We start from the raw sequence: 1,153,433 nt of genomic DNA on the forward strand, positions 1-1,153,433 counted from the left end.
AGAATTTTTCAAAACATGACAGGAAGTGAGAGAATAAAAGGTGGTTACCCTCCTGGAAATTGTGCCCTTAGCAAGGGTATGAGGACTAGATTTCTTTGCTTGAATGTTGGTGATAGTAAATGTGGAATGGGTTGTCAAAGGCAGTTGTGACTGCTTTGTCAGTGAATGAATCACTTTCACTGACAGTGAAAGTGACTCATTCATCTTTCTTTTTAACCATCCATGTTTCTGAACCATATAACAGAGAGCAGGAGTGACCATTAATTTGTAAAATTTTAGTTGTTTCTCATCTTGTTTTTTTATTTAGTGTCCTTTTAATTGTTCTACAGATTTTCTGAAATTTCTTTATTTTTTATTATTTTATTTCCTATAACTATTTGAAATGACTAGAAATGGAGCTGCTGCTGCAGATGGAGATCTTAAAGCAGCAGCAGGCAGAACTTGATGGTGTTGTTTCTGACATTGCACAGGATTGGAGGTGAACACCACTTGTTCTTAAATGTGGTGTCACCCAGAGCCTCCCTTTCAAGATGTAAAAACCTTAAGGAACTGTAGAACATGTAGAGAACGATCTGAGAGAGAGAGATCCAACAGATTGAGAGGATTAGTAGGATTAGAAAATTTCTTTCTTACCTTCCAGATGTGGTACTTAGTTCATTAATTATAAATACCACTAACTTCTGCTTGTTGTTTAGCTGGGGGAGGGAACTGCAGGAAGATGACTTGTTCCTGCAGCAGGAGGGGGATGCAGAGCAAGTCGCTTAGCCTCCTCCAGACAAAGATGTAAATGGGACACCAGTAGAAGGTGTGCTCTACGGTGTCCATGCTCCTGCAGAAGTCACAAAAGGGGTTCTTGGTGTTGTGGAACTGCCAGATGTTGATGTTGACCGGAAGGTGTCCTTGTGCAATCCTACATGCCAGGTCCTTTCTTGACGGGTAGCCTCGATGTTTGGAGAGGTGGCCGAAGAGGATCTCGTTGTTGTTGATCCCCAGATCCGGAACATCGGTACAAAGGATGTTGAAGAAATGTTCGTACCATGCATAGATGTTACGGATCCTGGCAATGTTCACACCCGATGAGCGGAGTTGTTGCATAAGCTGGCACAGTCTGTTGTAATCTTCTGGAACAATGTCTGCCTTGGGACCCTGGTGGACTTTGATCCCAAAAAAGGGGAAGCTTGAAATCTAAGAAATACCGCACAGGATAGCTGCAGTGATGTGTGGTCTGCAGTACTGTTTAGATGGAATACGGTATTGCTTAGGTATCTGATGTTAAGGGAAGGGAGGCCGCGAAGGCCCCCCACCCCGCTTCTCCGAAGTTGAAGGATCTTAATATCAACCTCGTGGCGTAGACTGCCCCAGAAGAACTTCAGGGGCTTCATGTAAAGCCGGATTTCCTGATCCTTGCTGATGTTGGTAATGTTCAGGACGTGCTGAAGCACAGGGCATGTGATGGTCTTGATGACAGAGGCCCTGGAGGAGAGTGACAGCTGTCTATTTTTCCAGTCCTTGAGACTCTCAAGGACTGGTGAGGGAGTTGGCAGTAGGAATGAGACCTGCAGGGATGTTGTGCAGGTCCCAGACTCCATACGTCTTGATCTTGGTTTTGTCAGGATTAGATGTTAACCCTGACACTTTGAACTTGTCAAGGATGTTGTAAATGTTCAGTATGGATTGTTGTCCAATTCCAAGATGATTCCACTTTGGAATCATCCGTGGTGAGAGGAAGCGGGATTCCTCTAGGAAAGGGAGGCTGTTTTGTTTTCCTCTTTTTCTCACAACAATATGGAGTGGTGAAAACACTATACAACAAGGCTAAACTAATCTGTTCTAATGACATGGCCCTAAACACTGAACTAAATCACATCCTCAACACTCTCTCAGCCAATGGCTACCCTCCCAAAAAAATCCAAAAAATATTAAAACCTACAAACCACAGCCCCCCCCCCTCCACAAGGATTATTCTAAATCCATCACCATTCCCTACATCCGAGGCACCTCGGAAAAAATTACCAAAATCTTAAAAAAAAAAAAAAAAACATGACCTGATCTCCTGTTACAGGCCTTACAGAAAATTGGCATCCCTTATCCCCTCCACTAAAGACCAACCACTTCCCCTAGGCCTACCTGGTGTATACCAGGTCCCTTGCAGTTGTAAACTGTCTTACTTTGGCCAAACAGGCAGGACAGCAAATATCAGAATTTCTGAACACAAGGACTACATCCGTTTTCACAAGTACAGCCATTCTGGTCTTGCAGACCATGCTCTGGATACACGCCACAGAATACGGTGGAAGAAAGCTGCAGTAATACACCATAGCAAATACAAATTCGAAAGACTATTTATGGAATCAGCCTCAGCCCTAAGAAACTCTCCAATCAACAAATTTGGTTGTATGCGACTGCCCCAAATTTGGGAGGCTTACATCAGCAGACCTTCAGCCCAGCGGCTAAGAACACCTACTTAGCCTGCTAGAGGGCACCATCAGGACTTTTAGGAGAACAATAGCTTCATCTCTTCATTCTCAGTTACTGTGTTGTATTGCCTACGTGCATATGCCTTTTTTTTTTTTGCAAGTTCCTTTTGAAGATGTCAATGTGACGTTGCCGAAATATCGGAAATATTTATTAAAGTGTAATTTAATTTATATTCGTATCTACGTTGTTCAATTCCTTAAGTGATTTAATAATACTATTGAACTAATTCTTATCAGTCCATCTATAACATATTTCCTAGATTATAAAAGGAAATGTACAAAAAAAAATATAGAACAAACTTACAGAGGCTCTGTATCACACACATTCAATCAAAAGGCTTGCACTAAAGTCTCTATGGCTTTTCTTTCATCTTGGGTCATTGGCTTCCTTCAGGAGTGTCTTGTATCAGCAGTATCTTATCAGGAATTGGCAGGCTGTGGACTGCAACCTGCGGTACTCGAATAGCTCCAGTAAGAGGTTGATCTCCTATGGCAAAAAGACTTCCGAGTGGAACTGTTTCGGGTATTTACATCTACTGTTCTCTCATCATTCCCAATTTTCTCCTCTGGCGTGGGCTCGCCGTAACATCTGGTCCTCTGGATCTTATCCCCAATATTTTTCTGCCTCTAACTGCCACCGACTGGCTCTATGTTCGGCTCAGTCCCTTTTTATTTCAAGTTCTCCAGGACCCTGCACGAAAGGTTGTAACCCCTGAAGAATTCAGCATGACTCATTGATCTTCTTTTAAGACCGACCCATTCTTTCTTCTCCTCTGTGCATTCCTTTTGATTGTATCTTGTCGGGCAGCGGAAACTTGTCTGAACCTTTCAGATCTCAGGCACTGACTTCGAAGGTGTTTATGTGCAGAGCTCGTAAGCAACTTTCTCATACACTAAAATCGTAAACAATTTTCTTATGCCCTCATACAGAGCTATTATACAAAGTTCCAGTGGCAAAGCATTGCCTTTGTTTTTGACATTCTAAAATATTCTTGTTAAAGGAGTAAATACAGTTAATTCCCATAGGATTATTTATAATAATATTTAGCATAAAACATATAGAGACAAGGTTATTTTTGTAACATTCTCATGGGACTCGACCTCTGTAAAAATCGATGTAAAGCACTTTGCTATTTCCAAGCTACATCAAGTTTTACAGTAGCATGTTTGAGGACTAAAAAGATTTGACTGTAAATTAAAATTAAATTAAATATATCTGATCATTTTATTTTATACATTTGAGGATAATAATTTCCCAGACCTTTGGGATAGTGAGACAGTCATTATGGTTAAGAGTGGACCTGTGACGTAAGGCTTCAGCACTTTCTTTATATAAATGCTCATGTTTATGTAAGGATCTATGTGTCAACTTGGCATTTTCCATTGGATTCTGTGGTTAGGGTTTTTCAACTCCATGTTGAGTGAGGCCAGATTTCTGCAGTTTGATCAGACAAATCTGGCCTTGCTCAGACAAATCATTATGACCAATGTGAAGCTATTGGTTATAATGTATTTTTGTATTCTGTAAAATTTGTTGATTGACAAAAAAGTTAAGTTAATGGGAGGAGGAACCCTCCACCTTCATATGAGACTAGCTAAATAAAATATCAAAATTATATATTGCAATAATATATATATATATTGCTCCTTGATGCAATTTAATAAAAGTTTTGGAAGTTTTGATTTTAGCATTTTAATTGGCAAAATTATTTGAACTGATATTGATAAATCTGTACTGACTAGGTGGAATTTCATGAATTTTTGGTGTTTAGAAACTAATTGAAAATTTGTCATTCCAGTTTTTGTTTTAATTTGAACCATTTATAGTGACAAAATTATGCAAAACAAACATGCATCAAAGTGCAGTGAAATACATTATTTTACAAAAATTCATTTTTGTTATGTTTACAAAAATATCATTACTTAAAAGTAATGTAAATAACTTAAATCAAAGTAATGTAATTTTTGCAAACATAACATAAAAGTTGTTTACAAAAATATCATTACTTAAGAGTTCTTTGAATTATAACTTGACACATCATGATAGTTTTCTAGGGAAAACCTAAGTGATAGTTGAAAAACCATCTATGAACACTGTATTACATTTAAAACAATTGGAGGATGCCATCATTGTTTTTTCTGATTAAGTATGCTTTGGAATGGGGTAATTCTCATGATTAACTAATTCTAGTTCATTGTAGATGATGGGAAAAAATTGTCCAATTGCTATGAGCAAAGCTAATTTGAATCTGGTGTAATAAAGGCATGATAAAGATTCCAAGATCTCATTAATGTCAGTCGAATATTTTTATCTGGTAGATTCCATTGTTCTTTGTGAGACTACTTTGCTTATTGGAGGCTTGAAGCAGTTTGAAAAATTCCCGTTTTTGAACTGACTTAAAAACAACCAGTTCCCTGATTATCTGATCCTTAGCCTTTCTAAATTAATTGTGTGCTATGGTGGTTTGCCAGCTTAATCTTTAGTGATATTAACAGTTTCCTCAGTTCCCTTGCGATTAGATTTGATTCTAATCACCTCAAAAAAAAAAAAAAAAAAAAAAAACTTGCACTAACATTGTTAAACAGTCTTTTTGGTGTGTAAACTGTGCCTTTTTTTTTTTACCTCCTCCATAATGCATAATGGTCATTCAGAAATGTGTATAGAAAAACAAGGTATGTCCAGAAATTAAGTTATGATTAGGTAAATAAATAATATTTTCAATATTATTTTATAAATATACATATGCTGTCAGCCACTTCTCTTCATATTTCATTCCTAAATTAAGCCATTTGCCATCAGGGTGCAAATTTCTGTATATTGTCAAAATAGTCTGCTGCCAGTGTTTTGACTCAATCCTTCATTGCTATTGAATTGTTGAGCTGCTAAAAATCTCTTCAAGTGAAGAAAAGATGGAAGCCGCTGGTTACAAAGATTGGGACTATAGGGCAGGTGTGAAGACTTCTATTTAAATTGCTCGAGCAATTGGCATGTTTGAGCAATATTATAGGATTGTGCATTGTTGTAAATGAAAGCAACTAAAGAGCTGAGGAGGCCTCATCTTTGTTTTGAATAGACTGCCACAGTTTGTTTAGTCTCATATTAGTAAACATCTTTTGTTGTACCTTGAAGCATGAAGTCAGTGAGTAAAACACTGCATCCATCTCAAAATATGGTACATGCTTTTCCTAGAGGAAAGCATCTGTTTGAATTTCTTTGGCTTTGGAAATCCAGTATGGGACAGTTGATTGCTGCTTACTCTGTGGTATCATGTGAGAAATTGAGGTTCCATCTCCTGTCACAGTGTGGTTCAAAAATTTGTCACTTTCATTGTGATGCTGCTCTGAAAAGTTCAGTGTCACCACCATGTGTTTTGTGATCATCACTGAGCATTTTTGGTACCTATCTTGTATACAATTTGTGATACTATGGTGTTCTTTGGTGATGTTTCAGAAATGATGAATCTACTGTTTTCTCAAATCTTCTCATTCAGCTGGTCAAGCAGATGCAGTGATTAATGGCAATGACCATTGGAACAAAATTATTCAGCTCAGCTATCCTTAAATTCATTTTATACTCTTATGACTTCTGTGAGTTGCATTGTGTTGTGGAAATGAGAGTGGAATTTATCTAATCAGTTTATATTAGATACGCCACCTAACTTTATATTAAAAATTGATTCCCCCCCCCCCTTCCTTATGAAACATTTGTATTACTTCAGATTTCGTTTGATTTACTGATCTCCATATTGTCACAAATATTAATTCATTACAAGAATAGAAAAGCAGAAACTTATGGAAAAAAACATGTCAAAAATAATAAAATCAAAATAATATGATTGTGAAATCCAAAATTTTTTTGAACAGTTCTTCGTGGGGAATTCACACATTTTCCTGCTATTTGTTGTGCACTGCCAGTGAAACAAGCCCCAGTACAAACGTTTAGTAGCAAGTTACCTTTGCCACCTCTTTTACTTCCTCCACCAGCTCCTCCACCCAGTATATCTGCATCATTAGATCAAGACAATTCTGAAAAGGTCTGTCAAAACTTTATGTAACTTCATAATCTTAATTACTTTTCTTATGAACATATTTGCTTAAGAATTTGTAGTTGAGTTTTAATGTCCTAGTATGAAATCTTATTGTAGTTCTTATGAGATTCCAGCACTTATTAAAAATTAATTATTTTTGTATATAGGCATTGATTTGTGGTAAAGAAAATGAAACATTTTGTGCACAATTAACAAATAAAAAAAAAAAAAAATTTTCCCTTCTGGAACAAAAAGTCCCTAAAAATAAAGTTTTAGTATAGCTTTTGAAAGGTAGCATAAGCTGTTTTATGACTCCCATCCACAAAAAGTTGTAAAGTGTATCAGTATTATGGACAAGCTAAGAATTTTTTAACATACTTTTTGTATTTTTACTTATATTTTTTATATACTCTGGAAATTCGTTTTTTAGAGACCAAACATGGAACTTTTTCAGGCCACTTCAGGGATCCAATAAGCATTGCAGTGGTCTCACTCTGAGCAATTAAATTCATCTCCCACCTAAAGACAATTGCAAAGATCTGTGCCCATGGTAGGATTCAGACCTGCAACTTGTTAATTGGAGAGAAAATATGCTAACTGCTCTGTCAACCATGCTGGCCAGTGTGTTGTCATCACAGCCGCAAATAAGAAATTACATGTTTGAAGTCTCAACAAATGTTCAAAAGACTTAAGTAGATATAATAGTAGTTCATAAATGAATAAATAAATAGTAAGCCAGTATGATTTTTTATGTAGGCCTATGTTTGGGTAGCTCCAAAAGCTAAGTTTAGTTTTTTTTGAAAAAATAGCAATATTAGTTTTAAAAAAAATGTGCTAGAATTAGATTGTATTTTGGTGATAATTAGATTTAAGTTTTGTTTTCAATATAGTGTTTCAGTACAGTGAGTCGCGTTGCTTAGCGTAGCACATGACACCGATGTGAAGCAAAACAATGGCATTCAAGGCATCACTGTTTAAAGAATTCAACCAAAGGTACTTTGTACAGTGCAATGTCTACAAGATGTACACATAACCAAAGGCAAATGGAATTTGGTTTGAAAGTGATACTGGTGGCAAAGTGTGCTGAAAATGCTATGAAAGCGAAGGTCAAAAGTGCAGGTTATCTCGAGATTGAAGTGATGGGCGAAACAGAATACGTGTGAAAATGTCTGGATGGTGTAACAGCAGATAGGGTTAAAAGTCACACAATTGAGAGAAAGAGCAGAAGTGTTGATCAGAAGAATAGTAGTATGACAGATGTAAAGAACAAAGAGTTGGCTGTAATGAGGGAGATAGCTCTGTTACATTGAGTGATACACAAGATGAAGTGGGAACTGCAATGAATGTAGAAACGTCTAGCAAGTGGGTCAGCTGATATCAGAAAGAAAGAAGTGGGAGATAAAAGAGAAATGAATGCTTGAGTAAGAGAGAAGAAAAAATCAAGGAGTGCATCTTGTACAGCGATTCTATAATAGGTGTGATTGGTGAGAGATTGACAAAATCTTGCTTCCTGGGTGCAAAAAATTAATGTTTGTGAAGCTATTATAGTGCAAAAGGGTAAAGTGAAAGAGTTGATCATTTTGGCTAGAGTGAATGATTTGAAAACTATGGCATGAGCGAGACATGAAATACTGCAAGTAGCAAAAGAAAAGAGTGAAAAATTAAGATGGTAGTGAGTGTTGCCATGGTATGACAGTAGCGTTGAGGAGGAGGAGGAGGGTCATAATAGCAAATGACTCAATGCATAGTTATGCAGGAATGATGTGGAGTTTGTGGATGTACAGAGTGATTTTGATGGGCAAAAGGACTTATACAAGAAGGATGGTTTGCATCTGAATAGATTTGGAGTTCAGAGTCTGGAAAAAGCATTAAATGAAGTGAAAGTGGATGTGCAAAATCAGGGAGAAAAGTGCTTTTTTTTGGGGGGGGGGAACAGTTGAGTGTAAGAATGTGCATAAAATGCCTGAGTTAGCACCACTAATAACTAAACAGAATATGATAGTTAATATAAAGCATTAGCATGTTGGCAGGTTTAAGGGGCTTTTACACTTTATGTATACTAATGCCAGGAGCATTTGGAACAAGAGGGAAGAGTTTTTGGCATTGGTTAGTTCATCCTGTCCAAAGGCTATTGGCATTAGAGAGACATGACTGACAGAAGATGATATAGATAGTGGAATGTGAAGAGAATGTGTTCTGGGAGTATAGAGAGAAAATAATGGGAGAGGAGTGTTATTGATGTTAGCCAATGAATTGCAACCAATGAAAGAAGTTAAACTTCAAATTCCTGACATGTACTCTCAAGGGATTTTTAGGATATGATAACACTACATGAAAAACTTACATCATTACTCACTTTTTATCTACAATTTTTCTCCAAATCAATTTGTTACCTGTTAAGACTAACATTATCAGATCTTATATTTGTATTCTAAGGCACCTTTTACTGTATCAATCCACCTATATCTTGGTCTTCCTCTGGGTCTGTTTCCTGCCAACCTAGCAGAGACCACTTGTTTTGCTAATCTTTCCTCTCCTGTTCAGTTTAAGTGACCATACCACATGAGATTGCATCCAGGAATGTGCTAGCAGAGCTAGCACATTCCTGGATGCAATTTCATGTGGTCAAGGATGTACATTAGGGATAATGTACATCCTTGTCTGATACCAGATTTAATATCAAACCATCTTCCTGTGCTTTCTTCATTTCTAACTGCTGACTTACAACTCAGACTAAATATTGCTTGATATAATGCCCTATTGACACCTTATAACTGTAGCGTTTTTCTTGGCACCTTGTCATATGCATTTTGCAGGTCTACAAAACTTAAATACAGATCTTTGTTATATTCCCACAATTTCTCAACTATTTGTTGTAAAGTGAAAATCTGATCCTGACAGCCTCTGTTTGGCATGAATCCAGCTTGTTCTTCACCAAGCTTACTTTCTGCAATCCTTCTGAACCATTTCCCAAGTACTTGCATAAATCTTACCAGGAACACCCAGTAGGGAAACACCTCTGTAATTCTCACATTCAGTTTTATTTCCCTTTTTATATATTACTATGAGAGCTATACTCCAATTATCTGGAATTTGTCCCTTTGTCCAGGCCTTCTGAACTATGCAGTGCAGCTACTATAAGACTTTTATACCTCCATACTTGAGCATTTCTGGTTGAATATCATCTACTCCAGCTGCCTTTCCACATTTCAGGCCTTTGATGGCTTTTTCTACTTGTATGGATATGTATTCCTGATTGTATGCCTGTTGAGTGTTTTTTATCACTGTGCTGTCACTGATTGTTTCATTTAGCAATTTTTTATTATTATTCTGGCCTCCATGGAGTCGAGAGACTCATCGTGGGAGGTGTTTCTTAGGAAACAGTATCATACCACTCCTTGAACTCATTGACTGTTCTTGCTCTAACCTCTCTCAGGCAATGCATTCCACGGTTCAACCACACTCCACGCAAAGAAACCACTCCTCACCCTGTTGCTCACAGCTTCCTTTCGTAACTTCCAGGGATGGCCCCTTGTCATCGCTCCTTCCTGCTGTTCAACCAAGCGAAAGAACTCCCCAGTGTCAGCCCTCCTGTAACTGCCTCTCAACAGTTTAAAAGTCTCGATCATATCACTTCTTCTTCTATCCACCAAACTCTGCAGTCCACATTCCCTCAGTCGATCTTCGTAACTGACATTGTACAGTCCTGAAACAATCTTTATCTGCCTTTGTACCCTTTCATTCCCTTCAAATCCTGGGGACCAAATTTGAAAACAATAGTCTTAAGTGTATTTGATCAGGGTTACATCAGACTACACTTAACAGCAGAATAATACTTCCACTTAAGTGTAGATAACACTTACCAGTGTTATCTTAACTACGTTAACATACGGAATATTATGTTATTCCGTGTGTTATATGGAATAACATAATATTATTCTGTATAACATACGGAATAACTCTTATCTCTGCAGATCAGCATCCTTCTCAGTATTGCAGCAATCCTCTGGGTTACATTCACCACCTTTGCAATATGCTCCCTGAATTTGTTTTCTATCAATCATCACCCCCCCCCCCAGATCTCGTGTCTCCCCTACTTCCTCCAGTATAGCTCCTCCAATCGAGTATGCATCCTCCCCTCAATGGATCCCAAACTTCAAGACTACATTTTGCTGCATTAAACCGACATACCATTCATTTGCCCATCTGCATAGTTTATTCTAATCCTCTTGCTGGGCTGCCACATCTGTGCTGTTACTGATAACCCTTCTCAGCTTCACATTATTTGCATATAACTGAATGTCCACTTGCAGTCCATTGACAATGTCATTGATATAAAGGTTGAATACAGTTCCCAGTACTGAGCCCTGTGGAACCCCACTTGTAACCTTCTGCTTCCTTGATATTGCCCCACCATACACAACTCTGATACCTATCAGACAGCCAATCCTGAATCCATTTGACTAACCCAACATTTAAACCCATGTGCTGCAACTTAAATATCAGCTTATCATGTGGCACCCTGTCAAACGCCTTTGCAAAATCAGAAAAAATGGCAGTATATGCCTTTCCTCATCAACTGCTCTTGTCACTTTATTATAAAAGACAAGTACAACTAAATTGAATCAAAATACTAAAACTTCTAAATCTCTTGCTAAGATAGATAAACAATTCTAAATTAATCAAATTCACCTAGACAGATCAAAATATTAATCATACAAAACACAATGGAAAGCAATGACAATATCACACTAAATTATGATCCTCTCATGCATGCTATTCATAAAGTACATATTATACAACTTGTTGCTTTCTCAATTAAGGTTTTTCTACTAAACAAAATACACTTATCATTTCAGTCACATTCAGTTAGAGATTCATTCCTGACAATTCCTTATCCAACAGAACTAGCTGTTTCAAATACGAAATCTTATCAAAGTTCTCTAAAGGATTGTCCACATTACTTAATCAAAACACAAGTTTCTATCTTCTATCACTTCCGTAACATATAACAAAGATCTCTACATTACCCAGTTCCTTCCGAAGGTCTATTAACTACCATGTGTTGTTCTGGTCATCCTTCGATTGGCTATCTCAGCACCTGGCTTTGTGGCTACGTTGTCCTTTCTACTGCTGCCGAACACGAATTAGTTTCTGCCATGACTAAGGGCTATCTCCGCTCCTTACAATGGGACGTCCAGCGACTGGCACGATTCTGGATAAGCTGATGATTCAGGTATGGCTCCATGTTGAACCATACCTGAAAGCCGTTTTCCTGATTATCTCCAGTATAATCAGAAAAACGGCCTGCTGTCTGACATCATTGCACCCTGGCTTGTCTTTTCTCCGATCACTGGTCAAGAATCCTCGAGATGAAATCCGGAAAAAAGCCTTGCAATATGGCACACGTTGCCTTATATTCTGTGTTCGCGCACCCTCTTTTTGCTGTATCCTTTTCTGCACGACCTTTTACTTTTAATGCCCTTAAGTTGATCCTTTACTCTTCCTTTTGCTGTTAGGTGCTGTCTTCGAGGAAAGTGCGCGTACGTTCCTTTCCGTGTAAGCTGTAGCCTCCGGCATTATGATCGATACGTGTTGTTCAGGCACGACCTTTGAACTGTTACTGATTACCTATCTGGTGACTTACGTTATTTTAGATAGCTTAATGGGACACAAATTTAAGCTAATATTTCTTTTACGTAGAATCACTAATTTGACATAATTCTCTAATTTAGTCTTCTGTTTGACAACAAATATTTCTAATACATTACACATATTAATGCACATTCTCATATACAATAAACAAGGTCTTTCTTACTTTCTGCTGGTGTGCAGGTATTATCTTAAATTAGTTAAATTACCCTTGTTAGATTCTAAATGAACTTCTTAGAAAATCCTCCATTCAGGATCTAACACTGCTAACAAATATTCCATCACAGTTTCCCAAGCACTAATGATATCCTGGCCTTATAATTCTGCCCTCCATGGAACTGCCCCTAGTTGATACCTAAGACTATTATAATCACCTACCTTATAGTTCCACATACGTTCCCTTTTCTTTGATACTCTTGCATGTCTATTCATCTTCCAAGTCAAAATCACATGGTCACTCTCTCTCTCTCCAACTGGTGGGAGAGATGTCATCTCACTTATCAGCTCTTCTGATGCTATGACCAAATCCAAAACTCCTGAACCTCTTGTTCCCTCTATTACATGTTGCCTAAGGCATTTGTCCCTGAAGAATTCTAGAAATTCCATCCACTTATTACTACATGCTTTTTCCTCTTCCCAGCTTATACTGCTGTAGTTAAAATCTCCCATAACAATCATTCTTCTTGCACTTGCCAAGCTCAACTGCCTAAACATTTCCTTCTCCCCACTCTGTGTGCTTTTTGGTTTGTAGTAACACCCCACTAAATATCCTGTCTTGGCCACTTCTACCTCACACATTTGCTTTCAAAATCATTAGTGTCACTGCCTTCCAAAACCTCCACTCTTGGAGGACATGAGTCATCACTTATCATAAGCAGTACTCTACCACCACGTTTTCCTTTCCTTTCCAAAAAATGCTGTACCCTGCTACTTCAATTCCTGTTATTATATCATCCTCTATCAACCGCGTCTCAGAGATCCCAATAATCTTTGCCCAGGATGATGCTATTAGTGCCATCAATTTATCTCTTTATTTTGCATACTCCTGGCATTAGTATAAAGCATAAAAATGTCACTGCTTCTATACCTATCATTATCCCCTCTCACCCGCACTGGACTTAGTGTGACCTGATGTCGTCCCCCTTCCCCCAAGCACCCACAACAGGCCACCCCTGCTACCATCCACCCTGGGAATTCGTTTCCCTGAATTGACACACTCATTCGTTCAGAAAACAGCAATTTCTCCAGATGCCTTCATCCTTCCTCATTCAAATGCAAGTGGTCTCTTGCATTTGAATGAGGAAGGATGTCCTCATTCAAATGCAAATTTGAATGAGGACATCCTTCAAATGTCCTCAAATGCCCTCCAGGTATCCACATATTCCAATCCTGTCTTCTGACACATTGTGGCTATTATGCTATTCAGTATTACTCTTCTTCTGCTCAGCTGGTCACTATCATACCCAGGCAACACACACAATCTTTCCTCTCTGTGTTTTCTTTTGCTGCACAACCTCAAGCAAGAATCTCAGATCTCTCACTTCCCGATTTACATTGCCTCTCAAATCATTTGTGCCCATCATCACAATCATTTCCTCCAGCCTTTCGCCTCTCTAAATTGCCATAGCCACACTTTCTATCGTCCCTCCAGGCAAACACTCCTCTGGCATCCTATCTTGCACACCATGGATCATTGAGTCTCCATACATCATACATCTTACCACTCTGTTCCTTGATTGCTCATCTACATCCCTCACTCTCTCTCTCCTCTGCCCTTCCTCTCTGTGTTCCCCTATTTACCTGCTGTCCTGGCATCACTCTATCCCTGGTTCCAGCACTCCCTTGCATTCTTCTCATTTCCTCTCTGTTTCCATTCTCCCCTCTTCTATCATTCCCATAATACTCTCACTCCCTCTCTTCTGCTGTTTCTATTCTCTCCTCTATCATTCCCAAAACTCTCTCTCACTCCTACTCTGATACACCTTGCATTTATCTCTTCCATTCTCCCAATCTCATCTTTCATACTTATCTTGTTCACAAGACATTCCACCTCCTCTTTCAGCTCATCTATCTCTCTCTCTGCAAGTTAATCACTCTTACTCACCATTCATTCTCCTAATCAAGACCAGCTCCGAAAACTTCACAGTCATTCAAGCCTTCCACACTTCCGACTGTTATTTTCTCATTCATATTTTGCTCATCATTCTCTCCTATCACACTACTCATCTCCTGGCATTCATTTCTTGTCCCTGATGCAACTAGGTCAATTATTGAAATATCTAATTCATTGAATTCCTCTATTGCCTACATTTTGCACATATACGTACTCCCCCCCCCCTTCTCTCACCCGCCACATATTCAACTCTCAGGACACATGCATGTCGCAAGCACTGCATGCTACAAAGTCCTTTATTATGTTATGTATAATAATCCTTAAATGGCAGAGGACTTGGTGACGTGCCATTTGTGATTTCAGCTGCCATCATTCCTTACTGCCGAGGAACTACTAAACTAAATGCTAAATATATATAAACACTGTATTATATATACACTCATGAGCAGTTGAATTAGAGATACCTGCCTAGTAGCGGGTAGCATTACCTTGATGACAGCGGCAATGCGGCGTGGCATGGACTCCACAAGGCACTGGAAGCATTGGGGAGCCAAACTGATCCATGACCGCTGCACAGACACCCACAATGCACAGAGATTGGTCGGAGCAGGGCATATATATCTCTCTTGACAGCATCCCAGATGTGTTCAATAGGATTGAGGTCAGGGGACCTCGTGGGGCATCCAAGCATCCTCATGTCCATGGAGTGTTCATCCACCCACTCGGCCACAATTCAGGAGCGGTGGGCCGGTGCATTGTCTTGCTGTAGGTCTCCTGCAGGGTGCTGTAGGCACAGAAATGGGTGCACATGATCTGACAACAGGTCCCTGTATCGTTCGCCGATGAGGGACAATGGTAGATGTACCCATTTCATCCCACATAAACAGTCCTCCATATGAGGATACCACCACCACGGGCCTGAACTGTACCCTGCTGGCACGAGGAATCCATCACTTCATGTTCTTGGCGATGCACTCGTACCCTGCCATCGTTGTGTACCAACGTGTACCTCGACTCATCAGTCCAGGCAACCTTTTTCCATGTGTTGAAGGTCCAATGGTGGTGTTCCTGCACCCATGCTAATCGTTGTGCCTTGTGATGTGCAGTGAGCAGAGGTACTAGTCGGGTGGTGGCTTCTGTACCCCATAGCGAGGAGATGGTTCTGGATGGTGTGGCTGCTCACATGTCGTTGTTGTCTAGCATTGAATTGGCAAGTGATCTGTGGCACTGTGGCCCATCTATCCACTGTTAACATCCGAGCTAGCCAATGGCATCCCCTGTCATCACCACAGTAGTTTTACCTGGTAGCTGTGGTTTTACCTGATTCCATGTATTCACGGTACGCTCTTGACACAGTGGCCCGTGAAAAGCCCGGTGCCTGCACAACTTCGGAGATGGAGTGCCCCATACGTCTGGCTCTGACTATCTGGCCGTGATCGGATTCGCTGAGATCTCAAGTCTTCCCCCATTCTGTGCTCGACCATTACTCAGACGGTCAGTATACAAGGTCTGACAACATCCCCCATCATGCACCAGGGGCACTATTCCATTCACCGGGGCGACCACAGTACCATTTCGCCAACATGGCAGGTATCTCTAATTCAACTGCTCATGCGTGTGTGTGTATGTGTGTGTATAAATGCTATATTCAACTATACTAAATAGCGAAAACTTATCTTCTCTTCCACCACAGGTGCTGCTGACTGTGACCTTGCCTTCTCAGTAAATTAACACAATATATAACAGTGAAACTCCAAAAGCAGAACCACTAAAGAACTTGTGTTATCGAGAAAAAAAAATCTAGCACGATTCACAAAAGAATTCACACTATATACCATTTAAAAAATACTTTTTTTTTCTACCACAGCTTAAATCCACTGCCACGTGCTTCAGCTACCCTAGGGCCCTCCAAATTACTTTTCAAAGTAATTACTCCGTACATCAAGGATATCTTTTTCTCTAGAAAAGACCTTTATCATCTCTAATTCCTTTTACAATGCTCTTTCCTCCATTTCTGAGCTTTTTCAACAGCCTCCAGAATATTTTGCTACTTCCTTGATATTTATTTTTTGTTCTTACCAAAGTCTTCCCATGACTTTTGTTTGTTTAGTTTAACACAGTGTTTAGCTTTCTTACATTTGTCTGTATTCTCTGTAAGAGCAGAAGCTGACTTATTTGCCAGGAACTTTTAATACGCTTTTTTCTTTTCCTTCACTGCCTCTTTAACTTCCTTTGCACACTATGGAGTTCTGATTTTTATCTCCTTGCACACAACCTCACTACGTGCCTCTCTGGCTGAATCAATCAATGTTTTCATCAGGATTTACCAGTGAATCTCCAAAGTTTGGTTCCTGTTCTCAAACGCTTTTTTTTTTTTTAATAATGTTTGTGCATTTTAGTTTACATTTCACATCTGAGAGTTGCTCAACTTTTTATTCATTCATTTTTATTCACTTTAAAATTTTCTTACATGTTCTTCTTTTGAACTTTAGGCCAGTGAAAATAGCACATTTGAGGTTATCTGGTGTGAGACAGTGGCCAGCAGAACAAAATATACAATTGAATGCTTCTACAGACTGGAGGATGGAAAAGATGAGGGGGATAGTATACATCGGTAAATATGCTCAATGAATAGAGGGCAGGTAATTATTATGGGGATTTCAACTATGGGAACATTGATTGGAAGGAGGAGAGAACAGGAAAGGGAATTTATGCATTTACTAAGGAATAATTACATGAGACAGCATGTGATGGAATATACTAGGGGTTTGAGAGCTAGATTTAGTAATTGCATCAGAGAATTTGTCTATAATCAATATGACTATGTTGCTGCCAATTGGAGAGTGACCGTATGGTCTCGACCTGGGATGCGGGCTAAATGTGTGGAATTTTCAGTTAAGAAGGGATATATGTGGAATTACAGGGCTGGTAAGTATGACAAGCTTAGGAGATTGCTTGGATCAGTGCCATGGCATGTGAAATTGCAAAGGCTGGAATGTATGGGATAATGTATGTATGTATGAGAAGTAGTAAAGGAGTGTTTGAAGGAAGTAATGGCAGACTGCATACCTGGAGTCAGGAGAATAAATCAAGTGAGAATTCCATGGATGAATACAACCATTCAGCTGGAGCTACAAAAATAGAAAAAAAAATTGAGGGAATTCGAAGAGAAAAGGACATATGATCAAGCAGTACAAAGCACAGGCTAACCAGTATGGAAGGAAATTAACAGTGCAGTCCAAAGATAATCCTAAACAATTCTTTCGATATGTTGCAAGTAAAAGGAAGAATGTTTATGGCAGAAGATTTTAACGAATGCCGATAGTAGGGAGGTAGTAACTGATATGGTTGAAATAGCACACTTACAAGGTGAATATTTTGCAAAAGTATATCATCCCGGTAGAGAGATCGTAGTAATGAGAGAGGCAAAGACTTGTATGGGAACTGAGGTGAGGTAAATGAAATGGAGGTGCATAGCATATTACAGAACCTTGATGTGAATACAGCAATGGAATTAGATGGCATACCAGCTTGAGTTTTATATGAAGGTGCCAGGGAACTGTCAGCGCCTTTTACCACATTGTTTAATCTGTCTCGGCTCTGGGTTAGTTCCAAGGGAATACAAAGAGGCGGGGTGGAATAGTCCATTGCACGAGGGAGGCTCTGAGAACTGATGCAGCAAATTACTCACCAGTCAGCATATTAGGAGTTGTTGTCAAGGTACTGGGAAAGGTTGGTCAAGAACAAAATATAGGCATGGATAGAAATGAAATGGGATACTGTATGGGGACAACATGGTTTTGTGAAGGTAGGTCATGCTTCAGTAACTTCCTCACGCTTTATAATACAGTGACAGCTCAACTGGATAAAGGTAATGGGTTTACAGTGATACTGCTGGACTTTGCAAAAGTCTTTGACAGGATACCACATGGAATTCTAATTAATAAACTGCAGCATATGGGGATAGATATAGGATTGATGGAGAGATATCAGTGAGTAGTTTATTCAGGTGTAGAATCTAAAAGAATGTTTGTGACTAGTGGTGTGCCACAGAGTGTTCTTGGGTTGCTGCTGTTTAATTTGTACATTAATGATATAGGAAAGGATCTGAGAAGAACTGCTCAGTTGTCTGCCAATAATGTAAAATTGGGTAGAACAATAGTTAATACAGATGTTAAAATTTGCAGAGTGATTTGGATAGACTTGACAGTCTGGGCAAAGGAGAATGGATGTCAGTTTAATGTGTAAAGTTATGCATTTTGGGGTGAAAAGATTACCAGCTGTATCAAGTATACCTTGATGAAGCTAGAGATTTGGGAGTATTGGTGGATAGGGAGTTCAGAGTGCACATAGCAAAAGTGGCTAAAGCAGCTCATCAGATTACTTGGTTACGGAAGAATACTTGACCAAGAAGAGACATGCAGGTTATTATACCTCTTTATTGAGCCTTCATAAGACCCCATCTTGACTGCTGCAAGCAGATCTGGTTACCTAGGTTTCTTGGCAATGAGGAAGTGGAGAGGATCCAAATTCGAGTGACCAAGATTGTAGCAGGTCTTTGGAATGAACCTTACAAGAACAGGTTGAAGATTTGTGGGTTACAGAAACTAAGAAAAGGGGTGATATGATTGAAACATACTGAGGGGATTTTACAAGATTAATTCAGAGGAAATTTTTCAGAACAGGTCTTGTGGTGGAAGAACTAGGGCCATCCATGGAAACTGAGTAAGAGTGTAGTTAACAAGGGTGTTAGAACTAGATTTTTTGCTTGGATAGTGGTGAATGAGTAGAATAGGCTGTCAATCTGTTGTGGGTGCCATGACTGAATGAGTTCAAGGCAAAGTATCATAGATACTGTGCAAATGTTTTATAGTGCTTGCAGTGATGTTAGGTCCTCCCTCAGTGAGTCTAAGGCCTTCATGGAGTATCCTGTAATTATAATAATAATTTATTAAAATAATTATCCTTGTATAGCTGAGATCTGGTTTTGGTAATTTTTCTTATCCTTCCTTTTTTTTTTGTTGGTAATATGCTTTGTAGGTAGTGCAACTCTTGAATTCACTTTATCTGCTTTGGGTCTCCAATAAGCAAGGTAATGTCACTCACATATGGCTAAAAATAATTTACCTCCCTAAACATCTGTCTTCACAGTTAAGGCATTCATTGCCCTCCCCAGCTGGATTTTCTATCTGCCTTGGATGGCTCAGTAAAGGTCACTGTTTCTTTATTGCAAAAGCTTTGGTTCAAATCCTACAAAAGACAGAAATGTTTGTAAAGTTAACTCCTTGAGTATATGAGGCCTTTTTTATTGCAAGCTCATTGTTTGTCACTTTCATATGGAGTTTTATATTTTAAAAGATAACATTAACCTGTTTACTGTCCACTCCTTCTGTTATTACTTTCTTTTATATAAGATGATTAGCTTTTCAAAAATTATTCTATTTTGATTGCCACATTAATTTTTTTTTTCAGCTGTATGCATGTTATTTATTGTTAGTATGTTTATCTTATGTAACCAGGTCATCACATCAACAATATTTCACGCGTTTTGTCTTTTCAAAAACTTAAATTCTTTTGGAGAAACGTGTGCTACAGATAAGGTGGAATATTGTTAATTTTTTTCAGATACTGCATTATAAAAATTGTTCATATATAAAATTATGACCTTATGAAATCCATCCATGAGTTCTATAATTTCAGAATTTTTTTTTTTTTTTAATCTACTGATTTGTTCTGCCAGTTTTCCAGCATGAGTTTCTATAAAAGTTAACGCTTGAGATGCTCATAACTCCATACTGGTCAGTTAGTTTAGTTTTTTGTAATTTGCCTGAAAAAGTAATCAGTCAAGTCAAAAAGGGGAAAAAAAAAAAAAAATTTTTTTTATTTTTTTTTTATTTTAGATATCATTCATTGGTTTGTTGAAATGGTGGTCGTGATCATAATTATTAGAGAAATGTAAAATACACAATAATTCAAATTTATCACAGATTGACATTCAGCCATAATAGTAAATCATATATCTATTTTTATTTTTCAGGCATTTTTCTAGGCCTAAATATAATACAATTATTTGTATATACTCTTTACTTAAAAAAACAAAGCGAGTTCATTTATTTAACAGTATTGATTCATGTGCTAGAATTCCTACCTAAAAAGTAATCAGTTAAGTCAAAAAGGAGGAAAAAAACTTTTTTTTGACTGTAGATATCATTCATCAGTTTGTTTGATCATGATTATCCTAATTATTAGAGAAATGTAAAAGACAATAATACACAACAAATTACACAATAACCATAGTAATTAACTTTAATGAAAGTACAGATGTTTCATATTAAAAATAACGGAACATCATCAATATGTTGAAACAAGCAAATCAATGAACAGGAATACAAGGTAATCAATTTCCTGATGTGTACCCCCAAGGGGTGTTCAGGTAGCTATGACAACACTACATGATTAAGTTTGCATTATTATTAATCTATCAAATTTCCTCAATCAATCTATTACTGTTGAGCATTCCAATATTGTCATATATCTAACATTTCATGCTTCTAAGACACTTCTGACTGATTCAATCCATCTAGAACTTGGTCTTCTTCTTCTTCTGGGTCTCTTTCCTGCCATCTTGGCATCGAATATCTTTTCTGCTAACCTTTCCTTACCCATTAGTTGGCCATTCCACCTTAGACTAGCTCTGCTGGCACATTCTTGAATGCTAATAATGTCAAGTTCCTTTCTAATATTGTCATTTTAATATGATTCTGCCATTGATGCCATTTGTTCACTCCTAATCTTTCTCAGGATTATATCTGTAGTCTCTGGTCTTTGATCAAGTGCTTAAAACTGGTTTAAACACTGTCTTGCATAGGGCTAGTTTAGTGTTTTAGCCAATTTCTCTCTTATTCCATATAAAATTATTCAGCTGGTTGCCTACAGTACCAATTTTGCTTGTTCTCATTGTCTATTTCCCAATTTAATATGCTATTTTCTCTAAACTGTTACTAAATAAATAGCTGAAACGTTGCTTTATCACTAAATATCCATCTCTGAAGATTATTTTCATCAGCTTTGAATTTTGACAAAATGCCTTGGGCAAATTGGAAACGGTAGGATTTATCGAACTGTAAAGTCTGCACAATCTGCAGTTTGTAGGCATGGAGTTAAAGGCAGTTATGAACAACCCTCGAAGCAGTCATTTGTGATATGCTTAACTGCAAAGAAGCTCGTCTAGTTGATTTTTGTGGTCTTTGATAAAATGCTTCCTGAATTTGATCAACATTTTCCTGCAAAGTGCTCAGTCTTCCTGCTCCTTTTTGGTGTTGAACACTACCAGTCTCTCGAAATTGCTTTAACCAACGTCTAATAGCATTATCTCAAGGTGGATGTTTCCAATACTGAATTCTGTAATGATGTTGCATTGTGATAACAGACTTTGTTTCGGAAAACCAAAGTACACACATTGCTTTCTCTTGAACAGTTGCCATTTTGAAGTATGACATCATGTTATCTTCCAGACATCAGTGCAGCAAGTACAGCATTGCCAAATAAAACTTTTTGAGTGACACTTTCATATTCTGTAAGCAGCTTTATTTTGTTGTTTCCGGTTTGAAAATTATAGGGCCATGGAAACCCCGACGATAATTTAGAATCACCATTTATAATACTGAATGTATAAAAAATGTGCCCACCCAAAGCAGACGAAACATGGTGCAAGGTCAGGTGAACTACCACCAGTTAACACTTGCAAAACAAAATCTGCAAGAATGTGTTAATGTAAAATAATTAGGAGCATGGAATATTTAGTAATAGATTCTTTGCTAAGTCACATGTTGCACACACATGGAGAATTTCTTTGATATCTGTCTAAAATCATGACCTTGACATTGTCTTGCACTTATGCTACTCTGTGCATCTGATAGCTAGTAAATAATTTTGCTGCCACTGCTGACCTGGAAACCTACTAAAGCATTAGTATTAGATTCAGTCTGGTCATCATTTGTTAATTATAAAATTTATTTTCTCAGCTTGAACATTATTTTTCAAGGAGAAAAAATTATTTTGTACAATGATTACTTCTGAAACTTGGAGTATTTATCCTTCAGAACAAGCAAACTTCAGAGAACTTGCAAATACCATGTAATATACTGGCTTCATAACTTTAATTGCTTCAGATTTTCCAACAGTTCATCTCCCAGTAGCTGGAAGTTGGATTGTTGAAATTCGACTATCCCAAGGATGAGTATTAGATAGCAAGCAAAAAAAATAAAAAAATAAAAAAATGGGGTGGGAAGAGATGACCAGTTAATGTATATGAATTCTTTGATTAGAACAAGAGCCTTTATATATAAAGATTATATTCTATTATAAAGAATATACATATATAGAACAAGGATCCATATGTAAAGAGTATATCAACTGTATTTTTCTGCAAAGAGCTTTGAAATGTTAAATTATATGGCATTTATTATTATTTTATTTATTTATTTTTGTTAGACTGTTGCAGTAAATCCGAATAGAATGTCAGATGCAGAGCAGTCTAGTGTACCATCTTCATTAACTGAAATATCAACTACAACAGGACCACGCATTGTTTTAGAGCCAGATATTCAACAGATGTTAGAAAAACAGGAAATAAGTCGGCCTCGAGCCCCACTTGTCCATACAGTTAGTATAGTAATAGAACCTGTAGACATAGATGAGACAGAATCTGCTAAAGTTAAGGATAATCTGGAAGATATGGAAGATACAGATAAAAAAAGTAAGAGGCAAGACATCATATATTTGCATTTTTAAATATTTGTATATGTTTTATGTTAAAGATACCAAGCAATTTTATAAGCTGGGTTTTTTAATCCTTTTTCCCAAGTAAGCAAACAAACAAGCAAGTCAAGTTTGCAGCTGCATGTAGTGCAACTCGTGGTAAAGTGGAGCAAGCTCTGTTCACTTTCCTTAGAATTTTCCCCTAATGCAAAGCACATTTCCTTGCATTAGGGGAATATTCTAAGGAAAGTGATCAGAGCTTGCTCCACCTTTACCACGAGTTGCCTTGTGTTGCACTACGTGCAGCCGCAAACTTGACTGACTTGTCTGTTTGCTTACTTGGGAAAAATGATTAAAAAACCCAGCTTATAAAATTGCTTGGTATCTTTAACATTATATATACCCAAGGTATAAAACTTTCTATCTGTATATGTTTTTGACAGAGATATTTTTATGATTCTGTTATTAGATGATATTTTCATCTTTACTTTTAGCTTTGCAAATTTTAATTTTATTCAGTTTAAACTGTTTCATATTAAAAAAAGTGTAAGTTCAGTTTTTATAACATGCAGTATTTAAGCAGTCATAATTACATAAGTCATTTCATCACTAGGCTGCTTAGGAGTTACTTCAGTAAGATTACTGAATATTACTGAGATTATTAATAAGATTACTGAGAGGAGACCTCCACATAGCCTTTAAAGGAATGCGGAGAACCGACCAGGGCTTCTGACCTAATGTCCAATCCTCACCTTCTCATGGTGCACCCTGTTGGGTATCTACTTTGATACTGAACGAACGAGGATGGGCTGGCAATTTGGGATTTAGCCGACCAAATTGTATTCTTATTGGTTAAACCAAAATAAAAAAATGATGGTACAACATGACAAAATTTCATGCCGGCTGGGGCGTCGCCCGGTTAAACAAGGCCCCCTTTATTCTCGCCAGGGAACCAGGGCGAACAGCGAAAAGTCAGCTACTGGAACAAATCTGAAAACAAACCCCAACTCAACATCACCAGAGTTAAAGATCGGTACTATCAACGTAAGATGCCTGAATGGCAAAGAAATGGAGCTAGCTGAGGAATTAGATAAGTACCAGATCAACATAATAGGGGTGACTGAAACAAAAAAGGCAAAAACTGGTGAGATCTTTCTGATCAATAAATACAAAATGTTACATTCAGGCAATGACAATCAAGGAAAAGGAGTAGACATAGTATTCAACACAGAATACGAGGCTAATCTTCTTGAATAGCAGTCAGTCTCAAGTAGAGTAATGTGGCCAAATATGAGAATGGGGAACTGGATAATGAGACTTATTTGTGCCTATGGTCCCACAGAAGGTTCTACTAAGGTAGAAGTGGAGGAATTTTTTGACACTTTAGAAAAAGCAACTGACACAATGAAAAAGGAAAAGTTGGTCCTTGTTGGGGATCTAAATAGCAGAGTAGGAAATGATTGTGAGACATACAAAAATATTTTTGGAAAATTTGGAGAAAAGAGCAAAGCTAATAATAATGGCAAATATCTGTTGGATTTCTGCTCAGGACATGGACTGGTTATTACTAACACCATGTTCCAACATAAAAATGTGCACAAATTCACATGGAGAGAAGAGGCTAGGAATAAGAAGAGTCTCATTGACTATGTTATTGTTGATAGTGATGTTTTCTCCCTGGTGCAGGACACCAGAGTGTACAGAGGATTTGAAATTGGAAGTGATCACTATTTTGTCTTGAGCAGGATAAAATTGAATTTCATATTGAAAAGAATAACATGTAAGAAAGTTTTAAAGCGAATAAAAGTTGAGCAGCTCTCAGATGTGAACTGTAGACTAAAATACAGAAAGATTATTGAAGAAAAAATGAAAGAGTTTGAGAACAGGAATCAAACCTTGGAGATTCAGTGGCAAACTCTGAAGAAAACATTGATTGATTCTGCCAGAGAGGCATGTGGTGAGGGTGTGTCCAAGGATAAAAAAAATCAGAACTCCCTGGTGGACACAGGAAGTTAAAGAGGCAGTGAAGGAAAAGAAGAAAGCATATCAAAAGTTCCTTGCAAATAAGTCAGCTTTTACTCTTACAGAATACACAGACAAATGTAAGAAAGCTAAACAGTGTGTAAAACTAGCTAAACAAAAGTCATGGGAGGACTTTGGCAAGAATATAGAAAATAAATATCAAGAAGGTGGCAAAATATTCTGGAGGTTGTTGAAGAAGCTTAGGAATGGAGGAAAGAGTGCTGTAAAAGGAATTAGAGATGATAAAGGTGACATGAAAACGGGAGAAAAAGATATCCTTGAAGTATGGAGTAATTACTTTGAAAAACTGCTAAATGAAAGAAGCAGTGATGACAGCACAGTGATAAAAAACACTGACCAGGCATGCAGTCAGGAATACATATCCATACTTGAAGTAGAAAAAGCCATCAAAGGCTTGAAATGTGGAAAGGCAGCAGGAGTAGATGATATTCGACCAGAAATGCTGAAGTATGGTGGTATAAGAGTCTTACAGTGGCTGCACTGCATAGTTCAGAAAGCCTGGACAGAGGGACGAATTCCCGATGATTGGAGTAGAGCTCTCATAGTACCCATATATAAAAAGGGAAATAAAACTGAATGTGAGAATTACAGAGGTATTTCCCTACTGAGTGTTCCTGGCAAGATCTATGCAAGTATACTTGAGAAACGGTTGAGAAGAATTGTGGAAGAAAAGCTTGGTGAAGAACAAGCTGGATTCAGGCCAAATAGAGGCTGTCAGGATCAGATCTTCACTTTACGACAAATAGTCGAGAAAGCATGGGAATATAACAAAGATCTGTATTTAAGTTTTGTCGATTTGGAAAAGGCATATGACAAGGTTCCAAGAGAGAAGCTATTCAATACGCTGCAGTTATATGGTGTCAATTGGGCATTATATCAAGCAATACTTAGTCTTTATTTGAGTTGTAAGTCAGCAGTTAGAATTGAAGGAAGTACAGGAAGATGGTTTAATGTTAAATCTGGTGTGAGACAAGGATGTACATTATCCCCTCTGTTATTCATTATCTATATGGATCATATTATGAAGGAATGTGGTATTAAACCTGATATCAAAATTGGAGATGTTAATGTCAGCTCTTTGCTTTATGCGGATGATGTTATACTTCTAAATAAATCCGCTACTAGTCTCTAAGATTCTCTGACTAAATTGAATAGCTGTTGTAATAGATATGGTATGAAGGTCAGCAATAAAAAGTCAAAGACAATGAAAATAGGAAGAATCATTGAAAATGTCAACTGTGTTGTGAATGGAGAACCTGTGGAATAAGTAAAACATTTCAGCTACTTAGGCTCGATTTTTACTGAAGATGGTAAATTAAATATAGAAATAGACAACAGAATCAACAAAGCTAGTATGGTGGGAAGTCAATTGAATAAATTCATATGGAATAAGAAAGAAATTAGTTTGAACACTAAATTAGCTGTATAGGTTCAAACCAGTTTTAACTTATGGATCTGAGAGCTGGGTCAGAAGTAAAACTCTTGACCAAAGACTAGAGACTGCAGATATGAGAGTCCTGAGAAAGATTAGAGGCGTGAACAGATGGCATCAATGGCAATATCATATTAAAAATGAGGATATTAGGAAAGAACTTGACATTGTCAGCATCCAGGAATGCGTTAGCAGAGCTAATCTCAGGTGGTATGGTCACTTAAATAGAATGGGAGAGGAAAGATTAGCAAAACAAGTGTTCTCTGCCAGGTTGGCAGGAAAACGACCCAGAGGAAGACCAAGATATAGGTGGATTGATACGGTACAAAGTGCCTTAGACGATAGAAATATAAGATCTGATAATGTTTGAGTCTTGACAAGTAACAGACTGATTTGGAGGAAAATTATAGATAGGAAGTTGGTAATGATGTAATTTTTTTCATGTAGTACTGCCATATCCTGTACACCCCTTGAGGGTACATGGCAGGAATTTGATGATGATGTTCAAGTGTTATCATCTTGTGTTATTCTTTATATCTTTGCATACTGAATGAGGAAGTAAAGTACTGAGTAACATTTGACAATTTTCTAGAGACTTAAGCTCTCATTAACATTATAAAGAAGGCACATCACATCTTAATTCTTGAATCTAACAGACAACATTCTATTATGACAAAATACTTATGAATTTATTAAATCTGTATGTTTCAGTGGATTCAAACCTACATCCTCAGAACAAAAAGCATTTACCAGAAATGTTTACGCTTAAACCAAGTATCTAGTGTAAACATTTCAAAATTGTAATGGAAAAAGTGAGAACTGAAGTTGCAGCAAAGCATACTCACTGAAGCTAGAGATAGAAGTGGTTTATAGCAATTTAGTTAAACAATTGGTCTCACTGGTGAAAAACCCTGTCACCTTGATGTTTGAGACCCTTGGCTCTGTGTTAATAATTAAGGATACCATGCTGTTGGGCAGGGTGTAGGGTGATTTGTGTATGTAAATATCTTCAGTATGTGTAGGCTGATAGCTATTTGGATAATACAGTCTTGTCGTAAATACTGTTACAACTTGTGCACCCCACCATGCTGCCCACAAATTGCATGAGCCTGGTTCTGTTAGTGGTGCTGTGTGCAGCCAACATTCACATGATTATCAGTAGAGTTGTCTAGCTGTAATAGCACTTCACAAAGTTGGAATGCAGCCACCTGTTATTTCAACATGCTTAAAACACTCGGGATCAGATAAACAATAAATTACACGATAACCACAGTAATTAACTTTAATGAAAATACTTAATGAAAGTACAGATATTTCGTACTGAAAATAACAGTACACCATAAATACAGTATCCAGTGGGATGAAGCTTGTCTTCTCCATAGAAGCCGGTTTAAAATGAACGCCGTTTCAAAGAAAATTTACATCGGCCAAATCTAAATCGGAGCAGTTGTTCTCTCTCTCCCAAAAGTTTGAAAGACTCTTATATTATGTAACCATCAAAAATAGTTTTTAATAATTTTAATTTTATTTATTAACATTAATTTCTAGCATGCGCCAACAGATTTTAATTGATAAACCACTGACTGCTGTATGTACCTTGTATTCCCCTTCCTTTGATTTGCTTGTTGCTACACACTGATGATGTACTGTTATTTTCAGTATGAAATGTCTGTACTTTCATTTCATTAAAGTTAATTACTGTGGTTATCGTGTAATTTATTGTTTATAGTCATGCCACAGGTACCTTTAAAGATTAGACCTAGGATCAGTAGGATGTTTGTGTATCAGAATATTAACCATTATAATGATACAGAAGATGTATATGACTGCCAAAGAACAGCTTGTTAGGACACAACAGCTTGTGAGTGGTGTGAAGGCCAAAGAACATTTCAAACTTTGTGTGCTGCTATATGCAATGTGTGGTTTGTATGTGGTGAAAGCACTGTGAATGATTTACTAATAGATTAAAGATTACCATGCTGTTCAAGTTGTAACAGTATTTATGGCTAGACGAGATATGTTTTGTCTAGGAAATACAAACAGCTGTTTTAATTCTTGTTCGCTAGTGAAGTGTATCCTTTGGATATTAGCTGTTGAAATATAATTTAAAAAATAAAAATTTAAATACCTGACTTTCTAGTTTGTTTTTTTTTAATTCCCACTATGTCCACCTTGAACATTAAATTGAAAGAATTCAAAAAAAAAAATCCCTTAAGATGTAATTAGTCTCTTAGTGGTACATTTGTAAAAGGAGAAGTATTGTCATTTATAATTAAAAGAAACACACGTGTTAACCACAGTGAAAATTATTTAATTGTAAATATTTCATCCTAAGTATCTTAGGACATCATCAGTACAGTAGTTTAAACAAAAATAGGAATAACATACAGTTAGGGCACATGATTACAATAGAATCTCATTAAACGTGCGTAACGTGTTACAGAAGTAAAATAAAAATAAAAAAATTAATAATTATTTTACACAATTTTGTATGACAATTTCCCATACTTTAGGAATAGTAAGAACATCATTGCGGTTTAAATTTGGTCTGTGTAGTAGGGCTTCAGAACTTTCTTTATATAAACGTTCATGTTTATATAAGGATCTATGTAAAAGTTTAGAAGAATTAGAAGTAATAAAAATAACCAAGAATTAGAAGTAATAAAAATAACCAAGAATTAGAAGTAATCAAAAATACAGCCATCCTAAATGGATATAATCCTAAAACAACTCAAAAAATCATCAGTCACTTTCCCACACATCAAACCAGACAAGAAGTCCATAGGATTCCCATACCTTACGTCAAAAGGCATCTCCGAACGTCTTTCTAAAATTATGAAGAAATATAATTTTGCCACTACTTACAAACCTATCAACCAAATTTACAACTTGTTACCTTCTCCTAAGGACAAACTCTCACCTTTGTTGCCTGGCGTTTGAGATTCTATGCTTGTGCAAATTGTCTTACTTTGGACAGACAGGTAGGTCTGTTCAGAAACGCATCTCGGAACATCAAGACCACATTCGTTCTTTTTAAACCGCAGAAATCTGGCCTCTCTCAACACGGAATTGAAAATCCAAGCCGTAGGATCCATTGGGAAAAGTTTAAACTTTTACATAGATTATTAATATAATTAACGGCTATTTTAGCCTGTTTTTGTTTAGGAGTGTCCCTTATATTTAATACATTGGCTAACATAACTCAACAGGGGGTATATATATATAATTTAGGACATTACGGGCGAGTATAGAAGGCAATTATGGCAGAATAAAAAATGTTGAAAAATTATGTACATACCTTGATTTTGGTTTAAAGATGCCTTCTAAATCCAAGCTCTTGTGGAGGGGGGGGGAAGAGAGGGAAAGAACATGGAGATGTACTTGGGACACGGGAAATAAGTTTGGGAACCCGGGTTTCTATTAATAATATATATACAGGGTGTTCGGGATAAATTTGACAGTTTCGTAAGGAAAAAGAAAATCTTCTTTGTATCTATTAAATTTAATGAATTGACAAAAAAACATTACAGGCAGAGTTAATTACAATACTATCAACAAGATTTACTCAAAATAACCACCATTAGCATCGATCACAGCTTCAATTCTGCTTCGGAACCTCGAACAAGCTGATGCTACAGTCTCCCTGGGAAGGGCCGCAAAAACTGTTTTAATTTTATCCATTAACTGGGCTTTTGTATTACTGGAAGTGCGATTGGTGTCTTTTTCAACTGCGCCCCATACAAAATAATCCATGGGGTTAAGGTCTGGGGAGTTTGGAGGCCAAACATTTGGACTGGTGAAGTCGTAGAAATTTTCAGACAACCATTTTTGACTTTTCCCAGAGGTGTGGCAAGGGGCCGAATCCTGCTGCCATTCATACGGCCTACCATTGGCTACCCTTGTTATCCAGGGCTTGACTACAGTTAGCAACTCCACGAACAAAGCCCGAATTCCAATGCCAGGGTTCTTCAACACCTGTTCCTGCAGATTTGCGAGGAATTCTGCTGTACGAACGCAATCAGATCGTCTGCTAGGGATCTTTCTTCTTGCTACATCCTCGTAGTCACCATTGCAAGTCTCTAGTTCATGCCTGATTGTTTTTACTGTATTCAGGGAGCATTGGGCAGCAGTCGTAATATCCTTATTTTGATGGCGGGCACGAATCATCATGATACAAGTTATTCTCTTCCATGATTCAGGTGGGTTCCAGCTATCCATCCTTTCTGACATCTTGTATATGAATGAAGAAGGGTCCAAACTTTTAAATGAAGAGAAGTGTGTGTTAATACATGTAACTTACGGAAAAATATAATTAATTATAAATATGTCAAATTTATCCCGAACACCCTGTATATTATTTTGTTGTGGGGAGAGGGGGGAAAAGAAGGGGAAGGGTATCCTTATGTGGAAACTGGGGCAAGGGTTTACAGGGTGTGGACCATTTCGGTCATCTTCTGACCATCGTTTGAACTTTGTGGGAATGACTGTAGGGCTATGTCAAGGCTGCAAGATGTGTCTGCCAAATTTGGGCATTTGTTGTCGCTAAATGGCTGGAGGCGTGGCTTAATTTGTAAGTTTTGGATCGTCCAACATTCGGAAATTAGGTAGGGGCGGTGGACGTTGATAGAATTACCATCACATTTTATGGCAATAGTTTCGGATATTCTAAGCATCGTTTCGTTTTCTTGTTTGTCAATGATTATGGCTTTGTCAATTTGGGGAATGTGTTTTAGTTCAAGGGCGTGAGCTGCAATTTCAGTCTTCCCTGTATTCTGTGAAGCCCTATTACACAGACCAAATTTAAAGACCAACCTTATTCCTAAGGTATGGGAAATTGTCATAGAAGACTGAAATTGCAGCTCACGTTGTTGTTTATGAATTGAAGCCCAAACTGTGATTCCTAAAAAAAAAAAAAAAAAAAAAAAAAAAAAAAAAAAAAAAAATTACGGACATGTGGGCCCTGTAAGGCCCACATATGTCTGTAAATTGTATATTTTTCTGACCTGTTTGCCTGTCTTGCAAAATGAAAAACTAGTGTTTCCAGGAGATAAAAAGGCACTCCCACCTCTGTATAAGAGTGGTCATGTCTTATATGATTCCTTTCCAGTGAAAGGGAATTGATACCAGCTGAGCTGCAGAAGCTAAAAAAAGATTAAAAAGTAATATCTGAAGATGAGAATTTTCTGAACTAGTTTTGAAATGAATTATATTAAAGAGAGGTATGGATTGAGGTCATGTGTATCTAGGGTGGTTTTGCATAGAAAACTTATGCTTGTTTGATTTCTAGAAATAACTTCTTCTAGTGATCTTTTCTCTTTTGTATATCAATGGGTTCATCACCTATGACAATACTATTATCCTTTAAAACCTTTGTTTTGTATAATCGAATTCATTTATGACACACTATTCTCTTATTTACCATAGTGATGAATTTTTATGAGCTGCTATTTTGCTTTGAAGAATATTGACTTGAAGGTTTAGCTCATAAAGATTTTAGCCATATTTAAATGAAGGTTGGCAATGTTCTCCATTCTGTAGTTCAGTATTACAAGAGAATAGACTATAGATTCTATGTTCAATGTTAACAATAATTTCTAATTTAGGTATTTTGTTTGAGTGCAGCGACAAAAGTTATGACTGAATAAAGGCATTGTCCACTACTTCTGTTCTCTTAATAAACAGCACTAATAATTCACTACCTTGCTTTTGGAGGATTTTGAATTTTTAAATACAGCAGCTTTTAAAGTTGTCAATTTGTTGTCGTCTTTGAAGATGTTAAACTATAATTCTGTTTTTAAAATTTGTGACTGTTAATCATTAAGAATGTTAATGATGATATTTATAAAGAGGGCTCTAAACATTTGGCACTGGTTTTATCTTGCTAGTTCTAAACTAGTCAATTTATGTTTCAAGGGCTTTTGCTAGTGTAAACTTGATTTTCATAGGATTTGTTCAAATTTGAAGGCCTGTGTAGCTCAGTGGAAGTGGCATTTGCATCCTCTACACTAGGTCACCTGAAGATATACTTAAGTTCTAGTAACCAACTAGAGGAACTAAGCCTTTCTTCAACTGGTTCCTGAGTCAGTTGCTCTCTAGTATGGGCAAATGAATTTTTTCTCCCAAAAACTTGGGTATTTCTTCCCATGAACCGAAGAAAATCGACTGTAGAACTCATACTAATTTTAGACAATAACATATCTTGTTAATGTTAGGGGCCACTTGTTTGCCAGTCTCTTCATCAGTTGCCACTTATAATTAGTAATAGTTTTGGGGCAGCTATCTGATTGGCTACCGAACTGAACTACCTACTCAGTCTCCAAAAGTCAGATAGGGCTAAATGGCCTAGCAAACTCCGTATAAGGCAGAGCTTCCCAAACTGTGTGTCGTGACACATTAGTGTGTCGGTTGCAGTGTGAAGGTGTGTTGCACGAACATAAAGCGTTAAACAGAATAATCGCTGAAAATTTCCACAGCAGAATCCATTTCGCAAAGTATCGGTACGACTTTTAGTTAGCGTTGTTAAAGAAGATATTTGGTCAACCGCTCGGAATCCCCTCCCTGAGTCTATACCGACTTGCATGCAACCATCACCATCAATTTCGTTTTCATTGGGGTTTTCTATAGTTCATTCAAGTATGAGTGACAGTAAATGTAAACAGAAGCTAAATTGTGCAGAGCCGCACTAAGGAGTCCCAAAAATACTTTACTTTAAATAGAATGTAATTGCAAGTTGTTTTATGTTGTAGAATTTAAATTTCACTTTCAAAATTATATATACAAACTATCTTTTAATTAATTTTAACCTTTAGGAATATTTCATATCAATATATTTTGATAAATAATGGAGAATAAATTCAGCCAAATTCATCCCTGTGGTTTTATCACATAGTAGTCACTCAGTTTTATTATTGTTCGACCAATAAAAATAAAGCGCCCCGCTTATTTATACAAATGTTATTATTGATGTTTATTCTAACTGCAACATGAATAAACGAAGAGCTGGTGATTTTATTTTATGTTTAGTTACTGTTAAAGCTTTACAATAAATTTGCACAGTTTTATTTATCAAAATGGTGTTGAATTACCCATAAAATGGATAAGTTTCTAATTAATAAAAGAAAAGCTGAAGGTGATGTTTGTAATGAACAAAATGTATTGACTATAGAGGAAACTATGCAAGAATCAACTGTTGAGTGGTTTGCTCAAGAGAGTATAGTCTAACTATATCACGCAACCTTTAAAGGAGTTATATGATATTTGATCTTATCAAATATCAAAAGGAGTTGCTTGTTATAGTAATGATGGGATGAGTTTTAAAAGGAGTAAGTGATTAATCACTTACTTTAAATAGTGAATTTTTATTAACCCGGTATCAGATGAACAGGAGGAGATATTTTTAAATAAACCTTCTAAACGTTATACAAAATATAATTGTAAAAGCATATACTTAAACTACATCTGATCTGGCCACGTGACTCATGAGAGGCACATCAGACTGAATTACTGTGCCGCAAAATTGTTTGTCTAAAAAGTGTCACCAACATGAAAAGTTTGGAAAGCACTGGTATAAGGGAATAAAAGATGTTAGCTGATTTTTTAATTCATGGCATCTTTTTAAGAAAACTGATTAAGATGACATGCCAGTTTCAGTTAACATTTACACAGATTTGGTAAGTGTTAACTGAAACATCTAATATCATCCTGGTTTAGATTAGATCCAGAGCTTTGTAAGACTTTTTCTTGCATTTTCCATTGTAATTTTATATTGTTTCTACTAATATATATGTGAAAGAGTTATTTGAAGAAGCAAAACAAGAAGAATGAGAGGGTGAAGTTTGTAAGCATGCTGCCCCTACTGTGATAGAAGTGAACTGAGAAAGAGGGCAATGATACCTAATGAATTAACGTGCAGGTTGTGCAGAAGGAATGATCCTATAACCAGATTTGTGGACTATTGCCTGAGTTTGATGGACATAAAGATTTGAATCCATTTTAGTGCAGTGTGATGGACTGCACTGAAATGGGTTCAAAGTTAGGTGTGTAGAGAGTTGTTTGTTTGCTGAGAGTGTGAAAGTGTGAATTCAAAAAAAACCAATGAAATTAAGATGGATGCAATCAAATATGTGTAAAGGCATTCACAAAGCAAATAAGTGCATGAATGAACAAAAAAAAAAGGCAGAATCTAGTCTCTTAGGTAGCAATATCAAATGGGATAATTAATTCAAGACATAAAGATGGGGACCTAAGGGCATGCTACAGTTTCTATATACTAATGCTTGAAGTATCAGAAATAAGTTTTTAGCATTGGTTAGTGCAACCTTTCCAGAGTTATAATATTAGTAAAGCTTGGCTAACAGCAGATGATATAGTTACAGAAATAGAATGTGAGGGATTTAGTATTTTCATGGAGTATAAAGTAGACAGGATGAGATGAGATTAGGACAGGGCAGGGAGTTCTTTTGAGTCAATCTCATGTGAGATTGAGGCCAACAGGAAAAATATAAAATTAGTTGCTCCTATAGGCCAGGGTGTGCCAGGGATGATAATGATGTGGAAGAAATGGATCAACAGGTTAGCACAATGAATGCAAATCAAGTAATTATTATGGGAGACTTTCAACTTTAGAGACAGATTGGAAGTAGGAAAGATCACATGGCAGAAAGGAAATGGAATTTATACACTTACTGAGAGATTTGATATGTTTTTTTTTTTTTTTTTTATGATGCAAAGACATCAAAAGTCATACTGCACCAGGACACAGGTCACAACAGTACATATGGTAATTGGTGAGCAGAACAATCACAAGCATCCATGCCCTTGGTGTGATTCGAACCCACATCCTCTTTGTTGGAGAGCAGATACGCTAGCCACTTGGCCAACCAGGGCTGGCTTTTAGTGAGAGAGAATTACTTGAAGCAGAATGTGATGAAGAGGACTAGATGTGAGAAAGTTGGATCTGGTTATAGGATCAGAAGACTTGTCCATAATTAAGGTGGCTATATTGCTTACAATTAGGGAAAGTGATCATGTTGTCTTAACTTGAGAGGTAGTAAAATATGTGGAAATTCCAGTTAAGGAGTATATGTGGAATAATGGCAGGTGATTATGATACACTGAGGAGGAGCTTGAAATAGTATCATGGCATAAAGATGATAAACACAGCCATGGTTTTAGATGGCATATCGGCCCATGTTTTATGTAAATGTGCAAAGTAATTATCAGCTCCTTTAACTGATCTGTTTAATTTAAGCTTCAGTATTGGGAAGATGCTAATGGAGTGGAAAGAGGGCAAAATTAGCTTATGATTGCTACTTCTATCGTGAACCCTCCTTTGCGTAAAGGAGGGTCCAAGATAGAAGTAGGAAATCATAAGCCAATCAGCATCTTTGGGAGTGGTGGTTAAGGTATTGGAGAAATTGGTGAAAGACAGAATTCAGGACTGGGAGATAGGAATATGATGCTCTAAGAACATGATTTTGTGAAGGGTAGCTCTTGCCTTAGTAATTTGCTTACATTTTGTAATCAAGTAACAATGGAGTTGGATAAGGGAAATGTTACTCAGTGATATTGATAGGCTTTGCAAAGACAATTGACAAGATACAGCATAAAACTCTATTGTATAAATTGGGGCAAATGGGGATGGATATGAATCTGGTGATTTGGATTTAGAGAGAGATTGATGGATAGATAGATATCAGAGTGATTTATGAAGGAGTTGAGTCCAGGAGAAGGCAAGTGACCAGTGATGTAGTATAGTGCTTGGTCCTCTGTTGTTTAATTTGGATTTCAATGATACAGAAAATGATTTGAAGGAAATATTCAGTTGTTAACTGTGCTAAACTGAGAGGAGCAATGGTAAATAAGGTGAAACAGAGATCCTGTAGGATGACTTAAACAGACTAGAGATATGGGCAGAGTAAATGGCTGTCACTTTATGGCCAAGTGTATGGTGATGCACTTTAGGAAGAGATCAGAAGCTGTGTACTATATAATGATGAAACTGATGAGGCCACAGACTTGGGTGCAATTGTGAACAGGGATTTGAAGTTTAGAGGGCATATTGTGAAGGTAACCAAAACAGCACATTGATTACAAGGTTGTTGAAGAAAATTAACAAGCAGGGATAAAGGTTATTGTTTCTCTATATAAGGCTTTAATAAGGCTGCATCTGGAGTACTGTGCACAGATTTGGACTCCCCGATTCCATGGTGATGAAGTTATGAAGAGGATCCAGAGGCAAATGATAAAGATTGTGGGTTGATAGAAAGCTCCCTATGAGAATAGATTGACAGTCTATAGGCTACAAAAAATTAGCTGATAAACAAAAAAGAAGAGAAATGATAAAGTATTATTAAAAGGGTTTGTTGGTAAGTGGTTAGCAAGAATGTTAGGACTAGGTTTCATGCTTGGTGAATGGGTTGCCAGAGGTGGTCGTGGATGTTTCATCAGTGAATGAGTTTAGAAGTATGATAGGTATTGTGTGAATAAATGGATCTCCCATGAATCTGACTTCATGGATATGCCTGTATAATAATAATGTTTGATACAATTTCAAGTTGTTTCTGAATCCACCTGTAGTCTCACTCAGCTTGCATAAAAGGCTCCATGCTTTTCTACTTGAGTGGTTGAAATCGAGGCTTTCTACAATCTCCAACCATCTTTGTCTTCTTTAAGTGTCCATACTGTGCAGAAGGTCTGCAGCAATCCCAGAATCCCCACTCATAAAGAAATCAATATACAGTAAGCTGCTTTTTCATTCCAGTCAGGGATATGAAGTTTATAAGGCATATTGTTGAAGGTAATGAAAACAACACATCAGATTACATGATTGTTGAAGAAAACAAACAGGGATAGAGAGGCTATTGTTCCCCTAAATAAGGCCACATCTAGGCTACTGCATAATTTCTGAACTGCCAGGTTCATTCCATGGTGAATTTGTGGACAGGATCCAGAGGCAAGTGATAATAAAATTGTGTGATATAATCCTTTTGATGTCCTCCACAAGAAAGAACATATCTTAAAACCCTTTAATCCCCATGTTTCATCAAATTGTAATAATTTGTTCTTTTTCTTTTAGAATATATGACATGTCAGAGGTTTTGAGGAAATTCAGAGACATAGAGGTGCAGTCGGTCATCAAGTTTCGTGCTGTAAGAAAAGTCAACTGAGAGTCACCAAAACTTTGTGTGAAACTTTAGGGGACTGCTCCAGCATATCTAACAGTTGCCAGATGGATGGCCAAGTTTAAAACTGGGCATCCTGAGACAACAGATGCCCTACCCCCAGGTCAGGAAGGGTATATCATATCCAAGTGAAGATATTGTTTTGGCAGAGGTTACAGGGACTGATGAAAACAGATGTTGATGAATTGGAGGTAATTATGTATTGCAGAATCAGAATGTAAATACATCTGTGGGATTGGATGGGTTATCGACTCACATTTTGAGAGATTGTGCAAGGGAACTAGTGAGGATTTTGACTAGACTGTTTCTCAGCTTTGGCAAAGTCTCAAGAGTGGAAGGAGGGTAAAATAGCTCCTTGGCATAAAGGGGAGGATCTATAGTAGCAAATTATGGACCAATCAGTATTTCAGGAGTGGTGATAAAAGTACTGAAAAAGTTGGTTTTCAGTACTTTGAGAAGAAGCATGACTTTTTGAAGGTGCCAGTCATGCGTTAGTAATCTGTTAACTATTTATAATAGACAGCTAAGTTGGATAAAGGGAATGACTACACAATGATACTGATGGATTTTGAAAAGGCATTTGACAGGATACCACAGCAGTATCAGTTTACTGTTATGCAGACAACAAATGAGGATGGATTTGAAACTGTTGATGTGGATAAAATGGTGGTTGATGGACAGATAGCAAAAAGTGTATATGAAGGAGCAGAATCCAGTGGTCTGACACAGGGCTCTATACATGGACTACTGTTGTTTAATTTGTACATAAATGATATGGTATGTTTGAAGGAAGATATTCTGTTTGCTGATGATGGAAAGTTGGGTAAGTTCATAGTTAATCAAGGTGATGTAGAGAGCTTGCAGGATGATTTGAATATGGGCAAAACATAATGGATGTCAATTTAATGTGGAAAAGAGTTAAGTTATGGATTTTGGGATACAAAGATTACAAGTTGTATACCACATTAAGGAAACTGTGCTCCAGGAAATTGAAGCCATGGATCTGGAAGTAGTAGTAGTTAGTTGTTTAGAGGGCATATTGCTAAGATAGCCATAGGAGTTCACAGGATTACTTGGCCATTGAAGAAGACACAAGCAGAGATAATAATATCACCTTATTACTAAAATACTCTGGATATAAAAGTAGCCCAGTTGTGATGTTACTTCACATGCAGTTATACGTAGATAAAGGATTAAACCAAGAATATAATTTCTTGGCATGTTTATTTTAAGGAAAAGAGACGAAAGCATATCAAAAGTTTTACCAGCAGGTAAGTCAGCTTGTGCTCTGAGAGAATACAGAGAAAAATGTAAGAAAGCACTGTAAAACTGTTTGAACAAAATTTCATGGGAAGATCTTGGTAAGAACAGAAAATATCATAAAAATGACAAAATATTCTATAGGCTATTGAAAAAACTTAGAAATGAAAGAAAGAGTACTATAAAAGAAATCAGAGATAATAAAGGTGACAAGAAATCTGAAGAGGGAGAGATTCTAGATATCTGGAGTGATAACTTTGAAAAATTGCTAAATGCAACAAGCAGGGACAGCATGATCATAGAAAATACCAAGAGGAATGTACTCAGGAGTACATGTCAATACTTGAGGTATCGACTTTTCTGGTTGAATTATATTCAACCAGAAAGAACTATCAAATATGGTGGTATAAAAGTTTTAAATTGACTACGCTGCATAATTCAGAAGTGCTAGTTAGAGGTTGGAATTCTAGATAAGTGGAGTTGACTCTCATAGTACTCATTTATAACAAAAAAAAAAAGGGGGGGGGGAAATAAAACTGAGGAATTGCAGAAGAATTTACCTGCTGAGTGTTCTTGATAAGATTTATGCAAGTATACTTGAAAAAAATTAAGAAAAATTGTGGAAGGATAACTTGGAGAAGAACATTCTCTGTACAAGCCAAATTGCTTACACTTGGATAAAAGATTAAACCAAATATATAATCTGTGTTTAAGTTTTTTACATCTGGCAAAGGCTTATGAAAAGATGCCCAGAAAAAAAAGCAGTTCAAAATGTTACACTTATATTGTGTGAATGGGACATTATATCAAACAATATATTTGAGATGTAAATCAGTGGTTTAAAATTAGAGGCACAGGAAGAGATTGATGTTAAATCAGGTGTGACAAGGGTGCACATTATCTCCACTGTTATTCATCTGTATAAATCGAATTATAAAGAAAAGTGATGTCAAACCCAATATCAAATTGTAGATGTTAATCTCAGATCTTTATGCAAAATGTTGTATTAGATTTATTTAGCAGTATAAGTCTGCAGGATTCTCTGACTAAATTGCTGTAATAAATTTGGTATGCAGTATATTATGACTGAAAAGTAACTAAACATAATTTTAGTCAGACTTGCTTTTTTCATCTGTTTTGTTCATTCATAGATTTGATGTGACATAGATTACATTCAGTATTAAGATTATTAAGTTCCTATCTCCCTCCCTCTCTCCCATTTTTAGTTATGAAGCCTGAAGCCAAGGAAAATATTGTCAAGTCATTAATGGTATGTATAGCTTTTTAGTTATTCTGTAATTCAACAGATAAATGCAAATTACAGTAAATAGTTTTGCATTATTCATGAGATTGTACTGAAGTTAACGCAGAGTTAAACCTACATACACAAATAAGGTACAAATAGATTGTTCATAGAAACAAGACTACTAATTTTTTTCATAGATTCCCACATCTGCTGATCTTGACTTAAGTGGATAGCTCCACTGTTCAACTAATAGGCTGTGGCTTCAAATGTACTGTGACATGGATGTTTGTGGAATTCTTTAGGCAGTAGATAATTTTCCTTTCTCATTGTGAGACCACCAGCCCATTTATTGGAGGCTTCAAATCGTTTAAAGTTCCATGAACAGTCTCTAAAGTAGTGTTTCTGGATTATTTAATCCTTACCTGCCCATGTTGCTGAATCTGCTAAAGGTCATCAACCTTTCATGGGTGGAATTAACATAAAAAAAAGTTACTTTTTATTTTTTTTTAATGCAAGTCCTGCCCATGAAAAGTTATTTGAAGTACATGGGTGGTCAAGTTTGCTAGGCCTAAGAGCAACATAAAATGTTTTCATAGAGGTTTTTGAGCTATAAGATATTTTTAAAATTTTTAATTATTAAAAATAAATATATATCATCATCATCAAATTCCTGCCATGTACCCTCAAGGGGTGTACAGGATATGATAGTACTACATGAAAAAAATTACATCATTACTAACTTCCCGTCTACAATTTTCCTCCAAATTAGTCTGTTACTTGTCAAGACTCCAACATTATCAGATCTTATATTTCTATCGTCTAAGGCACTTTGTACCGTATCAATCCACCTATATATAGTCTTCCTCTGGGTCGTTTTGCTGCCAACCTGGCAGAGAACACTTGTTTTGCTAATCTTTCCTCGCCCATTCTGTTTAAGTGACCATACCACCTGAGATTAGCTCTGCTAACGCATTCCTGGATGCTGACAATGTCAAGTTCTTTCCTAATATCCTCATTTTTAATATGATATTGCCATTGATGCCATCTGTTCACACCTATAATCTTTCTCAGGACTCTCATATCTGTGTTCTCTAGTCTTTGGTCAAGTGTTTTACTTCTGACCCAGCCTCAGATCCATAAGTTAAAACTGGTTTGAACACTGTTTTGTATACAGCTAATTTAGTGTTCTGACTAATTTCTCTCTTATTCCATATGAATTTATTCAATTGACTTCCCACCATACCAGCTTTGCTGATTCTGTTGTCTATTTCTATATTTAATTTACCATCATCATCATCATCAAATTCCTGCCATGTACCCTCAACGGGTGTACAGGATATGATAGTACCACATGAAAAAAAATTACATCATTACTAACTTCCTATCTACAATTTTCCTCCAAATCAGTCTGTTACTTGTCAAGACTCCAACATTATCAGATCTCATATTTCTATCGTCTAAGGCACTTTGTACCGTATCAATCCACTTATATCTGGGTCGTTTTGCTGCCAACCTGGCAGAGAACACTTGTTTTGCTAATCTTTCCTCGCCCATTCTGTTTAGGTGACCATACCACCTGAGATTAGTTCTACTAACGCATTCCTGGATGCTCACAATGTCAAGTTCTTTCCTAATAGCCTCGTTTTTAATATGATATTGCCATTGATGCCATCTGTTCACGCCTATAATCATTCTCAGGACTCTCATATCTGCAGTCTCTAGTGTTTGGTCAGGTGTTTTACTTCTGACCCAGCTCTCGGATCCATAAGTTAAAACTGGTTTGAACACTGTCTTGTATACAGCTAATTTAGTGTTCCAACTAATTTCTCTCTTATTCTTTCTCTCTAATTTCTCTCTTATTGAATAAATTCATATTTCATTATGAATTTATTCAATTGACTTCCCACCATACCAGCTTTGCTGATTCTGTTGTCTATTTCTATATTTAATTTACCATCTTCAGTAAAAATCGTACCTAATTAGCTGAAATTATTATTATTATTATTATTACGGGCAACTCCAGGGAGTCATTTGACTCATCGAGGGAGGCCCCAAATCATTTTCATCACAACTATTCGACATTCATACAGTATCTATCATACCTCGCCTTAAACTCATTCACTGTCACAGCATCCACCACAGACTCAGGGAGCGCATTCCACTCATTCACTACTCTAAAAGTAAAGAACCCAGCTCTAACACCTTTACTAACCACACTTTTGCCCAGTTTCCATGGATGTCCCCTAGTCCTCTTACAACCAGCCCTGTTCTCAAAAATATCTTCTGAATTAATTTTATAGAAACCCTTCAGTAATTTGAATGTCTCAATCATATCTCCCCTCCTCCGCCTATCAACCAATTTCTGCAACCCACAAATCCTCAACCTGTTCTCATACGGTTCATTCCACAGACCTGCTATCATCTTGGTCACTCGCCTCTGGATCCTCTCCACCTCCTCCCCATCAAGAAGAAACCTAGGTGACCAAATCTGAGCACAGTAGTCGAGATGAGGTCTTATCAAGGCTCGATACAGAGGAACAATAACCTGCTTGTCTCTGCTTGTCAACGTATTCTTCAGCAACCAAGTGATTTGATGAGCTGTTTTGGTCACTTTTGCAATGTGTCCCCTAAATTTCAATTCCTTATCCACCAACACTCCTAAATCTCGTGCCTCATCAATTTCCTGGAGTAGGTTCCACCAATGCAGTAAACTGCCTCCCATCTTTTCATCCCAAAATGCATAACCTTACATTTTGCCACATTAAATTGACATCCATTCTCCCTAGCCCAGACCTCCAATCTATCCAAATCATCCTGCAAAATTTTGACGTCATCTGCATTCACTATTGCCCTACCCAACTTCGCATCATCCGCAAACAAATGAACTGTTCCTCTCAGATCCTTTCCTATATCATTTATGAACAAATTAAACAGCAGTGGTCCAAGAACAGATTCTTGTGGTACACCACTAGTCACAGGCCGTCTTGTGGACTCTACTCCTGAGTAAACCACTCTCTGATATCTCTCCGTCAACCACCCTCCTATCCATCTCACCAACCCTATGTCCATTCCCATATGCTGCAATTTACTGATTAGAATTCCATGTGGTATCCTGTCAAAGGCCTTAGCAAGGTCCAGCAGAATCACTGTAAACCCATTACCCTTATCCAGTTCAGCCGTCACTGTGTTATAATACGTGAGCAAGTTACTGAGGCATGACCTACCCTTCACAAAACCATGCTGTCCCCGATACAGTATCCCATTTTCTTCTATCCAATCTTGTATTTTCCTCTTGACTATTTTCTCTAAGACCTTGATAATGATTCCTGTTATGCTGATTGGCCGGTAATTTTCAACAGCAGCCTTGGAACCACCTTTGTGCAGTGGAACTATTTTCCCCTCTTTCCACCCCCTTGGGACTGACCCAGTCCTGAGGCTCAAATTAAACATAATGGTCAAGGGCACTGACAATTCTTTGGCCGCTTCACGTACGACACGAGCTGGTATACCATCCAATCCCACAGATGTATTGACATTGAGGTTCTGTAATAGACTAGTTACCTCTACCTCATTCATCACAATTCCAGTATAAGCTGTTGGTTCCTCCATTTCCGCAAAGCCACCACCTGGATGATATACTCTTGCAAAGTGCTCGCTCAGTAATTCCACAACATCGACTGATTCAGTTACCTCCCTACCCTCAGCATTTTTTAAGATCATTCTACCATGAGCATTTTTCCTTTTACTTGCAACATATTGAAAAAACTGTTTGGGATTCTCTTTAGCCTGCATGGCCAATTTCCTTTGGTAATCTGCTTTTGCTTTTCTTACCACCCTTGTTACCATCCTGGCCTGAGCTTTATACTGTTCATGCACCTGATGGTCACCCTTCTCCTTAAATTCCCTCCACAATTGTTTCTTTTTTTGCAGCTCAAGCTTAATAGTGTTATTCATCCATTTAACCCCTACCTGATTTATTATTCGGACTCTTGGTATACAGTCAACCATTGCCTCCTGCAAACAGTTCTTAACCACCTCCCATGCACCATCAACATCCAGCCCTTGCAGTTTTACATGCCATGGCATTGAGCCAAGCACACACCTAAGCTTGTCATACTTACCAGCCCGGTAATTCCACATATACCCTGTCTTAATTGTAAATTCGACTCCTTTAGCCACCTCCCAAGTCATGACCTTATGGTCACTCTCACCAATTGGTGGCAACATGGTCATGTTCGTTACAGCTACATTCTCAGTTGCAATTACTAGGTCCAGCACTCTCTGCCCCCTGGTATTTTCCAATACATGTTGCCGTAGATAGTTGTCCCTTAATAACTGCATAAAATCCAATTCCTTCCTCCCATGTGCCCTCTCCTCTTTCCAGTCAATGTTACCATAATTGAAATCACCCATAATAATTACCCTCCTTCCATTCATTTCTTCTGTTTGCTTATGCATACTATTCCCACCATCCGCTCCATCACCCGGTCTATAGCAGCACCCAATTGTATATTTTGTTCTGCTAGATTGTATCTCACACCAAACAGCCTCAGATGTGCTTTTTTCCCCATCCTGCAGTTCAACTTCTATACTCCTTGGCTGAAGCTCATCAGCTATCATCAATAACACTCCTCCCCCCTTTTTATTCACCCTGTCACTCCTGAACACGCTATACCCATCGCATTCAATCCCACTAGCTTTATCATCTTCTGTCAGCCATGTTTCACTAATACCGACAACCTGTGGCCTGGAAGTGCCAACCATGGCCAAAAACTCTTCCTTCTTGTTCCTAATACTCCTGGCATTAGTGTACATGAATCGCAGAAGCCCATTTGTCCCATCCCTACTTTGATTCCTTATACTAATTATCCCATTCTGATTTGTTGTCCGTCGTACTCGCCCGGGCATAATATACTCATTCATACACTTAACTGCCCCCCCTAAAGTCTGCATATCTACTCCCCCCCCTCTTAATAAATCTAGTTTCCCTGAGTCTGTACATCCACTTCCACATCATTCATCAACACTCTTTCAAGTCTCCGTACACCAACTCCATTCAAATGTAACCCATCCATCTTATATAAGTCCTTTCGCCCATCGAACTCAATCCACACATCCACAAATTCCACACCACTCTCCATGCATAACCCACGCATAAAGTCATTGGCAATTATGGCCCTCCTTCTAAACACTTCGCTGTCATACCGCGGTAAGATACTCACCATCCTAACTCTCTCACTCTTCTCTTTTGCTACCTCAAACAACTCCCTCACATCCTCTATCATTTCCATTTTGTCCTCTTTCAAATCATTCGTTCCTGCCACTATTATCATCTCTTTCACCTTCTGTTTTTGCAGTCGAATAGATTCGCTGATGTCCTTTATGTTCGCACCCGGCTGGTACGACTTCGTTAAACTCTCAATTATTACCCCTCTTAATAGCGAATCCCCATACAGCACTCACTCCTTCATTTTATTGACGTTTACGTACAATCTATTATTTGCCGTCACCGACTTCCGCCAGTTATTTGTCGGTACGTTCAACACACATTTTTGCATACGCTCCAATTGTCGTTTGGCTCTGTGTATCGCGCCATTTAAACGGGCAATTTCGCTACTCGCATTTATCTCACCATTTTCATTATCGATCAAATCATCCATTCCTTCGGTGTTTCTACCTTCATTTACACTTTCAGCGACGCTCTCACACATATCTGGCACTACCACGCAATTCTCTAGTACACTGCCATTTTCTACATTCTGACTACCGTTAACGATATCAGTCTCGATACACGAAACACGCTTGAAATCCTCATTCTCTTTACACTTTCTACACATATTAACTCCACTATCACTTTCTAACCAGACTCCTACCGCTCTTCGCAAGGCATACATCTCACAGACACCACATTGCATAAATTCTTTTACATCAAAACTCTTAAGCAAGCATGGCGACCTGGCCGCCATTTTTTTTTTTATCGGTGCCATGTGTACGCTATCTTTTCTTAAAACTAATAATTAAAATAACAGAAAACACGCAAAAATTGCACAGACACACCAAGAAACAAAAAGCAAACAATACTACTTAAAATTCTGGTAAAATATCTAATGTTAACACAAAATAATACTGATCTTTTCAGGAGCTCTCGACAAGCTGACGATCTAATCCGTGCGACACCAAGCGACCTGTGAAACAAGTGAAATGTTTTACTTATTCCACAGGTTCTCCATTCACAACACAGTTGACATTTTCAATGATTCTGCCTATTTTCATTGTCTTTGTCTTTTTATTGCTGACCTTCATACCATATCTATTACAACAGTTATTCAATTTAGTCAGAGAATCTTGCAGACTTGTAACTGATTTATTTAAAAGTATAACATCTGCATAAAGCAAAGAGCTGACATTAACATCTCCAATTTTGATATCATGTTTAATACCACTTTCCTTCATAATGTGATCCATATAGATAATGAATAACAGAGGGGATAATGTACATCCTTGTCTCACACCAGATTTAACATTAAACCATCTTCCTGTACTCACAATTCTAACTGCTGACTTACAGCTCAAATAAAGACTGAGTATTGTTTGATATAATGTCCCATTGACACCGTATAACTGCAACGTATTGAATAGCTTCTCTCTTGGCACCTTGTCATATGCCTTTTCCAAATCGACAAAACTTAAATACGGATCTTTGCTATATTCCCATGCTTTCTCGACTATTTGTCGTAAAGTGAAGATCTGATCCTGACAGCCTCTATTTGGCCTGAATCCAGCTTGTTCTTCACCAAGCTTTTCTTCCACAATTCTTCTCAACCGTTTCTCAAGTATACTTTCATAGATCTTGCCAGGAACACTCAGTAGGGAAATACCTCTGTAATTCTCACATTCAGTTTTATTTCCTTTTTATATATGGGTACTATGAGAGCTCTACTCCAATCATCGGGAATTCATCCTTCTGTCCATGCTTTCTGAACTATGCAGTGCAGCCACTGTAAGACTCTTATACCACCATACTTCAGCATTTCTGGTCGAATATCATCTACTCCTGCTGCCTTTCCACGTTTCAAGCCTTTGATGGCTTTTTCTACTTCAAATATGGATATGTATTCCTGACTGCATGCCTGGTCAGTGTTTTTTATCACTGTGCTGTCATCACTGCTTGTTTCATTTAGCAGTTTTTCAAAGTAATTACTCCATACTTCAAGAATATCTTTTTTTCCTGTTTTCATGTCACCTTTATCATCTCTGACTCCTTTTACAGCACTCTTTCCTCCATTCCTAAGCTTCTTCAACAACCTCCAGAATATTTTGCCACCTTCTTGATATTTATTTTCTATATTCTTGCCAAAGTCCTCCCATGATTTTTGCTTAGCTATTTTTACACAGTGTTTAGCATTCTTACATTTGTCTCTGTATTCTCTAAGAGCACCAGCTGACTTATTTGACAGGAACTTATGATATGCTTTCTTCTTTTCCTTCACTGCCTCTTTAACTTCCTGTGTCCACCAGGGAGTTCTGATTTTTTTATCCTTGCAGACAACCTCACCACATGCCTCTCTGGCAGAATCAATGTTTTCTTCAGAGTTTGCCACTGAATCTCCAAGGTTTGGTTCCTGTTCTCAAACTCTTTCATTTTTTCTTTAATAATCTTTGTGTATTTTAGTCTACAGTTCACATCTGAGAGCTGCTCAACTTTTATTCGCTTTAAAACTTTCTTACATGTTATTCTTTTCAATATGAAATTCACTTTTATCCTGCTCAAGACTAAATAGTGATCACTTCCAATTTCAAATCCTTTGTACACTCTGGTGTCCTGCACCAGGGAGAAAACATCACTATCAACAATAACATAGTCAATGAGACTTTCTTATTCCTAGCCTCTTCTCTCCATGTGAATTTGTGCATATTTTTATGTTGGAACATGGTGTTAGTAATAACCAGTCCATGGTCCTGAGCAGAAATCCAACAGATATTTGCCATTATTATTAGCTTTGCTCTTTTCTCGAAATTTTCCAAAAATATTTTTGTATGTCTCGCAATCATTTCCTACTCTGCTATTTAGATCCCCAACAAGGACCAACGTTTCCTTTTTCATTGTGTCAGTTGTTTTTTCTAAAGCCTCAAAAAATTTCTCCACTTCTACCTTAGTAGAACCTTCTGTGGGACCATAGGCACAAATAAGTCTCATTGTCCAGTTCCCCATTCTCATATTTGCCCACATTACTCTACTTGAGACTGCCTGCCATTCAAGAAGATTAGCCTTGTATTTTGTGTTGAATACTATGCCTACTCCTTCTTTTCCTTGATTGTCATTGCCTGAATATAACATTTTGTATTTATTGATCAGAAAGATCTCACCAGTTTTTGTCTTTTTTGTTTCAGTCACCCCTATTATGTCGATCTGGTACTTATCTAATTCCTCAGCTAGCTCCATTTCTTTGCCATTCAGGCTCTTTACGTTGATAGTGCCAATCTTTAACTCTGGTGATGTTGAATTGGGGAGCGTTTTCAGATTTGTTCCAGTAGCTGACTTTTCGCTGTTCGCCCTGGTTCCCTGGCGAAAACAATGGGGGCCTTGTTTAACTGGGCGACGCCCCAGCCGGCATGAAATTTTGTCATGTCATACAATCATTTTTTATTTTGGTTTAACCAATAAGAATACAATTTGGTCGGCTAAATCCCAAATTGCCAGCCCATCCTCGTTCGTTTAGTATCGAGGTAGATACCCAACAGGGTGCACCACGAGAAGGTGAGGATTGGACATTAGGTCAGAAGCCCTGGTCAGTTCTCCGCATACCTTTAAAGGCTATGTGCAGGTCTCCTCTCAGTTATACAGCTTTGACCCTTAAGCACCCCAATATATATATATATATATATTTAATAAATATATATAGTTAAACCCTAATAAATATATATTTAAACATTAAATGTGTGTGTGTGTGTGTGTGTGTGTGTATATATATATATATATATATATATAGAGATACATATTTTTCACAGAAATACATGTATCATGAATTTTTTGTATTTTACGATAAGGATTAATAAAAATCCCAAAATTGCCTGCACTTTGTACATTAGTATAGTATAACGTATTAGTATAGTACTATGGATGGAATGAGAATTTTTATTTTAATTCTTACATAATCCAGAAATCCCAATCTACCAAAAATGGAACATTTTGAAGTCGCTTCAGTCCTCTAATAAGTGTGGCAGTTCTCTCACATCAAGCATCGAAATTCATCTCCCACCTAAAGACAGTCGCATGCATCCTTGCTCATTGTTGTGGTTTGAACCTGCATCCTGTTAGAGGGAGAGTAGGTATGTTAACCAGTTAGCCAGCTAGGCTGCAATTGCTATTGTTGCTACTTCTGCTTCTCCATATGTCTGTTTACCAGCCTTACCCTGGTCTAAAAAAATTTGGGTCCCTTACCTAGATGTTTAAACACTAGTGTAGAAAATTATCTCTTATTTAATAAGCATTGTTTTAATGACTTATCGTTTATCATGAATGTGTATTTGTTGCACAAGCATATGTTTGAGAGAAACAAACACTGAGTGGAGAAGTTGATTTTCTGCTGATTGTAATGTTCTATTTTTATTATAGGACCTTGCTGAAATGCGCAAAGAACAGTTTGCTCGTCTTCTTGAAGAACATGCACAGCTTGTGAGAGAAATAAATAAAGCAGAAACAGATCTTATTTAACATTTTTTTTTTTGTCACAAACCATGGCCATCACATAAGTGACATCTCAAAGCATTTTGATGCTGTTTTTGTTGGAATTAAGTAAAGGACATCAAAGTATGAGGTATTTAGTGAGAGCTTGTTTGCAGCCACTTATTGCCAATAGCAATAAATTTTAACATGCTGGATAATATTCTTTGTTATTTGTCAGTGGCTATATGTCTGTGCCTTTGGCATAATTAATCATTGTCATTATCTAATAAGTTCATTACTTGTGTATTCATTTACAGTTAAATTTCCAGTAATGGTACTGCAAATGAGATCTTACAGTCCCTCATTAATACTGAGCTTTATACACCAAGCACCATATAGGTGCCATTTATAATTTCTGAGCTTAATCTGTGCCTATTAGTGGTCCTGCCACGTTACATTCTCCAGCTGTTAATTTGCTGGTAAGAATATCCATAATATCCTAGTCTTTAAATCATGATTTTTTTTTTTTTTTTTAAATAATGGGAGCAAATCATGTGAGAAATGTCATAAGTAATGGTGTTCTAGTAGGAGGGCTTCCACTTACGCTGTGCTTTTTAAATGAAAAAAATGTATTTTTTTTATTGTAGTTATAAATTTCATATTTCCATTGTATGTATTATTATGCTGAATATAAATAATTTATTTTTTTCCATTTGTAGAATGTTTGTTATATAACATTGTACATAGTCATGTATTTTTATTTGTCCCATTTTATTGGTTAACAACTTCTATTTAAATCTAGTTTCATTCTATTAAGAATGCAATTGTAGATTCTGTTCTTAATAGAAAAATGAAATCAACATTCAAAATATTTAATATTTTGAAGAATTTTTTTTTTTTTTCAATTAAAAAACTAACTTATTTAATTTCTTATAAAAATGAATTGCTGTAAGTTTGAAATCTAAGTTTGCTGAAAGCCTATTTATATGTAATCCAAGAAAATCACTATATAATGCATGCTTTTTTAGGGAAGGGGAGGGGCAGGTGAGGGAATTAAAGCAAGGATTAATGTGAAAATTATTCAGCTTAGCTATACGAAGTCATAATACTTTATCCCCCCTCCTCCCCTCCCCTCCCCCCCAAAAAAACATGCACTGAATTTTATCATCTGTTAGTAGATATCTCTGTCTGTTAATGAATTTAGATATCTCAATTATTAAAATATTAGATTAAGCTGAGTGTTACATGACTTTGTCCAGTAATAGAAATTCAGCCTCAAATGACAGTCAATTACACATATCATAATTATGTATTTTGTTATGGGTTTATATGGAAACAACTCATTACAAAATAGCTGTCTTGCCAAATAGCTGCACACACTGTCATATTTAAGCTTAAAATTGGTTATGCATTAACTATATATATATATATATATATATATATATATATTTTTTTTTTTTTTTTTTTTTTTTTTTTTTTTTTTTTTTTTTTTTTTTTTTCAGGTAACTTGGTTATTTGATTCCCTGTGAAGTAAAACATTGTTCACAGAGCTAAGAAGTAAAATATATAGTATAATAATTTTGTAAAATATATATATAGATTTTATATGATAAAAAGATTATCATAAAAGACATCTCAATAACATAGTTCTTAATCTATTTACATGTGCTTTTGGGGGGGGGGGAGGTCATCGGTAAGAATTTTTTAAGTGTGTATGCTCAATTAGACTTGCCCACAAGAAAAGCAAATTTTCTCAGTTGATTTTTTTTGTTCTAGCAGATCTGTTTTTTTTTTTTTTTAAATTATAAAATTGGTATTAATAATTAATAATTAAAATACATAGTAAAACTGGTCCATTCCAATCTCTAAATGATGTTTTATCCCATCTTTTTTTTTACTGTGTTTGTTAATGAGTTTAGAACATGCAGTAAAAAAAATTAGAGTATGCATCGCAGATATGTAATTTTTAAAAAAAAATGTCATTTTTCTGCTTATTCTGTGAACCTGTTTTGATATTTTACTGTATTATACAATACCTTACATTCACTTACAGAAAGATTACTTCATGAAATTTAATTTGTTTTTGAAGCTTCACTTTCTGCATCTCACTAATATATATCATATATATGATAAATCCCGGGAATCACTTTTTGCAGCATTTTTCTGTTGTCTGATGAATCAGTCTTGAAGTCTTGCTTATCAAACTGTGCCACATGTTTTGAATATTTTTCATTTATTTTCAAATTTTAATTTCCATTTAATCACAAATCTTGGTCATTCTTAAGCATTGCATCACATTCATAATTAAAGTACAATTTATATATAATTAAAGCTAGGGGATATTGCAAGTCTTTGCCATGAAAATTCCATGCAATAAATAAGAAAACAACGATAAACAATGTGATCTTAAAATTTCACTGTATGTTCTAAATCTTGAAAGTGGAATATCTCAGATGTGCAGAACAGCAGATTATCATAAAATCTTTAGATAATATAGTTATCTAATGAGCTGTTTGAAATTATTTGTGACATGTTTTCTATTATATAAAATACTTTCTACATGCTTCTTTACTCTTCTCCTAGTGGCAATGGCAATTTTCATTGTTTTTATACAACAAAGCCCTCTTTGTAAATACATAAATAATTTGACTTTAGAATTTATAAGTCCATCACTTATATAATTAAAAAGAGAGTGCACCTGAACTCTAAAGTTATATCTGATTTTCTTAGGTTTTTTTTTTAATTACAAAACGTAATGTTTTGTAATTTTATATTTGATCTCGAATGGAAGAAGAAATTTGCAGTACATGCGTGTGTATCCTCCCACACACACACAAAGAGAATGCTGATATGAAAGCTGCACTGAAAAATGTTAAAAGGCCATCAGTTATCCAGTTTATTTATGATTATAGTAGATTTAATATGAACATTTGTCTTAAATCTCTTTTGTTCATATGAAATCAGTTGGAGTGCTTTGATTATATGTGAAATTTGTTATCCATTTGAAATCTGCAAGGGGGAAAAAGTTTATTTAATCAAATGAATGTTTGTGCTGAAAAGCAGGTCGGTGGTGGTGGTGGTAGAATAGTGTATCTTTCTGTAAGTAGTCTCAGTACAGTCAACTCGTTATAGCATACTCATAAGGACAAATGAAATAGTGTTATGTGAATAGCTTGCCATAGAGAATTCTCACAGTATTGATGCCATTCTTTTAGCATGGTATTGATTCTGTGTGACTGGGATATTTGTTAGTTTATTATAGTAAACACTGCTGTATATGTATATATAGTAATTTTTACTATAGTGAGAGTTGATTGTATATAACATGTACTTGAAAAATTGCATTTTTGTCTTTTAGTATAGTTTAAACTTTCACTGACAGACTTTATATCAGGTCTTATTAGAGCTACAAGTTGATTGGATCACAGTATTCATTATAGCAATTTTTGCTACCTTTTCTAAGAAAGGGTGGCCTGTTATTTTACTATATATCTTTTGTATCTGCCATATTTGGTAATGTTATAAAGTTTGTCAGAAATGTTTCCTCCACTTTATAAAAAATACAAAATATTTCACATCATATTAATTCAAAGTTTATATTTTACTAATCAAATCTGACTACATTTATCAGAGAGGCATGCATAAAATTGAAATATATTAAGCATAAAAACATAAAGAAACAGTCAAATAGTATTGATTCTTTATTATTCAGCACTGATTATTCAGTAATCAAATGTGATTACTGAATAAATGTAAGAAAACAATAGTTTGGGGTTGAATATATTATAACATGAATATTTCATCAGTTTCCTGATATGTATACCCTCAAGGAGTATAGAGGCAACTATGACATTACCAAATGATTTAAGTATACATTATTACTAATGCAACAGTTTTCCTCTAATTTAGTTTATTATTTGTCAGCACTCCAGTATTATCATATCTTACATTTCAGTCCTCTAAAGCATTTCTGACTACACCAATCTACTTAGATCATCAATATTACCTAGATCTTGGCCTTGTGATTTTTTTAACATCTTGGCATCAAACATGTTTTGCTAACTTTTCCTCTCCTATTCTGTTTGTGACCACACTACCTTAGATTAGCCCTACTCACACATTCTTAAATGCTAACAGTGTCAACTTCCTTCTTAATATCTTCATTTTTAATATGATTCTACCATTGCTCAGGTCACTAATTTTTCTCAGAACTCATTTGTTGTCTCTGATCTTTGGTTAAGTGCTTTAATTCTAACGAAACTCTCAGATCCATAACTTAAAATTGATTTGAACACTGTCTTGTATATATTGCTAGTTGGTATTTTGTCTGATTTCTCTTGTATTCCATGTAAATTTATTCATCTGGCTCCCCGCAGTACCAGCTTTGCTTATTCTGTTTACTTCCAAATTTAATTTGTCATTTTTATTAAATGGCCGAAATATTTTACTTGTTAAGCTGAAGTTTTTCTATGTTCCTTCCTATTTCATAGTTTTGGTCTTTTGATTGCTGATTTTCTTTCAGTTTAGTTAGAGAATCCTGGAGACTTGCACTAGATGAGTTTAGGAGTACATCATGATCTGCATAAAGCAGATTTAAGTTTGATACCTCAAATTTTGATATCAGGCTTAATGCCAGTTTCTCTCATAATGCAATCCATATAAATGATGAATAAGTATGAAGATAAGGTGCACCTTGTCTTACACCTGATTTTACATCAAACCATCTATCTGTATTTCCTTTAATTCTAACTGTGCTGACTTTACAACTTAAATACAGACTATATATTGCTCTGTATAATTTTCAATTTATTCCATATAATTGTAGCTTTTTTAAAAGCTTTTCCCTGAGCACCTTGTCGAGATCTGGAAGAGTTAGAGATCTTTGTTATACTTGTGATTTCTTAACTATTTGTCTTAATAAAGTGAAAATTAATCCTGATGGCCTCGGTTTGTCATGAACCCAGCTTGTTCAAGTTTCTTTTACATAGTTTTTCTCAGCCTTTTCTCAAGTATGCTTTCATAAATCTCCTGGACTATTTAATAGAGAAATTCCTCTAATTCTCACATTCAACTTCATTCTCCTTTTTATAGATGGGAACAATGGGAGCTCTACTCTAATTATCTGGAATTTGACCTTCTGACCAAGCCTTCTGAATTATGCAGTGTAGAATGTACCACATTTTAATAATTCTGGTTGAATATCATTTACTCCAGCTGCCTTTCCACATTTCAACTTTTTGATGGCTTTTTCTACCTGAAGTATTTGCATGTATCCCTGTTTTGAAAATTTTCTACAACTGGGTCTTTCACTGTTTGTTTTGTTTGTCTTTAAAAGCAATTACTCCAAAGCATCTAGTAATATCCTACACTTTCATGCCATTTATCTCTGATTCCTTTTAGTACTCTAAAAGGAATCAGAGATAGCAGTACTCTTCTATTTCTAAGCTTTTTCCAATAGCTTCCATAACATTTTGCCAGCCACCTTCCTGATATTTATTTTTTACATTCTTATCGAAGTATTTCCATGACTTTTGTTTAGCTAATAACTTAGCTCTTACATTTTTATGTATTCTTTTAGGACATCTGCCAACTTATTGCTAGTAACTTTCAGTATGCTTTCTTCTTTTCCAGGACTGCTTCTGTCTTTTTTTGTCTTGCCAGAGAACTTCACCACATGCCTACTTAACTGAATCAATGTGTTCTTCAGTGTTTGCCACTGAGACTCCATGGTTTGGTTCTTGGTTTTTTGATGTGTTTCATATTTTCTTGAATATATTTGTTTATATATTTGAGTCTACAGTTTACCTTTAAAAGCTGTTCAACCTTAAAATTATTTTTTAAACTTTCTTGCATATTGTTTTTTCAATGGGAGATTCATTTTTGTTCTATTTAAAACTAAGTGATGACCACTTCCAGTTTCAGATCCTGTGTATACTCTTGTATCCTGAATCAACATGAAGATAACACCTTCCTTTCTTTGTTAATTTTACCTGAATATAAGTAGAATCTCACCTGTTTTTGTCTTTTGTCTCAGTAACAACCAGTTATGTCCACTTGGTACTTTCCCATTCTTCTGAAAGCTTGATTTCCTCTTCATTAATACTCCTTATGTTGATGGTTCCTATCTTCAGTTTTTCTGATATCGAGTTTGTTCTTCTTCCTCTAGGTATTGAGTTGGAGATAGTTCCAATAGCTGATTTTTCACTGTTCATCCTAGTTCCCTGATAGTGCTGAGTATTGTTGAACTAGGCAATCCTCCCCCTCTCCCCCCAAGCCACCCGTGAAATCTCATATTGTTCCAATCATGTTAATTTCTGGTTTAAGCTAATAGAGAGTACAATTTGGTCAGCTAAGTCCTAGATTGCCAGCCCATTCTTGTTCATTCGGTACCCACTGGATACCTACTAATGAGGTGCACCATGCAAAAGTGAGGATTGAACATTGGTCAGAAGCCTCAGTCAGTTCTGTGCATTCCTTAAAAGTGATGTGGAAGTCTCCTTTCAGTTTTCTGGCTTTGACCCTTAAGTGATCTGAATGAATATTTTTACCTTTTACATTATAAAGTAGCACTCGTCCAACTTCTGTGTTGGTAATACATATTAACAAGACTTTGATAGCTTACTATCAACATAAGTAAAAAACGTTAGTATGTTGATCCAATATTTTGCCTTCAGTTAGTTGGGCATTTTTAAGGATAAAGATAACAAAGGTAAATAGATTAAATCAGAATACAGAATTTCAATCAAGTATTCCAATATTTTAACTTTGCCTTCTGTATACAGTTCAAGGTGGATAGTTTATTGTTGAAATAAAAAATGACAATCTCCCAGGAGGGTTTTTTTTTTTTTGCCAAAATTTGTTTACGTTAGGAATGCTTTCTGTAGTGCATAAGCAGATCTCCAATTACTTGTTATATTTGAAGCAGTCTTTTTAGATTAAGTTTTTCTCCATCTAACTGCATGTAAATGTTGAGCACATGGTCCATTAATTCCTTTTTTCCATACTGCAGATCTAATACTGTGATAAGGGAGGAGTTACATTGGAGTGTATCCTATACACTCCCAGCACTGATAGCCCTATGTACAATTTAGCACAAACATTAACATTCAAACACAGATATCATAGAACACACACACGTGTCAAATTGAAACTAAGTAATTCTGACCTCCTAATGAGTTTTGATGCTACATCTCTTTACAAATATCACCCACTTTAAGACCTTAAAAAACCTTAGAAAAAACATTCCATGTGATACCACCGTACTTTTATAATACAATCAGGATATCTTCTATGGCACAAAAAAAAAAAAAAAAAAAAAATTATTTCTAAATTAAGGCATGGCTATGTGCCTTCATCATATTAAATTTTTAATAGGAATCTAAATAGAGGGCACATATATGTTCTTATTAATCTTTTTTGTGCATTTATGTTTTGCAGCCTAAACTGTACTGTTTCATTTTGGTCTCTAAAACAGAGTTTCTGGATTATGTAAAAATAAATAAAAACACTCATGGAACTTTGTACAATGTTTATGCACTTTATGGGTGGGAGTCACAGAGGAAAAATCGAAGAACATTTGTGTTTTAAAAATAAAAACAGTAACAAAATAGTGGATACTGTTAAACCATTGTTGCTAATCAGTGATTTACAGATAAATGCATGAATGTCATTTGAAAATAAATCGCTGATGTGAGTAGGAAGCAATATCTATGGTAGTTTGTGTGTGTACATACATACATATATATATACAACATTCTAATTTTTAGAAATATATAACACTTTCTCCTATATCTTAATCATCCATTAAAATTTCTTGGCAGACTAAAAGGATGATACACAGTTGATGTGCATTTGTATGCTGCATGCTTAAAAACCATGCTTATTTTGTTTGGGCTAATGAAAAAAAAAAAAGTGCAAGTTCTTGAATTCTTCACAGTAGTTAAAAAAAAATGCTGGTGAATAGCAACTACATCATGTTTTTAATAATGCAGCTTAAAAGTAAGCTTCAAAATTGTTATCAGGTTTAATGAAATGAATACAGTACATAAAATAATTAAACACAAGTTTAATTGATCCTATATTTTGTCTGTCACGGAGACAGGAAACAGTATTAAAATTGTAAAAACACAAATGGACAAAACAATGTGAAGAAGAAAAAAATTACTGAAAGCCTAAATTCCTATGAGCAGGTGCCCTCTATGGGTGCTGTTGGCTAGCCTTAGCTGTTAGGTAGGGAGACCTAAGAATTTTCATAGACCATATTTATTGATATTTGGTTTGTTTTTTAAATCTGCTGCTGATTCAAAAAAAAAAAGTCTTTTTGTTGTGGCAAGGGATAGTGGTTTTTTTTCTCATTTGATACTGTGCAAGGTATCCAAGGCATGGTCAGCTAGACCTGACTGACCGTAATTATGGTAGCAGATGTTAGCATATCTCCCAGTTGAATCCTAATATAAATTGCAAGAACAAGGAACTTTGTCAACACCTGGAACAGAGAAAGGGGGTAGAGGATCCTTGGGAGAGAAGATGAGGGTAGCCAACTTCAGATAAGGTTTGAATGCAGTGCAGAAACATTATATATAGAGTTCTGGCTATTTTTTCTGAGGTGCCCCAGATGTAAGGCCAATGGTGGTGGTATTATAGTCTGCATATTGAGAGGGATGTGAGGAACAGTTAATCGTAGATATTTTTGCATTGTAACTATTAAATTAGGTTTGACCAATAAAGGAGAGTTTGGCTGTAAGGGAAGCCTGGGTAGAACAGAGTGGAGGCCCTGTTGACAAGGATTTTGATACAACCATATTGTTGAGTGTGGGGGTGGGGGAGGATGGGAAAGTTTATGCATGTACCTGTGTGGATGGGTTTCTATAAACTGAGAAAGAAAGGGTGCCATTTGGTGAAACATGTGACTAGAGTATCTAGAAAAGGCAGGTATTATTTCCTTTTCTATATATGGAACTGAATTCTGGTGTGCTGGCTGTTGAGATGGAGGAGGAAGGGATCTAATGTGTCTGAACCATATGACCAAATAGGAAACACATCAATGTATCTTAGCCAGATAGGTTTGAGAATAGCAGTATTATCAAGAACATGTTTTTCAAAATGTTCCATATAATTGCCTAAAGGATTGGTGTACTCTGTTTTTAAATGATATCTTTCTAAGTGACATAGTCAGAATGGATGGAAAAATTGAAAAAAAAAATCACTATCAGGACATAAAACATTATTTTTAGTAAATTTAAAGTGTCAGAAAGAGGGATATTGGTAAAAAGAGAGGCAATATCAAAACTCATCAAGATGTTATTTTTTAAAATTAAATTTTGGATTAAAAATTTGAAATGAGTAAAATTTTTTTATATAACAGTGGGGGTTAAGGATTTAGCTAACTGTTAAAAGGGGGAGGAGTCAGTAGCATCTGCTATCCTATGGAGAGGATTATTAGGTTTATGAATGTTTGGCAATACATAAGTCTAAATAGTCGATAAGCTTCAAAACTCATCAAACATGGCAAGGTATCCAAGGCATGGTCAGCTAGACCTGCTTGAAAAGTCAGTTGGGAAAACTTATGCAAAACTGGTCTCATAGTCATAATTCCAACCAAACCAAAAATAGAAAGTATTAAAAATTGTATTTAAAACAGCCAATGATTGACATGCAGGAAATGAGTCCTTAGTGTCTTTTGATGGTTTTCTTTTTTTAATTAGAAAATCTGGACATATATCATGGGATTTTTAAAAATAGAACATTGAATATATTTGTTTCTTATAATTTATTCATTTAATTTTTCATGTGGTGAAGAAGATAATAGTGATTTCTCTTATTTTTTTATGATTAAATAACCTATAATTAAGTTCCTGAACACACACACACACACACACAAAATCATGCTTTGCTATTTACAAAATATTGGATCTACATTAAGGGGACATCATTATCCTTTATTGCTCTTTGATTGTAGGGCCAGCAGTTGTATGATCAATTTTTTTTTTAAGCTCATTTTCTGGCCAGGGCTGTCAGTGACATTTCTTTTATTATATAAATCTGTGTTCTTGGGGCTGTTGTTGAAAAAAGAAAAATCAATTTCTGGGAGAAGAAACTTACTGCTTTTGCCAAGACTTGACTAACTTGTTCTTGACATAAAGGACTACATAGTTAGCTCTCACTGTAGCAAATATATGGAGCAAAGAATAGTTATGATGGATAATTTGTTAGCACAATACTGATGAGGATTTTAGCCATGTCTTGTAATTTGTTATGAGTGAGTTTGCTATAGCAGTGTCAGCCATTGTGAGAGTTGACCATAAAATTCCCACTTTTCTCACATGTAATTTATACAAGTTATAACTCAAAACAGTTACAGAAGCATCTGAGATTTAATTATACAGTTGGCCCTTGAACAACTTGGAGGTTAGGGCGCCGACTCCCTGCATTGTTCGAAAATCCACGTGTAACTTTTGACTCTCCAAAAATGTAACTAATATCTTACTATTGACCAGAAGTCTTACCAATAACATAAACATTTGATTAATACATATTTTGTATGGTGTATATATATATATATATATATATGTATGTATTATATACCATATTCTTACAATAAAGTAAACTAGAGAAAAAATCTTAAGAAAATAAGAGAAAATAAATTTACAGTACTTTATTTATCGATAACGTAAGTTTATGTCTGTTTACGAGATGAATTGTATGTCTGTCAGTATCGACATCAGTATTGTCTTATATGATACAAGACATTGTAGGTATTAGTAATACTATAATAGACATCAAAAATGAAAAGATAATCTGGAAAATCAATTCATATTTATTTACAGGTATAACAATTCATGCATTGATAACGAAGCAGCAGTATGATTGCTTCATGGTAACCTAGTGCAATCGATACAATTGCTTTCATGGTAGCCTAGCCTATATACTAATGAAAGAATCGTTATAAAATTTTTATTTTATGCTAATTTTATGCAGTTATGATTTAATACTGCATATTTACATTTGTTTACATTTCTCTCATCTGCAAATGGCCACGTACAGTCAAGTGTTTGTGTGCGTAAGTTTTTTGATAAATTTAAATGATAGTATTTACATATATTTTATGCATTCATGACATACCTAACTTTTTCTTAATTTTTTCGATATTTTAGGCTATCTACGTAGTTCATCTGCAATTTTTTTTTAAATTGTTGCAAATCTCAAAAAAAATTTCAAATATTTTTATTAAAAAAAAAACTGCATATAAGTGGAACAGTTCAAACCCATGTTCTTCAAGGGTCAACTGTATATGTATTTTTATATATAAAATTTTGAGGTGGCTTATTTGTGAAAAGGAATTTGTAGCTGAAAAACACTTGATATTGCTACTTCAATAAAATAACTCAGCATTATATGTAAGAACCTCGTCTGTTTGATCCCTCAGTTTGTAAATTCTTGTCTTAGGTTATTCTCTTTATAAAATTTAATCCTTTTGCAGTTTAGTTTATGCCTTGCCCTTTTATGTTGAACTAACAACACAGTTTTTGTCTTGGCTAAAGAAAAGCAAAACTTTTTTGCCTTTTGGCATTTAAAGCTAGTTTCATTGATCCACTCCAGCTAAACAGTGCATGCCATATGACAGAACTTTTTATAAAAACAATATGGATTGACAGGTTTATATTTGAAGAATTGAGAACTGCAGATTTTTTTTTTTTTTTTTGATATTAGATGCCTCATTTAAGTCATTCAGTACTGTATTATAATCTCTATATTTGGAAAGAGAGAAATGGCATTTCTGCCACTGTCTAGTTTGTCGGTATAATTAATATTATGTATAAATGGATGAGTTTGTTCTGTAACTTACCATTTTAGACATGTAAATTAATTATTAAAAATAAAAATTATTCTGGCAAGTGATGTAAAGTGAAAGTTATTTTTACTAAGGCAAGTGATGTGGAGCTTTGTCCACCTTTGCTATGAGTTGTCCCAGTCCTGAAGATACTTCAGGTGCAAATCCTTTATCCAAGTTACACTTGGATAAAGGATTAAACTAAATATATAATTTATAGTCTAACCAAGCAGAAAAAAAAACTTCCAACATCTTTCTCTAATCTAAAGTAATTCAATAATAAGGTGTGACCTTTTGGCAATTCGTATAGGTAAACATGACTTCTGCATTGCTTCAACCTTGGTATCACCTCTGGGTCTGGCTCCCACTGAAGAGACCTCAATAAAGGTCGAAACAGGTCTGAATAGTGACCCTCTATAATGCATAGCATTATACATGTCTGCAAGGAGATGTGGTTTGCATTATGGGACACCAAGGCAAGTGATGTGAATTGTCCACCTTTGCTATGAGTTGCCCCAGTCCTGAAGATACTTCAGGTGCAAACTTTGTTTGCTTACACTTGGATAAAGGATCAAACTAAATATATAATTTATAATAAAAATTATTTGTTGGTAGTTCAGTGCTAGATTGGTGGAGTGCATGTGAAGAGAAAAAAAATTTAAACATTGTATTTTAAGATAAATAATACAGAATTAATGCTATAAGCTTATTAAACTGTTTTAAAATAACCCTTAAAAAATATACATTATATTCAGTGTAAAAAAAAAAAAAAAAAAAAAAAGTGCATTGCTCAGGATTAAAAAGTGAAATTGACTAAAGTCATGTGATTTGGTGGATATAGTACTATAAATAAATTTAAGTGCTCTTAAATGTGCTTCCAAAGTTACCCATCTGATAATTTTCCAGTAAAATCTATTGTCAGGTAAATCATGGTTTCAGAAGGGCTACCTAGTGAGAATAAATTAAAAAAAAAAAAAATATATATATATATATATATATACACACATATCAGCAGTTTAATTCAAAATGGTAAGAGTTAAGAAAAAATGTATGAATATATTTTTGAATTCACTTGAATGTCAAGTGAATGCTGTATATGTGTTTCTGGATAGTTAACTATTTAAAAAAAGCCTCAAAACAGGGTTCAGAACTAGGCCTTGTAAGCAGTAATCCAAGAGCTGTCATGCCAAAGCCTAGATTATATAATTCTAGTTTTGTAATGTAGGAAAATAGATTTGGAATATTTAAACTCTGGAGAAAAGTATAATGTTTCCAGTTACAAGTGAGAGACCCAAATTATCAACACAATATCCGTCGTACCTCTCCTTGAAAACGTTAACAGACAAGGCAGTCACAACTGACTCTGGCAATCCATTCCATTCATTCCCCACTCTCCAAGCAAAAAAAAAATTAGTAATCATATCTCTACCCAACTTCTAGGTATGACCTCTTGTTCTGTCCCCTCTAGCCAACTGCTAAAATATTTACTTTGTATTAATCCTATAAAATCCTTCAAATAACTTAAGTGCTTCTATCATGTCCTCCCATTTCTGGCTATCAACCATCATTTGCAACCCAGAAACTCTAAATCATAGGGAGCTTACCATCTTGGTAAGCTCCCTTTCACTTCTTTATTCCCAAGAAACCCATCTGCATTACTGTGACCAGACCTGAGCACAGTAATGTAGATGTGGTTGTATCAAGGTTTAATAAAGTGAAATGATAACTCCTTGATCTCTGCTGTATGTCTTCTTCAATGACCAAACAATCCTCTGATGGCTACCTTAGCAATATGCCTGTTAAATTACTACCCTGAAATCTCTAGTTACATCAGTTTCCTAGAGTATAGTTCTCTCAATGTGGTACACAGATCCAACACCCTCGACCCCAAGTTCTCTCCATCACATTCTGCTTCGAGTAATTATCTCTCAGTAAGTATATAAATCCCATTTTCTTCCTTCCATGTGATCTTTCAAATCTGTCTTCAAAGTTGAAGACCCTCCCTTCCCATAATAATTTGACTTGCACTCATTGTACTGATCTGCTGATGTATGTCTTCTGCATCATCCCTGACCTATACAGCAACCAGTTTTATATTTTAGTCCTATTGGCTTCAATCTCACACCAGATTGACTCTATAAATAATTTGCATTTGTCCTATTGACTCCTACTCTTGTTGGTTGTAATTCACCTATCATCAGCAGTCTCATCCCTATCCTGTCTGCTGTATTCTCCCTGAAAATGCTAAATCTATCGCATTCTGTCCCCGTGACCTCATCATCCAACTCTCCCTAATGCATATAACTTTTCTGTTGATTGAGAAACTAGATTCTGCATTTTTTTTGTTTGTTGACTGATTTGCTTCATAGGTGCCTTCACATATACTTACCTGCATCTGCCCTAATTTTTTTTAGTTTTTCTGACTTGACATTTCCACACTCTCAGTGAACAAAGCTCTCTAGATACCTAACTCCAAATCCATTTAAGTGCAAGTTATCAGCATTATACAAATCCTTCCATCCAAACTCGAACCATAGGTCTATGAACTTTATATTATTCCTTCTGCATGACCTACATATTGATTCATTAGTTATCATCGCCTCTTTTTTCACTTCCACTAATTTTTTCATATCCTCCCTCATTGGTTCTAACCAAAACAATCAGTTCTTTTGCCTTCCCTTTCAGCTTTCTGACAGCATCACTAATATTATTAGTTTTTATAATAAAAATTATTTGTTGGTAGTTCAGTGTATAATTTGTTCTCTCTGCACTCACTCTCAAACCATTTATTACACACACCAGTATCTCTTTAATTTTGCGTGACAAATACATCTTATAAATTCTACACTGCAAAATCACGCATTGGTGGAGTGCAAGTGAAGAGAAGAAAAAAAATAAACGTATTTTAAGATAACGAATACAGAATTAATGCTATAAACTTTAAACTTTTTTTTAAATAACCCTTAAAAATATACATATTCAGTGGGGGGAAAAAAATGAAACGAGAATTTGAAGCCCTTTTGTGAAATACTCACTGCATCAGAGAATTGCCATAAAAAATCACCTCGTGTCTTTCGTCTTGTTTATTCTTACAATTTTTTTTTGCTTCAGATGACTTGCTTTTTTTCTGTTCTCAGTTTGACTAACCTCTTGATATTTCTTCAGCCTTTCACTCTCGCATTTTGTGCTGTGAAGGACCACATGCAAGCACACCATTTCCTTATTCAGGTCTTCTATGTTCTCCTGAACTTCTTCCACTGCACTTTCACTATTATCAATGATATTTACATTTTTTGATCATCTGTCAGTACTCTCTTCCATCATATAATTTGTTCTCTCTGCACTCACTCTCAAAACATTTATTACACATACTCACCAGTTTCTCTTTAATTTTTCGTGATAAATATATCTTATAAATTCTACGGTGTGCAAAATGACACAAATTTAACTCGTATATGGGGTATATGTTCTAAGACCTCCAGTGGATACCCGAAACTGGATAGTACCAAATCCTATATATATATATATATATATAGTATGCTTTATCCTATACATACATACTATGATAAAGTTTAATTTATAAATTGGGCACAGTAAGAGATTAACAACATAATAAGATAGGACAATTATAACAATATATTGTAATAAAAGTTATGCGAATGGAATTTTAGCAACTTCAGCATATGTCCCTGCCCCTTATGAAAGTCAAGAACTATCATCACCTTTTCACTTAAAGGATGCACTTTATGGTTTCTATTTGGCATATCCAAATTGCATCACTACTCTTACACTTTGGGGCCATTATTAAGTAAAATAAGGATTAATTGAACACGAGCACTGCAACAGTCGATCTTAATAACTAAGGTGCTACTAATTGGCCAACGTTGAGGGTAGCATGCACAGTACAGCATGGATGCACTGGACAAAGAGATGATTCGCATCTCCAGCAGGATGGTGAGAGATTTCATCACACTACTGAGAACTGCGTGCAATTTGAAACTTATGTATTATTTATTTCTGGAATTTTCCATTTAATTTAATATTTTTGGACCAGGGGTAACCGAAACTACAGATAGGAGGCAGCTACTGTTATATGTTAAGGAAATATACATATATTTTGTCTAAATAATCCAGTCTATCACACACACTTATAAAACAAAGTAAGTTAGCTTGGTGTTATTGCAAAAATTTGAAAAAAAAAAATGTTGCTTATCTTTCCACAATGTTATGAATTGACAGTGTTCACCAAATATCTTCCACCCCAGATCTTGGAGCCACTTGAAGTAAGAAGTTAAATTCTTTCAAAATACATTTTGTAAGGCATAAGGCTGTTTTATTATTTAGTGAGCAATGTGATGTTTATGTGCACTTTTTTTTAATAAAATATTAAAATGCTTATAGAAGAAAAGTTCATTTTTTAACATTACATGAAATTTTAAACTAATTTATGCCAGATATAATCAGCAGCAATGTTTGATTTATCCAATACTTGAGAACAAATTACTTGTATGTTTTAATTTTAAGAATGTTTTGTTTTCCAAAAAAAAAAATTGACATGTTTGAGACCCAGAAAAAAAGATACTGCAATGATTATTGATATATCCATGTACACAAACTCAGAAAAAAATCATTACTATGATATTGATATCATAAGTGATCTTTACTTTTTCTTTAATGTGAAAAAAACAGTGACTTTTTGAGAATAAGTGTCTTTTATGCTCAATAAAAATAAAGGACCTTTATTGAGGTTTCATCAGTGAGAGCTTTATCTGCATAGCAAACTTTCCCATAATACATACCAAAGGGATGCATGCTGTGCATTAATTGGCTAAGGCAATTTATGTGACGTCATCAGTCTATATACAAGTAGCTTAGTCATGAAGATAATGTGCAAACATTTGCTCATATTTGGATAAAGGATTAATTAAGAATATAATTTCTTGGTAAGATTTAATTCCCTCCATGTATCAGCATTGAAAAAAAATCACTAATCCTTAAATTTTCAAAATACAACTTGCCCAGTTCATGTTAGTTAAATTCAAAGTATTTCTGATTTAAGGATATTTTAAGATGCCATAACTGTCCTCACATCCAGAAATCAGGACTCCTTCCCTTCTCCACACTTCCAAACATCTTGAATTTTGAACTCAAAATTTGTGGGAGTTCAAAATATTAGATGGGTTTAGTTCTGAGTTATTATTTAGGAATAGTTATGTAAATTATTCAGACATATTACATTATTGCCAATGTAAAGAGATGATTTACATTGAGAAATTGAATTTTTTAACATGCATCCAATAAGCAGATTCATCAATGATGTATTTACAGAAGAAGAGAGTAGTATTTTTACCAAGTATAACATTCCTATTTTAAATGACAAAACATGGTTATTAAATTTTATTTGTTTAGAATAGTCTATTTATTGAACATTATGGAGATCTGTTATATTTTTGATTACCAAATGTAGTCAGTGATAAGTTTACTTCCTGTTTGCTTCATGATATGATTTGTCGGCAGTGAAATGTTAAATGTATTAAAATATTTAACTTCCAAAAAATGAAAATGTATCATGATTCTTTTCACATTTCCCATATATCATTTTGGAGTAGGTGTGTTGGGGGGGGGGGGGTATCTAAATACCTACTTGAATTCTGATAAAGATATTGTAGCTTAATAAATAAAATGTCTGTCTAGTGATAAGCAGAAACTTAAAAAAAAAAAAAAGTGAATTCCCTGATAGCTTACCTTTATACATATGCAGGAAGGCACTATACCAAAGTTCTAGTCTGCATCTTTGCAGACATAGTAAGGTGATCTTACTCACCATATAAAGTGATCATGAGTATTGCAGGACCTGAGGTGGTAGTCATGAGATCAACTGAAAGAATATCAGTATCTCCTAAGTTGGCTTTACAGTTTAAAAAAAAAAAACTTATTTCCAAGCTGGTATAATTTCTTTAATTGTATATGAGATGGATGGCATGATATGTATTATCAGATATCATGTCTGATAGCAGTTCTTCCAAGGCTGACCAAACATGTATAAAATGAATTCTCTAATTGCTTTGCATTAAAAAAAAAGTTATTAGGGATTATTAAAAAAGTTAATAAAATTCAGGTGGAAGCATTCTTATATATTAGATTGACCAGTATTCACTATTAGTATAAAGGTTCGTAGTTTTAATTTGTAATTATCACTGAACAAACTATGGTGACATTTTAATAAAGAATATTTTTACAAATTACTAAGTCCAACGAAATTTAGCTGGGTACCACTAGTGTGTGTTTTATCATTTTTATATTAAAGTACTTTGTAGTCTGTATATTCCTGACTGCTTATTATAAAGAACTACATGTATTTTTGTGCTCAAATCATATTTTGAGATTAACATACTGAATTGTTAAGAGAATGTCCAGTATTACATGTACATTAGTTGTGAAATATTTATATAAGATTGTTAAGATTAGCAATGTAACAGGTTTCAGAATGCTTATATTATTGTAATTTCTTAATAGTGCAGTTTAATTTTTTTTTTTATTTAAATAATGCTCAGCATCCACATAGGTGCACTTTTCATTTAGTTACAGTACTTTTCTGTAAGTTTTATTTTCTCACTATTATAAATAGCAAAGTAACTTTATAAAATATTTAATTTTGACAATATTTCTTCAGTTCTATACATTGTGTGATTAATAATTGTATGTATATGAATGGAAACACCTTGATGTGAGGAAAGATGTGTGTCTGGAACAAATTCATTCCATTGTCTTCCGAGTGCAGCTGTTGAGCTTTTATTTAAGCATTTTTGTGTACTTAATATATTTATTTTCACCATTAACTTCAGCTTTTTCGTTTTAATGTAAAATCAGATGTTATTTCACATGTATCATTAATATTAACTGTAATAACTGAAGTGTGTAAATACTCCAGCCATGTTTTGATAATTTTGCGTAAATATTTATGTATTTATTGTAGTATTCTATTTATAACATTAGAATCCACTCTTAAGGAGTAAAATGTTTGTGCAGTTACAAAAAAAAAAAACCATTTAGAGAATTTATAATGAAAAACAGAATGAACAATATTCTTATAGTAAACTGTAACATGTGACAATCAGTGTGCTTGTAGAGTGTCTAATAAAATCATATAAAACTTTCTATATATTTTCTAACTGGTGTGAATATAACTATTGATGGAAACCACTAATATTAAGTTGCATATGTTCACTTATTTGGTTAATGTAACTATTATATTTACCTTAGCACTTTTTTTTTTAACCACCTGTAGTTGTACAGAAAGATGTAAATACATTTTCACCCTAAATCCTCATCTTGAAATCTATACTTATGACTTTCTTTAAAGAGGATCCGTTTCATTCTCACTTAAAATACTAAAGAGAAGCCTGTTTTAGCCTCATATTTTGCAACATTTCTGGAACTGTATTACCCTTTCAAGGGATAATGGATAATTTCCTTACTGGGAATTATTCTGGGGTAAAGTTATGTGCAATACATCTCCAAGAAGAGTCGCATCCTTCCAGAGATGCCCCCATTTTCACATAACAGTGCAGATCTACACTGGAAAGTTGAAAAATATTCCAGAGGAAGGCAATGGCAAACCATCTCTGTACTTTGCCAAGAATATTCTATGAACATGCCAAAAATGAGAAAGTACGATATGGTGCTGGACGGTAAAACCCCTGGGCCTGAAGGCATCCAACCTGCAACTGGGGAAGAACAGAGGGCTTCCACAAGTAGAACTAGTTATGTGTCCAGGTCAAACCCGGAAGGAAGCTTGTTCATGGACGTTACTTGAAATGTTAGCAGTATGAACCAAGGTAAGATGGAAATGGAGCACAAGAAGTTGGATATATTGAGAATAAATGAACAGACCGTTTTCAGTCAGAGGATTATATGGTGTATTACTCAGGACATGAGATAAATTGTAAAAATGGAGTATCTTTCTTACTCAGGAAAAAGATGGCTAGGTATGTATTAGGGTTATAATCCAGTGAGTGACAGAATCATTTCTCTCAGTCAGTGGGCATCCAATGAATATGACCATCATACAGGTTTATGTACCCACTACAGAGGCAACAGAAGAAGACATAGAAGAATTTTATGGCAAGTTACAAGAAGTGATAGATGCAACACCAAAGCGAGATTTATGGCTGCTTATCAGAGATTGGAATGCAAAAGTGGGAAAAACCGAGAAACAAGCAATAACAGGTCATTTTGGTTTAGGTAATTCATAACACTGCAGGGAAGAGACTAGTTGAGTTTTGTGCAGAGAATTCTTTGTTGCTAGCACCTATTTTAAACAGCACAAACAGAGATTGTACACGTGGATATCACCTGATTGACAATACAGAAATCAAATTGACTATATACTTAGACAAAGAAGATGGAGAAGTGCAATTCAGTCAAGATTTTTCCAGGTGCAGACTTTGGAACAGATCATGAATTATTATTGGCTACGATACATGTGAAATTAAGGAAACTGAAAACAACACAAATGTCAATCAGATATGATCTTGGAAATACCGGCTGAATACAATATTAGTATACAGAGAGAGGTATGAACAGCAGTTGGCTAATGAAGCCAAAAAGAATCCTAAGGAGTTCTTTTGATATGTAGCCAGCAAAAGAAAGAATAATTATGGAAGGATGACATTTATTGGAGAAAATGGTATAAAGACAGCTGATGCAGAATGTGTGGTGGAGATACTTAATGAGCAGTTCATAAAGATCTTTCAATCTTGTGAATGTGACTTCATGGAGGGATTGAGAGCAGTTGATGGGGAGGAGAGACTAACTGTAGGTGAGCAAGAGGTGTATGGGGAGTTGAGTAAACTAGACCTTAATAAGGCCGTGGCACTTAATAATATATCACCACATATTCTGAAGGAATGTGCAGGGAGTTGATGCTGGCCTTGACATATTTTTTTAATACGAGTCTTGCACTCTGTCAAGTTCCTAAGGAGAGCAAGATTGTGCCACTTCATAAAGGAGGTGATCGAACTCAAGCATCAAACTATAGGCCTATATGTGTGTCAGGTGTTGTGGTTAAGTTGGAGAAGCTTGTGGGAACTAGGATCCAGAGTTGGGTTGATAATAATGGTATTATCTTTGATGGACAGCATGGATTTGCTAAAGGGAGGTCATGTTTTAGTAATCTACTTATTACAATAAAGTGAATGCTTCCTTGGACAGAGGGAAAGGATACACAGTAATATACTTGGATTTCGCAAAGGCTTTTGATAGAGTACCTCATGATACGTTGACATCAAACTAGAGCAGATAGGGCTGGATATTAGTTTGGTGCATTAGATTGGAGACTGGCTATCTGATAGGTATGAAGTTGTGTATGGGGGGAAACAATATCCAGGAAAAGGAAAGTCACTAGTGGAGTGCCTCAGGGGTCTGTTTTAGGTCCATTGCTGCTTAACTTGTATATTAATGATATAGGTGAAGATTTGAATGGATATATTCAGTTGTTTGCAGATGATGCGAAGTGAAGATGTTGTGGCTTTACAGGAAGACTTGAATAGATTGAGTGATTGAGCATGGAAATGGGGATGTAAGTTCAGTGTTGCAAAATGTAAGGTTTAAAATTTGGAAAACAAAGATGGGATGCAGAATATATGCTTGGTGAGAATATATTGTGGAGGTAGAGGAAATAAGAGATGTGGAGGTGATAGTGGATAAGAATCTAAAATTTAGGGGACACATAGCCAAAATTGTGAAGACAACATAAAGGCTTCTGAGAATGATGCGGAGGACACTGACGTGTAGAAGTAGGGAGATTCTTGTTCCGTTGTATAAGGCTTTGGTTAGGCCACACATGGACTATTGTGGCCAGATTTGGTCACCGGGTTTTCAGAAGGATGAAGAGATGTTGGAAAGGGTCCAAAGGAGACTAAGTTAGTTTCTGACCTCTGGGATGTCGAGTATGAGGAAAGATTGAAAAGATGTAATTTGCAGTCTGGTGGACAGGAGAAAGAGGGGAGATATGATAGAGACCTACAAGTTGGTAAGGGGTTGTTATAGGATTAATGCTGGAGAAGTTTTACAGAGAATAGTGGGAGATCAGGGGAGAACCAGAGGTCATCCCTGGAAACTGTATAAAGAGGGTGTTAGTAGGGGAGTAAGAGGCAGGTTTTTTTCATGCAGAGTTGTGAATGATTGGAATGCCTTGCCTGAGAATGTGTTTAAAAACACAGTATGATGAGCTGTGTGTGTGATAAAAGGACCTCCCAGATGAGTCTTTGACTCCATGAGGTCTTGAAGTGGTGATGATAATAATAATACAGAACAGATTCAACACACTCAGTTTGTGTGAAAGAGAACCAGATGAACTATGGGAAAAAATTAAAGATATAATTAAAACAAGCAAAGAAGAATATTCCAACAGTTTGTAAGAAGTTTAAATGGCTGTCAGAAGATGCCATCAAAACTGCTCAGGAAAGGAGGAAAATGAAGGTCACAGGAAATTTGCAGGAAGTACAGCATTTGAATGCAAAGTTTCAAGAAACCAAAAGAGACGAGGAAAAATACTTTATCCAGGAATGCCAACAAATAGAAGACCAAAACAAGAGATTTTTTCAAAAAGATCAGGAACCGACAGGGAAGTTAAGTGCCAAGGTGACAATATTGAAAAGTAAACACGAACGATATCTTACAGAAGCTCCAGACATCAAAGAATGGAAAGAGTATACAGAGTCCTTTACAGAAAGGACTCCAAAATTACTGAGAAATTTGAAGAGTAGGATTATACACAGGAGCCAGTACCACTGGAGAGTGAAGTGAGGTGGGCATTGCAACAGCTATCCAGTAAGAAAGAAACCATGAGATGAGGGGATGGAATACCTATTGAGCTGCTCAAAACCCTGGGAGAAGAGGCAGTTAAAATTTTAACAGATCTAGGAAATGGAAAAAATCAGTTTATTTATATACATTTATTGAAGAAAGGTGATGCAAGAGAGTGTGAAAATTACAGAACTATAGCACTGATTTCTCATGCAAGTAAAGTCTTGCATGAGAAAAGACTTGAACCATTCATAAAGAGAGAAATGTCATATAGGCAGGATTTCGAAAAGGTAGAGGAATAAGAGATCAGATTGCCAATGTGAGGTGGATAATAGAAAGAGCAGGAATATCAAAAGAAGGGCTTTGTTTTCTTGACTATAGATCAGGCGTGGCCAACTTCATTCTCTACGAGGGCCAATATATGATGAGTGATAGCATTACGGGCCACACACTTTTAGACAAAACTTAAATAAAAATAAACTGCATTTTTTCAAGGCAATTAGTTATATGTATTGAATTACTATAGTTGTTAAATCATTTTACTACCTGGAGAACAACATAAAATATTGATTGATTTAAATATAAGTTATATTAAATTTAATTACATATTTCTGGTTTTTTTTACATGTAACCCAACTTTATGAGAACACTGTGGGCGTTCATGTGCGGCAACAAGTTCAAAGTTGATTTTCAATGATGTTATTCATAACAAATCTTGAAGGTGGTCATTGGTCAGTCGGCTTCTTTGTGACGATTTAACCGCCCTCATAGTTGAGAAAGTGCATTCACATATATATATGCTTCCAAACATAGATGCAATTCTCAAGCTGAAATCATTCAATGCAGGATATTTTCCCTTGGTACCAGTTTCCAAAAGTCAATGCCTATCTCCACCCCTGACTGAAAAAAGGGGGTCACTTTGAAGGTCACACAACAGCAATTGAATAGTGTCGTGCTGCTCTGAATTGTCGGATTTCGTTGAGTTGTTAAATAATGTTAGTTGTGGCCGCATGTCACCGAAGTCAGAAAATCACTCACTGAATTGCCCCAAAAGTTGGTCTAGCATTGGCACAGAAAACGTGAAGTCAATGTCATGGCTCTCCTCCATCAACTCCCAGCAGGAAGGGGCAATGTACCAAGTTTCCTCTAACTAGGGTGAATTTAAAAACCTTCAGTCGACTTATGAACCCATCTATGTATCCAATTAAATCTGAGATTGTTTGGTTATGTCCCTGTAACTTCACGGTGAGTTCATTTATGTGGCGTGTGATGTCTGTTAGAAAGGCAAGTAAGCTGTTAAAATGAGGATCATATAGTTTTGTGATTAATTCGTTTGTCTTCTCGTGTTCCTCTAAAAACTTTTATTTCCTTTCTCAAAGCAAAAATCCGTTTCAAACAGTTCTCTCTGCTTAGCCAATGTATTTCTATGTACAACACTAAATCGTCATATTCTGCCTCCATTTCTGTTAGAAAAGAAAGAAAGAAACATGCAGTGGGTCAATGCCCAATTTCCGCCCTTAATTAGATTTGCACATTAGTTTTCATAACATCCTCTATCTCCAGAATTTTACCACACAGAGCCTCCTTATGTACAATGCTGTGCAATTGATTCCAGGCTTCCTTAATATAAGCCAACTAAGCATGTTTGAGTATCACACATTGATTTGACACCATCTGTCACAATAGCTGTGAGATTGTTGATGTCACCAGTACCATTTACAACCTTCATAACTGCTTCATAAATGTCTTGACCTTTGGCTGTGTTATGCAATGACTCTAGTGCTAGTAACTCTTCATTAATAACAGTCTTTGGAAATGGTTCGAAAGAAAATTAGAATCTGAGCTGTATCTGTTATGCCAGTTGATTCATCCAGAGCCAATGAGAAGTGAGCTGAATCTGTAATAACACTTTTTAATTTATTTAATATGTTAGAACCTATTTCCTCGACTCTTTTTGTTACAGTTTGTTTTGATAGTGGGACGCTTTCAAACTCGCAGGCAATTTTATCTTCCCCAAATGCACATGCTATTTTCACAGAAGTGTTTTACAAATTCACCAGCAGATAATGATTTTTTTGCTTTTGCTATCTCAGCGCTTACAACAAACTATGCCAAGAGTGAGCTTTTTTGTATTGATGTTGGTTTAGTAAAAATAGAATAGATTTCTAAGCACTAACCTTTCTCTTCAAATTACATATAATTTTAGTGTACTTAGTCCAACGTATTCTTGGTATTTAGTGGCATGGTGCTGTATGTAGTGTTGTTTGAAGTTATATATTCCTTGTGCACAGACAATACTTGCAAACACACAATGCACTGTGGTTTGTTGTTGTTATTGTTTATAAACAGAAATTCATTTTCCCATTTCTCCTGAAATGACCTGTTTCCTTCACAGATCTTACGTTTCTTACTTATAGTACACAAAGGCTGAAGTAACTGACCAGGGGACACAAACTGCAACAATAACACTGTTAACTGTGAAACTGAGTCTCTGAAACTGATCACTGTAACCAGAGCAGAGCAAGTGACTTTCAATGATGTGTTACTCTGGAGCGCATAGAAATTTACCACTCCCACTACTACAACTCGTACAGAGAAGCAATAGATTTTATAAATTAAGTAATCTTTTTAAAGCAATGTTGATTCCGTGTTGAGAATAGAAATCGTTTGTCATCAGAAATAATGAATGTACAACTAGAATATCAATCAGAAAACCTGTGGTAGAAACTAGTAGCTAAATTGATAATACATCGAATTTAATAGTTTTTATCCTGCTGCAAGCTGCACAAAATCACGTTACGGGCCGCATGCGGCCCTCCTGTTGGCCACCTATGCCGTAGATCATTTGAAACTGGAATGTGTTAAGAACAACAGGAGTACCAGGGCATTTCATTATCCTTATGAGGAATCTTTATTATGAACAAGAAGCATCTTTGTGAGTATTTCACAATAGGTAAAGGAATGCGACAAGAATATTTTATCTCCATACCTATTTAACTTGTATAGTGAATATACTTTAAGAATGTCATGGCTGGAGGAGTCTTCAGTTGGAATTAAAATCAGTGGAAATAAATAGTAATAATTTGAGGTATGCAAAGATTTGGAGGAACTTATTATGAAAGTTAAAGAAGAAAGTGCTAAATATGGCCTTAAATTTAACCTCAAAAAGACAAAAGTTATGGCAACATATGAAGGGGAGAAAATGGAAGCAGTTAACAAAATTGTGCTCTTAGGATCCTGAATTGATCAAGATGGCTATTGTACTGAAGAAGATTATTACCCAGAAAGAAAGCAATGACAAATTTAAGCAAAGATAAAGATATTAGCCTCGTAACAAAAATCAGAATCGTGAAAGCAATGGTATTCTCTGTGGTAGTGTATGGATGTGAAAGAGTGAAAAGAAGAAGATAGATGTATTTGAATTATGGGTTGGGAGACGCTTATTAAGAATACCATGGAATGCAAAGCAAACCAATAAATCAGTGATAGACAGAATAAAGTCACATTGCTCCCTCGCAGCTATGATCATCGAGCAAAAATTGTCATACTTCGGACATATTATGCGAGTAAATGACAGTCCGAAGAAGATGATGCTTGCTAAAGTTGGAAGCAGGAGAAGAGGAAGACCAAGAATTAGATGGAGTTAAAGAAGCAACTGGAATGTGCTTGGAAATTCTGAAATATATGGCCAGGGACAGATCTGAATGGAGAATGTATGTTCATAGAATCACCAAAAGTCGAAAACGATTCGATGAAATTAAATTCCTTTGCGCAGGCAGACGAAATACTTTTTGGTATCTTGCATGCTAACACAATTTCAATGAAAAAAGGGTTCTTGATAAATTGTTGTAAATTCACAATTTGTATAGTCCGGTAGTTAAATAGGCCGATGGAACATAACACACACCACACCGGACCCTTTCACAGGTAACTAAAAAGGAAACAGAAGGAATCTTTTTAAAGGGGCTTTGCCATTTGAATGTAAGTGGATCTCCTATGGAAGTAGGAGGGTTTTATCACACTTACAAAGGCAAAGCAGCCAGAGTACACATGCAATTGAATGACAATACTGTACAGGGTGGTAGATTGGTGTAATGTGTAGGATTGATTAGGGTACACAGTAGATGGTGTAGTATGAAGTGCCCTCCCACACTGAACCTTGGAGGAATTAAATAATAGTAAATTCTGTTTGCTGTGCTGATGGTTTCATTTGATGTGGAAATGTAGTGATAGTCTTCTTCAGTAGCATTTTTCAAAAGTGTAGGAAGCTTTTTTATTGGGTTGCATAAGTATTACAACAATTTGTAAAGTGATTTAAAGGATTTATAAAATATAATATACTTTATAAACAAGTAGAAAAAATTTTCTACAACTTTCTCTAAATTCAGAAGATTAATAATATAGTGATAGGCCATTTTACAATTTATATATAGGGAAAACACAACTTCTGCATTGATTCAACCTTGGTATCTTCATGGGTCTGGCTTCCACTGATGAGACCTTAATAACGGTTTAAACTTCTCTGGATAGTGACCCTTCCCATAATACTCAGCAATATACAGCTTTGCATTATAGGATACTGAGGCAATTGATGTGAAGTCAATAGCCTCTGTTGTGAAGATACTTAACATGCAAGCTTTGTTTGCTTACATTTAGATAAGAATTAAAATGAATATGATTTGTCAAATATGATGCCTTCCAGGGCAGCTGGAGGGAGAGGGCATAGTTTTCCAGGCAGCTGTGTCTTATGCTTGCAAATCTGCTGCCACAAATAATGCTTTATAACAGTACCAAGTTGAATGGTCAGATTTCGGACAAAGCACCAACATATACTTAAGTATATATTGTATTGTAAATAAAACCACTTAACTTGGCTCCTCCCTCTTACACACACATATATATTATATAAAATAACTCCTAATATTCCCAAAGAGAGTAGGAGGTCCTTTAGCCTTAGTTAACAAAGGAATTACTTTATATAATGTATATGAGAGGGGAGCTAAGTGCAAGCCTAGTTATGTAGAAAAAAAATTTAATTTTTTTTCTACATAACTAGGTTTTGTCTCTTAGCTCTCATCACATTAGTCAAGGATTTTGTAACTAGGATTAAAAAAAAAAAAAAAAAAGGTGGATTTGGGGGTATCGAATTTAAAAATGAACCTTTTGTTATCAAAATATTAGTCTGAATTGATAATTTCACATTACTTTCACTGAGTTGCACATTTCAGTCTGTTGAGATGTTACTGCAATGAATCTTCATACAATCTTCATTATCTCTGGCTGCCTCTTCACATCACTTGGAACAGCCATATTACTGTCTCTGATTTTTTCATATCTAAAGTGGTCGTTGTGTATTTCAGACTTCGTCTAATGTTATATAGTAATGTGGATAAAATGCTTTGTTATATTTCATTATTTTCTACCATATTTTAGATATATTAAGTAGTATATTTCCTTGTTGAACACTGTTAAGGAGTAAATAATATATAAGTACCGACAGAGCGATTCCTCAAGGGAGAATGCATTTGTAGATCATGCAACACCAACACATTTTATACCTCTCCTTGAAAGCATTCGCTAAAGATGCACTTATGGTCACTGGCATGAAATAACCGAAGCTTTTATGAATATGTAGATCCATATTCATTAAAGCTTTGCTTATTTCATAATTAAATCCAAGGGAACTACATGAACCACTAATTCAGATATACTATGCAGTTCACCGGTACCTTTTTCATTATCTCAATACATGGCATTAGAAGAATCTACACCTCATATGATATTCCTAACTACACTTTTACTCAGCTTCCAGGGATGACCTAGAGTTCTCCATCTGCAACCAGTTATGCCATATCTGGTGATTGTGGTTTGGCCACACAGTTCTTGGATATGTTCAGTTCACTATACTCCTCCATCACTTCTGCTCTATGAAAAAAATCTTGTTTAACCAAAGTCAGATGCATAGTTATGGTATCCTTATCAAAAACAAGAGGGGTATGGCTGTTGATCATTATTTCTCCACAGATATGGTATCCTTATCAAAAACAAGAAGAGGGGTATGGCTGTTGATCATTATTTCTCCACAGATAAGAACACCGCCTCTGCAGTAAGTGTCCCTTTCTCTGATGGAGGGAAGGTACTACATTCCCCATTCTCTCCAGACCAAACCAATGCTGTCAAGAATCTGTAGTCTAAAAGGGAACTTATCAGGTGAAAATGAAACAAACCCCCATTTGTCAGGACTCCAAGTCACATCTTCATAGCACTAGTTTTGACAAGCTTGGTGGTGGTTTGTGGTTAATAGGATATAAACCACTGGCTTCCTTGCATAATCTACTTGAAGGAGTCTTAACACAGTCCAGTTAAAAGTGTTTTCACCTCTGGCCTCACCAATCTCAAGGGACCAATAGGATATCATAGGATCTTTGGTTAGCATAGCTCTTCTTGTAATGGCTCCTGAAACTGCATCCATAGTGCCAAGAGAGGCCATTGGATGACCTGAAACCAGCAGCCATATTGGCTGCTGGTTTCAGGTCATCCAATGGCCTCTCAAAGTATAATCGAAACCAGCAGTTCTTTCTCAATATGCCTTTACTCTTAAAAATTGAGGATCCCTTCAATGTACTTTTGTTCATATGTCAGTATTTACTACATTAGAAATAAAATATTTATTACTTCATTTAAAATTTCGTTGCATGTTAACATTTTTTTATGAAAAACCTTTTTCAAAACAAAAAACAGTGCATTGTTTTACATTTTTGCAAATCGTCTTATATAATTTTGACCGTGCAAATCCTCTAAAAGGATTCCAGGGACCACAGAAAACTGCTGATCTAAACAATCATGGTCTGCTATTCTTTAAGTACTAGAGATGTGGTGAAAGAGTAAAAGATCACAACACCAGCTTATTGAAAATGAAAGAGGCAAGAGCAACCTGGAAGATACTAAGAGAGGGAGGAATAGACTTCAGATCATAGTTCTAATCTTTCTAGCCTACTGTTATCAAATATCTCTTCACCAGCCACAGAGGGTTTGCAAAATGGAAAGGACCATGGAAGCAAACAGCATCCAGTTGAGCTTCATTGTCTAGGGTTCTTCTGAATTACTTTCCCAGAAGTACAGCAAAGGATAATTTGCTGCACTTTTAGTACTGGTGAATGATTGGTGGTATTGATATAATTCTTTCTAGATTAGGTATTTCAATTTACTGATGGTGAAAATAAGGATTCTTTGCCTGTTTTAGCTAGTTGTGGGAACTGAAGGTGGATGATTTATTCCCATAAGAAGTGAATGCAGACTACATTTCGCAATCTCACTGTCAGAGGTGTTACACATTATAAAAAGCATGTGGAGTATTCTTCACAAAGATCTGGAAGATGCTTGTGTAAAAATCACAATTGTTTTACTTTTTTTTTTTTTTTTTTTTTTAAGTGTTATGTGTGTTGAGTGAAATTTCATTAATGTGAAGTTCTTGTTATATAAGATAATCTAAAAACGTGTTTGCCCTTCCAAGGAGGAATTTTGAAGGACAGTATAATGTATCATGCCTTCATAGATTAGTGAGAATATTTTGCACGTAATGAAAAGCAAGTAAGTTCTTTTTATTGGAAGCGCATTTGGAACTGTTCATTTAATGCGTTTCTATTGCCCGAATGACTATTCTTCATGCCTGCTTCATAGAAATGAAAGATGTGTTTAAGGAAACTTGCTTCCTTATGGGTGGGGGCTTTTAACTTTTATTGTATTTTAAGGAATGTGAGAGATAAGGCAGAATGAAAAAGTAAAAATAAATGCTGCAAAGGGAGTTTTCATATGGACAAGTGAAACTACAGAACTGTCAGCTGAATGCTATGTTCAGTTTGTTTTAATCTTTCAGAATGATATTTAACTGAGTCAGAGTAAAAGATATATATTTTAAACTTGTACTGTCTGTTTCCTGGAATGGATTAAAAAGTTAGATATATAGAATAGAAGAAATTAATTTACTAATTGTAATTCTATAGAAAAAAGAATTATCAGCTGATATGAGAGAGAAAGTGAATTATCTAATATAGAGAATTGTATTGTATATATTTGTTTACAGTAAATATTTAAAATTTAAGCCTCGTTCTTTAGAATTCACATGCTGATTTTGAAGTCAATGCACCATCACAGATTAGAATCAGAAACATTCTAATCATATAAATAATGAATATGACCGACTTTTGTCAGAGAATAACATACTTGAGCAATCAAGCTCCACACCAGTTTTGTTCTAAAGAAGTAATCTCCATACTTAAATTACAGAACAAGATGTTAGTTCCATGCTGCTAAGATGAGCAGTTTGCAGTATCTTGTTTAGAATTTAGATGGCGTCACTGAGATAGCATATGCTAGCTTAAAAACACTGGTGGGAGGCCAAAGCCTCCAAGCTCATCTGAAGTTGAAGGATCTTAATATTAGCTTCTTTCATCAATTTTCCCAGAAAAAACTTGAGGGGTTTCCTATACAGCCAGTTCTCTTGATCTTTGGAGATGTTGATGACAAACCGATAGGATGGGCAGGTGATTGTTCTGATAATTCCTACCTTGAGGGAAGTACCAGTTGTCTGTTTACTTAGTCCTTGTGAACATCAATAGTATTAAGTTAGAGATATTAAGTCAGGGTGGCCCTTCTCAGCAGAGCCTAAGAGGTAAGTTGGGGGGAATCTTACTGACTAGATCCATAGGGATGACTGGGTCCCAGTCTCCATGAACCTGGAGTTTTGTCATGACATTGAATTTTCCCAAGATATTGAAGAGCACTGGATGGAGCTATTTTGGATTCCTTCATGTTAAGTGGTAGTAGAATCCATATGGCACAAATTAATTGCCTGTATAAAACAGCTCAATGACCAGTGCCAAAAAACTTGGATGTTAATTGGGTCTGAAAGCATTATTCTAATCAAGAGACAAGTGGAACTAGTGTTGTAGCTGCCTTGACTTCATAAAGATATCAATGAGAAATGAATGACACTGTCAAATGATCAGTTCAAGTCTGTGGAGAGAAAATATTTCTTAATGTTCACCAGGTGGAGCAGATCACTTATGAGTAACAAGTTAAATTCTATTTAGCATATGAATGGCATTCACGTATACTTTGGATGACAGCTGGGTGTTGACCACAATGGCTAGAATCTTGTAGTTGAGAGGCTGGTCTCCAGTTCATGATAGAAGAAATTCTTTGTGAATTAGAATGTAGTGCCAAAAATGTTTTGTCATGACATTGAATTTTCCCAAGTTATGGAAGAGCACTCATGGAGCTATTTTGGATTCCTTCACATGACATTGAATTTTCCCAAGTTATGGAAGAGCACTTATGGAGCTATTTTGGATTCCTTCATGGTAAGTGGTAGTGGAATCCTTATGGCACAAACTAATTGCCTGTATAAAAATTGTGTAAAAAGTTTTTTTTTCCTTCTCCCCTCTTCAGTAGTATTGAATTGTGGAAGAATAAAGATGTTTACATATTGGCACTAAACAACATAACCAAAAAAAAAAAAGAAAATAGAAACATTAAAGCATTGCTTTAAATGGTTCATTATACAAAGAAGTGCTGGATTCTTTATAGACAATTCAATCATGAAGGCTCAAGCAGAGAAATTTGCTAAACAAATTCAATGCATGATTTTGTATATGCTTTCCCACTCAGTTATGGACAAATCAGCTGATGGCATAATAATAAAGCCATTAACATTTCTTTAACCACTGATATTTAGATGATTACAATTAATTCTCCATTTCTGATTATTAAAGGCCACCAGCTTTCAAATGAGTTTGAACAATACAGAGCTATCGTAAAAGTCCTTCCATTTTTATGGTCATCATACAGGATATCATTAGAGTTGAACATGCATTAGAAGAATATAAGCTCCCAAAAAAAAGCCTGCCTTGTATTACGAGATTCTAGAGCAAATATATTTAATAATGGTGTCACTGACAGTGGTCTACGGTCCCAATCATGTTTCAATAAGTGGCTCCATATCTGCCCAGCAATATATGTATAAAAAAATCATGGAAGAAATGAACAACCAATAATAGAATATAACCACAACTATAGATGGAAATGCAAACAGCACAATAGTAGAATCACTAAACAAATCCTTAATATAAAAGATGGAAACCATCGTAACAGGCCCTAAGGCCTAATACAAGATAGGAAGATGATGAGATTAACGAATTAACGGAAATGTAGCAGTTAAATTTAAAGAGGTAAATTAATTCAAGATGTATCCACTCACTGAAATTTATTACATGCAGAGAATAACATAGCACAATGAAAAGCCTTTGCAACATATGCTGTGGATGACAATATTCCAATGTTAAGTTCACACAAATGGGGCCTTTCCAGAAAAGTTATCAAACTTGTAACTCTATATTTGAAGAGGTCACTAATGAAGCTAATAAAAAACAATATCACTTCAATGATAATTTCTGTTTAATCTGTTCAAAAAATGACAAGTTTAGTGGAATTCTTACTGCAGTTAAATAGTTTAAATCGTCAGTTGAAAAAAGATTTTCTGCAAATATGGACAGAAGTGTGCAATTATCTGCTTTTTTTTTTTTTTTTTTAACCTAGATCTAAGACATTTCATTGAATTGATAGGAAATGCAAAATAAAGGAACCCAACTTTTAAAGCTCTGGAGCAATGTCAAATGAAGATAAAATGGGACTCTTTTGATATTTCATTTTTTTTTTTTTTTGACCAGTTCTACTGAAGATCAAGATACAACAGGATTTACCATGACTAATGCTGCCTTAGCAGAAAAACTTGACTTTTTCAAGTATGTCTGAGTTAGTTTCTGCTAAGACACAGTGTTCAAAGAGAAGGAACAAAAGAAATGTCACCCTGTGTAAGCTCAAAAAAAAAAGCCATCCTTTAATAAACATTTAATTTTCCACTTGAGAATAGAACCAATTTATAATTACTGCCTAGAAATAATAGCCCATTTTTAGGATGGAAAAACACATGGGTTAAACTTCGGAGTAAACTGGCCTTGAAATATGTAAGTGCACCAGCTTCATCAGTTGAAAGTGAAAGAATATTTAGCACCTGTGATCTGTAGTTAGTTTAAGAGTTTTAATTTTGATTACTTTCATAAAACTATATTTTGTTTGCTTTTTTCTTCCATACCGTATCAAAAACGTGATAAATCTGAATAAAATACAGGTTAAGTTCTATTCATTTCTAATGTATTCTTTGTATCAAATCAAAATAAATTAACTATAACAGTAAACAAATTCAGAAAATATTTCCTTACCTGTTTCAGTGCATCAAAGCGAAAGACGACTGTTAGTATACATTAAATTTAACAAGCAATGACTAGGCTAATTCTCTAAGAAAAGTTGTGCAAGCTAGACCGAGAATAAATCTTCCAATTATTAGGAAAACATATATTCTCTACATTTTATACTACCCAATTTCTTTCCAGCTTTTTGAAAAATTGTGTGTATATATATATATATATATATATAAAAGAATACCTCAAAGCCAATACTAAAGCATGTAGCAAGAAATGTTCATCATGTAAAAATAATTAAAAACTACCAGAGGAGAAGTTAAAACATCTTTGTGACTCTACTCATTTATAAATTTTATGTGAATAAGTTTGTATCTCTTTAAAAGGACACACCTGATGGTCACTTGTGAGATTTTATGATCAGCAGGAATAACATTTTAATATTAAAAAGCTTAATCATTGCCGATACTTCACAATCTTTTCAACCCATTTAGAAAAATATATATATATAAAATTGGAATCATGATGCCTCTATTGGTCATTTGTAGACCTAACATTTGATTTACAAGATTTAAGTTTTAAATCTAGTAATAACATGCAGTAGAAGTATACATCATTTTAAAGATTGTGCCTCAATCAGTGTACACATTGTCATTATTAATAGCTATCATTTCGAAAGTCACATAAGTGCTAAGTACCTCTTGTGTTTGTGTTGAAATGGAACGAACAGCCAATAAAAGTTTGGTTTAATCTGGTAAAAATACCAGAGAAATGTTGGAGATAATGAAGAAAGTTTAATATAACTGTCTCTCACGTTCTTCTTTAATGTTATCTTGTGGAAAGAATCGCAAGATAACATATCAGCCATCAACAGTTTACACCACAATTTATATAAAAAAAAATCTGGATATGGAAATAGCCATCCTGACTTGTGGTGATGATGATAGTTGCACTTCGTTGTAGTTAGTGGATTGTGAGTGGTGGACAGACAGGTTGTAGAGTAGGTGCCCTCCCTCGATGAGCCATTGGGCTCCCTGGAGGTGTCATGTAATAATAATAAAATCATGACAAGTATGCAACTATTATTTTAGATTGATTTTAGATCTTGGCATTAATAAGAAAATGACTCATCAAATAATTATTTAAAACACTGAGGATAACTTGTTGGTGCTGCTGAAGGAAATAAACATCATGAATTTGATCATTATAGGTGATGAGATGTGTTTTCAGTACAGTCTTTCTAAAACTAAGTGACAAAGTGTAAAAATTCAAACAAAACAATGCTGATCACTAGCAAAGTAATTGTGCACAAAGGGTTTAAATGGCAAATGGCCAATTTCCAAATGGCAAAACTTTACAAATTAAAAATTACACGTGTCTGCAAGGAGATGTGCTTTGCATTATGGGAGATACTGAGACAAGCAGTGATGAGCGCTTGGTCCACCTTTATTACGAGTTGCCTCAGTCCTGAAGATATTTCAGGCGCAAACTTTATTTGCCTATATCAGACAAAATTATATGGTGCATTTGTAATCACGTTCTTGCATTATCAAATTATATGATTTGAAATTTTTATCAAAAATTTAGTGTTATTTCCATGCCTCCATGGTATCACCTTGCCTTGAACACATCCAGTATTGGAGCACTTAACACTCTGGCAAAGTATTTCACTCATTCACCTCCTTACATGAACTATGGGATAATAGGACAATCTGTCATTATTCCATTACCCCATGCAATAATTCTCTTGCATTTATTTTATAGGTTCCTCTTATGGCTCAATTATCTTTACAGACCACATTCTTTCAATCTATCTTCATACTCACCATTTCAGTCCTAAACAGTCTTAGGTCTCTGCACTCTTCATTCTTTTCTTTATGGAATATCTGCCACACTTGGCTAGCCTCCAAAGAACGCTGATCTCAACCCTATTAAACGTGGAATGAACTGGTGTCAGGTGAGGTCAAGGGATGTCTACTCCACAACAGTCCAGGAACTCACTACATGCAGAATGATTCAAAATTCCCATGGATTGATATCGTACACTTGTGGATAGTATGCTCTGTAAGACTGCTGCAGTGACGGCAAATGAAAGGAGGTCCTACATATTAAGATGAGAGCCATGGCTATTTGTTCCTAACACTGTCATGTTCATTGTTTTCTTTCCAAGCAGTATATATGTAAATTGAGACAGGAAATGAGATATTTGTATAACAGATCCAGAAGGTTTTGGATAGTATGCCTTTTCTACATGCAATCTGTTTCACTTTTATATCATCATCAAATTCCTGACATGTACCCTCAAGGGGTGTACAGGATATGATCGTACTACATGAAAAAAATTATATATCATTACTAACTTCCTAACTACAATTTTCCTCCAAATCAGTCTGTTACTTGTCAAGACTCCAACATTATCAGTTCTTATATTTCTATTGTCTAAAACACTTTGTACCGTATCAATCCACCTATATCTTGGTCTTCCTCTGGATCGTTTTCCTGCCAACCTGGCAGAGAACATTTGTTTTGCTAATCTTTCCTCGCCAATTCTGTTTAAGTGACCATACCACCTGATATTAGCTCTGCTAACACATTCCTGGATGCTGACAATGTCAAGCTCTTTCCTAATATCCTCGTTTTTAATATGATATTGCCAGTGATGCCATCTGTTCATGATGCTTTGTCTTTTTAATGCTCACCTTCATGCCATATCTACTACAACAGCAATTGAATTTAGTCAGAGAATCTTGCAGACTTGTAGCGGATTTATTTAGATAGTATAACATCTGCATAAAGCAAAGAGCTGACATTAACATCGCCAATTTTGATATCAGGTTTAATCTTTCTCAGGACTCTCATATCTGTGGTCTCTAGTCTTTGGTCAAGTGTTTTACTTCTGATCCAGCTCTCAGATCAATAAGTTAAAACTGGTTTGAACACTGTCTTGTATACAGCTAATTTACTGCTCTAACTAATTTCTCTCTTATTCCATATGAATTTATTCAACTGACTTCCTACCATACCAGCTTTGTTGATTCTGTTGTCTATTTCCATATTTAATTTACCATCTTCAGTAAAAATCGTGCCTAAGTAGCCAAAAAGTTTTACTTGTTCCACAGGATCCCAGTTTACAACACAGTTGACATTTTCAACAATTCTACCTATTTTCATTGTCTTTGTCTTTTTAATGCTCACCTTCATACCATATCTATTACAACAGCAATTGAATTTAGTCAGAGAATCTTGCAGACTTGTAGCGGATTTATTTAGAAGTATAACATCCGCATAAAGCAAAGAGCTGACATTAACATCTCCAATTTTGATATCAGGTTTAATACCACTTTCCTTCATAATGTGATCCATATAGATAATGAATAACAGAGTGGATAATGTACATCCTTGTCTCACACCAGGTTTAACATTAAACCATCTTCCTGTACTTCCTTCAATTCTAACTGCTGACTTACAACTCAAATAAAGACTAAGTATTGCTTGATATAATGCCCCACTGACACCATATAACTGTAGCATATTGAATAGCTTCTCTCTCTTGGCACCTTGTCATATGCCTTTTCCAGATCGACAAAACTTAAATACAGATCTTTGTTATATTGCCATGCTTTCTCAATTATTTGTCGTAAAGTGAAGATCTGATCCTGACAGCCTCTATTTGGCCTGAATCCAGCTTGTTCTTCACCAAGCTTTTCTTCCACAATTCTTCTCAACTGTTTCTCAAGTATACTTGCATAGATCTTGCCAGGAACACTCAGTAGAGAAATACCTCTGTAATTCTCACATTCAGTTTTATTTCCATTTTTATATAAGGGTACTATCAGAGCTCAACTCCAATCATTGGTAATTCGTCCCTCTGTCCAGGCTTTCTAAACTATGCAGTGCAGCCACTGTAAGACTTTTATACCACCATACTTCAGCATTTCTGGTCGAATATCATCTACTTCTGCTGCCTTTTCACATTTCAAGCCTTTGATAGCTTATTCTACTTCAAGTATGGATATGTATTCCAGACTGTATGCCTGTTGAGTGTTTTTTACCACTGTGCTATCACTGCTTGTTTCATTTAGCAATTTTTCGAAGTAATTACTCCATACTTCAAGGATATCTTTTTCTCCTGTTTTCATGTCACCTTTATCATCTCTAACTCCTTTTACCGCACTCTTTCCTAAGCTTCTTCAACAACCTCCAGAATATCTTGCCACCTTCTTGATATTTATTTTCCATTTTCTTGCCAAAGCCCTCCCATGACTTTTGTTTAGCTAGTTTTACAGTGTTTTGCTTTCATACATTTGTCTCTGTATTCTCTAAGAGCAAAAGCTGACTTATTTGCCAGGAACTTTTGATATGATTTCTTCTTTTCCTGCACTGCCTCTTTAACTTCCTGTGTCCACCAGGGAGTTCTGATTTTTCTATCCTTGCAAACAACCTCACCACATGCCTCTCTGGCTGAATCAATCAGGGTTTTCTTCAAGGCTTCCCACTGAATCTCTAAGGTTTGGTTCCTGTTCTCAAATGCTTTCATTTTTTCTTCAATAATCTTTGTGTATTTTAGTCTACAGTTCACATCTGAGAGCTGCTGAAATTTTATTCGCTTTAAAACTTTCTTGAAACTGGAGATATGCGAAATATATAGTAATCCATTCTCTGCTAAATTAAACACAAAGAAAATGAAAAAAGTATCAACTTTTTTACATTTTGAATTATTGTGTATTTAAAACACATTAACAGTATCATGTTGATGAAATTCTTGCAGGTATAAAATTGTACAAAACCAGTCACTGAAAATGGGACATGATTCTTGGCCAAAGATAGGGTTCCAGGTTTTGTAACTTACTGTGTACTGGAATCTATAAGAGAAAAGTAATTCTTTGAAACATCCAAAAAAATGCATTACATAACAAACCTAATTATATAATAAATTTAGTTTAATCCTTTATCCAAGTGTGATCAAACAAAGTTTGCGCCTGAAAGTATCTTCAGGACTGGGGTAAGGTGGTACAACACCAGGGCAACTCATTACAAAGGTGGAGCAAGCTACCAACACTCCTGCCTCAGTATCTCCTATAATGCAAAACACATCTCCTTGTGGATATGTTTAATGTTATGCATTAAGGGAAGGGCCACTACCATATCCGCAAGGAGATGTGTTTGCATTATAGGAGATACTGAGACAGGAGTGTTGGTAGCTTGCTCCACCTTTGCAATGAGTTGCCCTGATGTTGTACCACCTTACCCCTGTCCTGAAGATACTTTCAGGCGCAAACTTTGTTTGCTCACACTTGGATAAAGGATTAAACTAAATTTATTATACTCTAACCAAGTGAAAAATAAACTTTCAAAACCTAATTATTATATAATGTCAGTAAGTAGCATTCCAGGCCCTTAAGCTCTGAAATTAAATTTTGTACATTTAAGCAGTTTATAAAATCCATGCATTGATCTTTTTTGAAAGTGGTGTAATGCAGAGATTTAATTTTTTTCTTCAAGAAATTCACATTACTGGCCATTGTATAATATTACGCTTTTCACTTAACTTCCAGTACTGAGATTAAATTTGTACGTGATTTTTCATAATGTGGAATGAAAATGGCTGAATGAATTGGCTGTTATTTCTTTACAAAACCATTACTGCGAGTCATCGCAAAAAATATTACAAACTAAGCATACACACTGCATGACAAGTGAAAATTTCAATAAGGAAACAATTTTTATTATTTTTCAAGACAAAAGAACATTTATTTTTGTGTGTATTCAAGTATGAAAAATAAATTATGGTTACTTAGTCCCATAGGAATGTCACAAGACTACCATGAGGATATATTGTTTCAGTAAATGCATGAAACAGAAATCAAGTTATATAGAAAACAGTAGAGCTGCAGGTACTCAGATGTGCAATTTAGTATGTACTGTATATTACTTATTAAATTAAATCTTTGAATTAACAATTTTCCATTGCTAGTCAAATATTAACATTTTTTGAATAAAACTTGTATATACAAGACCTCTTTAGTCCACCCAAGTCTTGGTTTCTTCAATGCTATTAATAAAACTGACTATGTGCATGTGTATATCTGCTTCAACTATAGAGGATTTAGTTTTTTGCTGTTCAGTAATCACTACTCTTGCATTTTGGGGTTATTAAGTAAAATAAGGGTTACTTGAACACAAATACTGCAACAGTCAATCTGATAACCAAGAACTACTCAGAACAATGTGCAATTTAAAACTTATGAAATGTCTATTACTAAAAGAAAGAGCCATACAGCTCCATTGTAGAAATGCAAAATTACATATACAAAGTGGATATTAGATCCAACATTATTTCAAAGCTGAATGTTTGTAGAAACTATGGAAGTTTCGTAAGTTGACCTGAGAGCTTACAATAATACAATCCTCAGTATCCCAGCGTTACCTTAGCTACTTAAGTCAAATAGTGTAAGCTAAGGCAACTTGGGGATGCCGAAGATTGTATTCTTGTAAGCTCTCAGGTCAACTTATGAAACTTTCATAGTTTGTACAAACATTCGGCTTTCACAAAATGTTGGATTTAAAAATCCACTTTGCCGATGTAATTATAAATTCTTTATTTCTGGAATTTTCAATTTAATATTTTCAGAGCGAGGTTGATTGTGGATAAGGGAGGACTATGGTAATTGTTAATATGATGCAAGTCTTATGAAATTCAGGTTTTAATTGCTTCATTTTTTAATACTCTTTATTTATATCATATAACGTGGTTTCAATACAGAAAACTTCCCACAGGAATTTACTATCTTTTGTTGTACGAGGGCAGTCTGAAAAGTTCTCGGCCTAACAATGAAAAAAATTTATAATTTCAAAATTATTTTTATTTCTCAACACAATCTGCCTTAAGACCTAATACATTTATTCTAGCGATGCTCCAGCGCCATTATCAGGTCCCTGTAGTGGTTCTCGGTAAGATCTGCAAAATACCCCTCTGTAGAGGAGTATTTTGCAGATCACAAGACATTCAAGTTTGCAATATTATTCCTTCACAAAAAGAGCTTGCTTCCTTCAGTCACCTCTTCATTCGAAGAAAAACGCTGACCAGCGAGGAAGAGTTTTAGTTTTGGGAAGAGATAGAAGTCAAATCTGGGAAATAGGGTGGGTATTCCAACAATTCATAGTGCAGATTTCTTAATTTTTTTTTGCCAAAACATCTTTGTGGGCAGGTGCATTGTCCTAATGAAAGATGATTTTTTTCCCTGCAAACAGGGTCTTTTCTCATGAATTTTTTCGCCTGGCCTGGTTAAAATATCGGAATAATATTCCCCAGTTATTGTTTTACCCTTTTCAAGATAATTAATAAATAAAATGCCTTTAGCATCCTAAAACACCGAAGCCATGACCTTGTTTTCTTTAGTGCTGAACAACCAGCTTCTGTCCACTGTTTTAACTGCTGTTTGGATTCTAGTGAATCCAAGTCTCATCCATAGTAATAAATTGACGCACAAAATCAGTTTTATTCTTGTTAAAACGCTCCAAGCACTGTTCAGATTTTCATATGAGTGCATTTTTGATCTGCACAGCATCCATCTTGAACAAAGCTTTTTCATTTGCAATTCTTCATGAAAAATGTATCCTACACATTCTTTTGAAATGCCTATAGTCTGCAATTTCACACACTTTGACTCGCTGATCATCCAATACCATATCGTGCACTGATCAATGATTTCTGGTGTTGCTATACTTTTTGGACGTCCTTCACGTGGATCATCTTCAAGGATTGTACGGCCACATTTAAACCCGGCAATCCATTTCTTAATTGTCGAAAACAAAGGAGAAGAGTGCCCATAAACTTTTATGAATTTCGAATGAATTTCTTCTGGCATTAAACCTTCTTTTACAAAGAATTTTATAACCACACGATACTCAATTTTATCCATTTCAAGGGATACAGAACACTTTTCCTTCAGACAGCTGTATAAAACAAACTACCTGATAGAATGACTTGCAATTTCACATGGAAGCTTATGATAGATGTACTGACAAAAAAAAAAAAAAAAAAAAAAAAAAAAAAAAAAAAATCTTGGCAATGGTGTTGCCATCTATGGTCAAGGCTGAGAACTTTTCACATCACCCTCATAAAACTAATCAACTGAGAAATGAACCTGTAAGTTCGAAACAAGAAGGGATCTTCAGGTTCACCAGTTAATTTATATTTGTTGTTGTTTGACATCCAGTCATTTTCAACTCTTGGTGATCCTGTGAACAAAGGCTCTGCATCCCACTTGGCCTCTTGTCTTGCCATTTATGGTTGAGACCAAGAACTTTTCAGACCACCCATGTATATATTAAAAGAGCATCAATTTTTTTTTTTTTTTTGCAACTACTAAAAATCAATCCAAAATTTTATTACTAAAAACCACCTTTTTAATAGAAAACTGAAAGCTGCAATGAACAAAGCATTATTTAATCATCCAACAACCAAATTAATTTCTCAATCTGACTGATAACCGTGAGATTACTGTGTGCACTATTTCTTAACAAGTAAAGAAATATTTTATTTCTAGTTAGTCTTGAAATCAAGTACACAGGCGTCCAAAAGCTAAGGATGAACTACATTTTTAACTGTGTATATGAAAAAAAAAATTTCATAACTACAGCCAAATGTAGACAAATTTATTGCCAGCATACTAATAAATTATATTACATTACACAAAAAAGTTACAATTTCCTAAGGACATGGTAAGGAATTAATGCACAGTGCTTACAGGAAATGTGAAAGACATTTCAGTATGGGATACATCCACCCTGAACTGCTATGCAGCTCTCATAATGTCATGCCATACTTAGCACCAAGTGATTCGCTCATTCTTGATGCAAACTGGCCCACTCCTCTTTCAGAGCAAGCATAAGGCCTTGTTTTTTGGAGGGATGAACACTACTCCAGTCACTGGAAAACCTGAATTATGCTAAGTCTAAAGACCATACTTGGGTATTTCTAATTAACTATCTACTCTAGCTGTTTTTTTTTTCCACATTTCAGGTTTCTAACAGCTTTTTTACCTTGCTCTATAGTTGTTTATCATTTCCTGATATATATAGGACCTTATAATACACTGGTGTCCAAAAAATAATGACAAACTACATTTTTATATATAAAAAAAATTTCCATGACTACAACCAGGTGGTAGATGTCTTTCGTCACCTGGTGAAATACCACCACATTGCTTATTTAGCAACCTGAAGTGGTTACAGCCATGTTTGGTCACAAAAGAAGAGTTCCGGTTTGTCCCTCCCTCCCACATTCTTTCCACATGTAGTGAGTGACATATAACATACCAATCTCACTGTAGTGTACCCTGTACCATTCCCCCATTTGAGGATATAGCAGTGAAATGATTCTGTAGGCCAGCCTCTGGTTAGTACACGGGACGAACTAGTAAGTAACAAATCTGGAGGCTTCCTGATCAGCTAGCTTCAAATCCTGCAACTACATATTTTGCCAATTCGTGACTGGAGGGAGATCAAATACTGTGGCTGAAGGGGGAGAACTGTAGATTGAGGAAACAACAGAAATCCAACCAAACAACCCATGAATACTAATTCTTACCCTAAAAAAAAAGTTTCAACATATGCGGCCTGAACAGCAATATAAATTATGTGCACCACCACGTAGTCATCTAAACAAGAATCAACCTACAGCATCCAATCATTGCTCTTCTAATATTATCAGATCTACAATATCTTCTTTACTTGCAGTTCTTGCTTAAGTGCTGTTCATTTGTTTAACACCCATATAATTAATTCTAACTCTTGGGAATACAGCCAGATAGAACATCCATTTAATTCCCATTCTATGCAATTTCTCATACTTGCAGTTCTTGCTTAAGTGCTGTACATTTGTTTAATACCCATATAATTAATTCTAACTCTTGGGAATACAGCCAGATAGAACATCCATTTAATTCTCATTCTATGCAATTTCTCATACCAAGGTACTGACTAAGCTGTGTTCTCAGTGTATTATCGCCTTATAGTCCTATGCCCCTTTTGTAAAAGCCCTTCTTATATATATATATAGTTACCTCCCAAATCAAAACTGCATGAATATGCCAATTAGAGACATAATGGTCAACTTATCTATAGACAGATACATAATGTTCATACCATAAGTGTCCCATTACCTGCTTAAGGAAGTTATAGTTATCCCTGAGTAATTCTATAAATTCATCTTCCTTGCATTATTCCTCCCATAATCACCCATCATGAAGTTTAAATCACCTATATCCTTTGTAAGATTTATAAACTGTATAATCACTAGTCTTCTGCTCTGTGTATTTTGTCATGCTAACCTCTTTCCTAGACTAAAAAGAAAAATTTTCTGTATTACTGATGCTACCATCATGGACACTCGAGGTTCCTGTTCTTTGGAATTAATTCCTCTGCTCTTGTCTATCTTCTCAAAATATCTGAACCTATTACACTATTGTCACAGTATCATCCTGTAACAATTGTCAGCTTGATTTATCATACTTTCATACGTGTTCCTTTTTTTTTTTCACATAATCATTTTACTTCTAAACCTAAGGTGAATGAATGATCTGGTGCTATGAGGATTCTTGACCAATCAATATGCTGTTGATTAAAAAAAAAACCCTATCAAATTTAGAATATAACATGTAGGAGCCCATCCATGAAAGGTTTAATTACTGCCATATACATCTGTTTCTAGTCTATGATAATGAAAGTTCATAATCAGAAAAAATTTCGTGAATATTCATTATAGCCAATTAAAATTTCTTAGAATCAAATAGTAAATTTATTTCATATACAGCAGTACTTTTAAAGTACACAGCATGTTTACAATTAATTCACAAAAGAAAGGCATTCTTGCAAGAATTTATATTTTGTTTCAATATTCACAGTAGATATTCAAAGTAGGCATCTATGTTGTGGGGGGGGGGGGAGAACAGTCGGATCCAGCTGAACAGGTAATTCACTGCGGAAAATGACTGTCAAACACAGCAGCACGGGGTGAACATCAGAAATAATTCTTTGTGTGTGTGAGGAAAGTACCGAGTACCTACAAATGACTGCCGCATTGGCAAATAAAGCAAAGTGCTCTTTATATAATTAAAATAATGAAACTGATCTCATAAAAATAGAAGTTTCTTCTTACAAAAGTTTTGACAAATATAAAAATGACATGTTTTATAAAACAAAATGTAGTCTTGTAATAATAAACAGTCAGTAAACTTATTAACAATGGTTATCTTTTCTGTATTAAATTATCCAATTTACTTCCTGTATGCTTCAGTCTTTTTCAGCAATAGCAACCAAATGTGTATCAACTTGTGGTTCAGTTAAAATTCTGAAAAATTAAATCATATAGATTATTCTCAAGAAACACTTTCTGACAGAATGAAATAGTTATAAAACATGTAATCAACTTTTAATTTAGAACCATCTAAATTACAATCAACTCTCACTATAAACAACATTTACAGACAGCTCATTCATTGCAAACTGCCAAATCTCTCTAATCAATGATATTTTTAAAGCAAATTCACCATAAACTATTTTCTCTAGCTCCTCTGGGTTTGTTATAGTGAGACTTGACTATATCTATGCTTTTTTTTAGTGTAGTGTTTTAACAAGAATTCTTTCAATGTAATTATTAAAATATTTTGATCACATTACTTATTAGCAGAAATTTTATTCTTCATAACTGAAATTTCTTGAATTCATCAAAAACAGTAAATGTATTAATGCCATCAATAATACACCATTTTAAGGACTCAACACAACAATTACTTCTATTTTTCAATTTTTTATCATCTTGCCTCTCATGCTATCTCCTTTGTAATGTTTCTTATTGCTACAATTCTTATCACTTATCATCTTGCCTCTCATGCTGTCTCCTTTCTAATGTTTCTTATTGCTACAATTCTTGTCACTTAATTTAGCAAGTTTGTGTACACCTTTATGCCCTATTGTGGATAGTATAAACAGCCCCACATACAAACTTGCTAAACTATTAGCCACTCTCACAATCAATTCTCCCTCCTTTGTTAAAAATTCTGTATACCTAAAAGTATTTTAAAAAACTATACCTTAAAAAAGTTCAGACATAATGGTGAATTTCGATATCACTTCACTATTAACAAATGTACCGTTAATTGAAACACCTGATTTTACTAGTCACACTTTCCCTGATATATTTGAACTACAGTCATCCATTGACTTACTTATGTCTGTTTGAAGATACGTCCGTGATCCCATAAGAAAATAAATAACATTTTCGACTATACTTTCGAACAAGATGCAAGCTAGTGTAAAGTAAAAAGGTTTCTATTTAGCAACAAAGCATCATCGCATTCGGTGGCAACCTTGGCAGTCAGCACGTGTCTTCAACAGTTCCTCTGTTGATTTTCTATTTGAGAAATAGGTTATTTGTGTATTTATTGTTAAATATTTCACGATATTTTGTGTAACATGGACCTACACACTCAATCAAATAGCATAGTGAAGAATCACAGATAAAGAGGCAAGCAATTGATCTTGAAACGACGTTACAAGTTATAAAGCAACACGAAGCTGGTAAACCCATCAATGTGATTGCACATGACTTCGGATGGTCTCATTCTACAGTGACAACCATTTCGAAAAATAAGGATAAAATCGTAGAGGCTGTAAAAGGATCTGCTTCCATTAAATCGACAATAGTGACGAAGCAACAAGAAGGTCCTATCGGTGATGTGGAAAAGCTACTTGCATCATGGATAGAGGACCTGAACCAAAAGCGTATACCCCTTAGTAGCAGGACCATAACTGCTAAGGCTTAGTGTCTTCAACATATTGAAGAAGAAAGCAGGGCCCAATTATGACTACAAATTCAATGTTTCTTCTGGTTAGTTCAATAGATTTAAGCAGCGTTTTGCGCTGCATAATGTGAAAATGTATGGTGAATCTGCAAGTGCTGATGTGAAGGTTGCCAAGGAGTTTATGGAAAAATTGGATAAAATTATTAGAGTAAAATTATTTGCCACAGCAAATATTTAATATGGATGAGACCTTCCTGTTTTGGAAAGTGTCCGAGCAGACATTCATCCACAAAAATCTATGCCTGGTTTCAAAGCTCTTAAAGACTGTTATTACAATTCTGTTAGGAGTAATGTGGCTGGATATAAACTGAAATCATTTGCGATATGGCACAGTGAGAATCCATGTGCCTTTCAAAAAAGTTAGGAAGCATAATCTTCAGTTCATTATTGGAGCAATAAGAAGTCGTGGTTTGCGGATGCCATTGTGTGAAATAAAATGTAGAATTTAAAATTTAATTACTCTAAATAATGCTCTAGGTCATCCATCTTATATCGGTCATCTTCACTAAGTTCAAGGTCATGTTTCTCTCTCCAAATACTACTTCATTGTCCAAGCAATGGATCAGGGAGTTCTTGCAGTGTTTAAGAACTTATTTAGCTTAAGGCTACACTAATCATCACACATCTTCATAGCAAATGAAGGAAATGACCAGACTCTCATGCAATTTTGGAAAGCATTCAATATTTATCATGCTATTAAAAATACTGCTGTAATTTGGGACGAAGTGATCTCTCAATGTATGGGTGGTATATTGATAAAGACATTAAAAAGGTTTGTGCATGATTTTGGAAGTTTTGAAAAAAATAAAGTCCTTTGAAAATTGAGTGAAGAAATAGTGGACCTAGCAAACAATCTGAATCTCGAAGTGAACGATGATGACATAATTCAACTCAGAGAAAGTGCCCCTGAAAAGTTGACAAACGAAGAATTGGTTGAACTGGAGGAACAACATGTGGCAAAAAAAGGAAAAAAACAAAGAGGGAAAAGAGAAACAGGAAGTGGTACTTAAACGATTCACATTGAAGGGTCTTGTAGAAATGTTCTCTGCAGTCGGTGATGATCTCAAAATGGCTGAAGACACGAATCCCAGTGTTGAACGCTACTTATCAGTAGAAGGGAAAGTACATGATGCATTTGCTTGCTGCAAATAAATTTATGACAAAAAGAAGAGGAATAAGCAAAGCATGCTGGACATTTTCATCAACAAAAAAAAAAAGTTACACTATGTTCCCTATGTTGAAGAGCCACAGGTCCTTCAACATAAGGAAAGGCAATGAAAATGTGATTGTGGAAAAATATTTGAGTGATTATTCTCCTGTTTTATAATGGCAGTAATACACAGTACAGTTTTATAATATTTAAAATTTTTTAAATAAAATGAAATATTATGGTTAAGTCCCTAACCGCTATAACTCTGTTGATTTAATGTACTGACTTACGTTCAACCGACTTGCATCCTGCTGAATGGAACGGAACCTCAACATAGGTCGAGGGATAACTGTACTTAAATTGACATTAAATGCAGGTTATTTTACATGGAAAGGGAAAATGTACAAACATGGGATAGCAATGAGCTTCCTCACCCCTTAGCCAATTTCTACATAGAACACTTGGAAAAACCAGCTAAAAATACAGTGCTTTGGCTATGATGTGTTTGCTATTTGGCCACATGGTCCAGACACACTGGATACATTCTTAGTGCATTTAAATAGCCGACGCCCAAAAATCCACTTTACAATGGAACTGGACAGCTAATGACTGTCTGCCCTTCCTGGATACACTAATCACACATCTTCCAGATGGTTCCTTATCTTTTTCAGTTTATAGAAAACCCACACATACAGGGAGATATTTGCACAAACAGTCACACCATCACCCATCTCAACAATATGGTATCCTAAAAACACTCACTCGCAGAGCTAGAGCGATTTGTTCCAATGACAATGCTCTCACTGCTGAACTCACTCACTTACATCACACCATCTTAGCCAACAGCTATAATCCTCATAGGATGGAAAAATACTAAATGCTCCACAGAAATCCTCCCCACAGTCTACCACAGAAGACTACAGCAAAACTATCACCATTCCATACATTCAAGGGACATCTGAAAAGATATCTAGTAGAGAGTGCTTAATAATCAGCTATGCACTTTATTTAAACCTTATGTCAAATTGGCAACTCTCATCCATTCACCCAAGGACAGAATTTTTCCTTTATCACATCCAAAAGTCTATAAGTGTCCTGTTCAGGTGATCAAGCTTACTATGGACTGAAATGAACAGAAAAAATACATCCAGCACTATCAATATGGCAAGTCAGGTGTAGCAAACTGTGCTTTAGGTATCCCTTCACAAAGGATCAATTGAAAAAAAAAAAAAGTGCTACACAGAAGTCATAAGTCAGAGATTGTTTTTGGAGTCAACAGAAGCCTTGAAACATACTCCAAACCTCAACAAGTATGGCTGTATAAATTTACCAAAAATTTGGGAGACAGTTATCTTAAGGCATAATTAATGCTTGCTTTCTGTTTTTTTCTTTCCCTTCTCAACATAGATAGCACCTAATTAGGACTTCAGTCTTTGTGTTGTCTGTTGCAATTGTTTAATCTAGTCCCATTGTTATATCACACCATCTTAGCCATACCAGATTGTTGTTATGCATACTATGATCAACTATTTTTTGTGCTCTAAAGATGCTGGATAATATCAGCAAATAAGTTAATAGTATTATTTTCTTATCAGTCTGTGTTCTCATCAATACCATTAAAAATAAATTAACATGTATGACAAACACATAAGCCTATCCATGAATTTGCCTTATTAATCTTATATTAACTATGAAGCCAAAAATAAAGCAAAGTGGTGTAATACCACCACTTCACTTCTTGGAAGCTTGAAACAGTCAATCATGTTTGGATTCCAATGCAAATACCTAGTTTACTTTATTTCCCATTTCTTCCAGTGCGACATAAGTAATGTTCCCTCAAGTTTCCAGAATTATGTCACACATTAAGAAGAACTAACATTTCTTCTTTTTTGGGAGTGGGGCAGGAATTTTCAAACTGTTTGTTATTCCACAGACTGACCAATAGTAGTATACCATAGCTAAGCATGACCTAGAATTTTCTTAGCACTTTTAAGAAGCTTCCAGGCCAACTAGCAAATAATCTTGTTCCCATTATTCTGTGACGTATTCCTGAACGAAATCCAGCAGCAATATATCTATGAAGCACAATTCGCTAGTGAAGTCTAGTTAGTTTCAGTAACCAAATAATCTGTGTAGGGCTTAGTAAGGAATACTGACCGTGTATTCCATATCCCTTGCACTTTCAACTCCAACAACAATTCAAAATTCAAGCAAACACACACACACATGGATAGATGCAAACCTACACATTCACTTCACAAATATATATGCAGCCTTAGTTCCAACTCAGTGTTCATTTTCATCTGCAGCATCTACAAAAACTGCAACTACTTTTCCTAAATTCAAATTTCAATGTTGTCAAGCACTACACATCTTTAATATCCCTCTCAAACATCTTGCATATGTGTAATATGTCAGAAAATTTCCAGTTTAGAATTTTTTTTCTTATTTGGCTAGAAAATCAACACCTTTCTTTAAAAATTCATCTACTCTCTATTGTTCTCCTGACACCATGATCATACTGAACTTTCTTGATATCCTTTCTTTTAAAAACTAATCAAATTAATTACTAATTATATGAAGAGCCAAAGGCTTCAATTTGGCGACGTGAAATTATTTAAGTGTTAAGGGATATTACATCCCATATTGTTTCATAGCCGAATAAGAAACTCAAAGAGTTTTTCATGCCGAATATAGAAACTATATAAAGTTCGGCGAGTCCAAGCGTAAGCAAATACCTGGATAGTGCAACACCAGGGCAACTCACAGTCCACCTGGTAGTGCAACACTGGGGCAACTCATAGTAAGGGTGGAGCATGCTCCGATCACTGTTCTTGATATTTACCCATAATGTGAAACCCAGCTCCTAGGCTGTATTACTGTTTAAGTTTCTTATTCGGATATGAAACAATATGGGATGTAATATCCCATAACATAAATAATTACACATCGCCGAACTGAAGCCTTTGGCACTTCATATAATTAGTAATTTATTAGGACACCTTCTTGGCAATTCTTATAGTAGGGTATGTAAGTTCTGTTCGCTACAAACGTGGTATTATATAGGTCTACCTACTCACTGATGAGACCTCAAAGGTTGAAACCGGTCTGGTGACCTTCTCTCATAATGTAGAACAGTAATACAGCTCCTAGGAGCTGGGTTTCACATTATGGGTAAATACCAAGAACAGTGATCGGAGCTTGCTCCACCCTTACTATGAGTTGTCCTGGTGTTGCACTATCCAGGTATTTGCTTATGCTTGGACTCGCCAAACTTTATATAGTTTCTACATTCAGCATGAAACTCTGAGTTTCTTATTCAGCTATGAAACAATATGGGATGTAATGTCCCTTAACTTAAATAATTTCACATCACTGAATTGAAGCCTTTGGCCCTTCATATAATTAGGACACCTTCTCGGCAATTCTTATAGTAGGTATGCAAGTTCGGTTTGCTACAAACTTGTTTTATAGCAAACAGAACATTTTATCATTTTAACATTAGGTGAACCTAGGCAATCGCCTAGGTTCGCCTAATGATAAAATGGGCACCAGATTTTGCTATAGTTTGGGAAAAAAATTACAACCTTCAAAAAAAATTAGTAAAACCTTGATTAATAAAAAACTGAAATAAGTCAAGCCGTCCTGGTGCTTGCTGATGATCCTACTTTATTTTTGCCTTTCTCTATTTCTTCCACTCCCTTGCTCTTTGTATACTTAAACCTCAAGTGCAGAGATTTTTCTTCCTCCTGGAATCTGCCTCAAGATTAATTTTTCATAATTTTTGTATTTAAAATGTAATAATTTTCTTGCTATACAGATATTAGGAGTAATCATATATGTATAGAAATGTATTGGTTTTGATTAATAAATATTTTCATATATATCCATAATGATATTATTTTTATATATATCCACGTGTAGGTGTATGTGTGCTTGTGTGAGTATGACAAAATATATATAGAGAGAGACAATGTCTAGGGGTGCCTAAATTTTCTTTGCCTAGGGGCATCAGATACTCTCAAACTGGCCCTGCAAACTTGGTATTATATAGGTCTACCTACTCATTGATGAGACCTCAATAAAGGTTGAAACTGGTCGGTAGCGACCTTCTCTCATAATGTAGAACAGTAATACAGCTTCTAGGAGCTGGGTTTCAAATTATGGATAAAAACAAGAACAGTGATCAGAGCCTGCCCCAGTGTTGCACTACCAGGTGGACTATGAGTTGCCCTGGTGTTGCACTATCCAGGTATTTGCTTACACTTGGACTCGCCAAACTTTATATAGTTTCTATATTTGGCATGAAACTCTTTGAGTTTCTTATTAGGCTATGAAACAATATAGGATGTAATATCCCTTAACTTAAATAATCAAATTAATCTGTTACATGTCAAGTTTCCAACATTATCAGATCTTAGATTTTTCTCTTCTGAGGCACTTTTTACTGTATCAATCCACCTATATCTTGGTCTTCCTCTGGGTCTTTTTTCTGTCAACCTGGCAGAGAACACTTGTTTTGCTAATCTTTCCTCTCCCATTCCGTTTAAGTGACCACCTGAGATTAGCTCTGCTAACACATTCCCGGATACTAACAATGTGTAGGCTTTCCTAATATCCTCATTTTTAATATCATATTGCCACTGATGCCATCTGTTCATGCCTGTAATCTTTTTCAGGACTCTAATAACTGTGGTCTCTAGTCTTCAGTCAAGTGTCTTTTTTCTAACTCAAATCGCAGATCCATCATAATCAAATTCCTGACATGCACCCTCAAGGGGTGTACAGGATATGATAGTACTACATGAAATATTTACACCATTACTAACTTCCTATCTACAATTTTCCTCAATTGTCAAGACTCCAATATTATCATTATGAGATCTTATATTTCTATCGTCTAAGGCACTTTGTACCGTATCAATCCACCTATATCTGGGTCTTCCTCTGAGTCGTTTTCCTGCCAACCTGGCAGAAAACACTTGTTTTGCTAATCTTTCTTCGCCCATTCTGTTTAAGTGACCATACCACCTCAGATTAGCTCTCCTAACGCATTCCTGGATGCCGACAATGTCAAGTTCTTTCCTAATATCCTCGTTTTTAATATGATACTGCCATTGATGCCATCTGTTCACACCTCTAATCTTTCTCAGGACTCTCATATCTGCTGTCTCTAGTCTTTGGTCAAATGTTTTACTTATGACCCAGCTCTCAGATCCATAAGTTAAAACTGTTTTGAACACTGTCTTGTATACAGCTAATTTAGTGTTCCAACTAATCTCTCTCTTATTCCATATCAATTTCAATTGACTTCCTACTATACTAGCTTTGTTGATTCTGTTGTCGATTTCCATATTTAATTTCCCATCTTCACTAAAAATCATGCCCAAGTAGCTGAAATGTTTTACTTGTTCCACAGCTTCCTCGTTCACAACACAGTTGACATTTTCAACAATTTTACCTATTTTCTTTGTCTTTTTAATGCTGACCTTCATACCATACCTATTACAACAATTATTCAATTTAGTCAGGGAATCTTGCAAACTTGTAGCAGATTTATTCAGAAGTATAACATCATCCGCATAAAGCAAAGAGCTGACATTAACATCTCCAATTCTGATATGTTTAATACCACTTTCCTTCATAATGTAATCCATGTAGATAATGAATAACAGAGGGGATAATGTACAACCTTGTCTCACACCAGATTTAACAATAAACCATCTTCCTGTAGATTCTTCAATTCTAACTGCGGACTTACAACTCAAATACAGACTAAGTATTGGTTGATATAATGATCCATTCACACCATATAACTGTGCATATTGAATAGCTACTCTCTTGGCAACTTTTCATATACCCTTTTCAGATCAACAAAACTTAAATACAGATCTTTGTTATATTCCCATGCTTTCTCGATTATTTGTTGTAAAGTGAAGATCTGATCCTAACAGCCTCTATTTGGCCTGAATCCAGCTTGTTCTTCACCAAGCTTTTCTTCCACAATTCTTCTGAACCGTTTCTGAAGTATACTTGCAGAAATCTTGCTAGGAACACTCATTACCTCTGTAATTCTCACATTCAGTTTTATTTACCTTTTTATATATGGGCACTATTAGATCTCTACTCCAATCATTGGAAATTTGACCCTCTGTCCGGGCTTTCTGAAGTATGCAGTGCAGCCACTGTAAGCCTTTTATACTACGATACTTCTGGACGAATATCATCTACTCATGCTGCCTTTTCACATTTCAAGCCTTTGATGGCTTTTTCTACTTCATGTATGGATATGTATTCCTAACTGTATGCCTGTTGAGTGTTTTTTTACCATTGTGCTATCACTGCTTGTTTCATTTAGCAATTTTTCGAAGCAATGACTCCATACTTGAGGGATATCTTTTTCTCCTGTTTTCATGTCACCTTTATCATTTCTAACTCCTTTTACAGCACTCTTTCCTCTATTTCTAAGCTTCTTCAACAAACTCCAGAATATCTTACCACCTTCTTGATATTTATTTTCCATTTTCTTGCCAAAGTTCTCCCATGACTTTTGTTTAGCTAGTTTTACACAGTGTTTTGCTTTCTTACATTTGTCTCTGTATTCTCTAAGAGCAAAAGCTGACTTATTTGCCAGGAACTTTTGATATCATTTCTTCTTTTCCTTCACTGCCTCTTTAACTTCCTGTGTCCATCATGGAGTCCTGATTTTTCTATCCTTGCAGACAACTTCACCACATGCCTCTCTGGCTGAATCAATCAGGGTTTTTTCTTCAAGGCTTGACCCTGAATCTCCAAGGTTTGGTTTCTGTTCTCAAACTCTTTCATTTTTTCTTCAATAATCTTTGGATATTTTAGTCTACAGTTCGCATTTGAGAGCTGCTCAACTTTTAGTCGCTTTAGAACTTTCTTACATGTTATATTTTTCAATATGAAATTCAATTTTATCCTGCTCAAGACTAAATAGTGATCGCGTCCAATTTCAAATCCTCTGTACACTCTGGTGTCCTGCACCAGGAAGAAAACATCACTATCAACAATAACATAGTCAATGAGACTTTTCTTATTTCTAGCCTCTTCTCTCCATGTGAATTTGTGCACATTTTTATGTTGGAACATGGTGTTAGTAATAACCAGTCCATGTCCTGAGCAGAAATCCAACAGGTATTTGCCATTATTATTAACTGTGCTCTTTTCTCCAAATTTTCCCAAAATATTTTTGTATGTCTGACAATCATTTCCTACTCTGCTATTCAGATCCCCAACAAGGACCAACTTTTCCTTTTTCATTGTGTCAGTTGCTTTTTCTAAAGCCTCAAAAAATTTCTCGACTTCTACCTTAGTAGAACCTTATGTGGGACCATAGGCACAAGTAAGTCTCATTGTCCAGTTCACCATTCTCATATTTACCCATATCACTCTACTTGAGACTGCCGGCCATTCAAGAAGATTAGCCTCGTATTTTGTGTTGAATACTATGACAACTCCTTCTTTTCCTTGATTGTCATTGCCTGAATATAACATTTTGTATTTATTGATCAGAAAGATCTCACCAGTTTTTGTCTTTTTTGTTTCAGGCACCCCTATTATGTCGATCTGGAACTTATCTAATTCCTCAGCTAGTTCCATTTCTTTGCCATTCAGGCTTCTTATGTTGATAGTACCGATCTTTAACTCTGGTGGTGTTGAGTTGGGGTATGCTTTCAGATTTGTTCCAGTAGCTGACTTTTCGCCCTATTTCCCTGGCAAAAACAACGGGGAGGGGGCCTTGTTTAACCGGGCGACGCCCCAGCCGGCATGAAATTTTGTCATGTTTGTACCACCATTTTTTATTTAGGTTTAACCAATAAGAATACCATTTGGTTGGCTAAATCCCAAACTGGCAGCCCATCCTCGTTCGTTCAGTATCGAGGTAGATACCCAACAGGGTGCACCACGAGAAGGTGAGGATTGGACATTAGGTCAGAAGCCCCGGTCGGTTCTCCGGATTCCTTTAAAGGCTTTGTGGAGGTTTCCTTCTCAGATCCATAAGTTAAAATTGGTCTGAATACAATTAATTTAGTGTTTTTTGACAAATTTCTCTCTTATTCCATTTGAATTTATTCAGTTGACTTCCTACTATACTGGCTTTATTGATTTTGTTGTCTATTTCCATATTTAACTTACTGTCTTCACTAAAAATTGTGCCTAAGTAGCTGAAATGTTTTTTTTGTTCTATAAGTTCTATCGGGATGCAGTTGATATTTTCAATGTTTCTGTCTACTTTGTCTTTATCTTGTTATTGCTGATTTTCATACCAAATCTATTACAACAGTTTATTCAATTTAGTCTGGCAATCTTGCAGACTTTTACTGCATTTATTTAAAAGTATAAAATCATCTACATAAAGTAAAGTGCTGTGATTAACATCTCTAATTTCGATATCAGGTTTAATACCACTTTCCTTCATAATGTGATCCATATAGATAATGAATAACAGAGGGGATAATGTACAACCGTGTCTGACACCAGATTTAGCATAAAACCATCTTCCTATACTTCCTTCAATTCTAACTGCTGACTTACAACTGAAATAAAGACTATTGCATGATATAATGCCCCATTGACACCATATAACTGTAGCATATTGAATAGCTTCTCTCTTGGCACCTTGTCACATGCCTTTTCGAGATTGACAAAACTTAAATACAGATCTTTGTTATATTCCCATGATTTCTCAACTATTTGCAGTAAAGTGAAATAAAGTAAAAATCTGATCCTGACTCCATCTTTAACAAGCTTCCCTTCCACAATCCTTCTCAACTGTTTCTCAAGTATACTAGCATAAATCTTACCAGGAATACTCAGTAGTGAAATACCTCTGTAATTCTTACATTCGGTTTTATTTCCTTTTTGTATATATGGGTAATATGAGAGGTCTACTCCAATCATCTGGAATTCGTCTCTCTGTCCAGACCTTCTGAACTATTCAGTGCAGCCACTATAAGACTTTTATACTTCCATACTTGAGCATTTCTGGTCGAATATAATCTATATTATAACCTACTGCCTTTCAACATTTCAGCTTTTGATGGCTTTGTCTATTTCAAGTATGGATATGTATTCCTGATTGCATGCCTGTTGAGTGTTTTTTACTACTGTGACTGATTGTTTAATTTAGCAATTTGTTGTTTTAAGGATACTTGCGACATAAGACTGAATGATATAATCACGTAATCACAAGAAAGATATTTATTTAACCAAATATTTCGGTCTGGAAATAGCAGACCATCGTCGGTGGTATTACAAGAACAGTTTAAAAAAAAAATATACAAGCTAGAATACTAACAATAGATCGTTGAAATTAGAACATGTCGCGTGATGTTATATCACTAAGTATGAAACGAAATATTTTGAAGTAGAAACATGATTGAATTTGCTATAAAAAAAAAAAAAAAAAAAAAAAAAAAAAAAAAAAAAAAAAAAAAAAAAATTAATGAGTAATCTTGATTAGGCTTTCCCAGATTTTTGATATAGATATGCAGTCATTACGATTCAGGTTGGGATGATGGAGCAAGGCCTCCACGCTTTCCTTGAACAAACGTTCGAAGTAATACCACCGACGATGGTCTGCTATTTCCAGACCGAAATATTTGGTTAAATAAATATCTTTCTTGTGATTACGTGATTATATCATTAATTTAGCAATTTTTCAAAGTACTTACTTCATACCTCGAGGATATCTTTTTCACCAATTTTCATCACCTTTATCATCTCTAATTCCTTTTAGATGGGCAAATATGAGAATGGGGAACTGGACAATGAGACTTATTTGTGCCTATGGTCCCACAGAAGGTTCTACTAAGGTAGAAGTGGAGGAATTTTTTGATGCTTTAGAAAAAGCAACTGACACAATGAAAAAAGAAAAAGTTGGTCCTTGTTGGGGATCTAAATAGTAGAGTAGGAAATGATTGTGAAACATACAAAAATATTTTGGGAAAATTTGGAGAAAAGAGCAAAGCTAATAATAATGGCAAATATCTGTTGGATTTCTGCTCAGGACATGGACTGGTTATTACTAACACCATGTTACAACATAAAAATGTGCACAAATTCACATGGAGAGAAGAGGCTAGGAATAAGAAAAGTCTCATTGACTATGTTATTGTTGATAGTGATGTTTTCTCCCTGGTGCAGGACACCAGAGTGTACAGAGGATTTGAAATTGGAAGTGATCACTATTTAGTCTTGAGCAGGATAAAATTGAATTTCATATTGAAAAGAATAACATGTAAGAAAGTTTTAAAACGAATAAAAGTTGAGCAGCTCTCAGATGTGAACTGTAGACTAAAATACAGAAATATTATTGAAAAGAAAATGAAAGAGTTTGAGAACAGGAATCAAACCTTGGAGATTCAGTGGCAAACTCTGAAGGAAACATTGATTGATTCTGCCAGAGAGGCATGTGGTGAGGTTGTGTGCAAGGATAAAAAAATCAGAACTCCCTGGTGGACACAAGAAGTTAAAGAGGCAGTGAAGGAAAAGAAGAAAGCATATCAAAAGTTCCTGGCAAATAAGTCAGCTTTTACTCTTACAGAATACAGAGACAAATGTAAGAAAGCTAAACAGTGTGTAAAACTAGCTAAACAAAAGTCATGGGAGGACTTTGGCAAGAATATAGAAAATAAATATCAAGAAGGTGGCAAAATATTCTGGAGGTTGTTGAAGAAGCTTAGGAATGGAGGAAAGAGTGCTGTAAAAGGAATTAGAGATGATAAAGGTGAAATGAAAACAGGAGAAAAAGATATCCTTGAAGTATGGAGTAATTACTTTGAAAAACTGCTAAATGAAACAAGCAGTGATGACAGCACAGTGATAAAAAACACTGACCAGGCATGCAGTCAGGAATACATATCCATACTTGAAGTAGAAAAAGCCATCAAAGGCTTGAAATGTGGAAAGGCAGCAGGAGTAGATGATATTCGACCAGAAATGCTGAAGTATGGTGGTATAAGAGTCTTACAGTGGCTGCACTGCATAGTTCAGAAAGCCTGGACAGGGGGACGAATTCCCGATGATTGGAGTAGAGCGCTCATAGTACCCATATATAAAAATGGAAATAAAACTGAATGTGAGAATTACAGAGGTATTTCCCTACTGAGTGTTCCTGGCAAGATCTATGCAAGTATACTTGAGAAACGGTTGAGAAGAATTGTGGAAGAAAAGCTTGGTGAAGAACAAGCTGGATTCAGGCCAAATAGAGGCTGTCAGGATCAGATCTTCACTTTACGACAAATAGTCGAGAAAGCATGGGAATATAACAAAGATCTGTATTTAAGTTTTGTCGATTTGGAAAAGGCATATGACAAGGTGCCAAGAGAGAAGCTATTCAATACGCTGCAGTTATATGGTGTCAATGGGGCATTATATCAAGCAATACTTAGTCTTTATTTGAGTTGTGAGTCAGCATTAGAATTGAAGGAAGTACAGGAAGATGGTTTAATGTTAAATCTGGTGTGAGACAAGGATGTATATTATCCCCTCTGTTATTCATTATCTATATGGATCACATTATGAAGGAATGTGGTATTATACCTGATATCAAAATTGGAGATGTTAATGTCAGCTCTTTGCTTTATGCGGATGATGTTATACTTCTAAATAAATCCGCTACAAGTCTGCAAGATTCTCTGACTAAACTGAATAGCTGTTATAATAGATATGGTATGAAGGTCAGCAATAAAAAGACAAAGACAATGAAAATAGGCAGAATCATTGAAAATGTCAACTGTGTTGTGAATGGAGAACCTGTGGAACAAGTAAAACATTTCAGCTACTTAGGCACAATTTTTACTGAAGATGGTAAACTAAATATAGAAATAGACAACAGAATCAGCAAAGCTGGTATGGTGGGAAGTCAATTGAATAAATTCATATGGAATAAGAAAGAAATTAGTCGGAACACTAAATTAGCTGTATACAAGACTGTGTTCAAACCAATTTTAACTTATGGATCTGAAAGCTGGGTCAGAAGTAAAACACTTGACCAAAGACTAGAGACCACAGATATGAGAGTCCTGAGAAAGATTAGAGGCGTGAACAGATCGCATCAATGGCAATATCATATTAAAAAGGAGGATATTAGGAAAGAACTTGACATTGTCAGCATCTAGGAATGCGTTAGTAGAGCTAATCTCAGATGGTATGGTCACTTAAATAGAATGGGAGAGGAAAGATTGGCAAAACAAGTGTTCTCTGCCAGGTTGGCAGAAAAACGACCCAGAGGAAGGCCAAGATATAGGTGGATTGATATGGTACAAAGTGCCTTAGACGATAGAAATATAAGATCTGATAATGTTGGAGTCTTGACAAATAACAGACTGATTTGGAGGAAAATTGTAGATAGGAGGTTAGTAATGATGTAATTTTTTCATGTAGTACTGTCATATCCTGTACACCCCTTGAGGGTACATGGCAGGAATTTGATGATGATGATGAATTCCTTTTAGAGTACTCTTTCCTCCATTTCTATGAGTGCAGACTTTTAAAGAAATCAGATTTAAGAACATTTGAACATTTTAATTACAATTACCTATGGTTTATATTATCTTCATTGTGTTTTAAATATACATATATATATATATATATATATATATAAAAATGCAGTAAGTAATTTAAATACCTAAATTTAGAACTCTCTTGAGTTACAACTCCTACTTCAATTTCTGATGGTTTGAAATCAGCAGATAACACTGTGGAAAGTGCAGAAATTGCAAGCTGGAAAAGGGGGGAAAAGTATTTCAAGGTTGTATTTACATAATTCAACTAAAAAAGTAAGAAACAAGTTTGTTTTTTTTTTATATAAATACCACATTCACCCATGTACAATATGAATCTGTAATTTGAAAGGTGAATCACAGGGGAAAAAATAAGTTTTAAAGTGGTGCCAGCTTAGTTATTCAGTGTATTGTGTAAAATCAAGACAGACCCAGTGTTTATTTTTGTTTTGTTTATTTTACATAAAAATTTTAAACTGTTTCAATAAAATCTAAAAACTAATATTTAGATATTAAAGCTTACTTACCATTTAGATATTAAAAGAGCATTTATTGTTTACAAAGTTCTTCAAATCTCTGGTTGTTGGTAAAACTTGAAGCTTTTCTTTTTATTCCGAGTGGTGCTGACTATCGCGCTTATCCCCTGACCTTGTTGACAGTGCTGATCTGGAAGAGGTCATAATTGTTCTTGTTGTTTGATGATATACTATTGGAAACTGATCATCTTCATAATCTTTGATTATGTTCGATTCCTTGAATATTCATTTACTGGTAACAATGCCTTAGATTGCAATCCACTTGGCAAGACTTTTTTCCTTATGTTTGGATAATGAGCTGCTTTTCCCCTGTTGGCCTATTGTGGTCTGCACAGCTCCTTCAGGCAATCTGTTTTTTCCAGAGACAAATGTAGCATCAGTGATTGTCAACTTACTAAGCTACTGTCCTGTTGCAATTTGTTTCTTGTCTTATGATACTTCTAGTTTACCATATGTTCACTAGGTGGTAATTCCTGTGATTGAGTAACATCCCTTGGAGATAGTTGAAAATGGACATTTATTTACTTCTGGTGTGTTTTAAATGCAATTTTTGCCTTTTGCTTGAAAATTTTAATATATATATATATATATATATATATATATATATATATATATATATATATGAATACTACTACTACTATTAACTCGGAGTTGGGATGTGTTAATTTTAATATAAACTGACTAAAAATCCGAGAATTATAACAAATTGAGATTTATTTGAAAAAGCAAAATGTTTCGTCGAGATTGACTTCATCAGGCGTTAAGAACATAGAAAGCTATTAAAAGACACTGAAAAAAAATTGAGTTATTATTATTATAAACTTGAGCTATAGTCTGTGTTAAAGTTCTATTGTTGTACACTTGTGCATGTGTGGAACCACGCGATCTCCAGTATCTGATAGTAGAGCTGAAAGAGTCAGGCATATATATATATATATATATATATATATATATATATATATATATATATATATATATATATATATATATATATATATATTTGCAATTATAAAGCTATAATATTCGACTGTAAATTACAGTTATTATGAACTTGAGCTATGGTCCGTGTTAAACTTCTATTGTTGTACACTTGTGCATGTGCAACATATATATATATATAGAAAGTATTTTACCTTGGGTATAATAAATGTTAAAGATACCAAGCTATTTTAAACCTGGTTTTACTCCATTTCCCAAGTAAGCAAACAGACAAACAAGTCAAGTTTGAGGCTGCAAGCGTTGCAAGTCTAGCTGATCCTACACGTAGTGCAAGACCAAGGCAACTCATGGTAAAAGTAGAATAAGCTCTGATCACTAATCTTAATATTTACCCTTAATGCAAAGCACATCTCCTGGAGGAGATGTATGATGTTTTGTATTAAAGGCAAGGGGGGGGGCACTACCCAGACCGGATTCGACCTTTATTGATCAGATTAGTGATCAGAGCTTATTCTACTTTTACCATGAGTTGCCTTATTCTTGCACTACGTGTAGGATCAGCTAGACTTCTAAATTTATATCTCCTCCTGAGATTTCTATTTAATAAGGTTAAAACACCTTATGGTAACTTGTTCTGTTAAAATTCTTATAAGCTCTGTATTACTAAAATCTTGGTATTTCTAGCCTGGCTCCCGATGAGACCTCAATAAAGGTCGAAACTGGTCTGGGTAGTGGCCCCCTTGCCTTTAATACAAAACATCATACATCTCCTCCAGGAGATGTGCTTTGCATTAAGGGTAAATATTAAGATTAGTGATCAGAGCTTATTCTACTTTTACCATGAGTTGCCTTGGTCTTGCACTATGTGTAGGATCAGCTAGACTTGCAACACTTGCAGGTGCAAACTTGACTTGTTTGTCTGTTTGCTTACTTGGGAAATGGAGTAAAACCAGGTTTAAAATAGCTTGGTATCTTTAACATATATATATGAGAGCCTGTGTAGCTCAGTGGATGTGGCATTTGCACACCATGGTGCTTGACCGCACGAAGGAAGACTTCTTGGTTTCGAATCTAATTGAAATTTTTCTAAGCCTTTTTTCGACCGGTTCTTGAGTTAGTCTATCTCTGGCACGGGCAAGCGGCTTTTTTCTCCAAGAAACTCGGGTTTTTCATCCTGTAAATTCAAGAAAATCGACCATAGAACCCAGGGATTACGAGATGGCGGCTTGTTGAACCGTCTCTCTTCACTGCATGCTGCTTAATTAGTGATAGCCCTGGGCCAGCTATCTCTGATAGGTACCAGTGGAGATTGAACTGCCCACTCAGTCTCCAAAAGTTAGATAGGGCTAAAAAAAAAACGACCTCACCTACTCCCTATATATGGGAATAAAAAGGCGTTAGCTGATTTGATTTATATATACATATTCAATATATGTGCATTTCATTTTGGAACTTATCCTAGTGGCATTATAAGTGAAGACAGTACATCCTTTCTGTATTAAGCACCATTCTCAGTATTTTAAAGCTAATAACATTAAAAGCAGCCTGTTTAAATAAAAAAAAATGAAGGCTACATTCATATTTACTAGTTGTGCTCCAATCTAATGACAGAATTTATAAGATTTGTTCTTCCTATCTTGACATGGTTTCTCAGTGTATCCTTATTTTAACTTTGAATAGGGAAACATTTCTATTTAGATGGGTATATAGAAGGCTTTCGATTTCCTTTTTTACCTTTTACTTGATGCATACCAGGTTCTTGCTAACTCAATTTGAATCCCTCTTTCAAAAGATCAATGAATACATTTCTAACTGACTGTAAATGCAGTAAACAGACTGGACACACTCACACAGAAGAAAATATAAAATGGTGCATGTCCAAATGATGTCCAACAATAAGTACTTAATATATGGACTAAGTATATTAGATATACACACACACCTCAAAACATTGTGTCTTCTGAAGAAAGAAAGAAAATGTAGTAGCCACTATCTAGTCACCTTTCTTTATCAACACAAAAACCAGTCTTCAAAACCTATTTATACCATTCCAAGTGGATCTCATCTATATTATTGCCCCTGAATTTCTTTTGCATAGTAGCATAGAAACTTGGATTCAGAAACCAAAAATATTGCATCACGAATAAGGGAAGAAAAGTCTCACATTCACACATTCTTAAATGCTAACAATGTGAAAAGTGCCACTACCATCACTGGAAGGTTCTCTCCATGCAAAAGGTTCCCTACATGGATGAGACAAAGTGATCACTGTCTGCAGTGGAGAAAATCTTCATCATAGTAGAGGACGTTTTCATTTTCCTCTTTAATTATATTTTTCTTCTCATTCTTCACTCAACTTCTCCAGGATCCAATCAATGCCTTGCCTCTGCATTTGTAATGCAGTACATAACAAATGTAATATCAAGTGGCAGATCATGGGCAAAAACAATATTTATAGAATGGAATGCTAAGGGATGTTCCTTGCTTCACCCTCATCAAAACTTGTTCACTCAAAAGTTGATTATAGGTCATAAGTGTGTTCATGAAAGGGGAAAATACTCTTTGATGGTTGGATCCCATCTCCATTATTAAAGTATACGAATAGCTACTGGTGCATTTTACACACCTTTTTAGAGGCTTCATGATGAATTAAACGAATGTGCACGCTCACTTTTGACAGATGCCACTTAACTAAGCCCTAAAAATAGTCTTTGTCTAAGCATCCTACATGGATTATCCTACTTTGGGAATTTTGATATTACACACATACATCAGACTGCCATTCATTCATTCATCCATTTGGTATGTATGTGAAAGATTATAAGCACATACATACCAAATGATTATAAGTACATACATCTCACTCATATTGATAGCACATAAGCTATCAATATTAGTGAGACATCACCTACACTGAACATGATAGTATCCCCCAATGGAAGGTATGTGCTTATCAATCTATCTGTAGCTGTTTAATGCACACAGAGTACTCTGCTGGATGTGCTGTGCACTATCCAGCTCGAGCTTGAACATATAAAAACTACCACTGACAATTATACTGAATTGCAGTTTACAAGATATCCTTCTTTTGTGTGCAAATGCATCTAGTGTTCTATAGTATGAACTTTGCATTGGATCATAAATGTGTTATGTGTATATTTTGGATTCATTAATTTTTTAAAATGTGTTTTCTTGTATATAAGATTTGCTTATTAGCTCCACCCCCCCCCCTCCTTATGTACTGCTATAACCACTGTAATGGAATATGACTTTTGCTGTCATTACACCCATAATCCAAACCAACCAACCAACTAAACTTGGGCATGTTTCATGAAATTTATCACTGTTAATAGCGATTCTGCCAGACATGTACGTTTTACAGCTGCATTCTTCTTCTTGGATGTTTTTTCTACTCCTATTTCATATCCAAAGCTACTTCACTGAATCATCATTATCAATTTCCTGATATGTACCCTCAACGAGTGTAGCTACAATGTCAGTACTAAATAATTACTAATCTTTTATCAACAATTTTCCTCTAAATCAGTCTATTACTTGTAAGCACTCCAGTATTATCATATCTAATAATTTGGTCTTATTCTTGTTTTTTTTCTTGCTATCTTAACATTATTACTAAATAGCTTAAGGAAATTACAACGTACAATAGAATATACATTAAATAAATTTTAATACACTTCCAATATTTCGGCAACGTCATGTTGCCATTATCACAGGAACTTAAATACAAGACAAGTGCACGCAAGCGCAACACAGTAAATGAGGAACGAAGCAGGAAGTTGTTCTTTCTCCTAAAAGTCCTGATGGTGCCTCCTAGCAGGCAATGTTGGTATTCTTGGCCGATTGGGCTGAAGGTCTTCTGATGTAGGTTTCCCAAATTTGGGGCAGTCTCATGCAACCAAATTTGTTGAGGTTTGGAGATTGTTTCTTAGGGCTGAGGCTGATTACATGAATAGCCTTTCATATTTGAATTTACTTCGGTATGCTTTCTTCCACCTTATTCTATGGCGGGTATCCAGCGCATGGTCTGCAAGACCAGAGTGGCTGTATTGGTGAAAACAGATTTAGTCCTTGTGTTCTGAAATTCTGATATTAGCTGTTCTGCCTGTTTGGCCAAAGTAGGACAGCTTACAACTGCAAGGGACTTGGTATACACCAGGTAGGTCTGGGGGGGGGAGGTTGGTCTTTAGTGGAGCAGATAAGGGATGCCAATATTTTATAAGGTCCGTAACAAGAAGTTAAGTCATATTTTTTTAGGATTTTTGTAATTTTTTCCGAGGTGCCTCGGATATAGGGAATGGTGATGGATTTAGAGTAAAACAACTAACACCCCAGAATCAAGTTCACCCTAGAAGAAGAAAAAAAAAAAATTGACTTCCTTTCTTAGATACACTAGTCACCCACCAGCCTGATGGAACCTTGGCTTTCTCAGTTTATCGAAAACCCACCCATACGGGCATCAGATACGTTCACCAACAATTTCCCCCCCCCCCCTCACAACAATATGGAGTCACTAAGACACTACACAACAGGGCTAAACTTATCTGTTCCAATGACAATCCCCTAACCACAGAATTAAACCACATTCTCAACACTTTCTTAGCCAATGGCTACCCCTGCAAAAAAAATCCAAAAAAAAAAAATATATATATATCGAAACCAATAAACCACAACCTCCCTCTTCCCCTTAACAACAAGGATTACTCTAAATCCATCATCATTCCCTATATCCGAGGCACCTCGGAAAAATTACAAAAATCATAAAAAAACATGACTTAACTTCTTGTTACAGACCTTATAAAAAAATTGGCATCCCTTATCCGCTCCACTAAAGACCAACCTCCCCCCCCTCCCCCTAGACCTACCTGGTGTATACCAAGTCCCTTGCAGTTGTAAGCTGTCATACTTTGGCCAAACAGGCAGGACAGCTAATATCATAATATTTCAGAACACAAGGACTACATCCGTTTTCACCAATACAGCCACTCTGGTCTTGCAGACCATGCGCTGGATACCCACAATAGAATAAGGTATCCATGAAGATACCTGAAGTATCTTCATATTCTTCATATACATGAAGAATATGAAGAAAGCCATGATAATACACTGTAGTAAATTCAAATACAAAAGGCTATTCATGGAATCAGCCTCAGCCCTAAGAAACAATCCAAACCTCAACAAATTTGGTTGCATGAGACTGCCCCAAATTTGGGAAACCCATATCAGAAGACCTTCAGCCCAATCGGCCAAGAATACCAACATTGCTCGCTTGGGGGGCACCATCAGGACTTTTAGGAGAAAGAATAGCTTCCTGCTTTATTCCTCATTTACTGTGTTGTGCTTGCGTGCACGTGTCTTGTATTTAAGTTCCTGTGATAATGGCAACGTGACGTTGCCAAAATATTGGAAGTGTATTCAAATTTATTTTAATGTATATTCTATTGTAAGTTGTCATTTCCTTAAGGTATTTAATAAGAATGTATAACCAACTTCTAAGCCTTTCCATGAGAATTATCTTAACATTAAACACATATTTTGCTAACCTTTTCTCCCCCATTTTGTTTAAATGAATATATCACCATAGATTAGCTCCAGTCACACATGCTTAAATGTAACAATGTGAAGTGCCCTTTCTAATATCTTCATTTTTAATATGATTCTGCCACTGATGTTATCTGTTCACTCCTCTAAATTTTGCTTAGAACTCTCATATCTATGGTCTCTAGTCATAGTCAAGTGCTTTATTTCTATTCCAGCTCTTAGATTCATAATTTAAAACTAGCTTAAACATCATCTTATATACTGTTAGTTGTGTGTTTTGGCTATTTTCTCTCTCTTATTCTATTTATTCAACTCACTTCCCACTAGACCAGCTTTGCTTATTCTGTTGTCCATTTTCAAATTTAATTTGCCATCTTCACAAAAACTAAATAGCTGAAAGATTTTATTTCTTCTATATGTTCTCCATTTAGAATGCAGCTAAAGTTTGTTCTTCTCCTTATTTTCATAGTTTTTTCTTTTTCATAATCTTACTTTCATGCCAAATTTCTTACAGGTGTTATTCAATTTAGTTAGAGAACTCGAGACTTACATAAAACAAAGAAATAAGTTCAATATCTTTAATTCTAATTCAGGTTTAATGCCACTTTTTTTTCATCATTCAATGTGTGTGTGTTTGTGTGTGTACACCTGATTTGACATCGAACCATTTTTCTATAACTCCTTCAATTCTAACTGCTGACTTACAACTTAAATATGGCCTATGTATTGCTCTGTATAATGTTCCTTTTATCGCATATGCCATGTTTGCTACTATACAAAATGCACTTTTTTCTAAAAAAATTTGTCTCAAAACCGTGCATCTTATATGCCGAAGGTTGAAATTTCAGTTAGAATTTTGATTAGGCAAAATTTGTTATTTTATGCTTCTGTTCTTGCCCATTTGTCATGTGATTTTGAGTTAAATATGTAAGAAATTTAAAATATAGATAACTAATTAAAGAAGAAAACGAATATATGTTCCATATAGTGAAATGGAATTTAATACATCCAGTTTCATTTCATTTAAGGGGTGCTTAAGGGTCAAAGCCGTATAACTGAGAGGAGACCTCCAAATAGCCTTTAAAGGAATGCAGAGAACCGACCAGGGCTTCTGACCTAATGTCCAATCCTCACCTTCTCGTGGTGCACCCTGTTGGGTATCTACCTCGATACTGAACGAACGAGGATGGGCTGCCAATTTGGGATTTAGCCGAACAAATTGTATTCTTATTGGTTAAACCAAAATGAAAAATGATGGTGCAAACATGACAAAATTTCATGCCAGCTGGGGCGTCGCTCGGTTAAACAAGGCCCCGTTGTTTTTGCCAGGGAACCAGGGCGAACAGCAAAAAGTCAGCTACTGGAACAAACCTGAAAACACACCCCAACTCAACATCACCAGAGCTAAAGATCGGTACTATCAACATAAGAAGCCTGAATGGCAAAGAAATGGAGCTAGCTGAGGAATCAGATAAGTACCAGATCGACATAATAGGGGTGACTGAAACAAAAAAGACAAAAACTGGTGAGATCTTTCTGATCAATAAATACAAAATGTTATATTCAGGCAATGACAATCAAGGAAAAGAAGGAGTAGCCATAGCATTCAACACAAAATACGAGGCTAATCTTCTTAAATGGTAGGCAGTCTCAAGTAGAGTGATGTGGGTAAATATGAGAATGGGGAACTGGACAATGAGACTTATTTGTGCCTATAGTCCCACAGAAGGCTCTACTAAGGTAGAAGCGGAGGAATTTTTTGATGCTTTAGAAAAAGCAACTGACACAATGAAAAAGAAAAAGTTGGTCCTTGTTGGGGATCTGAATAGCAGAGTAGGAAATGATTGTCAGACAAAAAAAATATTTTGGGGAAAATTTGGAGAAAAGAGCAAAGGTAATAATAATGGCAAATACCTGCTGGATTTCTGCTCAGAACATGGACTGGTTATTACTAACACCATGTTCCAACATAAAAATGTGCACAAATTCACATGGAGAGAAGAGGCAAGGAATAAGAAAAGTCTCATTCACTATGTTATTGTTGATAGTGATATTTTCTCCCTGGTGCAGGACACCAGAGTGTACAGAGGATTTGAAATTGGAAGCGATCACTATTTAGTCTTGAGCAGGATAAAATTGAATTTTATATTGAAAAGAATAACATGTAAGAAAGTTTTAAAGCAAATAAAAGTTGAGTAGCTCTCAAATGCGAACTGTAGACTAACATACAAAAAGATTATTGAAGAAAAAATGAAAGCGTTTGGGAACAGGAACCAAACCTTGGAGATTCAGTGGCAAGCCTTGAAGAAAACCCTGATTGATTAAGCCAGAGAGGTTGTCTGCAAGGATAGAAAAATCAGGACTCCATGGTGGACACAGGAAGTTAAAGAAAAGAAGAAAGCATATCAAAAGTTCCTGGCAAATAAGTCAGCTTGTGCTCTTAGAGAATACAGAGACAAATGCAAGAATGCTAAACACTGTGTAAGACTAGCTAAACAAAAGTCATGGGAGGACTTTGGCAAGAATATAGAAAATAAATATCAAGAAGGTGGCAAAATATTCTGGAGTTGTTTAAGAAGCTTAGAAATGGAGGAAAGAGTGCTGTAAAAGGAATTAGAGATGATAAAGGTGACATGAAAACAGGAGAAAAATATATCCTTGAAGTATGGAGTAATTATAATAAATTTAGTTTAATCCTTTATCCCAGTGAGAGCAAACAAAGTTTGCGCCTGAAAATATCCTCAGGACTGAATATAGTGTTGTACTATCTTACTTTGGTAAGTAGTAAAACACTATATACACGAAGTAAAGGTGGCCTTTGCCTATCACCTTTGCTACAAGGTAAGATAGTACAACACTATATTCAGTCCTGAAGATATATTCAGGTGCATACTTTGTTTGCTCTCACTGGGATAAAGGATTAAACTAAATTTATTATATTCTCACCTAGTGAAAAATAAACTTTCAACATCTTTGAAAAACTGCTAAATGAAACATGTAGTGATGACAGCACAGTGGTAAAAAACACTGACCAGGCATGCAGTCAGAATACATGTCCATACTTGAAGTAGAAAAAGCCATCAAAGGCTTGAAATGTGGAAAGGCAGCAGGAGTAGATGATATTCGACCAGAAATGCTGAAGTATGGTGGTATAAGAGTCTTATAGTGGCTTCACTACATAGTTCAGAAAGCTTGAACAGATGGACGAAAATGTCAACTGTGTTGTGAATGGAGAACTTGTGGAACAAGTAAAACATTTCAGCTACTTAGGCACGATTTTTTGTGAAGATGGTAAATTAAATATAGAAATAGGCAACAGAATTAGCAAAGCTGGTATGGTGGGAAGTCAACTGAATAAATTCATATAGAATAAGAGAGAAATTAGTCGGAACACTAAATTAGCTGTATACAAGACAGTGTTCAAACCAGTTTTAACTTATGGATCTGAGAGCTGGGTCAGAACTAAAACACTTGACCAAAGACTAGAGACAGCAGATATGAGAGTCCTGAGAAAGATTAGAAGCATGAACAGATGGCATCAATGGCAATATCATATTAAAAACGAGGATATTAGGAAAGAACTTGACATTGCATCCAGGAATGCGTTAGGAGAGCTAATCTCAGGTGGTATGGTCACTTAAACAGAATGGGCTAAGAAAGATTAGCAAAACAAGTGTTCTTTGCCAGGTTGGCAGAAAAATGACCCAGAGGTAGACCAAGATATAGGTGGATTGATACGGTACAAAGTGCCTTAGAAGATAGAAATATAAGATCTAATAATGGTGGAGTCTTAACAAGTAACAGACTGATTTGGAGGAAAACTGTAGATAGGAAGTTAGTAATGATGTAATTTTTTTCATGTAGTACTATCATATCCTGTACACCCCTTGAGGGTACATGGCAGATATTTGATGATGACGAGTTTCATTTAAAACACACCACACGGCACTTGAAAGCTAGCACTTAAGCAGTTTCATAATGTGTAACTTGACAAGTCATGTATCCAACGGTCTGTCAAGTGCAATAGAATTAGTGATATGCTATTGTTTAAGATTAGAATTAAAAATGTAGGTATTAGACAATCCACAAAAATGATTATTCACCTATTAATACGAATAGCAACAGGCAGATGTATTGCTGAACTTACAGGTTCAACATCATGGTGCTATAGGCTCATGAAAAGAAATAACCTACATATGTGAACAAAAGCATCACAAAAGATGCCAGTTAAATATGAAAATAAAGTTATTGACTGGAGTTAATTGAAGGTGATATATTCATTTAAACAGAATGGGAGGGGGAAGGTTAGCAGAAGATTAATGCCATGAAACAAGAACTCTGAACTATCACAAATAGGAAATATGGATGAGTTACCAATGATATTTTATGTGCCTTCAAACTAAACAATATGTCAAAGGTACTAAAATTATTGTTAAAACTTGTGGCCACGAAAAAAACTGAAGATGACTTACAGTTTGAAGAAAGCAATGACTATTTCAGATATGGAAGAAATTTTGTTGTGTCCCATTTTATGATTATTATTCTATCTAGTGAAATTCTGCTTATCTATGTTCAACTGTTATCTATGCACGAGATATCACCCAAAAATACAAATATTTAAGCTATTTCTCCCCTTAGTGTCCCTAATATATATATTATACTGTGCCTTTTGGGACATTTAGTTTGAGATATAAAATACAAAAAAAAGGAGCAATTACTAAAATATGTCTGAATGTGAAACAATATTGCAGTCGTCACACATTATCTCGTTTTTTTTTTTTTTTCATTAATTTCCCACATGATTAGGTTCGTACGTTTTTCAAGTGGTGCATTGGGCAGCAATTTCAGACAACTGTTTTATCAATGAACAAAGGTTTATTAAACTCATTAGTATGGTACAATTCAATTTCTAATATAATTCAATTCAATACTAAGAAAACATTTACAAAATAACATTAGCTAATCACAAGTATTTGGCTGAGATCCTATATGGGTATTACGATCATGCGGCCATAACAAATTCAACTCATACAATCATATGTATAATCCCATATCTAATTAACACATTAGTTAACCCTATATTAGTCTGAATATATGCTATATGCTGTAGCACCTGGACATATGTGATCAACTCACTCTATTTAACTATTTAAAACTATGTAGATTAACTTATCCTTTCACTGTACTAACACAACTTTGACATTTAAACTTTCCTATATTACAATACACATGCATAATTCTCAAGACACATGAATTACTTACATAATATTAATATCAGCAAGCATACTTTCATTATAATCAGTCATGTACTAAAGTCCTAGTATAAATTTCCTTAGTCTCTTCAGTTCAGTAATAGAATAATGATTACAATTACAGACCATTTTCAGTTAACACGAGATTTTTACAGTACCTTATTCTCTTGAGTTTGCTATAGTGGCCTCTACCTTTTTCCAATTGAACTATCCTGGTATGATCTCTCCTATAATCGGTCACTCCTAAGTTCTTTTGGCATTAAACTGTGCTTATGCGAGCTTTACTTTTCGTACTTGAATTAAGAACACACTTTAGAATCATCTATACCATGGCTGTGAAACTCACCACGTGGACACCGACTTCTTTACAGATTTCCTTTTTTCGTAGTTGTCACTGGATGACAAAACACATAGAATATACTTTCTTTCCTTTGGCTAAATGGCATTCCTTGTTTCTTACATAGGAAATACGGAAGCGAAATCCTGCTCACTTTTGTTTCCTTGTTGTGACGATGGAGATAACTCCAATCCCGCCACTCAGGAAAACTACGTGAAACCTCTACGAAGGAGCTCGTGAAGAAACTATCCGGGAAAAAGCCCTTGTGTGTGTGTGGGGGGGGGGGGGGTTCTAACCTTTTTATACCTTGACCCCTAACAGCACCTTCTTTAATTTCTTTTCTCCGCCCTTACTTGATTCGACTTCACCGTTTCTGCCAAACATTCTTTGGTCGGCAAGCCCGTGACGTCTCAATTCGGGAATAGACCCTGAGTGATAGTCTGTTGTTTTTCTTTAGCTAGCCTCTAAATTAACCCCCCTTCCAAATTTTTAAGAATTTACTTAATATTTTAATCTCTAGCCTCTCACATACAATTTCTTATGACTAATCCTTTCTGTCTTATTTAGCTAAAAAAAAATTTTTTTTTATCACAACACTAATATATTCCTTCTTTTATTAGTTAGTTCAACAAACACCTTTTTTTTGTTGTATATTTTACTTGGATGCAAGAATATTTTTCTTTCTTTTAAATAATTCATCTATTAGCTTTTATACAGGGGTTTTATTTTATTTTCTCTTCATGTTACACCATGATAACTGGGAATTCTATATTCTTAAGGTATCAGGGTGTAACAATTTCAAAAGATAATTTGTCTAGCTCTAAACATGAAGATAAAGATTATAACCGTTATCACAATCCTACATTTTTTCCTCGATACATAATTGTTTTACACCAAAATTCTCTGAAATTGTTTTTAATCAATGTATGATAAGATGCTATATTTTTTTACCAAAAATGTATATATTTTTTTTTCAATAAAATAATTTTTTTCCCCAGAAAATGCCTCTGAAAAACAGGTGCATCTTATATGGTAGCAAATACAGTAATTGTAGCATTCTGAAAAGTTTTTCTCCATTCGCATGCATTTTCGAGATCTACTAAACTTACAATAGAGATCATTATATTCCAATGATTTCAATGATTTCTATTTATCATAAAGTGAAAACCTGATTTTGACAACCTGTTTGGTCTGAACCCAACTTCTTGTTCTCCAAGTTTCTCTTTCACATTTTTGTTAACATCTTCCAAATATGTTTGCATAAATCTTACTTGGAACACTCAGTAGAGAAATTCCTGTGTAATTCTCACATTAAGTTTTTTCCCCATTTTAATGGATGGGTACTATGAATGCTCTACTCCAGTTCATCTGGAATTTGACCTCTTAACCAAGGCTTTTAAATTATGCAAGTGTTGCCTGCAATGTCTTTAGACCTACATATTTGAGCATTCTGGTTAAATATCTACTCCAGCTGCTTTTCCATACTTCAGGTTTTTGAAAACTATTTCTACTTATATTGATAGATACTCCTGTTTGTATTCCTCTTGAATATTTTCTACTACTGTGTCACTGCCCATTGCATTTAACAGTTTTTCAAAGTGATTAATCACTTGTTAGCTACTTTTGCATATAGATAACCTCTCTTAAATTTTGTTTTGTATTCTGGGCATCTGTTGACTTATGTTCTACAAACTTTGGGCATGATTACTTCTATTTGAAAATGGCTATTTTAATTTCTTGTGTCCAACATGGGGTTCTTATTTTCCTATCCTTGCAAAAAATTTCACCACATGCTTCCCTAGCTGAATCGACGTTATCTTCAGAGTTTGCACTAAGACTCCAAGGTTTGTTCTTGTTTTCAAACTGTTTCATTTTTTCTAAAATAATGTTTGTATAGTTGAGTCTACAAGTTTACTTGTAAACTGAACTAATTCTTAAATTAATTCACACATTGTTCTTTTCAATGTGATAACCATTTTTATCCTACTTAAAACTAAATGTTTTAGAAAAGACAACTGACACAATGGGGAAAAAAAAAAAAAAAAACTGTCCTTGTTGAGGTAACTATTTGATTGTGATAACTATTTAGTCTTAAACAGGATAAAATTGCATTTCATATTGAAAAGAATGACATGTAGGAAAGTTTTAAAGCGAATAAAAGTTGAGCAGCTTCAGATGTAAACTGTATACTAAAATATACAAGCAGCATTGAATAAAAAAAAAAAATAAAAAAAAAGAGTTTGAGAACAGGAACCAAACCTTGGAGATTCAGTGGCAAATCCTGAAGAAAACTTTGATTCAGCCAGAGAGGCATGTGGTGAGGTTGTCTGGAAGGATAGAAAAATCAGAATTCCATGATGGACACTGTAAGTTAAAGTGGTAATGAATGAAAAGAAGAAAGCACATCAAAGTTCCTGGTAAATAAGTCAGCTTGTGCTCTTAGAGAATAGATAGACAAATGTAAGAAAGCTAAACACTGTGTAAAACTAGCTAAACAAAAGTCATGGGAAGACTTCAGTAAGAACATAGAAAATAAATATCAGGAAGATGGCAAAATATTCTGGAGGCTATTGAAAAAGCTCATAAATGGAGGAAAGAATACTGTAAAAGGAATTAGAGTAATAAAGGTGACATGAAAACTGGAAGAAAAAATATCCTTGATATATTGAGTAATTACTTTGAAAAATTGCTAAATGAAACAAGCAGTGACAGCACAGGGATAAAAAACACTCAACAGGCATGCAATCAGGAATACATATCCATACTTGAAGTAGAAAAAGCTATCAAATACCTGAAATGTGGAAAGGCAACAGCAGTAGATGATATTCAACCAGAAATGCTCAAGTACGAAGGTATAAAAGTCTTGCAGTAGCTGCACTGCATAGTTCAGAAGGCTTGGAGAGAGGGATGAACTCCAGATGATTGGAGTAGAGCTCTCATATCACCCATATATAAAAAGGGAAATAAAACTGAATGTGAGAATTAGAGAGGTATTTCCCTACTGAGTGTTCCTGGCAGGGGTACCCCAGCTATATGTGCAATGTGTCACAGGTGAAAGGATAGTAAAGGCGCCAAAGAGGAGGGAAAAAAAAAAAAAGTTTTTTTAAGTGATTTTTTTTTATTGGAGATGGGGGGGGGATAGGGGTGCCAACTAAAGTTTTGCACACAGGCGCACACACACTACTTTTTTTTGCACACACACTACTGGCATGCCCTTGGTTCCTGGTAAGATTTATGCAAGTATACTTGAGAAACAGTTAAGAAGGATTGTGGAAGGGAAGCTTGGTAGAGAGAGTGTCAGGAGCAAATTTTCACTTTATAACAAAAAATAAGGCCAATTAGAGGGTATCATGATCAGATTTTCACTTTACAAGAAATAGTTGAGAAATCATGGGAATATAACAAAGATCTGTATTTATGTTTTGTAGACCTGCAAAAGGCATATGACAAGGTGCCAAGAGAAAAGTTATTCAAAATGCTGCAACTGAAGGAAGTAGAGGAAGATAGCTTGATATTAAATCTATATCAGACAAGGATGTACATTATCTCCTCTGTTATTTGTTATCTATACAGATCACAGCTACTTAGGAATGATTTTTAGTGAAGGTGGTAAATTAAATATGGAAATAGAGAACAGAATCAACAAACCTGGTATGGTAGAAAGTCAAATGAATAAATTTATATGGAATAAGAGAGAAATTTGCCAAAACACTAAATTAGCTATATACAAGACAGTGTTCAAACCAGTTTTAACTCATGGATCTGAGAGCTGGGTCAGAAATAAAACACTTGACTAAAGACTAGAGACCACAGTTATGAAAGTCATGAGAAACATTAGGGGCGTGAACAAATGGCATCAATGGCAATATCATATTAAAAACAAGGATATTAGGAAAGAACTTGACATTGTCAGCATCCAAGAATGCATTAGCAGAGCTAATCTCAGGTGGTATGGTCCCTTAAATAGAATGGGCAAAGAAAGATCAGCAAAACAAGTGTTCTTTGCCAGGTTGGCAAGAAAACAACCCAGAGGAAGACCAAGATATAGGTGGATTGATACAGTAAAAAGTGCCTCAAAAGACAGAAATATAAGATCTGATAATGTTCATCCCCATCCTGCATGAACATGACTGTTCATGCAAGATGGGGTGCCACTTCATATCGCATCTCTTATGAAGCAATTTCTCATCAGCACATTTGGTGAAGAATGTCTCATCGGACATAATTGCAACTCTGCACGGTCCCCTCCATCTCCCCCCCCCAACTAGACACCAGTTGATTATTGGTTATGGGACAATTTAAGGTCCCGAGTATATCTGAGAAGCCCATCTTCCTTAGCTGATTTAAAAGATGCCATTCGTCGTAAAGCTGTTTGTATCCACCCGGATATGCTCCGCGATTATGTAAATGGTATTCTCACCTGTTTCCTGAATGTAATTGCTTGTGTCGGGAAAACAAGTTGAACAATTACTGTAGTGATATGTAATGGGTTTCCTGCATGTTTTCAAAAGCTATTCTGATTGTCATCACTGCCTTTGTCCTCTATCAATGAAAATTTGAATTACATTTTTTCTTCACACCAAAAAAATCTCCCTCCTTGCAATTCACTTTTGTGCAAACTGCACTCTAATATACCAATTTTTCTGATTTTTATGAATTATTGAAATATTTCAGGATTCATGGGACAGCACACCTTGTTTATGCACCACAAGATAGAAACTTAGACATCTGCATGTCTTAGCTGACCTCCTCCAAGAATAATTACAATTACAGCAAGTCAGAGTGGAAGGTTAATAAAACATTTTACTCTTTTTCTGAGTTTATAAACTAGTCATTAACAGGGATAATGACTAGTTTATAAACTTTGAGCCTAGTTTATAAACAAGGGTCAAAGCTGTATAACTGAGAGGAGACCTCCACATAGCCTTTAAAGGAATGCAGAGAACCGACCAGGGCTTCTGACCTAATGTCCAATCCTCACCTTCTCGTGGTGCACCATGTTGGGTATCTACCTCGATAATGAACGAGCGAGGATGGGTTGGCAATTTGGGATTTAGCCATCCAAATTGTATTCTTATTGGTTAAACCAAAATAAAAAATGATGGTACAACATGACAAAATTTCATGCTGGCCGAGGCGTCGCCTGGTTAAACAAGGCCCCGTTGTTTTCACCAGGGAACCAGGGCGAACAGCGAAAAGTCAGCTACTGGAACAAATCTGAAAACAAACCCCAACTCAACATCACTAGAGTTAAAGATCGGTACTATCAATGTAAGAAGCCTGAATGGCAAAGAAATGGAGCTAGCTGAGGAATTAGATAAGTTCCAGATCGACATAATAGGGGTGACTGAAACAAAAAAGACCAAAACTGGTGAGATCTTTCTGATCAATAAATACAAAATGTTATATTCAGGCAATGACAATCAAGGAAAAGAAGGAGTAGCCATAGTATTCAACACAAAATACGAGGCTAATCTTCTTGAATGGCAGTCAGTCTCAAGTAGAGTAATGTGGGCAAATATGAGAATGGGGAACTGGACAATGAAACTTATTTGTGCCTATGGTCCCACAGAAGGTTCTACTAAGGTAGAAGTGGAGGAATTTTTTGAGGCTTTAGAAAAAGAAACTGACACAATGAAAAAGGAAAAGTTGGTCCTTGTTGGGGATCTAAATAGCAGAGTAGGAAATGATTGTGAGACATACAAAAATATTTTGGGAAAATTTGGAGAAAAGAGCAAAGCTAATAATAATGGCAAATATCTGTTGGATTTCTGCTCAGGACATGGACTGGTTATTACTAATACCATGTTCCAACATAAAAATTTGCACAAATTCACATGGAGAGAAGAGGCTAGAAATAAGAAAAGTCTCATTGACTATGTTATTGTTGATAGAGATGTTTTTCCCTTGGTGCAGGACACCAGAGTGTACAGTGGATTTGAAATTGGAAGTGATCACTATTTAGTCTTGAGCAGGATAAAATTGAATTTCATATTCAAAAGAATAGCATGTAAGAAAGTTTTAAAGCGAATAAAAGTTGAGCAGCTCTCAGATGTGAACCGTAGACTAAAATACAGAAAGATTATTGAAAAGAAAATGAAAGAGTTTGAGAACAGGAATCAAACCTTTGAGATTCAGTGGCAAACTCTGAAGAAAACATTGATTCTGCCTGAGAGGCATGTGGTGAGGTTGTGTGCAAGGATAAAAAAATCGGAACTCCCTGGTGGACACAGGAAGTTAAAGATGCAGTGAAGGAAAAGAAGAAAGCATATCAAAAGTTCCTGTCAAATAAGTCAGCTTGTGCTCTTATAGAGAATATAGAGACAAATGCAAGATTGCTAAACACTGTGTAAAACTAGCTAAATAAAAGTCATGGGTGGACTTTGGCAAGAATATAGAAAATAAATATCAAGAAGGTGGCAAAATATTCTGGAGGTAGTTGAAGAAGCTTAGGAATGGAGGAAAGAATGCTGTAAAAGGAGTTAGAGATGATAAAGGTGACATGAAAACGGGAGAAAAAGATATCCTTGAAGTATGGAGTAATTACTTTGAAAAACTGCTAAATGAAACAAGCAGTGATGAAAGCACAGTTTTAAAAAACACTGACCAGGCATGCAGCCAGGAATACATATAGATACTGGAAGTAGAAAAAGCCATCAAAGGCTTGAAATGTGGAAAGGCAGCAGGAGTAGATGATATTCGACCAGAAATGCTGAAGTATGGTGGTATAAGACTCTTACAGTGGCTGCACTGCATAGTTCAGAAAGCCTGGACAGAGGGATGAATTCCCAATGATTGGAGTAGAGCTCTCATTGTACCCATATATAAAAAGGGAAATAAAACTGAATGTGAGAATTACAGAGGTATTTCCCTACTGAGTGTTCCTGGCAAGATCTATGCAAGTATACTTGAGAAACGGTTGAGAAGAATTGCGGAAGAAAAGCTTGGTGAAGAACAAGCTGGATTCAGGCCAAATAGAGGCTGTCAGGATCAGATCTTCACTTTACGACAAATAGTCGAGAAAGCATGGGAATATAACAAAGATCTGTATTTAAGTTATGTCGATTTGGAAAAGGCATATGACAAGGTGCCAAGAGAGAAGCTATTCAATGTGCTGCAGTTATATGGTGTCAATGGGGCATTGTATCAAGCAATACTTAGTCTTTATTTGAGTTGTAAATCAGCAGCTAGAATTGAAGGAAGTACAGGAAGATGGTTTAATGTTAAATTTGGTGTGAGACAAGGATGTACATTATCCCATCTGTTATTCATTATCTATATGGATCACATTATGAAGGAAAGTGGTATTAAACATGATATCAAAATTGGAGATGTTAATGTCAGCTCTTTGCTTTATGCGGATGATGTTATACTTCTAAATAAATCTGCTACAAGTCTGCAAGATTCTCTGACTAAATTGAATAGTTGTTGTAATAGATTATGGTATGAAGGTCAGCAATAAAAAGACAAAGACAATGTAAATAGGCAGAATCATTGAAAATGTCAACTGTATTGTGAATGGAGAACCTGTGGAACATGTATAACATTTCAGCTACTTAGGCTTGATTTTTACTGAAGATGGTAAATTAAATATAGAAATAGACAACAGAATCAGCAAAGCTGGTATGGTGGGAAGTCAATTGAATAAATTCATATGGAATAAGAGAGAAATTAGTGGGAACACTAAATTAGCTGTATACAAGACAGTGTTCAAAACAGTTTTAACTTATGGATCTGAGAGCTGGGTCAGAAGTAAAACACTTGACCAAAGACTAGAGACCGCAGATATGAGAGTCCTGAGAAAGATTAGAGGCATGAACAGATGGCATCAATGGCAATATCATATTAAAAATGAGGATATTAGGAAAGAACTTGACATTGTCAGCATCCAGGAATACGTTAGCAGAGCTAATCTCAGGTGGTATGGTCACTTATACAGAATGGGCGAGGAAAGATTAGCAAAGCAAGTGTTTTCTGCCAGGTTGGCAGCAAAACGATCCAGAGGAAGACCAAGATATAGGTGGATTGATACGGTACAAAGTGCCTTAGACGATAGAAATATAAGATCTGATAATGTTGGAGTCTTGACAAGTAACAGACTGATTTGGAGGAAAATTATAGATAGGAAGTTAGTAATGATGCAATTTTTTTCATGTAGTACTGTCATATCCTGTACACCCCTTGAGGGTACATGGCAGGAATTTGATGATGATGATGATGATGATTGACTCTTACTACAGCAAATTTATAAGGACCACGAAAATAGTTTATTATAATGTGTGAACCAGTTGATAAACTGACAATGGCTATAAAGTGTACAGCGGCAGGCCTTCGAATTCACAGTGGCTAGTGGCATATGGATGATAAGCTTGTATGGGATACGGGGAGATGAATCTAACAAGGTTATTACTCTAAGAAGTTGCCCAGGTAAATTTAAGCAAATGAATTAAGTGACTTTTAGCATATATGAGGTGCTATCCAAAAATTTGGTTAATATGACTATCTAAAGATGTTTGCGCTAAATATCCTCCCTTAGCCACTACAAAATTTCCAGTTTGACCACGAGGAAAATTTTTTGTGGATAATGCCTTCAATGTCAAAAAATCAATATTGACTTGACATTGCTGCAAATTTAGTGACTTTCATTATGAAAACTGCTGCTTTGTCTCAGAGCCATAACTGTAAACCCATGATTCAGAGATTATGACCTTAGAGATGAAGTTGGGGTCATCTCTGGTTTGATTCTAGAATGCCAGTGTAGTTTAAAACCAAAAAGAGTATACAGGTAAGCTTGCATCCTTCCCTCGAGATCATTCTACCTTTCCTCTAAACAATGATCCCATCAATGCACAGATCAGAACATTTCAAATGCTCCTTAAAAAAGGTCACCACTTGACCTGTGGAAGTCACCAATAAACTAAAACCATATAACTCTAGCTTCCCCTGTATATGGGCTACCAAAAATCCATAAACAAAATGTGCCATATGTCCCATTATGGATGGCATTGATTAATCCACATACAAATTAGTCATTTAGCCAAAGTGCTCTCACAATATACTGACAACACTTATTCACACATAAAGCCCACTTTAAAGCCAGTATCAAAAACCTCGCACTCCAACACACTGACATAATGGTTAGTTTTGATGTTTCCTCTCTATTCACTAATGTCCCACTTTAAGATTACAGACCTTATCCAAGCTACATTTCCTCCTGATATCTCAGTTCTGTTTTAGTTCACCATTAACTCTGGCTATTTCGTTTGGTAAAAGAAAATTTGACAAACAGATAGATACAGGGGACAGCCATGGGTTCCCTGCTTTCTCCATCCCTGGCCAACTACTTCTTGGAGACCTTCGAAGAGAAAGTCTTAAACTCTGTCCCGCATAAACCTGTTGTTTGGCAACGCTAAGCTACACACGTTCTCCATTTGGCCACATGGTCTGGATAGATATGCTCAACATTTTCTTAAAACATCTAAACAATTAATGTCTCAGGATCCCATTCGACTTTGAAAAGGAAAACAATGAGTCTCCCTTTCCTAGACATTCTGATCATACTCTGTGCCTGACGGATGTCTGGCTTTCTCTGCTTACAGAAAATCCACATATACCAGCAGATATATTCACCAACAGCCATACTACCCACCCTCCCTCCCAACAATATGGGATTATAAAAACCATATATAACAGGGCAAAATTAATCAGTTATGATAGCAGTGCCTTAACTACCAAACTTGACCACATTCTCAATATTTACATAGCCAATGACCACACAAATATGGGAGGCACAAAAAAAAAAAAGAAAGAAAGAAAAAAAAAACATAACCACAAACCCCCTCCCCCAATTCAGAATAGAGATTACACAAGATCTATCACTATTCCATATATCTGGGGCACGTCCAAAAAAATTAACAAAAATCCTACAGAAATACAACCTTACAACCACATAAATTGCCATCCCTTATCTGCTCCACCAGAGACCAGCCTAATTCCTCAGACCTACTAGAATCTCTGCAGTTGCAAACTGTTCTACTACAGTCAAACAGGCAGGATAGCCAATGTCAAAATTTCTGAGCACATGGACTACATCTGGTTCCGCCATTACTGCCACTCTGAACTTGCTGCTGCCCATGCTTTGCTTCTTCCAGTATATCTGCAGGATATGCTGGAAGAAGGTACTCTATTGCACCATAGCAAATACAAATATGAGAGGCTATTCCTTGTTCTGCATTATCTGAGAAACGTTCCAAACTTCAAAAATTTGGATACATGAAACAGCCCCAAATTTGGAAAGCATTCCTCAGATCTTCAGCACAACAGCCAAAGCCACCCAATTTAGTCCACTAAAGAGGTGCAATTTTTGTTGACCTGTAAATGAGGTTAGCCTCATTTACAGGTCAACAACAAAGTGACAGGACCCCTTGTTTAGAGTTCTCTTCTTAACACAAACAAACAAACAAAAAAGTTGTTACTCCTTGGGCAGAAGAGGGCAAATAATTTATGCTCTTAATTTATGACATGAAGTTAGCTGTCTTTTCCAGTGGCAATAACTCACATATTCGAGAAGCAGTAGTATTGTTGTTTATTTGGATTCTTACTGTTAAGAAAGAAATTTTTTAGAAATCATCGAATTAATATTATACAACAAATTAATATTATATAAAGAAATAAGAGATACAAACCTGAACTGCTTCATCAAGGGTATAGTCTTGTTTCTTTTTAAATTTCTTTTCAAGATAACTATTAGCTTCTGTTTGTTTAACACCTACACTTGTTGCACGGTAACCACAATAATAACCAGCAGGGTCAGTTTTATATAATTCAGGTTTTCCCTTTGTGTCATCATAAGCAATTAGCATCATACCTATGCATATATGATTATAATATTAGAATTTTCTCTTTAAATGCAATTATAGCAACAAAAAAAAAAAAAATTTATGTACATTGTCTCTAATAAGGAAACAGTTACTTTTAATGAATTTCTAATAAACACTAGCAATTTAGATAAAAGTACATTTTGGAATTCAACTCAGACCCAGGCCATAACTGTGAAAGCAACACATGCAGGGTCTGGGATTCACAGGATCATCTTTGGCAAAAATTCTAATATCTGCTCTCAGTAACACTGAATATAATGGTTATTCAGGAGTAAAGGAAGTAAAGAGGAAGTAAAGGTGGTTAGGAACCTAGAGGGATGGTGCAGTTTCTACATACTGATACCAGAAGTATCAGGAACAAGATGAGGAGTTTTTGGCATTGGCTGGTACAACCTACCAAAAATTACAGGCATTAATGAGACTTGGCTTAACAGCAGATGATGTAGTTACAGGGATAGAATGTGAAGGTATTTTCAGGGAAGACAGGATGGATGGAGGGATACTGCTGATGATAGCAGATGAATTGCAGCCAAAAAGAATAGGAGATACGCAGCAGGGTGGTTGTTCACTTGAAGCAGTCTGGTGTGAGGTCAAGACCAATAAAACAATCTAACAGATAAGCTTAGGCGTTGCTGGTTATTCATGACTTATTTTTCACGGTATTAACAACACCACAAACACTTTTATCAACAAGGATGTTTTATTACTGAACTCCAGTACCTGCACCATACGTTCTTAGCCAACGGCTACAATCCCTACAAAATAGAAAAAATACTACATAGGCCCATTACTCTGCCCCCCCCCCCCAATACACAAGAATACAACATAGCCAAAGTATTGTTGAAACATGGCCTTCGCACCACCTTCAAGCCTCATGTCAAGCTGGCAACTCTGATCCGCTCACCAAAGGATAAACTTCACCCTTTAGCACACCCAGGAGTGTATGAAGTTCCATGTGACTGTGACTTGGCCTATTATGGGCAAAAAGGAAGATCAGTGAACATCCGCCTGGAAGAACATGAAAGATACATTCGCTACTATTACTATGGCAAGTCGGGACTGGCAGACCACGCTTTGGACACTCCTTCACACAGGATTAGATGGAGGAAAACGAATGTGCTATTTAAGAGTCGATATAGATCTGAAAGACTATTTTTTGAGTCAGCAATGGCTTTGAAGAATTCTCCCAACCTTAACAAATATGGTTGCATTAATTTGCCAAAAATTTGGGAGACGGTTATCCTAAGAAAAACTCCTGGATAACTGCTGCCTTTTTTTTTTTTTTTCTTCTTCTCGTTAGAGGGCGGCAAAAATAGGACTTTAGATCTTTTGTCTTTCTGCAATTATATTGTTTCACTCACTCACTGTCGCGTTTACATGTGTGTTGTGCTCTGATGATGCTAAGTTGAAAATCAGCGAAATATTAGCGTTAATAAAACATCCTTGTTGATAAAAGTGTTTGTGGTGTTGTTAATACCGTGAAAAATAAGTCATGAATAACCAGCAACGCCTAAGCTTATCTGTTAGATTAATGATTCTGCACGGAGAAGATATTGTTTACAAAGCGCGACGGTTCAGTAAGTTGAAAGTGAAATTGTCCAGAAAATTGAACCGGTTAGCCTTCCTTAAATGATGCCGCGACAACGATATTATTCCATCTTTTCTGAAATTCAAAGAAAAGTTGCAATCGGCAAAGACACATCGTATTTATCGACGGCCGAGTTTAGCGCTTCTTCGAGAACAAATAGTCGCTACTCGCATAGAGCTTAATAAGCTAAACAGCTCTATCACAGCTCTACAACAAGAACTAACTAACGTGTTAAATCTTGAAATATGGACTGTCCTACAGCAGATCTCCGAAGTTGCAGCAAAAAAAGAATTCACAAAAGTTAAAAGCAAGCACCTAAAAAAATTTGAACTACTACAACAGCGCCAACATACGAAGTCCAGACCGCAACTTCGACGAGACCACGTGGTCGTAAACCTATCTTCGGAAACACTCACTGAAGAAGCCAAGAACGCCCTCAGTTTAGGACATAACTTTGCCGTCGCACCCAAACAAATTCCTAAACTCGAAATTATGATGAAAGTAGAACGGGGTATCCACGATCTTCCGCCAGCAATGGCCAATAACGTGCGACTAGACATAGCAAGTATTATAAACAAAGCTAAGCCTCCAAAAAGTAATATACCACATAAGCAAATAACTGCCCTAAAAAAGTTATACAATAATAAAAATATTATTATTACAAAAGCCGATAAAGGAAATGCAACAGTTATCATGAATAAAGAAGAGTATAACAAAAAAATGCAAGATCTCATATGTGACAGTTCTACGTATCAAATTATACATCGAGACCCTACAATGTCGCAAAAAAAAAAAAAAAGTCCGAAAATTACTAAAAAAAGTGACATCATGGCCCAAAGAAATCATCAGGAAAATAAAACCAATTCATGTTAAAACACCCCGTATTTATGGATTACCAAAAATCCACAAAACTAATGTTCCCCTACGCCCCATAGTTGATAGCATAGATAGTCCCACATATAAACTGGCCCAGCATTTAGCTAAGTCGCTTGCCCCTCTTACTGGCAACTCCTCTACTTTTGTAAAAAATTCTATCCATTTCAAAACACTGGTTAAAAATCTAACCCTAAAAAATTCAGACATAATGGTTAGTTTCGATGTCACCTCCCTATTTACCAATGTACCACTTATAGACACTCTTGAATTAATCAAGTCTAAATTTCCCCCAGATATTTTTGAATTATTTCAATTTACCATGAATGCAGGTTACTTTACATGGGGGGGGGGGATTCTACAAACAGATTAATGGTACTGCTATGGGTTCCCCCCTCTCCCCCCCGTTAGCAAATTTTTACATGGAACACTTTGAAAACAAAGTACTTACCACAGCTACATACAAGCCACTAGTGTGGTTGCGCTATGTAGATGATGTGTTTGCCATCTGGCCCCATGGACAAGACACATTGGATGCTTTTGTCACCTACCTAAACAGCCAACACCCCAAAATTCACTTCACAGTAGAAAAAGAATCAAATAACTGTTTACCATTTCTTGACACATTAGTCACCCGCCTTTCAGATGGATCACTATCTTTTTCTATTTACAGGAAGCCTACACACACACAGGAAGATACCTACATAAACGATCACATCATCATCCAGTCCAACAGTACGGCATTTTAAAAATACTTACACACAGAGCCAGAGCCATTTGTTCTAACGATACAGCTCTGACCACTGAACTCCAGTACCTGCGCCATACGTTCTTAGCCAACGGCTACAATCCCTACAAAATAGAAAAATACTACATAGGCCCATTACTCTGCCCCCCCCCCCTAATACACAAGAATACAACATGACCATTTCTATTCCCTATATCAGAGGTACATCGGAAAAGATAGCCAAAGTATTGTTGAAACGTTGCCTTCGCACCACCTTCAAGCCTCATGTCAAGCTGGCAACTCTGATCCACTCACCAAAGGATAAACTTCACCCTTTAGCACACCCAGGAGTGTATGAAGTTCCATGTGACTGACTTGGCCTATTATGGGCAAAAAGGAAGATCAGTGAACATCCGCCTGGAAGAACATGAAAGATACATTCGCTACTATTACTATGGCAAGTCGGGACTGGCAGACCACGCTTTGGACACTCCTTCACACAGGATTAGATGGAGGAAAACGAATGTGCTATTTAAGAGTCGATATAGATCTGAAAGACTATTTTTTGAGTCAGCAATGGCTTTGAAGAATTCTCCCAACCTTAACAAATATGGTTGCATTAATTTGCCAAAAATTTGGGAGACGGTTATCCTAAGAAAAACTCCTGGATAACTGCTGCCTTTTTTTTTTTTTTTTTTCTCGTTAGAGGGCGCCAAAAATAGGACTTTAGATCTTTTGTCTTTCTGCAATTATATTGTTTCACTCACTCACTGTCGCGTTTACATGTGTGTTGTGCTCTGATGATGCTGAGTTGAAAATCAGCGAAATATTAGCGTTAATAAAACATCCTTGTTGATAAAAGTGTTTGTGGTGTTGTTAATACCGTGAAAAATAAGTCACCAATAAAACAAAATATACAGTTGGTTGCTGGGGGAGGGGTTCCAGAGATGATCTAAAAGACATGCATCAACAAATTAGTACAACGAGTTAAGTTGAATGATTATTATGGGGCTTCAACTATGGAAATATAGACTGAAAGGAAGAAAAGATCACAGTGCAGAAAGGGAATGGAATTTACACTGAGAGATAATTACTTGAGGCAGCATGTGATGGCAGGGACTCTGGGTGCAAGAGTACTGTTCTAGTCAGGATCAGAAGAGCTATCCATAACCAAGGTGGTCACATTGTTTCTGATTGGGGAAAGTGACCATGTGGTCTTGACTTAAGAGATTATACAAACATGAGAGATCATATTATAAGAAAAAACTAACCAAATAGGCCAAAGGAAATCCCAAAGAGTTCTTTGTTATGTGACTAGTAAGATGAATAATGTTAATGAGTGCTGATGGTCATGAGGTGACAGAAGCTGATAAAATAGTTGTTACTGAGTGACTACTTTGCAAGGGTATATCATCCAAGTGAGGTTAATGCTGTGACATGTGACAGACTTATGTAGAAACAGAGGTGGATGGAAGTTCTTAGAATTTTGCAGAATCTCAATGTAAATACAGCTGTGGGATTAGATAGGATATCAGCTTGCATTTGCAGGAATGCAATGGAACTAGCAACGCCTCTAACTAGACTCTTTAGTTTTAAGTCTCAGCTCTGGTAGAGTTCCAAGGGAGTGAAAAGAGTGCAAAATAATTCCCTTGCATAAGGGAGGTTCTAAGACTGCAGTAGCAAATTACAGATTAATCAGTATCACATGAGTGGTGGTAAAAGTACTGGTAAAGTTGGTCAAATAGAGAATACAATAATGGGTGGATAAGAATATGATACTCTATGAGAGACAACATGCTTTGCTGAATTAAGGAAATGGCTACAATAATTCTACTGGAATTTGCAAAGTTATTCAAAGAATATGAAATGGAATTCGGTTACTTATATTAGAACAAATGGGGATGGATATGACACTAGTTATGTGGATGGCTGCTTGACAGGTAAGTGGTATATGGAGGAACAGAATCTAGGCAAAAACAGGTGACTAGAAGTGTTCTGCAAGATGCAGTGTGCTAGGGCTGTTTATAATTTGTACATATATGATATAGGAAATGGCCTGAAAAGAAATATTCAGTTGTTGGTTGATGATGCAAGTTTAGATAGAGGAATAGTAAATCAAGGCAATGTGGAGAGTTTGCAAGATGATTTAAATATGCTATCAGCATGGATAAAAGATAATGGATGTCAGTTTAATGTGGAGAAATGTAGTTATGGATTTTGGAATAAATAGATAAGCTGAAGATGGGGATTTAGGAGTGGTAGTAGACAGATTTGAAGCTTAGAGGCATATTGCTAAAGTAGTTCGTAAGATCACTTAGCTATCAAAGCATACACTAACAATTAGAGATAAGTGAGTTTTTATTCCTTTTTATAAGGTCTTGATATGTCCACATCTGAATTACTGTGATCAGGTCTGATCACCAGGGTATTTTGGGGATCAAGTGGTGGAGAGGATTCAGAGACGAGTGACGAAGATGGTGAGTGATCTGTGGAATGTTCTCTATGAGGATAGATTGAGAATATGTGAATTGCAGAAGTTGGGTGATGGGTGAAAAAGAGGGAATATGATAGAAATATTTTAAGTTAGTTAAAGGGTTTTATAGGATTGATGCAGGGGAAATATTTGAGCACTTGGCTATAGGGGGAAGAATAAGAGGTCATTCCTGGAAGTTGAATAAAGGTGTGGTTTGCGAGGACTAGATCTTTTGCTTAGAGAGTTGTGAATGAATGAATGGCTTGCCAGAGTCTGTTGTGCATGCTTTGTCTATTAATGGGTTCAATGAGAGGTGTGAGAGTTCATAGTTTGTCTCTCCTGCAATGAATCTTTGGACTCCATCCATGGAGGTGCCCATATAATAATAATAAATATATTATATAAAGGGTATGTTCTCATTGATCTTAAACCCTATTCACAGTATGGTCCACTTATATTATTCAAGTGATAAACCTTGTAATGTTCAATCTTCATTGCATCTTACAATGGAATAATAACAAACTCTAGTCACTTTCGGTGCTTCTAAAACAGTTTTGCTTGTTTTCACTCACACACACACACACACACACACACACACACACACACACACACACACACACACACACACACACACACACACACACACACACACACAAAAAACTAATTCTTTTCCACTTTTTGATGATGCTCAACTTAGACCAGATCTCTCTTCTTCTCAGACTCTTTCCCTGAGTCTTAGACCTCTCTAAAAATTCTCTATGCAGCTCAGAAGAGCGATTCAGTTGAATGATGACCCCCCCCCACCCTAGAATTTTCAGCCGCTATCTCATAGAGGTCAGTTTCCACACTGCATCTTTTCTATAGATACTTCCTTGGCTACTATTCAACAGAATTAGAATCCATTATTTCCCCCACCCCATTTATGTTAAACCCTATAGGAACACGTATAGCAGCTGCCTAATATCCTTTTATTGTTGAATAATTGCAGGCTCACCAAAACTGTTACTTGCAGTTATTCCATGTTCTTCAGCTATGTAGACGAGCCTTCTCCATGAAGTATTTCCCAAGGACTACAACCTTCAGTAATTTAAGAATAACATCAGATTTGCCTCTTAAATCCAGTCCACATACAGTATCTCTATTGGCCTTGTGGTCTCTCATATAGGCATGATATATATATATATATATATATATATATATATATATATATATATATAGAAAGTATTTTACCTTGGGTATAATAATTTGCACTATGTGCAGGATCAGCTAGACTTGCAACACTTGCAGGCACAAACTTGACTTGTTTGTCTGTTTGCTTACTTGGGAAACAGAGTAAAACCAGCTTGGTATCTTTAACACACACACATATATATATAAATTATTGCAGTGTCAGATATTATTACAAGGACATCTTCGTGGAGTCTGCAGATTCATCAACAAAAGCCATATACATTTCAAGTACTAACCATCATTCACACAATACCTGTCATACTTCATTTGAACTCATTCATTGACAAAACACTGATAATTGACTGGGTATGGTTAGCAAGCATATTATTATTAAGAGGACTCCAGGGAGTCAGGGACTCTTCAAGGACAGCCACATTCTACACACCCAAGTTATCATTCTTGAATTAATTCATACTGCTTGCACTCACAATATCCAATGGCAATCCATTCCAATCACACACACACCACCCTATGAGAGAAAATTCTAGCCCTCACACCCTTTTTAGCAGCATTCATTCTCAGCTTCCAAGGATGCACTCTTGTCCTTTCCCCACCCTCCACAAATTGAAAAATTCCATCAACTGAAATCCTGTACGATCCTTTCAGAAGTTTGTAAGTTTCAATTATATCACCCCTCTTTCATCTGTTTGCTGGTGTCTGCAGTCTACAAATTCTCAATCTGTCTTCATAATCTATCTTCACAATGTCTTCATATGATGTCCAGGTTCACCTTGTGTATAGAATGAGTTCCCATTAGATGCTACAAGTGCATTTTTGAACATGTTCAAGGAGACATAATAGGCATTTAAGTATCATCATCATCATCAAATTCCTGCCATGTACCCTCAAGGGGTGTACAGGATATGACAGTACTACATGAAAAAATTACATCATTACTAACTTCCTATCTACAATTTTCCTCCAAATCAGTCTGTTACTTGTCAAGACTCCAACATTATCAGATCTTATATTTCTATCGTCTAAGGCACTTTGTACTGTATCAATCCACCTATATCTTGGTCTTCCTCTGGGTCGTTTTCCTGCCAACCTGGCAGAGAACACTTGTTTTGCTCATCTTTCCTCTCCCATTCTATTTAAGTGACCATACCATCTGAGATTAGATCTGCTAACGCATTCCTGGATGCTGACAATGTCAAGTTCTTTAAGTCAATGTCAAGCATTTAAGTATTAATAATTAAAAAAGGCAACATTCCCTCAATTTGTTATTATACTCAATGAAGGAATCTACATTGTGGTAATAATAACAACACTAAAATGCGCAATTTAGACTTCATGACCATCATAACATTCTCAAAATATCAATGCTTAGATATAAATAACATGCACTGGATCAGATTACTATTGCATGTGTACCTGTAAGTTCATCGACAAGAAGGGATCTTCAGGTTCACAAGTTAACTTATTGTTATTATGTGACACTTCCAGGGAGTCCAAGACTCATCAAGGGAGGGCTTACTCCACAACACTGTCTCTACCACTCAATCCACCACCAACAACAACAACTGGAACTACACCAACGGCATCTACCGCCCACCACCACCACTGGTATTTCCACAGAAAATCACAAACATTCATGCCCACGGCGGGATTCGAACCCGCAGCCTTTTGGATGGAGAGCGGATATGCTAACCACTAAGCCGGCAATTAACTTATATTTGTTGTTGTTTAACAGAGTCATTTTCGACTCTTGGTGATCCTGTGAACAAAGGCTCTCCATCCCACTCAGCCTCTTGTCCTTTCTTTCAGTATTTGTAAGTTCAAATTGGTAAGTTCTTTTATGTTGTCCATCCAACTCTTTTATGGTCTTCCTCCTCCTCTTCTCATTCCCTCAATCTTCCCCAACAGAATTGCCTTTTCCAATGATTCATCAGCTTGCATAACATGTCCCAAGTACATCAACTTCTGTTTAGCAATCATTGCCTCCAAGGTCTCTCTTTATATTCTCTAAAACTTTCTTATTGGTCATTCTCGTAGTACATGAGATTCTTAATAGTCTCCTCCACACCCATAATTCAAAGGAATCAATTCGCTTTCTATCTTTCTTCTTAATAATCCAGCTTTTACATCCATAAATCACTAATGGAAATACCATTGTTTTGACAATTCTAACTTTACTTTCTTGGCTTACTCACACCTCTATCTTTCATAATTTTTGTCAGGTTTAACATCGCTTTTTTCCCCATGACTATCCTTCTTTTAATTTCATCTTCACATAATTTCTGATTCTGGACCCCAGTAAATCATAACTTCCAACATTTCTATTTTATCTCCCTCTATTATAAATTAATTTAAATTGCCAAAAGCCATCACTTTTGTTTTGCTGATGTTTGACTTATACAGTAAAACCCCTTTTTTTATACTTTTCAGTGGGACTGATGGAAAAAAGTGTAAATAGCAGGAAATGTAAAAAAAAACATTAAAAAAAAGGCTAAAAGATGACTTACTGCTAGTATGTGAGTCTATTTACTAGATTACAAAATTTAATAACTGAAAATAAATGAATTTACAATTACTTACATTTATCTATTTAATAAATCTTTAATTGTTGATTGTTTAAAAAATCTATTTAATCATCATCATCATCAAATTCCTGCCATGTATCCTCAAGGGTGTACAGGATATGACAGTACTACATGAAAAAATTACATCACTACTAACTTCCTATCTACAATTTTCCTCCATATCAGTCTGTTACTTGTCAAGACTCCAACATTATCAGATCTTATATTTCTATCTTCTAAGGCACTTTGTACCGTATCAATCCACCTATATCTGGGGCATTTTGCTGCCAACCTGGCAGACAACACTTGTTTTGCTAATCTTTCCTCTCCCATTCTATTTAAGTGACCATACCACCTGAGATTAGCTCTGCTAACACATTCCTGGATGCTGACAATGTCAAGTTCTTTCCTAATATCCTCATTTTTAATATGATATTGCCATTGATGCCATCTGTTCATGCCTCTAATCTTTCTCAGGACTCTCATATCTGTGATCTCTAGTCTTTGGTCAAGTGTTTTACTTCTGACCCAGCTCTCAGATCCATAAGTTAAAACTGGTTTGAACACTGTCTTGTATACAGCTAATTTAGTGTTCTGACTAATTTCTCTCTTATTCAATATGAATTTATTCAGTTGACTTCCCACCATACCAGCTTTATGATTCTGTTGTCTATTTCTATATTTAATTTACCATCTTCAGTAAAAATCATGCCTAAGTAGCTGAAATGTTTTACTTGTTCCACAGGTTCTACATTCACAACACAGTTGACATTTTCAATGATTCTGCCTATTTACATTGTCTTTGTCTTTTTATTGCTGACCTTCATACCATATCTATTACAACAACTATTCAATTTAGTCAGAGAATCTTGCAGACTTGTAGCAGATTATTTAGAAGTATAACATCATCTGCATAAAGCAAAGAGCTGACATTAACATCTCCAATTTTGATATCATGTTTAATACCACTTTCCTTCATAATGTGATCCATATAGATAATGAATAACAGATGGGATAATGTACATCCTTGTCTCACACCAAATTTAACATTAAACCATCTTCCTGTACTTCCTTCAATTCTAACTGCTGATTTACAACTCAAATAAAGACTAAGTATTGCTTGATACAATGCCCCATTGACACCATATAACTGCAGCGCATTGAATAGCTTCTCTCTTGGCACCTTGTCATATGCCTTTTCCAAATCGACAAAACTTAAATACAGATCTTTGTCATATTCCCATGCTTTCTCGACTATTTGTCGTAAAGTGAAGATCTGATCCTGACAGCCTCTATTTGGCCTGAATCCAGCTTGTTCTTCACCAAGCTTTTCTTCCACAATTCTTCTCAACCGTTTCTCAAGTATACTTGCATAGATCTTGCCAAGAACACTCAGTAGGGAAATACCTCTGTAATTCTCACATTCAGTTTTATTTCCCTTTTTATATATGGGTACTATGAGAGCTTTACTCCAATCATCGGGAATTCGTCCCTCTGTACAGGCTTTCTGAACTATGCAGTATAGTCACTGTAAGACTTTTATACCACCATACTTCAGCATTTCTGGTCGAATATCATCTACTCCTGCTGCCTTTCCACATTTCAAGCCTTTGATGGCTTTTTCTACTTCCAGTATCTATATATATTCCTAGCTGCATGCCTGGTCAGTGTTTTTTTAAAACTGTGCTTTCATCACTGCTTGTTTCATTTAGCAGTTTTTCAAAGTAATTACTCCATACTTCAAGGATATCTTTTTCTCCCGTTTTCATGTCACCTTTATCATCTCTAACTCCTTTTACAGCATTCTTTCCTCCATTCCTAAGCTTCTTCAACTACCTCCAGAATATTTTGCCACCTTATTGATATTTATTTTCTATATTCATGCCAAAGTCCTCCCATGACTTTTGTTTAGCTAGTTTTACACACTGTTTAGCATTCTTGCATTTGTCTCTATATTCTCTAAGAGCACAAGCTGACTTATTTGCCAGGAACTTTTATATGCTTTCTTCTTTTCCTTCACTGCCTCTTTAACTTCCTGTGTCCACCAGGGAGTTCTGATTTTTTTATCCTTGCACACAACCTCACCACATGCCTCTCTGGCAGAATCAATCAATGTTTTCTTCAGAGTTTGCCACTGAATCTCCAAGGTTTGATTCCTGTTCTCAAACTCTTTCATTTTCTTTTCAATAATCTTTCTGTATTTTAGTCTACAGTTCACATCTGAGAGCTGCTCAACTTTTATTCACTTTAAAACTTTCTTACATGTTATTCTTTTCATTTTGAAATTCAATTTTATCCTGCTCAAGATTAAATAGTGATCACTTCCAATTTCAAATCCTCAGTACACTCTGGTGTCCTGCACCAGGGAGAAAATATCACTATCAACAATAGCATAGTCAATGCCTAGCCTCTTCTCTCCATGTGAATTTGTGCACATTTTTATGTTGGAACATAGTGTTAGTAATAACCAGTCCATGTCCTGAGCAGAAATCCAACAGATATTTGCTATTATTATTACCTTTGCTCTTTTTCCAAATTTTCCCAAAATATTTTTTTATGTCTCACAATCATTTCCTACTCTGCTATTTAGATCCCCAACAAGGACCAACTTTTCCTTTTTCATTGTGTCAGTTGCTTTTTCTAAAGCGTCAAAAAATTCCTCCACTTCTACCTTAGTAGAACCTTCTGTGGGACCATAGGCACAAATAAGTCTCATTGTCCAGTTCCCCATTCTCATATTTGCCCCATTACTCTACTTGAGACTGACTGCCATTCAAGAAGATTAGCCTCGTATTTTGTGTTGAATACTATGGCTACTCCTTCTTTTCCTTGATTGTCATTGCCTGAATATAACATTTTGTATTTATTGCTCAGAAAGATCTCACCAGTTTTTGTCTTTTTTTGTTTCCGTCGCCCCTATTATGTCGATCTGGTACTTATCTAATTCCTCAGCTAGCTCCATTTCTTTGCCATTCAGGCTTCTTACGTTGATAGTACCGATCTTTAACTCTGGTGATGTTGAGTTTGGGTTTGTTTTCATATTTTTTCCCGTAGCTGACTTTTCGCTGTTCGCCCTGGTTCCCTGGCGTAAACAACGGGGGCCTTGTTTAACCGGGCGACGCCCCTGCCGGCATGAAATTTTAAATCTTTAATTGTTGATTGTTTTTGCTTTTAGTTTTTTTTTTTTGACATAGCGTCAGATTGCTTTGCATTGAGTTCAATGCGTGACCTTTTTTTTACTATCATGTTCAAAGTGGACACGGAGAGTCCAAAGATCATTCGCTTAACCTCCCAACCGGCTACGACGTCTATAGACGTGCAGCAAAATCTGGATATGATGCATGCTATCTGTTGAAAGAACATGGATAAAAGTGCAATTCAGCCAGCATGTCCATTAGAAGGTGATTAGATGATAATCCCTCATGCTGAAGAGAGCACTTAATCAGATTATCTCAGGCTCATGGCTGTGACTCAGTTACCCATAACAAGAAATGCAGTTCCTTGATCTATGCTGGGCAACTGAATTTTAGTTATATTGGATAAACTAAAAATATAGAAATTATTTTTATTTTCTCTTTTTATTGTACAATACAATTTTAATGCTTGGACAAAATAAAGATCCTTGCCAAATTTCTTCACTTAAATATTGCGTTACCTTCCAGAACCAATTTAATTTTTAATTTTTTTGCTAAATTTTTCTAATCACTTACTCCACAAAACATTTTCTTTGTTCTCGAAGAAATTAATTCACGATAATTATTTGAAATATTATTTAAAAAAACCGGCTGCCGACGTTCGAGATTATGTTATATTTTTGTTCAAAATCATGATTCGAAGAATACTTCGCAGATTTCCTGAAGAACCTGCTTGAGCGACTTTGCTTTATAGAGAATAATGAAATTCTTTAAACATATCACTAAATTTTTTTCTTTATATTGTAATCTACTGTTCTTTCCACTTTCACCTTCTTGGTTTCCCTGTATAATTGGTCATTACAAAAAATAAAATTAACAATTATGATTTAAACTGATATGTATATATTTTCTGCTAGTTCAGATATTATGCTCCAATTTTATAATAAGCAATACTTTTGCTTATATACATATATATATACATATATATATATATAAATTACAAAGTTTTGTATTAAAAATTTCCACTACAAAAGTTCGACGTTTTAAACAGAATGGGTGAGGAAAGATTAGCAAAACAAGTGTTCTCTGCCAGGTTGGCAGCAAAATGACCCAGAGGAAGACCAAGATATAGGTGGATTGATACGGTACAAAGTGCCTTAGACTATAGAAATATAAGATCTGATAATGTTGGAGTCTTGACAAGTAACAGACTGATTTGGAGGAAAATTGTAGATAGGAAATTAATAATGATGTAATTTTTTTCATGTAGTGCTATCATATCCTGTACACCCCTTGAGGGTACATGGCAGGAATTTGATGATGATGAAGTTCGACAGAATCAACAATATTATTGTCATATTTCTTTTTCTCGTGTGGGATTAAAACAGTAAAATGCCACGCTTGTAATTGTATCAGATGTTATAATCGCAAAAATACTAAGAAAAAAAATTCATTTATACTTTCTTTTCAAATCACAAAGAGAGAACATTGTAAATTCACCCAATGAAAAAGAAAAATACTTCATATTTTTCTTGTGTTATCTGATTTTTTTTCTTGTAGTACAAAGAAGAAATCATTGCGCATAAGATGGTAGAATAGAAGAGGGCAAAAATCTGTAGATTGATTACATTCTAGCTGATAGAGAATTCATGCCAGAAAAATTATTTATGTAAGAGTTCTAACATCAGCAGATATAACGACATTTTCTTCTAGTTTAGATACGTGGCATTATTGAAGTAGCTAAACCTTTGCTACTATTTACACTAAAATGAATGGGCATGTTCCCCAAGTGATTTACCTTCATAACAGTTGTCTTGCGAACGATTTATAAAAGAAATTCTCTGAAATATCGGCAAATTGAATAAGTCTTCAATATAACCTTCCTTCCCTCCCCAAAAAATAAGATTATGTGAAGTATATGCTCCTTTTCTTTAAAAATAATTCAAGTCCTCTTTTTCAAGATAATTATATGAAATAATTTATATTTTTTCAATAAAAAAATGAAACTGATCATTATAAATTAAGAACTTATTTCAGCATAAATACTGTATCAGCCTGTAAAAGAAATGTCTGTATTTTTTCCTATGTTAGGATGTCTCCTAATCAACAGTTGAAAACGAAACACGACATTCCTGATGTATCTCGCACTATACCCTGAGGCACTTTAGTGTCCCTTCTAGCTAAACTTTCTCAATTTTCTTCCTCAATAGCACTGGGAGTAATCTAAGCCTTTACCTTTCCCTCCAACTAAGAGGATTACTACAAGTATTTCTAAGACGTAGATTACTTCAGAAATAGCAACCAGAAGCATAAGTAGAAATAAAAGTATTTAGATTTTAAGAAAAAGAAACTAAAATAATACTACTGAACTTTTTGTGTGTGGTATGCATATAAACAATTTTATGTGGTGAAAATATAGCATAGTATTTCTAAAATTTCAAATCATTTCAGCAGACAGTAGAACAGCTTTTTTTGATTGCAAAGAAATAGTACAGAATTAGAAGTTTCAGGGTACAACAATATTATTGTCTTATTTCTTTTGTCAAAACGTTAAAATGAAGTAATATATTTTGAATACTGTCTGGAAACGTTTTCGAACCTGTAGAAATTTAGAGTGGTAGAGTGGTTATGTAATTGAATTCCAGGAGAGGATAAGGATTGGGGAAGGGGATAAGCATTAGAAAATCTTCAAAATGAGCATGAATTTTGAATTATTCTGTATACGATAGCCTTCATATTATATTTTTAACATATCTACAAAAAAAAAAAAAAAAAGGCGAAGAATCCCTGCTAAAACATCATTAGATATAAATTTTCGATACTAAAAAGATTCACAATCGGAAACAGAGTTATGCAATATAACATCGTTTGTTGTTCATAAAACAAAAAAAAAATTCGTTTCTAGAACTGAAATGTGATAATCCATATAACGGTATTTTGCTAGGAAAGAAAGCAAAAGGTCATATTTATTTCAATAAATATTATTTAAAAATATAAATATGTGACATAATATGTTCAATGCAAACATCTGAAAATTTGCAAAAAAAGTTGTTTCTATATTGGAACAACCAATGCAACTGTTCCGTTGCAGTGATTTGAAGAATAAATTTATAATACAGCAAATTTGCTACTACTAAATAAATTCACTGCAAAGGCTGATCGATGGTCATTTCAAGATTGATTATTTTCGCACATGGGAAATTCGTTTCAATTTTTGGGAAGAAACACAATAAATCATTGACTAACACAAACTGTTAGTCAGGCACTAACAGTTAATCCACGAATGGCTTTAAATAGCCATAAAGGGATTAATGGTGGAGGGAGGTAATGGCATGATGAAAGGTACAATGCCAATGAAGTTTTGATCCATGCAGAATGCTATGCTGGGCTGGATATTTCATCCACCTCAGCCAGTAGGAAGGTTAATGCTCAAGTGTTCCGACATGCCAATTTACACATCGAAGAATTGCCATCTTTTCTTCTACAACAGAAATACATTTGTCTTTTTTCTCCATGTTACTAACATGGATAATCCACCACCGCAACTTGAAAGCAACTTTCACACGATAAATTAAGTAGCAGAAATTCTACGATATCAATTCGTACTGTGATTGAAAAATCATGGTATCGCTCATCACTACATTAATGCTGCAAGCGTGCAAGTCACAGTGATAGCGGAAACGAAACTACAGCTGAAAGCAATGCTCTGGGAACAGAAATGCGCAGATTTCCACAGAAATCGATTCGAAAATCAGTATTGTCACCCGAGAAAAAAACGCAAATCACAGGAAATAACGTCCACATCAGGTTGTTAATGGCGGGAAAACAATATATTGTAAGAATAGGTCTTAAGATGGGACCAACGGAAAGTGACGTAAATCACAAGAAAACGTAAATTGCGGGAACGAGGTCTTACTCTATTTACAATCCTGTAAATTTTTTTTTTTATTTTTTTATCCCGTGGTATTATTACACCAGATCATAGAGGTCAAATTCATATATATTATACAGCACCTTTTCTGGGATGTTATAAAGTTCACATTTGGAAATAATCATACAATTTAGTAAATGCATTGCCGATGCTTCCTCGATGTTACAGATTTTGCAGATGGAAGACTTTTATGCCATTGCTAAACTTGATTGGTCTTGTGTGGCCAGTCTTGAAGCAAGAGAGGTAGTGTAGCACAACGATTAAACTTGGAGTTGATGCTAGCTCCTGGTTCTGCTGAATACTAGGTGATTCATGTCCTGGAGAATCATTCTTTTTATGTTTTCTTTTTGAGTGATTTTAAAAAGCTTGAAATCTGTAGTATCATTGGATGATGCGGCTACTTTATCTACAGTTTAATTTCCCTTTAATCCCACATGGGATGGGATCTGTTGGGAAATTATTTTGGAATCCTTATATAGTTTGTTTTTTTACTATGTCTCTAAGTATTTCTTGATGGCTAGTGTAGCAGTTCTTAATAGCTTGAAAGGCTGCTAAGGAATCTGTGAAAAATAAACTCCTTTGGTTTTGTTTATCCAAATGTTGCAGTGCTGTGTTAATGGCTATTACTTCTGCATGGTATGAGTTGCATCCAATACTGTTAGTTGTTTTTAGTTCTATATTTTAAGAGCCATAGATGAGTACGCCACTCCCAGAATTGCCATTTGGATTTTTGGAGCCATCTGTGTAGATCTTTATTGAGTCAGGTCCATATTCCATTATTTTTGAAAGAGCTAATGATCTCAAGATTTCAGTGTTTTCTAGGCTTTTTTTCTCGTGTTTCCCTATTTCAAAGTTGATAACTATATTTTTCCTGTCTTGATTTGGAGGAAATGGTGGGTAGTTGACTATTTTATTTGGACAATCCAAGAGAATTTTATTTTCCATGATTTCATGCATTGTTGATTTTTTCTTTATTCTGTTTGGTTGCCAATTTTTAAAAAGTTCACTTGTTCTATGATGTGCAAGGTTGGCTCTTTTTCTACAAATTTAGTAAGGTTTTCTTGCCACCTAATTTTTAAAGGAACAAGGTTGGATTCGAATTCTGTTATTTTTCCAGGAGTTGTATTCCTTAGTCCACATATGATTCTAGCTGCATTTTTCTTAATTTTTATAAGCCTGTCTAAACTGGTTTGTGATGTTTGCATCCAGATAGGCGAAGCATATTCCATTGATGGATTGGATAATAGAGGTGTATGTAACTTTTAAGGTTTCAGCATCAACTCCCCACTCTTTACCTGAGATACTTTTCATGATATTTAGTCTTCTTTTTGCTCTGACTGCAACATTGTTGATATGTTTATTGAAGCTTAGTGATGGATCCAGAGTAACTCCAAGGTATTTGGTGTTTTCATTAAAAGTAATTAGTTGACTGTTTAGCTTAATCTTTGGTCTCCACTTTCTGAGGTGGTTATTAATGATAAATACACAAATTTCTGATTTAGTAGGGTTAATTTTGATTTTTTGGTTTTCACAGTATGTAGATAAACTTTCAATGGCTTTAAGCGACCTGCTGTTTCTAGGTGGTTGTGAGCTGAGAATAGGACCAAATCATTAGCAAGCATAGCTATCTTTGTTTCTTTATTTATATTTTATCTAAGTCGTTTAAGTAGATGGAAAAAAGGAGTGGGCTCAAAATGCTGCCTTGAGAGAGTCTCTGTCTTATTTTCACTTTCTGAAAAAGTATTATTTATTCTAACTCGAATTGTTCTATTTCTTAGAAAGCCATAAATCCAGTTTAGAACTTTCCCTTCCATTCCAATATGACAAAGGTTGGAAAAGAGTTTCTGCCTCCACACTTGTCAAAGGCATTGCTTAAATCTATAAAAGCTGCAATGATGGATTTGGTAGGTTTGGTCTGGAAGTTATCTTGAATTGTCTGGGTTAAGTAGAAAAGTTGATCAGTTGAGTGATTTCTTCTAAACGCAGCCTGAAAATGTGGTAGTATACTATTTTTGTTTAGATAGTAATTCAAACGTTGGAGTATCATTTTTTCCATCAATTTTCCTGGAATTGCAGTCAATGAATTTGGTCTATAACTTCCTGGTTGGTCTTGAGGTTTGTTAGGCTTTAAGATTGGGAAACTTATGGCTGTCTTCCAGTCTTTTGGAGCTTTTCCTTGTTTTAGGCTATTGTTGTATAGGTGCAGTAGCCAATCTAGGGCTAGGGAAGGAAAATGTTTGATCATAATTCCTTGTATGTTATCTGGTCCACATGATTTTTTTATATCTAGTCTTTCCAAGGCATCTCTCAATTCAGAGATTGTAAATGGATTCCAGAATAATTTGTTTTTATATTTTGGGGAATTTGTAGCGTTTTTTCCCTGTCGAGCGTGTTTTGATATTTGATGGTCTTTCCTAGTATTCATCTCTAGTTTGCTTATATTTTGAAAATGTATTCTCCCTGTCTCCTATTTTGATATTTCCATCTGGATCTTTTAGCGTGTTAGTCTCACTTGCCTTTGGTAGGTCTCTTTGTAAATTAGCAGTCAGTTTCCAAAGTTTGGGTATCTGAAGTGTTTGGATTTAAGCTGTGGCAAAATTCTTGCCACCTAGTTCTTTGTAAAATATTATATTTTGGTTTAATTTCAGCATTTATCTTGTTGTACTCGATCCTGGTTTCTGGAGAGCTTCCAATTTTTAAGATGTTAAATAATTCATTTCGTTTAATTATTTTACTGGCAAGTTCCTGGTGAACCTTTGTGTAGTTTGAAATAACTTTTCTCCTGTAGCCCTTTGGGATACTTTTCTTTGCTGCATTTGGGATAGTATTCTTCCAAGTTATGTAGTCTTTGTCTAAGTCATCATGGTATGTGTGATCTTTCAGCATTTTACTTACTTCATCCTTGTATTTGTCCCAATTTGCCTTCTGGAAGGAAGTTCCAACGGTATTTTCTTTTTTGGGTGGGTCTAGTCATTTTGGGGTTCAGATTGATTAATACTGGGGTATGGTCACTTCCTACTGGTTCCAAAACAGACCAAATAGCTTTGTCGTGAAGATCTGGAGACACTGCAGTAATACCTAAGGCATCTTTTGTACCATAAGAATGAGACAGGTAAGTGAATTCTCCACTGTTGAGAGTTATTAGTCCTGTTTCATTTAAGAAATTACTCAGGTTTTCTCCTCTTGGGTTTATTTCCTCAGAACCCCATAACAGGTGTTTGCTATTCATGTCTCCTAAGATAATGGAGTTTTCTTCAATGAGATGGGATAGGCTGAAAAGATTTGGTCCAGGTTTGTCAGGAGGATAACAATTGAATATGTTTAATGGCTTTTTACTTGGTTCTGTTGGATTCTAAATATATAGAGATTTGAGTAATTAATATCTGCTTCAGAATCCAACATGATCTTCCATTACATAAGCTAAACTTGTAATTATTTAATGTAAATTATTTGTTTATAAATTAATATTCATATAACTACCTTTAACTTTATTTGATATTTAATTATTTAATCAAGGATATGTATTATTAGCGAAAAGACTCTGTATTAAAATATTAAGTTTATTTTATTTATTGCTATGTTAATATTATAAGAATATTATAAGAATGCTGAAAAAATGATTCATTCGGATGGAATCGGAGGAGAAGCATTCGGGGAATCAGAGTGCGATAATAGCGAGTCGGCGAGTCACTCAAGTAGCTAATTAAAGTCTTCCAGTCGAGGAGTGGTTGGCTAGTAAGTTGCAGAACAACGAATAAAGCAACGGAAGTTAGCACAGTAACAACCGGATGACTAGCGATAATTTTGTTGAGATTTAATTCCAGGCCGACCTTTCAGGGACACACAGAAACTAGAAGCGTAGCACAGAGTAACTAAGAGAATAAGTAGAGGCAGTAAAGTTGAATTTAAACGATAGCTGTGTTAAAAAATATAGTTCCTAAAAGATTAATTAAATGCAGGAAATATGGGCAACTGTGCGTAAAAACTTCAAATTAAAGAATTACAGTGTGTTACCTTAGTTCAAGAGTTATTAGTAGAATACTGAATTGATCAAGTGATGTCAAAGATAGTACAAGTGTTTTGATCTGAGCAAGAACGTTTAACTATGTGAATTGCGACCATTAATTTATTCAGTTACTACTAAGAAGATTTGTTTTAATGAGTGATATTAATTGTTTTATGTGTATACAGTTATAAGAAATGTTCGTATATAAGTAGATGAACAAGGAAGATTACCGGTAAGAATTATCCAACTATTGATATTCCTATGCGGAGATATGTGTGTTTCTTCCTAGAATATCCCTATATTAACAGTAACTATTGCGGAGATTAGCTGGAGTGTGGAATTAAGAGTGTATACTTGTGAAGAAGTGTTACTGCCCTTTAATTGTATTTGAAACTTAAGTAACTATGAGATATTAGTGTAATTGATCACTAAGGAACTTTATGACATTGAACTTTATTAAATAGTTAAATGAACCTTGTGAAGACTGTATTCCAGACAACAGATTAACCATTGCCTGAGATTGTATGACTGTATTACCAGGAAGAGTATTATGGAGGGATGTGGACATAAGAAACAGATGGAAAATATACTCTGAGGGACTTTTGAATGAGGAAAATGCAAGGACTCACAGAGGAGATGGGCAGCCTTCTGAGGGGATGGTGCAGAACATCAGTAGAATGGAAGTGACAGAGGCCATGAAGAGGATGAGGAATGGAAAAGTGGTGGGCCCCGACAGAATTCCAGTGGAGGCATGGAAGGCACTAGGGGAAGAGGGAATTGACCTGCTGTGGGACCTGTTCATGAAAGTTTGCCAACAGGAAAATATACCTGAGGATTGGAGGGAAGAGTACTCTTGTTCCCATCTACAAGGGTAAAGGGGATGCACAAGACTGTAAAAATTACAGAGGAATAAAGTTGATGTCCCACACAATGAAGATCCTAGAAAGGGTTCTTGATGGTAGATTGAGGGAGGAGGTGGAGATTGCAAGGAAACAATTTGGCTTCGTGCCTGGTAGATCAACAACAGATGCTATCTTTGGGTTACGACAGATGATGGAAAAATATCGAGAGAAACAAAGGGAGCTACAGCTGGTATTTATTGATCTGGAGAAAGCATATGATAGAGTGCCAAGGCAAGAAGTCTGGAGGTGTCTGAGGTAGAAGAAGGTGCCGGAGAAATATGTCAGGTTGGTGCGGGAAATGTACAGAAATGTGAAGACAAGTGTTCGGACATGTTTGGGACAGAAAGTTTTCAAGTAACAGTTGGCTTGCAACAAGGGTCAGCATTAAGTCTGTTTCTGTTTAATATTGTGATGGAGGTGGTAACAGAGGAGGTGAGAGAAGATGCATCTTGGACAATGTTGTATGCAGATGACATCTTGCTGTGTGTAGATTCAAGAGAAGAAGCAGAAACTAAACTGGAAAGATGGAGAAAAGTACTGGAAGAGAGAGGTATGAGACTGAGCAGAAGTAAGACAGAGTATATGTGTTGCGCAGTGGGCGGTGGCCAGGAGACAGATCTGGAGCTGGAAGGAAATGTCATCAGGAAGGTGAGAGACTTTAGATACTTAGGTTCAACAGTGGAAGAAGATGGAGGAGAAGCTGAGAAGGAAGTGGGATGCAGGATACAATCGGGTTGGAGGAACTGGAGGGAGATGGCTGGAGTGTTATGCGATAAGAGGGTGCTGATCAATCTGAAAGGCAAAATTTATAGGACAGTAGTGAGGCCAGCTATGACATATGCTATAGAAACTGTGGCCCTGAGGAAAAATAACATCAGCAGGATGGAAGTAGCAGAGATGAGAATGCTTAGGTGGATGTGCGGTGTGACCAGAAAGGATCGTCTGAGAAATGACTATGTCGGGAACAGTGAAAGTTACGAACTTAGGAGCAAAAATACAGGAGGCAAGGTTGAGATGGTTTGGTCATGTGATGAGGAGGGAGGACGAATATGTGGGAAGAAGGGTCATGCAGATGGATGTGCAAGGAAGGCGGAAGCATGGGGTGGCCAAAGAAGAGATGGAGGGAGCTGGTAAAAGAGAACTTGAAGATGAAGAACTTGGATGTGGTGACAGCCCAAGACAGGAAGGTGTGGAGGAGACTCATAACCAACAGTGACTCCACTTAAGTGGGAGAAGCTGTAGAAGAAGAAGATTACCAGATGAGCTAAAAAGTTTATAATACCTTATTCAGTGATTTAAATTAAAGTGTATAAATTGTAAGCCTAAATTAAATGTTTGTTTGTTGATCTAAAGTTGTATTTTGCCTGAATCTCTTTTATTGCACCATTCATAAAATATTCGGACCAAAGCAGGTGAATTAAATAAGTTAAATAAACTCGGCCAGTATATTTAATAATAACACATAAAAGAGAAATAGTTGAGAGCTGATTTTACTTAATCTAGATATAGAGTGGCGCAGTCAATAAATATAAATTTTCTCTATATTTAGATTAGGAATCAACTAGCAACTTATTTTTTGTTTAAGAACATCGTAGTGATAAGCATGTCGGATCTAAATATGGGTTAAGACGAAATAAGATCCAACAGTTCCAGTATTTGGATTCCTTGTATTTCAGTCCCGTCTGCTACTATGTCTAGCTCAACAACTTTATATGACAGGTTTCAGATTAGTGTCAGAAGCCCTCCTCCATTTTGGTCAGTAGGCCTATCTTGTCATATGATATTATAGTTTTTAATGTTTTTACACACTACACAAAACAAAAATTTAGCAAAGACAAGTCCAAACATGCACTTAAATGGCTCTGTCATCCACATACATAATACAAGGGCAATCTGTGATTTTGTCAGACTTTGTATTGTACAAATATTAATATATACATAATTATGCCTTACAATGTGTGTTGGGGGGGGGGGGGGGAGTAGAAGAATTCTAGAGAATTACTGTTATTTAATAAAGGGTGAAAAAATGGAGTTTCTGATTTGTCAAATTTCTTGGCTGATCTTTAAGTTTAACAAAATCATAACCTGTTTAAATAAACACTACATGCCATTATTCATGCTTAAAATACAGAAACTCATTGTGAATTTATAGGAACAAAAAAGTTCATTGTAGTGCAAGTTTTGATTTACTGATGTGAGAGAAAAGGTAATTTATTATAATGGTGTCTGCAATAGCATGAGTTGAATAGAATAAATTTCACTAAGTTTTAAACATTTTGAAAAAAAAAACATAGCAAGCTTCTAGTTCAATAGTTTATCATTTAACTAAAAAAACTTTAATTGTTCAGAATGAACTGCCTACTAAAATATAGAACAGAGATTGACAAAATTAATTGTACTTGCAATATCAATCAACTGCAGGAAAAATTATGAATTAAGAAAGCATATTTTAGTTGTTAAAAGAAGAAACCAAAAAAAAATATATATATTTATAATGCAACACTGCTTCAACCTATACCAGAATGTTTTTTGATAATACCCACTCTACATGTGGAGCATCACTATTTATTTTGTTGTTACACCATGGTATGTGAAGCTAAAGGAGGTTGGTTGTTTCATATGGTATATCAAGCAAAGTATAAGTTACTCAAATGGAAAAAGGTTGCTGACCCTTGCTATAGGAATACTGTTTTCATTTAAGTTCTGATAAATTCCTAATACAGGGTGATTCAAAAAGATGGACTCAATTTTGTAAGTCTATATATCAAACACAGAACTAGTGATGTAAAGTATATTTGATTATACTCACAATAAAGTTTGTGAGTATAATCTATGCTCAAAAGTCTGTTGAATTCATCTTACGTTCTCCTTCAATATACGCAGTCTGCTCGAGCTTTTTCCCTTACATAGACAACCTATTTGCTCAAATTGATAATTCCAACAACAAACGCTCTTCCTCATTGGAGGTTTAATGTTGAAACAACAATGAAATGTTGCACTGCAGTTGCTGACTTGGTTTTAATGAGCTCACGAATGAAAAAATTTTGTTCTGCATAATAGCCCTTTTGCTCACAACCGATGCTGCTGCATGGCTGTGCACTAGGCAGGTGCTCCAGCAGTAGTATTTCAAACTGTAGGACCTCCTCTTTCAAATGTTTTGTAGATCATTCACATATGATGTATAGTTCAGGAAATATAGCTGTACGAAACTGAGTGCATCTTTTTTCAGTCACCCTGTATAATATACATCATGCACACAAAAGAACAGCATGTCAGACAACATCTTTTTATACAATGATTATCAATAACCTAACTAATACTAAATGGCCTTGATTAAAATTAGGAACTGGAAAGAAAATTTTATGTGAAGATAAAATTCACTAAAAATCAACAAGAATGTTCTTAATATTTTAAAACAGATTGTTACAGCAAAATGACACTAATTAAAATAGTATTTGGAAACCAAAAAACTGTGTTTATGTAAGAGATTAAGTACTTAGTATAACAAGGAATATTTCTGAAAGTAACACTAACTGCATCCAAGCGGCCTCATTTCTGCATTTTGAGTATAAACTTGAGAGATGTCAGCTATTCGCTTGCAAAGCATATCCACTGGAATATCATAACCATATTTATATTTCCAATTAGCTGCTTCGTATCTTGCTCGTTGTACTTGAGAATGACCATCACCTGTTTAACAATAACATTAAATTTAGTATCTTCATAGAACAGCATATATTAAGAAAAATACCTTTATCACCTTAAAAGAAAAATGAGATGCTTAAGGGTCAAAGCTGTATAACTGAGAGGAGACCTCCACATAACCTTTAGAGGAATGCAGAGAACCAACCAGGACTTCTGACCTAATGTCCAATCCTCATCTTCTCATGGTGCACCCTGTTTGGATACTGAATGAGTGAGGGTGGACTGGCAATTTGGGATTTAGCCGACCAAATTGTATTATTATTGTCTTAAACCAAATGATGGTACAACATGACAGAATTTCATGCCGGCTGGGGTGTTACCCAGTTCAACAAGGTTCCCATTGTTTTCGCCAGGGAACCAGGGCAAACAGTGAAAGGTCAGCTACTGGAACAAATCTTAAAACACACTCCAACTCAACATCACCAGAGTTCAAGAAGATTGTTACTGTCAATATAAGAAGCATGAATGGCAAAGAAATGGAGCTAGCTGAGGAATTAGATAAATACCAGATCGACATAATAGGAGAGACTGAAAGAAAAAAAGACAAAAACTGGTGAGATCTTTCTGAGCAAATAAATATAAAATGTTATATTCAGGCAATGACAATCAAGGAAAAGAAGGAGTAGCCATAATATTCGACACTAAATATGAGGATAATCTTTCTGAATATCAGGCAGTCTCAAGTAGAGTGATGTGGGCAAATATCAGAATGAGGAAATGGACAATGAGACTTATTTGTGCCTATGATCCCATAGAAGGTTCTACTAAGGTAGAAGTGGAGGAATTTTTTTGAGGCTATAGAGAAAGCAACTTACACAATGAAAAAGGAAAGGTTGGTCCTTGTTGGGGATCTAAATAGAGGAGTAGGAAATGATTGTCAGACTTATCAAAATATTTTGGAAAAATTTGGAGAAAAGAGCAAAGATAATAATAATGGCAAATACCTGTTGGATTTCTGCTCTGGACATGGACTGGTTATTACTAACACAATGTTCCAACATAAAAATGTGCACAAATTCACATGGAGAGAAGAGGCAAGAAATAAGAAAAGTCTGATTGACTATGTTATTGTTGATAGCAATGTTTTCTCCCTGGTGCAGGACACCACAGTGTACAGAGGATTTGAAATTGCAAGGGATCACTATTTAGTCTTGAGCATGATAAAATTGAATTTCATATTGAAAAGAAGAACATGTAAGAAAGTTTTAAAGAAGCGAATAAAAGTTGAGCAGCTCTCAAATGTGAACTGTAGTCTAAAATACACCAATATTATTTAACAAAAAATGACAGAGTTTGAGAACAGAGAGAAGCATCACATGCTTCTCTGACTGATTGATTCAGCCAGAGAAGCATGTGATGAGGTTGTCTGCAAGGATAGAAAAATCAGAACTTCATGGTGGGCACAGAAAGTTTAAAGAGGCAGTGAATGAAAAGAAAAAAGCATATCAGAAGTTCCTAGCAAATAAGTCAGCTTGTGGTCTTGGAGAATACAAAGACAAACGTAAGAAAGCTAAACACTGTGCAAAACTGGCTAAGCAAAAGTCATGGGAGGAGTAAGAACACAGAAAATAAACATCAAGAAGGTGGCAAGATATTCTGGAGTTTGTTGAAGAAGCTCAGAAATGAAGGAAAGAGTGCTGTAAAAGGAATTAGAGATGATAAAGGGTGGCATGAAAACTGAAGAAAAAGATATCCGTGAAGTATGGAGTAACTACTTCGATAAATTACTAAATGAAATTCTAACAAGCAGTAATGAGAGCACAGTGGTAAAAAACACTGATCAGGCATGCAATCAGGAATGCATATCCATTCTTGAAGTAGGAAAAGCCATCAAAGGCCAGAAATGAGGAAAGGCAGCAAGAGTAGATGATATTCAATCAGAAATGCTCAAGTACAGAGATATAAAAGTCTTACAGTGGCTGCACTGCATAGTTCAGAAGGCCTGGATAGAGGGACGAATTCCAGGTGATTGGAGTAGAGCTCTCATAGTACCTAATATATAAAAAGGGAAATAAAACTAATGTAGGAATTAGAGGTATTTCTCTACTGAGTGTTCCTGGTAAGATTTATGCAAGTATACTTGAGAAATGGTTGAAAATGGTTGTAGAATTGAAGCTTGGTGAAGAACAAGATGAATTCAGGCCAAATAGAGGCTGTCAGGATCAGATCTCCACTTTACGACAATATAGTTGAGAAATCATGGGAATATAACAAAGATCTGTATTTAAGTTTTGTAGATCTGGAAATGTCATATAACAAGATGCCAAGAGAGAAGCTCTTCAAAGCACTGTGTCAAGGGAGCATTATATCAAGCAATACTATGCGAGTTGTAAGTCAGCAGTTAGAATTGAAGGAAGTACAGGAAGATGATTTAATGTTAAATCAGTGTCAGACAAGGATGTACATTACCCCGCCCTCTGTTATTCATTATCTATATGGATCACATTATCATTAGCATCCAAGAATATATGAAGCAACCTGAGGTGATATGATTACTTAAGCAGAGACCAGCTTTTCTAGATAAACTGATAGCTACATGTCTAAGAAGACTGAAATATTAAATATGAGAATAATTAAGACCTAACAAAAAAGATTAATATGCTAGAAAGATGCAAACATATGTAGTATGTTTATAAAGCAATCAGTATCCAATACACCTCTTGAGAGTACATAAAATCAATGGGATTTAATTTACTATAACATGCTACAAGAATATTATTGCATATATTTTGTGTTCTAACATAGTTCTTGGATGCTAAAAAAAAATTCTTTGTTGCATAATACCATCTGTCATTATAGGGATCAGTTTGCCATTTTTCTTTAGAATAGCACTGTGCCAGTAGAGTTTAATTTGGGACCTTTTTAGATGTCTGTTATAATGCGTTTACTATAGTCAAGGTCAGCTGTATTAATGAGGTAGATTCCACATTTTATTGGCATGCAACTATCTACTGGCAAAGGCAGTAATCTGATGATTGAAGCATAGATAATTATTCCATTTAGAAAATTACTTGGAAATTATTGAAGCAACATTAAACCTCTAACACATGGAAAGTCCAGTGAAGAAAAAAGTAGCACATGTAATGCTTATGTTTTGCTTTATAAAGATTTGTGAATTCTGAGCCCTTTAATTTGCAACTTAAAATCATTTCACTTCCATTAATGTTCTCAAGAATTTTAAAAACCCATGCTAAGTGAATTATTTATGATGTAGAAATTTTCTTAGCATCCTTAACCAATACTTTAACCTGCAAGACCAAAATTAAAGAATAACGTGACAAAATGACTTAATGAGTTTTACTAACTCATTTTGTAAGCACTTAGTTGTTTGAATTGTTATTCACAGTGATACAACCAATGTTATATCACTATGAAAAAACAGAATGTCTCCCAAATAAGCTGTGAGAACAATTTAATGAAACTTACAGATAAAAATATTAATTGGATATCATATTCTTAAATTTTAATGTGATTCACAGAATATTATGGGTAGTGGGTGAGAGAGGTTTGATATTTCAATAAGTCATCATCAATATTTATAATTTTACAATTATAAATAGGGAAAATCAAAACAAATAAGTAGTCTGTGTACACTACGATAGGACTTGGAAGTTCTTATGATGTGAAGGAAAACCAGGCTTCTCTGTCATATGCTAATTGACTTGATCTCTGATGCAGAGAGAACATTGCTGATGTATTTCCAATATTGAGTTTGGGATTTGCCTCTTTTTCCATCTGTAGGGGCATAGAGGACCAGAGCATCAAAAGGTGAAGAGGGTGGATGTCTGAACCATTTTATTAGGTTTATTTGAACAGTGCTGATTAGAGGAACTTGCTGGGTTTCATCTAATATAGTAAAGTTGGGAATGTGGTCTTGCCAGGGGTAATCCAGGATATTTCTTAGAAGTAGTTCCTTTTGGAACAAGTAGTTCCAAAGCTATTTATAATAATATTATTATTATCCGAGGCCTCCAGGGAGTCAAGGACTCATCATGGGAGGCTGTAAATTACCAACCCAGCTATAATACCTTCCCTTAAATTCATTTATACTAGATGCACTCACTGCCCCTAAGGGCAAATTATTCCACTCACTCATTGCTCTCTAAGAGAAAAACCTAGATTTTACCCCTTTCTTGACTGAGAACAACCTTAACTTCCATGGATGCCCCTGTGTTCTTTCCCCGCCCTCTATATAACGAAAAATTTCATCATTTGAAATGCTACAACACCCATTCAAAAGTTTATAGACCTCTATCATATCACCCCCCCCTCTTTCTCCTGTTAACCGGTCTGCAATCCACATACTCGCAATCTGTCCTTATAATCCGGATATAATCTAAGTAACTTTTTTTTGCACCTTTTCCACAGCTTCTTTATCCCCTTGGAACCTAGGAGACCAAATCTGCACACAGTAATCCAGGTGTGGTCTTATCAAAGCCTTATAAAGAGGCAAAATCACTTCCATTTCCTTACATGTAAAGGTTCACTTCAACATAGCAATTATCCTCTGAGTTGTATTTGTAACTTTTGCTATGTGACCTTTGAACTTTAAATTCTTATCCATCAATACCAAGATCCCTTGCCTCTTCAGTTTCTTGCAGCATAACCCTGCTAATATAATATGCCACTGGAAATCTAACCATGCCAAAATGCATAACTTTACACTTACTAACATTAAACTGACAGCCATTTTCATTTGCTCAGATTTCCAGTCTATTCAAATCATTTTGAAATTGCTGAAAATCAGTAGCATCCCTGATTGCCCTGTCTATCTTTGCATCATCAGCAAACAATTGCACTTCTGATGATAGACCCTGCTTGATGTCATTAATGTATAGATTGAACAATAATGGCCCAAGGACTGAATCCTGAGGTACACCACTAAATCTGGCAGATTCACACCCGCTGTATACCACTCTTTGATATCTGTCCATCAACCATCCTCTGATCCAAGTCAATAGATTATATTCCAATCCCATATTCTCCAGTTTACGCAACAGCCTGTCGTGTGGTATCCTATCAAATGCCTTAGAAAAATTCAACATTATCATAATGTAATCCATTCCCTTTATCCAATTTGGCCGTAACATTGTTATAAAATATGAGCAAATTGCTAAAACATGACCTTCTTTTAGTAAACCCATGCTGTTCCCTGCAGAGTATAGAATGCTTGTCTACCCATTTCTGTATGCGAGATCTTACCAACTTTTCTAAAATTTTCACTACCACACCAGAGATACTAATAGGTCGGTAGTTAGAGACATCAGTTTTTTCACCACCCTTGTGCAATGGAACTATCATACATTCCTTCCATTCCTGTGGTATCATTCCTGAGCTGAGTCTCAAGTTATACTAATGTCTCAAGTTATACTAATGTGTGAAAGACCTAGCCGATTCAGCTGAACATTCCTTTAGCAGATGGGCTGATATTCCATCTGTCCCTATTGACAAATTCTTATCCAGGTTATGCAAGAGCTCTTCAACCTCATTTTCATGAACCTCTAACTCTTCATCCAACGTAGCAGAAGCACTGTGCACCATGCTACATACACCTGGTTGATATAATCTTAGCAAAGTGAGAACTCATTAGCTGAACAATCTCCTTAGCTTCCAACAGTCATGTACCATCTGCATTCAATAAAGTCATTCTTCCACATTCATTCTTTCTTTTGCTTGCTGCATAACGATAATTCGTTTGGATTGATTTTAGCTTGCATGGCCAATTTCTTTTCATACTCTGTTTTAGCTTTTCTCACAATACTCGTTACTTTTTTGGTCTGAGCTTTATATATTTCTAACTCCTCTCACTCTTATTCTCACAATATTCTTTCCACATCATCATCTTCTTGTGGATCTCTAGCTTAATAAGGCTGCACATCCATTTCACTCCCAACCTATTTATTCTTCGAACACTAGGGATACATTCAAATACCACCTCATTCAAGTACTTTTTCAAAGATTCCAGTACATTGCTGACATCTTTTCCATTCAGTATCTGATACCAATACCATGGGACCAAAGATAGTATTCTTCTAAGTTGATCATAATTCCCTTTTTGTAGTTCAAGCATGTAGCCTGTTTTAATCAGAGCTTCAATACAAGCAGATACTTCCCAAGGTTGTTGGGTTGATATTGGTTGTTGTTTTTGAGATATTCAAAGTATGGGAGCCATACAGAAAGAGACTGACTGGTGCACTTGTAAAGATGAATCTTCATCTCCTTTGAGATGAGGCTTGACTTCCATACTTGATTAAGACTTCGGTGGAACTGGAGTGCTTTCTGTTTTCTTGTCTTAATGCCTGTTAAGGAATCAGATGTGTGATCATAGGTATACAAAGTCCTCTGTTTTGTCAAGGTGATCACATTTTGATTTATATAGATGTGCCCATGTATCTGATTTTTTAATATCTTTGTTTTTTGGGAGTTTATTTTTAGTCCAAGTATTTCTGCAGTTCTCCTAAGGCTGTTGAAGGGGTTTTGGGCATCTGTAATGTTGGAGTCAATGAGGACTATATCACCTGCAAAACTCAGGTCTTCAAGGTGCATCTGTATATATGGACCTTTGATGAGGATTCCGGATTTAACTTGAATCAATTTAAAAATATAGTCAATCACCATGATGAATAGATATGGGACCAGAATATCTCCCTGTAGGACTCCTGTGGTGATGAGAAAACTGTTTTGTCTCCATTAACTAGTACTGTGGCTGGCTTGATATCCCTGATAATTTTAGGTGGAATGCCATAAAGTTTGTGTTTTCCCATAGTTCTTGTCCTTTGAACCTTCTATTAGTCTTCAGATGCAATGAATGTGTTCTAGAGTACCACTTTTTTGAGGAATCCAGCCTGGTTTGTACAAAGTAATGGAGTCATATGTGATTCAATTCTATTTAATATCATTGTATTGTAGATTTTTAGTGGAGTAGAAAGGAGTACAATTCCTCTGTAGTTTACAGGTTTGTTCAGGTTACCCTTTTTTGGAATTGATATTATTTAGACCTTTCCACTGTTCAGGAACTTTCCCAGAGGAAAGTGCAAAGTTATATATATATGTAGGAATTTTTTTCTTTGATGTCTGTAGAGCAACTTTAAAGCCTCAACTGTGATACCATTTGCTCCTGGTGATTTTCCTGCTTTTTGTTGTTGAAGGACCATTGTGAACTCCTGCATGATGAAATCAGTGCAGTTGATGCTAAGCGTTTCCGGTACTATGGTTGAGATGAAATCAATGTTTGGGGTTGGTGTGCTTAGAAGATTTTGAAGTGTGCCTTCCATTCATCAAGTTCTTTGGTCTTGTTTTCAAATGAGATTCCATCTTTTTTCTTGATTCTCAATACTCTGGGCTTTCTTTCTGCTGTGCTCAGGGACTTGGCTATTTTGTAAGTTTCTCTTGTGTTGTGCAATTTTTGAGTTTTCTAGCTCTTGGCAGAAATTCTGGATGTAGGCTTTATCTTTTGAGAGAACTTCATATACCTGTGTTTAATTGCTTTAGTTCATTTTTATATTGAAAGGAATCTTGGGTTTTTACTTTGCTTTGTATTTCATTGTGCTTGTCAATCAAAGTTTGTTTCTTTGGTTACCTGGCCTTTATCTACACTTTTTGTGTTTGATTGAAGAAATGTTTGGGAGGCTACTTGATGAATGACACTAGCTATTGCTTTAAATATATTGTCTGTGTTATCATTCAGTACTGCTTGTGGGTGGTTGTTCTTTGTGAGTTGTTGAAATTGATTTGCCTTGCTAGTCACATTTAATTCTTCCCAATTGTATTTGAGGTGTTTTTTCTGTGATTTGAATGCTCTTAGTCGATTTGAATGCTTAGTCATAGCTTTAATCGTGCACTTACAATTCTGCGATCAGAGTTTAATTCTATGCTGTTGTATGCTCTACAGTTTTGGGCTGACCTTATATCCATTTGCCATTTATTAAGATATGATCAATTTGAGTCTTAGTTCCATTGGGATGTTGCCAGGTCCATTTTCTTTCTAATTTGTTTGGGAATTTTGATTGAAGAGATAAAGTTCTGAGAGTTGCAAAAGTCCACAAGAAGATCACTATTTTCATTGGTAGTCATATTATTATTATTATTATTCGTGACACCTCCAAGGAGTCTGAAGACTCATCGCGGGAGGATACCAACAACTGTCTCAACCACTACACCGAACCTCTGCTACGAATCATCTCCATCAACGCCATCTACCGCCCACCTCCACCACTACCACAGCTAGTATTTTTTTGTCTGTAAATTGCGTGTGTTCTGAAGGGCCGATTTGTCTATATGCGGGATGAAAAACCCGAGTTTCCGGGAGAAAAAACCCTGCTACCTCCATAGGAGATCGGCTAACTCACCCTCGATTGAAATCGTCCAAATAAAGATTCCTCCCGTCGCGATGAGAATCGAACTTAGGCCTCTTCCATCGAAGGGCGCAACGTACCGTCATTCTTCCAATTGCGCTACGGAGGCCCTATGTTTTTTGTGTTTCCAGCTACATCTTTTCCAGATTTGTGCATTGAAATCCCCTCCAACTATGTGCACATTGTGTGAAGGTATTTTAGTAATATAATCGACTAGGTTTTGATAGTGTAGATCTGCAAATGTAATTGTTATTTTTGCGCTTGCATTTATTGTAATAGCTATTATTCTTTTTGAAACACTTTCTATTGATAGAATATTTTTGTCGACTGTTGTTTACCAGGATTCTGACTCCACAATTTCTAGATTGATCTGCAGATGAGTACATAAAGGTCCATTTATGATTATGGGACCTAATTTCATTGAATGCCAGGTGGGTTTTCCATCAGTGTTCCTGTATGCAGATTGCATCTACAAATTCTGCCTCTGCTCAGTTCATAAAATTTTCCACATTTTAGGAGGGTGCGAACATTATATGTTGAGATGATTATGGGTTTCTTCCAGAAATAGTGTTCAGAGCACTTCTTTCCTTCATCAGGCTGATGGCTTCCCTGTGGGCTTTGATCTTCAGCCACAATAGGGAAAGGATAAGTAATATTAAGAAAGATATGTATGTATGTAAAAAATTAACATTGATACTGGTGTTTAGAATAATCACCTCTCAGAACTGCTGAAGCTACACACAGCTTAGTTATTCCACTAAGATAGTTTTAGTGGAGTTAAGTTTTTTTGATATTGAAATATGTTTGGCAGACATGGCATACTGATCGAGACTCAACCACTTAGACTCAAGATTATCTGGTGTGACCTTGGTACATCCAATCAAACAGATGCTAACCTATCTAACTTAAGTAAGAGAAGCTACATAAATAAGGTACAGTAACACCTCCACAACAACTAGGCTACAGGTTAATGCAAGATGGGAAATAAATAGGGTGAAAATAGGAAAGTTTTCAAAACACGTGCCTCGATATGTTCTTTAAGGGATGGACAAAATAAATAGAAATTGTACACATCTTCTTGAAGTAAGAATGGTGATTAGTGTCTCATTAATTTCTCATTGTATAAGATGGTTATCATATCCATGAGAATAAAATGTAGATTTGAAACTTCTGCAAAAAAAAAAAAAGAAAAAAAAAAAGGAAATGTCTATGGGTTGTTCGTCTATCTCACATACTTTTGCCAAATACTGTATGCAATACTTCAAGTAAAACATTAATTCCACTGTTAAAAATTCAAAAAGTCAGTTTACTTGGATTTTGAAGAAGGTAAAGATATTTGCCTGCAGAACAGCTCAACTGATGTTGATAACCTTGGTTATCAATATCAGTTGAGCTGTTCTGTTCTTTTATAACTATAATACAAGCAGACAACAACTTACAAAAGGGTTATGTTCCACAAACTTATATAACACACATTTTAAGTACCCCATGTTGCCCATTATCCACACATTCTACTGCTTACATCTTTATCCAGTATGTGTATACAGCAGTACATTAATATGTTTTAAAATATTTTTATTAGTTTCATTCACAGGATGCACATAAATTAGATTTAAATATGTAATGTTGCTGGCTGATAATGTATCTGCTCTTCAGTCAACAGAATGTGGGTCAAATCCCACCATGGGCATGGATGTTCTGTAATTGTTATACTAATTCTGTAGAAGTGTTGGAGTTGCAACCCCAACACTTCTCGCAGACTTCTTTGCTCCCAAAACCTTATGAGGTATAGGAGTGAACATAGTGTCCAAACAGAATGCAATAAGATTAAAAAAAAAAAAAAAAGATTCAATTACGTATGTAAAGTAAAAATGGAAAAAAAAATTTTTTCATTTGGCAGTTTGACCTACCTTATGAAATTACCAAGAGACAACTGAATAGTTCACCACCATTACTTGCCTCAAAGAATTGAGAATGGTATGAATCATCATTAAGCTTAGGGGAATGAACTTTTGGATTTGGTCTTCAATCCACATAGTTAGCAATTATTCCAATAGCAGCAGAAGTTTTTTTGTTTTCACTTGTCCCCACTTCTATTTCTTTTTATCCAACAAGAATGTACTCTACCACAATATACCCCAGCACTAAAATTTGTTAACGTGTATGCATTTTAAAATTAAATTACACAAACAAACACTATCTGTTTAACAGTGCAAAAATCTGGTTGTTTAATTATATTTTCTTATTAAACCTTGCCGTCTGCGCCTTTGTACAACTTATGTTTTTATATTATCGTTTTCAAAACTTATTCTTAACTTATAGCTCTTTAATCTTAACAGTCGTATTCCAAGTATATAATCTCTTGCTTGATTTAATCTCTTAACTTTTAATCCTCTTGCTCGACTTATTTCACCTTTTGTCTCTAGGCCGCAAATATTGTTCTCGTGCACAAAACTTTCAAAACTAAGAAATTGTCTTTGGCTGGAGCCAATCTCTTTGTCTGAACAACTGGTGTTTTTCTAATTTGAATTTTGGAAAATTTGATTTCTAGCTGTGCCACTGAAATTCATGGATAGGAGATACATATCCCTCCGAAGAAAAACACTTAATCATGGAACTTTTCTCTCTTACTTAATACTAAATCCAGCAACGTAAAACTTCTATTCTGCAGTCATGGCAAATTCAACTTTAGGACACACAGATTTGAATTTTATGAGCAGCGCAGTTGGTAACAGGAATCAGGCAAATTATTTAACCAAGAAAACAATTTATTCATTATCAAAAAAATGCACAAAAGGTGAATACTAAGGATTCAAGTAAATCAGGTTATATACTTCAATGGCAATTCAAAAATACAATTACTCCGTTTATGAAACAATTCTTTCTGACCACGTGTCTATGATCCTACTTCAGCCAACAAACATTCACACTCAGAGCAATCTCACCTAAATAAATGCAGGCTTAACCAATAGCAACAATATTAAGCACTTTATATATCACTTTAAATTCGGCTACGATTTCTCTCGCATATAACCGAACAAGACAAGTCAAAGGTTAGCTAACTGCCTTCTATTCCTCAAGTATCATTACAAAACAAAACCTTACACAAATCACCATCACAATTTTGTCTCTAGCTAAAACAACAGAAAAATCTTACTTTCAAACAGTTGTCTGGTCCTCTCTGATTGATCCTCGAAATCACTTCCTTCTATTACCTTCTGACCTAGGCAACGCAAAGGGGTATCTTCTCCGGGATTTGTGAGATCTCTTCTTACTATTTGCGAACGTCAGGAACTTGGAGGCATGAAAATCTGGTATCTACTTTCTTCTAAAAACAAATTAGTTGTCTCGCACTTCTGGCATCTAATGGCCGGAACGCAGGTCCCATTGGCGATTATGAATCATCTCCCATGATGTTTAGCAAAAACCCCGTTGCAACGCTCTGACTTGTGACTTCTGTTCCTATAATTCACGTTGTAAACATCTTGTAACTTCTAGCCTCACCGATTCCGTCACTTCTCCATCCCGGGACCTTGTCGAATTCTGGAATCCGTAACTGCTTGACCCTTGCTGACCTCGTCGCCTTCTGGAACCCTAACTTTCCGTAACCCGTAGTTGACTAAAAGCCGCTTGTTGCCATAGCAAATCCCCTTTTATATGGCTCTGATGACCTTGGGTTCTGCTACGTTTTTTCCCTCAGTATTTTGTGGTTCTGCACCCCACCTTTTTCAGACGTTGCACTAAGACGGGGAAACCCCCGTACATATTTGACATTCGTGACTGCAATTGCCGTAGGTCAATAAGATAATCCATCTGGAATTATCTTTATCTAGCAGTTTCTTTAGACACATTATTTCACATTTAAACTTCTTTGTTCTTTTACAAAAACTTTGGGCAGTTACATTACTTAGTAATTCACAAAATTTTTTTTTATTTCCATATAATTAAATATAACAAATTTTGTTAATTAATTACAAGTATTTTGATTGAATTTCATTTACCAGTAAAATTGGTATATAAGGTATTTTTGTATAAAAATCCTTCAATACACGATTTTACAACAGTAAACAAAACAAAACTTAGAAAGGTGCACGAATGAACTGCATGAGCTGTCTTCCTTGAGGACGACTGCTGTTGGATAGCACTGAAATAATGTAGGCATGTTAAGTAAATTTTTTTAATGTTCAACATTTTCCCATGGCAGTTTCATTTTAATTTGCTAAGTCTCTGAATTTACATGAGTAGGAGTTTGTCTGCATTTAAATTTTTTTAGTCTGAATTAGAGAAAATTGTCATTTATCAAATTTCTTTTTATATTGCAACTCTCGTCTTATTTCTAAGAATAAGAAGTGACTACTGTGAGTAAATGAATCGATGAAGACCTTTCCAACTAAAGTAATTCTTCTTGACAAAATTACAGAGGCAATTACCATATCAAGCATAATTAAGTTCCTGAAGTTTTGACCTTCAGATTAAGGTCTTCTGGAGTATCCACCTTGGAGTATACCATATCAATGCACCTAACTGGCATTATATGTAGGTGAAGCTGGATGCACAATTCCTATCCAGAAAAAGGAACATAAACGACATATTAAATTTAACAACTATGATAAATATGGCCTTTCTGATCATCACCATTATCAAATTCCTGATATATACCCTCTAAGAGTGTACAGCATATAATAGCACTACATGAAAAATTTATATCATTACTAACTTCCTATCTACAATTTTTCTCCAAATCAGGCAACCTATCAAGACTCCAATATTATAAGGTCTTATATTTCTGTCTTCTAAGGCATTTTTTACTGTATCAATCCAACGATACATCTTGGTCTTCCTCTGGGTCTTTTACCTGCCAACCTGGCAGAGAACACTTGTTTTGCTACTCTTTCCTTTCCCACCATACCACCTGAGATTAGCTCTGCTAATGCATTCCTGGATGACAGCAATGTCAAGTTCTTTCCTAATATCCTCAATTTTAATATGATATTGCCATTGGTGCCATCTGTTCATGCCCTTAATCTTTCTCAGTACTCTCATATCTGCAGTCTCTAGTCTTTGCTCGAGTGTCTTACTTCTAACTCTGGTGCCTACAGTGCCCCCCCCCCCCCCGAGTTCCGGACTGGTAGGCCGGTTCTTGAATTTTGAAGACTCGAAAGGCGGTTCTCCGCCCCCCCCCTTGCGCCTACACCACCCAACTCCGAGTTCCTGAGTGGCAGGTCAGTTCTCCTTGAATTCTGATCTCCTTAAACTCCATGGTCCTCCCCCCCCCCCCCCCCCCCGACACCCAACCCCAGAGTTCCGGAGTGGTAGGCCAGTTCTCCTTAAATTCTGATGACTCTAAAGGGTTTCCACCCGACTGGTGGGTGCCTAGGTTAGCCCCTGAGTGCCGAGTCTTCAAAGCCACCCCCCACCCCTACAACACCCAACCCTGCGAGTTCCGGACTGGTAGGCCAGTTCTCCTTGAATTCTGATGACTCAACACTCATAGCACCCAGAGTTTCAAAACCTTTCAAAAAAAAAAAAAAACATACGAACGTGACATAAAAAAGCTTTTCATTTTATATATATATAGGGTAGATTTATTCAGTTGACTTCCTACCATACCAGCTTTATGATTCTGTTGTCTATTTCTATATTTAATTTACCATCTTCAGTAAAAATCATGCCTAAGTAGCTAAAATGTTTTGCTTGTTCTATAGATTCTCCGCAGTTGATATTTTCACTGTTTCTGCCTATTTTCATTGTCTTTGTCTTTTTAGTGCTGACCTTCATACCATATCTATTACAACAGTTATTCAATTTAGTCACAGAATCTTGCAGACTTGCAGTGGATTTATTTAGAAGTATAACATCATCCACATAAAACAAAGACCTGACATTAACATAACCAATTTTGATATCAGGTTTAATACCACTTTCCTTCATAACGTGATCCATATAGATAATGAATAACAGAGGGGATAATGTACATCCTTGTCTGTAGCGCTTTGAATAGCTTCATTCACCAAATAAAGGCTGTCAGGATCAGATCTACAGAACTTAAATACAAATCGTTATATTCCCATGATTTCTCAACTATCTATTATAAGGCAAAAATCTGATCCTGACAGCCTTTATTTGGTGAATCCAGGTTATTCTTCACAAGCTTCTCAACCGTTTCTTAAGTACACTTGAATATATCTTACCAGGCACACTCAGTAATGAAACACCTCTGTAATTCTCACATTCAGTTTTATTTCCCTTTTTTATGTATGGGTGCTATGAGAGTTCTACTCCAATCATCTGGAATTTGTCCCTCTGTCCAGGATTTCTGAACTATGCAGTGTAACCACTGTAAGACTTCTATACCTCCATACTTGAGCATTTCTTTTCTCATCGAAAATCATCTACTCCTGCTGCCTTATAACATTTCAGGCTTTTGATGGATTTTTCTACTTCAAGTATGGATAAGTATTCCTAACTGCATGCCTGGTCAGCGATATCTTTTTCTCCAGGTTTCATGTCACCTTTATCATCTAATTCCTTTTATAGGTTCTTGATATTTATTTGCTATGTTCTTACTCCTCCCATGACTTTTGCTTAGCCAGTTTAACACAGTGTTTAGCTTTCTTACATTTGTCTTTCTATTCTCCAAGAGTACAAGCTGATTTATTTGCCAGGAACTTTTAATATGCTTTCTTCTTTTCCTTCACTGCCTAACTTCTTGTGTCCACCATGGAGTTCTGATTTTTCTATTCTTGCAGACAACCTCACCACATGCTTCTCTGGCTGAATCAACCAGTGTTTTCTTCAGGGCTTGCCACAATCTCCAAGGTTTGGTTCCTGTTCTCAAACTCTTTCATTTTTTCTTATATAATATTGGCGTATTTTAGTCAAGAGTTCACATTTGAGAGGTGCTCAACTTTTATTCGCTCTTCTTTAAAACTTTCTTAAATGTTCTTCTTTTCAATAATATGAAATTCAATTTTATCCTGCTCAAGACTAAATGGTGATTGCTTCCAATTTCGAATCCTCTGTACACTCTGGTGTCCTGCACCAGGGAGAAAACATCACTATCAACAATAATATAGTCAATGAAACTTTTCTTATTCCTTGCCTCTTCTCTCCAAGTGAATTTGTGCACATTTTTATGTTGGAACATTGTGTTAATAACTAGTCCATGTCCACAGCATAAATCCACAGGTATTTGCCATTATTATCTTTGCTCTTTTCTCCAAATTTTCCCAAAATATTTTGGTAAGTCTGACAATCATTTACTACTCTTCTATTTAGATCCCCAACAAGGACCAACTTTCCTTTTTCATTATGTCAGTTGCTTTCTCTAAAGCCTCAAAAAATTCCTCACTTCTACTTTAGTAGAACCTTCTGTGGGACCATAGGCACAAATAAGTCTCATTGTCCAGTTCCCCATTCTCATATTTGCCCACATCACTCTACTCAAAACTGCCTGCAATTCAAGAAAAAATAGCATCATATTTTGTGTTGAATACTATGGTTACTCCTTTTCCTTGATTGTCATTGCCTGAATATAACATTTTGTATTGCTCAGTAAGATCTCACCAGTTTTTGTCTTTTTTTGTTTCAGTCACCCCTATTATGTTAATCTGGAACTTATCTAATTTTTCAGCTAGCTCCATTTCTTTGCCATTCAGGCTTCTTATGTTGATAGTACCGATCTTTAACTCTGGTGATGTTGAGTTGGGGTACGCTTTCAGATTTGTTCCAGTAGCTTACTTTTTGCTGTTTGTCCTGATTCCCTGCCGAAAACAATGGGGCCTTGCGTAACTTGGCGATGTCCCAGCCGGCATGAAATTCTGTCATGTTATACCATCATTTGAAATTTTGGTTTAAGCCAATAATACAATTTGGTCGGCTAAATCTCAAATTGCTAGCCCACCCTCACTCGTTCAGTATCCAGGTAGATACCTAACAGGGTACACCAAGAGAAGGTGAGGATTTGACAACAGATCAGAAGCTCGTTTCTTAAAGGTTCCACATTCTTAAAGGCTATGTGGAGGTATCCTCTCAGTTATATAGCTTTGACCCTTAAGTACCCTGCCTTTCTGATCATGCCCTGAATATTCTACACAGAAGCAACTGAAAAGGCATCTATTTATTATATCATGCCCAAGCTTGTATGAACACAAATTTAAGGAAGTCTGTGAAATTCTAATCAGCCACCTCAATCTCAACAATAATGATGGTCTAAAAATCTAAAGCCTGTGTAGCTCAGTGGAAGTGGCACTTGCATCTTCTGTGACAGGCCGCCCAAAGGTAGACTTAAGTTCAAGTTTAGTCGCTGACCTGAGGAACTTTTTCTAAGCATATCTTGACCAGTTCCCAGGTTAGTTGATCTCTGGCACAGGCAAGTGGTTTTTTCTCCTGGAAACTTGAGTTTTTCATCCCATAAGCTCAAGATCAAGAAACTCTACCGTAGAACCCACATTATTTCAGACAGTAACATATTCTGTTAGGGTTAGGTACCAACAGATGACAGCACTTGTTTGCCTGTCTCTTCATCAGTGGCAGCGTATAATTACTGATAGTCATAGACAGCTATCTCTGATTGGTTACCGGTGGAGATTGAACTGTCCACTATCTCCAAAAAAAGCCAGATAGGATTAAAAATCCTCACCTACTCCCTATAAGGGAATAAAATAAAAAAATAAAAGGTAATAAAATCTCATTATAATTAAGACTGCAGTAATCCAGGTTCTTAGCCTTAATATAACAAACACTTATGTTAATTTATTAATTAGAATATGAATTTTTTTTTCTCAGTAGAGATCAAGCTAGTAAAATAACATTGGTTGATTAAATTAGTCACTTTGACATGCTGCTTGAATTGTAATGTAAGTTGCCTGTGTGTGTACTGCATGATGACCTTAATATAAAGGTCGAAATGTCAGGAATTTAAGTAATTATTCCTAACACAGTAGTAGTCTCCATAATTTTACCAAAATGAATGCTGTTCACAGTATAACTTTAAAAGAAAGAAATTCTTTAAAATTAATTGAAGTTGAATTGAATTTTAGAATCTCCAAAAAAAAAAAAAAAAAAAAAAAAAAAAAAAAAAAAAAAAAATTTACTTCCAGAAAAGAAGTAGAGACATCAACTAGACATTCTCCTTTTATCAAAAAGTATCAAGAGTTACATTAAAAGATATTTCATTGTTTTTAAATATAGTGATTCCTTGATTAAATATTTGAATACAATGGAAAATCAAACTGTTAACTGAAGGTGCAGTTTTTAATTTCAGTTTCACATGAATGCAAAAAGTCATAATTTACAATAATGAATCTTTTTACAACTATTTTTGTGCACTCTTACGGTTAATTCTTGTAGAAAAGCTTATACACTGGTTAAACGTGATAACTAAATACTTAAGGAACTGACAGCGTACACTAGAAATATAAATTAAATCAACATTAATATATACTCTCCATATTTCAGCAACGTCATGTTGCAATCTTCACGGGAACTTAAGATAAAGACACGTGCACACAAGTACTACATAACAGCAAATGAGAAACGAAGCAAGGAAGGTACCGTTTTCCTAAAGTCTTGATGGTGCCCCCTGGCTGTATTAGGTGTGCTTGGCCTTTGGGCTGAAGTTCTTCTGATATATCTTTCCCAAATTTGGGGCAGTCTCATGCATCCAAATTTGTTGAGGTTTGGCATGTTCCTAAGGGCTGAGGCTCCTTAAGAAAGTCACTTCTTGGCCTGTGAAGATTATGGAGTTTTCTAATTTGTGAGTTGGTGGGATTTGTTAGATCCTAAATGAAGGAATCTTGGAAAGAAATCATTCATTTAGGGTCTAACATATAAAAATTTGCAACCATAGAGAAATACCAGCACATCAGTTGTAATTAAAAGTGAAACTTCCTCACTTTATGTAAAAATTTGTATTCTTTATTTAAGCACTTTATATTTAAGCTATTGTGATTAATTTGAGATTTCATTTTGTATGGCTTAAAAAAGAGGGATAATGTGAATTAAATTTAAGCCTTACTTAAGCTATGTAAAATCTATTGTGAGTCATCATAAAGCTGTTAAGTATTAATTCCTGGAAGGCCTAAAGCTACACGCGTTCAGCGTAACACTGGCTAGTATAGCTTATTCGGAAAATCACGTAACCACGTATTCCATGAATCTGAGTATATCAGCGTCATAGAAACGAAGGATTAAGCCAAAGGGTGAAATTAGTAAGGATCGTGTGCAAAAAAGGGGCTGAAAAAGAGGGCACTCTATAGGAATATAAAAGGGGATTGAGCCTGGAACACAGGGCATTCTCTTGGTCTCTTGTCATATCGTTTTCCTGTTGGGTGGTTAGGAAGTTGGGGCAGTTTCGTGTAAGGGGGGAGTGAAGTCTGTGATGTCGGGCAGCAAGCGTTCGTAAAGAAATGAAGCTGGATTCTATGCAAAGCTGAAGGTAAAAATTCCAGTCCTAACAGAATCAGGCCGTTGCTGAACAGCCCCATCAAGTTGTTCCTGAAACGCAAATATTTTGAGTCTGTTTCCAGCAGAAAGAATGAAGATAGCGTAACTTCTACGTTGGCGTATAGACAGCCAAAATAGATGAGAAATATCTAGAAAAACCCGTGGTGCAGAACGACGCGGAAAAAAGTCGGTAAGGTGCTATTGCTCTAATTTTGTGTGAATGTTCATTAGAAGAAAGAAGATTGTTTACGATTGTGAAATTAAGAACTTTATAGTAAGGAACTCTGTGGACAGTCACTATTTAGAAGGTTAACTTCGTTTGTGAGTAAGAAGAATTGTTTAGGAGAGATCTTTTGTAACTTGTATGTGATAGGATTAACTTGATGCGATATGAAAGGTAGAATTTAGTGTCTCAGTAACATTAGAATGGTTGATAGTTTGTTCTTACGAGTAATACTGTTAGAAGGAATTTAGCTTAACTTATTATCATTTGATTTATTTCCCAATGTGTAATTACTATGTTTAGCATGCCTTATAAGTTTTAATTAGTTCGAATGTGTTAATCTCTTAGTTCGAGTTTATTTAGTATTGAACATAATTAAGTGTATGAGTTTGTATTGTGTTTAAGATATTCCAATAAACATGTCATATTTTCCTAAACCTGAGTCATGCCTGATTACGATTCCAAATTACCACTTATAAAAATAGAACCTATTTTGGCGGGAAGGATTTAGAGAGTGAACATAAAATATAGATTTAGGTCACGACTGCAATAATCTAGATCTATACGGCAGTAAAGTAAGATTTTGGGTAAGAAAGCTAAGAATCTAGTATTGTATTCCTGAGCAAGGGTCTTTTCTGCTAACGGAGACTGGCTGGCGCAGCTAAATATAAATTTGCCAGTATCCGAAGAAGAAACAATCCTAGATATAAAAATAAGATTAAAGTAGAGAAGAAAGAATAAATAACGAAAGATAAATTTTAACAATAGAGCAGCCAGTAGGATTTTGATCGTATAAGGTTTTAGGTAAGTAAGAATAAGATTTACGAATTAAGGTAAACTACAAATTGAGTATAAAGATATAATTAAGTATAGAAACATCAATATAAAAAGTAGAGAAACATCGATATAACAACTTTTTAACAGATTGTATTCAATGGGGAGGTAAGTACCTTGATCTAATAGTAAAGCCTTAAGCTAACCTATGTAGTCATTATGATTGAGTACCACAGTGCCGTTCCCCTTATCTGCTTTGGTCATAACTATTTCTTTGTTTTTCTTCAATTCCTGTAGAGACTTGTATTCACTAATGGATATGTTGGTTTTGCTTTTGTGAGAAAAAAGACAATAATAGAAAAAATTAGAAAACAACAACTGAGATGGATTGGACACACCGTACGCATGGATGCAGACAGACTTCCTAACGTCCTAATCAATACTTTTCCAAATGAAAAAAGAAGACCTGGAAGACCAAGAATTACCTGGCTGAAATGAATAAAGAACATCTCAGGATGCAGAACATATAAGGAACTTTTTCGAACAGCAAGGAATAGAGAAGACTGGAAGATCCTGCTCAAGAGAAGACTCAAACCATCTTAGACGGAAGAGAAGAAGAAGAGAACACAGGCTACATCCAATCTAATATTGTTGGTGATGTGGTTTGGAAGGTGACGAATCCCGCATTCAATCTGGATCATTAATTCCTCGGCCAGTAATTTCCTAGGAGCAATGGCGAAGTTGTGACCATGACAGCGTCGAGTGCTTCAGGCTTCAAGAGAACTGAAGAAAGGTTATGTAGTACTTGCATTATGTAGAACTTAAGATAAAGACACATGCGTGCATGTGTCTTTATTTTAAGTTCCCATGAAGATAGCAACGTGACGTTGCCGAAATATCGGAAAGTATATATTAAAGTTGATTTCATTTATATTTCTAGTGTACGCTATTAATTCCTTAATAATAATCAGTTATCATGTTTAACTAGCGTATAAGCCTTTCTACAGAATTACTATCATCCACGGAGATTCCATCGCACACAAGGCCCACCATTACGGCAAACTGAAGCTGAAGTTATCTAGACAACTGAATCGTCTGACCTTCCTAAAACACTGCCGGGATAATCAGGTAATCCTAAATTGCGCAAAATTTAAGCGCCATTTCGTTTCACAGAAAGCTCTCCATATCTACAACCAGGCGAGCCAGGCTTTACTTCGGGAGCAAATTAACGCTACACGCAGTTCCCTAACCGATGTAAACAGAGCTATTTTAACGCTAGAGAATGGGCTTTCAAATACGCTAAATCACGAACTTTGGTCAATTCTACGACTTCTCATGCACTGCGGCAAATAAAGAATTCGAACGAATACAGAGTCGACATGTCGACAAGTTTGATAAATTAAAAAAGAACTCGGCATCCAAACCAAAACTACAAATTAACATTGTAGAAAACCATTCTTTGGTTATCTTGAAGCCTAAAGCACCCAACTCTCTGTCACATGGTCGCAACTTCACCATTGCTCCTAGGAAATTACCAGCTGAGGAATTAATGATCCCGATTGAACGTGGGATTCACCACCTTCCAAACCACATCGCCAACAATATTAGATTGGATGTAGCCTGTGTTCTCACAAAAGCAAAACCAACATATCCATTAGTGAATACAAGTCTCTACAGGAATTGAAGAAAAACAAAGAAATAGTTATCACCAAAGTGGATAAGAGGAACGCCACTGTGGTACTCAATCATAATGACTACACAAGTAAGCTTAAGACTTTACTATTAGATCGAGCCTTACCTCCCCACTGAATACAATTCTACCAACTCACAAATTAGAAAACTCCATAGGCTCCTTAAGAAAGTCCCTTCTTGGCCTGTGGAGATTATTAACAGACTAAAACCATATAACTCTAGACTCCTCCTCGTATATATGGACTCCCAAAAATACATAAAGAAAATGTGCCATTACGTCCCATAGTGGAAGGCATTGATTCCTCCACTTACAAACTAGCTAAATATTTAGCCAAAGCGCTCTCACACTATATTGGCAACACACCATCACACATAAAAAACTCAGCCCACTTCAAAACCAGTATAGAAAACCTTACACTCCAACATAATGACATAATGGTCAGTTTTGACGTCTCCTCCTTATTCACAAATGTCCCCCTCAAAGAAACCTTAGAGCTAACCCAAGCTAAATTTCCTCCCGATATCTCAGCCCTATTTCAGTTCACAATGAACTCAGGCTACTTCGTTTGGCAGGAAAAATTCTACAAACAGATAGAGAGGACAGCCATGGGTTCACCACTTTCCCCACACTCGGTATCTTTATGGAGACTTTTGAAGAGAAAGCCTTAAACTCTGCCCCACAAAAACCTACGTATGGCTTTGCTACGTTGAAGATGTGTTCGCTATTTGGCCACATGGCCCAGATACACTCCTCTCCTTCTTAACATACTTAAACAACCAACACCCTAGAATCAAGTTCACCCTGGAAAAAGAGAAAAACAATAGCATCCCTTCCTACACACTAGTCACCTGCCAACCTGATGGAACCTTGGTTTTCACAGTTTATAGAAAACCCACCCATACAGGCAGATACATTCACCAACAATTCCCCCCCCCCACACACACACACAACAATATGGAGTTAAGACACTATTCAACAGGGCAAAACTATTCTGTTTAATCTGTTCAAATGACCAAGTCCTAACCACTGAACTAAATCCCATCCTTAACACTTTCTCAGCCAATGGCTCCCCCCCCCCTCAAAAAAAATAATAAATCCAGTTATCCACAACCCACCTCCCCCCTTCACAAAAAAGATTAGTCTAAATCCATCACCATTCCCTACATCCGAGGCACCTTGGAAAAAAATCAACAAAATCCTAATAAATCATGACTTGACCTCTTGTTCCAGACCATATAAAAAATTGGCATCCCTTATCTGCTCCACTAATGACCAACTACTTCCCAATTTACAGTTTACAGCTGCAAGGGACCTGGTGTATACCAGGTCCCTTGCAGCTGTAAATTATCCTACTTTGGCCAAACAGGCAGGACAGCAAATATCAGAATCTCAGAACACAAGACTACATCCGATTTCACCAGTACAGTCACTCTGAGCTTGCAGACCATGCTCTGGATACTCGTCACAGAATAAGGTGGAAGAAAGCCACAGTAATACACTGCAGCAAGTTCAAATATGGAAGACTATTCATGGAATCAGCCTCAGCCCTTAGGAACATGCCAAACCTCAACAAATTTGGATGCATGAGACTGCCCCAAATTTGGAAAAGATATATCAGAAGAACTTCAGCCCAAAGGCCAAGAACACCTAATATAGCCCGCCAGAGGGCACCATCAGGACTTTAGGAAATTGGTAGCCTCGCTTCGTTTCTCATTTGCTGTTATGTAGTACTTGAGTGCACGTGTCTTTATCTTAAGTTCCCATGAAGATGGTAACGTGACGTTGCCGAAATATCGGAAAGTATATATTAAAGTTGATTTAATTTATATTTCTAGTGTATGCTGTCAATTCCTTAAGTATTGAGTTATCTTGTGGTTAAGTTTTAGTTTCAGAATTAAATGCTACCAACACTTGCCATGTGCATGTTTAGAGAATGTGATATGTTTAAAAGATGAAGTTTATTATTATTTTATTCATTTATTATTTTTTTTTGAATTGAACTGCACCTACACCTGATATTTGTAATAATTTCAATGGTCTTTATTTAGTTCAACGACTTTACTAATTGTACAGTAATATCAGTTGTCTATCATAAGACATTTTCTAATTTTGCTAATGACTAGGGTAGACATTATTAACTTCTTGCAGCCTAGATGAACTACTCCAAATGCAAGCCAAGGTTGCATTTGGAGTAGTCAGAGCTGAATTGAGTATCAGTAGCCAAATAATGGGAAAAAAGAAGAACAGGAAAGCAAATTAAGAATGGAGACCAGAAGATTTGTTTTAAAATATTCAGACTATATGACTAATACATAACAAGGTGAATCCAAAAATAAGCTTTTAAGGAAAGGTGAAATCTTAGGACTAATGGACTAAAATTCTAATTTAAATGGAACAGTACCAGTTAGCATTTATTCAATATTTGAATAAATGCTAAAGGAAATTTTTCTAGTCACAAGGACATAACAAAATAAATTATTATTACTATTTAGAAACAAGTGAAGGAATTTTCCTGATGCATTTGATTTGTATGACATTAAGAAACATTAACTAGTAAAAGAGAATTTGTAATTTTCTAATCAGATTACATGAGGTAAGACAATATACCAAAACTCTACAGAATTTTGCAAATAAGATATTTTATCTGGTAGATTAATGGTTAATCTTTATAATATTCATTTGTAAAGCAGTTCAATAAGAGTCAGTGAATGAATATTTAATTATAAAACAGCTCTCAAAAAAGTAAATCAACTTAAATGATCTTGAATCTAAATTTTATATTTATTAATATGAAAGTTTATCTAGTAAATAAACTTGTTTAATCTTAAATCAATTTTTTGCTGTGTGTTAACCAAAACTGGTGCAACTGGCAAGCCTACAAACGTATTAAGAAGTAGCAGAATCTACAGCATTCCACTGCCATATGTAGGCAAAAGAGAGAGAGAGAGAGAGAGAGAAACTGATATTTTTTCTGAAAATATAGATGATAGTGCTTGGGGGAATGCCTTCAAGAGGAAGGTTGCTCCAGAGATTGGAGGAGAATAAAGAGGAATAATCAGGTTTAGTGGGTTTGAAGTTGTGATATACAGTTGCTGCTGCTCATGTTTTAACATACTTAGTGAAAAAGCAAAGATATGATGGACGCCAGTTCAGTGAAGCAGCATCCATGGAATTAGCCACAAAAGAGACATAATACTAAAACTGACCATATGTGAGACAGAGGGTGAAATGAGTCAGTGAAAGAGATCATTTATCAGCCAGACTGCCTCTTATACAGCAACAAATTCTAGAGAGAGAGGTCCTTAGTACTCCACATACATGAGAGCAGTATTCTAAGTTTGAGCAGATTTGAGTTGTAGGGAATTAGTAGCTAATCAGGTAAAAAGTAATACTCATTCATTTGTAAAGCAGAAAAAGATGCTAACTGATGTATTCATGCCATGAAAAGCTAGCCATTAGTCCAGAAAAAGAGATCTGATTCTTTCTGGTGATGTGTTATTATCAAAGATAAGATAGGTGAATCGAGATTATCTCCCTCTCCCTGACCACACACTTTTCTATGAGGAATATGTTTCACAGTAGCACCAAAAGTAACTAGGTTATCTTCACCTCATCAAAGAATAGTATGAAAGGCTGTGTTTAAGGTACTGGTTGTAGAATATCTAAGACAGGAATATTTGGTCATTGCAAAGTTTGTCAAAAAAAATGGGATGAAACATAATAACAGCAGCAAAACTATGGATAACATTATTGGTTAATGAGAGGGCATTTACATAAACAAGAATATCAGAGGGTAGCCTTAGGCACTCCTGCAATGATAGAGAGAGAGCCATCTACCATTACATGCAGCAGTTGATCAGAAAGAAAAACTGACAACAATAACAGAGAGGGGAAAGGGCAAACCAAAGGATGAAAATTTGCTTAGCAGCTCTAAATGCCAAATCTGATCAAATGCTTTGGAAATGTCAAGAATAACTGCACAGGTTTCTTCATACCTTTCCATGATTTGGAAAAACCTATATAGACTGGCAACTGGTTGGCATATGCCAGATAAAAAAAGGTATAGAACAGGCATTAGCTCAGCACAATCTATGCATATAACTGAGGAAGAATACCACTGAGAACATAGGATGTTTTGAATCTTACTACTTCGAATTCTTATGCTGTCTTTGTAGTAAATGTGTGGCACACTGTTTCTGTTCTGACAAATAATTTGCCTTGGTCATTAATGCAGGAGAAGAATGATGCTTTATCTTTAGATGCTGCATAAATGACTAAAGCATTTACAGTATATCTGGAAAGAGAAGTGGCTAATAAAAGTTTAAGGGTGTTTGGGAAATGGAGAGTTGGTTAATGCCAAGACAATTTGAACAGATCTGCTTCCAACAAATACTCCTGTTATCTTTTCTAGCTTGGTCAAAAAAAAACTTAAGTTATATTACATAAAAATGCATAAGAAATTTTTGGTGTGAACTTGCCTACTAGGCCTGTCATGACACAACCTACGTAGTCTGTTATCTTGTACATGTGAGTCACAGTACCAGGATCCACAAGTTGATCCTAAATACAGAAAACAAAACTGATGTATATATCTTTCCATCTAAAAAATGTTTAATCATTCATATGGCATAAAAAAAGTTCATATTTATATGACTGATTGAAAAAAGTTCTTTCTGTAAGTAATATTGCTTAATACACAACAGGTTTGCAACCTTAATCTCTCCATTTAATAAAATACTTTTGTTTGACCAGGATGGGCACGAGATGTTTTCATGGCAGCATTTAATATACATCAGCTGAATCAACATCACTTGAAAATGCAATGGTTTCCACATAATTTTTGTCAAAAGATTAATTTCACAAAAAAGATTCTGATTGAATCTATTGCTGTGGAACATGCAAGAAATGAAACTGAAGCTGTGGAACTGAAAGATCATTCTGCATTTCAAGCCAGCCAGTGTATCTTATTGATCAGTAGAAATAAATTGCACAGTCAAGAACAAAATACGAGCCATGTTTCAGTAGTAAAGATACTCACCACCATGTTTGACTTCTGAGTCCAGAGTAATGGAATAACTACAGATTCACTTATATGAATTCTTTAATGCAATAATGACATTTCTAATGAGTGTCCCAATCATCACAATTAAATTATGACAGTTAAAGAAGATTAATTCTATAGACTCAAAATATATATAATATATTAATTTGTGACATGTAACTACATGCTCTAAACTCAAAAACCAATTATTGTCTTATGGTCCTGTTAATAAGTAAAACACGAATCAGCAATAATGAACAGTATCCAAAATAACTCCCCAAAACTACAAAAGTAATTTTTTTTTTTGTAAAGTTAATATTTTGACAAAAATTACAGGTATCCCTCGATTAACGCGGTTAATTAATCCCTCGATGTTACCGTGTATATCAAAATTGAGTTAATCAAATCTAATAATCAATGGTAAAAATTACAATTCGTCCATGATCGATTACTGCACTAATAATTCGTTTTATATGGTACTCTTTTAGGAAAGATAAAAAATGAATGCAAAGTAAATGTTTAATAAATACTTGTACCTACATTATTTACTGCAATTTTTTTATCAAAAGAAGTTATCAAGAGTCGTTTGAACAGTTTTAGTTTTTTCCTTATCGGCAGAAATTCTACAATAACAAGCAAAATGACTCTCCAGACCTCGGCAAACAAGCAATAAAACAAAGGAAAAAACACTGCAAATATAATACATGATGGTACAAATTAAGTGGATATTGAATCCAACATTATTTCATAGCCGAATATAGAAACTACAAGTTTTGTGCCGAACATATACAAAGTAAAATTTTCGGCAGATGCAAGCATAAGCAACCTTATGGGCAACTCGTAATAAAGGTGGAGAAAGCTCCAGATCGCTTTCCTTAGTATTTTCCATAATGTGAAGCACATCTCCTAGAGGAGATGTATGATAAATAAGCCTTTGGCTCTCTATTTCAGTAATACATGATGGTTTATTTATTTTCAGTTATAATCTAGAAATTATTGAACAAAGAATAAAAAAAAAAACTAAACCATACTATACTGACATCAGAGGTCGCGGAATCTCTCAGATACAATTTACTTCAAATATTACAAACATTTACATAACATATGTTAAACCAAACTGACAGCAAAAAAACAGTGCGGAATATCACTCGTAACATACAATTGCACAGCTACTCATGACCTCCAAGCTATACACTGAATTGTGAATTGTGTAAGAATATTTATATTAAACATTTTGCATGTATCTGTCAGATCAGCTGTGAGCTCTGCAGGGTTAAAGGCGCATTAATCAAAACTTTTGCTGCATATATCAAGGGATTACTGCATTTAATTTCGCTGTGTTAAGCAAGGGATAACTGTATATGGAAACCATTGGGGGTGGTATTTCAAAGGTTCAAGTGATGCCAAGTCAGCTAATATATAGCAGAAAGTGCATGGTAAAATAGCAAAATATGATGAAAAAATGGCAATCAAATCATTGAGCACGTCTACTTTGAGTATTAACTGGATACAAATGCCATACAAGCCAAGCAATGTATATGCAACATTTGCAGATTAAAAGATATAGCAAGTAACTGCATAGTCCGAAATGATTCAAAACAATGGCATCAGATAAGCGAGTTATTTAATGGCCAAGATAAAATAGAGCTGGTACGAAATTGTACCCTCTGGCACCAAATGATTACAGGAGATGGTTACCTAGTAACTGCTGTGAATTCATGATGTACTGCTAAAACAGCTTGCACTGGTTAACTGCAAAGGAACCATGCTCCTTTAGGACAATGCAAGGCTTCATAAAATGCAATGACTAGTGACAAATTCAAGTTTTAAAATGATTTGTTCAAAGAAAGTCATCTAATTTGGAGGGTGACAAAGATGTCACATCAACTAAACAGACATACATAGAAAGGGGGTACTTCATAAATGAACAGTGAAGGTTACCAAGATATGAGAACATACAAGCATTTATCAACCCATCATCCATCTGCTCATCAAGTTTGTCCCTAAAGCAAAAATAGTCAGGATTAAAACAATCAAACAGAGTTAACTAAATAGTCACACTCTTTTTAACAACTGCATAACTACTATGTAAGTGCCAGTGTATTCTTCAGTTTACAATAAGAAAAACACTGATGTGCAACTTTACTTTCTTCCAATCATGTAAACTAACAGTTATGCTATATGGACAAAACTCCTAGAACCTTAGTCTCTTGCCTCCTAAAGAACTTGTATTCTTTCTTGAGGTCACACAGAACAAAGACTAATACAAAACAAAGTTGCTCTCTATATGACAGCAACATAACAGCCGAATTCTTCTTCCACATTAACAGAGACCACAGAATAAAAATATTGTCTTCATTCAAGACACTTCTGTAACTTCACTTTCTATATGAAAGTAAATCACATCATATATCATAGAAATCATATATTAAAATATGACTTCTGCATTACTTTAACCTTAGTATCACCTATGGGTCTGGCTCCCAATGACAAGACCTCAATAAAGGTCGAAACCGGTCTGGGTAGTGACCTTTCCCATAATGCATAGCATTATACATACCCATAAGGATATGTGCTTTGCATTATTATGCTATACTAAGGCAAGTGATGTGAAGTCAATTGCTTCTATATACGAGTTGCCCTAGTCCCGATTATATTTCAGGTGTAAACTTTTTTGCTTACACTTGGATAAAGGATTAAACCAAGTATATAATTTATTGGTGTTTTTAATTTATAAAACTATATCACTTTAGAATGAATTAATTTTCTATATGAAAATCAACATTCTAAAAACATCAGTTTCAACTCTTCAGAATAACCTTTGCCTTTTATATTAAAGCATCTGAAGAAATAACTAAAACCATATCCAGTTAGAAATCACTTATCAGACTGAGAATCTTAAATAAAACGAACTTTACTGGGCCCATTCTATATGAACTGGAAACCAATAAAGTTCCTTTCAGCTTCAACTGAAATAAATCCTATATGGAGGATATCCTTCCTGTCTTCTGTTTCTAACTTTTGTTCTAATTTCTGTCCAGTCTTTATATGTTGAAGACACAAACTCCACAGCTTTACTCTTGCTTTGTTCCATTTTTACTCCATGTTCGATAAACATTCTTTTTGCTTCTGCGCAAGCTTGAAAATGCAGCTGAGAAACTTCCACTCAAGTCTTTGTGTACCACTATTGCTGCTTTCCAGCATTGGGCTTGAAATGACTAAGTTCCTTCTTCACTTCAAGTTTATTCAATAACAATTTCACAGTGAAACAGCCAGAATTTATAACAATTCTTCATTTCTCAATCTTTTATGCACTGAGACAAGTTTTTAATTATTCATGCAACATTAAGTACAACAATAACTTTTGCTTCGCTCATAATTGACAACATTTCGTACACAATGTAAAGTTTACATACAAACAGCTCAAGTAATACAAACTTATAAAGAATCACTAATATCTAATTTAAACATTTATTTTATAACTAAGCAAAACCTAAGCAGCTAAAAATATTAAAATAACATTGCAAAATGTCTTGCTCACAATATACAAAAACAAATAAATATACATTATGCTGCATTATTATTAACTTAAATTTAATTCATTTTTATATTTTTAAACATGTGGGATACCTGAATTTTAATACAGATATCTTACAAACTTAAACCATACAACCAGTGGATATATTGGCTGCCAAAAAAATCCATAAACAATGTTCCATTACTCTATTGAATGGCATTGATTCACTCACATGCAGTCTAGCCAAAGCGCTCACTGGATTACCTCTTCGCACACAAAAAATTCTGCCACCTTAAGGCCAGTATAGGAAACCTAATTCTCCAACACACTGACATAATGGTCAATTTTGGCATCTCCTTTCTGTTCACTAATGTTCCTCTGAAGGAGACCCTGGATGTTATTTTAAAAAATACCAAGCGCAATTTTCTCCCTATATCTCAGCCTTCTAAGTTCACAACGAACTCTGGAGTTTTTTCATTTGGCTAGAAAAATTTTACAGACAAAATTGAGGGGACAGCCATGGGTTCCTCCCACCTGGCAAACTACTTCATGGAAATCTTTATAGATAAAGCCTCGACCTCTGCCCGACACAAACCTACAGTTTGGCTATGCTATGTTGATGATGTGTTCTCCATTTGGCCACATGGTCCTGAGGCTCTTAACATCTTCATAGCACATCTTAATAACCAGTGTCCCCAGGATCCAGTTCACCTTGGGAAAAAAGTCTCCCCTTCTTAGACACCTTTATTATATGCCAACCTGATGAATCCTTGGCATTGATAGTTGACAAGAAATAAGCAGCAAAATCATCTGGAACTGCCTGTTCGTTGTATTAGCGATGCCAAATACGATCATATCAAAAATGAAACCAGCAGCAAAATGATTAATATTTGTTTATATGCATCATAAAACATTCACTGTATGAAAATATAGATTACAAGGATGCAGTTGTTTAACAGATTGCAGCAAAACTAAGAGACATCAGAAGACCAGGAAAGTGATTAGGTTGATACACCTGAGCTTCAGTGAATTAAAGAATGACTGACTCAGCAGGATGCCAGAAAATGTATTGCTGGAGAAAAGCAAATGAAAGCAGCCTGTTATTAGCTACACTGATTTTGTTCAGTTTGCAATCAATCACAAAAATACTGCAGAGTACACTTGATAAATTCCTCAGACATGATTAACTTTCAGGATTTATGTACATGTTTGTTTAGTACATATATTGAATTTGAAAGGTTTGCTTAAGGGTCAAAGCTGTATAACTGAGAGGAGACCTCCACATAGCATTTAAGGGAATGCAAAGAATTGACCAGCCTCCTAACCTAATGTCCAATCCTCACCTTCCCATGGTGCTCCCTGTTAGATATCTACCTGGATACCGAACGAACAAAGATGGGGTGGCAATTTCAGACTTAGCCGACCAAATTGTACTTCTTCTGCAGCTTTTCCCACTTAAGTAGGGTCACTGTTTGTAGTGAGTCTCCTCCACGACCTCCTGTCTTGGGCTGCAGCCACATCCAAGTTCTTCATACTGAAGGCTGCCCGTGCTTCCTCCTCGCCTGTACATCCATCTGCATGACCTTCCTTCCCTCATACTCTTCCTCCCTCCTCATCACATGACCAAACCATCTACACCTTGCCTCCTGCATCTTTGCTCTTAAGTTTGTAACTTTCACCGTCCTCTTACATAGTCATTTCTCAGACGATCCTTTCTGGTTACCACACATCCACCTAAGCATTCTCATCTCCGCTACCTCCATCCTGCCAATGTTATTTTCCCTCAGGGCCACAGTTTCCATAGCATACGTCATAGCTGGTCTCACTACTGTCCTGTAGATTTTGCCTTTTAGATTGATCGGCATCCTCTTATTGCAGAGCACTCTAGCCATCTCTCTCGAGTCCCTCCATCCTGTTTGTATCCTGCATCCCACTTCCTTATCAGCCTCACCATCCTCTTTCATTCTTCAACCTAAGTCACTGACCTTCCTGATGACATTTCCTTCCAGCTCCAGATCTGTCTCCTGGCTGCCATCCACTTTGCAACACATATACTGTCTTACTTCTGCTTAGTCTCATACCTCTCTCTCTTCCAGTACTTTCCTCCAACTTTCCAGTTTAGCTGCCACCTCTTTTCTTGATTCTGCATACAACATAGTCCAAGGCACATCTTCTCTCACCTCCTCCATCACCACCTCCACAATATTAAACAGGAATTTACTTAATGCTGACCCTTGATGCAAGCCAACTGTCACTGGAAAACTTTGTCTCTGCAGGTCCAAACTCTTGTTTTCACATTCCTGTACATCTCCTGCACCAGCCTGACATATTTCTCTGGTACCTTCTTCTCCCTCTGACACCTCCAGACTTCTTGTCTTGGCACGCTATCATATGCTTTCTCCAGATCAATTTCACCAGATCCGACCAAATTGTACTCATTGGCTTAAAACAATATAAAATGATGGTATAACATGACAGAATTTCATACTGGCTGGGACGGTATGAAATTTTTTGGGTTATTACTAACACAATGTTCCAACATAAACATGTGCACAAATTCACATGGACATAAGAGGCTAGGAATAAGAAAAAGTCTCATTAACTATACTATTGTTGATAGTAATGTGTTCTCACTGGTGCAGGACACTGGATTGCACAGAGGATTTGAAATTGGACGTGATCACCAATTAGTCTTGAGTAGGATAAAATTGAATTTCATATTGAAAAGAAGAACATGTAAGAAAGTTTTAAAGCAAATACAAAATGAGCAGGTTTCAGATATGAACCATAGACTAAAATACACAAACATTATTGAAGATGGCATCAGTGGCAATATCATATTAAAAACAAGAATATTAGTAAAGAATTTGACATTGTTAGTATCCAGGAATGTGTTAGTAAAGCTAATCTCAGATGGTATGGTCACTTAAACAGAATGGGAGAGGAAAGATTAGCAAAACAAGTGTTCTTTGCCAGGTTGACAGGAAAAGACCAAGATGCAGGTGGGCTGATACAGTAAAAAGTGCCTAAAAACAGAAATATAAGATGTGATAATGTTGGAATCTTGACAGGTGACGGATTGATTTGCAGGAAAATTGTAGATAGGAAGTTAGTGATGATGTAAGTTTTACATGTAGTACTATCATATCCTGTATACCCCTTGAGAGTACATATCAGGAATTTGATGATCATAACTTGATTTTTATAAGAATGGTGGTGATGATTTACAAGTTATGCAAAAGAAAATGTTGTCCAAGAATACCTGACTATTTGTTCTGAAATTAATCTGAAGTTGCAGGATGGGCTTTATTTTATAAAAAGGGTGAGAGATTAAATAGTACCACCTGCTGGCAGAGATAGGAATTAGTTCAATTTCAGAAACACCAGCAAGGCATCTTTGAGAGTATCATCATGCAAACTATTGGCAGGGACAAACATTCTAAGAATGAATTAACTTATTAAATTAATTACATAAGATAAATAATCCCCTGGGTGAAAATTAAATATAGCAAATGAGATGTTAAAAAAAAATTTAAAAAAAGGGACAAATTATGTGAAAAAAATAAGGCAATACATTTTGAATGTATTTAGGATGAAAATTCACTTGCCACTTGTCTGTGATAACTTGCTTGTGGTGAATGGATTTCTGGAGTCCTGCTTGCAGATATACTGAATTTTTCTCTTGGACAGAATGGTTGTTCCTAACACAAAGAAAAAGCTTGTAACCCTGCTGATTCATAGGAGTACCCACCAAATAATTATTTTTTTTTTTTTGGTTAAGCTGCCCAGGAACATCTACCTTGAACGAAGCAGTGTATGCATGTTGCAAGCATCCCGATTTCCAGATATTCAGGATTCGTTTGACATTCGGAATGGCAGCAGGATTTAGAATACAAGTAAAGATGTCTGAAGAATACAGAGGAAAATAAACTTAAGAAAAACAGGAAACAAAAAAATTAAAAGAAGGAAGCATTAGAATGCTATATCAATCACGAAACAAAAAAAAAATAGAAGAATGGAAAACTAATAAAGATAATTCGTAAAACAGCCTCTGAAGTACTTGGAAAGAAAAATAAAATATTAAAAAGAAAAACATTAAAAATTTGGTACACAGATATAGAAAATGCAATAAACAAAAAAATAGATGACAAAGCTTTGGAAATGTGGCAGAGAATATTTCCTCTTTTTTTGTGTGATTTCTACACACAAAAGTTATAAATCTATAGTATATTTTTGTGCCATGGAGAAGGAGCTAAGGATTTTTTTTTGCCATTTTTTTAATCTATTTTATATATTTTTGGGTAATTTTTTATTTATTTTTACATAATCCAGAAATGCTGCTCTAGAAACAAAACATGGAACTTCAAAAGCTAAGGTTATATTTAAGAAACAAGACATAGATGACTGTGGAAATTACAGAGGAATAAGTTTATTAAATACAAATTACAAATTTACAATAAAATGCAGAATAAAAGACTTAGAAATATCGCAAACAATGTACTCTAAGAAGAACAAAATGGTTCATGAAAGATCATGTATAGACAATATTTGTGTGTTAAAACAAATTAATGAAAACAGTTGGGAATTTAATTCAGAAACTCATCTGGCCTTTATAGATTATGAGAGTTTTTAATAAAATACAGAGAAAAATTATGGAATATAATTAAAAAACAAGGATATCCATTACATTATTTACAATCCATATAAAGTTTATAAAAAGATACAAAAATACAGTTAGATAATAAATTAACAGAAGAGATTGAAATTAATCAGGATGTTAGAGATATAGTTTATCTCCAATGCTATTTAATATATATAGATCATTAGATATATGAAGAGCCAAAGGCTTCAATTCGGCGACATATATAACTTGTTTAAGTTAAGGGAAACTATATGGGATGTAATATCCCTTAACTTAAACATATATAGATCAGATTATTAAAATATGGAAAACAACAATAAAACACGATATCTGGTTAACCAGAAGAGCTTATCTATACAATGCTGTATGCAGATGATCAGAGATGATATTACAAAACGATGAAGATGATCTTCAAAAATCAATTTGTCAATTAAACAAAATAAGCCAACAATACAATTTAAAAATTTCAAAAAGAAAACAAAGGTCATAGCATTTAAAGGTCGAGATCATTTTAGATCAAAAGTAGTCATAGAAAATAATATAGAACAAGTGATAGCTTAATTATTTAAGCTACATAAACAATTATTTAAGCTACATATATCTAAAAGATAAAGACATCGATGAAAAAATAAAGGCATTTTGGAAAATCTGTGGGACAATTAAAAAGGACACTGAATAAAAAAGAATGAGAAACAACTAAAATTTTAAGTAGTAATGGTCACATCCACTATTATATGGTAAAAAGAAAGATGAAAGTAAAATACAAACTGCAGAAATTAGATTTTAAGAGAAATTTAAGGATGCACAAAATTGGACCATAAAAAATAAAGACATCACAAAAAAAACTAGATATTTACAACATAAAGGAAAAGATCAACAAATATAGAGAGAAATATAAAGAGCTAAATAGATGAAGACCAACTGCAATATGGAAAGACCAGTGAAGCCAGAACAGGCAAATACTTAATCTTTGAAGAGAAGAAAACTATTCACAAATTCCTACTCCCCCCCCACCTTTTTTTTTTTTAAACTAAAGCTCTTCACAAATGCACATGTGCATAACTAGGATGTTGCATTGCATAGTAATGTTTCAACACAAATTGAAACATCACTGTTTCATGAAGAAAGTATGCTGAGGTTGCTAAGATTCCATTCACATAACTTTTCTTAGAGCATACTGTTATAATTGTTCTATTTTATTATTAGTTATTGTTGTTAATCTCTTACTGTGCCTAATTTATAAATTAAAGTTTATCATAGGTATGTATGTATAGGAAAAAAATATAGTGTGTGTGTGTGTGTGTGTGTGTATATATATATATATATATGCACACACACATACAGAGTTCAGTACTATCTGCATTTTCAGGTATCCCACTGGAGGGTCTTGGAACGTATCCTGGTGGATAAGAGGTAAACTACTGTATATCCAAGTGTTACAAACTTCTAAAGATCTACATCATGTAACATTTAATCCTCAAAGATTTTCAGAGTTTCATTTCATTTCTGAAATGCATTTTTAAAGAAATATTTTATACAGTTAACAATTAGTTTAGCCTTACTGGTATTTTCTTCTGAGTAACAAGCACAGCTGAGTCTTTTCCTTTTAGTCCTATAGAAGTTATTCCACCTTGATTAATAGCTTTGAAAGCATATTCTAAATAAAAGAAAATAAAGGATTAAAATAAGAATGACTAATTACTGGTAAGATTTATTTCAATTTAATTTTCATTAAGCTGCTTCAGTTGAAAGGAATCAGTATATTCACCAAAAAGTCAACTAACAATGTAAGCTGTGGTGAAAGTTTTAAATTTATTTTGTGACAAAAGTTCAGCTTTAGTTACATTTTCTCTATTCTCTAGGAAGTCCAAGACCCTAAGTGGAAAGAGGGCCTTTTTTCCTTAGGCCACAAAGTAAATGGAGGCTATCATGAATAACAAAAATTATATGCACAATAGACATGGTGCATTTGGAAGAACACTGGCAAATTGCTCATGATGAGAGGAATTTTTATATGGGCTTTTTCAATTGAAGGTGAATTTCAGTGATCTCACCCATAAGTGCAGGGGTTTTCATCTGCATATATAGGCAAATTGGCCAGAAACACAATTTACAGACAAAAAATACTAAATCTATAAAGGCCAGATGGATAATGCCATTATGTGTAGATAGAATTACACATAATAGCATTATCCATCTGGCCTTTATAGATTTAGTATTTTTATAGATTTAGATTTAGTAGAGATGGTAGGTCTATAAAGTACCTTCTGAATGAGTTACTAGTCCTTGGAAGTGTCATGTAATAATAACTAATATTATAAAAACGTGATTGCTTCTGCATATCTGCATCTGGAAGAAAAAAAAAATCAAACTGTTTCATTCCTCCATATTTTGGTCAATTTTCCAATTTCTGTCTCTAGCCCATGAGCTCCAGTTGTTTCCAGTGAATGATGTAGTTCATCTCTCCACCTTGCTGATGGTCTGGCAGGTCTTCTTGAACCTTCTCGTACTTGCCATTCTATACAAATATTTGTCCAGTGATTGTCTCCCTGTCTTGCAATGTGTCCTGCCTATTTCCATTTTTTTTTTATTTCTTTAATGATGTCTTTTAATCGTGTTTTTTCTCTGATGTTTTTTACTTTGTCTATTTTTATATCTAACACTGATCTTTCAATGTAGATTTTAATTTATTTTCTAGTCTTCTTGTGATGCTCTAAGTTTCTGCTCCATGTCACAGCTGGTATGATGCATTATTCATATGCTTTTTTCTTTTCAGACAGATAGGTACATTTTCTTTAAAAATTTTATTGTACTTTCCAAATTGTCTTCGCCCTTGGTTTATTCTTCTATTATGTTCCCAGTTTCTATGTTAATTATTTGACGAAGATATTTGAATTTAATTATATTTTCTGTTTCTCTGTCATTTATTTATATCTTTTAGTTGTAGTTTGATTTTAGTTCATTTTAGTTTTATCAATAATTATGTTAAGACCAGACTTGTTGCTTTCTGTACTTAATTCTTTAATCATTTCTTTTTAGCTCTTCAGGTGTTTTAGAAAATAGTACAATGCCATCTGCAAAACTTAAATTGCTTAGACACTAACCATTTATTCTGACACCTATTTCCCCCCCCCCCATTTTTCAATATTTCTTGTAGGTAAGCATTGAATATTATTGGTAGCATTGTATCTCCTTGTCTTATTCCTCTGTATTTTAATGCTTGCTTTTATATTATTTAATTGTATATTACTGTTGTATTCTGGTATATGTGATATTAGTTGTGTATGTATGTATGGTTTTTCAATACCTCAGTTATTTAGTGCTGTCTTTTCTATTGTATCAAATGCTTTTTCATAATCGATAAATTCATACAAAGTGGTACATTGTATTCCTGTGTTTTATTTCTATTATCTTGTTAAGAGTTTGGAGGTGATCATTACAGTAATACCCCCCCCCCCCCAATCTGTGGTTTTGCTTTCCACGATTTCAGGTTCTACTGAGCCTTTGGCATCTGATGATCCATGTCAGCCACGATGTGTCATCTGTGCTACACATTCTCACAAGAAGAACTGAACAAATTTGTCTGCAATCTGTTCCTAGGCCAAAGCAGAGTTACTAGGATCAAGACTCATACAATGAAATCTTCTCAAGGAAAATGTCCAAGTGACTTCATTTCACACTAGTCATGAGCAGTTTGCACCTTACTTCCAAAAGGAAGATCACCTTGTGTTGTGCTATAATATAGATGGCCTGATGAGTGCTTTGAATCAAACATGACCTACAGGAATGGCAACTATTCATAGACTCATCGAAATAGTCTCGAGGCAGTGTCGCTGCATAATGGAAACCAGCTTCCATCCATTCCAGTCAGATGCACTATATATGTGAAAGAAACCTATGACAACCTAAAACAGCTGTTGGACTGTCTTCAATACAGCAAGTATAGCAGGCATTTCTGTGATGACTTGAAGGTAGTGTCTGTGTTGATGGGTCTGCAGCTGGGATATATGCAGTACTACTGTTTTTTGTGTGACTGGGACAGCTAAGCAAGGACTTTGCACTATGTGAAGAGAGACTGGCTGGTGAAGAAATCTCCGAAGGTTGGAGAGAATGTGCAACACCCAGCACTGGTAGAAATACACAAAATTCTTCTACCACCCCTACACATCAAATTCAGTCTGGTAAAAAAACTTCGTAAAAGCCATGAACCGGACTGGATCAGCTTTCAAGTACCTGGCTGACAAATTCCTCGAATCAGCAAAGTGAAAATTAAAAGGAGTTTTTGTGATCCTCAGATCCAGGAGCTCTTCACTGATGAGATGTTTGACAAACATGGTGAATATTAGCATCAGGAAACTGCAAAGATGGAGAAGTGATACCAGGAAGTAGTCCACTTCCATGTTGGCTGACTACTGTTGGATGCTTACCAGAGATGATCCTGAGCAGCTATATAAGCACAACAGGCAAAGCGACGTCAGACGTAGAAATGGACTCTGCAGATCTCTAACAAACCGTAGCCAATTCTGCATTTTCATTGTCATATTCATGTTCATAATCTCAAAATCTATAATAAATGAATAAACTAATCTGGAGGCATGACTTTTGTAAAATTTTGTTGTCCAGTATAATTTATACATATGTGAAAACAGGCTGATTGGTCTGTAGTTTTTTTTTAGATCTGTATGTTTCCTTTTTTGTATAAAGACTGTTTGTTCCAATCATCTGAGATTTCAGATTTTGTCAAGCATATATTAAAAAGCATTTGAACCTTTTTTTTAAAAGTAATTATCTTCCTTCATGTCTTATCATATCTGATCTCAGGCTTTTATTATTTGGCATTTCTTTTAAGGTTTTTTCTATTTTTCTTGCACATCCATAGTGCAATTGGAAGAACGATGGTATTTTGTGCCTTTCGATTGGAAAAAAGCACAAAATACCAAAAGTCTAAGTTTGATTCTCATCATGAGAAGAGGAATCTTTGTTGTTTTTTTCTTCAACTGAAGGTGAGTTAGCCAATCTCATAAGAAGGTGGTAGCAGCATTTTCCTCCCAGCAACTCAGGTTTTTCATCCTGCATACAGACAAATCGGCCTTGAGGACGTACAATATACAGACAAAAAAAAATACTAGTGGTGGTAGGCAGTAATGGCTATGTAGGTGATGTTGATGATAGTAGTGGTGGTTCACTGTAGTTGGTTGATGGGTGGCAGACACAGTTGTAGAGTAGGTGCCCTCCCTCGATGAGTCTTTGGACTCCTTGGAGGTGTCTGATAACAATAATTTCTTCAATCAATATTAACAGTACTTCCACATCGCAGTGGATTTCAATGTTCTGATTATGCTGTTTAGAGCTATATAAATTACTGTAGAATTCTTATTCTTTCTATTATTTTTTTTCTTTGTCTTTCCTAGATAAATTTACCATTCTTATATAAATATATCAAAAAAAGATAAAGATGAACCCTGAAGTAGTTTAACAAAATTTTGATAAAAATTTTACTTTAAGTTATTAAAATCTTATCTCAGTTTGCAATTGTTTAGATTTTATATATATATATATATCCACTCTATATATATAAAAAGATAAGCCGAAATTTGAAACGTTTTTATGTCATGTTTTTTGTCTCTTCATTGTTTTGAGCCGGGTTAAGCCGATAAGCTGAAATTTGAAATGTTTTTATGTCACATTTTTTGTCTCTTCATTTGTTTTGAGCTGGGTTAAGCCGATTAAGCCATTAAGCTGAAATCTGAAACATTTCATGTCCAACAATGTGTTTGCCTTCATGAGACAACAATTTGTTGGATGTTTCAAAACAACGGAGAACCAGCTTACCAGCCTGGAACTCAGGTGGAGGAGGCACCAGGGGTTAGATTCCCCCCCCCCAGTATGTATGTATGCATATATATATATATATGTGTGTGTGCGTGCGTGTATAAAGAGCTCTACTGAAGATCACAAAATATTCTTTCCCTTTCCTGCCCTGCTGGAAAAACAGTGCACAAATATATTTTTTTTTGTTACAGGGACTACTATTAAACATGGAGCACAGTGTATTACAAAATAATGATAAAACATTATCTTTATTATTATGATGATAAAACAGTATAAAACACTGACAACCAGGAAAAATAAGGCAGAAAAATTTAGGAAATGAAACCAGAAATAAAGTAAGAGAAACATGCTGATTGTTAAACTAGTGGCAAAACACTGGAAACTACTTGGACAAAAGCAATCATTACAAGAAACAGTTTAACTTTAGAGAAGTCAGCAACATTCATGCAATTCTTCATGCTCGGTGCACAGCTCAATATGTGATTCAATGTTACTGCCAGCAATGATTTGAGCTTACGTTGTATAGCATCTGGACTAAACATGAAGTGACACTCTATCTTCCCTTGCATTATAACGAGCACCAAGGTAAAATAATGCAAACTAAAAATTGAACTGTTAAGGAAAATACAAACTCTAGATATAAAGCTATTCATCTGCCAAATAAATTAGCCAATGAAACCAATGCCTATCAAGAAAAAGCTAGAAGAAAATGATGTTTCCTTAACACACAATACAATGAACCATATACTACTGAAGTAATTACAGACTATAGTTTAACTTCAAGTCTAGACTATAGTCTACTGAAGTTATTACTATAGCAATAACTTCAATATTACAGCCAGCTTTATTCAGGAAATTTTATTACTGTTGTATGTGTCACATCTGAGTCCAAAGACTCATTGCGGGAGGACACTCAACTCCACATCTCATCATCTAAATGCTAAAACTCGTAAACCTAAATGTAAAAGAACCATCACAACTAAATTATAATATCTTAATTTGCTTTGTAACCAAGCAAAAAAAAAAAAAAAAAATCAACTATCTATGTTGAAAGATTTTTCACTTGGTTATACCATAAATAATTAAAAATGCCAAGAAATTATATTCTTGATATAATCTGTTATCCAAGCATAAGCAAAGTTTGCATGTGAAGTATATAGAGGCCAATAACTTCACTTGCCTTAGTATCCCATAATGCAAAGCACATATCCTTACAGACATGTACAATGCAATGCATTATGGGAAAGGTCACTACGCAGACTGCATAGCATTTTCGACCTTTATTGAGGTCTCATCAGTGGGAGCCACACCCAGAAAGGATAGCAAGGTTGAAGTAATGCAGAAGTCATATTTCCATATACAAGTAGTCAACCTTATTACTAAAATACTCTGGATTAGAGGTAGATTGAATCAATGTTGAAAGAGATAGATAGCCCAATTGTGAAGTTACTTCACTAACTTACTCGGATAAAGGATTAAACCAAGAATATAATTTCTTGGCATCTTTAATTTATAGTATAATCAAGTGAAAAATCTTTCAACATTTCTAATCCAGAGTATTTTAGTAATAAGGTGTGACACTTTCTGGATCTGGTTCCCACTGATGAGACTTCAATAAAGGTCGAAACCAGTCTGGGTAGCGACCCTTCCCATAACGATGACTTCTAACGGCCTTAGAAGTCATCGTTGAATCCTTTAAGAGGACGTCCTGGTTTTCTTTTTCCTAATGGCTTGTACTTTAAGGCTTGTTTTGGTAATCTTTCTGTTTTCATTCTTTGAATGTGTTCCATCCATCTATGTATATATATTTTAATTTTTTCAATTACTGGTTCTTGGTTTAATTCTTTCATAATATCTTCGTTTCTTTTGTGATCAAATAGGGTACACTTTGCAGTTTTTCTCATAAACTTCATTTCTGCTGTTGTTAATCTTTGTCTTTTTGTTTTATTGTCCAGATTTCGCTTCCATACATTAAGACCGGTAGGGTTAATGTATTGTATACTTTTAGCCTGGTTTGTTTTTGAACTAGGTTTGGTTTAAATACAGAGTTAATTACTCCTGTTATTTTTAAATATTTTGCAATTTTTATGTTTATACCTTTTTCATTTTCATAAGTGATCATACATCCTAGGTAGTTAAATGAATTCACCTGTTCTAAGATCTTGTTATCTAATACTATTTTAGTTCTTGCTGGATCTTGTCCTTTAAAGGCCATAGTTTTTGATTTTTCCGTTGATATTATCATACCATAATCTTTGGATATCTCATTTAGATTTAAAATAGCTTTCTGTAAGTTATCTTCAGAATCTGTAATTATTATTTGGTCATCTGCAAAGAGGAGAGTGCTTAAGTTAACTGTAGGTGAAAGTTTAATTTCTTGATGTAAATTTTTACTCCATTTTATTATTATTTAATTTAAGTAGATATTAAAAAGAGTTGCTGAGAGGGGACATCCCTGTCGGACCCCTTGGTTTATCTCTCTTGTATATGATAGCTCGTGATTTAATCTTATTTGTATTTGATTATTTTCATATATACTTGTGACAGCTTTTAGGATATTATTTGGTATTTGTCTTTCTTTTAATATGTTAAATAATATGTTTCTTTTAACTTTGTCAAATGCTTTTTCAAAGTCAATAAATGCAATATGTGTTTCTAAATTATATTCTCTTCTTTTCTCTATTATTAATTTTAGGCAGAAGGCTGGGTCTATACATGATCGTCCTTTTCTAAATCCATTTTGTACCTCTAGAATAAAGTTTTCGGAATATTTCATTAGTTTGTTATTTAAGATTCTGCTGTATATTTTGTAACATGAATTTAGTATACTGATACCTCTATAGTTTTTAGGGTCATCTCTATTACCTTTCTTAAAGATAGGAATCACAATTGCTTTTTTCCATTCTATTGGGGGGATACCAGTTGAGTAAATTTTATTTAAAAATAATAAGAAGGTCCCCTCTCAGGGGACCCTGTAACCCCTAGAAAGCGTGTCCCATGGGTGGCGGATAGGGGAGCCCACCATGCGTGTGTGTGTGTGTGTGTGTGTTGTGTGTGTATATATATATGGTGGGGTGGTCCGAATATACTGAATAAGGACTCGTGGACCAACAGGGCCATAAGGGGCAATCATCTTGATTGTAAGGGAAGCGGCACTCCCATGGACCCCTAGCTGGATCTATCCTCTCCTCCTTCTACTTTGAGGAAGACCCACTTACTTTAATCTTTCCTATAAGGCCTTATCAGCCAACTCTTCTTACTTTATGACCTTGTGCTATTAGAGTACTCGAAGGCCATGGGGTCTTTTCATTTCTGGCCTTACAACTATGTCCTCTCTATAAACCTTACTATATTTCTTCTATAATCTACCCTTTCCCTTCAATATACCCTATTCCTCCTATGGGTTTAAATTCGGAAGAATGCAAGTTCAGAAGCCTTAAGGTAGCAGCCATACCACTGAACTATTCCATCGTCAGGCTAGTCCCCTGACATGGAGAACATAACCATACTTGTAAGCTGACAGAAAAAGATAATCGGATTGAATATATGGGAAACGACCCTGGAATGGAAAAGGGAAAATGAAAATGGAAACGACAAAATATAATACATGTCTGTAAGGATATTATTATTATTCAGGCCTCCATGGAGTCGAAAGACTCATCGTGGAAGGTCCTTCCTAAGAACATAAAGTCTGTCAAGACTCATCGAGGGGAGATCCCCCCCTAAGAAACACAGTCTATCATACCACTCCTTAAACTCATTGACCATTCTCGCTCTCACCACTCCATCAGACAATGCATTCCACGGTTCAACCACCATCCATGCAAAGAAACCACTCCTCACCCTCTTGCTCATAGTTTCCTTTCGTAACTTCCAGGGATGGCCTCTTATCATAACTCCTTCCCGCTGTTCAACCAAGCGAAAGAACTCCCCAGTGTCAACCCTGTAACCACCTCTCAACAGTTTAAAAGTCTCAATCATATCACCTCTCCTCCTTCTATCCACCAAACTCTGCAGTCCACATTCCCTCAGCCGATCCTTGTAACTATCCTTGTACAGTCCTGAAACCATCTTTGTCATCCGTCTTTGTATCCTTTCCACAGTTAATTTATCCCCTTCAAATCCTTGAGACCAAATCTGAGAACAATAGTCCAAGTGTGGTCTGATCAGAGACTTATACAACGGAATGATAACCCTCTTATCTCTGCAGGTCAGTGTCCTTCTCATAATTGCAGCAATCCTTTGTGTTACCTTCACCACCTTTGCAATATGTCCCCTAAACTTCAGGTTTCCATCAACCATCAACCACAGATCTCTTGTCTCCTCTATTTCCTCCAGCATAACTCCTCCCATAGAGTATGCTGCATCCCATCGATGTTTCCCAAACCTCAAGACCTTACATTTTGCTGTATTAAACTGACACCCCCATTCATTTGCCCATCTATCTAGCTTATTCAAATCCTCTTGCAGGGCTACCACATCTGCACTATTACTAATAATCCTTCCTAGCTTCGCATCATCCACAAACAACTGAATATCTCCTTGCAATCCACTGGAAATGTCGTTGATATAAAGGTTAAACAATATAGGTCCTAGTACTGAGCCCTGTGGGACCCCACTTGTAACCCTCTGCCTCCTTGAAACTGCTCCACCATACACAACTCTCTCTGATATCTACCAATCCTGAATCCAGTTGACCAATCTGACATCCAGACCCATGTGCTGCAACTTAAATATCAGCTTATCATGTGGCACCCTGTCAAATGCCTTTGCTAAGTCTAAGAAAATTGCAGTATATGCCTTTCCCTCATCTAATGTTCTTGTAACTATTATAAAAGGCTAGCATATTACTAAAACAAGAGTGCCCTTTCACAAATCCATGTTGACTCTCACAGATAACATTACCCTCATCTGCCCAATGTTGTATATGGTCCCTCACTACTTTCTCCAAGATCTTAACAACTACTGATGACACACAGACTGGCCTATAATTAGACACTTCCAGTCTGTTACCACCCTTATGCAATGGCACTATCTTACCTTCCTTCCATTCCCTGGGCACCTTTGCCGAAGCCAGACTTTCATTGAAAAGTCAGGTTAAAGGCACTGTCAGTTCCCTAGCACATTCTCTCAAAACTCGTGGTGAAATACCATCCAGTCCCACAGCTTTACTGACATCCAGAGTACTCAGTATCTGAAACACGCTCTCCTCCTGTACCTCTAAACCTTGAACCAGCCATATCCCTCTAGCATTAAAACTGACTCCTCTAGGATGAAATACTCCAATAAAGTGTTCATTGAACAATTCCACTATGTCCTCTGCATCAGTCACTCTATTCCCATTTTTATCCCACAATAACATTCCACGGTCACTGCACCTCCTACTGGCCACATAACTAAAAAATTCCGTAGGATTTTCTTTGGATCTTAGGGCCAACCTTCTCTCGTATTCCAGTTTCGCTTTCCGTACCACACTAGTCATTCTTCTGGCCTGTGTCTTATATTCTTCATGCATCCTCTCTTCACCTGTCTCCTTATATCTCTTCCATAGCCTCTTTTTCGCATGCAATTCCTGTTTAATATTGTTTGTCATCCACTTTACTCCAAATTGTGTCCTCTTCTTCATTCGTGGTATACAACTTACCATTGCTGCTAACAAATATTCTTTCACAATTTCCCACGCACTAATGATATCCCGGCCTTCCAATTCCTCCCTCCATGAAACTTAATGAAGTCGACGTCTAAGACTATTATAATCACCTGCTTTATAATTCCACACAAGTTCCCGTCTCTTTGATACTCCTGCATGTCTATTCATTTTCCAAGTCAAAACCATATGGTCACTCTCTCCAACTGGTGGGAGAGATATCATCTCAGTTATTATCAACTCTTCTGATGCTATAACCAAATCCAAAACTCTTGAACCTCTTGTTCCCTCTGTTACATGTTGCCTAAGACATTTGTCCCTCAAGAATTCTAGAAATTACATTTCCCTATTGCTACATGCATCTTCCTTTCTCCAATTTATACTACTGTGGTTAAAATCCCCCATAACAATCATTCTTCTTGCACTTGCCAAACTTAGTTGTCTAAACATCTCCTGGTCCCCATCTTCTGTGCTCCTGGGTCTGTAGCAACACCCCACTAAATATCCTGTCTTGCCTACCTCTACCTCACACCATATGCTCTCAAAATCATTAGTGTCACTGCCTTCCAAAACCTCCACTCTTAGAGGACATGAGTCATCACTTATCATAAGCAGTACCCCATCATGTATCTAAGGCAAGTATCCCTTAATGCAATTATGGGATACTTGCCTTAGTATCCCATAATTGCATTATGGGATACTAAGGCAAGTGATGTGAAATCATTAGCCTCTATATACAAGTAGCCCAGTCATGAAATTACTTCACGTGCAAACTTTGTTTGCTTACACTTGGATAAAGGATTAGATCAAGAATATAATTTCTTGGCATTTTTAATTTGTACAACTATCTATGATACACAATATTTTAATAACATGGTGATGCACCATTTTGCTACTTATATACATATATAAAAAATATGACTTCTACATTGATTTACCTTAGTACACCTTCCTGATGCTAGCTCCCACTAATGAAACCTCAGTAAAGGTTGAAATTAATCTGGGTAGTGGTTCTTCTCATAATGCACATCGATATACAAGTCCGAAAGGAAGTGTGCTATGCATTATGAATACTATGGCAATTTATGTGAATCCTCTATATACAAGTAACCAAATCATAAAGATATTTCGTGTGCAAACTTTGCTTATGCTTGGGTAAAGGATTATTATTATTATTATTATTATTATTCCTGATACCTCCAAGGAGTCCGAAGACTCATCGCGGGAGGACATCTTCAACTCTCTCTACACCTTACCTCTACTACGAATCAACGCCATCTACCGCCCACCTCCAACACCACCACAACTAGTAATTTTTGTCTGTAAATTGCGTGTGTTCTGAAGGGCCGATTTGTATGTATGCGGGATGAAAAACCCGAGTTTCCGGGAGAAAAAACCCTGCTACCTCCGTATGAGATCGGCTAACTCACCATCGATTGAAATCGACCAGATAAAGATTCCTCCCGTCGCGACGAGAATCGAACTTAGGCCTATTCCAATCGAAGGGCGCAATGTACCGTCGTTCTTCCTTTATAGGGTTTTTTTTGTGCTAATTTTCAAATCTGTTACAACAGTTATTCAATTTAGTTAGGAGTTCTAATGACCTATAATGCATTTATTTAAGAGTAGAAACACAAGGAGAGAGGAGCACTCAAGTGAATATCTTTTTCCAATATCAGGTCTAATGCTGCTTATCTTCATAATGTAATCCCATATAGATTATGAACTTCATATGGACTTTCGTTCAGCTACTTTTACAGATAGCTTCCTTACATTTTTCTCTCGACTCTTCAAGTACACTTACTTAACTTTGCCAGTCTTTGTATCAGGCTTGTGAGCTCACCTGAGTCAGAAAGTCCTTATAAAGGTTCTTCCATCTTCAAAGCCATGTCTTTTCATTCTTGCAGACAACTTTACATTTCCTGGGATGAATCAATCAATATTTCCACTCTGTGCAGAAGGCTTCACAAAGCTGGTTTGTATGCTAAGCATTCAGTTCAATTGGGCCTAAGGCCAACTGGGGTCGGTACTGTTTATAAAGACCTGATTTGCTCTATAAAGATATACCAGCAATGCTCTGATCTGGAGAGAATGGACATGCCATCATCCCTCTCTCTTATGGTGCAGATAGTGTGATTGTTTGGGAAGGATGCACTATGTGTTTCCTAGTGGAATCATGAATGCTGCAACTTAGAGAGATGAGGTCCTGGACCCGTAAGTTTGTCTGTAAGGTAGGCATGATATGGTTCATCGAGCAAAGCTCATGAACCATATCTTCACCAGCCAGGTAAATTCTATTGAACATGTCTGGGATGCTCTAGGAAAATGGGCTGCTGCTCTCAGTCCTCTTCTCCAAAACCTTGAGACTTAGAAGAGCTTCACAGAGTAATGGTTGTTATTACCAACTGAGCTCTGGATATCATTATAAACAGTATGAAACATTATGAGTACTGTATTGCTAATAGGTAACCACATTCCATAATTAGATATTTCGACAACCTCATTTTGACCACTGTCTACATGTACCGATTTTACAATTTTTGTGGGTTTTCTTTCACATCTCATATCATACTGCTTTTCACTGAACTGCATAAAAATTCATCATATAATTTTTGAGTTGGTGATTTTTCTCTTTGTTCCTTAATTAATGAACCAATGCATGTGATACCAGCAATTTTACTTCTTGGCCCTCAAAGCCTATATTTACTATCTGACCATTCTCAGAAAAAATTTACCGACCTGGACTATTTCATGTTCGGAACAGAAATCTCACAGATCCTTATCACTTAATTAGCTTTGCTCTTTTCTCCAAATTCTGGCAAAACATTTCTGTATATCTACAATTCATTGAATTAGAAACCCATCGAATTAAAAACTTTTATTTAATACCATACTGGACTTCCTTTAGCCCAAATTACAGCACATGCAGTTTGGCACAGATTCCACAAGGCTACAAGGTATCATTACAACATTATAATTGCATTACAATATACCAGACATTCACCAGAGACAGTCCTTTAACTGGCTCAGATTTGATGGAAGAGGACTTTCTCCCAAATCCCAGCATCCACATGTCAATACTTGCATAAATCTGATCAGCAACAATGTTCAGATATTCATTGGAGGACACCCAACCTTCCTACAATATCAGGGGACATGTTCCATACCAATAGAACATTCTCCACACCATGACACCACCTCCAGAACCTCAAGTTGTGTTTGCAAGGCAAGCTGGGTTCATTATTCGTGGGACTCCCACCAAACTATGACAACAGCTGCAAAGTGTACTGACTCGTCAGACAACATGACTTTTTTCCAGTCTTTGTGTTTAGTCACAGTGTTCCAGACACCACTATAGATGAACTTTCTAGTTCTTTGCAGAAATCAGTGGTTTCCATATAGGCATGCAAATGACAATACCAATCCTCTTCAATTCCCAGCACATAGTTCAGTGGTCTGGAACAGCCTAACAGCCTTCATTAAATGCTTTAGTCAATTGCTAAACATATAAAGTTCTGCTTGTCAGTAGAAGCCTTCCCAGACTTGTTCCTGAGAGACTTAGGACCACAGTTATGCCTCTTAGACGAGCAATGTTGATTATTTTGTACTGATTAAACAGCTTGGATATCTCATATCTCACCTTTTAGAAAACCAGTCAGCTCTGCTGTTTTCAAAATCATGGCTCCAGCCAGACAGCATTCACAATAAGTCCTTTATCGAACTCTGAAAGATCCTTTGTTTTTCCCAGTGTGATTAACATTAGTGACAATTACTAACTAGCAGCATTCTTAAATAGTTGCCTAGAACACGGAGAAGCATATGACCATGAATTTTGCATATATATGCTATGTAAGTAATATTTACGTATATTTGCATAAAGGTTTCTAATTCAGTGACCAGTATGTGTAACTTTTATTTTGTCAGATGTTCTGATTCAAAAAAAAAAAATGCTATTTCTTCCTTAATGGAATTTGCCCACAATACTTGAAACTGCTTGTCGTGTAGGAAGTTAAAGTATTTACTGCTGAATACTGTGAGCTACTGCTTTTTTTTCCTGGTCATTACCATCTATTGTCTAAATGCAAATGCCCAATAAGTCATAACTCCCTTTTTTAGTCTATCTCTATAATAACAGTTATGTCAGCATGGTATTTTTGCAACTTTTCTGTTAGTTATATCCAATGATGCCTCTTATGCTAATCATGGATTATCTTCAGTTTGACCTAGTTTGAGATTCAATAGCTGAATTTTGTGGTAAACTGGTTTCCTAATCACATGGATTTCGTTTACCCAGGCATCACATCCAGCCAGCTTCATCATATTTTTCCATGCTTTCGACCAATACAAAAGACAAGGGGATGAGGGGAGATATAATAGAGACCTACAAGTTGGTAAAGAGGTTTTTATAGGATCAATGCTGGAGAAGTTCTACAGAAAATAGTGGGAGATCCGGGGAGAACCAGAGGTCATCCCTGGAAACTGTATAAAGAGGGTGTGAGTAGGGGAGTGAGAGACAGGTTCATCTGTGAATCTTCTCCACTACCTCCCCGATCCCAGGTATGAAATGCTGAAGAGCACATTGACTGTGCTCTTCAGCATTTCACTTCAGCTTTTCGCTCCAATTTAGGAATGACTAAATATTAGTTTAATTATTGATGTCTGTATTTTTTCTATTAAACCTCATAATGAATGAGATTTAAATGCATCTCAATGCAAGAAAAAACTAAGAATGAGTTTTTGGTTACAGTATTCCTGGACATAAAGCAGGGTTCAAACATGTTCTAACCATGTCTCCATTCCTTTTCAAACTGCCACAACATTCCATGAGTGTCACACAGCTACAAAAGGGGTAAATAAATGACAATTTCAATATTATTACTGGCTACTTCATAAAATATCCATAAATATATGAAAAGTGCATATAACTATAAAATAAATCTTGATATGCAAATTAATTTTGATTACAAATATATATATATATATATATATAATTCTACACATACTGACACATCTATATGCCTCTTCCCATCATTACAGTCCTCAAAAATTGAACATTATTTCAACAATTCAAGCATTAACCCATTGCCTTATTACTGACAAGGATGAACTAGCTAAAGAACTCAATTTTTTAAAAAACACAATTTCTACAAAATGGCTACAATTAATACATTTTCTGAAAACTACTTAGCAACATGTGATTCAAGATACTTCTAATGATGAGGAAAGCAGATTCTTCAACACCATATTATTATTATTATGTGACACCTCCAGGGAGTCCAAAGACTCATCGAGGGAGGGCACCTACTCTACAACTCTGTTTCCACCACTCAATCCATAAACTATAACGAATCACAACTACCATCATCATCTCAACCAACATCCTCTACTGTCCACCATCACTCGTACTTTCACAGACAATCACAAACATCCATGCCCACGGTGGGATTTGAACCCACAGCCATTTATGATAACCGCTCGGCCAACCAGGTCGACAACAAAATAATAATAATAAAAATAATATTACATAGTAATACAATTACTAGTCCAGTACTAATACAATTACACAGTAATACTATTTTAAAAAATAACATTAGCAGGATGGAGGTAGTGGAGATGAGAATGCTTAGGTGGATGTGTGGTGTGACCAGAAAGGATCATCTGAGAAATGACTATGTAAGGGTAACAGTGAAAGTTACGAACTTAGGAGCAAAGATACAGGAGGCAAGGTTGAGATGGTTTGGTCATGTGATAAGGAGGGAGGACAAGTATGTGGGAAGAAAGGTCATGCAGATGGATGTGCAGGGAAAGGAGAAAGCACGGGTGGCCAAAGAAGAGATGGAGGGAGTTGGTGGAGGAGGACTTGAGGATGAAGAACTATGATGTGGTTACAGTCTAAGACAGAAGAATGTGGAGGAGACTCACTGAGAACAGCGACCCTACTTAAGTGGGAAAGGCTGCAGAAGAAAATATATTAACTCTATTTCCATAAAACCCAATTTTTCACATCACTACTTGATACTGCCTCCAGGTGAAGAACTTTCTCTTAATGTTTTGATGAATATTATATCTATTCAATCCTTTCCTTTATCACCACTTCTTAAATCAGTAGTTATTTTAATTTGTCAGTCATTTTTGTCTTACTAATAATTTTTATTAGCCTTTGTTAGTTCCGTCTGATTTCCACTGATGTGCTGATGGTAACCATATTTAATTCTGTTTAGGTTGTTCCAGTAGTTTTTACTGTTCAACCTTGCACTCTGATATATACAGCAGTATCTGAAAGCCACCCCCCCCAACTTGCATAACAATTGATTACGTTGTACCTTCAGAATTCAGTGCCAATTAATAAATTTATGAGAATTTATTCAATTAAGCCCTAGTTATTAGCGAACCATCGATCATCCAGTATCCAAAATGATATCCCATTAAGGATACAACTACGAGGCGCGAACGGCTGATTACTGGATGAGAAGTCTTGTTGATTCTCCCAGATCATCACAGACTAAGCGGACCTGTCCACATTTTTAGCTTGATCCTTAAAAGATTACCTGACGCAATGAGCACTCTTCTGAACACGTTGTAGAAAAATAGAAAAATTCACGAAACAAACAAAAACATACCATTTTCACCAGTTCCCAAATTTGAACTTAAAAGGTACAAAACAGGAAAGTATTTCATCTTTTCGGGCATACCCAAAATTTATTTAAGTGATAAAGTAGCTACCATGATTAAGGCAGCATAAACGAAAGAAAGAAAGATTATTGGATTATCAAGCGAAACAAACTCACCAACTTGATATAAACGTCCCTCCGGCGAAAATATCGTAATATGACGATCAAAACCAGCACTCGTACCTCTCGCCATATTTTTAATTTGAGCACCCTAATTTTGAATGACACAGCAGTGCAACAAACAAGCGAAATAATCGTGGCAGCACTGAGCAACTTACAAAGAAATAACAAATAATCGATGTTCAAAATAAATATTCAGAGCCCAAATTTATATATACTGTATATGTATATATTTTCCCTATGTATTAATCTTGTAAAAACTGCCTACAATAATTCGCATGCCTAAATTATATCATCCCTTTCCCGCTTGACAGTGAATTTCTGTAATCGACAAATCTTCCACCTGTCCTCATAAGATGTATTCTGTAGACCTGCTACTATTTTGGACACGCCTGTGGATTCTGTCCACATCCACCTCAATTACAAGGCATTCAGGGAACGAGATCTGTACACAGCAGTCAAGATGGCATATTACCAAGGTCCTATAAACAGGTATAATAACGTGTTAGTCTGGGTGTTCTTCTTTACCCAAAATAATCCAATGAGCTGTTTTTTGCCACTTTTGAAACAGTTGGATGTGGATTTTGCTGCATAGATGTTCTAAATATTAACTCTCTATCCATCAACACCGCAAATCGATGATTTTAACAATTTCCTGGAATACAGGTCCATCACTATGGTACACAGCTAGTAATATTTCTACCCCAAAATTTCCATTTTGGAGTGGAAAGTTTTGCCACATTCATTTGCCACATTAAAGGACATCCATTCTCTTTCGCTCATATTATTAGCCTATCTAAATTATCGTGCAAAATTATACCAACATTTTATTGGCTATCGCTTTACCCGATTTTGCATCATTAGCAAACAACTGGATAGTTCTTATCAGACCATTTCCTATATTTAATATACAAATTAAATAGTAGATGCACAAGAACAAAGCCCTGCAGCAAGCGACTGTTCTCTTGCACTCTGCTCTGGAATAAACTGCACAGCAAAAGATACCGTGTCTGGTATCTTTTCATGAACCACCTTGTCATCAACTTCAACTTTAAATCCAATCGTATGGACAGCAGTTTATTGATTAAAATTCCATTAGTCTTCTATCAAAAGCTTTTCCAAAGTTCACCATTATCACTGGAAACCCATCACTTTCATCTAAGCCCTTCACCAAACTTGGTTGCCCCCCTTACATTACCTCGTTTACAGAGGTACTGTACAGAGCCTCCTTTATGCAAACGGAACAATTTTACTCTCTTTCCACCCCCTTCGGACCAGTACAGAGATGGCACTGTCAATTCCCTAGCACCTTATCATTAAACTCGAGCAAATATATCATCTATTCGCATTGCTGTATTCACATCAAGATTCTGCAATATCCTATACGCCTCCAGTACATTTAGCTCTATTTCCATATAACGCGGTACTTCTCTTGTTACCACAATATTTCCATCCTGATTATATACTTTACAAAGTGTTCAGATAGTAATACAACTATTTTATCTGCTTCAGTTATCTCCTCACCATCAACATTCATCAAAATTATTCTTCCATAATCATTTTTCCTTTTACAAGTCACATTCTGAAAAATTCTTTGGGGTTACCTTTGGCTTGCACTGCCAATTTCCTCTCATACTCTAATTTCGCCTTTCTTACCATACTAGTCAAACTTCTGGATTGTACTCTGTACTGCTCATATGCTTGCTGGTCCCCTTTATATTCGAATTCCCTCCACAACTTTTGTACCTCCTGCTTGATATCGGTATTCATCCATTTAACTCCCATTTGATTTATCTTCTGACTCTAGATATGCACTCTGCTATTATTTCCTTCAAATACTTCTATACTACCTCCTATGCACTATTAATCTCCAGACTTTGCAGTTTTTCATACCACTGTAAAGATGCATTCCAGCCACACCTCATCAACATAAACAGAAAATACGACAAAATCACGTCGTCGTTTTCTATCGGGTCAAGCATCACAAATATCACTGACATCGTCTAAAGTAACATAATCGAACGTTCTTCCTGAAATTCCTCATTCATCAGTCAATATAAGTTACAGATCATTCACCAGCAAAGTAGGTACATAGTCGGCAACAATGAAATCATGAATTTTCCCATATCAAAAGATCCCAAGAAGACAGGGAGGTACTAATTCATTGCCCAAAACAACGATACATTACGCAACCTGCTAAAGATGAACATTACCGCTCAACACTGTCTGCTTATCTCATTAGAGTGTTTCATCTGTTTCGAACAGGGTCACTCAGAAACAGATTTCCAACCCAGAAGAACAAACTGATGAGATCAGAATAGTATACTACATGAAAATCAAATCACACGAAAACCAACCGAAAATCGTCTCAGTATCATAAAGTTCATAAACGAGAAAATCCAGAATTCTTCGACCAAAGCATAACTTCGTTCTTGAACGCCTATCGACCAATAACACTCGAAGTTATGATAATAAAATTTCACAGCATGCAACACTTATCAAACAGCATGCAAACAAAACACTCCCAATAGACGACTAGGAAGAATAATAAATTAATTGAGTAATCACCAGATGCAGCAACGAAAATTATCAGATTAGCCCTTCACTAATTCAGTACTTCAATATAGAGAAGAACATACTAAGGATACTTCACTTTCTGCGATGCACGACGTAACATAGGTTCTAGGTAATGAGAAAACTGTGCTTTTACTTGACGACCTAGAAGACAAAGAAGCTGATAGTGAACTTCCTGACCATAAGAGCCTTTTTTATCATCAAGAAGCTTTACTCTTTCATATATACGATGATACGAGTATATTGCGAGTTTCTCCTCACAAATCAACTATAGCTCTCAAACATAATCCAAGAAACCAAAAACGTATATCTCAACATCAGGAGCTGCACTCCAAATCAAAATGCAAAAAAGAACAGAGTAGTTGTCAACAGGTTTAAGCATATATAACACATAATTAATGGGAACCGAAAAGGCCAATGAATACTAATGAGCCAAAGAGAAGATTATGCAGTTGAAATGGTGTGCAGTTTATAAATTTGTGGAATGAATTCAATGAACGAAAGGGATTCTATATTTCTTTTAAACTGCACTAAATGGTTTTGGAGTTAACTGTTTGAAGAAAATGTTTACTGATTGTTTGAAATTCAAAACCAGCAAAACTAGAGCTATTAAATGGATATAAACAAGAATGTATCACAAAGGAGTGTGAATAGAGAAAGGACCGTGGGAAAATAGCCACTGTCCATAAATGAATACGAGTGCAAAATATCATGAACATCTGGGTGCAGTTATTCAGGTTTCGACTCTGAATGAGATGGTAATGATATTGACGGATGGATGAAATGACATGATGGTTGAACTATGACCTTTTGCTTCTAGAAAAGAAGTATTTGGCAGGAGCATATGAAAATTTTTTATTTCAATGACATTGTATGAGCAGGATTCCTTTAGTTATGCATTTATGGCCTGAACAATAGAATATTATGCAAGCTTTCTTCTGAGAGCTATTGGAACTATTGTTCAACTTGTGTTTTCTAAGGAGAATAAAGACTGTGGAATTGTGTGAATGATTTTCAATTTCAGACTACGTCACTACTTATTCTGGGTACTGTTTCGTCTTTCAATTGAATAAGCTTAGATATTAAAGCCGGTAGACGATGTGTATCTGCATCTTGCAGAATGGCATTATTGAAGCTCCAGTAAGCGCTTCTTATAATGCAGGGTTTCGAGACGAAGAGTTGCAATTTAATAAAAGAATGCATGCGAGATTATTATTATTATTATTCGTGACACCTCCAAGGAGTCCGAAGACTCATCACTGGAAGACACCCACTGTACAACTCCCCGTCTCCACAACCATACCGAACCTCTACTACCAATCATCTACACTAATGCCATCTACCGCTCACAACTACCACCACAGTTAGTATTTTTTTTGTCTGTAAATTGTGTGTTCTGAAGGACCGATTTGTCTGTATGCGGGATAAAAAAAACCCGAGTTTCTGTCAGAAAACCCTGAGGTAGCAGGGTTTTCTGCCAGGGTTTTTTACCCTAACTCACCTTCAATTGAAAAGTCCATATAAAGATTCCTCCCGTCACGACGGGAATCGAACTTAGGCCTTTTCTAATCGAAGAATGCAACGTACCGTCGTTCTTACAATTGCACTACGGAGGGCTAAAATTGAAGGAAAACGTGTGAGAGAGAGATCTGTGAGGAGAGGGGGGGGGAACAGCATGTTTTGATATGTATTAACTGTTTGGCGAGCAAATATTTACTTCTACTAACTATTGTGTAAGGATATTGATTGGAAGGAGGAGCGGACACGTGGGAGGAAGGAATTGAATTTTATGCAGTTATTAAAGGATAACTATCTGCGACAGCATGTAATAGAAAATATTAGGGGTCAGAGAGTGCTTGACCTGGTAATTGCTTCTGAGAATTTGACTGTAACGAATATGACCACGTTGCCACCAATTGGTGAGAGTGATCATAGAGTTTTGACGTGGAATTTACAATTAAGAAAGGGTACATGTGGAATTATCGGGCTGGTAAGTATGACAAGCTTAGGAGATTGATTGGTTCAGTGCCATGGCATGTACAACTGCAAGGGCTAGAAGTTGATAGTGCATGGGAGGCGGTAAAGAAGTGGTTGCATGAAGCAATGGCTGACTGTATACCTAGAGTCCGAATAATAAATCAAGTAGGGGTTAAATGGATGAATAACACCATTAAGCTTGAGCTGTAAAAAAAGAAACAACTATGGAGCGAATTTAAGAAGAAAGGTAACCTGCAGGCACATGAACGGTATAAAGCGCAGGTCAGAAGGGTAACGAGTGTGGTAAGAAAAGCAAAAACGATTATGAAAGAACTTTGGCCATGCAGGCTAAAGAGAATCCTAAACAGTTTTTTCGATATGTTGCAAGTAAAAGAAAATATGTATATGGCAGAATGATTTTAAAGAATGCCGATGGTAGGGAAGTAACCGAATCAGCTGATATAGTTGAATTACTGACCAGCACTTTGCAAGAATATATCTTCCAGGTGGTGACATTGCAGATGTGAATGAACCAATAGCTTATATGGAAATTATGGTGAATGAAGTGGAGGTCAGTAGTCCATTGCAAAACCTCAATGTCAATACATCTGTGAGATTGGATGGTATACCAGCTCGTGTCGTCCGTGAAGCGGCTAAAGAATTGTCAGTACCCTTGACCATTTTGTTTAATCTGAGTCTCGGGGTCTGGGATATTCCCAAGGGGGTGGAAAGAGGGGAAAATAGTTCCACTGCATAAAGGTGGTTCCAAGACTGCTGTCGTAAATTACCGACCGATTAGCATATCAGGAATCGTTGTCAACGTCTTGGAGAAATTAATCAAGAGAAGAATACAGGACTGGATAGATGAAAATGGGATACTGTATGAGGGACAACATGCTATTGTAAAGGGTAGATCATGACTCAGTAACTGGCTCACGTTTTATAACAGAGTGACAGCTTAACTGGTTAAGGGTAATGGGTTTACAGTGATTTTACTGGACCTTGCCAAGGCCTTTGACAGGATACCACATGTTACTCTAATCAGTAAACTGGAGCAGATGGGGATGGATATAGGGTTGGTGAGATGGATAGGAGGGTGGTTAATGGAGAGATACCAGAGAGTGGTTTATTCAGGAATGGAGTCCAAAAGATGGCTTGTGGTGTGCCGCAGGGTTCTTTTCTTGGACCACTACTTTTCAATTTGCTCATTAATGAAATAGGAAAGGATCTGAGAGGAAGTGTTCACTTGTTTGCTGATGATGCAAAGTTGGGTAGAGCAATAGTGAGTGCACAGGATGTCAAAATTTTACAAGATGATTTGGATAGTTTGGAGGACTGGGCTAAAGAGAATGGATGTCAATTTAATGTTGCAAAGTGTAAGGTTATGCATTTTGGAGTGAAAAGATTAGCTGGTAGTGCAGTATATCACAATGGTGGAAGCGTACTTCAGGAGATTATGCGGCCAAGGATTTGGGAGTGTGGGTGGATAGGGAGTTGAAGTTTAGGAGGCACATTGCAAAAGTGGCCAAAACAGTTCATCATATCACTTGGTTGCTGAAAAATACTTTAACAAGCAGAGACAAACAAGTTATTGTTCCTCTATATCGAGCCTTGATAAGACCCCATCTAGACTACTGTGCCCAGATATGGGAACCAGGGTTTCTTCTTGATGGGGAGGTGGTGGAAAGGATCCAAAGAGGAGTGACCAAGATGATAGCAGGTCTGTGGAATGAACCTTATGAGAACAGATTGAAGATTTGTGGGTTGCAAAAATTGGTTGATAGGCGGAAAAGGGGTGATATGATTGAGACATTCAAATAACTGAAGGGTTTCAATTGGATTAATCCAGAAGATATTTTTGAGAATAGGATTGGTGGTGGGAGGACTAAGGGCCATACATTGAAGCTGGGCAAGAGAGTGGTTAATAGGTTTGTTAGAACTAGGTTTCTTTCTTGGAGAGAGGTGAAAGAATAGAATAAGCTGCCAGAGTCTGTTGTGAGTGCTATGACCGTGAATGAGTTCAAGGCGAGGTATAATAGATACTGTGTGAATGTCGAATAGTTGTTTTGACATGATGTTAGGGGCTCCCTCGATGGATCTGTCGACTCCTTGGAGTTGCCCGAGATAATAATAATTTTTCAAGGTGGTAGACCACTTCTCTGCATAACGTTGCCGGTAGGTCTCTTCTAAGTTTTAAAAGAGGTATACCGTGTATAGACATATAGATACAAAATTAATAACGGAAAACTTATGTACAAAGATTTTTCAATAGTATAATTTTCGCCTGGGTGTCACAGGCATCTTCAGTACATTTTGAGCTCAAAAATAAACAATAACTGATAATTCAGAAAAGCACCTAAGTAGCTGGTGTAAGAAAACTAAAAATGTCAATAAATTTCCTAACAAAAAAAAAAATGTATACAATAAAAAGTTAGGAAAGATTAGCTCATTTATAAAGTACTGTCTCCCATAAAGGAAATAGACGTAAGCCGTGGGATCTGTTTAAGTTAGGAGAATAAAGTAAAGTTTCACATGTTTCTTTATAAAGGCATTCCATGAGGAAGCGACTTTTGTGAAGGACTCTTGTCTTTCTCCAATGAACTCAATGTCTAGTAAAGATGGCTCGTTCTGCAAGTCCAGACTTTTCAGGCTTAAAGTATTCAATACACTATAAGATTGGTGTCCTTCCAGCCGAATAGAAGCATTCTTGTTTGTCCAAAATAAGATAAACCACAAGAGCGCTGAATATGGTAGACACCTGGATAAGTAAGATGTGGAAGCTTGTCCTTAGAAGTGAGAAAGGTTCAGATTTTTCTAAACGGTCGAAAGGCAACAAAAGTATTCAGTGGTTTTAAAACTTTTACTATACGTTCACTAATGCCTTGTACATAATTGATAGGAATGCGCGTTATTTCTTCTGTATTTGAAGAGGAAGACATAATAAAATTACTCAATGCTCTTTTAATGAAGCAATTTTTATAACCATTAGATAGAAAGGAAGAAGTTATATATTGCAGTTCTTTCTGTAAAGGATCGTCTGAAGAATAAAAGGTGTGGGCCCCATGAACCAGTGTTTAAATAGTTCCTGCCTTTTGACTAGGATGGTGATGAGATTCAGCATGGATATAACGGCCTATGTGAGTCTTCTTTTTATATAGTGTGAGAAATGTAGGTTACCATCTGGTTGACGAAGAATTAGAAGATCTAAAAAGGCTAACTGCTTATTTGATTCTACTTCTAGGGTAAACTGGATCCTACGATGAAGTGCGTTTAACTTAGTGAGAAACTGTTGAAGTTCATCAGAAGAGCCAATCCATACAGCAAAAATGTCATTGACATATCTGAACCAATGAGCAGGTCTGGGAGAAATGTTGTCAAAGATACATTGTTTAAAATGTTCCATAAAGAAATTGGAGATAGCAGGAGAAAAAGGATTGCCCATTGCTGTTCCTTCAATTTCTTGATACAACTTATTTTTAAAGGAAAAATAACCAGAATGTAATACAAAATCAAATAATTTTACAATGTCTAAACGAAATTCCTGTTGCAGTAATTCAATGCTTTCAGAAAGAGGCACATTTGTAAATAAACAACATAAACTGATTATTATAGCAGAAACGTCCAAATGGAGATCTGAAATTTTATTTTTGAAATCCGAAGTATTTTTTATATAAGTATCAGTTCTAGTTGAAGAGGAGAGTAAATTTGATAAAAATTTTGAGATTTTGTTAGTGGGGCAACCTATACAATCTACGACTGGTTTCAACGTAATGCCTGGTTTATGAACTTTCAAAAGACGATACAATCTAGGTGGATGACCGAAGAAAGTTTTAAGTTTTTTATTTTGATCTTCGTTCCATGTACATACATTAACTATAAGAGAATTAAGTCTCTTCAACTAATTCCCGGTAGGATCCGATGTAAGAGACCTATAACTTGAATAGTAGCGAAGTGATAGAGAGATTTTGCTCTCACATTCCTTCCTATCTTGAATCAAAACAGCCTTCCCTTTGTCAGCTTTCGTAATAATTAAATTATGGTTGTTCTTCAGTGATTTCAGTGCTTCAAACTCAGAGTAAGAAAGATTAAGACGAGGAGGCTTGGCATTAAAAAGAATTGTCGCACATTCAAAACGTAACAGGTTGGCTGTTTTTTGGAATAAGGATCGAATACCTCTGTCTATGTTATCAGGGGCACCTTATTCAGCGCAACGGCGAAATCATATCTTTATGTTGGAGGTTTAATGGATTTTTTTACAACACTCAGAAAGAATTAAATTAGAATTTAATACTCCCATATTTCGTCCTAGTCACTGGGACATCTACGGGATTACAAAAACAATTAATGTAACATGCACACAAAAACTTATAATACTAAGCTCAACCACGTGGGTGACACTAAAGTCCTATCTAGGTGGAGCGCCCTCTAAAGGCGGTAATAGGTGGCCTGGAATGTAAGGTGGGACCTCTGGTGATGAGTGTTCCCAAATCTTCGGAAGCTTAATACAATCGTATTTGTTAAGATTTGGTTGGTTTCTGAGAGCTGCTGCTGCTGCTTCTAAGAAAAGTCTTTCTTTCTTGAATTTGCTGTGGTGGAGCATGGTGGTTTTCTTCCATGATACTCTGTGGGTGGTGTCCAAAACATGGTCAGCCAAGCCTGAATGGCCATAGTTGTGTTTAACGATGTACGATCAGCTCCCGCTTCTCTCCAGGCAGAGAGAGATGGGGAAGCTGATCTTTCGAAGAACGGATAAGGGTAGCAAGTTTGTGGTAGGGCTTATATGCTGTGTGTAGGTTATACTTTTTTAGTATCTTGGCTATTTTTTCCGAAGTGCCTCGGATGTAGGGTATGGTGATGGCATTTTTAAATTCTTGTTGACGAGAGGGGAATGGGGGAGGAATGGATTATTTTCTTGATACTGTGTTCACTGTAGCCATTGGAGAGGAAAGTTCTGTGTATGTGGTTAGCTCAGTAGTGAGGGCGGTTCCACTGGAACAAAGATTGTGGGCTCTCTTGGTAAGGGTTTTAATGATGCCATATTGTTGCGAGGGGTGGTGGTGGGAGAGTTTGTGAATGTATCTGCCTGTGTGTGTGTGTGTGTGGGGGGGGTTCTGTATACAGTGAAGGCAAGTGTATAATTGGGCAGGCGCGTGACTAAGGTATCTAGGAAGGGTAAACAATTGTTCTTTTCCTTTTCCATAGTAAACTGGATTCTTGGATGTAGGCTATTGAGATGACCGAGGAAGGAGTCTAAGGTGTCTGGGCCATGAGGCCAAATGGAGAACACATCATCTACATATCTTAGCCAGATAGAAGGTTTGAGTGGGGCTGAGTCTATGGCTCGTTTTTCGAAATCTTCTATATAGAAATTCGGAAGGAGGGGTGAGAGGGGGGAACCCATGGCGGTTCCTTCTATCTGATTGTAGATTTTTTTATTCCAAGAGAAATACCCAGAGTTGATGGCAAAGGAAAAGAGATCTAAGATGTCAGAGGGGAAAACGTTTTCTAAGAGAGATAAAGTGTCAGTTAAGGGAATATTGGTAAACAAAGAGGAGATATCAAAGCTTACCAATATGTCTGTATTGTTCAAGGTTAAATTTTCTGTGAGGGCTTTAAAGTGGGTCGAGTTTTTTTATATAGGAAGCTGAATTTCCGGTGAGGGGGGGACAGAGAGTTGGCAAGCTGTTTAGACAGTCTGTAACAAGGTGCATTGGTGGCATCTACTATAGGTCTGAGTGGGGAATTGGGTTTGTGGATTTTTGGTAAACCGTATATTCGGGGGGGACGGGAGCGAAAAGGTTTAAGTTTTTTCGTGACGTCAGGAGGTTACTTTTTTAAGTAAGATTTTTAATTTCTTAACTTGTGTTTTTGTGGGGTCGTGTTCTAGCGGAATGTAGGTAGCGCGATCGCGGAGGATAGTGTTCATTTTACGATTGTATTCGCTGGTATTAATTATTATGAAATTCAGCTTCCTATATAAAAAACTCGACCCACTTTAAAGCCCTCACAGAAAATTTAACCTTGAACAGACCTATAGTAGATGCCACCAATGCACCTTGTTACAGACTGTCTAAACAGCTGGCCAACTCTGTCCCCCCTCACCGGAAATTCAGCTTCCTATATAAAAAACTCGACCCACTTTAAAGCCCTGACAGAAAATTTAACCTTGAACAAGACATATTGGTAAGCTTTGATTTCTCCTCTTTATTTACCAATATTCCCTTAACTGACACTTTATCTCTCTTAGAAAACGTTTTCCCCTCTGACATCTTAGATCTCTTTTCCTTTGCAATCAACTCTGGGTATTTCTCTTGGAATAAAAAAATCTACAATCAGATAGAAGGAACCGCCATGGGTTCCCCCTCTCACCCCTCCTTCTGAATTTCTATATAGAAGATTTCGAAAAACGAGCCATAGACTCAGCCCCACTCAAACCTTCTATCTGGCTAAGATATGTAGATGATGTGTTCTCCATTTGGCCTCATGGCCCAGACACCTTAGACTCCTTCCTCGGTCATCTCAATAGCCTACATCCAAGAATCCAGTTTACTATGGAAAAGGAAAAGAACAATTGTTTACCCTTCCTAGACACCTAAGTCACGCGCCTGCCCAATGATACACTTGCCTTCACTGTATACAGAAAACCCATACACACAGGCAGATACATTCACAAACTTTCCCACCACCACCCCTCACAACAATATGGCATCATTAAAACCCTTACCAAGAGAGCCCACAATCTTTGTTCCAGTGGAACCGTCCTCACTACTGAGCTTAACCACATACACAGAACTTTCCTCTCCAATGGCTACAGTGAACACAGTATCAAACAAATAATCAATTCCTCCCCGTCCCTCTCGTCAACAAGAATTTAAAAATGCCATCACCATACCCTACATCCGAGGCACGTCGGAAAAAAATAGCCAAGATACTAAAAAAGTATAACTTACACACAGCATATAAGCCCTACCGCAAACTTGCTACCCTTATCCGTTCTACGAAAGATCAGCCCCCCCCCCTCTCTCTCTGCCTAGAGTTTAGAAAGTACCCTGTTCCTGTAAGCTGGCGTACTTTGGAGAGACAGGCAGATCAGCATCCATCCGCCTGGAGGAACACAAGTCGTACATCGTTAAACACAACTATGGCCATTCAGGCTTGGCTGACCATGTTTTGGACACCACCCACAGAATATCATGGAAGAAAACAACCATGCTCCACCACAGCAAATTCAAGAAAGAAAGACTTTTCTTAGAAGCTGCAGCAGCTCTCAGAAACCAACCAAATCTTAACAAATACGATTGCATTAAGCTTCCGAAGATTTGGGAAACACTCATCACCAGAGGTTCCACCTTACATTCCAGGCCACCTATTACCGCCTTTAGAGGGCGCTCCACCTAGATAGGACTTTAGTGTCACCCACGTGGTTGGGCTTAGTATTGTAAGTTTTTGTGTGCATGTTATATTAATTGTTTTTGTAATCCCCGTAGATGTGCTAGTGACTAGGACGAAATATAGGAGTATTAAATTCTAATTTAATTCTTTCTGAGTGTTGTAAAAAATCCATTAAACCTCCAACATAATGTCCTCACAGCACTTAAGCCTCTACACAAGGAATCGAAATCATATCCTTTTGATAACACAAAACGTTCACTGCCTGTTAAAGTCCGGAAACATTTATAACTACTTTATCTATATCAATAGCATTATTACTGGATCTAGGTAGGCTGACCAGTGATTCAAATTTACGTTTTAGCTTGTCACGAGAATCATTAAAGACCTTAAGGTAAGAATCACCCTAGACATGACTTACCTTAGCTTGCACACTACCTTAAGGGTCAGTTGCTGCAGTACCTAGGTATTTGCTTACGCTTGGAATCGCCGAACTTTATATAGTTTCTACTATATTCGGCATGAAACTGTTCGAGTTTCTTATTCGGCCAAGAAACGATATGGGATGTACTATCTCTTAACTTAAACACGTCATATGTCTCCGAATTGAAGCCTTTGGCTCTTCATATATCTAATAATCTTCAGTACATTTTAAGTTCAAAATTGAACGATAACTGACAATTCCAAAAAGCGCCACCTAAGTAGTTCGTGTAAGATAACTAAAAAGGTCAAATTTCCTAACAAAAAAAAAACGTATACAATAAAAAGTTAGGAAAGATTAGCTGATTTATGAAGTAGCCAGCATCCCTCTCCGCCCTGCAGAAGAAAAAAAGACAGAGGGGGTTACAAGATCTTCCACCTCCCAAGGAACCCCCTAAAAAAGGGAGGCGGCTTCCCCTAAATTAGAAAAGAAACATCGAAGCCACTCTAAAAGAAGCACCGACTTAACAACATCTGAGTCAGAATTGGAAGTGGAACCCTCCTCGCATCATCATCATGAAAGCATTAACGCTAAAATTAAAAAATATACCGGCTCCCAATTTAACCTTTACGATTATAAAGTGGATAAAAACAACAGACTTACTAGTTTCAAAATCAAGAACATCTGCCACGAGTTTGAGATCCTCTCGAGCTCGTGTGTTAAATTGGAAGCCGGTCTGCAGGAAGCGAGATATTCTACCTCCCCACTACAGATTGACAACTTAATAAAACACGTAAAACAGCTGCGTATTCAAGATCTAGGCCAGCCATAAAAACATCACAATGCTGCCACCCGCCCCCTTCTGTGTTGCCTCTCTTAATATCCGAGGGCTCCGTTCAACATCAAAACAACAGGTGTGGAATATCATGCTAGCACATAACATCCGGCTCTTGTTCCTGCAAGAAACACACTTCTTTCATTTCAAAGATATGCAGGAACTGAGCCACAAGTACCCCGTACAATTATTTTGGAGCTTCGGCACAAGTCACAGCACCAGGGTTGGAGTACTTATGCTAGCCCCCCCCCCTCCTCGGAGCCTTCCATAACATCCAGAGGGGAGAGTCCTTGCCATCTACTGGAAGTACCGGGGCTGTACCACGAGGTACATCAACATCTACACCCCGGCAGACCGACAATCTAGGCCTGCATTCTTCCAGTGTTACATAACTACTTATATGGCGCCTATCATGTCATCCTGATGCGGGACTTCAACTATGTGGCAGACCCGGGCTACGACAAAGTAGGGGGTATTCCAAACACAGGTACAGCTGGCTACAAGGAATTGGAAATCCACCTTAGGAACCTCTAATTGACAGACATCTGGAGGGCTCACAACCCCTATTGTCGGGATTATATACTTGGACAGGCCGAGGCATTGGCACACGGATCGACCGCTTCTATTTAACACCATCCCTTGTCTCTAAAGCCAAGAAAATAAGGCACGTTCCAGTCAACTATTCCATCTCAGACCATAAATTAGTCGTGCTCAGGTACCAGCCTTTAGAAGCTGTAGATGTTGGTCTGGGCCCCTGGAAGTTACAATCAGAATTCCCGTCCCTGTTCTCGGCCAAGCTTAATCAACTTTTTTCCACCGGGAGCACCGCTGGCTGGGCACGGCTTAAAGTTACCATCAAAGACAATATGAAAAAATAGGGTCAGGAACGTGCCTTCCTCAGAAGAGCTCAGCTCCATGATCTCTACAAGGGGAGGAGCCGGTTCATGGCCAGCCAACGCGAAGGCTTTCCATGTCACAATGCCATTCGTGACATTAATCTCGACATTGAATTGGAGAAGCAAAAGCAGGTGGAGGAAAAGAACATTTAAGATCCGTCTCCACCTCCACTCAGAAGACAGGCAATTGGCCACATTCTATAACAGGCGATACGTCAACTTCCGGCAGGAGCGTTGGTGTGACCACACCACCTAACATCATGAACGCCTTCTGGGGGGGGGGTACTACAATCAACTCTACCAGGACAACAGTAACCCCCAGGATTACTCCTGTTGGAATGTCGACCCCTTCCCTGCACACATCCAAGCAGGGTTGGATACATCATTTACAGCGGCCAAAATAAATCAGCCTTCAAACAGTGGCATACAAAGAAATCGCCTTGGCCAGATGGCTTAAGCACGGAATTCTACTGAGAGGCCTGGGACCATATCCTCCCAATTCTCGTGGCAATATTTAACGTCTTCCTTACCACTGGAAACATGCCACGAGAATTTATGGAATGCCATACCGTCTTCATCCCGAAGACCAACAAGGACCCTTCCATCATCAAGAACTGGCACCCCATCAGTCTGTCGAACACGGATTACAAGATCCTCGCCCGTGTTCTCAACAACAGACTGAAGATCATAATAAGGTACATCATCAAAAGTACACAAGTGTATGGTGTTCCTGGTCGATCGATGGAGTTCAATCTCATCCTCATCTGAGAAGTGCTATGTCTGTTGTTGACTATTGATCTCAACCGAGCATTCGACATCATCCAGCATTCCTTTCTCTTCAACATCCTGGAGAAAGTTGGGGTCAGCAGTGGACTCCTCAACATCATCAGAGGAGGCTACAACAGCTCCACTCGCCTCCTCATTAATGGACACCTATCTGACCCCATTACCATCCAGAAAGGGGTCAAACCAGGGTGTCCCCTCAGTCTGCTGCTCTTTGCTCTAGCCCTTGAACCGTTCCTGCGGGCTGTCAACAACTCTCATGTGGTTAGAGGAATTCCACTTCCTCCTGACCACAGATGATTCCACGGTAATTGCCTACAAGGATGACATGGTGGGCACTCTTAGGGACAATGACTCTGTACTTAACTTCAACATCCTAAAGAAGTTTATAGTGTCGCGGCTAACCGCCAACCCCGAAAAAACTAAGATCAAGTTGTACAGAGTCTGGAACCTGCACAACATCCCTACTGCCAAACCCCCACCATCTTGGGGGTCCCGTTTGAAGAACAGCCCGTGCTCAACTTAGAACATCTCGACAACACCGTCGAGAAACTCAAGGACTGGAAAAATGGACAGCTGTCACTCTCCTCCTGGGCTTCTGTCATCAAAACCATCATATGCCCTGTGCTTCAGCACGTCCTGAACATTACAAACATCAGCGAGCGTCAGGAAATCCAGCTTTACAGGAAGCCCTGGAAGTTCTTCTAGGGCAATCTATACCACGAAGTTGATATAAAGATCCTTCAACTTCCGGAGAAGCGGGGGCCTTCAACCTCCCTTCGTTTAACATCAGATACCTAAGTAATACCGCTTCCCATCTAAACACGGTACTGCAGACCACACATCCCTGCAGCCATCCTGTGCAGTATTTCTTAGGCTTCAAGCTTACCCTTTTTGGGATCCCAGTCCACCTGGGTCCCAAGGCGGACATTGTTCCAGAAGACTACAACAGACTGTGCCAGCTTATGCAACAACTCCGCTCGTCGGGTGTGAACATCGCCTGAATCCGGAACAGCTATACAAGGTAAGAACACTTCTTTAACATCCTTCATACCAAGGTTCCGGATCTGGGGCATTCCGTTCAGATCAGTCGTAGATTGTATAGGTTGCCCCACTTACACAATCTCAAAATTTTTATCAAATTTACTCTCCTCTTCAACGAGAAGTACTGATACTTATATATATAAAAAATACTTCGGATTTCAAAAATAAAATTTCAATTCTCCATTTGGACGTTTCTGATATCATGATCAGTTTACGTTGTTTATTTACAAATGTGCCTCTTTCTAAAAGCATTGAATTACTGCAACAGGAATTTCGTTTAGACATTGTAAAATTATTTGATTTTGTAATACATTCTGGTTATTTTTCCTTTAAAAATAAGTTGTATCAAGAAATTGAAGGAACAGCAATGGGCAATCCGTTTTCTCCTGCCATCTCCAATTTCTTTATGGAACATTTTGAACAAAGTATCTTTGACAACATTTCTCCCAGACCTGCTCATTGGTTCAGATATGTCAATGACATTTTTACTGTATGGATTGGCTCTTCTGATGAACTTCAACAGTTTCTCACTAAGTTAAACGCACTTCATCGTAGGATCCAGTTTACCCTAGAAGTAGAATCAAATAAGCAGTTAGCCTTTTTAGATCTTCTAATTCTTCGTCAACCAGATGGTAACCTACATTTCTCAGTCTATAAAAGAAGACTTGCACAGGCCATTATTTAGATCTTCTAATTCTTCGTCAACCAGATGGTAACCTACATTTCTCAGTCTATAAAAGAAGACTTGCACAGGCCATTATATCCATGCGGAATCTCATCACCATCCCAGTCAAAAGGCAGGAACTATTAAAACACTGGTTCATCGGGCCCACTCCTTTTGTTCTTCAGACGATCTTTTACAGAAAGAACTGCAATATATAACTTCTTCCTTTCTATCTAATGGTTATAAAAATTGCTTCATTAAAAGAGCATTGAGTAATTTTGTCTTTCTCTTCAAATACAGAAGAAATAACGCGCATTCCTATCAATTATATACAAGGCATTAGTGAACGTATAGCAAAAGTTTTAAAACCACTGAATACTTTTGTTGCTTTTCGACCGTTTAGAAAAATCTGAACCTTTCTCACTTCTCCTAAGGACAAGCTTCCACATCTTAATTATCCAGGTGTCTACCATATTTGGTGCTCTTGTGGTTTATCTTATTTCAGACAAACAGGAAGATCTCTCTCTATTAGGCTAGAAGAACACCAATTTTATATTGAATATTTTAAACCTGAAAAGTCTGGACTTGCAGAACAAGCCATCTTTACTAGACATATAGTTCATTGGAGAAAGAAGAGTCCTTCACAAAAGTCGGTTCCTCATGGAATGCCTCTGTAAAGAAACATGTGAAAGTTTACTTTATTCTCCTAACTTAAACAAATCCCACGGCTTACTTCTATCCCTTTATGGGAGATAGTACTTCATAAATCATCTAATCTTTTCTATCTTTTTATTGTATACATTTTTTTTTTTGTTAGGAAATTGGACCTTTTGTTTTCTTACACCAGCTACTTAGGTGGCACTTTTTGGAATTGTCAGTTATTGTTTAATTTTGAGCTTTAAATGTACTATTACATAATCTTCGTACGCGAGTTTTCCATTATTTTGTATCTAGGTATCTCCTAGTTTATCATTATGGACTATGGCTTTTGAGCAAAGTGCTATGATATTAGTTACATAAATAGAAGTCTAAGGTTTCACTGAAAGATCAGGTTTTTTTTTTTTTTTTTTTTTTTTTTTACTAATAAGGAATTAGATATATAATGGATATGACTCAGAAAATATAAACAGTCCAAAAAATTAGAACGCTAATAATATTTCACGCAGTGGAAGTCGTATTTAGCGATTATTTAATTTTTTAGTACATGTTTCGCATCATGATTGTTGGATTTGTAGTAATAAGGCCGTACACCGAAGATTTTTTCCAATCATATACATCTTGACAAATCACGCTGTCTTGATCTATCTCCTTGGTTCAGTACTTCGTAATTTGATCGCAATAATACGAGTGCAGATTCTAATTCAAATTAAGATATTGTTCCAAACTGTTTTGTTATCTGCAGCTGGGCACATGCCATAAGTCTGAAATCTACGTCTTCTTGTTGTACATCATTGAACTGTTCTCTAGTATAATTAGCTAACACCTTAGTCCGTCATATACCAAATTCATATAAGACTTTTAATGAATACATTTAGAAAAAAGTAGGGCAATCCAGTCAGCATGGATCTATCATTGTCCAGGATTATACTATTCCTTGTCGCTTGTGTTATCTGTGATCAAATGTAATACCTATACCTAAGTATGAGATAATTCTTTGCTTCGCATGTTGCTTGAATTTAACAGTACTGTTCCTTATAAAAAACTGAAAACAGATTTAACGATAAAAATAATTGGATTTCTAATCTTAATTGCTAAACGATGAATTTTTGAGAAGTGGAATAAACCACTCGGCTGGGAGCAGCGTATCCGCTCCCTAGCCAACAGGCTGCAGGTTCGAATCCCGCCGTAGGCATGGATGTTTGCGATTGTCTGCGGAAATACTGGCGTTGGTGTAGTTGCAGTCAGCTGGTGGATTGTGAGTGGTGGAGACAGAGTTATAGAGCAGATACCCTCCCTCGATCTTTGGATTCCCTGGAGGTGACAAATAACAATAAATAGAATACACTGGACCATAGCTGCTTGTAAATGTCTTTAGATCTGACATGAAATTTATTGCCAAGTGTGGAACCACTTCCCCTGTGATTACTAGACTTGAAGTGTGATGGATACTACTACTACACAGTAGTGCACTCAGGATTTAAACTTAAGTGTGAGTGGGGGGGGGGGGAGATTGAGCGGACGATTTCAGAATACACACTACATCGCATACGACCTATGACTGAACATCTGCAATGATCGCTAATTCATTAATAGTACAGAAATAGAAGACACAACATAAATAAAAAATGAATTTTAATTAGGGGAAAAAAAAAGATTTTTGGAAAATTGTCTAGTGTTTATTTCCATTTTCTTTGGGAAGATGAGGGCCTAAGAGTCCCATTTAAGTGCATCACTGCTACTACACTCCCAAACACCTTAATACTATTCTTCAGTTTAGTTAGTAGAATACTCACTAAATTGAAGAATTTAGTTAGTAAGAATTTAGAGGCATGTCTGTAGAATACATCAACTAGTATTCTACAGACATGCCTCTTGTAATCAAGCTGATCGTGTCCCTTAGGAATGTTGATGGCCATCTTCACATGAATCAAATTCATAAATCTGCGGTAACATACGTAGTCACTTTCACTATAGTAGAGTACAACCTGGCACGTTCGAATAATTGATTGTGAATTGACAGGTGTTCTGCAAACTGTCTCCCACGTTTATGGAACTATACTGCAGGAAATAGATGAAGATTGATTTAGAAGCTGTGGTAGACAGAGTTAAAGTTTAGTGGACATATCGCTCTAAGGTTGGAAGTAGCCCATTAGTTTATATGACTATGGCCATTGAAGAATACATTATCAAGTAGAGATAAGGAAGTTGTTATACCACAATACAAGGCCTTCATATGGCCACATCTGGATTATTATGCAGAAGTCTAGTACCCTAGGTTTGTTGGGGATGAAGAAGTGATAGTGAGGTTTGAGAGGGGAGTGACCAAGATGGTGGGTGGCCTGTTCCCCTATGAGGATAGATTGAAGGTGTGTAGATTGCAGATAGAAGAAAAAGAGATTATATTATAGAAACATTTAAGATGCTTCAAGGGTTTTATAGGATAGATGCAGGGGGAATGCTTCAGTACTTGGAGAGGCATGATGGATTGTGTGGATAGGTCTCAGGCAATAAACCTTCGAGCCCCATGGAGGTGGGTGTATAATAATAATAATAATGAGGATCCCATGGAGATACAGGGAAAATTACAACTCAAATGTCTCACATTGTTGAAACCAATCGAGTGGGATTCGTAGATTCCTGTCTTTTGTCGCCCTACACTTTTCCTTCCTGATTTTCGTACAACATTTATTAAATTGAATTAAAAAATTAACTGAATAACAAAAGTTATTCAATTTAGTTAGGGAATCTTGCAGACGTATACTGGATTTATTCAGAAGTATTATATTATCTATATAAAGTAAAGAGCTGAGATTAACATCTTCAATATTGATATCAAGTTTAATACCACTTCTTTCCTAATGTGATCCAGAAAGATTGTTAATAACAGCGGAGATAATGTACACCCTTCATCGCACACTTGCTTTAACATCAAACCCTCTTCCCGTAACAAGTTTAATTGCTGACTTATTGCTTAGACTTCATATTCCATAGAGTTAAGAAAAATTATATTTTGATCTGTATTCTCTGAGCACAAGCTGATTTACATATTAGGAACTTTCGATATGCTTTCTTCTTCTTTTTCTTGACTGCCTGTTTAACTTCTCTAGCTGAATCAATGTTTTCTTCAAGATATGCCACCAAATCTCCAAAATTTGGTTTGTTTTCAAGCACTCAATTTTACTTTAACGATGTTTGTGTATTTAAGTGCACAGTTTACCTCTGAAAGCAGCTCAACCGTGATTGGTTTTAAGACTTTCTTACTCTTTATGCAATTTCATCCTGTTCAAAACTAAATAATGATAACATCCTATTTCAGATCCTCTGTATATTTCTGTGTCCTGAACTAGTAGGAAATCATCACTACCACAGCTATAGTCCATGAGAGACTTTATTCCTTGTATCCTCTCTCCATAAATTTGTGCACTTTTTTTTAGGTTGGAACGTGGTGGTAGTTATATGGATTAGTTAATTCATGTCCTGAGCAGAAATACAGCAGGTACTTTACAATTATTAGCTTTGTGCTTTTCTCTAAATATTCCCAAAACATTTCTATATGTCTGTTCATTTCCTACTCTGCTGTTTAGATATCCAACAAGGACCAAATTTCCCTTTAATTGAGCTAGCTGCTTTTTCTAATGCTTAAAAAATTCCCCTATTATTTCCTTAGAATACCATGTTGAATACTATGGCTACTCCCTCTTTTCTCTGATTTTTGCTACCAGAATATAACATTTTGTATGTTGCTTAGAAAGATATCACCTGTTTTTGCATTCTTTATTTCAGTGACGTCTATTTATGTCGATCTCCTACTTATTCTTCAGCCATTTCCATTGATGCTTCTACGTTAACAGTACCAATCTTGAACTCTGTCGATGTTCAGTTGGGAGGTAGTTTAGGATTTCTTCCAGTAGCTGAATTTTCGCAGTTCATCCGTGTTTCATTGACAAAAATAATGGGGTCCTTGTTTGACTGTGCGATGTCCCAGATGGCATAAAATTTTGTTATGTTGTAACTTCACATTACATTGTGTAAATTGTGTAACACCTTTTATTTCCCAAAGGAAATATGCAAGACATCTCATTTTTATCGATGTATGAAAGGTTTAAGTGTTTGTATAGCACATGAGTGCTCATCGTAGTTGGTTTAATGCAATTAATTGTGGAATAACTTTGAGTGATTTAATTTATCAATCAATTGTAACCAAATCTACAGGGACAATGTGGCTTTAAGATATAATAGAAAACAATGAAGGAGAATGCTATATTTTAATTACTCAAAGGTGTAATATTTGGGAGAGGAGAACGAGGCTTACCTCCTTCGACTACAATACTGTTTCCCATTGTGTGTGTGTGTGTATATATATATATATATATATATATATATATATATATATATATAGTATAAGCAAAAAAAAGTTATAAATTTATCGAAAATGTTAGTTCACGCAGTAAAACAGATGAAACTCAGAAAACCAAATCAGCAACTCATGACAAATTTCAACGTTCAATTGGATTGGGTGACACAATAACCAATTACCGCCTCCAGGTGTTATTGTCTCAGAGCACACTTTGCCTTGCCTTCTGAGCGGTTTACAACTACTAGAACGCAAAGAATTTGACCCACTGCGCAATCTCTACATCTTTGCAATGGTGTATGTATTTTGAACACAGATCTGGGCTATTAGTGCAAATTAACAATGTTTACCAGTCGAAAATTGTCTCTTCAAGAAGCATTAATATAGTATGTTTAATTTTAGGAATCACGCGAAGTCTTGGAAACAATTAGGGGAGTCTTTAATGGGAATAAATGTAAAAATACAATATCAGTGATATTGCTGTTCGGTGGATGAGCACTGGACACCTAGCGCACCCTGAATATTCGTTCCTGCATTATACATACATATATGACTATAATGGTGAATTTATAAGTGGAGCTTTTTTAATTTGAATATCTTGAATATTGAAAATATTGATTATATTGTTAATTTCTAGAAATTCTATTTTAACTTTATTGCTTTTAATATTTCTTCATAAGATTCTTTCGCACGGTATCATTCTATGCTGGGATGTCCTTAGGGTTGCCCAAGACCCAGGGATTATTCATCACCACGATATGTGGCGTTTTTTTTAATCAATTACTCACATCAACTAGTAAAACTTTTATAGTGAAGATGACATAATCCTCCAAAGGTTCCCAAACAAGGCAAGGCAAAGTAGAGAATGAAGGGTCAGTCCATTTTCTAATCTATCAACATGATTCTAGATCATCCCTGTTGTTTTTAACAAAGTCAAGCCTTGTAGTGCTATCTGATCTAGCCACATGGCTCATCCACCAGAACTGTTTGACATATTTGAGTGATATTTTGTGTTCTGGCAATGGAAAAGATTTTCCTTCTGATGCAGTCATTTGTTTCTTGTGCCTCGTATAGTATCTTCAAAAGTGAACCTTTCGATGATGAACCTGATTTTTGCTCAGTATCTACTATAAATAAAGTAGGGTTTCTACTCAGAAATATTTGAATTAATTGAAAGTGAAACAAAGCTGCAAAGGTTGTTTACAAAAAAAAATCAACAAACACAAGAAAGGAAGTCACTAATCATGCACAGGAATTCAGTGACAAGAGTCAGAGCAAAATACACTGCTAGGAAAGAAACACCTATAATAAATTTAGTTTAATCCTTTATCCAAGTGTGTGCAAACAAAGTTTGCACCTGAAACTGTCTTCAGGACTGGGGTAAAGTGGTACAACACCAGGCAACTCCTTGAAAAGGTGGAACAAGCTACCAACACTCCTAACTCAGTATCTCCCACAATGCAAAACATCTCCTTGCGGATATGTATAATGTTATGCATTAAGGGAAGGGCCACTACTCAGACTAGTTTCGACCTTTATTGAGGTCTCTTCAGTGGGAGCCAGGCCCAAGTAGAGACACCAGGCAGAAGCATTAGCAATATGGAGTAGAGCAATAGGAGCATAAGTATTAAGAGTGTTGGTAGCTTGCTCCACCTTTGCAAGGAGTTGCCTGGTGTTGTACCACTTTACCCTAGTCCTGAAGATACTTTCAGGCACAAACTTTGTTTGCACACACTTGGATAAAGGATTAAACTAAATTTATTATAGTCAGACCAAGTGAAAAATAAACTTTCAACCTCCAATGGACTGCATCGTTCCATATGAGTCACATGTTTTTGGTCTATATAAATTTAAATTGGAGGAATACGATTCCCCCAAGTCAGTGCAACTGTGTCTAGGTGAAACGGATGTGGAGACAGAGTTTGAATGAGGTGTTGTGATAGGATGTTATGTTGCAGACCTATCAGTTCAGTAAACTAACTATTGACAAAATGGACCATTGTAGGTCAACAATCAGTGATACCATACTGAGATGGAAACGCAGGGAGTGAACTGCAAGTGCTTTTGTAGGTTGTTCACGGTGAACAACTTACAAAGGACACGTAAAAAATACCATTCATCAAGCCAACATTGTGAATGCCAAGTTCTGGGCATGGCGTCAACTGGAACACAAATCTGCACAAATTCATTTAGAATTAAGGCTCACAACATGGCTTTCCATAGTAGGACCGAAATATGTTTCCGTCTTCAGTGGTGCAAAGAGCATGTACATTAGGTTGAAATGAAATGTTGGAAAGTTATGGAACGAAGAATCATGCTATACTCTACTCAGCAGATGGACAGGTGTGGGTGTGATGTATCCAGATGAATGTCTCTTACCAGATTGCATAACCCAATAATGAAATTTGGAGGCAGCAATGTGACTATGGTTCTGGTTTGGCATCAGACCTCTATTTGTGGTGTTACAAACACTGAACACCAAGAGGGATTTGAACATTCTGAATGATGCAATGCTTCCTCTAGTTAATGGCGTTTCTACAAAATTGACCGTTGTTTCATTCAGCAAGACAATGCACTGTGTCATATGGCTGCTGCTGCTGTAATACTGCATGATTTGTGGACAGGATTATTGCACTTGACTGGCCTCTGCAGAGCCCTGATCTAACTCTATCGAACATTTGTGGGATGAAGTGGAGCATCAAATGAAGTTAAGGGATGTCTGCTCCACAAAAGTCCAGGACCTTATTACATTACATGCCTACAAGAAGAAATGACCCCAAAATTTCCACTGATCGCAATTGTATGCTTGCATAGATTCAATGCAGTGAAAGGTCAAACATTTTATTAGGGTGAGCACATTGGCATAGCTAGAGGGGGGGGGGCAGTACTTTGAACCTTTTACAGTTTATTCTAAAATAGTCTCGAGAACTCAGTCCCAAATATTGTAATACTACTGTGAATTTTCCTCACAGTTGCTGTAAGTGTTGCTAGTTGTTTGTGAGAGGAGTTTTTCTAAATAAAATTGATTAAGAATTACCTACATTACTATGAAATAGATTTCGCAAGTGTCATCGACAATTTTGCTAACAGAAAAGCAAGAAATATAACATTTTAGAATGTTGAAATTAAAGTTTTACTTCAAAAATAAACAGAGAGTTTTAATTTATTTCTCTATACGTCGTTCTGACTTTTTGTAGTATTTTCGGTGTGTATTGAGAGGGGCGGCAAAAGCTCTAGCTACACAGCTGGGTGAGCACCATGGTTATTTTTCTCAACTATGGTGTCTGTTGACTTTTGAAGCAGTGCATGTTGGAGTTTCAAATTGTAACTTTGGAGTTGCAATTTGAAACTCCAAAGATTCTCAACATTCTGATGGAAGCCATTTAGAGCTGCTGGTAATTTCTTGGTGGACCATCGAGTGTGCTTAAATATCTCATAATGAAGCAAAATCATTAAATATAAACACTTCTTAAATGCAAAGGGTAAATGTGGAGAAATACACAAAACAATGTAACAAACTTGCTTGGGTAAGGAGAGCAATGTATTCCCCTATTCTATTGCACAACTGCATTACTAGCAGTTCAGCAATTGCGTTCATTTATTTCTGGCTACTGATGGCTACTGTATATGTAGCTATTACTAGCGGTACTCCCCCCGACGCCTATGCCCCCTTCTCGGGGGGGGGGGGTACTGAGAAGGATGTTGACCTGTAGAGATAAAAGTGTTATCATTCCATTGTATAAGACTCTGAGCAGACCACACTTAGACTATTGTTCTCAGATTGGGTCCCCAGGATTTGAAGGGGATAAATTAACTGTGGTAAGGGTACAGAGGCAGATAACAAAGATGGTTTCAGGATTGTACAATGTTAGTTATGAGGATTGGCTGAGGGAATGTGCAGCAGAGTTTGGCAGATAGAAGGAGAGGTGATATGATTGAGACTTTTAAACTGTTGAGAGGTGATTACAGGGTTGACACTGGAGAATTCCTTCGCTTGGTTGAACAGCAGGAAGGAGTGATGACAAGGGGCCATCCCTGGAAGTTATGAAAGGAAGCTGTGAGCAAAAGGGTGAGGAGTGGTTTCTTTGAATGGAGGATGGTTGAACCATGCAATGCATTGCGTGATAGTGGTGAGAGCGAGTTTAAGAAGTGCTATGATAGACTGTGTTTACTAGGAAGGACTGCCCACGATGAGTCTTTTGGCTCCATGGAGGCCTGAATAATAATAATAAATTTGGAATCATTTGCCGAATGAAAGTGAAAGCAATTATGACCTGTTCAAAACCAGATAATCTAAATTATTTTTTGAAATTTCTTTCAAAACAACCTAATTTTAAGTAGTAGTTTATAAATCATCAGGAATTTCAAGAAAATTTGAATAAGATCTTCCAGAATCAAAATTTTGAACAATCTGAGAGAAATCACAAATTTCAATATGGTTATTGATATAATTTTAAAGATAAACAGACTAAAAAAAAAAATCTTAGAAAAACTGGTTCCAAAAGAATTATATAAATGTGTGATGTATCATGCAGTAATTGATAGATGCATTACTGTTTAGAATGGCTAAAGACAAGCTTGTTTCTATGTTGTAGGGAGGGTGGATGCCAGCTGAGTGTAATATAGGTGTGTGTGTATATATATATATATATATATATATATATGGTAAAAGAACAGGCATTTGTTCTTAATAAGCCCAATTGGTAGCATTCATCAGGATAGAAGGTATTAATGCTATTAACAGTGGATTATCTATATTTAGCCCTTTCCAATTCAAACCTAGCCTACACTTAAGCCTGAAAACTCCATTCATAGCCTGCAAGCTATGAATGGAGTTTTGGTCTTAAGCTACTTACAATGTGCCACTTCCATTTCCTGGAAAACTATGGCTTGAATACAGTGTCAATTTTGAACAGATTGAAGGCCTTCATTCCAATATGTGTAATTTTTGTAACAAGATAAGTATCTGGATGTGAAGAATGGAAATGGCAGTCTAAGAAAAGAAAAGTCTCAGAGATCTTTCCACTTGGCATTGTTGTAGTGCCAAAATACACAAGATTGTGATCTGAATTACCAAGAGGAGATGTCACCTTAAAAGTGTAGCTGGAAGGAGATCTGGTCAAAAAAAAAGATCCATAGGGTTGGATGAGTGGAGAGGATTGTCAGGCATTCTGATCATGAGATAAATGATTTGCTTTAGGTTACTACTTGCAGTAAATACCCATGTTTCTCTTTTAGACTGGGCAGTGGAATTTAAAAAAAAAAAAGGTAAATCATTGTTAACATTAAACGTCAAGGAAAATTTCACTCTTAAGGAATTTGGATTGCAGAAAATCAAGCTTCCATGATAAGTCAGAATGATTTTCAAAATTAGGGAATGGTTTATAGCAAAATCAATAATACATAATGAGACAAAACAATCTCAACCCAGAAGGATATATATATATACATACACTGTGTGTGTGTGTGTGTGTATAGAATTCAAGAATAGACATCCTCTGGCAAGGAATATTGGATTATACAAAAGCACAAGTACTACTGGAAGGGATCATAAAGGGTGTAGTTTGGAACAGCTGACAGGCTGTGATTATTGCAGAGATTTGGGGTTGTCAAAAATGGAAGATCAGGTTTGGATGTCTGCATGTAATAGTGACATCATTTAAATTGATGTTTACATGATGAATGTTGTAATTCTTGTATATACGTTGGTTATACATACATTGCTCATACATACCTTTTAATTTTTCAAGCAATGATAACATAGCAGAATATTAATTATAATAAACTTTCATTAATACTTTCCTGTATTTTGACAATGTTACATTGCTATCATCAGAGATCACAAAAAAAAAACAATAAGTGCATGCAGGCACTAACATTGAGTCCTAAACACCTTCTTAGTGTGCTAAATTAGGTTGTCTTGGTATATATGCTTCTCAGATTTCGGGCGGTCTCATGCACCCATTATTGAGGTTTGGAAAGTTTTTCAAAGCAGAGGCAGATTCAATGAATAGTCTTTCATATTTATATTTGCTACAGTGTAACAGAATGGCCTTCCAGCATATCCTCTAATGGGTGTCTAAAGCACTGTCAGCAAGTGATGAGTGGCTGTATTGGTGAAACCACATAGTCCTTGTGTTCGGATATCCTGATATTGGTCCCTTGCAGTTGTCAACTGTTTGGCCACAGTAGGACAGTTTACAACTGCAAGGGACCTCGTATACTACTGATAGGTCATGGGGAAGTGGCTTGTCTTTGATGAAGTAGATAACAGGTGTCAATTTCGTATGTGGTCTGTAACTGGTTGTAATGTCATATTTCCTTAGGATTTTTAATTTTTCAGATGTGCCCTGAATATATGGAATGGTGATAGAATTAGAGATTAATATAATTAATCTCTGGTCTGAAAGGGAAGGAGGAGGTTTGTTTCATGGTTTTATTTGTTGGATCCTTGTGTGTTGATTGTTTAGGTGTATTAAATTGTTGAGTGTATCCAGCTGAGAACTGACTCTCACCCAAGTTAAACTACCAAAAAGTAACCTATCAAAAAAAAAATTTGAAGCTCTGCAAGAAATAAAAAGCAATAGAATAATAATTACCAAAGCAAATAAGGGAAATGTCACTGTTGATTTCAACTAATCACATTACTCAGGTAAGCTTGCCCTCTTTACTACTAAATCGTTCTACACACCTCTATATGGACTATGAACCCACTAGCACACAAATCAGAACACTGCATAGTCTCCTTTAAAAGTTACCTCTTAGCCTGTGGAAGTTACAGATTAAAACCTTATAACTCTACAATCCACCCCCCCCCTTTCCCCAAATATATGAACTACCAAAAATCCATAAGCAGAATGTGCAATTATGTCCCATATATCACCCATATATAAATTAGACAGACATTTAGCCAAACTGCTCACACAATAAATTGGCAACACCTTCACACAAAAAACTCAGCCCACTTTAAAGCCAGCATAGAAAACCTCATACTTCAACACAATGACATAATGGTCAGTTTTGATTTCTCCTTATTCACCAGTGTCCCACTCAAAGATACCTTAGACCTCACCCAAGCCATCTTTCCTCCCAATATCTCAGCCCTATTTCATGTTCACCATGAACTCAGGCTATTTCATTTGGTAAGGAAAATTCTACAAACAGAGGGCATTGCCATGGGTTCTCCGCTCTCCATCCCTGGTCAACTTTTTTAAGGAGACCTTTGAAGAAAAAAAAAGCCTTAAACTCTGCCCCACAAATCCTCTTACTGTCTGGCTATGCTACATGGATGACATGTTCTTCATTTGGCTGCATGCACTCAATATCTTAACACACTTAAACAATCAGTACCTCAGGATCCAGTTTACCTTGGAAAAAGAAAATAACAATAGTCACCATTCCTAGATACTCTGATTACACACCAGCTTGAAGATTCCCTGGAATTCTTGGTTTACAGAAAACCTACATATACAGTTAGATACATGCACCAGTAGTCACCCTCCCCCTCCCAACAATATGGGATTATAAAAAAAACGCTATATATATATATCCTATCCTATTCCCTCAGCCATAAGGCTGGTGAGGTAGCTATATGCTACCATACTAGGGAGATGATTATGAACAAGGTGGTTTCCCATTGCCTTCCTTGCTGTACTATATCCTATGACTGTGTCCTGTGTGTTCATGGGGATGGTTTGCCTGCTTGCAGGATGAAAACCCCTGGATAAACTGGTGGAAAAAACCCTGCTGTCCACGCCTGGCTAACTTGGCTATGGCTGAGGAAGATTCTTAAGCCTCCTCACGTCGGCGATGGGAATGGAACCTAGGACACTCCTTCCCCAGGTATATGGTTTGCGAAGCACAAAGCCACTAGGCTAACCATGCAGACCCTATATAACAGGAAAAATTAATGCTACAAACCTCAAAAAATATAATAAAACCATGTAACAGCAGCTTACCCCCCCTTCAAATCATCAGATATTACTCAAAAACTATCACCATTCCATATATCTATGACAGATCTGAAAAAATAAAATCCTACAGAAATATGACCTTACAACCAGTTACAGACCACATAGGAAATTGGCATCTCTTTTCTGCTCCACCAAAGTCCAGTTGCATCCCTTAGACCTACAAGGAGTGTACCGGGTCCCTTGCAGTTGCAAACTCTCTTACAATGGCCAAACAGCCGATATTAGGATATACAAACACAAGGACTACATCTGGTTTCACCAATACAGCTACTCAGGACTTGCTGACCATGCTTTGAACAGCCACTATAGGATATGCTGGAAGGCCACTCTATTACACTGCAGCAAATACAAAACTCAATTTGCAAAGGACTTCATTATTTTTCAAACTTCCAAAATCATACACAAACCTTTTTAATGTCTTTTTTTTCATATGCCACTCATACATTGAGAGGTCACTTCATCCTAAGGCACAGCAATATTTCTAATAGCATGATAAACATTGAATGCTTTCCAGAAATGCATGCGAGTCTGGTTGTTTCCTTCAGTAGCAGAAATGGCTTGTGAAAAAGTTCTCCATAGTTAATAAGCCTTAAACACTACAAGAACTCCCTGATCCATTGGTTGGATCAATGAAGCAGTGTTTGGAGGGAGAAACATGACCTTGAAGATCACTGATATAAGACGTATGACCTGGTGCATTATCTAGAATTAATAAAATTTTAAATTCTGCATTTTCTTTCACATAATAGCTTTCCACTTCATTCGCATAACAGTTGCTTAAGACATCCAACAATTTTTGAGTCATCCATGACTTTTTATATCTCTGCTAATGAACTGGAAGGGTATGCTTCCTAATGTTTTTGAAGGCTCCAGGATTCTCAAATGTGCCATATCACAAATGGTTTCAGTTTATATCCAGCCACATTATGCCCTAAGAGAATCGTAACACAATCTTTAAGAGCTTTGAAACCAGGCATAGATTTTAGCTTTTTGTGGATGAATGTCCGCTTGAGCATTTTTTCCCAAAACAAAGAGGTCTCCATCCATATTAAATATGCCGTGGCAAATAATTTTCTTCCGTAATAATTTCATCCGATTTCTCCACAAACTCCTTGGCAGCCTTCTGATCGGAACTTAGATTCACCATACATTTTCACATTCTGCAGAAACGCTGCTTGAATCTCATGAACCAACCAGAAGAAGTGTTGAATTTGCAGTCGCAATCGGGTCTTGCATTTTCCTTTAACATGTTGAAGAAACTTAATGCCTTAGTGGTTATGGTCATAGTGCTAAGAAGTATGCGCTTTTGGTTCAAGTCCTCTATGCATGATGGAAGTAGTTTTTCCAATCACTGATAGGACCTTGTTGTTGCTTCGTCACTATTGTTGAACTTGCAACTTTGTTTCAAGATCAATTGCTCACTTCTTTTTCTGTGATTCTTCACTAGGTTTTTTTAATTGGGCATGTAGGGACCATGTTGCACAAAATATTGCAAAATATTTAACAATGAATACACAAATAACCTATTTTTCAAACACAAAATCAGAGGAATTGTTGAAGCCACATGTCGACTGCAGAGTGGGGTTGCTGCTGAATGCGTTGTTACCACTGCATTATTGCTAAATAAAAACCTTTTTACTTTATGCTTGCTTGCATCTTGTTCGAAAGTACAGTCGAAAATGTTATTTATTCCATTATGGGATCACAGACTTATCTTTGAATGGACGTAAGTCGAGGGATAACTGTATTATTAACATCTGACCACCATGGAGTCAGGACTCATTGTGGGAGGTACACACTATTGCACACAATCCTCCTCCAGCCGTGCTTTAAACTGATTCAATGTGTCTACATTCACAACACACTGTAGCAATGCATTCTACTCACCAATCACTCTCTCCATGCAAAAAACCTTCTCCTCACTCCTCTGTTCACACCCTCCTTATATTTTCTGGCGATAGCCTCTTGTTCTACCCTTCTATGAAAAACCTCTTCCATGTCAACCTAATAACAATCCCTGACTAGCTTATATGCCTCCATCATATCCCCCCCCCCCTTCCTCCTATTCATGAGGCTTTGCAACTTACATTTTCTCAATCCATCCTCGTACTCCACATTCCAAAGACCACTGACAATCTTTCTGAATCTTCTCTGAATCCTTTCCAACATATCCTCATCACCATGAAAACCAGACAACCAAATCTTTGCACAATAATCCATATGAGGCCTGATCAAGCTTTATACAATGGTATCATAATCTCTCTATTTCTGCATTTCAGGGTCCTTCACATCAATGCTATTATCTGATGTGACATTTTCAGAACTTGTGCAACGTAGCATCTGAATTTCAGGTCCTTGTCCACCATCTCTCCTAGATCTCTCATCTCCTCGACTTCCTTTAAAGTTTCCTCCACCGAGTATGCTTTATACTTTGCACCCGATCATTGCTTACCAAATCTTAACACCTCACACTTTGCAACATTGAACTGAAGGTCCACTTACCTACTCATTCATGCAATCTATTCAAGTCCTCTTGTAAGGCCATAACATCTGCTTGACTCTACATTCCTCTCCCCAGTTTTGCATCATCTGCAAGCCATTAGTTAAACCCATTTCGATATCATTAACATACAAATTGAACAACAATGGTCCCAAAACTGATCCCTTTCTCTTTCAGGATACCTATCTGACAGCCAGTTACTGATCCAACTCAGAAGTTTGTTATTCAATCCCATCTGTTTCAATTTATTTACTAGCTTGTCATGTGGCAGTCTATCAAAAGCTTTTGCAAAATCCAAGTATACCACTGTATATGCATATCCCCTGTCCAAGGTATTTGCCCATGTTGATAACTACAGAATACTGCTGTTACCAACCCATTTCGGTATTATCCTACTTCTCACTAATCTCTGCCATACCTTCACCATAACTCCAGATATACAGATTGGCTTATAATTTGAAGCTACAGCCTTATCACCACCTTTATGGCATGGAACAATTTTATCCTCTTTCCACTCCCTTGAAACCTTGTGCTGCTGCAAGACTCTTATTAAACAGGCATGCCAATGCCACTGCCTGGAACATCTTATTAAGATCAAGTTTATTTCCTCAAATACCTCCTGCTCACTCACAATTAAGCCAACCTCTATGTCCTCTACACTTAAGTTCATGATTTTACCCTGATCAAGATGAAACATCCTTATAAATTAATCACTAAATTAACAATGTCTTCTGCAGCAGTTAACCATTCTACCACTTTCATCCATTATCATCTTACCATCATTCTTCCTTCTACCTGCCACATATCTAAAAAAACTAAGGTTTTTCTTCACCTGATTTGCCAATATCTGCTCATATTGCACTTTGTTTTCCTTACTGAGTCACTCTCTCTCCTGTTTGTTCTTTATACTCATGTGACTGATTATTATCATTATTCATCTTGTACTTCCAGAAGAGTACCTTCTTTTTTCCAGATTTCATGCTAAAGCTCCACACACTAATCTGCTCTCAACACTGATTTTGCCTTTATCATATTGGTTACCATGCTGGCCTGTACTCTGTGCTGTTCGTGTGGTCACCTTTCTTTTTGAATTCTCTCCACAAATTTTTATTTTTTTGCAGCTCCTACTTAATGATGCTATTCATTTATTTAAATCCCACTTGATTTATCCTTCTGACTCTAGGTATGCAGTCATTTCTCTCAAACACTTCTTTACCACTTCCATGCACTATTAAAATTCAGGCCTTGTACTTTCCCATGTCATGATATTGCTCCAAACAATCCACTAAGTTTGTCAATACTTACCAACTCTGTAATTCCACATATATCCCCTCTGAAATGAAACTTCTACACATTTAGCCACCTCCCAGGCTTAAACCATATGTTCACTAAAACATTAGTGTAGTGCCTGTGCTCTTAGTACATAAAATAAATTTATTTTTTTCATTTCTTGGTATTGTTTATACCATGAAGCATCATGAATTGCTTTCAAGAGTTTCTACTCTAAACAGACTGAAGTAATCTGATATCGTTAGTAGTACTTCTCATCTCTTATTTTTTCTGTCACTGATAAAAAATATTACAACCTTTACACTTGATCACAGTTACAACATCTGACTCTGTAGCCTAAGATTGTTGGCTATCAATGTATTTGCCAAAGCAAATAAACTCCATCCCTTTGTTCTTGTTGATCTTGGCATTTATGTATAACAAAAAATTACCACCTGGCAGTTTCTTATACTTAAATCTACAGTCTGATTAACTTTTCTCTTTCCCTTCCCTAGATACACTCAAAAGGACTGAGCCCAAAATGCATATTTTTACTCCACTTTAAAGAATCTTTATATTTAGTCTTGGTTTTCAGTGTGAAATCTCTCAAACTACAATGTAACTTATAAATTCACATACTGAAGTTAATATGCATAACTACAATGATAATTACAGTCGCTTCTACAACTCATTTAAGTATCCTTTACTACAGAAAATCATTCAACCAACCAATGTCAGACCATGTCCTGTGGCACTACAAATGAACCAAATGCAATGATATCTGTGACTTCTACTTTTCCTTTCCATGTTGAGATTGCTATTTCTGTTCCCCTAATTCGAACATCTGTTTAGGCTGAATAACAAAGACCTTTATCCCATTCCATAATCACCATCCATGCCTTGCTTCTTCCACATGTATGTCAAGGTATTCTAAGAAAAAAAACTTAAGAGATCATTAGTGGCTTGAGAACAAATCTCCAGATTCCTGTAGTCTACACTGCAGCTTGTAACAGTTGCAAGGAAAAAAACTATCAACAAATTCAAATCTACTTTTGAAAGGATCAAATGCAGAAAACTCACTTCTTGTTAAAATGGCAGTTGAGTCTTTGGTCCTTCACCAAAGCAATGGACATAACTTTTGCTCATAAATATTTCCACCTCTTACATCCAAAACATCACTGAAAGACTGACATTAATCTTCACCTCCAAATCCTGCATTAAAATGCAAGGGAAAAACACCCCCCCCACACACACACTTTAACATGAACTGCTCGCTGCATGCCATCCTTATGTGCTGTCAGAAAGAAATCAGAAGTTGTGAACAGCTTAGAAATCAACAGGTCATCTGGTATTGATGATATTCCTCCTGCTGTGATTATCACCCATCCCATATTGCCTTTTCTATCTTTCCTACTTGACTGGATTCTGTGGCATGCAAACAGGCCTACAAACTCTTGCTCAACTGCTTTCTCAAAAATCAGCTCATCAGTGACTAGCTGTGCAGATTTCACCACTCTTTCTCCATAGCTGATCCCCTAGCCATCCACCATCTACCTTTGGACATACGACATGGAAAGGTTAAGTTTGGAGAAAGTCTGTCATTTCTGACATTTCTATAGCATTCGATATGACACTAACACCTGCTCAGAAAACTACAATCTTACGTCCACTTTGCAATTGGGTCACCAGCCTTCTTTCCTCAGATTTTCCCACAAATGGCAATGTTGCAGATGTGTGTACTTTTGCTCATTCTCTTCTCCTTTGTACGACCTCCTTTAACTAACCTCCAATCCTACTGATTATTATGTTGATGACAGTACACAATCATTAGATGCTTCAAGATCTTCCCATAACCAATGTATTAAACTTCAGTACTACCAAAAACAGCTCTTTCATATCTCTTGTAAAAATATCTATTGATAATACCCAAATCTCCAAACTGGCAGAAACAGAATCTCAGCAAGAGATTCTTCAGCCTCTAAAAATACTTTGTTCTTCTCTGAAGACACTACTCAGCTGTACAAATGCTAACAATGCATAAGTCTCAAACATATCAGGTGGCGCATTTAAAACCTACCTAAGAATGTTTGGTGCTAAAAGAAGAGGGCAATCCAATTAACTGAAAACCCCTCCAAATCTCACTACAATCACTCCCTCATAAAAACTGTCTCTTCCATAGGTTCCATGGACAACTTTTTTTTTTTGCTGAACTGGCCACCATCCTGTAAAAACACTTACATTTATATTCATCTTTTCACAATTTGTATATGGACAAAGTTTATTTGTTAGTTTTGTTATTAAAATTAACATATGTGGATATCATTATGTTGATAAGATTTTTACCTGCTTGTCTAAACAATTTTCAAACAAAAATGTAAACAGAATATAGTAAATGCTTCAAGTTTTGTTAATGGAAGAAGATTAACAAAACTGTTGAACCTAACTATGCATAACTAAACTCACCAATGGCAAATATTTCATTTAGCAGCAAATGATTATGTAACTTAGGTATAGATTAAAAAAAAAACGAAGCTTTGTGTTGATTGTGTGTCACTTACAGATGTACTGTCTGCCTAGATTAAACTGCTCTTTGTTTGTGATAACTAGCTGTCATGTCAATCACACAGTTGCAGTGTGATTTTGCTTACATAGAGCAAAAAAAAGTAAACAGATACACAAGAGAGAGATTCCTTTATGAAATAAATGAACTAATATCAGGAATGAATAGTGCTTGTTTTAAGTTCTTACTGAAAAATTAATTTAATTTAGTAGTAAAATGGGTTGGGAATATGGGACTGGAGATGAAGAGAAAGACCATAAAATATGTTTACGAACTTGATAACTAAGACAAAAAAAAAGGAATGTTCCATAGTGGCTATGCTGTTGTTAATCACTGGCAGTAAAGTTTGTAAAATAAATCTTTCATAGAATTGGTTCCTACCTGAATACACAATGTCATTATCTTTTAGGTATGACTATGTGAAAGAACATTTCCTGCTGTTATTTTCCAGGAATTATATGTAGAGTGTGCATTTTTAAGTTTAGCAGTGTTAAACAGTGAATTGTATGCATTTATGTTATCACACAAACAATTCATAATTCAGATTGAAAGTCAGAACACTTCCTTCTGCTAGTCTTTCCTTCACTGTTTATGGATACCTACACATACCAGCCAATATTTACACATTAACTCCTGCAACTCCATTAACTCCTGCTAATAATAATGGCAAATATCTGTTGGATTTCTGCTCAAGACATGGACTGGTTATTACTAACACCATGTTCCAACATAAAAATATGCACAAATTCACATGGAGAAAAGAGGCTAGGAATAAGAAAAGTCTCATTGACTATGTTATTGTTGATAGTGATGTTTTCTCCCTGGTGCAGGACACCAGAGTGTACAGAGGATTTGAAATTGGAAGTGATCACTATTTAGTCTTGAGCAGGATAAAATTGAATTTCATATAGAAAAGAATAACATGTAAGAAAGTTTTAAAGCGAATAATAGTTGAGTAGCTCTCAGATGTGAACTGTAGACTAAAACACACAAAGATTATTGAAGAAAAAATGAAAGAGTTTGAGAACAAGAATCAAACCTTGGAGATTCAGTGGCAAACTCTGAAGAAAACATTGATTGATTCTGCCAGAGATGCATGTGGTGAGGTTGTGTGCAAGGATAAAAAAATCAGAACTCATTGGTGGACACAGGAAGTTAAAGAGGCAGCGAAGGAAAAGAAGAAAGCATATCAAACATTCAAAGAATCAAACCTTGGAAATTCAGTGGCAAACTCTGAAGAAAACATTGATTGATTCTGCCAGAGATGCATGTGGTGAGGTTGTGTGCAAGGATAAAAAAATCAGAACTCATTGGTGGACACAGGAAGTTAAAGAGGCAGCGAAGGAAAAGAAGAAAGCATATCAAACATTCCTGTCAAAGAAGTCAGCTTGTGCTCTTAGAGAATATAGAGACAAATGCAAGAATGCTAAACACTGTATAAAACTAGCTAAACAAAAGTCATGGGAGGACTTTGGCAAGAATATAGAAAATAAATATCAAGAAGGTGGCAAAATATTCTGGAGGTAGTTGAAGAAGCTTAGGAATGGGAGAAAGAGTGCTGTAAAAGGAGTTAGAGATGATAAAGGTTACATGAAAAAGGGAGAAAAAGATATCCTTGAAGTACGGAGTAATTACTTTGAAAAACTGCTAAATGAAACAAGCAGTAATGACAGCACAGTGGTAAAAAGCACTGCCCAGGCATGCAGTCAGTAATCCATATCCATACTTGAAGTAGAAAAAGCCATCAAAGGCTTGAAAGGTGGAAAGGCAGCAGGAGTAGATGATATTCGACCAGAAATGCTGAAGTATGGTGGTATAAGAGTCTTACAGTGGCTGCACTGCATAGTTCAGAAAGCCTGGACAGATGGCCGAATTCCCGATGATTGGAGTAGAGCTCTCATAGTACCCATATATAAAAAGGGAAATAAAACTGAATGTGAGAATTACAGAGGTATTTCCCTACTGAGTGTTCCTGGCAAGATCTATGCAAGTATACTTGAGAAACGGTTGAGAAGAATTGTGGAAGAAAAGCTTGGTGAAGAACAAGCTGGATTCAGGTCAAATAGAGGCTGTAAGGATCAGATCTTCACTTTACGACAAATAGTCAAGAAAGCATGGGAATATAACAAAGATCTGTATTTAAGTTTTGTCGATTTGGAAAAGGCTTATGACAAGGTGCCAAGAGAGAAGCTATTCAATTCACTGCAGTTATATGGTGTGAATGGGGCATTATATCAAGCAATACTTAGTCTTTATTTGAGTTGTAAGTCAGCAGTTAGAATTAAAGGAAGTACAGGAAGATGGTTTAATGTTAAATCTGGTGTGAGACAAGGATGTACATTATCCCCTCTATTATTCATTATCTATATGGATCGCATTATGAAGAAAATGGTATTAAACATGATATCAAAATTGGAGATGTTAATGTTAGCTCTTTGCTTTATGCGGATGATGTTATACTTCTAAATAAATCCGCTACAAGTCTGCAAGATTCTCTGACTAAATTCAATTGCTGTTGTAATAGATATGGTATGAAGGTCAGCATAAAAAGACAAAGACAATAGGCAGAATCATTGAAAATGTCAACTGTGTTGTGAATGGAGAACCTGTGGAACAAATAAAACATTTCAGCTACTTAGGCACTAATTTTACTGAAGATGGTAAATTGAAATAGACAACAGAATCAGCAAAGCTGGTATGGTGGGAAGTCAATTGAATAAATTCATGTGGAATAAGAGAGAAATTAGTCGGAACACTAAATTAGCTGTATACAAGACAGTGTTCAAACCAGTTTTAACTTATGGATCTGAGAGCTGGGTCCAAAGTAAAACACTTGACCAAAGACTAGAGACCGCAGATATGAGAGTCCTGAGAAAGATTAGAGGCATAAACAGATGGCATTGGCAATATCATATTAAAAACGAGGATATTAGGAAAGAACTTGACATTGTCAGCATCCAGGAATGCGTTAGCAGAGCTAATCTCAGGCGGTATGGTCACCTAAACAGAATGGGCGAAGAAAGATTAACAAAACAAGTGTTCTCAGCCAGGTTGGCAGTAAAACGACCCAGAGGTCGACCAAGATATAGGTGGATTGATATGGTACAAAGTGCCTTAGACGATAGAAATATAAGATCTGATAATATTGGAGTCTTGACACGTAACAGACTGATTTGGTAGAAAATTGTAGATAGGAAGTTAGTAATGATGTAATTTTTTTTCATGTAGTACTATCATATCCTGTACACCCCTTGAGGGTACATGACAGGAATTTGATGATGATGATGACTCCTGCAACCACCATCACCCAACATAAAAACAAGGCTTTGAAGATTTGCTCCAATGAACAAGCACTTAAAGACAAATTAAAAGTTATCAGCAATACCTTCCTAAAAATGGCTATAGCCAAAATACTATCAACAGAATTCTTCACGAGACCTCACTTAAATACAAAAATAAACTCTACCACAATAAAACCGCAACCATTCCATACATTAAAGGGATATCAGATAAACAGAATAAGACAGAAATACAACCTTAAAAGCCACCTTTAAACCTCCTGCAAAATTAAAGAAAGTAAAAAGCACATGAAATTTAATAAGTATGGTGAAGCTGGCCTGTCTGATCATGCCCTGAATGCTTTACATAGAAATAACTGGAAAAGCATTTGATGTTTACATCACCAAAACGTGGTATGAACATTAATTTAAGGAGGCCTATGAAATTCTTATCAAACACCCTAATCTTAACAATAATAATGATCTAAAAATCCCAAGAATAAGGAAGTCACATATTCTATCTGCATAACCTTTCTCCCTAAGACTTGATTATAAATAGGGCTATAGGTAATCCAGGATCTTAAACCTAATAAGAATTCTCATGTTAAATCAGGACATCACTTTTGTTGTAATAATTCTATACGAAAAAAATTTTTTCTCTGATATTGTCATTAACAGAACGCTTTGATGTAGTTTTCTTTTATTTCATTTATTTTATCATTTCTACTGGCCTGACATCTAGATGTCAAAATACAAAATTAATAATGGAAAACTCACGTACAAAGATTATTTAATAGTATAATTTTCTCCTGTGTGCCACAGGCATCTTCAGTACATTTTAATCTCAAATTAAACAATAACTAACAATACTAAAAAGCACCGCGTAATTAGCTAGTGTAAGAAAACTAAAAAAAAATCAATAAATTTCCTCACATAAAAAAAAATATATATATATAGCAATTTGTAGTATTAACTCGGTACTGGGATATGTTCATATCTTAAACCTAATAATAATAAATATATATATATATATATATATAATAAAAAGTTGGGAAAATTAGCTGATTTATAAATTACTATTTCCCATAAAGGGGATAGACATAAACCATCGAATCTGTTCAAGTAAGGAGAATGAAGTAAAGTTTCACATGTTTCTTTATAAAGCCGTTCCATGAGGAACTGACTTTTGTGACGGACACTTGTCTTTTTCCAATGAACTCTAAGTCTAGTGAAGATGGCATGTTCTGCAAGTCCAGACTTTTCAGGTTTAAAGTATTCAATATAAGATTGGCGTTCTTCTAGCCGAATAGAGGCATATCTTCCTGTTTGTCTAAAATAAGATAATCCACAAGAGCACGGAATCTGGTAATAACCTGGATAATTAAGATGTGGAAGCTTGTCCTTAGGAGAAGTGAGAAAGGAGAAGATTTTTCTAAACAGTCGAAAGGCAACAAAAATATTCAGTAGTTTTAAAACTTTTGCTATACATTCACTAATGCCTTGTAGATAAGGGATAGTAATTATTATTATTATTATTATTTTTTTTTTTTTGTTAGGAAATTTATTGACCTTTTTAGTTTTCTTACACTAGCTACTTAGGTAGCACTTTTTTGGAATTGTCAGTTGTTTAATTTGAGCTCAAAATGTACTGAAGATACCTGTGACACAGGTGAAAATTATACTATTAAATAATCTTTGTATGTGAGTGTTCAGTTATTAATTTTGTATCTATATGTCTACTCACGGTATACCTCTTATAAAAATCTAGATGTCAGGCCAGTAGAATAACCATTGATAAAATCATTGTCTTTAGCATACTATGCGAAATGTAACATAGCTTGTCTCTGTATGTGCATACTCCAGATTACCTTAATATGAAGGTTGAAATGTTGGGAGATGAAAATAATTATTTCTAACACTGTTGTAGTCTCCATAATTTGTCTGAAATGAATTGAAGTTTAATGACCAATTATTCTATTGGTCTTTAAACCTTTATTCTTCATTCTTTCTACATGATTTTTCTAATTCTTTCTGTAGTTTGTGATGTCTTCTGTTAAGTTAATTATGGATAATTATTTTCTTATTTCTTCACTTCTTATCTTGTCTATTCTTTTATAACCTGTGAGACGTCTTAGGAACTTCATTTCTTTCATTTTTTCTTAAGATGACCTTTTTTGCTTGTTCGATTCATAGATGAAATATGTTAAATTTCTTTCCAACAGATAATTAAAAACAGAAGATCCATAATTTCAAGTTTTTGAGTTAATAAAAAAGGTCCTTGTTTCATATGTTTTTAGACTGAATTATTATTTGATCAAATGCCAACAAGACATATCTCAGTCTGATTCATTTGAATGCTGAAAACTTAACCGGGATCTTTCCCCAAACCAAACATACAGACTTGAGGGAGAACCCATCTAGCTCAAAACTCCTTCACTTGCTTATAAAACCAAATTAATGTCCATTTACTGTTGATGAACTTACTTACAAATTATATAAAGAAAATTTTACTGTATTTCAACTTACTGAACCAGCTTTTCTGCCTCTTTCATTCCATCTGCTTCTGATTTTTTGTGGGGAAAAAAGAGTGAGACTAAACTTCAGCTGTCCTAGAAACATATATTCCTTCCTTCCTTCATACTTGCTGGCCCAAACATAGGAATGATGTGTCTGGGGCAGCTATAGCATGGTTGAAAACTACTGCACTAATGCAGTATTTTTCAAAACTTTGGTGCTATTCCTCCTTAACAGATTCATTCTACTCCTGGAGAATGAGTCTGTTACCAGAGTGATGCACCCCAGCCATGGTATAGATGGATAAAACAGCACATACATTGAACTGTGTGTGTGTTTCCATTTTGGTAGGTGATGCTGATCATTCAGCATGAAGCCAATTATGTTTAATCTCTTGAGAAGAGTCCCTGGATTATTTATTCCTTAATTCAGTCAGAGCACCAGGTTTTCACACACACACACACACACACACACACACACACACACCTCATTCCAAACTAAGCTTTACAGTTAAGAAATATGTTACATGAATTTCAATAATGATGAAAAGTGCTAGTGGTAGCCTATACCATTACTACCTGAAAAGCTATTTTGAAGAAAAATACAATAATATCTTCAGTGAATGTGTTATTTACAAAGATGATTATATACTTAATACATTTATAACTGCTGTGTGAGATTTACTTCACATGCAATTAGGCTTTAACTGTATGTTATACATTTATTTTACATCCTATTCAGTTATAAATAAGACAAAAGTAAAAAAAAAATATATATACATATAAAATTGTATAATTAGCTGGAACCATATATACAATTTTTTTTTAAACAATACATGGTTCTAAAAATTAAATTTTTTTTTTGACATTATATGAAACTTATTTTGCAGTGAAAATTTAATACAATAAGTATCATCTCTTAATAAAAAATGAAAATGAAAAAACAGTTCTGGTCAAATTTAATAATCACTGCAACTTTCTCGACCCACTGTATGTTTTTGTTTCGCCAAGACTATGACAACAGATGAATTATGCTTATGAAACATTTAAAACAAAGTTTATGAAATTCTGTCCAACATTCAAGGTTTTAAATTTCACACAATTCTGCTCATGTTCGGTAGAGACAAGTGAATCTAAATGATAAAGTCATATGAAATATATTTTTTAAACATAAGATCTATATGTACAGTTAAGTTGGGTAAAGCATAATCAAATGATAAAGACGGTAAAAGCTTCTTCAGTTGTAAATCACCATCAGATGTAAAAAATCTGAAAGTTTACTTGTGTAACAAATTTAATCCATTTGATCATCATAAATAGGACTAGAAGGCATCTCAAAAAATTCCTCTTCTTTTGCTTTGTGTGTAGCACTATCCAGATGAAGAAGCAATTCCCTGGGTGTGTACAGAGTTATGTCACATAACCTACATTTGTTTACTTCAGGATTCCCATTCCTAAAAGGAAAAGAATGATTATTAGAGTGCAGAAAAGGAAACCATTTGCTTTTCTTAAAATCTGTGTTGTGCATAATTACTTTACATCTTATTAATATAACTGAATATGCTGACATAGCTTTACAAAACTACAATTAATGGTCTTAGTTGCTAATTATTTCAAAATCTTGATGGGGTCACAAGTTCTTATAATGCATGTATATTTACTTCTAATATTTACTTTCATATTAGATTTTTAAATGAGTGAGAATAGTAACCATTTGAAACTTAGCAGAGTAAAGTAAACTATATTCTGCATTGTTTGAAACATTTCTTCCCCCCCCCCCAGCTATAGCAACATGACATATCATAACTATGTTAAATGGGACATGCCAACCAGGTTAGTTAAGCTCATTTCAGTGAAGAATCAAGATAAACATTAAGAAGGTTATGAACAAATGAAAGTTATAGTACTTAGGGAAAACCTGGAATACTGGTTCAATATGCAGGATGATTTGGATAGATTGGAGGTCTGGGCTAGGGAGAATGGATGTCAATTTAATGTGGCAAAATGTAAGGTTATGCATTTTGGGGTGAAAAGATGGGAGGCAGTTTACTGCATTGGTGGAACCGTGCTCCAGGAAATTGATGAGGCACGAGATTTAGGAGTGTTGGTGGATAAGGAATTGAAATTTAGGGGACACATTGCAAAAGTGGCCAAATCAGCTCATCAAATCACTTGGTTGCTGAAGAATACGTTGACAAGCAGAGACAAGCAGGTTATTGTTCCTCTGTATCGAGCCTTGATAAGACCTCATCTCGACTACTGTGCTCAGATTTGGTCACCTAGGTTTCTTCTTGATGGGGAGGAGGTGGAGAGGATCCAGAGGCGAGTGACCAAGATGATAGCAGGTCTGTGGAATGAACCGTATGAGAACAGGTTGAGGATTTGTGGGTTGCAAAAATTGGTTGATAGGCGGAGGAGGGGAGATATGATTGAGACATTCAAATTACTGAAGGGTTTCTATAAAATTAATTCAGAAGATATTTTTGAGAACAGGGCTGGTTGTGGGAGGACTAGGGGACATCCATGGAAACTGGGCAAAAGTGTGGTTAGTAAAGGTGTTAGAGCTGGGTTCTTTACTTTTAGAGTAGTGAATGAGTGGAATGCGCTCCCTGAGTCTGTGGTGGATGCTGTGACAGTGAATGAGTTTAAGGCGAGGTATGATAGATACTGTATGAATGTCGAATAGTTGTGATGAATATGATTTGGGGCCTCCCTCGATGAGTCTAATGACTCCCTGGAGTTGCCCGTAATAATAATAATAATAATAATAATAATAATAATATGTTTGGAACTATACAGTAAATGAATGTAGACCAGCAGAAGCTCATGCGGGTTTGAGGGGAGAAGTGGAGAAATTGTGTTGGCCAGTTTGCAGGGACAGTGCCTATGAAAATACCCATAGAAGAGTCACAGAACAAAAGCAGTATGTCTACAAAATAGTAACCAGAGTGATTCAATTAACTGAATGAACCTCTTGTACAGCATGAAGCATTTCTAGAGAGGCTTTTAGTGTGCCATCCCATATGCGAGAAAAATATTCTAAGGCAGGGCCAGATTAGGGATTTGTAATGTTAAGAGATACATCAGTGAGAAATATCTTGAACAGAAATGTACACCTAGTTTTTTTGAATGTAAAGGAGGCTATGGATGAGATATGCCTTATACCAGTCAAAGAGATCTGATCTTGCACAGAGATTTGTTATATTAACCTTGCTAGCAAAGGTTAGTCGATTGGTAGAGCCTCTGCTACTAATGGCTCACGCAAAAAATTAAGCGAGTTTAGGCGCTGTTAGTAGATGGAAGGGATTCAATCATTCGATGCTGTTGGCACACTGATCCTTCGAAGAGTCTTTGGACTCCCTGGAGGTGTAACATAGTAATAATAATAATATTAAAGGTGAGAGAACATTAAGTGTAGCCTTTCTTGCATGAAATAAGAGATCAGTGTCTAGAGTAATGATAATGAAAGCTCTTGGTAATTTGGAATATATATGGGCAAGGCAAGGTTTATCAAATGAAAAAAAGTTAAATGGAGGGTACTATCATCAGGAAAACTATAGATAGGATTTGAGATTAGTGATAGGTCATTTATGGAGAAAGTGTATGGTCAAGAGTACAGAGTTCTGTGATACTCTGGCACTGATGAGGAAATGTGAAGAAAGAAAGTTATCCACCATAACACACAGTGAACACCAATTCAGTTGCAGAGGGTGTACGATCTTTGGGACTGGTTGAACATAGGCTAGTTTCCATACTGACAGGTAAATGCCAGATGAGTAAGATTATAAAGATGATACAGGATGGGTGATAGTTCAAGAGCACTTGTTTTAAGCACAATTGGTGTGTGCATGTGGGGGGGGGGTATACAAGTTATTCAGGATTCTTCTGATGTCTTTCTGATAAAAGACTAGAGAGCATGCAGTATGCAAATCTTGGTAATGCTAAGAATACTTGGCCGTGGATCACCAGTACAGGCATTGGGGAAGAAAAATGATGCCAGAAGATCACCCCCCCCCTTTTTTTTGGATGATACTGTCTAGATGTGTGAAGGGTTGCATACATTGGAAATGTCCAGAAAAGGGCTTGCCATTTGAGTAAAAGGCAGGCTTGTTGTAGTTGGCCCTTTCAAAGTCAAATCTGGAGTTCTCATTTCGAGCCATTTGTGATACAGAATTCTTTTCTTGAACTGCTTTGGTACTCTTTTGGATGGAATAAGGATGAAATCTTCCATTCAAGTAAGAACTTCAGTTATTTGAATGGAGCAGATATCTGGATCCAAAGAGAAACAGTATTTAGTACAAGGAAAGGAGTAGAAATCACATAGGCCATCCCATTTGCATTATTATTGTGTCAAAGGACATGGGGGTGAGAGTGACTGAATGGACATTCAGATGGAAAGGAGACTTGGATAAGGTTATGGTCACCTGAATTACTTAAGAGAGCTGACATCTACAGTGTATTTATTAGGCAAACTGATTAAAAAAGAGATCAAGAATGTTGTTGAAGTGGAGAGGATTATCTGTTATTCTATCATTATCAGTTAATGGAAGGCTATTTCAATTAGTGATGCAGGTAAATTTCAATATGGAGAATTAGACAATGACTTACTTGTACCTATGCTCTCCCAGAAGGTTCTACTGAAAAAGGAGAATCTGACATAAGAGAAGGCAGTTAACACAAAAAAGAAAAGCTGATTCTTTGAGATCTAAACAGCACAGCAGGAAACGAATACTAGATTCAGAAATGTTTTGGAAAAATTTGGAGAAAATAGCAGAACTAATAATAATTTTAAGTACCTGCTGGATTTCTGTTCAGTTATATTCTGACAAAGATGTGCATAAATTCTCATGGAGAGAACACACAAGAAAAGCCTCAGATGATTTGAAAAAGGAAGAAGTGATCACCATTTAGTTTTGAGCATGATAAAAATGAATTTTATAGTGAAAAAAATATGTAAAAAAGTTGAAGACTCAAAGTTGAGCAACTTTCAGAGTTACATGAACTCATATATACAGATATTATTCAAGAAAACATGAGAGTTTGAAAACAACTAAACCTTAGAGACTGAGTGATAGACTCCAAAGAACCACTAATTTAGAGGATGCATGTGGTCAAGTTATTTGCAAGGATAAAAAAAAATATTAAGCTTGGATTTTTCTATCCTTGGCCTCAAAAAGTTGGTGAGACAGTCCTGGAAAAGAAAAATAGCCTTACAAAAGTTCCTAGCAAGCTGATCCTTGGTAGAATAGATGAAAATCTTAGAAAGTTACGACTAAAAGTAGCTAAATATATATCATAGAAATACTTCAGTAAGGATATGGAAAAAAAGGGTACTGCAAAGGGATCAGAGATGATAAAATTGACATAAAAAGTGAAGATTCTTGGTAGAGCTCTAATATTATCCATCAACAGAAATGGAAATAATGTGACACCTTTACAGAGGAGTTTTATGCAAGTATACCTGAGAAGAGGCTAAGAAAAATTGTGAAAAAGGAGAAAACAAATGTTCACTTGAAGCCTAACAGTTGAGAAACCATGGGAATATAACAAGGATCAATTACTGTTTTGCAGTTATGGAAAAGGCATATGATAAGGTGACAAGAAAAATTTTTTTTCCAAAAATACTAGTTATATGGGTAAATGGGATATTATACAAAGCAATATATAGCCATCTGTATGTATTAGTCAATGAAGCAAAGTAACATTAAACATGATATCAAAATTAGATATCAACTCAGATCTAAATGAAGATGTTCAACTTCTAAATAAATTAGTATTCTTTATTTAATTGAATAACTCCTGCAACAAATTTGAAATGGAAATCATCTATAAGAAAATAAGCAAGTCAGTCAATGAAAAAACAAGTATTTCAGATATTGAGGTACAATTTTTAATAATAATAGCAAATTAAAGATGTATATATACAATGGTATAAGCAAAGCTGATATGCAAGTCAGCTGAATAAATTTATATAAATTAAGAGAAATTAACAAAAATATTAAATTAGCTATGAACATACAATACCAGGTTCAAAATTTAACTTGTGGATCTGAGCATTGGGTTAGAAATAAAGCAGGTTGACCATAGGCTACAGGCAGAACTATTAAGAATTCTCATGAGTTCTGAGAAAAATTAGGGACACAAATAGATGGCATCAGTTTATGAAGATAACTAGTGAAGAATTTAACACTGTCAGCATTCAAGGATGTGTGAGCAGAGTAAATCTAAGAAGGTCACTTAAACAGCATGGAAGAAAAAAAAAAAGTTAGCAAAACGTGTGTTTGATGCTAGACAGTAATAAAATACTCAGAGGAAGACTAAAATCTAGGTGGAGTAATGCAGTTAGAAGTGCGAATCTTTGACATACCTTTTGGTATTATCTGGTTCCCAATTTGTGCATTTAAATCTTTAGCTATAATGATCATGTTTTATCTAGAATTATTCTTAATTCTTTGCAATATGGAAATTTTTTTTTCAGAGCTATAAGCACTTCTGAAATTTGTTACACTTAAACTACATATGAACGATTCCTTCAGATATGTAGTGGAAGTTATCTAACATTATTTAACTGTGTCCTCCAATGAGTTCAAATGAAGTCTGTTCACAATTCCCTAGGGAATTGTGAACAGAAAATCAATGAGATCTTCAGAAAATTATCACAAAATTAGCTTATACTCTTAAAAATATGGCTTAACCATAAGTACCCCAAAATCAAAAACAATGACAAATATCTGTGCTTCTTACTGAAAAAGAAGTGCTGTAGTAGAAATATCTTTAATAAAGATGGAAGATCAAGGCAAGATATTAGAACAAAAATTGCAAAAGCAACAACAGCACTCCAAAACTAAAACCACCATGGACAGATAACAAGCTTACAATTACAGATTACACCTTATTGACATACTAGTTAATTCAGTGCTATATGGAAGTGAAACTTGAACCCTCCTAAAAGAAGTTATTGGTATTTGAAATAAGGTCTTTAGGAATCATATCAAAATTGTGAAGTAAGACAGAATCAGTTCTTTAAGTAGTCCAAGAGATAACATAACTAAGATTTGCAGGAAACAACTTATGTGGCTTGGTCATATCAGCAGATCAAATGGTCAACCAATGCAAGTTCTTGAAGAATTAATTCCAGGAACTTGAAAAAGCAGCAAATCTAGAATAAACTGGAAAGACAATATAAAAAATTAGATAGGTGCTTTACTTATAGAGCTGAAAGCAAAGTGTCTATCAGGATTGGGTGGAAGATTTCTGTGAGTAGATATAGTAAATCATAAAATAGATATTTCCTAATATCTACTTTACAGTCCTTCATGGCCTATGGGATGAAGAGGACAATACTGTTGTCATGACGTTGTTCTCTTGATGTTCGAATCCACCATCTTGTTAAAAGTCACTTTCATAAAATAAAGGAAAACTAATTGTAAATTGATCACTAATCAAAGGGTAGAGAAATTTCTATTATACTGCGCCACTCTATCCTTAGATAAGTCTATATGAAATAGTAGGATCAATTCAAAGTTAGTTAGCAGTCTTCTCATTCATTCAGGCTGAAGTATTTATTTTCTCTCTTTGGGATTCCCGCTAGATTCGAATTTTTGTGAACGGTGCAGTAAAAAGAATTTCAGGCAAATACAACAGTTAGGTTAACAAATAAAGCATTTAATATAGGTCATATAACACTTACATAAATTTTACTTCTAATTTTAAACAATAGAAATAAGTCAAACATTAAGTCAAGTCAATTACATTAGCACAATCTTCCAAGTCTTCACATACACCTTCTTAGCTTCTGGGTTATAAAGTTTTTACACTTAAATGAATATAATAGAACATCCAATCTAATTAGTTTTCACACATTTTTCAGTCATGCTATAAGTTGAAAATATTACAGGATCTAATAGCTGAAAATATCTTTCAAACAATTCCTATCTCCAACTCTCAATCACAAAGGGTTTCCACAGTTAAAGTTAATAATTCACTATGGTAGACCTTACCGGAAATGGTTCCTAGAACATCTATTATGTTGTCAGCAAATTTCTGGAATTTACTTATCACACTTAAAGAATAAAAACACATCTACAAAACTTATCCGCAGTTATACTTAAAGCACTATCAATTGCGCTTCAGAATTCTAGGCATTGTTAAATTGTGAATGAAGCTATGTTATGTAATTTATTATTTTTCATTCACATTTAACATTGCTTATTAAATATTAATCATGGTTCATATAAATTCATTTATTATTCCTTAAATAAGAATTACTAATTAAATATTTATTTAAAACCTGACCTATTATTAACTTATAAAATAATAAAATGTATAGAATCTTGTATAACTAAATATATATGGTGTAACGTAAAGTGTTAATTTATATTTAACTGTATACGTAATCAAAAAGTTGAAGAAATAGCTTAAATATTATATTGTTCTTATTTGTGAAATATTTAATGTTATGTAATCACTCATGTAGCAGTAATAGAGCATACATTACATTGGCGAAATGTTTACACTTAGTCTGTTGTCATGGAGACGCACGCGTAAACAACCACGAGTGAAGAGAGCGTGGCGTTCGAACGTAAGGTGGGAGTGAAGGTCATATAGAATAGAGAGAAAGCAGATAGAGAAGGAAGGTCATTAGAGAGATAAGACAGAAAGGAGGAAGAATTATTATTAAGCGAGGGAGGAGAGAGTTTTGCGGAACCAAGATTATAAAATCCTGAGGGCAGAAATTTATGAGTTTAGTGTTCGAAAGTGAACCAATAAGTAGTGAATCATAAAGTTTAATATTATGAGCGAAATCAGTTGTTGTTATGAAGAAAGGTTAATGACGTAATCAGATAAAAAGGAAACTGGACAGTCAATGCGAAAATTCTGATTAGTTCCAGTTAATCTGGATTACGATTAAATTCTATGTAAGTCTTGTGAATGTTGTGAATAAGACTGATAGTTCATTCAACCAATCAGAAATAGAAAAGAGAAGTAAAATTGAAAAAGGAAAAGCAAAGAATATTGGTGAAAATTCAAGTAGTGTAAACTACGTGACAGAGAGTAAAGAGCAATTGGACAAGAAACTGATGACAGAAGTGAAATCCTTAATTCACCAGGAGGTGAATAAGTTAAATCAGCCAATAATGGATAGTCTTAATGAAGTTGTGAGACAGTTATCAGCTATTACTTTGAGATCTCAAGAAAATCAAAACCCCACTACAAATAATATTAATGAGATGATCAAGCATGAGGTTGAAAAACAAAGTCAACCTATTTTAAGTAGCCTAGATGAGGTAATCCGAGGATTAAATGATGTTAGACAACAAATGTCTGCTATCCCTCAATCCAAGACAGAGACAAAGCAAAGAAATCCTCTTAGGTGTTACAATTGCAACAAAATTGGACATTATGCCAGGAACTGTTTCCATAACAAGGATAACTACTATAACAACAGATGGAACTCAAAGTTTGGATACAAACCCCACAGAAGAAATAATGGAATTCAGAAACACCAGGCACCTAATGAAAGAATGATGACAGTTAGAGGAGAAATCCTAGGTTCTAAGTGTAGTATTTTATTAGATACTGGATGTAATGCTTCAACTATTAGAAAGGACTATCTCCAAAGTATAAGACATAAGTTAAGGAATAACATTACAAAACTTAGACAACCTGTAAGGATTACTTCTCTCTCAGACTCAAACTTTATGGCATATGAAAAGGTTCGAGCTAGAATATATCTGCCAGAATTTGGACTGTATGTGTGGCAAGACCTACTTGTTGTCCACACTACTTCCAATCTAGATTCTCACATTATCTTGGGAACAAACTTCTTAGCAAAATATCAATTTTCTTGTGACTTTTCTAAGAAAGAAATAACCCTGATGAACAAAAGGAGATATATCAGAAGAAATAAAATTCATGATTGTGATAAGACTAAGTATCAAACAAAACAGTTTAGATTGCCACTTGAATCAGGACCATCTACTAAAGAAAAATCAGCTGTGAATCAATCATCTAATAGAGATAGTGGTGATGACTCTCATGTACACATTCAATCTGATACTCCTCTTCTTACTGATGAACAAAAAGTAGTAGTGACAAAGCCCAAATCAGAAGTTACCACTAATAGCAAACTAAAGGTTGAAGTCAATTTTGGTAAAATGTCTAATCTATATTGTAGAACAAACCACAGAGTTGTGAGACAACAAAAACTTAATTCTAATAATGGAAAATGTGAAATTAATTCAAAGAAGAGAATCCTATACTACAAACTTAGAGGACATGCAGAAATTGATGATAATAGTAATAAGAGAATTGATGATAATGTGAAAGAGAATAAAGGCACAAAACATAATAAAGAACCAAGCTTCAGTAAAACTGGCTATTACTTGAAAAATCGAAAAGGAAATATGTAATCCAGTTTTTTTTTAAAGGAGCCTAGTGTCAGAAGAAACATTTTTCTTATAATAAAAATTTTTCAAAGAAAGGGTGAGCCTATGTTAAATTGTGAATGAAGCTATATTATGTAATTTATTATTTTTCATTCACATTTAACATTGCTTATTAAATATTAATCATGGCTTATATAAAATTGTTTATTATTCTTTAATTAAGAATTACTAATTAAATATTTAATTAAAACCTGACCTAGTATTATTTATAAAGTAGTAATATCTATAGAATTTTGTATAACCAAATATATATGATGTAACGTAAAGTGTTATTTTATATTTAACTGTATACGTAATCAAAAAGTTGAAGTAGCTTAAATATTTTGTTGTTCTTATTTGTGAAATATTTAATGTTATGTAATCACTCATGTAGCAGTAATAGAGCATACATTACATTGGCGAAATGTTTACGTTTAGTCTATTGTCATGGAGACGCACGCGTAAACAACCACGAGTGAAGAGAGCGTGGCGTTCGAACGTAAGGTGGGAGTGAAGGTCATAGAGAATATAGAGAAAAAGGGGAAAGAAGAAGGAAGGTGATAGATAAGATAGAGAGGAAGAGAAGAATTATTATTAAGGAGTGAGGAGAGAGTTTTGCGGAACCAAGATTATAAAATCCTCAGGGCAGAAATTTATGAGTATAGTGTTCGGAAGTGAACCTATAAGTAGTGAAACATAAAGTTTAATGTTATAAGCGAAATCTGCTGTTGTTATGAAGAAAGGTTGATGCCGTGATCAGATATAAGGAAACTGGACAGTCAATGCGAAAATTCTGATTAGTTCTAGTTAATCTGGATTACGATTAAATTCTGTGTTGCCCTAGGAAAAGGTTATATTGATTACTTGGAGAAAAGTGAACAGGAAAAGATATTAGTACCTAATTACTGTTGTTTGGAATAGTGAAGTGCGACTTACAGTGATACAGTTTAAACTATGGAGAATATTTGTTATGTGTGTTCCGCTAATGTTAATTAAGTTAATTCATAAGTGCTCTCTCAATAATTTGATGTATTGAAGAATTTGTCTGGTAAGAGTAGTTGTATAAGTTTCTCTATTCTAACATTAACTGTAATATACCTCCGATGCTCAAGGTCCGGGAATATATTTACTTGGAATATAGCTTACGTAGTTTATTGCCTGCTGTGAATATAAACATTGAGCTGATAGATTTGTGAAGACTGAATAAAATGTGAAATTGTTATATTAACTTGAGATAAGAAGATTTGTGTTTTTGAGACTGTGAATAGTATATGAAAGTTAGAACATTGAATTAGCATCAGTGACCTAAGAAGATGTGTTAAGTTAATTGTATAGTTCCATTTTAAAATAGAGTTCTTGTATTTGTTAACCATATCATATATTAAATGTTTTATTTTGTTGATCTAAATATTGTGTTTGCCTGAATTCCTTATTATTGCACCGTTCATAAATATTCGAATCTTGCGGGAACCCCAAGTAAAAATGATAATAAATAATTCGGCCTAATGAGATGACTGCTAAACTAATTTAGAATTGATCCTACTATTTACATAGACTAATCTAAGAATAGAGTGGCGCAGTATAAATATAAATTTCCCTACTTTTGGATTGGTGATCACTTCGTAATTAGTTGTATTATTCATAAAGGTGACTTGAAACTAGATAGATTTAGAACACGACGGAAAAGAGTCGTCACGACAAATGGCGTCACGACAAATTCCTGTCGACTGCGCCATTTGTCGTGATGACTCCTTTTCTGTCGTGTTCTAATTTACCATCTAGTTCAAGTCACTTTTATAAATAAAATAACTAATTGAGAAGTGATCACCGATCCAAAAGTAGGGAAATTTATATTTATACTGCGCCACCCTATTCTTAGATTAGTCTGTATAAATAGTAGGATCAATTCTTAATTAGGTTAGCAGTCTTCTCATTAGGCCGAATCATTTACTATCATTTTTACTTGGGGTTCCCGCAAGATTCGAATATTTATGAACGGTGCAATAATAAGGAATTCAGGCAAACACAATATTTAGATCAACAAAATAAAACATTTAATATATGATATGGTTAACAAATACAAGAATTCTATTTTAAATTGGAACTACACAATAAACTTAACATATCTTCTTAGCTCACTCATACCAATTCAATGTTCTAACTTTCATTTACAATTCACAGTCTCAAAAACATAAATCTTCTTATCTCAAGTTAATACAACAACTTCACATTTAATCAGTCTTCACAAATCTATCAGCTCAATGTTTATATTCACAGCAGGCAATAAACTACGTAAGCAATATTCCAAGCAAATATATTCCGGTCCTTGAGCATCGGAGATATATCACAGTTAATGCTAAAATAGACAAACTTATACAACTACTCTTACCAGACAAATTCTTCAACACATCAAATTATTGAGAGAGCACTTATGAATTAACTTAATTAACGTTAGCGGAACACACATAATAAAAATTCTCCACAGTTTAAACTGTATTACTGTAAGTCGCACTTCACTATTCCAAAGAACAGTAATTAGGTACTGATATCTTTTCCTGTTCACTTTTCTCCAAGTAATCAATATAATCTTTTCCTAGGGCAACATAGAATTAAATCGTAATCCAGATTAACTGGAACTAATCAGAATTTTCGCATTGACTGTCCAGTTTCCTTTTTATCTGATTACGGCATCAACCTTTCTTCATAACAACAGCTGACTTCGCTTATAATATTAAACTTTATGATTCACTACTTATTGGTTCACTTCCGAACACTATTTTCATAAATTTCAGCCCTAAGGATCTTATAATCTTGGTTCCGCAAAACTCTCTCCTCCCTCGCTTAATAATAATTCTTCTCTCTCTTTCTCTGTCTTATCTATGATCTTCCTTCTCCTTTCTGTTTCTATCTATATGACCTTCACTCCCCACCTTACCGTTCGAACGCCACGCTCTCTTCACTCCTGGTTGTTTACGCGTGCGTCTCCATGACAACAGACTAAGCGTAAACATTTTGCCAATGTAATGTATGCTTTACTACTGCTACATGAGTGATTACATAACATTAAATAATTCACAAATAAGAACAACAAAATATTTAAGCCACTACTTCAAGTTATTGATTACGTATACAGTTAAATATAAAATAACACTTTACGTTACATCATACATATTTGGTTATACAAAATTCTACACATTTTATTATTTTATAAAATAATAGTAGGTCAGGTTTTGAATAAATATTCAATTAGTAATTCTTAATTAAGGAATAATAAACAATTTTATATAAACCATGATTAATATTTAAATAGGCAATGTTAAATGTGAATGAAAATAATAAATTACATAACATAGCTTCATTCACAATTTAACATAGGCTCACCCTTTCTTTGAAAAATTTTTATTATAAGAAAAATTTTTGTTATTGACGTGACGACTCTTTTCTGTCGTGTTCTAAATCTATCTAGTTTCAAGTCACTTTTATGAATAATACAACTAATTACGAAATGATCACCGATCCAAAAGTAGGGAAATTTATATTTATACTGCGCCACCCTATTCTTAGATTAGTCTATATAAATAGTAGGATCAGTTCTAAATTAAGTTAACAGTCATCTCATTAGGCCGAATCATCTATTATCATTTTTACTTGGTGTTCCCGCAAGATTCGAATGTTTATGAACGGTGCAATAATAAGGAATTCAGGCAAACACAATATTTAGATCAACAAAATAAAACATTTAATATATGATATGGTTAACAAATACAAGAACTCTATTTTAAAATGGAACTATACAATTAACTTAACACATCTTCTTAGGTCACTGATGCTAATTCAATGTTCTAACTTTCATATACTATTCACAGTCTCAAAAAAAACACAAATCTTCTTATCTCAAGTTAATATAACAATTTCACATTTTATTCAGTCTTCACAAATCTATCAGCTCAATGTTTATATTCACAGCAGGCAATAAACTACGTAAGCTATATTCCAAGCAAATATATTCCCGGACCTTGAGCATCGGAGATATATTACAGTTAATGCTAGAATAGAGAAACTTATACAACTACTCTTACCAGACAAATTCTTCAATACATCAAATTATTGAGAGAGCACTTATGAATTAACTTAATTAACATTAGCGGAACACACATAACAAATATTCTTCATAGTTTAAACTGTATTACTGTAAGTCGCACGTCACTATTCCAAACAACAGTAATTAGGTACTAATATCTTTTCCTGTTCACTTTTCTCCAAGTAATCAATATAACCTTTTCCTAGGGCAACATAGAATTTAATCGTAATCCAGATTAACTAGAACTAATCAGAATTTTCGCATTGACTGTCCAGTTTCCTTTTATCTGATTACGGCATCAACCTTTCTTCATAACAACAGCAGATTTCGCCTATGACATTAAACTTTATGTTTCACTACTTATAGGTTCACTTCCGAACACTATACTCATAAATTTCTGCCCTGAGGATTATATAATCTTGGTTCCGCAAAACTCTCTCCTCACTCCTTAATAATAATTCTTCTCTTCCTTTCTATCTTATCTATGACCTTCCCACTTCTTTACTCTCTATATCCTTCTATATATCTCTTTCTCTCTCTCTAATCTATTTATGACCTTCCTTCTCCCTTACCGTTCTACCTATAAAAACATAAAATAAAAATAAATAGAATAAAAACACATCTACAAAACTTATCCGCAGTTATACTTAAAGCACTATCAATTGCGCTTCAGAATTCTAGGCATCAATTACAGGGTACTTCCACTATCCTTATTACCACTCATAAATTAATTAAAACTCTGAGGTTCTCTTTAGGGCAAATCGGAAATAAGCTGCAATACTAGATCAGCTGGGTTTATTCAGAATTCTTTCTTGAACGTCCAGCCTTTTATTTTATCCGATTGTAGCTTTAATTTCCCTTCTATTATTATTGCTGATTTCACTTTCAGCTAACTATAAAATTCGTTACGTTCTTGCTCACTTATAAAAATTATCCCTTAACGCCTAACCCTTAAGAACCTTTTATTTACTTCTACTTTAGTTTATCACCTTACTTCCTTTCACTTCCAAATTTCCGTCCCCTCTTTACTTTTATATATTTTTTTTACTCTCATTTAGCCCATGCTCTGTTCCACTCACGCTCGTTTATTTCACGCGTCTCTATGACAACGGATGAACGTAAACATTCTCGCTAATGTTACATTAGGCTATACTACTACGTTGAGTTATTACATAATATTACATAATGTTAAGCTTTCACAAAATAGGAATAATTAGAATATTTGCTTTTCAATAAATGCGTAGTTAAATTGCAAATATAAGTTCTTATAATATTGACATAACAATAAATAAAATAGCTTAATAATATTTATAGAATCTTATTATCATTAACACATTCCTTTGATTAAATAATTAAATATTTGATATAATTAAGGTAGTTATATGATATCAAATTATAATTTATGTTATTTACATTAAATAATATTTACAAATTTAGCTCTTGTGACGAAAAATCATGTTGGATTCTGAATCAAATAACATTTATTCTATTTTCTACATAATTAGAATCCAACACTGTTCATGTAGTATTGTTATTGCTACTTTCATTTTTGTTCTTTCTTCCTTACTCCACTGGTCAAGTTCCAAAACAAAACAATCCTGATAATTTCAAATGAATGATTAACTAATTTATATGAAGAGCCAAAGGTTTCAATTCGGCAACATGAACTTATTTTAGTTAAGGGATATTACATCCCATATCATAGCTGAAATTTAAACTCTGAGTTTCTTATTCGGCTAAGAAACAATATGGGATGTAAATCCCTTAACTAAAATAATCTCATTCATGAGAGGTCACAGGACCTCTAATTATATCAGTGCTGTGTGTGTGGGGCACATGAGGATTGAGAAATTTATTCATGTAAATTTGTTTTTATTTTTTAGAGTTGCAGGTTGTAGTTGTTTGGGAATACACAAGGAAAGCTGTTTCAGTGTAGAGAGGTGGACAGAATAAAAGAGGAATGCGTTTGTAGCTGTACAATAAAGGGATGCTGGGTAGTTGCTGCTCTCATATTAAGAGCACAACAGAAAGTGGAGGAATGATGGTTTCACTTCAGTACAGTAATGACCATTGAAGTACCTATAGAATAGACATACTGCGCTGAAACACTGTCTGTGAGATAGAGATAGAAATTAATCTATAAGAGAGGGATCATCTATGAGACTACTTGTTTGCCTCTGGACAGAGTCAAGGATTTTAAGGGAAGTTTTAGGTACAACACCCCAAAGATGTGAGCAGCATCCTAAGTGGGGTTTGGGTTTTGTATACAGTTAAGAGTTGTTTGGGCTTAAAATAGCCTCTTTACCAAAAGTGAATGCTTAGTTTTTTTGGATGCTGAGGCTACTGATGTGATGTTTATGTGAGGTAAATGCTAGTCCAAGCAGAGATCTGACCTTGTCTGGTGATATGTGTATTAATGAGGGGTAAGGGTAAATGAGCTGAGATATCTTTTTGTTTGCAAGAGAAATTCAAGACTGTTTGGGTGGCAGTGAACATGACAAGATTATCCTCGTCCCATTGAAGGATAGCATCTAGATAAATGTTTAAGGCACTAGTTGTAGACGATCTTGTAGCCTGGGATATCAGGGTACTGCATGATTGGAGAGTGGAGAGAACCATAATCTGCAAAGCTATAGATAGGATTAGTGGCAATTGTGAATAAGTCATTGATGTACAGGAGAAAGAAAGTAGGTGATAGGAGTCTTGAGGCACTCCAGCACTGGTGGTGGAGTTCAAAGAGAGGGAGCCATCTACTATGCCTGGCAAAGAATAACCAGGGAGAAAACTGGTTATGCAATACATAGGGTGGCAGGCAATGATGCCAGTTATGGTTGAAAGCTTTGAAAATGTGAACAGCAACAACAGAAGTTTCTTGAAACCTTTCCATTACACATCAGTGGTGGGTGATGAAAACTATCAGGTCAGCAGTGGATCTTGAATTGCAGAATCCATACTGGTAGTCACTGATTAATTGTACCAGCTATGTATGACAGATTACAGAGATGATACAGGAAGTATGTTAGTTCTTGAGTACAATGTTTAAGAACCATTGGAAAGATAGATGCCATCAGGATCAGAAGACTTTAGTGCCCAAGTTATTTAGTAGTTTTTTGATGTCTTTCTTTTGTCAAAAAACTACAGTAGGCATATGGTGCTCAGATTCTGGTGTCTGCAAGGAGATGTGCTTTGCATTAGTGGAGATACTAAGACAAGGAGTGATGACAGTTTGGTCCACCTTTACCACGAGTTGCCTCAGTCCTGAAGATACTTCAGGCACAAACTTTGTTTGCTTACACTTGGATAAAGGATTAAACTAAATTTATTATAGTCTAACCAAGTGAAAAAACTTTCAACTTTCTCTAAATCCAGAGTAATTTAATAATAAGGTGAGACACCTTTTGGCAACTCGCATAGGTAAATGACTTCTCCATTGCTTCCACCTTAGTATCACCACCTCTGGCTCCCACTGACGAGACCTCAATAAAGGTTGAAACCGGTCTGGGTAGTGGCCCTTCCCTTAATGCAGAGCATTATACATGTCTGCAAGGAGATGTGCTTTGCATTAGTGGAGATACTAAGACAAGGAGTAATGAGAGCTTGGTCCACCTTTACCATGAGTTGCCTCAGTCCTGAAGATACTTCATGTGCAAACTTTGTTTGCTTACATTTAGATAAAAGATTAAACTAAATTTATTATGGTAGGAGCTGATTTCTCTTGGTCATCTATGAAGGAGTTCAAGTAAAAGTGATGCCAGGAGGTCAGCTTTATCTGCGGGTGAAGTAATAGTGGTACTATAAAGATGAGAGAGGTAAGTAGAAGTTGTGTACAATGGCCTTTGCAGGGGGTACAACTTCCATTTGGATATGAGGCAAGTTTTCTGCTGTTGGCCTTTATAAAGTCTGACTGGGATCTGCATATGTCGCATGCTTTAGTTTAGGTGGCGAATGAAATTTAAGTTCTTGATACAGTAAGCTAAATGTTTTTCTTCAAGTGCTTTGATACACTTTCTATTGAACCAGGGCTTGCAAGGTGAGGATTTTGAGGTGAATAGAGGATGAAGCCCTTCATGCAAGTGAAAATAATTTCTGACTAGTTTGCAGCAGGCGTTAGCAGCAGAAGAGTGGAAGTAGTAGTCAGACCAAGGAAAGGAAAGTAGAAATTCCGGAGGTAATCCCAGTTTGCACCTTTATAGTGTCAGAGGATGCAAAGTTGGGAGGGGTTGAAGGAAGAGTGAAAGAAGAGAAAGATTGTGGTCTGAGTTGCCAAAAGGAGAAGTGACCTATGGTGTATCTGAAAAGAGAATTGGTCAAAAAGAGATCCAGAATATCTGGAGAGTGAAGAGGGTTATCAGAAATTTGATTAGGTAGATGTAAGGTTTGTGTTAAGTTATTACTTATAGCAAAGACCTCTGCTTCTTGTCCAGCTTGGTTGGTGATGTTGGAAAAAAGCAGTTGGAATTGTGGATATTGAAGTCACCTATGAAGATCATCTCACTATTTGGATAGCTTGATTGCAGATGCTTGAGTTTAATGGAAAGGAATATGAAGAGGTCTGAATGGGTTATCAATGTTTGGAGATGGGTTATCAATGTTTTTAAATGCAATAAATGAATATTACAAAATGGGACAAGGAAACTTTGAGCTAGAGAAAGTGAAATAAAAAGCAGGGGATTCTAAATTAATCATTCCCTGGCAGGCTATGTCAGATCTCGCAAAGGCAAAAAGAATCATGAATTGAAAGTGGACAATAGTAGAAGTAGCTAAAATCTGGATTACTGTCAGGAATAAGATGTCTGGTCTGGAGGACTAAGTGATGGTGCACATCATTTACTTTGTGTTAACCACCTCACCGGCCATTAAAGATCAAATACGCACCCTCAAAAGCTTCGTATCCATCATAAATTTCAATGTAATATCAATGGTATTACAATTTTAATATGCACTTCACATCCATGGAAATGTGGACGTATATGTATGTCCTGGCCAGTAGCGTGGCTAATGCCACAGATGTTAGTGAAGTGGACATGAAAGTGAGACTTTAGTAAAGGGATTTTAGATTGGTTGGTATGTTGTGATGCAATTTTTTTTTTTTTTTAAATGGTATTAGTTTATGAATTAGTATACTAAGTAAACTAGTGCACATAGTTTATTGTGAAGAGTTACAGTTAACTCACTATAGCAAATTATAGTGATTATAAGAACAGTTAACAGTGGATAGTTTGCTATATTAAATTTTCCTTGGAATAAATAGTATTGTGTCTACTGGGCTCTGACTGAAGCTTTTTTGGATCCGTTATAGTAAGTTTGCTATGTTTTTTATAGTTAGAGTTCAAACACATTCTTTGGAACTAACTGGTCATGAACTACCCATTTCTAGTCCTAGCATGAGATCCATTTTATATAGTATTATTTTTTGACTCACACAATAGGAAACATCATCATAAGTTCACTCACTATGACAAACTACCAAAAAAGTGCCACAGAAACAATGCCATAATAAAAGACATTTACTGTTTCTAAGGAAAATACAAGAAAGTTTAAAAGTTCCTTTCAAAAAAAAGATACTGGCTTTACTTTACTTATTACAGGGAAGTACGGCACCATCTCAATTCCCCCCACCCCAGTTTATCTGGAGTTTTTCATCCTGCAAGCAGGCAAACAGGTACTGTCAACACACACGAATTACAGTAAGGAATACTTAAGTCCCAGCCATAGGCCTGATTTGTCAGCTATTCCGGTCCTGAGCTTGGATAAAATTGGGAGGGGGGGGGATGAGATGGTGCTGTGTGTGTTATGATCCATCGAGTCATTTCCGACTCCTGGTGATTCCACAAACATACACTCTCCATTCCCGATTTGTCCCTGACCATGTCTTTCAGAACCTCCAAGCGCACTCTAGTTGCTTCTTTAACTCCATCCATCCATTTAATTCTTGGTCTTCCTCTTCTCTTGCTTCCATCAACTTTAGCAAGCATCATCATCATCTTCTCCAGACTGTCATTTGCTCGCATAATATGTCTGAAGTATGACAATTTTTGCTTGATGATCATAGCTTCAAGGGAGCAATCTGGCTTTATTCTGTCTATCACTGATTTATTGGTTTTCTTTGCTTGCTTGATGGTGCTGTACTTCCCTGTAAAAAAGACTCACGGTCGTTGTATCACCATACACTAATTAACTAACTCCATGTACCTTTAATTTACTTATCACTGGTAAATATGATGTGAATTTTCATAGTTGACCGAAGAAAGCAAAATCATTTAGTGCTATTTTGAATTTGACAGCTGTCAAAAAGAGAAACAATATTCCAAAACAAAGTGTCAATAATTAAACGTTGAAAGTTTGACCATCAACACTTTGTGAGAAATGGTTGGTTATGTGGACTTATGGGCAAGACTGGAACCGATATTACTGATGCGACTATCACTAACAAAAATTCTTGATACGCAGCCTCAAGGGTTACACATGATACCATGACAGTACTACATGATTAGGTTTACTTTATTACTAATCCCCTATCAATTTTCTTACAAATTAGTTTATATCACTAGTTAGGACAATATTGTCACATCTCATATGTATTCTAGGGTCAAATTTTCACTGAATCAATCCACCAAGATCTTGGCCTTCTCCAGGTTCTTTTTTCTATTGCCATCTTGGCATAAAACATCTGTTTTGCTAACATTTCCTCTCCTATTTAACTGAACACACCATCTTAAACATTATGCTCACACACTCCTAATTCTAACAATGACAAGTTCTTTCCTAATATTTTCATATTAAATATAAATTTGTCACTAATGTCAATTCAGAAATTTCATCTATGGTCTCAAGTTCTCTGTTCAAGTGTTTTATTTCTAACCTCTAGGAATCATAAATTAAAACTGTGCTTGAACACAGCTGCATACCATATTTACTCGAATATAACTCTCACTTTTCCCCAAAAAATGAAAGTTAAAAAATCGTGGCACAAGATGTGCAGGGATTTTTGGAAACTAAAGTTTTTTTTAGGAAAAAACAACTAAATCGATGTTTATAATTAAATCTTCAGTATTCATTATAATTTATAATTGCTCATAAAATTAATTCATTTAAATTTTAATTATCGACATTATTTATACAATCAGCTACTCACCTTCATCACATGATATATTTGAATCTTTAGCAAAAAATGCTTCTGTAATTACCATATATGTCGGCGAATAAGATGACTCAAATACTACAAAAAACCCTCAGAATCATGGGTTGTCTTATACGGAGAGTATAAAAAGGGAAGCTTAATTTCTTGGATGAACATTTAGGTAGTTACAATACATCGTTATATAAGAAAACAGGCAGTGTTTATAAACAAATCAGATTAATTTTTTGTTACATAAATTTATTTAAAATATTACAATGGATGCAAGTCTTAAAAACAATTATTAACTTCAATTTTCATGTTAATTTTCTTCATCATTTGTTAAAAATAGTTCTTCAGATTCACTGTTTAAATGATCGTCATATGGATCCCAGTTTGAATCCGGTGAATTGATTTCATTATCATCGACATCAGTGTCCCACAACAGATCATCTTCTGTACCATCCATAAGATTACAGATACCACACTTTTTAAATGATTTTATTACAGTCTCTACTTTTACTTTATTCCATGCTTTGATCACGAAATTGCACAACATATCAAATGATGCAGCACGCATAGATCCACTGTTTGTAAACGATTTTTCACCAGTCAATATCCAATTATTCCACTCTTCTCGCATGTGATCTTTAAATGGTTTGTTCAAGCAGACATCTAGTGGTTGCAATATAGAATTTAAACCACCTGATATAACAGCAATTTTTGTGTTATTCTTTCCTGGAAGACTTGTAGTATTCTCAGTTAAATGACTACAAAGCATATCTCATACTAATAAACTGTGTTTCTTCATTATACCGTCAGGTCGCGTGTTCCACACATTATTTACCCATAATTTTACGCCATTTTCGTCCATCCATCCTTTTTCGTGAAAACGAACAAAAACACCTGAAGGAAATTTTATCTTAGGTTTAGTTTTACGTTTGAAGATGATCATTAGTTTTAACTTGGTTCCATCAGCCAAACATGACAACACAACTGTAAACCTTGTTTTTTCATGATCTGTACTTCAAACAAGCACACCCTTACTACCTTCAGACTCCACTGTTTATTTCCAATATTTGACAATAGAAATTTATGTTCTTGTCTCAACTGAATAATAAATTTATGGAAACTGGTAAGTTTGTGGTCAAGATCTGCTGGTAGTTTTTGAGCAATTTGTTTTTCGTCATATTACCAGATTTTGTAAGATGGTGTAATCATAAAATGATTACACCATCCTGAAGTAGCTTCAAATTCTATACTTTCATCCGGATTCAATTTTGATCATTTTAGTGCATATGCTCTAATCATATTTCTTGTAACAAGATAACCATTCTGCCTTTGTTTGAATACCATTCTGCAACGTGATTTTCCAGTTGCGGCCATCGGGTGATCCCCATTCTTATCGCACATTTTTTCTTTGGCAAATTTTTAAAAATATCTTTTTTTTTTCTCCATTCTCTTACAATCTTAAACTTTCTTGCAGCAGTACATTTATTAGTTTGCTTTGCTGTTTCAATTACCTTATTTTAAATCGAGCTTCATACTTTCCATTTTGTTGCTGATTCCATGATTTTAGATAACAATTTTAATAATCCCAAAATTTAAAAAGATGCAAAATTAATAATTAAAATTGGGACTAATCACTTTTAATTAGGGTTATTTGCATAAATACTAAATCTATACTATGCAAAAAAAAAAAAAGAACAGATATGCATAGATATAAAAATAATGGATATAATAACAATAACTAACATTGCATTAATACAAGAAAGAAGAAACTGGGGGTTATCTTATACAACCAACATAAGTTTAAAACCAAAAAATAGCCTAAAATTTAGGCCTCGTCTTATATGCCAGTCATCCTATATGCCTACATATACAGTAAATTAAAACAGTTTCATTATTGCTTGTTCTTTTATCATTTCAGAATCATAAGATCTTTGAATTTAAAACCAGCACTGTAACTTGAATGTTTCTCCATATTTCAAGCAAAAATTACTAGTAATTTATAAGACTTGAGACACATTATGAACAATCCTTCATGAATGACTAATGAGAAGTGAAAATGGAGCACAAATTGGACAGTAGAAATAACACAGCTATGAAGATGCGCTATGATTGGTGCAGTATTAATAAAACAAATCGCACGACTCAAAGGCAAGCTGACGATTGTTAAGTTGAAAAATGCTGATTCTCTTCAACCAAATTCCAAAATATCTGAAACTACCATAACAACATTCACTATCTATTTCTTAAAGTTTTAAACTTCTTTTCGTGTGCAAGGTATTGCGAAACGTTTTAATTAATTTTTTTATAAAGTAAAATCAGGGGTGCGAGATATACGTGAGGGCAAGTTATATTCAAGTATAATAGGATACACTGCAAGTTTATGTTTTGGCTAACTTTTTTCTTTAGAAAGCTTCCATTGAGACCACACTTTTTTTTTTTTTTTTTTTTTTAATGAAAAAATGAGTTTAATAAAAACTTGTTATTCTGGTTACTTATTTATATATACCAATTGTGAAATTCTGATAACATCTAATTTGTGTAATTAATTGTCCTAGTTTCATTTTTTTTAAATAACTTTTGCTAATATTCCTGATGATGTAAGTTCGATGACTTATGAAACCTGTATTTGTTTATTTTTATTTTTTTTAATCAAACTCATTTATCAAAAAACATGTATCGATACCAGAAGCTTTCTACAGAACTGTTAAACCACAGAAACTTGCATATTTAACTTGTTTCTTTCTTTCTGATTCTATATGAATTTATTCAATCAATAAACCCCCCATCATATCAGCAGCGTCAGCCCAAGCAAATTTTTGAGTGTGTGCAGATTTTTTTTCGGCCCTTCGGTTGAAATTGTATATGTATAGATAAAAATTATATATAAATAATGAATAAATAAATATTTTTCTGTTTATTATATGAGTACATAATTTTAACACAATTCATAAATATTACATAAATCACATTAAACATGACAAAACAAATATAAAAATATCTAAATTAAGAATTAACAATTTAATTTTTTAATAAAGAAACCTTTCTAGTCTTAATTTTGGCAAAAGACTATTTCTAGATCTAATGTCTCAGCTATGTCACTTTCAATAGATAAAGTGGCTAAGCCATCTAATCTCTCTTGGGACATTGTGGACCTCAAATAATTTTTAAAAAGTCTTAATTTAGAAAAACTGTGCTCTGCACTTGTAACTGTAGTTGGGATTGTTAAAAGAATTCGTAGTGATGTATACACATTAGGAAAAAGACTTATGCAGTTATTTGAACACATATAATTTAATACTTCTCGACAATATTTTTAATTCATCTAATAAATCTATTGCTGAAATATCTTTTTGATCGCCATCAGACAGAACAATTTCTAAGTTGAAACAAGCTTTTTTTTTACTGTATCAGTATCAAATTTTAAGTTACCAATGTTAAAGAGAAACCCAAAAATTGATTCATATTTATTTAGCCTGTTCAAATCTCTCAGTAATTGATGTTAATTGATGTTATTGCTGAATCAAGAATTACATTAAAAATTAATTTGAAACGAATCAATTACTTAATTAGTAATTGATTCGTCAGGACATTCATAATCAAATTGAGTTTTTGCATGTTGAGTTAGTGTGCTGTTGTTGATTGGGAAATCAGCATTTAATCCAATATTTAGAGCAAAGTTATGGGTTTTGTTTAACTTGCAAAAAATTATTTTCGCTTCTGTATGATGTCAAGAATTTTTTCGTGACATCTAATGATTTCAAGGCTTCCATAATATTGCAAGAGTTATTTTGCAATTGTTTGCTATATGCATTGACTTCACTTAGAATGTCATACCAAACAAATGTGCCAAATATAAACTTGAAATAATTAATTTTTTTTTTTGCTAATGAACTAGCTTCCAATTTTATTTTAATGCCTTGTTGTCCAATTAAGCTGTCATCTTCTGTGATGAAAATTAAAGCTTCACGTATTTCTTTTACTTGATTTCGTATTGCTTTTACAGCTTCAACACGACTTTCCCATCTCATTGTACATAAAGGTTTTAAAGTAAAATTTTGGATGTGGTTTAGAAGAACTTACCATCAATGACTCAATGAAGAAAAGAAATTATAGATTGACTGAATAATGTCAAAAAAAAAAACCTTATCTATTGCTGCATCGCTCAATACCAAGTTCAAGAAATGCATACAACACGGAACAAAAAATGCTCTAGGATTTTTGTTCCTTAAAAGTGCTTGTACCTCTGCATTCTTCCCCTTCATATTTGACCCACTGTCATATCCCGGACCACAGATATTTTGAATATTTAAGTTTTATTCTTCTAATAATTTTAAAATTACTTCAGCCATACCACTTTCGAGTTTTCAAAATTCGAGTCATCAGAATTCAAGGAGAACCGACCTACCAGTATGGAACTGGGAAGAGAGGGGGGGGGTACCGTAGGCATCAGAGTCCCCTAGTACGACTATAATGTAGTTTTAAAAAAATTATTTAATTTTTTCAAAAAGTTTTATCTATATTTATTAATATAAATAATATTTATTTATATAAAATTTTTTTATATTAAAATATTAAATTACTAAATAAAAATTTCCGATTAATTTTGTTTCTTAAATAAAAATATTCTATTTATAAGCGAATCAAATTTTCTTATTGAAATTGAATCAGATGTTTGTTCCAGAGATTATCAAAATAAAAATTATTTAGAGCTTATATAATTAGAATAAAATATAATTATCTTTATGAATATGTATATATAAATTTAAATATGATATATCCAATTTAATTAATTTTTTTATTTTTAATTTTTTCTACCTCCATATAATTGTAACAAACTCTTTGTAAGTTTTCCGCCCTTTTACTTTTCCATCTGCGGCATTCGCCCATTCTGCCCCTGCCTCGGGCCTGCATATCAGCTTTTCTTATTCTGTCATCTGTTCACATATTTAATTTGCCATCTTCACTAAAAATTGTGCCTAAATAGATGAAATGTTTTATTTATTCTAGAGGGTTGCCATTTAGGATGCTGCTGATGTATTCAATTAAAGTATCCTGGACATTTGTACTGGATTTATTTGGGAGTACGTCATCTGCATAAACCTAAACACTAAGTTTGATATCTCAGATTCTGATATCAGATTCAATGCCACTTTGTTTCATAATATGATCAATACAGATGATGAATAAGAGTGGTAATTGTGTGTGCCCTTATCTTATGCCTGATTTTATCAAATCTATATATATATATATATATATATATATATAAATACTGCCTTGAACAAACTTTGAAAAATCTATATTTTATGGAGAAAGACAAAATTTGTCTATCTTCCTGAGTAACTGAAATTTGTTGTCCTTGTTACATGAAATTAAGTTTAAAACTGTGTCTCTAAATAATTTCTAAGCATTATCAGCAAAGTTTGAAGTCAATTTTTTTTCCACTCATGAAATATAGAAGTGCATGTAAAAAGATTACTGATTTATGTAGTTCATTATTATTTTTATATTTGTACACACACACACACACACACACACACACACACACACACACACACACACACACACACACACACACACACACACACACACACACACGAAAGACCACCACCCTGCTTATTAAAGGTCTAAAAAAAGTTCCATGTTTGATCAATAGAACAGGGTTTCCAGATTATACATGTTAAAAAAAAAAAGACAAAAATAAATTACAAAATAAAAAGAATTTTGTCTATTCATGGTACTAATGTACAATGGTTCACAGCCTTTTGTGAGTAGCAAATCAAATCCATATATTATGACTATTATCATAATAGTTCATAAGTCCCCACCTTAAGACTCCAGTAATGGCATATGATAAGAAAAAAAAACACATACCTCCCAGCTCTTGAATAGAGCTCTTTTATATGTTCCTTCATGGAATCTTGCATTTCATCTATATTGAGACTGACTGCTTTATGAAGAGGTAATACATGTTTACAGTCAGCCGCACTACCTTCCAACTGAGCACTAAGCAAATGTTCTTCATCAACTTGTTGCCAGCAATACCTCCGAGGGAAGTAATACATCTCTTGACTCTTGCGTTTTCTTGAAAGTAAACTAAATAAAACAGAAATATTAAAAAAAAAATAACAATAATTACTACTACTACTACTACTACTACTAAAGATATGTGGATATTAAAATATATTTACACACACACACACCTCTAGATGAACAGGCATGCCTTCCATTACTTGGTGTATGATCATGGACTAAACATCACAATCTATATCACAAAAGATATCTGCTCCCACCCCCACAGAAAAATGCAGTTGATAATTCCAATGAGAATTGTGAATGAAATGTCAAAATTGCTTGATAAGATGATTAACATTCGCCGGTGAAATATATACATGCACATATATTGGGCTAATGAATACACTATTTGAAGAATAAATATTCAAGATAAATTTATTTAGTTTGGAGGTTCTCAAATAAAGAACTGTTCCACAATAACTTGGAAAATACATTCTAAGCAGTGTGCAGAAAATTTGATATAAACAATTCATCAAACAGCAAAAAGAATGTTTCATCAATATAGAAATTCACTAATATCTGAAATAGTTTCAGCACCATTTAAATTACCAAATTTGTCCAATTACTATGCAACCATATTCTTTAATTAAGATTTATGTTTTAAACACTGTTTACTCTTTACTGTTATGGTTGCAAAGTTGCTTATTTCTTGCTCTGTACATATGCACTGGTTATGCACCCATAATAAAAAAAAACACCATCAAGAGAAAATGAAATAATGGTCAACATGCATAATTATTCTTTTGTGGTTGGCAACACTGAAAAGAAGTAACATCTTTGGATTATTCAGAATTAATAATTTTGTTGACCAAAAGTGTAGACAAAGAAATGTAATTAGTTACAATCAATAGAGCATTCTAATAATAGTAATAAATATATTTAAAAACAATACCAGTCTCACACACGAGAGGTCCTTGGGCCTATGACAACAATGCAGCACTGAGAAAGTGGTTAAAAGAAGAAAGGAATTTGCTGATAAGTTTCTTGAAGACCAGAGGGTTGCAATCACTGGGGAAAACAGTATGGACAGGACTGTTCCAAAGAGCATTAGGCATAAGGAACAAAATCATTAGTTCAATGACTATGGAGCTGAACTGTATCTCCAAAAGATAAAATTCAACCTTTACTGCTATATGGAATATATTCAGTCCCACGTAAGTGCAAATTATTCTACTTTGAACAAACAGGTTGATCTGTTTATAAACAGATCTATGAACATCAGTCTTAATTCACCACCAAGAAACATCACAAACTGGATGTCTAGCCAGACATGAGATCAACCCTAGCCACAGGATCCTCTTGAATGATACTAAATTATTACAGATGCTCCTATAAATACAAATGCTTTTCAAAGAAAGTGCCAAATCTCATCACCCTAACCTCAAGTTTAATGGTGGATTCTCTATGTCAAACCTCTGGAAATTATCAAAAATGACATTTCATATTTATTTTTTTAAAATACATATTTATACTAATTCACACACCTCTTTTGGAGATCTAATGGTATTTTCACCAAGCTGTCATACAACTCCAGACATAAAAAAATCCCATTCTCCATTGTACCTTCATTGTTTGATTTTTGAATTTCCCACTGTAATATACTACACCAAGGATGGTTCAGGATATATGTAGAAATATCTGTACTATGTACCTTCATTTAAATCTGCATTGGTTATTGGCTATGTCCGTATAGCACATTAACCTTATAATTTAAAATATTTAATATTTTTAATAAAAATTTTTTAAAATAAATTTGATATTTAATGCCATTTTTAAACATAAGGATAACCTTACATGAAAACAAAATTACAAAGAAATCATTCACATCTCTTAAAAGATGCAGTTATCAATTTTTTAAATAAACCTATAAACAAGACAAACTCTGAATATATTCATAGCTTTGTTAGTGACTAAGCATGCTTCAACTAATTATATCTTATTAGTGCAGATAACAGATAAATTAAAAAAATCTATAGATGGAATTTTTCTAGGTCAAAAAGTTCACAAAAAAAGAAAGAAAATTCTGCTATCCACCACCTAATTAACCTGGTAGTAGAGAACTCTTTGTGAACTTTTTAACTGACAAAAATTCCAAGATCTCCAAAAAATCGGTGCAATATAATAGTAAATAACACACCTCATGATGTGACCTCTAACTTTCTGCTGTATTTCTGGAAGTTTTCGGCTTGCCCATTGCAAGTGGTCTTCCTCACTTCCCAGAGCTATATTTATTCCCATCCTCACACAATTTATCTATAAAGATGCATTTTTAAAAGTTTACTGACATTTATTAGTAATAAAGATAATTTCTTAGTTATTATGTAAATAATAATACATTAATTTTGGTTTATTAACTGAATTCCATTGTAACCTATTAAAATATAATAATGCAAGTAGAAATGAGAAGATAATATTAGAATAAAGGTTAAGTAAATCGACATTAATAAGTTTACTTTTATTTCCAATTTTAAGAGAGCAAAATGTCATTTTTATCACTCTTACACAAGTAGCCAAAAGGCCTAAAGCAAAAAATGCTGTTTGTGGGCTGGAGTGAAGAGAAATAGAATTTGTTAATAGTCTTCTTAAAGAGCTGAAGTTGGTCCTTGTGGACTAATTCAAGGAGAAGATAAAAGGCAACTAACTGAGAGCAGTGAGTTCAATGTATCAGTAGTTCAACTCTAAAAGGATGTGGGGAGTTGTTCATGTTCCTTTAGGTTAAGCAGAAATTAGGAGGAGGGGGGGTGAGAGGCATAATGGATGCTAGGTCTGTGGAACAGCACCCATGGAGACAATGTGGAACTGTCTATGAGACAATGACTGAAGAAAGTTCTGTGAGAGAGAGAGATCAATCAACAGAACCATTCTCTTTTGAATTACAGCAATCCCTCAATTAATGCACCCCCAATAAGTGCATCTTTTTTTCCTAGACCCAAATTCAATTAGTGCGCCTATTAAAATTTATTTATCTTAAAAATAAATGTTACAGATTTTAAAAATTTTCTATCTATACATTTTTATGGCTAACTATTTTAAAAAAAATGACTCTCCAGAATGAAATAATTTAGTTAGCAATTTAAAATATTTTACAGTTATTTTTTTAATGGCATACTACACTATTTCCATGTACACTAGGTTTCAAATTTACCGCCAAAATTTATGTTGTCTGCTAATTACATAGCATTTTGATTATCAATATCTCGCACCTCCTTTGCAATTGTTTTCCTTACTTTTTTTTTTATTTTAAAGTATTTCTCCAGTCTTTAATCATGAGTAAAAGAATTAGTGAGCAAAAAAGTGGAAGTGTGAAAATGATTCGAAAAGTAATCTCATTGGAAGAAAAACTTGAAATAATAAAGAAAATAAACTAGGCGAGTCCAGAGCAAAGATAGGATAAGAACACAAAAAATGGGTGAATCAACTATAAGAGCAATTTTAAGCAAAGCTGCTGAACACAAAAAAATGGCCTTCAATGATGGAAAAGAAGAATTCCATGCTAGTGCTGGGTGGTTTGAGCACTTTAAAAAGATATAGCCTACATAGTGTTCTAATCAAAGGCAAAGCTGCAAGTGCAGATAAGGAGGTCGTTGCAAATTATCCAGAGATTTTGAAGAATATTGTAGAAGAAGGGGGCTGTTGTGGCAAATATTTAATTTTGATGAAACCGACCTTTTTTTGGAAGCAAATGCCTTCAAAGACTTTTCTGGTCAAATCAGAGAAATCTCAGCCTGGTTATAAAGTCGCAAAGTCGAATGAAATTACTGCTACCAATATGAGAGTCATTTGGAAGCACATTCTTCTACATTGTGCAAATGATTTTAGAGGCTTTTGAAATGAATCTAAGTTAATTAAATCTCATTCTGAGAAATTGAGTTATTCCGACCTGCTAAATTTAGATGCACAGTGGGAAGATCCTGAAGAATATGAAGGATCACTGACAAGCCCAAAGAGATTTCACAGAAACAATCTGAAAATATTTTGCATACAATCGAAATTTTTAAGCAGCAATGCTTAAAGGCTGACTCTGATGAAGAGAGAAGCAGTAAAATTTGCAGTAGTAGAAAAGGCAATAGGGCCATACCATTAGTGGTATGAAAAAAATAAACACAATGGCCACCAAACTACGTTAGCTCAGTTCTTTGTTAAAAAGTAGAATAATAAATTTATTTCTGAATATGTTTTATTGTCTTTCAGCTTTATGGTGTTACTTTAACTAGGCCCTGAGATATACCCTAATTCTTTTATAAAAAATTAGGCAAGAAAGGCTAGGAGTAAGTTGCAATAAATTATGACAAGAAAGGCTAGGAGTAAGTCAGTCCAAGAAGAGAAATCTGGTCTTGACTGTTAAGTTATGCATTACCAAAGATACGTTGAGAAGAACTAAGGTATTTTTTTGCGAAAGAAGACAAAACCATGTTTTGGAAGCATTGAATGTAAGTAGGTTGTTGTCATTCCAGTGAAGGATGGTGCAGAGATCAGTGTTTAGAACACTTATCGTAGATCTTAAAGTGCAAGATGTTCAAGCACTAAGTTTTGTCACATGAGTATCATGAATGGAGAATGTTATTGTCAGCAAAACTGTGAAAAAGGTTTGAGATCTGTAAGAGCAGGTCATTTATAAGGAAGAGAGTGGGGTTAGTCATGAGGAACATCTGCATTACCAGGAAAATCTGAAGAGAAAATGTTTCACCATTACACATAATGAACAAACTGAGAAATAACTGGCAATTCAAATTATTTAAAAAATAGAGATGTAAGAGGAAGAATTCATCACAAAATATTATTACTGGGATCACTTACATTTAATTTTAATGTCTTTATTTATAAAATTCTTGGCTGTTGCATAGCCATTGTCAATACAATTATAGGAATCCCTCCCCTCAAAAAAACTCAGTTGAAAGCACATAATACGTGCACTATTGGCTGCAGGAGAATAGTTCCACCTGCATTGGGGTGATAGTGGATAAGGATCTAAAATTTAGGGGACACATCGCCAAAATTGTGAAGACAACACAAAGACTTCTGGGAATGATGCGGAGGACACTGACATGTAGAAATAGGGAGATACTTGTTCCAATGTACAAGGCTTTGATTAGGCCACACTTGGACTATTGTGCCCAGATTTGGTCACCAGGTTTTCAGAAGGATGAAGAGATGTTGGAAAGGGTCCAAAGGCAAATGACTAAGGTAGTTTCTGACCTCTGGAATGTTGAGTATGAGGAAAGATTGAAAAGATGTAATTTGCAGAGTCTCGTGGAGAGAAGGAAGAGGGGAGATATGATAGAGACCTACAAGTTGGTAAGGGGTTGTTATAGGATCAATGGTGGAGAAGTTCTACAGAGAATAGTGGGAGATCAGGGGAGAACCAGAGGTCATCCCTGGAAACTGTATAAGGAGGGTGTGAGTAAGGGAGTGAGAGGCAGGTTTTTTTCGTGCAGAGTTGTGAGTGATTGGAATGCCCTGCCTGAGAGCGTGGTGTCTGCAAGTAGTTTGAATGTGTTTAAGACACGGTATGATGAGATGTGTGTGTAAGATAAAAGGACCTCCTAGATGAGTCTTTGACTCCATGAGGTCTTGTTTTAATAATAATAATAATAATTAATAGATATTCAAAATAAATTACAATAAAATAATTTAGTTAATAACTTTTTAAATATAAACAACAAATTAATTACAAATTAAGGAACACATGAATGGTGAGTATTAGTCAGTATAACATTGCAAAACTGAGAAAGTTTTAGGCAATCGTTTTTGTTCTGGTTTGGGTTGTGAATGGGTGCTTCACAGTTTTCCTTGCACAGTCTTTCCAGAAGAAAATAACATTTGTATAACATTTTTGGTTTTGATAACTAATATTTAAGGAATTGGCAGCGTATACTGGAAATATAGATTAAATAACTTTAATATACACTTTAATATACAAAGGAAAGTGTATATTAAAGTTATTTAATCTATATTTCCAGTATACGCTGTCAATTCCTTAAATATTAGTTATCATGTCTAACCAGCGTATAAGCCTCTCAACAAGAATAATTTTTGGTTTTGTTCCACTGAATCATTATGTTTTGTAGATAATGTGTGGCTTGCTAAATCAGATTTGTTGGGTTCTTTAAACTAAATCCTTTAAGTTATATCTGTTAAATCGAATGTATTTCATCATCATCAAATTCCTGACATTTACCCTCAATGGGTGTAACAGGATATGATAGTGCTACATGAAAAATTTACATCATTACTAACATCCTATCTACAATTTTCCTCAAAATCAATCTATTACCTGTCAACAGGGGTGTGCCGGCATAGAGTGCAATTTGTGCAACGCACACAGGCAGCAGGATAATAAAGACACCAAAGATTTCAGACGAGAAGGAAATATTTAAAAAAATATTATTCATTAATTATATCAAAATAAATTACATTTTTGTTTAAATTTGAATTATCTTTTATAGATTTGTCTTAAACAAATTATTTATAATCACTTATTTGTTATTATTTTTTAAGATCTTATTATATATAAGGTGCAATTTGCAAATGATTTTCTTGCCAAATAAATTATTTTTTTCCAAATTATTTTTGTTCTTTTTGTACCCTTCTTGTATGTTTATTGTTTATTATACATTTTTTTGTAATTTCAGCTTTTTGTTCAATAAACTTATAATTAATATATTTTGTATTTCATTTTTACTCACTGATACATTTTTATAAAGTGATTTTTTATTGGGGACATAGGGGTGCAACTAAAGTTTTCCACACAGGCACCTGACACTACTGGCACGCTACTGCCTGTCAAGGATTCAACATTATCAGATCTTACATTTCTATCTTCTAAGGCACATTTTACTGTATCAATCCACCTACATCTTGGTCTTTTTCCTGCCAACCTGACAGAGAACACTTGTTTTGCTAATCTTTCCTCTCCCATTCTGTTTAAATGACCATACCATCTAAGATTAGTTCTGCTAACACATTCCTGGATGCTAACAATGTCAAGTTCTTTCCTAATATTGTCATTTTTAATATGATATTGCCATTGATGACATCTATTCACACCCCCTTATCTTTCTCAGGATTCTCATATATGCAGTCTCTAGTCTTTGGTCAAGTGTTTTACTTCTAACCCAGCTCTCAGATCCATAAGTTAAAATTGGTTTTTGAACACCGTCTTGTATACAGCAAATTTAATGTTTTGATTAATTTCTCTCTTATTCCATATAAATTTATTCCGTTAAATTCCTACCATACCAACTTTGTTGATCCTTTTGTCTATTTCCATATTTAATTTACCATCTTCACTAAAAATCGTGCCTAAGTAGCTGAAATGTTTTACTTGTTCTATAGGGTCTCCATTCACAATGCAGTTGATATTTTCAATGCTACTGCCTATTTTCACTGTCTGTCTTGTTAATGCTGACCTTCATACCATATCTATTACAACAGTTATTCAATTTAGTCAGGGAATCTTGCAGGTTTGTAGTAGATTTATTTAGAAGTATAACAGCGTCTGCATAAAGCAAAGAGCTGACATTAACATCTCCAATTCTGATATCAGATTTAATACCACTTTCCTTCATAATGTGATCCATATAAATAATGAATAACAGAAGGGATAATGTACATCCTTGTCTGACAACAGATTTAACATTAAATCACCTTCCTGTACCTCCATCGATTCTAACAACTGACTTACAACTCAAATAAAGACTAAGTATTGCTTGATATAATGCCCCACTGACACCATACAACTGTAGCATTTTGAATAGCTTCTCTCTTGGCACTTTGTCATATGTTTTTCCAGATCTACAAAACTTAAATACAGATCTTCGTTATATTCCCATAATTTCTCAATTGTCATAATTTCTCATTTTTCGTAAAGTGAAAATCTGATCCTGACAGCCTGCATTTGGTCTGAATCCAGCTTGTTCTTCACCAAGCTTCTTTTCCACAATCCTTGTCAACTGTTTCTCAAGTATACTGGCATAAATTTTTTCTTCAATAATCTTACCAGGAACACTCAGTAAAGAAATACCTCTGTAATTCTCACATTCAATTTTATTTCCATTTTTATATATGGGTACTATGAGAGCTGTACGAGAATCATCTAGAATTTGTCCCTCTGAACTATGCAGTGCAGCCACTGTAAGACTTTTATACCTCCATACTTTAGGTCGAATACTCTAGCTGTCTTTCCATTCAGACTTTTGATGGCTTTTTCTACTTCAAGTATGGATATATATTCCTGATTGCATCCCTGATTAGTGTTTTCTTTTCATCACTGCTAGTTTCATTTAGCAATTTTTCAAAGTAATTACTAATACTTCAAGGATATCTTTTTCTCCAGTTTTCCTATCACCTTTATCATCTCTAATTTCTTTTACAGCACTCTTTCCTCCATTTCTGAATTTCCTCAAAAACCTCCAGAATATCTTGACACCTTCTTGATATTTATTTTTTATGTTCTTACCAAAGTCTTTCCATGACTTTTGTTTAGCTAATTTTACACAGCGTTTAGCTTTCTTACATTTGTCTCTGTATTCCCTAAGAGCACAACCTGACTTATTTGCCAAGAACTTTTGATACGCTTTCTTCACTGCTTGTTTAACTTCCTGTGTCAACCAAGAAGTTCTGATTTTTCTATCCTTGCAGACAACATCACCACATGCTTCTCTGGCTAAATCAATGTTTTCTTCAGAGTTTATCACTGAATCTCCAAGGTTTGATTCCTGTTCTCAAACTCTTTCATTTTTTCTTCAATAATCTTTGTATATTTCAGTCTACAGTTCACATCTGAGAGCTACTCAACTTTTATTTCACTTTAAAACTTTCTGACGTGTTCTTCTTTTCAATATGAAATTCAATTTTATCATGCTCAAGACTAAATGGTGATCACTTTAAATTTGAAATCCTCTGTACATTGTAGTGTCCTATACCAGGGAGAAAACATCACTATCAACAATAATATAGCCAATGAGACTCTTCTTATTCCTAGCCTCTTCTCTCCATGTGAATTTGTGCACATTTTTATGTTGGAACATGGTGTTAGTAATAACCAGTCCATGTCCTGAGCAGAAATCCAACAGATATTTGCCATTATTATTAGCTTTGCTCTTTTCTCCAAATTTTCCCAAAATATTTTTGTATGTCTGACAATCATTTCCTACTGTTATTTAGATCTCCAACAAGGACCAACTTTTCATTTTTCATTCTGTCAGTTGCTTTTTCTAAAGCCTCAAAAAAATTCCTCCACTTCTACCTTAGTAGAACCTTCTGTGGAAGACCATAGGCACAAATAAGTCTCATTGTCCAATTCCTCATTCTGATATTTTCCCACATCACTCTACTTGAGACTGCCTGCCATTCAAGGAGATTTGCCTCGTATTTTGTGTTGAATACTATGGCTACTCCTTCTTTTCCTTGATTGTCATTGACTGAATATAACATTTTGTATTTATTGCTCAGAAAGATCTCACCAGTTTTTTCTTTTTTTTTTTTTTTCTTCAGTAACCTCTATTATGTCGATCTGGTACTTATCCAATTCCTCAACTAGCTCCATTTCTTTGCATTCAGGTTACTTATGTTGATAGTACTGATCTTGAACTCTGGTGATGTTGTGCTAAGGTGTGTTCTAGGGTTTGTTCCAATAGCCGACTTTTCGCTGTTTGCCCTGGTTCTCTGGTGAAAACAACTGAGGCCTCGTTTAACCAGGTGACACCCCAGCCAGCATGAAATTCTGTCATGTTGTTCCATCATTTTGTATTTTGGTTTAAGCCAATAAGAATACAATTTGGTCAGCTGAATCTCAAATTCACAGCCCATCTCTGTTCGTTTGTTCATTCAGTATCCAGGTAGATACCTAACAGGGTGCACCATGAGAAGGTGAGGATTGGACATTAGATCAGAAGCCCTGGTCGGTTCTTCGCATTCCTTTAAAGGCAATGTGGTATTCTACTCTCAATTATACAGCTTTGATCTTTAAGCTGTCCCATTCAGTTTTCATGTAACTTTTATTATTCTCATTCCTTTAGCAGCACTCTTTTGTCCATTTTTAAGCTTTTTTCAATAGGTCCTCAGAAACATTGTCACATTCCTGATATTTATTTTCCATGTTGTTACTGAAGTCTTCTCATGACTTTTTTCAGCTATTTTTACACACTGCTTCAACTTCCTTACATTTTTCATGTGCATTCTTACTTGCTAGGAACTTTTGATTCACTGCTTTTCTATTTTTGCAAACAACCTTACTATAAATATCTGGCTGAATCAATATTTGGATTGTTTTCAAAGTCTTTCATTTTTTACACAATATTATTTATTTTTGATCCTGCAGTTCATCTCTATAAGCTACTCAACTTTGTTTTTTTAAAATTTACATATTTTTCTTTTCAATATGATATTCATTTTAATTCTGGTCAAAACTAAATGTGATCACTTCTTATTTCAGATCTCTGTATACAGTTGTATCTTGAACTAGCATGTAAACATCATTATCAACAATAACACAGTCAATAAGACTCCATATTTCTCAACCGTTCGTGTTAAAGTAACATAAAAATCTGTGGATATTTACTATATGCCCTGAACTCAACCAGCTCTTCCATAAATCACTTTATTTCTTTTAAACCTTTTTGCAATATTCTTGCATAAAGCTTACCTGGAAAATAGGAGGAATTCTTCTAATTCTTACATTCTCTTTCATTTTACAGAAGCTCTACTCCAGTCATAAGCTCAAAATGTGGCATTTTGACCTTATGAATTATGCAGTTTACATGCTGGAAAATATTTATGCCTCTGTATTTGAACATTTCTGATGATTTATCATCTACTCAAGCTGTCTTTCTGCATTTCAGATTCCTGACAGCATTTTCTACTTTCAGTACTGAAATGTACTTGGTTTTTCAATGCAAATACTACAGACTTCTAGAATTCCTATGTTTATTTTTAAAGGGGGGGGAAACAAATGTATAAATTCAAATGAGATTGTTTTATCTTCAAAAGTTTAAATAACTTGGGCTATAAAAATGGAATTTATTTTGTGTGTGTATATGCATGTGTACATGCACATGACAGAGAGAAATCAAACTTCAGATGATAAGATTTAATCCAAGCAGATTATTACAGTAATGATGTTAAGGAATATATTTCACAACCAAATATACTTGCTTACTTTGTGGATATCACAAAGGTCAATTACTACATCAAATGACGTTTCAATATCGTGCTCGGGATATATAGGTTCTCCAGTATTTACATCGTATCCAAGACCACAGAGAGCACCAGTGTATCTCATTCTTTCTGAATCAGTCCTAAAATCAAATAAAATTAAAATATGAACCAATAACATATATAAATATAGCATAATATTTACTGAGATTGAATTTGAGAGTGCATAGTGATAACACTTGTATTTGTTGATTTGATTTAAAAATCGACATAAGTGGAAGACATAATACTAATTAATGATGGAATTCACTCATAAAATTGTTTATTTGTAGAATATTTCAGTCATTTTCAATACAGGAAGATAACCACAAAAAAGAGAGAACAACAATTAAATTGGAAGTGCATGATATTATATGTGCTCAGCTTTCAAGCCTCAATTGTAAACTTATCCTTCATACTAAAGCAATAAGTTTACAATTAATACTAAGCACAAGTACTTAAAAAAATACCCACAGAAGAAATAATGATCCAAGTAAAACGAGGCATCTGCAGCCTTCCCAACCGTATTGCCACCATCAGACTGGTTGTAACCAACCTACTTATTCATGCTAAACCACCAAAAAACAACCTCTCAAGAAAATAATTTGAAGCTCTGCAAGAAATTAAAAACAGAATAGTAATTAACTGGTAATTAATTTACAGAATTAACAACGCATATGAAGTATATTAATTAAAGATAACTTTAATGAATCACTTCTATATTTCGGCAATGTCACATTGCCATCTTCAGGAACATAAAGATATGGTATGTGCACTAAGGAACTAACAAAGCAAATAAGGAAGAAAGTAAGTAACTAATTTTGTTCCTAAAGTCCTAATGGTGCCCTCTTGCGAGCTAATTTGGTAGTCTTGGCAGGTGGGCTGAAGTTCTCATAATGAAAGTCTCCCAAATTTGGGGCAGTTTCATGCACCCAAATTTGTTGAGGTTAGGAACGTTTTTTAGAGCTGCTGAAGATTCTTTGAATAATCTTTCGTATTTAAACTTGCTGCGATGGATTATTTTTGTTTTCTTCCAACGAATTTTATGGTGGGTATCTAAGGCATGGTCTGCCAACCCAGAGCGGCTGTACTGGTGAAACCGGATGTAGTCTTGGTGTTCTGAAATCCTGATATTTGTTGTTCTGCCTGTTTGGCCAAAGTAGGACAATTTGCAGCTGCAAGGGACCTGGTATACACCAGGTAGGTCTAGGGGAAGTGGTTGGTCTTTGGTAGAGTGGATAAGGGATGCCAACTTTTTATATGGTCTGTAACAGGAAGTAAGGTCATATTTTTTGAGGATATTAGTTATTTTTTCAGAGGTGCCCTGGATGTAGGGGATAGTGATAGACTTGGTGTAGTCTTTATTGTGGAGGGGGGTTGTGGTTTATAGGTTTTAGTATTTTTTGGATTTTTTTGGGGTTATAGCCATTGGCTAAGAAAGTGTTGAGGATGTGGTTTAGTTCAATAGTCAGGGCCTTGTCATCTGAGCAGATTAATTTTGTCCTGTTATATAGTGTTTTTATCACCCCATATTGTTGTGAGGGGGGGGGGGTGGGATTGCTGGTGAATGTATCTGCCAGTGTGGGTGGGTTTTCTGTAAACAGAGAAAACCAAAGATCCATCAAGCTGGCGGGTGATTAAAGTGTCTAGGAAGGGGAGGGTGTTGTTTTCCTCTTTTTCTAAGGTGAACTGGATTCTGGGATGTTGGTTGTTTAAGTGTGTTAGGAAGGAGTGGAGTGTGTCTGAGCCATGTGGCCAAATAGCAAACACATCATCCACATAACGAAGCCAAATAGTGGGTTTTTGTGGGGCGGAGTTTAAGGCTTTCTCTTCAAATGTCTCCATAAAGAAATTGGCCAAGGGTGGGGAAAGTGGTGAACCCATGGCTGTCCCCTCTGTTTGTAGAACTTTCCTTGCCAAACGAAATAGCCTGAGTTCATTGTGAAAAACCAGCAAATCCCCCCCCCCCCCTCACAACAATATGGGGTGATAAAAACACTATATAACAGGGCAAAATTAATCTGCTCAGATGACAAGGCCCTGACTATTGAACTAAACCACATCCTCAACACTTTCTTAGCCAATGGCTATAACCCCAAAAAAATCCAAAAAATACTAAAACCTATAAACCACAACCCCCCTCCACAATAAAGACTACACCAAGTCTATCACTATCCCCTACATCCAGGGCACCTCTGAAAAAATAACTAATATCCTCAAAAAATATGACCTTACTTCCTGTTACAGACCATATAAAAAGTTGGCATCCCTTATCCGCTCTACCAAAGACCAACCACTTCCCCTAGACCTACCTGGTGAATACCAGGTCCCTTGCAGCTGCAAATTGTCCTACTTTGGCCAAACAGGCAGAACAACAAATATCAGGATTTCAGAACACCAAGACTACATCCGGTTTCACCAGTACAGCCGCTCTGGGTTGGCAGACCATGCCTTAGATACCCACCATAAAATTCGTTGGAAGAAAACAAAAATAATCCATCGCAGCAAGTTTAAATACGAAAGATTATTCAAATAATCTTCAGCAGCTCTAAAAAACGTTCCTAACCTCAACAAATTTGGGTGCATGAAACTGCCCCAAATTTGGGAGACTTTCATTATGAGAACTTCAGCCCAACTGCCAAGACTACCAAATTAGCCCGCAAGAGGGCACCATTAGGACTTTAGGAACAAAATTAGTTACTTACTTTCTTCCTCATTTGCTTTGTTAGTTCCTTAGTGCACATACCATATCTTTATGTTCCTGAAGATGGCAATGTGACATTGCCGAAATATAGAAGTGATTCATTAAAGTTATCTTTAATTAATATACTTCATATGCGTTGTTAATTCCGTAAATTAATTACCAGTTATGTCTAACTGACGTATAAGTCTTACTACTAGAATAGTAATTACCAAAGCAGATAAGGTAAATACCACTGTGATTTTAAACTATTTAGATTATACTGAAAGCTTGCCTCCTTACTGGGCTTTTTTCTGCCAACCTGACAAAGAACACTTGTTTTGCTTATCTTTCCCCTCTCATTTGGTTTATGTGACCACATCACCTGAGATTAGCTCTGTTAATTAACACATTCCTGGATGCTGACAATCTTAAGTTCTTTCCTAATATCCTCGTTTTTAATATGATATTGCCATTGATGACATCTGTTCATTTCTCAAGATTCTCATATATGCAGTCTCTAGTCTTTGGTCAAGTGTTTTATTTCTAACCCAGCACTCAGATCCATAAGCTAAAATTGGTCTGAACACTGTTGTACACAGCTAATTTAATGTTTTGACTAATTTCTCTCTTATTCCATATGAATTTATTCAATGACTTCCTAACCATACCAGCTTTATTGATTTTGCTGTCTATTTCCATATTTAATTTACCATCATCACTAAAAATTGTGTTTAAGTACCTGAAATGTTTTACTTATTCTATGGGTTCTCCATTCACAATGCAGTTGATATATTAAATTTATTACAACAGTTATTCAATTTAGTCAGGGAATCTTGCAGACTTGTACCATATTTATTTAGAAGTATAACATCATCTGCATAAAGTAAAGAGCTGAGATTAACACATCCAATTTTGATATCAGGTTTAATACCACTTTCTTTCATAATATGATGTATATAGATAATAAATGACAGCGGAGATAATGTACATGCTTGTCTGACAACAGATTTAACATTAGACCATCTTCCCGAACTTCCTTCAATTCTAACTGCTGAATTACAACTCAAATAAAGACTAAGTATTGCTTGATATAATGCTCCCTTGACACTATACAACTGTACTGCTTTGAAGAGCTTCTCTCTTGGTACTTATATGCCTTTTCCAGATTTACAAAACTAAAATGCAGATATTTGTTATATTCCCATGACTTCTTAACTATTTGTCGTAAAGTGACAATCTGATCCTGACAGCCTCTATTTAGCCTGAATCCAGCTTGTTCTTCACCAACCTTTTCTTCCACAATGCTTCTCAACTGTTTCTGAAATATACTTGAGTAAATCTTACCAGAAACACTCAGTAGAGAAATACCTCTAATTCTCACATTCATTTTTACTTCCCTTTTTATATATGGGTACTATGAGAGCTCTACTCCAATCATTCAGAATTCGTCTCTCTGTCCAGGCCTTCTAAACTATGCAGTGCAGCAACTGTAAGATTTACACCTCCATACTTGAGCATTTCTGGTCAAATATCATCTACTCCTGCTGCCTTTCCACATTTCAAGGCTTTGATGGCTTTTTCTCATGTAAACATCTAAGACTCTTCAAAGGACAAGACAACAACAACAACATGGCTTTTTTCTACTTCAAGTATGGATATGTATTCCTGACTGCATCCCTGTTGAGTGTTTGGTACCGTTGTGTTATCACTGCTTGATTAATTTAGCAATTTTTCGAAGTAATTACTCCACACTTCAAAGGACAAGACAACAACAACAACATGGCTTTTTTCTACTTCAAGTATGGATATGTATTCCTGACTGCATCCCTGTTGAGTGTTTGGTACCATTGTGTTATCACTGCTTGATTAATTTAGCAATTTTTCGAAGTAATTACTCCACACTTCAAGAATATCTTTTCCTCCAACAGTTTTCATGTCACCTTTATCATCTCTAATTCCTTTTACAGCACTCTTTCCTCCATTTCTGAGCTGCTTCAACAACCTACAGAATATCTTAACACATTCTTGATGCTCTTACCAAAGTCTTCCCATGACTTTTGTTTAGCTAGTTTTACACTGTGTTTAGCTTTTTTACATTTGTGTCTATATTTTCTAAAAGCACAAGCTGACTTATTTGCCAGGAACTTTTAATATGCTTTCTTCTTTTCATTCACTTCCCACGTCCACCTTGGAGTTCTGATTTTTCTGTTCTTACAGACCACCTCAACAGATGCTCTTCTCTGGCTGAATCAAAAGTGTTTTCTTCAGGGCTTCCACTGAATCTCCAAGGTTTGATTCCTGTTCTCAAACTCAGTTTTTCTTGAATAATGTTTGTGTATTTTAGTTTACAGTTTACACTTGAGAACTGCTCAACTTTTATTCGCTTTAGAACTTTCTTTTATGTGCTTCTTTTCAATATGAAATTCAATTTTCTTCTTTCTTCTCCCCCCCCCCCCCCACCCCCCCCCCCCCCCACCCCCCCCCCCCCCCACCCCCCCCCCCCCCCACCCCCCCCCCCCCCCACCCCCCCCCCCCCCCACCCCCCCCCCCCCCCACCCCCCCCCCCCCCCACCCCCCCCCCCCCCCACCCCCCCCCCCCCCCACCCCCCCCCCCCCCCACCCCCCCCCCCCCCCACCCCCCCCCCCCCCCACCCCCCCCCCCCCCCACCCCCCCCCCCCCCCACCCCCCCCCCCCCCCACCCCCCCCCCCCCCCACCCCCCCCCCCCCCCACCCCCCCCCCCCCCCACCCCCCCCCCCCCCCACCCCCCCCCCCCCCCACCCCCCCCCCCCCCCACCCCCCCCCCCCCCCACCCCCCCCCCCCCCCACCCCCCCCCCCCCCCACCCCCCCCCCCCCCCACCCCCCCCCCCCCCCACCCCCCCCCCCCCCCACCCCCCCCCCCCCCCACCCCCCCCCCCCCCCACCCCCCCCCCCCCCCACCCCATAGAATTGACTTACCAAGAATTATAGTAATAGAATGATAGGACTTTAAGATTTCTTGGCGTGTGATTAAAGATTTGTGCATGCAATTCATGAATGACTAAGCAGAGTCGATATGTAAAACATTTGAATAAATAATCATATATAAGAATTGTACTAAAAGCCTTTTTCAATAAGAGGGGTAGAAGCCTATATATATATATGAAAATAACCATGCTACAGGTGCTCTACTGTAAAGTTATTATTGTTTTAATGTGAACTTGTTTATTTCATAATCACATTATTTTCATTTGAAATATGATCAATTAATGTAATTTCTTGTGATAGTGTATTAAATGTTTTTTATTTAACCTATATCTCGTGATTGCCTGATTTAATTCATTGCACCGCTCATTTAACGGTTCGAATCTAAGCGGGAACCCTATTTAATGAGAATATAACAAAAGGCTAGGCAAACACGACTGCTGTTAGACTTACGAATAATTTTAAAAAGAAAGTTTCAGTCTGAGTTAAATTATTGTAACATCATACTTGACGATAACTGATTCTACAACATTAATCACTTAATTATGAACACAGAGTGGTGCAGTCTAAAATAAATATTCATTGTGTTCATAAGTCGAGTCAGTCAACAGCCAGTACACACAACGGAGAAGAAAGAAGTCACAACACCATTAATATCGCTTCATATGATCCATATAGATAAGGAATAACAGTGGAAAAAAAGTGAATTCTTGTTACACACCTGATTTAACATCAAGCCATCTTCCTGTATCTCCTTCTGTAAGTCTAACTGCTGAATTACAGCAGAGTAAACAGAGCCCATGTATTGCTCAATATAATGTCCCATTTACACCGTAGCATTTTGAAGTGTTTTGTGCTTGGCATTTTGTCATATGCCTTTTCAAGATCTACAAAACTGATATATTTGTTCAACAACTGGTAATTTATTGTATATTTAAAAAAACATTACCATTATGAAGCTCTTTCATTTCTCACCTAGTATTTCCTAGTCGAGTCATATTTCTGTATGTCATTTCAAGTGGACTATAAGGACCACGCAGTTGAATCTAGCACAAAATTTTTAAATGAAACAGTAATAAGAGAATGACACCAATATAAACATGACAAAGTAAATAAATATCTTAAAATAAATCGATTAACAGAACTGATAGGCACTATCAAAATGTAATTTCGAGTTGTTGATGGTCCAGAAATTCAAAACAAACAAAAATATGAATTTAAAAAATATAATAAAAAATTAAAAAATGTCAGCATAACATGAGCTTGGCAACTGGCTTCAGGGATGGCACAGAAGATGAATATCCACACTGCACTGCACTGTGTTTTGTTTTTGTGTTTACAAGTATTGATGGCAAGTTTCTCAGCTGTAATGGTGATTTAATTGTAATCATTAACAATTAAATAAATCCTTATGACCAAATTTTCACCAGAAAATGTAATCATAATATTGTAGTGAGAGAAATTAGAAGCTACATGAAGGGAAATGTTGATCTGGCATTAAATTATGTGAGCAGGCACACAAGACATGGATTATGTTGATTGAAGCAGACCTTTACTGAATCCTTACTGTTGCAAAGTGACAATACATACTGACAGCAGCACTGCCATATAAAGTTTTCAAGGAAGGAACAGAAAACAATGTGAGATAAAACTCACTTGCAATTTTAAGTTTTCTGAGAAATATACAGGTATTTGCTCAGAGGTTGAACAAATAAAATATTTGAAAATCAACATGATTTGATAACTTCTGCAAAACAAAGATAGATAAAATATGTATTTATTTATCTTTAGAGAGAGAGAGAGAAGTTTTAATATTTTATTTTTCATAATTTCATAAATTAAAAAATCCAACTGTGTTATTTAGGTACCACCAAATCTTTTTTTCATGTACCACTGGTTGAGAAACACTGGTATATCGGATCAATTCACATTCTAATACATCAGATGAAATGTCTATTATTATTAACACATACAATCTCTCCATACATGACAGGATGCAAGACTTACAGTACACTGGCACTGTTTCACTATATGATATACTAAAACCCAACTTTGCAATTCCCCTATCTTTGATTCAATTTCATCTTCTTAAGTATTCTGCAATTGAGCAGGTTCTTTTAATAGCAAAAACTTTCCTTCCACTTTCTTCTCTTTCAAGGTTGTGTATCTGTCTCCAATCAGCATATCATCTAGCATTGTTTTCCTTACTCTTCTAGGTTTTCTTTCTTTCAATGGCATCACTGATTATTCAATTTCCTCTCAGGTTATGTCCAAGCCAATTTCCCTTTCTTCTTTTTATCCTTTTTAACAGATTCCTTTCTTCCTCTACTCTTTATGACCTCTTTATTTTATCTGTTCATTTTATTTTTTCCATCCTTCTCCAAATCCACGTCTCAAACTTTCCAAAATCTTAATTTCTTCATTAGAAATTAAACAAAACTTAAATACAGATTTTTGTTATATTCCCATGATTTCTCAACTATTTGTCGTAAAGTGAGGATTTGATCCTGACAGCCTCTATTTGGCTTGAATCCAGCTTGTTCTTCATCAAGCTTTTCTTCCCTAATTCTTCTAAACTGTTTCTCAAATATACTTGCATAGATCTTGCCAGGAACACTCAGTAGGGAAATACCTCTGTAATTCTCAGATTCAGTTTTATTTCCCTTTTTATATATGGGTACTATGAGAGCTCTGCTCCAATCATCGGGAATTCGTCCCTCTGTCCAGGCATTCTGAACTATGCAGTGCTGCCACTGTAAGACTTTTATACCACCATACTTCAGCAGTTCTGGTCGAATATCATCTACTCCTGCTGCCTTTCCACATTTCAAGCCTTTGATGACTTTTTCTACTTCAAGTATGGATATATATTCCTGATTGCATGAATGGTCAATGTTTTTTTACCACTGTGCTATCATCACTGCTTGTTTCTTTTAGCAATTTTTAAAAGTAATTACTCCATACTTCGAGGATATCTTTTTCTCTAACTCTTTTTGCAGCATCTTTCCTCCATTTCTAAGCTTCTTCAACAACTTCCAGAATATCTTACCACCTTCTTGATAGTTATTTTCTATGTTCTTGCCAAAGTCTTCCCATGACTTTTGTTTAGCTAGTTTTACACAGCGTTTCACTTTCTTACATTTGTCTCTGTATTCTCTAAGAGCAAAAGCTGACTTATTTTCCAGGAACTTTTGATATGCTTTCTTCTTTTCCTTCACTGCCTCTTTAACTTCCTGTGTCCAACATGGAGTTCTGATTTTTCTATCCTTGTAGACAACCTCACCACATGCCTCTCTGGCTGAATCAATCAGGGTTATCTTCAAGGTGTTCCACTGAATCTCCAAGGTTTGGTTCCTGTTCTCAAACTCTTTCATTTTTTCTTCAATAATCTCTTTGTGTATTTTAGTCTACAGTTCAATCTGAGAGCTGCTCAACTTTTATTCGCTTTAAAACTTTCTTAAATGTTATTCTTTTCAATATGAAATTCAATTTTATCCTGCTCAAGACTAAATAGTGATTGCTTCCAATTTCAAATCCTCTGTACACTTTGGTATCCTGCACCAGGGAGAAAACATCACTATCAACAATAACATAGTCAATGAGACTTTCCTTATTCCTTGCCTCTTCTCTCCATGTGAATTTGTGCACATTTTTATGTTGAAACATGGTGTTAGTAATAACCAGTCCATGTCCACAGCAGAAATCCAACAGGTATTTGCCATTATTATGTTTGCTCTTTTCTCCAAATTTTCCCAAAATATTTTGGCAAGTCTGACAATCATTTCCTATTCTTCTATTTAGATCCCCAACAAGGACCAACTTTTCCATTTTCATTGTGTTAGTTGCTTTCTCTAAAGCCTCAAAAAATTCCTCCACTCTACTTTAGTAGAACCATCTGTGCAACCATAGGCACAAATAAGGCTCATTGTCCAGTTCCCCATTCTCATAGTTGCATACATCACTCTACTTGAGACTGCCTGCCATTCAAGAAGATTAGCCTCGTATTTTGTGTTGAATACTATGGCTACTCCTTTTCCTTCATTGTCATTTCCTGAATATAACATTTTGTATTTATTGCACAGTAAGATCTCACCAGTTTGCCTTTTTTGTTTCAGTCACCTCTATTATGTCGATCTGGTACTTATCTAATTCTTCAGCTAGCTCCACTTCTTTGCCATTCAGGCTTCTTATGTTGATAGTACAGATCTTTAACTCTGGTGATGTTGAGTTGGGGTTTGTTTTCAGATTTGTTCCAGTAGCTGACTTTCTGCTGTTCGCCCTGGTTCCCTGGCGAAAACAACGGGGCCTTGTTTAACCAGGCGACGCCCCGGCCAGCATGAAATTTGTCATGTTGTACCATCATTTTTTATTTTAGTTTAACCAATAAGAATACAATTTGGATGGCTAAATCCCAAATTGCCAGCCCATCCTCGCTCGTTCAGTATCGAGGTAGATACCCAACATGGTGCACCACGAGAAGGTGAGGACTGGACATTAGGTCAGAAGCCCTGGTCGGTTCTCTGCATTCCTTTAAAGGCTATGTGGAGGTCTCCTCTCAGTAATACAACTTTGACCCTTAAGCACCCCTGATGGTTTCACTATTTACATTAATCCCTTCCTTTTAAGATTTTTTGAAATAAGGCTTCGGAGTATATGCTAAAAAGGAAAGGCAACAGCACACATCCTAGCCTTACTGTTTGATATTAATAGAGTCTATAATGTCATCAGCACACATCCTAGCCTTACTCCTTGTTTGATATTAATAGTCTATAATAATGTCATCAACTTCAACAGATGCTTTTTGGCCACATGGCCCAGACACATTGGATACATTCTTAGCACATTTAAATAACCAACACCCAAAAATCCACTTAACAATGAAACTGGAAGCTAATGACTGACTGCCTTTCATGGGTACACTAATCACACATCTTCTAGATGGTTCCTTATGATTCTCGGTTTATAGAAAACTATCACATACAGGAAGATATTTACACAAACTATCACACCATCTCAACAATATGGTATCCTAAAAACACTAACCCACAGAGCTGGAGCAATTTGTTCCAATGACATTGCTCTCACTGCTGAACTCACACACTTATGTCACATCTTCTTGGCCAATGGTTATAATCCCCCATAAGACAGACAAAATACTAAATGCTCTCTAGAAATCCCCCATAGTCTACCACAAAAGATTACAACAAAACTGTCAAAATTCTATATGTTAAAAGCACATCCAAAACGATATCTTGAGTGCTTAATAAACATCAACTATGCACCATATTTAAATGGTATGTGAAATTGGCAACTCATCCATTCACTCAAGGACAGAATCTCTCCTTTATCACATCCAGGAGTCTATGAAGTGCCCTGTTCGTGTGATTGAGCTTACTATGGATAGACAGGAAGTACTGTGGACATCTGCCTCAGTGGACGTAAAAAATACATCCAGCACCATCACTATGGCAAGTCAGGTCTAGCAGACCATGCTTTAGATACCCCTACACACAGGATTGATTGGAAAGAAACAAAAGTGCTGAACAGAAGCTTTTATAAGTCAGAGAGGTTGTTCCTGGAATTAAGAGGCCTTAAAACATACTTCAAACCTCAACAAGTATGGCTGTATAAATTTGCCAAAGATTTGGGAGACAGCTACCTTAAGACCAAATTAATACCTGCTTTCTGCCCCCCCCCCCCAACATAGATGGCACCCAATTAGGACTTTAGTCTTTGTGATGTATGTTACAATTGTTCAAACTAATCCCATTATTATACCTGATTGTGGTTGTCTTGCATACTGTGACAAACTGTTTTTGTACTCTGAAGATGCTAGACAGAATACCAGTGAAATATCAGCAATAAGTTGATAGTTATTTTATCAGTCTGTGTTCTCATCTATACCATTAAAATTAATCAACATGTACGATGAACACATAAGCCTTCCCACACATTTGAGATATATATCTTTTGGTTCCAACATAAGTTTTCAATGATCCAATTCTTTTTAATAACTCAAACATTTTAGTATATTGGTCTCTGTCAAATGCTTTCTCAAAGTTGATGAAGCAAATGAATACTTCCTTATTTTGGTCACTACATTTTTGGAATAAGATTTGAACAAAAAAAAGCATCCCTCATTCCCAAACTACTTCTAAAGCCAAATTTTCAGAAATGAGTTCTGAAAAGAATTAGGAAAGTAATTAATGGCATCAGTGATAGGTGCTTGACACTGTTAGCATTGAGGAATGTAAAAACATAGCTAATATCATATGGTATGGTCACTTAAACAGAATGGAAAAGGAAAGATTAACAAAGCAGATGCCTGATTAACAAAGAAAAAAGACCCAGGAAGATCAAGTTATGCATTTTGAAATTGAAAGTTTACAGCTATGTACTATGTTGACAGGCTATACTTGAGAAATTGATGAAGATAGAGATTTAGACATACTGCAAAAGTTGCCAAAGAAATTCATATGATTACTTAGTTATTAAAGAACACACTAATAAGCAGAGATAAGTCATCATTTTCCTTTATAATACTCTGATAAGGCCATGTCTGGTTTGCATTCGTCATTTAACCAGCATCCAAGATATTTAAATTTTGTCACTCTTTCTATTTGTTTCCCATTTAAAGAAAATGCATAGATCTGGTTACCTTTGTGTCTTGGTAATGAAGTGGTGACAATAATTTGGAGGCTAGTGACCAAGACATGAGTGAAATTGAAAGGTGGAAAAGAGGGGATATCACAGAAATTAACATTTGTGTTAAGTCACTAAAAAGGTTTTATAGAACTAATAGAGAGGAGTTTTTCAGAAAACTGGATTGAGTGGCAGAACAAAGGATTGTTCCTGAAACTGAGTAAGAGTGTGGTTAACAAAGGATGTGTAAACCAGATTTTTTTTTCTTGGCAAGTGGTGAACGAGTTTCCAGTTTGTTCTGAATGTTTTGTCAGTGAATGTGTTTAACAAGTGGTACGACAGGTACAGATAATTCAGACCTCCTAAAATGAGTGTTTGGATTCCCTGGAGATTCCAGTGTATAATAACATATGTATACATTAATGTATTAACTTGCATATTTAGTAAAATGTTCCTAAAAACAATATTTGCACATATCACACACATTCATGTAAACATTTGTTTATATCCACTTGTTTTCCCCATAAAGTTTGGAAGAGATGAAATAAATACAAAACTGATATTTACCAAAAGATTAGTCAAGTCTTTGTCATACCCACTGATTTTTTTTTTTTTTTTTTTAATTTAACAAGTCACTTTTGTTTCGTAAATCAGTCACTTCCAGTGCAATTCTAGCCAGCAGTAAACCATATTCATGTCTTTACAGCCATTCTCATATCTATTAATTAAATGTATCGAGAAAGCCAAAAACTAGTTCTATATTTCTAACAATAGGCTATATCATTGTAATTCTTTTCTCCACAATTGGTAATGTAGAACATACCTTATTTCTTGTTACAATGACTTTTTTTTTTTTTATTTTTTTTTTTTTTTTTTATTTTTTTTATTGAATGAGTGTGTAATGTCAAAATTTCTGAATGATAAAACTACATACACATTGAATACAAATAAATAATTTACTAGATCAAATTAATTATTTACAAGCCAAAGTTTTGCTAGCTTATGCTAGCATCATAAAGCAATTTGGCATTACACATTCATTCAAGGCAAACCAAAGACAGTCACATGCATGGAGGCCGACAGCAGTGCTCTGTGGTGATCCCTGTTGTTGAGCCAAAATATATATAAGTTCTGTAGAACTTGTGCTATTTCCAGGAAACAGTCTAATTTAAAAACTGGTATTTGTGAAGTAGCCTGGCTTTCTGCCATCTTATGAAGTGGTCTAAGGCATGTTGAGATGGTCTGCTTTTGGTTCTCCATTCCAGTTTTTTTTCCTTTTTCCCTTGACCAAAAAAAGGTTCATCTTGTCTGTCCAAAATATTGGATTCCTCCTGGCAGGGGAAGCTGTAGACACCTGGGAAGGAAAAGAGGGTCCAGGCAATCCTTGTCTTGGACAGGTAGATACTTTGTTTATAGGTTTGCACGCTGCACTGATTTTGTGTCATTTCAGGAGGAAGCTTATCTGTTGCAAACAACAGTTTATCTGTTGTGCCTTTGATGTAAGGTAAAGCATAGTGTACATAGTCTTTTTTTTGCATGGAGAGGGGAATTGTTCTTTTTAAGGAGTTTGGCAAGGATATTATTTTTGTGGTACGAACATACAAGTGTATGATAAATGCAGAGAAAGGAACATCAATCAGCACCTCATTTGATAGAGTGCAGAGGATGTTCAATGCTTTTCTGCACTTAAACTAAAATGACGAGTGTGTGCAAAGAAAGTGAGCTTTCTATTAAAGATGAGTCCCAAAAACTTGGCCTCTGGAACTACACGGATGCCAGCTTGTCTCATTCTTAAATCAGGATCAGAGTAGAAAGTGTTTCTGGCAGAAATGTACACAGGTTTTTTTTTTTTTTTTTTTTTTTTTTTTTTGTCCAGCAGATAATGTGAACTTGACAAAGAGTCCATGAAGAGATAAGATCAACTGCTTGTTCAAGTTCTCTCCATGACCCACATATTGTGGGAGTGACAATAGATTGTGAAATCATTGAAATAAAGACAACTGTCTACTCTGGAAGGAAGCTGTTCAAGTTGAGTTCACTTTAGCAGTAAAGAAGATCACACTTAAAATAATAGCCTTGAGGATCCACCCTCAAGGGTGATGATATGGTTGAGATAACGTGCTACCTACCCAGACTTGGAACACACAACTGGAGAGAAAGTTGTTTAAAAAATAAGAAGGTACCCTCTCAGACCATTAAACAGGCCATATGAAACCATATATTCTTGTTTCAGGAAAGCATCTCTTATACATGTTCTCTAAATGGTCCAAGGGTCAACAGTGTCTATGAAAGCCACATTATGTGCTGGAAAGAAATTTGTTGCTTTCTAAGTACCAGAGAAAGCCATGCATTTAGTATTTTTTCCAGGCCCTTACAAAGACAACTTGTCAGAGCAATGGGATGACAACTGTTAGCCTGGGCTGGATCCTTGCCTGATTTTAGAATAGCAACAACAATCGACTTATGCCAAGAAATCAGTCATCTGTAAATATGTTCTGTATAATAAGAGAAAGAGATCCCCACAGAAGATGGTAGGAGGTATTTTATCATCTCATAATGCACATCATCAGGGCCGACTGCATTAAGATGAGATAGCAAAAGGGGATCTTTTGACTTTGGTACAGAAGATTAGTTACTGTTTCTCTTGCTGCTCTTTCAATATTAAAAATTCAGGAGGATATTATGCTGTTGCTAAGATTCTGGCAAAAATTTGGCCAGAATCCTTTTAAGGATCCCAAAGCATAGATTTGGGATCAGCAATAATACAACCATTATGTTCAAAGGGTGGTGTGTTCTGTATCTATCTTTCATCATCTATATTTCATCCGAGACAATTTTGCACAGTTTGATTAATCAATGATGTAAACTCGATCCAGGATTGTTTTGATTCTGATGTCTTACATGACACGCTTTGGCACAAATACATTTAAATGCTATTAAGTTTGTTGTGGCAGAGTATCTATGAAAAATACCCATGCTCGTCTTGTTCTTTTTTGGCTGCTTAGCACTCTTCGTTCCACGAAGAGTTTTGAAAGAGTGGAAATTGGGCTGATTTTGGGGATAACTGCAGTTGCTGCATGGACATCTGTGACATGCTCCATTAACGGGTCTTTGGCTGACAGTTTCCGATTAAATTTTGCAAGATGGGAAAATGTATTCCCATCAGCCTGGTCCATTATCCACATGGGTATCCGAGGTAGGAGGACATAGTTCCAGTGAAGATATAGTACTGATAAGAGGAAAGTGATTGTTTCCATATATTGGAAGTTTTTTTTCCCATAATAAATTTAGTTCAATCCTTTATCCAAGCATAAGCAAACAAAGTTTGCACCTGAAGTATCTTCAGGACTGAGGCAACTTGTGGTAAAGGTGGACCAAGCTCTCATCACTCCTTGTCTTAGTATCTCCCATAATTATTATTATTTCAGTCAACTCCAGGGAGTCCTTAGACTCATCGAGGGAGGCACCAAACATCATGTCCACACAACTATACGACATTCTCACAGTATCTATCTTACCTTGAACTTGCTCACTGTCATAGCACCCACAACAGACTCTGGCAGCTCATTCCACTCATTTACCACTCTAAAAGTAAAGAACCCAGCTCTAACACCCCTGCTAACCGCACTCTTGTCCAGCTTCCATAGGTGTCCCCTAGTTCTCCCACCACCAGTCCTGATCTCAAAAATATCCTCTGAATTAATCCTATAGAATCCCTTTAGCAATTTGAATGTCTCAATCATATCTCCCCTTTTCTGCCTATCAACTAGTTTCTGCAACCCACAAATCTTCAACCTGTTCTCATGTGGATCATTCCATAGACCTGCTATCATCTTAGTCACTCACCTCTGGATCCTCTCCACCTCCTCCCCATCAAGAAGGAACAGAGGTGACCAAATCTGGGCACAGTAGTCGAGATGAGGTCTTATCAAGGCTCGGTACAGAGGCACAATAAGTTGCTCATCTCTGCTCGTCAAGGTATTTTCCAACAACCAAGTAAGTTGATGAGCTGATTTAGCTACTTTTGCAATGTACCCCCTAAACTTCATCTCCCTATCCACCAACACTCCCAAGTCCCTGGCCTCATCAATCTCTTGGAGTACAGTTCCACCAATGTGGTATACTGCTGCTAATCTTTTCACCCCAAAATGCATAACCTTACATTTTGTCATATTAAATTGACATCCACATTCCTCTTAGCCCAGAACTTCAATTTATCCAAGTCATCCTGCAAGATTTTGACATCTTCTGCATTCACTATCGCCCTACCCAACTCTGCATCATCAGCGAACAAATGAACTGTTCCACTTAGATCCTTCCCTATATCGTTAATGAACAGATTAAACAGCAGTGGTCCAAGAACAGAACCCTGCGGCACACCACTAGTCACAGGCCGTCGTTTGGACTCTACTCCTGAATAAACTAATCTTTGATATCTCTCCATCAACCACACACCTATCCATCTCACCATCCCTATATCCATTCTCATATGTTGTAGTTTACGGATTAGAATTCCATGTGGTATCCTGCCAGACGCCTTTGCCAGGTCCAGTAGTATCACTGTAAACCCATTACCCTTATCCAGTTCAGCCGTCACCTTGTTATAAAACTTGAGCAAGTTACTGAGGCATGATCTACCCTTCACAAAACCATGCTGTCCCCTGTACAGTATCTCATTTTCATCAATCCATTCCTGTATTTTTCCCTTGACTACTTTCTCCAAGACCTTGACAACGACTCCTGATATGCTGATCGGTCGGTAATTTGCAACCGTAGTCTTGGATCCTCCTTTATGCAGTGAAACTATTTTCCCCTCTTTCCACATCTTCGGGACTAAACCAGACCCGAGACTTAGATTAAACAACATGGTCAAGGGCACTGATAATTCCTTAGCTGCTTCATACAAGACCCGTGGCGGTATACCATCCAATCCCACAGATGTATTCATATTAATGTTCTGTAATAGACTATTCACCTCCACTTCATTCATCACAATTCCCGTATAAACTAATGGTTCCTTCATTTCTTCAATGTCACCACCTGGATGATATACTTTTGCAAAGTGCGCACTCAGTAACTCCACTATATCGACTGATTTAGTGACCTCCTTACCATCGTCATTCCTTAAAATCATTTTGCCGTGTACAGTTTTTTTTTTTCTTGCTTGTAGCATATTGAAAGAGATGTTTGGGATTCTCTTTTGCTTGCATAGCTAGTTTCCTTTCATAATCCACTTTTGCTTTTTTTTTTACCACACTCATTACCCTTCTGGCCTGCAGGTCACCCCTTTCTTTAAATTCCCTCCACAGTTGTTTCTTTTTTTTTGCAGCTCAAGCTTAATGGTGTTATTCATCCATTTAACCCCTACTTGTTTTACTATTTGGACCCTAGGTATACAATCAGCCATAACCTCCTGTATATGCTCCTTGACCACTTCCAATGCTCTATCAACGTCCAGCCCTTGCAGTTATACATGCCATGGCACTGATCCAAGCAATCTCCTAAGCTTGTCATACTTGCCAGCACGGTAATTCCACATATACCCTGTCTTAATCGAAAATTCCACACCTTTAGCCACCTCCCAGGTCAAGACCTTATGATCACTCTCACCAATAGGTAGCAACATGGTCATATTCATTACAGTCAAATTCTCAGATGCTATTACCAGGTCAAGCACTCTCACACCCCTTAGTATTTTCAATTACATGCCGTCTCAGATAGTTATCCCTTAATAATTGAATAAAATCCATTTCCTTCCTCACATGTGTCCTCTCCTCCTTCCAATCAATGTTACCATAGTTGAAATCCCCCATAATAATTACCCTTCTTCCATCAATTTGTTTATGCATATTATCTCCATCTATTCCATCACCTGGTCTATAGCAGCACCCAACTGTATATTTTATTCTGCCAGTCTCAATCTCACACCAAATAGCCTCAAATGAGCTCCTTTCACTATCCTGCAATACAACTTCAATTCTCCTTGGCTGCAGTTCATCAGCTATCATCAATAACACCCCTCCCCCCATTTTATCCTCTCTGTCCCTCCTAAACACACTATAACCTACACATTCTATCCCACTAAGTATATCATCTTCCGTCAGCCATGTTTCACTAATGCCAATAACCTGTGGCCAGGAAGAGCCAATCAAGGCCAAAAATTCTTCTTTCTTGTTCCTAATACTCCTGGCATTAGTATACATGAAATTCAGTGATCCTTTTGTCCCACCCCTATCTTGATGCATTATTTTAAATGCCCCATTCCCATTTTTTGTCCTTAGTGCTGGCTCGGGTACATTATATACATTCTTACACTCAACTGTCTCACTGATGTCCGCATATCCAACCCCCCCCCTCCATGGTAGTTCTAGTTTTCCTGGTTCTGCACATCCATTTTCACTTCATTCAGCAACACTTTTTCCAGTCTCCGCACACCAAGTCCATTCAAATGCAGGCCATCCATCTTGTATAAGTCCTTTCGCCCATCAAACTCATTCCACACCACACTGTCTGCATAACCTGCACATAATGCCATTTGCGATTATGGCCCTCCTTCTAAACTCCTCTCTGTCATACCATGGCAACAGACTCACCATTCTAACTATGTCACTCTTTTCTTTCACTACCTTTAACAATACTTTCAAGTCCTCTCTCATAAAAAATTTATCACCTTTCAATTCATTCGTACCCGCCACAACTATTAATTCTTTCACCCTCTGTTTTTGCACTCTATTACTCTCACTTACATCCTTAAATTTCCCACCCAGTAAGCACGATTTAGTTACACTCCCATCTATCACTCCTCTTAATAACGAGTCACCATACAACACTCTTTCCTTCATTTCAGAAACTCTCCCACTCTTAGGCTGTTTATTTATGTTAGCCAAATCACTCTGGAAAGAGTTTTGCAGGTGCTCTAATTGCCGCTGCACATTTTGTATCACTGCGCGCAACCTAGCGATCTCACTTCCTACAAATAATTCCTCATTTTTTTTTATCATTCAAACCATTTTCTCTCTCTGTATAGTTGCTTTCGCTCTTTCTTTGATCACCGATCTCATTGTCATCTTGTACATCACAATTCCCTATCAAGCCACTATTTTCACTCACATTCTGGCTTTCTTCAACCATAACTGACTCACAACCTGACACATACTTCAACTCTTCACTTTGCTTACACTTTCTGCATATTCTCCCACCACTATCACTTTCAATCCAAACTCCAGCCTCATTCGGGAATGCATACATCCCACACACACACACTGGACAAACTCTCTCACATTATAGTTTTTGAACAATGGCGGCATATTTTTGGATGCCATTATCTTACGTCGCATTGGCACCATATTCAAATCTATGAAACGCATCGTTAAATACTAAATTAAATAACGGAATTCACACCAAAATCACACAGACACAACAAGTTACCAAAATTAGACAATATTACTTTATGATTTTAACCTATATTCTAATTTTCACTCAAAATTATACTTAGCTTTCGGGAGCTCTTTGAAAACACAACCAACCGTCTAGCCCTCTAGTGGGCTATGATGTATCTATGCTTAGTATCTCCCATAATGCAAACATTATGGGAGATACTAAGATCTCCTTGCGAACATGTATAATGCGATGCATTAAGGGAAGGGCCACTACCCAGTTTTGACCTTTATTGAGGTCTCATCAGTGGGAGCTAGACCAGATTGGTGATACCAAGGTGGAAGCAATGGGGAAGTCATCTTTACCCATACGAGTTGCCAAAAGGTGTTCTCACCTTATTATTAAATTCCATATATGTTTTCATCAACATCCCATGTGAGCAATGGAAAAATAATAGGGAAACATATTGTACATATTGTAATATCAATTGCCAAATAAGAGCAGGTATGGATGTGGAAGAAGGTATTTGCTCTGTCATTAATAGGGGAGATGTCACAGTTATCGAGTATTTGCTCAATGATATGATCTTGTCTATTTGTGTTTGTAATACCTCACAGAGTGTTATGTCCATTCAAGTCATCTATTAAGAGTGTGGACTGAGGAAGTTACATAATAAGATTATCAAGTTCTGTATTATTTAGTTCAGAACCTATTGTAAATATATATTGAGCATACTATAATTAGATATCCCACAGATAGGCAAATCGCTACTATGATGGAATGGAGTACGATTGCTCCACCAGGTGCAGGGCCATCACTAGTTCTGCCTTTGCATACAAGAGTGATATTCCTGATGGAATATTAGAAGAGATGGACAACCAGTGTCCATCTCTTCTAATGTAAGATATAAAGTTTCTATTTTTTCTGTGGAAGGGTCTGGTGGTTTGTCTTTAAGTGACAAATAACCTTGACACAATTTTTTTATATGTAAGTTCTCATCGAATAAAACTATTTTTGGAGAGGGGCTGTACATCATGCGAGTGATGTGCTCAACAGAGAAATAGTACAATTTTGAAGTTCAGATATAGTGATATTAAATAGTGGAATAGACAGAGTTTGCGTTGCTATTGACATTTTTTTTACTATTACCTTCTCAGCATAAGACGATATCAGAGCAGGTGTGATGGCAGTGGTGGCTTTCTTCTTGCATCATGATATGATATGTTCCGTTTTTATTTTTTGTATTTCTTTGTCATCTTTCCACTTCTAACATAAACGGGATTATGCTGGGTGATCTACCTGACAATTTACATATTTAGTTTTCTTGGCAGAGCACGACTGGTCACCATGCACTTTACTACAACACTGGGGCACAGGTGGCAGAACCATGACAAGCAGTTTGGGTAAGTCCATATTTCTGACATTTGAAGCATCTTAGTAGATCAGGAATGTACAGTCAAACAGGAAAATTAAGATACCCTGCTTTAACAGATGTTGGAGGCTTAGGAGTATCAAATGTATGGATGATTTTTCTAGTTGGTGCCTTATATCCTTTTGAATGAAGAAGGGCAAAATTTTTTCTATTCACTTTTCACCTGCAGCATGGATGATTAAAAAAAACTGGTGCATTTACATCGATATTGCTCTGAGTGGCATGTCTTTTGTTTCTTGTTTCTGTTGTCAAAAGGTGCATCAATGGTATCAATATTTACGGCCCCTGAAATGATGGAGAAGGAAGGATTCATGCTTAAGTGATTTTTGGTTCAGTGCCAGAGTTCCCCACCCACCATGAAGCCACACATGCATGCCCACTCTCTGGCAACCAATGACTGCACCTGGGAGTGGAATGCAGGCTTACCCTTCCCTATGGCCCTGTCCCCAGACAATAGGGAAGAAGACTTCCTGCAGCACCCTTGACTCTTGCAGGCAAACCCACTAGCTGATTAATCCTGGCCAGACCATTCAGGACCACCATCTTGCTCTAGTAGAAGCCAAAGTAGTACAAGACTATCAGGATCCCCCCCCCTCTTTCCACGGGTCACACCGCATGGCAAACATGATAAGGCATTGGATCCCTGTGATGGTAGTCTGGAAGATAGGATAGTAAAAAGACTCAGGGGAAGTAGAGAGGAATACATGAAGAAAAGCAAAGAAAAATATAGGACGATGAAAAGATCCTTTTAGGAATAAAGCCAGTCAATTAAATAGCTCAACTATGGCATTTGCTTTGGTCACTCAATTTCCATCTCCACCCAAGAAAGGTAATCCATCCACTATCTTTTTCCTCCTACTTGCCACAGTGAAAAACTCCTTGGAATTTTCCTTGGATTGCGGTGCTAGTCTCCTCTCATATTCTAATTGTTCTCTTCTCACAATACTAGTCACTTTCCTGGCCTGAGTCTTATGTTCCTCGTGCAACTATTCTCCACCTCTCTTTATATACCTTCCATAATCTCTTTTTCTTCTGAATTTCACTTTTATTCCTTTTCATCCATTTGACTCCCAACTGCTTTATCTTCTTCACCTGAGGTGTAAAATCAATCACTACTGTCAACAATTTTTTCTTAAGTATATCCCGAAGCACTAATGATACTTCTTTCAAATACTTTCATTCATTATACTGCTGTAAACTGGTTTCTAAGTATGATAGTCACTTTCCTTATAATTCCACAGAAATTCTTTCTGTTTTGATACCTCCACATGCCTATTTATCCTCCAAGTTAAGAATATATGGTCACTCACCAAATGGGTGCAAGTATGTCATCTTGGTTGCAATCCAAAACTCTTTATCCTCATGTTCCCTCCACCATGTGCTGCCTAAGACAGTTGTCCTTCAAGAAATCCAAAAATTCAGTTCCTCTATTACTGTATGCTGCCTCCTCTGCCCAGTTTATATTGCTATAGTTGAAGTTCTCCCCCATAATGATTGCTTGCTGTGCACTTGCCAAACTAATTTGCCTAAACATTTCCTGCTCATCACCATCTATATAAGTGGTCTGTATCAACATCCCATTAAATATTTTGTCTATGTAGTAGTTTGATCCATGCTACTTTATTCACTTGTAGCTAACACATTCTCACTGTTAAGTCTTCATTATGTTATTTGTACTTTCTTTAATTTTGAATTCATATAAAGAAAGCATAAATAAAAGATAATGGTATTCAAAGGAGAAATAATAAAAACAATAATTAATACTAGAATATTAGAACAAGCAAATGTTTTCCGATACCTGAGACATACTCTGCGATGTCTCTTCTTTTCATCCTCATATGAAGATGAAAACACAAACAACAAAATTTCGAATTCTGCTAAAATGAATAGCATAATAAATGATATATTAAACCAATCTTAGAACAAAAAACATAATTAAATTACATAAATTTTGATCCCACTCAACTACATAGGCATGAAAACACAAGCCATAAAGAAACAGAAAACAAGTTCAAAGTGCAGAAACAAAACCACTTCATATACAGCAATACCTCGCATAGTCAGGCTTCGATCAGTCCGGTTTTAACTCTAAAAAATTAGTACACAACTTATTTTTTTTTATACATAAATGTTCGTTTTTTTCCCTTTATACAGTCAAGTCTATTTTTGTGCAGTTTTAAAGTTATGCGATATGATATTTCAATTTTTTCGGGGGGGGGGGGGGTTCCCCATTGTATATGTATGTACCTAGACTCGGCGAGAATGTAAACGCAGCATTATGTTCAACGTCTTAATGTGTACGCTATGTATGGTACGAGTAAACAGTGGAAGTTTGTGAACTTTAATGTTGAATTAACTTCTATGTCTATCAGTTTTTGATGCTCAAATTTACAGTAAAGTTGATTTGTGATAATTCAATTTTAATCCCATTAAAAAAACTACATAATGAGTGCAAAAAGAAAGTGTGAAAGTGATTCTGTCACCAAGAAACAAAATGGCTCACTTTAGAACAAAAGCTCAATATAATCAAGTTTCACGAAGAAGGTGCATCCTTTGCTAAAATAGGCAGTGAAAAAGGAATGGACGAGTCAACAGTTCGAAAACTTATCGAAAAAAAAAAAAAAATCAATACAAATCACAAGGTATGGTTGTGGCTTCTTATTTATCAAAAATAGTGACTAAAACCAGAAGCACTCGAATGGTACATATCCTATTATCCATATGGATTGAAGTCTTAACTCAAAAGCAAGTTCCACTTAGTCAAATGGAAATTCAAGCCAAAGCATCAAGTCTTTACAATGACTTGAAGACTATTGATGATATAGAAAACGAAAGCGAGGGAACTAGTTAAAATTTTATGGCAAGTCATGGGTAGTTTTTTTGTTTTAAGCAACGAACTGATATTCACAATGTTCCTATTGTTGGCAAATCTGCTAGTGCAGATAAAGAGGCTGCTCTAAGATATCCTAAGGAATTGAGTGAAATCATACAAAAAGGTGGCTACAAAGATGAACAAAATACTTAACGTTGATGAAACAGGATTATGTTGGAAAAAGTTGCCATCACACACTTTTATAGCAGCCAATGAAAAGTCATGCCCTGGATATAAAATTTCAAAAGACCATCTCACACTGTTATTAGGTGGAATGCAGCAGGGGATTTCAAATTAAAACTGATACTTGTGTACCGTGCAGAAAAAGCCTAGAGATCTTAAAAATGTATCAAAATATAATTGCCCAGTGTTGTGGCATTCAAATAAGAAAGCATGGGTCACAAGAGTCTTATTTGAAGATTGGTTCACCAACTATTTTTGCCCTATGACAGAATGTTATTGCAGAGAAAAATGATTAGATTTTATTGATCTTAGATAATGCCCCTGGTCATCCGATTGGTCTTTGTGATTTAAATGAAATGAAAATGTACAAATAACTTTTCTTCTACCAAATACGACATCGGTGATCCAATCAATGGATCACTGTGTCATTGCGACATTTAAGGCCTATTATTTGCAGTGCACTTTTTTGCAAGCCATAAAAGCTACAACATGAGAAAATGTGCCTACTTTAACGGAATTTTGGAAGAGTTGCAACATCAGAAACGTTATCGAAAATATAGGCGAAGCATGGCATGAATTAACGGCAAGCAATATGACAGCAGTATGGAAACATATCATACCACATTGTGCAAATGATTTCATTGGTTTTGAAACTCATTCTGCTGAAGTCACTAATAACAGTGGAATTGAACAGCAACTTGGTTTAAAAGAGTTAGATTCCGTCAACATAACTGAGTGCATTGAATCGAACACTAATGAACTGGATAACAAAACACTTATTAACATGATTCTTTCTTTTAGGGTTACACGGTGATCAGCACTCATATTTGTAGATTTAGGGACTCAAAAACACACGTGTTGAACAGATTATTTTATTAATTACAAATAAAATAAAACTTGACGTTTCGACCTCTATATCGAGGTCATCATCGGAAGAATACAACTGTATGCAGAACCAAGCTACATGCTCATGCTTTCTATACCAGTAAATTAAATCTACGTAGTTAATAAATCTTTTTTCTAGCCTGACCTCTAGTGATAGAAAAGAAAAACAAATGAATAAAAAAAATAAATAAATTAATTAATAAAAAAAATTAATAATAATAATATATATATATATATATATATATATATATATATATACACACACATACACACAATAAATAGATAAATGCAACTACAATAAACTGTTAGAGTCCTCATGTATTAATATTCTGGATAGTTACAAAATGATTTCATTCAGTTGCTATTGAATGTTCTAAACACTTCACCAAGTTGTCTTCTTGTAGTGGGAATTTTTCTAATGCTAGTTTAGGATGTTATACAGGTTGTAGATGGGTCCTCCACATTCTTGAAATGGTGAGGCCATCATTTTTGTTGAGATTTGGGTTGTGTTTGAGCATTTCACAAGACTCTTTAAATTTTCTCTCAAACCAGGTTTTGGTGCGGTGTAGGGACTTGGTATTTTTCCAGTCAATTCTATGGTATGTTTGGAGTGCATGGTCAGAAAGGCCTGTTTTACCGAAGTGGAGGTATTTAATGTGTCGTTTGTCTTGTCTGATTGGGATAGTTCGCCCTGTTTCCCCTATGTATGGTATGTTACATGTGCAGTGTATTTTGTATACCCCTGGGTGTGCTAGGTGTGGAAGAGGATCTTTAGAGGAACTGAGTAGGTGTCTTAGCTTATTTGGGGGTTTAAAGGTGGTTTTAATGTTGTATTTGCGAAGTGTTCTGTCTATTTTCTCAGAAATGCCTCTAACATAAGGAATGGCAATAGCATTCTTGAAATCTTTTTTGTTCTTACTGGTGTCTTTATGGAGGATCTTGTGAATAGTTTTTTTTTATTGTATCCATTTTTGATAAATGTTTGGTTGATGATTTTGTATTCTTGGTTTAGAGCCTGTTCATTTGAACAGATAGTTAGGGCTCTGTGTTTAAGGGTGCTTATGACACCTAATTTTTGTGTTGGGTGGTGGTAAGAATTTTTGTGTAGGTATTGGCCTGTGTGTGTAGGTTTGCAGTAAACTGAGAAGGAGAGACAGCCAGAGGGAAGATGTGTGACAAGTGTGTCTAGGAAAGGAAGAGAGTCGTTTTTTTCCATTTCAATGGTGAATTGGATAAGTTTGTGTTGTTTGTTTAGGTGGCTAAGGAATGTATTTAGAGCTTCGCGGCCGTGGGGCCAAATGGCGAAAATATCGTCGACATATCTGAGCCAGATTTTGGGCTTTAGACATGCTGTCTCTAGAGCCCGTTGCTCAAAGTCTTCCATATAAAAGTTAGCTATTGGGGGAGAAAGTGGTGAGCCCATGGCTGTACCTTCTTTTTGAAGGTAAAAATTGTTTTGCCATACGAAATATCCGGAGCGGAGTACATGGGCAAAAAGGGCCGTGATGTCATGTGGAAATATGTTCTGTAGGAGCAAGATCGTGTCATTGATTGGGACATTGGTGAAAAGGGAAGTTATGTCAAAGCTGACTAATAAATCTTGGTCGGTGAGTGTAATGTTTTTGATTTTACTGATGAAATGTTGTGTATTTTTTATGTAGGAAGGGGACTGACCTACCAATTCCTTGAGTGTGGCAGCTAATTTTTTTGCTAAGTGATAATTTGAAGTGACAATTATTTTTGATAAAGACATTTGAATTTATTAATCTCATTTTATTTATTGAAAAACAGGGAGAATATTTTTTTTGGAAACCAATTATCATTTTTTATATGTATTTAGTTCGTCGTCGATTAGTCCCGTTTCAAATAGTCTGGGCCGATTATCCAGACTATGCGAGGTATTGCTGTATACAAAAATTAAACATCTAAACCAAATGGGTAACAGTCACTTAAAATTGGTATATAAATATAAAATGCACAAAATAAGAATTTTAAGACCAACGGAACCTTATACAACTTTATTATTGCGAGTGGGATATAGATAATCCAAAAGTCCTGTTCTAGAGACCAAACATATTTTTTTTTCATGCTATTTGAGGTCTCTAATAGGTAGGAAACTTGAAGTGGCAGGTGTCCAATAAGTAGGATGTAATCTCAATAGATGATGAAAATCATCTAAAACTTAAAAGACAAACATATCCATGCCAACAATGAGATCTGAAATCACAGCCAGCCTGCCTGTGTTGGAAAGTGGAGATTCTATTAACTAGGCCAACTTCATGATAAGGAGAGAAAAAAGTGATTATATTAGATATAGTTACCTTATGTATGCTGCGTTTTGGGATTTCATATTCTTTTATTTCATCTAATGCATCCAGGGATAATTCCACTAATCTCTCGTCGATATCATCACTCCAGTCAGCACTCCTATTACTGCTTAATTCTTCTGTATGCATTCGTATTGCATTATTTTGCTAGAATAAAAACAAATAAAGGATGTGAAAATGAGGTATAAATTTACATATTTAAATATGTAAATTTATACCTCATATTTAAATTAACAGTAGCAATAATTTAGAATCAAAATAGAAAGGATTAGAGATCTATGAGAGTGGTCTGAAAAGTTCTTGACCTAACAATGAAAAAAATGAATTTATAATTTCAAAATTATTTTTATTTTTCAACATAATCTCCCTTAAGACTAATACATTTATTCCAGCGATGTTCCAGCACCATTATCCCATCCCTGTAGTGCAGGAGTGTCAAACTCAATTGAACAGCGGGCCATTTGCCATAAAACTATCTCAAAAGAGCTGCAAAAAATTTTTGATTAAAAAAACCTGCACTAATTAGAATTGAAGGAAAATGAAAGAATGAGTATAAATAAATTGGAAAATTAATAACAAAAATTTTATTTATTCTAACCCATTACATGGCATGAAATAATAGTATGATGATCATGAAAACTAAAAAAAAAAATATATTTTATTATATTAATATTTATAATAGATAGCATTTAAACCAAATTAAACCGAAATTAAATTTTATTTGAATAAACAAAATATTTATACAGTCTAAAAACAGTATAATCGCTCATTAATAACCATCACAAAACTTTACAGCGCCTCACGTTAGTTTGAATTTTTTTTAATGTTTTTGTTGAAATAAAATACTTTTTTTTTGGGGAAGGGGAAAGAGTCTATACATTAGGAAATTTTTTAAATGTTTATGAAATTATTTTGGAGAATAATGATATTTTCTGGTTAAAATATACATACTTGCATAATACTTGTCAGCCTGGTTGGCCTTGTGGTCAGCGTATCTGTTCTCCAGCCAAAAGGATGCGGGCTCTAATGCCGCCGTGGGCATGGATGTTTGTGATTTTCTGTGAAAATACTATTGGTGATGGGAGGCAGATGGCATTGGTGTAGATGATGATGGCAGTTGCAGTCCATTGTAGTTGGTGGAGACAGATTCTTGTAGAGTAGGTGCCCTCCGCCAATGATTCTTTGGATTCCCAGGAGGTGTTTTGCAATAATACAATTATAGTAATTTAATTGTAGTATTTTTTTTTCCTGACACTGGACAACATTTATTGTTAACCAGCTTGCCAAAATTTGGACTCAAAGATTGAGAGCATACGACCTTCATTATGGCAGAAAGATTGAAGTCAGTTAATCTCAATCTGTGGGCTGTTTTCTTACCCTTTATTACATGAGAATAATTGTTCACATAAATAGGTGATTCCAAAATAACATAGAATATTTGCTGCAAACTTTTTTATTTCCGGATATTTTTGACCTAAATAACTGTATATTTTTGGAACACTAACTTCTTGGTATTTTATTTCGCTTTTAGAATGGAATCATTTTGGAAATCAATAAGTTCCATTTGTATACAAATAGGAGCTTTTTTGAAATTAAAGGAAAAAAAGATCTCTAAAAAGTGAAAATACTTCTTGCTCCTCAAAATCAAGTATCAAATTCTTCTTTAATCTTTTCTGGTTTGGGACAATATTGAGAAAACTTTGATTTCACTTTTAAATGATTTTGAAACAAAACTAATTTACATCTAAAAATTGCCAGTGCATCATACATGTGTTATTAACTGATCTTTCTCCTGAAGTCTGACATTTAAATCATTCAAATCTCCTGTAATATTAACTAAGAATGCTAGATCTTGTATCCATGTCTGATCATTAAGAAGTGCAACATCATAATTTTTCATTTCTAGGAATAATTTGATCTCCTCTAAAAGTAAAAAAAAAAAAGCTTTTTAGAACGTTATGGCAAGATAACAATGAATCTCTGTGTAATAAGGTAGCCATTCACTCTCCAAGTCTTTAAGAAATTGTGCAAACTGGAAGTGATTGAGGCAGGCCTCTGAATCGAATGAAGTTCACAGTATTTGTCACAGGCTTGAGTATGCTGTTCATTTCCAATAATTTGGAGCACAGAACCTGTTGATGAAAAATGCAGTGGAAAGATTGCAGTTTTGGAATGTCTGGATACATTTCCTTTAACTTTGCTGCAAATCTGGATAGAAAACTTTTATATTTGCCTGTCATTGCTGGAGCACCATAGGTTGTCATAGCTACGAGCCTGTTCAGAGGAAGTTGGTAATTTTCCAAAATGCTCGACACGGCATCAAAAAATGTCTTCCCCTGTAGCGATTCCATGGATGAGAATCACTTCCAAGAACTCTTCAGTAATACTCATATTGTCGTCGCAAGCCCGAAGAAACAGAGCAACTTGAGCCACATTGTGAATATTAAAACTTTTGTGAAGTGCAATTGAAAATCGCTGTACCTTTACGAATATTTCTTGCAACTGGTCACGCAGGTTATCTGCATTTCAGTTATTGTTTCAATACAGCATTTCTGAACAAAGAAATATAGCGAAATACTTGCACATTTTTGGGACACACGTTTTCGGCTGTTTTTATCATATACTCCTTAACCAAGGAATGTCACTAAAAGGTTTGGAATATTTTGACAATAAATAGTTGATTTCATAACTGGCTCTCGCTGCTGATTCATTGTCTTTCATAATTTTTGAAAATATTTGTTGCTCACTTTGAAGTGAATTCTTCATACTTTTTAATTTTTCTTCTCTCAGTTTACCCTCAAAGCATGAATATTGCTCTTTGTGAATTTTATCGTAGTGCCCTTTGATATTATATTCTTTGGCGACATTGTTTCATTACAAATAATACACACAATTTTTTCCTTTGTTTCAGTGCAGAAGTAATTCAATTCCCAGTTTTCTTGAAATTTTCTACCCTAATCAGCAATTTTTCTTTTTGCTTAGAAAGCGACATTGCCTGGGTGAATAATTATATTATTAATATATTAATAACAATTTTTATATAAATGTTTGAGTAAAAATGCACAAAAGTGTAGACCAGTGTGCAATACTATTGCACATAAAAAATGATAAAAAAAAAAAGGATTCTCTCACTGCTATGTTGTCGTTGAATGGTGTTCGGCGCAATGACATGTGCTTCAAAGATCACTGATTGACTGTAGCAGGCAATTATAAATTCATAGCTTGGATTCATATGAAGCATAGTATGCTGCGCATCACGTGAACAGCGGGAATTGAATTCTATTGGGTACAAGTTGTACCCAATAGAATTCAATTTTTTCAGCACTATAAATTAGCACTATTTTTTCAGTGCCATAAATTAACAACGAAAGCATAGATATAGTTTATGATTGATTAGGATTGGATCTAACATTGAAATTGCAATATAAATTTTTTATTATTGCAATTATATTATAGCAGGTCGTTGCATCCATATTGTAACTATAAATGTCGTATGAAAACGAATAAGTCGATACCATATTTACTCGAATATAACTCGCACTTTTGTCCCCAAAATTAAAGCTAAAAAATCGTGGTATGCAATATATGAGGGGATTTTTGGAAACTAAAGTTTTCAGAAAAAAATTGAAAATGGGGATGACTTACCAAGAATTTCCTATTCGCTATCGCTACTTCCGGGCTCGAGAGCGGTTTCTTTGTGTGCATTATCAAAGTCATCTATCCAAATAGCATCATCTTGTTTCCCATTACTCCAAGTAAAAATTACAAGTAATTTACAAGATTTTAGATGTGTAGTGAACAACCCTTCACAAATTACTAATGAGAAGTGAAAGCAAAGCTTGGAATAGACAACAATGGTATGCCGATAGAGCAGCTATGAGCATGTGCATATGATTCATATGATTAGTGCAGTATTAACAAAAGATCGAGTTACCAAAACACAAAGTCAAGCCGATAATTTTTGAGTTGAAACACTAATTCTCTTCAACCGAATTCTATATCTGAAACTGCCATAACAACATTCACTTTATATGTCTTAGTTTTAAGATGTTTATGAATTTTATTGCAGCTTTGCATTTGAGTTATGGATGCACTCACAGATCTAACTAAAAACAATAGTTTTAGTTAGATACTGTGTTTGCCAGTGCAACATATGGTTTGACTTGAGTCTAAACTGCATGGTTATTGTGGGAAAAAACATGCGATTCATTAGTTAGTGCCGTTTTTTCCCAGTTGTCTCTAATTGCACTAAAAAATATATTACACAGACAGCAAACGTGTCTGTACTTTATTCAGAGATATAATAAAACTACTTGTTTTTCTTCTATCTGCAATGTAGTGGCAGTTGGGGAAGGCGTGTTGTTTACCGCAGGGAGCGAGTTATTGCCCCGACACAAAAGTGGTTAAACTTTATTTTCGCGTGCAACGTATATGCAAAACTTTTTAATTTCTTTTTTCATAAAGTAAAATCAGGGATACGAGTTATATGCGAGGGCAAGTAATATTCAAGTAAATACAGTATTTCTGTTTTATTATAAAAGCCAACCATCCTTTTTTTAATCTTTCCTTGAGACGTCGTGGGCCACAAGAAAGTGCTTTGTGGGCTGCCAGTTTGACATTCCTGCTGTAGTGGTTCTCAGTAAGATCTGCAAAATACCCCTCTACAGCTGCGATCACCTCTTGATTCAAAGAAAAGTACTGACCAGCGAGGAAGAGTTTTGGGAAGAGACAGAAGTCAAAGGGAGCCAAATCTGGGGAATAGGGTGGATGTTTTCCAACAATTCATAGTGCAGATTCCTTAATTTTCCCATTGCCAAAACACCTTTGTGGGTAGGTGCATTGTCCTGATGAAAAGATGATTTTTTTTTTTCTTCTACAAACCTGGTCTTTTCTCATGAATTTTTTCATCTAGTCTGGTTAAAAGATCAGAATAATATTCCACAATTATTGTTTTACCCTTTTCAAGATAATTAATAAACAAAATGCCTTCAGCATCCCAAAACACTGATGCCAGGACCTTTCCTGCTGATAGAACTGAATTTGTCTTCTTTGGCGCTGGACAAAAGCTAGTTGTCCAGCGCCAAAGAAGTAATAAATCCATAGTAATAAATCAACACATTTTATTTATTCTTGTTAAAACGTTCCAAGCACTGTTCAGAGATTTTCATGTAAGTGCGTTTTTGAGCAAGTGCGGTGAGCAAGCACAGCATCCATCTTGCGCAAAGCTTTTTCATTTGCAATTCTTCATGCAAAAGATATCCTACATGTTCTTTTGAAATGCCTATAGTCTTAGCAATTTCACAAACTTGGACTCGTCGGTCATCCAATACCATATTGTGCACTTGATCAATGATTTGTGATGTGGTTACACTTTTTGGACGTCCTTCATGTGGATCATCTTCAAGGCTGGTACGACCACGTTTAAACTCGGCAGCCCCTATTTGTTGAAAATGAAGGAGAAGAGTGCCCATAAATTTTATGAACTTTGAATTTCTTTTGGTGTTAAGCGTTCTTTTATAAAGAATTTTATAATCGCACAATACTCAAATGTTTTCTATTTCAAGGGATACAGACAACATTTTTGCTTCAGACAGATGTATAAAACAAACTACTTAATAGCATGACTTGCAATTTCACATGGATGCTTATGACAGATGTACCAACTTATAAAAAAAAATCTTGCCGATAGTGTTGCCACCTATGGTTGAGGCCGAGAACTTTTCAGACCACTTTTTTATACCAATAGGGAGAAGATATTTTGGAACCGAACACCAGCAGCTAATAGTCTAAACATGTCCATGACATTAAGTTGTTAATTTCTCAATCACACAACATGAATTCCAAATAGTTCATCTTTTTTTATTTTAGAAAGTGTCTACACCACTCCATGCAAATGGCTAAAGTTATAGCCATTAGCTAAAAATCAATCATTCAGTTCAATATATAAGGGTTTATCTGTTGTAATGATACTGCACTTTTCACTTAACTCACTCACCTTCACATGTTTTTAGCTAATGGCTATAACTTACCAAAAACTGATGTACTAAATTATCACTCAATTCCTCCACCCCTCCCTTGATATATAATACTTCAACAAAACTAATATCATCCCATATCTATATCTACAGCACATCTGAAAGATAGCCAAAATGATTTAAAAATATAATCACTACACCCCATTCAAACCACATGAAGTGGTAACTTTCATCCATTCACATGAAGACAAACTCCATCCTTTACCACATCCAGGAGTGTATGAAATGTCCTGTATCTGTGAAGTGGCTCAGTATGGACTTACAGAACACAAGAAATATATTTCTTACTATTGTTATGGCAGATCAGGAATGGCAAAATCATTAGATGACAGAAAACCCAAGTACTACATGGAAGTTGTTACAAGTTGGAGAGACTACTTCAGAAACTAGAAACAGCTATGAGACATGCCCCAAACCTCAACAAGTATGACAACATTAACTTACAAAAATCGAGGAGACAGTCATTTTAAGATCTATTTAATACTTCTAAATTTCTCTTTATCTAATCCAAGAACAGACGGTGCAGTTTAGGACATTAGTTATTGGAGTTCGTCTGTTACAATCTTAAAACTGTTCTCACTAAAATGATTGTCAGTGCTTGCATACTGTGACATATTATTTTTATGTTCTGAAGATGTTGGATAAAAAAACTAGAAAAATTTTAGCAACTAAATAAATATCTTATTTATTTAGCTACTGAAATGGCAATTACAGAACTTAGATTCTTTATTACCATATCTTAGAGAATACAGGGTCACCTATGCAAGTTGAATTTATTTGAAGTCAAGAAAGGGATAAGAACTAGGTTTTTCTACCAGAGAGCAGTGGGCGAGTGGAATAATTTGCCCTTAGGCGTAGTGAGCACATCTAGTGTAAATGAATTTAAGGGAAGGTATGATAGCTGGTTTGGGTGATTTATTGCCTCCCTCAACGAGTCCTTGACTCCCTGAGATCTAGATCTCAGATAATAATCTGGTTAGGTTCAGGCCTTGCTTCTCATGCCATCGACACCAGACAAAGTTCATGCTGGAATCATACCAAGATGCTACACTACAGAAGGTTCAAATCTGATAATCTATTTTTTTTTTTTTTTTTTTTTTATAATCGTATGAAGCCCTATGCCATTGTCCTAATCTTAAGCAGACAAACTATATGCCTATTTCTAAATTTTGGGAAGTGATTGCTGATAATTGTTTATAATAGTATATAGATATTTTTATTTCTTCCTCAAGGGCTCACTTTAGTGAGTACGGGCATGGCAAACCCGAGGTACCTGATGCTGGACCATGCCTTACTTCATGTAATATATATATCTGTTATATTATTCTGTAGACTGGTCCCTCCTCTTCTTTCTTTGCTTCTTTCTCCTCTCCTTGCTCCTTCCCCCTGATGCTATTAGAGTATTCGAGGGCTAGGGGCGAGTCTTTCCTATCTTGCTAAGTCATTTCGTCTTATGCAGCCACCGAAGGAGGCAAGCTAGCCTCAATAGGTGCCGGTCCCAAGCCCGGATAAATGCGAGGGTTGATGTCAGGAAGGGCATCCGGTCGTAAAACTTCAGTGCCAACTCAAACTATGATTATGAGTCGAAGAGAAAATGATATAAGGGCTAGGGCGTACCCCTTAAGCGACGCGCAGCCACATCGCCCTACAGCTGTGAGAAGTGGACAAGGGCTACCGCATCAAGGGCGGGTGCGGTTAAAGAAGTGAGCCCAGCAGGTGGAGAGGATGTTGCGAGTGGGAACACTGAATGTTGGAAGCATGACTGGAAGGGGAAGAGAGGTGGCAGACATGATGAGGAAGAGGAAGTTGGACATTTTATGTGTGCAGGAGACAAGGTGGAAAGGGGGAAAGGCAAAGGAATTGGGAGATGGATATAAATTGTTCTACTCTGGAGCGAATAACGAGGGAAGAAATGGTGTAGGAATTGTGGTGTGTGGCAGAATGAAGGGTGAAGTACTGGACGTGGGTAGAAGGAACGACAGGATCATGCGAATGAAATTGGGTCTTGGAGAAGAGCGAGTGGTCGTATTATGTGTATATGCCCCGCAAGTTGGTTGTACAGCAGAGGAAAAAGATGAGTTCTGGAACGTGTTAGATGAAGAAATGAGGGAATTGGAAGAAAATGAGATGGTGATTGTCGGAGGAGACTTGAACGGGCACATAAGAAGACAGAATAGAGACTGTGAAAGGGTGCATGGTGGCCACGGAGTGGGAATGATGAACCAGGAAGGAGAGAGGGTTGTGGACTTTGCAGTAGCGTTTGATCTGGCAATTGTGAACTCGTTTTTCTTCAAGAGGGAAGAACATTTGATAACATTTAGAAGTGGTAACAACAGCTCACAAATTGACTACATTTTGACAAGAAGAAAACATCTTAAAGTTGTGACAAATTGTAAGGTAATTCCAACAGATCAAGTAGCACAACAACACCGACTGCTGTGCGCAGACTTTAAATTAAGATCGAAGATAAGAACTTCTGGTTGCCATGGGATGAAGACAATTAAGTGGTTTCGCTTAAAAGAAGAGAGTGTGAGGAATCATTTTAGGGAGAGAGTGTTAGAAAGGATTTCAGATGGACTGGAAAGTGTACAAGATTGGTGGAAACATAATTCAAAAGTAATCCTGAGCTGTGCAATCGAGGTGCTTGGTGAGACATCTGGAAAGATTAGAGAGCAGAAGGAGGGTTGGTGGTGGAATAATGATGTACAAGTGGCAGTGACAGCTAAGAGGAAGGCAAAGCAGAAGTGGGATGAGTCAAGAGTGGAAGAGGACAGAGAGGTGTACAAAGAGAGAAAGCAAGAAGCCAAGAGAGTTGTGGCACAGGCGAAGGCCATGGCATATCAAGATCTGTATAATCAATTAGAAACAAAGGAAGGACAGAGAAAAATTTACCAACTAGCGAAATGTAGAAATAAAGCAGCTAAGGACATCTTACATGTGAGGCAGATCAAAGATGCTGAAGGAAGAGTATTATGGAGGGATGTGGACATAAGAAACAGATGGAAAATATACTTTGAGGGACTTCTGAATGAGGAAAATGCAAGGACTCACAGAGGAGATGGGCAGCCTTCTGAGGGGATGGTGCAGAACATCAGTAGAATGGAAGTGACGGAGGCCATGAAGAGGATGAGGAATGGAAAAGCGGTGGGCCCCGACAGAATTCCAGTGGAGGCATGGAAGGCACTGGGGGAAGAGGGAATTGACCTGCTGTGGGACCTGTTCATGAAAGTTTGCCAACAGGAAAATATACCCGAGGAATGGAGGGAGAGTACTCTTGTTCCCATTTACAAGGGTAAAGGGGATGCACAAGACTGTAAAAATTACAGAGGAATAAAGTTGATGTCCCACACAATGAAGATCCTAGAAAGGGTTCTTGATGGTAGATTGAGGGAGGAGGTGGAGATTGCAAAGGAACAATTTGGCTTCGTGCCTGGTAGATCAACAACAGATGCTATCTTTGGGTTACGACAGATGATGGAAAAATATCGAGAGAAACAAAGGGAGCTACAGCTGGTATTTATTGATCTGGAGAAAGCATACGATAGAGTGCCAATGCAAGAAGTCTGGAGGTGTCTGAGGGAGAAGAAGGTGCCGGAGAAATATGTCAGGTTGGTGCAGGAAATGTACAGAAATGTGAAGACAAGTGTTCGGACCTGTTTGGGACAGACAGAAAGTTTTCAAGTAACAGTTGGCTTGCATCAAGGGTCAGCATTAAGTCCGTTTCTGTTTAATATTGTGATGGAGGTGGTAACAGAGGAGGTGAGAGAAGATGCACCTTGGACAATGTTGTATGCAGATGACATCTTGCTGTGTGTAGATTCAAGAGAAGAAGCGGAAACTAAACTGGAAAGATGGAGAAAAGTACTGGAAGAGAGAGGTATGAGACTGAGCAGAAGTAAGACAGAGTATATGTGTTGCGCAGTGGGCGGTGGCCAGGAGACAGACCTGGAGCTGGAAGGAAATGTCATCAGGAAGGTGAGAGACTTTAGATACTTAGGTTCGACAGTGGAAGAAGATGGAGGAGGTGAGAAGGAAGTGGGATGCAGGATACAAGCAGGTTGGAGGAACTGGAGGGAGATGGCTGGAGTGTTATGTGATAAGAGGGTGCCGATCAATCTGAAAGGCAAAATTTATAGGACAGTAGTGAGGCCAGCTATGACATATGCTATAGAAACTGTGGCCCTGAGGAAAAATAACATTAGCAGGATGGAAGTAGCAGAGATGAGAATGCTTAGGTGGATGTGCGGTGTGACCAGAAAGGATCATCTGAGGAATGACTATGTCAGGGGAACAGTGAAAGTTATGAACTTAGGAGCGAAAATACAGGAGGCAAGGTTGAGATGGTTTGGTCATTTGATGAGGAGGGAGGACGAATATGTGGGAAGAAGGGTCATGCAGATGGATGTGCAAGGAAGGCGGAAGCGTGGGCGGCCAAAGAAGAGATGGAGGGAGCTGGTAGAAGAGGACTTGAAGATGAAGAACTTGGATGTGGTGACAGCCCAAGACAGGAAGGTGTGGAGGAGACTCATAATAAACAGTGACCCCACTTAAGTGGGAGAAGCTGCAGAAGAAGACAGATATTTTTATTTCTTTATTATTTTTAAATTAATTAATTGAACATCTATTCCCAAGTCTCTGCACTCTTACAGCGTTTTGTCCTACGGGACAACTGAGACTGAGATGTGATATTATATGCAGGCTGTGACTCGTTACTGCATTCAGAAATTAAATATTAGTTTTGTCGTTGTCATCATCATCATCAAATTCCTGCCATGTACATGCAAGGGGTGTACAGGATATGATAGTACTACATGAAAAATTTACATCATTACTAACTTCCTATCTACAATTTTCCTCCAAATCAGTCTGTTACTTGTCAAGACTCCAACGCTATCAGATCTTTTATTTCTATCGTCTAGGGCACTTTGTACCGCATCAATCCACCTGAGATTAGCTCTGCTAATGCATTCCTGGATGCTGACAATGTCGAGTTCTTTCCTAATATCCTCGTTTTTAATATGATATTGCCATTAATGCCATCTGTTCATGCCTATAATCTTTCTCAGGACTCTCATATCTGCGGTGTCTAGTCTTTGGTCAAGTGTTTTACTTCTGACCCAGCTCTCAGATCCATAATTTAAAACTGATTTGAACACTGTCTTGTATACAGCTAATTTAGTGTTCTGACTAATTTCTCTCTTATTCCATATGAATTTATTCAATTGACTTCCCACCATACCAGCTTTGCTGATTCTATTTTCTATTTCTATATTTAATTTACCATCTTCACTAAAAATCGTGCCTACGTAGCTAAAATGTTTTACTTGTTCCATAGGTTCTCCATTCACAACACAATTGACATTTTCAATGATTCTGCCTATTTTCATTGTCTTTGTCTTTTATTGCTAACCTTCATACCATATCTATTACAACAGTTATTCAATTTAGTCAGAGAATCTTGAAGACTTGTAGCGGATTTATTTAGAAGCATAACATCAACCGCATAAAGCAAAGAGCTGACGTTAACATATCCAATTTTGATATCATGTTTAATACCACTTTCCTTCATAATGTGATCCATATAGATAATGAATAACAGACAGGATAATGCACATCCTTGTCTTACACCAGATTTAACATTAAACCATCTTCCTGTACTTCCTTCAATTCTAACTGCTGACTTACAACTCAAATAAAGACTAATTATTGCATGATATAATGCCCCATTGACACCATATAACTGTAGCATATTGAATAGCTTCTCTCTTGACACCTTGTCATATGCCTTTTCCAAATCGACAAAACTTAAATACAGATCTTTGTTATATTCCCATGATTTCTCCACTATTTGTCGTAAAGTGAAGATCTGATCCTGACAGCCTCTATTTGTCCTGAATCCAGCTTGTTCTTCACCAACCTTTTCTTCCCAACCGTTTTTCAAGTATACTTGCATAGATCTTGCCAGGAACACTCAGTAGGGAAATACCTCTGTAATTCTCACATTCAGTTTTATTTCCCTTTTTATATGTGGGTACTATGAGAGCTCTACTCAAATCATCGGGAATTCCTCCCTCTGTCCAGGCATTCTGAACTATGCAGTGGAGCCACTGTAAGACTTTTATATCACCATACTTCAGCATTTCTGGTCGATCATCTACTTTCCACATTATAAGAATTTGATGGCTTTTTCTACTTCAAGTATGGATATGTATTTCTGACTGCATGCCTGGTCAGTGTTTTTTTAAAACTGTGCTGTCATCACTGCTTGTTTCATTTAGCAGTTTTTCAAATTAATTACTCCATATTTCAAGGATGTTTTTCTCCCATTTTCAAGTCACACGGCACTCTTTCCTCCATTTCTAAGTTTCTTCAACAACCTCCAGAATATCTTACCACCTTCTTGACATTTATTTTCTAATTAGTTTTGTCTTCTTCCTGAAAGAAGCTCATGACATTGAGCATATTATATCATCATCAAATTACTGACATGTACCCTCAAGCGGTGTACAGGATATGATAGTACTACATGAAATATTTACACCATTACTAACTTCCTATCTACAATTTTCCTCGAAATTAGTCTATTACTTGTCAAGACTCCAATATTATCATTATGAGATCTTATATTTCTATAATCTAAGGCACATTGTACTGTATCAATCTACATATATCTTGGTCTTCCTCTGGGCCGTTTTCCTGCCAGAGAACACTTGTTTTGCTAAACTTTCCTCGCCCATTCTGTTTAAGTGATCATACCACCTGAGATTAGCTCTGCTAACGTATTCCTGGATGCCGACAATGTCAAGTTCTTTCCTAATATCCTCGTTTTTAATATGATACTGCTATTAATGCCATCTGTTCATGCCTCTAATCTTTCTCAGGACTCTCATATCTGCTGTCTCTAGTCTTTGGTCAAGTAGTCTTTTAGTTCTGACCCAGCTCTCAGATCCATAAGTTAAAACTGGTTTGAACACTGTCTTGTATACAGCTAATTTAGTGATCCAACTAATTTCTCTCTTATTCCATATGAATTTATTCATTTGACTTCCTACCATAACAGCTTTGTTGATTCTGTTGTCTATTTACATATTTAATTTACCATCTTCACTAAAAATCGTGCCTAAGTAGCTGACATGTTTTATTTGTTCCACAGGTTCCCTGTTCACAACACAGTTGACATATTCAACAATTCTACCTATTTTCATTGTCTTTGTCTTTTTAATGCTGACCTTCATACCATATCTATTACAACAGTTATTCAATTTAGTCAGGAATCTTGCAAACTAGTAGTGGATTTATTTAGAAGTATAACATTGTCCACATAAAACGAAGAGCTGATATTTACATCTCCAATTTTGATATCATGTTTAATACCACTGTCCTTCATAATGTGATCCATATAGATAATGAATAACAGAGGGAATAATGTACATCCTTGTCTCACACCAGATTTAACATTAAACCATCTTCCTGTACTTCCTTCAATTCTAACTGCTGACTTACAACTCAAATACAGACTAAGTATTGCTTGATATAATGCCCCATTGACACCATATAACTTAGCGTATTGAATAGCTTCTCTCTTGGAAGTTTGTCATATGCCTTTTCCAGATCGATAAAACTTAAATACAGATCTCTGTTATATTCCCATGCTTTGACATAAAGTGAAGATCTGATCCTGACAGTCTCTATTTGGCCTGAATCCAGCTTCAAGTTTTTCTTCCACAATTCTTCTCAACCGTTTCTCAAGTATACTTGCATAGATCTTGCCAGGAACACTCAGTAGGGAAATACCTCTGCAATTCTCACATTCAGTTTTATTTCCCTTTTTATATATGGGCACTATAAGAGCTCTACTCCAATCATCGGGAATTCGACCCTCTGTCCAGGCTTTCTGAACTATGCAGTGGAGCCACTGCAAGACTTTAATACCACCATACTTCAGTATTTCTGGTCGAATATCATCTACTCCTGCTGCCTTTCCACATTTCAAGCCTTTGATGGCTTTTTCTACTTCAAGTATAGATATGTATTCCTGACTGAATGCCTGTTGAGTGTTTTTTTACCACTGTGCTATCACTGCTTGTTTCATTTAGCAATTTTTCGAAGTAATTACTCCATACTTCAAGGATATCTTTTTCTCCTGTTTTCATGTCATCTTTATCATCTCTATCTCCTTTTACAGCACTTTTTCCTCTATTTCTAAGCTTCTTCCACAAACTCCAGAATATCTTACCACCTTCTTGATATTTATTTTCTATGTTCTTGCCAAAGTTCTCCCATGACTTTTGTATAGCTAGTTTTACACAGTGTTTCGCTTTCTTACATTTGTCACTGTATTCTCAAAGCAAAAGTTGATTTATTTGCCAGGAACTTTTGACATGATTTCTTCTTTTCCTTCACTGCCTCTTTAACTTCCTGTGTCCACCATGGAGTCCTGATTTTTCTATCCTTGCAGACAACCTTACCACATGCCTCTCTGGCTGAATCAATCAGGGTTTTCTTCAAGGCTTGACACTGAATCACCAAAGTCTGGTTCTTGTTCTCAAACTCTTTCATTTTTTCTTCAATAATCTTTGTATATGTTAGTCTGCAGTTCACATCTGAGAGCTGCTCAACTTTTATTCGCTTTAAAACTTTCTTACATGTTATTCTTTTCGATATGAAATTCAATTTTATCCTGCTCAAGACTAAATAGTGATCGCTTCCAATTTCAAATCCTCTATACACTCTGGTGTCCTGCGCCAGGGAGAAAACATCACTATTGACAATAACATAGTCAATGAGACTTTTCTTATTCTTTGCCTCTTCTCTCCATGTGAATTTGTGCACATTTTTATGTTGGAACATGGTGTTAGTAATAACTAGTCCATGTCCTGAGCAGAAATCCAACAGGTATTTGCTATTATTATTAGCTTTGCTCTTTTCTCAAAAGTTTCCCAAAATATTTTTGTATGGCCGACAATCATTTTCTATTCTGCTATTCAGATCCCCAACAAGGACGAACTTTTCCTTTTTCATTGTGTCAGTTGCTTTTTCTCCTCCACTTCTACCTTAGTAGAACCTTCTGTGGGACCATAGGCACAAATAAGTCTCATTGTCCAGTTCCCCATTCTCATATTTGCCCACATTACACTACTTGAGACTGACTGCCATTCAAGAAGATTAGCCTCGTATTTTGTTTTGAATACTATGGCTACTCCTTTTCCTTGATTGTCATTGCCTGAATATAACATTTTGTATTTATTGCTCAGAAAGATCTCACCAGTTTTTGTCGTTTTTTGTTTCTGTCACCCCTATTATATCGATCTGGTACTTATCTAGTTCCTCAGCTAGCTCCATTTCTTTGCCATTCAGGCTTCTTATGTTGATAGTACCGATCTTTAACTCTGGTGATGTTGAGTTGGAGTGTGTTTTCAGATTTGTTCCAGTAGCTGACTTTCTGTTGTTCGCCCTGGTTCCCTGGCGAAAACAACGGGGCCTTGTTTAACCAGGCAACGCCCCGGCCAGCATGAAATTTTGTCCTAATGTATTGGACATTAGGTTAGAAGCCCTGGTCTGTTCTCCACATTCCTTTAAAGGCTATGTGGAGGTCTCCTCTCAGTTATACAGCTTTCACCCTTAAGCACCCCAGCATATTATATAGGAGTAATCAATTATATTTAGTTTTCTCTTACATGTGTGAAGCTGTTATTTACAAAATATAGCATGTTTAACTAAACTAAAATCGTTACTTTGATCTGTGAAGTCACAACATGGCTTCCAAATACCCATATGTTTACTGCCTTTCATGTGATTGCAATTTACCAGATTATAGTTAAATGAAAAAATCCATAAAAGAATGTACAGAACATGTCAGAAATATCACATTCAGAAGTTCTTGTACCTTAGCTATAGCCAGAAATGTGGTATGCTATTCTCTGCAGTGTGCCAAATGATTGCCATTTTACAAGACATTAAAATAGGCAAAATGCCTCAGATGTTACAATGTTATCAAGATACTAAAAGAAAGGATGGAATGAAGAGAAATTATGCTCAACCATAGCTATCTAAATGTAAACCTTAACTGTAATTGAATGTTACCTAGCTTTTATTTCAACTACTGCATCAGCAAGATCACAGTGAAGCTCAACAATGTGAGCATGCTACCATGTTGAAAAACTTATTTCTTTTAAGCTGATTTTTTTCCTTTCTATATATATATTTACACCCAACAAATGCCATGATATTCAAATAATAGCAACAGTTAATAGTTTTATAGATTCTTCAGCATTAATCTGTCACAAAGAAAAATCCACAGATACATGCAAAGACTTTATATAAACAACAATAAAAAAATTATCAATACGACCTAGATATAGGTGGATTGATACGGTACAAAGTGCTTTAGATGACAGAAATATAAGATCTGATAATGTTGGAGTCTTGACAAGTAACAGACTGATTTGGAGGAAAATTGGGGATAGAAAGTTAGTAATGATGTAATTTTTTTTTCATGCAGTACTATCATATCCTGTACACCTCTTGAGAGTACATGGCAGGAATTTGATGATGATGATAAAAAAATTATACATAATAAAAATGATCACATGTTCTCTCTACTCTTACTAGTTAAGATGACAAAAGAAGGCAGGTAGGCAGAACATTTGACTAAAGTGACTGATTTTTGTTTAAAACAAAAGATAAGCACTAACATTACCTTTGATTTGATTACCCAGTGATTTCTGCCAAATGTGAAAATATCACAAATGACTGACTATAAGGAATGTTAAAGATCAGACAAGATTCATAATCTGGCTGCATTTTGCAATACATTGATAACTATACTGGACAGATGAATAGAAAAGTTTTTTTTTTTTTTTTTTTTTAAATTCTGTAGACACATTTGATAGAAATTCACAACAAACAGGTACTGGATTGAGTGAATAGGAACAAGTATAAGAAGCTAATATTTTGGATATCGAGACATTTGTGAAAGATATTGACAAGCTGTATGAGAAAGAGAGCAGTGCTTTAAAGAGAGGATAAATCAATTCAGCAGTAATTAAATAAATAGTGCCACAGTTATTCTGAAGTCTTGTTTGAAGTGAAAGAGTTCACGACTTAAAGACTGACATTTTTTAATGTGATTACCATCTACAAAAGGTTATTACTAAATCTATAGTACATTTGTACCCTCAGTGGACAAGGATTTTTTTAAAATTTTTATTTATTTTTACATTGTCCAGAAACCATGCTCTAGAGACCAAACATGGAACTTTTCAGCCACTTCAGGCCTCCAATAAGCAGGGAGGTGGTCTCACACCAGGCAATGAAATTCATCTTCCACCTAAAGACAATCAAACATCTATGACCATGGCAGGATTTCAATCTGCAACCTGTTGGTTGGAGAGCAGGTTTGCAGATTACACAAAACTGAGACAGCAGTAACACAGAATTCTAACATGTTCCCTATCAAGAAAATGATTTAAAGAGGCTGGTGTGATGGGCAAAATATGTGGAGAATATGCTACAAAATGTTGCAAGTCACTCAGAACTAATATCAAAATGAGAGGAATACTGACAATTTCAGATAAGAATGTGGTTGCATCACTATATAAGCTGTTGATCAGACTGCACTTGTGCATAGATTTGGTCATCTGCATACCTGGAACAGAAAATGGTGAAGAAGATAAACCGGGCAATAATTAAATAAAACTATAGAACAGAATGCATTCAATTTTAGTTACCTAAAATGGAATGTTCAAGAGAAGCAACTGAGGGGGGATACTTAAGCTGCGAATCAAGAGTTTATCACATAGGTGTAAGATGATAAGCAGTGGGAGAATAAGGTCATCACAAAAAAACTAAGAATAAAAAGTACATGCACTTTTTATTCTTAAGAAGAGCTGAATGTTTCTCAGAAAGAATAAGTCATATGAGATTTGGTCATCTCATCTTAACTAATTTGATGTTATATATGGTCCTTCTATATCAGTCGAGTGACTTCATGGAGACATCAAAATGATGCCAATATCATTCATAATAATGTTTCATGGCATGAACAATGCCCAGAAAAAAAAAAAAAAAATTACTGAGGTTACTGTCATGAATGATACTGATTAATTAAAATGAAAATTTCTAAGGAGGATATTATGGATTTGTTAAAGTGCAATCTTGTTTCATAATCATATAATGGTGGGATTACTAAGGATTATGGTGTTTCTGCAAATATTTCTGTGATGTTGAAATGGACATTGTCACAAAGAAAAAGAAGTCATTTTGCCTCTTTATAAGACCTTGATACAGCAACACACGGAATATGCAGATTAGGTCTCCTTGGTTCAGAGGGAATAAAAAAAAGCTGATGGAAATAATGCAAAAAAGAGTAAGAAAGATGATATTGGGATTATGGAATGCAGATTATGAATACTGAGAGTATGTGGACTGTAGACAATGGTATATAGGAGAAGGGATGACATGAAAGATGTCTATTAACTTCTCAAAGGATGTTATAGGTTATCAACTGATAATTTTTTTTATTATATGGAAGGTGGGAAAAGGATAAGGGACATTCATCGAAGTTTGTGTACTAAGAAAGGGGCGAAAGCATTTTATTGCAGAAGCGAATAGAACAGTTCGCCTGTTGAAGCAGCGAGTGCATCTAGTGTGAATGAGTTTTACAGAAGATTTGATAATTAGTGTGGGGAATATATGGCTCCACTTAAGTTCTGGACTCCCTGGAAGTCTCAGATAATATTCATAATAGAACTTCACAGTATAAAGACCATCAGCTTAGTGGACATAAGATGCCATATGGTCACTCCTTTGCTTGTTAATGTTCCATACCAGCTCTTGCCAGGTGGTCCTGTCATATGCCTTTCTAGAGGTGTCAACTCTCTGAAGCTCAGTTACTCCAAACACACACATCATCCATCTCACTGAAGGTCTACCCTTCTTTTCCAGGAACTTTATCTTCTATAACATTTGTTTTCAGGTCCTTCTTCCATTCTTTCAATGTCCAAAGTATTTCAGCTTTCATCTTCTATATCTTTAAGAAGCCTTAAAGTTCTGCCGATGTTTTCTAGTACCCATCCATTCGAAACCCTTTCAGCATGTGATATTCTCAGCAGCCTTGTGTAACACCATCTCTCAAAAGCAACTATCATTTTCCCCATCAGACTTCTTTATGTTCCAGATCTCACATCCATAAGTTGCTGTTGGAAAAACAGCTGCACCCAGAATCTTCAATTTTGTTCCAGTTCAGACAGATCTATCCTAGATTTCAGACTAGGCTCTGACTATTGTTTTAGCCATTTCTAGTGTTCTTCTGATGTCGTCTGAACAGCAATTCTTCAGATTAATAATGGATTCCAGGTATTCGAACCTGCTGACTTCAATTCTTTCTCTGTTAAGGTAGATAAGTTTCTCAGGAACAACTGCATATATGGGAACAATAAATCTTCCTAGGATTGAGTTGCAGTTTTCTCTTTCTACTGATCTTATTAACATTGTTAAGGATTCGTCTTAGTTCTTCCTTGTCATTACAGATGAGTACTGTATATCAGAATAACTCAGATGACTGATCAATCTGCAACATATCCTAATTCCTTTCTTAAGCTCATCCAATACTTCACAAATGATGTCCTCTGCATATACTAAATAAGTGAGGAGAAAGTAGGCATCCCTGCCTAACTCCTTTGCTGACCTGAAGCCCATCCATTAATCCAACACCTTCTTCCTTCCACCTGTACAAGTTAGCTATCAATCTGATGTGTTGAAAACCTATTAATTTCATTACTTCCCACAATTTCTTATGCTGAACACAGTCAAAAGCTTTGGAGTAGTTCTATTAGAGAGTCTAAATTCATTATATTTTTCAATGATTTGTCTAAGGTGAAGGATCTAATCTCTGGTACCATTTTCTTTCCTAAAACCAGCTTGTTACTCAGGCTTCTCTGCCAAGACAAAACACCACAAAGAGAGGATAAAAACTAATTTAATGAACTTACTAATATTTCATTAATTTTCTACCCAGCATCTTCAGGGCATAAATTTTAAATGTTAAAAACACACAATCACTAAACTAAATCACTCAAAGCAATTCGAATTGTATAAATTAAAGATGCCAAGAAATTATATTCTTGGTTTAATCTTTATCCAAGGATAAGCAAACAAAGTTTGTGCATGAAGAAACTTCATGACTGGGCAACTCGTATATAGAGGCTAATGACTTCACATCACTTGCCTTAGTATCCCATAATACAAAGCACATATCCTTACAGACCAGATTGAAACCCTTCCCATAATGCATAGCATTATGGGAAGGGTTTCAATCTTTACTGAGGTCTCATCAGTGGCAGTCAGACCCAGAAGAGATACTAAGGTTGAAGTAATGCAGAAGTTATAATTCCATATACAAGTAGCCAAAGGTATCACACATTATTACTAAAATATTCTGGATTAGAGATAGATGTTGAAAGCTTTTCCCAATTGGTTATACTATAAATTAAAGATACCAAGAAATTATATTCTTGGTTTATCTTTATCCAAGTATAAATTCAAATAAAACTAATAAACTAGGAGTTGGATAACTATAAAGTTAATTTGGAAAAGTCAGGCTATCTAATCACAGAATGACTATCTCCTAGATCTTTGACAAATTAATACAACCATACTTGAGGTTGGGGGGGGGGATGTACTTCATAACAGTCCTTTTCTTGATACAACTTCATAATGGCTCATTAGCCTTTTCAATTTACATGCCTATATAAATTACATGCCTGCATATACAGGTATGTAATTTATGTAATTGGATAATAGCGTGATACCTATATAAATCATGTAATTTATATAGGTATCGCATTTCAATTTATATAGGTATCACTCAATTTCAATACCATACCCAACAGTATGGTATTGACATTGAGCTCAGGAACCTTATCGAGACAAGCCAATGGCTACAACTGTATAAAATAGATAAAATACTGTATGCACCCCCATTCCTCTTGCAACCAACACACAGGATCACAAAAAATTTATTCCATTCTATATACTAAACATCAGAAAAGATAGCTAGTCCTCTACAAATATGAGAAACTCTCCAGCTTGGAATGATTTACACCAACACCGGTAAATCATTCTAAATCAGAAAGCAGTACTATTATTTGTATTAATATATTTAATATGCTTTGTACTATTTTTTAAAATACAAACTTAATTCCTTGAAAACTTGAATAAACACTTCACAAGTTTTTTTTTTTTTTTTTTTACAAGAATTTGCTTTTGTAGATATATATATATATATATATATATATATATATATATTGTTGAAATTAGGATTTACTCGGGATGTATACATTTATAAAAATAAATTTAACTGACTAGAACCCGAGAAAGTATAACAAAAACCTTTAATACATCACAACTAGTTTCATCGGTGATCCGACTTCTTCAGGTGAGAAATAAAAACATAAGACATAAAATAACACGGTAAAAAATGAACTTTACAGCTTAATAAAAAGCAGAATAATAACAGTCATATTTGAATAGGTGACCGCGTGCTACCGTTGGCATGAGTAGAATGTGTGCGACAGCTAATTTTTGAGCGCCAGTACTGGATTACTGCGCTATGGGAATCGGGTAAATTGTAGCTAAGATTATTATTTAAATGTGAAGGGTCCAGAACTATTTCTTTTGATTCGATGATTCTTCTTTCGAATTCATCCTTGCAAATATATAAATTAGTAGTGCGTTCCCACTCAACTTGATGTGGCTGTTCTTCAATATATATATATATATTGAACAATATATATATATATTGTTCATATATATATATATATATATATATATGCATATAAGTTATATATTACTTATATAAGTTTGAGAAACAAGAGAATATATCGCCTCTGTAGTGCACCCTTTGATTGTAAAAGGTCTAAGTTCGATTCTCGTTGTGATGGGAGGAACTTCATAAGGGTTTTCTTTTAATTGAAAGTAAGTTAGCTGATCTCATATGGAGATAGCAGGGTTTTTCCCTCCTGGAAACTTGGATTTTTCATCCTACATAGACAAATCATCCTTCAGAATACATGCAATTTACAGACCAAAAAAAAAAAATACTAGTGGTGGTGGGTGATAGATGGCGTTGGTGTAGATGTGGTAGTAGCAGCTCGGTGTAGTAGTTAGTGGATATGGGGAGCTGCAGAGTAGGTGCCCTCCCTCAACGAGTTTTTGTACTCTTTGGAGGTGTCACAAAATAATTTTTTTTTTTTTTTTTTTTTTTTTTTTTTAATCGATCTCAAAATATTTACATATATGCAATAATCGTCTTAAGTGACATTCCAACATGTTATTTTACAAAGTGCTGCAATTAAGAGCTGCAGATTATGGTTAATTTCCCATTTGATTTCTATGAAAAAAAATTCAAGAATTTTTATTATTAAAATTATTATATATTATGCATTTGCAAAACATTGCTCTGGTTTTTTTAACAATGAAATTCATACAAATTTTCCTTGTTTTGTATGATATATTAATAATTGTTACTGTAGTTGGTAATTTATTGCTGCAGTTGAATAAGATTACATTTTTACAGTATTTATACAATAACAATTATATATATTTACAATTTTTGCTTTGATGTATTAAGCACTACAGCACTTAAATGCAATAAATGGATTTAAAAAAAATTTTTTTGTGTTGATTCCAGTTGAGAACACACACGATAATTTGGAATGTCATGTCATGACGTCACTGAACTGGAAAACCTGAACTAACATATTGTTTCATTAAGTTCGTAAGGTGCGTAGGGTGCATATTTCCTGTTCATAGTATGTCCTTAAGGCTCTTTTCAGGCTATTGTAGTTTGTAAAGTTCCTGAATTCAAAAGGCAGTTAGTTTGTCTGGAATGTAGAAGCTTTAAGTGGCCTTTCCATAGTGATTATTATATTTATATGTAATATAATTAGTTGTCTGAGGTCTTGTTATACGATATTTATTTCTGGCTGTCCTGTAGTTGGCATCAAAATAATATTTTAGCATAGCTGCATAGTAACAAGTGTTTTGTGTTAGTATTTTGTGTTCTGACATTGCGGTGTATATAAAGCCAGTTTAAAGATAAGTTTTATTATTTTGTAATGTAATGATATTAATCCATTTAGTTCATAGTGTGCACAGAACACATGTTATTATAGTGTGTCTTAGTATATTTTGGCATAGTGCTTTGTATATTAGTGTTGTCAGGTGTGTGTGTGTGGGGGGGAGATTATGTAGAGTTTGCCGGTTATTATTCAGAGTTTGTTTTGTAGATGGTTTATGTAGCTATTCCAATTCATATCTGCATCTAAGTAAATTCCAAGGTATCGAATTGTTTTAATTGATGATGGTAATGGTTTTACTGTTCTGTGTGTTTTTTTTTATGTTGAAGAGTGGATGTTGGATGGTTATATATATATATATATATATATATATATATATTAGCAACTGTTTGAAAGAGGATTTCTGAATATCATTAATTTTGTCTTGTCACAGTTTAGGTGTATGGAGTTTTTGGTAGCCAGTCAATGAACAGATTTATGTCATGCTGCATATTGGAAGATCTTGCCTTTGAATAATAATAACAACACAGGTTTGGAATGTATGACATGCATAAGACTCTGGCTGACAGTGAAAAGTGTATATGGAGGATGTGAGTCTACAAGATTTGACCAGTGGTATCATAGGGATTGGTTCTTGTTATTCTGTCTCAATCTATACATTAATGATAATGAAAATCAGATGCCACTGATAAGCAGAAGCACTTACAGACTGACTTGAATAGACTGGAACTGTGGGACATAAGGGTTATCAATTCATTGTTAATAAGTGCAAAGTTACGCACTTTATGTAGTGAGATTTCCAGTAGCATAATACGTTAAGAAGAAAGTGATGAGACTAGGAATCTTGGAGTTATGGTAGTTAGAAAGGTGAAGTTCAAAGGCGATGTAGCAAAAATTGCAAATACAACTCAGAGGATAATTGCAATACAAAAACATTTCAATTCTTTAGAAAGCCTTTATATAACTGCACTTGTACTACTATACACAGATTTGGTCCTCTGGTTTCTGAAGGATGAAGAAACTGTGGAGAAGGAGCAAAAAGAGTTACAAAGATGATATCGAGATTATTGGGATAGACAATGAGGACAGAATGAGACTGAACTGCAGCAACTGATAAACAGGAAAAAGAGAGGTGATATGACAGAAGTCTATAAACTTCTGAGAGGGTTTTATACAATATCAGTTGAAATTTTTTGTTATATTGAAGTTGGGGAGAGGACAACGGGACATCTGTGCAGGTTAAGTTTGTTTTCGGTTAAGGAAGGGGTGAGAGCTAGATTTTTCTCTCAGAGTAGCGAGTGAGTGGAACAGCTTATATGTTAAAGTGCTGACTGCATCTAGAGCGAATGACTAAAAGAAGATATAACAGCAGTGTGAGTAATGCATGGCTTTCTTCGATGTGTCCCTGCCTATGGAGGGTGCTGATGATGATGATATCAACTGGCGGGCTTATTTTATATTTATTTATGAACAACACACCTGAAAGATTGCAAACCAGAAACCATAATCCAGAAACTTTGCTCTAAAAAAAAAAAAAAACTCTTCAAGCAATTTTAAAATTATGTTGATGGTCTTATGCTAAAACCAAAGAAATTAGATATCCTCAAGAATGTTGAGGATATCATATACTGAAAGGCAGACAAATTAATGAGTGCTAGAAAGGATCAGTATAACTTTAAGACTTCTTAAGGATATTGACAGAAGAAAGTTGAAATAATACTTTGGACACATTGAAAGGATGGAAGGAGGACTTCTCAAAATAGTAATGGAAAATAATTAAACATTCCTGGAAAAAAGAAGGAGTAGCCCATCAATGAAATGGATGAATGGTGTGTCTGGAGTGACTGATCTTCAGAGACTTGAAGGCTCCAGAAAAGAAGCATACAACAGGACTACCTGGTGAGGACTGGTGTGGCACATCAAGCATCTGAGTGACTGTATGGCATCTGATGATGTCCAATGAATAATGGAGATGGTTTCATGCTAGACTATGAAATTTTTCTATCAAGTAAACAGCAAGGCAGTGTAGTGACTTACCACTATGCATGAGCATGCTTCAGAAGGGACTCTTGTAGACGATGGCATATAAAGAGCAGCTTGATGTGAAGGCAGCTTCCTTCCATATATAAATAGCTTAATTATGAGAATATTTCATGTGCAGACTTTTGTTTGTTTGCATATGAAAACAAGAATGTATCTAAATATATGCAAAAGCAGAAAAGAACTGGATATCCAGTGACTTTTCATATATTATTGATTTTAAATCTTGCAAAATATTTAATTATTTATTTTGCACTTACCCTGGACAAATAATTCTCTTCTGCAGGTTCGGCATATCCAAGTTCTATTAATCGTTGATTAACACTAACATTCCTTCCATCTATGTTCACAAACAGCTCAAGTCTGGCAATTTGTTCAATAGCAGAATACACCTAAAATGGAATAAATAATATTGTTTGATCAACTGCAAAGTGAAATGCCAATTCGAATAATAAAGAAAATTAGAAAAAAGTTTCAGTTACAGAAAGTTTCCTACTCAACTATTTTCTTCCACTGTTTTATTGCATGATAGGTTTAGAATATGACCTAAGTTGTCTACCTTAAAAATCAACTACATCAATCTTTCTCTAATTTTTCTTCCCTCATCCATTAAATACTGCTTTGCTGATATTTAATATTCAGTATTACATTATATTTAGCGTTATATTTCAAAAAATGCCAAGAATTATAATTTTTTTAAAATAATGTATAATCACTCGTTATTTAGTATATAGTAATAATTCAGTATTATAGTAGTTTACTCTTGAAAGCAGGTGGTGTACCAGTCATGACTATGTTAAGTAAAATTTATACATCATGCCTAAGACAGAAGAGAATACCAAAGAGCTGGAACAATGCTATCCTTATTATAGTTTTTAAAAAAAGAGACAGAGAAGAAATTAAAAATAATACCCTATAAGGTACTTTCAATAATATACAAAATTTTTACAAAACTCATTAGCAACAGAATATAAAACACTAGATTTTTACCAACCTCCAGAACAAGGGATTCAGAAAAAATTACACCACCATCAATCATATATAATTAATAAGACAAATCTAGCATTTATTGATTTTGAAAAAGGTATTTGATTCAATCAACATTACGTATTTTAGAAGCCCTTAACAATCAAGGAATTGAAAGAACTTACACTGATATACTTAGTCATATATAAAAATTCAACTCCATCTTTAAATTCAGGAATGGATATGAAATTTCCTATTAAAAAAAGGGAGTTACAGGGAGATGCCATTTCACCTTATTTATTTACAGCAGCCTTAGAATAAATTTATAGAGGAACTATGGCAAATGGGAACTAAATGGCAACTAAATCACCTACGATTTGCTAATAACATTGTTCTTATAGGAAACTCTGCAGAAGAACTTCAACAAATGATTATTGAAATGAATACAGAAAGTAAAAAGAAAGGATTAAATATAAACAATTATAAGCCTTGGCTGTGCCTATCAATCCAGTCCATAAATATTATGAAAAGGAGGGGTGAAAGAACACACCCTTGGCAGAGGCCAACGGAGACTGAAAGATTCAGATTTTGTGCTGTTTACCCTGACACAACTATTGATGGCAGCTAATAGTTGGCCATCCACTCCATACTCCTGTACTACTTGCCAAAGAAGCTTATCCTGATGAACCTGGTCATATGCCTTCTCCAAGTCCACAAAACATGTGTAGACATTCTTGGCATATTCCCAAGATTTCTCAAAGACCTGCCTTAAAGTGAAGGATTTGGTCAGTTGTGCTTCTACCAGGACGAAAACCACATTGTTCTTCCTGGAACTTTGACTCAATTATGCTCCTGCACCTTTATTCCCAGGCAGACAGAGAGATACCATGATAGTTGCTGCAATCTCTCTCTCTGGTCTCCCTTTTCGAAGACTGGTATTATTATGCCTGTCTGCCATTGCTTTGGTGCTTTCCCAGATATCCAAGCAGCATGACACACTCGAGTCAGCCAAAGAACAGCATCTCGATTTAAGGCTTTTAGCATTTCGGGCCGAATTTCATCATCACCAGCAGCCTTGCCCGATTTATAATAATGATTCCTTTTACAACTGTTTCTCTATTCTGTATATCATTAGTTTTGGTTTCATAACATGTATATCAGCACTAGCGATGCACCTGTTATTGATATTATTATTTTCAAAATGAAATGTAAAGCATTTGAAATTTTGATGTACTTGCTAGATTCTGTTAATTGTGTTACTTTCAATCCTTTTATTGTAATTTAAAATTATTAAGTGTTGTATTATTTTAATGGCTAATGTAGTCCTACTTTTGTTTAGGAGTGCCCTTTTTTTTTTTCCTCTCTAAGAGTTGGAAGCTCCATGACATAAAAATTAGGTCACGACTCCGACCAAGAGGAGACAACACAAGCACACCGAAGACAGAAACACCTAGCCGAGTCATAGCCTCCACTTTTCTCCACGAGTTCTGAAGACAACACACTGTCGAAACAGTTAACACCCCGTTACTCCCACCCAACTTTTTTCCCATCAATCTCTCCTCTTCCCCAAAAAATAATTTCTAGTTTTATAACACTTCAGTAATGTCTTAAGATTTAAGTAACAGTGCCAATGACATTGTAAAAAAAAAGGCGCACTCCTAAACAAAAGTAGGCTATATTAGCCATTAAAATAGTTTATTTTAGAGGAGTAACATGGGAATTTTCCCAGAAATAATACCTATTAAGTTTGTGTTTTGAAAAGGCATTCTCATTATGCTAACAGAGACAACATGTCAGTCATTATACATAGCTTCACACTTGCAATTTACATGGAGTGTGCATGCTCGCCGAGGAGATTGATGGGTGATTGACAGCTGACAGACAGAGCATTTGGTATCAAGGTAATGAGGAAAACGAGAGACAGCTAATTGAAATTTAAGAATGAAGATTGGAGAAATTTTGTTCTTACTAAGTTAAGTTTTATGTGACCGTTGAAAGAATATGAATAGAAGATTCCGAAAAAGAATAGCAGAACTGTGAGTCATTAAACTGGAGGAGTTGAGACTGTCAACAAGTATTTAGTAAATAAAAGAAGATATTGCAATCAATGTTCTAATTGAACATTTGAGAAAATGCTGATTGGAAAGTTTCATCTATCTTGAGGATGCTGGGTATATTTGTTATTTCTACTGGAAGGGGCAACGGAATTAACTTAGATATGTTGTTTTTGAAGTAGTAGAAGAAACTTCATTTTCCTCTGGTACAGTGAATTGTGCATCAAATAGAACTGCAAGAGGTGAGAAATATTTATACTTCAGTGAGACAGGAGGAATAATATTGTGTGCTATATGAGGGTGATAAAGGATCCTATGCAAAAGCGCATTTTATATTTTTGAAAAAGGCCCTAACAAGGAAACTGACTATGAACATTTTTGTTGTGAAAAAACAAGATGAGTCAGGTAGACTTGATTATGTATATGTTAAACAATCCAGTAATAGAATGAGTCAGAGAATATGTGATTTTAATAATTTTGGATAAGAAAATCTCTAACATGTAGATTTATTTTAGAAGGCCTTAGATCCAATTAATTTTGTAGTTATTAACGTAAATGTTAACTAAATGTATATATTTTTTAATTTGGTCTTGAGTCAGTGATTTTCCGATTCTAAAAGAAACAGTTAAAAGTCACTGCACCAATTGAAATTGAACCCTTGTGTAATATTAAACACTTGAAATAAAAAATCTTTATAAAGATCATAGCCAAGTTAGCTGGTCTTGGGCATGGGCAGCAGGGGTTTTCCCCCCCCAGTTTATCTGGGGTTTTTCATCCCACAAGCAGGCAAACAAGACCAATGAACACACGGATAAGTCATGAACATCACCCTTAGGGGATGCAGCAGAGGAGTGGCGAACCGGCTGCATTAATACACCAGTAACCTCTCATTAGAAGGGGACTCAACCTAGACAGATGCGAATAGGATAGGATTTGATCATCAGCAAAAAGAAGAGTGTTTATATTCACAGTAAGAGAAAGTTTGTTGTGAAAGTTTTCATACCTTGATGGAAATTTTTATTCCATTTCATTATTATTTCATTTAAAAAAAATTTTAAGTAGTGTTGCTGAAAGAGGACATCCCTGTCGGACTTCATGATTTATCTCTTTTGGATATTATAGTTCATAATTTAATCTTATTTGTATTTGATTATTTTCATATATACTTATAATAGCTTTTAGAAGCTTATTTGGTATTTGTCTTTCTTTTAATATGTTAAATAACCTAATTTTATCTGTTCCACTAAAGAAACTCCTTCCCCTCATTCCAGGTGTATACAGAGGTCCTTGTTCTTGCAAGGTATGGACAGACAGGAAGATCAGCTACCAACCACATGGAAAAACATAAATACATATTTTTTTTTTTAAATAACGAAACCTGTGGTGCGTTCATAATTAGAAGAAACACACGTAAACTACAGTGAAAATTATTTAATTGTAAATATTTCATCCTAAGTATCTTAGGACATCATCAGTACAGTATTTAAACAAAAATTAGGAATAACATACAGTTAGGGCGCTTGATTACAATAGAATCTCATGAAAAACGTGCATAACGTGCTAAAGTAGTACAAAAAAAAAAAAAAAACACGTTAATTATTTAATACAGTTTTGTATGATAATTTCTCATACTTTAGGAATAGTAAGAACGTCGTTGCGGTTTAGTCTGTGTAGTAGGGCTTCAGAACTTTCTTTGTATAAACATTCATGTTAAAATATAGATCTATGTAAAAGTTTAGCCTTTTCCCAATGGATCCTATGGTTTGGATTTTCAATTCCGTGTTGTGAGAGGCCAGAACGTTTATACAAAGAAAGTTCTGACGCCCTACTACACAGATCAAACCTAAACCGCAACGACGTTCTTACTATTCCTAAAGTATGGGAAATTATCATACAAAACTGTGTTAAATAATTAACTTTTTTTTTTTTTTTTTTTACTACTTTAGCACGTTATGCACGTTTTCACAAGATTCTATTGTAATCATGTGCCCTAACTGTATGTTATTCGTAATTTTTGTTTAAATACTGTACTGATGATGTCCTAAGATACTTAGGATGAAATATTTACAATTAATACATGTATTTATGCAGGAGTATGAGATGGGAACTTATGTGGAATAATAAAGCAGGTGATTATAATAGTCTTAGAGGTCAACTTTGTGAAGTTTCATGGAGGGAGGAATTGGAAGGCCGGGATATCATTAATGCGTGGGAAATTGTGAAAGAATATTTGTTAGCAGCAATGGTAAATTGTATACCACGAGTAAAGAAGAAGACAATTTGGAGTAAAGTGGATGACATAAACAGGAATTGCATACGAAAAAGAGGCTATGGAAGTAAGAAGACAGGTGAAGAGAAGATGCATGAAGAATATAAGACACAGGCCAGAAGAGTGACTAGTGTGGTAAGGAAAGCGAAATTGGAATATGAGAGGAGATTGGCCCTAAGATCCAAAGAAAATCCTAGGGAATTTTTTTAGCTATGTGGCCAGTAAGAGGAGAAATGACCGTGGAACATTGTGGGATAAAAATGGGAATAGAGTGACTGATGCAGAGGATATAGTGGAATTGTTCAATGAACACTTTATTGGAGTATTTCATCCTAGAGGAGTCAGTTTTAATGCTAGAGGGATAGGGCTGGTTCGAGGTTTAGAGGTACAGGGGGAGAGTGTGTTTCAGATACTGAGTACGCTGGATGTCAATAAAGCTTTGGGACTGGATGGTATTTCACCATGAGTTTTGAGAGAATGCGCTAGGAAACTGACAGTGCCTTTAACCTGGCTTTTCAATGAAAGTCTGGCTGCAGGAAAGGTGCCCAGGGAAAGGAATGAAGGTAAGATAGTGCCATTGTATAAGAGTGGTAACAGACTGGAAGTGTCTAATTATAGGCCAGTTTGTGTGTCATCAGTAGTTGTTAAGATCTTGGAGAAAGCAGTGAAGGACCGTATACAGCACTGGGCAGATGAGGGTAATGTTTATCTGTGAGAGTCAACATGGATTTGTTAAAGGGCGCTCTTGTTTTAGTAATATGCTAGCCTTTTATAATAAAGTTACAAGAACATTAGATGAGGGAAAGGCATATACTGCAATTTTCTTAGACTTAGCAAAAGCATTTGACAGGGTGCCACATGATAAGCTGATATTTAAGTTGCAGCACATGGGTCTGGATGTCAGATTGGTCAACTGGATTCAGGATTGGCTGTCTGATAGGTATCAGATAGTTGTGTATGGTGGAGCAGTTTCAAGGAGGCAGAGGGTTACAAGGCCCTAAGAGGAGAATTGCCAGTGAATTGCAAGGGGATATTCAGTTGTTTGTGGATGATGTGTAGCTGGGAAGGATTATTAGTAATAGTGCAGATGTGGTAGCCCTGCAAGAGGATTTGAATAAGCTAGATAGATGGGCAAATGAATGGGGGTTTAATGCAGCAAAATGTAAGGTCTTGAGGTTTGGGAAACATCGATGGGATGCTGCATACTCTATGGGAAGAGTTAAACTGGGGGAAATAGGGGAGACAAGAGATCTGGGGTTGTTGATTGATAGTAACCTGAAATTTAGGAGACATATTGCAAAGGTGAAGTTAACACAGAGGATTGCTGCAATTATGGGAAGGACACTGTCCTGCAGAGATAAAAGGGTTATCATTCCGTTATATAAGTCTCTGATCAGACCAAACTTAGACTATTGTTCTCAGATTTGGTCCCTAAGATTTGAAGGGGATAAATTAACTGTGGAAAGGGTACAAAGACAGATGACAAAGATGGTTTCACGACTGCACAATTTTGGTTATGAGGATCGGCTGAGGGAATGTGGACAGCAGAGTTTGGTAGATAGAAGGAGAGGTGATATGATTGAGACTTTTAAACTGTTGAGAGGTGGTTACAGAGTTAACACTGGAGAGTTCTTTCACTTGGTTGAACAGCAGGAAGGAGCGATGACAAGAGGCCATCCCTGGAAGTTACGAAAGGAAACTGTGAGCAAGAGGGTGAGGAGTGGTTTCTTTGCATGGAGGGTGGTTGAACCGTGGAATGCACTGCCTGATGGAGTGGTGAGAGCGAGAACAGTCAATGAGTTTAAGGAGTGGTATGATAGACTGTGTTTCTTAGGGGGGACTTCCCCTCGATGAGTCTTGACAGACTTTATGTTCTTAGGAAGGACCTCCCACAATGAGTCCTTTGACTCCATGGAGGCATGAATAATAATAATAATAATAATATGCAGTCATGACTATGGTCAATCTGGCCTTGCAGATTATTCTTTGGATACAGCTCACAGAATCAATTTGAAAAAGACCATGCTCCATCACAGTAAATTTAGGAAAGAAAGACTTACTGCTGCTCTTAAAATTCAGCCTAATTTAAATAAATACAGTTGCAAAAAAAAAAAAACTTCCCAAAATATGGGAAACACCAATAGTCTGACATCCCAGTTTGCATCCTAGGCTGCCGACAAGTGTCCATAGAGGGTGCCCAACCTAGTGAAGACTAGTCTTTCATCCATGTGTTTCAGTTAGTTTTGTGCTTCCTTTTGTGTGTGTGTGTGTGTGTGTGTGTGTGTATGTGTGTGTGTTACAAGTCTCGTTTTGTACTCTATGACGATGTTTCTGTAACTGAGATGAAATATTAGAAGCATTAAATACTATTTTTAATTGTTTCCTAGTGCTGTTTCACTCCATTAAACTTTATCAAGAGGAATGAATACACTATGATACTGTTGGACTTTGCTAAGGCATTTAATAGGATACTATATGAATGGCTGTTTGCATAAACTATAGAATATGAGACTGGAATGCAAGCTATTAAGCATGGATAAGTGGGTGGCTGATGGTGGCATCTCCCATATCCCACGTTCTAACAAGTGTTAGAACGTGGGATATGTGAATCGGTCAGATTTAAACTGACCAACAGTGTGTCCCAGGGATCAGTCCTTGGACCATTCTTTTTTAATCTAAACATTAAATGATATTAAAAAAGGGCTAAAAGGAGATCTTCAGTTGTTGGCTGATGATGCAAAGATAGGCAGAGCAATTAGAGATATTACTGAATATACAGCATTTACAGGATGATTTGAATAGGCTGGAAGTGTGGGCAAATAAAGGCTATCAATTCAATGTTAATAAGAGTAAAGTTATGTATTTTAGGATGATTTGATATACAATAGCATATTATACCGGTGGAATTATGCTTAGAGTAATTGATGTGGCTAGAAAGTTCAAGTTCAAAAGTTGCATAACAAAAATTACATACACAACTTAGAGGATAATTGTGATGCTGAAATGAACATTGATATGGGAAGTTACTTTGCTTCTTTACAAAGCTTTTATAAAACAACAACACTTGAATTACTATGCACCGATTTAGTCTACTAGGTTCCAAAGGGATAAAGAAGCTGTGGAAAGGATGTAAAGAAGAGTTACAAAGATGATATTGGGATTATAGAATGTATATTCCAATAATAGATTGTAAGTGGACTGCACACACTGGAAGACAGAAGAATGACATACGATAGGTAACTAAATTTTGAGAGAGAGCATTATAGGATATCAGTTGATAAAATTTTTCATCACATGGAAGGCTAGAGAAAAAGTTATGGAAGGGAGAGAGAGAGAGAGAGAGAGAGAGAACAAGGGGGGGGGGAGGAATTCATGGAAGATAAGTTTGTATGCAGTTAAAAAAGGGATAAGGATTAGTTTTTTCTTTCATAGACCTGTGGGTGAGTGGAAGAGTTTTGAAGTAGTGAATGCATCTAATTGTGAATGAGTTTAAAAGATAGTATTACAGCAAGTGTGGGAATGTAAGGTATTCGAGTCCATGACTCCCTATCTATCTATTCCCTTCTTCCATACGACTGGGAGGTGGGGGGGAGCAGCTATATGCTGCCATACTAGGGAGTTGATTATGAGCAAGGTGGTTTCTCGTTGAGTTCCTTGCCGTACTATATCCTATGGCTGTATCCTGTATGTTCATGGGGCTGTTTTGCCTGCTTCCAGGATGAAAAACCTACTGCCCACACCCAAGACCGTCTAACTTGGCTATGACTGAGGAAGATCCTTAAGCTCTGCACGTCATCAACAGGAATCGAACATAGGACACTCCTTCCCCAGGAGTATGGTTGCGAAGCGCATAGCCACTAGGCTAACTGCATGGATGATGCATGACTCCTTGCAGGTCTAATAATAATCAAAATAATATTTGGATAGAAGTGGAGGAATTTTTTGAAGCTTTAGAGAAAGCAACTGACACAATGAAAAATGAAAAGTTAGTCCTTGTTGGGAGATCTAAATAGAGTAGGAAATGATTGTCAGACATAGAAAAATATTTTGGGAAAATTGGAGAAAAGAGCAAAGCTAATAATAATAATAATGGCAAATACCTGTTGGATTTCTGCTCAGGAAATGGACTGGTTATTACTAACACCATGTTCCAACATAAAAATATGCACAAATTCACATGGAGAGAAGAGGCAAGGAATAAGAAAAGTCTCATTCACTATGTTATTGTCGATAGTGATGTTTTCTCCCTGGTGCAGGACACCAGAGTATACAGAGGATTTGAAATTGGAAGTGATCACTAATTAGTCTTGAGCAGGATAAAATTGAATTTCATATTGAAAAGAATAACATGTAAGAAAGTTTTAAAGCGAATAAAAGTTGAGCAGCTCTCAGATGTGAACTAATATATACAAAGATTATTGAAGAAAAAATGAAAGAGTTTGAGAACAGGAACCAAACCTTGGAGATTCAGTGTCAAGCCTTGAAGAAAAACCCTGATTGATTCAGCCAGAGAGGTATGTGGTGAAGTTGTCTGCAAGAATAGAAAAATCAGGACTTCATGGTGGACACAGGAAGTTAAAGAGGCAGTGAAGGAAAAGAAGAAATCATTAAAAGTTCCTGGCAAATAAGTCAGCTTTTGCTCTTAGAGAATACAGAACAAATGTAAGAAAGCGAAACACTGTGTAAAACTAGCTAAACAAAACTCATGGGAGGACTTTGGCAAGAACATAGAAAATAAATATCAAGAAAGTGGTAAGATATTCTGGAGGTTGTTAAAGAAGCTTAGAAATGGAGGAAAGAGTGCTGTAAAAGGAGTTAGAGATGATAAAGGTGACATGAAAACAGGAGAAAAAGATATCCTTGAAGTATGGAGTAATTACTTCAAAATATTGCTAAATGAAACAAGCATTGATAGCACAGTGGTAAAAAAACACTCGTCAGGAATACATATCCATACTTGAAGTAGAAAAAGCCATCAAAATTCATCATTCATTGTGTCAGTTGCTTTCTCTAAAGCCTCAAAATATTCCTCCACTTCTACCTTAGTAGAACCTTCTGTGGGACCATTGGCACAAATAAGTCTCATTGTCCATTTCCTCATTCTGATATTTGCCCAAATAACTCTACTTGAGACTGCCTGCTATTCAAAAAGATTATCCTCATATTTAGTGTTGAATATTATGGCTACTCCTTCTTTTCTTTGATTATCATTGCCTGAATATAGCATTTTGTATTTATTGCTCAGAAAGATCTCACCAGTTTTGGTCTTTTTTTTGTTTCAGTCACCCCTATTATGTCGATCTGGTACTTATCTAATTCCTCAGCTAGCTCCATTTCTTTCCATTCAGGCTTCTTATGTTGATAGTACCGATCTTTAACTCAGGTGATGTTGAGTTGGGGTGTGTTTTCAGATTTGTTCCAGTAGCTGACTTTTCGCTGTTCGCCCTGGTTCCCTGGTAAAAACAACAGGAGCCTTGTTTAACTGGGCAACACCCCAGCCAGCATGAAATTTTGTCACGTTGTACCATCATTTTTTTATTTTAGTTTAACCAATAAGAATACAATTTGGTCAGCTAAATCCCAAATTGCCAGCCCATCCTCGTTCGTTCAGTATCCAGGTAGATACACAACAGGGTGCAACCATGAGAAGGTGAGGATTGGACATTAGGTCAGAAGCCCTGGTCGGTTCTCCATATTCCTTTAAAGGCTATGTGGAGGTCTTTTCTCAGTTATACAGCTTTGACCCTTAAACACCTTAGTAACATTATATGATTTCTTAAAGTTAAGGTCTGAAGTGCAAAGAGCAAGTCTATAAAGTTGATTAAATAATTTAGAATTATTTCCTCACATCTTAAATTTAGAAATAAATAAATACATACTCCCTGAACATAATTATCTTAAAAAGAAAAGAGCGATAGACACTTACCTTTGCTACCACATGACGCCCACGAACCATGCTATCAAATTCCGCTAATCCTGCCCGTGTCCAAAATCCAGAAGGTGATTTCACAGTGTTTGGTCTAATTTCACAAAGGCAACATTCAAAAGCCTAGAGAGTAATAAAAAAATAAATAAATAAATAAAAAATGTGCACACACATATATAACTAATAATGATAACTAATAACCGGACAAAAAACTGATCTAATATGGATTGTTTCGGATTACAAAAGGTTGTATTATATTATGCTATTATGATAAAGTGTAACAGATCTACATAGTGAGAAAAATAGACATAATTTGAAGCAGTTGGAGGAAATTATTTGAAATTTGAGTTTAATCATCTTAGTAATTCATCAAAATTATTTCAAAATTAAAAACAGCTGGTTTGAGAAGAGACAAGGCCACATGTGTAACAAATGATTTCATCCTTGATAAAGAATAGAGTAAGGAAGTTATGGGCAAAGTTTTACCATCTGCTGCCTCAAGTGGAAATCAATCTTCTTATAGTGGCAAAAAAAAAAGAGAAAGCTTAAGCTGCAGATGTTAAAACTTTAAATCAGGTCCAAAGGCTAACAAGTTAATTATACTAATAATTTACATGAAGAATGGTAGAAACTGAGATGTAATGGTAGGAATGGCAGAAGAGATGTGGAAGGAGAAAAGGAAATGAAACGGTAGTGGAATGAGGGTTAAACAATTAAATAAAAAAATAAAGCATTTCACAAGTTTAAAATAAATATCACTTAACAAGAAAAAAAAATGGAAGGAACGATAAGGAATCAAGTTATTTAAATAGAATAATATCCCACCTTATGACAATCCACATTTACACAATGCTGCATTTTGCTTCTATGATGGTTTTAGCAAGATAACGCTCCCATGAATCAGCAGATGTGCAGTTTTTTCTTGAATGGTTTGTTTACAATGTTGTTCGTTGCATTTTTTTGTGTTTTGCTGTGAATTATAACCCATCCAAAAATATCATTTTATTTTGTTGTTGTTAATAATGACAAAATTCAGATTCAGAGAGTTGCTCTTAAAAAGACAAACCTATTATACTGGATACCAAGAATGAAATGATTAAATTTAGTAACGATGGTGCATTGAACACTGAGATAGGCCACAGACTAAAGTTACCTCATAGCAGTGTAGTTACAAAGTAAGTTAAAAGTGCTACACTAGTTATCTGTAAATGTGACTATCTTACTGCAGAAACAGAAAGGCATTTAATGGTATAGACTAATGAGACATTTAAATTGGTTGTCATCATCCCTTAAAGCCAAGCTATTTAGAATAACTTACTTTTATGAAAGTTATTCTAAATATTTCATTTGTATAACTGATGTAAATTAATATTAATGCTTTATGTCATTCACTCACACACACAACTGCTTAAAAATATTAAACCGTCACATGCATCTACAAGTGTGGGGGGGAAGGCAATGATTAATTATAAGATGAAATTCGCTATACGACAGTGGTCTGAAACAAGCATACACTGTCATATGATCAGTGTATGCTTGTAAATGGAGTTAGAATCTGATGATCAAAGGAAGAGAGGTTAGGATAAGAAATTAGTTTAGTTCTTAAATATAAAAATGACAGTGAAATTAACTTGAATATAGAAATTACAGGACAATAGGTCTGGCAGAGGCAGAAGAAACATTAGAAAGAATGAAACATTCCCTGGGGTAGATGATCTGCAAGTTGAATTGAGCAAAGATTCCAGTTCAGAATTGAAATTAATGTGTGAAATATTTAGAATGAGCTTGAGAAAGAACCAGAACTAGTTTCATTAAAATAAAAAAAAACAGATTAGTTGTCATCTGAACTTACATCAAGGTCAAAGGCCTTGTATTGATCGATGAAGTAGAAAAAAATAATTAAACAAATTTTTTTCGCAACTCCAACAAACTTTGTTAAAATTTCTTATATAACAGTCATGATCAACATACAGCATTTCATAAATGCTGTCGCCTTACAGTATATCAACAAATGTGATGGACAAAATCCCAGTGATACTACATAATTAAGATATTAAAGTAGCTTCTATCTCACTGTACAAGTTTTCTAGGTTCTTGTATCCACAAAAATTCCATCTGTCCAAAGAGAAATACAACATACATAAATTTCAACTGTTCATATTTGGTCTAATGTATTAAAACTCAGTTTTAATACATTAGACTCTGTTAATAAGAGACCATACGATTTAATGAATAGAATACAAATTTCCAACTAGTTTCACTAGCTACTGTCTAGCATTATCAAGGCTGTACTGGTGTAAATACAAATTCACCAAGTTACTTAAATAGAAGCATTAGTACTACCTGTTAGACTGTTACATTTGATAATTCGCGTTATGAAGTGCGCATGCGTTAGTCAGACTCCGGTACATGACCACGTGTTGTGTGGTTTTCCGTGAATTGTAGTTCTATTAAGCTGAGAGAGTTGATGAGATTTTTCCATATGACTTTAAGAATAACACCCTGATTTCTAGTTAAATTGCTGCCCGTGCACAGCACCACTGCTGATTCTTTGAAAGTTCTGTGTCTCTGTAGTCATCCTCGATGTAAGGCATTGAACTGTTTTTCCAGTCTATAATGTGATTGGATGTCACAAAACAGTGAGCTAAACCTGATGTGATAATTCTGTTGTGATTTAAGTCTCCGACATGTTTTGTCTGTCTTATTTCAAGACTTCAAGAGGTCTGTCCAATGTACAATAGGCCACACGTGCATGGAATTACATATACACCAGGATGTTTGAAGAATGAGACTTCATCTTTAGGTGAAGTTAACAACTGAGAAGGATATCCTCCACAGATGGAGGGAATACTTTGAGAGCCATCTTAACCCAGGTGGCCCAGCAGTTGTGGATATCCAAGAGGTGCAGATCAGGGCAATGACTAGTCTCACAGCAGAACAGGTCCATTTAGCAATAAAATCGCTAAAATAGGGCAAGGCTACTGGATGATGAAGTTCGGCCTGAAATGCTAAAAGCCTTAAATCGAGACGTGTTCTCTGGCTGACTCGAGTGTGTCAGGCTGCTTGGATATCTGGGTGAGCACCAAAGCAATGGCAAACAGGCATAATAATACTAGTCTTCAAGAAGGGAGACCAGAGAGATTGCAGCAAATATCGTGGCATCTCTTTGCTCAGCCTGCCTGGGAAAGTATATGCCAGGTGCTTGGAAAGAAGGTGCAGGAACATAGTTGAGTCAAATCTGCAAAGGAACGATGTGGCATTCGTCCTGGTAGAAGCACAACTGACCAAATCTTCACTTTAAGGTAAGTCTTTGAGAAATCTTGGGAATATGCCAAGAATGTCTACATGTTTTGTGGACTTGGAGAAGGCACATGACTGGGTTCCTCAGGATAAGCTTTGGCAAGTAGTACAGGAATATGGAGTGGATGGTCAACTGTTAGTTGCTACAAGTCCCTGTATGAATGCCCAGAGTTTTGTGTCAGGGTAAACAACACAAAATCTGAACCTTTCACAGTCTCCGTTGGCATCTGCCAAGGGTGTGTTCTGTCATCCCTCCTTTTCATAATATTTATGGATTGGATTGATAGGCACAGCCAAGACAGTGAGCATGTCAGAATTGGAAGATGAAGCATTGGACATCTGTTTTTTTGCAGATGACCTAGTTCTGCTTAGCTATTCCACAGATGACCTCCAGCAGACCCTGAATAGGTTTGTAGCTGTTTGTGCAGAAGCTGAAATCAAGATCAGTGTGGCCAAAACTGAAACATTTGTGGTCTCAAGACAATCATCCCAGTGCACTCTACATGTGAGTGGAGTCACAATGAGGCAGGTGGAGAAGTTTAAATACCTTGGGTCCATATTCACGAGTGATGGAAAGTGGGACATAGAGCAAGATACTCGGATTGGCTCAGCAAGCGCAATATTGTGGGAACTTGGCCATTTGGTAGTATTGAAGCAGGAGTTAAGCCAGAAGGCAAAGCTGGCTGTCTTCAATACAGTATGTCCCCATTCTCACCTATGGTCACGAGAATTGGGTAATGACCGAAAGAATGCAGACACGAATCCAAGCGGCTGAAATTAGGTTCCTTCGAGGGGTTGTGGGGTTGACAAGACTCAACAGAGTCAGAAGCTCTGCAATTCGGGAATCCCTCAATACTCAACCACTACTTCTCTGTGTTGAGAGATCACAGTTACGTTGGTATGGGCACCTGGTCAGAATGCCACAAGAGAGGCTCCACCAGCAGGACCTCTTTGCCAAGCCAGAGGGTAGGAGGCCACATGGAAGGCCAAGGACTCGTTGGATAGATTATATCCAAATCCTTGGGTGGACATGTTTGGGAGTCCCACCAGAACACCTGAGCTTGGTGGCAAAGGATCATGACCATTGGAAGTTCCTCTTACAGCTGCAGCCCCCACAATCCAATTAGGAAAGGTGGGCCATGAAGATGAATGAATGAATGAATATATATATATATATATATAGGACTGATTTTCTACTTTGTTGTTTAGGTCTCCAATAAAAACTAGCTTTTCCCTGTCAGCTATCCTTGCTATAAAAAAATTCTACTTTGCTAATAGAGGCTTCTGCTGGACCATAAACACAAAGCACAAAGTCTCCTTGCCCAATTTCCCCATTTCGAAATATGCTCACATCACTCTACTTTTAAGTTGCTGGCCATTCAAAAAAGTTTGTTTAGTATAAAACACAATAGCTTTTTTTTTTTTTTTAAAAATCACTTTTGCCTGAATATGACAGAATTATTATTTAAAAGTAGGCTTGCCTGGTTGCCTGCTTTTGTTTTCATCAGTAACACCACATATGTTAATACAGTACTTGTGTGAAATTCCTATGCTATCTCAACTCCTTTTCCCATCAATGGTACCTATCCTATTTTCAATTCTGTCGATTCTGTTTGAGGTTGTTACTAATTTGAATATATCCCATGTTCCAAATTTCATTAAATTCTAATAAATTTAGTTTAATCCTTTATCCAAGTGTGAGCAAACAAAGTTTGCACCTGAAAGTATCTTCAGGACTGGGGTAAGGTGGTACAACACCAGGACACTCCTTGCAAAGGTGGAGCAAGCTACCAACACTCCTATCTCAGTATCTCCCATAATGCAAAACACATCTCCTTGCGGATATGTCTAATGTTATGCATTAAGGGAAGGGCCACAACCCAGACTAGTTTCGACCTTTATTGAGGTCTCTTCAGTGGGAGCCAGGCCCAAGTGGAGATACCAGGCAGAAGCATTAGCAGGTCATTTCTACCTACCAAAGGTCATCTCTACCTACCACCTTACCCCAGTCCTGAAGATACTTTCAGGCGCAAACTTTGTTTGCTCACACTTGGATAAAGGATTAAACTAAATTTATTATACTCTAACCAAGTGAAAAATAAACTTTCTTCATTAAATTCTATCAAAGAATTATTAAGATAAGTTTAAATCATTGTCACTACAAATCAGTTGGGTGAAACCAAAATTGATGACAATGATATATTCTAGTAAACATCCCAAATTTCGTTATTTGGGATGTATACACCAGAATATATTCTCATGAATTCTACCTACATAGACAAGAACTATAGGTGTGTGATATTACTTCAAAATATTTTTTAACACCATGTTCCAACATAAAAATGTGCACAAATTCACATGGAGAGAAGGCAAGGAATAAGAAAGTCTCATTGACTATGTTATTGTTGAAAGTGATGTTTTCTCCCTGGTGCAGGACACCAGAGTGTACAGAGGATTTGAAATTGGAAGTGATCACCATTTAGTCTTGAGCAGAATAAAATTGAATTTTATATTGAAAAGAAGAACATGTAAGAAAGTTTCAAAGCAAATAAAAGTTGAGCAGCTCTCAATTGTGAACTGTAGACTAAAATACACAAACATTATTCAAGAAAAATGAGTCTGAGAACAGGAACCAAAACCTGGGAGATTCAGTGGCAAACCCTGAAGAAAACATTCAGCAAGAGAGTTATCTACAAGGATAGAAAAATCAGGACTCCATGGTGGACACAGGAAGTTAATGAGGCAGTGAAGCAAAAGAAAAAGCATATCAAGTTCCTAGCAAATAAGTCATCTTGTGCTCTTAGAGAATACAGAGACAAATGCAAGAAAGCTAAACACTGTATAAAACTAGCTAAACAAAAGTCACGGGAAGACTTTAGTAAGAACATAGAAAATAAATATCAAGAAGGTGGCAAGATATTCTAGAGATTGTTGAAGAAGCCCAGAAAAATATAGGAAAGAGTGCTGTAAAAGAAATTAGAGACAATAAAGGGGATAGGAAAACTGAAGAAAAAGATATCACTGAGGTATGGAGTAATTACTTCGAAAAACTGCTAAATGAAACAAGCAATGGCGACAGCACAGTAGTAAAAAAACACCCAACAGACATGCAATGAGGAATATCCATACTTGAAGTAGAAAAAGCCATCAAAAACCTGAAATGTGGAAAGGCAGATGGAGTATATGATATTCAACCAGAAATGCTCAAGCATGGAAGTATAAAAGTCTTACATTGGCTGCACTACATAGTTCCGAAGGCGTGCACAGAGGGACGAATTCCAGATGATTGGAGTACAGATCATACATAGTATCCGTATATACACACACACGGGTCTCTTTTTATGAGGATTTGAAGTTATGTGGTGCACGCCCACAGATACGAGACCTTTTGAAACTTCTGCGCACGTTAACAGAAGGAGAATCCATTGTGATAACAGGGTGATCCAGAGTTTCCGAAACTTTTCCTATGAGGAAACACTTCACAAATCCTGAAATTTTCATGGAACACCTTGGTTATTTTATAATGTAGTCATTAATAATTGATCATTAATTAATGAAATTGATTTATTATATTATTATAATAATATAATAATAAAATTTTGCTAAGCGATCTAAAATTGCAATTTTAGATCACTTAGCAAAAGCAGAGGGATCTATGGTGATTGGTAAACATTTTAATTTAGGTGAATCTAGTATAAGAGCAATTAAAAAGAATAAAGTCACAATAAGAAAATCTGTCATTTCTGGCACAAAACTAAGTGTCAAATTATCATCATACTCAAGAGATGCTTTATAGAAAACACGGAACGAGTGTTCGTAATTTGGATTGAAGAATTAACTCAAAGGGGAAATTCCTATAAGTAGTTATTCAATTAAACAAAAGCTCTTCGGTTTTATGAACAGATGAAGCAATTGGAGCCATCTATTTCTGCTTCCCAGGCTGATAAAGAATTTTTGACTAGCAAAGGATGGTAAACCCGGTTTTTAAAAAGGAATGCACTTCATAACGTGAAGATTACAGGCACGGTTGCAGCAGCAGATGAAGCAGCAGCCAAAAATTTTTAAGAGAAGTTAGCCAAAATTATTGAAGATGGTGGATATCGTCCCGATCAAGTGTTTGACGCTGATGAAACAGGATTGTTTTGGAAGAAAATGCCTAGTCGAACTTGCATCGCAAAGTCTGAGAAAACAGCAAGTGGGTTTAAAGCAAGCAAAGATTGAGCAACGTTGTTACTTTGTAGCAATGCATCAGGAGATCAAATGTTGAAACCCTCTCCTAGTAAATTGATCTCTTAAGACCACCTGCTCTAAAAGACAAAGATCTAAAACAGTTGCCGGTACACTGGATGGCTAATACAAAGGACTGGGTAACAACTGCTGTATTTACTGAATGGTTCAGTAATTGCTTTGTACCAGAAGTGGAAACATCATGAAACAAAAAGCTCTCGATTTTAAAGTTTTATTAATTGTTGACAATGCACCAAGTCATTTGCATTTAGAAAATCCAAATGTGCAGGTAGTGTTTTAACTCCCAATACAACAAGCATTATTCAGCCATTAGATCAAGGTATAATTGCTACTTTTAAAAAATATTATGTTAAGCACACTTTTCAATTTATATTGGATAAACTAGAAAATGAATCATTAACAGTAACCGACGTTTGGAAAAAAAATTTATATTTTGGACTGCTTAAATCATGTTGCATCTGCTATCACTGCAATAAGATCACAAACTTTAAATACTTGCTGGAAAGCAGCTTAGCTTGGATGTATTGCAAACAGTGCAACCATGCAATCATCTACATTATCAACTGAAATCATTACATTGGCACATGAAATTGGTGGAGAAGGTTTTGATACATTTAGCCAGAACGATGTAGATGAATTGCTTGTGGATAATGCCTTAAGTGACAATGATATTATTGGATATCAATTAACTTTAGATATCGTCGAAGATCCAGAAAACGATAGTGAAGTGGAAGAAAAACCTGTTCCCCTAACTGCAAATACAATTCGAGAAGGTCTTGAACTGTGCAATAAATTGGAAAATCATTTTCTTGTAAATGACACAAATTCTGAAGGAGCCTTTAAATTCCGGCATGAGCTGAAGAACTGTATGTCTGGATATTGAGAGCTGTATAAAAAATTAGTGAAATCATCATCACAAAGTTTAATCACTGACTGTCAGAAGAAAAAAAATCAGCACAGAACGAGGTTGAAGTTAATTCTGTTTGTGAAGAACCATTACCTTTACCATACAGGTCTGATGCACTGACTATCTCTTCTGGTGATGAAAGCGATTTTGCACCAGTTCGCAAACGTTGCTGAATATTGTCTAATAGCAATGATAATTCTGATGTCAAAATGTTAAAAAAAAAAATAAATAAAAAAAAAAAATTACTTTTCAATAAAATTAAATGAATAAAGCTTTAAAACAAACTTAGGCATTCTTATTTTCCTGAATTTTCATAAAAATTTTTTATGCGATATTAGGTTTATTTTAATTCATTGCTTCAGTTTTATGTGGTTTTAGAAAATTATGGAACGCATCCCTGATTTTTCAACGTATGTTAGGCGTATTTTGCACGATTTTTTATATGTGGTTTTCTGTGGAACGTATCTACTGCATAAAAAGAGACCCAATTGTGTGTGTGTGTGTGACATATATTCTCTTTATATATATAAAAAGAGAAATAAAACTGAATGAGAATTAGAGGGATTTTTTTACTGAGTGTTCCTGGTAAGATTTATGCAAGTATACTTGAAAAACGGTTGAGAAGGATTGTGGGGAAAAAAAAATGCTTGGTGAAGAACAAGCTGCATTCAGACCAAATAGAGGTAGTCAGATTTTCACTTTACGACAAATAGTTGAGAAATCGTAGGAATATAACAAAAGGTTTGCATTTAAGTTTTGTAGATCTGGAAAAGGCATATGAAAGGTGCCAAGAGAGAAGCTATTCAAAACGCTACAGATGTATGGTGTCAGTGGGAAATTATATCAAGCAATACTAAGTCTTTGAGTTATAAGTCAGCAGTTAGAATTAAAAGAAGTACAGGAAGATCTGGTCAGAACAAGGATGTACATTATCCCCTCTGTTATTCATTATCTATATGGACCACATTATGAAGGAAGGTGGTATTAAACATGATATCAAAATTGGAGATGTTAACAAGTTCGCTGCCAACTACGAGTATACTCTTAGTTGGTATATGAGCCCCACAAGCCAGCTACGAGTATACTCGTATGACGCTTACCGCCGGCAACGAGATCACCCGTACTGACTTTGAAGAAGTGAAATTGCTTGGCGTACAGGAACAAACTATGCCGAAGTAGGGCAGCGAACGTGTTAATCTCAGCTCTTTACTTTATGCAGATGACATTATACTTCTCAATAAATCAGCTACAAGTCTGCAATTGAATTACTTGAATAAATTGAATGACTGTTGTAATGGATATGGTATGAAGGTCAGCAATAACAAGACAATAAAAAATAGGCAGAAACATTGAAAATATCAACTGTATTGTGAATGGAGAACCCATAGAGCAATGAAAACATTTAAGCTACTTAGGCATGATTTTTAGTGAAGATGGTGAATTAAATATGGAAATAGACAACAGAATCAACCAAACCGGTATATGGAATAAGAGAGAAAGTAGTCAAAACATTAAATTAGCTATATACAAGACAGTATTCAAACCAATTTTAACTTATGGATCTGAGAGCTGGATTAGAAGTAAAAGACTTGACCAAAGACTAGAGACTGCAGATATGAGTCCTGAGAAAGATTAAGGGGTGTGAACAGATGGCATCAATGGCAATATCATATTAAAAACAAGGATATTAACACTGTTAGCATCCAGGAATGTGTTAGCAGAGCTAATCTCAAGTGGTATGGTCGCTTAAACAGAATGGGAGAGGAAAGATGGGCAAAACAAGTGTTCTCTATCAGGTCGGCAGGAAAAAGACCCAGAGGAAGACCAAGATATAGGTGGATTGATATAGTAAAAAGTGCCTTAGAAGATAAAAATGTAAGATCTGATAATGTTGGAGTTTTGACAGGTAACAGATTGATTTGGAGGAAAATTGTAGATAAGAAATTAGCAATGATGTAAATTTTTCATGTAGTACTATCATATTCTGTACACCTCTTGAGGGTACATGTCAGGAATTTGATGATGAATATTTTCTTAACCTCTGTAAACACATGCTCAAATTCCAAATTTTAATAAAATCCACCTAACTGGTCTAGAAATAACTGACAGTTAGGCAAACAAAATGTAAGGTGCTTACACATTTTGCAAAACATTCCTAAAAAAGAATACCGAGTTGAAATTATATCTTGCTCCATGACAATAAACTACCGCGTTCAATTTTTTTTTTTTTTTTTTTTTTTGTAACAGTAGTAATTTGTAAGATTACAAAAGTACTTATTCTAAAAAAAATACTTTGAATCTAGGAAGTGGAAAGCACAGACATTTGTAAAAAAAAAAAAAAAAAAAAAAATCAAGAACCATCAGAATACAAACTATTAATTGAGATAAATAACAGAGCAGATGCTAGATAAATTTCGACAGTACATAATACAACTCTAATATACTCTTCGCAGAGAAGCAAAGATTCAGCAAAACACAATTAGAAATTAAGCAACTGTTGTCATTCCTAAAAAAAAAAAAAAAAAATCTGCTAAAGTTTGAAACTATGCTGCACTTTGTATTTTTGAGTATCTGGTCTTGTTTTCACCATAGCTGAATTATCGTTCAGATGGTCAGGGCTGAGTATTATTTCTGTGGAATTTAGCATACCTCTTTTAGTCTCATTATAACATCAGCGCAAGATCTCTGATGAAATCCCACTTTACTACTTGTCTAATACACTGAGTTGTCATTTGGGATTTTCAGAGTTTTGTACATGACTAAATTATATATAATACAAGGTGTTCATAAGAAAACGATTTACAGGCATCGAACGTTTATTAATAAAAGACAAAAATTGCAGCATGTGCAGGCCATTATGGTTTGCATATATGTGAACATGACAACTTATTTTCTCGACTTCCATGGAGTCACAAGAATCATCACAAGAACACTAGTCAACACAAGGTCTAGTGTACCATTCCTTAATCTCATCCACTATTTGCATTTTCTCCACCCTATTAGCCAATGCATTCCATGCTCCTACCACTCTCCATGCAAAAATCTTACTTTTTACTCATCACTTCCATTTGCAATCTCCAGGGATGGTCCCTTGTCCCTTTTGTTTTACCATTTGAAAAATCTCCCCATTGTTAATCCGATAACTCTTCGACAGGCTTAAATGTCTCAATCATAACCCCACCTTTTGTCATCTATCCACCAAATTCTGCAGCCTGAATGTCCTCAGTCTATCCTCATAACCAACATTGTACAGTCCTGATATCATTTTTGTTATCCATCTCTGTACCAGCTCCATGATTACTTCGTTCCTTTTCAAACCTCAGTCATCAAATCTGAGCAAAGAAATCCAGGTGTGGTCTGATCAAAGTTTTATACAATGGGACTACTACCCCTTTATCTCTTGTGGTCAATGTCCTCAATACTGCAGCAATCCTCTAGGATGGCTTCACAAACTTTGCAGTAAGTCCTCAGAACTTCAATTTTCTATCTACAATCACCCACAGATCCCTTGCTTCCTCCAGTGTAACATATAAGTTATATAAATTATAACTTATACTTAACTACAGTGCTAGTAACTACCAAGTGAGTATGAAGCACTCTTATTTGTTGATTCCTAATTTCAAAACCTTATACTTAATTTGGAGGGTTGCGTTATCAAATATATTTTGATATGTTTGATAACAAAAATGTTATCAAAAGTATTTTGTAACATTTGATATGCCATCCAATGCATATCAAATGCTGAACTCTAGGTGTATTCAAATCTTTCTTCCAATGAAAGATTTGAATACACCATGTTTTTTAAAAATCCCCATAAAAATAAATCAAGGAGACTAAGATCTGGAGATCTGTGGCATAATCCCTTTGTAATCAGCTGCTCATGAAATATCCACTAAGTAACTCCAGGAGATGCAAGAAACTTGAGCACTCACATTATGTTGAAACCATGTTACCCAAAGTTGTTTTCTGATAGTTTTCAGAGAATACGTGGGACAACTAATCTACCAACCTTTGCCAGCAAAGGTTGGTTGATTGGTAGAGCCTCTGCTACTAATGGCTCGCAAATAGTTAAGCAAGTTAGAGCACGGTTAGTAGTTGGAAGGGATTCAATTGTTCAATGCTATTGGCACACCCTCCCTCGATGAGTCTTTGGACTCCCTGGAGGTGTCACATAATAATAACTAATTAATGAAGGATGAATGACTACGGGCTTGTTTTTAGTAAGCACTTTGTCTTCCACTTCTCAATGCATCCAAAAACACTTTTTTTTTTTAATCATCATCATAGAGGTGTTTGATGCTTGGCTTGTTTGGGAGAATCCTCTCCAACACAACAATGCAGTTTTCAATTTTTTCCTGTTATTTTAAACTTAGATTCCTGATGTGTTCAACTACTATTTCTTTTTGAAGTGTTAAGATCATTTTTATACTTAAGATTCCTGAATTCCTGAGAGAAAATAATGGGCTTTAATAATTATATATATATATATATATATTAAGTGTTGCATTTCTTTTTGAACATTCTGTATACCTCAGTTGAATGTTTTGTATTTATTCCGTGGTTTTATTAAAGTTATTATTTTTTGATGTATCGCAGGTAGTTTCATTTTATTACAGTTTTATGACTATCAGTAGTAGTAATAATGAAATGGATGATTTATTTTGCAAATTATTTTTAATAAGACTATCATATCAGTAAATTTAGTTTAATCCTTTATCCAAGTGTGAGCAAACAAAGTTTGCGCCTGAAAGTATCTTCAGGACTGCGGTAAGGTAGTACAACAGCAGGCAACTTGTTGCAAAGGTGGACCAAGCTAACATCACTCCTATCTCGGTATCTCCCATAATGCAAAACACATCTCCTTACGGATATGTATAATATGCATTAAGGGAAGGGCCACTATCTGCAAGGAGATATGTTTTGCATTATGGGAGATACCGAGATAGGAGTGATGTTAGCTTGGTCCACCTTTGCAACAAGTTGCCTAGTGCTGTACTACCTTACCCCAGTCCTGAAGATACTTTCAGACGCAAACTTTGTTTGCTCACACTTGGATAAAGGATTAAACTAAATTTATTATCTAACCAAGTGAAAAATAAACTTTCACTATCATATCAGGTTGAATCCCAACCATTTATATTGCTTACAAGTTCTGAATTTCTTACTTTCCTAGTCAGCTCTTCTCCTATGGCCTATATTGTAACTGGTTGGCCTACTCATTACAGATTTCTACTTTAAGACTTCTGCAAAAGATTTTGTTTTTCTCATCCTCTCTTTCTATTTCAATTTATATTTCCTGACTTCAGGTTCTTAACATATGACCTCCAATACCTTCTACAGCTAGGACAACTTAGTTAACTTCAAATCTATTTTATTTTCTCACCCCACAAAGACGAAGCCTTTGTAGCTCAGTCTATGATATCCTTCAGTTGGAAAGACCTGAGTTTAAATCCCACCTAGGATGCAATGAATTTTTATCAGGGCTTTTCAAGTGAAGGTAAGTTATTCAATCTCATATGGAGGTGGAAGGGTTTTTCATCCCACAAACGAGCCACAGAAACACATGCTCATTTACAAACACATCAGACAGGATTAACCACATTAACATAAGCATTAAGCAGGTTTCTAAGAAGTCAAATTACTTGGCCATCAAGCCTAATAAACAATCCGACATTCTGAATATTACATAATTATGCAATACTCAGAACTGAATATTTGGCTAGAAATGGAATACAGCTCAACTATTCCTGCCTAAGAGTCACCATCTGCTTATACTACATCAGTTTAAGGACAGCTTATAACCAAGAATTCTGTCATCCATTTAATTTCACTTTCATTTGATTTGAGAAATAACATTACGGCAGAGGTTTGAACAACTGTGAATCAAAAAGTAAACAAGTCAAAATGAGCCCTTTCAACAAATTTAGCTTTCTTTTAAAATCTAATAATGCACGTTGTTTTTAAGGGACAAGAAGCAACTTAACAGTGAGAGTGTGTGTGCGCACACGCATGAAAAATTTATATTACTTGTAAAGGTAAAAAAGCAGTCCATGAGAGTGAGTGTGTATGTTGTTAATAACAAAATTAAGTGATGTAAATGCCAAGACAACTATCTTGAAAAGAAACCTAGAATTATGTGAGAAAAATAATATCTGAGTAAGACAAAGCCATCAAAATCTACATATAGGTATTGTCAAGTGGAATGTGAAAATGTGTATTTTGGTGAAATTATCCAGATTTGAAGTATGAGGACTAAGTTATCTGAGAATGCAATGATAATTACTATCTTGCATTTTTATTCTTTGTTTACTCCATAGTTACTTCTTCCAATTTATTTTTTTATTCTGATATTTCTCATTTTATTTTCTACCTTGAATTTTCTAGTCTGAATCATTCTTATATTATTCTAAGCTGCTTCTCATCTATTCATATATCTGCCACTCTCTCACACACAACATTTGTGCTTGTTTAGGACTACTAAGCGATCCTGTATATAAAAAAGTTGTAGAAGCTATGTAATAAGAAATAGTTAATTTATGCTAAAAATTAATTTTATGCAATTTAGGTAATTTTTTTTTCAATTAATATTCTTCTGTGAATTCTTACCAGAGCAGGAATTGTCAGGAGATCTGGTGTTTTTTCAGAATTTATTGCCTTCAATTTAGATATTGGGATATTTTTAACTGTATTTCCATAATCCACAAAAAACACCTACAAAATAAGCAAGATGTCTAAATATACCTATATTCAAAGTACATCAAAGTCACATTTTGTGAAAATTTTAAATAGTGCAATATAAATTTTTTTTTTTATAGAATAGCATTTTATACATGAAATTTGAAATAATGCAAATCCCAAAAATTTCAAAAAATTCATCTAGAATCATTTATATATTTCAAAACTGGTAGGCCAAATGTGTTTATGCTCTTATCATGGCAGCACATAAACAATGGTATGTGTGTACCATGCTGTGTTTATCTGCATTACAAACTAAACTACAAGTGATTTTGCTGACTATTGTGCTATTATTTTAATTCACTATTATAATTATTTTTTTTTTAATTTCCCATAACAGTGGCAGCTAGTGATGAACATCTTACCCTAAAAATAATAACTTGGAAACAGAAGTTATAACAAAACACTAATGAAAAGGTCAAGCAACTACGATGATATGCCATGCTGTCAAATTAGTGAGTACTCTGCACAATATTAAGAAATAATGTAGAGAGAAAAAAAAAAAGTAAGCACATAGTTGCAAGATCAATGCTGAGGCACAAAGTAGCTTTCATTATTTGAAAAGACTATGTTTATGATGAATAAAAATGAGGAAACATTAAGAAAATCATTGCATTCAAAAAAAAAAAAAGTTACTACTACTTCTGCAGCTTGTCCCAATGTAAATGTGATGCATACATTTACAATGGTTATAAATGTATGCATCACATTTACAACCATTGTAACAAAAAACTTTTCACTGATTCCTGTGAAAAAACAAATCTTGAATTACACAAGGTGATGTGTTCCTGAATTATGCAATTTAGAAACACACTATCTCAGATAAAATGAGACCATAATGTAATAATTTGCTTGAACATTAACTTGAGCAAGTGAATAGATTTCAGAGAATACACCAAGCTTTTCATTCTCTGATATGAAATTTTATTTTGCTGTGCTGTGTATTTAATAGTAGATAATTTTCACTCAGGTAGGTGCACTAGAGCCTGAAGAGAGTACTAGATCTCATCCTTAGTCCACTTAAAGTACTAAATGTACAACAAGTTTACAACTTTTGTGGGCGAGATTCACATTACACAAAAATATATATACCGAAGCTTACAATAGGAAATGAACACATACGTTGACATCCAGTGATCATTCTAAAAATAAAAACACTTTAATCATTATTATACTTAAGATTATCAAACTATGGTCCATATTTTGATAAACTTGATTAAAATGATAACTAGACCATTAGTCAAATGTGTGATGATTTATATCATGTCTACTTATCCTGTGGTGGCATAATTATGCAAAGTTTTTAAAATATCAATTCAAATTCAATGATTTCTGAATTTGATTTGATATCTTCAAAAAACTTTGCATAATTATCATGACACCACAGACTATCTGAAATATCATAAAGCTTGAAATGTATCAGTCAGTAAAACTAGGAGTTCTTAATGCTGGAATTGGAAATAATCCGATCCCAATGCCTTATGAAAATAGAGAAATTTGCATGAATAACAATGGTCAAGGACCATTACTTCTGTATTTTCAATATTTTTAAAATAATTTTTTTTTTTTCAAAGAAAAAAATATAAATAATTATACTTGGAATGGCAGAAGAACAAGATCTATAATTGATTATATTATTACCAATCAGAAAATAGCTAAATGTGTGAAAGAAAAAGAAAATATTAAAAAGAAAAACATTGACATAGAAAATGCAATAAAAGAAAAACAAATGGCATACAAATCATTCCTTCAAAAACATACAAAAGGAAACCGAAGAAATATGCAAAACAAAATATAGCTAAAACCATAGCATAGAAAGCTCAACCAAGATTAAGATTCCTGGGACAGATTTATTAATAAAATAGATGACATGAATGGAAGACAAGACATAGCCTACAAAATATTAAACAATGAAAAAAAGAGAATCAACATAATACAAGAGAAACAAATCAACAGAACACTAAGAATTTATGGTATGATCCAAATTTAACATCACAGATTCTTAAAATTAATAACTGCTATGAGGCTCCATCTGATTGGTCAAAAGCTAAGGTTATATCTAAGAAAGGACACAGATGATAGAAAATATTACAGGGGAATAAGTTTATTAAATACAGGTTACAAAATTTACAGTAAAATCCTGAATGAAAGACTTAGAAATACTGCAAACAATCTACTCTCAAAGGAATAAAATTGTTTCAGACTGTGTATAGACAATATATGTCAAAGAAAATTATTGAAAAAAATATGAGAATTTAATTTAGAGACTCATCTGGCCTTTACAGATTATGAGAAAGCTTTTCATAAAATACTTTTGATAAAAATATTCCATAATGAGAAAACAACAGATATCATTTTCTCATTATGGAATATAATGAGAAAATAATATCCATTACATTTGGTACAAATTATATATTAGGTTTTATCCTTTATCCAAGTATTAGCAAACAAAGTTTGCACCTGAAGTACTTTCAGGACCAGGGCAAATCGTGGTAAAAGATGGTATAAGTTCTCATCACTTGCCTTAGTATCTCCCATAATGCAAAGCACATCTCTGCAAGGAGATGTATAATGCTATACATAGCCCTTCCCTTAATGCATAGTATTACATGTCCGCAAGGAGATGAGTTTTGCATTATGGGAGATATTAAGGCAAGTGATGAGAACTTATACCATCTTTACCACAAGATGCCCCAGTACTGAAAGTACTTATTAAGGTATCTCCATGGAGTCAGACTCATCGTGGGAGATCCCAACTATCAAAACAATATCTATCATATCTCTTTTTGAATTCATTTACAGATGAAGAACTCATAACTGCATCAGGCAATGCATTCCACTCATTCACCACCCTCCAGGCAAAAAGCCTCATTCTCATACCCTTGTTAATCACACTTTTCCTTAATTTCCAGGGATGACATCTTGTTCTTCCATCACTATCAACACAGCTGAAACATTTCCCCTGCATCAATCTTATAAAAACCTTTTAGTAATTTAAATGTTTTTACCATATCCCCTCTTCTCCACCCATCAACCAACCTCTGCAATCCACAAGCTCTCAATCTATCAACGTAGAGAGCATTTTATACATCATCCACCAACTTAGTCACTCTCCTCTGAAACCTCTCCACAATCATCTCCAAGCCAAGGAATTCAGGTGACCAGACTTGAGCACAGAAATTCAAATGCAGAAGTATCAATGCCTTATAAAGGGGAATGATAACCTCTATCTCTGGATGGTAGTGTGTTCTTCAATAACCAAGTAATCCTATGTGCAATCTTGGACATCTTAGCAATATGCCCTCTGAACTTCATCTCTCTATCCACCAAAACCCCCAAGTCCCTAGCCTCATCAGTCTCTTGGAGTACCATTCCATCAATGTGGTACACAGCTGGTAATCTTTTAATTCCAAAATTCATAATTTTACACTTTTCCACATTGAACCGACATCCATTACCTTTTGCCCATTTTGGCAGCTTATTTAAATGATAATGCAAACTCTCAACATCAGCTTGATTTTTTATTGCACTACCCAACTTTGCATCATCAGCAAACAACTGTATCTCTCCCTTCAAGCCATTTCCTATATCATTTATGAAAACAATAACAGCCCAAGTACAGAGCCCTGAGGCACACCACTGTCACCTGCCTCATCCTGGACCCTGCTCCTCCATACACTACTTTCTGGTATCTCTCCATGAGCCATTCTCCTATTCATATCACCAGTTTAGTATCCATACCCATTTGCACAACAGTATTCCATGGGATTTCCTGTCAAAAGCCTTAGCAAAATCTAGTAGTATCACTGTGTAGCCATTACCCTTGTCCAACTCAGATGTCATTCTATTATAAAAAGAGTTAACAGATTGCTAAGGCAGGATCAACCTTTAACAAAACCATGTTGGCCCTATAAAGTATCATATTTTGATTCCCCAATTCACATTAACGCAACACTCGAGCTGATATTCCACCTAAACCTACAGCAGTGTTTGCTTTTAAATTCTGCAGTATACTAAGTATATCTCTGATTTATTAACTTCAATTCTCACATTAGTTATTGCTACCGGTACAGAGATATCCTCACTTGGGTGATGGACTTTTGAAAAGTGACCACTCAGTAACTCTACTATTACATCTGAATTGGTCACCTCAATACCATCAACAGCCACTAAGGTTATCCTTCCAAAGTCATTCTTCCTTTCATTTGCCACATAGCAGAAGAACACTTTGGGATTACCCTTCATCTCCTTGGCTAAGGTCTAGTCAAGGAGATGAAGCTGATTTAGCTTTTCTCACTATGCTGGTAACCTTCCTAGCTTGAGCCTTGTACTGCTTATGGGTTTCATCTTTCTCCTTGTAAATTCTCCATAACATTCTTTTTTTTTTTTTGCAGATCAAGCCTGATATTACTACTCATCCATTTAACACCTACCTTGTTTTTCATCTTGACCAGGGGAATAGATTCTGATATTGCCTTCCTCAGATACCGATTTTATCCTATACACTGCTAACATTTTTCCCCTGCAATACGTTCTGCCATGGGACAGATGTAAGCTCACTCCGAAGCTTGTTATAATTACCTAACCTGCAGTTCCGTATATACCCCTTCTTAAGAGAGAAATCCACAAATTTTGCAACCTCCTAAGTCAATACCACACGATCGCTCTCACCAACTGGAGGTAATGAGGACACCTTACTTATGCATATGTCCTCTGAACCAATGACCAGGTCCAACACTCACACCATAAGTCCCTTCAGTTATGTGCTGTTTCAAGTAATTATTATTATGGGCTACTCCATGGAGTCCTTAGACTCATCGAGGGATGAGTTGTTCAATAGTGGTTGACATGAGTCAAGCACTATTCAACATTTGCGCAGTATCTATTATACTTTTGTTTCTGTAATCCACAAATCTTCTACCTATTCTCATAAGGTTCATTCCATAGACCTGCTACCATCTTGGTCACTCATCTCTAGATCATCATCGCCAAGAAACCCTGGTGCCCAGATCTGCATGCAATAGTCTAAATGGGGTCTTATCAAGGTTTCATAAAAAGGAATAATAACCTGCTTGTCTCAATATATATTCATTGCATAAATTTTTCCCACTTACACTCAACCTTTTCAATTTTAGTTTGCCTGCCCAAAATTACTTCAAGTGCAAACTTTGTTTTCTAACACTAAAACCCAATATATAATTAGTAGTATAGCCAAGTGAAAAAAACTTCCATACATCTGGTACAAGCTGTACAAATTTCTATAAAGATACAAAAATACAGTTAAGTAATAAATTAACAGGAGGGATTGAAATTAATCAGGGTGATAGACTGATGTAGCTTATCTCCACAAAAAAATAAAATAAAATAAATAAAATATATCAGCTTATTAAAATATGGAAAACAATAAAGCAATGTATCAGGTTAAACCAGAAGAACTGCTATCAACACAAAGCTGTATACAAATGATCAGATTATATTACAAGACAATGAAGAACTTTAAAAATCACTTTGTAAATTAAACAGAATAAGCCAACAATAAAATTTAAATATGTCACAAAAGAAAACAAAAGTAATGGCATTTAAAGGTCAAGCTCATGTTAGATCAAAACAATCCTAGAAAATAAAATAACAGAATAGGTGACAGTTTAATTAATTATGCTGCATAACAGCATATCTAAAAGATAAAGATAAAAAAATAAATTTCAGAAAATCTGTGGTACAATTAAAAGGAAACAGAATTAAAAAAAGCAAGAGAAACACATAATTATTAAATTATTTAAGGAATTTACAACATAACTGGAATATCAATTAAAAGAAACTTTAATATATACTTCCTATATTTCGGCAATGTCACATTGCCATTTTCATGGGAACATACAGCTATTACAAGGGCACGCAGGCACTACAAAAAGCAAATGAGGTAGAAGAGAGAAAACCACTGTTGTTCCTGAAGTCCTAATGGTGCCCCCTAGCGGATTATATTGGGTTGTCTTGGCCGTTGGGCTGATGAACATCAGCTCAATGGCACATGCACGTGTCATAGTTGTATGTTACCATGAAGATGGCAATGTGACATTGCCGAAATATAGGAAGTATTTATTAAAGTTTCTTTTAATTAATATTCCAGTATACATTGCAAATTCCTTAAATTAATAATCACGTGTTGCCAACGTATAAGTCTTTCTACACGAAGGAATGAGAGAAACTCAACTAAAACTTTATAAGATAATGACAACTCCCACTAAATGGTTCAGAAATGTGGACTGTTAAAAAGAAAAATATAAGTAAAATACAAGCTGTAGAAATTAGATTTTTAAGAGCAGTTAAAGGATGCACAAAATTGGACCATATAAAAAATGAAGATATCAGAAGAGAGCTAGATATTTACATCATCATCAAATTCCTGCCATGTACCCTCAAGGGGTGTACAGGATATGATAGTACTACATGAAAAATGTACATCATTACTAACTTCCTATCTACAATTTTCCTCCAAATCAGTCTTACTTCTCAAGACTCCAACATTATCAGATCTTATATTTCTATCGTCTAAGGCACTTTGTACCATATCAATCCACATCTTGGTTTTCCTTTGGGTTGTTTTCTTGCCAACCTGGCAGAGAACACTTGTTTTGCTAATCTTTCCTCGCCCATTCTGTTTAAGTGACCATACCACCTGAAATTACTCTGCTAACACATTCCTGGATGCTGACAATGTCAAGTTCTTTGCTAATATCGATTTTAACATGATATTGCCATTGATGCAACCTGTTCACGCCTATAATCTTTCTCAGGACTCTCATATCTGCGGTCTCTAGTCTTTGGTCAAGTGCTTTACTTCTGACCCAGTTCTCAGATCCATAAGTTAAAACTGCTTTGAACACTTTTGTATACAGCTAATTTAGTGTTCCAATTAATTTCTCTCTTATTTCATATGAATTTATTCAATTGATTTCCCACCATACCAGCTTTGCTGATTCTATTGTCTATTTCTATATTTAATTTACCATCTTCAGTAAAAATCGTGCCTAAGTAGTTGAAATGTTTTACTTGTTCCACAGGTTCTCCAATCACAATACAGTTGACATTTTCAATGATTCTGCCTATTTTCATTGTCTTTGTCTTTTTATTGCTGACCTTCATACCATATCTATTACAACAGTTATTCAATTTAGTCAGGAAATCTTGCAGACTTTTAGATATTTATAACATAAATGAAAAGATCAAGGAATACAGAGAGAAACAGAAAAAGCATCTATTTAGGATGGAAAGATATTGGATAGACCAAATAGAGAGAGAGAGAATGGGGGAGGGGGGGGACCAGTTGCAAGATGGAAAGATCAATGAAGCTAAAACAGGCAAGTGCCTAATTCTTGAAGAGACGAAGAATCGTGAAATATATTAGTGGGTAAAACTAGAAGTATGCTCATTCATTTTGAGACATTTCTAGTTAATTTTTGAATTCATGAACTAATCTTAATGAAACTTCCTGAACACCATCCATGGCAAAAGTAACAATACCTTGTAAACCACAAAAAATAGGGAACAACATGTGCCCATTCTTTTTACATCTCCAGTTAGAATTAAGTTCAGAAATTTGCCATATACACAAAAAACCTCTAGTTTGCTCAGAAATTAAAACCAAAAGTGACATACACACTGAGAGAGAGATACTTTTTTTTTTTTTTTTTTTAAAGAAGCTTCTGTTAAACCTGAGATTTTAAACACAGATGAAAGGTATGTACAAGGAAGAGTAAAGCATACAAATATTGAATTTTTGATATGTAATTTTGAGGGATATAGAAGATACTATGGTAGTACTGCAGGAAAAGTTTACATCACTTCATATCAACTGTTTTCTTCCAAATTAGTCTGTCATCTGTTAGATCTTATATTTTGGTTTTCTAAGATACTGCTAACTGCATGTAGATCTTGACCTCATCCTAGATCTTTTTCCTAATATTCTAATATCACACATACCTGTTTTCCTAACCTTTCTTCTTCCATTCTGTTTAAATGACCACACCTAAGATAAGCTCACATTCCTAAATATTAACAGTGTTCTTTCCTAATATCTTCATTTTTATTATGATTCTGTAATTGATGGTATCTATACACTAATTTTTTTCAGTAGATTATCTGTGATCTGTAGGCCTTTATCAACTGTTTTATTAGTAATACAGTTCTGAGATCCACAAGTTAAAATTGGTCTGAATGCCATATTGTATACAGCTAGTTGCTTTGACTCATTTCTCTCTTATTCCATATACATTTTATTCAGTTGGCTCCCCCACCTAACTAGCTTTGGTTCATATATTAGATTTAGTAATATCTAATATAAAGTACAGGGCAAAAAAAAGGCCAAATGCTGCAAACTCGCCTCCTGCCCAAATGGCAGTTGCTCCTTCTGGTCCCTTGCCAAGGCTATTGGGTGCAACTTCTGCCCACCAGTTTCCACCACTCACATCTAGATGGTAATGTTGTCACCTCACAAAAGACAAGGCCAACTTACTTGCATCACTCTTCTCTTCCAATTCCTGCATTGATGACCCAGGCAAAATTCCCTTTACTCCACAAAGAATGGATACTTCCCTTCAGGTATTCCATAGTCTTCCAGCAAAAAGAAATCTGAAAAATTCTTAATAACTTGAACACAAAGAATCTAATCTTGATGGTATCCTACCTACTGTGTTAAAAAATTGTGCCCTAGACTAACACCTATCCTGTAACCCCTCTTCAATCTACCCAACATGGAAAGAGGTGCATATCCAGCCTATCACTAAGAAAGGTGATAAAGTTCAACCAACAAACTACTATCAAATTTCTCTAACTTCTGTTCTCTTAAATTATGGAGGTCATCAACAACCAACTCTTGAACTCTCTAGATGCATACCAACTTATCAGAGTATGGATTCTGCCACTCGCAATCTACAGCTAATCATCTTGCTTTCACCACCCATGGCGTGCTCAACATTTTAAAAGGCATTTGATTGGGTTTGGCAGAGGGCCTACTCAACAAACTGCCATTCTATGGTCTGCCCTCCCCACTCTGAAATTGGATTGCAGGCTTTCTCACTGGTCACTTATGTGCCATGGTGGACAGCTTACTCTCCTCAAATGTCCCCACCAATGCAGGGGGTACCCCAGAGTTCTGTTCTCTCACCCATTCTCTTCCTCTTGTATATAAAAGCCCTGCTCTCACAGACTTCCAACCCTATCCACAGCTCTGCTAATACACTGTACACTTCTGAAGTGCTGTACACTTCATTCCTCCTTTTCATTCAACAGCCTGTTAGTGCTCAAGTATTAGAATCCTCAAGATCTACCACGACCAAAGACCTGAACTCAGATCTCTTAGCTATATCCTAGTGGGGCAAGGACAATCTTGTGAATTTCAATGCCACCTGCCACCAAATCTCAGTTCTTTCTGATCTCTCTTGCAAGAAAGAGTTCACATCCCTCTCCCTTACTTTTGGTAATACTGAAAAATCCAAACATGATCAGATTTTTCTTCTTGAATTGACTTGCACCTCTGATCTTTCCTGGCACAACCATATTTCAACTATAGCTTCTGCAGCTGCCAAAAAAACTTACTTTTTTGCACAAGACACTACTTCACATCTTCCAACTCTATATAAAATCCAAATCTTCCCAGCCATGGAATATTGCTCCCATATTTGGGGTGGTGCACCAAAATTCTCTCTAAGATTGTTCGATTCTATCCAGAAGAGAAAAATCTAGCTAATTAATGATATCTCTCTCTCTCTCTCTCTCTCTCTCTCTCTTTCAGACATTCAGCTTCTGCCTCTTCTACATATATTTTCATGGGCAGTGCTCTACTGAATTGGCCACTATTATTCCCCCACTCTCCTCCAAAATCATTAAAACAAGAGTCACTGCTAACAACACCCTTTTGCAGTCATCTTAAAACTCACCGAACAAATTTCACTGCCTCTTTTATTCCATCTACTTCTGTCCTTTGGAACAGTCTCCCCCCCCCTGACTCTGCCTTCTCCCAATATTATAACCATCAGCTGTTCAAACAAAATGTGAAGACCAGTTCTTTCTTCTATTCCTCTTGCCTACATGGCACTAGCATGCTATAGGTCTTGTGGTCTTTCATATATGGACCAGATTTTATATATATAAAAACTGAGATTAACATATCCAATTTTGATATCAGGCCTAATTCCACTTTTCTCTCCATAATATGATCCATTATCTATAGATAATGCTGGCCTGGTTGGCCAAACAGTTAGTATATCTGCTCTCCAGCCCAAAGGCTGCGGGTTTGAATCCTGCTGTGGGCATGGATGTTTGCGATTATGAAATACTATGGTGAACGATATATGGCGTTCGTGTAGTTGCGGTTCGTTTGAGGCACTTTTGAATGCAGACCTGTCGATTAAAGCTCTGTAAGACAGGTGAACTTTTTTTATTTATTTTATTACGGAATTTATTGCATTTACTACTATATTTATAGACACAGCATTATTAACTGAAGAGTTTTTAGATATGGATTCCCATAAACTTGTCAGAACACCAAAGCAGCATCAAAAGCATTATAACACAGACTTTGATGATACAAATGAAGTTTGGAAATTTCATATATATCAAGTCATCTTGACTTGATATATGAAATTTCCAGATTAAAGCAAATTATTAGAAAGTCAACCAGAGAGTTAGAAAAAAAAGTTGAGATTTTTAAAAAACAGATATGACAAGAAAAATAAGTAGAACAATAAGAGGCAGGAAAGTACAGAAGTTGGTAAGATATCAGTGAATAATGAAATGAGTAAGAATGCAAGGAGAAAAGTTTAACTGATTAGATCCTTGCCATATAATATAATTTGATATATTTATCATAGGATATAATTTAAGTCTCAGTTCAGAAAGAATCCCACAGGGAGAATGGAAAGATGTATGACAGTCCCATTGTACAACAGTGGTGCTACTCTGGAATGATGGCAAAGATTTTAAAGTTGATAACTTGTATACAGAAATAGATAGAGAGACAAGTTATACTTTAGTGATGATCAGCATAGATTTACTAAAAGGAGGCGATTTCTGAGCAATTTGCCTATATATTTTATAACTTTATGAATTAGTTCGATAAAGGGAATGGATACCTTATAAATAGGCAGTTGCATAAACTGGTGAATACAGAACACTGGAAATTTAAACTATTGACTTGGATAAGTGGCTGATGGACAGCATCAGGAAAGTGGTATACTGGGGGGGGGGGGGGGGTATGAATCTTTTGCTGGTCTACTCCAGGAATCAGTCCTTGGAACCATTATTCTTTGAAAAATTAAAGATAGAAACTTAAATTGATGTGAAATAAATTTATTAGCTATAAAATTTTCTCCAATTATCATAGGCATCTTCAGTACAACAACCAAGTATTGCAACCATTATGTGAATTGACTATTTGGGAAATGTTGATCAAGTATCTGAGAAAAAAACATTTTAATACCAACTAGTTTCACCAACTTAAGCTGTTGGCATCTTCAGGGTACAGGACTGATGATAGGAACTAAAGCTAACAAAACATGCTACAGACAAGACTTTAACAGAATTCTAATTATAAATTACAAAACAACACTGAATGTGTGCAATACACGTGGTGCGTACATGATTTTACTTGTTTAGGAACATTTTATAGTTGGTACTAAAGTTCATTTCTTGTGCGTTTAGACATCTAATTAGGGTCTTCCAGATCTTGGATAAGATTAAACCTTGGTTTCTATTAAGATTTTCTACAGAACGGGCGACTATTGTGGCTTCTTTAAAAATATGAGAGCTGTAATCCTCTTCTATGTAAGGAGTACAGCTTTTATTCCACTCAATTACATGGTTGGTTGTGGAGAAATAGAAAGATAAGCCTGATATATCTTGTCGGTTGTTTTTGACATATCCAATGTATTCTCTCTGTCTTATCTCAAGGCTTCTTGAAGTTTGGTCGATGTAACTTAAACTGCACGAGCATGGAATATTGTAAACTCCAGCATATTTAAAGAAAGGATGGAAGTCTTTTGGAGATCTTAAGAGTTTTCGAATTGTATCTTTATGTTTAAAGGTCACTCTTATTTTATGTGGTTTGAGGAGTTTAGCAACCTTGTTGGAGGCTGTCCCCATGTATGGAATGACGATTGTGGTAATATATTGAGTGTCTTCTTGTTGTCTTCGTGGTGGATCAGAGAATAGAATCTTGTTAACAAGACTGCGGGGGTAGCCATTCAAGATGAGGTTGTTGGATATCAGTGTCAATTCGTCTTGGAGATCTTTCTGGTCTGTTGTAATCCAGACGGCTCTCTTCTTTAGCATATGTACAATGCTGAGTTTTTGAGAAATGTGGTGGGAGGAGCTGAAGTGTAAATAACGTCCTATATTTGTAGGTTTTCTATAAACTGAGAGGTTGAAACAACCATTAGCTTGCTTTTTAATTAGGATATCTAGAAATGGTAGTCATTTTTCTTTTTCAAGGTCCAGAGTGAATTTGAATGGTGAAAGGAGTTCTTTCACCATTCAATCAAATTCTAATGTGAGAGTCTAATGTGTTCTTTTTTGCGTATAGGGATTGTCCGTCCTGTTTCACCAATGTACGATCCTTAGAGGATCCTCTCCTCCCATTAGCACATCCTGGAGTCTATTGCATCTGCTGCACCTGTAACTTACCGTACATTGGTGAAACAGGACGGACAACCCCTATATGCAAGAAAGAACACATTAGACACATCAAATATAACCATTATGGTGAAGCAGGCCTCTCAGACCATGCACTCACACCTTACACCAAATCAACTGGAAAAGCACCTGCTCTTTACACTGCATAAAAACCTGGTACGAAAGGAAATTTAAGGAAGCCTGTGAAATCCTGATAAACCACCCAAATATCAACAACAAATATGGCATGAAAATTCCAAGTATCTGGATGGCACACATTCAGCCTACCTAATATGTAAGATCCAGCATAAGTCAGGACTCTAGCCAATCCTCAGCTCGTATTAGAAACCATTCCATACCAACTGGCTGGAATGTGTACATGATGTTAATATATGTATATAGATAGATACTTGTTGTGCCCCAATGTATTTCTACAACCAACAGATAATAATAGAACTCTAGTGTTGATGTATAATTTTTTTTTCTCCACCAGAGGTCAGGCCAACAATTGTTGTAGCAGTTGGTCAGTGTCTTTAACAAACCAGTTTGATTGTAGTGTAGCTTGTTTCCTGCGTATAGTTGTATGCTCCAGAAGATGACCTTGACATAAAGGTCGAAACGTCGAATGTAGATTTCAGTTATATTAAACTAAAGTTTTTATTCAAACATGGTAGTTGTCTCCATAATTTTCAAAAATGTAGTCAAAAACAGTGTTTATTACAAAGAAGGAAGATGATCCTCTGATTACTGTCCAATTACAGTTGCTTTTGTTCTCTCATCTTTCTCATAAAGTGTTAGCTAAATGTTTGCGGTTATACAGCCAACATGATTTTAGGCATAGAGCTTCATCCTTGCAATGGCTATGCTGAGAATATCTTCATTCTTTCCTTTCTTCTCCCTGAATTCTGACAAACTTTGACTTCTCTTTATGGCATCCATGGACCTCCAAAAGACCTTTGACATCTTTCTTCAATTATACCTCAAGATGTGTCCTATTGCAGGATGTCCAGAAGCTTTTCTCACCTAAATATCAGATTTACTCAGCAAATTCCCTTACAATCATTCCCTTACCTGGGCTCCAAATCGACATTCATCCTAGCACTTAGGGGTATATGTCAAGGAGACCACATTGTCTCTCGCTCCCCTCCCCCTGTATTTTCTTCAACTATACCATTGAAGAGTTCCTTTGCTCTCTTCCAAGACGTTGGCTATTCTCTTGACACAACCACTGTTAATGCTATGCATTTGCCAATAACTTTATACTCAGTCTTTAAAAGAAAGCTTGCAGAAACTCCTCAACCAAGCAGTCAGCTTAAAGTTCGAGGATTAAACATAAATGAGACAAAGTTGAGCATGCTTTCTCTTGTCCCCTTAGGTAGAAACAAGATATTTAATGCCTTTTTGACAACTCGTATAGCAGAGTATAAGTTTTTTTCGCTATACCCTTTGGTATTAATTTGGTCTAGCAACTCACTGATGAAGCCTCAATAAAGGCTGAAACCAGTCTGGATAGTGACCTCCCACCATAATGTAATAACAGCATATATTTCCTAGGAAATGTGTTTTTACATTATGGAAAATACCAAGAATAGTGATCAGAACTTTACCACCTTTGCTGCGAGTTACCCGAGTTTGTACAAAGTACTAGGACTACTTGCATTAGCTCAGGCTAGTAATCGCCAATACTTTTATAGTTTATTATACTATATTCAGCATGAAACTCTGATTCCAATCTTCGAGTTTCTTATTCGGTTTTAAAACAATGTGGGATTTAATATTCCCTTAATTTAAATAATAAGATATTAAAGGTTGAGAACTTTGAGTAGTTTCCCCTGAAAGGCACATATTTGCATTCCATCTCGGTTCTGGAGGAATGGGGATACCTTGGTGTTATTTTCTCTCTCTGACAGACCATTTCTCTTTTTCATCCACTCTAGGATGTTTTCTTTCTTTTCTCTGTAAAGCTCCACTTAAACCTCAACAAAGGCTCTTCATTCAGAATTATTTTCTTCTTAGACTATCATAAGTTACTCCTAGGTAAAGTCTCTCTCATCCAGGATGGATGTAGCAGTTCGCTCAGCATTCCATTAATGGTTATATCTTCATGTGCTACTAGTTTTTCCATGCCACCATAAACCATGGAGGTCTTGGAATTCCCTTGTGATGGTTGATGCCTAGATTATGTCTTTCCAGATTATAGAAATTCTCTCTCCACTTCAGAAGCATGTCTTGATGTCTCTAGGACTTCATGTGCTAAGGATGATTATTGACATCACTCTGGATGTATGCTTAATGAAAGGACACTGAATATGACTACCTTCACTGAACAAAGGCTTCACTGAAAAAAGCACTGCAACATTAAAGCCCAACAGCATTAAAGCTGATGGGCTTTAATGTTGCAACATTCAGCTGATGGAGCTGCATTACAAGAATCTAAGCATGTTCCCTTTCAGCATCAATGAATCAAGGATGGAACTCTCTTCCTGCCTGGTTTTGAATATATAAATTCAATTAGGACAAGAATCAATGCTCTGCCAACTCAAGCTCATACAACTCAGGGAAGAAGCAATGACAAGAACTGCAGAGCTGGCTGTCAGAATATACATTTTGGTTCATGTGGATCAATGTTGTTACCACACACACACACACACACAGTGAGTGCATGTTAGAAGAAGCAATGCAATAGTGAGGATTACAGAGAATAGGTTGAATAACAGCAGGAGAACCCCAGTATTAGACTAACATTTCAGTATAGTCCTACGCTGCAAACCAAGATTTGGTACGTTACTTCAAAAAGAACACTACATTGCACCAAAATTTACCTCACAACTACATCTTTTAAAGGTGCATAGTATCTGCAGAGTTATATGGACTTACTAAACTTTGGACTCAATTGGGCTGATTTCAAGATACTCTCTTTGCATGCCTTGAAGGCCACACTGGTGGCCTGTAGGACCTTCCAGAGAATGACTTCGAATCCCCAGGTATAGAGTTGGATAGTACATGATAATGTTGGAGCCTATGCCTCTTCTGGTTCTACATGTGGGACCATAGTATGTAGTAATGTTTCAGTGCATAGTTAGGAAATTAAAAATAAGTCTTCTTATTAGTAGATATATGGTTTCCAGTCAAGAGGGTAATGGATATTGTAACAAATGATGTAAATCATCTATTCATCAATTCAACAAATTTATTAAAGCAATATTAATTTTATTAAAATATATTTCTTTGGTGCTAAGATAAATATATATTTCACATTTTAATGCTTCCAAAATTGGGATGCATTTTACAATTCCTGCCCAAAAAAAAAGGTTACAATCACGTATAACGGTTATAAAAATTCTACATATCACTGTAATGTTGTGTATAATTTTCAATGACCAAACATTGTCCCATATGTAATTTTAAACTAAAAAATGGTTCCTAAGAATGAGATCTTTCAAAGATGTTATATGTGAAAAAAAAAAAAAAATGGATGGATGGTACATGAGCTAATGAAAGAGTGGCTAAAGTTTGTCTGGATCTAAAAAAGACATCCAGAATCTCTACATAACCTGCCTAATAAGATAGTTCCTGATGCAGCTTTGGACATTTATCTGAGTAATTAAATAATAAGCTCGCTGAAAATCATTGTGATTTAGCTATTATTCTTGGTGGCATGATAGATCAACTCCAATTCCTTGATGGTTTAGTCAACTAACCATTTAAGCATCATTTGACAAAGGAACATGAATCCTTATGTAACTGTCTGAAAATCTTCCTTTGACAATTTCTGATAAAATAGAGAATACACCAACATCAAAAGTTTTGTAGAATTGGTGTCGACTGCTTAGAACAAAATACCAGAAATGTTAGTGGGGCACTCATGTAATGCAACATAAGAAGAACATTAGATGACATAGAAGATGCTGTTTTGTGAGAAAGCGTGAACATCAATGATTCTGAGTCAAAAAGCAATTCAAAAGAATCAGACTTAATGTAAATATTTTACTCAGACAGTTGTACGAGGGTGGCCTGAAGAGTTCTCGGCCTAACAATGAAAAACAAATTTATAATTTCAAAATTATTTTTATTTTTCAACATAATCTCTCTTAAGACTAATACATTTATTCCAGCGATGCTCCAGCACCATTATCCTGGCCTTGTAGTGGTTCTCAGTAAGATCTGCAAATTACCTCTTGATTCGAAGAAAAACGCTGACCAGCAAGGAATAGTTTTGATTTTGGAAAGAGACAGAAGTCAGAGGTAACCAAATCTGGGAAATAGGGTGGATGTTCCAAAAATTCATAGTGCAGTTCCCTTAATTTTTTAACTGCCAAAACACCTGTGGTAGGTGCATTGCCCTGATGAAAGATGATTTTTTCTTCTGCAAACTGGATCCTTTCTCACAAATTTTGTTGTCTAGTCTGGTTAAAAGATTGGAATAACATTCCCTAGATATGGATGTACTGATGGAACCAATTTTGTCTTCTTTGGTGCTGAACAACCGGTTTTATTCTTGTTAAAACACTCTAAGCACTGTATAGAGATTTTCGTGCGAGTGCGTTTTTGATCTGCTGTGAGCAAGCGCAGCACCCATCTTGTGCAAAGCTTTTTCATTTGCAATTCTTCATGCAAAATATATTCTACATGGTCTTTTGAAATGCCTATAGTCTCAAAAATTTCATGCACTTGATCAATGATTTCTGGTGTTGTTACACTTTTTGGACATCCTTCACGTGGATCATCTTCAAGGCAGGTACGGCTACGTTTAAACGCGGCAGCCCATTTCTTAATTGTTGAAAACGAAGGAGAAGAGTGCCCATAAACTTTTAACTTAGAATAAATTTCTTTTGCCATTAAACCTTCTTTTACAAAGAATTTTATAACCATACGATAGTCAATTTTATCCATTTCAAGGGATACGGACAACTTTTGCTTCAGACAGCTGTATATAAAAAAAACTACTTGATAGAATGACTTGCAATTTCACATGGATGCTTATGACAGATGTACCAACTTGGAAAAAAAAACTTGCCGATAATGTTGTCATCTATGGTCGAGGCCGAGAAGTTTTCAGACCACCCTCGTACTATAGAAAAACATGGAGTGAAATAGATATTTCACTCCATGTTTAAATGGTTTTTAATGAAATATTTTTTTGTCAGTTATACTGAAAATGGTGCTTCTTACAATTGAAGATATCTTAGAACTGAAGAAATACAGTGTATAATTTATTAAATAAAAGCCCTTTCAAGCATTTTTCTTTGAAGAAGTAAAATAGGCTGTTCATACTTCATTTCACTTACTGATTTCATTGCTCCTGGTCATAAGTTCCTTCTGCACCAGTTTTTTGAAGGAAATCAAGATGAGAAAGAAGTGAATCTTCAGTAAAGATTCAGTGATTCGTCAGGTGTCACTGAAGAATCACCAGTGATTATCTTGGCACTCATCTTGTAGTAATATAGTTTCACTATAATAAGCTACTGGAAAGTTAATACCAATGTTCTATAAGCAGCTGCAGCTCTATGCTAAATGAAATTCACCATAGCAAACTGTCCATTAACTATTTCTGTGATCTCGACAAGTTTGCTACAGTGACAGCAGAACATTTATAACAATGAAAGTAAGCAGTCCTTACCAAGCATTGATAAAGGTGATGCTTAATACGTGTAAATTAATCACTCTCTCTCTCTCTCTCTCACTCACACACACACACACACACACACACACACACAGAGAGAGAGAGAGAGAGAACAATGCTTGCTTTTTTTAGTCCAACTTTAAAATGTGGACTAGTAATAAATCAAAATTATGAGAAATCAAAGACCATGGAATGTAAGTGAGAACTACAACAGAGTCTATGTTAGGTATCAGGTTGCAACAGGATTTATATATAAATCCTGTTGCAACAGGAGTTATATATAAGAGGGGGGGGGGCTGCAAGTTCTGAAAAGCACCTAGAACAAAAATGACATTAAAGCAATTGATATAACTACAAAACATCTTAAACCCTTTACTCCAATAAGATTATTACACTTTTTTTATATATAATCTTTGTCAAGTAGCTTTATTTTATCCTCCTACATGTTTTGCCAATTTTTTCTATTGGCATCCTCAGGGAATACAAACTAGTAAGCTAAAATGAAGGTTACAGACTAGGTTATAACTGATGGTTCTAATTCATACAAAAAATTGGATTATATATAAAAAAAGTGTAATAGTCTTATGAATAATTGTCAAGAAAAAATTCAACATAACCTTTACTTCAATGTTTCATCAAATTGTAATAATTTATTCTTTTTCCTTTAGAATATATAAGACAGAAAATTAATTTTGTTGTAGGTGTTTATCAGAACTTTCCAGCCCTCCATCATGTGTGTGTGTGTGTGTGTGTGTGTGTGCGCGCGCGTACGTGCGTGTGCGCATGCATTGAGACCCTATCGCAGAGGTGACAGAGTCTCGATGAATGGGAGCTATATCTGTGGAGAAACAGAGCAAATCAATGCAGAAATATGTTCCATATACTCTGGATGAGACATTTGTAGCAAATTTTACTTGGTCACAAAGTAAATTATGCTTGATAAGAAATTAAATTCTTTTAATCCTTGAAGTACTACGCACACAAATGAAGCACCAATACAACTAGGTTACATGTATATAGAGGCTGTTGATCGACTTCAAATCTCGAAGATACTTCATGTGTAAGCTCTTTAATAACATTTAACAATAGGTTGTATTTTAACTGAAATCATAATTTGTGTGAATATCTTCATGCTAATTGGAAAACTTTAAATATTGTATGAAAGCAAAATTAATACAGAATAATTCTTACTGAAGCTGTTTGCCCTTCTACTTTTTCAATCCTTGCTCGATGATAAGTTTCTATCCTATGCTGACAGAAGGGAGCTACAACAAGCATCCCAATTTGCACATTCTCAACCTATTAGAATAAATGCAAAAACAATTATTTATTTTTAACCAAGACAGCAAAACACCATGAAGCTCGTTTATTTATGTCATTATTAAATACAATCAAAATATTACCATATTTTGGTTATCACACCTGCTCTCTAACCACCAGGCTAGATGTTCAAATCCCATCATGGATATCAATGTTTTTGATTGTCTTTATGTTTGAGATGAATTTTATCATTTAGTGCAGCGGTCAGCAACCTGTGGCTCAGGAGCCGCATATGGCTCTTTGAATGAATAATTGCGACTCTTTTCGTTATTAAACAATCTATTTTTGAATAATGCAAAATGAATGTTATTTATTGAATTAGAAACTAAAAACTCTAAATATAGCATCTGCAATAAATTAAGGACATTTTACATTTAATCAAGGACTTTTTACATTAAGTCGAGGATATTTTACAATTAAAATAGTACATGCGATGCTGAAAAATTTAATACTTTCATGTTTGAACTCTTTGAAATCATATGCGATAATCCTTCTTTACATTCGTCTTGGATTATCATGGATAATGCAAGAATTCATAAACCCACTGATTTGTCAAATATTTGTTTTAATTATTCATGCAATTAAAATTGCTTTCACCATATTCGTACATGCTTAATTCCGTAGAAAACATTTTTTCGAAGATAAAAATGTGAGAGAGGTTTTTGTCTTCGGGAATGGAAAGAATTAATCTTCCTGATTTCATTCATGATGCGGTAGTAAGAATTACTATGATGGACTGTGTTAATTATTTTATGAATATGATGAGAAACATAACACTTGCAGTACAAAATCATGAGTTTTAATGATTTAATTAAAAATTAAATCATTAAACATCAAACAACATAAAACATAACTTAAGTTATATTTTATTTTGTTGTTTTAATTTATTAAACCAAATACGTCATACTAGGCTAGCACATGTAGCACTATGGTAGCACTTGCCTGTCTGAATGCAGGTGTGGTCTGTAAATCTGCTCACTTTGTTAAAATAAATAAAGGTTTTGTAGTGGACGTTGCAGTGCTTTCATTTACTCATGATTGTGTTAGGTAACATGAATATTGTAACATTAAATTAAATATTAACAAAATAAAAATATTTTTGTAGTATTTAAAATGTCAGCAAAGAAGAGAAAGATAGAACAAGAAAATGGGGAGTTTAAAACTGAATGGACCGAAACCTACGCATTTGTAGCAAATACGGCACGATTTCCAATGTGTTTAATATACCATGAAAGCTTCCAAACAATAAAAAATCAAATATACAAAGACATTTTTAAATAAACACGATACATTTGACAAAGCATATCCACAGGGAGATGAAAGAAAAAAGGCAGTAGAAGAGCTGCAATGCAAAGTAAACCTAACTAAATGTTCATTTTCCAAATGGATAAAAGCATCAAGAAATACAACTATTGCTAGTTTTGCGGCCGCTCAAGAAGTTGTTAAACGAGGAAAACCTTTTACGGATGGCGAATATGTGAAAGAATGTTTTATTAAAATTTCCGAATTTCTCTTCTGCAATTTTAAAAACAAAGCGGAATAATTACAAAAATAAAAGACATGCCATTATCTTCTAAGATTGTAAGGGACAGAACTATACGAATGGCAGAAGATATAACATCAGCAGGTTACAGATCTAAATTCAACACCAGGATTCTCCATTGCCTGTGACGAATCATGCGATGTGGATGACATTACACAGATTGTACTTATTTGTAGATACGTAAACTCTCAAAGACCTCAGGAAGAATTACTCGACATACTGCCACTTACAGGACAAACTCGTGGAGAAGACATTGAATCTGCTGTTACCACTTGCTTGAAAAGTAAGGGTATCGATATTAACAAATATCTATTGCGACCGATTGGGTGGCAAGCGTGAGAGGTACAAAAAATGGTTTTGTTTCTTTATTTAAAAAAGAAATTTTGCATGATGTGTTTTCCTTTCACTGCATAATCTATCAAGCGATACTTTGTGCACAAACTTTTCCAAAAGAGATAACAGTAGTGATGGATTTAGTTGTAGAAATTGTTAACAAAATAATGGCAAGACTGCTACATCATCAGCAATTTTGTGAACTTCTTAAAGAAATCAATTGTGAATATTCCGATCTTCTTTTGCATAACAGAATAAGATGGCTTTCCAGAGGTGAGGTGTTGATGCGATTTGCCACCAGCCTTGGAGAGGTTAAGTTGTTTCTAAGACAAAAAGACCTTGAAGATATATTCAAAGATACTCACTGGTTACAAAAATTCTACTTCATGGTGGATATGACTTACCATTTAAATGCACTAAATAAGAAACTACTACAGGGAAAAGGAAATACAGCAGTTTTTCTTTTAGAAGTGATTTCGTTCGAACAAAAATTATATTTGTTTGCGACAGACTTAGAGAAAGGCACATTATTACATTTTCCTACGTTGAAGAAATATCAACAAGAACAAGCTGATAATTCCATAAATTTAACCTTTTTCAAAGAAATTGTGGTAAATATACAACCTGAATTTAATGGGAGATTTGAGGAGTTTAGAAAGAACAAGGCAACTATGTAATTTTTATTGCAACCACTTGAAATTAATCCTGTAGAATTAAATTTTTCACCTTTTGCTGGAATTGATGAGGCTGCATTTCAACTTGAGTTAGAAGACCTGAAAACCAAGGATTTGTGGAATTCAAAATTTAGAAATCTTCAAGCTGACCTGGAGGAGTTGGAAAGACAAAAATCTACCCTTGCAACACAACACAAATGGTCTGAAATAGAAAATCTTAAAAAGCAAGATCAGATTGTATTTGAAACGTGGAATTGTTTACCGGACATTTGCATTCAGTTAAAAACATACGCATTTGGACTTCTATTGATTTTCGGATTGCCATATTTCTGTGAGCAAATATTTTCTAATATGATTTTTATTAAAAGTAAGTTGAGAAACCAACTAAACAAAGCGAGTCCTTTGTCATGTTTGAAAATGAAAATTACAGCGTATTCGCCACATACTGAGAAACTATTCCAAGAAGTTCAACAACAAAAGTCACACTAAGAAGATATTTTAAATGAAAAAAATTAAATAGGTATATTATTGAATTTTATACATATGTTTTTGTAAGGAGGAGGAAATCTTCCTTTTATTATTTCATCATCATCATACGTATCAAGGATTTAGGACTAGTATGGCCTGTTCCGGCCTTAGAAGTCATCGTTGAATCCTTTAAGAGGACGTCCTGGTTTTCTTTTTCCTAATGGCTTGTACTTTAAGGCTTGTTTTGGTAATCTTTCTGTTTTCATTCTTTGAACGTGTTCCATCCATCTATGTTTATATTTTTTTAATTTTTTCAATTACTGGTTCTTGGTTTAATTCTTTCATAATATCTTCGTTTCTTTTGTGATCAAATAGGGTATACTTTACAGTTTTTCTCATAAACTTCATTTCTGCTGTTGTTAATCTTTGTTTGTCTTTTTGTTTTATTGTCCAGATTTCGCTTCCATACATTAAGACCAGTAGGGCTAATGTATTGTATACTTTTAGCCTGGTTTGTTTTTGAACTAGGTTTGGTTTAAATATAGAGTTAATTACTCCTGTTATTTTTAAATATTTTGCAATTTTTATGTTTATATCTTTTTCATTTTCATAAGTGATCATACATCCTAGGTAGTTAAATGAATTCACCTGTTCTAAGATCTTGTTATCTAATACTATTTTAGTTCTTGCTGGATCTTGTCCTTTAAAGGCCATAGTTTTTGATTTTTCCATTGATATTATCATACCATAATCTTTGGATATCTCATTTAGATTTAAAATAGCTTTCTATAAGTTATCTTCAGAATTTGTAATTATTATTTGGTCGTCTGCAAAGAGGAGAGTGTTTAAGTTAACTGTAGGTGAAAGTTTAATTCCTTGATGTAAATTTTTACTCCATTTTATTATTATTTCATTTAAGTAGATATTAAAAAGAGTTGCTGAGAGGGGACATCTCTGTCGGACCCCTTGGTTTATCTCTCTTGTATATGATAACTCATGATTTAATCTTATTTGTATTTGATTATTTTCATATATACTTGTGACAGCTTTTAGGATATTATTTGGTATTTGTCTTTCTTTTAATATGTTAAATAATATGTTTCTTTTAACTTTGTCAAATGCTTTTTCAAAGTCAATAAATGCAATATGTGTTTCTAAATTATATTCTCTTCTTTTCTCTATTATTAATTTTAGGCAGAAGGCTGGGTTTATACATGATCGTCCTTTTCTAAATCCATTTTGTTTTATTATTTAATATTTAAAAATATATAATTTCTTTTGACATGCCATTCCTGTGTTTTACAAGTATGATAACTTATTACTGTAAAAAAAAACCAAATAAATAATTTAATTATATTTTTCGATGTAGTTTCTAAATTTAAAGCAGTGATGAGCAATTAAATAGTAAATCAAATATGCTGTTCGATCTGTATAAAGAATATTTTGTTTTTCTTTGATAAGTATTAATTTATTTTCCATTATTTAGGTATATTTTAATTTTTTAACCTGCTCAAATAAATCCACATGTAAAAATCAACATTCATAAAATAGATTTTTAATTAAAATATACTAATTCTGCCACAAAACGAACACCGTGCACTGTACAAAAAACCTGAGAGGGCCACAGGCAGCCCGCAGGCCATTGGTTGCTCATTACTACGTGCGGCCCCCTAATTTTTTTTTTTTTTTTTATAACAGATATAATTTTAAAAATGGCTCTTCACTCCAAAAAAGGTTGCCGACCACTGATCTAGTGCAAGATCACTGCTTTACTTATTGAAGCCTAAAATGACTTGAAAAATTCTATGCTCTCTAGAGTGGTGCTTTTCTAGAGAATTAGATTAAAAAGAAAAAAAAAATATACTGAAGTGGAGGGATTTGGTAGCGACGAACCTAAAATTTCAGCACAGAGGATTTTGACAATGAATCAAAGGATGATGACATACAGACGTAAGCATGTTATAGTTCGCTTGTATAAAGCTTTGATCAGTCTGCATATGCATTATTGTCGTCAAAGGGAGTGTGGGACTCATTTGAAGGAGGCCACACACCCATACCAGTTGTCCCTTTTCATGAATTTCTTCAAATTACTTCACTTACCACCTCCAAAGACAAGTCATTCCAATCACACACAGCCCTATGAGAGAAAAATTTAGCTCTCATCCCTTTGAATTCACATTCTCAACTTCCCAGGTTGCCCTCTCATTATCTCCATAAATTTAAAAATTCCATCTGCTGGTATCCTTTATGATCCTTTCAGAAGTCTGAAGGCATCTATCAAATCGTCCCTCTTTCTCCTATTTGCTAGTGTCTGCAGTCCACAAATTCTCAATCTCCTGATAACCTACACTCTACAGACCTGATATCATTTTCAACATTCTCCTTTGTACGCGTGACACCACCTGCATCGAGAAAGAAATCAGGAGACCAGATCTCTGCACACAACAGTTCGTGCAAGGTCATATGAAGGCATTATAAAGAGACACAATGACTTCTTTATCTTTATATTTCAATGTTCATTTCTGCACCGCAATTATCCTCTGGGCTGAATTTAATAATGTTTGCCTGTATAGACCTTAAACTTCAAGACCCTAGCTTGATCAGTTTCTTCTAACATAATCCTGCCAAAATAACATGCCACTAGATATCTCAACACATCAAATTATATAACTTTACATTTACCAACATTGAACTGACAGCCATTTTCAATTTGAGACAATTCCAGCTTATTCAAATCATTTTGCAAGTACTACATGTCAGGTTCATTTCTGATAACTCTACCCTATCTTTGTATCATCAGAAAATAAGTCTATTATTAAATCCTTCTCAATTGCATTAATATGAGATTAAATAATAATGGACCAAGGATTGACTTCTGTGATACACAATAGTCACCTTAAATTTTGCACTCACCTCTCCCACCCAAATACACATTTTTTAAAAAATTTTTTTTGTTTGTTTTAATCTATCAATCAGCATCAGCTTGTTTTGAGATTTTAATGGTGGAAGGATAGCTATCATCATGCTGCACCAAAGCACGTAATAAATGAAATGCATATATAGGTCTAAAAATTATACATAAAAATCTAAATAACAATCATAAAAGAAACAGTTATTAAATATACTATTTAATAAATAAGGTCGCATAAAATCAGTGTAGAAAAATAAATGTAAAACCATCATATAAAACAGATAAAGAGTACTAAAAATATTACAATTCATAAAACTTATATAGACTAAAAAGTATAATTTATATAAGGTGGTAAAGAACTCTGTAAAACTTAAGAAAAAAGCAGGTTGACAGTCAATGAGTCTCATAACATCAGCTTAAGTGTTTACGGCTCAGACAGATTATAATAATGACTGTGCTCGTTAGCAAAACAGTCAATTAAAATATGAGTGATGGATAGTCCAAAGTCACAAAACTCACATAGGCATATCATCGCCCTTCAGTAGAAAGGAGAGTGTGTGTGATGACGGCATATGTGGAGCCAGACAAGAACAACTTCCTCGGTTAGAATGGCTGGACTGCCATAATTTAATTTCATGCTTAATTTGGCAGAGCTTATTAGTCTGTTCCAAGAAAGCTTCCACTAGGATAGGAGTTTTAATCTGAGTGATGCAAGTATATATATATATATGATGTGATATGGTGTGAGTAGATGGTGGATGTTTGAGAAACTAGCTGACCTCACTACAGCTTTAATTCCAACATGACTTGGAATCCAACGGAAGCATACTTCAAAGTGTAGCTTCTATAACTGAAAGAGAAGGTGTTGAATTCAAAAGAACACCAGATGCTGCTATAGTTCTAGACTTCTTATTGCTTGAAGAGAACTTAGAGAGCGAGTATATTATGCACCTATAGTAGCAATGAAATGTCATGTATTTTAGTGCAACCTATATCACATATAGCTTTGCTGTAAACTTGCTACAATCTAGTGAGATTTGTATACAGATCTGTTGTCCTAAAAGATAGCTGAAGATTCCAATAGATCTTAGGTTTACTGATTTTGCAAAGCTAAAACCATCTGTGTAGATAGGCAAAAAATCAGATTATTCAATTTTATAAGCTGCTGATAGACAACTGCAGGGATGGAAAATTTCAGCCTGCTGAAAGAAAAGTTACATGCTGGCATGCATTATTGCCAAGGTGGAAGTCAGTTTGGTGGCATCTGAGATATGTTGTCTACTGTTATTTCTAGAGCTTGTAAGAAATTTTACCTGCAAACTAAAAGATTTTAAGGCAGCCTCTAAAGTGTTATAGAGATTCTCTAAATGTGGCCGAAAGATAGTTGGATACACCGGAGTGCAACAGCAGAGATTTTATTTTGTTACGTATAACAGAGAGCTGATGGGATGAAAGTAACAAAGGTGGTCATTTGCCTTGATGTACAGACTAGGAATAGTTGACATGCAAAAGGCTTCAGTTGCAATTATGAATAAGATCCACCCATCACAGTGTACACTCCTTGACAAAAGCATAGACTTGGACCCATAGTCAAGTTTTGATCTTATCAATGCCCCGTACACACAAAGCAAAGCGCATCTGTCAGCACACCAAAAGGATAAGATAGGGTGCATAGAATGTTCACTGCTTTATGGCACTCATCCCGTAAATGACATACATGAGGGAAGAAAGCAAGTTTACTATCGAATAATTTATATGAGCACTCCATGGAATCAAAAGACTCATCGTGGGAGACCCACTCTATCCATTAACACAATACTTATTATGCATCTCCTTAAACCTATTCACTGTTATGCTGCTCACAACCACCTCTGACAATCCATTCCACTCATTCACCACTCTCCAAGAAAAGATCCTAATTCATGCATGCTTACTAACCACACTCTTAGAATGCTTCCAAGTGTAAACCATTGTTTTCCAAATTCCCATGGACTTAAAAATTTGTGTTAATCCCTTTAGCTTATATAAATTTCTATCATATCCCTTCTACTCTGTTGTCAGCTAAACTCTGCAACACACACACATCCTCATAGAGAACATTCCACAGATCTGTCACTCATCAGCTTGGTCACTCATCTCTGATCTTCTCCACCATCTCCTAATCCCCCAAGAAACACAGGTGACTAAATCTATGAACAGTAGTCAACATATGGCCAAATCATAGCCTTATAAAGAGGATTAATAGCTTCTTTATCTTTACTTGTCAATGTGCTGTTAGCATCCAAGTAATCCTCTGAGCTATTTTGGCAATTCTTCCAATATATCCACTATCACCCCCAGATCAATAGTCTCGATTTCCTGTAAACTAGTACCATTCATGTGATACAAAGTATGTAATCTTTTCATTCCGAAGTGCATTATCTTACATTTTACAACATTGAATTGACAACCACTGTCCTTTGCCCATACATTCAGTTTGCTGATGATGTAAATCATCTTGTAAAATACTTACATCGTCTTTATCAACTATTGCCCCCCCCCCCCCCCCCCCCCCAGTTTGGCATCATCAGCAAACTGAATGTCCTAATGTCCTCCTTCAAATCTTCTGCTATATAATTAATATATATATATTAAACAGTAGTGGTCCTACTACAGAGCCTGGGGCACTCCACTAGCCACCTTCATTCACTTTGATTCCACTCACCATACCACCCTCTGATGTCTATCAGCTTTCTCCCTATTTATGCCGCCAGCCTCATATCTATTTCCGTTTGCTCCAAGTTATGTAATAGTTTTCCATGATGGAAAACTATTACATAACAAAATTGGATTCTGTTAAATGTAAAGTCCAGCAATATCACAGTGTAACCATTTCCTTTATCCAATTTCAATGTCATCTTATAAATTTGAATAAATTACTGAGGCAGGACCTACCTTTTACAAGACCATGTTGTCCCCTATAAAATATATTCCTATCCATCCATTCCTGAATTTTACTTTAACCAACTTTCCAATATTTTAACCACCACTCCAGGAATACTAATTGGTCTGCAATTTGCTACACCTCTCTTGGAGCCACTTTTATGTAGTGGTTCATACCATCAGTACATAAACTGAATAACAGCTGCAACAAACTTGATGTGAAAATCAATAACAAGAAGACTGAAACTATGAAAACAGGCAGAAACATAGAAAATTTTAGTTATATTCTCAATAGAGAACCTATAGAACAAGTAAAACATTTCATTTATTTAAGCACCGTGTATAGTGAAGATCAGAAATTAAATTGGGAACTAGAAAACAGAATAAAGCAAAGCTAAAATCATGAGAAGCCAGCTTTACAAATTTATATGGAATAAGAGAGAAATTAGCAAAAACACTAAACTAACAGTATACAAGGCAGGGTTCAAACCAATTTTAAGTTATGGATTTGAGAGTTAAGAAATAAAGCACTTGAGCAGAGATATAAGAGTTCTGTGGAAAATAAGGATTCTACCAGTGATGGCATCACTGGTAGAATCATTAAAAATGAAGACATTGAGGAAGGAACTTGACATTATTGGCATTGAAGAATGTGTGAGCAGGGTCAATCTAATGGTATGGTCACTGAAAGAGAATGGGAGAAGAAATGTTAGCAAAAGAGGTGATACCATGATGTCAAGAAAAATACCTAGAGGAAAGCGAAAGTCTAGGTGGATTGATTCAGTAAGAACTGCCTTATAAGAACAAAATGTTAGATATGACAATATTGGAGCGAAAATAAGTGGGACAAATAGACTAATTTGGAGGAAAATTGTTTACAGGAGATTAAGAATAATGTAAACCTGTTATAATAGCCTGAACATTCCATCATATCAGGACATTGATGAAATCGCATTCATATACAGCTTAATACTGTTCTCATATTCAGGTTAATCCCTGAGTAATGCAAAAAAAAAAAAAAAAATTTCTACTGATATTTCTATGCTCTTTCTTCGTTCCAACTAACAGTAGTTATAATTCCCATTGTTATAAGTTTAAACCATGTGCAGCAGCTATTGATAACATCTTCAACATTTCAATTGCAAACGCATAGGACAAAACTTGCTTGATATTTGTTCATTTCGTGTAGCACATTGAACCACCTATAGCTCTTGTATGGTTTAAGATTTTATGTGTGGTATTACCATAAAAGTATGCTTGAAACAAATTTTCTTAATCAATAAGGAAATGGAAATCTGGGGAAGACTAAAGAGAATGTTATTTTAATATCTTCCAGAAGTTCTGTTAAATGTTTTACACTTTGAACCAGTCCAATGCAAGAACCAAGGAACATTATATAAAAAAGGAACATTATATAAATATGCATTCATCTAACTCAAACTCAATTTAAACTGAAACATGAATAAGATTAGATAAGCAAGAATATAATTCTAGTTATGTCCTTACTGGTTCACTAGCATCTTGATAAACTTGAATAGCACTGTCAATGAATGAGAGATTCATTGTAGTCTCTGGGGTTCTATATTGTGCCCAAAAATGGCCATTAAGTTGAATCTAGGATAAATAAAACATATATATGTAAAAGGAATTCAAATATAAGTAAATTCATGTTCATGTTTATATTTATGGTAACATGCAATTTGCAAAATAGAATATTTTTAATCAAATATCAATTTGTAATATAAAACATTTATTATTAATAGAGATCTCCAGGGAGTTAGAGACTCATCAAGGGAGGCCACATACTACATGCACCAGCTATCATACTTATTCTTGAATTCATTTACCTTGTATATACACACAACATCCAATGGCAATCCATTCCTATAAGAGCAAAATCTAGCTCTCACCCCCTTTCTTAGCAGAATTCATTTTCAGCTTCAAAGAATGCCCTCTTTTCCTGCCCTCCAATGAAATGAAAAATTCCATCAACTGAAATCCTGTATGACCCTTTCAGAAGTTTAACCCAGTACTGGTGAGGTGGGAAAATATAACAAAAGTGGTAAGGTTGGATCCCACAGACCCACCCAAATAATGTAGTGTATTATAGAAATCCATATCTTTTTAATCAATATTAGTGAATTCTCTATGGATTCTTCCTCGCAGTCTTGTTCTCTATCAGACTCATGGTTACTGATTAATCCTAAATCAATTTCACTATCATCATCATCTCCGCTAAAGGGCTCCTCGTCTATCAAAGTGTCATCTACAAGTTGATGTAACCTCTGTTCTTCCTCCTCGTAACTCATCTAGTAAAAATAAAAAAAAAAGATTCTCAAAATACCCTCTAAATATTTATGAAAACGTATTTGCTTATAGTTGGTATGTAATAATATAGAAGACACAGCAGTAACGATAATATTTTCTTAGTAGAACATACATGAAAACAACTTACGTTTCGGAAGTAAATATAGTGACACTTTTGGTAAGGTGGGGTCTGGTAGACCCCAGCACACTAAACTTGCTCGTATGCAACAGCCTGTCGTCTATGGTGTCAAGTAGCAGGTTACAGGAGGGGAAGCTATACCGAGGCATGACACACTGCCACGTGTTGTTAAAAAGTTAGTCAATTTAAAATCTTTGGGGTCTGTGACACCCCACCTTACTAATGCTGGTTATACATCTCAATCATATCACCCCCCTCTTTCTCCTGTTTACTAGTGTCGGAAGTCTATAAATTCTCAATTTGTCTTCATAATGAGTATTCCACAATCCTGATATAATTTTTAATGCTCTCCTTTGCACCAATTTATAGCTGAATTTAATTTTGTTAACACCTTCCTTTTATAATAAATTTTTTTAGGTTTTGACTAAAAATTTGTTCATTAGAATAATAATCTTTTACAGATTTTTTTTTCTTATTCTGTAAGCCAAATATTCAACATTCATCTTAAATTTACACATCTTGAAAATATGTAATGTTCAAGGATAATTTCTGAAAATGCTAGAGTAGTATGACCATGTTATTTTTGAGCTGATTATAATATGGAAAAGCAGGTGATGCACCCAAGGCTAGCATATTATGTCTGTTAATTACATGTTCTCCAGCCAGTCTTTAGTACAGAATGAAAAAAAAAAAAAAAAAAAAAATCAGTTTCCATGGGGAGGAAACCTAAAATATCTGTATGATACCAGCAAATCAATTACAAATGAAAAACCCTTTAAAAGGTTCTTGAGGTGGGTGGATGGGGGGGGGGGGGGGAGGAGGGGAACCCAGTCTTTCTGACTGAAGGGCAGTATGTTTATGCTGTCAGAATGCACAACTCAGCCATCTATAAAATTATCCTATGACATAATACACTGCTCAAAACAATTAGGGGATATTTTAGTTTCTGTTGGATAATTATAAATTTCTGCAAATAATTATAACTATTGGGTACTTCAAACATAATTCTTACTTATGGATGGGGTGTAACTGATGACACATTGTTTAAATAATTGATATTTATTACAAATTTAACATATTATACATTTCAGCATGAAATAATTTTAACAAGAATAACAAGAACAGCCAAAATCGTTTTCGTTAATTTTTAATAGGGCGTATGGTCTCCATTAATAGTCAATGTTGACTATTCACGGATAAAATGATTAAACAGTTCTTGTGAGATATTTCTCCATTCTTCTGTGAGAACAATTTTGAGTTCTTGAAGCGATCCTGGTGGTACCAGTTGAGCAGAAAAGTGCCTACCTAAAGCATCCCAGGCATGTTCGAATGGATTACAATCCAGTGAACAGGCAGGCCAGTCCATTCGTTTAATACCGTCTTCCTCAAACCACTCTTGTACCAAATTTGCATGGTGTGGATGAGTATTATCATCCATAAAAATGAATTCTTGGCCAATTGCAGCAGCATATGGATGAACTATAGGTTCCAAAATCTCATCGCAATACCTTTGGGCTGTTAAGGAATTGTCTCTGATAAAATAGAGATCAGTATGACCACCTATATTTATTCCAGCCCATACCACCAAACTCCCACCTTGATGATGGGGTCTTTCACGAACAAATTGTGGATTATTTCTTGTTCCACTTTCATGCCATATCAAGATACGTCAGTTATCTGGTTGTAGACTGAACCTGGACTTGTCACTAAGAAGTACATGAACCCAATCCTCATTTGTCCAATTGTGGTGTTCCTGTGCCCAAAATTCTTTGGGCTCTTTTGTGATTTGCAGTAACCGCAATGTAAACCATTGGTCTTCGAGCATATAAACCTAAGGCATGAAGACTATTTCGTACTGTCTGTGTCAAATCCAGCCTCCCTGTTGCTGCGGCAAGTTCGCTTCAAAGTTGTGTTGTGTTAAGTGTTCGATTTCTTCTGACAAGTAATGACAAATACTGATCATCTCTTGGAATTGTTGATGATAGGCGACCTTGACCTTGTTTTCGGCAAACATTTCCTGTCTCCAGAAAGTGATTCCAAAGTCGTGAAATTAAGCTTTGAGATACACGACATGCTTGAGAGACAACTTGCTGTGTTTGTCCAGCTTCTAATTGACCAATGGCTCTCCAAGCCATGGATTCCAGGATATCATGCTGATCTGCCATTTTACAACTGAAGTGATAATTATGCACTGTGGAAGTGAGTGCAACAAGCCATGCTTTTATATCCTCCCCCACATGCTAATACGGCTAAGACACGTTTTGACAAGTCTTAACATGATTTTGTATGCAGTTGTGTGTTCTACACTGTTGTATATTAAGAATATTTTAAAATAAATGTATTACATTTGTAAATTATTTTTATAATTCATAATTTACAAGAAAAGAAATTTTTCTCCCTAATTGTTTTGAGCAGTGTATTATTAAGACACATGATACCCATACCTATCATTGAAATAGAAACTTTTATTTAATACCATGTTGGATGTATAGGCATGCAACTACCAATTCTGATCCTCTTCAATTCCCTGCACATAGTTTGGCGAGATATAGGTCAGAAACAGTCTTCATTCAATTCTTCGATCAACTGCCACACATAGCAAGTTCTGCTTGTTCATGCAAGCTTTCTCAGATAACAGTGATCTCAATTCTGACAGACTGACTTTTTGACTACAATCATGTCTCAGACAAGCAATGTGGGTTATTTTCCACCTAAACACCCGAGATATCTCATATTTTGAGAAACGAGTCAGCTCTGCTGTTTTCAAAATCATGACTCCACCCAAATCTGCACCCACAATAAGCACTTTATCAAACTCCAAGAGATCGTTTGTTCATCCAATTGTGATTAACACTAATGATAATTATTCATTTAATACACGTTTTTTTTTTTTTTTTTAAACTATGGCATACATTTTTTTTTGTTTAAAAAAAAATATAAATATTCCTATTCTATTCTAAAGGGCAAAAAGTCCAAGAAACTAAAATTTTCACTTACTGTAAAGATTGAAATCTGAATTGTAAGAGTCCTAATGCTTGGTAGAAGGGCTGGTTTTAATTTGTTTTGGGAAAGATGAACAGTTACTCTGCAAAAAAATATTAAACAATATATTTTTTCACATCAGTAATACAGAAACATGCACCCAAATGTAAGAAGAAACATGATAAGTAAACACACACACACACACACACACACACTGTAAATCACATTTAAAAGATGAACAAAAGTTCAAAATTTTTAGAAGTACCGATTCTAGTGAATCTACTTTCATTAAAAAGGTAAGAAAATTTGCAATTTACAGAATATGGGCAAAACATATCTACATAAATTTTAGCAAAACTGCTTTAAACTAATAAAATATGGTATGACAAACAGGTGACTTCTTATAAGACAAACAGGTGACCATACTCCGGATACCAGCCACAGAATACGTTGGAAGAAAGCCGCTTTACTGCACCGTAGCAAATATAAACACGAAAGATTGTTCATGGAATCAGCCTCAGCTCGAAAAAACTTCTCAAACCTCAACAAATTTGGGTGCATGAGACTGTCCCAAATTTGAAAAGCTTGCATCATGAGAACATCAGCTCAACAGTCAAGACAACTCAATTCAGCCTGCTAGGGGGCACCTTTAGGACTCTAGGAACAATGTTAGTTACTCTCTTCAGCCTCATTTGCTCGTTGTTAGTGCCTGCATGCACATATCAGTTTCATTTCCCATGAAGATGGCAATGTAACATTGCTGAAATATAGGAAGTATTGATTAAAGTTTTCTTTTAATTAATATTTAGTATACATTGTAATTTCCTTTAATAATATAATAGTCAAGTGGTTTACAGTATAAACAAGAGAGGAACAAAATAAATATAGCAATCCCTTAATTAGTCCACCCAATGCGTTCTTTAAAACTGGCGCATTAATCAAAAACACACTAATCAAATATAACAACCTACAGGAAAAGTACAATCCATTCCTCAAATTTCTAATTTGAATCTTAATTTTTTTTATAAAAGAATTAAGGTATGTCTCAGGGCCTAATTAAAGGAAAATCATGAAGACAATAAAACATTCAGAATATAAATTTTATTATTCTACTACTTAACAAAGAATTGAGCTAATGTAGTTTAGTGGGCATTTTGTTTCTTTTTTTTTTTTTCCATACAACCTTTGGTTGTATGGAAAAAAAAAAAAAAAAAATGGCCCTATTGCATCTTCTACTCTTCTGCAAATTTTACTGCTTCTCTCTTCATCAGGGTCAGCCTCTAAGCATTGCTGCTTAAAAACTTCGACTGTATGAAAAATATTTTCAAATTGTTTCTGTGAAATCTCTTTTGGCTGAATATCAGTGGTTAAATTTTCTTCATATTCTTCAGGATGTTCACGCTGTGCATCTAAATTTAGCAGATCAGAATCACTAAATTCTTCAGAATGAGATTTAATTAACTCTTGAACATTATCATTGAAGGGGAGAAAGAAATGAAGGACGTACGAACTGGTCGCCAACACACGAAATCACATGTTTTATAGATAAAATTTGCCAACTGTTAAACAAGCAAAATAGTTACCACTTTAAAATCTACAATGATCATAAAAGAGAAGATAATTTTCCTGACGTAATAATAAACAACTCATCCCAGAAGACAGATTGATTACTCTGTTATCGGAATGGATTCTCCTTTTTACAATACGCGCAGAAGTGTCGCAGGGTCTCGAATCTGTTGGCATACTATAGCAGACAATTTTTGGCAGTAAAAATTTTTGAACATAGTGTACATGGAAGTAGTGTAGTATGCCATTAAAAATAACTTTGTAAAATGTTTTAAATCGGTAACTAAATTATTTCATTCTGGTGAGTGATTTTTTAAAATAGTTAGCCATAAAAATGTATAGAATAGAAAATTTTTAAAATCTGTAACATTTATTTTTAAGATGTATATAGGCGCACTAATCGAATTTGGGTATCGAAAAAAAAAATGACGCATTAATCGGGGGGGGGGGGGGGGGCACATTATTTGAGGGATTACTGTAATTGAATTAAAAGGCATGTTGATAAAATCCTAATCTCTGAAGAGCAAAATTCCACCAAAAGAAATAGCAGCCTTAAACATACTGCAACATATCTTACATCTCTAACTTTTCTTTGCAGCCTTTCCATAGCTTCTTTATCTCCTCGAACCCAGGAGACCAAATAACCTGTGCATAGTAGTCCAGGTGAATTGAATTCATATTAAGGCTTTGTAAAAAAAAAGGAAAATGATATCTTTACAATGTTTGTTTCAAGTTTGCAATTATTCTCTGAGTTGTATTTGCAATTTTTCTAAAAGTTCAACTTTCTATCCACCATTTGTCAGTTACTCCAAGCATGATCCCACCAATATAAAAATATCACTGAACATTATCTTGTAAAAGTGCATAACTTTACACTTACCAACACTGAATTCACAGCCATTATTGTCAGCTAACACTTTCAGCCTATTCAAATCCTGTAAATAATGCATATCAGTAGTACTTCTGATTGCCCTATCTATCTGTGAATCATCTTCAAATAATCCAAAAATCTCCAGTCAAGCTCTTTCTGATATCTTAATATATAGAATAAACAATAATGGTTCAAGGATTGATTCCTGGGGCACATCACTGGCCACCTTAAACCTAGCAGATTGACATTCCCATCCTATATACCACTTTCTGATACTTGTCTTTCAAACACCCACTTATCCAAACCAACAATTTATATTCGAGTCAAATATTCTCCAGTTTATGCCACAGCCTTTCAAAGTATCACAACAGTATTCATTTGCAACAGTATCACAGTGTATCCATTTCTTTTATCCAGCTCAGCTAACATAAAATACAAGCAAATTGCTCAGCCACAACATAAAATCTCCTTTTCTGTTTAACTATTGTGTTTGTCACACCCTTTATTTTAGCTCCTGGGAAGCTTTATGTAGTGACTCTGTCAAGTACAAATTAAATTATCAAATTACCATAGAATACTACTTTTTTATTATATTTTAATGGACTTAGCTTATTATTATTCATTGATAACTTAATTTCCATGCTTTCCTTCCTTTTATTTTCTTATCTTAGTTCTTGTAAATGTTTTTCTGTTTTCTACATCTATTTTGAAATAATTTCTTTTAATCTTGAAATTTCATATACTAATTTTCCTTCATTTACATCATCAATATAAAGGTTCCTATTCTCAGATTCCACACTCATTCTTTAGCATTTCTATTGTTCCAGATTTCTTAGCTTTCAATGAAAGCTAAGGAACCTGGTTGATGCTCTATTGTTCTTCCACATTTTTGGAGGAACTTGGAATAACAATGTCTTAAAATATATTAACAAATGTACAGAATACAATGAAATCAGTAAAAAAACAATAATATAGTAAAAATACACTAATCTAAAAAAAATTCAATAAATAAAAAATCACCTATTTTACATGTGATTTTTTTTAAGTAGGGGCATCAAATTAACATACGCCAACAACACATGAAATAGATCTCGAAGTATGGTCAACTTGTGTAAATCAACACAAAAAAATATATCTTTGTAGTGGATTCAAAGTAAAGAGACAATCCTAGAAAATAAGAATTCATATCAAAAGTTTCTGGGAAGTAAGTCAGATGAACCCTTAGTGATACTGAAAAAAAAAAAAACTACATTCTGAGTAAATATACCTGATAAAAGCCATGGAAAGTTTTGGAAGAATATAGAATACAAATATCATGAAGGAGTCATCAAAATGTTTAAAAATTGATAGAGTGCACACCAAAGGTTTAAAAATTAAAGACATAGATAACGATACTCAATGCCAGGAGTAATTATTTTGAAAATTGGTTAAATGAGAAACATGAAAAAGAAATATAAAAAAAATATCCAAGAGGAATGCATTTCACAATCCTGAAAAGAGTACTCATGCCTGTACTAGTACTGCCATCAGCGTTCTGTACAACTTTGGTTGTTTCTAAGAAACAACTTTGTACTTTGAAGTAAGATCTGCATTATAACTTTCTTTCTTCCACTCTCATTAAGTGACTTCAAAGATTAAATTAGCAGTTTGATTTATGGCCAAAGCAACTATGAGGACAGAGTATTATGTCCATAAATTGTGTGGTCTTGTGGCCAGTTAGCTTGAAAAACCCAGGAGGAGGAAGAAGAAAAAAAAAAGCCTACCTCCAATAAGACTTTTGAGCTGAGAGGCATCTTGAATTGAAAAGTCCATATAAAGGTTCTTCACGTCTTAGACAAAATTTGAACATAGGTCTTTCCAACCAAAGGGCATTGTCACTATATCCATAGTATGTAGTAATAATTTTTTTGAGTTGCTCATTTAAACAAAAGTGATCTCATCCTGTCCAAGGAGAGAACCAAAGGATCCTAGCAGACTGGTTTGCTTCAGGACCACCTTAGGGAAATCAAATAAAATATTTTTGGTACACACAACTGAAAAGCTGGGGAGATGACTTAAAGGTCACAGCTGGCTGACTAGGAGACTTCCAGGTAACATTTTAAGGAATGGGGAGAAAGGACTAAGGTTTATGACAATGTCCAATCCTCACCTTCTCATGTTGCACTCCAGGGTAAACAAGGAAATTTATCTGCTGAAACAAATTCCATTTCAACATCAGCAAAGTTCAATATTGGTACCATTAACACAAGTATCAACAGAAAAGAAATGGAAGTAGCAGAAGAGCTGATAAGTACCAGATGGACAAAATAGGTATTACTGAAACAAAGATGAGATCTAAGCAAGAAGTACAAGATGTTATATTCAAGCAATAAGGATCAGAGAAAAGGAGTAGCTATAGTATTCAATGGTAATATAAAGATAATCTTCATGTGTGACAGGCAAAAATTAAATAGTGATGTTAACAAATATCAAAATGAGAAGTTGACAATGAGATTTATTTCTGCCTATGGTCCCACACAATTCTACTAAGGAAAAATTGCAGAAATTTGTTGGACTTCTAAACAGCACTGGTAGGAAATAATTTCCAGATAACGGAAAAACTCACGTAGAAAGATTATTTCTTAGTATAATTTTCGCCTGTGTGTCACAGGCATCCTCAGTACATTAAGCTCAAAATTAAACACTAACTAACAATTCCAAAAAGTGCCACCTAAGTAGCTGGTGTAAGATAACTAAAAAGGTCAATAACTTTCCTAAAAAAAAAAAAATTAATATAATAAAAAGTTAGGAAAGATTAGCTGATTTGTAAAGTACTATCTCCCATAAAGGGGACAGACGTAAGCCGTCGGATCTGTTTAAGTTAGGAGAATGAAGTAGAGTTTCACACGTTTCTTTATAAAGGTGTTCCATGAGAAACTGACTTTTGTGAAGAACTCTTGTCTTTCTCCAATGAACTCTGTGTCTAGTGAAGATGGCATGTTCAGAAAGTCCAGACTTTTCAGGTTTAAAGTATTCAATATAAGATTGGTGTTCTTCTAGCCGAATAGAGGCAGATCTTCCCATTTGTCCGAAATAAGATAATCCACAAGAGCACGGAATCTGGTAGACACCTGGATGATTAAGATGTGGAAGCTTGTCCTTAGGAGAAGTGAGAAAGGTGGAGATTTTTCTAAACGGTCGAAAGGCAACAAAAATATTCAGTGGTTTTAAAACTTTTGCTATACGTTCACTGATGCCTTGTACATAAGGGATAGTAATGTGCGTTATTTCCTCTGTGTTTGAAGAGGAAGACATTAAAACTACTCAAAGTTCTTTCAATGAAGCAATTCTTATAACCATTAGATAGAAAGGAAGAAGTTGTGTATTGTAGTTCTTTCTGTAAAAGATCGTCTGTAGAACAAAAGGAGTGGGCCAGATAAACCAGTGTTTTAATAGTTCCTGCCTTTTGACTGGGATGGTGATGAGATTCCGCATGGATATAATGGCCTGTATGAGTCTTCTTTCTATAAACTGAGAAATGTAGGTTACCATCTGGTTGGCGAAGAATTAGAAGATCTAAAAAGGCTAACTGCTTATTTGATGCTAACTGCTTATTTGATTCTATTTCTAGGGTAAACTTAATCCTAGGATGAAATGCGTTTAACTTAGTGAGAAATTGTTGAAGTTCATCAGAAGAGCCATTCCATACAGCAAAAATGTCATCGACATATCTGAACCAATGCGTAGGGCTGGGAGAAATATTGTCAAAGATACGTTGTTCAAAATGTTCCATAAAGAAATTGGAGATAGCAGGAGAAAGAGGATTACCCATTGCTGTTCCTTCAATTTGTTGATACAACTTATTTTTAAAGGAAAAATAACCAGAATTTATTACAAAATCAAATTTCCTTCAGACATTGTAAACGTATTTGATTTTGTAATAAATTCTGGTTATTTTTCCTTTAAAAATAAGTTGTATCAACAAATTGAAGGAACAGCAATGGGTAATCCTCTTTCTCCTGCTATCTCCAATTTCTTTATGGAACATTTTGAACAACGTATCTTTGACAATATTTCTCCCAGCCCTACGCATTGGTTCAGATATGTCGATGACATTTTTGCTGTATGGAATGGCTCTTCTGATGAACTTCAACAATTTCTCACTAAGTTAAACGCATTTCATCCTAGGATTAAGTTTACCCTAGAAATAGAATCAAATAAGCAGTTAGCCTTTTTAGATCTTCTAATTCTTCGCCAACCAGATGGTAACCTACATTTCTCACACTATATAAAAAGAAGACTCACATAGGCCGTTATATCCATGCGGAATCTCATCACCATCCCAGTCAAAAGGCAGGAACTATTAAAACACTGGTTTATCTGGCCCACTCCTTTTGTTCTACAGACGATCTTTTACAGAAAGAACTACAATACACAACTTCTTCCTTTCTATCTAATGGTTATAAGAATTGCTTCATTGAAAGAACTTTGAGTAGTTTTAATATGTCTTCCTCTTCAAACACAGAGGAAATAACGCACATTACTATCCCTTATGTACAAGGCATCAGTGAACGTATAGCAAAAGTTTTAAAACCACTGAATATTTTTGTTGCCTTTCGACCGTTTAGAAAAATCTCCACCTTTCTCACTTCTCCTAAGGACAAGCTTCCACATCTTAATCATCCAGGTGTCTACCAGATTCCGTGCTCTTGTGGATTATCTTATTTCGGACAAATGGGAAGATCTGCCTCTATTCGGCTAGAAGAACACCAATCTTATATTGAATACTTTAAACCTGAAAAGTCTGGACTTTCTGAACATGCCATCTTCACTAGACACAGAATTCATTGGAGAAAGACAAGAGTTCTTCACAAAAGTCAGTTTCTCATGGAACACCTTTATAAAGAAACATGTGAAACTCTACTTCATTCTTCTAACTTAAACAGATCCGACGGCTTACGTCTGTCCCCTTTATGGGAGATAGTACTTTATAAATCAGCTAATCTTTCCTTTTTATTATATTAATTTTTTTTTTTTTTAGGAAAGTTATTGACCTTTTTAGTTATCTTACACCAGCTACTTAGGTGGCGCTTTTTGGAATTGTCAGTGTTTAATTTTGAGCTTAATGTACTGAGGATGCCTGTGACACACAGGTGAAAATTATACTAATAAATAATCTTTCTACGCGAGTTTTTTCCGTTATTTATTGTGTACCGATATGTCTACTCACGGTTTACTTCTTTTAAAACTGATTTCCTGATGTACAAAAATGTTTTGGAAAAATTTTAGACAAAAGAGCAAAGCTAATAATGGTAAATACTTGAAGGATTTCTATTTAGGACATGAACTAGTAATTAATAGCACCATGTTCCAACATAAACACATGCACAAATTCACATGGAGAGAACATAAGAAATATGAAAAGTCTTATTGTTGATGTTGATAGCCTCACAATAGCTCAGAACACAAGAGTACACAGAGGATTTGAAACAGGAAATGATTACCATAAGGAAAAGAAAAGCGTGTAAGAAAGTTTATAAAAAAAGAAACAAAGTTGAGCAGCTTTCTGAGGTGAACTGTAGATTCAAATATATAAATATTATTCAAGAAAAAACAAAAAGCTAAATCTTGGAAGTTTGTCTTCAAGGAGACAGAAATTACTACTTTGTGTGGTCATTTTTGTAAAATTAAACATGAAAACTTAAGATAGTCTAGCTGGTTTGAGTAATTACTTTGAAAGAATGCTAAATGAAACAAGAAGTAACAGCACTTTGATAGAAAACACTCCAGAGGAATGCAATCAGGGGTATATATCAATAACTGAGGGAGAAAAAGTCAAACACCTAAAACGTGAAAGGCAGCTGAAGGAGAATATTCAACCAGAAATGCTTAAATATGGAGATATAAAAATTTTATGGTGGCTACATGGGCATAATTCAGAAGGCCTGGTCAGAAGGGTGGATGAATTCCAGATGATTGAAGTAGCTTTAAATAGTAGCAATTTATAAAAAGGGAAATAAAACAATGTTAGAAATTCACAGGAATTTCCATAGTGAGCAATCCTAAGATTTATATAAGCATACTTAAGAAAAGGCTAAGAAAAGCTGTGGAAAGGAAACTATCAACAGTTCCTGAACCCAGTGGTTCTGAAAAGCAAGCTGGATTCAGGCCAAACAGTGGTCAGTATCAGATTTTTATCTTTAAGACAAACATTTGAGAAATCATAGGAATATAACAAGGATCTGTATTTAAGTTTTGTAGATTTGGAAAAGTCATATGAAAAGAAAAGCTGTTCAAAACACTACAAGTATATGGTGTAAATGGGCATTATATCAAGCAATGCATAGTCTATATTTGAGTCATAAGTCAGCATTTAGAATTGAAGAGGTACAGGAAGATGGTCTTATGTAAAATCAGATATGAGACAAGCGTGCAACATTATCTCCACTGTTACTGATCATCTATATGGATCACATTATGAAGGAAAGGCATCAAATCTGATATCAAAATTGGAGATAATTCTAATCTCAGTTCTTTATGCAGCTGATGTGATACTCCTAAATAATCCAGTACAAGTCAGCAAAATTCTCTAACCTTTGATAAATTTGGTATGAAAATTGGCAATAAAAAAGAAGACTATAGAAATATGCAGAACACTGAAACCAACTGAATCTTGAATAGAGAACATATAGAACATTTATGTATTTAAGCACAATCTTTAGTGAAGATAAGTTAAATATGAAAGCAGATAACAGAATTAGCAAAGCTAGTACTAGTGGTGGTGAGCTGTAGATGGTGTAGTTGCAGTTAGTTATAGTTAGAGACAAAGAGATGTAGAGTAGGTGTCCTCCTTCAACGAGTCTTTGGACTCCCTGAAGATGTCACGTAATAATAATAGTATGGTATGAAGTCAACTGAATAAATTTACATGGAATCAGAGAGAAATTAATCTAAAAACTAGCTGCATACAAGACAGTGTTCAAACCAGTTTTAGTTTAATTATGGATCCAGGAGTTCTTAGAAGCATCAGTTGCTCAAAGATTAGAGACCACAGATATGAATTCTGAGAAAGATTAGGGAAGTGAATAGATGGCATAAAAATGAGGATATTAGGAAAGAACTTGACATTGTTAGCATTCAAGAATGTGCAGAGCTAAATCTCAGTAGAGACACGATCACTTAACAGAATTTCTTGAATCCTGTTAAGGACTGAAAGAAAGACTCAGAAGAAAGAATCTATGTGGATTAGTACAATAAGAAGTACCTTTAGAAGACTAAAACATAAGAAATGACAATATCACAGTCCTGACAGATAACAGATTAATTTGAATGAAACTCGTTGATAGCTAGTAAATTTTATTAATATATTATAAATAATTATATTAATAATATAATATTATTAATTAATAATAATTTAGTAAATTATTTAAATCGTTTCAGCCCCATGTATCCCCCCCCTCAGAAAACTAATGTGAATGCAACTGCTTTCAAAATTTGAATAGAGGAATATAACAAGAATCTATTTAAATTCTTAGATCTGGAAAAGTTATATGAAGTCCTAATAGAAAATCATTCTAAATGCTAAGTAAATGGAACATGAAACAGAGCAACATATAGCTTCCAGTAAAGGCATAACTCAGCAGTTAGAAAAGTACATAAAGGAAGATGGTTTAAATGCAAAATCGAGTAAGAAAAGAATGCAGACTGTCTATTACTATTCATCTACAATCCACTCTGCATATATAAAAATTCACAGAGACTAAGAATAGCATGCGATAGCAAACTCACCATATTTTTCAGACCATAAGATGCATCTTTTTATGTAGAGAAATAGACTTAGAATTGGGGTGCATCTTATGGTCCGAAGGTAGGTGATACCAGGTAAGTCTTCCCACATTTTCAATACATGCTAAACAAGTTTTGCTGCATATGTGGGAATCCCCAATTTGCATACAAAAACTTTACCACCGTCAAAGGTAGAGGGTGAGCATATATGGTTTTGAATGGATGAGACTATTATTAAGTCTTTTAAAAAAGGAGCATAAGTAATGCGATGGATGGTACTGAAGATGACTTAATTTTTGAAGAGTGATAACAATAGTTCAGACAATAATACAAAAAAATGACAGTAACACGAGTGATAGTGTCGAGATGAATGAAGACGAACTGAATGCTGCTGGTACGGTAATAATAAATTAAATTTAAGGTTTGTGAATATTTTTACATAATATTTTTTTTTTCTCCTAAAAATTCTCATAAATTTGGGGTGCATCTTATAGTCCAAAAAATACAGTAATAATCAAAGTTTGAAATAATGGCTTTTTTTTAAAAAAAAATGATGTTTGCTATAATGAGAGTTGAACTAAGTATGATCACACAATAAAGGAAGTGACATTAAACTTAACATCTATTTAAGATGTAAGTTATACAGATGTTATATTCCTAAATAAGTGTATACGTATTCAGCCTTAACTAATCAGAATAATCATTTTAAAAATTCAGTATGAAAATCAGTAAACAGACAAGAACTATGAAAATGATCAGAGACATGGAAAATAACTCCATTCCCAAATGATAAATCTACAGAACATTTTCAACTACACAGGCCAAATTTTTTTTTTTTTTTTTTTTTTTTTAATAACAGAAGACAGCAGCCTATTAAATACAAAAATTATGTAAATTAAATTTATACTGATCAGCAGTTTAGTTTAACTAGAATTACAGCTGAAGAAACCAATGCTGTGGCCAGTGTATTATGCCAGTTTGCCTGTTTTATAGTATTTCTGATAGTACCAGAAATAAAGCAGTTAAGACAAATGTTAAGACAAAAGTTAGTAACAAATGTGTTTTGAGGAAAAGTAGCATAGCAGAGTAATAAACAACACAATCACATTTTAATGCCAAGATGGCAGTTAAATAAAAGAGGAATACCACAATCTAAATGGATTACTGCATTTAAGAGGTAGCCATAATGGAATCTCAAAGTAAATTAATTTAGAAGAAACTTGCTAATTGGACGCTAATAACAATGCGAGCTTAAATATTTGAACCACCATGGTAGTCTGAAAAGTTCTCGGCCAAACAATGAAAAAATGAATTTATAATTTCAAAATGATTTTTTATTTTTCAACATAATCTGCCTTAAGACTAATACATTTATTCTAGCTATGCTCCAGCAGCATTACCCCGTCCTTGTAGTGGTTCTCAGTAAGATCTACAAAATACTCCTCCACAGCTGCAATCACCTCTTCATTCGAAGAAAAATGCTGACCAGTGAAGAGTTTAAGTTTTGGGAAGAGATAGAAGTCAGAGGGAATAGGGTGGATGTTCCAACAATTTATAGTGCAGATCCCTTAATTTTTCCATTGCCAAAACACTTTTGTGGGCAGGTGCATTGTCCTGATGAAACATGATTTTTTTATTCTTCTGCAAACCACGTCTTTTCTCAAGAATTTTTTCATCTAGTCTGGTTAAAAGATCGGAATAATATTCTCCAGTTTTTGTTTTACCCTTTTCAAGATAATTAATAAACAAAATGCCTTCAGCATCCCAAAACACTGATGCCATGACCTATCCTGCTGATGGGAACTGGCTTCTGTCTCCACTATTTTGACTGCTGTTTGGTTTGTTTTCATTTGCAATTCTTCATGCAAAATATATCCTACACATTTTGAAATGCCTATAGCAGTGGTGTCCAACCTTTTTTACTAGGTGAGCTAGTTTTCTATAAAAGGAAATTCGGCGATCTATTCTCTTAGATAGATCACGTTCCCCCAACCTGATATCTGATTACACGCAAATAAATAATAAAAATAAACAACTAAAAACTTTATTTGTGAATTTAAAAATTTATCACTTTTAATTATTTTAATACAACAAATATTTTAATTAAAAAAATACACATATATATATTGGAATAAAATCTCTCTCTATTTTGGAAAACTAAAGTAAGAAAAAACAACAGATTGATTACAAACTCACAAGTTACAGGAAATGCTGGTTAATTTAAAAAAAAGTTAATGTGAAATTTGGCATTGTTTGGATCTTGCAATATTTTCGTAGTCAAGTTGATATGAAGAAGTGGCCAATCACAGACAATCATCCAAATGATCATTTGAAATTTGGTTATTTCTTAATTGATTTTTTATGATGGTCATATTTGAAAAGAGGATTCTGACAAGGATGTCGATCCGAAACACGACAGAATTTTTCGCGCAATATCAGTTAATACCGGGAATTTTTCGTGTGCATACTTCCAAATGACTTCATTGTTTACTAATTTTAAATGTAAACTATTCTGAATGTTTATTATCTCAAGTTCTACTTCAGCTTAGTTTATATCAAACAGCCCACTAATTTTATTTGAAATTTCTGTGATGTTCAAGTTTTCTAGAAATGGATTATTGATAAAAGATACAATCATTTTAGTTTTATTAAAATCTTGAATTTATTTCTTCCATAACTAATTCTATTCCATGAATAAATTCTTTAAAATCATAGAGAATTACTTGATTTTGTTCAAAAAAATTTTAAATATGGTAGATGAATAACTTCGCAGTCATTTATATTTTTCTTTAATAAAAGTAAGTATTAAATTATCATCAAATTCCTGCAATGTACCCCTTGTACAGGATATGACAGCACTACATGAAAAAAATTACATCATTACTAACTTTCTATCTACAATTTTCCTCCAAATCAGTCTGTTACTTGTCAAGACTCCAACATTATCAGATCTTATATTTCTATCGTCTAAAGCACTTTGTCCTGTATCAATCCACCTATATCTTGGTCTTCCTCTGGATCGTTTTCCTGCCAACCTGGCAGATAACACTTGTTTTGCTAATCTTTCTTCACCCATTCTGTTTAAGTGACCATACCACCTGAGATTAGCTCTGCTAACGCATTCCTGGATGCTCACAATGTCAAGTTCTTTCCTAATATCGTCGTTTTTAATATGATATTGCCATTGATGCCATCTGTTCACGACCCTAATCTTCCTCAGGACTCTCATATCTGCGGTCTCTAGTCTTTGGTCAAGTGTTTTACTTTTGACCCAGTCTCAGATCCATAAGATAAAAATGGTTTGAGCACTGTCTTGTATATAGCTAATTTAGTGTTCCGACTAATTTCTCTCTTATTCCATATGAATTTATTCAATTGATTTCCCACCATACCAGCTTTGCTGATTCTATTGTCTATTTCTATATTTAATTTACCATGTTCAGTAAAAATCGTGCCTAAGTAGCTGAAATGTTTTACTTGTTCCACAGGTTCTCCATTCACAATACAGTTGACATTTTCAATGATTCTGCCTATTTTCATTGTCTTTGTCTTTTTATTGCTGACCTTCATACCATATCTATTACAACAGTTATTCAATTTAGTCAGGGAATCTTGCAGACTTGTAGCGGATTTATTTAGAAGTATAACATCATCCGCATAAAGCAAATAGCTGACATTAACATCTCCAATTTTTATATCAAGTTTAATGTCACTTTCCTTCATAATGTGATCCATATAGATAATGAATAACAGAGGGGATAATGCACATCCTTGTCTAACATCAGATTTAACATTAAACCATCTTCCTATACTTCCTTCAATTCTAACTGCTGAATTATAACTCAAATAAAGACTAAGTATTACTTGATATAATGCCCCATTGACACCATATAACTGAAGCGTATTTAATCGCTCTTGGCACTTATATGCCTTTTATAGATTTACAAAACTAAAATGCAAATCTTTGTTATATTCCCATGACTTCTCAACTATTTGTCATAAAGTGACAATCTGATCCTGACAGCCTCTATTTAGCCTGAATCCAGCTTATTCTTCACCAAGCTTTTCTTCCACAATGCTTCCCAACTGTTTCTCAAGTATACTTGCATAGAACTTGCCAGGAACACTCAGTAGGGAAATACCTCTGTAATTCTCACATTCAGTTTTATTTCCCTTTTTATATATGGGCACTATGAGAGCTCTACTCCAATCATTGGAAATTTGTCCCTCTGTCCAGGCTTTCTGAACTATGCAATGCAGCCACTGTCAGACTCTTATACCACCACACTTCAGCATTTCTGGTCGAATATCATCTACTCCTGCTGCCTTTCCACATTTCATGCTGTTGATGGCTTTTTCTACTTCAAGTATGGATATGTATTCCTGACTGCATGCCTGGTCAGTGTTTTTTTTACCACTGTGCTGTCATCACTGCTTGTTTCATTTAGCAGTTTTTCAGAGTAATTACTTCATACTTCAAGAATATCTTTTTCTCCTGTTTTCATGTCACCTTTATCATCTCTAACTCCTTTTACAAAACTCTTTCCTCCATTCCTAAGCTCTTCAACAACATCCAGAATATTTTGCCACCTTCTTGATATTTATTTTCTATATTCTTGCCAAAGTCCTCCCATGACTTTTGTTTAGCTAGTTTTACACAGTGTTTAGCATTCTTGCCTTTGTCTCTGTATTCTCTAAGAGCACAAGCTGACTAATTTGACAGAAACTTTTGATATGCTTTCTTCTTTTCCTTCACTGCCTCTTTAACTTCCTCTGTCCACCAGAGAGTTCTGAATTTTTTATCCTTGCAGACAACCTCACCACATGCCTCTCTGGCAGAATCAATCAATATTTTCTTCAGAGTTTGCCACTAAATCTCCAAGGTTTGATTCCTGTTCTCAAACTCTTTCATTTTTTCATCAATAATCTGTGTATTTTAGTCTACAGTTAACATCTGAGAGCTGCTCAACTTTTATTCGTTTTAAGACTTTCTTACATGTTATTTTTTTCAATATGAAATTCAATTTTATCCTGCTCAAGACTAAATAGTGATCACTTCTAATTTCAAATCCTCTGTACACTCTGGTGTCCTGCACCAATGAGAAAACAGCACTATCAACAATAACATAGTCAATGAGACTTTTCTTATTCCTAGCCTCTTCTCTCCATGTGAATTTGTGCACATTTTTATGTTGGAACATGGTGTTAGTATTAACCAGTCTATGTCCTGAGCAGAAATCCAACACATATTTGCCATTATTATTAGCTTTGCTCTTTTCTCCAAATTTTCCCAAAATATTTTTGTATGTCTCACAATCATTTCCTACTCTGCTATTTAGATCCCCAACAAGGACCAACTTTTCCTTTTTCATTGTGTCAGTTTCTTTTTCTAAAGCTTCAAAAAATTCCTCCACTTCTACCTTAGTAGAACCTTCTGTGAGACCATAGGCACAAATAAGTTTCATTTTCCAGTTCCCCATTCTCATATTTGCCCACATTACTCTACTTGAGACTGACTGCCATTCAAGAAGATTAGCGTATTTAGGGTTGAATACAATGGCTACTCTTTTTCCTTGATTGTCATTGCCTGAATATAACATTTTGTATTTATTGCTCAGAAAGATATCACCAGTTTTTGTCTTTTTTGTTTCCGTCACACCTATTATGTCAATCTGGTACTTATCTAATTCCTCAGCTAGCTCCATTTCTTTGCCATTCAGGCTTCTTATGTTGATAGTACCAATCTTTAACTCTGGTGATGTTGAGTTGGGGTTTGTTTTCAGTATTAAATTAAGGGGATAAAAATCCCTTATTATTTTACAGCAAGTATGCGAAACTGTGAGATTGAAAACTACAATATAAGAGTTTCATGCTGAAGAACTATCGGCGAATCCAAGCATAAGTGAACATCTGGATAGTACAACACCAAGGCAACTCAAAGCAAAAGGTGGAGCAAGCTCTCTCACTATCCTTGATATTTTCTCATAATCTAAAACACAGCTCCCAGGAGATGTAATACTGCCTTACATTATGAGGAGAGGTCACTAACGAGACTGTTTCAACTGTATGGGTAGTGACCTCTCCACAGAGGTCACATCAGTGAGTAGGTAGACCTGGATGATATCAAAGTTTAAGTGAAAAGAACTTGCATACCTTCACTGTATGAATGCCAGAAAGGTGTACCTATATATTATATTATAACTAAGATAAAAAGCCAAACGGCTATTTTTTCAGGCAAAGTTAATTAAATTAAGGAGATAAAAATCCCTTATTATTTTACAGCCAGTATGCGAAACTCTGAGATCGAAAACTACGATATAAGAGTTTCATGCCAAAGAACTATCAGTGAATCCAAGCATAAGTGAACATCTGGATAATACAACACCAAGGCAACTCGAAGCAAAGGTGTAAGGCAGTATTACATCTCCTAGGAGCTCTGTTTTACATTATGAGAAAATATCAAGAATAGTGAGGGAGATTGCCACCTTTGCTTCAAGTTGCCTTGGTGTTGTACTATCTAGATGCTCACTTACGCTTGGATTTGCCAATAGTTCTTCGGCATGAAACTCTTATATCGTAGTTTTTGATCTCAGAGTTTCACATACTGGCTGTAAAATAATAAGGGATTTTTATCCCCTTAATTTAATTAACTTCACCAGAAAAAATAGCTTTGGCTTTTTATCTTAAAGTATTGTTGGAAAGTTTTTATTGAACTTAACATGCGAATTAAATTTTTATCTCTACCTTGTAACTCTAAATCTAAATTGCTTAATTTTGTACAGTAATCTACTAAAAATGATAAGTGTAACAACCATCTTTTATCACTCAAATGTAGATAAATATCTCCTTTTTCATCAAGAAAATTTTTATATTGTTAATTAATACAAGTAATCTTCCTAAAAATTGACTTCTGCTGAGCCAGCGAACATTATTGTACAACAGAAGTTCCCTATCATTATCTGCCTGTAATTTAAATAACCGCCGTTGCAGGGCTTTTCCTCGAACAGAATTTACAATTTTAAATGTAATATCCAAAACATCTTTTGTGTTTAATCTTTTACTACACAATACTTGTTGGTGAATAATACAGTGGCAGGTAAAAAATCTGGGTATTTGTCATCGTTTTTACATAATGAAATGAAGCCTGATTTATTACCTATCGTTGCAGGAGCACCATCAGTAGTAATAGACACAAGTTTAAAAAGCAGAAGTTTGTGTTGTTTCACAAATTCGTCAAATGTCGAAAAGATGGCTTCTCCCCTAGTCCTTCCCAATAATGGTATAATTTTCAAAAGTTCTTTATTTGAATAATCTTGAAATACCATGAACTGAGCAGTAAGAGTAAAGTCGTTTGATTCATCAAATTGTAATGAAAATGCAACACACTGGTGAATGTCTGACATTAACCTGGCCTGGAAACTTTTCTCCAGCAATTGTAACTTCCTTTCAGCAATTTGAAACCTTGTCTGCAGCCTAGAAGTAGTCTCTCTAGTGACGTCTCGAACCAAGAAGCTCCTTTCTGGAAGCGGGAAACTCCTCTCTCAAGCAACGTAGATCCAGGCAGTCTCTCTGACAGCGACTCTGGACCAGACGGCCTCCTCTCTGACAGTAATTCTGGAACCGGGACCCCTTCTGCTCGCTTCAGTCCTTTTTATTAGGCCTCCTCTGAGACCTCGCATGAAGTTTGGCAATCCCCAAAGAATCGGTATGAGTCTTTCATCTTAAGTTTCAAGTTTGGCACGCCTTTTGTTCTCTTCCGCTTTCTTTTGATTGTAAGTTGTCGGCTATCGGAAAGTTGTTTGAACTCTTTCTGACTGACTTCGGAGATGTTTACACTTAGAGCCTGCAAGCCTTTCTCATACATACAAGTTTCAATAACAATCTTTCTAATGCCACCATGTACAGCTTCAGCGACGAAAACATTACCTTTGTTTTTAACACTCTAACATATTTTTATTAAAGCAGTATATACAGTTAGCTTCAAAAGAGTTATTTACAAAAACATCTAATGCAAACTATACCGAGACAAAGTTTATTTTTTTAGAATATTCACATGGGACTTAACCTAAGTAAAAAATCGATGTAATGTGCTTTGGAATATTTAATATTTAAGCTACTATCAAGTTTTTACACTTTGCTTATAATTGTATTCACTCGGCTCACTGTTTGACTTCCACTGATCCAAATTAATTCATTTACCCGAACTTATAAGAAATTACTGATTTGACAATTTTAACAAAAAATAAATAAACAATAGCAATACACTTAAAGCAAATTAAAAATAATACAAAATAATGATAAATAAAATATTATGTTTTCAGTTTTAATTAAATTTGTAAGTAAGGAGGAATACACAAGAGATTGACCAAAAATCACTCTGCAATCGACAGGTTGAATGCCCCTGGTCTATAGGCTCAGCAATTTCAGGGTCATCCAATACCATATTGTGCACTTGATCAATGATTTCTGGTGTTGTTTACACTTTTTATGAACTTTGAATGAATTTCTTTTTGCATTAAACCTTCTTTTACAAGAATTTTATAACCACATGATATTCAATTTTATCCATTTCAAGGGATACAGACAACACTTTTGCTTCAGACAGCTGTATAAAACAAACTACTTGATAGAATAACTTGTAATTTCACATGGATGCTTATGACAGATGTACCAACTTAGAAAAAAAAAATCTTGCCAATAGTGTGGCCATCTATGGTTGAGGCCAAGAACCTTTCAGACCATCCTCGTATTTTGAACTCCTTCCTTTCTTCCAAGGTATAATATCAGTATAATGACTTATAATCAATGAAGAATTAGCAATTGTATAATGTAATGACAGCCCAAGAGAGCGAATTCAATAGCATCTCCTCTCTCCAACCAAGAGGCTGCGAGTTTGAATCTCTCTGTTTTTTGGAGAAGGGGGATGACCGAATTATCTAACGCCTATCTAGAAATATTTTATCTAGTATTAAACCACAAACAAGGATGCTGAATAGAAGCTTTTATTTCGACTAGTTTCGTGAAATACCTTATTTCACTTCATCAGGAAATAACAGGATTAAATTTACAAAAAACAAAAAAACTAGAAAGCAAGTAATAATAGCTAACATCTCTAGTGAAAAATCTGATCCTTCAATTCACTATTACACTGGCTGCTACTGGTAGATACAAGTATCTTGCATCAACAATTAGTCTCAATGGCAAGTCTCACTCACACACACACACACACACACAATTCAGTTTTGGGATTCCATATATTTTAGGAATAAGATGGTTTCCAGATTCAATCCCCTCCCCTCCCCCACCAGTTCAGAATGTTTTTTTTTTTTTTTAGTTTATTTATTTATTTATTTATTAAATTGTTGGTTTTATTATGGAAATTTCCCATGGGATCGCTATCCAATTTTTCATAAGTATTAGTGTCTTCTAAATAAAACCAAATTAAAAAAAAAAAAAAAAAAAAAAAATGCTGAACTGGTCTAAAGAAACAAAAACACCTTGAATCTAGATACCCTCTCATTCCTAGAATATATTAATTCTCCAAATTGTATAAACAAGACTTGCCATTGAGAACAATTGATGATGCAAGATAATCACCAACTCCTTTACTATCTAAAAATCTAACAAACCTACAGAGACCTTATATCAGACAAACATCTTATGTAAAGAACACCATTTCACTTCACTAAAATTGGTGTTCAATGTCAAGAACATCAATTCACTTCAGTGGGAGCCATCATCACAATGGCTCCCACTGATGTAATTGCAAGCCTGGACATAATAAATCTTTTAACTAATGTTCCTGGAACAAAAAGCATACAACTACTTCAAGACATCTTAATCACTAGACATAATGGTTCTCTTTAAACACTCCATCAATAGTATGTTTTTCAGATTTGAAGATTTTTTTTAACAGAAAAAAGGACTAGCAATGGATTCTCTCCGTCATTAGATGACTCAATCATGGGGCGGTTTAAAAAAACATCCCTATAGCATCAAGAACAACCAGAAATTTAGCAAAGACATTGACAATATTTTTTATCAGGCCTGGTATTACCCGATTAGATTTTATCACTTATCTGAACAATATTCTTCCTCAAGAGATATGCCGAACAGAACAATTCAAGGATATTGAGAATGAAAGAAAGCACAAATCAAGGCTGGTGGCACATATGACAGAATGGCAACAAACTAAAATACTCCATGTAGATTGCCATTTTTACTCAAAAGCATTCAGCTGAGATCATGAACCATCCTTTACAATGCAACAAAAAACAGGGGATGATTTTACATCAAGCCCAGTCTTTATTAATCCATCACTACATTCCTATTTACCAGTAATATACAACAACCCACAAACCAGCAGCCAGCATAATAGCAAATGAGTACTTTCCATTGTTTAGACGTGTTCAAATATTTTTACTAGAGATGTTAACTGTTATTACTTGCTTTCTAATATTTTTCAGTTCATTCATGTTATTTTCTGATGAAGTGAAACAAAAGTATTTTGCAGAACTAGTCAACATAAAAAAAATTGTTTCTATTTGGCATCTTAATTTGTGGTTTAATACCAGATAAAATATTTCCAGAATGTCATATCACCACAAGAAGCTAATAAAATGAAATATTTAATCCCTTGAACTCTACCATTATGATAAGTTCACAACTTTTTGTGGATGGGATGCTCATTAAAAAATAAAAAATCCATCATCTTTTTTTTTTTTTTTAAGTGCCTTCATAACACAATTGGAGAACAGGATATGCACCTTATGCAAGGCTATACTTATGCACAAGCACAAGGGGCTGTAGTTGGGGGCACTGAAAAATTAGGACCAATTTAAGTGATCCAAACAATGAGAGAGGAGCCCTGGAGAACTCTAGTGCCACAGGCCATGCCCACCTCTGGAAAAATGTAATAAGTATGGCCCTGGTCTTATGACCGGAAAGGACCAAAGTTCAATGAGTTAAGGTTTCCATGGCTTGAAGTTACCATGCTTTTATGTCTGACAAATATCATGTGCAACCAAAGCAACCTTTCATTTGAAGTCTGCAGAAAAATGATCAATACTGGAAGATATCTACATACCACATGACAACACCGCCTGGCACAAAACTGACATAAGGTAGGGCTATCAAGTGATAACAAAAAATAAAACTAAATATCTTAAATATTCTCCTAAAAAATTGTTACAATCTCAGGACTAGCAATAGCTTGTTTGTGTGTTTTGGTGTAATGACATCTATGGTCATTTTGCACCAAAACATATGTAATAAATATTCAGTAAATATAGGTATAAAATCTGTATATAAAAATATATTAATAATGACAAATTACACATTTCTTAGAAGTATATTATTATTATTATTATCTGAGACTGCCAGGGAGTCAAGGACTCGTCGAGGGAGACTATAAATCACCCAAAGCAGCAATCATACTTTCCCTTAAATTCATTCACACTAGATGCATTCACTGCCCCTAAGGGCAAATTATTTCACTCACTCACTCACTGCTCTCTGGGAGAAAAAAACTGGCTCTTACCCTTTTCCTGACTGTGAACAAACTTAACTTCCAAGGATGCCCCCATGTACTCTCCCTACCTTCCATATAATGAAAAATTTCATCAGTTGGAATCTTGTAACACCCATTCAAAAGTTAATAGACCTCTATCATATTTCTCCTGTTAACCAGAGTCTGCAATCCACATACTCACAATCTGTCCTCAATCTAAATCCCATAATCTGGATATAATCTTAGTAACTCTTCTTTGCACCCTTTCCATAGCTTCTTTATCCCCATGGAACCAGGGAGACCAAATCTGTGCACAATAATCCAGGTGTGGTCTTATCAAAGCCTTAAAGAGGCAAAATGACTTCCTTATCTTTTCATGTCAAGGTTCGCTTCAACATCACAATTATCCTCTGAACTGTTTTTACAACTTTTGCTATGTGATCTTTGAACTTTAAATTCTTATCCACCGATACACCAAGATCCCCTGCCTCTTCAGTTTCTTACAGCATAACTCTACTAATATAACATGCGCTGGAACTCTAATCATGCTAAAGTGCATAACTTTACACTCACTAACATTAAACTGACAGCCACTTTCGTTTGCCCAAATTTCCAGTCAATTTAAATCATTTTGTGATTGCTGAATATCAGTAGCATCCCTGATTGCCCTGCCTATATTCACATCATCATCAAATAATTGCACATCTGATGTTAGACCCTACCTGATGATGTTAATGTATAGATTGAACAATAATGGCCCAAGTACCAAACCCTGAGGTATGCCACTGGTTGCCTTAAATTTTGCAGATTCACACCCACTGTATACCACTTTTTGATGTCTGTCAACAATCCCCTGATCCAAGTCAAGAGATTATATTCCAATCCCATATTCTCCAGTTTTTGCAACAGTCTTTTATGTGGTATCCTATCAAATGCCTTAGACAAATCCAACATTAAACTGTGTATCCATTCCCTTTATCCAACTTGGCTGTAACATTGTTATAAAATATAAGAAAATTGATAAAAACATGACCTTATTTTAGTAAACCCATGCTGTTCCTTGCAGAGTATAGCATGTTTGTCTACCCATTTCTGTATGCAAGTTCTCACCAACTTTTCTAAAATCTTCACTCCCAACACCAGAGATATTGATAGGTCAGTACTTTAGACACATCAGTTTTTGCACCACCCTCATACAATGGAACTATCATACATTCCTTCGGGGGTTAATGCTGGTCTTGAAATTCATGCTTGCTCTTGTTATCATTCAGGCAGTGAGAGGTGTAATTGAAGTCTGATTAGCGGAATAATGAATTACGGACCATTTAAAACTACATCAACATCATCAAATTCCTGCCATGTACCCTCACAAGGGGTGTACAGGATATGACAGTACTACATGAAAAAATTAAATCATTACTTTCTATCTACAATTTTCCTCCAAATCAGTCTGTTACTTGTCAAGACCCCAACATTATCAGATCTTATATTTCTATCGTCTAAGGCACTTTGTACCGTATCAATCCACCTATATCTTGGTCTTCCTCTGGGTCGTTTTCCTGCCAACCTGGCAGAGAACATTTGTTTTGCAAATCTTTCCTCTCCCATTCTATTTAAGTGACCATACCACCTGAGATTTAAGTGACCATACCACGCATTCCTGGATGCTCACAATGTCAAGTTCTTTCCTAATATCGTCGTTTTTAATATGGTATTGCCGTTGATGCCATCTGTTCACGACCCTAATCTTCCTCAGGACTCTCATATCTGCGGTCTCTCGTCTTTGGTCAAGTGTTTTACTTCTGAGCCAGTCTCAGATCCATAATATAAAAATGGTTTGATCACTGTCTTGTATATAGCTAATTTAGTGTTCCGACTAATTTCTCTCTTATTCCATATGAATTTATTCAATTGATTTCCTACCATACCAGCTTTGCTGATTCTGTTGTCTATTTCTATATTTAATTTACCATCTTCAGTAAAAATCATGACTAAGTAGTTGAAATGTTTTACTTGTTCCACAGGTTCTCCATTCACAAATAAAGTTGACATTTTCAATGATTCTGCCTATTTTCATTGTCTTTGTCTTTTTATTGCTGACCTTCATACCATATCTATTACAACAGTTATTCAATTTAGTTGGAGAATCTTGCACACTTGTAGCGGATTTATTTAGAAGTATAACATCATCCGCATAAAGCAAATAGCTGACATTAACATCTCCAATTTTTATATCACGTTTAATGTCACTTTCCTTCATAATGTGATCCATATAGATAATGAATAACAGAGGGGATAATGCACATCCTTGTCTCACACCAGATATAACATTAAACCATCTTCCTGTACTTCCTTCAATTCTAACTGCTGACTTACAACTCAAATAAAGACAAAGTATTGCATGATATAATGCCCCATTGACACCATATAACTGCAGCATATTGAATAGCTTCTCTCTTGGCACCTTGTCATATGCCTTTTCCAAATTGGCAAAACTTAAATACAGATCTTTGTTATATTTCCATGCTTTCTCGACTATTTGTCGTAAAGTGAAGATCTAATCCTGAAAGCCTCTATTTAGCCTGAATCCGGCTTGTTCTTCACCAAGCTTTTCTTCCACAATTCTTCTCAACCATTTCTCAAGTATACTTGCATAAATCTTGCCAGGAACACTCAGTAGGGAAATACCTCTGTAATTCTCGCATTCAGTTTTATTTCCCTTTTTATATATGGGTACTATGAGAGCTCTACTCCAATCATCGGGAATTCGACCCTCTATCCAGGCTTTCTAAACTATGCAGTGCAGCCACTGTCAGACTTTTATACCACCATACTTCAGCATTTCTGGTCGAATATCATCTACTCCTGCTGCCTTTCCACATTTCAAGCCTTTGATGGCTTTTTCTACTCCAAGTATGGATATGTATTCCTGACTGCATGCCTGGTCAGTGTTTTTTTTTTTATCACTGTGCTGTCATCACTGCTTGTTTCATTTAGCAGTTTTTCAAAGTAATTAATCCATACTTCAAGGATATCTTTTTCTCCTGTTTTCATGTCACCTTTATCATCTCTAATTCCTTTTACAGCACTCTTTCCTCCATTCCCAAGCTTCTTCAACAACCTCCAGAATATTTTGCCACCTTCTTGATATTTATTTTCTATATTCTTGCCAAAGTCTTCCCATGACTTTTGTTTAGCTAGTTTTACACACAGTTTAGCATTCTTGCCTTTGTCTCTGTATTCTCTAAGAGCACAAGCTGACTAATTTGACAGAAACTTTTGATATGCTTTCTTTTCTTTCACTGCCTCTTTAACTTCCTGTGTCCACCAGGGAGTTCTGATTTTTTTTATCCTTGCACACAACCTCACCACATGCCTCTCTGGCAGAATCAATCAATGTTTTCTTCAGAGTTTGCCACTGAATCTCCAAGGTTTGATTCCTGTTCTCAAAGTCTTTCATTTTCTTTTCAATAATCTTTCTGTATTTTAGTCTACAGTTCACATCTGAGAGAGCTGCTCAACTTTTATTCGCTTTAAAACTTTCTTACATGTTATTCTTTTGAATATGAAATTCAATTTTATCCTGCTCAAGACTAAATAGTGATCACTTCCAATTTCAAATCCTCTGTACACTCTGGTGTCCTGCACCAGGGAGAAAACATCACTATCAACAATAACATAGTCAATGAGACTTTTCTTATTCCTTGTCTCTTCTCTCCATGTGAATTTGTGCACATTTTTATGTTGGAACATGGTGTTAGTAATAACCAGTCCATGTCCTGAGCAGAAATCCAACAGATATTTGCCATTATTATTAGCTTTGCTCTTTTCTCCAAATTTTCCCAAAATATTTTTGTGTCTCACAATCATTTCCTACTCTGCTATTTAGATCCCCAACAAGGACCAACTTTTCCTTTTTCATTGTGTCAGTTGCTTTTTCTAAAGCCTGAAAAAATTCCTCCACTTCTACCTTAGTAGAACCTTCTGTGGGACCATAGGCACAAATAAGTCTCATTGTCCAGTTCTCCCATCTCATATTTGCCCACATTACTCTACTTGAGACTGACTGCCATTCAAGAATATTAGCCTCATATTTTGTGTTGAATACTATGGCTACTCCTTCTTTTCCTTGATTGTCATTGCCTGACTATAACATTTTGTATTTATTGCTCAGATAAATCTCACCAGTTTTGGTCTTTTTTGTTTCAGTCACCCCTATTATGTCGATCTGGTACGTATCTAATTCCTCAGCTAGCTCCATTTCTTTGCCATTCAGGCTTCTTACGTTGATAGTACCGATCTTTAACTCTGTTGATGTTGAGTTGTTGTTTGTTTTCAGATTTGTTCCAGTAGCTGACCTTTCGCTGTTCGCCCTGGTTCCCTGGCGAAAACAACAGGTCCTTGTTTAACCAGGCGACGCCCCAGCCGGAATGAAATTTTGTCATGTTGTACCATCATTTTTTATTTTGGTTTAACCAATAAGAATACAATTTGGTTGGCTAAATCCCAAATTGCAAGCCCATCCACGTTCGTTCAGTATCAAAGTAGATACCGAACAGGGTGCACCACGAGAGGGTGAGGATTGGACATTAGGTCAGAAGCCCTGGTCGGTTCTCCGCATTCCTTTAAAGGCTATGTGGAGGTCTCCTCTCAGTTATACAGCTTTGACCCTTAAGCACCCCCATTTAAAACTATATATTTAGAAATGTATGTACATTTAATCATATAAATACAACATTTATTTTACAAATGATATTCTATAATTTTCAATTTAGCTACTTGAATACAAAATCTACCCTACGGTTCAGTGGTGGCTGTGAAAATTTTAAGTGGGGGTGCTGCATATACCAAATAAAAACTTTTTTTTCCTAACCAGTAACCAATTTATTAATAAATAAATTTACATATTAAAAAATTGCTTTATTAAAAATATTTCATCCTCACCATGAACAAACACCAATAATAAAAGTTTCGTATCTCACAGATGTTACGCGCACAAGCATACGATACACTGCCCAAACGACCAGTGTCGGATCACTTGTAACATGCAATGACAAGTGTCAACAAATATCGATGAGTCTAGATACAATTGGTGCTATAATTCTCACACCGTGTTAGATCTCAGTGCATTTGTTTCTTGTAATGATAATTGAAAAAATATAATTATTTTCATATTTTCAACAGTGACACTCATCATAATTCAGCCTTGTATCTATAATAAATAAATATACTAATTTAACAAAATAAAATAATATTTACAAAAATTAGTTCACCCTCACCACGAACACACAACAATAATAAAAGTCTCATATCTCACAGAAATAATGCTCGCAAGCATACGATACACTGCCCAAACAAGCAGTGTCGGAATCGCTTGTAACGTGCAATGAGAAGCACAAATGAATATCAGCGAGGCTAGCTGCAATTGGCCTAATGTGATAATTCTGACACTGCGTTAGATTGCAGTGCATTTGTATTGTAATCTAAAGCGTTAATCGAACAATTTCAATTATTAACTATTCAATCAATGTCAAAACATAAGCTGTAACCTTTAAAATGTTGTAAGCATTGTTATTATTTATAAACACAAACAAAATTTAATTTTTTCGTTTTTTTCCTTGTGGATGCTGCAGTGTCATAGTGCTTATGTACAAGCCACCACTGCTATGGTTCTTCTTTATGAACTGGTCCATAACATCGTCAGAAAAAGTTGGTTGTAACTTAATTTTCCCATGCAACACCCACACTTGTACTGGCTAGAGCAATGTTGACTGCGTATGGCCTGTGTTTAAGAAACAGAGTGAGATGACATGAAATGGCTATATGCACGCATGAAATCACAGTGCTGCTGCGAGGACCTGGAAGCTCCTACAACTGAGCAACAAGGTAGCTTTGACTAAACGAGAAAGCATCAGCCTTCAATACACAACACAAAGCTCAATTATTGCCACACAAGCTGTCTACAAAAATAAAAGCCGAAATGGAATGCTTATAAATGCATGCATTTATTAAAAAATAAATATTATTCTTTCTCAATTAATGAGCTTGTGCAGCAAGCATGGAGAATTTGCCCCTGCATTCCTTCCATTCCTGAGCTGAGACTCAAGTTATATAAATGTGTGAAAGGCCTAGCCAATTCAGCTGAACATTCCTTTAGCAAACAGGCAGATACTCCATCTGTCCCTATTGACAAATTTTTATCCAGGTTATGCAACAGCTCTTCAACCTCATTTTCATAAACCTCTAACTCTTCATCCAACATTACAGTAGTACTGTGTGCCATGCTATATACACTGGTTGATATATCTTAGAAAAGTGAGCACTCATTAACCGAACAATATCCTTAGCTTTCGACACTCAAGTACCATCTGCATTCAATAAAATGATTGAATGCAGATGGTACTTGAGTGTCGAAAGCTAAGGATACTAAGGATCCCCAACCTATTTATTCTTCAAACACTAGGGATACACTGAGATACCACCTCATTCAAGCACTTTTTCAAAGATTCCCATACTAAAACATGCAAACAAGTATTCTAAGTTGATCATAATTTCCAGCTTTGTGGTTCAGCATGTAACTACTTGTTCTGAAGATCTGCTTTAATCAGAGCTTCAATACAAGTAGATACTTCCCAAGCAAGTACAGCATGATCACTGTCACCAATTGGTGGTAAAATAGCCATATTCTTGATAGACCCCCCCTTTCTGATGCAATGAGCAAATCCAACACTCTTTGATCTCTAGTTCCTTCTTTCACATGCTGCTTAAGAAAGTTGTCTTGCAACAATTCAATAAATTCCTCTTCTTTCTTATCATCAGAATTTTGTTCTACTAAATCAAATGTTTGGAAAATTAAAGTCACCCATAACGATCATCTGCTTGGTACCCATAAGGTACCAAGCAAATTGGCGATGCATTTCTTCGTCCCCTGCAACTGAGCCACCACATCTGTAGCAACCCCCCACCATATATTTCATTCTGTTAACCTCCGCTTCACACCAGATAGATTCGAACTCACCGCTACATGGGACATTGATACCATCATTTTCTTGCATTTCTACGCTAACAGGACTTAGGTCATCTGATGTAAAAAGAAGTATTAAAATTCTAGATCATATATACAATAAGTTAAACTAATAATATCATTTATATGAGATAATATAAAAATTTAAAAACAAGGATGACACTCAACAAGTCTGATAAAATCTGCTCAGATGGATTATGAAAGGGATTAAAAATGACAACTGTGCTCATCATCAAAACAAGAACAGTCAAATAAAATATGAATGATGGATAGTCCAGCATCACAAAAATCACACATAACATGTCATCATCAATAGGAAGGAGGGTGTATGGTAAATATAATCTATGTGTAGCCGAGCAAGAACAACTTCCTCTATTCAAACACTGCACAGACTAGATTTCCAAAATTTAACTTTGGGCTTAATGTGATAGAGCTTATTATTAGTCTCTATTTCATGATGAATTCCACTGGGATAGAAGTTTATGTATAACACTCTGCCAATAATCCATGTATGGCACAGGCAGATGGTGATGTTTAAGAAACGAGATGACTTGCTGCAGTACTTGTATCTTCATTTCCCCAGATCCCAAGGTGACTTGAAATCAAACAAAAGCATACATCTAAGTGTAGATTCTATAACTAAGAGAGAAAGTGATGAAATGTGATGTATTTTAATGAAAGCTGTATAGCATACAGCTCAGCTTTAAAGTTATGCTCTAGTGGGATTTGTGTTGATATAATGCTGTCCAGAAAGACAGCAGATCCCAGAAGTCACTTCAATTTTGAATGTGTGGACAGCCACAAAATCAGAGTATTCAATTGTATAAGCTTTGAAGAGATGCTGATAGACAACAGAAGAAGTGGAATATTTCAGTAGCTTGCCAAATAAATAAGCTACATGCTGATATATATATATATATGAGCACCACAATGGAAGTGCATTTGGTGGCATCTGAACTAGAGCCTTGTAGAAGAGCTTTTATTGACAAATCAAAGAGTTTTGGAAGAGAGCTGACTGTTGAGTGTTGTACAGATTCTACCATTGTGGATGAAAAACAGATGGCTATGTGGAGTGGTCTGACATGGATTTTATTTTTGTAGCATATAAAAGACAGTTGTTGATGTTGAAGACAAATGTGGTTCATTTGCCTTAACGTACAGTAGGAATAGGTGATATGCAAAATATTCCAATTCTAATGGCTTGATAGGATCTAGCCATCACAGGCTAACTCTCCCTAGCAGAAGCATAGAAATGGAACCCAATCATCAAATTTTAATCTTATCAGTACCCCTATACAACAAAGCAAAGAGCATCTGTCAGCACCCACAAAAGGTGAAAGATAGGGTGCATAGAATAGTCATTGCTTTATGGCACTTGTCTTCGTAACTGATGCATGTGAGGGAGGAAACCAATTTTGCTGTCAAATTAGTCTCCGAAAACTTCGTTTATGGTGGAACTGAGATTAACGATTGCTCTAGTCAGAGTTCTGGATCAAGATGAAGACCCATTTACAGCAAAAATGCACATAAACTTTTATTCAAAATCTGAACCAATTTGCAGGCACAGGGTGCTTAAGTGTCAAAGCTGTATAACTGAGAGGAGACCTCCACATAGCCTTTAAAGGAATGCAGAGAACTGACCAGGGCTTCTGACCTAATGTCCAATCCTCACCTTCTCGTGGTGCACCTCGTTAGGTATCTACCTGGATACGGAACGAACAAGGATGGGCTGCCAATTTGGGATTTAGCAGACCAAATTGTATTCTTATTGGCTTAAAACAAAATAATGGTACAACATGACAAAATTTCATGCAGGCTGGGGCATTGCCTGGTTAAACAAGGTCCCCATTGTTTTCACCAGGGAACCAGGACGAACTGTGAAAAGTCAACTACTGGAACAAATCTGAAAACACACCCCAACTCAACATCAGAGTTAAAGATGAGTACTATGAACATAGGAAGCCTGAATGGCAAAGAAATGGAGCTAGTTGAGGAATTAGATAAGTACCAGATCAACATAATAGGGCGACTGAAACAAAAAAGGGAAAAACTGGTGAGATCTTTCTGAGCAATAAATACAAAATGTTATATTCAGGCAACGAAAATGAAGGAAAAGGAGTAGCCATAGTATTCAACACTAAATATGAGGCTAATCTTCTTGAATGGCAGGCAGTCTCAAGTAGAGTGATGTGGGCAAATATCAGAATGGAGATATGAAAGGACAATAACACTTATTTGTGCCAATAGTCCCACAGAAAGTTCTACTAAGGTAGAAGTGGAGGAAATTTTTTTGAGAGTATAGAGAAAGCCTCAAAAATATTATGCTCAGCTATTTAGATCCTTGTTGGAGATCTAAACAGCAGATTAGAAAATGATTGTCAGACATACAAAAATATTTTGGGAAAATTTGGAGAAAAGAGCAAAGCTAATAATAATAATAATGGCAAATACCTGTTGGATTTCTGCTCAGGACATGGACTGGTAGTTATTAACACCGTGTTCCAACATAAAAATGTGCACAAATTCACATGGAGAGAAGAGACAAAGAATAAGAAAAGTCTCATTGACTATGTTATTGTTGATAGTGATGTTTTCTCCCTGGTACAGGACACCAGACTGTACAGAGGATTTGAAATTGAAAGTGATCACTATTTAGTCTTGAGCAGGATAAAATTGAATTTCATATTAAAAAGAGTAACATGTAAGGAAGTTTTAAAGCGAATAAAAGTTGAGCAGCTCAGATGTGAACTGCAGATTAAATACAAAAAGATTGATGAAAAAATGGAAGAATTTGAAAACAGGAACCAGACCTTGGAGATTCAGTGGCAAGCCTTGAAGAAAAACCTGATTGATTCAGCCAGAGAGGCATGTGGTGAGGTTGTCTGCAAGGATAGAAAAATCAGAACTCCATGGTGGACACAGGAAGTTAAAGAGGCAGTGAAGGAAAAGAAGAAAGCATATCAAAAGTTCCTGGCAAATAAGTCAGCTTGTGCTCTTAGAGAATACAGAGACAAATGTATGAAAGCTAATCAAAAGTCATGGGAGGACTTTGGCAAGAACATAGAAAATAAATATCAAGAAGGTGGCAAATTATTCTGGAGGTTGTTGAAGAAGTTAGAAGTGGAGGAAAGAGTGCTGTAAAATGAGTTAGAGATGATAAAGGCGATATGAAAATAGGAGAAAAAAAAGATATCCTTGAGGAATGGAGTAATTCTTCTTTTTCATGTAGCTTCATCAATGAGAGAGCGCAGCACCATGTCCTTCCAGTTCTCTCTGTTGGTGGCTTTCTTTTTGTTTCTGCAAAGCCATGTGATCCTGTCCATGATCTTATATGTTCAAGCCATGTCCTTCATTTTTTGCCTCTTGATCCTTTTCCTATACTTTTTCCTTCTAAAACTGTCAATATCCTCTATCCTGCTGACCCTCATCTTTCTCTGGATCATTTCCTGTAATAAAGATCTCTGTGTTCTCATTCTCTGTAGGACATCATGGAGTAATTACTTCGAAAAATTGCTAAATGAAACAAGCAATGATAGCACGGTGAAAATAACTCAACAGGCATACAGTCAGGGATGCATATCCATACTTGAAGTAGAAAGAGTCAAAGGCTTGAAATGTGGAAAGGCAGCAGAAGTAGATGATATTCGACCAGAAATGCTGAAGTATGGTGGTATAAAATTCTTACAGCAGCTGAACTGCATAGTTCAGAAGGCCTGGACAGAGGGACGAATTCCAGATGATTGGAGCAGAGCTCTCATAGTACCCATATATAAAGGGAAATAAAACTGAATGTGGGAATTACAGAGATATTTTCCTACTGAGTGTTCCTGGTAAGATCTATGCAAGTATACTTGAGAAACGGTTTAGAGGAATTGTGGAAGAAAAGCTTGGTGAAGAACAGAAGCCTGGATTCAGGCCTAATAGAGGCTGCCAGGATCCGATCTTCACTTTACGACAGATAGTTGGGAAATCATGGGAATATAACAAAGATCTGTATTTAAGTTTTGTTGATCTGGAAATGACATATGACAAGGTGCCAAGAAAGAAACTATTCAATACGCTACAGTTATACGGTGTCAATGGGGCATTATATCAAGCAATACTTGGTCTTTATTTGAGTTGTAAATCAACAGTTAGAATTAAAGTAAGTACAGGAAGATGGTTTAATGTTAAATCTGGTGTCAGACAAGGATGTACATTATCCCCTCTGTTATTCATTATCTATATGGATCACATTATGAAGGAAAGAGGTATTAAACATGATATCAAAATTGGAGATGTTAATGTCAGCTCTTTGCTTTTTGCGGACGATGTTATACTTTTAAATAAATCCACTATAAGTCTGCAAGATTCCTTGACTAAATTGAATAACTGTTGTAATAGATATGGTATGAAGGTCAGCACTAAAAAGACAAAGACAATGAAAATAGGCAAAATCGTTGAAAATGTCAACTACGTCGTGAATGGAGAACCTGTGGAACAAGCAAAACATTTCGGCTACTTAGGCATGATTTTTAGTGAGGATAGTAAATTAAATATGGAAACAAACAACAGAATCAACAAAGCTGGTATGGTAGGAAATCAACTGAATAAATTCATATGGAATAAGAGAGAAATTAGCAGGAACACTAAATTAGCCGTATACAAGACAGTGTTCAAACCAGTTTTAACTTACGGATATGAGAGCTGGGTCAGAAGTAAAACACTTGACCAAAGACTAGAGATCGTAGATATGAGTCCTGAGAAAGATTAGAGGCTGAACAGATGGCATCAACGGCCATATCACATTAAAAACGAGGATATTAGGAAAGAACTTGACATTGTCAGCATCCAGGAATGTGTTAACAGAGCTAAACTCAGGTGGTATGGTCACTTTAACAGAATGGGTGAGGAAAGATTAGCAAAAAAAGTGTTCTCTACCAGGTTGGCAGGAAAATGACCCAGAGGAAGACCAAGATACAGGTGGATTGATATGGTACAAAGTGCCTTAGACGATAGAAATATAAGATCTGATAATGTTGGAGTCTTGACAAGTAACAGACCGATGTGGAGGAAAATTGTAGATAGGAAGTTAGTAATGATGTAGATTTTCATGTAGTATTATCATATCCTGCACACCTCTTGAGGGCACATGGCAGGAATTTGATTATGATAATTTGCAGGAACCCATTTCAAGAGAATGCAAATGGCTTGCCACAGCTGTCTTTCTATGATGATCATATAACATGAATGGCAGAAGATGAGGTCATTGGCATAGAGGGCATGACTTACTGTTGGAGAAAGTTGTCCCTTTAGAGTTGACCTTGACTGCAAAAAAGCATGATTGAGAACTTAACCCTGTGGGACTCTGTGCTCTTAGTATATGGTTGGGAAGAGTAGTTCCCACTTGGAAGGTTTGGTTAGATAAGAAATTCTTGATAAAAAGATAGATTCCCTCCAAGACCAAATTATGCAGGTCTTTCAGTATTCCCAACTGCGAAGTGGTGCTGTATAATGATTTTTCCATATCAAAGAAAACTGATACATGATGCTCAACATTTCATAAAGGATGCCTCCAGCCTGACTATATCAGTAGTAGAACATTTTTGGAAGCCTGACTGAGTCCTAGAAAAAAGGTTGTTTCTTTCCAGAAACCATAAACGTTAACAATTTTTTCCAGAACATTGAACAAGCAGTTCATCAGAAGTTATCTGAGGGTTTGGATATTTCTCTGGGTTAGAAAGGCAATTGTATTAGCCTTTTGTCAGGTATCTAGAAATATGTTCCCACAGAAAATTTTGTTGCAAAGGTGCAACAGTTGATCCTTAGATGATGGTGAGAGATGTTTTACCATCTCATAATGTATATTATTTGGTCCAACAGCAGTTCAATGGCACTTAAGCAAAGAAGCTTTTGTGAATGGCATATTATATTCTTTGGTGCTGTTTGAAGAAAATTGGATTTGTTGCTTTTCTGCTTGCTTTTTGGATAAGGAATTGAGTAGGCAATAAGAAGATATTGTTGATGTTTTATCAAAATTTTTGTGTAAGAATTCACTGTTGGATCAGTAGTTGTGCAACCGTTGTGTTCAAGAATCAAAAAATACCCCCGAAGCTTTCTTCCGAGTTTCTTTTACTGTGCAAATGTCATTCCATCATGACTTGTGAAAAGCAACTAGATGTTTTAGGAATTGCAGTTGTGGCAGCTTGTATAATATGGTCTGTTACATGATTCGTTGCATTGCTGAAGCAAGTAGAGCTGATTGTTACAGAATCAAATTCTGCTAATGATGAGAAGGTGTGAGCCATTCAGCTAGCTAAATGTTCCATCGTAATATTCATGGAGTGCATGATTGTCCATGCAGTAAAGTGGATATCACAGGAAAGATCACTCCAAAATAAGGTCTTGTCAGTTTCCCATTGAAGAGTGGGAAAAAGAGAGGATAAACAGATAGTTAAGTCTATGGCAGTGAATGTTTGGGTGGGCACATGGAAGAAGATGTTGCTTCTTTTTACTAGGGAGAGATGATTGTTATCAATCATGTGCACAACAACTTCTGATGTTTGTTCAAGCACTACTCACACAGAGGTCATTGAAGTCGCAAAGTTAGTTCAAGTGAAGTTACTTCAAGTGTAAGCAAACAAAGTTTGCTTACACTTGGACAAAGGATGAAACCATGAATATAATTTCTTGGCATCTTTAATTTACAGTATAACCAAGTGGGGATAAAACTTTCAACATCAATACCCTGCAGAGGATTGAGTGCATTTGAATCTCCTATTAAAAGTGAAAGGGTTAGGAACTGCTATATGACATTAGTAAGGTCATCTTGGAGAGAGAGATCTGTGGCAGGAGGAATGTAGATGCAGCATACTGTTAATAGAGTTCTGACAAAGTCAGATTGCAACTGCTTCTATGTTCATATCGAGTGAGAGACTTGCTGGAAAAGGCGCATGGATGTCCACACATATGGTGACTTCTCCATGACCAGATGTCCATCCCTCTGTCCTGGCCTTATGAATGGTGGTGGTATTTTGTAATGTCAGATAGTCTGTCATGTCATGCTTAGGTATGTTTCCAGCAGAACAGAATACCTGTTTATATTTCATCAAGAGGGCTTTGATGTCAGTGATATTTTGAAAATAGGAAAACATTTGTACAATTTCACTGTATAAATATCTTCCTTAATTCTTCCTTTTAAAGTTACACAGTGATCAGCATTCATATTTATGAATTTAGGGACACAAAACATGCATTGAAATGATTATTTTACTAATTATTAATAAAAAAACACTTGTTATTTAATAAGTGTTATTTTATTAATAATTAGTAAAATAATAATTTCAATGTGTTTTGTGTCCTTAAATACATAAATATGAATGTCTTCTTTAATTCTTTTTTTTTTGGTGGTATCATCTAGCTTCCTGTGTTGAATAGTTTTGTTTTCATGGATTTTTTAAAATTTTTTATAGAATTAAAACAAGCTTGCAAATAAGTTGTATGGTCTCTCTCACACACAATTAGGGCAATTTGGGGTTTTACTCTTGAAATCTTTTTTTCTTGGTCTTTACTACCACATCAGGCATAGATGGCAGAGCCATGATGGGTAGGGCAGTTTGAGAATGACCATACGTCTGACATTTGATGTATTGCAAAGAGTTCGAGGGCTGTAGAGCCTTAGAGGGCAATTGAGATAGCCCAATTTGAGAGATGGTGGTTTTGGTCTGTTGAATGTAAGAATAATGGTCCTGGTGGAAACCAGGTAACCATCCCTATGTATTGGTATTGTCCTCATGGGTGGTGTCACTCCCTGATCTTTCATTCTGGAGCAGATCTCTTCATCTGGTATATCAAGAAGATCCCACTCCAATATTACACCTCTGGAAAAGTTTAGGTTTATTGGGGTAACCACAATTTGTATTTCTGATTCATTTAACAGCAAGAAGTAACTTTCTGATTGTATCTTAGTTGATACCTCGATACGTTTATCTCCTGAACGATGCTTCATTACAGACTAGAGATCCTGCCAACGCTTTCAATCCCTTCTGAATAAAGAAGGATGGCATTTCTCTGAGAGGATGTTCCCCTGTTGAATGTATTGTCAAGAAAAGTGGCATATTGATTGTAGGTTTTGATGTTTTCTGCTTCTTACTTTAATTTTCCATTTTTATGAAGTTGTGACATGGTTGAGGCTTGTTGAGGGGCACCTGATAAACACAAGAATGAAGTACTCTTTCTCAGGAGGAGTTTATTTCAGTAACAGAGCTCCCCATCCACTACAAGGCCACAAACGGACAACCACTCTTCAATAAGCAATGACTGTGTTTTGGAGTGGTTTGCTTATGCCAGGTCTAATCTGGATGTTATATGAGCACCATAGCAAGCCTTGGATCCATCCCCAGACCATGGGGAAAGAGACTTACTGCAGCGCCCTTGACCCTTATAGGCAAGAGCACTAGCCACCTGATCCTGCTTGACTATCTGGGATTGTCCATCTTCCTGAAGCAGAGGCCAAAGTAGTGCAAGACTACTAGGATCTTCCCCTCCTTTCCAGATGTGCATGGGTCACACTACACAGCAAACATAGGGACAAGGTGTTGGATCCCAGTGATGGTGGTCTGGAAGACAGGATAACAAAACTCAGGCAAAGTAGAGCAATGAATACAGAAGAAAAGCATAGGATTAGAATAAAAATAGAAAGGGTCAATACCATCACTGGGAGGTCCCTCCCACCAAACAGGTGCCTCACTTAGAGGTGCTATCAATAGCATTATAAATACACCATCACATATTCCAGAGCATACACAAGATAACTACAAAGGTGCTGTTTCTTTATCTTACATTAAAAATATTACAGATAAAATAGCATAAAGTTTTAAAATAATACAACTTAAAGGACGATTATAAGATCACTAAAGATTACAAATGTAGAAACAAAGTTTTGTAAAGAAGTTGACCAGAGCTTACAGGAATATACTCTCTGGCATTTACGAGTTGTCCTATTGCCGACCATATGGAAGACAAGAGCGCTTGCACAAGTGTCCACATATTCGCCTATAATTGGTCATTTTCGTTAAGGTTTCACTAGCATGAAAACTGTTTCAAACTGGTTGGTTTTCCACAGAGGCCAGGTAGAAACCTTGAAAGAGCAAAAAAAAAAAAAAAAATCTCATTCAGTACTAAGGAACTTGAAGTGTCAGATAAGCAAATGGATGCCTTCTGGTCAACTTCTTTAAGAAACTTTCATAGTTTCCACATTCGGCTTTGAAATAATGCTGGATTTAATATCCACTTGATTTATATAATTAAACAAAAGGTTGCTTAATAAGTGAAACCTGATTGGTCAAGGATGACTAATTATAGAAATATTAAATGCAAGGACATAACAGCCTTGAAAATAAAGCAAGTTTTATAAATAAATGGGCAATTATTCTTTTTTGAATAATTAACCAGTTATAACTAATTTGTTAATGGTTCTAAAGAAGATCGTGAAACTATTGATTTTACCTTCAAATGAAATGAAGTTCTGAAAGGAAAAGCTACAAGTATGTTTCCTGACGCATTATGTGAAAAAGCAATGAGAGATTATGAACTCAGAAAATACTTTGGAAGAAATATTTTTATTATCCGAGGCCTCTAAGATGTCAAGGACTCATCGAGGGAAGCTATAAATCACCCAAACCAGCTGTCATACTTTCTTCCTTTAAATTCATTTCATACTAGATGAATTTACTACCCCTAAAGGCAAACTACTCCACTCACGCACTGCTCTGTGAAAGAAAAATAGCTCTTATCCCCTTTCTTGACTGTGAACAAACTTAACTTTCACGGATGCTCCCATGTTCTCTCCCCACCTTCCATATAACGAAAAATTTCAGACAATGTCCTATAACACTTGTTCAAAAGTTTATAAACCTCTAATCATATCACTCCTCTTTCTCCTATAACCAGAGTTCGAAATCCACATAATCTCAATATGACTTCATAATTTAAATCCCATAATCCGAATATAATCTTTCGAACTCTTCTTTGAACAATTTCAACAGCGTCTTTATCCCCATGGAACCCAGGAGACCAAATATTCACACAATAATCTAGGTGTGGTCTTATCAAGGCCTTATTAAAGAGGCAAAATGACTTCCTTATCCTTACGTGTCAAGGTTCACTTCAACATTGCAATTATCCTGTGAGTTGTATTTGGAATATTTTGCTATATAACCTTTGAACTACAAATTGCTATTCATCATTATACCAAGATCCCTAGCCTCAGTTTCTTATAGCATAACCCAACTGATGTAATATGCCACTAGAAATCTAATCATGCCAAAGTGACTTTACAGTTACTAACATTAAACTGACAGCCATTTTCGTTTGCCCAAATTTCCAGCCTATTCAAATCATTTTGTAAGTGCTGGATATCAGCAACATCCCTGATTGCCCTGCCTCTCCTCGCATCATTGGCAAACAACTGCACATCTCCTTGTGTACCCTTCCTAATGTCATTAATTTATAGATTGAACAACAAAGAACCGAATCCTGAGGTACACCACTAGTCACTTTAAATCTGGTAGATTCATACCCACAACTTTCTAATATCTATCTGTCAACCATCCTCTGATCCAAGTCAAGAGTTTATATTCCAATCCCATATTCCCCAGTTTATGCAACAGCCTTTCATGCAGTACCCTATCAAATGCCTTAGCAAAATCCAACATTATCATAGTGTATCCATTCCCTTTATCAAACTCTGCCATAACATTGTTATAAAAAATAAGCAGATTGCTAAAACATGACCATCTCTTAGCAAACCCAAGCTGCTCCTTGCAGAGTATAGCTTGTTTGTCTACCCATTTCTGTATGTGAGTTCTTAGTAACTTCTCTAAAACTTGATAGGTTGGTAGTTGGACACAGCAGTTTTTGCACCACTCTTGTACAGTGGAACTATCAAACATTCCTTCCATTCCTGTGGTATAATTCCTGAGCTGGGACTCAAGTTATGCAGACATGTTAACCATCTGCATTCAATAGTTATTCTTCCACATTCATTCTTTCTTATGCTTGCAGCATAATGATAAAATTTTTTTGGATTGCCTTTAGCTTTCATAGCCGATTTCTTTTCACACTCCAATTTAGCTTTTCGCACAATACTCGGCATTTTTCTGGCTTGAGCTTTATACATTTCATAACTCCTCTCACTTTTATTCTTTCCACACCATCTTCTTCTTGTGGATCTCTTTGCTTAATAAGGTTGCATATTCCATTTCACTCTGAACATATTTATTCTTCAAACACTAGGGATACATTCAGATACTACCTCATTTGAACACTTTTTCAAAGGTTCGAATGCAATGCTGACATTTTTTCTCATTCAGTAACTGATACCATGGGACCAAAGATGGTATTCTCCTAAGTTGATCATAATATCCAGCTTTGTAATTCAGCATGTAACCTGTTCTAATGGGAACATCAATATATTTTGATACTTCCCAAGAAAGCATAAAATGATCACTGTCACCAACTGGTGTAATTATGTACCAGATATATGAAGGCATGAGAAACTGGGATTCCAAGACATCAACAGTATTTGAATTAAAGAACATTTCAAAACAGCAATGTTGACTTGTTTTTTGACAGTGAAGAGAATAAAATAAACAAGTAAATTTTACTCTTGAGAGACCCTTGTGACATAATTAGTTATTATAGACAGGCTAACACAAGAATATTTTAATATTTGCCAAATATTTCAATCTGAAACTAACTGACCATCCTCAGTAACTACATAGGAATTTTTTTTTTTTTTTTTTTTAAGAAGGTTGAATACCAACAATTGATCATTTAAAAGTAGAACGAGCTGTGTGATGTTACATTAAAGAGAGGAAAAATTTCAGAGTGATGACTAAATTATAGATATTAATTCACAATTTCATATAACAATTTTAACTTATAAATAACATTAGACTAATGTAGGAATTAAAAGTCTCGATTAAAAAAAAAAAAATTAATGTGTTATCCAGATTAAACTTTCCCATATTTTTGATAAGGATATACAATCATTTCAATTCAAGTTAGGGCATTGAAGTAAGGCCTCAGCACTCTCTTTGAATAGGCATTCGAATTTATAGTGACATCTGTGTAGAAGGCAAGTCTTGGACCAGAGGATGTTGTGGCTTGTCTCTATCCTGTGCTGAGTCAATTCAGACTTATCAGGTTTGTTGTGCGGAATGTACAATTGATGTCACAAGTGTCTCTTAAGAGTAAAATTCAATTCCTTCACAGGGAAAACTTTACCAATAAAACCGGTAAATTAGGTAAACTATCTGTAATACAAGATAAGTTACGAGTGAGGAGCATTTTTCTGAAAAAAATGCCGCAATAACATTATTCCTAACTTCGCTAAGATAAAAGAAACCATCAAATCTCCTGGAGCTCATAATATCTATAGGAACACCAGTTTAGCTTTAATCTATAATCAACTCAGAGCAGCTAAACATGATCTTGCTATTAACATCTGTCAAGTTTCTGATCTCCGTACCGTTATCTCCACAAACGTAGACCCACAACTTTGACATACTTCTTAATGTGGTTAAACGCTCTATACAATGTTCATACAAAAAACGAAATCAACATCTAAACTGTAAATTTGACGTTCTTGTTTCTAGACAAATCAAGCCTTTCCAAGTTCCAGATAACTGGGTCATCAAAATGTCCGGTCACCCTTTAACAAACAGTGAAACATCATCTTCCTCAAAAGGACATGATTTTGCTATAGTCCCTAAAAATATTACGTATTTAGATTTCCTAGTTAACACAGAACAGAACCTTATTCATCTCTCCAGTGAAAAAGCTAATTCTCTCTGCTAGAAGTTGCTTCTATGCTACTTAAAACCAAGCTTCCTCCTTCCAACATATCTCCTTCTGAAAAGAAAGTGCTACATTCCTTAAGAAGCAACAGTCACCTTGTTATCACTAAAGCAGACAAAGGAAAAGTGACAGCAATTATGGATTCTTCAAACTATAGAAGAAAAATTTCTTTTACTTCAAGATCGCTCAACATACCAAGAACTTGATCATGATCCCACCAACAGGCAATTGAAGAAATTAAATTCCCTTCTAGATGAGGTGATAAGTTTCGATGCAGACATGATAGAAAGGTTAAAAACACATTTTGCAAGACCTCCTAGATTTTATGGTCTCCCTAAAATCCACAAGACAGATATTCCTCTTTGTCCTATAGTGGACTGTACTGATTCACCTACTTATTGCATAGCCAAACATTTAGCAAAATTGAAATCACATATAGGCAAATCACGTTCTTTTTTTTTGAAAAACTATTCTGATTTCCTAAATAAATTAAAAAATATCTCATTACAACCTACTGATCTTATGGTGAACTTCAATGTAGAATCTCTACATACTAATGTACCTCTCAAAGAGACGTTACAATTACTTGCTGACATCTTCCCACAAGATATAAAATTATTTGATTTCGTGATGAAACTCTGGATATTTCTTGTGTCAAAACAAATTCTACAACCAAGTGGAAGGAACGGCCATGGGAAGTCCACTTTTATTTGGAACATCTAGATGTCTTTGTTTTCATCTATATTCCCTCAACACCATTGTTTTAGGTGAGATATATAGACGACATCTTTTCAGTGTGGCCTCATAACAGAGATTCCTTATCTTCCTTTTTAGCCAGAATCAATTCCTTACATCCTAATATTAAGTTTACCATGGAGATTGAAAAAGACAAGTTATCCTTTTTAGACATCCTCCTCGTCCATTCACCTTCAGGTATTCTTACAACAGTTTACAGAAAATCCACTTTTACTGGACGTTATATTCTCAAACAATCTGCTCATCATCCTTATCAAAAAACAGGAATCATAAAATGTTTAATACGATGAGCTAGAACTAATCCCTCATGAATTACAGAAAGAACTTTCAACTATCAAACATCACATGAAAATAAATGGCTTCTCTGAGAAAAGTGCACAACATCTGTTCCATTCCTACAATTCAATCTAGAACAAAGAATGAACATGTCAAGTGTTCCAATTCCATATATTTCCTGGATCTCAAAACCAATTTCAAGAATTCTGAAGAAATATGATTTAACAACCACTTATATCCCTATTAACATAATATCCACCTATTTCCCCTCTTCTAAAGATAAACGCTCAACTATGTCTCTGCCTGTTGCATATCAAGTTCCTTGTAACTGCAATCTGTCTTACTTTGAAAAACAGGATGCTCTATAGAAAAAATAATTCAAGAACATCAATCATACATTCTGCACAACAAATCCAATAAGTCTGGAGTGGCTCAGCATGGGATAGAGACAAGCCACAACATCCTCTGGTCCAAGACTTCCCTTCTACACAGATGTAGTTATAAATTCAAATGCCTATTCAAATAGTGCCGAGGCCTTACTTCAACACCCTAACTTGAATCGAAATGACCATATCCTTATCAAAAATATAGGAAAGTTTAATCCAGATAATGCATTAAATTTTTTTTTTATTGAGACTTTTAATTCCTACATTAGTCTAATGTTATTTAGAAATTAAGATTATTATATGAAATTTTTTCCTCTCTTTAATGCTGAGCAATGTAACATCATGCGGCTCGTTCTACTTTTGAATGATCAATTGTTGGTATTCCCCCTTGTTAAAAACTGTTCCTATGTAGCCACTGAGGATAGTCTGGTAGTTTCAGACTGAAATATTTGTCTGAAAAATATTCTTGTGTTAACGTGTCTATAATTCCTAAACAAGAGTAAAATAAGTGAAATTAAACAAAAACTGTAAAAGAACAAGCTATGAAGGAAGTAATATAAAAGTAATTAAAAGAAGACACTTAAAGGAAATAAAAACATTAAATTAAAACTTAACATAAGAAAAGGAATATTAAGCCCTTTCACTATGAGACTATTTTGCTGCTACAAGTTTATCTTTTTTTCTTTTTCCAATATCTGAAATGTCAGACAAGCACTTGCAGCTAATGAATTCAAACTTCTATGAATAAATGGACCTTTGAAGATAACTATACAAGACTACTATACAAGAAAATGATTTTAGAAATTAAATGCTAGGGAAATTAATATGCAGAAATTACTTTCTATGGAGAAAGTACGAGAATGTTTTAAAATCACATACCAAAAGAAACCAAGTCTCACTGTTTTTTTTTCCATATCTCAAGCTATATTCAATTATTATTAATATTGTTTTCTAAGTTATGAACATCAATATTACCGGTTAGTACGTAATACTTTATTTTTCTGGCTGTCAACTGTAGTTTTCATTAGCTGCTCAAGCCTTCTAGAAGCTTCTTCTGGACTATATATTGGCAACAGAAGAGGTGGTGTTCTTAACTGCCTAGAAAACAAAAAATAAAATACTATAATTTTTAAGTGCAGCAAATAATATTAAAAAGAAACTTCACTAGAGATAATTTTAGTTGTGTCAAATGACTATTCAAAAACAAAATATTCAATTATTTAATTTCGTTTCTTCTTACACACACCTTATGTTGAAAAAAAGATATCTGGACACCTCACATGTCATGTAAATTTCAGTCCTACCACATGCGAATATTAGGATAGTGGCTGCATAAGTTGGTAATGAAAAGTGGGATGTGCTGCATGTTGTTCCATACTCGATGTTAAGATGCCATGCTCAACTGTAGACAAAAAAAATATTCAGGAAAAAAAACGTTGAGGACTATTTATGCATTTGCAGCAGGACTGGTGAGAGAGTATCTGATGCCCCTAGGCAAAGAAAATTTAGGCACCCCTATGCAATGTTTCTATGCAATAATTAGTGCGTCATTTTTTTCGATATCCAAATTTGATTAGTGCGCCTATATACATCTTAAAAATAAATGTTACAGATTTTAAAAATTTTCTGTCTATCCATTTTTATGCCTAACTATTTTAAAAAATCACTCACCAGATGAAATAATTTAGTTACCAATTTAAAATGTTTTAAAAAGTTATTTTTAATGGCATACTACACTACTTCCATGTACACTATGCATACCAGGGTTTCCCAAACTATGTTCTGCGGAAGGTGAATAATTTTTCACGAGAAGTTCCTGGAATTTGTCATTTTAGTTTTCTAAGCATTTTTTATGAATAAATATTTTATAGTGGAAATATTCTGAGGAGAATAATATTTGAAAATATGTCGAAAAGCTCTGACCCAGAACGCCCTAATAATATTTGTGTCATTAATTTTCACACATTGAAACCTTTCAACATTTGGGAAGGAGAATACCGCTGTTTATGATCGGTCATAAAAATTGCCTGTAAGCGGATTATAATAATCGGCGGCATATAATATTTTTCGTACAAGCAAAGTTTTTAAGCAGCAATGCAGAGGCTGACTCTGATGAATAGAGAAGCAGTAAAATTTGCAGAAGAGTAGAAGAGGCAATAGGGCCATACAGCTGGTTGTATGAAAAAATGAAAAAAAATGCCCACCAAACTACGTTAGCTCAATTCTTTGTTAAGAAGTAGAATAATAAAATTTATATTCTGAATATGTTTTATAGTCTTTCAGCTTCATGATTTTACTTTAACTAGGCCCTGAGACATACCTTAATTCTTTTATAAAAAAATTAAGGTTCAAAAAAGAAATTTGAGGAACGAATTATACTTTTTCCCATAGGTTATTATACTCAATTAGTGTTTGATTAATGCGCCTGTTTTAAAGAACACATTAGGCACACTAATCGAGGGATTGTTGTATATATATTTTGTCATACTCACACAAGCACATGTACACATTTGGATATTTATAAAAATAATATCATTATGAACATTTATATATAAATGTTTTTATAGAAAATATATTAATCAAAACCAATACATTTGTATGCATATATGATTACTCCTAATATCTGTATAGCAAGAAAATTATTACATCTTAAATACAAAAATTAATCTTTTGGGTTTTTGCTTTGGCAAAGTTTTGAATTAATTCATTTATATTGATTGTAGATGCAATTTCATGCTCTATAGATATTATTGCTAGACCAGCGAGTCGTTCCTGAGCCATCGTAGAGCGAGTGTAAGTTTTTGTAAGTTTTAATTTTGAGAAACTCCTTTCTGAACTTGCTATTGATACTTTTGTTGGATCGTACTTCCTTGTTTTTGATCTGTCATCTTGTTTTGACTCTGTTCTTAAACAAGTAATAAGTTGCTGGTTGATTACCAATTTAAATATAGAGAAATTTATATTTTTAGACTGCGCCACTCTATATCTAGATTAGTCTAATGAAAATTAGTGAAACCAAGCAAGTATCAACTAATTTAATATCAATATTATTTCTTATGTAGACCGAGTTTATCTTTTATTTTAAAGCTCCTGCTAATTTCATGAACGGTGCAGTAAAAGAGATTCAGGCAAATGCAATTTTAAAATCATCAAAACAAAACATTTAATTCAGGGTTATATATTATACATATAAACTCAATTCTGAGAACAAGATAATATAAATGTCTTAGCTTAACTGGTCACATCTTACAGATTCAGTCTATGGGCATTCTGCTATCAGACTTATAGCTTTCACAATATTAAAATAACTTTTAATAGAGTTCAATATCACAAAATCTCTTAGTAACAAATTTTACTATTATCACACAGTAAAGTCTCAATACATTAATGGTGGCAACAACTGCTTCATGAGTATACACTTTCATACTTCATACTCTGGCTGATTTTAGCAAAAAACTTTATAGTTAATGTGGGGGAATAACAGGAGGAATTACACATATATCTCTGCACTGAAGTAACATAAAATTGGACAGTTCTTAACGGATAAATCTTTTGCTCATCAATTTCACTATGGGCACACTTTATAACTATATTTACTTAGCACACTATGGCAACACTATTTAGAATAAATCTTCTCAATGATAACTGAACTATTAATGGTCACACTTCACATGTATAGGCGTACTTGGATAAAGGAAAATGCTCATTCCTTCTTTAACACTATTCGACCAATTCAGCTCTCTGTTAAAGTTCCATGTAACTAATGGAACACGTAGTAATTCTTTAACTTCTAGAATTATTCTCAGTTGCCTATTACTTTCCCGGTCCTCAAATATTCCAATTACAGCACTAAAGTTCTAGACACAGCAATCCTTTGCATTCACTTTGCTGCCTCTAGTATTCTCCTCGTCTATATGTGCTATACTCAATGCTCTCGTGTCCCCAAATGGTCAGTCCTGAAAAAGAGAAGAGCCCCGGTTTTCTCTGTTCTCAGCTTATATACCTCCCTCCTTTTTCCCACCCAAAATTCTTTCTCACGCTCTCTTATCTCAATTCCTCCTCTCTGTTGAATACCATATCTCACGATCCATGCACGAGCTAGCTATTTCTAGCCTGTCTCCATAGTAACAAACAAAATAAAATAAAAACAGAAATATTGCATAACTTATACCTTTACATACTGGTAGTGATAAATAAATATGAAAATATAATTCACATAAGGCATATTAAACTTATATATACAATTCCTCATATTAAATTAGGAATAATCAAAATAAACAGAATAATATTTCAATACAAGGTCCTATCATTGCTAACACATATTTTAGATTAATTAATGTTAATTAAATGAACTCAAGGCAATTACATGAATAATTTTTTTTTTTTTTTTTTTTTTTTTTTTTACAGGTATAGCCTTTGGTATGGTGGATTAAGTTGGATTCTATAAGGAATATTAATAATTTAAATTTCTTCTTAATCAGAATCCAACACTGGCAATGTCGAAAAAATTCTGAGAGCAATACACACATTTGGAACACTATTCTCTAAACTATTGTTGCATATGTATGACAGGACATCTAATGAAGTATTTTCTGGAATTCGCCTTGCTATTATTTGTAATTCACTACATAAATCTGTTCCGTCAATATCTCTAGAATTATCATGTGTTAAATAATTTTCCAATATGAAACATTTTTTAAACAGTTCTGCTGAAGTAATTTTTTTAAATTTATATATATTTAAAAGAAAACCAAACTTTTCGTTAATTGTAGACATGTGTTGAATTTTTCATCAACAGATGCAATTGCGGTATCAATAAGTGAAAAATAAAAATCTACCTTAAATTTTTGTTTAAAATCTGTTATGAATTCATCCTCTGCTTCATACACAAATTGTTTCTTTTTTTCCCTAAGTCTAACTGTTACTTGTTCAAAATTAGGCATTACACCTAAGACCTCAGCGATTTTTTCCGCATCTGTTAACATCTTTTCAAATTCATCCTCATTTTGGATTTTCATTAAGAAATTCTTTGTATCATTAATACAATTTATGGCATCATTTATATCAAGGCTTGTCTTCTGAAGTTTACTTGCAAAGTTTATTTCAAAAAGTATATTATACCACATTACTAAGAATGCGATTAATTTGAACTTCCTTAAAGTTTTACGAAGACTACTTGCATCTAATTTCATGGTATTTCCACTTAATCCACATAAACTATCATCTTGAGATATTTCTTGCAGTGCTTCGGCAAACAATGGACAAATTATATCTTAGGGATTTTTAATGAGTCAATTTGACTCTCCCATCGTGTATCACAGACTGGTTTGAGTGTAATATTACTTGTGTCTTTTGAGGTATTCTCATCAACGAGTCGAACCGCAAAAAAACACATATAGACAATGTACCACGTCAAAAAATGCTGTGGCATCTAAAGTATTAGGAGTGCAATTAACTACTAAATTTAATGAATGTGAACTACAGGGTACATACTTGCTCTCGGGTTAATATTTGAAATTCGTTGCTGCACACCTTTTACATTGCCTTTCATATTACTGGCGTTATCGCATCCTTGAGCTCATAAATCTTGTATTGGTAATGAAAATTTGTCTAGAGTTCCTAGTATTTCATTTGATAAAAATTCTCCAGTAGTATTTTTTATTTCTATAAATTCCAAAAAGTGTTCTTTTATAGAAACCATGCTATTACTAGCTTCTATGAATCGAAGTACTATGCTCATTTGTTCTGTGTGACCAATGGCGGATGAACAATCAATAATTACGGAAAAATATTTTGCGGCAACAACAAATTCTAAAATTTTCTTTTTTTATCACATTGCCGAAGATGCTTATTATTTTATTTTGAATATCTTTTCCAAGATAATGCACATATGTATCTTATTTTTTATTCTTCGAAGATGTTCATTCATTATTGGAACAAACTTGGCTAGAAATTCGACAAATTTCAAAAAATTTCCATTTCCATGTGAAAACAATGTCTCATTTGTTCCTCGAAATGATAAATTTTGAATAGCTAACGTCTGAACTAAAGCAAAGAGTCGTTCTAATACTTGCACCCAATGTTTCTCCTCTTTTCTAATAACTAGCAAGTTCTCTTCATCAATGGTTTTCTTTTCTATTATTCGAATTTTTAATTCTTTCCACTTATAGTAATTTTCAACGTGTCTGACTAAAATAGAAGAAGCATTTTTCCAGTCCCTCAATCCAGAATTAGTAAGGTTAATCCGCCATTGATCAAATAATAAACAGCAGAAGCAAAATGCAGAATCCGTGGATTTTCAATACAATAACCACAAACGCTGCATTATCTCGCCGTTAAATAGTCTTCAAGTATAATGAGTCATTATACTCAAGTCCAATGTACAGAAATTTGTGTGTGTGTGTGTGGTGATAATTTTGGGAGGGAAGTTAGCAATTAAAGGCGAATTAATCTGTTATGAAAATTTTAGAAATAAAATTTGATTTTGATGCATGCACCTACGCATTTCAAAGGATAAAGTGTAGGGAAAATATCGCTACTTCAAAACTGCCACATAATACCGAAAATATGTACATAACAGTTGACTTCATAACTGCCGTTTATTTCGATTTTTAGGGAGTGATTGGGGGAAATCAAAAAAGTTGAAATGCAAAAACCTACAGATTATGTTTATAAAAATTATGCATTACGTTGTTAAATTGTGAATGAAGATATTTTATGTTTTAATACTTCATTCACATTTAACATAATCCACCATGTCATAAGCAAGACTTGTAAATATTACTTGCTGTTAGTCTCTTGCTTGTAATATATTATTCATATAAATGCTTTCAGTTTTGTTTGTTATTAATTAATTATTTAATCTTAGAATATGTAATAATAAAAGAAACACATGTATTAACTACAGTGAAAATTATTTAATTGTAAATATTTCATCCTAAGTATCTTAGGACATCATCAGTACAGTAGTTTTAAACAATAATAGGAATAACATACAGTTAGGGTGCATGATTACAATAGAATCTCATTAAACATGCATAACGTGCTACAGAAGTAAAAAAAAAAAAAAATTAACACAATTTTGTATGACAATTTCCCATACTTTAGGAATAGTAAGAACATCGTTGCGGTTTAAGTTTAGTCTGTGTAGTAGGGCTTCAGAACTTTCTTTGTATAAACTTCATGTTTATATAAAGATCTATGTAAAAGTTTAAACTTTTCCCAATGGATCCTATGGTTTGGATTTTCAATTCCGTATTGAGAGAGGCTAGATTTCTGTGTTTAAAAAGATGAATGTGGTCTTGATGTTCAGAGATGCATTTCTGAACAGACCTACCTGTCTGTCCAAAGTAAGATAATTTGCATGAGCATGGAATCTCATAAACGCCAGTCAACATCAAAGGTGAGAGTTTGTCCTTGGGAGAAGGTAACAAGTTGTAAGTTTGGTAACAAGTTAAAAAAATAAGCTTCACAGGTTTGTAACCTGTGAAGCTATAGCTGTTAACTCCGTCGGATATATTTTGACCTTAGCTGTGGCGTTATGTTGATTAATGGTTGGATGTTAGATGTACTAAAGTACTTTTCCCTCGAAATAATAAGTTTCATGTTGTTCTATTGAGTGTTAGCTGACTGAGAAAAATTATAGTGTAGCCTGTCATAAGATTAATTACGTGCTAACATTTGGAAGGTCGAACTTTTAAGAACTATTTTCAACTTGATCGACTGAACATAAACTGATAAATGAATGTTTGATACTTTATGGATTGTAATTATTCTGAATACTTTAAACTGAGCTAATATATTTATGATATGATTCATCCAATTGGTTAGAGTGAAATATGTCAGAGAAATACTAATGCTTTGTGAATTAACAATTGTTAACATTAGTCATGATCCTCAAACCTAATTGAGAAGTTATTAATGTATGAATGTGAATTCTTGTAATATTTTAATTGGATAACCTTTTGCAGATAGTTATACTTAAATGTATATATTATATTTTTCCACATTAAATGTTTTCTTTTGTTGAGTTAAACTTGGTGTTTGCCTGATTTACTTTCATTGCACCACTCATAAAAATTAATCGGACCTTTGCGAAAACCTTAAATCCTAGTAATAGCCTCGGCCTGAAGATAAAGAGATAATATAAATATAGTTGATGATTGATTCCTCTATATTATTTAGACTAATCTGAATATAGGGTGGCGCAGTATAATATAAATTTCTTTATATTCAGATGAGCATCAATCAACAACTAATCAAGTAAAAACCGGAAATTTAAGAGATAAGACTAACAAACCAACATAAATGGAACAGTTAGCAAGGTACGACACAACAACATGATATGATTCAAGATTTACATATGATTCTCTACAAAGCAAAATTTAAAAGTGCGAACCTTCGTGCAGTCTGTGAACTAACCTTCGAACTAAGATTATGAATAAAAAAGAAAACTTAATTTGGAACAGATGGAGGCTGTATTCATTTTTAGATTCGGATTTTCATGAATTTATAAAATAATTGTTTGACAAAAATAATTATCTTCAATCAAGTTCTGGGAGAATTTTAAAATGTATTGGTAATTAAAATAATTATTCAAAAAATTGAAGTGACAGTGATCTTCCATAGTGATACAATATGAAGTGAAGAAAGTATGAAAGGATTTCTTATTTTGCGCTGGCATTAAAAACTATAATTATACGATAAAAACAAGCAGCAAAATGAATATAACTCGTAGATATTTAGTCTGATATAACTTAGATTCTGGTTACGAGCAAATGGCAAGCAACCGCGTTTCTTGCTGTAGGCAACCGAACTTAGCTACTACATATGCCAAGTAATCTAGTTAAGTGTTCTTTTCAGTGTGAAGGATTATTGACACTTCTAATGAACATGACTGTCAAACTACTTCTTATCCAGGTTTGCTGGACGTGTATATACGACCAGCAAAGAAATGGTATGCTTAAATGCATGAATTTTATGGAATACAGGAGTTCCGGTTAGTTTTATATGTAGCAAAATCTGGTGCCCCGAAGTCTTGGTGCCCATAGGCAATTGCCAAGGTTGGCCGAATGATAAAACCGGCCCTGATTTGCAGGCTATATCTCCCTGAATTTTAATATATATTTCTATTTATTTCATAGAAATTGGTCCTTAATTTTCATGAATCTTTGTTTATGCATGTGTTTCATTGGGTTTAGCCTCTAGGAACCATGACAATAACTGTTCATAATATATCAAGAAAATGACTCATGTCAAGGCAAAAAAAAAGAGGTCAACTTTTGGATTGTCCCTTTAGTATTCAAAAGTGGTGTGCAGATTTTCAGAGCTCCATATATTGATGTCATGTCTTTGCTTTTCCTCACTCAAAAATTACTTCATAATTGAAACACATTGTTAATAGGAATGATGCATCCTCCTCGATGTAAGACATGATGTCTGTGCAAAAAGTGTAGTAGGTGGTTGTATCATTTGGTGTAATGGCTTTCAGTAAGTGTAAATAGTATGTCCTGAGTGCAAGGCTTTTTTTTGCTGAATTTGTTGCACAGTTTTCTGTGGTACACGCTGTTCATGGCAACACTGTTGTGTTGACTTCTCTGGACTTCATATAAATGCCTGTCACAATTAACTGTATCTTCACTCACATTTTTGCTGAATCTCTTCCTTTTACACAAGCAACAAGTCTTCAGAATCATATGAAAATACTTGTTATTCAGAATGCAGGGAAAAAAAAAAAATTGTGATGCAGTTTATACATGAAACTTAAATGATTGCTGGAATGGAATTCCAATTCACCAACTAGAGTGCAGCACTACACAATGTTGTCTAGCAGTCATCATGTTCACTGGACATCCACAGATGCAATATGGTCACTCCGATGCTCAGTGACATGCCACACCAGGCTTTGCCATGTAGTCCTGTTGTGTGCTTTTCTGGAGTCTTCAACACTCTGAATATCAGTCACTCTACACACACACACACACACACACCATCCATCTCGTTGATGGTCTAACCTTTCCTCTTTTTTCAGGAACTTTACCTACAATTACTGTTCTGAGAAGTCCTCCTTCCATCCTTCAATGTGTCCAAAATATTTTAACTTTTTTCTGTCAATATCCTTGAGGAGCCTTAAAGTTCTTTTGATATTTTCTAACACCCATTCATTTGCACACCTTTCAGCATATGATATCCTCAACAGCCTTCTGTAACACCACATCCCAAAAGCAGCTATTCTTTTCTTATCTGATTTCTTTAGGTATACCAAGTGCGACTTGGTATACCTAAAGTCCCTGTAGTTTTTCCAACAGCGACTTATATCCATAAGTCACTGTTGGAAAAACAACTCCATCCAACATCCCCAACTTTGTTCCCATGGATAGATCCATCCTTCTAGATTTTAGACAAGTGTCTAACTGTTGTTTTAGCCATTCCTAATCTTCTTCTGAACAGCAATTCTTCATATTAATAATGGATCCCAGGTACTCAAACTTGCTGACTTCAATTCTTTCTCCACTAAAGGTACACTTGTTTCTCAAGAGCTTCCCTGTTTATATTTTATATCCTAATTCCTGTCTTGAGCTTATTCAATGCATGATGTCCTCCACATATATATTACACAAGTGAGGAGAAAAAACATCTTTGCCTAACTTCTTTTCCCACCTGAAGTCAATCAGTCAATCCAATAGTTGATTCTTGCTCCCTGTGCAAGTTGGCTATCGACCTGATAGTGTGTTGAGGAAAACCCATTCTTTTCATTACTTCCCACAGTTTCACATGCTCAACACAGTCAAAAGCTTTAGAGTAGTCTAAGAAACACATTATCAGAGGGAGTCTGAATTCTATGATCTGTCTAAGACAAAGGATCTGATCTTTGGTGCCCTTACCTTTCCTAAAACCTGTTTGTTCCTTGGTATCTCTGCCTCAATTTTGGCTGCAATCCTATTTAGCATGATCTTCCATAAAATTTTGCTTGGATGAGATGTTAAACTAATAGTTCTATAGTTCTTGCAAGCCTTCATATATCTCTCTTCTTATGTAATGGTATAAACTAAGCTGCCTGAACTGTTGAGAGTCCACGCTTTCATTTCTGTGCAGATTCCATCTGTATGAATGTGCCAGTGAGTGCACTATTTAGCCTCCACTTGCTTGCAGCTATTAAAAATGCACACAAATACTTCAGACTCTACTTAGAGAATCACATAACTCTCTCTCTCTCTCTTCACATGCGATTAATCAAGGCATGCTTTGACAGCAATGAAAACCTTATCTGATTTACAGTCACACTGTAAATGTCTTGATATTTGTAATAAGTTTGTGACTATTTATTTCAAATAAACAGCTGCTTAAAAATTATTTCTTCATGAGAATCCTTTCTTTCATAGTTACATGGTGATCAGGATTCATTTTTAAAAATTCTGGAAACAATTACCATTTTATGATAAAATTTCAGTTTAAAGTTGCAATTTGAACGATGAGGAGGTACTTTGGAATTTTTTTTTTTTTTTTTTTTTTTTTTAAAGAGCATATTTATGTGAATATTTACTGTATGTAGTAATTGGCACCGTTCCAAAGAATCTTGTAGCTGGTATCACATGGGATTACTAATACATGAGTATTGTGGTGCATCATATTAAGTTTTGTTAAAATCTAGTTCCTTTTATAACAATTAAAAAAAGGCATGTCAGTGCTAACAGCTTAAAATACTCAAAGTAAAAAAAAAACTTACATAAAGAACATAAATGTGTGCAACATAATAAAGGGTATAATAGGACTGACTACATAGGTGAGTCTCTTTAAAGTTCTATGTCAAAAAATAGATGTGGGAAATTATTAAGAACTATAAGGTTTAATTATATAATTTATTTTAAATAGGCACATGCCAACTTATATTAATAGTATCATTTTTTATCTAGTTGTCTTGCAATTGCATATAAGAAAAGATTATTCCATTCTCTACATACCTTCATTGTTTAATTTTTTGATTTCAAACTGTTTTACATAGTCAATTATCCATGAAATTGTGAATCAAAATATTTGTAATCAAATATTTTTAACACAATACTTTTAAATTGTGTCTATATGTTAGTTATTAAGAATTACTAGTTAGTGCTCTAATTAGAATTACTACTGGATGAGTTGATGTTTAATCACCAACCAGCACTTGCTGAACGTGGCTTCCATCCACAAAAGGCTTTCTGTTCATTCATTACAGTTCATTCATACCATGAGAGGGCTAACAATTTTTTTTAAAAATAGTTTGATTTTATTTTTTTGTATTTTTATTTTTTTTTATAGTCTGAAAACCCTGTTCTAGAGAAAAACCATGAATCTTTTCACTTCAGGCACCCAATAAGTAGGGTGGTGGTCTCACATCTGGCAATGAAATTCATCTCTTACCAAAAGAGAATCTCATGAACATCCATGCTCATCGTGACATTTAAACTCATAGCTTGATAGTTAGAGAGTGGATATGCTACCCACTCTGCTAACTATGCCAGCAACAATTACTCCCTTAAAATATTTGCAAGTGGGAATCTCTTGAAACATGATTAATATCTTGGACATTTAAGTTTACATAGATCATATCATGGCAGGTTAAGATTTTTTAAATTTGTGCAACTTTAGAATCACTGATAGCTTCTTTTGCTTCTCTGAATGAACAACACTAAAGGACTGAGATATGCATAATGCATTCAGTATATGGTGACTGTAAACCAAATGAATTATGGCATGGGTGAATATGGGGGGGGGACATAAAGTTTTGCAGCATTTTGCCTTAGCAATGGCAAAATCCTTATCAGGAAAACAGCTGTTATCAGTATTGATAACAGCTGTTTGTTATCAGTTCAGAGAAATGATATTAAAAAGGCTCAAACCCAAAAACCTATAGGCACAATAGAATGACTAATACTGTGAGATGGAAGAAATTAGATTCCTATCTTTCTATAGCATATCAATCACAAACTATAGGTGTCAGTCATGAGAAGGAAACTGGATCTATATAACTGCAGGTAAGAATGCCTGTAGCACAGTTTATGAACATGACTTCAAAGTTCTAGGGAAGATCATCAAATCCATCTGAAAACCACAAAAACCTGCAGTTGGAAGAAATAATACAGCTGAAAGAGGTAATTTATCGCCATCTATTTAGGAAGTGGAGAGCCTGTAAACAGTGTCAGCCATGGTGAAAAATTACCAGAGGTATGGATATTGGATTGCAAATAATAGAATCATACAGATCAAATTTCCAGGAAATTAATCTCATTGGTCTGCTTCAGATACTGTATATGCTAACAACAAGAGGCTGAAGATTTCTCCATGAGAAGGTATCAAAGGTTGTAAAACAAAGGTAATATTCTGATCATCATGAAAGACAAATGCAAAAATAGAATCCATAGGAATATACTTAGTAACTGGACTTGGCAATCTGAATAACTAGTGTAAGGCCAAGTAGGTTTTGCAAACAAAATAATAGCAAATCCCTTGTTTTGAACAACCAAGAAACACTGTACTGTGCCTGGGAAAAGTCAAGATGATAATATCTAAACAGATCAATCATAATGATCACTTAATTCAGAAATAGCACTGTACAAACCAAAACATATATTCCAGTCATTTCAAAATGAAGACAAGTCTAAAAAACACTGAAAAAAATAGCATAATTACCTTAAGAATGACTGTACTAAAAATAAGTACAGAAAAAAAATTATAGTTTGAGCTCTTCATGAAGTTTCAATCAGAAGAAAACTAAGATTAGAAAAGGAATGGAAAAATTTCAAGAAGATTCAAGAAGACAGTACTGACTGTATCCCCAAACAAGGATCAAGTCAGATGGAAACCATGGATGAATAAAAATGTATTAAATGTGTTGAGCAAAAGAATGAAGTAAAAAAATAGATCAGAATGTAAATCTTTAAGCAAAAGAAGGAAAGAATGCAGAGAGGCCATAGAAATCTGACTTAAGTACAAGGTGAAGACTAAACATTGAAAAGTATTCCAAATATAAAAAGAAATGAACAGAACTTTTCTATCCAGAGTAACAATAATGTTATTTGAAATTGGAGAAATTAACAGGTAGATACATTTCAGATCTTTTCAGAGAGGAAGGTGGGGAAGGAAGGAAGTGGTCATACCAGAGATTGATGATCTCAAAGACAGTCCTCTAATACTAAAAAAAGAGGAAATATACTAAGGTCAAGATGGAATTCATACAGAATTAAGGAAACTATTCTGTGACCACTGTTCAGCAGAATTGACATCTAGTATTCTCCATTTTTCCAAACAAGCAAGAGCTGCCCAACATCCAATTTCAGTTGAATTGCTAAACCCATTCATCCATTTTATCTACCACTGTTCTAGAGAACAGTGGTAGATAAATTGAAAGCTGTTCCCAGAAGAATATAGTCCTGGTAATTCATTGATTTGACATATGTTTGGTAACTTCTTTGTGGAAAAAAATAAAGAGATGAAAATCTGTCTACTAATTCCACAATGAAGAACAAGACAAAGTATTTAATGAGCTTACTTCTGTTCTCTCCCCCCCCCCCCCAATAACAACTTAAAATATCAATTTTTACATTCCCAACATTTTGTAATTAACAGACTTATTTTTCTAAAACCAGAGAAACTGGTGCAATTAGTTTAAATTTTTAATTTATAGAACAAGTTGCTAGAAATATTAGTAAAGTCACCTCCTTTTTTAAAATGTTATAGTCTAGTTTTGTAAGAATATGCATTACAATAATTCTGTCTGCTTCATCACTATCAAAAATCTGGATAAATCATCATTAAAAAAATTCAGAAATGAAAAATACTACTTCTAGTTTAATAAGTTACCTCATAATTCCAAAATTACAACTTTCTTTCATTGTTTTGAATTAACTAAACTAAATTTCTTACCTTAATTTCACAGCATGATAAACTGCTGGACATATACTAGAAGACTCTTCTTCTGGTTTATCAAGTGATCTACAAAACTGCACTAGTGCCCTATATAAGTAATAAAGAATTATACAAACACAGTGCAATCTTCAATACCAATATTTATAGTGTAATATATATTACTATCTTTGATAAGCATAAAGTATATGAGAGTTGTTTGAAAAGTTTGGTAAATTTCCAATAGATGGCAAGACAATTTGTTCATTCATACCACTATCAGCATGTATCATCTTTTTCATGACCCCTGGCAAAATTTTTGCCACGTGTGATGCACAGTCCTCATTTGGCAAACATTTAAAATGACCATGTTTGCATTTTTCATAAAAATGGAGAAAAACGAGTTTCGTGCAGTGATAAAACACTTTTATTTGAAGAAGTGGACGGCCATGCAAATCAAAGCTGAGTTAGATGCAATCCATGGGTACTCTGCACCACCAGCATTAAAGACTATTTATTTTCGGATAAATGAGTTTAAACATGATTGTAAGTCTATCAAAGATGAAGTGCGCTCTGGACTCCCGACGAGGTCACTACAAAGGAAATGACTGACAAAATCATTGGTATCATTATGAAAGGCTGCCGAGTGAAAGTGCATGAGAATGCCAAGATTGTAGGCATCTCAACTGAATGAGTGTATAATATCCTGCATGAAAAATTGCACATGAAAAAGCTGTTTGCACGATGAGTGCTAAGATTGTTGATCAAAAACATGTACAAAAAGACATTTCAATGCAGTGTTTGGCGATGTTTAATTGCAATTCGCAGGATTTTTTTGCATTAATTTGTGACCGTAGATGAAACCTGGAACAACCATCACCATTATACACCTGAGTCCAAGAAACAGTCAAAACAGTAGACAATGCTTGGTGAAAGAGCACCGAAAAAAGCAAAGCCTGTTTTGTCAGCTGGGAAGGTGATGGCCACTGTTTTTTGGGATTCCGAGGAATTATCATGATAGACTATTTGGAAAAGGATAAGACAATAACAGGAGTCTATCATGCATCATTGTTGGACAGTTTAAAAGAACTGAAGAAAAAACAGCCAAGATTGGCACACAAAAAAGTGCTCTTTCATCAAGACAATGCACCATCCCACACATCGCCTGTCACAATGGCAAAATTGCATGAATTGAGGTTCAAATTGGTTCCACATCTACTGTATTCTCTGCACTTGGCCCCATGTGACTACTTCTCGTTCCCAACCTTAAAAATTCAGATCAGTGGGAAAAAACTTTCTTCAAACGAGGATGTCATGAAGGCTGTCAATGGCTATTTTGCATAGTTTGACAAATCCTACTTTTTAGATGGGATTTAAAAATTGGAAACTTGCTGGACCAAATGTATAGACCTCGATGGAAACTATGTTGAGAAATAAAGGTGATTTTTTCCAAAAAAGTGTTTAACTTATTTTTTTACTTTTCAAACAATCCTCATATGATGATACTGATGTAGATATAAAACAATACAAGTTCCAGACTGTTAGGCCGGTTCTCATTGAATTCTGATGACTCGACACTCAGGGGTAGCCCCTGAGTCTCAAAACATTTCAAATAACTTGACAAAAAACATTACATAACAACGTTTCATAAAAAGGCTTATCATTTTATATTATCGAGTAGATTACCCTTCTACATACATACATAGCTCATGGCAAAATGCATGTTAAAAAAGAGAATCATGATGTCATTATATATTAACACAATTGAAGAATTTAAAATATTTTAAGTTAAAACTTTGAAGGAAAACACAGATCTAATCCAAGAAATTGGAAAATTAAAATAAGAGTTAAAAGTAAGTCTTAATATGTTATAATTAGGAAAAGAAACATATATATCATTATAAATTCAGATCTAAGTTCGTAATCCAGGTCACAGCTTCAGGAGCCACTTGTAAAAAGTCATTCCAGTCATTCTGATAAGCACGGAAGATGCATTCTGTTACATGTTGCATAGTCTGTTGTGGAGCACCACATTCTGGAGATGTTTGTCTGTTCCATTTATAGAGAGTATCTCCACATAGGCCATGATTTGTCCAAATTCTATTTAGTACTGTCCATGTTTTGCGAGGTAGATCTGATCCTGTGATAATTTGATCACCTTTAAAGATGTTATGCAAATGTTCTTTCGTATTTTCCTTCCATGTTTCTTCCCACTTTGATAGAGGATTAAAATTATTTGGCACTAGTTCTTCTGCTGCTCATAGTGACGGATGGCGAGATTTCAATCTATTGACGTTAAGAGTTGGGAGATCCTGATGAATAGGTAGGTTCAGATTACCAGCAATTTTTTGGAATTCACAGACTAAAGAATTCAATCTATGTAGTTCTGTAGGAATAATGCCTGCTAAAAGAGGTAACCAGTATGTTGGGGACGATCTAATAGAGCCTGTAATTAATCTTAAGGTATTCAATTGAAATTAATCTTAAGTAATTAATCTTAAGGTATTCAATTGAGAATTGATAATCCTTGTGTGAGGGTTATTTAGCCACACAGGAGCACAATATTCTGCACTTGAGAATACCAAAGCAGGTGCTGTTGTCCGAAGAGTAGAGGCTCTAGAACCCCAGGTTGTGCCACAGAGTCTCTGTAGGATATTATTACTTGTCCTTAGTTTATATGCCAAGTTTGAAAGATGTTGCCGGAAAGTGAGAGAATGGTCAAGTGTGACTTCCAAGTACTTAGGGAATGTATTATATGGAAGTATAATGTTGTTGAATTCAATTTTTAGTCTCACATTTGCCAAATTATTATTTAGATGAAAACAAGATATTGCCATTTTGCTCCTATTTAAACAGAGTCTCCATCTTTTAAAATATTCATCCAGAATAGTTAAGTCAGCTTTTAGAATTTCTTCTGTACGACTTATGCATTCATGCTGTGTAGTTATTGTTTTATCGCCGGCATAACAAAATTTCCTTGACATAGTGACGGGAAGATCAGATATATACAGATTGAATAATAATGGAGATGAAACAAATCCCTGTGGCAGTCCATTATTTAACTTTGTTTCACTGCTAGTTTTATTACCTATAGTCACTATAAATCTATCTCTTAGCATATTGTTAATGATATGGACTATTGTTTTACATGGGATAATTTTATATAATTTATATAGAGGACCTTGTCTCCAAACGGTGTCGAAGGCTGTTGACAAATCAATAAATGCTGCTGATGTTTTTAAACCTTTTTGAAAACCAGCTTCTATGTGAGTTACCAAAGAGAGAACCTGGTCACAACACCCACGATTTGGTCTGAAGCCAGCTTGTTCTATTGGGACATTTTTTAAAATTGTGGAGCTTATTCTATTATAAATAAGTCTTTCAAAGAGTTTATAACAACAATTGAGGAGAGTAATAGGTCGGCAACTTTCCAGTTTATGATTAGGCTTACCAGGCTTTAAAATTGAAAGTACTTTTGCTTTTTTTAAAAATAGTGGGAAGTTTACCAGCTGTAAGAATGTCAGTATAGAACTTTGTTAACCATAATCTTGCATTTCTTCCCAGATTAATCAAAAATTCTGGATGAATGTTATCAAAACCAGGAGCCTTACCAGGCTTTAATTCCTTTAAGGATGCTTCAACTTCTTGCTGCATAAAAGGGTGTGCAAAATTTGAAGTTATAGGTAAAGACTTGCTAAATTCTTTTAATTTTCTCTTTATATATCTTGTATGCTTTTTATTGTTTGGTATACATGATATATTAACAATATGTATAGCTAGTTGATCTGGGGTGATTCTTGGTTGTTCTTTAATCAAAGGAGGACTACCACCTAGTTTCCTAAGAAGGCTCCAAGCTTTACGGCTGGAATGAGTAAAGTCTATAAATGCAACTGTATTTACCCATTTTTTCCTTTGGGATATATCCAAGTTTTCTAGGAGTTCGTCTGCTGTTTTTGGGTCATTGTTAATCTGATATTCATTATAAAGTAATTCACATTCTTCACTCCAACCATGTATAGTTATGTCTAATACCTCTAGGAATACTTTTCTTGGCAGCAAGCAGGACTACACCTATAAATCGATGAAAATTACTACTTATTGGAGATATCCAGTGAATACATTTGTCAAGTTCATTTGCGTATTTATTCCAGTCAGCCATTTTAAAATTCCAGCATGGGATAGGCTTTGATCTTACAAATGGAATGGAGATGCCAATGTCAATTAATACCAGTCTATGTTGACTATGAGGAAAGTCAGTTAAGACCCTTCTCAGATTTTGCATAGGGTGACCTGAATTATTTTTGCTCACAAGACATAAATCAGGGTTATAGTCTCTTTTCCAGGCCGCAGATCTAAAAGTGCCTTTGTCTTTGGCATCAAAGACTAAGTGAAGATTATTTAGTTCAATCCAATCAACAAGTTTTTTGCCACATTCGTGGTTTTGAGCATAATTCCACTGTTCATAGTGAGTCTCCAATATAGATTGCGGGATGTTCAGAAATAGGAATAATTTTTTCCGGCCAAGGTGATCCAGGTGGCTTATAAATATTCGTAATTGTAATATCTTGAACTTTTATCACTACTGTATGTATGTTTTCTAGAATATTTGAGATAGAAGAAAAACTTCTTTAAGACGATTTTGCACACATGTTGCTATTCCATATACTTCATGATAAGTTGTACCAATAGCAGTGTAACCTGGAATGCGACCTCTTTTAAGGAGCTGTTCAGGATCAGCAGCACATGTTTCCTGGACAGCAATCACATCAACATTGTTGGTTAACAATAATTTCGATAAATAATCGCATTTGGCTTTGCTAATAGATTCAATATTTAATTGACAAATACGTAGTGTTGGGCCAATGTTTCTAAATTCTGGTTTCTGGAAGTCACTATATTCAATAAATTCAGTAGACATTATGAAATTGGCCAGGAGATAAGCCACTGTTATAAAATATTTATCAGGATTCTCCAAAACAGAGTTAAATATTCCTATGAAGAATAGATGGAAGAGGAACAAATGGGATTTAGAAATAGGAGAAGCACAATAGATGCAATTTTCATATTAAATCAATTTTAGTAAAACAAAATTATTAATGTTAATAGGAAGAAAAAGAGAAGCAATCCAAATGAAAATAGGAAACAATAATATAGAACAAGTAAAGAAATTCAATTACTTAGGCTCAATGATAACTGAAGATCTAGACTATTTTGAAACCATAAAACATAGAATCAGCACTGGATGGATAACAATGGGCAGACTACAAAATAATATAGAACAATAAAAGACTAAGCAAAGAACTTAAACTAAAGATGTATAAAACAATGATAATTCTCATGGTACTCTATGGCTCAGAATACTGGATCTTAAGAAAAAAGAAATGGATAAACTCAATGCTTTTGAAATGAAATACCTAAGAAAAATCGATAGAACAAGATGGACAGAAAGAAAATCAAATGAAAAAGTCAGAGAACTTAACTTTAAAGAAACAATAATTACAATGCTTAAAAAGAGCCAACTTAGCTGGTCTGTTTCGTGTTTCAAGAATGAACCCAGAAAGACTACCAAACATTAAATGGTAGAATTGAAGGACAGTCCAGCAGAAAAAGACCAAGAAAGAAATGGATTGACAACATTAAAGAAAGCATCCACTTAAACTCCATAATAGAACTACATAAAAACAGCAAATAGAAAGAAATGGCAAAAATTTGTCTTTGAGGAACTCAGCCTGCCATGAGTGGACGAGAAAAAGAAGAAAAAAGAAACGATATTAATATTCAAAAATATGTAAGAGAGTATATTCAAAAATATGTAAATATCTAATCTAAGATGGCAAGACCACTTATGACAATAGGAAATTAAAAGATGAGCCAAACCAGAATATGAAGCAAAAACTGTAGGAAAGAAATCCAAAGAAGGACAAAAAAAAAAAAAAAAAAAAAAAAAAAAAAAAAAAATATGAGGGTCATGCAAAAGAGTTTTGCACATCACTTATGCATGGACAGAAGAATGATGTAATTTATTACAAATGGAATCAATCCTCAATAAAAGCAAAAACCACCAAAAAATAACATTACCTTGGTAGGATGACAAGCCCTAAAATCGTTTAGGAGAAAATGAACAACATAGTGTTGGATTCTGAATATGTAGTAATTTGAGTAATTAATATTTGCTTCAGAATCCAACATGATCTTCCATCACATAAGCTAAACTCGTAATTATTTAATGTAAATCACTTGTTTATAATATTCATATAACTACCTTTAAATTTATCTAATATTTAATTAATTAATCAATCAAAGATATATGTATTAATAATGAAAAGACTGTATTAAATATTATTAAGCTACTTTATTTATTATTATATTAATATTATAAGAACTTGTATTTGATAATTTAACTGCGCATTAATTGAAATGTAAATATTCTCTATTTATTCTTATTTGTAGAAGCTTAACGTTATGCAATAGCTCAATTTTATTATGTTTTGTTTTGTTGTCATGAAGACGTATGTAAGTGAGCGAGCACGAGTTGGAATAGTACGTGAGGGAGAAAAGCTGAAGTTTAGTTAAAGAGAGCACGTGAACAATTTAGGCGGGAAGAATGGATATAAAAAGGAAGAACGCTGAAAATGGGATTGGAGAGGAAAAAGAGAGAGAGATTGGCATTCAGTTGGAATCGGAGCATTCAGCATTCAGGAATCAGAGTGTGATAATAGCGAGTCAGCAAGACACTCAAGCAGCTAATTAAAAGTCCAGTAGTCGAGAAGCGGTTAGCTAATAAGTTGTAGAATAACAATTATAGCTACGGAAGACAGCTGAGTGACTACTGAATGAATAGCGATACTAGAGTTGAGATTTAATTTCAGGGCCGACCTTTCAAGGACACACGGAATCTTTAAGCAAAGTACAAAGTTTCGAGAGAATAGTAGAGGCTGTAAAGTTGAAGTTTACCGTTAGCTGTGTTTAGAATTATAGTGCCTAAAGAGTTAATTGAATGCCGGAGGAATGGACAACTGTGCATATAAAACTTCAAGTCAAGGAATTAATGTGTGTTACCTTAATTCATAAGTGATTAGTAGTACTTCATGCAAGAACGTTTGATTAAGTGCATTGTATCCGTTGATTAATTCAGTTATTGCTTAGAAGATTTATTTTAATAAGCGCCGTTTATTGTTAAAAGTGTTTACAGTTTTAAAAAATGTTTGCGTATAAGTTTATGAAGAAAGAAGATTATCGGTAAGAACATTCCAACCATTAATATTCCTATGCAGAGATGTGAGTGTGTTTCATCCTAGAATTTCCTTATGTTAACAGTAACTATTGCGAAGATTAGCTGAAGTGTAAATTTAAAAGTGTTTGCTTGTAAAGTGGTGTTACTGCGATTTTATTGTATTTAGAACTTAAGGAACTGTGAGAAGACTGTATTAGAGACAACAAATTTACCATTGTCTGAGTTTGTATAACAGTATTATCAGAAAGGCTGAAGTGTTTATAATAACTTGATTACTAATTGAATTTAAGTGTAAAATTTATGATTCTAAAATTAAATGTTTGTTTTTGTTAATCAAAAGATGTATTTTGCCTGAATCTCTTTTACTGCACCATTCATAAAATATTCGAACCAAAGCAGGAGAGATAAATAAGTTAAATATACTCGGCCAGTATATACAATATTAACACCTAAAAGGAGAGATAGTTGTGAGTTGGTTTTTCTTCAGTTCTTGAACTAATTCAGATATAGAGTGGCGCAGTCTTTAAATATAAATTTTCTCTATATTTGAATTAGAAATCAACTAGCAACCTTCTATTTTGTCTAAGAACATCATAGTGATTAACATGTCGGATCCAAAGTGTAGATTGAGAAGAAGTAGGATCCAACAATAGTAATTCTTCCAGCAGATAAAAGGTATTGCCACTGTAATCCCAGACACTGAGGAATATAATTATAAAATGTTTCAATTACTCAATGTAGATACTTATTTAGTACCTAAGAGATCTGACACAAGAACTCCAAAACTGTACCAATAATCTCATGACAGCTATGGAATTTTCCAGAGCAGTGTTTCACAAAATGTTGCATGCATACCCTGGGGTATGGAAAGGGTATATAGGGCACAAGATACTTTTTAAAAAATAAAAAAATTGATTTTTTTCCAACTTTTATATTTTTATCATCATATTGTTACAGATAAGTGCAGATCTATTCTGCAATTCATTTTTCAAGAACTAAAAAAAATCTAAAGGTAGTTTTAAACAAAATGTGCTTCTTGGCACTGTTAGGGCCACATGATTCAAACTGTTTTCTTAACAGTTTAAATTCAAATAGTTCAAACCATGAGGTTGGAACTTTGCTAAATTTCAAAATCAATCTTATCTTAAATTGAAATACACAACACTGATATAAAATAGAGATGGAAATGAAAATGATTGTGGTAAATGTGAGAAAACCCACTGATGCATCAGGATCAAATATTTGAAATGAAAGTAATGAGTGTGAGCCATTCATTTATAATACTAATGTTAAAAAATTTGAATGAAATATTATAACATTTCCCAAAATTGCTTGTCTGAGAGGAAGTACACCATCATCAATGTCCTTATGTGTACCCCTAAGTCATATGCAGGTTACTATGACAGCACTACATGATGAATTTTACATTTATCTCCTATCAACCATTTTTCTCCAAATCAGTCTATTACTTGTGATAACTCCAGTATTGTCATATATAACATTTTGTGCTTCTAAGATACTTCTAACTGAATCAATCCACCAAGACCTTGGTATTCCTCTGGGTCTCTTTCCTGCTATCATGGCATTAACACCTGCTTTTGCTAATCTTTCCTCACCCAACCTTAGATTAGCTATGCTGACACATCGTTGAATGCTAATAATAGCTTCCTTTCTAATAGCTTCATTTTTAATAATTCTGCCATTGATGCATTCAGTTCACTCTCTTAATTCTCAGAACTCTTATATCTGTGGTCTAATCTTTGATCAAGTGCTTTATTTCTAACCAAACTCTCAGATCCATAACTAAAAACTGGCTTAAACACTTATTAATACTGCTAGTTTGGTATGGAACTCTGCATTCAATGTGTTGGCTGATGAATGGCAGTTTTTACATATTTATCCTTCACAGTAAACCCTGCGGTTAAGTTTGGTGAGAGTGGTTGGTTATCCACTACGGGTAGTACTTGCAGTTGATGGCCTGCACATCCATCTCAGTATGGTATCACTGACTGTTGTCCTGGAATGGCTCAGTTTGTTAACAATTTGCCAAACAGAATCCTATCACATTGCTTCTTTCAAACTAATCAGTTCATTTATACTGGCTACAAACACATGACATGTTACATGGCATGATGCACCTTACCCACGAAGGTGTCTGACTTCATTCCAAGCAGAGGTAGTTCCCACCTTTACGAATTAATAGGTTCTTGGCAACCGTTCATAAACTGGGAGTTTATTTGCCTTTGTAAGTGAAAGTTCCATTCGTAAGAAGGAATATTATTGCACTTGCAGCTTCACCTTGTATTTTAATGTTATGCCAACCAGTTTGCTTTTTATAGTGGTCAAATCCCCACCACTTGCAGCAAAAGTCTCTTTGCAGTCATCGCCTTTTAGGTCTCAGCATTTTAAAAATGGCTAATGCTTTAATACAAATCGTTGTGTAGGAAACAGGCATGTTTAATCTTTGAGTTTGGTCGCATATTCAAGCAGTTAAGTTTTTCCATGAGGAATTATATTGCCCATTTCTTTATTATGCAACCATGTAGACTGCACAAGTTGTGAATTTTTTACTTTCAATTTTTTCTTTATCCTTTAAAATGCTGCAACCTGTAGAAGTAGCATGAGAAAATTTCTCAGAAAGAGCTTTAACAGTGCTACCTGCTTGATGGCTGGTAATAATTTTGTATTTTTTTCTCTAACATAATTGCTTTTCTTTGTTTCTTTTGCTCATTTTCTGGTTTTGCGCTGTTGCTTCTTTTTGACATTGTTGGAAAAGTGAAAGGATTATAGTTAAAAATAAAATAAAAAATCAGATGTAATTGAAGAACAAATAATACTTGCATCCACAAGGCTTGTGAGTGACTGAGACTTGTTCTAACTGATCATTATGTCATTATATACTGCATAATTCCCCATACATGCTCCTAATCACCTTTGTCACGCACAATTTAAAATAAAAATTCTGTCCAAAAAATTTGTAAAGGTAAAATTCGTAAAGTGAGAACTACCTGTACATGCATCAGTGGTGTAGAGTGCACTTTTCAGTTCGGTATGCTGTCATGCTTATGCAACCTGTGCTACAAAATTTATGTCAGTTTAACCATATCACTGCATTTTTATCAATGTATAGCACATTGGTGCTCATCTTAATTGGTCTAATGCAATTAACTGCAGGATAACTTTGAATTTGTGCAGAATAACCAAATCTGCACAGAGTGAGGACAATATGTTTGTTTTAAGATACTGGATACTTCATTAGAAAACAATGAAGGAGAATGCTATATTTGGTTGGTATATTTGAATTACTCAAAGATGCAAAATTTGTAAGAGGGAGAGGTTTATGTGTCGAAAAGTGTCCTCTTCATGAAGAATTAGTATATTGTGTTTAATTTTAGTAATCATATGAAGTGTGGAAACAATTAGGGGAGTCATTAACGGGAATAAATGCAAAAATATGTTGGTGATATCGTGATCCAGTGGATGAGCACAGCCCACCTAGCACACCTTGAATATTTGTCCCTGACACACACACACTATATTTACTCAGATATAACTCTCTTTTTCCCCAAAAAAGTAGTAAGAGAAACCTCCAGGGAGTCAGAGACTCATCGAGAGAGGCCACATACTAAACACACCAGCTATCATATTTATTTTTGAATTCATTCACACTGCTTGCACTCACAACATCCAATGGTAATCCATTCTAATCACACACCACCCTATGAGAGAGAAATCTAGCGCTCACCCCTTTCTTAGCAGCATCCATTCTTAGCTTCCAAGGATGCCCTCTTGTCCTTTTCCCACCCTCCGGTAAATTGAAATCATGTATGAACCTTTCAGAAGTTTGTAAGTCTCAATCATATCCCTCATTTCTCTTGTTTGCTAGTGTCTGCAGTCTACAAATTCTCAATCTCTCTTCATAAACAGTATTCCACAATCCAGATATCATTTTTAACACTCTCTCCAATATACAGCATCTCAATGGAAACTAGGAGATCAGACCTGCGCACAATAGTCCAAGTGAGGTCTTATCATGGCCTTGTAAAGAGACAAAATGACATCCTTATCTCTACATGTGAACATTCATATCAGCACTGCAATTATCTTTTGAGTTGTATTTGCAATCTTTGATACTAATTTTTAGTGGAACCTGTGGCATAGTAATTAAATAATAAAGTAACACGTAAAAACCACAGTGATATCTTTAATTGGTAAAAGGACAGATATTTCGTACTAAAATTAATAGTACATCTTCAGTGTCTGTAACAGTAATAGGAATGGAATACAGGCAAAACGTTCGGTGGATCACCTATTAAAATACAATTGTTACCGCGTGCTAGGAAATAATAGAAATAACAAATTTAATCTATTAAGATAAATGGTTTTTTACATAAGATAAAAGTCTCCCAGATTTTTGAGAGAGAGACATACAGTCATTTCTATTTAAATTCGGTCGGTGTAAGATAGTTTCACAACTTTCTTTGAATAAGCGTTCATATTTGAATCTGCATCTATGGAAAAGAACTGCTTTATCCCACTGGACACTATGAGTAGAGTCAATACTGTGCTGTGCCAGACCAGACTTCAGAGGTTTGTTATAATCAATATAATATTGATGTTCTTTTATTCTTTTTTCCAAAGAATGGCCAGTTTGTCCAAAATAAGAGACATCACATTCGCAAGGTATTTGGTAAATGCCAGCCAAAGATTGAGAAGACAGTTTATCCTTTGTAGAAGGTAATAAAGAAGAAATTTTGTTGATAGGAATACATGTTGGAATCAATTGATTCTTTTTTAGAATTCTACCTATAGGTTCCGAGATTCCTGGAACGTACGGAATAGGAACTCTGCGGACCGTTGAAGAAACTGTAGGTGTTGGATCATAAGAGTCCAGTATCTGTTGGATTTGATTGGAGTTGTAATCATTTGATTCCATTAACTTTTTAATGATGGAAAGTTCTTGTTGTAAGATTATTGGGGAAGAGCAAACTTTATGTGCTCTATGAATTAGAGATTTAAGAATGTCAAATTTTTGCAACATGTGGTGTGCAGACTTTTTGTGAATGTATCTGCCAGTAAATGTGGGTTTTCAAAAGATGCTTGTAGATAAGGCACCAGAAGACGTTCTAGTAAGGAGGATGTCCAAAAATGGTAAACTACCGTTGTTTTCTTTTTCCATAGTGAATTTGATGCGTAGGTGAAGGTTATTTATCCATTGTAGAAAAGTGGAAAGTTCATCTTCAGTGTGTGGTTAAACAGCAAAAACATCATCGATGTAACAGAACCAAAGAGATGGGTGAGGATGAATGGATGAGAACATAGTATCTTCGAATTGTTTCAAGTAGTAGTTTGCCAGAGGTGGAGACAGAGGGCTATCTGTGGCAGTACCTTCAATTTGTTTGTAGATTTTGTTTTTCCAACTGAAATAACTTGAGTGGATGACATATTCGAATATCCTTGCGGTATATGGAGGGTAATCTTCATATAAAGAATTGACTGTGTCGGTTAATGGGATATTGGTGAACAGAGAAATGATGTCAAAACTGACTAATATTTCAGAATCTGTAATTTTTATATCCTTGATTTTTTCAAGAAAATCTGTTGAGTTTTTATATAGGATCTGGAATGACCAGTGAGAGCACTTAAGGAACGTGATAATACTTTTGCAATCTGATAAGTTGGAGAGTCAATGCAATTTACAATAGGTCGTACAGGACAGCCTTCTTTATGGATTTTTGGGAGTCCATAAAGACGAGGAGTTCTTCCAAAGTAGGCGCGTATTTTATCCACATAGTTAGGATCCCAACTAATAACCTCATCAAGTAATTTATTTAGCTGTTTAATTTGTGAATTAGTAGGATTACGTGTGATCTCTTGGTAGGTCGTGGTGTCTTCTAATAGGCTGGATACTTTTGTCTCATAGTCAGCCTTATTCAAAATTGCAATAGCTTTTCTACAAGCAGGAAACAGATAGAAAGTTCTGAATAGTTCAGTGGATTGACTTGAGATAGGCAACCTATGAGCTGTAAAGAGAAAATCTCTTGATCCAAAAAAAAAAAAAAAAAACTAATTTTTACTATAATTTAGAAAGGTGGTAAAGAACTAAACAGTCGAACTTTGCTCAATAAAATTAAGTGTCCTTCTTGAAGTACTGCAGTTGGCAATGAACTTCTATCATTCATGCTAATGAAGGATGAAAATTCACTTCCACTGAAGTTAGAATTTATGCTGTATATGCAAGCCTGGTTGATTAGAATGGAGAGATAATATGCTATCTGTTTGCTCAGATTCCAATGTAGATAGGGATGTTCGTGAATGTCTTTAACCTGCTTAGTGTGAGACTGCCACTTTTCTTATTAAATGCCTGAAGTAACTTATTAAGTTCCATGCTTGGTTTTTCCATATTATCTAACCTCTTTACCCACTACTGTAATAGCAATGTATTAGAGATGTAGAGTCTTCTGTGGATGGGCCATATCACTTTTGTGTGTGCGCGCGCGTGTGTGAGAGAGAGAGAGTGAGATATGGCTTTCTGATGACTTTTGGACAAATTTTTGGGACTGTTTTATTATTATAAGATTTTTTTTTATCTATAGAAATGTGCTCATTAATTCTAAATAATGCATATTTCGAAATCAATTAAAACAAGCATATGTCTGCTTATCTTTGGCCATCTTTGCCATCCTCAGTAAGCAATATTTTACAATGAATAGTTACAGATCAATGGATAAATATAGTCCATCCTTATCCATTAACTAAGAATTTTGAGCGACTTTATAGCACAAATGGGACAAACGTGCAATAAAATTAATTGATTAATTTCGACAGGTTCCTGTTGGTTATCACCAACAAAATATCAACCACCTCTTTCAATTTTGGCTCCTGCACTTTACTGATGAAGCTACAGTGTGTGCATGAGTGCACCTAGACAACAATGCAAATAACCATTCCAATTAGAATATCAATTTTTAATTATTCTCATAACAATAGCAATTTATATTGTATAAAATAAAAGTTCCCCATCAGAAAATTCTAAATCTGTATAAATAAATACTCACTTTCCCTCTTCAAAGTCAATTTTCATATTCTCTGCACAACATCGCAGCATTTCTTTAAGTGGACGTGCATATAAAATACCCTGGTTAACTGGCAAACCTTGTATCTAAAATTTTTAAAAAAATTCTTTTATAAAGGATACTTATTTTATAAATATAGTACGGAAAAAAAAAAATTACAGCAGTAGTAATATAAGAGCCACTACCATAGCACAGCTGATATTGGCTATACTCTTTGAATATATATATATTCTCTGGTATGAGTTTTGCATAATATATTTTGCTAAAGTTAAGGGATATTACACCCCATATTGTTTCTTAGCTGAATAAGAAACTCAAAAGAGTTTCATGTAAAGTTTGGCGATTCCAAGTGTAAGCAAATACCTGGATAGCAGCAAATGACCCTTAAGGTAGTGCAAGCTGAGGCAAACTCATAGCAAAGGTGGAGCAAGATCCAATCACTACTATTGATATTTACCCATAATGTGAACATAGCTCCTAGGAGCTGTATCACTGTTCTACATTATGAGAGAAGGTCACTACCCAGACCGGTTTCAACCTTCCCTTAACTTTAACAAGTTATATGTCGCCGAATTGAAGCCTTTGTCTCTTCATATATTTAGCATAATATATTATTTTATGTAACTAAAATTGGTGAGGAGCAGTTTGGATTTATGCCAGGAAGAGGGACAATCGATGCAATATTTGCACTAAGGTGATTGATGGAGAAATATAGAGAGATGCAAGTGGATCTGCACATGGTGTTTATAGATCTGGAAAAGGCATACAACAGAGTGGCCAGGCAGGAGGTATAGAGGTGTATGAGGAAGAAGGGAGTGTCGGGGAAGTACGTGAGGTTGGTGAAGGAGATGTATGAGGGAACAGAAACTCAGGTCAGGTCTAGTGTCGGCATGACAGAAGGGTTCCCTATTATCGTAGGGCTACACCAAGGGTCAGCTCTGAGCCCCTACCTCTTTGACCTGGTCATGGATGTACTAGTGGAGGATGTCAAGAAGGAGGCACCATGGAGCATGCTGTTTGCCGATGACATTGTTCTATGCGAATCATCCTGAGAGAAGCTTGAAAATACCCTGGAAGAGTGGAGAAAGGCATTGGAGGAGAGCGGCATGAGAATTAACCGGGTGAAGACTGAATATATGTCAACAGGGAGTGACGAGGATATCGTCATACGACTCCAGGGTGAAAGGCTAATTTCAGGGAAGAAATTCAAGTACCTTGGGTTGGTTGTCGAGAGGAATGGTGACCTGGATGAGGAAATACAGCACCGCATAACATGCGGTTGGAAGAATTGGAGGAAGATGAGCAGGGTCCTGTGCGACAAGAGAGCGAGTTGTAAGAGGAAAGGAAAGCTCTATAAGATGGTGGTGAGGCCGGCGATGCTCCATGGTGCGGAGACGTGGCCTATAACCACGGCACAGGAGAGGAAGATGGAGGTAGCGGAGATTGAGATGGATGAGTGGCATGACAAAGAAGGACAGGATAAGGAATGACTACATCAGAGGGATGGTTAAGGTGGGACCAATTGGCAAGAAGATACAAGAAAGTAGGCTGAGGTAGTTTGGACATGTTGAGAGGAAAGGTGAGGAGTATGTTGGTAAACGAGTGGAGTATATGGAGTTGGAGGGAAGGAGGAAAAGAGGCAGACCCAAGCTCAGGTGGAGGGATAAGATGACAGAGGATCTTGGGGAGAATGGATGGAGTCCGAAGGATGCCCTGAACCAGAGAACTTGGAAGAGGAAAGTTAAAGATTGGTGCGCTGACCCCGTTTAACATGGGATAAGGCAGGGTGAAAGAAGAAGAAGATTATTTTATGTAACTGAATGCAAAATGCAGAATAGTTTAAATTTGATTCAGTAGTTATTTCTTACACTGAGAGAGAATATGTGACTCATGACATTAACCTTACATGTTGGATTAAATGGTTTAATAAAAATAATTAAAACTTTCCATAGGTCAAATTAATCTTATCTGCATAGCCTGCAATGTCTGTATTTGTTAGCCAGTTGATCTGTCATGTAGACTAAAAAACCTGAGTTTCTGAGAGAATAACTCCGCCATTTCCTACGAAACTGGCTAACACATCTTTTGTTATAAAGCCATTCTAGCTGAAATTTGAACTGGGGTTTATCAATATTAAATTTAAACACTGAACACCCACTAATGATTTATTAAATTGGATGTATTTCAGGTGATACATAAATAAAATTGTGATAATATGGTTAACAGAAGAAGCATCATAGATTTCACCCAATTGCTGCACCTTACTGCTTACTACTATATGGAACAGCATAAATTGAATATCTGCAGCACTTAAGATGATAGGTAATCCCACCTAAGGTAAACAAAATGTGCTGGACACACAAAGACTTGGGCACTGCTAGTTAGTCATAACAGTACTTCACCACCAGAAGAAAAAACAATTTATTGAACTTAATATTTTGCTAGTTTTCTAACCGGCATCATCAGATCACAAATTACAACCATGGTGGCAGACTCAACTAGAATGTTATGAAATAATTCAGTTTGTTACTGAAAAGAAATTAAAGTCCTAACCAGGTGCCTCTAGGTGGCCAGATAGAGCAGTTACTTTAAAATTTCCTACTAATTTGGTCATAGAATGATTCTCAGATCTTTATAAGTGCTTTATTGATTTTAAAGTCTCTCTTTTAAAGCCTCTCAGACCTGTAGTAATTTCTGTGTAACACAGAAGTCTTATTCCATTTAATTCTATATGAAGGAATATCCAGAGCATGGCCTACTAACTAGTCCTGTCATTGATGTAGTTCATGTTTGTCAAGTCAAATTTTAAGTCTATCTAAAGGAGTAGGCCAGGCTAAGATGCAGGCACAGTGAACTTGATATACTCCAGAATCAGCTAGCTTTTCTTCATTTATTCATTCTCTTACACATCCTGGTATGTATTAAGTTCCCTGTGCCTGCTGCTTGGCCTGGTTTGAACAGACTAGATCTGGTAACATCTTACTTGAACACAAGAGCTACCTCTTTGATAATCTGTATGACCAGTCAGGAATAGCACACATGAACTGGATATTCCTTCACACAAAATTAAATGGAAGAATCAGCTATGAAGCACTTCCCTAACCTCAACAAGTGATATTACCATATTTTTCCGTGTATAAGGTGAACCCTACTTTTTCGAAACCCAAAATTAAGAAATCAATATTTTGAACATCTCCACTGTCTAGTGCTCAAAATATTGTTGATGCATTAACTTACCCTGCGAATGAGTTGCAGACGTACGAATGCTTTCAGAGTTCTGATTGGTTTATTCAGAATCGGGCATTAATGTTGTCAATCGACAGAGTTAACAAAGGCTAGTGATTAGCAGAAGCCTGTTCGCGGAGACAAGGTACTGGCAGTTTCACCATAGCAACCGGGGGGGAGGGGTCTCTCACCCGGTTATCTCCTGTGTATAAGACAACCATCAATTTTTGGTCTAAAATTTTAGAAAAAAAAGTATCGTCTTATACACGGAAAAATACAGTAAGTTGCCAAAGATGGGGAAGAGCCATTCTAAGACCACATTAACATGAACTTCTCCAAATTAAGTGCACTGGTATATGGCACTAGACACTGTCAGTTACAATTTAAAGTGTTTCCATGACATTCTAGCTGAGTGCTGTATGTCACTGTAATTGTTTCACGAAAGTAATTATCTTGAATTACTTTCGATTACTTCAATTAAAGAGATATGGACCAAACATATACAATTTGTGCTCTGATGACACTGGTTAGAAAATCAACAATATATTAGAAAGTTCAATAAATTAATAAATTACTGCTTTCTTCTGTTGATTTTACAGTGAAGCACTTATGTAAACGTGCTCAAATTTTTGATTTAACTCAAAAGTGCAAGTATTTACTTAAATGATACTCTTCATTCTGTTAGCTATACAAATTTCAAGAAACAGGATAAAATACGGTAATTTTTTGATTATCTACAGCAAATTTATAATAAACTAGAATAAATAAAAAATAAATTTATTTATGAATTATGAGTTGTGATAATCCTTCACAATCAGGAGAAACCTTAACTGGATTAAATCATGTTTATAGCTGTCTCTCAAAGCTAGCACTACTAGACAGCATGAAACATGTGGTTCCTTAGAGTAAATTGTAGTGGAGCTGTAATTTTAAAGAGATATGGACCAAACATATACAATATAATTTTTTATATTTCTAGTCCTTTTATCATATAATTTGTTGTTAATGGCAGGAATAAATAAGAGAAACTTCCATTCTGAAATATGTTTTTTTTTATCATAAGAGAACAAAAAACATTGATGCATACAAAAAAATAGTTGTAATCAATTCAGGTACAAAAATCTTGCATCAATTTCTTGCTTTTTTTTTTTTTTTTTTTTTTGCATAATTACAGGTAGATGACCATGCATGGTTTCCAAAATATTTAACTGAAGATAATTACTTTTGTGAAACAATTACTTCATAAAACAATTGCATAGGTATTTATCAATTATTAAACATAAATGTTTATTAAATGCAGTTTTGTTTGTTTCTGTTCGTGCTTTTATTTCTTCAATATACCTCATCATCATCAAATTCCTGCCATGTACCCACAAGGGGTGTACAGGATATGATAGTACTAATGAGCATTAAATAGATGCTATTTAATGCTCATTTAAAATTTTTCCCAATGAGAATCTATACTTCTTCAATGATAACATTTTTGTGAAATTGTTCTTTTAGTCTATTTTGGTAAATTATTCTTATACTGTCTTGTAATAATTCAATCTTAAATTTATTTCCATGTATTTCTTGATTTTTTTTTTTTTTTTTAAATAAAAATTTTGTTAGAATTAAAATTTCCTATCAATGGTTCATGTTCACTTCCAATGTCTGAACTCATACATCATCTGGTTTTACTGCTTTATTTGTTATTATTATGCGAGGGGGGGGGGCTGAAATGTTCTGATGAACACCTAGAATAAAAATTAATTTTATGTCTTCCTATATATATCCTAAAAGAAACAATTATTACAATTTGATGAAACGTGGAGGCTATAGGGTTTTAAGATATGCTCTTTGTGGTCATATCAGTTGATTCGATATCATTTTTATTCTAGGTGTTTATCAGAACTTTTCAGCCCCCCCCCCATGAATCATGAATAAATAACCGCATATAAAGAAGTAGTTAAAACTTAATGTTATTAATATTTTGAGAGTTGCTCTGGAATCCACAGGATTAACTGTGGCTAATATATGTTAAACATGAGAACAGCTATATGCCAAAAAGAAACAATAAGATTTAAATGTTTGTAACTAAGCTGTGTGATAGGTTGATTTTCTTGCCATGGTTAGTTTTGAGTAGCACCTACCAGAACTTAATGATTAGTCACCACTGTATGTATACGTAACATCTTCTGGGGTCTAAGAAATCTCTCCAGCAGTCATGTAGGAGTTAAGTGCCCCACCTCAAGGTTTACAACAAAGAAGTGGTTAAAATAGTTTGCTACTCCTACATTTTGATGCATGGATTTTCCTACACAACTTCATCATTCTCACATAACTTGAAAGTCAATTTCATGTTAAGCATTGAAAAATATACAATCTATACCTAGAAATACAATTTACTAGATGAGTAAGAAGGAAAATATTTGAGTTTATATAACATTTAAATATGAAAACTATAAAAAAATGAGCACTGTATTAATGGGAAAAAAAAAATATATATATATATATATATTATTACCAGCACAGTGGAAAGGGGATCAGTATTACATATCTGTCTAGAAATTTCTCTTTCATCATATTCTTCTTGAATAAAGTAATTCGGATAAAAAGCACCAGCTATTGACATCTGCAAAATACAATTCAAACTACATGCAAAAAAATTGTTTCTTATATAATAAAGTTAACTCTATATACTTATCTGAATGGATATGCAATGCTTTGTTACAATAGCTACAGTCTATAATATAAAATAAAATATAAAACCAGTAAAATAAGTAGTTAATTCTTTTCCTTATGAGAAAAATCAGCAGTATATAAAAATCTGTTTCCAGTTCAATCAGGAGCAAATTATAAACTAATAAGACAGTAAATGGAGAAGATTAAAGGACAAAACAATGTTACCAATTTTCTCATTTCATCTATGTCAATTTTGATGGGGTTATGCAAATTATTAAAAGAGAAACTTAAACGTATGGAATCAGGGACTCATCAAGGGAGAACTGTCATACCTTTCCTTGCATTCATTCACACTACTGACATTTACTACCTCCAATGGTAATCCATTCCAATCATGCACCACTATGAGAAAAATCTAGCTCACCTCCTTCTTGACAGTATTTACTCTCAACTTCCAAGGATGCCCTGTTGTCCTTTTTCCCACCTTCCATAAAATTAAAAATTCCATCTACTGAAATACTATAGGACCTTTTCAGAAGTTTGTAAATCCCTATCACCTGACTACCTCCTGTTTGCTAGTGGCTGCAATCCACAAATTCTCAGTCTGTCTTCATAATAGCCTGATATCATTTTAACATTCTCCTTCACTCTCTACACTGCATCAGAATCACCATCGAAACAGGAGACCAGACCTACACACAGTAGTCCAAGGTGAGGTCTTTTCAAGACTTTGTAGAGACAAGGACTTCTTTATCTTTACATATCATGGTTCATTTCAGAATTGCAATTACCCTCTGAGTTGAACTTCATTCCTGTCTACTGAACCTCCAAGATTCCTAGCATAATCTCATCAATATAATGATACTCGATATATCTCATAGCACTAAAGTGCATAGCTTGACATTTACTAGCATTGAACTGACACCATTTTCACATGCCCACAATTCCAGCTTATTCAAATCATTCTGTAAATGCTGCATATCAGCCACATTCCTGATTACCCTGCCTATCATCGCATCAGCAAATAGCTGCATGTTTACTGTCATATCTTTCCCAATGTCATTAATGTATAAAATACCTAACAAACCAAGGACTGATCCTTGTGGTATATCACTGGTTACTTTAAATCTTGTACACTCAAATCTCCTACATAATCATTTTTTGATATGTCATCAATCAACCATCCTCTTATCCATGCTAATATTTCATAATCCAATCCCATATTCTCCAATTTATGCAACAGTCGTCCATGCTATATTCTGTCAAAAGCCTTAGCAAAATCCAAAATAATCATTATGTATCCATTCCCCTTGTCTAACTGAATGGTAACATTATAGAATGTGAGCAAATTGCTCAAACATGACCTTCCTTCAGTTAACCGAAGCTAATCATTGCAAAGTATAGATTCTCTGTCAATCCATTTTTGCATGCAAGCCCTAACCAACACTTTTTTTAAAATCTTCACCACTCCAGAGATACTGATAAGTAGATAGTTGGATATGTCAGTCTTTGCACCACTCTTGATTATAATGTTATAATCAAGGATGGTACAATCGATAACAATTTTATAATAATTATCTGTCCAAGACAAAATGTTGAAGTGTTCTTACCAATAACCTTAAAAATTCTGGATAATTCTTATCAAATTAAAAAAAAATTTTTTTTTTTAAGCTTGTACTAAAAAACATGCATAGATTTCTCTCTAATCCACCTCCAGTAATATAATTGCCTATTTAATCCAAAGTGGAACCCCACAACTACAAAATAATTTTATATGCTTTTCTGTTCATTTATTTCTAAATATGATTAATTTTTAATATGAATACCTAGTCACACTCACATTGCACATTTAGTTTCCATTAATCTGGAGTTAAATATAATTGCTACACTGAAGATATGCTTCTGGGATTTTCAATTTTGTCTTCTAAAAAACATTTAATGGAATATGTGAAATCACTCCTAAAAGATGGCAGTATATTCAACTAGTACAGTAAACCATAAGTTGGCAATGCCAGAGATTGCTTACACTGCGGAAGGAAATCCAAAACTGAAAATTATTATAACATGACATCTACAAGGATGTCCAAGAACTCAATGGAGTGCTCTTCACCAATGAGCACTGTTTTTTTCTTCACCATACAATGCCACTATCAATCATCATATGCACACAAAATTATGTACCACTCGCTTATCTTATTTTTTTGTCTGTAAATTGCATGATGAAAAGCCAGTTTTCAGAAGGAAAAACCCTGATACCTTCATATGGGATCAGCTAACCTGGCATCAAATGAAAAAGTCAAATAATAAGACTCATTTGTGCCTAAGACCAGAAGGTGTTTTACTAAGGAAAAAGTAGAGGAATTTTGAGTCAGAGAAGACAGTTGATATAAAGAAAAAAGAAAGGCTGTTCACTTGTTGGAGATTTAAACAGCAAAGCAGGAAATGAATATCAGTTATAGAAATGCACTGAGGATTTGGAGGAAAGGGCAAATCTAATAACAGTAAGTAACTTGCTGGATTTCTATTCAGAACATAGACTAATCATCATTAATACCATGTTCCCACAAAGATTTGTGCAAATTTACACGAAGAGAAGACATAAGGAATAAGAAAATTCGCACCGACTGTTATTGTAGATAGTGATATCTTTACCTTGGCTCAGGACACAAAGTATACAAAGGTTTCTAAAATTACTACTTGCTATTGAGTTGAATAAAAATGAATATATATTGAAAATATATATTCATTTTTATTCCTTAAAAATCAAAGGTTGAGCAGCTTTTAGAGGTAAACTGTAGACTTAAATATATAAATATTAGTGAAGAAAAAAAATGAAAGTTTGAAAACAATAAACCTTGAGAAGACTCAGAAGCAAACATTGACTGATTCAGCCTGAGTTTTTCTACAAAGATAGAAAAATCAGAACTTCGTGACAAACATAGTAAATTAAAGAGATAGTCAAAGATTCACTCATTCACAGGTAAGTTAGCATGTGATCTGAGAGAATATACAGAAAAATGTAAGAAAGCAAAATATTGTATAAAAGTAGGTAAATTATTAGTCTTAGGAAGATCTTTCTAAGAATATAAAAGATAAATATCAGGAGAGGTGGCAAAACATTCTGGAGGCTATTAAAAAGTTTAGAAATGAAGGAAAGAGTACATAAAAGGAATCAAAGATGATAAAGGTGAATGAAAACTGAAGATTAAGATAAGATGTTTGGAGTAATTATTTTGAAAGACTGTTTAAACGAAAAAAGAAGTAACAGAATATGGTAAACTATTCAAGGAGAATGCAAATCAGGAGCACATCAATACCTGAGGTATAAAGAAAAGCCATCAAAATCTAAAAGGTGGTAAGGCAGCTGGAGTAGATGATATTCACCAGAAATGCTAAAAAGTAGGGAGACAGAAATTTTATGGAGACTACACTGCATAATTTGGAATACATGGGCAGAAGGTCAAATGGTGTAATGCTCTCATCCATCCATTCTGTTCATTGGATATCAACAGATGCAGTATGGTCACTCAGATGCTCGGTAACGTGCCACACCAGTCCTTGTCACGTGGACCTGTCGTATGCTTTTCTGAAGGCTTCAAAGCTCTGAAGATCAGTCATTCCAGACAGCATTCATCCATCTCATTGGTCTACCCAGTCCTCTTTTTCCAGGAACTTTACCTTCTATTACTGTTTTGAGAAGTCCCCTCTCCATCCTTTTAATGTGTCCAAAGCATTTCAACTCCCTTCTGTCAATATCCTTAAGGAGCCTTAAATTTCTGATCTTTCTAACACCCATCCATTTGTCCATCTCTTTCAGTCTTCTGTAGCACCACATCTCAAAAGGAGCTATCCATTTCCTATCAGACTTCTTTAGGTTGCAAGCCTCACATCCATAAGTCACTGCTGGAAAAACAGCTGCATCCAAAATCCTCAACTTTCTCCCTGTGGAGATAGATCCATCCTTCCAAATTTTAGAAAGATCTAACTGTTGTTTTAGCCATTCCTAATCTTCAATCTTCTTCTGACATCTTCTGAACAGCAATTCTTCACATTAATAATGGATCCCAGGTTTTTTTTTTTTTTTTAAACTTGCCGACTTCAATTCTTTGTCAATTAAGATACACTTGATTCTTTTGAGAACCACTCTAACACCTATCCTAATTCCTGTCTTGAGCTTGTCCAATGCTACACTCATGATGTCCTCAGCAGAGATACTAAACAAGTGAGGAGAAAGTAGGCATCCTTGCTTAACTCCCTTTCCAACCTGAAGCCAAATCAGTTCATTCAACAACTGTTCTTATCATGGCTTCTAGCTCACTTAGCTATCAACTTAATTGTGCATTGAGGAAAAACCATTTTTTTCATTACTTCCAACTGAAAAGATTTGTAGTAGTCTATGAAACATTACCATAGAGAATCTAAATTCTTTATACAGCTAATTCTTTTTTTACACTACTTTTTTTTTTTTTTACATGAATTGGAAGTAACACTGTTTAGAAAACAAAAGCAATTCTCTTTTTACAAGGTATATTTTGATTTAACATGGTTCAAATGGTGCTTATTTTCTTATTTTTAAAATTTCTATTTGAATTAAGTGTTAAAAAGGGTATTTCCATTATAATTATCACATCCTAGAATGGTACATATGTACTTTTTACATATGTAATGACATGTACATGTAAAAAATGATATGTAAAAAAAATCATTTTTTGATATGTACATATGATTGTAAGCACAGGTTGGCTTACAAAATTTCTCAAAAGATGCATGCTTTATAATGTAAAAATAAAAGGAGAGGCTGCATCTGCAGATGAGCTGGGAGCTATGGAATTTCTTTCAAAACTGTCCAAAATTATTGATAAAGATGATTTGGAAAAAATGAGACTGGCCTTTTTTTTTTTTTTTTTGGAAAAAAGTGCCAAGTAGAACTTATATAATGAAATCACAAAAAAAGTGGTGGTGATTTTAAAGCAGCTAAGGATCGTGTGACTATTATTTTGCAGCAATGCTTCAGGAGATCTCATTAAAACCATTACTCATTAATCGATCCCTAAGACTGTGGGACAATGAAAGGTGTGGATTTTGACACATTATCAGTACACTGGAAGGCAAACAAAAAAGGCTGAGTTACAAAAGAAATTTTTAATGAATGGTTCCATCAATGTTTTGTTCCAGAAATTAAATGCTATTTGATGGGAAAAAAATATGGACATTAAAGTTTTGATTATACACAATGTGCCTGGCCATCCTGTTTTAGAACACCTGAATGTGGAATTTGTTTTCTGCCACCTAATACAACATCCTTAATACAACCACTAGACCAGGGTGTGATCGCTACCTTCAAAACTTACTACATAAGAAAAACATTCCAAATTTGGGATAAACTAGATAAGGGTAATTTACTGACAGTTACTGATGTGTGGAAGAAGTAGGTGTCCTCCCATGATGAGTCTTCAGACTCCTTGGAGGTGTCACGAATAATAATAATAAGAAGAAATTTTCTATTTTGGATGCATCAAACTTGCTAAGTTGGCATTATCAGAATTGAAACCATCAACTTTGAATGCATGCTGGAAAGCTACTTGGCCAGAATGTTGAAAAAGAAAACTCCTGTACTTTGCATATGACTGATTATCCCAATATCAGATTAACATATGCAGTTGACGGAGAAGATTTGATGATTTTTTGTCTGCAGATATTGAAGAATTGGTGGTTGACAAGGCATAATTACCTTGTCAACCACCAAATTTAGCGATGATGAAATAATAGAAGCTGTCCTTGAGAATCTTGATGAAAAAGTAAAAAAAAAGTTATGATGATGAATAGATTCCACTCACTGCAGGATTTATTAAAGAAGAGCTTCAAATGGCTAGCAAAATTGCAAAGTCATTTTCTTACACATGATCCAAATACTGAACGAGCTGAACAGTTTAAAAGGTGAACTGCAGTCATGTATGGTGCGATATGAAGAATTATACAAAGATCTGGTTAAAGCAGGATCTCAACAATTAGAATTAATGATAAAAAAAAACAAACTTCAGAATTAATTGAAATTAGTGCTAATTTAGTTTCTTTTACTGAATAAAGAATTTTGGCATTGCAGTATTGAACAGGATGGCCAAAGTGTTTCAAGTAATGGAAGTGATTTAATTCCAGCCTCACACAAAAGGAATGCAGCTACTGACAAAGTGATGGAGAATAAAATTTCATAATCATATGAATGGGTGTATTTGGACATTTTCACATTTCTGTTTTATTAGTGACACTATTTTCTTTAAGATACACATGTATATACTTTAAATAAGTATTTAAAATAAAAAAATATTCCATTAAAATTAAATAGTTTTATTTATTTTTATTTAAATAAATTTATTTATCCTCAACTAGTTTCTAAAAAATCATCCAACTGGGTTGACGTTTCTTCTGTGTGAACCCACTAGGAATTACTCTAACATCCAGTCTAGTGGAATGCACCTGCTTAGGAAGGTTTCAGATTCTTAGTCTTACTTTGGCTCTTAGTAGCTGATGGTCTGTACCAGAGTCTGCTTAGAGGTCTGAGTAAAGGTCCATCATGGGTCTTTCTGGTAGCAGATATTGGTAATAACTAATCTTTTAGCATGGGCAAATTCCAACGATCTTTCACTATGGGTGTTACATTCATGCAGACGAAACATGACAACACTTAGACACCTAACTCTCATACTCTTTCCCACTTTTGCATTAAAGTCCCTTTAAGATGTAAAGTATCTCTCTCCTTGATAGGTCTAAAACAATCTAAGTTTCACAGAATTCCACACTCAGGCCTATCTGTGTGGGGTGCCTAAACTATCATAATTGACACATTGGCAGGATGAGCCTACTAGGTGAGGTAGACTCCCACTGCTTGATGAAATGAAATGGCAAAATAGGAAAGATTCACTGCTAGCCCTTGAATACTCAAAGGAGCAAGAAGAAAAGAAGTGGAGGGACCAGACTACAGATAATATAACAAATGTATATTACATGAAGTAAGGCATGGTTCAGAATCAGGTACCTCAAGTTTGCCACTCCCATACTCACTGCACTCATTTATTAAAAAAAAAAAAGGGGGGGGGGAATGTGAGAATTAGAGGAATTTCTCTACTGGGTCCCAGGTAAGATTTATGCAATCACACTTAAGACGCTAAGAAAAATTGTCAAAGAGAAACTTAAAGAACAGGCTAGGTGCAGGCCAAATAGCAACTGTCAGTATGAGATTTTCACTTTAAGACAAATAGCTGAGAAAAATGGGAATAAAACAAGAATTTAAGTTTTATATTATAGATTTGGAAAGGGTATATGACATACCAAGAGAAAAGCTATTCACAACACTACAATTATATGGTGTAAGTGGTACATTATAATGAACACATACATGTTTGAGTTCTACGTCAGCAGTTAGAATTGAAGGAGGCATGGTTTGATAAATCAGGTGTGCAACAAGGTTGCACATTCTTCCAACTCTTATTCATTATCCATATGAATCACATTATGAAAAAAAGGTGGCATTAAGCCTTATCAAAATTCTAGATATTTAACTCCATTCTTTATGGATGATATTGTACTTTTAAATAAATATAGTACACAAATTTAATTTGGATACTAGATTCCTTAATTAAATTGAATAACTGGTGTAACAAATATGGCATGACAACTAACAATAAAAAGACCAAAACTGTCAAAAATAGGTAGGAACATCAAAAACACTCTCACACACATTCAAATATAAAAATAAATTTAAAAAACATTACCCCAGTGGGGAGAGAATGCATTAAAAATGGCATGTTCTTAGAGTTATAAATTTTAAAAGAATATGTGGATGATTGTGAATATTCGTGAACAAAATAGAAGACTACCAACCTTGATCATCAGCATCTGTTCTGCTTGAACAATACCTGTTGTGGGATGAGTGACACGAATATTTACTTGCTTTAGTCTATTTTTCAAGTCATTCACCAAAAGATCCACCTTGAATATAAGAAATAGAGAAAGCAATGGTTAAAAATGACCATAAATAATGATTTTAACAACAAAAGACTAATGCTTTTAATGAAAAAACCTTTTTACTCTCAAGCATAATCTGAAAAATTCACTTTTAGAGTGAATTTTTCAGATTCATGAGTATGCGAACTAAGAGCTAATAAGGCAGAACACCAGAATAAGATAACATTTAATTTACAACATGACATTTCATCTTAATCGACCTGCACAGGATTTCTCAGGTGTAAACATGCAAACTAGTAAACTGGTGACAAAACTAACAAGCACTACCAAAGGTGACAACTGTTCTGCAGTTATAGAAGACCGATGTTATTTTAAAATATTTCTAATTGTTCAGAACATTGTGTATGTTTATGCATTCATGTGAATGCATGTAGCTAATAAAGGCTAGGATATACTCAGACAAGTTGATACTTGGGTTAATATTTATTTGTTTAGGATCTAATGCCATTTCCAAAGACTCCCAGATTTTTCTCTCCATTGTATTATAGTAACGATGTAGTAGTCCCGATTTATCTCATAAAACTTCAGTACCCTATGTTCACAAATGAATGGCTTAGAAGACTTCTCCCACACACACACTTTCAACAAGCTCCTAAACACCCAGCTAAGATGATGTTCTGGAGTTGTTTTACACATGACAGTCCAGGATCACTTGTGTCTGTTGACGATATGATGGAAAAGTGACCCAAACATAAAAATATTAGAGAAAAGAGTGGTCCCACTGATCCAAAAAGACAAAGAACTTATCTTCCAAAAGCATCTCGCTCCATGCTGCAGTTCAAAAAAAGTGAGAGTTCCTGAAAAATAACAACATCCAATTGCTTCAATGGCCAGGTAACTCTCCTGATATTAATCCAATAGAAAATTTGTGTGCCATAATGAAAAAGAGACTTGGAAAATTAAATTGTGATACAAAGGATAACTTAATACAATCCATTATAAAAGTATGGTTTGTGATGAAGAAATAAGTGAATTAATGAACTTATCAAAAACAGAAGAGCATATATAAATTCTTAGGTAAAGTTGGAGTTTAATTTTTGTACTTATTTTCTTGTGAGATTAAAATTTTTCTTTAAAATGCAAGTCTTCAATTACTTTGTTTGCTAATGTATATACATTTTAAAGTAGATTAAATGATTGGAAGCCAAGAGATAAAAAAATATAGCAACACTATTTTATTTAATAAACAGCACAAAACTAGTTTTGTCTTTCTTAGAAAAATTCACCAGGTGCACTACATGAACAAGAGAGAAATACAAACATTGTGAGAGAATAGCTATAAATTATAATGGCAAAGTATTGATATTTGAAGCCATTCTGTGTACTATTTTATTGCTGGGCACACGTTCATGATCACGTGAATATCAAAGTTGGATAGCAGTGCAGTGACAATCAGAGAGCTTATATAAGGTAAGTGTTGGGATGTACTCATGTATATACATAAGTAAATCCCAGGATTTGCATTTTATGATAGTGATGTGTTCCAGAGATTCCCCCATTGTATCATGAGAACATCACAAGGTGAACCCAGTAATTTAGTCTATTTTGGGAATTTGTTCAAATACATCATAAACTGAAATTTTTCCCACATAAGTTATTTCCTCTCTGATAGAGAAGTTTTGAAATACGATTTTATTTAAAATATAAAAACATGAAAAAGATGGAGAGAAAAAAAAGATGATACTGAAAGAATTATTTTATTTACTCAAATGTAGGTTATAAATACGGCACTGTGCTTCAGTAATCGCTGATTATGTCAGCCAAAACATATCATAGAAACATTTTAATTGAATATGTCAGACTAAACATGAAGTAGGTTACTAATCACATTGTTAAAAAAAAAAAAAACATTTTAACTAATTTTTTTCAGAGAGGAAATTGGGATTTTTTTAATTTTATTTTTTATTTTTTATTTTTTTAATATATGAAGCAAAAAAAAAACAAAAAACGAGCAGGCCAGAACATATACAATTGACAGTCACAATATACTATGCAGATAGATTAATTGCCCATCAGCATTTTTCAGGTTTTAAAGTTCAGTTACTCAGTTGTGATAGGCCATTGAACTTAACATGCAAAAGAAAAATGGGATAAAGAATAAACTAGAGTTATACAGTTGGGAGCCATTCAAATAAATAAATAAATAAAAATAAATAAATAAATATATATATATATATGGAACGGAAATCGGTAAAACACTGAAACATGACAGTATTGAAACCAATTTTAACTAATAGATCTAGGAGTTGAGAAAAAACACAGGTTATCAAAGATTGGAGATCAGTGCAGACCTGAGTTATGAAGAAAAGAGAATCCAGCATGACATCATTAGTAATTCAAGAGTGTGTGAGAAGAAAAAATCTAAGGTCATATTGGTCAGTGTGTTACAAATCAGGTGTTTGATGTTAGAATGACAGGAAACAATCCAGATGATATGATCTAGAGAGATTGATGCAGTCAATACTGCCTGAGTAGACAGAAATGCAAGCAATAATGACATTGGATATCTGACAACAAACGGATTTGGAAGAAATGCTGACGACAGTATTATGGTTTCCTGATTACCCCTTGAGGCTACATGTCAGGAAATTATATTAACCTCTTGCGAGAGGCAGCAAAACCTACTGATGCTCTTTTAGTCTATTTTTTATTTAGTCTAAAGAGTCATTCAGGAACATTAAAGAAGCTGTTACAGAGGAAGTCATGAAATGAAAGATACCATATTTACTTGAATATAACTCTCTCTTATGTATAATTAGCACCCTTGATTTTACTTTACAAAAAGAGAAATTAAAAAGTTTCGCATATACCTTGCACACAAAAAAATGTTTAAGCACGTTCGAGTCAGGGCAATAGTAACTTGCTCACCGTGGTAAACAACACACCTTCCCCGACAGCCACTACGCTACAGAAGCAAGAAAAACAAGTAGTTTTATTGCATCACTGAATAAGATACAGAGACATTTGCAGTCAGTGTAATATATTAGTCAACAAATAGTGCAATTAGAAACACTTATTTCAATTACATGAAATAAGTGTTTGTTTGATTGTATTTGATTTCAATGTTATTAAGACAGATCACAAAGGCTAACTTCAAATAAAATTCTACCGGCGAATTGAAATTAGCATGTATGTGTGTGTGAGTCTGCCCGGAAGCAGCAATAAAATTCAAGCGAAAGGTTGAAACTGCCAGTTGAGCCCGCCATGCAATGCGGAAGCAGTATAAATGGTAATTAGAAGTCCAGTCAGAATGATAGACAAAAAACCACTACGATATGAACATGCTAAAACTAAGAAATAGTGAATGCTATGGCAGTTTCAGATATTTTGGAATTCAGTTGAAGAGAATCAGCATTTCAACCCAACAATTGTCAGCTAGCCTTTGTTGTTGAGCCACACAATCTTTTTAATACTGCACCAATCATATGCTTGTCTTCATAGCCACTATCTCTACGATTGTGTTCGTTTTGCACTCTGCTTTCACTTCTCATTAGTCATTTGTGAAGAACTGTTCATAACGCATCTCAAGTCTTGTAAATTACAAGACTTGAGATGTGTAATTTTTTGCTTGAAATAAGGAAGAAGGTTCAAGTTACAGTGCTGGTTTTAAATTAAAAGATCTTATGATTCCGAAATGACAAAAGGACATGCAAGAACAAAACTGTTTTAAGTTAATTACAGACTAATTGTTGCCAAATATTCAAATATATTGAATGATGAAAGGTGAGCAGCAGATCACATAAATAACTTTCATAATCAAAATATGTTCATTTTATAAATAATGTGCGCAATTATAATGAATACTGAGGATTTAATTATAAATGTCAATTTTGTTTTTGCCTGAAAAACTTTAGTTTCCAAAAATTCCCACATATCTCTCAATACGATTTTTTAGAAAAAAGTGAGAGTTATATTGAAGTAAATAGGGTAATAAGTTAATTCAACAGCTTTGAAATGTGAATGGATATTGACAATAGCAGTCTATCAACATCCATTCATATCAGTAAAAAGTGCAGATATGATGGAAGTCGGCATTAGTAAGATGAAGTCAATGAAGGAGATAGAATGCAAGTGATTATATTTTTAGCGAAGACAGAGAAAAGAGGATTGGGAAAGTTGATAGTTGCTGTTTGGAATTATGGCCAAAGCAAGTAAGGCTATAAAAGGGAGATGTACAAAGTGTTAATTGTAAGCTGTTAACAGTTCTTTGTATTCTAGACAGATGGGATTCTAATACAGTCCTCCAATCAAAAGACATGACTAATACAAAATAAGCTATGGAAGTTCTATAGTGAAGGGGGAATTGATCACGACAGCAGAAGACTTGCAAACTATGAGTACAAGTTTAGTTGGAAGGTAGCATTATGGGAAGTCATGCATTTGATGCAACTGGTGTGGAATGAAGGCCATGAGTTCAATATATATATATATATATATATATATAGTCAGATGCTGCTATAGGCCAGGAAGTATAAAGAAAATGTAGATGACATGAGTCCAAGTTGGCTTAATGACCCAGAGCAAATATTTATAATATAGAATTTCAACTATGAGGAAATAGACTGGAAGGAGGAAAAGGGTACATGGAGGGGGAAGAAATGGAATTAATGCAGTTATCAAGAGATAATTATATAATACAGCATGCAATGGAGGAGAAATAACATTTGAGAGTGGTCACATCAGAAAATTGCCTGTAAATATTCTGTTGTTTTAAAAATTTGCCTGCATGTCACTCTTCCAAATGAACTGACTGAGAAGAGTGATTATGAAGTATTGATTAGGAGGTTTCCAAGATGTGTGAATTTGTGGAACTAAAGAGCTTATGATCGTGGTGACAAACTCAATAAGAAGATAAGAGCAATTACACCCCCTCCCATGTTTTTTTTTAAATCAAATAGATGTACTCACTAATCTTAGTTTAGTCTGTTATATCATTTTTAGCACAAGTTTTCCCTAGGGGTTTGAACCTGAATAATATCTAAAGAACTCTAAGACAGCTGCTCCATTCCATGCAATATACCATTATGCAAATTACTGGTGTTGTGACCACTTGATGTCCTATTAACTTCAGAGACAAACCAATGAGTATCTTCACTGTTTGCAGAAGATACTAGTAACATTTTTCGGTCATCAGGAGCTGCTGCATAATGAACTTGTTCCAGAACAATAAGGCTGTTTCATGCTTAAGCAACTAAGGGCATGGCAAGTATGTCAGTCAATTATATTATCCAGCCAACTGTGTGCTGCTGAAGGAAAAATATTACCTTTTCTTGAGAGAGGTGGAAAGACTAATTAATTGATATAATATTTTTGTTTCAATCCTACTATATAACACAACAAAAGATTATTTAAAAATCATTCATTTACAAGTAATCTAAGATTTTTTATTTATTTATTTAAGTATTAAAAAATTACTTTACCTCATGAATTCTTTTTATCTGAATAAATTTTTGTTTTCCCCATTCCATTTCTGTAAGTCCACCAGGTTTTCTGAACTGTCCACTTTTACAATTTGACTGCCATGTCTTAAAAAAAAAAATAGACAAACACAGATTTACTATGCTGTTATTCTTTTCAGATAATTATTTCATATATTCTATCTATATTAATGCAGAGAATCCTATCCTTTACAAAATCATTCTTCGATGATTTCTAAGTGCTAATATGTTTATGAATTAACTTGCTACTTACTTGCATTCAAAAGAGACAAAATAACTCAAATCATATAATGTTATCTCAAAATCGCTCTTAATACAAAAACTGTTGAAATGGAATGGAGAAATCTAATACAAGATTTAAAGGAAGCATTAAAGATGTGTGGGGAAAAAATGAAAGTGTGGGCTATTTGTTCATGAACATATAGCCTGGATTTAGAAAAGCTTATAAACAAATATTGGTCAACCAAATTCCAAACTAATTAAACAGATTATCAAAGGAAAAGAGCTAGACAAAAAGGCAGAAAGGAAGAAATAGAGAATCATAAAAAATATTACTTGTTCACAACCAACAACTAGGATATGAAATCAATTAAGTAAACAAGTGAGAGATAATGTAAAAATATCTCCAATGAATTAAAAGATCTGGTTAAATTACTTGAGTGCTTACAGTACGAAAAGATGAATTTTTATTCACACCTGAATAATAATGACACAGAATCCATGGAGAAAATGGATTAACACAACTTTTTTAAATATTCAAGAACTTTTCAGGAAATATATTAAGTTTAATAAACAGATTATGAAATGATGAAATCCCACAAAGTCAAACATTCCAATTGATACAAAGAGAAATATTAATGACAGTAACAATTACAGACATTAACTTACATTATGAGACAAACAAATCAAGTTATCATTGTAGGCATGATCAGAAAGAAAGATTAATTGTTTCCTCTCAAAGGTTTCCAAAGGTTCATTATCAGCTCATATCATACCATGTTCACCTCAGACAACTATTACCACACTTTCACTACTCAAACAAAAAAAACCTAGTCATGTGGACTCATCTTGAACTATTCATAAGACTCAAGTTATACAAACACATCAAGGGCCAAGCCATTTTGGATGAACATTCCCCTTTAGCACATGTGCTGATATACCACCTGGCCCTATTGTTAAATTGATATCCAGGTTACACACCTCTCTTTATCCAGTATAGTGGTGGCATTGTGCACCATGTTACATACACCTGGTTGATAGATCATAGTACAGTGAGTACTCATTATTTGAACACTCTCGTCTGCTTCTGACAAAGAGTAGTGTTGGCATAAACTAAAGTTATTCTTCCACATTCATTTTTTCTTTTACTTGCAGCACATTAATAAAATTCTTTTCTGGCCTGAACTTCATATTTCATAACTCCTCACTCTTATTTTCATGGTATTCCTTCTAATCATCTTGTGGATCACTTGCTTAATAAGGTTATATAATCATTTCACTGTTGCCCTATTTGTTTTCTAACTCCAGAGACACATTCAGTTAAAATACTTCCTATTTTAACTTCTTACTTCCCATTTTTTTCCTCCAAAGCTTTCCTTGCATTGCTGATATCCTTCCCATTTTCAGTAACTGATAGATAATATTCTGAGTTTGTCTAATTTCCAGATTTTTAGTTCAGCATTTATGGGTAGTTTGGCAATGCATTTCATCAACTGCAGCAGCTCAACCACCAAGACTGTAGCAACACCTCTCCATATATTTCCTGTTTGAATTGACTTCACATCAGATAACCTCAAACTCACTGCTACATGGGACATTACTGTTATTGCTCCCATGCATTTCTACCCCAATTGGATACAAATCATCTGATATCATATGTAAACCTCTCACCACTTAAGTGCTTGCTCATTAGATCAAATACAGCTTTGTTTCGAGTGTGTGTGTTATGACACTTTGTGTTGGGTAGTAATAAGAGCATATGTGTGTATACATATTGGCCAGTATGTGTAGGTTGACAGAAACAATGAAGGACAGACTGCCTGAAGAAAGACATATGAGAAGTATATCCAAATATAAAAGTATCGTGGTTGTAGCCTCCAATAACAAAATGGTCGTGTTGAGTTATGCTAGAAAACGTGTTTTTAAATTAAAGTATAGTGTGGCTTTTTGTCTCAAATTGTGCATGTTGTGCTTCGGTTGGATACAAGTGTCCTTCAGTGGTGTTATTGTTTGAAACTGTTGTAAATATTGTGTTTTCGCTGCTGTTTCACTACTTCAGCATCTAAAGATAGCGTCCAACAAGAGATGTACCTCAGCAGCTTGGAGGACTTCTATACGAAAGTCTGGCCCTGCATTGGATTTTTTGCAATGGCTGTGTTGTGGAAACTGCTACATGTATGCACCGAAGAATGAAGGATCTGTGCACCGTTTGGCTAAATGAGAAGAATGAAAAGATCTACGTATGTGAGAAGTGTCGGAATAGGCTGGAGCGGTTAGGAATTGAAGCAGATGTCGAGACCATAGCGGAAGAACTTTGGCAGGAGTTCATTCGTGGAATTCTTATGGCGTTCATTCTTATTCGTGGAATAAATTGCAGAATAGGGTGGATAAAAATCAGCATAGTACTACTGAAATTAGTGACATGTATATCAGTTCTAAAGCTGGTACAAGAACTAAAGGGAATCTGCAATTTTTGTATACCAATGCAAGAAGCATTCGAAATAAGAGGGAAGAATTTTTGGCATTAGTCAGTGCAATCTCACTAAAAGTTGTAGGCATTAGTAAAACTTGGCTGTCAGCAGAGGATGTGGTCACTGGAATTGAATATGATGAGGTACAGTATTTTCAAGGAGGATAGAGAAGATAGAACAGGGGAATGAGAACTGTTGATGATAGCTGATGAGTTGCAGCCAAAGAAAGTAGTATATCAAGATGATAGACATGTGAATGATAGTTCATTTGAGGCGGTCTGGTGTGATCACGCAACCAAATATACAGTTGGTTGCTGGTATAGGCCAGGGGATACAGAGGATGATATTGAATTTCATGCATCAGCAAATTAGTGCAGGGTTAGTGATTATTATGAGGGATTTTAATTATGGTGTTATCAATTGGAAGGAGGAAATATCATGTGGCAAAAAGGAAATGGAATTCATACATCTTCTACAAGATAATTACTTGAAACAGCACATAACTGAAGGGACATGTGGTGTGAGTGTTGGACCTGGTCATTGGTTCAGAGGATATATGCATAAGTAAGGTGTCCTCATTACCTCCAACTGGTGACAGTGATCATGTGGTATTGACTTGGGAGGTTACAAAATTTGTGGATTTCTCTCTTAAGGAGGTACATACAGAACTACAGGTTAGGCAATTATAACAAGCTTCGGAGTGAGCTTGCAGCCATCCCATGGCAGGGGAAAGATATTAGCATTGCATGAGATAAAATCAGTGGGTATCCAAGGAAGGCAATATCAGATTGTGTCCCCATGGTCAAGAAGACAAACAAGGTAGGCATTAGATGGATGAGCAGTAGTATCAAGCTTGATCTGCAAAAAAAGAAAATGTTATGGAGAATTTACAAGGAGAAAGGCGATCAGTATACCCATGAGCAGTACAAGGCTCAAGCTAGGAATGTTACCAACATAGTAAGAAAAGCTAAATCAGATTATGAGAAGACCTTAGCCAAGGAGATCAAAGGTAATCCCAAAGAGTTCTTCTGCTATGTGGCAAGTAAAAGGAAGAATGACATCAGAAGAATAACTTAAGTGGATGATGGCAGAGTTGCTGAGTGATCACTTTTCAAAAGTCTATCACCCAAGTGAGAATGTCTTTGTACCTATAGCAATAACCAATGTGAGAATTGAAGTTAATAAATAAGAGGTACTTAGTATATTTCCAAATTTAAATGCAAACACTGCCAGCTCGGGTGTTGCGTGAATGTGCAAAGGAATTGTCAATGCCTCTTACTTGGTTATTTAACTTAAGTTTGAACTCTGGTATGGTCCCTAGGGAGTGGAAGGAAGGCAAAGTAGTTCCTTTGCATAACACCATCTCAGGAGTGGTGGTAAAAGTATTGGAAAAGTTGGTTAAAGACAAAATTCAAGAATGGGTAGATCAGGATATGATACTCTATAGAGGCCAACATGGTTTTGTTAAAGGTCAATCCTCCCTTAGCAATTTATTAACTTTTTATAGTAGAATGACATCTGAGTTGGACAAAGGAAAGGGCTACACAGTGGTACTTCTGGATTTCACTAAGGCTTTTGACAGTATACCCCATGGAATACTGTTGCACAAATTGGAGCAGATGGGGATGGATACTAAACTGGTGATATGGATAGGAGAATGGCTCAGGGAGCAATCAGAAGGTGGTGTATGGAGGAGCAGGGTCCAGGATGAGGCAGGTGACAGCGGTGTGCCTCAGGGCTCTGTGCTTGGGCTGTTATTGTTTAATTTGTACATATATGATATAGGAAATGGCTTAAAGGGAGAATTCAGTTGTTTGCTGATGATGCAAAGTTGGGTAGTGCAATTAAAAATTCAAGCTGATGTTGAGAGTTTACAGGATGATTTAAATAAGCTGGCAAAATGGGCAAAAGGTAATGGATATCAGTTCAATGTGGAAAAGTGGAAAGTTATGCATTTGGGGATTAAAATATTACCAGCTGTGTAACTACATTGATGGAATGGTACTCCAAGAGACTGATGAGGTGAGGGACTTAGGGGTGTTGGTGGATAGGGAGATGAAGTTCAGGGGACACATTGCTAAGGTGTCCAAGATTGCACATAGGATTACTGGGTTATTGAGGAACACACTAACATCTAGAGATTATTATTCCCCTTTATAAAGCATTGATACTTCCACATTTGGATTACTCTGCTCAGGTCTGGTCACCTGGATTCCTTGGAGATGAGGAGGTTGTAGAGGGTTCAGAGGAGAGTGACGTAAAAAATGCTTCCTACATTGATAAATTGAGAGCCTGTGGACTGCAGAGATTGGTTGATAGGCAGAGAAGAGGAGATATGATAGAAACCTTTAAATTACTAAACGGTTTTTTTTTTATAAGATTGATGCAGGGGAAATGTTTCAGTTGTGTGATAGTGATGGAAGAACGAGAGGTCATCCCTGGAAATTAAGGAAAAGTGTGGTTAACAAGAGTGTGAGAATGAGGTTTTTCGCCTGTAGGGTGGTGAATGATTGGAATGCATTGCCTGACTCAGTTTTGAGTTCTTCGTCTGTAAATGAATTCAAGAAGAGATATGATAAATATTGTTTTGATAGTTTGGGTCTCCCATGATGAGGCTATTGACTCCATGGAGATACCCATAATAATAATACCAAAATGAACGCTGATTACCATGTAACATTAAAAGAAAGGTTCGAATCCCTCTTCACATGGAGAACTTTGATGTCATCATTTTGTCCACTCACCTCTGAATCCTCTCCACCTCCAAGAAACCCATGCAATAAAAGTGAAAAGTGTGCAGAGTAGTTCAGATAATGTTATCTTAAATCTTTATACAAAAGGGATAATTTCCTTATTCTTGCCTGTCAGTGTTCCTTAACATTTAAGTGATCCTTTAATCTATTTTTTCTCACTTTTCAAATATGTTTTGTGAACTTCAATTCCATGTCCATCATTCCCCTCCCCCCCCAATTCTCAATTACTTATCATACCACAATAACCTGATCAATTACTTGCAGTGCAGTTCCATCTATGCAATGCACAGATTGTGTTTACATTCTAAAGTGCCTACATAATCTTACACTTTGCTACAATACACCTGACAACCATTATATTTATCCACAGTCTATTTAAATCATTCTGAAGGAATTCTACATTTTATTATTTCTTGCTAGTTTAACACTTGTTAGTAAGGGTCAAAGCTGTATAACTGAGAGGAGACCTCCACATAGCCTTTAAAGGAATGCGGAGAACCGACCAGGGCTTCTGACCTAATGTCCAATCCTCACCTTCTCGTGGTGCACCCTGTTGGGTATCTACTTGGATACTGAACGAACGATGATGGGCTGGCAATTTGGGATTTAGCCAACCAAATTGTATTCTTATTGGTTAAACCAAAATAAAAAACGATGGTACAACATGACAAAATTTCATGCCGGCTGGGGCGTCGCCCAGTTAAACAAGGTCCCCGTTGTTTTCACCAGGGAACCAGTGCGAACAGCGAAAAGTCAGCTACTGGAACAAATCTGAAAACAAACCCCAACTCAACATCAGAGTTAAAAATCGGTACTATCAATGTAAGAAGCCTGAATGGCAAAGAAATGGAGCTAGCTGAGGAATTAGATAAGTACCAGATCGACATAATAGGGGTGACTGAAACAAAAAAGACCAAAACTGGTGAGATCTTTCTGAGCAATAAATACAAAATGTTATATTCAGGCAATGACAATCAAGGAAAAGAAGGAGTAGCCATAGTATTCAACACAAAATACGAGGCTAATCTTCTTGAATGGCAGTCAGTCTCAAGTAGAGTAATGTGGGCAAATATGAGAATGGGGAACTGGACAAAGACCTATTTGTCCAGTTCCTGTTGAAGCTGCTACTTAATATCTATCTAGTTATTAATTATTTAGGGGGTCCCACAGACCTACCTAAATAATGTAGTGTATTATAGAAATCTATATGTTTTTAATCAATATTAGTGAATTCTCTGTGGATTCTTCCTCACAGTCTTGTTTTGTATCAGACTCATGGTTACTGACTAATTCTAAATCAATTTCACTGTCATCATCTCCGCTAAATGGCTCCTCGTCTGTCAAAGCGTCATCTATAAGTTGACGTAGCCTCTGTTCTTCCTGCTCATAACTCATTCTGGTAAAAAAAGATATTATTCTCAAAATATCCTCTAAATATTTATAAAGACGTATTTGCTTATAGTTGGTACGTAAAAATATAGAAGACACAGCTGTAATGATAATATTTTAGTAGAATATACATGAAAACAACTTACGTTTCGGAAGTAAATATAGTCACTTTTGGTAAGGGTGGGGTCTGGTGGACCCCAGCACACTAAACATGCTTGCACGCAACAGCCTGTCGTCTATGGCATCGAGTAGTGAGTTATGGGAGGGGAAGCTATACTGAGGCATGACTCACTGCCACGTGCTGTTTTGTTAAAAAGTTGGTCAATTTAAAATCTTTGGGGCCTGTGACACCCTATCTCACTAACGCTGGGTTAATGATGCTATTCATCCATTTAATTCTGAATTAATTCCTTCTCCTGACCCCAAAGAAGCATGCAATCTGATAATACTCTCCTTAAATACATATTCACCACTCCTATGTATTACTAACATCCTTGTTTTCACTGATACGAAATAACTGCAGTTATCTCTTAAGTGTTCTTAGATTGAAATTCTCTTAAATGCAAATGTGAAAACTAGAACAGCAGAAAGCTTTCAGATTTATGTGCAGATGGTTACTTTAGTTTAGAAGTGTTAATAAAGAAACAATGAAAACAATATTGCAACTTATTTAGCCTTCAGTGATCAAAGCATCTGACCAGGTTAATCACTAAGAAATTAATAGATATCGAAAAACAAAGGAACACACAAATAATCAATAAAAAAAAAAAGCAATGTATAATAAACTCCATTTTCATGAACACTTTGTCTCCAATACATCAATGACTCTCACTAACCTCAAATCCTATCAATAGTTTTGCTGATAACAGCACACCTATTCCTCATCATTTGTCTTCTTGTAGTACTCAACTGATCTTGTACAACCAATGTGCTAAACGCTGCACTCATTATATTTCTTTGGCAAAAGAACAACTATATGAACTTCAATGACAGCAAAATGTAGTCCCGTCTTACTTTTCATAGGGAGTTTTCTCACTTGCCCTTACTTTTGATATCAAGCCTTTCCTGGCACAAACATATCAATTCAGAAAATTTTGTATCCTCTTCTGTCCTGGATAGAACTCCTCAGTATATGCAAGATTCCTAATGAGTGGAATGGCAGAAAGATAATTCCACTATACGAGGGTAGAGCTAAGATCAATGCAGTGAATAATAGATCAATTAGTATCAATGATTCAAATTACTGGAAAGACTAGTTAGAAATTGCATCAAGTATGAACCAGCTTTTCCTAATCATTCCAGTTACCAGGGAATTGATAAGGGAAATGGATATACCAAGACATTCCTGGATTTTGCAAAAGCATTCCAAATTGAGGGTTGTTATACAAACTCAAATAGATCATTATTACGGGCGACTCCAAGGAGTCCTTAGACTCATTGAGGGAGGCCCTAAACATGTCCATCACAACTATTTGACATTCACACAGTATCTATCATACTTTGCCTTGAATTCATTCACTTCACAGCACCCACAACAGACTCAGGCAGCTTATTCCACTCATTCACTACTCTAAAAGTAAAACACTCAGCTCTAACACCCTTACTACCCTTACTTAAACAACTTTGTGGACAGACTAATTAGACAGTTAACCTCCTTCTGAAAATAAGAATTGTTTGGAAGAAGTCTTTTGTGTTGTATGTGATTGATTTAACTTAACGAGATTAGGATTTGGAATTTTAGTAACTGAGCAACATTAGAATGTTTGTTTATATTATCTTATGAATAGCTTGCAGAAGGAGTTTTAGCTTAACATCATATCGTTTGCAATCTATCCCAATTTTCATTTACTGTGTTTTACGATGTTTCATAACCTTTGATTTAATTTAGAGTATGTTAATTTCTTAACTCGAGTTTCCTTATTTAGTATTGAGTCAAATTGAATGTATGAATTTTTTTTAGTGTATTTTGTTTTGATATTCCAATAAAATAAAAATGTCATGTTTACCTAAACCTGAGTCATGCCTGATTACGATTCCAAACAACCACTTATAAAAATAAAACCTATTTTGGCGGAAAGGAATTAGAAAGTGTATATAATTATAGATTTAGCACGACTGCAATAATCTGAATCTATACGGCAGTGTTAAAGATCATTGTGCAAGAATGTCTAGGAATCTAGTATTGTCTCCCTTTTCTGCTATAGGATACTGGCTGGCGCAGCATAATATAAATTTGCCAGTATCCGAAGAGGAAACAATCCTAGATGTAAGCATATTAGGCCCGATATCTGACGAAGTAAAATAACAATTGAAAGATAGAATAGGAAGATATAAATCAGAAAAATATAGAGAAAGTAACGACATAACACTGCCTATCAACCAATTTCTGCAACCCACAAATCTTCAACCTGTTTTCATAAGGTTCATTCCATCAACCTGCTATCATCTTGGTCACTCTTGTCTGGATCCTCTCAATCTTCTCTCCATCAAGAAGAAACCTAGGTGACCAGATCTGGGCGATTTGCAAAATAAACTTGCAACATGGATTGGAGAGTGGGCTGACTGACAGTCATCAAAAAGTACTGTACAATGGTACTGTCTATGAAGAGAAGGAGGAAAGTGACCAGTGGTATATCATATCATAGGAAGTAATAAGTTTAAATTATAACTAGCTTCCCATCTACAATTTTCTTTAAAATTACTCTTATTTGTCAGGACTCCAATATTGTCAGACTTTATATTTCAGTCCTGTAAGGCAGTTCAAACTATCACTCCACCTAGATCTTTGGTCTTCCTCTGGATCTTTTTCCTACCATTCTGATATCAAATAACTTTTCTTTATTAATTAATTAGCTTTTATATTAGTTAAAAAAATTACCTTCTCAGCACTCTTGAAAAAGCAGGTTGTCTCCATTATCATACCTTTTTATCTATAAGTTCCATGTTATTGTAAAATAGTTACATTTTTCCAACGAAATGTTGTAAAAACTTAAATTCTCCCTTCTAAAAATGATTCAGATCTTATTGACTTTTATATGATTAGGTGGGAGAAAACTAAATATTGTATATAAGAAACTTCCAAGATTCTTAAAAGAATCTAGTGAAGACTTTATGAACATGCCAATGTTTAATACAAATGACCTATTTGCAATTTCAAACTTAAAACATTATACAAAACCAAAAACAAGAGACTGCAGAGAAGCCAGTAAACATTTTAGATTTGTCCACACGTACATTTTGTCACTTCATTCTGCAGAGCACTATTGGCTTCTTATTTCAGATGGCCAATTATTGGCTATGTGAAATACATGGTCAATAATCAGCATATTTCATTTTCTGTCAATATTATGTATAGTGATGATGTCCACTTTGATTCTACTGAGATTGCTCCATATGGAACTAGGATGAACAGTGGAAAGTCACATGACAATAAAAACTACAGGACCAATTTTGGGGTGATGCAACATCATTTTTGATCATCCTACTTTTTTGGTTTTAGCCAAGTGGACACAAATTTGGTAACCTAAGGCTCAAATTTCCTTCCACTCACTGATATAAACTGTTCATTTAAAGATCTACATTTAAATTAACAGGAATATATTTTTCAACCAAAACTATTATATAAAATCCACTAAACACCATGTGAATGAGAATACAGTACATTAAAAGTAATGAGACAGATTTTTTGTAATAAAAGAAACAAACACACTCAAGTAGAGTAATGTGGGCAAATATGAGAATGGGGAACTGGACAATGAGACTTATTTGTGCCTATGGTCCCACAGAAGGTTCTACTAAGGTAGAAGTGGAGGAATTTTTTGAGGCTTTAGAAAAAGCAACTGACACAATGAAAAAGGAAAAGTTGGTCCTTGTTGGGGATCTAAATAGCAGAGTAGGAAATGATTGTGAGACATACAAAAATATTTTGGGAAAATTTGGAGAAAAGAGCAAAGCTAATAATAATGGCAAATATCTGTTGGATTTCTGCTCAGGACATGGATTGGTTATTACTAACACCATGTTCCAACATAAAAATGTGCACAAATTCACATGGAGAGAAGAGACAAAGAATAAGAAAAGTCTCATTGACTATGTTATTGTTGACGGTGATGTTTTCTCCCTGGTGCAGGACACCAGAGTGTACAGAGGATTTGAAATTGGAAGTGATCACTATTTAGTCTTGAGCAGGATAAAATTGAATTTCATATTGAAAAGAATAACATGTAAGAAAGTTTTAAAGCGAATAAAAGTTGAGCAGCTCTCAGATGTGAACTGTAGACTAAAATACAGAAATATTATTGAAAAGAAAATGAAAGAGTTTGAGAACAGGAATCAAACCTTGGAGATTCAGTGGCAAACTCTGAAGGAAACATTGATTGATTCTGCCAGAGAGGCATGTGGTGAGGTTGTGTGCAAGGATAAAAAAATCAGAACTCCCTGGTGGACACAGGAAGTTAGAGGCAGTGAAGGAAAAGAAGAAAGCATATCAAAAGTTCCTGGCAAATAAGTCAGCTTTTACTCTTACAGAATACAGAGACAAATGTAAGAAAGCTAAACAGCGTGTAAAACTAGCTAAACAAAACTCATGGGAGGACTTTGGCAAGAATATAGAAAATAAATATCAAGAAGGTGGCAAAATATTCTGGAGGTTGTTGAAGAAGCTTAGGAATGGAGGAAAGAGTGCTGTAAAAGGAATTAGAGATGATAAAGGTGAAATGAAAACAGGAGAAAAAGATATCCTTGAAGTATGGAGTAATTACTTTGAAAAACTGCTAAATGAAACAAGCAGTGATGACAGCACAGTGATAAAAAACACTGACCAGGCATGCAGTCAGGAATACATATCCATACTTGAAGTAGAAAAAGCCATCAAAGGCTTGAAATGTGGAAAGGCAGCAGGAGTAGATGATATTCGACCAGAAATGCTGAAGTATGGTGGTATAAGAGTCTTACAGTGGCTGCACTGCATAGTTCAGAAAGCCTGGACAGAGGGACGAATTCCCGATGATTGGAGTAGAGCTCTCATAGTACCCATATATAAAAAGGGAAATAAAACTGAATGTGAGAATTACAGAGGTATTTCCCTACTGAGTGTTCCTGGCAAGATCTATGCAATCTATACTTGAGAAACGGTTGAGAAGAATTGTGGAAGAAAAGCTTGGTGAAGAACAAGCTGGATTCAGGCCAAATAGAGGCTGTCAGGATCAGATCTTCACTTTACGACAAATAGTCGAGAAAGCATGGGAATATAACAAAGATCTGTATTTAAGTTTTGTCGATTTGGAAAAGGCATATGACAAGGTGCCAAGAGAGAAGCTATTCAATACGCTGCAGTTATATGGTGTCAATGGGGCATTATATCAAGCAATACTTAGTCTTTATTTGAGTTGTGAGTCAGCAGTTAGAATTGAAGTACAGGAAGATGGTTTAATGTTAAATCTGGTGTGAGACAAGGATGTACATTATCCCCTCTGTTATTCATTATCTATATGGATCACATTATGAAGGAATGTGGTATTAAACCTGATATCAAAATTGGAGATGTTAATGTCAGCTCTTTGCTTTATGCGGATGATGTTATACTTCTAAATAAATCCGCTACAAGTCTGCAAGATTCTCTGACTAAATTGAATAGCTGTTGTAATAGATATGGTATGAAGGTCAGCAATAAAAAGACAAAGACAATGAAAATAGGCAGAATCATTGAAAATGTCAACTGTGTTGTGAATGGAGAACCTGTGGAACAAGTAAAACATTTCAGCTACTTAGGCACAATTTTTACTGAAGATGGTAAATTAAATATAGAAATAGACAACAGAATCAGCAAAGCTGGTATCGTGGGAAGTCAATTGAATAAATTCATATGGAATAAGAAAGAAATTAGTCGGAACACTAAATTAGCTGTATACAAGACTGTGTTCAAACCAATTTTAACTTATGGATCTGAGAGCTGGGTCAGAAGTAAAACACTTGACCAAAGACTAGAGACCGCAGATATGAGAGTCCTGAGAAAGATTAGAGGCGTGAACAGATGACATCAATGGCAATATCATATTAAAAATGAGGATATTAGGAAAGAACTTGACATTGTCAGCATCCAGGAATGCTTTAGCAGAGCTAATCTCAGATGGTATGGTCACTTAAATAGAATGGGAGAGGAAAAATTAGCAAAACAAGTGTTCTCTGCCAGGTTGGCAGGAAAACGACCCAGAGGAAGACCAAGATATAGGTGGATTGATACGGTACAAAGTGCCTTAGACGATAGAAATATAAGATCTGATAATGTTGGAGTCTTGACAAGTAACAGACTGATTTGGAGGAAAATTGTAGATAGGAAGTTAGTAATGATGTAATTTTTTCATGTAGTACTGTCATATCCTGTACACCCCTTGAGGGTAAATGGCAGGAATTTGATGATGACATATTTATAGTTTAGACCACTAGAGTGTTGTAATTTGTAGGTGCAACTTTCGAGTCATGTGACACAGTAGTTGATTGTGGCAACCATTGAAGTACGAGTGGAGCATGTCAGAAGTTGCACCAAGGAGCAAAGAGCTGTGATATAATTTCCCTAAATTAGGGAAAACTGCTTCAGAAGCGTACCAAGACCTAAAAAAAACGTTTACAGTGATGACTAAGCCATGCAGTGTTCCACTTGTTTTCAACAGTTAAAGAAGGGAGGGAGTCCTTGAAGAATGAACCATGCTGTGGATGGTCAGTTTCTACTCACTGTACAGCTTGATGTCAGTAAAGAAATAGCCAGATTAATCTTAGAGATATGCACAAGAGGAAGATTTGTTTGAGGTTTGTGCTGCACACGTTGACACACAAAACAGAGCATTGGGTTGCATGTTGTCGAAGTCTCATCCATGTAGCTGATCTGGATCATGATGCATTGTAAAGAATTGTCACTGATAACAAAAGTTTGTATTTTCAGTTTGATTTGAAAATGAAATGCCAGAGCATGGAACATTTCCCTGTCAGAAGAAATTCGGGTTGCAAAAATCATGCGTCATGTCAAGACAGTAGTTTTTTTTTTTTTTTGACACTGGTGGAATTATCCACTATGAATTTATTCCTGAGGGTACCACAATGAATAGTCAGTATTATTTAGGAGTAATGCAATGACTGTAGGCCTGCATGTGATGTGTCAGGAATTTATTCCTGAGGGTACCACAATGAACAATTAGTATTATTTAGAGAAAGATGTTGAAAGTTTATTTTTCACTTGGTTAGAGTATAATAAATTTAGTTTAATCCTTTATTCAAGTGTGAGCAAACGAAGTTTGCGCCTGAAAGTATCTTCAGGACTGGGGTAAAGTGGTACAACACCAGGGCAACTCGTTGCAAAGGTGGAGCAAGCTACCAACACTCCTACCTCAGTATCTCCTATAATGCAAAACACATCTCCTTGCAGATATGTCTAATGTTATGCATTAAGGGAAGGGCCACTACCCAGACTAGTTTCGACCTTTATTGAGCTCTCTTCAGTGGGAGCCAGGCCCAAGTGGAGATACCAGGCAGAAGCATTAGCAAGTCATCTCTACCTATAAGAGTTGCCAAATGGTGAGCCACCCTTTCTGCCTGGTATCTCCACTTGGGCCTGGCTCCCACTGAAGAGACCTCAATAAAGGTCAAAACTAGTCTGGGTAGTGGTCCTTCCCTTAATGCATAACATTAGACATAACCGCAATGAGATGTGTTTTGCATTATAGGAGATACTGAGATAGGAGTGTTGGTAGCTTGCTCCACCTTTGCAACGAGTTGTCCTGGTGTTGTACCACCTTACCCTAGTCCTGAAGATACTTTCAGGTGTAAACTTTGTTTGCTCACACTTGGATAAAGGATTAAACTAAATTTATTATAGTATTATTTAGGAGCAATGCAATGATTATAGGCCTGCATGTGATGTGTCAGGAAAGCACTGTTCCACAACAGTTGGTTTCTGTTGCATGGCAATATGCCTGTGCACTATATGCTGCCCATGAAGCAGTTTCTGGATTCAAAGTCTATCCGTGTGATTGGACATCCCCTCACAATTTGCCAGATTTGGCTCACACAGACTTTTTCCCCCTCTTCCCAAAGATGTACCTCGAAAGGAGAATGCTTCAGCAACAATGAGGACATCCAATGCAGTGTGACCCAGAGACTGAAGGAAGTTCCCATTCAGGACTTCCACCATGCCTTCAAACACCTGTATGACAAATGTAAATAGTGTGTGGAGTTGGAAGATTATTTTGAATCTATGCAATGACAATTCCAAATAGTTATTTGATATAATAATCATTCAAAAGACATATTTCGGTGATTACACCATATTTTTTATTATTCAGTTATACAATATACTGAAATAATAGTTCCAGACAAGTTTTGTAAATCGTTGGATTTACATCTTCAGGAGTAAATAGTATAACTTGAAGTTTAAACAAGAGAAATTAATAAATACAAATCATAACCATCTGGCTATTCATAAACTCAAATAACAGAATGCAGATATAAAACGTTATTGACGTTGAACAATACTGGACGATGTCACGTGTTCTTGTTCTCGTTCATACAGTCCAAGCTCAGATTAAGGTAGTTTTTTTTTTATTAGAGCTGACCATACTTTGAGAATTAAACCTTGATTTTTATTGCATTGGGTTCGGTTTTCAGCATATTAGCAGCTTCTTTAAATTTTCTTATGTAGCTGTTGTTTTCTATGTATGACAGCGTCGTTTTTTGCCAGAGTACATCTTGTCCAGTGGAAGTGGTATGGAAAGCAAGACCCGTTTTTTTGTTCTCTTTTGTATTGTATGTCTTTTTGGTGTTCAGCCATGCGTATTTCTCCAGATCTTCCTGTCTGTCCTACACAGCAAATCTTGCAAGAGCAATGGATTTTGTAGACACCTGGTTTTTTAAGAGGATGATGAGGTGGTTTTGGTGGATGTAAGAATCTTGAGATTTTTTCCATAGGAAGGCTACTTTTACGTTGTGTTTGTTCATTAATTTGGCTAGCTTGTCTGTAACATTTTTGATATAAGGAAGCGAGATTGTGTTTTTGTAATCCTGTTTTATTGTGTTGTTAGCTGGAGGCATTTTAAGGACTTGATGGTTTTTGTTTCTTTCCATCTTTCTTGTGTGCTGGAGATATTGTATGCTCTGTCTCGAAGAGTTTTAATTAAGCTTATTTTTTGTGAAGGATAGTGGTGCGAGGCTGCATTTAGAAATCTTCCTGTGTTTGTTGGCTTCCTATATACCGAGAAGGAGAGTTTATTTTCTTCATTAACTTCTAATAGAATATCTAGAAAAGGAAGTTTTCTATTTCCTTCTTGTTCTAAAGTGAATTTTATGGTGTTGTGCAAATTGTTGATATAATCTTTAAAATTGATAAGTTCATCTGTTCCATTCCACATGATAAAAATATCATCTACATAGCGTAGCCATATTTTTGGTTTTTTTATGGCAATTCTTTAGAGCATTGTTTTCAAATTTTTCCATAAATAGGTTTGATAATGATAAACCCATGGCCAATCCTTCCTTTTTGTTCCCAGATTCTGTCTTGATAGGTGAAAAAAAGTATTGTTTATACAATGTTTAAAAAGATCTAAGATGTCCGGAGGGAAGAGGTCTTCTAGGAGATTCAAAATTTGTCTCGGGATGTTTGTAAACAAGCTGATAATGTCTAGACTTGCTAAGATGTCTGTTGGACCAATATGTATATCTTTCACATTTTCTATGAAATGTGTACTATTTTTTATGAAGGAAGATGTTTTTCCTATATGATGCGAGATCATGTTGGTGAGGTATTTTGCCAAGTTGGAAGTCGGTGAATCTCTTCCATCTACTATTGGTCTTAAAGGTATATCTGTCTTATGGATCTTTGGAACACCATAGATTCTTGGTATCAAAGGATGTTTTGATTGTAAGTATTTTTTAAGTTCTTCCGTCCAGAGAGGCACTTTTTTTATGAGATCATTTTTTTTTGTGTGTGTATGCCAAGTCGGGTCTCTGTCTAAGGGTTTGTAGGTGTTTGTATCCTCCAGGAGACTTTTCATTTTATTATCATATTCTGTAGCATTTAAAACGACAGTTGCGTTGCCTTTATCCGCTTTGATTATGACAATATTTTTGTCATCCTTTAATTTTTTAAGGCAAGCGTATTCATTGTAAGGTAGATTCCTACAAGGTAATCTGCTTTTTAATAGTAAAGCTGTACTCTCTATACGGATAAGATCCGCAGTGTTGTCCGGTATATTTCTAATTCCTTTTTCTATTTGTGCTATGATATCAATTTTTGGTAGGAAACGTGGGGTTAAGGCAAAGTTAAAACCCATTAAGTAAAAGGTTGTTCTCTTCTTTTGTTAGGACTCTCAAAGAAAGGTTAATAACTACTTTTGAATGATCTAGTTGTTTTTTTATGTATTTCTTTCTTCTGAAGGAGTAAATTGAACTTATGAATTAATGTATGTTTCTTCTGTTCTGAGATCACTATTGCTTTGTTTAATGTAACACTATCAATGTTGTTCCATAGGTAGGATGGAAGAGATGTGGCCAGTTCATTATGAAGAGAACAAGTGTTATTATTAATTAATGCTAATTCAGCTCTAGTGACTAATTCTTTCTCTTAATTAAGAGAGCTAGTTCCATTTTATGATAAATTCTGGAATCCTTGTTTGTATGGAACATGCGTTTGATTTTGATGAATTTCGGGATGACTTCGTTATCTCTGCATCAGATGAGGAAAATTAGACGGTTAATGAAGTTGTAATGTTTAATGCATAGTTTCTCTAGTTGTATAACTTTATGCCAAAAGTAGTCTCCGTAAGTTTGTAATTGCAGGCATAGACTTCTGTGGCTAATTGGTTCAAAAGACATTTCGGTGATTACACCACATTTTTTATTATTCAGTTATGCAATATACCGAAATATTGTATTTTCAGTATATTGTATAACTGAATAATAAAAAATGTGATGTAATCACCGAAATATGTCTTTTGAACCAATTAGCCACAGAAGTCTATGCCTGCAAATAATAATCATTACTTAACGGGCATGCTGCATACAATTATATCTGTCATAATAGCAACTTACCCAGTAGGCATGTAGAAAAGCAATTGCATCACTGAATGTTCCATTTGCCCATGCTAACTTTGTTCTGAAAATGAACAAGTAAAAGTCTGAAAAACATAAGAGCACAAAGTAGTGGGAAGGTGAGGAAAATAAATGAATATGACTTAATTTTCTCATATATTTAGTGAATATCTGAATTATAAAACACTTTTTTTTTCCAAAATTCAGAAAGTAATTTTTATTATATATATATATATTTTTACTGGGACTCCCCCACCCACAAAAGATTATAAACCTATAGTTCATTACTACCGTAGGTAGGGACAATAATATAAAAAATATACAGAATGAATACAAAATACTTGAAGATTCTAGTGCAATATATATCATCCAAAATTAATAAACTGGGTATAGCCACACACACAGGAATCCCTCACTTTACACAGTTAATATATCCTATGAAAATGCTATGCTGTGCGAGAACATATTAACCAAATATTATGAACAATGAAAAATAAATGCAACTCATCCATGGGTTCTCAATCTTTATTCAAGTTTTTTTTTAAATACATTTGTTTTTACTGCTGAATAACTGCATAGGATAAAATGTTTGAAACAAATGAAAGTTTATTAAGCACTGTATAATATGTATTCATAATTATACATTTAAAAGAAAATTACGAGAAATATTTAAACAAGGCAGTTTGCATTATCTTTTACTTCTTTTTCTGAGTTCTTGTGGTAGCAGCTTATAGCTTTGTAGACATTCCCAAGGAATTGCATATATATATGGAATGTAGGCATTCCACACTGGCAGAATTGTGCTTCATTGACAGAATAATGTTTCTAATGTTATGTTCTTCATTAACCAAATTGCAATGCAAAAGAAAATGACATTTCCTTCTATGCTATGATTATCTTGTTCTTCATATCCACATTGTTTATTGGTGCTAATGAGGTCATTTTCTGTTGAGGTCATATGATATTTCTTCAAATATCATAGAATCCATCTGTTAGGTAAAGCCTACAAAATTATTTGCACAATGTTGCAGAAGTTTTTTCCTTATGGCTCTCATGTTACTTTGTATCACTTGGTACCATGTTTTGTCAATATTTTCAATAGCATTTTTCCAGAACTCCACTAATATAATTGGCTTGCTGCATGTAGTTGCTTGGATTGCCTGCTTAAAAGTTCTTTTCATCTAATAAACCTTAAAAGTTACAATTGTTTCTTGAACCCAGAGAATGTAAAATTGATGCATTTGGTGTTAAATTTATCACCTTCACTTTTTCATTTAAATTATCCAGCAAAACAGAACAGGACAACTGGGAAATTATCTAAAAGCAACAAAGCTTTAAAACTAAGATTATTTTCTTTAAAATATCTTTCAGCTGAAAGGTATTGGACAAACAATTACTGAACCAATCAAAGAAATTCACAGTAATCCCTGCTGTTTTTTAGCATGTGAAATGACAGGTAGTGACTGCTGGCAGTAGCATCTATGTGACCTAAGATTTTTAATGTGACACACAAGCATGGACTTCAGTTTTTCAGTTGTAATCTCCTTCAACATTATCATCCATTTAGTGTTATTCAATTCTTTGCAAGAAAAGTTACAAATTTAATTTGCAAAATTTGTATTTGTGAATTTTCTCAATGATATAGAAAATCTCAAATGTAATTCTGATTTCAAGTTTATATATATAAACTTGATTATATATATATATATATATATATATATATATATATAAAAGCTTATTTGCTTTTAAAAGTTTGCTTTATATAAATGCCCATCAGCTGCATCATAAACAGGTGTCACCACATATTTTCTACAAATGAAAATTTGAAAGAGGATGTTAACACAATCCATTTAATTAGATACTTGTGTTTGATGCTGCAATCAAATTGTTTTGCTTGTGTATGTGCAGTATCATGTCTGTGGGAGGGGAGATGTTTTCCATTAATGTCACTTTCATTCCAGTTGTCTCTAATTATACCAATTTTCACTAAATATGGTAAAGCTAAACCTTGCCTTAAGATCAGTGCAACAAGACTCATCTGGACCAACATGAATGGAATGTGTTAAGTGAATTTTTAATCAGTGTTAAATAAATTGTGGTACTAATTTATTAAAAGAGTTCATTCAAATAGTATTATCTGAACATATGTGTGAAATTGGCTCTATGACATGCAATTTATGGATTGTTTTTTTTCCATATTTTGCTGCTTGATACAAGGGGTCTTCAGAAAAAGAATGAAAAAATTATAAAAACATTCATAAAATGGCATATGTCACGTTTTTACAACATATCTTGGTCACAGCTATGTTTCAGAATTTAATTCTAAATATATACTGCATGTATACATTTAGATTTCATGCTACCTTTTTGAATATTTTACAGTTTACTTTCTTAAAGATGATCTAACACGAGCCAATAAATTTGTGCATCCCACTGCTGGGCAAAGGCCTCTCCCAATATTTTCCACTCTTCCCTCTCATAGACCATCCTTTTGCTCTGGATCACTTGCTCACTCTGAAAATTCAAACTGTAGTAAGAACAGTCCATAGTCCATCTGATGTTCATTCTGGTACAAGGCCAGCCTAATTCCACTTTACAGTTGGGTTTTGTGAATGTAACCAATAATTCCTGTAATCTGTCTGAAGTCTAGATTTACCTTTTATGCTCTTAATTTCCAAAACACATCATCCTTCCATTGCTTGCTCTTTGGGCTGTTGTGTATGTCAAGGAACAAGTGTAGGTACTGCATGTCAATGTGAGCAATATAATGAAAACCATTAGCTTCTGTTTAAAGGAGAGCAAATTGCTTTCAATCCCGAATAATTATTTCATGCTTTGGTTACTCTGGAAGATATTTCTAAATGTATACTGCATGTATACATTGCTTGTTATTGAAGGGATTTTTTTTTTAATATATTTTATTTATTTTTTTATGAGGAACCCACCTATAGTATGCTAGTACCGTGGATGGGCAAATTTGTTCCGGGTATATTCAGACAGGTATTCAAATATTGATACCATCCAGTAAGACAGGAATTTTTCAGTTATTAGTCAACTGTTATCTGAAATGTAAAATTAATTTCAAATTCCAGAGTTTGTTTGCATTGTTAAGTTTGTTTATCATCCCTATCAATTCAGTGGATCATCTGAGAAGATAGCAATACCATCGAGTATAGGCACCTGAAAATTACCTAGTTATCTCTGCTAAGGTTACTGATCCCTTGTTGGGCAAATCAAGTTTTTTTTTTTTTTTTTTTTTTTTTGTTTGAACAGATGCTCAAGCAATAAAAAATATAGGGCTATTGGATCACCTCCGTTAAGCTTCTCCATGTTTCTGTGTCCAAAGGTGGGTAAGGGTGGCAAATGAGAACTGCTGTGGAATGAGAACAGCAGAATTCATATCGGTATCGCTAAGTAATTGGCGAGTCGTCAAGTAGCATAGCAGTCAGCTGTTAAACTTTTTCCATTATCTATGAGAATACTGTGGTCAGAGCAATGACTTTTTGGGAATAGGCTAGATAAGAGCTTGCCTCCAAGCTGCTGGAGAGAGATGCCAGACAAGTAAGGCATTTTGAAGAGATGATATAAGATGGGTGTGAGTTCTGGAGCACAAGCTTTTAGTATAACTGGAGAATCACCTAGTCTCTTTAGTCTTGAGAAAGTTTTTTTTTTTTTTTTTTTTATTCCAAATATTATTTATCTCCTGCTTAACTCCTGACACCTTACAAAACTCAAATCTCCCTAACCTTAAAATGCTATTCCTACATTTGGGACAGTACATCCAAGATTTCCCTTAGAATGCTTGACTGTATTCAGAAGCAAGCAAGCAATTTGCTTTCCCATGGATTCTCTGTTGTTACATTGTCCTTAGGTATTTCCATGGGCACTGCTCCATTGCTGGTCAACATGCTTATACAGTTGAACTTCGAGCTCATTGAACCAACTTCTTCTCCTCTACTTTCATTTCCTATTCCCTACAGTGTTTTGCCCCATCCTCAGGCCTTCAAGAAATAAATCAATAAATTCCCTTTTTCTTTTTAGTCCCTTGCCCATACACAGCACTGCCATGTCATGGAACCTTTTGTAAGACTAATTTAAAAAAAAAATCCCAAGTAGCTAGGTGGAAAAGAAATACCTTAAACTCTTATCAATATTTCAGTTTAGTCATCCACATCCTGGTAACAAAGACAGACTAAAATTTAGATGTGTGAAATGTGACAAAATTCATACATTTGATATCAACCTATTAAATTTCATAAAATATGGATCAGGATAGTTCTTGACTTCCAAATTATTATTCTTACCAATTAGACAACTATGTTAATACAGCTCAGAATCTGGCACAACACTCCAAGTACAAGTATCAAAAAGAGAAATGATAATTTGGCATAGATAACTACTGTTCATGAAGATACTTGAATAATAATGATGTGTTAAAAAACAGTATCTATTTAAAAAAAAAAAACTTACTTGTAAGCTTCTAAAAATTTCTGAAATGGCTTGGCAAAAAAGTTTTTTAGTGAAAAACTAGCAGCTGAAATTAAAAAAAATAATTATAAATAATAAAGACAGAAAACTATCATTTAAGAATTAGTACAGAACTTTTTTCCAGATATTCCACAATTTTTCATGGCTAAAATTGAAGCTTACATAAAAGCTTCAAAAAGTTGGTAATGATGTTTTATGTTTATATAGTTTTATTTGCATAATGAGAATGTAGTTAAATGATGTTAATACACACTAAGCGCCATCCTGCATGTATGATATCGCAACAAGACAAAAATTAAACACAGAAATCAAAACCTGTATAAAATTTGCATGCATTTCTAAATAACTTCAAGTGCAACTGTTACTTAAAAGGTGTCAAAACATGTAGGTATTCAAACTATTAAATTATGGATCTGAGAGATTAGAAATAAAACAGACTGATGACCAGAAACCACAGAAAAGAAAAATGTCACTTTATTGAAGCAAAAACTAGAAGGAGGCCGGCCGACAAGTTATACAAATAAACAAGAGAGGATAAACTCTTAAATTTAGTTATAATTTAAACATAAGGCTGATATGTTTTGCTGTCATCTGATTGACATACAAAATTCAAAAACTTCAAACAGTCACTGTTAGATGTTTTAATTCAAATTGCTAATAAAAGTGGCTAATCATTAATCATAAAATAATAAAAGCATTACAAGTTGTAAATGAATTAAAGACTTTCAAATATGAAATAAGACCTTGGTTTCTATTTTAGGTGCTTTGCAAACAAAGACTTTAGAAGATTCCTTCAATATCCTAATGAAAAAACATCTTCTAGGTAAGGCACTGATATAGATGGCCAATCCATTTTATGTTGTTCAGCAAGACCACTTTTCTCTTTCCATTCTGTCACTCAAACGTTCTTTCACATGAATTTCAGACTGACTGACATAAACCCTTCCACATGGATATGGAATCTTATATACTTCAGGGTATTTTTCAAACATATTACCATCTTTGAGTAAGCATAGGAATTTCTGTAGGATCATAACTGTAATTAATTTCTGTAGTCACATAAGTTGGTTTTCCATTGATTTTTCAGAGAATTTATTTAATAACCTTTTAAAGTAGCCAATCAGAAGGAATTAGTTGAACAGGATAATAAGTTCCTCTTTCATTTTTGTTCCATCATTCTTAATTGTTTAAAGTGAATTTTAAGGTTACGATTATACTTGGCTTTTGTCAAGGATGGTGAAAGGAGCTATAAGGAATTTTTTGAATTAGAGAAAGCAGCTGACATATCATTATTATTTACACCTCCAGAGAGTCCAAGGACTCATCGAGGGAGGGCACTTGCTCTAAAACTCTGTCTCCACCATTCAATCACCAATTGACAGCATCTACCGCCAACCACCAACAGTACTTCCACAGACAATTACAAACATCCATGCCCACGGCAGGATTCGAACTCTCAGTTTTCTGGCTGGAGAGTGGATATGTTATCCACTCTGCCAACCAGACCGGCAAAAATATAATAATAAAAAAGAGCAGAGTAGGAAATGAATACAAGACAAATGTGTTTAGAAAAGATGTGAAAAAATGAGAAACATTCCAACATAAAAGATATGCATAAATCTACATGACAAGAATATACAAGAAATGATTCATATGGATTATTATTATGGATAATGATATCTTCATACCAGTTGGGGGATACAAGAGCAAGCAGTGAATTTGAAACATAAAGGCATCATCTAATTCTGAGGAGGATAAAACAATTCACACTGAAAAGAAAGTTTTAAAAGAAATCAAAGATAAGTGGCTTTCAAACTGTAGATACAAACATATGAATATTAATGTGGAAAAGTGGCATTTAACTTGATATTAAAACTGAAGATATTAAAATTTGCTTCTAAGTTTCTATTTTGCTCATGTTATTTTTCAAAATAAATTCACTGGTCTTCAGAACTAAATTAAATAACTGTTGTAGCAAATTTGGTATGAAAAAACAATGCAAAAATCAAGAATGCGTCTGAAAACCTCAGTTGTATAGAAAAACATTACAACAAATAAAATGTTTCAAGTATTCAACCACAATTTTTAGTAAAGATGGCAAATTTAAAATTTTTAAGGATATAACATAAAAAGAAAAGTTTGTTGGGTGCAAGCTGAATAAGTTAATATGGAATAAGAAAAGTCAGTCTAAACTGACAGTTTAGGCTAAGTGACACACAATTGCCAGAAAGTTATGACAAAAATTCATGAGCGAATCCATGGCATCAACAACAAAATAACTGTGTTAATCTAAGGAACTTTTTTTTTTCTTATATGTAGTTTTGCATACCTATCCCTGCAGAGAAGAGAATAGATAAGCAAGACTGTTAATGACAAAATGAGGGAAAAGACCTAGAGAAAGCCAAATATGGTAGTTGAAAATGTTAAAAATTTGACAAATAAGACATAATATCAAAAGTGGTCCCAGGAGATTCTCCAAATATTTCCATGGGTTGTGTTCATTGATGGATAAAGTTAGCTAAGAGGTATGCTGTAGTTGAGTGAAAGAGAATCCACATTGATGGTCACTATTTAATTGGTGGATCTCAAGGAGAGTGAAGAATTGGTTGCTAGTTGTAACAACTGCTAGAAGTAACCAATTCTGAGTACTAATCATAAGCCAATGAAACAATAGTTTGACAACTCCCGCACCCCCCCAAAGGGACAGATTGAATAAAGGCTTCCTTCCATGCTGTTGGACAGATGCCAGATAATTTTGACAGTTTGTATCAGCAGTAAAGGATGGGTTAATTTTGAAAAACAGGTTTTTAGTAAGAGATACCATCTGAACATGACAGGAGATGCATGAAAGAACAGAAGCTGTCTTCAAATAGCCTTAAGTGCCCTTTGAGCAGTAAAGTCTAAACTGCTCTTTGAGCAGGAGGCAAATTTTTTTTTTTTGCATTTAGCACTTGACAGTCTGCTTTGGATTTGAAGTTTTTAACTAAGACCTTTAAAAAGTATGCTTTATATATATATATATATATATATATATATATATATATATATATATATATATCTTGAAGTCTACTTTAGTAGACTGAGTAAGATGAGGAATGAAGAGGCCCATGGTAAATTGCAAAGATTATTTTCACTTATCATACAGAGCAAATGTTTGGATGGGAGAGAAGAGACATCAGACCATTGAAAGGAGGCATAACATTCCTGAGGAGGTCATCCCAAATGGTAATAATGTAATGCCATAGGACACAAGGTTAAGAATGCCTGAGATAAGGTAAATCTGTAGAAAAGAAAAAAGAGAGTCATGACTGGACTTGCCAACAACAGAGCTAACATCTACAGCACATTTTGGAGGAAGTTGGTTAAGAAAAAGTCCAGTGTGTTAGGAGAATGAGGATTATTAGTTAATTTGGATGGTAGGTAATCTGTGTTGGATTATTGCTGCTTTCAAGAATGATTTCACTCTGTGTAATCACTAAGGACATTGACCTTCAAAATTAAATAATCAAAAGTCATCATGTCATTGGAATTAGGAGAGTGGTAAAGGCAGCAAATGAAAGTTCGAATAAGGGAGACAAGGAAATCTTCAGTCAAAGCAAACCACACAGAAAAGATTCATGGCATGAAAATGAAATGTCAGATCTGATAAATGAATCCTTTTTCTGCTTTCTAAAGGAAGGACAGAATAATGCAAGATGCTTACAATCGAGGTCAACTGTGGCTGTACAAACATATCATCTGATTGTGTACATGATTATTATTTATGTTGATACCATGAATGTGGAAGTTTATTTTATTTAATTATTATTTCTAGAAAGGATTTTTATTTATTTTTTACAGGGATACTTTTGACAATTGTGGATATTTTTGAATTTTAAGAGCAGTGTTGTTATAATTTATCATGGTAAATTATACTAAGAAATTATATCCTTGTTTTTATCATTTACCCAAGTAAGCACATGAAGTAACATCATATGTTACTTGTATATGGAAATTTTGACTTCACAAATTGTCAGTTCACAGCACTTCCTTTTAGGCTTGTATAGTGCCATGCATTATGGTAATGGTCATTACCCAAAGTAAATTATAATTGATATAAATTATAAACAAGCAAAAAATCTTTGCTACAACTATCTTAATAACATAGTGTTACATCTCCAACTTACAGGCGAGACTTAACTTCTATCACTGATTTACTCAGTCTTAGTATCTTCATAGATCTAGCTCCCACTAATGAGACCACAATAAAAGTTAAAACCAGTCTGGGTAGTGATCCTTATCATAATGTATGATAATATTCAATTATGAAAGGGTAGTGTCCTGTGTGCTATGGGATACTAAGACAATCTAATGTGAAGTAATCTGCTTCCATATACAAATAAGCTAAAATGAATGAGAAAAGAATTTTTTTAAATGGATAATAAAATTAAACTGCCTTTAGGAAAACTTGTCAGATGAGCCACTGGCAACAGCTGTTATCAATGATGAATCACTATAATGCTAATTAAATAGCAGTGACCTGCTATGATTTCTACAAATTTCATTTTTTCACCACAGTTTTACAGGCAGAAATTGAATGATTGGAAATGGATAAAAATGTTATACAGATGAACTGGCTAAATAAACCTTCCTGAACAAACATGAATTATATATATATATATATATATATATATATATATATATTCATTTTAATATAAACTGACTAAAAATCTGAGAATTATAACAAATTGAGATTTATTTGAAAATGCAACGTTTCGTCGGGATTGACTATTGCGTTTTCAAATAAATCTCAATGTGTTATAATTCTCAGATTTTTAGTCAGTTTATATTAAAATGAACATATCCAACCTCCGAGTTAATAGTAGTAATAGTTATATACACACACACACACACACACATTGGTAACACTGTTCTTAAATATTTCTACATAAATCTATTTCAGCTTTTAACAGTTATAGATTTTGGTCAGCTATTACTGATAAAAGAGAAGTATATTAAATGGATATGATAAAGAAATTCTTACCAATAATAATACATTCCTCCAAACAACCTAGAACATAGCCAAGCAAAATCAATTTTGTTATCTTTACATCTAAAGGTAATAATGCCATGACTTGTCCCATAAAAGTTAAGTCACCATCATAAGGGGTCATGCAACCCTCAGAAGTAACGGCCAATGCTCCAGCCTATATTAAAAAAAGTGTTCATTACTAAATTTTCTAAAGAACTTGCTTTGTATATAAATTCCTTTATCAATTTTAATATCAAAATAAGGAATTTTATATACAAAGCAAGTCTTTTACACTTGCTTAAATTAAGAATGAATTGAGAATTAAGAATGAAAAGACAAAAACTAACTTTTGTCTTTTCTTAGTTAACTCTAGCAAATATAAAAATATTTACATGGTGAGTATTAGTTACACATATTCAGTTACATATATTTTTAGCAAATGTTACATACTAAGATAACAGCTTCAGGATCAGCAGAAGTTTTTTTTTCTTTCTGTTCTCTCTGCCAGTAATACACACAAGGTAAAACAATTTATGAAACTGTTATATCTAATCCAACAACTGTTGTTTTGTGATAAAGTACTTATATCACGTATCAGTCTTAGTAAGTCTGTAAAAGACTATATACATATATCATTCTCATCTGTTCAGGATGGATCGAGTGTTTCAAGAATCCATGGAACACTCAAGATGGGTCTGGGTTAATTGTTCCATGAATTTTTTTCCTTCATCGGATTGTGTCCACTGCAAGCCTTGCCATTTGTTGGAATAAGGTTAATCCTGATCATGGTTTTCACAGCTTCACACTATCTTTTCTTTTCAGTCTTCCTCTGCCTCAGTTACTTCAACACTTCAGTAAAGGATGTAGGCAGTCTTTATTGGCACATCCTGAATATGTAGCCAAACTACTATAGCTGTCTTTTGTGTATCCTATTTAAGATATTTTCGGTGTAGCCCAACTTTCTCTGACATTGACAATCTTTTTTTCAGTCCTGCTAAGTGCCATCGATTCTTAAGCATTTTCATTAAAACCTTTTCATCTTTCCTGTTTGACAGTGATCCAGCTCTTTGATCTGTACAGAACCACTAGGAGTGTATCATTGAGTTGAGGGCTTTTTAATCTTTAGGCTATGGCTAACTTTTTTTCCTCCATACTTATTCACATCTGACAATCCAAGACTTATTCAGTCTTCAATGATTAATGATCAGAGGTAAACAAAACTGTCCACTTGTTTTGTTCTTTTATTATAGCATTGACATATTTTCATTGTGCCTATTACCATAATTTTATTAGTTTTTTATGACTATTTTGCCTATTTCTCTTTAGGAGTACCCTTATTTATTTTATGATGTCATTGGCTTTTTACTCAATTTTTAGGGCATTACTAGTGTTTTAAAGACAGATACATGAATATAAGGAAGGAATAATTTTGGGCATACCTTTGTAGGATGTTTTTGGTTGTCTTCTGTTTTGAGTAAAATCAGGTGAGTAGCAATAACCATTTATACATTACTGTTAAAGTATGACTGAAATGAAGGGGGAGGGGGGGATGTGGAGATAGATGTGAGAGAATTGCAGATAAGACAAAAGGTATGTGAATTTAAAACCTGGGTTTTCAAGGGTGGGCTGCGAATTCTTTGGGAAGAAGGTAGAATATGATGAAACAAGATTAGGGATGGGAGTAACAGGGAGAGAGCCATTTCGACAAAGTGTCATCTTTGGAGCTTCTGTCTCCAAAGATGACACTTTGTCGAAATGTCTTTACTCAAAACTTCTGTTTTGAGTAAAATCAGGTGAGTAGCAATAACCATTTATACATTGCTGTTAAAGTATGACTGAAATGAAGGGGGAGGGAGGATGTGGAGATAGATGTGAGAGAATTGCAGATAAGACAAAAGGTATGTGAATTTAAAACCTGGGTTTTCAAGGGTGGGCTGTGAATTGTTTGGGAAGAGGGTAGAATATGATGAAACAAGATTAGGGATGGGAGTAACAGGGAGAGAGCCATTTTGACAAAGTGTCATCTTTGGAGCTCGTGGGAAAAGTGGAGGCTATGTCATGTTGGCTTAGTATTTTTGTCTTGGGTGTATCCGTGATCTTTCCTACTAGTTGGAGTCATGACCTAATTTTTATGTTGGAACTTCCAACTCTCTGAGATTATATAGGGGCAGTGAATGTTTGAGTTTGCCACATTTTATGGTTATTATTTCCAATATTCTAAGCATCGTTTCATTTTCCTGTATGTCTACTATTACGGCTTTGTCAATTTGCAGGATAATCTTCTGTTCAAGAGCATGGGCTGCTATTTCTGTTTTTCCTGTATTTTGTATTATGTTTTTCTTTTGGTTACTACATTTCTTATTGCTTAAATGTCCTGGGATTTGTATGTTACAGTCATTAATGGTAAAACATAAGATCTGATCATGAAACCTGTGTAGGTAACTGATGTCACCTGCACAGCTCTTGAACAGAAGCATACCCCACAAATCGACAAAGCTGTAATAATAGACATACAAGAAAATGTAACAATGCTTAGAATATCAGAAACAATAACCATAATATGTAACAAAAACTCAAAAATGTTCACTGCCCCTATATAATCTCAGAGTTGGAAGCTCCACAACATAAAAATTAGGTCACAAGTCCGACAAATAGAAAACACACAGATAACACCCAACATGACATGACATAGCCTCCACTTTTCCCACAAGCTCCAAAGACAACACTCAGTCGAAATGGCTCCCACCCCTAATCTTGTTTCATTATATTCTATACTTCTACCCCCCCCCCAAATAAAAAAAAAAAAATTTCTATCTTTCACATTCTTTCCAAAAAATTCACAGCCCACCTTTGAAAACTTGGGTTTTAAATTCACATACATTTGTCTAATCTGCAATTCTCCAACATCTTTATGTCCACATTTCCAATCACATCCCCTTCCTTTCAGTCATACTTCAGCAGTAATAATAAATGGTTATCGTTACACACCTGATGCTGCTCAAAAAGAAGACAACCAAGAAATCCTACAAAGGTATGTCCAAAATTATTCCTTATATTCTTCATGTATCTATGAAGAATATAAGGAATAATTACTTGTCTTTAAAAGATCAGTAATAAGGAAAAGTACTTGTCTTTAAAAGATCAGTAATGTCTTAAAATTTGAGTAAAAAGCCAATTACATCACAAATAGGGGTACTCCTAAAGAAAAATAGGCAAAACAAAATAGCCATAAAAAATTAATATTAATTTAGAGGAGTAATATGAAAATTTTCCAGAAATAATATCTGCCATAATTTTTATCTGCAAGTTTTATTTGTTGCTGATTAGACTTAGATTAGAAATCACTGATATTCATCATTAATTTTCTGATATGTACCACAAGGGATGTTCAGGGTACTATGAGCACTACATGATTAAGTTTACGTTATTGCTAGTCTATCAACAATTTTCCTCCGAACTGGTCTATTACTTGCCAGCACTCCACAATATCTAATTAAATGTTAGATATTGTCATATCTAACATTTCGTGCTTCTCAGGCACCTCTGAACGAATCAATCCACTTAGATCTTGGTCTTCCTCTGGGTCGCTTTCTTACCATCTTGGCATCAAACATGTTTTGCTAACCTTTCGCACCCATTTTATGTATGTGACTATACCACCACCACCACCTTACATTAGCTCTTCCCACAAATTCTTGAATGATAATGTCAAGTTTCTTTCTAATATATTCAATTTTTGGATATATTAGAAAGGAAGTGCTTTATTTCTAACCATAACTTAAAACTGGTTTGAAAGCTGTTAGTTGAATAAATTTATTCAACTAACATCACTGATATTAGAATTAGCTACATTATTGGCTATTAAAATAATATCATCTGCACTTTTGGAATGGGTGATGCTTCTTGCATGGACAGTTACTCCTAGGTAACTCTCCAACAACCTCTCCAAGAAATAAATATAACAAGTAAGGAGGAAGGAGCTTTATTCGCATCCCTGCATGACTCTCCTCTGGGATGGAATTTTACTTGTTTCAATATTCCTGAATAGTTTTACTTGCCTATGTTTCTTCAGCTTTTTCTGATTATATTGATTAAGTATGGTTTTAATCCTTTTTCATGCAGTTGATCCTATCATATAGTTTTTGTCTACTGAATCAGACTTGCTTGCAGTCTATAAAGCACACACTTTTTTTCGAGTAAAACCTGCAAGTCTTCAGAATGAAGACTGCATCATTGGTTCCTCTTCCATTTCTGAATCCCATTTATTCTTCTTCCATTACTTCTTCGTACTCATTCTGTATTTTGTTTTGAATGATTCCAATAAATATCTTATAAGCATGGCTAAGCAAGCATATGGGTCTTATCTCCTTTTATATGTATTGGGACAATTTTACTGAGTCTCCAAGTCTTCAGGAATTTCCTCTTTTTCCAAAATAAGGTTGTGTGTGTGTGTGTGTGTGTGTGTGTGTGTGTGTGTGTGTGTGTGTGTGTGTATAGCTCAAATATTATATAGTCCATTCTCTTTTCCATTGTTCTTTTGGGATGCAGTCAAGTTCAGGTGTCTTCATTCTTCAATGATTTCACTGCCATGATAATTTCTTCTAGAAGTTTTGGTTTGGTTTGGCTCTTGTTTGGTCTAATAGGTCTGATGGGAGATATTTTTATATTTGAGTAATTGCAAGAAGTGTTTAGTTCAGAATGTTTCCATTTCTGCCAGTATTCCCATCACCTTATCTTCATCAAGCACAGCAATGGGGTAAGGGAAGTAGCTCTTTGCAATTTTGTTGATTGTTTTAAGTTCTAGTTGTCATCCCCCTCCCCCAAATGCATCTTTGCATTCTGCTTTTCATTTGGTCACTATTTCTACATTTTCTGTCTCTTTCTTGAATAAATTATAAGAGATTCTATTTTCAGAAGTGTGTGTATACACATACACACACAGTTAATTTTCATCCCTTCCTTATTTTCTACTATTGTATTATTATTTATTTAGCATATAGTATAAAAAAACTTCCCCTAGACCTACCTGGTGTTTACCAGGTCCTTTGCAGTTGTAAACTGTCTTACTTTGGCCAAACAGGCAGGACAGCAAATATCAGAATTTCGGAACACAAGGACTACATCTGTTTTCACAAATACAGTCATTCTGGGCTTGCGGACCATGTTCTGGATACACGCCACAGAATACGGTGGAAGAAAGCTACAGTGATACACCGTAGCAAATACAAATTTGAAAGACTCTTCATGGAATCAGCCTCAGCCCTAAGAAATTCTCCAAACCTCAACAAATTTGGTTGTATACGACTGCCCCAAATTTGGGAGGCCTACATCAGCAGACCTTCAGCCCAATTACCAAGAACACCTACTTAGCCCACTAGAGGGCACCATCAGGACTGTTAGGAGAACAATAGCTTCATCTCTTCATTCCCAGTTTCTGTGTTGTAGTGCCTAGGTGCACGTAACTTTTTTTGCAAGTTCCTTTAGAAGATGGCAACGTGACGTTGCCGAAATATCGGAAAATATTTATTAAAGTCTAATTTAATTTATATCCTTAACTATGTTGTTCAATTCCTTAAGTGTTTTAATAATAATAAGCATAAAAAAACATGACATCAAAATATATAAATACATATTTGTGCAGGCAAGATAAATGAAACAGGTAGTGCATATGTACAAATAACAGATAAAATAAAAAAAGTCACTAAAATTTTAAATTTAGTTCAGCTAGCCATCCAAGATCTGAAGGATCTCTGCCTCAAAGAAGTCTCTCAGGTTGCCAGGGTAGGCTATGCTGCAATCCTCCACAATGTTCTGAATGCTTTGGTTTGTGGCCCCACAGTCATATTGGAATATATGCAATCTTCTTCACTTGTGTAAGCTGTTTTGAAGATATCATGTCCTTGTGCATATCCTATTTAAGCTTTTCCATAGACATGGAAGTGCAATCCCTTTTGGGTTTTGGTTAGAAGGATATACCTGTTCAAGTCTGGTGGCCATTTTTCTTTCCAAGTTTCTAGCCACTTCAAATTCACATTGAAATCACTATGTACTAGTTCTTCAGCCAGTATTAGTAGAAAAGTTGTTGGGATTTAAAGCGATTTATACTTAAATGTGAGAGTAACCCAGAATCGTTAACTCTTATTCAGCAATTCTTCTTTACCTCTGATTCCAACAATTTCCTATGTCTTTCTTATTGCTCCCAGTTTTCCCATATTGATACCTGTATGCTGGGTTTTTAAGTTGTCTTGATGTTTATTATTTTTGCTTTGGGGCTATTACCTTCTCAAATCTGACATTTATTTTGTCTGTAATGAGTTATACATATCTATCTGTATTTATGGTATTTTAATTATATATGTTATGCTTCTGTTTTTGTGTTTAAGTAATAGCAAAACAATGTTACATAGTTTCTTTGAAACTGGTATCCATGTGCACTGCCCTAATCTGATGAACTGAAACAATGTTCTCCAACCAACAGGTTGTGGATTCAAGTCTCACTACTGGCACAGATGTTGATAAAAGCCTGCTCTTTCCTTTGCACCCTGTTCACTGTATCTGCATCACTATGGAAACCAGAAAACCATATCTGGGTTCATTATTCCATGTGGAACTGTAACAAAGCCTTGTAAAGGGGTGAAATAACTACCTAATCCTTACATACCAACGTTCATTTTAATATTGCAGCTATCTTTTTGGTTTGGTTCCATCTTTTAAGTATATCTCCATTTTTAAACAAATACAACTGTAACTGAGTTGTATTTGCAATCTTTCTATATGACCCTTGAAATTCAAACTTCTTATCTACTAAAACATTGAAGTGACAGCCATTTTCATATGTCCATACCATAATTCCTGCCTATTCAAATCATGTCAGATTACTGATTACCCTGCCTATCAGCATCATCATCATCAGTCAAATCCTCCCAAAAGTCACTAATAATGTAATGATTAAATAACAATGGATCAAGAACTGATCCTTGGGGTACACCACTGGTCACTTTAAATCTTGCAGATTCACACTCCCACACTACTTTCTAGGTGTGCCAGTTGGCCATCCTCTACTCAAACCAATGGTTTATAACTCAATCCCATATATTCCAATCTATGTAACAGGCATCCAACTCAATCCTACATCCCCAATCTATGTAACAGGCATCCATGCTGTATCTTGTGAAAAGCCTTATCAAAGTGAAAAAGTATCATAATGTATCCATTCCACTTATCTTCTTCAACTGTGACAGAAAATCAGAACAAGGCACTTGAACATGACTGTACCTTATTAAACCCATGCTGTTCATTGCGAAGTATAGACTGTCACCCCATTTTTCTATGGAACTTTATATTGGGAAAACTGATTCACTACCAATTTGGTGACACTGATAGGTTGATAGATGCATCAGCCTTTGCACTACCACCAATGTGCAAAGGGATTATAATACCTTCTTTCCACTCCTGTGAAATATTTCCTGTATAGAGATGCAAATTATGCAGCAAGGTCAAAGACAGTAAATTCAATTAAACACTTTTTTTTGCATTCATGGTGATATCCCAGGACATTCAGCCCTTATTGCTGAATTCTTTTTCAATTCATTCATTTATTTATATAGTTTCCTCCCTTTTCTCCCTCATCCCTATTGGGGTGAGTTGAGCTCCCTCAAGGGGGGGGTTAAGTATTTATGGCTGTATAGCCATGTGTTCACTGCGCCGGTTTGCCTGCTTGGCTATGGCTGAGGAAGATCCTTAAGCTCCTCACGTTGGCAAGGAATCGAACCCAGGACACTTCTTCCCCAGGCATATGGTTGCAAAGCGCATAGCCACTAGGCTAACTGCACGGTTTTTCAATTCATACAACAGCTTTAGTACCTTCTCCTCATGCATCTGAATTTTTTCCATCTAGTGTAAAGATAGCAATGAGCTCAATATTGCATACACCAAGTTGATAAGTCATAGCAAAATAGACATTCATTACTTGAATAATCTCTTTTGCATCTGCTGCTCACATACATCCAGAATCAAAGTTACTCTCTTGCATTCATTCTTTCTTTTACTTGTAGCATAATAGAATTCTTTTGGATTGTCTTTAACTTGCAGTTTCTTTCTATACTCACGCTTAACCTTCCACACTCGATATTCTTCCCATTTAACAACCAATATCATATCAATAGGCTCAAACCTGGTATTCTTCTCAGTTATAATTAGCTGCTTTGTATTTGAGCATATAACTGTTTCTGAACAGAACATCCATATACTAAAGTACTTCCCAGGTTAGTACAGCATGATTACCGACATCAAATGAAGGCAGAACAGTCATTTAACCAAAATTCCCTCTGACACCATAATCAGGTCTAATACTCCGACCTTGAGTTCCTTCTGTTGCATGCTGCTTGAAGAAGTTGTCTTGTAACAGCTCAATAAATTGGGTTTCAATTTCTCATGAGATTTCACAGCTACCTAATCATGTATGAATAATTATAGCATCCATGACGATTACTCTAAATTAACGATGCCAAGAAATTATATTCTTGGTTTAATCCTTTATCCAAGTGTAAGCAAACAATGTTTGTGCATGAAGTATTTTCACTACTGAACTACTTGATATATAGAGGCTAATAACTTCACATCAAATGCCTTAGTATCTCACATAATATACAGCACACACACCCTTTATGATGTGTATAATGCTACGAATTATGAGCAGGGCCACAACCACATAACATACATTAAGTAAGATGTACTTCATGCACAAGTAATGTTTGCTTACACTTGGATAAACGATTAAACCAAGAACATAATTTCTAGGCATCTTTAATTTATAATATAACCAAGCAAAAAAAAAAAACTTTCATCATTGAGCACTCATCAGGTTGATTTGGCAATGCATTTCATCGTCACTAGCAAATGATGCACTAGGTTTGTAATAACACCTCACCATGTACTTGAACTTGTTAGATTAGCCTACCTTACACAAGATGGCCTTAACTCATCACTACATGGAAAATTGTTATTAATATTACAACCATCGCTTTTTATCCTAACTGGACTCAAATCATCCAATATCATTTGCAGCACATCCCTCCTCCCTCATGTCTATCCTTCCTAAAAATACTGTACCCTATACAGTTGATACCATTAGTACATCTGCCTGAGAGCCAGGTCTCACTAATGCTTATGAGGCCACAGCATATTCACTAAAACTCAACACCTTTGTTTCTGATACTTCTGGCATTTGTGTACAGACATCAGTTACATTATGTGCCTCTCACTAACACCAGTTATGTTGGTGTTGTTACTGAAATATTACTTACAACTGCAAAAGATGCAGTTGTACTTAATTATAATAATAATTTTTCTTTCTTGCTTGTAACTCACAGATTTCATTCTTATTGAATTGAATTTTTTTTTTTTCTCCCCATAGAGATAAAACTGTTTAGCACTAATAACAGAAATATATACCTACTTCTTTTAGCACTAGAATGGCTCTTTCAATATCACCTAAACTAGGGGGATCTAATGCTAAGGCCAATAGTGAACGAGGCTCGCCAACATTAAGTTTCTTGGTAAGTAAGACAGTCTTCTCCAAAGGACAGCGCTAAATGAAAAGAAATGGAATGTATTATTTTGGGAATTAAATTCAAATATATACTATATATAGAAGAACAAAAAATGTTGAATACTTTTGGATGTTCCAATAATGGAAATGTTGCTTTATAACATCTACAAGCATTTCACTGTACAAATTGGAATGAAGAGTTATCAGATGACCAGTAAAAATATAGCAAATATGTAAAAAAAAAAAAAAAAAAAAAATGCAAAGAATAAATAAAAATGTATAAAAATTAAAAACCAAGCCTATCCATAGGGGCTAACTGTACTACAGGTTTATAAACTACATGGATGGGATCACAAAAATTTTAGAGAATTACACCCAAAAACACCTATAAAATAAATACTGCCGTTGACAGTAAGTTTATATCATTACCAGAGAGAAAAACTATGAAAAACAATGCAAAATAGTATTTTGAAAAAACTAATGAGAAACTAAACATTCATTGTTGAATTTCTCTGATACATGAATGTTCTTGATATTCAGAGAGAGAGAGAGAGAGAGAGAGAAGAGGATGAAAAAGCAAATAAAGGTCAACAGACAAGAGCTGGAAGAGGTTAGAAACTTCACATACCTAGGAAGCAACATGACAAATGATTTAGACTATAAAAAAGAGAAAATCTCTGATAGTAAAAGCTAAAGTAAACCTACAGTGAATCTCCCCATAAAGCTGAGAATGCTGAAAACATGCATATTCCAAATTGCTCTCTATGGTGTTGAAAGTTTATTTTTCACTTGGTTAGAGTATAATAAATTTAGTTTTATCCTTTATCCAAGTGTGAGCAAACAAAGTTTGCACCTGAAAGTATCTTCAGGACTGGGGTAAGGTGGTACAACACCAGGCAACTCGTTGCAAAGGTGGAGCAAGCTAAGATCAATCCTATCTCAGTATCTCCCATAATGCAAAACACATCTCCTTGTGGATATGTATAATGTTATACATTAAGGGAAGGGCCACTACCCAGACTAGTTTCGACCTTTATCGAGGTCTCTTCAGTGGGAGATGACCTTGCTAATGCTTCTGCCTGGTATCTCCACTTGGGCCTGGCTCCCACTGAAGAGACCTCAATAAAGGTCGAAACTAGTCCGAGTAGTGGCCCTTTCCTTAATGCATAACATTATACATATCCACAAGGAGATGTGTTTTGCATTATGGGAGATACTGAGATAGGAGTGATGTTAGCTTGCTCCACCTTTGCAATGAGTTTCCCGGTGTTGTACCACCTTACTCCAGTCCTGAAGATACTTTCAGGTGCAAACTTTGTTTGCTCACACTTGGATAAAGGATTGAACTAAATTTCTGATAGTCTAACCAAGTGAAAAATAAACTTTTAACATTAAGACAAATATTGACTTTCAAAAGAACGTATTATAGAAAGATTCTATAAATTGGATGGGTACAAAAAAGTAACAAATGAACTATATCACAAAATAAACAGCAAAGAAAATCTAATGCAGAAAATAATTCAAAGGAAACTGAAGTTTTTTTGGTTTTTTTTGGGACATATCTGCAAAATGATCAAATTCCTGATGCTTGGTAGGACAATATAAATGGAAGAGGACAGCTAAGGCGAAATTGAATAGACAATGTGAAGGAATGGTATGGAAAGAGTTTGCAGGATTTGAGTCACCTGGCAATGGACAGAGAGAAATGGCAAAGAATGGCAAAACAAGCATCAGACACCAATGGGCATTGGACCCATGGGCAATAATGAGTGTTCTGGTCTCATTGCATCCTGTTCAGTTTCTTAGCTATGAGAAATAAAAGCAATTAGTGAAGAATGCTTGGGAAAAAATTATATATTTTTTTGTTTGCATGGTTAGCTTAGTAGCTGTGCACTTTGCAACCATATGCCTGGGGAAGGAGTGCCCTAAGTTCGATTCCCATCGGTGACATGAAGAGCTGAAGGATCTTCCTCAGCGATAGCCAAGTTAGCTGGTCTTGGGCGTGGACAGTAGGTTTTTTCCCCCCCAGGTTATCCTGGGGTTTTTCATCCTGCAAAGTAGGCAAACCAGCCTTGAGAACTCAACACTACAGAAAATAGGATACACCGGAGTGTAGGGCTGACCACCTTATCCTGTGAATGGTTTGAGATTAAATGATTAATAAACCCTTGACACCGCAAGGTAAAAGAGGGAAAAAGGAAGATGATGAGAAGCTACAATTTCTTTTACCAGTTTTTTTTAAACTTTCATTTAATTTGAGATGTCTTCTAATTGTCAATGATTTCTATAGCAATTCTGAATCATTTTTTTGAAATAAACACAAGAAATTTCTTTGAATATTGGAATACTATGTATTGAATAACAAACTATAAAAACAGAAGAAAACCCACATTAAAACTTATATGTAGAATTTTTGCAAAGTTTCATAGGCATCTTCAGTACAAAATTACAGAACAGCAATCAAACAGAAAATTCTAAAATGTGCTGCATTCACAGCTAATATAAAACAACTAAAATAGTCAATTTCCAAACTGGGAAAAAAAATATAAGTTAGGAAAGATTATAGCAGATTTAAAAAGAGTACTAACTGTATAAATGTATGATTTTTAACCCAAGTTAGGAAATTGACTGTTTCAGTTGTCTTACATTAGCTTATTAACATTGTGCTTTATAGAATTTTCTGTTATTGTTTGATTGCTGCTCTGTAATTCTATACTGAAGATGACTATAAAACTTATGCAAAAAAATCATACAGATAAGTCTTAACATCCTCCATGCTTATAGTTTATTACGAAATGTTTCATTTTCTACAGCATGGAGGTGCAATCTATAGGTTGGTAAATGTGTAAAAGGAGACAAATGATACAATATGCCAGAAATGTATACTGATTGGGAAGACTTAGAAAGATAAAATGCTAAATGTAAAGAATTTCAAATAAGGGAGTTAAATAAGATGAAACGCCAAACAGCTATTTTTTGATTTAATAAAACTTGATTTTATAAAAAAGGGGATAAAACTTGATTTTATCCCCTTAAGGGAGTTAAATGTTATGATGTGTCAGGTATTAATGGGTGCTATGCAGAATGTGAGCAAGAATGGAGATGTTAGAATGCAAAATGGTAATAGTGGTTCGAAAGAGGCGAGAAACTTGTTTAGGGAGGGGAGGAGCAGCATGAAGTTGGGAATTTCAAGGCTTCAGCAAATGGTGCAAAGTACTACATGTGAGTGGGAGAGACTAGAAAAGCCCTTGACAACAGCAGGAAAGGAGAGGAAACATATGAAGTAAAGAAAGGATCATGAAAGACATGATCTTCTTTCATGATATAATCCATGTTCAGAGGTGTGCTTGATAAATGAGCAATAAAAGTATGTTTTTTTTTGCTTTTTTTTGGTGAGGAGAGATTTGACATATATGCAAGTAAATAGAAAGTGGATTGTATGATTGTGTTGTTTCAAATAAATAATTTGGAAGAGATAATTATGATAAGAGTGAATTGAAAAAAAAGAGCAAATGAGTCAAGATTATGTTTGTTGTCATGATATGACAGGAGTGAGTTGAGATAGAGAACTGACTATAAATCACTGAGTAGGCTATATAGAAAAAGGTGATGTACAGTATCTTTATGTAAGGTATGACTGATTGTCCAAAGGATTTCTAATTGCAAGATGGATTATTATGCTTGAATAGTTGTGTCAGGAGCTTGGAGAAATTCATGTTCAGTAAGCGAGCAAATATGAATAGACAGGGAATGTCTGTATGATTGCAAGAAAGCATGGATATGCTAATTAAATCAAGAAGTCACAAACTGAATGCATTGAAGAGAAAAATGATAGTACATTAGGAATAAGGGCAAGAAGTTCTTAGCATTCAAAAATGTAGCAAGACCAAAAATTATAGACATTGATGAGACATGGCTAACAGAAGGAGACATTTAACTACAAGAATGGGATGTAATAAGATCAAGTTTATTCATGCAGGATAGAGCATTGCTAATGACCACAAAGGAATTAAATCCAATCAATAGAAATCTCCACTAGGAGCAATACACTACAGACAAATCTTATGACTACAAGGAAGACAATTTATTATGAACAATTTCAACTATGTGGAGGGATACAGACTGGAAGGAGGAGACATGCCTCTAATCTGCAAAAGTAATCTTGTGGTTCTGACTTGGAAGGTGATGCATGTAAGAGCTTGAGCAAGAAGGAATATATGTAGAACTATAAGGCAGGTGATTATAAACTTAAGAGGCAGCACCTTTACATGAGAAATTGCATGCAAATCCCCAGCGTTCACTTAAAAGAACCGAGTCAACCTCTTGATTAAGAATTAATTGCACAGGAGTTAAATGGATGAACAACACTTTAATGCAAGAGCTGTATAAAAGGAAAATTATGTGGATTTAATATTGTGAAAAGATTGACAACGAGACTCAGGAGCCCTTTATGTATAGGCTAGGAAAGTCAGTCATGATGAGAAAGGCAAAAATCAAATTATTAAAAGACATTTCAAATTATGAAAATCTGAACAAAGCCAACGAAATTCAGGAAAATTTTACTGCTATGCAGCAAGTAAAAGGATGTGGATGGAAGAATGAACACAGTACTAATGTACTATAAGTTGATCTACCAACCTATCGTGTATAGGCTCAACATAAAAAAAAAAAGCTCTCTGGTATTGAGGAAGGTTGGTTGGTTAGTTTATTGGCACAAAACAACAAAGGTCATACTGCACCATAGTAAAGGTTACAGCTCTACTTAAACAGTCAAAGAAAAATTGTAAACAATATGCATGTATACAAAAACCAAACCAAGCAATGCAGCATACACATTTAAACAAAGGTTACAGAAGCACAGTCAAGCACAAATAGCAAATATACTCAAACTTTGTTTTCGGACTCCCACATTGATTTCCTGCTTTGAGAACTACAAAATGTAGTGTTTGATGTCCTTGCTATTGGTGAAATCCAAAGCAGCTCTGAATTAACAGCAAAATGGAATAATGATAACTAAATATTCCTGGGACCTTCAGATAACACTAGAATGAGACACAACAGATGGACAGTCAGAGTAACTAACTGGTATCCAAGAGAAACCAAAAGGAAACCTGGAAGACTTAAGGTGGTAAAAACCCAATGATCAAGAAAGTTGGAAGAAAATGAAGAAAGTCTCAAGACAGGAACAGCTGGACTCTTTATGACCTGCAGTTATGGAGAAATCCTGATTGAAATCACAGGTCCATCAAGATAATATACAGTAAAATAGAAATTAGTAAACAATACGCATGCACAAAAATTAAGTTCCACAATGCAGCATCTACATATAAACAAAATTAAAAGGTTACACAAATACAAGGACAAGGGATACAGCAATATATAATTAGTAAAAAAAATAAATTAGTAAATAATATGTATGTACAAAAGTTAAGAAATGCAATATCTACGAGGGTGATCTGAAAGGTTTTCGGCCTAACAATGAAAAAAATTTATAATTTCGAAATTATTTTTATTTTTCACCATAATCTCTGTTAAGATTAATACATTTATTCCACCAATGCTCCAGCACCATTATCCCATCCCTGTAGTGGTTCTCAGTAAGATCTGCAAAATACCTGTCTATAGCTGCAATCACCTCTTGATTCGAAGAAAACACTGACCAGCGAGGAAGTGTTTTAGTTTTGGGAGGATATAGAAGTCGGAGAGAGAGAGCCAAATGTGGGGAATAGGGTGGATGTTCCAACAATTCATGGTGCAGATCCCTTAATTTTCCCATTGCCAAAACACCTGAGTAGGTAGGTGCATTGTCCTGATGAAAGATGATTTTTTTCCTTCTGCAAACACCAGGTCTTTTCTCACTAATTTTTTTGTCTAGTCTGGTTAAAAGATTGGAATAATATTCCCAGGTTATTGTTTTACTCTTTTCAAGGTAATTAATAAACAAAATGCCTTTAGCATCACAAAAAACCGGTGCCATGATCTTGTCTTCTTTGGGAAAAGTGAAGAAGAAGAGTGCCCATAAACTTTTATGAACTTCGAATGACTTTCTTTTGCTATTAAACCTTCTTTTACAAAGAATTTTATAACCGCATGATACTCATTTTTATCTATAAATGGCTTCTGTCCACTGTTGTGACTGCCTTTGAATTCTGGTGTGTAATGGCAAATCCAAGTCTCATCCATAGTAATAAATCAACACACAAAATCAGTTTTATTCTTGTTAAAATGCTCCAAGCACTGTTCAGAGATTTTCATGCAAGTACGTTTTTGATCTGCTATGAGCAAGCACAGCACCCATCTTGCACTAAGCTTTTTCATTTGCAATTCTTCATGCAAAATATATCCTACACATTCTTTTGAAATGCCTATAGTCTCAGCAATTTCACGCACTGACTCGCCGGATATCCAATACAAATTTGTGCACTTGATCAACGATATTTGGTGTTGTTACACTTTTTGGACATCCTTCACGTGGATAATCTTCAAGGCTAGTATGGCCACGCTTAAACTCGGCAGCCCATTTAATTGTCAAAAGTGAAAAAGAAGAGTGCCCATAAACTTTTATGAACTTCGAATGAATGTCTTTTGCTATTAAACCTTCTTTTACAAAGAATTTTATAACCACATGATATTCATTTTTATCTATTTCAAGAGATACGGACAACTTTTGCTTCAGACAGATGTATAAAACAAACTACTTGATAGAATGACTTGCAATTTCACATGGGTGCTTATGACAGATGTAACAACTTAGGGGGGGAAAAAATCGTGCCAACAGTGTTGATATATGCTCAAGGCAGAGAACTTTTCAGACCACCTTCGTACATATAAAAAAAATTAGTCAAATGTGTTTGTACAAAATAATTCTTTGTAGAAAGTTAAAAACATCATGCAATCTGCCTGAGTGTATTATGACTTGGCTCGATAGGTAAAAATTTAATTCCTCTCTTGTGTAAAGTGCTGGCACTCCACCAGAATATAACAAATAGTAAGATGTGTATTGCATTTTTCACACATGGGAGGGTCATAGCCCTCAGTAAATGAGAATGTGTAAGATGACTGACCTATGCAGAGACTAGAAAGAAGAGCTTCATCTCTTTTCTTTATAATTTGACTAGAATGCCGATGCTTAATTTCAAGCTTAATGTCATAATTTCTTTGTCAATGCTTCCTGCCATTATGACTGGCATTGAGCAATTAGCTTTGATCTTATAAACTGTCTGCAGTCTGTATATGGTACTGTCAAAACAGTACATGGAGAAAGTATGAGCCGATTTAGCAACTGCAGTCTCATTCCCCTTAATTCCAATGTGGCTAGGAATTCGGTACAATTGAATATCAAAATTAAGGATTTATTTCATACTGCAGGAGTAACATCTCATACAGCACTGAAGGTAGATTATACATAAGAGAGGAGAAAGCCCTGCTAAGAGCTCAATGAGTCTGTAATAAGTTACACACTTATGCTAGTGATTTTCTTTTATATGCACAAGTGCAAGCTGAATGGCATTCAACTCTGCTGTATAATTACTTCATTCAGGTGGGATGTAGTTGGAGATAATCATCATCAAATTCCTGTCATGTACTCTCAAGGAACACTCCTTGAGAGTACATGACAGGAATTTGATGACATGATATGATAGTACTACATGAAAAATTTACATCATTACTAACTTTCTATCTACAATTTTCTTCCAAATCAGTTTGTTAGCTGTCAAGACTCCAACATTATCAGATCTCATATTTTTATCTTCTAAGTAACTTTTTACCATATCAATCCACCTATATCTTGGTCTTCCTCTGGGTCATTTTCCTGCCAACCTTGCAGAGAACACTTATTTTGCTAATCTTTCCTCTCCCATTGTGTTTAAGTGACCATACCACCTGCAGATTAGCTCTGCTAATGCATTCCTGGATGCTGACAATGTTACGTTCTTTCCTAATATCCTTGTTTTTAATATGATATTGCCACTGATGTCATCTACCTCTATAATCTTTCTCAGGACTCATATCTGCAGTCTCTTGTCTTTGGTCAAGTGTTTTACTTCTGATCCAGCTCTCAGATTCATAAGTTAAAACTAGTTTGAGCACTGTCTTGTATACAGTGTCTTGTGTGGCAATGCGACATTGCCAAAATATAGGAGGCATTTATTAAAGTTTCTTTTAATTAATATTCCAGTATACGTTGTAAATTCCTTAAATAAAATTTTATTAGTCAAGTTAAAAATGGTTGTGAATACTAGAGAAGTAATAAAAACTATATTTGATATTTACCTAAAATAAGAATCTCCCAAACTTTTGGAGAGAGAGAGACACATAATCAGATTAGGCTGGTGTAAAAGGCATTCATAATCAAATCTGCTTCTATGGAGAATAGAAGCTTCATTCCACATACTGTGTTTAGTATCAATACTATGCTGTGGCAGACACTTTTGAGATTTCAAGTGTTGAATGTAGTACTACTGTTGATTAATTCCTACAGAATGGCCTTCTGCTCAAAGAATGTCAAATTATATTCACAAGCAATCTGGTAAACACCAGAATGTGGCGTTTACCGAAATGCTTAAAATATGTGGGATTAAGGTAACATTTCTTCAAAATTCTACCAATTGGTTCAGAGATGCTAGAAATATTATGATAATTACTGACTACTTCATAGAGTCCTTAGACTCATCAATAAGCCTTAAACATCATGCCATGCACTATCCAACATTGGTGCAATATTTAGCTTTGAACTCATTCACAGTTGTGGCACCCCCACAACAAACTCTGGCAACCTATTCCTCTCATTTATCCCTCTCCAAGCAAAAAATCTAGCCACGACACCCTTGCTAAATACACTCTTACCAGTGGCATTGTGTGCCCATTTCAGTTGGGTGTGCTGTTGTGTGGGTTATGCAACCGGGACGACAAATTTCAATTTGTCGTCCCGGTTGCATAACCCACACAACTGCAGCACCCATGCATACTGTCAAATTTTCAATTTGACAGTATGCATGGGTGCCGCAGAAAATTTTCCGGGGGGGGGGGGGGGGAGCAAAGCATGGAAAAATTACATTAATAAATTTTTATAATTATTGATGTAATTAAATAATTACATCAATAAACACTTATCATTTTTTATGCAATTATTTGTTGATGTAAACTATAAATACATTATTTTCATTTTACATCGACTTTAATGATCTTTAATTCTTGGGGAAAAAAAAAGTATTCAAAATAAATAGTTTTTAGCACAATTTCATATATAAAAAAATTGACCGGCATATTTTATTAAAAATCAGTTAATTAATCCCAAAATCCTAAATCAAATTATTTCAGTTTAAAAGCAAAAAAAATTCATAAAACTAACAAGTATAATAATAATATTACATACACTTTCCTTTTAAAAATGTATTTTTCTGTTTAAATTTGTTTCACTATAAATTTACAATTCACTCAGTGATTCACTAGACACAGAGCAAACGAACGCTGGTCGCTGTTCACAACAGTTAATTTTTTTCACAAATCAGAAAAAGATGAACCAAAAACAGAAACACATGCTTTATTGCTGCAATAAAACAAGTGTTCTATGGCTACCCAGCCGTGGGCCGAAACAGGCCAACCCATAATAAAATTTTAAGACAGAAAAAGTATCCCATAGTCGAGGGTGTAAGGTTACATATTATTATTTCGGGCAACTCCAAGGAGTCAGACTCATCGAGGGAGTCCCTAACTTCATGTCAAACACAACTATTCGACATTCACCCAGTATCTATCATACCTTGCCTTGAACTCATTCACAGTCATAGCACCCACAACAGACTCTGGCAGCTTATTCCACTCATTTACCACTCTCTAATTAAAAAACCTAGCTCTAACACCCCTGTTAACCACATTCTTGCTCAGCTTCCATGTATGGCCCCTAGTCCTCCCACCACCAGTCCTATTCTCAAAAATATCTTCTGATTAATCTTATAAAAACCCTTCAGTAATTTGAATGTCTCAATCATATCACCCCTTTTCCACCTATTAACCAATTTTTGCAACCCACAAATCTTCAATCTGTTCTCATAAGGTTCATTCCACAGACCTACCACCATCTTGGTCACTTGTCTCTGGATCCTCTCCACCTCCTCCCCATCAAGAAGAAACCGAGGTGACCAAATCTGGGCACAGTAGTCGAGATGAGGTTTTATCAAGGCTCGGTACAGAGGTACAATAACTTGCTTGTCTCTGCTCGTCAAGGTATTTTTCAACAACCAAGTGAGTTGATGAGCTGATTTAGCTACTTTTGCAATGTGCCCCCTAAACTTCATCTCCCTATCCACCAACACTCCCAAATCCCTGGCCTCAACTCCTGGAGTACGGTTCCACCAATGTGATATACTGCTGCTAATCTTTTCACCCCAAAATGCATAACCTTACATTTTGTCACATTAAATTGACATCCATTTTCCTTAGTCCAGTCCTCCAAATTATCCTGCAAAATTTTGACATCCTGTGCACTCACAATTGCTCTACCCAACTTTGCATCATCAGCAAACAAGTGAACACTTCCTCTCAGATCCTTTCCTATATCGTTAATGAACAAATTGAAAAGTAGTGGTCAAATAACAGAACCCTGCAGCACACCACAAGTCACAAGCCGTCTTTTGGACTCCAATCCTGAATAAACCACTCTCTGGTATCTCTCCATCAACCACCCTCCTATCCATCTCACCAACACTATATCCATCCCCATCTGCTCCAGTTTACTGATTACAGTTTCATGTGGTATCCTGTAAAAGTCCTTGGCAAGGTCCAGTAGAATCACTGAAAACTCATTAACCATATCCAGTTCAGTTGTCACTGTGTTATAAAAAAAAGTGAGCAAATTACTGAGGCATGATCTACCCTTCACAAAACCATGTTGTCCCCCACAAAGTATCCCATTTTCATGTATCCAATCCTGTATTCTTCTCTTGACTAGTTTCTCCAAGACCTTGACAACGATTCCTGATATGCTAATTGGTCGGTAATTTACAACAGCAGTCTTGGAACTTCCTTTATGCAGTGGAACTATTTTCCCCTCTTTCCACCCCCTTGGGACTAACCCAGACCCTGAGACTCAGATTAAACAAAATGGTCAAGGGTACTGACAATTCTTTAGCCGCTTCACATACGACATGAGCTGGTATACCATCCAATCTCACAGATGTATTGACATTAAGGTTTTGCAATAGACTACTCACCTCCACTTCATTCACCACAATTCCTGTATAATCTATTAGTTCATTCATTTCTGCAATGTCACCACCTGGAAGATATATTCTTGGAAAGTGCTCGCTCAGTAATTCAACTATATCAGCTGATTCGGTTACCTCCCTACCATCAGCATTCGTTAAAATCATTCTGCCATATACATTTTTTCTTTTACTTGCAACATATCGAAAAAACTATTTAGGATTCTCTTCAGCCTGCACTGCTAATGTTCTTTCATAATCCTTTTTTGCTTTTCTTACCACACTCGTTACCCTTCTGGCCTGCGCTTTATACCGTTGATGTGCCTGCAGGTCGCCTTTCTCCTTAAATTCCCTCCATAGTTGTTTCTTTTGCAGCTCAAGCTTAATGTTGTTATTCATCCATTTAACCCCTACTTGATTTATTATTCAGACTCTAGGTATACAGTCAGCTATTGCTTCATGCAAACACTTCTTAACTGCCTCCCATACACTGTCAACTTCTAGCCCTTGCAGTTGTACATGCCATGGCACTGTACCAATCAATCTCCTAAGCTTGTCATACTAACCAGCCCGATAATTCCACATGTGCCCTGTCTTAATTGTAAATTCCACACCTTTAGCCACCTCCAAGTCAAGACTATGATCACTCTCACCAACTGGTGGCAACATGGTCATATTCGTTACAGCCAAATTCTCAGATGCAATTACTAGGTCAAGCACTCTGACCCCCTAGTATTTTCCATTACATGCTGTTGCAGATAGTTATCCCTTAATAACTGCATAAAATCCAATTCCTTCCTCCTATGTATTCTCTCCTCCTTCCAATCAATGTTACCATAGCTGAAATCTCCCATAATAATTACCCTCCTTTCATTTCTTCTATTTGCTTATGCATACTATCTCCACCATCTAATTCCATCACCTGGTCTATAGCAGCACCCAACTGTATATTTTGTTCTGCTAGATTCAATCTCACACCAAATAGCCTCAAATGTGCTCTTTTCTCTATCCTGCAGTTCCCCTTCTATTCTGCTTGGCTGTAGCTCATCTGCTATCATCAATAACACACCTCCCCCCATTTTATTCTCCCCGTCTCTCCTGAATACACCATACCCCTCACATTCAATCCCACTAGCTGTGTCATCTTCTGTCAGCCATGTTTCACTAATGCCAATAACCTGTGGTCTGGAAGTGCCAACCAAGGCCAAAAATTCTTCCTTCTTGTTCCTAATACTTCTGGCATTTGTATACATGAATTGCAGAAGCAGATTTGTCCCATCCCTATGTTGATGCCTTATACTAACTATCCCATTCTGAATCGTGGTCTTTCCTACTCGCTTGGGCATATTACACACATTCACACACAACCCTCTCCCTAAAATCTGCATATCTACTCCCCGCCCCCTTAATAACTCTAGTTTCCCTGGTTCTGTACATTCACTTCCACTACATTCGACTACACCTTTTCAAGTCTCCGCACACCAAATCCATTCAAATGTAAACCATCCATTTTATATAAATCCTTTCGCCCATCGAACTCATTCCACACATCCACAAATTCCACACCACTCATGAAACATAAATCACGCATAAAGTCATAAGCAACTATGGCTCTCTTTCTATACTCTTCACTGTCATACCGTGGCAACAGACTCACCATCCTAACTCTTCACCGTCATACTGCGGCAACAGACTCACCATCCTAACTCTTCACCGTCATACTGCGGCAACAGACTCACCATCCTAACTCTCTTACTCTTTTCTTTTGCTACCTCAAGCAATTCCTTCACATCCTCATTCATAGCCTTTTTGTTTCCTTTCAAATCATTTGTACCCGCTACCACTATGAATTCCTTCACCCGCTGTTTTTGCATTCTAATTGACTCAGATTCTTTACGTTCGCACCGGGTTGGTATGATTTTGTTAAACTCTCAACTAACATGCCTCTTACTAAGGAATCTCCATACAACACACGCTCTTTCATTTTGTTCACACTCACTATCATACCCTTATTTTTTCTATCATACTTTTGCCGATTATTAGTTGGTACTCTTGCTTAAGATTTTTGCCAACGCTCCAGCTGCTGATTTACTCTATGTATCACTCTGCATAATAGAGCTATTTCGCTCATTGCGTCAGTGTCAACATTTTTATTCTCCGATTATTCATTCAATCGTTCTGTATACTTAACTTCATTCTCTCTTTCAACGCCACTCTCACAGCTATCAGGTACTACCTCGAAAATATCATCATTCATACCTCGAATATCGCTGTTATCAAGATTCTCACTTTCAACAACGATATCACTCACATGACCTGAAACACTCTTTAAATCCTCACATTCTTTACACTTTTTGCATACATTTACTCCACTATCGTTGTTTAACCAGACTCCAACCGCTCTACTCAATGCATACATTTCGCAAATGGTACACTGAATTTAAGTTAAGATATCTCAATCACTTTTACGAATATAATTTGTGGAAATTTTTTACTCGATCACGGGGGGGTCTCAGTTGTCGCCCCCTCTCTATGGATGCAAATGACCATATGATTGCATTTTTATTGATGTATGAAAGTTTTGAGAGTGTATAGTGCATCAGGGTTCATCTTAATTGATTCAATGCAATTAATTGCAGGATAACTTTGAATACTTCTGCAGTGGGGGAACAATCTGTTTTAGGATTTATTAGAAAACAACAATGAAGGAGAATGCTATATTTGGTTGGTATATCTGAAATACTCAAAGAAGAAAATATGTGAATCATCATTTATAAGACATGTGAGAATAGGAAACGAAAGGAAAGAATAAAGTGTGAGTAGAAATACTTTCATTAATGCTAAACGAAATATTAATAATTAACATTTGTGATATGTGTGTCCTATAAGTTGCTGGGTAGAGCGAATAGCACGAGCTTATAAAGTCTAGACATGAATAGTGAATTTATGATAGCATAATTAAAAAAAAACTTACGAGGAGACAGAGCATGGCAAGAATAAATATGGTTTGATGGAGCAGCCAATCATTTCATAAAATTTGTTGCCTATGTTATGTGCATTTCTCTGGTTTGTGTATATTTCGCTCCGTTTTCCAAGAATTTTATTTTGTTTACTGAGACTCAGAGTACATAACATCCAATCATTATTGGAATTATCCACACTTTCAGGAATTCTACATTCCTTAGTTTTTTTTTAGTATCAGTGGTTCGTCTGTCTTATCAATCTCACATCTGCTGGTATTTTTTTGTAGATCAACAACATCTTATAATACACAGAATATTCATATTTATTCAGGAAGAGATATTTTTTACTGTCTGTTGTTTCCGAAAACTAGAATAAAAATGCCTGTATATCGTTAAAAAACTTTGCAACCTCAGCAGATGATATACTGCATAGCAAGAAAAACATTTAGGTTTTTTTCTCCTAACATTCACTTTCAAATTTTCAGTTCCAGAAAACATGGGTAACAGCTGTTTGTGATACAGCCATCATACAGAAAGTGCTCAACTCATGACGAGTGACAACGTTCAATTGGATTGGTTGACACAATAACCAATCACAGATGCTAGGTGAGCTCAAAATGTTAGCTCACCTAGCCACGCCTACTCAGCAGCTTAAAAATACCACAATGCTAAGAATTTGACCCGCTGCATCCTCTTTACATATTTTCAAAGGGCACAAGGGTGTATGAATTTTGAAAGCACACCCGGGCTATTAACACAAATGTGACTATGTTTACGCGTCAAAAAGTGCCCTCTTCATGAAGCACTAATGCTTCATTATCCTCATGAAGAGGGCAATGAAGCATTATTATATTGTGTTTAATTTTAGGAATCATGCAAAGTCTGCAAACAATTAAGGGAATCTTTAACGAGAATAAATGCAAAAATATAATATCGGTGATACTGATATTTCGTGGATGAGCACCGCACACCCAGAATATTTGCCCGACTTTTACTCTGTTTCCAAAGATGACCTCTAGTTCTCCAACCACCAAACCTGTTCTGAAAATTTTCCTTGGTTTTAATCTTGAAAAAAATCATTCAGTAATTTGTATGTCTCAATCATATCATCTTTTTTTTTTTTTTTTTTTTTTTTTTTTTTTTACCTGTCAACCAATTTCTGTAACTCGGATATCTTCAACCTGTCTTCATAAGGTCCATTCCATAGCCCTACTACCATCTTGATCACTTGCTTCTGGATCTTCTCCACCTTCTCATCTCTCTAAGAAACCCAGGTGGCTAGATCTGCACACAGTAGTCAAGATGGGATCTCACCAAAACTCTATAAAGAGGTATAATAAACTGTTTGTCCCTGTTCATCAGGGAGGTATTCTTCAGTAATCATGTAATCCAATGAGCTGCTTTACCCATATGCCATCTAAACTTTAACTCCCTGTCCACTAACCCAAAATCCATAACTTCAATTTCCTGGAGTAGAATTAAATCAAATGTAGTATACACAGCTGGTAACATTACACTTTGCCACATTAAACTGACATCCGTTCTACTTTGCCTGGACTGTTAGTCTATTTAAATCATTCAGCAATATTTTAAGATCTTTATTAACTATTGCTTTACCTCAATTTTGCATCACTGGCAAACAATAGTTCCTCTCAGATACTTTCCTATATCATGAATGTACAAATTAAATACATTCATGATATAGGCCTGTGACTAGTGGTGTGCCACAGGGCACACCACCAGTCACAGACCTTATAGTGGACTACTCCTGAATAGACTACTCTGTTATATCTCTCCATCAACCACCCTCTTTATTCACTTCAACTTTATATCCATCCCCATGTCCTGCAATTTATTAATTAGAATTCCATGCAGTATCCTTAAATGACTCTGCAAAGTCCAGCAGTATCAATGTAAACCCATTACCTTTATCCAACTCAGCTATATCACATTATAAAACATGAGCAGATTAGCGAGCATGACCTGCCCTTGCCAAAACCATGTTGCCCCAATAGTGCTTTCTGTATTTTGCTCTTAACCAGCTTCTCCAGCATCTTGACTATGACTCCTGATATGATGATCAGTAGGTAATTTGCTATATCAGTCTTGGAACCTCCTTTATACAATGGAACTATTTTCCCCTCTTTCCACCCCCCTTGGAACTAACCCAAAACTGAGACTTAGATTAAACAACATGGCCAAAGGCACTGCCAATTCACTAACACCTTCTAGTAAAACTCGAGCTGGTATCCCATCTTATCCCATAACTGTTTTCACATCAAAATTCTGTAATATGCTATGCACCTCGAGTTCATTTACCTCAGTTTTCATACAAGCCTTTGCCTCTCTTGTTACTGCAATATCTTCACCTGGATGCTATATTCTTGCAAAGTGTTAATTTAGTAATTGACTACTAAATCTGATTTAGTTACTTGCCAATCATTGGCATTCATTAAAATAGTTTTGTCATAAACATTCTTTTTAATTGCAACATACCAAAAGAACTCTTCAGTATTATCTTTGGCCTGTACTGCTAACTTCCTTTCATACTCTGTTTTTGCCTTTTTTTTTTCTTTATTACACTGGTTACCCCCTGCCCTGTACTTGCTCATGCCACTTTCACTTTATTTATTCTCTTGAGTCTAGGTATGCAGTCTATTATTTCCCTCAGAACAACTCCTTTGCCATGCCACTTACCAGGAAAAAAATGTCTGGTCTTTCTGATTTTTGCTTTACCCAAACAATTCACAGTGACAAGTTGATTGAGTTTACCTTGACAGCAAAGTGATACCCTTAAGACAGGAAGGGATAGAAGATAGAGCCTGTAGTCTAGGAAATAATAATTAGGTGTTGGGAATCAATTATCTGTTGGATTTGATGGTTGTAGCCATTTAATTCCATTAAAGTTTTTACAGCTAAGTTAGAGTATAAACCTGAGGGAGAGGAGCAAATATTATGCGTGCTATTAATTAATGACTTCACTTTTTGGGAGGTATGATGAGCAGACTTCTGATTATCTGCTAGCCAAGGTAAGTTTTGATAAACACTAGTTGACAAAGTACTAGAGGCTGTACAAGTAAGAAGGATGTCCATGAATGGACAACTACCAATATTTTGTTTTTCCATGGTGAACTAAATGTGGGTGAAGGGCTATTGATCTGTTGTATGATCCTGATCTATTTCATTATATGACTTTTTTTTGTCTGCTGAAGAGACAAACGAGATGATCGGTGGTTTGTTGAAGTTGCTTTTCAATAACCTTCACATTATAAGAATGACAATATATTGTGAAATTATCAACATAAAGCACTGCCTAATGTGGAAAGAAGTCATCCAGTGATTGAGTTTACTTTGACAGCAAAGTGATACCCTTAACACAGAGCCATGGAAAATACTCTTTTCTTGGCAAACTGGCTAGGACAATATTCTCACTCTGACTTGGAAGAACTGTCTAGAGAAAATTGTTTGATAAAACAGGACACAGTTTATAGATATTACAGATACAGGTTATATATAAATAATATTATATGATATCATATATTATATATGATATGATACAACATGGAACAATATCTGTGAAAGCCATACTGTGTTGAAGAGAAGATCATTGCTTTCTAAATACCACAGAAGTCTGGTATTTACTATTTTCTCCAATATCTTACAAAGACGGCTTGTCAGAGCAATATGTCAATAATTGTTTACTTGTGCTGGATCCTTTCCTGGTTTTAGGATGGTAATGACAACTGACTTATGCTAAGAATCCAGAAACTCTTCCTATGTAAGTATTTTACTGTATAGTAAGAAAAGGAGATCCATAGAAGATGTTTTTCCATCTCACAGTGAAAATCATCGAGTCTTACAGCACTGACACGAGAGAGAGAGCTCTTTTTAGTTCCTCCTTTACAAATGGATGATTGTATAGCTCTAGCCCAATTGTAGAAAAGTTTACTTGTTTTTCGTGTTCATTCAATATCAAAAATTCACGACGATACGAACCTATTGCTGAGATTTTAGTAACATTTTGTCCCAAAGTATCTGCAATGATTTTGGGTTCAGCAATAACACATCCATAATGTTCCAAGATAGGTAAATGGTGGGCTCTAAGTCTACCTTTCATTTTTCAGATTTTTATCCCACACATTTACTCTGGTTGTTTGATTAACAGATGTGTAAATTGGAAACAAAATTGTTTTTGATTCTGACATTTAATGTGACATGCTTCAGAGCTGAGCACATACAAAAGATATGGGATCTGATGTGGTAAGGCATCTACAAAATATATCCCATGCTGTCTTGATCTTTTTTGCTACTTGGCACACAGGGTTTGACGTGAAGGCTTTACATAGTGGAGAATGAGATGATGTTTTGGAGCTGTGGTTGTTACTGCATGAACAATATAAATTGTTCCGTATGTCATCGCTTCACTGATAGGGGTTTAAGTGCTTTAGCATTAAATTTTGCAAGATGGAAAGAAAAAATATTACAGTCAGCCTGATCCCCATTTTCCACAATGTAGAACATGATTCCTATGATGGCATAATGCAAATCACAGGAAAATGATTGCTTCTATGTATGTTCTCTTTGACATTCCACATGAACAGTGGAAGAATGGCAGGGGAACAGGACTAAGATCTACTGAAGAATATGAGCAGTAAACATATGGAAGAAGGTATTGAATCCATTATTAGAGTGAGGTCACTATTGTCAAGCATTTGCTCAACAATATATGAGCCTCATAGCCTTGTCAATTCATGTTAGCACCACCCCACAGATTCCTGTTCATTACAGTCACCTATAAGAAGCACAGGCTGAGGTGCTGCAACAAAGTTATCAAGGTTGATCTCATTTAAATCAGAATCTGGTGGTAAATAAATGAAACAGTGTAATAAAAAGCTTCCAGACTATATTAAGCAGGATATGTTGGTAAAGAATATAGTTACCAATCAGGATTATTTACTCCCCATTTCCACATTTCCTTACAAATCATGGTGAAATGCCTCAACATGAGGTTCTGACTGGCTTTTACTTATAATTCCTGAAGAAAGAAACAGAAGAGTTTGTGTTTCTGCAGCAGAACATTGATATTTTGGTGGAATCCATGAGTTCCACTGTAAAAATTCATTTATTTTTACAGTGGAACTTGGCTTGTAAGACTTTTTTGATTTCTGAGAAATCGAAGGCTCACCTTTACAAGCTTATATTTGTCAAATGATTTGGAAAAAATTTTAACAGATCTGATGTGTCAGGGTCATTTGTTGAGTTTAATTTACTTTCAGTAAATACATATGTATCCATTTTTTTTTCTTCTTTTTCTGCAGGGTGTCTTGGTGGTTTATCTTTCAGTGATAATACCCCTGTATATTCTTATTGACAAGTGGATTCTCAAACAGGATCGTTTTATGAGTTGTTTCAGGAGCAAGACTATGTCAAATTGTTGCCATATAAAAGAAATCATGATAAAGTTCAGCTATGTTAAAATTATCAGATGGGGGAATAGACATACATGTTTGAGATGCATTTGATATTTTCTTATCTGCCACCCTCTCAATACAAGACTTCAGGATAGGTGTGGTGTCTGGCTTTCTCCTTGCATGCTGATATCGTTTGTATTTCTTTTTCATTGTTCCACTTTTGGCATGCACAACAGCAGGTTGGCTGTCACATTCAGGTTTCTCTGTTGAGCAAGATTTATTATCGTGCTGTTTACTGCCACATTGGGCACACATCAGGCACAACCTCACGACATGTCTCTCTGTCTGAATTGTTATCTTCATGGTTTGCCAATAAACCTCGAAGGTTGATTCTTGTTTTCAAACTCATATTTTCTTGAATAATGCTTGTGTGTTTTAGTCTACCTTTCACCTCTAAAAGCTGCTCAACTTTGATTCATTTTTAAAACTTTCTTACACACTGTTTTCAATATAAAATTCATGCCACCTGGAAGTCATTATACGTAACATGTAAGATCTTGAATAAAAGGAGTTTTTGTAATAAAATATCTTTTATGCAGATTTTACAAATATGCTAAGTTCCACTAAAATACTTGTTAATTAATAGAAAATTTGGTGTAATTGAAATGGAAATATTTTTTTTTTTTAATTATTGAATATTGTAATATCAAAAGTTTTGTGTAAGAACAAAGGAAATTATATATAAGGTAAACTGTATAAGTAAACCTCTAGTCAACAAAAATTCCAGACAGATTAAGGGATTAAGTCATGACCTCAGGCTACTGCAAACACAAAGGTCAACATTACATGGGGGTTTCCCCGACTACATGCACCGATCAACGAGGGTGACGGGTGCAGAACATCAGGGGACTATGACGTAAGAAAAACGAAGGTCATCGGAACCGTATAAATAGCAGTTTACTGGGGCTTGTCGAGGGGGCTTTTTTTTTCTTGAAGTTAGAGTTGATCCAGTGTGCAGTTCCCATTCGTGGGTCAACGTGAAGTTATGAGATCACGTGGAGTTCTGATGAGAGAGTTCGGACTCATGATGGTATCAAGGTCAACGTAAGCTGAGGAGTTTGAAAGAAAGTTCGATGATCGTTAATGGCAGCTGAGCTTCAATAGAATCATGGGTGATGAATCGCTATCCTACTCTGAGAACGATGCAACTAAGGCACGTCGTATTAGGAGGAACCAGATGCCGAACTTCCAAGCCGTAGGAATTAAATTGTCTGCCAATAGTAAGAAAGGAGTCTTGCAAATTACCTAAGGGATGTCCAGATGTAGTGACGAAGTTTGACAGAAACAAGAAGGGATAATCAGCTATAAAGAACCAGACTTCATGAAAAGTAAGAACTTTCTATTATTTTGTCAGAAAGAGATTTTTTAGATTGTGACGGAGGTGTGAATTGATGGAATTGTTTTAAATTTTAGACTTACAGGACTTTAGGCCTTGAGCTAACAACTGAATTAATTTACTCTGTGTAAGAGAAAGCCTAGGCTGAATTGTATTGTGAATCTATTTGTATTAGATTGTTGTAGTCATTACTTAAGGGTGAAGTTTTATATGTTGCCGTTCTGAGTATATGTAAAGTTAAGAAAGGGAGGTAAATTTCTAGACAAGTAGTCATGCTGAGAACCAGATGATTATGAGAATTGATCATGTAACTTATATTGAGTTGTTAGATATAACGTACATATTAGATTTAAGTCAGATTAATTTGTGTCATTGTTTCTTAGTGATGAATAAGTTGTTTTCTTATCAAAATAACTTGCCTGATTTCTAAGTCCAATACACTATTCATAAAATCGAACCTGTGTGTTTTAAAGTAGACATTGCCATGACTGCAGAGTAAGAAATATTTGTAATTTGGAAAGGAATCACTTTCCTATCAACAATTTCCCTCCAGATTAGACTGGTATCTGTCAACATTCCAGTATTATCAGATCTTATATTTCTGTCTCCTAAGGCACATTTACTGTATTAATACCTTCATTTTGGTCTTCCTCTGGGTCTTTTCTTCATCCTGGCAAAGACTAGTGTTTTTCAATTTAGAGAAATAATGGCTGTTGGAAAATTAGTTTTTGTGTGTGTGTGTGTGTGTGTGTGTGTGTGTGTGTGTGAAAAGTATAAGTTAAATCTGGTTAATTATTAAAGTTCATATAGTTAACTATTTTTTCTGATCCTGCCAGTACTTCTGAAAGAAGTAAAAAAAAAGGCCAGTACCATCACTGGGAAGTCACCACTACCACAAATAGGTGCCTTGCATGGAGAGACTACTGCAGGTTCATTGGTAGATAACAATTTGGATACCTGGTCATATCCAAACAGCTGTCCTGAACTCAGAGCTATCTTGTCGCTTTCCCTGAAGGGGAATCTGCCTTTGCCTATGCATACATATAATTTTAGAGAACTCACTAAATTGACTATCACACAATATGCTCATCAAATTAGGACTTGATGGGGAAATGGACATTAAGGTTAGAATCCAATGACATGCTGCATTGAGATTCTAATTAATAATAGACTAGAGATATAACGTGTACCGCACGCATAGATAATGTAGTGCAAGATAGATTTAAGTTAGTAAATGAATAAGCTAGATCAAGAAGGGTTCGGAGATCACATTCTTGGTCAAATTATCAGAAATTAGTGTAGTTTTACTATATCCATAGCATGTGAGGTTTGGACACTAATTAGCAATAACCATTAGTGGCATGAGTATTGCTGAATGGCTTTAGGTCTACGTAGCACTGAAAGGCAACACTAGCTGGAGTTGCTTTAGCAAAAAAGATAGTATTTAATGCTATCCTTGTAGAGGCTGAATCAATGGCCTGCACTATAATCCTAAAGAACAGAATGATTCAAAAACATATCGCATGCTTTAATACTTTAATCAACTACACCTTAGGAGCAATACCTTGATTTCAGGAATTCCATATTCTGATAAAACATTATCATAAAATTTTTTCGATACCATTCGATATACACGCCCATCAGATACACGACCAGCACGACCTACAATGAAAAATAATTTCATAAAATATGCTAAAAAGGCATAACTTTAAGAAGTGAATAAAAAAGACAACATTACTAAAATGTAATCAAAACAATTATCAGCACAATTAAACATGCCAAAAATGCTTAAGAAAAATGTCTGGTTCATGGGTCATTCGTAAATATGGAAAGTTTTCGTGAAAAATAAGCATAGAAAAGAGAAGGGAGAAAAGATTCTAATGTTGCAAGTGAACTAACAAATAAAGCTATGATGGCTATAATGTTAAGGTGGAATTGCTGTATACCACTGTGTACTGTGTATTCTGTTTTTCTTTGGAAAGCTTAACTTGAACAGCAATTACTGATGTTTTGGCATTTTGGATTATAGAACATTGCAGTACTTCCAACTTTTTTTTTTTTTTTTTAAATCTGATGAGGAAACCAATTTTTCTACAGAAACCTAATTCCGCCACCTCACCCAATTAAAAAACATGCCAAGTAATACTCCCTGAACGAATCTGCAACAACAAAAAGCATGTGTGAATTTTTGCTTATGGTATGTGAAGCTGAAGACATAAGATTGCATACAATGTAGGCCTATCTTAAATGCTTAAGTTGCAATCTCATGTGCAACAGAGAACAAAGGTATAACTCAAATGGAAGGATAGAGGCAAATAGGCAATTGTTACATATTTCAACAAAATACTGAAAAAAAAAAAAAAAAAATTCATTGCTTTCTTTTCCTGATAAGTTTTCTCAAGGGATGCAACAGGATACTATGATAGTACTACATAAAATTAATTTACATTACTAGCTTCATGTCAAATTTTCTTATCAAGTATCCTAACAAATAACATGTTGTTCAGGAGGAGATTCTGTTGTTATTTATCAGGAAACCAGCAATAATCAAGAATTAACTAGCAATATATATATATAAAAACATAAAAGGATATGCAATTCATAGAAAGGAAAAACTCCCTCCACCCCACAGTTAAACCTTAGCACATTACTATTATGTTTGTTGGAAAGGTACGATGAATCAATCCAGTTTGTAAAACATTTAATGTGTCATGTTTTGAAATTCATCCAGTTCACTACATCCAACTTGTTCTATGCAGAAAGAACTGTGTTGATATAACAACTATAGCAGACATCTTGCTGCCAGTAATTTTTGCATTCACATGTCATAGTTGTTTTCCACTGACAAAAGAATTCACTGGCCACTGAAAATAGGAAAATGAATTTTCTATTATTCCTGGCACAATTGTTGACATTTCCAAACACTTCAGTGGCAATCCAGCACTACTGTCTCAATACAGACTGACCATGAAGATGATAAGACTTATACAATAGAAAAAAAAAATGAATCACATGAAAAACAATGGAGCATTGACTTGTCCATTTTATCAGTGTATCAAGAAATGATGAGGTTTCTACCAGTGATCATCGATTTCAGAATACACCATGCACATATACTCTTTGCCTCTTTGAAGGCAGAGGTGTAAAAATGGATCAAAGCATAAATTCCCTGCACTGTTGTCTCTGTATTTTTCTTCCTTAAATGAAATGCATTTAAAATCAAGGAAACACTAATTGTTTCAGCAGCTTCACGAAAATTATATCTAATCTATTTATGGTAGCATATGTCAGTTTTTTTGAAATAAAAGTTCATATAGTTAACTTCCAATATGATGTGCCAGTTAAACCACATGATCAAACTAGCTGAAGCCTGGAACCAAAAGTCCATTGCATTTCATCAGCAATGCAAAATACACATTCATCCAACTCATTGTCATTTTGAATAAATCTCTTTTGCATTACTTCCTGTGCTTGTAAAGAAAATTTGCAATTGCTTGTAAAGAGAAGCCTTTATGTCCAAGCGTGTAAAAAAAAAGCTGTACTTGGCAAAGTAATGTTTCTTTCTTTATCAAGTGATAATTGGATAGCTTGTTATCTGTACTCCATTGAGCCATCTTTACAACTTGATTTTTTCCAACTTGGATATTAGTGTGATAATATATCATTCAGTGATAGGCTAAGCAATAGACATACTCAGCAACAGACACTGATCAGATGGATGATCAATGTCTGTGATGACTTCACATTTACTTGTTAGAATATCAAGCATGTTAATGTTTCCATATACAATGATATGTTTGTGATGAAAGTGAAGGGACTTGTGTGATTCAAGTATTGAGCTATGTCGGCAGTATTCTACTAGCAGGGCCTCCCAAGCCAGACAGGTTGATACTGAGGAACCAGAGTGAGAGGGATTCTGACTGGACACGATGGTACTCCAGAGGAGCAGCTTCCCAACAGCATCTGTTATCTTCCTCCAGATGGAGATAGCTGCCTATAGAGATTACTTGGTCACTCAGAAATATTCTGCGGAAGAACAGTGTAAACTGAGTAGGAAGAGAGATAGGTAACCTGCCTCTTTTCCTACTCAGCTTACAGTAGGAAGAGAGGCAGTATATCAGTAATGCCGTTACTCTTCCAAGTCTATTTGTCATCTTGGGAGAAAAGACAATTCCCCCCCCCCCCCACTCTAAAGCTCATAAAGGTTCAAATCTACTCTATACTATAAAATAAGCTGAAATTGGAAACTGATGTGACATCAGCTTGAAATGGATGTAGGCTGTAATGTTTTTGTCAAGTTATTTGAAACGTTTTGAAACTCAGGGCTATCCTGAGTGGTGAGTCTTCAAAATTCGAGTCATCAGAATTCAAGGAGAACTGGCCTACCAGTCCAAACCACAGGGAGGGGGTTGGACTGGTAGGGCCCCCCTTTTTGAAGACTCGAGTCATCGGAATTCAAGGAGAACCGGCCTACCAGTCCGGAACACAGGAGGTTGGGCACCATAGGCATCAGAGTCCCCTAGTGTCATAAAATCAGACCTTGGTCTGACTACTATGTAAGCAGTTACTTTGCTAGAATTCTCAATCAGCAAAAGAGGAAATCATTTTTAGGATAAGGCACTGAAACTGTAGAGTGATCCATTTCATGGTTTTCTAAAGGCATAAACACTACGTCCTGACTTACCCCTTTGATTGTGCACCACATTAGTGAAATGTTTACTCTCCTGAATTTTGTAGCTAAGTCTTGTCAGTCTAATCACAAGAGAAGTAATTTTAACCCGGTGTTAGTAAGGTGGGAAAATATAACAAAAGTAGTAAGGTAGGGTCCCACACTAAACTTGCTTGTGGGCAACAGCATGTTGTCTATGGCATCAAGTAGCAGGTTACGGGAGAGGAAGCTATACTGAGGCATGACACCGTCACGTGTTGTTAAAAAGTCAATTTGAAATCTTTGGGGTCTGTGACATCCCACCTTACTTACACCGAGTTAAGTAAGAGCAGAAGAACCTAAGGTACTTCTGGAAAGGAATATCTTCATATCTTAAGACTTTGAACTGAATTAGTTTGTAAGAGACCGATGCTTTTGCATATTAATTTGTTGACAGTTATGTGGTGTGTGTGAGATATATAGACAGCTTATCTCTTTGATAACATTAAGAATTTCTCCTCCAATTAATTTAAAGTTTAGGAGCAGATAAAAAAGTTCTCTGTACTTTACTTTTAAGTATATTCACAATGCCAAACTTTTCTTGAGAGTGAAGAAAAAGTTTATTTTATTGGGTAAGACAATTTTTATTTAAGTAATAGCAACCAGAAAGGTCTATTACCTAAATAGTATTCAACTAAACATGAAAATTCAGATCTTCCAAGTGACAGTGCAAACAATTAAAAATATCATTTACCATATACATTGCATGGAAGGAAATTAACAAATACAATGGTATGAGGAACAAACAGCCATGGCACCCACCTTAAGATGTGGGACCTCCTATCGCTGTAATGACTGCAGCAACCCTATGGTGCATATTTCCACAAGCATATGATAGCATCAATGGGGATTTTGGACCATTCTTCCTGTAGCTATGTAATGAGGCCAAGGAATGTTGTGAGGCAGATATCTCTTGACCTCGTCCAATGCTCCAGTTCATTCCACAAGTATTCCATATGGTTGAGATCAGGGCTCTGCAGAAGCCAGTCAAGTGTGGTGATGTTCATGTCCACAAACCATGTAGTTATAACACCAGCCTTATGACATCATGCATTGTCTTCTTCCATAAAGAGACAACAATCAATTCCATAGAAATGCGACAAAGTAGGAAGCATTGCATTGTCCAGAATGTTCAGATCCTTCTCAGAGTTCAATGTTCATGGAGTCACAGAGGTCCAAGGGAACCAGGAAAAAAGGGACAATATCATCACACTACCACCTCCAAATTTCATAGCTCGGATTATGCACTCTGGTAAAAGACATTCACCAAGCATCCTTCACATCCATCCATCTGCTCAGTAGAGGGTATAGCATGATTTGTCACTCCATAACACAGCTTTCCAACTGTACACACTCTTTGGAGTGTTGAAGATGGTGGCTCAGGTAATGTGGGGTTTGCATATTGCAGTCCTACCATGGAAACCCATGGTGTCAGCCTTGTTCCTGAATGTCTTTGTGCAGATTCATATCTCAGCCAATGCCTGGAACTCTGCATTCAATGTGTCGGCTGATGAATGGAAGTTTTTACATATTCTTCATGGCAACCTTTGGTCATGTTCGGGGAGAGTGGTGAGTTACCCACTGCAGGTAGCATTTGACTCCCTGTATTTCCATCTCAGTATGGTATTACTGACTGTTGACCTGGAAAAGCCCAATTTGTCAACAATTTGCTGAACCTGAAACATAGCATCTTATTACAATGTCTCTTTCAAACTCCATCAGTTTCCTTCTAATTGCCATTTTACCCAGCCACATTTGCGACCTTGGGAGCATCATATTCATCCAATTTATACCGACTACAAGCATGACTTGTTTCATGGCACAATGCACCTTGCCAATGGGAGTGTCCAATAACTTCTTTCGAAGCAGTGTATACTGTTCAAAATAACTAAGTAATGCAGAGAACTGACAGGGCATCTGACTCAATGTCCAATCCTCATCTTCCAATGGTGTGTCCATTATTGGTACAAGGTAGATTCTGCTAATTCTGCCTTTTTCAAATGATACTTCATACAATGATGAAATCTAACTAATTTTCACTGTTTGCTCTGACAAAAAACAACAGATCTATTTTAAACAAGCAATATCCCAGCTGATATGAAGATTATGTTGTACTCAAGGTTCATAATGTATGATAGAATCTGGTTAGCTATTTCTCAACTTCCAGGTCATCAACATTTCTTTGTTATCCATACTAATACCTATGAAGAACTTACAACACACGGAAAAGACTAGACTAAATACTGGGTCAAAAGCTGTTCAGTTCTTTGTGTGGAGAAAGGAACCTCTTCTTTCATTATATAGGTCTAACTGTTAAGCAAGCTTGCAAATATTTTAATACCACAAAAATATTTGGTTCAAATGATTTTATTCTTGGTACATATCAGCAACAAACCCTTCATATATATAATTTTTTTTTAAATCAAAGTATCTTACAAATAACAGGATTAAATACCTTTTCTCTGAATGCAATTAGATTTTGAAGCCCATTCAAGCTGCAAACAAGAATAATTGGTGTTGGGATCACTCATCATACTCTTTGTTAAGCAGAAGTCAATTACTGTCAAGAGAAAAATTGCAGATAAATATTTGAAACTATTTCTGAAGAAAACTGCATTAAGTCTGAGATTAGTCAGACTTAGTCTGACTAATCTCAGAATACTTAGTTTTTAGGTGAATTTTGCAAAATACAATAAGTGCTTATTAGATTCATTTTGTCCATATACAAGTTATATTTGGTAGTTCAGATAGATAGATTTGCTGAAATCTGGTGGTTCTAACTAACTACTAAATCAAACAGTTACAAGAATTTGTTGAACAATCCCATGATTAGACCATATGCAGCCATGCAAAGTAGCAAAATGTGCTGAAAGTACTATACTGCAATAACTCTGCTTTGGCTGAAAGTTAATAAAATTAAGAATGTACACTAAAACATGTCCACATGGTTTAGTTTTAATGGTATTCAGGATCTATTAAACTTTAACAAATCCTGAATTCATTTCATACCATTTGCAGTGCAAAAGAGAGAGAAAAATCACCATTTGATAACTCTCTCTGAATAACATAAATTTCTTATGTTGTTTTCATGAGAAAGCGACAAAAAAAAAAAAAAAATCAAAAACTCCACTCTAAAATATATCCAACTGCATTACATGTAAATAATAAGAACATCTGGTAAATTGTGTATGACAATATGACATGCTGCAAAGTAATGATTTCCAGTTTTAAGATTAAATCTCCATTCATAAATTATTTTTTTCCCTTGCAGAATGATTCAAAAGGATAATTTCTCTCTTAATGAAATTTCATTAAATTCCAATATTGTACACAATCATAAAATGTACCATTTTATGATTGTCTACAATCATTTCCTTATTCATCTATTAAAGCATATGATGCATGTGTGAAGACTAACAATGTGAACAAAACATAAACATAAACGTTTTATGCAACAATTTTATCTTCATGTAATCATAGCATAAATAGATACATTATCCTGTGAAATTCATTATAATCCGAAATGATGGCTATGATATGGGAGGGCTAGTCTATTACTCCCTCAGAGATAGCTATTTCACTAACAAAAGACATCTTTCTGACTTTCTTCAGTATTTTGGATTTGCAGCTATTATTAGTTATTTGATATTTCATCTATAGCAGCTAAAACTGTGAGACAAGTGTACAGGCACTAGATGCATGTGATCTTACCTATATATGAAACTGGCTAACTTCACATTCAGTTGCAACGTGTCCATTTAAATGATCCCTGCATTCTAGATGGTATTCAGATTTAGGGATCTGAGTAGGCCGAAGTAAATTATGGAGCTGGGCAACATGAAAGTTGTGTCATGCTGCTAAAGGTAAATTTGGGTAGTAACTGACTTTTTATCCATAATGACACCACTACTTTACTGTCAATATCATCTTAGATTTCTTAAATTTGCATAAAAAAGCCACATTTGGTCTTTAGATACAGATCTGGTTTATTTTAGTGTCATAAAAAATAAATTAAATATCCTCCTTTTAAGAATTCAACCAATGTAGTTAAAGCAAAAAAAAATTAGACTTGGAATTCTATGCTCTTCACATTACAGACTGATGACAAAACCACAGAATACCATAAAGGGTATTGTGTGGTCAAAGTAAAGTTCAAACTTACTTTGGATGATTCCAAGAAATATTCTTAATCATGTGTTTACCTATATATTTCCATCAAATGAATATACTGCATAGCATGACCTATCACTCTGCAATGCCCATTGGCATTTTGCTCTTAGCACCATAGCAGTTGTTATATGAAGAAGAAAGGAGACAACATAGGTTTCTTAGCGACACAGTCTCTTATTAATGATTAAGTAACTATCTTTATTCTTTTAAGAGTTTCTAATATTACTGAGGAGAGTAATGCAGCACTGTAAAGTTTTTTTAATTGAGAACTAGATCTGGTTGCCATTGTGATCTATGCATTAAACTTGACTTCTGCTGACTCAGACATGAAATTCTGCAGTCTCCCTGAGTCACTCTAGTCAAATTTTAATCCCTAGTTCTTGTCTATTGGTACAAGTAGATAACTGTCTAGAGAGAAAAGTCTGAATATAAGAACAAGGCCAAATGCATTGTTTTACTAATCAAAACAGTCTCAGTGGAATGGAATCCAATATTAAAATAATAATCTGTTATAATGTGTAGAATTACTCATTTTTTCTTTACTTATTATAGCAGGGCAGTTAATCTTTCTTCCGTCTGCTATATCTGTAAACCAAGTGCATATTCCACAATTTTGTCTTGGCAGGGTGAAAAACCCTACCACCAGCATGAGATTCACTAACCCACCTTCAACCAAAAATGAAGTTTGTTTACATCCTAGACAGGATTTGAACCCAGGTCTTTCAAACAATAGGGATCACTATTATAAAATGAGCTATAGAAGCTTTCTCTTTAGAATTACTACCTAAAATCTATTACTTAGCATGTTTTATTTTATCAGATGGGAAAAATACATAAAAAATTGGCAACAGCTAACTTCAGAATCACTGTAGTTTTCTTCAAGACATTATGAAACATTTCAAAAACTTTTGACGTAGGTATTAAAAAAAGTTCCTATTCAATATACAAGAAAAGATGCTGAATATTTGAAATTTATGAACTCTTGATCTGAAATGAATGTATATACAAATTGCATAAATAATGGTAATATACTGGGTGGCCAATAAGTCATGAAGGGATTTAAACATATCGTAACTTTTTATTTTAAGATTAATAACAACTGAAATGAAGTCTGAGAAAAAACTGCAAACTATACTCTATTTGATCATAAAAATAAAGAAATTATGAAAGAATTAAACCAGAAATCAGTAACAGAAAAAATTAAAAAATATAAGCACAAATGGATGGAACATGTTGGAAGAATGAAAACAGAAAGATTATCAAAGCAAGCCTTAAATTACAAACCATTAGGAAAAAGAAAACCAGGACGTCCTCTTAAGGGATTCAACAATGACTTCTAAGGCTGGAACAGGCCGCTTTAGGCCTAAATCCTTGATAGGCACGATGATGATGAACTCTATATGATAACCACTCTGCCAACCAGCCGTCCTGGTTGACCGAGTGGTTAGCATATCTGCTCTTCAAGCCAAAAGGCTGCGGGTTCAAATCCTGCCGTGGGCATGGATGTTTGTGATTGTCTGCGAAAATACTAGTGGTTGGCAGGATCGCGTTGGTGTAGATGAAGGCAGCTGAAGTTGGTGGAGACGGAGAATTGTAGAGTAGGTGACCTCCCTCGATGAGTCTTTGGACTCCCTGGAGGTGTTATATTATAATTTTTTTATTTTATTTTCATCATCATCATGCCTATCAAGGATTTTAGGTCTAGAGTGGCCTGTTCCAGCTTTAGAAGTCATTGTTGAATCTCTTGAATTGTTGAATAAGGCAAATGATGAGAACTTATACCACTTTGCCACGAGTTGCCCATCCTTAAAATACTTCAGGCGCAAACTTTGTTTGCTTACACTTGAATAAAGGATTAGACCAAATATATAATTGGTAACATAGCCAAGTGAAAAAAACTTTCATCAAACGTAATATGTATTTCTAAATTGTATTCTCTTTTCTCTATTATTGAGTTTAGGCAGAAGGCTGAGTCTATACAGGTTCATTTTATTTTATTATAATGAAATACATGACCTGGAGATTTTTATTTTTTTTTTTAAATTAGTAATGAAATGATGTAAATTCCTTCATAAAGACTGGCCCTTTCTATGACAGCTGTTAATGTTTCTGGCTACATGACCCCAATATCTGCACAAATGTTTTCCTTCAGTTGTTGGATTGTCTGGGACTTGGTCACATACAGGTATGTGTCCACAGGAAGAAGTTGGGAGCTGTCAGATCAGGAGAAGGCTGAAGCTGAATGCCAATTTTCAAATTAAAATTGCATAACTTCAGTTTGTTGTTGGGTTGTGAACTTTTCCATGATTAATTTCCCAAATGTTCTTTGAATACCTGAAAAAATAAGGTGGAAAAATTATTAATAAAAAAAATGTTACACCTTTTAAACCCCCTCTGACTTATGGGTCACTCTGTATTTCTATAACTGAATGTCATTTACCTATGAAAGATCTAATTCAAATTCTATCTATGAAAGGATGGACCTTATTAGGCTTTCTGCAATGCAAAATAAACACTGCATATCTTCATGTACATACAATATCATTAATCATAATCCCAATTTCATATCATTAATAATATAAATAATCTCATTAACATAAGGATGGAACACTAATGGACTCTGCTACTGAATTCTGCAAAACTCCAATAGTCACATTCCTCTGTCTCAATACTGCTTTCCATTACATAACTAATATACCCGCTCTGACTGCCCATCCACTACCTGATTATCTAATCCCATTCGTTGAAATTAAATTATCAATTTATCATTTAGGAAACTGTGCTATGCTTTTTGCAAAGTCCAGAGACAGAATACATGCATTTTCTTATCAATTGCCCAACCTTACTATAAAATGGACCAGATTAATAAAACATCCACTTTTTAACAAATCCAGCTGGCCTCAATAACAAATTTCATCCTTGTTAAGGTATTTCTACTAATTTTTACAAAATCTTCATGAAATGTAACACTGTTTAGTTCAATACTTCTATTTTAATACCATCTTTATTTAATATTTTATGAAGATTTTTGAAAAAATTAGTAAAGGTAGCATTATCTTATCCTCTTTCCACTTTTTATGGATCCAACCGCTGTAAGACTCACTGAACAACCAAGTCACTGGCTATGTCAGTTTCTTAACACTCTAACCAGCCATGACGTCTATAGACATCAAGCAAAATCTGGATACGAGTCTATAACACCTATTGAATAACATGGATAAGAACTGCAATTTGATCTCACTATTTCATCCACCGCAGCCGGTCGAGAGGTTAACACATTTAAACACTGTGGAGAAATTTCATCCTATTCCACTGCTTTGACATCCAGAGTGCTTAATACATTCACTTGCAATTTCTCAACTCATGCCTTCCACTAGGATTAAAGATGTTCCTTCAGAATGAAATATCCTGATAGTGATAACTGAGCAGTTCTAGATCTGCATAAGTCGTTTGATCCCACCCTTCATCATTCCTGTACTGGTCACAAAATAAAGTATTCTGAGATTTTCCTGGTCCACAGCACTAGTGTCCTCTCATCCCAACTTTCCTCTCCACTAAATTTGTAACTTTCCTAGCTTGAGCTTTATATTCCACATGCAACTGCTCTTCACCTTGTTTATAACTCCAAATTGAATCTCTTTTGGATTTGCAATAACTGCTCTTCGCCTTGTTTATAACTCCAAATTGAATCTCTTTTGGATTTGCAATAACTGTTCTTCGCCTTGTTTATAACTCCAAATTGAATCTGTGCCTATTCATGACAAACATGTTAATCTGATTATATTTTTGCTTTTGGACACTTGGTCATAGAGTAATGATGACTGTTCTATCAAGGTACTATAACGTTTTCTCGTCTGTAATTTTTCGTCATCTCTTTGTGATAATGAAAAAAGTCTCAAGCAAAAGTGATTCCTCTAGTGGTGTGGAAAAGCAAGACCAATGAATTAGGAATGAAAATGAGAAAAAAAATATATTACACACACAATGATTTCAGATTTTCAACTCAATTATGACAGGATTGTCAGAATAAACCCCTGTCTCAAGTCATGGACTGAACTTTCAATATTAATGAGAATTTAATTGGAAAATTAGACTTAAAGTAATTTTCTTATCTAATAAAGTCTTGAAAAGTTTATCAGTAATCTCATTACTGGATAAGCTTTTCAAGGAGTAAGAAATTGCTTACCATATTTTATATCAGGAACTGTTACTGAACTTTCTGCAATATTTGTAGAAAGAATAATCTGAAAGATAATTTAAGTTGGCAAATAAGTTATTTTTGGTTTTTGAAAAAACTTTAAAAAAGGATTTTTTTAATTCCATACATGACAAATCTAAAATGAACTGCTACAAATTCAGGTTTGTTTAACAAATTTTGCATTGCTAAGCACTTTAGTTGGTTGGATACTAAAATAAAAAGTTTATATAGCGATCTCACAATGAGCATGATTTGCAGAAGTATAACGAGCATAAATGGATGAGAGTGCAGTCATGTATACATACATATCCCAACACAAGTGCATTAAATAATAATAAAGCACCACCAATTGCTTTCAAAAATGTAATTTACTGAACCTAGTTTCAAAATTATATGGGTCATGTTACAAAATTATATATTTTAATAATTATAAATATCCTGACAAACATGTTTATAAAACACACTTTCTTAGAAACAAAATGATAATGAAAGTTAGAAATGCTTTGTAATTTGATTACCAGTTTTCTCTCTGGTAGTTCCTTGAATGTAAAAAGAGCGTTCTCTCTAAAAATTTTCCAACTAATGCAAGTGTTCCTCAGGGCTCCATTATTTCATCCACTCTCTTTCCTTATACAAATTCTCTCACTGATCTCAAGCTCCATATGTAATTCTGCTGTCATCAGCACTCTATTCCTCCCATTCATACAACCCTTGCTCCAACACCTCAAACTTCAAGATCTATAATAAGGGTACTAAACACCGATTTCTAACACCATCCTTCAATGCTTTAAAAACAGTTTTATAATTTTCTTGTAAAAACCTTAGTTCTCCCCTTACTTTTGATAATGCTGATCTTAACAGTCAAGACCAAATCTCTCTTCTCAGACCAACTCTTATTCCTAGCCTTCGCTAGCATAATCACATCACTTACAACAATCTTTACTACCATAAACCTTGGCATCATTTTTTGCTCAAGACATCTTTCTGGCTACTTACACTAAATATCCCAAATCTTCCCAACCTTGGAATACTGCTCTCACATTTAGGTGGTGTACCTAAAACCTTTCTAAAAATTCCTGCCGCTTTTAGAAGAGGACAGTTTGTTGATTGCCAGTTCCTCACACTCTGTTTTAGACACAGTCTCAGAGTTTCTGCATTATGTCTCTTTTATAGGCACTGTTCAGCAAAACAGGCATCCATAATCCATCCTCCTCCCATTTATATTAACCTTACACTAACAGCAAGATGAGCAACAGCAGGCATTTTTTTTTTACAGTAGTGCTGATTCACCAAACCTGCAACTCATACATTTTTCACTCAATCTAACCCAGTTTTGTGAACCTACCTTTCCCATAAAGTATTCCCTAAAGTCTAAAACTTACAGCTCTCCAAACAGAATATCCAGGGCAGCCATGGCAATCCAAGGCTACCCAGCATCCCATGCAAGCACCACAGCAAGTTTTGGGCCTTGTCCTCAGACCATAGTGAAGGAACACCATTGACCTCTGAAGGCAAGTCTATTAACTAAATGATCCTCACCAGGCCATCCTAGTGACCCCCCCCCCCACTTCCCAGCATGATGAACACCCATTTCCTGCTTTCATTCATTTAAGAAGGTCACTTCTTGGCCTGTGGAAATCACCAACAAATTAAAACCATATAACTCCATATCCCCCCGTATTTATGGACTCCCAAAAATTCACAAGGAAAATGTGCCATTACGTCCCATAGTGGATGGCATTGATTCCCCCACATACAAATTAGCTAAACATTTGGCAAAAGCTCTCGCACACTATACTAGCAAAACACACCTTCACACACAAAAAACTCAGCCCACTTCAAAGCCAGCATTGAAAACCTTACATAATGGTCAGTTTTGACGTCTCCTCCTTATTCACAAATGTCTCACTCAAAGAATCCTTAGAGCTAATCCAAGCTAAATTTCCTCCCGATATCACAGCCCTATTTCAGTTCACAATGAACTCAGGCTATTTTGTTTGGCAAGGAAAATTCTACAAACAAATAGAGGGGACAGCCATAGGTTCTCCACTCTCTCCACATAAAACTCAGCCAACTTTTATATGGAGACTTTTGAAGAGAAAGCCTTAAATTTGACACCACAAAACCCAACAAATAGCAAACACATCATCAGCATATGGCTTCGCTATGCTGATGATGTGTTCGCTATTTGGCCACACGGCTCTGATGCACTCCTCTCCTTCCTAACACTTAAAACAACCAACATCCCAGAATCAAATTCACCCTGGAAGAAGAAAAAAACAACTCCCTTCCTTTCTTAGACACACTAGTCACCCGCCAGCCTGATGAAACCTTGGTTTTCTCAGTCTATAGAAAACCCACCCATACAGGCAGATACATTCATTAACAAATTCCTCCCCCTCACTACAATATGAAGTCATTAAGACACTACACAACAGGGATAAACTTATCTGTTCAAATGACCCTAATCTGTTCAAAGGCCCTAACCACAGAACTAAACCACATTCTCACTTTCTCAGCCAATGGCTACCCCCCCCCCAAAAAAAAATAATCCAAAAATTATTGAAATCAGTAAACCACAACCTCCCCTCCCAACAAGGATTACTCTAAATCCATCACCATACCCTATATCCGAGGCACCTCTGAAAAAATAATAAAAATCCTAAAAAAACATGACTTAACTTCTTGTTATAGACATTATAAAAAAATGGCATCCCTGATCCACTCTACTAAAGACCAACCTCTCTGCCAGACCTACCTGGTGTATACCAGGTCCCTTACAGCTGTAAGCTGTCCTACTTTGGCCAAACAGGCAGGACAGCTAATATCAGAATTTCAGAACACAAGGACTACATCTGGTTTCACCAATACAGCCACTGGTCTTGCAGACCATGCGCTGGACACTCGCCATAGAATACGGTGGAAGAAAGCCACGATAATACACCGTAGTAAATTCCAATACGAAAGGCTCTTCATGGAATCAGCTTCAGCCCTAAGAAACAATCCAAACCTCAACAAATTTGGTTGCATGAGACTGCCCCAAATTTGGGAAACGTACATCAGAAGACCTTCAGCCCAATCTCCCAAGAATACCAAAATTGCCTGCACCATCAGGACTTTTAGGAGAAAGAATAGCTTCCTGCTTCGTTCTCATTTACTGTTTGTCGTGCTTGCGTACATGTCTTGTTTTTAAGTTCCTATGAAAATGGCAACGTGACGTTGCCAAAAATATTGGAAGTGTATTAAAATTTATTTTAATGTATATCCTAGTATACATTGTAATTTCCTTAAGGACCACACAGTATTATATGGATGGTTTGTTATACTATGCTAAAATAAATTCAATATACCTATAGGAAACTGGCTGGGATCTTTCAGCTGTTTCCTATAGTGAGAGTCAACAGCAGAAGGTAAGAAGGTACAATCTATAAGAGTTGTCTTTACCACATAAAACTAACTTGAAACTGATCCACCAGTTTAACACAATAAAAGTTTCTACAATTCATTACCTTCCGTTCTTTTCTGTTTGGAGGAGAAAATACTAGCCCTTGTTCTTCCAATGTAAGAGTTGAGTGCAATGGTAATAACCACCATCTATTAAAAAAAAAAATGATGTACTTTAAATATTAATAATAAATTAATGATTTTATGTTTACCCATGAAAACCAAAAAAAGTAAATTACACAATGCAGAAGAGATTTCAGAACTTGCGTTTCATTTATTGAACTATACACAAATTATTTATCTTAAATGTGCAAATGGTGAAGATTTTGTCTATTCTAAACTTAAATAATACAATCAGTTTTAGATTTTAAGGTTACCACCTAACCTAAAATACATCTTCCATATTAGATTTCCATGTAACACAGCTTTCTTGTGTGAATTTTTGCTAGAATAAAGCAATTAATCCTATATATAGTCTACTAAACATGTGATTACAGACAAGTTTGCCTATTTCTGGAAGTAGAATGTCCATCTCTAAGAGTAGCTAACTTAGTCTTGCTTCAAAGAATGTCTAAAAAAATTGTCCCTATCACAAATGATATTTGTATCCAGATCAACTTGAGCTCATAACTAACTTCAGGATTGACAAAGCCATGAAGATGTAATAATAAATTATCTGAAATATGAAACTGTTAAACTGGGTGGATATTATAAATATTCTATTGTAAACATTGTTAACATATAGGACACCCAACAGCCTGCCATGGATCATACAAACTTAACGCTATAAGACAGTTAATCTTATCATTCCAATCTACTGTATAATAATAATGTGATGAATGAACAATTTTGAATTTTCAAAATACTAAACTACTTGTCTTGCTGTTTCGTTTATCTGCCAGGCAAAACTGGTTTCTAAAATTTTTCACCCATACTAATAGTAATCCAAAGAATATTTGCGATTTTTTTGTTTTTAGAAAGAGTATGCATTATGGGAAGGGGTCACTACCAATGGATGACCCTTCCCATAATGCATAGTATTATACATGTCAGTAAGGATATGTGCTTTGCATAATGGGATACTAAGGCAAGGGATAAAGTCATTAGCCTCTATATACAAGTTGCCCAATCATGAAGTTACTTCATATGCAAACTGTCTGCTTACACTTGGATAAAGGATTAAAGCAAGAATGTAATTTCTTGGCATCTTTAATTTATAGTATAACCACGTGAAAAACTTTCACGAAGGTTATCTAGCTGGACGGGTTTTCTCTATTAATACTGATTTTATCATAATTGAATACCACCAGTAAGAAGAGAGGATATACATGCATAATTTTATCTTTAGAGCACTCAGTCATGCCAAGAGGTAATCAATTAATCATGACACAGCAACTGAAATAGATATGCAACAGACAGTGGTAATTGACTTATTTCTTACCTAATGATGGAATATGCAGGATTTGAACCATCAACAGTAGTTATTAAACTCTGAGAGTTTAGATAAAGAGTATTACAGATTTTTATTTATTTTCCCATAATGCTAACCTAAATATTTTTCAATTGCTTTTTTTTAGTTGCTACCATTTCATATGACATCACTAGTTGTTCATCTAGCATTGTTCCAGAATTCAAGAATCCACACCTGATGTAGTTAATATACACAGTGCAGTCCATACATTCTAGGATTTAATTTGTTATGCATACAGTAATGGATAGATCTATCGGCAAACACACTAAGTAATGCCAAATTATGTGTACACCTGCAGAGAATGAGATTAGTTCATGTTAAGTAGTATGCAGTATAAAGTGTTTTTTCTTTGTACATCATAGATATAAAAAGTGAACAGAGAATTTCAATTAACTTTTATTTTAAAGTGGGTCTTTCTGCTACAGAAACCCTAGACATGGTACAAAAGGCAGCTATGGGAATACAGATCTGAATCAATCTAACATCTTCAGATAATATTCATGATGGAAGAGAATCGGTAGATGAGAAGTAGCCATTCTACACGAACTCAAACTCATAAAAAACACTGCCACTGAGTTAGTGAAGGTAAAGAACAATCATCAAATCACAGCATGGATGGTAGTAAAGGCTTCAAACATTCCTAAGAGCATAATTCTTTGCATTCTGGGTGAAAAGTTGGGGTATAAGGAAGTTGTGTGCACGTTTTGCTCCACATGCCTTGACAGTTGAGCAAAGAGAAGATTGAGTGAGGCTTGTCAGGACATTATCACAATGGTGGATGCAGATGAAAATTTCTTTGGCAAAATCATAATCAGGAGATGAGAATTGGTGTTTCATCTATGGTCCCAAAACAAAGTGACAGAGTTCTGAATGGGTTGGTCAGATATTTCCCAGACCAAAGAAATTGAGATTTCATGACACGTTAATTTTTTATTTATTTTTTTCTGCCTCAAGGCATGGTGCACAAAGAATTTGTATTGGAGGGGAGAACAATGAATGAGTAATATTATTATTATTATTATTCATGACACCTCTAAGGAGTCCGAAAACTCATCGCGGGAGGACGCCTACTGTACAATTCTCCGTCTCCACACTACTACCAGTCATCTACATCAACTGACCACCACAACCAGTATTTTTGTCTGTAAATTGCATGTGTTCTAAAAGGCCGATTTGTTTGTATGCAGGATGAAAAATCCGAGTTTCCGGAAGAAATTATGCTACCTCACCTTCAATTGAAAAGTCCATATAAAGATTCCTCCCGTCATGATGAGAATTGAACCCAGGTCTTTTCAAATCAAAGGGCACAAAGCACCATCATTCTTCCTATTGCGCTACAGAGGCACTTAAAATGTAATTATAGTGGATTTTATAATGGCGTTATTGATTCATTTCTGAAACGTATCCACTGTGTTTAATTCCACTGGCATTACGGTTGCAAATTTTTTTTTTTTTTTTTCCTGTTGCACAATAACATGCTCGCTCAAACATTTTGACAAACAAAAGTATTCCCACCTTTTACATCCCTCCCCCATTACTCACCAGATTCTCTCTGGACTATTTTCTGTTCCCCAAATTGAAAATTAAGCTGAAAGGACATCGATTTACAGATGTTCCAGCCACTCAAAAAGAGATAACAGTTGAATTAAAATCGAACAGGCAGAATTTTCTGTGGCTCTCTGAAAACTGCACATCCATGCAAAAGCTTGTATAGATGCCAACGGATCGTATTTTGAGTAAGAAACGTTCGATTTCTTTCATGTCTTTGATTTTTTTATAATTTCTGCCTGAAAACTTACAGACCACACTGTATGTACAGGACCTAAAGGGTTTATTTTATTGAGCATTTTTATGATACTGAATTTTTTACATTGGTTTATGTCAGTGAAAAAACTTTTCATAAAAACGATTCAAGATATATTAAGTGTTAGAAGGGAAAGCGTGTGTAAAAATGATCATACATCATTAATAATAAAATAAATGGTCTTGTATCACTTATAAAATGATGAATTTTTATTTCATATACTAATAAACACAAAAATATAAAGTAGTTTTGAGGGATAAAAATTAGTAGCAACATTTACAAAAGTTTATAAATTGACCAGATTCAGAATTAAACCCACACCTATAATATTAGGCAACTGAAGTAAAGTACACCTGGGTTGACATCGACTGGTGAGACGGAACAAAATTTTTAAAGTCCTACCCACGGATTAAAAAAAAAGCAATTCCAAACTATTATCTAAAGAAGTTATTAACAAGTCATGTATCTGGCAATATCGCTTAATTTTTCTGTTACCATGAAGGACATTTCTATACTTAGCCTAATGGCTATAGTTGACTTTACAGTACCAAAGGCTTATCAATAGATTCAGGCATAATGCCAGAACAAAAGGGAAGAGTTTTTGGCATTAATTAGTGCAACCTTGCCAAAAGTTATAGGCATTAGTGAGACTTGGCTAACAGCAGATGTAGTTACAAGGATGGAAAGTGAAGGGTTTAGTATTTTCAGGGAGAAAAGAGAAGATAGAAGATAACTGAGCGAGTTCAAGGCAAGGTATGATAGATACTGTGAGAATTTCGTATAGTTGTGTGGACATGTTTAGGGCCTCCCTCGATGAGTCAAAGGACTCCCTGGAGTCACCCGAAGTAATAATAATAATAATAGGATGGGGGAAGGGGTACTGCTGATGATGGCAAATTAATTACAGCCAAAAAGAATAAGATATAGGTGAGAGGGTGGCTGTTCATTTGAAAGTGTCTAATTAAAATCAAGGCAAATAAAATATATAGTTCGCTGCTGCTATAGGCCAAGGGGATTCCAGGGATGATCTGGAAGACATGCATTGGCAAATTAGTACAATGAGTACAGGCTGAGTGATTATTATGGGGACTTCAACTATAGAGATATAGATTGGAAGGAAGAAAGATCACATGGCAAGAAGGAAATGGAATTTACACACCTACTAAGAGAATTAGTTGAAGCAGCATGTGATCGAGGGAACTCAAGGTGCAAGAGTATTGGACCTGGTCATAGGATCAGAAGAGCTATTGGTATTTAAGTTGGACACTTTCCAATTAAAGTAACCATGAGGTCTTGACTTGAAATTTTAAAAAACAAGGACATTCTCTCAAGAAAGGGTATATGTGGAACTACAAGGCAGGTAATTATGACAAGTTTAGGAGGAAGCTTGAAGCTGTGCCATGGCCCAAAACCCTGCAAGGAGAGGATGTTAGTAGTGCATGGGAGATAGTTAACAGCCATCTAGAGGAAGCAAATATTAAATTAGATACTGAAGGTAAGGAAGGTTAATCAAGTAGGAGTTAGATAAGTAATATCATTAAGCATAATTGGTCTGGTGTCGAGGCTAGTTGGTGAAAAAACGTACTGTCGGAGAGCTCCTGAAAGATTTGCGATTTTTGTTGATTTATTAATATTTTGTTAGATTTAATTGTGTAATTTTAGTATATTATTGTAGTTTTATTAGTGTAGTTAGTGTACTAAAGTGTTTTATAACATAATCGATGTCGGGAAGTCGCCGCTAGAGGGATTCGTAGTGTGTAGTGTTCGTGAAAGCTCCTGATAAGATAAGAATTATTTTCAGTTATCGTTGATAAATTTACTTTAATATTGCGTAGTTTTGTTTGCCTTGCGTATTTTAGTGCATCTGTTTGTGCGTTTTTGGTGTTTATAATTTATAAATTATTAAAATAGGTTACTAGTAAGTATGGCTCCAGTACGAAGGAAAATGGCGGCCAGTAATGATGGTTCGCCATCTTCTTTCAAGAACGGTAATGTAAAGGAGATGATTCAGTGTACTATCTGCGAAATGTACGCTTTGCTGAGTGCGGTCAGAGTGTGGTTAGATGATAATAAAGGAGTGAATGCGTGTAGAAAATGTAGGGAGAATGAGGAATTGAAGTGAATTTTGGATCGTGTGATATTTTTGTCAAACTTCAGAATGAAGAAAATAGGGATATGACAAGAAACAGCGAGGTTGTACCAGAGAATTGTTAGAGTGTGAATGTAGAAAGTGTGAATGACAGTATTAATGGTTTTACAGAGAATAAAAAAGATGAGATAGATGCAATGAGTGAGATCGCGTTGTTGAATGGTGCGATACAAAGGGCAAAACAGCAGCTAGAGCGTATGAGCAAAAGTCAACTGAATGAACCAGCCAATAATAATAAGTATGACAGGAAAATTCGGTGTATGAGTGTGAACATGAACAAAATGAAGGATAGAGTGCTGTATGGAGACTCGTTAGTACGAGGTGTGTTAGTAGAGGATTTGACAAAATCGTACCAACCTGGTGCGACCATAAAGGATGTAACTGAGTCTATTAGAGAGCAAAAGGAAAGGATGAAAGAAATGATTGTTGTGGCAGGTATAAATGATTTGAAAGGAGATAAAATGGAAATGATAGAAGACCTGAATGAATTGTTTGAGGTAGCAAAAGAAAAGAGCGAGAGAGTTAGAATGATTAGTCTTTTGCCACTGTATGACAGTGAAATGTTTAAAAGGAGGGCTATAATTGCGAATGACTATGCGTGGGTTATGTATGACGAGTGGTGTGGAATTTGTGGAGGTGTGGAGTGAGTTCGATGGGCGAAAGGATCTATATAAGATGGATTGCTTGCTTTGAATGGTTACGGTGTAAGGAGACTTGAGAAAGTGTTGCTGAATGTGGTGGATGTGCAAATTCAGGGAAACTAGATTTATTAAGGGGGGGGGTAGATATCCTTAGTGAGGCAGTTGAATGTATGAATGAATATAATATGCCCGAGCGAATAAGGAAAACAAATCAGAGTGGGATAGTTAATATAAGGCATCAAGGTAAGGTTGGGGCTAATGGGGGGGGGTCTTAAATTCATGTAGACTAATGCTAGGAGTATTAGGAACAAGAAGGAAGAGTTTTGGGCCATGGTTGGCACTTCCACACCACAGGTTATTGGTATTAGTGAATCATGGCTGACTGTAGATGATATAGCTAGTGGGATTGAATGTGATGGGTATAGTGTGTTCGGGAATGACAGGGAGAATAAAATGGGGGGGGAGGAGTATTGTTGATGATAGCTGATGAGCTACAACCAAGGAGAATAGAAGTTGAATTGCAGGATAGAGAAAACAGCACATTTGAGGTCATTGGGTGTGAGATTGTGGCTAGCAGAACTAAATATACAATTGGGTGCTGCTATAGACCAGTTGATGGAAAAGATGATGGTGACAGTATGCACAAGTAAATAGAAGAAATGAGTGGAAGGAGGGTAATTATTATGGGAGATTTCAACTATGGTCGCATTGATTGGAGTGAGGAGAGAACACACGGGAGGAAGGAATTGGATTTTATGTGATTATTAAGAGATAACTATCTGCAACAGCATGTAATGGAAAATACTAGGAGTCAGAGAGTGCTTGACTTAGTAATTCCATCTGAGGATTTGGCTGTAACAAATATGACCACATTGCCACCAATTGGTGAGAGTGATCATAGGGTCTTGACTTGGGAGGTGGCTAAAAGGTGTGGAATTTTTAATTAAGACAGAGTACATGTGGAATTATCGGTACCTTAAAAAGAAACAACTATGGAGGGAATTTAAGGAGAAAGGTGACTGGCAGGCACATGAACGGTATAAAGTGCAGGCCAGAAGGGTAACGAGTGTGGTAAGAAAAGCAAATAAGGATTACGAAAGAACATTGGCCATGCAGGCTAAAGAGAATCCTAAACAGTTTTTTAGATATGTAGCAAGTAAAAGGAAAAATGTACATGGTAGAATGATTTTAAAGAATGCCGATGGTAGGGAGGTAACTGAATCAGTTGATATAGTTGAGTTACTGAGTGAGCACTTTGCAAGTATATATCATCCAGGTGGTGACATTGCAGAAACGAATAAACCAGTAGATTATATGGGAATTGTGGTGAATGAAGTGGAGGTGAGTAGTCTATTGCATAGCCTCAATGTCAATACATCCGTGGGATTGGATGGTATACCAGCTCGTGTCGTATGTGAAGCAGCTAAAGAATTGTCAGTACCCTTGACCATTTTGTTTAATTTGAGTCTCGGGTGTGGGTTAGTCCTGAGGGGGTGGAAAGAGGGGAAAATAGTTCAACTGCATAAAGGTGGTTCCAAGACTGCTGTTGTTGTAAATTACCGACCGATTAGAATATCAGAAATCATCAAGGTCTTAGAGAAATTAGTCAAGAAAACAATACAGGATTGGATAGATGAAAATGGGATATTGTATGGGGGATAACATGGTTTTGTGAAGGGTAGATCATGCCTCAGTAACTTGCTCACGTTCTATAACACAGTGACGGCTGAACTGGATAGGGGTAATGGGTTTACAGTGATATTACTGGACCTTGCCAAGGCCTTTGACAGGATACCAAATGGAACTGTAATCAGTAAACTGGAGCAGATGGGGATAGATATAGGGTTGGTGAGATGGATAGGAGGTTGGTTGAAGGAGAGTTACCAGAGAGTGGTTTATGCAGGAGTGGAGTCTAAAAGACGGCTTGTGACTAGTGGTGTGCTGCAGGGCTCTGTTCTTGGACCACTGCTTCTCAATTTGTTCATCAATGATATAGGAAAGGATTTGATTGGAAGTGTTCACTTGTTTGCTGATGATGCAAAGTTGGGTAGAGCAATTGTGAGTGCACTGGATGTCAAAATGTTACAGGATGATTTGGAGGACTGGGCTAGGAAAAATGGATGTCAATTGAATGTGGCAAAGTGTAAGGTTATGCACTTTGGGTGAAAAGAATAGCAGCAGTATATCACATTGGTGGAACCATACTCCAGGAGATTGAAGAGGCCAGGGATTTGTTAGTGTTGGTGGATAGGGAATTGAAGTTTAGGGGGCACATTGCAAAAGTGACTAAATCGGCTCATCAAATCACTTGGCTTCTGAAAAATACTTTAACATGCAGAGACAAACAAGTTGTTGTTCCTCTGTATCGAGCCTTGATAAGACCCCATCTGGACTACTGTGCCCAGTTATGGGCACCAGGGTTTCTTCGTGATGGGGAGGAAGTGGAGAGGATCCAGAGGTGAGTGACTAAGATGATAGCAGGTCTATGGAATGATCCATATGAGAACAGGTTGAAGATTTGTGGGTTGCAGAAACTGGTTGATAGGCGGAAAAGGGGAGATATGATTGAGACATTCAAATTGCTAAAAGGACTCTATAAGATTAATTCAGAGGATATTTTTGAAAATATGACTGGTGGTGGGCGGACTAGGGGCCATGCATGGAAGCTGGGCAAGAGCATGGTTGACAAGGGTGTTAGAGCTAGGTTTTTTTACTTGGAGAGTGGTGAATGAGTGGAATAAGCTTTCAGAGTCTGTTGTGGGTGCTACGACTGTGAATGAGTTCAAGGCGAAGTATGATAGATACTGTGTCAATGTTGAATAGTTGTTCTTGACATGATGTTAGGGCCTCCCTCGATGAGTCTGTCGACTCCTTGGAGTTGCCCGGAACAATAATAATAAGTTTCAGAAAAAGAAATCGCTCGAGAGGTATATAAGGAGAAAGGTGACCAGCAAACTCATGAACAGTACAAGGATCAGGGAGGAAAGGTGACCAGTATGGTAAAGAAGACAAAATTGGTTATGAGAAGAAACTAGCCAAGAAGGCCAATGGACATACCAAAGTTCTTTTGCTATGTGGCAAGTAAAAAGAAGAATGACTATGGAAGAATAGCCTTAATGAGTGCTGACAGTTACAAGATTACAGGAAAATAATTGAGTTACTGAGTGACCACTTTGCAAGAGTATATCATACAAGTGAAGTTAATGCTATGACATATCTGACAGATTTGTATGAAAACAGAGGTGGAGAAATTAGAAGTTCTTAGGATATTGCAGAATCTCTATGTAAATGCAGCTGTGGATTAAATGGGATAGCATGCATTTTAAAGAAATGTGCAAGGGAACTGGCAATGCCTGTTTCTAGGCTCTTAAGTCAGCTCTGGTAGAGTTCCAAGGGAGTAGAAAGCACAAAATTCCCTTGCATAAGGGAGGTTCTAAGACTAAATTTTAGACCAATCATCTCAGGAGCGGTGGTAAAAGTACTAGAAAAATTGTCAAAAAGAGAATGGGTGGATAAGAATACGATACTATATGAGGGGCAACATGGCTTTGTGAAGGATTGGCCATGCCTTAGTAATTTACTTAGTAATTTACTAATAGTGACAGCTAAGTTGCATAAAGGAAATGGCTATACAATGATTCTGCTGGATTTTATAAAGGCATTTGACAGAATACCATATGGAACTCTTATGCAAATTGAAACAAATGGAGATGGATATGACACTGGTTATGTGGATAAAAAGGTGGCTGCTGGACAGATATCAAAAAATGGTATATGGAGGAGTAGAACCAGGGGAAAGCTGGTGACTAGAAGTGTGCAGCAAGGTTCAGTCTTAAGACCAGTACTGTTTAATTTGTTCATTAATGATACAGGAAATAACCTGAAAAGAAATATTCAGTTATTTGTTGATGATTACAGTGGCCATACATCCTTATTTAAGAGGACAGTCCATTATTTCACTGCTCTGTCCTTTAGATTTTTTTTTTTTTTTATTAAAATGGCCATTATGTCATTTATTTTGTGAATTGAAATAGTAAATTGAATATTGGCACGCAACACAGAGAAACATGAAACTGGCATTTCACAGCACTCGCTAGCTCTTTTAAGTAATAATATGATTGGTTAAAATGCTATGTATATATTTTATAAATGTTATAAAAAGTTTTTGTTTTAGTGAAACAAACAAACATAACCTGCTTTATATTATGAAAAAATTTCTGATTTGTCCTTTATTTTCTCAAATAAAATAAAAAAAATGGTCACTGTATTGATGATGCAAAATGAGGTAGTGTAATAGTGAATCAAGAGCTTGCAGAATGATTTAAATAAAGTTGTCAGAATGGGCAAAATATAATAGGTATCAGTTTTATAGGGCTGTTAGTATGAAGAACACACTAACAAGTAGAGATAAAGAAGTTATTCCTCTTTATGAGGCACTGATATGGCCACATCTGGATTACCATGCTCAAATCAGGTTTCCTGTGTTTCTTGGGGATGAAGTGGTAGAGAGGATTCAGAGATGAGCAACCAAGATGGGGAGTGGAATGTTCCCTATGAGGATTAGATTGAGTGTATGTGGACTGCAGAAGTTGATTGAGAGGCAAAAAAAGAGGGATATGATAGAACCATTTAAGTTACTTAAAAGGTTTTATAGGATTGATACATAGGAAATGTTTCAGCAATTGCCTAAAGGGGACATTACGAGAGATCAACCCTGGAAGTTGAGTAAAAGTGTGGTTAGTAGGGACAAGAGGACTAGATTTTTTGCTTGGAGAGTTGTGAATGAATAGAATGGGTTGCCAGAGTCAGTTGTTAGTGTTCTGTCTGTTAATGGGTTCAAGAAGAGTTATGGTAGACTGTGCGGAAAGCTTGTGTTTACTGCAATGAGTCTTCAGACTCCATGGAGGTGCCCGTATAATAATAGTAATGATGAAGTTAGAATCCAGACTGCAGCATCGCTTCTTTGCATTCATGCATAAAGTTCTGAATGCTAGGATCTTAAACATAATTACAATGCAAATATTGACATAAGAGATTATAACTAAAACAGAACGCTTTTTTACATCATCTAAAGAATACCCAGAATATAAAGTTAACTTTGGAAGGTGAGAAAAATAGAGTACTATCTTTCTTGTATTTTGATCAGCATGAATTCCTGTTATGAATCTTGGAAGGGGGGGATTCAATAACAGCATTATATAATTAAGTTTATACTATTACCAAGCTTCCTATCAATAATTTTCATCCAAATTAATCTATTATTTATCAGATCTTCAAATATCATCAGATCAACTGTCATCAATAATGACAAAAATTCCTGTACTTTCATACAAGAACTTTTCTAGGACCATAGGCCTCAACTAGTCAATTTCCTATTTTTGAAGCACAAATTTGACATTAACTTCTTGAGTTAATTGCATGTTATGCTGAAAGAGGCAATGGTCAGTTCTGTAAAAACACCACAAAGTAGGAAGCATTGCATTGTCCAGAATGTTAAGATATTTCTCAGAGTTCAATGTTTGTGACACCACAAACAGAGGTCTGAGCCTAAACTAGGAAATACAGGACCATATCACCACAATGCCACCTTTGAATTTCATAGTTAGGGTTACTCTGGTAAGAGAAGTTTCACTGGGCATCCACCACATCTGTCCATCTGCTCAGTAAAGGGTGTGTGATTTGCCACTTCATAACACAGCTTTCCAAACTTCCATGCCCCACTGTACACACTCTTTGCACCATTGAAGCTGCTGCATGTTGGTTCAGGTAACGTGGGACTTGGATATTGAAGTACTATCACGGAAACCAATTGTGTGAGCCTTGGTTCTGAATGTTTTTGTGCAGATTCATGTTCCAGTCGATGCCCAGAACTCTGTATTCAACATGTCAACTGACAGTTTTTTACATATCCTTCGTAGTACCCTACTATCGCGTTCAGCAAGTGTGGTGGTGTCGTGACGTTCTATTTTCATGTTGTGTTCTAATACAACATCTTGTTTCACGTCACTCTTATTAATAAAACAACTAATTGCAAATTGATCACCGATCCAAAAGTAGGGAAATTTATAATTATACTGCGCCATGCTATTTTTAGATTAGTCTATATAAAATAGTAGGATCAATTCTTAAATTAGCTAGCAGTCCATTCATTTATTTAGGCCGAATTATTTATTATTCTACTTGGGGCATCCACGAGATTCAAATTTTTTATGAACGGTGCAATAAAAAGGAATTCAGGCAAACACAATATTTAGATTAACAAAATAAAACATTTAATATATGATATATAACAAATACAAGAATTCTGCTTTTAAATGAAACAATACAATCAACTTAATACATCTTGCTAAGTCACTCATGCCAATTCAATGTTCTAAACTTTCACATACAATTCACAGCTTTAAAATCACACGCCTTCTTAACTCAAGTTAATAAAACAAAACTTCTCATTTGATCAGTCTCCACATATCTATCAGCTGTACTTAATGTTTAAATTCACAGCAGGCACTAATCAAGGTAGACAATATTCCAAGCAATCTTATTTCGGACTTTGAACTTCGAAGATATGTTATAGCTAATGTTAGAATAAACAAACATTTATGACTACTCATACCAGATACAATCCTCAATACATCAATTTATTGCGAGCACACTTATGAATTAACTATTTTACGCTAGCGGAGCACATTAATAAAAATCCTCCAACGTTTTAACTGAACTACTATTAATCGCGCTTCACTAATCTAAACAACAGCAATAAGGTACTGATATCTTTCCTTGTTTACTTTTCTCCAACTAGTTAAATTCAATATAATTCTTCTCAGGGCAACATAGAATTAAGACGTAATCCTAGACTAACTGGAACTAATCAGAATTTTCCATTGAATGTCCAGTTCTGTATTTATCCGATTACGGCATTAATTTTCCTCTACAACAACAGCTGACTTCACTTGCAGCTAAGTATATGATTCACTACGTTTTGGCTCACTTCTAAACACTATATCATGAATTTCTGCCCTAGAGAACTTATAATCTTCTTTCACTTCTTTTGCTTGTATCCTACCTTCCTTCCCGCTCCGCAAAACTCCCTCTCCTCTCTCTCTAATTAAAAATCTTATTGCTTTTTCTCTCCCCTTTCAGTCCGAAGGTCACGCTCTCTTCGACTCGTGCTTGTTTATTTCATGCATCTCCATGACAACAAATGAACGCAAACATTTCGCTAATGTAATACAATACTCTACTACTACATGAGTGATTACATAACGTTAAATTTTCACAAATAAGAATAAACAGAATATTTGAGTTACTTAATCAGCTCTTTCATTACGTATACAATTATTTATAATAACACTTTTCGTTACTTTACATATATATTTCAGTTATCATAAATTTTTACACATATTATTATTTAATAAATTAATAGTAGGTTAAGTTTAGAATAAATATTTAAATAGTAATCCTTAATTAAGGAACAATAAATAATCTTTATACAAATTATGATTAATACATAATAAGCAATGTTAAATGTGAATGAAAAAAAATAAATTACACAACATAGTTTCATTCACAATTTAACAGTGGATTGTACACTGTGGGTAGCACTTGCAGTTGACTCCCTGCACTTCCATCTCAGTATGGTATCACTGATTAACCTGGGATAACCCAATTTGTCAACAATTTGCTTAACAGATAGACCTGTAACATGGCCTCCTAATGCATCTCTTTCAAACTCTGTCAGTTCCCTTCTTGCAACTATTTCACTTGGACACAATTGCACTGATCTGGAAGTATATTCCTCCAATGTATACTAGCGGCAAATACATAATTCATCACATGGCATGATGCACCTAGCCCATACGGGAATCCATTGACTTGTTTCCAAGCAGTGTATTCTGGGTAAGATTTATGAAATATACATAAGAGGCTAAGAAAATTCAGAGGAGAGAAACCTGGAGAAGAACAATTGTTCAGGCAATTCATCAAGACCAAATTTGATTTAAACAAACAGTTGAGAAATAATTGAAATATAGTAAGCTTCTGTATTTAAGTTTTGTAAATCTAGGAAAGGCATATGATAAGGTGTCCAAGGAAAAGCTTTTATGCCACCATTATATGGTGTAAAGGCAATACTATGAAGATGCATGCATGTATGTTAGTTGTAAGTCATCAAGTTAGAAGTGAAGGATATTAAGGAAAATGGTGTGATATTACATAAGGTGTAAAGCAAGGCTGTTGCACATTATCTCTATTGTTATTCATAGTTAAGGATTTATGCAGACAAAACGATGACTTGATGACTTATACTTGATGACACGTAAGTCATCAAGTGTACATCAAATAAGTCATCAAATGACTTACACTTGATGACTTACAACTAACATACATGCATGCAAGTATGTATGTTATTTGTAAGTCATCAAGTTAGAACTGAAGGATATTAAGGAAAATGGTGTGATATTACATAAGGTGTAAAGCAAGGATGTTGCACATTATCTCTATTGTTATTCATAGTTAAGGATTTATGCAGACAACATGTTAAAATAATTATATTAATATTAGGAAAGGAACAATTGACATTTTGACCTCTATATTGAGGTCATCATCAGGAAAATACATTTGTGTAAGTTACAAGCTACATGTCACTGCACTTTACAAAGGTAAATTGAATCTAGGTAAAAGATTTTTTTTTTTTGCTACACGTTATTCCCACTTCCTATGCAGGGTCCGCGTGTTATTTAGATGCGACTACTTGGTAGTACCACTCCCAACCAACCTGTCGCCTAGTCTGCTGCTGCTGGGGGGGGGGGGGGTATATTTTGGGATGTAGAAGCACATGTTCACGGGGCCAGTTTGCCTGCTTGCGAGATGAAAAATGCCAAATAAACTGGCAGAAAAACCTCTACTGCTCACGTCCAAGACCATCTAACTTGGCTATGCCTGAGGAAGATCCTCAAGTTCCTTACGTCTTCAACAGGAATCGAACCTGGGACACTCCTTCCTCAGGCATATGGTTGTGAAGCGCAAAGCCACTAGGCTAACTGTGCAGACAGGCTAGGTAAAAGATTAATAAGCAGTTATTCATTTTACCTTTGCGAAGTGCAGTAGTAGCATGTAGCTTGTACCTTATACATATGCATTTTCATGATGATCTCAATACAGAGGTTGAAATGTCGATTGTTACTTTCCTAATATTAAGTAAAGTAATTATTTTAACACCTGTTGTCTCTATAAATCCTTAACTATGAATGTTGACCACCGTGTAACCTTAAAAGAAAGAATCTCTATTGTATGTATCATCTATGTGGATCACATTATGAAAGAAGCTGAAATTAAATTTCTATAAAAACTGGGGATATTTAATAAAAAGCTGCATTTCCTTCATGTAATTATACTATACTCCTAAATCAATTACAAGTCTCTTCAGCACTACCTAATTTGAAGTTGCTATAACAAATCTGGTATGAAAAGCAGCAATAAAATTTAAAAAAAAAAGACAGGAAAAATTAAGTATTTTTAATTAAAAGTTTTAATTTTAAATAATTTAAATTTTTTAATTATTTTAAATTAAATTTTAATTAAATATTTAAGGTATTCAGACACAATTTAGTGTAAATAAGAAATTAAATATGTTTATTCTTGTTATCTGTCAAAAGCTCAAGATAGGACTGAACAGGGGGCTTTGGAGGGAAGGCCTTCATCCAGCATCGACAGAAAATGGCTAAAAAGAAATTAACCATAACAATAGACTAGCAGTATGCAGGAGTGTTTGAACCAAATATATTGAAAGTTGGTCAAAGACCATAATGAAAAGCTATGAAAGATGACAAGAAATTATATTCTTGGTTTAATCCTTTATTCAAGTGTAAACAAACAAAGTTTGCACCTGAAGTATTTTCAAGACTGGGGAAAATCATATATAGAAGCTAATGACCCTGCAGCACTTGCCTTAGTATCCCATAATGCAAAGCACATCCTTACGGACATGTATAATCCTGAAGATGCTGCAGGTGCAAACTCTGTTTGCTCACACTTGGATAAATGATTAAACTAAGTGGAAAAACTTCCAACAACTATTTCTAACCCAGAGAATTTTAATAAGATGCGACACCCTTTGACTACTCGTATATGAAAATATGAGTTCTGCATTACTTCAATCTTAGTAATGTCTCTGGGTCTGGCTCCCACTGATAAGACCTCAATAAAGGTCAAAACTGGTGATTTGCAAAGATAGGTAGAGTAATCAGGAGTGCTGCTGATATGCAGCACTTGCAGAATGATTTGAATAGGCTGGAATTGTGGGCATGTGAAAATGGTTATCATTTCAATGTTAATAAATGTGAAGTCATGCACATTGGTAGTGATCAGACATCCAATGTCGTATTATATTGGTGGGATTATGCTTGAAGAAACTGATGAGACTAAGGATCTTGGAGTTTAAGTAGACAAGAAGTTGAAGTTCAAGGTTCATATAGCAAAAAATGTAAATACAACACAGAGAATAATGGCAATGCTGAAATGAATTTTGATGTGTAAAGTCATTTTACCTCTTTACAAGGTCTTGAGAAGACCTCACTTGGATTATTGCATGTAGGTCTGGTCTACTGTTTCCATGGTGATTCTGATACAGAGGGGAAAGTGCAAAAGTGATTGTGGAATACAGATTGAGAATTTGTAGGCTGCAGACACAAGCAAACAAGAGAACAAGAAAAGATGTGATTAAGGCTTATAAACTTCTGAAAGGATGATACAGAATTTCAGTTGATGGAATTCTTCATAAATACAAAATGATGGTACAACATGACAAAATTTCATGCTGGCTGGGGCATCACCTAGTTAAACAAGACCCTCCATTGTTTTCGGCAGGGAACCAGGGCGAACAGTGAAACGTCAGCTACTGGAACAAATCTGAAATAATACCACAACTCAACATCACCAGAGTTAAAGGTACTATCAACATAAGAAGCCTGAATGTCAAAAAAATGGAGCTAGCTGAGGAATTAGATAAGTACCAGATTGACATAATAAGGGTGACTGAAAAAAAAAAAAAAAGAAAAACTAATGAGATATATCCAAGCAATAAATACAAAATGTTATACTCAGGCAATGACAATCAAGGAAAAGAAGGAGTAGACATAGTATTCAACACTAAATATGAGGCTAATGTTCTTGAATGGCAAGCAGTCTCAAGTAGAATGATTTGGGCAAATATGAGAATGGGGAACTGGACAATGAAACTTATTTGTGCCTATGGTCCCACAGACGTTTCTACTAAGGTAGAAATGGAGGAATTTGTGGCTTTAGAGAAAGCAACTGACACAATGAAAAAGGAAAAGTTGGTCCTTGTTAGGGATCTAAACAGCAGAGTAGGAAATTATCAGAAATACAAATATATTTTGGAAAAATTTGGAGAAAAGACCAAAGCTAATAAAGGCAAATATCTGTTGGATTTCTGCTCAGGACATAGACTGGTTAATACTAACACCATGTTCCAACATAAAAATGTGCACAAATTCACATGGAGAGAAGAGACAAAGAATAAGAAAAGTCTCATTGACTATGTTATTGTTGACGGTGATGTTTTCTCCTTGGTGCTGGAGAAAGTTTTCTCCTTGGTGCAGAGGATTTGAAATGGGAAGTGATCACTATTTAGTCTTGAGCAGGATAAAATTGAATTCCATATTGAAAAGAATAACATGTAAGAAAGTTTTAAAGCAAATAAAAGTTGAGCTGCTCTCAGATGTGATTTGTAGACTAAAATACACAAAGATTATTGAAGAAAAAATGAAAGAGTTTGAGAACAGGAACCAAACCTTGAAGATCAAACCTTCAAGAAAACTCTGATTCAGCCAGAGAGGCATATGGTGAGGTTGTCTGCAAGGATAGAAAAATCAGAACTCCTTGGTGGACACAGGAAGATAAAGAGGCAGTGAAGGAAAAGAAAGACATATCAAAAATTCCTAGCAAATAATTCAGCATGTGCTCTTAGAGAATACAGACACAAATGTAAGAAAGCTAAACAAAAGTCATGATAGGACTTTGGCAAGAACATAGAAAATAAATATCAAGAAGGGCATAATATTCTGCAGGTTGTTGAAGAAGCTTACAAATGGAGGAAAGAGTACTGTAAAAGGTGACATGAAAACAGGAGAAACAGACATCCTTGAAATATGGAGTAATTAATTCAAAAAATTGCTAAATGAAATAAGCAGTGATAGCACAGTGGTAAAAAACACTCAACAGCCAACAGTCAGGAATAAATATCCATACTTGAAGTAGACAAAGCCATCAAAGGCTTGAAATGTGGAAAGTCAGCAGGCATAGATGATATTCGACCAAAAATGCTGAAGTATGGTGGTATAAAAGTCTTATAGTGGCTGCACTGCATAGTTCAGAAGGCCTGGACAGAGGGATGAATTCCCAATGATTGGAGTAGAGCTCTCATAATACCCATATATAAAAAAGGGAAATAAAACTGAATGTGAGAATTATAGAGGTATTTAACTACTGAGTGTTCCTGGTAAGATTTATGCATGTATATATACTTGAAAAACGGTTGAGAAGAATTGTGGAAAAAAAGCTTGGTGAAGAACAAGCTGGATTCAGGCCACTATTTGGCCTGAATTTCTCAACTATTCTGTCGTAAAGTGAAGAGGATCAGATCTTCACTTTACGACAGATATTTGAAAAATCATGGGAACATAAAGATCTGTATTAAATTTTGGTAATCTGGAAAATGCATATGACAAGGTGCTAAGAGAGAAACTATTCAATACGCTACAGTTATCTGGTGTCAATGGGGCATTATATCAAGCAATACTTAGTCTTTATTTGAGTTGAAAGTCAGCACTTAGAACTGAAGTACAGGAATATGGTTTAATGTTAAATCTGGTGAGACAAGGATGTACATTATCTCCTCTGTTATTCATTATATATATGGATCACATTATGAAGGAAAGTGGTATTAAACATGATATCAAAATTTGAGATGTTAATGTCAGCTCTTTGCTTTAAGCAGACGATGTTATACTTCTAAATAAATCCGCTACAAGTCTGCAAGATTCCCTGACTAAATTGAATAACTGTTGTAATAGATATGGTATGAAGGTCAGCAATAAAAAGACAAAGACAATGAAAATAAGCAGAATCACTGAAATTGTTAACTGTGTTGTGAATGGAGAACTTGTTGAACAAGTAAAAAAATTTCAGCTACTTAGGCACGATTTTTTAGTGCAGATGGTAAATTAAATATGGAAATAGACAACAGAATCAACCAAGCTGGTATGGTAGGAAGTCAACTGAATAAATTCATGTGAAATAAGAGAGAAATTAGTCGGAACGTTAAATTAGCTGTATACAAGAGTGTTCGAACCAATTTTAACTTATGGATCCGAGAGCTGGGTCAAAAGTAAAACACCTGACCAAAGACTGGAGACCGCAGATATGAGAATCCTGAGAAAGATTAGAGGCATGAACAGATGGCATCAATAGCACTATCATATTAAAAATGAGGATATTAGGAAAGAATTTGACATTGTCAGCATCCAGGAATGCATTAGCAGAGCTAATCTCAGGTGGTACGGTCACTTAAACAGAATGGGCGAGGAAAGATTGGCAAAGCAAGTGTTCTCTGCCAGGTTGGCAGGAAAATGACCCAGAGGAAAACCAAGATATAGGTGGACTGATACTGTACAAAGTGCCTTAGACGAGATAAATATAAGATCTGATAATGTTGGAGTTTTGACAAGTAACAGACTGATTTGGAGGAAAATTGTAGATAGGAAGTTAATAATGATGTAAATTTTTCATATAGTACTATCATATCCTGAATGTTTATTTTTCCACTTGGTTAGACTATAATAAATTAGTTTAATCCTTTATCCAAGTGTGAGCAAACAAAGTTTGCGCCTGAAAGTATCTTCAGGACTGGGATAAGGTAGTACAACATTGAAGAGAACTTAAAGGTTGAAACTAGTCTGGGTAGTGGCCCTTCCCTTAATGCGTAATATTATACATATCCGCAAGGAGATGTGTTTTGCATTATGGGAGATACTTAGATAGGAGTGAGGTTAGCTTCTTCCACCTTTGCAACGAGTTTCCCAGTGTTGTACCACCTTACCCCAGTCCTGAAGATACTTTCAGGTGCAAACTTTGTTTGCTCACACTTGGATAAAAGATAAACAATAACTAAATTTAGTTATTGTTTATCATATCCTGTACACCCCTTGAGGGATGTACATACAGGATATGATTTATTCATCATGGTAGGAATTTGATGATGATGGAATTTTTCATTTTATGGAGGGTGGGAAAAGGATACAAAGGCATTCATGGAAGATATGAATGCAGGCAAGAAGGGGGGGGGGGGGGGAGTTAGGGCTAGATTTTTTTTTACGGAGTAGTGCATGAGTGGAATGGATTGTCGTTGGATGTTGTGTGCAAGTAGAGTGAATGAATTCCAGAGCAAGTATGATAGCTGGTGCAAATAGTATGGCCCCCCCTCTGAGTTCCTGTCTCCCTGGAAGTCTCTCAATAATAATTATAGGAAGTAGTCAATAATAATGTTAACTTATCCTGTAATACCACCATGTATACATGAGTTAAGCAGTACTTGTGGAATAGATGTATACACAGACATAAAAGTTTAATGCTAATTTATATAATGAAATATTTTAATTTAAAACTTACATTATCTTTAGTGTAGCTGACAATTTAGAAAGGTAGAATAACAATTGATTTCAAATGAGAAAACATGGCATGTTCTCAAGTAGTCGCAGCATAGTAGATACGAAACCAATACACATACAAAAATTCATTTACAACTAATAAGACTCAAATTTTTGATGAAGAAACAATTATGGTTCAAGTTAGGACACTGTAGAAGTATTTCAACACTTTTTAAATAAATTCTCAAATCTTAAATGTAAAAGGTAGATCCTAAACCAGATGTAGATGCAATATCTTCTGAATGGACTTTCCTGTTTATCCAAATTATGAAATGTGCAAACACACAGGACTCAGTAAACACCTGAAAGGAAGTGAGAGGAAACTGCTTATCCTTGGTGGAAGGTAACAAGGAGGAGAGTCAACTATAATAGTTTCCTGTACACTCCATGATGGTTGTATCAGAAATTAGGTGATTAATTTTAATGTTTCAATTGTTATAATATAAACCACACTCAATGCCATTTTACCATATGCTGATTACAACAGAAGCTTTTTTTTTTTAAATTTTATAATGTTCTTACTTAAATTAGTTTCTTTATAAATTAAAACACAAAGGAGAAAGGATCGGTGGAATAAAGTATTTCACAAAATTTATGCATTTTCAGAGTAGTTTTAGTTTCGGCTATTCACAGTTCATTTGATTTATTCATATTCAAAAGAGTTTTTTTTTTTTTTTTATCTCCATGAAAACCTAAATTTGTTTCAAGTGTATATCTAGTGGAATACCAAACACATAGGCCTGGGGGCAGGGGTTAAAATGAAAACTTTTAAGATAGAAACCTACTTCACTTTTTTCATGCATCATCGACTCATTCACACTTCCTCTTAACATTAAGAACTCAAATAGTTCAATCTGCTAAACCCAATACACTATGTTGAAATGAGTATTCTGAAGTACATTTCAGAGAAACCTAAATTGCATGCATCTCAGAGTTATGTACCCTCTAAAAATATAAATCCTGTCACTGGCTGTGCCAAACTAGCTCCTTATCTTTACCAGAAATGCTTGTAAAAACGAATCTTAAAAAAAAAAAGTTTTCACTTTAACCCCTGCCCCCAGGCTTATGTGTTTGGTATTCCACTAGATATACACTTGAAACAAATTTAGGTTTTCATGGAGATAAATGAAATGAAGCCAAAATACATCTTATCACTTTTATTATCCTAGAGAGAGAGAGAGTGTATGAAAATTTAATAAAAGAAAAGACTATTTAAAATAATGAGCTTTGTTACACACTTTAATTTAAAAAAGTTGAACTACCTGTATCAAGTTGGATATTATTAAATGTTTATATATCATTTATAATTACACATGTAGACATATCTTGTCTTTAGGTGTTAAGTACTTCCGAGTTAGCATATGGGTGATTTCATTACAGAGCAAGAAAGAAAGTTATCTTTTCTCCCACTTTCAGCAATAATTTGGGTGATCAAAATTCTGATCAAAGTAGCAAGAGTACTTCAGTCACAAATCCTACCTCGGATGCTATTTTAAAATGAAATTTCAGCAACATAAAAATGTAGCTGAAATGCAAAGTTTCAGGCATAGTAATATTAATTCAAACCAGAGTTGTGTATCCTCTAAAAATATAAATCCCGTCACTGGCTGTACCAAACTAGCATCTTATCTTTACCAGACATGCTTGTAAGGAAGGAATCCTTAAAAACATATCTATTCAACATAGACATCCAGAATGTTTTGATTTTGGAACAGTTTTACTTCTTTTTGGCAGAAGTCAGAATGATGAAATAGTACTATATAGTTTATTTTTTCCTTTAGTTAGCAACAACACTTTGCATCATAATAAATTACTTTAATCCTTTATCCAAGTGTTAGCAAACAAAGTTTGCACTTGAAGATACTTCAGGACTGAGGTAGTGGAACTTCCCTTAATGCATAGCATTATACATGACTGCAAGGAGATGTGCTTTGTTATGGGAGATACTGAGACAGGAGTGATGAGATCTTGGTCCACCTTTACCATTAATTGCCTCAGTCCTGAAGTATCTTCAGGTGCAAACTTTGTTTGCTAACAAAAAGGATAAAGGATTAAACTAAATTTATTATTGTCTAACCAAGTGAAAAAAATAAACTTTCAACATCTTTCTCGGGATCCAGAGTAATTTAATAAGGTGGTACAACTTTTAGCAACTCGTATAAGTAAATATGACCTCTCCATCACTTCTGCCTTAGTATTACTACTTCTGAGTCTGCCTCCCACTGACAAAACCTCAATAAAGGTCGAAACGGGTCTGGGTAGTGGTCCTTCCCTTAATGCATAGCATTATACATGTCCGCAAGGACATGTGCTTTGAATTATGGGAGACACTGAGACAGGAGTGATGAGAGCTTGGTCCACCTTTACCACGAGTTACCTCAGTGCTGAAGTATCTTCAGGAGCAAACTTTGTTTGTTAACATTAGGATAAAGGATTAAACTAAACTTATTATAGTCTAACCAAGTGGAAAATAAACTTTCAACACTTTACATCATATTTGCTAATGATTAAATTAGCTTTAGCAAAATATATCAATACAGATCAACATATCTATTGATCTAAAGTGATAGAAGAAATAATCTTTTTCTACAACCCAAAGCTTTAATACCCAAGCTAAGTTTTTTTCCTTTATCAGTGTGTATCAAAACCAGATCTCTTATTCCTAAGTTTCATTCTTTTCAGAACCAACTTAAAGCTAATATACACATGAAGCTTCACTCATCTTTTACTGATCAAGAAACATTAAATTTTTGTATTGTATTCCTTAAAAATTTATCATTGTCTTGAAATCCCACATCAGGATAAAGACATGACGTCAAAAAGAAAAAAGATAACTATAAAATGCAAATATAGGTTTTCTTGAATACTGCTGTGTATGGTAGATCAGAGAAATTACAGCTACAGTAAAATGTAGATCTCAACTCTTTGCCCTAGAATCAAGACAAGCTAGAGATATTTAATTAATCCCCGAAATTAACTCTTATCAAGTCCATCACCAACAACCTTACACAACTTGTCCAGATGCCAACCAGAATACCAGATAACCCAAACCACTCCCCAAACACCCTAGATCTCTTCCTCACCAATGACCCCTCCAAATACACAGTGAAAGTAATGAGTCCCCTAGGCAATTCTGACCACAACCTAGTGCTCATCTCCTCCCCTACGCAACGTTTACACAAACACTTCCATACAAGAGTAGTTTGACACTATAATAGTGCCAAGTGGGACAACCTCTGCAACTTCTATGCCGCATTCCCATGGTTGGGCTATTGCTTCTGGCCTTCCAACCCAAACATATGAACTGAGTTTATTACCAAAGTAATCCTCACGGCATGAATACATACATTCCACACAGCACTCTGAACTGTCATTCTCTAACGAAACTCTGGTTCTCCAAAAGATGTGCCAAGGCTGTAGAGATGAAACACCAGACATACAACTGGCTGAAATCAAGAAACCCATCCTCCTTCAAAGCTTACACCAAAGCCCATAACAGATGCAAAAAAACAATCAACGCTTCCAAAACAGAGTTCGAAAGAGCAATAAAGCAGGAAACTAGAGGCCTGTCCAAACTGCAGCCGAGCCTTTTGGTCTCTTGCCTAAGCAAATTGGCCGTAACTTCTGTCCAACATTATTTCCATCCCTATGGCTCTACTGCATCATCACCTACAGAAAAAGCCAATCTTCTGGCCTTATACTTTGCTTCAAATGCATGCATGCATGTATAACTGACGATGGTAAATGTCTCCCAACCATTCCAGATACCCAACATACAACCCCCTATATCCTTTTGCCAGGATGAGATCAGAAAAATACTGCCCAAATTAGATAGAAAAAAAGTCTCCTAGACCTGATGGCATTCCCCCAATTGTTCCAAGTTTGTGCTCCAGAACTGACCCCTATCTTATGTCACCTATATATACTCTCCTACTCCACTGGAATCTATCCCACAAACTGGAAATTGGCTTATATTCAGCCCCATTCCCAAGAAGGGTGACAAGTCACTGCCATCCAATTACCGCTCTATCTCACTTACCTCAGTCCTGTCAAAGGAAATGGAAAAAATCATCAATTCCCAACTCCTTCACTATCTGGAAGACACTCACCAAATAATGACCGCCAGTATGGATTCTGGCACTGCCAATGAAAGGGAGATCTACTCACATACGTCACCCATCGCTGGACAAATGCAATGGAGAGGTTTGGCGAATCTCAAGTGGTTGCACTAAATATCTCCAAAGCCTTTGTCCGGGTCAGACAGAAAATTGGCAATCCACCTACAAAAGTCCTGGAATAGGCCGAATGATGGCAGTTTGCCTAGTAGGCCTTTGGTAAGTGGATTGCCAGTTTTCTGTCTGGACACACCCTGTGGGTGATGGTGGACGGCTCCCTATCCTCTCACCACCCAATTAATGCTGGGGTCCCACAAGGTTCTGTCTTCTCACCAACCCTCTTCCTGCTATATATCAATGACCTACTGCAACTGACCTCCAACCCAATACAGTTTTGCAGACGACAGCACACTACACTCTTCACTTGCATTTGATAAGCCTTACCCTACACAACTCACCTCAACCTACAGAACAACCACCACCCTCAACTCCAATCTCAAAGCCATCCTACAATGGGGTTCGGATAACCTCATAAATTTTTAACACCACTAAAACCCATTTCTGTACTATTTCCCATAAAAAAAAGAACCATTTTTTCCTAGTATCCTTTTTGATTGTACCTAAATTTTCAGACAGTTTGAGATCTCGCTCCTTGGAATCACCCTCACACCAAACCTCTCCTGGCACAAACATATCTCGAACATTGCATCCTCAGCCTCAAGAAAACTAGGATTTCTCTTTCGCTCAAGACATTACTTCATCCCTGAACAGCTATTAACATTATACAAGTCACAAATCCACCCAACTATTGAATACTGCTCCCACATATGGAGCCTCCAAAAGCTCTCTCAAAATGCTCGACTCAATACAGAGAGCAATTAGACTTATCAACGATCCATCCCTTAGCAACTCCCCCCCCCCCACTTTCACACAGACGTATGGTCACTGCAGTATGTATATTCTACAAATATTTCCATGGGAAATGCTCATCTGAAATAACATCAATAATTCCTCTGCTCAGTACTAAACTCATCATTGGAACACATGCAGCTGCTGTACAACATCCCTTCACAGTACACCTAGAAACAAACAGAACAAATTTCTTTTCCTCTTCCTTCATCCCTGCAACTGCTGCACTGTGGAACAGTCTCCACCTGCTGCGTTTCCCAAGGAATACAATTTAAAGTCATTCAAATCAAATGTAAACAAATTCCTCCCTTCCCAACCCACTACTCATACACGGCACTAATGTAGTATAGGTTGACCAACCAACCTCCAGTGTATGGGCCCAACATAAAAAAAAAAAATCTCAATAAGACTGATAAGAGTTTACAAACTTGTAAAATTAATTGAGCCATAAAATTAGGATATCTGTTAGTCAAAAGTGACTCGGCACAGCCATATCCATATCTACAAATATCAAAAGCATTAAGTTGAGGTTTCTACCTCCTAGTCAGGAAGTGGAAATGCTTCAAGGAAGCAACATGGCATACCTAAAAAAAACAAAGCTACATCCAACTTGTTAGTTATATTTAAGGGGGTCAACAACATCTCTAAAAACATGCTGGAATGGCCAATTTTCACAGAGTGGTAAGGTATTCTATTAACGAGTTCCATTTTGACAAAATGGTAAAATTTCACAAAACTCAACATCAAATTTGGTGACTAACGTAAAATCTCCTTTCAGTTCTAGAAAATGACATGTTAAAGGTGACCTGCTAAAAAGGAAGCAAGATACTGATTTAAGATCCAAGATATTAAATCTTTTGATGGAATCAAAAATAAGGCTCTAGAAATACAACTAAAATCTACATTATTAGCCATTTTCTGTCCACTGCTCAACAAAGGCCTCCCTCAAAGTTCTCCATTCATTTCTATCTTGGGATTTTCTCTGCCACTGAATTCCAACCATTTCTTTAATCTCATCCTCCAGAAATTAGTATGTGGGCACAGATTATGGCTCTTTTTTCCCAAGTACTACATTCCAGTTAAAAATAATTTTTACCTACAAAAAAGAAGGTACAGCAAAATGGGCTCACCACTATTCCCCTCCTCCAATTGCTAACTTTTATATGGAAACTTTTGAACAATGTGCTCTAGATTGCTTAACTTTAAAACATAGTTTGGCTTAGATATGTTGACAAAGTTTTTGCTATCTAGCCACACGGTAGCCAAATGTTAAACACCTTCTTCAGCCACCTGAACAAACATGAATGCATACAATTTACTATTGAAATTGAAAATCAGAACTCTCTTCCATTCCTGGATACACATCTTCCCTCAGGCAGTCTATCCTTCACTGTCTACCACATGCCTACACACAAGTCCATATATACATGTTAACCCATATCACCAACCTTTGCAAAAACATGGAGTCATTAACACCCTCAAAAACAGGGCTATACTAATTTGCTCTAATCAACAAGCTCATCATCAAATTCCTGCCATGTACCCTCAAGGGGTGTACAGGATATGATAGTACTACATGAAAAAAATTACATCATTACTGACTTCCTATCTACAATTTTCCTCCAAATCAGTCTGTTACTTGTCAAGACTCCAACATTACCAGATCTTATATTTCTATCGTCTAGGGTCATTTGTACCATATCAATCCACCTATATCTTGGTCTTCCTCTGGGTCGTTTTGCTGCCAACCTGGAAGAGAAAACTTGCTTTGCTAATCTTTCTTCGCCCATTCAGTTTTAAGTGACTACACCACCTGAGATTAGCTCTGCTAATGCATTCCTGGATGCTGACAATGTCAAGTTCTTTCCTAATATCCTCATTTTTAATATGATATTGCCATTGATGCCATCTGTTCATGCCTCTAATCTTTCTCAGGACTCTCATATCTGCAGTCTCTAGTCTTTGGTCAAGTGTTTAACTTCTGACCCGGCTCTCAGATCCATATGTTAAAACTGGTTTGAACACTGTCTTGTATACAGCTAATTTAGTGTTCGACTAATTTCTCCCTTATTCCATATGAATTTATTCAATTGACTTCCCACATCAGCTTTGCTGATTCTGTTGTCTATTTCTATATTTAATTTATCATCTTCACTAAAAATCGTGCCCAAGTAGCTGAAATGTTTTATTTGTTCCACAAGTTCTCCATTCACAACACAGTTGACATTTTCAACGATTCTGCCTATTTTCATTGTCTGTCTTTTTATTGCTGACCTTCATATCATATCTATTACAACAGTTATTCAATTTAGTCAGAGAATCTTGCAGACTTTTAGCAGATTTATTTAGAAGTATAACATCATCCGCAAAAAAGCAAAGAGCTGACATTAACATCTCCAATTTTGATAGCATGTTTAATACCACTTTCCTTCATAATGTGATCCATATAGATAATGAATAACAGAGGAGATAATGTACATCCTTGTCTCACACCAGATTTAACATTAAACCATCTTCCTGTACTTCCTTCAATTCTAACTGCTGACTCACAACTCAAATAAAAACTAAGTATTGCTTGATATAATGCCCCATTGACACCATATAACTGCAGTATATTGAATTGCTTCTCTCTTGGCACCTTGTCATATGTCTTTCCCAGATCGACAAAACTTAAATACAGATCATTGTTATATTCCCATGATTTCTCGATTTTTTGTCGTAAAGTGAAGATCTGATCCTGACAGCCTCTATTTGGCCTGAATCCAGCTTGTTCTTCACCAAGCTTTTCTTCCACAATTCCTCTCAATCGTTTCTCAAGTATACTTGCATAGATCTTGCCAGGAACACTCAATAGGGAAATACCTCTGTAATTCTCACATTGTTTTATTTCCCTTTTTATATATGGGTACTATGAGAGCTCTACTCCAATCATCGGGAATTCGTCCCTCTGTCCAGGCTTTCTGAACTATGCAGTGCAGCCACTGTAAGGCTTTTATACCACCATACTTCAGCATTTCTGGTCAAATATCTACTCCTGCTGCCTTTCCACATTTCAAGCCTTTGATGGCTTTTTCTACTTCAAGTATGGATATGTATTCCTGACTGCATGCCTGGTCAGTGTCCATGTCCTGAGCAGAAATCCAACAGATATTTGCCATTATTATTAGCTTTGTTCTTTTCTCCAAATTTTCCCAAAATATTTTTGTATGTCTCAATCATTTCCTACTCTGCTATTTAGATCCCCAACAAGGACCAACTTTTCCTTTTTCATTGTGTCAGTTGCTTTTCCTAAAGTCTCAAAAAATTCCTCCACTTCTACCTTAGTAAAACCTTCTGTGGGTACAAATAAGTTTTTGTTCAGTTCCCCATTCTCATATTTGCCCACATTACTCTACTTGAGACTGACTGCCATTCAAGAAGATTAGCCTCGTATTTTGTTTGTTGAATATTATGGCTACTCCTTTTCCTTGATTGTCATTGCCTGAATATAACATTTTGTATTTATTGCTCAGAAAGATATCACCAGTTTTTATGTTTTTTGTTTCAGTCACCCCTATTATGTCGATCTGGTACTTATCTAAATTCCTCAGCTAGCTCCATTTCTTTGCCATTCAGGCTTCTTATGTTGATAGTACATAAGAAGATACCGATTTTTAACTCTGGTGATGTTGAGTTGGGGTGTGTTTTCAGATTTGTTCCAGTAGCTGACTTTTCGCTATTCGTCCTGGTTCCCTGGCGAAAACAACTGGGGCCTTGTTAAACCAGGCGACGCCCCAGCCAGCATGAAATTTTGTCATGTTGTACCATCATTTTTTTATTTTGGTTTAACCAATAAGAATACAGTTTGGTCAGCTAAATCCCAAATTGCCAGCCCATCCTCGTTCGTTCAGTATCCAAGTAGATACCCAACAGGGTGCAACACGAGAAGGTAGTATTACCACGAGAAGGTAGTATTTCAGTAGTATTACTCGTAAGAACAAAACTAACAACCATTCAAATGTTACTGAGATACTAAATTCTACTTTTCTTATCGCATCAAGTTAATCCTATCACATACAAAATTACAAAAAGATCTCTTCTAAACAATTCTTCTTACTCACAAACAAGGTTAACTTTCTGATTAGAGACTGTTCACAGAGTTCCTTAGAATAAAGTTCTAATTTTCACAATCGTAAACAATCTTCTTTCTTCTAATGAACATTCACACAAAATTAGAGCAATTACACCTTACCGACTTTTTCTGCGTCGTTCTGCACCACGTGTTTGTCTGGATATTTCTCATCTATTTTTTGCTGTTTATACGCCAATGTAAGGGTTACGCTATCTTCATTCTTTCTGCGGAAATGGACTCAAAATCTTTGCGTTTCAGGAACAACTCGATGGGGCTTTTCAGCCCCATCGAGTTGATTCTGCTAGGACTGGAATTTTTACCTTCAGCTTGCATAGAATCCAGTTTCATTTCTTTACGAACGCTCGCTGCCCGACATCACAGACTTCACCCCCCCCACACACGAAACTGCCCACCAACTTCCGAACCATCCAACAGGAAAACGATACGACAAGAGACCAAGAGAATGCCGTGTTCCAGGCTCAATCCCCTTTTATACTCCTATAGAGTGCCCTCTTTTTCAGTCCCTTTTTGCACACGATCCTTACTAATTTCACCCTTTGGCTTATCCTTCGTTTCTACAACGCTGATATACTCTGATTCATGGAATACATGGTTACGTGATTTTCCGAATAAGCTATACCTGCCAGCGTTACGCTGTACGCTTGTAGCTTTAGGCCTTCCAGGAATTAATACTTAACAGCTTTATGATGACTCACAATAGATTTTACATAGCTTAAGTAAGGCTTAAATTTAATTCACATTATCCCTCTTTTTTTTAGACATACAAAATGAAATCTCAAATTAATCACAATAGCTTAAATATAAGGTGCTTAAATAAAGAATACAAATTTTTACATAAATTGAGGAAGTTTCACTTTTAATTATAACTGATGTGCAGGTATTTCTCTATGGTTTCAATTTTTATATGTTAGACCCTAAATGAATGATTTCTTTCCAAGATTCCTTCCTTCAGGATCTAACACAAGTGGACCTGCCATAATTATTCTTATTCTTGCTTGCCATATAGCAGAATTCCCTCACATTATCCTTGGCCTGACCAGCTAATCTTTTCTCATACTCCACCTTTTCTTTCTTTACCACATCTGTCCCCTTCCTAGCCTGTACTCTATAATCTATGGATCTGATTACCACCAACTGTCTTGTACCTCCTCTATAAGATTTTCTTTTCCAACACAGATTGCTTGATTTCATGATTTATCCATTTCACTCCTACTCCATTTACTCACACTTAACCAATAGTATACAGTTATACATTGCTTGTGTCAGATACTGCCTTATGAATTTCCATGTACTGTCAACCTATTGATGCTAGTTGACTACACAGCTTCCCATATTCATCCACCTTATACTTTCCATTATATATATACATATATTATAGTTTCACCAATTCCTAAACAAGTATCTAATGATCACTTTCACCAACTGGCAGCAGTGTTAATACCTCATTAAGAACTATATCTTATGAAGTTATCAAAACATCCAAAACACAAAAACCTCCAGTTTCTTCAATTATATGCTACTTAAGATATTTATCCCTTAGAAATTCAGACTCACTCTCCTTGTTCTAGTACACAATCTCCTCCTTCCATTCTATGTTCCTGCAATTAAAGTCTCCCATTAGGATAACCTTTTTACATGCCCAACCAATCTTCCTGAACACATCACAATCAGTATTCTCTACATTCTCTGGCCTATAGCAGCATCCTATCAGATATACCAACCTGTTAATTTCAACTTCAAACCATTGCACGTGTGCACAAAATCTGCACATATACTATCAACTTCCACAGTTTGTGAACACAATTCCTCTGCAATCGTTACTAGTACTCACCGTTCCACTTTTTCATCTTCCTATCCTTCTGGAAAATTGTATATCCTTCCATTTCTAGTGCTAACAGCACATCAATCTTTAGACACCTAAGTTCCACTTATGCTGATTATCTTTAGGCTTACTGACTCAATCAGTGCAACACTCAGCTCTCATATTCCAAATACTCCTTATCATTTATATACAAACATAACAATCCCATGTCTAACTGCCATTCATACCAGTCTCATTCTTACTTTTATGCATTCCATCACCTTGTAATGCTACAACCACATCTTCCACTTCACATCCAATTTCTTTCTGTCATACAACTAGCTTATCTGTGCTCTCCTGCTTCACTAGCATCCTCATATCATTAGTTACATTAACTTCTTGATTCTGTGCCTTCTCAGCAAACAATAGCTTTTCTAATTGTGCATCACCAAATACATTTAATTTTTCCTTCTCTGCAAAAGCACCAGATATCTATTTCAATGTTCCACCAGGAAAGCATGTTTTGTATACTTTAATAGTCATTAAAATTCTAATGATTGAATCCCCATACGAAGATTTTATTATCCTTCGAATCTTTGTTTGTAATACTAACTTCCTCCTTCTCATTCACATCAAGCGAATCTCTTCCTAGGATTACTAAAATTAAGGGGATATTAAATCCCACATAGTTTTAAAACCGAATAAGAAACTCAAAGATAGGAATCAGAGAGTTTCTTGCCGAATATAGTAAACTATAAAGTATCGGCGAACACTAGCGTTAGCCAATGCAAGTGATCCTAGTACGTGGTACAATCTCGGGCAACTCGTTGCAAAGGTGAGTAAAGTTCAGATCGCTATTCTTAGGTATTTTCCATAATGTAAAAACGCATTTCCTAGGAAATGTATGCTGTTATTACATTATGGAGGGAGGTCACCACCCAGACCGGTTTCAGCCTTTTTAGAGGCTTCATCAGTGAGTGGCTAGACCTAATACCGAAGTGTATAGCGAAACTCTCCGATTCCTATCTTTGAGTTTCTTATTCGGTTTTAAAACTATGTGGGATTTAATATCCCCTTAATTTTAGTAATGTTTTCATTGCCGAAATGAAGCTTATTAGCTCTTTATACTTAAGTAACTTAATGGTTGCACCTACTTGGACAACTCGTTCGCAGAGTATATAAGTTCTTTTCGCTATACACTTCGGTATTAGGTCTAGCCACTCACTGATGAAGCCTCAAAAAAGGCTGAAACCGGTCTGGGTGGTGGCCTCCCTCCATAATGTAATAACAGCATACATTTCCTAGGAAATGCGTTTTTACATTATGGAAAATACCTAAGAATAGCGATCTGAACTTTACTCACCTTTGCAACGAGTTGCCCGAGATTGTACCACGTACTAGGATCACTTGCATTGGCTAACGCTAGTGTTCGCCGATACTTTATAGTTTACTATATTCGGCAAGAAACTCTGATTCCTATCTTTGAGTTTCTTATTCGGTTTTAAAACTATGTGGGATTTAATATCCCCTTAATTTTAGTAATGTTTTCATTGCCGAAATGAAGCTTATTAGCTCTTTATACTTAAGTAAAAGTCTTCCTAGGATATTTAATCTCATCCTTCAGATGCTTCATTTCTTATACTTTTCATTAACTCTTGCCTAAGCTCTTCCATGTTCCCTTTTTTATCATGACTAACACTTCCATGCGACTTCCGTTCTGTTGACCACTGGCAATGCTGGCTCCAATTTCAAAATGCTCCGGCCTATGAATACACTCTTTCACACATTAAAGTTTAAAAAAAACAGTCCATAAATCTTTCAATATTTTGGTGCATACACCAAATAATTTGTGTGGCACATCCACTTGTAAAAATCCCAGGCAGAACTTAATCTTTATGCTGAAGCTTTTTGCACTCCAGATAAGCATTTCTTTACAGACAGGATTTTCAGAAAGAAGCAGTAGGAATAAACAAAATTCCAACAACAAACACTACTGAAGAACACATCCAGCATGAAAAAATGTGAAGCACAATTATATGATAAAAAGTCAACTATACATCACTTAAAAACACTTGTCTTAGCACAAGTTAAATACACTACCAAATATAATTATATATATTTTTTTTTATAAGGAATGCAATAATTAATAAATTTACTTAGTGATAATTTTTGGATAGCTAACTCTCCCTGAAGCACATATTATAGTGAATTCATTAATTATAATCAAACTTCGGGTGACACTAACTAGTCCCAACTGAAAGGCGACAGCATCAATAATATAATAAAGAAAATTTTCTGAACAATAAAATATTTGAAAGAAAATTCACAAAAAAAAATAAAGAAATCGTTGATAGGAAGCCTTCTAACTTCCTATAGATATAAGGCACTATATAAAGTTTCCTCCCACACACACCAGACCATAACTTATACTTCACAAAAATTTGAATTCTTATTTTCATTCTTTATCCAAGAATAAACAAAGAAGTTATGACAATATTTCATGTGTAAGCTTTTGTTTCTTCATGCTTCAGTGAAGGATAAAATGAGAATGTAATTGTTTTGTATAGTATAATTTATCATTATGAATATCCTGTATGTCCTTGAGATTCTATATATCAAGAATTGATGAAAAGTCACTATATCAAAACTTCCCTTACCAGGAAGTTTCCCCCCACCCCGTTGGTCCTATAAGTTTGTATAGTATGAGGTGATTCACTTTCAAATCATAAAAAAAAAAAATGTATGTTATTAAAATTGTGAAGCAATTTGGCTTAGTTTAAAAGAGCATGTAAACCACACTAATGATCATAAAAGGCAACCCCACTCGCAATCATAATCTTTAATGCAGAATAAGAATGCGATGCCAGATTAGCTTTATCTGTAGGCGAGTGATGTGAAAGTTGTACAATCCATTGTACAACTTTCACATCACTGTGAAAGAGAGAGAGATGGAAACAAGTTGAAAAAGTTGCAACCAACAATCATAGCAGATGACTAAATTGGATAAAAGGTAAATTTATTGAACATGGCTAAAATTTTCAGAATCAAATGTGGGACTTCACTGATGGTGTTTGTGAACTTCATTAGTCCTGACTATATGCAAGTTCTAGTCTTATTTATCATCCCTGATTTCTGACCAAAAAGCAAGCAGTAAGCATACATACATGATACAGTATAAACATGCGCTGCTTCTTAGTTGAAGAGCATGTATGGCTCTTCAACTAAGAACCAGGGCATTTGAATCCCATCATGGGCATAGACGTTTTGGAAATGTCTATAGGTTGGTAGATGAATTTTGTTGCCTGGTGAAATCACCACCTCTTATTGGAGCCCAAAATGGATTAAAAAAAGTTCAACATTTGGCTTCCGGAGTGGATTATTTAACCATCATCTCGCCCAGTACTAATACTAATGTACTGTAGACTAACAACCTTTTGTGTGTGGGATTTGCATTAAAAAATATATATGTGTGTATTATATTTGTCAGGTCTCTGATTAATCAATTCTTACATTTCAGTCTTTTAAAGCATTCCTAACTGCAGCAACCAACCTAACTATATCTTGATCTTCCTTTGGATTTTTTTCCTGCCATTATTGCTAACACACTTGTTTTGTTAATCATCCGTAAGAGACTATACTATCTTAGTGTATCACAGCTTATACATTCTTGAATATTAACAATGTCACATCACCATTTTTAATTTGCTTCTGCCAATGATACCATCTACTAATTTCTCTAATTGTCCTTAAAACCTTCATACCCAAGGCCTCTAGTCTTTGTTCAATTAGTTTTATTGATCAGAAATAATTGTATCAATGTTATATCTCATTAATTTTAATGGGAAATGATTCTCATTGCCTTGTGCAAGATCACCATTCTACTTACTGGAAGCCTTGACTAGCTTGAAAAAACTTCATTTTTGGTACAGGATTTCAAGATTATCTAACCCTCAGCCCATGAAATGTATAGCACAATAACATGACAAGTGTACAATTTCATGGAAGGAACAAAATCTTGTTTGAATTCAAAAAGTCTATACAATAAAGAATTAAATTCAGTTACCTCCCTGCCGATGGTAGGGAGGTAACTGAATCAGTTGAGATAGTTGAGTTACTGAGTGAGCACTTTGCAAAAGTATATCATCCAGGTGGTGACATTGCAGAAACGAATAAACCAGTAGATTATATGGGAATTGTGGTTAATGAAGTGGAGGTGAGTAGTCTATTGCATAACCTCAATGTCAATTCATCTGTGGGATTGGATGGTATACCAGCTCGTGTTGTACGAGAAGCAGCTAAAGAATTGTCAGTACCCTTGACCATATTGTTTAATTTGAGTCTCGGGTCTGGGTTAGTCCCGAGCGGGTGGAAAGAGGGGAAAATAGTTCCACTGCATAAAGGTGGTTCCAAGACTGCTGTTGTAAATTACCGACGAATTAGCATATCAGGAATCATTGTCAAGGTCTTAGAGAAATTAGTCAAGAAAAGAATACAGGATTGTATAGATGAAAATGGGATATTGTATGGGGGACAACATGGTTTTGTGAAGGGTAGATCATGCCTCAGTAACTTGCTCACGTTTTATAACCCAGTGTCGGCTGAACTGGATAGGGGTAATGGGTTTACAGTGATACTACTGGACCTTGCCAAGGCCTTTGATAGGATACCACATGGAACTCTAATCAGTAAACTGGAGCAGATGGGTATAGATATAGGGTTGGTGAGATGGATAAGAGGGTGGTTGAAGGAGAGATATCAAAGAGTGGTTTATTCAGGAGTGGAGTCTAAAAGACGTCTTGTGACTAGTGGAGTGCCACAGGGCTCTGTTCTTGGACCACTGCTTTTCAATTTGTTCATCAATGATATTGGAAAGGATCTGAGAGGAAGTGTTCACTTGTTTGCTGATGATGCAAAGTTGCGTAGAGCAATTGTGTGTGCACAAGATGTCAAAATTTTACAGGATGATTTGGATAGTTTGGAGGACTGGGCTAGGAAAAATGGATGTCAATTTAATGTGGCAAAGTGTAAGGTTATGCACTTTGGGGTGAAAAGAATAGCAGCAGTATATCACATTGGTGGAATCATACTCCAGGAGATTGAAGAGGCCAGGGATTTGTTAGTGTTGGTGGATAGGGAATTGAAGTTTAGGGGGCACATTGCAAAAGTAACTAAAACAGCTCACCAAATCACTTGGCTTCTGAAAAATACTTTAACATGCAGAGACAAACAAGTTGTTGTTCCTCTGTATCGAGCCTTGATAAGACCCCATCTGGACTTCTGTGCCCAGCTATGGGCACCAGGGTTTCTTTGTGATGGGGAGGAAGTGGAGAGGGTCCAGAGACGAGTGACCAAGATGATAGCAGGTCTGTGGAATGAACCTTATGAGAATAGGTTGAAGATTTGTGGGTTGCAGAAATTGGACGATAGGCGAAGGAGGGGTGATATGATTGAGACATTCAAGTTACTGAAGGGTTCTTATAAGATTGATCCAGAAGATATTTTTGATAATATGACTGGTGATGGGAGGACTAGGGGCCATGCATGGAAGCTGGGCAAGAGTGTGGTTGACAAGGGTGTTAGAGCTAGGTTCTATACTTGGAGAGTGGTAAATGAGTGGAATAAGCTTCCAGAGTCTGTTGTGGGTGCTACGACCGTGAATGAGTTCAAGGCAAGGTATGATAGATACTGTGTGAATGTTGAATAGTTGTTCTTGACATGATGTTATTGCCTCCCTCGATGAGTCTGTCGACTCCTTGGAGTTTCCCGGAACAATAATAATAATAATAATAAAAATATGTATTCCAACTGGCATACAATTTCTTCCAAAACAAAATTTAAAAAGCTAAATGCATGTATTTAAATATTCCTAATCAGAATATAACATGTTTAATTCGTGACTTATTTCTTACTTTCTTGCAGCTTGATCTGGCCTTAATTTGTTTTCCATTTGAATAATTTCATCATAACCTATTTTAAAAAATAAATGTTCAATTTATAGCTGAAACATCAATTTATGTTGATATATACAGTATATATAAATAAAAAGTATTTATATATACTGTATATATCAATATAAATGATAAATATATTAAAAAATATATTGTCAACAGACAGAAAAAATACCATAAACAACCTCTTAAAATAAGAATGTTTTAAAAAAAATTATAATGTAATACAATCTCTCAAAACTACCAAATAAAAGTCCAATAACAATGATTCACAAAGAAAATTAATAAATCACATTATATCTTTGATCGTTGTGGTTTATATCATTTTTAAAACAAAAATGGTGCTTGGCCACACGAAGGAAGACCTTGGTTTTGAATCTAGTCGGCGACTAGAAGAAATTTTTCTAAGCCTTTTTTTGACCAGTTCCCGAGTTAGTCAACCTCTGGCACAGGCAAGCAAGTTTTTTCTCCTGGAAACTCTGGTTTTTCGTCCTGTAAACTCAAGAAAATCTACCGTAGAACCCATGTTATTTCAGACCTTAAATACAAGTGTTTAATGTTCATGAGTCCATTTAATGTCCATTATGGACCATGAGATGGCAGTACTTGTTGAGCCATCTCTCTTTACTGCGTGCCGCTTAATTAGTGATAGCCTTGTGCCAGCTATCTCTGATTGGGTACCAGTGGAGATTGAACTGCCCACTCTGTCTCCAAAAGTTGGAGGGGGTTAAAACAGCCTTGCCTACTCTCTATATACGGGAATAAAAAGGTGTTAGCTGATTTTTTTTCCTTTTCAATATTTAGGTTTTCTTGTGTGTTCAATTTACAGCTGAAACATCTAAAAATTACAGCTAATCATAAACTGTGCAAAAGCCTACAAAAGTATTCAAGCTTATGGTTATTTCCTATACTTAATTACATAATGACATAACTACAATATATGTCAGCTACACACATCTCCTGCCAGTTTGTTTTATGGGAATAAGAACTAATTTCCAGCAGCAGTTTCATTAATAATCTGAAAAACAGTAATGGTCACTTCTAAACGATACTCATTTACGGAACATGATGGTGCAATCATACTGTAATAATTTACTAATTTAAACCTCATAAAGTCAAGAAGTTATAATCTTGTTTAGAGCAGGCCTTCAAATACCAATGCATTACACATAGGATTCATATACAGGAGGCTTTTTGCAATAAACAAAAGGTCTGCAAGTATGAATCATGTAAGGCATAGATGAAAGCAGAATTATCTAACCCTTAGTTAAAAACTTATAGTACTAAGGAACTGTAGCTTTGAAAGCTTTTAAGGGTGGGATATATAAGCAGTAGCTTTTATCAACTTTTCTATCAAAGGAAGCTTAAATGTTTAATGGGACTGTGTGTTCTGTAATTGAATATGAATATAAACAGGAAATTTAACTTCCTTAATGTGAACTTCATAAGTATTTGACCAGCTCTAATTTAACAGAAACAACCACTATTAAGATATGCTTTTCAGTTATATACATGTACGTAAATCACTTAATTTAAATATATCTTGCCTTACATTAGCAATTTCAAACATCTCTTATATGAATTGCTTGCTAATCATAAACTGTGCAAAGCCTACAAGCTTGTGATTATTTTCTATACTTTCTGAAATGGTATATTCACAGTTAAAAAAAAAAAATGCATATATATATACACGAAAACAGATTACCTTTAATCGTCATCATTTACATGGTCTTTTTAAACACATGTGAGAGAGTCCGTTTTTTTGAGAGTTCTTTCAAAACCGGCTCTGCAGCTTTTACACATGCTTTGTTGCTTTCGAAATGGCAGCCTCATAGTGGTTTCTGAGCTGAGGAAACAGCCAGAAATCGCATGGTGCGAGATCAGGACTGTATGGAGGGTGTGGTAGGATATCTGTGTTGTTGTTGTTCTGCAAAACATCCACTACACAACTAGCAATATGTGGCCTTGCATTATCGTCGTGCAATAAGAAGCCATTCTTCAGCAATGGACGCTTCCTTTTGACGTGCTTGATGATAATCGCTGCTGTGTTGATCATTGTCTTTGTGATGGACGTTGAAGGTCTTCCCTCATGTTCAAGATCTTCCACATTTTGCCTTCCTTCCTTAAAAGTTTTATGCCAGTGAAAAACACTTGCCCTCGACATTGCTTCATCATGGAAAGCTTCGCGTATCATGTTAAAAGTGTCCGATGCCGATTTTTGCAAACGCACACAAAATTTAATCTCATAACGCTGTTCCAAGGACACTTCCATTTCGAAGACTGGTTGCACCTCGTAGGCACGCCAATGAGCACCTGCGTTTAGTCACGTGACACTCTGGCACATCAGCCCGTATACGCCATCTATCAACCTCTTTTGTTAATACATAGAGCAACATTTCTTTATTCCACAGAAATTAATATTGTGATGAGTGGTTTCGCCACAGTAAAATTAGTCTTATTACTTATTGAACAGCCCATGTATATTGAAACTGACTAGGTTCACTTCAGTAATCTGTCTCATGAGGATTATAATTGCACTTAAATTACACTTAAATCGTGTTAAATATACAGAGCATGAACTACATTATTCAAGCTTTGTCTAATATCTGATCTCTTCAGATCAATTCTAGCATATTTACATATGGGTTCACTTTTCCCAGTCATGATTGTACTCTATTACAGTAATGTAAACATTAATCATTTTTAAAAAGTGTACAAATATATAGTATGTCCATGTTTGATAATAAAGCAAGATAGAGGAAGGTGCACATATGTACAATGCAGGCCATTTGTCCTGCAGAAATCACTTTCATCACCAGAAGAGATAGTCAGTGCATGAAATCTGTATGGTAAAGGCAATGATTCTTCACAAACAGAATTAGCTTCAACCTCGTTCTGTGCTGATTTTTTTCTTCTGACAACATAATCAGTGATTAAACTTTGCGATGATGATTTTACTAATTTTTTATACAGCTCGCGATATCCAGACATACAGTTCTTCAGCTCACGTTGGAATTTAAAGGCTCGTTCAGAATTTCTGTCATTAACAAGATGATTTTCCAATTTATTGCAGTTCAAGACCTTCTCGAATTATATTTGCGTAATGGGGACAGGTTTTTCTTCTGCTTCACTATCGTTTTCTGGATCTTCGACAATATTTAAAGTTAATCGATATCCAATAATATCATCACTTAAGGTATTATCCACAAGCAATTCGTCTACATCATTCTGGCTAAACATATCAAAACCTTCTCCAATTTCATGTGCCAAAATAATGATTTCAGCTGATAATGTTGATGTTTAAATGGTTGCACTGTTTGCAACACATCCAGGCCAAGCTGCTTTCCAGCAGGCATTTAAAATTTGTGGTCTAATTTCAGCGATAGCAGATGCAACATGATTTAAACAGTCCAAAATAGAAATTTTTTTTTTTCCAAACGTCAGTTACTGTTAATGATTCTTCTAGTTTATCCAGTATAAATTGAAAAGTGTAGTTAATATAATATTTTTTGAAAGCAGCAATTATGCCTTGATCTAGTGACTGAATAATGCTTGTTGTATTGGGTGGAAAAAACACTACCTCACATCTGGATGTTCTAAATGAGGATGACTTGGTGCGTTGTCAACAATTAATAAAACTTTAAAATCTAGAGCTTTTTGCTTCATATATATTTCCACTTCTGGTACAAAGCAATTATTGAACCAGTTAGTAAATACAAGTTGTTACCCAGGCCTTTGTATTAGCCATCCAATGTACTGGCAGCTGTTTTAGATCTTTGCCTTTTAGAGAACGTGGTCTTAAAGATCTATTTACTAGGAGGGGTTTCAACATTCAATCCCCTAATGCATTGCTACAGTAACAACGTTACTCAATCTTTGCTTGCATTAAACCCACTTGCTTTTTCCTCAGATTTTGCAATGCAAGTTCAACTAGACATTTTCTTCCAAAACAATCCTGTTTCGTCAGCGTTAAACACTTGATTGGGACAATATCCACCATCTTCAATCATTTTGGCTAACTTCTCTTGAAAATTTTTAGCTGCTTCTTCATCTGCTGCAGCAATGTTGCCTGTAATCTTCATGTTATGAAGTGCATTCCTTTTTAAAAACCCGGTTAGCCATCCTTTGGTAGCCGAAAATTCTTTATCAGCATAGGAAGCGGAAGTATATGGCTCCAACTGCTTCATCTGTTCATGAAACCGAAGCTTTTTGTTTAATTAAATAACCATTTATAGGAATTCTCTTTTGAGTTAATTCTTCAATCCAAATTACGAGCCCTCGTTCCGTTTTTTTCTAATAAAGCATCTCTTGAGTACGATGATAATTTGGCACTTAGTTTTGTGCCAGAAATAAACAGATTTTCTTATTGCTACTTCATTCTTTTTAACTGCTCTTATAGTAGATTCGCCTAAATTAAAATGTTTACCAATCACCGTAGATACCTCTCCTTTTGCTAAGCGATCTAAAATTGCAATTTTCATTTCCAAAGAAATTGCTTTTCTTTCTACATTGGGCCAAATTAAATATATATGTATGTGTATATGTGTACATTGGGCCAAATTAAATCTTTAAAATAAAAATTAGCAAAATTTAGACTTACGATAATGAAAAGACAAACACGCGCATGCAAAATTAAACTATCATGGACACTAACTGCTTACACGTTATACCAGAATGTGCTGCAACACACTGTTCATTATGTACAAGGGGAAACCTCGAATTTGAATGAAATATGCACCGCATAACTTCAAAATTGCATAAAAGAGAGACCCGAGTGCACATGTGTATATATACAAGAGACAGACACACACACACACACACACACACACATATATACACACATATATAAATATATTTACACTAAAATATACATTGAACAAGTGATCATTACTGTACTGAGAAACTGAGATGAAATTAGAGGAAAGTTAATATTATCCCAAGACCCCATGGAGTCAAGGACTCACTAAGAGGTCTTTTTTTGTAATACACACACAGCTCATCATACTGTGCCTTAAACACACTCAAATTCTCTGCAGATACACTCTCAGGCAAGGCATTCCAATAATAAGACAAAAACCTACCAATAATTTCTGATTAGGGTCCAGACTAGTAATTACTAGTACTGTCTCAAAAAAAACACAGAGAGAAAACACATACTGCAAATAGATAAAATACAGTAAATTCCATTTCATTCTTTCTTTGATAATTTGACATACCCTTTAATAAAAAATTTAATTTCACAACAAATAAATACAATCATAACCCAGAGTTACATCACCATTGAAAAGAAGTAAGTTTTAAAATAAACCAAAGTTAAGCAACTGATTAGATTAAATACACAAACACTATTAAAGAAAAAAATGAAAGTTTGAAAATAAGAACCAAACCTTTGAGAATCAGCCAGAGAGGCATGTGGTGATGGAGATGTATCGAAGGAGATAGAAAAATCAGAACTCCATGGCATACTCAGGAAGTTAAATAGGAAGTCAAAGAAAAGAAGAAAGCACATCAAAAGCTCCTGACAAGTAAATCAGCTTGTGCTCTTAGAGAATACAGAGAAAAATGTAAAAAAGCAAAGCACTGTGTAAAACTAGCTAACAATAAGTCATGGGAAGACTGGTAAGAACATAGAAAACAAACATCACGAAGTCTTTTCTTTTATGGTTACACGGTGATCAGCATTCGTTTTAAAAATTTATGGAATTTACAACCATGTTAAAAAAAATTTTTTATTATCCCGACATTTCGATCTTCACATCAAGATCATCTGGAGCATACATCAATATACAAGACAAGCTAAGTTACATTATTAACTGTAAGCTAAAGAAACAATGATTCAATCACGTTATTCTACTGGCATGACCTCTAGTTAAAAAAAAAAAAAAAAAAAAAAAAAAAAAAAAAAAAAAAAAAAAAAAATTACATCAAGCTAAATTCTATTTACGATGACAGGAATAAACATTCTTTCATATGGTTTTCTTTCAGAAACAATGATGTCTTATTTTTAGTATTACAATTCTTATTTTTGCTTTTAAGATACTGGATATTTTACAGTCCTGTTTATAGTTGTTCTTAGTGAGGAATGTTCCGTGGCTCAAATACATACCTTCCATATGTTTGGGATTTTTAGACCATCATTATTATTCAGATTGGGGTGGCTGATAATAATCTCACATGCTTCTTTAAATTTCCGTTCATACCATGTTTTAGTGCAATGTAGACAGCTAGTGCTTTTCCAGTCAATTCCGTGTAAGGTATTCAAGGCATGATCAGAAAGGCCAGCTTCACCATAATTATTATATTTAATGTGTCAGTTATGTTCTTTTTGTCTGATTGGAATTGGGCGTCCTGTTTCTCCAATATATGGTACGTTGCAAGTACAATAAATCTGGTATACTCCAGGGTAGGCTAGTGGAGAGAGTGGGTCTTTGGATGAGTTGAGTAAGTTTTTTAATTTTGCAGGAGGTTGAAAGGTGGCTTTGAGGTTGTATTTTTGTATCTGTTTATTTAGTCTGATGTTCCTTTAATGTAGGGAATGGTTATAATTTTACTGTAGTCTGGTTTGTCTTTGTTTTTACTGAGGTTTTGTAGAGAATTTTGTTAATAGTGTTTTGGCTGTATCCGTTTTTTTTTGTAAAGTATTAATGATAATTTTAAATTAGTCTTTCAGTGCCTGTTCGTTGGAACAGATCGTCTGAGCCCAGTTTTTTAGGGTGTTGATGACACCTAGTTTTTGTGTTGGGTGGTGGTAGGAGTTTATGTGTATATATTGTCTCGTATGTGTCAGTTTTCGGTAAACAGTGAAGGAAAGATTGCCAGAGGGAAGACGTGTGACAAGTGTATCCGGAAATGGAAGTATGTTGTGTTTTTCAATTTCAATTGTATGCGTTTGTGTTGTCTGTTTAGGTGGCTAAGGAATGTGTATAATGTGTGTGGTGGCCATGGGACCAGATCATGAAAACATCGTCAACATATCTAAGCCAGACTTTGGGTTTTAGAGGGGAGGAACCTAAGGCAAGTTGCTCAAAATGTTCCATGTAAAAGTCAGCAATGGGGGGGGGGGGTAATGGCAAGCCCATGGTTGTGCCTTTTTTTCTGTAATACTTTTTCTGTGGTACCAGCTATTTCAAGTGAGCACTGTAAAAGCTTTCGGATAATGTCATTACTTTCTGATGGATCAGCATTGTCATTTACAATAAGATTTTTAAATCTATTGTTTAGTTCATGTTGGAATATATCTTTTTTAATGTTGAGTTCGTGTACATCTGTTTTGCTTTGATCTTTGAAACATTTTTCTTCTTTTTGGCAGTTTATTTGAATCTTACTGCTAATCATACGATGGTCACTTCCAATGTTGAAGGTATTCATAACAGAGCAGTCTTGAAAGATTTTTTTCTTATTGCTGAGGATAAAGTCAATTTCACTAGCTTGCCAAAGAATTCATGATGTATTCTTGGGCAAGAATTTGCAGAAAACCTTTTTCTGCAAATTCTTGAAAGAATTTGAAAGAAAACCTTTTTCTGCAAATTCTATTAATCTTGCTCCTCTATCATCTCTCCCCATATCCAAAATTTCCCATTGAGCTTTCATCTGATTGTTGTATACCAATTCTAGCATTAAAGTTTCCCATTACAATTCTGAAATAATGTTTTCCTTTATTGTAGAGTTGGGATACATCATGATAGAAGGCTTCAATTTCTTCCTCAGTATGACTTATTGTTGGTGCAAGACTTTGTTGATCTTAAGAGTATCTTTTTGAGATTTGAACAACATACTTGCTATTCGATCAGATATACTGTCAAATTCTATTATACTGTTCTTCAATTTTTTCTTCATCATGAATCCAACTCCACTGATTCTTTCCTTATTTTGACCCTATAATATAGTATGTCTCCGTTTCTTAATTGAAGAATTTCTTCACCATTACATCTAACTTCACACAGTCAAAGAATGTCCCATTTTAGTCGCTTTAGCTCTTCAGTTAGCTGTGCTTCACTGCTCGAGTCCTGCAGTTTAAAGTTCCAAGGTCTAGTTTCCAATGGCAGCATGATCTGTAGTTACTCGGGGATTCTTAGCGCCCTCTACCTTCATGTTTAACTGTCTGCTGCTGTAGGCAGTAACAATCTGGCCACCAGGGAATGAGGGCCATTTTATTTCTGTCTGATTCATCTTGGAAGATGAAGCCATAAATTCACCACACTAGCCCACTGTGGGTTGGTGAATGGCAATATTATTTGCCATTTGGATATCAGATCTGCCCTGATATCCAAAGGATGGCAGTCAGGGTCCCCCCCTCCCTTCTGCCACCTAGGGGACGTGCTCAGTAGCCAGTGGGAGCCCAGATATATACATATAGTGAGAGAGAGATAAAACAAGGATCTGTATTAAGTTTTGTAGATCTGGAAAACTCATTCGACAAAGTACAAAGAGTTTCATTGTTCAAAGCACTACATTTGTATGGATATTACATCAAGTAATTATATTATCCCAAGGAGTCAGATATGACAATAGGACCTCATCTAGGAGGTCCTATTGTCATATACACACACACACACCCTCTCAGGCAAAGCATCCCTATCATTCACAACTCTGCATGCAAAAAACCTGCTTCTTGCTCCCCTTGCTCACACCCTCCTTATACAGCTTCCAAGGATAACCTCAGGTTATCCCATGATCTCCTACCATTTTCTGTAAAACCTCTCCAACATTGATTCTATAATAACTCCTTAATAACTTGTAGTTCTCTATCATATCACTCCCTCTTCCTCCTATTCACTGAACTAAATTGCATCTTTTCAATTTTTCCTCATATTCGACATTCCAGAGATCAGAAACTAGCTTAGTCATCTCTGGATCCTTACCAACATCTCTTGATCCTTTTGAAAAACCAGGTGACCAAATCTGTGCACAGTAGTCCATGTGTGGCCTATTCAGAGCCTTATACAATGCAACAAGAATCTGCTTACTTCTACAGGTCACTGTTCTCCACATCATTCCCAGAGTTTTGTGTTATCCTCAATTTTGGCAATGTGTCCCCTAAATTTCAGATCCTTATCCACTATCACCTCAAGATCTGCCTACAATATATCCCCACCAAGCGTAAATTCTATATCTCATCTTTGTTTTCCAAATTTTAAAACTTTAAATTTTGCAACATTGAACTTTCATCCCCATTCCTATGCCCATTCACTCAATCTATTGAAGTCTTCTTTACCTCTTCATAGTTTGTCTCAACTTTGTATCATCTGCAAACAATTGAATATCCCCATCCAAATCTTCTCCAATCTCATTAACATACAGGTTAAACAGCAATGGCACAAAAACAGATCACTGAGGCACACCACTAGTGACTTTCCTCTTCTGGGATATTGCTCCCCCATACACAACCTGCCGATACCTATCAGATAGCCAGTTTCCAATCCAATGCACTAATCTAATATCCAACCCCCATCTGCTCTACTTTGACTATCAACTTATGTGGTAATCTATTAAAGCCTTTACAAAATTTAAGTATACTACTGTGTATTCCTCTCCTCTGTCCAAGGAAACAGTCACCTTATTGTAATAAGTAGATTAGTAAAACATGACCTCCCTTTAGCAAGTCCATGCTGTCCATCAAAAATAATACCATTGTTATCAACCCAATTCTGGATCCTACTTCTCATCAGCTTCGCCAACAACTTAACCACAAAATCCGACACACAGATAGAACTTGAGCATAAAATTATAGGCCTATCACTTCCCTTATGAAGCAGTACAATCTTGCCCTCCTTCCAATCCTTTGGAACTTCACCAGTGAAAGAGACTCACTAAAAAAATGTCAAGGCAAATGCCAACTCTCTGGTACATTCCTTCAGAATACATGCCAATATATTATCAAGTCCCACAGCTATATTAACATCAACTTTGCTCAATTCCCCATATACCTCTTGCTCACTTATAGTCAGTCTCCCCATCATCTATTGCTCTCAGAATCTCCATGATTTCACATTCACAAGAATGCGAGACCTTGATGAACTGCTCATTAAATATCTCCATTACATTTTCTGCAGCAGTTGTCCTTATACCATTTTTTCCAATCAATGTCATCCTTCCATAATCATTCTTTTTCTAGCTGGCTACATATCAAAAGAACTCCTTAGGATTCTTTTTGGCTTCATTAGCTAACTGCTGTTCATACCCTCTCTTTAGCTACCCTCACCAACCAAATCACCTGCCTTGCCTGGTCTTTGTAGTCCTCATGAAATTGGTTATTTCCACTTCTCTTATGCTGCCTCCATAATACCCTTTTTCTCTGTATCGCATGCTTAATCACTTTATTCATCCATTTCACACCTACCTTATTTAACCTTCTGACTCTTGACTCATTCAGACATTGCATCTACTAGATAGTTTTTGAAAATTCCCCAAGCTGCACTGATCTCTTTTCCAGCTAACTCCGCATTCCATGCTACACTTGCAAGCTGCGTCTCCTGAGCTCTTCATTATCAGCCCCCCCCCCCCTCCTTGTAGTTCCATCCACATATACCCTTTTCTCACAGAGGTCCTTGCACTGCTGCAACTACCCAGGTAATCACTTCATGGTCACTCTCAACCAACTGGGGCATGATTTGACACCTCGTTTATAATTACATCCTCTGATAAGATGATCAATTCTAAGACCCTCAATCCTTGTGCATCCCCTGTTACATACATACAAGCTCACTCATTTTCTTTACTTCCACTTGTATTAACTGAAAATTCCAGTTGTATCATCCCAGTCTATATTGCCATAATTAAAATTGCCCATAATGATCACCCTTTTGTTATTTGCTTGGATAATTTAATTATACATTTCATAGTCACTACCATCCACATTACCAGCTCTATAACAACCTCCAACTAAGTACTTCATTCTATTCACCTCTATCTCACACCATACTGCCTCAAAACCACTAGCACTATTTCTCTCTTGCATCTCTACTTTATATGGACATAACTCTTTCTCGATCATCAATAGCACCTCCCTCCTTTTTTTACCCTTTCTACCCTCACAAAACACATCATACCCTTGCATCTCTATTCCTATCAAGATGTCGTCCTCATCCAACCATGCCTCACCTATTCCAACAATTCCTGGGTGAACAAACTCAATTAATGCAACTATTTCATTTACCTTGTTTCTTACACCTCTAGTATTTGTATACAAACAGCAGCTTATTCCTGGATCTACAGCTAGTTCCACTGATACCACTTATTTGATGTAGTTCTCCATGCTTAACTCAAGCCATTTCTTTTTCTCCTTATTCATCTTAGAACCTTCTTCAAATCCAACTGTTTTTCCCTTGATCCTAGGTCATCCCCTTCCCTTTTTGTCTACATATGCATTCACATCCTCTGGAACATCTACCTATCTCATGCTGTATTCCTCTGTCACCCTGAACCGCCTCATTTCCTTGTCTTTCACACATCTCTCTCTCATTCTCCATACTTATGCCACTCACTTCATTCACAACCACCTCATCAATCTCTCCTGTCTTACTCTCCCATTCTTCCACAGCTTCCCACTTGATCAGATTCATTCTTTGCACTTCACTTCTCTACCTTACAGTGGCAGTCTCTCCAAGCTACTTATACCAAAACTATTAAATGCAGTCCATCACTCCTGTACAGTTTACATCATCCTTCAAACTCATTCCACACCTTAACTGCACTCCTTTCTCCTCACACATTTCCGCTAATGTATCATTCATAATCTTTGCTCTCCACCTCATCTCACCACTGTCATACCTGGGAAACACACCTTTCCTATCATACTATTCTCTTATCTGTCTCAAAAACCTCCTGATAACCAATCTGAGATATTCTTGGTTCACAGTCAAGTCATTTGTACCTGTTACAACTACCAACCAACTCTTCTATTTCTCATATCCAATGTCTCAATCACTCTACTCATTCTACCTCCAGTAAAACAAATTTGTGCATCCCCTCCTCCAGCACATTTAATAATTGAATTTGCCAACCTGGAATCAACCTTGAACACAGACTTGAACATCCTGGAAGAGTATTTCAAGCAGTGGTACTTGAAGCCAAATCCAACAAAAGCTGTGTCCACAGTATTTCACCTGAATAATGCAGAGGCGAGTCGACACCTCAATCTTTCTTTCTGTGGAAAAATGGTAGTTTGGAAAAATTTCGAGCCTCACCCGAAATACCTTGGAGTGAGCCTGAACAAAAGCCTAACCTATAAAAGGCACATCACCAATCTATCCAACAAAATTAAAATGAGACACAATATCATTTCAAGGCTTGCTGGAACAACCTGGGGTTGTGGTGCAGAAGTCCTAAGGTCATCTGCACTAGTTCTCGCATTCTCTGCAGCAGAATATTTTGCCCCTGTCTGGGAAAGAAGTACACAAACTAACATTATAGACACCCAAACTCTACCATGTGCACAATTAGTGGAACAGTGAGAAGCACTCCTCTCTCCTGGCTGCCTGTCCTATCTAACATTGCACCACCAAATATACAGAGAAGACCAGCCTCTCTGGTCCATGGACGAACTCTCTTCAGCCACTCTGCCATCAACACCTGATACGTGGAAAGAATACTGGTCCAACAATCTCCTAACAAATGGCTTCCTGGTAGAAGATCCCTGTGCTCTGCAGTCTGGTTTTGCTCTTCCTAGGAAGATTTGGTCATCAATCAACAGGATCAGAACTAACCAGAGCAGACGTGGCTACCTACTACATAAATAGGGGCTGTTAGACCACCCTTATTTCATTGTTCTCCCGTGGCTCAGATGATTACTCATATTGTCTACGACTGCCCAAGGTTTCACGGTGATGGCCTACAGGACATCCACAAGGTGACGGATGAGGCCTTGGATTGGCTTTCCAGACTGGACATTGACTTGTAGTTGGTATGGTGGTGGCAGTGGTTATGGAGGAAACAGAAGATCAAGATCCCGTTTCACCATGAAGACGCTATTCTCATAGTCACTCTCATACTCCTCTAAGTATCAGCAGAACTCCTCCTCATGCTAGAAGATGATGATGCAAAGTGAAATGGGTTCTTTCTAATGGATCAAGATTTTCACACAAGTCACAACTACTCTCTCAAATAAAACCTTGGATACAGCTACATTTGTGTTGTGATGTGTTGAGAGAACATGCAGGCTTGTTATATTTGGTGCAGTAGGATGATAATTTTCCCTTGGCTTGATTATAACAAATTACTTTTGCTTTTTTTAAAAAAGCAAGACTTGGAAAGCAGTTTGTGCCTTTTATGTAATGAACTTTTACATGTTAAGATTTTCATCATTTGTTTCTGGATATTGCGATTGTTCATTTTACTTCCCAGTTTCACAAAGCCATATACGTAAATAAATATAAATAATTGAATTTATAAAACACTACTAGCAGGTCTTTCGTTACCTCTTTAATACCAATATTATTCGTTTTCATCATTTTTGCTTTCCATACATAGGAGGGTCTGAAAAGTTTTCGGCCTAACAATGAAAAAACTAATTTATAATTTCAAAATTATTTTCATTTTTCAACATAATCTCTCTCAAGACTAATACATTTATTCCAGCATGCTCCAGAGCCATTATCCCATCCCTGTAGTGGTTCTCAGAAGATCTGAAAAATACCCCTCTACAGCTGCAATCACCTGTTGATTCAAAGAAAAACACTGACCAGTGAGGAAGAGTTTTAGTTCTGGGAAGAGATAGAAGTCAGAGGAAGCCAAATCTGGGGAATACGGTGGATGTTCCAACAATTCATAGTGCAGATCCCTTAATTTTCCCATTGCCAAAACACCTTTGTTAGCAGGTGCACTGTCCTGATGAAAGAATTTTTTTCCTTGTGCAAACCTGGTCTTTTCTCATGAATTTTTTTGTCTAGTCTAGTTAAAAGATAGGAAATTATTCCCTGGTTATTGTTTTACAATTTTCAAGATAATTAATAAACAAAATGCCTTTAGCATCCCAAAAGACCGATGCCATGACCTTTCCTGCTGATGTAACAGACTGTCTTCTTTGGTGCTGAACAACCAGTTTCTGTCCACTGTTTTGACTGCTGTTTGGATTCTGGTGTGCAATAGTGAATCCAAGTCTCATCCATAGTAATAAATCGACACAAAATCAGTTTTATTCTTGTTAAAACGCTCCAAGCACTGTTCAAAGATTTTCACATGAGTGCATTTTTTATTCTGCTGTGAGCAAGTGCAGTATCCATCTTGTGCAAAGCTTTTTCATTTGCAATTCTTCATGCAAAATATATCCTACACATTCTTTTGAAATGCCTATAGTCTCAGCAATTTCATACTTTGACACGCCAGTCATTCAATACCATATCGTGCACTTTATCAATGATTTCTGGTGTTGTTACACATTTTGGACGTCTTTCACATGGATCATCTTCAAGGCTGGTACAGCCACATTTAAACTCGGTAGCCCATTTCTTAATTGTCAAAAATGAAGGAGAAGAGTGTCCATAAATTTTTATGAACTTCAAATGAATTTCTTTTGGTGTTAAACCTTCTTTTACAAAGAATTTAATAACTGCATGGTACTCAATTTTATCCATTTCAAGGGATACAGATGACACTTTTGCTTCAGACAGCTGTATAAAATAAGCTACTTGAAATTTCACATGGATGCTTATGACAGATGTACCAACTTAGAAAAAAAAAAAAAATCTTGCCAATAATGTTGACATTTATGGTCGAGGCCGAGATCTTTTCAGACCACCCTCGTTCATTAATCAGAGCAGCCTATATGGCTTTTTATATATACAGGGTGTTCGGGATAAATTTGACAGTTTCGTAAGGAAAAAGAAAATCTTCTTTGTATCTATTAAATTTAATGAATTGACAAAAAAACATTACAGGCAGAGTTAATTACAATACTATCAACAAGATTTACTCAAAATAACCACCATTAGCATCGATCACAGCTTCAATTCTGCTTCGGAACCTCGAACAAGCTGATGCTACAGTCTCCCTGGGAAGGGCCGCAAAAACTGTTTTAATTTTATCCATTAACTGGGCTTTTGTATTACTGGAAGTGCGATTGGTGTCTTTTTCAACTGCGCCCCATACAAAATAATCCATGGGGTTAAGGTCTGGGGAGTTTGGAGGCCAAACATTTGGACTGGTGAAGTCGTAGAAATTTTCAGACAACCATTTTTGACTTTTCCCAGAGGTGTGGCAAGGGGCCGAATCCTGCTGCCATACATACTGGCTACCCTTGTTATCCAGGGCTTGACTACAGTTAGCAACTCCACGAACAAAGCCCGAATTCCAATGCCAGGGTTCTTCAACACCTGTTCCTGCAGATTTGCGAGGAATTCTGCTGTACGAACGCAATCAGATCGTCTGCTAGGGATCTTTCTTCTTGCTACATCCTCGTAGTCACCATTGCAAGTCTCTAGTTCATGCCTGATTGTTTTTACTGTATTCAGGGAGCATTGGGCAGCAGTCGTAATATCCTTATTTTGATGGCGGGCACGAATCATCATGATACAAGTTATTCTCTTCCATGATTCAGGTGGGTTCCAGCTATCCATCCTTTCTGACATCTTGTATATGAATGAAGAAGGGTCCAAACTTTTAAATGAAGAGAAGTGTGTGTTAATACATGTAACTTACGGAAAAATATAATTAATTATAAATATGTCAAATTTATCCCGAACACCCTGTATATATAACAGGTGAGTGAAAGGAAACTAATTTGTCCCTCACAATATTAAGTTAATCTAATACACATGTTGAACATTTTTCATATTTTTAATGATATTACAACACCAAATGAATTAAATTATAAAAGTGTTTATTATTATTACGACACCTCCAGGGAGTCCAAAGACTCATGGAGGAAGGGCACTTACTCTACTACAACTCTTTACATGCTATAAACCACTCAATCCACCAACTGCAACTACTTTCATCTACACCAACGCCATCTACTGCCGACCACCACCACTAGTATTTTCACAGACAATCACAAACATCCATGCCCATGGCAGGATTCAAACCTGCAGCAAACCTGCTATCTTATCATTGCTGGAAAGTGGTTAGCTTATCCACTTTCCAGCAAACCTTTTGGCTGGAAAGTGGATAAGCTAACCATTCGGCCAACCAGCCAGCAAGTATTAACTGGCTTATCCTACAGTGTATGAAGTTCTATGCAATTGACTTGCCTACTATGGACAGACAGGATAACCTGTTAACATCTACCTTGGAGAGCATAAAAAATACATTTGCTACCATTGTTATGGCAAGTCTGGACTAATGGCCATGCTCTGGACGCTCCTTTACACAGAAGAACCGCTAACCTGGTTGGCTGAGTGGTTAACGTATCCGCTCTCCAGTCAAAAGGTTGTAGGTTTGAATCCCACCATGGGCATGGATGTTCGTGATTGTCTGTGGAAATACCGGTAGTGGTGGTGGGTAGTAGATGGCATTGGTGTAGTTGTGGTTGGGTGGAGTGTAGTGATGGAGACAGAGTTGTGGAGTGGATGCCCTCCCTCGATGATTCTTTGGACTCCTGGAGGAGTCACATAATAATAATTAGATGGAAGAAAACCATGTTGCTATATAAAAGTTGTTACAGATCAGAAAGATTTTTAGAGTCAGCCATGGATATAAAGCATTCTTCTAACCTGAAGAAATATGAATGCATTAATTGCCAAACATTTGGAAGGCTGTTATCTTAAGATAAACTCCTACATAGGTGTAATACCTTTTTTAAAATGTTAAAGAGCACTAAATTAGGAACTTGGATCTCTTGTCAGTTATGATTTGAATTGTTTCACTTACTCATTGTCACAATTAACTGTAACATGTAATGTGCTTTGAAAACTAATTGAAAAAAAGGAAACAAGTTAAAACAACAGATTGGCAAAACCCAAATTACCTGAATAAAACTATTAAGAAATCTTGTCAAAAAAGATAAAAAATAGCTATATCCAAAACATTTGTAAAGAAATAGAAAGACACACCAACTCTAATGAAATAACAGATTTATTTAATGTCAAGGATACAACCAAAAAATTCAAACCAAAACTTAATATAATTACAGAGGAAAACAGCAAGATCTTAAATGACACTAATGACATAGCCAGAAGATGGAAAGAATATTGCACCGAGCTTTACAAGGACCGAGATATTCAACAAGAAGACGAAGGAGCTATGGAAAACACGTAAACGGAGACCCTCAAAAGTGAAGTAGAACAAGCAATCAAAAAATTAAAGAATAACAAGGCCCAAGGTCCTGATTCAATACCGGCTGAAAAACTTGGAGAGAATGCAATCAACTGGACATGATTTATGCAACAAAATCTGGAAGATGGCCAAATGACTGGACTGGTTCCACCATTATCCCAATCTACAAGAAAGGCAATCACAACAAATGTGAAAACTACTGCACCATTGCCCTTATTTCACATACCAGCAAGATTTTACTACACATTATTAATGAAAGATTACAAGTTTTATAGACCATCAGATCTCAGAACAAGCAGAATCAGAAAAGGTCAAGGAACTAGAGATCATATATAGTTCTTGGACCACTGTTCAATTTGTTCATTAATGATATAGGAAAGGAACTGAGAAGAACTGTTCATTTGTTTGCTGATGATGCAAAGTTGGGTAGAGCAATAGTGAGTGCACAGGATGTCAAAATTTTGCAGGATGATTTGGATAGTTTGGAGGACTAGGGTAAAGAGAATGGATGTCAATTTAATGTGGCAAAATGTAAGGATATGCATTTTGGGGTGAAAAGATTAGCAGCAGTATATCACATTGGTGGAACTCTACTCCAGGAGATTGATGAAGCCAGGGATTTGGGAGTGTTGGTGGATAAGGAGTTGAAGTTTAGGGGGCACATTGCAAAAGTGGCTAAATCAGCTCATCAAATCACTTGGTTGTTGAAAAATACTTTAACAAGCAGAGACAAACAGGTTATTGTTCCTCTGTATCACGCTTTGATAAGGCCCCATCTTGACTATTGTGCTCAGATATGGGTTTCTTATGGACTGGGAAGAGGTGAAGAGAATCCAGAGACGAGTGACCAAGATGATAACAGGTTGCAGAAAAGAAAAACTGGGGGATTTAGACTAAACAGAAATTGTGAAGATAGGATATCCAACGTTTCTGGTGATCTCAAAAAGAGTATCATCGAAGTGGGGGGGGGGATGCCACTGGATGACAAAGGAAGCCTACAATACATAACCTTATACTTAAGCTGAAAATCAAGTTAGGAATTATGGAAGAATGTACAAAAATGGTTGATATTAAATGAGGTGCAAAGCAGGGATTGCAGACTATCTCAACTGTTATTTAGAATTTGCATTGACATATAAAAGAAAGTGATATTAGAAAATTAATCTCAGTTCTTATTCTATGTAATGTTATTTTCTTAAATCTGCAAGCCCTCAAGTGCCAAATTAAATAACCACTGTGACCAATATGCTATAAAAATCAAAATATAAGTAAAAATCACCTAAAAAGTTAGATGAATTTTCACTTTCCAGCTAAAAATTTTAGTGAAGATGCAAATATACAGGGTGGTTCAAAATTCCACATACAAACTTTGAGGAGAGGTACAGAACATCAAAATTAACCATATTCACATAGGAAAGAATGACCAGAAATGCTACCGGGAGGTACTAACAGGGACACAAAGATACAGAAATAACACACGGCAGTAAGTAGTGTAAAAAACTTTATTAGGCATAATTGAACAGTTCAATAGTAGTTGAATACATAATATGGTTTCAAATCAGGTGCTCAAAGTTACGACCATTAGCATTGATGCATCCCTGACACCAACGGCGCATTGATTGCCGTACATTTTACGAAAATACCTGGAGTTTCCCGGACATTAATAGCGCCGATACGATTCTTGCCACGAGGTCCATGTCAGAGGCAACAGGCATTTCATACACCATGGCTTTAAGGGTATCCCCACAGAAAGAAATCAATGCTTGAAAAATCAGGTGAGCATGGGGGGCCATGAGATGGATCTACCATGCCAAATCCATCAAGCCCCAAAGGACCTGTCCAAATACTGATACACAGAAATGCCAAAATGGGCTAGAGCCCCATTGTGTTGGAACCGCATCTGCCGATGCACAGTCATTGGAACATTGTTCAGTAAATCTGGTAGAACTTCTTCCAGAAAGGTGCGATACTTCTGGGAGTCCAGTCAGGGATGTTAACAGGTATGGGCCGACTAAACAGTCAGCGATGATACCTGTCCATACATTAATGGCGAAGCGTTGTTGTGCAGCATGATCGCACAGCATGCGAGTTCTCACAGGCCAAAAATATGAACATTGTGGTGATTGAAGACCCCCCTTCGCAGGTAAATAAAGCTTCATCCGTGAACAAAACACAAGTTGGAAAATCCGAGTCTATGGCACTTTTCTGCAGAAACCACTGCGCAAATTCCACACATAGAGGATAATCTTCGGCCATCAATAACTGGACCCATTGCAGATGAAATGGATGTAAGGACTCAGAGTGCAAAACATGCAATACACTGGATCGAGATACTCCTATAGCAGAGGCAATGGCACGTGTGCTTGTCTCTGGATTATTATCCATCGCATGCAGCACCCCCTCTTCCATGGTGGGATTTTGGGTCGATCGTGGCCGCCCACTATCATGGCTGCGATCTCTGAATGATCCATAGTCGCACAAATTCTGATGCAAATGCACAAACATTTGGTGATGTGGTACACATCTGTTTGGGTACCTTTCGTGATACATTTGTACAGCGGCTTGTCCATTACCGTCAGCTAACTCATAAACGAGGTGCATGTCTGCCATGCGTTCGTAAAACAACGCATGTTCTTTGTATGACGTCAAAAGCTTGAACGAGGAAAGCCCAATTGCTCACCTGGAGCGCTGGTGAATAGCACCACCTATCACTTTCGGGTGGCGTTTCCGGTCATGCTTTATGTGAATATGGTTGATTTTGATGTTCTCTACCTCCCCTCAAAGTTTGTACATGGAATTTTGAACCACCCTGTATAAATAGATAAAAAAAGTAAGTGATGCCAGTATGATAAGGATGTCATTTGAATAAATGTATATGAAACAAAGGGTGGCTGTGTAGCCTTGTGGCAAACAATTCTGGTTCATCATGCTAAACCACCAGAAAAAAAGACCATTATAGGTTTGATTCTAGTCAATGATGAGAGGGACTTTTTCTAGTTTTTTTTCATCTGGTTCCCAAATTAGCTAATATTTGACACAAGGAAGTAAGATTTTCTCACAGAAAGTCAACCTCTGGGCAACTCAAAAAAAAAACATTATTTCAGATAACATTATTCAGAATTGAGATGGTGGTTATCTGTACACTCACCCCCAAAAGCCTTTAAAATCATCAGCAGCCGTGAGTTCAGTATGAGTGACAATGAACAGTTGAGATTGGCCGTTAACCAAAACTTAGGGCTTCCACCTTACCATTTTGGGAAGTGTTACATTATTTATTTATATATACTGAAGAAGAGAAATAAATCAAATCACCAAGTTAGCAATATACAAGACAGCGTTCAAATTTAAAAAAAGGATGTTCACAAAAAAATAAAAATTGATGCGAGAGACTGGGACATTATTTCAGATAACATTATTCGGAATTGAGATGGCGGTTATCTGTACACTCACCCCCCCTAAAGCCTTTAAAATCATCAGCAGCCATGAGCTCAGTATGAGTGACAATGAACAGTTGGGATTGGCCGTTAACCAAAATTTAGGGCTTCCACCTTACCATTTTGGGAAGTGTTACATTGTTTATTTATATATACAGAAGAAGAGAAATAAATCAAATCACCAAGTTAGCAACAGACAAGACAGCGTTCAAATTTAAAAAAGGATGTTCACAAAAAAATAAAAATTGATGTGAGAGACTAGGACAATTAAGAGACTGGTACTCTGCAATAGCTTCTCCAAGCCAGGTCAACATCATTTTATGAGATGGCCCATTTCCACATACAGTATACTCTGACAAAGCAAATATTGTAGTCATAAGCATATCCTCCCTAAACAGAAAACATGCCAAGTTGGTCTATAGGTGGTATTTGACTTTCACTACTAGCAAGCACTACCACCTTACTGAAAGTCAGAATTGGATATGGTCACATTTTGTTTCTGTAGTAGGGTTTGTGATTTCTGTCCATCCCTCTCCTCCTTTCGCACATGTATGCACCCATTATGGGCATGCTCAACACTATTAAGCAAGCAGCCAGCCCTTCCTCCATTCAAGAGATATAGCAATAAAGTATGTCTGCAGACAAGCTACTATGTAGTACACATTACTGAATGCAATGGTAATGTATCACAAAGCTCACAGATCAATTGGCATATAATACTTCTGCCACTTACTCTGCCAAATCTTGCTTGGATGGAGTTTGAGCATGACTGTACAGGCAGCTACACAAGGCTTAGGCACCCCCCTTCTGTAGTAGTCATGTCCATAAATCTTTCATATATTTGCTGTGCTCTGGAAGTTTTCAACATCACCTACCATGAAGGACTCTACTAATAAATAATAGCAATACTATTTCAAATAAAACTCACAAAAATCAATGGAAAACAAAAATATCAAAACTGAATGAAGTCATTTGCCTCTATATACAAGTAGCCCAGTTGTTGTGAAGCTACTTGTATTCTCGTAGATAGGCTTATACGTTAGTTATGCATTTCTAAATAACTTAGGGAATTGAAACAACGTAGATCCGAATATAAATTAAATAATACTTTAATAGATATTTCCGATATTTCGGCAATGTCTCATTGCCATTTTCTAAAGGAACTTACAAAAGGCAGGAGCACAACAGGCCCTAACAATATAGTAACTGGAAATGAAGATATGAAGCTATCTTTCTCCTAGAAGTCCTGATGGTGCCCTCCAGCGGGCTAAGTAGGCATTCTTGGCCGTTGGGCTGAAGGTCTGCTGATGTATGCCTCCCAAATTTGGGGCAGTCGCATACAACCAAATTTGTTGAGGTTTGGAGAGTTTCTTAGGGCAGAGGCTGATTCCATAAATAATCTTTCGAATTTATATTTGCTCCGGTGTATTATTTTTGCTTTCTTCCACCGTATTCTGTGGCGAGTATCCAGAGCATGGTCTGCAAGACCAGAATGGCTATATTTGTAAAACCGGATGTAGTCCTTGTGTTCAGAAATTCTGATATTCGCTGTCCTGCCTGTTTGGCCAAAGTACGACAGTTTACAACTGCAAGGGACCTGGTATACACCAGGTAGGTCTAGGGGAAGTGGTTGGTCTTTGGTAGAGCAGATAAGGGATGCCAATTTTCTGTAAGGCCTGTAACAGGAGGTGAGGTCATGTTTTTTTAGAATTTTGGTAATTTTTTCTGAGGTGCCTCGGATGTAGGGAATGATGATGGATTTAGAGTAATCTTTTTTTGTGGAGGGGGGGAGGGCTGTGGTTTGTAGGTTTTAATATTTTTTGGATTTTTTTTTTTTTTGGGGGGGGGGGGGTAGCCATTGGCTGAGAAAGTGTTTAGGATGTGATTTAGTTCAGTGTTAAGGGCTATGTCGTTAGAACAGATTAGTTTAGCCCTGTTATATAGTGTTTTTACCACTCCATATTGTTGTGAGGGGGGGGGTGAGATTGTTGGTGGATGTATCTGCCTGTATGGGTGGGTTTTCTGTAAACTGAGAAAACCAAAGTTCCATCAGGCTGGCGGGTGACTAGTGTGTCTAGGAAATGGCAATGAGACATTGCCGAAATATCGGAAATATCTATTAAAGTATTATTTAATTTATATTCGGATCTACGTTGTTTCAATTCCCTAAGTTATTTAGAAAAAGCTACTTGTATGCTTATGTTTGTATAAAGTGTGACATTTTCGTTATTCTTGGATAATTTAACTATTACAATTTTATGTTCCAACATTAAATTATTTCATTTCTTGCTTAACACCAAGATAATATATCTTCTCATTATTCTTTAACGAGAGGATGACTTTGCTTACGTATAATTCCCTCAATTGTATATGATTAGGATAATTGAGAAGTGCACCCCCCTCCCCCAGTGAGTGCTCTTCTCCATAAAGGGTCTCCAGCAAGTGTCCTTGCACACAGCAGATATCGTTATCTTCCATCACAAGTGTCTTCTGTCAAAAATTCACAGACTGCTCTTGACACTTGAATCTTATGGATTCTTTTATCATAACTTTATTGGATTTATGCCTAAAGTGAAAGGTTCGAGCTTCCTTTCACTATTACTGCCACATTTCACTAAGTTCTTGCTCTCTGCTGTCAGCCTTATCACACTTGTCTCATTTTTCATTGTAAGAATTCAGGCTTAGTATGATTTTTCATGCTAAAAACTGAATTCTTACACTTTTCAACCAACTCAAACTTCTTTCTCTTTCCCCTCTCTCTCCATTTTACTCAGCTTCCTTGTTCTGTTATCTAGTTTTATATTCAATTTTTTTCTTTTTGCTAAAAATATGTTACTTGCTCTATAGATCTGTTATAGTGAACACTTGATATTCTGTTTACCTGCCTTATTTTTAAATTTTGTCTTTTTGCACAAGAGTTTATCAAATAAATTTGAATAGTTATTTAATTTTGTTAATGAGCTATTAAAACTCCTTATCTTCATAAACAGATCTATACAGAGTAAAGAATTAAGTTTAATATACTGTTATTAAACTTGACATTTAGCATTCCAGGAAACTGAGCACTCACCTGGAAGGAAAATTAATGCAGTACCTCGGCAGAGTGGTAAACCACCTTCTTGTAATCTAAACAAAAATTAATGAATATATGTTAGTCTTGGGCAGTTTCTAGGTGAAATGTGCATGTTTAATAAATTAAACTGAATTAGAAATAAAATCACATAAACAAAATGCATGTTTCAGTAATACTCACAATGTTCTTTCTATATCATACTAGCCAAAAACTATCATGGTAAATTTTTTCATTTAGCAGTCAATCCAATGATAAATTATTAATGGACTGTCTCTCACTATAGAAGATTCATAGGAATTGTGTAGTTAGAGATTGAATATTTTGTTATAATGTAAAGTATATTATACCTTTTATCAAAGAGATAAAAGTAATTAAAAAATAACTAAATAAACATAAAAATACACAATATTACTGGAGACCCAGATATTGAATATTATCAAATTGATAATTCAAATTGACCTTACTCTAGAAACTGAATATTGCCATGTTCAGTTTCTAGAGTAAGGTCTCTGGTATCTGTTCCTTCTCCCTTCTTAAATGCAGGGTGGGTAATATCCTTCAAGAGCATGCCCCACCTGTAGAGACCCAGACACCTATGCACCTCAAGATTAGCAGTAAAGCAATTCTGCAGGCCAGATACTGTGTGGCATACAGGACCAAAACTGACAGCACATATCAGGAGCTTCCAAAACCAGTTTGCAAATAACCTGCTACCACTTGTTCTGCTAGAAGCATCTCTAGAAGAATCCGAGTAGGGAAGAACGGCCACATATGGAGAGAAGACAGTCTTTCACCTCCTACAGAATATCAGTCTTTATTTAACTCTACTTCCCTATTACCATGAAAGACAAACATGAAGAAATAAGTTATTCTGCAAATTCAAAAATATTTCCCATAGAAAAATTCTACAAAAAAGTCAATACGACACAAACAAGACCCCCCCCCACACACACAAAAATAACAGGTTAAAAAAGCATTTCCACATACACTTAACATTCATGGCCTTGATACTAATAAAGAATTGTACCACCACTTGCATTCATCACCAAACAGCAACTACTGTCCAATGCAACTTTCCAAACTACACTTAACTAGCCATACACTTAACACGATTCCTTCAGGGAAAAAAAAAAGTTTTTTTTTTTTTTTTTGTTTTTTTTAGGGTCTGACAACCCACCAGAGAATGTTAAGAATATAATTCCCTCTTGCTCTGGCTAAAAATTTCCCTATCATATTTTGTAGAATTCATTTATGGTCTATTTCTATCCAAATTCAGATAACCACTCCAACCTCTCTGAAGTGTGATGTTTTGCAGCTGAAGCAGTGAATTTGATAGTGAGGTTCTCTCATATGTAGACTTCATTGTCCATAACTCAAACTAGCTTCCCATCACCAATTTCACTGATTAAGGTGAAAAGGATGTGCCAAGGTCGTTGCTATTAGCAATGACCTAACAAATATTCCATCTACTTGGCAGAATAATTTCCTTATAATATAATCCTCACTCTTAACCTTTTTTTAAAGGATCATTCAAATATAATATAAAATGTCAGTTCTCTTGAAAACTCAGAAAACATGAACTCCCCCAACTTTCTTTTATTACAGAACTTCTTTTAAGCAGTAAGTTTGTTTGGTTTCATTATAGTGGCAAACAAGATGACCTCCATGACTTCTTTGCTTCCTTTCATTCTGATCCTAATACCTGTTCTAAACAAATAATTCTAACTGGTATATGAAGGCCTTCCATTCAAAATCCATAGTCAGGATTTTGAATGGAAGCCATTCAAAAGTGGCTTGAGACCAAACTTCATCTTCTCACTCAGCCTGAGCTGAGGCAAAAAATCATATCTTCTTTCATTTGTCTACAATTCAAATTGCAGTTGAACCTTCTAATCCTTTGCGCATTCTCACTTCGGTCCCTTACTTTTGATAACACTCAGATTTCAAAACAAGCTGATTTCTTTTCTTGGACTGACACATCTAGCCTTCCCTGGTATAAACAGCACAGCTATAGCCTCTTCAACTTCTAAAAATATACGTTTTTTCCTGCTCAAAGTGCAATTTCTCACATGCATATAAATCCAAATTTATCCAACAGTGAAATACTGCTCTCGCATTTGGGATGGTGCACTAAGGTCTCAAAATGCTTGATGCCCTCCAGTAAAGAGCAATTCAGTTAACTGATGACACTGACTGTCTCTGCCTTATGACTATTTTAGTGTAGAGTTGTTGACAGGTTTAAGGTGTGGAATAACAGATAATGAGGATATCCTATGATGAGACTATGGAGATTTGATAACTGCATTATGTGTGTGTTTTCCTTCTGTTTACTATTTTTTGTATCAGTCTTAAACACTGAAAGGTTGCAAACCTATTCAAACAGCACAATTTTCTGCTGAAATGATTATTCCACCTTCTTTGTCTAATACTAAAAACATGAAAGCTACTGGTCAACATCCATTTATTGTCCAGCTTCAAGATCTGCTCAACAAACTTCTCTTCCATTCTATCTAGTTCTGTTCTATTTAATAGCTTCCTTCAAACTATGTTCCAAAAGATTCAAAAACAGTTTGCAGGAAGTATGACACACCAGAGGCTTTTGTCTTAAACTCTTGCTCCAACATGCCTCTGGTGTGCCATAGGTTTGCAACGTTTCGTGTTTAAGACTGATACAAAAAAAAGTAAACAGAAGGAAAACACACACACACACACACATGATGCAGTTATCAGATCTCCATAGAGTCTCATCATAGGATATCCTCATTATCTATCATTCCACACCTTAAACCTGTCAGCAACTCTACACTCACCTCTTTCAAAGAAAATTCCCTTCTGTTCATCCCAACTTCTAACAACACTTTAGGAATGTATCTTGTAAATCTTTTCCGCTGTACAAATAAATTCCTCCATGATAAAACCACTTGATCTATTAGTTTCTAATATATCATCCATGAATGTTATGTATGATGAAACAAAAACAGTAAATAGCAAAATATCTCATTTGATTGCCCTAAGAACAATCAAATGAGATTGTTCTTATTGCAATCCCCTCAAATTTCAATTCATTTATACTCAAACTTTCCTATATTCCATATAGGGAATGATGTAGAATTTATAGATCTGTGGTCTCTAAAGGAAAGAAGGATTTGTACAATGCTGATGGACTGCATCTAAATGGCTTCAGTGTTAGGTGTTGAGAGAGAGCCCTGTTCACCGAGTATGCTGAAGTGCAATTCAGGGAAACTTAATTAGGGTGGAAGCAAGTGAGTGTGTGAAGGCACCCATGAAGTGATAAGAGAATGACCAAGTGAGGAATCTAGTCTCAAGCAAAAATATTATATAGGGTAGTTAATTCAGAAAGTAAAGGTGGGTGGGTGGAGGGGCCCCTAAAGGGATGCTGCAGTTTCCATATACTAATGCCAGAAGTATCAGGAATAAGGAGGAGGAGTTTTTGGCATTAGTTAGTGCAAACTCACTGAAAGTTATAGGCAATAGTGAGACTTGGCTAACAGCAGATGTAGTTATAGGGATTGAATGTGAAGGGTTTAGTATTTTCAGGGAAAATAAGATGAGAGAGAAGTACTGCTGACGATAGCAGATGAATTGACACCAAAAAGAATAGGAGACAGCAGGGAGGGTGGCTGTTCATTCAAAGCAATCTGGTGTGAGATTGAAGTCAGTACGACAAAATAAACAGCTTATTATTGCTATAGACTAGGGAGTTACACAGATCTGGAAGATATGCATTACCAAATTAGTATGATGAGTACAGCGATTTTATTTTGGTGCATATTCAACTAAAGTTTTACTTTCCATAATTTTCATGATGTATTCTGATCACCATGTAAGCATGAAGGAAAGGATATGGAGATATAGACTGGAAGGAAGAAAGTTCACATAGCATGAAGGAAACAATTTATACACCTGCTCAGAGATAATTACTTAAGGCAGCATGTGATGGAGGAACCTAGGGTGAAACAGTATTGGACCTGGTCACAGAATCAGAAGAGCTATCCATAACCAAAGTGACCATGCAGTCTTAACTTGGCAGATTGTAAAACATGCAGAATATTCTATCAAGAAGGGGTATTTCTGGAACTACAACAAGGCAAGTAATTATGACATGCTTAAGAGCATCTTATATCTGTACTGTGACTTAAAGCACTGCAGGGTAAGGATGTTAGTAGTGCATGGGAGATAGTTAAGGGTCATCTAGAGGAAGGAGTATTAAATTGTACCTAGGGTAAGTAGAGTTAATCAAGTAGGAGTTAGATGAATGAGTAATATCATTAAGCACTGCAGAAGAAAATGCTGTGGAGGGTATATAAACAGAAAGGTAACCAGCAAACTCACGAACAGCACAAGGCTCAGGCAAGAAAGGTGACTAGCATGGCAAGGAATGCAAAATCAGATAATAAGAATCAAGCCAAATAGGCCAAAGTAAATCTCAAAGAATTCTTTCTTTGTGGCAAGTAAGAGGAAGAATGACTATGGAAGGTTAACCCTGATGAGTGATGCAGATAAAATAGTGGAGTTACTGAGTGACCACTTTGCAAGGGTATATCATCCTGGTGAGGATACTGCTTTAACCTATGTGACAGACACTGTGGAAACAGAGGTGGATGAATTGGAGGTTCTCAAGATATTTGCAGAATCTTAATGTAAATACAGCTGTGGGATTAGATGGGATATCAGCTAGGATCTTGCTAGAATGTGCAAGGGAACTGGCAATGTCTTCAATTGTTTGCTGATGACCCGAAATTAGGTAGAGTAATAGTTAAGATGATGTGAAGAGCTTGCAGGACAATTTAAACAGGCTGTCAGCATGGGCAAAAGTTAACAGGTGTCAGTTTAATGTCAAGAAATGTGAAGTTTTGCATTTTGGGATAAATAGATTACATGTCATATATATCACATTTTTTTATTTTATTTGTATGGGATTCTTCCATTCCTCATCCATCCCTTAGAATGGCATTATACTCCAGGAAATAGATGAAGCTAGAGATTTAGAGGTGTGGTAGACTTGAAGTTTAGAGGACATATTGCTAAGGCAGCCCATAAGATTATTTGTTTTACTTTAAATGTAAAACAAAATTAAATTATAATAAAAAGCTTAGGGCAATCATTCACAGCAACACTTCTCACATATAAACAACACTAGAAAAACAAACTAATTTATCATATTCCTGATATGTACCCTCAACAGTTGTACAGAATATTGTGATAGTAAAATACTTCAAAGACTGGAGATCACCTGAGATTAGCTGTGCTAAAACATTCTTGAATATTGACAATGGAAGTTCTGGCTTAATATTTCTTTCTTTTCTATCTTTTCGAAAGACATACAATTACCTTCATTTTCAATACGATACTGCCAATGATGCCATCGATTCACTCCATCCAAATTCTTATATCTGTCATCTCCAGTCTTTGATCAAGTGTTATTTCTAATCCATAAGCTAAAACTGGTTTGAACACAGTCTTGTATACAGCTAATTTAGTGTTTTGACTAATCGCTTACTTTTTAGCTGCCTTCCTATTATACAAGCTTTACTAATTCTATTGTCTATTTCCATATTTAATTTAGATTTTCATTAAAAATTGTGCCTAAATAGTTTAAATGTTTTACTTGTTCTATAGGTTCACCATTCAGGATACAGTTGTTTTCAATGTTTTTGTCTATTTTCATATTTTTGCTGATTTTCATGCCAAGTTTACTACAAAAGTTATTCAATTTAGTCAGGGAATTTTGCAAACTTTATGCAGAAGTAAAACATCTACATAAAGTAAAGATCTAAATAAGTAATTTGTCAAGTTTATATCATAAACTGTTATAAAAACACAAGCACTCAATTAGTAGTTGCGGAAGAAAATTCAAATCTTAACTGAAAAAAGAACCAATGTTTTTATCAAATCACCCCCCCCCTCTGGATCCAGATAAAATAATATCTTAATGAAATCAGACTACAAATGGTCTTAGAATAACCATCTCCCAGATCTTTGGCAAATTAATACAGCCTAACTTATTGAATTAGGAGAGGCAGGAGATTGGATCTGATGTGGATTCTAAAAATAGTGTCTTCATCTATAGAAACTTATGTACACTACTGTCTTCTTTCATTTAATCCTGTGTGATGGAATATTCTGAGCATAGTCTGCCAATCCTGACTTGCCATACTATGATAGCAAAAGTCTTAATAGTTTTTTTTTTTTTTGGGGGGGGGGGGGGAACTGATATATCAGTCCATTCAAAGTTTCCAATTTTGTTGGAAACTCTTGATCGAGTCATTATATATCTTTTCGAAAGACATACAATTACCCTCAACCATCTATCTTTTCAAATGTACTCTGGATATAAAGGAATGGGAAAAGTTTTGGTGTGATTTTGTGTGTCATGTGATAAGGACATGAAGTATTTTGTCTATTTTATAGATTCTAGCCACTAGCTAAAAAGGCATGGCCAACATCCAAAAATATGCTTCCCAACAGAAAAAGAAACAGACAACTGTCCTCCCTTTCTAGACAACAGTAGATAAACAGTTCTGTGGCAAGAGCTATGTCATTAGAACAAACAGCCTTAGCTCTGCATGTGGCTGTCATATCATTAAGATGTATGATGTGACTACATATACAAGTGCCTTCCAGTGCATTTGAGTTTCTATAAAGAAAAGGATAAACCGTTTGGAAGAAATATAACTACTGTCTAGGAAGAGAGGACAGTTTCACCTCCCCTTATTGTGGAATGTATTTTTGGAGATTTGGTGGTATAAAAGTCTTAGAGTGGCTACACTGCATAGTTCAGAAAGCCTGGACAGAGGGACAAATTCCCGATGATGAGTACAGCTCTAATAGTACCCATATATAAAAAGGGAAATAAAACTGAATGTGAGAATTATCTATGCAAGATCTATGCAAGCATACTCGAGAAACGGTTGAGAAGAATTGTGGAAGAAAAGCTTGGTGAAGAACAAGCTGGATTCAGGCCAAATAGAGACTGTCAGGATCAGATCTTCACTTTATGACAAATAGTTCAGAAAGCATGGGAATATAACAAAGATCTGTATTTAAGTTATGTCGATCTGGGAAAGGCATATGACAAGGTGCCAAGAAAGAAGCAATTCAATATGCTACAGTTATATGATGTCAATGGGGCATTATATCAAGCAATACTTAGTCTGTATTTAAGCTGCAAGTCGGCAGTTAGAATTGAAGTACAGGAAGGTGGTTTAATGTTAAATCTGGTGTGAGACAAGGATGTACATTATCCCCTCTGTTATTCTTTATCTATATGGATCACATTATGAAGGAAAGTGGTATTAAACATGATATCAGAATTGGAGATGTTAATGTCAGCTCTTTGCTTTATGCGGACGGTTATACTTCTAAATAAATCTGCTACAAGTTTGCAAGAGGCCCTGACTAAGTTGAATAGCTGTTGTAATAGATACGGTATGAAGGTCAGCAATAAAAAGACAAAGACAATAAAAATAGGCAGATTCATTGAAAATGTCAACTGTGTTGTGAATGGAGAACCTGTGGAACAAGTGAAACATTTCAGCTACTTAGGCACGATTTTTACTGAAGATGGTAAATTAAATATAGAAATAGACAATAGAATCAGCAAAGCTGGTATGGTGGGAAGTCAACTGAATAAATTCATATGGAATAAGAGAGAAATTAGTCGAAACACTAAATTACTGTAAACAATAATATTTGGTTAACCGATCAAGTGTTGATCAATATTTTAATTAATAAACTGGACCAACTAGTTTCGCCACACTTATCTGTTGGCTTCTTCAGGGCACTAACATATAGGTTTAAACACTCTCACAATTATGCGTAACTGCAAAACTGACAAGAATAAAAACTGACTAGAATAATTACAAATGAAATAGTATCGAACGTGAGTGAAACACGTATCGCGTGTACAAGATCAGCTAGCTGTTGCTGAGGAACCTTCTGTAGTTTGTATTAAAGTTCATTTCTTCTGTTTTTAAGGCTCTGATTAGGGTTTTCCACATCTCTGGCAGTATTAGGCCTTGATTTCTGTTAAGGTTCACAGTAGAACGGGCAACTGTGGCTGCTTCTTTGAACATTCTTGAATGGTAATCTTCCTCTAAATAGGGGGAACAGCGTTTGTCCAACTCGATGACATGGTTAGTTGTGGAGAAATGAGACGATAGCCCCGAAATGTCCTGTCTGTTGTTTTTGACATAGCCAATGTGCTCCTTTTGCCTGATTTCGAGGCTTATCAAAGTCTGTCCGATGTAATTAGAGCCACATGAGCATGGAATATTATAGACTCCAGCATATTTGTAGAAAGGATGGTTGTCTTTTGGAGATCTTAGTAGTTTACGAATAGTATCTATAGGTTGACATGCTACTCTTATTTTGTGTTGTTTGAGGAGATTGGAGAGCTTGTTGGAGATGCCACTTACATACGGAATTGCTATCGTTTTTATATATTGAATCTCTTGTTCTCTTTGTGGTGGTTCAGAGAAAAGGATTTTATTGACTAGTCTTCTTGGATAGCCGTTCAAGTACAGATTGTTGGAAATAAATTAACTCATCTTGAAGGGTCTTGTTGTCCGTTGAGATGCAAATAGCACTTTTCTTTAACATGTGTATAATCCTGAGTTTATGTGATATGTGGTGAGAGGAGTTAAAATGTAGGTAGCGACCTGTATTGGTCGGTTTTCTGTAGACCGATAGATTTAAACTGCCATCAGTTTGTTTTTTGATTAAGATGTCTAAAAACGGAAGTTGTTTTTCTCTTTCAAATTCCAGAGTGAATTTAATAGAATGATGAAAAGCGTTGATCTTTTTGAGAAAATCATATATGTCATCTTTGTTGTTGTTCCATATGATGAAGATATTGTCCACGTATCTAAACCAAATTTTAGGTCTAGGAAAAATTTGTGATAGGATTTTGTTTTCTAAGTCTTCCATAAAGAGGTCAGCACATGAAGGTGAGAGTGGGTTTCCCATTGTCAAGCCTGTTAACTGTTGATAGATTTTATTTTTCCAAGAAAAATAATTGGAGTTTAGGCAGTGAGCAAACAATACGGTTATATCTTGTGGGAATAAGGTACTTAAGATGTCAATGACCTCTATTACGGGAACGTTTGTAAAGAGAGAGGTGACATCTAAACTGGCTAGAAGATCATTATCCGATATCTTGATGTTTTTTAGCTTTTCTACGAAATGTCCAGAGTTTTTGATGTAACTCTGAGTTGTGGATGTATTGCTGTAGGAGTTTCGAGAGATGTTTTGACAATAAGTAGGTGGGCGAGTTGATTGCATCAACGATTGGGTGTAAAGGAATACCCTCTTTGTGCACTTTTGGAACTCCATTCTTGGAGTTAAAGGATGCATCGATTTTAGTTTTTTAATCAAGTCTGTTGGCCAGTTAGATAAATTGCGTAGTAATTCGTTGGTATCATTGTGATTTTTTAATGTTGGATCTTTTGTTAAAAGACGGTAAACAGACAAGTCAGAAAGTAGATGGTTAACTTTGTCTTCATAGTCCTTTGAGTTCAGTATCACAGTACTGTTTCCTTTATCTGCTTTAAGTACTATGATGTCTTTGTTGTTTTTTAAATCACGAATAGTTCTTTTATCCAGTGATGAGAAGTTTTGTTTTGTGGAATAGGGCGCGGAAAGTATTATGCAACTTTTTAATCTTAGATCATTTGCTGTGTGAGGCGGTAATAATGAGATTCCTTTTTCTAGACTACAGATGAAATCTATCTTGGGAATCTGTTGTGGAGCTATTGCATAGTTGAAACCCTTTTTGAGAATGTCTATTTCAGGTTTCTTTAAGATGTGGTTTGAAAAATTAAGAATAACTTGGTTGTCTGGTAGAGAAGGTTTAGACTCATTGTGGGTGGTATAGAGGTGGTTAAATTTTTTAATCTGGGTCTGTCTGCTTTTGTTAAAAGCTTTGGTGAAACTGGTGTTGATCATTTTATCTAACACTTGCCAAATTTCCTCATCTAAAGAGCTGAATAGATCCATGAACAGTTCATAACATTGTGAGTCAATTTGACTAAGCACAAATCTTGTTTGATAAAAATATTTTTAGCTTGTCTAGTATTGAAAAGAGGTTTAAGATGTAAAAACTTAGGAATTATGCAGTTATCACGGCAACGTTTTAAAAAAGTGAGATGGTTTAGTAACCTTGCCTTTTTACATTTCAGGATTTCAAAACGGCGTACCTTGATTTTCGTATCACCATTGACTCTATTCATCATGAAGGTTGTTTTCTTGATCATAAATAGTAAATAATAATATTTGGTTAACTGATCAAGTGTTGATCAATATTTTAATTAACTGGACCAACTAGTTTCGCCACACTTATCTGTTGGCTTCTTCAGGGCACTAACATATAGGTTTAAAACACTCTCACAATTATGCATAATTGCAAAACTGACAAGAATAAAAACTGACTAGAATAATTACAAATGAAATAGTATTGAACATGAGTGAAACACGTATCGCGTGTACAAGATCAGCTAGCTGTTGCTGAGGAACCTTCTGTAGTTTGTATTAATACTGTTTGTATTGATACTGAACTCAAAGGACTATGAAGACAAAGTTAACCATCTACTTTCTGACTTGTCTGTTTACCGTCTTTTAACAAAAGATCCAACATTAAAAAATCACAATGATACCAACGAATTACTACGCAATTTATCTAACTGGCAAACAGACTTGATTAAAAAACTAAAATCGATGCATCCTTTAACTCCAAGACTCTATGGAGTTCCAAAAGTGCACAAAGAGGGTATTCCTTTACGCCCAATCGTTGATGCAATCAACTCGCCCACCTACTTATTGTCAAAACATCTCTCGAAACTCCTACAGCAATACATCCACAACTCAGAGAGTTACATCAAAAACTCTGGACATTTCGTAGAAAAGCTAAAAAACATAAGATATCGGATAATGATCTTCTAGCCAGCTTAGATGTCACCTTTCTCTTTACAAACGTTCCCGTAGTAGAGGTCATTGACATCTTAAGTACCTTATTCCCACAAGATATAACCGTATTGTTTGCTCACTGCCTAAACTCCAATTATTTTTCTTGGAAAAATAAAATCTATCAACAGTTAACAGGCTTGGCAATGGGAAGCCCACTCTCACCTTCATGTGCTGACCTCTTTATGGAAGACTTAGAAAACAAAATCCTATCACAAATTTTTCCTAGACCTAAAATTTGGTTTAGATACGTGGACGATATCTTCATCATATGGAACAACAACAAAGATAACATATGATTTTCTCAAAAAGATCAACGCTTTTCATCATTCTATTAAATTCACTCTGGAACTTGAAAGAGAAAAACAACTTCTGTTTTTAGACATCTTAATCGAAAAACAAACTGATGGCAGTTTAAATCTATCGGTCTACAGAAAACCGACCAATACAGGTCGCTACCAACATTTTAACTCCTCTCGCCACATATCACATAAACTCAGCATTATACACATGTTAAAGAAAAGCGCTATTTGCATCTCAACGGACAACAAGACCCTTCAAGATGAGTTAAAATTTATTTCCAACAATCTGTACTTGAACGGCTATCCAAGAAGACTAGTCAATAAAATCCTTTTCTCTGAACCACCACAAAGAGAACAAGAGATTCAATATATAAAAACGATAGCAATTCCGTATGTAAGTGGCATCTCCAACAAGCTCTCCAATCTCCTCAAACAACACAAAATAAGAGTAGCATGTCAACCTATAGATACTATTCGTAAACTACTAAGATCTCCAAAAGACAACCATCCTTTCTACAAATATGCTGGAGTCTATAATATTCCATGCTCATGTGGCTCTAATTACATCGGACAGACTTTGATAAGCCTCGAAATCAGGCAAAAGGAGCACATTGGCTATGTCAAAAACAACAGACAGGACATTTCGGGGCTATCGTCTCATTTCTCCACAACTAACCATGTCATCGAGTTGGACAAACGCTGTTCCCCCTACTTAGAGGAAGATTACCATTCAAGAATGTTCAAAGAAGCAGTCACAGTCGCCCGTTCTACTGTGAACCTTAACAGAAATCAAGGCCTAATACTGCCAGAGATGTGGAAAACCCTAATCAGAGCCTTAAAAACGGAAGAAATGAACTTTAATACAAACTACAGAAGGTTCCTCAGCAACAGCTAGCTGATTTTGTACACGCGATATGTTTCACTCACGTTCGATACTATTTCATTTGTAATTATTCTAGTCAGTTTTGCAGTTACGCATAATTGTGAGAGTGTTTAAACCTATATGTTAGTGCCCTGAAGAAGCCAACAGATAAGTGTGGCAAAACTAGTTGGTCCAGTTAATTAATTAAAATATTGATCGACACTTGATCGGTTAACCAAATATTATTATTTACTATTTATGATCAAGAAAACAACCTTCATGATGACTAAATTACTGTATACAAGACAGTGTTCAAACCAGTTTTAATTAATGGATCTGAGAGCTGGGTCAGAAGTAAAACACTTGACCAAAGACTAGAGACCGCAGATATGAGAGTCCTGAGAAAGATTAGAGGCGTGAACAGATGGTATCAATGGCAATATCATATTAAAAACGAGGATGTTAGGAAAGAACTTGACATTGTCGGCATCCAGGAATGTGTTAGCAGAGCTAATCTCAGGTGGTATGTTCACTTAAACAGAATGGGCAAGGAAAGATTGGCAAAGCAAGTGTTCTCTGTCAGGTTGGCAGGAAAACAACCCAGAGGAAGACCAAGATATAGGTGGATAAGGTACAAAGTGACTTAGACGATAAAAATATAAGATCTGATAATATTGGAGTCTTGACAAGTGACAGACTGATTTGGAGGAAAATTGTAGATAGGAAGTTAGTAACGATGTAAATATTTCATGTAGTACTATCATATCCTGTACACCCCTTGAGGGTACATGTCAGGAATTTGATGATGTTTAGATAAACACACACACACACACACACACACACACACACACACTAGGGGGGCTCTGCCCCCTGGTGCCTATGCCCCCTAACCTAACCTAACAAATGCTGATTGTCTTATACGAATCCAAGACCTACTTATAGTGATTATTCCCTATTAACCTTAAACTTTAGTGGCCCTAATCACATCCTGTCGGCTGCACCATTGTTATATATTGTATTTATGTGTGATTTATACTTAGTTTGTTTTCTGGTTGCTTGATTATACCCTATCTTATTCAAAACCTTATTCACTTAAAATCCTACCGGCTGTTCTATTGTTATGTCATTGCTTTCTCTATATTTTCTGATTTATATCTTCCTATTCTATCATTGTTTTACTTCTTCAGATATCGGGCCTAATATACATATATCTAGGATTGTTTCCTCTTTGGATACTGGCGAATTTATATTTTGCTGCGCCAACCAGTATCCTATAGCAGAAAAGGATCCTTACTCACGAAGACAATACTAGATTCCTAGACATTCTTACACAATGATCTTTAACACTGCCGTATAGATTCAGATTATTGCAGTCGTGCTAAATCTATAATTATATACACTTTCTAATTCCTTCCTGCCAAAATAGGTTCTATTTTTATAAGTGGTAGTTTGGAATCTTATTCAGTCATGACTCAGGTTTAGGTAAATATGACATGTTTATTGGAATATCTAAACAGAATACACAAAAAATTCATACACTTAATTTGACTCAATACTAAATGAAAAGACTCGAGTTAAGAGGTTAACATATTCTAAATTAAATCAAAGCTTATGAACCATCGTAAAACACAGTAATTGAAAATTGGGATAGAGCAAATGATATGAAGTCAAACTAAAATTCCTTTCTGTAATGCTATTTATAAGATAATATAAACAAACATTCTAATGTTACTCAGTTACTGAAATCCACAATTCTGATCTCATTAAGTTAATACTATCACATACAATTACAAAAGATCTCTTCCAAACAATTCTTCTTACTCTCTCAAAGAAGGTTAACTTTCTAATTAGAGACTGTCCACAGAGTTCTTTAGAATACTGTTCTTAATTTCACATTCGCAAACAATCTTCTCTCTTCTAATGAATTTTATACACAAAATAGAGTAATTTCACCTTACCGAACTTTTTCCATGTCTTTCAGCACCACGTGTACTTCTGGTTACTTCTTGTCTATTGGCTGTCCTTACGGCAACGTAGCGGTTACACTATCTTCATTATTTCTGCTGAAAACGAACTTAAATCTTTGCATTTTAGGAACTACTCGATGGGACTTCTCAGCAACAGTTTGATTCTGCTAGGACAGGAAATTTTTACCTTCAGCTCTGCGTAGAATCCTTCTCCATTTTCAAGACAGCCTGCTGTCCGACATCTTATCTTAGCACAGACGCTTCTTCCCCCCCTTATGCGAACTCCCGCTAACATCTGAGCCAACAGGAAAACGATACGACAAGAGACCTCTTTCGATATGGCGCTCATCCCCTTATATTCCTCGATAGAGCGCCCTCTTTTTTTTTGGAGTTCCCTTTGTACATGGCCCATATCTTGAAAATGGAGAAGGATTCTACGCAGAGCTGAAGGTAAAAATTTCCGGTCCTAGCAGAATCAAGCTGTCGCTGAGAAGTCCCATCGAGTAGTTCCTAAAATGCAAAGATTTAAGTTCGTTTTCGGCAGAAATAATGAAGATAGCGTAAACCCTACGTTGGCGTAAGGACAGCCAATAGACAAGAAGTAACCAGAACTTACGCGAACTCCTGCTAACATCTGAGCCACCAAACAGGAAAACGATACGACAAGAGACCTCTTTCGATATGGTGCTCATCCCCTTATATTCCTCGATAGAGCACCCTCTTTTTTTTGGAGTCCTCTTTGCACACGGCCCATATCTTTTCACCCCTTGCTTTCCCGACGCTGTTATGCTCTTGAATTCACGGAATACGCGTCAACGTACGTTCCGTGTAAGCTAGCCAGCAGCGTTACACTGGACAGTGTACTTGTATACTTTCTAAGAATCATTACTTAGTAACTATCTGGTGACTCAAAGTTAATCTATACAGCTTAAGTGAGGCTTAAAATTAATATTAACAAAATTCTTCCTTTAAGACATTCTCTAATTTAATTCTAGCAGTGATGAAAAGATTAAAGTACATGGAATATAAGATAAAAATTGCAAATTTATACTTTTGATTTCAGCTGATGTGCAGGTATTTCTCTTTATTAGTAAGTTTAGTATGTTAGACTCTGAATGAATGATTTCTTTGCAAGATTCCTTCATTCAGGATCTAACACCTCTATAATTGAACATTTTTGGTCAAATATCATCTATTCCAGCTGCCTTTTCACATTTCAGGTTTTTGATGGCTTTTTCTACTTCAAGTATGGATATGTATTCCTGATTGCATGCCTGTTGAGTGTTTTTTTTAATATTGTGCTGTCACTAATTGTTTAGTTTAGCAATTTTTCGAAGTAATTACTCCATACATCAAGGATATCTTTTTCACCAGTTTTCATGTCACCTTTAATCTTTTTAAAACTCCAATTCTTTTTACAGCACTCTTTTCTCCATTTATGAGCTTTTTCAATAGCCTCCTTAATATTTTGCCACCTTCCTGATATTTATTTTCTACGTTCTTACTGAAGTCTTCCCATGACTTTTTTTTTTTTTTAGCTAGTTTTACACAGTGTTTAGCTTTCTTACATTTGTCTCTGTATTCTCTAAGAGCACAAGCTGACTTATTTTATATACTTTCTTTTCATTCACTGCCACTTTAACTTCCTGTGTCCACCACGGAGTTCTGATTTTTCTATCCTTGCAGACAACCTCACCACATGCCTCTCTGGCTGAATCAATGCTTTCTTCAGGATTTGCCACTGAATCTCCAAGGTTTAGTTCCTGTTCTGAAACTTTTTTTTATTCAATGATGTTTGTATATTTTAGTCTACAGTTCACATCTGAGAGCTGTTCAACTTTAATTTAAAACTTTCTTATATGTTCCTCTTTTCAATATAAAATACAATTTTATCCTGCTCAAGACTAAATGGTGATCACTTCCAATTTCAAATCCTCTGTACACTCTGGGGTCCTGCACCAGGGAGAAAACATCACCATCAACAATAACATAGTCAATGAGACTTTTCTTATTCCTTGCCCCTTCTCTCCATGTGAATTTGTGCACATTTTTATGTTGGAACATAATGTTAGTACTAACCAGTAGAAATCCAATAGGTATTTGCCATTATTAGCTTTGCACTTTTCTTCAAATTTTTCCAAAATATTTTTTGTAATCTGACAATCATTTCCTACTCTGCTATTTAGATCCCCAACAAGGACCAACTTCTCATCGTTATTTATTATTTTGCCTATGGTCCCACAAAATTTGTGGGACCATAGGCAAATAAATCTCATCATCCAGTTCCCCCCATTCTGATATTTTCCCACATCGCTACTTGATATCGCCTACCATTCAAGATGATTAGTCTCGTATTTAGTGTTGAATACTATAGCTACTCCTTTTCCTTGATTGTCATTGCCTGAATATAACATTTTGTATTTATTGCTCAGAAAGATCACCAGTTTCTCTTTTTTGTTTCAGTCACACCTATTACGTCGATCTGGTATTCATCCAATTCCTCAGCTAGCTCCATTTCTTTGCCATTCAGGCTTCTTATGTTTATAGGACCAATCTTGAACTCTGTTGATGTCGAGTTGAGTGTGTTTCAGGATTTCTTCACAGTAGCTGACTTTTTGCTGTTTGCCTGGTTCCCAGGCGAACAATGCGGGGAGGTACAATATGACAAAATTTCATGCTGGCTGGCCTAAAATTTTGTCATGTTGCACCATCATTTTATATTGTGGTTTTAAGCCAATAAGAGTACATTTTGGTCGGCTAAATCCCAAATTGCCATCCTTGTTCATTCAGTATCCAGGTAGATATATAACAGGGTGTACCATGAGAAGGTGAGGACTGGACATTAGGTCAGAAGCCCTGGTCGGTTCTCTACTTTCCTTCAAAGGCTATGGGGAGGTCTCCTCTCAGTTATGCAGCTTTGACCCTTAAGCACCGCCCCCCCCCCATACTTGAGAAACTGTTAAGAAGGATTGTGGAAGGGATGTTTGGTGAAGATCAACCTGGAATCAGACCAAATAGAGGCTGTCAGGATCAGATTTTCAGAAATCATGTGAATATAAATAAAACATCTGTATTTAAGTTTTGTAGATCTGGAAAAGGCATATGACAATGTCCAAGAGAAAAGCTATTTAAACCCTTACAGTTGTATGGTGTTAATGGGACATTACATCAAGCAATGCTTAGTCTTTCAGTTGTAAGTCAGCAGTTAGAATTGAAAGAAGTACATGAAGATAGTTTAATGTTAAATCTGTTTTCAGACAAGGATGTACATTATTCCCTCTGTTATTATCTATATGGATCACATTATGAAAGAAAGAGGTATTAAATCTAATATCAAAATTGGAGATGTTAATCTCAGCTCTTTATGCAGATGTTATACTTCTAAATAAATCTGGTACAAGTCTGCAAGATTCCCTGACTAAATTAAATAACTGCTGTAATAGATATGGTATGAAGGTCAGCGATAACAAGACAAAGACAATGAAATTGGGCATAAACATTGAATATATCAACTACATTGTCAATGGAGACCTATAGAACAAGTGAAACATTTCACGATTTTTAGTGAAGATGGTAAATTGAATATGGAAACAGACAACAGAATCAACAAAGCTGGTATTGGTAGGAAAAAACTGAATAAATTTATATGGAATAAAAGAGAAATTAGTCAAGACACTAAATTAGCTGTATACAAGAGTGTTCAAGCCAATTTTAACTTATGGATCTGAGAGCTGGGTTAGAAATAAAACACTTGACCAAAGACTAGAGACTGCAGATATGAGAATACTGAGAAAGCTTAGGGGGCATGAACAGATGGCATTAATGACAATATCATATTAAAAGCGAGGATATTAGGAAAGAATCTGACATTGTTAGCAGAGCTAATCTCATTCTCTTGGTCTTCCTCGGTCACCCAGAGGAAGACCAAAGATATCTTATATTTCTGATAAAGTAAAAAAATGCCTTAGAAGACAGAAATATAAGATCTGATAATTGGAGTCTTTACAGGTAACAGATTGACTTAGAGGAAAATTGTAGATAAGAAGACAGGATATAATAGTACTATTATATCCTGTACATGTCAGGAATTTGATGATAATTCTGTGTTGTGAATCAATGCTGTTAAATAAACTGTTTTTTTTATTTTATTTTGTATTTTTTACTTATTTTTAACATAGTCTCTGGACACCAAACATGGAACCCTTTCAAGCCTTTACAATAAGTGAAGCAATAGTCTCACAATGGGTGATGAAATTCATCTCCCACCTAAAGATAATCATAAACATCCATGCCAACAGTGGGATTCAAAAAGTCATCCAATATAATTACTCATTTCTTTATCACCAGCAACTGAATGGCAACATCCCGCGATATATTTCATCTGGTTAGCCTCCACTTAACACCGGATACCGTCAAGCTCACAGCTACGTGGTATATTATTTTGTTATTGCTTTCATAAGTTTCAACCTTAACTGGAGTCAAGTCATCTGATATCATTAGCAATACCCACCCCCTTCCTATCACTTTTGTCATTCATACAGATATTATACTCTTTATGCTCAATTCCAAGTACTATATCTGACTTAGAAAGCCAGGTTTCACCAATGCCAACAGTTTCAGACCACAACATATTGACCAAAGTAACAAAACTCAAGCACTGTTTCTAATGTTCCTGGTATTTGTGTATAGGCATAAGTTATTTGCTGTTGCCTGGTTTGGTTTCACAACTTTCCTTTTTTCTGTCTCCAGACCCACTCAAAGTCTGAACCAAAGGATAGTCCATCCCTTGAGATTCATAATCATGCTCATTAACATTCACACCATTATCACATTTGCACACCTTAACTGAACTTACACATACATCGTCAGCATTCCTTTCAAGATGATTCAGTTTCCCTGATGCCAAATTCCCTCTTATGCAAGTATTTTCTACTATCACTCACTCCACACATCCAAAACCTTAACACCCATTTCTTCTACATAACCTGCGCATTAATCATTTGCTATCATAGCCTCCTCCTTAACTCATTACTATTGTATCTCAGTAATAAACTAACAATTTTCACTTTACTTTCTTGCTTCTTCCATCAATGCTTTCATATCCTCTCACTATATTTATCACTACCTAAATCATTAGTTCTGACAAGCACTACCATCTCTTACTTTTCTTTCTATTGCATTCATCACATAAGTCTGCCATTAAGCACAAATTTAATTATGTAAACATACCATACAACTTTTTTCTCTCTCTCTCTCTCTCATGTTCTGACTTACTTATTATTGTTGTTCATTGATAACTTCTGAAAGTGAATTTCCATGATTTCCTGTCTCCTATTGTTCTTATTTTTCCTTTGTCTTCGTTTCCATAAATATTTCTCTGCTTTCTTTAACTCCCAGGTTGATTTCCAATCCTTTTAATCTGGAAATTTCATGTGTCAAGTTTTTGTCATTAAGTTATCAATATATACAGGTTCTTGCTTTAAGGTTCTATGTTATTATTCTTGGCTTTCAATGCTGGTCTCTTATTCTGCCAGGTATTTGGCACCATTTTTACAATCCATTTTAATTTAACAATATGTCTTAAAATATTAGACAATGTACTAAACAATAATAAACTGGTTTTTACTGTGATTGTAAAAACCACTAAAAATACATTGGCTAATAAAAAAACTTAATAAAAATTATGTGTCTTACGGGAGCTTCAAATGACATCCCAAGTCAAAATAGCTTGCTATAGTGGATTTTTTCCCCCATAGCACTGAACTTATGAAGGCTTCATTTGGGACTTCTGAAAAAGTCCCAGAAAGAGGTGTCAGCTACAGTAAAATTCGACCATATTAATTTAGTCATCTGGTCACAGTACCACCTATTCACATTTATCTGGAGTCACAATATCAGTATCTATAATTCAAAGCATTTTAATAATACGGTGATACACCTGCTTACTACTTGTATATGAGAAATATGTGATTCTGTATTAATTCCACCTTGGTATCTTCCTGGGTCTGCTCTCAGTGATGAGATCACAATAAACCAGTCTAGGCAGAATCCTCCCTTAATGCATAGCATTATGCATGTCTGAAAGGAACTGTGCTTCGCATTATGGAACACTAAGGAAACTGATATGAAGTCATCAGCCTCTATATAATAGAAGTAGCCTGGTCATAAAGATATTTCACACACAAACTATGCTTAGACTTGTATAAAGGATTTAAGAAGAATATAACTTACTGGCAAGTATAACTTGTTTCCTCAAAATTCCCATTTGCATTATTTGCAAATAACAAAATTATGCCACTTGATACTCTCATTTTTAAAATAACGATTTATAACCAAATTATTACAAAAATTTTACTGAACTGTTATTAAAGAACAGAAGATTAACTCACTCTTGTTCTTTAATTTCAATATTATCAAATATCTTGAGCAACTTAACAATAAGATCATAAGATTCTGAAGGGATGTGTGGTTCAGCAGGATCATGGACTGGAAGCTGTAAAAGAAAAGCATAAATCAAAACAACAGAATTTAAAATTCAAACAGAAAACAAAACATATATTAGAAATCTGAAAACTCCGATAAACCAGATTTAGTGAATTATCATGATGGCTTTGTTATGCCGATGCCCCACTGTATAGTGTTTTTTTTTTTTTTTTTTTTTTGAGAAAGTGAAGGCGAGTTAGCTACTATCATACAGAGGAAGAAGGGACTTTTCCTCTTAAGAGGAAAACATTTTTAGCCCCCAAAACAGGTAAACTGGCCAGATGAACATATGCAATTTGCAGGCGATAGGCTCCTAAACAAAGTCTTCCTTGTCTTATTTTCTTTACATGTTAAAACTCAATGGCCTATCACAGCTAAGAACTGGACTCCATAAAAACCTTATTGTTTTTGACTGTCTACTGCATGTATTCTCAGGCATTGTAGAATTTGTCTGGTACAATGAAAAATTGAAAGTTTTATAAGGAAAACATTGCCATCTCACATGAGATCAGCTCATTCACTCTTAGATGAACCCATATTAAACTTCTTTGTGTCCAAAATAAAAAATTCAAATCTGGTCTTTCCAACTAGAGGATACTTATTACTAAGCTACAGAATCCTGTAGCATGCCAAAATAACTCAACTAATGCAATAAAAATAATTAACACTTGTTTTATTGGTGGTAAAGATTTAATATTACTAGCCACCTATTAGTTTTGTCATGTAAACTAGTGGCTTCCTCTGGGTTTGGATGAACATACAAGTATAAATTAACAACAAGTATTGATTATGAATAAATACATTACTAAAAAAAATACCAAATATATAGGAACAATTATGCAAGTACAATAGAAACACATGAAGCATGGATGCTGGCACATGGTTAGTCATTGTTCAGCAGATGCATCTGATAGTTTGGAGAGAAATTAAATAGCAAGACACTTATAGCAAATTATTCTAGTCATTAATGAGCAAGCAAAGTAACAATACATTGTCTCTCTTGTCAACTATCAGCCAGCAAACTTGTGGTGTGACCTGATTTCAGAGAAGATGCTAATGAATTCAGTAAGTATGCCTGCTGCAAAAGGGACATTTCCTAGATGGAGGAAATCTAGACCCCATCATTAGCTTGAAGAGGCTGCTGTCATGTATGACTAGAGCAGAGAGATTAAGTGTTTCTTTCCCCCCATTTTCCATGTAGCATATGAGTAATAACCTTCACTAGTATACCACACATACCAAGGACACTTCATAAACCTCTCCATTCAAGACTACAGCATTAAAGTAGTTCTGCAGGCTAGCCACCAGATAGTACACAACTGAACAGCATGGCATTGCATCAGGAAGCTTCCCAGTCAGCTAAAGTAAAATACTTCCACATACTCTGCCAGACTCTTTTGAATTGCACGTGGTAAAGCTTAAGTGCTGAGAGGGCATCATGTTGGAGGTTTAATGGAGTATACACAGCACTAGGAAAGGATTAAAAACTAATTTCAATGCTTCAAATATTTCATTTCAGTCAATGAGATATCTTCAGGGAGTACAAATAACACATGCAACACACACATACAAAGAAAGAGAGAGACAACATAATGCTTAATGAAGCATGTGGGTGATTAAGTCCCATCTTCTAGGATGTAGACTATTGAGGTGACTGAGGAAGGAGTCAAAACGTGCCTGGGCCATGAGGCCAAATCGAGAGCACATCTACATATCTTAACCAGATGGAAGGTTTGAGAGGGGGGACAGAGTCTATGGCTCATTTTTCAAAATAAATTTGTGTTTATAGAATCTTAAAATAACCTTGATAACCAAAGTCTTTAGATCCTAATGGTATTTCCACAGTTGTACTAAAAAATTGTGTTTCAAGACTAAAATATCCTATTGAAAAACAGAAAAGCAAAGCAAAAAAAATTCATAATTCGGGGAGGTTAATGATATTGGATAATTTGAATCCAGTTAAGAGTTGAAACCTATGACTGAAATAATAGTAACAATTTTCCATATAGCAGTGAGTTTGAAGCCATTTGGTGTGAGATGGAGTCTAAAAAAGAAAATACACAGTGAATTCTTACAGAATTAGTGGATCAGCTGCTAGTGGCAAAAGCATTATGACTGAAATAATAGTAACAATTTTCCATATAGCAGCGAGTTTGAAGCCATTTGGTGTGAGATGGAGTCTAAAAAAGAAAATACACAGTGAATTGTTACAGAATTAATGGATCTGCTGCTAGTGGCAAAAGCATTACCAAATAAAGATGATGGGTGCAGAACAAGTAATCATAATGGGGAACTTTATCTGAATATTGATTGGGTAGCAATGAAATCTCATGAGAAGAACAAAACTGAATTTACTGAGATGTTATAAGGGAACTTCCTTCAAGCAGCATATAAAAAAGGGAATTTGAGGTCAAAGAGTGTTAGATCTGATTATAATGTCAGGAAGCTTCAGTTAAAGACTTAACTATTCTACTTCTAATTGGTAACAGTGATCATGTGATAATGACTTCAGAAGTTGCTCAATATATGAATGTTCCATTCAGAAATGGTTCATACTGAATTACGAAGCAGGAAATTATGACCAACTGAGGAGCATGCCGGATTCTCTTCCAGGATATCAGTTTTTGGATGGGAAGAATATTGATAGTGCATGGGAAGCATTTAAAAAATAAATGATGCAATATCGAAATGTATTCCTAGAGTTTGAAGAATAAATAGAGTGGGAGTGAAATGAATATGTAATCTTATTATGCAAGAGATCCACAAGAAAGATGATATGAAAGGAATACTGTGTGAACAGGATGATGTCAGTTATGAATGGAAATTATAAACGAGCAGGCCAGAAGAATTACAACTGTTGTACAGATAGCAAAGCCTGAAGACCCTGCAAGCCAAAGACAACCCAAAAGAATTTTATTGTTGCTGGAAGAAAAAGAATATGAAAGAATAACTACTGAATGCAGATGCAGAAGAGATAATATATAACAACGTATTCAACTAATGAGTGCACATTTTGCTAAATGCTATCCACCTGGTGTATGCAACATTGAGCTCACTGCTACCTCTTCACTGAATGAAAAAATTCAGATATGAGGAGGTAGTAAAGCTGTTGCACAAACTCAAAAAGAATTCGGCAATAGGGACTGATGAGATAGCACAATGAATAACCTATGATTGAAATACTAGTAACAGTTTCTGCCTATTCCTTTGACAAAGGTATATAAATTTGAGTTTCAGAACAGGGAAGATTCCACAGAAGTGGAAAGAATGTATGGTAATCCCATTGCACAAGGGTGGTGCAAAGACCAATGTATCCAAATATCGACCAATCAGTATCTCAGGAGTGGTGAAGACTGAAAAAGTTGGTTAGAACTCGCATACAGAAATGAGTTGACAGAATCTATAATTTGCAATGAACAGCATGGGGTTTACTAAGGAAAGGCCATGTCTGAGCGACTTGCTTACATTCTATAATAATGTTGCTATTCAATTAGACAAGCAGAATGGACATGTCCACACCATAAGTCAAGGACTTCATTACATGCCTACAGGATGAATGGTCCAAAATTATCATTATCAAACGCTGTGAAAGTATGCCCTGTAGGATTACTGCAGTCATTGCATCAAAAGTTCCTACATTTTATTGAGGTGGATGCCATGGCTGTTTGTTCCTCATAATATGAGGTCTGTTGACTTTTTTTTCCAAGAAGCGTACATATTAAATTAATGACATTAGGAAGCATTTGACAAGAGACAGTTATTTGTTGGTGATGCAAAGATATGCAGGGTAATCAGAAATGCACCTGGTATACAACACTTGAAGAATAATTTGAATAGGCTGGATGGGTATGTGAAAATGGCTGTCAGTTCATTATTAGAAAATTGAAAGTCATGCACTCTCAATATAGTATAGCTTTGGATGTGATGAGATATTCAAAAGTTATACTATATAAGTGGGATTATGCTAGAAGAAACTGATCTGGCTGATCAACATTTCATCATGTGATTTGTATAAGACGCTAAGCATGAATTTGATCATTTAAGGTGATGGTAGATAATGAGACTAAACTTACAAAAAAGAACAAAGGAAAAGATTTTATTTTAGTAATCATATGGTGATAAAATAATAATAAAAAAGAATTAAGGCATAGAACTAGATTTTGCTTTTTTGAAGAATATGTTTTTAACTTTCTTCTGAAAGTCTTCATAAACTTCCTTGCAAGGTTTCTTTGACTGATTCTTTCCTATTAATTATTATTTTTTTTTTTAATTTTATCCAAACATGTCAAACACAAAATACCATGAAATTATGACATATACAATGTACTAACTTCCTTTTGACAATTTTCCTCCAAATTAGCCTTATTTGTTAGGAATCCAATTATTGGATCTTACATATCATTTTTCTAAGGCAATTCTAACCACATCGATCTGCTTAGATCTTGATCTTCCTGTTGGGTTTTCTCCAGCCATACTGGCATCAAAAACCTATTTTGCAGACCTTACCCCATTCTGTTTAGGTGACCATACCATCTGAGAATAGCTCAGCTTTCACATTCTAGACTGTGAACATCAAGTTGCTTCCTAGTCTCTTCATCAAGTATCTTCTTTTTATTAGGATTATGGCATTGATGACATCTGTTCACTCCAGTTTTCCATTCATTTTTGCCACTTTCCTGATATTTATCTTTTATACTAAAAGTTTTTCCCTTGACTTTTGTTTAGGAATTTTTTTACACTACTTTGCTTTCTTAATTTGAAAATAAGCGATCAATCTCTGCAGACAATTGTACTTACAACATGCTTCCTTGGTTGAGAGAATTAATGAGTTTTAAGCTGGTTTCACTTACTCTAGGGTTTGGTTCAACAGACACAGACCAATCTGATGTGTCTGTTGATATATTATCAGATCTTATATTTCTCTGGGTCTTTTTTTGTAAACCTGGCAAAGAACTTTTGTTTTTGCTAATCCTTCCTCTCCCATTCTGTTTAAGTGACCATACTACCTGAGATCAGCTCTAACATATTCCTGAATGCTAATAATGGCAAGAACTTTCTTAATATCTTATTTTTAAGGTGATATTGCCATTGATGTCATCTGTTCACTTCACTAATCTTTCTCAGAACTCTCATATCAGAGGTATCCAGTCTTTGATCTAGTGTTTTATTTCTAACCCAGCTCTCAAGATCCACAAGATAAAATTGGTTCGAACACCATCTTGTGTTTTTTTGACTAATTTCTTTCTTATTTCATAAGAATTTATTCAGCTAATTTCCTACTATACCAGCTTTACTAATTTATTACCTATTTCCCTATTTAATTTACCATCTTCAGTAATACAGTATGCTGTCTTCTTCCTCTGCGCTTTTATCTCGCTTCCAATGCAGAGTCCGCATGTTACATTGATGCGACTTTTGTTAGTACACCCTCCAACCGGCTGGTTGCCGAGCCTGCTACTGGGGGAGGGGGGGTATTTTTGACTGTATCCTGTGTGTTCACGGGGCTGGGATGAAAAACCCTGCTGTCCACGCCCAAAACTGGCTAACTTGGCTATGGCTGAGGAAGATCCTTAAGCTCCTCATGTCGTCGAGGTGAATCGAACCTAGGACACTCCTTCCCCAGGCATATGGGTGCGAAGCGCATAGCCACTAGGCTAACCACGAGGACCCAGTAAAACAGTGTGCCTAAATAGTTGAAATGTTTTAATGTTTGTTCTATAGATTCATCATTCAGGATACAGTTGATGTTTTCGAATGTTTCTGCCTATTTTCATCATCTTTCTTTTTATCGCTGATTTTCATATAAAATTTATTACAACAGTTATTTAGTCAGAAGTATAACATCTGCATAAAGCAAAGAGCTAAGACTAACATAATCAATTTTGATATCAGATTTAAAACCACTTTCATTCATAATCTGACCCATATAGATAATGAATAACAATGAAGATAATGTGCACCCTTGTCATACACCTGATTTTACCTCAAACCATCTTCTCCTACAAGTCCAACTGCTGACTTGCAGCTTAAATAGAAACTATGCATTACTGTTCCATTTACACCATATAACTAGCATTTTGAAGAGCTTTCATCTTGGCACTTTCTCATATGCCTTTTCCCGATCAACAAAACTTAAATACAGATTTTTGTTATATTCCCACGATTTCTCAAGTATTTGTCGTAAAGTGAAGATCTGATCCTGACAGTCTCTATTTGGTCTGAATCCAGCTTGTTCTTCACCAAGCTTCACTCTCACAATTTTTTTTAGCTATTTCTCAAGTATACTTGCATAAATATTACACTCAATAAGGAAATACCTCTGTATTCTCAAACTTTTTCACTTCCCTTTTAATAGATGGGTACTATTGAGAGCTCTGCCCAAATCACCTAGAATTCGACCCTCTGAACCTAGCCTTCTGAATTATGCAATGTAACCACCTGTAAGACTTTTATATCTCCATATTTGAGCATTTCTGGCTAAATTTCCAGTTGCCTTGCCACAGTACAGGATTATGATGTCTTTTTCTACTTCAAATATGGATATGTATTCCAGACTGCATTCCTGTTGGGAGTTTTAAACTAGGTGACATTGCTGTTTCATTTAGCAATCTTTCTAAGTAATTATTCCAGACAACTGGAATATCTTTATTCAGTTTTCATATCTATGATTCCTTTTTACACCTCCATTTCTAAGTTTTTTAAATAGCCTCCAGAATATTTTTCCACCTTTGTGATATTCGTTTTCCATGTTCTTACTAAAGTCTTCCCATGACTTTTGGTTAGCTAGTTTTACAGTTTTTATTGTACAATGAAACCTGTGGAGTATTCATGACTAAACAAACACACATAACCACAGTAATAAGTTTTAATAAGTAAATATTTCATCCTAAGTATCATATTCTCCCTCTTCACTAATATTCCCCATAAGAAAACGATAGATAAACTCAAATTTCCATCCGATATTGTTGAATTAGTTATTACGTCCAGATACTTCACTTGGAAAGAGAAAATTTACAAGCAAGAAGAAGAAACAGCAATGGATTTCCCTTATCACCAAACTTAGTCAGCCTGTTTCTAGAATACCTTGAAGAAAATATTTTCACGTTTAAACCCAAACCAAAAATTTGGTTATGATATGTTGATGATGTCTTTGCTGTCTGGAGTCATTCTGAACAAGAACTACATCTGTTTCTAGATAAAATAAACCCTTATCCTTACATCAAATTCACTCTAGAAAAAGAATTTCCACAGGGCATCTCCTTTCTGGATTTACATCCAAAAAAAGAAGATGGTTCCATCTCCACTTCTATCTATTGCAAACAGACATTTTCAGGTAGCTACATTTACAATTCTTCTGCTCATCATCCATCTCAAAAATTTGGCATCATTAAATCGTTAGTAACCAGAGCAAACTGCTCCTAAAGAATCTCTAAACCAAGAATTGAAAATAATCAAAAATACAGCCATACTAATGGATATAATCCTAAAACAACTCAAAAAAGCAGTCACTTCCCCACACATCAACTCAGACAAGAACAAGCCTGTAGGTTCCCATACCTTATGTCAAAAGAATCTCCGAACATCTTTCAAAAATTATGAAGAAACAAACTTGCTGCTACCTATAAAACCAATCAACAGATCTATAACTTGTTACCTTCTCCTAAAGATAAACTCTCACCTCTGATGCCCTGACATGTACAAGGTTCCATGTTCCTGTAAATTGTCTTACAACGGACAGACAGGTAGATCTGTTAATAAATGCATTTCAGAACATCAAGACCATATGCGTCTTATCAAACTGCAGAAATCTGGTCTCTCATAACACAGAGTTAAAAACCCTAACTATTGGGAAAAGACAAACTTCTACATAGATCTTTATATAAAGATGAATGTTTATATAAAGAAAGTGTTGAAGCTACGTCACAGACCAAATCTAAACCGTAATGACGTTCTTGCTATCCCTAAAGTATGGGAAGCTGTCATACAAAATTGTGTAAAATAATTTTATATATGTTATCTTACTTTAATGTAATCTAGTTTTTTTCTCCAGATATATTTTAATTTAATTCTATAACATTCTACTGCATGCATATTGAGATTCCATTATAATCATGCACCCTAACTGTATGTTATTCCTAGTGTTGTTTGAATTAACTATACTGATAATGTCCTATGATACTAAGGATGAAATATTTTACTTATTAAAACTTATTACTGTGGTTACATGTATTTGTTTAGTCAATTTTACATAGTGCTTTGCTTTCTTAGATTTTTCTCTGTATTCTCTAAGAGCACAAACTGATTTACTTTCCAGGAATTTACAATATGCTTTTTTTCTTTTCCTTGACTGCCTGTTTAACTTCTTCAGTTCACCATGGAGTTCTGATTTTTCTATATCCTTCCATACTACTTCACATGCCTTTCTGGCTGAAAGGATCAATGTTTTCTTAAAAGTTTGCTATTGAATCTCAAAAGGTTTGGTTCTTGTTTTCAAACTTTCATTTTTCTCTTGAATAATCCGTGTATTTGAGTCTAAATTTCACCTCTGTAAGCTGCTCAACTTTGGTTCATTTTAAAAAACTTTCTTACACACTTCTTTTCAGTATGTAATTCAATTTTATCCTGCTCAAGACTAAGTGGTGATCACTTCCAGTTTCAAATACTCTGTATACTCGTGTCTTGACCAGTGTGAAAACATCACTATCAACGTTGGTTATGCATTTCTAAATAACTTAGGGAATTGAAACAACGTAGATCCGAATATAAATTAAATAATATTTTAATAGATATTTTCGATATTTCGGCAATGTCACATTGACATTTTCTAAAGGAACTTACAAAAAGGCAGGTGCACACAAGACAATAACAATACAGTAACTAAGAATGAAGATTTGAAGCTATTGTTCTCCTAGAAGTCCTGATGGTGCCCTCTGGAGGGCTAAGTAGGCGTTCTTGGCCGTTGGGCTGAAGGTCTGCTGATGTATGCCTCCCAAATTTGGGGCAGTCGCATACAACCAAATTTGTTGAGGTTTGGAGAGTTTCTTAGGGCAGAGGCTGATTCCATAAATAATCTTTCGAATTTATATTTGCTCCGGTGTATTATTGTTGCTTTCTTCCACAGTATTCTGTGGCGAGTATCCAGAGCATGGTCTGCAAGACCAGAATGGCTGTACTTGTAAAACCGGATGTAGTCCTTGTGTTCAGAAATTCCGATATTTGCTGTCCTGCCTGTTTGACCAAAGTACGACAGTTTACAACTGCAAGGGACCTGGTATACACCAGGTAGGTCTATGGGAAGTGGTTGGTCTTTGGTAGAGCGGATAAGAGATGCCAATTTTCTGTAAGGCTTGTAACAGGAGGTGAGGTCATGTTTTTTTAGAATTTTGGTAATTTTTTCTGAGGTGCCTCGGATGTAGGGAATGGTGATGGATTTAGAGTAATCTTTTTTGTGGAGGGGGCTGTGGTTTGTAGGTTTTAATATTTTTTGGATTTTTTTTTTTTGGGGGGGGGGTAGCCATTGGCTGAGAAAGTGTTGAGGATGTGATTTAGTTCAGTGTTAAGGGCTATGTTGTTAGAACAGATTAGTTTAGCCCTGTTGTATAGTGTTTTTACCATTCCATATTGTTGTGAGGGGGGGGGGAATTGTTGGTGGATGTATCTGCCTGTATGGGTGGGTTTTCTGTAAACTGAGAAAACCAAAGTTCCATCAGGCTGGCGGGTGACTAGTGTGTCTAGGAAAGGGAGGCAGTTGTTTTCCTCTTTTTCCAGGGTGAACTTGATTCTGGCGTGTTGGTTGTTTAAGTGTGTAAGGAAGGAGGAGTGTTTCAGAGCCATGTGGCCAAATAGCGAACACATCATCAACGTAGCAAAGCCATATGGTTGGTTTTTGTGGGGCAGAGGCTAAGGCTTTTTCCTCAAAGGTCTCCATAAAGAAATTGGCCAAGGGTGGTGAGCCCATGGCTGTCCCCTCTATTTGTTTGTAGAATTTTCCCTGCCAAACGAAATAGCCCGAGTTCATTGTGAACTGAAATAAGGCTGAGATATCGGGGGAAAATTTAGCTCGGATAAGCTCTAAAGTTTCCTTGAGTGGGACATTTGTGAATAAGGAAGAGACGTCGAAGCTGACCATTATGTCAGTATGTTGGAGTGTAAGGTTTGCTATGCTGGCTTTGAAGTGGGCTGAGTTTTTTTTTTATGTGTGATGGTGTGTTGCCAGTATAGTGTGTGAGCTCTTTGGCCAAACGTTTAGCTAATTTGTATGTGGGGGAATCAATGCCATCCACTATGGGACGTAATGGCACATTTTCTTCATGTATTTTTGGGAGTCCGTAAATACGGGGGGGGGTATAGAGTTAAACGGTTTTAATCTGTTGGTAACTTCTACAGGCCAAGAAGTGACTTTCTTAAGGAGCCTGTGAAGTTTTCTAATTTGTGAGTTGGTGGGATTGTAATTGATAGGGAGGTAAGTAGCCCGATCTAATAGAAGAGCATTCAGCTTACCTTTGTAATCCTTTTGGTTAAGTACTACAGTTGCATTTCCTTTATCCGCTTTTTTGATAACTAATTCTTTATTATTTCTCAATTCCTGTAGGGCTATTAATTCCTTGTTGGATATATTGGTTTTAGGTGGTTTTGCTATGGAAAGGACACAAGCTACATCCAGTCTTACACTGTTGGCGATTTGATGTGGATGGTGGCGGATTCCTCTTTCAATCTGGATCATAATCTCCTCACTCGGTATTTTTTGGGAGCAATGGCGAAGTTGTGGACATGTGAAAGCACGTTGAGAGCTTCAGGCTTCAGGGTGACTGAAGAAAGGTTGATTACGGTGTTGGTAGCAAGTTTTGGATTGACGGTAGAATTCTTTTTTAATTTATCGAATTTCTTCATCTGTCAGCCTCGTATCTTTTCAAACTCTTTGTCTGCAGCGGTACACGAGATGTCATGTAAAATTGACCACAGTTCTTGATTCAAAGTGCCTGAAAGTTCATCTTCGAGGGTACGAATAGCTTCGTTAATTTCGGCTAAGCCTAACCACATGGCGGTGATTTGTTCGCGAAGTAACGCGTAGCTAGCGCAGTTGTATATACGGAGCGCTTTTTGCGACACAAAACGGTTCTTCAATTTTACACAGTTCGGGATTACATTGTTATCCCGGCAGCGTTTCAGGAAAGTCACACGATTTAATTGTCTAGACAGCTTCAACTTCATTTTACCATATTGGTGAGCCTTCCGTGCGATCGTATCTCCGTGGATGATGTTGATTCTCATAGACAGGCTTATACGTTGGTTATGCATTTCTAAATAACTTAGGGAATTGAAACAACGTAGATCCGAATATAAATTAAATAATATTTTAATAGATATTTCCGATATTTCGGCAATATCACATTGCCATTTTCTAAAGGAACTTACAAAAAGGCAGGTGCACACAAGGCAATAACAATACAGTAACTAAGAATGAAGATTTGAAGCTATCGTTCTCTTAGAAGTCCTGATGGTGCCCTCTGGAGGGCTAAGTAGGCGTTCTTGGCCGTTGGGCTGAAGGTCTGCTGATGTATGCCTCCCAAATTTGGGGCAATGGTCAGCTTCGACGTCTCTTCCTTATTCACAAATGTCCCACTCAAGGAAACTTTAGAGCTTATCCGAGCTAAATTTTCCCCCGATATCTCAGCTCTATTTCAGTTCACAATGAACTCAGGCTATTTCGTTTGGCAGGGAAAATTCTACAAACAAATAGAGGGGGACAGCCATGGGCTCACCACCCTTGGCCAATTTCTTTATGGAGACCTTTGAGGAAAAAGCCTTAGCCTCTGCCCCACAAAAACCAACCATATGGCTTCGCTACATTGATGATGTGTTCGCTATTTGGCCACATGGCTCTGAAACACTCCTCTCCTTCCTTACACACTTAAACAACCAACATGCCAGAATCAAGTTCACCCTGGAAAAAGAGGAAAACAACTGCCTCCCTTTCCTAGACACACTAGTCACCCACCAGCCTGATGGAACTTTGGTTTTCTCAGTTTACAGAAAACCCACCCATACAGGCAGATACATCCACCAACAATCCCACCCCCCCCCCCTCACAACAATATGGAGTGGTAAAAACACTATACAACAGGGCTAAACTAATCTGTTCTAACAACATAGCCCTTAACACTGAACTAAATCACATCCTCAACACTTTCTCAGCCAATGGCTACCCCCCCCCCAACAAATCCAAAAAATATTAAAACCTACAAACCACAGCCCCTCCTCCTCCCCCCCCTCCACAAAAAAGATTACTCTAAATCCATCACCATTCCCTACATCCGAGGCACCTCAGAAAAAATTACCAAAATTCTAAAAAAACATGACCTCACCTCCTGTTACAGGCCTTACAGAAAATTGGCATCCCTTATCCACTCTACCAAAGACCAACCACTTCCCCTAGACCTACCTGGTGTATACCAGGTCCCTTGCAGTTGTAAACTATCGTACTTTGGCCAAACAGGCAGGACAGCGAATATCAGAATTTCTGAACACAAGGACTACATCCGGTTTTACAAGTACAGCCATTCTGGTCTTGCAGACCATGCTCTGGATACTCGCCACAGAATACAGTGGAAGAAAGCAACAATAATACACCGGAGCAAATATAAATTCGAAAGATTATTTATGGAATCAGCCTCTGCCCTAAGAAACTCTCCAAACCTCAACAAATTTTGTTGTATGCGAATGCCCCAAATTTGGGAGGCATACATCAGCAGACCTTCAGCCCAACGGCCAAGAACGCCTACTTAGCCCTCCAGAGGGCACCATCAGGACTTCTAGGAGACCGATAGCTTCAAATCTTCATTCTTAGTTACTGTATTGTTATTGCCTCGTGTGCACCTGCCTTTTTGTAAGTTCCTTTAGAAAATAGCAATGTGACATTGCCGAAATATCGGAAATATCTATTAAAATATTATTTAATTTATATTCGGATCTACGTTGTTTCAATTCCCTAAGTTATTTAGAAATCACTATCAACAGTAACATAATGTTAGTGTAGACTTTTTTTTCTTGCATCTTCTCTCCATAATTTTATACACCTTTTCATGTTGGAACAGTGTGTTGGAAATAACTAGTCCACATCCTGAACAGAAGTCCAGCAGGTACTTATTTCTCCACGTTTTCCTTAAACATTTCTATGTCTGGTAATCATTTCCTATTCTGCTGTTTAGATCACCAAAAAGGACCAACTTTTCATTTTAGTTGTCAGCTGCCTTCAAAATGCCTCAAAAAATTCCTTACCTCTATGTGAATTGACTATTTGGGAAATGTTGATCAAGTATCTGAGAAAAAACTATTTTAATACCAACTAGTTTCACCAACTTAAGCTGTCAGCATCTTCAGGGTACAGGACTGATGATAGGAACTAAAGCTAACAAAACATGTTGCAGACAAGACTTTAACAGAATTCTAATTATAAATTACAAAACAACACCGAACATGTGCAATACACCAATACACATGTGGCGCGTACATGATTTCACTTGTTTAGGAACGTTTTATAGTTGGTACTAAAGTTCATTTCTTGTGTATTTAGAGATCTAATTAGGGTCTTCCAGATCTCAGATAAGATTAAACCTTGGTTCCTATTAAGATTTTCTACAGAACAGGCGACTGTTATGGTTTCTTTAAAAATACGAGAGCGGTAATCCTCTTCTTTGTAACGAGTACAGCTTTTATCCCACTCAATGACATGGTTGGTTGTGGAGAAATGGAAAGATAAGCCAGATATATCTTGTCTGTTGTTTTTGACATATCCAATGTATTCTCTCTGTCTTATCTCAAGGCTTCTTGAAGTTTAGCCGATGTAACTTAAACTGCATGAGCATGGAATATTGTAAACTCCAGCATATTTAAAGAAAGGACGGAAGTCTTTTGGAGATCTTAAGAGTTTTCAAATTGTATCTTTAGGTTTAAAGGTCACTCTTATTCTATGTGGTTTGAGAAGTTTAGCAACCATGTTGGAGGCTGTCCTCAATGTATGGAATGACGATTGTGGTAATATATTGAGTGTCTTCTTGTCTTTGTGGTGGATCAGAGAACAGAATCTTGTTAACAAGTCTCTGGGGGTAGCCATTCAAGATGAGGTTGTTGGATATCAGTGTGTCAATTTGTCTTTGAGATCTTTTTGGTCTGTTGTAATCCGGATGCCTCTCTTCTTTAGCATATGTACAATGCTGAGTTTTTGAGAAATGTGGTGGGAGGAGCTGAAGTGTAAATAACATCCTGTATTCGTGGGTTTTCTATAAACTGAGAGGTTGAAACGACCATTAGCTTGCTTCTTAATTAGGATATCCAGAAATGGTAGTTGTTTTTCTTTTTCAAGGTCCAGAGTGAATTTGATTGAATGGTGACAAGAGTTGATCTTATTTAGGAATTCAAATAAGTCATCTTTGGAAAGACTTAATGATTATATTGATCAAGTTCATATAATAAACAACTAAGTTATACCAACTAGTTTCACCAACTAAGGCTGCTGGCATCTTCAGGGTACATAACTGATGTAAGGCACAAAAAGCAAAAAACTATTACAAACTATAATCAACCGATTCCAATTATATTAAACAAAGAACAGAGCGCGTACAATACATTCATAGAGCATGGATGATCTCACTTGTTATTTAGGAACGTTCTATAGTTGGCACTATAATTCAGTTCTGGCGAGTTGAAGGATCAGATAAGGGTCTTCCAGATTATAGGCAAGATTAGTCCTTGGTTCCTGATAAGGTGTTGTATACAGTGGGCAACTGTTGTGGCCTCCTTAAAAATACTGGAGTGGAAGTCCTCCTCCATGTAAGGAATTGTGCTTCTATCCCACTCTATGGTATGGTTCGTTCTTGAAAAAATGAAAAGCTAACCCCGATTTTTCTTCTCTGTTATTATTGACATCACCTATGTGTTCTTTTTGCCTCATTTCAAGGCTCCTTGAAATTTGGCCGATGTAACTCAAGCCGCATGAGCAGGGTATGTTATAAACTCCAGCATATTTGGAGAAAGGATGACTATCTTTTGGAGATCTTAGGAATTGTCTAATCGTTTCTGTGGGTTTAAAGGCCACTCTTATTTTATGTGGTCTAAGGAGTCTAGCAATCTTATTGGAAACTGTCCCTAAGTATGGAACGACGATGGTAGAAATATAACGTACATCATCTTGTTGTCTTTGTCGGGGTTTAGAGAAAAGTATCTTGTGGACGAGTCTTTGAGGAAATCCATTCATGGTAAGGTTGGTGGACATCAGGGATAGTTCTTCCTGGAGTTCTTGTTGATCTGTTGTAATTAGAGAGTCCCGGTTCTTCAACACGTGTACAATACTAAGTTTCTGAGAAAAGTGGTGGCAGGAAGTGAAATGTAAATTACGTCCTGTATTGGTAGGTTTATGGTAAACTGAGAGGTTGATACCACCATTCGGAAGCTTCTTAATTAAAGTGTCCAGAAATGATAATTGGTTAAATTTTTCAAGTTCTAGAGTGAATTTGATTGTGTGGTGTAGAGAGTTGATTTTGTTAAGAAAGTCGAACAGGTCCTTTTTTGTGTGGTTTCAAATGATAAACATATCGTCCACGTATCTCCACCATACTGTGGGTTTACGGTCTGTTTGAGTTAAGATTTTACTTTCAAAATCCTCCATAAAGAGATCAGCACAAGATGGAGAGAGGGGGCTACCCATTGCAAGGCCAGTCATTTGCTGATATATGGTTTTATTCCATAAGAAAAAGTTTGATGTTAAACAATGACGGAACAGAGAAGTAATGTCTTGTGGGAGCAAACTTCCTAAAATGTTGATGACTTCCTCCACAGGGATATTAGTGAATAGAGATGTAACATCCAGGCTAGCAAGTAAATCCATATTAGAGATAGAGATATTTTGTTCAGTTTCTCAACAAAATGTTGCAAATTTCATATATAAGTATCTGAATTATGAATGTGTGGTTTGAGGAGGCCTGCCAGGTGTTTAGATAACAGATAAGTCTGCGAATTGATTCCATCCACAATCGGGTGTAGTGGTATTCCATTTTTGTGTACTTTAGGAGCGCCATATAGTCTTGGTGTTAGTGGATGCAAGGATTTCAATCTTCGTTTTAAGTCTATAGAGTTCACCATGTGACATATTAAATCATTGGTATCATTGTGGTTCTTTAGTGTTGGGTCTAACTAGGACACGGTAGTTTGATGTATCCGACAATAAGCTGTTAATCTTATCTTCATAATCACCATCATCAAATTCCTGCCATTTACCCTCAAGGGGTGTACACGATATGATAGTACTACATGAAAAAAATTACATCATTATTAATTTCCTATCTACAATTTTCCTCCAAATCAGTCTATTACTTGTCAAGACTCCCACATTATCAGATCTTATATTTCTATCGTCTAAAGCATTTTGTACCGTATCAATCCATCTATATCTTGGTCTTCCTCTGGGTAGTTTTGCTGCCAACCTGGCAGAGAACACTTGTTTTGCTAATCTTTCCTCGCACATTCTGTTTAAGTGACCATACCACCTAAGATTAGCTCTGCTAACGCATTCCTGGATGCTGACAATGTCAAGTTCTTTCCTAATATCCTCGTTTTTAATATGATATTGCCATTGATGCCATCTGTTCATGCCTATAATCTTTCTCAGGACTCTCATATCTGTGGTCTCTAGTCTTTGGTCAAGTGTTTTACTTCTGACCCAGGTCTCAGATCCATAAGTTAAAACTGGTGAACACTGTCTTGTACACAGCTAATTTAGTGTTCCGACTGATTTCTCTCTTATTCCATATGAATTTATTCAATTGACTTCCCACCATACAAGCTTTGCTGATTCTGTTGTCTATTTCTATATTTAATTTACCATCTTCAGTAAAAATCGTGCCTAAATAGCTGAAATGTTTTACTTGTTCCACAGGTTCTCCATTCACAACACAGTTGACATTTTCAATGAATCTGCCTATTTTCATTGTCTTTGTCTTTTTATTGCTGACCTTCATACCATATCTATTACAACAGCTATTCAATTTAGTCAGAGAATCTTGCAGACTTGTAGCAGATTTATTTAGAAGTATAACATCATCCGCACAAAGCAAAGAGCTGACATTAACATCTCCAATTTTGATATCGTGTTTAATACCACTTTCCTTCATAATGTGATCCATATAGATAATGAATAACAGAGGGGATAATGTACAATCTTGTCTCACACCAGATTTAACATTAAACAATCTTCCTGTACTTCCTTCAATTCTAACTGCTGACTTACAACTCAAATAAAGACTAAGTATTGCTTGATATAATGCCCCATTGACACCATATAACTGAAGCGTATTGAATAGCTTCTCTCTTGGCACCTTGTCATATGCCTTTTCCAAATCGACAAAACTGAAATACAGATCTTTATTATATTCCCATGCTTTCTCGACTATTTGTCGTAAAGTGAAGATCTGATCCTGACAGCCTCTATTTGGCCCGAATCGAGCTTGTTCTTCACCAAGCTTATCTTCCACAATTCTTCTCAAACGTTTCTCAAGTATACTTGCATAGATCTTGCCAGGAACACTCAGTAGGGAAATACCTCTGTAATTCTCACATGCAGTTTTATTTCCCTTTTTATATATGGGTACTATGAGAGCTCTACTCCAATCATCGGGAATTCGTCCCTCTGTCCAGGCTTCTGAACTATGCAGTGCAGCCACTGTAAAACTTTTATACCACCATACTTCAGCATTTCTGGTCGAATATCATCTACTCCTGCTGCCTTTCCACATTTCAAGCCTTTGATGGCTTTTTCTACTTCTAGTATGGATATGTATTCCTGACTGCATGCCTGGTCAGTGTTTTTTTACCACTGTGCTGTCATCACTGCTTGTTTCATTTAGCAGTTTTTCAAAGTAATTACTCCATACTTCAAGGATATCTTTTTCCCCCGTTTTCATTTCACCTTTACCATCTCTAATTCCTTTTACAGCACTCTTTCCTCCATTTCTAAGCTTCTTCAACAAACTCCAGAATATTTTGCCACCTTCTTGATATTTATTTTCTATATTCTTACCAAAGTCCTCTCATGACTTTTGTTTAGCTAGTTTTACACAGTGTTTAGCATTCTTGCATTTGTCTATATTCTCTAAGAGCACAAGCTGACTTATTTGACACGAACTTTTGGTATGCTTTCTTCTTTTCCTTCACTGCCTCTTTAACTTCCTGTGTCCACCAGGGAGTTCCGATTTTTTTTATCCTTACAGATAACCTCACCACATGCCTCTCTGGCAGAATCAATCAATGTTTTCTTCAGAGTTTGCCACTGAATCTCCAAGGTTTGATTCCTGTTCTCAAACTCTTTCATTTTTTCTTCAATAATCTTTGTGTATTTTAGCCTACAGTTCACATCTGAGAGCTGCTCAACTTTTATTTGCTTTAAAACTTTCTTACATGTTATTTTTTTCAATATGAAATTCAATTTTATCCTGCTCAACACTAAATAGTGATCACTTCCAATTTCAAATCCTCTGTACACTCTGGTGTCCTGCACCAGGGAGAAAACATCACTATCAACAATAACATAGTCAATGAGACTTTTCTTATTCCTAGCCTCTTCTCTCCATGTGAATTTGTGCACATTTTTATGTTGGAACATGGTGTTAGTAATAACCAGTCCATGTCCTGAGCAGAAATCCAACAGATATTTGCCATTATTATTAGCTTTGCTCTTTTCTCCAAATTTTCCCAAAATAATTTTCTATGTCTCACAATCATTTCCTACTCTGCTATTTAGATCCCCAACAAGGACCAACTTTTCCTTTTTCATTGTGTCAGTTGCTTTTTCTAAAGCATTGAAAAATTCCTCCATTTCTACCTTAGTAGAACCTTCTGTGGGACCATAGGCACAAATAAGTCTCATTGTCCAGTTCTCCATTCTCATATTTGCCCACATTACTCTACTTGAGACTGACTGCCATTCAAGAAGATTAGCCTCGTATTTTGTGTTGAATACTATGGCTACTCCTTCGTTTCCTTGATTGTCATTGCCTGAATATAACATTTTGTATTTATTGCTCAGAAAGGTATCACCAGTTTTGGTCTTTTTTGTTTCAGTCACCCCTATTATGTCGATCTGGTACTTATCTAATTCCTCAGCTAGCTCCATTTCTTTGCCATTCAGGCTTCTTACATTGATAGTACCGATCTTTAACTCTGGTGATGTTGAGTTGGGGTTTATTTTCAGATTTGTTCCAGTAGCTGACTTTTCGCTGTTCGCCCTGGTTCCCTGGTGAAAACAACGAGAGCCTTGTTTAACTGGGCAACGCCCCAGCCGGCATGAAATTTTGTCATGTTGTACCATCATTCTATATTTTGGTTTAACCAATAAGAATACAATTTGGTCGGCTAAATCCCAAATTGCCAGCCCATCCTCGTCCGTTCAGTATCCAAGTAGATACCCAACAGGGTGCACCACGAGAAGGTGAGGATTGGACATTAGGTCAGAAGCCCTGGTCGGTTCTCCGCATTCCTTTAAAGGCTATGTGGAGGTCTCCTCTCAGTCATACAGCTTTGACCCTTAAGCACACCACCAGTGATTACGAAGTAATCACTGGTGTTTAAAATCACTGTTGAATTTCCCTTATCTACCTTCAATATGATAATGTCTTTCTTTTTCTTCAAAAGAAAGATACGCGTTTTGAACTCCTTAAACGTAAAAAAGCCAAACTATTAAATCACGTCACTTTTTTTGAAAAGATGTAGAGACAACAAGATTACTCCAAAGTTTCTATTTTTAAAAGAACAATTCCATTCAAGACAAGCGAAACATATTTATTTTAAAACATCTTTGGCACTTCTACTTGAACGGATACAGCATAACAGATTTCTTTTAAGCCAAATAGATTTAGACTGTTATCAGATTTATGATGATATTTCTAGTACTTTAGATCAAGATATATGGTCGCCTTTGGACAGAATGGTCACTACTAGCTATGATAAAGCCTTTACGACAAGCAAAAGAAACCAAATAAAAAAATTTAACGATCTTTATACAAAACGTTTTAAGTCAAAACCTTCTCTACCAGACAGAGAAGTTATTTTAATTTATTGGATCATGTATTAACAAAACCAGAGATCGATATACTTAAAAAAGGTTTCAATTTTGTGATAACACCTCATAATCTACCTAAAGTGGATATCATTTGTAATATAGAAAAGGCAGTCTTGTCGTTACCAGAACCCATAGCTAATGATATTAGATTAAAAAGTAGTATCATCCTCTCATCTTCCAGAACTCCTAACAAAAACATCACTACTCTGGAAAAAAGAACATTGTATAGTTTGAAGAAAAAGAAAGACATTATCATATCGATAATGTCTTTCTTTTAGCTCGCACTTGGCATAGGAGGTTGTTAATCGACATACGAGTATATTCGTAGTTGGCTTCTGAGGCACATATATAATATACTATATTTTAGTTGAAATTATTTCCCTTCTATCAAGCCCCCAGACGTGCTCTCCGCTTTATTCAGAATCCAAGGGTCCAAATTAAGGTAATTATACTAAGGGTTAATTCATGTTTGGCATAGGAGGCCGGTAAATCGACATACGAGTATACTCGTAGTTGGCTTGTGAAGCTCATATACGAACTACGAGTATACTCGTAGTTGGCAGCGAATGTGTTAATACATGATCCGATAAATTAAAAATAACTTTGTTGTCTGGCAGAAGGTTTAGACTTAATATGATTGGAATAAAGGTAGTTAAAATTTTTAATTAGGTTCCATTTGCTTTTTGTAAAGGCTTTCTCATAGCTAATATTGATTATTCTGTCTAAAAGTTGCCAAACATCTTGGTCTAAAGTACTAGAGACATCCTCAAAGAAACTGTAACATTGTGAGTCTATTTTGCTTAATACAAATCTCGTGCGTTGTATCCTTTCACGTAGAAGTGCCAGCAATGTCTTGAAATAGATATGTTTAGCTCGTCTGGAATGGAATACAATATTTCAATTTTCTCATACTGAATTATCCCTGCAAAGAATAATCTCTGCTGTGAATCTTGCATTTAGAAAATGACACTCTACAATGGACGCAGCTTTCTGCTTAAAACTACTTATAGAAAAAAGAAGAGAACTTAATTTGCAAACTCATCTTTGGTTTATGAAAAAGCATTTGACAAAGTAAAAATATATATACTGTTTGATATATTACAAAGAATAAATATACCTAATATTTTATTACATGTAATGTTGAATATATATAAAAATAATGAAATAAAAATAAATGAAAAGTTCTGAAAACCAATCTATAAACCAAGGAGTAAGATAGAGATGCCCTCTGTCTCCAACACTTTTCAATATTTACATTAATGAAATATTAATACAGTGGAACACTTTAAATAATCAAGGCATAGAAATTTTCCGGAATAAAAAAATAAATACGCTATTATTTGCAGATGATCAGGTAATAATATCAGATAAGGAAGACAATTTACCAAGAGCAATATATAATTTAAATATTATAGTAGAACAGTTTTGAATGAAAATTTCCATTAGATAAAACTAAAACAGCATTGTGGACAAACTCCAGTTAGAAGCAAAATAGTTATTAATAATAAAATAATAGAACAGATAAATAGAACACTCAACCCAAATATAGTACAAAAAAGAAACACTCTTGAAAATATACAATACTTTAGCAGTGCCCACATTATTATATGGCAGTGAAATTTGGGCAATAAACAAACAAGATAATCAAAGAATAAAAACAAGTGAAATGAGATTTATGAGAAGAACTGCAAAATACACATTAGATCAAAAAAAGGAACAAAAGACATTTTAAAAGAACTAAAAACAAAATCAATAGAAGAAAAACTAAACAATTATAAACAAAAACGGATTGAACATGTAAACCGAATTGCCAACACCCGACATCCTAAACAAATACTAAAATATAAGCCAATTGGAAAAGAGAAGGCAGGGTAGACCTCAAGAAAGGATATTGGATGGATAATGAAACCGGAACAGACCAATATGGTCTATACCCATAATTAGTGTTATGATGATGGCAATAAATTTTCCCACAATGAATTTTCCTGGTGAAGAATATTCTTTGCAATGAATTGTTACATGAATTTTCTGTGAACCATGAGACCACCATCTTCCTTAATGGACTGGAAGTGGCTTAGAAAGTTACTTCTATATTTAGTCTCTACAGCATAATTCATGGTTTATTCCTTGTAACCTATGTTTCTAAGCCTTTCTTAGGTGGGACTAACAAATAAATCACAAAAACATTCCAAAATTTTAACATTAACCCTCTTAAGAATTTCTTATTAGTGCTATTTCAACTTACAGCCTGGTTGACTGAGTGGGTAGTGTTTCTACTCAAATAGATCATGAGCAAATCCCACTGCAAGTATCTTGTAGGTGGGATTTGCTGAAGTATTTAAAGATTTATCTAAAGATTTGTTGATATCTAAAGTATCTTACAGGTGGTAGATGAATTTCCACACCTTGTATGAGACCACTACCTTAATTTTTGGAAGCATAAAGAATCTTGCAGGAAAAAAAAACTTTCATTTTATTTATAGAGCCGAGTTTCTGGATTATATTATATCTTGAGCTTGCCCACGGCACCAATGTACAATAGGTTTGTGGAAAAGGCATATGACAAAGTGCCAAGAAAAAGCTTTTCATAACACTACAATTATATAGAGTGAATGGAAAATTATACAGATTAATTGTTTCACATAAAAAAGAAGAATGAAGTGATTCTAACTTTCTGTTCAAATGATAGTGACTAATTTTGGTCAGTCATTTTTGAAAGTTTGAATTTTAGTGACACCTTTCTCTTCCATAAAAATGAAGAGTGTTTTATAGTAAAATATGTTATTTATAAAACAAAATTACTTACTGGACCTAAGGTCTGGAGGTCATCTAAATAATACTCCTGAACATTTTTTGTCTTGCCGTTAATCTCAACAACTGCTGCTGCATCAAGCCGACCACAATTCAGAACAGAAAAATATTTTGCAAACACACCAGTATTCATAGTTGCTGACATCAAAATAACCTGAAATAAGAGAATTTATAACCATTTATAAAATCAGATGATTTCATGTATAGTGGTTTGCTATAGATTTTTTTTTTTAATTGAAACAGATAATGTATTTATATCATATTATTCTACTCCCTTCTTTTTTGGTTTGTAATCTACAAATAATGCAGGCTAATACAACACTGTAAAACTAACCCAATATACAGAGATTACTAGAAAACATCAACATAGCATCCATAACAAGAAATTGACCATTATATATACAATACAATTTTCACAGTATTCTTGAGCAAGTTTATTAAACAAAAATTCCACATTTATTTTCTCTGATACTGCAAAATTAACTCAACAATTAAATCACATTCAAATTTTTTTTTTTCTGAGCCAAGCTTCTCCAAATCATTCAGAAAGAAGATAACATCGTTTAATACGTGGATTCAACATTGTTCTTTTCTTTTTCTCATGAATCCAATGGTCACCAAATAATTATCAGCAAAAATAGAATTAATATTTTTGTTTATGGAAAACAGATGAAACTTATAAAGTAATGTCTATTATTAGAAATATTCTTAATATTAGTATTAATAACAGTTAAGCTAAATCAAATTTTTTATGGTCATATTACACATCCCAAACCAACCTGCACTTTTCATGCTCTCTTGACCATTCTGACCTCTTCAACTGTCTCCCTAAAGCTCTACTTTCTGCAGTCAAAATAGCCCAATGGCGAGGTCATCGTTCTTGGAAGTCATGTCCACACAACTCACACTAGCTCCCCTTCTCCAGTTTCACCGACCAAGCAGGCAGGGATGCTGAGGTGTTTGCCATTAGCAATGATCCATCTGAGATCAATCTTCTGACCAGAATACCTGACAACCTGCTCCAATTTGCCAACACACTTGACCTCTTACTAAGAAGATCGTCTTCCAGGTATACTGTGGAAGTCACTTCTCCTCTTGGTAACTCAGACCATGACATCATACAAGTCTCTTGCAACAGAAAAACCTTTCCCACCAGTTCAGTCTAGTCCTTAGGGTGATAACTGGGAGGACCTCTGGTGTGACTTCTATTTCTCCTTCTCATGGTCTGACTACTGCATCGGTTCTGATCAATCACCTGCTCAGACCAAATAACAGAAATCATCATCATAGGAATGAAGACTTTCATCCCTCATTCCACTCTAAATTCTCAGCCACCATTCAAAACTTGGTTCTCAAAAAAAAAAAAAAGTGTCCACTAATGTAAAAGAAAAAACCTCTGCTTACCATGAATGGCTCAAGACCAAAACTCCAGCTGTCCACTCTGCCTGCAACCATTATATAAGAATCATCACAAAGTTCAAGTCAGACTTTGAAAAGGCCAAATGCTGTAAACTCACCTCCTGTTCAAACGGCAATCACTTCTTCTGGTAATTTGCCAAGGCCATTAGGTGCAACTTCTACCCACCCAGGTTTCCAAGACTCATCTGGATGGTGTGGTTACTTAAATAAAGACAAGACGAAAAGAAATCTGAAGAATCCTCAATAACCTGAACACCAACAAGATATCTGGTGCTGATGGTATCCCACCTATTGTGTTAACAAATTGTGCCCCAGAACTAACACCTATCCTCTATCACCGCTAATCTATCCTATACAACTGACATGTACCCTACAACATGGAAACAGATCCACATCCAACTCATCCCAAAGAAAGTGAGAGCTACCATTCAGTAGCTCTCACTTCTGTTCTCTAAAATTATGGAGAAGGTAATCAACAACAAACCCTTGAACCACCAAGAGAGAGACACCAACTAATCAGTGACCAGCAGTATAGATTCTGACACTTGCGATCTACAGCTGATCTTGCTTTCACCACCCACCTCTGGACTCAGGCCATGGAGAAATTTGGAGACTCATGTGGCTGCCCTCAACATTTCAAAGGCATTTGATCAGGCTTGGCACAGGGACCTACTTAAACTGCCATCCTATGGTCTGCTTTCTTCACTCTGCAAATGGTTGCCAATTTGCTCACTAGTCACTTGCTAGTGTCATAGTTCTTTCACCCATTCTCTTCCTCTTGTATATCGACCTGCTCTCTAACTTCCAATCCTATCCACAGCTTTGCCGATGACAATACACTGCATTCCTTATTTAAACCTTGTAGTGATCAGGTACTAAAATCCTTAAGATCTACCATGATCTGAACTCAGATCTAACTATATCCCAGTAAGACAAGGACAATCTTGTCAACTTCAATACCACCAAAACTCAAAGGCCTTCTCTCCGAGTCCCTTGGTGCACTTTTTTTGCACAAGACACTACTTCACACCTTCGCAGCTACTAAACTCTATACACCACCCAGCCATGGATTATTGTTCTCATTTGTGGGGGAACGCCAAAATCTTCTCTAAGATTGCTTGATTCTATCCAGATGCAGGCCTTTGGAACATTTTCGCCCAAAGATTACAATCTTCAGCTGTTCAAGCAAAATGTGAACAGATTCCTCCTTTCTTCTATTCTTCTTGCCCACACACACAGCACTAGTACGCTACAGGTCTTGGGGCCTTTTGTATGTGGATAAGATAAAAAACAAACAAAAGATGTTATTCAACTTCTAGTTCATTAGTAAGATGGAAATGTTGGAGAGCAGCATCATCATCATCAAATTCCTGCCATGTACCCTCAAGGAGTGTACAGGATATGATAGTACTACATGAAAAATTTACATCATTACTAATTTCCTATCTACAATTTTCCTCCAAATCAGTCTGTTACTTGTCAAGACTCAAACATTATCAGATCTTATATTTCTATCATCTAAGGCACTTTTGTACCATATCACTCCATCCATATTCTGATCTTCCTCTGGGTAGTTTTCCTGCCAACCTGGCAGAGAACACTTGTTTTGCTAATCTTTCCTCGCTCATTCTGTTTAAGTGACCATACCACCTGAGATTAGCTTTGCTAATGCTTGATGATGACAATGTCAAGTTCTTTCCTAATATCCTCATTTTTAATATGATATTGCCATTGATGACATCTGTTCATGCCTATAATCTTTCTCAGGACTCTCATATCTGTGGTCTCTAGTCTTTGGTCAAGTGTTTTACTTCTGACCCAGTCTCAGATCCATAAGTTAAAACTGGTTTGAACACTGTCATGTACACAGCTAATTTAGTGTTCCGACTGATTTCTCTCTTATTCCATATGAATTTATTCAATTGACTTCCCACCATACCAGCTTTGCTGATTCTGTTGTCTATTTCTATATTTAATTTACCATTTTCAGTAAAAATCGTGCCTAAATAGCTGAAATGTTTTACTTGTTCCACAGGTTCTCCATTCACAACACAGTTGACATTTTCAATGATTCTGCCTATTTTCATTGTCTTTGTCTTTTTATTGCTGACCTTCATACCGTATCTATTACAACAGCTATTCAATTTAGTCAGAGAATCTTGCAGACTTGTAGCAGATTTATTTAGAAGTATAACATCGTCTGCATAAAGCAAAGAGCTGACATGAATATCTCCAATTTTGATATCAGGTTTAATACCACTTTCCTTCATAATCTGATCCATATAGATAATGAATAACAGAAGGGATAACGTACATCCTTGTCTCACACCAAATTTAACATTAAACCATCTTCATGTCCTTCCTTCAATCCTAACCGCTCATTTACAACTAATAAAGACTAAGTTAATGTTAAATTTGGTGTGAGACAAGGATGTACGTTATCCCCTCTGTTATTCATTATCTATATGGATCAGATTATGAAGGAAAGTGGTATTAAACCTGATATCAAAATTGGAGATATTCATGTCAGCTCTTTGCTTTATGCAGACGATGTTATACTTCTAAATAAATCTGCTGTCTGTGTAGCTCAGTGGATGTGGCGTTTGCACACCACCGCGCTAGGCCGCACGAAGGAAGTCTTGGTTTTGAGTCTAGTCGGCGACTAGAGGAAATTTTTCTAAGCCTTTTTTCGACCGGTTCCCGAGTTAGTCGATCTCTGGCACGGGCAAGCAGGTTTTTCCTCCCGGAAACTCTGGTTTTTCGTCCTGTAAACTCAAGAAAATCGACCGTAGAACCCACATTATTTTCAGACATTAAATATATTGTGTTAGGGTTAGAGACCACGAGATGGCGGCACATTTGAGCCGTCTCTCTTCACTGCGTACCGCTTAATTAGTGATAGCCTTGGGCCATCTGTCTCTGATTGGGTACCAGTGGAGATTGAATTGCCCACTCAGTCTCCAAAAGTTAGATAGGGCTAAATGGCCTCGCCTACTCCCGTATATACGGGAATAAAAAAAAAAAAAGGCGTTAGCTGATTTTTTTTTTTTTTTTTTTTTTTTTTTTTTAAAGACTAAGTATTGCTTGATATAATGCTCCATTGACACCATATAACTGTAGCGTATTGAATAGCTTCTCTCTTGGCACCTTGTCATATGCCTTTTCCAGATCTACAGAACTTAAATACAGATCTTTGTTATGTTCTCGTGATGTCTTAACTATTTGTTGTAAAGTGAAGTTCTGATCCTGACAGCCTCTATTTGGCCTGAATCCAGCTTGTTCTTCACGAAGCTTTTCTTCCACAATTCTTCTCAACCGTTTCTCAAGTATACTATCATAAATCTTACCAGGAGCACTCAGTAAGGAAATACCTCTGTAATTCTCACATTCAGCTTTATTTCTCTTTTTATATATGGGTACTATGAGAGCTCTGCTCCAATCATCGGGAATTCATCCCTCTGTCCAGGCTTTCTGGACTATGCAGTGCAGCCACTGTAAGACTTTTATACCACCACACTTCAGCATTTCTGGTCAAATATCATCAACTCCTGCTGCCACACATTTCAGGCTTTTTCTACTTCAAGTATGGATATGTATTCCTGACTGCATGCCTGGTCAGTGTTTTTTTTTAACACTGTACTGTCATCACTACTTGTTTCATTCAGCAATTTTTCGAAGTAATTATTCCATATTTCAAGGAAATCTTTTTCTCCTGTTTTCATGTCACCTTTATCATCTCTAATTCCTTTTACAACACTCTTTCTTCCATTTCTGAGCTTCTTCAACAACCTCCAGAATATTTTGCCACCTTCTTGATATTTATTTTCTATGTTCTTACCAAAGTCCTCCCATGACTTTTGTTTAGCTAGTTTTACAGTGTTTAGTTTTACTACATTTGTCTCTGTATTCTCTAAGAGCACAAGCTGACTTATTTACCAGGAACTTTTGACATGCTTTCTTCTTTTCCTTTGCTGCCTCTTTTACTTCCTGTGTCCACCATGGAGTTCTGATTTTTCTATCCTTGCAGACAAACTCACCACATGCCTCTCTGACTGAATCAATCAGTTTTCTTCAAGGTTTGCCAATTCAATAAGCTTTGTTGATTATTGTTGGAGAGCAAAAGAAATTTACTAGATTTGGGAATACATAAGTAATAAAGCTGTTACAAAGGACAGCAAAGGAGAAAATGAACAGAGAAAAAAATATTTGATCTTTGAATTGGAACTGTAAAAACAAATTGAACACACAGATTTATAAAGGAGAAAGGAATTATCAATACCAATTCTGATGTGCATGACAATATACTGTATTTGTAGAAAATGTAAGTGGCAATGATTTTGTGTCAAGGATTTTCAGGGACTCTTAAGGACATCAGTTCCCAAATAAGAATATTCAATAGTTTGATGGATATCCCATTTGTGTAGAGTTAAGTTATCCAAAGAATTTGGTTTTTTCACTATGTCCTACCTAAGGTGAAATGAAACATGACACAAAAGAGAAAACCAAATTTCTTGGATGAAGAAGAATACTTGTAATATGTTTATGTCAAGAAAGATTGAGTTACGTTATCCCATAAAGAGAAATCTCATCTAGTTTATAGTTAGATACTGACAAAGAAAAGAAAGGAATAGTTGTGAAAAAGAAAAGGATTGGGTTAAGCAAGTACTGAAGTCGCCAAGTTTATCAGTCACTCCCCTCCCCAGCCCAGCACATTAATAAAGATTCAGAGATCAGAATTTAGGACTCTAGAAATGACACGGGGTTTGTCAAATGAGAAAGAATGCAATATACTGTCATCAGTAAAGTGTGAAACTAAACTGAATTTGCAGCCAACTAAAGGTCATGTATACAGAAAGAAGAGAATGTGGAATAATGGAGACCTGAATTTATCCTAACATTAATTTTCAGTTTCAGAATAAGATCCATTCACCCTTGCACATAATATGACAAGAGAGAAAGATGGTAATCCTACTGCAGAAGTCAGAAAATAGACCCCAAGATGAAAGAGACTTGTGTCAAGCAAATCTAAATGCTTGAGAAATAGTAAAAGCAACTTTAGTTTCTCCAAACTTTTTCACAGCATGTTTAAAAAGTGGATGACATAAAACACCAACAACCATATGGGATCAACCAGAGATCCTCATGTTCTTAGAGCACAGGAAGATCCCTATTGATTAACAGTAGCAGAATCCATAATGTCGCCATTAATTAACTGACAAATTTCCAGATAGAAAAAAAATTAATTTAATTGATTTCTCCATTATTTTAGAAAGAATTAAAATGAGACAAAGAAACAGCAATTTAATAATCACTGGAAAGGATTGAGTATGAAATTTCTAACATCCAAGAATGGACATTCTTGTTATCTTTCTGGCTAATGTTTTGTAGATAATAGTTGTGGATAACAGAACCACCCTCGTGCAAACATTGAAGCAGAAAAGTTTCGGTCAACTGACAAGGGATAAGAACACTTATTTGGAGATGATTCAAGTTTTCTGGACTGGATCCTTACAAAATCAATTTTGGATTTGATAATTTGCTTGCAGGCATTTTAATTATAAGAAAGCTTTTGATTGTGTGGATCAAAACAGACTATGGATTGTAATGAGATTAATGGGAATACCAGAACATCTAATTCTCCTGATAAGAGCTGTATTGCAACCAAGAAGCTTCAGTAAAAACAGTCTTTGGAGAAACAGTGTTCAAGTTTACAGATGATATATGCAGATGATACAACTCCCATAGCAAAAGCTAAGGAAGATCTGAAGCTGTGATTCTATTGGTTAAGAGGGAAAGTAACAAAGCTGGGCTTAATTTAAACATCAGTAAAATAAAAGCAATGGCTTCTGGCAATTTAAATGAATTTATAATAACAGGGAAAGGATAAAATAGAAATTGTTGAAAGTTATGATTTACTGGTGTCCAAAGAATCAGAAATGATGGTAAATGTGAAGATGAAATTAAAAGAAACAGTCATTGGAGACCTGTGTAGCTCAGTGGAAGTGGTGCTTGCATCTTCTGTGCTTGCCGCTCGAAGTTAGACCTAGGTTCTAGTCTAGTCGCTGACTGGAGGAACTTTTTCTAAGCATATCTTCGACTGGTTCCCGAGTTAGTCAATCTCTGGCACGGGCAAGCGGGTTTTTCCTCCCAGAAACTAAGGTTTTTTTGTCCCATAAACTCAAGAAAATCGACCCTGGTACCCACATTATTTCAGACAGTGACATATCTTGTTAGGGTTAGGTACCAAGAGATGGCAGCACCTGTTTACCAGCCTCTTCATCGGTGGCTGCTATAATTAGTGATAGACATGGGCCAGCTATCTCTGATTGGCTACCGGTGGAGATTGAACTGCCCACTCAGTCTCCAAAAGCTAGATAGGGTATAAAGGCGTCGCCTACTCTGCCATTCCTGGAACAAACGGAGTACTGAATAGAACATATTACAGTAAAAGGCAGTTATCTTTCTATTCCCTATTAGGAAATAAAAGGCATTAGTTGATTTTTTTTTTTTTTTTGATAGTCATTGGAAAAAAAGCTATGTTAAACCTGATAAAAATTATGAAAGATAGAGGTGCGGGTAAGGTAACAAAAGTTAGAATTGTCAAAGCAATGGTATTTCCAGTAGTGAATGGATGCGAAAGCTGGATTGTTAAGAAGAAAGATAGACAGTGAATTGATTCATTTGAATTATGGGTGTGGAAGAAACTATTAAGAATCTCATGGACTGAAGAATGACCAATAAGGTTTTAGGGAATATAAAGACAATGATCCTTGAACATGATGATCACTAAACAAAAGTTTATGTACTATTTTGACATATTATGCAAGCTGATGAATCATTAGAAAAGGCAGTTATGTTGGGGAAGATTGAGGAAATCAGAAGAAGACCACAGAAGAGTTGAATGGACAACATAAATTACCAACTTGAATTTACAATTACTGAAAGAAAGGACAAGTGGGATGGAGAGCCTTTGTTCACAGGATCACTAAGAGTCCCAGATGGCACATAACATTTCAAGCTATAGTTTAGGCAGAAAAGAAACATGGAAATGACAACCAGTTGCAATTTACTTGGTACAGACTTTAGCACACTTCTTAGAGAATTAAAAATGAAGGGATCAGAATTCTAAGTACGATAATGAATAAATGTGTAATGGTAATGCCTAATGGAGATTTTCCCTGAATAACCAAGCCCATAAGGCTAGAAAACTTTTTATTTACTAATTAGAATTTGATAGCAAAATACTGACCAGAAAACATATCTAAAAATTCTTGTAAAGGTGACTGCCATATTTATAAAAAACTTTCATGTTAATTACATCACGAAGTTTTATCCTTTTTTTTTATTATATAGTACTGAACTAAATAACAAGGCTGAAAATAGTATGAAACTGAAATAATGCAGAAGGCAATGCACTAATAAATGTACATAGGAACATAAAATAGCAGGAATAAAACAAAAGACTAAGAATTAAAGGAAAAAACCTGTAGTATGCATGATGAGACAATATTCACAGCAATTATAAACAATACCATACTTTTTATTTATAAAGATCAAGGGTGAACTATTGTCAACCTGGAAGCACTTTTATAATCAAAGAACATCTAAACCTGTCAATGTGCTAAGGAGGCAATTGGAGAAGTACCCATATATACTGATGATTTTCAACAAACTCTGTAACAACCTCAGCAGAACCTTGCCTCTATCACATGACAACAATTTCAAATCGATTTTTAAATGTTTGCCTTTATCAGGAAATAAATCTATGTCAATTGTAAAAACAATGGAACGTTGTGCCCTTTGATTTGAAAGGCCTAAATTTGATTCTCGTCATGACAAGAAGAATCTTTATTCCTGCAGAGGTTTCTGTGATTAAGAAGGTCAATATAGTTATTCCGGATTTGTGACGACATGTTTATTAAAGAAAACTGTTTTTAAAACTAAACAAGTATTAAAAAACAACACCCGACAAGTTTTGTTACATCTTCTGAGGAAAAGAGGACTAACAGTTTAATACACAAACTATAAGAAATTACAAAAAAACAAATTCATTTGTTGGTATTATGAACATCAAAAAAAGTTTGTTAAAAAACCGAATAACAGATCTTTACAACCGTTAATGCATGTTAGCTGAAGATAATGCTATTTGTTGTCCCGTTCTGTGGTTCACGTTCATTCTGTCCGAGGTCTGAAATTGGTAAATTTTTAATATATGGTGACCAATCTTGATTTAAAATCAAACCTTGGTTTTTGTTGCATTGAGTAGGAATTTTAATCATATTTGCTGCTTCTTTGAATTTTCTTGTGAAACAATTCTCATCTATATAGGAGATGTTTGTTCTATCCCAGAGTACATCATGACCTGTAGAGATTGTGTGAAATGCCAATCCCGATTTATGTTTTCTCTTATTTTTTACGTCCTTTTGATGTTCGCTCATGTAGATTTCTCCCAATTTCCCTGTCTGGCCCACAGATGCCACAGGAACAGTGAATATTATAAACCCCTGGTTTTTTCATTGGGTGATGTGGAGGTTTCGGAAGATGAAGAGAACTTGATATTTTTTCAAGTGGCAGGAAAGTCACTTTTATGTTGTATTTGTAGAGAAGTTTGGCTAGTTTATCTGTTACATTCGTGATATAAGGAAGGATGACTGCGTTCTTGAAATCTTGTTTATTTAAGTTTCTTGTAGGTGCTGTAGTGAGAATTTTCTTAATTAACTTAGTATTGAAATCATTCAGTTGTAGGATCTGTGTTAAGTATTGTATTTCTTCTTTCTTCAGGAGTTTATAATATTCACTGTTCCTGTGGCATCCGCTATGTGGGCCAGATGGGGAGAAATCCGCATGAGCAAACATCAAAAGGACAAAAAATAAGAGAGAACATAAATCGGGATTAGCATTTCACACAACCTCTACCAGTCATGATGTACTCTGAGATAGAACAAAGTGATTTTTAGTGATAACAAACATGTTCTATATAGATAAGAATTGTTTCACAAGAAAATTCAAAGCAACAAATATGATTAAAATTCCTACTCAATGTAACAAACACCAAGGTTTGATTTTAAATCAAGTTTGGTCATCGTTTATTAAAAATTTTCCAATTTCAGACCTCGGACAGAGTGAGCGTGAACCACAGAATGCAACAACAAATAGCATTGTATAGATCTGTTATTCGATTTTTTAACAAACTTTTTTAATGTTCATATTAACAGCAAATGAACTTGTTTTTTCGTAATTTCTTATAGTTTGTGCTTTAAACTGTTAGTCCTCTTTACCCCTGAAGATGTTAGTCTTACAACTAATGAAACTTGTCGGATGTTGTTTTTAAATACTTTAATTTTAAAAAGTTTTCTTTAATAAACATGTGGCCACAAAACTGGAATAACTATATTGAAGAAGAATCTTTACATGGTTCTTTTCAATTGAAGGCGAGTTAGCCAATCTCATACAGAGGTAGCGGGGGGTCAGGGGTTTTTCCCAGAAAGTCAGGTTTTTCATCCCACATACAGACAAATCAGCCTTGAAAACACATGCAATTTACAGACAAAAATACTAGTGGTGGTGGTAGGCAAAAGATGGCAGTGGCAGCTCACTGTAATTAGTGGATTAAGTGGGAGAGACAGTTGTAGAGTAGGTGCCCTTCCTCGATGAGTCTTTGGACTCCAGGAGGTGTCACATAATAATGATAAATTTTTAAAATTATGGGTATAACTTGTGGGCATTCAAATGAAGGACTCCTGAGGATAGCATTGGGAGGACATGAATGCAATCAGTTGTAAGGATTCCAGAGTGTTAAATTTATTTTAGTTGTTAAAAAAAAAAAGATACAAATTTCAAAACTATTTTGAATTTAACTCAGATAAATCTGAATGCATTATAATAAGAAAAGTAAGACATAAGACAAAGCTTTCAGAACAGAAGCCAAGATTGCCAGATAGCTACCTCTATATTTGATTTTTTTTCCCTTTTTAAACTATGGAGCAAAATATGAAATGAATTTTAGTAAAAGATCAAAATAATAGATTAAAATATCAAAATAACAAAGAAATGCTGCAGCACCAAGAATCATGGAAGGTAATTTTCCATTAAGAAATGTTCCCATGGGATTATGTGACAGGAGAGCCAGCCTACATAAAATTTACATGTGACATATTGCAATATCAATTTTCATTCATAATCTAAGATAAAAATATTTTACGTCTTGAGATGTTAACAATCCCGTTTAGATGAGTAAAACTATACTCAGCTAAGTATAAACTGACATGGATAAAGACTAAGATCCAGAGATCTATGCAGTTAGGAGTGCCTTAGAAGAAAGCAGTTGGTCATCCAGATTGCCATCATTCCCCATTTCTTAATGTTTTTCACCTTATGAGGTGAAAAACATTAAGAAATGGGGAATGATATCATAGTATGCTAGGACATCTCTTCAAGGTCCATATCAGGAAATAATGAAATCTATATTGATAGAAAGATGAGAGGGTGTGTGTGGGGGGGGGGGGTATTCTTCCAGTGATTATGTTAACTGAAGCAATCTATTAAAAAAAATTAAGATGTTTGGTTTAGACTTCAGAGAAATTATTTCAATATAAAACTGAACAGTAAAAGCTTAGATTCTAACATGACATTTCAAAATGTTGGAAAGATACTTTAATCACAATATGACATCAAAATATAAATCACAATACCACAAATGAACAAGGGCCCTAAATCTATCAATGTCTTGCTGTCCTATTTGTGCTTTCTAGGGAGTGGTCAAGGACTGCTGCTAAAGGATGATTTTTTTTTTTCATCCTTTAACAGCATAGCATTCTTTTTCTTTTGTTTGTTTTTTCTCACCTGAACTTAAGACTGGGGCATTTTGTATGGCATATGTAGTTTCCCAAATGACTTTCATTTCTGTAGTGTTTCAAATACAGTAGACATGTTTTGGACACATCTTACTGTGTCCAGAACATATCAGCATCTATGTTTTACATACTCATTCATTAATATGTAATTTATGTTCTTCTCTTATTACAAATTCTAATTACCAAACTGTCCATAATATGGAAATTTAAAAGTATCCTTTTAAACTTAAAAGGATATTTTATTAACTTCTAGTACTGGGTGTGAGTAGATTTCATCCTCTAGAACAATGTTTCCCAAATTGTGTTCTGGGGGAAAGTGAATAAGTGTTCTGTGATGTCAGTGACCAAGCTGTGTATTTTTAAAAATGGAAGTGATTCGGGAAAGGGAATACCGTGTTTATAATCCATCATAAAGTGTCTGCAAGCTGATTACAACAATGGGCAGCTTATCCTCTATTCTCAAAACTGAACGAAATAACATCTGTGTTGCAAATGTCAGTGAACCAAGCCACATATTTTTAAATATGGAAATATTCATGAATTATCATTAAAATCACACATCGAAATTTTTCAGCATTCGGGAAAGGGAATACTGCTGTTTATGACTGGTCATAAAAATTGCCTGCAAGCCGATTACAACAATGGGTGGCGTATCCCGTTCTCAAAACGAACGAAATAACATCTGTGTTGCAAATGTTAGTGACCAATCAGCAAGGAAGTATAAAGAAAATTTTTCCACTGAAATAGAAGATCAAGGTAGTCTGTATCCCGTTCTCAAATCTAGTAATACTGAATACTTTTTCACAAGTTCGTATTATAGGGTGAAAGTGGTTGTTTCTAAAGTAATAGGCCTACAGATTTAAATTTTAATATGAATAATAGACAAGGGACTCTGTTTAATTTTCGTGTTAAGAAATCTCTTATTGAAGGCAATTGTGATGCAATAGATAGCAATTCATCCACCTCCAGCCTACAAAGCGATCTCCAGGATGTACAAAAGGAGGGGAAACTACCAGCACACAGGAGAAAAAGTCTGCATTCACTCATAAGTACTTAGATTATAAATTTTTGGTGATCAGAATCAGATATGTCAATGAAAATCAGCACAAATTAATGATGTTGGCCTGAGGAAACTACAATATGCTATAAGATTTCATTAGTCCAGTAATTGATAACTGATTTAAATGTAATTTTATATTTGTCAACATGTCGCACAGTATACATAAGCATACTAATACTCTTTATGATTATACCATAATTAATTATTAATATATTACATAATAACCAAGGTGTTCCATGAAAATTTCAGGATTTGTGAAGTGTTCAGTTGTAGGAAAAATCTGGGAAACGCTGCTCTAGAAAACTGAGAAATAAAGCTGATTTCTTATTTAATTAAACTGTTTTTAAATATACTCCAAAACATTGGAAAGATTATAGCTTCTCCTCCTAGACCATGGTTTCTTTTGTTTATGTATTTATTTTGTTACTTGGTTTGGGATTTCTCTCTCACACACACACATCCAAATTCTTGAACCTGCTACATCCAGAGACAAAATTATTTCCTATGTATTGCGTTCATTTTGGAGTATTGTAAAAACATTTCCCCTATTTTGAAATATTTAAAATGGTAAAGTTTTTACAATGCTATACTGACTTGAGGAATTATGTGAGGTTAATGTTTAAGTATATGTTGGATAGTTGGTGCACGTGCATGTGAGTGCACCAACTATCCAACATATACTTAAACAAATATCAGTTTTTTTGTAACTATGGTGTCTGTATTTGTACTTTTTTTGTGTGTGTTTTTCAAATTTTATGATGAATTTATTTTTGGGCTACTCTCATTCATTAAAAAAACATCTGGACCATGTGTTAAATAGCAAACACACCACCCACATAATACAGTCATTACAGTTTTGATTGACCAAGATTAGTGCACTGATCATTTGAATAACTATATAGAAGTTTGTAGGGAAGGAAAGAGTTAGAAGCCTGTAGACTAGCCCTTTGACATGGAGATCAATCCACCTATTCATTGGACATCACATGCCATATGGTCACTCAAATGCTCAGTGATATGCCACACCAGGTCCATGCAGATGGTCCTGTTGTATGGTTTTCTGGGGGTTTCGACTCTGAAGACCAGTCACTCTAGACACACAATCCTAGGAACTTAGATTAAAAATGCATAAGTCAGAGAATGGATATATGCATTAACAGACAAGATTGTCTTTTCATTACCAAAATTAGGTTTATAAGAAGTCAAGTCACTTAACAATAGCAGGCAAGTCAGTTTAATATGTAAAACAAAGATATATCCATTCATGTGTATGCATACATGCACACACATGAATGAGTATATCTCAGTTCTATCCCAATTCTTTACACACAATTCTTGTGTTAACAACACAAGAATTCTTTCACATTTTCTGAAGTGCTTACAAGAGTTATTTTCATAGTATTTCAAATGAATTCTGGTTAAAAAAAAAAAAAAAAACTTTTACTTACATGCCTGAAGTATGTAAAGCCTTTTACAACAGTGTAAAGTTTATTTATACACAGCTTTTAAAATGGAGATGTATACATTAATCCTAAAACCTACCTTAAATATGCAATTATTGCTCCAAGACTAATTTTTCTACATGGCTCTTATATATAGGTTCAAACTGCTATAGAGCATTTTTTTTAAGCATGGAATTAGACCTATAGAACTTTAGCTCAGACTTTTGGTAGTTGGCTATAGTGAGCAAGATTTGTTATAGTGGTATTGCTACAGTAAAAGTTGGCCACATGCTATCATCATCATCATCAAATTCCTGCCATGTACCCTCAAGGGGTGTACAGGATATGACAGTACTACATGAAAAAATTACATCATTACTAACTTCCTATCTACAATTTTCCTCCAAATCAGTCTGTTACTTGTCAAGACTCCAACATTATCAGATCTTATATTTCTATCGTCTAAGGCACTTTGTACCGTATCAATCCACCTATATCTTGGTCTTCCTCTGGGTCGTTTTCCTGCCAACCTGGCAGAGAACACTTGTTTTGCTAATCTTTCCTCTCCCATTCTATTTAAGTGACCATACCATCTGAGATTAGCTCTGCTAACGCATTCCTGGATGCTGACAATGTCAAGTTCTTTCCTAATATCCTCATTTTTAATATGATATTGCCATTGATGCCATCTGTTCACGCCTCTAATCTTTCTCAGGACTCTCATATCTGCGGTCTCTAGTCTTTGGTCAAGTGTTTTACTTCTGACCCAGCTCTCAGATCCATAAGTTAAAATTGGTTTGAACACAGTCTTGTATACAGCTAATTTAGTGTTCCGACTAATTTCTTTCTTATTCCATATGAATTTATTCAATTGACTTCCCACGATACCAGCTTTGCTGATTCTGTTGTCTATTTCTATATTTAGTTTACCATCTTCAGTAAAAATTGTGCCTAAGTAGCTGAAATGTTTTACTTGTTCCACAGGTTCTCCATTCACAACACAGTTGACATTTTCAATGATTCTGCCTATTTTCATTGTCTTTGTCTTTTTATTGCTGACCTTCATACCATATCTATTACAACAGCTATTCAATTATTCTATTCAAAAATCCCAAATTGGCAATTTGGGATTTAGCCGACCAAATTGTATTCTTATTGGTTAAACCAAAATAAAAAAAAAATGATGGCCACATGCTATAAAAGTTAAAATACAATGTTTACCTTCACTCCCCTGGATACAGTGTGCAAAAATTTCTTGACAACAAGTAAAGCAAAATCAGTATCTTGATCTCGTTCATGTACCTATTAAAAATAAATAATGTAAATAATTCTTAGAATTGCACATGTATAAAAATAGTAAGTATTTCATTTTAACATGGATTTGACAACCACACTACATCAAATTATATAAAACCAGCTATTTAAATTTTAATAAATGCAACAATTACTACATAAGTCACTTTAAACAAAACAATATTCTAAGTTCTGCACATGTCTCTCTTTACACATATCAATACATTTATCTTACTTGGAGAAAATGGCAATTAAACATTTGGGTAGTAAACAACCATTACCTGATGAAACCAATCTTGCTTATGATAGGCCTTAAATGATTGTAACAACTCTGGTTTTACCTATCTTAAATGCATTGCATTATCCTTGAAGAGGATCCAGACTTGGAGACCCAAAATCTCTATAGCCTGCAGAACCATACCTGAAAACATAAGACTTCCTACTACATTCGTATGTGTTGGATGAGGAGGAGTAAGTCATGCCAAGGCTAGCCTAGATGACTGGGTAGGCAATATGTTCAAGAGTATCAACCCCACACCATATAACTGATTTCTCTACACCATGGAAAAACAATTATAAATAATAACACTACAGACTAGAAATAAAGATCCAACCAAAAAAAAAAACAAAAAAATTCACATTCATTTTCAATGCATATGGTTGAACATGAACAAATTATGTGCCACCACTTGCAGCTATCCAACTCCAACCTTCTATTCCTAGCTTGCCATCTTTTAAGTGTGTACACTATGCCTTGTACAACAAGGGATGAATAATACTTGTGCAATCCAACATTCCATGCAAGCTAGAGAATCCTCTCTTTGTGGTTCATTGTTAGCTCAAAATTTCTTTATTACACTGTAACATTCATTTATTTTGAATATCATCCCAACTCTAATTTCTTTTTTTCTTTTTTTTTTTTTTTGTTCTCTTTTATCCTGGAAGCTTGATTTTTCTCTACTACAATGACTCAACAATAAGGTTATCTTACTTCTTTACTTCCATATCAAGAACTCCGACTTCCTTTTTTCCAACTCTACTAACCAAATGGAAAAGATGGCCAAGTATTTGGTAATATTTAAATACATCATGAATTTACTAGTTCTTATCAATTTTCCTTCAAATATACTCTCTTCTCCAGGTAACATCATGCAGCTTTTTCCCCTCGTATAGAACGCTTTTTGTGGCCTTATGTCCCTTGCACTAAAATTGCATCAAATGAGACAGCTCCATAATTTCTACTCTTTTACATGGTCAGATTATGTTTTCATCCTCCTGATCCAAATACTTGCTCTGATTGAATTACTGAAATAATCTTTGCTGAAACACTCGGCACACATTTTTGTGTTTCCAAAAAAGGGTACCAAGTCTTGGTACCCACGGCAAAAAATTCATTACATCACCTGTTTACTATTAGCCTACACTGAAACTTTCAAAAATCAAATCTGAATAAGAATGAACGTGCATAGCAAACAAGCTGTTTGTACAGGATCCTTTTGCCAAGGACATTAATATAATTTCTGTTTATTTATGCTTCCACCTGTCACATTCAATGGTAAAACTACAACAGCTAAAAATAAAGCTAATATAGCATCACTCCACTTCTCTAACTCCTACATAGAAGACTTAAGCAAAAAAAGTAACTAAGCAAAAACAAGATATATGCCTCTTTGTTCACCAGAAAGACAAATTTTGAATGGATTAGATACCAAAAAGTCTTCTGGTATTGACAGTATTGCCACAAATATACAAAAAAATTATGCTTTGGAACAAACAAAATGCCATTCTCTACATTAACTCTACACTCATTCATTCTTAGCTGGTATCTAGTATCTACATTACAGCAAAGAAGAAAGTATGTTCAGCATTCATTGCAACAGTAAAAGTTAAAATGCATGTGTTGGGATGAATTTTTCGAGTAGTATGAGAATGCTGGTAGTAGCTTTTTATGCCAAAATAAATATCAGAAATGGTCATTCTAAAGCAATACTAGTAATTTGACAATATGGCCTATTTTAAGTAATTCTTAAAACAAACTCGGGTGATTGAAAAAACTTCTCAACAACAAAAAAGTTAAAATTAGTGCTAAAATTCAAAACAGCTTTTTTTTTTTTTTTTTTTAATGTGGGTCCTGTCTACAAAGGAGCAGTGGCCACACTAGGCAATGAAATTCATCTTCCATCTAAAAACAATCAGACATCCATGCATGCCTACTGTCAAGCACCCAATTTATTCCTCATGGAAACGTTTTTCATCTCGCAAAACAAACTGGCTAGAAGAACCCACAATTTATAGCCATACCAGACAATGGAGATAGGATTAACATATCATAAACAGCATCAGGTTTCTAAGAAGCTAAGTTGGTTGGCTATGACAGATCATTGAGCCTAGCACAAAATGGAATATTACATCAAGACTGCAGAAATTCAACTTAGTTCTTTGCATGCCGATATTATATGCCTAAATAGTAAAAGTCTTCAGATTCTTTAATTAAACTGCCTAACTGCTGTAATAAACTTTCCATAAAAATTACCAATAAAAAGAATGTCAAGGGGAACATGAAAACAAAATGTATTCTCAATGGACAATATAGAAAAAGTAAAATAAAAGTAGTGGCAAAATAACTAAGTTATTTTGCCACTACTTTTAGTAGAAAGTAAGAAGTTTAGTGGAAAAGTTGAATAAATATAGATGGAATAAGAGAAATTAGCCAGAAAACTAAACTAATAGTACAAGACCAGTATTCATACCAGTTTCCACTTATGAATCTGAAAGCCAAGTTCAAAATAAAATAGTTGATCAAAGACTGAAAACTATAGACATGAAAAATTAGGAGAGTGAACAGATATCAACAACAAAATCACAGTATATTAAGATATTAAAAAAGGAATGCTACTTAAGCAGAATGAGACAGGAAAAGTTAGCAAAGCAAGCATTTTTTGCAAGGACGGTAAGAAAAAGATCAAATGGAAGACTATCCAGATGAAATGATTTCTGTTAGTAGTACCATAGCAGACCAAAATGTGAGATCTAACAATACTGAAGTCCTAACAAACAGAATAATTTGGAGGAAAATTATAGTTTTATAGTTAAAAGAATAATTTGGTAATAAACTTATAGTGGAAGATGAAAAGGACTACAGTGTAGTTTAATTTATTTCATAGAGGCATTTAACAAGATACAGCCTAGTAAATTTTTTTTAGCAATAAATCAAATAAAAACAGCAATTTGAAAAATAACATGAACATCAAGTCCTGTTCTGAATAAATAAGGATGGGCTAGGAAGCCAGAAATTATATTATAAACTAAATTGTATTTTGTGTTGAGTAAATACACAATATATATGAGGCTTTTTTGGAAGCTAAGGATGCTAAAGAAATTATGTGATTATGCCAGGAAAGGTTTGAAGTAAGAGTCAGATCAAGAAGAGAGATTTGGTCTTTACTGTTGAGCTGATCATTATCAAAAAACATCTACAAGAAAGTCTTGTGAGAAAAGAACCAAATGTGTGTTCTGGAGCAGTGAAGTCGACTAGGACATTTTCACCCCAATCAAGGATAACGAGAGATTAGTGTGCATTGGCTCTTATTAGAGATAATTTTGAAGCTTTAGATGATTGCACACTGCAAGGCTTGCATGGAGTAGCTGATGAGTTTCATTCAGATACATCACATTAATTTTTTTTTTATGAGGTAACTTGAGTATTAAGCAGTTTCAAAAAAGAATTAAGCTGTGCATTTCTTCTGCTTCCTTGTGATAATATCTATTACATAATACTGTAACCAAGAAGAAGAAAACTATTATTCAGTTAAGAATAGGAACTGAATACATGCAAGCTGTATTTTCTAAACACAATGAAGATTGTGTTTAGAAAACTGTACGACAAACAGGTTAATGTATATTCTCTTCATGTTTAACTTTCTGGAGTGAGATAAACATTTCTGAGGATAATTTGTACTCTAGTTACAGAGGTAGGATGTGTTCCTTATTTTATAAGGAATATTAGCTTTGAGACAGTGTGAAAAAATTTTTTAATTGGAATTTATATTAATAGGCTATAGATGTTTTAATCCTAGAGAAGGAATTTGTTTCCTTCATTGGAATTTTTAATTTCTGAAATTAAATTTCAAGTAAGCGATAACTCAAGATAGAATGTGCATTTCTCTTACAATTTTCTTAATGTAAATAATTATGTTTGTATAGTTATTTAATTAAACATTTCTTTGGTATTACAAATTCTGTTATCTTATTTTGGAGATAAAGACAAGTGAATGTTATACGAGTTTAATATTTTGGGGATAGCTAGTATTGTTTTTAAAGTAGGCTAACATAATGGATACTTGATTGATATATCTCATGGTACAAACCTAACCTATATGCATGGTTTTAGATAGATGTAGATAAATAAATACACAAGGCAGTAAACAAAAAAGGTTTACTGATTTTTTTAACATTAAAATTTGTCATGAGTGGATAGTGCTAATAAAATATAATGGTATATGATCAAATATCCTGCTAGCTGAGACATCACACAGGAAGCAACCCACTGTCACTGAACAAAGGTGAAAAGTTAGCTACTAAACAATCTCAAACTTCAATTTTAGAAGTATAACTGTAAAATATGTGGAAAAGAGAATTAAAACAATGAGAATTAAAGGACATCCATCAAGAACACCGGAAGGATATAATGGATTTAAGCAAGTAGGGATTGACATAAGGTTTTTAATTTAAGACAGTCAAGAAATTGCGGAAATATAAAAATATTTATGTTTTGCAGATCTGAAAATGTATATGTTAAGGTGTCAAGAGAAAAGCTCTTCAAAACTCTACAATTAAATGGTGTGTAAAATTAACTTACATGCCAATATATAGTTCCCGCTTAAGTTGTGAGTTAGCAGTTATAATTGAAGAATGCAAGTCTGACATAAATCAGGTTAAGACAAATGTGCATACTATCTCCACTCTCATTCATGCACTATATGGATCACATCATGAAAAAAAGTTGGTATTAAATCTAATATCAAACTCAGCTCTTTACTTTAGGCAGATGTTAAACAAATCCAGCAAGTCTTCAGGGCCTTACATTGAATAACTGCTATAACAAGTTTGTAACAAAAAACTAAAACTATGAATAGAGGCACAGACATAGAAAACATCCACTGCATTCTCAATGAAGAATTGAGAAAACATTTGTAGTCCAATTTATAATAAACACAAATTAAATATGAAAACATAACTGTATAAAGGCTTAGATCAGTAATTTTAATGATTTAAGCCAGATGCATTTCCAACCATACCTCATCTAATATAATATGTGTATATGTATCCAAACAGTGATCATTTACAAGTTTCTGAAGGAGAACACCTGTAGTCACAAATGACAGCCTTGTATCTTCAGATGTCTTACTGTCCATTGCTACCTAAAATAAAATATTAAATTACTTTTTAAAATACATATGAAATTAATGCAAAGATTGGATTGCAGTAGAGAATGATTAATAATATTAGAATGATTTAGTATTAGACTGATTAGTAATGCTTCTTACATCTGTGTGTGAGAAGCATTATTACTACTACCATAGTCATGAAAACGATTCAAAGAAATAAAGAGTTGTACTGCATAACTTGTCTGAGTGACTGCCTTTGAATGACATGCCTGTTCAAGTTTACAAAAGATCCAAGATGCTATGATATATCATACATTAATACAGCATGAGTTGATGGTTGTTTCACTTATCATTTTTAGTAGATTTCTGTACAAAATTAAGAGTTCAAGGTCTACAAGGTAGATAAAAATTTAATTGAGATGTTAAGTTCAACAAAAAGTTTCCAATAATACTTACTTTTATTAAAGAAAAATATAAATGACAGCGAATTTAGGCATCTCCCATATTTATTAAAAATTTTTGAACAAAATCAAGAAATGCTTCGCTGTGATTTAAAAGAATTTATTGGTGAAATAGAATTAGTTGAAGAAATAAATTCAAGATTTAAAGATTTTAATAAAACTGAAATTATATCTTTTATCAATAATCCATTTCAAGAAAACTTGAACATCACAGAAATTTCAAATAAAATTAGTGGGCTGTTTGATATAAACCAAGCTAAAGTAGAACTTGAGATAATAAACATTCAGAATAGTTTACATTTAAAATCAATAAACAATGAAGTCATTTGGAAGTATGCACATGAAAAATTTCCATATTAACAGATATTGCGCAAAAAATTTTGTCATGTTTCAGGATCAACATACTTGTCAGAATCCGCTTTTTCAAATATGAACGTCATAAAAAATAAATTAAGAAACCAAATTGCAAATGATCATTTTGATGATTGTCTGCAATTGGCCATTTCTTCATGTCAACCTGACTATGAAAATATTGTGAGGTCCAAATATGCCAAATTTCACATTAACTTTTTTTTTTTTTTTTTTTTTTTTTAATCAACCAGCATTTTCTATAACTTGTGAGTTTGTAATCAATCTGCTGTTTTTTCTAACTTTGGTTTTCCAAAATAGAGAAATAAATATTTTATTCCAATATTTGTTTTATTTGTTGTAGTAAAATAATTAAGAGTGATAAATAAATTTTTAAATACACAAATAGTTTTTAGTTTCTTTAAAGACTTTAGGGGTGGGAGAGTGGGTCCTCCAAAGTGAGTGATCGCATTTAACTGACTAGTTGTGCGTAATCAGATATCAGGTTGGGGGATCGCGATCTATATAAGAGAGTAGATCGCCGAATAACTTAGTATAGAAAAGTAGCTCTCATAGTAAAAAAGGATGAACACCACTGGTCTATAGTCTTTGTTCAAGTGCTTTATTTCTAACCCAACACCCAGATGCATAACTTAAAATTGGTTTGAACTCTATAATGCTAATTTCTCTATTATTTTGTATAAATGTATTCAACTAGCTATTCAACCCACCATACCAGCTATGCTTGTTTTGTTGTCTATTTCTAAATTTAATTGCTATTTTCATTAAAAACAGTGCCTAAATAGCTGATATATTTTAAATGTTCTATAGGTTCTCAATTGAAAATGTACCTGAGTTTTTCAATGTTCCTATCTATTTTCATAATTTGTCTTATTGCTGATTTTCATGCCAAATTTATTACAGCTGTTATTCAATTTAGAGAATCCTGGAGATTTGCACTGGATGTGTTTAGAAGTACATTTTCATTTGCTTTATCTGCATAAAGCAAAGTGCTAAGTTTAATATCTCCAATTCCAATATCAGGTTTAATGCCGCTTTCTTACAAAATATGATCTACATAGATCACAAATAACAGTGGAGGTTGCCATGTTGCCCAGATATAACAACAGTGAGTTGAGAAGGAGAGCAGAAATAATAAATAGCAAGATGGCCGAGCTGTGCGAGTCAAAGGGAGTTGATGTTTGTGAATCTGTGGAGTGAATTTGAAAGAAAGTTGGCATGGTTTAATGGTGATGGACATTTAGAAAAGCTATTGTTTGCTTAGAAATCACAGATCAAGAAATTAATGTAGCTAATGATCTAAAAGGTACTAGTGAAGCAGGATAGCACAGATAAACAGATTGTATGATGGGAGAAGATGGATAGGAGGTTGAAGATGTGGTTGCAGCATCACAAGTTCTATGGAATACATGAAGGTAAGAATGAGACAGGTATGAATGGCAATCAGTCATGATCAGAGAAGCAGGAATGGTAAGATTGAAGAGAGGTGTGGTATAGCAGCTAGAATAGAAAATGTTGGTGCTGGTAAGGCTGCAAAGACACAGGGATTGTTATGTTTGTATACAAATGTAAGGAGTATTTGAAATATTTTTTGCACTGCTTGAGTCAGTATGCCCAAAGATAACTAGCATAAGTGAAACTTGGTTGTCTGAGGATGATATGATGTCAGGAATAGAAATGGAAGGATAGGAAGGTGAAAAGAGGGAGTACGTTAATGATTGCAAAAGAATTGCGAGTTTGTGTTCACAAACTGTAGAAACTGATAATACATGTGCAGATTTTGAATCTGTGTGGTATGAAGTTGAAATCAATAGGCTAGTAAATCTGATAGGATGCTATTATAGGCCAAGGAATGTAGAGAATACCTATTGTGAAATATTGAAACAAATTGGTTAGGCATGTAAAAAGAAGGTGAACCTGATGTGAGACTTGAATTACAGGAATAGAAGGAGGAGATAGTATACAGTTGCAAGGAGTTTGTTGAATTGCTAAGAGATATCTTAAACAGCATGTGACCAAAGCAACTTGAGGATTTAGTGTTTTGGATTTGATGATAACTTTAAAAGATGTAACTCTTAATGCACTATTGACACAGCTTGCCAATTAGTGAGAGCAATCATGAGGTACTTTGGAAAGTGTTGAAACAAGAAAGTTGCTGCAAAAAATGGATATATGTGGAAGTATAAGGTGAGTGATTATGGGAAGCTGAGTAGTGAACTAGAATCAATATGTTGAGTAGATGAGCTGTGCAGAAAAATGCTGACAGTGCTTAGAAATTCATAAAACAATATCTGACACAAGCAATGCATACCATAGGTTAAGTGAGTAAATAGGAGTGAAATGGATGAACCATGAAATCAAACAAGCTATGTTGGAAAAGAAAATGCTATGGAGGAGGTACAAGACAGTTGGTGGTGATCAGATCCATGGGGAATATAAAGTGCAGGCTAGGAAGATGACAAGCATGGTAAAGAAAGAAAGGTGAAGTATGAGAGAAGATTAGCTGATCAGGCTAAGGTTAATTCCAGGGAATTCTGCTATATGGGAAGAAGAGAAAGAATAAGTATGGAAGGTTGAGAAGGGTGGATAGTCATGGCAACAAAGTGACCATTGCAAAGGATAGTGAAATTATTGAATGAGCACTTTATCAAAGTATATGGTGTAAATGATGCTGTGCATTATATAGAAAGGAGGCAAGCATTAAGAGAATTGGAAGTGAAAGAATCAGGTGTATCAGATGTTGATTGGGATAGATGCTAATAAGGCTGTCAGAATGGATGATGTCCCCATGTATGCTTAAGGAATGTGTACAACAGTTAGCTATGTCCTTGACCTGGTTATTTAACGAGTCTTGAAGTGGGCAAGGTTCTTAAGGATGGAAAGAAGGCAAATTAGTACCACTCCACAATCATTGTTCTAGGATAGAAGTTTCCAATTATAGACCAGTTTGTATAACTTCAGTTGTAGTCAAGATGTTTGAAAGTTTAGCTAGGAATAGAATATAAGATTGGGTTGATTGACATAGCATTATTTATAATGGTTAGCATGGATTTGTAAAATTGCCAAAACAAGATTTGTGTTGTTCTAGCAATTTACTTCCATTGTATGACAAGATCATGAGTGTGTTAGAATCATATATAGTGATATTCTTGGACTTTGCAAAGGCATTTGATAGATTACCACATAAGCTTGTGTACAAACTGCAGACATTGGGAATATATTGGTTAGATAGACTGGCCCTCTGAATGATACCAGCAAGTAGTGTATGATGGAGCAGTGTCTCAAAAAAGGAGGGTAACCAACAGCATGTCCAAGGATTCCTCTTTGGCCAATGCTATTTAACTTGTTTGCAAAAGATATATTATGTGGAGTGACTGGGGATCTTCAGTTGTTTGCTGATGATGCAAAGTTGGTGAAAATTATAAGTAGCACCACTGATATTTTTTCCCCTTCAGAAAGATTTGAATAGAGTTTTGATGGACAAAGGAGTGAGGTTGTAGTTTTAATATTAATAAGTGCAAGGTGTTGCATTTTGGAGTGCAGAAATATAAGCTGTGTACTATATATTGATGGTGCTGTACTGCAGGAAGTGGATTGAGATTCTAGATTTGGGAATGATGGTTGACAGTTGACTGAAGTTCACAGATATTACAAGTGTTGCAATAGCTCTGAACTTCAGACTACACACATTACTGCTATGATAAGGATTACACTAACATGTAGGATAAGGAGGTGGTAGTGCCACTATATAAAGCACCACACTTGGACTTTTGTGCTCAGATTTGGTCACCTGGTTTTCAAGCTGATGTAGAAACATTGGAGAGGGTATAGAGAAGAGTGACTAAGACAATATGAGGACTCTGGAATGCTGACTATGCAGAGAGGTTGACGAAATATGGATTGCAGAGTTTGGTGGATAAGAGGAAAAGAGATATGATAGGAATTTAAGTTAGTGAATGAATTTTATTGGATTAATCCAGAGGGGATTATAAAAAGAGTAGAAGGTGAGAGAAGACCCAGAGACCATCTCTGGAAGAGTGTGGTGAAGAGGGGTTGTGAAGAGTAGATGCTTTACATTTTTTTTTTATGAAAAATTTTCAGTGAATGAATTTCATTACTGGAATAGGTGGTCAAATGCAGGAAGCATGAAGATTTTTAAGATTCATTAAGATAAATTTGTTGTTAGTTGAATGAACCTCCCAACACACATGGAGGGTGTGTAATAATGAAGTTTTCTCATGACTTTTGTTCAGCCACTTTTACTCATAACTTAGCTCTCTCTTGCATTTTTATCTGTACTCCTTTAGGTCACCTGCCAACTTATTCGCTAGGCACTTTTGATATACAATCTTCTTGTAAAGGACTGCTTCTTTAACTTGTGCTCAAGTGTGTTCTTATTTTTCCATCCTTACAGACAACCTCACCAACCTCCCTAGCTGAATCAATGTTTTCTTCCAAGTCTGCCCTAAGTTGTTTCTAAATGTTCCAGTGTTTTTTCAATAATGTTTGTATATTTGAGTCTATGGTTTACCTGTAAAAGCTGCCCAACTTTAATTCTTTTTAAAACTTTTTTTTTTCTTTAATGGGATAATTATCCTACTTCGAATGTGATTTTCATCCAACTTAGAACTTTCAAACTATTCTCGCAATCTCTCTGTTAAGAAGAGATTGCAAGAACATTTACTATAGAACCTGTTTTCATCACTTATACTAGTAGACTTTCTCTCAAAATCACCAGTCTCCTAAAATATGACATAAGATTGGCTTTCAAATCCATTGCAACTATACAAGCTTTATTATGTTCACCTAAGGACCACAATCCTTTCTGCAAACATCCTGAAGTTTATAACAGTTCATGTTATATGTAGCCTTTCTTACATAAGCCAAACCTGTAAGTTTGGAAATAACATAAAAAGAACATATTGGAGACATGAATAACAACAGAGAAGACAGCTCAGGCCTAAATTTCCAAATGAAGCCTGTTTGCATCATCACTAAAGAAAAGAATGTTTTTTTCTATGTTACAGAGAAAATGTTGACCACTCATTTTTCATTAGAGGTAATATGACCTGCTCTTTGCTTATCTACTGCCTTACTGCTATTTAATAGTTGGGGATCTAAGAAGACCCCAAACTATTAAATATAGTTGGAGTATCAAAAACATTTTATTCTGGCTCATTTAATAAAATAGGAAATGATTTGATGTGATGTCTGCTTCCACTGACACTAGCTTCAAACATTCAGAGAAACTCTCTCCTCCATATAATCTCAACCATCATTTTAGGTGCACTACATAGATGTCACCATTTGGCTCCAACCCAAATATATCCTACTAATCTCTCTAACAAAAAAATAAATAGCCTACACTCACATGGAAGTAGAAAAAGATGGTAAACTGGCCTCATTAGACAGCTTGCTCTCCCATTCCCCTTCTAGTGAATGAACTACTTTCATTTACTACAAACCTACCTTCACGGGCAGATATACATAGAATACATCTTGCTATCACCCATTTAAAAAAAATAGGCATCATAAAAAAAAAACTTTATTAAACAGAGCTCATATTGTTTGCTCTAACCCCCCCAGGATCTCAAACTAGAACTTAACATCTAGCTATCATGCGAAAGAACAATTTCTCCTAATGGCAAGTAAAGCAAATTTTTTACTTCTATAATCCTGCTCCTAACAACCCAGTCAATATGGAGGGTTTCCATCTCCCCTACAATTCAGGTATCTCCAGCCAATTTCAAAAAAAAAAAAAAAAATAGTGTACAATGCCCTCCACTATCAATCAATAAACTCCTCTTCTAGATGCCTTTCTTTAAAGATAAAGAATCCTCTCTTTCCCTTCCAGGTGTATAATACCAATTTCTTTGATTACCACCTCTTCCACTTTGGACAAACTGGGTGCTCTATTAAAAAAAAAGATCGAAAGAACACCAATCATATCTATAAGAAATCTGAAAAATCTGATTTGGCAAAGCACAGCATTAACATTGACCACAGAATCTTATGGCCAAGAACTCACTTCAATGTCACTTTATATTTGTAGGAGAGTGCTGAAAAAACCTCACTACATTTCTCAAATTTAAATCAGAACAAATACCTCTCCTTGCCAAAAATCTTGGACAGTCATTCTCATCAGTCATCAATTTTTTGTCAACCATAAATCGATTTTGCTACTTCTCACCTATATTGCATTATCTATTATAGCCTCATTATGCTTGCACATGGTTCATAGCCCTTTTAAAAAATCCATTATCATTCTATCTTGTCTGAACTGGCTTAACATTGATGATTTGTTAGTATCAGATTGAAGTACTTGTCAAATAACATTTTACTAATTTTATAAATATCTTGTGAACTTATGTATATATTAGCAGCCTTCATCGGTACTTTTGAAAATTTGTCAATAAGAGCAGATTTTGCCTTTAACCAAACTGTTACACACGGCAGCCATTACTGTTCCAAAGAGATGAGCTATTATTTTACATGTGTGTGTATTAGCAGCCTTGTGGTTTTTTTTTTTACAAAAAAAAAGTAACTGTTATACAAAATTTTTTTTTGTTGTTTGGAATTTGTTAGGTACTTACAAGCAAAATATTTTATCTGAACAGTTAGAACAGGAAAGCAGATTAAAGAATAAATACTGATAATGTATACCTAGCATTTGTTTTCAAAAAATGTTTAATAATCTAATGCATCATAGTCCACTAAAATTAACAAGAAGCAGTTCTTGAAGACAGAATATGAGTTTAAATTTGATATGAAAATGTTTTTCCTATAAACTATGTGTTACATCATCTTTCCTTACATGAACAAAGAAGATTTTAATTCATCACACACAGAGACAAATTAAAAAAGTGCAGTGTTACATAACACCTGGTTTTCAAACTAAGCTTATTTTCATTTGGATGGGAGGATGAACAAGATGAATATATGGTTTGGGGCAACAGAACATCCATTAACTTCTTGAAATATGCAGTCATGTCAGGAAAGTAAACATTATACTTTAAATTATACCTCTGACTTCATAAAATATATTATAAAGTCAGAGCCTCCATAGCGCAACCAGTATATACGAAGCCCTTTAGTTGGAAAGACCTGGGTTCAATTCCTGCCTGTGATGTGAGGGACCTTTATCCGGTCTCTTTTGACCAAAGAGGAGTTAGCTGGTCTCATATGGAGGTAGGGAGTTTTTTTCACCCAGAAACTTAGGTTTTTTTTATCTCCCAAAACAGGCAAACCGGCCCAGTGAACACACTAATTATAGTCAGGAATACTTAAGACGGTCCCTCCAGCTGCAGGTCTGATTCATCAACTATGCCAGTCCCCAGCCAGGATAAAAATAGGGAGGAATGATATGGTGCCGTACCTCCCCGCAAAAGGGGCTCACAGCTATTGTATCATTACATGAAATAAAAAACCAAGTAATGATTGAACTGGACCAGCTCCAAAATTTTTTTTTAACTCCAAATGTACCTACCTATGCTGCAAAATGATTTCTTACCACAGCTCAGCTGCCTATGATCCAGTGATCCATGTTAATCCAATGCATTAAATTATGTAACCATTCAAAAGGAACTATTATTTTAAAATTTCTCTGGAAAATAAGCTGCTGATGATTATTTTTAATGAGTCATTACAATGAGAAATTGTCCCTTCTGAATTAGAAATTTGCAAGGATCACTGTAATTCATAAGATAAAAACATAAATTGGAAAACTACCAGTTAGTCATAAAAGTATTATTGACAAAGCAACAGAAAACTATGTAGAATATCTTTAATAAGGATTACTTAAAGCACAGTGATCAATTTTGAGAAATTGCTGAATTTTTAGGAAGATATCATGAGAGTAACAGATTATGGTGACAGCTACAAAGTGTTTTATTTAGGTTTCAGCCAAGCATTTGATACGGCTTCTCATAAAAAGCTTTGGTTTGAATTAGTTAGAACAGCAGATGAAACAACTAAGGCCACGACACCAATATCCTAACTACACTTAACTTGTCACTACTTGGTCTCATTTGCAGAATAAAAACCAAAGTTTCAGAAGAAAAAACCTGCCACCTCTGTATGAAACCAGCTAAAACTTATCCTCACTTAGAAAGCTCTTATAAAGGATCCTCACATTCATGATAGGATTGTTCTAACCCAGGTCTTTCAAAGTGAAGGAAAAAATGTCATTGTCCTTGTTACTGTACTACAGAAGCACTTGCTGATTAAAATAGGTCATATAAATAATAATTAGTTAACAAGATGGATAGGAATAAGAAACTGGTAAACAGGTCAATGACAAGAAACAGTATCATTTCCCTACTAAATACTGTTTCTTGTCATTGACCTGTATGGCATCTAAGAATCAGGTAGTTAGCAGAGTACCACAAGATTCAGTTTGAGTCCTGATTGTTTAATATATTTATTGATTTAGATTTAAATATTAAAAGTAAGCTCTCCCTCTCTCTCTGATGATAATATGAAACAAGAACAATTATCTGAACAATTTATCATTCTAAGTTCTCTTTAGGATGAACTTAAAAAGATAGAAAAGTTGCAGGGAAGAGGGGCTAAAAACTTAAAGTGAAGAAATGCAACTATGAGATTAAGTGAGAAGGAAGCTTTACACTAGTGGTATTCAAATTATAACATGCACCGAACTCCTTTCGTGATATCAAATGTTGAAACCTTGTCTAAATGCTGTGAATCCCCTTCATCTAACTGCTTTCAATCCTTGGATATGTCAAAACACTGTTGTTTAGGAGTCCTTGCATTGTATCTTCATACTTATTTCAAGCCAATAGTCCACTGTTAAACAACATAGATTTAAAAAAAAAAATGCTTATTTGCTAATGAATAAGCATGTTTTCACGCATCTAACCTAACTTGACCAAATATCCTTGCAGACAGCTTGCAACTACCACAATTTAGTGTTAGTGCAAATCAAAAAACAAATCAAATCAAATACAAAAGCAGACTTAAGTGTTGTCTTTTAAAAGTATACTTAATTATTTATCCCCAATTTATTCTGTCAAGTTTCCTGGGAATATTTTGTAAACCACAAAAGATAGTTAAAGATTCTATAAATATAATAAGTTGATGACATTTTCTTCATATGGCCAGAATCTAAAGAACTTGAAATTGCCTCTCATTTAAACCGTCTGCATCCCGGGATCTGTTTTTCACACCTGAAATTGACAGTAGAATGCCTCTATTTCTGATTATATATTAATCTTCATTCTCCAAAAGTTTTGACCTTCATAACAAAGTAATCACCTTGACCACACACACACACACACCTTACCTTATTCTCTCCTATTGCTAACTTTTATATGGAAGATTTTAAGCAACGTGCCCTAGATTCTCCTAATTTAAAACCCCCAAGTATGGCTCAGATATGTTGATATTTTCATTCTTTAACCTCCCATGACTACCAAATATTAGATACCATTCTCAGCAACCTGAATAAACACAAATGCATATAATTCATTGAAACTGAAAACCAGAACACATTTCAATTTCTGGATACCCTTGTCATGACTTCCCTTAGGCAGCCTATTCTTCATCGTCTAACATAAGCTTATGCATAATGGTCAATATGCACATATACTCTTACCACCACCCAATAAAAAACTAGTTCTCATTAACACTCCCAAAATAATAAATATTTGCTCTAATGAGCAAACCCTTAAACATGAATTACAAATTATGAGTGTTGTTTCTATAAAACAGCTATAGCAAAAATACTACAAACATTCTCTATAGGATTGCACTTAATTATAATAAACCTTAGCCATTTCATAAAGTAAAGAGTTATAAAAAAAATGAACAGAATACTGCACAAATAACAATCTTTAATGCCACCTTTACACCTAAAAATTAACTTATTCAACTCCTCCAGGGATCACCTACTACCCTGAAGTGTACCTGCAGTGTATAGTCAGTGTACCTGCAATGTACCATATATATACACAAAACACAATTCCAATTCAGAAAAAGGAACAAAACAAATTTAATAGCTATGGTAAATCGCCTTTCTGTTCATACCCTGGATACTCTACACAGAACTGACTGACTGAAAAAAAAAAAAAAGGCACTGTTCTTACATCATATCAAAACCTGGAATGAGTGAAAATTTAAAGATTAATCTCAACAATAACGATTACCTAAAATCAAAAATATGAATGGCACACATTCAACCCATATAACTTTTGTGTACTCATGACTTGGAAAAGGCAAGCTAATCATTCATTGCTCTATGAAAGAAAAATCTAGCTCTCACACCTCTAACTGCATTCATTCTCAAACTTCCATGAATCTTATCCTTTTCCCATCCCTCGACAAAATGAAACACCAATTTCTTCTACCTGGTATCCTACATGACCCTTACAGATGTGTGGAGGTTTAGCAAATCACCTCTCTTTCTGGACTGTTTGCAGTCCAGAAAATCTCAATCTGTCCTCATAATTTACGTTCCAGTCCCAATGCCATCTTTAACACTCATCTTTGTGACCTCTCCATTGTACCTGCATCACTTCAGAAACCAGGAGACCAAATCTGCACACAGCCTAAGTAAGGCCATACTCAAGGTCTCGTAAAGAGACATGATGACTTGTCTTTACATATCAATGCTTATTTCAGCACTGCAATTACCCTCAGACTCTTTCATTTATATTCATTGCTATATGGCCCCTTAACTTCAACTTCCTATCTACTATACACTCCAAGAACCCTTGCCTGATTTTCTTTTTAGCATAATCCCAATATAATAAATATACCATTGCATACCTCATCACACCAAAGTGCATAACTATATTTAATAACACTAAACAGACAGCTATTTTCACATGCCCACAATTCCAGCCTATTCAAATTGTTCTGTAAGTACTGCATGTCAGTGAATTCCTGATTAGACTATATAAACATCATCAGCCAACAGCTGTATGCTTCCTGTCAAATCCTTCCCAATGTCATTAATGTAAAGAATAAATAACAAAAACTGATTCCTACGGTACACCAATGGTTACCTCAAATCTTTTAGATTGGCATTCTCCATATACCACTTTTTGATATACCAGTAAGCCATCCTCTTTTTCCACACTAATAGTTTATAATCCAATCCCATACTCTCCACCTTATGCAACAGCCTTCCATGCCATATTCTATCAAAAGCTTTAGCAAAGTAGGATTAGCATTAGGATTACGCCATCACTAATGCTTTGGCATTCCCAGTTTTTTTTTTTTTTTTTTTTGTTTCCCCAAGAAAAGACAATACAACTTAATTTGATCTGTAGCCATATAAAAAAACAGGACTGTAGCTTTGGTATAGCACTTCCCCCCACGGGAAAGGCCAGAAGGATAACAGTTGACTAAATTAGCAATATTTGGATACAGCATCTGAATATACCCCTGATAAATACAACTTAATACAAAGACTGAAACATTAAGAAATTAGTTTTTACATCTTTTTATTTTACAGCATCATACAATTATCCAAGACAGATGCAGTACTGGCTGTTATAAGAGTAGAGTAGTTAACTTTTTTTTTTTTTTTTTTTATGAATCCAACTTATGAAATTATAAACTCTACTTTAAAAACTAAAGATGGAACTTATTTAAGTTAAGGGATATTACATCCCATATTGTTTCTTAGCTGAATAAGAAACTATATAAAGTTCGGCGATTCCAAGCGTAAGTAAATACCTGGATAGTGCAACACCTGACCCATTTGGTAGTGCAAACTGAGGCAACTCATAGTAAGGATGGAGCAAGCTCCGATCACTATTCTTGATATTAACCCATAATGTGAACTTAGCTCCTAGGAGCTGTAGGTGTGGAGCTTGCTCCACCCTTACTATGAGTTGCCTCAGTTTGCACTACCAAATGGGTAAGATGCTGCACTATCCAGGTATTTGCTTACACTTGGAATTGCTACACTTTATATAATTTCTATATTCAGCATGAAACACCGAGTTTCTTATTCGGCTAAGAAACAATATGAGGTATAATATCCCTTAACTTAAATAAGTTAATGTCGCTGAATTGAAGCCTTTGGCTCTTCATATAATTAGTAAAAATGGAACTTTTTCAATTTCGGACCTTCGGTAAATAGGATGCTGGTATCAAGCCAAGTAATGAAATTCATCTTCCATGGAGAGTGAAGACACTATCCACTCAGTCAACCAGACTGGCATCTTGGACCACCAGAAGCCACTAAGTCTAAGATGCAGAAGGATGACAAGTTGAATATGCTCATGTTTATGTTACATATATATTGTTGAAAGTTTATTTTTCACTTGGTTAGAGTATAATAAAATTAGTTTAATCCTTTATCCAAGTGTGAGCAAACAAAGTTTGTGCCTGAAAGTGTCTTCAGGACTGGGGTAAGGTGGTAACAACACCTTACCCCAGGCCTGGCTCCCACTGAAGAGACCTCAAAGGTCGAAACTAGTCTGGGTAGTGGCCCTTCCCTTAATGCATAACATTAGACATATCCAAAAGCAGATGTGTTTTGTATTATAGGAGATACTGAGATAGGAGTGTTGGTATCTTGCTCCACCTTTGCAACGAGTTGCCCTGGTGTTGTACCACCTTAACCCAGTCCTGAAGACACTTTCAGGCGCAAACTTTGTTTGCTCACACTTAGATAAAGGATTAAACTAATTTTATGTTACATATATAGTTTGTGTTTCTAGCAAGTATATGTCCGTTTGTGAAACTACTTGTCATTATCTAATTTGGCAAGTTAATATCCAAGTAGTTCATATTCACTCTCAAACCAGCAGGTTTGAATCCAGCTGCAAGCATAGATGTTTGCTTAAATAGTTGACTTTAAATGAGAGAAAACTTTCTTTGATTAGTGCAAGACCACCATCCCACTTCCTGAAGTTTCGAAAAAAAAAGCTCCATGTTTGGTCTCTAGGGCAGGATCTCCAGATTATGTAATATTACAAAAATATATATAAAATTAATAAAAAATAGAAAAAAATTCTTATCTCACCCACATTACAGATTTAACATTTTGTAGGCAAGTCATAATTTTTTTGGGGGGAGGAATAAATAAAAAATACAATTTTTTAAATAAACTGGAAACAATGTTATCTGTTAATTTTTAGTGATCACTTTGCATTAAATAAAATGAATTTAGAACGTCAACAATGCCAATAGCTGACAAACATTTCATGGCATAAATCTGCAATGTTTTCCATGTAAACATTCCTGTAGATTCCAAGGAACAAGAATGAATACATAAGGAATAAGTAGTTCTATAGGCAAATACATTATAATACTTCATGGTTTAATTTTAGATAATTTCTCTGAAATATATCAAAAAAAGATAAGCATGCATATCACAAACACTTCAGTTTTATTAATATGTGAACACACACACCCACAGGGTGATTTAATTAAACTTTCCAAATTCAGAGCCTTATGTAGTTCAATCTAACAACCAGAATGTCACCAAATTTGGCAGAGAAACTAATCAAAAAAAAAAAATTAGTTTGAAAAGTTGCCAATAAGGGAAATATGGCACTATACAATGTAAAAAAAAAAACTCATTACAGACAGACAAATGAATAAAAGACTAAACTGAAATAAAAGATTACCTTTATGTGTTGCACTTAGCACAGCAATAAAACATTTAATATCAATTTAGCACAATAATTACATTATTAGTCACTGGAGCATAAGTTCTCACAAACCTGTTGCACAACTCAAGCACATTGAAGTTCACCCATGCAAAAGAGAACATTGTTAAAAGTGACCACCATTCTCATGGACCAGAAATTGCATCCTGTATGGAGCATTTTCAACAGTAGAATGTAATGTGTCTGAAAGAACCTTCGTCAGAGTCTGTGATGCATTGTCCTTTAAGGATGAAAAGTGAGAGACACAAACGACAGACATTGGCCTTCAGATAACCCCACAACCAAAAATTGCATGGAGTAATAGCAGGGGAGCGACGTGGCCATGCAACTGGAAAGAAGGAACTAATCATTCTTTTCTTCAGTGAAGTGATGCCATAGAAGCTCCTATACTGGTCATGCAAAATGGTCTTGTCCAGACATTGCTGAAGTTGCAGGATGATGAAACTGTTCAACAATTCCATGTGGTAATGGAACAGGGTACTGGTCTTTTCAGAGTGATGTTCTTAAAAAAAAAAAAAAATAATAAAGTTGTGTGGCTTCACAGCATACATAAAATCTGCTGTGAAGCCACATCAGACAATAATTTTTGGTGACTGTAATGGGAGTTCCTGGAGTACACATGGGGGGGGGGGGGATCGGAAGCCCAAATTTGACAATTTTGGGTGTTTACAGTGCCATTCAAGTAAAAATGCACCTCATCTCCTCACACAGAATTTTCCAAGGCCAAGCACCATCGATTTCCAATCTGACCAGAAACATTAGAGCAAATGTCGGTGCTTATCATAATCATCAAAACAGCTGCTGCTATATGCGACTGATCTTGTATGGATAGAATATAATTTTGTGCAAGACTTTCCATACTGTGCAATAAGGCATATCCAATTGTCATGCCACTCCACTGGCAATGCTACTACCAGCAACATTTTTGCGTGATCAGTCAATCATGATAACTCTGCCAGAGGTGGAGCATATGCTCATCCCTATGCTGGTTCTAAGCCCAGGTAAAAGAGGAAAGTTAAGTGATGGGCTAATCACCCATCCTCTTAAAAATTGCTGATTATAGAAAGCATGAGTGAAGCAAGAAATCCCTTGGGGCAGAGTGCTACAACCCATGGTCCTCCAACAGATGCTATTTACAGGACTTGGGAGATGATGCAGGTGGGCCAAACTTTATAAGGCCATGTATTGAGAATGCCAACATCAGAACATACTGTTACGTCATGGTTTTTCTTTAAATCCATGTTACTATTATCCCCTCTTGTGCCAACTAAGAATGAGATCTCCAGTCTATCTCTCTGGGGCAGTCTCCTTTTCGAACTCTGACAAATTTGTTTGTTCCAGCTGCGCCAGTCAGAGTCCTAGGACAGAAGAATTCTTGCTCCGAGAAACTTTCCCCAGAGTTCTAACAGCTACCTAAATTCGTTAAATATATATATATATAGCATCTGTAGAGATGCCAGTTTGCAGTCATGGCCCTATCCTTTCTAATTATTCTATACCTTCCCCTTATGCATAGGTTCAAACTTTTATGAGTGGTAAATTAGTCTCATGCTCAAGCAAAACTCAGGCTTACATAGTAAAACATGTTTTATTAAAGATCTAATGAGTTTACAATTAGGTTTAAACACATCAAAAGCTTATCACAATACCTATACTAAATCAACTGACAATCATAAATGAAACTTTAGTTAATGAACATATAACTCATATCCTCTGGTCAATTAAAACACACTTAAGCATGGGAAAATACAAGTTTACAATTTTAACTTCTAATGCTAACACAGACCCCACCACATTAATTAGGTCTCACACAAGAACTTAAGTCCTCCAATTACCAGTCCAATGGAGCTAACAAGTTACAATGCATATAAGTCATTCAAAAGGTTTCTAGACAATTGTCCATTTATCTTCCAACTAGAAATTGATTTACCCTTTTCCTCTAATGCTAATTGTTAATAAAATTAGAGAATTCTGTACATTACCACTGCCGCATGAGGTTACCGTGTCCCCTTTGTCCATCCTTTACAGCTTCAGTGGTTGCGTACACATGGAGGTCACTTTGCTTGTCACGTACAACCTTATTTTTTCTGCACTCTGCTGGACAAACGCTCATCTCGCTGGTCACTACTGTCAGACTGCCCGTCTCCCTGGAGGAACTTTCCGTTGTCTCATTCTGGTAGCACTTCTACCGATGGTCCGAGGACGCCGTCATCTCGCATACAGCTCACCCAATACTCGCTAGTCAGCAGCAGGGAGAAACTCGCCGTAGAATTCCCTTCCACTGGTCAGCATCGTGGGTCGACTGAAAACAGGAACAGAAAAAAATGGGAGGTTGAAACCCGCCCTCTTTTTGTTGCATAAGTTTTCTCATGGTGCCTTCTTATTGGTCCTTAAGTTGTTTAGTCAACTCTTCTCTTCAAGAGTGCTCTTTTCAGGGAAAGCAAGTTCAATTCACTTTCCACGAATGCCTTCGCTTCGGGCATTACACTTATTGTGGGTAACTCACACGCAACCTTTGCTTTGCATTGACCTACATTTTGCATAGAGTATTTTTCTTACTAGTGTTTTCAAATAACGATATTTCTATCTAGACAGACAAATTCCTCCTTTTTTTTGTACTTCATTTTAAAGGTAATTCAATCATGTTTCTCCATTAACAATGTTTCTTTACTAACAGTAAAAGTATTTCTTGGTTATTATTGTATTCTTGTTAAATCGTGAATGATCCTCTTGATGAAAAGGTCCTTATTCAAGATCTACCAATACAAGAACAGCATTGACATGGGTGCCTGATGGTAAAAGGAAGAGATGAAGACACAAAATGACATGGTGCCGGATGGTAATCTAAGAACAAAACAAATTAGAATGGTTGAGCTGGGGGAGAGCAAGAGAAGCAGCACTGGACCAAACAGGATGGCATGCTAAACTCATGGCCTCATAGGTGTAAAGAGCAATAAGTAAGTCGATCATGGTGACAACTTTGATTACCCATGAAGGTTCTGAACTCATGAAGAGTGGCTGGTGCATTGCACTTGTTAAGGTAAAATAACTTGACAAGTAACGACGTGCAATAAGATAAAATGAAGTGCATGTTGAATGCAACTATCAATAGGAATGCATTTGTGTGAAGTTTTCTCTTTACTTTATAGCTCTTATAATGCCAGCAAAAAAGGTTGTTCAACTTTGTTTTATGCAATTTTCAGCTTCCTGGGCTACAACAAGCACTATTCTCCCTATCAGGGACTAAATTTTTTTTACTTTTTTTTTAAATTTTTTTTGCAGAATCCTTTCCATGTCTTGATTAGTCTCCCTACCAAATTTGGTTGTATTCTGGTTGCTAGATCAAGCTACATAGGGCTCTGATTAGGGGAAATTTAATTATGGCCACTGTGTACATATTTCTATGACTGTGCAAGAAGATCTGTACTTTCAAATAGCCATCTTGATGCTAGCAGTTTCAAATGCGGTCACTGCTTTCAGTACATTTGTGAAGCTATTGGAAAAGAAAATACTGCTGATAGGAAATTGACAATTTTAACTACAAATGATATTAATAATGCAAGTTTGCAAGTTGCACATTCACACACACATCCCTTATAAAATCATTAATTACATCAGAATTAATACAAATACTTCCATTTAAAAAGTTATCTTCCAAATAAGTAGAAGAGTAATGTTTTTAATACCTGATACCCAATAATCGTGCTCATTTTCCAGTTCCTTTCATAACAGACCCTTTTTGCAATACTAATTGCTGCAATTCTTCTTGGTTGAGTTACGACAATATTGCAATGCCTTCCTTTTTGTGCATGGTAATCAAGAATATACTGAGGCACTTGGGTTGTTTTTCCACAGCCTGTTGGCCCTTGTATTATCACTACTGGATAATTGTTCACAAACTTGATAATCTGTTAAAATATAGTAGTATTTATCAAACTCCTAACTCAATGAACTAATGAATAATAAGCAAACCTAAAAACATCAATGTTTATATAATTCTTTTAAAGCATTCAAAATTCCAATTATTAGCATTCATTGCAGAGTATAAAGAATACTTTGTGCATGTTACCCTCGGGGTTGATGCCATTTGATGAAGACCATCAAAACTAGGTATAGGAAAACAATGCAATTTATTACAAATATAAATAGTAGTAGAATATCAACTTTTTGACAAAACCTGATGCTTCAATATAACAGTGTGAAGTCTTTGGCTTAAGATTATTGTACATTTGAGATAAGGATTTCTAGTCACAGACAACTATGTTAGGAAGGGGAAAAAAAAGAAAAGAAAAATTAAAAAACAAATATAACCAGAAACAGTTTCCATCAGAATTATATAACTATAATGACATTTTATAATAGTAGTGTGGATGGCTAAGCATTGTTTAGTGAAGACCACAAAATGTAACTCGCAAAGACTACCATCATTCACAAATCGTACTTTAAATCTGAGAATTCTATAACTGTTGAGGCCTTAAATGACTAATTTAACCCACAATACTCCTATTTGCAGAAAATTTGGTCAATACTTTTTCATAACTACTATTATCATCATGTGGTTAGCAATAATATACCAGTAGTCATACTCTGACAGGTGATATAACCTTTGTTATTATATCACCTGTCAGAGTTATATAATTTGTTATATAACTCTGACAGGTCATTATATACAAAACATGGCAGACATTGTATTACAGTAATCCCTCGATTAGTGCGTCATTTTTTTTCGATACCTAAATTCGATTAGTGTGCCTATATACATCTTAAAAATAAATGTTACAGATTTTAAAAATTTTCTATCTATACATTTTTATGGCTAACTATTTTAAAAAATCACTCACCAGAATGAAATAATTTAGTTCATCATCAAATTCCTGCCATGTACCCTCAAGGGGTGTACAGGATATGATAGTACTACATGAAAAATTTACATCATTACTAACTTCCTATCTACAATTTTCCTCCAAATCAGTCTGTTACTTGTCAAGACTCCAACATTACCAGATCTTATATTTCTATCGTCTAAGGAACTTTGTACCATATCAATCCCACTATATCTTGGTCTTCCTCTGGGTCATTTTCCTGCCAACTTGGCAGAGAACACTTGTTTTGCTAATCTTTCCTTGCTCATTCTGTTTAAGTAACCAAATCACCTGAGATTAGCTCTGCTCACACATTCCTGGATGCTGACAATATCAAGTTTTTTCCTAATATTCTTGTTTTTAATATGATATTGCCATTGATGCCATCTGTTCACGCCTCTAATCTTTCTCAGGACTCTCATATCTGCAGTCTCTAGTCTTTGATCAAGAGTTTTACTTCTGACCCAGCTCTCAGATCCATGTGAAAACTGGTTTGAACACCGTCTTGTATACAGCTAATTTAGTGTTCCGACTAATTTCTCTCTTATTCCATATGAATTTCTTCAATTGACTTCCTATCATACCAGCTTTGTTGATTCTGTTGTCTATTTCCATATTTAATTTACCATCTTCACTAAAAATCGTGCCTAAATAGCTGAAATGTTTCACTTGTTCCACAGCTTCTCCATTCACAACACAGTTGACATTTTCAATGATTCTGCCTATTTTCATTGTCTTTGTCTTTTTATTGCTGACCTTCATACCATATCTATTACAACAGTTATTCAATTTAGTCAGAGAATCTTGCAGACTTGTAGTGGATTTATTTAGAAGTATAACATCGTCCGCATAAAGCAAAGAGCTGACATTAACATCTCCAATTTTGATATCCTGTTTAATACCACTTTCCTTCCTAATGTGATCCATATAGATAATGAATAACAGAGGGGATAATGTACATCCTTGTCTCACACCAGATTTAACATTAAACCATCTTCCTGTATTTCCTTCAATTCTAACTGCTGACTTACAACTCAAATAAAGACTAAGTATTGCTTGATATAATGCCCCATTGACACCATATAACTGTAGTCTATTGAATAGCTTCTCTCTTGGCACCTTGTCATATGCCTTTTTCAAATCAACAAAACTTAAATACAGATCTTTGTTATATTCCCATGATTTCTCCACTATTTGTTGTAAAGTGAAGATCTGATCCTGACAGCCTCTATTTGACCTGAATCCAGCTTGTTCTTCAAGCTTTTCTTCCACAATTCTTCTCAACCGTTTCTCAAGTATACTTGCATATATCTTACCAGGAACACTCAATAGGGATATTCCTCTGTAATTCTCACATTCAGTTTTATTTCCCTTTTTATATATGGGTACTATGAGAGCTCTACTTCAATCATCTAGAATCCATCCCTCTGTCCAGGCATTCTTGATATTTATTTTCTATGTTCTTGCTAAAGTCCTGCCATGCCTTTTGTTTAGCTAATTTTACAGTGTTTAGCTTTCTTACATTTGTCTCTATATTCTGTAAGAGCACATAGCTGACTTATTTGCCAGGAACTTTTGATATGCTTTCTTCTTTTCCTTCACTGCCTCTTCAACTTCTTGTGTCCACCATGGAGTCCTAATTTTTCTATCCTTGCAGACAACTTCACCACATGCCTCTCTAGCTGAATCAACCAGGGTTTTCTTCAAGGCTTGCCACTGAATCTCCAAGGTTTGGTTCCTGTTTTCAAACTCTTTCATTTTTCCTTCAATAATCTTGATGTATTTTAGCCTACAGTTCAACATCTGAGAGCTGCTCAACTTTTATTCGCTTTAAAACTTTCTTACATGTCATTCTTTTCAATATGAAATTCAATTTTATCCTGCTCAAGACTAAATAGTGATCACTTCCAATTTCAAATCCTTTGTACACTCTGGTGTCCTGCACCAGGGAGAAAACATCACTATCAACAATAACAGTCAATGAGACTTTTCTTATTCCTTGCCTCTTCTCTCCATGTGATTTTGTGCACATTTTTATGTTGGAACATGGTGTTAGTAATAACCAGTCCATGTCATGAGCAGAAATCCAATGGGTATTTGCCATTATTATTAGCTTTGCTCTTTTCTACAAATTTTCCCAAAATAATTTTCTATGTCTCACAATCATTTCCTACTCTGCTATTTAGATCCCCAACAAGGACCAACTTTTCCTTTTTCATTGTGTCAGTTGCTTTTTCTAAAGCATTGAAAAATTCCTCCACTTCTACCTTAGTAGAACCTTCTGTGGGACCATAGGCACAAATACGTCTCATTGTCCAGTTCCCCAGTCATCAAGATTAGCCTCGTATTTTGTGTTGAATACTATGGCTACGCCTTCTTTTCCTTGATTGTCATTGCCTGAATATAACATTTTGTATTTATTGCTCAGAAAGATCTCACCAGTTTTTATCTTTTTTGTTTCAGTCACCCCTATTATGTCGATCTGGTACTTATCTAAATTCCTCAGTTAGCTCCATTTCTTTGCCATTCAGGCTTCTTATGTTGATAGTACCGATCTTTAACTCTGGTGATGTTGAGTTGGGGTGTGTTTTCAGATTTGTTCCAGTAGCTGACTTTTCGCCGTTTGCCCTGGTTTCCTGGAGAAAACAACAGGGACCATGTTTAACCGGGCGACGCCCCAGCCGGCATAAAATTTTGTCATGTTGTACCATCATTTTTTATTTTGGTTTAACCAATAGAAATACAATTTGGTCGGCTAAATCCCAAATTGCCAGCCCATCCTCGTTCGTTCAGTATCCAGGTAGATACCCAACAGAGTGCACCACAAGAGGGTGAGGATTTGACATTAGGTCAGAAGCCCTGGTCGGTTCTCCACATTCCTTTAAAGGCTATGTGGAAGTCTCCTCTCAGTTATACAGCTTTTAGTCATCATCATCATCAAATTCCTGCCATGTACCCTCAAGGGGTGTACAGGATATGACAGTACTACATGAAAAAATTACATCATCACTAACTTCCTATCTACAATTTTCCTCCAAATCAGTCTGTTACTTGTCAAGACTCCAACATTATCAGATCTTATATTTCTATCGTCTAAGGCACTTTGTACCGTATCAATCCACCTATATCTTGGTCTTCCTCTAGGTCGTTTTCCTGCCAACCTGGCAGAGAACACTTGTTTTGCTAATCTTTCCTCTCCCATTCTATTTAAGTGACCATACCATCTGAGATTAGCTCTGCTAACGCATTCCTGGATGCTGACAATGTCAAGTTCTTTCCTAATATCCTCATTTTTAATATGATATTGCCATTGATGCCATCTGTTCACGCCTCTAATCTTTCTCAGGACTCTCATATCTGCGGTCTCTAGTCTTTGGTCAAGTGTTTTACTTCTGACCCAGCTCTCAGATCCATAAGTTAAAATTGGTTTGAACACAGTCTTGTATACAGCTAATTTAGTGTTCCGACTAATTTCTTTCTTATTCCATATGAATTTATTCAATTGACTTCCCACGATACCAGCTTTGCTGATTCTGTTGTCTATTTCTATATTTAGTTTACCATCTTCAGTAAAAATTGTGCCTAAGTAGCTGAAATGTTTTACTTGTTCCACCGGTTCTCCATTCACAACACAGTTGACATTTTCAATGATTCTGCCTATTTTCATTGTCTTTGTCTTTTTATTGCTGACCTTCATACCATATCTATTACAACAGCAATTCAATTTAGTCAGAGAATCTTGCAGACTTTTAGCGGATTTATTTAGAAGTATAACATCATCCGCATAAAGCAAAGAGCTGACATTAACATCTCCAATTTTGATATCAGGTTTAATACCACATTCCTTCATAATGTGATCCATATAGATAATGAATAACAGAGGGGATAATGTACATCCTTGTCTCACACCAGATTTAACATTAAACCATCTTCCTGTACTTCTTTCAATTCTAACTGCTGACTCACAACTCAAATAAAGACTAAGTATTGCTTGATATAATGCCCCATTGACACCATATAACTGCAGCGCATTGAATAGCTTCTCTCTTGGCACCTTGTCATATGCCTTTTCCAAATCGACAAAACTTAAATACAGATCTTTGTTATATTCCCATGCTTTCTCGACTATTTGTCGTAAAGTGAAGATCTGATCCTGACAGCCTCTATTTGGCCTGAATCCAGCTTGTTCTTCACCAAGCTTTTCTTCCACAATTCTTCTCAACCGTTTCTCAAGTATACTTGCATAGATCTTGCCAGGAACACTCAGTAGGGAAATACCTCTGTAATTCTCACATTCAGTTTTATTTCCCTTTTTATATATGGGTACTATGAGAGCTCTACTCCAATCATCGGGAATTCGTCCCTCTGTCCAGGCTTTCTGAACTATGCAGTGCAGCCACTGTAAGACTCTTATACCACCATACTTCAGCATTTCTGGTCGAATATCATCTACTCCTGCTGCCTTTCCACATTTCAAGCCTTTGATGGCTTTTTCTACTTCAAGTATGGATATGTATTCCTGACTGCATGCCTGGTCAGTGTTTTTTTATCACTGTGCTGTCATCACTACTTGTTTCATTTAGCAGTTTTTCAAAGTAATTACTCCATACTTCAAGGATATCTTTTTCTCCTGTTTTCATTTCACCTTTATCATCTCTAATTCCTTTTACAGCACTCTTTCCTCCATTCCTAAGCTTCTTCAACAACCTCCAGAATATTTTGCCACCTTCGTGATATTTATTTTCTATATTCTTGCCAAAGTCCTCCCATGACTTTTGTTTAGCTAGTTTTACACACTGTTTAGCTTTCTTACATTTGTCTCTGTATTCTGTAAGAGTAAAAGCTGACTTATTTGCCAGGAACTTTTGATATGCTTTCTTCTTTTCCTTCACTGCCTCTTTAACTTCCTGTGTCCACCAGGGAGTTCTGATTTTTTATCACTGTGTTTTTTATCACTGTGCTGTCATCACTACTTGTTTCATTTAGCAGTTTTTCAAAGTAATTACTCCATACTTCAAGGATATCTTTTTCTCCTGTTTTCATTTCACCTTTATCATCTCTAATTCCTTTTACAGCACTCTTTCCTCCATTCCTAAGCTTCTTCAACAACCTCCAGAATATTTTGCCACCTTCGTGATATTTATTTTCTATATTCTTGCCAAAGTCCTCCCATGACTTTTGTTTAGCTAGTTTTACACACTGTTTAGCTTTCTTACATTTGTCTCTGTATTCTGTAAGAGTAAAAGCTGACTTATTTGCCAGGAACTTTTGATATGCTTTCTTCTTTTCCTTCACTGCCTCTTTAACTTCCTGTGTCCACCAGGGAGTTCTGATTTTTTTATCCTTGCACACAACCTCACCACATGCCTCTCTGGCAGAATCAATCAATGTTTCCTTCAGAGTTTGCCACTGAATCTCCAAAGCTTGATTCCTGTTCTCAAACTCTTTCATTTTCTTTTCAATAATATTTCTGTATTTTAGTCTACAGTTCACATCTGAGAGCTGCTCAACTTTTATTCGCTTTAAAACTTTCTTACATGTTATTCTTTTCAATATGAAATTCAATTTTATCCTGCTCAAGACTAAATAGTGATCACTTCCAATTTCAAATCCTCTGTACACTCTGGTGTCCTACACCAAACATCACTATCAACAATAACATAGTCAATGAGACTTTTCTTATTCCTAGCCTCTTCTCTCCATGTGAATTTGTGCACATTTTTATGTTGGAACATGGTGTTAGTAATAACCAGTCCATGTCCTGAGCAGAAATCCAACAGATATTTGCCATTATTATTAGCTTTGCTCTTTTCTCCAAATTTTCCCAAAATAATTTTCTATGTCTCACAATCATTTCCTACTCTGCTATTTAGATCCCCAACAAGGACCAACTTTTCCTTTTTCATTGTGTCAGTTGCTTTTTCTAAAGCCTCAAAAAATTCCTCCACTTCTACCTTAGTAGAACCTTCTGTGGGACCATAGGCACAAATAAGTCTCATTGTCCAGTTCCCCATTCTCATATTTGCCCACATTACTCTACTTGAGACTGACTGCCATTCAAGAAGATTAGCCTCGTATTTTGTGTTGAATACTATGGCTACTCCTTCTTTTCCTTGATTGTCATTGCCTGAATATAACATTTTGTATTTATTGCTCAGAAAGATCTCACCAGTTTTGGTCTTTTTTGTTTCAGTCACCCCTATTATGTCGATCTGGTACTTATCTAATTCCTCAGCTAGCTCCATTTCTTTGCCATTCAGGCTTCTTACATTGATAGTACCGATCTTGAACTCTAGGTAACAGCTTTTAGTTACCTATTTAAAACATTTTACAAAGTTATTTTTAATGGCCTACTACATTACTTCCATGTACACTATGCTCCAAAATTTACCACCAATATTTATGTCGTCTGTTATAGTATGCCCGCCCACAGATTTGAGACCCTTCGACACGTCACAAAAAGGAGAATCCATTCCGAAAATAGGGCAATCAATCTGTCTTGTGGGATGAGTTGTTTATTATTACACGTCTGAAAATTAACTACTCTTTTATGATCATTGTAGTTTTTAAAGTAGTAACTATTTTGCTTATATAACAGTTGGGAAATTTTATCTATAAAGCACGTGATTTCGCGTGTTGGCAACCGATTCGTAGGTCCATTTCTTTCTCCTCTTCAGCATGAATAGACTATTCTTGGCACCAAGATAAGCAAAGCTGTACAAAAGCGTGGGCATACTATAATTACATAGCACTTTGATGGTCATATCTCCTTTGTTATACGAGTGTGTTTTCCTTACTTTTTTATTTTAAAGTATTTTCCCAAGCTTTAATCATGAGTAAAAGAATTAGTGAGCAAAAAAGTGGATGTATGAAAAAGATTCAATGATGGAGAGAAGCAGTAAAATTTGCAGAAGAGGCAATAGGGCCACATCGTCGGTTGTATGAAAAAAAGAAACAAAATGCTCAAACTACGTCAGGTCGATTCTTTGTTAAGAAGTAGAATAATAAAATTTATATTCTGAATATGTTTTATTGTCTTTCAGCTTCATGGTTTTCCTTTAAGTAGGCCCTGAGACATACCTTAATTCTTTTATAAAAAAATTAAGGTTAAAAACAGAAATTTGAGGAATGAATTATACTGTTTCTCATAGGTTATTTTGTAATATATATATATATATATATATATATATATATATATATATATATATATATATATTCGATTAGTGTGTTCGATTAATGCACCTGTTTTAAACAACGCATTAGGCACATTAATTGAGGGATTGCTGTATATGCTTAAAGATGCCAATTACATTAAGAATGAAGTATTGAAAATTATTTCTATGACATATGTTCAGTTGCATTTTTATCTTGAATCACTGAATTTTGTTATGAAAACACATAGTTTAATGTGAATAAATCAAATCATATCAACATTATGCCAATTAAGAACAATAATGGAAGTTTCTACATTGTATTCACTGTAGTTTTAAGTCTGCAATTGTGGATTTAAGTCTCCAATTGTCATATTCATACATATCACAATAGATTAGGATTATATGAATATTGTAATTCTTCAAAGTGCATGTTGCACAGTTCATAAATTTCCCTATATTTACAATATCCTTAAAATAAGTTGGAAGTTTTTTCCCACTTGGTTAGACTACAATACATTTAGTTTAATCCTTTATCCAAGTATAAGTGAACAAAGTTTGTGCTTGAAGTATCTTCAGGACTGAGGCAGTGCTTTGCATTATGGGAGATACTAAGACAACCTCTCATCACGTCTGTCTTAGTATCTCCCATAATGCAAAGCACATCTCCTTGCAGAGATGTATAATGCTATGCATTAAAGGAAGGGCCACTACCCATACCTGTTTCGACCTATGTTGAGGTCTCATCAGTGGGAGCCAGACCCAGAGGTGGAGATACTAAGGTGGAAGTAATGGAGAAGTCATTACCTATACAAGTTGATAAGAGCTTAGTCCATCTTTACCACGAGTTGCCTCAGTCCTGAAGATACTTCAGGCACAAACTTTGTTTGCTTACACTTGGATAAAGGATTAAACTAAATTTATTATATCCTTAAATTAAGCTTTTACTGGACATTAGATATTGAGGGCTACTCAACTTTCTTTAGTAATACAAGGTTAAGGAAGGAGTGGGAATTATTGAAGCAAAGACAGTTGAACAATATGGTTATAAGAACAGAATATAAGGGATATTGTATTTTTAGGAATGGAGAAAACAGGACAGAGAGGGGGTATACTACTTATGATAGCATATGATCTATCTCTCCATTGATTGTGGGAGATAGTGCATTTAAAGCTATCTGATACAAGATATAAGACAAGAGGACAAGATATATAATTGGCTGTTGCTGCTGCTATAAGCTGGAGTATCTACCATATTCTACTAATCTGAATTCCAACTCAACATCTTAAATCCATTTCAAACATGCAAGAAGAATGCTCTTAATCAGAATTTACATAGATAACCACTTTAAAAAAAAAAAAACCATAATAAATTTAGTTTAATCCTTTATCCAAGTGTATGCAAACAAAGTTTGTGCCTGAAAATATCTTCAGGACTGAGGTAAGGTGGTACACTCCTTGGCAACTCTGAGCAAAGGTGGACCAAGCTCTCATCACACCTTGTCTCAGTATCTTCCATAATGCAAAGCACATCTCCTTGCGGAGATGTATACTGCTATGCATTAAGGGAAGGGCCACTACCCAGACTGTTTCGACCTTTATTGAGGTCTCATCAGTGGGAGGCAGACCCAGAGTGGTGATACTAAGGCAGAAATGCCTTAGTATCGTATAAATATGACCTCTCCATTGCTTCTGCATTAGTATCACCACTCTGGGTCTAACCAAGTGCAAAATAAACTTCCAACAACTTTAAAAACTCTTCCATGTGGGGCACCTGTTCATGGAGGAGGGGACCTCCCAGTGATGGTACTGGCCCTTTTCATTCTTCCTCTTTTTCTTTGCTTTTCTTCCCTCTACTTTTCCTGAGATCCTTTTCTTCAGACCACCATCACTGGGATCCAATGCCCTGCCACTGCGTTTTCCGTGCAGTGTGACCCGTGGACATCCGGAAAAGGGGATCCCGATGGTCTTGTACTACTTTGGTCCCAGCTTCGGCAAGACGGGCAGTCCTGGATGGCCCAGCCAGGATCAATCAGCTAGTGGGCTTGCCTGCAAGGGTCAAAGGTGTTGCAGTAAGTCTCTCACCCCATGGTCCGAGGTCGGGATCCTAGGCTTGCTGTAGTGCCGGTATAGCATCTGGGGTAGCCCTAGAGTTCCACTCCTGAGCGGAGTCATTGCTTGCCAGGCAGTGGGCGTCCATGTGTGGCTCCATGGTGGGTGGGGAGCTCTGGTGCCAAACCAAGAACTTCTTGAGCATGAATCCTTCATCCTCAAATGTTTCAGGAGCCCTAACAAAGTCTCATCCAAGCACTGATACTGTAGATACAGCATATGTAAACAGAGGTAAGAAACAAAAGATATATGATGCTAACATAAATGTACCAACATTTTTAACCATTCATGCTACAGGTGAAAAACCAATAGGGAAAATGTCACCCTTCTTTATTCAAAAAGGTTTAAAAGGACTGGCAGGACCTCCCAAAACTGTTAAGAAATTGCATTCTAGTGATGTCCTTGTGGAAGCATTGTGTCAGCAACATTCTGAGAAACTACTGAGAGCAATAACAACGGGTGGAATAGAAATTATAGTAACACCTCATAAAACACTTAACTCCTATAGAGGAGTGATATCAGAATGGGATCTCCTTGATGTTCCTGATGAGGAGATATGTTCAGAACTTAAAGATCAAGGAGTGAAGCGCATCCTGATATGTAGGGATAGTCACCTAATTCCAATGAAGAACATCATCGTTACTTTTGATACACCTAAGCCTCCAACATCTGTAAAAGCAGGGCTTCTCAGCTATCCTATTAGAATGTACATCCTAACTCAGAGATGCTTTAAATGTCAGAGATATGGACATGCCCAAACTGCCTGTCGTGGTTCTACTACCTGTGCTCTATGTGGTAGTAAAGAGCATAACAAATCTTGCTGTGCAAAAAAGCTAAATGTGTCAACTATCAGGGAGATCATCCAGCTTGCTCTCTTGCATGTCAGAAATGGAAAGATGAAAAAGAAATACAAAGAATGTAAACAGAGCAAAATATAACATACCAGGACGCAAAAAGGAAGCTAGCCACTATCATACCTGCTCTGATATCCTCTTATGCTGAGAAGGTAACAATTAAGAAAGTGACAGTAGCAACTCAAATTTGTATGTCTGTTCCACCATCTGATAATTTCACCATACCTGCACCTTATGATCACAAGTACTTGTCTGTTGAGCACATCAATCACAACCTCTGGCCTTACTCCAGAGACAACTCCAAAAATGATCCTACTCGATGAAAACCCACTTGTCAAAAAAATTATGGCAAAGATATCAACTTAAAGATAAACCACCAGATACTCCCACAGAAAAAATGAATACTTCAGTACCCAGTGAAAGTAAACTAAACTTACCAACTGACCCTAACACAGACATTGAATACTCTACCAGAGAAAGATGGACACTGGCCATCCATACTTCCCCAAAACTGATAAATATAAATATGACAAAAGGTAAGCCCTCAATCTCCCGAAAACCAGACAAGTCTATAAAACAATAGGAAAATTTGTACAATGGAACTGTCGTGGATTTCTCCAGAATATCAACGATATCAAGATTTTGTTGCAGAAACAAACCTTTCTGTTTCTGTCTACAGGAAACGTACTTAAGATCCGAGGACCCTACCTTTAGGAATTTCACTGTTGTATGCAAGGATAGAACTGGAGGTGGTCCTGCTCATGGAGGAGTAGCTATTCTAGTGAGCAGTCACATTCCTTTCCATCAGGTCCAACTTAATACTTCTATGGAAGCAGTAGCGATTTGCTTATCCGTGGGATTTCTTATTACAGTATGTTCAATTTATTTATTACCAAGTGCTGAGTTAAATGAAATTGATCTTGATAACCTTATCTCACAATTGCCTGAACCAATACTTTTGATGGGTGACTTCGATGATCACAATACTCTCAATGGGGTAGTGCTAACACTAATAGACGAGGTTGAATCATTGAAAGTATTCTTGATAATAATAACCTCTCCCTTTTAAATAATAAACTCAATACTTTCTTCCATATGCCTACCCGTTCATGTTCTGCAATTGATCTTACAATCTGCTCCCCTTCCATTCTTCCGCTGCTCACACGGAACATTGAAGAGAACATATATGGAAATGATCACTTGCCTGTTCTGTGCACAATGTCTTCACAGGAACCATGTTCACCCACACGGATAACTATATGGAAAATGGACCAGGCTGACTGGAACACTTTCTCTCATCTTGCAAAATTTAATGCTGATGCCTTCAGTCAAAACGCCTATCAATGAAGCAGTAAAACATATAACAGAGTGCATTGTCCAGGTAGCAACAGCCTGAATCCTAAAATCATCTAGGTTTCCACTCTATCCAAAGTCTTGGTAGAACCCAGAATGTCAGACAGACAAAAAACATCAACACAGAGCATGGGATATATTTTGTAGATATCCCACCACAAACCTTATAGCTTTCATGTGTGCTTGAGCCAAAGCAATAAGCTATGTGAGGCATCAGAGTCAAAAGCAATCATGGATCCAATTTACATCAATTAATCAAATGACCAGTCCAAAAATTGTATGGGATAAAATCCAGAAAATGAAAGGCAGATATAGAACACATTGTCTTCCTTAGACTATAATGGAAGTATTATTGCTGATCCCAAAGCCATTACAGACACTCTGGGAGAAAATTTTACCAGAATCTCAGCAACAGCATCATATCCTGCTGAATTTTGAATTCTGAAAGAACAGCAAGAGAAACAAAGGCTAAATTTTTCTACCAATGTTCTTGAGCCATACAATCAGCTGTTAAGGAGGAACTAAAAAGAACTCTCCTACTATTTTACCCTAGTGCAGTAGAGCCTGATGACATCCATTATGAAATGATAAAACATCTACCATCATCTTCTATGGATCTTCTTCTCTTACTATACAACTGAATACTTGCAGAGGAAGAGTTTCCAAATTCTTGGCATAAGTCAATTGATTGACATCCTAAAACCAGGAAAAGATCCAACACGAGTAAATAATTATAGCCCCACTGCTCTGACCAGCTGTCTTTGTAAGATACTGGAGAAAATGGTTAATGCCAGACTTCGCTGGTATTTAGAAAGCAACAATCTTCTCTCCAATACATAATGTGGGTTCCATAGACACTCAACTTTAGACCATTTGGTTCATTTAGAAACTTATATAAAAGATGCATTTCTGAATCAAGAACACCTTGTTTCAGTTTTTTTTTACATGGAAAAAGCTTATGATGCAGCCTGGAGATATGGCATACTAAAAGACCTCTATGTAATAACCTGGGTCTTAAAGGACACCTTTCTGTATTTACTAAAAACTTTCTTTCCAGGAGAATTTTCCATGTCAGAGTGGAAAATGCGCTATCTCGATCATATCATCAAGAGCAGGGTGTTCCCCAAGGCTCTGTCTTAAGTGAGACACTTTTCGCTGTTAAAATTAACTCAATCACTGAACAGCTTCCTCCCACTGTAGACAATGCTCTATATGTTGATGACTTGACAATTTACTGCCACTCCTGTAACATGAGAGTAATGAAAGACAACTTCAGCAAGCAATTGATCATATTTCTCTGCACGCTCTTAGTAATGGGGTTAGGTTTTTCAGGAGAAAAAAGTGTGTGTGTGCACTTCTGTCGATAATGCACTGTTCACCCAGATCCTGAATTAAGAATGGGACGCATTATTATTCCAGTAGTTACAGAAGCCAAGTTCTTAGGATTGATCTTTGACAGTAAACTTACATTTCTAGCACACATTCGTCAACTAAGAGAAAGTGCAAGAGAGCGTTGAACCTTCTTCACACTATCCTCTACTGAGTGAGGTGCCGATCAAACTTCACTTTTCCATCTTTATCGTGCACTTATACATTCAAAGCTGAATTATGGGTCTCAAGTCTATTGTTCTGCAACACAGAGTAACCTGCAATGGTTGGATTCCATCCATCATCAGGGTATGCTACTGGTGCCTTTTGCACATCACCCGCTCAGAGTCTTTATGTTGAAGGCAAATGAACCAGCTCTATCACTTTGATGGAAACAGTTGTCTCTTAATTATGTTCTAAAGATAAAGTCTCTCCAGGTCATCCTACATGGATGTCTCTTTTCTCTGCACTGGGAAGCTCAATACCACACACTTCAAACTGCTATACATCTTTTGGTATGCGTGTTAAAGAGACTATGCAAGCTCTTGGCATAAATATTGACAACATTGCCCACACTAAAACATAACAGCATCCCTCCATGGCAGGTTTCCACACCATCCTGCAACCTCTCACTTTGTCAGCTACAGAAATCTCATACTCTGTCTACCTCCAATTGTTTAATGCACACAGAGCAGCCCACACATTTCTTGCCCGTCTATAAAGAGGTATGAACGTAACCAGCACATAGTCGACATAGAGCTACAGAAATTTCAGAATCAACATGAACAATAAGAAATCAAGCAGAGAAAATAAAAGAAAGTTGTAAAAGTGCAACAAGAATGTCGACAACACAGATAAGGGCACCAATTATGGAGAAATTGGAAAGGATGTTGGCCCAATGGATTGAACATGAAAATCAACATGCTGTTCTGTTATCTACTTTGATTATCCAGGCTAAAATTAAAAGTTTGTTTGATGATTTGAATGCAATAGATCCTGATCCTAAAGTGCAATCAATCTTTTGCTGCAAGTGCTGGGTGGTTTGAAGATTTCAAGGTGCAACCATGGATTCCACAATCTCAAGCCGACTGGCAAGGCTGCAGGAGCTGATGTTGCTACTGAGAACTTTCCAGCAAAATTTCTAAGTAATTCAGGAACATGGTCAGTATTTGCCTCAGCAAGTGTTCAATCTCGACAAAATGGAGTTGTTCTGGAAGTGTATGCCAAGTAGAACATCTCTATCGGTGCAAGAAAAGAGGGCCCAGGTTTTAAAGCTTCTAAGGACTGTCTCACTTTGCTGTTAGGAGGAAATGCATCTGGAGATCATAAAACTAAACCACTGACAGTTTATCACTCTGAAAACCCACGTGCACTAAAGGGCTACTCAAAGGAGGATTTGCCTGTTGTGGCAGTCAAATAAAAAAAAAAAAAAAAAAAAAAAAAAAAAAAAAAAAAGCATGGATTACCGGAGCTGTGTTTGAGTCCTACTTTTGATGAATTGTGTCGTGAATTGAAGGCTTATTGTGACAGGATGAAATGTACCCTTCAAAATTATTCTGCTTCTGGACAATGCACCAGGACATCCTCCAAGCTTCACTGAAACTGATGAGAATACAGTATTCAAGTTATTTTTCTACAACCAAACACAACATCCCTCATTCAACCCATGGATCAGGGTGTTATTGCAACTTTCAAGAGTTATTATCTCCGCAGAACATTTTCGTAGCTAGTTCAAGCTACATGTACCGATGGTGAAGATAAAATTTCAGTGAAAGAATTTAGGAAGAAATATGATATAAAAATGGCAATTGACAACATTGGAGAGGCATGTGCAGAAATTAAGCAGTCTTGCATAAAGGGAGTTTTAAAGAAAATTTGGCCTGGAGTTTCTGATTCTAATGATTTTGATCCTGAAAGTGAGCTTGATTTTAACTGTCATGTCAACTCAAGACATGACAGTTAAAATGGCAAAATCTGTTAGATTTGAGGATGTAGATGAGACAGATGTGGATAAACTGCTCAAGTCCCACTCAGAGCTCACTAATGAAGGTCTTCTGGAAATGGAAAACAACATGAATGATGAAAGTCAGGAGCCCTTTGTTGCTGAGTCCATCAAACAGCTTTCAACAAAACAAATGACTGAATTTTTTAAACACATCGACAGTGCCATCAGAATAATTGAAGGAAATGATCCTAATGAGACTAGAAGTGCCAAAATTGAGAGAGAAATTCAGAATTCTTTGACTTGTTACAAAGAACTTATAGAGAGGAAGAATGCTGCCCATCAGCTGAATCTCACTGTTTCATTAAAAAAGTTGATCATCAGCATATCATCCCAGGGACTTCAAGAGCAAGAGTGATAATCCAGATTCACCAGACCCAGTCCACTCATTATCCGATTGAAGACTGTCAAAAGTATATAGTGTTTAGCTCTTTATGACATTGTATTAATTAAATTCATTCATCCAGCCATTCATTAAAATTTGTGTGTTTTGTTTATAAGTTTAAATAATTCATTCATTAAAATTTCTTTTGCTCACGGGTGTAAAGCTTTCATTTTTTTTTATCCTTCTGAACCCCTATCCCTATTTCACCCATGCTAAATTAAACTCACTTTATGCAATTTCGTGTTATGCAATTATTTCATAGAACCAATTAATCACATAAAGCAAGGGACACGTACTGGATCAAATATTACTACATTCATAATAGTGACAACTATAGAGACTGAATATATCTGTTCTCATTAAAAGGAAAAATTATATTTTTCTAGGTATTGCTTTTTTTTCCTTCTTTTTAAAAACTATTTAATAAAATAAATTCACTTGATAAGAAATTATATTTTGTTCAATCCTTTATCCAAATGTAAGCAAGCAAGTTGTGAAGATACTTTCACACAAAGTATCTTCACAACTAGGCTACTTATATAGAGGATGTGATTTTACATGTATCACTTTACTACCATCATGCAGAGCATATTTCCTTTCAGAGGTGTATACTGTTATGCATTATGGGAAGGGTGACTACTCAGTCCAGTTTCAATCTTTATCGAGATCTCATCAGTGGGATCCAGACCCATGAAGATACCAAGGTTGAATTAGTGCAGAAGTCATATTTTCTGCATGCAACTAGTAAAAAAGGTGCATCACATTACTAAAATACTCTGGATCAGATGATAGGGAAAGAAAGTTTTTTCACTTAGTTACCAAGTAAATTATACTTAACAAATTATTATTGTCAAGAATATAATATATGGAAAATATGACTGATTTAATCTTGGTATCTTCCTGGGTCTGGTTCCAATGATGAGACCTAAATAAAGATAGAAACCAGTCTGGGCAGTAACCATTCCCATGCATAGCAATATATACCTGATAAAGGAAGTGTGCTTTGTGTTATGGGATACTAATTCAATTGATGTGAAGTCAGATTCGATATAAGCTGGTTGGAAAGAAGCCAACTGACACCATGGTTTGAGGAACAAACAGCCATGTCAACCGCCTTAATAAGATGCAGGACCTCATTTCACTATGATGACTGCAGCAATCTTATGGGGCATACTTTCCCCAAGTGTATGATAGTGATCAATGGAAATTTTGGAACATTCTTCTGTAAGCATACAATGAGGTCCAGAACTGTTGTGGGACAGATGACCCTCGACCTCACCCAACACTCCAGTTGATCTCACAGATGTTCAATAGGGTTAAGATCAGAGCCGTATGGAGGCTATTCAAGTGTGGTGACATTAATGTCCATAAATCACACAGTTACAGCAGCAGCCTTATGACACGGAGCTGAAAGAGACAATAGTCAGTTCCATAGAAACATTACTTTGTCCAGAATGTGCATGGTTTGACCTTTGTCTGAGGTCAAACCATCATTATACCACCACCTTTCATAGTTGGGATTACTCACTCTAGTAAGAGACATTCATTGGGCATCCGTCAACACCTGTCCATCTGCTTGGTAGAGGGTGTAGAGTGATTCGTTGCTTCATAACACAGCTTTCCAAGTTTCCATGTACTGCATGCTCTTTGCACCAATGAAGACAACACTGTATGCTAGTTCAGGTAATGTGGGACTTGCATATTGCATCCTACCACAGAAATGTACCGATCAAATCCATGTTGTAAGCATCTGTTCTGAATGTTGTGCAGATTCATATTCCAGTCGATGCCCAGAACTTCACATTCAACATGTTGGCTGACAAATGGTGGTTTTTACATATCCTTCTAAGCACCCTATGGTCACGTTCAGTAAGCGTCATTCATCCATTCAGCAATTATCCATTGCAGGTAGTACTTGTAGTTGACTCTCTTTCTACACTTCCATCTCAGTATGTTATCAGATTGTTGACCTGGGATGGCCCAATTTGTCAACAATTTGCCAAACAGATAGGCCTGCAACATAACATCCTATCACAATGCTTCTAAAGTCCATCAGTTCCCTTCTCGCAACTATTTCACCTGGACATAGGTGCTTCTGAGTCAGCTGCACTGACTTGGGAGCATCACATTCCTCCAATTTATACAGGCCATAAATGTGACTTTTTACATGGCATGATGCACTTCCTTGCCCATGGGAAATGTCCATAGATCTTGGTTGTGAGGATACTTGACACACAAACTTTGCTTATGCTTGGATAATAGATTAAACAATATAATTTGTTTAGTATAATTTACTTTATAACTAAGTGAAAAAATATTCCACAACTATCTTTGAAACTTATCCTCAATCACTGTCTCAATCATTACAAGCATCAATTATATTGAAAACTAGAAATACATGAGCATATTACATGCACAGAAAATATAAAAATTAACAGACTAAGACAATCACCTGTTCTTTATACGCAGTAATTGGCAAACTGCTATTGTATTGTATTTTCATTGATGGATAATAAGTAGAATAAATTTTGGATGCTTCTTCTTGATGAAGATCACTTATAGATGGAATGCCATCAGCTATAGTACTCACTTCTTCCACTTCGTTTAAGTGACTTGGAGAAACCATGCCATGTCTTTTGTACTCTGACAACAAAGGTTGCTATATTAAAGAATCAAATTCCATAAATTACATGACTACAAAATAGTTCAATATAATAAGAAACAAATACATATACATAATTCAAGCACGATTAACCAAAACTGAATGAAACTAAGAAAGGAGATAGGATAAATTCTCTATTAGAAGCATCAATAGAATTATCAATATATAATTTTCATATTTTAAGTTACAAGAAATAGTTAATTATCTAGTAGCACAATTTAAATTCTAGAAATTCTGACAGTGGTATGAACTCTAAGTCATATTAAAAAAACAAATGCTCAGAATTTATATTGAACTTGCTAGATGAAAATTCTCCACAAAGCTATGTTCAACAGCAAAAACCCCTGGAATGTGAGCCATTCTAAAAATTAACAAAAAGGCTATTTTACAAAAAAAATTTGTAAAATTTGCAGGGAAAAAAGCAATCACTTGCCGCACTTATGACTATCTGATAACAATGAGATCTGACTGAATTTCCTGCATTTTCCATATCAATGAGCATAGCACTTTCTCACATGATTTAACAATCAGAAATCTAGACCTTACTTAAAGCTGAATTACAAGTGTAATAATTAGACTTAAATCATAATTAAAACAGCTTTCACAAAATCAAGTATCTTTAAGAACCAAATTAAAAGATAAACAGCAAGTGTCAGTTTGTCATCATTGCATTTTATCATAAAGTAGTATAAGGACATTTTTAAATAGGCTTTTCAGTACAAAAGAACTGGAATATAAACAAATATTTTGCAAGCTAAATGGTTCATGGTTAGCTAAAACAGTTGTTTACCCAATCAAAAGTTTCATGCACACCATTCCATTCTAAATCTGAAAGTATCAATATGGCAAGAATTTAATAAAAAAAAAAAAAAAAAAAATGTTTAATTAAAATTTGGGTCAGTAAATCATGTGAAATAAGTTAAGTGAATTTATCATGCTAATCTGATGATAAATGCATCGCATGGTGTAAAAATTCTCAAATAAAATTCAATCATGTTGGTTTCTTTACATATAAATATTGTTAATCTGTAAACCTGGAGTCACCCAAGGAGAAAAATGCCAGCCTGATGGATCCCTGGCATTCTGTTTACAGAAAATCTACATGTACAGGTAAATACATTCACCAGTAGTCCTCTCCTCCCCCAACAACATGGAATTATAAAACCCTATATAACAGGACAAAATTAAATCAGTTCCAATAAATGCTCTAACTACTGAACTTAACCACCATATCCTAAACACTTTCTTAGCAATGGCTACAACCCCCCCCACCCCCAAAAAATAAACCCAGTAATTGCAACCTCCTCTTCCCCTTTAGAGCAGAGATCACTCAAGATTTATCACCATTCCATATATCCAGGGTACATCCAAAAAACTGAGAAAAGTGCTAAGGAAATATAACCATACAATCACATCCCTACCAAGTGTATACCCCTACCAAATGTTCTTTGCAGTTGCACTCTCTCTCTCTTAATACAGCCAAACAGGCAGGACAATATCAGAATACAAGGACTACATTAGGTTCCACCATTACAAACCACTTACAACTTGCTGGCGATGCTTTGGACACCCAACACAGGATTTGCTGAGAGAAGGTCAATATAAGAATGCTAAACACTGTGTAAAACTAGCTAAACAAAAGTCATGGGAGGACTTCGGCAAGAATATAGAAAATAAATATCAAGAAGGTGGCAAAATATTCTGGAGGTTGTTGAAGAAGCTTAGAAATGGAGGAAAGAGTGCTCTAGGAGTTAGAGATGATAAAGGTGACATGAAAACAGGAGAAAAAGATATCCTTGAAGTATGGAGTAATTACTTTGAAAAACTGCTAAATGAAACAAGCAGTGATGACATCACAGTGGTAAAAAACACTGACCAGGCATGCAGCCAGGAATACATATCCATACTTGAAGTAGAAAAAGCCATCAAAGGCTTGAAATGTGGAAAGGCAGCAGGAGATGATATTCGACCAGAAATGCTGAAGTATGGTGGTGGCTGCACTGCATAGTTCAGAAAGCCTGGACAGAGAGACGGATTCCCGATGATTGGAGTAGAGCTCTAATAGTACCTATATATAAAAAGGGAAATAAAACTGAATGTGAGAATTACAGAGGTATTTCCCTACTGAGTGTTCCTGGCAAGATCTATGCAAGTATACTTGAGAAACGGTTGAGAAATATTGTGGAAGAAAAGCTTGGTGAAGAACAAGCTGGATTCAGGCCAAATAGAGGCTGTCAGGATCAGATCTTTACTTTACGACAAATAGTCTAGAAAGCATGGGAATATAACAAAGATCTGTATTTAAGTTTTGTCGATTTGGAAAAGGCATATGACAAGGTACCAAGAGAGAAGCTATTCAATATACTGCAGTTATATGGTGTCAATGGGGCATTATATCAAGCAATACTTAGTCTTTATTTGAGTTGTGAGTCAGCAGTTAGAATTGAAGGAAGTACAGGAAGATGGTTTAATGTTAAATCTGGTGTGAGACAAGGATGTACATTATCCCCTCTGTTATTCATTATCTATATGGATCACATTATGAAGGAAAGTGGTATTAAACATGATATCAAAATTGGAGATGTTAATGTCAGGTCTTTGCTTTATGTGGATGATGCTATACTTCTAAATAAATCCACTACAAGTCTGCAAGATTCTCTGACTAAATTGAATAACTGTTGTAATAGATATGGTATGAAGGTCAGCAATAAAAAGACAAAGACAATGAAAATAGGCAGAATCATTGAAAATGTCAACTGTGTTTGAGAACCTGTGGAACAAGTAAAACATTTCAGCTACTTAGGCATGATTTTTACTGAAGATGGTAAATTAAATATAGAAATAGACAACAAATCAGCAAAGCTGGTATGGTAGGAAGTCAATTGAATAAATTCATATGGAATAAGAGAGAAATTAGTCGGAACACTAAATTAGCTGTATACAAGACAGTGTTCAAACCAGTTTTAACTTATGGATCTGAGAGCTGGGTCAGAAGTAAAACACTTGACCAAAGACTAGAGACAGCAGATATGAGAGTCCTGAGAAAGATTAGCAGCGTGAACAGATGGCATCAATGGCAATATCATATTAAAAATAAGGATATTAGGAAAGAACTTGACATTGTGAGCATCCAGGAATGCGTTAGCAGAACTAATCTCAGGTGGTATGGTCACTTAAATAGAATGGGCGAGGAAAGATTAGCAAAAGAAGTGTTCTCTGCCAGGTTGGCAGCAAAACGACCCAGAGGAAGACCAAGATATAGGTGGATTGATACGATACAAAGTGCCTTAGACGATAGAAATATAAGATCTGATAATGTTGGAGTCTTGACAAGTAACAGACTGATTTGGAGGAAAATTGTAGATAGGAAGTTAGTAATGACGTAATTTTTTTTTCATGTAGTACTATCATATCCTGTACACCTGTTGAGGGTACATGGCAGGAATTTGATGATTATGAGGTCATTATTTCACTGCAGCAAATACAAATATGAAAGGCTATTCCTCAAATCTGCCTCAGCTCTTAAAAAATTCTCATTTGGGACAGTCTCATGCACCCAAATTTGGGAAACATTCATCCTAAGATCTTCAATCTAACAGCTAAGACTACCCAATTTAGCCCACCAGCAGGGACCATTTAGGACTCCAAGCCTGACTTTGGTTGCCTTTCTTCAGCCTCATTTGTCCATTGTTAGTGCCTGCATGCACAGTTTTTTCCTTGCACATGCATGCTTTTTTTTAAATTTAATATTTTATTAGTATTATTAATATTTAATTAGTATACATTATTTCTGGAAAAATAATAGTTGTTGGAGAGGATGTTTTTCACTATACAGGCATCTTTTTATTCCAGTCTTTCAAAAGACAGTTAGCAAAAATCCATTTATTCTTGTCAATTTTATAAAGGAAAAAACTATCATGATCCCCAACAAAATATTAGCATAGATAAGACAATTTATAATTTGGAAAATAATTTAATTATGACTTTCTGAAATAAAATGTCTGTAAAAAAGTCATTGTTTTAACTTTAAAAAGTGCAAGGTATTGCATTTTGAAGTGTAGAGATTAAGGATAGAAATGGATGAGGTTTGAGATCTGGGAATGATGATAAACAGCAGACTGAAGATATGACAGTGCACTGATAAGGAGATGGCTGTGTGCCACTGTATAAAGCACTGGTCAGATAACACTTAGACCACTGTGTTCAGAATTGTTATGCTTACTTAGTTGAGCATGCCTAGTTTTCAATATGATATGGAAACTAAAGAAGGTCCAAAGATAAGTGACTAAGGCAACAAACAATGTCGGCTATGGTTAGAGTCAGCACTCAAATATATTGTCATATCTAACAGTGTCCTTTCTAAGGCACTTCTGACTAAATCAATCCATTGAGACCTTGATCTTCTCCTCATTCTATTTAAATGACCATATCACCCCTTTGATTAGCTCTGCTCACACATTCTTGAATGCAAACAATAAAATTCCTTCCTAATGTCTTTTAATATGATTCTGCCATTGATGCCATTTGTTCAGGCCCGTTAATTTTTCTAAGAACTCTCATATCTATAGTTTCAAATCTTTGATCAAGTGCTTTATTTCTAACCCAACTCTCCTATCTATAACTTAACTTCCTCACCATACCAGCTTTGCTTGATTTTAAATCAAACCATCATCCTCTATTTCTTTCAATTCTAACTGCTGACGGACAACTTACGAGGGCTGTTCGATAAGTCCATGCAAAGTCTAAGAGGATGGCACCACCAGTACATAGAGGTTATTTTTAGTTGCTGGCAACTGTTGGAGGATCACACACTAAGTTTGTCAGATAGATCTATTACTCTGTGTTTGGCATTCACTTGAATCTATTAAGTACTGTGATTTGTGAAAAATGGATGAGAATGAATTTCGTGTAGTGATTAAACATTACTTTTTGAAAGGCAAAATGGCTCAGGAAACCAAAGTTAAGCTTGATAAACATTATGGTGAGTCTGCACCTTCGATTAGAGTGGTTTAGTAACTTTTGAAGTCGCCATATGAGCACAAGTGACGCTGAACGTTCTGGATGCCCTGTTGAGATCACTACTCCAGAAATTATTGAAAAAATCCATGATATGGTGATAGATGAGTAAAGGTGCATGAAATTTATGCCTAAAAATTCTTATTTTTAATAAATTATAGAGACAACTATAGTGTTATAATAATCAATTGAGTTTAATATAAACCAAAATAATCAGCCAATGTTTTAACCTTCAGGTTAATGTCATCATCTGGAAGAAGATGACATTGCAATTGAAGAAGCTATATTACAATACACATTATGCTAAAATCACTGGTCTTGTCAACTATTACACTACAAAAGTTGACCTCTGGTGAAAAAGAAAGAAAAACTACTACAAAGCTAGGGTCTGTTATCAGTTTGACTAGAAATTACTAAATGATAAATTGACAAAACTAGAGATTACTCAGATAAATTAGAACAAAAAACAATATTAATGGAAGCCGATATATGAAATAACAGCTTAAATTATTGCTTGAGAACTTTAAACAGAAGTTCCGAGGTTTTTAAGCCACCATTAATGTTTAGATTAGGATGGTTGATCAAAATTTCGCAGGCTTCTTTAAATTTGCATTCGTACCAGGTTTTTGTATGTCTTAAGACCTTAGTCTTAAGAGAATGCAAGCAGAGAGCCTGATTTACCAGAATTGTTAATTTTTTTCCCCCCCAGATTGGATTTATGTTTCACCAATATAAGGTAAATTACAGGTGCATTGGATTTGGTATACCCCTGGGTGGGGGAGTTCAATGTATAGTTTTTAATTTCATAGGTGGTTTAAAAGTAGCATTAAAGTTGTAATGGTAGCATTCCATTTTATTTGATAACCCTTTAATGTATGGAATAACTATGGTTTTACTGTAATCTATATTAATTCCATCACTAGATATAGTTTTATGAAGAACTTAATTATATTTCTGCTATAGCCATTGTGTATAAACATATTGCTAATAATTGGTCATTTTTGCTTAAGAGTTTACTCAGAGCAAATTGTTATAGCTCTGTTTTTGAGGGTTAATGATGCCAAGTTTTTGTGAAGAGTGAAGATAAGAATGAGCACATATGTATTGGCAAGTATAAAGGGAGGGGGGAAGGAGGTTTGGAAAGTTCTGATAAACACCTAGAACAAAAATGATATTAAAGCAAGTGATATAGCCACAAGAAAGAGCATCTTAAAACCATTTAATCCCCATGTTTTATCAAATTGTAATAATTTGTTCTCTCTTTTAGGATATATAAAAAAATAAAATTAATTTTTGTTCTATGTTAAATCAGAACTTTCCAGAACAACCCTCCCCCACCTCATATGCATGGGGTTGTGGTAGACAGTGAAAGAATAGACTGCATGAGAGAAGACATGTGACAAGTGTATCCAGGAAAGGAAAAGAGTTGATTTTGAATTTCAATGGAAAAATTGTATACATTTGTGTTGTTTGTTCAGGTGACTCAGGAAGGAAAGTAAAGTTTGGCTGGATGATGAAAACATATCTAAGTCTAACTACAGGTTTTAAAGTAAAGGAATCTAGAACATTACTCAAAAGCTTCCATATAAAGTCAGTAAAAGGGGAGAGATAGTGATGGGCCCATGGCTAATACCTTCTTTTTGTAGATAAAAAATTATTTTACTACAAAACATAACCAGAACATAGTACATGGTTAAAGAGCAATAACATCAGGCAGAAATTTGTTCTAAGAGAACAACTGTGTCATTGAGGATGTTTATGAAAAGGACAGAAACATCAAAACTGACTAATACATCATCTTTACTGAGCATTATGTTCTTAATTTTGTTTATGAAGTGTGGTTTTTTTTAATATAGGAGGGGGAATGACCTATCAACTCCTTATGTTGATGCTAATTTCTTGGCTAAATGATAATTAGGGCTGCCTATACCTTCAACTATCAGTTGAAGTAGAGGTGCATGTAATGTGGTAATAGCTTTAAGTGTCTGATGCCAACAAATCACAGACTCAATTTTTCTTTTTAATTCTGTTAAAAGTTCGCAAGTTGATAAGTATTGCTGTCAGTGACTGATTCCTTTGATGAAGATAAGTTTATTTGTTTAAGATGACCATAGCCATTACCTTTGTCAGAAAGATATCCTTATTAGTTACAAAATAAAGATTTATTGTTACATAGACCATATATTTACAACGTACTTAAGCTCTTACAAATTGCCTACCGGTTTTGCTAGTAACTGACCAGCTTTCTCAAGGCTTGCATAGTACAAAAAAGAGGTAAATGCAAAAAAAAAGGTTTCAAAATACAAAAGAACCGTTAGTACCTGTTAGGTAGCTAGGGTGACCCGTTCGCGTGACATAACTACTCAGCATCATGAACACGCGTTACATGCAAACGCGTAATATGATTATTTGCGTACTGTAGCTCTGTTGAACTGAGGAAGGCAATTAGATTTTTCCAGGTATCGTTCAGAATGGCCCCTTGATTTAAATCAAGGGGCCATTCTGAACGGCTAATCAGAACTGAAGCCTTTTGGCTCTATTTTAGTAACAAATAAAGTTCAACAATTTTGGTAAATCAGGGCCTCTTGGACCACACTCTTAACACCTTATATCAAACTGACTGGTAAAGGTGCCTGTTCTTCACATCATACAAAAACCTGGTATGAATGCAAATTTAAGGAAGCATGTAAAAGTTTGATTAACAGTCCTAATCTAAACAATGATGGTGGCCTAAAAATCTAAAAAATATAAATGGCACACATTCAGCCCACATAACTTATACATAACTGAAGAAATTCTGTTGACGATACAATGCAGCTGGTTTAAGGAATTCCCTAATAGAAATTTTGATCTTGTGGCTAAACCTAACTAACTCAACACATGTTAATTAATCTAACTGCTAGTGTAAACATAGCATCTGAGATGGCTGCTGTAAATCTTTTGTATAACTAACTGAAATATAACTATGAAAACTCAGATTTATTTGAAATTTAACAATTCATGACAGCAATGTTATTTGAAGAGAGATTGATCTCAACTATGCTATTTCCCACTTATATATTAATTATTTTAGCAGGTTAGAACATTTCAGATTTCTTATCAGAGATAATGCATTGACTTCATCAGCATGTGTATTCTAAAGAATGAAGCTGAATTATCAAAATAATATTTATTGTAACATACATACAAATATATACAATAGATACAAATCTTAAATAATTATGTTTCTCTTTCTAAGGAGATAAACATTCCTTATAGAATTAATAGTACAAAATTAATTTCTAACTTAATACATACAAACAATACTTAAAATGGTCATTCTAAAAATTACTCACTAAGCTCAATAAAAGATCTTTCACTCTCTAAATTCAGTTAGATACAATTCTGAGTTAACATCAAAAACATATTGAACATGACATTCAGCTGAAAATTCTGTAGTTTCACTTGCCCATATGAAAACTTCCTTTGTAGCATGTATTTTATTGTTTTTGTTCAATAATTTGTTCATTGAGCGAGTTGCAAAGAAGAGTCATAACTGCAAATGACAATATGCAAGTTGTATAAGAGAAATAGAATGCAGTTTCTGGATGCGTGGAGCGAGTTTGATGGTCGAGCAGCTGGTTTGCACTTAAATGGATTTGGAGTTTAGGAAAAGTCTTGGTGACTATAGTAGGATTTAGATAATCAGGGAAACTAGTATTGTTACGGAAGAAGATTGCAGGCACCAATAAAGCAAATGAGTGTGCGATTGGTGAGAAAATGCTTTCAGTTTGAGGTTGCAAATAAGAATGGGAGTGTGAATAAGGTTAATTATGGGCCTATGAAATGTATATCATTTATCATCATCAAATTCCTGACATGTACCCTCAAGGGGTGTACAGGATATGATAATACTACATGAAAAATTTACATCATTACTAACTTCCTATCTACAACTTTCCTCTAAATCAGTCTATTCTTGTCAAGACTCCAATATTATCATTATCAGATATTGGACTCAATAATACTGTTTTTTGTTCTAATTAATCTATGAGTAATCTCTAGCTTAACTTTCATTAATTTATCTGTTATTACTTTTTATCCAAACAGATAAGAGTCTACATTGGTACTTTGGACAGACAGGCAGATCAGCATCCATCCATCTAGAGGAAAACAAGTCTTACATCTTAAAACACAACTATGGCCATCCAGGCTTGGCTGACCATGTTTTGGACACCACCCACAGGGTATCATGGAAGAAAACCACCATGCTCCACCTCTCCAAGTAAAAAATCTAGTCGTAACACCCTTGTTAACCACACTCTTACATAATCTCCAGGGATGGCCCCCTCATTCTCTCCCTTCCTGCACTGGTCTTAAAAATATCATCAGTATCAATCCTATAGAATCAGCAGGGTTTTTTAATTTTTTTTATAATCAGATCAGGCTAGTAGTGTTAACAGTTGACCAAATTTGTGCGACTTTAGCATATATGTATATTGTAACATAGCCTTGTGCCTTTGTTTATATGTATACACTCCAGATGGAGACACTGATATGAATATCAAAATGTCAGGTGATTATTTTGGTTTATATTAAACTGAAATTACTTTAACAGGTAGCTGTCTCCATGATTTATTAAAATCAATGATGATCACCATATAGCTCTGAAAAAAAAAAAAAAGGATTAAAAGAATTCTGATAAATGATTTATTTTACACTGAACCACTTTTAAAAGAAAAATTGGATAGCAATATGGTTTACCTTATTTTTCGGACATAAGATACGTTTTTATGTAGAGAAAAGGACTTGGAATTGGGATGAGTCTTATGGTCCGAAGGTAGGTAATACCAGGTATGTCTTGGATTCTCACATTTACAATGTGAGCCAAACATGTGTCTCGCTGCATATGTGGGAATCCTCTGACTTATATATGTAAACTTTACTGGCATCAAAAGTAGTTAGCTGGCAAGTGTATGCATTTTGAACGGACGAGATGATTATGAAGTCTTTTAAAAAATGCAGCATAAGTAATGTGATGGATGGTACTGAAGACCACAGTTTTTGAAGAGTGATAACAATAGTTCATACAATACTGCTGGTACAAGTTATGGTAATAATAAATGAAATTTAAGGTTTGTGAATATTTTTATATAATATACTTTTTCTAAAAATTGTCTCAAATTTGGGATGCTTCTTATCATCTGAAAAATATGGTTAAATAAAAATAAAATGGCCTTGCATGCAAAATGACAAAAAACATTTAATACATTAATATTTTTGAAATCAAATCTGTAATCAAGTAAAACTGATTTTTTACCTGAATATGAAAATTATTCTCTTGCTCTCTATACTTTTTTGCATAGTCTGTTGATGCACTCCTATTTTAAAAATTAAGAATTTATTTTTAAATTTGCTTTCAACTGCAAAATTTTCAATTATAATTATTTAGTTTTCACATTTATTCATCTCCAAAGGATTAATTCAGAAAAATAAATCTGAATAGTATACATCATCTAAATTCATATGATGTACAAAACAGGACAGGACAGAACATGTAACTGCAACTAATTATAAGCAAATACTTTTTAAAAATAGGTTTTAACTTACCATTTCCATACAGGATGCAAGGAAATTGATACTAGATTCCTATCAACAATGTCCTTCCAAATTAATTTGTTAATTATGAGGCTACAATATCGTTCAATCTCATAATCTCAATATTTTAATGTACAAATGCATCAATAATCCACCTAGATCTTCAGATTTGTCTATTTTTTCTGCTATCAAACATCTGTTTTGCTAAACTTTCTTCTCTCATTCCATTTAATTGGCCATACCATTTTAGATTAGCTAACTATGAATACTAACAATACAAAGTTCCTTTCTAAGTTTCAATTTTTATTTATCATCATTACACTTTCCATGCAGTTAGGGAGGTTCTTCCATGATGACTATGAGTTAGCCCATGGCGATCATATTGAACCTTAAAATCCTTAACACTTTTCATTCACATTTTCTGGCAATATGTTCCATTCACTCACAATTCTTCATGTAAAGAATCTACTCCTCATGTCCTTCACCACAATCTTACATAACTTCATTTCCACATAAATGAACACAAAACATACATCTACAATCATGACTATGGTCAATCTGGTCTTGAGACCATGTATTGGATACCATTCACAAGATTTTCCGAAAAAAACATCATGTGCATTACAGTAAATTTAAAAAAAAAAAAAGACTTTCTTGAATCTGCAGCTGCACTCAGAAATCAACTGAATTTAAATAAATATGGATACAAGAAGGATACATTAATTTTCAGAGATCCCAATTTATAATCCAAGCCTCCTACAAATGCCCACAGAGGGTATCCCACCTAGATAGGGCTTTAGGATCAGAGTCATGCATTTCATTTATTACTGTGTTGCTCTGCGTGTGTTACAATTAAAATAGTTTTTAATCTTTTCTTAGTTCTGTTAATACTTGATTAAACCTACAAAGCTTACACAACCTCCAGGGATGGCCTTTGGTTCTTCCCCTCTCACTTTGTTTTTTTTTAATAATCATCTCTGTATTAATCCAATCAAATCCCTAAGTATCATGCCACCCTTATAGCTCCTATCCACTAAACTAAATTTACATTCCCCTAACCTTCCTCCATGGCTAACATTCCAGAATACTGATATTGTCTTAAATCACTCATCTCTGAACCTTTTCCAATGTTTCTATATCACAATGAAAACTATGTGACCAAATCTGAGCATTCATAATTTTAATGACTGTCATTGATGCAATCTGTTCACTCAGTTCTCATAACTCAATATTTGTGGTCTCTAATCTGAATTATTTTATTTTTAATCTAACTCTTAGGTCTAATTTAAAATATTTAAATGTTGTATATTGCTAAGAATACTGTTTTAGCTAATTTCATAAAAAGGTGTTTTCACCTCCTTTAGAAGCAATACAATCTTGCCTACCCTTCCACTCCTTTGGAACTTAACCCAATGTAAAACTCATTAAACAAATATGACAAGACAGATGTTAACTTCCTGGCACATTTCTTCAAAATATGTGGTGATATGTCATTAAGTGCCACAGCCTTATTAACATAGTTTGCTTTATTCCCCATATACCTCTTGCTCACTCAGTCTCTCATCATCATCCACTGCTCTCAAACTCTACACATGACATTCACAAGGATGAAAGACCTTTATGAACTGCTCATTAAATATATCAACTATATCCACTAGGAATGCGCAGCAAAAAAAAATTTCCCTGGCTATATACTGAAAGAATTTTTTTTTTTATATATATATATATATATATTTGTTTTTTTTTTTTTGGCTTCATTAGCCAACTGCTGCTCGTACTGCACTTTTGTTACCCTTACCAAGATTACCGCTGCTCTAATGTTGCCTCCATAAAGTCCTCTTTCTCTGTATTAAGCATGTAATCTCTTCATCTATTTCACACCTACCTTATTTAACTTTAAGAATATATTTAGACATTGCTTCTACTACATAGCTCTTGAATATCACCCAACCAGCACTGACCTCCTTTCCACCCAACTCCTTATTTCAAACTGTCTCCTGAGCTTCTTGTAATCACCAGCCTTGTAGTTCCATATACACCCTTTCCTCACAGAAGTCCTCACATGGTTGGCAATCACCCATGTAATCACTTCATGGTCACTCACCAAATGGAGAGAGATCTGACACATTTATAATAACATCCTCTGATGAAATTAAATCCAAGACCCTCAAATCCTCGTGTGGCCTCTGTTATATACTGCCTGAGGTAGTTGTCCCTCAAAAACTTGGAACTCATTTCCTTTACTTCCGGTTGCTATCTTGACATTCCAATCTATATTGCTATAATTAAAATCACCCAAAATGATCACCCTTTTGCTATTTGCTTGGCTAATTTGCTTATATGTTTCATGGTCACTATCCTCCACATTACCGGGTCTATAGCAACATCCAAGTAAGCATTTTGTTCTATTCAGCTCTATCTCAACACCATGCTGCCTCAAAACCACTGCCACTATTTCCCTCTTGCCTCTACCTTGCATGGATAGAACTCTTTTTCTATCATCAGTAGAACTCTACCTTCCTTTTTATCCTTCTATTTTCATGAAATAGATCGTATCCTTTCATCTCTATTCCTCTCAGGATGTCATCCTCATCCAACTATGTCTCGTTTATTCCAACAATTTTTGGATGAACAAACTCAAATCAATGCAACCATTTCCCTTGTTTCTGATACTTCTAAAATTCATATACAAAATTTTATATGAATCTATATTGCTATATTGATTCATATAAAATCAATATACATATTGCTATATTGATTCATATATATATATATATATATATATATATTGATTACAAATTTCACTGATAGCACTGATTAGATGCAACTTTTCCATACCTTCCTTGAGACATTTTTTTCTTCTTATTCATCCCCAAACCTTCAAATCAATTATTTTCCTACATCTCAAGGCCATCCTCCTCTTTTTTTCTACACACGTATTCAAAGTAAAGGCAAGAGGGAAATAGTGGCAGTGGTTTTGAGGCAGCATGGTGTTGAGATAGAGCTGAATAAAATGAAATGCTTACTTGTATGTTGCTGTAGACTTGGTAATGTGGAGGATAGCGACCATGAAATATATAAGCAAATTAGCCAAGCAAATAGCAAAAGGGTGATTTCAATTATAGCAATATAGATTGGAATGACAAGATAGCAACCAGAAATAAAGGAAATGAGTTCCAAGTTTTTGAGGGAAAACTACCTCAGGCAGTATATAACAGAGGCCACACAAGGATTTGAGGGTCTTGGATTTGATTTCATCAGAGGATGTTATTATAAAATGTGTTGGATCTCCCTCCATTTGGTGAGTGACCATGAAGTGATTACATGAGTGGTTGCCAACCATGTCAGGAAAGGATGTATATGGAACTACAAGGCTGGTGATTATGAGAAGCTCAGGAGATAGCTTGAAATAAGGAGTTGGGTGGAAAGGAGGTCAGTGCTGCTTAGGTGATATTCAAGAACTGTGTAGTAGAAGCAATGTCTAAATATATTCCTAAGGTTAAATAAGGTAGGTGTGTAATAGATGAAGAGATTAAGCATATAATACAGAGAAAGAGGATTTTATGGAAGTAACATTAGAGCAGTGATAATCAATTCCATGAGAAATACAAAGAACATGCAAGGAGGGCGACTTGGTAAGGGTAACAAAAGTGCAATACGAGTTTTTTTTTTTTCACATGGCTGCAGTGACATGTCATTATGCGATTATATGAGAAATAAATGAACAAGAGAGTGATGGTCATGTGAACAAATGATTTGGCCAGACATAAGGAAAATGCAAGGATATTAAGAGGTTAGTGAGGACAGTGAAAGATAAGTGTAATAGGAAAGGTGGTCAGTGTGTTGTCAAGGTATGATAGTGAAGAGTTGAGACAAAGAGCAAAAATCATGAATAGTTAAATAACTTATGATTTATTTTATATTAACAGAAAATATTGTTAGTTTAGGTCAGAAGTCAGCAACGCAGTGCCCGCAGGCGCCATGATGCCCGCAGTGAATTTTTAGCGAGTCCTCAGAGAAATTATTGTAAACTGCTTTGGAGCTCGCAGTGGTAATTTTGCAGCGAAAATCGTAGTATATCTGAGAGATACATTCATTACTAGTATGTGCTAAAATGCAAGAAAACAAAAGAGAAAACACTGCAAATATAATGATCATGATGGTACAAATTAAGTGAATATTGAATCCAACATTATTTCATAGACAAATATGGAAACTACAAGTTTCATACCAAATATATAGGAACTAAAAGTTTCGGTGGATGCAAGCATAATTAGTGCCTTATGAGCAACTCGTAGTAAAAGTGGAGCAAGCTCCAGAACCTCTTTCCTAGATTGATAAAGCAATACTGATCCTTCCAATCATCATTAAAATAGTACTTTCTTTTCCTTTCATATTTATCCATTATAAAGGGTTAGAAATATCTTTGAAAACCAAAGTATTTGCACTGATAGCAGGAGTGATTCAACAAACACACATAATAAAAAACAAAAGGGTTCTAACAACATTTAGAAATGGTGTGAAGGGTAGTGAGAGCAGTTGCATTTATAACTAAATGACGTCAACAACTACTTATGATCAGGTCTCTCGTCCACTCGGGCACTTGCATCTGATCTGACAGATCATGCTAATTGTTAACATATTCATGTTAACAATTAGCATGTATCTGTTAGATCAGATGCAAGCACCTTGCTTTATCAATCATAATGGCAAATGCGTTTGTTTATTATGCAATAATAGTGTGGCCATTTCCAAAACAAAAAAGTAATATAGAAAGACATTCCAAAACCATTCATGCCAATTGTAATTTTAATTATTTAAATCAGGAAGAGTTGGCAATGCAGCGCCCTCAAGCCTCATGGTGCCCTTCATATTAAAAAGGTTGCCGACCACTGGTTTATGTGATTGAAAATGAAATAACAGATGTATAAAAAATACTGTTATGTTGATAAAATTATGCTAAAATGGTATTTTACTGTAAGAATACAGCAGTAGTGCTTTTAGTTTAGCTATTGGTATTTGACTAGCAAGGCCATTAAACCTAACTGCACCTCATGGTTATTTCATCAGTGAAAACAGTATCATTCAGCAGCATGAAGAGTCAGCAAGATATACATATCTTCCTATTCATTAGAATTAAAATATCTGTAGACTTTTTTTTTTTTGATACCAGTGGAAACAACTTGACTGTATGGCTAACAAACATATCCAGTCCACTATTACTGAAAACTTCTCTTTGCTGTTTGATATCTGGCTGTCATGACATCATTTCTCTCTCAATTGCAATTCAGAGAATACAACATATGCTCAACTGTGATATGAAAACAAATACCTAATGGACATGAGATGTAAAAAAAATGTAAAAACGGATAGAAGAATACAAGGAAGAGTTGGAAATAATTCCCTTTAAGAAATAAGGGAAAATATTAGGTGTGTTTTGCGATTTCCTTATGTCGGAATGCCAGGTGACATATAGTGGTAAAACAATTGTTTTGAGAGCACCGAAAGCTAAGTTTTTAGTTTTAAAAAAAGTAGTGTTACCAGTCAAATTGTTAGAATTAGACTGCACTGTGGAGTTAATTACTTTAAGTTATTTTAAATATTGTTAGTCTTTTGTACGATAAGTTACATAGTGTATAGCACATGGCACTTATGACAAGTAGAACAGCACCGTTTAAGGCATCATTGTTTAAAGAATTGAAATCAAAAGGACTTCATGCAGCGCAGCATCTGCAAAGTGTATACATTATCAAAAGGCAGCTGGAATTTGGCTTGAAAGCAATAGTGGTGGGAAAGTGTGCCGAAAATGCTACGAGAGCGAGGATCAAAAGTGTCTCAGGTCACAAGATTGACGTAGTGGATGGAACTCAGAATACAATTGAAAATGTGTGCAACATAATGCCAGACAGGATTAAGAGCAAGATTAAATGTCACATGATTGAGTGAGAGAGAGTAAAAGTTTTGAATGAAAGAATAGTATGATTGATGTAAAAAATAAAGAGTTGGCTGCAATGAGGGAGATAGCTCATTGCACAGAGTGATACACAGGGTTAAGCTGGAGCGAATGAAGAAATGTCTGGCAAGTGTATCAGCTGATAACAAAGAAAGAAGTGAGAGATAAAGAGAAATTAAGGCTTGACAGAGAAAGAAAAAAAATCAAGGAGCAAGTCATGTATGGCGATTCGATCATAAAAGGTGTGATCTATGAGAGTTTGACAAAATAGTGTTTTCCGGGTGCAAAAATGAATGTTAGTGAGGCTATCAGAGCACCAAAGGGTAAGGTGAAAGAAATGATCCTACTGGCTGGAAAGAATGATTTATATGGAGAAAGTATGGCATAAGAGAGGACATGAAAGAATTACTGGAAGCAGCAAAAGAGTGAGAGAGAGTTAAGATACTGAGTGTTGCTGCAGTATAACAGAGTAGAGCTGAGAAGGAGGGCCATAATAGTGAATGAATCAATGCATAGGTGGATTATGCAGGAGTGGTGTGGAGTGAGTTTGATGGGCGAAAGGACTTATACAAGGATGGTTTGCATCTGAATGGATTTGGTGTTGACACTGGAAAAAGTGTTGTTTAACGAAGTGAAACTGGATGCAGAATCAGGGAAATTAGAGCTTTTTTTTGGGAAGGAAAAAGGAGCTGTTAAGTGGATATGCAGACATCAAGAAGACAACTGGATGTAAGAATATGTATAATATGCCTTAGTACCACTGGTAACAAACCAGAATGGGATAGTTGGTATAAAGCATTAGGTTAGCAGCAGGCCTAAGTGGCTTTTGCACTTCATGTACCCTAATGCCAGAAGCATTCAGAACAAGGAGGAGGAATTTTTGGCATGGGTTGGCTCATCCTGGCCAAAGGTTATTGGTATTAGTGATACATGGCTCAACAGAAGATGATAGAGTTGGTAGGATAGAATGTGAAGGAATATATAGCCAAATGCTGCTTAGACCAGTGGATGGAAAAGACGGAGAGAGAGAGAGAGAGAGAGAGAGAGAGAGCATACATTGGCAATAAATAGACTAAAGGAGTGGAAGTCAGGTAATTATTATGGGCAATTTTAATTTCTATGAGAACATAGATTGGAAGGAGGAGAAGACACATGGGAGGAAGGAAATTGAATTTATACAATTACTGAGGGTTAATTACCTGAGATAGCATGTAATGGAAGATACTAGTGATTCAAGAGTGCTCGATCTGGTAATTGCATCTGACATTTGTCTATAACAAATATTGCCACCAACTGGTGAGAGTGATCATATGATCTTGACCTGGGAGGTGGTCTGGAGCTGCAAAAGAAACAATTGTGGAGGGAATTTAAAGAGAAAGGTGACCTGTAGGCACATGAAGTGCCTACAGGTCACTTTGTACCACAGTACAAGGCACAGACCAGAAGGGTAACTAATGCGGTAAGAAAAGCAAAAGCAGATTATGAAAGAAGTCAGCAATGCAGGTTAAATATAATCCCAAACAGTTCTTTCGATATGTTGCAAATAAAAGAAACAATATACATGGTAAAATGATTTCAATGAATGTCGATGGTAGGGAGATAAATGAATCAGTCGAAATAGAATTACTAAGTGAACACTTTGTAAACGTATATCATCCAGGTGGTGATATTGCAGGAACGAGAGAGCCAAAGGCTAATAATGGAAGTGAAGTAAATGAAATGGAGGTGCATAGCATATTACACAATCTTAATGTGAATGCAGCTGTGGGATTGGATGGTATACCAGCTAAAGTTATGTGAAGCAGAGAACTCTCAGTACCCTTGACCACATTAAGTATCAGCTCTGGGTTTCCCAAGGGCTTCCCAAGGTGGAAAGAGGGGAAAATAGTTCCATTGCATAAAGGAGGCTCCAAGCCTGATGTAGCAAATCACCAACCAATCAGCATATCAGGAGTTGACAATGTAATGGAAAAGTTAGTCAAGAGCAAAATACAGGAACAAATAGATGGAAATGGGATACTGTATGGGGGAGGAGAGAATGGTTCTGTGAAGGGTAGGTCATGCCTCAATAACCTTACATTTTATAATACAGCGACAGCCAAGTAGGATTAAGGAAATGGGTTTACGATGATACTACTGGACTTTGCAAAGGCCTTTGAAGGATATCGCATGGAATTCTAATTAGTAAACTGCAGTCCATGGGGGATGGATATAGGGTTGGTAAGATAGATAAGGTGGTTGATGGAGAGATATCAGAGTAGTTTATTCAGGAGTAGAGTCCAAAAGAAGGCCTCTGACCAGTGGGTGCCACAAGATTCTGTTCTTCGACTGCTACTGTTTAATATGTCCATTAATGGATAAGAGGAGAACTGTTCACTTGCTTGCTGATGATGCAAAGTTGAGTAGAGCAATAGTTAATACAGATGTCAAAATTTGCAGGATGATTTGGATAGATTGGCAGACTTGACAAAGGAGAGATGTCAGTTGAATGTAACAAAGTGTAAGGTTACATTCAACTTGGGGTGAAAAGATTTTGGGATGAAAAGATTACCAGCTGTATACCACACTGGTGGAACCATACTCCAGGAAATTGCCAAAGCCAGAGACTTGGGACTGTTAGTGGATAGAGAGTAAATGTTCAGGGGTTACATAGCAAAAGTGGCTAAAGCAGCTCATCAGATCACTTGGTTGCTGAAGAATCTTTGATGAGCAAAGACAAGCAGGTTATTGTTCTACTTTGAGCTTTGATAAGACCCTATCTTGACTACTGCACTCAGATCTGGGTACGAGGGTTTCTTGGTGATGAGGTGTAGAGGATCCAGAGGCGAGTGACCAAGATGGTAGCAGGTCTATGGAATGATACTTATGAGAACAAGTTGAAGATTTGTGGGCTATAGAAACTGGTTAATAGCCAGAAAAGGGATGATATGATTGAGACATACAAATTACTGAAGGGTTTTTTTTACAAGATTAATTCAGAGGAAATGTTTCAGAACAGGTCTGGTGGTGGAAGAACTAGGGGGATCCATGGAAACTGAGTAAGAGTATAGTTAGCAAGGGTGTTAAGAACATGTTTTTTTTCCTGGAGAGTAGTGAATCAGTGGAATAGGTTGCTAGAGCCTGTTGTGGGTGCCATAACTGTGAATGAGTTCAAAACAAAGTATGATAGATACTGCACAAATGTTGGATACTTCTTGACATGATGTTTAGGGCCTCCCTCAAGGAGTAATAATACTCCATATAATAATATTTTATAATACTCCTTGGAGTATTATAAAATATCTTCACCATTGTAATTTTTAGTTTTGAGTGAAGATTAGATGAAAAGCTATTCTTTGTTTGTGTGGAACTGAGTTATCAAGTAGAAATTCTGAAAAGTTCTGTACACATTGTTTTTCTGCTTCTGTACTAGGTAGCCAAGTTTTTTTGAAATAAACTGTTAACATTTTGGGTACCTGTTTTAAGTAGTAACTAAAAATGCTAGAAGTAAATACTGCACAAGTACAAGTTGTCATTTTCTTGTGTGCAAGAAAATTTATTGCTTAGTGAACTTAAGGATTGGAGAGGAACTTGACTTGTTAGAGCAAGACTGGCAAGTTTTCTATTATGTTTTTTTCAATCTGACTAAAATATGTTTGGCCCCCTGCATGTATTTTGCATGTTTGCCAGGGGAGCTAATATTTTAAGGTTATGAATGTTTGTGAGTGAGTAAAAGGATCATTACTTTTAATACAAATTTATTTTATTTTATGTTGTATATACACACACGCAAAAGTTAATAAAATATATAAAAAGAAAAACTTAGTTTTCATGCATAGGCATGTGGAAACTGAGAACCACTACAGGGATGGGATAATGGTGCTGGAGCATCACTGGAATAAATGTGTTAGTCTTAAGGGAGATTATGTTGAAAAATAAAAATAATTTTGAAATAAATTCTTTTTTTCATAGGCCGAGAACTTCTCAGACCTCCATGTACATAAAGAACTCTTAAAAACTATATATATCAGTATGTTGGCAAAGCTGTGTAAGGAGAAGGGAGTGGAGTCTGTAAATATGTGGAATGCATTTGAGAGAAAGGTGGATTTATACAAAAGTGACAAGTTGCATTTAAATGAATTAGGTGTGTCAACTGGAGAGACTTGCTACAAGGAAGTGTAATGAATGGTGTGACCAAGAGATCAGAGAAAGTAAGAAGTGAAGTGAAGGATCAGGAGAGAGGAAATGGTCAGACTGAAGTGATTGTAAATGGGAAAGAGCATTAGTGAGAGAGAGAGAGAGAGAGAGAGATGAGAGAACAGGAATCAAGACAGATTGGGAAATGGGAGGAGTCTGTGTGAGGAGGAAGACAGTGGAAAAGTGGATGTTGCAGATGATGCAAAATTGGGAGAAGAATGAGAAGATGTGACCTTATAATAGGATTTAAATAGATTGTCAATTCAATGTTACAAAGTGTAAGGCTCTGAAATTTGGTGAGCAAAGTTACACCTTGGTGGAGAAACTGAAGGAAAGAAAGAAGATGTGACATCAGGGAGTAGAGGTGGACAATGACCTGAAGTTCAGGGGTCACATTACATAAGTTGTGAAGTTGTTCACATCAGAATACGATTCCAATGTATAAGGATTGATTAGGCCTTAAGTGGATTATTGTGAATTATAGATTTGGTGGATTATAGATTTGGTCACCTGGTGATGAGGATATATTATAAAGGGTGCAGAGAAGATTTGCTAATTGGTAACTGGTCTTTGGAAGGCAGGATATGAAGACAGACATGAATAAGAGAAGAAAGGATATGATTCTAAGACAAGTTGGTCGAAGTTTGTTACCAAATTAATGTGGAAGAAATTTTTCATACAATGGGAGATGGTAGGTTGAATAAGAGGCCATCCCACTGTATAAGAAAGGAGTAAAGCAAAGGAGTGAGGAGCGAGTTCTTTGCACGGAGAGTGGTTGGTAAATGGAATGCATTACTAGAGTGTGGGGAATGTGGACACACAATGAGTTTAAAGCGTGGTTGAATGGGCTTCGTGACAATAATCTGTCCACAGAGAAAAACAAATGTTAATATTAACAAGTATACAGCATAAGTTACATTTATCAAGTACCTGTTTTTTGTTGGTGGTGGTACTACCGAAGTAGGGAGTCTATCATCTATGTTTAGGACCTCTGTAGCTTTAGGTGCAATTTCTATAGGCTTATTACATGGCTCAAGTGAGAAAAAGTTCTTTATGTGATCCAACGTAATTTCTCCACTTGTTGTCATTGCAAAAACATCTGAATATTAAGCTATTTAAAAAGAAAAGGAACATGCCTGTTGTTGGTAAAGAAAAATATAGCAAATCACAAAACTTAACTGATATATTATGAAAACACAATCTAAATGAAATTTAGCTTGTGTTTTCATAATTATACAAGCAAATTACATGCAGCATGAAAGCAAGAAATAAGTAGATTCAAAATTTTGCATTGATTTCATATTTTGAGAAGCAAACTTCAACTTTACTGAAATACTGCATAAAGAATAAAAAATCTGTGTCAAAAGCAGTTTATCAAAAAAGGTAGCATTACATTTATATTAACATCCTAATTTATTTTGCATGAAAAGAAACCAAAATAAAAATGGAATAAGTTAGTTAAATATAGGATTAAATATCATCAAGATGTCATTCTTGTGTTTAGGCAATGTTAGCAGGTACCATCATGTTACTGCCTCTCTTGCATCCTGATAGTACCTGCTAACATTAGCAGCTGTCCAAATAGTCTTGCAATGAATTGGATAAATGAGTGAGTAAGAAGCATTTTTTTTGCATTTGGCCCTTTCAAACGTTGATTTCAATTTGCTGATTTAACAGATACCGCAAACTGTAGTGGTGCACAGATCCTGAAGCCGAGGTTTAACTTCAGCCATTTAAGATATGCCAAATTTTTATTTTGAACTGCTTTTTTTTTCACACTTCAAGACCAAATGCTCATAAAAAGGTCGAGTTTTGTGGAGTAAGTAATGACACACCCCTCATTCTAGCAAGGATTATTTCAGTTATTAGAGCAAATTTGTATCAGGAGAATACAAATATTTTGCTAAATTGACAGAAAACAGGCACAGAAATTCTAGAAGTCCCAACTGTTCAGTTATATTGTCCAAAGGATATGAGGATAGATGATGGTCTATCTGTAGAAAAAGAAAGACGACAAAGTTATGATTGGAGTTGCCATGAGGCAGGCTAATATCTACAGTAGATTTGGAGGAAGAGCTGATTAAGAAAAGGTCTAGGTTGTTGTGAAAGTTAGGATTATCCAGTATTCTGGTTGGTAGGTTAATGATCTGTGTTAGATTACTAATTGCAAACAATTTAGCTTCATTATAAATTTAGTTTAATCCTTTATCCGAGTTTAAGCAATCAAAGTTTGTGCCTGAAGTATCTTCAGGACTGGGACAACTCGTGGCAAAAGATGGACTGAGTTCCGATTACTTTCCTTAGTATCCCATAATTTATAGTCTAACCAAGTGAAAAAAAACTTCCAACATCTTTCTCTAATCCAGAGTAATTTAATGATAAGGTCTGACACTTTTTGGTAACTGGCATATGGAAATATGACTTCTGCATTGCTTCAATCTGGGTATCACCGCTGGATCAGCCTCCCACTGAAGAGACCTAAATAAAGGTTGAAACTGGTCTGGGTAGTGACCCTTCCCATAATGCATAGCATTATACATGTCCACAAGGAGATGTGCTTTGCATTATGGGATATTAAGAAAAGCAATCAGAACTCATTCCACCTTTGCCATGAGTTGCCCCCAGTCCTGAAGATACTTCCTGTGCAAACTTTGTTTGGTTACACTTGGATAAAGGATTAAACTAAATATATAATTTACAGTCTAAATTAAAGTGAAAAAACTTCCAACAATTTAGCTCCATTTCCAGCTTGATCTGTGAAATTAGAGAATGTGCTAGAGTGAATTATGCAAACTGAAATACACAAGAAAGATGCTATCACTTTAGGTCAGTTTGGTGACTAGAATTAGGTAAGCTGTAAAGACAGCAAATGCAGAAATAGCAAAGCAACAAAAGGATATCTTGAGCAAAAGCAGATCATAAAAAGGAATTCTAAATTGAATCTCTAGAATGGAATGCCAGGAGTACACATGTTCCAACCTTTTTTTTTTTTTTTTTTTTTTTTTTTTACAGAAGGAATCATGAATATAGCTGAAAAAGTTTGATGAATTGTAGTTGTCAAATGAGGTTTAGTAAGAAAGAAGATCTTTCGTGTGCGCATGCGTGTGTTTTGGGGAGAGGGGTTGGTTTGGTACCAGCACCTTTATTAAAAGTGATTGATAACATAATTTAATGAAATTGACATTTTTCATGTTCTGTTGTTAAGATATATTTGCTATATAAAACTATTTTCATAGCTTTATATAGCATATGCATCAATATAGCAAATGCTTCCTGGTGTGAGGGTATTTATATATGTTTATATATAAACACCTTCAACAGCTGTGTTTCTCACAAGTTGCACTTCATGCAAGAGTATTTAGTGCTACAATAAAAAAATTTTGATTTGCTTGGTTTACAACTATACATAATAGTTGTTGGGAAAGGATGTTTTTTTATATATAGGGGAGGATGTTTTTCAGGTTTATTCTAATACTAAACTATCAATTTATGAAGGATACACCAACAAAGCATGGAACAAATTATAACCTGCTTCAAGGTCAAGTACAGCACATGTCAAGTACAACACATTCACAATTGGTAATGACATTGTCAAATAATTTCACTAGTTTTATCAGACTTTCATTGTTTCATATCAGATGTCTGTTGATCTAAAAAATAATACACAACACATCTTGAGCCCTGTAAAGTAAAAAATTAGAATTACTGATTTCTTTTCCCCTTCCACTGTTCTGAAATTAAAAGCAAGTGAAAAATTAAGCAGAGGCTGTATCAACGACTTTGGTTCCTGATGGTATCTAAATCCAACAGCAAGGAATGACAGACAAATGACTAGCCCAGTTGCTGGACTGTCAATAAAAAGATTTCTATGCAAAGTATAAGTGGCTAAATTGTCAAAAAGAGATTTAGATGTGCATTATGTAAAACACATTGGAATCCTTGAAATGGAAAAGATGAGCATGAAGATTTGTAAGAAATAGACACAAAGAATCAGGTGAAAGGAGACTGCAACAGCCACTGTCTTTAAGAAAGGAAATTTTTGATTATAAGAAAACAGCAGAAGACATTAAGCTATGAAAAAAGTCCCTTGAAAATCTGTTTAAAAATTATCTCATGAAAAAAATTAATAAAAATTTTTCACACTACACATAAACAAAGAAAATCAATCCCTTTAACATTCTGAATCAGAATCTGACCCACAAGTATTAAATGGAATTGACATGGGTCATATCCAAGAAACTAATGCTTGTATGAACATCCTGAATGACAAATTCATTTTATGTACTGATATTTTGGCAATCTAACCAAGGACTTTGAAAGATGTAAACATACAAGGAGTATACGTGCATATTCCTTGTCTAATGCCTTTATCACCTTGTTGTAATACCTAAGGATTGGTAAACACCTCCCTTTAATAAATGCATACCGATCATCACAGAAAATACTGATGTTATCAATCCAATTCCGTATCTCAACCCTCAATCTCTCCAACACCTTATAACACAGACTGACCTATAATTTAGAGCCAATCTTACTACTCTTAGGAAGTGGAACAATTTAAACTGATTTCCACTCCTTTCAGACTTGCCCTAGTACAAGAATTGTTCAACACATGTGCCAGGGCTGCCAATAACTCCCTGGAATATTACCCAAGCCAGATGGTGATGTGTTGGTTTTGACAGTGAGTTTAGTTAATGCCTCATACCTCCTGCTCACTCATGATATCATTCTACATTTGAGTTCTAGAAACTAATGAGATTTTTTGTTTTATATCTGATAAACATCCTGTTGTAAAATACATTAATTATATAAACCAATTTAAAAAATAAATGCTAAAGAAGGGTTTAGATATTTGTCTAATATCATTTTTTTGAAAACCCTCAGCACCTATATAAACCCCACTTCCATCTTGCCATGCCCCCTTTCCTCCCTCCAATCAATGTTAAAGTTAAACATCGATTAAAGTCTCCCATAATAATCATAGTTAAAGTCTCCCATAATAATTGTTCGGCCTATACTCATTGTGCTAACTACCAATACATGGCATCTACATCTTCCTGTGGATCGCCTGGTCTATAACAGCATCCAACAATTTTCTTGTATTTGCCTCTATCTCCAATCAGACAGTTCCAAATGAACTGTCTCCCTCAGACTTGAAATCCTCTTTAACATCTAATTTTATGGGTTGTAATTCTACAGCTATCGTCAGCAATACCCTTTACATTCTATCCCTGTAACTATATCATTTTCAGTCAACCAGGTCTCACTGATGCCTGCAATTTTGGCCAAGTTGAGCTTAGCAATGCCAAAAACTCCTCACCCTAATTTTTGATACTTCTTGCATTTTTATACATGCATTTCAACATCCATAACTTTGTATCCATAGTTACTCTTGTGTGATGTCATTACCAACCCATTCAAATCAGAAACCTGTACAATCCCATTTGGCATTGCATAATCATTACTGTACACATGCTCATTTATCAGAGGGGGAAGACATATGCTTGATTTAATCCTCCTTAATATCTATTTTCCCTGGTTTTACACTACTACACTCACTAAACAACACTTTCTCTAAACATCGAACTCCAAAACCATTTAAATGTAGTCTGTCAAGCACGTACAAGTCCTTTCATCAATCAAATTCACTCCAAACATCAATAAACTGCACATCATTCCTCCTGAACAATCTTCTCATTGATAGTCATGGCCCTTCTCAGTTCTGTCCTATCATACCGAGGCAGGAGATTCAATCTTTACTTTCTTGCTCTTCATTTTAGCTTCCACTAACAACTCTTTCACATCTTCTCTCATTGCATATTTCTCACCTTTCAAATCATTTGTGCCAGCCAAAACAATTAACTTGTTCGCTCCATTCTTCTGCATACTTACAGCATCACTAACATCCTTTATCTTCGCACCTGGAAAACATGCTTTCGTCACTTTTTCAAAAAAATTCATGTATCTGTCAGGGATCGAACTTGGGACTTTCTGTATAAGGCAGATATGATATCCATTATACCACAAACAACAAATCAGCCTGTGCATTATAAGAATGTACTAGAGAATTGGTAGTTCCTTTAACTGGATTGTTTAATCTGAGTCTCAGCTCATGCAGAGTACCAAAGGAATGGAAAAAAGTAAAAATAGTACCATTGCATAAAGGTGGTTATTGTTGCATAACACCTCCAAGGAGTCCAAAGACTCATCAAGGGAGAGCACCTGCTCTACAACTCTGTCTCCACTACGTGCCATCTATCCCCAACCACCACCACTATTTTCACAAATATCCATGCCCAAGGCAGGATTTAAACCTGCAGCCTTTTGGCTGGAGAGCGGATATGCTAACCACTCGGCCAACCAGGCTGGCAATTTAGCGTCGACCTAAACTTTCATTGCACATTTGGGCTTATTCAAGACCCAATGACACGTGCATGTGTTAGACTCCCAAGACAGAAGTAGCTAATTATAGCCTACTTAATATTTCAGGAGTTGTCATCAAATTATTAGAGAAATTGGTTAAAGACAAAATTCAGGACGGGGTGGATAGGAATGGGATATTGTATTGGGGGACAGGGGGAAAGCATGGTTTTGTGAAGGATTGGTCATGCCTCAGTAACTTACATCCTATAATAAGATGACAGCCAACTTTGATAAAAGGCAATGGTTACGGTCATACTGTTGGACTTTGCAAAAGGCATCTGATAGAATACCACATGAAATCCTCATACATAAGTTATATCAAGTGGATATGAAGGTGGTGTTGTGAATAAGAGAGTGTTGATGGAGAGATATTAGACAGTTTATGCAGGTGCACAGTCCTGTATATGGCCTGGAACTAACATGCCACAGGGCTCTGAACTTAGACATACTATTTTATTTGTTCATTAATGATACAGAAAATAATCTGAGGAGAAATATTCAGTTGTTTGCAGATGATGCAAAATCGAGAAGAGCAATAGTCAATATGATATTTTAGAGGATAATTTCAATAGACTGGCAGTATGGGCAAAGGAGAATGGATGTCAATTTAAATAAATTATAATACCGGAATAAACTGAAAATATTTTATTAGTATAATTTTCGCCAAGTATCAAAAGGCATCTTCAGTATACGTAAAAAGCACGAATCGAACAATAACTGGCAATTCCAAAAAGCACCACCTAAGTAGCTAATGTAAGATAAAAACTAGAAAAGGTCATTAACATATTATCTCCCAAAAAGGGGGATGGACGTAGACCATCGGATCTGTTCAAGTTAGGAGATTTAAGTAAGGTTTCACGTTTCTTTATAAATCGATTCCATGAGGAACCAACTTTTTTGAAGGACTCGTCTTGTTCCAGTGAACTTTATGTTCAGTGTTGATAGCATGCTCTGCAAATCCAGACTATTCAGGCTCAAGGTATTGAATATAGGACTTGTGTTCGTCTAGCCGAATAAGAGCAATCTTCCTCTTTGTCCAAAATAAGATAACCCACAAGAGCAAGGAATCTGGTAGACATTTGGATAACTGAGAATGTGAAAGCTTGTCCTCTGGAGAAGTGAGAAAGGTGGAGACAATCAGGAAGATCTGGTTTTATTCAGCTAGAAGAACACAAGTCTTATATCCAATATCTTGGGCCTAAACAGTCTGGACTTGTAGAGCAAGCTATCAACAATAGACAAAGTTCATTGGAACAAAACAAGAGTCCTTCACAAAAGTTAGTTCCTCTTGGAACAGTTTTATAAAAAAACATGTGAAACTTTACTTCACTCTCTTAACTTAAAAAAGATCCAATGGTCTAAGACTATCCCCTTTGTGGGAGATAAGAAAGATTAGCCGATTTAAAAAGTACTAACTCTTATTTAATTTGTGTTGTGTGTGCACGCACATAAGCTAGGAAATTTCATGACTTTTTTTTAGTCATTTTACATTAGCTAATTAGGTGGTGCATTTTGGAATTGTCAGTTATTACTTGATTAGCTTTTTACATGTAATGAAAATGCCTTTGAAACTTAGGCGAAAATTATACTAATAAAATAATATTTTACATGAGTTTATTCCAGTATTATAATTTTTTAAATATGCCTACTTGCAGGATTTCATTATTGAAACAAACAGATACTAATTTAATGTGGCAAAGTGTAAGGTTATGCATGTTGGAGTGAAAAGATTACCTACCATCTGTGTACCATATTGATGGGACTACACACTCCAGGAACTTGATGAAGCCAAAGATTTGGAGGTGCTTGTGGGTTACACAAGCTGGTTACTTAGCAGATAAGGGGAGATATGATAGACATAAGTTGCTTAAGGAGTTTACAGGATTGATGTGGATGAAATCATTACATGAGTAATGCGAGGAAAACTAGAGGTCATCCACAATTGAATAAGAGGGTGATTAGCAAGGAAGTGAGGACTAATTTCTTTTGCTTGGAGAATGGTAACTGAGTGGAATAGAATGGGGAGAGAGAATGTGTGTGTACGCATGCACGTGTAGTATTATTATTTACAGCATCCCCATGAAGTCCAGAGACTCATCGCATCAGACCCAAATCAACAATCATACACAGAAATCCTATCATACCTCTCCTTCAATCCATTCACTGTCTGGGAACTCTCAACCAATTTTGGCAATGCATTCCACTCAATCACCACTCTCCATGCAAAAAATCTGGTCTGACACCTCCCCCCCTACTAACCACACGCTCTTACACAACTTCCACAGATGGTCCCTAATTCTCTGACTATTTGTAAGATACTGAAAAATTTCACTTGCATCAATTTTATAAAAGCCGTGTGTTGAGGCTTAAGTGCTGTGCAGAATTCATGTTGGAGGTTTAATGGAATAATTATTAGCACTGAGAAAGGATTAAAAATAATTTTAATACTTCCAATATTTCGTCTCTGTCACAGAGACATCTTCTGGGATTACAAAAAATGTTTTGTAACAACACACACACATGCACAAAAGCAATACAGTAGCAAGTTAAACTGAAGTCCTATCTAGGTGGTGTGCCTTTATAGGCATTGGCAGGTGGCCTAGGACGCAAAGAGGGATCTCTAATAATTAATGTTTCCCAAATTTTGGGAAGTTTAATGCAACCATATTTGTTTAAATTAGGTTGATTCCTGAGTGTCGATGCAGATTCAAAAAACAGTCTTTCTCTGTTGAATTTACTATGGTGAAGCATGGTCGTTTTTTTCCAGGAGATCCTGTGGGTAGTATCCAAAACATGGTCTGCAAGGCCAGATTGACCATAATCGTGATTGCAGATGTAAGATCTGTGTTCTTCTAACCGAATGGATGCTGACCTGCCTGTTTGTCCAAAGTAAGCCAGTTTACAGGCACAGGGTACTCTATATACTCCAGGCACTGAGGAGGGAGCTGGTCTTTGGTAGAACGGATAAGAGCAGCACCTAGATAGGACTTCAGTTTCACTCACTACTGTTGTTTTTGTATGTGTGTTGTTACAAAAGTTTTTTGTAATCCCAGAAGATGTCTCTGTGACAGAGACGAAATATTAGAAGTATTAAAATTATTTTTAATCCTTTCTCAGTGTTGATAATTATTCCATTAAACCTCCAACATGAATTTATAAACGCCCTTTAATATATAGTTTCGATCATGCTCCATCTCTTCCGTTTATCAACTAAACTTTGTAACCCACAAATCTTTAACCTATCCTTGTAAGGAGTATTCCACAGACCTGTCACCATCATGGTTACTCGTCTCAGAATCTTTTGGACCGCCTCCTGGTCCCCAAGAAACAGACGTGACCAAATCTGTGTGCAAGTCAAGATGTGGCCAAATCATAGCTTTATAAAGAGGGATAACAACTTCCTTATCTTTACTTGTATATTTCAACTCCAAGTCAGTACAGTAACGAGGGTATGAAGCGCTTGTGGCAAGTGTCTAATTTGCGCCCCCCAACCCAAAAATGACAAACATTTTGAAAAATTGAAATGTAACAAATTAAATTTTACTAAATGCAATATGTTAAATACTTATTAACACCATCAAAATGAGTTGCAGAATTTGTGTGAGTCTAAAGCAGAGTATTGCCATAATTTAAAAATAGATATAAAAGTCTGCTGTTTTATATTGTATTTATTAATTTTTAACATTTTGTGCCCCAAACCTAGTTGCACCTGTAGCAGGTGCCTCTTTTGCCACACCCTTATTACGGCACTGCTCCAAGTAATTCATTGAGCTATTTTACCAACTTTTGCAATATGCCCATTAAAGTTTAACCCTTTGTCCACCATTATCCCAAAGTCTCTAACCTCAATTTTCTGCAAACCAATACCATCAATATTATTATTACCAGCTACTCCAAGGAGTCCTTAGACTCATCAAGAGAGGCTCTAAACATCATGTCAAGAACTATCTAACATTTGCACAATATCTCTCATACTTTGCTTTGAAACATTCACAGTCATGGCATCCACAACAGACTCTGGCAACATATTCCACTGACCCACTACTCTCCAAGCAAAAAAACTAGTTCTAACACTTCATGTTGGAGGCTTAATGGATTTTTTACAACACTCAAAAAGAATTAAAATAGAATTTAATTCTCGTCAACAAGAATTTAAAAATGCCATCACCATACCCTACATCCGTGGCACATCTGGAAAAATAGCCAAGATACTAAAAAAGTACAACCTACACACAGAATATAAGCCCTACCGCAAACTTGCTACCCTTATCCGTTCTACAAAAGATCAGCTCCCTCCTCTCTCGCTACCTGGAGTTTACAAAGTACCCTGTTCCTGTAAGCTGGCATACTTTGGACAGACAGGCAGATCAGCATCCATCCGCCTGGAGGAACACAAGTCTTACATCTGTAAACACAACTATGGCCATTCAGGCTTGGCTGACCATGTTATGGACACCACCATGCTCCACCACAGCAAATTCAAGAAAGAGAGACTTTTCTTAGAAGCAGCAGCAGCTCTCAGAAACCAACCAAATCTTAATAAATATGGTTGCATTAAGCTTCCGAAGATTTGGGAAACACCCATCACCAGAGATCCCACCTTACATTCCAGGCCGCCTACTACCGCCCTTAGAGGGCACTCCACCTAGATAGGACTTTAGTGTCACCCACGTGGTTGGGCTTAGTATTGTAAGATTTGTGTGTGCATGTTACATTAATTGTTTTTGTAATCCCCGTAGATGTCCTAGTGACTAGGACAAAATATAGGAAGTATTAAATTCTATTTTAATTCTTTTTGAGTGTTGTAAAAAATCCATTAAGCCTCCAACATGATGTCCTCACAGCACTTAAGCCTCTACACACGAACACTAGTTCTAACACTCTTACTCAGTTTCCATGAATGGCCCCTGGTTCTCCTTCCACCAGACTGTTCTGAAAAATTTCCTCTGAAGTAATCTTGTAAAATCCCCCGAGTAATTTGTATGCCTCAATCATATCACCCATTTTCCATGAATCAACCAGTTTCTGTAACCCACAAATCTTCAATCTGTTCTTGTAGAGTTCATTCCATAGACCTGCTACCATCTTTGTCACTTGCCTCTAGATCTTCTCCTCATCTGTATATGATACACCATATGCAACCTTTTCAACTCTAAGTGTATAACTTTACATTTTGCAATATTAAATTGACAGTCATTATCCTTTGCCCACAGTGCAAATTTATTTACATCTTCCTGCAGGATATCTACATCAACTTTATCAATTAATTTGATGAAGTTGATGGTATTGACAAATGTTGATTAATGGTTTAAAAATTAAGGTGCCTGTATATATAATAACAACATGAGTATAGTAGTCCTGGGTATATATATATGTAACCCCCCCCCCCCCCACACACACACACACACATAACTAGTGAGGGAAATGTCTACCATTTGGTTTAGCCATACTCATAGGCCTTGAAAATAGACTTGTAAAAAAATAAAGTGAACTACGTCATAGGATCAGCATTTAAATACTAGCAAATAACCAGGTATATAATATATAATTTGTTTTAATTTCTTCTAAAGACACATAAGAAAATCTGTCCATCTTTTCAGTACAAAAATGCAATATGGAAAAGTTATAAAACGTCTGAATTTAGTATGCAGATTGTATTTTATATTTTATTTAGATTTTATTCAATATCCTAACAGGAAATTCAATAACTATGGTCCTGTTAACAGTACAGTCTAGCTTGCTCAATTTCTTTGGGCTGTTTAACTGCCATTAATATATCAAAATAGTTGTCCCTTGGAAAGTCTTTGTCCTTCCTTTAATCTGCATTTCCATAGTTGTGGCTGGAGTATTATTGGAAAGAGAAAATATCTGCTCTCCCAAAGCAAAAGATGAAATCATTAACATACAGCTGGCTGCTAAATTGGCACAGAATCTATACAGATGACTAATTAAGTGGAATGCCTTAAACTTGCAATGTAGGTTTAAAAAAAAAAAATAGCTCGATCTTTTTCTTATACTTCTCCCACACTACATGTTGAGATTGGATATATCATCTCTGCTATAGTATGGTAATTTATCACAGCATTGCAATGATTTAAAAGAAATCAGGTGAGTAAGTCAACAACCATATATACGTGAATATCCTGTTTGATTTTGGCTTGTAAATGTTTGAAACAGATGAATTTCTTTCGTTCGGTATTTCATTTTTAAGTTCTTATTGTAAGAAGGGTAGATATCCTACATATCTTTATGTTTTAAATGCCAACTTCTACTACACCGTGGCAAACTTGAAACTCGGCAGTCTGTCAAGCTTTTTTTTTCCCCGTCGTCCGAAATACAATTTTTTTTTTATAAAGGTATCGCAAAGAATATTAAATAAAAAATTCGCTTGATATTTTGAAACATCATAAGGGACTATTAAAAATACCTAAGATTATAAAACTTGTTTCTTAACAACCATTTGCTGTAAATATTTCCCTTAATAGCACAAAAGTCTAAGAATTCATACGAACACAAGGTAAGTCCCCACAAAAACTTCGAATTCCTAGCAGAAAATTTTCTTTCTCAATTTTTAAACTAACCAGTCATTTAACACTGTGAAAAGCGAATATACTTTGCCTATAAAAGAATAGCCATTAAAGGGAAGGGAAAAAAAAAAAAAAAAAAAACTCGCATATTACCTGACACGAGAAACAAATCACAACAAACTATCAACGATAGGACAACACAAACTGACAATGTTTTCATGCGTTTAAATTAACCACGACATCGCACGCCATTCCAAATAACATTGACGGAGAAAAAAAATAATAAAATAGCAAAATAATGTATTAAAACAAGAACAATAATAAAGGCTTTAAAAAATTCTTATAATAAAATAAGAATAGACTAAAAGAATACTGAGTGGAACAGTAGCGGACTCGGGATTTAATCTTGGGGGGGGGGGGATTTGAGTGGACGATTTGAGAGTACGCATAAGTAGTAGAGAAATAGAAGACACGACACAATATAAATAAAAAACAATGAATTTTAATTAGGAAAAGATTTTTGGAAAATTTTCTATTTTTTTTTTTCCTTTTTCTTTGGGGGGAAGGGAAGGGCCCCTTGTCCTCCCACTCTGAGTGCGCCACTGGAGTAGAAAGCTTGTTAGGAACAATCTGCTAAAGTATTGACATCGTCAGCCTTCAAAACGAACTTCGATATGCGAAGTCATCTACTCCACGAGATTCTCACGACCCTTTAAAAATATTCTGTCCAACGTGGACTTAATGAATTCCTCTTTCATCAGATTTCTTAGTAGTGAATCGCTGCCACGAACTTCTGCTTCAGTCACATGTGCCAAAGATAATCAATGGGCCTGATGAATGGAATAACACACTGAGGTAAAGTCTCCGTTGTGTTCTTGTATCCTGAGCAGCAAGCATCGGATGTTCTGTCTCTTTCTTGATGCTACCCTGCTGAAGTCATTGCCAAGTTCAATATCATTCAGATATTGACCATGGAGTACTTTATTTTTCCAATCTTCTCATCTTTTTGCTATTTCTTTCTCCTTGTATTGCTTTTTTAAATCTACTACATTCTCTACTTTTTCTTTGTAAGTTTAAATTAACATATATTTTATGTTTGTTGATATAATTATTCCACGCTCAGTTTCCTTCCTCTACTATTTGCTTCACTTGCAAAAAACAGCGTTTTCCAGTTTTCCTGAATATGTATAACCAATTGACATCACTGCTTGGGTGCAAGGTGTGATTCACTGTCATTAATTTTCAAATGCATCGAAATCGGCTTGTGTTCATTCTATTATCCCTGCTGTGTATCTCATTACAGGTATAACTCAAGTATTGATTGCTGCGTTGTTTCCATTCAGCTTTTACTTTAGAACTTTTCTAACTCTTTTCAGATATTCTCACACTTTCTTTTTGATTTCTGAACTTAAAATTCCGTCTGACTCAAGAATTCCTAGGTATTTATAGGATTCCTGCTGTGGAAAGTTTTAAATTTTCCTTCTACATGTATGTGCAAAAATAATTCCTTTGTTGCCTGTCATTTTCCCTAGAACTATGGAGAGTGTTGCACATTTCTCAAGTCCAAAGTCCATACAAATATCTTCACTGAAGATTCGAACTTTATTGAGCAGTGCCTCAAATTCCCAGGATGAATTTCCGTATAGCTTGAGATCATCCATGATTAACTAATGAGATAATTTTCCTGCTTGCTTTGATGTTTGATATCTAAATCTAATTTTCTTGTGAGTCTCCTCCATAACCTACTATCTTGGACTGTAGCCACATTCAAGTTCTTCATCCTCAAGTCCTCCGCCACCATCTCCCTCCATCTCTTCTTTGGCCATCCCTGCACATCCATTTGCATGGTTCGTAACTTTCACCGTTCCCCTTACATAATCATTTCTCAGATGATCCTTTCTGGTCACACCGCACATCCACCTAAGCATTCTCATCTCTGCTACCTCCATCCTGCTGATGTTATTTTTTCCTCAGTGCCACAGTTTTCATAGCATATGTCATAACTGGTCTCACTGCTGTCCTGTAGATTTTTCCTTTAAGACTGATCGGTACCCTCTTATCGCATAGCACTCCAGCCATCTCTCTCTCCAGTTCCTCCATCCTGCTTGTATCCTTCATCCCACTTCCTTCTCAGCTTCACCATCCTCTTTCATTGTTGAACCTAAGTATCTAAAGTCACTGACCTTCCTGATGACATTTCCTTCCAGCTCTAGATCTGTCTCCTAGCTGCCATCCACTTTGCAACACATATACTCTGTCTTACCTCTGCTCAGTCTCATACCACTCTCTTCCAGTACTTTCCTTCAACTTTCCATTTTAGCTGCAACTTCTTCTTCTCTTGATTTTGCACCCAGTGCAATGTCATCTGCATACAACATAATCCTAGGCTCATCTTCTCTCACCTCCTCCGTCACCACCTCCATCTGTCACTGGAAAACTTTCTGTCTCGCCCAGGCAGGTTCGAACTGTTGTCTTCACATTTCTATATATCTCCTGCACCAACCTGGCATATTTCTCCGGTACCTTCTTCTCCCTCAAATACCTCCAGACTTCTTGCCTTGGCACTCTATCATAAGCTTTCTCGAGATCAATAAAAACCAGCTGTAGCTCCCGTTGCTTCTCTCGAAACTTTTCTATCATCTTTCGTAACCCGAAGATAGCATGTTTGCAATAGCTTGATAAATTGATGAATTGATGAACCAATCAAGCATACGAGCTGGACAAGTATTTGAGCTAAAATCCATGGAGTTGGTCTTTGCCTGGTGCATTTCACTTCTTCATTTTCTTTGCTTGCATTTGGATTACTCCTGTGGTTATGACAAGGTATACCATCTTTAATCCAGTTTATTATGTTATTTTGGATTATCCCAGAGCTGCTACCAGAACTGAATGTTTCTTCTGTGTTTAGGTGTTAAACATTATGTTCGGATTTTCCATTAATATTTTGGTAAAACGGATGTTGGTTAGTTCTAAATTGAATCTTTTGCTTTATTCGGCTTTATTCAACTTTCTAAGCTTCCAAGTCCCACTCTACATGCTCTTTGCACAACTGAGGACGATGCTGCGGGTCGGTTCTAGTAATGTAGTCCTTGCGTATTGCGACCCTACCATGTACGAGCGTCGGTTCTGAATGGTAACCACAGCAAATAAGATTATTTGCTGTGGTTACCATTCTCTGGTTTAATTCTTCCGATGCTTTAGTTATCGTTGTTTTTTTTTTCAATGTTGTATAGCGCTTTACTAGAACTGCTTTTGATCCTGCTTAAGCTTTTCTTGTTATTAAACTCATTAAATTGCTAACATCTGCTCGAAGTTTGTTTATTTTTGAATCTAAAAGTAATTTCTATTCCGGAGCTCTTCTCTTTTGTTTATTCATCTTTTTATTGCAAAACCAAGTTCCTTTGTAACTACAACTGCAGCATTATACATCAGCTGATTTCTTTCTCAGACTGTTATTTTAGGAATTGTTTCTATTACGAAGTTGAAGTTGTTCAATATTGCAGCTAGGTCTTGCCTTCGTCTATGTTTTAGTACCAGTAGTCGCTGTCTTTTTCTGGTGCACTGCAATCTGGTGTTCTATAATCATACGTCTCAGTTTGTATTGTGTAGCATTTAAGTGATCATGCTGGTTACTATTTGGATAATCTGAAGTTGAAAAATTTACCTGAAGTGATTCTTTTATAGGTCTTGCAGATGCCTCATGGTCTTGCTGGGATTCCATGACAATCTCTCTTTACAATTCTTCAAGTTCGACATCACTGAAACTTTGTTTCTTACAATAAATCTTAGTCCACTAATCACCGTTCCGTGACTCTTGTATCAGGAAATTTCTATTTTCATACATTCGCTTTATTATCCTCTTGATGCTGGATTAGATTCATAATAAACTTACATAATCATCTTTCTTCTAATCACCATTTAAAATGAGGGGAGGATGAGGCACACTTAGTATGGCTCCTCTACTAAGGCCTGTCTGGCTCGAAAGACCCTGCTGGTAGCTATGCTACTGCAGTATAGCCCCCTAGCATCCTCAGAGACAAGCCCTTCCACCACGACAAGGTGCCGCCCCATGGAGGGGATTATTATTATTGTTGTTCTACAATCATACGTCTCAGTTCGTGTTGTGTAGCATTGAAGTGATCCTTTTATTGTTATTGTTGTTGTTGCAAGGTTTCCTGAAATATTTCCTGTGCATAAATCCTTATAAAAACTCTTTTAATAACTTAAATATTTTTACCATATCTATAGAAATATTTAACTATGTTGAGGAATGATAACTTCTTTATATCTTCTTATGTGTTCTTCAATATCTCAGTAATCCTATGACCTTGGCCAACTTAGCAATGTAATCTGAACTTTATTATCTACTAACGCTCACACATCCCTAGCTTCATCAACTTCTTGGAGTACAGTTCCATCAATGTGGTACAGAACCTGTAATTTTTTTCATCCCAAAATGTATAACTTTACATTGTGTGCATTAAACTTGAACCCATTATGTTTCTCCCATACTGTCAGCCTATATGAATTATCCTTCAAGTTCTCTTCATCACTTTGACATTATGCTACCCAATTTTGCATGAAATCAGCATATCGGTCACCATTTGTTCTCATTTGCAAAACAGGATTAAATGTAGTATCATGACAAATGCCTTTGCAGAATCCAGGCATCCAGGAGTATCATTGTGTAGACATTCCCTCTGTTCAAGTCAGTCTTCACTTTATTATAAAAAGTTCGTAAATTAATAAAGCATGAACTGCTTTGACAAATCATGCTCCTTCTCTTCCATAGAGTACATATTCTTATCCACTCATTCCTAAATTTTTCTTTGACCAACTTTTCCAATATTTTACTACCACTCCCATGATACTGCTTGGTCTATAATTTGTTATCAAAGTCTTGGAGCCTTCTTTATGCAACGTAATTTTGGCTTCTTTCCACTCCCTTCAGACGTTACCAGAACTGAGACTTAAATTAAACATCTTAGCCAGAGGCAATGGCAATTCCATCACATTTTCGTAAGACGCGAGCTGATATTCCATTTGATCCCACAGCCGTATTTCTATTAATAATCATCAATGTCCTAAGTATTTCATATTCAAAAACCACTATTCACACATCATCCTGTCACAAGCAAATATCCTCGCAGTATGCTAGTTCATTACCCTGCCTTTGCTGTAACCAAACATGATGAGGCAATTGATTCGTATTGTGTTGACCACAGCGGTTACATTTGTCTGGATGAAACAACACGAATTAACTTCTTTCTTTTCGATCTTTCTCAAGTCCTATGGTGCCCAATGCGGAATAGTAAGTGTTTGTTGGACAAGAGGGATAAATCTCAGTAATCAATTGTTTATACTCGAGACTTCTGATGCATACTGCATTTCCACATATTCCTGATTTAACTGCAGATAACTGTCTTCATCTTGAAATACTAAATCCTAACACATACAGTTACCGGAAATAATGCGAATTCTACAGTAGATTTTAGATGGTCTATTAAAAATACGAGTGTCCAGGAGAGAAAAAAAAAAAAACTTTATTTGCCTGTGTAATCAGACTATCTCAAGAACCGGTTGAAAAAAAAGCCCTCTAGTAAGCGATTAGAATCGAACCTACAACAGTTTTCCAGCTTGTATTTTAGCATTATGACCTCAGGGTAATATCTGTTACCCTGAGGTCAACGTTTCTGCACCAGTAACGTTGCAAAAGATTACGCAGTTACTTTAGAAATATTTTCAAGTAATAAATAATCAGTAGTGCTAAACAGGCCCATAAGATTCATTGCTTACAGTGCATTCGCTTTCATAAACCATTCCCAATATTGTTTAGCAAGCAAATTAAACTGCAGCAGAGACAGGAGACTGGGTTTATCCATTAATCCTTTTTATCTGATTTGACTTAGCAATTTCATATAGCATTGGTTAATGCCTATCAAAGGGCCATGCATTTATCTACTAATAGCTTTCTAAGAGTACATTTCTCATAGTCTTTACAGACGAGAGGGAGAGTGCGTGCGTGAGAACTCTTCAGAAACTCAGAAAAGTGTGTACAGTGTTGAAATAAGCAATTTCAGAAAACTATTATATTTTAGAGAGATTTTAACTGCACACATACAAGCGTATAGATTATTCTTTGACTCTCAATTTATCTTTGTAGGCTTATTCTTTATTAGTTTGTTATGACATATATTAGACTGTTCTGTCTTCAGTATGACCACTAGTTGTACCATGAATACACTGCATAGACTAGTACATATAAAAAAAACTCAGCTAATGCCTTTTTCTTCCCCTATAGGGAGTAGGCGAGGCCGCTTTAGCCCTATTTAACTTTTATAGACTGATTGGGCAGTTCAATCTCCACTGGTACGAAATCAGAGATAGCTGGCCCAAGGCTATTACTACTTAAGCAGCCCTCAGTGAAGATACCGCACAACATTTTTAATGTCTGAAAAATAGTGAGGGTTCTACGGGCGTCTTGAGTTTAGGAAAAATCCGCCTTTCCGGGAGAAAAAACTACAGATCGACTAACTCGGGAACCGGTCGAAAAAAAGGCTTAGTAAAAGTTCCTCTAGTCAGCGACTAGAATTGAACTCGAAGTCTACCTTCGGGTGGTTTAGCATCGTAGAGTGCAAACGTCACTTCTACTCAGCTATACAGGCTCTTTAAAATAAAATTAAGAAAAAAAAAAAAAAAACATCATCTAACGCCTTCCCATATAGGGAAGAGACGAATTCGTTTTAGCCCTATCTAACTAGTTAAATATATTATATATATATATCTAACTAATATATATAACTAATATATAACTTAGTTATATATATATATATAACTAATATAGCTATGATGTTTATATTAGTTATATATATATATATTTATATATATATATATATATATATATATATATATATATATATATATATATATATATATATATATATATATAACTAATATAAACATCATAGCTACAGTGGCGCACCCAGGGAGGGGGACAAGGGGCCCTTCCCCCCCCCCCCCCGGACCGCATTTATACTTTTGGAGGCCCGAAGCACAACATCATTATGCGTCCCTCAAAAATAAGCATTTTTTTAGTTTATTGAAAATAAAAGTGAACATTTCCATAATAACTCATTTTAATAACACAATACAACATTGGTATACATATATTTGCATTTTAAATAAAGTATAAAAATAAATCAATTCAAATTTAAATTAAAAAATTAATAACTAAAAGTTTTTTTTTTTTTTCTGGCTTTGGTTTTAGCAAATGTATCTATAATGTCATCATAATTGATCGAGTCCATTACATCTGATTCAATGCATTGAATCAGATGTAACACTTGTTTTATTTTGGTGCAAGTTGCTTCTTAAATAATTTTTTATTCGTTTCAACACTGAAAATGCGCGTTCAGCACTTCCATTTGAAATAGGCATCGTCAAAAATATTTTTTAAATTGTTTCTACGTTCGGGAAAGTAGACCTTAACCCATCGTTTATAAATTTGTACATATTTTTAATTGAAGAATTTTCTTCCTTTATCATTATTAAAATTGCTTAACTTCATCAGTAATTTTTTCTGGATCAATATCAGTCCCATAAGTTTGTAAAATTTTATCAATACTAGTCTTGATCTATATCTTCCTTCAAAAAAAAAAATCAAACATATCTAATATGTCGAAATAGCTTTTTATTCTTTCATTAATTTCCAAAATTAGCTTATCGCAAATGACATTAAAAGTGTTCACAGCGAAATTTTCTTTCCCATGTAATATAATCTCATTGTTAGATTGTAAAACTTCGTCACTCATTTTTTTTTCGTTTTTTAACTCTTTCCTTTTGATCTTTAAATTTTGTCTCATCTGTTAATAAATTCGCTTCTTCATTTACAGCAGCAAAACTATTTCTTATATTTAAAATAAAACCAACTAAAGAGTGTAACAAATTATTAGCTAAAAACAAATCCATATCGGGATCTTGTAGAGATTTACTAGTAGCATTTATTCGTTGTAAAATTTTGTTCCACATAACTGTTAAAATTGCTGTTTCTGGTTTGTCAAAATGTTCAGCCAATGATGAGCTCTCTAATTTAGAAATAGGTTTTTAATGAGGAGAAATGGATAGTTCAATTTGTTTATATCCACGTTTCAAAGCCAATATAGCGTCAGCCCTTGCGGACCACCTCGTTTCACATAGTCTTTTAACTGTTAAAGATTTATTTTCTAAATGTTTAAGAAGTATACCCCATCTTCTTGTTGAAGATGAAAAGTAATTATATACATTTTGAATAAAACAAAAATATTGCACTGCTTCCGGACAAGATTCCGCGGCATAGTTTCCAATTAAATTTAAAGAATGACTACAGCACAGTATATAATGTGCACAGGGAACTACGTTTTTTCAGCCTAGCTTGTAAACTTGTATAGATACCTTTCATATTGCCAGCGTTATCATAGCTTTGTCCTCTGCACATTTTTATATCCAAAGATAATTCTTCTAATTTTTAATACTACCTCTTCTAAATATAAAGAATTATGTTGTGTAATTCTGGTGAACCCGATAAATGTTTCTCTAATGTCAGAATTTGCGGCGACATACCTAAATATCATAGCTAGTTGGTCATTATAGGCAATGTCTGGCGTTGAATCGAGTATTATTGCAAAATAAGCAGCTTCCTTAATTTCTGATATTAATATTTCTCTTGTTTTTTTAGCTATTAACACTATGAATTCATCAAAAGTATGGTAAGAAAGATAATTTGATCTGCCAGAACCACAGTTGGCGTACATTTTCATATGATGTTTTAAAAAATCGTCAAATTCACTTAAATAATGTAAACACAATAAATAATTTTCGCAAGAATCAGGAAAAATATCATTTGTATTTCCTCTAAATGCTAGCCCTAGATTACTCAGTAACTTAATGGTAGCTATTATTCTTTTTAAAACCCCTCTCCAATAATTTTCTTCGGATTGTATTTGTTTGATCAATTCAGAATCAATTCGACTATTTACAGAACTTGATTTTCTTTTGCAATATGTGCACATCGCTCGTATATGCTCAGTAGAATGCTCGCGATCACATAAGGTTCGTGTTATATTTCCCCAGTCATTAAAACCCTTCATTAAGCTATTATTTGACATAGAAAACAATTTACAAACAAAACAGTCAATTGCTTTGCTGGTTTCTGAAAAAATTAGCCACTCTCGTTTCTCCTTTGTTCCATTCGCCTTTTTATAGTAAAAATGTGATATATTTACATTTCTGATATATATTCTATTGCGTTCTGTGTATTCTTTTTTTTAAATTTTCGATTTTACCAACATTCTGGGACATATTTATTAAAATATGCTCGATAAACTGTTCATTAATAGTAAGTGGCCACACTGCGATATCGGTAGGATAAGAGATAGCTTGCTTGCTGGTAAGTACAGACTCCGATTGAAAATTTTCTTCAGCATCCTCTTGATTTGTTTCATTTACTTCTTTCTCTCCTTCTATGTTTTCTACATCATTTTGATGTTCTTCATTTTCACTTTCATCTCCTCCTGATATTGATACCAATGTTTCGTTTTCATTCCGAGAACTGTGAAGTACAACTTCAGTTCCACAAAATTCTTCATTTTATATAAATAAATGACTAACTTATATCGATGGATTATAAATAATTATGCAACTTCTACGATACTTTATTTTTAATATTAAATTTTCTAAATAGTTTAAAATCTTTTAATGTAATTCTAAATATATATATTATTTACACTTTTAAATATTCCATGCAATCGAATCATGATTAATTTAAAGAAAGATGTAATTAAAATCTTTCTTTGAAAGATTTCAATTGCAGTGTTGATTATTGATTTTGAGAATGTTGATTTTGTTTGACAAGCTTCGTTGACAAGCATTCATAGTGGCTACAAAAATTCTGAATACCGAAAAAATATTAAAAGTAATAATTTAGTATAAGGATAAAAGTTTTTTTTTAAAAAAAAAGAATTTAAATGCAATCAAATTAAGCTTGCTAATCAAAGTAAAAATTGGAACTTCATGAACTGTAAAGTTCAGATATTCTCACTAAAAATAAAAAATTTGAATTTACGGTAATAAAAATTATAGCAAAAATCATTATATTTATGGAATTACAACAGTTATTTATTACAAGATTTATTCAACTCCAGCTTTGATTTTTTTAAGTTGCAGTAATAAGCATAATAATTCTAGCTGTAGTTAAAATGTAGAGGTAATAAATAGTAACTTGCTATGCTCGCTAACATCTACATTTTTACTCGACATTTTACCCTAAAATGACCAGAATCTTGATGCACAAAAAAAAGAACTGAAAAATCAATCTAATTCATAAATAATAATAAACTTGAAATTCGAATGCTCTATTTATGTGATATAGAAACTGCTCTTACCCAACTAATTAATACAAATAGCAGCAGCGCATAAAAAAAAAAAAAACCTGTTGTCTCTGGAACATGTTTCAAAATGATCGCAAAAATTTTCTTTAACTCAAAAACTTATTTACTCTGTTTACAATATCCATTTATTAAACTTCTAGTATACTGCAAAGAGGTTAGCTAACTCTCTATTAAGTTACTTTTACAAACTGTATATCAACTTCAAATATGGCAATAAATTCTCTTAATGACACTTTTTGTTACTGTTAATCTAAATCTTAATTGTCTAACTAAAACACATTATAAGAGCAATTGTACAAAGGTATATAACTTGCAAAAGCTCTGTATCGCACATTCAGTCAAAGGTCTTGCTCAAAAAGTTCTAAGGCATTTCTCTCATCTCATATCTTGAGCTTCCATCAGGATATCTGGTTTCAGAAATATCTCATCGGGAAAATAGCGAACTGTGAACTGCGCCCTGTGGTACTCATATACAGCTCTGGCAAAAAGTTATTCTCCCACGGCAAAAAGAAATACTTCCAAGCGAAGGTGTTTCGGGTAATTTGCCTCGCCTTTTCTCCTCTGCTTGGGCTCGCCAAAAATGCCTGGACGACTTCCTCCTTTTTCTACCTCCACACACTAACTCGAATTGCTGCCATCTGTCAACCGGGATTCCACTCTGGCCTGGAAGCTTTTCTCCGGCGATTGGAACATCTCCTTTCAGCAACTCAAAGCCATCTCTTAAGACTGGAACCGGAAAGCTCCTCTCTGGCAACGTCTGGAAAATGGGAAGCCCTCTCTCTGGCGACTTCTGGATCCGGGAAGCCCTATATGCTTAGCTCTATCCCCTTTTATTATGCCTTTCTGAGCCCTCACGAAGTTCGTAACCCCCAAGAATTCGCATGATTCTTTCATCTTAAGATTCAAGTTCGGCCCACTCCTTGTTCTCTTCTGTGCCTTCTTTTGATTGTAAGTTGCCAACCATTGGAAGGTTGTTTGAACCTTTCTGACTGACTTCGGAGGTGTTTACGTGCAAAGCTTGTAAGCCTTTCTCATACACAAAAACTTTAATAAACAACCTTTCTAATGCCGCCATGTAGATCTATTACATACAGCTCAGGCGAAAAACATTGCCTTTGTTTTTAACACTCTAACATATTCTTATTAAAGAAGTATATACAGTTAATTTCCAAAGGGCTATTACAAAAATATCTAATACAAAATATACAGAGACAAACAATGTTATTTTTTACAACATTCTTATGGGACTTGACCTAAGTAAAAAAATCGATGTATTGTGCTTTGGAATATTTAAGCTACAATCGAAAGTTGAAATGCAAGAACCTACAGATTACGTTATTAAAATTATGCATTACCTGATATGATTCAAGATTTATGTATGATAACTAACCTTCGAACTAAGGTTATGAATAAAATAGGAAACTTAATTCGGAACAAATGGAAGCTGTATTCATTTTTAGATTCGGATTTTCATGAATTTATAAAATAATTGTTTGACAAAAATAATTATCTTCAATCAAGTTCTTGGAGAATTTTAAAATGTATTGACGATTAAAATAATTAGTAACAAAATTGATAGTGACATTGATCTTCCAAAGTAATACAATATGAAGTGAAGAAAGTATGAAAGGATTTCTTATTTTATGCTGGCATTAAAAACTCTAATTATACGATAAAAATAAGCAGCAAAATGAATATAACTCATAGGTATTTAGTCTGATATAACTTAGATTCCGGTTACCGAGCAAACGGCAAGCAACTGCGTTTCTTGCTGTAGGCCACAGAACGTAGCTATTACGTACGCCAGATAATGTAGTTAAATGTTCCTTTCAGCGTGAAGGATTATCGCACTTTCTAATGGACATGACGGTCAAACTGCACTTCTTATCCATGTTCTTTCAGCAGGTGGGCAGAATATTATCCAGGTTTGCTGGACGTGTATATACGTCCACAAAGAAATTGTATGCTTACATACATGAATTTTATTGAATGCAGAGTTCCTGTTACTTTTATGTTCTAAGGAAAGAGCAATGTATTTCAAATGGAAGCAGGAAGCCTCACAAATTTTTCAGCGGTCTCTAGTTTTTATATTATGAATTTAATATTTAAAAATAAGTATTTTTTTGTAACTATAACTATGCAGTTTTTTATTGTTTTTTGTGAGGAGTAAGGTTTTAAAATGAGCCCCCCCCCCAAAGAGTGAGGCTCCCATCTTACTCCTCATGCGCCTAATGGTAAATGCGACCCTGTTGAGAGAGTGCAAAATTTCCCTTCTGGAAGTAAAATGAAATCATTCTTGTAACAAAAAAGGCTATATAGAGAGATTATTTATTATGTTTCTATAATATGTACTTGAAACAGAAGTACAAAGGAAAGTTCCAAAAAGCTAGAGACATCTCAAGACTAAATGAAGACAGGCTAAGAACAGCATATTAGGAATCCATGCTTAAGATACAAATGAAAAACAAAATATAAATACAAAACAGAACGACTGACTGCAGTATTAAAAAACTGTGGAGAAAGTAATTCCTGGAAGAGAGAAGATCAACAGGAAATGGGTAAATCGAGAAACCCTGAAATTGGTACAAGAGAAAAGAGAACTGAAACTTAAAAGAGATAGTTCAGAGGCAGCACATGAGTTATGCCATGACAAATGCAATGAAGTACGGAAAACAGCAAGATCTGCTAAAGCCAAATGGCTGGAGGATCAATGTAAAGACATTGAACAGTATTATGGAGAACACAAAACCAGAGAGGTCTATAAACTTATAAGAAATATCAGTAGGAAGTGGCAAACAAAATCAGTAGAAATCAAAGATGAAGATTATAAAGTATTGATTTACAACACCGAAATTATACACAGATGGACACGATATTGCAGGGATCCATATAAAAATTAACTAACTAGTACTGCAACAGAAGTAATCATAGAACTAAAAGCAATCTCCACACCGGCAGAGATCTTTGAAAATGACATCTTGGCTATAAGACATCTCAAGAATAGCAAGAATCCTGGAAATGACATAATGTATGCAGTCTTGGAAAAGAGTTGAAATGCATAAGCTATGTAATGAAATATGGAGATCATGTATACCCCGAAAGGGGGAAAAAGTCATTCTTGGTTGTTCAGAAAGAAAGGCAAAGTGCTGATGAAAATACTTACAGACTGCCTGAAGGGTCTTATGGAGGCACATCTTCCTGATGAGCAAGCCGGATTTCGAAAACATCGAAGTACAGAGCAACAAATACTCGCATTAAGACTAATAACAGAGAAAGCTCAAAGAAAGAAAGAACAAAAAGATATACTGCTTTTCGTGGACTTCCAAAAAGCATTCGATAATATTGACCAAACTATAGCATGGGCTGTCTTGGAATCCTATGGTGTGAAGAATAAATTGATCTTCCTGTTGAAAGATATAAACAGCCAAGCACAAGCACTCAGGATAGTAGATGTGACTGGAGATTGGTTAGCCTCTAGTCAAGGCACAACACAAGTGAACCCAATATCACCAATCATCTTCATTGCACATCTGGGAAGAATACTAGATAAGATTGAAGAAGAAGGTGGAGGCACATCAATAAATGGCATGAAAATATACTACCTCTGCTTTGCAGATGATATTTTCTTGATTGAAGAAGAGCTCGAAAGGACACTGCAAACATTATACGCCAAAGGAAAAATATATGGACTAAATGTCAATTTTGAAAAAACTAAACGTGACATTCGGACAATAGGAATTACTGAACAAAGTTACCATTGAAGGATTTCAACTGGAAAATGTGGAACACTCACATATCTTGGATGCCACATGATGCATGACTTGGACAGAAAAAAAATAGTAAAAATTGGAATAACCATGGCAGCAATTACCTTAAAAGCCATGGACAAAATATGGAAGAGCTGAGTTATAAAGATACACACCAAACTGAGCATTGTGAAAACCTGTATCTTCATCAGATTGCTTCATGAATGTGAGGCCTGGTTACTCCTGAGAGAACCTGAAAGGAGGATACTAGCATTCGAAAAGAAGTGCTATAGAATCATCTTGAGAATAAGCTGGATACAGAAAGTGAACAATGAGGAAATCTATAGACGAATACAACTAAAAGAAAACCTGATCCAGAAAATAATTAAACAGAAACTACGTCTATTTTGTCCATATATGTAGAATGAATGATGAGAAGAAAATAAAAACGCTGCCGTTTGGAATGATTGAAGGAAAGAAAAAGTATGGGGCAATAACACTGTAAAATGGTGCAGAAAATCTGTACACAAACTGAGTCATCTTACACAAATAGAATGCAATGGAAGAATCATATCAAGATGGTATCAGCCATCTACGAGCGTTGAACACATGATTGTTGTTGTTGATGATTGATTGATAATATATAAAGATAATTTACAAACATAGAATCTCTATAGATTTTATTTATAATCCAAAAATGCCTGTTAATTCAGTGACACAACTAAGATTAATTATCAAGTCTATCCCAGATAAAAAGTTTTCGATGAATTCGTGAATATTTTTAAGCCACTTACTAAGAACTTTCTTTGGTTCCACTACATTCTCAATCAACCAGACATTATTGGGTTTCTCGATATAATTATGGCACTGATTTGATTGGTTTCTTTCAGTCTAATAAATTTTCGCGACTTGACCTGTTTAAACAAAGAGAACAACTCATTCAGAAAGTTTTGTTACCGAATTTGGTTTTTCTTTACTGGGGAAAGAAAGAAGTACGTCGTAGGACAAAACCTTTCGAAATTATATAAAGGAATCATTTTATTGTAGTAGGACGAAAATAAATAAAGTTGGTGTTTGTAATGTTTACTAAAATCTATCAAGCCATCTCAATTTGGATTTCGATTGAACAGTTTTTCAGTGGCGAAAGTAGTCAGGATGATTCAACACGCTGAAATTAACTCTCTGTTTGAGGTGACCACAATTTTATCGAATTTAGTACAAATTCTGGATATTTCCAAAAGTTGTGGTAGCTTGCTTCGAACTAAACCATTTTATTTTCTTAATTAGGCATAGCAACACAAAATTATATGTTACAAACAGTAGCGTAGATAGGATTTTAGTGTCATTAGCAAATTTGTAGCTACTCGCCTTTTTTTTTTTTTTAGCGTGATAATTTCGATAATCGATAAAATATCATGTCAACGGTGTCCTTCTGACACTGGCGCCATTGGTAATTGACCCAATCCCATAGATTTACAAATGACAGTTAATAAACCATTCCATACATATGACTAAAACTAAGTTTAACTACACTGTAATGCATACCGTTGACGTCACTGTACCAGAATGATATTGCAGAACGTGCCTTTTTATTATTATATTATTGGATCACGTTTATGCTCGTTAACATAATTATTAGATTCATTTTTATTAAATACCTTGATGACTAGAAATATTATGATAAATGAATCTGTAATGTTTCGTTATTTTAGTTCGTAAATTATTACGAACTGCAAAAAACATTCTTTCTTGTCATCATATATAAGTCATAACAGAGGATCACCTGCATTGTCCTTGTAATATCAACTTTGTGCTGTGAGGAAATAAATAACTCTGACATTTTTATGGATGCGTGTAGGAGAAAAAAAAAATTCATCTCCCTCCTCGACAGAATTACAATTTGCAAATACACTTTCATTTTTATTATTGCCTCATTACAGAATAAAAAAAAATAAGAAACAATGCTTAAAATGCCTTTAGGGCTGCAACCTTAATAAATTTAACTAAAGTCTGTGGTTTTCTTTTAAGATCTATGCGCCTGCGAGTGCCTAAAAAAATGTAGGTACTCGTAACATCATTTATTAAAATTAATTTATCTCTTCTGAAAATTCGCACAGGCTAAAATACATATTTCAATCAATGATTTAGAATTTTTACCATAACTAAGAACAGAATAATTTAAAAAGAAAAATAAATCACTTGTCTAGCAGCCTCGTAGTGACGTTTATGTTGAGAGACGGCAGAAAACAGACTTCATATTTTTGTTTTCAACACCGACAGCAAAATTTTTCCAATCACCCATTTTTTTTACCCAACCTAAAGAGATTATGGATCACTATGAACTAACAAAATAGGATATGATAGCATTCAAAAAAAACAGCCAAATACTGTATGTACATACATATACACATACATATGCACTTATGTACGTACATTTTGAAGAGTCATTTTCTTTTCCGTTATTCCGAAAGAGCGAAAAAAAAAAAAAACTCAACTGAAAAACGATTCGAAAATGTGACTTTTTAAAACACTGAAAAAAAAAAAAAAAAAAATAGGAATCCCAAGAATAACCGTTGCAATGCTTCCCAACTCAACCCAACCCAACCCGCACTCTCCCTTTTTGAAAAATGGTAGTTGGTAATCATCACCAAAAACTGGTGTTTATCTATTTATTATTAACATCACTTAATCTGCCAGAGGGGTTGGAATATAAACAAAACATTACTGTACATAATTTCTTTACATTTGCCAAAGATGAAATATTTTAAGGTTTGTTTCAAGTTATTATTATTATTATTAGAATAAATAACACTTATACTATTATTTATTGGGTTTTCTTCAACTGGCATTCACATTTGTCACTAAAAATAAATAAATAATAAAAAAAAAAAACAGAATATGAAACACAATTTTCAGAAAATAAAAAATAAAAGAAGTGGGCGCTACAGACACTGAGAAACTAAAGTAAGTGATTATTACTGAAATTTATGAAACAGATAGAAGCAATTCCGCTCTTATGTCATTTTTTATCAAGAATCAATAGTGACGCCTAAAATCACTGTAGTCTTTTAAAAAGTTTGTTGCAAATCTCACAGATAAAACTAAATCGGATAAATGACGTTCTAATTGCTGCAGTCTTGTATTTTTCGCTTCCTTGGTAAGTTTATCAATTCCATTTAAGAGATCGGTCACAGCGGGAAATATCGCATGTGAATAACTGTCGAACTGACTTGGAGAAAACACCATGTTTCTAAAAAAAAGTAGGGGAGGGAAAGAAAAAAATTAAATGAATTAGATTTCTGTACTTTGAAGATATGTACACAACCGTTTTAATATGTATGACGGCAAATAAATATTGCTAAACTGCATTAAATCATAAAATATTTCTTATTAATTATTGCAAAGTAAAACAGAAATAAATTGCAATGGGAATATGGTATAAATGGATAATAAATCATGCATACCGAGTAAATACCAATTCTATCAAAAAATCTATCCAGGCATCTCCGGTATAAAACATGAATTTTCATAATAAATCCATCTTATAGGAGGAAATTATTATGAAAATTCAGAAAACAAGATTATTCATAAACAGATATAAAACTAATAGATAGGGGGATGGTAAATACCTTTATGTGTTTTTTTTATTTATTTGTTTATTTTGTACCGGTAAAATAGCCTTTCGGCTTATTAAATTAGATATAAAACTATTTCGACTTCTACCATTCCAGAAGTTAACCGCGTGACTTTGTGTTCGAAAAATTTCTGACAGCATTCGCATCATCAATATATTTCAAACTCTTGACATGCAAGCAGCATTCCATCCTGTCTAAAACGAACATTCTGTTACCTTCATACATAACATTCGTTGGAAGAGAGTAGTATGGTAGCCACTAATAACAAGATCAAGATAAGATAAGGAATCGTGACGTGATTGGTTGTTCATCTAATGACGTCATTGTGTGTGTGTGTGTGTGACGCCATGGGTTTGGAATGGTTGGAATTTCCCTGGGGGTATATGTGTCAATGGTTTCAGTTCTTTGTTTTGGTTCGCGTATGGAATTATGGGTGATGGTAGAGATAAGGAATCGTGTCAGGATTGGTGGGACACTTTTAACTAGATCAATCTAAGATAAGGAATCATGACGTGAATGGTTGTTGTTATCAGATGAAGATAAGTGACGTCATTTGTTAGTTGTAAATAAGTGATGTTATTGTTTTGAATGGAAAGGAATATATATTAGTGCATAAGGAATCGTAACATGGATGTGTGTTATTATAGAGTTTGGAGTGTTTGGAATTTCGCTGGGTCCTCCTGTCAGGGACATCACATTTTGTGTTGGGTTCGCATAAAGTATTGTGGGTTGTATTTAGAGATAAGAATTGTGACGTTATGTTTGGAAATTTCTGGGGAACATATGTCTCTCTGTGATATCACATGGTGTTTTGGTTTGCCTATGGAATTGTGGACGATGTGTTTGAGATAAGATATCTTGGAATTTTCCCCGGGTGACACACACATATCCGTCATTGTCATCATGTTTTGTCTTTGGTTGTCTATAGATGGCTATACTAATTTTCCAATACAGTTTGGGGTATTTCTTTCTTGTTAAAGGAGGGGATTCTTAGAGTACAGTCATGATGACAGCAGTGATTAGGCTTTTCTGAATAATTGAATTATATGCTGGTGTCCCTCAAACACACACACACACACATTAGACATGAAAAATCAGAAATGTATCCAGGTTGATACTCTAATATGTACCATATGATTATTCTTATGAAAAAAAACTATTCAGTATTAGAATTACGCTTACCGAAACATATGAGCAGTGATTATTGAAATTACAATTATCACTTGTTAAGTTTAAGTTAAAAAAAAATTAACTTACATTTCTTTCCAGAATGGGAACATCTTGGTACTATCTAGGTTTTCTGAATATTCCAAATTGTTGATTTTTAACATATATTCACAGCAAAGAACACAAACACAAGTAAAATGTAGTTGACTTTTTCATTATAGGTTACTGGGGCTAACATATATTCACAGCACAAAAACACACAAAACATAGGAGTTGAAAAATATTTCTGTAAATAAGCAGAACTTATAGTTGACACATCGTTTATATTACCACCTGTTTGGTTCTGTTCGTTTTCTTGGAGATGACTCAATTTCCGGTCTTAGTTTTCAGTTCTCTTTTCAGACTATGGAACTATAGTTGCTCATTTTGTGTACAACTAATCACATCCTGTAAGATGACATTCAAAAAGTATAATTTCTCACGTTTCCCCCCCCCTCTTCTGGAGCATCTCTGATTACCGACATCGTGGAAGAAAAGTAAACTCAGTGCTTGCCTTTCTGTTTATCTCATTTATTTCTGGTATTAGTCTGTAATTTAGTCTGTTTGTATTAATCACATCCTGTAATATATGAGTTGCAGTATTGTTCAAAAGGTATCATTTTCCAACGGCTGGATGTTTCTCAAACACTTACATACATATGACTAAGAGATTATCATTCACATGATTGTGATGACACATATCCTAAAATTATTCATTCCTGATTAAGGATTTTATACACTTATTGTTTTCAAGTAGATGGCTTGTTTGTTTGTTTACATTTTGTGTAGCTAGGAAACTGGAATTTATTTCAAATGAATATTAGCTCTGTAATATATATATTTTGTTAATTTCTATGTTAACTTTTATTTGCCTGTAATATTATTAACAAATTGTATTTATTGAATCTAACATACAGAAATTAAATAAAGTGAAAAAGACAGTATTTTTTTTCTTATTCTTCTGAGTTCACATTTGCGCTGATGTTCATAGTGTATGATTTCCCATTGGTGCTTACATATAATTCATGTGATTTTTCTCCATGTCACATTTCAAAACAAGTTGAACTATGGTTTTTACATAGTTCAATTATGTAAAACTCGTTTCCATTAATCCCAATTGACTGTTGTCCTCTCATCCCTACATTTATTTCACAGTAGGGATATTTATATATATTTTTAACACAATTATTATATTAGATATTCTTTCCAATACAAACAAATAATTATTTATTCTTATTTCAAATGAAAGTTAGCTCAGAACGAAAGAAAGAAAGAAAGAAATGTTTACCTCAAATAAATATTTATGATCATAGCAAGCAAGAAATTCATCAGCTTTTTCAAAGTTTTGAAATTCATGCTGATATTGTTTTCATCATTTGGTATCATTTAAATGAAGAATGGGTCTGGCTATTAAGTTCGTTAATGTTTTTTTTTTAATTTTATTTTCTCTTCCAATGATGAGTATTATTTGATATATGAATGTTGATTCACTTGCTTTTATCTGCACACTATGATTCCTTTTTTCTACAACAATCTTTAGTAACAATCTTTAGAGTTTTAGTAACCTGTTGGTTTAAAACATATAATGTCTCTCTGTAAAATAACCAAATTCTAACAGTATTGTGACTTTTCAGGTGAAATCTGCTCCACTAAAATTCTGGCTATTAATTTAATACCCAATTATTCCTTTTGCTTCCAAGAGTTGATAGTTTCTTGAAATATTTGAGGGCTTGCATGAACAAATAAGACTTTTAATTCACTGAGTCAAAAAAAAGTCTGGTTAGTTTGTGGCATGAAATTTCACAAGGAAAAAAAATGCTATGGTCTTACTTAAATTTGTTAACACATCAACGATACCCAAATTTTTCATTGAAATTTACACATTTTATTTCAGTGAAATATTATTTACAAATTGTATTTACTGAATCTAACATACAGAAAATAAATAAAGTGAAAAATATAATCTATATTTTTGTTCCTTAAGCTTCTTATTGTTAAATTTGCACTGTTGTTCAAAGGTTCTTTTCATGCTTGTGGAATTGCCATCATGTGGTTTTTGACAATGTAACTCTCATCTGAAAGTTAATTTTTCATTTGGTGGTCGTTGGGAATTTATTACTGTAGTAAAATTATGGGTTGCATATTTATTTTTTGAAACCAATACATATATTTCTGAGCAATTTTAAAAGCACAGAATCTTTCATTATGTTTTCAAAAGCATTTAAAAGTACATGTTATGTTTTCACGTTTTGGGTATCCAATTTCATTTAAATCAACAACAGGCCTCCCTGTTAACCTCGTTAATGTTTTTGATTTTTCTCTTCTTTCGGTGAGTATATTTGATATTTGCATGTTGATTCTATCATCCAATTTCTTAGTTTGTCCAGAGATAGTGAACCAATTTCCCACTTCAGCTGTTGGTTATATTTTATTAACCAAGAATTCTTTTTTTAACTCTTTCAGATAATTCTTTCCAACTACAAGGTGATTTTGTCAATGCATATCTTACAATAATTCCATCAGAAATACAAATTTCTTTAGGAAATAAATTTGAAGTCTTATTCAAAAGAAATTGTTCATCAATTATAGCAATGATAACTGAAAATTAGTATTTTTCACCCAATGTAGATTTTGCATATTTTTCCTTCATTCTTCTTCTTACATTACTTCATTTGGCACCACAAATAAATAGGTATTTATTATAATTATTATTATTATTATTTCACTGATTATTAGCTCTGATCTTATATTTTGTTAACTCTCTGTTACAAAATTCTGAACAATTAGAACTTTTCACAAAGAAACTTTCAATGAATTTTGTGGTTCACCCATTATTTTTACATTACCGAACACAAAACACCACAACACGATATAGCAGCTGCAGTGGATGAACAATTACCTTAAATCCAAAGTCACTCGACTCTATGGTTTTTCTTATAGTACTGTTTACCCTTACTATGCCCTACCCTGACCATTCCTTCAAAAATGAATCTTTTGCACAGATGACTCAACAACATGTTTTTGCATGCTGTTGGATATACAGTTGGTGTATTTTTATCTTACTTTGTGTGGGAAAGGTAAAATTTGTGTTTGTGTTATCTGGAGAGTACAAGCATTTTTTCTATACCAAACTTTAAGAGTTTAAGTCACGTTTTGGGTTATTATCTAATGTCGCTCTGTAAAGCAATCGAATTCTAACAGTTCGGATTTTCGATTATGGAAACGAATTGTTTTCATATAACTCAAACAATGTCAGTAGGTAGCATTAGACAATTTCTAAAATGATCAATTAGATGGATATCAGTTTTCAACACTTTTTTTCCTGTTCCTGGCATTAATTTCACAGTAGTGATTTTTTTCAATAATTAAACAGAATAGCATTAAGGTATAAAGTTGTGGATTTAAATATCAATTTCTATTCGAATAACTGAGTAAAAATTCACTGTGGAAAAACACAACAACAAAAGCACACATCTTTGTTCATTTAAGTTTGTAAACAGTTTTTTCTTTCTTTCTTTTGTTCTGAGCAAACTTTCATTTGAAATAAGAATAAATAATTATTTGTTTGTATTGGAAAGAATATCTAATATAATAATTGTGTTAAAAATATATATAAATATCCCTACTGTGAAATAAATGTCGAGATGAGAGGACAGCAGTCAGTTGAGACTAACAGAAATGAGTTTTACATAATTGAACTATGTAAAAACCACAGTTCAACTTGTTTTGAAATGTGACATGGAGAAAAATCACATGAATTATATGTAAGCACCAATGGGAAATCATACACTATGAACATCAGTGCAAATGTGAAATCAGAAGAATAAGAAAAAAAACACTGTCTTTTTCACTTTATTTAATTTCTGTATGTTAGATTCAATAAATACAATTTGTTAATAATATTACAGGCAAATAAAAGTTAACATAGAAATTAACAAAATATATATATTACAGAGCTAATATTCATTTGAAATAAATTCCAGTTTCCTAGCTACACAAAATGTAAACAAACAAACAAGCCATCTACTTGAAAACAATAAGTGTATAAAATCCTTAATCAGGAATGAATAATTTTAGGATATGTGTCATCACAATCATGTGAATGATAATCTCTTAGTCATATGTATGTAAGTGTTTGAGAAACATCCAGCCATTGGAAAATGATACCTTTTGAACAATACTGCAACTCATATATTACAGGATGTGATTAATACAAACAGACTAAATTACAGACTAATACCAGAAATAAATGAGATAAACAGAAAGGCAAGCACTGAATTTACTTTTCTTCCACGATGTCGGTAATCAGAGATGCTCCAGAAGAGGGGGGGGGAAACGTGAGAAATTATACTTTTTGAATGTCATCTTACAGGATGTGATTAGTTGTACACAAAATGAGCAACTATAGTTCCATAGTCTGAAAAGAGAACTGAAAACTAAAACCGGAAATTGAGTCATCTCCAAGAAAATGAACAGAACCAAACAGGTGGTAATGTAAACGATGTGTCAACTATAAGTTCTGCTTATTTACAGAAATATTTTTCAACTCCTATGTTTTGTGTGTTTTTGTGCTGTGAATATATGTTAGCCCCAGTAACCTATAATGAAAAAGTCAACTACATTTTACTTGTGTTTGTGTTCTTTGCTGTGAATATATGTTAAAAATCAACAATTTGGAATATTCAGAAAACCTAGATAGTACCAAGATGTTCCCATTCTGGAAAGAAATGTAAGTTAATTTTTTTTTTAACTTAAACTTAACAAGTGATAATTGTAATTTCAATAATCACTGCTCATATGTTTTGATAAGCATAATTCTAATACTGAATAATTTTTTTTTCATAAGAATAATCATATGGTACATATTAGAGTATCACATGGATACATTTCTGATTTTTCATGTCTAATGTGTGTGTGTGGTGTGTGTGTTTGAGGGACACCAGCATATCAAAAAAAATCAACTAACGCCTTTTATTCCTTAATAGGGAGTAGGCAAGGCCTTTATACCCTATCTAGCTTTTGGAGACTTAGTGGACAGTTCAATCTTCACCAGTAGCCAATCAGAAATAGCTGGCCCATGTCTATCACTAATTATAGCATCCCCCGATGAAGAGGCTGGCAAACAAGTGCTGCTATCTCTTGGTACCTAACCCTAGCAAGATATGTCACTGTCTGAAATAATGTGGGTACTACGGTCGATTTTCTTGAGTTTACGGGACGAAAAACCCGAGTTTCCGGGAGGAAAAACCTGCTTGCCTGTGCCAGAGATCGACTAACTCGGGAACCGGTCGAAGATAGGCTTAGAAAAAGTTCCTCCAGTCGACGTCTAGACTAGAACCTAGGTCTAACTTCAAGTGGCCAAGCGCAGAGGACGCAAGCACCACTTCCACTGAGCTACACAGGCCTGACACCAGCATATAATTCAATTATTCAGAAAAGCCTAATCACTGCCGCCATCACGAATGTACTCTAAGAATCCCCTCCTTTAACAAGAAAGAAATACCCCAAACTGTATTGGAAAATTAGTACAGCCATCTATAGACAACAAAGACGATACATGATGACAATGATGGATGTGTCACCCGGGGAAAATTCCAAGATATCTTATCTCAAACACATCGCCCACAATTCGATAATACGCAAACCAAAACACCATGTGATATCACAGAGAGACATATGTTCCCCAGAAATTTCCAAACATAATGTCACAATTCTTACCTCTAAATAAAACCCACAATACTTTGTGCGAACCAAACACACCACTTGATGTCCCTGACAGAAGTGGGGGGCTCCAGCAAAATTCCAAACATTCCAAACTCTATAATAACACTCATCCACGTCACGATTCCTTATCTTATCTTGATCTTGATCTGGTTAAAAGTGTCCCACCATTCATGACACGATTCCTTATCCACTAATATATCTTCCTTTCCATTCAAAACAATAACATAACTTATTCACAACTAACAATTGATGTCACTTATCTTCATATGATAACAACAAACATACATGTCACGATTCCTTGTGTTAGATTGATCTAGTTAAAAGTGTCCCACCAATCATGAAACGATTCCTTATCTCTACCATCACCCATAATTCCATACGCAAGCCAAAACACAAGAACTGAAACCATTGACACATATACCCCCAGGGAAGTTCCAAACATTCCAAACCCATGGCGTCACACACACACACACACACACACACAATGACGTCATTAGATGAACAACCAATCACGTCACGATTCCTTATCTTATCTTGATATTAGTGGCTACCATACTACTGAGCAAACGCAAGTTCCTGATGAAAAGACTATATACACAAATACATTTATAAATACATGAAAGGCTGTATACATTATTCTGTATTGTGTATAAGGAAATTTAGAAGTACTACAGCATTGTAATCTAAATATATATATGTGGTGTAAACAGTTTTTTTTTCTCTTGTGGAAAGCTATCATACATTTCAGTACCCTAGGTGGACTAAGAAATTCCGGAACTCTTGCCTTGGAGATCAAATACAGTGCTTTTTTCATAAAGCAAATTGAAGTATCCAAAAAGCAGAATGTTGGTTTCACACTCGGAGACAAAAGCATTTACTGACTAAAGATATTCATAAATATCCATAATATTATATTATGGATATTTATGGATATTTATGGATATTTATGGATATTTATGGATGTGTGTGTGTGTGTGTGTGTGTGTGTGTGTGTGTGTGTGTGTGTGTGTGTGTGTGTGTGTGTGTGTGTGTGTGTGTGTGTGTGTGTGTGTGTGTGTGTGTGTGTGTGTGTGTGTGTGTGTGTGTGTGTGTGTGTGTGTGTGTGTGTGTGTGTGTGTGTGTGTGTGTGTGTGTGTGTGTGTGTGTGTGTGTGTGTGTGTGTGTGTGTGTGTGTGTGTGTGTGTGTGTGTGTGTGTGTGTGTGTGTGTGTGTGTGTGTGTGTGTGTGTGTGTGTGTGTGTGTGTGTGTGTGTGTGTGTGTGTGTGTGTGTGTGTGTGTGTGTGTGTGTGTGTGTGTGTGTGTGTGTGTGTGTGTGTGTGTGTGTGTGTGTGTGTGTGTGTGTGTGTGTGTGTGTGTGTGTGTGTGTGTGTGTGTGTGTGTGTGTGTGTGTGTGTGTGTGTGTGTGTGTGTGTGTGTGTGTGTGTGTGTGTGTGTGTGTGTGTGTGTGTGTGTGTGTGTGTGTGTGTGTGTGTGTGTGTGTGTGTGTGTGTGTGTGTGTGTGTGTGTGTGTGTGTGTGTGTGTGTGTGTGTGTGTGTGTGTGTGTGTGTGTGTGTGTGTGTGTGTGTGTGTGTGTGTGTGTGTGTGTGTGTGTGTGTGTGTGTGTGTGTGTGTGTGTGTGTGTGTGTGTGTGTGTGTGTGTGTGTGTGTGTGTGTGTGTGTGTGTGTGTGTGTGTGTGTGTGTGTGTGTGTGTGTGTGTGTGTGTGTGTGTGTGTGTGTGTGTGTGTGTGTGTGTGTGTGTGTGTGTGTGTGTGTGTGTGTGTGTGTGTGTGTGTGTGTGTGTGTGTGTGTGTGTGTGTGTGTGTGTGTGTGTGTGTGTGTGTGTGTGTGTGTGTGTGTGTGTGTGTGTGTGTGTGTGTGTGTGTGTGTGTGTGTGTGTGTGTGTGTGTGTGTGTGTGTGTGTGTGTGTGTGTGTGTGTGTGTGTGTGTGTGTGTGTGTGTGTGTGTGTGTGTGTGTGTGTGTGTGTGTGTGTGTGTGTGTGTGTGTGTGTGTGTGTGTGTGTGTGTGTGTGTGTGTGTGTGTGTGTGTGTGTGTGTGTGTGTGTGTGTGTGTGTGTGTGTGTGTGTGTGTGTGTGTGTGTGTGTGTGTGTGTGTGTGTGTGTGTGTGTGTGTGTGTGTGTGTGTGTGTGTGTGTGTGTGTGTGTGTGTGTGTGTGTGTGTGTGTGTGTGTGTGTGTGTGTGTGTGTGTGTGTGTGTGTGTGTGTGTGTGTGTGTGTGTGTGTGTGTGTGTGTGTGTGTGTGTGTGTGTGTGTGTGTGTGTGTGTGTGTGTGTGTGTGTGTGTGTGTGTGTGTGTGTGTGTGTGTGTGTGTGTGTGTGTGTGTGTGTGTGTGTGTGTGTGTGTGTGTGTGTGTGTGTGTGTGTGTGTGTGTGTGTGTGTGTGTGTGTGTGTGTGTGTGTGTGTGTGTGTGTGTGTGTGTGTGTGTGTGTGTGTGTGTGTGTGTGTGTGTGTGTGTGTGTGTGTGTGTGTGTGTGTGTGTGTGTGTGTGTGTGTGTGTGTGTGTGTGTGTGTGTGTGTGTGTGTGTGTGTGTGTGTGTGTGTGTGTGTGTGTGTGTGTGTGTGTGTGTGTGTGTGTGTGTGTGTGTGTGTGTGTGTGTGTGTGTGTGTGTGTGTGTGTGTGTGTGTGTGTGTGTGTGTGTGTGTGTGTGTGTGTGTGTGTGTGTGTGTGTGTGTGTGTGTGTGTGTGTGTGTGTGTGTGTGTGTGTGTGTGTGTGTGTGTGTGTGTGTGTGTGTGTGTGTGTGTGTGTGTGTGTGTGTGTGTGTGTGTGTGTGTGTGTGTGTGTGTGTGTGTGTGTGTGTGTGTGTGTGTGTGTGTGTGTGTGTGTGTGTGTGTGTGTGTGTGTGTGTGTGTGTGTGTGTGTGTGTGTGTGTGTGTGTGTGTGTGTGTGTGTGTGTGTGTGTGTGTGTGTGTGTGTGTGTGTGTGTGTGTGTGTGTGTGTGTGTGTGTGTGTGTGTGTGTGTGTGTGTGTGTGTGTGTGTGTGTGTGTGTGTGTGTGTGTGTGTGTGTGTGTGTGTGTGTGTGTGTGTGTGTGTGTGTGTGTGTGTGTGTGTGTGTGTGTGTGTGTGTGTGTGTGTGTGTGTGTGTGTGTGTGTGTGTGTGTGTGTGTGTGTGTGTGTGTGTGTGTGTGTGTGTGTGTGTGTGTGTGTGTGTGTGTGTGTGTGTGTGTGTGTGTGTGTGTGTGTGTGTGTGTGTGTGTGTGTGTGTGTGTGTGTGTGTGTGTGTGTGTGTGTGTGTGTGTGTGTGTGTGTGTGTGTGTGTGTGTGTGTGTGTGTGTGTGTGTGTGTGTGTGTGTGTGTGTGTGTGTGTGTGTGTGTGTGTGTGTGTGTGTGTGTGTGTGTGTGTGTGTGTGTGTGTGTGTGTGTGTGTGTGTGTGTGTGTGTGTGTGTGTGTGTGTGTGTGTGTGTGTGTGTGTGTGTGTGTGTGTGTGTGTGTGTGTGTGTGTGTGTGTGTGTGTGTGTGTGTGTGTGTGTGTGTGTGTGTGTGTGTGTGTGTGTGTGTGTGTGTGTGTGTGTGTGTGTGTGTGTGTGTGTGTGTGTGTGTGTGTGTGTGTGTGTGTGTGTGTGTGTGTGTGTGTGTGTGTGTGTGTGTGTGTGTGTGTGTGTGTGTGTGTGTGTGTGTGTGTGTGTGTGTGTGTGTGTGTGTGTGTGTGTGTGTGTGTGTGTGTGTGTGTGTGTGTGTGTGTGTGTGTGTGTGTGTGTGTGTGTGTGTGTGTGTGTGTGTGTGTGTGTGTGTGTGTGTGTGTGTGTGTGTGTGTGTGTGTGTGTGTGTGTGTGTGTGTGTGTGTGTGTGTGTGTGTGTGTGTGTGTGTGTGTGTGTGTGTGTGTGTGTGTGTGTGTGTGTGTGTGTGTGTGTGTGTATTCCTGAGCTTCTACTCGGTTGTTATGGTACATTTTAAAGAATAAATATTTAATGACTTTAAACCCAGATAAAGATATTTGCTTTATTAAAGAATTGTACTCAATCTGGCTACTTCCGATATAGGGACTCCATTTACAATCAAAACCAAGGGCTAGCAATGGGCAACCCTTTATCCCCGGTTCTACAAATATTTTCATGGAAGATTTTGAAACAAAAGCCATATCGTCCTTCTCACTTAAGCCGAAACGACATTTTCATTATATTTTCTTCATCATCTTAACAACCAGCATTCTAATATAAAATTCACTGCCGAACTAGAACGAAATAACTGCCTTCCATTCCTGGACGTAATTCTTAGACGATGCTCTGATAGATTTAAAATCTCTATATACAGAAAATCCACTCATACCAATAGATATCTGCACTGTCAATATCATCACTTTCCACCACAAAAGCTCGGAACTATTTCTACCTTAGGACACAGAGCACGCTCTCTTTTAAATGAACCAGATGAGCTCCAAAAAGAAATTAATCACCTTTCTGTTATCTTTAAACAAAATGGATATTCTGAAAAAACGATTAAAAAATTTCTTCTGGATCCTCCTAGGCAGTGTACTACGGAAACTACTGATTTTAAAGGTAGCATCTCAATCCCTTACATTAGTTCAGTCTCCAATAAATAGTCTAAAGTCCTTAAAAAATACAATATGAGGACGTTTTTCACTACACCCCCTAAAGTCCGTTCTCTTATAAGCCGTTCGAAGCCTATTCATCACAACCTGAAATATCAAGGTGTATACAAGTTATGATGTGATTGTAATATTCCTTGTTTTGGACAGGCTAACAAATCTATTGAACTACATATAGAGGAGCATAAGAGAGACATCGCCTATAAAAGATCACATACATCTGCGCTATCCAATCATGTTCTTTTCTCAAACAATCCTCATGATGATCTACAGAGGCACTCAGTTTGCTGGGATAAATCCGAAAACATTTTTCGCTGCAGTGATGAGTTTGAAAGGAAAATCGTGGAGTCCAGGGAAATCCTCTTTAATCCTGAACATTTGAACAGCAATTTGAGTTACAACATCCCTGATAGCCATGCTGCAGTGTTTAATACTGGCGTTCACGAGAACTTGCAAGCACGCATGCAACAAACAATAGCGCGTTAGATAGAATAACTTGAAAAATAAAAAGTTTTTGTGTCAATTATGTATTGCATTTTTTGCTTGTAATTCTCAGTTTTCTGTAACTTCAATTTTTATTATTGTGTTCTACCTTTAGTTGATACCCGATGAAGACTGTAAAATGCTGAAACCAGTTGTATCATTTTCATTAAAACTTAATATTTTATCTCGGTTTAAAGTCATTAAATATTTATTCTTTAAAAAATATATATAATGTATGTATGTATTTTTATTCTTTTTTCCCCTGAACGCCTAATATGGAAGTTATGGCTTCTCACAAAATGCTAAATAAAAGATCCATATTTTGAATAGGAAATAATGCAGATCTAGAATAATCATGACCACACAAACTCGCTGATAACGAAATTAGAGAAACCAAAGAAAATTATCAGAAGCCATTTTGGTGACCATAATACATTTCTAAAACGTTTTCTTTAAAAAGAAAAATTCAAGAAACATGTTTTTAATACGAAAAGCCGATTTGCCTTAGTAATGTTGAATGTTGAACGAAAAAAGAAATATCCAAAAACTGTATCATGAAATGTGCGAGAAGTTGACTAATTTCATTTTATTTATTTTTAAAAAATATTTATTTTTAAAAAATATTTATTTTTATTTATTTAAAAAAATACTGTTTGTTTGTTTTGAAAATAAATGTATAATTTTCCATAATAATAATAACAATTATTATTATTATTATCTAAGACCTCCAGAGAGTCAAGGACTCATCGATGGAAGCTATAAATCACCCAAACCAGCTATCATACCTTCCCTTAAATTCATTCATCCTAGATGCACTCACTACCCCCTAAGGGCAAATTAAATCCACTCACTCACTGCTCTCTGGGAGAAAAACTTGGCTCTTACCCCTTTCTTGACTGTGAACAAATAATGAAAACTTTTTTTATCACGTCTCATATTTTAATTTACTACAAAACCTAATATCGTAAAGAATTATCGAAACTGTTACTGTATCCAACGAAAATCATATTATAAATTAATATTTCATATAATTCAATTTGTTAAGAATAGAAATGTTTCTAAAGTGTTTAGTCGAGCCGGTTTAGTCGCGCAGTGTATGATTCTAGATAGGTATGAAAAAGTGCCTCAGTTATTCTGTAAACAGAAATTAAGGCAATTCACATATTGAGCTCATTTTGTATTTCTTATGGAATATTAATAATTATTAATGAAGATAAGAATTCAAGAATACGTCCGTCGTCAGCTCCCATGGAACCGATAATAATCACTTTACATAAAAAGTAATTTCCAATACTGGGAATTTTTTATAGCTTGTTTACGCTTCTCGTGTCGCTGTAGAGGTATTCTTTTCAGCAGGAAATTCGAGGGAGACGTTATTAAATATTAGTTTGTTTACGAGTTCGCTTATTCATTAATTTGAGTATGCCATGTCTCACAGTAGTGCGGTCATAACTAATGGACAATACATTACCCCCTCGAAACACATTCAATTATCATTAGCATAACAATAACCACTTAGCTAAATTTAATAATAATAAACAAACCGCCCACCTTGTAAATGGTCTTCCAGGAAGCCCGTTCGCATTTATAAATATGCGTTCCAACATCATCATCTGGTCATTGATCATCCTGATCTCTAAAGGACTGAAAAAAAAGGCATTAAATAAATATCATTAAATTAATCTGTTTATTTTATGCAATACATATTTAATTTTGCTGATTATTTAATATATATATAAGGAGAAAAGTTGTTTGCTGCTTTATGATTCATGTCTGGTAGCAGTTATTATACTTTAAATCTGGATAGCGCATCCTGTTTCTTTTTTCTATGTTGTGCTGATACAGGGGAACACAATGTGAGTTATATTCATCTCTCATCTTTCTTTTACCCTCTTTTGCCTTGCGGTGTCGAGATTTTTTTTTTATTATTATTATTAATTATCGGACCTCAAACCGTTCACGGAATAAGGTGGTCAGCCATATGCCCCGGTGTATCCTATGTCCGTAGTGTTAAGTTCTCAAAGCCGGTTTGCCTGCTTTGCGGATGAAAAAAAAAAAACCCAGGATAAACTGGGGGAAAAAACTCGACTATCCACGCCCATATATACAGGAGGTTGGAGCCGTTTATACAAGAACAACAGCATCGCAACGGTAAAGAAGCAACAACACAAACAATAAATCTATGTATTAAGAAATAATTTTATGCAATACTCTCAAAGCGTGTTGGGGGGGGGGGGTCCGCTTCTCTGAATATATTCAAGAAACTCGTAAAGTTTTTGTTGTTTTAGGTTACAGTTGGCAAAATTCGTGACAATTTTTTTTTTAGAATTTGTCTATCCATCTCTTTTCTCATATAACGGATTTGCTTTAGCTACATGGAACATAATACGATTTTATGAATTGGAAAATTTAAAATGTCTTATAGGTTTTCTTTCCACTTGATTTGTGTCAATTTTGGAGATTGTTTTCGTAGGAATAAGCACACAGAAGATATAGCGCTAAATTAAAAAAATAATAAATAAATAAATAAAAACGGCAAGTAGTTTAGCATTAAAGAATAAATACACCCTAGTAAAATAAGTCCGATAATTATATAATTTACAAAAAAAAATCAATAAATAAATCTTCAAACTCCTTTTATTCCCAAAGAGAGTAGTAAACATCGCTCTTTTACCTTAACTATCGAGATATCAGTGGGAGACCGGTTTCCACACTCAGCCCTCAATGATATCTGAGTAAACAATGATTTCAAATTCATTATGAGAAAGTGCGGAAGACGATTAACGCCATTTCGTTCTCTCCAACAGGTATATGCTATTATCTGCAATTGAGTTCAACGACTTCAGTTGAGGAACTAAAAATCCGAAGTACTAATAAAGAAAACCTCACTAGCCTTTAGCCTTCTTAATAATCACGTAACTTGGAATCCTCTGAAAAAAAGCCTAGAAGAGTTTCTTACACATCGAATAGAAATAAACCTATAATGGTCTGATTGTCTAGGATTATGGGAGTAAACACAGTTTCTACCATAAGGATTCACAAGCAGCTGTATAATTTATTGCATGTAATAATCATAATAGCCCGTGCGGTTACCCTAGTGGATATGCGCTTTGCACCCATCTCCCTGCGGAATTAATAAATAAATCTGTAGATTTATTTATTAATAAATTGGTTCCTGATTAGGAAAAAAATAGGGTTTTTTTTAATTATTTTGTATAGGCAGTACCCCCACTTAAAACTTCACAGGCCGCCACTGGTTTATTCCCAAATTTATCTTCGGGTTTTTCATCCCGTAAAGCAGCCTTGAGAACTCAACACTACGGACATAGGATATACCGAGGCGTATGGCTGACCACCTTATCCTGTGAACGGTTTGACGTCCGATGATTAATACACCCTCGACACCGCATGGTAAAAGAGGGAAAGGAAGATGAGATGAGATGATAATTATAATAAACAAATAAATGTTATAAGAAAATATATCATTTTCAACGATACGTAATAACTTACTATGATTATGTTATTATACTTACTTATAAAGATCAATGTTTTGGAGTTTGCTTTGCCACGTTTCTGCAATTGCGGAAAAATTTGAAACTGCTTCCTCTAACGAATCTGAAAAAAAATCAAGAGAGAGCTTAGTTTTTTATATATACATGTGAAATCTTTGAATGATTATAATTTTAAATTTCTTCCAGACTCCTAGAAACTCATTGACAGAAACCTTTTTATCCTTAGCCAATCAGAGATAACTTGGCCTACACTATCAATGATTTAAAGCGGAATCCGGCAAAAAGTTAACTTTTTACCTCAAATAAAATTTAATCCATAGACAATTTAAAGGATATATTTACATTTATAACCAAGTTAAATAACGTTTTGATTAAAATCAAATAAAAAGAAGAAAATGAAATTGAGCGAGGAAACTTTGCAGCGAATAAATACAAAACCAAAATACACAAAACTACACCTACCAAGCGACAAATGATACATCTTGAGAATGTCTTCTATTCCTTTGGCTTTCATATCTCTCAAAGACTGTGTCATCTTTTTTGGTACTTTTGTAACATTATATGGAATTACAGTAGAATCGGCTAGCATGTGGAGAATGATTCCTGATAATTGGGCACATGCCTTGTGTCGGGTGAATTCCGGATCCAAAAAGTTCGACATTAAATGAAAGGTGTCGTAAGCAGTATGATAAGCAGGATACGCTGTGACTGGCTTCTTTTTCTGAAAGATTAAAAAAATGAAAATTAATTTATAGTTTTTGATTATTGGGACTTTAATTATTCAATTTTTTTTCTCGTTTTTACTGTTGTAATTTTAAAAGTAAGCAATGTCTAATGATGGCATGCATGGAACGTCAATATAAGCAATGGTGGCTTGCAATTATATTGATACCAAGATACTGAAATCTTTCTTTTGCTCAAATTTCTATCTTGATGAATAAAATTAATGAAGCATGTCAGGATGAAAATCGTTACTGATTCTTCTTAGAGAAATCGTTTTAAATGAAAATCCCATCCATGAAAGGTTAAAAACCAACAATATTTGTACAGCAGGTGGACCAAATTACATGATAAACTATTCTTACAAACCAAACATGTACATATTTCATATATCACTTCAAGCAACAACAATAATCAGGTGTAGTTGTTGAATACCAATAAATGAAAATCATTTACCATTTAGACATTAAAGAAAAATATATGCGACGATAGTGTTCGAAGCAACAATCTATTACAGCAAAATAGAGCCCCCCTATCCACTCTGCCATCCATTCTCTGAAATTAGTAATATAAGCTAGATGAATATTAAAGTCAGAGAAAAGCACATGTTAAATTGTGCACAAATATTTTAAATTTTGGATCGAACTCAGTAACTACTAGAAAAGTTAGGAAATTGATTAAAAAAATTATAAGTAAAATGAAAAAATCCACAAACGACAAAGGAGTAGGCGATTCCATTCAACTCTAACTTTTTGAAAACCGGTGGACGGCCAATCTCCGCTCTTAGCCATCTCGGATTTATTTAAAATAATGATAATAAATAAATTTTGCGGATGTCACTTCATCCTATGCAGTTGCATTCAAGGGATTGCGACATCTTAAAGTAAACCGAACAGCAAAGGAGATAGCATTCCGATTCAGAAGGCATTATCCATCACTAATATTTTCAAGAAAGAAATTTCATCTGGGATGAGTGTTTGCGTTTATGAACTCTAAAAAATTTCATTCGGGGAAGAAATCAGCCAGCACTACGGCGACGACTGCCTTCAGGAAGAGGTCTTGACTTGTTTCTTTATTCTTCTTATCAAACGTCGTATCATATCTTTGCAACACCTTCCGTCGTGATCAGACGTCTTTACCTATGGCTTTTTCTTCCCGAAATTAAATGTGTACTTCAAATTGTCTTTCCCAATGGCGTAACTCCCATTTCGTGAAACAATACGCCGCAAGAACCTGAAGCAATAGCTTAAGAATTCCTACAAAAGTTTTAAAGGAAGCTCTTTTAATACTCAAGGAAAAGGGAGTATTCTTTCTGCTTTCTTTGCTCGTTTTGAATTCCCGTTGAATCAACTAAAACTATCAGACCAGTAAATTATTGTTAACTGCATATGTTTCAGACTGACAGATTTGTATGTTTTTCGGGATGAAAAACGCAAGTTTCTGGTAGTAAAAATCCTTCCACCTTCTTATCAGAACGACCAACTGGCTTTCACTTGAAAAGTCCTTAAAAAGGTTGTTCATCTCCTGGATATTCGAATCCAGGTCTTTCCAATCGGAGAGCAGCGGTGCTACCGACTGAGCCATGAAAGTTCTGAGAAAGGGGGGGGGGTGACTTAATAAAGGTTTTCTGTTGTTAGAGATATGTAGGAGGAGTCAAAAAAGTCTGGTTCTCATAAGCATCTCTATGGTGGATCAGAAGTATAAATATTACTCGCGAACGTCTTCATGGGCTTAATTCGGAACTCGGTTACATGAAAATTGCTAAAACTTTGAGAAAATATATACCCACCTGATCGATTCCCCACCACATATTCATGGCTGTCACTCCAGCGTAGAAGTAAAAACTATCATGATCTGTCCCAGAACCAGGAGTCATTATTCTGAAAGTTAAAACAAATACTGGAATAACATTACTAGGAATAACATTTTAAAAAAGTATTCAAAAGTGAATGTTACTGGAGTAATATATTTTCTCTAACTTACTTGACTTTTAAGGAGACTGTTACTATTGTTCTTTCCCAAGTTAATATCCAAGTATTGAACAAACATAGCCATAATGCTATGTTTGTTCTTAATTGCTATGTTGTTCTTAATTAATTAAAACTGCTAAGTTGTCTCGTTCTGGTCCGAATCTTATTGTAGTAAGTTGTCTCAGATCATTGGTTTTGAATCATTCAAACATTTATTTATTTTGTGAATTATAGAACGAAATGGCGAACTACTTGAAAGGAGTGTTATCGTTGTTGTCAACTTAATTCACAGGTCATGCAAGGTCCAACGTTCTCTAATGAGAACATTGATCATTATAGTGTCGATTGTTGAGGAAAGAGTAATTATTTATTTATTTTAATTTTCCTTAAGTGACTAGAAAGTAAATTAGAGTCTAAATTATAGTATGTACTTAAAATAAAATAGAATAAAAACTAATGTAGAAAACATTATATGTGCTTACTCTGGTTCTGTGGCTTCCCCTTGTTCGTTGTCATAATAATGTCTCCATGAATCATAGACGGACTGTGATTGTAATATTGGATCGGGAACCTAGAGATGATAGAAAATATTTCTATTTATTAACTTGTAAGCATAGGGTTAGAGACGTGTATCAAAAAGAAGATGATGTATATATTATTTTCTTTCTGCCACGCATTTTTATTCAGCCATCATTTTTAAATCTACTTGATATCATATACTTTTTTTTTTCGGAATAGTATTAAAAAGTTGGATAAATATTTATGGATAATGCCATGTGTTATTTTCTGGAGCCAACTACCAAACTAACTTGACCAATATCTCATTATGATTGTTGAGAAAGGGATGCGAGAATGATCGATTATAAGGAGAAAACAAATCGCATTGCTGAAAGAACCAAAATATATTTATTATAGACAGGAACTGACGTAATGGGATTTAAAAAAGCATGATCTCAATACCCACATAAGTAAAAAATAAATAAATACAACAAAAAATAATACTGTAAATTAAAAAATTTAAGCTGAAAGACAGCAATTTCTACAAATATTTCAAATAGCAGAAAAGAGCGGTTTCAATTACAATCGATCAATTAAGGTTATAAAGCCATCGCATTATATCTATCAGTTGTGTGTGTTCTTCTGGACGGTTTGATAGTTTGACAGAAAAACAAAACTTTTTGTGTCTTAGGTCACATACTACTTATTATCAAACAATAATAATAATAATAATAACTTAGAATGCTCTATGTCAGTGGTTCTTAACCGCTGTTCCCCGGAATACTTGTGTTCCGTGAACTGGTTACAAGTGTTCGGTCGGTGGAAAAAGTTACATGACACATTTCTGAGTGTAACTGGCTGGCTACTCTGATCCTAATAAATGAAGACTGCTATGCGCGTTGACTTCTAAGCCTATAGAATATCGTTTACAGCTCAATGATGCTAGGCTTTATTAAAGGGTTTGTCACCCTTGCAAAGAAAATAAACCCAAATGTTATATCTATGCACTGCTTTTTGCACAGAGAATCCCTAGTTTCAAAAACATTAACAGCAATATTAAAACCTCTACTAGACCAAGTTATAAATTCTTGAATTTTAAAAGAATTTTAAAAGCATGCCTTTTTAAAAAAACTTTGCATATCTATAGAAGCCAAGTATAAATCTTTTGCACACTGAAATAAGACAGTTATCCAGTGGTAAAGTGCTATTCCGGATTTTAGAACTTAAGACTGAATTATTGGCCTTTTTTCAAAATAAAGGTGCAGATGCTTCTGTAAAATGTCTCCAAAATAATATTTGGTGTGCTAAAATGGCATATTTAGCCGATATTTTTAATTACTTAAATAGCGTTAATACAAGTATCCAGGGGGGGGGGGGATGGAAATATTTTCACATCCACTGACAAATTGTCAGCTTTTCAGGAAAAAAGTATCTTTTTGGAAAAACCGCATAACAGAAAAAAATGCTTCAGACATGTTTCCTTCGCTCCATAATAAAACTTTCGAGGGAATTATTTCCGTTATAACAGAACATTTAACAATATTGCAAGAAAAGATTTCAAGTTACTTTCCTTACTCAAATACACACAATTATGACTGGATACAAAATTCATTTGCCACAGTTAATGCATCGAGTTGTGAATTTTCGTTACAAGAAGAAGAACAATTATTGTCAGCGGATCGTACTCTAAAAATGAAATTCTCTGAAAGAACCCTTGAGGAATTTTAGATTTTTGTCCAAGCTGAATATCCAGCTCTCTCCACAAGGGCACTGAAACTTTTACAGTTTTCTACATCATATTTGTGTGAGCTCGATTTCTCAATATTAATCAATTTAAAAACTAAAAAGCGTGAAAGACTTACTAATATAGACAAAGAAATTAGAGTAGCTATATCACGTATTAGATCTGAACCTGCAAAAGCCGACAAGCTCAATTATCGCATTTAAATAAGTTCCATTTTTATAAGAGGCAAGTCCATGCATATTTTTATTGTTAGTTTTATGAACCTAATGCTTTTGGTGTTCCCCAAATTTTTCTTAGAATCAAAAGGACTTCGAAAAGGTTTAGAACCACTGCTCTATGTGCTACATATAGCAGTGCAATTTAAAACCGCGTACCAAATAGTTTCACTCACACCCTCCTGGTTTCTTCTTCAGAGTTTATAAAAATAGGTAACTAAAGATTTGTTCAAAATGCTGAACAAATCATTAAAATAGAATGCCACGCTACTCTACATTCTTGTAAGGATGAATTTATTTATTTCCATAATGACGAATTTTTCAGCGTTTTGAACAAGCCTGGAGCTGTCTATTTTTAGAGACTTTTTATATGCTTATTATGAACCCTGAGAAAGTCACTAGTTTGATATGAGAGAAACTAGTCGATACAAGTTTTTAAGCTAAACAATCAATAATAATAATAATAATTTTTTTTTCAATCAAACTTTATTATTTATACATAATATTCATAATACATTACATGAATACAATTGTACATAACAGATACTCACACGTACATAATATTTTAAAATAATAATAATTGTTTACAAGATATATAATTATAATATATAATACAGTATACGGATTATTCTACATTTACATTTTTTTTTTACATTTTACAGTATATATACAATAACAATAGATATAATTTTTCTAAATAATATTTTTTTTCTATTATTATCATACAGAGTATTTACATATACACAATTAAGACATATTACATTGTCTGCTCTGTAGAAAATTCTGTACACAGTTTAAAGCACCTTAATTTCTTTTTTAATATTTTTACTTTGAATATAAATACACATAATTTTTTCCATATCAGTATATCATAATTTATTATTATACACCGTACTGGCATATACATTACAATAATTTGCAGTCTATAGTTATGAGGATTAGTTGATTGAGGCGGACTAATCCCACTTGAGTGAGTGAGATCGCGTTGTTGAATGGTGCGATAGAACGGGCAAAACAGCAGCTAGAGTGCATGAACAAAAGTCGACTGAATGAACCAACCAATAATAAAAGGTATGACAGGGAAAATAGGCGTATGAATGTGAACATGAACAAAATGAAGGATAGAGTGCTGTATGGAGACTCGTTAGTACGAGGTGTGTTAGTAGAGGATTTGACAAAATCATACCAACCTGGTGAGACCATAAAGGATGTAACTGAATCTATTAGAGAGCAAAAGGAAAGGGTGAAAGAAATGATTGTTGTGGCAGGTACGAATGATTTGAAAGGAGATAAAATGGAAATGATAGAAGACCTGAATGAATTGTTTGAGGTAGCAAAAGAAAAGAGTGAGAGAGTTAGAATGATTAGTCTTTTGCCACGGTATGACAGTGAAATGCTTAAAAGGAGGGCCATAATTGCGAATGACTATGCGTGGGTTATGTATTACGAGTGATGTGGAATTTGTGGACGTGTGGAGTGAGTTTGATGGGCGAAAGGATCTATATAAGATGGATGGCTTGCATTTGAATGGTTACGGTGTAAGAAGACTTGAGAAAATGTTGCTGAATGTAGTGGATGTGCAAATTCAGGGAAACTAGATTTGTTAAGGTGGGGGGGGTAGATATACAGTCCTTAGGAAGGCAGTTGAATGTATGAATGAATATAATATGCTAGAGCAAATAAGGACAACAAACCAGAGTGGGATAGTTAATATAAGGCATCAATGTAGGGCTGGGGCAAATGGGGGTGTTAAATTCATGTACACTAATACTAGGAGTATTAGGAACAAGAAGGAAGAGTTTTTGGCCATGGTTGGCACTTCCAGACCCCAGGTTATTGGTATCAGTGAAACATGGCTGACTGTAGATGATATAGCTAGTGGGATTGAATGTGATGGGTATAGTGTGTTCAGGAATGACAGAGAGAATAAAATGGGGGGGAGGAGTATTGTTGATGATAGCTGATGAGCTACAGCCGAGGATAATGGAAGTTGAATTGCAGGATAGAGAAAAGAGCACATTTGAGGCCATTTGGTGTGAGATTATGGCTAGCAGGACTAAATATACAATTGGGTGCTGCTATAGACCAGGTGATGGAAAAGATGGTGGTGACAGTATGCACAAGCAACTAGAAGAAATGAGTGGAAGGAGGGTGATTATTATGGGAGATTTCAACTATGGTCGCATTGATTGGAGTGAGGAGAGGACACACGGGAGGAAGGAATTGGATTTTATGCGGTTATTAAGGGATAACTATCTGCAACAGCATGTAATGGAAAATACTAGGGGTCAGAGAGTGCTTGACCTAGTAATTACATCTGAAGATTTGGCTGTAACAAATATGACTACATTGCCACCAATCGGTGAGAGTGATCATAGGGTCTTGACTTGGGAGGTGGCTAAAGGTGTAGAATTTTCAATTAAGACAGGGTACATGTGGAATTATCGGGCTGGAAAGTATGACAAGCTTAGGAGTTTGATTGGTTCAGTGCCATGGCATGTACAACTGCAAGGACTAGAAGTTGATAGTGCATGGGAGGTAGTTAAGAAGTGCTTGCATGAAGCAATGGCTGACTGTATACCTAGAGTCCGAATAATAAATCAACTAGGGGTTAAATGGATGAATAACACCATTAAGCTTGAGCTGCAAAAAAAGAAACAACTATGGAGGGAATTTAAGGAGAAAGGTGACCGGCAGGCACATGAACGGTATAAAGCGCAGGCCAGAAGGGTGATGAGTGTGGTAAGAAAAGCAAAAAAGAGTACGAAAGAACATTGGCCATGCAGGCTAAAGAGAATCCCAAACAGTTTTTTAGATATGTAGCAAGTAAAAGGAAAAATGTACATGGAAGAATGATTTTAAAGAACGCCAATGGTAGGGAGGTAACTGAATCAGTTGAGATAGCTGTGTTACTGAGTGAGCACTTTGCAAGAATATATCATCCATGTGGTGACACTGCAGAAACGAATAAACCAGTAGATTATACGAGAATTGTGGTGAATGAAGTGGAGGTGAGTAGTCTATTGCATAACCTCAATGTCAATACATCTGTGGGATTAGATGGTATACCAGCTCGTGTAGTACGAGAAGCAGCTAAAGAATTGTCAGTACCCTTGACCATTTTGTTTAATTTGAGTCTCGGTTCTGGGTTAGTCCCGAGCGGGTGGAAGGAGGTGAAAATAGTTCCACTTCATAAAGGTGGTTCCAAGCCTGCTGTTGTAAATTACCGACCGATTAGCATATCAGGAATCATTGTCAAGGTCTTAGAGAAATTAGTCAAGAAAAGAATACAGGATTGGATAGATGAAAATGGGATATTGTATGGGGGACAACATGGTTTTGTGAAGGGTAGATCATGCCTCAGTAACTTGCTCACGTTTTATAACACAGTGACGGCTGAACTGGATAGGGGTAATGGGTTTACAGTGATACTACTGGACCTAGCCAAGGCCTTTGACAGGATACCACATGGAACCCTAATCAGTAAACTGGAGCAGATGGGGATAGATATAGGGTTGGTAAGATGGATAGGAGGGTGGTTGAAGGAGAGATACCAGAGAGTGGTTTATTCAGGAGTGGAGTCAAAAAGACGTCTTGTGACTAGTGGAGTACCACAGGGCTCTGTTCTTGGACCACTGCTTTTCAATTTGTTCATCAATGATATTGATAAGGATTTGAGAGGAAGTGTTCACTTGTTTGCTGATGATGCAAAGTTGGGTAGAGCAATTGTGAGTGCACAGGATGTCAAAATTTTACAGGATGATTTGAATAGTTTGGAGAACTGGGCTAGGAAAATGGATGTTAGTTTAATGTGGCAAAGTGTAAGGTTATGCACTTTGGGGTGAAAAGAATAGCAGCAGTATATCGCATTGGTGGAACCGTACTCCAGGAGATTGATGAGGCCAGGGATTTGGGAGTGCTGGTGGATAGGGAGTTGAAGTTTAGGGGGCACATTGCGAAAGTGACTAAAACTGCTCACCAAATCACTTGGCTTATGAAAAATACTTTAACATGCAGAGACAAACAAGTTGTTGTTCCTCGGTATCGAGCCTTGATAAGACCCCATCTGGGCTTCTGTGCCCAGTTATGGGCACCAGGGTTTCTTCGTGATGGGGAGGAAGTGTAGAGGGTCCAGAGACGAGTGACCAAGATGATAGCAGGTCTGTGGAATGAACCTTATGAGAATAGGTTGAGGATTTGTGGGTTGCAGAAATTGGACGATAGGCGAAGGAGGGGTGATATGATTGAGACATTCAAATTACTGAAGGGTTTTTATATGATTGATCCAGAAGATATTTTGAAAATATGACTGGTGGTGGGAGGACTAGGGGCCATGCATGGAAGCTGGGCAAGAGCGTGGTTGACAAGGGTGTTAGAGCTAGGTTTTTTACTTGGAGAGTGGTGAATGAGTGGAATAAGCTTCCAAAGTCTGTTGTGGGTGCTACGACCGTGAGTGAGTTCAAGGCAAGATATGATAGATACTGTGTGAAGGTTGAATAGTTGTTCCAGACATGATGTTAGGGCCTCCCTCGATGAGTCTGTCGACTCCTTGGAGTTTCCCGGAACAATAATAATAATAATAATAATAATTAATTAGAAGATACGGTTAGCTTTTATGAAGAGATTGGGATTAGTCTTCACTATTTATGTTGTTTGGTGCTGTTTATGGATGGAATGCGGAATGTAGACGTTGGATGCTGGTGATTTGCGATGTGTATATAAGTGTTAATGCTATACTAACTGTGTTGGTATATTTTCCAGAGTTCGTGTTTCAATGTTCTATAGTTGTCGATGTGTTTAAATTTCTTGGTAGGTTGTTGAGCATCGTGGGTATCAGATGTGATGTCACAAAAGAACTGCATGAGTTATTGAAGGGTCTAGGGATGTAATGAGTTGTTAAAAGGTCTGGGAACGCAAAGGGTTGTTATGGGGCTTTTATGCGATATTTGTCTTTGTTGTTACGATAGAAGTAATTCCTTAGATTTTAATGTTTCAGATTTTAATGCTCAGGATTCTGTGTATCGCCGTAAGCGGTTCGGATATTGGCTGTTGTATATAAGGTCTCCAAATCACTGTTGACACAGTTTTCCTATGTAATGTTTCTAATTTTGTTAGATGGTGTTTGATGTGTTTGCGTAGACCGTTATACCCTACTTGAGTAGAGATTCGCAAATACCGTGATATATGAGTTTTTTTTTTTTTTTTATGTTAGATGGAATCATGTCTTTTACTTGGAAGAGTTTTGCTGCAATGATGCGGAGTTTAGTATGTAGATGTTTTGTCCATTTAAGATGGCAATCTAGGTAATATCTGGAACTAAACTGCATAATATTTCTGCTGCTCCCAATTATTACAATTCTGTATGAACAAATCAATGCAAGATACATTACCATTACTCAAATATGACAAAATAAGAGCAAAAACAAAACACAAATTTATCAATGAGAAAAAAAATAGCTTCAGAAAACAAAAATGCGACTTCATGCTCACGATGACGTTCACAGTTAATCGTGAACACCTCTACTGAAATGTTGAGTCTACCGACAGAGTATATCGATCTCCTGGAGAGTTTCGACTTCTGCACACTTTTTAAAATCAGATATGAAGGGTTAGAGAGAGAAAAAGAAATATACTGTTGAAATGAGTGTTCAGTATATACTCCTGATTTAAAAGGAAATATGCTGATGTATATGTTCCTCTGATCACACATGGATTATACTGCTGTGTAAGGCAAACGTATACATTCTAAACTTCGATTGTATACAGATATACTGTTAATAGTAAATGGAGAACTAAGAAATTTAGAATATCACCATCATAGAATACTCATTAGAAGTCTATTGCTTTGAGACATTGGTAACAGACTTCATCACTCAAAATCAACATTGTTGGCAATATTATCAACCGTTGGGAATGAAAGGTGCCACTTCAACCAAGAAACGAAAAGGAAGATAAGACCAAGGGACCAAAGAGTGCATGGGGCAACGGTACAGGAAAAAACACTCACTGTTTCTTTCAAGATGAAAGAAACATCCTTAACATCATATCATACTTTACTGTTACTGCGACATGATTTGAGGAAATTGAAATGGAAAACTGGCCTGCCTGAGAGTCCCGATTCCAATCCTATAGAATAGCAATAGAATGAAATCGAACTTTGACTCAGGAAAGAGCAATACATCCAACAGCGGATTATAATTTTAACTTTGCAACTCTTAAACAGATAAGGTAAACACTAGGAAAGTCACAATTCACAGACACTAAATTTTAATGACATAATAATTTCAATCCTGTTCAAGAGAACACTCAACCCGTCATAGACGGAAGAGAAGAAGAAGAAGAATTTCAAGACGAAAATATTCTTTTTTTTTCCTTCTTTTTTGAAGATTAGCTTATGAGGAGCATTAATAAACATAGATGCTCAAGAGAGATTTTATCTCTTTGTCGTCTGTTGGCAATGCTGTGAATTTCACCAACTTTTCCATCGAGGCTAGCTGAAATTTCAAATATTATCAAAGCTCCAGAATTATGCCGATGTATTGCAAAACTTTTTCACAATTATATATGCTTAGCAGAACATAGTGTACTCACCAGAGCGGCAGACTTCGTGATGACATCAGAAAGCATCGGCGAGGCTTCTGCTTGAAAAATGTCTCCTGAGAAGCATGCATACAAAGTATTGAATTAGACTTTTTTGTTGTTGTTATTTATAAAACACAAATACACGCACATGCACATCCACAGAAATAAAGGTATTTCTGTAACTAATGACGTTTATTAGGTACATGCATTACTGAAAATTATAAACGAGATTACTTATTCATAAAGTATTAATGTTATATATTGCTTTTTTTTTTTCAAAATTAAACAATGAGTCCGCGCGGTTAGCCTAGTCGATGTGCGTTTCGCAACCATATGACTGAGGAAGGACTGTCTTACGTTCGATTCCCGTCAGTGACGTGAAGAGCTGAAGGATCTTCCATAGCCAAGTTAGCCTGTCTTGGGCGTGGACAGTAGGTTTTTTTTTTTTTTCCAGTTTATTCTAGGGTTTTTCATCCCGCAAAGCAGGCAAACCGGCCTTGAGAACTCAACACTACAGACATAGGATACACCGGGGCGTAGGGCTGACCACCTTATCCTATGAACGGTTTGAGGTCCAATGGTTAATAAACCCTAGACAGCGCAAGGTAAAAGAGGGTAAAAGGAAGATGATATTAATCAATGAATCAACAAACTTATAAAAAAAAAAAAAAAAATTACGGTTTAAGAATTTGTTGATTATTGTCTCTTTATCATTGTTATTTTTAATCAATTTAGCTAATTATATTAAGCTACTTCCCAGTAATAAATACATGATTTATTTCTTCGTGACTAATGAACGCCACCTATTCTTATAACAGTTATTTACTATATTAAATATGCATGTTTTAGTTTCAAATTAACGCTATTTGCAGTGGAATAATGTTATCCTTAAACTTACATAAATATTTTAACAATACTTATAAATAATTTTAATTCCCGCAATTTAAAAAACTAGCCATAAGATCTTACCCAATAAAAAATACATAATTCATTTCTTGATTACTAACGAACGCCACCTATTCTCATAAGAGTTATTTACGATATTACATATACTGTATATGTTTTAGTTTATTACTTTTCTTTCCAAAATTAACCAAAGAATCAACAAACTTATAAAATCTTACAGTTTATGAATTAGTGATTATTTTCTCTTTATTATTATCTTTAGTCAATTCGGCCAATTATATTAAGCCACTATCCAGAAATAAATGCAGAATTCATTTGTTGATGACTGACGAACGCCACCTATTCTTATAACAGTTTATTTACGATATTAATATGTATGTTTTCGTTTCATATTAACGTTATTTTGACTGAAATAATTTTATCTTTAAACTTGCATAAACATATTAACAATATTTATAAATAATAATTTTAATTCCCACAATTCAAAAAAACTAGCCATAAGATCTTACCCATAACACTGATATCGACATTCACATAGGCTACTGCACGATCTACAAGCTTGGGTAAGTTTTCCTTAAAATATAATAAAAGACAATTATTAAAATTATCTCAAGTGTACAGAAAATTAAGAGGAACAACAGGGTACTTATTTTAGTTTATCGGAAAAGTGAGTTTGTTATCAACAGATCATTACAAAATTTCGTTTCCATTTTAGGCTTACTTCAACCCACTCTGTTGAACCAATCAAGCCAAATTCTTCTGCTCCCCAGCTGCAAAACACTATAGTTCGTCTAGGTGACCATCCTTCTCTATGTAAAATTCCAAAAATCCGTGTAAGTTCTAGAAGTTGTGCAGTCCCTGAAGAAGGATCGACTGCACCGTAGCCCCATGCATCACGATGGTTACCATAGAGAACATATCTGTCTAGAAAAATGGAATGGAGATTACTTTTAAAAATTTAATTCATAAGATTTGTAAACAGTACATAATTTATAATAATATATTCTTATTTTTTTTAATAAAAAAAATTTGTTATTTCAGTAAATAAATACCACTTTTACGCCATCATAAGCTAATCTAATTCTGATGTGTAGGCTCTGAGCAGAACATTCATATCGCAGTTTTCTTGAAATGAAAGTACAATACTGACTACAAGTATCATGTAAAAGATAACTAGGATAACTGGCAAATATACAGCATTCTCTCGTCTCCAACTATGGGCTGTGGGTTCGAATGCTATTGTGCCATAGAGGTTCGTGAATGTCTTTAGATTACAGATAATTTCACTGTCCAGTGCAACACTACTACCCTGCTTACTGGAAAACAATGTGACACTTGAAAACAGTTCCATATTCGGGTCTAGAACAACGTTTCTGATTTATCTAACACACAGCCAACCCAAGTTAAGAGGCTCCCCAGCCAAAGAGTTATAGATATATAACTCTTTGGCTAAAAAGATCTGGGTTCAAATCCCGTGTAGGACGCGAAGAAGTTTCATCAGGGTTTTTAAACTGGAGATGAGTTAACAGGTCTCATACGGAGATGGAAGCATTTTGCCTCTTGGAAACTCAGATTTTTCGTCTCACAACCAACCAAACCAGCTAGTAGAACACAAATCCAATTTACAGACAAAGAATCCACTGCTTGGAAAGAGGTCAACGGACATCCTCATGGGCAAGGCGCATCGTGCCATGTAACGAGTCACATGTTCATAGCAGGTACAAATTGCATATTACCATCTTACCATAGAAACTCATGTCGTGACCCTCGGTTTTGAATGTTTTTTTGGAGATTCGTGTTCCAGTTTGCATTGAATATGTCGTCCGATGAATGGTGAATTTTACATATAAACTTTTGTAACACCTTACAGTCGCGTTCGGTGAACGTAAGGTGTTTCCCTGTTTAGGGGTAGAGTCTGGTTGCCTTCCCGTTTCCAATCGCTACTTAGGGCTAAACGGCTTTGGCTACAACCATTGGAGAATAAAAGGTTTTAGCGGATTTTTGAATATTATAAGTGATAATAATGTCAGCAAATTATAAATTAATATCAATATAAAATGCTAAGTGGGTTGCAATAAGTTTTGCAAACCTTTGGTCAGCTACAATAGTCTTCCAACTGAGAGAGACTTTAATCAAAAAGAAAATCAATTAAAACAAAGAATAGGAAGAAGAATGATTTCTTCCTTTAAAGATTGTTTGATGATTAGAAGAAGATTTCTAGGAAAAATTCTCTTTTGAAACAATCCTGTGACCTCTGTCAGGAACTAGCAAACTCAACATTGGTTACAAAAGTCTAAAAGTTCCAGTCATCTTTATCACTGGTCTAGAAGTTCTAGCCATAACATTCTAAGAACGAAGAATCAAAATGAAATCTACACTTTTACACACTTGTCGAAATTTAAAAAGTAAATAAATAAAAATAAAAAAACAGTGATCAGTCAGCTTTTCAGCGATGTTTCATGTTAAGATATGAATTTGTATTCCAAAAATTTTCGTTGAGTTTCACGAGATCCACGAGATCATGTATTAGACATAAGAATCTAAGAAATACATAATGAAATTTTTAAATTACGAATTTCGTATTTTTATCCTGTATAAACAAATTAAGAAATTTCTATTGACAATCTTAACAATTATATTTCTTTATGAATACTCTACCGCAAATGGAATTTTTTTAAATGCAAATATCTATAAAGCATCTACCTGGTTCGATGGAGCCTTCAATAGTACCAATAACATTGTAACTTTTGACTCTCCTGTATTCGTTATTGACAACAAGTCTTAGAAACCTGCAAATTTATTCCATAAATAAATAGCACATAGTTCAAATTAAAATAATAATAATAATAATAAATGAAGTAGGTGGCTAATTAAACAAAATACTAATACAAAACCAGTTTAGAGTGGGGGAAGCACCCTTGAGTTTACTAAATTAATTAGTATTTTACATATTAATGATAGCGAATTTTTTCTCTAAACTTACATGTCCTGGCTCTGTTCACTAAAGCCGGGTCCTATTCGAGTGATGTTTATCCCTCCTTTCCAATGTTTGGGTACTGAATGTCCACCAAGCTTACTGAAAAAGAAGAAAAAAAAAGATAGGCCTTTCAATTTAATTGAAAGCATATATATGTAGAAAGTTTTTTACCTTGGGTATAAGACACGTTAAAGATACCAAGCTATTTTAAATATAAACCTGATTTTAATCCATTTCCCAAGCTTGACTTTCTTGTCTGTTTGCTTACTTTGGAAATGGATTAAAACCAGATTTATATTTAAAAATAGCTTGGTATCTTTAACATATATATATATCCCTAGAGAAATGGCTAGATAAAATTATTTATATAGAGCATTTCTGGAAGATAATGAACGATTAATTGTCTATAAGTCCAGTTGTTAATACTGCTGGAATAGACAGTTTCATGTTGAGATTGAAATGTAAAATACTAATGAAAGGAAGAAAAAGAAGATATATTTCATATATATATATATATATATATATATATATATATATATATATATATATATATATATGAAATAAGTTGCGTAAAAGATTGGAATGAAGGAAAGAAATCACTTACTCTATAATGACTTGAGCATCGGTGTATCCGATTGGCTGACAGGGAATCTTTGGCAGTTCCACTTCATCTACTGGATAACGATATGCCCCATCTGGAACGATAAATAACTTATAAAAATTATTGCATGCACTGCAGTGAACACCTCTCGAGCATAATGTACTTCATTTCTTTAAAAAAATTGTAAAAAAATTGTAAATTAGTGACTTTTATAGTTAGTAATGTTACCATCTATCATATAATTATATAAAAGGGATATCCAGAAATGTAGATAGAAAACTAATAGCTATATTAAGAGATGCTTATTTACAAGAATGCAGTTGCAGCAATTAGAATAGGTAATGATTTGGGAAAATGGTTTAGAACAAGCAGGGGTACCAGACAGGGGAGACTTAATGGACCAGTATTTTCATTGGACATTTAGAAAGAGCAATGGATAAAACGAAGGAAGGTGCAAAAGGAATATCGATACATGAGATGAGAATTAACAATCTTAGATTTGCAGATGACATTATTATTATTGAAGAAGGCGAAAGAGAACTAAAAAAAACAACATTGAAACAGTTAAATGAGGAAAGGAAAAGATTTGGACCTTGTTATGAACTTGGAAAAAACAAAGACAATGGTATTTGGTGAGAAGAACATGAAACAAAAGACACAAGTGGATGGAATTGATATAGAAAATATAAAACAATTCACATATTTGGGAAATAAAATGACATGTGACTTGGACTGTAAAAAAGACAAAGATCAGGATTGCAAAGGGAAGGACAAATCTGAAGGCCATGGATAACAGCCTGTAAACAAAACTAAGAGTGCTGGAAACATGCGTCTTTAGTGGTGTATTGTACGGATCTGAAACGTGGGTAACAAATAAGGAATGAAGAAAGAGAATTATGGCATTTGAAAGAAGTTGTTACAGGAAGATTCTAAGAATAGAATGGGTATAGAAAACCACAAATGAAGAATTCTTTCGGAAGATACAACCAAAGAAGAATTTAATGCAGCAGATTAGAAAACGGAAGCTGCAATTATTTGGACACATTTGTAGAATGAGTGAGGATCGGAAGATAAAGACATTCATGTTTGGTATTATGGATGGTGTAAACAGAAGAGGTAGATCATACAGAGAATGGATAGACGACATAAAGGAGTGTCGTGGAATGGGATTACAGAAACTGCAACACTGTACACTGGACAAAGAAAGAAGATAGTGAAGGAGGCATTGGAAAATAACCATGGTAGTAAGCCCATAGTTCGTGATGATGATGATCCAGAAAACACCGAAAACAATTTATTGAACGACAATTTACCGAAATGCAATATATAGAAATAACAATTAATCGAAACAGCAATTAATCGAACGGCAGTTTCTAGAAAAAAGAATTTTTCAAATGGCAATTAAGCGAAAACGCAATTTACGAAATGCAGGTCATCGAAAACCAACAATTCATCTAAACTACAATTCATCAAATGGACAGTTCGTCGAAAAATGACTTATAAGACATGTCAAGTGAAATGTATTTATCAAAAAGAAATGCAGTTTTTAATGGATTATCTTTCGCTGCAATTGAAGCTAGCATGATTTGTATTGCATTATGTATTGTATCTAAACGTATGTGTAGCAATTTTTGAGGAATATTCCTTTTAGTCAGTATATGCGTTGCGTGTATTTTATGTGTGTTTCACACAACTTGGAAAATATGTAAAAAAAGCTTTGGCTGGTGGTTAGAGAACAAGGGGACTAGTTTAGGTATGAAACGACTGAATTTCCCAGAGTGAAACCCTCCATCCCTGTATGAGACCGGATAACTCGCCTTCAATTGAAGAGGACTGATAAAAATTCTTCGCATCATGCACGGATTGGAACTCAGGTCTGTCTAACTCTGTAGTCGGTATAGACGACGCCCTTTGGTCAGAAACACCTGGATTCGATTTCCGTCAGTTACGTGAGGGAACCTTCATCTGATCTCTTTGGACGAAGGTGAGTTATCCGGTCTCATACGATGGTAGGGGAGTTTTCTCCCCCCAGAACAGGTAAATCGCCCCATGAACATGAATTGCCCTTAGGGGATGCAGCAAGGAGTGACGAATGGACCGCATTAAAAAATTCGTCGTAAATCCCTCATTAGGGGGGACTCTACCCGTGCTGAAGGGATGGATGAGATCAGTCAGTAAATAGTAGTATTAGTATGATGACGTGCGCACATAAACCAATTATATGGGATGAATTTTACTCCAGCTTGGTATTTAAACCTTTTTAAAAAATTTGACGAACTGTTCCAGTATTCAGTTCAATTCTATATGAGGCTACAAAGGGACAATATATCGATATTTTATATTACAATAACTCTCTGACTTAGTGGAATACATGGAAATATCGGAATTTGTAAAATGCACAAGAGGTCTGTGTGGTTCAATTTTAGTTCCAGCAGGATTGCTTTTATTAAAAAATTTTGGTAAACAAGTTTCGAAATGATGTTAATAATTCTGCTCTAGCTGATGAAATTTAATGAAATTTTATAGTTAAGGTCAATTTTAAAATTTGTCAGTTTTTGTTTCAATCTGATCATTCTTGTTGTGAAAAAATTAGGTAGAAGAAACGTTTTTGTCTTGAAGTAAATCACTGTCTACACAATGAAGTAGCAAGTACACTTTCAGAATAATGTTGGAAAAAACAACAAAATTATATCATATCGATAGCCATCTACATATGTTGTCTACATCTTGGGTGACGTTAGGTATACTTACCGAACACTTTAAAACAATAATTTTCAAGAAAATTGGTCTTTCGATGAATTTGGAAAGAAATAATTCCATAATCGACGAACTGTTTATTCAATAAATTGCGTTTTCGATTAATTGCCATTCGTTAAATTGTTCTTCGGTTAATTGTTTATTCGAGGAATTTCTTTTTCGGTGAATTGCCGTTGGGTAAATTGTCTTTCGATGAAAAAATTCATGGAACCATTTGATATCATCGAAAATTAATTTATTTAATGTAAGTTATTTTAATGTAAGATATTTCTGCCACTAGGGAACATCACAAGCGAAAAAAATATAAGAGAAATAACTTAATAGGAAGTGCGGAAAGATGCTGTATATGCCTCAAGGGTGATCAGTCGTTCAGGGATTAAATTGATTCTTTGGTTAAACACACACAGACAGTTTTCTATTATTGACATGAATGCAATCGCCGCAAATTTTTCTTGAACGGTCACATTGATTCATTTGCAATATTCATCAAGGAGTGACTATTACTAATACGTAGCTAACACTATTGCGAAAAGTATGAGAACATCTCAGCAGAAGCATACGTGATACAAAGAACATGCATATATATATATATAGGCTATTATGGCTCTAGGAAGATACGCATATAAAGGGCATTTTATTATTATTATTTTATTTTTATTTTTTTTCGTGAACACCTCCAAGGATTCCGAAGACTCATCGCGGGAGGACAACTATTGTACAACTCTCCGTCTTCACCACTACACCGAACCTCTACTACCAATCATCTACAACAGCGCCATCTGCTGCCCATCACCACCACAGCTAGTATTTTTGTCTGTAAATTGCTTGTGTTCTCAAGGGCCGATTTGTCTGTATGCGGGATGAAAAACCCGAGTTTCCGGGAGAAAAAACCCTGCTACCTCCGTATTTTTCAATCCTTCGATTGAAAAAGTCCATATAAAGATTCCTCCCGTCATGACGAGACTCGAGCTTAGACCTTTTCCAATTGAAGGACACAGCGTACAGTCGTTTTTCAAATTGCGCTACGGAGGCGCATTATATAATATAATGACATCCGACGCACAGCTTAACAAATGCGAATGCAATAACAATAGATCCTGCTCTAATATAGCAAAAACTGGGCTTGGATAGAAAAAAAAATGTGGACTAGAAACGGAAAATCAGTGAACCACGCTAGGCTACAAACGTTTGGCAACTCCATGAGCAGGATTGTCTCAACTGTAAGGTGTGAGGAGGGGGGGGGGGTGTTCTTTCTTAGTATGCATTTGATCCATTGGTTTTAATCGATACTACAATGAACGTAGAGATGCATATTCATGAAGACATGAAATGTGATAACGCCACATTTCATGCCTTTATGGAATTCTATGGTGAAAGGTCATTCTTATTCCAGCAACACTGCCATACAGCAAAGTCTACTGTGGCTTACGTCGAAGATAATCGACCTCAAATGGACTGATCAGCTCAGAGCTCTCATCTAATTCGAACTGAGTATTATGGAATAAAAGATCGATATGTAAGAAACCGTTCTTGAAATTCAATATCATTTCTGAACTCAAGAGAATGAAAAAAAAAAAAAAATCAGCTAACGCCTTTTTATTCCCGTATACGGGGCCATTTAGCCCTATGTAACTTTTGGAGACTGAGTGGGCAGTTCAATCTCCACTGGTACCCAATCAGAGACAGATGGCCCAAGGCTATCACTAATTAAGCGGTACGCAGTGAAGAGAGACGGCTCAAATGTGCCGCCATCTCGTGGTCCCTGACCCTAACACAATTTTTTAATGTCTGAAATAATGTGGGTTCTACGGTCGATTTTCTTGAGTTTACAGGACGAAAAACCCGAGTTTCCGGGAGGAAAAACCTGCTTTCCCGTGCCAGAGATCGACTAACTCGGGAACCGGTCGAGAGAATGTTCAGTAAATAATAACATGAATTTTCTCGTGGCACTTTTCGAAATTAGATGGGCAAATCAAATGCAATATTTTGATTTTCGGTCGGTACTTGAAGAATCAGAGTAGTCATAGGAAATAAGAAACAAAAATATTCATTTTATGGGATTTTAAAGTCATTTGTTAAATATTTTTTTCTTTTTTGTATCCAAGCATTATTTTATAATGCCGTGCAGCCCTGTCGAATAGGCATTTGCTTAAGCACTTGAATGTTATAGGTTTGCTCTTGTTAGAGTATAGGACTACATGATGGCACATGTAGTTTGAGAAATCTCTCCTCTGAAAGATTCTATTCACTAATAGCCTTTCGCTTAATTGTCAATGTAGCTGATGTGTAAAGTGGTTGGCCACCAGTCTTTACAGCTAAAAAGTGTTAGTGGATTTGTTATTTTTAGGTTTATAATAGAAATTAATATTAAAAGCGAAACGAGAGCTGTCAATTAGATATTCTTTTTTATTTCAAAAATATCAGTTCCCTATCGAGTTTTATCAATCAGGAATCTTATTTAAAACATGAATACCCTTCATGTCACATATCCTTAAAATAATTAAACATTAATCTGCAATTTTTCCGATTACAATTATTATTATTATATGTAAGCACCTATAGGGAGTCAGAGACTCATTGAGAGAGATCCGTGAAGGTGTAATTCCTTTGTATCTATCATATCTCTCCTTTAAAACAAATGGGAAAAAATTACTGATGACCCATCACAATGTCTGTATATCTCCCCTCCATCTATCTCTCAAATTATGAAGACTGCTTCAAGTTTGTCTTCATATGCAAAGCTTTACACTAGTTATGATTCTGGTTCACCAGTGCTGGACCTTTTCCACCATTCCCTCATCTTCATAGAACCCAGGTGACTAGATCTGAGCAGAGATGTGGTCACATGGATTTGCTAATGAATACACTACTACATAAGGCATGTGTAGATCAGTGGAAGTGGCGCTTGCATCCTCTGCGCTTGGTCGCTCGAGAATTAGTCTTAGGTTCATGTCTAGTTGCCGACTGGAGGAATTTTTTCTAAGCCTATTTTCGACCGGTTCCCGAGTTAGTCGATCTCTGGCATGGGAAAGCGGGCTTTTCCTCCTGGAAACTCGGGTTTTTCGTCCCGTAAACTCAAGAAAATCGACCGTAAAACCCATATTATTTCAGACAGTAACATATCCTGTTAGGATTAGGGACAAGAGATGGCAGCACTTGTTTGCCAGCCTCTTCATCGGTGGGCTGCCTATAATTAGTGATAGACATGGGCCAGCTACGCTGATTGGTACTGGTGGAGATTTAACTGCCAACTCAGTCTCCAAAAGCTAGATAGGGTACAAAAGGCCTCGTCTACTTCCCTATAAGGGAACAAAAGGAGCTAACTAATTTCAGAGCCATCGCCAGATTAGATCGTGCCCTGAGGCAAACAATTAAATATCGCCCCCTGATGGATTATAAGACAAAAATATAAGAAAATCTCCTTATTAGAAGAGAAACATTAATACAACACGATTACATAATAATATTAATTAAATGTTTGCTCTATGGGGATATCGCACAATAAAACTGTTTATAAGTTCTTCAAAATTTAAATTATAAGCTATGTTCTCCTCTGTCGATATAGTTGTTAGAACAACCAATCTTTCTTAGGTCATTGCTGTTCGCAAATAATTTTTAATTAGTTCAAGCTTGGAAAACTTCTTTCTGCACTTGGTATGCTAATAGGAATTGTTAGCGTAGCGACGGTGCCTACCGCAATATGGCTGAACGAGTGCCCTTATCAAGCAGCCCGTGAGGCAGGCTGCCTCTGTGCTACACCCTGTCGACGGTACTTGCTGATTTATTTATTTACACTACAACATGTTTGTTTTTCACATGATAGAAGTGGTCTGAATGCGAGTCCCATGATGCAATGAGAAACATCAGACAATTTGTAAAATTAATAAGAATTATTTTATGTTGAACGCCATGGATATAATTATTTCAAGCGTTATTACATTACACAACAAAATATAGCAGTGTTGGTGGTTTCTTTGACTCATAAGTCAATATATTCAGGGACACTAGGCATGTGTTTTATTTCATAATGCAGATTTTAGAGATAACACTTGAGAAAAATAATACACAAAAAATAGTTCTCACCTATAGCAGGATATCCAGGAGTTAATGGATCTCCTTTCCCATGCCGTATATTTCCACGCTGAATAGCATCTCCTGGTACCCACCAGCTATTGGGATATACATCGTTGGCATCAGAGGCATTAAGAGCAACATGTGAGGGATCCAAAAAGAGAATAACACCTGCTGCCCCTCTGGCCTCAGCCTCACTTACCTGAAATTATGTGAAATAAGTTTACAGAATAAAATAAGTAATAAACATAGGATAGCAAACCATCTTGAGCGAAATGGGTTATCATTACGGATGTTTTCAATTTAAATTGCTGTTGAACTATTAATCAAGTTATGAATTGTTCACATCCGAAAGCTGCCGAATGTACGCAGATAAACAAGAATAGGTATAATTTATAGAGATACTTAAATTAAAGGACAGAATGAAAACAGTAAGCATTGTCGTTAAGAAAATGCTAAAAAAATATCTTTTATTGTAACAAGGTCAAGGTTGAAATTCAGGAAAAGGAAAGCACCTACTTTATTTCCACGAGCTATTTTTCCGTAGCGGGTAATGCAGATTTTCCCAGACACGTTAACTCCCATAGACTCCAACTCGTTGAAGTCTTCAACACGCCCGTAATTTACAAAAACAGCCTCTGCCTATAAAAAATGAAGAAATAAGTAATACATGGTAAAGCAGATAGCTGGAAATAATTTTTAATTTTATGATTTTGTGGTTTTTATTATTCGTGTATATATGACGAAAAAGAGAGCGACAATACGATGATAATTGACTACGGCTCAATCTTAATAATCTTGATTGAAATATCATAAAAGGAAAAATTCTTACGGTAATATCTGCAGATGGAGAATATGCATTAAATCCTTGAATAAGATTTGTTATGTTTTCTGAAGCACTAAGTCCTTTTTCCTGAGTAGTAGCAGTATAAACAGTTTTAGCAATGCCATTGACGATTTCTATCTGAAAAAAATAATCTCATTTATATGAACTGCAAGGAAATAGTCTAACTTCTTGTTCGACTAACGCCAAAGTAATTATAAGAAATAAAATATAAAAAATATATATTTAAAATATATCTTGTAACAAAAAAGGTATATAGAATCTCTATGAATTTTATTTAAAATCGAAAAATACTTATTAATTCAGTGGCATAACTAAGATTAATTATCAAGCCCACCCCCGATAACAAGTTTTCAATCAATTCGTGAATATCTTTAAGCTACTTACTAAGAACTTTCTTTAGTTCCACTAAAATCCCAATCAACCATGCATTATTGGGTTTCTCGATGTAAGTATGCCACTGATTTGATTGGTTTCTTTCAGTCTAATAAATTTTCGTAACCTGACCTGTTTAAACAAAGAGAACAACTCATTCAGAAAATTTTGCGTACCGAATTTGGTTTTTCTTTATTGGGGAATGAAAGAAGTACGTCGTAGGGAATCAGAGAGACTGCATCGAGTCCTTGTAATATCCACGTTTCTTCGATATATTCAGCTAACTCCTCATCCCGAGGTGTACTAGCTACATGAGGTTCCTTACTTAAAAACCTATAAAATTGAACAGTCACTTAAATTTCAAATATCATACATTCCTTTAAAATTCTCAGCTAAATTAAGTAACTTAATTTGTATACTTCGTCATTACTTAATAATCATCTTCTACATATTTTAGATATAAAAGCGTACATTAACGCTTTTGAATATAAAAAACTAGGGGGAGCTTCGCTTCTGTGACGTAATGAGGAAATTAATTTTTCTTTTTCTGCTTAGCCAATATAAATATTTTTATTTCTTTTATACAGTAACGAATGCAAACTTCACGCATGTCTTTTTAGTAAATCTTTTTAATAGACAACGCCATAGAAATGGAAAAGTGTGTCAAAATGGTTATTTATAAATTAAATTTCTCCAAAATTGTAGAAAGAGAAATTGGCTATTTATTCCCTTTTTTAGTTCTATCCAATGGAAAAGATAACTATATTGATATACTGAACTGCTTTTCAGTTAATTACAAGAAAATTATTTAAAAAATAATAAAATAAAATAAATAAATAAAAAGAAGGATCAACTTAAACCGAAAGATTTCTGATTTACAGGATTTATTTATTATTTATTATCATTATTTGTTTATTTTGTTAAAATGTAAGTTCACAACGCATTCCACTCCATGGAAAAATTTACTTTGCTGCTCGAAGTGAGTAAACATTTTGATCTGTCAGCCCATCAGTTAACAAGAAGGTACATACATTGTAGGAAAAAAAACGTAAATAAACTAATTACTTTTTCTTCTTACACAATGTTAGAGAGGAGAGTTTTAAACGAAGAGAGAATTTTTATTTATAAACAAGATTGTGTGTGTGTGTGTGAATTCTTTTATTTATAATTAATATAATTACTTTTAATTATAATTCCAGAAACGGTAGAATTAAATAACAACATTACAAAATCATTTAATTATGAAATAAAATAATTGGATATAAGCTATTACAACTTTAATAACTTTAAAAGTTTAAAAACAACTTAAATAAAATCACATCACCTTAAATTGTCTTTAATATTTCTGGTTTTGACTTCCTTAATAATTCTCTTCGTGATATGGTCACCTTCTTCATAGAAGCTTTGCGTGATTTTTTTCATAATGTTTATTTTGGATGATTCTTTCTCTCTGGAATCATGTGAAATTGCAAAATAGCCAACAATAATTCCGATAGTCAGAGAAATTATTCCTGTCACTAAAGAAACTGCAATGGTATCTGTCGTCACCATTTTTCTGAGACAAACCTAAGGTAAAAAAACAAATCGATTTTTAAAAATTCTACTATATTATATTATATACAGACTAAAAGTATACAATACATTAGCCTTACCAGTCCTATTGTATGGAAATGAAATCTGGACAATAAAACAAAAAGACAAAAAAAAAAAAAAGATTAATAACAGTAAGGTATACTTTATTCGATCACAAAAGAAATGAAGAAATAATTAAACCAAGAATCTGTAATAGAAAACATAAGTGGATGGAACATGCTGAAAGAATGAAAACAGAAAGATTACCGAAACAAGCCTTAAATTACAAACCATTAGGAAAAAGAAAACCAGGACGTCCTCTTAAGAGATTCAACGGTTACTTCTAAGTCTGGAACAGGACTAAATACTTGACAAGCATGATGATGATGATGATTATATACAGACAATAATTACCATTGGTGGCGGTTGATAGCGTTGAGTGTAGTTGATGGATAATGATATTGTGTGCAGATAGCCATGTTTTGTGTAGATGGAGGCTTAAGTTGTGTAAAATAGTGTTCTCCCGCGATGAGTCCTTGCACTCCTTAAAGATGTCACGTAATCATAATAATAATAATTAGTATTATTACTTTCACCGGTAGCCAATCAGGGATAGCTGGCCCAAGACTATCACTCATTTTAAACAGCATCCAGTGAAGAGACTGGTAAACAAGTACTGCCATCTAGTGATCCCTGACCTTAACATAACATGTTATTATCTGGAATAGTGGTGGTTCTACAGTTGATTTTCTTGAGTTTCCAGGATGAAAAACCAGTTTCTGGGAGAAAAAAAAAACTGTTGCCCTTGACAGAGATCGACTAACTCGGGAATCGGTCGAAGAAAGCTCACAAAACGTTCCTCCTGTCGGCAGCTAGAATTGAACTTAGACTACACCGAACCTCTACTACGAATCATCTCCATCAACGCCATCTACCGCCCACCTCCACCACCACAACAACTAGTATTTTTTTGTTTGTAAACTGCGTGTGTTCTGAAGGGCCAATTTGTCTGTATGCGGGATGAAAAACCTGAGTATCGCGTTAAATCGCAGTGCATTTGTTTGTGTAACGATAATTGAAAAAATATTATTCCTTTCATATTTTCAACAGTGACACTCGTCATAATTCAGTCTTGTATCTATAATAAATAAATAATTATATGTTATTTTAACAAAATAAAATAAGATTTTCAAAAAAATAGTTCACCACGCACACGCGCCAATAATAAACATTTCATATCTCACAGAAATAAGGCGCGTAAGCAAACTAAAAATACACTGCCGCGTGAGCAGTTACAGTCGGGAATGACGTAACGTGCAATGACAAGCGCAAACGAATATCCGCGTTAGATCGCAGTGCATTTGTTTTGTAATCTACAGCGTTAATCGAACAATTCCAATTATTAACTGTTCAATCAATGTCAAAACATAAGCTGTAACCTTTAACATGTTGTACTGCATTTATATAATGTTCTAAGCATTGTTATTATTTATAAACATAAACAAAATTTAATTTTTCCATTTTTTCCTTGTGGGTGCTGCAGTGTCGCAGTGCTTATGCACAGGCCGCCACTGCTTTGGTGTACAAAAACACACGTTTCTGGTGGAGGAAACCCTACTTGTGAATGCCAAAGAATGGCTAACTCCGGAAATTGCCAAAGAAAGGCCGCCTAAAATAGACTCTCTGCTCGACAATTAGAATAGAACCTATAATAATGTTTCTTCCGGCGGTCCAGTGCTGTGTGAGCAAATCTTTTTTAATTTGTAAATAAAATAATGATTAAAAACTACGGTCTCACTCGTCGATATGATAAGGTATATAATATACACAAAAGTCCGTAGGCACTCTTCTATTTGCAAGATATTCAGGCAATGAATTCGACCCACGCCCACTCTGCACGCAAAATAAATAAATAAATACAGTAATACCCCTCACCCTCTTATTTTCCCCTCTTGTGCAATTTTCAAGGATGCTCTTGTTTCTTTTTTTTCCACCACCTGAAAATTCTGTCTCTTATCCTTCCAGTAAATACCTCTAAACGTCACTATCATATCGCTCTATCATCTTCTATCTACCAAACTCTACAGACTATATTACTTCACTCTGTCTTCATAGCTAACATTCCAAAATGAAATTATTTTTGTCAAAGGTCTCTGAGTCCTCTTCAAATCCTTCAAATAGTGACTATATTTGAGAGTAGAATTCCAGATATGGTCTGATCAGTGCCTTATACAATGAAATCACTACCATTTTATGTCTACTGATTAATGTTCATCTTAATATTGCAGTAATCCTTTGAGATGTCATTATATCTTTGTATATAAGTATACAAGATGATTACGATCATCTTATATACTTCTCTTGTTCTATATTCACCATAGTATTTATTGATGTCCTCACGCTGTTCCTCTGTCCATTTTAATTTCTTTCTCGTAACTGCCTTCTTCACCTCATTGCATTTCGCTCTATCCCGTTCTTCCATCTTCCATTTTCAATCTTCAATGCTCTTTTGTCTCCTGTGAGATCCACTTCTTCTTTTGCTTTTCTGTCTTTGGGACCGTTTGTTCCGCTGCATTTTTGATTGCAGACACCACTTTGTTGTTTCTATCCCCCAGTTCCTTTTTTTGTAATAGATTTCGGTTCCACGTCGAGCACTTTTCTATACCCTTTCTCTGTAATTTACTCCTTCCCTTAGCATCGTTAATTCACAAATCACCAGACAGAGTCAGATCTCCTGCTTGGACTAACATTTATTTACTTCCAGCCTCTCTTGACATAAACACATCACATCAGTCGCTTCCTCAGCATCTAAGATGTATTTTATTTTTGACCCATCCATCTACTAGTTATATACAAATCTCAAATCCGCCCATCCTTAGAATACTGCTCACATTTTAAAAAAAAAATTTCGTAAACAATTTAAAAAAGTACAGAAGTATTCCGTATACTGTTGGAGGAATATGAGAATCAGCAAACTTAATTGATTTGTAAATTAAAACAGTTCTTGGCGAGTTGGGAACACATTTGTGATATTTTCATTTAAAAAATGTTCTCAAACATTTTATTAATACTGAATAGGAACACTCTGAAGCACTTTCAGCTTAAATCTGAAAGGAAATACTTCGAGTTAGCATGATGGGGCGAAAATCACATCATGATCTGATTGCTCTCAACCAACAGGTCACGGCCGGTTTCATCTCCCGATGTGAGGTTACCTCCCTGCTTATTGGAGGCGTGAAGTGTCTTGAAAAAGTTTTATGTTTGGGCTCGAGAGCAGGGCTTTCGTACTATGTTAAAAATAAATAAAAAATTAGAAAAATATATATAAACCTTATAAAAATGGGGGGGGGAGTCTTTAACCCACGGTACTAACGTACTATAAGTTTATTAATAACCTTTCCTGTGTAAAAAAAAAAAAAAAAAAAACCTCACATCTGGTAAGCAGCAGATCCCAGTGTTGTTACTACTCAACAGAAAACATACAGAACAAAATGTATACAGAGACGAATTATGAGAGACACCGATACCTGTTTTCTTATGAACATTATAAAAAAAAAGTGTTAAGGGATCTCAATTCATTCCTTAATACATTTTTAATTCGATCTCACGTGATTCAATTATATATACAATGAATCATCAACATGTTTGCTTCTCAAAAACGCAGAGGAAAAAATCTCAAATTTAGAAATAGAAACAAATCTAATTTATTTTGGTTTTTCAACATTATATTCTATATTAAGATCTAAGTAAGAATTTTTTTTTGCTTTTATGTATAAATAAATCCATGATATTATAGTTAGAAATGAATTGAATTTAGGAGTTAAAAATTGCAATTCTTAACAGTATCACCGAAGTATTGGTCAAACATGTATGTTGAGTCAGAGAATTTTATTTTTTTCGCTTTCAGAACATATACCATTCTTGTATTTGTAAAAATAAGATAATAAAAGCTTTGCACCTCTCATCAAGAGAAGCCTTTCGTGTTCAGTAATATTTACGTCATTTATCGTTGATTATATCTGAAGCATCAAGTAATATTATTTGTAAATTGGCGATTAGTGATTACAAAGTAAACAATATTATATATTTTTATCATTCCCCATAAAAATTGCATTCAAAAATACATACAGAAGGCTTAGATCAAAGTGATAACTTCAATTGTAAAATTCCACAATTATTTATAATTCATGTCTACTTACCTTTACTGCGTGTATGCAACAAATATGAAGCTATGAACTCGTGTCAAGGACATCTGGTCCTAATTTAAACACTCAATAGCGCCTCGCTAGACTAACGAATCAACAAATCTTTTCGACCGTTTATTTTACTATTGGCAAAGTATGTCAAGTTTTGTATATTTCAGCTGAGGCCAGTATTGAGCGATAGTTCTACACAAAAATAATTCTTTTAACTGAAGTTCCTGATATAATAATCGCTTTTTATTGGCTGACATTATCGCTATGCGTTCTTGTGAAAGATATATTCAAAGGCATCAGTGTACAGTTTTATTATTATTACGTGACATCTCCATGTCCCTCCTTTTTCGTCTATGTTTATTCATATTTAGATTATTTATTTTTAACTCTAGCTTTTTTTAAAAATTATTTTCCAGAGGATCATCTGCATTGTCCTTGAAATATCAACTTTGTTCCGAGAGGAAATAAATAACTGTGACATTTTTATGGATGCATTTAAGAGAACAAAAAAAATCGTATTTCCCTCGTGGACAGAATTGCAATTTGCAAATACACGTTCTTTCTTATTATTGCATAATTACAGAATAATAAAAAAGGAATCAATGCTTAAAATGTCATTTTTATAAATTTAACTTAAATCTCTGGTTTTCTTTTAAGATCTATGAGCCTTCGAGTTTCTAAAAAAATTAGGTACTGGTAATAACATTTATTAAAATTATTTAGTCAAAAATCGCCTTTCACCAATAACCCAATGCAATGCGTTCTATTTAAAATATGCGATCGCTTTCAGTAGCCTGCTTGATTCCTTTATTATCTTTTATTATACTAAATCGTTCTCAGACAAAGACTGTCGTAGGATCGATTCCCGTAGTCGATTACAGGAACATTTTTTCTCGACTGTTTTTCAGTCCATTCTAGAATTAGTTGATCTTTGGTAAAAGATTTTATCTCAAGTTACAAACTTGGGTTTTAAACCCCATAACTCATCAAAATTGACAACACACACACACGCGCGCGCGTCCAAATGCAAACAAATTAATACTAGTTGGGGTTTAGGAACATCACTTATTACATAGTGTGTCTTGAAATGTGTCTTGAAAATACATTCATCTCTTGGTGAAAGGTGAAACCTGAAATGGTAAGAGGTGAAGCTTGGCTGCCTATAAATTTCTGAAATAAAATTAGTAATCGACGAAAATACCTACTTATTTACCAGAATGAAAAAGGGTGAGAGAATTTATTTCATCTGAAAATTCGCAAAGGCTAAAATATATTTTTCAATCGATAATTTAGAATTTTGACCATTCTCAGAACAGAATAATTTAAAAAGAAAAATAAATCACTTGGCTAGGAACCTCTTGGTGACGTTCATGATGCATGACAGCAAAAAGCAGACTTGACATTCCTGAGTTCATCACCGATGGCAGATTTTTTTACCTTCCCCCTTTTTCCCCAAACCCATTCTAGAATTCGTTGATCTTGAGCTCAGGTAAGTAGTTTCTCTTTTCCTTCTTTTCTTCAACTTTGAGTTTTGAATTTTGAGTACTCAAATCATTCGATATCATTTGAAATCCTTTGAAAACCAAATCTCACTAATGCGAGCAATCTGAAGCCATAGGGTATTCATTGCAACAACAAACTCAGACTCTTAAATATCGATAATCCAAACCTGTCGATGTTCGATAATTGTGATGTCAGGTCTATTGTGTTCCAAATGCCGATCAGTTTGTATTCTAAAGTCCCAGAGAATTTTTGCTGTTTCGTTTTCCAGTACAGTCTCTATTTTATGCTGCCACCAGTTATCAGAAGTAGGAAAGTCATATTTTTTGCATACATGCCAATGGACGGTTTTGGACACTTGATCATGGTGGTATTTATAGTCAGTTTGAGCTATTTTGCTGAAGGCACTGATTAGATGTTCTACAATCTCCTCTTTCTGATCGCATAATCTGCATTTGCTGTTATTATTGATGTTGAAAATTTTTGCTTTGATTGCATTAGTTTGTAATGCCTGTTCTTGAGCTGCTAGAATAAATCCTTCTGTTTCTTTTTTAATGTATCTGTGTTGAAGCCATTGCCATGTTCACGTCAATTTTGTCCTCAGTATCTCGAAGAAATTGGCCATGCAAGGGTTTATTTTTCCAGCGCACATATCGGATATTTTGTTGTTCCTTTTTGTAATCGAATTTGCTTCCTGTTGCTTTTAGAAGGCCCTCTTGTTTAATTGCTTGAAGCACTGATTCAGAGCTATTGTCGATGTAATTTCTTAAACCAATTTCTTCTTCTTCCATAGTCTGTCTGTCTGACTTGCAGCAGATCCCGTCCACCTATTCTCCTCGGTAGGTACAACCGGTCAACATCACTTCATGGATGTAATGCATGATGCATAGTCATTAGTTTTCTAGTTTTGCGGTCTAGTTTGTCCAGGTCCTGTTTTGTCCAATTTATTATGCCAGCTGTGTATAGGATCACTGGTATAACCCAAGAATTCATTGCTCTAATTGTGTTTAATCCATTTAGTTTTGTTTTCAGAATATTTCTAACTCTTTTAATGTATTCTGATGTTGCCTGTTGTTTAACGTTCGAGTGGAGAATATCATTGGCTTCTAATATTCCTAGGTATTTATAGTGTTCGTCAGCTGAAATTGCTTTTATATATTTCTCTTGATCAAAATTAAAATTGCTAGTGTCATTGATTTTCCCTTGTTTAATAGATAAAATTGCGCATTTATCTAAACCAAATTCCATTTTGATGTCCTGACTTAAAATACGAACTGTGTTCAATAAAAAATCTATTTGCTCGGCCGATTTTCCATATAGCTTCAAGTCATCCATATACAACAGATGGGAAATTTTAATATTACAATTAGGAATTTCATATCCAAGTTTTGTTTTCTTCAGAATCATAGACAAAGGTATCAAAGAAATGTTGAAGAGCAATGGTGACAAGGAATCACCTTGAAAAATTCCACGTTTAATGCTGATATCTCCAAATCGTTCATTATTTACTATTAATGTTGTTTTCCATGATTTCATAGCAGCAGCCAGAAACGAACATATGTTTTTGCTAATTATAAATATTTTTAGTGATTTTAGCATCCAGGAGTGTGGGAGAGAATCGAATGCTTTCTTGTAGCCCATCCATGCCATGTTTAAATTAGTTTTTCGTCTTTTTGAGTTTCGAAATTTGAGTGTTTCTTATTTTCCGGATGAATGATGGTTTGCATTTGTATTTCTCTGGAGAGACTGAAAGAACTGACGTTTTTTCTGTCGAAATTGCATATTTTGTACATATTGGTTTATTCTTGCTTCATATCTTTTAATTTTCTGTGCAGTCGCTATAATTCTTTGTTTTAGCTCTTCTGTAACTTTAGCAATTGTTTTGTTGGCCAAATTATATGTGTTAATCAGTTTGGTTTTGATGTTATTATTTTTCAACCGTCTTTCTTTTAAAACTATTTAAGTTGCTTAAATCAGCTCGAAGCCTGTTGACCTTTCGTTCTAACCGGATTTTCCATGGTGCAGATTGTTTCATCCTCGGCTTTTGCTCTTTCGGTTTGCAACCAAGCTTCACTGAAATGATATAGGCTGTGCTGTATAGGAGCTGATTTGTTTTCTTTATACTGTTGGTTGTGATGGTTTCAATCACAGCATTTGCATCTAAGAGGAGCTGTTTTAGCTTAGATTTATGTAAAGCTTTTAATGGTGGTAGTCTTATACAGTCATTTATGGAGTTGATATGTTCCAATATCCCTGAGTTCATTTTACACTGCCCACTTCTGTCAAAACATTCTGAGGTATGTCATCAGCTTGATGTTTACTGAGTTGAATTCCAAAGTTTGATATAGCTACCTCCTGATGATTTTCTGTTACTGGAGTTGTTGGTTTATTACGTTGGTTTATTGCAGCTTAAGTTCAGTAAATATTTTGTTAGAAAATGAAATTCTTTTGGTCCATAAGTCTTTGTTCTGTTATTACAGATTCTGGGAATTTTTGTTTCCAAATTAAATGCATGTGCTTTCTGAAACCTCGTTTTTCTGGTGTTGATCTGTAAAAACATTTCATAACTTCTCTGTTTTCTTCTACAATCCATTGTTTACGTTTGGTTTCTTCCAGTCGCTTTTCAGCTTCCTGCCCTGATTGCCCAGCAAGGAGAGCTGGGTCCTGTAGCCCACTTGTCGCCTGATGCCCAGGATCCCCAAAATCTGACGTAGTCCTTGATGACCCGGGCGTCGACTGATCCGGTATGGATCTCTTCTTCCTTTTCATCATTAAGATGGGGGATGGAACACTATTAGTCTGGCTCCTCAGTTGAGACCTGTCTGACAAGGGTGGCCCTGCTGGCAGCTATGCAACCGCCAGAATAGCTCTCAACATCACTGAAGCACGCAAGCCCTATCGCCACGACAAGGCCGTGTTCCTTCGGGGGAGGGATTATTATTATTATTATTATTATTATTATTATTATTATTATTATTATTATTATTATTATTATTAAAAAATTTTATTGTTATTAAATTATTATTAAAATATTTTAAAAAATTATTATCATTATTATTATGTAACACCTTTAGGGAGTCCAAGGACTGATCGAGGAAGGGCAACTACTCTACAACTCTTTGTCTCCACCATCCTCATCTGTACCAACGTCATCTACCGTCAACCATCACCACTTGTATTTTCACAGACAATCACAAACATCTCTATGCTTTTTGTATACTCACCTCTGTAGTCTGTATATGACCTAGTTGGCTTCAAATCTCTATACATATCTAATGCCTCACTTATACAGACATGCTTGCACCTACTTAATATGTCCGAAGCAGACGAGCACAATAATTCTTTCATCATAATCACCTCTACGAATAAGCCTATTCATATCATCAACACAGTTGCATAACTTAGTCCCTCTTATGCATAGATTCTTACCATTTCTCCCATTAAATAGTTTCTCCTGACTCTCCATATTCGGTCTTATACCAATGGATAATTTCTTCCGACTTCTAATACCAAATGTATTCAAGTGCAGGCAATCCCTCTTATATAAATCCATTCTTTCCTCAAACTCACTCCCTACATCAAAAATGCTCAATCAGCATAGTCTGCTGTGAATCGTTTGCTGTCATGAAGAAGTTTAAAATTTTTGTATCAATTTCAACCACTTTTGTATTGATATTGAGCACGAAAGGTATCTGAAGTATTTCATTTATTCTCAAATTTTAATTATGATTTTAAATTCTAAATGGAGATAGTCCTCTAAAAGCCTTTTTTATTCTTCTGTTAATATTTGCATTCTAAATTCTTTATTAATTATATTTGAGGAGTATATTGATCTCCGGAGTTCATCTTCGCTTTTTGTTACGATTAAATTCTGGTTTTATATTTTTTTCTTCCATTCTTTTACTATTTCCTCTATATAGACATGAACTAAGTTGTGAGATTGTGCATCCTTGATGGACACTTCCGTTAATTTACTTTGTATATATTAATTCAAAATAAAATTTCTTACAATATTTGTTCTTTTTAATTCAAATCTGTATTTCATTATATTATCTGTACTTCGTTGCCTTTTTATTGTATTTTATTGCCATCGATACATTTATGCAACGAAGTACAGACAATATAATAAAATACAGATTTGAATTAAAAAGAAAAAATACTATAAAATTTTATTTTGAATTAATATATACAAAGTAAATATTTATGCACAAAGTAAACAAAAACAGTCGCAAAAAAGTATAGCATTTATTATTAATTACATATCTGAAAAATATCTGAAAATTAACATAATATCAGAAGCTAACGAAATGAAATTTCAAGAGGATATATAATAATTATAAGAAAAATTTCTGAATGAAAAGTACAAAAAGAGCTTTTAATGCAATATTTTATTTGAAAAATGAAGTTTAAAAATATTGCAGCATTTACGGCTTCAATAAATCGACTTTATATTTCAGTATCAACTAAAATACCAAATCGTCTACTCAGTTTAACTCTGAGTACAAATACTTTGTAGTTTAAATTATTTGTTCTTTTTCTAGTTAATAGCATGATACTAAATTCTGTTTTAATTTCAGCATTAAATTCTTTTGGTTTTGATTATCTAACGAACCGACTCGAAACGGCAGAGTGTGTAATAAAAATGTCTATTACTTGAAGCTGTTTCGTGGAACTTGATTTATAGTCATATCAGTGGTATAATATATCATTAATAATAAATGTTAATATATCATTAATATCATTTTGACGACTGCAAAAGAAAATAATAATAAAATCAAATAACGAATAACAAAAAAAAAAAAAATCCAGAATAACGAATAACATTATACTTATTGCAGTCGTCCAACAGCTTCACTAAAATTTTAATCATCGAATATAATCTATACGACACAATACTTATTTTACTAAAATTATAAAATGATACGATATGATAAAAATATCAATTCGACACTTTTCTCTTTCGGATGTGTAAATTTAAATTTATGAAAAGTCTCAAGTTTCGATCTATTTTTCCATGGACTCGAGTTACACTGGCCCTTCAAACTCCCACTGATAATCTAGGTCAGAGATGAGGAACCTGTTTTTCATTAAATGATTTACGTTGTTTCCGGGTTTCTCTGCTAGGCTGCAGGCTACATATACTTACAGTGAATATTATATGAAATATATAAAATGCCTTGTCATTCTGCAAAGAGGATGGGCTGAACTGTTTTAGACCTACGTTGGCTTCAACGATTTGTAGATTTATCGCCTACCGCCATCTTGTGTTGCTTTCTTTAACTACTATCAATGTAGCAAGTTTTCCCTCTGTTAGGAAGTCCACATATTCTACCTCATGAGAAACTATTTTTGTTTTTCTCTTTTATCTAGGCGTGAGCAAACCTTTGCTAGAGCTTGAAATATCTTCATACTTGTATATGGAGGCAGTTGACTTTACATGAGATTTTCTGATGAGATCTCAATAAAGGTCGAAACTAGTTTGAATAGTGACTTTTCCCATAATGCAAGGCGTCAGAATAATAAACCGTCTACTTGTAGGTCGTTAAGGCCTATGACCTGCTAAATATAGTTGAATTTTCATGACTACAATTATTTTAGGATGACGGTTAGTTTAATGCCTGAATATACAGTTTTTTGTGTATATATCTTGGTGAATGGGTTGCCAGAGGAAGCTGTGGTTGCTTCATAAGTGAATGAGTTTAAGGAGAGATATGATAGGTATTGTCAGTGATAACTACAGTGTGAACAATGGATCTCCAACAGTTATGAGTCCATGGAGATACCTGTATAATAATAATAATAATAATAATAATAATAATAATAATAATAATAATAATAATAATAATAATAATAATAATAATAATAATAATAATAATAATAATAACAATAATAATAATAATAATACATATATATTCTTTAACCAATTTGATCAGTTGTGGAATGAAAAACCCAAGTTTTCATGAGGAAATTCCCTGCGACCTCCATATGAGATTAACTCATCTTCAGTTGAAACGACCTGATAAAGGTTCTTCACTTCCTTTTACACCAGATTCGAACTCAGGACTTTCCAACCAAAGGGCACCCTCGAAATTAACTGAGCTGTAGAGGCTCTTGCATGGCAGTATACATGCATGAAAGGAACAGTGCTAGGCATTATGCGATGCTAGAGAAAGTCTCATGTGAAGTCAACTGCTTCTATATACAAATAACGTACTTGTAAGATACTACGTGTAAACGTTTGTTTGCACGCAGTATCTTACAGTTTGTTTGCATGTAGACACCTGAGTTAAAGATAACACAATATGATTTCTTGTAAAGTATAATTAACTGATATTATTGTCTGAAATTGTCTCGGTTCTATATTTGAATTTCGTGATTCTGAGGTAAAAAATTACAGTTTGTTTCCAGAGCAACAAATCCTACTTGTCTACACCAAAAATCGATTAACTTGGGAATTGGCTTAAAAACAAGTTAGAGAAGAAAGATCGCTGCGATTTGGTGTAACTTTTTACAAATGGCCCAGTGGACGGATACAATAAAACTATTTCCAAAATTTCCACCTGATATTTCTGAACTCTTTAAGCAGTGTCTTAATTTTTTTGAACAAACTGAAGGTGTCAGAATGCGCTTCTCATTTTCACACCCGTTGCTAACTTATACATGAAACTTTGACATTAAATTTGGCTCTACTCCCTCAAACCCGCAGCTTGAGGGGAGAGGAAGAGAAATTCAATATCATCTTCAAAGGACTGCACACACACACACACACACACACACACACACACACACACACACACACACACACACACACACACACACACACACACACACACACACACACACACACACACACACACACACACACACACACACACAATCTCATCATTATCCTACCCATAAACCTGGACTCTTTCAAAATTTTAGCCTCAGGTAAGAGAGAATTTAGCCCTCAGGACCAGCACTGAATCTGGAACAAGATACTCTGCTTACATCATTGGAAAAAATCGGATACAGCAACGACAAAGGGAAAAAAAACTTCCCGGACTCTTTAAAAAGAACGACAATCCGTCTCCACAACTAGACTATATATACCATATCTCAACCTTACACCAATGGTACAACAGATTGGCTGGGCTCGCTTCTAAAACAATATAGAATAAGAACAGTCTACAAACTTCTAAATAAGTTTCCATGTTCATGAGACAAACAGAATCCTCAGAATACTGTAGAATCCTCTCTCTTGCCCACATATCTGCAGTGTCTCTCTAACAACGAATAACACTGAATTACTCGTTGGCAAACTATCTTACTCAGAAAAAAGGAAAAAGAAAATAAACAGTGCATTCGGTACTAGCAACTTGAAAGTGAATTTTCATACCTTTGAATCAAAATCATTTCAATGAGAGCGAGACTACTACACAAATGCCAATTTAAATCACAGAGACCGTTTCCATCTTAATGGTAACTCCACGTTGAAGTGGTAAGGAGGCTTGCGCGTAACCAGTGACCTTAAGAACTATGCCAGCAGTAGCTAAGCTACTGGTAAGACCTAGCTAGACAGGTCAAGAGGTAGGTGTCATACTAAGAGAGATATGCTGGTCTTCCAGGTTGGGGATTTTGCGTAAGGCTGGTTACCTTACCACATAACAAAAATCTCTATAACTCAGACGCTTCAACTGGAAGGTTCATCAGAAACAATGGATTACGACCAGAAGGATAAAGGTAAAAGATTAGGAATCTCAGACATTTTAAAAGTAGCCACATGGAATGTAAGAAGAATAACAACTAGCCACATGGAATGTAACTAGTTGTTATTCTTCAAACAAAGGAATTAGAATTAGTAAAACAGCTAAACACTAAAACTATTAATATAGCCATTAAACAGAAACAAAAAAGATATTAAAGCGAGCAAAAGACATAAATGGTTTTACTATGTTATAATGGAGTTGACTAACATATCACTGTTTCTAGTGGAATGCCATTTTAATCAACAATAAATAGAAAAAAATTTTGCCAAAGCACAGTATGGCGCAAAAAAAAAAAAATCAATACTGAACTTCGACACCACCTGTAGAACACGCGCTATGTGATATGCCGATCGATTGCATGCATATTAATAGAAGAACACGTGTAGAGTCTATACCATTACATTTAGCTATAGCAATGGTGTTGACGTTGAAAGAAAATACGTTTACTGTTGTTGAGTTATTTTCGTTCATACGAAGTTGGAAGAATAAATGGTCCAAGCCTACGATAAGTGTGTAGGGGGGGGGATGGTTTGTTCGTCGTTTTCGTAAGCGCGCTCCAATCAATGGTGTCAGTACCTTAATCGAGAGGTTCCGACGTACCGAGAATGTTCTGCCGCAATGGAAAGGGCATTCGGGGAGACCACGAACTGTTAACACTAATGAGCATCACGAGCGTGTACTGGAGCAAGTGTTAGAGTCTCCGAAACGCAATCAACGTCGAAGAACGGTAAAACTTGGGATACTGAAACAGTCACTACAGAGAATTCTTAAGGAACTAGGTGTCTTTTCGTACGTCATTCAGGTGGATCAGTGTTTAATAGCAACGAATTACGCTGCACCGCTGGAATACCCTTAAAGGATGCTGGCCAATGTCAATGAAGATCTGTCCCTTCCTCCATAATGTCTAGTTCTTGAACGAAAAGCATTTCCATCTAGGTGGTCATGTAAACAGACGAATCTACAGGTTTCTTGATTTCTGGACACCTGAATTTGTCCAAGACCAACCTCTTCACTGCGAGAAGGTCACCATATGGTGTGCCGTTTCTAACCATAACATGATGGGCCCAGCTTCATCGAAGAGGGTGGTATAACCGTGACCTTGAATAGCGAATGCTACATTGAGAATGTGTTGGTTCCGTTACCCAGGATTTGCATCGGATGTGTCGTGCAAAAAACATTCCATTTCGTTCACAAGTATTCCAACACAACAAAGCAACCTGCTACACATTGTATAGTTCTAGAGCTTATTTATCAGAACACTTCCCTTGGAGGGTCATTTCGAGGTTTACAGAATTCCCATACCTTTCACATCCTCCTAATCTCCTTTGATGCTTTTATTTGGGATATGTTTAAGGAATGGGTATTCCACCATGACCCGCCTTCAAACCTTGAACTAAGGGATAAAATTACACGACATGTCCAGCAGAACTCCCAATCTTTGTTCTCCTAAGATGACAGAGAAGGTTCGCATGCGCTACGGAACTTGTCTTGAAAGATAAGGCGCCCATTTCGAGCACGTAATCTACCGTCGCTAATGCTTTATTCGACCAAAATTCCACCAATGGTTGTGGATGTACATATCATCAGGTGCAAACATATTTCTTTGTTGATAAACCCACTTACTTCATAACATACGAAGAGGGGGAGGCTAAAAAGTTCTGATAAACACGTAGAACAAAAATGATATTAAAGTAACTGATATCACCACAAGAAAGAACATACTAGTAGTAGAGTTATGAAGGTAACTTATGTTTTATATTCATACTTGTGGTTATATCAGTTGCTTTTATATCTACTTATATATACTTATATAAGTGGATACGAAAGTTATATATCATTGGAGTATAAATATGTCCTTAAAGAAGGGCAAAAAAAAAGGATTCTGAACAGTTTTATGAGGAACAATAAAATCAGTTAAATAAATGTAACAAAATAAGCTAACAATAAAATCTAAAATTTTCACAAAAGAAAATAAAAGTTATGGCATTTAAAGGTTCATGTTAGATCAAAAATAGTCATAGAAAATAAAATAATGGAACAAGTGACACAAGAGCCTATGTAGCTCAGTGGATGTGGCGTTTGCACATCACGGCGCTTGGCCGCACGAAGGAAGACTTCGTTTCGAGTCTAGTCGCGACTAGAGGAAATTTTTCTAAGCCTTTTTTCGACCGGTTCCAGAGTTAGGCGATCTCTAGCACTGGCAAACGGGTTTTTTCTCCCGGAAACTCGGGTTTTTCGTCTCGTAAACTCAAGAAAATCCACCGTAGAACCCACATTATTTCAGACATTAAATATATTGTGTTAGGGTTAGGGACCACGAGATGGCGGCACATTTGAGCCGTCTCTCTTCACTGTGTACCGCTTAATTAGTGATAGCCTTGGGCCATCTATCTGTGATTGGTACCAGTGGAGATTGAACTGCCCACTCAGTCTCCAAAAGTAGATAGGGCTAAAAACGGCCTCGCCTATATACGGGAAAAGGCGTTAGCTGATTTTTTTTTTATTCAAGTGGCACAGTTTAATTATTTAGGCATCATAACAATATATCTAAAAGATAAAGATATAGATGAAAAAATTAACAAATTCCAGAAAATCTGTGGAAATAAAAAAAGATGAGGAACCGAATGAAAATTTTAAAGTAATGGCCACTTTCACTCTATTATATGGTTGAGAAATATGGATTCTTAAAAATACAAGATTCAGAATTGAAGTTTTTAAAAGCATTTAAAGGATGCACAAAATTGGACTATATAAGTAATGAAAAACATCAGAAGAGAGCTATATATTATAACGTTAATCAAAAGGAATATGGAGAGAAATGAAAAGGGCATCTATTTAGGATGGAAAGGTATCGGCTACCAAAATAAGTGAGAATTGCGATGAGAGTTGGTGTTCACCTACGGTCCTGAAACAAAGCGACGGAATTCTGAATAAGTTGGTGAGACATCTTCCAGACCAAAGAAACTGAGATTCCAAATATTATGCATCGAAACGATGTTTATTTTATTTTTATATATTTTATTTTATTTTTTTGACTGACAAATAATTTCGTGTTTTAAATTGAGAACAGCGAATTCGGAATTTTATATAGAAGTTATGGATCATCTCCTGAAACACATTCACATGTTCGTTCCGCGACATTCTTCTCGCGACAGATCTTTTCCTGTTGCACGATAACGCTCCCGCTCAGAAAGCTATAAATTTGCGTCAATTTTTGACACACAAAAGAATCCCAATCCTCTATAATCCTCCTCACTCACTACATTTATCCCCTCCGAACTATTTTCTGTTTCCAAGTTAAAAATTAAGCTGAAAGGACAAGAATAGGAGGATATGCCAGCCATTCAAAAAGCTGTAACCGATTAATTAAAGACAATCGAAGAGTGGAATTTTCTGCGGCTTTCTCTATGACTGAAGAAAAACTTGTATAGATGCCACTGGATTGTATCTCATATAACAAATATGTTTTATGTTTCGCTCATGTGTTTTTGGATTTTTATATATTTTGTTCTAAAACATTGACAGCAATAAGTCTGTGTAACTCAGTCGAAGCAACATTTGCATCATCTGCACTAGGCTGCCCGAAGATAGACTTAAGTTCAAGTGTAGTCGCCAACTAGAAGAATTTTGTCTAAATCTTTCTTCCACCGGTTTCCAAGTTAGTCATTCTCTGGCACGGACCAGCACGTTTTTCTCCCGGTTTTTCGTCCAGTAAACTCAAGAAAGTAGATTGTAGAACCAAAATTATTTTAAAAAATAATCGTGTCCTGTTAGGATTAGGGAACCACGAGATGACAGCACTTGTTTGCCAGTCATTTCATCGATTGCCGCTTAAAATATATAATAGTCTTGGGCCAGCTAGACTATCATATATCAACTAGTATTGGCTACTTTTTGAGATTGTACTGTCCACTCACTCTCCAAAGGTTAGATGTGACTAAAACTGGCTCGCCTACTCCTTATAAGGGAATAAAAAGGCATTAGATGATATTTTAAAAACCATGGAGAGCACTATGTATTTTCTTAAATTTAATTTAATAATTTTATAATTTAAATTTTACAATAAAGTTTCATTATCGCAAATGTTCATAATGTTCTTCATTCTTATTAAGGTATGCTTGTAGATTCAGTGGTGAGCTATAAGGGGCTCGCGGGAGATTGCGCGAGCCCTTTGTTAAATGTTTCAGCAATTTGGGAGTCCCTTGTTCTTCTTGTTTACTTTTTTATTTTTTCAAAAAAAACAAACAAACAATTTTTTGAAATATATTAAGCGACAAACTCATACGGTAACCCAACAAAAATCAGTCTATTCGGCAGTGTGTAGATTATTTGGAATTATTGTTTCAACTCCTCTATAACGAATGCGCCCAAGTTTGAAAATAAAAACTTCTATTGCAAACAAAACAAAATTATTCTGTTTATAAAAAATGCGGAACTATTGCATATGTGCGAATATAAAAGATTTTATTCTTGTTGTTTAAAAATGATAGCCTTTACAGGTTGATTGTTCCCTCATACTTTTTGATTAGCATTTGTACACAAGCTGTATTAATAAAAGTTTTTGTGTGAAATACGGCTTTCTTTTATTTCTTTTTTTTTTTTTTTTTTTTTGCTCGACAATGCGAATCCTTTGTTAAAATTTCCATAGAAAAAAGAAACTTATTGAAGCGAAAAAAAAGTACCCAATGTTCCTCTACAAGAGAAACCATAACAAACGTTTGTATTTACATGAATTCTTCGTTACTTTTCAACACCTTTTAAAGATTCAAAGGCAATTGTTTGCTTTTGTATTGCTACCTTAATGAATATTTATTGTTATTTATTTACTATTTATATAATCTGCCTGTGTTGCTATTTCAATAATGCTAGACCACCAGGATTCCAAAAATTCAGGTATGACAAATGCACAACTTCTGAACATGAACTACTACAATATTTAGATTTCTACTTTGCTTCTGATGAATGGATACGAACAATTTAAAAAATTTTTAATGCTGATGAAATTCCTATTCAAACTCACTGACAAAAAAGTGAACAAAGACCATTATAGGTTCTAATCTACTCACCAACTTGAAAAATCTTTTTCTGTGCCTTTTTAATTACAAAAATGCCAACAGGATGCTCCTAGTAGATCTCTAGCGTATTTTAGTAGGATTCTCCTCCCAGAAACTGGTTTTTTTTTTTTTAGATGAAATTCAGAAATATCGACTATCGCACTCATGTATAGTTCATATAGCAATACGTGTAAGGATTGGGTCTCCCGCGATGAGTCTTCGAACTCCATGGAGGTGCCAATATAATAATAATAATAATTATAATAATAATAATAATAATAATAATAATAATAAGGTCACGAGATGGCAACTGTCTAACGTACTTTCTGCACCTTCAAAACCTGCTACCTTCAAAATTATCACATCTATGAACTATCATTAATAGTTAAGTCAGGAGACCAGCTACGGTCAATTTCTAGTGTACACTAAGTATAAAGATTATTATTATTGTTACGTGACACTTCCAAGGAGTCCAAAGGGGAGAGCACCTGCTCTACAACTCTCTGCCTCCACTACTTAATCCACGAACTACAGCGAGCTGCCACTCCATCATCATCTTCACCAACGCCATCTGTTTCCCACCACTAGTATTTTTTATCGGTAAAGTGCGTGTGTGTTTTCGAGGCTGATTTTTCTGTGTATGGGATGAAAAACCGCGTTTCCGAGAGAAGAAAAACCTGCTACCTCCGTATGACATCGGTTAACTCACCTTCAATTGAAAAACACCATATAAAGATTCCTCTCGTCACAACGAGAATTGAACTTAAGGATGCGAAGTACCGTCATTCTTCAAATTGCGCTAAGAAGGCGCTTAGAGATACATTGCTCTACTTCGTATACAAGACAACACTTGATGATGAATTTTATCTAATATTTGAATGTAATATGTTATTGACAGATCGTTTAAACTGATTTGCTTCGTTATTCTCACTACATGTAAAATCTTTAATTATATTATTATAATTATTATTCGTGACACCTCCAAGGAGTCCGAAGATTCATCGTGGGAGGACACCCACTAGACAACACTCCGTTTCCCCTACCATACCGAACCTCTACCACCAATCACCCACACCAACGCCATCCACTACCTAAAACCACCACTACCACAGCTAGTATTTTTGTCTGTAAATTGCGTGTGTTCTAAAGGGCCGATTTGTCTGTATGCGGGATGAAAAACCCGAGTTTCCGGGAGAAAAAACCCTTCTACATCCGTATGAGATCGGCTAACTCACCTTCAATTGAAAAAGTCCATATAAAGATTCCTCCCGTCATGACGAGAATCGAACTTAAGCCTTTTCTAATCGAAGGGGCAAAGTACTGTCGTTCTTCCAATTGCGCTACGGCGGCGCTTAATTTGAAATATTATTTCAAATTCCCTAGGCTAGTATTTTGTCCTCCAGTCTTCAAAAGTTAGGGCTAAAAGGCCTTCCTACACCCTTTGAGTAATAAAATGCATTCAAGGATTTATTTTATTTTATTTATTCATTTATATTTCTTATGGTCTCTTCCAAATTTCTGGCCAAACGACGGCGCGTTATTATCATTTCCTAAAAATTAAAAAAAAAAAAATTATAATAAAAAATAATGCTTTTCCGACTTTCGGCCAATAGGTGGTGTGCTATTATCTTAACTTTAAAACAGCAGATGCTTGCAGCGAAGAAGGTTAATGTATGATGTAAACATTTCTTCTGTGTTTCGAGAGTTGTACCGAAACATTTGTTAACGATTGAAACGTTATGAATACTGTCAGTAACACGTTTAGTCAAATTAAATATTTTGCAATACTTAAACCAGAGATGATTTGTCGTTTTGCATCAACGTTAACAAACCAACTGTATCACAACAGTAACCAAACGAAAACTTTTCGTTTCTCCAGGTATTTCGGAAGCGGGCAGCAAGATTCCGTTTCTGAGGAGGATTTACACAAGAATATTGACACAATTTCTGAAAAATTTACAGAATCGCTAGATTCACTAGAAGATGCTGTGAGTTTTGGAACTTTTAAAGTTTTATTTAATATAATGGAATTTCGAATATGCATTCTGTTACAGAAAGCGATTCACCGGGAGTCTCTCGCGGTGGATCGCCGATCGCGGTGCGAAGCTTTATCAACGCGTACCATCAAAAGTATTTCGTAGCCTATTTTGCCGAGTAGTTAAGCATATCCAATCATTAACCAACAGGTGGTGGATTCAAGCATCCACAGGGCATAGGTGTTTGTGAATTTTTTTAGATAGCAGATGATTTTCATTAACCAGTTCGTGTATATTATAATTAACTGTTTTATTTCTCTTTGATCCAGCATCCATCTATATGGCCAGCCGTAAGGATCATACTCCAATTGACATAAACTGTGCAGAGTTGAAAGAAATGTTGGGCAACTGTTTTAGAATGAAACATGCTAATTATACACATCTCTACCATCACACATGGACAATACTGTTACATAAGACTATTGCATAGTTGACTGCCATAGAAAACAATTTATGAATTTTGAAAGAGTATGTTATCATAGGTTGTTGTAGCAGTAGCCTGTGTGTCATGTGTTCTTGACATAAATGATTGCACCATCCAAATTTAACTATACACGACATTATCAGGCAAAAATACTACACTGAAGCTGATACTATGAGAGGAAAGGGTGATATGGAAATCTCAGAACTCTGATGTTAAAGTAGTCAATGAGTTCAAAAAGTCTGCAAGGAACTCAGTAGTAGGACAAGTAGCTTATGAATTATAGCATCAGGTAAAGTTAAGTGTTAATTGTAGTAGTCGATGACAGATTAAGCATATACTGGTTTTCCTACTGCAGATAGTTCTCAAGAGCTCTCTTTAATTTGATTTGTTCAATTTCCTAATTTGGGGGGGGGGGGCTCTCAGGGGCAGGGCCCCTTGATGCATATACAATTGCACCACTCCACCAGGGTTAATCCAGCATTGGCACCAGCAAGATATTTTACCAGCTTTTAAAGTTGCCACCACTAAGAATGGCAGTGTAACTACAAATTTGCCAAATGCACCAAATAGCTATGTTACTGAGTAGGAGACTACACACAAAGGGCAACACAGTTTCTATGGATGGACAGCTTTACTTAAACATCAACTCAATCAATAGTATGGAGACTCGTTAGTACGAGGTGTGTTAGTAGAGGATTTGACAAAATCGTACCAACCTGGTGCGACCATAAAGGACGTAACTGCGTCTATTAGAGAGCAAAAGGAAGGGGTGAAAGAAATGATTGTTGTGGCAGGTACGAATGATTTGAAAGGAGATAAAATGGAAATGATAGAAGACCTGAATGAATTGTTTGAGGTAGCAAAAGAAAAGAGTGAGAGAGTTAGAATGATTAGTCTTTTGCCACGGTATGACAGTGAAATGTTTAAAAGGAGGGCTATAATTGCAAATGACTTTATGCGTGGGTTATGTATGACGAGTGGTGTGGAATTTGTGGATGTGTGGAGTGAGTTTGATGGGCGAAAGGATCTATATAAGATGGATGGCTTCCATTTGAATGGTTACGGTGTAAGAAGACTTGAGAAAGTGTTGCTGAATGTAGTGGATGTGCAAATTCAGGGAAACTAGATTTGTTAGGGGGGGGGAGTAGAGATACAGTCCTTATGGAGGCAGTTGAATGTAAGAATGAATATAATATGCCAGAGCAAATAAGGACAACAAATCTGAGTGGGATAGTTAATATAAGGCATCAAGGTAGGGTTGGGGCTAATGGGGGTCTTAAATTCATGTACACTAATACTAGGAGTATTAGGAACAAGAAGGAAGAGTTTTTGGCCATGGTTGGCACTTCCAGACCACAGGTTATAGGTATTAGTGAAACATGGCTGACTGTAGATGATATAACTAGTGGGATTGAATGTGATGGGTATAGTGTGTTCAGGAATGACAGAGTGAATAAAATGGGGGGAGGAGTATTGTTGATGATAGCTGATGTGCTCCAGCCAAGGAGAATAGAAGTTGAATTGCAGGATAGAGAAAAGAGCACATTTGAGGCCATTTGGTGTGAGATTGTGGCTAGCAGAACTAAATATACAATTGGGTGCTGCTTTAGACCAGGTGATGGAAAAGATGGTGGTGACAGTATGCACAAGCAAATAGAAGAAATGGGTGGAAGGAGGGTGATTATTATGGGAGATTTCAACTATGGTCGCATTGATTGGAGTGAGGAGAGGACACACGGGAGAAAGGAACTGGATTTTATGCGGTTATTAAGGGATAACTATCTGCGACAGCATGTAATGGAAAATACTAGGGGTCAGAGAGTGCTTGACCTAGTAATTACATCTGAGGATTTGGCTGTAACAAATATGACCACATTGCCACCAATCGGTGAGAGTGATCATAGGGTCTTAACTTGGGAGGTGGCTAAAGGTGTAGAATTTTCAATTAAGACAGGGTACATGTGGAATTATCGGGCTGGAAAGTATGACAAGCTTAGGAATTTGATTGGTTCAGTGCCATGGCATGTACAACTGCAAGGACTAGAAGTTGATAGTACATGGGAGGTAGTTAAGAAGTGCTTGCATGAAGCAATGGCTGACTGTATACCTAGAATACGAATAATAAATCAAGTAGGGGTTAAATGGATGAATAACACCATTAAGCTTGAGTTGCAAAAAAAGAAACAACAATGGAGGGAATTTAAGGAGAAAGGTGACCGGCAGGCACATGAACGGTATAAAGCACAGGCCAGAAGGGTGACGAGTGTGGTAAGAAAAGCAAAAAAGGATTACGAAAGAACATTGGCCATGCAGGCTAAAGAGAATCCTAAACAGTTTTTTAGATATGTAGCAAGTAAAAGGAAAAATGTACATGGCAGATTGATTTTAAAGAATGCCGATGGTAGGGAGGTAACTGAATCAGTTGAGATAGTTGAGTTACTGAGTGAGCACTTTGCAAAAGTATATCATCCAGATGGTGACATTGCAGAAACGAATAAACCAGTAGATTATACGGGAATTGTGGTTAATGAAGTGGAGGTGAGTAGTCTATTGCATAACCTCAATGTCAATACATCTGTGGGATTGGATGGTATACCAGCTCGTGTTGTACGAGAAGCAGCTAAAGAATTGTCAGTACCCTTGACCATTTTGTTTAATTTGAGTCTCGGGTCTGGGTTAGTCCCGAGCGGGTGGAGAGAGGGGAAAATAGTTCCACTGCATAAAGGTGGTTCCAAGACTGGTGTAGTAAATTACCGACCGATTAGCATATCAGGAATCATTGTCAAGGTCTTAGAGAAAATAGTCAAGAGGAAAATACAAGATTGGATAGAAGAAAATGGGATACTGTATCGGGGACAGCATGGTTTTGTGAAGGGTAGGTCATGCCTCAGTAACTTGCTCACGTATTATAACACAGTGACGGGTGAACTGGATAAGGGTAATGGGTTTACGGTGATTCTACTGGACCTTGCCAAGGCCTTTGACAGGATTCCACATGGAATTCTAATCAGTAAATTGCAGCATATGGGAATGGACATAGGGTTGGTGAGATGGATAGGAGGGTGGTTGACGGAGAGATATCAGAGAGTGGTTTACACGGGAGTAGAGTCCACAAGACAGCCTGTGACTAGTGGTGTGCCACAAGGATCTGTTCTTGGACCACTGCTGTTTAATTTGTTCATAAATGATATAGGAAATGATCTGAGAGGAACAGTTCATTTGTTTGCGGATGATGCGAAGTTGGGTAGGGCAATAGTGAATGCAGATGACGTCAAAATTTTGCAGGATGATTTGGATAGATTGGAGGTCTGAGCTAAGGAGAATGGATGTCAGTTTAATGTGGCAGAATGTAACGTTATGCATTTTGGGGTGAAAAGATTGGCGGCGGTTTACTGCATTGGTGGAACCGTGCTCCAGGAAATTGATGAGGCACGAGATTTAGGAGTGTTGGTAGATAAGGAATTGAAATTTAGGGGACACATTGCAAAAGTGACCAAAACAGCTCATCAAATCACTTGGTTGCTGAAGAATACGATGACAAGCAGAGACAAGCAGGTTATTGTTCCTCTGTATCGAGCCTTGATAAGACCCCATCTAGACTACTGTGCTCAGATTTGGTCACCTAGGTTTCTTCTTGATGGGGAGGAGGTGGAGAGGATCCAGAGGCGAGTGACCAAGATGATAGCAGGTCTGTGGAATGAACCGTATGAGAACAGGTTGAGGATTTGTGGGTTGCAAAAATTGGTTGATAGGCGGAGGAGGGGAGATATGATTGAGACATTCAAATTACTGAAGGGTTTCTATAAAATTAATTCAGAAGATATTTTTGAGAACAGGGCTGGTTGTGGGAGGACTAGGGGACATCCATGGAAACTGGGCAAAAGTGTGGTTAGTAAAGGTGTTAGAGCTGGGTTCTTTACTTTTAGAGTAGTGAATGAGTGGAATGCGCTCCCTGAGTCTGTGGTGGATGCTGTGACAGTGAATGAGTTTAAGGCGAGGTATGATAGATACTGTATGAATGTCAAATAGTTGTGATGAATATGATTTGGGGCCTCCCTCGATGAGTCCAATGACTCCCTGGAGTTGCCCGTAATAATAGTAATAGTAATAATAGTATGGGCTACACTGATGTAAAGAATGTCATGATTGATCCATGGAGTTGTGAACGTTTGCATTATAGAGTAATTAATTACACTGTACCACTCTTTTTAATTACATGATGATCGTTGGTGTAGCAGATACCTGAACAACACTTTATTCCTGAGTATACCATTCCAGCTGTGAAGTTTGCCTTATATTATATATATATATATATATCATCATATTCCTGACGTGTACTCTCAAGGGGGTGTACAGGATATTATGATAGTACTACATGAAAAACTTACATCATTAACTTCTATCTATAATTTTCCTCCAAATCAATCTGCTATCTGTCAAGACTCCAATATTATCAGGTCTTATATTTCTATCTTCTATGGCACTTTTTACAGTATCAATCCACCCGCATCTTTGTCTTCCTCTGTGTCTTGTTCCTGCTAGCTTGGCAGAGAACACTGATTTTGCTAATCATTCTTCTCCCATTCTGTTTAAGTGACCATAACACCTGAGATTAGCTCTGCTAAACATTCCTGGATGCTAACAATGTCAAGTTCTTTTCTAATATCCTCATTTTTAATATGATATTGCCATTGATGGCATCTGTTCATCCACCTATTCTTTCTCAGGACTTTCATATCTGTAGTCCCTAGTCTTTGGTCAAGTGTTTTATTTCTAACTCAGCTCTCAGATCCATAAGTTAAAATTGGTTTGAACACTGTCTTGTATATAGCTAATTTACTGTTTTGATTATTTTCTTTTTTATTTCATATAAATTTATTTATGTGACTTCTACCATACCAGCTTTGCCAATTTTGTTATCTATTTCCATATTTAATTTACCATCTCCACTAAAAATTGTGCCTAAGCAGCTGAAATGTTTTACTTGTTCTATAAGTTCTCCATTCACGATACAGTTGATATTTTCAATGTTTCTGCCCATTTCTTTGTCTTGTTATTGATGATTTTCATACCGAATTTAGTACAACAGTTATTCAGTCAGGGAATTTAGTCAGGGAATCCTGCAAACTTGTACCAGATTTATTAAGAAGTATAACATCATCCGCATAAAGTAAAGAGCTGAGATTAACATCTCCAATTTTAATATCATGTTTAATACTACTTTCCTTCATAATGTGATCCATATAGATAATGAATAACAGAGGGGATAATGTGCATCCTTGTCTGACACCAGATTTAACATCAAACCATCTTCCTGTTCTTCCTTCAATTCTAACTGCTGACTTAAAACTCAAATAAAGACTAAGTATTGTTTGATATAATGCCCAATTTGACACCATATAACTATAGCATTTTGAATAGCTTTTCTCTTGGCACTTTGTCATATGCCTTTTGCAGGTCTACAAAATTTAAATATAGATCTGTAAAATGATGGTACAACATGACATATATATATATATATATATAAATCTTGATCCCATACACAAGAGGTCAAGGGGCCTATAGGCACATCAGTGCCATATGTAGGGTGAAGAAGATGACTGAAATAGAAGTTTATTGATATTTCTTTTTGAAGAGTTGTGGTTGTTTCGCAAAGCTGTTCCAAAGAACAGAGGTTGGCAGAATAAAAGAGGATGAATAGAAGCAGTTTCAGTGTGGTTTCAGTTGCACAATAAAGGGATGCTGGGCAGCTGCAGCTCTTGTAACAGGTGAAACAGAAAGTGGAGGAATGGTAATTTGCCTATTTACTGGAACAGTGACCATGGAAGTACCTGTGGAATAGACACGGTGCTGAAACATGTGAGATAGAGGTTGAAGTGAGTCTGTGAGAGAGAGAGAGAGAGAGAGAGAGGCATCATCTATGAACCTAATTACATGCATCTAGATGCCATCAAGGATTTTAAGGGAAGTTTTATGTGCACCACCCCAAACATGTCAGCAGTATTCTAAACATGGCGATTTGGGATTTGTATATAGTGAAGGGTTGATTGGGTGTAAAATAGGCTCTTGAACAAAAGAGAATGCCAAGTTTCTTGAATTCTGAGGAGGCTGTTGGTGTGATGTGTGTATGCCAGTGTTAAAGTATGTATATTTTATCTATGTAGTCTTATTATTCTTATGAATTATTTTTAATAAGTCTTATTAATTCCTTATATTCTTATTACAATTTTGTCGTCTGCGCCTTTGTAAAATCTACAATATAATACTATTCAATACTTACTCTTAACTTTAACTTATAGCTCTTTAACTTTAATCTTGACAGTTGTATTCCGAATATATAATCCGTTGCTTGATTTAATCTCTTAGCTCACAATCCTCTCACTCATCTTATTTCACTAGTTTCAAGGACGCAAATATTATTATTCTCGTGTGCAAAAACTTCAGAACAAAGAAAATGCCTCTGGCTGGAGCCAATCTCTTTGTCTGAACAACTGGTGCTTTTCTAATTTGAATTTTGGAAAATGTATTTGATTTCTAGCTGCGCTATCGAAATTCGTGGATAGGAGATGAATATCCCTCCAAAGAAAAATACTCAGTTAATCACTGAACTTTCCTCTCTCACTTATGACTAAATCTAGCGACGTAAAACTTCTATTCTACAGTCGTGGCAAATTCAACTTTAGGACACACAGATTCGAATTTTATGAGCAGTGAAGTTGGTAACAGGAATCAGGCAAATTATTTAAACAAGAAAACAATTTATTCATCATCAAGGAAATGTATACACAAGGTTAAAACAAAAAATTCAAGTAAATCAGGTTCTATGTTTCAATGACAATTCTCAATACACATTGCAATTATTACTCTTATGAAGACAATTCTTGTAAGACTAATATTATTAGTCTTACAAGAATTATCGTGTGTTTAATATTAATAATATTAAACACACGATATTTCACCTTAAAATTTAGCTAAGTTTTTTCTCACATATAATTTAACAAGACCATTCAAAGGTTAGCATCAAGCCTAAAGTCCTCAAGTATCATAACAAACAAACTCTCTACAAGTCACCGTCACAATTCTGTCTATAGCTAACTATAGCTAAAACAATAGAAAGAACTTACCTTAAACAGTTGTCTGGTCCTCTCTCATTGATCCTTGGAATCACTTCCTTCTATTACCTTCTGACCTTAAGCAGTGAACATGGGTACCTTCTCCAGGATTTTTTGGGATTTCCTCTTACTATTTGCGAGCGTCAGGAACTTCGCAGCATGGAACTCTGGTATCTACTTTCTTCTAGGAACAACTTAAATTAGTTGTTTCGCACTTCTGGCATCTAATGGCTGGAACGCAGGTCCTGTTGGCGATTGCGAATCATCTTCCACAATGATTAGCAAAACTCCATTGCCGTAATCTACATCATATCCCGGTAACTGCTCGACCCTCGACCTCCTCGCCTTCTGGATCCCGTTACTCTCTCGTTGGAACTCCGCGTGACCTCGTAACTTCTTGCTGACCAAGGAACAACTAAAAAGCTGACTAAAAGGCCCCCTTATCACCGTAGCAAACCCCCTTTTATATGGCTCCGATGACCTTGGGTTCTGCTACGCATTAATCCCCTGGGTATTACATGGTTCTGCACCCACCACCTTTTTCCGTCATTGCATTAAGGCGGGAAACCCCCGTGCATAGTTGACCTTCGTGATTGCAGTTGCCCTAGGTCATACGTTAATAAGATAATCCATCTGGAATTATCTTTATCTAGAAGTTTCTTTAGACACAAATTAATTCACCTTTGACCTTCTTTTTTCTTTTACAAAAAACCGTGGGCAGTTATATTACTTCATAATTCACAACATTTTATTTCCATATTATTAAATACAACAAATTTTGTTAATTAAATACAAGCATTTTGAATGGAATTTTGATTACCAGTAAAATCGGTATAATAAGGTATATTTGTATAAAAATCCTTCTATACACAATTTTACACCAGGAAAGACTGGTGGTAAACATTAGTCCAAGCAATTAGATCTGATCTTATCTGGTGATTTGTGTATTATTGAGGGTAAAGGTAGGTGAACTGGGATCTCTTTTGTCTGAGAAAAGGCAGGACTGTGTTTTGGTGGCATTGAACATAACAAGGTTGTTCTTTCCCTATTGGAGAATATTAGGTAAATCAGTGTTTGAGGCACTAGTTATAGATATCTTGTAGCCTAGGATTATTATTATTATTATTACGGGCGACTCCAGGGAGTCCTTAGACTCATCGAGGGAGGTCTTAAACATCATGTCCACACAACTATATGACATTCTCACAGTATCTATCATACCTTGCCTTGAACTCACTCACCGTCATAGCACCCACAACAGACTTATTCCACTCGTTTACCACTCTAAAAGTAAAGAACCCAGCTCTAACACCCTTGCTAACCACACTCTTGCCCAGCTTCCATAGTTGTCCCTAGTTCTCCCACCACCAGTCCTGATATCAAAAATATCCTCTGAATTAATCTTATAGAAACCCTTTAGCAATTTGAATGTCTCAATCATATCTCCCCTTTTCTGCCTATCAACTAATTTCTGCAACCCACAAATCTTCAACCTGTTCTCATAAGGTTCATTCCATAGACCTGCTATCATCTTGGTCACTCGCCTCTGGATCCTCTCCACCTCCTCCCCATCAAGAAGAAACCTAGGTGACCAAATCTGGGCACAGTAGTTGAGATGAGGTCTTATCAAGGCTCAGTACAGAGGTACAATAACTTGCTTGTCTCTGTTCGTCAAAGTATTTTTCAACAACCAAGTGAGTTGATGAGCTGATTTTGCCACTTTTGCAATGTGCCCCGTAAACTTCATTTCCCTATCCACCAACACTCCCAAGTCACTGGCCTCATCAATCTCCTTATGTCAGAGTACTTTGTGGTTTGTCAGATGAGTGGTGAGTACTATCATCTGCAAAGCTGTGGATGGGATTAGTGGTTAGTGTGAATAGATCATTTATGTACAGGAGAAAGAGAGTAGGCAGTAGGACAGAGCCTTGAGCCACTCCAGCATTGTTGGTTTTCTATTGTCTTGTTTATTCTCTCGAGAGTTTATTTTTTTTATTTTGGTTAAATGAAAGTTCCATTTCTGTTGATAAAAATGGAACCTTCCATGTTCCATTTCTGTCTCTAATCTTTTTTTTTAATTACCTAAATCTTAGCTTGGTTTTCTCTAGCACTAAGCATCAGTCAGAATCAACATGAGTTTTAGGATAAATTATTGCTTTATATATATATATCTTCCTTTTTTTTTTTTTTCAGTTTGATTCTTTTACTGTCATGTGGTTTTTTTCAGTTGTATCTTCTTTTATTATAATAATAATTGCATGACACCTCCAAGTACTTATTGTGAGAGGGTGTTCCACTTCACACTACTTTAAACCACCATGTATGCACTGTGCTAGAATCCAACAACTGCACACACACACGCGCGCCATCTTGGTAGGAAGCCCACAAGATTGGACTTTCTACTAAATTTCTGGTAGAAAAATCCTTGCTATGTCCATATGAGATCAGCTAGCTCACCTTCAATTGAAAAAGCTGACATAAAGATTATTCTCATCACAACAATAATCAAAGAGCCTTATGTTCCATTGTTTTTCCAATTATGCTATGAATGTTTTACATATATTATTTGTGATTATAAGTGTTTTCTTGTAGACAGAGGTCTTAGTCTTTTTCATCTTTCATTATGTTGATAATGGCCAAATTTTCCAACTATTCCATCTTTATCTTTGCCCAATTACTACACATACTGACCACTGAATTAGAAACTTTTATTTAATACTGTGTTAGACTCCTTTAGCCCAATTACAGCACATATAGTTTGGCATAGAATTCCATAAGGTGTGGGATTGCATCTATGTCTACAACATACTAGGCATTCACCAGACAGTCCTTTAACTGGTTCAGAAATGATGGAAGCAGACTTTGCTCCTGGATCTGTTTTTCTAACATGTCCCATATGTTCTCAATGGGATTAAGATCCAGACTTTATGGTGGCCAGGGAATATGGTAGAAGATGCTGTCATGCTTGCTGAACAATTCTTGCGTGATGGAAAGTAACGTTTTTGTCCATGAAACAACCATCGCCTGCTGGATAAAAAGTCAACATTTTAGCATAGTCAGCAGTGTTCAGATATTCCTTGGAGGACACTTGAACTTCCAGCAATATCAGGGGACCAATTCTGTGCCAACAGAAAAGTACCCACACCATGACACCACCTCCAGAACTTTGAATTATGTTTACAAGGTAAGCTGGGTTCATTACATCATGGGGCTCCCACCAAACTATCTGCCTACTGTCAGTACAGAACAAGGTGTACCATGACTTGTCGGACCACATGACTTTTTTCCAATCTTCCAGTGTCCAGACTTTTTTCCAATCTTCCAGTGTCCAGACTTTTTTCCAATCTTCCAGTGTCCAGTCACATATTCCTGACACCACTGTAGACAAACTTTCTGGTTCTTCACAGAAATCAGTGGTTTTCCTGTAGGCATGCAATTTCCAATACAGTCCTCTTCATTTCATGTGTATTCAACGAATGCTGTAGAAAACATTCATTAAATAATTACCTAGAATTAAATAATTGCCTAAAACACATGGTATGCATATGTACCAATTATTTTGCATATATTGCTTATGTGACATTTATATACATCTGCATAAAGGTTTTTAATTCATTTGCCAGTATGTGTACATTCCAATTTGCCATTATTATCAGATTATTTTTTGGTTTGCTTTGCAGTATGAGATCTACTATCTGATGATATGTTTCTTCTTTTCACCATCATTAGGGTTTTATGGGTGTGCATACTTGCATGATAATAAAATCAGCTGGTGCTGCTGTGATATTAATTCTCATTACCCTGTGGTCCTTTGCCCGCAATAACTTTTTAATAGTATTATGACCCCTCCTTTACTGTGCTGCCATCCACTGTGTATTATTTTTATTTCATCACTCCAAAAGTCTCGTTCTTTCTTTCCATCTTGCTTTATATTATTATTATTATGCAGGCGCCTCCTTGGAGTCTGAAGACTCATGATGGGAGACCCAATTTATCCACACAATCTATCATACCTCTCCTTGAACCCATTAACAGACAAAGAACTTACAACTGACTCTGGCAACCCTTTCCACTCATTCACAACTCTCCAAGCAAAAAAAAAAAAAAAATCTAGTCCTCACACCCCTACTAACCACACCTTTATTAAACTTCCAGGAATGACACCTTGTTCTGGTCCCTCTAGCTAAGTGCTGAAACATTTCTTTAGCATCTTTAAAACCCTTTAAGCAACTTAAATGTTTCTATCATATCATATCATTATCCTCAAATGAGCATTTGATATTCTATCAAATGTTCCTTTGAGGGAGGGTGGCTGTTCATTCGAAGCATTCTAGTGTGAGATTAAGACCAGTAAGACAAAATATACAGTTGGTTGTTGCTATAGGCCAGGGAGTTCTGCAGATGACCTGGAAGAGATGCATCTCCAAATTAGTACAATTAGTACATCTTCTATTTCTACTCTTCCGTCTAAGACGGGTTGAGCCTTCTCTTGAACAGGATCTTGCAGTCTTCTCTATTACTTGCTGTTCGAAAAAGTTCCTTATATGTTCTGCATCCCGAGATGTTCTTGGTCTTCCGGGTCTTCTTTTTTCAGTTGGAAAAGTATTGATTAGGACTTTAGGAAGTCTGTCAGCATCCATGCATACAGTGTGTCCAAACCATCTCAGATGTTGTTTTCTAATTTTTTCTATTATTGTCTTTTTATACAATAGTTCTTGTCTGAGTTAGTGCATCTTGAATTAGTACATGTTGAGTGGTAATTATATGGGACTTCAACTATGGAGATATAGACTGGAAGGAAAAACAGATCACACAGTGTTGCAGTCTATTTTTCTATTTTTATTCTATTTTCTAACCTAGGCCTCCTTCAATAATAATCCTACCGGCTGCGCCATTTATGTTGTATAGCTTTTTCCCTTTTCTTATCTTTATATTCTTTACTATCCTACCGGCTGCCTGCCACTTATGTTGTGACGTTTTCTTCCTTAATTTTATTCTTATTATTTATATTTGCACAACTTGTTTTATATCTGCTGCGCGATTTATGTTGTGACCTTTCTTCTCAATTACAACTACTTTAACCCTTTACTATATCTCCTTGATACACTCTATCAGGTAACACATGGTACCTCTGAGGGACAATGGAATTTCCTCGAGATCGAGGCAGTATCAGAGTGTCTGAGATTAACCTCTCATAAAACTACAAGAAATTTATTTGTTTCGCTGCGCCACTTAACGCTATTAGATTAATTAATATTAACAACCAAGAGGTAATCTCAGGACAGTACTTAATGATACCAATTAACTCTGCAGACGTGACCACAATTTACTCTTTTCAAATATCTCTTTTAATGTCCCGCATAGGTTCGTATTAGATCTTTATAAGCGGTGCATCGGATTCCAGAAATCACAGAAAGTCTTTGTTAGAATCAAAAGCAAGTTTTATTATACTCAAAGGTTGATACACATTAGAACACTAAAATAAATCCCATCTTAAGGGAATTTCAGACAAGGTATATAAAATTCAAACACTACTGTTACACATATAAATTAACATACGGTAGCTTCCTAAAGTATGAATTATATTAACCTTCGCCAATGCGTTATTCATGTGCTATTTTTACAATCGATCTAAAACTCTGTAGCTCTGTCAGACTACACAAGATAACATTCATATCTTTCACAATCTCTTAATATTATGCCAATTCTTCACTTTAAACATATCCTGAATTTCACTCAATATAAAGGCAATTTAAACACAACGACAGATAAACAACATAAATTCAATATCCTTCTAAAGTCCTAGCAATATAATCCTAGCCTAAATCACAAATGTCCTTTTTTCAACATGTTAACATGACACAAAATCTTTCATTCCTATTCAGTATAACACAAACAAAGTTTACTTATCTTCCTTTCTCGATTCTTTAGAGCTTCATAGGTTCACAGGAAACTTCTTTTCGCGGCGAATATGGCCACCAAGACCGTAACTGCCTATCGGGTCCCGTCCTCCGACATCTAGGCCACTCATGACATCGAAGAGACTCGCCCCCACGCCACCGCACAGGAACTGGACACAATCCAGGGAAGAAAAAGCCTTGTCTCAGGGTCGCATGACCCTTATATTTCCCTCCTTTTTCACGGCACTTCTTGCCCCCTTCGATATTTGGCGAACTTTTACCTCATGCCAACCATCGTCTGCCCTGCCTGTTGCACATACTATGACGTCATTGTTTGCTTGGGGCGAACTCTCCGTTGCGTTATGACCTTTGAACTTGACACCCCCACCCCTCAACTGTTGGATTTTGTGCTCACATTTTATAATCCTTTTGCACAGGTTAATTTCTAAAGCTCTGGTAATGCTTTACATTTTCAATACTAAATCAAATATGTTCACAAATGGCACAAAATACATACTTAATTAACCTTTTCATAACAGAACATACTTGATTTATATATACATAATACTTATTCTACACTTAGAGGCAATCTACTGGTTTTATCTCATTCTTTTGTTAAAAAAAAACATGTTAGACTGTGATAAGATAGGAATACATAAATTTTCACTCTATCACAATCTAACAACGGCAGGAAGGAAATAGAATTTATACACCTTCTGAGAAGTAATATCCCCTCTTTTTCTCCTATCAATGAACTTCTGCAATCCACATACCTTCAGTCTATCCTCATAGGGAACATTCCACAGGCTACTCATCATTTTGGTCACTCACCTCTAAATGCTTTCCACTGCTTCATCCCCAAGAAACCAGAGAACCAGACTTGAGCACTGTAATCCAGATGTGGGCATATCAAGGCTTTATAAAGAGGAATGACAACTTCCTTATCTCTACTTGTTAACGTGTTCTTCAATAACCAAGTAATCATATGGGCTACCTTAGCAATATATCCCCTAAACTTTAACTCTCTGTCTACCACCACCTCTAAATCTCCAGCTTCTATTTCCTGAAGTACAGTTTCATCAATGTGATATACAGCTTTCAATGTATTTGTTTCAAAATGTATAACTTTACATTTCTCAACATTAAACTGACACCCATTAATTTTTGCCCATACTGATAACCTATTTAAATCATCCTGCAAACTCTCCACATCACCTTGATTAACTGTTAGTCTACCTAATTTCGCATCATCAGCAACAACTGAATATTTCCTTTCAAGTTATCATTTATGTACAAATTAAACTGCAATTTCCAGCACTGAACCTTGCGGCACACCACTAGTCACCTGTTTTAGCCTTGAATCTGTCCCTCCATATACCACTTTTTGATATCTGTCCAGCAGCATCCTTTTATCCATTTAACCAGTGTCATATCCATTCCCATTTGTTCTGATTTGCATAACAGAGTTCCACGTGGTATTCTGTCAGATGCCTTTGCAAAATCCATTGTGTAGCCATTTCCTTTATCCAACTCAGTTACTAAAAAGTTATTAAATCACTAAGACATGACTAGCCCTTCACAAAGCTATGTTGACTCTCATACAATATCATATAAAACCACAAATTCTGAGTTTGTTTCTTATCTCAAATTTGATCCAAAGACGCCAAGAAATTATATTCTTAGTTTGGCAATTGATGTGAAGTCATCAATTATTTCTTGGCATATTTGATTTATAGTTTAACCAAGTAAAAAAAAAAAAAAAAAAAAAAAAACTTTCAACACCTACAAGATGGAGTTCTGCTGTAAATTAGCTAGAGACATATTCACATCATTCTCATTCATATATTTCAATATATAGAAAGATGCTGATTCATTGGGTGGAAAAATAATGTGGTAGTTTATAGGGTCCCGTTAATTTCCACATCCCAATAGTAAAATCAATTATTTCAGTATGCTAAAGCTTCCTCCACAAATCCATTTCCAGGCCATTCTCTGGCATAATTCTAATCAAGCTAATGCTCCTTGCCACTGTAACTCTCTAGGTCATTGAGGTATGAGAGGGAGGTCTGTTAAGTTCTAATAAACATTTAGAACAAAAATTATATTAAAGCAACTAATATAACTACAAAAAAGAAAGAACACACAAGGATATAAGAATACAAAAACATAGGTTACCTTCATAATGCTGCTACTGGTTTGTTCTTTCTTGTGGTTATATCAGTTTCTTTAATATCATTTTTGTTGTAGGTATTTATCAGAACTTAGGAGCCTGTGTAGCTCAGTGGATGTGGCGTTTGCACACCACCGCGCTAGGCCGCACGAAGGAAGTCTTGGTTTCGAGTCTAGTCGGCGACTAGAGGAAATTTTTCTAAGCCTTTTTTCGACCGGTTCCCGAGTTAGTCGATCTCTGGCACGGGCAAGCAGGTTTTTCCTCCCGGAAACTCGGGTTTTTCGTCCTGTAAACTCAAGAAAATCGACCGTAGAACCCACATTATTTCAGACATTAAATATATTGTGTTAGGGTTAGAGACCACGAGATGGCGGCACATTTGAGCCGTCTCTCTTCACTGTGTACCGCTTAATTAGTGATAGCCTTGGGCCATCTGTCTCTGATTGGGTACCAGTGGAGATTGAACTGCCCACTCAGTCTCCAAAAGTTAGATAGGGCTAAATGGCCTCGCCTACTCCCGTATATACGGGAATATAAAAAAAAAAAAAAAAAAAAGGCGTTAGCTGATTTTTTTTTTTTAGCTGATTTATCAGAACTTTCCAGACCCCTCCCCATATGTATGCATACACATGGGGAGGATTGTTGCCACTGTTGTAACAAGGTGATAATCATTGTGAAGACAAAATCTGTTATTACTCATAAATTTTCATTTAATTTTATACAGCATCATGTTTATAATATATAATGTTATTATTTATCAAATTCTGTTATTTATTTATTTCTCTCTTTTTTATAACCTTATTCTTTTTCCAGAAAGAATCAGTGGGAACTGTATACTTCAGTGGAGACATGAATCAAGCAGAGATTATGGTTAATGAAACTCTAAATGACTATAAAACTTTTTTAAATAGACTTAGTGAGAAACAGAGACTGCATGTTAATAGAGTAATTGGACTGAAAATGAATGAATTGAAAGCACAGCTGAAACTTATTAAAGAAATGGGAGGCAATGAATAAAATATAGTAATGCTCTGTTGCAGAAGATTGTTTTATGTATAGAATGCTTATATGTCAGAGTGAACATATGTATATATGTGGTATATATAATATGCAGAAAGTAATATTATTTTTATTTTCTTATATAATAGAATATATAATAGTGTTATTGAAAATAAGTGACCTGTTGATTTTTTTAGGCTCATATTTTCAAATATTCTGTTATTTGTCCAGCATTAACACATGTAATAAGTGCAAAGTCTGTATTGATAACTAGAGAATTTTGTTTTTAATTTTTGCATGATACTTGTGTTAATTGGTCTTGGACAAAACAATTAACTCCTCTTTAAACCCTTAAATTTCATTTTAGCAGGAGGCTTGTTGTTTTTAAATTTTGATGTTTTTATTGATTTACAAACAGAATTATCTGTTTTGCCCCTCAAAATATTAAAGATTCAAAAGTGAGTACATTTATAGATCATATTTCATTGTTGTTTTTATTACATAGGCATCTCCATGCCATCCAGTGATAATTGTGGAATGTCCACACTAACTCTTACTGACACAATGAATATCATATCACTCCTTAAAGTTGTTCAGGTAACAAAGCACTTACAAATGTCTTTAGCAACCTTTTCAACTCATTTACCACTCTCCAAGCAAAAAACCTAGTCATGCTCCTGCCAACACTCTTGTACAACTTTCAGGGGTTACCCCTCCTAATTCTCTCCCATCTGGTTAACTAATGAAAAATTTTTCATCTGTTCTATAAAACTCCTTAAGTAACTTATGTTTTCATCATATTGTCTCTTTTACACTTAAGAGCTAAACTTTGCAACCCTCAAGCTTTCATTACCATTTTTGTCACTCGCCTCCAAATTCTCTCTACCACCAAGAAATTCACGACCAAATCCAGATGTGATCATATCAAAGCTTTGTAAAGAGAAATAATAACTTCCTTATTCCTACTTGTCAGTATGTTTCTTAACATCCAGATGATCCTTTGAGATATTTTACTTACTTTTTGTAATATGTCCTCTTAACTTCAACTCTGTATGCTATGATCCTTAAATCCAAAGCCCTACAATTTCTTACAGTGCATTTCCATCCATTCAATACACAGCCTAAGTTTTTTTATCCTGAAATGTGTTACTTTACACTCTGACACATTGAATTAGCAACTCAATTATCATTATCATTTGTCCAAACTATCAGTCTATTAAATCATCCAGTAGGATTTGTACATCATTTTTATTAATTTACTCTTTCCAGTTTAGCATCATTCCTCCTCATATCATTCCCAATATTATTGATGCTCAAATTGAACAGCAGCACCCCAATGCAGAGTCCTGTGGAACACTACTATAATATCATCAAAACTAGTGCTAGACATTTTGCTATCTGGTACAAATATGCCTCAAGCAGTGAAATTCTAGTAAAAGCCAGCAGTCTTCCTAAAGATTGGCACCTTTCAATATTGCTTTGGAATGAGTTATCACTTTACCTCACCTCTCATGCTAGCTTTGCATATGATGTCATATATTTTACATTTGTATATAAAATTTGATCTATTAATATAAAATGTTAAAACTTTCAAGTACTTCTCACAGTAGTATGCTAAAGTAATAAGCAATATTTGATGTATATAATGTTTAGTATTAATAAATAAATTGTCATTGTAGAAAATGGTTGCAATATTTATGAGAATTTGTATGCAGTAGTTGACTGTTTAGAAATTTTAGCAGAAATTGCATGGGTAGTAACCAGTAGTGAGCTACGGAAATTTTAACAAAAATTTTAACAAAAGGCTCACATCGTCGAGCAAAAAAAAAAAAAAAAAAAAAGCGTATTTCACACGAAAACTTTTATTAATACAGCTTGTGTACAAATTCCAATCAAAACGTATGAGAGGACAATCAACCTCTAAAGGCTATAAACTCTAAAAACATTTTTTAACTATCAAAGTATAATAAGAATGAAATCTTTTATAAAACATTTGATTGGCTACTGGTTTTACCATACGATTGGCTACCAGAAGGGTAAAGATAGCACATGCACTTATTTTATTTTCAAACTTGGGCGCATTCGTTATAGAGGAGTTGATACAATAATTCCAAATAATCTATACACTTTTGAATAGATTAATTTTTGTTAGGTTACCGTATGAGTTAGTCACTTGATATGTTTCAAAAAAATAATTTTTTTTTTTTAAATAAAAAAAGTAAACATGAAGAAGAGGCTCTTAAATTTGAAAAAAAATTTAACAAAGGGCTTGCGTGAGCCCCTTATAGCTCACCACTAGTAGTAACCCTGTAACACTTAACATGGTTTGATTTCAGTTTGGTTAAACATTTAAAGTTTTACTGAAAAGTTATATATAATACAATTCTTCAAAATTCTGAATTTATTTTATTTCAAATACATGTTTAAAACAGGAATTGTTATTATTTATCTCATTCCACTTTTTTTTGGACTGTGTTCAGCCCCAATACATTGTTGCATGTTATGGTAGATGGTTATCATCTGTCTCTTTGGTGAAGGACATATCTAACATATTTTTCTTTTTGAGGGTAAATTGACATCCAGGCTGTTTGGTTTCTTTGATCTTCCTGCAAAATTTTTAAAATTTCTATGATTATAATGAAACTCTGAAATGGTAAGGTGGTATATGTAAAAAACTAAAGGAGGAGGAACTGTTCAGCATTTCCATTATAAAATTCTGTCAGTTTCTTTTCATTTCTTTTTTTATCAGAATTCTCCATTTATTTTTGTTTCAAGTACATATATATTTATAAACATAAATTGTTAATAATTAACAGCATTAAATAGTGAAGCTTCTTATAGGAGGAGGAACTGTTCAGCATTTCCATTATAAAATTCTGTCAGTTTCTTTTCTTATCAGAATTCTCCATTTATCATTTTTGTTTCAAGTACATATATATTTATAAACATAAATTGTTAATAATTAACAGCATTAAATAGTGAAGCTTCTTATATCTGAGTATACCTCACTCGTATCAGTACTTGAGCTGACTATTTCAGATTACGATATTTAAGAAATAATATTAAGAAAAGAAAATTGAAAATTTATTGACCTGTGAAAGTAGTAATGTACTGCATGAAAACCAGAATGTTAAGAACTCAAACTAGAATTTTAAATAATAATTAAAGTACGGTCCTAGTTAGAATAAAATGGAAATGTAAAGGTTAAAACCAAAGCGGAAAAAAAGGTGATGTGCAAAAATAAGATTTTAGCTTATTTTTGAAGCTGCAGGACTTATGTTTTAGGGACATAACTTTGTCTTCAGAATGAAATGCAATGTGCTGAAGTGTATAAGATCTTTCAGATTCATTTCCAGTTGGTTAAATATTGAATGATACTTTATTTTATGTAAATTGTACAAATTACTTACAATCCATTAACATTCATAATGGCATTACAGTATGTTTTTATTGCTGTACATTCTAAGCATCATTAAAGAGATATTTCATTATTAGGTGTTCTCCAAGATTTATGCAAGTATACTTGAAGTTATGCAAGCATTTATTCACACATGCTGAAGAAGGTATAAGAAAAATTTGGGAGAAGAACTCAAAGAACAGTTGGATTTTTACATTTAAACAAACATTCTGGGTTGCTAAAGAGTCAGGTGGATAACTGGACGAAAACCTTCATATAGCCTTCAAGTAACCAACCAGGTTTTTGACCCAATGTTCATTCCTCACCTTCCTGTGGTGCACTCACATTACCAGGTAATCCACCAAAATATTAATCAAATGAGGATGGGTTGGAAATTTGGGACTTAGCTTACAAAATTATGGTGTGGTTTAAAACTTCAAATCTTCATCTTGGCTGGGGCATTGCCAAGTTAAACAAGAATGCTTTTTTTTTTTTTTCATGGAACCAGGGCAAACAGAGTAAAATCAGCCACTGGAGTTACCTCAAAGTTGGTAAAATTGAAGCAAGAGAGAGAGAGAGAGAGGGGGGGGCACTATCTTCCAAAAGACTTATAGAAATATTATGCTGAAATGAAAAGGAACCAGATGCTAAAGATATCAGAATGTTTTAAATAAAAATATTCTATATTCAGGTAATAGTTATGAGAAAAAGAGGAGTGGCTATAGTATTCATTGCTAAACTTATTGGTGGCAGATTCAACTGGAGTGGAACAAATTTCAGAATAGGAAATTGGACAGTGAAACTTATTTTGTGCCTGTGTTCTACAAAAGGATCTAGAAGGAAAAAGGCAGAAATTAGGAAATGAATCCTAGGCGTATAGAAATATTTTGAGAAAATTTGGAGAAAAGGGAAAACTAACATGATCTGTCATTAATAACCCTGTATTCCAATATAATCATCATAAAAACAATCATCTAATGCCTTTTTTATTCCCGTATGCAGGGAGTAGGCGAGGCCATTTAGCCCTATCGAACTTTTGGAGACTGAGTGGGCAGTTCAATCTCCACTGGTACCAATCAGAGACAGATGGCCCAAGGCTATCACTAATTAAGCGGTACACAGTGAAGAGAGACGGCTCAAATGTGCCGCCATCTCGTGGTCTCTAACCCTAACACAATATATTTAATGTCTGAAATAATGTGGGTTCTACGGTCGATTTTCTTGAGTTTACGGGACGAAAAACCTGACTTTCCGGGAGGAAAAACCCACTTGCCCGTACCAGAGATCGACTAACTTGGGAACCGGTCGAAAAAAGGCTTAGAAAAAATTTCCTCTAGTCGCCGACTAGACTCTAAACCAAGTCTTCCTTCGTGCAGCCAAGCGCCGTGGTGTGTAAACGCCACATCCACTGAGCTACACAGGTTCTTATTCCAATATAAAGGTATGCATATTTCACCTAAATAAACAAAAAAAAAAAAAAAAATATTGTGTTATTTTTGATATTGATGTCTATAGAATAGTTCAAGTTATATGAGTATACACAGGGGATTTCAAATAGGAAATGATCATTTAGTTTTGAGCAGAATAAAAATGAATATATTGAAAAGGGGAAAAAATAATCAGCCAAGCAGTTTTCACAGGTGAATTTGTAGACTAAAATAAATAGTAATTTAAAGAAAAAGAAAATCTAAAGATAGCATTGATAGATTCAGTTTGGAAAGAGAAGTTGTCTGGAAGGAGAGATAGATCAGAACTTCACTTTCAGAAATTGGAAATCAAGTTAAAGAGAATACTGAGAAAAACATAAAAAAAAAGCTAAGTTATTTATTAAAGTAGCTAAAAGTCACAAGAACATAGAAGATAAATATCATGAGGATAGCAAAATATTCTAGAGACTATTGAAAAAAACAACTGAGAAATTAAGGAAAGAATATGCTAAAAGGAACAAGATGATAAAGATAACATAAAAACTGAAGATGAGGATATTCTGGATGCGAAGTGGTTTTTGCATGGCATCTCTATGGTGGCTTATTACAGGGGTCCTATGCTAACCATTATTCACACACAGTGCCTCATATTGTTCATTAAACTTGCTCACCAATCAAGCACTGATGACAGCCTCTGGCAACCCATTTCACGTATTATCCTCCAATAAACTCCCAAAGGCATCCCCATCCTTTGTCTCTTCTGTTCAAATTGTGTATCGAAATATTTCTCTGGCATTAAAAACTACTTTGGGAAATAACTTGTATGTTTCTATCACAACTCCTTTTTACTGCTTATCTAAACTTTAAACCTACAAATCTTCAGTCTGTCATCATAGGGAACACGTCCCACAAGCCAGTCACCATTTTGGTCACTCACTTTAGCATTCTCTCACACTGCTTCCACATCCCCAAAAAACTGTAGTCATCAGAGTTATCCACAATACTCCAGATGTGGTTATACACATTGAATAGCCATGCTCCAAGTTAAATGCCTTGTAGCAGCATGCTACTGGTTATGTGCCCTCTCACTGATACAAGCCTGCTATATTCTCCATTCTGATGTCTATCCATAAGCTCTGTTATCCATGTCACCAGAGCCTCATCAGCTCAGTCAGGATCTGTGATGAAATGAAACTTTATAAGGGATTTTCAATTGAAGATGAGTTAGTCAGCCAATGTATGCAGGTAGCAGAGATTTTCCTCCCAGACACTTGGATTTTTCATTCCACAAGAAAAATTCAGGGAGCCTGCATAGCTCAGTGGATGTGGCGTTTGCATACCACAGTGCTTGACTGACTGCATGAAGGAAGGCTTGGTTTCAAGTCTAGTCAGTGACTAGAGGAAATTTTTCTAAGCCTTTTTTTGACTGGTTCCCGAGTTAGTCGATCTCTGACACGGGCAAGCGGGTTTTTTTTCCCAGAAACTCAGGTTTTTCGTCCCATAAACTCAAGAAAATCGACCGTAGAACCTGCACTATTTCAGACATTAAATATATTGTGTTAGGGTTAGAGACAACAAGATAGTGGCACTTGTTGAGCCATTCTCTTCACTGCATGCAGCTTAATTAGTGATAGCCTTGGGCCAGCTATCTTTGATTGGGTACCAGTGGGGATTGAATTGCCCACTCAGTCTCCAAAAGTTAGACAGGGCTAAAACGGCCTTCCCTACTCTCTATATGGAAATAAAAAGGCGTTAGCTGATTTTTTTTTTTTTTTTTGAAGAAAAATTCAGTGGCCTCATAACCATAAATTCTTTGGTCATAACTCAAAATAGCTAGATTACCCAACTTCATGTCCATACTCATTTGCTCCAACTTCTGTGCAGTATCCTGTCAAATGCCTTTGCAAAGTTTAGCAGTATCATGATGTTGAAATTATTCTGCTCAACATCACTTTATTGTAGAAAGTAAATTAACAATACATAACCTCCCAATCACAAAGCTTTGCTCTTCCCTTAGAGCTGTGTTTTCCAGACTTTCAGTACCCGCATACCTCTAAAAAACTTATTAACACTAGCATATCCCTTCCACCCTCAGGAAAAAGGCAATTTGGGAGAAGTTATATAATATTTTGCTCACATACATAAAAGTTTTTAACATTTGAATTATAACAAAATGCATGTCAAATGTGTTTTTTAATTATTAAATACACTATATGACTTCAATATACATTCAGTAGAAATAAAAATTATGAAATTAAAATTTTCAGTAATAAAAAAAAGCTTAATAAGATGAATGAAATTTAGTGGAGAGTTCCAACAGCATAGTTCGAACTATTTGAATTTAAACTTTTAATGCAAATAGTTTGAACTATAGTTGGAAGATTTAGAGAAACTGCTCTAAAGATCAAACATGAAACTTTATCAAGCGACTTCAGGCTTCCAATAAGGATGGTGATCACACACCAACAATGAAATTCATCTCCCATCTGCAGACATTCAGAAATATCCATGGTTCCAATAAGATATGAACCCAGTATCTATTGGTTGGAGAACAGAGATTGTGTCCACTGATGATGTCCAGGCTGGCATGTTGATTATTCCAGATAAAATTTATGTAAACATGTTTCTGAAGAAGCTAAGAAAAATTCTCAATGAGAAACTTTGAGAAGAACAAGCTGCCTTACCTTACGTATCCTCTTCGCTCCCTGCGAAGCATAGGGCCTCAACCATTGACCTCCATCTGACTCTATTCAGTACTTCTTTTTTTATCTCTTTCCGGGAACATCCCAGCCATCTTGCCTCTGTCTCTAGTTCTCTTCTCCATGTTATCCTGGGTCTACCTCTTTTCCTCTTGCCCTGGGAATTCCATTATAGTGTTATTTTTGCTATTTCTTTATCTGGGTTTCTGATTGTGTGACCTATCCAATTCCATTTTCTTTTAATGATTTCATTTCTGATGCTGGCTTGACCTGTTTTCTTTCAAAGTTCTATATTTGTTATTTTATTTTACCAGTATGTTCCTGGTATCTTCCTTAGTTTACGTAGACTTGTATTTTATTATGCTTTCCTTTATTAATGACCATGTCTCTGCTCAGTATAGTAAAACTGGTTTAACATTAGTGGTAAAGAGCCTAATTTTTTTTTTTAATTTTATTTTTTTGGATCCCCAAATTTTCTTCATCATACGGAATGCAATCTGTGCTTTCTGGATTCTGTTTTGTATATCTTGTGTAGTTCCTCCTTGTGTGCTAATCACTGATCCCAGGCAGACAAAGTTATCTACCAGTGTTTTCCCTAGTACTTCAAAGTCTAATTCTTGTTTGGGATTTATCTTCATTACTTTAGTCTTGTTCAGATTTATTTTCAATCCACATTTATTTGCTTCCTGATTTAAATTATCTATTTTGTTTTGGAAGTGTTGGTGCTTTTGTGCCAAAAGGCATATATCATCTGCAAAATCCAGGTCGTTGATTTTATTTGCCCATCCACATTGAATGCCACTTCTTTCTTCAGATGTTTTCCTTATCACCCAGTCGGTAACAATCAGATTATCGGGGAGAGTATACATCCTCGTCTTACTCTTGTGTTTGTTGTAAATGGTTCTGATAGTTTGCTGTTATTTTATTATTTGGATTTTGGATTTTTATGAGTTTTCTTTGTTATATTTATGATTTTCTGGGGAATCCCATAGTACTTCATTGACTTCCATGTAGTCTTTCTGTCTATGCTATTGAATCCATGTTCAAAGTCAATGAATCTCCCAAATATAGGCTACTCTGCCAATCTATTGATTGTTCGACAATTATTCTTAATGTTATTATCTAGTCAATACAAGATCTGTATGGCCTGAACCCAGCCTGTTCTTTTCTCAATTTAGTTTCAATTTCTTGTTTCATTCTTTCTAACAATATTCTAGTAAATACTTTACTTACAACATTTAGAAGTGAAATCCCTCTCCAATTTTGTTATATCTCCCTTTTTTGATAGTTTCACCAGGAGTCCTGTGTTCCAATCTTCTGGTCATTCCTCCTTTTCCCATATTTCATTAAATAGGGGGTATAGCATTTCAACAGTAGTGTTTATATCTGTTTTAAGTAGTTCAGCCTGTATATTGTCACTCCCATCAGCTTTGTTTTTTGGTTTCTTTGCAGCGCGAGTTATTTCTAGTTTAGTTATAGTTCCTATATTTATTTTGAGTATTTCTTCTGGTGTTTCTGATATTTTTTCTTCTAGGTTTTCTATTTCTCCATTTAAAATTTCTTGGAAATGTTCCACCCATCTTTTTTCTATGTTCGCTTCATTTGTGAATAACCTTGTTTATTTTTTACAGGTTCTTCTCTTTTAAAACTCTTTCCAGCTAGGTTTCTTATTGTTTCAAACAACCTCTTTTAGTCAAATTTATTTGCTGTTTCTTTGGCATCTTTACATGTTTCCTCCAGGAAACCTCTTCTATATTTCCTTACACTTTTGTTTATTTTACCTGTCCATTTTTAAGCCTGTATCTTTCATTTTCTTCTGTACTTTGCAGAAGTGTATTCCATTAGTCTCGGGTCTGGTTTTGTCCCGAAGGTGTGGAAAGAGGGGAAAATAGTTCCACTGCATAAAGGAGAATCTAAGACTACGGTTGCAAATTACCGACCGATCAGCATATCAGGAATCATTGTCAAGGTCTTGGAGAAAGTAGTCAAGGGAAAATACAGGAATGGATTGATGAAAATGAGATACTGTACAGAGGACAGCATGGCTTTGTGAAGGGTAGATCATGCCTCAGTAACTTGCTCAAGTTTTATAACAAGGTGATGGCTGAACTGGATAAGGGAAATGGGTTTACATTGATACTGCTGGACCTGGCAAAGGCATTTGACAGGATACCACATAGAATTCTAATCTGTAAACTACAACATATGGGAATGGATATAGGGTTGGTGAGATGGATAGGTGGGTGGTTGATGGAGAAATATCAAAGAGTAGTTTATTCAGGAGTAGAGTCCAAAAGATGGCCTTGGACCACTGCTGTTTAATTTGTTCATTAATGATATAGGGAAGGATCTAAGAGGAACAGTTCATTTGTTCGCTGATGATGCAAAGTTGGGTAGGGCGATAGTGAATGCAGAAGATGTCAAAATCTTGCAAGACGACTTGGATAGATTGGAGTTCTGGGCTAAGGAGAATGGATGTCAATTTAATGTGCCAAAATGTAAGCTTATGCATTTTGTGGTGAAAAGATTAGCAGCAGTATACCACATTGGTGGAACTGTACTCCAGGAGATTAATGAGGCCAGGGACTTGGGGGTGTTGGTGGATAGGGAGATGAAGTTTAGGGGGCACATTGTAAAAGTAGCTAAATCAGCTCATCAACTCACTTGGTTGTTGAAAAATACCTTGACGAGCAGAGACAAGCAAGTTATTACCTCTGTACCGAGCCTTAATCTCGACTACTGTGCCCAGATTTGGTCACCTAGGTTACTTCTTGATGGGGAGGAGGTGGAGAGGATCCAGAGGCGAGTGACTAAGATGATAGTGGGTCTATGGAATGAACCATATGAGAACAGGTTGAAGATTTGTGGGTTGCAGAAATTAGTTGATAGGCGGAAAGGAGGAGATATGATTGAGACATTCAAATTGCTAAAGGGTTTCTATAGGATTAATTCAGAGGATATTTTTGAGATCAGGACTGGTTGTGGGAGAACTAGGGGACACCTATGGAAGCTGGGCAAGAGTGTGGTTAGCAGGGGTGTTAGAGCTGGGTTCTTTACTTTTAGAGTGGTAAATGAGTGGAATAAGCTGCCAGTCTGTTGTTGGTGCTATGACTGTGAGTGAGTTCAAGGCAAGGTATGATAGATACTGTGAGAATGTTGTATAGTTGTGTGGACATGATGTTTAGGGCCTCCCTCGATGAGTCTAAGGACTCCCTGGAGTCGCCTGTAATAATAATAGCGGAATTTTGCACCATTTGATTGGGAAAGACTCATTCAATTCTTGTCGTGACGAGGGGAATACTTATAAGGGCTGCCCTGTGCAATAGCATATTTTTCATAATTTATGCCAATATTTCCCCCCCCCCCAAAAAAAAAAAAAAAAAAAAAAACTTGCTGTCCCATGCAAATGCATGTCTTGTACCATTTAGTAGAGCCGGCCCTCTACTTATATGGGCTTTTTCAGTTGAAGGTGAGTTAGCCGAACTCATACGTTGGTAGCAGGGTTTTTTCTCCCAGAAACTTGGGTTTTTCATCTGCGTTCAGACAAATCACCTTTCAGAGCATGCACAACTTACAAACAAAAAATACTGTTGTTGGGGGTAATGTGCGATAGATGCCGTTCATGGTAGTGGTGTCGTAGTTGGATAATTAAGTAGTAGTGGAGAGGATGAGATGTATTTAGCAAAGTAAAGTTGTGTGCCCTACCACAACGAGTCCTTGGACTCGACTTTAATTCTTTGGTTCTTGCCTTTATATATTTTTCTTAGTTTCGTTTTTATTTTTGCAGTCAATAAGTGGTCGGTAAAGGCATATGCTCCTCTCCAAACTCATACATCTATCAAAGAGGTTCTCCAAGATCTGTTTATTAAAATATGGTTTATTTGCTTTTTGGATTTCTTATCAGGTGATATTCAAGTCTGTTTATGGATGTCTTTATGTTTAAATAAGGTTCCTCTTATGATCATATCACTGAAAGTACAAAAGCCTTTTAGGATTTCTCCATTTTCATTACATTTTTTTAAACCTTCTTTTCCCATTTAGTGAAGTCTGTTCATGTCCCATGTTACTATCTCCTAATTTTGCATTCATGTCCTCTATAATTAAAAACATCTTTACTTTTTACTTCATCCACTTCTTTTTGCAGCATGTCATACAAAATCTTCTTTCTCTTCTATTTTTGCATTGTTTGTTGATCCATATGTTTATTATAGTCACATTTCTGTATTTAGTTTTAAATCTAGCTTTGATTCTTTCAGAAACTGGTTTCCATTTAATTAGTGCTCTTCTGGCATCTATTGTTAGCATGAAAGCTACACCTTTGCTATGTGTCATCCTTGTTCTTGTTTGTTGTTAGTTGGATTTCTCTGCTACCATTCCCTCTTGTCTCATTTAGACCTAGTATTATTATTTTGTATCTGTCCATTTCTTTAGTTAGTAAGTTAGCTTTTCCACTTTCATGCAGAGTCCTAATATTCCAGCATCCAATTTTGGTTAAAAGTTTTGGGTTGAAGAGGTTTTTTCTTGGGATTTTCTGCTGGTCAGCTTCCTGCACAAGGCTTTCACTGACTGCTTCATTTCCCCCAGTGTCTTCCTCTTGGTTTTGTATCAGTTTTCCAACAGTGGTTGAGGTTTCTGTAGCAATATGTTTTACATATTGTGGTTGCTAGCCACAAGTACATCACTTCTCCTTTCTCATCTGGGTTTTGGGATCAGCAATGACGGAGTTAAAAACAAGCTAGGTTTCAGCCGAATAGAGGTGATCGTTTGTTCTTATGAAAAGCATATAATATTGTATCAAAGATAAAATCTGTTCAAAATGTTGCTTACATAGCATAAATTATATATTAGCCTATACCTAAGTAGCAGTAGTTATATATTAAACAGATCTTTATACAGATGTTATGCTCCTAAATAAATCCAGAACAAGTTTTTAAGGATTCCTTAACTAAACTGAATAACTGCTGCAACAAAAATACAAAAGCTGAAAATAAGATGCAGTGCATGAAAAATAATCAGTACAGAAATGCATAATGGAATTAGTAATGGTGATTTGATTGAGGGCCAGTTGAATGAATTTATATAAAATAACAGATATACTCGTATATATGGAAATGTGGACCTGTCTTGTTCTAGTAAACTCTATGTTTAATGCAGATAGCAGGCTCAGCAAGTCCAGACTTGATCTTCAGGTTTGTCCAAAATAAGATAATCTGCAACAGCAAGGAATCTAGTAGATACCTGGAGAACCTATTGGATTCAAGTTTGTCCTTGGGAGAAGCAAGAAAGGTGATTTTTCTGATAAGGTGAAAGGCAACAAGAATATTCAGGGGTTTAAAAACTTGCTATGTTCAGAAACACTGAATCTTACCACCATCCTAGTCCAAAGACTAGAACTATTAAGACTTTAGTACATTGTGCTCATTCTTTATGTTCTTCAGATGAACTTTTGCAGAAAGAATTTCAACATGTTAAATCCACCATTTTATCAAATGGTTTTAAGGATTCTTTCATCAATATAGAATTTAATAGTTATGGTATCTCTGCCTCTTCCGATACAGAAGAAATAATTCACATTTCTATTCCTTATGTTCAAGGTATTTCTAAACACATAAAGAGAGTTTTACAACTAAATATTTTTGGGGCCTTTCGCCCCATCAGAAAAATCTTCACCTCCTCGTATCTACCTGATTCTTTGCTTTTACAGATTATCTAATTTTGAACAAACCGGAAGATTGCTTTTATTCGTCTAAAAGAACTCAAGTGTTATATTAAATATCATGAATCTGAACAGTCTGGTTTGCTGAGCATACTATCTACAGTAAACATAGTTTATTGACATGACAAGAGTCCTTCATAAACGCTGATTCCTCATGCACATACCGGCCACTGGATTATAAATCTTGATGCAGATATAGGTAAACGGCATTTACGCAGCGTATATTCAAAATACTTGGTCACGTGTTCTAGGTGAAGTGTTTAAAAATGCTACTGCTCAATAATCGTCAATAGGCTGATCATTCTGCTTTTCTTTGTCGTAAGAGTTCTTTATCGACAGAGAGTGAATTCGAGATCTCGCCATTGTAATCATCTTATGCTATTTACTAGTAGTAAATAGTTTTTGCTTCTAAAAACAAACGGTTTATTTTTAAAATAGGTTTTTATATATATTGAAGAACAGCTACGCAGGTAAGTTAACTGAATTTACGAGGCCTACTGTCATTAGTATCGCTATTATTGTTTCATATACTTGATAAGCAACTGTCTATTTATTATTGTGTTAAGGACAAGGCATATCCTGCCCCATGGAGCAGAGTCTGAATCTGGCCATGGATACACCATACGAAGAACTTAATTTCAAAGAACTTCTGGCAATATTTAAACGTAGGTAATCTACTCCACACAAAGTGGCCAGAAAAAGTCGTAATTCACCAGATAAAAGAAGTTGATACAGATGACCCTCAACTCTCAGGACTTCTCCCTAGCATTCCCCAAGACAGCGATAGCAAACTAGCAACAATACCTGATGACTATCCCCAGAAGCGGCACTAGGGTCTTTGGCGCCCGCATACAATTTCTGTCTAAGCACCCCTGTAACGATCCGGGCGTGTGTGGTTCTGTAGGCACGAAGGGGGCGTCTCCCCGGCGGCGGCGCCCGCATGCTCTGAATGCCCGCTTCCGCCGGCTCTGACTATCCCCCTTACAGACCATAGTGATTACCAGGAGGTCCGCGCATGCAAGAAGCACAAAACTACAGCTTCTGAACCACCCCCAAAGCGGATGGAATGGAAGAAGAAGACGGTCCTGTTCCGGACTCTCCTGCCTCCACTAGAGAAAGGATACCTCCGATTATTCTGCGTCAGAAGCAGAGATGGATGTCACTAAGGACTACGGTGTCCAATCTACAGATCTCATATAGCCATGCGAAGAATGTCACAGATGGTATCAAAATTCTAACCTAGGACAGTGATGGATTATCGAAGACTAACAGGTGAATTGAATGCCAGAGGCACCCAGTACCACCTATTGACTCAGATCTGAGAAAAACCTCAAGATAGTGTTCAGAGGTGTATCTCAGGATACATCCACAGAAGAAATGGCTGTGGAACTGCACCAACAGGACCTACCACCCATTAAGGTCAGTAGAATGACCAAAACAGACAAGACTCCAATGCCACTGGTACTAGTTGAGATCAGTCCAACTTATAAACATCGATCTGTGGACTGAAAAACGCCCTAGAACTATTAAGGAAAAGGGCTTCAGCAGGGCAGTGTCACAAAGGTTTCGCCACTCCCAGAAAATGTGCAAGGCTGAATTTAAATGTTTAAAATGTCGGGACAGCCACCCAACAAATACATGCACTAAGCCAAACACCACCCCGGCTAAATATGCCAACTGTGGTGTTCCTCACTGCCAACTACAGAGGATGCACTCACAATCCTAGAAATAGAAAATCAGAGGTAGAAACATACTCTTCCACTCTCAGAAGATCTGCGTCAGAGATTACTGACTCACAGCCTCTCAAAGCATAAAGGATCAGAAGCCCATCTGACGAAGCCAGAGGTTCTCAAAAGAACAACTCAGCAACAACAGACAAGGACATATGCGGAAGTAGCTCATCCCAAACAGACATCCTTTGATTAGTCAACACCACATACAAGTCTGACAGCTATCATTACCTCTTCTCTGGTAAATATGCTGTTAGATTTTAGCAGATCCAGCCCCTCAATGTTCTACTACTAGATTTCTAAAGGATACTCAAGCCATTATCTCAGTGCTCACTCATGAATAAATACAAAATAAATCTAGATTCTCTACAGATCGTCGCATGGAATGCGAATGGCTAAGCGAAAAGATCTTGGAACTGCAAGAGTTCACCCAAAGGCACCAGCCAGATGTACTCTTGCTGAGCGAGACCCATCTGCAACCTTCAAATAACCCCAAAATTAGGGGGATACCAGCTGTACAGAACAGACAGATTATCCTGCAGAGGCAGCGGCACTGCTATTTTCATAAAGAATCACATCAATCATCACTCTACAAATATTCCATCCACCACTAATCTTGAGATTACAGGTATTGAAATTCCTACGTGTTTGGCGGGAAATCTAAAAAATCTTTGCAGTTTACAATCCTCTGCAAGAAACATTACTGTTCTCTTGAACGCCATACTCGACAACAGGGAGACTGTCATCATTGCCGGCGACTTTAACTCTATGCATCCTGACTGGAACACCCATTCTGTCAATAAAAATAGACAAATACCAGCCAACTACTCAGGATCCAACAATGTGGTTGTGGCAGGCCCCACTGAGCCTACCCATCACAACACATACGTTCGGGCTGATGTTTTGGACATAGCTATCCTACAAAATGTAAGACTACAGTACAGTTTAATGACACTCAATGATCTATCATCCGATCACAATCCCATTCTATTAAAGCTGGGAAACAAAGACAATTTGTTCCCCCCCCACACACACACACATTCATTCATACCCTGGGACAAGCTATCCAAGGTACTTCCAAAATATATTGGTCCTGTGTCGATAATAAAATCAACAGATGAAATTGAAATAGCTGTAAAGGATCTAATTAAACAAATTAACACAGCCATTACTACTTCCACAACTATCCGCAGACCAAACCACTTGCCAGAAGACATCATAAGCTTGATCAGAGAGAAGAACAGGGCACAAAAGAGATATCACAACACCCGAGTCCCTCAAGATAAACGAATCTTGAATTGATTGAACTCTGCAGTAAGAGATGCCCTCACAGTGCATAGAAGTCAACGTTGGGAGGAAAAATTGATTTCTATCTCTCCTGATAACCACTCCATATGGAATCTAATCAGAAAGATCAAGAACAAAAACAAACCTCTTCTGCCTCTCCAAACAGCTCTTGGCCTCATCCATACTGATGCAAATAAAACCGAGGCAATAGCAAGAAATCTAGAGAGGTAATGCAAACCCTCTTATGACCACCTCGATTTCAATAACACATACAAGATCCACCGACACGTCAGATCTACGCTCAAATCTTCTATCACATATTCTAGTCAAATTGCACCCACATTACCTTCAGAATTATACGACATAATCAAGAAGTTAAAGAACGAAAAGACTGACGAAATCACCAACAAGGTGATAAAACTACTATCCTGCACAGCTATTATGCGTCTGACTAACATAATAAACTCCATCTTTCGCTACAAATATTTTCCTTCCCACTGGAAGCTAGCAGATATAATCCCAATCCATAAATCTGGAAAAGACCCGCGATTACCTCAAAGTTACAGACCAATTAGCCTCATCTCAAACCTGGGCAAAATAATCGAGAAAGTTATTCTCACTAGAGACTCCAAGAATCAGTGCATAGGTTAAACATTATTCCTGAGGAGCAGTTTGGGTTCCGTCAATCTCACAGCACCACACAACAGATATATAGATTGTGGAATATGTTACCACAGAATATTATTGGCGTCAATGCACTGGGGATGTTTTCATGGACATAGCCAGTGCATTTGACAAGGTTTGGCATTATGGCTTGCTATACAAAATGATATCTTTTGGTACACCATTGGGAATGGTTCAACTGATCAGGTCATACCTCTACGATAGGCGCATGTGAGTTAAGTTAAATGGCGCACTCTCAATACAAAAGCGCATCCTGGCTGGAGTCCCACAAGGATCTCTACTGGCACCGACTCTATTTTCCATATATATGTGTGATATCCTGCACAACCCACTGTCATCTATCAAGGTCTTATATGCAGATGATACAGCGCTACTGGCCAGATCTTTAAAACCGCATCTAGCAATCAAGAAACTGCAGGAAAATTGCTGCTAATCGAACAATATTTCGCCAAAGGGCGACTTCAAGTAAATCCTCAAAAGAGCGTAGCAGTGCTATTCACCAAAAGACCAATGCTTCCTACTGGAGACATCCTCCAATTTAACACAAAAATCCTATGGTTAACTGAGATCAAATATCTTGGCGTACTGATGGACAAAAAACTGACTTTCAGTTCCCATGTCAAGAATATCTTTCTAAAGACATCAAAAATCATTGCCCAGCTCTATCCTTTAATTAATAGGAACAGTAAATTGAGCACCAGAATCAAACTACTTATATATAAATTGATGATTCGTCCTATATTCACACATGCTTCTCCACCCAGGAGCCATACTGCTAATACCAATATACTCAAACTACAACGTGTGCAAAATAAATGTCTCAGAATGATCCTCAACGCACTATGGTTTGTACGCACTGTGTAACGTCACCGGGACACAAATGTCCACTATATCTATACCTTCACGCAGACTACAGCAACTAAGTTCTTCTCAAAAGCATTCTGTGCACTCTAATAAACTAATTCAACTAGCGTCAAATTACGATGCAACAGATTACTTTAAGCATAAAAGACCAAAAGCTATCTTAAACTGCAACCCCCAATGAATAATCCTCAGGCCCACTCAGGGCTAGCAACATGCTCATAAATCTTTTCAAACTCACTGTTTTCCTCATCAGATAGCGGGGGAATATGAAAAGCATCTGCTTCACCCTTTAGGTCAGTAATGTTAAAGTTAATCATCAATAGTGTTGACCACAATACGAAAAGCAAAGAATTTTTCGGAGGTCGATAAACAGCTTATTGTGGGTGCCCGTATGGCTACAGCCACGATTTTGAAAACAGAGCTGACTGGCTTCTCAAGCAATATACATATTGCTTGAGAAGCCAGTCATATGTATGTGCTCTGGTCCTAAGTTCGCCGTCGTTTGATAAGGCTTGTACGAACAAACAGAACTTCTTGTGCAGCAACTGACCAAAGCATTTAACGAAAGCTGTTCAGACCCATATCTGACTGAACTATGCCCAGGGAATTGAAGAGGATCAGTATTAAATAAGTTTCTAATCGATTTTCCGGTTTGTGTAGGACGTCTTTATAAAGAAGTATATGAAATTTTACTTCATGTCTTAACTTAAACAAAAGATTTGATGGCCTAAGGCTTTCCCAATTGATGGAGACAGCGCAGTAATTTTTAAACCTGCTAATCTTTCCTAAATTTATTTATGTATATGTGTGTGTGTGTGTGACACACCTTAAAAATTGTCCAAACTAGAATTTCTCAACTGCAAGAGCTAATGGTTTAATGGTTTATCAAGAGCTACATTGATAAACCATTAAATCTTCATGAATTTGCCAGAGTTGATTTTGTTGTTCCAAATATATTGAATGAATTTTAATATAAAATAAATCAGCTAACGCCTTTTTATCCCGTATACGGGGAGTAGGCGAGGCCATTTAGCCCTATCTAACTTTTTGGAGACTGAGTGGGCAGTTCAATCTCCACTGGTACCAATCAGAGATAGATGGCCCAAGGCTATCACTAATTAAGCGGTACTCAGTGAAGAGAGACGGCTCAAATGTGCCGCCATTTCGTGGTCCCTAACCCTAACACAATATATTTAATGTCTGAAATGATGTGGGTTCTACGGTCGATTTTCTTGAGTTTACAGGACGAAAAACCCGAGTTTCCGGGAGAAAAAACCTACTTGCCCGTGCCAGAGATCGACTAACTCGGGAACCGGTCGAAAAAAGCTTAGAAAAATTTCCTCTAGTCGCCGACTAGACTCGAAACCATGTCTTCCTTAGTGCGGCCAAGCGCCATGGTTGGCAAACGCCACATCCACTGAGCTACACAGGCTAGCCTCAGGGGCTCACTTTAGTGAGTACGGGCGTGGCAAACCTGAGGTACCTGCTGCTGGACCATGCCTTACTTCATGTAATATACATCTGTTATATTATTTGTAGACTGGTCCTTCCTCTTCCTCCCTTGCTTCTTTCTTTCTTCTCTTCTTGCTCCTTCCCCCGAATGCTATTAGAGTATTCGAGGGGAATCTTTCTTATTTTGCTGCGTCATTTCGTTTTGTGCTAACAGGACATTATCAAACACTGTAACATGATCAGGCCATCAAAAAATGTTCATACCCGATTGTCCGTCGCGCGGGTTACCAAGGGACGCGTTCGGGTTTTAGGCAGAGGGATCCGTTCGAAAAATGTTACAGTCTCCCTTAGACACCACTCCTCAGCACTCTGCTAGAGGAAAGAAACTCCATCAATGGGCCCGCTACCAGTTTGGGGAGGTGTTTAGGGGAAGCGCAAAGAAATGGTTCTTCAAAAGGACGGAAATGGCAACGACAACGGCCCAGACTATGGCTTTAGGCAACTGGAACATCTCTCTGATAGAGGAGTTGGAACTGGTAGAGGAAGCCAAGCGCTACCGGCAAGACTTACTCGGGCTTTCTTCGACCAAGGGGAGAGATTCTGGAACTGTCGACCTGGATAAGGGGTGGAAGCTCTACTACTCTGGTGTGAGCCCGACAATGTCTGATCATGTGGGAGTGGGGATACTCACAAGCCCCCAGCTGTCAGACTGTGCCGCTGAGTGGATCCCATGGGCAGGATGGGTATGTGTGTTAAGGCTTCAGATGAAAAACCATGATTTGGCTGTGGTGCAAGCCTATGCACCTAATCTGGAGTCAGAATACTCTGCCTTGCTAGAGGAAGTGGATGCTGCTTTTGACAGGGTGGCAGACATGGAATCAGTCCTGCTAATGGGTGACTTCAATGCACATGTTGGAACAGATGACCAGACATGGAGGGGTGTGGTTGGGAGGAACGGTGCCCCTGACCTTAACGCGAATGGGTTGAAATTATTGGACTTCTGCTGTACTAACAGCTTGTCTATAATGAATACCTTCTTCCAGCACCGAGGTACATAAGTATACCTAGTACAGGGATACACTAGAACAAAGGCTGATTGATTTCTTTATAGTCTCAGCAGACCTATTTTCCTCAGTGTTGGACGTTCGTGTGAGAAGAGGAGCAGAACTCTCAACTGACTACCACCTTGTTGTGTGCACTCTACGGCTTCAGAAACCAGATGCCACCATCAACGCTGGTAGGCATAAGCAGCTATACTGCATGAAATGGAAGGCATTGGAAAATGAGGCTGTGAGGAAGAATTTTGCAGATGACATTTCCTCCAGGTTCAAAGAGATTCCCAAGCATGCTGCAGATGTTGAGGAGGAGTGGAAGCTGTTCAGGACAGCTGTCACTGCCTCTGCACTCTCATGCTGTGGCAGAAAGCGGCTCGGCATGGCAACAGGCAGTGAGAAAAGGACTCCTTGGTGGAACTAAGAAGTCCAAAAACTGTCTGGGCAAAAAAGGAGTCCTACCTAACATGGCTTAAGGTCAGGTCACCTGAGATGCGTTTGCGGTATGCTGAGGCACAAAAACTGCTGCTGAGGCAGTAAAGACAGCAAAGCAGAAAATGTTTTTCCAAGCCTTATAATGAAACACTTTACATCATACGTATTTCCATCGACTTTTAAAACTTACATACACAATTACCCAGTGGCATCTAACTTATGAAATCCCGCTAAAGTTAGATAATAGAATTTGAATTTTTTTGATGTCATAACGGGTGAAGAAATTCATCATACCACAAAAACCCATAAAGAAGGCATTCAGAAACATCATTCGAACCCATGACCTATTCACTGGAGAAAGAGAGAAATGTTACCAACCAGATTACTGACCAGGTGAAGAACATTCAGCCTGAAGGTCGTATCTTCTTCACCTCTGTCCTAGTCCATAATAAACTACTCGTTTCAACCCCTGTAATAAAGCTGCATGCTGAATATAGATAATTACAATAAATAAAAATATGCTAGTGATTCTTTCCTTGCCTAACCTGTTCTAAAAAGTCACTGCCACTCATACCAAACGTTACGCATAATTTGACAAAAAAAAAAAAAAATGTGATATATAAAAAATATATAATTTGCCATTCAATCATAGCAAGCATCCCTTTCGCAACCGTCATGCCAATACAAGCGCCATTTTAACGAAATTGAATTACATGTGATGACATGTGATTCTCGTCTTCTCCCTATCCCATAATGAAACTTGATCATTAAAGTGTATCAGACCATTACGTTTCGACTACATCATACAAGCACATTTGAGGTACATAAATAGGTTAGGGACCACCAATAAAGGAATAATTGAATGGCTCGTCTTGAGGCTCGCAAGATTTTTCTTCTACTTACATTATGGACTGGAATATTTTGTAATTACGTCTGTTATTCAATTATCGCTCCATTTTTCCCTCAGCTGGTACGTAGTTAATATATTATATATATATTCTTATTATTAAATATAATAAAATATGCAGTTTTATTTATTAATTTTTAATTTTATTATATATAAACTTCAAAGTAGTTAGAAATAGTGTCCTTTTTAGGTTAAATCGTCTTTTTAAAAAACAACAACAAAAACAACAACTGTGAACTGTATTACAATTGTGCATTTAGACAATATTAAATGTTAAACAGACGGAGCCATTTCCGGTTTTTTACCATTTATATCCATAACTGAATTAATTACGCTCAAAGGAGTTAATCCTCTAATGCAGGGGTTCTCAACCTTTTCCAGTGGCATACCACTATATTTAATTCAAGATATTAGATGTACCAGTAAGCAAATCTATTTTCGTATCACCCGGCAGTGGCTCACGTACCACCAGTGGTACGCGTACCATAGGTTGAGAATCCCTGCTCTAATGTATTTTCATACTTCAAAGGGTAACATTGTTTTAGCCTAATTGTTTAACACAAAAAATAGATGTTGGCTAATCAATAGAAAGAAAATCACATAAAAATAAATAAATCCGTTAACATAAAATGGAGTAAACGAAGCCGTTTAGCCCTAGCTTATCACGTTTAATAAATTGATAATGCCATATTAATGACATTATTTATCAAGGGTAAATTAATAATGTCATATTTGAACAACGCCCTCTACTGTATCTTGATATTATTCGATTACTGTTATTGCTCGATTAACTTATATGTTACGTAGATTTTTTTAAATTCACTTATGTTTAATTAATATTAATTGATGAAGTTATGTAGCTTTACATTATTCGGGTATTGATTGTGACTATTGACTTTGGATGTGACCGGACGTGTTATTTTAGGCTGTAACTGATTGAATTTTATATAAGGTTTTTTCGAGAAACTCACTTTGCACTGGAGTTCACACAGTTTGAAACCTACTATCTGCCCCTCTGCATGAAAAATGCACAAGGTCTGATGGCTGTGTAGGCTCCACCCACTATGAGGACTAGTGGTGGATGTATGGTATTTTAGGGAGGGAGGTTTTCACTCTGTGGCCAAGTGAGTTCTTGACACTCCTGTTCCCATTTTATTAGGGTACTATAAAACTAAAAATTGATGCTACTCCATGCGTTTTTCCAACGCTTTGTTTTGCTGGCAGTCTTTTGTGGCTGCGGGATTCTCTTTGTGGGTAGACCACTGATTGGGTCTATGGGACTCAAGGACCCTATCTTAAACGGTGATTTTGCACCTCGTTTTCTCGGTATGAGTGGAGTTGATGCTGACGCCCTGGTAGAGTCACTGGACAGAGGACTAGCCATAAATATACTGAACCAGATTCCAAAACATTTGAACTTAATTTATACTCTATGCCGGGGGAGTTGACGACGAGAACGACGACAATGCTTCAGCAGATGAGAGGTGAGTATTAATGATCTCTGCCCCCTCAGACTTCACGGAGGTCCGCGCACGCAACAAGCGCAAAACCACGTCCTCTGAATCACCAAAAGAGGATGGAATGGAAGAAGACGGTCCCATTTCAGACTCCTCTGCTGCCACTAGAGAAAATATACCTCCGATTATACTGCGCGAAAAACAAAGATGGATGTCTCTAAGGGCTACCATGCCCAATCTACAGATTTCATAACTACGCAAAAAAATGTCACTGACAGCATCAAGGTACAGTTCACCACAGTGATGGACTACCGAAAACTCACAGAAGCAATGAAAGCCATGGGTGAAGGCGACAAGGGTGAAGGCGTGATACTGAATGCCAGAGGCATTCAGTATCACGCCTTCATCCTTGTCTCAGAAAAAAATCTGAAGGTAGTGCTCAGAGGAGTCTGAAGACGTATCCACAGAAGAAGTAGCTGCTGATCTACACCGTCTGGACCCGCCACCCATCAAGCTCAGCAGAATGACCAAAAAAAAGACAAGACTCAGATGCCACTAGTATTAGTTGAGATCAATCAAGCTTACAAATATATATATATGACTTAACGTCCATCTGTGGACTGAAAACCAGCCCAGAACCCTTAAGGAAAAGGACTTCAACAAGTCAGTGCCACAGATGTCAAAAATTTGGCCACGCTCAGAAAATGTGTAAGGCTGAGTTTAAATGTCTAAAATGTGGGGACAGCCACCCAACCAATTTCAATACAAAACCGAAGACCACCCCTGCTAAATATGCCAACTACAGTGGCCCACATACAGCCAACTACAGGAGATGCATTCAAACCCCAAAAAATAGAAGATCAGAGACAGAAAGACAGACACTCTTCCTCCCCCCAGTAGATCCACGTCAATTCCATAGTACCGCACAACAGTTACATAGATTAGTCAAATACATCTCCATTGGATACAATTGGCATCGATGCACTGGGGCTGTTTTCCTTGACATAGCCAGTGCATTTGATAAAATTTGCCATTTCGGATTACTGCATAAACTGATCTCAACTGGAATACCATTGGAAATGGTTCACCTAATTAAATCATATTTTTGACAGGCGCATGCAAATCAAGATCAACGGTGCAGTTTCGGCACAGAAACGTATCTTGGCTAGAGTTCCACAAGGATCCTTACTAGCGCCGATTCTGTTTTCCATATACATGTGTGATATCCCGCACAATCCATTGTCATCTATCATGGCCCTCTATGCGGATGATACAGCAATATTAGCCAGATCTCTACAACTGCATCTTGCCATCAAAAAAACTACAAAAAACCTACTTCTGATTGAAAAATCATTCTCCAAATGGAGACTGCAGGTGAGTCTCCAGAAATGCGTAGCCATGCTATTCACCCGAAGACTGATGTTTCCTAAAGGGGACATCTTCCTATTTAACACAAAAACCCTTGGCAAACACATGTCAAATACCTTGGTGTACTACTGGAACAGAAGGCTAACTTTCAGCTGCCATATCAAGGCGTTCTGTATAAAGGCATCAAAAGCCATTGCTCAACTCTACTTCTAATCAACAAGAACAGTAGACTAAACACTAGAATCAAACCACTTATCTACAAACTGATGGTTCGTCCTTTACTCAGACTTCTCCGGCTTGGAGCCATACCGCTGATACTAATATTCTCAAGTTACAACGAGTGCAAAATAAATGTCTACGAATGATCCTAAACGCTTCATGGTTCATAAGAAATGTACAACTCCATCAAGACATATAGATGTCCCCTATATTTACACTTAGGATCCTGCAAACTATAGCAACAAAGTTCTTTTCAAAAGCATCTGTACACCCCAACAAATTGGTTCAACTAGCTGCAAATTACGAAGCAACCGATTAATTCAAACATAAAACACCAAAAACCATCTTTAACAACAAACCTGATGTTTAATATTCAAGCCCGCTCAGGGCGAGTGATTGGCTCAAATTTTTCCACTCACTTTTCCCTATCAGATAACGGGGAATATGAAAAGCATTTTGCTTCACCCTTTATGCCAGAAAAGTTAATCTTTAATTATCCCGGTATCCTTATTTCAATTATTTTCTTGTTATCAGTTGCCAGTGATGTTAAATATTTGTAACAAAAATAGTTACTTCTTAGTATCATAGTTATGATGGGAGTGTAATCGTTGTAGTATTATACTTATTGTGAATACACATTATAAATAAATAATGAAGAAAGAAAAGCCATCTTTTTTTTTTTTTTGCATTGAGTCTTATTAGCATCAATGGCGTACTCGCGGGTGGGGGGGGGGGGCGAGTTAAGTCGACGATTTGAGAATACACACTACGCATCGCATACGACCTACGACTGAGCATCTGCAATGATCGCTAATTCCTAAGTAGTATAGAAATAGAAGACACGACACAACATAAATAAAAAATGGATATCGATTCAAAATTTCTGTGAAGATAAATTTTTCTGTCGAAATTTTTCTTAGATTAGTCGCGCATAGAAACTCGACTGTTACTTTCTGCAAAGCGGTGCACATTCCCCCATTCATTTTACTATATATAAGAACAATAAACACTACATATAGGAACCATGTGAAAGAACAATGCATAAATGCAAATACTCATCCAATGACCATACGTATATATTATGCAAATTGAGCGTAGCTCGGTTAAGCGACTTTCAGCTTAGGAGTTTATCATAGGCTGATATCAGTCTTCTGTCAGTTCGTAGGACTGTTTCCCAAATTAATTGATAACATAGCATAGAAACCTAATGGTGAAAAGAAAATAAACCCAAGAAACAGACCACTATAATAAAGTGACTGAAAGGTATGTGGGAATGCTGAAAATGTAGCAACAGCTATGGATTAAACTACGAAGAATGAGATGTCCAATGTATGGTATATAACCCGCAAAAAACAGCATTTTGATTCGCATAGATTCGTGCTCTATATTTTTTCATCAAATGTGTATCTTTTTTAAGATAGATCTTCTGATATTCAGCAGTCATCGAATTTCCATGAAGACAGATTTGTTTAACTGTAGTGGTGTAAAACATATCGGCCTATTTCACTTGATTTAAACGAAGCTCATTCTACATTAATTGTATCGATAAAGTTATTTGGAAGTTTACGGACGCTAGTAATTTGCTATGGGCTTTGAGACTCTGGTGTGTTTTGAGCAATTAAAAAAAAAAAAAAACGCAGATCCTACATGCGTTGTCGGCACGGCAGTTCTTTTGTTGAAATGCTACTACTTAGTCAATTACAAAGTAGACGACTGAGGAAAATAAAGTGAAAAAATTGCCTAAACCTTCAATTTCAGTCCCGTTGAACACATTTCAAATTACTTTGAATAATAAATAAAACTATATCGAAATTGCAATGCATATTTACTGTCAAGATCATAGTTAGGCAGACCTGCCTAACTATGAACTTGACCTTTGTGAATTGTGCCTTTTATAGAACACAATTCACCTTTGTCTGACGGTGAATTACTTGTCTTATAGAGGAATGGAAGCAACATCTCGAAAAAAAACAGACAAATCGGCTTAAGAATGTACACACTCACAGACATAACATACTACTCTTAGAAGTCTAGTTGATTTGGCTTAATACAAACTAGTTAGCTTATATAAGGAATTCCTCCACAGCACAGCTGAAAGAATTACACACATAATTTTTGTTAGAAAGACTAGGATTCTAATTCAATCTAAGATAAACTTTTCTATGAGATTCTTCAACTTGGTTTTACGTAACCTAAAAAACTATAAAAGACGCACTCACAAATATAATGTACTCATCTCATGTTTTGTTTGGATTGGGTTGGTTGGAAATATGGTTAAATTTTCGCATCCTAGACAGAATAAGAACTCAGGTCATTAAAGTCAAAGATCAGCATCGTTATCGCTATGGAATCGCTCTCGCCTCATGGCCTTATTGTCCTTCCTTGTTGATTCCAAAGTGGTGGGGGGAAAAGGCACACAACTTGATCATCTATATTTCATGATGAATAAATGGAATTTTACCAAACTAAAGCTACTTTAAGGATAACAAATGGGCAAACACCGTTTAGCAGGACCAAGTTTGTTAAGTATTGCAAATGATAAGGATTCTGGATGCTCGTTTGGCAAAATTGCAGCTTTTCTTACCTTTGTTCAGACTCCTGTCAGATAGACATCGCTTATTTGTGTTTGCTATGCGATAGCACGAATATAATTCTACCTTCTAGAATTATATTTTATATTCTACCTTCTAGAATTACATGGCGTTCGATTTGTTACCACTTCTAAAACATTATAAACCGAACATTTGCAATTGACCAAGTTTGACGCACCTTGTGTTTGTTCATTATGGTCCAAACAGTCGAAGCATTATTATTATTACTGACCTTAGCTTTATAATTTGTTGCCAAGGCAGACTAATGTATATATAGAGAAATGATTTCACATAATCATTTCTGAAAGTGATTCAAACCGTGAAGGATTTTTATTCGGAGACAATCTTCTAGTATTTATTTAAATAATAAAATTCAAAATATCGCCATCAAGAATCTTCATGGTTGGAACATTCTCAGTTTTATTTCCTTCATATGCACAATAATTGCACGCTACGGTACATCAAATATATTGTGTTTACATGTATGTTTGCGAATAAAATCCTTCGTGCATGAATTTAATTTTCTGTCAATATTTCCTGTTTCCTCAAACACTTGATCAAAGAAAAAATTGCATCCAAGAAGTCTGCCTTTTTTTTTTTCCTTTTTTTTTTTTTTTAAATAAAAGTACTTGTTTTGATGAAGCGTCAACGTGTCGCTCTTCAACTGATTTGTACATTTCCTAAAATTTTGTTTTGACAAGATGAAAAGAACTGACTCATCTATTTCATGCTGAGGCTTAATTACTTTTTTTTTTTTTTTAAATACGTATGCCACCCACAAAAGGTTGGAAAGTTGTAACATTTAATACCATTGGATGGTGTAATAATAATTTTTGGTGTAAACATTTTTTTGTTGGAACTTTGCTCTGCCAAGCATGAAACTACTGTACTTTTGCTATAGGAGTTAGCCAGTCGTTATACGGAAACAGTAATTTTTGTTCTGCAAATATTCTCGACCAAGAAACACATACATACGCCTACAAGAAAAACAATAATACCAGTGGCGGCTCGTGGCTTGAAATCGTGAGGGTGCTGCAACTTTCGAAATAAACATACACACTGTATGTATACGTGTTTGGATAAAATATCAAAATTATGATAAACATTAAAAAAAAAATTAAACATGAAAAAATATTGTTATTATCGATTAAATTATACAGTTTGGTATAATTCAAAATTACTTAAAAATAAAAGAGGAGCCTATGTAGCTCAGTGGATGTGGCGTTTGCACACCACGGCGCTTGGCCGCACGAAGGAAGATTTGGTTTCGAGTCTAGTCGGCGACTAGAGGAAATTTTTCTAATCCTTTTTTCGACTGGTTCCCGAGTTAGTCTATCTCTGGCACGGGCAAGCAGGTTTTTCGCCCTGTAAACTCAAGAAAATCGACCGTAGAACCCACACTATTTCAGACAGTAAATATGTTGTGTTAGGGTTAGGGACCACGAGATGGCGGCACATTTGAGCCGTCTCTCTTCACTGCGTACCGCTTAATTAGTGATAGCCTTGGGCCATCTATCTCTGATTGGTACCAGTGGAGATTGAACTGCCCACTCAGTCTCCAAAAGTTAGATAGGGCTAAATGGCCTCGCCTACTTCCGTATACGGGAATAAAAAGGCGTTAGCTGATTTTTTTTTTTTTTTCATAAAAGATATTCTTCTTGTTTTGTTTCATGAAAAAAATATTGTTTATTATCGATAAAAGTATACATTTTAGTATAATTCAAAATTACTTACAAATAAAATCCATTATCATAACTCAATAATGTTCTAAAATAAAAACTATAACAAATGTTATATCTTTCATTGTAATGTCCAAATATTTAAAGAGACGGAGTAAACACGATAAACACTACGAACACTCTACTACTGACACAAACTGCATATAAACAACAGTAGAACTGTGCGACGGACAGTGCCGCATTACGCTAATAGCTGGCATCTCACTATGACATGCATATGCTTGCGCGCATAGCGATATGGCATTGTGGTAAACACAGTGCTGCTAGCGTCCTTCGCCTCCTAAGTGCTACAAGATGGATTTTTATTATTTTTTATATAAAATAATAGAATTGTATAGGATTGGATTATTGATGATAAAATTAAATATTACACGCAAATATAAATAATTAATATATAGTTAGATAGGGCTAAATGGCCTCGCTTACTCCCGAATAAGGGAATAAAAAGGCGTTTGCTGATTTTTTTTTTTTTTGATATATTTATATATCGAGAAAAATTGGGGGTGCTGCTGTTCCGCATGCACGAGCTTCCCCTCCACTGAACAATAATAACTTCAGTAAGTAGTAAAATAAATAAATTATTAAATTACGATCGACCCACCCAAAATGAACACCAGCGCGGAAATGACCCCCACACAATTTCAAAGGGTACATTTTGCAATAGCATTCTGATAGAGTGGCCCACTCACAGTAAATAGAAGTAGCTTATATAGTTTTAGTTTATATACCATAATGTTATATGACCAGATGTACAGCATTATACTGTATTGTACAGCATTTACAATACAGTATAATGCTGTACATCTACTAATGCTGTACAGGTCCTGTACAGCATTAGTATGTGTACAGCAAAACATACAGCATTTGACCTTAACAGAAAGAGTAAATTACGAACATACATTAGTTGTTTATTCTGAGGAACTTTTTCATGTAAAATATTTTTTGATTATATGCCGCTTTTAAAGTTCGACAAAATTATCATCGTCAATCAATGTAATCTAAATTTATGTAATACCAACGTTTTATGTTTTGTTTTTACTACTATAATTTACATAGTGTGTACGATTAATGCATGTAATTTGTATTCTGTTTTGTAAAACTATTACCTATTTTTACTGTGCAATTCACAACCATCTGTAACGCATTGTAACTGGGATAATGCCCGTAATAAACGTTGTTGTTATTATTATTATTATTATTATTATTATTATTATTATTATTATTATTATTATTATTATTATTATTATTATTATTATTATTATTATTATTATTATTATTGTTGTTGTTGTTGTTGTTGTTATTATTATCATAAAACAAAGTTTAGATACGATATCTGTTGCTTTTAAATTTCATTCATAAAATAGACAATAACGCGTGACAGCAAAAGCTGTATTTTCCCTTTTTTTAATAATAAAGGTAATTTAACTTGTTGTTAGTTTGAGGTCTTTCAGTACCTCACTCATGTCGATAGAAAATCGATTGTGGAGCAAAGGAAACCACCAAACGATATGGTTATAGTAATGGTAATTTAAAGAATGATATTTTGTTGTATGTTTCAAAATCAAAGTTTTACCTGTAGACATAGTATTACAATTGTTGTGTTTTTGATATCATAGATCCCAGGTATTCGCAGAAGTGATACTTTGCTATATCTTTTTTTATATGTTTAAAAACTGGAAAGTTTATAATTATTTTAAAATATTTAATTATTTTTTAATAATCAGGTTTAAACCATGTCAGTAAAAAGAAAATGAAGGGATTGCAAACTGACAGATAATTTGAAAAAAGAGTATCCATTTATTAAGGAGTATGAACAGGAGGGATATGTTTCATGTACAATCTGTTTGGGAAAATTTTCTGTGACCTCTGGAGGAAAGCGCGATATCACAAGGCATTTAGCTTCTGATAAGCATAAGTCATCTGTCATCTGCCTTAAATTCAGTCATCAAACTGAATTTAAGATGAAAGAAAGAGAATTAGCGATTGCAGAGGCTGTGTTTTCTTTCCATACCATATATCACAATCAAACTTTTAGATCTACGGACTGTACATCCAAACTGATCCGTAAATTATTCGACAGCAAATTCACATGTGCAAGGACGAAAGCAGAAGCTATCATCAAGAATGTATTAGCACCACATGCATTGAAAAAGCTTGGTAAGGAATTACAAAATATAAACTTTATATCCGTGTTTTCTGATGCATCAAACCATAAAGTTGTGAAACTTTTTCCTACTATCATTCGTTATTTTGATTCAAAAAGTGGGGTGAAGAATAAGTTTAATGATTTTGTGTGATTACCTGGGGAAACTGCAGAGCTTATCAGCACTTCTATCTTAACTGAAAAAAAAAAAAAACAATTTATCTAAGAAGGTTGTTGCATATTGTGCCGATAATGCAAATACCAATTTTGGTGGTGTAGCTAGAAAGGGTATTAACAATGTCTTCGCTATACTGAACAAACGTTTAGAGCAAAATATTATTGGAATAGGTTGTGCAGCTCATATAGTTCCCAATGCCATTCAAACTGCTGCTGATCTTTTACCACTAGACATAGAGACTATTGTAACAAAATACTGTCATAATACAAAAAACTGTCAGAGTAGAATCATTGAAAGAACTCTGTGAAGAAGCAGAAATTGAATATCACAAAATACTAGGCTACAGTAAAACTAGATGGCTAGCTTTAATGTCTGTGATTGAGAGGATTCTGAAATTATATAGTCCATTGAAGTCATATTTTTTATCCCTTGAAAAGTGTCCAAGAATAATTGAACTCTTTTTCAGTGATAATACCTCTCAGTTGTGGTTAACATTTCTTCATAGTCAGGCATCAATCTTTGAGACAGTAGTCAGAAATATTGGAGGAAATGATTATACACTAACGGAAGTCTGAGAGGAACTTGATATTCTAAAAGTAAAATACAGAGAATGTCTCGAATCAAACTACGTTCCTGTTGGCATAAGAAGATATTTAAGAATTTTAGAAAATGAGGTAAGCATAAATATTCCAAATATTCCAAACAGTTAATACTGTAACTGTTTGGAATATTTGGACATGTGGTCATCCTAGTTCCTGGAAATTAAGACATTTAAATGGGTGACCTTTAAAAGGAGGATATCATGGCATGATTTTGAGGCATCGTTGGAGTATATAGATTCTAATTTTGGAAATAATCATGGAATATATGAAAATAACCATTTGATGAGGTTTCTTGTTTAAAGAAGTATATAATTGATTCAAAAATTGAAGAATGGAAGGAGAAAAAAACTCCTACAGGAGATAGATGGGTTGAGATATTTGCGTTTTTTGAGAAACGAAAAGTGCCTTATGGTAATATATATATATATATTAAAAAAAATGGAATTTGCCCTTTGCTTACCTTGGACAAATGCTGTTACAGAAAGAGTATTTTCAGTTGTGAATAAATTATGGACTGCAGAGAAAACACAATTAAAACTTGAGACAATAAAGGCCATTCGTATTGTGAAATATAATATCGTTGATTCCTGTGAAGATTTTATGAGTGAAATATCAGAGGATGATGAATTATTGAAAGAATTCATTCTTCCGAAAAATAGGTTTAAATTGTTCATTTGGAGAGTTTTAATAGATATTCATTGTATAAGATAAATAAGTTTTGTGTGATATTTACCTTTGCAGATATTATTAAGAATTTAAATAAAAGTTGCTTTTCATAAATATCTATTCATTGTATAAATAAAATAAAAAGTTTTGGGGGGATATTTACTTTTGCATCCATTATTGAGAATTTAAATAAAAATTTCTTGATAGTTTAGCAGTAACAATATTATTAAATTAGTAATAATAACAAGAATAAAAGCAGAATATTTTAGTGAAAAGGTATGATTATGTTTCTGTTGGGATAAGAAGAAATACAGCAATACAATAGGCGTATATATTTCATAAGATGCGCGTAAAAAAACGACTTGCTGAATATGAAGTAATTGCTTTCACTGGCGTCCTTATTTATTTGGAATAGACGAGAGAAGATGGTGAAATTACCAAGAAAACAGCTTTCGAAATATTAGCAGTATTTCTATTCAGATTAAGAACAATAATGAATTGTAGCAGTACCGTAACTTGGCAAAATTCCAAAATTTAGAAATCTCTTAAACATATGCACTGCGTTTTTATTTATTTTATTTTTTGTTGGATATTTTGAAAATAAACGTATTTTACATTTTCTTTCCTTATCTCTTTGGTGAGTTGATTTCCTCGTCGACGATATCGTCGAAAGGCATGCTTTTGTATCTTCCCTTAAAGCAACTTATTGGTAAACCGATACATAACACAGGTAGTGGGAACTCGAGATGACCTTTAAAAATTAACATACTAGTTGTAAGACTACCAGGCAAAATAACGAAAGTATCCAGTTTGCAGCAGACGATCGTACTACATAACTGTGAATAAGAAATTCTAAACTTGAGTGAAATATAAACCTGCATTTTATATATAAAATGATCTGTTGTATACAACGTGCAGATATAGTTACATGAAACCTTAGCAATTAGAAAGTCCAGGTTTATTCGGCTATGCTTTAGTTAATCATTTTGGATTTGCAAATCAGAAATTAACAGTCACGAAAATTCCAAGTAAAACAAACACCTTGTGCACTTAGTCTTTTAAAATTATGATTAAAGTTCTGAAATGCAGTCGTTAGGAAGTTTAAAAGGTGCAAAAATGACCATTAAATTATTCAGCGTTTTATTCAATGGCGTGGAAAGAGTTTCTTAGAAACGTTTAAAAGTTTGATGAATTTCACGGCAAGAGAGTTTGAAGCCATTGTTTTCCGCTTTTTTTTTTTTTTTTAGGTTGTTCTCGCTAATAATCGTCAAGGCCCAAGGAGTATAATATGAATTAACAGAATAGCAAGCATGTCTCATGATAGATGGCAGCACTTCCCAATGAACACACACAATTTACCGAACACTGTATATACTGTATAAGTGTGTTGAAAGTTCTAGGTAGTGACCCTTCTCATAATGCATAACATTATACATGTCTGCAAGGAGATGTGCTTTGCATTATGGGATACTAAGGCAACCTTTGCCACTAGTTGCCCCAGTCCTGGATTTTATTTATTTTATTTAGCGTATGCCATAATAAAGACGCATGACATCAGAATATATAAATACATATTTGTGCAGACAATAAAAATTGGACAAGTAATGCACATATACAAATATCAGGTAAAAAAAAAAAAATCGCTAAAATTTTAGGTCTAGTTCAGATAGCCAATCAAGAGCTGAAGGATCTGCCTCAAAAAGTCTCTCAGGTCACCGGGGTAGGCTCTTATGCTGCAGTTCTCCACAATGTGCCGGATGGTTTGATTTATGGCCCCACAGTCATTGGGGGGGGTGTATGTGATCTTCCCCACTTTGTAGGCTGTCTGTGCAGATACCATGTCCTGTGAATGTCCTATTTAGGCTTTTCCATAGATGACGTGGAAGTCCTGAAAGATACTTCAGGGGAAAAGTCCTGAAAGATCCTTTAGGTGCAAACTTTGCTTACACGTGGATAATGGATTAAACCAAGTAAATAATTTCTTGGTATCTTTAATATATATATATATATAACTTTGACGCAAAAAAAGGTGAAACTATAATCTGTATATTTCATTTTCGAATATTTTTTCTTTTGCTACAAAATATACAATTTAGTCAAAAATATTAGGACCACCCTAAGTTTGAAGACTACTGGGCCTTGAAGACACATTTTGCTGCTAGAACCTGCCGTTACGTATGTTGATATGAACTCTATAAGACCTATGAACGTTGCAGAAGGCAACCACTTCGCCAGGATTCTTTTCCACGGATATGCCAATGTTTGGAATGGGCGATTCAAATGCTAGATCTTTCGATCCACGTAATCCCAGTGATCTATGGGAATTGAAATCCTCAGCCCTGGTAACCCCTGGAAGTTGCTGTCCTGTTCGGCGAAGCCCTCGAGCGATATCAGCAACATGCCACAGTCCATTATTGTACTGAAACTCACCTGTACCACCTGGGAAGACAGTCACCATGGAATGAATTTGTATCTGTAAATATTTGTCATAAGTATTTGTACCCGGATTAGGCGCCTGCTTTGGAGGGCCATATAGAGGAGGATATGTGGACTGAGAAACATTGCCATTCACCCCTTGATCAATTACAATAGACAAGTACTTCGGAAGCCCACAGTTTTTCGTCTATGGACTTCAAAAAAAAAGGTTTTTAACTGAAAGTTAGCAGTATCCATGAAGCTAATATTGCAAGTTGTTCGCAAAATTGTGGTTAAGGTGCTCTAAGAGAAGGATAGTGGGTATCCGCAATTAGTTTTGCGACTGCTAAATCTTGCCCAATATCCTTCTATTCTTAGAACACCTTAACTACAACTTTGTGAATAGCCTACAGTATCAACAATATCCAGAGAACTGCTGTCTTTCATTTGGTACCCTAAATGATGCCTTTTTATAAAGTCCTTTCTCATCATGTTCCTTGCTCATCTCCATCAGCAACTCATGAAGGAAACAGTACGTCACACATCATCAAGTATATTGGATTTCACCATGACACTAGTGTCGCCTGGCTGCGTGAAATTGCCGATTGTGAAATAACAGGCTGGTCGTAATATTTTGACTGCACTGTGTTAACTGTGGTTCTGAAACTACATCCAGAAATTACTAGAATCTCACAAAACAATGAGCTACTAAAAAAAAAAAAAAAAAAAAGTCTGCATTAGAAAAGAAGTTTCAGAACTGCTAGGTTTTTCTTTTTCTTGTAAATATAAAAACGGAAACGTCAAAATGTTTATTATGATATTAATTATTTCAGGCTAGAGAGAAAGGTCTGAGTGCTGTGGAGTATTCCTTTGTGTTTGGCGCCTACAGTTTTGCTCAAATCATTTTTAGTTGCATTGTGGGAAAACTTGTAAGTATTAGTTTAGAAAATCTATTATACTTCTTAATAAAAACTAAAATAATGATAAAAATAGAAATCAATCATAAGTGTTATTGTTGGGATTGATTGCTATATAATAATAAATGGATGTTTTCATGAGAAACACCCTTTCTACTATAATATAAATAGATTTTATAATTGAACAAACACAAATGTCTCCCCCTATTCAATGTGATCAGGGTTTAGCACACTCTGATGCTGATAAAGCAGAAGCTATTAAGTATTAAGCAGACGCATACGAAAATTTAAGCATCAATCCAGTTTATAAAGTGCATCGTCATGTTAGACGTACATTAAAATACCCTAACAATAACTCAAATCTGATTAATCCTACTTCACCAGCAGAAATAATTAACATCATCAAGCATCTTAACAAAAAAAAAAGAAAAAAAAAAGCACCAGATGTCCAGATGGCATCACAAACAAAATCATCAAGTTGCTACCTGGCTAAGCTATAATGCATCGTGTCCACATCATGAATGCAATCCTCAGAATACAATATTTCCCCTCCTTTCTGCAAGATTGCTAACATTATACCAATCCACAAGCCGGGTAAGGATCCACATTTCGCTCAAAGTTATCGTCCCAGCAGTCTGTTATCCAATCTAGGAAAAATCCGTAAAACATCATCCTCTCCAGACTGTAAGAATCAACAAACAAACTAAATATCATACAAAATGAACAATTCGACTACCGTCGGAACCACAGTACTAATCACCAAATCCATCGTCTAATAGAATATATTATTACAGGATACAACTGGAAACTGCAAACCGATGCTGTATTGACATTACGAAGGCTTTTGATAAAATTTGGCACTATGATCTCATATTCAAACTCATAAGAGCCAACATATCATTGCATATGATGCGGCTCATCAAATCATACTTTACCGAAAGAATAATGCCGGTCAAAATTAATGGAACAAGCAATACTCACCCAAAATTTTAGCTAGAGTTCCATAAGGCTCCTTACTGATTTTTTGTTCGCAATCAACATGGCACATGTTCCACAGAACCCAATGACGTCCATCACGCTTTATACGCAGACGACGCAACAGTATTAACAAGATCTCTCCGTCCTTACCTTGTAACCAAAAAACTTCAAGACAGTATCCGTATGCTAGAAAAATGGTTCACAGATTGGAGGATGCAAGTAAACCCTCAAACAAAGTGCAGCCATACACTTCACCAGAAGGCTAGTATCTCCCGAAGAGGATATTCAACTATTTAATACTAAAATTCCATAGCAAACAGAAACTAAATATCTCAGGATACTCGTAGATAAAAGACTGTGTTTCAATAGTCATATCAAGGACATCAGTTTCCAAACTATCGTTCAACTCTATCCCTTGATTAATGAATGCAGTAAATTAAATACACGAACAAACTATTACTGTATCAGATGGTGATTCGACCGATAATTACCTATGCCTCTCCAGCTTGGAGCCACACTTCCAAATCCAAGAAACTAAAATTACGAGTGCAAAACAAGTGCTTACGGATTATATTAGATGCTCCATGGTTCTTTAGAAATGAACAGATTCGTCGTGATACAATACTCCATATATCTTCTGATTCCTTCACTCTCTCAAGCAGTAAAGTTCTTCACAAACGCGGCCATGCACCCAAATCAACTGATCCAACAAGCTGCAGATTACCACGAATATGATAGCTACAAGTACAAAAGACCTAAAGCCATTCTGCTTTCCAATTTAATCTTTCATCCCCCCCACAGGGAGAGCTAAATGCTCATAAATTATTCCTACCAAGATTTACTCCTGTTCAAACAACGAGGAATATAAAAAAGGATTAATCTTCACCCTTTTGCAACTGTACCGTTATGCGTTATTCAAGTTTTCTCTCATATAATGTATATATGTAAGAAAACCGCATGTATATGAGAGGTTTCTCTCATATACATCGGTCATTTTTTTAAATCTTTCCTGGCAGATATTAAAGGTGGTACAACAAACTATATGCTGACATGCTTGACTACTTAGATATTATAAATTGCATAGTCATCGTAAGACTTAGATTGTTAACACTGTAAGTGAATCAAATTAGTGGGTGTTTCATTTTCTTTTGTTTTTAACTGTTTGTTTGTTATAATAGCTATTCGAAGTTGGACCAAAATATATTGCTGTAGCTGGGCTATTTCTTACGGGAGGATCCACAATACTTTTAGGGTAAGAAGCAAAATATAATTTTCATACTTTTGGCAAAATTTGCATAAAAATAAGTTTATTTCTATACGTTTGAGAATTAGACATCGAGCATAGTTGGTTCGTCACACTGTTCCATTAAAAATATATGAACTGACAGAGTAAAGCATGCCGTTGGAAATCTCGTTAATACTGTAGTACTACGTAAATATGCTGATCTTAAGGACCGAACTATGACCTTCTCTGAAAGTAAGTTTTAACCTCTCAAAAGCCTTCTATGACTTTCTTTTTCGTAGTTTGAATTATAAAGTTGCTATTCTTTGAAGGCGTCAATTTTTTGATGAAGCAAAATTGCAGAAGATACAAATGCAGTCGTATTTTAGATGATATTACTTTTCAATAATACAGGCACCAATGATCTTACTTAAAACAATAACTCGGTCGCATCCACAATTTTCTTAAGCGGAAGTCTCTCTTGATCGTTCTAGCGATGTAGATTCTCCTACCCTTACTAGAAGGGTGATCGGGAGTCGCCGATGTCTTCAGTTTTAGCCGCTTCGGAAAGTTTCTTCTTCCTAAACGATCTCAGGCAAGAAGCATGGCATGGCCTAAGATAGTGTCGACTTGGAGTATCCCCCATCAAATCTAAAAATAATGTATCTGCATGTTCTCTTAACTTTACGCGTGCATTTCATTTGTGCAAGGAGTGTTTTCTGATATGTTGTTGCCGTTATTATTATTATTAAGAGAGACCTCCAGGGAGTCAGGGACTCATCGAGGGAGGACACATACTACACGCGCCAACTATAATGCTTATTCTCGAATTAATTCACATTGTTTGCACTCACAACATCCAGTGAGAATCCATTCCTATTTAGCACCATCCTATGAAAGAAAAATCTAGCCCTCACCCCCCCCCCAATTCTTAGCAGCATTTGTTCTGAGTTTCCAAGGATACCCTCTTCTGCGCCACTTCGCACAACGTAATGAGAACACTGTGGACGTTCATGTGCGGCAACAAGTTCATCAAAATCGATTTTCAACGATGGTGACAATATTCGTAACAAATCCTTAAAGTTGTCATCGGTCAGTCGGCTTCTTTGTGACGATTTAACCGCCCTCATAGTTGAGAAAGTGCATTCACATATGGATGTGCTTCCAAACATAGATGCAATTCTCACGCTGAAATCACTCAACGCAGGATATTTTTCCCTTGATACCAGTTTCCAAAAGTCAACGCCTATCTCCACCCTTGCAGGAAAAAGAGGTTACTTTGAAGGTCACATAACTCCAATTGAATATTTTCATGCTGCTCTGAAATGTCGCATTTCATTGGGTTGTTAAAAAATGTCAGTTGGGGACGCATGTCACTGAAGTCAGAAAATCGCTTACTGAATTCTCCAAAAGTTGGTCTAACATTGGCACAGAAAACCTGAAGTGAATGTAATGGCTCTCCTCCACCAACTCATTGCAGGAAGAGAAGTGTACCAAGTTTCCTCTGACTAGGGTGAATTTAAATTTAGTTGGACATCTAGGTGTCAAACTAAATCTGAGATTGTTTGGATACATCCCTGTAACTTCACGTGTGGTGTGTGATGTCTGTAAAGGCGAGTAAGCTGTTAAAATGAAGATCACACAGTTTTTTGATTAGTTCTTTGTTGGTCTTCTTGTGTTCCTCTAAAAACTGTTTTATTTCCTTTCTCAAAGCAAAAAACCGTTTTAAACAGTTCCCTCTGCTTAGCCAACGTACTTCTGAGTACAACACTAAATCGTCATATTCTGCCTCCTTTTCTGTTAGAAAAGAAAGAAACTTGCGGTGTGTCAAGACCCGATTTCCGCCTTCATTAGATTCACACACTTCATTACAGTTTTCATAACATCCTCTATCTCCAGAATTTTACCACACAGAGCCTCCTGATATATAATGCAGTGCAATACAGGGCAATTGATTCCAGCCTTCCTTAGTAAGCCAACTAAGCCTGTTTGAGTACCACGCATTGATTTGGCGTCATCTGTCACAATAGCTGTGAGATTGTTGACGTCACCAGTACCGTTTACAACCTTCATAACTGCATCATAAATGTCTTGCCTAGGATTCGTATACGTCCCGTATTTTACGGGATTGTCCTTATTACGAGTTTGTGTCCTGGCGTCCCGATAAAACTCTTCGGGGCGCAGAATTGTCCCGTGATTTGTGGATTTGTGTTTAACATTCCCATTCTTAAACATAAAACATGTAATTGCCAAGAAATCGATATTAGTTATTGATCATAAAATTGTCTTATCAATTGACAATACTGACATGTTGCGAGAATACTGCAACTAGCGGACGTTGTAATAACTAAGCATGGCTTATTTGATATGAGATAGATCTGTTATGAAACGTAATTAGTTTTATTATTTTATATGCCTTTAAAATGCCGATGAGAGAGTGTGTGTTCTCACAGAAAAGCTAAGGACTGAATACCCTTTTATTATACCATGTAATTGTGATGGCAAAGTCGACGGGAGAGAGCCTGTGTAGCTCAGTGGATGTGGCGTTTGCTAACCACGGCGCTTGGCCGCACGAAGGAAGACTTGGTTTCGAGTCTAGTCGGCGACTAGAGGAAATTTTTCTAAGCCTTTTTTCGACCGGTTCCCGAGTTAGTCGATCTCTGGCACGGGCAAGCAGGTTTTTCCTCCCGGAAACTCGGGTTTTTCGTCCTGTAAACTCAAGAAAATCGACCGTAGAACCCACATTATTTCAGACATTAAATATATTGTGTTAGGGTTAGGGACCACGAGATGGCGGCACATTTGAGCCGTCTCTCTTCACTGAGTACCGCTTAATTAGTGATAGCCTTGGGCCATCTATCTCTGATTGGTACCAGTGGAGATTGAACTGCCCACTCGGTCTCCAAAAAGTTAGAAAGGGCTAAATGGCCTCGCCTACTCCCCGTATACGGGAATAAAAAGGCGTTAGCTGATTTTTTTTTTTTTTTGAAGTCGACGGGAAAGTGAAATGTACACAATGTAAGTAATGCAATATAATCAGCCCTTCAGAGCACACGCAATTTACAGACATAGAATACTAGTTGTGGTGGAGGTGGGCGGTAGATGGCGTTGATGGAGATGATTCGTGGTAGAGAGTCGGTGTAGTGGTTGAGACACTTGTATCAGTTGAGACAGTTGTAGGTGTCCTCCCGCGATGAGTCTTCGGACTCCTTGGAGGTGTTGGGAATAATAATAATAATAATAATAATAATAATAATAATAATAATAATAATAATAATAATAATATTCAGCATACAACACGGCGGTCAGTCAGACATCACGCAGCACATCGCTACGAAGAGACACAAATTAGCAGAAAATGCAAGTGTAAGTAGTAAAGTGTCAGATTATATTTCTAAAAAAACAATGTTCCAGTTCTAGTTCGATACTTCATACCAGAAGAGGCCATCAAAACTATGGTTCTAGAGTTTTTAGATTTACCGTGTGAAACTGCAGACCAACTTACAGAATATGTATGGCAACTAGTAATAAAGTGGAATATTGAAAATGAAGTTGTTGCCTTGTCAGCAGATAATACTAATACACATTTTGGTGGCAGTTCCAAAAAAGGAAAGAAGAATGTTTTTCATAAATTGAAATCAAAATTGAATCGTACATTGATAGGAGTTGGTTTTTCATCCCATATCATAAATATCTGTACAATGTGCAGTGATACATTGCCCATGGACGTTCAAGCGCATTGAAAAATTATATCAGCATTTTTATATCTATACTGTTAGAGTGCATACACGCAATGGTTTTTGTGACTTTTTAAATACTGAGTACAAGGCAGTGTTAGGGCACTCAAAAACGCGATGGTTGTCTCTGTACCCTGCTCTCAAAAGGATGAATGAGATGTACGAAGTTCTCAAATCATATGTTCTTTCACTTGATAAACACCATTGCTTCTAAAAAAAATTCTTTAGTAATCCAGTTTCAGAGCTAATAGCCACATTCCTAGAATGCCGATCTGAAATGTTTCATGCAACAATTTGCGCAACTGAAGGTGAGAAAGTCACTTTTGCTGAAGCAAAATCCATTATTGAAAGCCTCTTAGAGAAACTTCGGCAGACGAGATAATGATTTTGCAAAAAAGAAAGAACAGTCCTTACTGAAGGCATTAATTAAAGATGGACCCATCACTGAGAAGAATTATGGTAATTATAAAAATGAATTTTATAACACCTTGTATAGAATACATCCAAGAATGGTCGTCTGACACTCTTACTTTTGAAAGTTTGTCTTGGATTTTATTGACGAATCCAGAAGCCAGTCTCAGTTGGAAAAGTGTGCAGAAAAGTGTAACAACTATTGAAGAGGTCTGCCCAAACACAATAATCAATGAAACTGAACTGTTTGATGAAGTGATGATCTCGAAAAAGGCAATTACAGAGAAGAAATTAAAGCAAAATCTACAGGAGAAATTTGGTATGAATTATTCAACAGTGTTGGAGTAAATGAATTAATAAATTGGAAGAAGATTGTTGAGTTCTTCTGCTGCATTCCTGGCACAAATGCTAGTATTAAAAGACTGTTTTCCCGGATGAACTCCTTATGGACAAACGAAAAGAATGGGTTATCTATAGAAAGTGTGAAAGCTATGCTCATTGTTAAAGTGTTTTTCAATAAAGACTGTGTGGAATTTCATAACTTGGTAAAACATGATCATTCTTTACTTGAGAAAATACAGTCATCTGAAAAGTATATCACAGTCAAAGATCGATGATTTAGTATTGATTAAAGTTCAATTTTAAGATTGCTATAATTAATTAAATTCTTTTCCCTTTGCTGATGTTCGTAAATGAGAAAAGCAAAAATATTTTGTTGGTTTATTCAAACCGAAGGTGTCTCATTTTTTTTTTTTTTTTTTCAAAAATATATGAAACCTAGGCCCTTTGGCTGTGTTATGCAATGACTCTAATGCTAGTAGCTTTTCATTAATAGCAAAGTCTTTGGAAACAGTTCAAATCAAAATTAGAAATTGAGCTGCATCTGTTCAGTTGATTCATCCAGAGCCAATGAGAAGTAAGCTGAATATGTAATAACAATTTTTAATTTATTTAATATGTGAAAACCTATTTCCTCGACTCTTTTTGTTACAGTTTGTTTTGATAGTGGGACGCTTTCATACTCACTGGATTTTATCTTCCCCAAATGCACGTGCCATTTTCACAGAAGTGTTTTACAAATTATTATTATTATTATTATTATTATTATTATTATTATTATTATTATTATTCCTGATACCTCCAAGGAGTCCGAAGACTCATCGCGGGAGGACATCTTCAACTGTCTCTACACCTTACCTCCACTACGAATCAACGCCATCTACCGCCCACCTCCAACACCACCACAACTAGTATTTTTTTTTTTTTGTCTGTAAATTGCGTGTGTTCTGAAGGGCCGATTTGTATGTATGCGGGATGAAAAACCCGAGTTTCCGGGAGAAAAAACCCTGCTACCTCCGTATGAGATCGGCTAACTCACCATCGATTGAAATCGACCAGATAAAGATTCCTCCCGTCGCGACGAAAATCGAACTTAGGCCTATTCCAATCAAAGGGCGCAATGCACCGTCGTTCTTCCAATTGCGCTACGGAGGCGCTTTCATCAGCAGATAATGATTTTTTTACTTTTGCTATCTCTGCGCTTACAACAAACGATGCCAAGAGTGAGCTTTTTTGTATTGGTATTGGTTTAGTAAAAATAGATTTCTAAGCACTAACCTTTCTCTTCAAATTACATATAATTTTAGTACGTACTTGTCCAACGTATTCTTGGTATTTAGTGGCATGGTGCTGTATGTAGTGGCGTTTGAGGTTGTACAGACAATGCTTGCAAACACACAAGACACTGTGGTTTGTTGTCGTTATTGTTTATAAACAGAAATTCATTTTCCCATTTCTCCTGAAATGACCTGTTTCCTTCACAGATCTTACGTTTCTTACTCATAGTACACAAAGGCTGAAGTAACTGGCCAAGGGACACTAAAGCAATTTTGATTCTGTGTTGAGAATATAAATTGTTTCCGTCATCAAAAAATAATGAATATAATTAGTATATCAATCAGAAAATGTGCGGTCGAAACTAATAGCAAAATTGATAATACATATAATTTAATATAGTTTTTATCCTGCCGACGCCGAACAAAATCACATGACGGGCAGCATGCGGCCCGTAACGTGATGATCACGTGCTAGTATATGAATGATCTCATTTCATTTTTTTCTTTTCTTAGCTAGCGAAGAGATTGTAATTAGAATTTTTTTGTTTCTTTTTTTGCAAGTTTTGCTGAAGTGAACAACTGAACTGTCAACAAAGACAAAGGGGGTTGAGAGGGTGGGGTTGAAGCCGTGACCCATTAGGACGCCAGGTGTTTATTACACTTTTCCGTATATGCAATGCGTTATGGCAATCGTAGACGTCGAAGTGCATACGAATGTAAAATTCTATGTCAAACAAAGAAAATCTCCAGCGGAATGTTATAAAAGAGAAGAAAAAATATGTGGAGGTGTCAGGCTGAAGTTTGACCGGACGTATTATTTTAGACTGGGCCTGATTGAATTTTATATATGGTTTTTCGGGGATCTCACATTGCACTGGCGCTAACCCAGTTCGAAATGTACTGTCTCCCTCTCTGTATGAAAAATCACGAGGTCTGATGACCGTGCAAGCCCCACCCGCTATGAGGACCAGTGGTGGATTAATGGTACTTTAGGGAGGCAGGTTTCGCTCTGTGGCCAAGTGAGTTCTTGACACTCCTTTTCCCTGCTATTAGGGCTTCATAAACTCTAACATGTATTGTTCTGCTGGTATACACTCTTGTGTGTGTGTCTACGGGATTTGTCATTGGACCCTCCAAAGTCTACAGGATTATCTAGACACACCGCAGTGTTCTTTGACACTATACGGTGTGCAATGATGGAGGACGTAAAAGACATTAAGGGAAGGCATTCAAAATTTAAACAAAGATCTGATACTTGACGTTCTCAAATTCATCTTAAAGAAATTTGAGACAGAATATCCTGGCTGTCCGAATCTCTACACTCATGTTAATGTCACGGAAGAAGATGATGTGGACATTGAAGAGGACTTCACACCTGTTCCGACTCCCCGACAGTACTATTGTTCGCAGGAGGAACAATCAATTAAAAGATGTAGAACATCTGAAGATGATATGGAAGAGAATGTAGCAACACACGATACCCAAGTTACCCAAGATAGAAAAGAAAAGGTCTCTCCAGTTATCCCCTGAGGTAAAGAGGGACCTCAGTCTCAAAGTCCCTAGGAGAACAAAACATCAATTTCTACAGGGCAAGAAATACTGATGAGGGTGTAAAGATTCATCCTACTACTGTTTCAGATTATCGTAAGATGACGAAAATGCTGAACAACTCCAAATTGCCCTTCCATACCTTCGCACTAGCAAGAGAGAAAAATCTTAAAGTGGTGCATAGAGGCGTTAATGAGGGCATCACAACTGATGAGATCACTACCGACCTCATCAGCCAAGGACTGGCCCCACTCAAAGTCAGTAGGTTGCTGAGATCTGACAAAAGGCCAATGCCTCTGGTGTTGATCGAAATCAGAAATACACAGAAGAGGTGATATGAACTGACAGATATATGCAGGCTCAAAATTACAACCGAGCATCTAAGGAAGAAGGCATCGGCAGGCAATGCCATAGATGAGATGACAAAAAATTCGGGCACGCCCAAAAGCTGTGCAGAGCTGCCTACAGATGTCTGAAATGTGGAGAGGGACACCAGACCAACACCGGCACCAAGCCTAGATTTACATCTGCCTGTTGTGCTAACTGTAGAGGACCACATCCCAATAATTACAAGGGGTGCCTTTTCTGCCCAAAAACTCGGTGTCAGCAAGAGTGAACCATGCTTCCCCATGCAATGACACCATAAGTAACCAAGCAGGTCGACATCCTAATAGAGATAACCTCACCTTCAGCAACAAAGGAAGGCACTCAACCTTCATCCATGTCCAAGACATATGCTGAGGCAGCACGAACTCAGATTCCTTCATCTTAAGAGCAAATAATCTCCAAACTAACATCAGTTTTGACTGCTTCACTCACCACAATCCTGCATGAATTCAGCAAAGCAAGCAACTCACCATTTTCCAGAAAGAGATTTTATCTAGAAACCCAATCCATATTGACAGCTCTCTATAAAGTTTAAAAAATTCAAACCAAACTCCCTCATGATTATAGCATGGAATGCTAATGACTTGATAAATAAAATTCTTGAGTTGCAAGAATTCGTAAACAGATACAATCCGGACATAATCTTGAACAGCGAATCCCACCTCAGACCACCAAACAACCCAACACTAAGAGGTTATATTCTATATGGGACAGACAGACTTAACTCTAGTGGTGGCGGCACAGCCATTTTTATTAAAAATTATTTAAGCGACAATGTATTAACCAACCCTGAAACTTTAAAACTTGAAGTGACCTGTGCACACAAAGAACGCAGGTAAACCTAAAGTCTGTGCAACATACAATCCTTGCAGCATTCCACTATATCAGATTTAAACTCCATCTTCGGCTCCACTGATTCCATAATTATAGCAGGAGACCTCAACTCCAAACGTACAGCTTGGTTCAGTTCATCAATCAACTCCAAAGACCGTACTTTATTTAACTACACGTCACTCAACTCATCAATAGTAGCTGGACCTACTGAGCCCACCCACTACAGCCTATCAGGAAGTTCTGATGTACTAGACATAGTCATCCTCAGGAACATCATATATCAATATCAGCTGGAGACATTAGAAGAGCTTACTACAGATTATAATCCCATCCAGCTCAAGCTAGGTACCCAGGATCAGCTGTCTCCTCAACATTCTTTTATCACATGGGATAAGCTCTCTAAGGTTCTCCCAGACCATATCGGCCCACCTCCTGTCATTCGCAAAAAAAAGAAGACAGACTCAGCTGTAAGCAACCTAACTAGACAAATCAGCACAGCAATAACATCAGTCACACAAACCACTGTCTTCTATGCGTGCAGTAGAAAGAGATATTGGACCTGATTAGGGCTAAAAACAAAACCAGAAAGAGATATCACAACACTAGAGTCCGCAGGACAAAACAACCTTAAACAACTTGAACAGACAGGTTCGAAAAGCTCTCCAGAAACACATCAATTCCGAATTGGAATCTAAACTTCAAATCAACCCAGAAGATAACTCCATGTGGAAATTTCTAAAATCTATTCGTACCAAAAGACAACCCCTTCCCCCTATGAAGACCATACTTAGAATTGCACACCCAGATGAAGAAAAAGTAGAAGCCCTAATTGACAATCTGGAAAATCAATACAGCTCATCTTACGAAAACTTAAATATTAATCTCATTTATAATGTTCATCGTCAAGTCAGAAAAGCCTTAAGACAGCCTAAGGATGATTCAAAACTCATCACTCCACTACTCCAACAGAAATAGTCAATATTATATCCCAATTGAAGAATAAAAAGTCTCCTGGTCCTGACGGCATCACCAATAGAATAATAAAATTACTCCCAAGGAAGGCCATAATTAATCTAGTTAATATAACCAATTCCATATTATGATTCCAGTACCTTCGCACACCTTGGAAAACTGCTGACATCATCATCCCTCTGAAAAGTCTGGTAATAACCCACAACTCCCCCCAAAGATACAGGCCCATCAGTCTTCTTTTCTGCCTTGCCAAAGTAACAGAAAAGATCATCCTAACAAGGCGACAATTAACAGTGGACAAACATAAAATAATTCCAAATGAGCAATTTGGTTTTCGCAAAGCTCATAACACAGTGCAACAAATTCACCGTTTAACAGAACACATCACCCATGGTTTTAACTGGCATCTTCACACTGCTACTGTGTTCTTTGATGTTGCCAAGGCCTTTGATAAGGTCTGTCATCAAGGCATTATCTCCCAACTTATTGAAAACAACATCCCAATTAAGCTGGTGAAACTTATTTACTCATACCTTAGAGAAAGATACATGCAAGTAAAGCTTAATGGAATTGTTTCATCAAGGCACAAAATTCTGGCTAGAGTACCTCAAGGTTCTCTTCTGGCCCCAATACTATTCACAACTTACGTATCAGACATCCCTCTTAATTCAAGAACAACCATTACGACCCTTTATGCCGACGACACCGCTATTCTAGCAAGGTCTTTCATCCCTTCCTGGCAATCACTAGACTTCAAGGAAATATCAACGTGCTGGAAAACTGGTTCGTCAACTGGAGGATTCAAGTAAACCCCCTCAAAAGCTCAGCCATGCTGTTCTCTAGAAAAAGGATCTGCATTACAGAAGACATCTTACTCTCTGGTCAAAAGTTTCCATGGCAATCAGAGACAAAATATCTCGGGGTACTACTGGATAAGAAACTCCTTTTTAGCAAGCGCATCAATCTCATTGGCTCCAAGACATCCAAAGTAATAGCTCGACTCCACCCGATGGTCAACCGCAAGAGTAAACTGAACTTACAGAATAAATTACTACTTTACCGGATGGTTATACGTCCAGTTATTACCTACGCCTCACCAACAGAGTCACACTTCACTATCAAACATTTCAAAACTACAAAGAATCAAAACTAAGTGCCTAAGGATGATCCTAGACGCCCCATGGTTTATCAGAAATTCACAGATTCGTCGAGAAACCAGCATTCCATGCATCTCCTCCCTTCGTGATCTCGCAGACAAATTCTTCGTCAGGTCAAATTCACATCAAACCCGCTGATTGTACAAGCTGTCAATTACAATGAAACAGAGTACTCCAAATATAAAAGACCGAAGGCTATTCTACTCTCAGCTGATCATAGCTAACACAACTGCCCCCCAGAGAGCGAGCTTATTTGCTCACAAAACTCCCTTTCCCAAATAACTTCCATTACATTTTTTATATATACAATGAAATATTTACGTATTAAAACTTATGAGTGTGGTTAGTACGCGTGTTTTTTAGTGATGAGCTTCCATTATAGACAAAGGGGAATATGAAAAGCACTTGTGCTTCACCCAGTGACGCACTCAGGATTTAACTTGGTTGAGAGTTGAGTAGATTTACAAATACACACTAGGCATTGCATACGACCTATGACTGAGCATCTACAGTGATCACCAATACATGATAAGTAGTATAGAAATAGAAGACACGACATAAATAAAATAATGAATTTTAATTAGGAAAAGATTTTTTTGGAAAATTTTTTAGTGTTTATTTCCTTTTTCTTTGGGGGAGAGGCCCCTTTGCCGCCCCTCCTCCCTTGGTGCGCCACTGGCTTCACTCATCATGACAGTAGCGTTATACATTATATGGAGGTGTCATTAGACTTCATAAAATGTTATTAAGTGGTTTTAAGCATTTTTTTAAGTAAAAGAAAGATCTAACCTCTCAGGCCGACCATTCTCAGATTAGTAGGGGGGGACGCAAAAAAGCGAAACATACGCGCCTTATTTTCAATATAGAAATGCACTGCATGGGAAAATCAACTAAGTGTTTTTCAACTAAGCGTAGATTCATAAAACCTACTGTTGTCAATTATATCTCTCTATTTTTCCATCATCAATTTTATCCCACCAAAAATCGCAAAGCAACAAATTTCCTTTGGAATAAATGTTAGCCTCCAAAATTCTATGGGATGTCGCGAATTTTTTTTTTTTTTTTTTTTTTTTTTTTTTTTTTTTTTTGGAAGGGGGTATACTCCTAAATAATTGTAGTTAGTTTAAGTGATTTTGTTTTTATAATAGCGACTGCTCATTTCGTTTTTTTCTTCTTAATTTAAAAATATTTTAAATTATTTCCTTTCAAATGAAAAAAATGCATATTTTACCACTCAAAAGGCAATAAAAAATAAGAATCATAATATAAATAGCACCTGTAACTACTCATCAGCAAGAGGTTTCGTGTAGCCTGGTTGGAAGGATCACGGTACAGTCAGTTTATTTTACACCGTACTATGGCAACCCTAGTTCGCTTCCCGTTGATGCTTGTAGTTCTTTATTCGTATTCTATTATTATTAATTTATGCGCATATTTGATATTAAAATGATGTCTAATTATTATTCTTTGTTAATAAATAATGATAATTTATTAAGTAATTAAATAATTGTTTAATAATTATATATTTCATGAGCGCATAGTAGTATTCTTGGAAGGTAGATGGCGCTGTGTTCATTGTTGTTGCTTTAATAAGAATATATAATAAAAAAAAAACAAATGATGTAAGAACACAACGAGAATTGGCATCTGGAATCACTGACAGGAAAAGAAGAAATGAAAGAGAAATAAGAAAATGAAAGAATATGAAAGACATCACTAAAAAGAAGAAGAATTGGATGCGTGGATGGCGATGTGTCAATAGTAGGCATGATTTAATAATAAGAAGAAATATGTATTAAAGGAACAAATGATGCAAGAAAACATAATGAAAATTGGTACCTGGAATCACTGACAAGAAAAGAAGAAAAACATGAAATGAAAGAAGGAGAAAAAGAATTGAAGAAATTATAGAAGAGAAAAAGAAGAAATTAAATAAGAAAAAAAAGAACTGAAAGAAGTATAAATAGAATGTGTGGATGGTGCTGTGCGCCAAATGCATCCCATAATTGGCTCCAAGGATGGTGCTGTGTTAGGCTTTAATATTAAGAAGAAATATATATAATAAAGGAGCAAATGATGCAAGAACACATAATGAGAATTGGCAACTGGAATGTGAGATCACTGTCTGGAAAAGAAAAAAAGTTAACTGAAGAACTTGAACGTCATCGTATTGAAATTTGTGCACTGTCAGAGACAAAGAAAAAAGGGAAAGGAGAAAGCCAAATTGGCAATTACATCTTACTGTACAGTGGAGTAGAAAATCATGAAAGGGCAGCCAAGGGAGTTGGAATAATGATACATGGAGATATAAGGGAACAAGTACAAGAATACAAGAATTATGTATCAAGCCGAATACTTCACTTAAAACTAAGGAGAGAGAAAAATACACTCAATGTTATAAGTGTATACAGTCCCGAGGAAGGAAAACCAAAAACAGAAGTAGAAGGATTTTACAAAGACCTACAAGAGACAATAAATAAAATAAATAAAAACGAATATGTTATAATAATTGGAGATTTAAATGCAAGAATCGGAAATAAAGATATTTCAGGTATATGCGAAAGATATAATGAAGAAGTAATTAATAGTAATGGCAGAAAGTTGCGAAGGTTTTGTAGGGAAAATGAATTACGCATAAATAACACATACTTTGATCATGCGAAGGAATATAAAATCACATTTGAAAATAAACGAGGACAAAAATCTGTAATTGATTACATTATAACTAACAGAGAAATTTCACCAGAAAATATTATTGACACAAGAGTTTCCCCTACAGCAGATATAGGAAGCGACCATAAATTACTATTTGCAGAGATAAAATTAGAAAAGATATAAATGAATGAAACATGATATAAAAGAAAAAATACTTTAGAGGATTCAAGGATAAATAACAGAATCCTTTCTGTGACCTGATTATTTCATGAATCGGAAACAATGAAAGAACCAACAAGATGAAGGCTCTAAAATATATTGCAGATGAAGTTAAAAAAGAAAAGAAAGAAAAAGTAATTAGTAAAAGTGCAACGTAAAATAGATGATGAAAAGATTTAAACCATGGTATAAAGAAGAGGTAAAATAACTTATCGAAAGAAAATGAAATTCCGTTTAATAGATATATCTGAGATACATGAATAACCAATAGCAATTATATCAATAATAAATTCCATTTCTATGAAATTACTGTGGTCTGGAGAAGAGGAATCGTTACGTGGGCTTTCTCAATTGCAACTGAGTTTGCTCATAGAGAGCGGACAACAGTAGACGCAATAACACACAAAATAGTATTGGTGGTGGTGTTGGACGATAGATGGCGTTTTGGTAGTAGTGTCATAGCGTGAAGCAGAGGGATTAAGTAGAAGAGATGAGTGTGGTGTGCCCTCCCATGATGAGCTCAAGGGCTCCATGGAGGTGTCACGCAATAATTTTCTTTGAAGGAAGACCAAGTTGTGATCTGAATTATTGTTGTGGAAACTTATTCACTTTTCAATACGCGGTGACTGTAATCTAGAGATTTTATTCAGAATCAAATGTCTTTCCCTTGTTGTTGTGGAAGTACATTGAAAGTTGGTTTTAATCTTATGCATAAGATCAAAACCATAAAAATCTGAATAATCTTACGCAGAATTTTATGGTAGCGTCATAAAATCTGGATTGGTCCAAGTAATGAGCCAATAACTGCTCTAACTTAATCCACTGATTATTACCTAATTATAATTTATATGACCAATCAGCTCAAAATATGAAAACGAGCAGCGGCGGCTCGTGCATAGACACTGCGGAACTGCAACAACCCCAATTTTTCTCGATATATAAATATATTTATTAATTATTTATATTTGCTTGTAATATTTAATTTTATCATCAACAAACCTATACAATTCTCTTATTTTGTATAAAAAATAATAAAAATTCATCTTGTAGCACTTAGGAGGGCGAAGGATGTTAGCAGCACTGTGTTTACCACAGGTCATATATCTAGTATTTGATACGGGGGCAAGCATATGCACGTCATTGTGACATGTGAACTATTAGCGTAATGCGGCACTTCCGTCGCGCAGTTCAGCTCTTGTTTATATGCAGTTTGCGCCAGTGGTAGTGTTCGTGGATTTTTCTTTTTAAGTTATAAACGAAGCAAATAATTAATTATTATGGTTTGATGGAAAATGGCGTTGAATGGATTTCGTGTTTTGATTATGAGTTTTGGAATTGGTTTTTAATGTAGTTCAAGAGTATCTTTAGTCAATGAGTTCAGTAACCAGTAACTGCAAGATTCAGTAGTATCTGTGGTTATTAAAACAAAACACACACAGGTAAGTGATCTGTATTTTTAAGAGGGCGATTCGCTAGGCCTAACTGCCATTGCTAACTTATTGTACTGATACTTCACAATGAGCGAAGAAGAAGAAGATGATGATGCTTATATTAAATCGCTCAACACCAAAGGGCATCTGATTAGCGGGCTCAAAAAGATACTGTAAAAAGTTGAAAATGATTGGCCTGGTAGTCTTAATTTCTACTCCTTGCCAGCTGAAATCGAAGAGTGCGAAGATACTCCCCAGACAGAGGAGAAACTTGATTTGGCGATTTTTCCTTCTACAGACTACGATGAAACTCGTGCTCGCAAAAAACGTAAAACCTCTGACATTGAACCTCTCATGAATTTAGGTATGGAAGAGGACACGCCCAATCTTGATCTCACGGCCTCCCCCAAAGAGAGGGTGCCTTCGATTGTCCTCCTAGAAAAGAGGAAGTGGGCACACTTGAGGTCCACCATGTCAAACCTACAGATACAGTATGTCTCGGCTAAGAATACGGATGATGGGTTTAAGATACAACCTGCTACTGTGATAGACTTTAGAAAACTAACAAAAGAACTGGATTCAAATAATATCCAATACCATACATTCTCTCTTGGCTCGGAAAGAAATCTGAAGGTGGACCTAAGGGGTGTCACAGAGGATATAACCTCTGATGAAATAGAGGCAGACCTCTGCCACCAGGACCTTGTACCCATCAAGGTCAGCAGGATGACTAGAGTAGACAAAACCCCTATGCCTCAAGTTTTAATAGAGATACATCAAGCCTATAAAACATCTATGACTTCAAATAAGTATGTGGACTCCGAATCACCCCAGAGCCTTTGAGAAAGAAGGCTTCAACTGGGCAATGCCACAGATGCAAAAGATTCGGTCATGCTCAGAGACTCTGAAAGGCAGAGTTCAAATGCCTGAAGTCTGCAAAAAGCCACCCTACCAAAACCAAAAACTACCCTGGCCAAATGCGCCAACTGCGGCGGCCCTCACGTTGCCAATTATAGAGGTTGCACCCAAAACCCGAAAAACAAACAGTCGGAAGCAGGAAGACTCTCTTCCTCTCCTAGCAGACCTATCCCAGAGACCAAAACTCTACAGTCCCCCACGGACAACCAAAAACGCTCAGAATTCCATCCTCTGCAACCAGAGATCTCTAAAAGATCATCTCAACGGAATCAGACAAAGATATATACAGATTACTTCGTACAAAAAAGTCAACCCACGAAAGGACTCAGCCAGCACCACTATCAAATTTCAAAGCTATCATCACCGCCTCTCTAGCAAATATGCTGCTATACTTTAGTAGATCCACCTCCTCACCTTCGTCTACTAAAAGCTTCCTAAAGGATACAAAAACTATCATCACAGCACTCACTAATGAACAGTAATAAATTAAAACCAGACTCACTAGAGATCATCGCGTGGAATGCGAACGGCCTGAGGAGTAAGATCTTAGAACTCCAGGACTTCACCCAAAGACATCAGCCGGGTGTCATCATCATGCGTATCAAGGATTTAGGCCTAGCATGGCCTGTTCCGGCCTTAGAAGTCATCGTGGAATCGTTTAAGATTTTCTTTTTCCTAATGGCTTGTACTTTAAGGCTTGTTTTGGTAATCTTTCTGTTTTCATTCTTTCTACGTGTTCCATCCATTTATGTTTATATTTTTTAATTTTTTTTTATTACTGGTTCTTGGTTTAATTCTTTTATAATTTCTTCGTTTCTTTTGTGATCAAATAGGGTATACTTTGCAGTTTTTCTCATAAGCTTCTTTTCTGCTGTTGTTAATCTTTGTTTGTCTTTTTCTTTTATTGTCCAGATTTCGCTCTCATACAATAGGACTGGTTGGGCTAATGTAGTGTATACTTTTAGTCTGGTTTTTTTAAACTAGGTTTGATTTAAATATAGAGTTAATTACACCTGTTATTTTTAAATATTTTGCAATTTTTACGTTTATATTGTTTTCATTTTTATATGTGATCATACATCCTAGGTAGTTAAATGAATTCACCTGTTCTAAGATCTTGTTATCTAATACTATTTTAGTTCTTGCTTGATCTTGTCCTTTAAAGGCCATAGTTTTTGATTTTACCGTTGATATTATCATACCATAGTCTTTGGCTATCATCTTTAGATCTAAAATAGCTTTCTGTAAGTTATCTTCAGAATTTTTAATTATTATTTGGTCGTCGGCAAAGAGGAGAGTGTTTAAGAGTACTGTAGGAGAAAGTTTAATTCCTTGATGTAAATTTTTGTTCCATTTTATTATTATTTCATTTAAGTAGATATTAAAAAGAGTTGCTGAGAGGGGATATCCCTGTCGGACCCTTGGTTTATCTCTCTCGTATATGATAGCTCGTGATTTAATCTTATTTGTATTTGATTATTTTCATATACTGTATACTTGTGATAACTTTTAGGATATTATTTGGTATTTCTTTCTTTTAATATGTTAAATAATATGTTTATTTTAGTTTCATCAGCCGGATGTCCTTTTACTAAACGAAACGCATCTAAGACCTTCACACAACCACAAAATTAGGAGATATCAACTGTACAGAACAGACAGACTGTCCCACAGATGAGGCGGCACTGCCATTTTCGTTAAGAATTAGATCACTCATCATTCCATAAACATCCCTCCTACCACTAACCTCGAGGTCACCGGCATTGAGATTCTCACGCGCTCGGCTGGCAAACTAAAAATCTTCGCAGCATATAATCCTCCACAAAAAATATTACTGTCCTCAGATTTGAACGCCATATTGGATACTAGAGAGCCTACGATCATGGCCGGCGACTTAAACGCCAAGCATCCAGTCTGGTGAATAGCCGTTCCACCAACAAAAACGGACACATACTAGCAAACTATACTGGATTCAACAACCTGCTTGTGGTTGGTTGGGCTGATGTCTTGGACATAGCCATACTACAGAACATCAGACTCCAATAGAGTCTAACGACAATTAATGATCTATCATCTGATCACAATCCAATACTGTTAAAGTTTGGAAACCAAGAAAACTGTCTCCACGCCCCTCACTCATTCATTCCTTGGGAAAGGTTATCCAAGGTACTCCCGAAATATATTGGCCCTGTACCCATCATAAAATCCAGAGAGGAAATTGAAACAGCCATAAAAGATCTAACTGAACAGATTAATGCAGCCTGTGCAGCAGTTACTATCTCCGCAACTACCCACAAATCCAATCACTTGCCAGAAGATATTATGAATCTGATCAGGGAAAAAAACAAAGCAAGAAAAAAGATACCACAACACCAGGGCGCCACAAGACAAACGTATCTTAAACAGGCTCAACTCCGCAGTGAGAGATGCCCTCACAGCCCATAGAAGTCAACTTTGGGAAGTAAAATTGATCTCCATCTCTCCTGATAACCACTCCATATCGAATCGTATCAGAAATATTAAAAACAGAAATAAACCTCTTCCCCCTCCAAACAGATTGAGGCCTCATCCACACCGATGCAGATAAAGCTGAAGCAATAGCAAAACATTTAGAAAAGCAATGTAAACCTTCGTATGATCATTTCGATTTCAATCACGTAGATAAGATCCATCGACATGTCAGATGTTCACTCAAATCTTCTGTCACATACTCCAGTCAAACTGCACCCACATCACCTGCTGAAATATATGATATAATCAAGAAGTTTAAGAACAAAAAGGCCCCCAGTCCTGACGGTATCTCCAACAAGGTGATAAAGCTACTACTTCGCAGAGTTATTGTGCATCTGACAAACATAATTAACTCCATCCTTCACTAGAAATATTTCCCTTTCTACTGGAAACTGGGGGACATAATACCAATCCATAAATCTGGAAAAGACCCTCGATTGCCTCAAAGTTACAGACCAATCAGCCTCATCTGAAACCTGGGCAAAATTGCCAAGAAGGTAATTCTTACCAGACTCCAAGAATCAGTACACAAGCTTAATATTCTTCCTGAGGAACAATTTGGGTTCCGTCAATTTCATAGCAGCACGCAACAAATTTACAGATTAGTGGAATATATCACTACAGGTTTTAACTGGCGTCAATGCACTGGGGCTGTTTTCCTTGACATAGCCAGTGCATTCGATAAGGTTTGGCATTATGGTTTGCTATACAAACTGATATCAACTGGAATACCTATGGGAATCATTCATCTAATCAAGTCATACCTCTATGATAGGCGCATGGAAGTTAGGATGTGCTGTGCAGTTTCGACACAAAAACGCATCTTGGCTGGAGTTCCACAAGGATCCTTACTAGCACCGATTCTATTTTCCATATACTTGTGTGATATCCCACACAACCCATTGTCATCAATCAAAGCCCTATACGTGGATGATACAGCGATATTATCCAGATGTTTAAAGCCGCACCTAGCCATCAAGAAACTGCAAGAAAACCTACTGGTAATCGAACAATATTTCGATTATCAGTACAAATGGCGACTCCAAGTGAATCCTCAGAAGAGCGTAGCCATGCTATTCTCCAGAAGATCTATGCTTCCTAAAGGAGATATACTCCTATTCAACACAAAAATCCCATGGCTAACTGAGTTCAAATATCTTGGTGTACTATTAGACAGAAAACTGACTTTCATCTCCCATATCAAGACCCTCTGTGTAAAAACATCAAAAACCATAGCCCAGCTCTATCCACTAATTAACGGGAACACTAAGCTGAACACCAGAATCAAACTACTCATATATAAATTGATGGTTCGTCCAATACTCACCTATGCTTCTCCGGCCTGGAGCCATAGAGTTAATACTAATATTCTTAAGTTACATGTGCAAAACAAATGTCTCAGAATGATCCTGAATGCCCCATTGATCGTACGAACTGTGCAACTTCATCGTGACACAAATGTCCCCTACATTTACACTTCCATGCAAACTAAAGCAACCAAATTCTTCTCAAAAGCATCTGAGCATCTTAACAAACTGATCCAACTGGCTGCGGAATATGACGCAACGGATTATTTCAGACATAAAAGACCTAAAGCCATCCTAAACTACAATACTGAGGACTAATCTTCAAGCCCACTCAGGGCGAACAATTAGCTCATAAAGTTTTCTCCAGTCACAGTTTCTCTCCAGATAGTGGGGAATATGAAAAGCATTTGCTTCGCCCCTTAGGTCAGTAATGTTGTAAGTTTGTGAGTTGTTGAGTGTTCGTAGTACTTATCGTAGCAGAACGCTACTGGTTTGATGGGTGAGGCATATATGCTTTTCATATTCTCCTTTGTCTGAAAGGGACGTTCTTTGAGTTGTTGAGTTTTAAGCTCGCCCTGGATGGGCAGTGAGATTAGCTATGTTCAGCTGGGCATAGAATTGATTTGGATCTTTTGTATTTGCAGAATTCTCCTTCGTTGTAATCTGAGGCTTGCCTGATCAGGGGGTTTGGATGATTGCTTATCTTGGCGAAGAACTTTTCTGCTAGGTTATGAAGGAAGGATGTGATATAGGGAATGTTGACTTCTCTGTGAATCTGAGAGTTTCTAATGGACCATGGGGCATCCAGGATCATTCTCAGGCATTTGCTCTGTATCATCTGCAGTTTTATAATATTCGTATGCGAGGTGTGGCTCCATGCAAGAGATGCATAAGTGATGACTGGGCGTATTACCATCTTGTATTTGAGTAGTTTGTTCAGGATATCCAGTTTGCTTCTTCTGTTGATCATGGGGTAGAGTTGTGCGATTACTTTCGATGTCTTGGAACTCACGTGTTTTATGTGATTGGTGAACTGAAGTTTTTAGTCAAGCATCATTCCGAGATATTTTACTTCACTCTGCCATGGAATCTTGACTCCTAGCAGGTCTATGTCTTCATGGGTCTAAATTTTTCCCTAGAGAACAGTATGACTGAACTCTTCAGTAAGTTTGCTTGGATCCTCCAGTCCATCAGCCATTTCTCCAATATATGGATATTGTTTTGAAGTCTACTGATAGCTAGTTTGGGGCTGCAAGATCTTGCTAATAAAGCAGTATCATCAGCATACAACGCAGTGATTGTTGAATTAGGGTTTTTAGGGATATCAGCTATGTATATAGAAAATAGCAGGGGGGGGACAGAAGTGAGCCCTGTGGCACTCCTGCCAAGATCTTGCAGTTTCAACTCTTTCAACTGTGGTCGAAAGAGTTTCATTTATTTTCACTTGTATGAATCTGTCTTTCAGATAAGAGTTAATTATTTTTACAAGGTTAATTGGCACATTGAATTTGATGAGTTTGTAGAGGAGACCCTGATGCCACACCTTGTCGAAAGCCTTTGCAGCATCTATAAAGACTGCAGCTGTGTGGTTCCAGCTGAAATCTTTTGTAATGTGTTCCACCAGTCGGTGTATTTGTTGAGTAATACTGTGATTTTTTCTGAAACCGAACGGCTCGTCCGGAATAATTCCTAGCTTATCAGTTGCTGTATGACGCCTTGTAAGGATGACTTTTTCTGCTACCTTTCCAAGGCTGGGTAGAAGACTGAATAGGTCTGTAGCTTTCGAGGAGTTGAGAGTTCTTTACAATCTTTTTGATTGGCATGATGTCTGGCGTTTTCCAACTTATAGGAAAATGCTTGAGTCTGAGGATGGCATTGATTATGTTGACTAGTTGGACAATGGCTCTTCTGGGGAGTAGTTTGATTATTCTGTTCGATATGCCATCTGGGCCTGGGGCCTTCTTGTTGTTCAGATAGGTTATGATGTTTTTAACTTCTGCTGGAGAGGTGGGTGTGATGAGTTCTGAGTTATCCTTTTGCTGTTGTAACACCTGCTTGACTCGGCAGTGAATCTTGTAGATAAGACTGATATTCAAGTTTTCGTAAGAGAGATTACATTGAATATCCAGGTTGTCAGCTAGAGCTTCTGCTTTTTCACTATCAGTGTGGACTACTCCCTTATTAGTCTGAATTGGAGGTATAATTTGCCTTTTGGTGCAGAGGCCTTTCAAGAATTTCCAGTTGGATCTGTCCTTTGGGTTTAAGTTCGACAGCTTAGTTTCCAAATCATGGTTTCGATGTTTTTGCAGGGCTTCACGAACTTGTTTGTTTAAATTATTCAGAGTTGTTTTATCTTGAGGAGCTCTTGTATTATGGTACCTCTTTCTGGCTTTGTTTTTTAATCTGATTAGGTCCATGATTTCTTCAGGGATCCGACCGCTAGGGTGAAAGACTGTGGTTTTCATGACCGATGTTATTGCTTTTTTGACTTGACTGGTTAGGTTATTTACAGCAAGGTCTATCTCCTCTTTATTGCGAATAATAGGGACTGGGCCAATGTGCTCTGGGAGAATTCTGGAGAGCTTGTCCCAAGATATGAAAGTGTGTGGAGGAGAGAATTGCTCTTGTGTACCGAGTGTAAGCAGAATGGGGTTGTGATCAGAAGAGAGTTCGTTTAATCTACCAGTCATAAACTGATTACAAACGCACACTAAATTATGATTTTGTGTGTGTGTGTGTGTGTGTGTGTGTGTGTGTGTGTGTGTGTGTGTGTGTGTGTGTGTGTGTGTGTGTGTGTGTGTGGCGCAAGCGCTCTGCATTTTAATTAAACGTCTTGCTTGAGAGTCGTAAATTCTATCGCAAACGTTTTCGACAAGTGTCACAATAAACCAAAAGTCACGTATAAGCTTGCTTCTACATTAATCCAGTTTACCAATGAAAATGAATGATTGACATTATCGCTTGCAAATGTCTTTGATAATATTAATAAAACAAGTTTTGAATTGTTATTATAATACTTATAAATGCAGAATAAAACTATTTTCCAAAATACAAATTTCATTTCATGATGAAATTGTTCATTGCTTCATGATGAAATTGTTTTTGTTCTATCGTTTATTAAGCTGTTTGGAACATTCACCGGGAGGAAATGTGTTTCTAGCCCTAAGCATAGCTATCAGGATGGTTGAAGGTGCCGGCTTTTCAGCATATTTAACTAGCGTACTGACTGTCGTGGTGAAAACATTCCCTGCTAGGCCAGGATATTATGTGGTAAGTGAAAAAGAACGAAACGAAAACTTAACCAGCATTTATAATAACATACGAGAATGACTGTGTATTTACTTGGAGAAATATTTTCTTCGTATGTTGTTTTTTTATCCTAAAATAAATATTCATAATTCATTTGAATATCAATTAAGAGTCAGCTTTTTACTATAATTTTGTCTATTACTTAAAACTGATATCCGTTTCATGATTTGAATGAATGTATGTATGTATATATAATATAAATAATATACTATATATATAACATAAAAATAATAATAATATAATAATTAATAAAAAAATAAAATAATATAAATAATAATAATAATATATATAATTATATATATATATATATATATATATATATATATATATATATATATATATATATATATATATATATATATATATATATATATATATATATATATTATATATAATATTTATATATATAATATAAAATAATATATATGTGGAGGTTCTTATTTACTTGCATTCTCTGCACTAGACCGCCCAAAGATAGACTTAAGTTCAAGTTATTATTATTATTATTCCTGATACCTCCAACGTGGGAGGACATCTACAACTGTCTCTACACCTAACCTCTACTACGAATCATCTCCATCTACGCCATCTACCGCCCAACTCCAACACCACCACAACTAGTAATTTTTGTCTGTAAATTGCGTGTGTTCTGAAGGGCCGATTTGTATGTATGCGGGATGAAAAACCCGAGTTTCCGGGAGAAAAAACCCTGCTACCTCCGTATGAGATCGGCTAACTCACCTTCGATTGAAGTTAGTCACCTCTGGCATGTGCAAGTGGGTTTTTCTTCCTGTAAACTCAAGAAATTCGCCCGTAGAAGCCACATTATTTCAGACAGCAACATATCCTCTTAGAGCTAGGTACCAAGAGACGGTAGCACTTGTTTGCCCGTCTCTTCATCGATGGCCGCTTATAATTAGTGATAGTCGTGGACCAGCTATAGCTGATTGGCTACCGGTGGAGATTGAACTGCCCACTCAATCTCCAAAAACTAAATAGGATTAAAAAGGAATAAAAGGCGTTAGCTGATTTTTAGTTAATACTTTACACTTAGCTACACTAACTGTTATCCTCAATCATTCGCCCTGATTTCCAACCTATTCAAATCCTTCTGAAAAGCCAGTACATCATTATTATTCCTAATAACTCTCAACTTCACATCATCAACAAACAAGTGAATATTCTCTGTGCCCTCCATCCACATATCGTTGCCATAAATGTTAAATATTAATGGTCCCAATACCAAACCCTGTAAAACTCCACAACTGTATTTGTCAACAAACTTTCCACCACACCCCCAAATACAATTCTTTGATATCTCACAGATAAATAGTTGTCTATCCAGTCTACTAGCCTGATAATTAAATCCATTCATTTCATCTCAAATATCAGTTTTTCATGCAGAACTCTGTTAAATGCGTTGACAAAATCTAGAATAAGCAGAGTACACAGTGTGCCTGTTAAGTAATGAGACAACAATTATTATATCAAAACAAAGAACTATATTTGGAATTGTCAATTACACAGATTCAAAATACCCACCCTCCAACTCCACACAATGTTTACATCTGTCATGCAGGTGTTCAAGGGTACGATGGAATCCAAAACTGGAAGCTCCTTCAGTATCTCGGTCACGTCCCGATGGATGTCCTCAATGTTGCTGAAGCACTCCCCTTTCAAGGCACACTTCATCTTTGGGAAGAGGAAAAAGTCTATGGGGAGGAACATTGAGGCAGCGAATGGGGGATGTTTGTAGCAGTTTTTCCTAATTTACAGTAAAATTTTATCACAGCTCTTTGCTTCTCTCAGGAGTTGCATCATGCAACTTCTGACATGCTCCACACACACACTTACTTCAATGGTTGCGACACGAAAACTGCTGCATCACCCGACTCGATTGTTGCACATGTGAATACAACACACTGTAGTGGTCAAAAAACTATAAACACATTTGTTACTCTTATTCAAAGGGCCCCTGTACAAAATCAATCTCATTACTTAACAGGTACACTGTGTATATGCTTCCCTCATTGACTACTTTTGCATAGTTTCAAAAGATAAAAAAAAAAAAAAAAAAAAAAAAAAAAAAAAAAGATGGAAATGCGACAATAAACTTAACTAACAGACCATCATTTCTAATTAAATGACAATATTTTTATATAAGATATGGTTCTTCAATAGCCGAAGGTCACTTTCTTATTGTTATTATTACGTGATACCTCCAAGCAGCCCAAAGGCTAATTGTAGGAGTGAACTATACTTCGCTACACACATCTCACCATCTTCCCTACTACTTATTTCTCCAAATATATACAACGACACTACTACCATCATCGCCATCTACCCTCTATCACTCCCAACACCAGTATTTTTTTGTCTGTAAATTGTTGCACTTTTGCATGGTCGATTTGCCTGTTCATGGATAAAAAACCCAAGTTTCTGGGAGAAAAAACTTTGCTAACTCCGTATGAGATTGGCTAACTTTCAATTGAAAACAGCCCATATAAAAGATTCCTCTTGTCACGACGAGAACCGAACTCAGGTCGTTTCCAATAGAAGGGCGTAATGTTCCACTGTTCTTTAGTTGTGCTATGGAGACATTCTTATCATGCCCAAAACATAATCAGTGGTTGAAGAATCCCATAGAAGACAAAATTTTTCTTTTTGGTGAAAGGAGAGGCCAAGTCTCATTTAAAAATTCTTTTTTAAATAAGAAAACTTGCCAGTGATTAGCATTATTTTTATTTATATTTTATTTATTTTATTTATTTTTTATTTTTTCAATGTACAGATTAAGTGTTAACTTCTTGAAAATTTAATTCTTTCTCGTTTTATTTTGGGGAAGTGCAGTTTCAACATTTAAACTGTTGTTCCTTTGCCATTTATGACAGTTATCTCAGTTTCATTTTATACATAATATAAATTGAAATCAGGTTTCTTTCCAGTCTCTCTCTCCCCTCATTGCTCACCCCCCCAGCATACTATCCTTGGTCATTAAAAAAACAGCAATGAAACAAGAAAAAAAAAAGGGGGGGGGGGAGACTTTGAAACAAACAACTCTCTTGATGTAAACCAAAGAAACACAAAATAGATAGATTATTTCATGCCTGTAATTTCTGCAGTTTGTGTTCTTTCTCTATCTAAACTGAAGGAATCCTGACTCAAACACTAATTTTCTTAATTCCCCTTCATTTCATTTCTAACTTTGAGATTTTTTTCTGGCCATCTGATGATCTGTACTAGTATTTACTTTATGACACAGATGTTACTACACAGCAGACTGCCACATTTTTTTTTCTTTTTTTTGAAATTGACCATGGACTATATACATGGATTCTGGGTAATTTCAACTGATAGTTATCATTATTATAATTATTTTACTGGCACCTCCATGGAATCCAAAGACTTATCATGGAAGACCAAAACTATTCACAATTTATCATACTTCTCCTTGAACCCATTAACTGACTTTGGCATCCCCATTCAATTCACTCACAGCTCTCAATGTGAAAAATCTGTTACTCACCCCAATACTAACCACACCTTTACTCAACTTCCAGGGATGACCTCTTGTTCTGATCCGTCTAGCCAAGTCCCAAAATATTCGCCCTACATCAGTCCTATTAAAACTTTAAGTAACTTAAATGTTTCTATTCTATCATATCCCCTATATTTTGCCTATTAACCAAATGCTACAGTCCACACACCCTCAATATGTCCTCATAGGGAACATTCCACAGACCACCTGGTCACTTGCCTGTGAATCCTCTTCACCACTTCCTCATCCCCAAGAAACCTAAGAGACCAGATCTGAACACAATAATCTAGATGTGACGTATCAAGGCCCTATAAAGAGGAATAACAACTTCCTCATCTCTGCTTGTTAGTGTTCTTCAATAGCCAAGTAATATTATGAGCAACATTAGCAATATGCCCTCTAAACTTCAGCTCTCTGTCTACCACCATCCCTAAATCTTTAGCCGCATCTATTTCCTGGAGTATAGTTCCATCAACATCATACATAGCTTGTAATCGATTTATCCCAAAATGCATAACTTTACATTGCTCTACGTTAAACTGACACCCATTATGTTTCTCCCATACTAACAGTCTATTTGAATTCATCCTGCAACCTCTTCACATCATCTTGATTCACTATTACTCTACCTAATTTTGCATCATCAGCAAACAACTGAATATTTCTTTTCCGATTATTTTCTATATCATTTATGTACAAATGAAACAGTTTATTCTGCTCCTCCATATATACAGGGTGTTCGGGATAAATTTGACAGTTTCGTAAGGAAAAAGAAAATCTTCTTTGTATCTTTTAAATTTAATGAATTGACAAAAAAACATTACAGGCAGAGTTAATTACAATACTATCAACAAGATGTACTCAAAATAACCACCATTAGCATCGATCACAGCTTCAATTCTGCTTCGGAACCTTGAACAAGCTGATGCTACAGTCTCCCTGGGAAGGGCCGCAAAAACTGTTTTAATTTTATCCATTAACTGGGCTTTTGTATTACTGGAAGTGCGATTGGTGTCTTTTTCAACTGCGCCCCATACAAAATAATCCATGGGGTTAAGGTCTGGGGAGTTTGGAGGCCAAACATTTGGACTGGTGAAGGCGTAGAAATTTTCAGACAACCATTTTTGACTTTTCCCAGAGGTGTGGCAAGGGGCCGAATCCTGCTGCCATACATACGGCCTACCATTGGCTACCCTTGTTATCCAGGGCTTGACTACAGTTAGCAACTCCACGAACAAAGCCCGAATTCCAATGCCAGGGTTCTTCAACACCTGTTCCTGCAGATTTGCGAGGAATTCTGCTGTACGAACGCAATCAGATCGTCTGCTAGGGATCTTTCTTCTTGCTACATCCTCGTAGTCACCATTGCAAGTCTCTAGTTCATGCCTGATTGTTTTTACTGTATTCAGGGAGCATTGGGCAGCAGTCGTAATATCCTTATTTTGATGGCGGGCACGAATCATCATGATACAAGTTATTCTCTTCCATGATTCAGGTGGGTTCCAGCTATCCATCCTTTCTGACATCTTGTATATGAATGAAGAAGGGTCCAAACTTTTAAATGAAGAGAAGTGTGTGTTAATACATGTAACTTACAGAAAAATATAATTAATTATAAATATGTCAAATTTATCCCGAACACCCTGTATATATATCACTTTTTGATATCTGTCCAGCAGCCACCCTCTTATCCACTTAACCAGTGTCATATCATCCCTATTTGTTCTAAGTTGTGTGGCAGAGTTTTATGTGGTATTCTGTTCAATGCCTTTGCAAAATCCAGCAAAATCATCATGAAGCCATTTTTTTATACAACTCAGCTGTCACTCTATTATAATAAGTTAGTAAATTGCTAAGGCATGACTTCACAAAGCCATGCTACTCCTTATAGAGTATCATATTCTTATCCACCCATTCTTCAATGCGGATTTTTTTTTATCGGTTTTTCCAATACTTTTACCACCACTCCTGAGATGCTGATTGGTCTATAATTTGCTACTACTGCAGTTTTAGAATCCCTCTTATGCAAAGGAATTATTTGGCCCTCTTTTCAATCTCTTGGAACTCTACCAGAACTGAGACTGAAATTAAAGAGCCTAGGCAGAAACATTGCCAATTCTCTTGCAAAATAATTTTGAATACATTCTAATTATTTCAAAATAAATAAATGCAACAGTATATTTATTTATCTATTTTAAATGAAACTAATGGGGGTTTATGGTGCATGATAACATCTTGCTGTATGTAATTTTTACATATTTCAAACTCAAAAACTCTAAAATTTGCTACTTCTGATATGCACACATCGCAAATAAAAATGAAATACAGAGCAGGCTATTTACAGAATGCGAAGGATGGTGTTTACATATCACCTTCTAATAGTTCAAGAGGGAGTCTACAGATAAAAAATACACAAGCCTGCACACCTTATTAAAATATGAATAAGAGCAGCAGACTACAGTAGTTTTTTGGGTTTTTTTAATTTCAACAGTAAAAAGAAGCATTTATCATTTGTGAGAAAAAAAGAATACACAGTATTTGATTTTACAGGGTTTAACTGAAACCATAGTGACAATAGGTATGATTGCAGGACCACCAGCAGGTAGTTTTCTCTATACTGTAAGTATATATATATATATATATTTATTTATTTATTTAAATTTTTGATTCCACTATTGCTAAAAGAATAATACCCATTTAAAAAAATCAATACAGAGTGATCAAAATTTTGCCACCAGGGGAGCACTGTGTGATGAACTGAATGTTGATATAGTATATCTGTGTGTGTAAGAAGGAGAAAAGTGACACAAGCATAAATAACACATTTTTATTAATTCCATTCTGCATTTGCAGGCTGCACTGTTCAATGTGCTGCCCTTTCCAATATGCCACAAACTGCATCTCCTTTGCACAGTATCTTCAATGGAAGAACACAGCTGGTCGGTACTGATGTTGCACCCATGCTGCATTATGCTGTCTTTCACACAGATAAGTTATCAAGATGATCCTGATAAACTCTATCTTTGAGAAATCCCAGAAATAGAAGTCACAGGGGGTCAGATTAGGTGAACAAGACAGCGATGCAGTGGGAAATGCACTGCTGATCACTCTGGCTTCCATGAAATGTTCTCAAAAAACCTCCTGTATGAAATGACCGATGTGTGTAGGGGCCCCCATCCTGCACGAAAATGACTGAATCCATGCACGGGCACTGCTGTTGTTTATCATATCACAATAACTCTCAGAAGTAACTGAGCAGGTCACAGGACCGACTGGAGAATGTCCTCAAAGAAGAATGGTCCAATGATAAATGAAGCTGTAAACCTGACTAGACAGTAACTTTGGGTGAATGGAAAGGAATTTGTTGGATTGCATGTGGTTTTGCATAGCCCATACCCATTAATTGCAGGTATTCACAATTCTGTTCAGTTGAAAGTGAGCCTCATCTCTGCACAAAGCCATACAGCATCCAATTCCACTCAAGCAAGGAATGTTAAAGCAAATGTCAGTTGACTTGCAAAGTCCTGCATGTGCAATTCCTATGTCATAGTTATCTTGAATGGATAGGATTGCAGAATGTTCTGTAGAATTTTCCAGACAGTTGTGTAAGGCACATACATGTGTCCTGATACAGCATGTGCACTGCAGGAACCAAGCTGTTATCATGGCCTGCTCCACAACAGTAGTATCCACTTCATTCACTTGTGAACTGATTGGTTTGTGACCTCTGCCAGACCTAACTCCCAATGATTCCATTTCTTCTAAATAACTAATCATTCGTCACAGTGCACATGGAGATCGTGGACCCCATCGACATTTGTTCAGGCAATGAAATTCACAGAGTGCAGCAATTTTTAAAGTAGTAATTGCAATTTTTTATGTAGTACAGCTTCATGAGCAAAGCACATTAGGTAAGGTTAGCGCCATCACTGGATGGTATTAATAACCAGAATGAAGGGAAAAATCCAGTGCCAATCTTTTTTAAAGTCTCCTGGTACCTGCCAAGTTGTATGATATCATATTTCTGTGCATTTGGTGTTTACAGTACACCTGGCAGTGATTTTTGTCTCCCTCAAATATCACATCTGCATGACACATAATATATTCCCGCAAAGTTATGCAGCATTTGAATCACTGAATGCCATTCCACTTTAATTTTGATAACCATGTATTTTATTTTATTATTATTATATTCACAATTCTGTTCAGTGAATAACCTAAGACATCCATGGAGTCAAAGACTCATCTAGGAGTTCCTTTTCTCATACACACAGCTCATCTCATCATACCGTGCCTTCCCAAATTTCCTGTAGACACCACCCTCTCAGATGAGGCATTCCAGTCATTCACAACTCTGCATGCAAAAAACCTACTTAGAATTCCCCTACTCACACCCTCCTTATATAGATTCCAGGGATGACCTCTAGTTCTGCTCTGATCAGCAACCATTTTCTGTAAAACCTTTTCAACATTGATTCCATAACAACCCCTTACTAACTTGTAGGTCTCTATCATATCACTCCTCTTCCTCCTATCCACTAGACTTTGTAAATTACATCTTCTCAATCTTTTCTCATATCCGACATTCCAGAGATCAATCAGCCGCCTCTGGATCCTTTCCAAATCTCTTCATCCTTTTGAAAACCAGATGACCAAAAAGTAGTCCATGTGTGGCCTAATCAGAGAATTATACAATGGAACAAGAATCTCTTTACTTCTACAAGTCAGTTCCTCTGCATCATTCCCAAATTCATTGTCTTGTCCTCACAATTTTAGCAATGTGTCCCCTAAATTTCAGATCCTTATCCACTGTCATCCCAAAAACTCTTATTTCCTCAACCTCCAACAATATATCCCCACCAAGAGTAAATTCTGCATCCAATCTTTGTTTCTCAAATTTTAAAACCTTACATTTTGCAACACTGAACTGTCATCCCCATTTCCGTATCCATTCACTCAATCTATTCAAGTTTTTTTGTAAGGCCAGAACATCTTCTCTACTTTTCATATCTCTACTCTGCCAAGTTGTGTGTTATGAAAATTCTGTGCATTTGGTGTATACAATGCCCATGGCGGTGATTTTTTCTCCCTCAGATATCGCTTCTGCATGACACACAATGTATTTTCCTTTTATTGGTGGTTTTATTTATATGGGTGATATTATATCACTCATCTCCCAACATACACATACAAGAGGATGAAAAACCTTATAGTATAAGGAGAGGGGATTCTGGAAGCAGCAATGAATGCATGTATGGGTATGTTCAGCATAGAAACAGGATGGCCTGAGGGGTAGTTGAGTCTGGAGAGATATATATGGGTAAAGGGTTATTAAGGTGATTGGACAAAAGCAGGTATGGGGAATCACAGATGAGAAGTGGCATGGGTAGACCTGGTAACAGATTTAAAAAAAAAAAAAAAAAAAAAGAATGGCTGTGCATATTTATGAATTCCAGGAGCATTAGGATGTAATTATAAATGAAGTGTTCAATCACCCACCAATTGGCGAGAGTGACCACGGGGTGATTACCTGGGTGGTTGCCCACAATGTGAGGTCCTCTGTGAGAAAAGGGTATATGTGGAACTACAAGGGGATGATTATGAAGAGCTTGTAGAGACAGCTTGTAAGTGTAGCATGGAATGAGGCATTAGCCAGAAAAGAGATCATTGCAGCTTGGGGGATTTTCAAGAACTATCTAGTAGATGCAATGTTTAAATGTATTCCAAGGGTCAGAAGGTTAAATAAGGTAAGTGTGAAATGGATGAATAATCAACATAATAAGTTGATAGTCAAACTAGAGCGGATGGGAGTTGGATATTAGATTAGTGCATTGAATTGGAGACTGGCTATCTGATAGGTATAACAACAAGTTATGTATGGGGGAGTGACTTTCCTTTTCCTAGATATCGCTCCCCCATACATAACTTATGCTCTCCAAACATATATTAATGATATTGATGAAGATTTGGATGGAAATATTCGGTTGTTTGCAGATGATGCAAAGTTGCGACGGACCATGGGGAGCAGAGAAGATGTTGTGGCCTTACAAGACGGCCTGAATAAATTGAGTGATTGGGCACAGGAATGGGGATGTGAGTTCAATGTTGCAAAATGTAAAGTTATAAAATTTCGGAAACAAAGATGGGATGCAGAATTTATGCTTGGTGAGGATATATTGTCGGAGGTGGAGAAAATAAGAGATCTTGAGGTGATAGTGGATAAGGATCTGAAATTTAGGGGACACATTTCCAAAATTGTGAAGACAACACAAAGGCTTCTGGGAATGATGCAGAGGACACTGACTTATAGCAGTAGAAAGATTCTTGTTCCATTGTATAAAGCTTTGATTAGGCCACACATGGACTATTGTGCCCAGATTTGGTCACCTGGTTTTCAGAAGGATGAAGAGATGTTGGAAAGGGTACAGAGGCGAGTGACTAAGGTTCTAACCTCTGGAATGTAGAGTATGAGGAAAGATTGAGACGATGCAGTTTGCAGAGGCTGGTGGATAGGAGGAAGAGGGGAGATATGATAGAAACCAACAAGTTAGTAAAGGGTTGTTATCAGATCAATGTTGGAGAGTTTCTTCAGAAAACAGTGGGAGATGAGGGGAGAGCCAGAGGTCATCCTGGGAACTGTATAAAGAGAGTGTGAGTGTTTCTTAACATAGGGCATACTCCCCACAGGAGGGGGGGGAATTTGAATATTTTCGGGGGCAATTAGAAAATATGTTGCATTCGTCACCTCATCACTGATATATACTCAACTATCAGCATTTTTATGATCCATAAAATGTTGGAAAACACTGTCCTAAGGTAATCAAATAGATTATAGATAATATAAGAATTTCTGTGAGATAGTGTGGAAAGAGGAGTTGAGCAAAAAGAAGACAGATGCTATTTGACACTGATCAAGGTATTTAACAACAGTAATGTCTTTGTATTCCAAAGGTGAAAAATCTTTCATAAGGTAACATAAAATGGATGATTGAAGAGATATAATATGCAATCTGGAAAAGACAGCTTTATGGAGACAGCTAAGACGATTGGCAATAATCAGTTACATGAGGAGTATAAAGTGCAGTATGAACAGAAATTAGCCAATAAAGCCAAGAAAAATCCTAGGTCTTTCATTATGTAACAAGTAGAAGAAAGAATGATTATGAGAGGATGCTGTTAGTATGTGAAAATGGTGTACTCTGGATAGTTGAGGTATTTAATGATCAGTTTATTAGGGTATTTCATCCTTATGAATGCAACATCATGAGCTCGAGTGTATAAAGATGAAATTGAGTGAGCCTGAGGTACTGAGTGAGCAGGCGGTATATGAGGAATTAAGCAAACTTGGTGTTAATAAGGCAGTAGGACTTGACAATATTACCACATCTTAAAAGAATGCTCCAGGGAGTTGACAACACCCTTGGTTTACATATTTATCATGAGTTTTGCAACAGGCAAAGTCAAAAAGGAGCAGAAAGGGAGTAAAATTGTTCCACTTTATAAAAAAAGGAGATTAGATCAAGTCTACAAATTATAGGCTGTGCATCCAAGGGTGTTGTTAAGGTGTTGCAGTGCTGTGAAGACAAGGATTCAGAATTGGATTGATCATAGCAGTCTTCTCTATGATGGTCAGTAGGTTAATTAAGGAGAGATTGTGTTTTAGTGATTTGCTTATGTACTGCAACAAGGTAAGAAAATCTCTGGATAAGGAAGATGCATATACAGTGGTATGCTTGGATTTCTCAAAGGCCTTTGATAGAATGCCACATGATGAACAGGTAACTAAACTGGAAAGGGTGGAATTGAATAATTCCACAACAGACTAGTGAGTTGGATGGATGAATAGCTGTAACAGATGTAACAACAGTTTATGTATGGGGAAGTGCTATCCCGAAAAGAGAAAGATCACCAGCAGTGTGCCACAGGGCTCAGTTCTGGGACCGTTGTTGTTTAACTTGTATGTCAATGACTCTGAGACAGGCTTAACTGGAGATATGCATCTGTTTTCAGATGATACAAAGTTGGGAAGATTTATGAGGAGTAAATCAGATGTGGCCTTACAGAAAGATCTGAATGGATTGTTAAGTGGGTGGTCTTGAAATTTGGTAGGCAAAGATGAGATGCAAAGTTTACATTTAATGCATAAATTTTGAAGAGATGAGAGATCTAGAAGTGGTGGAACAGAGGCTTGAAATTTAGGAGTCGCATTGCTAAACTGTGTAGAACATTATAATGGATATGGCAGTTATGAAGAGAACTTTGACAAGAAGCAAAGAAGTTATTGTTTCTCTTGTATGAGGTACTGATTAGGCAACATATGGACTGCTGTGTGCATATCTGGTTGCCTGGTTTTCAAGGGGATGAAGATGTCTTAGAAATGGTTCAGAGAAGGTTCACTAAGTTAGTGCCAGGGACATGAAAATGGATTGAAGAAATGCAATTTGCAGAACCTTGAGAATAGAAGGAGGAGGGAATTTGATTAATGCATATAAGTTGGTGAGAGGTTGTTACCATATTAATGTGAGGGATATGTTCATAGAATAGAGGGAGACAAAGGTAGAATAAGAGGCCATTTTTGGAAGCTATATAAGGAGGATGTGAGCAAGAAAGGGAGGCGCAGGTTCTTTGTAGTGGAGAGTGGTTGTTGAGTGCCCTGCCTGAAAGTGTGACTGGGTTTAAAGCATGTTTCGATGATCTTTTTGCATGAGAGTATAGATCCAACGATGAACAAGTGAAAGTCATGCTTGGTAAAAATGATGTGAGAAAGACTGGTGCAAAGGGTTAGGAAAAACTGGGAGAATGGTGGTAGCCAGTTTAGCACAGCTCATGAAAAGTCCTATAGAGAAGGCACATGAACGAAAAACAAATTGGAAGCAGGTCTATGAAAGAGGAGTAAGTGAACAATTAATCTTGTTGTCTTCTGCTGGACAGCAAGCATTCTGAGAGAGGTCTTGGTGTGCATCACCTGAAATGTGAAACAGTTTTCTAAGGTAGGCCAGATTTTGAATTTGTACAGTGGTGGTTGTACAGGTGAAGTTAGTTTCCTGAGCAAAAAAGAACATCTAGTTTTTTTGGAGGTGATAGAAGCTATGGATATCATGTGCTTATGCTAGAAAAGGCTAGAGGTGTAAATCAGCCCAAGAAGAAAGATCTTATGTTGCATATTGATCTTCATGGAGGCAAAGTGTTATCTTATTGCAAACAAGATACACTTGCTTGCAATAAGGTAAGTGTTTTGAGTGCTACAGGGTTTATCAAATTAAAAACAGGAATGGGATGTACTATCATTAGCAAAACTGTGAATAAGATTTAAGGTTAGTGATAGAAGTACAAAAACCTTGTTGACAGCATATCATGCAGAATTGCTACATGTTTAATATTTAAATATATTAATATTTATTTTAAATATATTTAATATTTAAAATTAAAAATACTACCACTTTAATAAATATATGAAGATACTGTATTTATTTCAAAATGTTTTGAAATAAATACATATCTTCATATTGTATTGTATTTATTTCAAAATGTTTTCAGATAGGGGGTTACCAGACTCCTTTTGCTTCTTTTGGCACCATTATTCTACTGACTAGTTTGGCAACTTGCTTTCTGGTTGTGGATGATGATGAATGTGGTATGTAGCTATAATAAATTTTATATAGTTAAGATGATTAATTAAATCATATTCTAATAGAGCTAAATATCGAAATGTAAGCAGACAACTTAATTATGAAATTATTATAGAGTAACAGAATAACACTTACATTAGAAAAAAATATTTATTATTTGTAATAAATATTTTTATTAGAAATAAAAAATATGGTAAATATTTTTTCCTAGTGTGAATGTCATTCACCCTATAATAATTTTATCATTAAATCATATTCTAAGAAAGATTTTAAATTAATAATTATTAAAGCATAAAAAAAAGTAAAAATCAACTTTAAAGTTGTTATTTGAAGATAATTAGAGTATTTATGATAAACTGGCTAATAACAATCACATTAATGTCATTCAAAAAATACAAAACTCTGTTGGAGGCTTTTTTTTAATACACAACACATATAAGAAATACTGTTTTCAACTTAGCAACTCAGATAAAATTGTGTATATTTTGAAAATCTTCCTCTCATCTGTCTACTACTGAAAAGATATCATTGCAAGTTATATATATCATTGCACTATATATTCCTCCCACCCCAAAAATAATTAAAAGCCAGTTGTGGTTTGAAATATCAGTGGAAAGGGAATTGGCAGAGGAGATGCTTAACTCTTTCTTTCAGTATGCTGAAATTTAGAATTAGAATTTATATTCGGAATAATTTACACTTGTGTCATATATAAAACAGCAATTAAATTTGTTTGCTTTTGCAAATGATTTAACACAATAATGGGCTGAATAGCTGGAATTTTTAAGCTGTATATGCATGTCAAAGGAAATAGTTAAAAAAATAAATTGAAATCCAGACACAAAACTTGAAAGCAAAACATATCAATTATGTGCCAAGTACAGCAAGGAATACAGCATAGTAGAAAATTGTTATTAGGTTTTTTTTTTTTTTTTTTTTTTTTTTTTATGTTGGGCCCGTACCCAGGAGGTTGGTTGGTTAACCTATAGTACATTAGTACTGTGTATGGGTAGTGGGTTGGGAAAGGAGGAATTTGTTTACATTTGATTTGAATGACTTTAAATTGTATTCCTTGGGAAACACAGCAGGTGGGAGACTGTTCCATAGTGGAGCAGTTGCTGCAGGGATGAAGGAAGAGGAAAAGAAATTTGTTCTGTTTGTTTCTTGGTGTACTGTGAAGGGATGTTGTGCAGCAGCTGCACGTGTTCCAATGAGTTTAGTTCTGAGCGGAGGAATTATTGATGTTATTTCAGATGAGCATTTCCCACGGAAATATTTGTAGAATATACATACTGCAGAGACCATACGTCTGTGTGAAAATGGGGGGAGAGAGTTGCTAAGGGATGGATCGTTGATAAGTCTAATTGCTCTCCTCTGTATTGAGTCGAGCATTTTGAGAGAGCTTTTGTGGATCCCACCCCATATGTGGGAGCAGTATTCAATAGTTGGGCAGATTTGCGACTTGTATAATGTTAATAGCTGTTCGGGGGTGAAGTAATGTCTTGAGCGAAAGAGAAATATCCTAGTTTTTTTTGAGGCTGAGGATGCAATTAGTGCCATATTACCTTGATTCATAATATTTACAAATTAATTATTTGAAAATAACACTAAGTAATATGATTCTTCCAGTCATCAGCTCAAGTAGTAATAATAATCATCATATATACATTTACCCTTTTTTTTCAATTTAATATGGAATTTAATAATGCAAGTGCCTTCATAGTGGAATTGGAAGAACAATGGAAAGCACTGTGCCCTTCAATTGGAAAAAACCTGCATTCGATTCTCATCACGACAAGAGGAATCTTTATATAAGTTTTTTTCATTTAAAAGTGAGTTAGCCAATCTCATACAGAGGTAGCAGGGCCTCCCCTCCCCAAAACTCGGGTTTTTCATCCCATGTACAGGCAAATCAGGCACGAGAACACGTGCAATTTACAGACAAAAAATATTAGTGTTGGCAATGATGGACAGGAGATTATTATTATTATTATTATTATTATTTGATACCTCCAGGGAGTCCAAAGACTCATCGAGGGAGAGTGTGCAACAGCATCAAACGATTGGCCCCCTTCCAACTACTAACTGCGTAGTTGCAGAGCCATTAGTAGCAGAGGCTCTACCAATCGACCAACTTTTGCCGGCATAGTATTGATGGTAGCAGTATTTTCTTTGTATGTATTTGGAGAATTAATGAGAGGTAATATGATTAAGTAATTAAGGAGAAGTGATATGATTGAGACTTTTAAACTGTTGAGAGGTGGTTACTGGGTTGACACTGGGAAGTTCTTTCACTTGGTGGGAAGGAGCAATGACAAGGGGCCATTCTTGGAAGATACCAAAGGAAGCTGTGAGCAAGAGGGTGAGGAATGGTTTCATTGCATGGAGGGTGGTTGATGTAGTTGAACCTGCATTTCCTGAACGGCCAATGAGTTCAAGGAGTGGTATGATAGAATTTGTGTTTCCTAGGAAGGACCTTCCGCGATGAGTCTTTTGACTCCATGGAGGCCTGAATAATAATAATAATAATTAAGTAGTGGGGAGACAGTGAGATGTGTGAGTAGAGTAGAGTGGAGTGCTCTCCTGCAATGAGTCCTTTGATTCCTTGGAGGTGTCACATAAATAATAATAATATTATTATTATTATTATGCTGGCCACTCGGTTATTATACGCTAACCACTCGGTTTGCCGAGTGGTTAGCATATCCACTCTCCAGCCAAAAGGCTGTGGGTTCGAACCCTGCCATGGGCATGGATGTTTGTGATTGTCTGTGAAAATACTAGTGGTGGTGGCTAGTAGACGGCATTGGTGTGGATGATACAATTCTCTGTAGTTGGTGGATTGTGTGGTGGAGACGGTGAGTTGTAGAGTAGGTACCCTCCCTCAATGAGGTGGAGGTGTCACATAATAATAAGTATTTGTCTAAATATCATATTTTATTATTAACATTAGACTTCTATGGAATCAAGACTCATCAAGGAAGATCCCTATTGTCAAACACCAAGTGATGAGTGCTTAAAGTCATACAGTGATTTCACATTCACCACACTTTTAGAGAATGCATTCCAGCAACCACTCTTCATACAAAGAATGTACTCCTCACTTGTATGCTCACACCCTCTTTACATTATTTCTGCAGATGGTCCTCTGGTTCTACCCCTGTCTCCATCCATTCTATGAAAAATCTTTTCCACATCTAACTGGTAACTCCCATTCACAAACAGATATTTCAATTATATCACCACTACTCCTATTCATGAGGCTCCAAATAGCATTCCCTTAATCTATCTTCAAACCTAACATCCTAGATGTCTGACACCACCTTAGTCAATCAACTTTGGAACTCTCCAATATATCCTCATCTTCTTGAAAACAGGTGATCAGATCAGTGCAATTATTCATATGTGACAATAAACATCGGCTGATGAAGGCCTTATACAATAGAACCATATGTTATGTCTACATGTGGAATTCCTTGTCATCCAATAATCCACTGTAATATCCTCACAGTCTCTTATGACATGGTGATTTGCTTTCAATTTTCTTAATTTCTAATCAAGTTTCTCATGATGTCACACTTTGGAGGATGAATACATGGACGAATTGCTCATTGAATGCCTCAACTATATCCTTTTCTGTGGTTGTCAGTCCACCACTTTTATTCACTACCATCTTCTTCATCTCTTCCGTCTAAGATGGGTTGAGTCTTCTCTTGAGCAGGATCTATCAGTCCTCTCTATTCTTTGCTGTTCAAAAAAGTTCCTTATATGTTCTGCATCCCGAGATGTTCTTTATTGATTTCAGTGGTAATTCTTGGTCTTCCGGGTCTTCTTTTTTCAGTTGAAAAAGTACTGATTAGGACGTTAGGAAGTCTGTCTGCATCCATGTGTACAGTGTGGCCAAACTATCTCAGTTGTGTTTTCTAATTTTTTATATTATTGTCTTTTTATGCAATAATTCTTGTCTGACTGTGCTGTTTGCTTTCTTTTCTATCCAACTTGTTCTATTTATTTTTCTTAAGCATTTTATTTCAAATGCCTGCAGATTTTTCCTCCTCTCTTTTCTTAACTGCCCACGCTTCTGCTCCATAGTTGACTGTTGGCATAATTATTGATTCATATAATTTGATTTTGGCTTACTTAGATATCTTGTTTGTTTTCCAGATTTTCTGTAATTTTCCCATATTGGTTCATCCTATCGCTATTCTGTGTTTGATTGTTTTGAGTTCATCTACTGTTTCTGTTAGTTTTGATCCAAGATATATGAAGTTGTCTACTTGTTCTATTTGTTCTCCATTTAGGGTGGCTGAGATGGTAGTTCTGTTCCTCCCTATTTTCATCACTTTTGTCTTTTGTATATTAATTGTCATGTCATATGTTTTACAAGTTTTTTCGTTTAGCTTGTTTACCAACCTTTGTAGTTCATTTGGGGTTCTTGCAATAAGGACGAGATCATCTGCATATTTGATATTATTTTTTTTAAACCATTGACATTGATTCCAGGCTCATTGTCTATTGCCTTCTTTACAACTTCGTCTAGATATATGTTGAATAGGCATGGGGATATTCTGTTATGAGTGTGTCCTTTTTAATTATTGCATTTGTCTTAGAGTAATATTTTATCAGAAACTGTATTATATATTGGTCTATTGCTTTTTCTAGTAGAACTTTAAGAAGGATTTCTCTGTTGATGCTATCGAAAGCGTGTTTAAAGTCCACAAAACAACATATAGGTCTTTATGGTCTTCCCAGCTGAGCTCTGCTAGTTGGTGCAATGTGAAAATCTGATCTATTGTTTCCTCAGAAACCAGCTTGTTCTATGCCTATCAGTTCTTCATAGGTGTTTTTTAATCCATTTTGTATAATCCTTAAGAATATTTTATAGGCGCAGGAGAATAAATTGATTGGTCTGTAATTTCTGCAGTCTCTTTTGTTGTATATTGGGATGATCTTTCCAGTTCTCCAGTCATCTGGGATCTCTCCTGTTTGTAGTATTTTATTGAATAGGGTTGTTAAATATTCTATTGATGTGCTGCCTCCATATGACCACAGTTCAGTAGGGATAGTATCAATGCCTGGTGCTTTATTGTTTTTCGTCTGTTTTATTGCGTATCTAACTTCTTCTTGTAAAATTTTTGGGTGGTCGTTATTTTCTTCAATTATTGGCATTTTAGTTTTGTTTCCTTGGTGAAAGATAGTCTTAAAATGGTTTGACCAGATTTTTCTTATATCTTCAATATTCCCGGTTTCAGTCATCTTGTTGTTTATCTTCCCTACTATCACTCTCCTATAATCATTCTTTCTTCTACTTGAAACATACTGAAAGAATTCTGGAAATTTTTTTGGCCAATTACTGCTCATATTGCACTTTGGCTATCCTTACTAGCTATTTTCCTAGGCACCCTTTATTCTCCTCATACAGCTGATTATTATCATTCACTGTATGCTGCTTCCATAATTCCTTCTACTACTTCTTCCAGATTGCATGCCTAATCTCTCTCTATTCATCCATTTTATACCTACCTTATTTAACCTCCTAACCTTCAAAATACAATCAAAATACATTCGTTATGGTTGTTATACAGCTTTTGATCAGTGCACAAGTATCATGGCTCTCCTTTCTGCCTAAGTCCTAATTCCATGCTAGAGCTCTAAGCTCTCTCCTAAGCTTTTCACAATCACTGACTTTGTTCTACATATCCTTTCCTTGCATGAGTCATCATGCAAGGAAAGGATATGTAGAACAAAGTCCTTGCATGATGACTCATGCAAGGAGTCATCACATGCTAAGCCACAATCCAGTTAATCACTTCATAGTCCTCAGCTAAAGGGAGATTCATCACTCCATTCACAATCAAATCCTCTAATGATATGATCAGATGTAGGATTCTAGATCCTTATGTGTCCTCCATTATTGTGCTGAAAATGGTTTTTCCTCAAAAACTGAAGAAATTTCTTTTCCCCTTTCCCAGATGATATCTCTTCATTCCAGTCTGTTTTATCATAATTAAAATCATCTTTTTTTCATTCAGTCAATTTGTTTGTCTGTACATTTCTTTGTCACCATCTTCCATGTTTCCATATAGCAACATCCTGCTAAATATCTCATCCTGCTTTTACTCTCCTTATATCTTCATAAAAAAACATTTCCTATCATTTCTGTTCCTATCAGGATATCATCCTCACATGTTCCAATGATTTTGAACTCAATCATTGCAATAATTTCATGTTCTTTATTTCTGATACTCCTCGCATTCATGAATAATAGCAATTCATTTTTGGATGTATAACCAGTCCTGCTCATGAAATTCTCATCTATGACTTCTTCACACCCAACTTCTGGCTGCTGCTCATCTTTATCACCACAAATCCCTTATCCCCCCCCCCAGTAGAAAATGTGTGTGGATCGCCAACAAATTCCTATGCTGTCCATCTCAACTCTGTCTGTTACCCTGTCCATGTTGCATTCCTTTTTTCTCGTTTTCATCTATAAAAGTAATCATGAAATTAATTTCTATTATCTAAGCTTATTTTTTTACTGCACATATGCATGTTCATATTATTGGAAAACTTTTGTAAATTTTCATAAAAATATAAAAAAAAATTTCAATTTTTATTGAGATTTTTTGTTCAGCATTTTGATTATTTCTTTTAGCCATTTTATTAGAGTTTATTTATTTATTTATTTCTAGGACCACTTCAAGTGAGAAGGATCATCAGTGTTTCTTTCCATGATTACATTGAAGTGCTCAAGCTATCTGCTTCCATTGTAGCTGTCTGCTGTGTTACCTTAAATGTTGTTGCAGATTCCTTTCTCCTTATTACACTCAGTGTTCATTTAAACCAAGTGAGGCTGATGCCATGATCCTGCCTTAATTATTTTCTAGCAATGCTCTTATTTTATGTTGGTATATTTATTAACTAGACCAGTTTTGCTCAACCTTTTCACACCATGCATCACATTTCTTAAATTTTTAGAACTCTTAACACTTCAAATGTAGCTTTTATACAACTTATCATCATCATCATCGTCTGGGGATCTCCATGGAGTCCACAGACTCATTGCTAGTGGCCCACACTGTTATTCAACAATGTCTATCATGCCTCAACCTAATCCAAGGATGTGATGCTACTCTACAAAAAAAAATTTTCTTGTAGAGTGACATTGCATCCTTGCTAATCACATTCTACATAACATAACTATCAGTGATCTCTCTCCTTGTTTGTTCTGATTGTTCTATCCCCATTTGTGATATATAGAAAATTTTCTTCTGCTTCTATCCTATAAAACTTCCTAGTAACTTTTGTTTTGATCAGAGTCCCTTTTGTTCTGCCTATCAAAATTCTGTAATCCACAAATGTTCAATCTATTCATAAACATTCTGCAGATTATTATTATTATTATTATTATTATTATTACCCTGAGACCCCATGGAGTCAAAGACTCATTTAGGAGGTACTTTTGTCATACACACAGCTCATCATGACATGCCTTAAACACACTCAAATTCTCTGCAGACACCAAATTTCTTATTCTCAGGTAAGGCATTCCAATCATTCACAACTCTGCATGCAAAGAATCCTCTTCTCACTCCCCTGCTCACACCCTCCTTATACAGCTTCCAGGGATAACTTTTGGTTTTTCCCTGATCTCCCACCGTTTTCTGTAAAACCACTTCAACATTGATCCTATAACAACCCCTTACTAACTTGTAGGTCTCTATCATATCACTCCTCTTCCTCCTATCCACTAGACTCTGTAAATTGCATCTTCTCAACCTTTCCTCATATTCGACACTCCAGAGATCAGTCAGTCGCCTCTGGATCTTTTCCAAATCTCTTCATCCTTTTGAAAACCAGGTGACCAAATCTGTGCATAGTAGTCCATGTGTGGCCTAATCAGAGAATTATACAATGGAACAAGAATCTCCTTACTTCTATAAGTCACTGCCCTCCACATCATTCCCAGAATTCATTGTGTTGTCCTCACAATTTTGGAAGTGTCCTCTAAATTTTAGATCCTATCCACTATCACCCCAAGATCTCTTATTTCCTACAGCTATACAGCCTCCCTATACTTTAGATCTGTCACCATTTTGGTCTCCTGCCCTTTCAACCTTTCTTCATCTCCAAGACACTAAGATGACGAAGTCGATGCACAGTAGTTCGGATTTGTTAATAATTAAGCTTTATAAAGTTCCTTAACTATGTTTTAGTGTGTTATTCAGTATTCAAGTAGTCCCTTGTGTTATTTTGTCCGTGTTTGCAATGACCCTCTGAACTGTAACTTCCCATCCACCATCCCAAACCAAATCGCTTGCCTCATCAATTTGCCAGTCCCATCATGCAGTCCTTTTAGTCCAAAGTGCATAACTTTACACTTCACCACACTGAACTGGTAATCATCATTCTTTGTCAGCAAATGAAAATAATTGCCACTTTCTGCAGGATCTACATACCTTTATTCAGGTAATATGGAGATCTGCAGAATGATTTAAATAACTGATAATAGTTAATCAATGGTTACCCTCCCCAGTTTTACATCAGCAAAAGAACTTCATGTTCTCCATCAAATCATTCCCAATACCATTAATGTACAAATTAAGCAGCAGTTGCTCAGGTCCAAAAGCCATTATTATTATTATTATTATTACATGACACCTCCAGGGTGTCCAAGGACTCATCTTGGGAGGGCACACACTACTCTACTTCGCTAAATACATATCATCCTCTCCACTACAACACTACTACCATCTGCGCCATCTATTGCTCATCATCATCACAAACAACGGTATTTTTTGTTGGTAAATTGCGTGTGTTCTGAAGGCCGATTGTCTGTACACAGGTGTGAAAAACTCGAGTTTCCGGGAGAAAAAACCCTGCTACCACCATATGAGATCAGCTAAGTCACCTTCAAATGAAAAAGCCCTTATAAGGATTCCCCTCGTCACGACAAGAATCGAACCCAGGTCCTTTCCAATTGAAGGCACCAATGTTCCACTATTCTTCCAATTGCACTACGATGGCTATAAAGCCATTTGTCACCTGTCTTTTCCATGTTTTTGTTTCATCACATGTTACTGTTTTGATGTCTATCAACTACTCTCTTAGCCATGTTTATATTAAACAAGAATCAAAAGTATATCAAAAATAATTCAATAAACCAATTACTTGTTCTTAAGTCTAATTGAATAAGCTGGCTGTTCATAAGTTTAACTTTAAAAAAATTTAATTATAGTTAAAATAAAAACAATTTTCAGTAAAAGCTTGATTTGAGAGCAATAGGAACCTTTTATATTCTGTTTCATTTATAAAAATATTTTTAATTCAGCTATAAACCACTGCTAACTGCCATCACTTAGAATAGTTATTACTTTTCAGTTCAGATATGAGAAACTAGACTGACAAATAAATTCATAATATTACTAGAAGGTTAGCCAGCATTACCCAGACCTCTATCCTATCTAATTTATTTATTTATTTTTCAAATCTGGTGGTTCTTAATATCATCATCATCAAATTCCTTATATGCATCTAAAAGTACACGAGTAAACATGAGTAAAGATTACATTATTACTAACTTGTTACTGACAATTTTGTCCAAATTAAACAGTTATATGTCAGGACTCCAATATTGTAAGATCTTATATATTAGTCTTCCATGGCAATTCTAACTGCATCAATTCACATTGATCTTGGTCCTCCTCAGAGACTTTTTCCTACCTTCTAAAACCTCCTTGGTTAATCTTTCCTCTCCCATTCTTTTTAAGTGACCATACTACCTATTATTTTAGTTTAGCTCTGTTCACACATTCCTGAAGGAAAACAATGTCAAGTTCTTTCCTAATATCTTCATTTTTAATATGATTCTGCTATTGATGACATCAATTGATGCTCCTGATTTTTCTTACAACTCTCACATCTGCAGTCTCTAGTCTTTGATCAAGTGCTTTACTTCTAACACAGAGCTTGGCTCCATAAGTCAAAATTGGTTTGAACATTGTCTTGTTTCTGGTCTAGCATTTTGATTAATTTCTCTCTTACTACATATTGGTGTAGTTGCAGTTTGTTAGTGGAGACAGAGAGTTGTAGAGTAGGTGCCCCTCCCCTCGATGAGTCTTTGGACTCACTGTAGGTGTCAGGTAATAATAATAATAATTTTTGCCAGCCTGGTTGGCCAAGTGGTGAGCGTATCTGCTCTCCAGCCAAAAGGCTGTGGGTTCGAATCCCGCCACGAGCATGGATGTTTGTGATTGTCTGTGAAAATACTAGTGGTGGTAGTGGGCGGTAGATGCCGTTGGTGTAGACGATGATGATAGTTGCGGTTCGTTGTAGTTGGTGGATTGAGTAGTGGAGACAGAGAGATGTAGAGTATGTGCCCTCCCTCAATGAGTCACTGGACTCCCTGGAGGTGTCATGCAATAAAAAAAATAATATTATTATTTTTTTTTTTTTATTGCATGCCTCTCTGGCTGAATCAATCAATGGTTTCTTCAAGATTTGTCATAGAATCTCCAAGATTTGGGTTCTTGTTTTCAAATTCTTTGATTTTTTTCTTCAATGATGTTTGTGTATTTTAGTCTACAGTTCACATCTGAGAGCTGCTCAACTTTTATTAGCTTTAAAACTTTCTTACATGTTCTTCTTTTCAATATGAAATTCGATTTTATCCTCCTCAAGACTAAATGGTGATCACTTCCAATTTCAAATCCTCTGTACACTCTGGTGTCCTGCACCAGGGAGAAAACATCACTATCAACAATAACATAGTCAATAATATTTTTCTTATTCCTTGAGTCTTCTCTCCATGTGAATTTGTGCACATTTTTATGTTGGAACATTGTGTTAGTAATAACCAGTCCATGTCCTGAGCAGAAACCCAACAGGTATTTGTCATTATTATTAGCTTTGCTCTTTTCTTCAAATTTTCCCAATATATTTTTGTATGTCTGACAATCATTTTCTACTATGCTATTTAGATCCCCCAACAAGGACCAACTTTTCCATTTTCATTGTGTCAGTTGCTTTCTCTAAAGCTTCAAAACATTCCTCTACTTCTGTGGAACTAGAGGAATTACTAGTAGAACCTTCTGTGGGACCATAGGCACAAATAAGCGTCATTGTCCAGTTCCCCATTCTCATATTAGCCCACATCATTCTACTTGAGACTGCCTACCATTCAAGAAGATTAGCCTCGTATTTAGTGCTGTTACGTCTTGTTATTATTGTCTCTCTGTTTCTCTACTTTTTCTTATGATTATTCTCTCTCTTTCTTATTATTCTTATTTTATATTTTATTTAGTATACCTCCTACCCTTAAGTTCCCTATCTTATATTATTCTTACTTCTGCTCCTAAGTCACCTGCACTATTGTTATCTCTCTTATAAAGCCCCTGTTATAACTTGTACTTTCTTTCTATTCTTTATTTTCTACTATATTTATCCTATATTCCTCCGTATCAGAGATTTCATTTCCGACAAATTTATTTGAGAATGACTGTGCCAGCCAGTAACTAATTCCTGATACTTAATTGATTATCTTGGTGACATTAGTTAATATAGGGATCACGTGGTGAGCAGTCGTGGTTCCCCCCCCCCCTTCTATCTTGCATGAAATGTTTCCCCTCACTCACACAGGTCCGAAAGTTTTTTATAAGTGGTAGGTCAGTCTCAGAACAACATAACTTATAGACTTTGGTTTAAAAGAATACATTTATTATAACACTAGAAGAGATACACATTTGATTAGACATTCTAAATATACTTGAAATAATAACTTCATTGCTAAATTACCCGCTTGTTTCAGAATTGAGAGTCTGAATTTTTAGATTAAATGATCCAATTCATTCTTTAAGCTTAAGTATTTTAACTATATATCTCTGCATTACAATTAAGCTCAGACTCGATTTATCTTTACAGAATTATTCAATACTCATTTCCTATGTACAACTGAAGATAAGGTTTACACATGGCATATCAAACTCACACTAATTTAAACTCTAACATGGAAAACAAAGTTCAATTCTGCAAAGTTTCTATGTCCCCACACTTTAAGTGTAAGTCAGGCTAACATTCAATACTACAGCTATTGGCTTCTTCCTAACAAACTGTTCAAGAGTTATGTTCCCTTTTCGGCACAAACTTAGATTAGCACGAGTCTTCTTGACACAGACAACTAGTCCAACACAGTTACTAAAGCACTATGAGCAAACAAATGCATGGAGCTCTTCAAATCCTTGCCCCCTTTTCTTCTTTACGTTTACAATTATATAAGATAGATAAAAAGGTTGTACTTTACCATCTTGTCTTTACTAATGGGGTTTCCGTGACTTCCCCCACACTCTCATTTCGGATATGGCAAGACTTCCGTATTCACTAGCCACTTGCTTCTATGACTACTGCGACTTACTTATTCTTTCTTCGAAAGTTGCCCTTGTGTGGTTCACCAATGGCTCCTTATTGAAAATCTGACTTCATTCCACATGTAGCTTTGTTCAACTCAGCTATAACAGCAATCGGGAGATTGTTGCTGATCACCGGCAACAAGCTTCCTCAGCTATCCAAGCTCGAACAGGAATGCAGGAACAGAAAACAAGAGAGCGTTTGAACCGCGCAGCTCCCTATATCTTCCTTGCGAGCACCCTCTCTCATTGTCTGCGTCATACACTTAGCTATAGCCGATTGGTTACTTTAACTCTGAACTGTTTAACATGGTTCTAAAACACAGATTTCCTTAGCATATTTTACAACAATAATTTTAGTTCTAAAACACAGATTTCCTTAGCCTATTTTACAACAATAATTTTAGTCGAGTTGATATACCTTTTAATCATAATATGTACAGTACTCCCTCAGCCCTGTTCTTGGAAGTATAAGCATGTCCTTTCCTTAAGTTTTTATTTTCTCTATGTTGGGTCGGAAACAAAAATGGCCTACGGATAGTGGGTCAGCTATTTCAGACACAGCAGTGTTGAATACTATGGCTACTCCTTTTCCTTGATTGTCATTGCCTGAAAATATCATTTTGTATTTATTGCTCAGAAAGATCTCACCAGTTTTTGCCTTTTTTGTTTCGGTCTCCACAGTTTAACTCTTATTTTCAAGCACTTTCATTTTTTCTTGAATAATCGCTGTATATTTGAATATACAGTTCACCTCTGAAAGTTGTTCTACTTTGAATCTTTTTTAAACTTTCTTACATACTGTATATGTTTTTCAATATGATATAATATTCTTTTTTATACTGCTCAAAACTAAATGTGATCACTTCTTGTTTCAAATTCCCTGTATACCCATGTCTTGAACCAGCACGAAATATTGCTATCAACAACAACATAATCATTGATACTTTTCTGATTTTTATATCTTTTCTCCATGTGAATTTGTGTTCATCTTTTGCTTGGTTGAACAGCAGGAAGGAGTGATAACAAGAGGCCATTCCTGGAAGTTATGAAAGGAAACTGTGAGCAAGATGATGAGGAGTGATTTCTTTGCATGGAGGGTGGTTGAACCGTGGAATGCATTGCCTGATAGAGTGGTTAGAGCAAGAACGGTCTGATGGACTTTGTGTTTCCTAGAAGGGACATCCTGCAATGAGTCTTGATAGACTTTGTGTTTCCAATGAAGGACTTCCTATAATGAGTCTTTTGACTCTTTGGAGACCTAAATAATAATAATAATAATATTGTAACATGGAGTTAACAACGACTGTATATCCTGATCAGAAATCCAGCATGTACTTACCATTATTATTGCTTTGCTCTTTTCTCCAAATTTTCCTAACACAGTTCTACACATGTGGTATTCATTTCCTATTCTGCAGCTTAGATCTCTAAGAAGAACCAATTTTTCCTTTTGAATCTATCAGAACTAAAAGAAGTAAGTCTTCTTAATCCACATCAAAAACTCCAAATACATGTATAAACAAAACTTTTTCCTATTAAAAACTATTTAATGAAACCCATCTGAATCTGAACTAGAAGTGTATATTAAACTTTTTTTCTGTCAATTTGCAAATATTATGTAAAAATGCCAACTGCAGTATGCATTTTTAGAAAAGAATTTTAAAAATGACAAATGATATTGTCATGGAGGAAGTTACATGTTTTTTTCAACTTGCTCTCCTTTTGTTAATGGAAAAAACTAACAAGGAAGAAAAATGGAAAGAAAATAAAAAAAACATACCCTATAACAAACAGTTTTTTTATCATTTTAATCCAGACCCTCTGTAGCTCAGTGGTTTCAACAATGTCCTTTGGATGGAAAAAATTGGGTTCAAATTCAGTCTACGACATGGAGAATCTTTATCAGAGTGTTTCTTCTGAAAATATATTAGCCAGTCTCATGTGGAGATGGTACGATTTTTTTTCCCTCCCAGAAACTTGAGTTTTTCATCCTACCATCCAGAAGCATATACACAATGTATAGACATTGGAGACTACAGGAATAAGGATTATTATTATTATTATTATCCCAAGATGTCCATGGAGTCAAAGATTCATCACAAGAGGTCCCTTTATTACACACATAACCCATCATATCATGCCTTGGAGGGAAAAAAACACAGTTTTTTTTTCCTCTTGCAACATCAAGTGTTACATCATTTAGATAATTTTTTAATGATGATTTGAAAATATGCATTGTACATATGTTGCACCTTTAGAACTGTTTTATCTTTGTTTTCCAAATTTTAAAACCTTACATTTTGCAATATTGAGGCATCCCTACTCCTGTGTCCATTCACTCGGTCTGTTCAAGTCTTCTTGTAAGGCCACAACATCTGCTCTGCTCCTCATAGTTCTTCTCAACTTTGCATCTGGATTATCCATCTTATTCCATCAGAAATAGTTTCAAAAGTCTACATCGCACAGTGCAGATCCGTGTGTAAGCATAAAACAGAAGAATGTTAATCCAGGCTTGTTAACCTATAGAACATTAGCACTATGCATAGGCTGGGTTAGATAATCAAGAAACTCTGCTTTAGAGACCAAATATGTTTCTTTTTCATGTTAATTCTGCTTTCCAATAAACAGAGAAAGAGGGGAGAAAATCAGCTACCAATTAACAACATTCACAAACATCCATGCCATAATGGGAATCAAACTATGGACTGTAGATTGCAGAACACAATCCACTCGAATCGTGAAATAAAATGATGATTTCTTTAGTTATTTTTTACTCTGAGATCGGCAACAGTTCTACAGGTGCAACATATGTACAAAACATATTTTGAAATCATCATTAAAAAAAATTATCTAAATGACGTAAAATTTAATGTTGTAAGAGAGAAAAAAAGCTCTTGGGCAACTAAATCTGAGCATAGATTTGGTTGACAAGCAATATTGATTCCTTCTCCCTCCAAACTCCTACTTCCATGTGTATTGCACCAGGCCTCTAATAGTTAACTGCTTGGTGTTACATACAATAACTGAAGCCTGACTAAGACAATATCAGGACTTTGGGATGCTGGCTATGGAGAGAGGTTGAAGAAATGCGGATTGCAGAGTTTGGTAGATAGGAGGAAGAGAGATGATATGATAGAGACAATGAAGTTAGTGAGAGGATTTATCAGATGAATCCAGAAGGGATTATAAAAAGAGTTGAAGGTGAGAAGGGAAGAACCAGAGGTCATCCCTGAAAGTTATGTAAAAGTGTGGTGAAGAGTAGATTTTTTAGACTGTCAATGAATAGAATGTATTACCAGAATGTGTTGTTAATGCAAGGAGAGTTAAAGATTTTAAGATTCTATATGATAAATATGTTGTCAGTTGAATGAACCCCACACGATGAGTCTGCCGACTCCCTGTAGGGTGTAATAATAATAATAATGTTTGGCCACCATCCAGGTCAATACTTATGATCATGCTCTTAAACTATAGGAAGAAATGCCATCACATTCACAGCTGCTATAATTGAATCCAAAGTTTCCAACCCTCATGTCCCATCTGAAACAGTTATTCCTCAGAAATTCAAGGAATTTATTTTCCTTGCTTGTAGATGCTATTTTCAGAGAGCCTATGTAGCTCAGTAGAAGTGGCATTTGCACTCTATGGCACTTGACTGCACGTAGAAAGACTTGGGGTTCAAATCTAGTCGCCAACTAGAGGAACATTTCCTAAGCCTTTTTTCAACCGGTTCCTGAGTTAGTCGATCTCTGGCATGGGCAAGCAGGTTTTTTTCTCCAAGAAAAATACAGGTTTTTCATCCCATAAACTCAAGAAAATCAGCTATTGAACCCACACTATTTTCAGACATTAAAAATATTGTATTAGGGTTGGGGACCACAAGATGGCAGCACTTGCTAGCCACCTTCTTCACTACATACGAATTAATGGGTGATAGCCTTGGGTCAGCTATCTCTGATTGGCTACCAATGGAGACTGAACTGCCCACTCAGTCTCCAAAAGTTAGATAAGGCTAAAATGGCCTCGCCTACTCCCTATACAGGAACAAAAAGGCACTAGTTGAATTTTTCTAAATGCTATTTTCTTTCCAGTCCATAATTTAATAATTAAAATTACCCATAATGATTTTTTGTTTAGCTCATTAGTTGCTTCAAACCATAGCTGTAAGAAATCTTTTGTTTTAACAAAATAAAGTAATTTTTCTTAATACTAACTAGTTCTTTTTTTTTTTGTTATAGTTTTCACTTACCACAATGCAGATTGGAGGAATTTACTTGTGTTTATTCCTGTCTTATGGCCTGAGTTCTCCATTAGCTGGATGGGCAGCAGACAAAACTGTATGTTCAAAAATTGCAGCTTCTTCATTATAAAACTCAATTAATCATAAGTGTACATGTGTGAATAAATGAATATCTAAATATATTTTGTAAAAACAAAAATAAAGTTATCCTTCATATTCAAATTTTTCTTAAAAAAAAAAAAGGTCAGAATTGGACATTTAAAAAAATGTTAAGCTGAGTTGTTTAATTTTATTTAATAACTCAACACAACATTTGATTTGTCTTTAAAGAGCCTGCATGAGTTAAATCTAATGCATTTAGGTTGAAGATATCTCATGACTTTTTTTTTTTCCTGAAAATAGTGATAATGTGTGTACACTCAGTAATTATATAACATCACATGCAATCTTACTGATAGATCTAAATATTGAAATGTAAGCAGACAGCATAACAATAAACATTATACAGTAACAGAAAAACATTACAGGTTTCCTAGCCATTGTTATTATAGTTGAAAAGAGATAAACACAATAAAATCAACACTAACACTTCAAATTGCAAGACAATACATACTATCAACTGCAGGAGGATAACTCCATCTACAAACTGCTACAATTCCAAGAAATAAATTTAAATAATTACAACATGAAGAAACACAGGAATGAGGTGTGTTAAAGTGAAAACTTTCCCAAAATTGGGAAAGTTTAAGGCAATTGTTTTTGTTGAAGTTCATACTGTGAATGAGAGCTTCACAACTTTCTTTATATAATCTTTCAAGAAGAAAATAACTTTTATGTAGTACTTTAGTTTTGTTCCACTGAATTCTATGTCTAGAGGATAAGGCATGGCTGGCTAAACCAGACTTATGAGACCCTAGTTGTTAGATAGAGTTATCTTCCTGCAGTTAATAGTATATACTGTCACATGCTTACAATTTTAAGTGTTGTAAAATTTTGTTATTTATTCTTATTGTGTTTATCTTTTTTCGATTGTATTGGCAATAGCTAGGAAACCTAGCTGAAAATTCTACAAATAATAAATATTTTCCTAATGTAAGTATTATTCCGTTACCATTACTATATAATAATTTGATCATTAAATCATACTGGTGTTCAAGAGATAAAACCTCACTGAGGAAACTACAGTGGTCAGAAACTTCGATTAAAAGTTGGTGGAGGAGAGTTATCCTCTGATGGCACCAAGTCCATAGAATTGAATTATACAGATTATTATTATTATTATTATTATTAACATCTGACCTCCATTGAGTCAAAGGATTAATCACAGGAAGTCCATACTCTCCCATGCAAAATCATCGAACTATGCCTCAAACCTCATTCACAGTTTCTGCACTCACCACAGTTTCAGACAATATATTCCACTTATCAATCACTCTCCATCCAAAAAATTCTGCTTCTCACAACCTCCACACACGGCTTCTAGAGATGGCCTCATGTTCTATCCATGTCTCCTTCAACTGTATGCAAAATCTTCTCTACATTAACTGGTAACAACCCCCTGATGAACTTATATTTTTCAATCATACCTCCTCTTCTTCTTTTATTCACAAGACTCTCCAAGTTGCATTCCCCCAATCTTTCTTCATATCTGACATTCCATTGACTTGATGCTGACATAGTAAACCTTCTCTGTACCCTCTCCAATAGATCTTCATTCCCTTGAAAACCAGTCAACCAAACTGTACACAATAGTCCATATGTAGCCTGATCAGAGGTTCCCATACAAGGGAAATCATAACCTCTTTGTTTATGAATGTAAATATCCTCCTCATTGTTGCCATAATCTGTTGTGATGTTCTTATAATTTTAGCAACGTAATCCCTAAACCTCAAGTCTCTGCATCCCAACCTTGCCTACCAAATTGCAACATTAAACTGATAACATCACTCACTGTCTATTGAGATCCTCCTACAAGGTCACAACATCTGCTCTACTTCTCACAGTCTTCCCAACTTTGCATCATCGGCAAACAGCTGCATATCTCCAATTAAGCCAGTTCCAAGGTCATTAATATACATGTTAAACAATAATGGTCTCAAAACAGATCTCCCTGTGGTACTCCATTCGTGATCTTCCTGTTTTGGTATACTACTCCTCTATATTCAACCTGCTGAAACCTCAGAGTGGCAGTCTATCTATCTATCTCTTTCATAAACATGAAAGGGATAGATAGACTTTCTTTCTAATCCTTTGGGACTTGCCTTGTTGCAAGACTCAGGTGTGCCAAAGGTGCCATAATTCTCTAGAGCATTCTTTCAAGATACACAGCAATATATTGTCAAGTCCTACTGCCTTATTAACATCAAGTTTGCTTAATTACTTGTACACTTCCTGCTCATTTACCATCATTCCCTCCTCTATTATATCTTCTTCACTTCATGAAGGCAACACCATTCTCATGATGTGCCTTCATGAGAATGAAGTTAATGATAAAATGCTCATTGAATACTTTATCTATGTTCTCTGCATTGGTTATCAATCTGCCGGTGTCATCAACTAGCATTATCTTCCTATAGTCATTTTTTTTTTAAATTGCTACATATCAAAAGAACTCACTAGGATTTTTCTTAGCTTGATTGGCTAATTTCTTCTCATACTGCACTTTTGCTATCTTAACCAATTGAGTCACTTTCCTGGCCTGCTCTTTATTCTCTTAATGCAACTGATTATTACTAACTTCATCTTGTGTTGCCTCTTCTTCCAGGTTTCATGCTTAATCTCTTCATTCATCTATTTTACTCCTACCTTATTTAGTCTTTTCACATTTGGAATACATTCAGACATTTCTGCTGTTGAATAGCTCTTGATCAATGCCCAAGCAGCATCTGTGTCCTTTTCGCTGAACTCCTCTTTCCATGGGTGAAAAGAGGAGTTGAGTTTTTAGATTGGAGATGAATTTCATCAACCCACTTATTGGAGGCCTGATGTGGCTTGAAAAAGTTCCATGAGTTCCATGTCTCTAGAGCAGGGTTTCCAGACTATGTAAAAACAAAAATTAAAAATTAAAAAAATATATATAAAATTGATAAAAAATGTGGGGAAAAATCTTCAGCCCACCCACAGTACAAACATACTATAGGTTTTGTGTGTTATGTTCCATCGAGTCATTTTCAACTCTTGGTGATTCTATGAACATCTCCATTTAGATCTCCCTGGCCATATCTTTCAGAATTTCCAGGCACATTCTGGTTACTTCTTTAACTCCATCCGCCCATCTAATTCTTGGTCTTCCTCTTCTGCTTCCATCAACTTTAGCAAGCATCATCATCATCTTTTCCAGACTGTCATTTGCTGGCATAATATGTCCAAAGTATGACAATTGTATTGTCATACTATAGGTTTACTAATAACCATTCATGGGCAGGAAAACCACATAAAAAAATGCTATAGCTCCCAATTGTCTCTTAAGCTTTTCATAATCACAAGCTTTGTAGTTCCACTATATCCCTTCTTCACAAAAGTTCTCATATGACTAGCTACAACCTAGGTGATCACTTCATGATCACTCTCACCAATTGGGGAAAAATTACATAGCATTCACAATCATGTCTTCTAATGATATAACCAGCAGATCTAAGACTCTTAACCCTTGTGTGCTCTCTGTTGCACATTGCCTGATTGTTGTCCCTTAAGATCTTGAGAAATTCATTCTCCTTATTCCCTGATGCTATCTCTTCATTCCAATCAATATTGCCATAAGTGAAATAAAGCCAAGTTGCCTATACATTTCTCTGTCTCTACCCTCCACATTCCCCAGCCTGTAGCAGCCAGATATATATAGATGCATAACAATTGCTTGTCGAATGTGGGTTGTTCTGGAGCTACACGCAGTTGATAAAATAATCTTTCAAAACAGCTTTGGTGGATAATCCACTGTGATCACTTTCATTTTGAATTATGTAACACACTCCTAAACTTAAAATATTACATGCATATATCACAGCTCTGACAAACTATCCTCATCAACAAATATAAAAGAATATACAATAAGATCTGTTTAAGTATTAGAATTCATTTTCAGAGTGACTGCTAGTTTTATATAGTACTGCAATGTCTCACTACAATATTTATTTTTCACATAAATAACTGATTTTACATTCCATATATTAAAATCGCACTATGGATATATATTTTTTTTTAATGTGCATTTTGGGTTATTCTCTTATAATGTTATGAACAGATAGGCCATTAATGTGGCATCCTATGATATCACCTCTTTCAAAGTCCATAAGTTCTTCTTCATGTACGAATGACATAGAGAAGAACTTATAGTCTGTCTCTAGAAGAGACAATCTGTTTGCCTTATACAGTAAAGGACACGAGTGATGAGAGATATACATATTAGTATGTTTCATTCTTAAATGGAGAAGATTACAATAAATAGTTATTTCAACTTATTGTAGTTGTATTTGGATATTTTAAAGAATGGATGAATGTTTTATTTTACTTAAACAGGGCCTGGAATTCTTACTCCAAAGTTTAGGATCTTTTATGCTAATAATTGCCTTCTTGATGATTGGTCCAGCTTCAATTTTAGATATTCATCCGTAAGTAAACTGAGTTTACATCTAATCAGACATTTCACTTAGTAGAATAAACCAGTTCAAATTGGATAGGGGGGGGGGCATAGAATAAAGGAGACTAAAAACATTTCTCCTTGAAAATGCCGCCCTTAAACAACATATTAATATAGTAATATATTTTATAATTTCATCCAGTTTTTATATATATTATATTAAATAAAAAACAAATATTCATTTCAGTGAGTCTAAATTGTTTTGAAGTTGATAGTAATGTAATTAGTGGCTTTATTTCAAGGAAGATGTGCAAAGATTACTTCACATTTTTTCAGTAATGCTTAGTAAATGAAAAATTAGTGAATCAGGATAGACTGTTGAAAGTTTATTTTCCACTTGGTTAGAGTATAATAAATTTAGTTTAATCCTTTATCCAAGTGTGAGCAAACAAAGTTTGCGCCTGAAAGTATCTTCAGGACTGGGTTAAGGTGGTACACACCAGGGCAACTCTTTGCAAAGGTGGAGCAAGCTACCAACACTCCTATCCTAGTATCTCCTATAATGCAAAACACATCTCCTTGCGGATATGTCTATTGTTATGCATTAAGGGAAGGGCCACTAACAAAGAGTTGCCCTGGTGTGTACCACCTTAACCCAGTCCTGAAGATACTTTCAGGTGCAAACTTTGTTTGCTCACACTTGGATAAAGGATTAAACTAAATTTATTATACTCTAACCAAGTGGAAAATAAACTTTCAACATCTTTCTCTAAATCCAGAGTAATTTATTAAAAAAGGGTGGCACACCAATTGGCAATTCCTATAGGTGGAGATGACCTGCAAATGCTTCTGCCTGATATCTCGACTTGGGCCTGGCTCCCACTGAAGAGACCTCAATAAAGGTCGAAACCGGTCTGGGTAGTGGCCCTTCCCTTAATGCATAACAATAGACATATCCGCAAGGAGATGTGTTTTGCATTATAGGAGATACTAGGATAGGAGTGTTGGTAGCTTGCTCCACCTTTGCAAAGAGTTGCCCTGGTGTGTACCACCTTAACCCAGTCCTGAAGATACTTTCAGGCGCAAACTTTGTTTGCTCACACTTGGATAAAGGATTAAACTAAATTTATTATACTCTAACCAAGTGGAAAATAAACTTTCAACATCTTTCTCTAAATCCAGAGTAATTTATTAAAAAAGGGTGGCACACCAATTGGCAATTCCTATAGGTGGAGATGACCTGCAAATGCTTCTGCCTGATATCTCGACTTGGGCCTGGCTCCCACTGAAGAGACCTCAATAAAGGTCGAAACCGGTCTGGGTAGTGGCCCTTCCCTTAATGCATAACAATAGACATATCCGCAAGGAGATGTGTTTTGCATTATAGGAGATACTAGGATAGGAGTGTTGGTAGCTTGCTCCACCTTTGCAAAGAGTTGCCCTGGTGTGTACCACCTTAACCCAGTCCTGAAGATACTTTCAGGCGCAAACTTTGTTTGCTCACACTTGGATAAAGGATTAAACTAAATTTATTATACTCTAACCAAGTGGAAAATAAACTTTCAACATCTTTCTCTAAATCCAGAGTAATTTATTAAAAAAGGGTGGCACACCAATTGGCAATTCCTATAGGTGGAGATGACCTGCAAATGCTTCTGCCTGATATCTCGACTTGGGCCTGGCTCCCACTGAAGAGACCTCAATAAAGGTCGAAACCGGTCTGGGTAGTGGCCCTTCCCTTAATGCATAACAATAGACATATCCGCAAGGAGATGTGTTTTGCATTATAGGAGATACTAGGATAGGAGTGTTGGTAGCTTGCTCCACCTTTGCAAAGAGTTGCCCTGGTGTGTACCACCTTAACCCAGTCCTGAAGATACTTTCAGGCGCAAACTTTGTTTGCTCACACTTGGATAAAGGATTAAACTAAATTTATTATACTCTAACCAAGTGGAAAATAAACTTTCAACATCTTTCTCTAAATCCAGAGTAATTTATTAAAAAAGGGTGGCACACCAATTGGCAATTCCTATAGGTGGAGATGACCTGCAAATGCTTCTGCCTGATATCTCGACTTGGGCCTGGCTCCCACTGAAGAGACCTCAATAAAGGTCGAAACCGGTCTGGGTAGTGGCCCTTCCCTTAATGCATAACAATAGACATATCCGCAAGGAGATGTGTTTTGCATTATAGGAGATACTAGGATAGGAGTGTTGGTAGCTTGCTCCACCTTTGCAAAGAGTTGCCCTGGTGTGTACCACCTTAACCCAGTCCTGAAGATACTTTCAGGCGCAAACTTTGTTTGCTCACACTTGGATAAAGGATTAAACTAAATTTATTATACAGGATAGACTGCTTTAACATATATATATATATATATATTTTTATTGTTAAGAAATAACAAATTTTAATTGCATTCAAAAATTATTTATACTTTAGTGTTTATACTGCACTGATTATGTTTGCTACTCAAATAGTCTTCAAAACTATGGCTCTGATTTCAGGAAAATTTGGATGATTATCTTGGGTCTCCTTTTAAAAGGAATTGGTGCTGGTCCACTGATTTCCTGTTCATACTCATCTTCACTTCGTGCTGCAAGGTTAGTATATAAATACATATAATTTGGCAGCAAACTGTAAATAATTTATTATACTATGTCACTATTACATCACATTATTTATAATATTATTTCATCCAGAAAAACTATATTTTCAATATATATTGCTCATTTGGAAAAAAACAGCATTGTACTAAACATTTATAGATAGGATAACTCTGTAATAGTCATGATAGGTAGATAGAAATTATATATGTCCTATAATTTATATACAGAAACAGCACAATAGGTGAGACAACAGGTGATATTACCTTAAAGCGATATTGCCTTAAGCAATAAAATGTCTAGTTGCAGCTCCAATTGTATACATACAGTAACTTCAATGATATCCAGTCACTTAGTATATGGCTTGTATACAACAAAAAATTGGGCATATCTGCTGCCTACTTACTGGAGTACGAGCTAGATAACATGCGAATTACTATGATATAATATACAATTTGTATATTACATCAATGTATCTTCCTTTTTCAAGAAGTAACAGATCGCTTTTTACCATTTTATTACTATTATTACTATGTGATACTTCCAAGGAGTCCAAAGACTCATCAAGGGAGGGCACCCAATCAACAACTCTCCGTCTTCACCACTCAATCCACTAACTACAGCGAACTGCAACCACACCAATGGCATGTACCACCCACCACTACCACCACTAGCATTTTCACAGACAATCACAAACATCCATGCTCACAGCAGGATTCAAACCCGCAGCCTTTTGGCTGGAGAGCGGATACGCTAACCACCCGGTGAACCAGGCTGGCTACATTTTACTGAACAAAAATCTAATAGAAAAAAATCATATCCAATTTTAATAATAATAATCAGTTACATGAAGGGTATAAAGAACAAGCCAGAAGAATGACTCAGTAAGGACAACAAAAGTGCAGTATGAGCAGAAATTGGCAAATCAGGTGAAGAAAGACCCTCGAGTTTTTTCAGATATGTGGTGTTGGACATCAAAGAGTTGAAGCTGCGAAACTGGAAGGAGTTGGCTAAGGATAGGAAAAAATGGAGAAGTGTGGTACTTGCAGCTAAGAACCTTAAGGGTTCGTGAAGCTTAAGAAGAAGGAGGTAGCAAGTAGGGAAGTATGGCACGATGATGTTAATGGATGAAAATGATAGAATGGTAACTGCTGCAGAAGACATTGTTGAGATATTCAGTGATCAATTTATAAGGATGTTTCCTCCTCATCAGAGTGAAATCATGAGAAACTTAAGTGTAGAGGACATAGGAGAGGATGGCTTAATTGAGTGAGCAGGAGGTATTTGAGGAAATAAATAAACTTGATGACATATCACCACGCATCTTAAGGGAATGTTTCGGAGAATTGGCATACAATGCTAGTTGATATGATATGAAAATGAAAGGTAAAATTGTTCCACTGCATAAAGGTGGCAATAAGGCTGTGGCTACAATTATAGGCCAATCTGTATATCTGGAGTTCTGGTGAAGGTACTAGAGAGATTGGTGAGAAGCAGGACGAAATGGGTTAATAACAGCAGTATTCTCTGTGGTTATCAGCATGGGTTTGTTAGAGAGAGATTGTGTTTTACTAATTTACTTATGTATTATAACAAGGTGACAAATGTCTTGGACAAGGGAGATGCATATACAGTGGTATCCTTAGATTTTGCAAAAGCTTTTGATAGACTGCCACATGACAAGCTGTTAAACAAATTGAAATGGATGGGATTGGATAACAGACTTCTGAGTTAGATAGGTGACTGGATGTCAGATAGGTGTCTGAAAATTTTCATTATTAAAGAAAATGAGAGATCTGGTAGTGGTAGTGAACAAGGACCTGAAATTCAGGGGTCACATTACACAAGTTATGAAGATGTCACATCAGATAATGGCAATGACGCAGAGGACCCTGATATGCAAAAATAAAGAGGTTTGGAAGCCATTTTATAAGGACTTACATGCCTTATTTTGCACAGATTTGGTCACCAGGTTTTCATGGTGACAAGGATATGTTAGAAAAGGGCCAGAGAAGATTCGCAAAGGTGGTCAGTGGTTTTTGGAATGTGGAGTATGAAGACAAACTGAGAGAATGTAAATTGCCTTGTGAACACAAGGAGGATGGGGATATGATTGAGACATATAAGCTAGTCTGGGATTATTATCAGGTTGACATGGAAGAGAATTTTCATAGAATGGGAGAGGGGGTGTAGAACAAGTGGCCATCCCTGAAAACTGTATAAGGAGGGTGTGAGCAGAGTAGTGAGAGAATCTTCTTTACATGGAGAGTGGAATGCATTGCCTGAGTATGTTGTGAATATAGATATACATTGAATCAGTTTAAGGCATGGTTGGATGAGATGAGCTTTGTGTGATAGTGTGTATCTCTCATGATGAGTCTGACTCTATGGAGGTCAGATGTTAATAATAATTGGTGAATTCACTCTTCTGCCTCTCCTGTGCTTGCTGATTCTACTAAATCAGAGGCGAATAAGATCCCATAAAGAGTGTACAATAGTTTTGTTACTTTTTTTTAATAATTATGTTAGTAATTCCACTTCATCCAAAGTGATGAGGATCCTAGAAAGAGATACATGAGTTTGACTTTTTTCACAATTCTGAGGTCCATAATTTTTTCATTCATTCCTCTCAAAAGTGCTATAGCTCTCAAATCCATATATACACCTCATGTTGTAAAGAATAAGATTATATTTTATGCTGTTCTAATATGTTAATATACAAATTTTTCTTGATTAGTTGCAATATGTTTTTTGTATTAATTAATAAGATTTTTGTACTCATGTTTGTATCCCATTTCTTTCAACAGAAGACAAGCATGTTTGCCAGATGATTTTCGAACATATAGTCTCATTTCTACTATTATATCATTTTCAATTCCTCTTGGGTAAGAATTACAGACAGCTATATCAAAAAATTAAGTTAAGTCTACCCTACATCAGTAATGGCAAACCTTTTAAGCTCAGCATGTCAAAAACTCAGAAAATGCCTAACATGACTCTGCTGGTGTGCCCCCCCCCCAAATAAAAGAGAAACAATTATTTACATATTCATTTATTTTAAAAAAATATATAGTCCAATCATGTGTGGTGTTATGCATTATATATTAAAACATCAAATAATTACAAAAATGAAATACAATGTAAAACAAGCTCAGTCACATGTAAAATAATAATGAAAAAACAGAATCATTATTCAAGTTTCATACAAAAGAAAATTCAGTGATTTACAATAGAGAAAACGATATGTGCACTGATAATTGGGCTTAAAATAGTGAACTAAAAATTTTAAATAGTAAACTAAAAATTTACCTTTTAATACTAATTTTAAACTGAAAAAAAAAAAAAATATGGAGCACATTGCATTTGATTTGATTAACATCAATTAATGACTATTTGTTGCTGAGTCTTAATGGACTCAAGCCCAAGCAAGCAGCACTAATTGCATCTATCAGTCTGTTTCTTTTGTCCATTTTAATGTTGTTTAATACCAGAATAAGGTCTCACAAGAGTATGTAGAGGGAAAAAATTGTGAGTGAAGCCATTGCTAGATTTTTAAGGGTGCTAAAAGTTTCTGATATTCAGTTCCAAGAATTCAAAATTTCTTGTTCATAGTGGCACTCTTCATTCTGCAGGCGATTTCTTTCCAGATCCTCAAGTTGTGACCTAGGTCGAAAAACATTTGAGTCCAGATGCTGGCTTGGAATTAGCCATTGGAAATCATTTAAATCCATAGTAGCATATACCATTACATCCAGATACTTAATTATTTTAATTGTCTGTTCTAAACTTCGGATGTTGGTGAACACTGGCATGTCACCCGAAACATCGTGCTGTCACTATTGACATGCGCTTCATAGGTTTGCCATCACTACTCTATACTATCTTTAGTATATTATTAAAGCATTTTATATATATATTATATTATATAGTAACTGATGATACAGTAATATCTGGCTTACACTCTGTAACTGATCACCAACAAGAAGCTTTACCTTTCATCAAGCAACTATCAAAGTTTGTAGCATGTGTCAGATACTGAGTGACCAAATATCAAACACTTTTTTCTGAATTTTATTACTGCATTTTATAATTTTATTGTCTTCCTTATATGGAACATACCCTCTGGGAAAAAAGATATGGTGATATCTTAATACAATTTCAATCTTGTTTCTACGTTTTCTATGAACAATCATCAGTCCATAAAGTAGTTCAGTAATTTGGGATTCCTGCCTATCTGTAAAATTTCAAAAATTTACTAATGCTTATCATATGTCATTTTAACTTTGAGGTACATTATAATTTTATCCAATAATTTACTAACCCAGCACCACAAAAAATCTACCAAAGGTATTTTAAAGTTCTGAAAACTAAAGTTCATTACTGAAGCAGCACATCTACAGTATAAACAAGACTGTACGTACTCTGTAATGATAGGAAGCAACATATGCATTAGGACCTAATCAATTTGTCAATTACTTTTAAATAAGTAAATTATAAAAGTTACAATGCTAGGCCATGTTTATTCACATTCAAACCTACCTCTGAGTAACTTATATTTTCTCATTTCAGAATTCATATCCATTTTTTGCCAGTTTGTCAACTGACTTCTAATACAGCATAACTGTGCCTTTAACTGATCTTTTGATTATGTCTCACAAAACTCATTTCCTACTGTGGTTGATAAATTATGGAATTACTATATTTTTAAAAAAATTATTATCTATATTTCTTATTCTAGTAACATTATTTGAGTCTTTCAGTAACTATTTATTCAGCTGGCCGAGTGATTAGCATATCCACTTTCCAGCCAAAAGGCTGCTGGTTTCAATCCTGCCATGGATGTTTGTGATTGTCTACGTAAATACTAGTGGTGGTGGACAGCAGACATGTTGATGTAGATGTGATTCACTGTAGACTATGTCCAGATGCTAGCCTGAAACTCAGCTAACTGCAACTCTAATCCTTCAATTTGAATTTGTTTTGAGTTGTGGAGACAGAGTTGTAGAGTAGGTGCCCTCCCTCAATGAGTGTTTGGACTCCTTGGAGGTGTCACATAATAATAATTATATCTTTTAATAAATATTTAAATAAATCTTTTTTTTTGCATGTCTGTGTGTTTTTTATTGTTGGTGACTGTACTTTTATTAGATTTTTTCCTCTTTACCCACATGAATTGTTGTTAGATCATTCTAATAGTAGATTACTATGAATCTCAAAATTCATTTATTTTTTGTTTTATTTATATATTAACATTTTGCAATTTAAAAGTAGGATGCTCACCTAATGATGACATCCCTCAGGTAGATTCCAGTCTGAATGCAAAATTTAAGACTGATAAGATAATGAATGCTGCCATTTTATTGGTATGATTGAAGTTCTGCTTAATTTTTGCCACTTAACTTTTTAATTGCATTTTTAAATACAATCCTGGTGTGTAGGCTTATACATTGATTCTCATGCATCAAGTTCTTTCAGAATTGACAACTTACACTAAACATTTTTAATTATTACTTCCTATATTTTGCCAAAGTTAAATTGGCATCTTCAGATATTAATACACTGGAATCAAACATGTGCACGTAGGCACACTTCAGTAACAAATATGGAATAGGAGAGATACAGGATGACTAAAGTCCTCTAATTTCACTACCCATTGGCTTTGGTTGGGTGACTTTAGGTCATCCTGTATCCATCTTTCTTACTGAAGTGTGCTTGCATGCACATGTTTGATACAAGTGTATCAATCTCTGAAGATGCCAATTTAACTTTGGAGAAATATAGGAAGTAATAATTAAAAATTTTTAGTTATCATCTAGTCTACGTTATCAATTTCCTGAAACAACATGATGCATTTGATGAAACAACAGAATGTCTGCAACAGATTAAGTAGGAAGTAACTGATATCTGTGTCCAAGTGGTTTTCACCATGTATATACTCACCTTCTCAGATTTGGTCTCCAGGATTTGAAGGGGATAAATTAACTGTGGAAAGGATACAAAGACGGATGACAAAGATGGTTTCAGGACTGTACAATTTTGGTTATGAGGATCGGCTGAGGGAATGTGGACTGCAGAGTTTGGTGGATAGAAGGAGAGGTGATATGATTGAGACTTTTAAACTGTTGAGAGGTGGTTACAGGGTTGACACTGGGGAGTTCTTTCACTTGGTTGAACAGCGGGAAGGAGTGATGACAAGAGGCCATCCCTGGAAGTTATGAAAGGAAACTGTGAGGAGGAGAGTGAGGAGTGGTTTCTTTGCATGGAGGGTGGTTGAACCGTGGAATGCATTGCCTGATGGAGTGGTGAGAGCGAGAACGGTCAATGAGTTTAAGGAGTGGTATGATAGACTTTGTGTTTCTTAGGGGGGGGGAATCTCCCCTCGATGAGTCTTGACAGACTTTATGTTCTTAGGAAGGACCTCCCACGATGAGTCTTTCGACTCCATGGAGGCCTGAATAATAATAATAATTTTTAAATACAGAGAAAGTATAACTCAAAAATTAGGCAATTAGGTAATCCAGAAGTCCTACTCTGGAACCTTTTGCCACTTCAGGCTTCCAGTACGATGGCTGGTTATTTCGTGCATGAAAATATTCATATACCACCATAAGCATTCATAGATGAAGGCTATTGATAAAGAAGAGATATTACCCACTCAGCTACTGAAGACAACTAGCATCTCTCTAAATTCCTAGCACAGAATGTCTGCAACAGATTAAGTAGGAAGTAACTGATATATGTGTCCAAGTGGTTTTCACCATGTATATACTCACCTTCAAGACCTGAGATTTCAGGCTTTTGCAGATAAGCATAAGTTGCAAGTCTCAGATGGAATATTTAAATACATAAATATTTACCCTATCCTATGAAATTAAATTTATGAAAGACAATTTACTTGGTCCTTACAGACTATTTAAGACTAATATAGAAATGAATTATATTATAACCTGAATTTTAAATGATTAAAGACTTGGATTTTATTTTGGATTTATTTGGACTTACAGTGCAAGCAACTCAGATTATAAGGTCAGTGTATATCTGTTAATTATGATTAAAGACTATTTATTGAATTGACCAGGCATGGTTGGTCAATTGGTAGAGCCTCTGCTACTAATGGCTCACACAAAAAGTTAAGCAAGTTTGAGCACAGTTAGTAATTGGAAGAGAAATTTATTCGATGCTGTTGGCACACTCTCCCTCTATGAGTCTTTGGACTCCCTGAAGGTGTTCACATAATAATAATAAATATTTTCTAGGTTGTGATAAGTTGCATTTCAACAGAAATATTGATTTGTGGAGCACATAAAGAATTATGTTTTCAATGTCTGCTTGCATCCTGCTGATGTCACAAAATATCATCCTTGTTGGGTTTTTTTCTTGTGGCATAGTCTGTCTTATTACAGAAAGAAACTATGTGGAAGAACAAGGATTGCTTTTAGAGATTAAAATCCTAGTAATTGGATTACTAGTCTGGTCCATTTTTATTCAAATAAGATAATCAATAGTTTTTTAATATTGAGTTTAGGTGCCCTTTTTTGTATTTACGTGTTTTATGTGACTTCCTCCTATGAAAGGCTATAAGTTTATACTACATCAGTGTGCAGTGGCCTTTATGAAGTGAGCTTATGTATTGCCACTTCTTAGCAAACAAAAACCAAACATGTACATTCCATAAACATGCTGAATGTCTACTTTCTATAGACAGGGACAAGCACTGCATTTCATTTCAACTTCAAATGCATAAAAAATCGCATTTTCCTGCTTAAATTATTAATAGGAAAATGCCTTTCCTTCTCCAAATGCAAAATTTCTGAATTGCTTTGAGTTCTGCAAAATATAAACAAGAACTTGGCATATTTGCATTGTCATTAAGGCAGGAAAAATGTGTTACCAAAATATTTTTCTATGTGCTACAAAAGATTTCAGTAGAAAACATGCTCTGCTAAAATCATTAAAAGATAGCAATATCCAATAATCAACAATTGTTGAAGCTTACTTTGCTATTAAACAGCAGCCATCTACTCTATAAAAATACCAAATCAATCTCATTGCATAGCCCACTTCATAGATTTACTTTTGAATGTTAGCATCTTGGCGATACATGATGACAAAAGGCATATCACTGAAAAGATCTTTTCCTGAGATTCACATTCTAACTCTGGCAAGCACATGATCTAATTTTGTATAACCACATAATACAATTTAATGAAATAACTACAGCACAAAGAGAAATAATTAAACATCAGGTTTAATCGTCTCAGTATTTTGTCTGTCAGAGACGTTGCCAGGAATACAATGCTAAAATTGTAATAACACACACAAAAACAATAAGTGGAAGAAATGAAATTAGATTTTATATATATAGTGCTGTTAGCTAACCAGGAAGAAGCCTAAGAATTAAAGATTCCCAAATCTTGTTTAATACAACCATATTGCCCAACACCACCCATAAGATTTTAGTCTTCATATTCTAATTTCATTTCTTCCACTTATTTTTACATTTGTTATAAGTTAACATTGTATTACTGAAGACATCTGCAACAGATGAAATATTGAAATGATTAAACCTCCTGTATAATTATTTCTTTTTGTAGTTATTCCATTAAATTATATTATGGGAGTAAACCAGCACCTAAGCATAAATACTCATTTGTATACTCAGTTGTCTCTCTAGTTAGTTCCAAATATCTATTAGTCAATTCCTTTAGAAGGAATTATATAAAGCAGGACAGCCTTTTTTTTTTGTTACATATTAATTCATTTTCTTGAACTTAATAAATTGTTTTTCTTTAAGGTATCCTCTCTCTCTCTTCAGTATGCAAGAGGATTTTTAGATACATAAGCAATCCAGCAGAAATTTTGATGTAAGACAGATTTTGCATATATTATTATTATCCAGGCCTCCATGGAGTCAAAAGACTCATCGTGGGAGGTCGTTTTTAGGAAACACAAAGTTTATCATACCACTCTTTGAATCCATTAATCGTTCCCACTCCAACCACTCTCTCAGGCAATGCATTCCAAGGTTCAACAACCCTCCATGCAAAGAAACCACTCCTCACTCTCTTGCACACAGCCTTCTTTCATAACTTCCAGGGATGGCCCCTTGTCATCGCTCCTTCCACCAAGTGAAAGAACTCTCCAATGTCTACCCTGTAACTGCCTCTCAACAGTTTAAAAGTCTCGATCATATCGCCTCTCCTTCTTCTATCCACCAAACACGAAGAGGTGGAGATGTACCAAATGGAACAGGGGTGTAATGGTTTGTTCTCACATTTAACTTGTCAAAGTTTTTTTTTAACAGTAAAGGCCACTGGTCTGTGCTTAATTCTGCTTTCTTTTAGATGGTTAAATCAGGAATGTAGTTTCAGTCTGGATATCTCCCACAGATTTTTTCTTCTTCTTCTTGTCTTTATGTTTTGGGGAACAGAATTTCTGCCAGACCATGCACAGAACGAGTCCAGTAGTATTGTTCATGTATGGGACACTGTCAAAACCAGATTATGAGAAGACTGGGTACTATCTGTATGGCACACTGTCCAAGAGTATCTCCTCTCACTGCATGCCTCTGCTTTCCAATTAACTCTCCTTCTGAATCTAAATAATCCTCCATTTTCCATATAGCTATTAATGCAAGTCTATAAAAAAAAATTTAATCTTCTTCCAGTAAGCCAAGTATGCAAGATAGTAACCAGTGCATTCACAGTAATAAACAGTTCTGCTATCAAATAAAACACTTTTCATTAGGAAAGGAGATTAAACTTCAGTATACATTAGAACACCAGTTCATAACTATGAAACAAAAACCCAGAATGATATGCAATCTCTTAGTAAAGGTAAAGTATACCATGTATACCAAATCAATATTTAGATTGATTTCATTAAATTTCAAACATGAATACTGAAGAGGACATATTTCTATTAAAACTTCAGTTTTAAGTCTAAACACGTATGATTTTGGATTTTTTTTTTAAATCTAGAAGATGTAGGAGAGACTATTTCTATTTAAAAAAAATAAAAAACTCCAGACCTAAAAATAATATTTCCTATAAAAAAAGTGGTACATTAATTCTGCAGCAGCCATGGAAAGTTATAATGGCCAAGCGTGGAGTAATTCTCAAAGGAATATTATTCTAGTCATGAATTTTTTTTTTTTAAAGCATTTCTAATCCAGTCTATTTAATTTAATCTAATCTAGCTTTCAATATCTACAATATTCTCCCAATTATGCTGAAGGAAACACAACTAATGTTTTACAAGTTCTTTTGGAACTACAACTGCAAGAAAATATATTCCATATGAAAAAAAAAAAAAAAAAACTAATAGGTTTGTTTAGGTTGCAAGTTCTTTTTAAACTACTAAATCTATCTACAGCAATAATTCAATTTAAATTTTTATATTTAAATAAAAATTTATTTAAACTTGTGTGATATAAAAAAATATAAAAATTTGTATTAGATTGCAAGAGGGTCAAGTACAATTCCCACAAATAAATATATATATATATATATATATATAAATTCAAAATGTTTGAGGAACATTTATATTTTTGAAAGCCCAAAATTTCTTTACAGGAACTTACTAGGAGGAATAACTGCAGGTATAATGTATGATAAATTAGGCATGCCTTTATGTGCAACAATTTACAGCATTATCTTTACTATTTTGGTAAGTATTAAGTATCACAAAGAATGACTATCAAGTATGTGTAAATTAGAAAGCATCTTGCAAAATAATTTTTTTTTCTTTTCTTCTAGTCTGTGTCATGTTTCACTATTCATTTTATAATGCTACACCATTCTCAAATAAAGAGAACATATTTCAGCAAATGCAACTGTCAGATTAAGATGGATTCAATCAGAGGGTCAAGTTTTATAAAGCTACTTAACGATACGAAGTGTTATGAAGACTCTTACGAAAGTACATCTAGTTTGGATAACTGGTAGTTGAAGACCTTTCAAATGAAGCATAATTCCATTTTAGAGATGTGGATATTTGATGAATTAAAAAAACTACTTCTGAAGTATATTTAAAATGAAATGCAACATGACTATTTGCAAGGAACAGTCTTTTAGAATTTTTTTTTTCCCTCCTATAAAAACCTAAATATATATATTTAAAATTATGCAACTCAAGACTTATATTAAATTAAATGCTGGTAAAAATCATTTACAAATACAGTAACTAACTTGCATATGTATTAGAATAGATATCCAATTTTTACTATTTATATCTTCCAACTGTTCACTTAATATTAAACTAAGCTAATGATCAGCTGTACATTAGCACCAGTTTAGATATTTGAGGTCTAAATGATTTCATTAAGTTTTATTATATTGTATGAAATGTATTTATAATATACTGTATTTCAAAAGAAATTAGGGCCTCCAGGCCAGAGTCAAAGACTCTGAGGGAGGCTATACATCACCTCCACCACCTGTCCTAACTTCTCTTAAACCCATTCATACTAGATGCACTCACCGCCTCAACCAGCAAACTGTTCCTCTCACTGCTCAGAGAGAGCAGACTAGTTCTTAACTCCTTTAAATCACACACAACTTCCACAGATGGCCCTTGTTTTCTCACCACCTTCCATGTGAAAAATTTCATCACTGATATAACACTTTTACACACCCCTTTCCTGTTTACCAGTGCTAGTAGTCGACATATTTCCAATTTATTATGTGACCCCCACCCTCCAAGGAGTCCAAAGACTCATCAAGGGAGAGCACCTACTCCACCGCTCTCCATCTCCACCACCAACTATAGCAAACCACAATTACCATCATCATCTATACCAGACGTCATCTATCACCACTAGTATTTTCACAATCACAAAACATTCATGGCCACAGCAGGATTCGAACCTGCAGCCTTTTGGCTGGATAGCAGATACTCTAACCACTTGACCAACCAGGCTCGTAAAGTAACTTTTCCCCAGATGAGGCTTATGTTCCATAGTTCAGATGCAATCATATCAAGACCTTGAAATAAAATGACTTTTTTTTTTTTTTTTTTTTTTTACATGTTTTCAGTATCAGTTAAGTTGGACTTACGATTTTTTCACCATAACTAAGATCTCTAGCCTCAGTTTCTCCATGCATAATTCCATCAATACAATATATATAGCATTAGAAATATATGACAGTGCATTCATGTAAAATGCACTTGCATTAAATTGACAGCTATTATCATTTGCTCACACTTACAGAATGATTTGAATAGGCTGTAAATCAGTAGCACATCCCTATATCTTCTCAGGTCCTTCCCAACATAATATATATATACATACAATAATCAATTCCTGTGATACCCCACTAAAAACCTAGAAGATGCACAATCCCTCTCCCATGTACCAGTTTCCGATATGTCTGTCAACCAACAAGTGAAGAGTTTTGATTCTTCTTGAGGATATATCTCAAGTTGATCCAACAGCTTTCACCCATTCAAATGCTAATAGTATCAGTGCATTCATTCCCTTTATCCAACTCAGCTATAACACAATGAGACAATTGCTTAGACATGACCTCCCTTCTGAAATCTTCACCACTAGAGATACCAATAGTTAGACAATCACTTTTTGCACCACTGTTGTACAGCTATCATACATTCTTTCCTGTAGGATCTTATAATTTGAATATCAGAATTTATATAAACTGAGTCAGCTCAGATTATAATATATATATAAAATCAAAAGGCCAAAATAAGTTTGAACATTCTGCTGATATCCTCATCGATTTATACTGCTGAATTTTTATCCATTGTGCAGATCCAGAAATGAGTGTTGTGTTTGTATACAAATGCTATAAGTGTAAGAAACGAGACAGATGAAATTGTTGCACTAATTGAATCTGTTCACCCAAAAATTGTTGAAATAAGTGAGACATGGTTAGATGATGACATCCTGACAGGAATAGAGATGGAAAGGTATGATGTGTTTTGTGAGGCCAGAAGGGGTAAAAAGGGAGAGGAGAGTGCTGTTGATGATAAAGAGTTATGTCCATACAAAGTAGAGAAAAAAGAGGGAAAATAGTGCCAGTGGTTTTGAGGCAGTATGGTGTGAGATAGAGGTGAAGGAATGAAATACTTGGATGTTATTATAGACCAGGATACGTGGATAGTAGCGACTATGAAATGCATGATCAAATTAGCCAAGCAAATAAGAAAACAGTGATCATTATGTGCAATTTAATTATGGCAATATATATATACACACACACTGGAATGATGAGATGGTAACTGGAAGTAAAGAAAATGAGTTTTTGCAGGATTACTACCTCAGACAGTATGTAACAGAGGGCATGCAAGAATTGAGGGTCTTGGATTTGGTCATCTCATCAGAGGATGTAATTATAAATGAGGTGTCAAATCACCCACCAATTGGCAAGTGACCATGAGGTGATTACCAGCAGTGTGAGGACCTCTGTGAGAAAAGGATATATGTGGAACTACGAGGGGGGGGGGAATAATTATGAAAAACTCAGAAGACAGCTTGCAGGTGTACCATGGAATGAGGAGTTAGCTGGAAAAGAGATCAATGCAGCTGGGGTGGGGGAGAAGAAGAAATTTTCTAACACTATCTAGTAGATAGTATGTCTAAATATATTTAGAGCATGAAATGGATGAATAAAGAGATTAATTGCATGCGATACAGAAAAAAAAAAAGGCATTATGGAGGCAGCATAAAAGAAGTGTAAATAACCAATTCCGTGAGGATTACAAAGACCAGGCAAGGTCTTTGTAATCAGATTCAGTTGGCAAGAGTAGGTAAAGTGAGGTATGAACAGCAGTTAGGTTAGCTAATGAAGCCAAAAAGAATCCCAAAGGAGTTCTTTCGATATGAAGGCACTAAAGAGTTAATGGAAGGATGACACTGCTTGTAGAAAATGGTATAAAGACAGCTGGTGTGGTGGAGATACTTAATGAGCAGTTTATAAAAGGTCTCTCAATCTTGTGAATGTGACCTCATGGAGAGATTGAGAGCAGTTGGTGAGGAGAGACTGACTAAGTGTATGGGGAGTTGAGCAAACTAGATGCTAATAAGGCTGTGGGACTTTACGTATTCTGAAGGAATGCTGCAAGGAGTTGACGCCAGCCTTGACATTTTTTTTAATGTATCTTGCGCTGGGTCAAGTTCTTAAGGAGTGCACGATTGTGCCACTTCGTAAAGGAGTTGACAGAACTCAAGTATCAACCTATAGGCCTATCTGTGTGTCAGGTGTTTGTGATTAAGTTGTTGATGAAGCTTGTCAGAACTAGGATCCAGAATTGGGTTGACAATGGTATTATCTTTGATGGAAAGATATTTTGCTAAAAAGGGAGGTCATGTTTTAGTAATCTACTTAGATATTGCAAAGGCTTTTGATAGATTACCACATAAGTTGATAGTCAAACTAGAGTGGATGGGGTTGGATATTAGATTAGTGCATTGGATTGGAGACTGGCTATCTCATAGGTATCAACAAGTTGTGTATGGGGGAGCAATATCCAGAAAAAGGAAAGTGACTAGTGGTGTCTCTCAGGGGGGCTCATTACTGTTTAACTTCTATATTAATGATATTGGTGAAGATATTCAGTTGTTTACAGATGATGCAAAGTTGGGACGAACCATGAAGGGTACAGGAGATGTGGCCTTACAAGAGGACTTGAATAAATTGAGCGATTTTTATGCGAGTTCAATGCTGCAAAATATAAGGTTTTACGATTTGGAAAACAAAGATGGGATGCAGAATTTATGCTTGGTGAGGATACATTGTTGGAGGTGGAAGAAATAAGAGATCGGGGGGGGGGGGGGGGTGATAGTGGATAAGGATCTCTTGTGATCCTTATCCACTATCACCCTATAAGGCTTCGATTAGGCCACACATTGACTATTGTGCCCAGATATGGTCACCTGGTTTTCAGAAGAACCACGAGATGATGGGAAAAGGTCCATAGATGACTGATATTATTATACAAATTCAGTTTCTAACCTCTGGAATGTAGAGTATGAGGAAAGAGTGAGAATATGCAACTTGCAGAGGCTGATGGACAGGAGAAAGATATGATAGAGACCTACAAGTCAGTGAGGGTTTGTTATAGGATCAATGTTGGCAAGGTTCTACAGAAAATAGTGCAAGATCAAGGGAGAACCAGAGGTCATCCCTGGAAACTGTATAAAGAGGATGTGAGAAGCAGGTTTTTTTTTTCATGCAGAGTTATGAATGATTGGAATGCTTTGCCTGAGAGTGGTGTCTGCAAAGAATTTGAGTATGTTAAAGCATGGTATGATGAGCTGCGTGTATGATAAAAGGACCTTTTAGATGAGCATGACTCCATCGTGTCTTGTGTAATAATATCTAAAAAATTTTACCTTCTCTACATAGCCTTCTTTAACTCAGTTATTTCAGTAACAATACTGAAAGTTACTCTCGCTTCCAAATTTATTTACATCCTCTTGTTCTGTATCATTATATAAATCATTTGTTCCTGCAAGCACTATCATCTTTTACTTTGTTTGAGAAGTTTAAATTAGTGCAAAAGGTGGTTATTTTAAATGAAATAAAAGCTTTTTAGAAACTTTTTTTTATTAAAACATTCTGACAAAAATGCCATAAACTCTGTATAACTATATTACAAAAATATTTAACTTTGAAACCATCACCTGAGTTTAATATAAGATTGTATGAAGGATTTTTAAACAATTAAAAAAGATGGCATAAAGCTTTAGTCAAGTTTAAATCTTATCCTTCTAATTAACATGAATGTTAAGTATATAGTCCTTAAAATAAGTTTTCCCAAAAGAGATTCAACAAATCAATAGAATAAAAAACAGGGAGTATCAAAACTATTATATATAAAATAACATGTAAAAATATTCTGTACAAAAATGTTCTGGAGAACAACTCCTTGTCAGTAAATGAAGCAGCACCAGGTCCTTATTTACAGTTAAAATAACTAATAACAAGATCAAAATCCTCTTGATTTCTGTGCAGCTACAAATTCTGGATAGTCTATAAACCCATCTTTATTCTTGTCATCCATATCCAAGATAGGATCTATCATTAGTGCAAGTTCAGAATCTGTAAATATTTTTGTTGTTCCTTGTGAAGGTGCTTGAGGGCCCATCATCTTGCTTTCTTCAACTATAAAACAAAATTTTATAGTTCACATTAATTTCAAATGTTTTTTTTAAATAATGTTCAATAATACAAGTCAGCCAGGTTCTGACTGACTGCCTAGCATTTCACAATATACTGTTAGGATTTAATAACATTGATGAGCAACTTTTGCTCTTCACTGGGCCACAATTGAAAACCTAATATTCCATATGAACCATAAGGAACTCAATATATTAATCAGGAATAAAAAAAATTTAATTTATAGGACAGAATTTGTTATTTTTGACAAGATTTGTTTTATTAATAATATTTTCAATATATACATGTACATAATTTTTTTTAATCAAAAGAAATTAAACAGTTGCTGAAATTTAATGAGATATTTGACTGTTTCTCATCAACAAGCTTTAACATTAGGAGACATGTTTGAAACTGTGACTAATACAATTTCTTAGTCTTTTGTCATCATGGTAATTTCGGTCATTTTCTTACAATTTTTATTTTCAAATTGAGATGTTCATGCAGATAAGTACTACCAAATAAATTTCCATTCCAGGCAAATGAGTTTATCAGTTAGAAAATAACTCTCATAAAAGTCAATAAGATTAACATTTGGAACTTATTTCAGCATAGCTTTGCAAATCAGTTATTTCTATTTGAAATATTCTTTAAGAACCCTTTCAACATCTATATTAAAAAGGTGATGAGAAAATATCAAAATTGTTTCATTTTCACTTTAGTTTTTGAACTACTAACTGAATTCTTCTTGTAGTCTGTATTTCCTCTGCTTTTTTTTTTTTTTTTTTTTGTTTCAGGTGGATTTTTTCTTAAAAATTGAGAAATTAGCCATATTAGATTCTAGTTACCAATTCCAAAAGGCTTATTTTATCAAACGTTTCATTTAAAAAAGTTTGTCCTTTAAGATTTACATTTAATTCGTTCAACAGGTTTGTCTTTCATCTCCAAGAAAGATGAGATTTCTCTCTTCAAATCATATATGATTGAGCATTGTGCTGCAACTTAACCAACAAACCTCAGCGATAAAAAGGATACTGCCATATTTGCTTTTCATATCACTCAAAAATTCCTTGAATTTTTAATAATTCAGTCCAAGATCAAATAAAATCTAGCATTTTAATTATTGGTGAACATTGAACATTTTCAAAACTTTTGCGCTCAAATTCTCTTTGTGCAAAATGCAATGAGAAAATTGTTTTTCATCCTACTAATCTTTTTGTCACTGGATAATAATCCAGATAGACTAACATTCATGTTAGACAGACCATCTTTTCTATTGAGATATTTAATTGATTAAGAACAGTTTTTCAGTCCCCTGTATGTATCTTTCAGTGATAGTTCTTTTCAGTGGAACTAAAAGGATGCCAATTCTTTGCTATTAAAAACTAGAATGTGTTCCCTTCAAAGACATCAAGTTATAGCCATATCACAACTTTCATCCAAATCTAAAGAAATCCATTCCAACTTAAAATGTCCCTGCAAGATTTCCTTAATACTTTGCAAAAGATCAATCCTTCTTGCAATTGTAAAAAGCTGATTTTCGAAATCATCTTTTATCAGGGAAAGCAATGTCTGCTACTGCTAGAAAGCATTCTTTTGCTATTTCTCTCTCAGAGAATGATTTCATTCTTTTTGCCAAAATTTGACTAACAATGTAGCTTACACAAACTGCAATAAATGAAGCAACTCTAAATACAGTTTGCTGTTTAGAGATTTTTTTCCTTGCAGTTGATTCACTGTCTTTGTGCAAGTGTCCTTGCAAATTGTCAAATTTTGCAGAATGGTTAGTTTTATAATTCCTCTTGATGTTGCATTCCTTGAGAATGGATATCTTCTCACATCATATCAAGCAAACAGCACTGTTTTATGCAAGTTGTATGTTTAGCTTTTGTTAAACTGATGATTTGTCCTCAACTTTGCATTTTCTAGATTTTGAACTCTAAGCACAGGGTTCCGTTTGTAAAAAAAATTATAAAGATGCAATTTTTTTAAAAGAAAGTTACCGTTATAAATTTATAATCTGCTTAGGTTTTGAAAGAACTCTTATCAAGAATAATGCAACTACTTTCACACTGTTAAAGTGTGACTGCTCGTGCACAACTGAAAATGCAAAGGTGAATGGCACAAGCAAATATTTTTCATGTGACCTCTTAACATGTGCTTCATATTGATCAACATTGTGCCTTTTACTAAAATTTTTTACACTTGAAATAAATTAAGTGCAACGTTTCAGCAGGCTGCAGGTTAGTAGTTGGAGGGCTGCATGTGGCCTACTGGTTGCTCATCATGGATTTAAAAATGTGGAGAAGAGAACCATGCCATGTAACTCTGAATAAAATTAGGAGATGGACATTTCCACTGTAAATTGTATTAAAATTTGGTTAGAAAAATCTAACCAGGATAGAGTTAAAATATAAGGCAAATGTAGATACAAAAGTGATAAGAAGCCTATTTCTAACTAATGCAACTTCCAAACCCAGCAATATACCTGCTGGGTTTATTTAAACTAAGACAAAATTTATAGCCATCTCTTATCCAGATTTTATAGTTATACACCATTTCATTACTTATGAAATGGATAACTCCTGCATTAATTGAACTTTATTAGTTTCACTAATGAGCTCAGCCAGACTGAGCAAGACCTTTTTCATAATTCATAGCTACACACCCAAAAGGAAAAAGTGTTGTACATGAAGTGTAATTGACAACTTTTTTTTTCCCCTTTCTGACCATAGGCATTGCCCACAAAATATTCCTGGTGAAATTTATAGGGTAGTTCACCACTGCTTTCCCAACTACCTAATTTTACCTGGGTTCAGGACCAGCATATAGCTGGAATGTATTCATGACTAATCCATGTATGTTCACAGGGACAAAAAACCCCTACCTCCTTAAGAGACTGGCTAACTCACTTTTAGTTGAAAGATAAAAAAAAAGTTCTTCATGTCACTGACAGGAATTGAACCTAGGTCTCTATCTATACTGACTGAGCTATGGAGGCTCAATAGGTAATTGACAAAGCAAGCCCTTATACAAGTAGGCTGTCATAATTCATAGCTTACTTAAATCATAAATGAAGAGGATTAAAACCAGGATATAAATACAAAACAATTTAGTTTAGTTTAATCTGATAAAATATCAAATTAAGGCTTTGACTATTTTATCTAAAAAAGGTTCAATTTTTGTATGAAAAAGTCTTGCTTTAAAATTAGTGAGTATAGCTTTTAAATATGCTATGAGAAAAGTGAACTAGAAAAAGGACAATATTGGAGAGAATACTTAAGCATCTATGATGCTATGCTAACAGCAACATCAAAAATAACTAGAACACTGATTATTGAATCAAATACAGTCAAGTTTGGAGACAGGCCTACAAATAAATATTATAGTGGAAATACTCAAGAATGGAAAAACAAGACAGATTAAAATAATTCATATCATTACAAAACCATAAACTTGATAATAAAATTTTAGCTAGAAAAACTGAAAGATGAACCATTAGAAATATTTAAAAGGCAATTTACCAAACAGGTCTTTCTAAAAAGAAAGATCTGTTATCAGTGTATCCTCTACTGACCTATAGAAGTCAAACCAAGTTTACTGAAACACCTAGAAAAATTAAAAACAATGAAACATGGAAAAAACCATTGAGAATAAACATGGTTAGATCAAATCATTTGGATAGGGAAGCAAAGAAGTACTGGACATTGCATTAGTAATAAAAAAAATGCAACAAATCACACTGGATAGGACATGTGATGAGAATGCCTGATGACAGAATGGACATCAAGAATTATTGGAAGCCAGGTTTTGATTTTGATGGTGCAAAGACAAGATCATGCTGCACCAGAACAATCAAACATCTATGCCCTTAGCAGGATTTGAAACCATAGCCTCTTGGCTGGAGAGCAGATATGCTAGCCACTCTGCTAACCAGAAACTAGTAATAAGATGGAACTAAGTGATGTTACATTTTTTGGGAGGGAAAAAGATGCAGAAGATTGGCCAAAATGAAGCATTCATCCAATAGTGGGATGAAGAATACTCTTAAGTTTATAATAAAAATCTTTCACTCTCCTTTAGTGAAAGTTGTTTGGTACATCTTACTGCAATGAATTTTTGATTTACAAGACTTCATGCTATATTAGCATCCTTTATTTAAGAGTGATAAATGAATATTGTATTTAGGATAGTGACATTTAAAAAAAAAAAAAAAAAAGTCTTGCAAAATTGACATTTTTCTTCCATTGCTTGATGTTATTATGGGGGGAAAAAAAAAAAAAAAAAAAAAAAAAAAAAACTTATTTACAGGTGAAAATAGTTGGGACTCTTTTATATATTTCTAAAATATCAGAAATGTGTTATAACAGGATAGGCTAGACAGGAATTGGCTGTACATTTATATTGCAAGTGTCACATGATAAAGCTTTCACTTTATGTTTTTAGACTTATTCACAATATTGATAAGAGAATACATCACTGAAAACCAAAACCAGATTAATTTATGAAAACTAGAGGTCTCACTATGGTAAAAAGTACTTTAAGCATCTGCATTAATGCAGAATGTAATCAGCTAAGAGCTCCAGTTAATTATCCAAATTTCAATTGAATGATAGTTAAGGTCTGGAACGAGCAATTTTCTCTTGGCTGAGGAAGTCTTTGGTATTAAGGAAAATGAAATGCCAAGTATTTAATTTTTTCCTGTATTATGTGTAGTTTCATATAGGTACCATGTCTCAACAATACATCATGTCATTAGTTTATGTAGCCAGGAAAAAAAAAAAAGACTTTCACACCTTGATAACATGCAAATTTAGGTTTAAAACCTTATACATTATCTAAATGTTTCTGGTTATAAAGGAAAAACCAAATGACAGCATGGATCTCTTGCTATGTTTTTGTAGCACAATACTGATGTTAAGCCCTGGTCTAAACAGTGACCAACTGTATTTGCCAGATTGTTTTCTGGCAAGTCTGTTTTTTACTATAGGTGATGAAAACTTACTAATGATGTCACTTGACGTTAGGGGCCCCTGGACTTTTTTCCACATCTAAAAGAAATCAACTTGAAAAGTTGATTAATTTGTCTCAGACCTACATAAAAAAGGTTGCAAGACTCAGTGTAGTGCTACGTGAGCAAGAAGGATAAAATGTTTTCTTTGGGACTACAGAAGCTGTTCTAAAGAACAGAGAAACATGAAGTGAAGAAGTTTGGAGAGTATTTAATTTGTGGATGTGGAATGTCAATGAGTGGATGTTGGCCAGTAACCACTCATGTTCTTGAAGCAAGTGGAGAAAATTGTAGTTAAGAACCAACATGAAAATATCTACATAAGAAAAATCAAAACATCTGAGAAAGATGAATCTGAAATTTTCAGATGACTGATCATTCTTAGAGGTTTTAGGCAAGTATTTATATGGGATAATACATTTAAGGTTAGATGATGGGCATTTGGAATTATGGCTGGAGCTAGTATGTTTAAACATGTTCTGGTCAGTTTGTTTTGCAAGATGAAAATTTAGTTTCTCAGAAGAAGTTACCATATGAGACCAATTAATTGGCTTCCAGAGAAATGCATGTTCTATTTAGAAATCCAGGTTTTACTAAATGAAAAACCAGTGATACTGACCAAGAAAGATTTGAAGATGTATTAAGTTAAGTTTGATTTTTCTTGCAAGGCCATAAAAGAAGAAAATTTTCTGGGAAAGAAAAAAAAAAAAAAAAAAAAAAAAAAAATTAAAGAAGGTATCCTTGAACCACTAAACAAAAGACAGGAAATCAAAAGTTTTTTTTTTTTTTTTTGGAAAAATAAAGTCTTAAACCAAATGCCTTAAAGTTCTTATAATGAATACACCAAAAAAAGGTTTCAAAAAGAGAATTTGATAATTTGTGTGTATAGGAGGACAAATAGATGAAAGCATAGATCTTAGGGCACTCTAATGATGGAAGAAAAAGAAAGAGGAAGTTAACCATGACATAATGAAGCTGAAGAAATTTGGTGACCCAACTTCAGAAGCAGACCATGAATAGTTGAGCAGGCCTATATAGGACTTGAGATCAAAAGTCCTAAAAATTTAAACTTAAGTGGCATGTATTTGAAAAAGGAGTTTATAGCTAATCTACTGCATTTGCAAACAGAACCGCAATTGTTCCATTGGCTCTATGGGGTTTAAAAGTAGTGAAGCTCAAAATAGCAGTTCCCTAGCAAATGTCAAAACAATAGACAGAAGGAAGTGGCAGAAAATCTTGTATCAATGACAAGGATTAGAAAGAATCCAAAACACATTAAATGTTAACAACTGCAAATAATGAGAGATGTAATAACTAAGAGTACAAAATAAAATTCATTAAAGATTTTAATGAATACCTTTGAAGTATTCATAATAAACTAAGTGTATATAAATTTCACTCCATTAAGATAATTAAAAAATACACAAAAAAAATTCTAGATTGAAATTAGATAAATCTTTCAAAAACAAAATGATCCATTATCCAGGCTTATGACTAGGTCATTTGTTAACAGTCATTTATAATTAGAAGAAACATGTATAAACCACAGTGAAAATTATTTAATTGTAAATATTTCATCCTAAGTATCTTAGGACATCATCAGTACAGTATTTAAACAAAAATTAGGAATAACATACGGTTAGGGCGCATGATTACAATAGAATCTCATGAAAATGTGCTAAAGTAGTACAAAAAAAAAACGTTAATTATTTAACATAGTTTTGTATGATAATTTCCCATACTTTAGGAATAGTAAGAACGTCGTTGCGGTTTAGGTTTGGTCTGTGTAGTAGAGTTTCAGAACTTTCTTTGTATAAACATTCATGTTTAAATAAAGATCTATGAAAAATTTAGCCTTTTCCCCAATGGATCCTATGGTTTGGATTTTCAATTCCGTGTTGAGAGAGGCCAGATTTCTGCGGTTTAAGAAGACGAATGTGGTCTTGATGTTCCGAGATGCGTTTCTGAACAGACCTACCTGTCTGTCCAAAGTAAGATAATTTGCATGAGCATGGAATCTCATAAATACCAGGTAACATCAAGGGTGAGAATTTGTCCTTAGGAGAAGGTAATAAGTTGTAAATTTGGTTGATAGGTTTGTAAGTAGTGGCAAAATTGTATTTCTTCATAATTTTAGAAAGACGTTCTGAGATGCCTTTAACGTAAGGTATGGGAATCTTATGCACTTCTTCCTGTCTGGTTTGATGTATGCAGAAGTGACTTTTTTTTTTTTAGTTGTTTTTCATGAGATTCTATTGTAATCATGTGCCCTAACTGTATGTCATTCCTAATTTTTGTTTAAATACTGTACTGATGATGTCCTAAGATACTTAGGATGAAATATTTACAATTAAATAATTTTCACTGTGGTTTATACGTGTGTTTCTTCTAATAAGTCATTTATATATAGGACAAAAAGGTGGAAGTATAGTTCCCTAGAATACTCCAGCAATGGTGGGAAAAGTCAACCATGACAGCAAGACTAAAAAAGGAATCAGCATAACTAAGTTTTAAACTAACAGCATGTTGTGCCTCATTTCTTTAGTTCTAAGAAATGAATCTTATGCTAGCTGCTGATCATTAATGGAAGCAACTGTCAGAGCTAGTTATCTTTTAAAATTATGAAAGTTTGGAAGTCAAACTTTCATCACCCCTTAAGTTGACTAATGTACATTAGTTGTATTCTAATTTGAAGAGTTGAATTGTCAACTTTAGTTAAATAACCTAAAGTGTTAAATAATCTAGGTTAAATAAAAAAAAAAAAATAAGTACAGATTACACTTAGTTTATGAAAGTTACATGATGTTCAAGCTAAAAATTAAACACTAAAATGTTATGGATTTTTTTATAAATTACATCAAATGCTATAAATATGGTTCCTTTCCATCCATATTGTCAATGGAAGGCCTGACATTAGTAGGTCTTAATATGAGAGGGATAGGGCAGGTTTCAGGTTTACAGGAGAATGTTTCAAATACTGAGTACATTGGATGTCAATAAAGGAATGGGACTGGATGCAATTTCACCACAGATTTTGTGAGAATGTGCTAAAGTACTGACATCTCCATTGACCTGGCTTTTCAATGAAAGCCTGGCTGCAGGAAAGATACCTAAGGAATGGAAGGAGGGTACAATTTTTGCAAAGACATTTGACAGGATGGCACATGGGTTTAGATGTCAGTTTATTCAACAAAGAGGTATCAGAGTTGTGTATGGTGAAGATTAGCATTATGCTTCTGAAGTTCATTAGAACTAACTTTACCCCTGCTCCCCCACCCCAAAAAAAAAAACTTTGTAGACTAAGGGTCCATTATAATTAAAACCAAATGCACCTAAAAAAAAAAAGGGAAAGATTTTTGTAAAGCTATTAGTCACATGAATACTGATCAAGGGTTAAATAATCTAGAAACTAAAAATTTAAGCTAAAAACAAAAAACTCTGGTTTAAGTAGAAATGTTTTCATGCAAGGTAACGAAAAGTTACCTTTATGTCTACAGTGAAATTTGGTTCCACTGCCCTGGCTAGAAAGCAAAGCAAGGCTGCTCAGTTTATGGAATGCATCTGTTCTGAAGTTTATTTGACCATTTACCAATGTAAATGAGTCAATCATATGAAGTTTGACTACTTATCATTAATAAGAAGTCATTCTATACTGACCTAGGAAGTAGCCAACTACGAGGATGGTCTGAAAATTTCTCAGCCTAACAATGAAAAAAAAATAAATTTATAATTTCTATTTTTCAACATAATCTCTTAATACATTTATTCCAGTGATACTCCAGCACCATTATCCCTTCCCTGTAGTAGTTCTCAGTAAGAGCTGAGAAATACCCCTCTATCAAGAGGGGCAATGAACTCTTGATTCGAAGAAAGATGCTGACCAGCGGGGAAGAGTCTACGTTTTGGGAAGAGAGAGAGAGCATGCCAAATCTGGGGAATAGGATGGATGTTCCAACAATTTTTAGTGCAGATCCCTTAATTTTCCCAAAACACCTTTGTGAGCAGGTGCATTGTCCTGATGAAAGATCATTTTTTTTTCCTTTTGCAAACTGGGTCTTTTCTAACCAGACTAAATGAAATTTTTCATTTAGTCTGGTTAAAATGATCTGAATAATATTACCTGGTTATTGTTTTACCCTTTAAGATGATTAATAAACAAATGCCTTTAGCATCCCAAAACATTGATGCCATGACCTTTCCTGCTGATGGAACCAACTGTCTTTTGCACTAAAAAACTGCTTCTGTCCACTGTTTTGATTCTGATGTGTAATGGTGAATCCAAGTCTCATCCACAATAATAAATAAGACACAAAATCAGTTTTATTCTGTTAAAAATGCTCCAAGCACTGTTCAGGAGAATTTCATGAAAGCAGGTTTTTTTCCTGCTGTGAGCAAGTGCAGTACCCATCTTGCACAAAGCTTTTTCATATGCAATTCATGCAAAATATATCCTACACATTCTTTTGAAATGTTTATAGTCTCAGCAATTTCACACCCTGACTCCAGTTATTCAATACCATATCATGCACTTGATCACACTTTTTGGACATCCTTGACAGAGATCATCTTCAAAGCTGGCACAGCCATGTTTAAACTCTGCCACCCATTTCTTAATTGTTGAAAATTAAGGAGGAGAAGAGTGCCCATGAACTTATGAACTTCTTTTGGCATTAAACCTTCTTTCCCAGAAGAATTTCATAACTGCATGATACTCAAATTTTATCCATTTCAAGACAACACTTTTGCTTCAGACAGCTGTATAAAACAAGCTACTTGATAGAATGACTTGCAATCTCACATGTATGCTTATGACAGATGTACCAACTGAGAAAAAAAAGATATCTTGTATCTATGGTCAAGGCCGAGAACTTTTCAGACCACCCTCGTATATGGATGTTCAGAATAGGTTATGTTAAACTACAACGTCTGGAAAATGACAAACCCAAAATACCATTTTTGGTTCCATGATACTGGTTGCTTAATAAGAAGCTAATCCCATTGGACTATCAGTAGTGCATGAGAAACTGAGATGTGGTAGCTATGCCTGAAGCTTGAACAGAAACAGGATACATCCATTTCATTTCTAATCTCAAAACAAAAAAGATCCATAAGATGTGGAAGTAATATTATGAAAATAGGAGTGAGAAGAGTTATAAAATATAGAGCTCAGGATAGAAAAGTTAAGTATTATAAGAAAGCTAAGTTGGAATATAAAGAGAAACTGGCTTCATAGACTAAAAGATTCAGAATTATCATTATGTTAAGTAAAAGAAAGAATAACTACCAAATTCAGACAGTATCCTTTTATTAGAAAGGTATGCAATAGGCTCAAATGGACGTTCATTTAATCAGAATCTGTTACCTTGGTGTATGCAAGTGCTGCTATTATATTGGATAAAGAGCAGTCCATGAGAAGGAAGTTCTAAAAGCAGTTGCATAAACATGCATAAGAATTTGGCAACTGGAACATCTGCATGTGTGCTAAAAGCAATGTTCAGCTGAACTAGCTAAGCCCTTGTGATGTTTATATCATTTCAATCACAGCTCAGGAAAAAGTCAGATATGGGAGAAAATAAAAATAAAATCTTATCATACAAGGGCAATAGGCTGAAATGTTTAACTATAGCCTTATCAGTATCTCTGGATGAACTGTAAAGATTTTAAAGAAGTTCGTGGAACAATATACTTGATAAAGGAAAGCTGAACGGGATACACTATGATGCTGTTAGACTTTGCTAAAAAAAGGCATTTGATAGGATACCACACGAAAGGCCTGGATAAATAGGTGGCTAACAGGCTATCTCAAACGTAAAATATCATTAAGTTTTGGAAGGATATAAGAGAAATCACTTGCTAATTTAAGCATCTATTTTCCATTTAACAATGTTGGAAGAGTGTTATTGATTTAAAGTTTAATGTCATTTTTATAGAAATCAGAGGATTGAAGGAAAGAAGTGACATAGGCTCAATTTCAGTGTCTCTAATATATATCTTATTGTTTTTCATCAATGAAATGTTGCAAACTTTGAAATAAGTGGTAATCTGAAGATGCAAGATTTCCCCAGCTGAGTTCCAAGAGTGTGCATTATGGCAAAAAACATCATTTTGATTGACTAAGAAAAAAAATACATTTTCTTTGAATCAAAATGATCACAGTATACTTAGTTGCAATTGTTTGGTTTTATGGCAAGTGTATAATACCAGCCATATCCTATAAAACACTTAAACCTTTAGGAGGATGAAGGTCTTGTTTTAGCTGAGGTTTAGCCTATTCCCCTGAATGAACCCATAGCCTTTACCAGTGCCTACATGACATAAACAGATCAAATTTCAAGAAAGAGGAACAGTGCAGATGCACTCAATTGTTCATCAGGAACCTACTTGCTGAGCTTAAGACACTATTTCAAGTTCTCACAAATGGCACTGGATGGTTAATGACAATGAATTAAGATCTGCTAAATCTTAAACAGTTGCACTGTCATTTCTAGCAATAATGGCTTTTAGCATATCATTAAAGAGATGGGGCACCCAGAGCCAGAGGATTCTTTCAAGCTCAAGTCCTGTTGTTGAAATTTTTTGGAACCATCACTGCAACTTTCAAAACATTGCTATACATTTCTTTTACTTTTTATTTAGTGTTAGCAGCATTGTTGCTTTTTTTTTTAAATTCAAAGCATGATGTGTTCTTCAGTGACAGACCTCCATAGTAATAAAGGAATTATGTAAACTTATTTATGATGTTCTTGCAAGGTGCAATTCTTTAGAATGAGGCTGCCTCAGCCTAGTGGTATTTAAGCTGAGACAAGTACAGTACAAAAAATGACATTACTTTTGGAATGACCTGATATGGAGAGGAAAGGAGATGAGAATCTGCCAGATTCAAATGTGATCAATGGTGTGCCCCAGGAATCAGTCTTTGAACTATTGTTCAGTTTATGTTAGCAATAACAAGAAGGGTCTGACAGATTCTGATGATAAAATACAGCCAAAGATTGCTGATACAGCATTTATAAGCTGGAGGTGTAGGCAAATAATAATGGGCTATCAATTCAATGAGAGCAAGTGTAATACTATGCATATGTGATGCAATATCTAAACAGCATATTTTATTGGTGGGAAAACCGACATGACTAGAGATCTTTGAGTTATGGTGGATAGAAAACTGAAGTTCAAAATTGCATTGTTGAAAATGAACACCTACATGGAATGTCAATTTGCCTCTTTACTAGGGCTTGATATGACTATATAGACTATGCAGATTTGATCCAAGTTATAAAAAGGCTTTAAAGAATAGATTGAGATATCAGGATTATGGAATGCAGATTACATGGATAGATTTAGAGTATGTGGGTTATAGATACTGATAAAAGATTTAGGTTGTTATAGGATATTGGTTGATAAAAATGGAAGGTGTGGAGGAGAGGATGAAGGGCATCTGTGGAAGTTAAGAGGCAATTTCTCTTAGAAAGCAGAACAGTTTGCATGTTGTAATGAGTAAGACAGCTAATCTAATGTAGGTGATGTTAAAGCCATATCACCCATATAAGGACTCCCTAAAGGAGTAAGAATTTTATTATTTACAGTATCTATCATAAGAAGGTAATGGTTAAGCCAAGGATAATATTGTCTAATGTGGAAAGATAAATGATCTCAAAGCAGAATTCAGTTTTTTACTGAAGCTATATGCCAAGTTAGATCATTGTTTCTAAATTGAATGTGTAAATTAACTAATTTATGTTTTGAAAAAATTTCTTGTGGGCTAAGTTACCATTAATCATTTAAGTTGCAGTTAAAAACAATCCACTTTCTGAAGTTGCAGAATGGAGAAAAATCATTCCTATTTAAAGACTGAAGAGAACCTTTGTTTTATTGCACCTGAACCATACAATAGGACAACATGCTAAGCAAGACTAAAAACTTACCTACACATCTGGCATTTTATGCCTTTCAGTGAAAAGGCAATGTTCAGATCTTCATCTGATCCAGTATACCACAAGAGCAAAGCATAGTTGACTTTTATTATAGATCACTAGCAACTACTTTAAACTGCTGGTTTGAGATTATGGAATCTTGAAGTTATTTTTAGAAGGTGAAAATGGGCAGTTTGATTTAATGCAATATCAAGGGAAACTTAATATGCCATGGTTGTAAACTCATCCTTAATGAGTTATTGTTCTATTTATCTAGAACTAAAAATGAACAGTTAATTATACTGGATGACATTCCTGCCTCAAGCAGAAGTTGAAAAGTGAGAAACTAGCTATTTGTAATTAGAGACAAATTACTAAAGACCATAAGCCTAGTTTGTCATAGCAAGTTCATTAAGGAATTTGGCATAGTTTCTTTGGCTGTTTGCTATAGCAGTGTTGCTTAATTTTTAGTACCTCTAAAAAGTTTTAGAATTTGTATTAAGATGTTAATGAAAAATTAAAATAGTTGATTAACTATAATAAAAATATGAAATAACCAAAAAGAAAAAAAATGTAAAAAGTTCTTTGTACCTTTAAGGCCTTTTTGCATAACCCCAAGATGCTGCCACACTTGGCTATAGCAGTCTATCATAGCAAGGATGGTAATTTGTACCAAAGTTAAATATTTATAATAAGTGGTTAGTTATAACCACTATATAGTATAGTATTTAAAATGCTAAAAACTTCAGAAACAAACCAACCCTCACCAGGGGAGGCACTTTAGTTTCTTGCCAGGAAGAGGATTATTACCAGATTAGTTGGCAACTCTGAATTTATCATGACTATGGTTTCTCAAAACTTCGGGGAAGGTGGGGAGGGGGAATTTATATATAATTGTAAACTGTCTCCTAACAAGCAAATGCTTTATATGAAGTAATATTGTCATAGCTAATATATTTTAGACAATAAAGTAAAGCTCTGCACATACCTAATTCTTCACTGAAAGTTATTGTTAGTAATGAATGGTTGAACAGGAGATGTTTCATTTAAAGTTCTATAAGAACTAAAACCTTAAAATTTAAGGTTTTAGTTCCTGTATAGTTAATTGCGTGCTGAAAATTGAGACATATATAACTGCCTACCACGCAGGCTGCAAATTACAGGTTCTATGGGATTACTTTTGCTGGTCAGAAATTATTAATATACCCTGAGGGTTGTGCAAGAGGTTATAATGCTATATTAAAGTTATATAACATAACACTGGTCAGTTATGATCTCCACTGATTAACATGACTGATGTGGCCAGTACCAGATTTATATTTTGTGGTCTTAGGCCAGAAATAAATATAAGGCTGTACTGTATACCCACAGATGCAGAGACCTTTTGATACTTCTGCACACGTCAGGAGAATCCATTCTGATAATAGGGTAATCAACCCATCTTGTGGGAAGAGTTGTTTATTATTACATGTTCAGAAAATTAAATTTCTTTTATGAACATTGTAGTTTGTAAAGCAATAACTATTTTGCTTGTATGAACAGTTTGAAAATTTTGTGCATAATAGCACATGATTTCATGTGACCAATTCATACATTTCTTTCTGCCCCCTTCAGAATGATTGATTATTGGCAATCTGCCAGACTGTTCTATGAAGTGTGGGCATACTATACTTACCAAAAAGAAGGATTATTTATACACACAAATAAAATATCAGTGATATAAAAACTATTGAGTTAGAATGAATTAACAAAAATTCAAAGACATTTTCTAGATTTGATACTTTAGGGAAAAGGGACTGGTACTGTCAAATGATAAGTTTTGAACATGGAATAGGATAGAACAATAACATAGCAATACATGACTAGTTATATACAAGTGTGTTATCAAGTTCATGATACTAAGTGACATGTTTTTCTGTTGATATGGCAGAAAAAGTATAAATTTGTAATAAAATAAAGGAAAAATTTGCATAAGAATGATAGCATAAAAATATTTCAGGTCTCCTCATTTTATTATTATTAGATGCTCAAGATTTATGAAGTCAAAAAAAAAGTTGAGGCTCCAAGCTGTAGCCAAGTCTGGATGTGGCTCATTAGCAGTTGCCATGATATACCATCTTTAAATAAGATCTTCCAGGAAAATATGCTATGATAAGGAATAGTTCTAGACACAGTAAACCTAGATCTTTGAAACTGACCAATTCAATATCACTTATTATATATTGAAATATGCTGCAAGATTCTTTTTCTATTTGGGAATTGTGGGATGCCTTGTAGATAAGTATAGGCACATTAATTCATAAACTTAAGTAGGTGTTTATTTACAGCGAATGTAGATTCACTTACCATGCCAATGAAGAACAGATTTGATTAATTCACAACCATCCAGTTTGTTATTGTCATCATTATCATGCATTTTGAAGTAGTGGAACTGCAACTCTTCTTCAGACATTTTGCTCACATCATGATTAACTACACCTTGCAAGTGCTCTTTTATATGTCTAGACAAAACAAAGTAATTAAACTTTTTCAGAATATAATTCTGTATTACTTAAGTTAAATTCAATGATTTCCTTGAACATAGACATTTCCTTGCACAGATAAAAAAAAAAAAATTGTATTTTAATTTTTTTGGAAGTATTATAAAATTAAATTAAAAACTATTATTATAAACAACAGCTATTATAGCCTGTTTTTGTTTAGGAGTGTCCCTTATTTTAAATATATTGGCTATTATTACTCAATAAAGGGGTATATATATATTTTAGGGCATTATGGGCGAGTATAAAAAGGCAATTATAGCAGAATAAAAAAAAGAGGGTGGAAAAATTTTGTACATATCTTGTTTTGATTCCAGGATGTCTTCCAATTTCATGATCCTGCTTAAGGTTGTTTATAAAGAGGGGGAGGAAGGAAGCATGGGAAAATAAATTTTGAAACCTGGGTTATGTATTAATTATATACATATATATATATAAAAAAAATTGTGTTTAGGGGTGCATTTTGTGGGGGAGAAGGGTTTACTTATGCAGAAAGTGGGGCAGGGGAGGGGCTTTAAAAAAAAACTTATAGAAGTAGCTTTTGCAGTACAGTTCAACTAGTTTGCATATATAAATCGATCATTAGTAATGATAATACTGGTGAATTCATTTAGACTATCCTGATAGTCTTTGGGATCATTACTTAAGATGAAAGACTTCATAAGATGTTCCTGGTTTAAAGTGAAAAATCATTTTTCAGCTCATTTTGCTGAAGTATTTGATATTCAAATCAATGTTGAAAACACATTTTGCTATCATTCAAGAAAAGCTGAAAAAAAGTTATGCAATTTTACTTTCTGCATATACAATTGTAATGCATGTTTTATTCTCACAATGCATATATTAGGATGGTTTATTTATAGTTTTTTTTTCACTTGATAAAAGTCAAGTAGGCCAGTTGGAAGATGCTTCATGAACATTGTTCACTTACATAAAGGATTGAACTAAGAATAACTTGGTATGTTTAATTTATATGATGGTTTAATCTAGCTTTTTATCTTCAAATTAGCTTCCATTTTTGGAAATATAGCATTGTTTTATAAATGAAGCCTAATAGTCATCAAAAAGGATAAATTAAATGTTAGTAAATTTTCTTTTGGCAGAGGAGAAAAAGTTTACTTATGGCTTTATTGATTTGTATAACAAATACAAATTTCATTTGCTTAAGTCTTTCAAATGCTGAGCTCACAGAAAGATTAATCTTTGAATGAAAAATAAATAGACATTCAAAGTATGCTAGTGATAGCCTGTGCTAAATCAACAGCACAAGAATAATTTAAGTGATTTAGGACATTCAGATTTTTCCTAGATTGCTCTGATGTTACAAAAAGTAGTTTATTCAGATCAGATGGTTAATATGATAATATTCTAAAGACCCATTTGAGTAATGGAGGGGGGGAGGGACTTCCTTTGCTTATTATACACTTGATAATAAATATTCTGAATTATTTTCTCTGTTCAGAATTAAGCTATGTCATTAAAAAAAAGCTAAAAGCTGAAAACAAATCTTATGTTCATGCAAGCACAGCAATAATTAATAATAGATACTTACTCCTTGTCCTGTACATGAGATTTGTCCCTGATGAGGTTTGGCTGAGTCCCTTGATGCATTCCCATTTGTGGAACATTCTGAGGTTGCATACCCATTTGTGGTACTCCCTGGGATGGAAATCCTTGCTGCTGCATACCCATTTGTGGAACGCCTTGGGTTGCATATCCCTGTTGGATATTTTGTTGATGGCCACCCATGTGGCATAACATGACGGGTATTGTCAATAATGACACACACAACCTCAATATGCATTCCAGATGTTTCATAGTTACAATCATTAAATAGCTACCTATCTAAGAGAAAAATAGGAAACTGTTTAGACACACGTACACAGAATGCATACTGAGAAACATTCCAGTAGTTAGAAGAATTTTAAGGAGAGGGTGAATAAATAATGAAATGGGCAAAAACATGAAATACTCACTGATCTCATGCTTTTCCCTATAGAATATACAATTAAGTAGTAGTTTCAGCAAAATAATTTTGTGTTCCTTAGCTATGGCAAAAAAAAAAAAAAAGGTACAAGCGTGTTCAATTAAAATATCAGTGTTATTCAGCTGTTAGATTGTTAATAACATAATAAAAATAAAAAAAAATAATTCTGGGAGACTTATGGTCATGAGAAAAAAAAAAAACATAATATTCTAATACTGAGACTAGAACAGTATTAGCATATTATGTATTAGGAAAAAGACAACAAAACGAGATGACATTTCTACAAACCAAATCAAAAGCATTTCTAGGAGATAAGAGATTTAGTTATCTGGCATAAGAATACAACCCGATTTATTGGAGAGATTAGAAAGTTTTCACATCTAGAGACAGATTTCTAAATTTAATCCTGAAGGTTCCCCCCTCCTCCACCACCACACACACACGAAGCTTGAACGTAGAACTAGATAGCAGGCACAAAGTTTCCAGTGCCTTCAAATTTTAAGCATTATAACATGATTTGAGTATTTGTCTAATGCATATGTTTCGAACCACAGAATTAATTTCTGTTCATTTCCACGTATTTTCCCATGAAGGAGTCGTTTTGACTTGGGTCAAATCTTGAAATCCTTATGAGGATGAGTACAAGATTTTGCACCAGACAGATGGTACCGCTTGGTTGGAAGTAGAGCAAAATTCCATTTTTAGAAATGCCAGGTGTTTTTTTTTTTTTTACTTGCGAACTTAAACTGCGAAGTTTAAGATCGCAAGTGCACCACTTATCCACCCCCCCCCCAAAAAAAAGAGCACGAAATCCGGAAAACTTGAATTTCTCACAAGAGGCATTGGTAACTATACCCCTCTATGCTCTAGTGGGACGAATAGGCGTCTTTTTTTATAATATAATAGAGCAAAAGTGTAGAATAATAAATCCAAACAGATTTTGCCGGTAAACAAACGCATAGTTCCCATACCTGAATAGTATTCGTCTGAGAACTTATTAGAAGCTGCCAAACCAAAAGGACCGGAACACAGGTTTCCTCCTAATTACAATTTTCCAGTTATAGCCCCTCAAGCAACTTATTCAGGCCATATGCTAACTGCTGCACGCTTGGACAACTAACCTTATCTCCTGTCACCTAGTGCCACGTGAAACTAGTGCGTCCTTCAAGAATTTGTAGGAAGAAGCACTCATGACGTCACCACAGAATAAGATTACTATTCGCAGAAATTGGAGTAATGGGGTGGTTTTCATTTCCCACATATTTGCCATTCTTAAGAAATATCCCTATCTATTTCCTCACCTTGTTACGTTAAAGTGCTACATGCTGCATGTAGCAGATGACAGTATGCTAAACATTGGTAGGAGAGGGAAGTTGGGATAATAACAACCTGCTCGAAATTGCATTGCGTAAAAAATATCCGTTCAATAACATTAAGATACCAAATAGTTTTTGAATTTTCAGCGTATGAATTAAAAAAAAAAAAGTATACAACTTTTATCCTAAAGGCAGAAAATTCGAGACTTCAAATATCGATATGGGGGGTGGGTAGTAGAGAACATTCAGCAGAAGCATAACTTTCGCTTTCTGATTTTAAATACATGTGCAAATTTTGAATCAAATAATTTTTTTTTAAAAAAAGGCGTATTATATTCGTCATGAAAGACAACTGAAAGGTATGAGCTATATAAAAAAACAGCGATTTTATAGCTGTCGCAGTTTGAAAAAGGACGGGATACTGCACTTTTCCATTGGAAAACCCAAGTTTGATTCTTGTGACAAGATGAGCTACTTTTTCAACTGAAAATGAGTTAGCTGATTTCGTGCGGAACATACCAGGATTTTTCCTCCGAAACTTTGAGTTTTTCTTCCCGCATACAGACAAATTTGCCGGAGAACACACAATTTACAGACAAAATATTATTAGCGAGTGGTAGATGGAGTTGTTTGTAGACAGAGGATTAAACACATAGACCATGGAATGTGTGGAGTACAGCTTCCTTCCACAATAGCCCTTGGACCCCCTGGAAGTGTCAAGTGATAATAATATTAAATTACTTAATTTTAATTTTCTAATAATTAGATCTTTAGTTCAGCAACATAATGCTAAACAGCCAGATATATATATTTGATTCTAACTTTTGTCATAATAATGTTATGCATCTAATATGAAGAATTTTCTAGCTGTTGTCATAAAATTGACTTTCTTTCTCCTGCCTCTGGACGTTATGTAGAGAATTCCTCCAGGATGTTATACAATATTTAGGTCTGGCTTCATTAGGTATATAAAGCATTCCATACGCTGTGTGTTTAAATCTCACTCTGGTACACATTTTTTATATAAAAATAGTTACTAACTCCAAAAAATTATCACATTTGAGAATGAAATAAAATCATAACATAAATCCTCCAACTAACCTTTCTATTTCCGAAGGGCGGGACAGCTTTAACTATAACCTTTGGAACTATACCTTTCACAAACGGAATCGATTGTGCAGTTTGTGAAACCGATTGTGCATCTTCTGCAGCGTCCCATAGGAAATTATTATCCTAATCCTAAATGGTACTATTTATATATGTTCATGATTTACGGTCGATTTTGTTTACTTGTGGATTAAAACCCCAAGTATCCTTCAAGAAAAAAGTCCTCTTACCTGTGCTAAAAACTGACTAAATGTGGAATAGGCTGGGGGGAAAAAAAACTAGAAAAATATCCTCTGGAATGATTCCACTAATTTTTTCTTCAACAGAAAATAAGAAAGAATCCTGCAAGTAAAATGGCACAAAAAAGAAAGTCTAGTTGGACTAGGGACCATCCCAGTGCATGGATCATAGAACAGAATCGCCGAAAAAATATACTGTGCAGCAACATTTTGCAGATACGGGTGGGTTTCACAAACTTGAATAAATTATTAATATGGCTTCAATTTAACAGATGCTAGACTGGTAGACGTAATACTAAATGCTGATAAACAAAGGTGTTTTTCCCAAAATGTTGGTCACTCTTTCAACTGATGTGTTAATTTTTACAAGTGTATGTAGTGTAGAAATGGTATACAGTACCAATTAGTCTAACCTTTGAATACTCCCTCTTTTTGCCATGTTTTCGCAGAAAGTAGATGCTACACTTTAAATCAAAAACAGAGAGAGAGAGGGGGGTCGTTATATAAACCTTTATGAACTGCTTGACAAAATTAAGAGAACAGAATGTTTTGCATAAATATTTTATTTTTAACCAAATTTCCGAAGGCCAATATTTGATATAATAGACATTCTGGCCTGGCATGCCAATTCCTAGTATCCAACAGAAATTAATCTATCATTCAAACGGGTTCGCACACAATGCCGACCTATGAAGACATAAACACACAGGTTACGATAATATGACTTGGTTCCTTTTTTTTTTTTTTTTTTTTGGCTAGGTAAGTGGGTTAGTAACATCTCCAGTATACCTTCAGGACAGTAAGTCATCTTCATTTAGATGATTCTTTGATATGGCATGCCGTTGGACGACTTGAAGCTGGACAATCGCAGGTGAATGTGGTTAATGTGTCACAAAGTGTCATCTCGGCACTATGGATGCAGGTTTCAAGTGACTGAAACAATTACAAAAAGAGCTGTCATTTGTGGGTCATGTCAATCCGAACAGACTTTCATCTTGCTGTAACGATGCAATACAGATCTTAACGATATCCTGTCCCAACTGTCTGTTGATTTTCCAATTGTGTTAAGAAGGATCATTTCAAGTGGACTCTATGCAAGGAACCGAGTAGTTTGTAACTTATTAACCACAAAACCACTGCAAAGCTCGTCAAAAAGGATATCACGAGCATGGGAACTTGTAACCTTGACAAATGGGGATACAGTTGTGTTCTTTCATAATTCCCATTTAAGACTACAAATGGATTCTAGATGTTTGATTCTTGAGAGGAGGGATGCACACTGCATCTACAGTAGAGGTAGTGTTCTCTTATGGGAACGAATAATGATTAACAGTGGCCCCTTTCTTCATGTTTTTGATAGGGATGCGAAATCTGCACAGAGTTACCGACGATAGATCCTCGACTTCTATATGCGACTTTCTAGGGGTATAGTTGGCCCAGTTTCTTGACATGCATGACATTGTCACTGCCCATAAACCTCAAGTAGTGGAAGAGTATCTTGAAAATGAAGGTACACAATGACTGCCACAGCCGGCATGATCACTAACGTAAAGCCGATTGAACAGATGTGGGACGTCCTTAGCTGTAGCGTTGCAGACAGACAGATCCTGCCTTTGTCATTTAGTGAGCTAAAGTTTGCTCTGTTGAAATGAGATTATTATTATTATTATTTGACACCTCCAGGGAGTCCAAAGACTTATCGAGGGAGGGCACCCCCTCTACAACCTTGTTTCTACCACTCAATCCTCCAACTGACCGCAATTACACCAACGCCATCTACCGCCGACCACCACCATTTTGCTCCCATAGAATCTTATAGACAACTATTCGTCAATCATTCCCCTTTGCAAGTGAATTTAGCCTTTACAGGAGATCAAATGATATGCTGATGTTATGTGACAATATTTTCAAGCAGGTGAATGTGGTTAACCATTTTGGTAAATCTTATCATTTCTTCAGTAACGTCCCTTATACCTGACCAATGTTTCTGTCACCTCATTATTTTGGTATGGTGGTGTGCAATAGTTACATCACATTTTCTTTTTGTTAATTTAGATGAATTCTTTGTGTGCTTTTTTTCAGCGATTCTGGAGTTAGTTGATGTTGGAACAAGGCAAGAAAAGGTTTTCTGAAAACTCAGGTTTTTTTTTTTTTTTTCACTGGAACTAAAAAAAAAAAAATCCTTGTCTGCAGAACTCAAACTTTCTGAGAATAGTACTAGTTGGGTGTTTGAGAACATGTCATGAGCAGTTACACAGGCCTGCGATGGGAAAAGTTGTCTGAGAAGTAATAATTGATTCTTATAGATTTTTAGGTGCTGAGTTCAGAAAAAAATAATAAAAAAATTCCGTCACCCACCAATTTAACCCAATTTCTAATTTTATAGTTTTTATTAGTAGCATTTGGATTTAAATTCCGCGCATTGGTATTTATTTTCATTCTCCTTTATTTACAGCTAATTAGTTGTATAAGTGCTTTCTTGGAGTGCTTTTTTATGGTAAATAAAGAAATTTCCTCGAAACTTCTCATTCATAAGATAGGAGAGAGAGAAAGAAATGCAGATAAAAGTACAGGTGGCTACTTTGAATCTGATTCGCCGAGATGACGGATGACTTTCCTGTTGTCACAGACACATTTTCTTGGGTGATTCTTTAGTTGAACTTTAGTCGTTGACTACTACGTTATCATATTTCTGAAAGGTTGCATATATTTCTAAGTTAGTGTGAAGATTTAATTTAATGTGTTTGCGGTTTTTTTTAAATGCTTTTAGCCTTTATTCGCAGCAAACTTAAGTACAATGATCATGGATGAACAGTTGGTGGTGATTTTAAAGTCATATCTATGATTTTGGGACAACAAAGAGGATACACCAAATACCCGTACTTTTTTGTGCAAGTAGGCCAGCCGATATAGAGAGCAACATTGGATCAAGAAGGAATGGCCAGAAAGAGTCACATTAAAATCCAGAAGTAAAAATGTGTTACACAAAACTTTGGTTGCTCAGGAAAAAATCCTTTTACCCTCGCTTCACATAAAGCTAAGATTGATGAAGCAATTTTTCAAGGCTTTGTCGAAAGAAGGAGTGTGTTTTAAATACATCTGTGCAAAATTTCCGGGATCAGCAAAATTGAAAGAAGGTATTTCCGGACATCAGGAAGCTTGTGAAAGATAAACTGTTTGAAGAAAAAATGGCAACTGTTGAAAAAGAAGCAGGGAAAGCTTTGAAATAGGTGGTGACCAAATTTTTAGGAAATCACAAGGACTCCAACTATAATATGATTGTGGAAGTGCTACAAAAATTCAGGGATTTGGGTTGCTCCATGAGCTTAAAAGTGCACTTTTTCAACTCTCATTTAGACTACTTTCATGAGAATCTGGTAATTGTCAGCGAAGAGCAAGGAGAGCGATTCCACCAAGACATCAAGGAGATAGAAAGAAGGTATCAGGACATGTGGAATGTCAACACGATTGCGGACTATTGCTGGATGTTGTACAGAGACGACCTAGGAAAAGAATTTCACAGAAAAAGTTCAAAAAGAAGCTTTGAAGGAAAAAGAAAAAACAACGAAATATAAAGTATGTACTAAAGATTAATCTTTAATTAAATTTTTTTTTCCAATACTTTCATTCCAAAAATGTTTACGGAAAATTTTAAATTTTATGAAAAATTCTTACGTGATAGAGAAAAATGGAGGAGATATTTGAAATCAGCGGTCAAAAATAAATCAAAAAGAGTTGATAATTTCTAGGCAACTTTTTATGACTCGAATTTGCAATATATATATATTGCCGGCAAAGGTTGGTCGATTGGTAGAGCCTCTGCTACTAATGGCTCAGTTAAGTAAGTTTGAGCGCGATTAGTAGTTGGAAGGGGACCAATCGTTCGATGCTTTTGGCACACTCTCCCTCGATGAGTCTTTGGACTCCCTGGAGGTGTCAAATAATAATATATATATATATATATATATGTGTGTGTGTATCCACGGCACTTGATCGCCCGAAGGAAGACTTAGGTTCAAATCTAGTCGTTGGCTAGAGAAACATTTTTTTCTAAGCCTTTCTTCGATTGGTTCCCGAGTTAGTCGATCTTTCGCCAAGCGGGTTTTTCCTCCCGAAAACTCGGATTTTGGCCGTTAAACTCAAGAAAATCCACATTATGTGGAACCCACATTATCTCAGACAATAAATATGTAGTGTTAGGATTAGGAATCACGAGATAGCGACACTTGTCAGCAGCCTGTCTTTACCGGATGCCGGATATTGTTGGTGATAGTCTTGGGCCAGCTATCTGTAATTGGCCACCGATAGAGACTGAACCTCCATCTCTCTCTCTCTCTCTCTCTCCAAAAGTTATAGCTCGGGCTAAAACGGCCTCGCCAACTCCTTGTAAAGGAATTAAAGACGTTAACGTTTTTTTTTTTTTTTTTTTTTTTAGGAAATTATAAATAAATACTTTGCGTTGATCCTTTTATAGATTAGTTAATTTCGACGATGCTCTTGAGTTAAACAACCAGTTTAGCATCCAATCTAAGACGTGAAGAACCATTATCACAGTTTTTCATTTGAAGGTCAGTTAGCCAGTCTATATGGAATGATTTTTTTTTCTCCAGGACACTTGAACTTTTCATCCCGCAAAACAGGCAAACCAGCCAGAAGAATGCATGCCATAATGCACTATGTATATAGTAGTTTCTGTCTCTGCCCAATCACAGCATTAACCAAGTTTAAAAGAAGGCTTACTTGGCTGCGACTGGCCACTGACCCTAATGGGGGAAAGGAGGGGAAAAAAGCATTGCTTTATAGCGACCTACTTAAACATTGTTTACCTTTGAAACATAAAAATAAATAAATCCTCTTAACGTCTTTTATCACAAAAGGGAGTAAGCTCGTAGTCCTAAAATGCTCGTATCAATATGAGTCGATAGCCAATTTTTTTAATATGTACAATTAAAGGAATCCAAGTTTTCGAAAGAAAAATACTACTTATTCATGGATGCTGAATCAACTAAATTGGGTAGAAGAAAGGTTTTGAAAAAGTTCCTCTAGTTGACGACCAGAATTGAACTTATAACAGCCTTTCTTTGGACAGCCTAGCATTATGGAAACAAACGCATCCAGAGTTACAAAAGCACCCTTTTAAACATGAAGTTCGAAAATTCACAACTCTTAAAAATGGAATTGAAGCTTCAAATTGAAAACTGTTTTGCTATACGGCTATAAAATATATATATTTATCATCTTCTAAGTTTTAATAATATACATTGACTGATAATATAAATTAAAATAAAGGTAGACTCGAGTTGAAGTCTAATCACCGACTGCGGGAACTTTTTTCTAACCCTATCTTCGATCGGTTCTTCAGTTAGTCGTTCTGGCATGGGCAAGCAGGTTTTTTCTTCCTGAAACTCGGGTTTTTCTTTCCTTAAACTCAAAAAAATTGACCATACAACCCACATTATTTCAGACAATAACACATCCTGTTAGAGTAAGGTACCAAGAGATGGCAGTACTTGTTTGCTGGTCTCTTCATCAGTTGCACTTATAGTGATAGCTGTGGGCCAGCTATCTCTGATTGGTTACCAGTGAAAATTGAACTACCGACTGTCACCAAAAGCTACATAGGGTTTAAAGGCCTCGTCTACCCCATTAAAATTAAAATTAAAAGAATAAAAGGCGTTAGCTGATTTTTTTTAATACATATAAAAATAAAAGACTTTAGCTGATTTTGAAAAGTATATATCTGAAAAGAAGTCAATGAACATCCCCATGGGCAAGTACAATTGTGCCACGTGCTTGTAGCCAATATAAATGGGAAATATATAATGCTCCCAAGTCAGTGCAACTGTGTCCAGGTGAAATGGCTACAAGAAAGGAACTGATGGAGTTTGAAAGAGGCATTGTGATAGGATTCAACGTTGAAGGCCTATCTTTTTAGCAAATTTTTGACAAATTGGGCCATCCCAAGTTAACAATCAGTGATACCTACTGAAATGTAAACACAGAGTCAACTGCAAGTGCTACCCGCAGTGGACAACACACCACTCACTGGACGCGATGTTAGGTGCTATGAATAATATGTAAAAATCGCCATTTCGCTGCGTTAAACAAGAAATGAACTGGAACAAGAATTTCCACTAAAACATTCAAAACCAAGACTCGCAACACGGGCTTTTATGGTATAACCACAGTATGCAATCCCGACATTACCCGAACCAATATGCAGCCGTCTTCAGTGGTGCAGTGTTTGTGTACAGTGGATGCTTAGAACGTTATGGAGCGACGAATTACCCTACAGTCTCTAGACTAGATGGATAGGTATGGATGTCAGGTGAACGTCTCTAACCAGAAGCATAACTCAACTTTGAAATTTGGAGACGTGGTGTGATGGTATGGTCCTATTTCGTCCTCAGACCTGTTTGTGACATGAACACTGAACTCTCCAAGAGATATCTCAGCATTCTGGACAATGCAATGTGTCCTGCTTTGTGGCATTTCTATGGAGCTGACCACTGTCTCCTTCAAAGAAAATGCATGTCATAAGCCTGCTGCTGATTGTCATTAAACGTCCACAGTTTGTTGACGTTTAGTGACGATCAGGCTTGATACTGGATCTCAACCTTATTAGACATTTGTGAATGAACTGGAGTGTTGGGTGAAGTCAAGGGACATCTGTCCCACAAGTCCAGAACCTCACTACATGCCTGCAGGAAGAATGGTCCAAAATTCCCATTGATCGCTATGAAACGCTTGTGGAAAGTATGCCCACAGGAGTGCTGCATGCATCACAGTGAGATCAGGTCCTACATGTTAAGGTGGGCCTGTGGCTTATTTGTTCCTCAAACTATGGTGTCCTTTGACTTCTAAGCAGTGTATATTTGTCAACCAAAGCCAATATGGCCCTGTGGAAATAGCGATTGCTTCCATAGACTGGCAGACTTCGCTAATTTAATTGTAGTCATCGCCTACAGGGACTTTTCTCGGCCTTTCTTTGATTACTTCACCAGTTAACCGATCTTAGACCCAAACAATTCGTGTTTCTCATTCGCGAAACTCAAAAAACACAAGACTATAGCACTCTTAATATTTCACACCATAACATATGGTTGTATAAAGTTTTTTCACTTGGTCGCCTACAGGAACTTTTCTCAGCCTTTCTTTGATTGGTTCACCAGTTAATCGATCTTAGACCCAAGCAATTCATGTTTCTCATTCTTGAAACTCAAAAAACACAAGACTATAGCACTCTTTAATATTTCACACCATAGCATATGGTTGTAGAAAGTTTTTTCACTTAGTTATATATATATATATATATAACCAAGTGAAAAATTTATATATATATATATATATAAATTTTCCAAGCAGTACTGCTTAGGAAGAAGTCGACAGACAGCATAGTGTAAGGAACATCCATGGCACTTCCTTAATAAGAAGTAGGCCCTCAATTCGGATTACTGCGATGACTGCAGTAATCTTACTGGACAAGCTTTCCACATGCATACAATAACGATCAACGGGAAGTTTGAACCATTCTTTCTGTAGGCATGTAATGAAGTGCCGAATTATTGTCCAGACGTCCCTTGACATAATTTGACACTCTAGTTCATCCCATAGAGGCTCAATAGTGTTGAGATCAGGACTCTGTGGAGGGCAGTTAAGTGTAGTGACATTCAAGTCCACAAACCAAGCAGTTACAGTAGCAGATTTATGATATGCAGTCTTTCCGAAAGAGACAATTGTTAGTTTGTAGAAATGCCAAAATGTAGAAAGCATTGCATTGTCCAGATACCTGCTGGAGTTCAATGTTTGTGGCACCAAAAATAAAAGTTCAAGGCCAATGAACGACCATACCATCACTACCACCTCCAAATTTCATAGTTGGTGTTACGCACTCTGTGCGTAACCCCAAATGTGAACATACACTGAATGAATTCAAAGCAATTTCATGAGCTTTGCAAGTGTATGTAAACTTGCAATGAGTTTGACTCCATGGAAGTCTGTTATTAATGATAATATGAATGTTACCCATGATAGAAGAATCACAAATCCAATAGCATACAGAAGATTCTAGAAAGATAATCATCACATTCTCCATGAAAATGTGATTATCTGAACATTAGCTAGCCCATCATACTAAATGTATGATAGATTTCATCCTTTCTTCAGATTCACAAGAAAAATGAAACTAAATTCAAAAAAAAAATATTCACCTATCCCTGACCTCAATCATGTTCAAACATCTTATCTTTATACACATACACATGCATAAAAACCAGATATCATCATAGAATCTCAATTAGCAAGAATTTTCATGATTCTGTGAAAAAGCAGTATATGTACATCCATCAGATCTGATATTCCATACCAGAAAAAGCCAAACTTTACAATCCGTTCCTCAAAAATTCTTTTCCACACTTTCTTGCATTTTTCTATCTTTATTACTCGACAAATTTTGATAACCACTCCAGACCTGTCACCTTCCTTGGCAATGCTCCAAACTCAAACTGGTTTCATTTCTGTAACTCCAATACTGAAGTTGGAGTTACAGAAATCATCCTCTTAATAACTCTGGATCTTTCCTCAATCAACTCTTCTATAACATTGTTGGCATTTCCTTCACTCAGCTTTGTCTTAAGATCCTATTTAGTATTACTGGCACTAACAAATTATTGATACCAAGTGGGATGACTTTTGATATGCACTCTTCCTCCTTTGCTGGAATGAGGACCTTCATTCTCTACCATCCAAAACTCCTAATACTCGCAACATTTTTATATTGGATTCCTTTGATACTCAACTTCAAGTGACTCAAATAAAAAACCCAGCTCTCAACCAAAACGGTGAAGGCTACATCTTTAAAAATCCATCAATAAATTACAATCTGATTTTAATAGAGCCAAAAACACCCAAACAGCAGTCAAGACATTAATCCCTTAGCATCCACGCGGTTAGCCTAGTGGCTATGTGCTTTGCAACCAAATGCCTGAGAAAGGAGTGTCCTGGGTTCGATTCCTGTTGCCGACGTGAGGAACTTAAGGATTATCCGCCATAGCCAAGCTTGGGCGTGGACAGCAGGGTTTTTCCATCCCGCAAGCAGGCCCCACGAACACACGGATCTACAGTCATAAATACTTAACCCCCAGGAGGGGGGCCAACTTGCCCCAATAGGGACGGGGGAGAAAAGGGAGGAAACTCCATACGAATAAATAAAAATAAATCCCTTAGCAAGGGAAAGGTTGGAGGGAGCACAACTATTGCCCTTCCATGTCTCTCCTCTTAATTCAGACTACCACTGTAGCATCACTCAACCCCAAAACCTCTGACAACTTCAATCCTGTCCCTAGTTCTGACAGTACATTCAATTTCGCAAACCTTTATCCATCCAAAACTAATGTGTTAATCTCCTTGCCATTTTCCAGTAGATTTAGAACACTCTACTGATCTTTACTGCTATCAACTTATATTCACTTTCCTTCCTTCCTTTCTGATAATCTTCAAATATCCAGTCATGATCTAATTTCTTTTCAGGCTGTCTTGCATCTTTCCTAGCACAAATACATCACATCCATGGCCTCCAAAAATACTGGTATCTTCTTACATTCAACAATATTCTTACCTATACAACTCCAACACTTCATAAATCTTATATAGGGTGTTCGGGATAAATTTGACATATTTATAATTAATTATATTTTTCCGTAAGTTACATGTATTAACACACACTTCTCTTCATTTAAAAGTTTGGACCCTTCTTCATTCATATACAAGATGTCAGAAAGGATGGATAGCTGGAACCCACCTGAATCATGGAAGAGAATAACTTGTATCATGATGATTCGTGCCCGCCATCAAAATAAGGATATTACGACTGCTGCCCAATGCTCCCTGAATACAGTAAAAACAATCAGGCATGAACTAGAGACTTGCAATGGTGACTACGAGGATGTAGCAAGAAGAAAGATCCCTAGCAGACGATCTGATTGCGTTCGTACAGCAGAATTCCTCGCAAATCTGCAGGAACAGGTGTTGAAGAACCCTGGCATTGGAATTCGGGCTTTGTTCGTGGAGTTGCTAACTGTAGTCAAGCCCTGGATAACAAGGGTAGCCAATGGTAGGCCGTATGTATGGCAGCAGGATTCGGCCCCTTGCCACACCTCTGGGAAAAGTCAAAAATGGTTGTCTGAAAATTTCTACGACTTCACCAGTCCAAATGTTTGGCCTCCAAACTCCCCAGACCTTAACCCCATGGATTATTTTGTATGGGGCGCAGTTGAAAAAGACACCAATCGCACTTCCAGTAATACAAAAGCCCAGTTAATGGATAAAATTAAAACAGTTTTTGCGGCCCTTCCCAGGGAGACTGTAGCATCAGCTTGTTCGAGGTTCCGAAGCAGAATTGAAGCTGTGATCGATGCTAATGGTGGTTATTTTGAGTAAATCTTGTTGATAGTATTGTAATTAACTCTGCCTGTAATGTTTTTTTGTCAATTCATTAAATTTAATAGATACAAAGAAGATTCTTTTTCCTTACGAAACTGTCAAATTTATCCCGAACACCCTGTATTTATCAAGCCTTAGAATACTGTTCTCATATTTGTGATGAATCAAAAACCTTTCTAAAAATGCATAATTAAAAGATGATCCCTCTCAGGCTTAACTATACCTTTTCCATATGTATTTTAATGGGCGATACCCCCACCGAACTGTCCATCACTACTTAGCTCTCCTCTAAATATGTAAAAAATATGAGTAGATATTAGTCAAAATCAATACAGCTTTAAACTCTCCTAAACCAACTTGTCTTCCCTTCCTCTGCCGACTAGAACAATGGCATTCCTCAAGCTGTTTTCCAAATGGATTACAATCTCCTGCAACTCAAGAAACACAAGTTTTTCCCTTTAACCACTTTTTTCACACATTTCTAAATTTATAGGTTTTATGATTTTTTGTGCGAGTGTGGAAGGGATATGGCACTGATAGCCCCAATTAATATTATGTTAAAATAATTAACATTTTATTTACACCTGTTGTCTATGAATTCATGTATTCTGTTTTTAGCTCTGAAAAAACCACCACCTGTCACTTTTACAAGACTGGCTAATTTACATTTAGTTGCAGTTGAAAAGTCCTTAAAATTTTATTTTCTCATGATTTAAATCCAGCAGTGGCTCCCTTTGTAGCCAAAGGAAGCCACTGCTGCTGACTATGCTTTTCTTTTATTATCAACAAGGTAAGTATTAACGCAAAAGCAATTTACAAGTCAAATTTTTTATTGGGCTAATTCATTTTTATAATTTACTTTTTATGTCAATCCAACCCACAAAGAATTGGAAATCTATAGTATATTTATTATGAATGGCCTAAGGCAGGGATCACAATCCTTTTTAAGGGTACATGCCAAAACTGGCTAAATCCTTTAAAAAAATCGCATTGTTCCTCAAAAATTTGCATTACATTATTTTTTGCATACACATGCTTTATTTGATAAAAGCTGTTATATAACAAAACACATTTTAGATGCTTTAATAAAAAGTATTAAAAAATCCTTCATAAAAAAATATAACTTAAAACATAAGAAAACGAGGATTCCTAGAGTAATGCTTTGAAGTTTGAAATTTTTTTGGGATGCTCTGAATTTTGCATGTCCCAAAAAATTTTTATGCATATCCAATGTCGCATATGTGCCATCAGTTCGTCACCCCTGGCCGTAGTGCTCAAATGTACAGGCTGTCTGAACGGGCAAGTGCATGGATATATCAGTTTAATGTAGCAAAGTGTAAGGTTTTAAAATTTGTGAAGCATATATGGGATGCAGAGTATAGGACTGGAGGGGATATTTTAGAAGAGGTGGAGGAGATGAAAGATCTGGAGGTGATGATGGATAGGGAATTGAATTGAAATATGCTAACATTTGAGGTTAACACAGTGGATTATGGGAATGATGCATAGAACATAGATGGGTAGAAGTAAGGATGTTATGATTTCACTGTACAAGGTTTTGACCAGACCACATATGGATTATTATGCACAGATTTGGTCGCCAAAAAGGAGACTGAGCTGCTGGAGCGAGTTCAGAGATGATTAAGTCAATTTTTTTGTCTCTGGAATGCGAGTACAGATAGTATCTCTCATAATGCAAAGCACATCTCCTTGCAGACATGTATAATACTATGCATTAAAGGAAGGGCCACCACCCAGACTGGTTTCGACCATTATTGAGGTCTCGTCACTGGGAGTCAGACCCAGTGGTGATGATACTAAGGTGGAAGTAATGGAGAAGTCATTTACCTATACGAGTTGCCCAAAAGATGTCTCACCTTATCATTAAATTATTCTGGATTAGAGAAAGATGTTGGAATTTTTTTTCACTTGGTTAGACTATAATAAATTTAGTTTAATCCTTTATCAAGCATAAGCAAACAAAATTTGCACCTGAAGTATTTTCAGGACTGAGGCAACTTGTGGTAAAGGTGGACTTAGCTCTCATCACTTGTCTTAGTATCTCCAATAATGCAAAGCACACCTCCTTGTGCTTTGCATTATGTATAAATACGACTTCTCCATTACTTCCACCTTAGTATCACCACCTCTGGGTCTGGCTCCCACTGACGAGACCTCAATAAAGGTCGAAACTGGTCTGGGTAGTGTCCCTTCCCTTAATGCTTAGCATTATACATTACTGCAAGGAGACATGCTTTGCATTATGGGAGATAATAAGACAAGTGATGAAAGCTTGGTCCACCTTTACCATAAGTTGCCTCAGTCCTGAAGCTACTTCAGGTGCAAACTTTGTTTGCTTACATTGGATAAAGGATTAAACTAAATTTATTGAGATAAAAGTTGTAAGGGGTAATTACCAGATTAACATGGATGAAATTTTTCATAGAATATCTGAAGAACAAGAGGCCATCCTTGGAAGCTGTATAAGGCAGGTGTGAGAAATAAATTTTCCACATGGAGAGTGGTGGGCGATTGAAATGAATTGCCTGAGAGTGGGGTAAGTGTAAGGAGAGTAAATGCATTTAGCCATGGTATGATGAGCTGTGCATTTGAGTGTGGGACCTCATGCAACAAGTCTCTTGACTCCATGAAGGTCTGTTGATAATAATATAAAGATGAAAATTACAGCATAATAGTCTGATGTTGAGAGACTCATTCAAGAAGATCAACAGCAAAAGTCACATTAATTCATACATAATATTTCAAAAATATATATTTTTTTGTTCTCTGCCAGGTTGGCAGGAAAACGACCTAGAGGAAGACCAAGATATAGGTGGATTGATAAGGTACAAAGTGCCTTAGACGATAGAAATAAGATCTGATAATGTTGGAGTCTTGACAAGTAACAGACTGATTTGGAGGAAAATTGTAGATAGGAAGTTAGTAATGATGCAAATTTTTCATGTAGTACTATTATATCCTGTACACCCCTTGAGGGTACATATCAGGAATTTGATGATTTTTTTTTTTTAAATAAAACACCTTCCCGCTCTATTCCATTTCTTAAAACATACCCCCCCCACTTCCAGATTCTATATATATATTAGATCAAAAATGGTTCTTCATTCAAAAAAATGTTGCTAATTCCTGACCTAGATAGCAGTCATGAAATCTTGTATAGTATCTGCATAAACCCTTCATGCATATACACTGGAAAATATTACCCAATATGACTAATATTTGTTCCAAATGGTAAAAGCTTATGATTTGTCTTTTCTATACTATCCTCATTTTCTTCAACAATGTTATATCATCCCTATCAATAACCGCAGTAAATTTGTCCCTCTAATTCACCTTTACTTGAAAAGATATTGTAATTTTCTTGAGTTCTAGAGGAACCGAATCCTGGTCTTTACAACCAAAGGGCAAATGTTAGAATGTCTTCATGACTGCAACAGAAATAAAACTATAAAATCACCTATAATTTTAAGGAAATTGAGGACATTTTGACAGGAACCAATTGCAGCATAAGTGGTAAATGTAAGTATAAACTATGATATCTTCAACATGTCATTCATCAATCATATAGATCACAGTATTAATAATAGGACAACAGCACAGTATGCTAAACTGACTTTATAAAAATATTTAACTTTTAATATAAAAAGCATTTTAATAAATACAGATATACACAATATATACAAAAATAATACAAAAGAATAAAAATATATTAATAAAATAGGATTTCTGAATTATTTTCGTTTAGCTTTTTTATAGCTTTTTTTCCTTCTGTTTTCTTCAGAATTTGTATGTTTTCTCTTTGGACTGCTTTCAGCATGCTCTATTTCATTTTCACTATTATTTTCAAATTTCACATTTTCTGCTTTTATAGATATCATTAATTCATTCTCATTACTATCTTCCTCTCCTGCTGAAATGTTTTCCTGATCAAATTCCTCTTCACATCTTTCTTCAGGTTCAACTTTAACAGTTATGTTTTGCATTTCATTAGCATCGTCTTCATCTGTGTCTTCTTCTTCCTCTGTAAGATAATCAAAATGTAAGTATTTTTGGTTTTCAGGCAAACAGATTTTCTAAATGAATTATCATGCAAGCAACTGAAGTTTTAGCTATAATCAAACATTTTAAATTTGTAATAATGGATACCAAATAACATAATTTTCCATATGGACTATGGGTTCTCAGAACTTGAAATGCGATTTTGGGACTATAAAAATGTTACTTCTAGATTTAACACTGTTAAGGGATAGCTGAAAAGTGATAGATTGAGAAAGAAAATCACCCAGCAGAATCCATATGAAGGAAGATGAATGCCTGAACAACTAAAGAGAAAACTGAAGGATTATCTAGCGGAGATGACTGAAGAATATCAGCATCAGAAAACCTCCAACAGAAAGATGGAACCATAAAGGGGTTATCAGAAGGGCTTAGTAGTAGTAGTAGTAGTATTGAATGCAAAAATTTTGTTCTTTCAAGTAATTTTTTATTATTATTATTAATTTAGAGAATAGATAAAGGTAAATGGATATAAGATAAACAAAAATTAAATTTTTTCTAAAAGGAAGCAATTAAATACTAGGGTATAAACCAGAATTCAGTAAATGCTAAAGAAAATCTATAATGGATCGCTGGATGGCAGGCATCCCGAATTTTAAAAACCTTGATATATGGATTCTGCAATTCATTTGCACTTCATCTTTAAAATATCTCTCATTAGAACTGTAGAGAGAGAGAGAGAGAAAAGTAAGCGATACAAGACAGCAATTGTTTATTGCAGTTTGCTAATGGCCAAGCCAGACATGCTAACTACTTAAAGATTGACAAATAGACTAAAAACCTCAACAAATCAGAATATTTAGTCATCAGAGGAAATGCTAGCATAGATAGATTGATTATTATCAAATTATCCATGGTATCTGTGTTCTCTAGAAATTTAAATGGAAGATCAATAATCAAAAAAGTGCTAAGATGTCAGATGGCTATCTATATTGCAACTGAAATATGAAAATATTTCAAATTACAGACAATATCTCAACTTACGAATATATGTGTTCTTTGAAATGTGTTTGTAGGTTGATTTGTTTTTCCCTTTCATGAGATATATTTTTAAATTTGTTAATGCATTTCTGAAATAAATTAACTTTATACAAAGATAGTAAAACTTCATAAATTTGAAAATAATTAAATTTATTTAATTGGGTTGTTTTTTAAATGCATACACACATTAGGTATTATATTACGAAACAGAACACTGAGCACTACATTATCAGATTCAATAAGGCTAGAGTTCTACTTTCTTGAGGAAAATCTCAGGAGAAACTTTTGCAAACTATAGATTTTTTTTTTGGTATTTAGATAATTATCCTCTCTAGCCTTTAAGTCAAACGGAGATGGATAAAGTCACTTCAAATTTGATCTAAGAATCTGCAAGTTCAGACTTCCAAAATTTTCATGAGGGTTCACACCATTTTCACTGTCTGTCACCTGCCTCTTCTGAGTTCTTTCTGCATTTCCATTAGCTCATCATTTATCAGTTCAACTGAATGAGAATTAGTCTTCTACATCTGAAGTATCCGTCTTCAAGTCAAAAACCAAAATCTCATTTCGATAACTTACAAGGTGATTGCACTTTGGCTTCTTTCAGTCCTGTGAACCATAAACAAAATGTGGGCACAGTTTTTTCCAACAGCAGTTCATCACTGTTAGCTTTATTTCTTTCCAGCAGTGATCAATGTTTCTGATTGCTTCTAAGATACTGTATCCTTTTCAAAAGTCTTTCAAGGTTACAGAATGGCTAATTATATAACAAATATAAGTGTCTGAAAGTTGCAGTTATTCTTTGGTCCACAGGCTGCAGTAAACTGGTGGTATTGGAAGGCAAGAATACCACTTTTGCATTTAAGTTGATTAATATTGTAATGAGACCTGGTGTATTATCAAGAAGCAATAAAACTTTAAACACTAAATTATTTTCCATGCAATATTTGATAGTTGGAGCAAAGTGATTTATGAAGATTATGGAATTAGTGCAGATGTTACTGTTTTTTTTTTGTTTTTTTTTTAGAATTTCAAATAATTAACCCTAAAAGCCGTAGACTAGTAAACTACAAGTGACTTTATTTCAGTCTCTCAAAGCAGCAGGATGGAATCCCAGAATATTTGTTTCCACACTTGCAATTATAGTCCATAATGGCATCTTTTTACAAAAAATACTGGTTTCATCAACACTGAACATTTGATGATAACAGTAGCTTACTTCTTCTGCTCTGATCTGTCCCCTCCCTTACATCTTATAGGAAGTGCAAGAGATAGCCTTGCTGGGCACACACTCCATACCATAATTATTCAATTAGGAAGATTCTGGCAAAATAGGCAAACTGGCCAGAAGAACACAAAACTGACAGACATAATATAATACAGTGTCCTCATAGCCTTGGTTACTTTAGCTGTAATCATAAATTTTGCAAACTGTATTCAACAATAAGGGAGCCAGCAGCTCCTCCAAACATGGGTAACAGCAATAAAGCAATTTCTACAGGCTGGCCACCAAACAGTATACAAGAACGAACCTGTTGGTGATGCTTTGGGGGGGCTTCCTCACCAGGTGGCAAATAATCCTGCTGCTGTTTCTTCTGTCTGTGTGGTTCTGCCTGGAGAGAGTCTGGTTATAGCAGTTTGCAGAGGGACACTGTCAGGGCATTCCAGGTGTGGGAGTTGCATCTGCAAGTCTTGACTTTACTGCATGCATATTCTTTAAATTTTCCCAATGTTCACTACCATGAAAGATAACATAAAAATTATAGTGTCACTGCGGCTAAAAAAAACTCCTACCACCAACAACAACAACAAAAAAAAAAATACCTAAGAGGTCTGACAAAAAATAAAATTCTATGTAAAAGACAAAAAAGACTACTACCATCTGGAGATTTAATGCAACATCAACAACATGCACTACCACCACCATTTACAGACATCTAAAACTTGATCTGTCATCACTGAACATCAACTGGCACCCTCTTTGTTATACATCACCTAAACCTTCCACATTACATCATGCACTTTTGTCAGGTCTGATATCCCATGCCCAAATATCGAACCTGGAATCTCTTGTATATGATCTACATTGCCTCATTTTGTTACCTTGATTTCCTTTCTTTACTACTCTCCCAATTCTGATGACAACACTGCCCTTTTTTATCTCTGAAAGTTGATCACTAATTACTGAAACAGTAAAGTGTTCTTCCTTGGAGACTTCAACATCCATAATTCCAGTTGGTTCTCCTTTTCCAACTCTGCAGACCAAGATGGAAGAGAAGCCAAATTGTTTGCTCTCACTAATGATCTAACACAAATTGTTCACCCACCTAACAGAATACCAAATAATCCTCATCATTCTTCCAACACCACAGACCTTTTCTTAACCAGCTCTCCCTTCAAATACACTGCTGATGCTAATTCTCCTCTTGGCAACTCCGACCATAAACTTGTCCATGTTTCTTTTTCTACAGATCATCCTTCTCCCAACCAATCTCAGTCTCATATCCCATGGCACTACAATGCTGCCAACTGTAGGGCCATGGGATATGATTCACTGAAAGCATCACCAACAGGTTCATTCCAATATAGTGTTTGGAAAACAGTATTATGATCTCAAGATTCATAATGCTGTTTTGCACAATCTGATTACTGCTTTTGCTCTCCTGATCTAAGCATCGATCTAATAACTGAAATTATTCATGCTGGAATGAGAACTATTATTCTCACTCCACTTAAATCTCTTGACTCTTATCCAAACTTTGGTTTTCCAATAAACATGCCAAAGCAGTCCAACTAAAAATGTAGCATACACTCAATGGCTCAAGTTAAAAACTCCAGCTTCTCACTCACATTATAGACTGTAACAACTGTAAAAAATACTAGCAGAGTTTGTAAAGGCTAAGTGCACTAAGCCTGCCTACTGCTCAAATAGTAGTCAACAATTCTAGTCCCTTGCTAAGGCTGTTATGCAAGATTTCTGCCATACTATGCTTCCATCTCTCCCATCCTGATGGAAATAGCATCTCCTAAAGATAGGGCAAACCTCTTGTCATTAGTCTTCTCCTTCAATTCTTGTTTACATGACCAAAGCAAATCACCTCTATTATTCCACAAACATCCACAATACGCCTCGTCTGATCTTTTGCCAGGACATCAGAAAAATACTCAAAGTTCTTGATACTAAGCAAGCTCCTGTCCCAGATAGTATCTCTTCAGCTGTACTAAGATCTAATGCACCAAAAATTACCTATGCTGTATTGCCTTTTCAAGGTATCAGCCAAATTATCATGCCCTTGCCCTCATCACAGAACTCTCAAAAGTAATTGAGGTCATCAGCAATAATCGCTACTTAAAAGATCATTCAGTTAATTAGTAATCGTCAATAAGGATTCCACCATTCTCATTCTACATCAGACCTCTCATTAACTTGCCCCACCATTTGACACAGGCCATGGAAAGATTTGGAGAAACTCATATCATTACTCTGGATATTTGACACTGATAAGATCAAAGTCTTCTTATCAAGTTGCCATCTTATGATCTCCCTCCCACACTTTGTGAGTGGACTGCCATCCTCATCTCTGGTCATTTATTGAATGGATGGGAAATTACAAAAGAATTAACATTTAAGTTAATTAGATGTTACATTAGCTTAAATTAATCACGTGAAACTCTTCATAATGAACTAAATATTATTGGCCTGGTTGGCCAAGTGGGCATATCCATTCTGCAGCCAAAAAGCTCAAATCTCACTGTGGACATGGATGTTTGTGAATGTCTTTAGGTGGGAGATGGATTTCATCGCCCAGTATGAGACCACTATCCCGCTAATTGGAGGCCTGAGGTGGCTTGAAAAAGTTCCATGTTTGGTCTCTAGAACAAAGTTTCCAAGATCTGATAAAAAATAAAGAAAAAAAAATCCTTAATCTGCCTATGGTATGAATGTACTTATAGGTTCACAAATAAACCTTATGTGGGTGGGAGCCACATAAATAAATAAATAAAAATAAAATGTGCAATAAGTATCATAAAAATTCTGCAGTCAGTCAACTTTATAATTGTTCACCTCCAATTACAGAGGGATAGACATAAGTAATGAATAGCTAAATGAGTCAGCTTAAAGAGAGGGGGGAAAGTGACAAAACCGAATGCCCATCATTTACCTTGCTTATTCTCTACATTAAATTTTCCTCCCTCATTTTGCTAATGTCCATCATCAGATCTCTGTCCAATTAGGAAGATGACTTGTTCTCACCAGATGTTCCAGTTCACTCTCCTCTAAGGCAGACATTCAGGCTAGCTGTTCATCACTTGCATCTCCTCTTGGTAAATGAGGGAAATCAACTGTGAAGTATCCTGCCTGCCAAAATTTTTGCTATTTTTTTAATTTAATAGTATAGACCATACATTTAATTCAGTATGAAGAGTTCAGGTAAGTGACATTAATTTAAGCTAATATAGTATTCAACATTTAAACATTAGTTCAGAATTTTCATTTTCTTCTAGTTCTCTTCTTTCTTATATGTCTTCCATTACTGTCTGCCTTGGTACTTTTTCATGTTGCCATTTTTTGGCTTTATGTATGGTTCCTGCCAATCCTTTGCATTCTGTCACAAATGTACAATTTCCAGCAATTTTCTTATCAGTACTGTCAACTACAATAAAACTTCAAATGCATGAAGAAGTAAATTCGATTAACAATGTGTTGGAAGAGAGGGGCGATCCCAAAAGACCTGCAAAAGCTTGTGTGAGATAAGTTCAAGAAGCATAACTTACCCAACTGAATGTCAATACCTGCTTGGATATTCATTTCCTGAGAATGGAATGGAGAGCTGTCTTCTTCTCTTAATCCACTGTAGCAAGCCATCACTATAACACAATTTTTCTGGACCCTAGGGGGGTTCACTATAGCAAGCATTTACTATATTTTTTTAATGACACATTTTATGTGATCAGCTAGGAACTTTTTATGATCTCTTCTTTGTCATTAATTTCCCACATTCAGCATGATACGGTTTTTATTTATTTTTTTTACTATTTTTGAAGACAAACTTCATCACATGCTTCCCTAGCTTAGTATGTTAATGACTTTTTCATATTTTGGCACTAGTGACTAAGTTTTTTTTTTTTTTTTCAAACTTATACTTTGTCCAAATTTTCAAACTATCATGTTTTATATTAAAGTTATCCAACTTCAATTGTTTTCAAAACCTTATTATACATTTATAACAAAAACAAAACTTTATTATACATTAATACATTTTTCTTTTCAGCAGAATACCCCCCCAGTGAACACAAGGTAATGGTCAAACCCTCTTTCAAATCACTTGTATCTGGGATTAATCGGAAAGATACTGCTATCAACAATTAGATAACACACAGTAGGCGTTATGTGAATTTTTGCACACTTTTATGTTTATTTTAACATGTTACTGGTAATGACTAATTAATCCCCATCCTGAGCAGACATCTAATAGGTACTTACCATTATTATTAGACATGTCACTTTTCTTCATTTCCACAAACATTTCTATAATACTATGATTCATTTTTACCCTCTGCTATTTAGATCTCCTACAAGAGCATGGTTTTCTTTCCGATTCAGAGAGTAACTAATTCATGCATCAGTTACTCTCTCTAAGGCTAATGACACTAAACATTTCTCTACTTACTCCCAACTAGAGTGTTCTTGTTATCCAAGTTGTCTCATTCAATTTTCTATTTTGACATGTATTTGTACTACTCTACTTGAAAAAGCCCCCCCCCCCCCATTCATAAAATTTACTTTTCTGTTTAGTGTTTGAATGTATGTTGTGTGTGTGCATAAATTGCACAACGAGAGGTCTCAAGACCTATAACATGACAGTGCCATATGTGGACAAGTGGTTAGGGAGAAAAGGAATATATTAATGGGAGACTCTGTGAAGACTATTCCAAAAAATAGAGGAAGACAGATTGAGATGTCAGTTTGATAAGTTTGGAGCAAACCATGTATGGATGTTGAGAGGAAGCTGCCTATGTTTGTACATGATTAGAGAAAAGCAGAGGAATGATGGTAGCCAATTCAGTGGAAAAGCACCCATAAAGATAACAATGCAGAAAACAAGCATCTATTGGAAAAGCAACTAGAGGGAGTTAGTGAGGGAGAAGAGGAATTAATCCATTAAGCAAATACCATTTTTTCTAGATACCATAAAACATTCTTAAGGTATTTGTGGGTGCAATACCCTCAATGAGAGAAGAATATCCTAAGGTCAGGCAGATTTAGTATTTATGAAACATTAGATTGTAGCATAAGAAAAGTAATGTTCAGAAAGAAAAAAAGAGCACAGTTTTTTGGAGGTTGAAAAGGCTATGGACATGATGTGCTTATGCTAAAACAGGCTAGATGTTACAGTCAACTCAAGAAGGCAAAGACAATCTTCTTAGCAATCACAATATTACCAAAGTGGGAAAAAGTGAAACACAGTCTTTCCTCTGTGAATTATGTTCACAGCATTTAAATTCCCTAGCTTATCTTCACCCCACCTGGAAAATTTTGAGGGTTGGGTCATTTGAACACTACAAGGTTTTGTAATGTCACTGATCAACAAGATGAAGAGTAAGTGAAAGCAGAGCCCTGGGGTACTCTAACATTGATGGAAAAAAAATCTGATGAGAGGCAACCCTCCACGCAATCAATTCACAAAAGGCAGGATGATACCATAAGAAAATGCAATGCCATACATATTTTTCCCCAATGCCTTGAAAAAATCACTACTTGTCGTAAAATGTCTTAGTCTCAAAAACAACGATGTCAACACTGTTTTTTTTAATTCTTCCAAAAGCTCTACCTGTTTTCTATTGATGTTTATCTTCAATAGTGTTGGGGTCAAGGACAACTAAACATTGTCCTTAAACATGAGGTCTCGAGATGCATGGGGTCTGATTTTGTTGTACTATCATAGAGCATCTCTAACAAAATATTTATTTTCACATTCATTTTTCTAAACTAATGAGATCTTAGTTCTATTTTAAGTTGCATTAATTAAAATCACGAATGGCTGTAAATATTGGACTGTTTTTGAGAGATAACTACAGACAGCTGGAAAAAGAGACAACCAATATACTTATTTTTCATACTTAAAGTAAGAAACATCTAGCATAAAGGTGATTAGAAACATGAAATTATACTGCTATCTTTCAATATACCAATTCAGTATTATAAATCTATTCTGAGTAAAAATGTTCTAATTTTTTACCAAACTCCTTCGGACGCCAAAGAGAACTACGAACAAATCTTTGAGCAGCTTCTTTGTTTATTCGAGGTGCTTTTGCCTTATCTGCAATCTCATTACATCTCTTTAAATAACCTTTGATTCTCTCCTAAAAATAAAAAGCAAAACTATAAATTATAACAACAGGTGCAATGAAAAGTGCAGACTGCTGAGAAAATATTTAAATAACATAAGTAATAACACAAACTTGACATACTAACCCTTATTAAAAAACATGAACTGTTTCTTATTATTCTCTAACTCTGAGTAAAGGGCAAATGGCTTATTTTATGAGAGCAAAAACTTCTCCCACCACTGTTTGAGACCAGATAGCCCTCAACTTAGCAAAACTCTAAGAAAAAAAAGTTAAGCTCTTCATGTCAGACAATAGATGAATTGCTACAAGTACAAACACACATAACCAAAATTTATCCTTAACTAATAAATTATATCAAATAAAAATTACTAAAACTTAATCTCCCACTTGAATACTGCCCTCTAAACGTTTCCTTCACTTTTTTTAATACTCTCTATGTGATGATTTGCATTTTTTTGGCATATGTAAATTTTGTATTATCAATATGTTAAATCACTACCCACTTAACTGTGATTAATGTTGAGAATAAGTATCAGTTACATAAATTGTAATTGGATGCCAGAATGAAAGAATAATGGCATTGAAGAAATATCAGAATAACGGACTTTAAAATTTCTGGATTGTAAATCTGGTGTTTAGGCTTATGCATTAATTCTCATGTATCGTGTTGTTTCAGAAATTGACAACATGGAGTAGATAACTAAATTTCCTGTATTTAAACTGGCATCTTCAGAGATTAAGACACTGGTATCAAACAAGTGCACGCAGGCACGCTTCAGTAAAAAAAAAGGATAGATATAGGATGACCTGAAGTCCTATAATTACACCACCTCAGCCAAGAACACACCCAACCAAAGAGGCTTTGGTTGGGTGTTCTAGGCTGTTGGACTGAATGTCTGCTGATGAGGGTTTCCCATATGAGAGACAGTTTAATACAACCATATTGTTTAGGATTAGGGTAGTTAGTAAGAGCTGGAGCTGATTAAAGTAAAAGCCTTTTGCTTTGTGGAGTAAAGCAGTATTTTACCAATGGATTCTGTGCCAGATATCCAGGGCATGGTCTACTAATTCTGAGCATAGTCTTGGTGCTCTGATATATGAATGTTGGCTGTCCTGCCTGTTTGGCAATAGCATGAATGCTTGCAGCTGCAGGGTATCTTGTATACTCCAGATAAATCCAGTGTACATGATCTTTGGGAGAACAGATAAGGGTTGCTAGCTTTCTGTGCGGTTCATAAGTGGTCATCAGATTGTGCTTTTTTTTTTTTTTTAAAGATCTTGACTACCTTTTCTGAGATTAAACATTAAACAAATATAAGGGATGGCGATGGGTTTTCTGTAATCTATATTTGAAAAGGGGAGGGGATATATGGTGACAGAATTCTTTTCATCTGGTGGTAGGGTGTAGCCATTGGCCAAAAAAGTGTATGTGAGCAAGTTCTGTAATGAGCACAGTATTAATCAGAGTAAATTAATTTTACCTGGTGAACTAAGGTTTTATAGTTCCATATAGTTGGGATGGTGGAGTGATGACTACTGATAGATGTATTTACATCCATCAATAGTCATCATCCCAGATGTGTGGGTTTTCTACCCCAACCTAAATAAATGTGGTTCAAACTGCCTCTCATAAGGGGGGAACCATTATCAACACAACCAAAGCTAACAGATGGCAGAATTATAGGACTTTAGGTCATCCTGTATCTCTTTTGTTCCATTTTTATTACTGAAATATGCCTGCATGCATGTGTTTGGTAGTAATAATTAAAATAGTTTAGTTATTACTACTCTATACTGTCAATTCTCTGGACTGTAAAGGCCAAACATGCCAGGATATCTCATATGTTTTCAAATGCTTATTTTGTTCTTTTAGTGTATCCACTTTGAATATGGAAAGTATAAGGCACATTCACAGATGTTCTAACTCTAAAAGTTGAATCAATAAACTATGTATCTTTCTCTCTCATAGGATTGTAGAACATGTTCTTGCTATCATCAAGCATACCTTTATGGAAAACATGTACTAAATTCATTCCATATATTCTGATCATACTTCATATATATAAATATACATCTACACTAATACCTCATGTATTCGATTCTACTTCTTGCAATTTCACATTAGTATTGTTTTTGTGATTTTTTTGTTGGCATGTGCCAATTCTGTGTACACAAAAATTCATTTTATTCATTTGTCAATGCTTTACAGTGACAGTTTAAGTTCAATCTTGGTCGCAGGTGTTTCTGCATGGTTTATTTTTAGATTTTAATTTACCAATTTTGTAGTTGGACAGGTTCTTTCTTTCCAGTTTGTGAACACTACAATATGAATTCTAACAAATCCCCAAAGAAAAGCAATTACCTTAGAAGAATGCTTGCTATTACAAAAAAGAAAAAGCGCAAGGGGGAAAAAACTATGGATATAAATTTAGCAGCTGGAATCAAAGTGATTTATTGAAATGAAAATAACTAAAATGAAAATAACTTAAATTAACACATTCACTGCCAACTACGAGTATACTTGTATGATGCTTACCACTGGCAACGAGATTACTGTACTGACCTTGAAGAAGTGAAAAATGCTTGGCTTGTGGAGCTAGCATCAAAACTGTGTATTCTCATAGATGGTATATGCTCTGCACAAGCCAACTACGAGTATACTCATATGATACTGACCGCTGGCAATGAGAGTACCATACTGACCTTGAAGAAGTGAAACTGCTCAGCATATGGGAACAGACTATGCCGAAGTAGTGTGGCAGCGAACGTGTTAAAGAAGTGCATAAAAGTAGCACACACATGAAAGCACAGAGTTTGCTATCTGACCAGTGGTCATCATGTAAAAAATGGAAAGGAATCTAGCTTCGTAGATTGAATGTAAAAATAAAGAAACCATTCCAGTTTCTACTCATATGATTCAAGAGAAGACCAAAACATTTATGAGTCTTTAAAAGGGTCAAAGCTGTATAACTGAGAGGAGACCTCCACATAGCCTTTACAGGAATGCGGAGAACCGACCAGGGCTTCTGACCTAATGTCCAATCCTCACCTTCTCGTGGTGCACCCTGTTGGGTATCTACTTTGATACTGAACGAACAAGGATGGGCTGGCAATTTGGGATTTAGCCGACCAAATTGTATTCTTATTGGTTAAACCAAAATAAAAAATGATGGTACGACATGACAAAATTTCATGCCGGCTGGGGCGTCGCCCGGTTAAACAAGGCCCCCGTTGTTTTCGCCAGGGAACCAGGGCGAACAGCGAAAAGTCAGCTACTGGAACAAATCTGAAAACAAACCCCAACTCAACATCACCAGAGTTAAAGATCGGTACTATCAACATAAGAAGCCTGAATGGCAAAGAAATGGAGCTAGCTGAGGAATTAGATAAGTACCAGATCGACATAATAGGGGTGACTGAAACAAAAAAGATCAAAACTGGTGAGATCTTTCTGAGCAATAAATACAAAATGTTATATTCAGGCAATGACAACCAAGGAAAAGAAGGAGTAGCCATAGTATTCAACACAAAATACGAGGCTAATCTTCTTGAATGGCAGTCAGTCTCAAGTAGAGTAATGTGGGCAAATATGAGAATGGGGAACTGGACAATGAGACTTATTTGTGCCTATGGTCCCACAGAGGGTTCTGCTAAGGTAGAAGTGGAGGAATTTTTTGAGGCTTTAGAGAAAGCAACTGACACAATGAAAAAGGAAAAGTTGGTCCTTGTTGGGGATCTAAATAGTAGAGTAGGAAATGATTGTGAGACATACAAAAATGTTTTGGGAAAATTTGGAGAAAAGAGCAAAGCTAATAATAATGGCAAATATCTGTTGGATTTCTGCTCAGGACATGGACTGGTTATTACTAACACCATGTTCCAACATAAAAATGTGCACAAATTCACATGGAGAGAAGAGTCTAGGAATAAGAAAAGTCTCATTGACTATGTTATTGTTGATAGTGATGTTTTCTCCCTGGTGCAGGACACCAGAGTGTACAGAGGATTTGAAATTGGAAGTGATCACTATTTAGTCTTGAGCAGGATTAAATTGAATTTCATATTGAAAAGAATAACATGTAAGAAAGTTTTAAAGCGAATAAAAGTTGAGCAGCTCTCAGATGTGAACTGTAGACTAAAATACAGAAATATTATTGAAAAGAAAATGAAAGAGTTTGAGAACAGGAATCAAACCTTGGAGATTCAGTGGCAAACTCTGAAGGAAACATTGATTGATTCTGCCAGAGAGGCATGTGGTGAGGTTGTGTGCAAGGATAAAAAAATTAGAACTCCCTGGTGGACACAGGAAGTTAAAGAGGTAGTGAAGGAAAAGAAGAAAGCATATCAAAAGTTCCTGTCAAATAAGTCAGCTTTTACTCTTACAGAATACAGAGACAAATGTAAGAAAGCTAAACAGTGTGTAAAACTAGCTAAACAAAAGTCATGGGAGGACTTTGGCAAGAATATAGAAAATAAATATCAAGAAGGTGGCAAAATATTCTGGAGGTTGTTGAAGAAGCTTAGGAATGGAGGAAAGAGTGCTGTAAAAGGAATTAGAGATGATAAAGGTGAAATGAAAACAGGAGAAAAAGATATCCTTGAAGTATGGAGTAATTACTTTGAAAAACTGCTAAATGAAACAAGCAGTGATGACAGCACAGTGATAAAAAACACTGACCAGGCATGCAGTCAGGAATACATATCCATACTTGAAGTAGAAAAAGCCATCAAAGGCTTGAAATGTGGAAAGGCAGCAGGAGTAGATGATATTCGACCAGAAATGCTGAAGTATGGTGGTATAAGAGTCTTACAGTGGCTGCACTGCATAGTTCAGAAAGCCTGGACAGAGGGACGAATTCCCGATGATTGGAGTAGAGCTCTCATAGTACCTATATATAAAAAGGGAAATAAAACTGAATGTGAGAATTACAGAGGTATTTCCCTACTGAGTGTTCCTGGCAAGATCTATGCAAGTATACTTGAGAAACGGTTGAGAAGAATTGTGGAAGAAAAGCTTGGTGAAGAACAAGCTGGATTCAGGCCAAATAGAGGCTGTCAGGATCAGATCTTCACTTTACGACAAATAGTCGAGAAAGCATGGGAATATAACAAAGATCTGTATTTAAGTTTTGTTGATTTGGAAAAGGCATATGACAAGGTGCCAAGAGAGAAGCTATTCAATACGCTGCAGTTATATGGTGTCAATGGGGCATTATATCAAGCAATACTTAGTCTTTATTTGAGTTGTGAGTCAGCAGTTAGAATTGAAGGAAGTACAGGAAGATGGTTTAATGTTAAATCTGGTGTGAGACAAGGATGCACATTATCCCCTCTGTTATTCATTATCTATATGGATCACATTATGAAGGAATGTGGTATTAAACCTGATATCAAAATTGGAGATGTTAATGTCAGCTCTTTGCTTTATGCGGATGATGTTATACTTCTAAATAAATCCGCTACAAGTCTGCAAGATTCTCTGACTAAATTGAATAGCTGTTGTAATAGATATGGTATGAAGGTCAGCAATAAAAAGACAAAGACAATGAAAATAGGCAGAATCATTGAAAATGTCAACTGTGTTGTGAATGGAGAACCTGTGGAACAAGTAAAACATTTCAGCTATTTAGGCACAATTTTTACTGAAGATGGTAAACTAAATATAGAAATAGACAACAGAATCAGCAAAGCTGGTATGGTGGGAAGTCAATTGAATAAATTCATATGGAATAAGAAAGAAATTAGTCGGAACACTAAATTAGCTGTATACAAGACTGTGTTCAAACCAATTTTAACTTATGGATCTGAGAGCTGGGTCAGAAGTAAAACACTTGACCAAAGACTAGAGACCGCAGATATGAGAGTCCTGAGAAAGATTAGAGGCGTGAACAGATGGCATCAATGGCAATATCATATTAAAAATGAGGATATTAGGAAAGAACTTGACATTGTCAGCATCCAGGAATGTGTTAGCAGAGCTAATCTCAGATGGTATGGTCACTTAAATAGAATGGGAGAGGAAAGATTAGCAAAACAAGTGTTCTCTGCCAGGTTGGCAGCAAAACGACCTAGAGGAAGACCAAGATATAGGTGGATTGATACGGTACAAAGTGCCTTAGACGATAGAAATATAAGATCTGATAATGTTGGAGTCTTGACAAGTAACAGACTGATTTGGAGGAAAATTGTAGATAGGAAGTTAGTAATGATGTAATTTTTTCATGTAGTACTGTCATATCCTGTACACCCCCTTGAGGGTACATGGCAGGAATTTGATGATGATGATGATGATGATAAAAAATGATGATTCCATAGTTAAAACATATAATGCTAGTACTACAGGATTTCAGCAATTCACAGACCATCATGGCTTCCACAATGTAAAACTGACAGAAGTTGCCAAATTTTCATAAGCATATTAAGGGCAATAACTGATTACCAAAATTATAGCAAGTGCCAACTTAAAGGAAAACGTGCCCAGCCAAACAATTTTTTTTTATTAAAGAAAAAAGTGCAAAATTTTCAAGATTGATAAAAGAGGAACATGCATGTTTTGAAGTTCACTGGGAGAAACAACACTGCACAAAACAAGTCAAATGTCTTCATTACGAAGAATACTATTAAATTTTCCTAATTTATATTCACATTTTATTTTTATTGTTTATGAGCAATGTTTGCTCTAAGTTGCACAAGTGCATAGTTATGAGCAAAATTAGTCATTTGTTTTTTATATGAGGGTGATGTAAAGATGAGAATGTATGTAAAAGTGTCATGCAGCTATAAAAAAAAGTGCTGTCTTCCCTTTATGTTGAAAAAATAAATCTATTGAGTCATACAAATAATTTCAAGTTGGGTAATATCTGCAATAGAACTCATTCATGTAACTTGAGCTATTAATGTACATACACATACAAAGAATCTGTACTCACAAGTTCTTGTTTTATGGCATGCTCTTTGGGGTTTTCACCAATTGTATTCAAATACACTATAAAGGAAAAATAATAGCATGTAGACCGTTTTATATATAGAACATTAATGTATAATATTTCATATAAATGCTAAACAATTTAATCAAATACAGTGGATGTCCATGTACTGTAATTAAATGGTTTGGAAAAAATGTCAGTATGGAATTTCATGATCAACAATCAATAGGGTCAGTTTTTTTGTTTTTTTTTTAAATAATCTAAATAGTGCTATTATAATAAATACACTATGCAGATGGTGATCCAATAAAGAAATAAGGGAGATGCAGTCATAACATTTTCCTTTTTCAAACAAAAAAATGTTTAAAAGCAAACAACTGTAAATTACACTACAATTTTAAAAAATACTTGAAAAATTTATTAAAAATTATTGTATTTTTTTGGAAACCTATTGATCATTTCCATGATTGCAATCATGGAAATGACCAACAAGGACACTTCTTACTGTGAAAAGAAAGTTGGAAAACTTTCTCACTCCTGAATTTAGTAGTTTTGCCAAACAGTAAAAGAAAAAAAAAAAAGGATTTGGATGCCTGATGTAGAGGTGGAGGGATTCTTGACATTCTTCTGAAGGTTGGGAGGGCAGCGAGTCATGTTCTTAAAAAGAATTTTTGCCCATTTCAGTTTTGACATTTCAATTACTAAACAAGCCTAGCCTTGAATGCTTTGTCATGGCCAGATCATATGAAGACAAGAACTTCAGTTTGTGTGTCATCAGTAATTTACTTTTGATTTTGCATCAGAAATTTTCGTCAATGTTTATGAACACTTCCTTAAAGAGGTCTTTAGAAGAGTGGAAAAGCTCCTCCACTTTTTTTTTATATCACTTCAAGACCAAGATTTGCCATACACTGGCACTTCAGTTTGTACTGCTCAGTGGACTTGAATCCTTCAAAACCATCACAATTTGAAGCCATAACAGTGACAATGATTGTTGGTTCATGTTTTACCATACACTATCAATTTCATAACTCTTCCAGAATTCTTTTAACAGTGACTTGCATTTCCATCAGTTGCCACAAAGCATTTTTCAAATGTGAGTTTATGTTCATTTGTCTTAAAGTTGCAACAGTATTCCAAACCATTGGTTGAATCAATAAGATGGAATTCTCAGGGGCAAAACTTTCAGTTTTACAAACCTACGAATGTCCATTGCTGTACTGAAAGTAATAATAGTCTCCCCTTTTTAGATATGCTAGGAACATGACTTCCTAATGGCTCATTATCTTTCTCTATCCACAGAAAACCCATGCATACCAGTAGGTATTTACATAAACAATCATATTACCACCCTTCGAAAGAATATAGCATCCTCATAACTTGTCCAAATGACACAGCCCTTGAAACTGAGCTCAGGGACCTTTGCAACATCTTTTTAGCCAATGGCTGTAGCCTTTGGCTAAAAAGGTGTTTCTATAAAATGGATAAAATATTACATGCACCCCATCCCTTCTAGACCCAACACACACATCGTATCACAACAAAGCCATTCTCATCCCATATGTTAATGGTAAAGTTCTCTGCAAATATGCTCTCCATACTACTTTCAATTTCAGCTAACTACTTTCATATGTTCTCCGTAAGATCAACTACATCCTCTTGAACATCCAGGAGTGCATAATGTTCTTTGTGTCTGCTTAGCCTACTTTGGACAGATTGGTAGATCATTTAACATTCATCTTGAAGAACATAAAAATTACATCCGAGTTCATCTGTATGGCAAGTTGGGATTGGCAGACCATGGTCTAGATACTCCTTCACATATTACACAGAAGTGTCATCATAGATCTGAGAGGTTATCCTTTTAAGATCTAATAGCCAAACATCTCTAAATTAACTCCTTAGTTATCCAACCCATGGAGGACACCACATAAGGACACTAGGTATCAGTTACAGTTTAAATTTTCTCTACAATTACTTAGTTTAGTGCTGTGTGCATACCACAGTTATGCACTGATGATGCTGGGTAGAAAACCAGAGAAATTTTAATGAATGTATTTTTTTCCTCTTGGTGTTGGTTATACCATTAAGAATTATTAGTTTGATCATTTTTGAATAAAAAAAGAAAACATCAAAATCTGTTGATTCTAGAATCTGGTAATTTCTATTAAACAAGATGTTTATTTCATAAGTAATATTACATTCATATGCAATATAAATATGTTAAACATAAATTTTGGGAACCAAGAAAAGTCTATTGCATTATACTACCAAATGTTCCAATGAAATAATACAAAAAATATGTAATCTTTATCTCACATAACTGTTACTTTGTAATAATTCAATTTAGACAATAAAAAAAGCATGATAATTAATAAGTAACTGCTTATTCAAACATAAAAAATTCATATTCCTTAACAAGGTAAGCAAAGTGAGATTCATACTAAGCACACTAAGTACAATGGTAATAGCATCGAGACATACTATCTCTGTCAACTGCCTGAGATGATTTCATTGCTTTCAAGATTCATATAGGGCACTCCCTTTCATTAGAGATGTAAGTAATGCATTTATTTTTTGTATTATATTATGGTTTAAGTAGTAAGAAAGACAAAATATGCATGACCTTTATCAAGTTGCAGAGTAGTGAGGCAATTCAATAACAGCAGCTTAATAGCAACACTATCAGAAAGTAGGGATTTTTTTTTTTAATGTAAATATTAGTCTATCTTAATTAAACAAGAATTATACATATTCTTTCCTGATTAAATATTAATAAAATATATCATCATCATCATCATCAAATTCCTGCCATGTACCCTTAAGGGGTGTACAGGATATGATAGTACTACATGAAAAAAATTACATTATTACTAACTTCCTATCTACAATTTTCCTCCAAATCAGTCTGTTACTTGTCAAGACTCCAACATTATCAGATCTTATAATTCTATCATCTAAGGCACTTTGTACCGTATCAATCCACCTATATCTTGGTCTTCCTCTGGGTCTTTTTACTGCCAACCTGGAAGAGAGCGCTTGTTTTGATAATCTTTCCTCTCCCATTCTTTTAGGTGATCATACCACCTGAGATTAGCTCTGCTAAAGCATTCCTGGATGCTGACAATGTCAAGTTCTTTCCTAATATCCTCGTTTTTAATGTGATATTGCCATGATGCCATCTGTTCACGCCTCTAATCTTTCTCAGGACTCTCATATCTGCAGTCTCTAGTCTTAGGTCAAGTATTTTACTTCTGATCCAGCTCTCAGATCCATAAGTTAAAACTGGCTTGAACACTGTCTTGTATACAGCTAATTTAGTGTTCTGACTAATTTCTATAAGAAACCAAAGTCTCTGATAGCAGAAATGTTAGCAAAGATTGTGCAAGCTTATAAGTCAACACTACCACTATCAGAAACTTGGAAGTTTTAGCACAAATGCTAGTTTGCATTTAGCTGATTAAGAAGTTATGGATTTTTTAAAACTCCTTCTTGACTAAATATTTTACTAAATACAAAGAATAGAGAAAGTACATGCCATACCTGTACATGTCAAGAGTTTTATGATAGGGTCAATGCCCTCTGTTGTTCATTATTTGATAGAAAAATTCATGTTTCTAAGTTTATTGTAATTTTAATATAAATTATATGACCTGAGTGATCAGCATCTTGACTCTTGACATGTACCCTCAAGGGGTGTACAGGATATTGAAGATTATCCAGATTGACAAAAGTAAGGCAATCCAGGTGCAAAGGATTTCATAAATGCCAATGAAGAAAGTTTATTTTACATGAAACATGAAAATGAAGTGATCATTCAGACAAGATGGAATACAATTGAATGTAAGAGTTCAAGTATTTTGGTGGTGAACTTGGAGATTCTTCAAACATAAGGGATAGCCAGAGAATTAACTTCTTCCTAAGCAACTGAAGTAGCCTGACATTTGTTTATGATCTTGATAAAAAACAAAACGTATCACCTTTGCATCCATTTTGAAGCAACATACAATCAGCAGTCAAAATAAAAGAAGCAAGGTATACATGGATTAAAAAATGCAACTTAAAATTTAGAAAAGAACATTCAAATTTAGATGTCAGTCTAGAACTTTGCACAACAGAATGTATGTACACTCAGTCAAATCCCTGATTGTGCAAGGTTCAAGTGCAAAGATTATTATATATCTTTACCAGTAGCTGTCCCTTATTTAAGTGCATAGTGTGTGTGGCTGAAATAATAATCACTCTTACCACTTGCACATTCACATGTTTAGCCATCACAGAATCTATCTGTCCAGTCTCCCTCTTTAAAAAAACACTGTTTTTTTTATGATAATCCCATACAAAGAGCATGAGCAAGAAGAAACTTGTTCATTAGCTTGAAGAGCTGCAGATTACATTCCTTGGGAAACACATAAAATTGGAGATGTTCCAGAGGACAGTAGCAAAAAGGATGGAGAGTAGTTGCTGCATGTTTCAATGGATTTAACAGAAGGTAAAGGAATTATAGATGCCAGTTTAGTTGAACATAGGAGTAGTAGTATTTATAAAAAAAATGTATGCAGCAGAAACTGAATACTGTATGAGGAGATGGCGTGAATTGGTGAGAGATGGGTGTCTAGCAAACTAACTGTTCTCTTATTGAATCAAGTATTTTTAGGGAGCTCTTATGAGCACCACCCCAGATATGAGAACAGTATGCAATGGTTGGGCATAGGCAGAGTTGTGATTTGAAGATTAATAGCTGTTCAGAGGTAAAGTAACACCATGAACAAAAGAGAAATAGTAATTTTTGAATTGATGCCAAGGAAGTGATAGTTGTAATGTGCTTATGCCAATGGAGGTCTGGTTACAGAATAATCCCAAGTCAAATTACTATCCAATCTCATCTGCAATTTGGGTGTTGTTGAGCCAGACTGGAAGAATTGTGGGCAGGGGAGAAATAAGGAAGAACAGTGTTTTTCTAGCAATATAGGATAGTAGGAGTGGTTGTTCTGGAATTTTGGGATAGTGGAAGTGGTTGTTCTGGAGCTGTGAATTGTGCAGTACATGGTGTTTTGAATGAAAAGGCAGTGTGCTATCATCAGCAAAAACTTTGCATTAGGTTAGTAATCAACCAGAGTAGGTCACTGATAGAAGAAAAGAGAGGGCAAAAGAACAGAGACCTATAGTACTCCAGCATTACTTGCACAGTTGGAAAATAAAGAATCCTCCACCATCACACACAGTGCGAGTCCAACTGGAAAACTGGCAATCCAGTTGCAAAGTCACAGGACAAACTGGACTAAATGATGGGAGCTTATATTTCATTAGTCATCCAAGCATTTGCCCTAGAACAGTAATCAACAGGCAAACTTTTGACATCTTTAATACATTGAGGATTTTTACTTTTTCCAATCACTAGGAGCTCTCATTTCTCACCTTTCATATTAGCACACTGTCACTCGCTCTTTTGAAGATTTAAATCCTTTACTTTCATTTTTAAACAAATAAGTATGCTTAGGCATTGCACGAAAATAGTCCTGTTGAGTCTGCATTATAATATCCCCAGGAGAATATTCAGCAAAAATGTTTGGCCACTCAGTCTTAATCCATGATTCAGCACTATTTTCTTCACCATGAATATGCTTATACACAATATTCTCTCGCTTTTTCAACCTGTTAAACCACCCATCAGTTGCAGTGAAATTTTCTTTGTCCATTATTTTTGCAAATTCTTCTGCTTTTTGACACATCAAAGGCACATTAATCGAAGCATTCTTTTCACAAACATTACTAAACCAAATTTTTAATGCTGATTCAACTTGAGCATCCTTACCAGATCGGGCTCTCTTCTGATCTATGTTCTCATTAGTAAGAGCTCAAGTTTCAATGCTTGATCTGTTTTTTTTTAAGATCTTACACAAGAGTGGTTATGAAAATTTTAAATGTACAGCTGCACTATGCTGACTCATTTTGGGCAACTTATCATAGCACTCCAAAATTCTTTGCTTTTCTTGAAAAGATAAATCTTTACATTTTTTACTTGCTTCTGCCATAATGTTAAGGGCTGTTTTAACAAGCACGTCAAATTCACTTACTGAAAGAGAGCATGAAAATAAACTTGAAAAATCACAATTCGATATTTATACCCACCTGCATTTGCCTGAAAGATTTAAGATTGATGGAAGAATAAGATTTAAAGAAGATTAACACAAAAGTCAGATTTTGACAAATGTTCTTTGTCAAATTTTCTCCTGATTAACCCTTAAAGTTCTAATTCTGAGATGCAAAAGGCTAAACATTCGAGGATTTTGAAAACAATAAACGGAACTTTGATTATAATAGCTGGATTATTTTTTAATTCATTTTAAATTTAATTTTTTAGTGCTTATGTGTTTGGGACTGACTGATTTTGATAACAATAGCTGATTGATATTATCCATGATCGCAATCAGCTGATTCTATGGTACAGAGATTGATAACTTAGGCAAGCAGAATCCTTGCTGATCGACAGTAGCAGAATCCATATTGGCAATCGTTTATTAGATATTTATGAACAGACATTGAACACAAGATGAAAAGGTATATATTTTTTTTTTCTTCTTTTTTTTTCACCTTGCTTCCAATGTCTATTCATATATGTGCTCTTTTTCCATTTCCCTTAATCTTCCTCACCAATAATCTAAATTATACCAGTTATATCTAAAGCTGGATATAGGTTTCAGTTTTCAAGCTTCAATGATTAACATCTTACATAAGATAAATGAAACTCATGGATGTTGTATGACAAAACAATATTTCAAGACAATTGTTCATTCTTATACAATGAGAAAAATCCAATACCAAAGTAGTAGTTCATTAATGTTTGGAGAGTAAAAATTCACATTACCCCCCCCCCACTCTAAACAATTTTATTTCAGAATTTTTGAAGTAACTTATAGTAATATAACACAGATAATTCATGACACACTTACTCCAAAATAGTGCATTAAAGGCATAAAGTCCTGTTAGATGCAATTTTGCCTTCTCCAAAGGACTTAACTGAAAATAAAGAAAATATACATTTGTTTTTATAATCACATATAATATACAAAAAAAATTTTTTACTTTTTTTTTTTTTTTTTAAATTTCTGTATAGAATAAAGATAGTAATCATAAAGTTCTTCAATTTCTTACTGATACTTTTATCTCACGTGATTAACTGAGCTGTTAACCTGAATGGCTAGTGGATAGTGACCACTTTCCAACCTATAACCAGTTAGTTTAAATCTTTTTATCCACTCTTACATTATTCATAGCAGTACTAAAAATGTGCGATATAGTAGGTGGTAACGAAAAGTCATAAATAGATGCTATGCTACATATGCAGTGTGCGGCTACATACCTATATGTGATATGTAGAATAAAGAATTTTCCCCATTAAATTGCTACTTGTTAACTTCCCCATCCTGTTATTCAAAGAGGTCAAAAAGTAGCGATTGTTGTATTTCCACTTTAATTTTTTTTTTTTTTTTGCATCTTATTATAACTTATTTTTTTGTTTAATTAATTAATTTAAATTTTACTCTTCCCTTCCATCACCAGAGGCCTGGCTAGTGTAAATAATGGTTAACAAAACAGTCATACTTAGCTTACTTACGTGTACAGTGATGCAATTTGTGTTTTAGTTCATATATACATATTTCCTGATGATGATCTTGATATAGAGGTTGAAACATCAAGGGTTATTTTTCTAAATTGTAAGTAATTGCTCTAATACAATGTTTTTGTCTCCATAATTTCTATACAACAAATGTTCACATGTTTACTCCAATATCTCGCTGTCAGTGAATATCAAACAAACTCTTCTGTTTTTGATCTTCTTGGACTGGCTAAGAATCTCTTTGCTTCATTCAAATATTTTTGCTGTTTTACTATTACTTACATAAACGCTTTGGATTTTAAAAATAAAATTTCTGATCTTCATCTGGATGCTTCTGATAATATAATTAATTTAGATATATCCTTGTTTACTAATATTCCTTTATCTCACACTACTGAATTACTTCAAGAAGAACTTCATGTTGGAGGCTTATTAGAATATATACAGCACTCAGAAAGGATTAAAACTGATTTTAATTCTTCCAATATTTCATCCAGTCTGAGACGTCTTCAGGGATTACAAAAAAAACAAACAAATGTAACACACACTCAAATACAACACAATACTGAGTGAAATATGTGGGTGACTCTTAAAGTCCTATCTAGGTGGTGTGCCCTCTATGGGTGTTTGTAGGGTGGCCTAGGATGTAAGGTGGGATCTCTGATAATTAATGTTTCCCAAATTTTGGGAAGTTTTATGCAACCATATTTACTTAAATTTGGTTGATTTCTGAGTGCTGCCACAGATTCTAAAAATAGTCTTTCTTTTTTGAATTTACTATGGTGGAGGATGGCGGTTTTTTCCCAGGAGATCCTGCGGATTGTATCCAAAACATGGTCTGCTAGGCCAGACTGACCATAGCCATGATTGCAGATGTATGATTTGTGTTCTTTTAACACGTTCATTGCCAAACTGAAAATTGGAATTTCGTGTGGTGGCCAAATTTTTTTTATTTTTTTTTATTTAGTTTAGAAACTTGATAGTGACGTCCATGCGATATCGCGTGATTGGCAATGAACGAGTTGAGCAGATGGTTGCTGATCTACCTGTCTGCCCAAAGTAAGCCAGCTTGCAGGAACAGGGTCCAGACACTGAGAGAGAAGCGAGCTGATCTTTGGTCGAACGGATAAGGGTAGCAAGTTTATGGTGGGGCTTAAAAGCTGTGTGGAGGTTGTACTTTAAGGATCTGGCTATTTTTTTCTGATGTACCATGGATGTAGGGTATGGTGATGGCATTTCTGAACTCCTTCTGAAGAAATGGCCAGGGAATGGGGGAGGAGCTGATTATTTTTTTAATTCTGTAATCGCTGTAGCCATTGGAAAGGAAGGTGTTGTGTATGAGTTCGGTTGAAAGGGTGGTTCCACTGGAACAAAGATTTTAGGCTCTCTTGGTAGTTTTAATAATGCCATACTGTTGAGAGGGGTGGTGGTGGTGGGAGAGTTCATGAATCTGCCTGTGTGAGTAGGTTTTCTATATACAGTGAAGGAACGGTTACCATTAGGTAACCGTTCCTTCACTGTATATAGAAAACTGTATATAGTATATATAGGAAGGGTAAACTATTGTTATTTTCCTTTTCCATCATAAACTGGATTCTTGGATGTAGGCTGTTGAGGTGACTGAGAAAAGAGTAATGTATCTGGCCCACGATGCCAAATAGAGAACACATCATCTACATATCTTAGCAGATAAAAGGTTTGAGAGAGGCTGAGTCTATGGCTCATTTTTCAAAATTATCCATCTAAAAATTGGCAAGAGAGATGAGAGGGTGGAACCTACAGTCCCCCCTATCTGTTTGTACATTTTGTTCTTTTTTTGTTTGTACATTTTGTTCAAGAAAAATAACCAGAATAGATGGTCAAGAACTTCTTTCAAATATTGTTGAACTATTTGATTTTGTAACACATTATAGTTATTTCTCCTTTAAAAACAATTTATATCAACAAATCGAAGGAACAGTCATGGACAATCTTATTTCTTCTACTATTGCTAACTTCTTCATGGAACACTTTGAACAACGTATTTTTCAAAACATTTCACCTAAACCTACACAACAGATTTGTGGATGATATTTTTGCAAGTTGGTATGGCTCTTCCTCTGAGTTACAGCAATTTCTTTCCAAATTAAATGCACTTCATCTAAGGATTCAATTCACCTTAGAAGAAGTACATAACCAATTAGCCTTTTTAGATCATCTAATTCTTCATAAACAATATGGTAGCCTACATTTTTCATTTTGGAAGAAGACTCATACAGGCAGTTATTTCCATGCTGAATCTCATCACCATCCTAGTCAAAAGGCTGGAACAATTAAGACTTGAGTACATCATGCTCATTCTTTATGTTCTTCAGACAAAGTTTTACAGAAATTATTACAACATATTAATTCAACTTTTTTATCTAATGGATTTTTAAGGATTCTTCATTGAAAAAGCGAATCAGATCCTGGGATGAAGTCAATTTAATTTGGAAAGAAACTGTTGTAACTCGGAGGAAAAGAAAGTAGAGAAATAACTTCCATTCCTATCTCTTAAATGCACAGCATTAGTGAATGCCCATCAAAAAAAATCCCCCCTTTCTCGCTTCTAAAGACAAGCTTCCACCTCTCAGTTTTCTAGGTATCCAACCAATATCTCTCTTTATTTGACTAGAAGAATACAAGTCTTATTAATAAATACCATGAGCCTGAACAATCTGGACTTGTAGAGCATATTATCGACACTAAACAGTTTATTGGAACAAGACAAAAGTCCTTCAGAAAAGTTGTTTCCACATAGAACATCTTCATAAAGAAACGTGAAACTTTACTTCATTTTCCTATCATAAAGAGATCTGATGGTCTATGTCTATCCCCTTTGTGGGAGATAGAAAAAATTAGCAGATTTAAAAAGTACTAACTTTATTTTGTTTCTGTATATATATTTATACAAGTTTTTATTTAATAAGTTTGGAAATTATTGATCTCATTTAGTTATCTTACATTAACTACTCAGGTGGCACTTTTTAGAATTGTCTCCTATTGTTTAATTAGTGATCTGATATTGACGATGCCTGTGATACTTAGACAACAATTCATCATCATCAAATTCCTGCCATGTACCCTCAAGGGGTGTACAGGATATGATAGTACTACATGAAAAAAATTACATCATTATTAATTTCCTATCTACAATTTTCCATCAAATCAGTCTGTTACTTGTCAACACTCCAACATATCAGATCTTATATTTCTATCGTCTAAAGCACTTTGTACCATATCAATCCACCTATATCTTGGTCTTCCTCTGGGTCGTTTTGCTGCCAACCTGGCAGAGAACACTTGTTTTGCTAATCTTTCCTCGCCCATTCTGTTTAAGTGACCATACCACCTGAGATTAGCTCTGCTAACACATTCCTGGATGCTGACAATGTGAAGTTCTTACCTAACATCCTCGTTTTTAATATGATATTGCCATTGATGCCATCTGTTCACGCCTATAATCTTTCTCAGGACTCTCATATCTGCTGTCTCTAGTCTTCAGTCAAGTGTTTTACTTCTGACCCAGCTCTCAGATCCATAAGATCCGTGTTGCGACTAATTTCTCTCTTATTCCATATGAATTTATTCAATTGACTTCCCACCATACCAGCTTTGCTGATTCTGTTGTCTATTTCTATATTTAATTTACCATTTCAGTAAAAATCGTGCCTAAATAGCTGAAATGTTTTACTTGTTCCACAGGTTCTCCATTCACAACACAGTTGACATTTTCAATGATTCTGCCTATTTTCATTGTCTTTGTCTTTTTATTGCTGACCTTCATACCATATCTATTACAACAGCTATTCAATTTAGTCAGAGAATCTTGCAGACTTGTAGCAGATTTATTTAGAAGTATAACATCATCCGCATAAAGCAAAGAGCTGACATTAACATCTCCAATTTTGATATCAGGTTTAATATCACATTCCTTCATAATGTGATCCATATAGATAATGAATAACTAAGGGGATAATGTACATCCTTGTCTCACACCAGATTTAACATTAAACCATCTTCCTGTACTTCCTTCAATTCTAACTGCTAACTTACAACTCAAATAAAGACTAAGTATTGCTTGATATAATGCCCCATTGACACCATATAACTGCAGCGTATTGAATAGCTTCTCTCTTGGCACCTTGTCATATGCCTTTTCCAGATCGACAAAACTTAAATACAGATCTTTGTTATATTCCCATGCTTTCTCAACTATTTGTCGTAAAGTGAAGATCTGATCCTGACAGCCTCTATTTGACCTGAATCCAGCTTGTTCTTCACCAAGCTTTTCTTCCACAATTCTTCTCAACCGTTTCTCAAGTATACTTGCATAGATCTTGCCAGGAACACTCAGTAGGGAAATACCTCTGTAATTCTCACAAGCAGTTTTATTTCCCTTTTTTATATATGGGTACTATAAGAGCTCTACTCCAATCATCGGGAATTCGTCCCTCTGTCCAGGCTTTCTGAACTATGCAGTGCAGCCACTGTAAGACTCTCATACCACCATACTTCAGCATTTCTGGTCGAATATCATCTACTCCTGCTGCCTTTCCACATTTTAAGCTTTTGATGGCTTTTTCTACTTCAAGTATGGATAAGCATTCCTGACTGCATGCCTGGTCAGTGTTTTTTACCACTGTGCTATCATCACTGCTTGTTTCATTTAGCAGTTTTTCAAAGTAATTACTCCATACTTCAAGGATATCTTTTTCTCCCATTTTCATGTCACCTTTATCATCTCTAATTCCTTTTATAGCACTCTTTCCTCCATTCTTAAGCTTCTTCAACAACCTCCAGAATATTTTGCCACCTTCTTGATATTTATTTTCTATATTCTTGCGAAAGTCCTCCCATGACTTTTGTTTAGCTAGTTTTACACAGTTTTTAGCATTCTTGCATTTGTCTCTATATTCTCTAAGAGCACAAGCTGACTTATTTGACAGGAACTTTTGGTATGCTTTCTTCTTTTCCTTCACTGCCTCTTTAACTTCCTGTGTCCACCAGGGAGTTCTAATTTTTTTTATCCTTAGACAACTTCACCACATGCCTCTTTGGCCGAATCAATCAATGTTTTCTTCAGAGTTTGCCACTGAATCTCCAAGGTTTGATTCATGTTCTCAAACTATCATTTTTTCTTCAATAATCTTTGTGTATTTTAGTCTACAGCTCACATCTGAGAGCTGCTCAACTTTTATTCGCTTTAAAACTTTTTTACATGTTATTCTTTTCAATATGAAATTCAATTTTATCCTGCTCAAGACTAAATAGTGATCACTTCCAATTTCAAATTCTCTGTACACTCTGGTGTTCTGCACCAGGGAGAAAACATCACTATCAACAATAACATAGTCAATGAGACTTTTCTTATTCCTAGTGTTGGATCCTACTTCGTCTTAATCTGTTCCTTGCATCCGACATGTTATTTACTATGATGTTCTTAACCTAAAAATAGTTGCTAGTTGGTTTCTAATTCAAATATAGAGAAAATTTATATTTAAAGACTGCGCCACTCTATATCTGAATTAGTTCAAGAATTGAAGAAAAATCAACCCTCAACTATTTCTCCTTAATATATATACTGGCCGAGTATATTTGACTTACTTAATTTACCCGCTTTGGTTCGAATATTTTATGAATGGTGCAGTAAAAGATATTCAGGCAAAATACAACTTTTGATTAACAAAAACAAACATTTAATATAAGCTATATAACACATACATAAATTCTACTTCTAATTTAAACAATAAAAACAAGTCAAACATTAAGCCAAGTCAATCACATTAGTTCAACCTTCCAAGCCTTCGCATACACTTTCTCAGCTTCTGAGTTACAAAGTTCCTACACATATATAAATATAATAGAACTTCCTATCTAATCAGTTTTCACACACTTCTCAGTCATGCTATAAGTTCAAAATATCGCAGGCACTAATAGCTGAAAATATCTCTCTAAGAATTCTTAACTTCAACTCTCAATCACGAAGAGTTTCCACAGTTGAGGTTAGGTTAAGCGTAGCATAATTAACACTCAATTCTTCAAGCATTGAAATGATACACTAAGATAGTCCTTACCGGAAATAGTTCCTAGTACATCAAATACGTTGTGAGCAAACTTTTAAATTATTTTTATTTCACTTAAGAACACATCTACAAGACTTATCCACAGTTATAATTAAAACACTATCAATCACGCTTCAGAAATCCAGACATCGACTGCAGGGTACTTCAACTATCCTTGTTACCACTCAAACTAATTAAAACACTGTGTGGGTCTCCTTAGGGCAAATCGGAAATAAGCCGCAATTCTAGACCAACTGGGTTTATTCAGAATTCTTCCTTGAACGTCCAGCTTTTTATATTATCCGATTACAGCATCAATTTCCCTTTTATTATTACTGCTGGCTTCACTTTCAGCTAACTATAAAATTCACTTCATCCTAGCTCACTCATAAAAATTATCCTCTTAACTCCTGCCCTTAAGAACCTTTCATTTACTTCTACTTCTCTAGTTTATGCCCTTGCTTCCTTTCACTTCCAAGTTTCCGTCCCAACTCTCTCTTGTTACCTCTTATATTTTTTTATTATTCTTTGTCCAGCCCTCGCTTTGTTCCACTCGCGCTCGTTTATTTCACGCGTTTCCATGACAACAAATAAACGTAAACATTTTCGCTAACGTTACATAAGGTTATACCACTACATTCAGTTATTACATAACGTTAAACTTTCACAAACAAGAATAAATAGAATATTTGCATTTCAATAAATGCGTAGTTAAATTACAAATACAAGTTCTTATAATATTGACATAACAATAAATAAAATAGCTTAATAATATTTAATACAGATTCTTATTACTATTAACACATATCTTTGATTAACCAATTAAATATTAGATATAATTAAGGTAATTACATGATATCAAATTACAATTTAAGTTATTTACATTAAATAATATTTACAAATGTAGCCTTTGTGATAGAAGATCATGTTGGATTCTGAAGCAAATAATAATTACTCTAATATCTACATAATCAGAATCCAACACTAGCCTCTTCTCTCCATGTGAATTTGTGCACATTTTTATGTTGGAACATGGTATTAGTAATAACCAGTCCATGTCCTGAGCAGAAATCCAACAGATATTTGCCATTATTATTAGCTTTGCTCTTTTCTCCAAATTTTCCCAAAATATTTTTGTAAGACTGTCAATCACTTCCTACTCTGCTATTTAGATCCCCAACAAAGACCAACTTTTCCCTTTTCATTGTGTCAGTTGCTTTTTCTAAAGCCTCAAAAAATTCCTCCACTTTTACCTTAGTAGAACCTTCTGTGGGACCATAGGCATAAATAAGTCTCATTTTCCAGTTCCCCATTCTCATATTTGCCCACATTACTCTACTTGAGACCGACTGCCATTCAAGAAGATTAGCCTCGTATTTTGTGTTGAGTACTATGGCTACTACTTCTTTTCCTTGATTGTCATTGCCTGAATATAACATTTTGTATTTATTGCTCAGAAAGATCTCACCAGTTTTGGTCTTTTTTGTTTCAGTCACCCCTATTATGTCGATCTGGTACTTATCTAATTCCTCAGCTAGCTCCATTTCTTTGCCATTCAGGCTTCTTACGTTGATAGTACCGATCTTTAACTCTGGTGATGTTGAGTTGGGGTTTATTTTCAGATTTGTTCCAGTAGCTGACTTTTCGCTGTTCGCCCTGGTTCTCTGGCGAAAACAACGGGAGCTTTGTTTAACAGGGCGATGCCCCAGCCGGCATGAAATTTTGTCATGTTGTACAATCATTCAATATTTTGGTTTAACCAATAAGAATACAATTTGGTAGGCTAAATCCCAAATTGCCAGCCCATCCTCGTCCGTTCAGTATCCAAGTAGATATCCAACAGGGTGCACCACGAGAAGGTGAGGACTGGACATTAGGTCAGAAGCCCTGGTCGGTTCTCCGCATTCCTTTAAAGGCTATGTGGAGGTCTCCTCTCAGTTATACAGCTTGGACCCTTAAGCACCCCTTAGACAACAATTCTATAATAATAAAGTTCTTACATGAGTTTTCTTCTGTTTTTAGAATTCTTTTCATTATGCCAACTCATGGTATTGCATTATTGAAACAAAACTCTTTATAATAGCTACACAACGATACTGCTGGATTTTGCAAATGTGTTTGACAGAATACCATGTGGAACTCTGTTACCCAAACTGCAACAAATGGGAATGGATATGAAACTGGTGATATGGATAAAAGGATAGCCTGATGCACAAATATCAAAAAGTAGTATATGGAGAAGCAGAATTCAAGAGAAGGCAGGTGATCAGTGGTGTCAGAAGGCTCTGTACTTGCACCATTACTGTTTAATTTGTACATAAATGATACAGGAAATAATTTGAAGGGATATATTCACCTGTTTGCTGATGATGCAAAGTTAGGTAGGGTAATAGTTAATTAAGGTGATACAGAGAGCTTGCAAGATATTTAAATATGCTGACACTATTGGACAAAACATAATGGATGCCAATTTAATGTGGAAAAGTGCAAGACATTTTGTGTATGCATTTTGGGATACAAAGATTACAAGCTGTGTACCACATTAATGGAACTGTACTCCAGGAAGTTGATGAAGTCAGGTATTTGGAAGTCGTAGATAGAGAGTTGAAGTTTAGAGGGCATGCTGCTAAAGTAGCCACAATAACTCACGGGATTACTTAGTTGTTGAAGAATATACTAACAAGCAGAGATAAAGGAGTTATCATTCCTTTTTATAATGCCTTGATATGACCACATCTGGATTACTGTGCCTGGTCACCTGAGTTTCTTGGGGTGAGGAAGTGGTGAAGAGGATCAGAGGCAAGTAACCAAGATAGTGAGAAGTCTGTAGAATGCTTCCTATAAGGATAGATTGAATATTTGTGGATTGCAAAAATTTGTTCATAGGCAAAAAAGGAGGGGATTAAAGAAACATTTAAGTTACTTAAAGAATTTTATAGATGTCTAAAGTGAATAACTTTTGTAATAGATATGGTATGAAAGTCAGCATTAAAAAGTCAAAGACAATGAAAATAGGCAGAAATATAACTGCCTTGTCAATGGAGAACCTAGAGAACAAGTAAAACATTTCAGCTACTTAGGCACGATTTTTAGTGAAGACGGTAAATTAAACATGGAAATAGACAAATGAATCAACAAAGCTTTTAATCAACAAATGTAAATATTTAATATATATATATATATATATATATATCAAGGCTTTGTGCGCTAGAGGGGAGGGGGGAATTCAAACGCAAATAATTTCGACTACTGGGTATAGCCAATAACTCCTGCCCAGGGAAAGAAATCGTTATCAGCAAAGCAGCCAGCACTAAGAGATGGAAATCAGTATGCAAAAAAGAGGGAGAGAAAAATAAATGTGCAAATTATCTAAATACGCGAACTACCATGGGTGTAATATAAAACCACGTGGTATTAAGTTGAGATTCTTAGCATAACGTTCGTTTAATTTAAACTACCTCACCTTCGCATGCAGATCTATAAGACTGACATCAAAAAAAGGCTGCAACGCATCTTCAACAGATGTTAAAGAGCTGTGAAAAGTTTCAAGGCATTCCTGAATTTCTAACGGAAAATCGCTCTTACTACTTGAGGAAGTCATTACTATACGATAACAATGGATTGCTACAGCGGTGCCATCTGGAAACAGAAACCTAAACTCTTTAAAATTATGACATTATTATTAACATCAGATCTCTATAGAATCAAAAGACTCCTCAGGCTTGAATTCTGAGGATAATAAATTAAATAAATAAAGAATAAATAAAGCGTAGTTTAAAAATTAATGAAATTACGTTTACTTTGAAATAAAAAAGTAAATTTGTAGACTGGCAAAAGGCAAACAATATTTCATGAAGCAGAAGAAGTATATTTCCATTCTTCTTCTTCTTCTTCATGTAGCTTTCTCAATGAGAGGGTGCAGCACCATATCCTTCCAGTCCTCTCTGTTAGCAACTCTTCTTTTTGTTTCAGAATAGTCAGATGAACCTGTCCATGATCTTATATCATCAAATAATGTCATTTTTTATCTCTTGATACTCTTTTCATAATCTTTCCCTTCTAAAGCTATTAGTGTCCTCTGTCCTACTGATCCCCTCAATACATGTCAGCCTCCTCTGTCCTGCTGATCTCCTCAATACATGTCCTGCCCTTCTCATCTTTCTCTGGATCATTTCCTGCAATAAAAATTTCTGTGTTTTCATTCTCTGTAGTACTTCTATACTTGTCACATGCTCTGTCCATAAGTTTTTCAGGACTCTTCTGTAGCACCACATTTAAAAGACCTCTATCTGTTGTCTTACTCTCTGCTTGAATACCCAGGTCTCACTTCCAGATGTGAAAAGTGGCTAAACTAATGTTCTTATTATTCTTTTCTTTGTCTCTATACCAACAGAACTTCTGAGCAGATCTTTATTTTTCCAAAAGGCATCTTTAGCTATGGCGATTCTTATTTTTATTTCTTGATCTTGTTTTCCATATGCAGCAAAGTAGGTAGCTAAATATTTGTATTCTGTTGTATGCTCGATTTTTATATGGTTTATGAATATTATATTTCTGGTTCGGATCTATTTTCTTTTGATAATCTCCTAAATTTGGTCTTTTTGTATTTAAATGGAGGCCAAAATCTTTACCTTCTCCAATTAGCAGGTGCTGTAATTTAATTCTGTTTTCTGCAATTAGAATGGTATCATCAGCATATCTAAGATTGTTGTATTTTATACCATTTATACTGATTCCTTTATTTTGTTTTTCAATCTTTTTCATCACTGTCTCACTGTAAATATTTTGTTTTTCAATCTTTTTCATCACTGTCTCACTGTAAATATCAAACAGATTTCGTGAAAGTATGCAGCCCTGTCTAACTCCTCTTTTTATTTTCAGTTCAAAAGTCTAGGAGTTAAATAGATGCATTTTCTGCTTGGAGTGAACTACTTTTATAAGTTTATGTACGTGATCGTCTAAATCTAATTTTTCTAGAATATTAAACAGTTTATTGTGTTTTACTTGATCAAAGGCTTTCTGAAAGTCTATGAAGCATATGTATATGTTCATATTCCTTTCAAGTATTCTTTCCAATAATATTTTTAGTTCCAGCATTAATAGTTCCCATTCCTCTTCAGAAGCCTTTCTGTTGATCACTTAGATCACCGGTGAAGGTTCTTTCAATTTCCATTAAAAATAAATAAATATTAAACCGTGCAGAAAAACTGTTTTGGCCACTGATCAACTTTTTCAAACTACTTCGGAACAGACTTACTGCAACATTTTCAACACCGATTTGTAGTTTTATCACTAAAGTGGTTTCACACTGTTAATAAGGGTAGTATATCTAAAAATAGTTTTAGACAAATAAAATAACCAATCACCCTACGCAAAATATTCCTTCCGATTTTATGTGCTTTCAGAGTGAATAGGACTTATTTACTAATTTTTAAGTGAGTTGGTCACAAAAAAATGTAGACTGGCAGCTATGGTGTACAGGGTAAGACTGCAAGATTTAAGGTGATCAATGGGGCACCCGCATCCGGAAGGATGAGTCCATAGTTATTTAGTCTTTACATTAATGACATCGGATTTTACAGGAGACATGCAACTGTTTACTAATGATAAAAAATAGACAGGTTAATTAGGAATGCATCTCAAATGAGCACATGTGGAATTATCTGAATAGGCTGCAACTGTTGGCATGGAATAGAACAATCAGTTCAATGGAGCAAGTGTAAAATTATCAGAACCTGATCAGGCAAAGGAGCTTAGAGTTTTAGCAGGAATTAAATTTGGACTTCAAATACAACTCAGAGGGCAGTTCTAAGGAAGCGCATTAACATGTATGGATAAATTGTGTGAAGATCTGGTCTTCGGTTTCTGAGGTAATAAAAATAATGCACAGTGGAGAGGGTGCAAAGGAGAGTAATAAAGATGATATCAGAAATGTGGACCATAGAATAAGAGAACGGATTTAGAATTTGTTGACTGCAGGCATTAGCAAACAAGGAGAAAGGTAAATGATATGATAACAGAGACCTGCAAACTTCTGAAAGGGTATATAATAATAAATGTAATCTTTTATTTAATGGAGGTGGAGAGACAATGATAGGGCATCCATTGAAATTGTGAATGAATACAATCAAGAAAGTGATGAGGGCTGTCAACACTATACAGACACTCTTCAATATAGTAAATATGGTCACAAACATTGCTCATAAAGGTATTAAAAGAAGCACACGGTTTTGGAGTCTTCATAGGCAAATATTAACAGTAAAATGGCTTTATTGAAGGGCTCAGTGACTTTCTACGAAGCACTACCATAGGATACTCCTTTGCAACAACTCAGTTCGTCAAATTTCCACACTGCTGCAGCATCCCTAATCGGCCATTGGTGATGTTATTCTGTTGTAGAAACACCTACAATACAAAAACAGCATAATCGCGATCTGCTAGCCTACATAAAATACGGAGCTGGAGCGGGCAGTGCTGATCCCATGGCATGAAAAAATCAGTTGAAATACTTCCTACCGAAATGCCTCAGCAAAGAACACTATCATTCATTTCGATCTGCAGAACATGGGTTTCTATGGCAATGTAGCTGCACACAAGGGCACCATCAAGAGTCAGGTAAAATAATGTATAGTTCTCTGCTATTTAACTTTGCAGAAGTGGAAACGCTTTTTCTAGAGTGATGAATTACTCTTCACCATTCTGGTAGTACGACAGCCTAGTCTGGGTTTAGCAGATGCCAGGAAAATGCTTCCTCCCCAAATGTGTTGTGCCAGTTGTCAAGTTTAGGGGAGGAGGTATAATGGTTGTTTTGTTTTTGTTTTTTTAGGTGGAGCGCCTTAGTTCCAGTGCTGGAGCAATTTACCTCTGCGGCCTATAATAACAGTCTAAACAATTCTGTGTGTCTAACTTAATGCCAACTGTTCAGTGAATGTGAATGCAATTTTCTCTATCAACCCGACAATGCCCTGGTCCACAAAGCAAGATCTGTAAATGAGTGATTTGATGAGATGGGAATTCAGGGGCTTGACTGATCTACACTGAGCACTGATCCCAACCCCAATGAATTCCTCCAGGATGAACTGGAACGTCCACTGTGGATAAGCCGAATCTCTCGACATTAGAGACTTTTCTAATGCTCTTCTGAAAAATGAAAGACATTATTGCAGCAATGTACCAAAATCTAGTAGAAAGCCTTCCCAGAGGATTTAATGCAACAAAGGATTGACCAACTCCTTATTAATGCCTTTCATATTAGTTTGAGAATTGGGATGAACCGACGTCCAGGTAATTTTTGATCAGAAAGTGTATTTTATTTTATATCACATGCAATGCCCGTGTAGCTCAGTGGAAGTGGCGCTTGTATCCTCAGTACTAGGCCGCACGAAGATAGACTTAAGTTCAAGTCTAGTCGCCAACACAATGATTAGACCTTTCTTCGACTGGTTGCTGATTTAGTCGATCTCTCTCTCTCTCTCTCTCTCTCTCTCTCTCTCTCTCTCTCTCTCTCTCTGGCACAGGCAAACGGGTTTGTTCTCTCAGTGGAAACTTGTGTTTTTCAGCGCGTAAATTGAAAAAAAAAACGACCAAACGACCGAAAACCCACATTATTTCATACAAAAACGTTAGATACCAAGAGATGTCAGCACTTGTTTGTCCATCTCTTCATCGGTTTCTGCATGTAATTAGCGACAGCCTTGTGCCAGCTATCTCCGATTGGATACCGCTGAAAATTAAACTGCTCACTCTGTCTCCAAAAGCTAAATAGAGTTAAACGGCCCACCTACTCCCTATAAGGGAATAAAAGGAGTTAGATGATTTATTTATTAATCACATCCAATGAACTTAGAACTCTCTTTCTTCGTGTGCCCTAGGGATGCAAATGTCATTTCCAAAGGGCTACATAAACTTAATATAATTAAATTTTATTCATGAAATATAAGGCCTGTGCAGAAAATTGAAAGGGTTGTGCAAGTCTTCAGTCCTCTTACGTCCTGGGTATTCTGCTTTCTTTATGTAGATAACATAAATGCACTAATAATATATTTATATATCTATATCTATCTATATGTGTGTGTGTGTGTGTGTGTGTGTGTGTGTGTGTGTGTGTGTGTGTGTGTGTGTGTGTGTGTGTGTGTGTGTGTGTGTGTGTGTGTGTGTGTGTGTGTGTGTGTGTGTGTGTGTGTGTGTGTGTGTGTGTGTGTGTGTGTGTGTGTGTGTGTGTGTGTGTGTGTGTGTGTGTGTGTGTGTGTGTGTGTAGAAAGTTTTTTAACTTGGGTAAACTATGTTAAAGATACCAAGCAATTTTATAAGCTAGGTTTTAATAATTTTTTTCCCAAGTAAGTAAACAGACGAGTAAGTCAAGTTTGCACCTGAACGTAGTTCAACTCTGAGGCAACTCGTGGTAAAGGTGCAATAAGCTCTGCATTACTTCAGCCTTGGCATTTTTTTTTTTTTTTTGGTCTGGCTCCCACTGATGAGACCTCAACAAAAGTCAAAACCGGTCTGGGTAGTGGCTCTTGCCTTTAATGCATAGCATCATACATCTCCGTAAGGGGATGTGCTTTACATTACGGAGAAATACTAAGGAAAGTGATCAGGGCGTACTCCACCTTTATTACGAGTTGCCTCAGAATTGAACTACGTTCAGGCGCAAACTTGACTTACTTGGGAAAAAAGGATTAAAACCTAGCTTATAAAATTGCTTGGTATCTTTAACACACACACACATATATATATATATATATATATATATATATCTCCTAGAATGCCTGTACAGAGGTGTATAAATCCATATACACCTCTCTCTCTCTCTCTCTCTCTCTTGAAAAGTATTGATTCATTGATATACTGTATTAGGTTCATAGCAGACAACTGCCGCCATCTCTTAAACACTGATGCATTCGTATTATTTCTAGTTCTACAGTCGATTGTTGAGATGCGAGGTAAAAAACAGGGTTTAGATGATAAACAGAGACTTACTTGTCCATGCCAAAAGTCGACTAGCTGGGGATCAGGACTGCTGAAGAAAGGTTTAGAGAAACTTCCTCTAGTGGACACATAAAATCGAACTTAGAACTGTCTTTCTTTGGATGGCTTAGGGATGCAAACGCCATTTCCACAGGGCTACATAAGCATAATATAATTTAAATTTTATTCATGAAATATAAGATGAACTCATGAATAAAATGTAAGGGAATAAAATTCATAGCAATCTGAAAATTATGTTTGCATCCATAGCATTAGCGCACCCGAAGAACGAGCGTTCTAAATTCGATTCTAGCATATTCGATTCAATAATATAAATAGTATTGGAGACATGGACAGGAGATGGCAGCTATTGTCTGCCATATTCTTCTTCCTAGGTGTCAATTAAAATCACTAATAATCTTGGACCAGGTATTCTGTGATTGGTTGGATGCTTACTGCCCACTATTCTTCTAAAGTCAGTTAGGACTAAATGTACTCTGGGGAATAAAAGACATTTGCGGAGATCATGAAATATGTTTTTGTATTATCTAGAAAGAATAATTTTAGTGCTAGAAAAATTAAACAGTAATATTTTAATGTTATTTTATTTATTTTAAACGTCATTTTCTTGTGTACTTCTGAGAATCAGTCATTTATTTAAACTAGCAGTACATGTAATTTGGTATTTTGTAATCTGTTAATATTTTGGGGTTGTTAGAGTTGTATGCAAATAAAATCTTTTGTTGTTTTTTTTAAATTATACAAACACATTTCAATAACTTAAGTAAGAAAAATGCAGTAAGAATCTCCTGTTGTGTATAATTAGCATTGACAGCCAAATATTCTATTTGGCGGTCAACTACTTCTTCTGTCCAATATTTAATATTACGACTAATATCATATTCTAAAAAAAAATCCAATGCTTTAAAGGTATGTTTATTTCATATATGATAAAAAGATACCCAGTTTTTTACTGTTGTTGAGAACATCGAAGATAGATTTTTCATAAAATCTACGAATGGAAGCAGTAAAGGCTAAAAGACAAGCATTATGTTCTTAAATTGCATAGGTTTGGTTTGTCTCTGTTATGAGAGAAGATGGTAAACCTTTCTGAGGAAGAAAATCATACTACACATGCATAAATTGTTGGAACTCGTATTTAATTTTATGGCATTTAATTCTATTTAGGGATTTCCTTACGATCGGAGATTTTTTTTTCCGAGGGAACCTACTTTAAAGTTTTCGTTATTTTTGACTTGTTCAATAAATAAATACAGTTACCTCATATTGGATATCACAATCACATGAAAAGAATTCGTTAAGAAAATTATCTAAAATAAACTTCATGTTGATTCAACTAACGAATTATTATTTTATTCTCGAAATATAAAATAATATATCTCTTTTCCTTCCCAGGAGCTCCTGTCTTGGGAGTACGTGGTTAGCGGCCACGGGGTCCCGAGCTGAGCCTGACATTGCTTCCACTTACATGTGTCAGGTTCCTTCTATATCCTTTCGTATATGACCTTACATTGCTGACTCTGGCTTACTTCGATCCCGAGGGTATTAGAGTACTCGAGGCTCGAGGGTGTCTCTCCTTTTCTCAACTTCTACTCTAGCTGGTAGAGGGCAGCAGCTCTACTAGTACTTGCTGGAGCACTGCGGTGGAAAAGGCAACAACAGGAAACCACTCCACTAATATCCCTAGAAAAATTTAGTAGCAATGAATAGAACTTATAAGGGGGCAGCTACCAGCCCGGAAAACCAAAGTGGCATCGCCTTGGCACAGAGAGGAAAAGAAGCTGCACATTGGAATGGATACAATATCGGGAAATAAGGACGCTTCCAGGGCTGCTGTTCCTCCCGATAAAATCTCTAAAAGTGACACTTAAAACAAGCTATAAACAAACTGAAAATGAAAGATCGTCAGAGAAACAAAATTGCAACAGGGAATGTGAGAACAATGAACACATGTGAAAAATTAGAAAATCTCAAACAAGAAATGGACAAAGGAAAAATTGATAATAGAGGCTCTGTGAAGGAATAGGTGATATTTATAGTGACGAAGAAAGAGTAATTTACTCAGGTAGAGATAAAAAGGAAAAAGAAGTTGCACTTGTTTTTAATAAAAGAACAGCAAAGAGCATCATTAGCATAAAATGTCTGGATGACAGTATTATGGTAATAAAATTGAAGGCTGAACCTATGGACATAACAATAATGTAAGTATATATGCCAACAAGTGACCATTCAGATGAGGAAATAGAGGAAATGTACGAACGATTACAAGAACTAATTAAGGAAGAAAAAAGAAAAGACTATATCATTATAATAAAAGAAGACGAGGATGGGAGTGTAGTAGGAAAATACGGAATAGGTAATAGAAATGAGAGAGAGGAAAGGTTAGTGGAATTCTGTAAAGAAAATAAGCTAATAATTACCAATACTTGGTTCAAAAAATCTAAGGGAAGACTATACATATGAAAAAAACTGGATATACAGAGAGGTATCAAATTGATTACATTATAGTAAAGCAAAGATACAGGAATAGTGTCAAAAATGCATGCACGTATCCTGGAGCTGATATTAACTCTGACCACAACCTACTATTCATAAAAATAAATGTGAAACTAAAGAAAATAAAAGAAGCTATGAAAAGAAAAAAATGGAACTTAGAGAAATTAAAAAAAACAGGAATTTGGAAATAGATTGGAGAAAGAAATAGAGGAAACAAGTTTTGTCAAAACTGATGATCCAGAAAAGAAATGGGAACAAGTTAAAGAGAAAATAAAGAAGATTGCAGATGAAGAAATTGGATATGTAAGCGCTAAAACATTTAAAAAAAAACTTGGATAACAAATGAGATGATTTCTCTAATGGAAGAAAGAATAAAATGGAAAAATAAAGGCACCCCAGAAGGGAAAATACAATACAGGACCCTGAATGACAAATTGAGAAGGGAAGCAGAAAGAAGTAAAGAAGATTGGCTTAAAAACAACGTGAAGAAATAGAAAATTATGAGAGAATGGGAAGGTATGATCTTTTGTATGAAAAAGCAAGAAGCATAAATCACAAGAGAAATGGAATTCGAGCTACAGGCTTAGAAAATAAGAATGGGGAAATCATAACTGAAGAAGATAAAATCCTAATGAGATGGAAGGAATACATTGAAGATCTATATGACAAGGAAAATAGAACAAATCAATTTCCATTAGAAGATATAAAGAAGGTAAATGAAGATGATCTAGGCCTAGAGATTTTGAAGACAGGAGTAGAAATGGCCATTAAAGAACTAAATGTGGGAAGGCAGAAGGAATAGATGAAATACCTGCAGAATTCCTGAAACAACTCCAGAAGAAAGTAACTGAAGAAATAACCAAAATAATAAATTTAATTTATAACAAAGGAGAATTACCAAAAGATTTTATCATCTTAATATTTATATCTATAGCAAAGAAAAGTAATGCAGTGAACTGCAAGGATTTTAGAACAATAAGTTTCATTTCCCATACATCAAAAATACTTATGAGAATCTTAACATGAAGAATTGCATCTAAAGTGGAAGAATTTCTTAGAGATGATCAGTTTGGTTTCAGGAAGGGTAGGGAAACAAGAGATGCAATTGGACTGTTAAGAATAGTAAGTGAAAGAAGTCTGGAAGTGAATAAAGAAGTTAATATCTGTTAAGTAGATTTTGAAAAAGCTTTTGACTTTGTAAAATGGGATAAGATGATGGAATTAATGGAAAATATTGGTATAGATTAGAAAGACAGGAGGCTAATTATTTCACTATATACGGGACAAACTGCCATGGTGAGAGAGATATATATGGTACAACAGACCAGGTGTCATTGGACGAGGAGTAAGACAAGGCTGTTTTCTGTCACCAATTTTGTTTAACGTGTATTCCGAAGCAATGTTAAAAGAAGAGAATTCTGAAAAAGAAATAAAGATTGGAAGTAGAAAAATATTTGCAATAAGATACGAGATGACAAGGCATTAGTATCAAATACTGAAACATGACTGCAACATCTGTTGAACAAATTACTGGAATCAACAAAGGTAATGAAAATAGCAGGGAAAGAGACAAATATGGATATCAGAATAAATGGGGAAAAATTGAATCAAGTAAAGACATTTAAATATCTAGGAAGTGTAATTAGCAGTAATGGAAGATATAAAAGTGACATAAAAGCAAGAATAGCGATGCCTTTAATAGAATTAAAGGCATCTCTTCCCATCAATTAAAAGTAAAATTCTATCCATTTTACTTCTGACTTTATTCAGAAGTAAAATGGATAGAAATCTCGTGAAAAGACTAATGAAATGTTATGTGTGCAGTGTTGCCCTCTATGCAGCTGAAACGTAAATTGAAGAAATTAAGATTTTGGAAAGCTTTGAGATGTGGATTTGGAGATGGATGGAAAAAATCAAATGGACACATAAAATAACTAATGAAGAGGTCTTAAAAAGAGTACCAGAAGAAATAAATCTGTTAAGGAGGATAAAACGAAGAAAGGGAAACTGTATCGGACATATTCTGACAAGGAATGGAATCATCAGAGATGCCATCGAAGGAAAAATAGAGGGGAAAAAGACCCAGAGGAAAAGTAAGGAAAACAATACTAGATGACATGCTGAGTGGAGACAGGTACACAACCTTGAAAGAGAAGGCTCAGAACAGAAGAGAGTGGAAGAACAAGTATACCTCATTATGCCCCTACTTGAAGTATTTCATAACTAATCCGCTGCATTCAGTCGCTCTACTCTTGGATACATACTAGTTTATACTGATGTCAACTGAAAACACAGATTGCATTTCGTTTCTCCAGAAATCATAAAATTTCGCGATCTACAAAATAACTTATTTATACAATTAATTATTGTTCAAAGTGTACTATAAGTGTTGGGATCACTGAGCATACGAATATGATATACAAAATGTTTTACGAATGTTCGGAATAAAGCTCCATATTAGCATATCCACTCTTTAGCCAAGAGGCTGCGGGTTCGAATCCCGCTATGGATGGATGCTGTACTGTCGACAGGGTGTAGCATAGAGGTAGCCTACCTCACGCAGCCGCTTAAATAAGGGCGCTCGTTCAGCCATATTGCAGGTAGATGCAGTAGAATGGTAGGCAATAGTGACAAGATCAAGATAAGATAAGGAATCGTGACGTGATTGGTTGTTTATTTGATCACGTCATGAGTTTGTAATGTTAGGAATTTCCCTAGGAGCATATGTGTGTGACGTCACGTTGTTTGTTTTGTTCGCGTATGGAATTATGGGTAATGATTAGAGATAAGGATTCGTGTCGTGATTGGTGGTGCACTTCTGACAAGATCAAGATCAAGATAAGATAAGGAATCGTGTCGTGATTAGTGGGACACTTCTGACAAGATCAAGATAAGATAAGGAATCGTGACGTGGATGCTTGTTATTATAGATTTTGGAATTTCGCTGGGGCCCTCGTCTGTCAGGGGCATCACGTGGTGTGTTTAGTTCGCTTTTATATTTCAGTAACCTATAATGAAAAAGTCAACTGTATTATCAGACTTGTGTTTGTGTTCTGTGCTGTGAATATATGTTAAAAATCAACAATTTGGAATATTCAGAAAACCAAGATGTTCCCATTCTGGAAAGAAATGTAAGTTAATTTTTTTAACTTAAAATAACAACTGATAATTGTAATTTCAATAATCACTGTTTGTATGTTTTGGTAAGTGTAATTCTAATACTGAATAGTTTTTTTTCTCATAAGAATAATCATAGGGTACATATTAGAGTATCAACATGGATACATTAGCGACTTTTCATGTCTAATGTGTGTGTGTGTGTGTGTGTGTGTGTGTGTGTGTGTGTGTGTGTGTGTGTGTGTGTGTGTGTGTGTGTGTGTGTGTGTGTGTGTGTGTGTGTGTGTGTGTGTGTGTGTGTGTGTGTGTGTGTGTGTGTGTGTGTGTGAGAGAGAGAGAGAGAGAGAGAAAGAGAGAGAGAGAGAGGGACACCAGCATATAATTAAATTATTCAGAAAGCCCTAAACATGTTGCCATCATGACTTACTCTAAAAATTCCCACCCTTTAACAGGAAAGAAATACCCCAAACTATATTGGAAAACTAGCAAAGCCATCTAAAGACAATCAAACACAAAACATGATGACAATGATGGAAGTGTGTCACCCTGGGAAAATTCTAAGATATCTAATGTCAAAAACATCGCCCACAATTCCATAGGCAAACCAAAATACCATATGATATCACAGAGAGACATATGTTTCCCAGAAATTTCCAAACATAATGTCACGATTCTTATCTCTAAATAACACCCATAATGCATTAAGCGAACCAAACACACCATGTGATGTCCCTGACAGACGAGGGCCCCAGCGAAATTCCAAACATTCCAAAATCTATAATAACAAGCATCCACGTCACGATTCCTTATCTTATCTTTATCTTGATCTTGTCAGAAGTGTCCCACCAACCACGACACGATTCCTTATCCACTAATATATCTTCCTTTCCATTCAAAACAATAAACAATAACAAAACAAATAAAAAATTTGTTTCCAACTAACAAATGACATCACTTATCTTCATCTGATAACAACAAACATTCACGTCACGATTCCTTATCTTATCTTGATCTTGTCAGAAGTGCACCACCAATCACGACACGAATCCTTATCTCTAATCATCACCCATAATTCCATACGCGAACAAAACAAACAACGTGAAGTCACACACACATATGCCCCCAGGGAAATTCCTAACATTACAAACTCATGGCGTCATATACAATGACATCATCAAATAAACAACCAACACGTCACAATTCCTTATCTTATCTTGATCTTGTCACTACTGTCTGCCATTCTACTAGCTTATAAACAGTTTTATTGTGCGATATCCCTGTAGAGCAAACATTTAATCAATATTATTAGTAATTGTTTTGCATTAATGTTTCTCTTGTAATAAAAACAAAATAGCAATTGATGATTTTCTTATATTTTTGTCTTATAATCCATCAGAGGCGATATTTAATTGCTTGCCTCAGGGCGCGATCCAATCTGGCGACGACCCTGGATGGATGGCTGTGATTGTTCTATTAACTCTGTGTGGAAAGGGCATCTGAGATCCTATCACTTCTAGCAGAAGATTTCATTCCCAATTAGTAGAAGAGTGTCCGTAAAGCGTCAAAATGAAGTCACATGTATATAACTAACAAAAAACGTGAAGCAGATTCTCCAGGAGTTGATTATTATCGTAATCACCTTCTCTGAGCCGTTGCTATCACTCCCAACAGCTGGCAATGAATCATCCCATTATTGTTTTGTTACCAGCATCCTAACAAACATCTCTAGCAACTTAAATCATTCATCGTAGTCACTCTTTCCTTTGCCGGCTACATAATTAAAGAATTCCACATACTTTGTTCCGCTAGCTTCTTTTCTTATGATTTTGCTGCTGCTCTAGCTTAACCTTCTTTATACTTCTTGATCTACTATCTGTCCATTTCCTTACCATCTTCCTATAGAAAATATGAAAATGCCTTCAATTAGAATTATCTTTTTTTTTCTGATTTATTAGTTTTTAAATTTTAATTTTTTTTAAATTTTTTTTTTTAAAGATTTATTCAACACTATTTTAAAACTTCATAGCTGGTTAAAACCGAAACATAACAGCTATGCCTTTACATAATCAATGAATGCCGTACGGAAAAGGAGGAAATTGCTGTGTAGAGAGTCGATAATACGTGACGTATTTCCGGAATTTTTTTGGCTTCCTTTCCGCGTGCTTCGAAGTGTAAGTTGTTGATACTAAATCGACTAGAACTACAGCAGGTAAGCGAGCATCTGTATTCGTATTTCAAGCGGATTTCTCATTATACTTTCATATAAACATATCGATGACAAGGTATTATTTTTTATCTATAATGACAATACATAGTTTAGCATGAAATAACAGAAATATTTGTTAAGATTATATATGATAAAATTTTAGTGGTACCACGGCAATAGAATGCAATTGTGGCTGAATAAATGAAATGACTCTTTTATATTATTGTTGATTTTATATAGTTATTGCTGTTGTTATGGAGATTAATTATTACCGGGGTATCCACAGGATTCAAATCGCAGAATAGTACCGCTCATTTCATTTATCAATGAAATACGAACCTTTGAATGGATGTGTGTGTGTGTGTGTGTGTGTGTGTGTGTGTGTGTGAGAGAGAGAGAGAGAGAGAGAGAGAAAGAGAATATTTAGTTAATTAAAGACTTTAAAATATTTGTTAATGAAATTGTGAAACTAAAGAAAAGATTATGCGTGATAAGAATTTTACAATGTTTGTACTAACTAGAATGCACTAATACCATTTCTCTGTCATTATGCTGTTGAATAAAATCTCGTATTTATAATGGACTTCTTGGAGGTGTCACGTAATAATAATAATAATAATACTTTGAAAAATATACTTAATTAATATGGCAGTTCTTGTGCGCGGTTTCGTTCTTATAGTTGCTGTTACAGTAACTGCTGTTTGAAACGGTGGAATTCATTTTATGTTTAATTATTTTTCAAGAAGTCCGGAAGTAGTTTAAGTGGTTTGGAATTTTCTACCAGTGGATCAATAAAAATAATAACAGAGGAATATGTATAATGTGCACAGTTTTCTGTATAATACTACTTAATCATGTGATTTGGTGAACCAATGAAAATGAAAGTTTAAGTTTCTGCTTTGATTTCATTGTATTTGAAAGGCAAACAAACAAACCAATGAAAAGCGGGTTTCTAAAATAATTTCGTCACCGTAGCAACGCGTTGTCACAAGCAAGAGCGCCACAACAATATATTTAAAAACATTCGACAGTTTTACGCTTACGCTGCTCTTAACTTGAGTGGCGTGCATTGGTTTTATAAAAGCAGCGACGATCTCTCAAAGAGCGTATCGATTATGGTGTTTAACATTAGTGCTGGTTAACAGATGAATTCTTATGGATTTTAACTTATTTTCTTTAACCTGTGTATTCGATCTGTCTTTGGTATGTGTGTAAAACAAAACGATGTTTCATGAGCAAAGTAAAATAGCTGAAATGCGCAGATTGGATTCTGCTTTTATTCTAAATACTATTAACAAAATTCAGGTGAACTTAATATGCAAAATTAATTTCATTTTCTTTTGCATTTTGAAAAAAAAAAGTATTTAATCTGTGCATTATTATCGATGTAAAAATATTGATAGGAAATCAGATGATTTATAATAAGAAGTTATTCACCTTAATGCTATTAATATTTTATAATATTAATATTTTATATTTTATACATATAAAATTGATAAAAGCGGAAACAAAATCCTTAGCCCATCCATGGTACAAATGTACTATAGGTTTACTAATAAACTTTCCTGGGTGGGAACCATATAAAAATAAAAATAAATAAATAAATAAAAGTCACGACTCATTGTCCACCGACTAAATTTAGTAAGATTTTGTTTTGCTTACTTTGTATTATTTTGCTTATAGTTGCAATATTTGAACGAATACTGCTTAAGCATAACTTTGATTTACCTTAAACCCTTGCGAAAACGTTCTCCAAAAACATGGCATATTTAGTACTTTGGAGGATCATCAAGTCTTTAACAAATATAGTGATTACTATTGACAAAGAAATATGTTCGTTATGAAGTACAATAAATTGGAAAGAAATTTTTGTATGAGTAATGCGATCAATATGAAAATATCGTGGGAACTTCTCGCTCTATAAGTGGCAAGATAAGAAAGTCTCGTGATCGATGGGTTTATGACCTTATTAACTTGTGAACGAGTCAACGAATTGCGACGTCTAAAGATGAAACAACTGACTGGAACCAGTGACGACGTAGCAGGGAATGGAGAAGCTGTACATAATGCAAAATTACATTTGCTTTATCAGAAAATAGACAATAAGGGAGAAGAATTACTCGTTTTCCAGGGCGCTGTAAATCCATACTTCGCTGAATAGCTTAGAGATTCTGTACTGCTATATATATATATATATATATATATATATATATATATATATATATGACCTTCAACCATATCGTGTGTATACATTCTAAACGTTTCCAAGTTGAACAGCTTCAAGACTTGATCTTGTACACCGAGAGTAGTTGACTTTCATTACGAATTTCTCTTTAATCTAAATACTTCCCGTGAAACCTTGTTGTTTGGAGAAAACAAGAATATGATTTGTTGTAAAGTATAATATACTTTCCAACTATTTCATAAATCCAAGTTTAACAGCGAAAAATTACTTGATAAAAAATTTACGAAATATTTATTAAAAATGTTTCATGTAAGATTCCTAGCATTTTATGTGTTTTTAGTCAAAAGATTATTTTCATCTCCCGATTGAATCAACAAAATAAGCAGGATTTACACATCAGTGCCACCTGTGCTACTGATGTGTAAACGAGTCAGCTTATTTTCCGGAGCGCAATGAACCTAGGAAAGGCATTTCCGCCCCTAATAAAATGTTCTGCATACTTCCATCATCTCACATTAACATTTCTACTCGTAAATAAAATTGCCATCGTTTAAACATTGCAGTGTTTCAGAATTATCACGCGGCTTCAAGTAATTATTGATCACAATAACTTCACCAGTTTCATTTGTCCTCGTTTGTGTTAAATACATTTAGGAATATATTAATTTCCTAAATCATCGCATGGTGATTTGCTGATAACGATGATGATTATATGAATATAAATACATGCACATGCATATTAAACTGGCGTTGTATAGATGACAGTAAGCGTTAACCCAAGTAATATCAAGCAGTGAGCTTTTCATTTTTGTCTTTCGCCGTAGCCAGTTTACTTTCGTTGTGTGATACTTTTGCTTCCGTATAATGAGGATGGTGTCATTTCAAACGCTTCAGTTTTAAATCAATCAAAAAGGTCAATTTTTTGGAAAGATTTTAATATCATTCGATAAAATGTATAAAATGGCTTCTAAAATTGCTTCAGGATTTCGCCTGCACTGAAGAAAATGTGAGTGTCGAAGTGGAAACAGTTTCAGGGTGATTTTACTGATATGGATGAGAACTAGTTTGTATCAAATCACTTTGCGAACTTTTTTGGGCATACAGTATATACAATTGGTTAATCATTATAAATAAAATTTTTCGTTGTTAATAATAAGCGTCAAGACGTTTTTTTTTTTTTTTTTAATGTAAGCTAAACAACCTTAGGCGCAATAGTTGAGATTTTTTTAATGTGAATCCCATCCACAAAAAGTGGTAAACGCATCATGCATTAATACAGTGAGCGGACCAATGGTTAGCTACTCCAGAAGCTCTGCTTCAATACCAAACTTGGAACTTTTTTCAAGTCTCTTAGTAAGGCAATACCGTGAGTAGTAGAAATCTTACGTAGAAAGATTTTTTTTTAATAGTATAATTTTCGCCATGTGTGTCACAGGCAGCATCTTCAGTACATGTTAAGCTCAAATTAAACAATAACTGACAATTCCAAAAAGCGCCACATAAGTAGCTAGTGTAAGATAACTAAAAAGGCCAATAAAATTTCCTAACAAAAAAAAAACTATGTATACAATAAAAAGGTAGGAAAGATTAGCTGATTTGTAAAGTACTATCTCCCATAAAGGGGATAGACGTAAACCATCGGATCTGTTTAAGTAAAGAGAGTGGAGTAAAGTTTCACATGTTTCTTTATAAAGCCGTTCTATGAGGAACCGACTTTTGTGAAGGACTCTGGTCTTTTTCCAGTGAACTCTATGTCTGGTTAAGATGACATGTTCTGCAAATCCAGACTGTTCAGGTTTAAGGTACTGAATATAAGACTGGTGTTCTTCTAGTCGAATAGAGGCAGAAATTCCTGTTTGTGCGAAATAAGATAATCCCAACAGCAAGGAATCTGGTAGACACCTGAATAATTAAGATGTGGAAGCTTGTCTTTAGGAGAAGTAAGAAAGGTGGAGATTTTTCTGACTGTTCGAAAGGCAACAAAAATATTCAGTGGTTTTAAAACTTTAAAATGATCGTCTTCAGACGATCTCTTACAGAAAGAACTGCAATATATTACTTCTTCCTTTCTATCTAATGGATACAAGAATTCCTTCATCAAAAGAGCTTTGAGTAGTTTTAATATGTCTTCCTCTTCAAATACAGAAGAAATAACGCGCATTCCCATCCCTTATGTACACGGCATTAGTGAACGTATAGTAGCAAACGTTTTCAAACCACTGAATATTTTTGTTGCCTTTCGACCAGTCAGAAAAGTCTCCACCTTTCTTACTTTTCCTAAGGACAAGCTTCCACATCTTAATTATTCAGGTGTCTACCAGATTCCTTGCTCTTGTGGATTATCTTATTTCGGACAAACAGGAAGATCTGCCTCTATTCGACTAGAAGAACACAGTCTTATATTCATTACCTTAAACCTGAACAGTCTGAACTTGCCATCTTAACCAGACATAGAGTTCATTGGAAAAAGACAAGAGTCCTTCACAAAAGTCGGTTCCTCATAGAACGGCTTTATAAAGAAACACGTGAAACTTTACTCCACTCTCCTAACTTAAACAGATCCGATGGTTTACGTCTATCCCCTTTATGGGAGATAGTACTTTACAAATCAGCTAATCTTTCCTAACTTTTTATTATATATATATATATAGGTTTTTTTTGTTAGGAAATTTTATTGACCTTTTTAGTTATCTTACACTAGCTACTTATGTGGCGCTTTTTGGAATTGTCAGTTATTGTTTAATTTGAGCTTAACATGTACTGAAGATGCCTGTGACACCAGGCGAAAATTATACTATTAAAAAAAAAAAAATCTTTCTACGTGAGATTTTCCGTCATTAATTTTGTATTTTTTCAAGTCATTGTAGACCTCCAATAAGCAGGATGGTGGTGTTCCACGAGAAGATGAAATTAATATCCCCTACCTAAAGCCATTCACAAACATCCACTAAAATTCGAATCCTTATCGTACTGGTTCGAATTCCATTTGATGTTTGGAGACGATATTCACTCTGCTAACTAGGCCGGAAAAGTTTGAGAGCTCATTGTCATAATATTATTGTAACATGGTTGGAAAGTTTAGAGTATATGCTATGGTTTAGAATTTTCACAACATTTTAAACAGTTTAAACTTCAAAGAAATTTTTTTCTATTATTATTATTATTATTATTATTATTATTATTATTATTATTATTATTATTATTATTATTATTATTATTATTACATGGCACCATCATTGAGTGTCAGGACTCGTCGAGCGAGGTTACTTCATACAGTACTACATTACACAGTTCACCATTCCACGTCAAACCCCACATGTATTTTCGTCTGTTAACTGATTTATTTATTTTTGTTTGTTTGTTTTTATTTTATTTATTTATTTATTGCAGTTTGGTTGCATTGTAACAAAGGAAAAAAAACTGTTTTATGGCGAAGACTCTTAAATGCTATATAGAAGCAACGTTTCTACTCCCTTTAAATGAGAGCGATCTTTGATGTCCTCCTCGTTTAGATATAATATAGATTATATTATATACAACAACTTCATGTGTTATTTAACGTTCAACGTGTTTATGCACCATTTACCATAGAAACATCTGGTACCGGACGTGAAGCCAGACAATTGCGTGATATCTGAGAATAAGAAATAAAACTCACACTGCTGTATTAACGATGACTTAGATTCAGAGAAAAATGTACTGGCGGTCCTATTGACTTATTCTGAATCACTCAAGTCAAACTAACTGTAGTACGCAAACGCGGAAGGATTCCACATAGAGGCTGTCAATAAACAGCTTATAGAAGCTGTTTATTGACAACCTCTTGAATATAACCAAGCATGTTGTTTTTTGTATTCTTTCGAGTGAATTTTTAGTGATAAATCAGTACTAGATGGAAAAAGGGAAAAAACTTATTTAACGTTTTTTCTCGTTAAATAGAAACCAGTTGAAAAAACAAACATCATATTAGGCTCCACTTTGATACTAAATGTGCTTAGCAGGTTTATGATACTAACAGTCCTATAGTTGCGTTGTTTTTCTTAAATTGATTTTTCATTATCTTAAATTAGGATGAATCCATAATTGGACTTGTCCCGATATACGAATTGGATGACTGAATATTTAGTGTATTAAGCGTTTCACTGGATGGTTGGAGCTTACATCCCACCATTCCTCGTTCCAATCCGAAATTCCAAAATCCAGTTCGACTGGATTTAATTCTTTTGAAATAATTCTTTAGAAATGATTTATATCTCTCACGAAAGCAACATGGTTGTGATCCCTTGTTTGTTCCTGATATCGATCTCCTGGCGATTTTAAGTAAAGTAAAAACCCAAAACGAACACTGAATGAAATCATAAAACAGGCAGCATTCAAAAATGTTTTCATCATTGAAAGATTTGGTAGACTTGTAACAAGTTCCAAGGGGAAATACTCCGAGTGGGACAGCATGGAAAGTGTTTGGTCAAAACCTTTTTTTTTTTTATGTTTTTGTATAGTAGCGGTTTTTCCACTCTTGATATTCTTAAATTATTTCCTTTCATGTTTTTACTAAAACTTTGTTACTGAACAAAGTGTCCATTAATCTTAGAGTATCATAAAAATCTTACAAAAGAGATCACAAGACAAATTGTCGTTATACTTGAGTGCTTATACTAAAAATCGTTGAGGCATGTCAGCGAAGGACTTGAAAAGTTTTACTTTTGATAGGTTTGTGGAGGTGAAATCGATTTTTGAAATTTTAAGCGCGGTTAGAAATAGCCAAGAGTTTAAATGTGTTACGGGAGAACTTAACATTCTCATATCATTAATCTCACCTAAGAGATTGTACGTAAAGGTATGTGATTTTAGATTGTACTCTACATTCTTAGTAAAAATCGAGCTCCTTGATGGATTTAGAATATTACATTTCTGTTCAAAGATTGTTTGTTGACAGTGATGCGACAGAAAAGATTAAAATGATCAGTGTCTTTTATAAACGGGTTAAAATCGGGTTAAGCAGAAGGAGGTGTTTTCTTAAAGTATTTAATTTCGTATCATTCTGGACAGAATTTTGCTGATAAAAAGGTTTAAGTTATTTAAATATACTTTATAAATTTATACTAAATGGATATCTAAAATTATTTCACATAGAGTACGTGTTTTACATTAAACCCAGTTTGAAAACCCAGTTCCCGTCAGTTTCAAGCAGAACCTTGTTGAAAGATTTGAATTTAGTCTGGTGAAGGTTTGTTACGGAACATATATCGATCTATAATTTAAAATCAAAATACAAAATAATTTATATTTGTATCGATACAAAATAAATAACGGAAAAAACTCACGTAGAAAGATTATTTAATAGTATAATTTTAGCCTGTGTATCACAGGCATCTTCAGTACATTAAGCTCAAAATTAAACACTAACTGACAATTCCAAAAAGCGCCACCTAAGTAGCTGGTGTAAGATAACTAAAAAGGTCAATAACTTTCCTTAAAAAAAAAAAAAAAAAAAAAAAAATTAATACAATAAAAAGTTAGGAAAGATTAGCTGATTTGTAAAGTACTATCTCCCATAAAGGGGATAGACGTAAGCCGTCGGATCTGTTTAAGTTAGGAGAATGAAGTAAAGTTTCACATGTTTCTTTATAAAGGCGTTCCATGAGAAACTGACTTTTGTGAAGATGCCTGTGATACACAGGCGAAAATTATACTATTAAATCTTTTTACGTGAGTTTTTTCCGTTATTTATTTTGCATCGATATGTCTACTCACGGTTTACCTCTTTTAAAACTTAATTTACATTTGTCTTCCGAGGAATATACCAAAATACAGACAGGAAGAAGTCTTAACTCTGAGCAGATATATTTGCAGCAATAACTGTAAATGATAAGTGACAATAGTATAAAACTATGATCTCTTCTTTCTTTTACTGCTCTTAACAGCACTTAAGCCCATAACCGTCCAAGATTATCCTTGCATTTCGTAAACATGATTCTATGATAAGATGATTAGCGCTATGCCTGTGAATATATGCATGGGTAAACTGCATGTGCTCTTCTGACCGGTTGGCCTGTATGCGGGAAAAAATTCAAGTTTCAGGGAGAAAACCTCTACCACCTTCGTATGGTCAAGCTAACTCACCTTCACTTGAAAAGCTCTGATAAAAAAAAAGTTAATATCTTTACGTTAATACCTTTTACTTGAGCTGTATTCGTTTCAAGACTACATGATACTGTGAGAAACAGTAGTTCTTAAATTTTTAATTCTATTGGAGTAAATCTATAAAAAAGAGGGGGGGGGAGGAACAAGTAGGTAAGCTGGAAATAATAATACTGCTTATAGTTATATTTCATTCATGTGCGAATGTCTCCATGCTTATATATGTATCTGGCTGAATTTCTACAAGCACCAAGTAGTGTCTTAACCCTACTGGACAACATTATAAAAAAAAAAAAAATCCTTTGTAACAATATCTGTTGTTAGGGTCATTGATCTGTCAATAACGCTTTGATCGTAGGTGCATTATCATTGCTAATCTAGTTAAAGCAACCTGTATTCAGAAAATAAACTTTGAAGTCTTTGAACACGTTTTATACCACTATGAAGCCATTCTAATTCTTTTTGATTGTAATTATTTGGTAAGAGGTGTATGATACCAATAAAAGGTATGGGCATAGATCATATTGGATACGATTCGATACAAAATTTCTCGTAGTTACCTGGTCATTGACTTGAATATTACTGATGATTTTATTTATCGTTTTCGGTTCAACTTCTCCATCCCTTACTAATTTTACAGAAATTACTCGATTTCTGCTCTCGAACAAGTCCCGATATTTCTCTGCAACTCTTACATAATAAATGAGTTTAAAACGGAAATTTCTATATTCCATAAACTTTATTTACAAAGGTAAATAAAGTTTATAAATTAAAATAAATTAAATTAATTAATTAAAGGTAAATAAAGGATACCGGGTGGATATTACACATCGTTTCAGGACTTTTATTCCAAGATTTGTGAATGCACAAGAATGTAGGAAACAACCTTCTTATGCAAGCAATATTTTATGTATTACCACATTTTGAATAACTGTTATTACATCTTGTTTAATACAATTTCTAAATGTTCTTTTATAGGATGTTTGAGATGTGAAGAAAAGGCAAGAACACATATGGCAGCATTCTTAGCTGCCATCTGGAAAATCCACATATTGAAACACGGACTTCCATGGTGGAAAATCAAGCAACCCCTTAAAGGACACAACAAAAGGAAGTCTGACTACGATCTTTAGTTGAATAACCATAATCGGATTCACAGTTATGGGATGTGGAGCGAGTAAATCAGCTTCCACTGCTCCGGAAGCTGAAGTTGGTGAAACTGTTGCCACTTCTCTTACTAACCTGAAAGATACAGAAGATAAGAACGGTAGGTGTCATTCTCTGATTCGAATCTAACAAGTAGAAGTGATTTGTTTAAAGTTTACTAATGTCACATACAGACTGAACTGTAATCACATATTTCTTAGGATTGTATTTCTTAAGCCATTATTTCCTAATTCCCTTGGAATTAAGACATACTAAGGTACAAAGAATTCTTCTTATCTAGTGAGGTGGCCCTCCTCCTGTTAGAGGGTTGATACATCAATTGAACGAATATACAAAAGTTACTAAGCCATGTGTGAAGCTGATCCTGAAGTCAAAGGTCAATGACCTTCAGCACTGGCACACACAGGGGTACAAATGACCACTTAAGAGGTCGTGAGGAGTTCCCCTTATCGTGTGCTAAAAAATGAAAGTAAACTAAACTTACTTTATGTCTCTGTAGCTCACTATGTCGCAACAATATCCTTTGGTTGGAAAGATGTTTTCATGCAATGAAAAATATAATCTAAGTTTCATAACTTATATAAAAAAAGACTAGAAAAAATAATTACACATATCAGATGTTATCAAGTACTTCACAATTAGTACATACAAAGAAGTAACCAGAAAACAGTTGTATTGCTTGATATATATACTGGTTGGAACAATGCTCTGGTTGTTGCTGTCACGTACTAGGTCCGCGGTTATTAGATATTTGATGAAAGCAGACCAAACATGGCGTAGGATTACGCCTTGGTTTGTTACACTATGTGAGTATCCGAAGCATTTCAGAGGCTTCTTTGAACCTGTTGTAACACAATTATGATCAATACATGGCATTTCTGTTTCTTGCCAAATTACTTTGTAGCCTGTGTTTGTTGTATGGAAGGCTAATTCTGATTTGTGCTGTCTTCTTTTTTCAACGTCTTTCACCTATTCAGACATGCGAATCCCCCCAGATCTTCCCGTCTGATCTACATAGCAAATGCCACAAGAGCAGTGAATTTCGTAAACTGCTGGTTTTTTCATTGGAGGATGTAGAGGTATTGGAGGATCTTATACATTGGCAAAAAAACTACTTTAACTTTGTAATCACGAAGGAACGTTGCAGCTTTGTCTGTAACATTCTGGATGTAAGGTAACGTGATTGTATTCTTGAAATCTTGTTGATATAAAGGAGCAATCGGAGACATATTGAAACTTAAACATACGTTCCATTCAGCCAAAGATCTACAACACAAAGAAAGAATAGATAATCTTGAGAGAAAGGATCTAAGCCACTAGATTACAACATTCAAATATTGATCACAATACGTTGGCTATTCACACTGTAGTAAAAAAAAAAAAAAAAAAAAAAAAAAAAGCAGCGTTATTATATAGACAGAACTTACATCCAACAAAGTTTTTCTTTTCAAATAGAAAGCCATATAATTTAATTAAACTTTTTAACTAGCTTCAGCAAGAAAAAAAAACACGAAATACATCTAGACCAGTGCTTCCCAAACTTCTGGATGCCAGGGCCCCCTTTGCAAAAATTAAAATATTTCACGGCCCCCCTCGAAAAAAAATCGTAACAGAGATATATTATTAGAATATTTATTGTATTTATATTCAATACAAAACATACACAGCGAATATTGCAAAAATCAAATGCATGTATTACATTTTTTGCCACTTACCGTTTGGTTCTGAAGACGATGCGGGCTATTCTGGTAAAATATGAAATACCGTCCTTTTTTTTTGAGTCTGTTTCTGCTTCTGATTGTTCGCGGGAATTTTTTTTATTTTTTATCAGCCACTTCTCCATCTCAGGGTTAAATTTTTTTAACGTAGAATAGATCAAATAATATCACCACTTACCGATACTGGCACACCACAGACTGATAACATGAAATTAGTGAATATTACCTGAATAAGGGAATTCCCGGACCAGGAACATTTTTCTCTTTTGTGACTTTTCTCCCTTTAAGACAATTAATCCTAACGCGAAACAGACAGCAAAGGCAGGTTATTAAAACGTGAATATGATTGGTGCGGTATTAACAAAAGATCGAATTTTAACATGTTCAGTTGAATTTTATTGCTGCCTTGCGGAAATCGAACTCACACACATCTAATTAATAACAATAGTTTTTAATTAGATACTGTGTTTGCCCATGCAACATATGGTTTTGTTTCAGTCTATACAGCATAGTTTCTGTATGAGGGGACATGTGATTCATTAATTACTGTGTTTTTATCCCAGTTGTCTCTAATTGCACTATTTGTTAAGAAATATATTACACAGACTCCTCACACCTTATTCACTGGCATAATAAAAGTACTTGTTTTTATTGCCTCTGCAGTATAGTGGCTGTTAGGGAGGGGTGTTGTTTACCACTGCAAGAGAGTTACATGAACTTGTTTAAGCTTTTTTTTTCATGTGTGAAGTATATGCGAAACTTTTATTGGTAACAGAAAACTAGCTCGGATGACAGTGATAATATAAAACGAGTTTTGATATGTATATAAAGTCAATATCAACAGTCCCTGATTACGAACGCGTGATGAAAGGGGCGGGAAGATTTGGAGCTTCCCTGGAGAGCATTCGAAGTAAATACAATTAACCGCTGCTTTGAAATGAAACATATTAATAAACAATATTTACTAATATTCATTAAGCGCCGAAATACGCAGGAAGCAAAGTTTGTGAACCAACACCAATGTGTGAATTTTTGCATTAAAATATAAAAAATAACAAAAAAGAAATAATAAATAATAAAAGTTAAATACGTTTCTTTTAAAATAAAAAAAATCTACTTAGTCTTAAAACATTTTAAATTTGTTTTCATTATTTCACTGCCCCCCCTCAACAAAACCTACGCCCCCCCATGGGGGCCGCGGCCCACAGATTGGGAAGCTCTGATCTAGACCACCCAAAAATCGTAATTAATCTTTCATCCAAAATGTTATCTCACACCGGAAAGAACCTTTTAGCGAGAGGTTTTAATTTTGCCTTATCTCCAGAGAATATCCCAAAGTGGACATTATAGTGCATATTGAGAAGGGGATACAGCATCTCCTAAGAGATTCTGCAGACCTTATCTGCATTCAAACTTCGGCTTTAGTACTCAAAACTAAATTACCACCTAGAAATATTCCTAAATTAGAATTGATTGCGCTTAAAGAATTACAACAAAATAAAAACATCTTAATAGTTAAAGCAAACAAAGGAAATGCAACAATGGTGATGAACACATAAGACAAATACATAAGAAAAATGAACATCCTACTAGAAGATTCCGACACTTACCCAGCCTTAGACTGGGGTCCCTGACTGGGGTTGTATTCCCTGAATACAAAGATGGAAGGTAAAAGATCCAAAGGACTGCCCAGAATTAGATGGATAGACAAAATAAAAGAGGACTCGAAAACCAAATCACAACAAGCGACACCAAACTGGACAGAATTGTTCGGACTCTCCCGGGACAGACGGAAGCGGAAAGAGTTCATTCGGCCTCATCATCATCCACATAGACGATGGAAGAGAGAAGACTGGAGTCCCACATGGCACGTATAATAAGACTAATGACAATCAAAAAAGTTACTTAATTGGCCGGAAGAATTTTAAAAAATTTCTAACATCGAAACATCCTTTAATTCCCATAATTTATATGGATCACCAAAAATCCACAAACAGGATACTCCGTTACATCTTCCTGTAGACGGGAGAGATTCCCCGACCTCAAATTTTGCGAAGTATCTGTTTAACCTGGTAACTCCACACATAGGAAAGACAGATCATATGCGAAGAATAACTTATATTTTATTGAAAGCGTAATGGATTTTTAAATGTATAAACTTCAGACATCCTAGCCTGTTAAATGTTAAATATGTTGTCAGTCTGTTCACTAATGTCCCCAGAAATAGCACAATGAATCTTCAAAAACTTTTTCCACCGAACACACTCCGTCCGACTATTTAAACACTGCATCCAAAGCAGTGGGTTCATTCCTATCACCAGCCCTAACTAATCTTTTTATGGAAAATTTCGAAAACAAGGATATTGAAAATTATCACCAAAAACCAAAAAAAACTTGGTTGCATCATATTGATAGCATTTTCGTTGTTTGGTGGGGAACAAAAGATGACAAATCAGTTGAAAGATTATCTGAACAGCTTGTATCCAAAAAAATAATAATAATTAAAAAAAAGGCCTATGTAGCCCAGTGGAAGTGGCGCTTGCATCCTCAGCCCTTGGTCGGTCGAAATTAGACTTAGGTTCAAGTCCAGTTGTCAACTAGCCGACTGGAGGAACTCTTCTAAGCCTATTTTCAACCGATTCCCGAGTTAGTTGATCTCTGGCACGAGCAAACGGATTTTTCCTCCCGGAAACTCGGGTTTTTCGTCTCAAGAAAATCGACCGTAGTACCCACATTATTTCAGACTGTAACCTATCCTGTCAGGGTTAGGTACAGAGAGATGGCAGCACTTGTTTTCCAGCCTCTTCATCGGTGGCCGCCTATAATTAGTGATAGACATGGGCTAGCTATCTCTGATTGGCCACTGGTGGAGATTGAACTGCCCACTCAGTCTCCGAACGCTAGATATGGTATAAAGGCCTCGCCTACTCCCTATAAGGGAATAAAAGGCGTTTATTAGCTGATTTATTTATTTTTTACTTGTATCCAAACATGAAATTCGTTCTTGAACGAGATCACAAGAAATTACCGTTGCTTGACATTCTTCCTGAAGTAAACAAAGAAGAAAAAAGAGACTGATCTTTTCAGTATACATAAAACCTACTGAACTGGAAGTTTTTTGCATACCTCTTTACACTGCTATCCATTAAAAAAAAATAGGTATGATTAACAGTGGCGAATTATCTCCATGCTTGCTGCGCAAGCTCATTAATTGAGAAAGAAGTAATATTTATTTGTTAATAAATCCATGCATTTATTAGCATTCCATTTAGGCTTTTATTTTTATAGACAGAAGACGTCTTAAGCTTGCGCGGCAATAATCGAGCCTTGCGTTGTGTATCGAAGGCCGATGCTTGCTTGCCTAGTCAAAGTTACCTTGGCTTGCTCGGTTGTCGGAGCTTCTAGGTCTTCTTTGCAACACTGTGATTTCATTTCGCGCATAGCCATTTCACGTCGTCTCACTCTGTTGCTTAAACCACAAGCCATATGCAGTCAACGTAGCTCTAGCCAGTGAGCTTCAGCAATTATGTAACTTAAGTTACAACCAACTTTTTATGACGATGTTATTGACCAGTTCATAAAGAAGAACCATAGGGTAGATTTTTTTTTTAACTAGTAAAATTTATTTCTAAGCTTCCTATAATAGTATAAAATGTTGAACAATCATACGTGTAACCTAAGAGCAACAGCTCATCCAGGTTACGATATGCATAAAGTTACAAAAATTTATGTAATTCATTTTCATTATTACATATATGTACATTCATATAATATACATATTACATATTATTATAATATAATTACATAATAAAATCGCAGGAAACATGCTAATACAGAGAAAGAAGTTGCATAACAATTAATTAGGAACAAAATAGCATTTAAATTAATAGTATTTAAACAGTTAAATAGCATTTAAATTAATAGTATTTAAACAGTTAAATAGCATTAAAATTTTTATGATCTTTGAATACAAATATGCTAAAAAGCAATAATTTATACAATTATTTTGAACAGAGCTTCCTCATTTCTGTGGGAAAATAAATACTCTTTGATTAGAGTTTTGTATTTGTTTGGGTTAGCTTCATTTCTTATTATTAAAGGTAGTGTGTTGAATACTTTTGGCGCTAAATAAGTATAATGTTTGTCAGTGGCAGATTACCCATTAAGACAATGAGGCACGTGTCTGGGAGGCCTCAAGCTTTGGGGGCCCCCAAGCCAAGACATTTTCCTATAGTGTTTTAAAATAGATTAAGGTTTTCAGTAAACATAATAAAAATCTTGATTATTTTAAGCGAAATTTTTTTCAAAACAATTATTACGTTTTAATACGTATTTTGAACAGCGCGCACTATCTACGCTTTAAATAATGCCGCAATACCACTGTCGGCGTTAGTTGACAAGCTTCGTATTTTGTATTTTGAACAGTGCGCGCTATCTACGCTTTAAATTAAGATAAAGATACACACAAACAAAACCTCCCCATACTTAAAGATATCGATAGGAATAGAGAAAATGGAGACAGAGGATTAGCTGAAGAATTCAATAACCATTTTGCCACAGTCAGTGAAAGCATTCTGAAAAATGCTAAACCCACCCCTCAGAACTGTACTCTCAAGAGACTTGACAACTCCATATATCTTTTCCCCACTTGTGAAAACGAAATCAAAAATATTATATCTATCCTAGAAACAACCAAAACTTCAGGATACGATGTTATTAACACAAACATTGTGAAAGAATGCCAAATGTACATCATAGTACCCCTAATGTACATTTTTAACTTATCACTGATGACAGGCACGTTTCCATCAGATTTTAAGAAAGCCGTAGTTGTACCTATTTACAAAAAGGGAAACAAAAATAACTTGAAAAATTACAGACCGATCTCCCATCTACAGGTCTTTTCGAAAATATTAGAGAAATTGGTAAAAATTAGACTCGTGAAATTTTTGGACAAAAACAACTTCTTTTCAAAGAATCAATTTGAGTTCAGGCAAAAGTTTAGCACAGAACATGCTTTACTGAACTTCACAAACACAGTTTATACCTCCCTTGACGAACATACACTAACATTAGCAGTATTTCTAGATATACACAAAGCTTTTGACTCTGTATCACATGAAAGTTTAATAAAAAAAAAAAAATTAGAAGTCATGGGAATACGAGGTATTGCCCTAAACTGGTTCAAAAATTACTTGAATGCCAGATCACAAATTGTAAAAATAAACAACAGCTATAGCAGCACCAAAAAACAGTAGACTGCGGTGTACCACAAGGATCTGTCTTGGGACCACTTTTATTTAATATTTATATCAATGATTTCTGCAATCTTAAATTAAACAGTAAAATAAATACTTTTGCAGATGATACAGTATTAATTTTCTCTACAGACACAGCAGAACTTTATTGCTTCTTTATTTGCCTTTTGGAACTAAATATTTTAGGCCCTTATGTCTACTAAGGAAAGCATCTTGTTTGATATTTACGTATCCGTTGTCTTTTTTATGAATAATAGTACCCTATAGACGTACAAATATCTAAGGGGTAGTATGTTCAGTATGGTGTATTATTACACATTGCAGTATCCTTATATTTGTTTCTAGTTAAGATTTTAATTACTTTATGCTGAGTCGAGACTAAAGGTTTCAGCGTAGTGCGATAGATTCCTCCCCCTCTTAACATACCATATTGTAGTGCGCTTTGAATCCAGGCAGAATATAATATTTTTAGCATATTTAAATTTATGAATCTGTTTAGGTAGTAAAATCTGTTTAACATAATCCTTACTTTATTTACGACATCGGTAATATGCGGTTTCCAGCATAAATTACTATCAATTTTTAATCACAAGTAAGTTTTTACACTGACTTTTTCTATTTTCTCGCAATTGCAATTTGAATTTGTCCTGCAATTCCAATCATGTAAAATTAATTGTGCAGCGAAGTTCATTTTGCCAGTTGTATTTGGCAAGTTAAAATTTACGTATTTAGTTTTTGATACATTCAGACTGAGTTTGTTTGACTGGAACCAATTTGTTATTTTCAAAAGATCAGCATTCACGATGGTTTTCATTTGTTCGGCTGTGTCTGTAGAGAAAAATAGAGAAAATATGTAAATAATCACTTATCAGTTCTTGTAAACACATCGCGAGAAGCGATTGAATCATCCATAGCATTCATTATATGTGTTTTTATTAATACCAACACATGATTAAGAAGGTAAAAATGTGAAGCTAATCAGCAAGAAAATCACTGACAGTTTTCATAAATGCATACTCTAAGACAGCTGCTAAAGCTTAATGACTACAAAATCTTTTGTTGATAGCAAACATATTTTCATCTCAGCTCCTTACTCACTCAACTTCGCATTTTGTACACGTACGTTTTTATTGGTGTCCTTGCCAACTAGGTGTACGATATACTGTACTTCTCTTTACGTGTATGTGCCGTTAAACTACCGTTGGTCACGCGCGCACAGCATTGTCTCCCTTCATTCCTATCTATTATAAACCCCTAACCCAGCAACAGCTCCAATGTATAGCAAAAGACTAAATCAACATGTATTAGTGGAGGAAGAAAACACTCAAAATGCTACCAAAAAACAATAGTTCATTTTTAATGTTCATTTACTACGCAATCAATAGAGGTCGCGTGCTAGAATATAAAAAGAAATATCTGGTAACAGACTTTATTTTTTATCATAAGACAACCGGTGAATATCTGATAATTCTGTTTACTGTTGAGTAAATAAACAGCGAAATCTTCTTTTGTAGTCAGTCGTTGCATACAAAAACAGAATAAAACCAGAAATGCCATATTTTTTTTATTTTCCGATAAATATCATTTTTTCGCCATCAGGGGACGAATTTTGCCAATACTTTGATTGAAGAAAGTAATATCTAAATGGTTTTCTCACCTTTACTTATATGATTGCTAGTGGACATATTATATCTCCGATACCTTCTGCAGGTGATTTGAATTTTGTTTTATTTGTTTGTTTAATATAAGATTTATTTTATTTTTTTTAATTTATAATCTGAATTTTGTCAGATTCACCATATTTTGGCGGAGCACTTTATGTTTAATTCGTGTGCAGGTAAAATTCGTCTGCATGTTGTATATGTAGTACAACTGCTTATAAACAAAAAGCATTTTTGAACTACTGCGCCATAAGTAAGGTTATTAAAAGTTATTAAATAAAATCTCTCATCTTGTGAAGAGTTTGATTCTTAAGATCGGAAACTTGACTTAATTATATAATTTCTTCAAAATGGGAATGATAAAGCTTGTGATTACAATTACATGAAGTATAGATACGTTTTTCTAGGACAAAATGGCTCATGCTGGTTGGCGTGCAAAATTGAAAAGTCGTGACTAAAATATAACATTGAAAAGGGTGTGGTGAAAACAGACCAATTCTGTGGGTTGAATGTTAATATTATATTTATAAACAGTAGTGGCAATGAAACTCGACGTAAAAGACCGTTCCACAGCCATGATGAATTAAGTAATTGCAGTTAAGTGTTCTGGAAAAGGGTATAAATGTTTATTTACACTTGTTTTATTTATTATTTATTAATACTAAATAAAATTAACTTTACATGTCTATTTTCATAGAAAATAATGAGTATCTTTCTTACTAATTAGCATACGGTCATGCTTTCATGTTATTTATGCATCTCTAAAGAAATTTTTTGTGTAATTTAACATACATTTTAGTGCGTGTTTATTATTGGAATAAAAATGCAAATAAATAATATTTATTTGAGTTTATTCAAATGAGAATGAAGATTTATTCCAAAGTTTCTTAGTCTCAAATGTATCTCAAGAGTCTACTCCAATAAATGCCAAGCGACATAAAAAGAAGGTCATGAATTTTTAATTAAACTTTTTTTTAATTTAAAAGTTATTACATCTGTTATTGTTCTATAATTGTAAATGGTCTATGATTGTTATTACAGCGATACATCAATTAGTTCTGTTGGTGTTATAGATAAGCTAATGGATATATTAATATCTAGGATATCCTTGATAAGGATCGCTTTGAACAATATGCCTCGTGGTTTCGTTAAGGGAAATCAATTATAACCAACCTACTTACTTTTTTTCATGAAAGGTCACAAAGAAAATAGATCAAGGTAATGGCTATAATGTGATTTATTTGGATTTTAGCAAAGCTTTTGAGAGCGTTTCATATAAGAACCTACTTATTGAAAATGCACTAAACAGATACTGAATTACCGAGTGAGATGGCTAAGAAATTAATTTACAAATAGAAGACAGAAAGCAGTATTTAGAGCGGAATCTTCTAAGGGCCAAGTCGTTTAATATGTTCATATTTAGATTCAAATAAGGATCTTATAAGATTACACTGGGAAGTGGCACTTAAATTTTAATTCAATGTGAAGAATTTGAATTTAAGAAGCTAGCATTTGATAGATAATGTTGAATTGACAGGCTTTAAAAAGAGTTCATGAATTCAAGGATTTGGGTAGTTTGGTTGACAGGGAGTTTAAGTCAGAATTAAAATTGGAAAGACGCCTAGCAAAGCTCAGCAGACCACAGGTTTAATTAAAAGAAGGTTCACTTGTAGAAGAACGAAAATTATGATACCGTTATAGTGTCTGGTCAGGCTAATATTAGATTATAGCACATGATTCAACTTTACTCGCTAAGGTTTTTATTGATATCAAAAGAATCGAAGGCATTCAGAGAAGGTTCACTAAATGCACCGTGTCACCGTGCAACTGTGTCACGGTGAAAACTGGTTGGCTATTTATAATTTCTGCGATTTCTTATGGCTAGAGGATAGGTGAATCAAAGTTAATGTATTTTAGCGCTCTTGAATATGTCGTAATTTTGCTATATGCATGCTTGTGTGCAATATGTGTGTCAAAACATTGAAATACAATTTGAAAATAATAATAATAATAATAATAATAATAAAGGTTGAAGGAGAGAGAGAGAGAGAGAGAGAGAGAGAGAGAGAGAGAGAGAGAGAGAGAGAGAATGAGTTGATGGAGCGAATAAACACAATTCAGCCTATCAGTGCAGTGATGAATCTCGTGGCATTCGCATAGGTTTAAAGATGATGATCATTATCCAGGATATGGTTCACTTTTTTTCTCTGCACCGAGGTTAGCCGTTCTCAGATATTAGTGAAATAATAATAATAATAATAATAATAAATTTCTTGAGTTATTAAGCATATAACTGAGAGGATATTGAACTACAGATGAATTTTTTATTAATAAATTTTGGAAAACAAATCACTCTACGAACAGTTAAATATGCTTTTTAACCCTGCGGAGTCCGTGGTCAAAAAAATTGCAGCGTAGGTCGCGTGTATCTGAGAGATACATTCATTACTGGTATGTGCTAAAATGCGATAAAACGTAAAAAAAAACCACTGCAAATATAATACATGATGGTTTATTTATTTTCAGTTATAATCTAGAAATTATTAACAAAAAAACAACAAAAAAAAACTAAACCAATACTATACTGACATCGGAGGTCGCGGTATCTGTCAGATACAATTTACTATCAAATATCACTTTCACTTTCGCATTCGACTCTATCATTCTCATCATCGGACTCGAGTAACAAAATCGCTGAATCTCTTCAACATCTAGTGGATTATCCAATCGATATATTTTTCCAGCCATTTTCAACAGTAAATAAAAAAAATAAAAATAAACTAAACCAATACTATACTGACATCGGAAGTCGCGGTATCTGTCAGATACAATTTACTATGAACTATCATACACCTTTACATAACACGTGTTAAATCAAAACTGACCGCATAAACAGTGTGGAATATCACTCGTAATATATGCATGCGCAGCTACTCATGATCTCCAAGCTATACACTGGATATGTGGAAGAATATTATTATTAAACTATTTGTTTGTATCTGTCAGGTCACCTCAGCAGGATTAAGTTCTCTGAATCTCCAAGTTAACTGTAATTTTGAATATCATGCTATATCAGAGGTTTTTTAATTTCGCGCCAGAATCACTTTCGCTCTGGAAATTTCCTATTGGGATACTGGCAATTCTTAAACATCTCTAAAACGTTATGTACAAGCCATGGATTGTGCATAAAAAAAATATATTTTTTGTTGGGTCGATATAGGAGAGGTTGGTGATCAACCTACAGTGCGTTAGTGCCGTATATGGGTAAAATTAAACGACATTGGAGGTGCCGGGGATCGAACCCGGGACCTTTCGCATGCAAAGCAAACGCTCTACCACTGAGCTACACCCCCTGCTATAAATAAAAGGTAGTCTGGTTTTTTGGGACAATCTTTTGCAGCGAATAACGTAATGGAGCCTGATAATAGAAACTTTATTCTTTCATTTACGTATTTATCTTTGTACGATCAAACAAGTTTTTCACTTCTGAGATAGCAGGACTTGTGAGAGAATTAGCTGACAATTTTTTAATGTGTTTTCTAGCAAAAACCACTCAGATCTTCCGACAGCATGTTTCAGATATTTATAGGATTCCTCATCGACGTGGAAAAGCCCGTCTCTAATAGAATAAACTTCCAAAGGAAGCTACAATATGATTTATGGCTTGTAACATAATGTCTATCCTTTTATTTTTCCCTTAAATCTCGAGATCTATTTGCCACTGTAGCCACTAATCGTGCACTATAAAGAACCAAGTATTTGAACGAGGGAAGTTATTTGTCATTTATTTATTTTAAAATATAACAAATCTTTTTATAATGTTGTTTCGGTTAAGTCTTGTAGTTATCTCTTCCTTGATTCATTAATTTAGAATTTGTTGTGATTTCATTTATACATATGCGTCATCTATTAATCGATTTTATACGAAATTTCTGAAGGTTTTTTTTTTCTTTTGTAATGAGACCAATGATGGACCATTGGTCCAATGATTATGATATCAAAAAATAATGCAATGATATATCAATAGTCTATTGGTCTATTTTTGCAATATTTTTCTTTATGATTTTTCCAGTTCTGATAATTGTTCTTTTTATTCTTTCTGGTAAAAGCCCGATCCCAATGTAGCGCATCGTCTTCCTCTTCACCGCGTCCGTGGACTGATTTGGAAGCAGCCCCTCCAGGGGTTGTGCCAGAAAATGGTCCAGAAACTGCACCCGAAGTTAAATCTGCCGGTACGTTTTTGTGCCTTATTTTTTCCATCTTTTCCCTCCTCCCCCTTTGCTTTTGCTTTTATGAACTTTTTAATCTGATATGTTTAAAACCGATACCATATAAAGGACTTAGCTGGAGTGCTTCGCTTTCACTTTCCCCTCCCCCCGTTTTTCTTTCAACTTGCTTATTTTATTCCATTGCTTTTGAGAATTCTCTCCAATATTTTTATGCATGATTATGGTTTTTAATTTTTTGTTAATATATTTCTGCATTTCAAATGGATAGCTTTACTAATACATTTTGGTATTTAGGATTGATGAAATGATAATAGTTCTGTAAGTTACATACATAAATAAGTTGTATCCCACGGGATATCTAGACAGTATCCATTTGCACGAGGTGATATACATTTGCAGTTGTGCGGTTTGAGAACTGGGAAAACTTGAACCATCATTCTCTTCCAGAAGTTTGTGATGCTAAATTGGCTTCCTAAATAACATCACGTTGATAAGTTCCAAAAAGAAAATAAAAGAGTATGAATTTTTTCTGATGTTCCGCGTTTTTCAGGATATTTGTGCAATTATGAAGATGAATAGATTTATTGAATCGAATTATGCCCTTTATCTAGCGGAACTTAACTTTTTTTCTAATGTGTAAGTAGTCTCTCTCTCTCTCTCTCTCTCTCTCTCTCTCTCTCTCTCTCTCTCTCTCTCTCTCTCTCTCTCTCTCTGTTATTGTATAAGAAAGTTAGGTGACCTGTAATGTCTCTTAGTTCTCACGCATATCTACTTGTAGAAGACAACAGCAAAAAAAAAAATTACTTTTACAGAAAAATTCTGAAAAATGAAAAACAATCGGTAAGTTTGTGCATCATCTCTCTGTTTGGCTTTTGTAGAAGCATAAATCCTCCTCAAGGAAGGAGTAGAACAGATATTAAGATTAATACAAGATAGATTCTCACTTCCAGATGCTGTTGCAAAGTGCATCTAGAAACCACAACAAAATTACATTTCCGAAATATTTTAACATATGCGATCTCCTTCAAAAAGTATTTCATTGATGTGATAAGAGATTGTTGAATTCCGAATTCAGTTTCCCCTCTGCGCCAACAAGCCTTTTAACTGAGTTAAGGGGATAATAAATCCCGTATTATTTTACAGCCGGGTACGAAACTCGGAGATCGAAAGCCATCGAAATCTAAGAGTTTCATGCCGAAGAACTATCGGCGGTCACCAGCGATCACAACAGTGGTAGTCTATCTTACGCCTGTGGTTGGATTCGAACCCGGTTGGTTAGTTGGATAGATACGCTAACCAACCTGGCCAGAAAAATTTTCAGGATGTTAAAAACTGTCTTCGTCAGGTGTTTTTTTTTTTTTTTAAATCACCACAATAAAATATGATTATCATATTAAACTTACATTCGTGTTCCGCAGTATAGCGAGCTCTCGATTGACATCAAAATTATAAATTCGGTCCAGATACTTTGAACAAACCTCATATTGGTTACCACTGTTCTCTACACTTGTGTCTACCACATTTTTCCCAAAAAACTAAGGAAGACCTACTTATTTTCGAAAATGTGTCTTCCCTGTTCCTGTGGTGTCACACACGGGAGGAAGGCAAATTTGGGTCACCTTCTTCTTAGGTACTGTAATATAAAGGTCTCTGACTCCTTCAGTTTTCGTAAATCAAAAAAAAAAAATTTTTTTTAATCAAAATAAAATCATATTTTGATTAAATCTAGTGACAATTTCTTCAAACTATCAATGTATAGTTTCATTATTTTGGAATTAAACATTTTTGAAGGATCAAGTCTGTTTGTTATCTTAGTTTATTTACATACTGCCTCGTGTTTACTGATGCAACTGTGTCATTAAAAAAATTGTTGCAACAAACTCTGTGTCTGTGTGTTCACAGACTTACTCTATTTGATTCTAAATCGCATGCTGTTTATTATTATTATTATTATTATTATTATTATTATTATTATTATTATTATTATTATTATTATTATTATATATAAGGTGCCTCCAATGTTCGTGATGTGCCTTTATTTTTGTTATCGTGATTTTATTACGAATTTTATTAATTTCATTTTCGTTGTTATGATTTATTATGATGAATCGATTTTATTATTTTCTTTTAATATAAAGTTTGACGGTGAATGTTCTCTGTTTGCATTTTAAATCCGAGCATTTTACAAAGTAAATAAATAAATATATTTCCGAACAGTCAAAAAAAGGCCGAATGGTATACTTCGATTTTTTTTTTTTTTTAATCTGAAATAAGCTATAAAATACTGCTACATTTTAGCTAGAATTTATCAACTACACTTATTAGGTCATCCTACAAGAACCTGCTATGATGTACTTGTTGAAACATTACTGTAGCTTAGCAACGATTGACCGATGTCTATTTACTTATAAATAACATAAAAAAAAATATATTACGTTCGTCTCTTTCATGACTTTTATTGCTATTATTTCTACGTTTTGTCATTGAAGTGGCGGTTGTATAAGAGAGGACAGTCGTTAGTATCTGCAATGCACAACCTTTCTGATGTCGTATTACATCTGTTGTATAACAGATCCACACACGCACGCACACACACACACACACACACACACACACACACACACACACACACACACACACACACACACACACACACACACACACACACACACACACACACACACACACACACACAGTTATAATAATTATTATTAATATTACGTGACACCTCCTAGGAGTCCAAGGACTCTTCGCAGGAGAGTACTCTTACTTCGCTACAATATCGCATCGTCTCTCCCTACTACTTAATTCTCCCACTACCCACAACTATCATCAACGCCATCTACCATCCATCACCACCACCAACAATATTCTTTTCTCTGTAAATTGCGTGTATTTTCATGGCCGATTTGACTGTACGCGGAGTAAAAAACCCGAGTTTCGGGAGAAAACATACACACACACACACACACACATATATATATACATATATAATAAAAAGAAATATAATAAAAAAAATCCCTCTCTCTCTCTCTTCTCTCTCTCTCTCTCTCTCTCTCTCTCTCTATATATATATATATATATATATATATATAAAGATTCCTCTTGTCACAAAAGAGAATCGAATTCAAGCCCTTTTCAATCGAAGGAAATAATGTTTCGCTATTCTTCCAATTACTCTACGGAGGCCACTGTTGACTAGGACTCATCGCTATAGGCCACTCGGTACTATATAATCACTACACAAATAATGCGGTGATTATGTAGTGATTTACTGCCTCCGTAGCTCAACTGGAAGAACAGCGGAATATTGCACCCTTCGATTGGTAAAGACCTGGGTGCGATTCTCATCGTGACGAGGGGAATCCTTATATGGACTTTTTCAGTTGAAGGTGAGTTATCCGATTTCATACGGAGGTAGCAGGGTTTTTTTCTCCTGGAAACTTGGGTTTTTCATTCCTCGTACAGGTAGGAGCGCCATAATTATGAGTACTTCCTAACTGTATAAAATATTTTGAAGGAAAAATACCGCTGGAGAAAAACTTTTTCACAGAACCATTCGCATCGGAGAGAAATATCGGAATTTCCCAGAACATAGTTCGGAAAAACACTGGTGTAATCAGTTTATGAACCACACGATTCTTTTCACTATAAGCAATGAAGTTGCGCATTAATTTTATGAGCAGCACCTCTTTTGAAAGACCGACTTTATCCCATTTTCTAAAATAGCCTTAACTTTATCCTATTTTCTGAAATAGGATAAAACGAATGTTAGTATCAAGAATCTTGAAATATTTATTACTGTGAAATATCTTTCTTTGTCCGGGAGTTCTTTCTTGTTTTAGCATCGAAAAGTAAATAAAAAACATACATCGACTTGTTTAAATTAATATTGTTATGTCAACATTATCATCTCTGTCTCCACGAAAAGCATTACATCGTGATATAATTGACCTTCTAGCGTTGTTATAACAACCCCGACAATAAAATATTCAGAGTATAAAAGGAAGTTATCTACCTAACCTCTTTTTTTTATTGGAATTTCTCAGAACGATCACAGAGTGTCAAGAACATTTTTATGGAGCGCAAATCTATAATTACCATGTCCTTGTCAATCCCGCCGGATATACTCTGTTGCATTGGATAAGATATATCGAACATTTTAATGGCAAAATGCTTCACAAAGATGCGTTACATGCAGTTGACAAAAAACATTGGTAGTGTACAAAGAACTTTTGCAGTTTACAAAGAACTGAATATAATATGCAATTCTTTGTAAATTGCACATTAAAATGCAATGCATATTCACATAGAAATATGCATTGCATTTTTCTATCACACAATACCATGCTTGTGTTTTCAAGTATTCGTTTAAATAACAATAATACAATTAGCTGTATTGTTCCCTCTTGTGAATTTTATCAAATTCATTTCTGGAGAACTAGTCCATGTATTGCTTTGGTTGATTGGTTTTGACACGAAATATTAACATAAGAAGGAATATCAGTGACTTTAATTTAGTTATTAATGTTGCTACTTCGCTATAGGGGAGCTTTTTATGTCACTAAATGAAAACATATCAAGAATTTGGTGATTTCAACACGAGAGTTCCTTAATTTCTCTACAAAGATGGAGTGATTTCTTACGTTCCGTTTTAATTATAAACGTCTTTGATTCGTCATGTTATCTAGTTGTGGATATGGAAAGATAAAGTGCAGGATTTCGTGCTTTACATAGATTGAATAGGGTAACGCGTACTGAATTATGTCTAGAAAACTTTCGAAGTACTTGCCTACATAAGGTTCACACGCAAAAAGACTGTCACGATATCTACGCTGGTGAATAGGAAAAACAAAGATACGTTCAAGTAGAGGGAATTTGATGAAGCGCCTTGGCTAGTGTCATTTTTTTTTTTTTTTTTTTTTGAAAATAGTGTCCTGATTTTTTAGAAATTACACACACGCAGAGACAGGCTGAAAAGACTGCAGAATGGGCAATGCGTAATTTAGTTTTAAGTGAATTATTATTTTTTTTTTAATTTGGAGTTTTTTAAAAGAATGTTAATTTACAGATATACTTAGAATGTCCTGTTTTAAGTTTTTATTTTAATGAAAAATCATAAATATAATATTTTTAGAATATTTTCCCTTTGAATATGTTTTATGTCTTGTTGAATATGTTGACCATATCTCCGTAAAAGTAGCTGTTTAATAAAAGCAGATGTAACAGGTTTCTGGGATATTGTACTTGCTGATATTGATTTTTTCTTCTTTTCCGCAACAGCTTAAGAAATAGTCACTTTCATAAAGATTTTTTTTCCCTTTTTGGTGCTTCCACGATGAAATTAATGGGTGGAGTCGACACGCCACATCTAGTCCTAGTTGAAGTATTCTACTAGTCTAGAAAAGCTAACACCACGAATGTGTTAGGGTTTTGTGTTGGACAGAGGCATAAATCTTACAAAGGAATTGATCTTCTTTTTAGCACTAAGAGGTTCTATGAAATGCTCTAAAATTGTCGATATATATAAGTTCTATTTGTAGAAAAGATTTCCTCGAAATGAAATGCACACATCTCTGAAAGATGTTTTTTTTTTTTTTTTTTTTTTTTTTAATGACGCATTTCACTACAAAACTAAATTGTTGCTATATATATCACAAAGGTGGATGAAAGATTATGATTAACGCCATTTATGCAGAAATTCGAGAACAGCAACGCTCTCAACTGAATTGCCATGATCAGTCACGGAAATAGCAGCACTTCAAAACAGAATGAAGTCGGATGTCATTTGAGAAAACCGTCTGTAATTGTCTGTCGTGCAGTAAAAACATTTCTGTCCACGTTTTGACAACGTGTTAAAAAAAAAAAAAATGGAAGTGTCCACAAGTGACATGGGTGGGGGAGGGACTAACATACTGATTGAGTTAAGCGGGAGCAAACGTTTGTTGATAAGATTAACTAGCACCTCGTATCACCGTCAGATCCTATAAAATATCGTGTTTTGTGCCGAGATGTAATCTCACGTGAATAAACGTGAGATGATCTCCCCTTATCAGTGGAATTTACTAATGCTTTAAAGGAGAAGTGGTTCCTTCAGTTCCTTCATTCAAAGAAAGATTTTTAATGCTTTTAATTCTGTCACACCGCATTAAATCAGTTATTGGCCAAAGGAGGGAGGGACATATTATGAATTTCTATCAATAAACTTCAGAATTCAGTAACCGGTTTTCGCCTCTAAACCATTGGGAGTTCGATTGCATTCCCTCGATTTCATATAGCTGCTCCCTACTTCTAATTAGGCATGCCATGAAAAGGTTATGGCTGCACACCATAGACAGCTACTGTCTACGTCTATACTTCAGAATACACATAATGTATCAGAATATAGAATCTAAAATGATCCTAAGTTATAAAAATGAAGGATATTATTAATCTCTCTTATAACCAGATAAAACTGGAACTAAAATGTAATCTCACGTAAATAAACGTGAGATGACCTCTCTTATCAGTGGAACTTACTAATGCTTTAAAGGAGAAGTGGTGCCTTTAGTTCCTTCATTCAAAGGAAGATTATTTTTAATGCTTTTAATTTGGTCACACCGCATTAAATCAGTTACTGGACTTCTAAACTTACCAGAAAGTTTATTAGAATATAACATTTGGCGTTGGAGTTGCCTTGAGTTGGCATTACTTAAAAGATAAACTCCGATGCCGAAGGTTATATTCTTATAAGTTTTCTGGTGAATTTTAAAACTTTTTTTTTTTTTTGTAAGTTTCAGTTCTGTCTGGCTATAGCAATGATGGATTACAATTATCCTGCATATCAATACCTATGGCTTATTTTGACTATTTTTACCTATTATCCTTCATATTATTATTATTAAGCCTGTATAGCTTAGTGGATGTGGCGTTTGCATACCACGGCACTTGACCGCACGAAGGAAGACTTGGTTTCGTGTCTAGTCGGCGACTAGAGGAAATTTTTCCAAGCCTTTTTTCGACCGGTTCCCGAGTTAGTCGATCTCTGGCACGGGCAAGCGGGTTTTTTTCTCCCGGAAACTCGGGTCTTTTGTCCCGAACTCAAGAAAATCGACCGTAGAACCCACAGTATTTCAGACATTCAATATATTGTGTTAGGGTTAGGGACCACGAGATGGCGGCACTTTTTGAGCCATTCTCTTCACTGCGTGCCGCTTAAATTATTATTATTATTATAGTGATAGCCTTGGGCCAGCTATCTCTGATTGGGTACCAGTGGAGATTGAACTGCCCACTCAGTCTCCAAAAGTTAGATTGAGCTAAAAACCGGCCTCGCCTACTCCCTATACGGGAAAAAAGGCGTTAGCGGATTTTTTAAAAAAATTTATTATTATTATTATTATGACAGACCAGAGCACGGGTGATAGTGTTATAATACTGTATATCTGAACAGATTAGAACGTGGAGATTTATTCAAAACTTTCACCTCATATTTGAAGAACATGTATTAATATTGTACTCATTCTCGTAATCTCATTGTCAGCGAGCTATGATCTTCATTTGCCTCGTTATAAATTTGTGTTAGCATAGTTCAAATGATATGACTTTAAAAAAAAAAAAAAAAAGTGTATTCTATAGAACGTCGGCCAGAAGCTTGGAAGGTGGGAAAAGGGCTTAACAGGTGGAATCCACTTAACGCGTGCGTACAGGAAGGCTGTACGCACGCGTTAAGTGGTTTATATAGCTGCAACAATGGCTTAGAAGAATGCTAATGTTGTAATGGTCATTCCAGCTCAGCAGTGTTGTTATTAGTCAGCACATCGAAACATAAATCTCCATTACTACGTACAGTACAGTACAGATGTCCAATGTATGTTGTGATGGATAAATATAACGTAGCTTTGTTTCCATTATCAAATCAGTTCTGTTTCCTCGAAAATCATCAATACTTGGATATAATTAAGTTTCATAGCTTTGTTTCTATAGCAACCAACAAAACTAATATACCTCAATTGAAAAAGAGGTTATTTACCCCTTTTTATCCCTTACTATACTTGAGTTCATCGAAACTAGTAGCAGGTTATAATTTAACAAGGCAATCTGGGAATAACGTAATAACAAGACTCGAGAAGTCTGTCGACATTATGATAGCTGTGTCTAGCCCATTATGAGCCGAATATTGTTCTGAATATTCTCGAGCAATGTCAAATTACTTATTGGTTTCTCATTAGACGTATGCAGATTGTTTTCTGTAAGAAATAAAATGTCACGACTACCATAAAGAGACACAAACTTAGAAATATCACAGTGAGTTAATGAAAATTTTACGTCGAGGTGTGTTGCCGCTTAAATGAGGGAATAAACAGATGTCGCCGATACTCTGCTACTCACCGGCGGCTCCACTAGTAGACCAGTGTATATATATATATATATATATATATATATATGTGTGTGTGCGTATGTGTGTGTGTGTGTGTGTGCATCCAAAAAAATAAGTTTTTTTTTTTTTTTTTTTTTTTAAGGCTGAGGTGAAGAATCTCAGGCAGATCTGGTAATGTGTTCTTACTTTAGAAACTCTGATTTTTACGTCCGAAAACCATCTAGCCTCAAATTAAATATATAATTAAAAAAATAATCCTTCATGATCTAAGAATCTGATGAGATACCCACAAAAAACAAACCCAACCTTAGGCATTCCTTTGGACATGGCGTACTGTTCCATCGCTTTGTGTGAAGGAAAGACCCTGTGTTTTTCATTACTAATATCTAAGGACGAGTATTTTTAAGCCCTGAATTTAAGTGTTTATTCAATGAAAAAGATAATAATCTACAAAATGCCAAGACAGAAACTACACAACATAGCAATCCGTAAGAAGAAGTTCGTATAATGCATCCAAAATAAAGTTTGCATTCCTTTTAAGATTATTGAATGGTCAGATAACTTTCATAATAAGCCAGTCTAGAAATAATCCAGATGATCAGCCTTCACGAAGTGCTGCTGACTATAGCAATAAATCTATCAAAGGATCTGTTGAAAACGTGACATCCACCACCACATTCCTGTACTACTAATGTTGTCTTCACAGAGAATTTTGCATTTAACATGGGCTACTCATGGAAACAGTCCCATATGGTGAATTTCCATTCTTGTACTTGAAGGTCATATGCAGAAATCAAAGTAAACTTCGTTTCTTTAATAGGTCAAACTTTAATTATTTGCCTGCATCTATATGAAAAATTCAAACGCACAGGATGGTCACAATTCATCCTTGTACTTGGAGTGTCGCATGTAATTCATCTTCGACAGTATGTAACGTATCGGTGACTTTTTACTTTCGACCGAGAGCGGATATTTCAGCTACCAAAATGAATGAATGAAAGAGCAATAAGAAATGCATTTTTATTTATTTATTTTTCTAAAATCACCAGAGCAAATTAAAATGAAATGAACTGTGGTTTGATAATCACTAGATACAAAAAAAAAATCTCCTAAAGGCGATATTCATGACTGTAACCGCGTGTGTTCACAGGGCCGGTTTGCCTGTTTGTGGGATAAAAAAAACCCAGATAAACTAGGGTGGGGGAATCTGCTGTCCACGCCTAAGACCGGCTAACTTGGCTATGTCCCATCCTTACTATTGCACATCCTTAGCTCGTCGTTGATGGGAATTGAACCTAGGACACTCCTTCGCGAGGCATATGGCTGCGAAGCAGCATAACCACTAGGCTAACCGCGCGGACGTATAAAATATACCTCGTTCTTATTCCATTTTATTGTTAATTGACTTTGTGTGTGTGTGTGCGTGTGCAATATTTTGCTAATTTTTTTTTACACTTTTGTTGTTTCAAAACTCATTCTGACATAATGCAGAGGATAATCAACCCAGAATAAAAAGAAATCTGTCACAACCTACATTAAGATTATGAAAAGTATTATGGAATATGAAAAAATGTTTTGGTTCACGTAGTCTAAATTGATAATACCGTTGGGAAATTTAGTGAAAGTGCTTCGTTCTAAATTTCCTCAAAAATATGTTCTAGCTGAGCGCACTGTAGCAAATGGGTGTGTTGTTGGTTATGAATCTTTCTCTAAACATTGTTAGCTTTTCTTTATATGACTTGGAGTTCGTTTTTTGTTCAGAATTTTTTAAATCAAATTGTCTATGCTCGGGATAAGAAATTATTGCTTCCTTTTCTATGTTCTGTATTAAAAGTTTATGTTAATACACGTATGTTTATTAACATACGTTCTTTCACTCGGTTATTCGTTTCCGAATAACCGGGTGAAAGAACTTTGCATTATTTGTAGAGAAAACACCAATTTTGTGCTGATCTCTGATAAAGCGCCATTCAGTTAGAAGATAGTTTAAAAATAATAAGAACTTTTTATTTAATAGGAATTTTCTTCCTCTGTGCACAATTCGAGATTCCATAGTGATGTTTTTTCACAACTAAATTTTAAAGGAAAACACTTAATAGAGGGGAGAGAGAGAGAGAGAGAGAGAGAGATTGCAATTGGATAACTGTCATCTGTTAGCGTATATATTGTCAAAAACAAATATGGAAATAATCCTAGGATCACAATGACGTGTTCAGATTTGCTATTGATGGTACGACATATGCCTTTGGTTGGAAAAAGCCTGAGTTCTAATTTCTTCATCTCGGAAAGAGCATGTATAACGGATGTTTCAATGGAAGAATTAGTTAGTCGGTTTCATACGTAAGTGGAAGGTTTATCTCTCAGAAACTCAGATATATCCTCTTGTAAATCAGACAAACCAATCCTTGAATATACCCTGGTGAGGGACGTAGCAAATAGTGGAACAGTCTGAAATCCCGTTTCTTTTTATAGTTGTGGACTTTCTGCAATGCTTAAAAGGAAAGGCCCTGTGTAATGCAGCTTTAATAAATAAATATAAATCCACTAATGTCTTTTACTGTCTAAGGAAGTGAGTAGGTATGCCGATAGCTGCTCTAAGACTGTCAATGATTTTAATTGGCATCCGGAGAAGAGAGAACGGCAAACAATTGCTGTCACCCTGTGGTCAGTACCCATATTGTTTGGAACAATAAGATTTTCTTGAGAAATCGACCGTAGACCTCAATCGAACCTGGCAACTACAATCGAACTCAGAACAATCTATCTCTGGACGACCTAGCGCTATGGATGCCAACGCCTTTACCACAGGTTTACACAAGCCTGAAGCTGTAATTCACTACACTTATTCAAATGCAGTTTTTTTAATTTATATTTTTTAGATGCACAATATTTTTATTCTGATAATTTCGTCCGTTTCTTTATTTCAAGAAGAAGAAACCGCCGCTGGTGAAACCGAAGAGGGAACGAACGAAGGTCAAAGTATAATTAAAAAACATCCACCGAAACGATTTAATGTAAGTATGAAACACAAATGCAATAAAAAATTTGCTGGAGTTTTCGTATTATACATTTTTTTCTTAATTTACCAAATATTACTTAAAAATAATTAATTATTGTTACACTAATTGTCATACTTCTAATTAGATCGATAATGAAAATATCATTCATTCTCATCATAAACGTATCTCTTAATTCAAAATACGGAAATTTGTTAGTGACAATTGATATGCCTTATACCACGGTATGGAAAGTCTTGCGCAAAATTATTACACTTTATCCAGACAGGATCAGTTGCTGTACGATTATTATGAACTAGCGACTGACATTTGCTCTGATGTTTTGGTCATATTGGAATTCGACGATGGAAAAGTCAGTGGGGAGATGAAGCGCATTTTTATCTGTATGACCCCCATGCTCCCCAGAAACTCGCTACATTCACCAAAAATTACCGTTTAGTGTGGCTTCACAGCAGATTTTATAAGGCCATTCTTTTTTTTTTTTTTTTTTTTTTGAGGATATCACTCCGATAGTAACTAATTCCATTATCGCACTGAACTATCGCGATATGCTAAACAGTTTCGTCATTCCGCAACTTCAGCAACGACGATGTCTGGACGAGACCATTTTCATGCAAGATGGAGCCCCTCCCTACATTGCACGACCGGTACAGCAGCTTCTACGACATCACTTCACAGAAGAAAGAGTGATTAGCTGCTTTTTTCCAAATGAATGGCCACCTCTTCTCTGATATTACTCCATGCGATTTTTGGTTGTGGAGTTATCTGAAGGCCAACATCTATGTGGCAGTGGCTCGAAGTTGGCAGCCTTAAAGGACAACGTATCACAGACTGTGACGAACATTCCTTCAGACATCTTACACTCTACTGTTGAGAATGCCGTGTATAAGGTGAAATTTCTAGTCCACGAAAACGGTGGCCACTTCAGGTCCTGTTTTGCATGGGTGAACTCAATGTGGTCAAATTGTGCAACAGGTTTGTGACAACACTTACACTCCATTAACTGTAATACCGTAATTACTGTGATAAATTAAATTGATATTAAATGTTTTATTGCTGTGTTATCATAAGTGCAACACATTAAGGTAATATTTCATTTCACTTTAGTCTTTGTTATTCATATGTCTGAGCCTCGGTACAGACAAAGCCCTGTGGTCAGAAAGACCCGGGTTCGATTCCTGTCCAAGACGTGAGGAACCTTTATCTGGTCTCTTTCGACTAAAGGTAAGTTAGCCGGTCTCATACGGTGGTATGTTTTTTTTTTCAACCGAAACTCGGGTTTTTTTCGTCTCCCAGAACAGGCAAACCGCCCCCGTGAACACACACACGGATCTACACAGGGTTCAACCCGTCCTAACGAACGGACGAACGGGGGGGAAAGGGGGTAGCCCATACTAAATAAATAAAATTCAATTGTCTGTCCATTTTAATGCTTTTTTACATTGTACAGCACCATATTCCCCCTATCGGCGACTTTTTGAACTAAATTTTTTTCGCGGAATCCTTCTTTCCATATCTTGATTAGTCTCTTTATCAAATTTGGTGACATCCCCATTGTTAGATCGAGCAACATAAGGCTCTGAATAGGAGAAGTTTAATTATGGCCACCCTGTATTTAAAAGTTCTACCACTAGTGCACGCATTGTCTACAGACGCTTTCGCAGGCACTACAGATGAACAGATCCGTGATCCCTCTGCTTATCTTCCTTTGTACTCAGAGACAAATCAACTCAGCATTCATATACACTGAGTGGGCATTTTATTACACCTCCCTGTTTAAGAAATCAGACCGTTCCCGAAGACGTTGAGTCATGCAGCTGCAGTTGGCTGTGTAAATCAGGCAGAAAAGTCATCTGGACTTTTCACGCACAATTGTGTTTAGGGTGTACCAGAAGATAATAACCAAACAACTTCAAGCCAACTTGGACAGAAACAGCTTATTGATGCTCGAGGTCATCATGAGAAGAATGGCAAGGATTGTGAAAGGACGGCCACAATCAGTCAAATCACGATTTAGTACAACAGCAATGGTCAGAACTTTAGTTAGGAACTAACAGTTCATCGCACGCTGTCACGGACAGGGTACTAGAGCAGACGACCATCCTGGGTCCCAATGCTGTCAGCTAAGAACAGAAAGATGCGGCTTTAGTGGGCACGTGACCACAAACAGTGACGAATCACGTAACGTGTTGAATTGGTTCGAGGAACATGATAGCGAGTTTCCTTTACTTCAGTGGCCGGCTCAGTCTCTAGATCAACCCAATAGGACATCTCTGAAATGAGATGAGATGGAACGAGCAGTTCGCGACAACAACAACGTGCCACCGTCCAATCTGTAACAATTGGACGATGCCATTGCCACAACGTAGATAAATATCTCAGAGGAACGTTTTAGAGACTTATTTGAATCAGTGCCACTGAGAATACAGGCAGTTCTAGTGTCCATAGTGTATGGCCCATCTTATCTTCCTCTTAATTTATTTCACATGTTTAGTCTTTTAAACAGTCCACGTAAAGTATTTTCCAAAGATTACAATCCATAATTCAAAGAAAATGAAGTTTAATTTTTTTTTATCATAAAAAAAAAGTTACAGTGGGTCTTTTAACACTGAATCGTCTTTAAATGTGCTAGTATGCGTGTAATCGCAGCTATTCCCTCAATGGGGGCATTAGAGGGAAGGAGTAGGACCGAATTAAGGGCTCTTTGATTATATATGAAATTCACGTTCTGTTGCTTTTCTAAATTGTTCCTACGATGGGAACCAATTCACTGAGCGTTTCTGAAACCATTTAATTTGCACAGAAAACTTCTGAATTTAATGACCTACTTTATAAAATTGACAGTTTCCAATGCCTATGAGCCCTTCATGAAAACTTTGAGAAAGACTATTGTTGTTCTACTAAATATGTATAAACTCTAAGCAATGTAACTTAACTTTGCTTATTTTATTTCGGTTTAGTTTTTGGCTCCATCTCTGGGTATACCGCTATATAATTTTGCCGTTCCGAAGTTGTTCCCGATATAGTTATTTATGATCACAAATATTTCAGAGCTGCTGGCACTAAATGACATTTTCCTATCATACAATAATTCGTCTTTCATCTTTCCAATATCAAAATCAATTGAATGCTAGAATGCATGACATAAAAGTCTTGCTTCTATTTGGAAAGAGTTGAATCATCGATCTGTAAGGAAAACGATTATATATATATATATATATATATATATATATATATATATATATATATATATATATGGCAGGAAAGCTCTGCCACTACAATAATAATAATAATAAAAAGACAATAATGCTTTTATAAAGGTTCTTCAAGTCCTGGACAGGATCAGCTTTCATAGATAATTCGGTCGTTTTATTTTATATGCATTTTTGGATAAATATACCGTTTACATTTTTTTTCCCCTCTAGAGCATTTGTTAATATTTTGCTAATTTAAAACTCAATCTGACATAATGCAGAGCATTTGCTCAACACTTCAGAATATTTTGGCTAAATGATTTTGTTTTCCCTCCTATTTAAATCTGTTTTTTTTGGAGCTTAACTATTTAAGAAGAGTTTATGCTCAAAAATCTTTCTAAGCGTTTGAAATTTCATTAGCCCGTCGAAATCGAAACGATTTGTGTATGGTCAGTGTGAATCCTGACATTCGTTAATTGAAAAATTAAAGCTGAGAAGTAATCTCTTTGAACTGCCAGTTATACAAGCAGTTATAGTGTGCAGATCAAAAGGATTCAGCACAACATTTTTGTAATGAAATTAAAGCCAAATTACTTTAATTCCTTCAAAGTACAATCCTCAGTACAAAATACATCGGCCTCAGCGATCCTTCCACTGTTCAATGCAGTTCTGATAGCTTTCTTTGGAAATGGCCTCCATCTGCTGTGTTCAGTTGTATATCCTCAATATGTGAGTTACCTGGTCGCATTCGAAGGAGAAAGACTTTTTCCTCGATGAAACTTTGGTTTTTCTGCTTGATAAACAGGCAAACTGACCATGAGAAGACACAATTTACAGTCAATAGAGTACTGGCCTAATAAGTCTTAGTTGCTTCAGTGTTAATTCAAAATAATACCATGAACCCTCGACATGTTGAAGTTGTCTCTCGTCACGATGTTTTTCAGTCTGAGGCAAAGGAAAGTGATAGTAGGTCCAAATCTGATGAGTATTATAGGTATAAATCCTACAATCATTCCTGTTCCTGGTGAGGGGAAATGTGTTCTTTAAATAATCTTATTCACAAATAAGTCAAGCTGCCGTTTTTTTCTCTGACAGATGTCGTCAGGATAAGGTGCCAAAAATCTTAAATGGTTGTCGCTTCAATAGTGTTAGCAAATTCTTTCAAAGAAAAAAAAAAAAATCCCTTCCGGGTGTTTTTGATTATCCCTTATATGCAAGTATTTACATGTGTACCCGTGTAATAATTGAGTAATCGCTAATGCATTTCTTGTATTGCTGTTTCATTGATACAGTAGTCGTAGTAGTTTACAGCAAAGAAAACCGTAGCATTATTACAGATAAAACAATGTAAAAATCCTCCAACTCCTTTTTTTTTTTTCCAGAAAGGAGTAGACAGAGTTCCTTTAGCCGCAACTTTTGAAGAATGGTGGGGGCAGCAGTCTCTATTCTTTAAGCATTTGCTGGTTACGAGTATAAACTATCAATAAATTAAAGCTTTCAAGGAAAGAGAGAGAGAACAGCAAACAACTTCCGCCATCTAGTGGCCTTAAATTCTAACATTCATATTATTATTGTCTGTAATTGCTTGGGTTCTATGGTCGATTTTCTAGATATAGGATGTGTTCGGGCTTAATTTCAAACGATTTCGAGTTGCTATTTGGGATCAGCACTTTTTGAATGTCGGCTTTCTTTCGTTGCTTAGAAGAAAAATCCCTGACTTTAATTATATAAAAATAATTTCTGAAATGTTATTTTTGTTGTTGCAGAAAGTATTTATTATGGAATAACGTGAATACTTCATAAAATGAATTGATTTGAGTTTATTATTATTATTTTTTTTTTCAGCGTCTTGAAGAACAGCCAAGGAAAAATGTTCTCACTGATCTAGAGGGAGGAGACGGTGAAGAAAAAGAAGAGCATAACACAGAGGTTAGAGTTCGAGTGCATTTTGATTATGTTGCATAATCTTATATTGATCCAAATACTTTTCTAAGTTAAGACGAACAATAGATAATTCATTCCAAGTTAAACGCATACAAAAGAAGAGTTCAATGCATATATGTATTTTAATAAAATGAAAACAGTTGAATAATGGATTTTAACCACTGGGTAAAAATCCGTGACGCAATTCCCCCCCCCCCCCCTATTTTTGTGTTGTGTTTCAACTTCCAATTTGAGTATTGTAATTTCATTTAAAATAAGTGCCTGTAATCTTTATTTATTTATTTATTTTTAAATTTGATATGTTTTAATTTTTCAAATTGCAAAAGCATGCTACAAAATAAAATAAAAAAAGACTGTAATTTACAAATAGTCTGTTTAATTCGCCCTACAACAAACTCTTTTCATATATTAATATACGATAATAAGTTTATCGCATCTTTCAAGTGGCATCTTCATTTTAAGTAAATACAGGTAGTTCTCACTTTATTCCCGGTTTACCAATTTTTTTTGGATCGGAATTTTTCTTTTAAATTGTGCGTTGCGAAGGCGATTAGGGCGTGTAAGGGGAATTATAGTATGTAATGACCAGTTAGAACGAGCCTCAGTCACTTACGAGCTTTGACAACGCCAGCATGTTATTCGTAGTTTTCTTCAATTACACCTGATTTTTTATTTTGTTTTCTTTTTAACTATAACCCTTTAACTTTTCCGACAATGACAAAAAAGAAGCAACAGGGCAAAACTAGAAAATGAGTAAAAGAAACAAACAAAAGCAATTACGTTAGAGGAAAAAAATATTACCAGCCATCAAGCGGGTAGCGCCGTTAAAGCTCCATATACCAGACACAGAGCACCTAGCATAAAGTTTCCGAAAAAACTATGAAAGGAGTATGGCATAAACTTGGTCCTCAGTTTAATGATAATTTCGAAGGCTTTGAAGACGCAACAAGGATTGGAATTCTGAAACTCAAGCGATCTTAGGTATGGCTAACCAGTTGCACATGGAAGTTTCGGAAGGCGATGTTAATGAGCTGCTTCAATCTCACACTATGGAACTCTCATCCAGTGATCTCCTTGAATTGGAGAAACAAGAACAAAACGAAGACACACACAAAAAAAAGATAACGAATATGAAGCTCCAACTCGGTTTTGCACTTTAAAAGGCATAGAAGAAACATATAAAGAACATTTAAACGAAAAAAAGCTCAAGCAATCTTAGAATCACAAGATTCAGACTTTGAACGATTTAGTAAATTTTCCCGCGAAATGAATAATGCTTCTGCTTGCGATCGAGCTATTTTAAGCGAAAAGAAGCGAAACTCAAGAAAGCAGATGACACTCGAGGCCTTCTTTGTAAATAATAATAATAATAATAATAATAATAAATAAATAAAAAAGGTGCACCGAAGCTTCCTAATCATATATCTCCTACTAACTCGACGGCTAGCCGATTCACCCAGTGATATAGAAATCAACTATTTTTTTTTCAAAGAATCTTTTTTAATTGAAATTTTTTTCTTATGTTATTTTTTAAATACGTAAAATCTTTAGCCAGTAAAGTCTTTTCTTGTCAATTAATATTTATTTTATATTTTATATATTCCTTCTTACGAACGTAACTCTCGCTTATAGTATTATTTCTAAGGCAAATAAACTCCCGCTTTACGAATTTCCGATTTACGAACGGTACCAATTTATTCATAAAGGCGGGAACTATCTGTACTGTCATTGCTCTGTAAAAATTTATGCTATTAACTAGCACATAGCGTGTGTTAGTGGCGCCATCTATTATCCTGATATATCAATTATCAGGCTAGACTTTAATTGACATTGCGAAAGAAAACTGACATCTTACTACGCATCTTTAGAAAAGCAGTTGACTGAATTTCATTTTTAAAAATTTCACGGGATTTTCTGAAATTTTAGAAAATATTTAAAAGTATACGTTTCATTAAATAAATTGCAAAAATTAAAAGCAAATTTAGACGAAGTCTAAATTTTCTTTGCATTTCTACTGCATTAGATAGTTTAATAGTTTTTGTGGCAGTAATTTTTCCTAGTTACTGTTTAGAAATGTAGAATTATTGTAATGCGTTAAAAATTAATTAATAATAATCTCCTCTTCCTAAAGAGATATATGTAATATTTTTATGTTGTTATATTTTACAGCAAACAACCGAAGAAAATCAAGATGTTGCCCCCACATCGGAGCCAGTATGACGGGTATGAAAAATAAAATTAATTTGCATATTTTTTACAAATTAGCAAGGGCAAATAACGCTATATTATTCTGTTCAGCTCGAGGGAAAAAATGTTTCAGGTAACTAAAATGCACTGTTTGTAGAACGAAATATTACAGCAGTACTGATAGCGTGGTAAAACAAACGCTGAAGTATGCGCTTGGTCTTTGCAAAAAGAAGACTAAGGTCTTCTTTTTCCAAACGAACAAATCAGCAAGCTCACTAGCAATACAGAGTACAAACGGAGAAGTGGTTGACATTGTAATAAAGGCAAAATCAGACTGTAAGAGCAAATTAGCTGAGGATGTCAGAAAAAATCCCCAAAAATTTCTTTCCTACGTAGAGAGTGTGAAAAGAAGAATTATGGTAGTACAGCTTTATTGAATGCCGACGCGGTGGAGTATAAGGAGAAAAGGAATGGTTTAATTCCTGCGTGATCACTTTCCTAGAGTGTGTTGTGTGTCGTTCAGTCGGAAATATTGCAGTGACGGATGTGATAGGGACCGAGCGAGAATTGAGATAGATAACTTGGGAGTGTTTAGATTGTTGCGGGATCTTAATGTAAATGCTGCCATGGGATTAGATGAGATATCTGCCTATGTTGGGAGGTACAAAAAAAATGATCTTTCCTGTGACTTTTCAGACATATAAAGAGCAACAAAAAGAATTCCATTATACAGGGTGGCCATAAATTAACATTCCCTCTTTGGAGGTATCTGTAGCTAAAACTAATACACGGAATGAGACCAACCACATTTTATATTGAGACTTTCGAAGGCATAGGGAGATCAATTCCGCGAAAAAAAGATTTTGTACCAAAAGTCGCCAATATGGGGAAATTTTGGCACTGGCGGAGCCGAAAGCAGTCAAATATTTGCAGTAAACGCAGATAAAAAGGATTATGCAAATTTTACTATGCGTACGTGAGAGGGGCGCTATCAATTCCACTTAAAAAGGGATTGGGAACGTTCAGGTAGTTATTCGAAAGACTGACGAATTGTGCTCAATTTGCGTCCTACCTTGCCTCAGCATGCTTTACTTGGTAAGTTGTTTTACTTTAAACAGTGCAATGCCTTAGCGGCCCTTCGGGAATTTAGAACAGCGCCTCCCAAACTGTGGACCGCGGCCCCCTTGGGGGCCGTAGGTTTTGTTGAGGGGGGGGGGGGGGCGTGAAATAATGAAAAGAAATTTAAAATGTTTTAAGACTAAGTAGAATTTTTTTTTATTTTAAAAGAAACGTATTTAACTTTCATTATTTATTATTTCTTTTTTGTTATTTTTTATATTTTAATGCAAAAATTCACACATTGGTGTTGGTTCGCAAACTTTGCTTCCTGCGTATTTCGGCGCTTAATGAATATTAGTAAATATTGCTTATTGATATGTTTCATTTCAAAGCAGTGGTTAATTGTATTTACTTCGAATGCTCTCCAGGGAAGCTCCAAATCTTCCTGTCCCTTTCATCACGCGTTCGTAATCAGGGACTGTTGATATTGACTTTATATACATATATGAAAACTCGTTTTATATTATCACTGTCATCCGAGCTAGTTTTCTGTTACCAATAAAAGTTTCGCATATACTTCACACATGGAAAAAGGCTTAAACAAGTTCATGTGGGGAGATAGTAACTTGCTTGCAGCAGTAAACAACACCCCTCCCTAACAGCCACTATACTGCAGAGGCAATAAAAACAAGTACTTTTATTATGCCAGTGAATAAAGTATGAGGAGTCTGTGTAATATATTTCTCAAGAAATAGTGCAATTAGAGACAACTAGGATAAAAAAAAACACTAATTGATGAATCACATGTCCCTTCATACAGAAACTATGCTGTATAGACTGAAAAAAAAAACATATGTTGCATGGGCAAACACAGTATCTAACTAAAAACTATTGTTATTAATTAGATGTTTGTGAGTTCGATTTCCCAAGGGAGCAATAAAATTCAACCGAACGTGTTAAAATTCGTAAAAGTGTTAAAACTAAGTAATATATATATATAATGAATGTTATGGCAGTTTCACATATGGAATTCGGTTGAAGAGAGTTAGCATATCAACTCAATTGTCAGCTATGCTTTTATCTTTCGGTTGCGCGATCTTTTGTTAATACCGCACCAATCATATGCACGTTTTAATAACCTGCCTTTGCTGTCTGTTTCGCGTTAGGCTTAATTACCGTAAAGGGAGAAAAGTCACAAAAGAGAAAAATGTTCCTGGTCCGGGGATCCCTTATTCAGGTAATATTCACTAATTTCATGTTATCAGTCTGTGGTGTGCCAGTATCGGTAAGTGGTGATATTATTTGATCTATTCTACGTTAAAAAAATTAATCCCGAGATGGATAAGTGGCTGATAAAAAATAAAAAATAAAATCCCGCGAACAATCAGAAGAAGCAGAAACAGACTCAAAAAAAAAAAAAAAAAAAAAAAAGGACAGTATTTCATATTTTACCAGAACAGCCTGCATCGTCTTCAGAACCAAACGGTAAGAGGCAAAAAAATGTAATACATGCATTTGATTTTTGCAATATTCGCTGTGTATGTTTTGTATTGAATATAAATACAATAAATATTATAATAATCTACAGTATCTCTCTATTACGATTTTTTTCGAGGGGAGACTGTGAAATATTTTAATTTTTGCAAAGGGGGCTCTGACATCCAGAAGTTTGGGAAGCACTGATTTAGACGGCTTCATAACCTGCGTACAGGTCCTGTCAGCTGTAGCACTGAAAGCTATGATTAAGAAGTTTGAAGAAACTGAATCACTAGGAGTTAGACCTGGCAGAGGACGGAAAGCAGTGCAAGAAGAGACAGTAACAGACGTTGCTACTGCGGTGTTCGACGACACAGGGACCAGTACTGGTCCAAGCGCTCGTGCCATAGCTCGCAAACTTGATATGGCTTATGGTACAGTCTGGAAAATCTTACGGAAAATGCTTCACTTCTATCCTTATAAGTATAGTCGTGTGCAAGCACTAACTACCGCAGATTATGACCTTCGCGCTAACGTTTCTTGCCCGAATGGAGGTCGACAATGACTGGCCTTGGAGAATATTGTGGGGTGATGAGGCTCATTTTTATCTGAATGGATCGGTCAACACTCACAACTGCAGAATTTGGGTATCTGAACATCCCCAAGCAATCCAGCAAGTATCACTGCATTCTCTCTCTCTCTCAATTCGCACTCTCGATTATTATTATTATTATTATTATTATTATTATTATTATTATTATTATTATTATTATTGTAACTCGCGACATATCCAGCTGGAATGAGTGACGAGGCTGTCGCTTACACCGTCGAAATATTATTATTCCATTTTATCTGCCTTTAATGTAATTATCCGCTTGTTTTTGGCTCTGCCAGCGCCAAAATTTCCCTTATCGGGACTTTTGTCACTAAATTGTTTTTCGCGGAAATCATCTCCCCATCAAAAGCCTTCAAAAGTCTCAATATAAAATTTGGTCTCATTCCGTTTATTGGTTTTAGCTACAGATGCCTCCAAAGAGGGAAAGTTATTTTATGGCCACCCTGTATAAAGGCCTTCGAGACGAGGGTAGAGACGTACAAGCCGACGAATACCTCAGCAGTGGTGGTGTAAATTTCAGAAAACGGGTTAAAAAAAGAATTCATGCATGGGCGATAAGAATGTGGAACTCTGTTGGAGGAAGCACGGCTTTGTGAAGAGTTGGCCTTGCCTTAGTAATTTCCTCACTTTTTGCAATAGAGTTGACAGTTTGGATAAGGGAAACGGATACACCGTGATGCTGCTGAATTTTCAGAGACATTTAACAGGATACCTCACGGAACTTCATTACGTAAAGTGGGACAAATAGAGAAGTACATGAAACTGGTGACTTGGATAATGGGTTTGCTGATAGGATAAACTTTAGCAAATAGTATATGGTGGAGCAAATTTCAATAGAAGTTGTTGTTGTTATGTTCCATCGAGTCGTTTTTCGACTCCTGGTGATTCTATGAACATACACTCTCCATTAAGATCTGTCCCTGGCCATATCTTTCAGAATTTCCAAGCGCATTGCAATTGCTTCTTTAACTCCATTCACCCATCTAATTCTTGGTCTTTTTCTTCTCCTGCTTCCACCAACTTTAGCAAGTCATCTTCTCCAGACTGTCATTTGCTCGCATAATATGTGCATAGTATGACAATTTTTGCTTGATGATCATAGCTTCGAGGGAGCAATCTGGCTTTATTCTGTCACTGATTTATTGGTTTGTTTTGCAGTCCATAAGCGTCTCCAAACCCATAATTCAAATGCATCTATCTTCCTTCTTTCACTCTTTCTCAGGGTCCAACTTTCACATCCATACAGCACCACAGGGAATACCATTGCTTTCACGATAATATCTTTATCTTTAAAGATCTTGCTTAAATTTGTCATTGCTTTCTTTCCGAGTAATAATCTTCTAACTTCTTCAGTACAATACCCGTCTTTATCAATTCGGGATCCTAGGAGCACAAAATTGATAACTGCTTCCATTTTCTCCCCATCTACTTCAAAATCATTAAGTTGATATGTTGCCATAATTTTTGTCTTTTTAAGATTAAGTCTAAGGCCATATTTAGCACTTTCTTCTTTAACTTTCATAATAAGTTCCTCCAAATCTTCTTTGCATTCTGCTAGCAAGGTGGTATTATCTGCATACCTCAAATTATTAATATTTCTTCCTCCAATTCTGATTGCACCTGAAGATTCCTCCAGCCCTGCCATTCTTAAAATGTATTCACTGTACAAGTTAAACAGGTACGGAGATAAAATACATCCTTGTCGCATCCCTTTACCTATTGCGAAATACTCAGTTTCCCCAAGATCTGTTCGGAAATAGCTTCTTGTTCATAATAAAGATTCTTCAGAAGGATAATGAAATGTTCTGGTACTCCCATTGTTCTTAACAAATTCCACAGTTTCACATGATCTACAGAGTCAAAAGCCTTACCATAGTCAAGGAAACAAAGGTAGATATTCTTTTGATATTCCTGATATCAAAAGAATGATATCTGATATTTCGAAAAGGCAGAGGAACAAGAGATCAGATCTCCAATGTGAGATGGAGATCTGATCTGATCTCTTGTTCCTTTTGCCTTTTCGAAATCATGCCTGTTCATCTGGCATTTCTCTCTTCATGAATGGTTCCAGTCTTTTCGAGAGAAGACAGGTAATCAATGGTAACAGAGCTCTGTAACTTGGGCTGATGCAGTTATTTTTACATCAATGATGTAGGGAATTATTTGAAGGAGAATACCCAGGTTGTTTCCAGTTGATAGAACTGCTGATTGTAATGGTTAATGAGTATGGTGAAGAGATCCTTCATTAGGATTTAAATGGACAAATAGTATGAACGTCAGTTCATATAACTGATATTTATGATATAACTAATGTAATTAAATTACCATTTATTTCATAAAATAGAATGTTTATAATATTGAAGAAATAAATTGGAATATTGACATAGCCCAGCTCTTTCTTATTTTTAATATTTATTTATATTTTTCCAGATAACATACAAGGACTTTTGCAAAAGACATAGCGGATTATTACTCTCTCCACTGACTGTCGTTCCCTTTTACATCTCAATTTTTCAACGCCCGGTTTTATTAGCAGTGGTTTACTTTTCACTTCTGACACCAATTCACTTAATTCCAAATCCAAATTGCATCCAATCTTGCTAAGGCTCATTATTGGACTACTGGAAACTATTAGTCCAATAATAAGTAACGTGTGCCTGTACTGCCTCAAGAAAGAATGCGTTAAATATGATGTAAGAAGATTATTTATTAGTCTTTTTTTTTAAGTTATTAAATAGGGAATGTGGATACCATTGGTGGAGCACCTCATCATCTATTCGAATGAACAAAGTACCTCATCATCACTAACTGAAATTAGGTTTCTCATTGGTTTGAATGTCCAGAATAATCAGTGGATTACAGCACTCCGCACTTGAACTGCATTCCAGTTGAATCTTATTTGCTGAACATCGTTCGCATCTCCTTACTTTGCACTCTCGTATCTTAAATTCGAGGACAGCCGTGTTTAAGTGATCAAATATCACTTTCAGTTTACAAACGACTGTAACTTGGAAACAAGATGTGAATGTACAGCCCACCTTCATCCGTCTATATATATATATAGCAGTAATCAGGCTGTAATTTCATCAATGTCTTTGTAACTATATTCACTGGATGAATAATTGTTGCAATCCTTTAACAATTTGATATCACCCATGGACATCTCTTATCAGTCATGCTGTGATTATGGTCCCAAAATATGTTCCTATTTATTTATTTATTTATTTATTTATGTATACATATTCAGCTTCTTTTAACGTAAGGATCCTACAAGCTTAGTTGATGGTCAGATAGCACTTCATTACTTGATAGGAAAGAATGTACATAAAAATGTTTCTGTGATAGCGAAAAATATTTGCCAATAAGTTACCTGTTAAAAATTTACGAATGTGATTATTTCTCCGGTTGTTATTATTATTATTATTATTATTATTATTATTATTATTTTCATTCCCTATAATGAATTGATTTTTTTCTCCACTTAACAAACAAACAGGATTGGTGAAAATGTTTTCTTTTTAATTTGGACAAAAACGGGGTCGTATTTTCTGAGAAAAAAGAACACTACTGTTCTTATTAATCGTAATTTATATTTCAAAAGTTTATCCATTTTTAAATTTAAAAAAAAATTTAACGCAGAGGGCGCTGCGTTCTATTTAAAGAATGGTTACGAAGTTATTTGTGCAAAGCAGTTCGCTTAATTAAGTCGCGATGACTTAATATCATTTGAAATAATCTGCTATTGTATCCAAGATGGCACTGTTTTAAAATCTCTATTCCAAAACATACAAAGAAATTGAACTGCTGATTCTTCTAAAAGCATAAAAATCTGTAAAAAACTTTCAAACTGTGATATAGCTTTCTTTAGTTTTTCGCGTTTCATATTCGTGTATTTTAAACAGTCAATTTGTTGTATATGTAACTAGTAAAAAAAGAGAAATACGTGTACAGAAAAGAGTTAAAAAGATGTTAATTTTGTTAACCAATTGTGATTTTTATTTTTATTTTATTTTACATATGACAGAATATGACTAGTAGGATATCTAAAGAAATATTTCTGAAACAAAAAAAAAGTTAGTTCCTGTTAATATACCAAACGCTTTCGCCTATGATTGTTTAACAGAAAAGAAGTTTAGGTTACTTAAGTTAAAAATGATCTTTTACTTGAAAATCTGCAAAATACAGGATGTATAACATTTTATTAATAAATTGCGGAATAATTAAAATTGCTTTAAACATCGTGCAAAAAATAATAATAATAATAATAAAATAAAATAAGAAACCCGCTAACCCTTATAAAAGAGGACACACTTCTAGAATTATTGAGATACTTTTGTTTCGGTAAACTCTACTATTTTGGCAGCGCTAGAATAAAAGAAAAACAAAGTGTCTTTACTCTTTCATTTAAAGCTTTTAACAAGATATTCTGCTTTGTGTAAGTGAGCCTTTCTTCGTCTGCTCTATGCTTCGTTTATATGCTGCACGCGTGGCATCCACTTCGTTTCACGTTTTCTGTCGATCTGTTTTGACAGTTTTTAAAATTCGATTCCTCATCTGCTGTACTGGAGCAGCCTAAGAGAAACTGACGTGTATCGAAATATGCCGCAACAAATTTTTCACAAATAAACTTGTTATTTTTTTTTAAAAAATGTTGTTTGTGCTATTTATAAGAATTAAAAGAATGGTGCGGCTGAATTTCTGCTGTGTTGAAAAGAAAAGAATATACAACTATATAATATATAGAATATATAACTATATACATCAGAGCTAAAAAACATGTGAATTTTTAGTTAACAAAAACGATGATACTAATTAAATCTAATTAAACAAAAAAAATATACAAATTAAATCTAATTAAAATTATATCAAAAATCAGAAAATGTTAAAAAAAAACATAAACTCTTTCCCCCCTCCCCCCTCCCAAAAAAAGAACTGAATTCTGAATTCGCCAAATTATAATAATTCTTACGTTGTCTAATTGTTAAGAGTTTGCGTTAATTACATATTTGTTATGTAAGATAAACAGATTATTATTATTATTATTATTATTATTATTATTATTATTATTATTATTATTATTATTATTATTATTATTATTATTATTTGACGCCTCCAGGGAGTCCAAAGACTCATCGAGGGAACAGATAAGTTTAATGACGATTTGTTTTAATAATTAGTTATTCACTTGCTTACAGTAGAATCCAATATTAGTTAAATTGTTGCTTCACCTTGTATAAAGTATAAAAACGTATGTTTTTATGTTTCATTCTTATGTACCCTCTTGTATAAGAACTGGAAATAAGAAAATAAAAGTATATAACCCTACTTTCTGTACTTTGAGCAATAAAGTTTACATATCTACATCATTCTTTATTCTGCTGCTGCATTTTCGTTTCTACAAAGTTGGATTCCACTATTCATTAGAAACGAAAGTTTATTGTGACGAATATCGAAATAAAGTACATGGTCAAAATATAAGAATTGAAATGTAGTTTATAAACTAATGTGGAAAATTAAAACGGAAATTAAACAGTATATCAAACACAAGGGCTTACTTTTGTAAATATCGGAATAAAGTTTGTATGTTTCTCACACCGCTGTTTTTAATTAAGAAGAATTATATTTATTCGGAATCTGTAGGTCTACTATGATTAATCAATGAGCTAGAAAACTGGTTCACCAACTGGAGGATTCAAGTGAACCCCCTCAAAAGCTCAGCCATAATGTTTTCAAGAAGAAAAATCTGCAACAAAGAAGACATCCTGCTCTCTGGTCAAAAGATCCCATGGCAATCAGAGACCAAATATCTTGGGGTATTATTGGATAAGAAACTCCTTTTCAACAAACACATCAATCTCATTTGCTCCAAATCTTCCAAAGTCATAGCTTAGCTCTACCCATTGATCAACCGTAAGAGCAAATTGAACCTACATAATAAATTGCTTCTTTACCGGATGGTAATACGTCCAGTCATTACTTACGTCTCACCAGCATGGAGTCACACTTCAAGATCAAACATTTCAAAATTACAGAGAATCCAAAATAGATGCCTTAGGATGATCCTGGATGCACCGTGGTTCGTCAGAAATTCACAGATTCACCGAGAAACCGGCACTCCATACATCTCCTCCCTTCTTCGTGATCTTGCAGAAAAATTCTTCGTGAAGTCAAGTTCACATTCAAACCCACTAATAGTACAAGCTGTCAATTACAACGAGACTGATTACTACAAACACAAAAGACCGAAGGCTATTCTTCTTTCAACCGATCATAGCTAACACAGCTGCCCTCAAAGGGCGAGCTTAATTGCTCACAAATCTCCCACTCCCAAACAACTCTCATTACAGATAAAGGGGAATATGAAAAGCAATAGTGCTTCACCCATCCCGTCAGTAATGTTATTGGTGGTGGTATTGGTACTATGATAACGAGTGGAGGCGGTTTGGGATTACGGAGAAGTGATGATTCTATTCTGAAATTATTGATCTGAGAGTGATAAAGTGACAGCGAGTGAGTTTTGATTGATTGAGTTAGTGATTTACTAATATTTTGATGAAAATAGTGTATATTCGTATCTCAGGATTACGGATTATTCTCCAAGTATTGGAACCTTATTACAAAAAGGACTACAGGAGTGTTTCTGAGTGCCACAACTCAGAAAAACTTACTAAGGTAAGTAGCAACCAATTCTCTATTTAACTTAGCAATAACAAGACCATGGAAAAGCCCTTAACGTTCGAAGAAGTTTACAGAGTTCCTAAGATTAGGAAAACTCTTAAACGATAACTGGCCAGGGAAGGTAAAACTGTACGACACATTCCCCCCCGCAGCAGTCACGGACGACCAAAACATTGAAGATGACACACACCCTCAACAAGACTTAGCATTCTTGCCACAATCAGAAGACCAAGCAACACATAGCAACGCCTACCAAACAGCAGAATCGCACACAGACTTCCAGAAAGTACAAAAGAAAAGAAAAATATCTAACACGACGGAAATACCCAAAACAAGAGAAACAGACAAAGGAAAGAATTCCCCCCAGTCATCCTAATGGCCAAGGAACACTGGACATCGATCGCCACCGCTCTGAAAGCAACAGGAATTACCTTCACAAAGGCAACAAACACAGAAGAAGGAATATGAATTACCTTCACAAAGGCAACAAACACTGAAGAAGGAATATGAATTTAACCTAAGACATCGACAAACTACAGAAACATAACAAAATTCTTGGATAACAACAACCTACCGTATCACACATTCCAACTCAACAGCGATAAACATCTGAAAGTAGTACTAAGAGGAATCACAGAAACAATATCAACAGAAGAAGGTCATCACAGACCTACATAACAAAGGATTTAACCCCATTAAAGTAAGCTGAATGCACAGAGATGACAAGACTCCCTACCCCTTGATCCTAGTCGAAATCACAAAAGACCAGAAAGACAGATACGACCTCCAAACCATCTGCGATCTAATTATAAAAGTAGAATCTCTGAGACTCAAATCCACAATAACACAATGTCACAGATGTCAGAAGTTCGGTCATGCACAGCTATGCTGCAAAGCAGAATTCCGATGCGTGAAATGCAGAGGAAAACACGACACACTAGAATGCAAGAAACCACGCACCCAGCCAGCGAAATGTGCTAACTGCGGGGGCCCACACCCCGCCAACTACAGAGGGTGTACAGCACATCCTCAAAACCAGAAGATACAACCCCAAAGCAGCAAGCCCATACAAGAAAGCACACCCGCCCAACAAATCACAGCCTCCACAACAAACGGAAGATCATATGCAGAAGTTGCAAGACCAACCCAACAACAAGACTCCAAACCCAAAACAAACCACCAACAGCAAACCAGCAAGACCAATCTTTTCAACATAATAAGCTGTATAGGAGAGATGCTTGCAGAATTCCGACAAACTGACCCAACACAAGAGGCCAAGGACATCATTCTAAAACACACACAGATTTTATTCTCTGCGATCCTTAATGGATAAAAGCAAAATAAAACCCAACTCTCTACATATCATCAGCTGGAATGCTAACGGACTACCTAACAAAGCAATAGAACTACAGGAATTCGCGGCAGAAACCCAAGCAGACATCATTTTAGTAAATGAAACACATTTGCGTCCATCTGACAAGACAAAAATCAACAACTACACCATGTACCGCACAGATAGAACCTATGCAAGAGGAGGAGGAACTGTCATCTTCATTAAAAGAAGTATAAAACACCACGCAATCACCACACCTCAAACAGAACACATGGAAACAACAGGAATTGAAATACACATGGAGAACACAAGCAGTATCATGGTATTTGCAGTCTACAACCCCCCCCCCCCCAGATAAAAAATTCCTAGAATCAGATCTGGACGAAATATTAAATGCAGGTAAAGCAGTAATTATAGCTAGAGATTTTAATGCTAAATATTCAGCCTGGAATAGCAGAAACTCAAATATCAACGGAAGAATACTCAACTCTTATACTACTTCACGAAACATAGCAATAACAGGACCCACAGAACCAACACACTACGGAGCAACCGGACGTCCTGATGTGATTGATATTGCAATATTAAAAAACATAGCGCACAGCCATCAAATACATGCAGTCAACGAATTAAGTTCTGATCACAACCCCATCATATTGCAACTAGGCACCATACAAGATTTAACGGAAAATACCTCCACCTTTATAAACTGGACACAACTTCCCTCAGCCTTCCAGGAAATTCTTGGCCCAGTACCACATATAATATCCACTGAAAACATAGAAAAAGCAGTAAAAACCTTTGAAAAACAAGTACTAACAGCAGTATCACAGGTAACACATACAACCAAATCCGCACCACCAAATAAACTCCCAGAGGACATAAAATGTCTCATCCGAGAGAAAAACAGATTAAGAAGAAAATATCACAGAACACTGGATCCCACAGATAAGCAGGCAGTTAACAGAGCTACAAACCAGGTTCCGTATGCCCTAAAGGATCACCGTAACGAACTCTGGAATAACAAAATGCACCAATTAAACACAGAGGATTGATCACTGTGTAGAATGATGAGATCACTTGGTTCAAAACCTAGCACGTTTGCCCCAATCCAAGGAGAATATAGAGTCGTCTACGGTGACGAGGAAAAGGTAGAAGCATTTGCAGACAGCTTAGAAAGACAATGCCGTTCCATTTATGCCAATGTAGATTTGAGCTTCATAAGAAAAATCCACACCCAAGTGCGTAAAATAACTCAAAACGCTTCACTCCAATCCAATAACAAATCCGTGTCTCCAACAGAAATATATGGCATCATAAGAAAACTAAAGAACAAAAAGGCTCCGGGTCCAGAAGGTATAAGGAACAAGGTGCTCAAGCTACTCTCACGTAAAGGGGTTATACATCTGGTAGCCATCACCAATGCCATCCTTCGGCTAAATTATTTCCCAGAGCGATGGGAGCTTGCAGATGTCTTCCTAATTCCAAAACTTGGGGGAAATGCACAATTCCCACAGAACTATCGGCCTGTCAGCCTTCTATCGTGTGTAGGCAAGATAGCCAAACGGGCTATACTAACACGAATTCAAGAAGCAACAGATAACAACTAAGTCATACAAGACGAGCAATTCGGATTCAGAAAACAGCATTCTACGACCCTCCAAATTTACAGAGTCATTGAATACACCACCCAAGGGTATGAATGGCACCAACATTCTGGCGCAGTCTTCTTGGATATAACACAAGCATTTGATAGAATTTGGCATCATGGTCTAATTTTCAAGCTACACCAAGTAGGTATTCCAATACCACTAGTTCTACTTATCAAATCATATCTCAGTAACAGAAAATGTAAAATAACACTGAATGGAATCAGATCCACAGAAAGGAGAGTCATGGCAGGAGTCCCACAAGGCTCTCTGCTATCTCCCCTACCTCTTCTCCATATACATGGCGGATCTCCCCAAGTTGTCCCCATCCATCACCGCTCTCTATGCCGATGACACAATTATCATAGCCAGATCCTTCCGTCCAGATCTGGCCACAAACAAGCAACAGAGAGCAGTCAACGAATTAGAGGACTGGTACACCAAATAGCGTATTGCCATTAATCCAGGAAAAAGCTCTGCAGTACTTTTCACAAGACGTAAAGCAGAACAGAACAAAAGCATACAAATGTTTGGAAAAACATCCCTTGGCAAAACTCTACCAAATATCTAGGAGTTCATCTTGATAAACGCCTGAATTTCAAGACACACATAAATAGTATCTCCACCAAAGCTAGTCAGACAATAGCACAACTATATCCACTTTTGAATAGGAAGAGCTTGCTAAACATAAATAACAAAATCCTCCTCTATAAATCTGTAATAAGACCACAACTCACTTACGCATCACCAACCTGGGGACACACAGCTAAAAGCAACATCAACAGATTACAGACGATCCAGAACAAATGCCTAAGAATGGCTTTTAATGCCCCTTGGTTCATGAGAAACCTCCAGTTACACCAGGAAGCCAACCTTCCAGATATCAAGACCTACATGACAGGCATTGCAGAAAAATTCTTCACAGGCACAGATAATCACCCAAATCAGCTAATTCAACAGGCAGCAGACTACAAACCCTCAGATCATTTCAAACATAAAAAACCAAAATCCTCCATCGCAAGATAAAGCTAATATAGCTTACAATGCTCACAATGAGTGGGTAATTTACCCAAAATAATCTTCTCATACACAAGCTAAAATCAGATGAAGGGATAAAGAGTCAAGGACTCGATCCATCTCCCAAAGAAGTTCCCAGTATTGTGATCACCCAGTGGTTTGAGGAACATGACGGTGAGGAGAGATTTTGCTCTCTTAGGTTTTTTCCGGAATTTTGCTTCCGGTGAGGGGGGGGGGGGCTTGATTTATTGAGCTTTGTCCTGAGAGAGTATTTTGAGTCTCCGAGGAGGGTGTTCTCCAGCATGGCCCGGTGAGAGGCTGTGTCGGTGGATGCTTTTTCCCTGGAATATGAGCGCTTCTGCTCGGTGGTGGGGGAGTCCGTCACTGAGTGGAGCCAACGCTGAGTATGGGACGATCTTTCGGCCAGTATGGAGTGGTCTAGGGATCGTTCTAATTTTTAGAGAGGGCTTTACTTAAAAATCGCCTGTTTGCCATGGCCATCCCAATCGCCAGACTTAAATCCTATAGGACATTTTGGAGCGAGCTCTCATGCAATGTTTCCCACCCGCAAAGAATAAAGCGAATTGATCCAGTTTCTATCGGCCGAATGGTGTAAAATTACTCCTGTTGAGGTCCACGCACTGACAGAGTTTTTTTCTCGAAGCATACAGACTGCACTAGACGCCCACGGCGGACCAACGCCATATTAATCGAAACGTGTGTCACTGTTTCCATTTTTTTTTTTCATTACCTGTATTAGATATAAGACTTTATTCTACAATTATGATTGCGAGGACGAGGGATGTTTGGCAGATCGTGAGCCTTGGGGGGACCTCTAAATGCCACGGATTATTATTAATGGTGTGTCCAAGATAAGCTAACTTTCATTTCTTTTTTGTATTTATTAATTCTTTGTTCTTTTTCGCTCGTTGCGTTAATTCTCTGTTGATTGCTATCCATTATATGTATAGACGACTATATATTCACATTTTGAATGCTGCAAAAAATTCTTTTTCTTTATTAGCTATTATTTACAAAGCCTGCATAGACGGTATAGATTATGACCTTTGGTCAGAAAGACCTGAACTTTATTAGCGCTTTTCAAAAGAAGATGAGTTGCTGGACTCATGCGTGGGTGGAAGGATTTAACTCTCATTAAGGGCACCATGTCTTATACTGTATATGATTTTATCTGAATCTCCTTCATTTATAATTGCTGACTTACAACATAAATGTGGACTTTGTATTATGTTCGCTTACCACATATACAGCTATAGTATGTACAACATACTACAACTGTAGTATGTTGAACATCTTTTCTCTTAGCACATTATTGTATATCTTCTTTTCCAGGTCTACAAACTTGGATTCAGATCCTTGTTATATTCCCACGAATTTTCAACTGTTTGTTTTAAAGTGAAAATCTGATTTTCACAACTCTTATTTGGCCTTAAACAATTCTGTTCTCCAAGTTTTCTCTTCCATAAAATGATTTTTCTTAGCCTCTTATCAAGTATACATACATATATAATCTTCTTCTGAAATACTCAGTAGGAATTGTCCTCTGTAATTCTTACACGTACTGATTTTTCACTTTTTCTAGATGATTTCTATGAGAGCTCTAATCCAATCATCTGATATTCCACTTTCTTAAAAGTCCTGGATTATTAAGTAACTACGACTAAACTTTTATACCTCCTTATTTGAGCATTTCTGCTCGAATAAAATCTACTATTTTAGGTTTGTATTGGCTTTTATTTATTAACTCTTAAACTGTTAATATTCTTCCCCAAATCTTCCATGATGGATTTGGCTAATTTTGCTGATACTTTGGCTTTCTTACATTTTTAATGTACCTCTGTATTACTATCAATCATAAAATAGTCAGTAAGACGTTTTCATATTTCTTTTGTCTTCTCTTTAAGTGAATTTGTGCATATTTTTTTTTTTTTTTTTGAAAATGAAAATAGAAATGACTAGTCCAGGTCAGAGTAGAAATCCTGCAAGTATTTCCATTATTATTAGCTTTACTCTTTTTCTCCAAATGTTTTTTCCAAAACTTTTCTATATTATTATTATTACATGACACCTCCAGGGAGTCGATAGACTTATACAGGGAGAGCACCTACTCTACAGCTCTCTGTCTCCACCACCACTCAATCCCCCAACTACAACGAACCGCAACTACCATCATTATCATCTACACTAATGTCATCTACCGCCCACCAACACAACTAGTATTTTCACAGACAAACACAAACATCTAAACATAATCTGCTGTTTAGATCTCCAACAGGAACCAACTTTTCTTTTCTTTTCTTTTTTTTTTTTTTTTATGTTTAGCTGCTTTCATTACTCTAAAATTTCTCCGCTTCTTCCTTAACAGAACTCTTTTATTAAGGAAGAACCATAAGCACAAGTCAGTGTCATTGTCCAGTTTGCTCATGTTACTTTACTCAAGTCTGCCATTCAAGGTTTACCTTCGTGTTTAAGTGTTGTCAAAGCTAATTATTTAGGACTGATTTTTAAGCAATTTTGTTTTAATATTATAGAATGATAAACCTTTTAACTTTTCAATCATTAAAACGCTTGAAAAAAAAAAATGATTCCTTAAAATTAGTTTTACCTGTTTTCATGTCGTTTCACTTTTGAATTGTGTAATTCATGCCTTCGTGTTCTGACATAATCATCTGTCAATGTTAACTGAAAACTCATCCAGTTTTATGTGTTCTCCAGAGCAATTCAAAATGTTATACCATTCGTTTGCCCTAATAGCATTTTTAGATTTTAAATTCATTTTATTTTATAAAGTGTAAAATCTAAATCTGATCTGAAAGACACACAAGCATTTTCATTAAACGACAACGCATGACAAGCTAAAATTACTCGTAAGATTTAATTTTGTATAGAATTAATAAATATGGTGAAGAATACACCGGTTTTTAGATTTCCTAGAATAGTTTTGCGTTTGAGGCTAAGATATGCGCAAGCCGTGTACTTCCTAATGCTAATTTCCACATGAATCATGTGACAGTTGCTACAGCAACAGAAGTTCTGAGCAGGTAATGCAGATATTAACAAGGGCAAAAAGTCATTGGGACGAGTTCGTTATGCAGTTTGTCCTTAGCGTCAAAATTTAGACCTGTTGTTTGGACGGAAGTGACTTGACATTAATAGTTTACACAGAAAATTTCAAATCGTCTTTTATTTTGAATTAATACTTTTATGGTGTTATTTAATTTCCATTACCCATAAGCATTTGCTTAATTTCTGATCTATTGTTACAGAATGCGGTCAAGGATATCTTGATAGCGTATTCACGATAAATATTTTAAAGAAAAATAATTGTTTTAAAACGCAATAGGGTTAAGACAGACATGCTTAGGAAGGGGTGGGGGGGATTGCGCTAAACTACATAAAGCAAAACAAAGGAAGTCGTTTCTCTGAAAATGAAGAAACAATTATAAGACATAATGTCTATTTTAAGTTACTTTTTTTTTATTATAGAGAGAGCAAAAACTATTATCATGTGGACATCGGTCCAGTGTCCAAACATCTAGTTGTGGGTGCAAATCCTACATAATAGATGCTCATGAATGTCTTTTAAAAGACACTTGATTTTCATTGCCCTTTGAGTTTCAAAATATGTCAAGGTGCAGAGCGCCACAAATTCTCTTTTAAGTAAATATTCATCAATTTGCAACGTTGCATCATTCTAGATATTCTCTTTTTACTCTTCATAAAATGGCATATTTTCTAGCCTCCCCGACCTCCACATTATTAAGTAGTCCCTTACAAGATACAAACACCATAAATATTGATGAAGCCATCGGAATGGGAACTTATAAAAGAAGTCAAATGCATGGAGAAGAGGGTCGAATGAGACAAAGATTACTTGATAAGAGATGAAATTATGCTATATATAGATCACATCGAAACCAACAAACAGAGCAGTAGATGAAATATTGGAGTATATAAATGTACAACAGCAAATGTAAAAAAAAAAAAAAAAATGTTTCAGACAATGGGGTATTTCCTTCAAAAAGATTGTTTTTTCCCACAAAATAGGCAAATCGGGCAACACACACACACACACACACACACACACACACACACACACACACACTTAATAGATATAATGCACTATTCACATCGTCTTAGGCTGGAAAATTTAAAGGAGAAAAATAAAATTAATTTTACCGTTAATTATAAATTTTGTAATCTTTATAAACATATGTTACCTGTATTTCTTGTTTCTAGTATAAGGGCCATACTTATACACAGACGCACGAAGCTCTAGCTGGGGATCCCGAAAAATTGGGGAGAATTTATGGGCTCCTAAATAATGAAAGAAGGACGATGAAGCATTCTAGGATCTCGGGAACAGTGTAAGTACGGCCCTGTCTACTATCATAATGATGTACAACAACAACAAACCAGACCACTGTAGGTTAGATTCTTCAACCCTGCAACTCAGAAAAACAACTGTAGAAATCATACTATTTCCGACATTAATACTATTTACGGATAAGAATACGAGACGGCTGTAGTTGTCTGCCATACTCTCACTTCAAAATCAATAGCAGCAATGAACTCAACTACCGGTGACTACTATGGATGGAAACTGTCTGTGCCGATTTTCAAAATAAAGCTGAAGCATAATCCTTCTTGATCTCAAAGTTAAGAATATTAGTAAAACAAATCCATTTTAAAATAAGATTGGTTTTGGATTAAATATTTTCCGTTACAACATTCAAATATACTGATTTGGTACACTTAATTGTAGGATACAATAAATATTATTTGTACATAATGTGGAAAAGTATTTAGAATATATTAATTTTCCAAATAGAAATTAAAAAATGCTCCTTGTCAGTCAGCTTATTACATAACAAAATTATTATCTTCTTAAGAGGAATCCCAACCCGTAGAGACACTGCTTTTTTAGGCTACGCAGTTGTATCCGAATTCCATCTCCAGAGAACGAGAGCAACCTTTATAAGGACTTTTCGACTGAAAATGAGTTAACTGGGATCGTTTCGAGGCGATAAAGTTTTTCCTCACGGAAACTCGGGTTTATATTCAGCAAATCAGATAAACATGACAGAAGAACACATGCAATTAAGAGCCATAATAAAAGTGGTCTCACAGCTTTAGTTGCATTGGCCATAATTCCCAACAACATCAACAACTAAATATGAAGAAGTGTTTCTTAACTCAAACCGTATTGAGGTTCGATCAGCATTTCAGTATATTTATTTCTTTATATATTTCCACCCATTCATTTATTTCGGCTATCCGCTATCGGATCTCCACTCTAATTTATAGGCGGTGGTTCGAATACCACCGCGGGTATGGATGTTTATGACTATCTCTAGACGGAAAATTAATTTCATTGTTCAGTGTGATTTTGGAGGACTGAAGTGGCTTGAAAAAATATCCATATTTGTTCGTTAGATGTGAGTTTCTGGAGTATATCCCTCATGGATACTCATTGGTGGCAAAATGCTACCTACCCATGTCTGTTATACAAGCAAAATAGTTACCACTTTAAAAAAAACCAGAATGTTCATAAGAGAAAAGCTAATTTTCCAAAGTGTGATAATAATAAATACTCATCCCACGAAACGGATTGATTACCCTATTATCGGAATAGATTCGCCTTCTTCTTCTGCCATGCGCAGAAGTGTCGAGGGTTTTCTCTCATCTGTGGTCGAACTATACTCAGCATAAACTTAAATAAATAAAACAATTACATTAGTTAGGGAGAAAAAATAGACTTGTGGTAGATGGAGAAAATTTAGTTCACATGACTCAAAGAATGCCGGCAACACTACTTGCACGAAATGAAAATGTTTAAGGATTAAAAATTAATAATAAATAAATAAATAAAAATAATGTCTTCCGTACTTGGTTTTAATACTTTTCCCAAGGAAGCAAAACAATGTTTTGCGCGTGATTTGCTTTGCATTATGGGATACATACTCAGGCAAGTGATATGAAGTCATTAGACTCTATGTCCGCGCGGTTAGCCTAGTGGCTATGCGCTTCGCAACCATATGACTGGGGAAGGAGTGTCCCAGGTTCGATTCCCGTCGAAGACGTGAGGAATTTGAAGATCTTCCTCAGGCATAGCCAAGTTAGCCGGTCTTGGGCGCAGGCAGTAGGGTTTTTTCCGCCAGTTTATCTGGCGTTTTTCCTCCCGCAAGCAGGCAAACCGGCCCCGTGAACACACACGGATCTACAGCCATAAAATACTTAACCCACCATGAGGGGGCTCAACTCGCCCCAATAGGAACGGGGGAGGAAACTCCATATAAATAAATAAATTAGACTCTATATACAAATAGTTCAGACGTGAATATATTTCAAGCGCAAAACTTTGTTTTGCTTACTTTGGAAAAGGATTAAAACCAAGTATAGAATTTCTTGGTATCTTTAACATATGTATATTATTTGAAATGACAATCTATGAAAATAGTTATAAAAGTCTATAGTATGTTAATCTCAAATTAGAACCGAGTTTTAAAAATTACACTAAGACTAAAAGAATAATTTAAAAATGCAAATTTATTGAAACCCCGCATTTTATTAGCAACTCCATTTACTGTATTTATATTTATGTAGAGAGGTAACTCCCATAGAAATCAGTTCCCAAAATTTTCATTTGGGTGGTTTTTTTTGTTTAGTTATAAACACTGACCAAAAAAAAAAAAAAAATTGATCGATTTCAGATTTTTTTTTTTTTTTAATTATTCGAGTTGCTGTTCAAGAGAAAATGATAAAATCAAGAAAAGTAAATATTGAAATGCAAAGCAGTGCATTTAGCGAGTGCAAAGTTATGGCTGTAACATACCCCCTTGTTCCAAGGTCAAGATCATGTAATCCGTCGAGCCTAGAAGGGCTTATAATTTCCATTATTCATCAGCGGATTGCGGTACCTGATAAAAATCAGTGATGTGTTAACACCCACAGGGCGACTTCCTAAAGGAAGTTCTCCTTGATGAAAGAAGCAAAAACTGTGAGATCTCAGCGATACATCAGAAATATTAATCGAAACAATATGGATTGACCTTACACTACAACTGTAGACAGAAAGTGTTATTGTATTATAAGATATGCAACAACAAACATCGTTAACATCAAAGAAATTTTACCCTCGTGATGAGTTTGGTATGAGAAGCGGGAAATACAAGATACAAAATAAATAAATAAATAATATATCAAGTAAAACAAAAGTGGAGGTTTTATTATATTCTGGCACTCGTAGAGCTTCCGTAGCTCAGTTAGTTTAAACAGAGCCTTTGACTCGAAAGCCCTGGGGTTCCATCTATGTTAGTGCGTGGAACCTTTATCAGTGCTTTTCAATCAAAGTTCAGTTACCTCGTCTTATATATATAGAGAGAGGTTGAGTATTTTTTGACATACGATACTATTAGAGAATGGAAGCAACGGGAAAACACCGTGTTCGGTAACAATTCCCTAGTAAAGTAGCATTTCTATCCCACCAACCATTGGGTTGAGGAAAACACAACAGTCACTGAAGAACAGGAGTTTCGGGATACTAACTCTTTCCAGGGCAGGAGTTTTACATTCATCCCCCCCTCCCCTCTCCGAGATTTATATCTCGGGAGTGTTAAGAAGTTTATTTTTAAAAATTATTTAGAAAACAAAACACATTCAAAATATATTTTTATTTATACATTATTATTATTATTATTATTATTATTATTATTATTATTATTATTATTATTATTATTACATAAGCAAATTTTATTATTATTATTCCAACATGATACTGATACCTCTAAGGACTCATCGCGGGAGGGTACTCTACTTATAGGCGAGTACTATAAGGCGAAGGCGAGTTATATTCAAGTAAATACATGCCGTATTTACTTGAATATAACTCGCCTTCGCGTATATCGCGCACCCCTATTTTGACTTTACGAAAAAAAAAAGAAATTAAAAGATTTCACATATACCTTGCACACGAAAAAAAAAGTTTAAAACTTCAAGAAATACATAGTGAATGTTATGGCAGTTTCAGATATTTTGGAATTCGGTTGAAGTGAATCAGTATTTTAACTCAAAAAATCGTCGGCTTGCCTTTGTTGTTGAGTTGCGCGATCTTTTGTTAATATCGCGCCAATCATATGCAAAACCGGAAGTAGCGATACCGAATAGTAGATTCTTCGTAAGTCATCCCATTTTCAGTATTGTTTTTTTATTTTAAATCATGACGAACTTATGATTCTGAAATGATAAAAGGACAAGCAATAATGAAACTGTTTGATCTGATTTAATTTACTTACAGAAGCATTGTCGCTAAAGATTCAAATACAGTCAACCATCGACTTAAGTCCGGGTTCCGTTCCATCCGCAGGACGTAAGTCGATACATTAAATCAACAGAGTTATAGTGGTTAGGGACTTAACCGTAATAAGTATACTGTCGTTTTAATTTTTAAGCCTTATTAAAAAACTGTACTGTGTGTTACTGCCACTATAAAACAGGAGAATAATCATCTAAATCTTCCTCCCCAATCACATTTTCATTACCTTCCTTGTGTGAACGATCAGGTTCTGGCTCTTCTGGTGTAACCTTTGTTTTTTTGATGAAAATGTCCAGTCATTGGGGTCTATGTCTTCAGCCATTTTGAGAACATCGCTGACTGCAAAGAATATTTATGCAAGACCATTCACTATGAATTGTTTAAGTACCTCTCCCTTTACTCGTTCTTTCTCTCCTGCAACAGTTGTTCCTCCAGTTCGACCAATTCTTCGTTGGTTAACTCTTCAGGGGAACTTCCTATAAGTTGAATTATGTCGTCACCATTCACTTCGAGATTCAGATTGTTTGCTAGGGCACTATTACAAACTTCCAAAATCATGCACAAACCTTTTTAATGTCTTTTTCCATATGCCACACATACATTGAGAGGTCACTTCGTCCCAAGCCACAGCAATATTTTTAATAGCATGATAAATATTGAATGTTTTCCAGAATTGCATGAGAGTCTAGCCATTTCCTTTAGTAGTAGAAATGTCTTGTGAAAAAGTTCTCCGTAGATAATAAGCCTTTGATTCTTCACGACTTCATTGATCCATTGGTTGCATCAATGAAGTGATGTTTGGCGGGAGAAACATGACCTTGAACTTGGTGAAGATCACCGCTATAAGACGTATAAGACGGATGACCTGGAGCATTATCTAGAATTAATAAAAATTTAAATTCTACATTTTTTTTCACACAATAGCTTTTTATTTTACCCGCATGACAGTTGATTATGGCATCCTCAAACAATTTTTGAGTCATTCACGACTTCTTATTGCTCATAATGAACTGGGAGTATGCTTCCTAATGTTTTTGAAGATTTCGTGGATTCTCACTGTGCCAGAACAGGAGATCACAAACGGTTTCAATTTATATCCAGCCACATTACCCGTAACAGAATCGTAATACGGGCATGAAGAGCTTTGAAACTAGATATAGATATTAGCTTTTTTGTGGATGAATGTCCGCTCGGGCATTTTTTTTCCGAAACAAGGACGTCTCATCCATATTAAATATTCGCTGTGACAAATAATTTTCCTCCGTAATAATTTTATCCAATTTTTCCACAAACTCCTTGGCAGCCTTCTGAACACTTGCAGATTCCCATACATTTTCACATTATGCAGCGCAAAACGCTGCTTGAATCTCATGATCCAACTGGAAGAAGCGTTGAATTCGTAGTCATAATCGGGTTCTAGTTTCTCCTTCAACATGTTGAAGAGACTTAGTGCCTTAGCGATTATGGTCACAATGCTAAGGGATATGTGCTTTTGGTTCAGGTCCTCTATCCATGATGCAAGTAGCTTTTCCATATCACCGATAGGGACTTGTCGTTGCTTCGTCACTATCGTCGATTTAATGGAAGCTGATCCTTTCACAGCCTCTAATTTTATCCTTGTTTTTCAAAATGGTCGTCACTGTAGAATGAGACCATCCAAAGTCATGTGCGATCACATTGACGGGCTTACCAGCTTCATGTTGCTTTATAACTTGCAACTTCGTTTCAAAATCAATCACTCACCTCTTTTTCTGTCATTCTTCACTAGGTTTTTTGATAGTGCGTGTAGGGGGCCATGTTGGACAAAACATCGCGAAATATTTAACGATAAATACACAAAGAACCCATTTCTCAAACACAAAATCAACAGAAGAACTGTTGAAAACACGTGCCGACTGCCGAGGGAGGTTGCCGCTGAAAGCGCTGTTGCCACTATACATGCTTTACTTTACGCTTGCTTGCGTCTTGTTCGAAAGTCGAAAATGTTATTTATTCCCTTATGGGATCACGGACGTAAGTCGAGGGATGACTGTATATTGCGTGATGAAGGTGAGCGGCTGATAGCGAAAATAACGTTCATAATTAAAATTTAAATGCATTCATTTTATAAATATATGAGCAATTATAAATTATAATGAATGCTGAGGATTTAATTATAAACGTCAATTTAATTTTTTCCTGAAAAACTTTAGTTTCCGAAAATCCTCGCACCACGATTTTTTAACTTTAATTTTGGGGAAAAAAGTGTGAGTTATATTCAAGTAAATACGGTACGTCTTGCCGTCTACCCTACTACTTAATTCTCCAATTACAACACAACGATACTACTACTACTACCAACGCCATCTACCGCCCACCACAACCAACAGTACTGTATTTTTATCGGAAAATTTCATGTGTTCTCTCTCATATGACTGATTTGCCTATGCTGAATGAAAAACGGGACTTTCTGGGAGAAAAAACCCTGCTAACTCCGTATGAGATCGGCTAACTCATCTTAAATTGAAAAATCCCATATAAAAATTCCTCTTGTCATGACGAGAATCGAACTTAAGGTCTTTTCCATTTGAAGGGCTTTTTTTCCTTCTTCCAATTGCGCTACGGAGGTGGTTAAAACAAGAATAATTTTATTATAAATATTTATATTACGTTACTTTAAAAATATAATTTAAAAAATAAAAATTAAATTTCATTTAATAAAATTAAAAACATTATATTTCCAATAAAATGTTAATATTGATAATATGATATATTAATCGATGTATATATATATATAATGAAAGTTACCAAGATTTAGCAGAAATAATAATACAACAAAAATAGACTTCAATTACACAACTATGACGCATGCCGTGAGAAATGTAAACCTGCATGAAATGCTAAAACAAAACATATGAATTCGTATCACTTCGTGTTCGCTTCGGGTCACTTCGGAGATAACCATGCAGTCAGTTCGAGTGAGCCAGTAATAAGCTTGCAATCGCACACTGTCAGTTTAAACTTCAATAAAGTATATTCAATATTTTTTTAAAAAGTACAAACAAAAAATTTACCAGACCTCAGAAACTGAAATCCAGAATCTCTGGCCCCAAAGCTGGTAAACCTTGTTGTCGTTAATTGTCTATGAAAATTCAATGTTAATGCATTAATTTTTCATACTTCCTACATAAAAATGGACTGCGCGCATGACACATCACGCTATTTATTTGATAATACAGTAGTAGCATGCAGCATTTTTAGCTGGATTTCGCAAAATGCGTAAATACCCGCTAGACTCGCTTTTTCTGTCCGATGCAAGTTATTCCTAACTGAACGAATGTTGAAATTGTCCATAGATGGACACGCACGCACGCGCACACGCATACACCTTCCACAGAAAAACTGTTGAGCAATCTCAGTATGTGTTTCAATCGGAACCCTTTACAAATGCACAAAGAATGTTGAAATTAAATGCATCGCAATAACTTCTGGCTGCAAAAAATTTAATAACATTTGAGATTTATGATACAACCATCAATATGTTCACGTGATTATTTTGGGTTTCAATCAGATTATTTCCACTGACAAAATGTTTGAATTAATGTTAATAATTCCGTACTAGCTAGATGAAATTTAATGAAATTTCGTGTTCGAATCTCTATTAAAATTAGCGAAGTTGTTTCGGTTATGGGACCACACCCCTTGTGATAGCAAAATTAGTCAAAAAGCCAGCAATGGGGGTCTTTTTTGTAACAAAAAGCTTAAAAATGATCCCACAGAAATTACCTTCATAATGGAAATACTATTGTCATCAACCAACTCAGCTTTGAAAAGGGGGATTTTGTAGTATTTTTTCCCTTTACAATATTTACAAAAGTTATGGAAGCACGTGTTTATGCTCAAGGTGAAAGTGATTAGTTCCAAGTTCACTATTGGGCAGTGGCGGCTCGTGGCTTGAAATCGTGAGGGTGCTGCAACTTTTGAAATATACATACACACTGTAAGTACAGTGTATACGTGTTTGGATAAAATATCAAAATTATAGTAAAAAAAAAATTAAATTAAACATGAAAAAATATTGTTTATTATCGATAAAATTATACAGTTTGGTATAATTCAAAATTACTTAAAAATAAAATATATTCTTCTTGTTTTGTTTCTTGAAAAAATATTGTTTATTATCGATAAAAGTATACAGTTTAGTATAATTCGAAATTACTTAAAATAAAATTCATTTCTTTAGTAATTAAAAGAATGAATTTACAATTTTTGGAAATTACAATTAAATCCCTTAATTGTAATGTCCAAATATTTAAAGAGACGGAGTAAACACGATAAGCACCACGAACACTCTACTACTGGCGCAAACTGCATATAAACAACAGTGGAACTGCGCGACGGACAGTGCCTCATTGCGCTAATGGCTCACATCTCAATATGACGTGCATATGCTTGCGCGCGTAGCAATATGACGCTGTGGTAAACACAGTGCTGCTAGCGTCCTTCGCCCTCCTAAGTACTACAAGATGGATTATTATTTCTTATACAAAATAAGAGAATTGTATAGGCTTGTTGATGATAAAATTAAATATTACAAGCAAATATAAAGAAATTAATAAATATATTTATATATCGAGAAAAATTGGGGTGCTGCAGTTCTGCAGTGCCTATGCACGAGCCCTCCCTGCTATTGGGTAACCATATTTATTCAAATAAAGGTAAGTTATTACTTCAAAATATTCCATCTGGATTGTTTATTGAAGCATCGTTTTAACGTAAATTATAGGACATTTCAGAACAAAGTTTTGTATTTTTTTTTTTTCTTTCAACATCACAATAGTGTATATTTAAACATGTAGGAGTTTTAATCGGCCACAATATCAATGATCGGTAAAAAAAAAAAAAAAAAAAAAAAAAAAAGACCAAAAGGTACCAATAATTTTCATACTTAACTGTTGCAGCTATCTCACTGAACGCTGTCTTTACTTGTCAGTTAGAGTCTCCGTAGTTTAGTCGGTAGCAGCGATGCTCTTTCGTTGGAAAAGACCTGCATTCAAATCCTGTTTAGAAAAAGAAGACTGTTATAAGCTTTATGTTTTGGGCTTCTTCTTCATCTGAAAATAAGATAGCCGGTCGTATATGGAACTGGAAGAGTTTATTCAAGATACGTGAGTTTTTAATCCCTCAGAACAGACAAAATGGAAAGGAAAATACACACACACACACACACAGCTTGCGTAAGTTGTTGGTTAGGATCACCAAGTAATTTTATAAACTTGGTTATTTTACTCCTAATCCCAAGTAAGCAAACAGTTAAGTTTGCGCCTGAACGTATTTCAAGTCTAAAGGTGGTGCAACACCAGGGCAACTCATTGTAAAGGTGGGTAAAGCTCTGATCACTATTCTTAGGAGTAAAATAACCAAGTTTATAAAATTACTTGGTAACCCTAATATACATTACCCAAGGTAAAAAAAAAAAAAACTTATTTACATATATATATTTATTTTATTTTATTTTTTTATTTTTTATTTTTTTTATGTTGGGTCCATATACAGGAGGTTGGCTGGTCAACCTATAGTACGTTAGTACCGTATATGGGTGATGGTTGTAACAGGAGAAACTTGTTTACATTTGATTTGAACGCCTGTATGTTGTATTCCTTGGGAAATACGTCAAGGGAAAGACAGTTCCACAGTACTGCAGTAGCAGGGATGAATGAGGAGGAGAAGAAACTTGTTCTGTGGGTTTCGAGGTGTACTGTAAAAGGATGTTGGGCGGCAGCTGTACGTGTTTCAATGGGCTTGGTACAGGGTGGGGGAATTATTGATGCTGTTATGCTGTTTCAGATGAACCTTTCCCGTGAAAGTATTTATAGAATATACAGATCGCAGAGACCAAGCGTCTATGTGAAAGTGGGGGGGAGCGAGTTGGTGAGGTCTAATTACTCTCCTCTGTATTGAGTCAAGCATTTTGAGGGAGCTTTTTGGAGCCCCACTCCAGACGTGAGAGCAGTATTCGAGAGCTGGGCGGATTTGTGACTTGTATAGTGTTAACAGCTGTTTAGAGGTGAAGTAGCGTCTTGAGCGAAAGAGAAAACCTAGTTTTTTGGAAGCTGAGGATGCAATGGTTGTGATGTGTTAATGTCAGGAGAGGCTTGATGTCAAGGTAATTCCGAGAAGAGAAATTTTGTCTTGTCTGTGAATTTGAGTGTTATCGAAAACAATGCTGGGGGGGAAATGGTTCCTTTTTGTGAGAAATAAGACAGAACTGAGCTTTACTAGCGTTGAAGTTGACAAGGTTGTCTGAGCCCCATCGGAGGATGGCTTGGAGGTCGGAATTAAGGGTACTAGTGGTTGATATTCTGTGAGTTGTGTAGGATAGGGTTTGTCAAAGGAAAGGGAGGAATGTAGTGTGCTGTCATCTGCAAAACTGTGTATTGGGTTGGAGGTCAACTGAAGTAGGTCATTGATATATAGAAGGAAGAGGGTCGGTGAGAGAACTGAGCCTTAAAGGACCCTGGTATTAGTTGGATGGTGAGAGGATAGGGACCCTTCTACCATCACACATAGTGTGCGTCCAGACAGGAAGCTGGCAATCCATCTGCAGAAGTCCTGAGGCAGTCCAAATGATGGGAATTTGCTTAGTAAGCCTTTGTGCCAGACTCGGTCAAAGGCTTTGGAGATATCAAGTGCAACTACGTGGGATTCGCCGAATTTCTCCATAGCGCTTGTCCAGTGATGGGTGATGTATGAGAGTAGATCTCCTGTTGAACGGCTTTGGCGGAATCCGTACTGGTGGTCGCTTAATAGCCGGGTACCTTCAAGGTAGATTAGGATTTGAGAGTTGATGATTTTGTCCATTACTTTAGATAGGACTGAGGTGAGTGATATAGGGCGGTAGTTAGATGGCAGTGATTTGTCACCCTTTTTAGGAATTGGTTGAATATAGGCCAGTTTCCAGGTTTTGGAATATGTACCAGTGGAGTAAGAGAGTATGTACAGACGGCATACGGTAGGAGTTAGTTCTTGTGCACAGCCCTTCAGGACAATTGGAGGAATGCCATCAGGGCCAGGAGATTTTTTTGTGTCTAATTTAGACAGCAGGTTTATGATTTCTTTATGGCAAAAAGATACTGGGGGGGGGGGGCATTGTATGTTGGCAGTTGGAATGACTGGAGGGCATTTGCCATTGTCAGTTATGTGTGTATTGGAGGCAAAGTGTGATGCCAGGAGGTTAGCTTTTTCTATGGATGATGTTGAAAATGAGCCATCTAGGTATGATAGCGGTGGGAATAGTGTAGGGCAAAAGTTACAACCGATTGCCTTGGCAAGGGACCAAAAGGCACGGCTTCCGTTTGGACAGGCTGCAAGCTTCCTGCTTTTTGCCCGTTCAAAATCTGTTTTGGAAGTATTGATAGTTTTCTTCCATTTGTTTCGGGCTTCAGTGTAGGTATTGAATGAGGATGGGGTTCTTGATTTGAGCCAGTTGTAGTATGGCTGATTTTTCACTTGCGACTGGGGGCAAGTGTCCTTTAGCTTGTTGTTTATCGGATATACAATATATATATATATATATATATATATATATATATATATATATATATATATATATATATGATATATGATGAGCTAATTTTGAAACTCACATTGAACTCATTCACTGTCAAATATGAATTTTGTTCACTCAAAGTCATCTTTCAAAATATTCGCTGCTACCGTTTTGTTTTTTTTTTCAATAAATATTTGCAATGAAAATATTGGCATTACATTATGAAAACAATATATAACTCATTCCTTATGCAGTGCATAAATAATTACCGATGGGGGATAGCATTTCACACCACCCTTATATAAATAAGCTCCAAAATTTATGAAAAAAAAAAATTTTAGAAATGGCCAACGATATCACTTCTGGACGATGCAAAGTAAAATCTCTGTTCATGCAAAAGTACATTAGTTTTTGTAAAAAAAAAAAAAAAAAAAAAAAAAAAAGTTGCTCATACTTGCTAAGACGATAAAAGTCTTTTAAATGTATCCTTAGCAGCATTTGTGACATATGGAAGCGATTACTAAAACACACAGACACAAGAAATTAAGAATAAAATTTATACACAAATATTGCGATCTGATTCTAACAAATCATCCTCGGTGCAATGACAATTCAAACAAGGTAGAACGTTATAACGGATTTCAAAATGACACGAGCCGCGCGCCAGGATAATATGGTTCAGTAGACAGTAAGATGTGAAATACCTTTAACTATACTTTGATAGAAAAAGAAAACTGTCAGAAATGGAATATAGATTCGTTAATTTCCTTAACAGACTTCGGCCACGCAAAAATCAGAAAGAGTCGAAAATATAACGTAGTTCCATCTATCTATTTATTAGACATCATCGGATGCCATATAGTCATTCAGATGCTCAGTGAGTTCCACACCAGTCCTCGCCCGGTGGTCCTGTTGTATGTTTTTCTGGAGGCTTCAACAGTCGGAAGATCAGTCACTCCAGAGACTCCATTCATCCATCTCATTGACGATCTACCCTTCCTCTTTTTCCAGGAATCTTTACCTTCTGTTATGTTTCGAGAAGTCCTCCTTCCATCCTTTCAATGTTTCCAAAGTATTTCAGCTTTCTTCTTCTGTCAATGTCCTTAAGAAGTCTTAAAGTTCTACCACCCATCTAGCACCTCAACAGCCTTCTGCAACATCACATCTCAAAAACAACTATAATGTGGTTGTAGTTTCCAAATCAGTGGGCGGAGAAAAAAATCTTAAGCAAATAAAATCTGGCACACATTCATTATCAAACTGGCAGATGGTTCATTGGTTATCATGCAATACTGAACTTTTAGTGTTATTTATTTATTTATGTTATGTTATGTTACCATTAACCGTTATCAAGAATGTGAATGATCCTAGCAGGAAAACAGTCTCCAAGATACTCTAACCAGCCCATTTGTTTCGCACTATCATTCTCAGTTCGAGGTCACTCGGATCACGACCTTGACCCATTAACAAACAATACACATACAACCTTGAACTCAGACATTATCTCCTGAAGGCCATCTACCACCGAATTATAGTTGGTACCTGTTTGTCTCATATTGTTCACTGCGTATTGCTGGTGAATCCAATTAACATTAAGATGCCTCGAATATTTTTGGCCACGTAGTGTATGTTTACAGATTCTAGAGAGAGAGAGAGAGAGAGAGAGAGAGAGAGATGGTAATGCAAAATGCCTGAAATTGTTTGCCAATAAATGTGAGAATAAATATTTTTATTAAAAGACGGAGCACGGGGATGATATGTACGTCTTGTCAGACAGAGAAAGGATTCTTTTTTTTTCTTTTTTTTTCTCTTGTCAAGTTGTAAGATGATTAACTCTGAAAACCGTGAAAATAAATTGCTTTAAGTGACATGTCATGCGGAAATAAGATATTAAGATTTCGCGTATTGTTTCCCCAAGGCCATTTAACTGCTTTAAGGTCGAATGTTAGAACAACTAGAAACCAGTCATTATCAGTCTCTTCTAAAGCCAACAGAAGTTCGTGTCATTCGTAAATGAATCGGCTAAATTAGCATTTAACGGTGAGTTATAATGTTTGTATCTAACCAGCAGATCCGCGAATCAGTAGTCACATACCGAGCACAGGTTATCCATAATATATCTATAACAGAATAAAAAAAATAAATGAACAATTACGGAGACTAATATTAAAATATTATTATACAACATTAAAATTGTTGAGTCTAATATTGATCATTATTTCCTTAATGACAGGAACAATCTAGCTATTTAACTAGCTGAGAGATTTCCAAAAATCGCAACTTCATCCAGAGGTATATCCAAAAATGTGCATCCAATCATGAATTGCGCAACCAAATGACAAACCTAACCGAAACACAAAGTCGTAATGGAACAAGAGCAATTCCAAATTGAATGTGTAGCGAATTCTGCCTTCGGATTTGCTGATTGAGTCCTTCCAATCTCAGTTCTTCTCAATTCTTTTTAAACCCGGCGCACCAGTGACCTCTTCGTTAAGGATTTTTTTTCTTTTTCAAATAGATAAAATATGAGCCATAGATCAAAACTACGATTGTGTTTGAGTGTGATAAACAAACATAGCTTGGCTTTCTTTCTTGTTTCAACCAGGTCTATTTTTTTGTCTAAAAATTATGTTTATCGATGATTGACTTGATTTTTTATTTATTTTTATTTTATTATTTATTTTTTTTTTTACAGACACAGGACACAAAATAGCATAAAAAGCTTATGCAAAGAGATGTGCTTTGCATTATGGGAGATATTAAGACAAGGATGAATGAGAGCTTGGTCCACCTTTACCACGAGTTACCTCAGTCCTGCAGATACTTCAAACGCAAACTTTGTTTGCTTACACTTGGATAAAGGATTAAACTAAATTTATTATATAACTGTATTTTTTTATCGGAAGAACTTGTGATGCAGTTGAAGCTTAGCATTGTATTCCATGTATATGTTATGTAAACGTTTTTTTGTTTTTTTTTGAGAGAGATATTCCTTCAGTATATGTTCATGTATTTTATGTGTGCTTTACATAATCTGGAAACGATTACGTAAAGTATCTTTTCTCGAGACCAAATATTTTTTTTTTTTTTCCCAAACACTCACCTACTTGGAGCCTCCAATAAGCATCATGGCTGTCTCACACAGTAAATTAAAATTTGACAGTTATATACAGTAATCTACTGTTTATCAGACCTAGTTCGTTAAGCGACTTTTTGTTCGATTTGAGGGAATCGTTAAGTGGCGATACTGATTGGAGGGGATGGTAAAATGATAACCACTGAGGAGGATACAGTAAAGATGAGCAATTCGTAAAGATACACACATACCGGTCAATGAATTAGAAATCTTTACGCAGATATACGTAAACGTCATTTAGGCAGCGTATATGCAAAACACTTAGTGACGTACGGTCAGTAATCGTCAACAGTGTTGATCACAATGGGAAAATCAAAAGATCTTTCGGAGTTCGATAAAGACTTATTGTGGGTGCCGTCTGGCTGGTGCTAGGATTTTGAAAACAGCAGAGCTGACTGGTTTCTCAAAAGGTGAGATGTCCCGAGTTTTTAGGCAGTGGGAAAATAACCCGCACTGCTTGTCTAAGAAACTAATGCGGTCCTAAGACAGTCCGTCAGGAACGAGATCACCTGTCATCCGAGAAGGCTTGTGCGGACAAACAGAACTGCCTGCGTGCAGCAGTTGACCGAAGCATTTAATGAAGCCATCTCACCGAATTATGCGCAGGGAACTGAACAAGATTAGTACTGGCAATCGCATGCTTATACGTAAAATATAAATTCTAATTCGGTGGCCAGTATGTGTAATTCATCCTCGTGAAAGTAACATCATACACAATTTGAGAGCAGTGGGCAGGAAGAAGAAGCCACTGATGGATAATGAGTGAGCAGGAAGTATATATGAGAAATTGGGTAAACTCGATGTCAATAAAGATGCAGTACTTGTTGGTATATCACCCCGTGTCCTTTGGGAATGTTCGATATTTATCATTTTAATTTACCTCTTTAATATGAGTCTCAGATTTTCCGAAGTTCCAAATGAGCGGAAAGAGGGCAAAAATTGTTCCACTTCACAAAGGAGGTGATAAGACAAAGGCTTTGAATTACAGGCCAATCTGTTTGTCTGGAGTTGTAGTAAAGGTGTTAGAGAGGCTAGTGAGGACCAGGACCAGGACTAGTGAGGACCAGTAGTAAAGGTGTTAGAGAGGCTAGTGAGGACCAGGAATGTTATCATCATCAACCCATAATTGGGTTGATGATGATAACATTCTCTTTGATGCACAACATGGGTTTGCTAAAAGAAGCTCGTGTTTTATCAATCTACTTAATATAACAAGGTGACAGTTGCCTTGAACAAAAGGGATGCGCACAAGGTGATATATTTAGATTTTGATAATCATTTGATAGAACTTGAACTGGAACAGATGGGATTAAATAGCAGATTAGCGCTATCTAACCCGATACACATCTTGCAGATTAAATATCAGCAAGATGTATATCAGGGCACGATATCCCAGAAGTGGTGTTCTCCAGAGGTCTGTTTTTGGAGCGATTGCTGTTTAATTTGTATGTGAATCATATTGGGAAGGGCTTGAATAATGATCTACAATTGGAAGTTTTTTCCCACTTGGTTAGACTATAAATTATATATTTAGTTTAATCCCTCATCCGCGTGTGTACACTTGGATAAAGGATTAAACTAAATATATAATTTAGTGATCTACAATTGTTTGCAGATGTTGCAGTCTTGCAAATTGACTTGAATAGATTCTCTGAGTGTAAGGTTTTAAAGTTTGGGAAGCACAGATGGAATGCGGGGTATAAGATTGTTTGGAGATATCTTCGAGCAAGTGCAGGAGATGAGATATCTGGGATGTTGGCACATCATTGCCACAGCACATTATGGTAGTGATGCGGAGAACACTGACATGTACGAGTAAGGATGTTAAGATTCCTATGTATAAGGCTTTGATCGGACCTCATGTGGATTACTGTGCATTTGGTCACCGGGGTTTCGAAAGGATGGCGAGATATTCTGGTTTCTGGAGCACGCAGTATGAAGAGAGAAAGAGAGAATGAAAATTGCAGAGTCTAGCAGATAGAAGGACGGGAGGGGAAGAGGACATGATCGAGACATATAAACTGGTCAGGAGTAATGACAGATTAATGTGGATCAGATGTTTCAAAGAATGGGTGGGGACAGGGGAGGACAAGAGGCCATCCCTGGACGCTGTGTAAAACCTGGTCGCTGTATTATCATCATCATTGTGATGATGATGATGATGATAACTTGAAGAAACGCTTCGGGGAAGTACTAGTCTTGGGGCTTATAAATACTTTTAGCGTTTCACATTAAAATGTAAACAAAAACAGTAATTTCACTTGTAATATTTAGTTTGCTTCTAATGGAAAACTGTTGTTTCCTGAACTGTTTATGGCTTATTTCTTTTCAATCAAGCGGGGAATTCTAGCTCCCCTCCCATCCACTCCCAAAAAAGAAAAGAAATGAAATTAATTGATTTGTACTGAGAACTCATGATAGTGATGGGAGATTTTAATGCTAAAATAGGACAGTTCACAGCAGACAAAAAAGATGTGATGGGGAAATTTGGATACGGAGAGCTTAACGACAGAGGAGAATAATTGCTTCACTTCTGTAAAGCAAACGATCTAATGATTACAAACACATTGTTCTATCAACGCCCTAATAATAAATATACATGGACATCCCCAGATGGTAATATAAAGAACTGCATAGACTATATCATCATAAACAAACAATGGAAAAGTTCAGTATATAATGTACGAACATTAAGAAGTTTTGATTTTGACACTGACCACGAAATATTAACTGCCAAAGTGAAGATAAAATTCAACAGGAAAAACAATATCAGAAAAGAAGAAAACATCAACTTATCAAAACTAAAAGATAGCTCAAGCAGAAGTCGATTTTTAGAACAAATGTGCTTGAAATTAAAACCCTCCATCTTCCAGAACAGCGGAAAATACTGGGAAGAAGGAAAAGAAACAGTATTATCAATTGCAAAAGACACTCTAGGTTCCAAATCCAAAATAAACAAACAGTGGATAACCCAAGAAATCATAGCTACCATAGAAGAGAAAAGAGAGGCCAAGATACTTGTAAACCAACAAAACAATGAAGAGAATAGAGAAAAATACAGAGCACTAAAAATAAAGTTGATAACCTATGCAAAAACGCCAAAGAAAAATGGTTAGAAGAAAGAGCTAAGAAATGCCAAGAAGCATACCAATAAAACAACCAAAAAGTCCTCCCAAAACAACCATGATACTGTAAGAGAAATTACAAAGGAATTCTCAGCAAAAGCAGTAACAACAACAAGATGACTGAAACCGGGAATATTGAATATATAAGAAAATTCTGGTCAAACCATTTTAAGACTATCTTCCACCAAGGAAACAAAACTACAATGCCAACAATAGAAGAAAATAATGATCACCCAAAAATTTTACAAGAAGAAGTTAGATACGCAATAAAACAGATGAAAAACAATAAAGCACCAGGCATTGATACTATCCCAACTGAACTGTGGTCATATGGAGGCAGCATATCAATAGAATATTTAACAATCCTATTCAATAAAATACTACAAACAGGAGAGATCCCATATGACTGGAGAACTGGAAAGATCATCCCAATATACAAGAAAGGAGACAAAAGAGACTGCAGAAATTACAGATCAATCAATTTACTCCCTCACACCTATAAAATTCATAAGAATTATACAAAATAGATTAAAAAACACCTATGAAGAACTGATAGGCATAGAACAAGCTGGTTTCTGAGGAAACAATAGATAAGATTTTCACATTGCACCAACTAGCAGAGCTCAGCTGGGAAGACCATAAAGAATTATATTGTTGTTTTGTGGACTTTAAACAAGCTTTCGATAACATCAACAGAGAAATCCTTCTTAAAATTCTACTAGAAAAAGCAATAGACAAATATATAATATAGTTTCTGATATAAAATATTACTCTAAGACAAATGCAATAATTAAAAAGGACACACTCACAACAGAACCTATAGAGATCCAAAAAAGGAGTAATGCAAGGATGGCCATTATCCCCATGCCTATTCAACATATATCTAGAAATTGTAAAGAAGGCAATAGACAATGAGCCTGAAATCAATGTCAATGGTTTAAACATAAATAATATCAAATATGCAGATGATCTCGTCCTTCTTGCAAGAACCCCAAATGAACTACAAAAGTTGATCAACAAGCTAAACGAAACCTGTAAAACATATGACATAACAATAAATATACAAAAAACAAAAGTGATGAAAATAGGGAGGAACGGAACTACCATCTCAGCCACCCTAAACGGAGAACAAATAGAACAAGTAGACAACTTCATATACCTTGGATCAAAACTAACAAGAACAATAGATAAACTCAAAACAATCAAACACGGAATAGCGATAGGATGGACCACCATGGGAAAATTACAGAAAATCTGGAAAACAAACACGATATCTAAGCAAGCCAAAATCAAATTATATGAAGCAATACTTATACCAACAGCCATCTATGGAGTAGAAGCGCGGATAGTTAAAAAAAAGAGAGGAGAAAAAACTGCTGGCATTTGAAATGAAATGCTTAAGAAAAATTAATAGAACAAGTTGGAGAGAAAAGAAAAAAACATCACAGACAGACAAGAACTATTGTATAAAAAGACAATAATAGAAAAAATTAGAAAACAACAACTGAGATGGTTTGGACACAATGTACGCATGGACGCAGACAGACTTCCTAACGTCCTAATCAATAATTTTCCAACTGAAAAAAGAAGACCCGGAAGACCAAGAATTACCTGGCTGAAATTAATAAAGAACATCTCGGGATGCAGAACATATAAGGAACTTTTTCGAACAGCAAGGAATAGAGAAGACTGGAAGATCTTGCTCAAGAGAAGACTCAACCCGTCTTAGACGGAAGAGAAGAAGAAGTCCCAGAAAAAATAAATAAATAACTTTAAAAAAAAATGCATTTCAACTTTCAAATTGCAATGCAATTGTAAAATGCCAATAATTCAAAATACTACGTAAGAAGATAATGGTGTCCACTCTACTATGAAAATTTCCCTAAACTCTTCTGCCAGTTTAGAAAGAGTTAGATCAAAAAATAATAAAAGACTGCCGGTAAAATGATAAATTACGATCAATGTATCACAGGAATATCCATATGTTTCATTACAGCTACCCGACTTCTTGTTCGCTTTATCTCAGCATAAACAACAATTTTTGTTTGTTTGTTTTTATTTTTTGAACATTCCATTTTTATAAAAAAAGCACCATACCACTCTAAATCGGAAACCCAAACTTCCTTCAAACTGCTATTCATTTCGCTGCAATGTAATCATCATGCTGACTTAAGCAGTATTCTTTGCCGATTTCTTTTGACAAACGAAGATTTAGTTTAACAATAATAATGTTATTAATATTTAGTACACGTGTATGCTTGTTCAGACAAATAACTGCAAATGAAAGTTACTTGGCAAAGAAATCAGTGTTTATCCTTACCTTACTGACTTATTTTGCTAACTTGTGTTATACCACACGTAATATCATGAGACACTTCGAGTGTCATAATAGGAAAATTTTTCCATCAAGGCTAAGAGATATATCGATATGTAGAGATAGGAATGCCATGATTGTGCCGGTGTCAGAATGGCGCCAGCGACTTGATATTTTATGGAAATTGGCACACTAAAAGAAGGTGCGTAGCAACGAATTTGCAAAGACACCAGTAACCAAGTATTTTAAGTATCTTTCTATATGTCTATCTTTCTAATAATTCAAATTCCATTTCCTGAAAAAACCAACGATTTTGGCGTGTCATTTTTTCATGTAGTTGCGATATGCAGATCTACTGAATGCAAAGAATATGGGTTACAACGCTTAAGCTATGATACAATGCTTTATGATATTACTTTTATTTTTTTATTTTTTCCATCATATATTTTCCCTATAAATATATATATATATATATATATATATATATATATATATATATATATATATATATATATATATATATATATATATATATATATATAGGGAATATATTATATATTCCCTATATATTATATTTTTAATCTGCTGTCTATTTTTAATCCTAGCTAGGTTATAGTATTCACGTTTTTATCTCCATGCAGTTACAATTTGGTTAGATTTACAATTCCAGTTATGTATGATTATTATTATTATTACGTGACGCCTCCAGGAGTCCTCGGACTCATTGTAGGATTGCAATCTACTCTACTTCGCAACATACATCTCACCGTCTCCATTACTTAATTCTCCTACTACGACACTACTACTATCAATGCCATCTACCGCCCATCAAATATGGATGGAAAAATTGGTTTTATTAATAGGGATATTTTTAGTTTAAAAATTATAAATTTTGCTTTTTCAGCATTGAGAGTGAGTTTGTTCATATGAAACTAATTTGTCACTATTTGCAAATCTGTGTTGACCATGTTTTGCATTTCATTTATAGAATTTTCAGTGAATATCAATGCGGTATCATCTGCAAAGGTGTTTACTTTACTTGATAATTGTAGGTCATAGAAGTCATTGATGTAAATTATAAATAATACTGGCCCAAACGCAGAACCTTGGAGAACACCACATTTTACCTGAATGAAATTGCTATAACAAAGATGTTATCGTTGACTAGTGTTACACCTGATATCTTAGGAATATAGTATTCTCAGCCATCATGGTGTAACATGAAGAATAAATATCATAAATTAAAACCCCTGCATAAAAAAATTAATCATTTAATGGAAAATTTCTTGCATCCAGTAATATGTATAAAACGTAAGGGTTGTTGTTAAAGTAGCTGATAAAGGAAGGAATGTATTAATATTGTAATATGACTTAAAATAAGGAATTCTAACTAAATAAGTAGCTAACAAATGAAAGTATAGATTAATATTGTAATACGATTAAAAATGAGAGAGTTAAGTAAATAAGTAGAAATGGGTGAGTCATAAAATACATTATGTGAGAGATTAAGTTATTAAGTAGAATTCATAGAAAAAGTTTGAAAGGGGATTAAGTCAGGCTAGCACAAGAAAAGCAAAGTTATCGCTTAGGGCCGATCCCCGGATTGAAACATTGAGGACAGGCTTGCCGATCAAATGACGTTTGGTGAGAAAACACCACCCTAATTGGTCGATGATTAAAAAACAAGTAGGAGGAGAAAGGAAGTAAGAAAAGGTGCAGTTAGGGCTGCAGCTATAAAAGGGTTGGTAACCCCCCCCCCGAAGGACTTTTTTTTTGGATAGTCGCTTTTGGCCTTGAAGTTTGGTTTTGGTTCCAGTGGAGTTTACGCAAAGCAGAAAGCTGTAAAGAGATCGATGTCCTCGTTGCTGATAGTAGAACAAATATATGTGTGTTAAAGTATATTCCAGAGTTACGAGAAGTTATACCAGAGGTTCGTTTGGAAATGAATAAAGGCCCATACGAAAAGCTCAAGAAAGGTACTGTAAATCATAACCTATGTTAGCTAGAAATTTGTCTGTGAAAAGTATCATGATTCCAATACAGAACTGTTGAAGATATACTAGGACTTTAGTATATGATAGAATGTGTTACGTGTAGATTGACTAGTGTTAAAGATTTGTGAATGATTAAGAGTCCTAAGGTATTTTTGCATGTCTATTATATTGCACAAGATATTTAAATGACATAATTGTGTGTTAGTGCAAATAACGGTATAACGGAATAGTGTGAATTAAGTAATTACGTATCCTAAGAATTGAATGCCTAATGTAATGTATAAAATAATTGAAATGTCACAAGTATGTGTTAGCAGTGAATGATTTGTTAATCTACTTCAGTATGAATAATCAGATAGTGTGAATTGATCTAATTTGTTCACATCAAGTGAATTTATGAGTTAATGTGTATGGCGGCATAATCACAAATAGCCATATTGCTTGTAATAATTTAATGTTAGTCTATAAGTATTTTAGTTTAGTATTTGAATTGTACCATGTTTAGAAACTTAATAAACTTTTTGTTCAGTGATAAAAGAGTTGTCTGATGTTGCTAATCCAATGCACCGCTTAAAATCATCGTACCTAATCACGCGGGAAATTTAATGTTGAGGAAAGAGATTAAGAGTCACGACTGCAATAATATTTAAATACTAAGAGATATATTCGAGATTGACTTTCTCCCTATTTATGACAACATAAATGGTGCAGTTGATAACCACTTGAAAATATTGTACTTAGTCACGCGGAAAATTTAAGTTGAGAATCGAGTGAAGTGTCACGACTGCAATAGTTACACTTTCAGATATATTTGAGTTCTTTCTCCTTGTTTATGTATGTAATATCCTAAACTAAACATCCCAAAAGGCGCAGTATAAATACAAATATTAGGGGTACTACGGGGAGCAATAACTTAGATATTGGTTTAAGTTTTGGTAAAATCTCGGGCATAGAAGTTAGAAGAATATAGATAAAAGGAATTTGTAAGATTAGAGTAGAAATCGTAAATTGGGACACAACACTAGGAAGGTATGAGATACACAAAAGTTATTTACGTATGGAAAGATATTGAACTTCTGGTCAAATGATATAAAACCACGTTTTCAATTCGAAAACTCCAAAACAGAAAAAATAACTGGAAGAAAAATCTCATCTAGAACATAGAAAACTACAAAAAATCTTATGAAAATTCAGTTGATAAACTCTGTTCTTTTGAAGGAATGCAGTAAAATATTTCGATTAGGGGTGGGGGGGGAGAATAATTTTTTTTTTAAATCAAGGTATCAATAAATCTGTCGATTTGCAGAACACTTTTAGTTTGTTTTTCAGTGATTGAACGAATTAACCTGATGATTTGCAGGTATTCCTTACAGTACAATGTAGATTTAGTTTACTGATTGATTTCGTGACCTCAGTTAATGCAGATAAATCACAATAAGGGCGAAAAAAGAAGGGATAAGAAACAGTAACAGTCAGCTATTTAGAAATGAAAACAAACATACTATAAACTTAAAAGGGACACGATGCACATACAAAGTACAGATTTTAACTTTAAATTACCATAGGAAATTAATAGGAAAAATAATTTATCGTGAAAAACAGCACTCTTTTCTCTTGTAGTACCTTGCAAGTGTTCCCAAAATGGTTTTCATGAAATTCAGGAGGGATTATCACCAGGACATGTTTCTCAATTTTATCTTTTTTTACCCTTCACATCAGAATATCAGCATTTTGCAAATTGCAGTGAAACACACTAATAATTATTATCTCCCCTTATCCTCCACTCCCTCAATCGAATGGCTACACGATAGCAATTGGCTTCCTTATCCGGTGTGTTTTGTGTCTGTAGATAAGTGTGTTCGTGGGACCTGTTTGCGAGATGAAACACTCTGAGTGTCCGGGAGTCAAAATTCTGCTATCTCCATATGAGACCGGCTAACATACCTTTAGGTGAAGAGGACTGATAAAAATTCTTCGCTTCATGCACGAGATTCGAACTCATGGCTTTCTAACTTCCATTATTCCCCGACAATTGTCGGGGCACATCTTTCAAAAGCCAGGGACATCGTACACTTTCGTAAACGGTGGACTTACTCAAGTTGAACATTAGCAATTTCACACAGTTTCGGTTGCCAGTCTTCTGTCTTGCTCCATGAAGGCCTGCCCGCCCGATGTCAATCTTCAATGTCACCAAGGCCCACTTTAACTTCATTGACATCACAACACAAACTGACATCACCATTTCTCCATACGCAGCAACCAGTTTACGATAAATGTCACTTGATGAAGCCCTTTTTGCTTGCAAAAAACGAATAACTTCACGGGCACCTGTTTTGAATCACACTCGCACGGTGGCCGCCATCTTGCAACTGGAATTAGCTGTGAGCCGACAGTAGCGCCACACTGCAATGGCGGCCTTTTTGAATTTACGTCATTAACTGGTTTATCTGTCCACCGTGTTTTATCTCATTCTTCCTTTTCACCATTATTAAGAAAAAAATGTGTAACCTTACTTTTCGCAAATACCTCCTAGTAGTAGGAGGTTGCAATAACTCTCTGACTTAGTGGAATACGATAAACTTCGGAATTTGTGAAACATGAAAGAAGTTCGAGTGGTTCAGTTCAAGTTCCAATTGGATCACTTTTATTAGCAAATTTTGTTAAAGAAGTTTCGAAATAATATTAATAACTCCGATCTGGCTGGATGAAATTTAATGAAATTTTATAGTTAAGATCTATAATAAAATTTGTCAGTTTTGATTTCAATCTGACCAATGTTGTTGTGAAAAAAATCAGTCAAGATTAAGTGAGCCTCCGTATAGGCGAAGCCTTTGTTCGGAAGAACCCGGGTTCGATTCCAGTCCAAGACGCGAGGAACCTTTATCTAGTCTCTTTCGACTAAAGGTGAGTTAACCGGTCTCATAAGCAGATGGAAGGGTTTTCTTTTCCCGGTAACTCGGGTTTTTCATCCCTCAAGACAGGCAAACTGGTCCCGTGAATACACAGGCTGCAGTCATAGGATATAACGGCAAGGAAACGGGAAACCACCTTGTTCATAATCATCTCCCTTGAATGATAGCATACGTGTAGCAACCCTCACCAGCCGTATGGCTGAGGGAATAGGATAGGATAGGACACAATTATGTAGCAGGTATGCTTATAGAATAATGTAAAAAACAACAAAATAATTCTTACGTCTTAATACCACTTACACATGTTGTCTCCATATTGGATAATGCGACGTATTGTTCCCGAATACTTTAATAATAGTTTTCGAGAAAATTAATCTTTCGATTAATTCTTTCATAATTCATCGAAATTTTATCGGTGAATTGTTTTTTCGATCAGTTGCATTTGCGACGAATTGTCGTTTGACGAATAGTTTATTCGATAAATTGCCTTTTCGATGAATTGCCATTCGTTAAATTGTCGTTCAATTAACCGTTTATTTGATGAACTGTCATTCGATTAACTGTTTTCGATGAATTTTCGTGGAACCTCCTTGGACTAACTCTAAATCACTGTAAGGCATAAAGAACAAATTTTCACATTTGGGCTTCAACCAGCAACGCTGATTTCTTTTTCTTTAAATAAAAAGGAATTGTTTCTAAACTCTTATTAAAACACATTTTTCCTAAGGCGTTCTGTTTGCATAAACGTTAAGTCTTAACAACTTTTTTTCCCTCCATTCAGATTCAGATGGAAGGATTCTGTTTGTAAACGAAAACAGTACAATGTTTTCAGGGTGGCAAAGATCAAAAAGAGGTATCGATTTACTTTCATATTAACTTCAGCTATATGGAAGTTTGATGGTGATATAACTAACCTCTTCTAACTTCGCTGAACTTTGTCATGTCATTTTTTGTAGTGTATTACATGGCTGAAGCCGTTACTTAAAAAGTGTATCGCATTCCGTCTTCCATCTTTACATAAACATTAGATGTTGCTGACAATGAAAGAATTCAAACACTTCTTTGACTGTGGCGTCACCAGGTGGATTTTTCAGGAACTCGGAGAGACTACCTAATTTGAATTTTTTGCAATAGCGGCAGAAATGATTTATTCAAACGAATCCTAACCCAAATTTCTACCTTTTCAAGGTTTTTTACTACTGGAAATTCGGGTTGTTTTATTCCGCATAACAGGAAAATCAATCAAAGAACAGAAGCAGTTAACAGATATGATATACTAGCCTCATAGTCTTCGTTTTTTTTCTGTGTACGAATCCGAATTTTAGTTTAGAAAAAAAAAGAACGCCAAGTTAATAAACTTCTAAAAGTTACAAACATGAAATTATGGTCAAAGGACTTAATTTTTAACTTTTTTTTACGAGAAGTGTTTTAGGAGATATTAATGATTTAAAAATGGAGATTATTATTAAAATACATATATATTATTGGAATTTGCATTAAAACTCTGTCAACAGCAAAAATAGCAGGTATTACAGAACAACTAGAGTTAAACAGTTCTACAGCCGAAGTAAGTTTTCAACTCACTACACTTTGTCTTGTGAATCTCTTCCAGTGTCTTTTATTTCCATTAAATTCTGTGAACTTTTCCATTAAGATTTGTGCACTGACAAATCTGTTTTCATTGCCTATTGAAACATAAATCTACGACGACAAACAAGACTTTATTTTTGCGTGTACAAGACGAATAGTTGAGGATTCTCTACCTGCCCTGAGTGGCTTAAGATATTTTGCGTGGGATGACCAACAACATGTCTTGTTAGTCTTCTAGTATACGTCTTTATCTGCCAGCAACGTACAAGGATTTGGGGAACATATTTTTTACCACGAAAGAGATTTGGGCGGCACGCCATAGGATGAGTGTGACAGCATAGGAGAAGACACTCAGTCTTGGAGAAAAACAACAATGTACGAAGGCGAATACTAGCCAGTAAATAGCACGGTCCATCTTCATCAATTACATTAGGTTCCTTTCTCTATTTAGTCTTATCACGTCAAGTCGTCGTTGAACGTCCCACGCAATAGTTCAACCCCTGAAATATAATTACGGTTAGTTGCTCCCTTTCTGCGTGAGTGGAAACTGGATACAAAACAGACTCGTCGGCTGAAAGCTAAACCCACATTACGGTTGCTTTGACGTCACTGTAGTGATGTTACCATTTAATCAATGGAGGAAGTATAACATAATAACAATATTCCATGAATTTCTATAACCTTGCAAATAGTGTATCTAAAAATATTTTGTGTAGTTTAATAGTCCGGTGAATATTGAAGGAGTATGGCTGCACACACTTTGTATTAACGAAAATTTTGCGTATTTCATTTATAATTCCTTCTTAGAAATTTATAGAAGAAATAAAAGCATAATGCTTTGTGTTTTTTATTACTTGGCAGTAAACAGTTTAATTGATCTTTCTGAAAAATTAAAGTGCAAATCTTGCATCATCATTTATTCCGTCTACTTACATTTTATCTCGACCACTGTTCTATCCTCCGTGTTGTCGAAAACAGTGCAAGTAAATATACACTTTGTTACAAAAATGATAAGAAGCCATCCGATATCACTGCGTATAATAAGACACCATAATTCGAACCTAACATAAGATTGATTAGAAAGCTGATACGCTCTCCAACCTTTCCATTATAACCTATGTGGACAACAGGAGCATTAAGGAAATGTGTTATGAAACGTGATACCCAAATGGAAAGCGCTAAGCATGTTTTTGCAGGCTGTTAGTTCAAATCGCACTGTGAGCAGGAGTGTTTGTAAATGTCTTTATTTAGACAATACATGACTTTCGTCACTTGATGTAAGATTGTCATCCTGTTTACTTATTGGAGGTCTGAAGTGACTTGAATAGAAGTTTGTGCCAGAAGTACACTATCCACTGAACTCCATGGCTGCGGTTTCCATGGAAAGGCTGCTGCATACTAGTCTAACGTTACCCCAAAGAATGATAGGTTCGAATTATGTACAAACTCTCCGTAATTAGACAGTAGACTGTTGAAAGTTGAAACAGTGAAAAATCACAATACCCATTCTTGTCTTTCTGTCTATTTTAGTGTGGAGATGCTTTTGCTTTTTACTAAGACCGTAGTCATAATGTTAGGATATAATAATAATCAAACATTAAAGCAACAGTATTGTGCCTCTCAAGGTCCTACAGCCAAACTGACTAGCGATGATGAAATTGTTCAACTTCACTGCAAGGACCTTTTGGTGGAAGAATGGACGCCAAAAAACATCCATATCCATATAGTGCATGCATTGGAAATCTTCCTTAAAATACCAGCATTTCTTATCGTTTTCAAAAGTGGGCTAACGTATTCTAAATTTGTGAAATAAATAACCTAATAAAATTAGACAATAAGGCCAATGATCCTAACATATCAGGACTATTTTTAAAATGCAAGATGTATAAAAATTATTCTATACCACTGGGAACATTGGAAATGTTCCCAGTGGTATGAAATAATTTTCCGGCGATAACCTCGGAAATGTTTTTTAAAACAAATCATTTTACAGATGGAACTGAAAGATAGATTTGGAACTAGTAATCTTCTCTTCAGAACCTGGCGAAATCTTATCATGATTTTGAATGAAATCTATATAATGAAAAAAAAAAAAAAAGCAAAACAATAAAAAAAAGCTTCTCAGTATCCTTTGAATAATTATAAAATCAGTCTTTGTCGAAATAGTATTTTAGAGTGTGTTAAATATATCCTAAAATGTATTCAAATATATCGGTGCCCCCGTAGTGCAATTAGAAGAACAGCAGAACATTGTGCCCTTCGATTGGAGAAGACTTGTGTTCCATTCTCGTCGTGACGAGGGGAATCCTTATGTGGGCTTTTTCATTTGAAGGTGAGTTAGCCAATCTCATACGGTGGAGCAGGATTTTTCTCCCGGAAACTCGGGTTTTTCATCCCAAGCATAGACAAATAATACTGCGTTGATGGTGGTAGTGGCGTAATAAGAGAATTAAGTAGTAGTGGAGAGGATGAGATGTATTTAGCGAAGTAGAGTAGAATCCTCCCGCAATGAGTCCTTGGACTCCCTTTAGGTGTCACGTAATAATAATAATAATAATTCAGACAAAAAAAATAATTGCGTTTGCTCACGAATATAGAATTTCTAATCAAGAATCTTAAGAATATTGATCCGTATAGCAATGCTGAATAGAATTCTTTGCTTCCTTTTCTTCCTTTTTTTTTTTTTTTGGCGGGGGGGGGGGAAGGATAGAACCCTTAATGAATAAACATATTTATAAATAATGGGAGCATACATTTAGTTTATATTATGACAAATAGAAATACTCTATTATTAAAAATGAAAAAAAAAACGCAATTTATGTATATTGAATTTTTCATATATGTAGGTAATAATATAGATAGAATTCCCCCAAGTGGTGTTTGTCGAATGCATCTTTTTTTTTTTTTTCCCCGGTTTCGTGTTTACATTACATCAGTAGTTCTTGTACAAACTTGCAAATTAAATTATAAACAATCAAATTTATGCTTTGATTTGACGTAAAACGAATCCCACATCAATAATGGATACTTCTTCCCTTCACGTATTAGGCCTAGTGGCCTGTTACAGGGCTATGCTTAGACCTTCTAAGCCGTCCCCATCCCGAGGATAAGGTGGGTGGTCCTATGCCTCCCGGTGTGTCCTATGTCTGTAGATGCGTGTGTTCACGGGGCAGGATTGCCTGCTTGCGAGAGGAAAATCCCCAGATAAACTGGGGAGAAAAACCCTGCAGTCCACGCCCAAGAACGGCTAACTTGGCTATGTCTGAGAAAGATTCTCAAGCTCCTCACGTCTGCGATGGGAATCGAACCATGTACCTTGCCCAGGCATATGGTTGGGAAGCGCATAGCCACTCGGCTAACCGTGCGGACATAATGGATTCTATGGACTTCAGTAACAACTTGGAGGAAATTGTGTTGCTTAGATGTTGCTTAATTTTAATAAAATCCGACTGGTCCGTTCTGTTCGTTATATACTAAATTTTATATGTAGCTCTACAGAGCTGTATTTAAATTTTAGTAACTTAGGAGCTTGCCTGCCTTTATGATATAATAATTACCAAAACAGAACATTTCAATTATCTTGAAGGAATCTTTTGAAGACTCTAAAAAGATCGTTTGAAGTAATAGAAACAATTAAACGCCTATTTTTTTAAAATTTTCTAGTTAATAATTATAATAGTGAAAGCGGTAGGAATAACTACTACCATACGATTCACAAAATGCGACAGAGGCTTAAGATTTCACGATCCTGGCCTTGAACAAAAATCTCTTAATAGGTTCATTAAGTCATTTTATATCATTAAGTCATGTTTTAAATCTAAAATTAAATCTAATTCTTGATTTAAAATTAAAATTTTAAATCTAAATTACGTGTGGTTTTTTTTCCCCAGAAAAGATGTTTGTAAGCAAATTTAATAATTACAAGAAGTAAGTTTAATGATATGATTCACAACACCAAAGTAAAAAACTAAATAAGCGTTTACTTATTTGGTTGTTAATATTTCGCTGGTTTTCTAACCAGACTAGCATATTCTGAATACGAGTATAATTTGTCATCACAAACAAGCATTAATAATCAGTTATATTAATAATAATAATAATAATAATAATAATAATAATCAGTTATTAGTGGGAATAACTGAAAATTGTAACTAATATTGGCGCCCTCTATTGTTGGATTAAAGAAGTTTATTAGTGGTTCGAGTTGGTCTTAAAATGGCTGGCTTCCAGATTTGGGTAAATTAATGCCGCCACACTATAGTGTATTGGAAAGTATTTCATTGCTGCTGCTGATCCGCAATATTTTAGATACCAATTCAAACTATTTAACTTTATCATCTTCTTGGCTTTATAGAGTTTCTAGAATTGCTAACCTTGCGAAATGTGTCCATTAAAAAATAATTAAGAAACATCCATAAAACCAAGAGTTTGCAAAGAAATAATTTTGTCATTTTTTAATGAATCATAATCAAGTTTTCGCTTTCTTCAAGAACGCAAACAAAAAACAATATAATTTGCATATTCTGTATTTCTCAACTTCTAAGAAGCGTGCTTGACATTATCGACATATACCATATAACTTGTGAGAAAGTAAAATATAAAAGTAAGCAAGTATATAATTCAATGCGTAGTAGAATTTAAATCGAATGTATTAAGTTTAGCAATATCATATTACCTGTTTACTAGTACAGTATATTCATTTTTCAAAGCATTATTATTATTATTATTATTTTCTTTTACTCACTGATATATCACAAATATCTAATATTTTTTATGGAATAGGAAGTATGGGGGGATTAAGAATGACAAAGTATGAGAATGACAGAAGTGAATATGTGCATGGAATAAATAGTGCAGAAATAGATACACACATATTGCTGAGTGATATACTAAAGAATGTGAGAGAGGTTCAGGAACAAAAAACAAGCATCAGTGGGAGTAAACGATGTCAAGTTAAGAAGAAGCAAAAAAGATGTTGTGCTGTATGGGAATTCTATAATTAAGGGTGTGAAGGATGGTAGAGTAATTAAAGCGTGTTATCCAGGGTCAAAGATTAAGGATATAACTAGGGCTGTGAAATTGCAGAAAGATAGAGTGAGTGAGATTATTGCAGTTATAGGGACGAATGATCTACGTAGCGAAAGATTTTCTGTAAGACGGGATTTGAAGAATTTAATGATTGAAATGAATGCAAAAAGTGAGAGTGGAAAGATCATGAGTGTGCTACCACGATTTGATTGTGATGAAATGAACAGAAGAGCAATTATAGTAAATGGAATGGTGTCCAGATTGTGTAAAAGGTTTTGCAAAGAAATGAAACTGAATATTTATTTTATGGATGTCTGGGATGAGTTTGATAAAAGGAAGGAGTATTTTAAGAGAGATGGTTTGCACTTAAATGGATTAGGAGCTTGGCATTTAGAACATTTATTGATAAAGGACAGAGTAAAGGGTCATAAACAGGGAAATGGGATTTGCTAGGGAGGCAGGTGATAGAGTTAGCTGTAAATAGTACAAAGGTCATTAATCGTTGTGAAACTGGGATTAATTGTTCGCAGAATGTTAACAGTAGACAGAGTGGGGTAATTCGCACACAGGGATATTATGGGAGGAAGGGTGTATTGCAGTTTATGTATACCAATGCTCGAAGTATTAGGAATAAGTGTGAAGAATTTTTGTCATTACTTAGTACAACATGGCCAAAAATTATAGGAATTAGCGAAACTTGGTTAACCAAGAATGATATAGTTATTGGGATTGAATGTAAGGGATACAGTATTTTCAGGCAGGACAGAGATGACAGAATGGGGGGAGGGGTTTTATTAATGATAGACGAAACATTAAAGCCAAAAAAGATAGAAGTACCTCACTGTGACAGGTATGTAGAGGGCAGTTCATTAGAGGCTGTTTGGTGTGAGATAGAGATTAACAAGGCGAAATATGTAATTGGTTGTTGCTATAATCCAAGGGGAATAAGGGAGAATATAGATAGAATGTATTGGCAAATTAGCACGATGAGTAAAGGTCAAGTAATTATTATGGGGGATTTTAACTTTGGGGACATAGATTGGGGGAAGGAATGGTCACAAGGAACAAAGGAAATGGAGTTTATACAATTGTTAAGAGATAATTACCTGAGACAGCATGTGATGGAAGGGACAAGAGATTCTAGAGTGTTAGATCTGGTCATAACATCGGAGAACATATCAATAAGTAATTTAGTTACAATGTCTCCACTTGGGGAAAGCGATCATGTGGTCTTGACCTGGGAGATTGAAAGACGAACTGAATATTCTATTAAGAATGGGTATATGTGGAATTACAAGGCTGGTGATTATGGCAAGCTGAGAAGTCAGCTTTCAGCTGTATTATGGCATGAGAAATTGAAGGGGAGAGATGTTGATGATGCGTGGGAGATTCTCAAGGAGTATTTGAGGAAAGCTGTATCAGACTGTATTCCCAGAGTCAGAAGGAGAAATCAAGTAGGAGTAAAATGGATGACTAATACTATTAAACAAGAGTTGCAGATAAAGAAAAGGTTGTGGAAGACATATAAAGAAAAAGGTGATGAGCGTTCCAATGAGCAATATAAGGTACAGGCAAAGAGAGTAACCTGTATGGTAAGGAAAGCCAAAGCTAATTATGAGAGGAAGCTAGCTGATGAATCCAAAAGAAACCCTAAAGAGTTCTTTCGCTATGTGGCTAGTAAAAGGAAGAATATCCATGGAAAGATTACTTTAAAAAGTGTTGATGGTAAGGAAATTACTGAAGCTAATCAAATAGTTGAGTTGCTTAGTGATCATTTCGCAAAAGTGTACCATCTTAGTAGTGATAGTGCAGTGTCAGATGTGACATTGACTGATGAGAGTATAGAGATAGATGAAATCGAGGTACTTAATATATTAAAGAACCTTAATGCTAACACTGCCATTGGGTTAGATGGCATATCGGCCCATGTGTTACGAGAATGTGCAAGAGAATTAGCAACTCCTCTAACCAGGATATTTAATTTAAGCCTCAGTTCTGGTAAAGTGCCAATAGAGTGGAAAGAGGGGAAAATAGTTCCATTGCACAAGGGAGGCTCTAAGACTGATGTTGCAAATTATAGACCAATCAATATATCTGGAGTGGTGGTTAAGATTTTGGAGAAATTAGTTAACATTAGAATTCAGGACTGGGTGGACAGCAATATGATACTTTATAAGGGGCAACATGGTTTTGTGAAAGGTAGGTCTTGCCTAAGTAATTTGCTTACGTTCTATAATAAAGTAACAGTGGAGTTGGATAAAGGAAATCCTTACTCAGTGATACTGCTTGACTTTGCAAAGGCTTTTGACAGGATTCCACATGGAACTCTGTTACATAAATTAGAGCAAATGGGTTTGGATCCGAAGATGGTGATTTGGATTAAAGGATGGCTGGCGGACAGATATCAAAGAGTGGTTTACGGAGGAGCTGAGTCCAGGAAAAGGCAAGTGACTAGTGGTGTACCTCAGGGCTCAGTTCTTGGTCCTCTATTGTTTAATTTGTACATCAATGATATTGGAAATACCTTGAATGGAAATATCCACTTGTTTGCTGATGATGCAAAATTGGGAAGAGCGATAATCAATTCAAATGATGTGGATATTTTACAGGATGACTTAAATAGGCTGACGCTATGGACTGAGGTAAATGGCTGTCAGTTCAACGTGGCTAAGTGTAAGGTGATGCACTTCGGGAGGATGACATCGCATGCTGTTTACTATATTAACGGAACTGAACTGCAGGAAGTTGATGAGACAAGAGACTTGGGAGTTATTGTGGACAGAGAACTTAAGTTTAAAGGGCATATTGCTAAGATTGCCAAAACATCACATCAAATTACATGGTTGTTGAGGAACACACTAACTAGCAGGGATAGGGAAGTTATTATTCCACTCTATAAGGCATTAATAAGGCCGCATTTGGACTATTGTGCACAGATCTGGTCGCCAGGATTTCTTGGTGATGCGGAAGTGGTAGAGAGGATTCAGAGGCGGGTTACAAAGATTGTTGCAGGTCTGTGGGATGTTCCCTATGAGGATAGATTGATGATCTGTGGGCTCCAAAAACTAGCTGATAGACGTAGGAGAGGAGATATGATAGAGGTATTTAAATTGTTAAAGGGATTTTACAGGATTGATACTGATGATATTCTTAAGACCAATG

At 35.5% G+C, this 1,153,433-nt stretch overlaps 8 protein-coding genes, 1 long non-coding RNA gene and 1 other non-coding gene across 12 annotated transcripts; 3 read left to right on the plus strand and 7 right to left on the minus strand.

The window, feature by feature from the left end:
- Positions 1 to 94,530: 94,530 nt before the first annotated feature.
- LOC150102317 (proteasome subunit alpha type-6-like) lies at positions 94,531 to 211,995 on the minus strand. Its single transcript, XM_090398921.1, has 7 exons — positions 211,859 to 211,995; positions 195,154 to 195,248; positions 184,870 to 184,951; positions 158,731 to 158,886; positions 133,616 to 133,797; positions 110,433 to 110,527; positions 94,531 to 95,111 (listed from the first exon to the last, which is right to left on the minus strand). The coding sequence occupies exons 1-7, from the start codon at positions 211,932 to 211,934 to the stop codon at positions 95,054 to 95,056; spliced, it is 744 nt and encodes a 247-aa protein (XP_090255047.1). The 5' UTR covers positions 211,935 to 211,995; the 3' UTR covers positions 94,531 to 95,053.
- A 42,367-nt stretch (positions 211,996 to 254,362) lies between these two features.
- On the minus strand, positions 254,363 to 292,559 carry LOC150102318 (putative ATP-dependent RNA helicase spindle-E). Its single transcript, XM_090399512.1, has 4 exons — positions 292,419 to 292,559; positions 283,398 to 283,513; positions 281,060 to 281,281; positions 254,363 to 255,005 (listed from the first exon to the last, which is right to left on the minus strand). The coding sequence occupies exons 1-4, from the start codon at positions 292,539 to 292,541 to the stop codon at positions 254,846 to 254,848; spliced, it is 621 nt and encodes a 206-aa protein (XP_090255638.1). The 5' UTR covers positions 292,542 to 292,559; the 3' UTR covers positions 254,363 to 254,845.
- Positions 292,560 to 299,071: 6,512 nt separating this feature from the next.
- Positions 299,072 to 768,766, minus strand: spn-E (tudor domain containing 9 protein spindle E). The gene is made up of 33 exons (XM_090399558.1): positions 768,665 to 768,766; positions 756,492 to 756,672; positions 745,155 to 745,215; positions 734,630 to 734,836; positions 715,777 to 715,998; positions 697,525 to 697,647; positions 692,156 to 692,236; positions 676,156 to 676,314; positions 653,149 to 653,252; positions 632,646 to 632,701; positions 608,895 to 608,952; positions 571,306 to 571,390; positions 567,785 to 567,842; positions 561,884 to 561,988; positions 556,285 to 556,382; positions 533,654 to 533,785; positions 524,209 to 524,371; positions 519,168 to 519,231; positions 514,698 to 514,761; positions 496,775 to 496,879; positions 491,211 to 491,318; positions 483,175 to 483,282; positions 477,426 to 477,529; positions 463,155 to 463,244; positions 449,232 to 449,354; positions 405,280 to 405,367; positions 401,343 to 401,450; positions 390,857 to 390,964; positions 371,248 to 371,352; positions 356,187 to 356,309; positions 345,232 to 345,363; positions 319,813 to 319,965; positions 299,072 to 299,146 (listed from the first exon to the last, which is right to left on the minus strand). The coding sequence occupies exons 2-33, from the start codon at positions 756,647 to 756,649 to the stop codon at positions 299,072 to 299,074; spliced, it is 3,528 nt and encodes a 1,175-aa protein (XP_090255684.1). The 5' UTR covers positions 756,650 to 756,672; positions 768,665 to 768,766.
- A 16,607-nt stretch (positions 768,767 to 785,373) lies between these two features.
- LOC150102320 (N-acetylated-alpha-linked acidic dipeptidase 2-like) lies at positions 785,374 to 831,956 on the minus strand. The gene is made up of 18 exons (XM_090399293.1): positions 831,820 to 831,956; positions 827,373 to 827,614; positions 826,225 to 826,381; positions 825,662 to 825,793; positions 825,349 to 825,471; positions 824,842 to 825,031; positions 818,005 to 818,095; positions 817,407 to 817,499; positions 817,127 to 817,212; positions 815,145 to 815,347; positions 814,933 to 814,996; positions 813,527 to 813,591; positions 804,961 to 805,049; positions 804,298 to 804,388; positions 802,251 to 802,509; positions 801,810 to 801,891; positions 799,828 to 799,920; positions 785,374 to 785,931 (listed from the first exon to the last, which is right to left on the minus strand). Exons 2-18 carry the CDS (start codon positions 827,597 to 827,599, stop codon positions 785,718 to 785,720), a joined length of 2,259 nt encoding a protein of 752 aa, XP_090255419.1. The 5' UTR covers positions 827,600 to 827,614; positions 831,820 to 831,956; the 3' UTR covers positions 785,374 to 785,717.
- Positions 831,957 to 847,782: 15,826 nt separating this feature from the next.
- On the plus strand, positions 847,783 to 868,253 carry LOC150102321 (uncharacterized). Its single transcript, XM_090398974.1, has 2 exons — positions 847,783 to 848,106; positions 864,574 to 868,253. Exons 1-2 carry the CDS (start codon positions 847,858 to 847,860, stop codon positions 864,775 to 864,777), a joined length of 453 nt encoding a protein of 150 aa, XP_090255100.1. The 5' UTR covers positions 847,783 to 847,857; the 3' UTR covers positions 864,778 to 868,253.
- Positions 868,254 to 939,014: 70,761 nt separating this feature from the next.
- LOC150102322 (uncharacterized) lies at positions 939,015 to 955,745 on the plus strand. The gene is made up of 3 exons (XR_016548945.1): positions 939,015 to 939,087; positions 945,775 to 945,929; positions 955,725 to 955,745. It is a non-coding gene; the product is annotated as an uncharacterized LOC150102322 (long non-coding RNA).
- A 22,736-nt stretch (positions 955,746 to 978,481) lies between these two features.
- Positions 978,482 to 997,593, minus strand: LOC150102323 (multiple coagulation factor deficiency protein 2 homolog). 2 transcript variants are annotated; one of them, XM_090399388.1, is made up of 4 exons: positions 997,443 to 997,593; positions 996,037 to 996,325; positions 994,291 to 994,445; positions 978,482 to 979,029 (listed from the first exon to the last, which is right to left on the minus strand). In XM_090399388.1, exons 2-4 carry the CDS (start codon positions 996,312 to 996,314, stop codon positions 978,854 to 978,856), a joined length of 609 nt encoding a protein of 202 aa, XP_090255514.1. In that variant the 5' UTR covers positions 996,315 to 996,325; positions 997,443 to 997,593; the 3' UTR covers positions 978,482 to 978,853. The 2 variants fall into 2 exon arrangements, with proteins under 2 accessions (XP_090255514.1, XP_090255513.1); XM_090399387.1 differs by having other exon boundaries at positions 996,037 to 996,329.
- A 15,611-nt stretch (positions 997,594 to 1,013,204) lies between these two features.
- On the minus strand, positions 1,013,205 to 1,046,215 carry Rrp47 (Ribosomal RNA processing 47). The gene is made up of 5 exons (XM_090399559.1): positions 1,046,078 to 1,046,215; positions 1,035,864 to 1,035,930; positions 1,028,914 to 1,028,969; positions 1,021,873 to 1,021,996; positions 1,013,205 to 1,013,615 (listed from the first exon to the last, which is right to left on the minus strand). The coding sequence occupies exons 1-5, from the start codon at positions 1,046,213 to 1,046,215 to the stop codon at positions 1,013,326 to 1,013,328; spliced, it is 675 nt and encodes a 224-aa protein (XP_090255685.1). The 3' UTR covers positions 1,013,205 to 1,013,325.
- Positions 1,046,216 to 1,068,763: 22,548 nt separating this feature from the next.
- On the plus strand, positions 1,068,764 to 1,107,942 carry LOC150102325 (uncharacterized). 2 transcript variants are annotated; one of them, XM_090399435.1, is made up of 5 exons: positions 1,068,764 to 1,069,014; positions 1,093,068 to 1,093,153; positions 1,098,196 to 1,098,279; positions 1,100,464 to 1,100,517; positions 1,106,063 to 1,107,942. In XM_090399435.1, exons 1-4 carry the CDS (start codon positions 1,068,909 to 1,068,911, stop codon positions 1,100,512 to 1,100,514), a joined length of 327 nt encoding a protein of 108 aa, XP_090255561.1. In that variant the 5' UTR covers positions 1,068,764 to 1,068,908; the 3' UTR covers positions 1,100,515 to 1,100,517; positions 1,106,063 to 1,107,942. The 2 variants fall into 2 exon arrangements, with proteins under 2 accessions (XP_090255561.1, XP_090255562.1); XM_090399436.1 differs by having other exon boundaries at positions 1,093,071 to 1,093,153.
- TRNAA-UGC (transfer RNA alanine (anticodon UGC)) lies at positions 1,080,833 to 1,080,904 on the minus strand. Its single transcript has one exon. It is a non-coding gene; the product is annotated as a tRNA-Ala (tRNA).
- Positions 1,107,943 to 1,153,433: the final 45,491 nt, after the last annotated feature.

This window comes from Typopeltis vanoorti, chromosome 10 (genome assembly GCF_054136105.1).
Source record: "Typopeltis vanoorti isolate ZY-2024b chromosome 10, IOZ_Tvanoo_1.0, whole genome shotgun sequence".
Lineage (NCBI taxonomy): Eukaryota > Metazoa > Arthropoda > Arachnida > Uropygi > Thelyphonidae > Typopeltis > Typopeltis vanoorti.

Bases quoted from the DNA above. Each gene is read 5' to 3' on its own strand.
- LOC150102317 (XM_090398921.1), bottom strand. From the start codon at position 211,934: ATGGCGAGAGGTACGAGTGCTGGTTTTGATCGTCATATTACGATATTT. The intron at 184,952-195,153 runs GTAAGGCTAAAC...TTCTGTATTTAG, and splicing joins TTACTCAGAAGAAAATACCA to GATCAACTTGTGGATCCTGG. The intron at 110,528-133,615 runs GTTTGTATCTCT...CCCCTTTTCCAG, and splicing joins CCCTTGATGAAGCAGTTCAG to CTTGCAATTTCTGCACTTTC.
- LOC150102321 (XM_090398974.1), top strand. From the start codon at position 847,858: ATGAATACTGTCAGTAACACGTTTAGTCAAATTAAATATTTTGCAATA. The intron at 848,107-864,573 runs GTGAGTTTTGGA...TTCTTTTTCCAG, and splicing joins TAGATTCACTAGAAGATGCT to AAAGAATCAGTGGGAACTGT.
- spn-E (XM_090399558.1), bottom strand. From the start codon at position 756,649: ATGACAACAAGTGGAGAAATTACGTTGGATCACATAAAGAACTTTTTC. The intron at 697,648-715,776 runs GTATTAAAAACA...ATTTTATTTTAG, and splicing joins GCACGATTATTGGGTATCAG to GTAGCAATGGACAGTAAGAC. The intron at 405,368-449,231 runs GTAATATTGATG...ATTTTTTTGCAG, and splicing joins AAAGTATTACGTACTAACCG to AGTAACTGTTCATCTTTCCC.
- LOC150102325 (XM_090399435.1), top strand. From the start codon at position 1,068,909: ATGGGATGTGGAGCGAGTAAATCAGCTTCCACTGCTCCGGAAGCTGAA. The intron at 1,069,015-1,093,067 runs GTAGGTGTCATT...CTTTATTTCAAG, and splicing joins AGATACAGAAGATAAGAACG to AAGAAGAAACCGCCGCTGGT. The intron at 1,093,154-1,098,195 runs GTAAGTATGAAA...TTTTTTTTTCAG, and splicing joins ATCCACCGAAACGATTTAAT to CGTCTTGAAGAACAGCCAAG.
- LOC150102320 (XM_090399293.1), bottom strand. From the start codon at position 827,599: ATGGTGACGACAGATACCATTGCAGTTTCTTTAGTGACAGGAATAATT. The intron at 814,997-815,144 runs GTAAGCCTAAAA...TTATATTTTAAG, and splicing joins GTTCAACAGAGTGGGTTGAA to GAAAACTTACCCAAGCTTGT. The intron at 801,892-802,250 runs GTAGGTGTAGTT...ATTTTTTTTCAG, and splicing joins GATGTATCATTTGTCGCTTG to ATTCGTTAGAGGAAGCAGTT.
- Rrp47 (XM_090399559.1), bottom strand. From the start codon at position 1,046,215: ATGACTTCCTCAAGTAGTAAGAGCGATTTTCCGTTAGAAATTCAGGAA. The intron at 1,035,931-1,046,077 runs GTGAGGTAGTTT...CTTTATTTTCAG, and splicing joins TTATAGATCTGCATGCGAAG to TTAAGTCCTTTGGAGAAGGC. The intron at 1,013,616-1,021,872 runs GTAAAAAATTAG...ATTATCTTACAG, and splicing joins TTGGCGTCCGAAGGAGTTTG to AGGAAGAAGAAGACACAGAT.
- LOC150102318 (XM_090399512.1), bottom strand. From the start codon at position 292,541: ATGAGATACACTGGTGCTCTCTGTGGTCTTGGATACGATGTAAATACT. The intron at 283,514-292,418 runs GTAAGCAAGTAT...GCATCTTTATAG, and splicing joins ACCTTTGTGATATCCACAAA to ATAAATTGTGTGAGGATGGG. The intron at 281,282-283,397 runs GTGTGTTATTTA...TGTTTTATTTAG, and splicing joins GTTAGAGGTCACATCATGAG to TTTACTTTCAAGAAAACGCA.
- LOC150102323 (XM_090399388.1), bottom strand. From the start codon at position 996,314: ATGATTGTAACTATGAAACATCTGGAATGCATATTGAGGTTGTGTGTG. The intron at 994,446-996,036 runs GTAAGTATCTAT...TGTTTTGTCTAG, and splicing joins TCTCATGTACAGGACAAGGA to ACATATAAAAGAGCACTTGC. The intron at 979,030-994,290 runs GTAAGTGAATCT...TTTGTTTTATAG, and splicing joins ATCTGTTCTTCATTGGCATG to TTGAAGAAAGCAAGATGATG.